Here is a 1,153,433-nt window from a genome sequence, read left to right on the forward strand (position 1 = left end):
ATTCAATATGCATAGTTCAGCTTAAATTCAAGTTTGTATTTGGTTCGGTATTTAATATGCATAGTTCAGGTTAATTTCAAGTTTGTATTTGGTTCAGTATAATTTTACCTATGTGCGTTCCACTAGGAGCGCTCTGGCTTGTGAGTGTCTTCCACTGACATCTGCCGGTCCTCTGCGTTCCTTTCTGGTGGCTCCCACTGCTTTCTGCTCCTCCGCGAGTCCCACTCGCATGCTGTGTGACGTCTCCTGCACGCCGGCAATTCCAATGCTTCTGTATGGACGCGGACAATGTCCTCTCTCTACTTACTCGCTCGCAGCTCCGGCTGCTCGTTTTCCAATCCGGAGGCTCCCACATGTGTGGCAACTGCATGGCCCATCTGTCTTGAGCTCCACAAGCTCCCTGGGATATCGGCCGGGTCCTGGTTCCTTCACATGTCCCACCACAGCTGCCTCCTCACAACATGGGTCCCCTGCTGGTCTCACTGTTGCTCTCTTTGCTTGTTGCACTGGTCAGGTTGCAGGTGTGGATTCCTAATTGGATCTGCCTGACTGTGATTAAAGGGACATGTCTAACCTTGCAAGCATCTTCTTCGCCCCAGTACTAGAGTGGTAAAAGGAATGTTTAGTGTTCATTACTCTTAGTCGCCTCTTCCTCGTCCCAGTACTGTCCAAAGTTAAATGTGGGGAAATGAGGGGAGAGATTCCACAATAGTCCATAAAGGCTGGGGGAGGGTTAGGTTGGTCTTCCATAGGGAAAGGGGGATACCATGTCTCGCCTGTAGGTACCCCACTCCCAATCCTCAAGGAGCCTCTACCCAGGTGATCCTCCCTAGCTTCTCCACCCCCAGGGTCAGGATCCAAAAGTGATGGCCTTTCCCTGTCCACCTGAGAAGAGGATCCCGGGGGAGTAGGAGTGGCAATACCCTCAGGTTTATCACAGTGCCTGCTTCAGCCACAACTGCTTCTCCTGCTACTGCTTTCCCCTTCTCCTTCCTATGAGCTGCAGCTGAGGGGGCCTTTTAAGCCCCTCTGCTTCCCTCAGGTGTGGATCATTTGCCTTAATAAGCTGACCACTCCTGCAACCTTGTTCTTGAGCCCCCTTCTTCATCCCAGAACCTAAGGAATTATGGGACTTGAAGTCCCCAACAGCAAAGTTATGTTTTTAACTTTGATTTCTAATTTTAAACTCAAGGTAATTCTTTCTAGGCGTAATTAAAAGAACATCACAAGAATTTACATGAAAGGGGGAAGACAGTTCATTTAAATCATTATTCACGGATTTCCTTTCACTGTAAATCTCAGAAGAGGTTTCATTTCAGACAATGTTTGAGGATTTTAAATGGGGTGTATCCACATTAAGATGTTCATTTGCTGGAACCGACCCATTACAGCGACAATAAGCCATCAGGCACTTTGGTACTTGTGAAGTGTTCTTTCCTATTTGGGACAAATACTGTGTCTCATCCCACATAATCTCCTCACCACCATGAGCCTTTTCTCCGCCCTGGTGATCCTTCCGCCATCTTGACATGTGGACTTGTTTGTTCAACTCCCTCAGGTCTGCGCATAGTCTCCATTGGTCCTTTGGTTTTAGTATCCCAGTACAGGGTTGTTGAAGGTACTGTGGATGGGGTGAATTATCCCACGGGATTTTACGTTTTTAATTATCTCTGCGAATGACTCCATGGATGCGAGAGGTAACCGGTATTATTGAACAAATACTGGAGCCATCTCAGCATTCGTGGGTACAGTGGTTGAATGAATAGATGTGCATCCACAATCAATGAATCCACTGAAAAGATGTCCTGAAATTCCAGGAAGACCTGTTTCATCCTTTGTCTTTGCTCCCTGGTCTCACAGGCATCAGCAAGATTGATAGATTCTTCGACCAAGACTTTGGACTTAGCAATTTCAGCGGTATCATGCAGATGGATGGAGAGATCTCATTTTATGGTGTTATCCCAGAAATGAGGCTCCAGGGATTTGAGGTAGTGGTCCTTGACTCTGAATACTACCTCATCCCTCCTGATGTCATAGGTCACCTCTTCCACCCCATAATAGCTGGAACAATACACCAAGAAATTCCCCCCATGCCTGGTAAAAAAAAGAATTCTGGAGAAATACTGTTGCTGGTGTCGAAACAGTCGTTTGGAATTGGTGCAATGATTTAATTACTTAAATCAATAGAATAATGTTGCCTGAACCGCCATTCCAATAAAGGTGTCTGCGCCCAAAGTGATACTTTGAGGGTCGCTATTATCCACCAATATTCGATTGGTGTCGAATTCTAGGTCCACTAGAGGTGTCGGATTTAAAGACAAACCTTGATGTTGGAGATGGGAATTCAAATTTATATAGGGGTCCTGATGTTTGAGGTTCTGTCCTTGCTTAATTTTGATGGGACTAGTGAGTTGTTGCACCTGTCCTCGGATGGTAACCTCTTCTCGCACTTGAACTTCAACCGGATAAGGCAGCAACTGAGCTAACCGGAATGCTTTTTCAGTGTCATTAAAGCACATGGGATTACCCCCTCCCAGGCGTGACCAGGCTTTATCATTAATTAAATCCAAATTAATTGCGAGTCCGTTGAGAATGTCACTGCCTAAATAAAAGGAGGAAGGGACATCTCTCATGACCCAAAAATGATGTTCTATGCTTTTGTTGTTAATGGACATTTTTACCATACACCTGCTAGGCAGGGGATGTTTGGAATTTGGGGTTTCCAGACCTACTTTTCATTTATCAATTTAAATGTGGGAATGGTGGGATCTTTTCGGAGTTTCCTGAATAATCCTTTGCTGATGAAGCTTCTTCCATTATTTAAGCATATTCTGGCGAGCACAGGCTCCTCCTCTTCATTCATCTGAATGGGGAAAAACAACTGTTTGCCCTTTTTCTGAATGTCTGTCAGACTTCAAGACAGTCCTGCATCGTCTTTTTTCACAGGACTCAATGAGCCTCATTAGGACCCTGGCTGTGACGGTATGAACGGTACCGGTAAGGCACCGGCACCGTTCATACCGTCCCTCCGCATTACGAGTTCTGCTCGCGGGTTCCTGACAGCCCGCCAGGTTTTACCTGGCGGGCTGTGCGGCACCCTCGAGCAGAACTCATGATTGCACTGACACCATTATCAACGGTGCCGGTGCAACTGTGCTCCCCACCCCCATTCTGCCCTATGGGACAGAACGGGGATCGGGAGCCCGGCAATACCGCCACCCGCGAATGGGCAATTACCGGCCCATTCAACTCGTAATGGGCCGGCTATTGCCTAATCGTGGGTGGCGTGGCTGGTAGCGAGAATGGCGGTAGCCGTGCCTGCCATACAGGCACGGCTACTGCCATTCTCGTAATGAGGCCCAATTTTTCTTCTGACTTTGGGCTGGTGTAAAATTTCAGAGTGTTCCCTTCCAGTGTGGAATGCCACTTAAAATTGGGTTAAAGGTTGATTCTCAAGAAAGGAGAAGGGTTCCCTTCACCAGTTTGTTCTCCTAGAGAGATGACGGGGATGTCTGGGATCTGGTTATTCTTGAAATGGAATTCATCTTTTTTAGAGCATTGGCCAATACAATGGCTGGTACATTCATGCTGACATAACTGGTACTCATTTCTAATTTTATCGACTGGTTAATCTGTGTCCAGAGGACCTTGTTTACATAGTCGATCAGAGGTGATAACCTCCTCGGGAGATTGTTCCCCAGTAAACAAGTTGTGCCCTCTGGAGTCACGACTTTAACCGGAAGTTTTAATAAATGTTGCCCAATTTTTATTTTCAGATCTGCAGTCCCTTCGATGGAAATGTGATTCCCGTAGACATTTTGGAGTAGTCTGGGAAGCGGTGTGAGGGGAATTTAGTGACCTTCCCCAGTCCTGAGTTTAGTTGGTCAAAGGCCTTTTTGGACAGGAAGGTGGTTTGGGATCCAGTAACACCAGAGCTTATAATTCACTCTGACCCTGCACCTTAACCGGCACATAAAATCTACCTTCCTTCTCCTACAGGGTGCAAAGAAGTGTGAGTTACTCACAAGCCCAGCGGTCATTTTCTTGATATTGAACTCTGACACTGTGTGACTTTGAGCAATTTTCTGTGTCGGAGATCGGCAATCTGTAAGGAATGTTTTACAACTAACAATGGGTGGATTTGGGGAATCCTCTTCCCCTGATTCTTTGCTGTCCCCCTTTACTTGGAGGCAGTTCTCAGAACCTGTTTGGGTGAAGGACATCTCTGTGTCTACCTTGTCTGGCTCGCATTTTTGGGTTTGAATAGTTTCTTGTTCTGAGCTGGTCTCCATACTTACCCTGTATAACTCAGGGTCTTTTGGGACCAATTTTCCTTTGAGAGGCATCTCCCTGTTCCTGAAAGAGAAGGTGTGCATACCTGAATGCTCCAGGCACTATATTCTTTCAAAGGGGATGACCCCAAGTTCCTCCACAAAGCGGGTTCTTCTTTGGCATCTCCTACTTACCCTTTGCTTCTTGGGTTCTAATTTCCCGGGGGCAGAAGCGTCACTTTCAGGCTACGAGGTTTCTAGGATTCTATCTGGGTGAGAATGGAAGCTTCCTCTGGGGCTTGGCATCTCCCTCCACCAGGCCCCCTCCTCAGGAACCTGTGGCTTGTCAGATGTTTCTTCCTGTTATTTCCCCCCTGCTCCTCTGGGCATCAGACCTGGGGGTTGGGAAATTCTGGGAAGCAGGGTTAGGTTGAGGGTTGGACTGAGCCCTCAGCAGGTGCCCCAGGTCATTGGTCAGTTTCTGGACCTGTCGCTCCAGCTGCAAGACTTTTTCTAGGTTATAGGGAGGTCTCGAGTCCTACCTCTGATGCTCCCAAAAAGGGTAACTGTCCTTTCTCCCGGAGTAGCTTGGGTACTGAGAATTTCAACCATAATTTTCCATCCAAAAGCTCCCTTCTGCTGGGTTCAGGGATCTACTGTACTGGAAGCGGTGAGAGAGAGGAGTATTATGTTGGAAGTTCTGGTTCGAGGGTATCTGGGGAAAAAGTTCAGGCTGGGAGGTGGAGTGATACTTCTCTCCAGAGGGAAGCTTGGAGGGAAGTTTCTCGGGCAGTACTTACGTGTTTGGGCCCCTTCGAGCTGGGTGAAGTGTATACACACCCCAGGATTGGTTTGGTACAGTTATACCTAGGGCTTACATAGGTGGTTGGGTTAGAGGGATCATTGTTCTGAATCCCTGCCTGAGTACGATTTGATTGGGTCAGCGCGGGGGGTCTCTTCTGCCTTACATTTTGTTTTTTGCCAGGAGGGTTATTTTTAGGACCCCCTGTCTCCAGGTCCAAAGGAGGGGTAGCCCTCACCTCTGCCACCTTCGCAGCAGCAGGTGTGTTAGAGGGTTTGGAGGCTTTGGGGGTGTTTTTACTTTCAGTTGGCTTCTGGACCTCATAGATGCTGGTGGCCTGTTCAGTTACCCAATACAGGGCCCTGTGCTCCTGAAACTCCCGCACCAACGGAGTCATAATAGATGCATGGAAATAGGTGCTCACAAACTCTCTACAATATGTGTTCACCCGGGAAGTCTGCAGAAATGCACGCTTTAACTCCTGCACAAACTCCCTAGGTGCCTGATCCTCCCCACATTGCAAAATATATGCAGCCTTACGGGTCTCGTGTGGGTTTCTATGCAGATAGAAATGTTTTAGAATTGGCGCCTTATAGGTGGACCATGTATAATGATCCTGGTCCTCCGGTCCAGCAAAGAAACTGGAGTACTCGGGTGAGAATGTCCATTTCGCAAATCAAAGCAATTCACATAATTTCTGATCTGGTATGATGCCATTATTTGCTCATAAAGGTGCTTCCACACCGAATACTTGCCATTCGTATGGTATGGGGCCAGGAAGCTCTTTATGGCCTTAATCTGTTTGATTGGGTCCTTAAAAAAGCAATTTCTCTATTTTACGTCTTTTTCTTCCTCTGCACCCGAGTCCATTCATTTTCTGACTTAGAGCTGCTATTTGGACTCCATTCCCTGTCCTCTATACGCGCCCTATCTCCATAAGATTGTGAATATCTCCCAGACTCATAGGACCTGGACTCCTATCACCTGGACCGCAGTGAACTCTCAGGGTCACTTTCCATGTGGTCACCATTAGGACCAGGATAAAACAAAGTTTCTTGATCCCTCCTTCCAGGGAATCTGGGGAAATTCCCCCTCCCCTGAATGTATGGAGGGTTTTAGTATGCCCTTCCTAGGCTGGAGCTCTGATTTTCTGATTTTCCCCCCAGCAAAGCAGCCAAGGTGGTCTCTTTGTAGTCTCATCTTTAACCAATCTAACTCCCTGATTTTCTCATCATAGGAGTGTTCATGGTCTGAAGCACTCACACTATTCCTTTGAGTCTCCCGGGACATGCTGGTCCAGCCCCCTTCCCTTCTGTGTGGTAAGGATGAATACTCATCAATATCAGACAAGGACCGGCCCTTTGGATGAGTTTGGCTAAGCCTGGGTAAGTCCAACTGCCTAATGTCACCATGTTCTCTATAGGAGGTCTGCATGAGGTCAGTTCCCATTGTTACATGGGAGGTGGTGGATATCTGGCCTGATGTCCCTACTGGGAGGCACATCTCTCCTTCATCACAAGGCCCTACGCCATATCCTGATTGGTCAGGGTGCCTCAAGGCCTGTTTATATTTTTTCATTTTGTTTATAAAACTCTCACTTAATAGTTTTTCTTTGATCGAAAGAAAATTTGGAAACCTGTATTTGCGCCCTTAGCTATTTTTCTTTGTTATGTTTCAATAATGAAGAGAGGAACTCTGGTTTGCTGTTTTGGACAGTATTATGTATTGCTGATGTTTTTTCAAAGTCAATTTTTGTTAGGTTTGTTGACAAATTGTTTGGGACCCTCGACACGTGTTTCACTGTCTTTTAAACATGTCAGACAGTTCTTCAGGAGGGAGTTTGCTTAGAGCAACGACATATGTCTAAAGTTAGCAAAACAAGAAAAAAAGAAAAATATTTTGTTTTTGTATTTCAACTTTTTCACCAACAATATTTCTTAATGATATTGGTTCTTAATCATCAAAATAAATTTGCATTTCATTTGTCAAACATGAATAATACGAAATAATGAAGTTAGTTGTATGTGAAACCAATACGTTTTGTGTTTTAAACCCAAACGTTAACAAAGGTACTCAAGGTTTGTATGTTTCGTTAATTGAGAGACTTTATGCACTAAATAAGACATCATAGTAATGTAATTTGAAAAGGCACTCACTGTTTGGCAATTTGCAGATTTCGGTTTTTTTGCTTACTTCTGAAGACAGTAGTTGCGTGCTGTGATAGATGTAATGGAGACACTCTCGCTTCTCAAAGTGGGATTTTTCAAAGCACGGTCTACATGGGATGAAAGCCAGTTAAGTGGTTTTCTAACGGGGAATAAACAGTATTGTTTTGGACATCTACATTTTGCATAGCGCCACAGTATAGGTTACAATTGTGGCGTTAGCGCTTTATGAGCTATAGAAAAGTTGGAGGTTGCCTTACCTTAGTTCAATTTCCTGAGTACTTCTCAGTGAAGTGGATTCTAGCGGCATGATAACCTGCAAATGGAGCGGAAACTTCCGTATTACTGTTGCTATGGGATCGCGGTCACGTGCGAAAATTACTGTCACGTGACCGCTTTGCTACAGGATCACGTACTCGTCGGACAATAGTTTCACGTGACCACTATTCGTCCATATTGGATTGGGGCAGTGTGTAATAAGGATTTCCTCACTAATAATTGGATAGAGCTAATTATCCAAACATTTAAATATTTAGTTAAGTACAGATACGGAACGACATATATTGTACTATCTTGCGTTCTGTTAAATTTTTAATATGATTTTAGGTTGTGTTGGGCATATTGTCTTGTCACTCTCAGGGTACTCTCATTTGTTTCATTTTTGTTTTCAGTGTATGTTAGATGGACCCTGTTTTGTATGTTTGTGTTTGGGTTAACTCACATAAGTATGGTGCACTACAGAAGAAAATGTATAAGCAAAAATAAACAGTTGTATATTTTCTTATTCTTATTATAAAACTCTCACACCTACTACTCTCTGTCCCTATTTCCTGTTCGTATTCAGAGAGCTGGCTTTTTAATTCTGACATCAAGGCCTCACTAGTCTTGAGCACCCTGCACTGAACCACTAATCGACCCTTCATTTGCTGTAATTCCCCCTGAAATGCTTCATTTTCTTTCTGGGAGTCCTGCATTATGCGTGCATGTCCTTGTCACTTATCCGTCAAGAAACAAATCTCTTTTTCACAAGCTCCACAAGTTCCATATTCTCTTGCATCATTCTGGTAATTTCCTGAGAATCTGACTGACCCTTCTCTGCATCCCTTTCCAATTTTGATGCATCTTGGTCTTTACTTAGTTGCAAATTCTGTTGTTTTAGAATAATCCTGAACTATTTCGTCAAACTCCTGTTGTGAGTTCATCTCTTTGATGATTAACTGTTTTCCCTTTCTAATTCCCTATTTTGTTGTTTGAGAGGCATAATGTCATCTAACAGCCCTCTATTGTGACCGGTTTGGACCCTCAATTGCCATTGGAGATGCCTCACAGTTTCTGCACTCTTTTTGCATGTGTCTTTCAGCATAGCCAACTTTATTTCTTGCTCTTTTGTAATTGCTCAATGAGGTTTTGTCTTTTTACGTCAAAGATCTGACTCTGTTGTGCTTTGTTTTCTAAATGACTGATTTCTTTCTGGGCCTGTTTATGGCCCTCATTCCGAGTTTGGAGGTAAGTAACGTTCCTTACTGGCATGGCGTAAATAGCGTGTCCATGCTGTCACCAGTCCGTTAATAGAGGACTATTACGACTTCGCAAGCACAAGCCGATAAGGTCTTTTGCTCCATGCCGTTAAAGGCACCCAAAATGCCCTTAGCGGCATCAAGCATTGCGCAGATAACACTACCGACATTGTCCAAAGCGGCATTAGCAGTGACCGTAATTAGCGGTGACCTTTATTAGCGGTCACCGCTATTTACGGTCACCGCTAATAAGCAGAACCGGAAGTAGCATCATCGCACAGGAACGGGAAGGAGTACGGCGGCCATCTTTAAAAACACAATCCATTTCCATCCTCACCACACAGGACCTCTGGGACTCTACTGAATTTTGCAAAAGATCCACCTCCAACATCACTATGCCTAAGGCCCTGAAGAAGGGAGCTGCCCGCATGCGAAAAGAAAGGTTCAATGAAGATGAGCTGCAGAGGCTGGTAGACACAATGCAGGCGCATGCTGCCATAGTTTTTCTTCAACAGCATGAAGAGAGAGGCAGTGCTTAAGAATAAAGAGATCTGGGTACTTGTTGCCCAGAAGGTCAGTGCTGTGGGGAACACCCCACGCATGATTAAGGACTGTCGCAAGCGCTGGGATGACCTGCGACTAAGGGTACCAACCATCCTCTCTGTGAACCGCAGCTAGGCCATGGGAACAGGAGGAGGTCCCAGTTCCCCGATCAAGCTCACCCCACGGGAGGACATTTGCGCCAGCATGATAGGGATGGAAGGCATCTAAGGAGTTGGCGAGATGGAGTGTGGCGCCACAACATCGGGCAATGGAGGTGAGTGTTCAAAGTAAACATTGCAATGCCAAATCTGATGAAAGTCAACCAATATGTCAGTTAAAAGAATCAATCCATGGTCCCAAACACACACACACTCCCAGCAAAGTAGGCTGATGCATTACAGACACATGCATATGCCCGGTGCAAGGCAGTATCGTACATGACGCATATCACACAAAGATGAAAATGCCACGAGTCACACAGCGTGCATGGCCAAAATACTATGCATGTCAGATAGCACTGCTCCTGGGCTACATGAGTGACGCCGACGTATGCCTGCATAAACCACCCATTTATCAAAGAACGTGCTCATCCAAACACAAATGCCTATTACCCTCAATTTTGTGGATGAGCAATTGTCCTAATGTATGCATGATGCCTATCAAAACATCACTCATGCTGTCCCTCTCTTCGACCCCCACAGACACTGACCATGACAGCGATGGGCAGGATACAACCCCTGCACAGATCACACCCCGGATGAGGTCCCGGGATGACAGCAACCGGCCTTCAACCTCGAGGGGACAACCCAGGCAACACTGTGTACCAACATGCAAGCCACCCCAGGGACCCATTGCACCAGTGCCACCAAGGCCCGTAGAGTGCGAAGCACCACCACCACCTCCACCCATTGCCCATTCTGATGACTCATGCGAGGCACCACCATCCGAGGAGTCGAATTTGGCTGGGGAGGTGGCAACCACGGCACCCCTTCGTGTGGAGGACACACAGGACATCTGGGTGCCCATGGATGACGATATTTCGGAAGTTCAGGGGTGAGTGTGTGTTGGGGAGTTTGGTGAGGGTGGTGGAGGGATTTTGCACTTACGTTTACATTGTTACATTTAATACACCGGTTGTGTGAAAAACAAGACCTGAGTGGACATTCATCATTGCGCATGTGTCATTTATTCATTTACAGTGCATAGTGTAAATGTACCCCCACACCCCACACCCAGTGCCCTCTGTCAACCATCATGTCACCCTCTGCTGCCATGTGTGTCAGTAATATTGTGCAATCACTGACTGGCGCACAGCACGTCTCTCCTGTGCATCGGCACCGCGATGATGTCCAGCCACATCTTCTTCTTACCCTTCATCATCACCAGGTGGTAGCAGTTCAATGTCAGGGGGCAGGGGCACGTTCCGGCGGATGCACATATTGTGCAGCATGACACATGCCATGATGATCTTGGCCACCTTCTCATGCCTGTAGAGGAGTGCCCCAACGACCGGTTGAGGCAGTGTAATTGTGCCTTCAACAGGCCAAAGGTCTGCTCGATGACCATGCGGGTACGGGTATGTGAACAATTGTAGTCCTCCTCGTGTCTGTTCTGTGGGTTTTGGGCAGGGGTGAGGAGCCACGGCATCAAGGGGTAGCATATATCACCTGCATGAGAGGCAATTGAAGGTAAATGTCAGAGCGATCATGATGGACAGCCATACTACTAGTCACACATGCCTGCAGGTTTACGTTGGCCACATGCACATGTCCTTGGATGTATTGATGCCTTTTTCAGTCCCTCGGTTTGTACAGTGCCATGGACTGATGGTGTGGGTTGCATCTTCAAGATGATACATGGTGTGCACTGACGTCTTGTTGCACATGCATCGTGTACGCATGCAGCTGTGTTAGTGTCAAATTAGTGAGGTGTTGTGTTCTGTGAGATTTACTTAGAGGGAGCGTTGGCAGTAGTATGTGCAATATTGGGCAATTAGCGCTGATCATTCTCATTGTGACATGCAGCACTCCTGTGAGTGTGCCGGCCCTGTGCCAGACAGTGTATTCCCTAGTAGGTACAGTTTGATGCGCCCCCAGGGATGCTTGTCCTGTGTGGTTATATGCTGGAGACAGCAACATAGTGCATATGCACTGCATGGTGCAGGATGGCGTTACGGAGGGTGAGGTCCGCTGATGAATGGTGCACATGTGGTGGGATGTTAGGTGGTTTCCTGTTGGTCATGTATTGATAGGTGTCAACCTCACTTCCTTCAAATGGGATTTGGGTGTCATGTACCATTTGTGATGCTTTGGGGCACAGTGTTCGGTGATGTGCACACCGTGCAGTCAACACACCAATGACACCAGGGTGATGTGTGCATCTCCCCCCCATTTCAATGCCATGTGCCAGTCATGCAATTTACCAAGCAGCCAGGCACGTCATCAAGCATGTTGCTCCATGATGCATGGTAGCGTGGAGTTCCGCAAGACCATAGAGTCATGAGTTGATCCGGGATATCGGGCACAACAATGTGTGATGATCTTGCTGGCGTTGCATACCATCTGCACATTAATGGAGTGGTATTGCTTACTGTTGCGGTGCACCGCCTCCATGGCATGCGGAACCAGCAACTCCACGTGGGTGCAGTCGAGGGCACCTACACAATTTGCCATGCCTGCTAGAGCAGAGAAGCCAATTTTTGTATCAAATATCTCCTGGGGAGTCCGTGGTAGGGATATGTAGTCCCTTGTGTGCTTGAGGGGGGCATCCAGAACTTGGTTCAGTATCCGGGAAAATAAGGGTTGTGATATGCCATGCATGTGCCCCACTGTGTGCTGGTAGGTGCCTGTGGCAAGGAAGTGGAGCAGACACCACCTTCAGTAGAGGGGGGATGGTGGTTTGTATTTCAAAGAGGCTCACTATGTCGTTGTGCATCAGGTCCACTATGGTGATGATGGTGTCCCGGTCCAGACGGTACAGGGTGTGGATCTGCTCAGGGGTTAGGTTGGAAGGACTGGCTCTGATGCGAGGTATTGGGGGCTGCCGGCGTGGTAACGGTGGCTGCACTGGTTGTGCATGCTGGCCCTGTCTCACTGTCCTTCTCCTCTGTGGTGGCGGCTGTTGTTGTTGATGTTGTGGCAATGCAAGCATGTCCTCCAGCTCCAGTAATGCTACTACTATTGGAATCATCTTGGTGTGGGAGGGGGTGTGGTGTGTGGGTGTGCTCCTTTTTTACTGGGCCAGACTCCATTGGCTCCACCTGTGCTGATTGTGTGCACCTGTGGCAGTTGTGTACACTGCCCAGGGCATTTTACGGCATGTTGGCGATGCCGGTATTTACGTCATGCCGGTAACCACTTTTTCCGCCTTCATTAAGCCGTTATTTGCATGTCCGCTTCACTTGTGATCTACTCCAGTTTCTGGCATCCCGCTATTGCCGGCACGGCGGGTCGCGTGCCCGCGGCCAGACCGCTATTTACGGCATTGTACTTTACGGTGCCGCTAATATCGGTCGGACTGTTCAGAATAGCCCGTAGCGGTAATCGATGCTGGTATTCCTTTAACGGCATCGTTGTTCCCTTAGCACCAAGCTCGGAATGACTCCCTATGTTTCTCAGTCTGACTCAGCACACAGGCCTAACTATTTTGCACTCACTCTTCCACTAACCGCAACTGGAACTATCAATAAGCTGCAAGCTGAGCCATTTGACTCAGTGCTCATGCGCATTTTAGGCATGTAAAATGCCTCTAATGCTTTGTGTAATATTTCACCCTCCAGCCAAATGTCAGTGCTCACTGATGTAACCTCCTGGACCATTCTGGTTTGCCAGCTTCGCCCTCACTCCATTCTCCTTGAATGAACAGCTTAGCCAGGAGATGTTTCCTTGCATCACCCACTTCCACAGTAGTCATCTTGAATGTGGCTTTTTGCAACTTGGTAACACCTTCTTTTAGCGTGGGCAAAATCACCCCGCTCTTGCTTGTTTTCCACACACAACGCCAAATCAAAAATCAATTCTAATCAATTTACTTTGCACACTGTGGGGGTCATTCCGAGTTTGGAGGTAAGTAACGTCCCTTACGGGCATGGCGCAAATAGCGTGTTCGTGCTGGCACCAGTCCGCTAATAGAGGACTATTACGACTTTGCGGGCACAAACTTTACGCCATGCCGGAAAGTTAACTAGCGCCATGCCGCAAAAGGCTCCCAAAAAGCCCTTACCGGCATCATGCGTAGCGCAGATAACACTACCGATATAGTCCAAAGCGGCATTAGCGGTGACCGTAAATAGCGGTGACTATAATTAGTGGTCACCGCTATTTACAGTCACCGCTAAAAATCGGAACCGGAAATAGCATCATCGCACAGGAACGGGAAGGAGCACGGCGGCATCTTTAAAAGCACAATCCATTGCCATCCTCAGCACACAGGACCCCTGGGACACTGCTGATCGTCAGAATACGGATTCCTGCAAGACCAGAATTCCTAAGGCCCTGAAGAAGGGAGCTGCCCGCTTGAGAAAGGAACGTTTTAATGAGGGCGAGCTCCAGATGCTCGTGGACACATTGCATGGGCATGCAGGCACAGTCTTCTCCAGCAACATGATGAGAGAGGCAGTGCTACGCAAAAGAGAGATCTGGGCACTTGTTTCCCAGAAGGTTAGTGCTGTGGGCAACACACCACTCACAGTGAAAGACTGCCGTAAGCGATGGGACGACCTGCGCCTAAGGGTGCGCAACATACCATCCGTCAATCGCAGCCAGGCCATGGGAACCGGAGGAGGTCCTAGTTCCCCCATAAAACTCACCCCGTTTGAGGACATATGCAAAGGCATGATTGGGACGGAATCCATCGAAGGTATAGGCGAGATGGAGTGTGGCGCAACAACATTGTGTGATGGAGGTGAGTGTCCATAGCAAACACTGCTTTGCCAAATCTGATGAATGTCAACCCCAATGTAAGTCCGAAGAGTCACGCCATGGTCGCCCACACACACACACTCCCCGGAAAGTAGGCCGAAGCATCACAGACACATGCTGATTCCTGGTGCAAGGCAATATCGTACATGACACATAGCACACAAAGTAGGAAATTCCACGAGGCACACAGCGTACATGACCAAAATAGTATGCATGTCAGACAGCAATGTTCCTGGCCAACATGAGTGAAGGTGACATATGCCTGCATTTACCACCCATGAATCAAATGACGTGCCCTTCCAAACACAAATGCCTATTACCCCCAATTGTGTGGATGAGCAATTGTCCCAATGTATCTATGATGCCTATTAAAACATCACTCATCCTGTCCCTCTCCTCCACCCCCACAGGCAGTGACCATGACAGCGATGGGCAGGACGCTACCCCTGCACAGGCCACACCCCGGAAGAGGTCCCAGGAGGACAGCAACCAGCCGTCAGCCTCCGCCGTGTCCCAGCATCAAAGCCACCGCAGGTACACATTGCAGCTGTGCCACCAAGGCCCGTAGAGGGCACAGCACCACCACCACCCACTGGTCTGCCTGGAGACGCCTATGAGACACCCCATTCGGAGGAGTCTAGTCTGGCTGGAGAGGTGGCAGTCACGGCACCCCTGACAGTGGATGACAGCCAGGAGGACATCTGGGGCACCGTGGAGGACGATACAATGGATGTGGTCCATACCCCAACCCAAATTGCATCCCCCCAAGTATAATTGATCGATACCGGGAACGCCAACACCCCAGAGCAGTTCGGCCATGACCACACCCAGGGACATCTCAGTCCAGTTTTCAGTGTTGGGGAGGATGATCTGGCTGGGCCAGATTCCCAGCACATCCACAGGTGCACCCGCAGGACTGCAGCGGACTGACCTGCTCACTGCACTCGTTCGTGAGTTTGTACAGGACAACCGTCAGGCCAGAGAGAAGTGGCATACAGAGTTAGCTGCACTAGGCCGGTCCATTAGAGACAGCACTGCCTCCATGGTGAGTTCCTTCTCAGACAACACCAGCCGCCTCTGCGAGGAGGTCTCGGACCTCCGGCAGGTGCTAGGGCGCATCGCGGATGCCATGGAGGCAGGACATCTCGCCACACAACCTCAGCAGGCGGCCACACCATCGTCCTGCAGCTCCACACAAATGAGCCCACTCCGCAGGTCGGCCCGTGCACAGCGCCAACAAGATATGCTGCCCCCTGGGTCAGGGAGTGCTGAGTGACAGTTTTGGCAGCCTCATGTAGGCTACAGGGACTCAATGGGACTTGTGTGAGGGATTTGTGGGGGCAGCGGGAGGGGGGTGAGGGTGTGTGGGGGAGTTGTGGGGGGGTGAGGGTGTGTGGGCGAGTTGTGGGGGGAGGGGGGAGGGGGGAGGGGGAAAGGGTGTTTGGGGGAGTTGTGGGAGGAGGGGGAGGGAGGTGAGGGTGTGTTGGGGAGTTGTGGGGGGATGGGGAGGGGGGGAGGTTGTGTGGGGGAGTTGTGGGGGGAGGGGGTTGAGGGTGTGTGGGGGAGTTGTGGGGGGAGGTGGAGGGGAGTAAGGGTGGTGGAGGGTTTTGTCACTTACGTCAATATTCTTACATTCAATACACCGGTTGTGTGAAAAAGAAGACCTGAGTGGACATTCATCATTGCGCATGTGTGATTTATTCATTTACAGTGCATAGTGTACATGTACCCCCACACCCAGTGCCCTATGCCCAACCATTATGTCACCCTCTGCTGACATGTGTGTCAGAAATATTGTGCGATCACTGACTGGCGCACAGCACATTCCTCCTGTGCATCGGCACCGTGATGATGTCCTGCCACATCTTCCTCCTTCCCTTCATCATCATCAGGTGGTAGCAGTTCCATGTCAGGGGGCAGGGCACGTTCCGGCGGATGCACATATTGTGCAGCATTACACATGCCATGATGATCTTGGCCATCTTCTCATGCCTGTAGAGGAGTGCCCCACCCGAACGGCTGAGGCAGTGAAATCGTGCCTTCAACAGGCCAAAGGTCTGCTCGATGACCACACGGGTATGGGTGAGGAGCCACGGCTTCAAGGGATAGCCACTATCTCTGCATGAGAGGGAAATGAAGGTAAATGTTAGGCAAATCATGAAGAACAGCTGTACTAGTCACACATGCCTGCAGGTTATCGGTGCCCACATGCACATGTCCCTGGATGCATTGACGCCATTTTAAGTCCCTCAATGTGTCCTGTCCCATGGACTAATGGTGTGGGTTGCATCTTCAAGATGATACATGGTGTGCACTGACATCTTGTTGCACATGCATCATGTATGCATACAGCAGTGTTGGAGTGAAATTAGTGAGGTGTTGTGTCCTGTGAGATTTACTTAGAGGGAGCGTTGCCAGTAGTCTGTGCAATATTGGGCAATCAGCATCAATCATTCCCATGTTGACATGCAGCACTCCTGTGAGGGACCCGGCCCTGTGCCAGACAGTGGATTCCCTAGTAGGTTCAGTTTGATGCACTCCCAGGGATGCTTGCCTTGTGTGGTGATATGCTGGAGATAGCAACATGGTGCATATACACTGCATGGTGCAGAATGGCGTTACGGAGTTTGAGGGTTGCTGATAAGTGGTGCACTTGTTCTGGGATGTGGGGTGGTTTCCTGTTAGTCATGTAGTGATAGGTGTTGACTTTACTTCATTCATATGGCATTTGGGTCTCATGTACGGTTTGGGATGGTTTGGGGCACAGGGTTCGGTGATGTGCACATCGTGCAGTCACAACAACATTGGCAGCATGGTGGTATGTACATCTCTCCCCCTATTTCAATGGCATGTGCCAGTCCTACTACTTACCAAGCAGCCAGGCATGTTGTCCAGCATGTCGCTCCATGAAGCGTGGTAGCGTGGAGTTCCGCAGGACCAAAGAGTCATTAGTTGATCCAGGATATCGGGCACAACAATGTGTGATGATCTTGCTGGCGTCTCATACCATCTGCACATTGATGGAGTGGTATTGCTTGTGGTATGTATGTATGTACATATGTATGTATTTTATTTTTATATAGCGCCGGTAGCCCGAGGGCATCAGGGCGCTTAAACTTACACACAGCAGCTACACGACAGACATTAAATAACGAATACTGCGGCCTGAAAAATTACCCTGAATACTGCTTCCTGAAAGCCAGGTGATTTACTTCTGACCTTAGAGTTTCAGGGACGCTGTTCCACAATTTAGGAGCCAGCACCAGGAAGGATCTACCCAACCCGGGCTTCAACCTGAACTCAGGTACAGTCAGTAGGCACTTACCCTCCGAGCGTAGATTTCTCCTGGGTGTGTAGAGCACTAAGCTCTTTTTCAAGTAGTCCGGCGCTGTGCCATAGAGGCACTTGTGTACCAAACAGAGAGCCTTGAACTTTATGCGTTCCTCTACTCTAAGCCAGTGCAGAGATAATCTATCTGCAGTAGCATGGTCTTTCTTCTTCAAATTCTTAACTAACCTGACCGCATTGTTCTGGATCACCTGACAGCTTTATAGGTCCTTGGAAGAGGCCCCTAACAACAGAGCATTACCATAGTCAAGCTGTGATAGAATAATGGCTCTGGCTATCGTGGCCATATTGCCTTCAGTAAGGAACCGCTTAATTGCTTTCATTAGCCTGAGATAATACGCCGTGTTTTTTTTAAGGTAGCTCGTCTGGGCATGAGAATCGACCGCAGAATTGACCATCATACCCAGGGTTTTCACTTTAGGGGCCACCAAAATAGTGGCATTCTTGAGTCGGAAAGAATTGTATTTTACCCCCAGATTGGCCAACTGACGACTGGAACCAAACAGCATCAGTTCTGTTTTTGAGTCATTCAGGCACATCCAGTTTGCCTGCATCCAGTCGTCTATAGTCTTGTAAACCCTTGCAATCACTTTGCTATCCGTGGCGTGGCAATTCCAATATGAGTTGGGTGTCGTCTGTAATTTGTAAACGACACACCTGCTTCCACCAATAAGCTGCACAGGGTGCGCATGTATATATTAAACAGCATCAGAGACAAACTGGTACACCTCCTCCATGGCATGCAGGACCATCAACTCCACGTGGGTGCAGCCGAGGGCACCTACGCAATTTGGCATGCCTGCCAGTGGATGGAGGGCAACCTTTGTATCAAATATCTCCTGGGGAGTCCGTGGGAGGGATATGTAGTCCCTTGTGTGCTTGAGGAGGGCATCCAGCACTTGGGTCAGAATCCGGGAACATAAGGGTTGTGATATGCCATGCATGTGCCCCACTGTGTGCTGGTAGGTGCCACTGGCAAGGAAGTGGAGCACAGACACTACCTTCAGTAGAGGGGGGGTGGCCGTGCGTATTTCAATGAGGCTCACTATGTCGTCGTGTATCAGGTCCACTATGGTGGTGATGGTGTCCCGGTCCAGACGGTACAGGGTGAGGATCTGCTCAGGGGTTAGGTTGAAAGGACTGGCTCTGATGCGAGGGATTGGGGGCTGCCGGCATGGTAACGGTGGCTGCACTGGTGGGACATGCTGGGCCCGTCTCACCCTCCTTCTCATCCTGTGTCTCCTCTGTGGTGGCGGCTGTTATTGTTGTTGATGTTGTGGCAATGCAAGCAAGTCCTCCAGCTCCAGTAATGCTACTACTATTGGAATCATCTTGGAGTAGGAGGGGGTGTGGTGTGTGGGTGTTCTCCTTTTGTACTGGGCCTGACTCCATTGCCTCCACCTGTGCTGATTGTGTGCACCTGTTGCAGTTGTGAACACTGCTCAGGGCTTTTTAAGGCATGTCAGCAATGCCGGTATTTACGGCGTGCTGGTAAGCACTTTTTCCGCCTTCATGAGGCCGTTATTTGCATGTCCGCCTCACTTGTGATCTACTCCGGTTTACGGCATGCCGCTAATGCCGGCATGGTGGGTCACGTGCGCACGCCCAGACCGCTATTAACGGCATTGTACTTTACGATGCCGTTAATAGCGGTCTGGTTGGTCAGAATAGCCTGTAGCGATAAGCAATGCTGGTAATCCTTTACCGTCATCGTTTTTCCCTTAGCACCAACCTCGGAATGACACCCTGTGTCTCTTTATAAACCTCCCTGCCTCTGAGGGGACATGTTAGAGTGGTCCTTTAACAAGGCACAGCAACCTTCTATCTAACTCGACAGGGTTATACCAAAATGGATATCCTGCCAATGCACTTGCCGGGTATAGAAAGAATATATGCTTATTTAAACTGTAAGCTCAGTGAATAATGACTTTAATTGAGTAGACAAGCCACCTTCTATGTGGCAGAAAACAAAGCTTCAATTACACAACATATTTTTTTAGGATCATACTTTTAAACACACTTTTTCTGCGACTTCCTTCCCGACTTTTGTCGTTGCCTTTCTTCCTCCTTGGGTGTTGGTTTCACTGCGCTGGCGGGTGTCAGTGAGGCACACCCTTGCAAAGTGTCCGTCTTTCCCGCACCTCCCGCATGTGTGCCCTTTTGCGGGACACTCATTGGCGTGCGGCAGGTCCCATCCGCATGGGGGGGCACATGTTGCCTGCCTCCTTCCACGGCCATTCCCCTCTTCTGGCGGTTCTGCCGCCTTGCCATCGGCCTACTGCACATGCCTCCTCCAGCTTCACTCACTGGAAGGGCTCTTCAAGCTTGATGAACTGCCTCGAGTTGTCCATGAAGGAGGCGCGCACCTCTGCCAGCTCTTGGATCTGGCCCAGCTCCAAAATTCTGTCCAGACTCAGCCCAGGTTCCCTGAGAACTTGCCTGCGTAGCTTGGTGGAGCTGCACCCGTATATTATTTGTGCTCTCACTTCATACTCCTTGAGGTTTCCCAGGGCACACAACAGTGCAATTCCCTGCAGTCTCCCGTGGAAGGCATCCAGGCTCTCCCCTTCGTCTTGTCTTGTGCTGCGCATTCTGAATCTCTCGTAGTCCCTGTTTACCATGGGCATGAAGTACGCATTCGGGGCTTGTATTGCTGCCTTGTACGTTTGATCCCTGGGCCGCAACGTTTTAAACAGTCTCTGGACTGCGGGGCCGGCTGAACATAGGAGGGTTGGTCTTTTTGCTTTGTCCTTGACCTTTACGGCTTCAAAGATTAGTTCTAGATTCTCGACCCACGCTTCCCAACGAGGGTCCAGGCTGGCGGGTGCTCCCACTGCATCAAAGATCCGTAATGGGGCGAGTTGTCCATTTTGTCGAAAAGGCCCTTGGGCGTTGTCGTCTTCCGTACTCATGATGGACCCTGATGTGGGTCCCCCACTGACGCTACGGCGCATGAGCACTCCTGGGTGGAGCCGCTACCCTTATGGTGTGTTTGGGGTTTGTCACGCGTGGTGTTCTTGTGGAACCGCCCGTGTGTTCCTCTCTTTGCTCTTCTGGTGCCCGATTGCAGGAGGGGCACGCCTTAATCACCCCTCTTTGCAGTACTTGTTGGGGCAAAAGATTGGTGGCCTTGGGATGGTGTTGCCCCACTCTTGTGGGCTGGACAATGTTCCAGGTGGGGAGGAATGGTGATACCCCTCTCTGGTGGGCTGGAATGGTGTTGCCCCTCTTTTGTGGGCTGGAGAGTGTTTTTTTTTTCTTTTGATATGCCAGCTGGGGAATGCGTGGGCGCTGGCAGTGACGCTGGTAGTGACTGGACCCTGTCTTGATTCTGCCTTTCAGGGAACTACCTGGTGTTTGCAGCTTCACACAGCTGCATACTGAATGACCCAGGCCCCGGGCCGCATGAAATGCAGGACGATAGAGGGTCTGGGAGTTTAGGCGCGGGGTGGGGGAAAACGGCGCAAAAGCGTAGGGAGGGGTGTCCGAATGGCACCACAAGAAACAAAAGCCCAGGAAGGGCAGGAAACAGCACCTGGGAAGGTGCAAAATGTAACAGCAAAGGGTCAGGGGGGTAACCCGGCCGCCCCCAGGAAGGAACAAAAGGCCGGGGGGGTATAAGTAAGCCTGGAAAAGGAGAGGCGGCACGAACCAGGTAAGAGCTCACCTCTCTCGGGTAGGCTCTTAGTACCTGGAGAAGGTGAAGGAAAAACATTTTCTCTTGCGGGCTCACGCATTTTTGCTACTTCTCTAGAGTTCATACTGATCACAGTGGCTACAACGGTGCCGGAGCAGGAGCAACCCAGAAGTACCATCTGCGAACAAACGAAGGACTTTCGCCATGGTCAAACAGAAGCATGACCGTCAGAATTCAGACGAGAAGAATGCCGGAAGGAAGAGCGAAAAGGGCCCAAGAGTTCTCAGAATGGGCAAGAAAGGCGGAGAAGGAGTATGGGGCACAATGGGTGCTGGAAATAATGCAAAAAGAGGAAAGAGCAAAGGCAACGTCACCTCTGCTGTTCATAGAGCCCAGCAGCAGCGAAGGAGAAGACGAGGTACCGCAAGGACAGAAAAGGGGAAGAGCGGAGTTGAAGAGATCAGAGGTACAGACGGAGGCACCGACCAAGAGAAAGAAAAAAGAAAGGTATTGTGAATAATAATGTGGGGAATAAAATAGTAAAAATGTTAAAAAATTGCGTCACGGTTTCGGGTAAGTCGCCCGGAACCAATGACAAGAAGAGCAGAGGGGGGAAGAAATCCAGGGAGGAGCAGCGGGGGAGTTCATCAGATGAATCAAGCAGTGATGACGAAGAAAGGGATCATCTAAGGGCTTGGGTTAAATGGAGAGGAGTGGTGAGCAAGGAAAGACAGAGAGGGGCAGGGGCAGAACCCAGAGAAGCCCCGGTCCCGGCACCACAGGGGGCACCAGCAGAGCCCAGGGAAACCCCGGTCCCGGCACCACAAGGGGCACCAGAAGTCCAGGTGCCGCAAGAAGCACCAATGATCCCGACACCACAAGGTGTACCGGCAGGGCCAAACATAGGAGCAGGGGCCACACCACCGGGAGCAGCACTGACGGTGGTAACGGCAGAAAATGAGGGGCCACTCATGACGAAATATGGCAGGCCAACCATGGGTAAAGACGCACAGGGCAGGTCGATGAATGCAATGGCTTGGTACATAAATGACAAAATAAAGGAAAAAATCTGGAGGAAGGAATTGATCGATATCTTTACATTGTTAGATTGTCAAAAGAGGGGGATGAATGTGGCCCTAGAGGACATGAAGGAGGACGAGAAAAGCTTACTAAGAAAGGGGCCAGTAGTGAGAAGCTTTGACAATTGGATGGCGGCCTTCACCATAATGTCTACAATTATATTACAAAAATTCCCAGAAAACGGGGTAGCATTAGTTGCGTATCAACAGAGGGTGCTGAAGGTCCACGCAGCGTTTGGAGGGGATGCATGGCTGGAGTATGACCACGAGTTCAGAAAGGAGATGGACTGCTTTCCGGATATGGGCTGGGATGAAGAAAACTTTAACCTCTACATTTTTAACGTGCTAAAGGAGAAATGGGATTCCAAGGAGCGGAGCACAGGGGGACAGCAGAGAAGGCAGTATTGGCGAATGATTACAAAGTGGATTATAGATCCAGTAGCAGGAAGTACGAATCCAGCTATGACAGAAATAGAGACCAAAGTTTTCGGAGCAGAAATTACGGGTCACAGAGAGGGTGGCAGAGCAGCCTGCCCCCGACAACACGAGGGGGGCAGTGGGAGCACGGCGACAGCACGAGCGGAACCAGGTCAATTCAGGAGCTTTTAAAAGGGGGTACCCTGTGGCTGGGGATGGAAGTGCAAGTTCAGCCACAAGTGCGAGAGATGCAACGGTGACCACAGCAGCTCCAAGTGCACAAGGGCCGCAGCTCCAAGCGGCAGAAGAGATGAGACGCGGATATAAGAACTGGGGCAGGAAAGGGGCCACGCCGGTAAAAATCGAGAGGATGGAAAGGTGGCTCCAGAAATACCCCAACCAAGAAGCGGCAGAACAAATCAGGCAAGGCTTTAGAGAAGGTTTTAACATCCCGCTTACCGGGCAGGGAGCGCAAGACATTCCTAGGAATCTAAAATCGGCAATCGAAAACAGGAAAGAAGTAGAACTGGGAAGGGTAGAGGGCCCGTTCACGGCATTCAAATAATTTATATGTTCACCGCTAGGGTGCCGAAAAAAAGACAAAGGGGAATACAGGCTGATACATCATCTATCCTACCGCCCCGGGTGCCTCGGTGAACGACGGCATCGCTCAGAGCGAGGCGACGGTATCATATTCAGACTTCGAGGAGGCAGTGGAATTGGTCAGAAAAGCGGGGGAAGGGGCATGGATGGCAAACGCAGACATTAAATCGGCATTTCACCTGTTGCCAGTCAGCAGCGGATCACAAAGATGGTTATGCATGCATTGGGAGGGGGAATACTTCATCGACAAATGCCTCCCGATGGGGTGCGCCATCTCATGCGCATATTTCGAGAGGGTAAATTAATTCTTACAATGGGCAGTAACACAGGAGATGAGGGAGTCCATGATGGTACATTACCTGGACGATTTTTTATTCGTCGGCCCCAAAGGTGCGGAACTATGCAGGGCAACCCTGGACAAATTTGTGGAAATAACAAGCGAGTGGGGTTTTCCTCTGGCGGAGGAGAAAACGATGGGGCCAACGCAAGTTATCCAATTTCTAGGCATAGAAATTGACTCAAACAAGGGGAGGTGTCGGATCCCGGAGGACAAGGTGTCAGAGCTGCTGAAGACAATAAAGGAACTGCAAGGAAGAAACAAAGCAACAGTGAGAGAATTGCAGGCGCTGGCAGGAGAACTGAACTTCGCAGAAAGAGTCATACCGCAGGGGAAGGTATTCCGGAGACGTATAGAGCTGAAAACGAGAGGTGCTACCAAAGGGCACCACAGAGTCAGGCTAGGGGGAGGAATCAAGAGAGATCTGGAAGTGTGGGCAGAATTTCTGAAAAACTTCAAGGGGGCAGTAATATGGCGCTTACCGGTGAACGAGGAAGGTAAAAGGGTGTTGTTCACTGATGCAGCAGGTGGCTTTGGTTTTGGCGCAATACTGGGAAAAAAATGGTGTGCAGGCAAGTGGCCAAAATCGTGGCAAGTGGCGGAATGGACAAAGAACATAACGCTGCTGGAGCTCTTCCCGATATGGGTCGCGTTATGCGCATGGGGGGAAGAGCTAGGGAACAAGGAGTTGGCAGTATGGTCAGATAACATGGCAGTGCTGCACATGTTAAACAAAGGAAGTGCGTCATGCATGATAGTATTAGAGTTAATGAGGTCAATCACACTGGAAAGCCTAAAGATGAATACATGCATAAAGGCGAGGCATATCGCTGGGGAAGAAAATGTGGTGGCTGATGCAATCTCTCGCTTTCAGTGGGAGAAATTCAGGGAGCTGAGACCGGACGCCGACAAGGAAAAAACACCCACGCCGCGGAAGGCATGGGTCCCGTTAGAGGCACTAGAAAGGAAAGCACGGTTGGCCACAAGGTCGACTCAAAAGAAGTGGGAGAAGAACAGAGAAAAGAAAGGGTCATCGACAAGCTGACCAGAAATGCCCCGACGTACAAAACGGGTAAGCAGTACGAAAAGCATGTAAAAGATGTGTTGGTGGAAACAGGTGTAAAAAAGGTGGAAAAAATTTCTACGAAAAAATTTGTGAATTTCTCGAAGGGGCATTTGCCAGAGGGAAAAAGAAAAGCTGGGCAGCAGCACACCTGGCGGCGGTGGCATATACCACAAAAGTGGAGGGTATACCGGACCCGACTGACAGCGCTAAGATAAAATACACTATGAGGGGATGGGCGAAGTTAGAGGGGAAGAAACCAGTTAGCAGAAGGCTGCTAAATTTTGGGAAATTGATAATTCTGCTAAAAGTGCTGCAAGACACATGCAGCAGCATGTACGAAACCGCGCTGTTCAGGGCAGCATTTGCGCTAGGATACTATGGAGCTTTCAGAATAGGGGAACTGGTGGCCAGGAATACGGGAGCAGGAGACGGCCTGGCAAGGAAAGACGTTAGTATGGGTATCAAGGGGATGTCTATAATGCTAAGGAAATCTAAAACAGACCAAATGGGGAAGGGGAGAGCAATAGATCTCAATTGCATCAGAGAAAAGGACCAATGTCCCAGATGCATCACCCAAGAATTTCTAGATCTTCGACCAGAGGTCGACGGACAGTTATTGATTCATAGGGACGGCAGCGCACTCAGCAGGTACCAGTTTCAGGCAGTATTAAAACAGGTGGCGGCAAAAGCAGGATGGGATCCAGCCGAATTTGGGACGCACTCTTTCAGGATAGGGGCAGCAACCTCTGTGTGGGCGGGGGGCATGCGAACAAAGGGGGTGAGACGAATTAGGGGATGGAAGTCGCAATGTTTTAAAAAATACATAAGGGAGGAACTGATATGACACTTATCCCCCCCGTTTCCACAGAGGCCGGACCATACAAATCAGCATGGATAGTGTGGCACTCTTTCATGACCCGGGCGGGCAGGTGGCTGGAAGAAGTGAAGCAAGCACTACATTTCAGGAACACAATCACGTCATGGTGGGGCCTCCCAGGGATGCACTGGGAGGACATTCACGACAGGCTGTCAGACCTAATAGGTTTCAGGGACTCCCCCCACCCCCCGAGTACCTGGTTATACATCTCGGGGGGGAACGACCTGGTGAGCACAAGCAGGGGTAAATTACAAAGGAACATCTGCGAGTCACTGCATAGCATAGCCTGCAGCTGGTGGAAAACCGAGATTTTTATGTCAGAGATAATACCAAGAAGGGTCTGGTATGGGGCACAGAAGAGGCACGCAATTGAAATAGCCTGAAAGAAACTAAATAAATCAGTAGAAAAGTACTGCAAGAGCACAGGGCTGCATTTCATAAGGCATTACTCCGGAACAATCCGGACATGTTTCACCAGGATGGGGTGCACCTATCAAAGGAAGGAATGGGGTTTTTTTCCAACAACATTTTTAGGGCACTCCAGGAACGGGGATGTATGTAAGGTGCTTTTGAGGGGGGACCTGAGCGGGCGTAAGGAACCCCCACTCGGGTGTGGCAGCATGTGCCCAGGAACGAAGGCTCAGGGATAACAAGGACTCAGGCGGAGCCTTGGGCAACTTCGGAACTGGACACAATGTGCCCATAAGCATATGGCAGTGTAAATATTTTGTTGTGTTGTATTTTCTGTGAGAAAATAAAATGCCTACGGCCTACAACTTTTCCATACACATAGGTTGTCTGTAATTTATTACTTAGGTAGGGATCTGGTAAGAGAAGCAAAGTGAACCCACACTACTCAGCCTATAGCTTCACCACTGCGGGCCCGGCTATACTCCCAGACACACCCCCTTGTGTTACGCGGCCGACACCGCTCCTCACTTTGTCCGTTTCCTTGTCTGATGCAGCATAGCCCCTCCAGACGGGCACCTGCAGCAGCCACGAGGCAGGCCACAGGCTTGGCCGTATCGCTGTCGGCTCCCCCGCACTGCAGTCACGCCCCCTCTTACTTGTGGTGGACGCCGCTCACTCGGCCCACGGCCTCCTTGTTGCGCGGCCGAACGACACTCGCTGTCCTCACGCCCTGCACAGCTCCGCAAGAGGGGGGGCCGCACTGCAGCCTCGAAGCAGGCTCCCGACTGTCCTTCGTTCCTCCTCACAATATGCGGCCGATGCCGCCTCTCAGGTTCTTCTGCGGCAGGTGCCGTCGCTCCTCGTCGCCAGTGTTATGGCATGGTCCGGGGCACCAGAGCAGACCACAGGACCCAGGATCACCTGGGGATGTAGCGGGCACGCTACTTAGGACGCACGAGGGATCACCCTCAGGTCGCAGGATCACCCGCTGCTACTGTGTCACTGCGGGCACCCAGCATATAATAACTGGGCACTGTGGTCACACAGGCCCAGGCAGCCAGGGGCGCCGAGTACGAGTGGGCTGCGGGGCCCGGGCCCCCCCGGCAGAATGAAGTCGGGGCTGAGCCCCCCCCCGGCCGGAGAGAAGAGACGCAGTATGGATGGCCCTTTGTTCCATCCATACTGTGTCTCTCTTTGGTGGCCCGGGTAAAAGCCGGGGGAAAACAATGTTTAGAAATTGTGGGACAGATGCAATGCAAGAGGCTCTTGCTTTGCATCTGTCCCTCAATTTCTAACAATCGTGTGGGGTTGGGTATACTTCTACATCTGTGCACCCCTCTTCGCAAGAGGGGTGAACAGATGTAGAGGTACACCCAAACCATAAGGATTTTTAGAAATGGAGGCACAGATGCAAAACAAGTATGTCCCTCAATTTCTAAAAATCGTTTTGGGTTGGGTGTATTTGTGCATTTGTGCACCCCTCTTGTTACGAGGGGTGCACAGATGTAGAGGTAGACCAAACCCAGAAGGATTTGTAGAAATGGAGGTACAGATGCAAAGCGAGGGAGGGGGCAGGGAGCAGGGGCAGGGAGAGGGCAAATGAGACTGTTTGCATGTCTCTGAGTGGGCACGTGGTGAGGGTGAATGCTATGGGCGGGGAGCGGAGGCGTATGAGCCAGCACTTTCTAGTAGAGCTGCCATATTTGAAATAGGGCATTGCTGGTACTCCTCAGTTAGCTGGCTATACTCTTGATGGGATAGTATTGCTGTAACAGGGCTTCTATAATTGTTAAATCTTCTCAGCGATAATACTATGCTTTTGTTGAGGCAATGCTAGTTCATCTTAGTGGGGCTGCTATACTTTTGATGGGACAACATCAGCACGTCTCAGTTGAGCTGCTACACTCTTATTGACAAGGCCCCAGCACTTCTCAACAGATGTATTTCTTTTTATTTTAATTGGTTATTTATGATGCGTGTACTACCCAGAGGTTTCTAAGCACGGACTGAGGGAGCAAACCTGTGTTGCGCGGACCGAGGGAGCGAACCTGTGTTGTGCGGACTGAAGTAGTGAATCTGTGTTGCGAGGACTGAGGGATCGAACCTGTGTTGCTCTGTCATCTTGCTTCCAAGGCGAGCATGTTGCCCCTGAGCTATCCTTCCAATACTCTAAAGATCTGAAGTACATTTAATGATACAGAACCAGAACTATTGAGCAGGTCTGTCATCAGCAGAATAACTCAACACTGTTGTGGTTATACAAGAGCTCACATATTTAAAGGGATGGAATTACTCAGAATGTAGCAGCACTATTCAATAACCCAAAGTTCTTAAGCATAGTTAATGTAAAAATACTACACTTCTCACCGTTGGGACAGTACTGCCACTTCTCACATAGGCTTCTACATCTTTTATGGGGCAGCACTGATCCAGCCTACTGCTCACATGCTCAGAATTGTCATTTCTCAGCAGGACTGCAACACTATACCATTGTGTTCTGTATGTTGAGTGCTTCTTCACCACCAATGTGGATTCATGGCTCTCTCTCAGTGTCTAAATAGTAGATCTGTGTACATTCAATTGGCAACAGGCATATCCGGAGCTGCCTGCTGTCCATAAACTGCCGCTCAGGATGTTGGGAGCCGTGATGGGGCAAGGGATAGAAGGCTCGAGCCTGTCGGGTAGCAGAATCAGCAGGGTCTTAAAACATGCTCACTCCTTCTGGAGGGGCCATGGGCAAAATGAGCCTGATCCCACATACAGGGGGTTGTTACCCCTTTATCTCTCCTGAGTGAAAGAATGAGCTCTCTCAGACACAGGTTATCACCCCTGCACACACATTGAATGAATATGGTATGGATCTATAGATCGAGAAAACTGGAGTGACAATTCAGAGTGTTTTAGCAGAAATATAATTGTCTTCCCAGATGGGAGACTGACTCCAATAATATACATGGGGTCACTGAGATGACCAAGAGAGAAACTGTATATTCAGTTGCGAGATTACCAGCAACGGTTGATACTATGCTCCAAGGAGGGAGGTGCCCACTCAATATATCACAATGTTTATAGGTGTGAGAGCCATCCTGAATGCTTGCCCAAAGAGCCTTGGCCAGACTTTCACACTGAAGAAGTGAGCATGTGATCCAGGGTCTGCAGCCCACACACACACAGGGGATTCCCATGCTCCCACTTGCGAGATTTGCACCAAATTAGTGAGATTGTGCTCCAAGGTAGGAGGCACCCGCACAGTCTTTGTTCTGACATTTGACACACTCACAGGATGGGACAGCATTTCGTTCTCCCATCCTAGTTGTGTTTCTCTGCCTTTTGGGGGCTACTACAACCTGGATGATTATATAGGGGTGGAGTTGGGGCAGTGATGGCCTACTGGAATGCAACTCGAAGGTTTAAATCTCCTTCTTACTTGACTTTAGTGTATGCAGTACATGCTACCCAATGTTTCCACTGTTCTGCGCTGTGCACGCATCCACCCCCCCCGCGCGCACGCCGTTGCACCAAGTTGGTGACTACATGCAAATTTGTGGTACTATAACTGCCAGTGATGTCACTTCCTGTATTTGGGCCCCCCTCACCCCCCCTGGGAAATTCATAAGTCGGCTCCCCTGCAGGCAGCCACAATAAAACAAGACACAAGGACCACAGGAGCCAGGAGTTGCCACTAACTGGGTCTCCACTGCAGTGCCACACGTGCCTGCAGTGGCCCCTTTTATTAACCTGGTGACGCGGTGATGATCCGTGTCTACTCGCCACGCCCCTCTTAAAAGGCCACTACATTACAACACATAGAACACAGGCTAAATAACCAGTTCAACCCTCTTGTTCCACGAAACCCTTTTGTCTAATTAAATAATATGGTGTGTACCACCTCACTCTCCCTCACGCTCCCTCCTCCCCCAACTGGCCAAACCCCCCCCCCCTTCCTAGCTTGTGGCTCCGCCGGAGCGCCTCGGACCAGCTCCGTTGGTTGGGGTGCGCGATATGGGAGCCTTTAGCATTTAACATGTAATTGAGAATGTTAACATGATGCCACGCTTATATGGAATTGTGAAGATTTGTGAAGATTACTAGGTGAAGCACGTGGTTGGAGTGGGGGATGTTGGCGTGTCCCACACCTGGATGGAGTTCTGGGCGTTGACCTGGGACGCCTCCTGGAGGAAGTATGGGGGTTGGCGGGTGCTGCACTTGGGTGGAATTGTGAGTGTTAGCATGTTCAAATACCTATACAAAAAAAGAAAAAACTCAACATCTCTGCATACTTATCACATTCAAAAAACTCAGACAACCATCTCTCGCACAACAACCTGCACACACTTCACAACACTGCAAAAACACATAAGCCGTACCAACAGCACATGAGGACTGACATCAATCCGATATTCGCACCAAAGCTCAGCACCCGGTGTATACAGAGTTGAAGCTGCCAACACAACACTATCCCTCTCACTATCCTACTCCCTCTTCACCTTACTAACCCACCCCACCTTCTCGTTTACGGATCCGCCAGAGCGCCTGGGGACCAACTCCGTTGGTGACGGTGCGCGGTACAAATACCTTTAACATTTAACATGACTAGAGCATAAACATCAGCACTTCTTGAGAAGGGTTTACTTTTAATATACACATTTCAACTTTTTTTAAAGCAATCTTACAGCAGCATTTGTTAGGTTAATTTCCATGCCCGCTGGAAAAATGCCTGCAGTTTTGGAAACACTAATTTGGACAAATACATGTGGCAACTAGCACCCAGTTTCCTTTTCACCCCAAAACAATCTAAAATCGTTCTGTTAGCAGGGTCACTTACGCACGTTCAACAGAGAGTGTATGTTGTTCAATGGAAATTACACTAGCGTCACTTTGCAAAGCACCCCCCCCAGCACCAAACACCCAGGCATAAGTCATATGCAGCACCCCTCTGTTTAAAGGTCAGGTCTAGGGAGTGGGGGCAGTTTAGGAATGTCTTTGGGGCCCAAAGCACCCCTTTTGTTTAAATACAATGCTTAACGGGTGGTGAAAATTGGGATTTTCGTTTTAGAATAAGTAGACCTTTTATTTAAAAGCAAGGTTTGGGAAGGGGTATCAATTGGGAGTTCTGTTTTAATGGCAATGACCTTTTTGCTTTAAATGCAAGTTTGGGAATGGAACAATTCAAAATTTTGTTTTGTGGACAGGACACCCCAATTACTTTATGTGACTATAACATCATTCCTGCTAGGAGAGAGGGTGGAAGTTCCAAACTCTTCCATGCCCCCCCCTGCGTCAATATATTTGGGAGTTAATACAATTAATATACAGTAAAATATGCTACAGGTCTAAACAATTTGCCCCCTCTCCCCAACCACTATGAAGGGACGATATTAAGACAGGCAGATTCCCCACAAACTTGGTTTCAAATGGCTCAGTTCTACTTACATGGCACATCTGTTTTGGGGCGCTCAGGGTAGACAACCAGGCTCCTCTTTGGACAGCTCAGGGTCTGGCCACTTCAGTCAGAGATCATCGCCAGCTTTCAACTCTCAACAGGCTTCTCCTTAAGGTTCAGGGCCTAGTCAGCTGTTGGCTTCTGCCAGTTTCTCTCTTCCAAGCAAGGTTTAAGGCCTCTCAATGTGAAGGCTTCTCCAACTCAGATGTCAGGCAGCTATTTTAGGATACCCCCAGGTGGATTAAGGGCAAGTCCTGGAAGATGTTTGCAGCTCCCCCTTAAGGATGGTTTTGTTAGGCAGCTTTTTCTCCTTGTCTGATCCCTGTCTGGATAGAGCAAATACCTTTTAATGTATAAGCCACACCTCCGCCTACTACAATTAGGAGGTGCCTGTTTATTGGTGCTAACTTTCCCATTGGGGATCATTCTCTCTTCAACCTCCTAAGAGCCAACGCCTCCCTGCTGGTAGGCTAGGGGAGTCCTGTGATTGAAGTGAAGTGAAGAGATACACACTTTCTATCAATACCATTTTGTTTTAACTGTCAGCTTTTACCCAAAAAGTCCCTACATAGCAACATTTTGTAATTTACCAATAAATGCCATGATATACAGATATTAATATCTTCCTCCTCATGGCGAATCGCTGAAGCTTACTTTAATTTCGGCATACTATTGCACAGGCGCACTATGTTCTTTTGCCCCTTTACACAAGAAGTATAATAGTTATTCATATGAACTTTCATATACAGATATCTAATTTAACAAGCCATCAGCTTATTAGATTCAGGACATATTTGGGGAAGCTAGAAACACATTTTAAGTGGTACATGAATGACAATTATATCAATACCACTGCCTTGAAATCAGCTTAATAATGACATCTGTCCCAAGTCTGTAAGTATAACCATTCACCAATCACTGTTTAATATAACATTTCCAATACAAGTCTATGGCCATTATACATAATATTTAGTTTCACATCACAGTTCCCATTTGTTGGTTTCATTTCCTTGAAACCATGTAGTTCCGAGTCTGCGGGCTGCAATGTTGACATAATCCGCAATTAATCCATTAGCTCTCCTCTGTCCATGACTAATGTCCTTTAATCATGGTCTCAGCATTCTTCCCATCAACTGGCTCACATCCAGAATCGAAACTTATATTGTTGCATTTTCCTGAACTCAGGAGAAATTTACATGTGGGACCTCAAAGAAAAAAGCCTCCTCCATGGTCACATTCAATTTTCTTATGCAGCCTTTATTACTTGAAATAACTATGCATTTTACTATCATGGTTTAATGTGCTTTTGAATATGTGGATTTCTTTTTCTTTGCGCACAGTATTTGTTTTTCAATGGGACATTTTGAAAGTGAAGGGCTGCTATAGTTCATTTTGATCACTCACAATGTGCATTTCCAATTAACACAATGTCAGCTTCTGTGTTGGATGGTAAGCCATAGTCACTTTAAATGAAAGATATTACTTGGCTTTAACTTTCACATGCAATGCCCAGTCTACCTTAATTGCCAGGGTACACAGCATTTTGATGTGTGGCCGTTTCAATGAAAAATTCTGCTGTTTGTCTCTCAGCCAACATAGTGATGTGCCTTTTCCATGTTACAATGTTCCTTGCGTCAACTGCAGAAATACCTGTATTTATATTTGCATAACAATGTATTTCGCAGTAAGGCCTAACCTGGCCTTTCATTTATATCTGTTGGGACTGTGATTAAACCCCACACATCCATGTTGTGCCATGTCTAAGGTGAGGTAATAAACCAATACTGGCTATTAGGCTAACATAAATGATTCATGTAGGCCTGCTTTTACAATATGTACAAGGTTGAAACATATCATGCGATGCAAATGCCAAGATTTAAAGAGCATGATTTTATTTCAGAGCTCTGGTTCATCATATTAAAGTGCTGAGAAATGTGGACAGCGTTTTGTGCATGTTACATCTGTGCTCTGAAGGAAGCAGGCACATGCTTGGGGGCTCTGAGGATCAAAGCACAGCAGACCCAATAGTAATATCCCCACATTGGTTATCTTTTCTCCAAATGGTATGGTGACTGGAAAACATTGCAGGATTGAGGTGGAGCCGAATCGGGGATAAAGTGTCCAGCAGCCGACGTGAAGCCACCTAAGATGGCGCACAATGACAGTGAGCCAGGGGCGGAGGCGGTATGTGGAAGAGCAGTATCGCGCACCATGATGGGGACCCGTGAGCTGCCTCCGATCTCTGGTGAATAGCCGGGGCCATCAGTGCCTACTCGAGATCATGTTGTGGGACTGTGGTGAGGCCACTGACTATAACGGATCATGTTGCAGGCCTTGGGTTGGCCCTGTGCGCAAGATCTCCCCTGCTCCATCTATGTCTACCGTGTTGTGTGAGGAACAGTGATTTTGTCCCTAACACCTGGATAAGGCTAGAATCCATGCTGCCTTCCGCAGCCCTTAAGTCCCTGACAATCCCCTGCAGAATGTTGGCTCCCATCACTGTGTGCACGTGAACAGACAAACATTTTTTGAAGGAAATGTACTCTGGAGCAAGATACCGTGACAAACAAAGAACCACGCCGGTTCACTGGAGGACGCAGGGGAATCCCCTGCTCATGCACATAATGGCGGGCGCATGCAAACTGTAGGCGCCCTTTGCCTGAAGAGGAGTGGTACCCTCTGCTGATTCTCACTGCCCGAACTGTAGGAAAGAGCTCCTACTCTGGCAGCCCGGGGGAGCAGCGACACCCGACATGCAGTGATTTGGCGTCCTGCAAGACGAGAGATGCCGTGGGATTAGGCTCTCCCTGGCCAACATGTGCTCTGCCAAGCCGCTGAGCGGGAAGAGGCGATTGTGAGCACTGAACCTGTATGGAGCTTGGCAAGGAAGGGTGGACTTACAGTTGAGGTTTGGGGATGGCGCACTGCTGAGGCACGCTTCACTCCCCTACGACTCCTGATACTGATTAGTAACGCTTGCACATGAGCTGGTGAAGCTGGTGAAGCGGGAGGTGCATTGTGGAGCCCGCTGGTGCCATGGATATTTTCAAACATATTGTGCCTTAAGGCTGCTGAGCCCAGTGGTTAGATAATGAGCTGGGATACCTTCTCTTGCACCATGGGGCTGCTCAGTGGGAGCCCAGCAGACCCCTCTGCACTGTTTAACCTGGAGGACATCAGAGATTATGTAGAATAATAGGCCCAGTGTGCCTTGTTGTACTGATCCAAGGCAGTCACCCAAGCTCACTTCTCATGACAGTATTTATGACCACACTGGTGGAAAGGAGAGCTGGCCTCAGACATTCACCAGGCACTACGAATAAAGCACCATTTATTTATTATTTTATTTATTTATTCACATTTGTTAAGCGCACAGCAGCCCGTGGGCATTGTGGCGCTGGTTACAGTAGATATAAATGTCTTAGTTACATTGGTCAAGTGAAAACATACAAACATGTAGCGCACAGGAGCCCGTGGGCATTATGGCGCTGGTTACAGCAGAGATTCATAACTTAGTTACAATAGTCGTGTAAATGTATACAACATGCAGTGGCATTAAGGAGCTAGAGCAATAGGTGCGGTGGGCGAGCTGTGAGAAGTGCCCACAGTGTGCTAGCAGTTAATTGAAGAGTGTCGTTTTCAGCATAGACTTCTAACCTAAGGCCTACGGCCCGCTTGGTGAGTTTGTTGTGCTTGTGCAGTTCTCCAACTCTCCCCCTCCCAATTTGTTTCTCTCTTCTTTCTGCTCTCCCCCCTCCACTCCAACCCTATCACCTATCCTACCTCTCTCTCAAAGCCGGGAAGGAAAAAGTTCAAAAGATATCTCCTGGTCTCCAATCCAGGCCTGCCCATTGCCAATACATATGTCAATGCTTCTTCCAGCAGACTGTGGCTGATTTCCTTTGTAGCTCCCTCCCCTGACCTATGGACTCCCCATATGGTCTGTGTCCTCTCCCCTGTCTCTTTGTCGCCCATTAATGGAGGCACCAGATGGGAATTACTCTTGGCAGCCTTCTCATCATCTAGGTGCATCATTCATATCCAAAATAATGGCCCTGTCATGGCACAGGGCTCTCGGCCCAACCTCCTCCTTCTTCATAGGTATCTTCCATCTCTCATCAACTTCCTCCCTCCTTCTGCCTCACCACTTGCCCCTTCTCCACCAGCGACGGGCATACCTCATCCCTGTACCCCTCCTCGGAAGACCTTGAAAGGTGGCAACCAGCTTCACCTAGCTATCCTTAACTCTTGTTATGCTGTTAAACAGTCCTCTTATATCTGTCTTCTTCTTGAAGACTTTGACATTCTCACTCTCACTGAGACGTGGTTCACTGCCAGCTCTCTCACTGCTTATGACACTCTCCTCCCTGATGGCTACAAGATCCTCTCTAAACCCAGGCCTAACTGGTCAGGAGGCAGAGTTGCCTTGATCTTCCCTGATTGTATCCCTGCTACTATCATTCCACTCAGACCTACTCTTCATTTCAATGCCTCGTCTGCAGGCTTGGTGTCTCTCCAACCCTCTGGTTGACTCTTACCACCATCTACAGGACCCCTGGTCCACACCCCTTCTTCCTCTCAAAGTGGTCTGACCTCACCTCTTCCCTTCTTGCCTCCACCTCTAAGCTTCTCCTTGGTGACTTCAATATCCACCTTGACTCACCCGAGTCAGCCACTGGACTCTTCCGAAGCCTCTGTGATGTTATTTCCCTCACCATTCACCCTTCCAGTCCGACGCACTCTGATGGTCATACCTTGGATGCTCTAATTTCTTCAGACATCCCCATGTCCAACAACCCTCTCACTACACCTCTCTCCTAGTCTGACCATGCTCTGCTGTCTTCTCATCTGGATCTCTCTGGTCCCCCGGCTAAGCCTCTGCCTGCACTGCCTGTCTCCTTCTCCGTCATTCGACCAATGAAGCGAGTGTCAGTTGCTGCCTTTGCCGCCAACTGCTTCCACTGACCCACACACTGACTCTGCCCTTTCTAATCTTCACCTCTCTATCACCAGCACCCTGGCCATCCTGGCCCCTGTCATGAGGATTCGAATGAAGCCTGCCTCCAATTGCAACACCTGGTATGACTCCGAACTAGTCATACTGAAACGCAAGAGCAGAGTGGCTGAACGAAAGTGGTGGGCATCAAGCAAATCCTCTGACAGACTGGCCGGCCGCCTGCTCCAAAGGCAATACAGACTCTCCATCCACTCGAAGAAGAAGGTCCATATCCAAGGCCATATCTCTGGGGCCACTAACACTGGCGAGCTGTTTAAAATCTACAAGGAACTCGCCAATCCTACTGCAGTCGCCACGTCTCCCCTGTCCCTCTGTACTTCTCTGGCCTCACACATTTTAACCAAAACACAGGACATTCTGTCCTCACTCTCCTTTGCTCCCCCTACTCCCTCCCCAGCTCTCAGGCCTCCCTTGGTGCCCCTCTCCCCCTCCCTTCTACTGTCCTCTTTCTTGCCTACAGCACCGGATGAGGTCTCTAGACAAGTCCTCTCTATGAAAGTCTCCTCCAAATGGGTGCTTCCCTGCTCCACCAGAACTATCAAGGATAACATTGCCTCCCTTGCGCCATCGCTGTCCAATTTCTACAATCACTCCTTCAGTACCGGCTTCTTCCCTCTACCCCTCAAGCACTCCCTTGTGCATCCTCTCCTCACAAAGCCTTATGTTGACCCCTCTTGACTGGCCAACTACTGCCATATCTCCTTTACACCCTTCCCGGGCAAACTCCTGGAGAAGCTGGCTGTCACCCAACTGATCCAACACACTGAATCTATCAGCTGTCTACACAACTACCAGTCTGACTTTAGAGCTGCTAGAGGCACAGAAACTGCTATACTGATCTCCTGTGAAGACCTGCTCTCAAATCTTGATTACAACTCCCCTTACGTTCTTTTCCTTCTGGATTTTTCCTCTGCCGTTGACACTGTCAATCATGCCACCCTTGCAAATTGGCTCTGTGCCACCCATGCCATCACAGGCCTAGCACTGGATTGGTTGACCTCCTTCCTCTGTGACTGTCCCTCGCAGGTTCAATTGGGCCCTTTTCTCCCTCATATCTCCCTATTTTCCTGCTGTGTCCCTCAAGGCTCTATCCTCTCACCTTAGCTTTTCAACATCTACTTTGCCCCTCTGGTCCACGTGATTGCCTCCTTGTCTCCTCACAGTGTTAAGCAGATAACACGCAGCTCTCCTTCAAGCTTCCCTCTACTGCCTCCTCCTCCTCTTCCTCCTCTCACACCCCTGACTGTCTGATTGCTATTCAGTCATGGTGTGATACCAATGATCTCTGTCTTCATGCCAGTAAGACTGGGAGCCTTCTCATCGGGGCCCCAGCTCTCACCTTCCCTCCCGCCATCTGGCCATCCTTTATGGGTCCTCTCACCTCACCCTCTTTTGAGGATAAAAACCTGTGACGTCTTTGATTCCTCTCTCTCCTTCTCTCCTCATATTCTCGCAAAATAAGGGCAACTATCAACTGCACCTCCTCAGAGACATTTTTGCTATCCTCACCTTCCCCCAGGAACGTAATGTCTCCACAGCTCTGCTCCCCTCTAGGATTGACTACTGCAACAGTCTCTTCCTCAGTCTTTCTTTAACCTTCCGTCGCCCCTTCACCTAATTCAGAACAGGACGGCAAGATTTATGCTTGGCCTCTAACCCAGGGACCACATCTCTCCAGCCAACATGTCTCTCCACTGGCTCCCGGTTGCTACTAGGATCAAATGCAAGACCCTCTGCATCATCCACAAGGTTGTCTGGGGCCTGGGACCCCGCTACATCCAATTCTCTCTCCCTAAATACCTCCCTGCTAGAACCCTTCAATCTGCTAGATCCAACTCTCTGCAGATGAGATGCTTCTCTAAGCAGAGAGTGGGGGGTAGATCTCTCTCCTCCGCAGGAGCCTCCCTCTGGAATGGTCTCCCTGGCCCTCTCAGGCATGAGCCGAATCTCCATAAGTTCGGGAAGCTCCTCAAGACCTTCCTCTTTGCCTCTTCCTTCTCTCTCCCCTGTTAACTTCTCCCTCTGCCTCAGTGATTGGCTGCCTTGTTACCAATGAGTTCTACAGGGCTCCAGCCTCCCCGCACAGTCCACCCAGTTCCTCGCACTTAGCAGGTGGATCCGCACCACCACATTCCCAGGCACTTGCCTTCCTGTCCTTCCCTAGCACTTACACCTGCTCTCCTTTTTACCATGTTTTTCCCTTCTCACACTAGCACTTTGCTTTTTTGCGCAGTCCGGCAGACCCCCTTTCCCTCGCACTTCTTGTTCTGCAGTTGCACGATCCGAATGTCCCAAGGCCTAGTAGGACCGTTATTGTATCTTTCTCCCTTGGTACCCCTCCCTTTTTTGTGTTGTGGCACCTTGAAACACCATTTGTTGTATAGGCGGCTTACAAATATCAATAAATGCATAAATAAAATAAATCAATCGTAGTAAAATAAATGTACATTATCATGCTTCAGAATTTTCACATTCAGAACTTTCTTTGCATGTGTTTCACTGATGTGCACCAGGAAAGAAAACAAGCATATCACACAAAGAGGTGGAAGAAGACCTGGGTTCACAAAAAACAGGTAACTCCGCTGGGCCCGATTTTATACCAGTAAACCTCTTTCGGGATGAACTGTCTATTTGGATCCCGACCCTGTGCAGAGTATTCAATGCTGCCATCTGTGCCAAGGAAGTCCCTTGAACTTGGAGGGAGGACATTATTGTACCCATACATAAAAAAGGGGCCACGGATCAGCCCGAAAACTACTGCCAAATATCCTTACTGGACTGTGCCGGGAAGACCTTTGGTAAAGTCTTGCTGCTTGCTGTCAAAATTGCAAAAATGGGTGGATGACACAGGGATCATGAGTAATGCCCAGGCAGGGTTTCGTGTTGGACGGGGTACTGTGGATCATTTTTTCTGTTGTCTTTATTAATCCAGAAATATACAAAACTACTGAAAATGAAATTGTAAGTTATATTTCTGGATCTCAAAACTGTTTTTGATTCTTTCCCAAGAGCATCGTTGTGGCAGATCTTGAAGAAGCGGGAAGTCCCAAAAGAGTTGATTGATGCAATCAAATTACTTCATGTGCACACCCAACCTACAGTGCGTTATGGCCTTGGAGGGAACCAGACCGACCCATTTGATGTGATGAAGGGGGTTCACCAGGGATGCGTCTTGTCCCCGCTCCTCTTTCTGTTATACATTCAGGAAATAGTGGATGTGCTGGAGGCAGGTGCCTTAGACGACCCAAAAATCGGGTTGAAAAAATTGACAACTCTATTTTTCGCTGATGAGGCGGCGATCCTCGACACTACTCCTTTTGGGTTGAGTTTGCACCTTAACATCTTCTTGGCAAAATGCAAGGAGCTTAACCTTGTGCTTAATGGCACGAAAACTAACTTTATGGTTTTTAAACCCCCATCTTACAAGCCTTGCCATCTGGAGATCAAGGTTGATGGGATTGTATTGGATCAGGTTAGGCACTTTGATTATTTAGGGATCAGGTTCAACGAGTTGAGGGGGGGTGGGCCGACCAACTTGTTAAGACCAAGAGAAACTTTAACAAATATAGCTGGGGCATTCGTTACTTCTTTGCAAGCCACGGCAGGGGGGTAATCTCACCGGCTGTAGCACTATCTGACAAGAAAGCATTGCCAGCATCAATCTATGGTGCCGAGATCGGGGTTATGCGAATAAAAAATCATTACCTGCCGTTGAGAATAACTTCCTTAAGAAGTTATTGCTCTTGCCCAAGAATGCCCCGACCTTGCTGATCCAATTGGATCTCCAAGTCTGGCCTTTAGCCAATCAGATTGCCCTAAAGCCAGTCTTGTATTGGGTAAGACTGTGGTCTTCGCCAAGTCTGGAACCATACAAAGATGCCCTGAAGGATTTCCTGCAATTGGAAGGCCCAAAATATTAGGGCTGGCCACTCCATGTAAAAACAAAGTTATGTGGGCTGGGCGCTAGATATTTTTGGGATAATCCTAGTGAGTGCTGCCCTTCGCTCAAGTTTGACCTCAAGACAATTGCCAGGTATGCACTTGCGCGATCTGAAGGACACCTGGCCTAGTAGGATCGCTGTCTGTCCTCCCTTTATTCCCCCTCCCTTGCCACGTCGCGCCTTGAAACACTTGTGTATAGGCGAGCTATAAATGCCATATCATACCATACAACGCGTTCCAGAATATGGAGGCCCAAAGGCATTCTTTGAAGAACGGCCCTGAATTCCTTTTATCTAATTCGTTGGGCAATTGAAAGCCTTTTCTGGATGGAATTCATCCACCCTATGAGCGCTCTGTATACCTTTGCTTTAGAGTGGGATTTTTGCACACTGCTTGGTACACTCGTGAATGGTCACCGCATAATTCTGGGGTATGCCCACTCTGCAAACAAGTTGACGAAACTCCAATTCATTTTACGCTGGTCTGCCAAAGTTTACTAGCGCTTAGGCAAAGGTACCTACGGCCGGCCTCTTTTAGTTGATCTGGGGATAAGAAGCCTAAGGGAAGCAATGCAGCTCCTTACCAGCACGCTGGATTGGAAAGTCATCTTTGCATCTGCCAGGTATGTTTACCGTGCCTGGCTTTTAAGAAGTAAGCTGATGGGCAATGCAGTTTTAAAACTGTAGATTAGTTCTGAGGCTGCGCGCTTGCTCTCCTCTGAAAGTTAAAAATGTACTCCAAAGTTGCACTTCCATTTTGTAAGGTTTTTAATCCTATGTGTTTTTTTTTACCTTTTCTTGTATGGACGTGTCGTGGTTTACATTGTATTTATTTAATGTTTTAAAAAGGAAATCCTATTTCACTAGATTGTTATACTTTTTATGCAAATGTTTTATCCTATTAATTGATATTGTATTGTTCTGTGCAAAAGGACTATTGCGAATAAAGCTTAAAATTGATTGATTGAAAACATGCATATGTGTGAATTGTGGCAACGACTGTCATCATTGGACAGGTGATTAAATAAGTAGCATTTGATTGGTTAAGGACTTCTGCACATTTGAGAAATGTTCCTAATAAGTGTGAATATTTGAGTGACTTGGGCTGATATTGGTGTACCTGTACTCACATACCCCACTTAGCAATCTAATGTTCCAAGATAATGAATGGAAACACAAAGTAACCCTCCCTTTTATTTTCTGCATCTTAGATATGCAAATAGTGTTTACTTTTTTTGTAGCACGTCAAATCATTCGTCACATCACATCATTTTGCCGTCTGGTACAACAGAAATGCTTTGGGTTAAAATGTGTATTTTAACAAGTTAGGTAGAATTATATAATAGCCTATTGTAGTTAGAACTTTGGCCTGGTTCTTCCAAGCAGCGAAAAGAAAATACCCCCGAAAAGAAAATATGATCTCCTTTAGTTCCCACCATGCATTCCGCAAAGCCATCAAAACCAAGCTTTTTGTCTAACTGCCTGTGTAATCTGTTATCTCTGCTGTAATATTCATCGCTGGCTCACTTTTTATGTATGAAATTACCTACGTGTCTTCTATGAAGTCACCTACCTTTATTGCGCCTGTACCTAAGAGACCTTCTCGGTCACCTGTGTCCACTTAATCAAAATGTCCTACAAAATTCATGTAAAAGCGCCTCGATGCCCCTGGGCTGTAAGTGCGCTATACAAATGCAACAAAATAAATAATTAAATAATAAATAAATAGTTGCAGGGATACTCTGCAGGCCTGCCATGTTAAGAATTGCTGGCAGCAGAATCACTAGTTATTCGGCACTGCATGTGCGTGTGGCACCCCCTGTGCGTTCGTTGGCTGCACCTGGCTATTGCAGTGGGAGCTATGTTTGCACTGAGGATTACCCTTCTGCACTGCACCTGAAGCTGAGTCACCGCGGGCACTGCATCCAATTCACCGGAGTTGCGAGGTGAATGTGTTTGGGGATCAGGTGACAGTTAGGCGGGTGGGGCCGGCTGTGATGGTGGCGAGAGGGGGGGGGCGTTCAGCCACGCGAGGGAGCCTAACCTGGCACAGGGGCCCCCGTGCGCCCGTCTGAAAGGAGAGCAGCGCAGGCGGAGGCTGAGGCAGACACGAACACCCCGCTCCCCAGAAGAGGCGGGTTCGCTGTAAGGGGCGGGGGCGGCAGGCAGCCGGGGCGGGGACCTGGCGCTGGGGGCGGGGAGAGCAGGCCAGGAAGACACCGGGCGTGCAGTGAGCGCGGCGCCGGGGTAGGGGATCAGGCAGCGCGGCGTCTCTCGCCGGAGCACGGAGGAGGTGAGTGCACGCTCCCGCCAGTCACCCCTCCAGCACGGAGGAACGCCCCCCCCAACCCCACATGTCTGCTCTCTCGCCCACCCCACTCTGCAGGCAGCCCTCATCCCCCCTGCACCGCTTCTGGAAAAGATGATCGCACTCTGCGCAGGTTTGTGGCCCCCCATGCCTAAACAAGTGCCCAGACCCAATCAATGCCCCCCAGCTGATACCCCCTCTGCGCTCACAACGCCTTCGCTGGTCCCACTCTTCTCACTGGGCATCTGGTCTGAGCCCACCGTGCTAGCGCCAGAGGTTGACTTTAGTTTAGCCCCTTCAAGGCACCCCAGCCTTCATACCCATTCATTGTAGCCGGCCTCGCCGTAGCTATACCCCCAAGCCCCCTCCCCTGCGCTGCCTCCCATTTCATGTGTGGCCCTCCCACACACATACCCCATGTGTGACTTGGTGCAGCACCGAAGTAACTTCTCTGCTGCTCTGCATCAGGGCACCTCCCATGGCGACAGTAGTCAAACTTCACTAGGGTAGAAGCGAACGTGGTCATAATAGCGCTCATGTTTTTAACCGCATAATCCGCCTGCGCAGACCGTTCCGTGCTTGCCTTATGAGAGCAGCGATAATATTGCTTTAATGTGAGATACGCCGAACAGCCCAATGACAGTTGATGATATTAAAGGATCCTTCACCCTAAGCGCAGGTAGGAGCAGGTGCTTGGAAGCGCAACTTTTCCTTGTTGTACGGAGATGCTGTTGACACTTGACCATATTGTGTTTTGTTGCGAGATAGTGTAGGGGACTCTGGATAATGTTAATGTTAAGATCTTTCACCTTCTACCAATAACCACCATTTCAAGTTTAAAAGGTTATATGCTTGGTCAGTACTGTACATTAAAGTGTGCTGGAATTGGTATGGAACATTAAACTATTTTTTTATATTATATATTCTAAGCATGTGTTTTGAATAACGCTGGAAAGCGCCCATGGCATGTTATTTGGGTTGTGTTCATTCTGCTCGCTTAAGGTCGTGCAAAGTGGAACAGGTTTTTAATATGAATGGAAAAATAAATACTCGTCTATCCGTAAAAATATGACATTAGGAAATTAAGATTCACAGTGACGGCCCAGTTCTCCAGACGTGGGGCGTGTAGTGTACGTGTTAGAGATGCATTTTTGTGTATGGGGACTTTTTTTTTTGTGTGTGCTTATTTATCATGGGCGGGTGGATACGTGTCTGCAGCACTTAGTGCAGGCAGGGGTCGAAATTAAAAGTGGTTAAGCAGGAGCTAAAAACAGCTGGTGCCTATCCAGCGTTCACTAGTGACTAGAAGTTACCACAGTGGAACGAGGAGCCAATACATAGCGTTCTGCAAATCTAACGCAGGGGAGTTGCTAGGTCTGGAAAAGACCCGGGGCTAAGCTGATGTCGGAACTGATGGGACTGGGGGCTAGCTAGTCTTTTGGCTGTTGCTCCTAAAATTCTATCCGGGGCTACAACCAAAAGATCAGGGGCTATAGCCCCCTTAGCCCCCACCCCTAGCAACGCCCCTGCGTCAACCTAAGATGGAACTATAGCATTTTGTCAGTTATTTATGACCCCATGTCGTCAAAATGTGTCCTATTCTACAAGGCTACAAGCAGGAACTAATTATCCCCTTCAATTTCGAGTCCTGCCAGGTGTGGTGTATGTTTTGGAAGGCTGGGTCTGTTCTAATGGGCCGGTCAGAAATATGCTGTAGAATAAGATTTAGGCAAACGGAAGGCTGGGCCACTGGTCAGTATTGCGCGCTATAGGACTTCTGATTAGCTATGTCTCTTTGAGTGATCTTTGCATCGAGGTGGACGTTGGTGGTTTTGCACACCAGGTAGTAAGGTGTGTGTGTTATGGTTTTTTGCAGGTTAACATGCTCGCATTTTTGGGAAAGGTGGGGTGCTGTTTACTTTTGAGGCAGGCAGTGCTCGTTTGGAGAAGGTAACGAAAGAGCTGTGATCGATTGTTTTGATGGCAGTGGCGAGCTGTTGTCTTCTGTTTTTGGAACATGCAGGAAACCCATCTATATTTTGGGGTAGGCGAAGGCTTGCTGAGTTTACAAATATTTTAGGGCATGTGTCAAATACATGCTCAGGGGATGTCCAAGCTCCCCGAAGGGGGGGCTAGAGGGACAGCCCGCATAGCGGGACACCCCTCTGGCCACCCCCTCCCCTCTGCAGGCATTTCCCAGCCTTTCCTCCTGGAGGAAGGGGCTTCCCCAGGGCTGCAATATCCGGCGTGCCCTGGGGATGACATATAAGGCAGAGGGACTGGAGCTCAGAACTATAACATTTTCCTGCTTTTGGGCCACCTTTTAGGAGTGTATGGTCGTGAATCATGATGTGTTTAGGGCTGTGACTGCCCCCTTTATTGTTATGCTCCAATACAATGTGACCTTTGTTTCTCCCCCAGGAAAAAGGGGAGGAAGGGGCTAATGGGGCCTGACGCCGCTAAGAAGTCTGGTGCTGGCTAAGAGATGTGAGTTCCCTGATTTTGGGGCAGGTGGCACGTTCCGAGTTCACATGTTGTTTGATGCAGGGGTAGACCTGCAGGCTGCCCTGTTTTGAGGTAGGTGGCCCAGGTGTGACTTCCCCTGGGGCAGGGACCAGGTTGTGAGCTCAGTCACATTTTTGGGGTTGGTGTACTGCTATCCTCGCACTATTGGGGAAGTTAGTCGGCTGTGCACGTGTATTGGGGCAGATCGTGGTCTGAGTGCTCACACGGGCATTGGTGTGCTACGTCAACATTCACGTGTTCTGTTGAAGTACCAACTTTTTTTTTTTTAAACAAAAAAAACCTTCCCAATGAAACTAGAAAACAGTCCATTAAAAAGTTAGAGCAAATCGGTGATAATCTGCAGGACGAGCGACATTGCAAGGAAACAGGGGATAGATAGAGGAATTGGGTCTTGCAGTGCTCCTGGAAAAGGGACCGTATAAAATGTGCATTTTATAGCACAGGGACGAGAGGTCCAAACCTCTGGAATCGTGCTTGAGAATGTGTAGCGTTGGTGTTTAGGGAAGCACCCAGGACATGGTGAGCCTGGTGCCTAGAAACACTTGTGTATAGGCGCCATACAAATGTCCAATAAATAAATAAATGGCGAACCTCACACCTTCTGAGGAATCTACCATATGCATATGTGGCTGCACTGTCCAGGATAGTGCCCCATATCCTGCACATCTTGGATGCCTTAGATGAACCACATATACTTCATCATGGAATACCAATACCCAGGACTGCAGAGAGTGGCCCCTGATCCTGCAAATCCCTGATGCCTTTGATGGCTCACATGTACTCATCATGGAAAACCAACACCCAGGACTGCAGAGAGTGGCCCCTGATCCTGCAAATCCCTGATGCCTTTGATGGCTCACATGTACTCATCATGGAAAACCAACACCCAGGACTGCAGAGAGCGGCCCCTGATCCTGTAATCCCTGATGCCTTTGATGGCTCACATGTACTCATCATGGAAAACCAACACCCAGGACTGCAGAGAGTGGCCCCTGATCCTGCAAATCCCTGATGCCTTTGATGGCTCACATGTACTCATCATGGAAAACCAACACACAGGACTGCAGAGAGTGGCCCCTGATCCTGCAAATCCCTGATGCCTTTGATGGCTCACATGTACTCATCATGGAAAACCAACACCCAGGACTGCAGAGAGTGGCCCCTGATCCTGCAAATCCCTGATGCCTTTGATGGCTCACATGTACTCATCATGGAAAACCAACACCCAGGACTGCAGAGAGTGGCCCCTGATCCTGCCAATCCCTGATGCCTTTGATGGCTCAGATGTACTCATCATGGAAAACCAACACCCAGGACTGCAGAGAGTGGCCCCTGATCCTGCAAATCCCTGATGCCTTTGATGGCTCACATGTACTCATCATGGAAAACCAACACCCAGGACTGCAGAGAGTGGCCCCTGATCCTGCAAATCCCTGATGCCTTTGATGGCTCACATGTACTCATCATGGAAAACCAACACCCAGGACTGCAGAGAGTGGCCCCTGATCCTGCAAATCCCTGATGCCTTTGATGGCTCACATGTACTCATCATGGAAAACCAACACACAGGACTGCAGAGAGTGGCCCCTGATCCTGCAAATCTCCGATGCCTTTGATGGCTCACATGTACTTATCATGAAAAACCAACACCCAGGACTGCAGAGTGTCCCTTGACAGTCCATTCTATGTAGTCTCTTTGCCATATTTGACTGCTCCATTACAAGCATTCTGTATGGGGCCAATCCTGCCCGCTGTAACAAGGGGATATGCTAACTGATGTCAGGTCTCTGGGTGCTTTGTCTGCAAGAAGTTGGACTGGAGGGGTGTCTCGGGAAAGAAGTGGGATCTGGACATATAAACGATTGCTGGAACCCTCCCCCGTGTTCAGGTCCTCTTGTATCTACGCTTTCCCTCACCCCACTTTCCCCTGTCTGACTCAGATCAAAAGGATTTTAGTAATCATCTCCCTGGTATGACTTCACCCCCTTAAAGCTGCAGTTGCCCCTATAGGCCACTATGCCAAACTAGATATGGGTTTATATTTATTTTTAACTAAAACCCCGCCACCAGGCCATGTGGATATGTAGTTAAACTTATTTTGAGCCCAGGGTGTGCACAGTTCAAGGCAGCCCATGGCTGTTGGAATTCATTTGATTCCAGCTTGCTGTTTTAGGATTGCACGTGATACTCTGTAGCTGCCATGTTGCCTAATCACACTGCAGCTTCTGCTGTGTTAGTAGACTGGGTCCAGCAAAGTACACACGTGTGCACTATACTCTTTTAGCTAGGAGCATTGGAAAGTGAGGCTTGATTAGCTGAGCTCATTTTGTAAGAGAGCGAACCAGCATCTTCTTGCACAGCAAAAGTAAAACATCTCGTTGCACCCCCTCGCAGATGGCATTCTTTCACAGGCCTGTCTATCTAAAAAAGGAACAATTCACATTCTCTTACACCAGACGCGCATCACCCATAATCTCCAGATATGAGGATTCCAGACTCTGTTTGATGTCTGGTCTGGTTTTGTGCAATATGGTTACAATGGTATCCTTGCTGGCTTCCACAGTTGTGATGAGAGGATGTCTGCGTTAGACCAGTTACAGGACACTGCTCTTCCAGGAAAGTCAGCAGGACCTCGAACTTGGGTCCTCTCAAATACTTTTGTGCCTTCGTTATGGTCCGAGCATTTACACGGGACTGAAGTTCTTTAAGTATTATTGTTTGTATGATAAGAACTGTGATGGGGAATTTGCTGCTGAAATCCAACAAATGAGCCCCAGTTAGGGACCAAAACCAGTGCCTTCTTTCAAGACCATTAAAGTGAACGTAAAACGTTTTACTCTTATTTCATCTGTGCTTATTTCACATACCAAAAAATGGCTTGCTTTCATTTGTGGCACTTCACTTTTGTATGTGGTATTAAACTGCACATCAGTGTTAGTGACCACAAAAAGATGACCGTATCACATAGTATCTTTTGTTGTGTGCCTTGAAAGCACCTTTTTTTAAAGTGCCCAACACTGTACTTTTCAATCTTCTCCATGTCAGTTTTCGTTCCAGATAAGGAAAATAATGCTATCGTCACCCTGTGTTGCTTTACGATATGATATGGCATTTGTAACGGGCCTATACACAAGTGTTTCAAGGCGCGACGAGGCAAGGGGCGGGGGAACAGAGGGAAAACAGACAACGATCCTACTAGGCCAGGTGTCATTCACATCGTGCATGGGAAGGGGGAGGGAGGAAAGTGTGGTGGGGGGTACAGTGCAGTACATGTGAAAATAGAATAAATAACAGTAGGTAAAGTATGGCCAACAGGTGGCAGTGTAAGTGCAGACATTGGGTGTCAAATGCTGGTAGGGGGGACTCTAGGGGTACAGAAACAGTCCCCAAGTGCGAGGGTTGCCAGGAGGGCAGTGCAGGAAAGCAACTGGCGGGGAGGGGACCTGGGCCTGAGATCAGAGGGTGGCCAGGTAACCCGAGCAGTTTTGGTATCATCCAGGAAGTCGGCATGGGAGAGGAGAGAAAGCAGAAGCAAAGAGTTTTGAAGTGCTTTCGGAACCAGAGATGATTCTCCTTAAGTTGCAGGGAGGCAGGGAGGCTGTTCCAGAGGGAGGCCCCACCCGAAGAAAGATCTACTACCAACTTGTTGCTTGGAGAAGTGACTGTCCGTGAGGGAGTTGGAGAAGGAAGAAGGTATAGAGGCCCCAGGCCCCAGAAGGCCTTACGGACAATGCAGAGGGTTTTGAACTTAATCCTCACAGCCACTGGGAGCCAGTGCAGAGATTTCAGTCCTGGAGTGATACTATCCTTGGGCTTGAGGCCAAGGACAAGTCTCGCAGTCCTGTTCTGGATGAGTTGGAGGGCGGAGGGTAGAAGCAGGCAGATTTTTCAGGAGGCTGTTGCAATAGTCCAGCCTAGAGAGGACCAGTGCTCTGGGGAAAGGAGAGAAAAGGAAGAATACCTTTTGAGAAGGTGCAGCTGGTACTGTGACTTCTTAGAGACGTCAGAGATGTGAGGAGTCGAATATGACACCAAGGTTTTTTGCCTTACAGGTGAGAGCAGGAGGAGGGCCAAGAGAGGCCGGCCAGAGAGTGACAGGAAAGTAGGGCGCAGGTGTGGCGATGAGGAGAATCTCAGTCTTACTGGCATCAAGGCAGAGATCATTGGCGGCACACCACTCCTGGATGGCGGACAGACAGTCCGAGATGAGGGAGGGAGGAGAGGTGACTGAGGGCTGACTGCCATCCGCCTAGCGCTGGAAGTTGGGGCAGAGCGCTGCAATGTGGTGGGCAAGAAGGCCAGGTATAGCTTGAACAGCCAGGGAGAGAGGTTAGAACCCTGTGGAACACCACAGGTAGAGATGGAGATGGAGGAGAGGAAGGATCCAAGTTGAAACTCGGGGGGGGGGGGGGGGGGGGGGGGGGAGGGGGGGATGCGGGGGGGGGGTCGATCAGAGAGGAAAGAAGTCAGACACGCCAGGGCCTGACCGGTAATCCCCAGGTTATCGCAGAGACGATTGAGCAGGATGGTATGGTTAACCGTATCAAAGGCAGAAGAGAGATCAAGTAAGATGAGGACACAGGGGGTGTTGGAATCAAGGTTGGAGAGCAGGTCTTCACGGATGTTCAGGAGAGCAGTTTCCGTGCTTGACCATGGAGACAACCAACAGATTCAGTGTGGAGATTAAGCTGGGAGATGGACAACTTTTCCAAGAATTTTCCCAGAAAAGGGGTGATGGAGATTGGGCGATAGTTAGCCGGGCAGGACGGGTCAGCAGAGGGTTTCGTAAGAAGAGGGTGGACAAGAGTGTGCTTCAGGGGGGAAGGGAAGACTCCAGTGGTGAAGGAGTGGTTGCAGAAGTCGGCCAGGGCACGAGCCAGAGAGTCAATGTGGTCCTTGGTGGTTTTGGAGGAACGTGGATAAACCTGCTTTGACGAGACCTTCATAGATTGGACTGCTTTCGAGACTCCATGCCAAATCAGAGTATTGTTGAAATCTACGAGTTCCATAAACTAAAGACCTAAGAAGATGTGTTGAACTGCTTACGTTGCAGACTAGTCTTAAAACCCAGCTTCGCAACTTAATTAAAGCCTCTGATCTTGGGCATATCATATGATCTTAATGCCAAAATAAGAAGTCTTTAAAAGTAAAGTTCACACTCTACCCATTTAAAAAAAGAAAAACCTTACTCTGATTTCTTCCTATGTAATAATAGTAGTGGCCAACTGTATGTTGCACAACACAAAATATATTTGACTTACTCATGGCAATGCTATATAATGTAATTGCCCATGATGCCCTCGAGTTTCAAAGACTGGTGTAATTTTCTGTTATGTCACTTACAGTGATGAGAAAATATATTCAAATTAGGGGGCCACGCTCATCTCTTGCTGTACATGACCTCTCAAACCTTAGTACCGGCCCTGAGCATTTCATTGTGTAGTGTAGCTTCTTTAGAGGAGCGATCCAGTGTTTGATGCCACAGTACCCAAGCAAACCTCCGCAAACAAAGGGTCTTAATGAATCTTTACTGCTGGTAATGGAAGGTAGGGATAGAATGAAATGGCCTTGTTGAGATAGCCCTCTGAAGGAACAGAATGATTACCGAGTTGCAACTTGTTGACCCCTTCCCTGAGTAGGACAGTACAGCCAGTGATCCAGATAAGATTTCCACATTTTTACTCCCTATTTGTATTTTTCTGAGATTTCCCTATTTGTAGGCAGTAAAGGTGGCTGATACCCCTCTTATCTGTAGGGCTGAGCACAGCAATGGGGACCATGGCTAATTCGCAATGTGCTAACTTAGCTGATGGTTTCAGAAACCGAATCTTTGACCAGATGACGACTCTTTTGCGCCTTTCCTATGAGGCCCGATCGGTTCCTAGCACCGAGAGTGGGCTTATTAAGGGGGGCTTTGATATTTCACTTCTGTACCCTCAGTTTTCACGACACGATTTCTTTTTTGTGTTTTCCCGACGGAGGTGTCTTTGCCTGGTATCTCCCTCCAGTGACGAGGAGCAGTTCAAAGTCCTCTGTTTTGAAGAGCAGTTGTGTTTTTGTTCCTGTTCCACTGAGAACAGGTGATTTGCAGCCGGGACGATTAGATTGGGAGCGTGTGCTAAATCCTTCATGGATGAAATAAATCAATGCTTCCCTAATCTGTCCTGCTATAACTTCCAGATCACTAGCGACAAATGGCTTCCCCTGGATGTCTTTGCTGTCAGATTGATTTCTGTGCATCTGAAGTATGAAATTACTTTTTTATCTAGTGCTTTCTTTCCACTTTTAGTGCTGTAATTATAGGTGTTATTACTCAAAGGTCTATCGGAGTCTTTGCAGAGCTACCTTGCCAGCATAATGCTCGGGAGAAATGTCTGCTTATTGGTGTTGTTTGGCTTTAAATGGTATTAAAGTTGACCAATCGAATGCCTCTGGTTTTCTCGCTTGGCGCATATGTTATGTTGACTTATACTGCATATTGCTACCGCTTGCGTGGCTCTGTAAGAAAGAGGGTGGGTAGGTCAGTGTGGGACGAGGGATGGGATAGAGGTTGTGCTCCTATCCTCCTGATATTTGCAGAACTCGCAGAAATAGGTGCGTGTGTGTCGGCTTTTCTGAGTGTGCTTTGAATGTGTGCACTGGTCTATTGTGTCTGGAGGGGTAAGGCCCGGTGTCTGGTTTGTTTTTGCGGTTGTTGTGGCGGGTGTGCGGTTTGTGTGTTTTTGTGGCTCTCCCTTCGACATGTGTGGTACTTGGCAGGTAAATGGGAGAGGAATAAGGAGCAGGGGTGGTTAGTACAGTGGTAAAACTCAGAATGCAGCGAGCTTTCAGCACAGTGGTAAGATTCGAAGGGCAGCCTTACCATATTTAGCTTCGTGGCTATGCTGGAAGTGCCCCTATATCAAATATATTGGCTGTGCTCAATAATGTACCTAGATTCAAAACATTGGCCATGCTCTATACATTGACTGCACTCAATAATGAACTGTGAGGGGTCAGAAAGGAAAACTGGACACAAAGTTGTCATGTTGTTGGTTAAACACCTTTATTTAAATGAAAATGGGTTGGGGAAAATACCTCTCTGACCCTCTTCTAAAGAGCAGTTTCCCTACCTAAAAAAAACGAAGGATCTGTCTGTCAGGATGTCAATAACTGAAAAAGCTGTACTTGTGTTAAACACTTACTATCCTGTTGTTCGCACTACAAACAGAACAATAAAGTGTGAAAGCAAATGTCTTCAACCTGATATTGGCAAAAAAGTGTTTGCAACTGAAAAGTAGAGTGGCTTTAATGAAAATGTTCTCCAAGGTGAAAGACCTTGGACCCAGAGGATGGTTCCCTTTCCCTGGATTCTGAAATGGAATGGCAATGTTTCTTTTACTAACAATTCCGTTATGTCTCTTCTTGATTTACAATATTCCTGTTAGGCTGTTGCCTTTCTTTAACACAAGTTTCCCCTTTGTCTAGCAAACACTGTCCTTCAGTATTTCTCGTAGGTTTGCAAGCTGTCTGGTATACTCCCCTGCCAAGACTGTCTATGCAATACCAACTGCCTGGTGTACTTTCCTGCCAGGACTTCTCATGTGTTTGAATGGCCTTGTATCCTTCCTTTGCCAGGACTCCTTATGTGTTTCACAGTTCCTCTGTATCACCAAAACTGAATATACCATTCTTGACTCTGTATATATGTCTGCGGTAATGTTCATTCAAACTTTGCCACAAGCTGTACTTTGCTTTTCAGCATTCAAACAAACTTCTAGTTTCTGTGTTGGTAATCTCATAACATTCAAATTATTTTTGGCATGGTCGTCGGAACGCCCCAGGGGCCTCACTTGCTTTGGGTTGACTCACCAGTTCTCTCCAGTGTGTCTGGTCCTGTTCGTGCTTCTGCAGCGTGGCGCTGTCGCTTGTTTCCCACTCGGGATTGTACAGACGTCCTTTGTGGCTCCACAGCCACACACCTGCCTCCCTTCAGGTCCCAGTATGGAGAACGCTGCTGCTTCGAGCTGCCGAGCACACAGGAACTCGCTTGCGGCTCCCGATATTTCCATGGCACGTCCTGCTCATGCAATGCGTTTCCCCTTCTCTCTCGACATACTCCTCTTCTCCCCATGCCGGTACGGGTCTCCCACGCTCGAAAGCATCTGCATAGGGACCAACGTCTTCTCCTGCACTGCCACACTCAGTAGTGCGGTTGCCATCTTTAAATGTCCTGCGCACTGGTGATTCTGCAGAAAAACTAGTCTGCACATTGAGCTTCAGGTTCCTGGTACCTTGCACCAGCTCTTTCATTCTCCTCGTCTCAGTTCTTCAGTGATTATGGGAGCTGGAGTCCATGGGTGTCATCGGACGTATAGCGTTTAGTTTTTCTTGTGGTTTTACATGACAACATTTTCACATAAAGGTATATCGGGTTTTGTTGGAGCTTTGTGTGTCTAGGTCATATATGAGGGTTTGACCTAAAGAATATTAGGAAGAAGTTTCTTTACTTCCTCTACAAGGGGGAACAGACAGCTGACAATAGGCCATTAAGGTCTTGGGCATTAGAGTGTCTTCCTCATTGGAAATTGGGGGGGGATACTGCGTCTCATCCAATGAAGTCATGACATCTCCCCGGTAGTTGTCTTCCCCCCCATATGATCCTCCTTCATATCATATGAGGTAGGAGATGCCGTCCACTGGCCAAGTGGGAGGAGGTCGCCGCCGTGGAATCCGTAAGGACTCCATTGGATTCATCCCAGCACATAGATTCAATACATTGGCTATTCCTGAGTTGTTGCTTAGTTATAACACTGAGGTTCTACATATTTATTATTCAGATTTGTGTAGCGCGCAACAGCCCAGAGGCATCGTGGCCCTTGTTACAGAGAAAGAACATACTTAGTTACAGAATTATCACGTGACACTTGTTACATAGAGTGATCATATTTGTATAGCATAATAATACAGTTGTCATATGAAATGTTGAGAAATAAGATATATGTACATAGATTACATTACATTTATATTACAATGTACAATTTTAAGGAAGAGTGGTAGTAGGGTGCTAACTGAGTTAGTTAAGAAGAGTGGTTTTGAGATTTTTACGGAAAGCATAGATGGATGATTCAGCTCTGAGGGCAGAGTGAGAGTTCCCTAGTTTAAGTGCAATGTATGAGGAGCTTAACCCTCCGGCTTTGGCTCTCCTGATGCGGGGGATGTGCAGTTGGTTGGTATACTGAGTTCTGGTTGGGAGTTCTGGTTGGGCGTGCAGATACGGTTCTTGATATAGCTTCTGATGGGTATGTGGGAGCTGTCCGGTTGATGCATCTATGCGTGATCGTGAGGATTTTTAGTGTAAAGAATGCAGTCTTTGACCTGTTGCCACTGCGCTGATTGTCTGGCTTGAGATGTATGGTCTCTTCTGGGGATGCTCATAGCAGCTCGTAGAGGATTGTTTTGTGTGGTTTGTAGTCTGTGTAGGTTTTTGGAGGAGGTGCCAGCCAGGAGAGCATTGCAATAGTCGAGTTTGGCGCCTCTGGTTGCTCGGGCTAATGCAAGGCAATTGGGTTTGGATAGGATACATAGAATGCAACTAAATTCAAAGAAGAGTCATCAATACAGCACTGGGTGTACAACCAAATAGTTATCGTTTCCTACCAGGATATAATCCAAATAGCCATATTCTGCTACCAGTTCCACTAGAAACCATTTGCATTTAGATGTCTCTGGTGAAAATTTCAGTTGGAAAATATAAAGTTACTTGTTAGCATCCAGATACGTGTATGTACCAGTTAAAGCTTTTACGAAATGCAGCCTGAAATATAACACAGGAAGACGCCTCTCGGACCATATGATAAAACTGTGTTTCTCACATCCTTTCTACAAGCTAATGCTAGCACTAAATGGGCAGCGTCAAGAGAAGGTTTTTATTATCATTATTCTGGTATTAAGTGGGGACCTAGCTTCAGGAAGCATCCGAGTGCTTTACAAATCCTAGGGGGAAGAAGTACACAGTGCGGGAAGCGGAGATACAAGGGAGACGGAGCTAAGGCATACTCTACAAACTGTGAGCCTGCCTCTATTCTACCACCTGACTGCTTGCATTGAACCATGGATATTTTCGTTGTTTTAGTTCAGTGGGCAACAGAAACAGTCTTATTTGTTTCTTTCCCTCAATGTATAATTCCTCTAGTTTGCACCCACTGAAACAAGGCTTAGGGTTCATGAATTGGTGTAGTTCTTTTTGCCTTAAAACTACATGCTGTTCACGAACCGAAAAATGATTAGTGAATGGGATTCTTTGGCCGAAAACCGCCAAACCAGATGTGTTGCAGGTCCTTTGGCCTTCTACAAACCCACACTAGTTAGCAACCTTACCCACCTTTTCAAATGAGTTGTGGGCTGCTCAATGTAATGCTTTGGAACTGGGCAGTAAGAGGTGGTAGTAGGACCTTTAGCACTCCGACTGAGCAGCTCTTGCAGCTGCGCAGTGATAAAGAAAGGGTGCTTCATGGCGCAAGCTGATATGCTGTATGGTATTTTGTAGGAATCATTATAACTATTTAAACCGGGGAGAGGGTTCACAAGTCTTGCTTTGAAAAGCTTTTTTACCATGCTATGTTTTTTCTCCCACTTGTGCGCTACATAATGTTGAGGCTTCCTCTCAGATGATGGTGAAGATAGGTGCATCCTAACCAGTACTTGTGTGTTTCAGCTCCAGATGTTCCTATTAAGCGCGCGTTTTCCTTGAGTGCGACACCTTTGTGCTTCAGCATGTAATTGTACATTTTGGTGAATTTTCACTTGCACGTTTTTGGGTTTGTAAAATAGTGTAATGGTTTTCAAGTTGTTTTGCAAAGCTATTTGTTCTGGCATGTTGCTTTTGTTAAACCAGTTTGTGGTGTTATTTTACATTACAGGCTGTTCCAAAGTGGTGTGTGTGTGTGGCGCCATTTCTGAAAATGATCAGTTGGAGTGACCATGTTTACTCGCACCACTGTCCACCTACTCAGCCCTTTGTGTTACACTTTCACAGAGGATAGTTTAGTTACATGAGAAACATCTACTGGAGGTATGGAATACATGACATCTGAAAAGACAAGGGGACCTTGACTCTTACCAGTACGCAATCCGTGCAACAAGGTTCAAAATTGAGATTTGATGAGCAGGAGCAAGAACGGACTCCTGGGTATCTGGCATCGCCCGGTTGGATGGAGCTGCAGCTGGGGTATGTGACGGATCCGTACAATTTGTCCCTTGTCCCGAGTGTGGCACCAACCCCATTGAGGGCTATGCAAGACCCTGCCTAGGGGTTGAGGAAAGTGGGACCTGTCTGGGGGTGACTCCTCTCTTTGGGACAAGAGCCCCATTCCAGAATGGAACTTCCCATACCAATCACAGTCTGCATATATGAATATGGAAGAGACTTGTATATCTCCTGCAACCACAGTATTTTACAAAGATCCTTCTTTACCTCTCTTCGCTGCGGGCAATGCTGAACACAACCTGAATGCCATGCTCAACAAAGAAGGACACCATTCAAATTATTTCTGTGACTTGCATGAGATGAGGACCGACTTTAAAACAAAAACTCCTACAGAGGCAGTGGGACTGCTGCGCAGAGGTGAGCCTCTGCAGTATTGATGTTTTGGATGGGCGTAGCCACGCTGGACTGCAGAGCCAGCAGAAACAAGGTGGATGAGCAAAAAATGCTAACTGAACGCCACGGGGTTGGTGTTCTATCCAACCTAGAAGCCCAGGTTAGAATGAGAGCAGAGGTGGACAGTCTCGTCTGGTGGCACAACCAGGCAGAACCTGTGGCAATAGACGCTTGGAACACATCATGTTTATGGGAGCCTGAGAAAGCCAAGTGTCCAAATACCCTATAAAAGGGGGAGTGAGAGTAATATGAATCTTGTGAAAAATCATTGTGAAAGCTATTCAGGTTACAGAAGCCTGAGAAAAGCGAGTGTTTTAAAAAAAAAAAAAAGCCACGAACAGGGAACTGAGAAAAACGCTGTGTTTAACAACTGGAGAAAGCTATTGAGGTTACGGAAGCTTGAAAAACCTGAGCAAGCAACCAACACATGAAAGGAGTGGGGGGGGGAAAGAAGGCGACCTGAATAACTCAATTAAGGCTGAAAGCCAGAAAGATTGTAAAACTTTGAACAACTAAGGTGGACTACCACCCTATGTGTGTCAAAGAAAATAAGCTGGCTGAGGGCTACAGGACTTTGGGGAGTCCCAAGCACCCCAAAGGAGGAAAGGACAGAAATGTTCTTTTGTTTTCTCAAGCAATCCTGGAGGAATGGAATGTTTGCATCAAGAAACATTTTTCAAGAGACTGCAAAACTTAATTTGACATTAAGGCTGGAAAGAATATCCTGCTAGGGAAAAGGAACTTTGAAAAACTGAATACAAGTCAAGTATTTACTGGGCCAGGCAGAAGCCTTGCTGAGGCCAGCGTACACAGCCTTCCCTTTTACTTCTTTTAGTTGGGTGTTTTCTGTAGTGATGGGGCCAGTTGGATAGAATTTCTGTTTCGTTAGGTAGGGAACTTCCCTTATAGAAATGGGGCAAGTTAGGCGTTTGATTCCTTTCCTTTAAATAAACTGTTGAAACTTTTTTTTTTAAAAACCTTTATTTTTGTTTTTTTCTGTAACGCAATACAACTTCTCACCCGCATTAGGGTGGAATTAACTTGCGCCATTCCCATTCCCCACTCCCCTCCCACTCCACCCCCATCATGGTGTTCGGTATCAATGTCGGCACACTCCGCACCAAGCCAGTTCCTCGTTATAGGGTGATGTGGAGTGCTGTGCTCAATCAAGTGCATCACGGTCAATGTCTAATGAGTGCTGGTAGGGGAGGCTGGGGCATCCTCAGCTTCCTTCATCAGGAACAGTGTCAGTGGGCCCCATATGTCTGGAGGACGGGCGTGGAGAGGCAGCAGTTTGACAAAGTCAGTTTCAACATCTTGGCAATAAAGGATGTCTTTACGCCAGAAGGAGATTATGGGGGGCGGGCCTCGGCCCCAGGCCATGGTGACCCTCCTGCGGGCGAGTGTTAACAGTAGACCTGCCAGTATTCTTGATGGTGCTGATAGCATTTTTGTCATTCCCAGTAGGGCTGCCTTGTGGGCAGGTTGAATAGCTTCTCCGATGATTGCTCCAGTAGTTTCTAGAACCTGGTTCCAGAACGTGGTCAGTTTGGGGCAGTCCCAAGCGAGATGGACAAAGTCGGCTGGTGATGTTCCACATCGCTCGCATCTTGAGGGAGATTCAGGGTGGTGTTTATTGGTCTTTGCTGGTGCGTGATAGGTTTGATGAAGGAAGTTGAAGTGGACTAATTTGAGGCGTGTGTTGAGTGCAATTCTTTTTGTGTTTGCTTCAGGATGAACGACCAGTCCTTTTCTGAGATGGTTGTACTGAGGGACTTCTCCCATCTGGTTTTTGCACGGGAGTTGTCGGAGGATGTGTTGGCGATGATGGCCCTGTATAATTGTGAGACCAGCCTTCCTTCTCCTTGTGATTGTATTACGTTGTGTAGAAGTTGCCAGGTTGGAGGTTGGCGTGGGAAGTCGAGTGCTTGAAATGTGTAGCGAGTTCTGAAATAGATAAAGGTATCGAGCGCTGTGGTCCCGCCTCTCATTTTCGCCTGCTCTGGAGTCAGGAAGTTATCTTCGGTGAACAGGTCTCCTAGGGTATTTATATGAAGCTTTTCCAACCATTGATGGAAAACCCTTTCAGACGTCAGTGGGATCCCCGGTATGAATTTGACGGGGAGGAGGGGCGAGTATCTCGTTCGTACCTCACATTTTTGAGCGAGTTGCTTCCAGATTTTATACGTCGAAGTACTACATTCATGGTATTGTTGGAGACAGGGATCTGGCTGAAGATGACTGCCCTCAGTAAGTTGGGCGTCACTAGGGCTCGCTCCACCTGCATGTGGGGTCTGACTGTCTGTGTCGAGTACCAGTGGCCGAGAAATTGCGCCTGCGTCGCCCAGAAGTATTTCTCCAGGTCCGGAAGGGCCAGGCCTCCGTTCGTCACTGGAAGAGTCAATATTGAGTGCGCCACTCTGGCCGGTTTGCCTGCCCATAGTAAACGAGGACCATGCTTTTCAATTTTTTCAGGAAGGGTTGCGGCAGTAATAAGGGAATGTATGTGAATAAGTATAACAGCTTAGGTAAGATCACCATCTTAACTAGGGAGGCTCTTCCCCAGAGGGTTAGCGGTAAGGTTTTCCAACGAGCCACCTTCTCCTGCAGTGATTTGGCGATTGTTGTTGGAACACTTCTTGGTGATTTAGTGACAGTTGTATTCCTAGGTACCGGACTTTGGATGTTTTCCACGTAAGCTGGAAGTCGTCTGCAAATGGTTTGGTCGCCGAGGTCAGTGGGAACACTATGGATTTTGACTGATTTTCAGCCCGGAGGCTGCACCAAATTTGATCACCTCTCTCATGACCAGGTTCAGATTATCCACGGGGTCTCATACGAATAGCAAGACATCGTCCGCGTACAGGGAAATGATGAGTTTATGTGGGCCGATGGTGAGTCCCCTATGTTGTCGCAGTTCCCGAAGGTTAGAGGCAAGTGGTTCCATTACCAAGGCAAAAAAAAGGGCTGATAACGGGCAGCCCTGCCTGGTACCGCGCTGCAGATTGATGGTAGCTGACTTTGCTGACCCCAGTATGATGTTGGCTTGTGGATTGGTATATAAGAGGGATACCAGTTTAATGAAGCGTGCACCAAGTCCCATGCTGGTGAGCACTGCGAACAGGATGGCCACTCTACTGAATCAAACGCTTTCTCGGCATTGAGTAGGACTGCCATTGCTTGCTGGGATGGATCTAATGCCTCCATGACGCCGAATAGCCTTCTGATTCCAAAGGTCGTGTTGCGGCCTGGTATGAACCCTGCCTGGTCTGCAAGTACCAGGGCGGGCATCAGTGGCATTAACCTGCTTGTGAATACTTTTGCTAGTATTTTATTGTCAAGGTACGGTAAGGAATTGGGACGGTAGGATGTGCATTGCTCTGGAGGCTTGTCTTGTTTATGCAAGAGGACAACGTTGGCTTCGCAGGTAGAGTGGGGGAGAGTGCCTTTTTCTAGGGCTTCCTCGTGTACAGCTGCTAGGAGAGGGGCCAGAGTATTCGCAAAGGCTTTATAGAATTCTCTGGTGAGGCCGTCCGGGCCAGGGGCTTTGGAGTTTGGAAGAGACTTGATAGCTTCAATGATCTCTTCTTGCGTGACCAGTTCGTTGAGAGGCTCCCGAAGCAGACTTTCGACCCAAAACAACTCTGTGTCTTCCAAATATTCGAGTGGTAGATTTGAGTTTCTATTATGCTTGGTCTTAGAGGTCTTGGTAGTAGAGTCTAAATTCTTCCATTTCCTCGTCTGTGTGTAATAGCACTCCCTGCGTGTTGCGGATGCCTTCGATTGGAGTCAGCTTGCGGTCGGCCTTTATTAATTTTGCTAGAAGGGCACCGGGTTTTTGACCCTCGCCGTACTGATTTGGCAGCCGCGGTTTAGCAATTTTATTTCTCGCTCTGCCGTGGCGTTGAATTTCTGTAGTTCCTCTCTCAGAGCAGCTTTTACTCTCGGGTCATCTGAGCTCGTATTCTGGCGTTCGAGGTTTTTGAGAATGCTGTTTTCTTTGGCTTGACAAACTCCCCTTAAGAAGCACTTTAGAGATTCCCAGATCGTGCTGGCAGAGGGGACTGAGCCAATGTTGGCTTCTAGGAATGTGTCAATCTCTTCTCTCAATTCGGTAGCGAACACCTCGTCTTGCATGGAGATGGTTTTGAAGCGCCAGCGTTGCAGCGTGGATTTAGGACGGTAGGAGTTGAGGTTTAGGATTATCGCGGAGTGGTCGGAGAGGGTTCTTGGAAGTATGTGGCAAGGGCCATTCTTTAGAGGACCATTTGCTGAGACGAACAGATAATCGATTCTCGAGCTCGAGCTGTGTACCGCCGAGTGGAATGTGTAGTCTCGCATTTCTCCGTTGGCTGCTCTCCATGCGTCTTTTAAATCGAGTGCTCTGCAGATCTCAGCTATTTGCAGGCTGGCTTTAGATTTAGGTTGAGGTACGGTTCTTGATCTGTCTTTAATTGGATCGAGAACCGTATTCATGTCTCCTCCCCAGATTATTGTAGTCGGTTCTTGTGAGGAGAGGTGTGATAGTACCCAGCCAAAATTATTCGGGCCGTCCACATTAGGTGCGTAGGAGTTAACGAAGGTTATCCTCTTGCCTGCTATAATGCCACTCACCAAGATGGCTCTACCTTCGGAGTCTTTTGTTGTGTTGATTGGGCGAAAGTTAGTCCTCTTGTGGATTAAGATGGCGACTCCCCTGGAGTAGGACGAGTATGATGAGAAGTACCTGTGGCAACCCCAGGATTTGGCCCATGTGTGGTCTTTCCCAGGGATTGGATGTGTTTCTTGGACCATAGCCACGTCGACCTCGTGTCTTCTCAGGTACTGTAGGATTTTCTGTGTTTTGGACGGGATGTTACCCCCCCTTATGTTCCAAGTTGCAACTTTGAACGGAGCGAGTTAAGGTATATCTTGGCTTTTGATTGGCCTATGTCTATCAGGATCGTCGAAGCTAACCTTGATTCATCGCCATGATTGCTGTTTGTGAAGTTCTTGTTGGATGGTGCAGTATTACCAGCGATGAGATGAGAGATGGTGGGGTGGCGAGAGGCAGCGGGTGGGCGGCGCAGCTTCCCCCCCTCTGCCTTTGGTGAACTTTCTCCATGAGCAACCCCCAACTGGCCCGTAAACGAACTGTCGCCGGAGACTTTCCCTGGGGTCTCCAGGCTGTCTGTAGCGATCTCCCCCCCCCATATAACCTTAGAACATTTCCCATTACGTGGACAACCCCTAACTTGTCCGTCGGGACTACCCCCCCCCCCCAGTAAAAAATACTGTGCAAGGGGCGCTCCCAATTGTCCCAGCCCCGCTTTCTTTCCATCTTGATCTTGTTTCAGTGGGTTTGTTGTGGTTCATTAGGGTGTATTGTTCGCCGGTTCTTTAAGGGGGGTTCCTAGGATTCCTTTCTCTTTGGGGACGGGGTTGTCGAGGGTGTTGGTCGGGGCATCCATTCTGCTCGAGGAATGTGTGGGCCTCTTCAGGAGATTGGAAGAAGTGGACTCTTCCGTTGTGCTGCACTCTGAGCCGTGCTGGGAACAGTATTGAATAGGCCATCTGATTATCCCTGAGCCTTTGTCTGACGTTGGTGAATGCTCTTCTCTGTGTTTGGACCGCCGGAGAGAAGTCGGGTTAGAGGTGGATTTTGTCCCCATCGTGTAGCAGCTCTCCCTTTTCTCTAGCCAGCCAGAGGATGGTGTCCCGGTCTCTGTAATTAAGTAGTTTCGCAATAATTGGTCTGGGAGGAGCTCCAGGGGCTGGTCTAGCGGATGGGATTCTGTGCGCTGTCTCCACTATGAACAGATGGGAAAGGGCTTCTCGACCAAAGAGAGATACACAGAGTGACTCAACCCATTCTTCCATCCTCGTCTGGGGTTCTTGTTCCCTTACTCCGATGGTGCGGATATTATTCCGTCTAGATCGGCCCTCCAAGTCTTCACACTTGGCCAGAGTTGCGGTCATTTGGCTCTCAAGCCTGGATACCTTGCTCGGCAGGGATGCCGCGCCATCGTCCAAGCCAGAGACCCGTTGTTCGACTTCATTTAGGCGCTCTGTGTGGGTGTCAATGCGGTGTTGTAATTGATCCACTTTAGAGGATAGGCCGTCCATTTTACTGTTCAGGCTGCCGATGTCCACCTTCAGCTCAAGGAGAGGAGTTATTTTATTTCCAACAAATTGCTCCCCGGTTCCGTTTGCTGCGAGCCTCTCGGTGTGGATTCACCTTCGTCCTGTAGTCGGGGTGTTTTTGAAGCTGTGCTATTTTCAAAGGTCAGTTTCCTTTGCATTTTATCCGTTTTCCCCATCGTAATTTGCTAGATGGATGTAGTTCCTAGGCCTTGACTGGAGGTCTGCTGTAAAGTGGGTTCCTCGTGGAGCCTTTAGGAGGGGCAACGGCTACAATAGAAGGTATTGAAGCCACGGGCGGTGGCAGATGTGGATGCCCTCTGATATGGCGCTGTCTGGTGCAGTTGAGAGGGTTCTGCAGCGAGTATGCGGTTGTGCCAAGCCCGTTCTGTCGGTAAGGAGAGGAACAGGAGTGGGGCCAGCTCTCTTTCAGTCTAAAAGCTGTTCGCCGTGGAACATCCGCAACCAGAGCGAGCAGGCTGTTGATGGTACTGAGTGTTCGCCGAGGCTGCGGGAGCCTCGGCTGGCGGAGCCTCCCCGACAGTGTTATCTCCCCCGCCGCACTTCCATCCGTATGGGTGCTCCGCCCAGGCAGAGTGATCTCACAGGGGGCAGCGGGTGGATTGTGTTAGTCTTGGGTCCCTAGGGACGTGGGGCTTCCTCCGTTGTGGTGCCGGAGAGCAGGGCTGCCGGAAGCGGACGGGGGCCGCCGGAGTTCGTCTCCGGGACGGAGAGGGCCTAATGAAGCTGGAGAGTGAATAGCCGCCTCTCCCCGCCCCCGCCTCCAGCCGCCCGTACCTCAGTCTTGGCTCCGGTCAGGGCTTCGCTCCACCGTCACTTCTCTTGTCAGGTTCCCACGTTATAAGCCACCTCGGCCTCTCGTCGCATCAGAGCACCGAAGCGCGCCCTCCTTCCAGAGCACGGCTCGCCGCCTCTGCCTACCGTGCCTCGGTAGGAGGCCCGGCGCTGCCCCGGGGCCCGCCGGTCCACCGCTGCGGGCTACCAGCCCGTGTCACTCCCAGCGACGAACCTCCGGCTGATGCCAGCCGAAGCGGGCGACGGGGAGGTGGGCCGCCGGGATTTCGTTGGCGGCTCGCACCGATGGTTCACCTCCGTCCGCGCTCCGGACAGCGCAGCCGCCCCGGGGTCCGGGGCACCAGGAACGCCCGCACCGCAGGAGCCGCTCGCACACCAGGGCAGCCCGCCAGGCCCACGCGGCTCCCCGGGCCCCAGCGTCTGATGGGTCGTATTGGCGTGCAGCAGAGCCGATTTTCCTCTGGATTTGGAGGGAGGGGAGACGAGGAATTTGAGAGCCGGGGACACTACTTGGTTGGGTATAACCAACCCTGGAACAGCAGGATTCGTTCCGATTAATCCGGGGCAATGCGGGAGCTCAAGCTTTGGCGGCCATTTTGGGTGGCCCTCTAGCGCCCTCTATAAATAAACTGTTGAAACTTGACTGTCAATTGTCTTGTCCTTCTGGTTCACCACAGGTACCAGTAGCGAGTACATGGTGTGCTGCAAATGAAAACATTGTGTCGTTTCTGTATTCTCTATTGTGCTTTAAATGTGTTCTAGATGTGTCCTAGAACGTTCCCAAATACTCAGTTAATGTCACGTAGCTATGTTTGTATGATCCCAGTTTGTCTGGTAGCTGTTGGTGTCATGGTAACCAGTTTCCTTTAGGCTAGAAGCAGGAGCTAAATAGCTCCCAGCAATAATGCCTTTCATTCAGCACCAGCCCCTCCGCTATCCAGTATCTGTACAACATCCACTTCCATTGATCTTTGATGGCGAAATCTGACATGAAGGTACTGTGCGTTTTTGGCTGCAGAAACTTAAGAGGACACTTTCAAAACCTAACTGAGAACACATTGGGGACTACCCTAACACCGGCGTGCTCCTTTCATGCTTCGCATCTTGAGAAACCCCCATCTTCCGAGAATTAGATTGCCCCAAGTGTGGTGGTATTAGCATGCTTCTATTGGTCTCCTCTCATCACGTGCTGCTCATGCATGCTGTGGGCCTCGCCTGTGTGTCGGCAGCCAGCATGTTGTCTCATCGCACGGATCTCGGGACACTCGCCTTCATGCCCATTTCACCCTCTTAAGCCCCCAGCTGCTTCACATGGACAGCCATCTTTCTTCCTAGTTTCCCTCCATGCCAGCAGCGTCGTTATGCCGCCCTTGCCTCACTGCTCGGCATGCATGTCTTGCTGCTTGCTCGCTTTCCCCACATTACCTTTTTGTTTTTGTTTTGTTGTTCCTCCTGACTCGTGCAGGATTGCATTTTCTGCTTAGTCATCGTAAGGTCGCAGGATTTCACGGCACAATGTCGCAATTCTTGTGCACTGTCTCCGGTGTCCTGTGGGGAGTGGGGCTAGGAGAACACATTACCTGTGGCAAATGGGCATCAATGGGATTCTGGGTCTTGAAATGACTGTTACGCTGATTTATTCTTGTTGCTTACAGCTTCTGGCGGGATTGGTTATTGTTAGTTATTCATTTTTACCCCCAATTCGAAGATTTTAGTTGGACATACATTTTATACATTTGTGAGAAATAAAAACCAACATTCTAAACCGATGAACTGAAGTAATTGGTTTTCTTCCTGGGTGATTGGTAGATTTAATGCTACAAAATGAAGGGTATTCTAACGCTCATTGCGTCACAACTGGGTTAGTGGAAGGTGCTCTTGCTTTCCACTCTATTGACACTTTCAAATATGCTCTGCTTAAGTAGAGTGTTTTAGGTCCTTTCTCCATGTAGTTTGACTTGAACCTCCTAATATCTGTTGTTTAAATCTGAAGCTTCACATCTAGTGGGTGCTTTGCTAAAAAGCTCTCAAACCATTGCCTAGCTTTAGACCAGGGCTTTGAATTCTACACAGGTGGTGCAGAAAAGAGCCACTTTCTTCAACATCCAGGATTCACATCCTCCATATTTGCTGCAAATCCCTGCACTAACAGAAGACCCCTTTGTGAGTTCTATGTTGCCTGGTAGATAGCAAAATGGTGGTCTGCCCTATTCCAGTATAGCCGAAAAATTACCCTATATACAACATTGGGATGATTTTCTGCAGCAGTTACATTTTGAAATGGATACTCTAAGCATATTGGTTGAACGGCTACACGTCCAACACTGGTCAGTAACTACCTACTAGCTTCAGCTCTATGTGATGATCGAATATGCCCTGCCCCCTCACACACTGTTGCTTCCAACCGACTCCTCCGTTCGAAGCAGAATTGTGGCTTCCTTGATCTTAGGCAACTTTATTCCTTCCTGGAGGTTACTTATTTGGCCTCCAAGCCGTAACGTTTCTATTAGACATCCTTGGTGCACCACTTCTAACACCCAGCCATCTCCAGTAGATCTTACCAGTGAGCACCATTAAATTGAGTAATTTTAATGGATATTACTTGTTTTTAGGGGGAGCAATATGACGTGACACACTATATAAAGACCTCAATAAATAGTATCATCTTGAACAGACATCCTCGAAAAACTTAACGGGGCCTTCCACCAGCGAATATGAGCCACTGTCATAGTCTGGCACACTGATTCATTTGAGGCAGCAGGTTACAACCCTTTTGTATAGTTTGTGATGATCATGGTCTATACTTCAAATTCTCTCGTCGATTTCTGGGAGAACAATGCTTCCTTGTTTTCCGATGCAAAGAAGAAGCTTTCTACATAACTGGCCAGGACTTGTGCATCCTTAGCACGCCCGCATGCTTGTATTCGTTAACCCCCTTGTGGATCATGTTTCCAAACTGGTCCCCAAACGTCTTTGGCCCTCTTAATAGAATTTCAAGGGTAGAATTACTATTTTTGTCTTTTTTTTTTTTTTTAACACATCCATCTTTCAATGTTTTTAAATGGCTGACTCCTTCCTCTAATGGATGTTCCTTAAGCCAAGGCCACAGCTCTAACTTTCCTTTAAAACCACTTCCGACGGGAATTCTGCTTGTCCCAACAAACCAGTGGGAGAGGAACAGTGATGTTGATTGAATTGCTTTACACGTAGCATGGAAGAATAAGCATGGATGTTGCTGAATAGTTGGCATATTGAATTGCTGCCCAGAAAATATAAACAAATAAGGATGGCTCAAAGGCCATCCTTATTTGCAATTCTACACTTTTTTTTGTTCAGTCACCCGCTGGCAAGCATGCCCACCCTGCCAAACTGTAAATGAGGGAATTCATTTGACCCAAACCTGGCACAGGCCTTTCAAATCCCATTAATGAATTTAACTTGGCATGTATTTGGCACAGTGATCTTGTCGGGATCCTATTTACTGACTAGACCGTTCACTGCTTCTACTAAAACCCAGATGAATTTGACTCAGGAAATTGTCTAAAGCATGGTCATGACTTATTCATATCCTCCAGGGATCTGAAGCCTGTGTTTACTAGCCAGCGCTAGTGCTCTGGCTGTATTCTCCATGAGGACTCCGGGTTCAACATTAAGATGGAAGAGCAGGTGCTAAAACTAGCTCCTGGGTGTCGGTCATCGCCCATTAGGTAGGAGCTACCACTGACTAACTAGGAGCGAGTACCCAGCGCACTGCGGGTCTAACTTGCACATGAGAGGCACACTTAACTTTTTTCCCATTTTATGCATGATCCATTATGTTTAAATGTGCACTAGATATGTCCTAATTCTTCACTATCAAAATTCTCAAATACTCAGTTTATGTATGTTTGTAAGGCACCAGTTAGCCTGGGGAGCCAAAAGTAGCTCGTGGTAGGTGTTGATTTCAAGCCAATCGGGCTCTCCTAGGCTAGAAGCAGGAGCTAAAAAAATGGCTAGCTGGACGGGTGGATTATTCCTTGTATTGGCTGCTGAGTTTGAAAAATGGTATTCTTCATTTTTGGGCTTGGGCATCCCTTTCATAGCTAAAGATATATTAAGGCTTTGTATTATCCGCTGGGGCTGTAGCTTACTCCTGTCTCTTTTTTGAGCTTGGTAAATGATTTAAAATACTTGACTTGTTTTAGTCATAAAACCTCAACTTTCAACTCTGTTGATCTTAGGGATGGACCACATTCTTGCGAGCCACTGCGGGATGGAAGTATAAATACCCACATCTCTTTTCCTTTTCGATGTGTCACATCCGACACATTGGGTAAGTCCGGAGCCTACACTTGTGCCTCAGTGGTGATGGTGGCAGGATGCATTGTTTTCTGCATTTTTACCAAGTTATGTCTTGAACCCATAGGGTGCAGTCTTATTGGGAAATCAACACTTCCTATTGTGGGAACTAACTGCTGAAAGCTGCTAAACGGAATTGGTAGCCGACCCAGCAACATCATAAAGTAATTTTTCCTTTTGCTCAACTAAAGTTAGTTGTGCACTCCCGGTTATAACAGCTTCATTACCTCAATATATAGGGATGGATAATATTTAGTCTACCACCTTTTGAAGTTTGAGCATCCATATGGTGGTGCTTTGTTTGTATGGGCTCCCTTTTGGCATAATCTAATAATTTGGTGATTAACCCATGTGATTAAGGAGCGAACATAGTTCTCTATAGTTGCTCTCTGGACAGGTTTTGGTGTGCACTCTGCCGTTGACCCGACTCTATGAAATTTTTGGACACCATTCTATGATGGTTGCCCTCTATCTGGGTGACCCACACGTTATACTTTAGAGATATTCTCTTTAAGTAGAAGTAGCAGCAACAGCAGGTTGCTGTTCATGTGTACACATATTGGCTGTATATTTGGTTTTTAAAACTATCGTACCATGTTGTCATAATATAGGAGATTTATGAGTTTATGTCTCCTGTTTTCCTTTTAGAATGTAAATTTGTGTATCTCCTAATGAAGAGGTCACTAAAATAGAGTATCACGTTGAAACCGGTAGAGAAACCTGAGATGAGGTCGTGGTTGAAGATTCTGGTGACCCATCTCAATCAGCTGACCACCTTTTATCATCTATTGTGGCCAAACATTCTTTCTATAACTAATTGTATTGATGAATCACATGTCATGGTTTTTATAGATTTTAGAGTGCATCCCCTGTAGTTTTGTATAAAATTGGATGGTTGACATTTGCATGTGGATGAATGAGCGTATGATTGAATAGGATGAATTTTATTATTGTATAGATGTGTTCTTTAAGTTTTTTCCTGCTATGTGAATTGTTGCCATTAAGTGCAGATTAAAATCATGATTTGAGTCATTTATTTAAATTGTATCAGGTTTAATACATTCCCTTGATACCTATTTGAAAATTGCTTCCTTTGGATGTCTTTTCTGTGATCCACTGACATATCTAAGCCAGGCGGCTTTCTTCATTGTCAGTCAGGAATTAAAAAATTAAAAAGTACTATATTTGAAGACCTTACCCTTCTCATATGTTGTTACACTACTTTCCTTAGGGTAGAGTCACATCATATGTTACATATACATAGGAGGAGGAGTCCTGAAATGCAAGAGTCTTCTCTGTGCATGAAGTTAATTAGTTAGGTTATGAACACTTTCTGTTAATACTGCAGTTTCTTTGTTTACTTTACTTTCCGTAGTATATGCTTCGATTGCTATGTATTGTGGTCTCTTTATGTTTTGTGTGTAGTAGTACAATTATGCAGTAAGTGAAGCATTGGTAGGTATTTGTTTCACAGTATACAAAATTTTGAAATAAAGCATTCCTCATTTTACTATCCAACATGGGAAGATTTTAATTATTGCACCTCTATGGCACATGACAATGCCTACGTTTCTATATGAGTTCGTTCATGTACTGAAAGAAGTCAGTAATACAATGGTATTTACTGCAATGCATTGCTTAATGAACAATTTGGCATATGATAGTTGTTCAATGATATCTGATACTTTTCTGACAAGAGTATAATGACAATTCCTTGTAGAAGCTGTGCATGAAAAATAAATGCACATATGATGCCATCAGTGATGTCATCTTTGATGTCCTGGGTATTAGGCTTAGCAGTGCACGATGGTGGCGTGAGTTATGGTTGCTTAGCTTACGATAACTGGCGAATTTCAGGGTTTTTTTGGCTTTACTTGGAACCGTAACGTCCCTTTAACAAAGTTTTTTTTTTTTTTTTTACTGAGAATATATATATATACACTACTTGCCACATAATTGACATTTGTAATTTCAAACGGTAGAAGCGAATGATGAACAGAAGGTGGGATTATAAATAGGCCTGTTTACATCCAGTCAAAATGTGAGTTCAGTTGCAAGCGCTAATATATTCAGATTGCAGTCATGAGGTGCAGTTATTTCGACACACTTTTTTTTCCATTTTTTTTCTATTTCCATTTAATGGCACGTGTACACAGCTAGTCAGTGAGTGCCTTGAACATGATTTATTATGTGCTGCTTTAGATGTGCTATGCATTGAATATGTTCAGGTTATGTTGTTTGGATGAATGAAGAACCTTGAATAAGCAAGACCCATTCAACCAATTTTCTACATGTACTTAAAAATGTTAATTGAAAAGATTTCCAAATACCGTCGCCCCCCCCCCTCCTTTTAGGGATTGCTGCTACATCATTGGGACCATGGACACCTCTGTGTATTTGGGGTATGGGGAAAGCAAACTGGTTTAAATGGCATGCGAAATTCTGCCCCCCCCAAAAAACCACATCCCAAATGGAAAATTTGCCACCAATCAACGAGTGCAGCTAGCATCCTTTTAATTTTAAGAGTTAAGTACTGTCTTTAGCATCCTTCTTTGTATAGAGCGCTTTCGTTTTCATGCCCTCGGGCACCGCCATCCAGGTTATGGGGACATTTGTCTGATGTGTTTAGAATGCGTGTGTGCATTTTAGCCAAAGCGAAAGTTGGGTTGAGGCGGCCAGGTCCCTACTAGTTACCCATGTCGGGAAGGCACATGGATGGGTGCTTTTGAAAATGATTGTGCAAAAGTATTAGGAAGTACGTTATGTGTCCAGCTAGACATAATTTTGTTGTGGGGGATAGCTATATTCTAATGGCAGAGGTGTTGTGCAATATGTTGTTGGGAGAGGCGTCTGGTTGCAGATGTGTATGGGTGAGTAGCTTTGCCTTTGGCTAACTTCCATAAGTATGGAGTGAGATACGTAGCCTTCTGCTGTTGCTGGCTTATTGGGTTCGTATCAGCGGCGTGCAGGCTCTGGTTTTCTTTTGGATAGTTAAGCAGGTTGATTGTTTATTTTTACCGTCCTTCAGTGAATGTATGGGAGTTAATTCCTGTCCCGGTCATCCTGGGGTGAATAGAGACATGTAGCATGTTTCTTTATGAGAAAAATGGTATGTCAGTTTGCACTTCTCAAGGTAGGTCGTTTACCAATGGATTTGCCTGGAAGTCAGCACTGCTGAGGAGGAAGAGAATCAACGGTAATGCGGAGTACAATGGATGAACATGCTCGCATATTAAGACCTCTCCTTGAAAGGCCCTAAAAACGTGGCTATTTCCCGAGGCATTCTGAAACGTGTAATGGAAGGGAGTCCCTCCTTTTTTTTGTATTTTATTTTTTTTCCTTCTCCATCACAACAGCACCAGTCATCCAGCCACTGCCGCGCTCCTATTCAAAACTGTCGCACTGCGAGGCATCGCATAACACAGGTCAGCCTGGTCATCTCCAAACCCCTAACCACACCTTTGCTGAACTCCACCCAGATACGAGATCTGACACCTCCAGGCGGTCCTTTGCCTAATCGCAGTGACACGCCCTCGCAAACTGGCAACCGTAGACCTCTATTCACACAACTCACATCAGTCATCCTCCGCGTACAGACATGTTTATGAGCCATTGGACCTGGTAAGACCTAATGCAATGCACCAATCGGAAACATGGTCCTGCTCCAGTAGGCGGAAGCCAGCTGTAATCGCAGCAGCCATACCTAGGGACACTGACTTCCCTCTAAATACACAGTGCACACCACCCATTTACAGTCTACAAACTACCAATGAGTCCACAAGCAAATTATATACATAAATGAACCTACTGCCATTCCACACACTCCTGACCTCAGCCCCTTCCACATGCCCAACCTCTTAGGAGGCTTATTGTAGCACAGCAAGCCCGTCTACCTCTCTATCTCAGCCTAAGCTCACTCGGATTCTAACCCATAAAACATTCCTCCCTTACCTTGAACCCGGCATTGGGATACCTTGTCCCCTGCACTTGACTCTTTCATTACACCTAGAAGACCCTTGATTTTAGCCATTCTACTGCGCTTATATGCATAAGTATTGTCAGCGAATTACAATTAAATATAAGCAGGTAGCCTCGATATCGCACAGAGAAGACTGTAAGACAACCGGTCTCTCGCTTCGAAATGCATTAGGACAGCTTGTTCATGACGCTTAAACCTTTTTTTCGCGACCTGGCTAGTGGGCGTAGAGGGCTCTCACACTGATCAAACAGTGGCGACAATAACAAAGCTCCATCCAAGCCTTAAGGTATGTATAAACACAACACTTAGATGGACAGCTGCTGCAGGCCTCGTTACCCACACTCGCGCACCAGAATGCAGCGATGACCTATGACGAATTCGGTCTAGCTGGGCACATAATGTTGTTCATCTCCTTAAACCAGATCAAGCCTCAACACCTCTGCCATCAGAGTACAGCGACGACCTACGACAATTTGCTACAGCTCACACTCTTGATATCTTGGGTTGCTTACTGGAGCCCAGCCAGCCCAACTAATTCCTTATCTTGGCCAAAATGTAAACACGCATTCTAAGCCTTTATGAGAATTTCCCACACTCTGGACTGCGGTCCCTGAAGGCATTCCCACCACAAGTGCGTTGAAGACGTAGTAATGGCAAAAGGCGCAATATAAATGACTACAATACAATTAATTACTTGCCTAACGCCTTCATGGGCGGTGTTAGGCTATCTCAAATCACTGACGTAGAGGGGAGTGGGAATAGCAGAACAGAACAATGTGTCCGTTGTTTTCTATAGTGCACAGCTGCCATTGGTATGAAATTACGGCACTAGTGTCTAGTACACAGGTCTGTGTTCCTGTACAGGTACTGTGTGTTACATCTGTGTCACCGCGTGTTCTGATAAGCGGGTTACTAGTATACTTTGGATGCAGTTTCTTAGATTGATCAGCAGGTGGCATCATGGGGAACCCAGATCTCTTTGGCAAAACGGAGAGAAATGGTGATTTGGGGAGCAGAAACGCTTGGAAACCAGTTGCAAACGCATTTTTAATTTCATTTGTAAACACAAATGTTTTGCCAGTCGTTGGGCAGAGGTCAAGTGTACTCCAGCATGGGAGATGAAGGCTGATGTCTAAGTGGGTTCCTCAGAACCAGCAGACCAGAGCCGTTGCATTACCAAATGCTGTGTTATGCTTATTGGAAGAGAAATATCTGGTAAAATGGCTAAAGGGGTTAAGTGTTGCGGTTGGGATCTATGAGATTGCCCCAGGTCACAGGTTTGAACCCTTGGAAGGTCTGGTCTACTCAGTCTTTCCTCATTCTGAGGACAGCAAATGTGTATTCATTTTGGTTGGCGACAAATAATTTTATATTGGTGTTAAGTACATTTTGTTGGCGAAAGCACTATATAAGCAGTGGATTATTGTAAATTCCTAAGTGTTCGCATCAATACATACAAGCATAGGGTCAGAATAATGCCAGACTGAAATTAGTGATGATTACAAAGTGTTTCTTGCTTCCTTGAGAAATGTGTAAATCTTATTTTATACTGGCATGTCTGAAGCTGAAAGAAACTGGGTTGCTGTCATTTCCTGGGGGACTTTAGGCTACACATCACCCATACAAAGATACCATGCATCCAAGGAAGTATGTGGTGTTTTTGGATCATTTGAGGCTTTGCTTGGCACATGATGGAATCAATTGCATGTGAGGCTGCACATATGGTACCGCATACAGTGCATAAAAGGCATTGAATGGCATTACTTGGGCATTTGACGCTGCACTTCACAAATGATGGCAGCAATCGGACATGTGACCATGCCAGATCTATGAGGCAATAGCTGACACTGGGTGGCGTTACTGGACACTTAAGGATGCACTTAGTTTGATTATAGCAACTGGATATATATATAAAGCTTTAACTAACCTATTTTGACTATACATAGGCAGTAAAGCCATACATTTAACAGACTGTATCATAGAAGCACCTGGGAATGTGAGCATTTACTTGGGGCATGGTTACTGGCCCTGACATGTGCAGCTATAATTGGTATAAAATGGCAGTACATGGCCATATGAGTCTAGTGGCTTATGCATGGCTATTTCCCTGGCCTATGATGGTTCTACTGAGTCTCCCCTGTCATAACATGACACCCTTCATTGCATATCAAGGCAGCAGCATAGTTCAAATTTGGTTAGTATCTAAAAAGTCTAGTCTGCTTTGATAACTGTTTGATATTTTATAAAATATAAGCTCGTAACATATGACATTAGTTCCTCTGGTGTCATCGGGTGTGCAATGTCACTTCTGCTACCCCTGGCATTTTGGTGAATTGACATCCCTGCTGAAGAGGGTCCTCGCTTTGCTTCAAGTAAATGCTGGAACCTCGACGTCGGCAATCCTGAAGCACCATAGGCCAGGTGAACATAACAGTGAAGTGCTGCCGGATCCTTCCCATCAGACTTCCCCACCCAGAGCCACTGATCAAGCAACGCCAGCCTGGCTTTCTTATCAGAGCTTTATCTGCGAGATGCATGAAGGATAAATGATTCGGGTACTGGGAATCTTTCCTTTTTGGAATATCCTGACCCAAGCATCGTGGCCTTGCCCATCCTATCTGGCTTGAAAAGACTACTGTAGATCAACCAGTTTATGGAGGCCTTTGCCGCTAGCTGAACCATGAGGACAACGGCCATCTTGTTTCCATAAAGTTGCTCGTGACAACTTGGTGGCATGCTACTAAACAAAAGTAAATAATTCGATGAAGGAGCGGGTGCCTCTGTTGTGTGCAAGTCTGTTCTAAATTGTGACCTTGAAATCTAACCTTTTAATTATATTGAGTTGGCACCAAGAGGACCATGAATTAATATGTTGCATTAGCGTTTATGGCGAGCAGGCACTCGGTCAAAGGAGCGTCTGCTGCCATGTGGAGCTGCAGACGCTAATGTCCACCTGTACAGGCTCACAACTGCCTTGCGGTAACATCCCACACTCCACTACTCTCAAACCTTTTGTAACCAGTCGCTGCCCGCCCCTCAGCCACAAACATATTTTCCCATTTCCTCCCCTCACTGCAACTCTAGAAATTGACAATGGAGCCAGCTCAGTGGGCACAGGAGTGCCACAGCTTTCTTTATTGGCGAGTATTCGCTAACAGGTGATTTGTAGTTGACTGCCCCCAGCTGCAGGAGCTGCACTTAGCTGCTGTCTGACTGCGCCCCTCAAAAGGAATCCAGATTCTGTAAGAGCAGCACACGAATTTCATGGTTTCTCTTCATTCAGCTTTTATTTTCTTGCAATGGCCAGTTGGCTTGTATCATCTGTTTCCCCAACTGTTCTTGTAATGACCAGTTTTCCTCATCGATTTTCCTGCGATGGCAAGTTATTGGTTGGGGAAAATTGCAAGGGCAAGCCTTTCCCATTTCTGGTCCCGTTTGCTTGGCCTCTAAGGCCCATACTTTTGCAAGGTCTTGTTCCAAGGGTGTTGAATGCTTAAGCCTGCCCCGGCCATTGACTGCACTACTTCTCCTTTGATACATTAGATACTCTGTTGTGACCATCCTGTAAGTTAGAAAGCCAGCCTTGTATTAAGAAGACACATCAAACATATCGTTTCTAGAGTGGGTGAATACATGAAACCTTGTCATGTGTAAGGAACTGGAGGGTCCTCCTCTTGCTTCCCTTCTTAATTGCCCTTTTATCCCGCCCCAAACCTATGTGCCCCTTCCCATCTGGATGCTTTGCACACCTCATCATTCCTGATTTCCCCTTTTACAGCCAACCCCTTCCCATTCCGCCTTATTTTGACATGCGGTTCCAGAGTTCCAAGCGGGCACCCACCCTCCAAAGGGCTTTGTGTGGACCGAGACACCCCTGCTCCAATGCTTGGGGTGTTGTCTCCTTTAAGATGTTGTCATGACACACTCTCAAAAAAAGTAGCTCGAGTCGGCATGTGAGGGCAGTACGGTGGCTGACTCCCTGCGTGGCAACTCTGGTGTCCGGCTCCTTAGTTGATGTATGTTGTGTTGCTGGCCCGTGTGCCCACAGGCCCCTCGGCTGTGCCTGGGTGCACCCACACAACCCCTGCATCTGTGTGATCACGTATCTTAGGCCCTGGCCTAGTGAGGTCAGTCTGCTTTAGGGCTAGGTATGATGTGCACTGCTCGTCACTCTTACTGTATGAGTCAATGGGCGGGAAGTGAGTGAGTCAGCATCGTGGCTGACCAGAGGCTGGAGATGGCGGACTCCCATCTCTGACACACGCTGTCTCAGAAACCACAGATGCAGCTAACCATGGTGTGTCATCGTGCACATGCACTCTGGAGCCCTTTCCCCGGCTCAGACGCAGAGCGCGAGCTCGGCCCCGGAAGTGCACCTGCTCTGTGTTTCTTGTTTCTGTTGTTGACCTTTACGAGGCCCCGGAGTGTCCATATTTTCTCCAAGCATGCACGCGGAGATGCGCCCTGCCATGTGCACTCTCGGCGAGATGCCGTAACAGTAGGGCCTGTTTTCAGCCACCCAGCCATGCTGGTGTGCGTCTGTGCCGTGCTCTTAACGCTGCCCTCTGAAAAATTAATCAATGAGGTTTTAGCAGCGTTCCTTCCGAATGCCTTCTAATGGGCGGGCCAGTAAGCGACAGGGACGAACGATTCACCCTTTATTCAGCAAAAGCGTCAAACGCTTGCAAAATGCGAGGAACGACGTTCTCTCCTTTATAGAGGCAGAGAAGGATTTAGATACACGGGAGGGATCTCAGCTGGGATCAGGGGAGTTGCTAGGTCTGGAAAAGATCCGGGGGTACGCTGATGTCGGAACTGTTGGGACTTGGGGCTAGCTAGTCTTTTGGCTGTAGCTCCTGAGATTCTATCCGGGGCTACAACCAAAAGATCAGGGGCTATAGCCCCTTTAGCCCCCTCCCCCCCCAGCAACGCCCCTGGCTGGGATGTATAGATGCATACATAGCTGATAAGAGGTCAAGCTTTAGGCAGCGTTGATGCGATAGTTCTTGGCAGTGATGGTGACGCTGACATAAAGAGCTGGGTGGAGGGCGGTGGGCTCGTTTGGGAGTTCCCAAATTCAGCCCATCCTCACTTGACCGTGTACCCAGGAGTCTGGACCAACTAGTCAGGCGGGAGGGTGGCTTGTAAGTACTGGCCCTGTAAAGATAGCACTGTAGTTGTGAATATTACTGGTAAGCAATGCTCGAACTGGAAATAATTAGTGACAAGGGGGTGGGGTGAGTTTATAACCTCCCTCCCCCCTTAAATGAACAGTTCCATTTTAGGAGATGAACAACGCCTGGAAAATAACCCAAAGCGTGTCCTATCGTGAAAGTATAAAAGGTGAACCGCTTCTAAACCTACATAGCTTGCTTACATATTTTCTGCTTGCTACAATCCTAGCATGCATATTCACAGGCATCCTGACCAACCGTTCAAGTGGTCTAGGGGATAAGTCTCAATATCGTTGTCAAAAACAGTAGAACCCTTCAAGGTTGTAAATGGTTTTCCCGGATTTGAGAGCTGAGGAAACGTATGCTGCTGGGTCCCGGAACAGGGAACATCCAGCCCAATAAGCAGCTCTCCTGTTGAGTAATGCTTCCGTGACCTCCTGCTCTTCCTTACTTTCATTAACGATGCACACCCATGCAGTATGCCTTTGCTCTGACCAAACCGAAACCAACGCATCAGCTCTCAGCTTCCGTAGAGATCTTAAAATTAGCCAAATAAACCAGGTGCCTGTTCTTCTACAATACTGAAGACCAGTCTCTCCTGCACAAGACTGGGTCTCCAAATCCAGCTCCTCTGCCTAAATAAAGGAAGAGGAGGGAGCTAAGGGGGCAGAGGCGAATAGGCAGCAGTAGTGCATAGCTCACTCTGGGTAGCCCTCCTGGCATGCGACCAAGAATCCATCCTGGGGATAGAAGCAATTTTGACAGGTCATTTTGACTGAACAAACCAGGGCAGGCATGAAGTTGCACCAGCATAATCCATCAAGTGGATGACCCTCCACTATCCCCTACCATGCTTCTCTCGTGTACAGCACCAAGCCACACCTCCCTAGGACTGGAAGTTCTGTGGGCCTGGGAAAGGAAAAACACATACTGACAAAGTAGAAATAATTCCCTGGAGGTTGGGTACCTCCCTCCCATTCCATAATGGCCATACAACCCACGTTCCCTTTAACGTAAGGCTGGGGTGCTCCTACCCTATAAAACACCCTGGATGGCAAGGTACACCGAAAGAAACCACTGCCTAGCTGTGAGAAGGGAAGCCTCCACAGAACCCCCTCGTTCACCAATAGAGATAAAGACTTGATTTGTAACTCTACCTCGGGGCAAATCCTGCCTTCATGGCTCCAGGACCGGATGGAAGTCAAGTGGGGCCCTTCAAGCCTTCATGGACAGAGGACCACCATGCACCTGAATGGAACAGTTGGAATCCTAAAATCAATGACTTGTTGCAGGCAGGGCTCGGGATACGGGTTCAAAGAGGGAGTAGTTGCTCCCTACTTTTTTAAAGCTGGGAGTCGAGTAATTTTTTAGGATGCATAAAAAATAATTTCCATTTCAAAATGTAGTTTTTAGACTAGTAAAAATAGAGTTAAACTCTAAAATCGATACGATCTTGTACTCAATACTTTTATAATCTAGTAGCTTATGCATACATAAAGGTGCATTTTTACTTTAAAGTTCCCCTTCAGATCAGACGGGGATTATTGTATAGCACTGCGGCACTGCACTGCTGCACTGCACTACTGGTACCACTGGCCCACACATCTATTGGAAGGCTCCCATCTGTCAGTTGTTTTTTGGCGGCAATATTTCTCCCTATTTGTTGGTACAATGCTTAGAAACAGGCACATTCTGCCAACTATTTGCATTAATGATCAGTAGGGCTGGTCGCAGGCCTACCTGAACATTTCCCTGAAGCCAGAATAGGATGCTATAAAGAAATGAACATGGCACAAGAACGGAGAGGCCACAGATCTTCCCTTAACACAAAGCAGCTTTCCTACTCCAATAGAGAAGAGGAAATGACATCAGCCAGAAATCAAACCCTCCAGTGTTCTAGGGCAGACGGTGGCGGCACCCTTCTGCCTGGCCATCTCTCTTGCGAACCTGCACAATCTCCTGATGTAGGGGGGGGTAAGAACAGAAAATGAGGGGAGGGGGGGCGGCAATCCTTCTTTCAACAGGTGCACCCATGATTTGTCGGCACCCTGGATGTGGGATGGTGTGAGGGATAAGAGGAGAAACGGCTCCCACCTCCAGTGATCCTGCTGCAATAGACAGGGTGTCGGTGTGAGGAAGAAGGTAGCAGGAGCTGCAGTCCAAGAGTCTAGGAATCGCTGTGCAGTGAAGCTCTTTGCAGTGCAGTGCAAAGTTCTTTTTTCACGGACTTCCAGTCTGTTCTTGGCTCCTCTCTGCTCATCCTAAAACCCAGCTCCATCTAGGTTCTTGCGCATGGCCTCCTCTCCCAGTCAGAAAAAGTAAGTTTGGGCCACAAACCTATGTAGAAACAGCCGACCAGCAGGATCATTTCACAAGAAAATAGTTATACGGCGACCCTGCACCACCTAAGTGTTTCCTTGGATGAAAACAGGAGTTGGGGCTCAAAATTGAGGGGAACTGGGAGCTCTTTAGATCCTGCTTCTAGCATAGTAGAGCCTGGTTAGCTTGAAACCAACAGCTGCCAGGATCTACTTTTGGCTCCTAGAGCCAACTGGTGCCCTCCAAACATGTAAATCGGATAATAACTTTGAATTTTAGAATGTTAATAAAGAAGAATTAGAACACACGTAGTGCACATTTAAACCAAATGGTACGTACAAAATGTTCAAAAAGTAAAATGAGCATCGCTGGTTGCTCCTGCCTACTGGGTGATACCCGACACCAAGAAGCTGGTTTTAGCACCTGCTCATCGAATCTCAATTTAGAACCGTGGGAGGTGGTGTTTTGGGTACCCTCTCGTTAAAGAGTAGGGAGTGAATCTTTGACATTTATTAATGCACAGGGCAGTGCTTAATTTGTGACAGTGTTTGCCAGGGTTCAGCCCTGGCACTTATTTCTGAGCCCTGGCACTTATTTCTGAGCCGAGTTTGATTAAGTTAGTATTTTAGCAACTTTTATTATTTTCTCAGTCATTCGTAGTAACACAACAAGCAACAACAGTGTGGCCTAGGTTTGCAGGTCATGGCTAATTATCAATTTTCATGAATAACAGTGAGTTGGACGGTGACAATGCTTGTCACTCATGCTAGCCGTGCCTTCACACTGCTCCACTCGCCCCGCGTGACATTGGTGCAAATTCTCCACCTTAATAACCAGCAGCATTGCCAGAACAGGGTGGGTTGACAACAAGAGGACAGTCACCAGTGAGTAGCCCCAACACAGGGTCAGTGAAAAGGCCAATGTCGAAGAGGGGTGCTTGTCACGAATGACCACCTTTACAAGAAGACCTTACTCCAGTGTTTGACTGGAAATTTCATGAGTTCAGTATTGATTTTGTCTGTATTTCTCCATCAATTCCCTGTAGGAGGAAAGCATGTTTGCTCTTTTTTTTGTGATAAGGTAGTGAATATGTTCAATTGTCACTGATGGAATTAGAACAAAACCTTAATGATGATGTATTTTAAATAAATATTTAAGTTATTTTGAGCCACAACTAAATTGTTCCGTCGACCCTGTGAGAGTTGGATCATTCATCACCTTCAATGAACCGGTGGGAGTTGCAGCTTTAATCCTAAATATGCTGACACAGTATGGAGCATAGATATGGGTGGTGACCATCCCGGCGTGTCACAGGGTGCTAGAAAATATTTGGGACCTGGCGCTTATTTTCTTAGAAATTAAGCTCTGACAGTGAGGCACCTCTGAGTGGGCTCAAACCCCGTGAACGTAATGACTGGCGTGAGGTAGATTAAGTATGACAACTGTCTGAACCGTGCCTTGGTGTGCAATTGCAGCAAGTTGCAGGTTCTCAAAGCCTGGGAAAGCAGCCAAAAGGCAACGTCTGAGAATTCTGCGAAACACAACAACAAAATCCATATTCTACCTACTGCGACTTTTTAAAGGCGCAGGCATGCAATAATAGGTAGATGCTCTCCTGTCTAAAGTAGAAATGGGTTTGAAAATGTTTTCCTGTGCTTTTCAGACGATGTGTGCTTAGCTTGTTGTGGGTAGAATGAGGCATGGACGTGTGAAAGGTTGTTTGCCATGAAATCATCTGGTTTCTGGGTGCTTCTATTATCTAGTATACCCCAAGAAGTGGTGTGCAGCCCCCCTGGCCCTTATCGTCCCTTGATTGCAGCTACTCTAATATCTTGTGCATATGGCTACACTGCGAGATTAGGATATGCACTGTTGTCCTGCTTTGTCTTATTACACAACTAGTCGATTGTATGCTGTTGTCCATCATGCTGTATTTTGTTATTCGTTTTTTATGCTACATCTGGTATGGCGTACTATGTTTTTGTTCGATGTGTTTCGTTCTACTATTGTGTTGGGATATTTTGCAATGCTGTGTATATATTAATAGCACTGCTTTAGCTGAGAAGCAAGTGTTGTAGAAAAGATGTTCACTCGCATAATGGGGAGTTGGCAGGGAAGGGTCGGGCTAACTGGGGTCCCAGATGAGCGGCTGCCAAAGGATATTCCTTCCTTCCGGAAGTCTAAAGGAAGGAACTATTCTTGCGTTTCTGGCTACTGTTCAGACTCTGGGTGCATAGAGGGAGAAGGCTTGTTTTTCTTGTTTTCGTTCTGATGTTGCTTGTTCACTAGCATAGCGATCTTAAGCCTTATTGTTTCACTTGCTTCTTGTGATGATGCGGTTATCAACTGGTCGGATGGAGCCTTGCTCGTCACTGCATGTGATGCAGACCATCCTAAAGACCATGTGGGTCTGTTGTAGCATCTGCCGCAGCTCCTTGTGCATGGGTGTGATGTCCTGTTAGGGTTAAGCACTACTAGAATTTGCCAGAGGAGTACCAAAGCATGGCCTTCACCCCAGAGCAGGCCAGATGGACCTCGCATTAGCCCTACCAATCGGGAAATGCATTTCTGGTCGCTTTCCTTTTACTCATAACTAATTAGGCCATTGGCTGATCAGACAGTTCAGAGAGGTTTATAAATAAGTGGTCCTAAATTGGACATCTTTCTCCTCAGCTCCTCAGTTTTGCTCAGGATACAGCAAACTGAGCAATTGCACACATTTGGCGCTCACACATTTCCTGTTTCTAGACTCTGGCAAGTACTATCCTACTTCCATGTGTCCATCGTGCAACCCCTCCTCCTGTTCCCCACCCAGAAGATCTGGGACTGCTTCAGCCATTTAGGTTTTTATTTAAAGAACCATACTCCAGGAACTCCGGATTCACTTTGCTCTCATTTTGTGTGTGTTTGTTTGTTTATTTATTTTATTTATATAGCGCTCCAGACCCAGGAGTAAAAGGGCGCTTAAGGACAGGTTACAAAAGAACAATATACATAGAATTTGCAGTTATACATTTAACAAAGAGAAAAATATACAATATATACAGTCAAAGGTAGTTAGAACTAGCAGTTAAACATTTATGTGGCATGTACAGTATATACAGTTTGTGATGGGCTTAGTCTAACTTGGGATTGGTTTTGTCCAATTTCCTGATTAATTGGAAGGATTTTATCGATTTGATGTTCTGAGGCACGGTATTCCAGAGTTGAGAGGCGAGGTCTGTGAAGCTCGAGCCACCGTCTCTTTTAGTGGTGAATCTGGGCACTGTGAGGCATAGAGTATTAGAGGATCTGGTGATTCTGGTGTTCGGCTTCAAAGTGAATTTGTTAGTGAGGTATGGAGGGGCTAGGTGTTTTTTTTGTTTTGTTGTTGTACGGATAGCCATTTGCAGGATATTCTGATGGCAGAAATGTGCTCTCGCCTGGGAATGTTTAGTGCTGCTCGCAGCGCATTGTTTTGGAGAACCTGTAGTTTACTGATTATAGATTGGTTGGCGCCTAAGTAAAGGCTATTGCAATAGTCTAGCTTCAATTGTATGAGAGCCCCGGCCAGCATGAGGCAACTGTTGGTGGATAAGAAAGTTCTGCAGGCCCTAATTAGTTTCCTGGTGTAGGCGGTGGTTGAAGCAGTCATGTTGACTTGTTTAGCGAGGTTGGTATTGGCGTCGAGATAAAAACCTAGGGTTTTCACATTTTTAACAACGGAGATGGTGTTACCATTGATGATGATGTTGGTGTAGTCAGGGCTGAGCTTCTGTAAGTTGTGGGGTGATCCGACAAGGAGGAGCTCAGTCTTCCCATCATTCAAGCAGAGACCATGTGGGGCCATCCATGCCTGAATGATGGAGAAATTTAGTTAATCCTGGTGACGTCGACACTGTAGTTACCAGAGATGGTGAGGAGTATCTGGGTGTCATCCGCGTAGTTGGTGTAGGTGACACCCAGGTGGTCCAGTTTGTCAAAGAGCGGCTTTGTAAAGAAGTTATATATGATGGGGGGAAACACAAGATCCTTGTGGGACACCACAGGTAATGGGGATAGGGTCTGCTGCTGCCGCAGATGGAGAAAACCCTCATGGTTCTGTTGGCTAGGAATGATTGTATCTACATGACGGCAGAAGAGGCGAAGTGGGCAGCAGATGAGAGGTGGTTGCAGAGTATTTTATGGTCGACCAAGTCGAAAGCTGCTGAGAGGTCTAGAAGGAGTAGGATAGTGGCTTTACCCTTGTCTTTGATGTCATCAATCGGACTCTTGAGGTCAACAAGGGCAGTTTCCGTTCCATGTTGAGGCCGAAAGCCAGATGGACGCAATCCTAGCAATTGATTGGTCTCTAGGTACTCCTGAATTTGCAGGTAGGCAACTCTATCAAGGATTTTTAGCAGGAAGGGTACCGTAGTGATGGGCCTGTAATTAGTGGGAATTGCAGGGTTTAGGGATTGTTTTTTTAGGAGAAGGAAAACCCATGAGTGTTTCAGGTTGTTAGGTGCAGAGTTGGTGGAGAAGGATAGGTTTATTAGCTTGGAGATGAAGGGGGAAAGGTCTCTCGCGGCATCTTTGATGATCTGGCGGGGCAGCTGTCCCCTTTGCAACTTGAGGGTTTGAGGGATGTTATAATTTTTTGGACTTCTGGTATAGTGACCTTTTTGAACGTGAAGCCAGTGGTGGTATTGGTAGGGGTGGATATGATAGGGGTGGAGGAATTACTGTTGGAAAGTTGTAGTTGTTTGGCCTCGATTTTAGTTTGGGGGCCAGTGATTTTGTTGGCAAGGGCATTTTGGATGCTAGTGCACCAAAGTTTGTCTTTCACACAAGTGTCCGTCGGTGGGTTAGGATTTTCTAATTCCTTCAGAATGGTGAAGAGTTCCTTGGCACAGGATCCTGCATTGTTTATTCTGACATTGTAAGCTTCCTTCTTAGTACGGATTATCTCTTTATTGTAAAGGGATGAGATAGTCGTGAGATTGGTTTTATTTTCAGCTGATGGAGTAGTTTTCCATAAGGTTTCCAACTTGGCTTTCTTTTTTCTGAGTGTTTTGAGTTCAGGAGTATGGACCACGATGGACCAACTTGAGCTATTCTGGATTGACAAACTAGACAGTATGTGCCCATATGGAATGAATGCAGATTTTGACCTAGGAGTATTTTTATGAGCAGTAAAAGCATCCATGATGTACAGATTACTAATGAATTGAGTCACATAATCTATAAAAATCTTTAATGTCTTCTCTCATTGTAGACACACCCGCTGTCTTAGATTCCCTGTGACTGGGCAACCTCATATGGATGCATTATAGTCTGATTGTATTCACTCTTCCTTTTTTTTGAACATTCTGAAGATGTAACATCGGTAAACTTGCATTTATATATTATATGTCTGCACATGGTATTGTGATCTTAAAACTGATCAGCGATCTTTACCAATACTGTTAGCACTTCTCTCAATGAGACACACTGTGTCCAAACTGCTCTACTTGTATTTAATTTAATTAGAGAGGACATACACACTCTACTGAATGAGTCGAATATATGAGATTGCCCCATTATGAATACATGGCAGATATCTACCACTGTGCGTACATTGTTAAATAACTTTATTACATGTACTAAAGGACCATCAACAAGTGCATCTGCAGTCATGTGTAAAAATACATTTAATAAGCATCATTCCTAAGACTGTGAGCAAAGGTGCCCCTTTGGGATACTCACATTATACAGCTCCCATGTAGTTCAGACCGTTGTCCTTCCCGTTCCCTTTAAGGGCTTGCCTCCCATCATGGAGCAGAGCTCCATTTTTTACCGGCCTCTGCACATTGGTCAACTTGCAGCACCTAGATACCATTCCTCTACCATAGGCCCCCACAAACCGGCCTTTGCACGTTACTTAAGATGTCCGTTACAATGCTTACCTACCTTTAGCACGATCAGTGACGCGATGCGGGTGACGATCTGCGCAATGATGTCAGATGTTCACATCTGACGTCATTACACCGACGCAAGACGTCAACACAATACTTAATCTGGCCTCCCGCGTTCGGCGCCATTCGCGGATGCCGGCCACTCGAATCAAGAGTCTCAGGAGAGGTAAGAAGCTCTGCTAGCATGCCGTATCAGATGGCAATCCTCTAGCCCTGCAAGGCTTTTTTTACTCTGCTCAATTTCTCCCTATAGATAGAGGTATGACATTACCACCCTCTGTCTTTTACAGGGGATGATGTAAGCCGCCACTATCCCGCTTTCTTTTTGTGAAGTACGAATTTTCTCCCAACACGGGAGTTACTGACTCATTCATTGGACACATTGTCCATCTCATCTACTATGTGGTGAGTGCATAAGTGTACGTTATCTCTCACAACCCCTGAGTTGGGGTAATATTTGGACCAATTAAGAACAGTTTTCTATGTACTGTTTCTAAACATCACTCTCTAGCACTTAAGAGTTTAAATTTAGAGTATTGTTAACAGCACTGTACCATTCTAAAAGACATATATTCCATCCTTTTTAACTTTTCTAAAGTACAAGAACACGTTGAATACGGATTAATTGCAGTTTAGGGGATCTCCCCATTTTTTCAACATTGACTACCCCCTCCAGATAGACACCTAAGGGGCACCGATGAGAGGTAGAGAAGCCCTTTTTTGCTTTGGTTCTAAATATATTATCATGTTTATGAGAATGTAGTGACATTGTACTAAAAACATCCTTATATTTTATGCTTTAAGGGGAACAGTTTGTCTTGAAGTACTTCACCTATGAAAATATGAAAAACTGAATTGTGAAAACACAGAACATTCAGCTCCTGAAGAAGGGATATTACATCCCGAAACGCGTTGAGCCAAACAGATGGTAGTTAGGACTCTACTATATTTCAAAATGTATACTCTTCTTGTTTAAGGACATGGCACTATATGACGATCAACAATTGATATTATTGCTGAATATAGACTGGCATGCATTAATAAATCTTATGTTTCTTGAAATCCATTAGTAAGTTGTTTATTACTATTGAAAATAAGCACTCAGTGAATACTTGAGTGACTATGACTTTATAAGTATAACACAATTGGTGATGAACCAGTAAGCTATTTTTTCAAAAACTTTTCAAAACACTTTTTTTACATCTACTCTGGTTTATTGTATTATAAACAATTTATTTTCAAATGGTTACATTGAAATCTATTCTTAAAAACTTGATCTACTCTTTGTAAATTACTGTTTGCCATTGGCAATAACCCGAGTGTGTAGGGGACGCGAGTGTTCCACAGCCCGTGGACACTTTTCTTCTCTTGTTGAGTTCAGGAGTATAACAGGTGTTCAGATGAGCTCTGGGTGTACCTTTGCGTAACTTAAGTGGGGCAACGGCATCAATGGCGTTAATCATGGCGTCATTGTAGGTACTGACTAGTAGGTTGAGGTCAGCAGTGGCGGGGAGCGTGTTTAGAAGGGGGAGAACCGGAGGTGTAAGGGTATCCGCAGTAATGTTGCGCTTATTTCTGGTCAGACAAACTGGTGCGTGGGGGCACTGTTTGGGGTTAGGGTTATTAATGCTGATGCCGAATGGTATGAGGAAGTGGCCAGTCCATGCAAGAGGTTGGGGGGCTTTGCAGGTGATGTTGCAATTATGGGCTGCGACCCAGTCAATGGTTCGGCCTTTGTGATGGGTGGGTTGAGTGTTGACTTGAGTCTAGTCGTGCTTAGATAGGGCGTTAGCAAGGGAGGAAGCAGGGGTGTTGTTAGGGTCGTTGTACCCTAGATTAAAGTCTCCTAGAATGATATTTTGTGAGAGAGGTTTGGAGTTCTCGGCTATTAGGGAGGTAATGTCTTCCTCGAAGGTACCTGTGGGACCTGGGGGTCTGTATATTAGTTGCAGGGTAATTGTACTCTTGGGGGTAGTTTGTATTTTGATAGTGAGATGCTCGCATGATTTTAGTGGAAGGGCGGTAACAGATCTAAGGTCTAGTGAGGATATAAATATGAAAGCTACACCTCCTCTGCGAGCATTAGGTCTATTGGCTCTGAGGATAGAGTAATTGTCGGGAACAGCAAGGGTTAGATAGGGTCCTGCTGCCTCATGTAACCAAGTTTCTGTGGTTGCAAGGAAGTCGAGGTCTGCAGAGAGGATAATGTCAGCGATTTTGGTGGGATGAGCAACAAGGGATCTGACATTAAGTAGAGCCCCTTTTAGAGAGGCGGTGTTGGCGGTGTTCTTATTGTTAGCCTTAGTCATAGATGTTGCATGTGACTTGCTAGGTGTAGTGTGGAGTCTAGAGCCTAGTCTGTTATTACTGGTAAGGAGGTTAGTGTTGGCTGAGGGCTGGTATCTTGTTGGCTTGGGAGGGTTAGGGTTAGTGTCAGTGTGGTCATCTTTAGTAGGGTTGTGAGTGTGGGGTAGGGTTCTGTCTGCGGTGGCGCAGACCTTTGCAGTGTGGTGTCGGTAGACACTGTGGGGGAAGGGTGGCAAGGTAGGCAGGCAAGGTGTGGGACAGGGGATGGGGTGGTGTCTTGGGCAGCCGAGTTTGGCTAGTCCATTACTGAATGATATGTAACTGTTTCCGCTGCATGGTGTATTGTTCATGGCACAAAAAGGGAACATGATGAGAATGAGCCAAGAGAGCATAATTGTGAATACAAAGTAGGCAGGGCTGTTAAACTGTGGAAGATAAGAGGTACTGTGGGCTGGGTGTAAGCAGGTAAGTACAGTAGGCACTTAAAGGTATGTGGGTGTAAGCAGGTTTGGCTTCACTGTAGTTAACAGAGTAGTTAGATTCGAAATGCTAGTGGTCTGAGAGGTGGGATTATTCAGTAGTACAAGTAACGAGCAGGAATAGGCTAATTCGAATTTGCTGATAGTATGCAGAAATGGGCAGATTCAATGTTGGTAATACAATGCAAAAATGGGCTGATTTGAGTTTGCTGATGGTATGCGGTGCAAGAACCACTGAGTATAGATGGGAATCAAGCGGAAGAAATATCTAGCAGAATTACAAGATACAAATTATGCATTGACATTATAAGAACGTTTGTAGGCACAATGCGAAGAGCAACGGGAGCAGGAAGACAGCAGTACAAGATACTGGGGTATTGGAATTGCATAGAGCTGTTAAACTTAGATCAGCAGGTTTAGTGATTGACTTGATGCAGTAGGGTGTGGTACGCTAAGTTGTTTGCTTCTAGTCAATTAAGCAACCTATAGTTTGGAAGCATCGGAGTCTGGGGCGAATGAAGAAAAGAGTTTGTGCCCTGGCTGGAGGGTGAGCCCGGAGGTGTCAAAGTTAGGTCAGGCAGGGATACAAGTTGAAAAGTGGTCGGGGGATAGTTCAAGTCTGCGGCTGCAGGAGATGGGCAGTATTATGGAAGAGAGCAGCACGCTTACCCTGTTAGATGGAAGAACACGAGGGAGAGGCAGGGGTCGTGGCCCTAGGCTCGACGGCATAGACAGGCTCGAGACAGGTACTGTGCCTTAGTTCGTGGGCCGACTCCAAGCCTGCCGGCTTGTGGTTGGCTACAAATGTGTGAGAGGAGACAATTACATTGCACGCAGTGCTGTGGGGTCGGATAGGTGGTTGTGGAGATGGCGGTCGGCCATCTTGGAAGGTGGAAAACCTTGTGTCTTCAGGTGGATAGATGCACTCCCAGTGCAGCAAGAGGGCAGATCCTGGTGAAAATGGGGTAGCTGGGCAGTGCCAGGTGCGGCGCGATATAATTTATTTCACCGCGGAATGATGAAAAAAGCGCATTCGCGCTACTGAATTTGGAAATACAGCTGGGGGAGGCATATGGCCTACCTTACAACAAGCAGGGCTCATGGGCATCGATGGGCTGCCCACTGCTCCTGCAGTGGATGGAAGGACCTCCTGCTCCTCCAGGCTCCGGGTGCAGGAGCACAAGGAGGTAATTGCAGCACAGGGAGGTAGTCTGAGGTGCATGCAGACAATTCCAAGAAGAGCCTTGCAATGTTCACAACACTAGAGGGAGCCTAGAAGGAAACAAACTGGGTTAGGAGGGCTGCGGATAGCTTGGGCACAGGGGCGGTGCTCTCTCCGTTGGGTGCTTATACATTGAAACCCACCTTCACTTGAGTGCGTCTTTGGGCCTGCCATCCGTCCTGCTTGGAGAACCGGATGTTCAGGGGCTCACGGCTGATCCTTGGCTCCCAGTGCCCATGTACAGCCCCCATGGGGTGAATGGAAAGCACTGCAATGTTGTGATCCGCTTGGCCTCAATGTTGTGGAGATACGTTTGCTGATTGAGATGGAAAAGCTCTTGCAGTGTGACGTGAATGTTTATTTTGGTGCATCCTTTCTGTTTCTTACTGCAGAGGTTTTGTGGCACGGCCTCTTTTTATTTCTGTTAAAGACGAGAACACAAGTGCACTGCCCCCAGAGGGACCTGTAAAGGGATGTTCTGATAGAAAGAGGCTCTGCTTCCTTCAAGGTCACCGAAATGTTAATGCACTGTATCTCATATGAATATTTTACTGAGCATTTGAAATTTACAAAGTCTAGTTTTCCAACCCGCGCCCCCCATGTGGGAGGAAACTTATGTGTATGGAAAGAACCTTGCTACGCGAGGCTAAGAGGAGTGCGGGCACCCAAGGGTTTATGACGAGTGTTGCAAAATGGAGAAATAAATTGGATGTACATGTTAAACGGTATAAAAGAAGGTCTTAACGGTAAGATACCAATCGTAGCAAATTGATTAATATTTCGTAACATGATTAGAAGTTGAATCCCTGCAAGCTCTAAAGATATAGTTCCTACATTCTCTTATATTGTCTTAATAACATCACACGCATATTAGATATGGAATCTTAAGGCGATATAAGGTGATGCATCATTTCCCTATTATTGTAGTTTTGCATGTAGTTTCGGTTTGTCTCCTAAAGAAAATGTGCTGACATTATGATGTCATATTTTGAAATTTGCTTTGCTAACACTATCCTGCTGAACATCACGAAAGTAGAAACTATTCATATAGATTTACTTTCCAAAGAAATGCTATTATCTTGATTTACAGCACAACGCAACTAGATATTATGAAAGTAGTACTCCATTCTGCAAATACATACAAATGTCACACCGCGTGACGGCACGAGCCACCAATTATGCATTGACATGTTGAGGTTAAAAATGTGTTTGTTATAGCTTTGTCCAGCCAGCACCCAAAAGTGAGCAACGCTAGTGGCGGCAGTGCTGGAACATGGGTTCTAATTTGTCGAATCCGGTGAGATACTGTACATTGCGCACAAATAGTTGGGTATCATCGCACATTTTGTTGTGAATTATCCATCCTGAATAAAAAACGTTTTCTTTAATAAAATTGGAGACAATCGTTTTGTCCCTCGTTAGGGACCTTTCAACATGATTGCCCCTTAGGCCTCATACAAAGGTGATGAATGGTGTTAATAAAGAGAACGACTGCCTGATGTGCAGCCAATAAGGATTGGTATATTCATTCTCATTGAGGTTTCCATCCAGACTAAGATGGTTAGGACTGGAACGAACTCTGCTTTTTTTTTTTCATTTTTGTTTCTTCAATGTTTATTTAGGCTCTTTGAACTAGCAGAGCCGCCCTTGTAACACATTTGCTTTGAGTGATGCTTGTTTGGATCTTGGAAACTGGTCAGGTGTAACTGTTTTAGTCCTTTGTCAAAATAATAACTTGAATTAACACTGATACGTGGTCTTTTCTCAGATCCTAATCTCTTAGTTAATTTCTTTAATTTTGCTAGATTATATGTATAGCTCTGTGTGATAGTCCATCACCCTTTAGGCTGATGTTTAGTCTGCATATTATTTGAAACCTATGAAAATACCAACGACATCTAATATTACTTACTTTCACTTGTGTATATTTTTGTAGAAATGTGTGCAAATGCTGGTCATTTGAAGTATCCTGATTAAGCTGATACCCTCCCTCACGATGGAACAGATTTCAGTAAAACACATGTTGGTTGCTCTCCGGAGACCAAAGTCTGTTGTAAACGGATATTCATTTCACCCCCACCCCTCCAGCACTATCTGAAATGTCACCAGGCCAAGTACGATAGCTGCTTGTTTTGTTCTTTTTCTCCCTGCTCCTCCCCCACCCCTTGTTAAATTCCAGCACTACCTCAATTGTCCTCAGGCCTAGTAAGGTAGCTGCTTGTCTCTCATTTTACTTCCCATCTCCTCCCCTCCTTATTGTCAAATGCCTTGCACTTTCAGAAATGTTGCTAGGCCAAGTATGATAGTTAATGTTCTCATTCTTAATGTATGAAGGGCTTGTAAGAATGTTGCTGTATTCGCCCTTGTTCCCTCCCTGCCTTGAAGCGCTTTGAAACAAACTGTGTATAGGCTCTATAAAAATAATCAATCAATCAAATGGCGTTTTAAACCCAATTAATTTCGATGTGCTTTTTTCTAATTGATGATAAACTAGGTTGAACTAACCATGTTTATTTAAATAATTAGTTGGCACATATATATTTCCAAACTAGGACTACCACTTTGATCTTGAGCATTGTGCACCAATGTCCTCGTTTTATGGCGTTTCCCTTCAATTTTAAAAGTGTACTTTTGATCGGAGGCATGTTCTTTGTTCACTGCAATAAAGCAAGTGAACAATCCAAGCCTTGAAGAAACACTAACAATCTCAAGAGAGACTGGAGAAACCGTGCTGGGTGCAAGGGCAATGTGAAGCACGTGTCCTTAGCTACATTTCGGATTGCAGTCTTGAATGCTTTTTGGTCATGTAGAAGCATGGAATGAGAGGTCTGGCCAAACTGAGGCATAGTGGTTGGCAAAGACCTTTTATTTTATGGTGATTAAGCCTATCTATCCCTAACTAGGGGTGCTTTCCCTACCTCAAACAAACTAAAAACTCCGGCAGTCTTTGTAGTCCAATCAAAAGTTCACCGGCCTAGTCCAAACTCCTGTTCTATCCCTACCACTTGAACACAAATCCTAATCTAAGAAAGAGTTATTTTTAAAACCCAGGTGAATAACATCCTTCTCCTGGGTGCTAGTCTCTCACGGTGCAGCCTTCTCAAGCTCAGGAAATGTTCCAAGGTTTACAAACAAAGAAATATTTCCCCAAGTGCAAAAGAAACAAAGTTCCATGATTTCCAGGAGGGGCCAGGAGAATGACTCCCTTCTCTTAGCATGCTCCCCAGTTCTTGGTAAGCCTGTTACCAGCTATTTGGTCTTTAACTTTCTTAATTCTTGCAGCTCCCGCCAAGGGTTTCTTCTGTGCTCTACTTCCTTGGCTACGTTGCCCACACTGGGACGATGAAGAGGTTCCAAGAATCCTCCGATTCTCCAGTAGCACACTTTTGTGGAACTGAACGGGAATTGCCATACAGCATGCCTTACTACTTTCTCTTCTGCTTCTCAACTTGGTGTCAAACTTTCCCAACCCCCTCCCAGACTTATTCTTATTCCTGTTACCTTCGCTCGGGGAATGCGTCACCGCTTTTGCCAGATGTGGGTTGGCTCTTCCGCTTTCTACTTCCCCTTCTCTTCGTAGGCCTGCTTGTCTTCGCGGCCAGGTACTGCTAGCGGTCTCAGCACAAGTTCCGGACTAGGCAGTCCACCCATTACAGGTCATGGCACCATCGCAGTTTCTCGTGCTCCTCATACATTCGCTTATGCAGCTCTGCGGTAGGCCAGAGTAGGTGGTCTTGGCTCAGTTCTCGGACTGTACTGCTCACCCACAACAGGCCACGTCACCACCTTTCAGTGTCTCTACTTTAGGTGTGCCGGCTCCCAGCTGACTGGCAAGATGCAGTCCGGGCGCCCACTGCTCGTCTCTGCTACACCTGAGAGCTGCCTCGCTGCAGTCTCCCGAAGCCCAGTTTCAACCCTGCAGGCTTCTCGGCGGCATCCTTACTCACCGGGTTCTCCTTCCTGATTCAGAACAGAACAAAGTCATTCTTTGAGCCCATTCTACTTGCATTCCTTCTAGCGTCCAGCCTCTGCCGCAATTGCAAAGCATAAGAGTGTCCAGGCTATTCATGCCCCTACGGTTTGCAATCCTCTCCTTTTACAACAAGCCTCAGATGAAGAGCCGGGTTTGACTTGAAACACGTGTCAGGCTGACCAATCAATATAAATAAATACGTTTTGTATTTAAAGTTTTGCATTCTTTGGCGCAGTGTGTCTCGGAACTCCCTTGTCTGTTCCCAATTAACGTGGTAGTGTACTGGCAGTACACCCACACCTCCTTGACACCCGCTGCCTCTTTGCTAATCATAAGTGTCTGTACAAGCGCTGTGGATTCCCTTGACTTTCACTGCCATTTAGTATTGTTTGTCTGATAGTTTACAATAACACATGGTTTCAATCTGTAGCCTAGGTAGAGCAGATTTGGGCAATGTTACTACCCTGTGGGGTTGGGAATTAAAGGTGCTCTGTCCCAGACTTGCGTGCTTATTCCCAGGAGGGTCCTCTGCAGGTCACCACCCCTAGGGGGAATATTGGTTAGCAGCCTCACCTGCCTAGTGGAAAGGTTCTCCCCTCTTGGGAGAATTGATGCCATCTGGATGATAGTCACAGTCAGCAGTGTATTTTAGAGTCCAGTAACTCGGATGTGTACAGGGCTTGGTGCCTAAGCTTAAAATGATGAAGTAACCACGGTCTGTGTACCTTGGCTTAGTGACCTTACATGTGAGGAGGATGAAGGCTTCAGTGAGCTTGGATTCATATTCACACTGATTTTTGCAGCAGTTGTTAATCCATTGAGCTATCTAAATGCAATTTCGAAGCGGTAGTAACGTATGTTCAACCAGATGGCGACTCAAATGTTTCCCTTGGCAGAAGAGGACATTGTTTGGTGGTGCCAGATTCCCTTCGAGAGTAGAGCATGGTTGCAGACGTTTGCAGCATGGGGAGGAGTTGTCTGCAAAAAGGTTGTTTTTAGAGACTTCTTTAATGCAAATGCACTTGGCAGGTCCCTTAACTATGGCCCAGTGCATCGTTGGTATTGCACTAATCTTGCCGGGATGCTAACAGTGATTTACCACAATTGTGTGACTGAAAGTAGGATGACCTTTCTGCCTGTCATTAGCTGGACTTGTGCTCCTTTGACATTCATCTGCGAGCTGAATGAGAATTTACTAAGCAAACCAGATGGAGATTCTAAATTTCTGTTGCAGGTACAAGGACTTCCTTCCGGAATTGTGTCCCACCAAAAGATAGTGTCCTTCTCAATAAACCCCAATCTGAAGGACCACGATTGGCACCACAAGAAGTTCTCCATCCAGAAGATGTACCTTCGGCATTTGGTGGTTACTCACATTTTCAGATGCATCCTTCAGTCAGAGATGGTGTCAAAATAGTTAATGCATCAAAAAAACGTACTGCCCTCAAAACAGCACCACCGCCATCTCAAGAAATCTACAACTCTTATTGCATCAAAAATCCCCTAACCTAGTCCATGGAAACTGTCGAACTTCAGATTTATAATGGACAATGACCATGGACTGGAACACATATTTAAGCCATCGTAAGGAGTTGCTTCTTCCCATTCTGAATGACCCAGTGCATCATGCCTTAACTGAACTTCACACAGGACCATGGCAGTTATTGCTCTCAAACTAGACTATGTGGACAGCCTTTACCTTGGGCTCCAGGAATACTCGCCTAACGGGCTACTAAAAGTCTGAAATTTGGCATGTACACTGCTCCTGAGACTTAAGATACAAATGCACCACCCAGCCCTTCGAACACACAACTGGATCCCGATGAAATGGATGATCCACTCAAGCTCTGCATCACTCGGGATCCTACCACACCAGGGGTCCAGAATCCATTGCAAGGACATTTATGCACTATTAACCATTGAGTGGTTTGATCCAGCAAAGATGCCCAAGTGAATTTCAACTGGAAATTCTGTGGGGGGTCGTCTTTCTCTCAACCAAATATCAACACCTTTGCACAGAAGATTGTGCCCAAGTCTCTAATCTGACTCGTCTCTAAAACCTACTTGCACAAACAAGCGTCCTCCCCTGTGCACGTTGTGACCTCAGGTCATCCCTATCTGTTATGACATCCGCTTTAACGAAGCTTTGGCAAAACTCAATTTAGCTCTATCACGCTGCCCACATCAGTGGCTAATCCCGACCCGGAATACTGTAATTTCAGATCTTTAGCTCTCAAACACCCAGTACACCTCCAAACCCATAGAACAAAAGTGGCGTTCAGGATTCGGGTCCTTTCCAGCCTGCCCCCATCCTTCAACATTAGTTTTACCATCTACCTCTACCTCTTACAACAGTCTTCCAGTTTTTGTTTCCTTTTTTTACACCATGCCATGCACAGCAAGGCCACCAAAATGACAGAAGGGTGCTTTCTAAGACCACATTATGTTGCAAACTGGAGCGGATGTTGTGGGATAACCTATGGCAGAAGAAGCATGTAAATGTAGGAGACGAGCCTTGATGGCGAAGCGGCTTTGGGATGAGGTAACTCGGTTCTCTCTAGTTGCCTGCGTTTCTGAAATTCCTATTTAGTGCCACCCTCCACCCCTGTATCGCAGGACTCTGTGGTGTGGCTGTTGGCGGGCTCTACTAAATCATGGCTAGCTGGAGAACTAGTCCTGAGTGAAGATGCATTATTTTCGTATTCATTACTCTATTCATTATGTTCAGTTAGTATCCGGCGAGGGACAATGAGCTTATAACTTTAAAGAAGGGGGCGGGACACAGAGGTCTTAATTATGGATATATATATATATATATTTTAATGAGTGAATAAGGTACAGAGCCCCGCCAGCTTCTCCCCGTTGTCTCCAACGTCTCCGCTCGCTCCCTCGGTTCTCTCCTGGAATCATCTGCTGCCAGCTAAGGGATGCCCATATAGGGTGCACGTGCGGAACTGCTGGTGAAGCACTACACTACACATGCCCATTTCTTCTCAAAGTTTCTCAGTCCAAATAGTAACTGGAACACAGCGGAGTCCTTCGGGGGTCTTCCTTCTATACATATACCCCTGCTGATGCTTGAGCCCTGGCAGTATCTCCCGGACCTAAAACGGAAGCAGCCCACATCTGTATGGCTAGGCAAGGAAAATTTGCTGTCTCAGGATACTATCATTCTCATCTTCGCATTCTCATCAACTTGTATATCATTTTTGCTAGTGACGTTCCCTCCCCGCCCCCCCGTCTCTATCTCCTTCCTATTCTCTTCACAAGAGACACTCTCTTCATGTTCCATGCTCTCCCATCATCCAATCTGTCCGCATGTTAAAAACTTCTCTCACGGAAAACGCTTGGACCCCCTGCAACACCCATCTCTGAGAGCGGGTGGTAATTTGATTCTCGCCATGTCTCCAGGCAGAACAGTACTCTTTCTCATTTGGCAGAGTCTGATGTTTGTAACCACAGCCTCCAATTTGTTAACTAAATCACTGGCCTTGCCCATCCAAGCTGCCACTAATTTTGTGTTGCCCTTCCTCCCTCCAAGTTCAAAAGGAGGAACACCTGTTGTACAATGCAGTGTGAATCGGTGAGCAACATTTACATCTCTCACTGCCTCCTTCCAATCCTTGCCATTGGCCCAAGCCCATCTGATGGCTTCTTTGAACTTTATTAAAGCGCTCTACCACCTGGTTGTTTTGGAGATGATACATAGCGCTCTTTCTGTGTTCAATAACGTTCTTACGACGGTACTCTTCCACCTCTTTGGACCTAAATTGGGATCCATTGTTAGTAACTATACTCTTAGGCTAACCCTCACGGTCAAAGATGTCCTCCAGGAATTCAATAACAGTCTTCGCTGTCGCATTTGGTTTGATCATGACTGCCACCCACCTTGTGAGCAGGTCACTGATAACCAGGCAGAAGGATTGTATACCATTACTCCACAAAGGACCTGAACTATCTATTCCCAACTTTTCCCACAGTCTTTCAGGAATATCAGTAACAACCATATTATGGTTTAGAATTCACACACACACACACACACTTTGTCACTCCTATTACAAAGGATGCAATCCTTGACCATCCTCTCGATCTGCATTCTCTGCTTAGTTTTAACGATTCCCTGGTGACCTTCTTGAGCTAGTCTTATAAGTCGCTCCCGGACCTTCTCAGGTGGAATGATTTTGTCACCAAGAATCACCATCCCTTCTTGGATATACACATCATCTATCGCATTCCAGAAGTCCGACAGCCCCAACCGCTCAATTTTTTTTCTGGTGAGGATTGTCGTCTTCCAATTCTAGCTTGAAAATACTTAAACTTGTGTCTTTTCATTGACTCTTCCCACTCTTCTCGCGGTACAGGTACGGAAGCTAGCTCCAAAACTTCCTCTTGGTCTGTTTCTTCATCACTCGCTTCTACTGTGGCTGTCAACCTTGACAAGCCACCAGCTGCAAAGTTCTTACTTCAGGTAAATATTTGACCACACAATTATATTCTTGTAATTGAGACGTGCATCTCCTGATGCGAGCAGAGACCTTGTCTAAACCTTTCGACATAATTATTTCTATTGGAGGTTTGTGATCTGTGCAAAACTAAAAAGGTGTGCCCCAAATTTAAGTTCTTAAATTTCCCTGCAGCCCACTTGATAGCGAGCGCTTCCTCAACTCACTTCAGTAATCCTAATGCAAAGGCTATGAGGAACTCTTTCCCACCTTCCTCTTTTGTCACTACGGAGCCTAGGCCAACATTGCTGGCGTCCGTGATTATGATGGTCTTCCTGCTACTTCTAAAGCTTTGCAGTACAGGAGCTCTCGTCAAGGCTTCCTTAGTGAATTTAAATTCCCATAACATTCTCTACTCAACACAAATTCACTCTTTATTTTGACTTAATGATGCATGGACACGGTGTGTTTTGCAAAATCGCAAATGAATTTGGAGTAAGCCTAGAAAAGTTTGTATTTCTTCACGACATGTGGGTCTTGGCATATTTTCAATGGCTTCTGCTGCTAACTGTCTCTTGGGACGTATCCCTTCAGCAGTAATAACATTTCCTAGATATTCGATATCCTGTCTATTAATCTTGCATTTCTCACAACTTAATGCCATTCCTGCAGCATGTAGCTTCTTGAATACCCTATTCAATCTTTTGTCGTGAAGTTTGAGATTGTCTGCATAAATTAAGATGTCATCCTGAAAACACACAATCCCTTCGTCCTCACTGAACTGTCTGTGCATAAACTTTCTGGAAGACCGAGCCCGCCTACACCAGGCCGAACGGCATTCCTTTGTATTGGCATTGCCCCTCAGGAGTGATAAAAACTGTCAGACACTTGGATTCTTCATGTGATCTTACTTGATGATGGGCTGAGATGAGATCTAAGGTTGACAAATGTTTTGCAGGGCCTATAGTCGATAGAATCTACTGTTGGTTAATGGGTGTCTTTCTGGGACTATGCATTTATTGAGTTCTCATGTCCATACAAATCCTGAGTTTTCCTGAGCTTTTCCGTAAGACAACTAAAGGCGATATCCATTCTGCTGCATCTATACTCTCTATGATGTTTTGGTCTTCTAATTTCTTTAGCTTACGTTTGACTTCTTCTCTCATAAATAAAGGAAAATTGCGTAGCTTCTGTGCAACTGGTATAGTCTTTCATCTTTATCTTATGCACAACACCACAGAAGCAGCCTATTTTATCTTTGAATGCTTCATCTATCTTCTCCGCATTTTCAATGGCAAGTACTGTCTCTTCTGCATTGGGTGTCTAATTTCACTTTAAGCTTTCTTTGGTGTGTCCAACTCAATAAGGCGGATTTCCCTTTCTTGTTACATAAACTTTTCCTTTGGCTTCTCTATTTTTGAATTTTAAAGTGGCCCAGAATCACCCAATTAACTCAATTTTGGCTCCTCCGTACACTATGGAATTGATTTCTACTTCATTAAGATAGTCGCAAACCCATTCTCTCCCACTCATTCTGTGGCAAGAGTGTATATTTAGCACCTGAATCATGGATGTTGAAACTCCATCAATATGTAGAGTGGCTTTAGGGTTGTCTAATTCTTCTTCGTCATCTACCATCATTGATATGCACTCATCACCACCTTCTTCACTGTGATCACTACCAATCCAATTGGTGGAATATTTCTTGTCCCTGCAACACCTTGCAAAGTGAGCTTTGCCTTTACATATCCGGCATATGGTCTTCAAATCAGGACATTCTGGGTTATCTGCCCAATGATCCGCACCATCACACCTGAAACATCTCCTTGGGCTGCTCTGCCTTGGACTGTTACTTCCCCTTGCGCGAAAGGGTACGCTCCCTCTCCTGTCTTCGCTCCTTGCAGGTTTCTGCATTCTTTCCCCTGTTTTTTCCTTGTGTATATACTTTTATTATTGGTCGATATGGCATCATCTATTTTGGGTGCGGTTGCAGTCTGTAGTACAACTTCTGCCTTTAAGTTAGTGTTCTTTATTCTGTTCTCCAGGACATTGACCCACTTTTCGGTGTGTTCCACTTCTTTGGTGACACTCAGGGCTGTGTTTTACGGGGAGTCATCTTCTGACCATAGTTTCTCTCTGGCCTTTGCACTGCTAAACTCTAGCATGAATTGGTCTCTGAGATGTTCATCCAGCTGATTATTGAAATTGCATGTGCTGGCCAACTTCCTTAGGCTTGTAATGTATTGCTCCACACTTTCACTGTCTTCTTGTATTCTTTTTCCAAATTTGCAGTGTTGTATTATTGTGCTTAATTTCGTTTTCGTAATGTTCACTCATCTTTTTGACTGCTTTTTCATATTAATTGAGAATTTCACCCCAATTATCTGGTAAATAGTCAAATATTTCTTGCCCTGTGGCACCCAGACAATGTAGCAGAGACTTCCTGCTTTCAATGCTGTAATTAGTTCCACATATTACACTGGCCTAGTGTTGAAATGATTTTATCCATTTCTACCAGGGGATTGTGGGTTCCCCTATTTCTGGTAGAAAGAAGGTCGTTGGGGGGGGGGGGCACCACCAAATGCCATTGTAGTGGTCAGATTGATAAAGTGGTGATGGTGGGTTATCTGTACTGGGTGGTTGAGGATTGCTTGTTGGGCTGGCAGTATAATTGTTCTAGCATGCAGTGATATGTGTTGCTGTCAGCATTTAATTTTGTTGCACTGTACAGTACGGAAATGCTGGCTGGCATCTGAGGCCGTAATAGTGGTGTAGTGGATATTTTGTTTTGCCCTTTTAAGGTTAATGTGGTAAAGTTCTACTTGCAATGCTGTGCACGCACCGCTAGGTGCTGTTCAGGGATTGGAATAAAGTCACTGTCCGTGTAATAAGGCTAATACTTTTATTATCCGTTGAACATTGTAATGTTGTGTGTCTTCAGGCAGACGCTGCACAAGGGGACATGATCTCCGAGTGGACACCGCACGGTCACAAAACAGATTTTGGGAGATCAAAAGGAGCAATGCGGCTTACCGTTTGGGCTCCCCGTTTGATGCAGTACCTTCTCAGCATCTCGTGCAGTAAGGCAGCTGCGGGGCTCAGTGCGTTCTGGGTATGCTCGTCGCATATTTGTAATAAAGGTGGACACAGAGTCCTTAATTACGGAGATACATATATTATATTTAATGAGGGAATAGAGCCCCGCCAGCCCTTCTCCTTCGCCCTGTCGTCTCCAACTGTCTCTGCTGGCCCCCTCTGTTCTCTACTGGAATCCTCTGCCATCAGATGAGGGATGCCCGCACAGGGTGCCAGCGCGGTAGTGCCGGGTAAGCACTACACTACAGTAACAAGCAAGCTCATTGGCCCTCCAAGTTGTTACCAGCCTGACAAAGGCCTTCTCCACAGCGCTTTCAATGTTCTAATGGCCACCATGTAAAGGGAGAAGCGACTACGTGTAGACCCTTATCCTGTTTCATGGCCTATATCTCCTTTTGTTTAAATTTTAGTTTTTTTAACTCTTTTAAATGGCCGACATGGAAAGGGAGAATGGTCTACATATCCTGTTCCATGGATGGCAGCCATTTTTTTTTTCTTTCTTGCCTTTTTTAAATTGCTCAACGCCGGAGCATTTGGAAAAAATGAGCTATTGCTACCCAGGTCTAAGAGGCCGGAGTACTAATAGCAATAAGCCCCTCGCTGGGGGGCCATTACCGCTTCCGTTAATGGCCCGGGGACTGCATTAATTGCTTAATTAACCATGTTCCAATTTAAGAACATTGACAATCACCTTGTGTGTGTTATGTGGTTGCTTTGTTCTCCAGATTCTTCATGGAAGTTGTTATACACAGCTTCATCCTGAGTAGCACTCTCTTTTGCTCTTCTGTTTAGTACCTTTCTTTACATTGCTCCCCTTAATATATCACTCCTTTGTGTTTCGGTGTGGTTGTTGCCTAGTGGGTAGTGGGTTGTGTTCACCTCGGGCCACTGGTGCAGGCATTTTGTCTAAAGGAGAGAACTTTTTTGCAAAAAGTAAAAAATGTGACTTCTAACAGTTAAGATCTGGGAAGTAGGCGGAGGATGAAATATTATCCTGTGTAGGCATTACTCTGCCCAGGCGGTCACTTCTTGTACTACAACTGGTCTAAGTGTCATTTGAAAGGGTTATCGGGAGGCTATTTGATGACATAATAATGCGATCTGTATTCCAATGGGCTGACCTTTTCGGTCCCCTAACGCCTGCAGCACTTAAGAATAATCATCCCCACGTTCGTTGGGCGATACGCATCTAACTCAAGTGGACATGAGAAGCGGACTATCCCCGGCTGCTGCGCCTCCTTCTGGTTGGAAACAGAACTGCTGCTCCTCCCATAGACCAGTACCTTCTGAAGTGTGGCTTGTTAAGATGATGGTAAATCTGATAACACTGCTGTGATATTTGATCATCTAAATTAATCTAAATATTTCCATATGCGCACCGGTCGCCATTAAAGTGGAACACAAAAAACGCACATTGGAGTAAATGTAAAATCCACAATTCCACAATCAACCAGACCAGATATGAAAATCAGAGTCCAAAAAAATAACTAGTCGTGCAACAGAGCCGTTGGAAAACAAACGGACATTTGAAGGATAAACCAGTGAGAGATGTGTTTTTTAGTGCTTTTAAAGAATGAGAAGGTTGGGTAAGGTGTACAGCAAGGGAGTTCTAGGAACGAGGATCTGCAGAGAGAAAAGGCTGTTTCACACCTAGGCAGGTGAAGTTTGTAGCCGGGTGTTTTGCAATGGCCATAGAAAGCACATTGAAGGTGATGCTCCAGCCCTGAATGCTATACGGAAGTACACGTGGAGCCAGCAAAGAGAAATATTGAAGTGATGTCTGGTTGGCTACCTCACTAGTTGAGTGAATGCTTCCCGCAGGGATGGTGACAACCTGCCCTTCGCCAATGCGAATCAAACAGCAGGGCTGATTCAACCCTCCAAGGTCGATACATTTGAATAGCATTAAGTTGGGTAATGACATCCGTTTTTAAAAGTGCTTTGAAGCAGGAGGAATTCGGCATGAAGCGATTGTGAAATCTTCGGACCCCAAGGATCAATTAGGCAGATAGTAAGTAGATTGGGAAGGGGCTTAAGAGGAGGCAGGAATCCTGCTCGGGATGGAGAGTCATCTACCTAGGATTCCTGCAACCAGTGATTGTATGCTGAAGTCTGACGGGTATAAAAAGGTTTCATTTTGCGAAGTGCAACTGAAAAACTGTTTACGATCCAAGATATTTGGAGGCCACAAAGGGCCTGTGGTACGTGTAGGGGCCATAGCAAGTGTTGATGGAGAAGGCAGCGAGTCTTGAGTAGCGTTTGGAAGACCGATCAAACTCTTAGGTGGGGAAGGTGTGATGGTGCTCCCAATATACAGTTGTATCAAAACATTCTCTCAAACCAAACCGATGACAATGGGTGTCCTCACACTGGTACTCAGGGAGACGCGTCCCAGGGACCAGGTCTAGGACTTCAGTGCATGGGGTCAAGATTGTTCTCTGCAGAACAGCTCATGACGTAGGGTGGGAGCTCTGTCCAGGGTAGGCCCGTGTGAACATTCAGTGTAAGGATTCCTAAGAAAATCTATCTGTTGCCCCACGGACCCCCCACTATTCCCTGCCTGTGATAAGAGGTAACTTGCCATGTGGAAAGTCTGAGAGATGAAGGAGCACCCCATTATCCTGCAGAAAGTTCTTGATCGTGCCCGTGATCATGAAGGGTACTGTAGGAGGGACTGAAACCTGATCCGTTGTGGCCTAAGGAAGTTGCGCTGACATTGGGAGGAAAGCGGATTTGCCCAGGATCAGAAGGGCTGTAATAGATGAAAACCTACAGCGTCTGAGCTGCTCGAGGTGTGGCTGAACTGGCACATTTTCATGTAGCATAGAAGGAGGTTTTGTGATGGGGATAGGACTACAGTAAAGCAAGATGGCATCAACGTTTTACTCGAGTATAAAAGAGGTAGAGAATCATTGTAGGCTGCATTGAGCATAAAACTTCATGAAACTCGTCAACTAATGCAGGCGTCTGCAACCTTTGGCTCACCAGATATTTTGGACAATTCCCATGATATCTGGCTATTGATCATGAAGGTTAGGGACGATGGGAGTTGTAGTCCAAAACAGTGGGAGAGACAAAGGTTGCAGACCCCTAGGTTAAAATTACCCTATGAATCCATGTTCAGCATGACCCCCTCTTCCAACCCTGGCCTTTGCTTGCTTTTTAGTTACACTTTACTTTATTCCGCTGTATTCTTTTTGAGTGGCCTAGGACTCCAACTCCCATAGTGCAGTTGGAGAAATTGAAGCCCCCAGCTACCTGGAGTCATTTCAAAACGGTATTGGTGTGAAATGGGTACAAAAAAGTTAATTGTGGAACAGCTCTTGGTATCCTGTTGGGAATAGGGACCTAAGAGTTTGGAACTTTTTTTGTTGTTGAGATTTAAAAAAAATATGTTCATAACAGATAATTGCCTGAATGAATGAGATGACTATGGGTTTGGCAGATGATTTGAGTATTCATGTTAATTTCACATTCAAGAATGTGTTGTGTGTTTTTTATTTTATTTTCTCAGTCAGTTTTTACTGTTATGCAATTCATCAACAGAGGGCCATGTTGTTCTATATTCATGTGTCGTACTTTATGGTTCTTGCTCCATATTTCCAATCTGCCCATTCGGTTTGTCGTCCTATTCCTGCCCAGCCCCTGCCTCCTTGCAGTCCGTTTCAACCTCCTTGAGTTCCTATGACAGCCTTGGGTCATGCCCAAATGTCTATTTTGGATTTGCAGCTCTCCTGCAGCCTTCCTCCCCAGTTGCATCTCAAATATCCATACCATTTTACGGCCAATGCCATGAACCTGGCTCTAGGTCTTGACCTTGTAGGATACTGCTGTTTACATTTGACGCAGATTTCTCTGAGGATGCGCCCGAGTTCTGCTTTATGTTGGCAACTACCTTCTCCTAGAATCCTCCTAGCCCCAGACGCCCCTGCACAGCTACATCAGTAGGAAGTCTTCATCTTATGAAAATTGTAGCTCTCTGGTCTCCAGGCCATTTGCCACTCTGGACCAGCCTGTGACCAGAGGCTTTGTTTGAAGTGTAAGCTGCAGATCATAAAAACTTTGTATGTACCAGCCAACACAGAGATCCTCACTGCAGACATCTGCCATCCTGTCCTCTTATCTGAATTATCTGTATTTTTCTCCAGAGTTCAGCCTTGATTGCAACCCCGCTTTTCACAACTCCTCCCCATTTTCCAGTCATGCACTGGCCATGCCATTTGCCCCACACAGAAATGAGCTTTCAGAGACACCAAGTCTAGGGAAAGTTTGTTTTTAACACCTCTTAGCAGGCCACACTTTATGGCAGTTGTAAACAACTGGGATGCAAGCCCGGCTTTCCATGGGTGAAGCCATTTGCGAATTCTGCCCAGAGACCCACCGATTGTCGTTGGCTGAAAGAAACTCACATATTGCATTTTCTAATATCGGCCTTTATTCTTTGACATACAGTGTGTTTTACTGATCAGGCTTCACGTTGCTTTTGCGCTGAAAGTACAAAGTGCAGGGCTGTTTCTTTGTCATTAATAAAATACACTTTTAATTATCTGCTGTTCCTTTTTCTGCTGAAAAGTGGATCTGAATTGTCATAGTTCACCACCTTTTGATGGTTGGCAGTTTCAGTGAACAATGCTGCATTTATGTCTCAGCCAGGAATGTGATGTGCTTTTCCAGTCTGCGCTTGGATTAAATTTTTGTTTTAGCTTTCTCTGGATTTCAACTGCAGAAAGACACCCACATAGTTTGCCTAAATATGCCTGTTTTCAGCATAAAGGTTCCTTTTTATGAAGGCTGGCAGTTCATTTTTTCCATTGGGCCCTTCAGTTCCATTGGTTTGGGGACTTTGAATACACCCCACAGTTTGAAACACGGGAGATATGCTCTGACGGAACACAGACCGAAGAAACGCTGCTGAATGTCAGGTGAATACATTCTGGTCCAAAAACCCCAAGGATGAAGACCCGATGGCACAAGGATGGATGGATGGAAAATTGGGTTCCAAAATGCAGCTGAAAACCCAGGGCACGTAGAGGAAGAGAATCTGGGGGGTTAGTGGGGGCTCTCAAGGTAAATGGGGAAGTGGAAGAGAGGAACTGTCTAGCTAGGAGCTGGGTGAGTACAGGATTGGGACTGTGGTAGACCCAGGCAAGTACAAGTGCCCGAGAGTGAGTGAGTGAGGGAGGAGACAATGTATTACTATGGAGTACCTCCCATGGGGAGCCAAGCAATGAATGGGCTCAGAAGGAGCATCACACTATGTGAGCAGCTGGAGGGTCTACTGTTGCTAGTGCAATGGCCTTGGTCAGCGATGGGTAGGCCATACTCTGTGTTGAGCCAAAGGTAGAATGCAAAGGTCTAGCAACAGGAAGACAGTCTTTGGGTATGTGTCGCCAAAGAGACATTCTAAGGATGGTCTAACAGTCCAGGTCAGCAAAAGGAAGAAGACAACAACACATAACAGGCAGGGGTCGAGGGGACACAATCACATGATTGCAGAAACTCTCCAGGGAATAATCTTGTTGGCGAGCAGCGATTGACGGAAAATCTCAGTTAAGATGGGCACACAAGGTAAGCGTTAAGCACCTTTTGCTTGTTATGTTCTGACATCGATCCCTGTGCCGCCATGCTAATTCCCAAAGAACTTGTCCCATGCATAGTACGGGGCGGTTCCAGAGACTGTTAAGTACAAGGGATAAAAGGATGGGAGTACGCTGAATCATGGAAGATGGATACACAATTGCCCATAGTCTGTTACCACACTGGTTGTGATGACCGCTAACTTGTCTTCCTCCCGCCCCTTGAAACTGGGGCACAGATATTGGAGTCTGGCTTTAGGCACTGACATTGTTAAATGTAGATGTATGGAGCCCAGAGACTTTAAGTTTGCTGTCACAATGAACCAAGCACCAGAAGTTGAAATCTTGGTTATGGATTTCTCCAACTCAAATGTACCAAGAAGCACAACACGCTCTGCCAGAGAAAGTATGTTTAGTGTTCGGTATACTCCTTTGCATGCCTGGACTTTTTGCCAAACAAAAATTCAATATGTAATTGATGCGGTAGGGCCAGAACCTGACTGCGGGTTCCATGCTTGAAGGGAAGAAATTGGCTTGCAATTCTTTGGTTAAGAGAAGGATCTAAGAGTGTCAAGGGAATATACATGATTATGTAAAATAATCATATTGCTTCTTTATATTGTTGTATGGACTTATGATCTCCGTTTGCTGCGTTAAAGGTAACGTTTTGAAGACTTTGGTGCTTCAAGAGGTTTTCATGGGAAATATCTTTGTGAAATGGAACGGCCCATTCTGAGAGCACTGATTTTAGTGCATGAAGGTGGCTGTTGAACCTCGGGAGCCTTGAATGGTTACAAGCTCGCACGTCGCTGTAACGCAGAGTACATGAGTCAATACAACTTTACTATCTCTGAGTTGGGTATGTTTTTGCCAGATCTGATCATGCGTATTGTACTGGTTAAGTTTGACGTCAACGGTGTGTGGCTGTCTCTCTGGAAGTCGTCGCGCATCTGCGTTCCTGACACTATGTTGCGAAGTGAGATTGACGCCCTCCACAATGCACTGTGGGCCAGAAATGACGGATGTGGGAATTGGGCGGTGCTTTATTTGGTAGATGTATCCTTATTGATCTTGTTCGTTTGCCTAAGTGCTGAGCATACCTCATGAGCAAACCGGTCCGACCAGAGTTTACGTGAAATTGACATGGATGCTTCAGACATTGCTTTCTCCCCTCTGGATAAACCGGCACCCACTTGTCACTACAGCAAAGCACTTCGAAATCTACCAGCACGCACGACTCTGGTAATTCCAGTCTACGGGCTGCACTCCATCAACCCCTCCGCTTTCTCACAGGTCTCGCCTCCTCATCCCAGCTTCCACTCTTCCAGAAGCTTGCGGCCAGAGGCTGCTAAAATGACAGTCAAGTGCACAATACAAAGCATTTGCATTGCCTTGCCTTTCATGCACAGGCTAAAACCACCATGCAAAGAACATAAAACACAAATAATATGAATAAACCTAATCTACTGTCGCCTGTAATGTGTCCAATTTGCCCGATGCTTTCTCCTCCAAGTGCTTTTACAGATTCAGCGTTTTGTGTTGCAAGTATTGAGTGCACCAGAGTTAATCTAGAAGTGCACTGAGCTACAATTTGTGTAGGCACTGCATCTTTGTGTCACACTTCTCTTCCAAAATAAAAAAACCATGTGAAGAAAATAAAAGTGAAATGTACAAATATTTGGACACAAATTCGCTGCTAAGCCGCTGTGAAGTGCGGTGAATCCATTTCTCTTGCTTTGAATCCAGCGTGCTTTTGCAGATTTGAAGTGTGCACTGCACCAAGAGGGAGCTGGTACTGCGCTGGCCCATGTTTTAAATGTAGTCCTCCATAGATCGGAGCGCAGATGAGTAGGCGTCCTACCAGGGCAGCTCGGTTATTACGGCCCACACATTTGGGTAATCCAGCCGAATACAAAAACGAGGGTGGTGTGTGTATGTTGTGCTCATTCCTGGCGAATTTTGGTATATTTTACAACAGCAGGTGGCTCACAAATTACTTTATGCATACACTTTGTGCATTGTAAGTAAACACAAAGTATTAATCGAAAAAACATCAGAATATCCTTGATATTATTTGAATCCCGCCTGTTTTATTTTATAAATGATGGGGAAAACATTATTTTTTCAACCGACTATTGGACAATATGCCAACTCGACTTTTCTTTACACGAAAAAAGGGGTGGGTCTTGAAGTAGGTGGCTTGAGCCAACAGATTAGCTGAAGCAAATGCTGCCAGTCCAACCTTCTGAGAACAAGAAGGAATGGAATCTGGATGATGAGTAAGGGCACCCTTTAAGACCCAGTGGAAACAGAAGACTGTAAAGGAAGGTAAACTGGTGTGGGACAATCGGATTAGTGCTGAGAAGCAGGACAAAGGGAACTTTTAGGGCTGCCTGACAGTGAGATGGCCGCTTAAGGCTTGCCATAAGGTATCTGAGGTGTATGGACCCGCAGCAGCGTGCTGGCTTGCATACGAGCAGGACGGCCAGGTTGTCCGATTGTGAGTGGACGCAGAGCTAGAGAGAAGGTGTTTCGAGGTCCCTAGCTGCTGATGTTTCCTGACTAGCTTGGAGCTGTCAGTTAGAACTTTTGAACAGCAGGCAACCCAGCTAGAAGCCACGAGAAGAAAACCAAGATGGTGGCATGTTTAGTTCCCCACTTCTAGCAAAGCGCTAGCCTGGATGTAGAGTGGATGGGCTAAAATCAAAAGGTAAAGGGGCAAACCCATTCCAAAGGGAGGGATAGAACAGGGGTAACCTTGAATGGGGGTCATCGCTATTGAGAAAAGTGTTGCAGGAGGTGAAGTGGCAACCTACACCGAGTGAAACCCCTGAGATCCTGTGTACCTCGTCGGTGCAGAGAGCCCTTGATCCTGAAGGGTGATAAGGACCCTGGGAACCCTCCAATCTGGAAGACGCAAAGAAACCGGGCAATTTAGAAAATCTAAAACAACATAACCTTTGCTTGGTTTTATAGGATATAGTCGCCATATAATGTATATTGCCCCAAGCAAAGTACCATTTGTGACGCCCTCCTCCTTTACATTAGGGCCATATCTTGTTTTAGGATGAAAATGGTACCTCCTCTGGTATTAAAGTTGATTGAAGCCTCTTAGAATTGTCTCCTTTGTAGCACCGGCCATGAGGCAGAGGGCGGCATAGATGCAAGGAGCATACAAGGAAGCAGGAACGGGTGGAGACGAGCGGCAGGGACGTGTGGCACAGACTGGTTATTAGAGCGCAGAGGGTTGCAGAGACTTGTAGTGGGGCAAGAACATGACTGAGGGGGGAAGTGCACTGGGAGGGGGGACGGGAGGTACAGACTCTGAATAGTGCAAAGAGTGGGGCAAATGGCAGTCTCTTACTAGTTTGTTTGCAAGAAAAACAAGAAGCATCCTAGCAATGAACCCATTCCCAACCAACTAACCTGCCCTCTCCACTAGATCCGTCACTTGTGTATTATTCGGGGCACACGACCCTTGAAGTTTCTACAAGCACCTACCAAGCCTGCTAGCAGACTATTCCCACCCCCCACCTAAAATACAACCCGTTGGCCCAAAACATAATCTGTCATCCGTGTCCATGCCGAGAGGGGTGTGTGGTCTCTACCGTGGTGAGTTTCCTGTCCCATTGTCTCAGATGGATGGTTCTGGCAGGATCCATTGGCCTTGCCCCACTGCCATTTGCAGGACTTGAAGCTCATCCTCAGTGGAAATGGTGGGCATGCGCAGTCCACTTCATAAGACAAGTGTTACCTAATTCCATCAAGGGGAAAGGACTGCTGGTAAAAAGAGAAATGCTGAACCCCAGGGCTTTGGACACTGGGATGATAAGATAATGGGTCCGTTTTTATTTATTTTTAAAAATTGTATAGCCGTGAAAAGAAGAAAAATCAAATTTCATCATAACCTATACCAACGGGACAACTGGAGAGACACATGGGCTAACAGATCAGCAGGAGCACATCAATCTGATATGGGTTAGTCGAAGACATCTGGAATAAAGTGTAAACGGGGCAAAGTCACATTTCGGAATCGGCAATATTGCTGATAATCCCATGTCCACCCCAAAATAATGAAAAGGACTTCCACTGTTAAGGGATCATGGGCCAATCATTTTCAGAGTTGCTATATGCTATGAATGGGTCCCAAATCAGTCTGTATTTGTTTAGAGTATCAAAGAGAGTAGCAGTACTTTTCTGCATTGCGCATTCATACCAAATGTTTGCCCACCACATGTGCATTAGGGGGTGGGTGGCTTCTGCTTTCTTCTAATTCTGGGCAATGGTAAGTTTTGCAGCCGTTAGCATGTGTCTGGCCACCTTAGAATGCTTTCCCTAGGGTAAATATTTCCTGGTCGCCCTCATCACTCAATAGGATCGCCAAGTAGTCTATGGGGAGCTGGATACCGACCACCTTCTAGATCTGGCTGATGAGTGGGGTACATTTTTGAGTTGAAACCTCGTCTCTCCTTTAGTTATTTGTCATGCCTCTCATCAGCATTTTTTATTTATTTTATTGACTCTGGCGGGTCGGCGATCTTGTTGTGCCGGCAATGCAGCGGCTCAATGACGTCTGGAGACCTGGCACCCAAATACTCTAGAACCTTCGGGAATGACGGACAGGCGCGTTTGTGGTGAAGTTTGAAGCTTGCCCACGCACTTACCGAGCAACTCGGATTAGCCCCCTAGAGCGATTTCATGGTAAAGGCTCCAGTTCCTGCTGAAGGGGGGGGGGGTGCTGGGGTGGGGGCGAGGCGGAGAGGGGGAGTTTAAATGACACAATGCACCTCTCCTTTCGTATTGCACTTTGGGTGATCTGTGGAATCTTTTCCTCGCGAGAACCCTTCACAAGTAGTGCTTTTAAACCATCCCAGTTTCTGAAACGACTTGGATACATTCATATTCCGTTTTGATTTTCTTCACGCCCCCGCCCGCCTCCCCCCACCCACTGTTGTGGGAATGAGACGCGCCAAGCGATCAGTGCTTGAGGTTTGTGACTCAGCCCCCGAGAGCGCTGTGATCCGTGCTGCTGTGTTCCGTTTGGCAGAGTGTGGTTTCTGAGCTTTGGCTGCTACCCAGCAGTTCAGCAACGCGTGCAGCAGGCTGTGCGCCCTGGCTTGGCAGCTCCATGGCAAGGTTGCAGCTAGGCCTGGGAATGCCACCCTTTGTCCATGGGCAGTGATGCCTGAAGACTGGCTTGAATAGTGAGCATTCAGTAGCAGTTTCTGGGAACCCCCCACACAGAAGGCAATCTTGGGAGGCATTCGCACGCCTAGCTTTACTTTGATGTCTGGAAAAGGCAACCATTTTCAATTGATGGGGTGTCAGTTGCTTGCTTTGGGATATGGATGTCTGTTTCGTGGCCAGTTTATCCGTGTAGGTCCCTTGCGCTGCGTGGCTGAGCTTTGGCTTTTGGGCGAAATGTCCTAGTTCATGTCTATCCCCTATGCTATCCTATGATTTTATAAAGTCCCCAGTAAGTGCATTTAATAAAGTGCCCAATAAGTTGTTAATTTCAGTTAATGGGATTCTATAACTCGCTACATCGAAGTTTCTGTACTCGGCCCTTCACGAGCATGTTTTATTCAACTAACCTTTGTGTAAATGAACTTGTAACTGCAGAGGAGTGAAATAGAACATTGTTTTTATATAATGCTTCGCGTCGAATCTACCTGTTTCCAGGCTGCAATAGGTGTAATTTGCCAATTTAATGGCACTCGGTTTATGGACCTTGGAAGAATGACCAGCGAGTTGACCGTGACGGAATTCAAACCTCTACCTGCAGGTTGTAGATAGATGTCTGGTGCGTGCTTGAACTCCCTGAGCTATGGTATGCACAGCCTGAAAGCGGGTGGATGCGGCGCGACCGGTCACAATCAATTTGCTGCAGGTTTTCTTTTCGACTGTATGAACTTCTGCATGAGAACAATCCAGGAACTCATTTTGTGTAGAGCCATTAGGGTTCCTGTACGTACCCGCAACCACCCCAATTGCTACCACAGATGGTACTGCCCACAACCAGCTAAATAGCGGTAACGTTTAGCTTTACAGACATTCTTATTGGAGCTTCGAGCTAGAAACCTTGGCTCTTTTATGGAGGGCTGAGTATTATTGTAGGCCCTTGTAAGCACGCTGGTGGTCATTACGAGTTGGGTGGAATTACCGCTGGATTACAAGTGGCGGTGGCACTTTATATCCCCACTTTTTCAGAGTCCGATGGACTCTATGGGGCTTTTTCAGCTGTAATTTCGCCAAAATAAGGCGAAAGCCGGCGGTTTAGCCTTCAGCTCATAGCATATGTTAATACCGCTGCATTTAACCTTCAGCACCCAACTCGTAATGACCTAGACTATCTCCTCCTACCTTGCCCCTTGCCTTCCTCGACACTGTGGAGACGGATGCCCGACGCACGGCACGTCTCGCTTTTGTATGCATCCTTTTATACGTCGAGCTTCTGTCTCCCTGGCCTACAGACAGCAAAGGTTTTAAACACACATCAAATGCAACAATAGGATTCACATTCCTAAACTCTAAAGGATGTTTTGCCAAAGTTGTATCAAGAGATTGCAATACATTTGAAAATGCAAGCTGCCAGTTGGGCATAAGTCACTTGCCCCTCTGTTCTCCACATACACAGAGCACAGCATTTCTTACTCGCTCGCCAATGGCTAGTGGGGGGGGCAATAGGGTAACAAGTGACTAAACCCCACCCTGACTTAATGGAAGGTTAATAATGAGTGGAAAAAAACTGTCTGAACAAAATGAGGACATTTAGCTTCTATGGTAGCAGAAACACAATGGGGGTCATTAGCACCATGGCTGCCTCCAAACTCTTAAAGATCTATGGTCTCCACATGGGCTAAAAAGAAAACCTGGGCAGGTAGTAAGAGTTGGCAGCTCTCTGCTTGGTCCTCTGTTAAAACAGGGAGTACAATGCAAGGAATCATGGTAATGCATTGTCAAACGCCTTCTACTTTACTTTGTACAGACTGTTTTACAAGCTTTGAATGTAGTGTTAATGTCTCTATCCGTGGGTGAGCTTGGCCGGTAACGGCATGGTAGCCTCAACTTGGGCTAGAGTAAAGTGATGGCCGATACTCGCCAAGACTGGGGATTCTAATACCCAGCCTTTGACCGGGGTGCTACGTTGGATTGGCTTCAAACATACCAGTTCTCATTAAAAAAAAATTAGAAAGAAAACCTACAAACCAATGTGTCCGATGTGAAAATTGTCCGTTTGCTATGTCCTTATTTCCTAATGTGAGGTGAGACGAGAATTCAGGGTGATCATGAAAAGAATAAGTGGGGAATGGGGTTAGTGTTGCAGGGTTTGAAATTGAGGGGAGCTGGGAGCTATTTAGCTCCTGCTTGTAGCATAGAAGAGCCTTTTGGCTCCCCCAGGCCAAATCTGTGTGAATGTAACTGTTCATTAGGAACAAAGTATAAATGTGTCCTAATGTTAATTTGTAGAACCTTTAAAGCATGATGGGCCATAAATAAGGAGCAAAATGATCTGTTTATCATGGGGAAGCTAGATTTGCGGAACGCTGTGCACTAGCTCCTGCTTCTCCAGTGGTAGATCCTGGTCGCCTGTTCATGTTGGATACCCAGTTGCTTGTTTTAGCTCCTGCTGATCGAGTTTCAATTTCGGTCCCTGTTGTTCAGCTGGCTAGGAGAGTAGTATGGGTGGGAGGGTAGAGACTTTTTCGGGGCTGGAAGGCTGTAGGGTGAGGTGGAAGCGCAGGCCTAGGCGCCTTGAAGGCAGAAATGGAATGTGGGCTTATATCGGCAGTTCAGGCTGACATTCCTAGCTTCCTGATTGGCTGGTGCCACTGCCCCGAGTGCTAATCAGATTTAACGCTTTACAGGTAGTGATCTGGAATGCTACATTAACTTGAAAAGTTCCTTACAGCGTTAGAACGATTCAATGTATTTTAGTAGTACAAAGTAATAATTTTACCTTGAATATAGCTTTGAGATAAAGGCTGTTTTTGATTGATTTATAGAGCGCTTTACACCAAGGCGCTGTACAGTGGAACAACATTATACATAACATCAACAATGTAACAGATGAAGCAAAATTATATCATGAATCATTCGATAAAACAGTGACAAGAGCAATTGACTGAAGGGGAGGGGGAATAGGGAGTGGGATTAGGTGGGTGGGGGAGGGCGTGGTGGAGAGTTAGAAGAGGGAAATTGAAGAGAGGGAGGAGGGTAGGAGAGGGGAGAGGAAAATCAAGGGGAAGTAAGAGGGGGAAGCAGAGAGGGTAGAGGGGGAGGTTTCAAGGAGGAGAATGGAGAAGGAGGGATTTAAGGGAAGAGCGGAAAGAGGGGAAGGACGTAGAGGAGCGGATAGTGAGAGTGAGTGAGTTCAGTGTAGGGGTGCAAGGAGTTGGAAGGAGCGGAAACGGGAGGAAGCACAGGGGGATGGAGGTACGGTGAGAAGGAAGTGGTCAGCAGAGCGAAGGGAACGGGACGGGGAGTAGAAGGACAGAATGGAGGAGAGATAAGGAGGAGCAAGACCATGGAGGGATTTAAAGACCAGCCAGAGAAAGTAAAATTTTAGCTGTGAGTGAAATGGTAGCCAGCCAAGGTAAGAGAGCGAAGTAGAGATGGAGTCACGGGAGGTGAGGAGACAAAGGGTGCGAACAGCAGAGTAGTAGATGGATTGAAGGGGGGCAAGATGAGATGCTGGTAGTCCAAAGAGAAGAGAGGAGCAATAGAAGAGGCGAGAAAAGATGAGAGAGGAGATTAGGAGTTGGGTAGCGTGGAAAGTGAGAGAGGGACGGATTTTGTGAATATTGTAGAGGTGGTATCGACAAGTGTGAGAGGTGAGTGAAATGTGCTGGGAGAAGGAAAGAGAGGAGTCAAAGACAACGCCTAAGTTACGAGCTTGGGAAGAGATTGGAGGGAGGAAAATGAATGAAAGGGGGAGGAGAGGAAGGGGGAAGAGAGTTGGAGGCGAATAAAAGGACTTCAGTTTTATCAGTGTTAAGAGAGAAAGCGGGAGGACATCCAGTTCTTAATGGCCGTCAGGCAGGAAGAGTTTTAGGTGAAGGTCAGTTGAGGAGGAGGAGAAAGAGAGAAAGAGTTGGGTGTCGTCAGCATAGAAATGGTGGGAGATGCCAAACGAGGAGATAACGGGGGCAATGAGGGAGGTGTAAAGAGAGAATAGGAAAGGACCAAATACGGAACCTTGGGGAACACCGTATTCCAGAGGAAAGGAAGGAGAGGTCCAGCCACCCCATGATACAGCAAAGGAACGGGAAGAGAGATAAGAGGATAGCCATTTGAGAACAGGGCCTTGAAACACAAAGGAGGAAAGAGTGTGGAGAAGGAGAGGATGATCAAGAGTGTCAAAGGCTGCCGAGAGATCAAGGAGAATAAGAATAGAGGATTGCTTGGCATGGCGAGCAGATAGGAGGGAATTAAGGATAGAAGTGAGAGCTGTTTCTGTGGAATGTCTGGGACAGAAGCCAAATTGGAAGGGAGGAAGGAGAGAGGAAGTATTGACAAAGGATGAAAGCAGAGTATAGGCAAGGCGCTCAAGAAGCTTGGAGAGGAATGGTAGAAGAGAGATAGGTCGATAGTTAGCAGTGAGAAGTGGATCAGCCGAGGGTTTCTTCAGAATAGGAATAATCGTAGCATGCTTGAACGCAGAGGGAAATGTTGATGAGGAGAGGCAGATGTTGAAGAAAGAGGTAAGGTAGGGGATAAGAAGAGTGTAGATCTTAGGGATGGGAAGGGAGCGGGTCAGATGGGGCAGAAGTGGGGTGAGCTTTGAATAGAAAGGAGGAAACTTTGGAAGGGGAAATGGGTGAGAAGATGGACATGAAGGAAGAGGAAGGAGAGGGGGGAGGAGGACAAGGGGAATCAGAGAGGGAGTTGATTTTTTGCCTAAGGGTGAGGATTTTGGAGGAGAAGTTAGCAAAGTCAGAAGGAGAAAGTGTGGAATTGGATGAGGGATCAGGAGTGGGAGGAGAGAGAAGTCGAGAGAGAGTTTGGAAGATACGACGAGGGTGGGAGGCTTGAGAGTGGAGAAGATTAGAGTAGTAGGAAGATTTAGCGGAAGTAAGGAAGGAGTTGTATAGTGCGTGGTAAGAGAAGTAGGAGGTTTGATTAGAAAGTGAGGTATTTTTGAGCCAGAGTCTTTCTAGGCGTCGGAGAATGCGCCGCATAGAGCGGAGATGAGGAGTAAGCCATGGTTGAGAGGGCTTACGGGTTGGACGGAAAAGAGAGGGTGGGGTAAAGTTGATCAAGGGCAGAGGAGGAAAGGGAGGATAGAGCATCATTCGCAGAGAGTAAGGCGAAGTCTTGGCGAGATGGAAGAGAAGAAGAGCAAGCAGCAAAAAAGAGGGTAGTGTCGAAGTTACGAAAGTCTCGTCGAGAGTAGATTGGAGGGGAGAGATTAGCAGTAGAGGAGTGGGAGAGAGGGGAAAGGGAGAATGAGAGTAAGGCATGATCAGAGAGATAAACTGGGAGAGAGGAGACGGGGGAAGAGGGATAGGAAGAATTAAAGATGAGGTCAAGGGTGGAGCCAGAGGAGTGAGTGGGGGAGGAAGGAAGGGGGGAGAGGAGGTAGGAGTCGAGGATGGAGAAGATTGAGGAGGAGAGGGAAGATGAATGTTAGTCACCTAGTACAGATAGGGGAGAGGGGGAGGGAGAGATGAGTGAGAGGAGGTGATCAAGGTCTTCATAGAAGGAAGAAAGAGGGCCAGGGGGACGATAGATGATCAGGAAAGAAATAGGGTGGGGAGAGGAGAAAGACTTGTAAAGGAATTCAAAGGAAGGGAAAGAAGGGAGAGTTGGAGAGGAGGAGGAGATGTATTTGGGATGGTAGAGGAGTCCAACGCCTCCACCGCGGCCAGAGGGGCGGGGGGGATGTGAAAGAAGGAGGAAGAGGAGGTCGTTACGGAAGCGGGGACAGAGGTGTTATGAGGGGGAATCCATGTTTCAGTTAGGCAGAGGAAGTGAAGGTTAAGGCGAAGGAATAAGTCAAGAACAGCTGTGGTTTTATTACAGATGATCTGGCGTTCCAGAGAGCCATGTTCATGAGGGCGGAGTGACTTGCAGAAGGGGGGGTACAGAAGATTAGGGCGGTGAGAGCAGGTAGGAGAGTGACTGGAGGAGTGGGGACGAGGATAGTGGAGAGGAGTGGGCATTAGTAGGAAAAAGGGTAGGAGGGAAAGCAGAAGGTGGAAGGGTGGAGAGGGGGTGCTGGAAAGGAGTTTTGGAAGATCACATAACAGAGGGAGAGGGTTGGGGTGGGTGGGATTATTACAATAACAATAAGGAGGTTCAAGAGAACCGGGTACTTAAGGAGTGAGGGGAGAAATAGCGAGCAGTAGCTGTTATAACAAATCCTGGGAGGGAAGGGTCACGGGCGGTGGTTTCAGGATGGACTGGAGGCACCAGGAAGAAGTGAGGGCGTAGGCAGCAGCAATAGGTGCATTATGGCGGTGTTAGCGGATTGGATCAAGCAGGCAGGTGAATGGTGAAAAGTGGGGAACAAAGGCAGCAGCAACCACAATTGAAAGTGGGGGCAGTGGCACAAGGCACAATGTGGAGGAGCCAGGGGAGGAAACGCACAGCCAGGATATGAGGAAGAGTAGAGGGATCCTAGAAAGCTGCAGTCATGTTTGAACAAGGGGGCAGAAAATGGTTACTGGAAGAGTAGTGGTGCCAGGAAAAATAAGATAGTCAAGTTGGAGGGCCGATGCGGTGAAGTTCTGTGACTTCGCTCACTCCTGGGTGGGGAGGATAGCTGGCAGCCGTAGAAGGTGGTGTGGAGGTACCAGCAGGAGACAAAGCAGCAGAGGCAGAAGGCTGCAGTGGGGAACCTGGCCTGCCACGTTGGTCAAGGGCAGGGAGGCCGCGAGCAATGCGCCAGGTGGTTAGAGGGGACAAAACGTGTCTCACGGCCAATATGGACTTCAGGCAGGACACCTGGCAGCACGAACAGTTAGGTGGTGGTGAGGTTCACAAGCAGCTACACAAGGCAAAGGCAAGGAGTGTTGCAAGGAGTGCGCCAAGAAGGTAGGCAAGAAGAATACACTGCTGCCTCGCCGGCTGTCAAAGAGTGTTACAAGGAGTGTGCCAGGAAGAAAGGTAGAAGGGATGCAGGAGGAGACAGGCTGGAGAAGGCGTTCCTGTCAGTTCTTGTTAGCAGGCGGGTAGGACTCTAAGTGCAGCGAGGGGACCAGGCAGCCCGGAGACCACGCAAAGGTGCCCCGCAGCAACAGACCAGCGGGACCATGACCAGCCACGTCCGACCCCAGGAGAACGCAGCGAGAGGGCACAGTCACGTCTGAGGCCAAGAGGACGAAGAGCGGGTCGGAGCATTAGGACCAGCACCCAGTGCTGAGCGATCCACGGGGACAGGAAGAGCAGTATCAAGCTGGTCCCAAATCGTAGGAGCAACTCAGGAGTAGGACCGGAGCCGGTGGGCGTGTGAGGCTGGACCCACCACTGAGCAACGAGGACCGCAGGAGGCAGTCCAAAGACAAGATTGCTGCTTCCAGGACCGCCGCAGTCCCGCCAGGGCACCAAGAGCCGATGTGAAGGCGGAGTGCACCTGAGTCGGCGTCTAGGCACGCGGAAGCCTCATGTCCCCGCTGGGACACAGGATGGACGAGGGCCAAGGGGAGACTCGAGGCACTGCAGCTGGCGAGTCAAGACGTCAGTTCCCCAGACCGCCACGAATCCGCCAGGACACAGGAGCGTTTGAGGAGGCGGAGCGCCCTGGAGGCAGAGTGGAGACAAGCAGAGCTGTCTCGTCCTCCGTCGGGACGCAGGATGGGTGAGGACCGAAGGGAGGTCCCAGGATCAGCAGCAGAAGAAGGGCTCCAGCTGTCCGCTGGGCAGGAAGGACACCACCGGGGCCGGCTCGATGGCAGAGCAGGAGGAGGCCGCCCCAATGCACGAACCGAAAAACAATACAAGGCGGATCCGACTCCGGCCGAAAACGCTGCCAAAGGATCTCCAGCAGATGAGCAACAGGAACGGGGTAAGAAGAGAAGCAGAATTGCAATTAAAACTGCTTTATTTATGAATGATTCAGCCTGGGTGAAGGAGACGCCGGTGCAGGCTGCCGAGCTTCTGCGCCCCCTGGTGGCTAGCCTGGTGGCTAGTTTTCAGTGTTTCTTTGGCTGCAAGGTCAACAGATGTTTCACCAGATGTTTTTTGATTGAAGGCACGCTTGTTCATGAACAGGAAGCCCAGAATTAAACTTCGCTCTTTTGTTATATCAGGCCCTCCGTTACCAGGGTGCAGAATGTGCACTCGCCACTAGCCATTGGCTGGTGATGTTTGACCCTTGGCCAGTGACAAATGGTGTGTTGCGGGAGCATAGAGCTGAGGCGGTGAGTGACCTTATGACTGGCAATAGCTTGCAGCTTGAATGTTTGCACCCTGCTGATACTATGTAGTAGGTCAGTTCTTGAAGTATTTTATTGAAGGCTGTGTATAGGTTGGGGACATGAGCCTCAAGGTGGGTGCTGGGTATCTTGAGCTCCAAGAGCTGCAGCAAGACTTGGAACCAGGTTGATCACTCTGATGGAGACTGCAGTTAGGAGTGTCATAGAAAATAAAACCAATAAACGGTTGAACCGTCCTGCTGGACTGTATCCTGTGTTTTGAAAAGCCTTTCAAAAGAAAATCCACAGTTTGGCCGTGCACTTTTTGATCGAATTGACCAATTACATATATGTGTATGTGGCAGTAGGAAGGGGTGGGTTGGTGGGGTGAAGGCGTGACCATCCCATAACAAAAAACAATGGTCGAAGTGAAGTCTACTAAAAGTGCAGGGCTAAACTACAGACTTTAAAAAGCAATTTATTTGAAATATATAGAACCCTGTAGGGCGGGCGAGTGGCATTTGTTATCGAAACCTGGTTTTTACAGTACTCTTGCAATATGTTTACGAGAACTCCTTATAAACACTTTGCACGTGAAACGGGAACATGCTCATGCCCCCTTGGCACCCGACTCATCCAGGAGCATTGGAACTCATTCCATTGGCTTTAGAAGGCTAAGTCGACCCTGATGGTTTTCAACCAGTGGCCTGCAACTCTGCACTGAGCGCTTAACTCCCTGATATAGTTTATTTATATAGCACCTATACACAATGTGTTTCAAAGCGCTTCAAGGCAAGGGAGTGAACAAGGGAAAATACGACATTCGTACAGGCCATGAACACTAAGGATGTGAAATTAACTATCGTACTCGGCCTGACGACATTTCAGATAGTGCAAGAGCTAAGACATAGATAAGGAAAGGAGGGGAAGAGTGGGAAGGAAATGGAAACAGACAGGTAACTACCATACTAGGGCTGACAACATTTCTGGTAAAGTGGAGAAAAACAAAGTGAGAGAGAGGGGTGCAGGAGGGGAGGAACAAAACAAGCGACTATTGTACTAGGCCTGAGGACATTTCAGCTAGTGCTGGAGGGAAGGGGGGGGGGCAGTAAGGGGGTGGAGGAGCGACAGACGAGGTTGCTGTCATACTAGATCCAGGGACAATTCTGATAAAGTAAGTGCATAGAAGAAAGTAAGGGGAGGAGATAGGAAAAAGGCGAGGGAGGGGATGAGAGAACAGAGTAAGCAGTCAAAGAGTGGAGAAGCAAGAGGGGAGAGCGAATACAATTGCAGAAGTCAGTAGAAATACAATGTTGCAAGCCAGGATAATAGATGAAAATGGGAACACCATGATTCAGGGCCACCATGAGTACACGATGCAAAGGAAGTCCAGCATGAGAGTTGAGAAAGGTTGACGCACCGTGAATCCATGAAGTCCATAAAAGTAAAATCCAGCATTGGCCACAAGACGGTGATGGTGAAACCAGAATGTATCAGGACAGACTCCTGTGTGCGGGAAGGGGGGGCACAAGGTAACAACACAGGGGGACCAGAGAGGGTGGGGATGGCCTGTGGAGACAGAGGGTGTAAACACATGTTGGTGCATGCTTACCTGCTGTCTGAGCACGGGGTCTGGCCCTAGATCCTCCTGATCCGAAGAGCTTCAAACAGGAATTGGCCTTTTCTTCGACTGCTCTTCACTTTGGACGCCTGGGCGAGAGACCCCCTTGATCTAAGAGTTAAGAGCAGGAAGGAAGAGGCAGGGCTAAGAAGGTGGGTGGTGCTTGGGACAGGTGACCTAGATCCACTTACACCTGCTCCCCAGCTACAAAGGAAAAGAGGCTAAGCTTTGATGTTGCCGAAAGGTGTTTCGTCAAGAAGAAGACACTGCAAATTGCTTACCAGAGATCTAGGAATGAGGCATACACTGGTGAATCTTGTTACGAGAGATCTGGAGTAGGAGGTGTCCCTGCAAACTATGGTGGCATACATTTTCCTGCGGTTTATTGCTACTCATGATGGGGGAGCTGCCACGTAGCTGACGGGCCCACGTGTTCTTTTGACTTGTTTGGGGGGTTGCTTTGTGAAGCGTACCTGTATACAGATTTTCCTAAGATTGGTGAAGCAGGCTTCATTTGGCCCATACATCATGAACAATTCGGTGCTATTATCTGGAAATGACTATGGAGCAAGTTCCCTGAAACCTTTACCTCAAACACATACTGCCTGCAGCATATTTCTGAATGCTGTGCGTTGCGTGTTCGTCCAGGTATTGAAATTTTTAAATTGAGATTGGATAAGCTGGAGCTAAAAACAGCTCCCCAGTATCCAGCATTAACCAGTGACCAGGAGCTGCCAATGAAGAATGAGGAGCTAGTACGTAGCACTGCACAATTTTAACTTCCCCATAAGATGCTAACGTATCATTTCAGACCCCCCTTTTGCTTTAAATATTTTGTAGTTGTGTCCTATAGATTGCCCCAAATGCATAGATTTACATTCACGTAGGTGTGCTTGTTGGGCATCAGTTGGCCTAGGGAGCCAAAAGTAGCTCCTGTAAGCTGTTGATGTCAAGCTAACAAGGCTCCTCTAGACTGCAAGCAGGAGCTAAATGGCTCCAAGCTCCCCTCAATTTCGAACCCTGTTGGTGTGTACAACGTTGTTATTTTTGTAGGTAGATTGGTGTGGTGCCATGGCCGAATGTTATGTTGATTTATACCGTACGGAGGATGAAAGCCTTTTTTTCCATTGTACGGAGTGTCTTTGCTGAAGCGTGGACTATAAAATAAAATGTATTTACATGTAAATTGTGGTAGGTATCACCTGGAATGGAGAGGCGGGATTTTATGCGTGTGATGCATGAATGAGTGTCTTGCTGTTTCGGCAGTGTTGGATGTAGAGTTATCCCTAGAGCACGGATATGGCTTATGTGGTGGTCCAGAGGTTTTGGACTGTATGCTGGCTAGGGATGATGGGAGTACCACAGTGCGGAAAATCATGGAGGCTGTACTCCAAAACATCTGGAGGGCAACATAATGAGCTACTATGACCTAGAGAGTGGGCAATGCTTGTGATTGAATGATGCAAATATTTATGTATATGTGTGTAAAATCAAATAAAAAAAAAATACATATATATATGAGAAAGTGAAAAGGGACAATCTGTATCACGAACCATAGAGAGTGGTCGAATGTTTGTATATGGACACAAATCTTTAAGCATTCGTTTGTACATGAACAAGCTGCGAGTTAGTAGTGAAACACGTTGTACTGTGCCTTTTTAATTGTCGGCTGATGCCTAATAAATCTGGAAATAATATGGACTCGATGCTGCACTAATCTTGGGTTTTTTATCGAAGGGAAGTGTTTGTAACCAGCGTTCTCCACACCGCTTTGAGTGCTATCCCTCTTGGGAGAAATTGAACCATTTTCTCCTTTTTCAAATACACGTCGCGCCTCGTGTCAGGCGCTGGATGTGCACCATTCCTAACTGTGATGCGAAAGGAGTGCCGAGTCAATCAACGGACTGCCTTTACAACGCTCCAGATCCGGACATCTACAGTTGAAGGTGGATTACGTGGGTGTAACATTTGAGGTCGTCTGCAGCAGCAGAGGCATCCGCGCATATCGGAGGATAGACGCGGATTTTCTTGGCTACGGTAAGACTTTCTCTCTTGCTCCCTGCGCATCTCTGCATCACGTCCGTATGCGCTTCTGTGGACAATTACACATTATCTCAATGTGTATTTAGCAGTGGAAAATGAACGCCTGAACTTAGTTGTTCTCCCTTCAAGTTGGTCTGGCCAATATTGACTGGACTTCTATTTACTCAGGCAGTCCATTCCAGTACATATATATTCTTCTAAAAATGGCATCACAGTCTGACAGAGAAAAGGCACGACGTGAACAAGCACAGACTTTATTTTGTGAAACATTGCACGCCAGTACACCCATATCTAACATAGCAGAGACCAGTACTGTGGATAAAAATGAAATTGGTCTGCTAAAAACACTGGAGAAACATTGAAGTTGGTCTCAAGACCTACGAGCAAGAAATCAAACAACGCAAACAAAGAAAATTCCTTCGCGACAGAGAAGATTATGAGAAGGGGAGAGTATATACTTTTGCTCGTCGATTCGACCACTTGAGAAAAAACCTATCCAGCAAAACTAACCAAAGCAATGAGAGCATAGCCCCAATATCCAGCGAGATAGCCTCAGAATCAGAAATATCCACCAGCAAAAACGAAAATTAAAATGTTCCAAAAAAACCCAATTTTTTAGAAGCAATGAGGATGCTGGGGCAAGACGGTCGCAGCAATACAAAAAAATTCACAGGCAAAGGATGTGGCAAATCACAAGGACGAGGAGGAAAAGGAAAACGAGGGGACAAAGGAGTAAGCAGTGCCGAGTCCGATGGGAATCCAAGAACGCGCTCTGGTAAGAAAACACCGAAATGAAGAACATCACTAATCTTGACGACAGCATTATTAATCTGTCGGTCTATACCCTCAATGCGGACCAAATTAAAGTTTTACAGTGTGGGTTAACCCAAAGAAAGTCATCAAGGCAAAACAGCGGTTATCATTGAAGACCTTGACGCTTTATTAGACTTGGCTGAATTAGAATCCATGGGAACGTCCGAGGAAGAGACTCCGGATATCTCCTTAGAAACACTAAATATTGAGACGGACTGGCCCATGAAAAGCAAACTGAAAGCCAAATCGCGGTTTAATCCGTTGTTTCAACCCGGTGGGAAAATAGAAGCTTTCCAAGACCTGGTGATTCATGACCTCCAAAAGGTCATGAATCACCTCGAAAAGGCAAGATTAAAATCTATCAATGAAACCTAATTTTTCCTCCAAAGAAAGACAAACTTTGAAAGATCTACAAGGAGTCGGTAACATCATAATCAAAGCATCAGACAAGGGTACCAACATTGTCATCCAAAATCGAATAGATTATGTCAAGGAAGCACAAAGACAGCTACTGGACACCAGCTGCTATGAAAAACTTGAGGAAAATCCAAAAGAGAGAATAAAACAGAAGGTGGAGTGCCTCCTAAAGAAATGGTCCGATTTAGGCCTTTTGGACAAGGGTGACTGCAGATTTGTTTTCAACAAATTTCCCAATATACCTACTATCTATTTTCTCCCTAAGATCCATAAACACTCCACCCATCCCCCTGGTCGCCCAATTGTAACTTTGAATGGAGCCTCTCTAGAAAACATTTCGAAATAGGTGGACCAAACTCTTTTTTACCGCTCGTATTTACCTTACCATTGTATCTGCGAGATACTAAAGATTTCCTCAACAAAATCGAAGGAATAGCATGGGAAGAAAACTATGTGTTTGCCACGCTAGACGTTGTTTCACTCTATAGTTCCATACAGCATGAAGATGGCAAGAAAGCCTTCAAATATATCCTCAATATTAGATCACTTCATTATCTTTTACATGGGGGTAAATGATAATTGAAATGATAGAGATCTGCCTTAGCAACAACGTCTTCTTGTTAGATAATTAATTCTAAAACCAATTGAGAGGAACTGCCATGGGCACGAGTTTTGCCCCTTCCTACGCCAATTTGACCATGGGGTGGTGGGAGAAATTCATAGTATGGACAGAACTCAATACCCAATACACCAATCAAGTAATCCTATGGCTTAGGTTTATTGATGATCTCTTTATTCTATGGAATGGTGAACAAAATGACTGGCTCGATTTTGTCAAAACATTAAATGTGGAACATCTGAACATAGGAATGTACCCTTACTAATAATTCTTCTTCTAGGAGAGTAAATACACACGTATAGGGTAGACGGATAACTAATTCCATAAATCTGTGAATTCATTTTAAATGAAGTTTCCTTAATGCGGAGATCTTAGGACTAAATCGGCCGCAATTCTAGACTTTCCACTCATGAAATGTGCTTTTTATATATTTCAACGGCAAGCATATAAATAGGAATGACAAATCTTAACAAGTAAATGAACACTATGAATAAAAAGAAAAAACAATCAACTCTAAATTTATAAAGGTATGAATCATATTTTTAACAAGACAGTATAACAAACAATCAATTAATCAATATTGTTAAAGTCTCAATCAAGGGCACAAGAAGAAAATACATATATCCACATGGTACATACAGTAAGAAGTTCAAAGTTATTGTGAGACACATATGAGCAAAGCAGAAATAGTAAAATAAAAGGACAATGTCATCTAGTTGATTCACTTAAGAAAACATATTTAACAAATAATGGGATGCAAAAGAAGAGAAAAAGAAACAGATGCCTGATAATGGTTCAATAGCTATTTCGCAACATGGCTCCCAAAAGGTGGGGACTTTTTCTATGTGGTCCCTTCTGTAATTGTTTCAATGCAGAGCAGTTAATGCTGCAGGGTCTTTGGATATAAGATATCTTTTATTCTTGCCAACGTGAAGATTGAGTGTTGGAACAAAACAGAGTTCCAAGGTGCAGGGATGTTCAGTTGGGTTCCCTGTCTTCTTCACGTTTCAGCGGTAGTCTATTGAAATAGGTCCGCCTTCATCAGGGCTCCTATGGGGGGGACAGGGACCCTGTAGAGAATATAGCGATATCAGGTAAGTGGGGTAGAGGTGCGGATGTCCATGCTAATAGGGCATCGGTATACTCATTGGGAATCTCTCAGCACCGGCTTACCTGCCGGTGCTTCCAATCCCAAGTGCTCAGGTTCCGGCCACACGGAGGCAGACACCAAGCTAGTTAAATTAACTAAAATGTGAACAATCTCAATCTAAAATTCACAGAGACCCATAGCCCTAAACAGCTTGTTTTTCTGGATGTAGTGGTTAAGACAAATCGGAGTGAGATCATCACTGAATTGCATCGTAAACCTACTAGTTCAAATATGCCACTTTTCGCCACTAGTAATCACCCCACATCAATTAAATGGAGTATTCCTTATGGCGAATTCGTCTGAATGCGACAAAATTGCAGCACAATTGAACATTTTGACCAAGAATGCAAATTCACTGCTGCTAATTTTGCCAAACAAAGATACCCAAAGCTATCCTGGAGAGAGCCTACTTGAAAGCTCGAAGCTGAAATCGAATTACTCTGCTTTCAACAAATAGAACACCGGAGGAAGAAAAACAAGATGACAAAATAAGGCTTATCCTTACGTATGGAACCCATGCCGATGTCATTCGAAAAATACTGCATCGACATTGGCATATTCTGCAATCCGATGAAGTGTCATCAACTGTTCTTAAAGAACGCATTAACATCACCTTTAGGAAGTCTTTCTATTAAAGACTCATTGGTTAGCAGCTTTCTGCCCCCCCTTAATAAAATCTCAAACAGTTCCTGGCTTAATACCAACAGTAGCGGTTTCAAATGTACTAAATGCAAACATGCAAGCATGCCCTTAATAGAACTAATTACACACATCGTGTCACAGGAAATTGGTTGAACTGCAGAGTCACATTACGTGCAACACAGAGTTTGTGGTCTATGGACTTTTATGTCCCTGCAACCTTTGGTACATCGGAAGTACCATTGGGAAATTAAAACTGAGAATTTTACAACACATGTGAGCCATTAAAAAAACTCTCATCCGTCCTATCCAATGGCAGTTCACTTCAAGGACATACATCAGGGCAAATTGGACTGTTTGAGATTTCTAGGCTTACACCATATCACAGCTAACCCACGGGGGGGGGCAACAGAGTATTAGATCTGCGCCAAAAAGAGACAAAATACATTTTGGATTTTGAATCTAAAAAACATAAAGGACACAACCTTGATGAGGAGATGTACAGGTATCTAGGAACTTAAGCAATGGGATTAATGATTATCTATTGTTCTCCTCTGGTCTCTGGTCAGCTGCTATTTTTGAACATCGTTCTTTATATATATTTTTTACCAATTGGTAGAAATCCCATTATTTAGATGTTTATACAGACAAGGTTCTGCATAGCTAGCTGAACAGTCATATACTTTCTGTACGAGGACATGCAATGTTATCTCATGAAGTCTCTTCTTTTAATATTGGAATTTATTTGTGCTTGCATAATTGTTATATTTTAATTCACTTGGGTGATGATCTACTGGCCAGTCTCAGATTCATGGTTGTCCGTAACAAATGCATGGCTGTGGAGTTGCTTTTATGTTATAGTTGGTTCCTTTCCTTTTCTTCCTTTCTTTTAGCGTAGAGTGATATTGGTAGTCAATACATGTGAAAGATTTTAAGTCCCACTTTATAAGGAGGATGTGCAAATACAATGTTGTATTTTATAACAAGAAGTAAGATTCTAGAATTATGCGTATTTAGATTTGACAATGTAAAATGCATTTTAAAATAACAATGCACTTTATAGCACTATGCACTTTAATCATTTTGCTTTACATAGCTAAAGCTGCACTTTAAGCACCAAGCATTTTAGAGCACTATGCACTTTAACCATTCTGCCTATATGGCATAAGCTATAAATATGCATTCTAGAATATGGCTGAATTGTGAACTTTCTAGGAAAGAGCCGTATGTCATTGAGGTCCGCTTTTTACCTAATAGAATACAGCATTGTTACCCAGTCTGATTTAGTGTTCACATTGGTAATTCACAGCAATGCCTTTGCAATTTGCATTTAAGCATCGATTAATCCAGATGCTATTGTGCAATCCTCGTTCTCTATAAGTCATTGTATTTTACAATTGATAATTAATCATTATATAATTGGGGACTAGTAGTATACTAAGAATCACAATTACCTGCCAATCGCTGTAAGCGGCATGTATTCGACAGTGTTAAAGGCTAATACCAACATTGAAATAATGGAACCAAGAACATCTCCAAAATGGCCGCCGTGTTGTACCTTATACTCGCCAATGTATTTTATATAGGAATACGAGAAAGTGAAAAAGGACAATCTGTATCACGAGTCATAGAGACTGGTCGAATGTTTGTGTAAAGATACACAAATCTTTAAGCATTTGTTTGTACGTGAACAAGCTGTGAGTTAGCAGTGAAATGCGTTGTACCGTGCTTTTTTAATTGTTGGCTGATGCCTAATAAAACTGGAAATAATATGGCATCGGCTGCACTAATCTTGGGTTTTTTATCGAAGGGAAGTGTTTGTAACCGGCGTTCTCCACACCGCTTTGAGTGCTATCCCTCTTTTGAGAAATTGAAAAATTTTCTTCTTTTTCAAATATATATATATATATATATATATATATATATATATATATATATATATATATATATATATATATATATATATATATATATATTCAAAAAAACGGGCTTATCGTCAGTCATATAAGGAGCATACCTTATCTCCTTCATACCAGGCTTCAAAAAAATGCGCAGTTTTATAAGCGTATCATTTATGGCTTCTTTATTAGCTTAAAATGCATTTTCCATGCTTCCCAAGAAAATCGACGCGTTTCGCAGCATTACTAGCCGCTTGTTCACAACACCATTTTACCACCACCAAATTGTTTAAATACAAACATGTGCCTATAGACATGAAAATGGGACAAGGGAGTTCTACTTCAGTAAACATCGAAGATGTGACTTAATGTTGTTGACAATGCTGTCGGACATCTTTAAGGGGTTTTAAGTCCCTATGCTTTTGGGTTGCCTAATTAATGAACAAATAATCATGTCGACATAAATACTAACCTCAAAGTCAATTGTCCTCATAATTTACGCATTGCCTTGCATTAATTATAACAAAGGTCCCGCATTGAAATTCCTATGTTTAACAGAGTTACCATAAATCTAACGACAACCCTTTATTGTTCTTTGAAATGAGAGTGTGCCTTTTATTCACACATAAAGTGCGTAATGCATAATAAAGTGACTAGTGCTAGCAGCTCAATTAAGTGCTTAGTGCTTTGGTGTTTTTCAACCTTTGATTTTCATAAAGTGCTTAGTGCTAGAACTGATGTTTAGTGTGAAGATCTATTTCAATTTTTTGAACTAAGTTGCAACTATCGTGTACTCATCACTATCAATAGTCTATGGCTATGTTTATTTAAAAATTCAAAAATCAATAAATAAAACTACACCGACATGGTGAAATCTAAAAAAAAAACAGGAGGGGGGGGGGGGGAGTGCCTATAAACCCACAACATACAATAAAGGTGTGATTTAAAAACTGCAACAATACATGGGTTTACACTTATTTAAACCCAATTTATGAATTCATTGATTTGCATAAGTCAATCTTTATAGGTAAGAGGTGCCAAGTTAACTTATATAACAAAACGATGCTTATATATATGTACGGCAGGGGACCACTCCGGAAATGCATGCCAAAAACATATATACTGTCATGGTTTTACTTGCTAGCCCCTTTAATGGAAAAGGCAAAAGTCTAGGGCCCAGTGTGCAAGATAGGATTTTGAAATGAGCATTTTTTTATAAAGTTGGAAGTAAAATGATTTGCAGGGAGTATAAAAGTTAATCCCAAAAGAGTATTTTACAAGCGAGTAAAAATGTTTTCACTGTACAATACGAATGCTTTGTAATAACTTTATTTTATTTTCAAAAAGTTATTCCGATACATTAAAAAGGTCCAGTTTTTCTCACTCGGATCAGGCAGTATTAAAGGTAGAGTTACTTCCTGTAACTACGTATGGTACAGATCCAAACGCCCATGGAGTTGTGTGGATGAAAGCATGGAGCTGGCTCCTATCTGTCCGTTTCTGATTTTATATGGAGTATTTTTACTGCCTATTTTAGGGAGTTTTGCCTATTTAAGACTCAAAGTGGCCGGTACACCCCGTATCTGTAAGGCGGAACTGCATAAAGGTGACTTGCATGGAACCAGGAGGCAGCACTGCACTAGCTCTGCCGAAATGTTCTCACTGAGCAATGCCTGTCCATTGCTTATCAGCCATTTTAAAAAAAGCTCTTTCATATTCTGCACGTTCTGCAAAGTGTGAGTATTTCTAGCAGCTTCTTAGCATGCAGTTGTTACCTGTCACGCTCTCCTGGGAAGAAGTCTTCAGCTTCCCTTGATTATGCACATCTTGAAAAGGATGCCGCTCCATTGGCATGGCGGAAGCTTGTGCCTGCTGCGTAGAATGCCAATCCTGGCTGCGATGGGCATTCTTCTGAGCAAAGCTCGGAACAATCTGTCTTCTGGAAATCTAGAAACAGAGCCCACATTGCACCGACCTTGGCTGTTTGTGTTTTCGACCTGGCAGCTAGGTCGTTGCCTCCCTATGCATTCCTTTGGTATGGGGTATAACGAGTTTGGGCATTATGCAGCAGTTGCACTGTCTTTTATTAATGTAAATGCAGGGATCGAAATTAAGATTAGGTAAACAGCAGCTAAAAGCAGCTCTTGGGTTCCAGCATTAACCAACGAGCAGGAACTCCCACTGGGGAACCAGGAGCGAGTATATAGCATTGCACAAATCAAACTTCAACATAACATGCAAACTTACCATTTTGATAATTATTTAGGAGCGTTTATGCTTTACATGTCGCATAGGCGTGTCCTAATGATTATTTATAGATTGTCCCAAATGCACAGAGTTATATTCCCATAGTTGTTTGTTTGGCATCCGTTGGCCTGGGGAGCCAAAAGTGGCTGTTGATGCCAAACTAACCAGGCTCTTCTAGGCTACAAGCAGGAGCTAAATAGCTACCAGCGCCCCACAATTTCGAATCCTGTAGTGACCGATCTGAACCACTAATGTACAGATACCAAAGTGAAAATGATCTTCATTGGGCTAGCATTAAGCCTAGTGGCAACAGCAGTCCACAGGGTCCTTATTCCTTCATTTGTATGTGGTGCCCTTAATGTAAACGAGCGCATCAGGAAATGCTGGCTACCAATGCTTGAGCCAGTGTTTCCCAGCCACGGAATTCCTTTTGGTGGGGAGGAGGGCCTCAGCGCTGTGGGGAGGTGAAGGCGCGCCACATACCATTCAAACCTTTCTTTTTTGCAGGTCTATCACCATTACTGGTACTAAACTGTGGCCATTACAGGTGTTGATGAACTTTATGGAATCAGTCTTGACCTCCTGACTGTTGGGCCATGTCCCCCTCTGCACGTGTACACCACCCTGCCCAGACATGTTTTGGCCTTAAGTGCCACGCATATTCAGTCCCTTGTACATCTAGTGTGCATGTGGAGATGTGGTGTTATGTACAGGCTTGCTATCGGTAGTGTATATGCAATCAGTTGAACAGTTTCATTATCATTAGTGGTTGTAGAAACTCAAATAACTATGTGCCTAATCAGATCTCTAATCTGCCCATATTTGTTGGTTACATTAACATGGTATGAAGGCCACATGTTACTTTGCTTAAATAGGATTAATTGTCCACGCAGAATTACCCGGAAGGACAAGCCAAATCCTGCCGGTGCATGGCCAGAGAGATCAGTTGACCTGTTGACCTGTTGCAAGTGGTTTCTGCTGGAGGCAGGCGATGGGATTTGGGGTCAGGGGACTGTGTATGTTCAGCGATTTAAAGTAAGCTGGTAATTGACTATTACAAGCTTCAAGGTGAAATCTGAGCTACTCAGTAGATTTCCAAAATCCAATGCGCAACCAACGGGATTCAGTAGGACCCATTATGTTGAACAGGAATTTACCCCAGGGGTGTTAGCGACACAGCTGATACAACCAGAGTTGGTAGAAATAATATGCTTCATGGCATTTCCCCCTCGCCGGGGCCCGCTCTCCACGCTCTGCGCGTGCTTGCGAATGCGCTTCTCAAGTGGTGTATGGCCTCCATGTGTAGGCACTCGCTCTCCGCGTGCTTGAGAATGCGCTTCTCAAGTGGTGTATGGCCTCCATGTGTAGGCACTCGCTCTCCTCGTGCTTGCGAATGCGCTTCTCAAGTGGTGTATGGCCTCCATGTGTAGGCACTCGCTCTCCGCGTGCTTGAGAATGCGCTTCTCAAGTGGTGTATGGCCTCCATGTGTAGGCACTCGCTCTCCGCGTGCTTGAGAATGCGCTTCTCAAGTGGTGTATGGCCTCCATGTGTAGGGACTCGCATGCTGCAAAGATTGCTTCCAAATCCCCTTGGAGCAGTGCCCTGTCTGATGCAGTGAGTGATCTGCTTCTAATGGGGCAATCCTTTTAATCATTTGCTGAAAGGTTTCCATCAACGTGGGCGGTGGGGAGGAAAGCTGCAAAAAGTGCATCCTGAATTCTGCCGTGTTTCTGCAAATGGAAACACTTGACAAGTGCAACTGCCATTTATGAAAAAATAAAAAAAAGACTAATTAATTTGTTATTAGTACACGGATTGCGTTTAATCTACATTAACTGCAGGGGTGTTCTTGCATAGATCGCATTTGATTCTGTTCCTTTAGATAAATCGACACTTTGGGAGTGGCTTTTACGAAATGTAGTTCTTGCTACGTCTACGTGTCTGTGGTACTATGTGCTGTAGATCCAGCCTTCTGTGTCCAACAATGTAAACACTTGCAATCTGGAGGGTTTATTTTCAGTTTCCCCATTCCTTGGCAAGTCTTCAGCACTAATTAATGGAGTCACACTCTATACATTTCGCCTGAACACGCACGCCTGACTGATGATGGGCACATGTTTAATACTTCGCTGTTACTCCTCCCAGAGCTTGCAATTAATTTATTGGAGGACACATTCCTTGGTTTAAGCCAATGAAAGCTCCTGCTTGATTGTCTTATCTTTTATAATGCACGCCAAGTTGCTTTGCATGCTTTTTCGGGGCTGATTATGAAGTGAAATCAGATGAACTGTATGTTTCCTGTTGCTTTACAATACTTGTAATCTATCTGAGCAACTGATCAGGTGATTGGTGAAAAGGGCTTGGAGTGACCGGTTATCCATCTACATTTCGTTGAATTTGTAGGTAATCGGCACGCGATTGGTGAGGAACCAGGAATGTTACAATGCAGTTCACAATTGTAATAGATCAGATGTGCCTTTTTATGTGACATCAACATCAAATGGTAGTGGAAAAATCCCCAACAGGAGGTGAAGTAAAAAATGAAGCAAGTCCAGCACAGACTGCATTGGTCAGGAAATTGATTTTGTGATCTAAGGACCTAGCGTGATGAAAGCATCCACCCTTGAAACAAAAACACATGCTTTTTCACAAAGAAAGGACAGCGTGCTTTCTACAATATTCCATTTACACCACCAATGGACTGTGTGGATAAAACGTCAAATTTTCAACTGCAATTGGACAATAAAAACCTCAAACCAATCTTAGCCACACATCATCTGACATCTTTTGAAGAGTAGTGCTACAATTGATGTCAACCATACCATTTACTGGCCACTAAAAGCAAGAAGCATTGAGTCCCCAGGCACTGAAAACTGGCTCGAGATGAATTTTCAACCTGAAAGGGTGACCATATCGCACTGAAACTGCGGAGACTGCAATTGTGCCTGTAAGGCTTGATTTTCGAAATGGCACTGCTAATGCGGTCTGTAGTTTTGGTTTTCAAAATACCTTAAAGATATTGGCAACGTTGAATGTATGGAGTGGTGACCCAAGTCTTAAAGATTGGATGATCAATTGAAAAATATGTACCCTTGGGATCTGATTATCTCAAGATGCCTTTAGCCAGGAATAATCACTTGCATGTGAAGATTGCACTCGCCATCAATTATCCAGGGCGAGGAGGAATCGTCGGGTTAGTTATCTGTGTACCGCTGCCTCCCTAGACTGGAGTTGTATTGCTGAGTGACATTAATCTCATATAAAGCAGAATGTCGCTGAGAAGTGACATTTGTGCGGTCTGAATTAAATTAGCAAGTTCCCTGACGAGCAGTTACGGCAATTTCATACCTCCATCTCCTAGCTTCGAACTGTAGCAACACAGGGAAGATACCAAAAGGAAGCTTGATCTTTCAACTGTCTCTACCCTTAAGGCATTTTCACGCTGACATTCTAGTTCAGACTGCCTCGACCAACAGATACTGCAGTGTCAATTTTGTGGGCAACTATTCAGACGTACAGTTATACCTCCCTTGTTCTAAAATGCCCCACAAGCCACCAGAGATTTACTAAACCAGTCACAAGGAATTAGACTAGGCTATAATGTGTTTGTGATGGAGTGAATTGGGGGAGAGCAGAATAGCCCATCTTTTTATTAATTTTTTTTGTATTTATTTTTTTATTTACTTGGTCGCTCATTGCAATATTTCATGGTGTAATCGGAACAGAACATGTACATTAATTTTGAGATCAGTACCAGGGAAAGAATGAACCGTTGATTCGGAAGATAATAATTGTGGATACACAGGTTTGCATACATAAATATGTTCTAGTATCAATTACACATGCACTCCATACAACATACGTGTCACTGTTATACCATATGTGCATCTGTCACTAGTTTAGTTTAAGATTTGGATAGGAGATAGTTTCTGAAATATTTTGGGCCCGGGGGTTGATGGCAGCATGCTGATATACAATTCCTCCTTATTGTTGGCCCATGTTTCGTCTTTTAATCATTGTTCCATAGTAGGGGGGGGGGGCTGCAAGACCAGCTTCTCAGTATACATCGCTTGGCAAGCAAACAACATATGTTGATGAATCGTACTCTTGGCTACTTGACTAATGTTAGTGTTCAGGTTAGGCTGAAAAGGCATATTTTTGGATCGGATGATATCGATAACTTGCTGATCTCTGAAAAATTCTCTGATATTTCAAGCTAGGAGTTTGCAGCTGGGGGCACAGCTCCATATCATTAATCGGCATGATCTGTTCTACATCTAAGGAATTTCCCACTGTTGACCTACTTGAGTAGCTTCAATTTGGCAGGCACATGGTGTGGTCTTACGTTGTCGAGCGACTTGGTATAGATCCAGCTTGATCAGGATGTATATAATATGCTGCATTAATAGTAGCAATATGTTGGCGAGCAGTAGGTGAATGAATGAGCTATTGCATGCTCATTTTCGTCTTTGGAAAATGGAGTCTCAAGACTTGAGAGAACATATATATTGGATGTTTTAATATCCTGTTGACTATGCAAATGTACATAGTAGTGGCAGAATATTTAATTTTGGTCCACTATGTATCGCTTCACCCGCTTGTTTATATAACGGTGGGATACACGTATCGCCATTTTCAGCTCTGATTAACCAATCAAACCCTCTGCTAAGTAGTTTTCCCTCGCCTGATCTACATTTGTTAACATAAAATATTTTAAGAGCAATCGCTGTCTGTTCCACTTCAACAACTACCTCCCACCTCAGCGCCTCTGTCTTTCCAATCAAGGCGGTGTTCGCCCCAATAAACTTGCAGAACAAAATACCCGAACCTTGGCTGCAACCTTGCATGGGAAGGCTGCATGCGCTGCTTCGTCTCTGCGTCCTCTGGCTTTGATCATTTGGATTGGCTCGTGTTACCGTTCCCTATAGGACATTTGAATGCATAAAATTAGAGTTAAAGTTGACAAATCTTCTTCATATACAAAAATATAGTTTGCAGTACCTTTTTGCTGGTCTATTTGTCATTTCAATGCTTCCATGGTTGGTGGCTATGTCTTTCGTATCTGGATATCCGTTTGGAGAAAGTTTATTGGCTCCACCGGTATTGGAAAGAAATATACTTTGTCGTTAAACTGGAAACTTCATTTGACTTTTTACCATTTTATGGCATACATTTTGGGTCTGTGAAGTAGGAGTTTTTAAATACATATGAATGTTTTGCACCCCGCTTGAACCAATGCGGAAAAATCTGGAAACAAATACATTTTATTGACACCGAAGTATAATTCTTCCTTTTCTCTGGTCATCCGTAGTGGTCGATTTCCTCTCTAGTTAAATATCCGGGCTATTATGGTCCTCTGAGTAGCTGCCAACATAGGTTTTAGGCATCGTGGCGTGGTGTTCTCGCTCCACCATGAAATGTTGACAATGGCGAGATGCACAATTTTCAGGAACAGCTGATCCAAGAATTCTTCCATGGAACCATTGATGGTAATTTCTGGCACGCCGATTATGCATACTTTGTTGCAGACAAGAGCAGAACTCTAGGTTGGTCTCCTGTTTTACCTACGTTGATTTTTTAATTTTTAATTTTTTTTCGGGGAAGTAATTTTTACCCAAAAATGTACTTGGAAAAACTCATCGAAATATCGAGGCGGGAGGCGGTAAAAGATTAAAATGGGTGGAGAGGGTTTTGGGGTAAGAGTATAGGAAAAAGGGGGGCTGCGGAGGTGCCAGCACAATAAAATAAAATCATTCTTTTTTTCGAAGTTGTTTTTTTCGGCAAAAATCACTTTGAAAAAATGAGCGTCGATGAAGGGACATGGAACCTTCCAGGTCATCACACTTGTGCATGCTTTCCTTCAGCTCCTTGAAGGTTTTGTGATTTCAGACATAAGGCAGGTAATCCCGTCTTCTGCGTGCTCACTCTGCTCCCTACCGTGGTGCGTGTGCTTTGCTTTTCTTTTCTAGTTTGGCTTTCAGTGAAGTTATGCTCGCATGGATTTGATTAAGTTTTAAATGTACTGACGAAAAGCCCTCCTGCATGCCGATGAGCAGTTGCTGCATATGAGATTTCCTCAAGATGTTGGTTATGCCCGCTCTCTGCGCTGCCTTTTCCCTGACTATATTTTGAGGGCGGCTTGATAAATGGGTCCAGATTATATTGTTGCCACTTCCTTTGGTCATTACAGAGTGCTGACAGCAACCAGGAAAGCGAATACTGCTATGAAGTATAATTCCTCTCAAATTTGAGCCATAGAGTGTGGCATCCATAGATGCTGTTTTTAAACGTGCATCTGGCCCAGATCCCTGCCCTCCCTGCCGCATACCTGCACTTGCCTCCTGGCAACCCTTGCACGTGGGTCTGTATCTGCAACCACACAGACCCTTTCCTGCACTTATTAGACACCCGTTGTCTGCACCTCATTCTTGCACTTGTTTTGATCACGTGTTCAGCACTTTCCACTCCACCCTGCTGTTATATCCGCCTTGCGACCTGCTACGCGGTGACGCAAGGCGCTCAATAAAAGCCCCGCCCCGCGCCACAGAGGCAGTTCCGGGGCAAGGCAGCAACACGAAGGTGTCCGTGTCTTTCATGCTCCAGCCAGAGCTGCGCAGCGAGGCCCACACACGCGGGCCTACCTTTCCCTGATTCCCGCCGACGCCTCGGCCATGACCAGGGACACAACACTGCCGCCGCCAAACAGCTGTTGAAACCTCGATAAACAACATTTTTGGAAACACGATGGGGGGGGGGGGGCACACAAACCCACACCCACCCAAAAAAAACGTTTTTATTTTTTACATTTTCTTTTTCTACATCATTCCTCCTACATCTCTCCTAATCCGCTCACAACGTCGGATTGGCCACGCCACACAGCCATACGGAGCCGCAGGTCATCTACACCGTGCAGTAGGAACCTGGAAGAGGAGAAAGCACTCCATCACGCCCAGCACATGGAAACACGCAAAGAAGGTCGAGGGCTCCCACTGGGGCACGCCAGGTGAGGCATCGACCCCCACACGTGACCAAGGGACTCTCAAACATGGCGACAGGCACATCCCCCCCCCCCCAGGCCCAGCACGCCATCCCGACTGGCCGCAAACCTGTCAGTGTCCACGCCACAAGCCCACCCACAAGGTGGCTCATCAATGACACACTATCCTTTTGACCCATACGCTGACCCATCATCAGTTGGCCCAAGATGGCAATTGTGGCTACAAAAGTTTGAGATGGCAATGGAGTGTAAAGACATTACCACTGCAAGGAAGATGAAGTCGCACCTATTGTTATATGTGGGGGATGAAGTATTACGATTTTTCAATTCACTGACCATCAATGAAAGCCTTGATGTCTACCAGCAGACGAAGGACGCCCCAACGGCCCATTTTCTCCCCCCACCTCAACCCAGATTACGAGACATTCATATTGTGCACAACAATCCAGCTGGAAGAGGAGACGCTAGATCCTACCACACCAGACTCCGGAAGCTGGCAATATCGTGTGAACTCACAGACATTGTGAAGGAAATCCGACGACAACTCATAAACTGAATCCAGTCAGAAAAACTGAGAAGGATGGTACTGAGTGAGAAGGACATTTCCCTGACCCGAATCCTTGAACTGGGCCGCCAGAGGGAACTAGCACATGCCAGGGCAGCACATATGGGCACGACCCTTCAGAAACTACAGCCAGCCCTCACATTGGCCACCGTGGCCCAGATCATGAATCGCCAACCTACGAGTGATGAAACCAGTGGAAACTACACACACCCCAGATGGCAGCCCCGAACCCTGGGACCCACGGAATGTGGGTGGTGCGCAGGGCCTCGCCACAGAAGACGCAACTGCCCGGCTCAGGGAACAACATGTGGTGCATGTGGCAGGAAAGACCATTATGCCAACGTATGCAGGTCGTCAGGCGTGCAACAGACGCCACAAGCATCCCAGGAAAGGAGTGGGGGAAAGAAGAAAAAATAGGCCGACGCCCGGCGGATCGAAACCACAAACTCTTCCACAGAGGCGGAAAGAGATGACGCAGCACAGCTCCAACAGGACTCCGTGAATGAGCAGTGGAAGAAAGGAAGGAAAGTGTACCTGGTGTCTGCCCTCAACCACGGAAACACCACGCCAAAGAGGAAACTTAGAAGACGAAAATGCCAGGTAGCGATCCAGGGCCAAAACATATTGATGACCATAGACAACGGGGACTCTGTAAACGTGATGCCACTGACCACGTTCAAAACACTAGTGCCCCCACCGGACATGAAAGCAACACACGCTACTATTTGCATACGGATGCAAGACCCCACTGCCCATAGTAGGCAGGTTCCGTACCATCATCGGCCACGGTGAAAAGTCACTGCAATCAAAAATCTACGTGGTAAATGCGGGCATTGAATGCCTCCTAAGTGGAGATTCAGCAGAGGACTTGGAGCTGGTAAACTTAATCTGTGAAGTGAACGACTCGCAAGAAGTTGAGAACGTGTTGGAAAAATACCCGAACCTACTCAAGGGCATAGGATGCCTGAATGGAAAAATCGATCAAATTACACATCAATGAGTCAGTCCAACCAAGAGCTGCGCGACACAGAAGGACACTGTTCCACATCCACAACCAAGTGGAAAAGGAACAAAGGGCACAGGAGAAAGCGGGCATCATCGAGGAAGTGACGGGGCCCGCGCCGTGGGTCTCTCCCATGGTCGTCACAAAAAAGCCAAAACAACCTGGGAAAGTCAGAATATGCATAGACATGCGGCTACCCAACGAAGCAATCAAGCGGGAGCGCCATATCACCCGACCCTGGATGAGATGGTGGCAGACCTCACCGGGTCCAATATATTCTCTAAGGTCGACCTGAACGCCGGTTATCACCAGCTGAAGCTGCACCGGGACTCCCGGTACACAACAACATTTTCAACTCACATTGGCCTACGCAGGTACAAGTGCCTGAGCTTTGGAATCTCCTCAGCCGCCGAGGTCTTCCAGCAAACAATACAGGCGGTGATTCAAGACATACCGGGAGTCTTAAATGTCAGTGACGACATTCTGATCCATGCCAGCAACAAAGAGTAACACATGAGAAGGCTGCACATGCTACTCAACAGGTTGGAAAGCGCAGGCCTGACGATACACAAAGAAAAATGTGAATTCCTGAAGGATGAAATCTCATTTTTTGGGTACCCGTTCAATGTCACAGGCATCTCAGTGGACCCCCAAAAAGTGGCGGGCATCCAAGCTGCCACACCCCCACCACACCAACAGAGGTGCACAGTTTCTTAGGCATGGCCAGCTACTGTGGGAGGTTTATCCCGAATCTGGCCACGCTCTCGGAACCTCTGCAAGAACTCACAAAGACCAACACGAAGTAGGAGTGGGGACCCGCCTGCCAAGAGGCGTTTGAACACATCAAAACGTCACTGTCAGCTGATACCACAATGGCCTATTACGACCCAGCACTTCCCACTGAACTGTACATGGACGCCAGCCCCGTGGGCCTAGGGGCCATTCTTATACAGGTGACAAACACGGGAGAGCAAATGCCGATTGCCTATGCCTCCAGGGCATTAACACCGACGGAGCAGCGATATTCCCATACCGAAAAAGAGGCGATAGCCGTACTATGGGGTTGCCGCCACTTCCACCTATATCTGTACAGTCGGAAATTTAAAACGTACACGGATCACAAACCGATGATCCCCCCCATCTTCACGGGCACATCTTCTCACCCCCCCCCCCCCTGCCCGGATTGCCAAGTGGTTATTGCACCTCCAGCAATATGACTTCGAGCTGGCGTACCAGCCAGACAGCGGCAACCCGGCAGACTTCCTCTCAAGACACTCGAGAGCAGCAACACCAAAGGAGATCCACGTAGCAGAAGAGATGGAAGAGCATATCTGCCAGGTTGTACACGCTATGATGCCTTGAGCGATCAGCTTAGAGGACATAAGAGACACCATGCAAAGACCCATGCTGTGATCGGATAAAGGACATGATCATTTCAGGGAAATGGAGGTCGGTCCTGCGTAACATCAACAACAAAACAGCAGAAGCCAAAGAATTCCTCACTGGGATTTTCGCGGTCCGGCAGGACGTATCCATCACGGAAGAAGGACTAATCCTACGAGGAACCCGCATCATAATCCTCCCTGAGCCTCCAAGACAAGATCCTGGCCTTGGCACACGAGGGCCACCAGGGAGTGGTACGGACCAAAGCCTGTATAAGGAACCGGGTGTGGTTCCCCCAGATTGAGGGAAAGGTCGAAAGGCTAGAAAGAAAAAAGACCTTGGCCGTGTGGCCAGCGGTGCGGGCTGCACACCCTTATTCCACTACTCAGTGGCATAGTTCAAAAATAATAATCGTAGAAAAAAATCTTGAATTGATTCCTTTTTTTCAAAGAGAAAATTTTAATAAATCAAACTTCATTCGCTTGCTTTAAATCAAAGATAAATTATAATGGCAGAATTCATCACATCTGCGGCCTATGCATTTCGGGTCGAAAAACCCTTCTTCAGGGCCTGTGATTACACCTTTTCTTATAATACTCGGTCTCAACTGTCTTCACATAATTCCATATTGCGAACAAATCAACATTGCATTAAACAATCAAACACAGATATCATAATTCACTAACATCAAAAAAACATTTGCATATCAACATATCAGGTGCATATGTCAAAGAAGAAAAAACACAGTAGCAATAGTACATCACCCCATTTCCATTCGGATGATGCAAATCCCATGAACCATGTCAAGGTCGGAAAATGTTGAAAATAAAAAATAAAAAAATAACAGAAAACGAAAATAATGTAAAATCATAATAAAGAAAAAAGAAAGTAATCATCAGTGCGGTGTCCACAATATACCTCAATGTATCCATAGCAATATTTAACTCTCAATACGTCTGCCAAAACAGTATCACTAACATTCAAAACGTCAGAGCTCAAAGAAAACCCAGCACGTCCACCCGTGCGGAAAGAATATCTGATCAGCAGTCGTCTCTGTAACAAGAACGGCTGCGTGTTAGTTAATACATTCCGGCTACAAATTCAAAACAATACAATGTCTTCAAGTGCACCAGTTACTTACATTTTCGTTAACCAACTATATTCTTCAGGACCTGGTTGGTCCGACTGTATGCCTGCCACTTTCCCATGCGGTCATGTCCGCAGGAGACTAACGCATGCAACTCGGTCTCTGTAATGAGATAGAGCGCGTATAAGTACACTTAAGGTATTCTGCATGCTATCCTATTCGTGTTCCTATTCCATTTCACTTACCTGTAACTAGAATAGCAGCAATCTGCCGGAGCTGAGCGCGTTGACACGCTTCCTCGGCAATGTCTGTAGAAAAGTGTTGTGGCAGCAACCTGTTGCTAAGGCAAGCATTGCTTTGTATAGAGCGGCCATTTTAGAATCAAACAAATGACTAGCTTTCCTCACGCTTGTTAGGCAACCATATTGGATCGATGTGGTAATAGATGAAACCTAATGTTGTAATAAAACGGAATTAATTCCAATTCATTTAAAAGACTTAACATAATGCTTTTGGACAAAATTTGCCACTTGCTACAAATTGTGGTAAAATAAAAATGGTCAAAAATTTACAATTTATAAAAATAAAACCACAATAATAATAATAATAATAAAAAATAAATAAGAAAAATGAATAATGAACATAAATATCAAAACCAAACAGAATAAACGAAAATAAAGCTCAGATTCATCAAAATGCAAAAAGCATTTCCCTTCCTGTATTCATACTAATGTGCCCAAATATTCACATTTCAGTGTTACTCAACCATAAAATACAATAGAATTGTTCATAAAAAACAGCTCAGATCTAGCTCCTCGTTCATTCCATCTGGAGCGATCGACCCCATCCTTTCTATCCATTGCACCTCTTTCTGGGCTCTCAATTTCTTCATGTTTCTGTTTTGGCCTTTGGTTGGTATAACTTCCAGAACTGCAAACTTGAGTTGAGCGACAGTGTGTCCACTGTCATGAAAATGTCTTGATACTGATGATGCTCTGTTAAGTCTGATACATGATTTATGTTCATTAATGCGAACCCGTACTTTGCGTGCGGTTTCTCCTACGTAATACTGGGCACAAGGGCACTTGATGGCATATATAACGTTCTCTGACAGGCATGTTGCATGATATTTCAACTTAATCTGCTCTCCTGTTCGAGGGTGGGATATGAGTGGTCCTTTCATTATGTTATTGCAGTTTCCACAGCTCATACACGGGTATGTACCTGAATGCTTATCCTGCATTCTCTGTTTGTCTTTTTGCTTCCCATGCGTATCAACTAGTAAATTTCTTAGATTGTTACTCTTTTGGTAGGCAAAAACAGGTGGGTTCTCAAACAACTCTTTGGTTCTGTTGTCATTCTGCAACACACCATCTTTTCAGGATGCTGTCCTTGATTTGTCGGCTCTGTATCGAGTACTTAGTGACAAATACCAAGTCTGGACTCTCTTTCTTACGTTTGGTAATTAACAATTGTGCACAATCTCGTGTGTCTGTTTTTTCTCTTGCTTTTTGAAGATCTTCGTCTGGATACCCTCTTTCCTTAAGTTTTTCATGTAACTTATTAAGTTCCATATCACACTCCCCTGGGTCACTTACAATTCTCTTATTGCGCAGCATTTGCCCTAACGGTAAGTTTAGCAGAATGCTTGGCGGGTGAAAACTCATTCTGTGAAGCAATTTATTTCTGTCTGTAGGCTTGGTGTATACCGTTGTAGAGATCTTCAAATCCGTGACAATGATCTGTACATCCAGATAATGGACGTTAGGATTGCCTATTTCCATTGTAAACTGCAAACGACTGTCAATGCTGTTTACGAAGATTAGAAAGTTATCTAACTCATCTCTGCTCCCTGTCCAGATTCCAAAGACGTCGTCTATGTATCGGACCCACTTCTTAAGTTGTTTACTCCATTGTGGATTATTAATGATATGAGTGGTTTCGAAGTCAAACATGAAGCTATTAGCTATGAAGCTATTAGCATATACCGGTGCCATTTACGCTCCCATGGCCGTGCCTGAGAACTGATTGTAATGTACTCCATTGTATTCAAAATATGAATGTGTGGAAATGAAATCCAACAACATTAGGAATTCTTTGTTCGCTCTTATTGGTTCAGTTTGTAACAACTTTTCTACCGACCTTTGTCGAAAGGCTGGTCAGCATATGCCTCCCATGCCAAATAACAGGGCCTCCGCCCAATCTGGAGCCCATCCAGGCGGCTGTGTGAGGATCCACCAGATGGGACGCCATAAGCATAGACTTTTTCAAAATAAAGGAAGGCACACACCTACTGGTGGCAATTGACGACCACTCCAGGTACCCGGATGTTGAGATCGTCAACTCCACTGCAGTGGACATCGTCGGACCCACGATCGAGAAAATGTTCGCGACGCATGGACTACCGAGAAGAATCAGGAGCGACAATGATCCACCCTTCACAGGGGAAGAGTTCCGAAAATAATCCGATATCACCACATCATGCCGAGATGGCCGCAGGCAAATGGTGATGTGGAACGCTTCATGCGGACAATTAACAAGGTACTGCGCCAGTCGCGCGTCAATGCCAGCCCATGGCAGGTGGACTTATACTGATTCCTACGGAACTACAGGGTCACACCCCACAGCACGACAGGGATACCGCCGGCAGACCTGATGTACGGCACACTCATCAACTCCTCCATACCACATCACCCGAGTAGGAGCCCAGACACGTTCAACCACGAGCGCACCGAATCAAGGAGGACAGGAGCCAACACCCACATGAGCAACAAAAGGCGTGCCAAGCAGTCCGATCACCGAGTTGGTGATGAAGTGGTCATGGTGAGGAACCCTTCCAAATCCAAACGAGACACCTGCTATGACGCAGCCCCGTGGACAATCAGTAGACGGCAGGGCACCATGATAACTGCAAAAAGGGGGCAAAGACAAGTGACGAGAATTGCGTCATGGTTCAAGTCAGTGTCAAGGAGCTTGTGGATAGACGGCGAATGCCCCCCAGAAGAAGAAAATCCGTCGAGAGAGGATCCGTCGAGGGACAGGAAAGCCCACACGACGGAGAAAGCATGGACGAAGGAACCATGGAGTGAACCAGAACCGGGTGAGCAGGACAATGAAGGTGAGCAACCTGAGGTGACACAGGGGGCCATACCCAGGGGTGGAAGATATGGGTTAAGAACCAGCACCCGGCCTCCAACCAGACTCGGAGACTGAGTGGTAGAGAATCCCCATGAGAGACTTGAGAAGAAGGAGGTTAGCCCGTTGGCTGTGAAATGCATATTTGTTTGTTGTTCAGTTATAATAAAGGAGGAATGTTTTATATCCACTTTGCGTCCCGCTACGTGGTGAAGCAAGGTGCTCAAAGGCCCCACGCCCTCGCCGCGGAGGCAGTTCCGGGGCAAGGCAGCAACACAAAGGTGTCCGTGTCTTTCATGCTCCAGCCGGAGCTGCGCAGCGAGGCCCACCCACGCGGGCCTACCTCTCCCTGATTCCTGCCGACGCCTCGGCCGGGCCCAGGGACACAACACCTGCCACTTGCACTTTCCCCCTTCCCTCTCCCATTCATTTGTGCGTTCTCAATGTCACTGGGCCTAGTAAGATCGTTTTTGTTCCCCTCCCTTGTCGCGCTCTGAAACACTTGTGTATGGGCACGATATAAATAAAATAGCATATCATTATAACTTTGACGTTTCAATGTAGTCGCTGGACCAAAACCTTATTTATATTTGGTGGCCTGCTCCTCTTTCCCTCCTATTGTGGAACCATAAGGTGCTTTCCCACAGTAATATTTGCTTTTTTCATGTAGGTGCGATCTCTGATCTCCGTGCCATGTTTTGCCGGCCGCTGCTCCCGGGGCCCTGACACACTGCTGCAGTTCTGGTACGGGTCGCCACTTATCAGGTGATGGAGGGAACTCTAGGTTCCTTGTACTGCACCTCTGCAGTGTTCTCTTTGCCAGCGGGCGGCTAGCTGCTTTAGCACCAGGGCGTCAACCTCAAGATGCTTCCCCCCCCCTCTGTTGGGAGAAGGAAAAGGCATTATTTTGTACTCCTCGTTGTCTCCAAAGGGCATGTTATCTCCTGATTCATTAAGACTGCACAGAGCTCCTTTAATAAGCGGCCACCCCAGCGCCCCTTTTTATGTTTTATTCTAAAATTGTAGCCCGCTTTCATGAATGCATCATGCCAAAATTATAGTGCACTCATGTGACTCTGCTGCAACCCCAGGCTCCTGCCATCTACAGAACCAGCTCTGCAGTGGCACATAGCAGGCTCAAAGGTCACCTGTGTATTCCTGACTGCTTCTGGGAGGCAAAATTACAGTAGGCAGAGGTAGCTTTTTAATTGTCAGAACTTCTTATCTAAATTGGAATAGTGTAATCTAAACAGTCTGGTGTCACACATCTGTAAAAATAAGCCATACCTGAGTTAGCATGGTGGCTGCTGGAATAACATAATTATAAAGTCACAGCAATTTGGTATCGCACTAGTGTTGGCTCTGTGAGAAGGACCCCATTATGACGGGACTGATGTGGATAAATGTCTGCTATGACCGTCTCCACTACAGTCTCTGCCACCTAGCCCCCCCCATGGTGCCATCCATAATCCCCACTCTCGGGACACACTGACACTCCCAAGGATTCCTCCTGGGAACTGGTGACTCAAAGCCAGCACCAGCATCGCAAAGCCTCTTTCACACAAGGGGGCTGACCACAAGGGATAGGTGGGCAGAAAGAAAGGTTCCATCATCTTGGTTTCGTGTGTCCCCTCCATTTCATGCAGGCAAAGTACTCTGGGTGCTATGTCAAAAGGCAAAGGGCACTTGTTACAACAACAGGGATTGGACCCCTTACAACAGGCTTTCTGTGGACCAGTACAATGAGGCATTTTGCCTTTAAAAGGATAGGGTAACGCCTCATTCTTTGATTCATCTTTGGGCTCTCACAAGGACCAGGAGAATCAACTGGGCCTCTTTTGGAATTGCTACAGAGGTGAAGAATGAAGGCGTCCAAGGCAGAGGAGAGATGTCTCCTACCCATCGCCAGGGAAAAGTGGGAGGCGACTGCTGTAGGACCCGAGCCTCCTTGCTGGCTGCACTGGTACAAGGAACCTGTTTAGTGGAGGAGAAGGGCCCCCTGTAGGTGCTAGCCAGCTTCCTGAACTGGGAGGGAAGAACAGAAGTATATGGGTGCTCTCAGCAACCCAGAAGCCGCTTAAATCCTGTTCTACTGCATGGAGTCCACTTTGAGAGGGCTCCACCGCACTCGAGGCACTTTGTGACATGATAGAACCCAATGGAACCTTTGGCACTAAACGACGATTAGAACAACATGCAGCATTTTGAGCCATCCGGATACCTGCTCGTCGTTTTGTCGCAGAGTGTCTTGAGCAACTCGAACGCAGGCAACGGATATTTTTTTTAGGTCTTTTTTTTTTTTAAATGTAGTATTCATGATAAATATGTGTTCTGTTTTTATGACATCAGCACCTTTTAAAATTATTTTATGGCATTTTTGTGCTTTACAAACAACCACCAACAACTGCATTAAAGGCCGAGTTGGAAATTGTCAGTTTTAGTGAATCATCTCGGGGCGCTTCATTACCGTGCCCTTCATGTGTGATCTCCAGGTCTGTGTCCATCTTTGCATGCTTCAAGGCTCCCCCACTTCTCTGCTCTTTTGAAACATTTTCGAATTGAGCAAATCTCTAAAGTTTGTTACGCCAAACGCAGAGATGGCGCCCAAGCAGTGTGGCTATTGACGTGATGCGTTAATATAGCCTTGCAGACCGAGGGAGAGGGCAACGGTCATTATCCCAAGCTATGCGACCCCTCGTAGGTCAATTAGGCTATTAGCACATAGTGGTCGTAGCAATACATGTTTTGAAGCTTTGGTGCGAAAGAAACCTTAGTTTAATAATTAGAACGTTTATTGACAAACTGAGTTAGTAAATTAAATGTGGTTTCATATTGTATTTTAAAAAAAATGTGTCTGCATATGTTAAGCATTTCCATGGCAAACATGGTTAACCGGGAGACGTTTAACATGGGCAGGCTTTAGAAGTCGTCTAAAAGTAAACTGTTTCTGTATGAGCAGGTGAAGGAATGTTCCTGTGTTTCAGCTTTCTCGTTTCTGTGCTAAATGGGAGGTTGCATTGAAAAAAAGTTCTCATAGAGAGGTAGTGTCTTATTGAAAGCTATCTTGCCTGGAAATTGCATTATTGCTCACCCGGTCTGCTTTTGAGGTAGGAATTCGGTCAATGTCAGTAGTTATTGATGGCACCCTGCCTGAACATTCTGATTGGTGGAGAGCTGGTCGGCAGCTATTTGTAAGTGCTCATTTTCATTGAACAATGATTATATAGTAGAGTCCGATCCCGAAAGCAAGGATCTAGGAAGACCTGCTTGGAAATTGTAGCAGTTTGTGTTTATATAATGCTTTGAGGTGTACAGGGTTTACCAATGGGTGTGAGGGGTGTTAAATGTGTTTATTTGTTCCTGCAGCTGCAAAGTATAGGGAGTCTTACATAACCGGATAAAAATTAAGGTTGGATAAACCGGACCTAACAGCACCTCCTGGGTATCAAATATATCAAATATTAACCAGTGAGTGCCCAGGAACTACCACCCGGTAAGGCGGAGCTAGTACGTAGCGTTCAGCAAATCTAACTTTCACATAAGATGCAAACTCATTGTTTTGCCCATTATTTATGATTTCCTATGCTTTAGATGTTGTATAGCTGTGTTCCGAGTAAGAGTTAAATTGACGTAGCTGTGTTTTGTTTGGCATCAGTTTGCTTGGGGAGCCAAAAGTAGCTCCAGGTCACTGTTGGTGTCAATCTAACCAGGCTCTTCTATGCTACAGTCAGGAGCTAAATTTCCACCCCTGTATAATAACTGTACAGTACGGGGCTCTTCTCCGTCTTAATAGGATAGCTGGGATACTGGGGGCAAGTCCTGCAACGGAAAACTATGTATGTAACAAGTAGGCTGCAATTTCGACCCTCAATGGGACATCTCGGTTGGTTAAGGAACTGTTGCAGAGATTAGTGTAGCATACTGGTTACTGATACAAAGGATACAAAGGTAGTTGAGTGGGTTGAGCACCCACTGCAAGCATCCTTGTAAACCTGCATATCCGTTTAAAATCTGTGAAAAGTCGAAGTCCATCATTTATTGAAGGCCAATGGAATGAGTGCTGTTGAGTTGGAAGTGTAATGCATTGGTTGCATGGTTTTCTTAAAAATGGTGTGTAGTGTGCAATGTCTTTGAGATCAGATCAGTCATTGGTGGTTGGCTCTGGAATAGCCGGGGAATTCTCAAAATGGTTCCCTCCTGCTTGATGCATATGCATTTCTTTTCCCAGCACAGTTGGAATAGTCCATGTTGTCATGAACCAGGAAAACCTAACAAACGTAATCGTGAAATGTGTCCAGCTTGCAGTCTTTGATTTGGGAAGTCGAATCATGATTGGCAAATGCAGTAATGTGTGTAAAATAGCGAGACCCCAGCACCACCTCACTTAAGTATCTGCTCCCCCTACCCTCTCAAAGTAATTTATCCTGAAAAAGATGAACGTAGTATTTTGACTTCCAAAAATAGTGAGACTTGCGTATTCGCAGTTATTGAAATCTATCACTGCTTTTGGAAATGGTGAAGTTAGAAAGTGATTATAAAGGAGCCAGTGAGTGGGTGGGTAACTGCAGCTTCTGTTGCAGTTTACCCTGAACCTGCTGGGACAGCCGGGAGCAGGATGCTGGCGGGAAGAATGGCGCAAATAAGAACCCGGTGCTCCAGCACCGTGCCTTCTCTTCAAAGAAGGGAGGCCAAATCGCTACACTGGGGACCTGGTTGCCAACCCTATGGTATTGCGATGCTGGTTATTGTATGCCCTGCTCTGTATATCACTACTTTATGATGCTTTTTGTTATATACGATCTCTTACTCAATGCTGATTTGGTCAATTGGCTATTTAATCTCGATTGCGTTGCCATTGTTGGATAAATGGGTTCCTGCGCATTGCCCATACCATTGACTACTTTCATTGTTATCACTCCCTTCTTCTAATATTCTTAGGCCTCTGCTTTGCCCCCTCTGCCTTTTAATGCTAGACTTGCTTTCCATTAGACTTATTTTCACTAGAGTGCAGATTGCCTGCAGATGGCAGTCCTTGAAACCCGTGCAAGCACCTGGGCTCATGATGGCAACCCTTGGCATTGGAACCAAGGACATCTGTAATGGTAAGCCTTGGCAAGGCGGCACGTACCCAAACAGATGTTTGGACACTGTGGCAATGGACTGGGTTCTGGGCACGTGATGGCATCCCTTAGCAGTGGCTCCAGTACCAGTGTAATTGAGGGCAGCTTCCCCAGGTTTCTTTGATTGCTTTTTGGTGCCCCTTGAAGATGAGAAGGCTAGTCAACCAATGCCCAAGCGGACAAGATTTCCACCTCTTCTTACCGATTGTCTAAAGCTGGCCAAGTCAAGCATGTCATAAATAGGAGTGCATCCCCTTTCTTTGCAATTATGAAACTTCACACCATTCAGGGCTGATGCTAAGTCTGGGTGAATGGTGCAGGCAGCAGGGGACAGCGTCTTAGGACTTCTGGTTTAATTCTAGGACTACATCCTGCTCCTCCTGACAGGGCATCTCTATAATTAGGATGGCCTAGATTGTTTCTCCGGCCATAAAATATACCATACGGGCCTTCCCACTATTGCCAAGTCGCATGTATTTTTGTTTGTTAGACTCTTCTGAAGGCCGGCTTGCTGCTCACCTTGAGTTGTGCCATCTGGAAATATGTTAAGGAATTTTGCCATGCCGGCCCTGCCTACTCTTTGGAGAGCCAGCAGACTTCTCAACCTTCTTTTGCATGCAAATACGAACGGTCATGCTTCCTTGCCTAGCCTTTATCTACAGTGGAAGGGAAAGGTCTGGGATCCCGGCTGGGATGTTAATGCAGGGCATAACAGCAGATGCCAGGCAGGAGATCTACAACCCACCTTCTTTCTGGAAAGTTAATGTGATCAGTTCAGGGAGTTGGTCTTGGATGGGATTCTTGTTGTTTTTTTTTTTTTTGATTTTGGTGGTGGCTGTGCCCAGATACTCCAGCCCTTTTCCTATGTGGTTCGTCATATGTTGTGCAGCTCTGATGCCTCTTTTGTGGTGGCAAGAACTTCATGGTTTCAACATTGATATCTTCATCCTCACAGCCACTGCTTCTTGGGGAAGGTTGATCATTCTGCAACAGTGATTGCCTTGGGGCACTTCAGGAAAATATTAGCTCTGCACCGAAGAGGCAGGTGCTTTTCATTGCCAAGGTGTGACGGCTTACACAGAAGCAACTGGAAGCCTGATTCTCTAAACTTGGGTTTGACCACCGAAGTTGGTGAAAGTGGGAAGTTCAAATAATGGTGTCTGGAAGAAACAGAACCTGGTGAGCAAAGGGTCAATATTCACAAAGCACATTCTCTATGGTTGTATGTACCAATCAGCTATGCTGTGATTTCCAGCTCCTTTAAATAAAAGATATTTGTGCTTCTGGTTAATTTCTTGCAGGAATGCCATTTAGACCTTCGGAGTACTAAAACGCAGGCCAGGATTTAGTTTCTGCTTCTCAAACGTATTTGACCTTTTGTTTGGCAAAGAAAAGTTGTTGCAGAAGATTGGCAATGATAGACTTCGGTTGGACTGTCATCTTTGGGTGGTCTCTTAAATTGTATTCCTCAGAGCGATTAACCTTTCTCCCCACAAGAGTCCAGCAGTCCATTACTTTCATCCAAATCTTGGTAAATTTTCTACTATTTTGAAACCCACTTGTTCTCATCCCAGAGTGAATTCATAATGTTCTTGTTGCCTTCCAGACCCAGCTATTAACATAGCAGTTTCATCATGTGGAACTGGAGGTCAACCTGTTCTCTTTTTCTGTAGTCTGCAGAATCCCAGATCTTCAAGATCACTTTGCCATGTTAGGTGGTGCCCTCACGGTATTCTATATCTGGGAGTATTGGTCACGACGTCACTGTCCGATCTTTATGCCAAGAACTACATACTGCCACTTGAGCAGCTGGAACATAAGGTGGAGGCATGAATGCTTCTCCCTCTGTGCAGGCCGCTTGGATTTCTCGAAACTTGTCCTCATTGTATAGGATCCCTAAGCAACAGAAAGCCGATAAGCAGATCACATTTACGGGTAGGTGTGGGAGCCCTCGCTAGGAGGAGTCTATTGGAGTCAATGGAAATTAATATGTATGCAGACACGTAGGCTATCCTTGAATACTCGCTTCTTCTTAACTTTTTTACACCTGGATTTTGAGTTCCCTGCACGACTGCATAGGTATTACACCAACAGGCCCGCCCAATGTCCTAGGTGTTCTTACGATCCAGCTGATTTTATTCATGTGGTGTGGGATTGTCCACAAATACGCCCATTGGGGGACATGATTGGAGTGGCCATGGCCCAGATGTTGCATTTGCTTTGGCTATTGTCATTGGTCGAAAATGGCCTCGAGCTGAGAAAAGACTACTGGGCATGATATCTATCATGACACGGACATTAATTGCTAGAGCTTGGGGGAGGGGCAGAGGAGCTTGGGGGAGGGGCAGAGTACCTTGTTTTCAAGAATGTTTTAACAGTATGAACACGTGTGGGAAGCGTGAGATGCATTATGTGTCGACTTGGAGCTGACCATTGGAGTACTGGGGCCCTGTAAGGTCTTTTGTGGCCAGAGACGCGGAGGTCCTGGTTGAAGACGCCCCAGCCTAATACCGATACGACCATGAGCGGCTGGACTAACCGAGGTACCCGTGTGATGTTCGCTGGGGCGGGATCGTGGGCAGTGAGGTGGATATGGGGTGGAGTTGTCTTCTCATGGTATGGAATGTTAGTTGATGGTCTCGGGCGGGGGAGAGTGGGAGTTAGATGGATTGTTAATTGTCATCTTTCATTTGGGTGTACTACTTGACTTGCGTGTAGCGGTGCTGTCATGTTTTCTTTTTCTTTTTTGGAGGGGCATATGGGAATGGGGTAAGTTTGAACTGTCTTGTTATAGGTTTGTTTTTTAAAACAATAAAAGTCTTCTTAAAAAACGACTTTGGCATGCAGTGGAGTCAGCAGAGTGCCCCTACATTGCCTGCCTTTTTGCTCCCATTCTCCTGCTAGAGGCAGTGCTCTACAATATTTTGGTTTGCGAATCCGTTTTGTGAGCTTATGGACTGTTCGGATACCTTCGGCAATAGTGCGGTCTCTTTCTGTGTTCTTGCTGGGACTTTTGGCATACCATGCGCCGCAGTTAATCGGGCGCAGCAAGGGAATCCCGAGAAAGGCGACCTGCACCATCTCTGTGCTCCTTCAACCCACCCCAGCTAACCGCTCGTGCTGTCCATGGGAAATGGCCAGGGATGTGTCCCACGTGACAGGCTTCTTGTTAGGCAAGATTGTATGCAGTACCCTTAGGGTGCACTACAACAACCCTGACCTCTTGGCAGTACTAACCCAACGTTCGGTATAAGTCTGTACTGCACAGGTTGGCGGTGTGGACGAGTAGCCAGGCTTATCTCAAGAGGGGTCAATGTGAGCTGCAGGCGCGTTACACAGAGGTTCACAGTGACAAGTATTCAAGCAGACACTTACACACAGGGTTTCTTGATAAAACAATTAATTTATTTATTTCCAAGTCAGTTAATGTAAGCCTTCTTCAGAAGGGAGCACTATAAAACACCACACAAATATATTTAAAAATTATACACTCTCTTAGTTTAGAATCGGTAAATACCCATTTGGGATGGCATACAGCAAAGACCTACACCCACAGGTGGCCTCAATTGCTAGGGTGCTGTTGACATTAATGTATTACTGTTGGCATTCAGAATTAGTTAAGAGAAAGCAAAAAAGGAAAATGTTACTAGAGCAAACAAGATACCACAAATATTTCTTAAGCAGGCAAATACTTTCAGATCCCCCACTAAGAGTCATTTATTAAAACAGGCTAAGCCAAAGTCAATAGGCATATGGGCTGAAACACTTCTTTGAAGCTAAGTAGTAAAGTCTTTATACAATGTTTCAGAAGTCTTTGAAGAAAAAGGTGAATAGACTTGTGAGTAGTAGAAGATGCAAGCAACTCTACAGCAAGAAGTAAGTTCTCTTAGACTTTGTACAGTACCTTTTTAAAATGAAGAAAAGATGCAGCAGATGACTCCTGTTCCTGTGCAGCTCTGCAGAGCTCACTGTTCTTGGACCTCAATCGTGGAAACAAGTGGGAGGACGTCCGGGGACTCCTGCACTGCACAGGGACGGTCAAAACGTGCAACCGGCAAACTTCACTTTCAGTGGCTGTTCAGTGTTTCGGCTCTTTGTGCAAATAGCAATACTGCGGTTCCTGGCTGTCAAGATGGACTTTCCTTGCTTCTGGGGTCCCGCACTCTGTTGAGGGGGCTCGGGCTTGGTCGGTCCTGCTTCCTGGGAGTCCGGAGGATCTTCTTGGAGCTCCGGGCCAACTTAAAAGCAACACATACAAACTGGTGTTCCTCTGCCTGGCTCTACGGTTTCTAGCAGCAACTCTGTGGAAATTCAACCAGCTCCGAGATGGATGTCCAGGTGGCTTACCTTGGAGTTTATTGGTCCCACCAACTCAAGGGGAGCATTCGTCCTTGCAGGGGCTTCTCTGTCGATGCAAACTTGGCATTTCGGCACTGCAGCAGGGCTTCACTGGGCAAACTAGTGGTCCAGGAGTTGCAGCAGGTGTCCTCTTCAAGTTCTTCTTCGATTCCTTTGTCCAGTGGTCAACTCTGCCTTCCAAGCCAAAAGACTAGTCTTTATACAGTTCTCTCCCTTTCATTCCAGCCTAGCTGTCAGTCACCCAGCAGGGTGGCTGTCCTTTCCGGACAGTCGGCCAGCTAATCATCACAGAATGCATTTGGGTCTCGTGGGAGACTAAGCACAGGGAGTTTCAGGCACCTCCCTCACTTCCTGCCTACCCCAGACATCTTGGAGCCAGAGGCGGGCTTCACTCGTGAATCCTGCCAAAGACAAAACGAACAATGGGACCAAACCTGGTTTGGCGCGCAGAGTAAATCTGAAGGACCTTTCCACAAAGAAACGTGAAAAAACAAGACTGGGGCCATTTTGATAAAAAAAGACACCATTGGGTGCTTTACTACAGCTGCTAACGCAGCCCGCAGTGAACGCACACCATTGTAGTAAAAACAAAACCACTGCCACCAGCCATTCAGTGAGGAAAGGGTAACATAAAAATGTACATGCGAAGTTGGACAAAAAGGGATACTAGATCCCTCTAGCACCCTATTGTAAGATGGTGTTTGCTGGGTCTAGACAGTTACAAATGTAAGTAAAGTCAATTTCACTTTACTGCTCTGGGATACAGTTTATCCCAGAGAAGGTATTTAAACCTTGGGGAAATTTAAGACTTCCCTGTGTCACTGCACTAAAGGTGCTGTGTGCCACAATGTAAAAGATGATGCCTATGGAGTTTGTCAGACTCCACAACCAAAAGAAATTACATTAAAATACATGAGAGAGTGGGAAAAAGTGTTTCACTGTCTCCAGGTTAAAAAAAAGTCCCAAAAATCCAGCAAAGTTGCTGGGGGTCTCTAAGGTAGAGGGAATTGGCATATTTCTGAGAATTCGGCCCAACACTTCTCTACAATACCATTGGGTGAGATGTGAGCGCATTGTCTGTGCACTCTTCCCCTGTGATTGTCGTTGAAGGGGAGCATGCAGTAATAGAAAAGGTCATTGTCACTTTGCCTTCTCCTCTTCTCTGGCTCTTAAGGTGAGGACCCGGGCCGAGGCAGGTGGGAACTGGAGGAGGAGACTGTCAAGTCAATTCAACAGTGCCTGGGCAGTGAATGACATCCTTCGCAATGGTAAAAGCATTTGGGCAGATGGTAGCAATCGTTAGTGATGGGGCAAGTGTTGGGGTATGTGTGGCAATGCTGAGTAATTTGGCAAGCAACTAGACATTTGATGGCCATACTTGGCAATGATGCAAGTACCTTGACATTCCTTAGGAATACATGTGTGTATGGGATTTATAAAGAACGAACCTAGCTGGGAAGCAACAAAACAATCTACAAAGTAAGAGTGTAGTGGTTGCAGAGGGATGGATATCGGGAGTAAGAGAGGGTGCCGTTCTAGATGGATAGCTGTGGAGTGATCAGCAATGGTTCAAGCATCTGGTTATTTGCGATGAAATGCCCAGAAGCTTTTTTTCTTGGTAATATTTGGCAGTGGCATAAGTACCTGGGGCAGCTGATGGTAACAGTGGGACAACATCCTGGGCCAATGTTTGCAATTTGGAACATTTCTATGTATTTAATGGCAAACCTTACAATTGGACAAATGCCTTGGAATTTGATAGCAGTCCTTGGCAGGGGGGCAAGTACCTGGAGAGTAGATGGTAATACTTGACAATAGGGAAGGTTTCGGGGCATTTGGTAGTAACCTATTTTTTTTCTTTTATTATACAAGTATATAATCACCGTAGTGATTTTTACAAGAAGATGAACAGAAATTTCACAGCATATTTGTCCAATCAAAAAGATGAAACGAAAAGGCGTGAAGAAATTATAAGGTTTCAAAAGTAAAATGAAGATGGAGGGTAAAGGTGAAGACGAGAATAGTGAGGGTGAAAGAGGAGGCAAAAGCACAAGGTGAGAACACTCCCCACCATCTGTTTGTATCGGCTCACTCTAGCACAGAGGTGCGTGTGCAAAGATCTGGTCCAAAATTTTAGTGGCTGCTATAGTCCAAGATGGTCTCAAGCCTCCTATTAAACGCTCCCACCAAAGTTCTTTTGGCAGAGTAGCAGTCCTCAGATTGTTGTCCACTACCATGGTTCTGCTTCAAGGGACCTTAGAGGTGAACTGTGTGGCTAAGTGAATTGGCTATACTTAATCCAAAACCAGTCTCTTTGGTAATGCTTGTTTGTTGTTTTTTTAAGCAATACAAGTCACAATCTGTGTTTCCCAATGGTTTTTTCAATGTTTTCTAGGAAAAGCATTGTTTCCAAAGTTTGTCAGTGCACTCCATCCATCGCAAAGGATTGTCGCACTCCAAAACTGATATTTCCTTGGCTTTAAGGAATTCCGTAGCCTTTGAAGTACTTGCAAAACACTTTCATAACTGGCAATTGAGGCTTGTCCATAGGGTAAAATGCGCTGGACCGCTCATTGTTTTCTCTGTTCAAGGTTGGAGAAAATACTCTGTGGGTACAGTGTTTTTATTTTTTATTTTGGCATTTACTACAGCGCACAAAACCCTGAGGTATCTAGGCGCTACTTACATAAAGTGCATACATAGAATATGATAGATACATAGTCTGGTAAAGCTACTCCTCATGTAGCGGGGAGCTACATCAGGTTGCATATGGGGGTCATGGTAAGGTACATACATGCAGTCTGGCAAACTTACTCCTCATGTTGCAGGGAGCTGTATCAGGTTGCATATGGGGGTCATAGTAAGGTACATACATGTAGTCTGGCAAACTTACTCCATGGTGCGGGGAGCTGCATCAGTTTGCATATGGCGGTCCTAGTAAGGTACATAAATACAGTCTTGCAAAGCTACTCCTCATTGCGGGTTGCATACATGGGACATGGTATAGGTTAATACAAGGTATCAGAATGGTTGAGTTTGTTGGTCCATATGCAAGTACGAAGTATTGAGTTAGTTGACTTTCTGTAAAAGTCAGGATACTCCTTAACAAGTGGGTCGTTTACAGCGGTCTTTGCTGTTACGTGGTATGATGTGGTCAGATTTTCAGTGTCGCCATGCTTGATGGGGGTGGGAGGGTGGTGGTAGAGGATGTTGAAGTGCCCAGTGGCAGTTACGACCTTCAGTAGCAGTAGGGGTCGGGCGGGAGGATCCTTAATGGAGCACTGGCCGTATGGTCTTGCAGCGTGATGGATGGAAAAGGATGTGGTCCCAAGGGTATAGGGAATAGAGGACAGTGTTCAAAAGAGCATTCTACTGCATGGGAATTGCCAATGACGGATGGTGGAAGTCTTACCCGCATATGGTGAGGATCAAGGAATGATCTGGTGTCAAGGGTTTGCAGTGATGTAGGTGGTGAGATGGGACCATCGGGGCCCTCAAAGTCCTGGACAGGCCCAGACAGGGGTCTTCTTGCCCCTTATGTGTGGCCCTTAGGTGGAGGCCTGGGTTTGCCGCCTGGCTCCATTGGCTGCAGGGTTTTACAGGGCAGCAAACCAATTGAATCAGCCTCCAGGCACGATGCATGAAGACTGGGTCCGCCAAAGGCGGGCATTTTGGATACGGCCTTGCCGGGCCTGGGACCATCTCCATGAGGCCCTTGGGCTGCAGACAGGAAGGATGAGTCTCACATCTAGGCAGAGCTGGAAAAGGGCCCAGACAGGGGTGGTCTTGCCCGTTATGTGCGGCCCTTAGTTGGTGGTGGTGCAAGCGGGGTGAGCCCAACCCTTGAAGGACCATTCCTTCATGCCCTACCATTGAGGGCAGATTCACTAATGAGTATTAACACCCGGGGCAGGGCGCAGCCAATCTGGTTCCGCGGATCGTGGGCTGAAACCTATAATCGGTTGGCTTCGCTCGGGCTGTTAACTTGCGCTGCCGGGCCATTGCCCCCTGTTCAAGCCCTTGGAACGGGGTGTTTATGCCACATAGTTGCACCAATGCTTGTCATGATAATAGAACAACAATCTGAATTGAGACATCTACTAAATCCATATTAATCTTGTGTGGTGCTTTCAATGTTAAGAATTGATGACATTCTGCAGTACCATTTCATTCCATAAAATCATTGTCCAGTATTATAACAAAGTCATCAGATGGAGTAGGAAGGACACAATGAACACACTGGAGCCGGTGAGTACAAAAGGAGATGTCAGTGCTTAAAGTGGGCCGGGGCCTGCCGGGGCCGGGCACCGGCAGTCTCCAAAAAGTGGGACTGAGCCAGGGCCCTGCCGGGGCCCTGTCCAAACGCAACATTGGCGGAATGCATTATCCCGTCGCGGCCGCAGCCGCGACGGGAGATGCGCCTGCCATGAAGTCAGGCGAGCCGACAGAAGTGGCAGCCAGCCACAGCGACGCTGTGACTGGCTGCCACTTCTGTCAGTCATAGTAACTGCCTTTGGTGACCCCTCGCGCGAGAGGTCACCAGAGGCAGTTGCTGTCCCTTTGTTTCCCCCAGGTCGCCGAGGCGTCTTTAACCCTCGGCGAACCTGGGGATCCCTCGACGTTTATAAAAGATGGCTTTGAAAGTACACATTTCAAGCCATCTTTTATAAAGCTTTGTCGACGGACAATTTTGTCCGTAGTCAAAGCTTTATAAAAGATGGCTTGAATTGTGTACTTTCAAAGCCACCTTTTATAAAACCGAAATCTATTTTTTTTTTTTGCTTTTTTTTTTTTTATTTCTTTATTTTAATTTTAGTACATAGAGCAGAACTGAACAATAAATCTCAATAAATCATAACACAGTATAAAGCATATATACATGTAGGAATAGAAAAAGAAAGAATTAAGCGATGAACTAGTACCTACTCAAAAAAGCTCCCCAGACCTTTGTATGTAAACTCATTTTCCCCATTTTTCTGTATATAAATTTCTCAATATTCGCTAAGCAGTTCATTTCTGTAATCCAATCCTCCAATACTGGTGAGACACATGATTTCCAACTCCTCAAAATCATTTTTTTGCAAATAGAAGCACCTCTGAACAAAAATTTCTTTTCCGACAGTGAAAGGTCATCCAGTAAATCATCACAGCCCAGCACCATAGTCTTAAAATCCAAGTCAACATTTTGGTTCAGAACCCCGAGACAAATAATACAAACCTCATGCCAAAAGCCACGAACCCTCACACAGTCCCACAGCAAATGTTCCATACTGCCTTTCTCACTCCAACAACACCAACAAACATCAGAATCAGACAAACCTCTATTTTTAAGCCTTTCCGGGCTCCAAAAAACTCTATTGAGAATTTTGATTTGTCTCGACCGTTCAGTCAAACTTATCGAACAAAGCTTCACATTCGCACACATCACAAGCCACAGGTCAGGATTGATTTCACAACCCAGTCTTCTGCTCCATTCATCTAGTAATTCAGTATTCTCCTTATAGTTCGATACAATTCGATGATACACCCTACTCGCAAGCGACTGAACGCCAGAAGTGAAAAGTTCAACATTCACATCCCCGTCACAATGCACTTCACCAATACATCTCTTCAATTTCCTGAAGTCCGAGATAGAAAAATTTTCAACAGTGAAAGTATCACTTAACTCAGCAAAGTCAATCCATTTTCCATCTTTAAAAACATCACTAATCCATTGAATTCCGCCAAGAAAACACTCCGGCCAAAACAACAATTTGCCATTGTCCGTTATAGCTTTATTCAGCCACAGAGATGCATCAGGCGATTTCAGAGCAACCGAGCCACACATATCATAGATATTCTTCCAAACGTCTCTTAGAAACTCCGTCAAGGGGCATCTATTACCACGTTTGCTAACAGTCGTGAATATCGCTCTTGGGGCGAGTGGGCCCCTCACACTTGCCTCCGCCATCGCCCATTCACTAGGAGAATCCTTCAAAAAAGGAAGAAAAAATTGGCACGAGAAGGCCATATGATATGCCTTAAAATTTGGGACACCTAGTCCCCCCTTCTCGACCGGTAGCTGGAGTTTCCAAAGCTTCAGTCTAGGCGGTTTCTCATCCCAAAGAAAGGACTGGAGAGTGGTATCGATCAACTTCCAAAAGGATTGACCAATTTTCAGGGGAAGCATACTCAGAATATAATTAATTTTTGGTGCAGAATTCATCTTTAGCGCATTTACTTTACCCCACAGAGATAGGTGCAGTACCGACCACCTTTGGACGTTCAATTTCAGTTCCTTACAAACCATACCCATGTTCTCTTCAACCATATCACTAACATCCGGAGTCAACCAAACCCCCAAGTATTTCAGCTTTTTCTCACACCATTGAAATCCAAACCCCACCACCAAAGACTTATCACAAAGTGCAGTCACCGGCATTATCTCCGATTTAGACCAGTTAATCTTATATCCAGCCACTTCATGAAACCAATTAAGTGTGTTCATCAACGAATGCAAAGACAAATCCAAGTTCCTCAAAACTAATAAAAGATCATCTGCGTAGAACCAAATTTTCTGTTCAACACCGTGAAAGGAAACACCTTGCAAATTCAAATCACCTCTCAATGCAATAGCCAGCGGTTCAATGGCTAGGACAAACAGCAAAGGGGACAATGGACAACCTTGCCTAGTGCCCCTATGTAAATCAAAAGATTCCGACAATAAGCCATTAGTTTTAACATTGGCTGTGGGGCGAGCATATAAAAGGGCCACCCACGCAATGTATTCCTCTCCCATGTTCATATTTCGTAAAACCATAAACAAATATTGCCAGTTAATTCGATCAAATGCTTTCTCAGCATCTAGGGAGAAAATCGCCACGTCTTCATCTAAATCCTGTGCATGTGACATGGTCAATAACAAATTCCTGATATTACTGGAAGTCCTACGGCCTTTAACAAACCCAGATTGGTCAGTGTGAATTAGCTTCGGCATGAGTTGTTCAATCCGTAAAGCAAGTAATTTAGCCAAAATCTTATTGTCAGTGTTTATCAAACTGATTGGTCGATAGTTTGACGGCAAATTACCATCCCTGCCCTTCTTTAAAAAGACTGAAATAGTAGCATGGTTTGTAGACGACGGGAGAAGTCCAGCTTCCTTGGATTCAGTATACATATCCTTCAAAAGACCCATCACCCTCTCTGGCAGAATTTTATAGAACTCAACCGGTAAACCATCAGGTCCCGGAGTCTTCCCAGAATTCAATTTACCAATGGCAAACCTGATTTCATCAATTGTGACCTGTCTGTTCAACTCTTCCTCCTCATCACAATTAACCTTTGGAACATCCAATCTGTGTATAAAATGTTCACCTTGACCAGTAACATCAGATTCATCTCTATATAAATCAGCATAAAAGGTCTTAAAGACTGCATTAATCTCACGCGGATTAAAAGTGGTCACACCATTTTCATCCTGAACTGAAGTAATGGCACCCTCAGAGTGTTGTTGTCTCAATCTGTAAGCTAGCCACTTATCACATTTTTCGCCTCGTTCGAAATAAGTACACTTGATCCTATACAAATCGTTATTAGCTTTCATACTCAAAATGTCATCCAGTTCCCTCTTCAGCTTCCTCAACTCAATCCTCTTACCATCATCATTCGGAGCACACACCAATTCCCTCGTCACCCCAATAATACGAGCATCAATATCCGAAGTCAACCTATCCATTTTCTTCCTTTTGCTACTAGACAAACTTAGCGCAAGACCTCGCATTGTACATTTAAAGGCCTCCCATATAGTTCTTTTACTGAGTTCTTCCGAAGTATTTTCCAACACAAAAAATTCAGCTTCAGTCCGAAGCTTCTCCAAAAGGACATCATCATATAAAATTGATGTATTCATTTTCCATTGAAACGATCTACAGCACTCAAAGTGCAGAGCCACCCTCATAAAGACAGGAGCATGATCAGTAACAGCAATAGAGCCAATGCTGCTGTCTAATAAATTCGCAGTCACTCCACCTGCCGTGAGTAGCATATCAATTCTAGAATAACTCGAATGTGAGCTAGAATAAAAGGTAAATTCCCTTACATTAGGGTGTTGCAGCCTCCAGCAATCTTTCAAATCAAAATCCTCAATAAGATTCCTAAATGAACGATAATGAAAGTCATTCCTCTGAATCATCCTCTGAGTTGAACGATCAATAGAAGGATCATAAACCAAATTAAAATCACCTCCAATCAAAATATTGGAACAATCCAGACCAAGCAATAACTGCGACAAATCCCTATAGAAGGAGCCATCATCCATGGATGGAGCATAAATACTGCAAAACACATTCTTAGTTCCCTGAATATCCATCAAAAGAGCAATCATCCTGCCTGCTTTATCACTGCAAGTTTTCAAAATCTTAATCGGCGAACCTTTTCGGACAAGAATTGCAACTCCCCTGCTTCTACTGGAATAACATGAGGTGAAGGCACTCCCAACCCACCTCTTCTGTAAGACACTTACATCCTCTTTCAATAGGTGAGTTTCCTGCAAAAAACAAACATCACATTTCATATCCTCAATACAATTAAGAATCTTCTGCCGTTTCACCGGATTATTCATACCATTAATATTCCATGAGGTGATCGAAAGACTCGAATCCCTGCTAGCAGACATAGTGAAGGGACCAAAATGAAACCCAAAAGCAAGCACTAGTTCAAAAAACAAAATAACCCAAGAAAAACCTAACCCCCTAAAACAGAAATATGACGCCAACGTTACAAGCGCTCAGAAAAGAAAAAAAAAAACCCAATACCCCTGGCACCCTCCCGAATAAAATTACAAATGCCCATACACGAACACAAGCATCACTGCTGAAAACCAAGAACCAAATTGCAATCCCTATACCCATATACATACCTCAACAAGAAAAAAACAACCACAAGCAATTAGCCAAACCATTTGCAAATAATCAATACATATCCCCTCAGCCCATCAGTCAAAACAAGCCGATACATGTATCTCACAACAAAAGGCCCAACCAGATTACTGCAGTAAAGTCACCGTACCCCGATAGTGCCGATAAATTCTCCCCAGACATAGCAGATAGTGCACATCCGCAAGCAATCAACACAAAGTGTGCAGTATGACACAATGAAGAGTTGTAGTTTCCCCCTATCTTAATATAAACCAACAGCCAACATAACACGCACCACACCACATTCCATGAAAACATTTAACTCAGGAACAAGTACATTTACCCATCTTGTTTAGTTCTACAAAATAGTGGAAGCCATGTGTCAAACATCACCAGAAGTCTAAGCAACTACAGTAAGTAACAAGTTTAGTCTACACGGTTGCATAAACCTCCTATTTGATTACATTACCCCACTGCCCAGTTAAAACCACTTATACAATCTCAAAGGTGTTGCACCTGATCATTTTGAAAGTTATCGTGGTTATCTAGAACTCCACCTTGCTTCTTATTTCTAAATTACCCATTGCGTCTTCTACTACTATAGAATACTAACTTTCAATAACATCTCCAACTCGTCATAATTCTATCAAAGTATGGCAAGCTTTATAGTACCAAAGTATTGCCATATTTAGTTAATTGTGTATCACCGTCTCTTCCACAAACCCTCTTGCAAAGGCTTAGGGGGGAGCAGGACTTTCCCTGTGGTTGCTGGCAAAGCAGTCCCAGCTTTACTCTCGGGGTAGGGGGCAGATTGGAAGATTGGAAGTAAGGTCTGGCTACATGCACCACACGCAAGAAAGGAAGGAAGGTCCATGTAGCATACTAAATAAGAGCATTAAAAGAGCAAAAATACCCATCCTGCACACAAGAAGATAATTAAACGATATTTACAGCTGTGCACATTATTTTGTGATGATAGAAAAGTAAACATTTGTTTAAAAGGGAATACGTTTGTTTTAATTTATACAGTGCGAACCAAGAAGAATGAACTGCATTTAGTTGAAGATCTTACGAATAAGGAGTACTTAAGGTCTCAGCGCATCAGCTAAAGATAGCCACAAAAAAACAAAATCAGCAAATGAAGAAAGTTTTCAGAACGCTACAAGGGAGGTAAGGCTACGAACAACAGCAGGCAAGGTATTCCAAAGCCATGGCCCAGCTCCAGCAAATCTCCAGTGCCGCCAGGTTTTGGGAATGGTTAGTAGCCTGTTATTCCGTGACCATAGTAACTGTACTGGCTCATAAGGGCAGATGTTAACAAACCAAATACAGAGGGGCTAATATGCATATAAACTCGAAAACTAAGCCGAGGATTTTAAACCGGACCCCCTGAAAAAACCCCACCAGTGAAGGGCTTGATGAAAGGTGCAGACAGAGTGAGACTCGTGGAGCCCATAAAACACTCGCTTAAAGACAGGCAACCACAAGCTAAAATTAGTCACCATGGAGCGGTTAGTGCACGTGTCTGAGCCATGCCAAGCTAAAATCGGCGATAGCGCATAAATGTAAGCCCTGCGTCTGGAATGGCATTTGCTAAGATAACAATGCCCTGCAACACGCCTTGGGAGTTGAGCATAGCGTGGCACCAGACCCCAGCACAAAATGATTTCACTGGAGGAAAAAGGGGGGGGGGAACCGTAAAAGCATGTACGTTCCCCTGAGAGGGCTCTCGCACATTCCTGAGAAAGGTCAGTCAGCTGGAGAGTGCCGAACGTAGCTCTCCCGCCCCCACAGTCCCTGCACACTGGAGCAGACAGCCATCGTGCTCTCTTGAACGGCCCCTCTCCTCCTAAGCAGTCGATTCACTTCGATTCACACAGTTTCAGTCAGGAAGCAGGCCACGTAAGAAGGGAGAAGGGAGGGGAAACGACTATCCTCCATACACCTCACCGTGTCCATTTCATGCTCTGCCATTTCAGCGACGCCAACACTCCCCAGCAGCTCCGCAAATAAACGATCCCATGTTCCGGCGAGCAGATGTATCCTGATACAATCCTCCGGGCACGTGACTGATCAGCTGATCAGATGAATGAATGAAGGTTCTCTCCTCAAGTAAACAAGCTTTCTCCAGCACTGCCGAGCCAAGATTCCACGAAAGAAAAAACGTTTAACTGCAGCACATAACAGGCGCCATTTTAATGTTAAAATACAACTTCAAAAACACTGAAAACGGAGTGTAATTGCCAAATAACCCAATTAATCAGCAATATGTTACATATCTCTATGTTTAGAAAAGATGGCTTGCATAGTACACAAACCATAGTAAGGTATGCACACAAATATATAACATTTATATATATTTGTGTGTATACCCTACGATTTGCGTATTTTTTAGGCCACGCCCCTCCCACAAGCCACGCCCCCAAACGAGGGCCCCCCCTCGATTTCTTACCCCACTTAAAGCCCTGGGAGATGTACTTTATTCAGTTACAGGTAAACGATTAGAAGGTACGTCAGAAGAGCAGGCAATGTGCATCCTTCCAGTTCAGCTCGTATCCTGAAAGTCCCATCCATCACTTCTCAGAATCTGAGGTTGCCTCAGATTCCACATACAGTTCTACATTCTACCAGTTTAGCATTTGCAAGCAGGATATAACCGTTTACATTTCTAATGCAGAGATCATGCTGTTGTAATCTGTATGCACAGTGGATTTATAAATCCACACGTCAAGCTCCGAGTTGATCCTGTTATCTCGCTGACCAATAGGGGAACACGAAATAGCTGATTGTTTTATTGACTCTTATGTTTAGTGGAGAACATGGATATCTGGTTTAAGACTAACACTCGAGTCTCTGAAATGTTGTACTGTTTTTTTAATTAAATCTGATCTACTTTAAGGCGACTTTAGCCTGGAGCAAGTCTTGGTGCTTTTTTGCCTTCAAAAAGCATAGCTACAATCCGTATTGGCAACAAAAGGGAAAACACCAGCTGTCACAGGCCTTGATGAAATCATCTGAAAGTTTCCCAATGTTAAGGTGCAGTGCTGTACTTCTGCTGTCACCACAAAGTAATATCTGTAGCCACTGCTTATTTAAGTGCCAGGGCTCAAATATTTTCTAGCACTGCTGTGACACTGCGGGTGGGCAGTTCCCCACCACTGCTGCCACCACCCATAGGTGCTCCCCACAGTGTCGACATATTTGGAGTCGCACTGCAGCTGGCACCTGCTCATTGTGGTTGAAGGATGCACTGACTATCACCACTTCATAATTAACGCAAGTCTGAGACAATACGTGCCAGAGCTGAGCCCTGGCAAACACCTGCACAAATTAATCCCGGTCTGAAGGTTAAGAGCCCTACTCAGGACCATACTGATCTTCTCCATCGCTCTCGATCAGTTCTTCTTACGATTCCTTCCTTCTTATAGCTAAAATAAAAAGCATACTTTGTCATCTCGCTTCTCTCTCCTAACACCCTCGTCGTCTTTTCCCACTGGTTAATAAAATGCTCTCTCCGCCTTTCATGATCCTTCCATCTTCTCGAAGCTTTCATCTACTGACAGTTTTAATTTCAAGGCTTCTTCCTTATGTGCATCCTTGCCCTATACCACCCCCCTCCTTCGACTGCTTCTTCTCCTCCACTTCCTACTTCGTACCTTTTTAGCTGTTCTCATAGATTCCGATCCTGCCTCTATTCCTTCTTGTGCCCATTCCACTGCTTCCCCCCTTGAACCTATCCCCTTCCCAATTATCCAATTGATCTGCCCCACCTTAATCCCCTACCTGCCTTCTAAATGTAATCTTTCCCTTTCTTCTTTTCCCTCACCCTTCAAACAATTCTCAAATCTCTTATCTGAATCTCCACTACTTTTGTCCTCCTACTCAATCAGGATTCTACCCATCTCACTGGGGAATTGCTCTTCATGTCTCTAACTCACTCCTCTCAGTAGACACAAGTGTTCCTCTATCCTTGTGATTGTTAGCATGCACCACACTCAGGATTCTGAACTTTCGCTTGTGTAGCATCTAGCTAGCGATGTGAATGTTGGCATGTGCCACACCTAGATGGAATCCTTAACCTGGCCTCCGTCGCATCTAGATAGAAATGTGAGTGTTTTCACGTGCCACACTTGGATGGAATTCTTGGCTTTGGCCTGCGTCGCATCCAGATAGAAGTGAGTGTGTTGGCATGCCCCACACTTAAATGAAACTGGGAATGATGACAAGTGCCGCTTTTGGATGGAATCGTGATCACTGGCCTGCCCCACATCTAGACAGAATGTTGCAAATTAGCAAGTGCCACGCTCAGATGGAATAGTGAATGATGGCAAACATCACACCGAGACATAATTGCAAGGACAGCAATGCCAACGAACCAATCTACTAACAATTTCATCCCTCTGCATACACCTCTCAAACTCTAACCAAACACAACCACAAGCCTAAAACACAGCAATACGCACAAACTTCACCACACTGCAACAACAAAACAAACCACACATAGACTTGCACAACAACACACGACTACCGACCGTATAACACCTCAAGCCCAGCCAACAGACCCACCGGGCTGAGGCTGCCAAAAGCACATCACTGCTCTCTTGCACTTTTCCAGCTTATTCCCACTAACCCACCCCCCTCCTCTTTTTCAGAGCCGCCAGGGGACCACTCCTGTGGTGATAGTGCGTGGTACAAATATCCTTTAACATTAAAATTAACATATTATATCCTTATTCTCCTAGATTTCTCCGTCCCACTTTGCTCTCTGCCCTTACTGCTCTGGGATGCCCGCTGGCTCTATAACACACTGGTTCCACTCGTCTCTCCAACCATGACAGATGAAGAACAGTGGTTCTCCATTTTACTGTAATTGTTTATTAAAGAAAGGGTAATCACTCCTAACTTTCCCTAAACTACAGGTGTTCCTTAATTAACAAAATAACTAAGTTGCATCAGTGAAAGTCCAAATTCAGATTTAGTCCACTGTCCAAAAGGAATGTGTCTTGACACTACCACTAGTAAAACGACTAAAGTACCAGGGAATGACTCCTTCTGTAAACTGTGTTATCCCCAATTCAAGTCAATATAGGATTCGTAGGTAACTTTTGGTCACCACTCATCAAATCACTCAGTTCAGATACTGGATTCTTTGACATTTTGTTGCTTTCCCCAGGTTGCTTTCTCTTCTTTCTCTTGTTACTATCTTCGGCTCTGATTCTGCTATTTGTTAGTTTACTTTCACAGGATGCATCGGCACTTTTATCTGTATTTGTTTCCCCTTCCGTTCCTCCGGGCACTTATTGTCCACTTTTTATCTTGACTGTCATGTATGAGTGCTCCAGTAATTATTCTTGCTCTTTAAATATTCTCAATGCTTTCTTGGCTGGAAATAGTATTTTAGTTATTTGTTCATTTATTGGCTATTTATAATGCGCCTATACAGCAAAAAGGTGTTTCAAGGTGCATAAGGAGAAGCGTTCAAGTAATTATTCTTGCCTTTTTTAGTCCTCCTCCCGGGTCCCCCTTTTCCCCCCGTTAGCTGTATTCTCTTGGGGATAACGTCACCAGGTTCCTCAATGGACTGAGGCTTTCTTCTTCTTCTTGTGTCAGAATGACTTCTAGCCTTTCCCGGAGGGCCACAGGCTGCATGTAACGCTCACCTGATTCACGCAGAGGCGCCGGTCTTGACTGGGTGAATGCCGTATCTTCAAAGGTGATGTGTAACACACGGTTGGCTCTTTGGGCTGGACCTCTGTGCACTGTATGTCTGACTCGAAGAGTAAGATGTCTGTAGATAGAAAATATGGGATTAATGAACTGGGGTTATTGGGTGCCTCTCTCCTCTTCCCTTTCTCTTCTCCTGTAGAACCCCAAAGGTTAACGCCCTCACCTTAGGTAAGTGAACGCCGAGCTCTCCATCTGCCTCGGAGCAGGGTGCCGTAACCAGTTTCTTCACTGGATAAGGGTGCAGGCCTCTTGACCTCAGAGGACTGCTGTCCATCGTTAACTGCACGAACGGTAAGTTCTGGGCACTTCAAATGTCTTTAAAGTCTTTTGTAATGATATCTCTTGTTTTGCAGGGTTCCGGCGATGGCGGGCTGATGAGAGTTGAGGATCGAACCCGCGTGAGGAATAGAAGCGCCTGGAAGCACGTAAGTAAGCGCTTGTAGCCTGCTTCACGATGCGCACTAACTGTCCCTTTTATCTTGCAGGTACAAGTTCGGAGCTTTAGAGGAGCTGAAGGGTGCTGGAATACCCACTGGATTCGGCGTGGGAAGGAGTAATGGCACGTGAGTAATAAAGTTGCCCAATGTCTTTAAACGCACCTTCTTTTGTCTTTCAGATGTGGGATGCAGCGCCGAAGGCCTCCGGAGCGTGCGAAGAGCTGGTAAGCTTTTGTCTTTCAGATGCCGGAATGCAGCGCGAGGCGTTGGTGACAGCCGATGGACCAGGTAAGAGATGCGCTGCCACTGAAGACCGTAGTGCTAACCTGGTCTTTCTTTGTCTTTACAGGTGCTGCTGAAGACTGGATTCCAGGATGGGTAAGCCTTTGTTCCCTTAGGCCCAGGATCAGAAGCAGAAGACACGATGAGCGTTCTGCTGCAGAGAATGCAGAATAACGCAAAGCAAGATTCATCCATCGGGTGTGGTTTAAATAGCCTCCTGTAGTGCTTAGGTGTCTCCTTCCACAGCCACGCCTAGGTAAGAAAAGAGTTCCTGCTTTGCAGAAGAGTTCCAGTGTTCTGAACCTAGGGAGTGGCTCCTGCCCCACCCAACAGGAAAAGTAGTCCCAAACAGAAGAGGATCAGGGGTTCAACTGGCAGGTAAGTAAGCAGCATGGTCTGCTGCAGGTAAGTCCACCCAAGCATTATGAGCCCGGCGCTTCCAGTGCTGGGACTGGGCATCTTTATGAGCCTGGTGCCACCGGCGCCAGGACAGGGTCCAAAAGGTCCCAATTGGGACTGGCTGGCACTCGGAACCGGGGTTATGGGTCTGCTTCCAAGGGAGTCGGGCAAGTCCTGATCTTTTGGAAGCAGAGATCATGACAGCACCCCCCCTCAAGGCCCCTCCCAAACCGGGCTTCTCCGGGGGTTTGGGCTTGTTAGGAAATGTTCGATGAAATCTTTTGATTAGACGAGGCGCGTGGACATATTCTGCAGGTTCCCAGGATCTTTCTTGGGGACCGTAGCCTTTCCAGTCAATCAGGTAAAATAGTTTAGATTTGGAGATCTTGGAATCCAGGATGCTTTTGACTTCAAACTCGAGTTCTCCATCAACTAGAATAGGTTTTGGAGATGTAGTTAGTCGGGTTTGAGGTTGCACGGGTTTTAATTGAGAGACGTGGAAGACCGGATGTATCTTCATGTGAGGGGGCAAGTCCAACTTGGCCGCTACTGGATTTACTATGGTAGTGATGGAATAGGGACCAAGGTATCTTGGGTTGAATGTGCGTGGTCCTTTTAGAGGTAGATATTTGGTGGATAACCAGACTTGATCTCCTACTTGATATTGGGGGGCTTCCTTCCGATGTTGGTCTGCTCCTTTCTTGTATTGTTCTTTAGCCCTTTGAAGGTGAGAAACGGCTTCCTTAAAGGCTTGGGTGATTGTAGAATGCAGGTGGTCTACTGCTGGTGTTCCAAGATCTTGGATTGGATCCAACTCCGAGGTTCGAGGGTGACTACCGTATAAAAGAAAAAACGGGGTCTTCCCAGTTCCCGAGTGGACAGAGTTATTGTAGGCATATTCGGCTATCCAAAGGATATCTTTCCAAGTTTTTTCAGTTTGTTGTAGCATGCAGCGCAAATACTGTTCCAGAGTTTGATTGGTCCTCTCGGTTTGTCCGTCGGTTTGAGGGTGGTGGCTGGTCGATAGTCTCACATCAATTTGAGCCGACCGACAGCAACTTCGCCAAAAATGAGAAATAAATTGACTACCTCGATCCGAAATTAGAACTGAAGGAAAACCGTGCAGTCGGACGATGTTTTCGAGAAATTCTCGGGCCAGAGTTGCTGCTGTTGGTAAGCCTTTGAGTGGAATGAAATGCGCCATCTTGGAGAATAGGTCCACGATTACTAGGATCGTATTGTATCCGGAGCATGGAGGTAGATCGGTGATGAAGTCCATAGAAAGCGTATGCCAGGGGCGAGGCGGGATGTCAATAGGGCGTAAGAGGCCGGCTGGTTTTTCCTTTTGACTCTTGTTTTGGGCGCATACTCCACAGGAAATTATAAAGTCTCTGATATCATTTTTCCAAGACGGCCACCAGAAGTAGCGCTTGGTCTTTTCCGAGGTCTTGGTCATACCGGGATGTCCTTCCATTAAAGAATCGTGATAACAAGAGATTACCTTTTTCTGTAAATCTGTGCTGGGCAGGTATAACCGTTCTTGGAAATATAATAGGTTGTCCTTCACCGTAAAGTCCTTTCCCTGCAGATGCCATTTCTGTATGTCTGCTGGAGTTACCAGTAGCCTGGCTTTAGCCTTAACTTCCTCTATGGATTGTGTGGCGATTACACCTAGAATTCTTTGTTCGGGAATGATAGGTACAGGTTTAGGATTGATCAAATGTTCTTGCACTCCCATCCGAGAAAGGGCATCAGCTTTACCGTTTTTTGTACCAGGTCGATAGGTAATTATGAAGTCAAACTCGGCAAAGAATAGTGCCCAACGGAGTTGCCTAGAGGATTGAGCTTTTGCGGTTTTCAAATATTGCAGGTTTCGGTGATCTGTAATCACAGTAACGGTGTGTCGGGCCCCCAGAAGATAATGCCGCCAAGCCTTAAAGGCGGACTTGATAGCTAGAAGTTCCTTATCAGTAATAGTGTAATTGATTTCAGGAGGCGAGAATTTGCGGGACCAAAATGCCACGGGATGCAACTGATTGGTTACTGGGTCCTTTTGTGATAGAACTGCCCCCATGGCAAGGCTCGAAGCATCAGTTTCAACGATGTAGGGGAGTTCTGGGCGAGGATGTTTTAAGATCGGTGCAGAGATAAATCTAGTCTTCAAATTCTGGAAAGCTTGTTCTGCCTCGGTAGACCATTCAAAACGTTTGTTTTTCTTTAACAAGGCGGTGATGGGCTGGACTATTCGAGAGAATTCGGGGATAAACCTGCGGTAAAAGTTAGCGAAGCCTAACATGCTTTGAACACCTTTTACGGAGGATGGCGATGGCCATTTGAGAATTGCATCGACCTTCTTTGAATCCATACGCACTCCGCTAGGTGATAATATGAATCCCAAGAATTCAACTTCAGTCACGTTGAAAACACATTTTTCCAATTTAGCGAAAAGTTTGTGTTGACGCAATCTCTCGAGGACCATTTTCACGTGTTTCCGATGTTCAGTTTCCGATGAAGAATAAACGAGGATGTTGTCAATGTAAACAACAACACACACATCTATGAGCTCTCTGAGGACATCGTTCATAAAATATTGAAAGACGGCCGGGGCATTGCAAAGTCCGAAGGGCATGACCTGATATTCAAATAGCCCATACTTGGTGCGGAAGGCCGTCTTCCATTCATCGCCCTCTTTTACTCGTACCAAGTGGTAGGCTCCTCTAAGATCCAGCTTTGTATATATGCATGCTTTTCTGACTTGGTCCAGGAGTTCAGGGATCAAAGGTAACGGATATCTATTCTTAACGGTGATCTGGTTCAGGGCGCGATAATCTATACAAGTTCTAAGGTCCCCTTCTTTTTTTGGAACGAAGAACAAAGCTGAGGAAGCAGGGGACTTGGAAGGACGAATAAACCCATTCGCTAGGTATTGATCCAGGTATTGTCGGAGGTGAAGATTCTCGGGCTCGGTGAGGGCATAAATTCTACTACAAGGAGGAGTAGATCCAGGTATCAGGTCTATCTGGCAGTCATAAGACCTATGAGGAGGTAGAGAGTTAGCCTGATCCTTCCGGAAAACATCTTGGAATTCTAGGTATTCAGGAGGTAACTGGGGAGCCTCCGAGGAAATTGCTGCCAGTGCAACACCAGGACGAGGGTGACAAGTAGAGACACATTCTGGAAACTGAACCGTTCTTGCTCGCCAATCGATCTGAGGATTGTGCTTCTCTAACCAAGGAATTCCTAGAATAATCTGGAACTGAGGGGCCTTGATCACATCGAACACTATCTTCTCATGGTGTCCATCTTGACTTACTAGCGTCACTTCTTGGGTGGTATGCGTTACTGGTCCGGAGGCTATCTCCGTACCATCCACCATAGTAATGACGTCCTTTACAGCCTTTGGACAAAGAGTCAGATTCATCCTCAAAACCATTTCATGATCCACATAATTGCCGATGGCACCGCTGTCGACGTAAGCTTCAATCGCATGTAATCGATCCGGATGTTCAGGGCTAATGAGGACCGTAGGTATCACGAAATGCGAGGTCACGGAACTGGTTTTAACGCTCGGCAAGAGGACCTCTATTCTTGTCGGGCGAGGTCGTTTCCCTGCTCAGAGTTTGTGACCCTGGTAACTGCAGCTCCTACTGCCTTCTTGGCTGGTTTCACCGGACAGTCTCGAAGAAAGTGCCCCGAGTTTCCGCAATAGAGGCATAATTGCAGCTGTTTTCTCCTTTTCCGCTCCTTTTGTGTTAGTGGTCCTTTCAGGCCCCCTATTTGCATGGGTTCCCCGGAGTCTACTCCTTTGGTAGGAGTTGGTGGTTTGGAAAATACTCGAGCATCAAACTTGGAACGATCGGCCTTCCTGTTCTGCAGTCTGTGGTCAATTTGAACGACTAAGTCAATATAGTCCGAACAGTCTTGCGGGGGATTCACTACTTGGGCTAACACATCTTTGAGCTCTCCACGTAGACCTCTATAAAACAGCGTAATCCTTTTATCCTCAGGCCATCGAGTTTCCACTATCAGTCTGTTGAAAGACGCAATATAAGCCAAAAGGTCTTGATTACCCTGTCGCAATGAAAGGAGCTCATTGTCCAAGGCCCGCCCCTGTGAATGTCTTGCAAACAGTTTTTCCATACTGAGCTGAAAAGCTTGAAAATCATGGAGAACCGGATCATCTTGATTAACTAGAGGGATAGACCAGTCTGCCGCATTGCCACTAAGGTATGAAAGCACGAAAGCTACCTTAGCTTGATCAGTTGGAAAGGCTGCTGGCCGGCATAAGAAGTGCAACCGGCACTGATTAATAAATACTGCAAACCTCTTTGGGTCACCAGAAAATCGTTCGGGCGGAGCCAGAGGTACATTCCCAGGTAGGTTGATCTGCACTGGGTTCGTAGAGGATGTTGAAGGAAGATTTGCCCCTGATGCGGGTAACGGAGTTTGTCCGGCTTGTGACTGTAGCAATTGTCTAGCGAGATCGTCTGTTCGCTCCTTGGAAATAATCAGTTCCCTTCTTAGAGCATTTGTTTCCTGACGGGCTGCATGCACTTCTGCTCTTAGTTCCCCAAGTAACTGGGCTAGCTGGTCGGTATCCGAGGTTTCCATAGCGCCTGGGTGGGAGTTTTGCGGTAGGCTTTGCGTTCTGTAACGCTCACCTGATTCCCGCAGAGGCGCCGGTCTTGACTGGGTGAATGCCGTATCTTCAAAGGTGATGTGTAACACGGTTGGCTCTTTGGGCTGGACCTCTGTGCACTGTATGTCTGACTCGAAGAGTAAGATGTCTGCAGATAGAAAATATGGGATTAATGAACTGGGGTTATTGGGTGCCTCTCTCCTCTTCCCTTTCTCTTCTCCTCTAGAACCCCAAAGGTTAACGCCCTCACCTTAGGTAAGTGAACGCCGAGCTCTCCATCTGCCTCGGGGCAGATTGCCGTAACCAGTTTCTTCACTGGATAAGGGTGCAGGCCTCTTGACCTCAGAGGACTGCTGTCCGTCGTTAACTGCACGAACGGTAAGTTCTGGGCACTTCAAATGTCTTAAAAGTCTTTTGTAATGATATCTCTTGTTTTGCAGGGTTCCGGCGATGGCGGATGGCGGGCTGATGAGAGTTGAGGATCGAACCCGCGTGAGGAATAGAAGCGCCTGGAAGCACGTAAGTAAGCGCTTGTAGCCTGCTTCACGATGCACACTAACTGTCCCTTTTATCTTGCAGGTACAAGTTCGGAGCTTTAGAGGAGCTGAAGGGTGCTGGAATACCCACTGGATTCGGCGTGGGAAGGAGTAATGGCACGTGAGTAATAAAGTTGCCCAATGTCTTTAAACGCACCTTCTTTTGTCTTTCAGATGCGGGATGCAGCGCCGAAGGCCTCCGGAGCGTGCGAAGAGCTGGTAAGCTTTTGTCTTTCAGATGCCGGAATGCAGCGCGAGGCGTTGGTGACAGCCGATGGACCAGGTAAGAGATGCGCTGCCACTGAAGACCGTAGTGCTAACCTGTTCTTTCTTTGTCTTTACAGGTGCTGCTGAAGACTGGATTCCAGGATGGTAAGCCTTTGTTCCCTTAGGCCCAGGATCAGAAGCAGAAGACACGATGAGCGTTCTGCTGCAGAGAATGCAGAATAACGCAAAGCAAGATTTATCCATCGGGTGTGGTTTAAATAGCCTCCTGTAGTGCTTAGGTGTCTCCTTCCACAGCCACTCCTAGGTAAGAAAAGAGTTCCTGCTTTCCAGAAGAGTTCCAGTGTTCTGAACCTAGGGAGTGGCTCCTGCCCCACCCAACAGGAAAAGTAGTCCCAAACAGAAGAGGATCAGGGGTTCAACTGGCAGGTAAGTAAGCAGCATGGCCTGCTGCAGGTAAGTCCACCCAAGCATTATGAGCCCGGCACTTCCAGCGCTGGGACTGGGCATCTTTATGAGCCTGGTGCCACTGGCGCCAGGACAGGGTCCAAAAGGTCCCAATTGAGACTGGCTGGCACTCGGAACCGGGGTTATGGGTCTGCTTCCAAGGGAGTCGGGCAAGTCCTGATCTTTTGGAAGCAGAGATCATGACACTGCATCTCTGCTCCTCCAACATCCACTCTAGTCTGCGACCATTCTGCAAGTGCGGTACCAGTGGCATTCATGGACCTACAGGTCCCCCGCGTCTTATTAGTGGTCACGCCACTACTTTTCCTCCTCTCTGACTCGGGATGCTGTTCAGCAGGTCCTCTCTCGAATTCAGTGTTGTGCTCTTTTTCCTTTTCTTAATCTTTGAGTCAGTGGTTTTGCCTGCTTCTCTCTTTCGTGTCCGACGCTGTGCACCCAGAGTTCCTACATCGGGCCTCTCGTTGCAGGGCCCCACCTCCTACTTTTATGATGTTCTCAGGGGGGGGGTCCTGATTTCGTGTCAAAGTCCTTCTTTCCTTTCAGATTGATACTGTTTCTAATCTTCTTCGTCCCAGTTTTCCTTACGTTTCATGTTATAGACATTATGGAGGTATTTGGTTAACAATAATAAATCTTGACTTGTTCTTCCTGTCTTCTTTCATAAGATGTTATTAAAGAGAGTATTGTTACTGTGGTGATGTAGTTCCTCGCAGGAACCAGAGTCCTTGTCCACAGTGGGGGGAGTCTTTCTCGGTGAGGTCCCGCTTGCCTCTGTCTCTAGGGAGGGTATGCTTACTCGGTTTCTTGGGCTGGTCACACTTCCGCTCCCTGCTCTCTTATCAACTGTTTCCCACAAGGCCCTATCCTCTGCCCTTTGCTATTCTCCATCTACATGGTTCCTCTTATCCTACAAGCTCTAATGCAATTTCTACGCTGATGACTCCAAGATAGTATTCTTTCACTTCCTTTCTGACTCTCTTCACTCTGATTGCCTCACTTCCAAGATCTCAATCCCTCTAAAACAGAAATCCTCTTCTTCCCATCATGCTCTCCCTTCCCTCTCCAATCTCCTTGTGGGCTATTTATCCCCGTCCTCTTATCTTTTTCCTCCTCTGCTTGTAATCTGTCTCATCTTTGAGCCATCTTTTTCCTTCTCGTCTCATATTTCTTCAACTGCTTGTGTCTGCCATTTTCACCTTCACATCCTCGATATTCACTGTCCTTCTGTCTTTTAATAACTATAAACTCATTACCACTTTCATCTTCTCCTTCCTTGGCTATTCTGTTCTTCTCGTCGCCATGCCCTCCAACCTTACCCTCCTTCGCTCAGTCTTCAATTCTTTTATTCACCTTCTTTTGTCACTTCCTCCTCGGTCTTCCATTTCCCCTTTCGTTTGTCCATCTTGCTCCTCCCCTGTGATTCCTGTCTCTTCTTCCATTTTCTTTGTATCATCTTAAAGTAATATTGTGGTTCCTCTCCTCCCTATCTTGCTGCTCTGTTTTCACCATACTCCCCTTCCCATCCCCGGCTCTTAACATCATGTATTCTCCCCCTCTGCTTCTTCCTGTTTCCCCTCCTTTTCCCTTCCTGCTCCTAAACTTTGGATGTCCCTTCCTCTTGACATTTACTCCCACCTATTCCTTAATCTCTTTCGCTCTCTTTTAAAATCCCAGCTTCTTTCTTCCGTTGTCTCTTTCCTAAAAACGACTGGTTTGCTTTTTTTGTTTTCTCATCTCTCTCATTTTCTATGTTCTTGTAAAGTGTTCAGTGCTTTTGTGAAAGCGCTATATAAATTCCAATAAAATACTAAATACTCTTCTGATGGCACATTCATTGGAGTTCACCAGAGTTTGTAACAAATAAAATGCTACCCACCACCACTTCCACCTGCGTGGCAATTGACCCTTACCCGATTTGACACCTACCTTACCAATAAACACTGCTCTGCCACATGGCCTTCTGCAGATCCCAATGAGGCCCGATGGCCTATTGAGTGCCACAGAGCTCCATCATTCCCCTGTCAACTTCCTTCCTCTACATGGGGCCACTGGTGGCAGTTTTTGATACTATTGTAAAAATCCACCAGTTTGCTGATGACACATGGTTCTACCAACTGCGCCCACTTTGTTGATGAGCTTTATCAGCTGAAACATTACGTCTCCCTCAGTCAAGCCCGTAAGCCAAATTATTTTGTCATATTAATAGTTTTTTCATGCTGTGCCAAATGTCGGGAAGGTGGTATACAGTGCTCCAGCCAGGGGCGTTAAGACCTTAGTCTACCAAAAGGTCATCGGGGAAGGGGAAGGATGAAGAGGGAGCAGCGTGAAAAAACATGAGATTAGTGTAGGTAAGTGAAGAGCTAGAAAGGGTGTGATGGAGATTCTGATGGCTTGAAGGCTTTTAGAGCAATCGAAGCATACCTCTAGTCGGGGGGGGGGGGGGCGAAACCGGGACGAAGCATAATGCTTCTAAGAATGGGCGTATGCTTTGTGAGGGCAGTTTGTAGTGCTTTAAATGAATGCGGACATTCGCATTGGTGGCAGCATGAAGGGCCTGAGGTGTGCTCCCGCCTACCCTTGAATTATGGAGGGTTGCTTGGCCACTAGTTGTTACCGTAACCTTTCAAACTCCAGGTGGAAAACTTTGGGATTGTCCAGCAAGTCAGAAGTGTCAAAGCCCAGAGTGGATTGTGTGCATGGTGAATGGAGTGGACACACAAGGCGAATCTGAATAGTGGGTGCACACCATCCCGCGGCTGCATGCTGCGGACTGGGATGGAAGCTTGACATTTACTTTGAGGGGGGAAAAAAGGTTTCAGTCAATAGCGGGGAGCTATATGCTGCATGCATATGGATTTTCTGTGTGTATGATGAGTTGTAAAGGCTACAATGACTTGGCTTTGTGTGGCAGTTTGGATTTGTTAATATGAAGGCAAAATTTGTAAGAAGAGCTGCACTGTTGGATTTCCAGAGGAGTTGGCTCGTGTATGATTTATAAATGCAGGCTGACTAAGAGCATGGGTTGTATGTTTTAATTTTATTGCTTATTTTGTGCAGAGACTAGTTTATTTTGTAGTGTTGTTTCTTCTCCTTGGAGCTGCACTAAATACACCCAAGTTCACAACTGGAGGACGGATGAAATGCACAGACCGCTCCTCCCCAGCAGTAAAAAGCATGACTGACTTTTCCTGCAAAAACACCCTGCTTATTAGACAACCCAGAAAGCCCAATATCTGCTCACACCTATGCAAATTGTAAAGCTACCTCGAACGTAATAACCCTTGTCCAAGCCATGGTGCTTTCCCCGCACAAGGATAATGGACCTCTCCTTGCAGGTGTCCCAGCAGCAACACTGGCCTGGCAAGAACTGTCCAAGATGCTGCAGCCCACGTAATCCCAGAACTGAAATTTGCATATTGACCGGACCACCCACTCTAGGGTTCCCGAAACCTTGTATCTCCAGATGTTATACTACAACTCACCTCAGCCTTGGCCTGCCTGGCCCATGAAGGATCATGGGACTCCTAGTCCAAAACGTCTTGAGAACCAGTTTAGACCCCTGACTCATACACTAAAATCTTCACGGGGTACTGCTCTGAATCCATGTCACTTTGAAAACCGCCTGCATCAACTACATGCACTGATGACTAAGACACCTGTCTGGCAGGGAAACCCACAATTTTAAGACATTGGCTGTTATTCCTATGCTGACGATACGCAAATTATTGTACGGTTGGACCTTACTCAACCTGAGACTGCGGGTCAGTTGATGAACTGTCTGAAAGCGGTTGGTGACTGCATGGCTTTAAACTGGCTTAAACTGAATGGGGAGAAAACAGAGGTGCTGATGGTGGGCACTACATCACCATAGTTATTTTGGACCCCCGAGTTCTGGCCTGAGAGTCTTTACCCCTTTCCCCTCCCAGTTCCCTCAGTGAAGGACCTTGGGGTTAAAATATCGGCCTCTCTCTATGGCTGAGCAGGTCTCTTCGTGTCTGCCAGAAGGCACACTTTAAGCTTTGGACTCTCCAGAAAGTACTTCTGTGCATCCCTGCGAAATTGCACACTCCGTTTCTTCTCTGGTCATCAGCAATATTGATTATTGCAACTCTATATCTTGCTATCCTGCGGTATCTGCTCCAGCGTCTTCAGCGGCTGCAGAATAAGGCAGCAAGAGCAGTTCTCCACCCTCCTTTCCGTGCTCTCATGACTCCGTTCTTGCGCCAGCTGCACTGGCTCCCTGTTGAGCAGCGTATTAAATTCAAATCACTCTGTTTGGTTCACAAGGCTCGCATAAAATTGGAGCTGAGTTTCTCCAGGCCAAGTTCTGTCTCTGTATACCTGCCAGACCTCGCGTTCACAATCTTTGAAGACTATTCAGCTCCCTCGGGCTAGACTGGCAGGGTCGGGCGGTCGTGCCTTTTCGGTGGCAGCCGCTAAAGCCTGGAATGCTCTTCCTCTTCGTATCAAGGAATCGAGGACCATCTCTGCTTCCGTCGGGCACTGAAAACTTTTCTCTTTTAGTCCGTGTTCCTGGATGACTTCACCTTGGTAGCTTCAGCGCCGTGATGCCTTCGGGCGTACGCTACGCAATTATCAGTAAGATAAGATGCCCTGATTTCTATCTATATTAATAGCGTGCATGGTTTGCATTATACTTAAATCTTACATTTGATGCCAGACTCTTCGGTAATTGTGTAATTGTGTTTGTTACTTGTACATCAGTCTCGCTTTATTTTGATTCTGCTATTGAAGTTGTCGGAGCCCCCCAGTTGATGTGGGGGATGACCGTCGGCTCTTTGGGGATCCCATTGTGTGTATTGCACAGGGTTCCATGTCCAAACATTAAGTCATGTTTGTATTGTTGTAAGTGTATCTATGCACATACCTTGACATTTACTCCTTCTAATATTGAGTCAGCCTTTCAGTTTTACCCTCCTCGTATTCACTGTTTCTTCTTTTTGGGGGGATGGGGAACATGTCGGCCTCTATCTCCTGCTGCCAATACACGCTTCTCCTTACCCCATCTCTTTTGTCAATTTGCCCTTCCTGCTGCGACGCGTTGCCATACCTCTCCTTCTGTGTGCAGTTCCATTCAGTGTCTGTACATTGGTAAACCTTATTCACACGCAGAGGCGTAGCCAGCATTGTCTAACAAGTGGGGCCTGAAGCTAATGTAGTTGGGCTCACCGCAGTGACATTAACATCTGTAAATGCCCACACAGTGCTTCTAAGTGGGCATTTACATATTTTGGCTGTGCCTTGCCTGCTCGAGCCCTACCCTGCCTACACCTCTGTTCACACGCCACCCCAGTGCACTGCTCTGATTCCCAGATTGGGCGACTCTGGTCCCTAACTCCAAGACCCTCATTTGCTCAGGGGCAAGCCAATACTCGCCAGGTGCGGTTCATACCTAATGAGCAACAGGGCGGTACCCTGCAAGCCATTACAAATGACTGAGGCGGCGCTCCCTCCAGTGCAGTGGGCAACTGAGAGAGTGCTCCTGGGTCAGTAATAACTGTCCCTATTATTCAGTACCCCGCCTGCCGCTTGTCCAATGGACCATGCAAGGCTGGGGTGCTGTGCTTGCCAGACTTTCATGGCCCACGTGAGTATAATGGCAGGGGAACTGCATGCAGGATCTTGAAAGGGGCTGCTCCTGTGCATCCCTGTAGGTTAGGCTTGCCGCAGGTGCAGACACATATGCAGAAAGCAGGACTCGGGTGAGGTGTTCACTTGCATCTCTCTCTGCCTCTTGCCTGAAGACCTCCTTCTGCCAGGCTTTCTGGGTGCTGGTAGAGCGAATAAGTGAACGAACAATAACCTTGTGTGTGTTTTGTATGTGACTGGAGTGTCTGTGGTGGAAGGAAGAGCTGGTCTGGTGCAGAAGGGGGTCTGGTGTGTCATGTGCTTGCTAGAAATCATGCTTTGGAGAGTAATACTGCCAAAACGGTCAGTGGCTGCTAGAAAAACTGTTAAAAGCTGGCATATATTGGCCAGAATGAACATATCTTTTTACAGTTACAATTTTGGAATAGCCACCACCAACAAGGGTGTTATCTGACATTGACAATGCTGGCATGATATGTTGGCACAGCCAGCTTGAAAAGTTCTACTTACAGTGGCACAGTACTGGCATATTGTGGGCATAGGCATCATGGAAGTCTGTTTTACAGTGGCAGTCTGGGCACAGTCCACATGAGCATGTGCCAGCGCAGTCAGCATTTACATGGCTTCTTACAGTATCACTGTGCTGTTGTATGCACAGCCCTCATGAAGTGTTTTACAGTGACAATGTGGGCATAAGAATTGGAAAAGTGCACTCAACAAATCTCTTTTGTACTTTGTGAGTCCTGGCATCTATTGGAATTTTTTTAATGTGTTACTCTACAGATTTGCTTCTAAAATAGAAAGTATGTGTTAAAAGTCTTCATTTTAAACTCATTATTTTAAAAGTATTCTCGGTTGGGTAGAACCTTCCACTTCTGGCTCGCCACTCCGCCCCCTCCCCACCTGAAACTCAGTTGGTTTGTTAAGGTTCCCTTGCTATGCTCAGTTGGACTCCGTCATTACAGGGAAATGTTTGCTTCGCTCCTTGTACCAGCCGCCATTATCCTTCACGTTTGGCCAGGACACCACGGATACTTTCTCCATCCGAGGAAAAGATGCTGATACGTTTCGCTCATGGAAAGACCTTTTAAATGTGGAAAATGTTAATATCGCAGAAAATTTGGTAGGATTAAGGCCATTCCCAAAATCTCCTCCATAGTAAAAAGAGGTTTCTCTGCAAGAACCTCTATTCCTTCACCAAATCCATCAGGAAGTTGCAGTAAACGGCTTTCTACGACCATCCAGCCCCTCCCAAAAAATGCAAATGCAGCCTTTTGTGCGATAGTTTATTTCTTGCAATGCCAGAAGTCTGCTTTTGCAAATTTCATTCCAGCTTCAGCACTACCAAGATGTCAAAACTGAAATGAAAATCTTTTTTCTTAGGAAATGTTACGGTAATCGTGGACCATAAGGCCTGATTTTTTTTGTCTTTCAATGAAATACGCCAGGTGACATTTTGCACATTTATTTATGCCCTGCTCAGATACACAATATTATGCTTTAGGGACTAACCGCCGGTTTCCCAGGATTTTTCTAGTCTACAGAATCTGTCCACGAAATATATCTGCAAAGGCTGGAGGTTTTTTCTAAAATGCGGCTTGTGACCATGATGGTTTACAACGTGCTTGATTTGTTCAGCACATAGTGTGCACAGTGACCAGTTGCAGACCAACATTATTTATTACATTGGAGCGTTGGCTATTTCATTCAGAGGCTGGGTCAGGAGCGGGCCTTTACTGCCGATAAAAGGCCCACTCCTGCCGCCTCACAGCCAGCATTCCACACACCCATCATGATACGCACCTTGATCATCTTTCTTTCAACCCCACAATCGGGCTTCCACCTCTTCTGCCTCCTTCTCTGCTCCTGTCTGACATCTGCCCCATCGCTGCTGTGTCCTGGGGTTCTGCCTGTGCCGCCTCTAGCCACCATTCACACGTCCCGGCTTACTCTGTTCCCTGCCTGGTCCTCTGTCCACTTTGTAAGGTTCTCCTCCCCCCCCCAACCCCCCCTCCACCATTTGGACATCCCTAGGGGTGCACCCCCATTCGGACATCCCTAGTGGTGTGTACTGAACTTCAGCTTTAAGTAAGTATTCGGCCGAATTCCAGCTGAAAAACGTCTTGCTATTTGGCTACAGCTGAATACTGTTTCTCATTTTAATACAATGTAACAATTCAGAGAGACCAGGATATAGTGCCTATTGCAAATGGGAATGGAATTAAACATTATTGAAAGCAGTCCTGATTAAATAAGACTAAGGTACATATGTTTGTGTACAGTTCGAGGTGAGCATTCTTTTTTTCCTATGAGAAAGGACCTTAAAGCAACTTGAATTCATAAAAGGTAGTGGAGACCAGTATAGCTAAGGGAGTCTGTTATTTGTCCCGGCCTAAGATGCTTCTGGGGAACGTCATGCTGGGAAATCCCACCAGATCCTCTGCGTGCCAGTTGACCAGGGGGAGTACAGAGATCTAGGTGTGGGAACTGCGTAGGGGACATAGAGTGGTGTGCTGTGTTGGTAAACATTGGTGAGGATGATTGGCAAGCAGAACACTTCCCAACTGCTGGACGGGCTCTTCTTGGTCAATAGGGCTGGGGGGCAAGTCAGTTACATTTCTGGCAAGATAAGACAAACATTTCCCAACCGAATGCGAGATCTTGGGGAAATTACTTTTTGGGAAATCTCTTGGCCAGTCTGTCAAACCAGGAATGGTGTAAAGGTGAGGAAACCTTTCTGTGTGTACTCGGAGAGCACTGTATCTACTGCTCTTGTGCGGTGGGGGCTGAAGAGCGAGAGACCTGGAAAAATTCATGCAGCATTGCATCCTCTTGTGTGGTGTGAAGGAGGTGGAGGTAAGTGCTCGTGGATTGATATTTGGAGATTTTGGGCAGATATAGTCGCATGTCAAAGTCCTATGTGTCATTACCCCTGCTTCAACCATATGGGCCTCCCTCAGAGAGTCCCCGCCCAAGGTTGGTGCATGGGGGTCTCCCCTCTTTAAATATAGTAGGGAGATGAGTACACTTTCATCACATGTCCCTTCAACCTGTTCCGTGCATGAGAGGAGAAAACCATTTTATATTCTGTATGAGCTGCAACGATGGTTAAAGGCATGGTCTAGTAAAAAAATTTATTTAAAAAATAGATAGGCAACATAAAAAACATACTAGCATTCTCTTTTTTAAAACTTCCTATGTAAAATTTTGAGCTATTCAAGCTCAAAATTCGCAAAAGCAAGCACATGGGCGCATCCATTTTGTGAAATGGATGCCCTCCTGTGCTGGCTTTTGCGGCACTAATGAAGGAAAAGCCAGCCAGCTGTAGTAAACAAAAGCTACCGCTGGGTGGCTTTCCCTTCATTAGTGCTGTACGCGGAGGACGGGGACTGCTGCTCTCCGTGTTGGCGCATACTCTCCTCAGGAATAGAGAATTCCCTTAACTGCTGAACCCATATGCATGCATTAGTAATGGCCGAAACCCGAACCCGTAATGATAGGCTCACAACTTGTTATAAGTGTTGGCAATAAAAGGCCGTAGGATTTTATTGTACAGATATGGGTTATGACAATAACAATATCACATATCACGATGGTATCATACTTTTGGGCACAGGGTCCTGGGGTTACCCCCTCGCACCCGTGCCGCCACATACGGGCAGGTTCCCGGCTGGCTGTGTTCCCCCAAGAGTATGCCCTAGTGACAGCCATGACCATGAAATCGTCTAGGCAATGTACTATTTTTGTCCCTGGTCTCTGCTTTAGGAAAGCCCATTGAAAGAAGGAACTGAATTGCTCAAATAGTGCACAGGATACTGCGCACCCAATGGGAAGGCATCTATCTACGTAGAATTTGTTGTTAAAAGTGAAACCTAGCCACTGCTGTGACCCTGGGTGGACTGGCAAAAGTCTGAAAGCAGATTTGATGTCCAGCTTCGCCATCAAGGCGTTTCTGCCGCACTCTTGTATGATCCTTAACGCTTCTTGGAAATGCGTGTAAGTTACAGCAGATTCTGTGTGTGGGATGCCCTCATTTAAAGACTGGCCTTTGGGGTAGGATAGGTGATGGATTAGTCTCATTTTTCCGGGTTCTTTTTTGGGAACCAGGCCTAGTGGAGATATTAAATAGTCCTTTAGAGGCATGGCATCCCAAGGACCTGCTTCCCTGCCCAGTTGCAGTTCTTTCTTGATTTTGGTTTCTACTAACTGGGGGTTGTCCCTGGCTGACTTTAGATTCATCGGGATGTATTGTGACCCAGAGCCCTTAAATGGGATAAAAAAAAGCCTTGGTGAAACCCTGCGAAATTATCTTGCTGGTTTCAGTGTCTGGGTAGCTGTTTAGGGCGTCCCTAAAATTGCCCGGGTTGATGGGCGTTCGTCCTGGTTCTAAAATTGGGCTATCATTCTTTCTTGGCTGGGAGTCTGGTGCAGTTGCTTGTTGCATGGTCGCCGTTGCAGTTGGTGCAGGCGTGTTTGTACCAGCATTCTTTGCCCCATTGTACACTGGTTTTTCCCAAAATTTATGCATGGGATGTTGGATTTGCCAGCCTGCTGTTTGTTCTGTCTGTGGGCATTATTTTTCGCCGCCCAAGGCTGGTTCCTCCGAAAGGGCTGCTCCCCTTTTTTGGATTTATCATTGTCATGGGATTTGCTTACTTGCAAATTTTTGCTATTTTTGGAAGAAGAATGCCTGGTATCTTCTTCCTGGGGAGGTTCGGCGTTGAGGGTGTATAAATCGTTCTGGACTTCATCCCACTCAATGGCCGGTCTTTCTGACATGCTCCTCCTAAATCTGATGTCATATGCAAGCCATGTCTTCCCCTTCTGTGTTACTTTTACTTCCCTTATTTTATCAACATATGCCCAGATCTTCCTACCATCCATGGGAAATGTTTCTTCATATATTGTTGCTAGTATGGCAAAGGCCTGTAACCAGTTGTCCCAGTTTTGCTCGACCTGGGCGTTCCTGGCAATGGCTTTCTCTTCTATTTTTTTGGGATCTCTAAAAGCGTCTTTCCCTTTGTGCTGTGCTTCTATTAGGGAAAATATTTCTATAAACTCTTTGGCCCATATGGCTTCTTTGATTGTGGTATCAATGTTCCATGCCAGGCATCTTTTGTATCTATTTAATATCTCTGTTTGGAAAGATTTCATTTTTTGTTCTACTTGCGCATTACAGATTGATAAAATGTCAGTTGTATTGCTGCCGGGTGTCCCTGTCGCGCCTGGGCTGTCTGCGCCTGCCGTTGTCTAGGATTTTAGGGCACCTGTTGTATCAGTTGCTGGCGTTGTGGAGGCTGTTGCATTTATAGCTGTGGCCGCTATTGGCAACTGCTGTACTTGTTGTGGTGGAGTTGCTATAGGTGGTGTTACGGGTGGATTGACAACCGTTATAGTAGGTTCTATTGTGATGGGGGGGTGGGGGGGGTTTGAGGCCCCAGGCTCCCTTGCGGGCGGCGTCTGTTTCCCCCTTATTTCTACCATTAGTTGCTGCAATTCTGCCATATTCTCGCATAATTTTGATAATTTTTTGGTAATTTGGTACCTTTTCTGGCGTCTTTGGATATTTTTCTCTTTTTCAATGGTGCAGGAAACTCCTCCTGGCTGGGTGGGCTGGTAATTCCTTCCCTGGGTAGGCCGTACTTGTTTTCTCTAACCCATGCCCATCCGTAGTGCTCTGCCGCTTCAATGGCTGCTAGCAATTGCGGTGATTTGGGCTTCTGCCCCGGTGTTGGGGGTCCCTGTGTTTTCCGTTTGGGGGCCATGTTTTTCGGTTTTATCACAGAGTTAAAACCGTTGTTATTGGCAAGTTCTTTGCGCTTGTTCTATTTGTTGCCCGTGCTGGGTAACTGTTGACTGTGCCTTCTTGCCCGGGTTTCCGAAAATTGGGCAGCCCCCAGGCTTGATTTACTGGATTTAAATAACTTGTTTTGCTGTTGAATCGCCCTGCAATATTAGAGAAATTATTTTAAATCTGCAGTCTTTGGGCCCGCCTAGCTTGGCAATGTGTTCTTGAAGCTGACAGCGTCCGCGCTGGCCGTTCGGTTGCCGTTTCTTCCTTAGTTAAAACTGCATTGCAATTGTTTGAACAGTACAATGTTCAGGAAGAAAAAGACACTGCGATGTACAGCGAACTTCAAGAATTGCTAAAGAAGCAAAAAGATTTGGAAGACACTGAGTAAACGGTGAACCTCCTGTTTACTTGGGTCCCAGTTCAGGGTCCACAAACCGATTGTGTTTATTCTGAGCATGCTGCTCTCATTTATAGGACCCAGGGAGGCCCTGGGTCTTTGTTGTGTATGTGGTGGGGGCCGCTGTTGTCGCAGCCCCCGGCCGGATAGCCGACTGCCTGACCCCCCGGTGGGGGCAGATCTTTGAACCTGGGCCCTGCCTGAAGGTGGTTTCCTTATGGCGCTTAGCGCCTTGCTGTTTGGAGGAAGGGTGCGATGACTGCTCGCACCTTACCCTTCCGTGGCTTTTGTGCCGCCAAGACTGTGTGTCCCCGTAGCTGGGGCGGAAGGAGAGGAGCAGGCGCGGGGGGTTGGGGCTGCCCCTCTCCCAGCTGCCGATGGTAACAGCAGTTACCCTGCCTCGCTTGTGGGATGCCCATGCAGCATTGCCCATCACTGATGGGCGAGGACCTAATCAACACACGGGACTGCCTTAATGAAGAGAGCATGAGGCTTGAAAGAGCTTGAAGGAGAACACACCACCTGATTTGCCAGGCATACTGCGAACTGGAGTGGGTCTTCATCTTGTGTTCCATTAAACAAATATATTTCTCAATTGATATGACTGGACACGATCATTGTCCAACATTAGATCTACAAAATACAAACTACCAACAGAACATGTGCAAGAATGCTGCATGGTTAATTAATTCAAACCAGACACTTATCGCAATCTCAGTGTCACTTGGCCTATTAAGATCATTGTCTCTGTTCCCCCTCCCTTACCTCGTCACGCCTTGAAACGCTTGTGAATAGGCGCGTTATAAATGCCATATCATATCCTATCAGTTAGACGTGCGTCACTGCGAATACAAAACACCAGGGTTTGGTGCAAATTCCCCTCATTAGTGAAGACATAAAGAAACAACAGTAATCTCTTCTTTGTTGCCCGCCAACTTAGGTTTCAGCTCTAAGGACCCCATATTTCTTTTTGGCCCAGCCTGTTTCAGGGCGTTAATGTTTGGTCAAAGGAGAAATGTATGTTCTATCTGAAACCTGAATTAAAAATGAATTATAAGAGGTGGCTGGCACAGCCACATTAACTCAAACGATCAGTGGTTCATGAAAGAGTTAAAGTGGTGTAACCACGCACCTAATCTGCCGCAAGGTACTTCAATTAATCATCATTTGCTTTAAAGACTTGTGGCAACGAGGTTGGCGTGTTAGACTGTGTGGTGCATCCTCTGAGCCACAATATGCTGAAGACAGAAATTATCTGAGAACATCTTCACTACCATGAGTCAATATTACTTATGTAAAGACTACGTGAATGTACACGTGCTCTTAAAGAAAAATCCTAACTTATTTTAGTCCATGGCAAATTCCTTGTGGACGACTCCCACCTGAAAACCAACACAAGCCCTTACAAACTGGCATGTAATGAAGTATATATATTGAAAACATCACTCGGAACTAACACTTCTCGAATGCACATTAAGGCCTATTACGCGTGGTAAAAAGCTTATCTGAAGTGTACTCTCAGCGCGTCTATGCTACAGGATCACACCGTGCTGCGTCGTACGATGCCTGATTATACAATCTCCTAATCCTTTGTGCGTGCGGCTGATACCTGGTGAGTTAGAATGCTCATAGTCAAAGTATCCACTCTTAGCAGCCATGTTGGGTGAAAGCGGACCCCATTTACTTGTGAGCTATAGAACCGATACGTCCAATTAAACCCGCAATTCACTACCTATGATGAATATTCATGGTGCCAACCAGGTCTCTGTTCCAAAATATTATAAGGCAAAGGTGACCATTAACCTAGTATTACTGAACACGGTAAACCCTCATTTAAGCCCATTGCATCCTTCAACAGGGTATCCATATTTGTTCTAGTTCATACAATCTGTTGGAAATGATAAAGTTGTGTCTGTCCTGGTGTTAACATGTCTATAACCATCCATTGATCATTGTGGTTATAGTACAGAAAATGTTGGACCAAAGGGGCTCAGGTTGTTTTGTTACATATTTCTGATCTGTTTGCATATCCTGATGGTGACTTTACGTGTTATGATATGATATGGCATTTATAACGCGCCTACTATACACAAGTGTTTCAAGGCGCGACGAGGCAAGGGAGGGGAAACAGGGGAAGACAAACGATTTTGCTAGGCCAGGTGTCATTCAGATCGTGCAAGTGCAAGGGAGGGGAAGGAGAAGTGCGGGGGGAGAAATGGAAGAGGAAAGTGCAGTACATGGGATAGAGAACAAAAAAAACAAATAAAAATAAGTAAACAATAATGAAGTGCTGTCAGCAGGTGGCAAGTGAAAGAGGTAAGTGCAGACGTCAGTGTCAAGTGCAGGTAGTGGGACCGTAGGGATACAGAAAACAGTCACCAAGTGCAGGGATGGTTAGGAACCGACTAGCGGAGGAGGGATCAGGCCCGAGAATCGGAGGTGGCCAGGTAACCAGTGCAGTTCTCGTGATGGCCAGGGAATCAGCAGGGGAGAAGAGGAGAAAAAGCAGACGAGAAGAGAAACGTTTTGAGGTGCTTGCGGAACCAAAGATGATTCTCCTCAAGTTTCAGGGACGCAGGGAGCTGTTCCAGAGGGAGGCCCCAGCCGAAGAGAGAGATCTACCACCAGCTCGTTGCTTGGAGAAGCGACTGACCCTGAGGGAATTGGAGGCAAATGAGCGAAGAGCTCGAGAAGGAAGGTATTGCGGAAAAGAGATAGTTGAAGGTATTGAGGCCCTCATCCCAATATATATTTTAGAGCAGAAACAAGTAATCATGTATATGACATTCTTGGAATTACAGCTGGCCAAATTTGTCAATGTTTATGAAGTAATTCTACATAAACCGGGAGGTTCGGGAGGAGAGCTCAGGGGAAATGCGCTTGTCTTGCAAGCAAGACAATGCTGAGCAACAAAGGTTCGAATCCAGAAACTAGTGTCCGGTATTAAGCGCATTATAAAGGATTAATTAATACAAAACATGATTTTTATTGTGAATTCAGATGCTTCAATTACCACATGGAAAGTGCCACACTAGAGGAGTTATCTGTGTGCCATTAGTCCTCAAGGATGTTGTGACTGTGGCGTTTACTCAGAATCTGTAGAGGACTAGCATGTCTCTGATGGTTTTTGCCACGTTTAAGGGCAAATGGAGGATATTTAATAATGCCTATAACCAGATACCAGTATTTTTTGTTTTTTGATTTGTTTAGGGTTTTGAGAAAGTGGTCCCGTATACTATCTTATTGAGGGAAGTGCTTCTTTGTCTCGCTTGCAACAGAGCGTCCCTGTTTGAGAACTGGGCCCTTTTGGCTGACCTATTCAACAATTCCAGAGGATATTCCCTATTGGAGAGTCTCGATCAATGCATTGGCTTCAGTCTCATAGTCTTCTTGGAATGTACAGTTGCGTCTTATCTGGAAGAATTAACTGTAGGGTAAATTTCCCTCAACTCATTGGGGTGTTGGCCGGAATATTGCAACACCGAGTTGCATTCTGTCTCTTAGCGATAAAGAGACGTGAATGAGCATCCATTCGTCTGGCATATCAGCAGATGCAAGATAGTTAAACTATCAGTATTTAATTGACATGTAAATTTAGATTGCGCTGAATACGCCAATGCATAAATATGTCTAACTGTTAGACATTACCCTTCCAGATAAGACATCATGTATCTAATGTTTCCAGCATCGGATATGCTCAGAGTAAGCATTGTTTGAGAATATATACTTATCCTCAAAGTCTGGCATGTAAATATTGGCCAAACCTGGTGTAAAGGCCACACCCATGGTCATTCCTTTCTTCTGCAAGTATATCTCTTGCCCTAAAACAAAATGGTTATTAAATGTCTAACATCTGTTATAAATTCAGTGGGAATCATGTGTGGGCTTGGATGATCATCTAGTTTCTTAGCAATTTATTTCCAAGGCCTCCAATTGGGGAATGTTGGTATAGAGAGCAGCAAGGTTGCAAGCCACTAGAATCTCTTCCTCTGGACCATATTCCAGTCCTTCCAGTAAATTGATTGCTGACAGTGTGTCCTTCAAAAAGGCTCTATTGTGTGCCACCACTGGTTGAAGGGATGGATCGATATATTGGCCACTGGGTTCAACTAATGAGCCACACAAAGAAACAATTAGTCTACCGTGAGGATTCATACTGGTTTTATGGATTTTCGGAAGGGCAGAAGTTAGTGTTCCATATGTCTCTTGGCGTGGGAAACCTTGCCTCCTTTTGTTTTAGAAAACCTAAATTCACACCCTTAGTACATACGTCTGCCAGCTGTTTCATACAGTGCTCTGAAGGATCTGTTATTTTAGAATATTGACTGGTATTATCCAATAGTGTGTTAACCATCTCTACATAATTGGTAGTGTTAATAATCGCAATAGCAAATTATTTTTTACCTCTTCAGTTGTGACTAATTGGAGGGGAGGCGGTTTCATTGAAAATGAATGGTAGTTCTCTGAGAAACATTTTTAAAAACAAGAGACTCTCTGGGGGCATGTCACTATCGCAAGGCGTAAAATGAGACTGGTTTAAAAGATGTGTACATGCTCCTCTTCATAATCCTTCCTGCTGAAGAACACTTTTGAACCTGATGCTTCTTAAAAAAACAAACAAAAAAAAAATCTCCTGCGTTCCACTTCACTTGCTATCAGACTTGGATTCAGCATTTGAACAAAATTAAGGCCCATAGTACACATATTTGGGTTTAGTAAGGGTGAAAGTAGGCAGCTCAAAAATTGGCATTTCTTGCATGGGTAGTTTCTCCGCCGGTTACTGAACGTGTCCTGCGCTCCCTCATTCGATTGATTCCATTGTTGCGGTGGATGTCGGACACTCGGTTGCTCTAAGCCTAAAGAAGGCCTATTGTCTGTTTGCCTGGTCCTGAACATGATTATTCTCTCACTCATCCATTGATGACTGGCTTGTGTAGGGAAATGTTACCCATATCTTCTTTCACATGTCCTGCTGTTGTTTCCGTGATAGGCCTTAAAACATTTCTCTAACTCGGTTTCTTGACCCACTGATTATTTGCTTGTCCTGTTATACGTCATTGGAGATATATATATATTCACTTACTGTAAAGGTGAAAGTTGTGTGGTTTGTACCATTTGAAAGCATGATCATGTACACTTAAATATATATTTAAAAGTTAAAAAACACTTCAACTGCTATTACTTGAAATTGTGTTTCTTACACTAAAGAATATGATTACAAAGATGTAGTTTAGGTTTAGGAAAAACAAGATCGAGGATTTTAGTTTTGTGATATGTTTAGTCCCCTAACGACATTGAATTTGAATGAAGTTTGGAGTTACATCAGTTCATGTGCGATGTTGGGAATGAGAATGAGCCAGCCCAGTGAGCAGAGACCTATTGCCTGTGCACATTGTTGCTTGTTGTAGGATTATGACTGGCTAACTGTTAAAATAACAAAGTTGCCAAAACGCCATAAAATCAAATTGAGTTTGAGACGATTAGTGCTGGTTCTCAGAAATAAGTTCCGACTCCTGGCAAACGGCCCCACAAATTAAGCACTGGTGATGGTGCTCGTAGGTACCACAAGGGCAGTTGTTGGGAGATTGATGGTACTCCAGGTTAGCATGGTCAGTTGCAGAAGGATCAGCTTCCGAATGGTTGTTGAATGCTTTGTTTTTTGTGTGGATTCTGTGAAAAACCTGAAGCTGTCTCAACCGCTAGACCCGAGGATCTGTCATGCAGGTGGCCAGGACACGGCCATCGCTATTGGATCCAGTTCCTGGTGGTGGCCAGTGCGGGAGGATCGCCTGGATGGTGGGGGGGGGGGGTTCTTTGGGGAGTAGACGTATGAGATGCGGTAGCATCTTCCATGTAATACCTTTTTCCCATCCTACCAGGTGGGATGCCTAGAAGTTCAATTTCGCCCCCACACAAACGCTTTCTCACGGACAGTTCATTGTGAGCTACAACGGACTAACACCAGAGCTGTATACCTGACATGTCCCATCACATGGGTCGGGCAGAGTCAGCATTACTGATAATTACACACTTCTGACTTCCATCACACTTCCCCACACAGATAAAAGGCAGAGCACGAAAGCACACTCTGAGTAAGGCAAAACGCAGGAGTAAGTAGCAATTCGAAGAAGGCAATTTAAACCGAGGAGAAAGGCGGCAAGACCAGAGAGGGCTGCAAGGAGGGAACTACCCATGGCTTTTTTGGAGAAGAGCCGCGACTTTCAACAAGCCTCAAGGAAGAGAAACGGAAGACCAGGAATTGCAGCTGAAGAACAGTGCAGTGTGTGTCGAAGGTAGACCGGGCCCTCCCGCATTGATAACCAAGGCAGGGAGAAGCGATTACTGCCATGGTACTGTCCTTGGCTCCGACAACAAAACAGCAGTGAATTCAGCATAGCCTATGAGTTGGAGAGACTGATAGAAGACCGGACTGTGTGGCGATCAAGGTTGCAAGCAGCAACATTGTATGAGGAAAGATGACTCCTATGTGAATCAACTTTATGAAACCGAAGTAGGTACCAGATAGAGTGGTCTGGCACCATGTGGGTGCTCACTCGAAGGTCTGTGTTTGGTATCCAACTGAGCATGTGAGAATTATTGAACTGGGAAATCTAAGTGGTCCTGCAATGGGTCAAGCCAAATCATATGCACATTCGACGCCAATGTAGTGAATTTGTTCTGAGCCAAGCTGAGGGGGATTAATTGTGTAAAAGGGGACCGATTGGTGACACTGCTCCTGCGTGGAGATGAGAGATCGTGAGAATGCTGCTATGCGACTGTTCTCCCTCTCAAACCCATCTTCCCAAAATTTGGTGAGCATGCGCCGACCTATATAACCTCACCTGTTGATTAGTGATGATGAGCTCTCCGTCCTGCTTCTCAATGCAGGGGGGCTCTTGAGGCACTGAGTTCCTTCACTGGCCCATTGTAGGTGGTAGCCCAGTCCAGCTGTGGCTACGCCACTCCTGATGGTAAGTGTCTTAAGACTTTAAAATATTGTGATGTTGATTCCTGATTGTCAGTGTCTTTTAATGTTGTCTTTCTTCTGCTTTCTCCCCACAAACGAAGTTGTGGCCCTGTGGTAGTTGCAGTGCATGCAGCAAGGCCAAAATGGAAGAGAATGGTGCCCACGATGCTCCGACAGCACGTGAGTGTTGGTTTAAGGTTAAACGCGAAGACTTGTCAAAAGCACAACCTTAAACGCAATGTCTTTGAGAGTTCTAACCTTGTCTTTATCTTTTCTCTCCCAGGATTGCTCGCCGTGCTGCGATGTCTGAGTTTGATTGCTGCCTTCCGCAGGTCTGGAGATGACTGATGAATGCCAGAGTCCCTGATGAAAGCAGGTTCCAAGGTAAGTGTTGAGGCTGGAAACGAAGGTAAAATGCTGATGCTGGAAACAAAGATAAGATACTGATGCTGGTAGGTGGAACACAAAGGTAAGATGCGCTCAGGCGGTGGTGTGCATTATGCTCCCATCAGTGCAGAATAACGCAAAGTGCTTGCAAGAAGAATGCGCAGGCTTATATAGTTTAGCTCTGGCCACGCCCATTAGCCTTGGCTCACGGCCCCATCCTGCCACTCCTAAGGATGCTACACGTGCGATCCAGCCTTTCCCCAGCAGCCACACCCGAACAAATGCACGTGGAGATTGCTGCATGTAAAATAAAGCACTTTGCACCAAACCAAGTTTGTCAGAATATATATTTGTTATATATTCCTGGCGCCAGGACTGAGTCCAGCTGGGTCCTTTATGCTGTATTGTCCCAAAGGGACAATCTAAAGTTATGTTGCCCCTTGCCCTTGTCCCCTGATGGTGCAGGGTCTGTGTTTCTGGGCCAGTGGCCATGACACCGACTTGAATATTTGGAAAGGAACTTTTGCGTTAGACCCTCTGAATCAAGAGACTTTGAATGTTAGAGACTTGGGCACAGAAGGCCCTGATGTTGGTAAAAGGAACTGTCCTTGTGCCGAAGAAGCCCAAAAGTGTGCTATGCTTGAGTGAACCGCCGTGTCCCGTGGTAAAAACGTGTGGAAGGGAGGCCAACGGCCTGAACATCCAGACTTCTCATTTTGTGAACACTTTCTTTTTCATGAAGATTACCTCACACTATTTGTAATTTAGCGGTAAGGATTGGCAATAGGTTTTTTAGTATAGGCCCTTTTTATTTGATGAGACTCCACTAGAACTGCATTATTTTTATTTGATGGTCGTAGCTTGCACCCATCTTAGATTTAGGTTTAGATAAAGTTAAATAAACACCCTTGAAGCTGTGGTCACTTGTCCGTCTTACTTTGATACCATGCCTCCTTTACAATTCCGGAGAGGAGTAACTCTGAATGCACATAGGTTGACCTTTTCTCAGATGTGAAGGGGAAATGCAGTGTCAAGAGGAGGAAGCGATTCTCAATAACCAGGGTGCCACCGAAGCAGGCCAGGATGTGATTGGCGATTTGCAAGCTTTGTGGTTGTGTTGGCTCTCACTATTCCCTTCTCACAGAGATGGGGGGTTTAGGCACTTGCTAAGCTGTGTTTTCTGTGTGTTATGCCATAATATTTTAATTGAACATGGCACCTGTGAGGGCGTGGAAGAAGGAAGCTGTCACAAGGGTGTCATGATGGTTGCTATAAACATTTTTGGTAAAAAGAAACCCTCACTACCCCCATCTTCCAAGATGGGTTTCCCTGCCTCAATCTAATACTAAAGGATCTGTCCGAATGTCAGTCAAAATTATGCTCCACTGTCCTGTCATAACCTCTGTCTATCCCTCACACTACAATTAAAGAATAACCCAACAGAAAATTCCTTCTCCAAAAGACTGAATCCTTTCTCCTGGTATTCGGGTGATGTCCCCAAAAGGTTATTTTGCATAAGGATTCCGGCGGGAATGACTCCCTTCCCCTGGCTTTCGGTTCCAATAAAACCTTTGTATAGCTCCACTCTGGGGACCAGGAGAATGACTCCCTTTTCCTGGTATTAGTCTTCCCGCTCCAATATACAGGGTAATTCATAGAAATTCGCACAAAAGTGGCGCACGCGGCTGGCGCCCAGCGTGCCCGTGCGAATGTTTGCACCAGCTGCGTGCGCAAAAATCGATTTCCGCGCACAGCGTATTAATGAATTTTCGCATCCAAAACCAGCCGTGGCGCAGCGACACTGCAGCAGCGCCAGTTACGCCCCCAAGAACGCCCTCGCGCAAGGAAAAGCCTTCAAAATCCCCAAATAATCGCAAAGGGCTGCGCCAACCCTGGACCAGTTCACAGGGCTGGCAAGCAGCAAACGCCAATTGGGGAACATGTATTTCAGTGGTTTGCGGGAAGTTCCACACGCGATTGTCCTGTGTACGTGTGCATCAGGGGTGCGTGGGAAGTAAAACACGCAAAAGCAGCAGGGTACGTGTATCTCAGGGGTGTGCAGGAAGTATCACACGCAAAAGCAGCAGGGTACGTGTATCTCAGGGGTGTGCAGGAAGTATCACACACGATTCCATCACGGTACGTGTATTCCAGGGGTGCGCGGGAAGTCTCACACGCAAAAACAGCAGGGTACGTGTATTCCAGGGGTGCAAGGGAAGTATCACACGCAAAAGCAGCAGGGTACGTGTATCTCAGGGGTGCGTGGGAAGTATCACACGCGATTCCATCAGGGTACGTGTATTCCAGGGGTGCGCGGGAAGCATCACACGCAAAAACAGCAGGGTACGTGTATTTCAGGGGTGCGCGGGAAGTATCACATGCAAAAACAGCAGGGTACGTGTATTCCAGGGGTGCACGGGAAGTATCACATGCAAAAACAGCAGGGTACGTGTATTCCAGGGGTGCACGGGAAGTATTGCACATGATTCCATCAGGGTACGTGTATTACAGGGGTGCGCGGGGAGCACCACACGTGAATTGCACGTGTGGGTCCTCCCAGGTGTTCCCTCTACACCCTCCACGGCCCCTGCAGGTGGCCCACACCTCAGGGGCCTACCCTGCACATGTCCTGCAGGCACCCCATCCACCATGGCCATGCCCCCAGCACACCCACATGTCACCTTGCACTACTGCCCACCAACGCATGTCCCCCTGCACCCCCAGCCACCAGGGGCAGCCTCCACCAGGCCCCCACCCATGTCTCCCATCACCCCCACCCCCCAGCAGTGCAGGGGCAGCCTCCACTAGGCCCCCACTCATGTCCAACTCATGTCTCCCTGCACCTCCACCCCCCAGCATCCAGGGGCACCCTCCACCAGGCCCCCACCCATGTCTACCACCACCGTGACCCCCCAGCAGTGCAGGGGCAGCCTCCACCAGGCCCCCACTCATGTCTCCCATCACCCCCACCCCCCAGCAGTGCAGGGGCAGCCTCCACTAGGCCCCCACTCATGTCTCCCATCACCCCCACTCCCCAGCAGTGCAGGGGCAGCCTCCACCAGGCCCCCACCCATGTCTACCACCACCGTGACCCCCCAGCAGTGCAGGGGCAGCCTCCACCAGGCCCCCACTCAGGTCTCCGATCACCCCCACCCCCCAGCAGTGCAGGGGCAGCCTCCACCAGGCCCCCACCCATGTCTACCACCACCGCCACCCCCCAGCAGTGCAGGGGCAGCCTCCACCAGGCCCCCACTCATGTCCCCCTGCACCTCCACCCCCCAGCCACCAGGGGCAGCCTCCACCAGGCCCCCACCCATGTCTCCCATCACCCCCACCCCCCAGCAGTGCAGGGGCAGCCTCCACCAGGCCCCCACTCATGTCTCCCATCACCCCCACCCCCCAGCCACCAGCGGCAGCCTCCACCAGGCCCCCACTCATGTGCCCTATCACCCCCACCCCCCAGCAGTGCAGGGGCAGCCTCCACCAGGCCCCCACTCATGTCCCCTATCACCCCCAGCCACCAGGGGCAGCCTCCACCAGGCCCCCACCCATGTCTCCCATCACCCCCACCCCCCAGCAGTGCAGGGGCAGCCTCCACCAGGCCCCCACCCATGTCTACCATCACCCCCACCCCCCAGCCACCAGGGGCAGCCTCCACCAGGCTCCCACTCATGTCCAACTCATGTCTCCCTGCACCTCCACCCCCCAGCCACCAGGGGCAGCCTCCACCAGGCCCCCACTCATGTCTCCCATCACCCCCACCCCCCAGCCACCCGGGGCAGCCTCCAGCAGGCCCCCACCCATGTCTACTACCACCGCCACCCCCAGCAGTGCAGGGGCAGCCTCCACCAGGCCCCCACTCATGTCTCCCATCACCCCCACCCTCCAGCCACCAGGGGCAGCCTCCACCAGGCCCCCACTCATGCCTCCCATCACCCCCACCCCCCCAGCCACCAGGGGCAGCCTCCACCAGGCCCCCACCCATGTCTACCACCACCGCCACCCCCCCAGCAGTGCAGGGGCAGCCTCCACCAGGCCCCCACTCATGTCCAACATTACCCCCACCCCCCAGCTGTGCAGGGGCAGCCTCCACCAGGCCCCCACTCATGTCTCCCATCACCCCCACCCCCTAGCCACCAGGGGCAGCCTCCACCAGTCCCCCACTCATGTCTCCCATCACCCCCACCCCCTAGCCACCAGGGGCAGCCTCCACCAGTCCCCCACTCATGTCCCCTATCACCTCCACCCCCCAGCCACCAGGGGCAGCCTCCACCAGGCCCCCGCCCATGTCTACCACCGCCACCAGGGGCAGCCTCCACCAGGCCCCCACCCATGTCTACCACCACCCCCCAGCAGTGCAGGGGCAGCCTCCACCAGGACACCCACCCATGTCTCCCTGCACCCCCACCCCCCAGCCACCAGGGGCAGCCTCCACCAGGCCCCCACTCATGTCTACCACCACCCCCACCCCCCAGCCACCAGGGGCAGCCTCCACCAGGCCCCCACTCATGTCTACCACCACCGCCACCCCCCAGCAGTGCAGGGGCAGCCTCCACCAGGCCCCCACTCACGTCTCCCAGCCAACATGTCACCACAATGTAGATCCCTGGCCCTTTTGGTCAGCCTCCAAATGGCAAACACCCATCCGAGTATTGCATCCACCCACTTAGAAATTGCAAAAACATGACAGAAGCCCAATTGCAAGTTTTGAAATGAACACATGTTCCTCACATACACCCAATGGGTGTCAGTGAATGTCAAAACCCATATCATGATATGCATGAAACCAATGAGATGATACTAAACATTGAACTTTGAAGAAAAAAAATGTATTAAAAGCAACATAAATTGAATCAAAAATAAACAAACAATAATAGAAATTTAACCAAAAAAAAAACAGCAGGCCCGTGAAAAAATGCTAAACCACAAATCATAATGCAAAGGAAACGTGTCCAAAGTCACAAATTAAAATTGAAAACCATTGCTCCATGGCGAAATCATAATAAAAATTGAAAATCCAAAAGTCAACTATGTACAGATAACTATCCAGGGTCCATGATCCCAACCGAAGAAATGAAACCTATCTAATAACACTACCTAAAAAAAAAATAACTATATACAAAAATGTGGCCCATCGTCCAAAAGGTCCAAAAATAAAGCCAAACCTAACACTAACTACATAACTATTTACAAGGGCAGCGGGCTAGTCCGACGGCTCACTTCCGGATGTTCCGGGCCAGGGCATCATCGAACTCCTGCTCAATGTCCCGGAGGCGCTCCTCCATGGCCCCGAGGGTCCGCAGGGCCGTCCACATGTTCCCCCCCCCCCCAAACTCCCTGCGGATTGCCTCGAGGCACTCGGCACGCCTCAGGGCCCTCTGCATGGAGTTCTCCGCCCTGACCATCGTGAGCCGTGCCCCTTCCGCCCGCTGCCGCTCCGCATCTATGGCGTGGCCCAACCGCTGCCACACGGAAGACACTTCCCGTCCTGGGTCCTCCTGCCCTCCGGCCGATGCCTGCCCCTCCGATGTGGAAGGCCCCGAGCCATCATGGCTCCCATCACGTTGCTGCTGCGCCTCTGCCCGTGCACTGCCTCCTGCTGCCTGCACATCCTCCGCTGGCTGGGGTGCAGTCGTTGATGTGGCCACCCCTGCTGGACGTCTGACTCCCGACTGTGGCAGGGATGCCTCCTCCACCAGCCTGGCCGCACCGTCAGAGGCAGCTCCACAGGGCACCCAGGTGACTGATGGGTGGGAAGATGGCACGGAGGACGACTGGTGCATAGGGGGTTCAGTTGAGGAGGGGGTCTGAGCAAGCCCCATCAAACGGAGGAATCCGGCCTGGTTGACCTGTCCCAGTAGGCCGACGTGGTCAACGAGCCATTCGAGATGACATGCAGTCTCCTCATGAAAAGACTGCAGGTCACCTCGCATGGCCCGTTGACGCAACGCCACACCAGTCAGGACAGGCTCAACCCGGACACGGATAGCCACGTCCGCAGGCAGAGGAAGGCCAGTTGTCGTGAGCTCATCCCCTGCCTGAAAACTGGTCTGGACGTAGGTATCCTTGCTGGTGCAAGATGATGCAGTGACAGGATCAGGGACAGGATTGCACACAGGCACCTCCGGCGCGACCTGTGCTGCCTCCTGTCCCTGGTCCTGCACTGCACCACTAGCACCAGTGGAATCCCCACCTCCAGACCCCGTCTCTGTTGCTTGCACGGCCTCCTCCACCAAACCCCCCACCAACCTGGATGACTCCGTGCCATCTTCCCCCGTTGGGCCCTGTGGGGTCCCAGCTGCCCCTTCTGCTGCCTAGGAGTCCAACTCTGACCTCCGCCTCTTGAACTTCCCCCCGGCAGCTGCGGCCTGGGACGCGGCACCGGACTCCTCACTCCCCCGACGAGATCACAACCTGGGAGGGGAGCCGAGCCTTGCGTCTCCGGCTGGCGATGCGATCCCCGCCGCTGTGCTCCACAGCACCTTCTCCGCCCTCTTCATCAGTTGACGCTGCAGACAGGGAGAAATTAAACACAGGCATCAGGGCATTGTACAATGGACACATACACACATGACAGTTGCACATGAGTGGCATTGGCAAACCTCAGACATGGCATCACAATCGGCAACGCACATGTCATTTCAACTTGCACACATGAGCCATACCACAGCCACATCCCAACTGCCAGCACCATCCATACACATACAATAGCATGAGCAGGCAAAGGTGAGCCAGACATCACATGCAACACGGAGTGCACTACACATGTACGCACACCACCACACTTGCATGCATGTGTACACCTCAGCCAACTGTCGCAGTGTTCCGATGGGCATCCATGTCACATCTGCCAATCAGGCTTCCACATCCCGCTGTCACCTGCATCCATGTTGCATCACTGTTGCACCCTTGTCAAATACACACACATGCACATGTACACAGTGCTGATACATGCAGCTGAAAACAACTTACATGCGTGACATCACGAACATGCCCACTTACATACACATTCATCCAAACATGTGTGCCCACACAACTGCATTTGGCATGCAAGCCTACACACACAAGCACCATCCATGTCTCACACATGACAGCCCTCGCATGTGTTAGCCTCACAGCCCTGTACACCCCCACCCATACTCGGCCCCATACAAACAGATGTGCAACTGGCACACTACTGGCACATCACCACACGCACAGCTTACAATCATGATGCATGTACACTTACCGCTCGACTCCAGACGGGTCTGCCTCTCAAGGACCTGGACGTGGAGCGCTGGGGATATGCGTTCCAGGACCCTCATCTAATCTTCTGACAAGTGGCCCCGGCGCCCCTTAGCATCCGCTGCCTTCAAGAGGCGCCGGGCCTTGTTCAGGTTCCTGGACCTGAAGTCCTCCCAGCGCTTCTTGACCTGTTGGAAGTCGCGGACTGCCACCCCCTCCGCGTTGATGGCAGTCGCGATGTCCGTCCAGATCAGAGTCCGTCCTTCCTTGTCGGCGCGCACACTTCCGTAGAGGGCATCATACTGCCCCAGGACTTGCTCCACCAGGACACCAACTTCCCTGGCACTGAAGCAGTGCCCCTCTGCCTCTCTGGCTGGGCGTTGTCAGTGGTGCCAGAGGTGCAGTGCCCGACATGACAACCCCAGAGGCAGGAGTGGGTGAGCAACTGGGGCTGGCCTGTGGAGCGATGGAATCCCAGTCGGGAGTCTTCGGTTCCAGCAGGGGTGGTCACAGCAACAGCACCCCTGGCTGATGTGCAGGCAGCAAATGGCAGGGCACGTGGGCAGCAGGCAGGCAGCAGCAGATGGCAGGTGGGAGCATGCTCGGGGATCTGGGGGGCAGTAATTCGGCCTTCTGGGCAGCAGCGCGGTCTTCCGTGTGCTTACGCGTGGCCAGCTTGATACGGAGTGATTTGGCACGTGAAAATCCTGCACGTCTGCGTGTGAATCGAGGAAAGGCCCTTAGCGCGTATGCACGTCAGCACGCATATGCGATTTCATTGGACAAAAGGCCCTTAGCGCATAAGCGCGTCTGTGACGTGACGCGCGCGGGTGTTTCCCCTCATTACACGTGATGACAGAGCACACGTGGATTTCCACCAATCGCGTGTGGAACTTCCTGCGCACCCCAGAAATACACGTACCCAGGCCAATCGCGTGTACGCTCACTTCCCTCCGATTACACGCGATGACACTCGGACGTGCAGTTTTACCACGTGTGCTCGCATATGCGATTTCATTGGCCCAAAGGCCACCATGCGCAGCTGTGACGTCACGTGCATGGCCGTAGAGAATGGCCCGTGTAAAAATGAAGAGATACACGTCCCAGTGTCAAAGCCCGTAATTGATGGAAATGTCCATCGCGTATGCGTGTCTGTGACGTGTGTATTAAAGGTACGTGTAGAACGCCATTTCCTTGTACGTGCTTTTCGTGGAGAGCGAGTGGGTGAATTCTGTACTTCTTGTCGGTTCACACGTGATTTACTTCATGGCGTTTCCAGTTCGTACTCCCTGTTACCTCTGACAGCTTTTTCTCTTTTCCTCTTTTTCCTGGGCCTGTTTCCTAAAACAGCGTTCCCTTCTACTGTTGTCCTGTCTCCTCAGACAGCGTACAATTCTTCTTTTGGCGGGGCTGTTGCCAACGTGCACACGCGCATATTTTTCACGCTTTTGTTCCTGGCAGACGGGTGAGTCGCGCACGTATTTAACATCTGTGCTTGCCCCGTGTGTCGCGTACCCCTTCAGAGGTCATTCTAGGCTGCGTGTGACACGCATACGTTCATTCTTGTGTTTCTGGGTGCCACAGTGTAGTGCAGGTTTATTTTTCCCCGCACGTGGTCTAGGAGGGGTTGCGTGCACCTTACTTCGCTTTTTTGGGGTGTCTGTGCGTTGCGTGACCCGTCATCTTTCCCCAGGGGTGACATACAGCCTTGCTAGAGCACTAGGGTACGATTATCATCTGGTACCCAACCCCTTTGACCCCCAATTGCCCAGGACAATAGTTCACATCGACTCCCATACGCACACTAACATGGCTGGGAGGTGACCAAGCCGTAATGGTGGCAAAGGTGGCCGAGCCCCAAGTGGTGGCCGTGGTGGATCCAGTAGAGGACGTGGCCATGACTTGCAGGGTGCCCCTAGCCCCCCATGTGTGGAGGAGCAGTCAGGGACACCCGTGCCCCCCCTCCCCCGGGTTGAGGTTACCGTGGCTGACACCATCCATGCTCAGCCCTTGTTGGACCAGCCCAGTGTGGAACCAGACCTGGCACAGGGTGACTCCATGGCTGACTTCCAGGTCAGCAGGTCTAGGCCACGTGCGCCGGTGAACGTTGGTGTCATCAGGCCACGTGGATCAGGGGCAGCTAGGTCATCTGCTGCCGCGCGTAGGCAGGCTGGGCAGGCTGGGCAGGCTGGGCAGGCTGGGCAGGCTGGGCAGGCTGGGCAGGCTGGGCAGCTCCATCCACCCCACCTCTCACACACCCATCCAGGACAGTGTCGGTCCAAGTCCATCATGCTGACATTCCCCCTGACACCATCACACTTGAGCTAATGCCTGCACCATCTCCCATGCTGAGTGTGCAATCCCACGCTCCTGCCCCTAGTGTCCAGAGTGGCGTAGGACACTCAGGATCCCCACCACCTTCCAAGCGGAAGAGGAAGAGTGCTCGTCCAGTAGAGGCTGATGCCCCAGACACGGCTACACAGTCCGGCCCGTCGAAGCCCAGCTTCAATGAGGCCGAACTGAATGCACTTGTAGAGTATGTGTCCGCACATGACCGCGAAATGGTGATTGTTGCAGGATCCAAGACCACACCTGCACAACGTCAGGCACACTGGCAGACCATTGCGGACATCAGAAGTGCCCTTGGAATCGTGAGGCGCACAGCTAATGAATGCTACAAGCGATGGAATGACCTGAAGCGCAGGGCAAAGAATAAGCTGGCCTCAAGTCATGCCGCAACTCTAGTGACTGGAAGTGGGTCTCCAGCAGACGACATAGAGCTCACTCCACATGAGCAGGTTGCTGGGACCTACGTCACAGAGGAACAGATCCAAGGCGTGGGAGAACTGGCAGATTACGAGGCATTGTCCGGTGAGTGCACATGCATGTGTGTGTCATCCATGTGCATGGTGTGTGTGGGAGGGCTTCTGTTTGGGTGCCAGGGTAGGGTGTGTGTGCCTGAGTGGTCCGGCTCACCCATGAGCCTCTTCCTATAAATTCTTGGCACCAGCATTTGGGTATAGCAGCATCCCTTCGGCCAACATTAGACATCCAGCCCAACACCACGCCAGTTGCCCTTGGAGTGTCATCTTGCCACAACACTGTTGCTTATTTACCTCTGTTTATTCAGTCAGATTGTTTGCATACCACCACTTTTACTCAGGATTTCTCAGCCCTATTGTCACATGTCTGACATGGCTATGGTACAGTGGACTGGGTCAGTTTCCTGGACATGATTAGTTTAGACATGTCCCTGTGCTATAGGACCATTTTTGACTGGCAGCTGCAGGTTAAACATTTGAACCATTACAATGAAAATAATCAATTATATGAGCAAACTGGACTGAATGAACAATTGGTGACCTCCTCTCCCTCTTCACTTCATGGCTAGGGTACATGCCATCTGTGTGATGGCATGTGTATTTGACCTGCCAATCACTGGCCAATGTGTGATGCCACTGCTAGGCAGCATGCAGCAAATGTGTTCTTCTTCCATCTTGGTGTCATCTGCCTCCCCATCACACGCAGTGACGGTGCATGCATGGGAGTGTTTTGGTCATGTGGGACATGTGTCAATCAAGTACTGTTTCTGTAGCCGCTCAGCCCTAATTGTGTGCCATAGTGCTAATGCCTGTTTCCATTTGTTTTCTTTTATGTCTTTGCAGGGGAAGATGCACTTGATACTGCTGGGGTTGTGGAGATGGTGCAGACCCAGGAGGGGTCTGAGGGCCGACCGACCACCAGTGACGGACGTGGTGTGGTGGTGGGTGAGAACCCACAACTGCTGCAGGTCGTGCTCTCAAGGGGTGTCTCTGGCTGCACCTCCCCCGAGCTGTATTCAGGTGTCGATTCGGATGATGAGACCTACGTGCCGTCGCAGGTGAGTATTCCTGGGAGGGATTCTGTTCTGTCCGACCCACCTGCACCAGGGTTAGAACCCTCAATGGGGATGTCAGTGTTGGCAGGTACGCCTTTGGTGGTTACGGATGCAGGGTCACACTCCGCGACATCTGATCCTGTTCATGGGCCAGCAGATCAGAGGGGGAATGCAGTCCTGCAGCCTCAGGCAGTGCCGGCACAGCAAGGCGCAGTTCGCCTTGCCCCAGACAGGTGTGGTGCCCGCCGACGTGGTGGCCGTACGCCACCTGGCAATACCGCATGGGAGCAATCCATTTACGGTATGGCAACCCAACAGGCAGCATCATCAGAGATGATGGCTCAGGCCATGGATGGGGTGGCCACTTCCATTGTCCCCCCCAAAAGGCTGATGGAGCGACTACAGCAGGCAACCGACTCCATCTGCCAGTCACACAGGGAGGACATGTTGGCGTCCGACAGGGACAGGCGGGCGGCACTGGTGACTCTGCAGGAAGCCATCTCCATAGAGTCCCAGGGCCACAGGAAAGCCCTGAGGCTGGAACTCCTTCACCTCAGGACGACTCTTGTTGAGCTTGAGGCTTCAACGAACCGAAGGACAGAACAGCAGCTGGAGCGTCTCACCCGTACGCTCTCAGCTGAGATGCAGGCAACTAGGGCGGAGGTCCAGGCATCCCGTGAGTTGTTGCATGGGGACCTCCGCACACTTATCCTCCAGAACGAGACCTACCACACCTGCATGCTTGCAGCCATGGAGGAACAGACTAGGGCTTTGCATGGGCTGCCTCCCATAGTGCCACCACCTCCTGATGCAGCTGCAGAGGGTGAGGATAGCGACAGCAGTGATACTCCCACAATAGGTTAGGCCATGAGCCCATGGAGGTGTTTTTTTTCCGCAAGATCCACACAGGTGGGTTTTGGTGTGCACCGTGTCCTCGGACCTCCTGGGTGGCCTCCCCCACCCCCCTCCCCCCGGCCCATTAATGGCCATTTTTGATTTTTATTTATTTATTTTTTGGGACCGTGTGTTGCCTTGTGTGGCTCCCGTGGGCATACACTGCATTGTGGCTGGGCAGATGCAGGCTTGTCATGGATTTGTTTCAGATGCTTGGGTTTTTGTCACACACACCCCTTCTGCATCCGGTTTCCATGGGCTTGCAAAGGGTGTGCCCAAGTGACATTGACGTACATGGTGACATTGCACTCCCATGAGCTGTGTGGGCAGTCTGTAGTCAACACTGTGTATACATTCATAGTGCATATTGTTGTTGTATTGTACACTGCATGGTGTATTGATATGTGCCTCTGCATCCATCTCATCCTCCATATTTGCAGGTCCATTCCTCATGTCTTCACAATGCGGTCCACCTTGGAACTGGAGTCCATGTTGTAAGCCGTGCACCTACACTCTTGCGTGGCGCTAACACTGTATACTTGGAAGTGTTCGGAGGGCTGTCATCATCAGGTGGTGAGGCTAGCTAATTTTTAAGTCTGTAATGTCATGTTTAAGGTAGGTTGGAGGTTGTGTAGGTGATTGGTATTCTTGGTAAGTATTTGGTAATGTGGGTTGTAGGTCCTGCATTACTGTGAGCATTTCATGTATGGACATGTTTCCATTAGGGACACTGTAGCTGGTGACACTTGGGGCATGTTGTGGGGATTAATTTCTTTCCTCTCACATTGCATGACATGCCATGGTGTGTTGTGTGGCCGTGCCGGGGAGGGGGTGGGTGACATGGCACTGTTTTCATATAGTATTTTGCGAGTGGGTATTCATTTCTGCAGCATGGAAGTGTCTTTTCATGACACTGCATTGGTGGTGTTTGTGTAGGTAGGGATGCACACATTGTGACACTTTCACATGAACAATCTCAGGCTGCTATGGTTCTGACAGTTGGCAGTCCCTTTGTTCGTCTTAATTGTCAGGTCGAGTCATCATTGCTTATCAGATGGTATGTGCCAGGCCTGTGTGCACTCCACTGGGGTGTGATTTCTATGTGAAGTAATTAGCCACCAGCTGCGTACGGGCTGCCTCACCCCGTGCCCTCTCCCCTCCCATGCGCAGCGGCCGTGCATGTGGTTGGGGATGTGGGGGCACCACCATGTCCACAGCTAGGCCACGGCGTGTTACAACATTGCGCAGGACACATGCTGCCACTATGATCCTGCACACTACTGGGGGCGCATATAACAGCTGCCCGCCAGAACGGTCAAGGGAGCGAAAGCGTGACTTGAGCACTCCGAATGTGCACTCCACTATGCCCCGGGTTGCAATATGGGCTGTGTTGTATCTTACCTCTGGAGGCGTGATGGGGTTCCGAATTGGCGTCATCATGTGGGTGCTCAGAGGGTAGGCACTGTCCCCTGGTGAGGAGGTGATGGGTATCATTAGTGGGGTAGTGACATAACTCTGCATCTGACATGCATGCATGTGCAGTGGCATTCATACTCACCAAGCGGCCATGTATCGCCATGCCGCCCAGCTTCTAGGTCCCGGCTTAGGGTAGACATTCGGTAAATGATGTTTCGTGGGTGGACCCTGGATAGTTGGCATATACTGAGGTGATGATTCCCTTAGCATTACATACTACCTGCACGTTGATGGAATGCCAGTGCTTGCGGTTCCTATAGATGTGCTCAGATGCCCTGGGGGGACGTAGTGCCACATGGGTGCAGTCAATGGCACCTAGTACTTTTGGGAATTGTGCCACACCGTAGAAATTGAGGGTGGCAGCCTGCCTTTCTGCAGGTATCCTGGGCAGGTATATGTGCCTACGGACTGATGGGCGTGCAGTGATGATGTTCAAGACCTGGTGTAGGCAGCGTGACTGCGTGGCCTGTGACACCCCACCCACTATGGCACTTGTCCGCTGAAATGATCCTGTGGCCAAGAAGTGCAGTACATGGAGGACCTTCTCCAGGGGGCTGAGTGCTTGGGAGCACAGGGGTGGGTGATGTGAGGTCATCCTCCCACTCACTGACCAGGTCCAGTATTGTGTGTGGGGGAAACCTGTACCTCCCATACACCTGGTCATCGGGCATCCCCAAAAAGGCTGGTTCTGGGAGTGAAAATTCGGGCCCTCACTATCCTCCTCCTCCTCCTTTGGTAACCCACGGCCACTGCTGCTAGGAATGGTATATTCATCCTGGCGTATGAGCTTGTTTGTTGTTTGCGTGCACTTTTATGCTGCGCGGGTCGACGTATGCCTGCTTCAGGCTGGCGTACGTGTCTCAGGATTGGACCATTTATTTTTCGGTACGTCGTAGGCGAACGTGTGAATCTTCCCGCCCACCCCAGGAATACACGTAGCACGCTCTCCCAGGCCCAGTCGCGGGTAAATATTCCCACCCACCCCTGGAATACATGTACCCCCCTCTCACAGGCCCAGTCGCGTGTGGAAGTTCACGCGCACCCCGTAGTACACATACCCAGGCCAATCGCGTGTGGGACTTCCCGCGCACCCCGAAGTACACGTACCCAGGCCAATCGCGTGTGGAACTTCCCGCGCACCCCGAAGTACACGTACCCAGGCCAATCGCGTGTGGAACTTCCCGCGCACCCCGAAGTACACGTACCCAGACCAATCGCGTGTGGAACTTCCCGCGCACCCCGAAGTACACGTACCCAGGCCAATCGCGTGTGGAACTTCCCGCGCACCCCGAAGTACACGTACCCAGGCCAATCGCGTGTGGAACTTCCCGCGCACCCCGAAGTACCCGTACCCAGGCCAATGGCGTGTGGAACTTCCCGCGCACCCCGAAGTACACGTACCCAGGCCAATCGCGTGTGGAACTTCCCGCGCACCCAGGAACACACGCACACGCTATTTTTCACACAGCGGGTGTCCGTGTTTGTCGGTGCCCCTTTGCACCTCATTTGTCCTAGAGGGCCACTGTATGGCCCATTCATCATGGCTGTATATGGGTGCTTTTTGTTAGCGCACATTTTGGCACACATTTTTTTAAGTCGCAGGGGCGCTACCGCCTGCTTTCTTGTGGCGTACTTGTTTGGCCCTGTGCGCGTCTTTGACCGTGTGCTGGTTTGCCCTATTCGATTCCATGAATACGGGTTGTAAGCGAGCGTTCCGCGCACTTGCCTCCTGTACTTCCCCCGTGACACCCATATTTTCACGCTTTGTTCCCCATTCCGAGTGTTACGCCCCGTGTTCCGCCTACTTTTGTGATGTGCGCCGCGCTATGTGCGATTTCGCAGTGGCCGTGGCGCACGCTGTTGGATGACCTGTGCGCCGGCGTGCGCGGTGCACATTTTTAGCGCACATCCAATGTTTTTCTCACGCACGGACTTCCATGAATCGCTGTGCGCTGGTTTCCCTGCGATTTTCGCACTTGACTGCGATTTTCGCACTTGACTGCAATTCGCACATTTTGGCACCTCTGCGCGGGAATTTTCGGCGCACATTATTTACATGAATCGACCCCATAGTTCACAACAAAACCAGGGAGAATGACTACCTTGCCCTGGTGTTTCTTTCAAAGGCTTCAGTTTCTTTTTCCGGTATAGTTATTTTCCATATTTTTCAATTTGATGTTTGTTTTCCAATTTTCTTATGGTATTCGCAAAATCCAAATCCTTCTCTGGGTTTCAGTCGACCTGTCTCTTCCACTGTGATGAGGAAGATGTTCTTGGATGTCTGCTTCACTTGTGTTGGGGGTCCCAGACCCTTCTCTGGTTGGCAGTGGATTTATCGCTGCCACTGTTACCAGGATACTTTCCTCAAATCTTCACTATGGGGGTCAACAACCATATTGACAATGTTCCATCTTATCACGAGTTTATCAGAGGCTAGGCAGAGACCCTCTTACTACCCCTGTGTCTCTACCGGTCCGCCTGTGCCTCTCATTACCTTCTCTGTGCTCTTGGCACTTCTACGATTCTTCCTGGAGATGGGGTTCAGCATCTCGTCTGCTTCACACGACTTTGCGGTTCCCTGGACGTTCCGCAGCAACTCCACGGCTCCCAGCTTCTTACAGTCTCTGGTGTCGAGCCAGACGGCCCACCTCCATGAGGTCTTTCAACCACCTCGCTCAGCTGGTCTGGGTGTTGGGACAACTCTTGCCAGATCCAACAAGGAACTCCCTCAGTGGCTCGCCGGCGTCCTTCCTGTGTCTTTGGTCTGCCGTGAGGATTTTAAACTCCCGATCTGTATGGTTTCCACACGTTGTCTCTCCCGGCTGGGCTAGTCCATTATCTCTTATTGTACTTTGTTGCCAGTCCAGCCGTGGTGGATTGTCAAAGTGCTTTATTTCTTTTTACACTTCTGATCTTTAGGCCTCCTCTGAGCCACCTCATACCAGTACTTGCACAGTCGGTAATGTTAATGCTTTCTGTGCTCTTCTTCGTTCTATTACTTCTTGTATCCCAAGCATTACAGTAATACATTGGTTTACACTCAATGTATTGGCTTGGAATGGAGAGGGAGGTGATCGTCCTTGCCCTCAGAAGGTCAGTCCCTCCCCAAGAGGTCCTCCCACATTAAGCAACCCCTACGGGGACTATTGGGTAATAGCTGCACCTGCCCGGCTTTCCCCTTATGTGATAGGACTGCCCCTGGCGAGAAGTGGCAATGCGAATCAGCACACCGCTGATGCATTTGAATTTAGTTACATAGCAGATACCCACCAATGTTTGTTCACTTGAGTGTCTTTTTAGAATGTGTTCATTTTTTTTCAGTCCTGCTGATAACTTGGAGAAAAATCATGCAATCGTCCGTTTGTAAAATAAAATGTTTTCTTCTTCTAATGGACTATGACGCCTTTGCAAATATACAGCAGATAATAATTTTGATGCATGCATCCATTGTTTATATTTGGATTAAGAGTTGTGATAAAGGGCTGATGCTACAGTCATTTAGATCTTTAGGTGGGTTCCCCCATGGTACCCCTCTCAACACCCATCTTCATCGCTTGATCACCTGGTTCATTCCCTTCAGGCTACCCTCCTGCCTCTCATCAGATCACAAGCAGCTCTACAATATATTACTTTGTGTTTTTGTTATTACATGTGTAACATTCAAAATTCTGCACCTGGGACCATAGAACAATATCCAGAAACCAGCTTAGATTTTTAACATCCTTTTATTCCAAAACGCAGAGGACTGGACACCACTTTCATGTAGGGTTTAATCTTAAAGGGTCAGCAAAAGCTACCCTGTGGTTATCTTTCAGTTTAACTTCCCATTGGAACACAACCTTTTCTTTTTTTTAAACTTTATTTCTACAATATTCAAGTTTGTATGATAATTTAATACATCACATTAGGAAAAGCTATTCAAATCTAACGATTCTCACTATTCTAAATGACCCTCTAGTTTGTTTGGGGCGTTAGGAGATATTCCCCAGTGTCACTAAATACAAGTCATCGTATTATATACATTTGGACATTCCAATTGGGTTAAGATATGCCATCAATATTGGGGAATTGTGTCCCCAAAGGAAATCGGTGACAATTCTGGGCCACAAACGGTGTGTGGGTGGGCCTCCAGCCAGGTTTTTAGGCTTAAGCTGTGTCTCAGGCCTTGTTTAAGGCCTGAAAACTTGGCTGGTGGTTCCTTGGGCAGCAGAGTGGTAATGTGGGAAAGGATTGGGGCTGCACATGGACAGACCATAGGCCAGGTCCATTGGGCACTTTTCCTGTGACACAGCGTATGGCCCCGCCATGGCCCCCCCTAAGCCACCCAATGGGTCCACTTGGCCCGGCATACGGCCATGCTCGGTGGCCACATTTCTTAGGGCAGGGCCTTTGGCCATGCCCTGGGGGCTGCATCGCCTGCAGCCATGTCCAGTGGGTACTTTGGCAGAGGCATGGTGTTTGCTCATGACCCGAATGGCCTTTCTCCCAGAGGTACCCAATGGGCCCATTGGACATGGCATGTGGATGTGTCCAAGACTCTTGCCCTGGGCCTTTGGTTTGCCCCAACCACCTGAAGTAGCTGAAGGCATTGCCCCGATCTCCAAGGCACCCACATTATCCAGTGGCGACTTTGCCTGGAGCATGACCCCTGGCAATGCCCCTTCCCCAGGCCCTGCTAAACTAGATCTGGCCTGCCACCCGGTATTGACCACTTGGCCTCAATTGCAGGTCCATGAGCCGGTGGCCACTTTGCTCTTCACCCCGCCAAGCCACAGGAAGTGGCCACTGGGCTTGCCCTGTTTGACTGTTAGCAACCTTGTTGTATTTTAGCTTCCTTTCACCCTGAAATGCCCTTCCAGTTTTCTTTGTCTGTAACCACTACGAGTCCATAAGGCAGCTACCGATGTACATTTCCAGACATTACACTTTAATTCCAAACATTTGCATTTAAATGCATTGAAGTTACTTCTCAGTAAACTCGCAACTCTAGAACCATTCATAGTTTCAGTGCGAAAGCAGTTCGGTTAAGGTGCATAGAGGTGGTGACCTATATTCTTGTCCACCACTGCATTCCTTGTAGCCTGTTATAATCCTCCATCACCATCTAATATTTTTTTCAAAGTAGTTGCGGTACAGACTCAGTCGCTTAATGTGTATGAAAGGTTTTTGGTGAATTTAGCCCACAGGATCTGTATGGATGATAATTAAGCTGAATATTAAAGGCTTTGTTCCTCTGTAAATTGAGGCATTTTTGCCTGCTTCATTAAAAAACACCTCTGCTCTTCTTTGACAGCTTAGTTTGTGCTCAGCATTGAATGTAGTCACATTGTTTTGACTCTACCTTTTTTGTTGTGAATGTAATGCTAAAATCTGGATAGTTGAGGAGAAATGGGTGGAGTCCTAGAAGAGCAGCGTGGATCTTTGTGCCGTGCCCAATGTCAGCAGATGATTGGCACACTTTCAGGGAAAGTTAGTGATGGGAAGATCGCTGCTGGAATATGTCTTAATCATGGTTCACAAGGGGCTGCAATCCTATTTCTCCTGTGACGCACAGTTCCTATTGCTGAAACAGGATTGCCCTCATGTACCCAGCCTTGTGAATATTTAATCCAATTAGATAAAATGTGCCATCCTCCTAGGCTATCCGAGTATTCACTGAAATATCCCATGGCAGGGGGACTTAAGCAGATGGGTCAAGAAGGCCCCCCAGATTGATGATATACATTGTTCCCCCCCCAAGGTTAGGTAGGCTACCACTGCTTTGCTGATGAGTGCTGACATAAATTGCTTAGACTTAACATGGTCACATGGATTGAAGACCAGCTATGACTTGTGCTAGCACGCCCCTCGATTATGCTCAAAGCGAAAGTATGACATTTATTTGCCAGCTGCCTTCATTGAGATTGGACGATTTCCATCACTAGACCATTGCTCTCGGTGTGTATTCAGATAGGGTACAAAATGTGTACTTGCCACTATCCATTGGCAAGTAAAATGTGACTCTTGGCGAGTGAGAAATGGTGTGACCTTTGTGTAAACATAGGTGGTTTTGGAGCAATCGCAGGAACCCTCTCGGAGTATTCTATAATTGGCATCCATATTGACCTATACTTTTCGTATTCGCCCATCACAAATTAGTCTTGTTTTTTTTCACCCACCATATTTGGACCACCGGGCCCTCTGGATTTTTCCAATTACGGCCAATATTGGCCGCAGCCAGTAAATGACCAATACGTGTAGCTCGAGGACCCGACAGAGGAAGTACACCCTCACAGGAGTCCCCCAGAAAAACAATCCGAAAGATCACTGGTAACTGCAGCTCAGTGATCCCTTTAATCTGGGCCAGTACCTCTTTCCAAAAGTTTCACCTTGCTGCATTTCCATAGCAGATGCAACAAGGAGCCCTCCTCATCAAGCCCCTCTGACACTTAGGTGAGTAAACCGTGTTCATCTTATGCAACCTCTGTGGGGAGAAGTACCACCTATAACACGTTTTGAACACACGTTCTTGATCAGTCGCACATCGTGAGGGTCTTCTGCGATTCCAGGCATCTACATCGATTCCCAAGTATTGCTCCTATTTTATCATGTAAGGTAAACGTTCTATCAAGCAATTAAAAAAGTGTCAAGATCTAGATTCTGCTAACCCAGCCCGATATACGGGTTCCACAGCATTCAATGGCCTTGTACCTCTTACTTTAGTATTTGGCTGTCAGGCCTAATGTGTTACCTATGCATAGCGGAAGCGTTCACCCTCACCCAACTGGAACTACGTTTTACAATCGGTGAAAGTCAATGGTCTACTCTCCTTATATAATTGCCTCAAAGTTTCTAAGTCTCCATTGATCCAGTCTCTAAACTTTTCTTTAGCCCTGCCCGGGTGGAATTCTGGATTATCCCAGATGGATGTCAGCGGCCCCACCGGTGACTCTCTCTCCCCGTACCCCCTCCATCTGCGAGTGGCTCTGTTTCCATAATAAATGTTGTCCCTGTGTGAACTTGAGAAGGGAATCTGCGGTAGGGGAAATCGGAGACATCGCTACTCCACCAAATCAAGACCCAAGAAATGTGCGATGCCAAATTATACTGATGGACATCATCGATCCCAGGCCACCATTCCTACAACCTCTTCCCATCACAGCAGGTCCTTCTTGAATACCTGTGTCTTTTGGGCATTTCTTTCTTGTGATTTCTGTTGTGTAAGTTCTCATGGTTTTGAGGCGCCTTATGAAGGCAGCATTAATAGAGCGTTGTCTTTTTTGTTTTTATGCTTCATTGGGTAAGTGATATCCCTTTTTAAAGGATCAGGTGAAGAGAATATTCATGTTCTCTCTACTGCTTTATCTCTGGCTGAGCATGTTTTCCATGTTCGATTTGGTTACTGCTTTTTGTCTGTTCTATTTTCTTTCTCCATCTTTTGTTGCCTAAGCAGTGACTGTTCTCTTGATGATCATCTGAGTTTTGAAACGTCTCTTCTGTTACTCGCTGCCAGTAGTTAAGTCGTTGGAGAGTGTGTGCATGACAACAGATTTCTTAAGCTGCTCTGAACAATAGGGGGACTAGTAGTTGGAATGTACTGTCGGGTGGCACAAAGGCAAGATGAACTAAATGGTGTTTAGGAATTTTTAGATTTGGTAAATGGGTGTATGACAAGGAATCGTTAAAGGCAAGACTTTTTTTAGTTTTCTTCCTATTTATTTATTTTTTTACAACCTTTTAAACGTTTCTCCAATGATTGAGACAATGGTGAAAAATGTTGGCTTGGCACTGTAGTCTTTAATATGTGAGATCAAAGTGAGCATTTGTAAAAAAAAAAAAAAAAAACTGTTATGGAACTGAAAATGGTGCTTCTGAAATGTGAATCTCCGTTCCGTTTCTTTGTAGGAAACGAAACACAAAAGTGTGCTGGAAACTGAAGTTCAATTCTTGCGTGTTCCACGTTCCAACCTCTAACTTTCTTTAGTGAGATGCTAGCCTTCGACCTTGTTTATGAAGCCTGTTGCCAAGCAGTTTACGGCTCTTCAATGACGGCCAAAGTAGTTGTGCATGAGGAAGTACTTGTTAAATCCCTGCCTGACCACGTGTATGCTTCTTGATTGGTCTGTTACGGTTGCTATGGCTTTCTGTGGCTCCTCACCTTAAGCAAACCCTACTTAAAGGGACACTTCCTCTTTCATTTGGACGGTTTTATTGTGGGCATCTTTTTCACGTTCTCACATTTTGTAAGGAATCGGGGTAGTAAAATTGTGGTTTTTCTAGACATTTGGGGGTGATGAGTTTCAGTTCACTACCTAAAAAAGAATGTGTCACATTTCCATACTGACCTGCACTGTCAGAGATTGACCTTGCGCGAGACCTTTTCCAACCAGAGAATGGCTATGGTGCCAATCATGAAGTGACTGAGCCACTACGCCCCCCTCCGGGCCCATGCCAACGGCTGAGGTTGGGCATCATGCCAAAGCTGCTCTGTGTGGCAATTGCTGCACTATAGAACGCAGTGCTGGCAAGGTAGGGAATGGGAAAGAGCTGTGTTTTTAGGGGAACCCGACAATTGGGCAGGATCTTTGTGGTGCTTCTTTGGCTGCTGGAGCATGCCTAACCCTCCAGTAATGTGGTGGTGCTCACAGCCTCCCCTGGCCAGCATGGTGGGGCCTCGTGCTTTGCAGCTGAATGAAGTCCTGTTCCCTGGTCCCTTAAGGCAGTACCCAGTGAACTGATTTCTCTAACGCCCAGAACAGCCCATGCCTTTTTGCAGCAGTATTTTACTATCTACCAACATTTCTAGCCGCCATCTTAAGTGAGTGTAGACTCTGGGATTATGGCGCATTAACCGAGGTGAGAAACCAGACGTTGGTTCTTCAACCGGAGGCTGCGTTCCGGAGGGAAAGGGCTGAAGGGGGCAACAGGAGAGTATTTGCTAGATGTATGTGTTAGCCAGTGGAAAGTAGACCTTCCACTGTACATTTCCATGAACCTTAAAAGTGGGGTAAATGGAAACGGTGGAATCAAAATGGAAAAGTAATGAGCAAAGGTGGCCAGAACTAAAACGGCGATTTGCAAGGAGGTGGTGCGGCGCTCTACTCTGTCCGCAGAATCAAGATTTGACCTTCAAAATGGGTGATGGGAGGTTAAGTGCGCAGTTGTGGGTGCTCCTTGCTTTGTTGACTGAAGTGGGAGAGGGTCGAGTTGACCCGAGTGGTAATATGAGAAGCAGACCTTCCGCTCTTGGGGACTTCATTGAGGTGAAACTCGAGGTGTGTTATGGGGCAGAACGGTACTTGTGGTACTGCTGCGTGCAGCATAGTTGCGTGATGGGCAAGGAGGATTGGATGGGGAGCCGCCATCTATTTGCTATTCCGTGACAGGCTTTTGGAAGGTGGATTTTAGAGGGCAAGAGGGTTAATTAATAGTTTACATTTATTGGCTGCCTCCCCGGACCCTTTCCTCTCGAAATTAACTCTTGGACCATTGTATGGTCCTGTTGGGTTGTTTTCTGAGATGGTTCTAAAGAACGTAATTATGTGGCGGCTTGATATTTGGGGCGACTGCTGGTATCATGTGTACGAGTATTGCGTTTCCTAATTTTGGCCTTTGGGAAGATATTGATGGTGTTTTGCTTTTTATGCACGTAAAGTGGTGTTAAATCGAACAGAAAAAAACAAGCAATGGCGTGCAGAATTGGCAGACAGTTTGACCGGGGGGGGGGAGGGGGACCCTAATGAATGGAGATGTTTTCTTGGGGCTAAATTGCAGACTTTGGAGCCTGCAGTCCTAGGTTCTAGTACAGGCGTCGTCACTTGACCGAAAAATAGTGCAGGTTGTCTTTGCTAAAATGCTATTGCATGTGGAATGTAGAGGTGGTCGGTGCAAGATTATGCGTTTACCCTGAAAACAGTGACATTTTATTTCAGCCACACTCGTAAATGGGATAGCAGAAGAAAGTAGCAAACATATATGCCTTTAACACGTAAAAGGTTTTCCTTGATGGGTCTTACTTTTCCTCCCACAAGTTGATCCTATTCTTTTGAAATCCGTGATTGCAGAACTAATAAATTACCGAGTATACTTGTGCACCCATTCTAGTGCATGGCTATTTCTCTAAACTATTAATTACCTGCTGATCAAGCTCGAACAAGCCTGTCAGAAGCAGCGCACGGCGCGTGACCATATACCGGGGATGGGGCTCAGTGCCTATCCTGCGGGACAGTAGCTAATGCCACAAACCGTATACAGCTAAACCCAAAGGCGGACATTTTGGCCCAGCCCTTTCGGCGCCGGCCTTTTCAGCGCACCACCTTGGGCGCCGGTCCCTTTTTGACCCCAGGCAGCAGTGCACAGCGACCTGCGCGCCAGGATAGTGCTGTTTGTTTAAATATATTGTTACCCGAAGCACATGAAAATGCAGTGCGTTGGATGACACTATATTTAAGCAAACACCAGCAGCTCGTACATGGGGCTGCACGCTCTATGCATAAATAGGTTGCTGCTGAGGGTAGTCTGATTTATGTCTGGCGCCACCCACTGGAGAGGTGCAGTTGGCTTTCTTTTAGGCGTATGGGCGATGGGGGCAAAGGTGGGAGAAATGTGTCTGAGGTGGCTAACCGAGATGCAGGAGATCACATCATGCCACAGGCCACGTTGCGCGATGGCCGAGATTATAAATGTCAAGGACAACTGCTCTACCATTATTTGAACAGTTTGCGTGCACCACTGATGCCACTGATTTGCAAACAGTAGCCAGCCAGAGACAGGGAGGATAACTCGAGGGCAAATTAGAAGCAAGACAAACCAGAGTAACACAAGTTCGAATCCCGCCCTGCACTTGGAGACTGGACTGCGGTATTAAGCGTGTTCTAAAAGATTCATTTAATTTGCAAATAGTAGCAAACACAGAACCTGGGGACTCGATGTGGTGGCAGGGGGTCTGGGTTGTTGGCCATCATACAGGAGGTGTTCGGTTTGTGGGTTTTTCCTGCTCCTCTTCTTAGTCACTCTGGGTGGCAGTTAGGGTTGATTTCAATGACTGTTAACTCTCCTCGTACTTGGTGGTCCTCCTGTCCCTCTTATTACATGTGTAGCAGTGGGAACCCTGGGATATTGCTGTCTTGCTGCCCAACACACATTCTCTAAGCCGGCAGCTGCTACACAGCGCCTGAAAACGTAGCCGGCACGCAACTGGGCCTGTGGTGAATGGCGTAGTCTAGTGTTTAACGTACACTCGCCACACTTGGAGCTCGTCAACGCAGTAGTGTGCGAGTCCAGAGCTCGCATGTCTGTGCGAGGAATGACTGCTATGGCGGTGCAGCTGCGGATTGTCGGCACAGCGCCGCAGTGACGTCTTCATGTGTGTACAACAGTATAGAATGGAACTGGGTGTGACTCAAGGGCGCGAAGCACTCCGATGTGCGTGCCTGCAGCACACTGGTATTTGTCACTTCCCTGCTATGAATTGCGGCTGTTAGAGAAAGGTGAAAAGTCATTGGTCAGTTCATAGAAATCATTCCATCCGACCAGGACTTATTTTTCATTTGTAATTTATCCTCTCGCATACTACTGTGCCCAGTGTGATGACTTTTGTAGCACAACACTAAGCAACCATTGCATTCGCAAGGACACAAATCCATACCACAGAATCGTCAATAAATGCATTCTAGTATTGAAGAAGGAAAAAAGACACAGTGAATCAGAAAAAAATCAGGTTCAGGCATGCACTAACGTGAAGCGGGATCATGTGTCAACTATTGCTACAACCAATTTAACTGAAAAAGTAACAGCCTCGTTAATTCGTGACAGTGCCTTCATTGGGGCCTAAAAACACACAAAACGTTTTTTTTATTAATGGTTAAATCATTATTCATGATTACAGAGCCAGAAGCACTGCGTTAACCCCTTAAGGCAGGGGTGCACAACTGATTTTGACAGAGGGCCGAAAGTACCCTACATGATGGCTATAGTGGGCCGAAAAGTAAATATGGGTGTGGAGCGGGTGGCGTGGCAGGAGGCTTTTTCAACCCCTAATTTTTATTAAACACTATGACCCATGGCTCCCACCCCTCATGCAAACACTATGCCCCAAGGCCCCCACCCCTCAAGCAAACACTATGCCCCATGGCCCCCACTCCCCAACCAAACACTATGCCCCATGACACCCACCCCTCATGCAAACACTATGCCACAAGACACCCACCCCTCATGCAAACACTATGCCACAAGACACCCACCCCTCAAGCGAACACTATGCCCCATAGCCCCCACTCCCCGACCAAACACTATGCCCCATGACACCCACCCCTCATGCAAACACTATGCCCCAAGACACCCACCCCTCATGCAAACACTATGCCCCAAGACACCCACCCCTCATGCAAACACTATGCCCCATGACACCCACCCCTCATGCAAACACTGTCCCATGGCCCCCACTCCCCAACCAAACACTATGCCCCATGCCACCAAGCATGCACCATGCATACATACTCATACAGACCCCAACGCCCCACCCCTGCATACAAACTAACAAGCATATACCATGCATCCATACAGACCCGAACCCCCCACCCCCGACTCAGCACACAAACCCACAAGCATACACCATGCACCCATATAGACCCGAACCCCCAGCCCAGCACACAAACCCACAAGCATACACCATGCACCCATACAGACCCCACCCCAACTCACCATACAAACTCACAAGTATACACCATGCACCCATACAGACCCGAAACCCCCACCCCCAACTCAGCACACAAACTAACAAGCATACACCATGCACCCATACAGACCCCACCCCAACTCACCATACAAACTCACAAGTATACACCATGCACCCATACAGACCCGAACCCCCCACCCCCAACTCAGCACACAAACCCACAAGCATACACCATGCACCCATACAGACCCGAACCCCCCCACCCCCAACTCGGCACACAAACTCACAAGCATACACCATGCACCCATACAGACCCCACCCCAACTCACCATACAAACTCACAAGTATACACCATGCACCCATACAGACCCGAACCCCCCACCCCCAACTCAGCACACAAACCCACAAGCATACACCATGCACCCATACAGGCCCGAACCCCCCACCCCCAACTCAGCACACAAACCCACAAGCATACACCATGCACCCATACAGGCCCGAACCCCCCACCCCCAACTCAGCACACAAACCCACAAGCATACACCATGCATCCATACAGACCTGAACCCCCCACCCCCCAACTCACCAAACCAACTCACAAGCATGCACGCATACAGACCCGGTCCTCCCACCCCCACATCTCAACATACACTGAACGTGCACACAACAACAACAAACATTCAGGCAGACCCGACCCCTCCAACCCCCCCCACCCCCCCAGCATCTCAACATACACTTCACTTGCACACAAACAGATTCAGGCAGACCCGACACACACCCCACCCCCGCATCTCAACACACACTGCACTTGCACAGAAACACATTCAGGCAGACCCAACACACACCCCACCCCCGCATCACAACACACACTGCACTTGCACAGAAACACATTCAAGCAGACCCGACACACACCCCACCCCCGCATCTCAACACACACTGCACTTACACACAAACACATTCAAGCAGACCCGACACCCCCCCACCCCCGCATCTCAACATACACTGCAGACATACAAATACAAACACACCCGACACCCCCCCCTCTCCCCACACCTCCGCATCTCAACATACATACAAAAACAAAAAACACAGTCAGGACGAACCTGAGACAGACACACACACACAAACATACAGCCCCCCCCCCCCACCATGTACTTACCCAGACGTGCTGGAACGCTGGCGAGGCTTCTGGCACTACGGCTGGCGTGGCAAGCAAGGCTGAAATGCCTTCCGGCATCAAGCCTTACTGGCCACGCCAGCCGTAGTGCTGGCACTCCATTGGTGCAGCACACACTCACTACGTGGCTCATAGGAGCTGCGTGGTTCGTGTGCACTGAACCAATGAGGGCCAGTGTTTTGTCAGGCCCGAAAGACAACAAAGAGTTTCCTAATGGAGGGCGGCCTATGCTGCTTGCGGGCCGTCCTCCATTAGGAAAGTCTTTGTGCCTCGCGGGCCGGACAAAACAGCATGGCGGGCCGCAACTGGCCCTCGGACCGTATAATGTGCACCCATGCCTTAAAGTATCTCGTCCTTGGGATTACATCTCCACTGCCAAGGACGAGATAGCTCGCCCTTGTCACTTAAGGGGTTAATGAAGGAGAAAATGTTAGAAGGCTTTGATTGGTGAAATACCGAAATCGCCAAAAAAGGCCTTGGCACTGGGGGCGCGGGGGGAACCCATGGCAGCAACTATCATTATTCAACCTTAACAATTCATACACAATAAATGCAACACTTTAAAATAGAAACCATAACCTGTTAGTACATGTTTTAGGACATCAGGATAAAACCTACACTACGTTAAAAAGCATCTGTTAGTAGTATAAATTTGTTTTTTATTATTTTTTTTTAAGTTAAGACTTAAAAAAAAAATAATAAAAAACAAGTTTATACTACTAACAGATGCTTTTTAACGTCACTGGACAAATGGAGCATAATAATAATTTGATAAAGGTGTAAACTCTAATAGACAAGCAGCAGATGATATGGGTTCTCTGCTTTTGTCATAATCACACTTTAACACGTGTTCTGCCTGGGGGTTGCTTGGGTGCTGTGCACATGGAGAATACGCTCCTACTTTATGTATAAAAATGCTGGGGAAACAGCAAGTTGGCACGGATGTAGGTGATTTTAGGACTATGCATAAATGATCGAAAATGTTTTTTTTTTTTTTTAAATTCTCCATAATGTGAAAAAAAAATAATTGTGTACGTGTTTTTTAAATACAGAATTCATATTTTCTGGAAAAATCCTACACGCAATGTTATATACACATGCTGGAAATACAGGCAGGTCTATTAGAAAACGTCAGATGAGGTGACTAAGCTATAGCTAGCTCCTTACAAAAGATCAAAACAAGTTCTCTGGATACTTTATACGTGTGGGTGTATAAAGTTGTCCCACCGTTCTTTACTCACCTGCAGTACTCTAAACTATTCCTGCTCTCTGATTCACTGGGTTGTCCAGGGCACAGTAATCGCCCTCTTCTTTGGTATCGGCTCCTGTGGTAACATGAGATCCTGTTGTGAAAGTGCAGTTTAAGTGTACCCATACAAAGAAAGTGCTTGCACTCAAGACCTGCCTTGCAATGCCTGCTTCCATTGTCCGGCGAACTAACATTAAGGCAAGGAATCTGGATGCGCCTCTCTAAAGCACTTCTTTATCAACTATAGAAGCGCCCTGTTTGCTCGCAGAACTTGAGACTGAGCGCACCAAACAACTGTGTTGAAAAGGGGTTGGAGGCGATTTTAATATAGAATAGATACTGGCAGGTGCTGGAAAATATGGGGATTGGATTATCCCACAATCTCCTTTGTTTTATTGTTCGACATCCCCCCACATAATATACAGCATGCCTATCCAAAAGAAATGCTTCTACTTCTCATTACATAATCACTAATATTTTCTTATCGATAGCGCCAAAGAAAAGCGCAACTTCTATTTCTGACGGTTCTTAACGTGGGTGGGATTTGGTTACAGGAATAGTGCCTGCAAGGGGGAAACGTTCTGTGAATATTCGAAAACATGGTATGGTTCGAATAAATAGTTTTCGAAGAAGTCGGATCCGGTCAAATGGCATTTGGTTTCTTATACAGAAACGAGTTGTCACAAGCATTGGCAATGTTTAAAGATGTGAAGGCAGGCGCTCTGTTACCAGTCTTTAGCTTCTCCTCCTAACGCACGTTTTCATGACTTCATCAATCTTCAGGGAGGCTGAGTTTCTGTGTTTTTTTCAGGCAGGTCTGCATTTCTGTTTCAGGTGTAACAAATTAATTAGTTCTGAGGATTCTGGTACTTGTATTTTTCACACTTGATTTTGCTGGCAGGTGACTGGAAACAACTCCCTCCATAGCACAAATCTTCCCCTTAATGGGGTGGGGAGGAGGAGGAAAGCCATGGTTGTGGCTCTCCAATGTAAGGCATGATGGCCCTGCTGCACTGCCTTGTGAGCCCGGGACTCCTGGAACAATGTTTAAAGATGTGAAGGCAGGCGCTCGGTTACCAGTCTTTAGCTTCTCCTCCTAACGCACGTTTTCATGACTTCATCAATCTTCAGGGAGGCTGAGTTTCTGTGTTTTTTCAGGCAGGTCTGCATTTCTGTTTCAGGTGTAACAAATTAATTAGCTCTGAGGATTCTGATACTTGTACATTTTCACACTTGATTTCACTGGGGAAGATGTGTGCTATGGAGGGAGTCGTTTCCAGTCACCTGCCAGCAAAATCAAGTGCGAAAAATACAAGTACCAGAATCCTCAGACCTAATTAACTTGCCACACCTGAAAAAGAAATGCAGACCTGCCTGAATTAACTAAGAAACTCAGCCTCCCTGAAGATTGATGAAGTCATGAAAACGTGCGTTAGGAGGAGAAGCTAAAGACTGGGAACAGAGCGCCTGCCTTTACATCTTTAAACAAGCATTGGCAATGCCTACAGTTTTGGCTTTTATGTAGGCATGGAAAAGGCACTTGCCAGGCACTGCTGTAGTGGTATTAACCGGCCATCAATGGTAGCAGCTGCAAAATGGTGCAAGTACCTCGTTTATAATGGCATTGTCTGCCAAATGCCTAATACTAATACACAAGCTAATACTGGTGGCTTTGCCAGTGCTTGTTTTGAACAGGACTTGAGTGTAGGAAATGCATAGTGCATATAAATAGAGTGGCTGAAGGCAGACCTGGTTAAGACATTTTTATTACATTAGCGGGTTGACAACACTAAACCATTAGCTATCAGAAGACTACTTTGAAAAAACACTGGCAGGCTCAACATTTGATGGTGAGACTTGAAGTTGGCTCAAAGAGATTTCAGGAGGATGTGTTTTGGGCAGGGAGGGGCAGGAATTGAGTGGGAGTGGCCATAGGGATTATTAGTATGGCCATGGGCAGTCAATGGATGGGGGAAAAAAAAATAACGCTACAAGCTTTGTCCCTCATATTCCATTTCTCCCTAGCTGTACTCTAATGGAATAGTTTCGACTTATAGGTGGAAAGTGCCACTGACTATTAAAAGGTGAAGTCTTCTATTAAAGACCAACTTTAACAATAGCCTGAATGAGAGCTAACCTATTTAAAGCAAGTGTTGTGATGTGCTGGTGAAGTATGAGTTAAGAATGAATTTGTAGCGTGAATGACTTTGTAGTACACAGCAGGGAGAATGTGGAAGGTTCAGAGAGAAGGTGGAATACAGAGTGAACGAGAGAAGGAGATGTACAGTTGAGAAGGAAGGGGATGAGTAGCAGCTGGTTGGGAATTTACAGAAATTAAGTTAAAAGTACTCAAGTTCCGGCTTCAGATACTTAGTTGTGGCAATATCGGGCGCCCCACCAGCTCCGACACCCCGCTCATACGATTCCAGCTCATCAAAGTCTGTGCTGCACAGATGAGCAACGCTACTCGGATGAATCCGGAAGGATCATAGACTGGTGTGGCGATACCCGGTACGATTGAGGGCCATAACCAAGCACCGAAAGTAAGTTGCATAAAAGCAGCTGCATGCCCGTGGACACCGGCCTTAAGCTGTTGAAAGAGGAAAGGACCCTGCGGCGTGCCTAGCCTGCTACTGTGATACGGAGGGAGTAGCGTAGTGAGGTACCTGCATTGGCTGTGCAACGAGCATAAACTGAGACCGCTTGGCACTTCTTCGCTGTGGTTGCCTCCAGGTGGGAGAAAGACTCTCGCCTCAACACACAGACACTAAGAATCAGCTGCCACCCCTGAAAAACAGAGCTGGTGAACAGTATCCTAGAAAAATAACCCATGCACTTGTGAGTTAAAGTGCTGTCAATCGTGCACTTTTATTTAAAGATATCCATGTTGAAATTCATGAAACAGGTACCGGTATATGGCGGCATGAAAAGATAGTCACCAAGGTACTAGTTGGCCACGCGTTGGGTCCAAAACCAGACTAGCCCCAGGCTAAGCTTCGCAAACATTACACTGCCCCATATACTTATACTACTTCAAACTAGCACTACGTGCTTCATCTTGTTCATATGACTTGACTAGTAAAATTAGTCATTACTGGCATACACACCAATCGCCATCTTGGAGTGATGTTGAATTCCTTGAATGTGCATTACCTTGGTTTGCATTATATTTACCTCAAACAACTTCCAAATAAATAAATTACAGGCGTGCTATCTCAAGTGAGAATGACGCACACATGCGCTGAATTGAAGTTCATATTAGAAAAACATACCCTAGGAGCAAAAAATAGACAAGTGTCAAAGAAAAAGATGTGTTGAGAGGTGCATGAAAGAAAAGTCTAACTGCAGACCGCCTCAGAAAACCTTAGTTTCTAAAGCAAGCCTGGACACGCTCATATTCCCCTTATGTTGGTGTGTAATCGAGCAAATAAAATAAACATTAATTCCATATACATTGTTTTTGTTTAAAACAGATGTGACCAGATTCCATATCAATGAAACATGTAATGTGTCAAAGATCAACATTACAATTGTGTGCACGTTCATTCAATTGGAACCATAAAGCGCAAGATAAAATAATACCAAAACTGCAATCTCGTTTCTGAACACTCTTTCACAAACGTAAACTGCAGATCTGGTTAAAGGCAAGTGCAATCGGCGACATCAGATCCATATACAATGAGTAAGTATAGACAACAGCAGCCAGTTCAAAAACGCCATAGATATAGATATAAAAATCAATTCTACAAGCAGAATATTGTTGCATAGTACAACTCCATGCAAAAAAAACGATTTCAAGCAAGGGTTGTACAGATGTAGCCAAAATCGCACCTCTAACGCACAAAAAAAACCTTTTCAAACTTTTTGAGGAAATATTTTCAAACATCTTTTCAGAAATGTTTTCTTTTCAGAAATCATTGGATGACATTTTTGATGTGCAGAACTATAGATCTGAAACCCAAATGATTTACAAGGCATGCAGTACAGACATAAATACAGGACAAAGCCAACCATATAGTGTTCATTTTCACAAAAGGTCATAAATGGAACATAATAGATCAAAAGCCATTGTCTATACACTCTACAGTGAGGAGGTATCACATCAAAATATCAGTAAATAATTCTGCGCCCGAAAATGCTGTATTTGGAAATGCGCATTTATATGTGAGAGGTGGTTTGGGGTAGTATTGATGTCCTGGGTGTTAGTGCACGGTGGTGGCACTAGTTGTGGTTGCTTAGCTTACCATAACTTGCACATTTCTGGGGTTTTCTCGATTTTACTTGTACCAATAACGTTCCTTTTTAACATAATTTTTTTAAACTGAATTTCATAGGTTTTTACTTGACCCCCACCCCTTAATTTGCTACAAGTACCTTATCATACACTCCCCCAATGTAGCAGCTGTGGAGTCAGCAGACATTACGAAAGTTTGCATACAGCAGGCAGCATTAACAAAACCCAGAAGCACAGGGGACAACAGAAAATGTTGTAGCCTTCAACCAACAAAAAGATATACCTAAAACATTACTTATGCTTACTACACCCAAATATACCTTTTGTACAATTGAACATTTAAAAATGTAAACATAATTTTTTCATTTAGCACACAATATTATGGAATGCACGAAGCACAAACCATAACTGTACACCTCATATTATAGTTTAGTACAGCACTGCATACAGACTGAGATACACCAGGAACTCATTGCAAAACAACCTCTAACCAAATAGCAGGTGCACTATATTTATTTGTCTATTACCATTTATTATATAAACATTTCTCATAAGCAAATATAATTTTTTATTTTGACAGAAATGACAAACTCACTTGAGTGGCTAGAAGAAAAATGTCCCCAAGAAGAAATGAGTGATGATTAAATCTCTAATGGTAAACCATACATATTTCAATATAAACAAATAATGTAATGTATACAGAGCTCATTGAAATAATTTCTTCTTTTCTTAAAGTACATACTTTACACGAAGAATCTACACCACAGATTAATTATGGAGAATCCCAACAATCTGAGACAATCTCAATCCCCAACTGTACACAATGAAATCATGATCTTGTCTTCAAAATTGGATGAATTTAGCAATGACTTTAAGGAACTTCGAAATTGTTAAAAATCAAGCTATTATAAATTTTGATGATCACTGTCCTACTTGTTCCCCTTGCCCCCAGCAATCACCCGAATCAAATTCACAAAATATAAATGAAAGACGGTTTGATGAAATTGCTCTCCCTCCCTGCCCCGAGGATGACTTTATACAAATTCCAAATGCTCCCATTTGTTTCCCATTCTGATACCCCATCGCTTTCATAAGTACATTTATTTTTATACTATAAATATCTTGTATATTATTCTGTGATAAATTCTAAAAACCACAATTAATATTCAGTGGACTATAGGACTGTTCGGGGGGGGGGGAGGTCAGGTTAGGAAATGGGGCGTCCGCAGACATTGCACCGTATCCGGGCATGGCGGGTCTCGCATGACACACTTTTAATTGTGGACATCCCTGCGCATGCTCCCGGCATCTCCCGCTGTGGTCTTCGGACACCCTTCGCATTGCGGACACCCCCATACGTCATGTGATCGCACAAGTGCGGTGGTGAGACGTGTCTGCAGACTGTGTCCGAGCACTGTGGCCAGTTTGAAACTGCATTTTCAGCCAATCTAGGATGTTTCAAGTTGAAAGTTTGCCCTTCAAGAGCTCCTAGACCCATTCTTAGTTGATCTGTCAACTTTGTACGACTTTCCAAGGCATATTTTTGAATCGATAGTCCGCGGACGGTTCCTCTGAGGGGACCCACCCATTACTTTTAGTCATTCTCAATTTGACTATCGAGGAGAGATCACCAGTAGAGAGACCTGCTTTGGCGAGAACCTTTATCTGCATCAATGGCAACCGTTCTTGCCATCCCTCCTTCCCTGGGCCCACCTCCAGCAGGAGGGCCTGGACAGAGGAACAGGCACAATGATGCAGAGGAGGATCAAGAGGACCAGGAAGATCAGGTAGAGGACGTTCCTACCTCCAGCACCAGAGAGAGTCATGAGTTTTTGGTACTACCTCCATTTGCTGCCACACTTGATCCAACCACCCGGGTCCTCTGAGAAAGGCTGTTCCTTTCTCAGGTAGAAGTAGGCTATCCTCCTCTACCCAATCTTCTTAAACCGCTCCTGCCACTACACAGGCTACTCTCGTGGGGCAGAGGATCCCACCGGGTGCCTCACAGGCCATACAGGAGGCTATTGACCCCTACCTTTCGAGGGGAACAGTCACCTGTATGTACTGCAACACATCGCTCTGCAGGGGGGAGCAGTTTTGGAGTGGTTTCGGTCAAGGAGCACGAGAAACGCTGCCCCCTACCTTAGATTTAAGACACGCCCAACATCTTCCCTGTCCACTTGCCCCTCCATATCTGTGGTTAGTGCCCTGTCCCTGCCTTCCCTCCCCCACTATACCTACTTGCCTCTCCGAAAAAAAAAAGAAAATACCCCAAAATATAAAAGCCAGAAACGCCCCAAAAATTTTTCAGAGCCACCTTTCACAGTTAAATAATAGAAGTAAAAAAAAAAAACAATCAAAGCATCTTTTTGCAGCCTGCATAACCCGTGGACACTAATAGTCCGTGGACACCTGGAAAATTCCAGGTGCCACAGGGTTGGGGAGGAGGAATATAAATTAACTAATTTCTCGTTCCAAAATGGTGGCTCTTAAAAGAACTGAAGTATTTAAAACTCCACGTTCTTCTTTTTTATTTTTATTATTATTTTATTTAACTAACAAATGTTCTACTGAACTTAATTCTTTTTTCTAACTTTCACAAAAACGGCTTCTAATTTTTTTCAGTTTTTGCTTTTTATTTACTAGATATACTTCACTACATATTTCATGTGTTCACAAAAACGGTTTCAATGCATTTTGGATATTCAAAAGGAAAAATCTGATTTCAAACATCAATCAAATACACGCCATATCTTCGAAAAATATTTACAATAGCAAGCTTGATATTTTCATTGTGAAAAGATGTCATTCCAACATCCTGCAAAAAAGCACATTAAGCTTTGTTTACATTACATTGTGCCTTATGTTCTCGATTTGTGGACAAAATACATTGGAACATTTCCACATTTGTCTTTGATCTATCGGAGAAAAAAACAGTTTTCGAATGTGAAAACCGTTCCAGTGACTTTGCAAATGTATCCTTCAAGATAATTCCGGTGACATAGCCCAAACTCCACAGTGAACTACAATGATGTCTGGATGCTTCAAATCAACCATATTCTTGCGAAACGGGAGCAATTCCGCACACTTCATTTCTTGAACTCCATACCAGGAAACTTCAAATTCTTCAAATTGAAGATTCACAGGTAATCCACACTGCTCACAGTACACCTTTAACCAATCGATCCAAGAGTCGCCCACCCTCCATACACTACTTCTTCAAAGCCATAGCCATCTTCACTGCACACAACAGTAACTCTTGCTACCCTGTCTTCCTGTACACCACAACCATGAAACCTGATTGGCTAATACCCCAAAGTCCATGGACGTTCACGACTGTCCGCAGGCCTCTCCAGTCCTATTTCCATGCCAGAAACCCTTAAAAGAACCGGATGGCATGTGCGGGTCCGCAGACTACCGCGGTGTCTGTGGACACCATAGCACAGGGCAGTCCTATCTTTTTACTTTGATTGTAACACTCCGTTATTGGCTGCTTTCAGACAGTCACATATCCATCAATCACATCCAAAACTCTACATGTAACCCTGTAATCTCAGTTCAACACTTCAGATATACTACTGTGAAAACCTCCAAGATTTCTATTTGCAGATTCAACAACATTTGAATCTAACAAGACATAGTAAAGGTATGCTTATATTTTTTGATAGTCGTTTTTTTTCAACACTTTTACAAATATATACAGGGTTTGCTGCCACTTACTCTGTAATAAGCTTCTCAGTAAGCATTTTTATTTTGTATTATTTTTATTTCTTGTATAGCACCCAAACCCTGGGGTGCCAAGGCCCTTTAACTTGAAAGGTTACAGTGATAGAAACAAAAGTGCTTGGGGTTACATTAACACAGAATGCAAGGTCATAGTTAGTGGGCAGATACATGGTGCCAGCCACATATTGCATGGCAGCAACTATATATATATATATATATATATATATATATATATTTTGCAAGGGCCTAGTCCGATGGCACGTATATGGTGCCAGCCACATGTTGCATGGCGGCAAAGTAAGCATGTAAGATGGTCATAATTAGGTAAAGTACACAGGGACTGCTGTTATTACATGTTATCGCTCTTCATGCTAGCAAAGTGAAAATTCTACATATACAATCACTGTGCCGATCCCATGTTACAGGAGGCAAGTACGTAGAGATATATAGTTTTAATCAATTGGTATTCGCACAGAATCGACGATAATGATGTATGACACAGACTACTCGCATACCAGTGGTCAGGTCACTGGGGGCCCTCGAACCGACGCATCTCTCCCCGCTGCGGGATAGGGGTTAAAGAGAGCATACATGTAACCTAGTGGAGGGGGAGGGGGGCATATACACACACACACTAGTGACCAAGCAGAGAAGGTGGGGGGGCATATACACACACTAGAGACCAAGAGGGTGTGGGGGGCATGAGGGGCATAAGGGAAGGGGGGCATTAGCGGCCTACCGTGTTGGACAGGGCCTTGGGATGGCCGGCCCTCCTCACAAGGCCCACTCCTATTAGCCCAGATGAACAGGGCTACAGCCAATCAAAGCCCCCCAGCAGCACCATGCTCAGCACTCCAGTGCAGGTAGTTGACACGGCCATCTTGGAATGGCGAATTTTAGCAAAACGTTGTAATGCGCACATCATAGCAAAGATAACGTTACAAATATAATACACCCAAATGTAAGATGGTGAGAGAGCTAATGCAGGCAGAAGTCAGGGTATACTTATTGTCTCGATCTATGCGCCATTGCGCACCGCAACGAGGAAGCCCAGTATTGTGGGGCTTACCTTGCTAAATGTCTGTTCCTCATTGCAAAGGAAGTCCGAGGCTGATGAAGGCAGAGAGTTGAGGCTACACAGGCAACCACATCCTGTATATTTCTGTTACTTCGGAAGAGTGTATTCTCTTTATAACTACTCTATCAAATGCCATATATTGCAGCATTCTGCATCTGGTCACATCAAGTGGCAGTTACTTACATGTACTTCCAACATATTAAACTTCCACACACCAATTGTCACTTAAAATGTTCTACAAAACCTTTGCATTTGCTTTTTAAATGCACAGCACTTTCTATTTTTCATTCCATATAAATGTCATACTTTCCAACCTTTCTCATTACATCCCTTATAGTGCCTCCATTCTCCACCTGCTCACACACGTGTATATTGCCAAAGTATCTATATACAACACTTCACCTTGCATATAAAGTACTGTTCTTTTCCAGCCACTGCTATAAGACACCACACAATGCTCCAACGAGAATCTGCCATTTCATTGCCATTAGGCCACAGCTTCCCTATTATTAAACACTGCAACACATTAAAAATACATTGCAGCACAAACGCACCACAAACACACCACTTCTCTTATTACTATCACCAGCACAAAAATAACCTAGATGTGTATCTTTTTTTACACACCCATTTTTTCCCTGTTCCTTATAATGTCCCAAACAGCACTAGTCATAGTCCAATTGTTCTAACAACATAGTTAACATACTTTACTACACCACACATAAGGCACATTTATTAACTTTTTCCCAACAACTCCTCCTACCTTAATAAATAACCACCCATCTTATTAAACGTACTTCACCATTACCGCATATACCCACTAACTTTCTTTTACAACTACAGGAAAAAAGATTGATGAAGACAGCTACCGAAGAAATAACTCTCCTCACGTCTTACAAAGTAAGTACATTAATAGAGCATGTATCTCTCTCTAATTGTAACAATGTACTTTCACTATATATTAGCCTACAGCAGAGGTCTTCAAACTGCGGGCACCCCCACACCCCCTGGAAAGAGTTGCCCAAAGTTACAAATGTCAATTCATTCCTTTAGTGACAGACTGTTTGAATAGTACCCAAGGTGGTGTTTTTTGTCAATATTTAAGCAAATTGTGATATTTAAAGAATATTTATTCAGCAACAATGGTCAAAACTAGTAGCTGCATAGTGAAGTAACTCCTCAAACTGGCCCACATTGGCCAAAAACGTGGCCTATTTCGCCCCATAAAACTGGCCCACACTAGCATTTTGCATGGTTTGGGCATTGCCCTGTAGCGCAGTCCGAGCCTGACGGCTCAGCCATAATGGACGAGGGGGCGTGTCGACCCAGTCGCCCCCTCACAACTTTCAAACTCATTGCGTTCCAAATAGCTTGCACACACTTCTTCACCCCTTTCCATTACGCTCACACAACTCTCATACCTATGCACTAAATCGCACCATTAGAACAACCAGTGTTTCCCTCAAAACATCATAATGTCCCTACTTATTCAATCACGCCATCACTCCCTTACTTAGTAACCCAAGCTTATAATGCCTCTACAGCCTCTTACAACTTTCCCAACCACACTTCCGTCCCACTGCACAATCACACAACAATGTTCATCTGTACAATCACACCCACACACCCATGCATAATAGATGCATACACATTCCACAACTTTCAAACACACACTTTCTTTTTCTCAAAAGACAGAACAGACTGCTTACTAAAAACCAATTCTGTAGAAAACAAATACAAAATGGCAGATAAAAATAAAAACAAGCCATATAGGATCCACCTCTAAAACAATGTATAGAAAATATTTAATAAAACCAGCTAGTAACCTCACTCAACAAAACAAAACCAGCCACCACTAAAAAATAAATAAATAATGAAGGCTCCTCTTGCAAAAATTAAAAGTAAAAAAAGATGTACAAAGAAAAACAGACCTACTAATGAACCTAACACTACATCTACCAATGTTAACGTAGCCACAGTAAAGCAAACCCAAAAATGTATTTTACAAAACAGCTACAAACTTAGAAAGACCGCTAAAAATGTCAAGATCTACCCTAAAAACCATTGCAGAAAACGAATCCTCAAAGCTCTAATTGACAGCGCATTTCGACTAGAGAAAGTTGTTTATATTTTTTCTAAAAAGGAGGAAACCACTCGGGAGGATAGCTCAGGGGCAACACGCTCACTTTGGAAGCAGGACGACGCGGAGCAACACGGGTTCGATCCCCGGGTCTCTGCTTAGATACCTCCTGGGTTAAAAATAACCAATCATAACTAAATTAATCAATAAATTACAAAAAGTACTTCTGAACTTGCACAATGTCAATATAGATACCTTTTCAAACTTCTGTGAAGGTGAATGGATTGACACAAGCAGCACAGAATTATATTTCAATGAAAACACTTATAATCAAGAACAAACAAAAAACAATTGCCATATACAATAATGGCAGAGGGTATGAAATGGTCGGAGACACCCATAAGGCCAAAGAAAACATTCCACCAAATGTTACTTTTTGCCCAAACAAACCGTCCAGTGTACAAATGGATGTGCAGCTCAATATGTGATGTACGCCAACAATCCTTCAAATCTTTACGTCAATTCCTCTATCACTATGTGAAACTAAAAGACAAAAGTAGAAAAAAAAGTTACAAACCATTACTCACGCAGACATTCATTAGCCTGGATTTCAGGAAGTGCTTGCAAAAGCACCTTCCACCACATCAAAATGTTAGCAACACACCATTCCGCTATACAGAATCTTGTGCATAGACTGTACTAGGCGAAAACACCTGCTCTCGAACTGCACAATGTAAATAACATTCTCCTACATGGAACAGTCAAATAACTCCTTCGAGAAATGGGCCACATCCAAACGGTACCTCACATGTGTGGGTGCATCTACCTGGGCACAAAGGGAAGAGGCTAAACCACTGGTAACCCCAAGCCTTTCGGCAGAGCAGATTTCACTTATGTGGACAACCTACAGATTTGGGCCTAGGGTGTCGAAGCCACTAAGGAAAACGGGGAACCACATGCACTTCTGAAAAGAAGACACCCGTGGGCACCCCCCTTTCCACTAAAAACATCCATGGTGATTTAGTGGCCCCCCACACCCACCCAAAACAAGTTGTATATATTTTTGTTTTTTTATTTATACTGCCCCTCTCATAGGTGCAGATGGGCATATTAACCACCTGCAATTATATGCCTTGTGCCGGCTCCTTGCAGCATCTCAAAACAATTCATTTTTTTATGATGCCCACCATTTCTTCCTGCATGACAGCAGCAATGGAATTCTCCTGTCTCTTATCCAGATAGCTTCCTCTGGTTCTACAGCATGTTCTACCATCCTCGGTAACATGCCTTTCACCATCTGGATGCCAGAAAAGCTTCTGTCGGATCTGCTAGGGAGTTCCGGACCAGCGCGTCCTTCTCACATCCCTGCTGACCACGTCCTGTGTTCAGACCTTAGAGAAGAAATCCCAACAAGGCAAAGCAGCAGAAGATAAAGAAAAAAAAGTGATGAGCAAACCAATTGGGTCGCGTGGAACTATAACCACTGAAACATTGTTTCAGTTGCGACTCAATTGGTCATTTTGGAAATTGTCCTTCTTGCCCTGCATTGGAAGCTGAGTCTGCTAGACGCAAAAGGAAAAGGCATTTAACAAAGTGTTGCAAATTCCAGACAATCTGCTTCATCGAAGTTTTGTATGAAAATGAGGAGGAGGCTGTATTTGCAGTAGGTGAGAAGGAAGATGACTTAGATGGACCAATATACAGTATGCACATCAATGGGAAAAGTGTGGAAAGGATAGATTCTGGGGCAAAGTACACTTTCCTGCCTAAAAAGATATTTGAATGCTTGTTTCTAGATGAGAATCATTCTGAAGTGGGCATTAGAGCTGTGGTGTATGGCGGTGGAAAGATAGGGATAATAAGATGGTTCACAAAAAATGTTGGAATTCAAGGGAAGGATCGCCATAGGGAAAATGTCGCAGCAAGGCCCACCTTTAAGGCCCCTGTCTGGCCTGTCGGGTCTTGGCCGCTTGTTTCTGGTATCGCTCCCCTCCACTCGTCTCCCAGCATACTCTCAGGCCTTTCCGACCATCAGTTGCAGGGATTAACGTGTGCTAACTCTCTACTGCCCTCTCGGCCCATGCCCAATTGACCTGATCCCAGGGCCCCTCCACTCATAGGCTTCACTGCCTCCCGTCACACGTTTCAGCCCACCCCCTCCTAGCAATCTGAGCCTTATCTTGTCTTGTATACTGCATAACCCTAAGGCTTCCCCATGCTTACGATCCTCTGTGCATTGCACCGCCAGCTTCCTTGCATTACTGACTATCACTACTGAACTGCTATGCCTCCCGTTGGCCTTGAACCTTCTGGCCATCCTCCAATCTTTTTACTTCCGCCACCTTCCTCCACTATTCTCAAGATTAACCAGATCTCCCTCTCATTCTGAGCACCAAATCTCTGAATATCGTGTCGCCTTCCTGAAGCTCCATAAACTGCTTAATTTACTTACGACTTGGAATACGATATGTTACATGTGCCCGTGAACTGGTTGCATTCTATATTTTGCTGCATTTTAGTGAGTGCCCTCATTTCAAATCTAGATGTTTTCAATCTGGTACTGGAGTGTTTTTGCCTGAATCTTGATGTGTGATGGGTTTTATATTTACACTGCATTGCTTTGCCTGATTCTACCTTAGCTGCTCCTGCTTGACCCGCCGGGGTGCACTGTGTGGCTTTCCGTTCTGCCACCCTCCCCTGGGCATCCTTATGTGGCATTTCTAGTGTGCTGTTGAAAAATAGTCTTGATTTAATTCTTTCTGCCTTTAGTCACATTTGAATCTGTCCACTTTGTTATACCTAGTACTTTATTCATAACAAGCCACAAAGCTGCATTACTTGGCTCTAATGCCTTGCACAGCAGATGTAGCCCCTAGCTCCTTGTGTGTGGCTTTGCCAGCGTGCAACCTATTGCTTAAATATTCCTCCTACCTGTCGGACTTCTGTTGTAAATGTGCTTCTAATGCTGAACACTGATATGTTACCTACCTGCTTTGGGCCTTTATTATCTGTATCTATATACCTGTTGTAACCCTTGTACCATTAGGCGAGGCTCTGCATGACTATGCTTTTTGAATGTATCTTGTAACCTGCATGAGTGGTCTTGCACTTACTGTAACTAGCACACTGATGCCTGAGGGTTTGGCGCGTTGCTATAAATGTAAAAATAAATAAAATAAGGTTACAACTCCTTTGTTAAATCGGCATTGGCAACTTGAAATCAAGCTCAATCCCAATGCAAGCGAGACAGATGTACTGCAATGAGAATGGAGTAGATGAATTGTTTAGTAAGAAATTAGGCTGTTTAAAAGGATTTTTGCATCAGATTATGACAAGGCTTCAAGCCAATGGTGGAATGGTTGGTAGCATTCCAATGTCCATTAGAGAGAAAGTAAAAGAAGAACTGACCAAGTTTGAGACAGAGGGAATCATTGAGAGGATCGAGTCATCTGAGTGGTTATTTCCTTGTTATAGCAGCAAAAACAAACTGAAAATTGAGGCTATGTGTGGATCTTGGTCATTTAACAAATGTGTAGTGCCAGACAGTAATCCTTTACCCAATATTGCAGACAATCTACCAACACTGAGTGATGCCAAAATATTCTCATTGTTAGATCTTGCCTCTGCATATCTCCACAGGGTTGAAAGAATTAACAGCATTCATCACTCCTAAAAGGAGAGGCGGAGAGGGGGATTTTGCTGTTTCCATAGGAAGAGCACTTTTTGGGCGGCTTATAACTTAGTCCCCCTGGACTAATCCTCACCAAACTTTGCAAAAAAAGTATATGGCCAACTCTGAATTGGTCTGCAATGTTTGGTGCTGGGGGTGAAAAGCTATCGGGGGGGGGGACCCAAAACGTCTTTTTTTTCCCCATAGACTAAATGGGGGGAAAAACTTTGCGCATGGCTACAGGCCAGACCGCTGGACGGATTTTCACGAATTTTGCGGCAGGGTCAGGGCCTTGGTCCCGAAGTGTGCTTTTGTAAATTGTTGACCTTCCGTGCATTACTTTTCTTTAAAATGACCAAAAAGTAGGTGTAAAAAAATGAGTGATATCTGTCTGCTCTGCGATCACACTTCCCTGTTCGCTCCACGGACAACATACTGATTGGCTAAGGGGCTGCCGTCATGACCGTGGACACGCAACGGCTCTGCCGATTGGCTGCTGTGAGACGTGTTCTGCGTCAGATTGTTTGGATGCGCCAGACATCTTGGATCCGCCGAAAGCAGAGCAACAACCAGCATACACATGCTCTATGTATGAAACTCTTCATGTGTGCCAGAGCGTTGGGAAAAGTGCAGACAGTAAGACATGGGTAATCAATGCATTTCTTCTGGGGGTCAGTCTTCATGATGTATTTTCTATGGCCACCTTGTACGCACAGAAAATGAGGGCTGTAATAACGATAGCATTTCAGTGTATGCAGTGGACAGGATACTTCTAACTGTTGTAAGGACAGGTGCAATGGTAGCGAACATTGAAATTGACAACATGCCGTAATGACATTAGTTTTTCCTATGGATATTATTAAATTAAGTAGTACGGCGCCATGTGTGTGCCATGCTACAGTGGTTGTGGCCAGGGCCTAGAGGGCCTTCCTGGCCACAACCACCGCAGCATGTCGCACCCATGGATACACCCGTAGTATTGCGTATCGATTGCCAAGTTGTGGGGAGTGTATGCAGTCTTGGGTGCATGGCCGAAGGACACAGTTATAACCTCTTCATGATGTATTTCCTATGGCCACCTTGTACGCACAGAAACTGAGGGCTACAATATGGGCAGTATTTCAGTCTGTCCAGTGCACAGGAAACTTGTAACTATTGTAAGGACACGTGTGGTGTTAGGGAACATTGAAAATGACACCATGCCGTAATTGCTATACTTTTTCCTATGGTTATTGAATTCATCAGTACGCCGCCATGGGTGGCACATGATACGGTGGTTGTGGCCAGGGCCTAGAGTCTTGGATGCATGGCCGTTGGCCGAAGGCCTTACTTCCAAAACTTTAGGCCCTGGACACAACCACCATAGCATGTGTCACCCATGCATACACCCGTAGTATTGCCTTTAGATTGGCAAGTTGTGTGGAGTGATCTTCTTAATGTGGTATGTTGTATGGCCTTCTTGTAGGCACAGAAAATGAGAGGTCCAATAAGGCCAGTATTTCAGCCCGTTTAATGCACGGGGAAGTTGTTAGAGTTGTAAGGACACGTGTGGTGTTAGGGAATATTGAAATTGACACCATGCCGTAATTGCTATGCTTTTTCCTAAGTTGTTACTGGCCTTACTTCCAAAACTCTAGGCCCTGGCCACTACCACCATAGCATGTGCCACCCTTGCATACACCAGTAATATTGCATTTCGATTGGCAAGTACTGGGGAGTACGTCCAGTGTTGGGTGCATGGCCAAAGGCCATGCACCCAAGAACAAAGTTAGAAGTACTAGACGTGCAAGCCACTGCACACCCATCCCATGTAAGATCTATGGGCATACAGCTAGGAGTGAAGCCTCTGGGCAGAAGCACTGAAGGATATCACACCTATAAAAAAACCGCCACTACCACACATCAGAGGTGTTTGTGGAGAGACCCTGCACTCTTGGGTGCATGGCCAAAGCCCTTGCACCCAAGACTGAAGTAATAAACAGTGGAGTGACAAGTCCATATGGGTGTGGTGTAATGCGCTAGTTGTGTTCACGCCCTAGTGTCTTACCTTCATGGCTGCAGACGATGGTCCGAAAAGTAAACTTATAAGTACCTAATTCACAAGCACCATGGTTTTGATATGCAGTGATGGTTGTGGATAGGAACTACACTTCTTGTACCTTGGTCGTAAGGCATAGGTGGTAGGTTACTCACCGAAGCTGCAAAGCCCAGCCTACAGGCACTGCAGCATATTAGTACCGTAGATTAGACGTGTAGATTCCCATGTGTAGAAAATGAGTGCCAATATACTTACTCCTTACTTTATTCAGAATCCACATACATTTTCGCAGTGGCTTTCTTGCTTGGCGGAAGTATCACTTTTTCAATTTCTGTGATGAAAGAAAAAGGTGTGTTAGTGTTTGCATTTTTTGAAAATTTACTACATTGCATAATAGACAGTTAACCTTTTTTTTTTTGACCCTCCTACTTAGTTTACAAACCAGTGTACTGTGCATTGCGCTCAGTTTCTGTGTTTGCTTTTCTAACCGTTGGGTCTGGGGAGAAAAATCCTTGTCGGATTAAAAAAAAACTTAATTTCCTATGGTACTAACTACTTCCTTGTTTCCTTTGAGTGTTTCCTTCATCTATCTGATCAATGTTATGTTTGTTGCCTTCCTGCCCATTTTTAAACATTTAGATACCTGTAGGCATGTTCTACCTGTGCATTTGTTTCCTACACATTTGTGATACTCATTTGTGGCGTTGTTATATCCTGTTTCCTTCATCTTTCCCATTACTGTTTTGTTTGTTGCCTTCCTGCCGATTTCTCACAACAGTTACATACCTGTAGGCGTATTGTACCTGTGCATTTGTTTCCAACGATCTGTGATAATCATGTATTTGTGTCATTCTTCCATCCTGTTGGATAGTTAGATACCTGTGGGCATATTCTAACTGTTTGTAGTCTTTCACATAATGTGTTGACAATCTTGAAGTACACATTATTTCGCAAATTTTGTCTTTAAGAACATTAACTACGCATTTGTTAGGTTAGCTGGCAATCGCTGCTTTAGAGTAATGGTGCTATCATTACATTCAAACCATCCAGAATTCTTTTTAATGTATGCAGTGTAGTGACCTGCATTGGTTGTAGCTCCTGCATGGTAGATTATTCCTACTGTTGTAAAGGTTTTCTTTCCAAGTGACACTTGACCGTGTGTGAATCCAGTCAGTTTGCAGTTGTTTTTGTTGCCATCTGCATTATAACGTAGAAGCATAAGTATTGTGTAAGCACTATGTGATTGTATCAGTAAGGTGGCGCGATTGTCTGAATTGCAAATACTATATAATCTGCCATGGTTTGCATTCTGTACAAGTTGCTGAAATGGAATGCTCTCACAATTTGGTATGGAAATGTACACACATCGCTCATTTGGGATTCCTTCCTGTATCACTTTGCTACAGAGAGTGCATGTATGTTTCCACATGTACGAAATTTGGAAGATTTCATTTACAGGTATGCTTTTGTTTTCCAATACTAATAGTATGTACATTAGCAATTCTTGTGCATCTTCTTGTGAGTTCATAGTGAATCTCACCATTCCAGCACAGTCGTCCAATTGTTGCCTTACTCCATAAACACTGTATGTGTTGTCAGGATTGCTTGCTGCATATCTATGCAGCACTAACATTTGCAAACACAATTGGTCTGTACTGTGCAGGTAAATATTGTTCACAATTGGTGGCAATTGAAATAGAATATTCATTGCTACTTTGCACAGCACCTTACTCCACTTTCATTTGCAAATTTGAATGGCCCAGCAAGTTCTGTATCTGAGTGCATTTTTCGGTTTTTCTGTTGCTGCTTTGCCGACGTCCCTGGTTTACATTCCCTAATAGGTTGTCCTATGTTTGCGGCAATTGATGAAACTTTAGCTTCTTTTCTTTGCTTTGCGGTATTTGCTGTTGGATTCTGTTGCATTTCTGTTTCATTTACTTTTCTTTTACCACGTTTCACCTTATCTGGAACAGGGTATTGTTTCAGATGAGGGGTGTATAGCGAACGCAATATATTGTATTCTAGAATGCAAGGAATATCAGCTTTGACTTTACTTGAATCAAAGTTTATTAGCAACAGACCTTCAAGCGTACGTAAGCGTGATAATGCTACGTAGCTCATGCCTTCCTTAAACACTGTTTCCTATATCTATCAATGCTTTGTCTAGGGTAAGACCTTGGGATTTATGAATGGTAACTGCATATGTAAGAGTTAGAGAAAATTGCTCTCTACGTACATACATGTCTTTGAAGAGAAGGAATCGAGCAATTGAGCGCCCTATCCTTTTCACTTCTGAAACTTTATCAAAGCGAATATTTACAAACTGAATGTTGCTATCACGTGGGTATGATTGAAAGCCAACAACTGTGCCCAGTGCTCCATTAACTAGCCCTTGCTCTAAGTCAAGGTTACATTTAATCATTACTCTACAATTTAAGGATAATTTCAATATTTTTTGCAACCCAGCTGTGTTAGAAATTGAATTTTCTAAACTATTTAGTCTTGTTGTGGCTTGCTCACACATGGGTACTGTCATACCATGTATGTCTAGTTTGTCTGTGGCCCTAATTTCTATTATTGGTTGCATTTCTTTCTTTAACATTGTTTCATTGAATTTGAAACAGCTTGTAAGAGTTGGCATTAAGGCCATACAATTGACATTTTTGTGCGCTGTTTGTTCCATAACATCAGTTGCACATGCACATGCATTATCGCCATAAAGTGCATGTATATGCCGGTTTTTCAATACAACTTGTGCTTCTTGCGATAATACTCTAATACTTTTTAAGATGTTGGCATAAGTAAGATCTGCAGATTGCCGCATGTTCTCAGTTAATTCTCTGTATTGGAAATTTTGCCAAAGGTTAACATTACCTATGCTACCAACAGGTTTCCGGCAGAGTTTGTGGCGTAAGGTTTTAAAAATCGGTTCACCTTTCACTGGTGTCAATTGTAGAAGATCTCCGAAAACGATACTGTGTTTCCCTGCAAAGAGTTCTTTGTTATTATTTTTAAGTACTTCTTGCAATCTGAGATGAATCAAAGCTAACATTAGGTTGGAGACCATGCTCACTTCATCTATTGGTAGCATTTTCATTTGTTTCAATACTCTCTGCAATTCCATTGCAGCTTCTGCAGAAAGTTTGTAGTAGTCTTATTTATTTTGATGCTCTACTGGAAGCAGTAGTAATCGGTGTAAAGTGACACCGCCTATGTTGTAGGCAGATAAACCTGTGGGGGCTGTTACAACAGCTGACAGTTTGTTTGCAATTGTTGTAGGAACTTGCTGATGATTTTGATTTAAGAATGTTTTCCCTGATCCAGCTTCACCACTGACGTACAGCAGTATAGGTTTGTAATTTTGGCAGGTGCATGCTTTATTTTCATGCTGTACACCATGTACAATTTTGTCTTCAAAAATGGTGCGCTGATCGTTGTTAAGTTTTGCTTGTTGTACAGTTAAGTCTTCTGTATCTTCTTGATATTGATACATGGCGTTTTCTACTTCTGCCATAGCTACTTCAGCCTCATTTGCTATTAGTGGTTGTCCTAGTGGTTCTTGACTTCCTGTTACAGAAGGCTGACTACTATCGGAAGAGTCCTTATCTAGTTGGGCCTGAAGTTCTTCTTCCTGTTGCTGCTCATTGTGTAACATTGTTTTGTACTGCGTAAAGTTCACATCGGTGATAGTGCTTTCATTTGCTTTGAAAGCATCTTCATAGCAGTCATAATTATCTAGTATGTCTTCCTCTTTTCTCCATGGCTTGAAAAGTTGTAACAGAGACATGTAATATAGTTCTTTCTGTTGAGTTTTTAATGATAATTTTACATGATTAGTTAAGCATTGTTTGGTAAGTTTCACTAAGCTCCCTTCACAATCGGTCACTCTATATCTACGTTTGCTTTCATCGGGTTTTACATTATTTTTGTATGCAAAGTTTTGAGCTATGTGGTATAGCATCATGCTTTCCAGAGTGGTACTCCTGTTCGGATAGTATGTGTCCAGTAAATTGTTTTTTAGAATGTCTTGGCTGTTGGGATCATTTCTGGCAATTGTTTCTATGTCCTCATGATTTTAGCACTCTTTTTCTAGATTTTGCAGGACCAAGACTAAGTTGTCTGTTTAACTGCCACCGCTTTGTATGGAAAATCAATCTGCTGCTTCATAGGCCCCACATTCTCTATGAGAGAGCATTTTTATGCCTAGGCTGTACAATTTCTGTGATAATGTTTTATCTGATGCTAGGTCATCCCAGAGGTCTTGAAGCTCTGTTTTTTCTGCTTTTGTTAAGTAGGCTGTAACATATCGTCCAACAGCAGTTGAATTGTCTGCAATGTACTGCACATCTATGTTTGCATTCCATAAGAGGGCAATGATTGCATTGTAATCATTGATATATTTTGATTCATCCCTTATTTTTATGTAATACGTGTTTTTAGGTGATTTACCTATAACACTCTGTCGAACTGAAGACATGAAGTTGTTTACTTCACCTGTTTCTGTAACTGGTCTAGGGAAACCAAGGCAGCATTTGGTGTAGTATTTACCTTTGTTTTTGTATTTGCGCCAACAATATTTGCCACATTTTTGGATAAACTGCAAAACAGAGCTATCGGTGTCGTGCCCAAATTTCGGTGCACCTTTGATCCATAACAGCATGTGAATATGTGGTGCTCCTCTCGCTTGATATTCTTTTCTCCAAAAGAAGTGCTGCACTTCTCCAAGAGGAGGAACAGTTTTATTGCAAATAAAGTGTAGCATGGCAATGAACCAATGATGGCAATATCTTGACACATTAACTGGATCTAGAGAGCAAAGTTCTCCAGGTTTCGACTATATCTATGTTGTTTTTGTTGCTGTTTGCTATGCGTAGGAACTCATGTAAATCTTCCCATGCATATTCTGCACAACTTAGCGTAAAAAAACCAAGTCGGTGGTCCAAGGTTTCTGATCATGCAATGCACGTCTCCGTGCCGTCTGAACCAGTATTCCTTTGTACCACGCATGTTTGCAAACAAATTTGTTATACTTGATTGTAAAACCTCATCATTTTCCTGTACTTTTTGTATTAACTGCGTAGCTGACATATTTTGAAAGTGGGTTCCAGATTTAAGAATGTGTGCAACTCCATAACATAGTGTTGCTAATTCGCTTTCATAGAGTAGGTGGAATATGTATTCCCAGATTTAGACAAAATGTGGATCTTGCGAATACATTCGTAATGAGTGGTATTCTGATGCCCCAATCTGAGTAGGCCTATCATCGTATCTTCCACTTTGCCAGTAGGAAATAGCAGTAGAAAAGCACGTGCTTCTATACTTTTTTTCACAAATACTCATTGGTGATCCTTTGGTTTGTCGCATTTGGTAAGTTTCTAGTGCATCATCTGTGCTTTCATTGGAATGTAATGGATGAATTGTGTAATGGTCCAACAGAGTGGATACTGTAGCTGGATCCAGTAGTTGGAATTGTCCAGTTTCTGATCGTTCTTGAATTATTTCGGTTGTTTCGCTTAAGCTTTCATCAATATTTATTTCCTTGTAGTACTCATTATTTTCTTTTAGATATTGCAATGCTTGTCTAACTTTGTGTAAGTCCACTAATTGTTGGTAAATGTTTTTGTCCTTTGTTGGTACTCCATATACCAAAACTATTAAAGAATGCTCTATTGAACGTTCCACTCCTAGAGTGTGTACATTTTCTGTTAGATCTAATGGCAAATAAACTACTTTGCCACGAATGCCTTTCACCAATTCAGAGGAAGGTAATTTTGCTGTTTTTGGATGAAGGCGTATAATTGCTTGAAATGGGTGAACTGTTTGAATTATTATGCTCTCATACAAATTGAGCTGTTGCAGGATTTTTGGTAATGGAAACAATTCCAAATTATTTGTAATAGCACATGAAGGAGTGTGGTTGTTGTCTAATTTTGCCGTACAGTAACTGCAACATTAGTTCATATTTGTTTTAAGCTAAAAGGTACAAAGCTAATTCAAACCATTTAGAGTCTTCATTGTCTTCTATTTTGTATTATATGTCCACATTTTTTGTATTTCTTTTGTAAAACCTTCTGCGGCAACACACACATGGTTTGGTACTTCACCCGATGACCTTTTACATTTTACTATTTCTTTTTTGTATGTGTGTAATAGAAGGTTGCTATGTGCAGAATTGTTGCTACTATGTTCTAAAACTATTGCATTTTGTAAGTGGCTCTCACTTCCAAAATACTTTTTCTGAATACGGTCAATTTCTTTTTGTAAGTATTTGGGTGTACCATGCAGAAGAGTGGTATTTAAACTGCCTAATTCTGAAGCTGCACTTTTTGCATAGTATATTTTATACACTAAATTTCTTACATTGGAATGATGTATTGATATTCTTTTGATATCATGGAAGGTACTTTTGCAAATAGGCCCAGAAATGCAGGCTAATGAATGTCCTTTTAGTCCTGTGCCTTTCCGCACTGGACAAATATCCATATTTTGCAGCACTTTAATTTTACTTTTGTCTTTACCTTTTACATATTGATTGAGGAACTGACGTAAAGATTTTAAGGCTTTGTTTGGAATGGCACACATTGATGTGCACGGCCATTTGTATACTGGACGGTGTGGTTCTGCTGAATCGAGAGGTAATTGTGAGTTTTCAGGGGATACCTTTGTAAGCAGTGTTTCTTGTTTCATGATGGTAGTATCGATTTTCTCATACCCTCGTCCACTGCTATGGATGGCAATTGTGTGTTTGATTTTGTTTGTATGCTTCTTCATTAAAATATGGCTCTGTGGTGGTTGTGTGACTCCATTCACCACCACAAACATTTTAGAAATTATTTTTGTTCACATTCCGTTTATTGCTGAGTTTCTTTTGTAGTTTGGTACTTAGTTTTGTTAGTGCTTTCATCCTATTTAACACTTAAAATGAACCACTTCCTTTTGAGAAGGATTGCACTGTCCACGAGAGCTTGTAGGATTAACTTTCTACGGTAGGTTTTAAGGGGTGAGGATGATTTCGGTCCTCTTACTAGATTCTGAAGGACTCATTTTTGTGTTTTGTGACACTTTTTGATGGATGAGGTACAGTTTCGGTAGTTGAGACTTCCTTTATTTTGTTACCCAACTGCATTAGCTGGTTTATACCAACATTCTCTACTAACTCTACAACAGGTGGATGCTTACATTGGGCACCTTTATTTTTATTTGCTCTACTTCTGCGTTCCTTTCTACGGAGCTGCTTTTTGGTAGGCATTCTTTGGTGTCTGTTGAGAAAAAATATATACTTTGGTCTGTTGTCCAATGTATGTGTGTATGAGTCAGATGGGGAAGCTATTTGTCAAGGTGCGTCAACGTGCATTGAACTCTTGCAATGACTTGGTAAGCCTACTTTACTGTTTGTATACTACTACAATGTACTTCAGATGAAAGTAAAAAAAATGCCCTACTTGTGACGAGAACCATTATTAATAACCGAAATGCCAAAAGCTTACTACAACAACTTCATTTCACAATCTTACTTTCTAAGCATTACGTATGTTATTTGAGTACCAAATGCACAGGGATTTGTAAGCCATTCTGCCTGTTATTCTTTGTTCAATAAATGGATATTTGTAGGTGGAATGGTTTACAAATCAATGCTTGCTTTGGTGCCCAAACTAAACAAATGACCCATGCAGCCTCTTTGAGGGGTAGTTAACATATAAATGTTGTACTGTACTTACTTTTTTGTGCAAGATGACCAGGTTTCTTCGGATATGTCGTCTGCAGTGTAGATGCTGTTGATTGTCAGGAGAGTAGTCTTCACTGCGATTCAAAAAAACAAAATCAATTACTTTGTGTGTTTGCAGCAGTGATGACACTGCACACATTGATTGTCCTTCTTTCGTCAGAGCATTCAACTTTTAAATTTCAACCCAGTGCACGTGTACATGTCATTTCACTCTGTGCAGTCTTTGCATGGTACTTGCAATATGGTACTTGAAAGTCCTTCAAAGTAGCTCAAATTTTTAAGGGTAAGGTAATGCCTTGTTTACAAAGTGTACTTTGCATAGGAGGGAGGTTTGTAAGCGATAGGGTATAGTACTAGATGGGGAAATATTTTCTACTTGTAAATTAAAAGCACGATGCCGAAAAATCGGGAGACCCTCAGAAGGAAATGTCACCACCGCAATCGGGAGCGCTTACTATTCTCATACGATCACATTGCAAGTAGCATTACTATAGGCCGTACAGAGTACACAACTCTGACATTTTCACATACAAAATTCAGTTCTGCCCTAAATAGCTATGCTTGCAACGTATGTACAGGTTAAGCGGAAGATGGTAAGCAGTCGTGCCATTTTTGTCATTGACTAATCGGACATCTTGCACTTTAAAGGGGGAGCGTTGTTATGTATTCCCTATGGACATTTAGCGGCGTTATTTTGTCTAAATTAAATCATAAGGGTTCCACATGTTCTCTGATTAAAATATACATACCTGTACTCTATATTGATGCATCGGCACATGTATGGAGCTGTATGTAGAAATTCACAATACTTGCACAGTAGCTTATGAAGTAGGTGCTTTGCAATGATATGCGACTTCCATTCAGAATCATCGCCAGTAATTTTGAAGTGCGCAATGTTGATGACGGAGTTAAAATTAGCAATGTTCAATGTGATTGGCGGATGATTGTGCGACTGCTTAGTTGGGTCCAATGAGGGACTCGCTTTGGAACCGCTGTGGAAAGGGTAGAAGGACTGGGTAAGAGTTACGTGCCGCACGTAGGCAACGCTTGTCCGCTGGTAGGGCGCATCACATACGGGTTTGTACAGCAAATCCTGCATGGGAAGGTGACTGTAGGCATCGGCCAATCAGATGTCCAGATTACTCTTTTGTGTCGAAAGACGGTGCGCACACTGAAGATGGCAGAGGTGGAGAGGGTCAGGGTTTTGGTGCTTGGAGACATTTTTGTGCAAGACGTACAACACTATGCCGAGAGTAGGCATGTGGCAAACCATTTCGATGTACGAGGAGTGGAGGTGGTGTGGAGCGCTGACACTGATGCCAATGCTGCAGCAATTCTGCAAGTTTGTAGAGACATGCGTACAATGACCATTCCTCATGTGTTAATTTTGCACTACGGTGCTTGCCATTTGGGATACGTGACTTCACGTACTTTGTTGGCAGATTTGGCACAGTTGGTTGAAGCACTCGTGACCATATTCCCAGTAACCAAAGTAATTTTTTCTGCTTTACTCCCTAGAGTAAAATGGAACAACACTTCTGTTTTCTGTCCTGATCAAAGCATCGGGAGGTGTATCAGTCGCGGCATGCATGCATTCATGCTACGAGCTGGTATGTTTTTTTGCAGCCACGATAACCTTGCTCCAAGCAATGCAGATTATTTTGAAAGAGATTGTGTTGTGCTATCTTCTTTGGGAAATGCAATGTTCTTTTGGAATATAAGGCTTGCTTTAGAGAAGGTTCTGTAATGTTTGCAAGAGTAAAGCAAGGACAAAATATACAAAAAAAATACATAAATTACCAGATGTCTGTACGGTATCTGGCCAAAAATAAAATAAAAACTGCTCTTTTCAGAGCCTACCTTAAAGGGGAAAAAGAGGAATAGTAATTTAATGTACCGTCATCACGCTCTGATCCTGTACATGTCCGTGAACATGGCGGTAGTTTGCAGCCAGCACATATCACCAACGGGGATTCAGGGGTGGGAACGCATGTAAATGAGAATAAACGGAGCTAGGGATTGGTCCATAAAGTTGAGTAGGTGTGTTCTGACCAACATACTTTAGTAAGACCATCTTCTCCCTCACAGGAGACCACAGAGCCATGTCTTTCCATGCTCAAACAGATTATCTGGATTTTGGGAGACTCATGGACACATTGGTTGAAAGTGCATGCAGAAAGCTGCAGTTTATCTACAAATCTCAGATTTCCTCATGTGGAAGTGCACTGGCATGGCGTGCGTGGCGTTAGATGGCTGGACTTGGTACCTCTCTGTGTTACTTTACTGACAGAGCGTCCTCCAGATATACTGATCATTCATTGCGGAGGAAACCGTTTAGGGCATGTATCTGGAATTTCTTTGCAATTTGCAATGAAGGAAGGACTCACGAAGCTCATGGACATGTTTCCAAATTGTCAAATACTTTTCTCCCGTATTGCACAAAGACAAATATGGCTGCATTCTTCTGTGCTTGGTCCACAAATGGAGCAAGCGAGATGCAATGTGAATAAGGCTGTGTGTGCATTTGTAAGAGATGTTGGCATGTCCTCTTTCCACAATGAAAACATTTTGTTTCGCAGCACTTCCATTTTTCGCAGAGATGGAGTCCACCTCATATATGCTGGCAATCAGATTTTTCTTCGCAATGTACAAAATGCATTGCAACTTCTTTTGTAATCACACTAACCTATGTGACAATCCGTTTTCACCAATCTACACTTTTTGACCCACTCAGCACACCACCAAAAGGCTCTTTTCAGAGCCGCCACTTACTCCCAGCGTACACTTCATTGTGTTTGCTCCGCTTGCACCCTCCCTTTTTCCCCTACGACTGTCCGCAAACCTTTTCAGCACTCCGCGGGGGTCTACGACCGTCACTTCATAGTTCTATTGTTATACTGAGAAAGGCGGCTCTGAAAAGAGCCTTTTCAGTAATTGTTGTTGTTTTTCCATTTATTGCTTAACATTTTCCATGTATTGCTTAACAGCACACGGCACACTAAGAGAAGAAGGCAAAGGAGGGTAAGGAAGGGACACCAGCCACGGGGATAAGAAAGGGCAAGTGAACAGAGAAATATTTAGGATGAGCTTTATTTAGGTAAGGAGCAGATCTTCTGGTGCTCTGTGACTGCAGCCTCAAAAGCACTTCAAAAACTCTCCCCCCTGCAGAGTACTGCGTCACAATACGTGCACACTGTCACCTTTTGAAGGTTAAGGGTCAACAGCATTGCGAATGGCTTGTGAGGCAGCTGGAGGGAGGCGCCCCACCGCCCCACAGGAGTGTCCCTTGTGGTGGGAGGATCGGACACGGAGGATGCTGTGGAGGAACTCAATCGACTACACTCTTCACATGGCACAACCTTGCAAATGTCCACAGTGTGGAACGAAGTGAGGTATCGCTTCATGGTTGTCGTACCAAAACTGTACACACCAAATCTCCTGCGACTCAGCACCACCTCGCACTGGTTACACTTCACCAGGTTCGCACGTGCTTTTGGTACGTTCCTATACACGGAAAACAACCGTCACACCCATGACTCCCGCCGAGTGCTCCTAGTGCGAAGTTCCTCCACTTCATTCTCTTCCTCCTCTTCTTCCTCGCTCTCTACATCCTCACCCACATATCTCTCTGCAGGCCCTTAGGAAGGTGGTGGTGGAGGGTTTGGGGGCGGTGCAGAGGCTAATGACCCAACAGCAGCCATGGAAGCCATACCGATTACTGTCCTTTTGGTCACTACAGCAGTAAAGGCAGTACACCTCAATCTGCTACAGCTAGAAGGACAATGAAGATGCGCTCGTGAGTGTGGCCATTTGTAGTGGTAGAGGGGTGTGCCTCATGAGTCTTCATCCCTACAAAGCGGTACAAAAAATTTTACGCAGCAAATCCTGAGGTCTGCTATTGTTTGGGCTATGTGAAATTACATTTTTACACTCTACAATACTTTCCCTTGTGTTTACAAATTCTTTTGTACTGTTGCAGAAGCACACCAACCGTGCAAATTAGTCCCCACGCTCAGCGTGGGTTCGGTCACATGATGACGTCCTGAACACATCTGCGCCAGTACTGAAAGTCCCCTGGACAATAAATGCAGAGAATCAAACGTGCGCATGCACCCAAGTGACCTACGGACAGTGTTCGGGTCCTCAAAGTAATTCAAAGTGCGACACAAGTGAGACGGACAGTTAGGGACAGGCGCGATGTTCGCTATACGTACGTTTGTACTAGGCATGTGCACGCATGCTATGTTCACTGTACGGACCGTTCCAGTGTCCTTTGGACAACTCCATTTTGTTTGACTACGAACTTGCCGGCCACCGCGCCTGTTCTACGGATGGCACCATTTTGGCTGCGCCCGATATGGACACCTGTACTGTCCTTCAGACACTCCCATTTTGCTTATTTACACCCATTCCAGACATCTGGTGCGTTCTACGAACATGTATCATATCGTTTCCAAGCGGGTCAGCGAGGTACAATATCCTTTGGACACCCCTTTCTGTTTATGTACACACAATTTCATCAGATGGCGCGGTCAAACATCAAATCTATCTTACTTGTCATTAGTAAGGGTAGGTGTACTGCCTTTGCAACACTCCCATTCCATTCCTTGTGGATAGGTCGAACAGGCGCGCTGTTCGAGAACATTTGACGTCTTTTTAAAAAAAAAATTAAACACAAACTCTTTCTCTACAACTACAAAACCATTTAATACACACACACACACACACACACACACACACACACACACACACACACACACACACACACACACACACACACACACACACACACACACACACACACACACACACACACACACACACACACACACACACACACACACACACACACACACACACATCAATCTAAAGAAATAGCGGGGGAAGCGGACACTGAAACAAATATGGGGGAATTTGGATTTAACACGGGCTGGTTATGAGGGGAAGATTTGTGAGGGAAAGAAGGGATGGATACTTCGTCAAAACGTCTATTTTCCTCTTGCTGATTTGGGGATGGGTCACTAGGGAATGGAGAAGCAGGGCAGGTGGGGCAATGGTACCGAACGTTTCCTCTCACAACGTCCTCCACAAACTCCCGTAAACTTTTAAAATTGTCGTTTGATATGTCCATTTTCTGCTCTATCCTTTTTATCCTATCCTCTTCTATCTCGTTTGTTGCCCTTTCCTCTTTTTTTTCCTGGTCTGTTAAGAAAAAAAAAACATAAGTTAAATGCCTATAACATACTGGTCACTATTTTCCATATGCAGAACAATGTGTACCATTGTCGCTGCCTTCAGACATTTCCCCGTGCGGGAAATACTCCTCCAGCCACTCCAAAGTACTAGCCATTTCTGAGTCAAAACGACAGAAAGAAATTATTTCTGCACCACATACCAAAAAAAACACACCCACATAAAAAAAATGACCTGCACTCACACTTTTGATGTAATCTCCCTTCGTGCTACTGCATCCTTATTTTTTTATAACCATAACGTCCCCCTAACACACTTTTTTTTGTAGTGAATTGTACAGGTTTTTGGAAGAGGAACTTAATCATGACATTGTGGTAATGAAGTTGTTGTGCAGAATATGCATTTTTATTATGTGATCTTGGGAGATATGTACTGTAATATATGTACTTGATAAACATTTAACATAGAACATACAGAACCCCCTCCCTATTGATTTTAGAAGGGGACGGACCGAGCGCCTGTTTGCGGACGGGGGCGGACAGGATCAACATTACCCAAAGAGGCGGGGGGTATCAAAAATGTAGAACTACAAAAAGTTTTTTTTGTAGTTATATAATCTCAATTGTGAAAAGGTCAATTGTAACCCTTTAAAATCGGTCAAATGTTCATTCGAACAATAGTAAACGAACAATTTGGGTAATACCGTTTTCTAAACAATATATTAGTATTTGGCAATGACCAATCTAGTCATGACAAAAGGATGAGCAGAGTAATGAGCACATTAGAAGAGAAAAGGGTCTTGCCTTGAGTGAAGGTAAGTGCACATTTCATCAGAAGATCGACAACCTGGGGTACACTGTATCTGCTAGTGTCGGCCCAAACAAGAGTCCAGGAACAACATCAAAAAGAAACTGGAGTACAAGAATAAGGATGAATTGCAATCCTTTTTGGGAATGGTGGAATACTATTCCAAATTGATTCTGAATTTCGCAGACAAATCAGTAAACCTCAGACTGCTACTTAAGGACAGGACCACATACGAATGGAATGCAGATTGTGCAAAAGAGTTAATGGTAATTTAAGGAAGGACTGGATGAAACGCCATTGCTTAAGAATATCATTGTGGGAAGGCAGACATTCATATCCACAGATGTCAGTAATACAGGTCTAGGTGCTATTATAATGCAAGTAGAGAATGACAAAGAATACATAACTGTGTTCACCTCTAGACTTCTCAAGGGAGCAGAGTTGAACTATTCAAAAAGAACTGCTGGCAATAAAATGGGTCTTAGAAATATTCAGGACTTTTCTATTGGGTTCTAAGTTCATGGTCCGCACAGACCATAAACCATTAAAGGAAACTTTGCAGATTAAGGGATTGGACAAGTTTTCTACAAAGAGAAGGAGATGGGTTATGACTCTTCAAGAGTACGCTTTTGATGTGGAATATGTTCCGGGGAAGAGGAATATACTGGCTGACTGTCCCGAATAGTAGCACGTGCTGACGACGATGCACAGGATAACAAAGAAGGGGATTGTATGCTGAACATTAAACAGACAATGGTCTCAAGAGGAATGGGATGCGTTCTTGGAAATGGATGATGTTTTTAGGAGAGTGAAAACAATTGATAGAGAGGGATCCATATCTAATAGGAGTTTGGATGAGACATTATTGGGTGGAGGCTGGCCCATAAGGGATGAATTACAAGTGTAGGGGAGAATGTCATTAGGGGTGACTGAGTAATACCTTTGCACGGAGTAAGGCAAAAGATCATAGAAGTGGCCCATGAAGGTCACCAAGGCACTACTAAACCAAAACGGAGTTTGGTCCGAGTATTAGTGGCCGGATATGATTTCGAGATAGTGGTAAGAAAATATATTTCATGTGAGTTGAGTGGGAAGGGGCTTAAGCCGAGAGAAAAGCAATGACACATATATCTGTTCCAAAAATGCCATAGGAGACAGTTGGTATGGGTATTGTTGGGCCAGTTTGCAGTCGTTGTTTTGCATTGTATTAGTAGATACGTCGTCTAACTGGGTGGAGGCAAGAATTACATAGAAAATAAGGGAAATTATAGTATTTATGGAAGAAATATTTAAGCGTGACGGGTATCCCTCAGAAATTCTGACAGATGATGGGGTACAATTTAAATTGAGAGAAATACAGCTGTTTCTCCAGGACTGCATGGTGTGTAAATTCATGTTGCTTTATCATCCACTAGCCAATGGGATCATGGAAAGACTCAGTGATAAAGGATTGCATTAGGTGGGCATGGTGCATTAATGAAGATTGGGAAAAGGCAGTTCTAGATAGGATAACAGCCCATGGATTCTCTCCATGGTACTGTCTCTCTTTAAGATGAGTAGTGGGAAGAAGCCGAACAGTAAAATGTGTCCACGGTGGTAAGAAGAGCAAATGGATCTGGGGAAGATGTGGAGAGAGGCGTTGTGTATTGAGAAGAAACTGCATTACAATAAAAAGGGCTCCATGTCATTTAATCGCCAGAATTTTCAAAGCCTGGCATTTCAACGTAGAAATGTTCATCAAATGTATTTATTTTTATTTTTTGGATCGGGGTCCCCATCCCCAAACCCCCCTCAGCCACCTATTTTATCTATTCCCTAGCCCCCCAAACCCTTATATGCCATTTCCCACCCCACCCCACCCCTAAAAAATTTGATGAACATTAGTGCACGTTGAAGTGGCAGGCTTTGAAAAATCTGGCGATGAAAGGACATTGTACGCAATAAAAAGATATGAGAGAAAGCAGTGAAAGAGAGAGATGATGGAAGGTGATTAGTTGAGAGTGAAGCTACCATTTGCACTGAGAAGGAGCCTCATGAAATTATCATTGCTTCAAAAAGTTATTGAAGTATTTCATGAAGCTGCTCGGATGGGTGGAGATGGAACATGACAGAAGTGTACTTGAGATTAAATAAATACCTGTCAGAGGTTCTCCGGCTCCTGATAGTTCAGTCTTCGCATTAGCATACCTGCAAACACATTCCATTCAGGAGACAGTAGTCCAGTCCTGGCTTTAACTTTGCATTCTGGGACTTGTAGTCCTAGATGTGTTCATTATAAACCCAGGACTACGAGTCCCTGAATGCGAATTTAACAGGACGACGCTTCCGGGTCGGACAACACGCAGTATATTTTGTATTGTGTGTTGTCTGACCTGACCCACTGTGTGTTGGTGTATTTTTCATTTCGTTATTACCAATGTGAATCTTTCTAGTTCGCAGATTAGATGTTCAAAAATGCACCATTTTTCATTTCCTGCTATACATTTAATTCCGTGTTACCCCACCCCCGCCCCTCCCCTCCCCTCCCCCAGTCCTACAGGATGTTGAGTGTGGCAGATTTTGTGCATTTTCGTGTTGACCCTCTGCTCTTAATGAGCATGCCAAAATAGTTGCATTTCATTTTCTTAGAAATGGAATACCTCAAGTTTTAGTTGATTTTCTGTCTGTGTGCACAACTCAAGGCTAAGAGCTAGCTGTATGCCAACCGTCTCCAAATTTTGACATATTCGGCTTATTTATCAAATAATTATAATCACAGCAATGTCTTGTACAGCCCTTCATTTTGGATTTTTCCGGCTTTTAAGCACTGCAATTACAGGTGGTGTTATTACCCACATTAATGCGATTTGATTTATGGATCTCGAAGTATGAAAGTTGGATTTGCGCGGGGTTTGAACAGCGCACCCTGCCCTCCTGTCCGAGACGAGCATGTTACCTGTGAGCTATCCACCCCGACAGAGCCAGACGGGCAATTCATTGTGGGTGTGCAAATGAGCTTGACATTTGAGCTGACTGGCATACCCACAATGCATTGCCCATCTGGCTCTGAACTATAGGTGAACCTCCAGTGATGGCTGCTGGGTGGCGCTGTGCTTTTGTGTGACTTGTCTAATTCTACTTTGCAATTTCAGGTGAAAGGTTTTTTTTATATGTGGGATAATTCATTTGAGCCAAGTCACGCATTCCACAACCTAGTAGCCATCACTGGAAGTTCATCTCCAGTTCAGACCCAAATGAGCAAGGCATTGTGCTTATGCAAATTAGCCCAAATGCAGTGACCTGTGTGACTTGGCTGAAGTGGATTATTCTCCTTTTACATTTCAGGGAAGGCGTTTTTTCAGGAATCCGAAGAAATGAACGAGAAAAAAAAAAAACGAATGGCAGAAAACGCCAGAATGGCCGTGGAGTTGGGGGGGGGGGGGGGGAGCTGAATTCCATAAATGTCTATCAAGGTTAGCGGGGATATGCCCCGCTCGACATTCCGGGACTTCGGGGGTTGCGTGGCTGTCCATTGCTTTCATAAAAAGGAAAGCGGGGGACAATCCAACTTTAAAAATGTTTTTTAAAACAATGGAATGGAGCCTGCCGCAGGGGGATTGCTGAGGCGGTGGGACATTTAGTTATGTGCCGAAAGAAGTTAAGTACGGGGTTTGGGGGAGCAGGGGTCTGAAATGTCCGTGGGAGATGCCCGAAATTTATTTTCGAAAAAATTAATTTAGTTTTTTTCTACCTCGGTCATTTCGGATTCGATGATTTCACGTGATCCGTTTTTTCAAGCCATTTTTTTTAAAAACCCTTTTAACTTTGCTGGTGTTTGATGATAATATATTTCAGATGCACAATTCATCGATTTAAATATTACCTAAAAAGACTGGATAACTTCCAAATAATTTGGGCAAGTTACTATTTTGAATGAGAATGAATAAAAAATAGAACATGTGAAAGCATTTGAGTCACTTTGGAAGCTTTGTCACATTAATGTTTATAGTTCATACATGCTATTGGAATGGCCTTGTGGCACTTTCAGAATGATAGTGCCACACTGTACAGCTCCTAAAGGGAGTAGTCCAGATGCATGGTTGCGTGTCTTTCGTTGGAGCGTAGCTATGATGTTCCTCAAAGTGTCATGTCCTGGCTTGCGGTCACGCAGGCCAGGCTGACCAAAGCTGGGGGCATCCAGCCGACATGCTGGGGGGCACCCAGCAACACAGGGGCTGCGATCACGCAGCAGTATTATGGACAGGGATTGTTGGGGGGGGGGGTTGCCTGTCATGGCCATCCGGCAGGCAACCCTGGTGCGATCAATAGCACACGACAGGCCCAGTCCCTCGGGGTGGGGGCACAGCCTGCCAGTCCCCTGACCATGCAGACCTCTGCCACCGTCCTGGCACGAGGGTCCCACGGCATCGGGGCCTGCAGGCCTGGGTCACTACGTGAAGGCCTGTAGCCTACATCATTAAATGAGACACAAACTCAGTCGTTCCTCTTTGGGAGTCTGCAGCCGTTCTGTCTCGCATCCCCTTAAAGGGGCAATGCACATGGGAGGGTCACCCATAACACTCCTACTTTTTCATAACGAACAAACAAACGTGACTACAACATACATGCGTCCCACCTGTTACAGAACGACAAACCACTTCTCACTTCAGGCCTTGCGGGATAACCAAATACTACAGTATATCACTAACACATACCTAGATAACTCAAAATAGTTACAAATATAACACATGCTAACCAATTCTAAACCTACTCCGCGGGTGACAGTCACAGTGGGTGAGCTGCCGGTGGAATGTAGGCAGTTCTCCATTAGTTTGCACAACCCTTTATTAACCTGTGGTTCGGAACTGCAACTCCTGACAAAACGCCAAGGTCGGCGGCTGACTCTATGCACCCCTCTCAACTGCGGGGCCACCACTTCACCTTATTGTTCTTGACTGAGACCACTTTAAGCATGTGACTCCTATGCAGGTTCACAGCAGCAAACACACAGGATTACAGAGTCCTCTTTAAACAATTGCAGGACCACAGGATACCAGTTCGTCTTCTATCGGCGTCTGTTCAGGAGTCACTTCCTGTGTCCAGGTCCAGTGATGGTATGGTTCATGGCCGGCAAAGCAGCACCTGGCGGGTGCCAGGGGCCACATCGGCATAGTTCCCTGATGTGCAGAGCAGAGCAGCGGGACACCGGTCACCGGGCGTCCACGCTTCTCCATGTGCTTTTTGTGGGGCACGGTGCTGTTAATCGGGCACGGGGTGACGGGACATCACTTGCCCCCTCTCCGGCGATGTTCCCCAGTCCGGAGTGTCTCCTTCCATCAGGAGCGCAAGAGGGCGTACAAGCACTCATGCTGAGCTGCAACCCATTTCTAGCCTGATGCACTGATTCCTGGGGTTGGGGTCCAGGACTGCCTGGTTCGCTGGTCAGACACACGTTGTCTGAACTCCGGGGTCCTGCAGGTATCTCCCCTGCCCCAAACCCTGCTTAGTCTGGTCCTTCGATGGCGTGGCATGCAGGGTGTCCTTGGTGACACACAGTTGGGGCCACCAGTTTGGCAGGCAGGGTGGCTTGTGTTCTGAGGGCACTAGGCCGGGAGTCGACCACCTCCCTGCTGGTTGGCCTACCTTTTTGCTTGCTGTTACAGTGCACCATTCCTTGTCTGGCTGGCAACACTGGGCTGGATTGGCATCACCAGTGCATGGTGGGAACCACCCTCTCGGATCACCTGACAGCACCTAGCGCCCCCTCCTCGGAGTTGGGGCCCCCACACATTGTTCAGCCCAGCGGTACCTAATCCGCCGATGTCCCGGTACTCATAAATGTGAACCGTGAGGAGCGTGGGGGTGAGAGTCCCACGTTGGCCACGGTGAGGCCATGGTTGGTGCTGGGTCGATGCCATACTTCAATTGTACCGGGCGGTCATTGGTGCGGAGTCATTCATCCATTCCGTGCAGCACCATGGGCACTGCACATTGGTGAGGTACATGATGCGCAGAGTACAGCACGCTCAGGTGCACTGTGCTTGGAGCAATGCTGTGGTGCTGGTGGATTAATTCTGCCCTGCGGCCAGTGTCAACATGGCGTATGTGGTCACTCGCATTCCTCTGGATTGAATGGACTCATCCCGACCTGTCCAGTGCACCGCTTCTTCATGGGAGTGTCAGGGTCACCCGTGTTTGCTGTTCCAACCCCATGGTGGTTGGACTCAGGGACTGGTAGCTATCTCCACAAGCCCACGTTGGCCTGGTCCTTTGACCTGATGGCACGCCGGGTAATGCAGGCAGGCAGGGCCACCAACTCCTTGGTCCTAAAATGGTCTAGTAGGGGACCTTCGTGGCAGGGTGTCGAGGCCACTTGCAGGGCCGGCAAGGAGTCTTCCTTGTTGGGGTGTCCTGCTTCTCGATGGCACTGTTATCCAGATGTGCAATGCACAGGGCGTAGGCTGCTGAAATGTTCTGGCTCAGGGTTCTGATGAGCATGAGGGTGGGAGTCCCCTGTTGAACACAACACGGCTATTGTTGGTGCTGGTGCAATGCCACCCTCGATCACCAAATTGCTACCTATTGTGCGCCGCAGCCATTCCTTCTTCAGGCAGGAGCGCGCGCCCGTGGCAGTGGGACACACGTGACAGGGCGATGCTGGTGATGTGGCGCTGAGGGTGGAGTGGGCAGCCACATGTTTATTATTCAGCTCCTCTTGCATGGAGGCATGGAGCACTTCCTTGTTGGCTCCGCTGGGCTGGGCTCATTAAAAGGGCCCTTTTATTTTCCCGGGCTCTGGCGCTGGAGCACTTCTGCGAGTCACTGCCTCCAGGCCTGGGGTCCTCTTGAGCTTCCTGCGGTGCAGGTTGCAGCCTGGTTGTCGGAACTCGCCTCCTGCATGCTATAGGTGCAAGCTGGGTCCTCCCGTTGCTCATTACCCGGGATAGTTGGGGCGGGCACTCGCCCTCAGGGTATCTCACGGCAGGCTGGCTTAGGTGGGGCAGGTGGGCACTCCACGGCGGCACTCGGCCGCCTTGACACTTGTGGAGGCGGGCACTCCAGCCTCACTGCTTCGGCTGGGAGCCAGTCTATTCCTCCCGCTGGACGTTGTTTTTCTTTCTTTTGCCTCCTGCCTGGGGGCGGGGCCACATGTCTCTCCTCTCGGCGGGAGGTCAGGACACCACCGCATCGGCACCACCGCTACCTCCTCCCACGGCGGCAGATGACTCAGGCTGCTGCAGGCCGTCCCCGTCCTTCTGCACGAAGGGGCAGCCGCCTCACCACTTTTCCTTTTTCGCGGCAGTGGCCACTCGCCAGCTCTCCCTTAGGGCCGGCCGTTCCCACAGCGGGGTTTCTCCTTGGGAGGGCGCACACCCCGCTTTATATTTCGGCCGGCGAGTGCTACCTCAGTTGGGGCAGGCGCTCTGTGTCTTTCCACCTTTATTTTGCAGGAGGGGACACACTCCTCCTAGTTTTGGGTGGCAGGTGCTGCCTTTCAGGCGTAGTGAGTGCCGCTGTCCAGGCACATACAGCTGCAGCAGTACCACTGCCTCGGCTGGGGCAGGCGCTCCGCACCGTAGCATTTCATGTCTTTTCCTCTGCTCTGCACTGTTGCGGCTGCTGCCGCTTTCTCTCCCTCGTGACATACTTTTTCCTGGAGCTTCCCATCACTGTCGCGGGCCCAAGATCCCAATGGGTGCCCGAGCGGAAGCGCCACACGGAATGGTGTCGCCGCCCGTGCTGGCACCGCCACAGGGCTGCCCCTCTTCCCGGTCGCACGAGAACCCTCTCCATAGAGGGCCGCGACCGAGGAGGAGCACCAACTGGCCACTCTCCACCTCCTCTGGGGGTGCGCTACTCCTCTTGGTGGGGGGAGGGCAGCTCACCTCCCCGATGCAACAGATGACTGCACCCTACTTCGCGGCGAGGCCGCAGAGCAGCCTTCTCCATTCCTGGAAGGGGGGGGGCACATCCTCTTCTGCTGCACACGCAGCTTCCTTTCTTTTGCGGCAGGATGCCGCCTCACCGCAGGGTGGCCCGGGCCTTCACTGCAACACATACAGTGGGGCGCAGGCCTATCCTGGCGAACGGTGTGGTCGGGCACTGCACTTCTCGCTCTCCCACCTTTACTGGATTCTACAAGATCCGCAGAGATTGCACTTCGTGTGCTCGTCATCACTCTCCATGTTCCTTACGAGAGAGCGACTTCCTCGTCGCCATTGTTGGGGGTTGCCTGTCATGCCCATCCGGCAGGCAACCCTGGTGCTATGGGGCATCAGCACCATCGGGGTGGGGGCACAGCCTGCCAGGCTCCTGACCATGCGGACCTCTGCCACCGTCCTGGCACGAGGGTCCCACGGCATCAGCGCCTGCAGGCCTGGGCCTCCAAGTGAAGGCCGGCAGCCTACATCATTAAATGAGACAGACTCAGGAGCTCCTCTTCTGGAGTATGCAGCCGTTCCGTCTCACATGCCTGCATGAGCTCCTTTTATTAGCTCGGGCCATGACAGTCATGGCCAATCTTAAAGGGGCAATACACGTGGGAGGGCCACATCCCCTTAAAGGGGCAATGCACATGGGAGGGTCACCCATAAAGGGGATCACCCGACATGACATCACGGTACCCAGGCCGACACCAGCAGATGATGCCGGCGTTGCCGAGCAGGGGCACCGGCTTCCCACGGTAGAGTTGCCCGGCAGGGGCTCTACTGACATGGCTGGCAGCCATTGGGGACAGCGTTGCCCAACAGGGGCACTGTCATGGTGGAGGGCCCTGTGGGGCAGGCCCTCTGCCAGTTACTCAGCACCAGCATGGTGCTGCACAATAAAGACACAGCACACCATCTTCGGTTACTCTGAAGAGTGGGAAACCGCTCATTGCTTTTTATTGAGTAGTCACGTGATTACTGCCACGAGATCCTGGGAGATACCAAGCTCCTCAGGAGGGCTGACACAATACATCATGGACTGTCGCTGGGTACTGTAGTGAAGCAGCTACTGTGTGCATGTGTACAAGGAATGACTAAGAATGCAACAGCTTTGGCCAAACTGTGTGCTCGTAAGTGTGCTGGGAAGGCATTTTTGCCAAGGTGGAGGTTGTTTGGACTTGGGTGATGGGCAATGTGTCATAGACTCGGTCGGACGGGGCCATGAAATTGTCTCGGGCACCAATGAAAAATTGGCCCACGGTTGCAACTGCCTATTCGTTCCTTTTGTGACACTGTTTGAATAGTACCCAAGGGGAGTTTTTGCTCAAATGTGTTGCAAATCGTGCATTTTAAAGAATATTTATTCATGAACACTGGTCAAAACTACTAGCTGCATAGTGAAGTAACTCCTCAATCTGGCCCACTTTGGCCAAAAAAGTGGCCCACTTTGACCCAAAAAAACGGGCCCTTACCAGCATTTTGCGTTTTTGGTTCGACCACAGGCCTATTGCCCTGTAGGCCAGTCCGGCCTGGTCGTAGACCATGTTGGGGTGTACTGTGCTGTTAGGCTTCTGTGCGCTCGTGCACCAAAGGTGAATGTTTATCATGGAACTAGAGCCCATGCAGGCAGCTGTAACATGAATGATTGGCTAGAACGTGTCTGGGACGGAGTCGTACCCGTGGGGGAGCGTATAGGGGTGCCTGTGTGATGGTCTGCAGTGTTCCATGAAACATGGTCTTATGTGAGGGACCCTCCACCTCGTGGTGATGTTATCCTGGCGTAGCATATCCCAGTGGAGATGACCACTCCCCGCGCCCCTCCCTCCCCCCCGGCCTACGCTATGGTTACCTAGGAGGGAGGGCGGTGGAACAAAAAGGTGACTGTTCGTATGGTGGCGTCATTGGTTCACTGGCCATGCATTTCAAACCACACAGCAATAAACAAATCTGTACACATGCTCGGGCCTATTTGGTCGGCAGTGCCGCTTTCTCTCGCCCTGCTACATATACTGCACAGCCACCATTTTTATGAACAATGTTTTCCCCAGAAGATCATTGGTCGTATCTGTCTGCACGGCAAGGCTGCCCCCTTGACTGGCATTTCCGCTCCAACCCTGGAGGACCTTCATTTTGTTTGAACCGCGCTGATTTGAATTCTTTGCGGACTCTCATGCGTCACATGTATAGTGACGCCTTCGCTTCCTCGCGACTCAGTGCCAAACCAGCACAGCTGGCAGCGCCATCCAAGGGAGCCATTGCAGTGTGTCATGTCCGCATTCCTCGGTAAAAATGAAAAGCAGGCATCTGGTTTGTGGTTTTCTGCTGCTGTGTGGTATACGAGCAATAAACTGCGCGGATAGAAGCGGCGTCGAGTGGCCGGCCGATGCATGAACCGAGATGGGGGCTGCCTGCCCCTTGCACAATCACTGCCCTGGAGTTTTGTGGTGTAATTTTACACGTGCTGAGTTGACCGAACAGCGACAGCGGGCGCTCTATTGACATGCCGTGGCGTCCACGGGTCTCCGTAGCCCACTTTGTTTTCCACTCGTGGAGAGGCTTCATTTTGTGCCAGCCCTCCTTTTTGGAGCCTTCATCGCTAGGCCTCGAATCACTTCCTGGCCACCCGGGTCGTACTCCTCGCTTCCAGAAGGTTTTTATTTATTTAGATAGGATGTCGTTTGTAACAAAAACTTTATCCTATGCAAGTTGTCAGATGGCAGAGTCAGTCCTGCAGTGACGGTGCCATTAAAATATGCCCTGGTTAGTGCATTGTGGGTAACGGCTTAGTGATGGAGGTGGTAGGCCGAGCAAGGAACATGGACCAGGAACATTTTAAGAAAGTGGGCAGACATAACTAGGATGAACGTGCAAGACCTAGTGCCATTATCTATGTTTAAGCAATAGTACATTAATTCCTAAATTACATAATATCTGGGGTGTTATGGGTGTGCATTTGGGAATCCGCAGGGAGGTGGTAGGAGAGACTACCTCGATAGCTAGCAGTTTGGGTACGAGTCAGGTTTTGAATAGTTAGTTTTGATGGCTAGAGAGTGGGTATTATAGTGGGGGCGGGGTGAAAAGTAGGAAGAAGTGGTAGCCGAGGAGGCACATGGAGGATGGGGCACCAAAATGTTGAGGACCTCTTCAACTCCAAAGTGCTGTAGTTTTACTGGGATACATGTAGAAGCCACACTGTATGCGCCGCAGTAGCCAGTGGACCCATATGCAGGCGGAAATGTACATTGTTCTACCACGGTGTTTTAGGCTGTTCTCCTTCCACCCCAAGTAGCACACAACACATGCTTTGGTTTTGGCAAATAAAAGGCAGTGGAATTTTATTTGTACAGATATGGTCATAACAAAATCATAATCGCATATCATAGTATACTGTACTTTTGGGCACCGGGTCCTGAGGTTACCCCCTCTGGCCCGTGCCGCCTTCCTTGTCCCACGACTTGTGTGTGTGGTCACCGTATGGTGTCCTGTCTCCTCTTCTCCTTGTTCTCTTCCTTTTTCTAGGGTGGGAGGGTTCTTTGTGGGAAAGGAAAAAGGACGAGTCTCTGCGTTCGCAGTGCACTCGTTTGTTTGGGTCCCTGTGCAGGGTCCCAAACTGATTTGTGTTTTTCTCTGTAGCAATGCAGCTCCTTATATTGGACCCAGGGGCTTGCCCTGGGTCCTTGTTGTGTCATGTGTGGGGGCTCTGGTGCCAGTCCCCAGGCCGGCTGGCGGCGAAGGTCTCTGCACCCAGGGTGCTTTTCTTTGTTGGGGCCCTGCCTCCCTGTTTCCCACGCATCCTGGGTGCTTAGCACCTATGTTGGAAGGAAGGGCAAGGTGTTGTTTCACACCTCGCCCTTCCTTCTTACCTTCCCGGCCGGCGACTGTGTGTCACCTTGTAGCAGTGGTTGGGGCGAGGGGGACCACTGCCCCGTTTGTTGGGCTGTTTGCTTGCCCCTCTCCCCGGCCTGTTGCCATGGGACACAGGTTAGCCGGCCTCGCTTTTGTGCCTGGCAGCTTTGCCCATAACCAGTGGACCCAAATGCAGGCGGAAATGTACATTGTTCTACCGGGGTGTCTTGGGCTGTTATCCTCCCACCCCAAGTAGCACACAGCACATTGCTTTGGTGTTGGCAAATAAAAGGCAGTGGAATTTTATTTGTACAGATATGGTCATAGCAAAACATAATCACATTTCATAGTATACTGTACTTTTGGGCCCCGGGTCCTGAGGTTACCCCCCCTCGCCCGTGCCGCCACACCTGGGCTGGTAGCCGGCTGTCCAGGTCCCCCCAAAAGTCCTAGTTAGTGGCAGCCTCTGGTAGCTAGGGAATCTGTTATTTGTCTATGAAAATGCTCTATTCCTAAACCAGACAGATGCGTCCCGTCCTTGTGGAAAAGGTCAGGGTTGCCTAATGTTATGACGGTGTGTTTTATGAACCCGAGGCCCCTGGCAGTGCAGAATTTTTCAACCCCCCTGTTTAGTTTTCTTCTGGCTGTGTCCACCAATTTATAACAGTTGGCTCCTAGACATGTTTTTCTGGGTAAAATTGCAGAGTAGAACATTTCTGTGCCCCTCCAATTGTGGCCAAGGCCAGCCAGTGAGGCGCATATAATCTTGTGCAATCTTCTCCTCCCCATGGTTACTAAATCATTCCCCCCTAAGTGGATGATTAAAAATTCAGGCGCGTCCCTCTAAGCAACTAGGTCAGCTAGTTTTGTCATATATTTCCGGCCAACAGGGGCCTCTGTAGCCCCACCACGACTAAATTGTGTTCTTAAAAGATGGCCCTTTTGTCTATTCAGCCCATCGCCCGGTTCTGAATACGAAAGGGTGCCCAATTATCCAGGCAGATTTTAGCGGAACGTCTTGATCTGTTTTCGTCGGTGGGGGGGAGGGGAGGAGAGGGGAGGGAAGGAGTATGAGGAGGGGCGGAGTGCCGCTCATGCACAGAATGACTATGGATTCTGGTGCAGAGCGGGAGCGGACACATCCTGCAGCACTCCGTACACCTGCACACAAGGTGACAGGAATCTTTTCCCTAGAAGTGACACTGTACAAATTAAGACAAATGAAGAGCTTTACTTTATGCTTGGCTCCGGAGTCCTCGGTTCTTGAAGTATCGCCCAACCTGGCAAGACACCATGTAACTCCTCTCTGACTGTCCTAGAGAACACATTTACATGCAATGGCTTTGTGCCCCCTTGAGTGCTGCCTTTTTAAGGCACCCTTGATGCTTTGCTTCTTCCTCTTCTGGTTCCATTGTAATTGGTTATTTATAACACGCTTAATACCCAGAGGTGTCTAAGCACGGACCAGGGATCGAACTTGTGTTGCTCCGCGTCGTCTTGTTTCCAAGACGAGCGGTTGCCCCTGAGCTATCCTCCCGAGTTTTAAACAAATGATTTTTGGTTTGGCTCTAGCCCATTACCTGTCTATGCCCATGCCCTTCTGCTACACCCCCCAACCCCTGACTATCCCGCCTTGACCACTCCTCTTTAGTGCCAACCCCACCCTCCTTTCTCTTCCACACCCGACTGCCTGGGGAAAAAAATGTGAGCATCCCTCTTTGTTTGGTGGACGTTGCTGTGAAGGACAGGGACCTCTGAGGCCACCGGCAGTTTGTTGTTTGGCCTCCGAAGGCGCAAAGGGCATTTAAAGAATTTCACAGGAAAATTTGCCAACATCTATTCGATGCCCTCCTACAATGATGTGGTTAGTCCTAGATACCCTCTAAGAATCTGCATTAGAGATCAGGGTTAACTTGGCAAGAGGTTGCAATACGTTCATGATTTGCATTTGTTCTCGATCAAAACTGTGCATTCGGCTAAATAGTATGCAGTGTTATATGGTATTTCAGAAAGACGCGACAAAACTGTTCTGCATATCCAACTTCAATTTTATTTCCCTTTTCAGCGGGAGGAGAAGTTTTACTGCTGAAGCAAGTAAGAACGCCAGTCTGGTAGATGGACCAGTGTTTGTGAATATCCTCGTGCGCTGCAACGGTAGGCATGTTATGTGTAATGAACTTCAAGACATCCTTTTTCTAAATGATCTAATGCACATTGTGGTGGAAGGGTTAATTTGGTAGTCATATTAAATAACAGTAAAGCTTCTTCTAGTTTTATGGTATTTATTTGTTTGGGATTTTTATGTCTGCATTTTTCCAAATAAATGTTTCTCTTATTTGTTTTCACCTTTGTCATAATATGCACAGTATGTTAATGGATATTTGTACCGTGCACTATCACCACTGTAGTGGTCCCCTGGCGCTCTGGTGGTTCTGCAAGAAAAAAGTGGGGTGGGGTCCGGTTAGTGGGGATGAGCTGGCGAAGTACAAGAGGGGAGTGATGTGTGGCCTCAGCCCAGAATTCAGTTGGCTTAGCTTGGGGTGTTATACTGCCGGAATACATTGTGTGCTGTTGTACGGGTCTATGTGTGTTTTATTTTGTTGTTGCAGTTTGGTGAAGTTTGTGCGGATTGCTGCATTGTAAGTTTGTGATTGTTTTTGGTTGGAGTTTGAGAGGTGTGTGTAGAGGGTGAAGTTGTTAGTGGGTTGGTTAGTTGGCCTTCCTGTCTTGAAATAGGGCGAAAATGTCCGTTTCTAATCAGGTGGTGTGTGTGGGCGTCTCCGTGTCCATCACCAGCTCAGGGGCTTTACGACACTCTCGGTCCATTTCCAATATGGCATCCTTTCATATGCATAACTTTGCCCAAGTTGGTGCAACCGGCTGCCTACGTGGCCCCTGTTTGTGTGCAGGGCGGGCAGGCGTTCATGCATCCTTTGCAGTCTAGCCCAGGAAGCATTCCTAATCTAGTAGGAGGGTGGCATCGGTAAACCCAGGTTTGCTCCCTCCATGTGTTGAGTCCTGCTCGGCCTGTATCATCTTATTCGGTTGCTCATTCATGTTACCGCTCCTACCCGTTTGGTGTGTTGCAAGGCTAGTGCTTGCACTTATGTCCAGAGGCGGCGTCTGCCTACATTCACAACTCTTTTGTCCATGCCCTTGTCAATATCCACAGCTTAATTAGTGTGGCAAGTGCTAATGTTTACCCAACTTTATTACATTTTACATATGTCATATGTCATCGAATGAACAACTCAATTCTTCGGGATGAGACAATTGTGGATAAAATCAGATCTTAAGCGGATCATTTTGTGTTGGAGAATAGGACGGATGGAATGGATGTTGGAACAGTCTGGGAGGCATTTAAATGTACAATGCGGGGATGATTTTGGGCTTGTCCAGTAGTAGGAGGAAATGTTTGGAAAGGAAAAGTTTGGATTTGGAACAGAATATTAAGCAACTCTCAAAGGATTTGATAAATTATTCTGTGAATTTGGAGAAGAGGATGGCACTGAGGGGACTGCAGAGGGAGTTGAATGAAACTTTGAAAATGAAGGCTGAAAAGGACTTGTTCAAGTTGAAATATTCTTATTTTGAATATGGTGAAAAGTGCAATCGCTGGCTTGCCTTTAGATTGAGACAGCAGCAGTCAGAAAGGTCTATCACTTCTATTAAAAGAGAGAATGATCCGGTGACCTGTGATCCAAAACTGATTAATGAGACATTCAAGGAATACTATATGAAGCTGTATCAGAATGAGTTGGGAGTCAATGGATTGGATGAGTCATTTTTGGAAGGGTTGGAAATGCCTAGAGTGATTTGGAGAGAGCCATGCTGGGAGAGGCTGTGACTGTGGATGAAATGAAATCTGCGATAGGGAGATTGAACTCGGGCAAGTCTCCTGGTCAGGATGGTTTGCCGGCTGAATTTTATAAAATCTTGCCTGATTCGGCGGTGGACCTTTTGCGAGATGTTTTCATGGAATCTAGGGTGGGGGGGGTTTGCTTCCTGCTTCTACTAGTCATGCCATTATATCGGTTTTTCTTAAGAAGGATAAGGATGGTTGCTTGACTTCGAACTATCGTCCCATCAGCTTGATTAATACTGATAATAAGATTTTGGCGAAATTGTTGGCCGTGCGCTTGCAGTCTCTTCTTGTGAAGTTGGTGCACACTGATCAATCAGGTTTTGTTCAAGGCCGGAGAACATCTAGTAATATTAGGACTTTATTATTGTTGATGACACATGCACAGGATATGGAGGATGATGTGGCTGTGTTTTCTTTGGATGCGGAGAAAACGTTTGATCGCGTTGATTGGAACTATTTGATCTCTGTATTGCGTGCTATGAATCTGGGAGAGGAATTTATTTCCTGGATTAGCTTGCTTTATGCTTGTCCGACTGCCGCGGTCAGAACTAATGGGCAATTGTCAGACTCTTTTGTACTACAGAGGGGTACGAGACAGGTATGTCCTTTATCCCCGCTGATATTTGTTTTGGCCATGGTACCGTTGGCGATTTCCTTGAGATGTGACGTGGGAATACAGGACCTGAGTTTTCATGGTGCTGATCAAAAGTTGTGGTTTTATGCGGATGATCTGCTATTATTATTACGGAATTTGACAGTGTCCCTTCCGGCCTTGCTGGATGTTTTAGATAGATAGTATGCGGTGGCAGGATTTAAGGTCAATTGGTCTAAATCTGAGGTATTGCCGATTTCAGGTTACTGTGATAAGAGTTTGATTACTGGACTTGGGTTTCAGTGGTGTGACAGGAAACTGAAATATCTGCTGGTGGATGGGATGGTTGTGGTGAACATGAATGAGGTGTGTGGTGACTTGAAAATGAGCATTTTGAGGTGGTCTTTGCTTCATTTGTCCCTTTGGGGCAAGGTGAACACTCTAAAAATGAATGCAGCACCGAAAAATAAATTAATTACATTCTTGGTATGCTTCCGGTGAGAATTGGCCAACATTTTTGGAAGAAAATTGATGGTTTGTTGCAGTCCTTTCTATGGGATAATAAGCCGCCATGGCTAAAATTATGGAAACTTCAGTTGCCAGTGGAAAAAGGGGATCTGGGGGTGCCGAACTTCAGGGCGTATCATTTAGCTTTTTCAAGTCATTTTATTGTTCCCTTTTTGATGGATATGCCTGATAAATGGGTAATTGCTGAGGCAAGTATGTTGTGACCGCTCCCTCCAAGAGCAATTCTCACGGCAACAAACAAGTTATGTAAGAAATCGCCTTTGACAGTTTTTCTGAGAGAAACGTGGAGACAGGTACATGAATTGTCGGGATCGGTTGCTTCAAAGACCATTCATGCATCCATTTGGTTGAATCCGTTGATTTCTGTCGGGGGTAAGTCTTTATTCTGGCCGGGTTGGTTTCTAGGTGGAGTTCTCTGGATTGATGATGTTCTGGTGGAAGGTGAGTGGATTGGAGAGTGTGAGTTGCGAGCGAAGTTTCACATTGATAATTTCAGATCTGATGACTTCAGAAAATTGAAAAGATGCATAGGCGATGTGACGGAGCAAGGAAGTTCAATGGTAAATCTCTATCTTAAAGAGAGGGAGCGAAGTGGTTGTTCGATTGCTAGCAGGATTTATAATTGTATTGTGTCTGCTTATAAGGAAAATTCTGATTTGAGAGATGAATGGGGAAGGAGATTGGGGTGTGAGATTTCACCCGAGATGTGGTTGGATATGTGTGCGAATGTTAAACTATGTGCTATTGATTTGGTGGAACGGTCAAGACAGATAAAGATCCTCAATAGTGTTTTGGAGTCCGGAACGAATGTTTAAGAGGGGGTTGATGGACTCGGATGATTGCTGGTGTTGTGGGAATGGACAGGGAAGTTTTGGAACATGTACTGTGGGAATGTGTGCGTGTACGGGGATTTTGGCATGATGTTTGTTGTGCCTGTCTGCGTGTTCTGAATATGGATGTTGAATTGGATTTTATGACAATGATTTTGGGAGGTGGAGAATTGCTGGAAGATCTCTGTGTCACGGAAAAAGTTTCTGCTCCGTGGTGCTAGTCTGGGCAAAAAGTTGGTTCTGAGGGGCTGGAAATCAAGGATTGCACCAGTTCTTGAAGATTGGATTGAGGGGATGTCTGCCCTTGCATCCATGGAAAAGGTGGTTTTTAAGAGGCAAGGGAAGTTGAGTATGCATGGGAGGGTTTGGGATGACTTCCTGAACATTTACTAGATTCTTTATGGTAATATATTTATATTGTTTGTACTGATTGACTAATTTTATTATTTATCTATATGTAAAATTTCATAAATAATAAAAAATAAATAAAAGAAAAACATTTTACATATGTCAGGAATACCATATTGCCATATTGGAATTCACAGCTGCAGAATTTAATAGGGGTGCACTCGCGTATGCCCATGGCTTCATGCAGACGGTTCAATGTGATAATGTCGCCGTGAAGAAGTCAGCAGGTAGGTGACTCTTCTTGCCCCCCCCCCTTAAAATTCTTTCCTGAAATATTCTAGGAGGGGAAATCATTATATATTACCTCCAATCCTAGAATATTTGGGGAAAAGGTTTGATCGTCTGGAGGGTGCATTTTTAGGGAAATGTCACCACCTGCCATTTTCATGGCGGCATTATAAATGGATACTGGATACGATGTAGACCACACAAGAAAATACAGTAAAACTATTTCTTTTCGAGGTAAACGGGCTGCATTTTATTACATAAACATTTCAAAACTTGACTGGGACGTCAACTAATTGCTACATTTTAAAACCAGTTAACATGGCCATGTCCCCAGCATCCCCTTCTGACCCACCAGTAGCCTGTTGGCCTACTCGCTGTTTGAGCTTATCCTGGGTGAATTCAAAAGCCAAGCAGACAGTCGAAAACCCAAGCCTGGGATCCGCCTTTCTCCCCGATGGCCAACCCTTGAGGCCAGCTAACCGTCCACGCCTGCTTGTTGGCCTATTGGATGTGAGAGGACCCTGCACCCACAGCCCGGGTAGCACAACATACTTCATCTAAGTTCAAAATTAGTCCTGGTACTAAGATCTCCATATACATTGTGTAGGTCCCCGTCAATGGTCCACAGGGCAGGTGGGCTACTGGCCCAGAGCCCTCCCCAATGCTAGGGTAAAGGCACGCATGAATACCCCCCAGTAAATGATGAATGAAAACATCCATCCCTTCATCTGAAAGATGAACACTATCACGGTGGAACAGCGCTGGGGAGGCGAGCCTTAACAGTCCATGTCTAAAATTGTGCAACCTCTGGAAGCGAGTGGACTTGGATAGCTCAAGGTTCCGTTTTTCCACTGAAGTGTTAATCACTGCAGGTTGGATCCCTTCGCCCCAATACTGCCAAGGAATCATCTCAGACCACACTATTGTAGTGCCCTTAAAGCAACATGCCACCCGTGTGTAGCACTAGGCCATCTGGGAGTGGGAGCCGGCCTTCTTTGAACTGTGGCCAACAAAATACTCTGCAGATGCTGCAAACACAGGCCCCCAGCTGCCAACCAGTAACACGATAACTTGTTGCAAATGTGTGTCTCCTGCCAAACTGGGTCCTTAAGCCTTGCCACTGCTCTTGATATAAATGAAAGCCTGCAAACCAACGCAACTCTTTGAATGGGCCCAACCTCAGGAAGAAAAAAGTGAGAAGTTAAGGTAGCACATACTTAAGGAGGCAAAAGTAATTCTGACCTGACATACCGCTGGTAACATTCAGACTTCCAACCGCTTATTTGATATGATATGATATGGCATTTGTAACGCGCCTATACACAGGTGTTTCAAGGCGCGACGAGGCAGGGAGGGGAGGAACAAGGGGAGACAGACAACGATCCTACTAGGCCAGGTGTCATTCAGATCGCGCAAGTGCAGGGGTGGGGGAGGGGGAAAAGTGCAAGGGGAAGGGGAGGGGGGGAAGTGCAGTACAAGGTAAGTGGCGTAAAGTAATAAATAAATAGGGCCAGCTGGTGGCAAGTGCAAGGTAAGTGCAGAACAAGTGCTGGAAAAGGGGGGGGGCTGTAGGGATACAGAGACAGTCCCGCAGTGCAGAGGGGTTCCAGGGCATCAGTGCAAGTGGAGAGTGGCTGGGCCCAGGACCGAGGCCGTTAAGAGTGGTCCAGTTGCAGAATCAGTGCAGTTTCAGTGAAGAATATTAGCTGTTCAGCAGGGGAGAGGGAGAGAGAAAGCAGAAGCAAAGAGGAAGGTTTTGAGGTGCTTCCGGAACCGGAGATGGTTCTCCTCTCCTCAAATTTCTTTTAAAGTATGTGGTGGGAGGCCCACCACTGCCGCCTCTGTGGCGCCACCTATGCGGAAAGAATGAGAAGTGAAACTGGAGGTAGGAAGGCCCAATCTTTGACATGCTTTCTGCAACACTCTTCCAAATTGAAATTGGGTCACCACCCAAATGCACTAGAAGGTTAGGATGGCCGGGCACCCGTCTTGTTATCAAATACTGTTTTAGGAGACAAGTCAGGCAGGGTACCATGCCTGGGACGGGACTGCAAAAAGTGTCACCCAAGCACCTCTTCCCAACTTGTCGGTCTTTGTCCTGGGAAGATGCAAATTTACCTGGTCCAGGTAAAGCTGGTCTTGAGAATTTCAAACCCTGCGATACATCTCCTCTAGAGGATGCCAATAGTTTGCTCACTCTAATAGCCCCAAAGAAGGGCATACTGCAGCTGGGAATAACGCTGCCTCATAGGCTGAAGAACAGAGACACAAGAGAACCCCCAACATGCTCTGGAGTAGAGCTAGATTAAAAGGGCGGCAGGAATGTGGGGGCACTGGTGCCAACCTAGCCCACCCCTGGAACGCCGCCTTTATTATAAAAATCGGAACTGAAATCCCTCCCGCCCTGCAGCCTGGAGAAGACAGAAATGCGAATGATTGGCTCCAGTCCCTTTAGCCTCTGCAGATAAGTTGGCACATTAGACCAATTGAAACTTCCCAAAGCCTGTATTCCTTGCAGAAACAATAATAAGCCCAGAATGATGCTCCAGAAGCCTTTTTTGTCTTTGGTTCACAGATAACGCTATTAAGGATCTGAAGACTGGGCTCCAATACTCCGCAGGTCCACAGGGAGCACTGCCATCTACCATAGGCCGTAGTCGTCGTCAACTCTGCCATCTTAAAACGAGATAAAGCATCAGTTGCATTGTTTCTCACCTCTGGGACATGACCAGCCTGAAACATAATGTCATAATGCAAACAGTACAATATTGGCTTCTTAAATAGACTGAGCACCAACCTGCATTTCGAAGTGTGTCTATTAATGACGTCGACTACTGGCATACTGTCGGACCAAAAGACAATGCCTTTTGCACTGAGAGATCCACCCCCAACCCGTAACAACCCCACAATTGGGAATAATTCCAGAAATGCAGCATTACGTGTTAACCCGGACTCTGACATTCAGTTGGCCAAAAATGAATGCACCAGTGTGTCCCAAAGATTGCTCCGAAGCCGACAGAGCCTGCAGCATCTGGAAGTAAAGAACGCTCGCCACTTGTAGCTGGCCCTTGAAACTAGGGAGGAATTCTAACCATAGCTTCAAATCCTCCTTTACTTCCCTAGACGATCTGGCGTGGTGATGTTTCTCCTTAAGACCATACCTGGCCCTAGATATTCTACGAGAGAAAGCCCTCCCCATGGGACTCGCTCTTAAGGCAAGAGTTAACTGACCTACCGGCACTTGTAGCCGATGCAGGGTTACTTTCTTAGCATTTAGGCATACATTCAAAGAGTTCCTTTGTCACTTTGTCTGCAGCAGCCTTAATTTCCCTGCCACCGAATATCCCCAAGGAGGTCGGGCACGTAGCTGGACCTGACGTTTCTTCACAGGCAGACATAGCTTGTAAGGACTTTTGGTAAGACGCTGACCCGGGCCTACCAAAGAAAAAAATCAGCCAGGCGGGGAATCACACCTTTCGGTGATGTCATGTTCACTAAGCACCATTCCAAGAACCTGCTGAACCTCTCAAAGTATGCCCACGGAACTGAACAGCCCATAAGCATACATCTGTCAAAATACAAGACACCCTCGAACTGGAACCCCAGGAGGCGGGAATCAGCCGGGTGTACAGGTAATGGTGTAAAGGCTCGACTATTGGCCTTCGCCATCAGTGCACCCATGCTCGGTAACACTAACTTTCTGATTGCAGATTCCTAACATGTGTACCTTACTGCACATAACTTTGGATCAATGCCATTGTTCACTGAATGGCCCTTTGGGTACAACAGATTGAGGATTAGTCTGGACTGCTCCTCTTCTGTCTTAGGCGCTATGCCCAGAGGATAAATCGGAGAAAGTGGGGACTCAACTCTCAATCATTTGGCGGGCGGTTGTGGAATTTACAGAGAGTTTAGATTCTTTGGAATCAATCCGATTCGAGCATACATGAAGGGTATCCTAAAATGTTCCAAAAACTGGTAATACAAAAACTGTGCCTCTGATATATGGAGGTATGCACTTAACCATGGAGCCAATACGTGAAACCTAACCAGGGACTCTTTTCTGGCTGAAAGCCTGCCTACTCGTTTCTTTTGCGAACTATCCTTTTGCCTCTTGAAGCACATAAGTTCTGGGTGAGAAGACCCTCTGCAAATGAGCAGATGTGTTTAAGTCTGCGAGATGAGCCCTTTGGGCACAATCTTTTGTTGTACTTCTAGCAGACTACCTTTGTGTCAGCAGGCAGACCTGAGCAGCGAAAGGAATTGGTTGCACTTTTCCCATTGGGTGCCATTTCATCTAGCCAACTATTGACATCCCTCTAGTGCCACCTCATCTCAGGACGATTGTGCTTCATGTGGCGGAACATAGTGTCGTATTTCAGCCAAGCCGCCTGATCATACTTGGGCTGTGCTGACACAATGGTGTTGAGGTGATAAGAGACCCCTCGCCCCCCCAAACTCTTTTTCTCAATCAACACGCTCGCTTAAGTGGCAAAACCAGTGAGCCAATTAGATAGGCTCCTCTCTACCCAGATTTTCTTTGTCTTGGCCAGCAAGTCCTTCCCTTCATTTGCTTTCTCAAAACCCCACCTTTGTGAAGATCAACAAGCATTCACCTTTCTGGGAATTCTCTTTAACGTCGTTATTCAAGTGCCAATACAGACTACCAGATTGTGCGGCTGGTGGGGTTACCTCATCGTTGTCACTGACAGTGACCCCACCCCTTGTGCTCCTGACTGGGGTTGTGCTGTGGTTGCTGCCTCCCCCACTTTACCTGTCCATAATCGAGCAGGGAATGGGAAAGCAGACCCTCCTGCCAGTGGAGCCGCTGCTTGGGCACCCAAGGGTGCACGTGTCTTTGTAATACTTGGTGCTGTAGTGGATTGACCAACGCATGCACCAGCACTTTGCCCCTGCCATAGCGCCTGAACCGGTGTGCTCGCAGGCCCACTTGACAAATTGCCCCAGTGGAAGGTGGGCACAAACACTGTTCCCTGGCTACAAGATGCTAATGAGCCTCCTTGTGAACCACAACCAAAAGAATTGGGGACATTCCACCCAAACCTAACCTGAGGGAACTGCCACCTTGACGTAAAGGCGCAGAATTATGAGAAGGGCCTGGTGTAGGCTCACCTAATATCTCTGCTCCTGAGGACCCTCCGACTGGTACCCTCTCCAAAGGGGCCATGGCTGGCTGCATTGCTGGCCCTGCTGTGCTCACTGGCTGTGCTGGGGCCACATCTGCCAAGACACTGGGTGTTGCCTCTGCCTGGGCACTTCTATGAGCTGCCTCCCCAGTGGCTTTTTTTCTGTCTCTTCATCGTGGTCTCAGTGACAGCACCTGGTGGTTCCTGTGGTACTCTTGGCTTCTTAACTCTTGATCTTGGCCTTCTTGTTGGTGGACTAGACTCTGTGGCACCCCTGATGTTTGTATTACCGCACCCATCCAGCAAGTTGTGTACCGAGGCTCGGACTTTCCTATAGGGCAATAGGGTCGTGCCCAAACCAGAAACGCAAAATGGGAAGTGTGCCACTTTTCTGGCCAGTGTGTGCCATTTTCAGTTACTTAACTATGCGGCTAGTCGTTTTGACCAGTGTTACTGAATAAAATATTCCGTAAAATGTACAATTTGCATCACGTTTTATCAAAAAACATCCCCTTGAGTACTATTCAAACAGTCAGTCACAAAAGGAATGAATTGCCATTGGTGCCAGAGACCATTTTATGCCCCAGTCCAACCCTGTGTGTACCCACTTCATGCCTTTCTCCTTGGCCAAGCTCCACAATGTTGCCATCAATGCCAGCTAGTCGCGCTCGGAATCCGCCTTACACGCAGGCGTAACGACGTGGCTCTTTTGCTAAAGGGCCATCACTTTTCTACCAATGCAGAAATCAGGCTAGCAAATACACTACCAACCCTACACCTGATATAGCCGACGGGCGCAGCAAAGAAAGAGGGAGAGATGCCAGGGCAACCTCCTTTCCTCTCCCTCGCTCCCTCTCGAGTGCCCCTCCTCCGGAAGCATTCTTTCGGGGACAAAGACAAAACTCCCCTCGTCCTCCCACGATCACCATTAGCCGCCATGGCCTACGAGGCAGGCGCTAATATAGGGGCATGGCGGCAGCACCATTCTGCCCCCGAGCAGATGCAGCGCTGCCCAATATGTAAAGCTTATTCTCCTGTAGCATTTGCACACTAGTAAATAAGCTAAATTGCCCTTTTATGTCAGACCGCAGTTTCCCATTCTTGTTTTTAAAATTGTGATCCTTCCCATTGTGACTTTTTTTTTTCACCCATTCTCAGCTAGTTTAGCTTTCTCTTTAAAGACCAGTTACTAAGGTCTAGACTAACATTTCAGTAAGGTGTAACCCTCATTCTCTGAAACTGATTTAAAAACCCGATACCCTGAGAAAGTGCATACGCCTTGAGTTTTCCACAATGCAACTTCTTGACTCTCCTGGAAGCAAGCTGCCACCTCCTTTCAGTGCATATAATTCTGTAATACAGAATCATCAATTATATGGAGGAAGTCCAGATTGTCTAGCAGCCTTGTTGAAAGTCCGGACTCGACTTGAAAGTAGGACTATGCAGAGCAACCCAGGTTCGATCCCCAGGTCCGCGCTTAGAAACCTCTCGGTATCGAGGGTGTTAAATAACCCATTACAATGTTTAACCCAGGGTGATCCTGTTTAGGTTTTTATTAACAAGGGTTTATAGTGATCACGTCAAAAAAATAGCATCGACAAACAAAAGCATCGAATACAAACCATCGAATGCAAAAGCATCCACAACCTATATTTTACATGTAAAAGTGCAATTCCATCGAAACCAGACCATCGACAATATACATGGACTGGTTTCAATGGAAATGCACTTTTACATGTAAAAAGTAACATTTCCATGCTTTTTTTTGCAACTTTACGTTACATGGCGCTGTCCTGTGCTAAAATGTCAGCACTGGCCAGCTCCTTGTACCGTTTTAAAGTTTTTCTGTATATTGGGGTGGGGTTGCCCACCGCTAACCCTAGCCCTAATGTAACCCTTAATCTAACCCTAGCCCTAACCCTAATGTAACCCTAAGCTAAACCTAGCCCCAACCATAACCCTAATGTAACCCTAAGCTAGCCCCAACCCCCAACCCTAACATTAATGTAACCCTTAAGCTAACCCTAGCCCCAACCATAACCCTAGTGTAGCCCTAAACTGACCCTAGCCCCAAGGCTAACCCTAATGTAACCCTAGCCCTAACCCTTACCCTAACGTAACCCCTACTCTAACCCTAGTCCCAACCCTAACACAACCCTAATCTAACCGCTGATCATAACTTTACATATCGATGGAACCATCTAATTTTTTTCAACTAAATGGCCATTCTATGGAATGGTATTTCGATGAAAAAAGGTGATGGTTTACTTTTCGATGCATTGTCATTCGATGGAATGACTGGATACTATTACTTAGCACTTTGGAGCACTGGAACTAGAAGAATCTTTGCTGTTATTGGAAGACTTGACTGTTGTCAATGTGTTGCTGCCGTGGCACAAGAAGCTAGCATGTCTGTCACTGATCGCAATAGACCTTCAGTAATATCGATGGCCCGAAGTGGCTGTGGCATACAGTGTTGCTGCTGCTCCCTTTACGCAATACGCTTCAAGATCTAGGCAGAGATTTGTCTCCATACATGTTGGGGGAACTCTGGTTCTGTTTGGCCTTGCTTTTTTCATCTCATCAGGGACTACTTTGGTCTGTGATTGCCAGGACCCTCTTTGGGAAAAGTGTGCCTCGACTCTCTGGCATACTCGCCCCCATCTATGAACCATGGATCCCCTTTCTCTGCTTAACCGCCTAAGAGAGCAATCTTTGTTTTAAGTAAATGAAGCTCTAGTTTGTTACTCTGCAAGTATTCCTTTAAGTCCCTTAGTCTCCTTGACTAACCAATTCTCTTCCGGTCGAGAATTGACATGTTGTCAGCAAAGTAGAAAGTGCTAATATTTGTGGCTGTACTACTTGGTGGAAAGATATTTCCTACATGGGCATGCTGTTTCATGTTGGTTAAGTGTAACATTGTTTAGTCTAGTCTGCACATATGCAGTTATAAATATGACTGCACCCAATGTTGCAGCCGCAGGGACAGCTGTGCTACTGCAGGCTACCTCCATTTACAGTGGCTGATTGTGGACAGCGAGCTCACCTGAGCAAGCTCTTTCCCTGTTTGCTGGCAGAAACATTTGGTGCGTAGAGCACTACTGTACACTAAACATGTAAAATATGCTTAGTAGGCATGTTTTAGTAGTAAGAGCACATCAGGAAAGTACCAGACAACTGTGAATAAATGCTTACTTCAATGCTCACTTACCAGCGTTGACAGTTTCTTGTGGTTGTAAAAAGCCGACATTTTGATTTGCACAGCTAAAGCGCCATGTCAGGCTCTATATAAAAATGCTATCATAACACTTATTTCAACTGTTCGGACTGTTATTGACAGAGCAAGCAGATCCATGCTTGTATCATTAGGAGGCAGGTGGTGTGAGGGACCCCATAATGTCCAACACAATAATCCAAAACCTTGTTCCGTCTGCTTAAAGAAAGGTCTTTGATGGGTTGCTGTATAAATATGAGCCACAAGCGGGCACTTGCCAATGTTGCTTACAAACCCCATGGCATTTAAATGGGATTATGTCTCGAGTACCGTGGAGTTCCAGTCACGTGATGTGATTACTACCTGCGGTGTGCTGCTTTTGTGTTCTGCTGATGATGCTCTTCTCAAAGGAGCGGGTTGGAAGGGAACTTGCTCTTCTCGACTGTGGTTAGGTGTTTACGTGGTAGTCAAGCTGGTGCTGTGTCAGCGACTCCTAGTGAAACAAACATCTCACCAATCAATTAACTACTTGAACGCCACAGGCTCCCAAAACTCTGCTTTGTCGTTGATTGTTGAAAAAGGGGTTGTGTTTTCACTTTTGATGGGTTGAAACGTGGGATGCAAAGAATTCCAGTTTTCTTTCCGTTGCTTTCTCTAACATATATGATATGTTGTTGCAATTTGCAGTATACTAGTGTTGGACTCTGTCAAATTGTCACTTTTTTTTTTTTTTTTTTTTTACTTCTTTTTATTCATTTAGCGTGGCAGCAAACCATGGGCGAACAGCGCCAGGAAAATACAGTGTGAGCTCAATATATGCAATACAGGCATACAGTAGTTACATTACGATATACGCATAAACATTAGGCATTTTTGAGGCCATGAGCGAAATGGCCGGGTGCTATGTGAGGGGTGAGGACCCGAGAAGGCGAGGAGAAGCAGCTGGGGAGGACGTGTCCGGTGTCGTACTCAGATCCGACATATAGGACCGGAATCTAAGCCAGATATTCCTGGGCCTGGAGTGGGTAGGCTGTAGGCGAGACCAGGCTTCCTCTGAGTCCGAGGCCCATGTGACCGCTCTTAGCCATTGGGCATGTGTGGGGGGTGAGGGGCGAAGCCAGCAAAGTAGGATGGAACGTACTGCGAGAAGCATGAGGAGGCCGGCTAGTTTCCTGGAATTCCGGGGGAGGCCTGGGAGGTCATGGAAGAGACAAACCACCGGGGAGGGACTGATGGGGTGGTCGAGCATAGCAGACACGGTCGAACAAACTGCCTCCCAAAACTGTGAGATGCGGGGACAGGACCAAATCATGTGGATGTAATCAGCAGAGTCCTGACCGCATCTAGGGCAGCTAGACGGGTTATCACTGGATATGCGGTGCAATCTGATCGGGGTGAAATGAAACCTGTGTAAAACTTTAAACTGAATCAACTTGAAACGAGAGTTGAAAGACACACGGTGTATGCAGTCACACAGGTGTGCCCAGCGCTCGTCGGACATTTCAACACCCAGGTCCGCCTCCCATGCTCGCTTCAGTTTAGTGAAATCTGGGATGGATCTGGACTGCAGCATAGTGTATAATCTGGATATTTTACCTCTAGTGGGTGAAGGGGAGGTGAGTTCCTCAATGATAGGGTCGTCAGGTGGTAATGCTGGAAACATCTGGTAGTGGCGTTTGAGGAACCTGCGAAGGGATGAGTATTGGAGCCATACGCACTGGCCAGTTCTCAAGGGCAATGGGAGGTCGGGCCATTCAATAAATATACCCTGGTCAAACACATCGCGCATCAGCTCGTAGCCCGCCCCGGCCCAGCGTCGAACCACAGCAGGTGATACCCGTAAGACCCCGGGGAAAAAGTTCCAGAGAGGAAGGTTACCGTGGAAGGCGTAAACAGTGCCAGACAGCTTCCATGTTTTTGCTAATGCCAAGGATGTGCAGGCGACCGGGCTCTGTGAGTCCAGCGCCAGGGGGGCGGGTTGTATCACCAGGGAACGGATATCACGGTCGCAGACCGCAAGCTTCTCGAGCTTGACGTGTGTGGGGGGGGGGGGGGAGTCCTCTATGCTAAACCAGTGGGATGCGTATTGAATTTGGGATACCAGCCAGTATTTCAGGAAATCAGGAGCACCAAAGCCCCCATATACCATAGGGGTGGACAAGGTGTCGAGTTTAAGACGGACCGCGCCCGAGTGCCAGAGAAAAGTGTTGATTGTACAAGTCAGCTCGCTGAAGAAGTCCCCTCCTGGCCACACGGGGATATTGGTGAACCTGTATAGTAGCTGGGGCACCACCACCATTTTCAGTAGGCCTATTCTGCCTGCAAGGGATATCGGGAGTTTGTCCCAGATCTGGACTTTAGATGACAGGTGTGTAAGATACTTCTGGTAGTTTTCGTGAAATGTCGAAGCTCGATGGCGTGTCACCTCAATCCCCAAGTAACAGTAGATTGGGCCCATGTGAACCCCTGGGTGTCAGGAGGGGGGAGGGTGCATTCTGTAAGTGGGAAAAGTGTGGATTTCGAACAATTCACCTTAAGGCCCGAGATTCGGCCAAAAAGCCTAACGTCTTCCAGTATTGGGGCTAAATTGATGGAGGGAGAACGTATAAACAGCAATGCATCGTCCGCATATAGGGACTCTATGTCCGCGTGGCCCGCGGTGCGAAGACCTCTATGTGCGTGAAATTGGCGGAGCATATCAGCGAAGGGCTCTATCGCTATAGCGAAGATCAGGGGAGAAAAAGGGCAGCCCTGTCTCATCCCCCTGGCGATCTCAAAGAGAGGGAAACAACGGTCGTCAGTGCGGACCCTAGCCACAGGAGCAGAGTACAGCAATTTGACCCATGAGAGAAATGAGGGACCAAATTTACAGTTCACAAGGACCCGCCACAGATACCGCCATGAAACGGAGTCAAACGCCTTTTGCATGTCGAGCATGGCAGCCACCGCTTGTGCCTCGGGGTTAATTCTGTTGAGTATATTGAAAAGGCGCCTAAGGTTCAGAGAAGTGGAGCGACCTGGAATAAAACCCCCCTGATCCGGGTGGATAATAGATGGTAGAAAGGGAGCTAAGCGAAGCACCAGAGCCTTGGCATATATTTTTACATCACAATTGATAAGTGAAAGCGGGCGGTACGAGCCACAGTGCGAGGGGGATTTACCCGATTTAAGTAGTACTGTAATTGTGGCTTCCCGAAGTGAAGGGGGAAAAACACCAGCCTCAACCGATTCATCCCAGAGCGCCATCAGGTGAGGGAGCAGCAATGGCTTATAGCGCTTATAAAACTCGACTGGGATACCATCCGAGCCGGGGGCCTTCCCCGAGGATAAGGAGTCCACAGCGTCAGAAAGCTCCTCCAGCGTGAGTGGAGAATCCAGGGAGCCCGCGGCCTCCAGGGGGAGAGCATCAAGAAAGGAATCGATCTCCATCACCGGCACCTCACCGGAGTTGGAAAATAGGGTTTCATAGAATGTAAAGAATTCCGTGTTAATGTCCTGTGAGGTGACTGCCATGGAGCCACCCGGCCTCTCGATCCCAAGTATACGCGGGGCCCCCGTCTCATGACGGAGCAGCCTCGCTAGAAATCGGCTAGGGCGCTCGCCCTCTCCGTATCTCCTTGCCATGCCAGGGTTATCCAAAAATGTTTGTTCGCGCTCCGCAAGGGATCGGAACGTGTCCAGCTCCACCCCGATCTCCGCCAGGGTCCCCGGGGTGGAGTGTAGCGAGCATTTGGCCTCAAGGATCGATAATTTAGATTCACTCTCGGTGAGAGCCCCTTCGAATCGACTTAAGAATACCACTCTCCTTCGACAGTGCCATCCCTCTAATATAAACCTTGAAGGACTCCCATAAAGTAGCCTGCGATGTTACTGAGCCTGTATTTGTCTCAAAAAACTCCTCAATAGACACCTCAAGGTCAGAACAGAACTCCGGGTCTAGAAGGGAAAGGGGCTTCAGCCTCCAACGACGGGTTCGACCGGGATCCGGCCCCCAACTCACAATGATGGTTTCAGGAGAGTGATCGGACAGGGTTCTGGGGAGGATCGTCAGTTGTAGGACATTCTTAACCAACTCATTGGAGATCACCCATCTATCGATGCGGGAATAGGAATCATGGACTGAGGAGTAGAAGGAATAGATACGGGAATCCGGGTAAAAGAACCTCCATGCATCAACCATAGCGAGACGGGGTAGGGATGACAGCGCAGCATAGGCCGCTCTGGAAAGCTGGCGGGGTCTGGACCCAGATCTGTCAAGGGTTATATCAAAAATTGTGTTGAAATCACCCCCCCCCCCCAGAGGATGGGGACAAGGGGGAATCCATCGAGGAGAGACGTGACCTGAGCATAGAAGTCCGGGTCATCTATATTGGGACCATAAATGTTTAGCAGGACAATCTCCCTATTTTGAAGTGTGGCATGTAACAGCACATATCTACCCTGAGGGTCTATTTGTGAAGAGATAAGACTGAACTTGAGGCTCTTATGGAGGAGGGTCATTACCCCGCGGCTTTGGGAAGAGAAGTTGGTGAAAAATCTATGGGGGCCCCATGTTTTGGCAAATTTCATGCACTGTTCCGTGCGGGCATGTGTCTCCTGCAGGAAAAGAACCTTGGACCCGTGGCGCTCAGCCTGCAGCTGGAGCTGCCTCATCTTCTTGTAATTACCCAACCCCCGCACATTCCAGCTCATGAAACTCACGTCACCCCCAGACATTGATGCCGGATCCAAAAGAATATCCATGACCAGTAGGTCAGTTTAGCTTTCCTGCAGTGCCAGTCTTTGAGTATCACCCTGCTGTCCGTCCCTGCTGCCAACACCAAGCTTTTTATAACATAACCCCCAACATGTCCCACCCCCATCCCTCCCCCAAACAGAGGGATGGCGATCCCAAAACCCCTCAACAAAAACCAAACCAAAGGCATCAGCGCCTGGAGGCCGGATTGGCCGTGTCTCTCCAAGCACGGCAGGTCAACGTGAAACATAAGGTGCCAGCAATGAAAATTTGCATGTAACTTGAACAGAGAGTTTGCACATATTGATTTGGCACATAACCATAAAGGAGAAACAATCAGAGCAGAGTACAAAACTAAGAAACAGCATGGTTGCAGAGTAAGGGAATGACCGGGCCTGGTCCCTCCACGATAGGCTTGAAAAATATCTACAAGCCATGATCAGAGGGGGGGGGGGGTAGGTCAGCCCGGGAACTGTTCGTCCAGGAATCTGGAGGCCTCCTCAGGGAGTGTGAAAAAGAACACCCGGTTGGCATGTTCTATGCGAAGTTTGGCAGGATAAAGCATTGCGTATTTGATTGAATGATCACGCAGCCTGCGTTTTACTGCTAGAAAGGACTTGCGTTCGCGCTGGACAGCCATTGAAAAGTCTGGGTAGAGATGGATCCTTGCGCCACCCAGTAAGAGCTCGCCCTTGAGTCTCGCAGGCCTAAGGAGGGCATCGCGGTCGCGAAAATTCAACACACGGGCTATGATGGGACGAGGAGGAGCGCCAGGTTTGGGTTTAGCCGTCGGAGTCCGATGTGCGCGCTCTATAGTGAATTGCGAGGAGAGTTTGGGAGAATCTAGGAGTTCCAGCAATGTGTGTTCAACAAAGTCTTCCATTGATTCATGGATCTCATTCTGAGGAACCCCTATAATTCGGAGGTTATTGCGTCTTGATCGGGATTCCAAATCCTCGTTCTTTTTCTCCACCTCCAGGACTCGGTTGGAAAGAGCGACGACCTCAGAGCGTAGAGAGCCCAGTGCATCCTCAGCGGAACTCACTCGTGTCTCGACCTCCGCCACCCGGCTATCTGTCCTCTCGATGTGGGCTTTGATAGAAGATATAGTGCCGTTCATGTCGTCTAGTTTGGAGTGGAGTGCGGTGAAGCCCTCCCGGATAAAGTCCATCATGTTTTGGGACTCCGGAGCTGTGGCGGATGATGACGCAGTAGAGGCTAGGTCAGCGGCCTCCTCCGATGATCTCGCCGGTGGTTTCGCAAACATATTGATGGAACTCTGTTTCTTTGCAGCTCCCTTGGTCATATTGGCGACGTTGAGTTTCAGTGGTGTAAGAGGGGGAGCACAGCGGCTCAAGGAAAGAGAGTTGAGGAGCTCAACCCGTACAACCCGCTGGGCAGCGTGCAAGGTATGGTGAGGAGCGGGTGGACCTCCAGGGAGGTAAGTGGCAGCGGCTACGTGTGCGTAAAGCTTGTGACTGCCGATGCAGCCTGCGAGGGTTCAGTCAGCTCCAGATGATGTGAAAGGCGCGGTCCGAGGGGCTCGGGCGTAGGCAAACGCAGGGGTAGTGAGCAGTGGCGCTCAGTGGCCACCGCAGAAGCGACGTTCCAGATGTGGCTATCAGGGCGGGATGGGGAAGAGCCCCACTCAGTCCTATAAACTGCCGGTGCGGTGAGCAGGCTGTAGTTCAGGGCCGGCAGTGTAGAACGCAGCAGGCAGCGGCGGACCTCAGGACAAGAGGCCCGCTAACACCGAGACGTAGATGGTACCGGGTTCCCCCCAGTAGGTTTCACAGGTACAAGCAGGTCCCCGGAGCAGGGTGGGCGCCTGGGTGAAGTAGAACCGGAGGCTCCTCGGCTGTAATGGGCAGAGGACCCTGTAACTGTGGCGTGCCCTCTCGTGTCCAGGAGTCTGGCCTCGACAGTGCCCAGACCGGGGTGCAACACAGGGAGCGTCCCCTCTCCACGTACCTTATTGGGTCCGAGGACCCGTGTCGTGTGGCTGGGGGGGGAGCACGGCACCAGGTGCACAAGGGTGCGCCGCAGCTCGACCCCCTCTCCGGTGTACCCCACGCCGGGGGCAGCGGGGCCCCCCGAGAGCCCAACCACGGTGCAGGCCGCGGTAGGGCCAAAAAGGGGGGGGGGTCCTCGCCGGCGCAGCCTCGGCGTGCAGAGCTTCCAACGTGTTGTCCTTGGACGAGGCGGAGGGGAGGGCCTCCGATAGCCGGTCCCCCCGGCGAGCAGAGCCGCGGCTGAGGAGGAGCAGGTCTGCAGCAGCGCCGGCCCCCCGTAGCAGCCGCAGCCGAATGCGTCCACCCTCCGTGGGAGGAATGCGGGATGAAGACTCCGGGGGGGCCTCGATGAACGGCCCGTATCAGCAGGGGCGGGCGAGGATCGCTGCCGGGGGCGGGCGGCGGCACCAGTGAGTGGAGAGGCCCGGCACTTCACCCAGTCGGGCCCGGTCGTCAGCGTGAGCCGCCTCACAGGTGGGGGAGGGGTGCAGAGACAGACGGCGTCAGGATCTCACGGTCCCCGGCTCCGTTTCTTCTCGGGGTTCGGACCAGATGGAGCCCAAGCCATCCCCCGCCGAATCGTGTACTCAGGATACGGGTATAGGTGCGAGAAGTGCCACGAAAAAGGATTCTGCGACCCGTCTGCCACGGAGAGTCACCTTCAGGCGGCCATCTTGAACGGCGCTCAACAGCGCCCCCCTGATCACAATTTTCTTGACTCTGCAAGGAGTACTTTGGCAAAGGCCAAAGGGAGAGGGCTGGTCATTGAAGGGTGTGGACAAGGTCAGTAACGAGGGGATAGGAACCCCTCTTGACCAGGGGCGGGTGGCCTACCGGGGTGGAAGCCAAATCCAGTCCTACCTACGAGGCGTCAGAAATGCGAGACGGACACAAAAGGTATCATTTGTTTTTAACAAAGTGCCATTAAATAAAAAGGGGTGAATCAAACTCCTGTCCTTCCCTAACCTAACATGAAGATCCCTGCCTAACAAACTATGGCTAAAGAAATATGCCCTAGTCTCCCAAAGGTGTCTGACCCTCACACTAATATACACATCAACGTTATACAAGGTTTGACAGTCTTAAGTTGCACAAAATAATATATCAGTTGAAACTCAAAAGCTTTAAGAAGTACTCCTTGTGACAATCCAGGGGAAGGGAATTCAACCCTTAATTCAGAAATACCTAGAGCAAAGTTCAGATTGAAGAAAGTTCTGTGTAATAACAAAGTTCCTCTCAGCCTAGCATACAAAGTCATATCCATTCAATATATCCTTTCACTTGGCAAAGTGAATATCTATCGCACAACTGCTTGCCAAATGCTTGTTCATAAATCAAAGCAACTGTCCATTTTCAACAATCTCCTGCTTGGCAAAACAACCGTCTTTTCCTCAGAACACAAGTTCATAAACCAGGGTAAATGTTCTTTTCTCAAAGGCCAAGCTGTTGTTGTTAGCACATCATACTTCCTCATAAGAAACACTTTAGTCAGAATAGCCCAATCACTTTCTGTAATACAACAGTGTTTCAAGACATGGTGATGGAATTAACACTTCTTTTCCTCTACCTCAACCACAGTACTTTAAATCGTCATCATCTTTCCTGGCATACTCCACTTCTGGTACTAACTACAATTGGTCCTTTGTTTGCCTGGATAAAACTCCGACTACTACAATTGCATTCTGTGGTATTGCTTGTTCCCAATCTCTTCACACCAGGATAATAAATGAGTGGATTTTAACAACTGCTTCTTTTTATAGTCTCTTAACTCTTTACAAAGTGGGTTACATCTCTTCCCAAATTGGTATCCCATAAAAGGCTAATTGCTCTTTGGCTTGCCTTTTGGCTGTAGGTAATGCAGGTTACAGTTCTCTCCCCCTTGCTCTCTCATACATGGAAGAATTTGCTACTGCAGCCTTTGTTTTCTGTTTATGCAACCTCTTGGCTGCTGGCAATGCGGGTTATAATTATCTCCCAATTGGCATCCCTTATTAGAAGAGTCGCGCCCTGTTTGCCCTTGTATCACTCTGCTGCAGATTTGGCAATGTGGGTTACAATTGTCCCCTAATTGGCATCCCTTGTTAGTCGAATTGTACCCAATTTGCATCTGTTAATTTTGTTTGGTATTCAGAATTTATTACTTTCACCTAGCGGTCTCCTGCAGTGCTCTGCTGGGTCACCTGCTTCAGGCCAACTTGCTGATATGCCTTGGCATTTCCTTCTGACTCGCTGGTGTTGTTGCAGGTCTCTTCAAATTCTTCTCCTTCTGCCAGCTCTGGTTTGAATGCCACGGTTAAGCGCAGTCCTTCAAGGGAGCTCTGGCAGCTCTGTGTGATCTCTGGTGCAACTTCAATACCGCAGCAGTTCATGGCGTGTTGGGAGCTTGTCTCCCACACAACATAATTTGCTTGAGAACAGCTTCCCACTGCACATTCTCTGCATGGCCACACTTCCTCTGCAGTGTCCTTCTGCCACCACTACTATACCTCCCGCTTCTCCTCCCTCCTGCACCTGGAGCCCATTTATATATTTAAAGGTCCCATTTCAGGTGCTTTCTGCACAACTACTAGACCACTCATTATACTTTATTAAGTCTGATTCACTCTTCCCCGTCCCAGTACTGGAAGCATTATGGAACTTGAAGTCCATAATGTTTTTGTTGGTTTTATTAGTTAACTTAAGCTAATTTATTAACTTGGAGTGTTTACATTTATGGGAGGTTGTTAAAGGAGTTGGTGGTTTACCCTTGGGTTTTGGATCGCAAGTTCAAATCTCGCTTGTGCCTTCAACATGTTAGGGTAATTTCTGGTGGTCGGCAGAGCCGTACCCGTGGTCCGCGGACCTCCTGCTCTCGGAAGGCCCTAACTCCTTCCATGTCCCAAAGAAGTAGAGGGGCCACACAAGAGCAATTAGTTACTGCTGTTTATTAGTGTTAGGCAGAAACCTGTGCAGTTCCCTTGGGGAACACTGCAAAAGATTTAAGACTACAGGTAGAGCAGTAAACCCCTTTGGTAGCAGCCTGTACCACCCAGATTTACCTGGTAGCTGTGGCTGAGCAGTCAGACTTCTCTCAAGAAGAGTTAGGCAGTATGTAAAGTATACACAATATGTACCAAAACACAATAGCACAAGCAAACACTGACCAGAGCTTGGTTTCAAAAGTATATAGTTATTTATTTAAAATACACATAAGTTAAAAACACTCTAGCAAAAATATAGTAAAAGCACTTCAACACAGTTATAATGAAAGTAGATTCAATCCTTTCTCCTATCTAGACAACTCTAGGTAAACACCACTTAATTAAAACAGAGGTGAGTGCTTAACGTTAGATGACACTCTAGTAGTTTCTAAGAAAGGGAGAGAAAAAGCAGAAATGGGTTAGACACACCACTCTAAGGTCCAGAGCACTTGCAATAGGCTTAAAGAAGAATAAAGTCACAGGTGAGCAAAAGTCACTAGGCAGGGCCCACTCTTAGAGTAGCCGGAGCGAAAATGTGCCCAAGATCACACTGTTAGTTAGAGATTCAAAGTCTTGCAAAGAGTCAAAAAGAGGTTAGAGTGGCTCAGAAAGTTTAGCCAAAGTGTCCCAGGCACTCCCAGGTTCGAAAGCCGGGGACTAAATCTACCCCGTACAGTCGGTAGCAAGGGAAGCCAGGCAGAACACAGTACCTTAAGCGGAAAGGATCCTCCAGCGGTGGCAGTTGTTCCAGGCAGTGGCAGCAGGGCTCGACGTCGGTCAGGGGAGAAGAAGTTCTCGCTGAAGAGCAGAAGAAGAGGGTCGTTGCACTGCCCGGGAAGAAACCAGCCGCGGAGTCCTCCGGTTAAAGGGTTGGTGCCGACTTTCGCGGTATGGGGGTAAAGTGTGGTATTCCGGTTGCCGGGGTGCTTGGCACAGGCAAGGCGGCCACGAGATACCTCAAAGAACGGAAAGAAGGCGAAAACTGGTTGTCCCCACCAGTCAAGGGAAGGAGCCACTCCGTTAAGAGTTCTCCTCGGTCGTCGGGAAAAAGTGGTGAGACGGTTCAGCAGGGCTCCACCGGGTGGTGTCGTCGAAGCAGGTCGGCTCAGCTCTTCCCTCGTCGGATTCTTGGTCCTGTGGCGACTTCTGAAGTCCCAGTCCCCAAAGCCCTGCTTTTATGCAGCAAACCCCCATTCACCCAGCCTAGCTGTCACTCAAACATGCTAAGTGGTGAGCCGGGCGGCTCACCACTTGGGCCAATCAGGACGGAGTGCGACTTGAGTTACCAAGGTAACTCAGTCCAGGGTGCCTAAATCCCCCTCCACCCCTCCTAAGTACCCCAGACAGAGTGGCACCACTTTGGAGGGCTTCTGTGGAGAAGCCCGCCAAAAGTGGAACAAAGGGCTCCACTTTGGGTCAGAGTTACAGAGGCGAACACCAACGCCATTTTAGAATCAAGTTTTGGCAAAAAGTCCCAACCGGAGTTATAAAAATAAATATATAAACCGGCGGTATGTTTAAGGCTACCGTAAATAAATAATTAAATGTGTTAGCCTAAAACAATGGGAAATCCCATAGGGAAATATTCGCGGTCGAATATAAAAAGTAGTTTCCACTGCCACCAGCCAAAACTCGATCAGGGGGGACGGAGACGTGCCCCCTCGACTAACAGACCCTGGGGCAATCGAATTGCCCCAGCCAGTACGTCCACAATATGATGGTTTGTACTGGTTCTGTTCAGGATTCAAGACTAGCAAAGTCTTTGGTGACTTTACATGCCCTGGGAGACAGTAGTCAGTCCCAGGGTATGGAGTCTATGTTGGGGAGTCCCTAGGACACCCCTGGGTCACGGCACAGAGGGTGCTGTGTGACCCACATCACAAAAATACATGAGGCCCTATGGAGTAAAAGACCCCATAGCCCATTCAACACAAGGTTTAACCAAGAAAACACACTTCAACATGTCCAAGAGTGAGGGTAAAAGAGTCTCACTCTTGGCAGGAGAAAAAAATTAAACCCCAGAAATCCAGCAAAGCTGCTGGGGGACTCACTAGGTAGGGAAATTCAGCCTAAACAGAGAATTCTCCCTAACACTCGCCCCCCCCAGACTAAGGGACAGGAGGATTTAATCCACTCCTGGATGAACCTCATACCTCTAGTCGATGATATACATCCTAGAGAGTCCATCAGCATTTTGATGGTGACACCTTGACCTATGTTCAATGGAGAACTCAAAGGTTTTCTTTTGCAAGCTAACGGACCTACAGACCCTTTGAGGAACATCAGTCTTTTTGTTATAGGGGATCTGGTTGACCAGTCCCTCAGAAGTTGGTACAACTTCTGAACCTATGTTAGGCTTTTTCAAGGGGTCCTTATAAAGGATTCCCTTAGATCTAGAGGGGCCTCCAAGGTTCCTCACCACCTCTCTTGTGGGAGCAGGTTGGGTCTTAGGCCTCTTGGTTGGAGGGGTTGGGGTTAGGCAATGCACCTGCTTCCCCTTCCTCTTAGATCTACCCTTACCTATTTTAGGAGTTTCCCCCCTAATATTAGGATTTGAGTTGGGGTCTTCAGTAGAAGGTCCAACAGTCTGAAGGTTTTTGGCCTTAGACTTTTCTTTTCTGGTTTTCCACCAGCACTGAGAATTACCAGTTCTCTCAGGTCCAGATAGGGGCCTAGTTGGTCTATCCACCTCTTCCTCAGAAGCAGGGGGAGTCAGAGACTCTGAGACTAGGGGAACAATGATGGAGCTTGGTTGGGGCTCCCATGTTCCTAGCATACTATCCTGAAAGGTGCCTGGGTCAGAGGTCAACTTACTAAACCCAGGGCTTGTAGTGGGGTTCTCAGTAGAGGGTCCCACAGGCTTAGAAGGGTCCTTCAAGGTAGCCTGTCTAGCCAATTTGGTTAAGTTCTGCTTCTCCATACTGGGAGGCCTGGGGGTATGTGACACTACTCCTAGAGTTCTTAGGTCATTCCCTAACAGGACCTTCCCAGGTACCTCAGTCTGAACACTGACAGGGATCCTTACTGTCATGTTGTTACATTGAATGAGGGCTGGTAGAATAGGAACCATTTGGACAGGGCCTCCAGACATCTTAGTGGGACCTTTGGGTGCTTTGGCCACATCCTCAGGTTGAAAGAAGCTTTCATCCACTACTGTTCTGCTGGCCCCAGTGTCTCTCCTGGCAGGAGTATCCTGGCCATTGACAAGAACACTGTCCACATAATACACCTTAGAGTTAACAGGTAGGGAGTTATACACAACCCTATTCTGGGGACTAACCAGACCCATAGGCTCTAAGTTTACAGTTGCTTGAAGACCCAAGGGTTCTTCAGCAAAGAGTTCAAAGTGGGCACTAGCCATCTGTACTTCATCCTCAGGAGTGAAGGCTAAGGAGACTGTGCTGATCCCTGCAGGTTTACCCTTGCACTTGGGATCTCCTTTGATATGGTCAGTACCCTGACAGACATAGCATTGTCCAAATGCTCTCTGGAAGGGTGGCTTGTTCTGACCTCCTTCTGGCTTGTGGCCAGAAGGTACACTAGCCTGATTCGGTTTACCCTGGGGCTTACCCTGGTTATTTGGTTGTTTGTGGCCCTCTTGGGTATGGGAGGTATTAGAATTCTCTTTGGAGTCCTTTTTAGGCTGTTTCTCCCCATCCTTCCTCTGAGTTACCCCAGAATCCTTGGGAGTGGCCCTGTTGGCAACCCACAAGTCAGCAGCCCTAGCTAGCTTCCTAGGATCCAATTCCTGTGAATCAGCCAAGTGCTGTCTGAGCTCAGGAGAGCAGGCATCATAAATTGACTCCAACATAAAGAGATTTCTCATCCCCTCATAAGTGTTCACCTTGTAACCCTTAATCCATCCCTCTAAGTTTTTCAAACATTCACTCACCCAGGTAGCCCAAGGGGTACCATCATGCTTTTTGAGGCTCCTAAACCTCTTAAGATACTGGGAAGGGGTCTTCCCAAACCTAGCTATCAAAGCTAGTTTCACACATGCATAGTCCTTCCTATCCTCCTCCCCCATCTCCATTACCACATCAGTTGCAACAGGGGGAAGCCTAGAGAACAACCAGGTGAGTAAGTCATTTCCTGTGATGTTCTGGAGCCCATGATTATATTCAAACAGAGACAACCAATCCAACACATCCAACTTAGGCTCATACATACCAACCAATTCTTTAGGCATCCGGGGTCTTTTAGGACTGGAACTTCTAGAGGAGCCAGAGAGAGAAACATTCTCAACAGATAATTTCTTCATTTCTAAGTCATACTTGAGCTCCATTTCCCTTAGCCTTAGTTCTTTGTCAGTTTGAGCATTAAGTTTCTTATACTCCAATTCTAGCTTCATTTTCTCCAGTTCAAAGTACTGAGGACTAAATGTGGGACCTGGTAAAGGTCCAGTAGGTACAGCAGGTAGAGCAGGCAGAGGCCTAGGGGGGACAGTTACAACAGCCTCACCCTCCTCTTCTGACTCTTCCTCAGAAACATCAACATTTTGCTCCATGTTAACTTCAACACTGTCATCTACAGTCGCTGGAGTGGTAGGTTCCTCTGAACCATCACCCAGACTTTGGTTAGCTAACAATCTTTCAATCAGCTCCATTTTCTTGCCCTTAGTCAGGAGATCCTTATGTTTACAGAGCACTCTTAAACAATCAGCAGTTTTGGCTGCAAGGGACTCTTGACTATAGCTTTCTATAACTGACATGTTAGAGGTTTTACTTTTTCAGTGCTAAGCTTTGTGGTTAGTTGCACTAAGGTATCTAAAGCACAATAAAATGTATACTCAATACAAATCCCACCGCTGTACACCAGTGTTAGGCAGAAACCTGTGCAGTTCCCTTGGGGAACACTGCAAAAGATTTAAGACTACAGGTAGAGCAGTAAACCCCTTTGGTAGCAGCCTGTACCACCCAGATTTACCTGGTAGCTGTGGCTGAGCAGTCAGACTTCTCTCAAGAAGAGTTAGGCAGTATGTAAAGTATACACAATATGTACCAAAACACAATAGCACAAGCAAACACTGACCAGAGCTTGGTTTCAAAAGTATATAGTTATTTATTTAAAATACACATAAGTTAAAAACACTCTAGCAAAAATATAGTAAAAGCACTTCAACACAGTTATAATGAAAGTAGATTCAATCCTTTCTCCTATCTAGACAACTCTAGGTAAACACCACTTAATTAAAACAGAGGTGAGTGCTTAACGTTAGATGACACTCTAGTAGTTTCTAAGAAAGGGAGAGAAAAAGCAGAAATGGGTTAGACACACCACTCTAAGGTCCAGAGCACTTGCAATAGGCTTAAAGAAGAATAAAGTCACAGGTGAGCAAAAGTCACTAGGCAGGGCCCACTCTTAGAGTAGCCGGAGCGAAAATGTGCCCAAGATCACACTGTTAGTTAGAGATTCAAAGTCTTGCAAAGAGTCAAAAAGAGGTTAGAGTGGCTCAGAAAGTTTAGCCAAAGTGTCCCAGGCACTCCCAGGTTCGAAAGCCGGGGACTAAATCTACCCCGTACAGTCGGTAGCAAGGGAAGCCAGGCAGAACACAGTACCTTAAGCGGAAAGGATCCTCCAGCGGTGGCAGTTGTTCCAGGCAGTGGCAGCAGGGCTCGACGTCGGTCAGGGGAGAAGAAGTTCTCGCTGAAGAGCAGAAGAAGAGGGTCGTTGCACTGCCCGGGAAGAAACCAGCCGCGGAGTCCTCCGGTTAAAGGGTTGGTGCCGACTTTCGCGGTATGGGGGTAAAGTGTGGTATTCCGGTTGCCGGGGTGCTTGGCACAGGCAAGGCGGCCACGAGATACCTCAAAGAACGGAAAGAAGGCGAAAACTGGTTGTCCCCACCAGTCAAGGGAAGGAGCCACTCCGTTAAGAGTTCTCCTCGGTCGTCGGGAAAAAGTGGTGAGACGGTTCAGCAGGGCTCCACCGGGTGGTGTCGTCGAAGCAGGTCGGCTCAGCTCTTCCCTCGTCGGATTCTTGGTCCTGTGGCGACTTCTGAAGTCCCAGTCCCCAAAGCCCTGCTTTTATGCAGCAAACCCCCATTCACCCAGCCTAGCTGTCACTCAAACATGCTAAGTGGTGAGCCGGGCGGCTCACCACTTGGGCCAATCAGGACGGAGTGCGACTTGAGTTACCAAGGTAACTCAGTCCAGGGTGCCTAAATCCCCCTCCACCCCTCCTAAGTACCCCAGACAGAGTGGCACCACTTTGGAGGGCTTCTGTGGAGAAGCCCGCCAAAAGTGGAACAAAGGGCTCCACTTTGGGTCAGAGTTACAGAGGCGAACACCAACGCCATTTTAGAATCAAGTTTTGGCAAAAAGTCCCAACCGGAGTTATAAAAATAAATATATAAACCGGCGGTATGTTTAAGGCTACCGTAAATAAATAATTAAATGTGTTAGCCTAAAACAATGGGAAATCCCATAGGGAAATATTCGCGGTCGAATATAAAAAGTAGTTTCCACTGCCACCAGCCAAAACTCGATCAGGGGGGACGGAGACGTGCCCCCTCGACTAACAGACCCTGGGGCAATCGAATTGCCCCAGCCAGTACGTCCACAATATGATGGTTTGTACTGGTTCTGTTCAGGATTCAAGACTAGCAAAGTCTTTGGTGACTTTACATGCCCTGGGAGACAGTAGTCAGTCCCAGGGTATGGAGTCTATGTTGGGGAGTCCCTAGGACACCCCTGGGTCACGGCACAGAGGGTGCTGTGTGACCCACATCACAAAAATACATGAGGCCCTATGGAGTAAAAGACCCCATAGCCCATTCAACACAAGGTTTAACCAAGAAAACACACTTCAACATGTCCAAGAGTGAGGGTAAAAGAGTCTCACTCTTGGCAGGAGAAAAAAATTAAACCCCAGAAATCCAGCAAAGCTGCTGGGGGACTCACTAGGTAGGGAAATTCAGCCTAAACAGAGAATTCTCCCTAACAATTAGAGGAAACAAGCAGGGACAAATACATGGAGCGTAGGTTCCCGGCAACTTCTCGTCTTAGTCGGGCTCTCTGGCCCGTTTTGTACCTGAGTGATGTAACAGTTTACGCCACCTGCGAAAGCTCATCCTGAACCTATCGCCACTCAAGGTTGGCTCCCTGAGTGGTAGGTTCAGTATAGGACCATATAGTGAAAGGGGTTATTGGTGGAGTAGAGGTCAAGTGGTACGCTTGGTTCGTCCCTAAAAATTGTTACTTCGAAAGTGATGCATGGAGAGAGTTGGTGATTGGCTGTGTGGTAATGTTGTCAGTGGTTAGCCCCCCATGTCCTGATTGGTCCATCAGCGAGCCCCCAAGCCTGGGACCATTGCGTTCCCAACCCGCGATGTACCTGGTGCTGGCAACAATGTATGACTATGTGTCAGTGAAAGACAATTGACAGGTCCTGCTAATGCCATTAGAGCGCTCCTTTCCCATTGCCGCCTGTGTCTGAGTTGTTATGGCTTTGTTGCTTCTTCAGTCTCCGGGAATTGGCCTTGTATCAGGCCGGCCTGGTCACGTGTTGAGAGAACGTGGCTGAGGCAGAATTACAGGGATTTGATTTTTATTTTGCTTTGGGTAGTCGAAGCAGTGGCAGGTGTCACCTTGGTTTAGAGCGTGGAATGTGGATTGCAACATCGCAACCTTGGCTGCGGTGGCTCCAGCCAGGGGCTGTTCTCCGTGCTCAGCACCTTGTAGCTCCGTATGAGCTGCTCCTGGCCTGTCGGCTCTGGTCTAAGGCCTACTTTGGCTTGGTTGTATGTGGTGGCATAAGGTCCATAGGGCAAGGGGGTGTGGGGTGCGGTGTGGTTCCTTGTACATCGGTTCATCTATAGGATCTTATCCCCGGGGTTAGTAGCATGAAGCCTCTGCAAGCATATTCACAAACTCTTCTGGCGTCTTGCGTTTCTGCAATGCGGTTGCTGGCCTATGTGGAAAATAACAATGCACGTCTGTGAGCGTAGGCGGTCCGCTAAGTCATAGCACTGAGCGTGTTCTTCATGTGGATTGGTGTGTGAATGATCCTGGTGCACAGTAGCACATGTGTTTCTGTCCATCGTGGCTATGTCGTCATGTCGTCTCTAACGATGGCAGCTTAGGTTGCGAAGCCTTTAGTCGAGCTGGTCCATGCAATCGGACCCAGCTCCGTCTTGGTTCCCGCCGCGTGTCTTAGGCAGGATGTGGCCTGGTTTCGCAGGTGGAGCATGGTCACGGTGTGTGTTGGCATCCGGGGCAGTGGGCAAAGGTGCAAACTCATGTGATCGGAGGTTCTTTGGTTGTGACGTAGTCTTCCACAGTTTGTAGGTGGGTTGAGGCAAGGGACCTTCCCATTTTTGCTCTTCAGCCCTTGATATAAAGCAGACCTATAACAATTAGAAGTTGTGATATCCACGTCCTGAACCCCCAATGTACCACTTTTATGTTTGTTAAGAGCTTTCATGTTCTGTATTTTGGGTAGTTCTGGGAGAGGGAACCGTACATTTGACAGCATGCTATTAGATATTTAGGCATTGGGGGAATCTCATAGGATATATGTCAAAAGATCATATTGGAAAAGCTTGAGTTACAATATAGCAGAGCCGACTTGCTCGCATTTTGTAACTCGAGCTTTTCCGAATGTGCCTTTTTGTCCCCTGCTTTACATTTGATGTGTGTGCGGGACGCCTCCGCAGCCCATATTGCCGAACGAGAGGAGTGGGGGACATCCCTGCAACCTTGGTTGCCATTGTACGCCATTATGGGCTTTGTTTTATTTTACTGAGCCGAATGCCTACTAAAAGCACATTCAGCTTTTTTGGTGCAATACCAATCTCGTCCTCAGAAAAGGATTAATACTGAGTCTCTCCTAATGGAGTCACCACAACAGTCTCCTGCCATGTGATTCTCCTGCATGTTACCACCCCCAGGGTTAGGATCAGGTAGCGGTTGCCTTACCTTGGCCTCATGGGAGGGGGACTTTAGGCTGGGGTTTAGTCATGACTCGGCAGGATTCATCACACACCCGAGAGGACGATCGTGTTGAGACGTCCCCTCCGCAAGTGCCTGTTTCTATGCAGTACCAAATTGCATCACCCCGTAAATCTGAAAGAATACTGGCCAAGTTTTTGCTTTCTTTTCTTTAGCCACATTTGAGGCCACAACAGTGTGGAAAGACCACCCGTACGATTGCACCTCACGCAGGTTGCCTACAGCTATCTGAGTCAATGTGGAGAGAGAACAGCAACAAAAGAAGAACTGGAGATCTTGTGTAGCTTCCCCAAGTGCTGTATACTGCTCCTCAGCACTGCTAAACCGCTGCAGCCTACCTGCACCACCCGGGACTTGTAAAGGAGCAGCTATCACCCTGCGAACCTGCGTGTCCATGGGGGGTGACCGCACAACGGCCCTCTAGCATGAACTTGGACACTTTGCATTGCAGGCCGCCATTGTTACAGCACGGCGCCCTGACGGGAAAAAGGGGAGGGAACTCCTTAAAGATCGGGAATGCCTCTGGGTGGGTTTCTATACCCTGTCGTACAGCGTGCCTGTGCCATTACTGAAGGTGATCACCGACATGCAATTCTGATTTGTCCCTGTCCCTGAAAGAAATTTCAGCTCAACCTGCTAAAAAAAGGAGGTTTAAGGACCAGTGGAGTGCCATACAATAAGCAATAGAGGCTGAGGACAATATTTTATTCTGAAGGTTGATTACTGACAGCCTGCTGAAGGGGGACCAGACTTTGCAGAGCTGCGTTACGTTTGATGGTCCCACTTCTCCAGTTTGTATAGATGCTTGCCTCTGGAAGCACTATTGGTACATAATCAAAATATGTTCATAAGTACAGCACCTAACAACCTCCATATAATGGTTCAAGAAGTCGAGAGGGCACCGAGCTCTCAGAAAAGTGGGAAAGCTGCTGGGCCGGATTTAATATCCATAGATTTGTATAAAGACGAGAAGGGATTTGGGCACAGACCCTATGTAAAATCTTCAATGCATTGATTGGACTTGGTTCCCAAACCATGGCAACAAGCAGTAATAATATCTGTATACAAAAAGGTTGGCAGGGATTCTCTGACAAATTACCACCCGATCTCCCTGCTGGATTGTACAGGGAAGATTTTCGGGAAGGCAAGTTTCAGTCACCTACAGGAATGGTTTGATACAAATCATGCCATTACAGACTACCAGGCAGGCTTCTGAAAAAAGGGGGGGATGATGGATCAATGCTTATGCTGTTCTCATTGATCCAGAAATACACCGTCCTATGGAAAATTAAGTTGTATGCTGTGTTTCTGGATCTGTGAACAGCAGTTGATCCAGTATCCAGGACCATCTTATGACAACTTTTGTTCAATCGAAAAGGGCTGCCCCACCCCAACCCCCCACCCCCAGCTAGCTTCAATCAAAAAAGCTGTTATATTCAGAGAATAAAGCCACAGTACGCTATGGTGTCAGAGGTGTGCAGACTTCCCCCCATTCGATGTCAACAAGGGTGTGATACAGGGGTGCATCTTGGCACCACTGCTCTTTCGAGTATACATCCAGGAAATCATAGACGCACTGGTGAGGGAGTGTCGGAACTGTCCAAGGATGGCCGCAGAGAAATATCCTGCATTGTTTTATGCAGACGATGCGGTCATCCTAGCACCCCCTCTGTAAGGGCTGAAAGAGACACTGCAAGTTTAAAGATCTATTAGTTGACCTAAGCACAGACTGGTCAAAGGGTATGGTTTTCAAATCACAATTTGTGAAACGGAACCCTGTGTCACTGGAAGTAAACGAAAAATTCCTTGAGCAGGTCAGATAGTTGCATTAACTGGGCGTCCGGCTCCAAGAGTCGGATTGATGGACAGCGCAGGTGGAAAAGTCAGGAATCGTTCTGGGTAAATGCAGTCGGGCTATTAAGTCGTTTTTTAATAGGCATGGCAGTGGTGCATTATGGCCGGCACTTATTTATTGTTCGCTTGTAAGGCGCTTATACAGTAAGTACATTCTGTTTCAAAGCGCCCATAGGGTAACGGGGAGGGAAGATGGGAATGAAATACATTACAATACACCAAATAAAATATGAAATACAGTAGAGGGGGGAAAATGTTCGGAGTTAAGGGGTTGTATTAATACAGAGAAGATGGACATGCATGAACACAAGTTTCTGAAAAAAAATGGTTTTACTCAACAAAAATGAACCTACATTATTGGTTTACCTAGAACTTGATGTTATCCCAGTGGGAGTTCTTGCCCTCAAACCTGCCTTGAATTGAATTGGTTAAGACTTTGGCAAACCGAGGGACTGGAGAAATATCGGGATGCCCTAACCCATTTTATGTCATTAGATGTGGGGGTTGGGGGGGGGGAGTTCCAATGGGTTGCACATGTAAGGAAAGTCATTTTTGCCCTAGAAGCGAGAGGCTAGTGGGCAAGCCCCCATGGACAAACTGAACCGGCTGCCAAGAGCCTGAAAAAAGATGCACAAATAAGAGCCCTCAAAATAGGGCCAGATTACCTTGCACTTCGGTCAGTATTTGGGTCTAAAACCGATCCTGACAAAATTGCACCTGCATATGAAAGATCTTTAAGGACGGGGATATTGCAAACCAGATCTTTTACAAGATATTGGCAGGCATGGAGGCGGGGGCAGGAGAGTTGCTAGGTCTGGAAAAGACCCGGGGCTAAGCTGATGTCGGAACTGTCGGAACTGTTGGGACTGGGGGCTAGCTAGTCTTTTGGCTGTAGCTCCTGAGATTCTACCCGGGGCTACAACCAAAAGATCAGGGACTATAGCCCCCTTAGCCCCCCCCTAGCAACGCCCCTGGGCGGGGGTATGCCCCATGTGTGGGTCAGCAAGCGAAACAATGATGCACTTTCTGTTGATTTGTCCCATGACTTTAAATTTGAGAGGCTCTTACTCGAGAGCTGGCCTAAAGGAGGCTGGGGTTGGCAACTCGGATGATGCCTTGAAGTTCCTTGGCAATCTATGCAGCCCTACGTTTTTGCAACAGCACGCTATGTACATAGGGCATGGTTGCAAAGAATGCAGGCTTCAAGCCAGACCATTACAAGAAGGGCAACAACAGTTGATGAACCCAACTAGGATTTCCATTTCTAAGCTCGGTTTGGTGAAGTGAGCATGAATTGTGGATATATGTGTGAGGCTGCGAGCAATGCTCTCCTCCCAAAAAGAAAGCTCGTTTTACTACATATTTAAAAGGAGATGGATTTCAATTAATCTTTTTATCTGTGCTTTTCAGAAAACAAAATTTTTAAATCATGCTCTTTCATATTTGACTGCAACACTTTTAGAATAATCAGCGATATAATTTGTTATATATAGTATGTTATTTTTGTTAAACGTGTGATTTTGTACTTTTTTATGCCGAATTCGTTTGACTGAAAACCCCCCTACTAGACCAGTCAAAGAAACCTGCACTGTAAAACCCTTGATCGGTTTCAGAATTATTGGGCCTCAACAGTAGGGTGCAACCTGATACCCCATTCACAGCAAATCTAACTCACTCTGAGCATGTAGGATCATAGCCAGAGTTGCTTGTTGCTTTATGCGTAGGGAGCATGTCCTATTCATTTGGGCTAGACTGCTTGTTTTGGGTGCAGGGTCAAAACTGAAATGGTTGCTGAAGGCTAAAGGAAGCCTTTGAACCCATGCAGACTGTGTGGAATCATAAAAAATACAATGTTACGGTTGTTACACCGAGCAAAGGAAAATACACCAACACCGGCTTATAAAGATTCCCATAATCTTTATTACAAAACTGAACAGTATTCAACGAAGTACACAAATAGCTATTTCGCCGTCAATACATCACAGAAACCACCAGCAGGGTTCAATATGAGCAGTGAGGGGCTTTCCTAGCTGGACATCGGCGCTTTTATACAATTTGTAAAATGATGTCCAGCCCCCTTACAGGTTAATCATGCACTGGGCTAGGGTCGCGCCAGGTTCACTTTCCTAATTTACATATCTCGTGCATGCGGTTTACTTTTCAATACATTTACTAGTACACTCCATTATTCTTCAATTTAACATTTATACTCTTTATGTATTGCTTTAATACAGACCAAACAATGTTTCGCATATTATATTTGGATAGCATTACTATTCTTGTATACTTGTAGTTTAATATTGCATTTCAAGTAATCCCCTGCTCCGAGGTCAACAAAGGACAAGGTCTACATGACCCTAACATGTAGCCTGAAGGCAGGTTGGACATTAACTTCCCTACAGAGGTTGGAGAGGTTAAGGCAAGAACAAGGACACATGAAACGGCCATTTTAGATTACAGGGTGACTTTGTATAAAACCCCAAAATGGCGGTTTCTAACCTAAAATGGAGGCTTGATTCAAGATGGCGGCTTACATCAATTTCTAAGGTCAAGACCTTGCCGCAGAGAGTTATTCGCGTACAATTTTCAAGCAACTTGGCGTAGACCAATAGACATACAAATTGTTTGTAATAAGAGGCATAATTTAATATCTGGTTTGACAACTGGTCATCAGTTATTTGTATGGGCACTCGAAAAGTGAGCATTTGCCTGGTGCACGGGGCTGGCTGGCGATCACATTCTCTGGGCTGTGTTCCATGAGGTGCGATTTCACACCTTTCTTTACAAGTTTATTGTTGAGCTTCTCGAAGACTGCCACAGTCCACTTAGGAAAAGCAGGGAAGTGGGCCAGTGCTCACTGAGTCACAAGAAGCAACGATTGTCTGCATTTGCTTATTTTGAACACAGGATGGTGACCCCATTGTTTTCTTGGGCAGTGCTGTGGGCTTCTCTCTTTATGATCAGTGGAGCATAAGACTCTTGCATGTGGTGCCAGTCTTCATGACGGTCGGCGGCATAGGAGCATTTGTATTTGTCTCGGTCTCATAATGTTCTTTTTGGGGCAACTAAGACTTGTAGATGAGGAGTAGGGCGATCGGGGCAGGCACAGAGGCATGCTTTGCTTTTGCACCCAATTTAATGGACATTGTGTTTGGGGAAAATGGGATGTGCTTCGGGTGTCTTTTCAACTGGTTTTCAAAGTTTCTATAGTTAATTTTCATAAAAATAGTATTTTTTTTATTTGATTTAATTGCATGCAATTTTTTACAAAAACAAATTTTTCCTAGTTAAAATTCCATTTATCATAAATGTATTTACATAGGGTCCTCCTGACCAAATGCTTCCCTTGTTGATTTTATATCTAGCGTCCGGATTCCGTTATATAAACTGTATTATTGAAGAATGTAAGCAGGAGAGTTGAAAATGGGACGTTTGACCAACATGAGCAAAAGAAAGTTTGGAGGCCGGCGGCAACCGCCAAAACATGTTGAATGAGCACATTCTCTTTATTCTGGTGTAGGTCTTAGTCTTATGGAAGGGATTGTTATGCGAAAAGGGGGTTGACTGTAAAAGGGCCAGTTTGGGAAGTTATTTTTGAACCGGTGCATACAATACCTCTGTCTTTAATCGGTCCGTTTGGGAAACAGAAAATTAGGGGAGATTCTTTGGAGAAAAAGATAGAATTTCCCATTGCTGAATGAAACACCGCTGTTAAAAGGAGTCCAATTCCAATAACTCTGATCCACGTGAAAGAAGACCGACAAGCCCCTCTTCTGAAAGTAATGGCTTGGACCACATTCAGGCCCGAGAGAATCCCAGCTCAATGGCTTCCACCATGCGAAGAAAAGCCAGGTGCACCTCGCTTCTTTAGTTCCCGCAACAAAAGGCCTCCCGAAGGCTATCATCTTACCACATGGTGTTCATGCATTGTTCCGCAATAAAAAAAAATAAAAAAAATAGTTCTTTTGGTACACAATCCCATTTAACGATTAGTTCTTGCAGGGCAAATAAATGAAAGGTGCAAAGACAACATGTTTAACCAAGATGAATATGGATGGTGGTGTACGCGGCAAAAACCGGCACACACAAGCAATGTACCCTCTTATTGGTCATTAAGTGCAGAAATTGTTTGCTTTCATGTGCACATTGGTACGAGTAAATCCACTTTGTGCGCATGCGTAGTTAGTGAGCTATCTTCTCTGAATCTAGAGTGGAAGGGAATTTTCTCTTCCCTTTTCATGTATAGGTACTATATAAATAAACAATATCACACCATACCATAGTACAAGGCTGTATAAAAGGTGCAACGTGCTGTATTTTTCCAGCGCCAAGAGACCACGCAAGTGGCGACAGTGCGTGATACAAGACCCATCAACATAACGTATCAAAAAACAAATGTCTAAGAGTTTGTGAGCAAAATCAAGATCCAAGATCTGCCGCAGTCCTTGGCAAAGGTACTCCTCTGCAGAGAACAATAATGAATGTATCAAAAAGAAAGGATTGTATGATCTGTATAAATAGGAGTTTGTAAGGTTCTTACTGCTGGGCCCTGGTGGCGCTATTGGCCAAACCAGCCGACCACTGCAGGCTTTATTGCAATTGGCCCCACGAGATGCTAATCGTTTTAAAACATTTTAAAAGTAAAACTAGGAAAATGCTCCAGACACAGGGCAAGAACATCTAGAGCACCGCAAAGTTTTTAAAACCTCCTTAATTTCTGCTGTGTATTGGCTGGCTGTATGCAGGGCCGGCATGAGCGACAGCAGCACCCTGGCTGAATTGGCACCCTCCCTGCGCGCCCCTGGTCAACAGGGGGAGGGGCAGGATGCACCACATTTGTTTCTACCTCCTCGCTCCGGTGCCTCGCAGGGAGTTAATCACTGGAATAGGGCACTCATGCTAGTGCATGAGCGCCCTATTCCAATGCAAACAGTCTTGCTCCCGCGTCGGAGCAGGGAGGTAATCGTGTGAATAGGGTGCTGATTCAAAGCATCCGCACCCTATTGTTATTAAAAGTGCCCCGCCGCCGCGGGCGCATTTAATAACAAAGGGCGCCTGCTGCGCCGCCTTCCACTACGCCAGCTTGGGGGAGCCCTTTAAAGACTCCCCTGAGCTGGCGTGGCAGGCGGCTAATGGCACCTGGGGGGGCATGGCGCCCCGGGTGGTAGCCCGGCCCGCCCTGCCCTAAGGCCGCCACTGGCTGCATGCAAGGCAGAGCCAAAGAAGGCATCTGGCAGCCCTGTGGGAGGGAGGGGGTCCACGCGAGCGTAGCAGCCATGAGGCATAGGAGGTGCAATGCGACGGGGCAGGCGGAAGAGGCAACCAGAGAGCAGAGCAGCGTTGGTGCTGACAGATGGGAAGAGCAGCCTGAGATGCGGCAGTGGGTGAAAGCATAGAATGTGCACTTGAAATGGTACATTCAACCCACAAACTGCCCTCCCTAATTGGTGTACCAAATTCCAGAGAGTGCTAATATGCATTTGCCGAGTGGCAAACACTGCTCATGCAATGCAGAATAGGTTTTATGCCACGGGGAGGGGGGCGAAGGAGGAGGGACATTCTCATCTGACAATACAAAGAACAAATATTCCTTGCCATAATTCAGACATCATGTGCTTTTCAGATGGAAAAATGGCAGCCAAAAAGTGTGTGCTAGAAAACATGCCCATAACACAGTACCACTAGAATTAAGTGATTCAGTGGACGGGGTAACGCACATTTTGTGTCGGGGGAATATTTGCATCAGAATTGCTGCATCACAGAGTCTGATGATCCGAATTCCTGTGCCACTGCTTAATGTCATATTACATTGCCCTCTGAGAAGCGACAGTGCTTGCTCATAACCGACCCTACAGATAAGCAGTGGAGCAACTCATTTACCAACTAATTTACTCCCTAAAAAGGAAGTTCAAATACAACCAAAGAAACATAGGAAACAATGGACACATAGAAGCCGATCCGCAATTTCCATTCACAAAGTTCCCCTGATATTTTTGCATCAGTGGCACCAACAGAGCAGGGACCCAGGTGATATTCTAGTAATAATATTGAAGATGAAGGTGAAATGGAATCTACATTGGTATGAATTTCTAAGTGCAAAGCAGTATTGATTACAAAATGGTATCAATCCGGGAGTTAAACAGATTTCCAATTTCCTAAAAAGTACCCACTTTGGCAATGTAAATTACTTTTACTCACTGAAAAATCATTTTATTCCACACTTAAAATAAACTAAACAATGGGGAGTGAACTTTAGCTATGCTTGTAAGCCTGTCACAGGATGTTTGTTTTCTTCATTCCCAACCTAAAGCTAGAAGAGCCTCAAAGAGGTCTGCTGGGTGCCATTTCAACCAAATTACATAGATTTGCCTTATAAATCAATTACTGAACTACTCGGGTATAGCTGATGCAGTCCTTTCTCCTTTAACTACGGGTAATTCTGCAATTCACCAGTAAGTAGAATCGAGGAGATGCTAGATGCTCAAACGCACAATACAGGATTACACAGAAAAGCTGCGCCAGCTAAGCACAAAGTGAACACATGGTGCAGTTTCCTCGACTGTTCCAAGAGGTGGATCGCCTTTCATGCAAATTACATCACTGTACTGCTCAATTGGTGTTTCCAAGTACTTGGATTTTCTATGTGCTACTGTGTCCTCCCCGTCGTACCACAAACCCCACTTGTCTCACTCCTCCTGTGCTGGCCTCCAATACTAGTTGACTTGGTGCAGTAAGAAATAAGGTCGGTCCCTCCGGGGATTCCATCTGTAAAACACTTGCTGAGATACCCCAAATAATTTGCATGCAAAGAAATATTTGAAACCTTGCCAGAGTATTATAGGGCAGTTTTTTTAAGAAGAGCCTGAATAATGCCATGAACATGCATACACACATTTATTTTGCAGGGAGAAACCAGGTCATTTGCAGCACGCCCCTCCAACCCATCCCAATAAGTGCTCAGTGCGCCAAAGTCCTAATCACCCAAAAACTGCTCTTACGATGGATTGAGCAACTTGAATATATATATGGGAGGTGATGCAGGCAGGTTCTTAAGTAAAGTGTTTCCCCAAGCCCTCGCAAAGGAATGTCCACATGCTGTGTTAGGTGATGATACAGGTTCTTTATAAAATAAGGGCTGAGAAATATATATACACATATAAATAACACTTGGAATAGTTATTCATAGAATGGCAAATATATGCTCTGTGTTACTACACATTGCTTAAATCCAGAAATAGATGTACTAACTGCAGACCGTTTTAAATAGGCATGTGGATTCTTAAGTGAGGTGGAACAGCATGGAATAGGGAAGAAAGGCAGGTTTGTTGTGAACAGTGCCAGTATACTTTCTTTAGCTTAGATAATTCTGAGTGAGGATGTCCCCCACCTGGGCAACCTGTAATGGAAAGGTTAGGAAGTAACCTATGTTGTCTTTTACAGCCCAGTCCAATACTGTTCAATAACCTTGTGCTTTCTTTAAAAGGTTCTACCACCCCAAAGTACTTGAGAGGCCACAGGAGAACCAGATCCAAAACGAATCTTGGACTCTTGGATAACTCCCGAGTCTAGAAGATGCTCTTCCTCATCACAGTACGTTTGGTGCCTTGGCAGAGTTTCTTGGCCTCAATCGACGATTCCTGCCGAGGATGGACCCCCCCCTCAGAAAGAAGGAGGCACTGGTTGCTGAGTCCAAGAATTAAAAGGAACCAAAGTCTTGCTGAAGTGCAGCAGTTTTACCCTTTGCTGTGCTCTCCTTTGGTCGACTGTTTCTGCGACTGTAGAAGTCCTGTGAAGACGAAACTTGATTTCGGCTCATTAAAGGCTTGGAAGATGAAAGTAAGACCCTTGGGACCCTTTGACTTCTGGCGGTGACTGGTGCAGAGGTCACATTTGGTGTCTGGTTTCGCAGTATCCTGGTTTTCCGACTTTCGGTTCTTCAGTGTTGCAGCCACAGCAGTGACCTCTGGACGGCTTGTGGTGACCTGGACTCGACCTTGGATCCTCACCAAGTCTGGACCCTCGGGACAACTTCGTTAACTTCTGGTGGCGGGAAACTCACCAACGGACCTGCCACTGCACCCAATGACTCTGGGCTATGTTCGGCAGGAAAAAGTGGTCAGTGGTCACGGCAAGGATGTCTTTTGCAATGTTATCAGGCAGCTTGGAACTTTAGCATCTCCAGGTGTCCAGCAGCACTATGCCAGGATACCCCCTCTTCTTGGCGATAGACAGCAACGGCTTCCAGCAGTCACAAAACACCCCCCTGGACCCTGGGCGTCACAATGGACTTCTCTGGCTCGAGATGTCTGGCACTCCTAGTTCTGGACTTCGAAGACCCCTTCTCTGGACGGCAGGCACACAGGGCGTAACTCGGAGAGAGGACTCCTTTGCAGGTCCTTTCTGGATCAGTCCTTTGGACACACAACAGCTTTCAGATTACATTGCTGCTGGGCTTCAAGGAAAATCGTCTTCTTGCTTCAGCGTTGACTTCAGCTTCTGAACAAATTGGTAAGTGAGAGGTCCCCAGATATACACTTCCATCCCCGTTCACTCTGGCTGAGTCAGGCAATCCCACAGAAGGGCATTCATTCATGCAGGCAGGCAGCCAATTGGGATCACAGGCATGCAGGCCATTCACTCCACCCACACACCCATAACAAAGAATTGGGGCAAGTACCCAGCCTTTCAGCACACTATACTGCATTCAAGTCAGTTTCAGTCAGGGCTGTCATCACGTTCATTGTGTCACACACACAGAAACCAGACACCCGCAACAGAAAATGTGAGTTGACTCCCCAACTCCATTCACACAGGTCCCACCCCTGGGGTGTTCCCACAACACCTGGGAAGGCTCCAGTCAGTCTGACAGAGGCAGCTCCAAAGCCACCCAAAAGCCAGTCAGGAGGAAGGGACAGTCAGGCCTTCTCAGGACTTTTGGGAACGAGGTAAAAGGCAATAGAAACCAAGAGGGCACAGGGGCCATCTTGCCTTCTATCAGGAATCGATTGATTCCAATGGCATAGCCTCAGTATCACAAAAAATGGAGGACACTCGGAGCCACTGCCAAGTCAGCATGTAGCTGCCACCAGCCCATAGCCTGTTCTGTGGGCAACACACAGGTGCCCAAAAACACACTTAAGGGGTTCTAGGGTGTACCCCCACCCATGGATGCCATAAAGATATCTCAGGGGTGTTGTTCACCAAAAGATAAAATGAAGAGCTGCACTTCCAGAGGTCCTGGCTGGACCTCAGTTGCAGAAAACATAGATAAAACACACACAGAGAAGTGGTAGGACTAGGAGGCCCTGTCCCTCCATAAGGCATTTCTAGCATCATTATAGGGCGCCAACAGCCGCCCTACAGTTAAGGGGAGTCCGACTCCCATAGGAACCCCTCAAAATTCGATCGTAAATAACCTTTGATTTGTGTAATGGTTTGGGCTGAAATTTCAAAAGGGATTAGCAACCCACGGGCCCCTCCACACTGCAAGTTTCATAAAGATTTGCTAAAAAAGAAAGTATTAAGTGAAATGTGTTTTTTTTTTTTTTTTTGTTTTTTTTTTTTTTTTTTTTTTTCTCTGAAAATTGCAGCCTACTTCCCATTCATTTTCCCATAGACAGACAAGGTCAATTTTTGCCAAAGCACGCACAGCCCAAACCGCTGGATGAATTTGGACGAGGTCCGAAACAACCTGGGCATGAAGCGTTGACTCGCGATCCATGCGTGGTTTAGGGTTACTCCATGCAGTAGTTTTTAAATATTTGACTTGGAAGGGGGTGCCCCCTCCCCAAAAATAGAGCTATCTCAGGGATTTCCCGCAAACCAGAGTTTTTTAGAAATGAAACGACCACCATCTTGTTTTTCTTTCAAAGCGAGAGATATCCGTGGCTATGGCCGAGGATATGGGAAAATGAAATGCAAGAGAAAAGCTATTTGCTGGTCCAAAAACATGCAAATGTCATCAGGCTAGAGATGGGAGGGGCTTGGCTAGAGGGCACCAAGTGAAATATGGGAGTTGGAGGGGGTCTAGGCACTGAGTTTGCAACACAAAGCTTTCTGTAGACTCGGCTAGAGCCTCTAATACTCGACATCTCAAAGTAAACTGCGTCACAGAAACCGTGTGTGTTGTGGGGGGAAGGGAGAGGGCAGGGGAGGTGAGGAGGCCATCTGTGGAGTGGGGGGAGCTGGCACAGATGAGGGGGGCACTTGGCGAGAGCCTGGGGGGGCAAGAAGCTGTTTTGCCGATATTCTCAGCTATAAAGGACTACGGATAGCCGACGGTATGTGTAGTTAAGTACCAGAGGATAGTTTTTTTCCTGAAATATATTTTTACAGCTATAGTGACATCAGGGGTGAACAATCACTGCCCAGCAGCCATGGCCAGTGACATGATTGCTGTCTGGGTCTCACATCCATGCAATAACCAGGACAGACCATGCGTAGCTTCAGAGTGAGGAAGGGGCTAGGCTCGTCGGGCCATATTGCCTGATTAAAATAAAAATAAAAAATAGAAAACATTTTAAACCGCGCTAGTGTCGGTCCTTGAAAGTTTTACATTCTGAGACCACTTTTTGCCTTTTGCTGACTTGTATTCTGGTAGTTGTAGTCTCAGGCAATACTAAAGAAAATAGATATTTTTTCAGCAACAGTGACAGTGGGTTTGCCATCCCGGCAGTAACTGAGACTAACCCTGCTTGGCTTCTAAGCGAAGGAAGGGGTCAGCCCCCTAAGACCATGTTGCCTAATAATAAATGAGCCCACCTTACAGGACCACTTGGAGAAACATGGCCTTAGGGGGCTGGATCTTCCTCGCTTTGAAACGAAGCAGGGTTGGTCCTGGTTACTGCATGGATGGGAGACAGACCACAGTCCCCAATGCCATGTGTTTTCTTAGTTCTAAATATCTCATAACACACACACGGCACACGCATTCGTCTTTTTTTATTTTTATTTTTATTTTAAACCGTCCTACTGTCAAACCTGAGTTTTGCACTCAACTATTTTTTTTACCTTTTGCTGAATTGCATTCTGGTAGTTGTATTCCCAGTCAAGATGGGGCCTTACATAGTTCTATAAGGATTTATATATTTGAGTGACACCATGATATGTGTACTTTTCAAGTTGGTTTTATAAAGCATGTTTTTTTTGAAAGTTAGACATGAGGGTGAGGAAGGGGAAATGATGAGAGGGAAAGTAAGCCTTGAGTATTTGCCCACAATGTGGCAAGAGAGTTTCCAATACTGGACACTGGTGCTTTTATTTTTCCCTGATTGTGGCTGTTTTTCATGGCACCAGTAAAGGACACGTGGGTGGACAGTCACTTTTTTTCAGAGGGCAGACCTAACCCCTTGGGTATTTTGAGGTTTGCAAGCTTGCTCAAGTATTTGGCTACCAGGATTTTGCTCAGGGTGTCGTGTTCCCAGTGGAGACACTTGCCCACAAGACCACAAGCACTTCTTTTGGTATCAGGATTTAGTTTTCCAGGGAATATTTAACAACAGATTGCTGGGTTTAAAAGGTGAGCACCTTTTTATAATTTGCCAGCATATTTATTGGAACATTTCCTCTCAAGTTATTTTTCTGGAGTCCAATGCTGTTTTGTCTTGCACACGTTCATCTAAGGAGTAGGTCTATTGAACTACATTTGTCTATTTCACTTTAAGATATAATATATGTTCACTTACTGTGCATATATTCATGGGTGCAAGCTTTTGGTTTTCGCTATGGGGGTAAACCTACCTGGGCATATGTTATCTTTGCTGCTGGTCATTTATTTCCCTTTTACCTGCTGCTTAAATATGGTTAGTTGGGGCTGTGCGATCACCAAGAGACTGGCCTTAAAACGAGTGGCATGTAGCACGCTGCTTAACCAAATTGTGTGATCCTCTGCAAATAATTATTTGCACAGGGCATTAACTAAAAACATTGGGAGTTCTCAAACCTTGCAAATTGTATACATAACAAAAGGAAATAGATATTTTTGGCTGCTATAGTGACATTGAGGGTGAAAAATCACTGGTGATCCGTTCACTCCATTCAGTAACCAGGACCGACCCTGCTTAGCCTCAAAATGAGGAAGCGGCCAGCTTCCTCAGGCCATAGTGCCTAATAAATGAGGCAAATTTACAAGACCACTTAACGCAACATGGCCGGAGGGGACCGGCCCCTTATTCACTTTCAAGCTAAGCAATACTGTGCATATATTCATGGGTGCCAGCTTTTGAGTTTCGCTATGGGTGCTGAAAGAAACCTGAGCATATGATGATCTTGCAGCCGGTAATTTCTTTCCATTTCCGTGCTGCTTAAATGTGGTTAGTTCTGGTTGTGCGATGCATTACAACAGTCACCAATAGACCAGCCAGAAATCCAGGGGCTTGGAGCATGGGACAGGACATTTCGGCGTGGCCAGTTAGGCGCACACCGTTTTGGTGTGACCGTTTCGCCGCAGGTCCCTTTTGGGGCACGCCCATTAAGACTCAGCCGTTTGAGCACAGGGACTTCTCGGCGCAGGGATGTTTTGGCACGTGAGGCCGCAATTGGCATGAACTTGCAGGCAATTTGTAATATGGATTAAACGTGAAAAACATTTCTTTACTGCAACATTATAAAACCGAATGGAACATGTATTACACCATCCCTGGGCAATATTATAAAACTGGATAAACTAAATAAGAACACATTTGTGCTGACCGCTGCCTTCGAGAATGGAGGCCTGCAGGAGTTTGAGACGCAGCACTTAACCGTTATGCTACAGTGATGGTGTTTTGATTCTCACAAGTTTCATACTTGGCCTTTTACAATTGGACATATTAAATTGTAGGTTAAGCATGAAATGTATACACCATGAAGCACTAAGCAGTTGTGGTGTAGTGGTTGAATGCTGGTCATTGAACTCTGGCAGACCAGGGTTAAATTATATTTTAAATTTAAGAGTATATTTTGGTAAACCGTCTGTATTCTGGACTATGTCGTCTTAACAGGCATGTCTGATTCATATGGCCTCCTTCATGGAAACGTTCACCCAATCACTGTATGATTTTACGAAGGTCGTTTGAGCTTCACTACCAATGGGTTAATAATAGTTGTGCGTCTTCCATTGCACGTGTGCCAGCGTAAACAAGACTTTCTATGAAGCTCAAGGGAGGGGCTTGCCACACAGTTCCATTATTCCCTTAATATATTGCGCTACCTTTGGATTTTGGAAACCGCATGGGGCAAGTAGACAGCATTCCTCTCCAGCCGCTTATTCTCACTTTCCCCAGCTGAAGAAAAATAATTTTACTTTTTTTCCCCCTCCTCTTATTCTACATTACCTACCTCCTCCTTCAACAACTTAAAGATCCCCCTACTGCCATTAAACCCAAACAGAGGTGCAGGAGAAATCATGAATATAGCCAAGTTACATGTGTTGTATATATTGTTCTATGCCACACGCACCTTGTTATTTAGAAGATGATCAGTCAGATTTCTTTTTTGCTTTGCATTTTGGGACTCGTATTACAGGACCAGCAAACTCACCTGTTGGTCGCCAGAGCAAAAGTGGCTTTCAAACAGGTCCCGAGGGGGAAGACCCTCAATTTATGTTCAAAGGGCTGCTAGGCCCAATCAGGGGCTCAGAGGGAGGGAGAGTGCATACGGCCAGGAGAGGAAGCTAGATGGAAAGGGCACAGCAGACTGGGTGGGGTTGGGGGCGGGGGGTAAGCTCTGCAGAAAATGCACTAAGTTGGCAAAAGTAAGCTGAATTTAACTAACATGCAACCAAATGGCTTGCAGGCCCAGCAAACTCACCTGTTGATTCCCGGAGTTGTGGTGAACTCCTGAGTTTTCTCATTGGTGGCATGGTGGGCATTAGCCAGGGGGTTCTACTCCCTCCACCACCGGTCCAGTCATGTGGCTTGGTGCAGTATACAACTCCACCATCGCATCTCAGTCAGGCAAGTGGCTCATATTCGTACTTTTGTAAAGGGCCTACTATGTGATACTTTTATGGAAGTATTAAAGGTGGAAAGTCAAGCATTACAAATTAATTTTGAGGTGGTAAATATCACAAGACGTTGCAGGATCATAAAAATTCAATTGCAACCTATTGCTGACTTTAATGGGTGGCTGGTGTATTGTATCTTTAACTGAGAAGTCGGGACCATCAATTGCCAAGCGCTCACACACTGACTATATATCAACACTACTCTCCATAAGACTCACAAATGCACAAAACCTACAATGAGGCAAGAGCATTAATAAAGGAAATGAACATAAAGCAACCCTAATTTCCTCCCAGCACTCCAAATTAGATCTACCTAAGGGTCTGTCAACTTTCTCCACTGCTGCTTCAGCCATAGCTGCACTAGGATATGCAATTATTTTTTTAAAGTATTGTGACGAATCCATGGAGTTTGTTGGCTCTCACCAAGGAGTAGCCACCCCCTTTTGGACTAGAGAGGTGAGCCTGTTATTCTTAACAGCCCCTAGAGTATAGGGTAAGCATGATACCTCTGGAGATGACTCCCTTTTAGGGAACAGGGGAAACCTCAGAGGGAGGGAGAGGGAGGGAGGGAGAGGGAGAGAGGGAGAGAGGGAGAGAGGTCTTTATGGGCTAAGAATGAGTGAAAACATGTGAAAACCCTTTAACAATGGCTAGCTTGGCTTCTGATCCTAACTTCGTTTTATCTTGAGTGAAGACATCAGAACAATGGAAAAACCAGCCTCCTGAAGTCAAGTCAGGCAAGAAACCAATCGGGAAAGCGTATATCTGTGCAGCCCGCGCCGTTTACATGTGCTGCAGTGTACATTGAGAAGAGCGATGCTCACAGAGGCATAAGAGCAGACAGTGTTGCGCCTGTAGCCCTGTACTCAGAGTGCGAATCGGCCCTGCTGGCGAGAAACCGGTCTCTTTTGAGAAGCAAGTTTAGTTCATAACACATAACAATCGTACAATGCGTACTAACCCCAATTATAAAGTTCCCCCCATCCTCTATCAACCTTCCCCCTGACATCCATGGATCTTTCATATCGAATTTGTTCGAAAGTCAGACGCGTGTTAGTGTCTCTTCTCGAGAATCAAGTTGTCTCGTCTGTGCATGGTAGAACGCTGGGCGTACGAATTCCCCACCCGCGTCCCCGAAACAGGCAACATGTCCTCTGGAGACAGTTTCTCCTCCAGAAACTTTTGCTGTGCATCTCCTCCTTCAGTCCTTTCCCAGCCTCTTCAGGCAAGCCATCCATACTTCTCAAAGAACGGGAGCCACAGTCCCTCAATATTCGATCTTGACTCATCTATGAGGCGGGCTAGATATTCCATGTCATATCGCGCAGAATTTGGTGGTCCACTCCTTTTCCCTTATCATTCGTGAACCTTTCCACCACTGGGCCAGGCAGCACCTTGTCGCCATTAACATGACATGAAACAGGTGGCCTTGTGCCATTTCAGACTCCCCCTCCAAATTCATGCCAAAAATAACAAGCCACTGAGAGAGTTATCTCTGGATCCCATCCACCCCCTTTATCCACGACACAACCTTTCCCGAGTACGTCTGCGCCTTCGCTCATTTCCATCACATGTGTACGTAATCCCCCTTTTCAGTGGGACACCTCCAGCAGTGTGGGTCGTATCCCTCCCTCATCCGAGCTATCCTCACTGGGGGGGTAGTGCCATCTGTGTAGTAGTTTTGGTGCCTATGTTGGAGTGAGGTAGTTGAGCGATTGGCCTGTCTACACATATTGGCCCACCTTGTGTCGTCCGTAGCCCCACCTAGATCTTGTCCCCACTTCATTCCTGCGGGGGGAGGCTCCCTCTGGGCCGCTAGGAGAAGCAGTTTATAGAATCTAGATATCAATCCCTTGGGCCCTGTCTGCGAAATCAAGAATTTTTTAAAATCTGTTAGCCCCCTCTTGAGGTTCTCTTCTCCCCCCTCTTTCCTCAGTCAGGGCCCCTTCAGTTGCAGGTAGCGAAAGGGTGTTGGTGATGGTTTATTCAGACCCAGGGCCTCCTCCAATCCCAGTAGAGATATAAAGGTCCCCCAACCCATAGCTGTCCCGCCCTTTTCAGCCCGGCCTCATACTAATGTTGGAACGCAAGTGCTCCTCAATCCCATCCCTGAGTCTGGGGGGGGGGCCCGATGCAGCTCAAGGGCGATGGCCATAATGTAAGCCATCTTTTGTCACCACCTTCTTTCCAGGCAGACCACAGAACCTCCAGCACTGGGTGTTGCAGGACTCTCCTTGGGATACGGGTTTTGGGAGCCCACAACCATTCATTCAGCGTGACCTGGGCTAGTACCTCATTGTCAATTTCAACCCATTGCTTCCCAAAATGATCCACCAGGACCCTCAGCTGGGATGCTTTATAATACATCTCAAGATCGGGAAGTCCAACCCACCCACCTCCTCCTCCTTCGGTCTTATCAGCGGCTCATAAGAGATCCTGTGTTTCTTACCCGCCCAGAGATACCGCAGTAGAGGTTGTTTCACCTCCAGCAAAAATGGCCTGGGCACTAGTGTTGGTAACATTTGAAACAAAAACAAGAACTTGGGGAGGATTACCATCTTTACTGAGTTGAGACGTGCTGTCATCGAAAATCCTGACCTGAATCCCCAGATAGCAAAACATGTCCCTATGTACTTTGAAACGGATCCCTGCTACAAATCTCCACCCGGTGTCTGATAGCTTCCCTGCTATGAACGCCACTGATTTCCCTCGGTTGACCTTGAAGCCTGACACATTCCCATAATGCTCCAGACTCCGTAACACGTGTGGTATCAACTGGGATGCTTTGGTAACATAGAGTAATGCGTCACCTGCGAACAGGCTTATCTTGCAGTGTATTCCCCCTACCATCGCACCATTAATCTCCCCGTTGTTCCGGACAGACGCCGCCCACGGTTCCATCACTAACGCATACATGAGTGGGGATAGGGGGCATCCAGGGACCAGAAGACAGCCCACCCCCGCAATGAAGGCCCAGCTCACCCTGTCTCAAGCCTTTTCAGTGTCCAAAGATAGCAGGAGTGCTCCCTCCTCCCGAACTGCCCTTGAGCTCAGCACATGGATAGTTTTCCGCATGTTGTCCGCTCCTTGCGTATTTAACACAAATCCCACCTGTCCGGGTGGATCAGTCGAGGGAGATGCATCTCTATACCCGTTGCCAGGATCCTGGCAAAGACCTTTGCGTCCACATTTTAAAAGGAAGATGGGCATATATGTGTTTGTATTAGTAAGGTGGAGCGATTATCTGAATTTCAGGTAGTACATAATCTGCCATGGTTTGCATTTTGTTGCTGAAATGGAATGGATTCACAGTTTGGTATGGATACATACACGAAGCGCTCATTAGGGATTTGTTCCTGTGCCACATTGTTGCAGAGAGTGCATGTATGTTTCCACATGTATGACATCTGGAAGATTTCATTTACAGGTATGTTTTTGTTTTCCAGTACTTGTAGTAAGCACATTAGAAATTCTTGTGGATCTTCTTGTGAGTTTATAGTGAATTTCACCATTCCAGCACAGTAGTCCAATTCTTGTCTTATTCCATGAACATGTGTTGTCAGGATTGTTGGTTGCATTTGTATGAAGGACTAACATTTGCAAACACAATTGGTCTGTACTGTGTAAGTAAATGTTGTCAACAATTGGTGGCAATTGAAATAGAATATTGATTGCTACATTTGCGTAGCAATTTACACCAGTTATATTTGAAAATTTGAATGGACCAGATAGTTCTGTGTCCAAGTCATTTTTTCGGAGTGTGTGTTGCTTCTTTGAAGAAGTACCTGAGTTACTTTGAGTAATAGATTTTTCTTTGGTTGTAGTAATTGATGAAGTATTAGCTTCTTTTTCTCTCTTTGGAGGATTTGCAGTAAGATCCTGTTGCATATCTGTTTGAAGTAGTTTTCTTTTACGTTTTCCTCTTTGTGGAACAGGATATGTTTTTAGATGGGGTGTGTATAGTGAACGTAGTCTATTGTATTCTAAAATGCAAGGTTTACTTTACTTGCATCAAAGTTGATTAGAAATAGACTGTAAAGTGTATGTAAAAGTGATAGTGCTACGTAGCTTATGCCTTCTTTAAAGACTGTTCCCAATATCTATCAATGCTTTATCTAGGGTAAGACCTTGTCATTTGTGAATGGTGACTGTGTATGCTAGAGTTGGAGAAAATGGTTCTCTGCGTAGATACATGTCTTTGAAAAGAAGGAATCGAGCTGTTGAGCGCCCTATTCTTTTTACTTCTGAAAGTTTGTCAAAGAGAATATTGACAAACTGAATGTTGTTGTCATATGGGTATGTTTGAAAGCCAACAACTGTACCCAGTGCTCCTAGTTCTTGCTCCACGTCAAGGTTACGTTTAAGCATTAGTCTACAGTTTAAGAATAATTTTAATATTTTCTCCAAACCAGCTGTGTTGGAGATAGAATTTTCTGAGGTATTTAGTCTTGTTGTGGCTTGTTGACACATGGGTAGTGTCATACCATGTACGTCCAGTTTGCCCGTGGTGCAAATTTCAGTTATTGGTTGCATTTCTTTTTTTCAACATTGTTTCATTGAATTTGGAACAGCTTGCAAGAGTTGGCATTAAGGACATACAATTGACATTTTAGTGTACTAATTGTTCCATGACATCAGTAGCACATGAGTTATGGCCATAAAGTGCATGGAAGTGCCGGGTTTTTAGTATGGCTTGTGCTTTTTGAGATAGTACACCAACTCTAATACTTTTTAAAATGTTGGCGTAAGTGAGATCTGCAGATTGGGGCATGTTTTCTGTTAATTCTCTGTATTGGAAATGTTGGCAAAGGTTGACATTTCCTATGCTGCCAACAGTTTTACGGCAGAGTTTGTGTCCTAAGATTTTAAAAATAGGTTCACCTTTCACTGGTGTCAATTGAAGAAGATCTCCGAAAACAATGCGTTTTCCTCCAAAGAGCTCTTTGTAGTTTATTTTAAGTACTTCTTGTAATCGGAGGTGAATCAAAGCCAACATTAGGTTGGAGACCATACTCGCTTTATCTATTAGTAGCATTTACATTTGTTTTAACACTCTGCGTAGTTCCATTGCAGCTTCTGTAGAAAGTTTGTAATATTCTAATTTGTTTTCGTGTTCTACTGGAAGAAGTAGTAATCAGTCTAAAGTGACACCGCCTATGTTGTAGGCAGCTAAACCTGTGGGGGCAGTTACAACAGCTGACAGTTTGTTGTTTGTCAATTGTTGAAGGAAGTTGCTGATGATTTTGATTAAGAATGTTTTGCCTGAACCAGCTATACCACTGACGTATAGTAGTATAGGTTTGTAATTTTGGCAGGTACATTCTTTATTTTCATGTTGTACACCATGTGCAATTTGTTTTGTTACTTCTTGAAAAATGGTACACTGCGCTCTGTTCAATTTTGAATGTAGTACAGTCAAGTCTTCTGTATCTTCATAGTGATACATGGTGATTTCAAATTCTGTCATAGCTAATTCTGCCTCATTTGCTATTAGTGGCTGTCCCAGTGGTTCTTGGCTTCCTGTTACAGACGATTGACTACTGTCAGGAGTGTCCTTATCTAGTTGGCCCGGCGTTCTTCTTATGTACCTGTTTTGTACTGTGTAAAGTTTACATCGGTTATAGTGCTTTCATTTGCTTTGAAAGCGTCTTCATAGGAGTCATAGTTTTCTAGCGCCTCTTCTTTTCTCCATGGTTTAAAAGTTGTAGCAGGGACATGTAATATAGTTCTTTATGTTGGGGAGTTTTTAACGACAATTTTACATGATTAATTAAGCTTGTTTTGGTAAGTTTCACTAAGCTGCCTTCACAATTTGTCACTCTGTATCTACCTTTTTTTCATCGGGTTTAATATTATTTTTGTATGTGAAGTTTTGGGCTATGTGGTATAGACACATGGTTTCCAAAGTGGTACTCCTGTTTGGGTAGTATGTGTCTAGCAAATTGTTTTTCAAAATGTCTTGGCTGTTGGGATCATTTTTGGCTATTGTTTATTCGTCGTCTGATTTGAGAACTTTTTCTAGATTTAGCAGGACCAAGACTTAGCCATACTATATTTTCAGATTTTCCATACAAAGCAGTACCGGTTAAACGATCTGCAGCTTCGTAGCAGCCACATTCTCGGAGAGAGCATTTTTATGCCTAAGCTGTACAATTTCTGAGATAGTGTTTTGTCCGATGACCGGTCATTCCAGAGGTCTTGAAGCTCTGTTTCTTCTGCTTTTGTTAAGTAGGCTGTAACATATCATGCAACTGCAGTGGAATTGTCTGCAATGTACTGCACATCTATGTTTGCATTCCATAAGAGGGCAATGATTGCATTGTAATCATTGATATATGTTGCTTGTTCTGTTATTTTTATGTAATATGTGTTCTTAGGTTATTTACCTTTAACACTATGTCTAACTGAAGACATGAAGTTGTTCACTTCACCTGTTTCTGTAACTGTTCTAGGGAAACCAAAGCGGCATTTGGTGTAGTATTTCCCTTTGTTTTTGTATTTGCTACGACAATATTTGCCACATTTGTGTCTATGAAATTGTACAATTTGTGCATGAAGATCATTATTTGTTGCTTCTGATGGAATTTCATAAGTGACATATTTTTCGATAAACTGTAAAACAGTGGCATCACTGTCTTGACCAAATGTAATCTATAAAAGCATGTGGATATGTGGTGCTCCTCTGGCTTGGTATTCTTTTCTCCAAAATAAATGTTACACTTCTCTGAGGGGAGGAACAGTTTTATTACAAATAAAGGGTAGCATAGCAATGAAACGATGATGGAAATATCTTTAAACATTAACAGGATCTAGAGAGCAAAGTTCTCCAGGTGTTAGTATATCTGCTTGTTTTGTTTTTGTTTGATATGCGACGGAAATCATGTTAATCTTCCCATGCATATTTTGCACAACTTAATGTACCAAACCAAGTGGGTGGGGCCAAGGTTTCGTATCATACAATGTACATCTCCGTGACGTCAGAACCAGTACTCTTTAGTACCACACATGTTTGCTAGCAGATTTGTAATGCTTGATTGTAAAACCTCTTCTTTTTCTTACACTTTTTGTATTTATTGCGTAGCTGACATATTTTGAAAGTGGGTTCCTGATTTCAGTGTGTGCTCCGTAACATAGAGTTGCTAGTTCACTTTCAAAGAGTAGATGGAATATGTATTCCACATTTTGTCTAAATCTGGGATCTTCAGAATACATTCGTAATGAGCGGTATTCTGATGCTGTTATCTGAATAGGTCCATCATCGTACCTCCCTCCTTTGCCAGTAGGAAAGAGTAGAGGAAAAGCACGTGCTTCTATACTTTTTTCCCATATGCTGATTGGTGATCCTTTGGTTTGTCGCATTTGGTACGTTTCTAGTGCATCATCTACGGTGTCATTAGAGTGTAATGGATGAATTGTATAATGGTCTAAAATATTGGATACTGTAGTAGGATCTAGAAGTTCAAATTGACCAGTTTCTGGTGTCTCTTGAATTATTATAGTTGTTTCTCAAGTTTTCTTCAATATTTATTTCTTTGTAGTATTCATTATTGTCTTTTAGATATTGCAAGGCTTGTCTAACGTTATATAAGTCAACGAGTTGTTGCCAAATGTTTTTGTCTTTTGTAGGTACACCATTTACTAAAACAATTAAAGATTGCTCTATTGGATGTTGCCCAGAGTGTGCACATTTTTTTAGATCTAATGGTAAATGAACTACTTTGCCATGAATACCTTTCACCAATTCAGAGGGAGGTAATTTTGCTGTTTTTGGTTGAAGGCGTATAATTGCTTGAAATGGGTGCACTATTTGCATTATGATGCTCTCCTATCAAGTCAGTTGTTGCAGGGGTTTTGGTATTGGGTATAATTCCAAATTATTTGTGATAGCACGTGAAGGAGTTTGATAAGTTCTGTACTGCAGTAACTGCAAAGTATTAAGGGGTCAGTTATTTCATATTTGTTTTCTGCTATAAGGTAGAGAGCTAATTCAAACCATCTGGAATCTTCATTGTTTTCTATTTTGTATGTTACGTCTATAGTTTTTGTGTTACTTTTTATAAAAAGTTCTGCAGCAACGCACACGCACGCACGGTTTGGTACTTCAGTGGATGTACTTTTAATTTTTAGTATTCTTTTTTGTATGTTTGTAGTAGAAGGTTGCCATCTGTACAATTGTTCCTAGTCTGTTGTAAAGCTAATGCATTTTGTAAGTGGCTTTCACTTCCAAAATATTTTTTCTGGATATGCTCCATTTCTTCGAGTAGGTCTTTGGCTGTACCATGTAGAAGATTGTTATTTAAATTGGCTATTGCTAAAGCAGGACTTTTAGCATAGTACAGTTCTTATAGTTGAATGATGTGTTGATATCATTTTGATATGATGGAAGGTGCTTTTGCAAATAGGTCCTGAAATGCAGGCTAATGAATGTCCTTGTAGTCCTGTGTATTTGCACACTGGGCAGGTATCCATATTTGCAGCAGTTTCATTTTGATTTTGTCTTTGCCTTTCACATACTGATTGAGGAACTGGCGCAAAGATTTGAAAGATTTTTTGGCAATGTTACATATTGACGTGCATGGCCATTTGTATACTGGACGTTCTGGTTCAGTCGATTGGAGAGGTAATACTGAGTTTTCTGGGGATATTTTTGTAAGCAGTATTTCTTGTTGCATTATGGTATTTAAGTTTTTCATAACCTCGTCCACTGCAATTGTTTGTTTGCTTTTATTTGTATGCTCCTTCATTAAATTATGGCTCTCTGCTCATGGTGTGACTCCATTCACCTCCACAGATATAAGAGGTTATTTTTGTTGACATTCCATTTATTGAGAGGTCTTTGTTGTAATTTAGTAGTTAGTTTTGTTAGTGGTTTCATTCTGTTTAACACTAAAATGAATACATTTCTTTTGAGAAGGATTGCACTCTCTATCAAAGCTTCTAAGACCTATTTTCTACGGTAGGTTTTAAGGGTTGTGCATGATTTATCTCCTGTTTTTATAAGATTCTGAAGACTCTGTGGCGGAACATTTTTGCTAAAATACTTTTTTTGGGTATGGTTACTTGTCACTATATCAAGATTTATATAAGAGCAGTTTTAGCAGTAGTGGTAGCTGAATTCTTGTTAATCATTTTCTGTTTCGTTTTACATTTTGATAGAGGAGGCAAAGTTTCTGTACTGGAAGCTTGTTTTGTTTCGCTAAATGACTGCATTAGCTGATTTGTTTGAACTTTTTGTACAAACTCTGCTAGAGATGGATGCTTATTTTGGACACTTATTTTCCTTTGCTCTATTTCTGCGTTGCTTTCTACTAACTTGCTTTTTGGTAGGCATTCTTTGGGGTCTGTTGAAAAAAAGAAGGTATGGGTTGGGCTGTTCTGCAATGTATGTATGCTGTGTGCATGAGTATGATGGTAAAGATGTATGTGGTGGTGTGTGATTGTGCATTGGGCAGCTACAATTAGTTGGGAAGGCTAGTCTTCTATTTGTGTGTTACTATACTGTGGTTTAGATGACAGTAGAAAGTGAGCTATTGGTGAGGAGAAGCACTAATAGTAAATCTAATGGTATAAAATTAAAACAGTTTTGTTTTGTAATACTAACAATCTAGGGGGTGTTATGTTATTTGTGTTCCAAAAAACAGGGATTTGTGTGCCATTCTGCCTGCTAATTCCCTGTTTAATAAATGGGGATTTGTGGGCAGAATGGTTCAGAAATCTGTTTTTTTTTCTTTTTTGGTGCCCAAATTACATGAATGAACCACACAGTCTGTTTGAATGACAGTAAGAATATTAAGGTAGTATTGTACTTACTCTTTTTTTTGTGGAATGAGCAGGTTTCATCAGAGATGTTTTTTGTAGTTCAGATGCTGCTGCTTTTTAGGAGGGTGGTCTTCACTGCAATTGTAAAAGAAAGAAGTTAGTCATTTTGTGTGTTTATAGCACTGATGTTAATTTAGACGTTGATTTTTATGTTTTTGTAGCAGTATTCTTGTTTGATATCTGAACATAGTGTATGCATGCATTTCATTTGACTATGTGCAGCCTTTATATTTTATTTACACTGTTAGTTCAACATGCTTTGCAAATGAGTAGAATATTAGGTGTATGAAATTCACTTGTTTTTTTAAAGCTGTGTTGTAGATAGCAGACAAGTTTGGAAGTGACAGTTGATTATAGCAGAAGGGAAACATTGCAATACGTTTTTATAGGTTATACAGGTTTAGTGGCATTACTCTGTTTTATATGTATTCATAAGAGTTGTACATGTACTCTGAATAAAATATGCATACCTGTAGTTTGTATTCATGCATGTGGATATGCATGCAGCTGTAAGTAGAAATCTTGGAGACTTGTACAGTAGTTTTTGTAGTAGGTGCTTTCCAGTGATATGAGACTTGTACTCCGATTGATCAACAGTACATTTGAAGTGCTGAACTCTGATGATGGAGTTAGATGTAGAGGTCTTGGATGTGATTGGTGGATGGTTGTGTGACTGCTTAGCTGTATCCAATGAGGGAATGGCGCAGAGAGTGATGTGGAAAGGGTAGAAGGGCTGTCTAAGAGTTACAGTCCGCGGACACCGCGGCTGTCCGCACACAGGGCGTGCAACATCCAGGGTTTTCCAGCAAATGCAGCAAGGAAAGGGGACTGTAGCAATCAGCGAATCAGATGTTGAGGTTGTGGATTTGTGTTGAAAGAGGCTGTGTCTAGTGAAGATGGCAGAGGTGGAGAAATCAGGGTGTTGGTGCTTGGAGATATGTTTGTGCATGGTTTACAGCAGTATGCTCAAGGGGGCGTGGCCTGATGTCCATGGTGTGAGGACGCGGTTCCCGTGAGCTCCGGCCGAGCCGCGCAGTCCGATCCTGTTCTGGGTACCGAAAACCCAACAAATCAGACCATCCTTCGGTGCAGCTGTACATCAGGCGATTAGCTGCACCCTACGACTTGTTCCGACAGAAATCGGAGGTCGGGGAGCTTCTCCGACGCTTCGCCCCGACCTCCCCCGGCCCCCTGAGAGAGTTGCACGGGGTCTGGCCGAGGCGCGGGATCGCTTCCCGTTTCGGGCGTCGCGGCTCCTCTGTGGCGCCTAGCCTTTGGTGCAGCCGTAAACTAGGCGATTGGCTGCACCCGACTTCTTGCCCTGATAAAAACGGAGAGCCGGGACCCGCTGAGATGCTCCGGTCGGGCTCCCCCTCTCTCCCATAAGAGACTTCCAAGATGGCGGCCATGATGATTTGACGATCTCGGAGCGACCCCGGAGCGGGACAGGGAGCGCACACCCTGCGGGGACCAGATCCCAGCCCTCCAAACGCCTCTATCACTGCCCCTACCGTCCCGGGGCGAGGACCACTACAAGACCCCGTCGATCCACCGACACACCGCCAACGAAGCCGGAGCGCGACTGTGGAGGGGGTCGCCGAGTCGGAGCTACTGGACCTTCACCACCTACTGCATTCCTGACTTGGACCGCCTATTCTCCGGGGAGCAACCACCAACGCAGACCTACACTCCTCGAACTGGTTCCAGACCCACCCAAACTACGTTCACAGGTGAGGCCTTCCCGGCGTTCCGGGCCCGGCGACTCTCTCACGGGGTTGCGGGTCCTTGCCTGCCCACCCCGGGCGGCTCCCACCGAACCCCCGACTCCTGCACTCTCCCTAGCTAACCTCATTGGGCAACGCTGTCTCCCGGCAGGACCCGGACCTCTTTTGTCCTCTCCTGTCCCACTGAAGGCAGGGCGCCCACACCCGTGGCGCGCCTGGATCTCGAACCACACGGGGTCCATTATCCCCGAACCTCTATGTCCCACCGAAACTGAACCAGGCAGAGAGGCCGCCTGCCCCGACGGGAATCCCCTTGTGCTCCCAACCAGAACTGTAACAGCCCATCATGGCGGCAGCAAGAAATAAAACCAAAAATGCCACCCTAGATCCTTTTGTCACGGCGAAATCTCACCCCATCGCCCAGACCTTAACAGATAACTCAGCAACACGAGACAATCCGGACACCAAGCATGACCAGCTGCTAGGGGCGATTGAGGCCCTAAAATCATTCATAGACACAAAGATAGGGGAAGTAAAAGCTGACATCCAGCTGATAAGGCAAGACGCTCGCAACCTAGCTGAACGTGTCACCGCTGTGGAGTCCCATCAAGAGGATATGGCGACTGAATCGGCAGCCATGAAATCAGAACTGGCAGAGCTTAAACGTAAAGTGACCCTGCTAGAGGCGAGGTCCGAGGAAGCGGAGGGTCGCGCTAGACGCAGCAACATTAGGATACTGGGCATACCGGAGGGGACAGAGACTGCTGACCCGACGACCTACGTGGAATCCTTAATCCAACAAGAGATCGGAGCGGAGAACCTCTCGCAGGGCTTCTCCATAGAGAGAGCACACAGATCGCTTCAGAAGAAACCACCCCCAGGCTCCTACCCTCGCCCCATCATAGCAAAGGTCCTCAATTTCCGAGACCGGGAGGTGATCCTGAAGTTTTCAAGGGAGGGAGGAGAGATAATACGAGGCAACTCGAGAATCACGATATACCCTGATTATACCCAGGCGGTCCAGAGAGCGAGGAACTCCTTTGTCCCGGTTAAGGCCAGGCTGAGGAAACTAGACCTAAAATATATGCTCCTATATCCCTCCAGGTTGAAGGTAATCTACAAAGGAAAATCAATATTTCTCGAGACTCCAGCTGCGGCTAACATGTGGATGGAGCACAATAACCTGGCTGATATCCCTATGGAATCCCCACACGGGAAACTTAACGAAGGTACCTAAAGATGAGGGCTGCACGCCCCGACACAGATGCTTGTACCCTTCTACAGCAGCCTGAGAGGGCAGGGAACTCTAATCTCAAGAAGCAAAACTACTATGTGAGCTGCTAAAAGACTGCGGGGCTCGCCCGTTCTCCCACGCATGGACGAAGACCTCGACCCCACGAAAAACCAATGCAGGCCAGTTGCCAGCACACACCTACCCGCGCCAGACACCCGGATTGGGACAGGCAGCGCGGGAGCACCTGAGCACTCCACCGTTGTGTCAGTCGCTGGGTGCACAAGTTTTAATTGTTTCACACATGTTATCACCGTTATGACTGTCCTTACTCCGAGAACATCCGCCCAAATGGAACCGAATCCAAACATCTCCACAGGAGCTATTCACTCCACTCATTCTGGGCAGATCATGGCTCACAATAACAAGCTGAAAAATCCCGAAGTGGTCGTGAACCCCTCCTCAATAACTAACACAACCAAGCAATGGCACCAAAACTTAGAGTAATCACATGGAACGTCAGGGGGCTGGGGTCCTACCTTAGGAGAAATCGAATACACTCCTATCTAAAGAGGAAGAAAGTATCAATCGCACTCCTACAAGAAACACACCTCTCGGCCGACTCTGCAAATAAGCTACCAAACTACTGGGGGGGCCAAGGCTACGGATCATCATACTCGAAGTATGCAAGAGGTGTGTATACGTGGGTGAGCCCAGACACACCATTTCAACAGCTGGGGATGGAGCAGGATACCGAAGGCAGGTACTTGCTGCTATGGGGCATGCTGGAGGGCACCCGTATATGCATAGTAAACTCGTACTTCCCCCAGCATGGTATACCCTCTTTCCTCAAGGAGATGTGCGCTAAACTCGTGCTCCACAGAGACCATAGCCTCCTGTGGGGAGGCGACTTCAACTGCGTCATTAATGTGGAATTGGATAGATCCACCACACCACGCCCAAACAATAATCTCCCTGCGATGGCCCTCCACAGAACAATTGAAGACCTGCACATGGTGGATACCTGGCGAGACCTTCACCCCACAGACAGATCATATTCATTCTACTCTGCCCCTCATAATCTGCACACCAGGATAGACTACCTCTTCATAAACAACGAACTGACCCCCCAGGTCGAGTCCGCAGAGTACCTGGGCAGATCAATCTCAGATCACTCCCCACTATTAGTGCAATTCAGCCTGCGACCCCCCCCTACCTCCTATCCCAACGTGGCGTATGCCAGTGGAGACACTATCTGACCCGGCATTTAAGGACCACCTGGCTGAGAAACTAGAGGAGTATATAGAGATCAATAAGGGATCAGTAGTGAAATGGAGTACTCTCTGGGAGGCAATGAAGGTGGTGACGAGGGGAGAGGTGATTGCTGAGGCGGGTGGAATCAGGAAACAATTGAGGAGGGAACTGGAGGCCAAGGAGGAAAAGATCAAGCACCTCGAAAGCAACTCCCCCCCCACAATTGAGACAGAGAGCAAGTTGAGAGAAATTAGGGAGGAATGCAGAACAGCATGGGAAAGGCTCTCGAAGTTTGACTTCTCTACCCGCACCATGAAAGCCCATAAAGAGGCGGATAAACCAGGCAGGATACTAGCCTGGTTGTGCCGGAAGGAACATCCGAAGCAGGCCCTTACAGAGATCAGAGACAGCAACGGCACAAGCCACAAAACACAACAAGCAATAAACAAGGTCTTCACTGACTTCTATGCGGAATTATATGCTCACAGCGACCTTATACCCGAGTCAGACATAAGAGACACCCTCGAAGAAGTAGACCTACCTAAACTGGCCCCCGAGCAAAGAAATATGCTAGGAGAGGTCATTACGATCGAAGACATCACCGACGCGATTAGGTCCCTCTCCACAAGCAAGACCCCTGGGACCGATGGCCTTACCCCTGAGTTCTACAAGACATACGAAAAGATTCTCTCTCCCATACTACACGAAGTCTACGCGGAGGCATTCGAGACAGGCACGCTGCCAGGCACCATGAGAGAGACCCTCATAGTACCGATGCTCAAGCCAGGAAAACCACCTGAAAAATGTGACTCATATCGCCCACTTGCGCTCCTAAATTATGATAGCAAAATTCTCACGACCATACTCGCTAAAAGGCTCTCAAAGGTTATAGGCTCCCTGGTACATGAGGACCAGTGTGGTTTTGTCCCCGGACGCAACACTACAGCCAATTTGAGAAGGCTTCAGCACATAATGGCACAGACAGAGGAATACAAAGAAGACCTGGCAGTCCTCTCGCTCGATGCCATCAAGGCCTTCGACTCGATCTACTGGGAGTGGCTAACCGAAACCCTGAGCGAGTTTGGACTGGGTGAATACTTCATCCGATGGGTCAAGGTCCTTTACAGTAACCCAGTGGCAAGAGTCAAGACAGGGGGCTTGATGTCGGGAGCCTGGGCTATTCAGAGGGGAACCAGACAAGGATGCCCGCTCTCGCCAATGCTATATATACTAGGCCTTGAACCAGTAGCAATTTATTTCAGGAAACAGCTGTTCGATGCGGGCATAAGTATTGGCGGTACGGACAACATCATTTCCTTGTACGCAGACGATGTTCTCCTATACCTTCGAGACCCCCAGATAAATGCCCCGATAGCCCTAGACATCTTAGATAATTTTTCGAGATACTCAGGCATAAAGTTCAGTCGACAGAAATCATCCGCCTTCCCTTTGGCTGGCCTTAGGAGGAAGAGTACAGAGGAGCTACCTGAGATTGGGATTCAGTGGCAATCTGAGTCCTTCCGCTACCTAGGCATCACCATAAAGCATACACCAATCTCCACTCACGAATGCAACACTGAAGCCGCATTATCGGGGGTACGGAACTCCATCAAATTCTGGACAAAACTACCACTATCAATGATGGGCAGAGCTGCAATATCTAAAATGATAATTCTACCTAGATTCCTTTATTACTTCACCAACATAATATACTACATTCCTCCATCCTTCTTCAGGAAGCTAGAATCCCTGATCCGAGACTTTCTTTGGGGACGAACCAGGCACAGGATTACTCTGAACATCCTCACACTTCCCTACTCCGCTGGAGGAATCCAACTACCCGATTTCCAGGGATATTATCTGGCGGCACAACTAACACATGTCGCCAAATGGCTGAGCGATGACCCCACGGCTGAGACGAACCTTCTCTGCCAGTTGACCTCACCCCTGCATCCTAAAGAGCTAATATGGAACAACAAAATAGGGCCCCCTGACCCGCCCATAATTGTGCAGGTGGGTCGACAGGTGTGGAAAAGGACTAGATCTATGCTGGGCTTGAAGCACCCATACTCACCCGAGATTCCCATTCTAGCTGACGTATGTGGAGCCCCCGATGACCTACCAATAATGAGAAGATGGGAGAACTGTGGTGTCTACACGTGGGGGGACATGTTTGACGAAGGGCAATTCAGAGACTTTGAATCACTACAGGGAAACGAGGGGCTCGCCCCGTGCCACTACCTATGGTACCAAAAGGTTAAATCTATTGCCAAGAAGAAATGGAATGTGTGGCCTGAGGAACCCGAAACACACGCCCTGATTCAAGAGATGCACGGAGTCAGCGACGGTTGGAAACCAACATCAAGACTATATACCCAAATAAACGACCGATCGAACCCAAGAAGTACACGCTTGAAAGAGAAATGGGAATCTGACCTGGGGACCGAAATCACGGAGGGAGAATGGTCTAGAGCCCTAGCATACCCGAAGGAGATATCCAGGAACGCCAGGTTCAGGCTAATACAGCTCAATGTCTTATATAGGACCTACATGACCCCACATAGAATATCCGCCTTCAATGACAAAGTCAGCCCGATGTGCCCATGGTGCCCCTCCGACCACGCTGACATGATCCACATGTTTTGGACCTGCCCTAAATCTCAGAGACTATGGTTCGCTGCTGAACAGACTTGCAGGAAAGCTGGCCTGGAGACATATGAATGGACACCGAAAGAATGCCTCTTAGGCACCTACCCGAGGCTAAGCAAGATCAAGCACTTGATGAAACTAATGGACATAGCATGTGTACTGATAAAAAGAACGATCGCAATGGCCTGGAAATCCCCAGCAGGCCCCAGGTACGAACCTTGGATTAGGGAGATGGAAAGATGGACGATAGCAGAAACTGGAGCATGGGAGGAGGGAAGCAATCGGGGAGGCGAAGACTCGAGCTCCACACTTGAAGCCTGGAAGATCCTTCTGAGAGACATGATCTTCTCGTCGACCTATAAACCTCCCTGAATCAACCACCCACAAATGTTGCAATGGACAAGTTTGCACACTGTCGCATCCAGCCTGCACGAGCCACCCCCCCTCCGCGTACCTCAAAGACCATTCAGAACCCAACGGAATAGAGACAGGGGTTCACCTCCACAAGCAAAGCCCACAATGACTCGGAGACCAAGAGACAGTCACTGTTATCACTTTTACTTCTTTGTTTCTTTTCCCTTTTTCCCCTCCTGTTTGTTCCGTTCACAGTTCAATATTACTCATAACTAATATGGCATAAGTGATATGCAACTCAAGATTGATACAAACCAGGAGTGTAATGGTCCGCAATATAACTGTAAATGTTAAATGCCAATAAAAACATTTCAAAATAAATACAGCAGTATGCTCAATGCAGGCATGTGGCAAACAATTTTGATGTTAAAGGAGTGGAGGTGGTGTGGAGCACTGTGCCTGATTGCAATGTACAGGGAATTGTACAAGTTTGTGAAGATATGGGCAGGATGAACAGTCGCCATGTGGTAGTTTTGCCCTATGGTGCTTTGCATGTTGGCTATGTCAGTGCGAGTACTTTGTCAGAATTGGAACACCTTGTTCAAGCAGTAATGAACATCCTTCCAAATGCCAAAGTAATTTTTTCTGGATTACTGCATAGGGCAATATGGGACAGTAGTTCTGTTTTTTGTCCTCAGCAAAACATTGCTAGGTGTGCAATCAACCGAGGCTAGTGTGCTTTCATGCTTAGAGCTGGTATGTTTTTCTGTAATATGAATATTGATTCCAGTAATGCTGTTTATTTTAAAGAAGATGGCATTTCCTTATCTTTTTTGGGAAATGCTATGCTGTTTTGGAATGTAAGGGTGCTTTGGAGAAGGTTATGTGAAGATTTTAGTAGTAAAGTAAGAAGAAGAAAAAAAAATACAAAATAACAGGATTGTCAAGCATCTGCAAAAACCACCAAAAAAAACGTCTCTTTTCAGAGCCAACCTCAAAGGGGAAATGGGGCACGCTATTTAAATTTACATTCACCATGCTCAGATTTTCGATATGTCCGCAGACATGGCGGTAGTCTGCGGACAGCGCGCATTACATACAGGGATTTTGGGGTGGAGAGGCATGCAAAAGAGAATGAGGAGAGCAAGGGATTGGTCAGTAAAGTTTACTGGGTGTGTTGTCAGAAAGTCTTTTTCCTGAGAAAAGAACAGATAGCTATGGCTGTGTATTTCAGAAAACAGATTATCTAGATTTTGGGAGACTCAAGGATACATTGGTTGCAGGTGCATGCAGAACGCTGTGGAGTAGCTGTAGGTCTTCGATTCCCACATGTGGAAGTGCACTGGCATGGAGTGCGTGGAATGAAGTGGCTGGACTTGGTACCGCTCTGTGCTACTTTGAAGACAGAGCATCATCTAGACATAATTAAAATTCATTGTGGAGGGAACAGTTTAGGACATGTGTCTGGAATTTCTTTGCAATTTGCAATGAAAGAAGGACTTGGGAAGGTCATGGACATGTTTCCAAATTCCCAAGTAATTCTTTTCTCGTATTGCGCACAGATAAACGTGGCTGCGTTCGTCTTCATTTGGTCCACAAATTGAGAAAGCAAGGCGCAATGTCAATAAGGCTGTTGGCATGTCCTCTTTTCACAATGAAAATATGTTTCGTAGCACATACATTTTTCGCAGAGATGGAGTCCATCTTACTTATGCTGGTAATCAGATTTTTCTGAGAAATGTACAAACTGCATTGCGATCTTTTTTGGAATAACAGCCATCCATTTTGCAGTAGGTGTTGACTATATCAAGTTTTTCAAACACAAAAAAACACCACCAAAAGGCTCTTTTCAGAGCCACCATTTCCTCCCAGAGAAAAGCGCAATGGTTTTGATAGGGCAGCACCCTAAAATTTTAGATGTCCACAGACTGCTAAAAATGCACAGGGTCCGGCTCAATTTATTTGCCACTTCTATTTTTAGACTGTGAAAGGCGGCTCTGAAAAGAGCCTTTTTTTGGGGGGATTTTTATTTTTTTTGATTTTTCACACATGACACTCTAGGAGAGGAGGGGAAAGCAGGGTAAGGAAGGGACACCAACCACGGGGACAAGAAAGGGCAGGTGGAGAGGGGAAGATGTAGGGTGGGCCTTATTTAGGTAGTGGGCAGACCTTCTCGTGCTCCTTGACTGTAGTCTCGAAAGCACTCCGAAGAGACTCCCCCCTGCAGAGTACTGGGTCTCAGTACATACACAAAACTGTGACGCTCGAAAGGTAAGGGGAAACAGCATCATGGATGGCCTGCGAGGCAGATGGAAGGATGCGCTCTCCCACAGAAGTGTCTCTTGTGGTGAGAGGAGTGGAAACGGAAGATGTGGTAGAGGAACTCAACCTACTACATTGATCACAAGGTACAACCTTGCGAATGGCTTCACCGTGGAACGACCTTAGGTGGCGCTTCATAGATGTCGTACCAAAGCTGTACGAACCAGGCCTCCCACGTCTCAGCACCATTTTGCACTCGTTGCAGGTGACCTCGTTTGCATGTGCTTTTGGTACGTCACCGTGAATGGAAAACAACTGCCACTACCAAGACTCACACTGAGTGCTGGTAGTAGGGACTTCCACTACCGCCTCCTCCTCTACATCCGCACGCCTATTTCCCTCTTCAGGCCCTTGGGGAGGTGGTGGTGGTGGTGGAAGGGGTGGAGGGGTTGGGGGTGGTGCTGGGACAGATGTAGCACCAGCTGGAGCAGCAAGCCTTAATGCCATCAGGTCTGATGGAAAGCAGCAAGAGCAGCAAAATCTGGAAGATTGGCAGCCAAAGTAGACAATGTTCTGCCAGATAGCCAGAAGCACAATGAGGATGAGCTCTGGGGTGTGCCCTTTTATGCGGGTGCGCACTTCGCGGACACCCGCGCTGTCTGCGGACAGATCAAACCCCCAAAAAAGGCTCAAAGTTCCAAAAAGTATGTAGAATGTCAGGGTCATTGTCTGGGACATGTGCTATGGTGAATTTGTACTATAAAATACATTGGATTGTGTTGTTCGGGGACCCGGACACTGTCCGCAACTCAGGACACTAAGTGTGGTCACATGATGACATCGCGAACACGTCCGCGAAGGGAACGGGTGTCTGCAGGACACCAAATGGACTGGAACAGCTGTGCGCGTGCGGGTGTTCTACAGACAGCGTTCGGGTCCTGAAAGTAATTAAAAGTGCGACACAAGTCAGACGGCCAGGCGCGATGTTCGTAGGATTTATGGGTGTGGTGCGCATGTGCGCAGATGTTCTATAGTTAGTACGGACAGGTATAGTGTCCTTAGGACACCTCCATTTTGTTTAATTACGGACATCCCGGGCACCGTGTGTGTTCTTGGAACAGTTTCATCTTTGCTGTGGACAATACGGACAGGTATAGTGTCCTTAGGACACCCCCATTTTGGATAATTACGGACATCCAGGGCACCCGTCCTGTCCGCGAACATCTTAACTGCCTTTTTAAAAAAAAAATAAGACTCAAAAACTGAATTAAAACACACTATTTTTTTTAAATTATATACAGATGTAAAATTTATGAAAGAGAGGGGGAAGCAGAAACGGACACAAACACAGGGGAATTGGGGTTTTTCGAGAGGATGGATAGGAGGAGATGAAGGGATGGAAGTCTCATAACATTTTTTTGGGTGGGGAGGGTTTGGAGATAGGTGACAGGGATATGGAGAGGGGGGACAGGTACATGTGGGACAATATTTAATTTTTTCTTTTATGTGGTCCTCCACAAAATGTTTCAAAAGATTGAAATTTTCCATGAGCATGTCCATTTTTTGTTCCATGCGCTGCAGAGTATTTTTGAATGTCTCTTTTGATATAGTATTTTCAATGTTTGTATGGTCTGTTAAAATGAAATGTACATGAAGTGCACATAAAGTAATGCTTATTAATTTGGTTATATGGAGAAGTGTCTACCATTAGTATCACTATCTTCAGACATTTCCTCACGTGGGAAATTTTCCTCAAGCCATTCTAAAGTACTGGACATTTCTGTGTAAAAAACAAAAAAAAAATATATATATATACATTACTTTTATTGTATCTAATACAGAAAGTTTAGAAATATATAAGAAAAATGAAGTTTATTTACTAGCTTCTGGTAAGTTGTGCTACTGTTCTGTAGGTCTGCTGTTACTCCTAGTTGTGCAGTTTCTGTGAGGTAATTATGTTGGAAGCATATCTTTTTTTTTTTGTTTTGGTATATTCCATTTTAGTACATATGGTATTTAAATGGATGGTTGATGTGTTAGATATATAGGTCCCACTTCTTATTTATTATTACATATAATGTGTTTGTGTGCTGCTTTTTGAACTTGTGCAGTGTTCATATGGCATGAAAGAACAATTTAAGATACCCCCTGAGTTTTTGGGTAGTGTTGATGGTGTCTGAGTCCGTCCGCAGACATACACACGGTCCGCGGACATCAAAATCACTAACTGGGGGTTCAGTATGTTCTATGTTACATTTATATAAAGTAAGGTAATCCTAGTAAACATCTATCAAATTTACACTATGAGTATGTATATTCGGTAAAAATAAATTTTGTTAAAGGGTGGTTATGGTCAAGTTGCGCTACTAAAAACTTATGAAATTCAGTAAAGAATCTTTGTTAAAGGGACGTTATGTTTCAAAGTAAAACCGAAAACCCCCTGAAATTCGCCAGGTATGCTAGGCTAAGCAACCATAACTTGCGCCACTACTGTGCACTGCTAAGACTAACACACAGGACATCAGATATGACATCACAAACCACCAGGAAGAGGGCAGGCACCTCGCTTGCCTCCTCTGAAGCACCTCTTGATAAGGAGAGCAAACGTCTATATGGCCTGGGATGAAAAGTTTCCTCCACTGCGGCCTATCAGGCAAGAATTACCAACAGTGCCACCCTTTTGGCAAGCTACAATTGCCATCAGTGGGAGGAAGTGCCTGCTTTGTTTTTCTCCACACTCGACCCCTTAAAGAGCCAGTTGGCTCGGGTGGCAGCAGATGGCAGATCTGTCTCAGGCTGCATGTTAAAGACTAACTTTGATGCAGCGGATAACCCTGGGAGGATAATCGCTGAGGGCAAGGGTCACGCTTGGCTTAGACAGTGAGGTTTCAAACCTGAAATCCAGGCAACTCTAATAGATATGCCTGTGGAGCCGAATGTACTATTCGGCATGGCAGTTGAGGAAGCTTTAAAAACGGCAAAGGATGAGTACGAGACCCTGAAATCTCTTGGCCAACTCACCAATAAACCCTCTGGACAGAGGGGTAACAACAATTTTCGCCACTTTCGGGGCCAAAATTCCCAAAGGGGTTCCAATTAACAAAACCTGGGAACTTTATGGGGTAACAACCAATCCCAATCCTCACCGGGCTAACCCAGATGGCAGCGTAGGGATCGGACTCTGGGTAGAGGCAGCCCCGCCAAAGGTGGTATGCCACCCAACAAGCAGTGACGTTACGCTTTGGGTCCCCTCCCATGCATCCTTAGTAGGGGGGCGTATTTCCACCTTCACCCACGCATGGGAGGGGATCACTACGGACAGATGGGTACTGTATGCAGTATCCTACGGACAATGTGGAGAGTTGCTATGGTGCCCCCACGACCATCCTCCACGACAAAGCGTACACTCGCTGGAACATCAGAAGATCCTCCTCGAGGAGATCTTCGTTCTGCTAGCAAAGGACGCCATAGAAGTCATCCCGGTCAACCAGGTAAACTGGTATTTCTGACAATGCGCCCAGTATTAGATTTGCGCCCTGCAAACAAGTATGTCAAGCCACAAAAATTCTGCATGACTACAAGAGGTAATCCCTCTACTAAAAAAGGGATTACATGGCAACATTGGATATGAAAGATGCCTACTTTCATATTTCAATGTTCCCAGCGCACAGAAGATTCTTGTGTTTCAAGATATACAACCAGCACTACCAATTCAAGGTGCTGCCCTTCGGAATAGCCTCGGCTCCAAGGGTATTCACCAAGGTACTAGCGGTGGTGGCGGTGCACCTATGCAGGGAGGCAATCCCAGTGTACCCTTACCTGGACGACTGGCTCATTACAGGGGAGTCCCCCCTAATTTGCAGACTAAACATCCAAAGAACAATCTACCTCCTCTACCAATTGGGCTTCTCAATCAACGAGAAAGTCAAGCCTGGTGCCAAGCACCTCAAAACAGTTCCTAGGAGCTGTCCTAAATACCCAAGAGGGGTTGGCCTTTCCATCAGAGTTAAGAATTCAAAATTTGTTGCTGCAAATTCTTCAATATCAGGCCGGTCGCCAAATAAGGGTGCGCAAAGCTATGCGTTTGCTAGGCATGATGGCATCCTGAATTTAACTGGTTCCCCAAGCGTGCCTGCGCATGCGACCCATACAGGAATGGTTGGCGAAACAGTGGTCTCAGGCAAGTGGTCAGTGGGATGATCTGGTGGTTGTTTCACCAACACTAGTACATAGTCTTCGCTGGTGAACAAGAGAGAATCTTATGAAGGGGAAAACCTTCTACGATTCAGAGATAGAGGCCGTTGTCACAAAAGACGCCTCCCTGGCAGGGTGGGGAGCTCACTACCTTCATCACACAGCTCAGGGTCTCTGGTCTCACACAGTGGCTCAGAACCACATCAATTTGCTAGAACTTCTGGTCGTTTTCAGAGTGCTTCGGGCATTCAAATCCCTCCTATCCAACCAGTCAGTGCAGATCCTAACAGACAGCACAACTGCAATGTTTTACTTAAACAGAGGGGCACTCATTCTCAAAATTTGTCAAGCTTGGCCAGAAAATTTGGAAATGGGCACCCAAACTGAAGATTTACCTGTCATCCCAACATGTCCCGGGGGAACTCAACTCGCTAGCAGACGCTCTAAGCAGAGATCCCCTCCCCGAGGAACACGAGTGGTGACTACACAAAGAGGTTGTAGGGCACCTAATCTCTCAGTGGGGTTTCCCCACTATAGACCTATTTGCCACAAGCGAAAACAGGCAATGCCCAAACTTTGCATCCAGGTTCCCCCAGCCAGGCTCCAAAGGGAACGCCCTATGGATGAATTGGTCAGGGATATTTGCCAATGCTTTTCCACCAACCCCTCTGATGAGGAAAGTGGTGAACAAGACCCACAGGGAACCGATGACGCTCATCCTGGTTGCTCCTATGTGGGCGAGACAATCATGGTATCCATACCTGTACAAACTGGCGGTGTGCAACCCCATCAAACTACTGTGCCGGTACAACCTACTCTCCCAGCACGAGGGGCCTAACAGTGCATCCTCAGCCCAACTTGATGAACTTGGCGGCATGGCTCCTGAAGTCATAGAGTTCAGACATCTCAATTTACCGCAGAGATGTATGGATATCTTGAAAGAGTCCAGCAAACCAAACACGAGGCACTGTTACTATGATAAATGGAAGCGATTCGTAATTTGGTGGCAGAATAAAAAAAATCAGCCCTGTTGATTGTACTCCTTCTAATGTTCGAACCTATATGCTCCACTTACTGGATGCAGGGTTAGTGTTTAACCTGCTAAAGGTACACCTGGCAGCTTTGTCAGCCTACACCACTTCCCATAACAAGGTGTCATGGTGGAAGGTACCAGTTGTCAAAGCATTTATGGAAGGTGTAAAGAGACTCCACCCTCCAATTCCTAACCCACCGCCAGGTTGGGACCTTAATGTGGTACTTGCTAAGCTCATGGCACCATCCTTTGAGACTAGACTGGTGCATGGGCTCAAACACCTTACTTATAAAACTGCCTTCTTAGTAGCCATCACTTCCATAAGAAGGGTCAGTGACATCCAAGCTCTGTCAGTGCAGGATCCTTTCTTTACTATACATAAGGACAAACTAGTTTTACGCAGTCATCCTAGGTTCTCACCGAAGTCCATTTACCAACTCCATGTTAACCAGTCTGTTGAGCTACCGGCTTTCTTCCAGGAACCGAAAAGCTCTGTTGATGTAAAACTCCACACACTAGATGTGAGGACAGCTGTCTTCTACTACGTAGACAAGACCAGACCGCTAAGAAAGACATAGAAGGAGATTGCATTTCTAAAAATGCCATGTCTAGGTGGATAGTCAGATGTATCCAACTGTGCTATTCCCTTTCAGATAAAACACTGCCTTTTACGCCAAGGGCTCACTCCACAAGAGGTACTGGAGCCACTCTCGCTTTCATTGCAAATGTCCCCTTAGACAGTATTTGCAAAGCAGTTACATGGTGCTCCGGTCACACCTTTACTCAGCACTACTGCATTGACACTCATTCCAAGACAGATACACAAGTGGGACAAGCGGTTCTAAGACAATTGTTCGCTCATGACCCTTCTCACATCCCACCTCCTTCTAACACTGCTCGCTAATCTATGCACAGCATGTGATCTAAGCAGATTTCTCAAACATCAGAAGGGATACATTACTCACCGTAATTGTATTTCTGATGCTTGTATCTGCTTAGATTCACATGCGCCCGCCCTTCCTCCCATCTGAGAGAAGGCGCATGGATGTTTGTAGTCTTATCGAACTTATCTGCTTGGATACTCTGTACTCGCGCTACTCCTCATGCTACCTCATGTCAGAAAAAATTCAATCTGAGGGTCCTACACGCGTGAGGCATCATGGGTACAGGGGACGTTGCACCAGGGATGGTATTAGTGGCACGCTCTGTTCAACGTCCCTTTTCGAGTTTCGAAAAACAAACTGTAATACTCTGCAGCTTCCACTAGATGTCGACCTATGCACAGGATGTGAATATAAGCAGACAGAAGCGGAGCAGGACATTTCGGCGTGGCCAGTTCGTCCCAGGAGCCGGTTCGGTGCGGCAGCCTGCGCTGAACTGGCCGCACAGAAATGTCCTGCTCCAAAATGGGAGAGCGGCTATCTAGCGGGTACTTTGCACATGCAGGCAGGGGTGTAGGCAGCACATGTTGACGTGCTGCACATGTTGAAGAGGTCACGGACACCGTGTTTAAGCACCCCGATACCCACTACATCCAGCATCACCCTATACTTCTTAGAAGAGCAGAAATATAGGGGGCACTTTGTGCATGTAGGCTGGGGTGCTCTGCCTGCTCCGAAATGGAGACCTCGGGGAGAGCGGCTGTGCAATGGACTGACCGAGCTACATGAAAATATTTGGACCAACTCCAGCAAAAAAGCACCAAAAGCGGCAGCCTGATAATACAGCGCAGCCCGCTCTGGATCAATGGGGTATTCTAACATGCCATTCATTCCCTTCAGAAAAAAACGCTGCACCAATCCTGACAAACTTCACAGGGCTAGACACCCGTTTTAAATGCAAATTACACAAGGCTGCGCTGGAACCTCATAAGTGTGTGGCGCGCCAAAACACCCCAGCGCCAAAACATCCCGTCGCCGAACTTGCCGCAGCGCATCGACCTGTGCCGAAACGGGGTGTACCGGACAGAAGCATCAGAAATACAATTACATCGAGAGATGTGTATATATATCAGTAAAAAACTTTGGTAAAGGGACGTTATGGTTCAAAGTAAAACCGAAAAACCCCTGAAATTCAGCAGTTATGGTAAGATAAGCAACCATAACTCGCGCCACAGTGCACTGCTAACACTAACACCCAGGACATCAAAGATGACATCACAAATGTCCAATCACGTCGCATGTCCGCGGACATCACGCAAGCCGCTCGGCCAATCAGGGCACTGTCCGCGGAGCGAACCGGGAAGTCCGTCCGCGGAGCGAACGGAGATATCACTAATTTTTTTGCCTTACATTTTGGTCATTTAAAAAAAAAACTACTGGACGGATTTACACCAAATTTGCAAAAGCACGCTTTCGGGACCAAGCCCCCGCTCCTGCTGCAAATTTGGTGTAAATCCGTCCAGCGGTTTGGGCTGTAGGCGTGCGCAAAGTTTTTTCCCATTATGTCTATGGGAAAAAACAACAAATGTTTTGGGACCCCCTCTATAACTTTGCCCCCCCCTGGACCAAACCTCTCCAAACTTTGCAAAAAGGTTTGGTGAGGAGTCATCCAGGGGGAGCAAAGTTATAAGCCACCCAAAAAATGCTCTTCCTATGGAAACATCAACTTAACCATAACTACATGGACGCTAGCGCGTCCATGTTACATATATATATATATATATATATATATATCTGATTTACATCAACTTTACAATCATTTTTACATTACAAAGACATTTTTAACAAAAAACCTAAAAATTCAAGTAGTACAAAACATTAAATTAAAGATAACATAAACATACCATAGTCTAAGAGAAATGAATACTTTTCAACTGAATAAAAAGTCAGTGTCAGTATTCAAGCTAAATACATAACCAGTGCTAAACCAACTCACGCTTTACTCGTATGTTCCTTTTAACAACCAAAATGAATTATTCAGATCTCCTAATCGCATGTGCTATGGCACAAAATAATTTTAATAGCAAGCTACTAGAGCTAAACACTCTTATTCTCTTAAAACATAAACCAAAGTCAGTTGGTGAACGATATAAAATTCTTGGCTCTCACAGCAGAATTAGAACAGGTTTCACTAATAATCAAGATAGTGTCATGTTCTATTTTTAAATCTCCTTTAACTTCAGTGCATGTAGAAAACCAATAGCACCAATTCTGACTGGTGTAAAAGTACCACAAAATATTATCTGCCATAACAAGTCTGATGCCCTTTCTCTATACCCTTCTGTAACGTGTTTCAAGTGCTTGATTCTTAGTCATTAAGGTAACACATTCAACAAATAGATGTCTTAATGTTTCTCTTTGCAATGACTCTTTGCAAAATTGGCAAACGTTATCTGCTTGTACAACCACTTTGCGTTTTGCTAGAACATCATTAATTGACCAAAGATTGAATCTTAATCGTAGAAAATCAGATCTATGCATATTTGAAGGATATTTCTGTATTTATGGCTCCGGCACACTATATCTTTTATATTGAAAGGGATTCTCACTGAAATCTTGATATGACTGACATTTTGCTTGGGTCCCAATCCAATCCCACTGAAAGAGTTTAGTCTTAACTCTCATTGGATTTTGTATCAATACAGCGAGTGTAGCATCTGCATCGGCAAGTGCTTGTGTGACCACGGAGCGCCACCTTCTAATAAACAAATCCTTAGAGGAGAAAATATAATTGGACAGAACACCAATTACCATGGGTGACTGAAGGGCAAGTAGGCACTTTCTGAAAAGCGTTATCATTTGCCATAGATAGCGTGCGTATATGGAAAATAAACCCAATTTGTTATTGATCCACGCTAACGGAACACACTTGGGTAAATGTAAAATACGCCTCTAAAACTTGCCTTCGAGTTTTAACCATTCTTTTTCTGGAATCACAGGATTTGTTTCGGAGGCATATAGGAGTACTGGTGTTACTTTCTGTGAATAATATGTAATGGCAGGAGCCATTGTAAACTTCCCATATTTAGCCTGGATGATCAGGGATTGCGAAGTGAGCGTAACCAGTTTTGTCTTCAAATTTTTGAAATATACAACCGCATCACTAGAGTCAGCAATGACAACCCCCAAATAGGTGTACTGGTGAACACACTCCAATTCTCCCCCTTGTAGGAACCATCTTATCTTTTTGGTCTTGCCTCTTCTGTTGGTATTGCAAGTCATCACTTTGGTTTTATCAAGATTTATAGTCAAAAGGTTATCTTGGACATACGCAGATAAAGCATTCAAGAATCTTTGTAGCCCTTGTGGTGTTTTCAATATTAAAACTAAATCATCTGCATAAAGCAGCGCTGTAATGATCTTGTTAACCAACTTTGGGGCATCAGCAAGAATATTTTCCAACACAGCACCAATACCGGAGATGAAAAAGTTGAAGCGAGCCGAGGCAAGGCTGCAACCCAGCCTCAGCCCTCTACAAGTATCAATTGAAGATGTTAAATTCCCATCCAGAAAGTCTGACCTCAATACTGGTGTCAGTGTGTAAATCTCTGATCAGTGCAACCAAGTAGGCCGGGCACCCAGCACGAACCAATTTATCTAGCAAAAGTTCTCTTGAAATTGAGTCAAATGCCGCTCGCAGGTCGACAAAGAGAAAATATAGCGATATAATGGAAGTGCCCATTCCTGCGATTAAAATCTGTCTGAATGCCCAATAGTCCAATTGTTAAAGTCTTGCAGTATGAAGCGTGAACATTTTTTCCCTGGAGCATCCTAAAGTTCAATCGGTCTGTAGTTGGAAGGGCAAGACCGATCGCCCCTCATGAAAATTGGGACATTGACTGAGCTACGCCATGAGTCCTGAATGACATTGGATTGAATAATCTGCAAAAAGATGTTCTAAAGAATCTTAGCCCACAAACGAGGATGTTGTTTAAACATCAAATTCTTTAGCCCGTTGGGGCTGGGCGCCTTAGATTTACTTTCTTTGTGATCTAAAAAAAACTTCCTCTTCATGGACTTTGAGCCCATTGTAACTAGATCGCTCATGAATTTCAGGTATTTGTTATCCTTTAAGGCCCCTACCTTCTCCATTGCCAGTACGTGCCATATCTTGACCCACCAGCACGCGACCACTGGTCCTTCGGAGTTTTTCCATCCTTGGGCCAAGGTTATTTTTGCCGCGTTTAGTAATTGAGTAATGAAAGTAGCATTATTGCCTGTCTGTGTAAACGCCTTCAACTGCGGTCCCAAAGAGTATCACCTTTGGATCGTATGGGAGTTGTTTCTCCGTGATTTCCCTTATGTGTCCCAGTATCTCTTTCCAATATATTTCAGCCTTGGGGCAGGTCCACCACATGTGGTATAGGTTCCCACGGTTGCCGCATTGCCTCCAACAGTTAGGAGGATCGGCTGGGTTCATTTTGTTTAATCTGTGTGGGGTTAGGTACCATCTTGTACATAGTTTATATGATGTCTCTTTAATCGTGGTGCATTTAGATGCTTTCTGGGCCCTTTCCCAAATCTGTCCCCATTCTTCCTCCGTGATAGGAGTCCCCAGGTCCTTCTCCCAGTTGTCTCTGTAAGAAAGTCGGTCCTCCATTCGGGCACTGTCTAGGAGCTTGTATATCCGCGTTATTGCTTTGTGGGTCTGGCCTTCCTGTAGGGTGAGTTCATGACCTGTGGGAGTCCTAGTGGCTGCCTTTTTTTCCCCTTCCTGGGAGATCCAGTGCCTGATTTGTATGTACTTGAATCTTTCCCTTTCCCCTATGCCGTACCTCTGCTTGCACTCCTCAAATTGCAATGTGGATCCTTCGTGGTAGATATCTTTTAGATAGATCGGGTGTGTTTGCCCCCAATTTGCCCAAAAACTGACTAGTATCCCCGGGGTGAAATCTTGGTTGTGTGCCATCGGTGTGAAGGGTCCCAATCCGGGGGCTATATGATGTTTTCTAAGTGCTGTGTCCCATGCTTTTAGTGAGGAGCGGGTGGATTCCAGTACTTGTCCCTAGGCCCCTCTGGCCCCAGACTGTAGGGCGTGTAAGGTCCTGATAGGGATATTAGTTTCTCCCTGTTCTATTCCCACCCATCCCTTGTGAAGGTTTTCTCCCATCCATGCCAGCATGGGGGCTATCCGGGATGCCAGAGCGTATCTTTAGATATAAGGGAGTCCCATCCCTCCCAGTAAGGGTGGTCTGGTTAAGATTTATTTCTGTATTCTGGGCTTCTTCCCGTTCCATACGAAGGTCACCAGATCCTTCTGTAGCTTTCTGCACATTTGGAGGGGGATTTCTATCGGGAGAGAGCTAATGACATATAGGAGGCGAGGCAGGAGGTTCATCTTGAGTGCGGTTATACGTGCGAACCATGAGAGGTTTTTGGGCGCCCCATCTCGCAAGGTCCTCTTTTAGTTTCCACAGTGGGACTGTTTTCCCCGTATAAGTGTTTGTATTCCTGTGTTAAATGGATTCCTAGGTAGTCTATAGCCTTGGGCTCCCAGATCAGTGGCTACTGGGCTGACATTCTTTGGGGTATTGTTTCTTCTTCAGTTATGTTAAGGGCTTTTGATGTTGTATAGTTAATGGTGAACCCTGATGCTTTGGCGAATTCCTGGAGAGTTCCTAGGGCTTTAGGTAGGGACTTGGCGGTGTCCTTTAGGAACAGGAGGATATCATCTGTGTATAAGGCGACTTTGTGCTCTACCCCCCCTGCTAGTATCCCTTTTATGTCTCGGTCCTGTTTTATGGTTTGTGCCACTGGCTCCATAGCCATTGCGAATATGAGGTGGGACAGTGGGCAGCCCTGCCATGTGCCTCTATGGATTTGTATGTTTGTGGTGGGTTTGCCGTTGATTATAAATGTGGTTGAGGGGAGTTTGTAGTTTGCCAGGACCATCCTTGTGAAGGTGGGGTCACAACCGTATTTCTTCAGGGTTAGCTCCAAGTATGCCCAGTCTAGGCTATCGAAGGCCCTGCGTGCATCTTAAGGCCGCTATGGAGAATTTCTGTTTTGTTCCCTATGTCTATATCTACCGCCTGCCTAATGTTGTCCTGCGTATGTCTCCCTATGATGAATCCCGCTTGGTCTTCGTGGATTGAGCCTAACCATTTGTTAATATAAGTTAGGAGCAGTCCAAGGGGGAGTTTCGTAGGCCCTTTGTGTTTTTAATTGCAGCCAATAACCCAGATGATGGGCGACCTCTATGAGCGATTTTAGCCGGATGCAGGATAATGGTGTAGCCCTCCCAAATTGGCTGTTCCATGAGCCATGTTTCCTGCAAGGCTAGGATGTCAAAAGATATTAACGGACTGGCACTCTTTCCAAGTAAATGTGAAAACCCACATGTATTCCAACTGGCCAGTGAAACAGTACTCCGCTGTAAAATTAAGTGCGGTTATGACCTGTAGTTATATGCAGAACTCACTGGCCCATGATTTCGGATTTGGTCCACCCTTTTGGGCGGCGGTTAGAAGTATATGTTTAGGATTGTTTAATAGACAGAGCAGAGTTGGAGTCATTTGCACAATTCAAAGTGTTATCAATATTAAGAGTAGTAGGATCTTGAGCAAGAACAAACCCCATGGCAAGTAGCTCCATTCGTGCCTACCAAATTACATTTCTCAACGTTTGTTAGCCACAACCTTGCCACAGACAGATCATCATCATTTAAAAATTCCACCCAATCAATGTCCGTGGAGATGACATCTTCTAACCTCCCAACATCCTCAAAAATGGCAAGCTCACTCGTTCGATTTAAATCATAAGCAGCATACGGGCTCGGCTGACACCTCAAAATTAATCAATGGTATTTATTCCATTAATGTACTTGCTTAGTTGGTTTTTGAAATGAGGTATTATTGCCATATTATTGCCATGTAAGGGGGTATCCTGTCTTTGATCGTTCAGTGCCTTCACATGAGGGAGTATTCTTCCTGCATTAGAATGACTCATTTTAACTTCAAAATCAAGAAGTGCATCTTTCTTATTAGTTACAGATGCAGAATTTTGCTTTAAAATGGAGGATCTCAAGGTCAATTGATTTAGTTGTACATAGTCTTCTATTGCTTTGGCAATTTGAACTTGGATGGAAGATGATACACTATTATTCATCGTCTAACTTGTACCATTTGCATGATCCCCATGTGCAGCTTGTGTTATTGACTTAGAATTGCACACTTCGTGGCCCACCAATGGTAGTTCCAGATCACTGCTGGCATCAATTATATCAGCAGTATCCCAAGATTTCAAGGAATGCTGCATAGCAGTAGACGGAACCACTGATAGTTGATTTAAGAGTAGATCATTTTCTATGGACTTGTTAATTTCAGCACTAATGCCCCCAAGAGCAGCGTGATGTAACACTTGATCTTTAATAGGCAAATCCATAGAACTTTCAGTTAAATCAATTGAAGTTGGCAGGACACTAAGGACCCCGGAAAGGTCATCTAGACTCTTTATCGATGGAACTATCTTCAAATTATAGCCTGGGACAGATGGAATAGAAAAAAGCACCCTGCTGTGATCACCAGATGCATTGGCGCTGTACAAGATCCAACAGAATTATGAATTGAAGTGGTGGGCACTGCATGTAATTGGTTTAACTAACTTTAATCTTCTACAGTTCTATTGATTTGAGCTCTAATGTTCATTAGGTCATTCTCATGGGCGGTCGGGCTGTGTTAGTTGGAACCAATTAATTGCCAATTAGAACGGTTGTTTTCAGGGACATGACATTGATTACAGACACAGCCCCAGGCTGAATTATGACCTCTTTTTGGGACACGACTATGGCCAGCATGAAGGCATCCAGCGGGGGATAGTAGCTGGCGTGATCTGGTGCTGAACCAGAGGAATCGATCTTTTTTCTCTCCATACCTTTGTACTTATCAAGTACTGCACGGTAATGCTTGCAAAAGGTTTCTTGATCGCCAGCTGTTTACAAACTGCTTCAAACTAGACCTAGTATGAGGTAAAGCACCGTTTTGATTCTTTGTTTATTTTTGTGTGAAGGAAGTTTCTTGCTCCTTCATCTTGCCCTTGCTATCAAACAAATTATATGTAGCAAAGGGCAAAGGAGTTGCACCTTCCATCCGAACTGTAGTTGTAGACTCTGAAGCAGCAGACACTGGAGGCAAATTAGGATCAACAAGCTCCTCCTCTCTCTGGCAAATAATTGCAGTAAATGTAGGTAGAACATTCTCACCAACATTAGCACACACACGTTTTTTAGCCAGCTCATGTACTGCACTTAAAGGTACCCTACTCAAATCCATAGATTCCCAGGGCCGCAATACAGATTTCCTCAGTGTCGCATTGTGTTTTGCTAGATCATTCATCCACAGACAATCTGATCTATCTGCTTGGATTTTTGTGATATTTTGCAATCCAATGTTTCGAATAGCTTCGTCAAGGAAACAATCGTCATATGCATTGGATATAAAGTAATCTCCAATAAGGCAATTTGAGGCATTAGTGGAGTTGCCCAAAAAGGAAAAACGGCAGGTGAATGAAAAGGAGACTGTGTCCTGCAAGGTGTAGATGAAGACACATCGTGGGTCGTCTGTTCAAACAAACTAGGGGAATGATAGAGGCTGTTAGTGTGAGAAGAGTCATGACGACCAATGGGAGTAGAAGGTAAGGGTATTATAATAGAAGTTTTATCAACCTACTGGTTTATCTTAGCTACCTTAGGGGGAACAGAAGCCACACCCAAATCACAATTCCTCTTCATATTGAAAACTTTTAAAGCAATGAGCATAATGGTGATTGGGGCAGCAGACAGCTGGAGAGTAGGGTCACTATGCGTAGTTAAGTCAAAAACCGGCAGAATATCAGATGCAGAAGGGCAGTCACCTTCAACTGACATAATTTGGGTGTCTGGGATGGAAATATTCCCCAGACAACCATTCTCAGAGTCCAGTGCAGTGTTATTCCTGGAGGCCTTAGAGTTTCTTGTTCTGGCGATCTCAGCCGCCTGTACATTACTGGTATTTTCAGGGCGAGGAAGACCAAAGTCTCGAATATCTCCTGCAGAAGTATTTTTTTTTTTCATCTTGAGCAGAGCAAGCTTGACAAGTCAGTTTTCATTTGGATGCATTAGCAGGCGATGGTTTCAGAGGCGTAGCTTTTAGAACAACCGAAGTACGTGATACCATCATGTTATCAGGCATTCCTGATGTCAAAGTGTATGGTACGTTTGTCATAAAGTACACAAATCTATGTTGCACCCTTAGTAATTAAAGATGGTGTGTGCACACAGAAGGCACAAGCAATCAAATCACCAGACTATTCGAAGAGTAAACGCCACAGTCATAGCCGGTGCATAGAGACGCTTCCGTAAGTGAGAGGAACCAGGAAAACCTCTCCGGCTGATCAAAGAGCACGCTCCACAGTCACAACTGAAGAGCAGATACTAGCTGCAGCTTTAACATGAACTTATTCCTCTTGGGGTCTCAAAAGCAATTATCCACAGTTGCCACAGGTACAAAAGTGAAGGGCCGCAGCTTGATAAAAGCTAAACTATATCAAGAGTTCTCCAACAAGTGTAACGGTTTCACAAGGCTGAATAGAAGCAAACGAGCAAGTCACTCAGCCCGTTAGCCGGAATGACGAAATAAGTCAAGCAGAGGCAGCCTATTTAATAAGGGCTAGGATTTCAACGTTTGCAAATTTAAACAGCTGTCAAAGGCAGTGTGATCGAGCAATGCAAAGAGAGTTGCCTTACCAGCAAGACAGAGTGGTGTGCTGCTGCCGCCCGCCAACCACCAAACACAAACAGACTGTGCAGCACACCACGCAGCGCTCCTCGCATGCGTGGTGTTTTTAAAGGAAGTTCCTTGTTGATGTTAGCAATCGGCTTCCAAAAAGCGGCGAGATTGCGGAGCAGCACCTCCACTAGTCCACAAACACACTGTGCAGCACACCAGGCAGCGCTCCATGCATGCGTGTTGTTTTTAAAGGAAGTTCCATGTTGATGTTAGCAATCGGCTTCCAAAAAGCGGCGAGATTGCAGAGCAGCATCTTCCTCCACTAGTCCACAAACACTTTGTGCAGCACACCGGGTCCAATATAGTTCAAAACCCCACCTAGAAACATGGTTCCCTCCTCCCACCTGTCCATTACCTTCAACCCCTGGCGCAGGAACTGTATCTGGCCACATCGGGCGCATAGAGGGTGGCCAGTATGATCCTCATTCCCCTCGCATGTGCCCTTTATTCCCAGGAACCTATCCCCGAAGCCCCTATTGGTCTCAATAGCCATGAGATAGAAAGACTTGCCCAGGAGTATACCCACCCCTTCCTTTTTAGAGGATTTATGAGCAGCCCAGAAGAAGTTTCTGCCCATCTTTCCCCTTTATTGTAGATTCCGCCCTCTGCCGGTAGTGCGTCTCCTGTAGGAAAAGGACCACCAAATTCTGTTTGCGGAACACGTTACTGGTGAGAGATCGCTTATTTTGAGAATTCAAGCCCCTGACGTTCAGCGTACCAACCCATCCCTCAACAATCATCTCTTTACCCTGTACCCTGGGCACCCCTTGCATCCTGCTTGGCTCAGTCATCCCCAATTTAAGAATCAATGGCATTCCCTGTCTCTGCCCCCCCTTCTGATTCCTCACCTTGCTTCTCCCTGCCATCACCCTCCCTCCCCTCGCCTTCCAGCCCCAATTTGAGGCATTGTTTCCATTTCCCAGAAAGACTAGGCATGGGCAACGAACCACCAGTGACTCGCCCCCAGCCCCGGGTTATTTATCGAACAGGTCTGTTGCCTCAATGCCTTCAAGTCAGACTGAAGTATCCGGTAACTCCTGGTAGAATCGGTCCAAGGCCCTAACCTCTCCCCCAAACTTCCCACTTCTTCCTCGCCTGTCGCACTCAAACAACCTTCAGGGCCTTATACAGACTGTAACAGGTGAAACCTTACAAACAGTGCATCACTGGTCCCAACAGCACCAGCATAAAAGAAGAGAACAGACCAACAGTGGCATTTTTCATGGTCAACATTTTCCCACTTGACCGTCGGGCACACCGAGGACTCAACAGAAGGAGCGTGTGTGTACAGCTCACTAGTAATGCGGTCTCATTTCACTTCAGATGTCCCCAAATGCGGAGGTTTAACTTTCTGAAATTTTCAGACCCCTCGCCCTATGCCGTCCCAGGGCGGATTCGGGCCTCTAGGGCCCCCGGGTAGTAACCAGTCCCCCATCACCCTGTTCCGCTGATGGACCCGCACGACTGCCAACAAGGTCTTCCGTCATCCTCCGTACGTTCTCCTTGGCCACCAGATGGTGCCTCTCTCCCTTAACCTGGATGTATCTGCGAAAAGACAAACACCAGGGTAATTGGGTGTTTTTAGACCTCCAGACTTAATGCTTTATGGTTGAGCATAGAAAGGGCAAAGACCAGGAGAATGTGAATTCTCTCACCTGTTACCTTATGGACCAACTAGAGGAGGGCCTGAATCAAACGGTGGGGATATCTGGGGAGTTTGTAAGCTCTCACCAAAGGGGAGCGACCCCCCCACCCCCTTTGTGATTAGGGAGGTGAGATTGCTGTGCTGAACAACCCTTGGGGCAAAGGGTAAGCAGGAATCCCTCTGGAGACGACGCCCCCTTTGGGGACAGGGAAACCCCTGTAAGGGTGCAAAAGTACTCGTCTGACACAGATGTGGCATATTGGTTGGTATAAACTTTTTTATTTACAACACCAAAAGGAAAAGAAGTGCCTATCTTCCCCTACTTACTATGGGGTTGCTCTACCTCAGCAAATCAGGACATCTGTAAGTAAAATGTCCACTGTCCTGTGTCTAAACATATTTCCGTCACTTACACTTTCAACTAACTAGTGAAAACAATGTCTTATTTACCCAGAAGGAGGTCTCTCGCACTCTGAACAAGAACTGTGCCTTGGAGCCTACATCCAAAGTATATATGGCTAAATGGTACTCGGTACAGGGTCGGGGTGGGCGGGTCTCAGCCTCTCAGCCAATGAGGAAGCTCGGAACGGGGGGATTACCAGTTCTGAGCCACCTCATGGCTGGAGGCTGACATCTGATCTTCCCCCACCAGAGAACGAGGTATGTGTGGTCCCCTTCCTCAGCCCCCCAATACCCTCATCTGCAGAATAATTCCCTCCCCACCCCCACTTACTTTCTTTTCAGTCCATTTCGGGAGCGGATGCGCTGGGAACACTTCTGTACCCAGCGTGTCCGCTCTCGATCTGCTACAGGCCATCATGGAAAGGAGGAAGGGACTCCACCTAGTCCCTTCTCTCCTTTCATTTTTGTCAGGCGCTCACCATTACATACACCTGACTTCCATTACACTTCCCCACACAGATAAAAGGCGGAGCACAAGAGCACACTCTGAGCGAGGCAAAGCACATGAGGAAGCAGCAGTTCCAAGATGGCAGTTTAATACAAGGCAAAAGCCGTCAAAACAGAAGGGGGATCACAAAGAGGGAAGTGCCCATGACCCTTTTTGACGATGAACCGATATTTTCATGAATCTTTAATAGAAAACGTAAGACCAGGAAAAAAAGCTGAAGAATCCTGCATTGTGTGTCAGAGGTACCCGGGGCTCTCCCTTGTAAATACTGAAGGTGGGGAGAATCGCTTACCACCATGGTACTGTCCTTGGCTGCTACAACAAAGCTGTGCCAGTGAAGTCAGCACAGCTGGTAAGTTGGGGAGACTGATACCAGACCGGTCTGTGTTGAAGCCAGAGCTTCAAGCGGCAACATTGTATAGTGAACTGTTATGACAGCTGCCAGGGCTTGGTCTATCTGGCATCCATGGAGAAGACCTCCTCGCGGCATTATGCATCATCCAAGATGGCGGCGGATCCAGCAATGCTCTAGTGTTTTTCAAGATGGCGCCCGGGACCAGCCTCAAATCCTTCACTGGACCGGCTTATAGTGAAAGTGCCAGGTGAGCTCCTTGCATCGTTTCTTTCTTCGAAGCCCCGATGCTGTGTTCCTCTTCCCTGCGTCTTGTTTTCCTGCTCGTCCGCTCTTCTAGCGTGTGTCTGTGGCGCTGAGGGACCTCCTTCCTTTCACTGTTTCGTGACCCGCTCTGCTTCACGAGTCACGGCTGCGCTCCGGTGCTCCCATCCTTGTTATCTCAGCTCTTCCTTACCTCTTGCTGGCTCCCTTTTGCATTCCCCTTGGCTCTGAGGCCTTTCTGGATTACAGCCATACCCTGTTCCTACCAGAGGCTGCTATTCAAAGTGAATCCTACTGTGATATGAGGGACTTTTTACGACATTCTCTGCACCTTGGAATCTGGGCCCTAACATTCACAGTACCTTGCAGATGTTTTTTTTTTCCCTTTGGGCTTGGCCCACAGAGCACCCTTTGTGGCCCTCATTCTTTGGGGCTCATTGGAGACTGCGTGGGACTAGTCTACCAGCGGTAGATCTGCAGCTACATAGCGGGGGAGCCATTCGGCTTGGTCAGGTTAGTCCTCAGACTCTGCAACCTAATAGCAAGCGACGCCCTCACTATGGATCAGATGCAGCTGGTTTTGGCGGCTCTTCAAGATCTCACTCAGGAGTTCCAACACTTAAAGAATGAAAATGCAACATTACACCAAATGCTGGCAGCTACACCTTCAACAATTCAGATTGATGAGGTTAGCCCTCAGACTCTGCAATCTAATATGAACACTGAAGTGAACAGTGTATGAAGCATTTGTGATAATCAACATGAGCAAAACTGGACAATAGATGAGTGATTAACTTTAAAGCCAAGATATGATAGCTTAAGTGGTCTGGCACTGCGTAGTTGCTCATTCGACAGTCTCTTTAAGGTATCCAACTGAAAGTTGGCAAGAGCGAAAGAGTGACAAAGAAGTGTCAATCGATGTGGTCCTGCAACAGGTCAAGATAAATCCTGTGCACAATTGAAAGTTTTCGATGTTAATAGCATAAGGAAAGTTGTATGACAAAGTAGATGAAGTTGGTCCGATCCCGGCAGAGGGAGACTAATTGAACATTGCGTTAAAGAGGATCTGAGCCCGACTGAGGGGGATCCGAGGTGAATAGAGAATCACCTGAGAAATTGAGTACTTGTGAAATCCCAAGAGGAAAATAACTTGTTTGTCACATTAGGCCCTCTGAGAGAAGAGACTTTGAAAGGTAGAAGACTTGGGCACAGAAGGCCCTGATGCTGACGATCGAACTATATCTGCGTGATAGAGAAGCCAGAGATTGTGCTAAACTCATGTGAATTGCCTTGTCCAGTGCTAAAAACTTGGGTAAGGGAGGCCAACGGTCTGAACATCCTGACATATAACACTTCTTTCCTTTCTGTAACACTGTTTCCCACACTATTTATATTTAGAGGTAAGTACTGGAAATAGGTTTATTAGTATAGGTCCTTTTATTTGGACAAGTCACCACTAGGACTGCATTATAATTATTTGGTCGTAGCTTGCTCCCATCTGTAGATTTTTTGGATTAAATAGAGTTTTTAAAACCCTTTTTGAAATTCAATAAACACCCTTGAACTGTGGTCACTTGTCTTTCTTACTGTTGATACCATGCCTTTCAGTGGGTAGGGGGATTGTTCAACAAAGGAATTTTTGCCAATCAGCTCCACGGACCAACACAAACACACATTCACGCAGCATTCACACAGCAAGCACTCCATCATTCACAGGAGCACCCATCATACACTCACTCATAACACAATCATACATGCATCCATACACATAGATTAACATAAACGTACCTTCTGTCCCGGTCCTTAATTTTCCTCAACAGCGCTCCAGCTCCTGCATCATGAACAGGAATCTGGAAGCAAAAGCTTCCTGGTTCCTGCACATGTGTGCAGGGGCCTGAGTTTGGGTGCTGAAACACCCTGTTCCAGGCTGCCCTGTCTATGTGTGAGAAGGCGGAGGAGACCTGCAGTTCCCCAGCCAGCATTTCAAATGAACTATGCAAGGCTGGCGAAGCAAAGTGCACCAAGCCTTGCATGGCTATTTGGCCATGTGCGATAGAGGACCTGAACAGTGTTTCCCTTTTGACAGTTCAGCCAGCCATGGAGCACTCCCTCAGCTGGGAAAAGCAGTTGTGGGAGCGCTCAGTTTTTCACTGGACTGGCATCTTGGCTCTTCCATAATAGGAGAGGGGAGCCACTAGGCTGATGCCCCCTCGCTCATTATGAATGAGCCGCACCTGCTCAATATTTTGGCTAGCAGCTGGGAGACAGCAGTTCCTCCGAATTTCCTTTTCTCGTAGTGTCTTGTTTCTATTTGGAGGTCAGTGCTAGATCTTCTCTTCTCAGTTGATATTGTGTGATTGGAGGAATTTAGCTCCTTGTCCATGTAGTGATGTATAAGCAATGCAGATGACTTTGAAGTTGATGCGTTTCTTTAGTGGTAGCCAACGTAGACTTCATGTGGTGGTGTGATGTGGTCTCTTCTGTTTAGTTTCAGGAGTAGTCTTGCTGCAGTATTTTGGATGGGTTGTAGTTTTTTGGTGAGTCATTCAGGCATTCCCAGGTACAGACTATTGGCATAGTCTATTCGTGATAATGCCAAGAAAATAAACGGGATGGTTCTCTGTGGTGAATTGAGGAACGGGAGGATCCCTCTTATTAATCGTATGATGGAAAAACATTTTTGCTATTGAGCTGACTTGTGGTTCCAGAGTGAGACCATTGTCCATGAAGATTCCCAGATTCTTATCATGGTTAATGTCTCTGGGTGTGTTCCCGTGCTCAGGGGCCAGGTGAGGGATGTTTGTGTCGGATTCATTTCTTTTCAGGGGATCATTATTTCTGTTTTGGTTGGGTTTAGTTTGGGGTTATTGTTTGCTATCCAGGTGTTTTATATCGGTACAGCATTTAGTGAGTGCGTTGTTAGGGTCGTGGACTGTGGTTATCTTGAAGATGATTTTGGTGTTGTCTGCGTAGTTGCAAAGAAAGGTGTTATTTTTTTGGGTTTGGTGTAAATTGTGGTTGGTGGGTTCTTTCAGCTCAGTTGGTGAGTAAAGATTTCAGCCATTGTAGTGCAGACTTTCGAATGCCAGATTTTGCCAGTCTCTTGATTAGAGTCATCTGTTTGATCATAACGAAAAGCTGTGATATGTCCAGTAGTATGAGGGCTTGGGTGTTTTATCTGTTTGTTAGGTCGTCCCATATTGGGGGAAGTGCTCATTCGGTTCCTCTCATTGGTCCTAAAACCAACCTGGGATTGGTGGAGTATTCTGTTGCTTTTATGCATGATTGAGTAGTTTGTACAGATGTTTCTCCAGGATGTTTTGTAATTGAGGGAGATGCCCAGTTTGTGGACAAAGTGGCAAATCACACTGCTCGCCAGGGCCTGTTCTGGAGAATGTGCCCTGATCATCCAATCATCAAGGTAGGGGTAGAATTGAACCCCCCCCCCTCCTGAGACTCGCTGCTATCACCACCACCACCATCATCTTGGTGAAAACCCTTGGGGCGGAGGTCAGCCCGAATGGCAGAACTCGAAACTGAAAATGAGAACCGCCAACTGCAAACCTCTGGTACTTTTTGTGCTTGTGCAAACTTGCTATGGCAGGTTTGATATGGGTCTGTAGTTAGGAGGGTCATCTGTTTACCCATCTCGCTTTTTAGAACGGGTTCGGTGTACGCCGATTTGAATGATATTGGTACTATCCCCGTGTTTAGGAATAGATTAATTAGTAGTCTAGTGGGCTGTTTTTTGTGGTTAAAGCTTTTTTTATAGATATCTGGTGCACATGGGTCACTGGAAGTTTCAGCTAAGTGGTTTTGTTTAGTGGTATGTCAAATATTTCCTCACTTATAGGTTTAAAACGGTTAAGTGTTGCATAAGATTTGTGAGGGTACAATGTTATTGCACAAAGTTGTTTTTTATTTCCTTGATTCTGAACATTTGTTTTTGTGGATTTGTGCTGATTGGATTTTCTCTTCTTTTTGTTTATAGTGTTCTTTCTTGACTTTCAGGACTGCTGGTTTGTATAGCCGATTTGTCGTTGGTAGCTGTTTTTTTCCAATTTGGTTGCAGTACTTCCATCGTTTTTTCATTTTACGGTTGTTATAAAAATTCTGTCAATTTCTTTGTGAATCATCTTGCTGCTTTGGGAGGGAGGGGACATGAATTGAGGCCCCCCTCAACCGTCCCTGTTGCCCTGTGGGGTGGGGACTGGCAATGGATTACACCCTTGTAGCCCTCCCATTCTTGGCTGAGAGGAAGGGGGGGGTGGTCCTATCTCCTCTTGACAAGGTCAGATAACTGGCCTTGTTACAAAGGGTGCAGTCTAGTGACGGTACTGATGTCTGCTATTAATGGACTATCTTTGCAATTGTAGTTCTAGTCTGGGCATATACAATGGAAGTTTTCCAATTGCAGTATTTGTAGCAAATTGTCTGTGGATCCCCCTGCAAGCAGTACTTTTAATAAAGTTCCAAAGATGTTTTGCTATGACACGCATATAGAATTGACAGAACTGACATATTGGCTCAGTACTGCCCTGTTGCACAAATGTAAAACTGTATTACTTTTGTTTTCTAGTCATTGCTGAAGATGTCTGACAATGCTGTTGAAATTGAAGACAAACCTCCAGCTCCTCCAATGAGAAACACAAGCACTAAAGACCCTGCTGGCTCGTTGAACCATGGTTCCAAACCACTTCCGCCTAATCCGGAGGAGAAAAAGAAAAGGGACCGATCTATCCGTTCCATCTTTCCAGGAACAGGAGACAAAAGTATGTGTTTAGATGTACCTCCTTGCTTCATGGATTAGTAATTCACAGGTTCAATGCCAAAGTGATTTTAAAATAACAGTATTCTGACCATCAGAGACTTCATTAGATTATAAATGTTTATAAAGGTATGCTATCCCAGCTTTTGCTTTTTTGTATTATTATTAAAAAATAACTACTCCTATTAGCTAATTGAATAAGTAATGCTAATATTACCAAATATAATCATACTCCTTGTGTTGCCCTCAGAATGATGAAAGGCTGGAATTCAAAATGTATACATTTACAGACTTAAGGAGCAAGTGCATAATTAATTGGTCAATCGGGTCAGCAAATGAAGTGAAAGATTGTCACAAAAAATGGATTGCATTTGCATTAGTTTATTAAATAGTTTGCAGAGACTGATCTTACATTTTTGTACATTAAAGTTTGCTGCAAAACCTCTATGCATACAGCAAATTGGACTAAGCTTTGGGCTGCCTTGCTAAAATTAACCTAGTAGAACCATGCAGGGTTTGAAATTAAGATGTTCTAAGCAGGAGCTAAACACAGCTCCTCGTTATCCAACATTAACCAGTTACTAGGAGCTACCATTGGGGAGCACAGACCCAGTACAAATAGCGTTCCACAAATCTAACTTCTACGTAAGATGGCAACGTACCATTTTTCCCATTATTTATGAATGTCGTATAGATGTGTCCCAATATTTATGTATAGGTTGTCGTAAACACAGAGTTCAATTCGCATAAGTGTTTGTTCAGCATCATTTGGCCTGGAGAGGCAAAGTTTGCTTCTGGTAGCAGTTGGTATCAAGCTAACCAGGCTCCTTAAGTGTTGTGGCGAACCCTGCGGTGTCGTCACTTCTCCATGAGGCCAAGGAGGTGAGACCCGCTACCCGATAGTCCCCCTGGGAGGTGGTGTTCAGTGCGAGGATTTCTTGGGGGAGAGATTCCCCCTCTAAGGACAAGGACGAACATCTAGGGAGAACGCGGTATAACAACCCTCATCTATCACCTTCACCACCTCCCTACTAGTAAATCCAGGTATTGCTGCAGTGCCTGGAAAGCTGACAAAACTAAATGTATTGAGACAAGGTGGCTCAAGAGAGGCATAACAATTACCACAGAGCCACCAACAAGGACTGAAGTTGCGCAAGGGCAGGACAAGCCCCATAATAAGAAAACTGAAGGACTCATTGTACCTTTTGTAAGTTGCTTGTTTTCCTATTTATGTGTATGTATATAATATAATTATTTTGTTTTGCCCCTGGTAGATGTCCTAACTTTCTTTTTAAACCATGTGATGAATCCTGCAGCGTCATCAATAAACCCCATCCTAAAGTCTCTTCCCATGTGGCCAGGGGAGGGCAGCCGCTACCTTATCCTAATGCTGTGTATTGCATCTATTTGGCTTTAGGGGAAGAACACAAACACTAATGAACAAATAGAACGCCAATACATACAAACATATACACACAGATATATATATTTCTGAGGCTTGTGGAATCTGCTTAGATCACATGCTGTGCATAGGCCGACATCTAGTGGAAGCTGCGGAGTAGTAGTTTGTTTTTTTCGAAACTCGAAAATGGGCGTCGACACAGGGCGTGCCAGTAATACTATCCCTAGTGTGACGTCCACTGTACCCAAGATCCCTCATGCGTCTAGGATCCTCAGATTGTTTTTTTCCGCCATACTGGTCGGAAGCATTTTGCCGTGTCCCCTGGCCTTAGCCATACTTTTGCTAAAATAATAATTTATTTACATCCTTCCCCATCCCAACGTCAAACTTCGACACTCGACGCCGGCTGGAGAAGAAATCGACCGTCGGCTGCTGCAAGACAGATTTGGGCCTCGGAAGGCCTCTGGCCTCGGCCCGGGCCTTGGAAGGCCTCTGGCCTTGGCCCTGCAAGTAGGGAGAGTGGGGGGTTGGACATACTCTACACTCTTGGTATATAGGTACACCTTATACATTTCCTACACTTAACAGCCCGCTGCCTCAAGGTGCGTATGGAGGGTACCCCTTTTCAATTCTGCCCCAAGTGCAATCGCAAATACCCTTGGGTCGACAGGCACGCCACGTGCAATCTCTGCTTGCCGAGGGACCACCCCGAAGCGAACTGCAGAGCGTGTAGTAGGTTTAAACCTAAGACACTTAAGGACCGTTCGACGCGTTGGGCCCACCACGCCAGGTAGGCAGCCATGGCAGCGGAGGGCGCCTTCAGCAACAGCAGCAACGCCGTACTTTCGGCGAGGGCATTACGGCATCGAAGGACAGCTAAGCGTAAGTCCCCGACCTCGGAAGGTCGTCCGGCAGGGCGGCTATGGGGAAGACCCCCGGCGACACAGCGCTTCACACACCACACACACTAAACACACGAAGTCCAACCGAGACTCGACGACGTCGAGTTCTCGGAAAGAGGCACAAACAGAACGGTCCGATTCGGTGTCCTCTGGGCGTTCTCGATCGAGATCGCCGCATGACTCCAGGCAATCATCCACTCTTGCCAAGAGTGCCTCGCTCCCTAGGCTAATAGAAGTTCGATCGTCGGAGGACGAAGACGACTTCCACCCCCAGGCCGCGCTCCAGGAGTCGGAGCCCGCAGACAAGATCAGCGAGACCCCACGCTCGAAGGACAGGGACTCTACCCCCGATCCTCGACGCCAGGCGTCGAAAACCTCCGGAGCCACAAAAGGACAGGGAAAACATTTTTCCACTCACGGGGAGGGGGGAAAACAGCAGAAGAAGCAGCCTTTGCACTCTTCCACACCTGTAAAACACACCACTCCCCCTAAACAGACAGACAAGACCAGGTCTGCTGATATGTCTAAAACCAGCAAATCTACTCAAGATAAATCCCCGAGACTTGCTGAGAGTCATTGCCAGTTCCAAAAAATGGTCGAGTGAAGACATAGATAGGGTCATGTCAAGGATGTCTTCTTTGGCTGACTTTTACGATAAAAATCCAGACCATTTCCTTTCGTATGATCCACAAGGGGCGACACCCTCAGGCTCTAACGATCCTATCCCCGAGTAAGAAGCCCCGGTTTGAGACACCAATGAGGTCTACAGACCCCTTCGAGGTAGAACCATACTCACGACCATACTCACTGTATCAAGGAGAGGCTTCCTTTGGTGAGGACCAAGAATTTGGCATGGGAGAAGAGCAAACCGGGACGGGCTACTATGGGGATGATGAGGACCAAGAAGAGGAAGAGGAAGACCCTGAAACCTACAGAGTAGATTCCCCGGTAGAAAACAAAGCCACGGTTACCGACTCCCCTGTCGATAACCAACCCCTCCTAAACGAGGTTCTCGCACGTGGAGCAGAACATTTCCATATTGACACCCACGGTGTCCAGGAGGAGAGGGACTTCGCAGAGGAGTTGATGGGAGAAAGGAGGCCTGTTGCCCAGACCATGCCTATCCTGAAGTCCATTCAGCGAAGAATAGACCTATCCCTGGTGAACCCGAACCTCACCAGAGCAGTCAATCCCAGGGTTGAAAAACTTCAGGGCAGCCCAGTCTGACCCTCTCTATATAAGAGGACATCTGAAGCCAGACTCCCTAGTTGTAACTAACACTCGTAAGAGGGCTGGAACACCCTTGTCTTCGTCCGAAGCTCCTCCCGACAAGGACAGCAAAAAACAATATGGTTTCGGCAGGAAAGTAGCCTCAACGTCCGCCTATCAAGCAAGGATTGCAAACTCCACCACCCTGTTGGCCAGCTACAACTGCCATCAGTGGGAAGAAGTCGCGGCACTCGTAGCCTCTGCTCCAGAACCTTTAAAGGGCCAGTTAGCTCGGATTTCCGCAGAGGGTAGAGCCGTGTCTGGTTGCATTTTGAAAGCAACCTTTGACGCCGCGGACAACGCAGGCAGATTGATGGCAGAAGGCACTGTTATCAAGAGACATGCGTGGTTACGGCAGTCTGGTTTTAAGGCAGAAACCCTGGCATCATTGTTGGACAAACCGGTAGAAGCCAATCTGTTTGGTAAGGCGGTCGAAGACGCACTGAAGAATGCCAAGGACGAATACGAGACACTCAAGTCCCTTGGCCAGTTAACCAATAAACCTCCTAACCAGAGAGGGAATAGTAATTTTCGTCGCCCACGCAGCCAAAATTCCCAGAGCGGATCCAACTATTCCCAGGGGCAGGGTACACAGTGGAGCAGCCAACAGTCTACCCAGGGTTACGGCAGGGGTAATAGGAGAGGTCGTGGTAAAGGCAGAGGCATCCCCAAATGTCTTTGCAATCAGGTCCTTCCAAGAACCATCTTCTTATTCAATACATCAAACATTACAAGAACTGAAAATCAAGCCTATCAGCCTCATCAAGGAAGAAATGAAACCTCATTCACGCCTCCACCAAAGCAGTGACGCTCAGTTCAGGGTCCCTTCTCACGCAACCCCAGTAGGGGGACGCATTTCCAACTTCACCCAAGCTTGGGAAGGGATCACATCAGACAGATGGGTGCTGTCAACAGTATCCACAGGGTACTGTGTAGAACTACTGCAGCGTCCCCGGAACCATCCTCCACGACAAAGAGTACACTCTTTAGAACATCAGATGATTCTCCTCGAGGAGATCGCCATTCTGCTAGAAAAGGACGCAATAGAACTCGTCCCGGGACACCAGGTAAACAAGGGTATTTATTCAACTTAGTACAGCAGTGGGGGGTGTTTTGGAATATCAACCATCAGTGTCCTGCGCTAGATAAGCAGAGGTGGCAGCTGAACAGTGGAGTAACGAAGTGATAGACCCCCTACTCCGGTAAGTATAAGTAAGTATATAGGGCTCAGAAAGAACCCTACTCCACTTCAGTTCAAGCGCCACAAAATAAAGATAGTACAAAGGATTGTTGGATTTTCATGAAGTATATTTAAACAGACAGTTGCCCTATAGAGACACGTGTTTCGGCGAATCACTCGCCTTTTTCAATCAGGGCTAGTTGATGAGACAGAGATCAAGGGGGGGGGGAAAGGGGAAGGATTGTTAGGAGCAATGAAGAAAACATCAAAAAAGAGAAAGCAAAAGAAACAAATCGTTAGATTTTTTGTATATACAAGTTATATTTGTATTGGTGTCTTTAAAATGCGGAGAGATTGCTTACCTAATTGGTGAAAGATATAGTTCACTTTTTCAAATATGGTGGTGAATTTCATGGGGTCAATCCCGCCTGTTAAAAAATTATACCCAATCGTGAACATACTCATTTTAGGTATTAGTTAGACGTTGGTCTGTTGTTAGCGAGCACTGTGCACCAACGAATAGTTACAAAAAGTGTGCTTTGGTACTTATGTCAAATCTAATCAGCAACGTAGTGCTCATCTGGTTTTCCTGATTAGCCAGTTTTACATTATTTCTGTGCATTGTAATGTATATATTCTGGTAGCTTTGTGATAAGACATCTATTCCCTTAATCCATATACGCTGAGATTATGCATTATTTATCCATGTTAGTTGGTTCACATAGCTAGACGTAATCAGTAGTCATACTTGGCTAAACAATAGTAGGGAATGTTGTTTTCCTGACAGCGCGTAGTTAACGCACATTTCGTGTCATACTGCTTTTGGTGCACTGAAATGCTGGCACGAGTACATTTGGAAAGCAATTTAATGCTAGGGTGAAGGGCTTAGGGCTTACCTCACAAGAGGTGGTCTCCTTCACAAGCGTCGGCGTCTGGAAGCGAGCACAGACGCCGCGCTTCGCATCGGTAATAAAACTGACGTCGCCATAGTGACGACAGTCCTTCTACCCTTTCGGTTGTTGGTCGAAAAGCAGAGCGCCATCTTGTAGATGTGTAAAAGTCTCGAATTTTACTCTTGTGTGAATAGAGTCGGAAATTATACAATATGCAAATAGATAGTTGTGTTTGAGAAAACTTTCCCCATGTTAATGGAGAGGTTCTTTGTATTAGATACCATTCAGAAAATAAATTTGCAAAAGTATTAGCATTCATTTTAAATTGTGGAAATATGGCACAAGCGTAGAATAGAATTACCATAGATGGAAACCTGTTGCTAATAGGTTTTGTGTTATGTATGGGGTGGTTGATTTTCACTTGCATATTAGTGTATATATTGAAGCAGCAAACAGACAGAAACTATTTGTAATTGGTGGGGGCAAGTCGTAATCAAATAAATATTCAGTATTGAGATCATCAATAACATCTAAACTTCAATTCAAATATTACATTCAAAGAAGCATAAGTTTCATTAGTTCAAAGGAAGACTCCCATCTCATTGTCCGAGTTCAGGCCCACTTTCGTGGCTCTGAAGTGGCATATGGTACGGGCTTCCTGTTGTCTCAAGGATAGTTCTCGGTTCCCCCCTCTTCTTCCTATGCCGATTTTTTTGAGGCCAATGAATTGAATACCATTTTTGTCATCCATTTGATGGTTCAGTTGCCAATGGACTGCAAGTGGAAGTAGGGAGTCCTGACTCCCTATTGTTGAAAGGTGTTCTCTTACTCGTATCCTTAGCTCACGGATAGTGCTGCCCACATATATCTTATTACAAATGCAGATAATTGCATATACTACAAATTTGGATTTGCAATTGATGTTCTCTTGAATCATGGTGGATATACCGAAGCTGTCTGTAAATTTCATGGCGAAACCATGTGCATGTTTGCACATTGTGCAGCACCCACATTTTCTAAACCCCAGATTGGATGTTTGTAGCCAAGTGTGTATTGGAGGTGGATTCTCTTCTGGTAACATAGAAGGACTGATAGTTGATTTAAGTGTTCTGGCTCTTCTATAGATCATTGTTGGGTGATCGTCAATGTGTTTACGGATGTGCTCATCTAGTTTCAGGAGATGCCAATTTTTGCGTAGTATTGTTCGTAAGGTCCCATTATTTGCACAAAAAGTGGTAATGAATTTTACAGTGTCAGGTCTTTTAACTGCTCCTGGGTGTGTTAGTTCAAGAGTTGAATCTCTAGTGATCTTATGGGCTTTGTCGGAAGCTGCTTTTATGAATCTTGTTTTGTATCCTCGTGCTTTGAATCTGTTATGTAGCGTTTCGCATTCTTGTTCAAATATTTGTGAGTCGGTACAATTGCGTCGAGCTCGGATGAACTCGCCTTTGGGAATGTTGTTCTTCACAGGATCAAAATGGCAGCTTGTAGCAAAAAGGGTTGAATTAACATCTGTCTGTTTGCGCTATGTTTTTGTTAGTAACTTGTTTTCCTGAACATAAATGGTGAGGTCTAAAAAGTTGATTTCTGTTCTACTGGACGTACCAGTAAAAACTATTCCAAAGGAATTACAGTTTGATCTCTTCATGAATTCATTCAATTCTTCCGGTGTTCCTTTCCATATTAATAGTACGTCATCTATAAAGCGTGACCACATCACCACATTTTCATTGTACATTGTATCCGTGTAAATATGTATATCTTCAAACATTCCCATGAATAGGTTAGCGATCGCTGGGGCAAATTTTACTCCCATCGCTACACCTCTTTTTTGTCGATAGTACTGGTCATTAAAAAGGAAAATGTTGTTGGTTAAGGTTAAAGATAGCATTTCTTTTAACATTTCTACACAATGATAATGAGAGGCGGAATCGTCTCTGAACGTGTATTGTAGCGTTATCATTGCTGCCTCATGTTCAATCGAAGTGTACAGCGCCTTGACATCCCAAGTTGCTAGTAGGTAATCGGGTTTCCATTCAATTTCACTAATTTTCCTGATTGTGTCTGTAGAGTCTTTTAGGTAGGCCTGAATTTTCGATACCCTGGGTCTGAGTGCATGGTCTAGATATTCTGCAATTCTTTCAGTGACCCAGCCAATCCCATTGACTATAGGTCTACCTTCCGGTATTGTTTGGTAAGGTTTATGAATCTTGGGCAAAAAATAGATTATAGGTGTAATCGGCTGTTTGATCCAAATCGATGCCTTTTCTTGATCAGTTAATAAACCTTTCCTGTACCATGATTGGATTTGTTCTTCTACTTCCAATTGTATATTTGGTCGGGGATTGGTTGCTAGTAATTCATAGCAACCCGGTGTACTAAGATGGTTAATGGCCATTGACAGGTAATCCGATCTATTCATAATTACTACATTTCCGCCTTTGTCGGCTTCCTTAATTACAATATTTTTGTTGTTTTTAAATTTCTTCATAGCCTGTTGTTCAAAAGGGCTTAGGTTGTTTCTCCAGATTCCCTTTTGGGTCGGATTGTTTTGTCTCTTTCTGTTGGTGAGTTTTGCCTTGTCAAGATCATCTGTCACGGCTTTGTAGAACGCATCAATCGTGTTTTCAGGACTTAATTGGGGAGTGAATTTAGAATGAGGTTTCATTTCTTCCTTGATGAGGCTGATAGGCTTGATTTTCAGTTCTTGTAATGTTTGATGTATTGAATAAGAAGATGTTCTTGGAAGGACCTGATTGCAAAGACATTTTCCAAATTTTGAATAGTGATATCACTCTCAATCGGTAGTGGTTCCTGAGGTCTTTGTACTGATACTAGGGTTTCAAAATATTTTTTTAATTTTAGTTTTCGTACAAATCGGAAGAGATCTATATGTACTTCCGTAGTGTCATAGACGTGTGTAGGGGCAAAAGACAGTCCTTTGTTTAAAAGCGAGGTTTCTTCTTTACTCAGATTTAGACTTGAAAGATTAAGTACTAAATTTGTTATTTGTTGCGGCGCGCTGCTTCTCTGGTATTTGCTCGTGTTTGTCTTCTGTTTTCGTTTGTTTCGCTTATGTTGGCTAGGTTTCCCCCGCCTTCCTCTTCGCCTGGTATAAATGAATTCTTGTTCGGTTGGGCCGGTAGTTGAAAACGGACTTGTTTGGTGAAGTTTGCATTTCGAGTTCCTTTCTTGTATCTGATTGAGGAAGCCTTGTTGTTTGGTAGTTGATTGTTCTGAAATGTTGGCTTCTTGATCTTTTTCAGGATCTGATTCAACATCAGAGCTGCCCGACGAAGTGTTTTGTGTACTGCTTTTTGAGAGCGGTTTATTAAATTGATTGTATTTATCTTGAAAAGTGTATACACGATCGTCGCGATAATCTCTTTCATCTCGCAAGTATTTTCTAAGTTTACGAATTTTGATTTCTTCTTGGTAGTCGCTGAGTATTTCATACATTTTTCCAAAATTTCGTTCCTTTGTTGCTTCCAAAGCTTGTGTGTTAGCTATCTCTTTTTTCAAATTTTCAATTGTTTCAGTAGCTCTCTTGTGTTCGCGTGTGGCATGTTCCACGAGCAATTCTATCATAGTTTTTGAGCTATGGTTCAAATTTCTTTCCCAAAGGTCCGCTAGGTCTTTGTCATCGTCTTTGGTAAAGTCTGGAAATATCAAAATTCGTAGTCCTCTAGGGATTTGATTGTTGGTTAGATAGTTCTGCAAGGATATCATTTCCCAGTATTTGTCAATTTCTTTCCTCGAGGCTCTTTCTAGTTTCACAAATTGGGACCTTAGGTCCTCTTTCTTGGGATTCAGATTCTTGAACGCATGTAGAGTGCTTCCTCTAGGTGCAAATAATTTGTTTGCATCTTCTTCACGGTTTTTTAAGTATTGTGCCATTGTGTACTGGGCACAGTTTTTGTATCAAGTAGCAAGCGTACCAGGACTGTTGATATATATTCACAAATAGTACAGCAGTGGGGGGTGTTTTGGAATATCAACCATCAGTGTCCTGCGCTAGATAAGCAGAGGTGGCAGCTGAACAGTGGAGTAACGAAGTGATAGACCCCCTACTCCGGTAAGTATAAGTAAGTATATAGGGCTCAGAAAGAACCCTACTCCACTTCAGTTCAAGCGCCACAAAATAAAGATAGTACAAAGGATTGTTGGATTTTCATGAAGTATATTTAAACAGACAGTTGCCCTATAGAGACGCGTGTTTCGGCGAATCACTCGCCTTTTTCAATCAGGGCTAGTTGATGAGACAGAGATCAAGGGGGGGGGAAGGGGAAGGATTGTTAGGAGCAATGAAGAAAACATCAAAAAAGAGAAAGCAAAAGAAACAAATCGTTAGATTTTTTGTATATACAAGTTATATTTGTATTGGTGTCTTTAAAATGCGGAGAGATTGCTTACCTAATTGGTGAAAGATATAGTTCACTGTGCCCAGTACGATTTGTTTCTTTTGCTTTCTCTTTTTTGATGTTTTCTTCATTGCTCCTAACAATCCTTCCCCTTTCCCCCCCCTTGATCTCTGTCTCATCAACTAGCCCTGATTGAAAAAGGCGAGTGATTCGCCGAAACACGCGTCTCTATAGGGCAACTGTCTGTTTAAATATACTTCATGAAAATCCAACAATCCTTTGTACTATCTTTATTTTGTGGCGCTTGAACTGAAGTGGAGTAGGGTTCTTTCTGAGCCCTATATACTTACTTATATTTATTCAACTTACTTCCTTGTGCCAAAGAAAGATTTGACAATTCGCCCAGTATTGGACTTACGGCCTGCCAACAAGTATGTCAAGTCCCAAAAGTTTCGTATGACTACGCTACAAGAGGTAATCCCCCTACTAAAAAAGGGGGATTACATGGCAACCTTGGATATGAAAGATGCTTATTTTCATATTTCCATGTTCCCAGCGCACAGAAAGTACTTGCGCTTCAAGGTGGACAGTCGGCACTACCAATTCAAGGTACTGCCCTTCGGGATAGCTTCGGCACCAAGGGAATTCACCAAGGTACTGGCGGTGGCGGCTGCACACCTATGCAGGGAGGCAATCCCGGTGTACCCTTGGACGACTGGCTCATAACGGGGGAAACCCCCAGTAATTTGCAGGACAAACATTCAAAGGACTATAGACCTCCTCCACGAGTTAGGCTTCTCAATCAACGAGAAAAAGTCAAGCCTGGTGCCAAGCACCTCCAAACAGTTCTTAGGAGCAATCCTAGATACTCAAGAGGGGTTGACCTTTCCTTCAGAGGAAAGAATTCGGAATATACTACTGCAAATTCCGCATTATCAGTCCGGTCACCAAATAACGGTACGCAAAGCAATGCATTTACTGGGCATGATGGTGTCATGTATTTACCTGGTCCCCCACGTGCGCCTGCGCATGCGTCCCATGCAGGAATGGTTGGCCAAACAGTGGTCTCAGGCAAGTGGTCAGTGGGGACGATCTAGTGGTCGTTTCGCCAACTCTAGTACAAAGCCTTCACTGGTGGACAAGAGAGAATCTTGCACAGGGAAACCCCTTTTACGATCCCGAAGTACAGGCAGTAGTCACTACCGATGCATGTCTGACGGGGTGGGGAGCTCACCATCTCCACCACACAGCTCAGGGTCTCTGGTCTCCCTCAGTGGCCAAGAACCACATCAACCTGCTAGAGCTTCTGGCAGTATTCAGAGCGCTTCAAGCGTTCGAGCCCCACCTACTAAACCTGTCAGTGCAAATCCGGACGGACAGCACAACAGCCATGTTCTACCTGAACAAGCAAGGAGGGACTCGTTCGCCAAATCTGTCCAAGCTTGCCCAGAAAATCTGGATATGGGCACTCAGACGGAACATCTTCCTGTCATCACAACATGTTCCAGGGGAGCTCAATTCCCTAGCGGATGCTCTGAGCAGAGACTCCCTCCCAGAGGAACACGAATGGGTTCTACACAGAGAGGTCGTAGAAAATATCTTCTCTCAGTGGGGTTTCCCACTATAGACTTATTCGCCACAAGCGAAAACAGACAATGCCCAGGATTTGCATCCAGGTTCCCCCAACCAGACTCCCAGGGGAACGCCCTGTGGATGAACTGGTCAGGGATGTTTGCGTACGCTTTTCCACCAACTCCTCTAATCAGGAAGGTGGTGAACAAGATGAACAGAGAGTCGATGACGCTCGTCCTAGTTGCTCCCATGCGGGCAAGACAACAGTGGTTCCCACACCTACGCAGGATGGCGGTGTGCGAGCCCATCAAACTTCCAGCCTGGCACAACCTACTGTCCCAGCACCAGATCAAACCGTGCACCAGCAACCCAACTCAATGAACCTTGCAACATGGTTCCTGGCACTTAGCACTTTTTTGTACTTAGCACTTTATTCCATTGGCAGCAATTTCCTTTTCAATCAGCATCTTTATCATTCAAATGAAATTCAAAAAATGAGACAACGATGCTTTATCTTTATTTAGGTACTCATTACTCTTTTGCACCTAGCACTTTATTCTATTGGCAGTAATTTCCTGTTCTATAGCATCCTTATCATTCGAATGAAATTCAAAAACATGAAGATAGTGATGCTTTACCTTGATTAATACTGGGTCATGAATTGTGGTAATTAAATTGCGACTGAATGGTTTAATGTATTAGATTGGTACAAATATTTTATACCAATATTAATTCATCTATTTTATTGTTGTTATACTGTTTACATATTATGCAATTTTATAATGTTTTGCGATGATTATTAAAATATGAAAATATGAATCTGTTATGATTGAGCCACTATTCTTTTCCACCTCTATTCCTATAATTGGGTACTTAAATTAATATAGTACTCCTCCATGTGAACTCTTCCCCTTCGGGGTTTTTTTTGTCCAGCATGGTTCCGGAGGTCAGAGTTTGGACATCTCAATTTACCACAGAGGTGTATGGACATCCTAAAAGAATCTAGGAAACCAAACACAAGGCACTGTTACTTTGACAAGTGGAAGAGGTTCGTTATCTGCTGCCAGAGTAGACAAATCAACCCTGTTGATTTCACTCCTTCCACTATTGTTACATACATGCTCCACCTGCTGGATGCAGGATTGGTTTTTAACTCACTGAAAGTACACCTGGCAGCCCTGTCGGCATGCACCACTTCCCATAGCAAGGTCTCGTGGTGGAAAGTATCAGTAGTTAAAGCCTTCATGGAAGGAGTAAAGAGACTTCACCCTCCTATTTCAAACCCACCACCAGGGTGGGACCTTAATGTGGTGCTATCCAAGCTCATGGGACCCCCTTTCGAGCCCATGCATAAAAGCAGTCTCAAACACCTGACTTATAAAACGGCCTTCTTAGTAGCTATTACTTCTATAAGAAGGGTCAGTGAAATTCAGGCTCTGTCAGTGCAGGATCCCTTCTTTACTGTCCATAAAGACAAACTGGTTTTACGCACACACCCTAGGTTCTCACCTAAGTTTATATCAAAATTCCATGTAAACCAGTCCATCGAGCTTCCAGCTTTCTTCCAGGACCCTCAAAGCTCGGCTGAGGTGAAACTACACACCTTAGATGTGCGTAGGGCGGTCCTCTACTATGTAAACAAGACCAGACCGCTAAGAAAAACATATCAACTGTTTGTCTCAGTAGCTACAGGCAGAGAGGGGGATCGCGTCTCTAAAGGTGCCATCTCGAAGTGGATTATTAACTGTATCCAGCTGTTACTCACTCTCTGAAAGAACTCTGCCTTTCACGCCAAGAGCCCACTCTACTAGAGGCATTGGGGCCACTCTGGCTTTCATTGCAAATGTACCCCTTGACACCATTTGCAAAGCAGCTACTTGGAGCTCTATTCACACTTTTACTCAGCATTACTGCATTGACACCCATTCCAAGGCAGATACACAAGTGGGACAAGCGGTTCTAAGACACTTATTTGCTCATGACCCTTCTCACATCCCACCTCCTTCTTCAGGTACTGCTCGCTAATCTATGCACAGCATGTGATCTAAGCAGATTCCACAAGCCTCAGAAGGAATACATTACTCACCGTAATCGTATTTCTGATGCTTGTATCTGCTTAGATTCACATGCGACCCACCCTTCCTCCCCTCTGAGAGAAGGCGCATGGTTGCTTGTAGTCTTACTTTTCTATCTATCTGCTTGGATTATCTGTACTCGCGCTACTCCTCATGTCGGAAAAAATACAATCTGAGGATCCTAGACGCGTGAGGGATCTTGGGTACAGTGGACGTCACACTAGGGATAGTATTACTGGCACGCCCTTTGTTGACGCCCATTTTCGAGTTTCGAAAAACAAACTGTAATACTCTGCAGCTTCCACTAGATGTCGGCCTATGCACAGCATGTGAATCTAAGCAGATACAAGCATCAGAAATATGATTACAGTGAGTAATGTATCCCATATATTGCCATGAGGAAGAGGACAAATTCATCTTGGCCACCAGACAACACTGCGTAGTCCCTCAGCAGATGGGCCAAGAGATTATTTTGGGCAACGGTGTTTGAAGCGGAGCGTCATCCCTTTCAGAGAGACTGCAACACCCGGGGTTCAACATCCAATGCTCACCTTTCCGTGATGCCATCCCCTTGGCCCCCTCGGCCGAAAGGCAGATCACAAGTCGAAGAGACAGAGGGTGGAAAAATCCAGCGCTTCTCTACTTGCATGCATTCCCAGACCCCTTATCGTGCAGTGTTCAAAATGGCTGCGCATCAAAGCCATGTTATTCTGGCTCGCATATTACATACTAGCATTACATGCTGGGGGTGGTAACATGAGGGAGGATCACATGGAACGAGATGGCTGTCGAGCGGAAGTGCTGACTCCTCTAGGAGGGATGCAGTATTAATCTTCTTTTGACCATGAAATCCCCCGAATACCCAAATATCTAATTGCATGCTGTCCGTGTACAATTCCCTCTCGTATAACTACCCAAAGTACAGGCTACGAAAAGTCTGCTAAACGGAATAAGGTTGGTACATTGGGAGTTCAGGATTAAATATGACAATTGTAGTAATTCTGCCTTATATTGATGTCCAAACCCCAAACACAAACCCTTTATACAACCTCCTCTAACCTTGACAACTCAAGTTCGCAAGTCAGTCAAAATTAACTAAATATAAAAAGACCAAAACCACTATGGACTTCAGAGCCCATAATGCCTGTGGTACTGGGACGAGGAAGAGCGACTCCGAGTGATGAAGATTAAAAGTACCATTAAACATAATGAGTGGTCAAGTTGTTGCACTGTGAAGCACGCGAGAGTGATATTTAAATTCCGAAATGAGTTACAACTGGAGGAAGGAGACGCTGATGGAGAAGCAAAGGCAGCAGCAGGTCTGAATGCAGGACACACTGTGGAAGCAGGAGATAGGCCAGCTGAAGCCGACGCTGGAGAAGCCGTGTGGAAGTGCAGAGAGAGCATAGTGGGAAGCAGTATTGGGGAATGTAAGACTGTGTGGGAGAGGAGCTCCCAACATGCCGTGAACCGCTCCAGTAAAGAAGTAGAGGCAGAGACCCCACAGAGCTGTCAAAGCTCCATCGAAGGACTGTACTTACTGCAACAGTAATACCAGAGTGGGCAGCAGAGTAGACGGACCCTAGAAGATCTGCAGCAGCGCCAGCGGTCGCATATGAGACACAAGAGAAGACTGGTGAGTTGACCTGAGAGGCCAGATGACCCAAGTGCGCTCTGAAAAAAACAATTAGCTGAAACTAATAATTTTGAAAGACGAAGGCAGCAGGGGTTCAATTCTCCTTATATGGGACACCAATTGGGGGATACCTGTAACATGCATTGCCAGCAGCCAAGAGGTCAAATAAGAGAAAGAGTGATACAAAAGCAGCAGGGGTGCACTTCTCCTTGGTGGATATCAAGTGGGGGAAACCGGTCACCTGCATTTCCAACAGTCAAAAGGCTACCGAAGAACAATAGAGAAGCAACAAGGGCGCAAATCCCCTTTTATGGGATACCAACTTGAGGAGATCTGTAACCCACATTATAAAGTCAAGAGACTATAAAGAGAAGCAGTTGTCCAGACCTCCTCCCATAGGATACTGGTGTGGAGAATCTTGGAACAAGTATTGCTACTAAACACAATTATAGTTGTAGGCGTTTCATCCTGGCAGGCGAGTATACCAGCAAAGATGATAACTTGAAAGACTGTTTGTGGTTAAATACGTATGTTAGAAGGAACCTGTTAACTTTAACACCTTTTTATGAACTGTTGAATTTACAAAAGTAGTTGCTGTGCTATCCTGACAAAAGGGTTTCCTTTGAAAAATAAGTGTGATGTGCTAATAATTACTTGGCATTTTGAAGAGAATTGGCTTGGTTTATGTTTTGTGGGAGAGACATTTACTTTATCAAGCAGAAGACTGGAGTACAGTTGTTTTGATGTGTAAACGGGCATATGTGAAAGTATCTGTGAAAGAGACATTTATTTTGCTAAGTGGAAAGAGACAGTGAATGGAAATTACTTTTTGTGTTCCACTGAACAAAACATTGACTTTATTCGGGGTATTCCTGAATTGATCCAGGGGAAACAAGTCCAAACCTAGTTACAAGGAATACTTTTTACAATCTTTGAGTTTGAATTGGTGTATTGTTTTGTTGAAGTGAAGACAGCCAAACATTCCTTGTATGCTTTTGTTGTGTGTATTAGCGTGAGGTTTAGAGACTTTTTGGACACTTGGTCAGTTTTCTTTAGTTTTAGTTTGCTAGGCAGGGACACCCTTCTTGGGTTAGGGAAAGATGGGCATTATCTCACCCCTTTTTATTTAATGAAATGACAAATCTTGAGAAAACTATACCTTTGTGTCTGTCTCGCATTTCTGACCCCTCACAACCCTCAAACTGGTTTACTACTTGTCCTCAATTTTATGCTGTTGTACAGGCACCCTTCGTGGGAATGCTTCTACCTTCTTTAAATGTTGTTATAAGTTATTTCTAATGGAAACCGACATCCCTGCTGTCTTCAAATACGTAGATAGCCCACTCTTTCCTCCAGAAGGTATAGCGTCATCTCCACCTCTATATTAACCCCTTCCCTTATCACTCAGTTTCTCCTTCGTAACAACCATGCCATTTATGGCTGCTTTGGTGCATGGCCTGCCATCTACTGCTTGTCTGATAGCACTGTAATGGCTCAGGCTCTCAAAGTATCACACAGAGCTATGCCTATTCATATAGTCAGGCATACACCGTTACTCATCCCTTTCTTTCTTGGAGCACTAAAAGGAACCAGATTGGTAGGTACTAACAGCCCATCCGTCTTCACAGCTGCAGGAGGAAGAAAGCCTCCTGACTTGGTTGGCACCCATGTTATGACTGTACTGAACCCTGTGAACTAAAATAACATGCACTAGTCTACAACCAGTCCCTCTCTACAAAGTAGCAAAATCCCTATACTGCTGAAAAAAGGCTGTCAACACGGTTAATTTTCACAGTTCTATCTAGATGTGACACACGGCTAAACTTCACAGTTCTATCTAGATATGAGGCGAGGCTAATCGTCACAGTTCTATCTAGATGGTGCACAGGGTCAAGAGATTCTATCTAGGTGTGGTGGATGCAAATCTTCACAATTCTATCTAGGTATGACACAAGGCTAAACTTCCCAAATTCTATCTAGATGGGGTGTGTGCTAATCTTCACAATTATATCTAGATGTGGCACACGGCTAAACTTCACAGGTCTATCTTTACCCCCACCCAAAACTGGGCAAGTGGAAACTGTGTCCGACTAACACAAATAGGCTGGATGCAGAATATGACCACCTTACACAATGAGACAAATTCAAAATGGCTACCTTTTCCAATTGGGTTAAATGCCAACTATGGTTTATTAGAATAAATAGGCTGAATGCTTGCGGAGGTAAGATATTAGATAATGATGAAATGGGATTGGTGGGATAGCTAATGGAATACAGTACTGGCTGTACCTACGCCACCCTTGCCTTATCTGATGCTGCTGGTTGATGGATGCAGGCGACCCAGGTGAACACGGCAAAGGACTGGAGCTGATTCTTCAGGAGCTTCTCTTTTCCTCGAGGGCTGCCCGGGCAGAGGCTGCCCTGCATGGCCGTACTCGGAAGGGTCCAGACATCCAGTGGGAGCAAGGGGAAGGGTCGGGGCAGGAAACTCAGAAGATAAAGGAAGAGCGTGGGAGGGCAGGAAAGAGCGCACAGAGCGCAAAAATGGCAAACAAAGGAACAAATGAGGGAGAAAGGAAATTAAATTGGGTCCAATTCAGGGGGAGGGGACAGGATCCCACGCTCCTCTGTACTTTCCTGCACTCCCGAGCTAAAGCAGAGTGCAACAGTGGCTGCAAATGTTTTGTATCTCGCTGTAGTGAGAACGGCAGCCAATGGGGATGCAGGAAGTGGGTGGGAGGGCAGAGGAAAGGGTGCAAAGAGCGCGGAAAATGGCACCCAAAATTATGCTGTCTAAATAAGCTCCATAAAATGTACACAGTGGGTTGAAATTTAAATAAACGATGTGCATAAATAAATAAAATTTAGGATCTACACTTTTCTCAATGCGCTGTTGACAGTCATAATCCTTCATGATGCACATCTTCGTCAGCACATGTTAACTAACTATAATAGCTTCTGGTGACTTTCCTGTTCTGCAGCTACAACAAAGTAAATCCAATACCCATAACCTATTTATCACAATTGTTTGTCTATGGACAGATTAGTAATGAATTTACTGTTCAAAACTGGTCACTCATTACGTGTAGAAACCAGTCTTCATCTCGTTTAGGTCTAATGGCTCTTCTAGAATGGATCATTATTTCTTCTGTCAATAGATTTCTCAAGGTGGAGCGATCCTTGCAATTCCCTCCTGTAAATATGGTGTATTCCAATCCATCTTACTCCTTTTTTGCACTTACCTCATATAGCCTGGTATGATGTTTCCAAAGTCTTTAGCTGTTTTAGCTCTGCAATCCACTTGTGAAGTTGTAGGTCCTGTAAGGATCTTCTGGCTCTGTTCTCTTTGGATATTCTCTGAGGGGGTGGGGGAGGGAGGAACAGGTTCTGCTGCAAAAGCTGTAAATTAAGAGAATTAAGAATAGTATGCACACAGGGTGGGCACTTCCCTCTAACCCTAAGGTGTCTTCTGGGAATTATGCCTAAAAACAAAGGTCTCATTATGCCTGATATTAGCCAAGTGGCTTATCACTAAAAGGTGGAAGAATCCCCAACCGTCAAAAATAAGTGATACCTGACTAAATTGAAAGGGTGATGATGGAGCCATCTTTAAATTAAGTGGGATGGATGTGAACGTCAGCCCAGTTTATTCTGTTTGGCATGCTTAACTTGATTCAATGAATGTTCCATCTGATACACGGTTCATAGACATAATTTCGAATACAAAATATTCGAAAGTCAAAAAGTCGAAAAAAAAACGTCGAAAAAAAAAAATGTCGAATTTTTTTTTATGACGTTTTTTTTTCGAAATGGGGGGTTCCCCCCCCCCAACCCCCCTTTTTTTATTTTTACCTATTTTTTTCCCAGAAACTAGAGCCCAAAAAAAAATATCTAAAAAAAAAAAACAATTCGACATTTTTTTTTTCGACTTTTTTGACTTTCGAAATTATGTTTTCGAAATTATGACTGGACACCCTGATACACCCTTGAAAGTCCTACTAAATATTGGTTGTCATTTCATGGGATTGATGATGGGTGGGACTGGGTTTGGGTTGTTAGCTGAAATGCGTGATATGGATTGTAGCATATTGTCCAATGGATGAGTGACCATAAATCACACACTCTGTGATGAAGAGCATGTTAAAGGTACCTTCTAGATAGCAACACTGAATGAATTGTTTGATCTGTTGCGGATGTAGTTTATAATTGTTCTTCAATGAGCTTAGTTGGATTTACATTGTGGTGTATTCCGTGGACTAGTGGGTGGGAGGGGGATACATTGAAGCTGCGTTAACCTGCAGGTGATGTACCATGCTGCAGTTGTTATAGGTTGTAAAAGTGTAATATGTTTCGAATGGATTGTGTCCTCCAACGTATTCCACTCCACTTCTTTGACATGTATTGTCCACAGCTGTGTGGTTTGGAAACTTTTTTGGCAGAGGGCGTACTGAGTAGATGGCGTCTGGTCGATGTCCCTCGAAGGTCCTCTGTCGAAGGCGACATCACTGGATGTTGTAAATAGGACGCACGACGCCCGTAGCCTCAGTTCTGTTTTTCTGCAAACGTGTTTGCTTCGGAGACTGTGTGACTCGTGTATTCCTCGTGAATGTCTTCTTATTCGACCCCTCCGACTCCGAAGTCTGGCTTCAAGACCTGCCGGGACTGCAAGTCTAAGAAGTCAATTACGGACCTACATCGCATTTGTTTGTGGTGCTTGGGCGAGAGTCATGACACCGACGACTGTTCCAAATGGCAGTCGCTGACTGCTAAGGCCTTGCAGAAGCATAAGGGGAAACTTCAGGTAGGTAGCGGTTCTAAACCCAGTAAGTCTTGTAAACCTTCTAAGGGGATGTCCAATGACGATTCGAGGGGTGACTCTCCGTGTCGAAAGGAGTCCAGGGGATCTCGGTCCAGGAGTGCTTCCCACCATTCGTCGTCCTCGTCTCGGCATTCCAGGAAGCGCCGTCTTCGGTCGCCTTCCCCGTCGTCCTCGGAGGATGGCACAGCAAGGAAAGTGGCTTGTCCTACGAAGTCCTCGACTCCGGAGGAGTGGGCAGCGTTCAAGGAGCAGATGCTGGCGATTTTTTCCAATCCCAGGGCACAGTTCCGTTCGCTCCTTCGCAAGAAGCCAGCAAGGACCGGTCTCGATCCGTGGCTTGTGCGCCTTCGGGATCGGGTCCTCGGTGCGATTCACATCGAGAACCTTCGATATCCCGTTCGGACAAGGTTCAGAGTGATCGCCAGAGACGTGCTTCCAGATCTCTGTCCTCGACCCCGCCGAGACCGCAGAAGTCTAGTAAGGGCTCAGGGTTGGCATGGACTCTGTCGGTGCCGTGTCCATTGGATACTGATGTTGAAGCTTTGCCTTCACACCAGCCCTCAGCGCCGTTGTCGATGCCCTTGACGCCGAAGCTGTTGGCGCCCTCGCTGCCTTCGGGGCCTTTTGTATGTCTCCCATTCTTTTCAATCTTTACATCAGACCCTTGTGTAATCTCCTGGAAGGCATGGGTGTCTACTTTAATAATTATGCAGATGACACCCAATTGGTGATGGAACTATCGGGTGACTACTCTTTGGACTCAAACCATTTAGGGTACATCTATGCTTCAATTGAGCCATGGATGAACACCAATTGGATGTGCCTTAATGGCAACAAAACAGAGCTATTGATGTTTTGTTTACCCCAGAATAAAGCTAAATTGGACCCCACATTTCAATCATCGCCTTGACAATCGTGACATCTTGGTTGTAGAAAGGGTCAAACAGCTTGACGAGCGCCTGGATTCATCTTTCTGCGGACCTTCATGTAAACCAAGTATCTAAAAACTGCTCCTACTATCTTCAACTGCTGAGGAAGACCCTGAGAAAAACTGTGGCTCTATTGCCCGGGGCCATAATCTTGTCTAGACTAGATTATTGTAACTCACTTTTGATTGGAGCTAATAAGAAATGCCTGTCTAAACTTCAAATTTCCCAGAACGTCGCAGTTAGAATTGTAGGCAGGAACTCCATTGGCTTCCCATCACCGCTCGTATATCCTTCAAAGCAGCAATATTGGTACACAACTGTCTTCATGGCACCTCCCCTGCTTACCTTAAATCCATGATTCTTCCCTATGTCCCGATTGGATCTCTGCGCTCCGACGAGATGGGGTTAGTAAGTTCTTTGTTTCAATTGGACCAATGGCCTAGGTAAATCCTTTCCAGTTGTGGCAGCTAAAAAATGGAACTCCCTTCCTTCTAACCTGAGACTTGAGGAAAACCATCTCAGCCTTCGTCGTAAACTGAAAACTTTCCTCTTTGAATACATCCCTTCCTGCTCTTAATCCTGCTGGAGCTCTTGGCGTCTCGTCTGTTTTGTCTGTCTCACTTTTGTCAGTGTTGGTGCGCCCTGATACCTGCGGGCTTTGGTGCCTTACAAATAAATAAAATTTGTTTCGTTCAGGTCGGGAAATCCCACCTTAGCATAGAGCAAGTTGGGCCTTCTCATCCTGACATTTTATGTAATAAATAATTTTTGTTTGAACTTTGAATCTGTTGTCTGTGTCTTGCTCCATGATGCCTTAACACTGGCATATACCTATCAAATTGTCAAAGCTTTTGGCTTTGCCAATGCTTGTTTCTTTATGTAGCTTTTATAAAAACGACTTTAATAAAAGTCTACGATTTTCACAAATGTATAGGAAATAACTCTGCTCCTAATGACAAAAAACGTCAGAAGTACATGGAAAGTCAAGATTTGCTAACATAGCCTGAGATGAATTTCTCCTTTCCTCTGACCCCTCTTCTTCTGCAAGAGTGTTTTCATTGGTTTATTTAGCCACATACTTCAGCCTTTGGCAGGTTGTGTTTCCATGCATTGGAAGTGGAATGTCCTGTACGAACCACATGTAGAGAATATCTAATCCCCCACACTAGCGTGAGATGGGGGTTTAGATTCTATAAAAGACAAGGAGGCGAGTATTATGCATTACAATCTTTACTGAGAACCACAGCAGCAAAGAATGAAAAACTTTGTAAAACGAAATTTTTTGTAACATAACATTATAATAAAGCAATGGGAAACATCCCAGTCCAACATGGAGGGCAGGTCCTGCCCTGGGGATAGCCAATAGGGATCCAGCCAGTCCCATATAGGTCCATTCCTCTATCCACTCCCCCTCTTTCTGAAGCTGATCATTTCCACACGACCACCGAAACAATCCTCCATTAGAGCGAAGAACAAACTCCCAAGGAGACTTCTGCGCTGAACCTTCTGTAAATTGGATCGAAATCGCTTACTTCTTCCCACACCGAAGCCATCAACTGGAAGCTGAAACAACAATCAAACACCAGTAAGGGTGGGTGGGTGGGATAATACTCGCCTCCTTGTCTTTTATAGAATCTAAACCCCCATCTCACGCTAGTGTGGGGGATTAGATATTCTATGGCAAGACAGGAGGCTCATATTATGCAAGTTCAAAGCCCTTGCATTACGTTCACCGCTACATGAGCAATACGCTTATGGTAAAACGTCTTAAAAGTGGATTCCCTAGACCAGTCAGCTGCTTTTAAAATCTGTTCCAAACTACCCCCCAGAAAGGCTGCTTTTGAGGCCATAGCGCCTCGGACTGAGTGGGGACCAAAAAAGGACGTGTCAACCCCCGCCTCCCGCATGATCCATTTGATCCATCTGGCCAAGTAGCAGGGGAGACCAGTTTATGGGGTTTCCTGTAGGAAATCAGCAGCTGAGAGGTATTGGGAGGTCTAAAACCTTCAGTTTTAAGCTCAAAACATTTCAAACATTGGACCACACATAATTTACAATCCTCAGGAAAAGCTGGATATGATATAGAGGAAGTCATGCACTTCTTCGTGAGATAAAGAAAGTAACCCCCTGAGGGGTAAACATCTTATTATCCACATCCAGAGCTCTGATGTCAGAGACCCGTTTAATAGACACCAGACATAGTAACATAGCAAGTTTGGCAAACAACTGCTGCAGGGACAGCTCTTCATTAAGAGGCCAGGACCTAAAGAGCTGTAATACCATATTAACATCCCAGAGAACCGAATACTTCGGTTGTGGTGGAACCTTAATACGAATAGATTTAAGGGCTCTCCGCACCAAAAAGTGCCTACCCACTGGCTCTCCTTTAACCAAAAGGTGACCGGCTGAGATAGCAGAACGAAACCCATTAACAGTTCTGTAGGCTTTCCCTTCTTTAAACAACTCTACCAGAAAATTGACCACTTCTACGGGAGGGGCAGAAATGGGATTGAGGTGCCTAGCCACACACCAGCCAACCCATCTGTTCCACGCTGCGGAATATCCCACCTTCGTGGAGGGCGCCCAGGAGTCCCTGATGATTGCCATAGAGTCTTGCGAAAGTCCTCTGAAGCTCCAGGAAGAGCTGAAATCTTCCAAGCCATAAGGGCCAGGTGTCCCTGCAAGACCAACTCGTGAGGGAGACCCTCCGGATCCACCAGCAACCGGGGATCGGGAGGGAGGAGACGGGGAATATCTACCGCTAATTCCAGAAGGGCCGGGAACCAAACCTGAGAGGGCCAAAAGGGGGTAACCAGAACCAGAGGCACCATCTGTGAGCGAACCTGGACCAGAACCCGAGCTATCATGGCAAAGGGGGGGAAGGCATACCCCAACGGACCCGACCAATCCTGGAGGAAAACGTCGGTGGCCAGAGCCAACGGATCTGGTCTCCAGCTGTAAAACCTGGGAACTTGACAATTTAGCCTTGAGGCAAACAAGTCTATGGTCAGGGGACCCCAGAGGGACGCTATGCGGGCGAAAAGAGACCTGTTCAACATCCAATCGCTCCTGTCCTGCAGGTGCCTGGAGTTCCAATCCGCAACCTCGTTGCTGACTCCCGGAAGGTATTCCACCTTCAACAGAATATCCCTGAGAAGGCAAAAATGCCAAAACTCTCTTGCCAAATCCGCCAGGACTTTGGACCTGGTACCCCCCAGGTGATTGATGTATCTTACCGCAGATATGTTGTCCATGCGGAGGAGAACACAACAATTCCCCTGATCCTTGAGGAGACTCCGAACTGCGAAGGACCCTGCTAATAATTCTAGGCAATTGATATGGAGCTGTTTCTCCGACTCTGACCATTTCCCACCTGTGGAAACCTTGCCCAACCTGGCTCCCCAACCCGATCTGCTCGCATCGGATTCCAGAACTACATCCGGAGATGGGCCAAAAATTGCCTTGCCATTCCAGGCCTCCATGTGCCTGAGCCACCACATGAGTTCCAACCTGGCGTCCGGGGGCAAATCCACCATTTGGGAGTAAGAGAGAGACTTGCGTAAATGTTTGGCTTTCAAGCGTTGCAGAGCTCTGTAATGAAGGGGAGCAGGGAAGATAGCTTGAATGGATGCCGACAGCATCCCCACTACTCTGGCTAATTGCCTGAGGGAGATCCTCCCCTTCCTGAGGAGGAGACGAATTTCTTTCCTTATTTTTGAAAGCCTGCTGTCTGGGAGAAGGAGGATGCAAAGCTTTGAATCTATATTGAAGCCCAGAAATTGGATGCATTGTGTAGGCGTCAATATGGACTTTCTTACATTTATCACAAAACCTAAATCCTGTAAAAGGGTCACAGTGAATTCCAGATGGGAACATAGGGTTTGATAATTCTGGGCTAGGAGCAACATGTCGTCCAGATAAATTATGATCCGAATCCCCCTGGATCTGAGGAGAGCCATCACCGGCCGCATGAGCTTGGTGAAACACCACGGGGCTGAGGACAGACCAAAAGGAAGGGATGCAAACTGCCACACCCGACCCCCCCATTGGAACTGAAGAAACTCCTGATGCGGGGGAAAGACGGGGACTACCAAGTAAGCGTCCTTGAGGTCCAACTTGACCATCCAATCTGCCGGGAGAAGGGTATCCCTGAGCAAGTGAATTCCCTCCATTTTGAAATGGTGATAAACAACAAAAGAGTTTAGGGCCTTCAGGTTGATTATTGGGCGAAACCCCTGGTCCGGTTTTGGGACTAGAAAAATGGAACTCAGAAACTGAGTGGCCCTGTAAGTGGCCGGGACTACCGCCCCCTTGGAGATGAGATCCCTTACCTCCACATCTATGAGGGATTGTTTGACTTCGTCGAACACCAAAGGAAGGGGAATGGATAACTGACAAGGAGGGGATAGAATTCTATCTGATAACCTTGCACCGTTTGTAACACCCAAGGATCCGAAGTGAGGACCTCCCACTGTGGAAAAAACCTGGATAGTCTGCCACCTAGACTTTTGGGGGAAAAAACACTTAGCACCTGAGAAAGTACCTGCTTGCCCCCTTGATCTTCCGGCACCTCTGCCGCCACGTCCTCTCCAACCTGAGTTTTGTTGTTGGTAGAATTGGTTATGTGCTCCTCGAGCAGAGGAGGTATGGTATGCGCCTCGAGGTGCGAACTGACGGGGACGGGAGGAGCCCTGGGAAAACCGGCCGGAGGAGCGGGCCCTACCTCGTCCAGCCTTGTTAAAAACCTTTGGGGGAAAAACCTTTTTTATATTAACCTGCGCTTTATCCAGCGCCGTAAATGTGTGCACATATGCTGACAAATCTTTCAGAAAGGAATCCCCAAACAGATTACCCTGAGCTGAGGGGCCACCTTCCCTCTCAGACATGTCTGCCAATTTGGAATCCAACCTCATTAATAAAGATTTCCTCCGTTCCCTACATATGGAGGCATTAGCATTACAAAGGAACCCCACTACCATCTAGCAGGGGGCCCTCCAGAGGGGCTACTGAAGTCACCTTCCTTTTCTGCCTCTTAGGGGGCGAATCAGAGTTATCTGAACTGTCAGAGGAGGAGACATCAATGAGGAGCTCCACCGGCGCACAAGGCGCGGGGGCCGGCCAGGGGGTAGAAGATATAGGCTGACCGGATTCAACCCATCCTCGCTTTAAATTACTCTTAGGGGATATGGCTACTATGGGACTGAGTTGTCCCTGGGTATGCTTAGTTTTGGCCTTACATTTCTTGGGGGCTTGGGATGCCGTAGATAGGGCAGCATCCTGGGACGGATGAAAATCCGCAATACGGGTAATCAACCTGTCAAAGGCGGACGCCAAGGTATTATTTAAATCAGATAAAGCCGAGTCCAGAGAGGACTGAATAGCTTGAGCCACCAAAGGCTGGGCATGACAGGCTTGATCCCCCAAATTATCAACCACTTTATCACTTTTTTTGGCAGCGCGCACTTGTGTGCTGGCATCAGCAGAGGAGGGGAGCACTCCTTTATCCATGACAGCACCAATCTTACTTGGTACAAAATTCAAATATATATATATGAAAGTGGTATAAACAAAACAGCAGGGTCTCTGCTGAACCAACAGAAGCCAAGCAGGCTGAAACTTTCACTTCATAACCGGGCTGCCACAAACTCTTGGAAGGGCCACCCAGGCAGAGTATGTACAAAGTCTGTATCCCACAGACAAACACGCGAGCAGCGTGTGAGGGCAATAAAAAAACAAATTGCAACTCTGTTAAACATTACACATGGCAATATGAACAAAATGAAATACAAAAGCACAATATGGAAAAAACAGAATAAGAGGCGGAGAGCAGGCTCGAACCGCCAACCTTGCCTCTGGTAAAACAGCACGCCTAAAGTGAGTGCCAGTGAGTTTCACAGAAACAGCACGCAGTCAGAAAGTATCTTAACTGCTGCGTGCTCACAATACAGAGGAAACACTAAACCGGCCTTCTCTCAGGCCCACATGGAAAAAAAGGAACGCGAGCGCGTTCGCATCTGAAAGGTCAAAAGGAAGTTAAACAAACAAACTGTGCAGCTCCCGGCTGCACGCGATACAATTGAAACACTGAGCGGGCTTTCTACACGCTCCAGTAATTAAACGAAATCACCTCAGGGGCGCGCGGCGGCTAAATAAACAAACGCACGCTGCCTGCCTGAGGAACCAAATACATTAACACAATGTATCCATTTAAAGGAACGCGTTCTCTCGAACGCTATTTCCTGAAACTAACGTTCCACAACTTTCTTCCACACAGACTAAGGAAAAACCATAGGTGTGACTTAGCTGTGGGTCAGCAGCAAAGAAAGAGGGGGAGTGGATAGAGGAATGGACCTACATGGGACTGGCTGGATCCCTATTGGCTATCCCCAGGGCAGGACCTGCCCTCCATGTTGGACTGGGATGTTTCCCATTGCTTTATTATAATGTTATGTTACAAAAAATTTCGTTTTACAAAGTTTTTCATTCTTTGCTGCTGTGGTTCTCAGTAAAGATTGTAATGCATAATATGAGCCTCCTGTCTTGCCATAGAATTGGTGGCTGCCGTCCCTTTTATGGCGACACTCAACAAACCGGCAGGACACTTCCTCCTGTTCAAAGACTCATGCGTAGGGACTCAAGTAGAGAAATTCTAAGCAGGACACACCAAAGTTGAAGCGGGTGCAGGGATGGGCAAGGTGGGAACTGTGGCACGTTGAGGGTGGGATGGGGAACTTTGGGAGGAAGAGGCACGGGATCTGTATAAAGAGCAGCGTTGCACATGCTCTTTTAGTGCACGCATGGCTGGAAATGTGGGGCTGAGGTTTGGTAGCTGCTGCCCTATTCATAAATCAAGCATTTTATATGTGGGACCTTGGGAGGGATAAAGTGGGCTGGTGCTGCTGTGCCGTTCGTATTTTTTATTTAAAGAGTAGCCCTACTTTGAGCACTGTACAGGGTGTTGGTAGCCAGCATATGCCTGGCATCTTTTAATAGTAGCACAGTACTGTGAGAGTGAGGGGGAGAGGGCGGAAGGGAGGAAAGGACGGAGAGAAAGGGAGAAGAGTACAAATATGGCCCAGCGAATCAATGGGCACGAGAGAATGAAAGCGGGGGTGGGAATGAGGGGGTGGTGGGAGGGGGTGGTGGGAGGCAATGGGCATGAGCGAGTGGTGATGGGAAGAGGGGGCAGTGTGAAAGATAAAGGAAAGAGGGGTGAGGGAGTGGGAGTGAGGGGATGGGAATGGGGCGGGCCTAGAAACGCATGTGTACAGGCGCGTTATAAATGACTTTTTGGAATTTTGTTAGGGAAAATGAAGCGCGGATGCTTTGGAAAGTTTTCGGGTTTAGCAGTTAACGTGAACAGGAAGTTTCAGCTGCTCCTCGTTCAGAGGCTGATTCTCTCACGTGGATTTGTTTTGACTCCGAGGCATGAGCAATGCGGAAGCTGAGTAACCAGTGGCACGTGAAGCCTTTCACTGCTCCAGTGGCGAGTCATTCTCGCGCTGCCAGCCTTGAGAGCAAGCTCCTTTGATGACCTCGTTCTCTGGAAAATATTGCTTTCCGTTTTGCTGTCAAGAGATTTGCTAGCCAGTGCTCTGTCGCGCCAAAGCAGAATGGGAGAGGCCTTGCTTTAGGAATATAGTACATTAAAAGTTTCGTAGCGCTCATATTCCACAGGCAGGGCCACCATAACGGATTGTGGGGCCAGGGGCATGCACAGAAGCATTATGGGCCCCTCCCCAAACCAAATAAATTATGGGATTTTTTTAAATTGCATTTTTGCAGAACAATTCAATTGAGTTAAGTGCAGGAGAGAGTGCTAGCATGCAGGAGAGAGAGCCAGGGTGGGATGAGTGGGACCAGGAGGCAGACATAGCAAACAAGTCACCCACATCTGGGCATATACACTTTCACTTAGGGAGACGAACTGAAACAAACCCGCATTGGCAAAGCCAATTGCTTGGGTCTTTGATTAGGCATGGGTAGGCATTTTCAATGTGTAGGGATTGACTCTTGCAGTTTCCAAGTGCTCAAATGTTCAGGTTCAATACTTAAAGTTCAAATTCAGCAAAAAGGTTTCCAATGCACAATGTTGGGGATCATCTTCCTTCCCCAGTTTCATGATCTTGAGTCACTGTGCTTCAAAAAAAGAATACTTAAGTCGAAAGAGGATTACCCTCTCCCCTTGGCACGGTTTGTTTCACCTGGGCTATCCGCTCCCTTCCCCCAAGCTTACCAATCCAAAAAGAATGCTTAAGTTCCAAGATGATTGCTCCTTTTCCTTTGTCATGCTTTACTTCTCTTGGGGTATCAGCTCCTTTCCCCAAGCACACTACTTCAAAAAGAATGCTTCGGTTCCAAGAGGATTGCATCCACTTTAGCACCCTTTGCTTCTCTCCGGTTCTCCGCTCCGTTGCCCAAGCTTTCTTTTCTTTTATACACTGTTCATCCCAAGAAAATGTCTTTTCCTAAAGGCTCTCCTTTTCCTTTTAGAACAACACAACAGTTAATTTATTCCATGACACAGCCTTCCTTGCCATTCTTTACCACAGGCATTTAGTCTTCACCTGGGACACTCTCCCACCAGGTCTTTTCGCATAAATGCCTCACTTCCACATCACCTAGTGTACCTTCCCACCAGGACTTTTATTATACACACATCAACATTTACTTGTACTCCCTGCCAGGGTTTCATTGCATACACTTCCTTAGCTCCACCTCGTATACTATCCTGCAAGAACTTTACAACTACTAGATTTCACCTGGTATGTTTTTCAGCCAGGGCTTTGTTTCACAACTCAAACTTACTTTATTATGCAATCTTAATTTCATCTGGTATGTGTCTTAGCCCGGACTTTGTAATTTCACCTGTTATATTTCTCTGCCAGGACTTTATCACAGAATTCAAATATTCTTTGTTATGCCGATTCTCAGCTTCACCTGGCATTCTGTTTTACCAGGACTTCATTATGCAAGTTGTTCTTTCTTTCAAACACTTCGGGTTTAATAACCCATGTGCAACTTGCTTTACAAAGGTTCTTTCTACTTTAGCAATGGTGCGGTTTCCTTTGTGCCGTGGTTTTAAGAAGGACTCACTTTACTTAGCTACCCGGTAGCCCACTTGTTTCCTTTAGGTACACTGGTAGATCCTATAGCCTCAATGGGTGGAGATATGCTTGCCGGCAACCCGGTAATCCTTTTTTCTTCCCAGGGCTTACTGGTTGTCTCCAGCGTCTCTGTGCTCTCTGGCTGCTGTGTACTGGCTTCACATGCGCCCCGTCAAGCACTGTACTCCTGGTGTTGGCTTTTGCTGTGCATGGTCCCCGCTGCCTCCTCTCTGGCTGTAGCAGTTCGTTTGCACCCTGGATTCCCTGACCTCATGTTGGCTTCACCTCTCAACTGACACAGCTTTCCCACCTTCAACATAGTGCTCAGCGGTTCCACGGGCTGTGAGGCAGCTCGGCGTATGTAGCTCTCTTCTCTCCTTCTCAGTCTGCTTCACTATCTGCCAATTAGCTACAGCAGAGTTGCTTTTGAACTTCCAGTCTGTTTATTCATTTGCCGACAACTAGACCGTTGCATGGGTTGCTCGGCCTTTGTAATTCTCATCACTCTGTTGCTCTTCCTCATGTCCGTTACTATAGAATTACTTTCTGGATGGCTTAACGGACATAAATGCTGAGCCTCCTGGAAAGTAATCCTCGTTGATCCCTGCCTTTTCCCCGCCCCAGTTACTAACATATTTTTTCTAATGGGAGTTTGGGGGTTCAATCTGAAGGTAGGGAATGAGTGCAACAATATGCCCTTAAGTCATGGGGGACTGAGGAAACATCCCTAAAGTGAAAAGGGGTGAATGTGCTTTTTTCCAACAGCATCCATTCATTCTCCCGAGGTGTACCACCCCCCCGCAGATGGTCCTCCCTTATATAGCCAAACAGAGGGTCCGGGTCAAGTAGCGTCTGTCGTCCCCCGGCTATATGGGTGGGGAGGTCACCTCAGGAAAAGAAGTGAGGACATAGGATTCTTCACACCACCGACCCTACACGTCAGATACCTGCGGACCCATGCAAAAGAAACTAAAGTGGGTACTGGCCTTTGGAGGTTTCACCACTAAGGTACTCTTCACCCTCATTGCCCGTCTTTAAATGTGATATTAATGTAGCGCCAGCATTGCTTATGTGAGAAGAAGTGCTAGTGTTCCAGCAAGATATTCTTTTTCTTGCAGAAGTGCGTGTTCAGATTGACTTGGGCTATGTCGTATTTCTTTGTGGTTAGGCTACTGCCTGAGCCTTCTTCTCTGTCTACCATAACAATTAGCCACACTTTCCAAGCAATCTGATTGGCGGCCACACCCAATCCTGGTGCTAATGGACATTGGCTTCTTCCTAGTGTCAAATTGTCAAATCTATTAAAAGAGGACTGTCGATTAGCACGTTAATTAAAAAATCCAACTATTCCATTCATTATTTCATTTTGACACATGGGTGTACCTTCCCTTGTATGCGGTCTAGATCGAAGCCACCATGTTACGTCATATACTTTTAAAGTGTGGTCGTGATATACCGGTGACCTTTCTGGCTTAACAACGAAGGGCAACTTCGTTCCGGTCTTGGACTGATGTAGTATACAGATTATTGAGGATTATTGAGTATGCTGGCAGTTGTTGTTTTTCAGTAACTTCAATGTCTGCTTCGTGAGGGTGGTCAGGCTAGTGGACCTTATTCGCATCCACTGGCTGTCCACACTGGTTCTTTAAATCGATGCATAAACCTACCACAATAACGGCAAACATTATATAAATAATAGAAAAGCAGGCACCTCTTAGCCACAGACCCAGCAGCAAGTCTATGCACAGTGTGCCAAGGCACACGTTGTGCTGGAGACATATGCCCGAAAATACCATGAAAGACTTGATCCGTAAAATGAAGCGGCAGTGCCAGGAACCTGTAGGCCCTGGCGTGCACCAAGCAGCAGATGCTCATGAATATTGTACCGGAGGGAACACGCTGCCAGTGAGGCAACATTGCAAGCTCTTGATGGGACCACTGTTTATTGCATATGGACCTTTGGAGTCCAGACAAGAACGTTTGGTTGCATTCATATTTCAAATCGGAAATCTGCTTAGAGTCCTACTCTCTGTTCTTCATGGCCCGTGGCGGTGTTCGTCAACCAAACTTGCTGATCCACATGTTTAAAACCAAAGTGGCTTTCTTTGTGAGCCGCATCCATATCTTTAGATTGATACAAACGTTGGGCCAGTTGCCTAATCAGCCGGTTGAGAAGAGTGGGGTTTTGTAATTCAGAATCTAGGCTTCACTCAAAGGTTTCATTCCTGGCAGACTTAGATGCCTGGTGCTTCGCTGATTTGCACCAACCGCCTTATTAGATTCCTCAATGACCTGCACTGGAGCAAATGCAGGCATTTATGAATCGTCTTGACGATGCGCTTGAGCGAATGTATATGCATTCCCTTTGTGCTTGAGCTTCTGGGAGATGGTGTAGGCGTGTCGTGCCTTGGCCCAGCGCAGGTTTATTTAAGCTATCTGGTATAAATCTGATATTTTCTGAGAATCTCTTCATTTGGTCCAGGGGAAATCTTTATAACTCGGCCTCCATGTGTTTTGAGTGAACATTGTTCTGCCCTTTTCTGTTCCCGACTTTGTGTCTTTCTGTCAGTCTAGTGAACTGCATTTGAATTAATTTACTACTATGGACCTGTTTTTCCATTTTATAAGAACATTGCTTTTCTCTCCCACAGCCAATAAAAAGAAAGATAAGGAACGGCCAGAAATCTCGCTGCCTTCAGATTTCGAGCATACAATTCACGTTGGCTTTGATGCTGTGACGGGAGAATTCACGGTAAGCTGTTCCAAGGACTGTAAACTTCAATGTAGTGGCATCTTTGGTTTTCTTTCAGTCCCAGGTCAGAGTAGATGCACGAAATTAGCCTCTGTAAATTACCTACTGATGTCAATGTATATTGACCTATAGGTGCACAGTTATGTTGCCAAGTTGTAGTTTGGGAATGGGGTGCTCGGGTTAAAGAGCTTCATCTAAAGTGCAGTTATTAAAGTGCAATTTTATTGGACCTAGTTTTCTTCAGTCCCATGTGTGCCACCATTAATAAATAAATATAAGGGCTGGTTGCTTGGATAAAGTCCAGATTAGGTTTTACAGATTGCTCCTGCAACTCGTTACGCATGGCTTGAGCCATCCAGATCTCAAATGCTTAGATCTTGGTCAGAGGAAAACAAATGGGCCAGTGTTCCAAGGAGTGAATGTTGCTATGGCACAAGGCTGGTTACTTGGTTTTTCCTCCCCATCTGCAATTCAGTGGCCAAAGGGAGGGCCTTCATGTCTGAAGTTGACATCAAGATTAAAAGCAAGAAATTACAATAAAAGCAAAGCAAAGAGAAAGAACACAGATTAAAACATAACAAAGTGTTACAGAAAACGAATTGTAAAAAGAACACTTAGTTTTCCATATTCAGATCTATCGGACACATCAGAACAACTTCTAAGAAGGCAACTATATTACATTTATATGAGCCTGGGTGTACATTCTTTCAAGATGTTGTCTGGGGCGACAATTGTTACTGGTCTTTTGGTAGCTGACCCAATCCACCCCCCCACCCCAGCCCTGTCCAACTTGGCATTTGGGATAGCGGCTATGTGTTTCCCAAACACTCAATTATAATATTGCTTTGAAGTTGCCCGGCACTGTTGCAATTTGAAGAAGAGTGACCACATCATGTGCTCGTCATTGGCGATGTGAGCATCGTGATGACCCAACCACATGCACAGCCTCCTAATGGGCCAAATGCTCAGGTTTGCCACAGCTCATTAAGTGTGTGCATTGCAAGAGATCTGACAAGTAAGGTACAAGATGGCTGGTGTCCAGGATCAGAAGGGGTATGCAATGTCACCAGTGGCATCCGATTGGGGAAATATTAAATTGATGATCCGTGTAGGCTGCGAGGTCCCGCTTTAGTATGAGATGTAACATGATATCGGGGTTTCTTGTCGCTTTTGGAGTAGGACGACCAAGGGGCTTACAGTATTAGTTGTGAACTGTCTTTTGACATTTTCTTTTCAAGATGACTATTGGCAGTCCGTGGTTGGCGGGTACATGTCAATATAGCAGATGGATGTTTTAGTAGTGCTATGTATAGTCGAGATATGTCATTTAAGGAATACCTAGATGCCCTTATCTCTCCTTGGCCTCCTACCCCCATTCTACCTTGCTTGCCCTAAAACCCTGGGAGAGTTCCCACAGTTTAGTTTTTTTTTTTTTAAGGCCTGCACACAGCAATGAAACAGGGGTCAGGGGGGTTGCCGGGGGCGGGGCGAGTTTGCATTTGTGTCATTAATGGTCTGACTAATGCCTTCCTTCTTTCACTATTCTTTTTTTTGTTATTGGTTAAACAAGTCAACCTTTAACATTTTCAAAGAATTAGGTACAGTCAATCAAGATTAAAAGCAAGAAATTACAATAAAAACAAAGCAAAGAGAAAGAACACAGATTAAAACATAACAAAGTGTTACAGAAAACGAATTGTAAAAAGAACACTTGGAGCTGAAATTACTTTTGGGAATATGGAAAACTATCGGACACATCAGAACAACTTTTAAGAAGGCAACTATATTACAGCTGACCTTTCTACTATTTTAATGTACATGAGAAGCAAGCAGGTGGGTGTTTGTATTTGTGCAAGTAATACACCTGATGAGCAGGGGGATTTAAACTTAGAAGCAGAAAGGGAGGTGCTGAAAGGTATGATGGTGGACTTGGGCTTGGAGGATGTATGACGAGTAAAGAATCTCAAGGGAAGGTGCTTTGCAGTCCACAATGCATATTCTTAACTTGATTTCTTTTTTTTCTTTTCTTCATGGCACAAGAAGCCCTGAATTCCAGAGATCCATTAGAATAAAACCTATGCTGAGTGGCCGTTCTATGCTTAATGTGGATTTTTGCCCAAGAGAATTTGGGGTGAGCAACAGTCGCTAGCGATTGATCACCCGGCTTATGAACAATGCTGAATTTAAACTGTTCTGGGAATTGTAGAGTGTTTTATCTATAGGAGTAAGGGCAGTCTCTGTTAAAAAAGCACTGTGGGATTCAGTGAAGTATTATGTGAGGGGCAGGTGATACGTGATACGTGGTGCAACAGATGGTGGAGGAGGAGAAAGAACCGATGGAGCATGCATACACCATGAAAAGGTTTAAGAGGGAACAGCACTACCCGACAAACGAATATGAGATGATTGTGGTGGCATAGTGGAAGGTTAGAGGCATTTGATTTAATTTTGTGTAACATTTTATAGGCCCAAATGGGTGCTGTACAAAAAAGAGATCACGCTCTGGTGATAGCAGGTCATACCTATGAATATCCAACAACATAGTCAGGTGATATTTATGCAGGCATCTGCTGTTGTCGGTTATATATTGTTACCTAGACTTCCTTTTGAAACTCTTAATTTTAGTCGACCATTTAAAAAAATTAAATAAATATGCTATGGGGACACGCACCACTCACCAACCAACGAACACATAGTCTCTTCCTTTAACCACTTTTCTCCCATACTTATAATTGAATCAACCAAAATTAAAGATTTCAAAACTGCACACCTTTATACAAACATCAAATTAGAGGAGTTATATTTATTCAACATTATATGCCAAATTCAAAAACTAGATTGTGTAGTATGCTAAACGGTCCTATGTTGTTTTACTGCCAGTTGTTTTTCTTCAGTGAGGTTTTAAACAAATATTTTTAATCGAAAAAAATGAATCTAACTTTTTATATTGGGGGGGTCTCTTCCCCAAACCCCTTTCCCTATTTTTTAATCCCTATTCTCAACCCCTTACTCCTTTTATCCCCTTAACCACACCCCCTTTTTTCGATGGGTTTTTTTCCAATTAAAGGAATGGTTCGGGCAGAATTATTGTCCCTGCGGGTCGGCCATGTGTTTTTAAGCCTAAATCGGTCGATCATAGAAAAATTTCCTATGGACCTTACTCGAGTTTTCGTCTACTAAATACACGTGAAAACAGGCGGCAGGGCCCTGCCATTGTGTGATAATCTTATCACTTGCCCCATCACCCTGGGTGACCTGCTTTTGCGGCACTAAATCATATCCCCCGCCCCTGAGCCTGACATCAACAAAGCATTCATATTCCCCGCCTCTCTCCGTGACGTTACTGGGCTGCGTAGCCAAACGCGCCCAGTCATCTTCTACGCGACTTCACACAGAACCCAGAAACCAACACAGATCATCTCACAACACAGCGCGCCACAATTCGGAATATGAAACTGTAGTTTAAAATCAACCAGCAAGATTGTACATTTGGTAAAGTACATTTATTTGACATTAAATGTTTAGAGAATGTTCAGCAAAATGGGAAAAAGCGGAATGGAAATTCTTTTCTTTGCTCTCGATCCGAAAATTTGCTTAATTATATCGTGAGTCACGCGCTGTTCCTTTTTGGTACACAGGGTGTTGGTTTTCGTTAAAAGAAGCACTTTGGTCGCACGGTGAATCGCAAGTCTGTTCCATCAACTAGGCACTGGGCCACCATAAAGGTTGATATGTTCCTTCTAGCCGCTAGTACTGCGTAAGGGCATATGGGCCCTTGGCGATCGTCCCATAAAATAGTCATGGTAATGCAGTTGTTTATAAGAAGCTGCAGCTGGCGATTGAAGAAACCGTCGGCCGGGGTCTGGAATAGATGACAGTCGCAGTACGGTATGATGTACCTTTTTTGAAAACATAAAAATTGAAATTAGTCTCACCAGCCGATCTTTATTACTATTATTCATTTTATTTATTAGGGCCGAGGTGAAACTATTTCCTTGCGAGGATAGTGCAATGGAGTATGTTCGGCTCTAAAAGCAATGCAAAAACTAACGAAAGAAATCGAGGTTAACCCACAATGTAATGCTTTATTAGCGTTGAACCACTGAGAAACGACTGTTTGTCTACATGCTTGTCGAATGGGGACATGCATGCCCATGTGCCTGGTAGAAAGACGATCCCACAAATGTTTTACTTGCTCTTCATTGTAATATACCACACAGAATGGACAAGTACAACTTAACTTGGCTTTAACAGTACGCTATTGATATTATATTCCAGTATAAAATCGTCTAAAGAGTTACTTACATTATATTTGCCATTTCCATTGTCTCAGCGTTATGCAGTCCGTAAATCCCACTCTGTTTGTGCCAACGATTTTTCATATACTGAACTAAAATTAAAGTCGGTCTAGTTTCAGAATTTTCAGCCTTATCTCTTACGTTATTGCACCCCTCCTTCAAGTAAAGTCCTTTGGGCATGGTCCCTGTCTCTCAAGGTCAAAAAATAATAGAACCTTATACTGCCAGTACGAGTCGTGGGCCTCTCCAGCCCGCGAGCAAAAAATCTAAGCTGGTGACCTTCATTCTGAATGAGCATACATTCCTACTTTGCAACATCCCGTGTAAAGCCATCCATGAGAACTTGAATTTTGGACGCCATCTTTGTACTAGGCCTCAGTGTACTAATGCAAACTGGCTTCTCTCCAATCTGCAACGCCTCGCTTGGCGTGTCCCAAGGCCCCCGGGTTTGTCCTCGTTGTCCGCGAGCTTTGCAGCCCTAGAGAACCATAACTATGGAGACATTGACTTTTGTGGGAAGGTGAGGAAAAGTATAACGTACCTGAGGAGTTGAGCTGAAAGTGAGATTTATTGTTTGTTTGTATTATTTGTAATGCTCAAGCCTACCCCTAAGTAACAGTGTGCAGCATTTACATGAGATTGCGAAGCTTGGTTACAACAACAAATATATACATACACATTATTGAAAAGGTCAGCGATATGAGGTGAATAGAGGGAAAAGTCAAACATGACACCCAGGTTGTTCGCCACTCAGGATGGTGAAGGGAGTGGTTAGGGTTAGCATACTTTATATGTACAACGCTCCAAATTCCATGTGTGTGCATCTCTAGTACATTAACAATAAGGCCTTTAACAAAGTTGAATTCCATTTCCTCATATACTGGTTTGACCACCCATTTTTAACTTCTTTTTGTAAAGGCTGTTGTGTAGCGAAGCATCCCTACATTTCCCGTAGTCCTAGATTGTTCACGGCACACATTCTCGTTATGTGCCAAGACCGCTAGTAGAGTCCTACGTTTCATACCTTGTATGCCGAAATGCAATCGCTTTGGCCTGTACTTTAGGCACATATTGTGGAACACCTCCAAACCTCCTGTGTGACAGAATTCTGTCAGTCCCCTCAAATCTCTTGATAGTTTTATCAAACACAATCTTCTCAATGGCTTTGTGTGTAGGTGAAGATGGAATCAACAACTTCTTCCGTGCCTCCTCTGGGGACAAAGGCCATGTTCACATTGGTGGAAATGTTGGTTTTCTGTCCAGCGGTGAACGTTGGTACAGTGGTGCATTAGTGACCGCCATTTTTCAAGTAGAATTTCCACTGACCCTTCACAAGTTTTGGAGCTCCACCAAGATGGTTGCTGATAGACTGGGACCACTGTGAAATACTTTCCAAACCCCTGCAGCCGAGATGTTCTTATTGATTGATTTAGCAAGATGCCATACGTCAAATTGATGTTTAATATGTGGGAACTGCTCTTTCATTGTCTTGGCTATTGAAACGTCTGTTCGTGGCTATGAGGTCGATGTGCATTCCTCTCGATTGTAGATATTCCAATGATTTTATAAATCCTAGTTTCTCCATGGCCGCTGAGGATTTACATTGGGACACCTGCACGACCACCGTACTCCCAATATTTTTACTATCCATGTCCTGAAAGTGGTAGGTGCAGTACTTGGCTGAAAATCCAGGGCTGTCGCACTGTCCATCGCCGGCTAGCCTGAACCGTTTGCCTTTGAATGTACTTTTTATAGACAATTGTTCAATTTTCCAATCATCACTAATGGCCGGAAATAGATAATCATGTTGGAATTTGTAGTACTGTGTTTTAGAAATCAAATGAGTCCCACAAACTGAAAGAAAGACTCTAACTTTCTAAAACTGGACCCACTAAAAAGTGAGGCAGCTGCACACAGTAGATTGCTTGCTGGCTGTTTCCCCAGCATCGGTTGTGCAGACCATGAGAACGTATGATGTAATGTACAGGTGGCATGTATTTTGACGTTACTGCCTTGTGTTTGACGAGCCCCATTCATCAATGGCTTCCCACATACTTGCCCTCTAACTGAATGCCCACATTTCAGCATACTTGTAATATCCAACAAACAACTGTCGAATACTATGTATTTGCCCTCTTTCATTAGACTGTCATCCTGCATCACAGTTGTTTCGGACTGTACCGTTGTAGACATATCACCCGAATTGAAACTAATATCTGTGATATCATGTTCTGATGCGTCAGTGAATAGTGCTGCTGGTTCATTCTCTGTCATTTCAACATCAGTTACTTGAACATTGATGGGAGAACACAACAATGTCGACAGCTTTTTGGGTGGCATTTTTTTGGCAGGTGTAGATTGCGTGAATTGACATGCGACTACTTCAGAGCTATCTTCAATACATTCAGTATCATGTGGTGGTGCAGTCGCACTGTAGTATTGGTCCAATAAAACTTTGCTGGATTCTCCGGACACATTCAATTCATGTTCTGGCCATTGGACAAATGCATCGCGAGCCTGAACACGCCGCGCCTCAATTAATAGTTCCTCCATAATGTAAATTGTTTGGCAAGCAACATCTCTAATTTGTTTCACTGTCTGTGTATGTATAGTTTGTACACCCACGGGCAACTAGAGGACAGATTGAAAAAGGGATGTTCAGTTTAAACCCAAGACACAGTACTGTACAATTGACAGAAAGAAAACCATAATATAGTCCCCAGCACAAAACAATTTCTAAAAATATGAACTGTTTGTAACTAACCTTATTTTTGTTTCTTTTCTTTGTAACTTTCTTGACTCGAACTTCAAAATCTGCACGCTGTCGCTCCGATTCGTATCCGCATGCCTCCCCTTCGTCTTGGGCTGCAACAACTATAATTTCTGGATCCGCATGGACGGCACGGAATGACGCTCCATCGACTCCCTGAAACATAGTACTTTCATTACTATGGATCACAATATTGAAAACATAAAACGCACTTGAGGACGACCACACAGGTACATCTCAATAGCTAAACACGAATTAAACATTGTGTAGAACAATCAAACGACAAGTATTCGAGCTCTGATGATCTAGTTCGATGGAACTGTCAGTATCCATACCTCTGGCTCCGCATAGACTGCCATGAATGATTTTATTGGAGAGGACGCTTCAGTTAACTCCCTGAAACACAGTACTTACGTTAGTATGGTTTTCAATATTGTAAACATAACACACACTTGGTCGACGGCACAGGTACATATAAATAGATAACCACAAATGATCCATTGTCTAAAAGAATCAATGGATATCTAAATATGATCCGATTTTCTCGACTTATTTCTCCGATTTATTTACATCTGCATCAACTACAAGGGATGTTGTGATTGTAGAGAAAGCTCTGTCGTCTCTCTGAAACACAGTACTTGCGTTTAATAAGGAAGAAAGTATAGCAAATCATATTATATGATCTCGCTCGATGGAACTGTCAGTATCCATACCTTGTGCTGCTGAAGAATATCTAGGGATGTTGTAAATGTAGTGCGCACTTCCGAAAGCTGTTGCACCAAATCGTATATGCATGCTCCCGCTTCAACATCGTCTGGAATTACTTAATTGTTAGGCTCTGCATCAAGTGCAGGGGTTGACGCTCCATCTACTGCCTGAAACATAGTACTTGCATTAGTAAGGATTACAATATTGAAAACATAACACACACTTGGGGTCGACGACACAGGTACATGTCGATGGCTAACCACAAATGAAACATTGTGTAGAACAATCAAACGACAAGTATACAAGATCTGATGATCTCGTTCGATGGAACTGTCAGTATCCATACCTCGTGCTGCTGAAGAACATCTAGGGATGTTGTCAATGTGGTGGCCACTTCAGCATCTCCCTGAAAGACAGTACTTGCATTAGTATGGATAACAATAATTATAACTGAAAACAAACACTATGGGGCGACAACTAAGGTGTATATCAATTGGAAAGCACTAACCAAACATTCGGTAAAAATTACACGATACATAAAAACTTTTACTTGACATGCTTAAAACAAGTCTGTAGCGAAATAGCTAAGTAAGATTACCTGATATGCGCTAGAAGTGGTTGATAACTGCAGGCACGACACGGATGGAGAATCTTGTTGCTTCATATTCAGTGGATAGTCAAGAAGTTGTAAAGGTAAATTGTTTGATAGTGAAATGCCAATATTAAAAAGTGCCATCTAAGGCGAAAGAATACTTGAGAATAATGCTATTGAAAATGCGCAATATAGCACAGTTCCCTGTGCCCATAAATAGATTTCCTTTGAGGGTTATAAAATCGAAAAATAATGTATTGCTAAATGTCATTATTCAAAAAGCTGTACACTCATATCAATATCGAAAGTATTAAAAGGGACACAACACCTAAAATATCAATTAATCCATTCGGCTACCTACACACTACCGCAAGGCCTAAAGCTAAATTCGGACACTTGACGCACCAGTGGCGGAATGTGGACGAATAGAGTGGGAATAGCGTTTGCGAGCAATTTTCGTGTCGTTCGCCGTTTATTCTTCTTTGTTACCCAGGATGTGGCGTACATGTTTGAGGGAAAGTGCCGGCTGCAGATGCAGTATCGATCACCCCTCTTGTCCTCAAAGACTTTTTGGACTCTACTTTCAAGCTCTGACGGTGCATATCCGCAATATCGGACCCATTCTCTTATCCGATCTACAGTCTTAGGGAATACATGCATTATAGTGCCTTCAGATTTATCATGGGTCTTCGAAGGTCAACCGCTAATCGAACAGGCTGGCATTGTTGAAAATTCTGAAAAGTAAATATCAACATTATTATAAATTCTTGATGAAAAAAATGTGATAAAAAAAGTAAATGAACCATACAATGTTCAATGCAAGGTTTGTTTTGATCGCCGGAACTATACCAGTTCATCATGTGCGGCTTAGTATTTGCATAACTTTCACAAATTAATAAATGATGTGACTAAACTCTGAACATGTGACTCGTCCCTTGGATGTACAGTCTGGCATGAAAAGGAAACGTGCTTATATTATAGACAGGACCCGCGATGGATGCAATTCAATGACAATTGACACAGATGAAAATAAATAGATCAATTGATACTCAAGTCAATAGCAATGAGACCAATGAACATAGCACTATTGAGTACTCTACTTGCAGATAGACATTTAAAAATGAACGAAATATGACTGAGATACATGGCCTTACCTTGACGAGCAAACAGTTATATTCAGCAAGCCGAGTAGTTTATGGCAGGAGAACAGGTAGATGGCCACAGGTAGCACACTGACGAGTTTGCTCGAAGCGGTCACAGAAATTCACAGATAGCACGACGACGAGCAGATTAGCATCGATCTCAGTGGTTCTCAGGTAGCACATTCAGGAGTTGACTTGCAAAGCACAAAGATGTTCTCATGAGACATATCAAGTGGTTTATAAAGTATTAGAAACAGGGGTGTGTTTGTGAATGAATGACGTGTATATGTCGTGGTATTATGTGGTTTGCAGGGGGGCAGCCAGCGTGAGGGGGGATCCAGGCCGGAGACAAAGGGTCTGAGGAGGCCATGTGAGCAATGGCCCCTGGGCGTGGGATACCTTTTGAAGTGTACATGCTGTTTGGCACCTACGCCGTTTGCGCCCCTGACAGCCCCCCATGGCAGCGCACATCCACTGGCGCGAACTGCCTTTGATAGAGGGGGTGGGATGGGTGGGCCGGGGGCGTGCAGACAAGGCACCGGAACACTGCTAAATGGAGACACACTTATGTGGATTGCAGGGGCGTGGCCTGCTTCAGGGGAGGCCTGCCTGGAGACACAGGGTCTGAGGAGGCCATGTGAGCAATGGCCCTTGGGCGTGGGATACCTTTTGAAGTGTACATGCTGTTTGGCACCTTGGCCGTTTGCGCCCCTGACAGCCCTCCATGGCAACGCACATCCACTGGCGCGAACTGCCTTTGATAGAGGGGGTGGGATGGATGGGCCGGGGGCGTGCAGCCAAGGCACCGGAACACTGCTGAATGGAGACACACTTAATTCATTTAAAAAATCGAAACCGTTGTTAAAAAATGTTTTATTTTGTTTCTTATTTTTATGGCACAAAAATACTAAACTTTACACATTGTACAGGTCAGGTTGCAATACAGCGAGGGGAAAAATCCCCTCTACTGACCGCTGTCACTGGGGAAAGTTTGTCTTATGGCACCAACGACACAGGCAGGTATTACTCTTTGAACGCGGTGTCCAAGCCTCCCGTGAAGCCACCATGTAAAGGAACGATAGGCCACCAGCCTGTACCACCTGTGAAAAAGAATTATACAAACTGTTTTTAAATGACCAAGATATGTAACTAATGGCATTCTGCTCAGTCAAATGACATCTAGACACTGCACACTATTGAACAACTTCCATGCGTTACAATGATATGTAGATGTCATTTTGAATATAGGAGACGACCATTAAATAGTAGTGGCATCACAACCAGAGTATACTTCCTCGTTACTCAGATAACGAGGACGAACTGTTGCGCGAATTTTGTGCATAAGCACCATCATTATCCTCAACACGGACTGTGTGAGGCAGGCTGCCCTGAAGTCTGGCAGCTCGGTGATGCATTGCGGCCGTGGCTCGCCTTCCGAAATGTAGGCCACGCAGCCAGAGTTTTCACAGCAGCAGCAGTTCTCGTCCTCGGTTGGCATTAGCTCGCACTGATTGCATGTACACCAGGTGGAAACACCATCCATGCGACTAGGTCCAGGGTCTTCATCCGTTGATTTGTCCTGCCAACTGCCGTCCGAAGCCCCATCATTTTCGCATGTTTCCCTTTCCAGTAGTTCCTCCTCGGTATACTCGGGCTTGTACATGTAGTGCATTACTGTAGCCATTGTGTGGTAAACAAACTAAAATAATTTGTAGCGATGGTACAGGTATCTGTTCACACGGGCTACAAGCGGCGAAGGTAGCTGACCAGAGCACAGAAACGAGTCACAGAATACTCAAAGTAACACACAGCGAGGAATGGAATCGAAACTCTGCTGCTGTGTGTTGTCAAATGGTCTGTTTATACTTACTGAGTAAAGAGGCGTCCTGCCGTTTCCATGGCGACACGTCCTTAGCTGAAGCGCAGCGATTGTTGACATGAGACGTGCTTTGGCGTTGGGAAATGAGCAGTACGCGTCTGCTGATGACAGGCTCAGGGGACATGATTTAGTGCCGCAAAAGCAGGTCACCCAGGGCGATGGGGCAAGTGATAAGATTATCACAAAATGGCAGCGCCCTGCTGCCTGTTTTCGCGTGTGTTTAGTAGACAAAAACTCGGGTAAGGTCCATAGGAAATTTTTCTACGATGGACCGACTTAGGCTTAAAAACACATGGCCAACCTGTAGGGACAATAAACATTTCTGACTGAATCATTCCTTTAATATTTTTGGGGAAAAAAAACTCAATAAAGAAACCTGGCAGCAAAACTGTATACTGCTAAAACACAGCATCTCTTTTACGGGGGTGGGGGAGGGATTTGGGGTGCTCCGAGTTGTAGGGAAAGGGTGGGCGGCCATAGTGGTGGGGACTAAGCTGGGAAAAGATGGGCAGCACTACTCACCCTGGGAAACCCAGAGCAGCCATTCCAGTGGGCTAAGGGCCAGCAGTTTGTAAATGCTACTGTTCCAAAGTTGGTGGTCGAAAGGGGATGTCCTGAGGTAGGTGTCAGTCAATACACTGCTAAGGAACACACGGCAGGAACAAATTGGAATGCAGGAAAAGCAACCAATGTAGGGGGAAGGGGGCCGTGGGTTTCCCTGGGCATGCATGAAGATTTGCCAGTGCGTGGGGTTTAAGGGATAGTGCGCAACGGCTAGTTTTCTTCAGGTAGGGAGCAGGTTCATACCATTGCTGATGAGCGGAACATCCTTGATCTGAGCTGGCAGTTGAGCAGGCATTGCTCTTGTGGCCAAAGAGGAGAGAAGTATGCAAATGAAGTCCAGTACATGTATGTGGGTGGAGGAGTGATGAGGGTTGAATATGCCGTGTTCCGACTGTGAAAGAATTATTGGGAAAGAACTGGTATGATGCTGCTGGCTGACTTACGTAACAGGACTCGTAATCAACCATTTTTGGCAATTGGGAACATTGCATGAATACTGGAATTCAAACAGAAAGGAGTGTTTAAGAGGTTTTGAGAATGGGCACAACGGTGCAACAGAAGTGAACTTTAGGATGATGCTCCTTGCTGGAGAAACCAGACCTCAGTCAATTATACGCGGAAAAATGGGCCGGGTTGAATTCCGCCACTGCAGATGATGGTCTATCCTATGAGTTGGCTCATCAATGGCAATGGAAACATAAATTGGCCAAATGACTGGCAGTTGGGATGCTGATTCTAGGGGGGGGGGCAGAAAGATTAAGGAACGATGACCAATTATCAAGGTCTAAGAGGGATCTGTAGAGATGCAACCATGAGCCAATTGCAGTTGTATCATTTGATGCAGAAGACGCTTTTGACCATGTAGCTTTTGTTCAAAACGATGGAGGTTTTCACTCAAAGAACTTCCTAACTCTACAGCAATGTGATACACCCAAATACTATCTGAGACATTCTGATTACAATGGTGCGAGTATGTGACCTTCAATCCCAACCAACTGCCAATGACGTTACCATGTGAGCATATTCTTCCAATGCCTGCTATATCATGTGTAATATCATGTGAATAACTGGGCATACCAAAGAAGGATCTATCTGAGGATGGGACAGCCTATGCACAAGGTAGTAACTTCTGAACAATGGTGTACCAGGGCTTGATTACATTGCCTGGCAAATGCGTATGCATGCCTGGACAAACATGACTGGGTGAAAAACATAGGTAAGTTCATGTCTCTTCCCGTATTATACTTGGCGATGTTTTCAGGGGTGGTGGGTGGTGGTTTCTTTTGTGGTTTCTGTTTACTGCCCATGCTAGCTAGGCCGAACCAGTCAATGTTGTAAGGCTGCATGTGATGTTGTTCCATAGCTATACTCGAAATGCTGTGCTATGTCACGCCATGCTGTTAATTGTGATATGTAATCCATTTTAGCCAGGTCCCTTTTGCCCCCTCAGCCCCCTGATGTTCTGTCTTGATGATGGCCTTGTTTCACTGTGCTATGTCATCTCATGCTGTTATGTTATTTGTGATATGTAACCTGTTCCATCCAGTTACCCCGTGCAAGCCTACACCCACCCTCCTCTGTCCTTGTACCCATCTCATCACCTCCCATACCCTACCCATTTCCCAGGTTATGTTATAGAGATTTATTAAGCGCTCCTTCACCCGAGAGCATCATGGCGCTGGCGGAGGAGAGAGGGCAGCCTAGCCTACAGTGAACTACTAAAACGGGTAGGTTTTCAAGGCCTTTCTAAAGCTAAGATAATTTACCAAATGTTTCTAAAACAGGGGAAGGCCATTCCAGAACTGAGCTGCGGCAACAGAAAGCACATCCACCAATACGGCAGCGTGGAAACAAAGGAACAACAAGGCAGTCAGCTGTGACCGAATGCAAGGATCATGTGGAAAAATAGCGGGAGAACTTGTCACAAAGATATTCGGCACTGGCAGCAAGTGTAGTGAACGCAACACAGGGGATATATGGGCACCCTATGAGGAGCCAGTGGCAACCAGAGCAGCCATATTCTGTAGTCGTTGAAGTAGAACCTTTGGCTGAGATAGATATAGAGAATTAGGTAGGCAAGCCGACTAAGCACAAGGGCAGCCACTACTGGAGAATGAAGATGATGAGGTAACAAAGGTAGAACCTTCCTCAAGATTCTAAAATGGAAATGCCCCGCTTTACAAACAGCGCCAACTTGAGATTCCATCTAAAGGGAGGCTGAAATGAGTACCCCCCAATTCCTCACCTTGTCAATCGGCACAGGAAAGGAACCCAGAGAATGCCAAAAGGAAGACGCCCATGGTGAAGGATTGTGGGGAGAATCCACCACCAGTACCTCTGTCTTATCCCCATTCAGCTTGAGCCAGTTGTGGTTCATCCACTCACCCACGGAAGCCAGGCACCTCTGCAGGCGTGACATCTCAGCCTGATCTAGATCTAAACGAATCAGGATCTGAGTGTCGTCAGCATACGAGTAGCACTTGACACCGAAGGAGCGGATAAAATGCACGAGAGGCCCGATGTAAATATTGAAGAGAATTGGGGACAAGGCGGAGCCTTGGGGAACACCACATAAAAGTGCAAAAATGGAAGAAAGAAATGGAGGAAGTGAAATAGTCTGAGTTCTCTCAGCCAGGAAAGAGAACCATGTGTGAACCTGGCCCGAGATTCCGACTTGGGTCAGGTGGTCCACGGTGTCAAAAGCCGCTGACAAATCCAGTAAGATCAGGGTACCCACCCCTCCTGCATCAACCAACATGGCCATATTGTCTAGAACCGAGACCAGGACACTCTGTCCCCTGACCTGAAGCCAGATTGGGCAGGATCAAAAAGCCGCATGGATTCCATGCAAGATGGCAATATAGGAGAAACAAAGAAACAAGAGACTCAAGGTTTCATAAGAAACGGGAGTAGTGAAATAGGGCGATAGAAAGCACAAGAGGGTTGAGCGAGAGTTTCTTAAGCAGAAGGATCACAGTGGCAGCCTTAAGCTCAGCAGGAATAGTGCCAGTTTGACACAAATTATTAACTGCGCAGGTGATCTCTGCGAGTAAATCAGAAGAGATGTCTTTAATGATGACCAGGGGAATAAGGTCCAAAGGAGACCCAGACTTAATACGGTGGATAGCAGAAAGAACGTCTGACTCTGTAAATAATGAAAAAGACCAACCCTCAAGTACTGTCTGGCTCATAGGAGCACATGTTACAGGCACAGTATACTGGTCTGCGCTATGTTAGTGTGTATAGTTTCAATCTTTGTGATAAAAGATTGAGCCAGAAGGTCACAGAAATTTTGAGTGGGCGCAGCTATAGGAGCCAATCTAGCTGCTGATGACCAGGATCTCCCCACTGTGAAAAGTGATTTGGGTTGGCAAATGGCAGATTCAATTTTTTGAGTGGAAAAAACATTTTTCGCTGCTAAAATAGCCACAGAATATGCAGAAGCACATGATTTATAGTATCATTTTACGGTAGGGTCATATGACAACTGCCATTTACGCTCAGCTTGCCTCATAGTAAGACGGAGCAGTTTGAGATTCTCCATAAACCAAGGCTCTGAAGGCGGCCTCCGAGGCTGAATGAGCCGTAAAGGGGCTACTAAATTTGCAGCAGCACGCAGCGCATTTGTAAGCCCAGACAATGTAAATGCAGGTGCCTCACAGCCTTGACTTCTGACAGTAGAAATCAAATTAATGAGGCCAACAAAGCGCTAGCCCCGTTGCCACCTTTTCAAGGCGCTATCTTTGATGTATACAGCTCCCCCCTTAAGAAGGCAGGGCACCAGGTAGGGGTCTGACCAGAGTACTGGTTCCACCGAAAGAGTACTCCATAATTCTTTATTGGCCAAAGCGAAATCAAGGGTATTGCCCAACTTGTGGGTAGGTTCGAGGACTATTTGGGTAAAACCCAGATCAGCCAAACTATCAAAGTAGGTTTGAGGTTTTATTAAATTTGAAATATCGCAAGATTTGAAAATTGTATATGTAATTCAGCCCCTGTTTCTAATAAAGGCTCGAGGACTAGTGAAAGGCCCAGGCGGGTGATAAATAATCAGAAAATGACTGACTTACAAATGAGGGGGCTAAAACACAACAAAGTAGAAGAGACTCCATAGCCAAATTATGAGAAAAATCAAGAGACCTTCAGGAATTCTTTAAAAATGACCAACTCCACCTTGGGGTGCGGTCAGCATGAATGATGGAGTAGCCATCAGATATAGCTTGAATGAAAACGGAAGCCGAAGATGCAGTCACACTGTGAGACTATACAACACTTATCTGCTTGGTATTAGGCAACCCAACTTTTGGTATAGGTCTGCTCTACAGGGGTAGGGTGTGTGACTGAGCAGCCAGGCCTATCTCAAGTTGGGTAAATGTGAGCGTAGGGCTGTACAAATGAAATCTGTAAATACAAGTGGCCATGCACCACTTACACTCAAGGTTTCAGTTGTAAATAGTTATTTATTTAATTAACATCAATATTTAAATAAGCGTTCTTTAAAAAGGCAATTTGTTGTAACAATGTAAATATACTTTAAAATACTTTTCGGAATCAAACCAGTTTGCAGACAATCTTTGAATATGCTTCTTACACACTTCCTACACCCTGAGGTGACTTTGCAGATTCTGAGGTTGCGGAAAGGAAAGGTTTTAGGAAGGAAAAAGGTTAGACAGTTTCTCAGTATATGTGAGGACAACTAAACCTTCCAATGAAATCTAGATAAGCCTTTCCCAGCAGTAACAGTTTACAACAAGCTACCACCTATGAGGGACACACCGTATCAAAGTCGATGGACTAGGAGAGTCTTCAGGGATCCAGGACAGCCAAAGTAATTTGGAGCACAGTATATGGATCTGGGGCACTTCTTAAATCAAAGTCTTGCAGAAAGTTGGAGAGTTTGTAGGAAAAACACTTGTAGGGTCACAAGCTCTTAAGCCTGTGAAAAGGGAGTTAAGATAAACTCTATAAAGTAAGCCAATGCAATTCCCAACTGAGAATAGCACGACTACAAGGCAATAAGGTAAGTACCCAAGCCTAAACAGTACCTCTGGTTTGAAGAAGAGTGGTCCAGCTGGAGTTCGGCTTGCTACAGCGGTGCAGACCCTGTTCCTGAGCCTCAGTCGTGGGGACAAGAGGGAAGACGTCTGGAGATCTCCTGCGGTGGTACTTGGGCAGTCAGCAGCTACGGTCTCTTTTCAGTTCAGCAGCACTTCGCGGTTTCAGTGCTTAGCAAACAGCACCGTCGTGGTTCTTGGATACCGGTTGGGCTTCCTTCACTCTTTGGGTCCTGCACTCTGTTGATGGGACTTGGGATCTGGTCGTCCTGCTACTGGAGGGTCCTTGGGAGACTCCTGAAACGTCTAGCCGCATTGGTTACCGGATTCTGACATTGCGCTTGACTACACACACTCGACCCCTGGCATTGAGCTTCCGAAGCAATGGAGAGGCACAGCAAGTCGGAGGTGGGGGTCCAGTTGAGTTCGCCTGGGGGATAGTTGGTCCCACTAACCCAAGGGGAGAAGTTGTTCTGTCCGGATCTTCTCTGTCGGGTTGAAAAAGGAAGTCAGCACAGCAGCAGGGCTTCACCGGGCAATTCAAAGGTCCAGGAGGGTGCAACAAGCTTGGTTCACGGTTTCTTCATCCGTTGTTTCTCCCAGTGGTCGACTCTTCCTGTAGTCCCAAAACCCCTGCCTTTTTAAGAAGGTTTCTTCGATTCATGCACAGCCTAGGCTATCAATCACACAGCAGGCTGTCTTTTTAAGAAAGCCACCCAGCCAATCAGGACTGGTTGCATTCATGCATTTCTAGACACAAAGGACAAGGGCGATTCTGGACCCTCCCTCACATCCTGTCCTTCCAGACACACTGGAGCCAGGGGCAGGCTTCAGGGCTATCAAACAAAGGCAAGACGAACAAAGGGCTCAAATCTGTCTCAACGCACAGAGTAAAACTCAAGGACCTGACAAACTGAAAATGGCGGCGACTGGTGCATTTGGACGAAATGGTCACCCATGGGTGCTGTACTGCAGCAGAGGATTCAGCCTGCGGTACAAAAGCACAATGGTAGGAAAAAGAAAACCACTGCCACCAGCCATTTAAAGTAGGGAAGGTAATATACAAATATTACATGAGAAAATAGGATAAGGGGCTACTATGTAACCCCCCAGCACTCCACATAAGATGGTGTGTGCTGGACCTACAAAAAGAAAAGGTAAGTAAAGTAAATTTCACTTGCCTATTCTTGGGAACTGTAGTTCACACAAGAAAAGGTATTTAAACCTTAGGAGAAATCCAAAGGTCTTCTCGGTGACACTGCACTGAAGGTGCTGCGTGTCACCTTATAAAAAGAAGGTGCTTATCGAGTTTGTCATAATCCAAAAACAGTGAAAACACAGAATCCAAACCAGGTCAAAACACATGAGGGAGTGAGAATAAGGTCCCACTCACTCCAGGGTTCTAATTAAAAAGTCCTAAATTCCAGCAAAAGAGCTGGTGGTCTAAATGGTTGCAAGGAAGTAGCACAGAATTGAGAATTCTCCCTAACAGCAGGTTTGTCATGCACTGCAGGCAGAGCCGGCCTTAGGGCAGGTTGGGCCGGGCGACCGCCTGGGGCGCCATGCCCCCCCAGATCGCCATTATCCCCCTCCACACCACCTTGGGCTTGTCTTTTAAGGGCTCCCCCAAGCTGGCGTAGTGGGAGAAGGCAAGTGCCCTTATATTATTAAATTTCCATTTAATAACAGTAGGGTACTGATAGCACCCTAGTCACATGATGATTAGCTCCCTGATGCGGGAGCAAGGAGGATTTAGTTGGAATAGGATGCTCATGCGTTATGAGCGTCTTATTCCAGTGATTAACCCCTGCGAGGCACCGGAGCAGGGAGCGACAAAACAAATGTGGCGCTACTGACCCTGCCCCCACGCCCCTGTTGACGTGGGGATGGAGGAGCGCCAATTCGCCCAGGGCGCTGCTGCCTGTAAGGCCAGCCCTGACTGTAGGATACAGATAACAGAAGGCGCTCAGATCAGATCACGATTAACTCCCAGGAGAAGTGATTTGAGACTATTCTGCACAACAACGCCTTTTCTTTTCAAGTATGAGCGCAAAGAGGTGCTGTTTGGTCAGAACTCAGCCATTCATAACCTGGCGCCTTTACAGAGGCAAATTAAGAACTCCCGGATTAGACCTCCAAATGGTCTTGTGGGAGGTGTCGCCCTTTCATCCTACCAATAAACGGTTCAAATCCCACCTGACGCGAACCACGCGGCAGTGTTTGAAAATAATTAGAAAGTGCACACGGAAGACATTTTGAAGGACGTGTTATTAAAGGGAAAGGGGGGGAATTGAATGAGGATTTAAACTAATTTACATTTGCGATTGCGGGTAAACTACCTGCTCACGTAAAAACGCCACGTTACAGGCGCGCTTTTAGGATCGCGAGTTGGTACCTTTATAGGTACAGCAGACATTTTTATTCACGCTGCATGTTTTCAGAAAAGAAGTCTGGTAGACAAGTGGTCGTTGTCACCACTCCTCATTCCAGCAGTCCTGAGTAAGTTAGATTCCCGAAGAGGCAGGTTAGATCTTTAGACTTCTCGGGCGGGTAGTGATGGTGGATGGATATGAGGACAGGGGGTCTTGGTGCATTGCGAGAGTTAGTTTGAGGGAGTGATGTTGGTATTGCGTTATCCGGCTGCTGATTAAACATTTAAGATTTTGACGAATTGGAATATTTTCCATGTATGCTGGGCAGATTTGTTGCTTATCGGGTAAAGCAATAAACAAACACATGGGGGCAAGGCAGGGGGGAAATTCGTCATAAGCAGTAGGCGCAATGCTAAGGCTAGCAGAAGCAGGAAGATGGTAGCTAAACCAGATGCCCGTTTTATACTGGTGTAAGGTTCAAGTAAAGCTAAACAGCACAAAGGGTGACCAGATTAAATGTTCAGCTGTCACACTGGCTACCCATTGGAATTGGTAGCTGATGATACTCCTGTTGTTGTGCCAAGGTTACAGGTTCAAGTCCCCACATTGGCTCAAAAATCACCTAAGGGCTACAATGCACACACAGTATGATGGTAGAAAAGGGGAATTTTACCGGGAGTGAGGGAGTCTCCCAGAGTACACAGCGCAGTCATTGGTGGACTGCTCGGAACGGGTGTTTAACACATTAAACGGAAACTCCATCCCCCTTTTAGCTCAAGTACCCTGAATGCCATCCCATGTGTATGCTGCCCAATCTGCGTCCCTGTCGGGTTCCAAACTTACTTGCCGCCTCCACAGGGTATAGTCATTTCCAGTAAAACGACAAGGCAATTAGCCTGGCGCATTTCATAGATGTAACTTGAAGGAAGGTGAATCGATGTACTGCGCATGACCTTTAGGTTATGTTACTGGGATGTTAACGCGCACCCTCCGAATTGTTGGTGAGAGAAGCATTAGCCCACTTATGTCATTTTATAGGAATATCACGCATAGCTTTGGAGGTAAGTATCCCATAGCTCGCGGTTCGCCTATACATACTACTTATTGTTTTCTGGATCAGTGGTGCACATCCTCTATATCTCCTGTAGTTTGAATTTCAAATGCAGATCTGCATGTCCCAGAATGTAAAGCAGGGATTAGGATTGAATGGCCTACCTACCACTAATTGAGGACAGATTCAGTGCTCTGCATATTCTGAATAATGCCAAGCATGTGGAAACAAGTGTTGTCCTCTTTATGGCACCCAGACCCAATTCTTGTGAACGTTCTACAGATGTGGTGATCTCGGTTAACTCCTGGCACAGTAAGAAGTGGGAGCCAAGAGCATTCAGAAGCAATGCTGGTTTGGGTGCAGGGTTAAGGTTGGCTAGTTGATCAGCTACAAGCATAGTCCTTTTTCACGGCTATAGCACTTTCAGCACCAGGCATGATTCACAGAAGAAATTGTTACCAACGGCCTGTATCACCGACACATGGATGTGCGCTTATTTATTGGGTATTTATAATGTGCCTATACACAAAGTGTTTCAAGGCGCATACATTGTGAGGAGCTGTATGGCAAAGAAGGAGATTATAGGAGGCCAGCAGATCTGTGGTACTTTGCATGTCTGGTTAATTATCATCGAGCTGCATTCTTGGGTACTTTCATGAAATTTGGAAAAATGTTCCAAATTAAGCGCGCTGCTTAGTTTATCATCCGGTTGAAAGCTAGGGGAAGAGGAGCATTGATTGCATTTAGCCATCTTTGTTCTGGCTTTTGGAAGGTGCGCGTCACAGCGCTGGATTTCGAGCTGCAAGATTCTTGCATACGGGATATGCAGAAGTATTATCAAATCAATGCCTTTTCACACTGGTTCCTCCACTAGGGAGTGCATGGAAATAGGTATTGATGAACTTCCTACTGTTCCTGCGCACCTGCCTAATGGTTTCTGCAAATGCCTGCTTCAATTCTTGGCAAATTCTCTTGGGGCCTGATCCTCTCTGCACTGCAGGTTGTAGGCCGTCTTACAAGCCTTGTGGGGGGTTCCGGTGCACGGAGAAGTGCTTCAAGATGGCCACCTTGTAGGTAGACCAGCTTGAATGGTTCTGATCCTCCAGCCCAGCAAAGAAGCTGAAGTATTCTGGGGAGAATGCCCATTTGGCAAACTCCATAGAATTCTGATATTTTTTTTATGCCAAATGACGTCATCTGGTCATACAGCTCCAGATGCTCCCATACTGAGTACTTGGTATTTTTATGGTAAAGGACCATTAAGTTTCTAATGGCTTTTATTTGTCTAATGAGGTCTTTTACCAGAGTACTCTTGTTTGACAGCCTTCTTTTTCCATTCACCCTCAGACCCGCTGCTATTTGAGGTCCTGTCCCTATCCTCTAGGTGCTCCCTGATTCTTGGAGACTGTAAATTAATACATTTCTCATTGAGACACACCGGCCTGGTTCCTAGTGCATTGTGACACAGGGTGTTTGTGGAGGTTGGTTGCGAGACGGGTTGTAGGCCTACTCAAAAGAATCCATAGTATATTAAAAAGAAACAGTTTTATACTGGTCCACATCCGTTGTAGGGGAAGGAGTTCCCTAGATGTCGTGTGCCGTGTTAGAAACCGTGAAGTGAGGGCTTGTGCCGTGATTGAGAAGAGAGTTTTCACCCATGACCGTGCAACACAGCAGACTAACCCATTGAAGGTAGTGTTACTTTTAGTGGCTAGAAAGCAAGCTGGGTTGCATTGTAAAGGCTCCCAAAACTTGTAACCTAGGTATCAGGGCTGTCTCAAAATAAAACATTCTAACCATAAACTATGCAGGAGCAGGGAGAGATTTTGTCTTGGCATAGATAACCCAGCAGGTACAGAACACTTCACAATGAGCACTGTGGAAATGAACATGACTAGACAGCACCTCCTATCCAAGTTGTTCATTAGAGGGGAATGGGCAGAACAAAAACAAGAAGCCTGGCTATCTAGTATTATGCAACTGATGCAACAGGTGACTTCTATAAATATGGATGTGTGGCAGGACAGTGGCCTGTTGCATCAAGCCCTGACCAGGTTTTACATGACGCAGAACAAAGATGAGTCTCTCCCAGAATGAGGGGGCCTAGTCTCCTCTCCCCTGTTGTATTGTGGGCTCTCTGGGTCACTTCCTTGTACTACCTCTTTCGCACAGGGGAGTACTCATCTGACTCCTCCTTTCTTCCGGGGTTGGTGTAGAACTCCCTGATTGGGTGGAGGTTTATAGGATACTCTTTTGGGGCCTAAACTCGGACTCCTTTTTATCTGCAAAGGGGACCAGGTGTTCCATTTGTAGCTGATGTTTCTGCCAGTCTAACTCCCTGATCTTCTCTTCATAGGAGTCCTCCTTGTCAGATACATTGGGCAAAATATTTTTGAACCTAAGCAGTGATGCACGTACATCAATCTCTGATGGATGCTAGGCCTAATTGAGTCCGGCTTCCTCATGATTTACGGTTCTTGTGAACTGGTAGACATGAATTTAGCAGTGCCTTGCGCATACAAGGTAGTAAGTTGGCTTGAGGCCCCTGGTACAGAGGGCCCTATACCATGATTAGGGATTGCCCTATCACTCTTATCTGTTTGGGGTTCTTCAAGTCCTTATTAAATCTAGCACAGTCTTTTTCTAACACCTCGAATTTCTCTTTCTCAGCCCCTATTTCTTGATAGTATCCAAAGGCCTGAGCCTTGTGCTTTGCCAGCAGGGCTTGACTGACTTCTATGACTTTGCCTGGTAGTACTACTTGGCTGTGGAGTCCCCTGTTCTCATCACCAAAGACATCATTTTCTTTCTGTGCTTCTTGTATTGTCTGGGAATACTCTGACCGTTTCTGTTGCAGGAGACCCATCCCCTCACTTTGCACATTTTTGGCCTATATTGTCTGCTCTAGATCAAATTCTATTCAACACATATGTCCCATCAGTTTTTCATACTCTGCTTCTAGGTCTGTCAGTTCCGGAAGACCTGGCTCTCCTTTATCCAGGAATGCCTTCAACCGGCACACTTCCTGGCACGGGACCTCCCTTTTTTTTTTTTTTTTTTTTTTTTTTTTTTTTCCTGACAGCCTGGTATTCTGTTTGCTGAGGTGATCGCTCTGTTTTATAGCGCCCAACTTCTGGCGCTCTTGGGCACAATCTGCTTGGGGAAGGACCTCCTTTATAGCCTACTGATTATTCTCCTCTTTCAATTGCTTAATCTGCTTTTGATATGCAATCATATCCTCTAAGCAGGGTCTATTGTATGTCACATGTCGGTTCAATTTTAGTTGACTCTCTCCAAGAGAGTCAACCCTTTCGTGGCACTCCTCTTCCAGTTCAGACAATTGGGCCTCCTCCTCTGAGTTAGTTTGTTGCTGAACTGCCAACTCCTCCTTAAGCCACTGAATGATGTCTCCTAATTCTAACTCGAATTTTGACTCTCGCACTTTCTCCTTTACCTGCCTTATCTCCCCTTTTACTTGCTCCAATAACTCGATTGATTCTGCCCAGCAGTTAAACACACTCCTGGTACCTTTCTTCAGGATTATCATGTGGAAGTACATCTATGCAGTGAGTTGGACCATCTTAATTTGCTCATCTTTGTTCTGCGTCATGTAAAACCTGGTCAGGGCTTGATGTAACAGGCCACTGTCCTGCCACACATCCATATTTATAGAAGTCACCTGTTGCATCAGTTGCATAATACTAGATAGCCAGGCTTCTTGTTTTTGTTCTGCCCATTCCCCTCTAATGAACAACTTGGATAGGAGGTGCTGTCTAGTCATGTTCATTTCCACAGTGCTCATTGTGAAGTGTTCTGTACCTGCTGGGTTATCTATGCCAAGACAAAATCTCTCCCTGCTCCTGCATAGTTTATGGTTAGAATGTTTTATTTTGAGACAGCCCTGATACCTAGGTTACAAGATTTGGGAGCCTTTACAATGCAACCCAGCTTGCTTTCTAGCCACTAAAAGTAACACTACCTTCAATGGGTTAGTCTGCTGTGTTGCACGGTCATGGGTGAAAACTCTCTTCTCAATCACGGCACAAGCCCTCACTTCACGGTTTCTAACACGGCACACGACATCTAGGGAACTCCTTCCCCTACAACGGATGTGGCGCAGTATAAAACTGTTTCTTTTTAATATACTATGGATTCTTTTGAGTAGGCCTACAACCCGTCTCGCAACCAACCACCACAAACACCTTGTGTCACAATGCACTAGGAACCAGGCCGGTGTGTCTCAATGAGAAATGTATTAATTTATTATTTAATGAAAAGGAAAATAATCCATGTACAGCAGCCACCATTGTTGTGGCAACACAAATGCAATGATCTGTACAGAACAATTAGGTTAAGGCATCCTATTTTAATTCACACAGTTCTTTAATGGCAAAACAGAAAAATAACAACTTTTACAAAGTGATGGCACCAACGGTTGAACACTCCCCCCTGCAACACTCGCCACCAAACATCAGCTGAACTTAATTCCTTTGGATGGAAGGCAGTGGCAAAGAGTAGAAATAGAGAGAGAAAATCAGATTTGTGTAAAGCCCACCACCACAAGATGGCAAGCTAGCAAAGAAAGTGAAAAACCGTTTTTGGAGAAAATTGGCAGCATGGGATTTTGATTATTCACAACTGCTAGGGGACAGAATTAAAGGAAATTTGTATTGCTTACACTTTAGGAAATTGTGAAAGTTTCATAGAATACTAATCAGCACACCAGCGCAAAAATGAAATTGAAGAGGCAAAATCGGTTTTGGGAGAAAGCAAATGCAAAGGGGAAAAATACAGTGGCAAATGGAAATTTGTTTACACTGGGTTTACAATGACCGGCAGCTCAGGGAAGAAGTTTAGCTTACAATCAGAAAATTGGTTTTCAGTGACAAGGACAGAGGCAGATAACGGGTAGACTTCTAGGCAAAAGGGATCGCTCACAATGAAAGAACGGTTTGGGGTTTAATAGGATAGATGCAAATGGGAATTTGTTTGGTAATGCACACAATACATGGACAAATTTGGTTTTCAGTTACAAGGAGAGTAATTCTTTTGAGGCAACATCTTGTTAGTATAATAATTAAATACAACAGCAGGGACAAGATGTTTAATTTCGAACTTCAACAATCTTGAACCATAAATTTCGATGGGAGAATTAATTGATTTACTTAAAAAAATAAATACTATGGATTTACACAGACAACTGATTTTATTAATCTGCTAACATACACAGGCTAATAATAGATTCTTCTATGGGAAGGTGACTGAATTACACTGGCAATTCTGGGGGGTTTCAATGGAAGAAATATTGGATGCAATGCTACAAAAATGAAGGTCTTATGCAATTTAGGGCTAGGATATATGCTACTTTCAAAGCAAACCTTGGTTTAGGATTCAGGAAAGCCAGCTCAGGACACTCTGGACAGCTAGGGCAAGGGGTCTGGTCACTGCACTCTCAAAGATGGTAAGGTTCAGCCGCCTTCTCTCTGTTCTCCTTTTCCTGTATTCCCTGGATGTTGTGTGTCTGTCCTAGTACAGTCCACCCTTCTATAGCACGAATGACATCACTAACTTTACATCTAGTGGAAGTACCCCATAATTATCCCTGCTGCTGGGATAGTGCAGTTTACCATTCCTCGCTCTGCCCCCTGGCATGATTGGTTCAAGGGAAGAGGGCACCATCTGTCTGTTTTGCATTTATTAAAATTCTTTGTTGTCATTACCACTTTTTGGCAACATCTAGTTATGTCTCGTAACTTCATAATGATACTAGCCCCTGCCATATGAACTAGATATGTGGTTTTACCTGGTCATAGGGAATTAGGTAAGCCGACCGCCAACTCCGTATGAAGTAGCATGGCTCTTTGGCATATTTTGTCATTTTCATAAAATGTACAATAGTTATAACTCTGCAAATGATCAAGCATGTTCCTAATTCCATTTTCCATCTTTTCACCAACTGTCCCCTTTGTCACATGTTCAGGTCAGCCAGAAACTAGTCTTAACTGGCCATTTCAGTCCCCAAAGTCCCAGTTAAATGCAATTTATCGCTTTAAAACCACCTGGAAATTACATGAAAAAATGGCATAAAACGAAATTAATTCTCATTCTGATTGCTGCAAAAAATGCCTAAAATGAAATCGATCTTTTAATGTCAATTGGGAGCATGGCTCCCCCCTGTGGGAGGGCTGCTTCATCCCCCACAGCCATTTGTCTTTCTCTGGGCTCAGCCGGTGACCAGAGATTTTTATTAGTCCCTTTTGAACTTGGCAGTTTGCTCTTTGAGATGGGTACAGGAAGGCCTCACACCTCCTGGTTAAGCTTTAGCCACACTTTGCCTTCTTTGAAATCTCTGGGCTCCTGCCTTCACGTCTGGCAGAGCAGGGAATTATGACGCCCTCCGCAGCATCACATTTTATTACAGGGTTGTTCACTGGTAGGTGCTGCCAGCTGGAAGAAGGGCTTTTAATTGTGAAGTTTACTGCCTAAGCCCAAACTATTTTTTCCTGTGTCTTTTCAAAGGTGACTGGACTTTTGTGGGTTGGAACCTAATATGCATTTGCTTCGGTCATCCCCACACATCAGATTTCCTTCACATTTGCTGTGTGAGCAGTGCTATCTTTACCCACTGTGGCTTTTTAAAGCCGTTTTTCGTTTAACATGTGTGCAGGCCATTTTTTGCTTCTAATGTTTAAACCCCTGTCTTGCAGGATTCTTTGATTTCTCCTTTTTGAGCAAGTTTGCATTTGCCGTTGCTCCATTGATAATGAGGGGTAGGCCCCCTTCCGCATGGCTATTTTATTTGACGTGAACAAAAGAAAAAGCCAATTTGTTTTTCGTTTGCAGTGTTTAAAGGGCTGCTGTTCAAGGGAAAGCAAAAGCCGTTTCTGGTTGTAGTGTTGAAATTCTTGCCCCTCATATGAATTAAAAGTAAATCGAGGCCTTTTTTGGGTGCAGTGTGTAACTTCTTGTCATTCAGGTGAAATAAAAGCAGAGCAGGGCCGCGTTTGCTTGCAGTGTTCAAATGCTTGCCACTCATGTGGAATAAAAGCAAAGTAGGCTGTTTTTGGTGGCAGTGCTTAAAAGCAGCTTTTCAGGTAAAAGGGATTTCTGTTTGGGGCCTGAAAATGCACCTCACAATTCCCGTCGGCTTCCGACTGGATTACGGCAACAGCTTCTCAGAACGCCGATTGTCCGCTTTTGGGTCAGCGCTCACTCTTCAGTACTCTTCTGGGCCTGGGCACTTTCTGTTTCTGGCCTAGCAGGGGTCGTGAGCGTTCCACGATCGCTGGCATGGCTCTCTCGGCCACACTTGGCATACGTTTCCTCTGTCCTTCCACACCTCTGCGAGTCTCTTCTTTTCATCTCCATTTTTAATTCATTTTACGTCATCCTAACATCTTTGTACGCTTTCTGGTATGTTTTGTAAATTCCTCTTTTAGCCACGGTAATGTTCCAGACATTATCAAACACGCAAGTCATTCCCTTACCATACAAATCTGGCCTTCGCACAACAAATCCAAATTATCTGCGTCCCATTACCAACATGCTTTTCCTATTGAAAATCATTGATAAAATGGCAATGCTGCAGCTCCAGCAACATTTGGAAAATTCAAACATCTTCCATCCAAAACAATCCGGCTTTCGTGCTCACCATGGCACAGAAAGTGCCTTGTTGGATCTTCAGACGCATATGTTTAAAATCGTGGATGAAAGCAAATCTGGGCTGCTAATACTTTTAGATTTGTCGGCTGCTTTTCGATCTGCTTACCCACAAGCATCTATTGGACTTTCTATCTGCCTTTTGGTGAGTGCTCCAGAGTAGCAACAAATTGGATCTGCTCTTTCCTGAGTAACAGGATATCACGGCAGTGTTGGATTGACGCTACCTCAAATACTGAGCAAATATACTGTGGTGTCCCTCAGGGAGCCTGTTTGTCCCCAACATTGATTAATCTGTACATCGTGCCTCTGTGACCTTAACACCATGGACATCCACTTCACTAATTACACGGATGACACTCAGCTTGTTATGTTGAATGGAGATTACCAGTCTGACTCAGCCCGGTTTAATAACATCTATGGCCTTGTGAAGGGGCGGAAGTCCTGTAATTGGATGTGTTTGAATCCAGCCAAAACTGAACTCCTGATTTTCGGCTCCATGCATGCCACAGCCAAGTTAGGCTCTGAATACTCCCACATGAACATCGAGAACAATAGTATAAAGATGATGGAGAAAGTTAAAAATGGGTGGTGTGCACATGGATGACTCCCTTAGCTCTGATGCTCATGTTGACGGAGTAGTTGGTAGTTCGCAGTACCATCTGAAGGTGTTCTGACATGCCAAACCCACTTTGCCTCTTAAAACTTGTGTAGTTCTGGTTGACAATTATGCTTTGCCTTGACTAATGTAATGCCCTTCTGGTTGGTGCATGTAACAGCTGTGTAAAGAGACTCCAAACACTTAATAAAGCGGTTTGTATCATCTATATTCCTAAGAGGGAGAGCACGTTTCTCAAGCTAGGAAGAAACTTCATTGGCTGACCGTGTCTGGAAGAATACGTTTAAAGGCCCTTTCTCTAGCTCATAGATGCGTCCACGGCAACACTCCTGCTTACCTAAAGGATCAAATGAAACCTTGCGTCCCCTCCTCAGGCATCGTTCCAGTTCGGTGGACTGCTAACTGATCCCAGGTCCAACAAAGCCAGACGGCTTGGACACTGTGTTCCTGTCCTCACTGCTCAAGTTTGGTATACATTACTTCCGGCACTCCGATTGGAAACTTGCTTAGTATTCCGGAAACATCTAAAAACATATTTGTTGGACTGACGACAGCCCATTGTTTACCTAGTTTCCCTGAACGTCAGTTTTGTCTCATATTTCCAAGTCCTTTGCATACATGTAGCACCCTGACACTTGTACTCTTTATCTCCCACTCTACTAAGGGGTGGGACTATCCACTGTTCTCTCGTACCAGGTGAGGATGGTCCACACAAAGGGTCGGGAACCATACCAGCTACTCGTACAGGAGGTTTCAAATGGTCGTAAAGTTTAGCTAGCCAACAAAGATCTTGGGATCTTGAGATGAGAGAGGATAACCTATCCCTTTCTAGGGAATTCTTGTCCTCTAAGGGGAGGTCGCCCTCAATGGGATCCCACTTGCCCTGTCACCTATGGGATTTTAAGGTTAGTGGGCTGACCTCCCTAGTCCCAAAGGGGTTGGCTCCCCATTGGGGAGAGGGGACAAATTCCCTGGATTTGTCACATGTGCTATTTAACTTTGCTATGTTTGTTATGGTGTGAATGTTATACGTTTGTGATTTATGTATGCACTGTCATTCATCATACCATGTCAGATCACGATCCATCTGAAACACGGAGCTGTGCAACATTGCACACTGTGAAGGCTCACCATGCCACCAGGGTGCATCAGTGCCAGTTACAGTATCAATGCCACAAGAGATCATCACTACAGAAGTGAAATAAATGCACATCAAGCAAGGCACCACCGGTGCAGCGCAGGAAGGGGGACTCTCACTGCAGGACTGAAACAAGTGCAACTTGCATAGCTCATCGCTGCAATCCTGAAAGAGGACACCGAGTTCAGAAATGAAAAAAAAAACGGGCCTTCGCTCAGGCGAGAACACTAGCGATACGGGAAGGTGACCCTCTCTGCAGTGCTTATTCAAAAGTGCCACACAAGAGCGGGGACACTCACTGCAAATGTGAAATGTGTCGCAAGGACTAAAATAAGTGCGCTCGACACAGAACACACCACCAGGGGTCGGAGTGAGCGGGAACGGCTGGGAGCTGTGTTCCACTACTTTATTCGTTTTACTCTTAACAGCTCCACTACTTTTTGCAACCATTTTCACCATTCGGGAACTGTTCTTTGTGAAGCTAAAGCACACTTCTACATTTTACCACCAGATATCAGATGCAGCTAAGCTGAAATCCGTCTTAACTGAACTGGCTGTCAACCAGCAGGACTGCGACCCTTGAAAAATGTGTTGCACGTTGCTCCCTTCCTTCCTACTCTGTCCCCCGCCGGAGTCACAGTTCCACTACTACTTCGGTACGCTTCTATCACTGCAATACAGAAAGGTGTCCCCGACTGATTAATTGAAACGGGCGTCCCTCACGCAAGTCGGGTCACCACCACTATGTAAGGCCATAGAAATTTCAGTTGAGCGATTATTTAAATGCAGAGAGCACGACGGTTGGTTGGCATGGATATTTATGATGATATGATAGGTTATTTAAACGTGCTTAATACCCAGAGGTTTCTAACCACGGCCCCAGGCTCGAACCTGTGTTGCTGCGTGTCCTCTGGCTTCCGAGGTGAGCACGTTGCCCCTAAGCTATCCTCCCGAGTTTATGGGCGAAAAGACCAGTCAGGTGATTATGGTATTAAAAATCATTGAAACTGTTTTAAAAATGGGAAAGTAATAATGGAAATCATGATGGCTCCCTCTGATACTTTTTTTGAGATGTAATTACTGATATATGAAATACATTAGGATAAGTCTAATTTAATAATGTTAAAGGTTTATGTGATTGTGGCCTCTGTGTGGTCTTATCTTTTTTAAACCAATAAAACATTAAAAAAATGCCAGTAACCTAAGCGACACTAAACTCCCAAAATGGAACCCTCCGTGCAGGATTGGAACTGCTCCTCGCCCAGGACGGCATACCACGGCTGCAGTACTAAAGATGGTCGCCCACTACACGCTCAACGACCATCCTCGCCGCTTGACGGGGGCAAGGCGTCCCCACGCAGGACATGGCGCTACTGCTGCAACACTGAAGTGAGCAGCTCACTTTTAGGACTCACCGAGTGGCCTTTGTGTGCCACCTGGACACCATTACTGCCGGACTGAAACTAGTACAGGACTGTACCACTTCAGTACCGAAAGGCCTTGCAGCAGGAATGCAACCAGTAACCCTCCAACAGGTCAGCACCTCTGCATCAGGGGTCAAGTCCTAAAAAGAACATTGGGGGACTCGTTAACATAGCTATTAATTTAGCGTGTTAAGGTGCCATCCACGTGCACCCTCGACTAGAGCATTAATAATAAAGCTGCCCTCACTGCACCTGTAATGAAAGTACCCCTTCACCCACATGGCGATCTACTATCAGTCCTCCCCATCTGCACCAGAATTGGGACACTTAGTGCGGCTGAAATTAGGGCTTCGTGCACATGATGCTATCCCTGTAATATGTAAAGGTGCCGCTGTCAGGTCTCATGAGTCACTGGCACACTGCGCCACCGCCACCGCAAGGCGTACTGCAGCAATCATCGTCACGAGACAGGGTACTACTACTGCAATGTTAAAAAGTGCCCTTTGTTGGGGATTGAAACAAGTCACTTCGAAATTGAGGGGTGGTGACAGCTATCTAGCTCCTGCTTGCAGCCTAGACAAGCCTCGTTAGCTTGACACCAACAGCTCCCAAGGAGCTACTTTTGGCTCTCTAGGCCAACGCTGCTGAACAAACACAACTATGTGGATTTAACTCTGTGCGTTTGGGACAGTTTATAAATGAACATGAACATGTAAAGCACAAGGAGACGGAAGTAATGGACACAATAACACGTCTGCATTCTATGTGGAGATTCGATAACCGGAGCACCCGCATACTCTGTGCCCCTGCTAGGAAGTTATTCTAGTCGACATTTTCGATGTCAGTGACCAAATGTTCGTTCTCCAGAGCATCCAAAATGCCTTCCAGGGCAGACTCCCTTGCCTGTCAAGGATGAGTCGTACACTGGCGTGTGCATTCGGCGGATTTGGTCGTTGAAGTCACGACACTTCCCGGGTCCTGCTGACACTCTAGTCGCCCCGCCCCGTCTATACCAGCATCTGCTGACATTCAAGTGTATCGGGTTGTGGAAGCTACACATGCCCCCCTGGCAGTGGGAGTTTGGGACTTGCCCCAGAAATGGAAACTAATTATTCTGCTCTTTTGGGCTGTGATTAAATTCTTGCACGCACGGAGGCTTGCTAGCCCCTAGTGTCTCCAACGTGACAGCCTAAAATTGCTTTGTCAGTGCAGCAAAAAAAGTTGGGGCTGTGAATGTAATCCATCAGGCATAGATTCCAGGCGGGTGATATAATGCAGGCTAGGTGTCCCCGCTGCACAGAGGTAAGCAGGGGCGGGCGGGCAGCCCTCCCTTCTTATTGGCTGCATTGATTCTCACTAGCTCTTTTGCCGGGCTCTTTTAGAGGAACCTTTTCTGGGCTCTACATTTATCAATGTTTTTGAGTTACACATTAACATATTACTTTCGCGCTGCATTTTGCACTCTTTCCTTGCAGGCTCGCCTTCTTGTCGCATGCTTTGCGTTCATTAGCCTGGCGGGAGCGCCTTGTCCTTGGGAGAAGCAACACCAGAATGGCACAACGGCGACTGTTGTTTTTAAAAAAAATAACATCCCAGCACCATATATATACCTAAAATAATCAGTTTCTTATTAAGAGCTTCATTCATGCCGGACTCCTGCCTCTACGCGCAGTAGCGGAACTGGGTACCGAAACCGCACTGCTCAGTGCAGTCTGGTCTACAAGACCCGAGCATTGCACCTGAGGCTATCCCTCTCATTCTTCTAGGTCTCGTCTGCAACAGTTACCCATTTCATATCAACAAAGAAGGGGTCTATTTTGGGAATAATCAAGCTGTTGGGTAAATTAGTTTTACAGCACGTGTGCTCTTGAAATATGGAACATAATGAAAACCTGATTAAAAAAAAAATAATAATAAGTCCTCTGTAATTTGGTTATTTTGTGTTACTGTTTAAATCTTCCTGCTCATGTTAATGTTAAAGGATATTTGTACCGCGCACTGTCACCACCGGAGTGGTCCCCTGGCGCTCTGGCGGCTCTGAAAGAGGGAGGGAGAGGTGGGTTAGTGGGTGGAGGCTGGAAAAGTGCAAGATTGCAGTGATGTTCTGTTGGCAGCCTCAGCCCGGTGGTTCCGTCGGCTGGGCCTGGGGTGTATGCGGCCCGTAGTCGTTGTGTGCTGATGTGCGAGTCTATGTGTTTTTGTTTTGTTGTTGCAGTGTAGTGAAGTTCGTGCGGTTTGTTGTGCTGGAGGTTTGTGGTTGTGTTTGGTTTGGAGTTTGAGAGGTGTTTGCAGAGAAGGAAATTGTTAGTGGTATTGGTTAGTTGCAGGGGTGTTGCTAGGTCTGGAAAAGACCCGGGGCTACGTTAATGTCGGAACTGTCGGGACTGGGGGCTAGCCAGCAATTTGGCTGTAGCTCCTGAGATTCTATTCGGGGCTACAACCAAAAGACCAGGGGCTATAGCCCTCTTAGCCCCCCACTAGCAACGCCTCTGGTTAGTTGGTATCTCTATCCTGGATTGACCGGTTGGGCTCGTGTAATCTTACACGACGGGGTGCTTGCGCACCCGGTGCCTCAGGAGGTACGTGCCCGTTTTTTGCATTGGAGGCCGTTTGAGCATTTAGCTGTCCCCTCCGTCCGCTCTCTTAATAACTTTGCATGCTCCTCACCCCCACCCACATGACTAGCGCACCTGCTAGTGTCCATACTTCCGATTGTGTGGTGATTGGTGGTATCTCGCCCGTTCCACAACCCCGTGGTACCTAGTTGTGGCTGTACGGGCGGTGGGGGATGGTAAGGGTTGCCTGGAGTTGTTGCCTCCATCTCCCTGGGTCTCGCAGGTGGACCCCTGTGTCCAGCGTCAGCCCTACTGGTGCTCAAAGTACTTCTGTCGGTTCTAGGGGCTTGTCAATGTCCTTTCTTGTTGAGTCATTTGTCTTATTGTTGATTCGGTTTTAGTCTCTGGTGTTGAAGAGCCAGGTTTTTAGTAATTTTCTGAATTTAAGGTGATCTTTGGTGTTCCTTATTACTTTTGGGATGTTGTTCCAGGTTTTCGCGGCTAAGTGATAGAAAGCGGTGCCTCTGAGTTTCTTCTTGATGTAAGGTTTTTGTTCCAGTCGGATTTCGTTGTTTGACCTGAGCGGTCTCGTTGGCTTGTAGATTATTTTCTTTTGCAGGAATTCTGCTCCTTGTCCGCAGATTGCCCTGTGCGTTGTGCTTCATTTGTTTCATTAATCTTTTTGAGAGTACAGCTACAGTCGAGGCTGGTATTCCGCGTTGGGGAATGTACATTCGTTGATTTGCTGTTCATCTGTGTAGTTTCACCTGTGAACTCAGTTACTTCAGTGACCCAAGAGGAGCAGAAGAATTGTGGGGGAGGGGGGAGGATCTGACCTTCACGGCTTTGGAACATCAGGATAAATACGTGCTCTTGCAGGTGACAGTACGTGCCAAATAAATCGAGAAACACATAACCCGACACCACCGCTGGACCCATCCAGACTTGTTGACCTTGACTGTTGAGGAGGGACTCAATCCCAAGGCTGTCGGTTTTCTCTGCTGCTCTTGTCCATTGGCTGATACTTTTGAGAAGGAGCCTGTGATGACAGTAGCAGGAGCCATTTGCTGATTTATCAAGGCCAGTGTGGAGTTATCATCTAATCCTCACTATGGTAGACTTTGTGCCTCTGCCTAGTCTGAAACCCGATTGAACACTGTCCAGATGGAGTCCAAGTTCCATGTATTCTTGCAATGTCTTGTTACTTCCTTTTTATGATTTATTCAATTACATTTTATTTATCTGTAATGTGGCGAAGCCCGTAGGCATCAGGGTGCACCTCAAAACACATGACAACATCATAAGGGGAGACAAGACAAAGGGTTGGTCAGGCGAGGAATTTACTCCAATAAACAAGTTTTTGACAAGTCAAGTGATTTGTTGGGGTTTGGCCACTAGTTTCCCATGATCCTATAGTCAGGTGTTTGTTCCTTCGGTGTTTAGCATGGATCCTTGGGATGGGAACCTGGTGCTCAGTCTTTCCACAATAGGCAGTGATAGAAGTGTCCCAGAAAAAGTAGTGGAACTGTGACACTGGTGGGGGTCAGTGTAAGAAGGAAAGGAGCAACGTGAAGCACATTTCTCAAGGGTTGCGGTCATGCTGGTTGACAGCCAATTGAGTTGATATAGATTTCAGTTTAGCTGTAACTGGTGTGGTAAAGTGGAGAATTGTGCTTTAACTTCATAAAGAACAGTTCTGGAATGATGAAAATGGTTGCAAAAAGTAGTGGAGCTGTTAACAGTAAAAAATAAAAGTAGTGGAACACCGCTCCCAACCGTTCCCGCTCACTTCGACCACTGCCAATAGGCTTTGTGCAATAGGTGTTTGAAGGCATTTGAACTCTCTATTGATGGCGCTAGCGATCCTGTGAACTCGGTCTCTTGACTCTAGCAATGGGCCACACTTCTGCAATGATCTGTGACTCTTTTCATTAGAGATCTTCTCTCCCCACTTCTCTGACGTCTCTAAGAAGTCACACTACCAGCTGCATCTCCTCAGAGGTATTCTTCCTTTCCTCTCCTTCCCCAGAAGCTCACTGTCTCCATAGGTCTGGTTCTCTCTAGGCTGGACTACTGCAACAGCCGCTTTCTAAATCTGCCTGCCTCTACCCTCTGCAACTCCTCCCCCTCTCTGGCAACTATGCCCAGGATACCTCCACTCTCAACTACCATCTATTAAGCCATCCACGCCTGGATGGCATCCCATCGGCTTGGCCTAATTGACGACAAGACTGAGATCCTTATTGTCGGCTCCCAGGCCACACTCTCCAAACCTGACCCTGGCTACCAAGCCTTTAAAATGTACAAATGTATCATCCTAGTCTCACCTGTCGTCAAAACCCTGGGCGTATACCGTGCTGCTCGAAGAAGAGGGCCCATATCCAAGCACGCATCTCTGGGACTTCTAACAACACGGGTGAACTGTTTAAAATCTTGCCAATCCTATTGCCGTCTCCACTTCTCCCCTGCCATCCCTGGCCCTCTGTACTTGACTGCCCGGACATCCTGTCCTCACTCTCCTCTAAGCCCCTCCTTCATACTTCCGCAGCTCTCAGGCATCCCTTGGTCCATCTCTCCCCTTCCCTCCTACTCTCCTCTTTCACGCCCATAGCACCGGATGAGATCTCTAGACAAGTCCTCTCTATTACATTACAAGGTATTTATATAGCGCACTATAGACCCTCAGGCATGAAGGCGCGGACAACACAAAAAGAAGAGCAGAATAAAGTGCCCTAGAAATACCAGAGACGATATGGGTGGTACTGGCGCTAAGGATCAAAAGAGGAAGGTTTTAAGAGCCTTCTTGAATTTAACAAGGCAACCAAGATTACACAGATAATCTGGCAGATTGTTCCATAGACTTGATGCCTTAAATGCAAAGGCCCCATGTTCGGCCTTAGTGTTGCTCCAGGAAGTTTTTTGAATCCGACCTTAAGGATCTCCTAATTACTTTATCTGTAATGTAACATTGAAGGTACGGACGCATCAACAGCATCCAACACTTTAAAGTAATTATCTGCGTTCGGAATGTAATTCTGGCTTCCACTGGCAGCCAGTGAAGACCTCGTCTGGCCTCTGTAATGTTCTCCCATCTAGAGAGGCCAACAGCCTTCTCACAGCCCAGTTCTGGACCACCTGTAGTCTCTGTATGACCCCCTTAATGGAACCCAGCAGAAGACTGCAACAATAGTCCAACTTGGCCCCTATTATTGCCCTGGCGATAGTTTCGGCACTTGTTTGGGAGATAAGAGGCCTCAAACGTGACAACAGTTTTACATAGTATACTGCTGAGGATACTACAGAAGACTCATGCGCTTTCATATGAAGGGATTGATCTAATGTAACACCCAGTATCTTGGTTTTGGGGAGAGGGTTAATGATGTAATCCCCTAACTTAAAGGCACTGTAAGAAGGTTTTAACATTTTAAGTGCGTGTGGACTCCCTACAATCATTAATTCAGTTTTGCTCCTATTGATGGCAAGATAGTTGTCTAACATCCACCTCTCAATTAGGCTGAAAACTGTTTACTTCAGCCTCATCCTGTCCATGATTGCCTGTCAGTGGAACTATGTATTGAGTGTCGTCAGCATAGTTTGAGAAGACAACCCCCTCCTGTTCTAACATGAAAAAGAAGGGAGCCATGAAAAGATTGTAGATACATGGCGATGTACTAGCCCCCTGTTGGACACCATAGAGTACCGCAATAGTATCTGCTTCCGTCATGTCCGAGCACACACTACTCAGCCGATGTTCGAGAAAGGAAGAGATACACAGCGCTGCTCGCTCCGAGAAGTTGGCTACTTCTTTTAGCCTTGTGTTTAATATAGTGTGATCGATTAAATCAAAGGCCACTGATTGGTCCAAAGATATAATCAGTGAAAGCTTACTATTATCCATGTGTGAGAGAAGTCTAGATTTAAGCTCTAGGAGAGAGGTCTGTCCCATAAAATTTCCTGAAACCTGACTGATGGGAGTGCAGGATGGTGTGCTGATTCAGGTGTTCCGGGATTTGTTGGTAGGCTACCCTATCCAGTATTTTTAGGAGAAAGGGGGTGTTTGAGATAGGACGGAAATTCAGGGGATTGTCCCTTGATAGACCTGGCCTCTTAATGATTGGTGTTACCATAGTGTGTTTCAGTTCTTTGGGTACTATACCCTCTGCCAATGAGGCATTAACAAAGGAGCAGACTGCTCCAATGATGGATGGGGGAACAGCTCTTTATTATCCTAGATGTGCATGCATCACCTCTGCAATGCGAACATTTCATTTGTTCAATGACCTTTTATTAATTCCGGTTCACTTACTGGATGAAAATTGAAAATTGGAACATCTAAGCACCTTGTAAAGGCCTTAGGGTTACCAACATCCGAAACGGCCAGGTTCTGTGACTTTTTTTCAAGCATTACCGACCGAATGTTAAGAAGCTTGTTTTGAAGCCCATCTTGGATACGTTGGCACCAGTCTTTATCATTTGATTCAGTTAAGCCTGATGGAGCCAGGGTACTTACCTGTTCCTTAAGAATTTTAAACAATTCTCTGGTATCGGACTCAGCATTGCTTATACGTGTATTATGATTTCTTTTAGCCTGAAGAATGGCATTTTTATAATCTCCTACGGATTTCTTATATTGTGCAAGCAAGTCTGAAATGGGCTCCCTTTTCCATTTCTGAAAAGCCTTTGAGGAGACGGATTTCAGTCTTCTCAGTTCTTCTGTGAACCAGGTCTTTTTGTTATTAGCATCGAAGTGTGACCTTCTTAATTTTAATGGTGCTAGATTGTCAGATATGCTATTAAAGCATTTTGTAAGTGCTCTGGCCATGTGTTGTGCCAATATTCCTTTATCCAAAGAAAAATCTAACGCATTACCAATTAAAGGCTCTATGTTGGCTTCGGTTAGTTGCTTGGGATTGTGGGACAGACTTCCCAATAGTTTACCGTTCTTACTCCTAGCGAATGGAACTGTTATGGAAAAGTTTAAAAAAAAAAAAAAAGTCAGAACAGGGGCATGTGCTAGTACCCACTTCACTACAGCTAACATGAAGCGTACAGAGCCAGTCCAAAGTATGGCCTTGAGCATGGGTAGGTGATGTTATGTGCTGGGCAAAGCCCAAATTACTAGGTGACAACTGCAAGGCAGTGGCCCCTAGATCAGAGACTGATCTTAGCCAGTGGTTACAATCACCCAAAATTATGTATTTTGATGAGTCTCCTCCAAACCGGTGCTCCCCTGCACCTCCAGAACCATCAAGGACATAAACACCTCCCTTGCAGCAGCCTTGGCTGATTTCTGCCATCACTCCTTTGCCACTGGCTCCTTCCCTCTACCCCTCAAGCACTCCCTTGTGTGTCCTCTGCTGAGCCTTCCTGCCCTATTTCTATTACCCCCTTCCTGGGCAAACTCAATTGCTCCAACACACTGAATATGTTGGTCTCCACAACCACCAGTCTTGCTTCAGAGCAGCCAGAGGCACCTAAACTTCCCCACTGAACACCCATGAAGACTTGCTCTTAAATCTCGATTTCAACATTCTATCCATTCTTATCCTTCTGGATCTTTCCTCTGCCTTCAACACTGTCAATCATACAACCCTGACAAATCGGCTGTGACACCTTCGGCATCAAAGGCCTGGCACTGGACTGGTTGCCCTCTTTCCTATCCGACTGACCTTCCCAGGTTTGACTGGGCCCTTTTCTCTCCCATATCACTCTCCACCTCCATCTTCCCTCAAGGCCCTATCCTCCCGCCGTGGCTCTTCAACATTTACCTTGCCTTTCTGGCCCACCTGATCTCCTCCTTTTCTCCTCACTTCCAGTGTTATGCAGGTGACACACAGCTCTCCTTCAAGCTTCCTTCCACTGCCTCATCTTTCTCCTCTCCCATCCCTGAATGTCTGTCTGCTATTCAGCATGGTGTGCTGCCAATGATCTCTGCCTTAATACCAGTAAGACTGAGATCCTTCTCATTGGGACCCCTGCTCCCGCCTACCATCTCACCCCCTCCTATGATTCCCCTCCCCTCACCCTCTTGTGAGGCAAAAAACGTTGGTGTCATCTTTGATTCCTCTCTCTCCTTCTCTCCTCACATCGCAGACCTTGCCAAGGAGGCCCGCTTTCAGCTGCACCCTCTCTGAGGCTTTCTCCCTTTCCTCACCTTCTGCCAGAAACTCAATGTCTCTAGAGCTCTGGTCCTCTCTAGGCTGGACTACTGCAACAACCTCTTCCTCGATCTTCCTTCATCCTCCCTTCGCCCCTTCAACTAATACAGGATAGGACTGCAAGACTTGGCCTCAAGCCCAGGGACCGTATTGCGCCAGCCCTAACATCTCTCCACTGGCCCCCGGTTGCTGCTAGGACCAAGTTCCAGACCCTCTGCATCATCCACAAGGCTTTCTGGGGCCCTGTGCCCTGCTACATACAACTGTCCACAAATACCTCCCTACTAGAGCCTTTCGGTCTTCTAGCTCCAACTTTCTGCAGATCAGACACTTCTCTAAGCAGAGAGGAGGGGGGGCTAGACATCGCTCATTGGCAGGAGCCTCCCTCTGTAATGGTATCCCTGCCCCTTTCAGGCTTGAGCTGGATCTCTTTAAGTTCTGGAAGCTCCTCAAGACCCTCCTTTTCTCTCCTTGCTGCCCTCGCTGCAGGGCACAAGCCCACCCTGCCCAGTTCTCTCCCCCTTCCTGACACTTAGCATGTGCACCCTCCTCCCATGCATTGCCTGGCACTTGCCTATCTGGCCTCCCCTTAGCACTCTGCGAGCCCCTGTGGCCCTCTCCCACTGCCCCCCTCCACCCTTCTTTCACTTGCACTCTCTCCTTTCCCCTGCTCTTCCCTTCTCACTCTAGCACTTTGAATTTGTGCAGACCGGCATTCAAGCGCATCAGAGTCCGAAGCTCCAACTTCCCTGTCACCACTTCCCTACTATGGAACTCCCTGCCTGAGCTTGCCTACTGGCCCTTCAGAAAGCAGTTAAAAATCTGGCTTTTTATCTAGCACTGAACATTTGATTTGGCCTTCTCTCTACCTTTTCAACTATTGTAACCTCACACTTTTTACCGGTTTCTATTCTGTAACAAGCGCCTTGATGCCTCAGGGTTTAGTGCACTGCTATAAATGTAAAAATAAATAAATGTTCATAGCTACCTTCAATTCATTCACACTTTGGATGAAGTGACAGGAGCCATTCTGGTTTATTCCGATTGCTAAATAATCAAAACGCGGCACTTGATGGATTTTGTCCTTATTGAGATAAAAATTACATTTTAAAGTTTTGGAAAAATTGCAGACCAGCGAGACCGTTTTCACAGTATTTACCCTGAGGGTGGACTGTATACAAAATTGCTCATGTTTTTCCAGTTGACTCTTTATGCCGTTTGAGGGCTTTGCTACAAGTAATACATTGTTGTCAAAAAGAACCAATGGGAACCTGGAGCATTGCAGTGCTCAATATTCTTGGACAATCTGTGGATGTAGAGGGAAAAGAATAACTGCAAGTTTGCAGTCTTGCCTTACTCCACCCTCTACTTCAAAGCTATCTGAACACTCCCCATTCTGCCCATGCTGCACCTTTGCCACATTCTTACTATACTGGGTAACAACCGCACTGATCAAATCCTTTGGCATTCCCTGTTTATGTAATACTGCTCATAGGCTAGATCTATCATCAATGTCAAATGCAGTTTTAAAATCAATAAATACAAAATAAAAGGGGATCTTTTTGGTGAACCCAAACGTTTGGAGTAATGCGGCCAAAATAAAAACTTGCTCGGTTGTCCCCTGGTATCTGCAAAACCTCCATGCAACACAGTTATCACATCCTTGTCATAAGCCTAATTCTCAAGTCTCTCGAATGATGTTACCATAGATTTTGGCAAAATTGGTAGAACATTACCAGGTAGTTGTGTTTTTTTATTCTTTTTTTAAAATTTTGGTATCATTTCTGCGCTTCACCAACTTTCAGGAATCTCTTTTTTAATATTCATGGTGTTAAAGAATGCAGTCCATATCTGGGTCCAGATTTTCAGTTCAGGTATGAAAATATCAGCAGGAAGCTTGTCCAGTCCAGGAGCTTTCCCTCTGAAATGGGGTAACAAAAAGCTTTATATACCTTTTTTTCTGTGAAGATTACTGTTAGGAGGGGCGGGTTTGGCATTTAAATAAGCTGGGTTGTGCACCTGATGGAGCTTTCAGCTGCATATAGCATTGAAAAATGTGCTATCCAATCCCCTGGTTGTATGCTTGTACTAGATACCAAACCGTCAGGTGGGGGGTCAGGTGATCTTGGACCCTTTGAGATCATTTTCCCAAATAATTTACTGTAGTTGAAAACAGAAGCCTCAAAAGGAGTCCTCCACATATTTATCTAACCTTCTTTTTTGATTTAGTTTCTTAAATGCGGCACGTATCACTTGGATAATTTTGCGTGAATCAGTTTTAATAAACGTATTTAACCTTGAGGCGTTATTAAGATTTGTTTAGATCTTCCTGTATTCCCTGTTTAACCAGCCTATTGTACGATTGTGGCGTTTTATAATATTATTTTGCATGGGTGGAAATAGCTGTGTGCAAGTTGTTATGGAAGTTCTATATTTGAGTTATTTTCCAGATCTATCTGCAGGGATTTAAAGATTTATATCAGACCCCTGTAGATCTGGGATAATGTGATCTCCACCTTTCCACCATCCCTTACTCCTATATTAGCAGAACATTCCTTCTTGCCCATCCTTTCTACCGTGGTCTGTAGACCACTTATGTGGCGATTCGTCCGGTTCTCCTCCAGCCAATCCAGCCCTCCCCTTGTTTTTGCCACCTCACCTTCCTAGGAAAACATCATTGTCTAACCACAAGCCATTTGTCCCACCAAGGTTTCTTGTTTGTTTTGAAACCCAGGAGTCCTGCACACAAGATCAATTTCCCTCCAACTCCTCCAATGAGGACACACACCCTTTGTTGGTTCTGCTGTCTCACTCTCCTCCTGCTGTTCTGTGCATCCAAAAGAACCTGGGGAGCCACTATGGAGGAGAGGGGAAGAAAATCCACCCTCTGCTTAGATATCATTTATACTTAAAACTGGCACCTCAGTGCCTGTTCCTGCACACCTTTTCAATCCTACATCTTGCAAAAGATTGGTCTTGCCGGCTCCTACAATCTGCTCATTCACTGATCAAATCTGCAGGGGTAAGGAGGATTCTTTGAGCTTGATCCTCATGCCTAGGCCACAAACTCTCCCCTCTTGGTGAAGATCCTTCAACAGCTGTGTTTACAAATGTCACTCCTACCACTGGTTTTTCCCGGTCCAATTTCTAGGCATAGGACTACAACTGGTAACCTTTATTATGCACTTTACTGTTCACTATCCTGCTTCCCACCCCTTTTTCCATGCAGCTTCGGGTAACACCCATCTACAGATTGAGCTCGCAGCAGGCTCCACCTTAGTCATGCTTAGCCACCTAGGGGAGGCAACTAACCTGTTTCTCATGTATCCAGGCACCATTCACTATACTACTATAATCTGTGGTTGCAACACCATCTCTACTCATTTATCCAAAAGTGAGCAAGTAGGACGATCTCTACCGACAAGCTTGGCTGTGGCCATCAGAAAACTATCAGAACTACCCAGAGTAGCCACCAGCAAGACTGCTCTGTCAGCCCCCCAACACCTGCTTTGAACAGTTTGCGAGGCCTGATGTTTTGCAGTAAAATGATGTTCTTGGTGAGCACATTCTAGAGGGCTTACATTGTAGTACTGTAGAATAGATGGGAAAAGTTGTAATCAGGTTCTTAAAATGCATGCACGTTAAAGTGAACAAATGGGTATTTGCTCAATATTATGCCTATGATCAATAGCTGCATTTGGGAAATTGTGAATACCAAAAAGCACAGTTTCTTGTTAATCATATTGCGTAATTCTGCTTACTGTGCACGCAAGTGGCTCTAGGTAGTGTGACAGCGTCATGAAGGAGACGCAGATGCAAGAGATCAGTTTGCCCATATACTTTTATTAATAAATGAAAGGGGTAGGGAGAAGCCCAACTTGCCCTATTCTAGAGGGATTTTCCCTACCTAACTAAAACTGCCGGTCTAAGACATGAAGGCCCAAAGCAGTATTCTGTCTGTGTCAAAAACAAACCCTATTCATGCCCTCACATGCTAATTGGACCAAGATTGTGTAGGGGTTAAATCTCCAAAATAATAAGTGTTCAATAATTGTTCCAATGGCGGCTACAGTTCTCATTCCATGAGGAACTCCCTTCCCCATGGTCTAAGGCCCTTCCAAAAGACAAGTAGGGGGTTCATGCCAGCCACTCTTGTTTTGCACAGTTCTCCTGAATTCTCACAAAGTAAAGTTCATCCACTTAGAAGCAGCTATATTTTCCTGCCCGACTTCACAAGAGTTCATCAAAATGGTCAACTCCAATAAAACAGTTCTCCTCCACGTTAGAGAAAACCTGGTTGACTCCCCTGCCACAGGGTTTTGTAGTAGTTCAATAGTTCACCTCTGCCCACTGGGTTTCGGCGCCCCGCCTGGGCCACTCTCCTGCCACAAAGCTGCCCCAGAGGTTTTCCTCTCTTACATCTCTTTGTAACACTTTTCTCAAGGTTTGTGTGCCAACTTTTCTTTATAGTTTCACATATCACCTTCACCAATTTTACTGGCTTTTGCCAATGCTGGCTTTCAGGGTTTCACAGTATATTTGCTGGCTCAGGCAGTGCTGGATTCCCAAATTCCCCCTGCCACCTTGGGGAATATCTCACTGTATTCACTTCTTTCATCAACTTAAACTGTGTTAATTTCTTTCTTTCATTCATTTAAATTTGTGTGTATTCAAAATTAAGCAAATGTCCTTCTGGGTATGCATGCCAATTCACCATGCCCCGGGGCCCCTGCTCCTTCAGGAGTACTCACTGGTAGCCTCCACGGTGTCTGAGGAAGACTCTGGACCTCCACGTTCCTTTCCGTGTGCGGTGCCTCGCCCTGCTTCCTCTGTTGCTTTCCGTGGCTCCGCTGCCATGCCTGGTCTGCTAGCATAGATAGGACCGCTTCTCCTTGCACTGCCCTCCTGCACTGACTCTGCTTTGCTAAGGCATTCCTCCACAGGCTTCCACCAGCTTTGCTTCTCGTGGCGTGTTCTCTGCAGCCACCCAGGACCCTCCAGTCTGCCGCTCTGTGCCTCGCATGGGGTCTGAGCTTTCCCTGCAGTTGACCTCTTATCTGTTCTCGGAGGCTTTAAACTTCCCGCCAAGTTGATTGGTCTGCCAAACACTATACCACTCATTGGGGAGTCTGTTAGTTTTGCTTGCCATTTTCCTCGTCCCAGTACCAAAGTAGGCCAGAGTCAATGGAAGAACAAGGAGAGGAATGAATGACAATAGCTCGTGAAGGCTTGGGGAATTGAAGGGACATCATGAAAGGAAAAAGGGGATACCATGTCTTATCCTTGGGTATCTCACTTCCTCTCCCCAGGTCACCTCCCCCCAGGTAGTTCTTCCTCGCAGATCCATATCCATGGTCAGGACCCGGCAGCTTTGTTCTGTCACTGGTCACTTGGGTGGAGGCTAATCTAGGGAAAGGAGCGAAGATACCCTTGGCTTCCTCACAGTAGGAATCTGTGTTTTCTTAACCAGGCTCATTTAAGCCAGTGGCAGGTGCTAAATAGATCAGCGTGATTTTGATTGTTTCTTTACTGTTCATAGAAATATCGATGTCAAGTTGCGCAAGAGCAGCAAGGTTTGTTCTCTTTTGGGTTGAATAAGTACGAGAAACAATGGCTTAATCGTAGTGAAGCTTAGATATCCAAGGCTCATGTGAACCATTCGTTTTCAGCACTCTCCTGAATATCAGGTTATTCTCCATCCTCACATTGGATGCTGCATGTTGCAGCGTTCAGGCCAATAGACTACAATGTCCTCACACCTTGATGCATCCTTTTTAAAAGCAGCACAGACAATAATGTCGCTGGTGACTCTTAGATCCTTTAGCAGAAGGGTTTATTGATCTAGTGTGGTAGTTAACTGGTGCACTTGCCCCAATATGCACAAAGAACAACACACAGTGTATTGCGTTTTATTCTGTGCTTGACAGGGTGCCAATGTAGAACTTTGAATTCTGAGTGGACATGCTAACTTAGATACACTGTGTGTCTTTCTTGCAACCCTATATAGTAGTAGCTGAAGGTGGTGAGTTGGGATAATAGGGAGCCCTATGTACAGACTATTTGCAGTAGTCTGTGACGGTACAAGGGCTCCTGGTTACCTTCACCATGTGAGACATTTCTATCAGAGCCAGGATACATCCGATGAGATGAAGTTGATGACAATTCTTTCATGAAACAGCATTGACCTGAGGAAAGTAGGTTAGTTCAGCATTGGAATCTCCTCCTCTGCCTCCTTCCCCCACCTAGCTTCCTTCTCTGGAGTGGGGGTCAGGGGAAACGCCAAACATAACCGGCCAAGCATAAAAAAGGGTGGTGTAGCAATCCTTGTGAATGGGATCAACAAAACAGGACTCTAGTAATAAAGGTTCCTATTTGAACTTGTGGGAATGAAACCACCTGGCCTTAGGGTTTATAATAATGGTTTATCTAAAACAAAACCGGTATTCTCTCCATGGGATTCGTCTAAATCATGTGTCCATGATTTTCTCCTTTGTGGGGACTCTAGTTTCCCCCAGATTATAGCACCCACTTGGTTCTTGGTTCAGGTTGCAGTGATTTGCCCTGTCACTTTCTTAGGGATCCAGGCTTTATTGGTAATCCACACCAGAATGTTAGTTTCTGCCTCACTACTAGTGCCCCCGTTCATTTGAATGGATTTTGTGCCTAAGCCACTATCTAGGATTTCTCACCCAATTATTGTACTGTAATGGTGACTCCTCACTTGTAGGGGTATGGTTCCTTTTTCACTATTAGCAAGGGAGCCAAAGCTTTGTCACCCATGTAGCCCTTGTTGGGATCTTCACAGGGGGGCCAACTCGTGGGAACTTCCTTGAAGTGGCAACCTAGAATTTTGGTCCTTGTTTCCTGCCTCCTTAGGACCCTTCCCTGGTCTCTGCTCATGGTGTCATCTATTGGCCGCTTCAACATGCAAGACCTCTTCTGGCCCTCTTTGCCTTCCGACAGCTTACACAAACCGTTTCTCCTTGCTGGCTTTCTTCTCTCTAACTCTGCTTTCCAATTGCTCTCTACACTCCTGCAACTCCCACACAACCTTCTCTTTTCTTCTGGTGTTTTATTTTCCTCTCTCCAGACTACCCATTCTTTCCTTCTTTGGATTGGCCCATCAAGATGTTAACATGTTTGGGGCTGCTGTATTAGTTGGGCCACTTGTCAATCGCAGTTACCCCAGCCGATGTGGCTTGGTGAAGTTCTAAAAGGCTTGGCGGCCATCTGTATGTGAGACAGAAGTACCTTCCATTTGTTGCGTCCACTTGTACCTACAGCTATCTCTAAACTCTGCTCCATGAGCTCTGTCCACTTCTTTCGATTCATCACACTGATGACCTCTGTGGTCTCTGGCCGTTGGATCTTCTGGGCAGTCTAGGTATGTATGTGTTGGGTTTCTGTCTCGTGGGTAGTCCCTATGATGTCTGCCTCTTCAGTGCGGGCTAGCAGAGAGTGGCATTTCTCTCCCCATGAGGCCCCATTTCAGCATATATTGTCCCAATAGTTGTGTACTATTGTCACATAGGTTTCCTAAGGTGGTTAAGTCCTCATATTTGCCAGTAATCTTAGAGCCTCAATCGCTACAGGTTCTCACCCTAGGTGAATCCCCGGTTTTCTTGTTAAGCTATCATTTCCAAAGCATGTACATCAGTGGCAAGGGGGTGAGGGGGTCTGTATTCCCTTAGCTCTGAATAATAAGCATTCTAGATTGTAATCCTTTTACTTCTGTGGGTAAAACGCCTACACTTGTTTAACCAAAAAGGTGATGTACTTTTAACAAAGTGAATTCGAATTTTCCTACTTTAACATGACTTTTGACAGGCCTAGCCAATTTTCCACTTTGACAAGAGGAATATTTTTCTCCTACATGTTTGTCAATCTAGGTAATCGGGTAGTATCTCCTAAACCAAACTTCAGAATCAAGTACAAAAATACACTTTGGGAAAGGAGCACTGACCCACATTCCTCCCTGAGTATTCCTCCCTTAACATGGCATCCCGGCATCTACTGGTAATCCAGTTCCAGGATGTCATTGTCGCATGTCTGTGGTTCTTAAGTAACATGAACAGTCTCTGACGATCTGTCACTATAAGATATTTTGTGACACTCAATCAATCTTCATTTCAGAACTGGGTACCTTATGTTAGTACATTTGAAATATGTATTTTAATGTTATCACTTTGGTGAATATAATGTCCCCTGTTAAGTATGTACTCAAATGATATTCAACCATCTATTAATATGGAACTAATGATCATCATAAACAGCATCTATGGAAATGCAGAAAATACTAAACACCAACTTCATATTTGGTCTGAAATATTACAAACTCCCCCAATACATTTTCGCCATGTCCGTAGGCCATTTTAAAAAGTTTTTCATAAATCTTTTCAAAAAAACCTTTTTTAATCCTGCATTAAACAGTATATTTTTCTTAAAAGAGGTAAGCGCAAATATTCATTCCTTTTTGGAACAAACTTTTCAATGATATATATGATATGGCGTTTATAACGCACCTGTACACAAGTTTTTCAAGGTGCGACGAGGCAAGGGAGGGGCAAGAGAGGGAAGACCGCAATCCTACTAGGCCAAGTGTCATTCAAATTGTGCAGGGGAGAGGAGGAGGAGGGAAAAGTGCAGCGCATGGGATAATAGAATAACAAAATAACAATAAGTAAGTAAAGTGAGTTGGTGGCAAGTGCAGACATCCGGTGTCAAGTGCTGGTAGTGGGACTGTAGGAATAAGGAGACAGTCCAGAGTGCGGGGGTTGCCAGGAAGGCAGTGCAGGTGTGCGGCTGGTGGTGGAGGGGACCTGGGTCCGAGATCAGAGGGGAAAAAGCAGAAGCAAAGAGAAAGGTTTTGAGGTGCTTCCGGAACCGCAGATGGTTCTCAAGTTTCAGTGAGGAAGGGAGGCTGTTCCAGAGAGAGATCCCAGCCGAAGCGAGAGATCTACCACCAATTTGTTGCTTGGAGAAGCGACTGACCCTGAGGGAGTTGGAGGCGGAAGAGCGAAGAGCTTGAGAAGGAAGATACTTAGGAAGAGAGTTGAAGGTATTGAGGTCCCAGGCCCCAAAAGGCTTTGTGGACAATGCAGAGGGTTTTGAACTTAATCCTCGCAGCCACTGGGAGCCAGTGCAGAGATTTCTGTCCTGGAGAGATACGGTCCCTGTACTTGAGTGAGGCCAAGGACAAGTATCGCAGTCATGTTCTGGATAAGTTGAGGGCGGAGAGTAGAGGCAGGCAGATTTAGAAAGGGTGTTGCAGTAGTCCAGCCTAGCGAGTACCAGAGCTCTGGAGACAGTGAGACAGCTGATTTTTTGTTTACATAGTCTGTCAAGGGGCAGGGGGACGGGGTGGAGCCAAATATATTTACGTAAAAATCAGAGTATTCTAACATAAATGTGTTGTGTACATAAAACTGAGCATTGTGTTGTCAGAGCTGATATCAGCACAGTTCTGATTTCTGTGTATAAATGCCGTAAATATAACTCCAAGTATCATGCGCTCTCTCTCCATATTAGCCTTTTTTTTATGTCAGTTTGACTACTTGCACCTCATGATTATAAGTAATGCATATTTTAGATTATTGACTTTTGTCACCAATAGAAGGCTCTTCCTCTTTGATTTCATGTCAACTATCAGTTGTCTGTTTTTTAAATGTTTTTTATTTTTTTTAAATGCAGGGTATGCCGGAACAGTGGGCTCGTTTGCTGCAGACCTCAAACATTACTAAGTCTGAACAGAAGAAAAATCCACAAGCGGTGTTAGATGTCTTGGAATTCTACAATTCCAAAAAAACCTCTAACAGCCAAAAGTATATGAGCTTTACAGGTAATTAGTATTGCAGATTCTTAGACATGTTTGTTGGGTCAGGGTAATTTGATGAAAATTTATATTTTGTTCTGGGTTGCAATAATCTTACTTTCTCTTGCTAATGTGCTTTTATTTGGATGTGTCGGAAGAGCTCTTTAGACCCCAGCCAATGCTATTTTTTCTGATAAAAAGCAGGAACATCCATTACAAAATGTTTCTTCCATGGGAGAAATTAATCAAATAATGGCAGAAGAAGGTGCACCAAATTTTATTTTTGGTTTGGTGTGTGTTGCCGCGTGAGAAGGCTGTAGGATTATAACCAGCCATTGACTTCCCCAATGGCCAACAGCCTCTTCCCTGTTCTAATCAGCTCTTTGCAGCACTCCTAACCATGGCCTTAAGCCACCTCTAGACTACAGCCACTATGAGGCAGGATTGATTTGCTTTGGGGTAGGTCTGGGAAATTTGAAGAGCATACTCCTAGATTCCTATTTCACATTAATCTCCACTAAGACAAGTGCATCGTGGGATACCTAGATATGTAGGATATAGCTCCATTTTGATCAGTCAATCTGTGCCATTTAGCATGCATTTGATATCTGCATTAAATCTAACACAATACACTGTGCCCATCTAGTAGACCTTGCACTGAATGTGCTCTTTTAATATTTTCTAATGATTTGAAGTGGGATGGTTGAAGTTAGACACTGCAACACCAAAGATACACCTGATCTAGAGCACAAAAAGAGAATCCGCACTTCTCAACAACGTGTATGCTGCGAGGATGGGAATGGTGCAACTAGGAACACAAATCTCAAGATACACACTGACCAGATACTGGTAGACCTAGAACTATGATGGGCACTAGTGTCTTCTGTATCTTGCGAGGTCCTAAATCTTTGCTTATCTTTCCTTTAAACAGAATAATGAAACCTTGGCCACAACTGGTAAAAAGTACAAACAGATGTTAGTCAGATCATTGTTTTTTGTTTTCCCGGATGCAAATGGCTAGGTTGACTGAGAGGATGCCACACCTTTTAAAGGATGCAGACGCAGTTTCTTAGTAGCATGCCGCAAAATCCTTCTTGTTGGCTGATATTTCACAGCATACACAGATTAGGTCGATCTTCTCAGTGACGTCCAAGTACAAAACCACTGCGAAAAGCCCATTATATCCAAGGATAGAATTTTGTCATAGACTTTCAAGTCTCCCATTTTATTTTCATATTCTGAGACTTTCAGTTGAAGCAGTCGGTTCTAAGCACATCTTGTTTTCTTTCCTGCCTTAACCTGCAACGATACATGTTCCTAATTCTGCTATCTCTAGACCGACCATAAAGAAGGCTAGTTGGCCTTGTTTCAGTTTGCTTACAAATTTATATAGTGCTTAAGCCCACAGGCATCAAAGCGCGGACATAGATCAGACAACAAAAATGTCACAGGACGAGCTAGAATAAAAGGGAGTCGTATGGAGAAGGAGGGAAATGTTAAGCAAAGTGCAGGGTCTTTAGCCTTTTACAAAACACAGGAAGACTATGTTCTGTACGAAATTTGGCTGGAAGAGAATTCCAGGCCTTGGCTGCATGCACGAGGAACGAACGCCCCGGTGCCTTGTCCGTTTGACTCTAGGACGTATCATTCTGAAGGTTCCTGCAGATCTGGTAGAGCCTGAAGCTTGTTGCAGCTTTACACAGTGTTTCAAGTAGTGTGGGGCCAGGCCAAAAACACACCTATGCACTAGAGTGTTCGATATAAGCATGTTTCTGGCAGAAATCGGGAGCCAGTGAAGATGTTTCCTAAAACAGAAAACGTGCTCTCTTTTAGGGACTTGCTTTACGATACGAACCGCATCGTTTTGGAGAACCTGAGGTTTGTGTAAACTAATTTTACTGGCACAGCAGAGAAGAATGTTACAGTAATCCAATCTCAGCAGGATTACTGCTGTCACAATGTTTAGGGGAACCAAAGGGCCTTACAAGCCTCAACAGCCGCAGGTGATATTGAGATTTGTTTCACAACACTGTCTACTTGGGCATCAGCTCCCAGAGATGCCTCGAAAGACACCAAGAGTTTTAACGTTATCTTGCGCTTCAATCTCATTTTTTTCGATATGGAAGCTTAAAAACGAAGCTCTAACTTTTTACGGGCCTGGGAACAGCCAAAGATTAGAAACTGTCTTTAAGATGTTCAAACAAAGCCAGTTGGTAGACATCCAATTTGTAATCCCGTTTTAAACCTTCTGTACTTCATCTAAATCCAGTAGATCATTTCCTGTTAGTCTATAAGGAGCAGAGTGTCAGCTGCGTAGTTTGCAAATGCAATCCCAGAGTCCTCCAATGGCTCGCATAAGGAGTGCATATATACATTGAACAACAAGGGTGACAAACAGGCACCCTGTGGCACACCACACGTTATTCTGGATTGAGGGGAGGATGCTTATCCATGACTACACGTGACATGTGGTCACCTAAGAGCGATTTAAACTATATAATGGAATTCTTAGAGCATGTAGCATTGACCTTTAAAGCTGATGAGTCTATTATGATCCACAAGGTCGAACGCAGAGGGTAGGTCCAAAAGCATCAAAAGACCAGTTTTACCTAGGTCCACCATATCCAACATTAGTGATTGCAGATCAACCAATGCGTTTCCGTGCCATGATTGGCGCGAAATCCGGATTGTTTGGAGTGTAACATATTGGATGCCTCATGATATTTTTGGAATTGACTGGTGGCTTGTTTGTGTGTAATTTTTAATAAAATAGGAACATTATTTATATGTCTGAGGTTCCCAATATTAGATGGGTCAGCCCCAATCTTGTTTTATCCGAGATGTGACCACCACTTGTTTGATGGAGTCTGGTACTATGCAGTGGCGGAGGGATGCATTCATGAAATGGGTAAAAAATGGTATGATACTGGGATTGTCCAGGACACACTTGGGAGGAAATAATGTCATTAGGGCATGGTGTAGGATGCTTCTTTAATATCAGCTCCATTTCCTCTGGTGAAACAAGGTTAAAAATTAAACATATCACCTGTATCACAGATCACAGGTGAGTTCTGGGATTGGAGCCGGAAAAGAATGTGTGACCTCCGGGAGGGGATTATCAGAAATTTTAGCCCTTGCCACATTGATTTTTATCAAGGAATGCCTCTCGAATATTCTGGCACTCACTATCTGTACAACAGACCAAGTAAGGTTCTCTGTGAGGTTTTTCTAAAGATTTGAAAATAGAGAAGAATTTCTTAGTACAATTAGCAGCTTTCTCTATTTCATTGTTAAAGAAATCTTTCTTGGCATCGATAATTTGTTGTCTGTATACTTTTTCTAAGGATTTCCATGCTTACAAATTACTTGCGTCAGCTAGTAGGGGGGTAAACCAAGATTTGTGTTCAGAGTCGTTTTTGATGAGTCGATTTCAAAGGTGCCACTTGATCCAGGAAGGAGCAAGTGAATGGTTAACCTCTGTTAAAACATTGTTTGTTCTGTAAACCTATTGTTTTTAAGCAGTCCTAATTCAAATGATTTTTCTGTTGCAGATAACTCAGTGGAAGAATATAATTCATCAAATGCATTGGTAAGATCTTTTTCCCACCAGTTTTCCATTTTAAACCACATTGTTTAGTTATTGTATAATGGAAACACAAATTAGCACCCAAGAGGTGTGTGTGAGTCAATTGGATTGCTGAGAATGCAGGCAGTAACCAACAGTATTCTGCAGCATTGCCAGCACGGTTCTGGGTTTCACACACACATTGTTTCTTTCTTTGCTTTGCCCAATTTACCTGTCTTTTTGCCATCTTCTCATATCCAGCTGCTCCACAGGCCCTGCATTCCTCTCGCCTGACATCGGCTGTTGGATGGAAATGGGGCCTCTTTCTGTTGCGAAGGCGATGCCTTGATAAAAACCCTCATAATCATGGTCCTTGCCTAGTAAAATGCTGTCTAACCCACTATGGCACCCTATGAAGCTGTAACATGTTTTTTTTTTATTTTAGAATATCATTTTTGTGTCTGCAACATGGCTGATATACTATTTAAAAAAATAAAAAAACGAATAGAATTGGATTATCTGTGTACAAGGCTACAGAAAGGCTATGTTAAGTGTTAGCTCTTTGTTGCACCCTTTGCCATTGAAAAAAGCAATTTGGATGATTGAAGGAGCCACCTTCGTGGCAGCAGTGAGGGAGAAGCAGTTTACATTTTGCTAGCACGGGCTCTGGTACTACAACCAAGATCATGTATCTTGCACAGATTCCATTAAAGGTATATTGGACATTTCATGAATTCCATGTACATTCAATGTGTGGTGTAGCCATGAAAAATATTCAGAGAACTCCAGCAAGCCCTAGTGTTTTTTAGAAACCGAGTGGCCACCATCCAGCTTCAGCTAAACACTTCCTAAACAGTTAATCCCATCCATGCAACTCAATCTCTGTTATCCAGACATTTGCACCAAATTGGCTACTTACTCTGATCCTGCTTCCTCCCTAATCATTTGAGTGAACACAGTAAGCAAACCAAGACTTTTGGACTTGACACACATGGTGGTTGGGTGTATGATTTCCAAACTGATTAATTTCACTAACTCAACATAGTCTCGGGTAAGTGCTGCAATGGATTCTTAAACAATGGAACCATGAAAAGTACAACAAAACAGGCTTCTCATCAGCTAAAAAAACAGAGGTTATCAGGGCAAGTTGGATTATAACGGAAAGAAAAGGCTTAGTAGACCCACAGGATTCTTGTTTTTTTTAATTTTCCTTCACACCCACCCAGGACTGAAAAACAAAAGGCCACCTCCTTAAGTGTAGAAACATGAGCATTCATTCTTAGGGTCTTGTTTCACTCTCTCCTTCCATGGAAAAAGAGAAGACTGAGTCATTTAGAAAAACAATTCTTCGACTGGTTACTAATTTCACCAAATTCCATATGTAGTGAAAGTTTAAGAATCACTATTTGTATAACAACAATGATCTTTGAGTAGCCCTGCCTGGAGGCTCCAGTCCAAGTCCACAAGATATAACAATGTCCTGGTCTTTTCCTTTGGGTACAGGTTTGGGGTTCCAGAACGCTCTTTCAGAAGTCCAATCCCTGAATTTTCCTCGGTTCAATTCTCTGATCTTGGATCCTATTCATGTTAATGGTTACATGCTTGGGAAGACTTAACAAGCCTTTTCTATCCTGGCTGAGCGGTGGCTTTGCCAGTCCAATAGATGGGTCAGCCATCATGACTTGAGGGGACAACAGACAATTGTTTGGACCAGGACAATTCACTACCCTTAGGAGTTAGGCCTGTGGAGTCACCCTCTCACTGAGCGTCTTACATACACACCTTGTCCTTCTGACTGGCTGCACAGTCTTTTTCCACCAACCGCTTCCATCTGAACTGGGTCAGTCTGCGCAGCAGGAACCTCGTAGGGATTTCCTGTATTCTACACGCCTGCACAGGTTTGATGTAGTGATCTCCCACTCTAGCTTGTTGGTTTCTGCCAGTTATGTCCCAGTGGAGGACTTTGGTCCCCATCATCCACCTTTCTCTTGGGAACCCCTTCTCAAATGTTCACCTTCCTCATTCCAATAGGTCCCCTTTAGATGGTAACTCTGCTAAACCTTTCTACTGAGATGGGGTAACCCTTCTCCTTCCTATACCATTCTTGGATCTTAAACCTGCTCCTACTAAAAAAAACTTCTTCTCCATGCCTCCAAGTACCATTTTGCACCTCCTTTCTACTCTTGCTAGCCATTACCCCCATACAAGTGTCTTCAGCTTCTATTCCAACATCCCATTCCTGGCGGTAGGCCAGGTCTCCTTTTCTCTCCTGCTTTCCCTCCCCTCATAGTGGAGCTTAGGGCAACATGTTGCACCTGGGTGGGAGGATGTGACCTGGTATTGTATTAGCCCATGTATCTGGGGTCATCATGTGGTCAGTTAGTGTCTGGGTCTAAGGTTATTTCAAGGTCTTCTGCCATCTTGGGCATCGCAATGGGTCTACTTCTGTGGGAGCTTCCCTCTTCCTCTCGGATTTGCGACAAGGTTGTCTTTCTCCCTCCTAACCAGTCTGTTCGCTCTGCGTGTGTAACACCAGTTGCAAAAACCCTAGGTTACTCCAGGAAACGTTATTGTCCCAAAAAGCTTTTGTCATAAGATGATAGCAGCTGGGTAACTCCCGCGACATTGGTTTGACTAAGGAGGAATCGAGGGGAAATTGCATATCGGCGCTGTTCCCAAAAAACACATTCAGGTTTCCGAGCCATTTTCTGTGTGTATATTGTGTCCGTGTTGATCCCTTAGACCACACCAGTCTGGTTACTTTGTTTGCAGGATTTCCCTGGCCTATCCGCTGAAGAAATAAATGTAACCAGAACTTTGCTTTGAGGTTCTGTTGTCTTTAGCACCAATGCTAGAAGACGAAATGAATCACAATCACTGCCGGAAGTTTGTTTTCTGCTTGGCACCAGATTTGCGAAAATTGTTGAATCCCTGTTGTGTCTGTTTTTTTCTGCTGACAGCAACTTGCATCCCTTAAGGGCACAGACACCCTTTTGTATACTAAACTGACCGATCCATTTTTCATCAAGTGGCCACCTCCCTCGGGATAGGGAAGGGCGGCTAGAACTGCCCTCAAGAGCTTGATGTGGTAAACCCTCCCCATAAACAATAATGGGCCTGTCCTGGGCTTGATGCTGGAGTTTTCTCCAATAGCCATCACCAGGGTTTTCAAAGGTCTGAGTCTGGAGCCTTCTCCAATAGAATTCAATGGAGTTTTGGCATGACTTCATGAAAATGGTCAATGGCTAATCCTGGGTCGTCATCAATGGTTTTGTGGGGAACCCCATTTACCCTGTCCGGTTCCAGCACCCATTAGCTTGGCGTGGCAGAAATGCCAGATAAAAGCTTTTCTGCAGATATTGATTTTGATGGAGAACAGATTTTTAGTGGTGCAGAACCCCTCACTTTGAGTTCCTTCTCTCTTAATTTGGACCATTCTATAAAAGAAATGCACCTGTTCCCAAAACGTCAAGTTGCCCTGTGAATACATTTGATGGAGTCTACTGTAAAGGTGTGTGTGTGTGTGTGTGTGTGTATATATATATATTTTTTTTTTCTGAGGCTTGTGGATCTGCTCAGATAATATGCTCTGCATATTCTTACATCTAGTGGTAGTCGCAGAGTATTACAAGATTTGTTTTCGAAACTCAAAAACTGACGTCGACAGGGTGTGTTAGCAATACTATCCCTAGTGTGACATGTACTGTATTCATGGTCTTTCACGCGCTGAGGTCCCTCAGATTGTTTCTTTCTGCCATTGTGGTCGGTCGCAAGTTGCGGAGTTCCTTTCCAGACAGATGCCTTTGACTAGTTAAATGTTTATTGGTAGACTTCTCTTTCTTTCTCTATTGTTCGCTTCTGCCACAGAGTCATCCAACTGCTCAACGGCCTTCGACGGACAACCCTTTTGGTGACAGTTATTTGTGGACGGTTAGGGCTTAATACCCATCCAAATCCAGTGACCCGCGACAATTGGTCGAATTCAGTGAATGAAATAAGGATCTTTTTGGGTAATTAACAGGCATTGTAAGGAGTCGCCTGCCCGACCAACTTCAAAGATAAGCCCCATATATCCCCTTTGGTGACAACTTGGGTTCTTCCTCTTTGCTATCTTTTGCTCTACCTGTGGTGTCCCCCAGGGGTCCAACCTCTCTCCCTGGCCGTTCAACCAATACCTTGCACTCCTTGCCCACCCCATTGCCACTCTCTGCCCCAACCTTCAGTGCTATGCGGATGACACTCGGCTCATTTTCAGGCTACCTTCGGCCACCTCTTCCCCATCCCTCATCTCTGACTGTCTGTCTGCTATCCAGGAGTGGTGTGCCGCCAATGACCTCTGCCTTAATGCCAGTAAGACTGAGATTCTCCTCATCGGCAGACCCACTCTCTCCTTTCTTGTAGCTCTCTGGCCGGCCTCCCTTGGCCCTCTTCCTGCTCCCACCTGCAAGGCTAAAAACCTGGCGGGGTCATCTTCGACTCCACACTCACTTTCTCACCTCACATCTGACGTCTCGAAGAAGTCCCACTACCAGCTGCACCTCCTCAGAGGTATTCTTCCTTTCCTCTCCTTCCCCCAGAAGCTCACTGTCTCCAGAGCTCTGGTTCTCTCCAGGCTGGACTATTGCAACAGCCTCTTTCTAAATCTGCCTGCTTCTACTCTATGACCTCTGCAACTCATCCAGAACAGGACTGCAAGACTTGTTCTTGGCCTCAAGCCCAGGGATTTTATCTCTCCAGGTCTGAAATCTCTGCACTGGCTCCCAGTGGCTGCGAGGATTAAGTTCAAACCCTCTGCATCGTCCACAAGGCCTTCTGGGGCCTGGGGCCTCAATACCTTCAACTCTCTCTTCCTAAATATCTTCCCTCTCGAGCTCTTCGCTCATCCGCCTCCAACAGGGTCAGTCGCTTCTCCAAGCAACAAGTTGGTGGTAGATCTCTCTCTTCGGCTGGGGCCTCCCTCTGGAACAGCCTCCCCGCCTCCCTGAAACTTGAGGAAAACCACCTTTAGTTCCGGAAGCACCTAAAAATAAATAAATAAATAAATAATAAAATACGTCATCTTTGCTTCTGCTTTCTCTCCCCCTCTCCCCTGCTGAAGTCCTGTCTGAGACTGCACGGGTTTCCTGGCCACCCAACTCATCTCGGGGCCCAAGCCCTGCCAGCTGCATGCTTGCGCTGCTTCCCCTGCACCCGGGGACTGTTTTATGTATCCCTACAGTCCCCATACCAGCACTTATGTCTGCACTTGCCACCAGCTGGCCGTTCTTTATTTGTTATTATTTATTATCCCATGTACTGCACTCCAACCCCCGCCCGCACTTTTCTTTTCCCCCTTCTCTTGCGCGATCTGATTGACACCTGGCCTAGTAAGATCGTTGTCTGTCTTTCCTCTGTTCCCCCTCCCTTGCCTCGTAGCACCTTGAAACACTTGTGTATATGTGCGTTATAAATGTCATATCATATATCATATCATAACTTGACTGAATCGACGACCAGACGCCGCCTTCATAGGCCTCTTTGGGCTTCGCCCTTACAGTAGGGAGAGAGCGGGGAGGTATTTCATACAGACTTCTTTTAGAGAATGCATATTCTGGCACCCCTTTTCCCTTTTTCTCGCCTAACTTTCCTTTCCATTTATAACAGACAAACACCTATTTTGCCCTACCTGCCCTAGAAAATTACAGTGGAAAGACATGCACCAAGTGTGCAATTACTGTCTCCCTAGGGATCACCCTGAAAAGCTTTGCAAGTCCTGCAAACTTTTCTGCCTGAGAACTCTCAAAGATCATTGCACCAAGCGCTGGCCCATTGACGTGATAGAGGACTCCAGCGAGGGCAATATTGGTGTCCTTAGTGATGCCGAATGCCATCAGGGTTTGTTGGAACCCCATGTGCGGCCCTGACTCCAATAAGCATGTCAGCAGCCCTGTGACGGAGATGACACCCAGCGGCCGTAGCGCACACACGTCCAAGAACATTAAGCACATAGCCCACGGGTGACACCCGACGAAATCGTCGAGCGTCGATACCCATTCAGTGTCCGTGGATAAAGCCTCTAGATCTTCACTGTTCTCTGGTCCATCGCTTATGCGTTTGCCGCACAACAGGCCTCCGAAACCTGCCCCCTAAGTCAGTTCGGACACCGTGCACAAAAAGGCCCTCCTTTCGCACGTTGACAATTAGGTGGCGAAAGGCGCATCAGAGTCCAACATACGCCAAAGATGCAAGAACTAATTAAAAAACACATCCCTGCTACCCTGTTCAAGACAAAGTCACCAAAAAAATCAAAATCCTCGACGCCTTTGTCCTCCAAAAGCACTGAAGTTATGGATTCCCCTGTAGACAAACTCTCAGCAGCTATCCATCACGAGGACCAGAAACCCTCCCAAGCCACCCATACCCTTTCAGGCTTCCCACCCTCATGTGACTATATATCCCTGAACAATGTAACAGAATTAGAAAGAGGTTGTCATGCTGTGTTGACTTCATAGACAAGCCTCTAGAAGAACTAACGTCTCTCGGAAACGCCTCAAAACCAGGAGCTGGAAAACATCAACCTCCTGGCCAAAAAACCTTGTCTTGAACAACAGCCAAGCACTTCTGCCCTAGGCCCCCTGCCTCCACCTACCAAGACCCCTCTCAAGACACGTATGGTCTGGATCTCTCAGGGTCACAAGACCCCAGCTCTCAAGGGGACCTGCTCAGACGGGACCAATACTACGATGACATCTGTCATCCAGTCGCCTGATCACCAAGATCAGCATGTAGCAGATTCTCCTGTAGACCATCAACTACAATACAATGAGCTGCTGCTGAAGGCTGCCCAACACTTTAGTATTGACACCCAAGAGGCACAAGTAGACCAAGACTTTGTGGAGGACATTCTTGGCGAAGGAAGTCCGCCACCCAGTTTATCCCACTGTTAGTCTATACAAAGACATATACAGCCCTCCTTACTGGCACCTAACCTCATAAGGGTGGTGAAACCTAGAATCAGATTATTCAGGCCAGCGCCCACAGTAATATTAGGGGTCAGCTAAAACTTGATTCACTAGTCGTCACCACTACCAAAAAGAGGGCTGGCACTCCTCTGGTGTCGGCTGAAGCCCCGCCAGACAAAGAATGTAAAAATAATCTACACTTTCAGAAGGAAGGTTCCCTCCTCAGCGGCATATCAAACTAGAATTGCAAATAACAATATACTCCTAGCTAGTTATGGCTGCCACAAGTGGGATGACTTGGAACACCAGGTTGAAGCAGTTCCAGAACCCCTAAAATATCAATTATGAAGCACCATCGCAGAGGGCAAGGAGGTATCGCAGTGCATCCTCAAAAATAACCCTGATGCAGCAGAAAATGCAGGCAGCATCATTGCAGAGGGGACTCATCAAACGCCACGACTGGCTCGGACAGTCTGGTTTTAAGTTAGAAACTCTGGCCACCCTCCTTAACATGCTGATGGAACCCAATGTACTTTTCAGTAAGGCCGTTGAAGCCGCCCTTAAGAGCACAAAGGAGGAGTATGACACTCTTAAATCCCACGGCCAATCAACAAACAAGCCCTACGTACAATGGGGCTCCTCAAACTCAAGAAGGTTTCGGGGTCACGGTTCAAAACGCTCCTCTGGATACCCTCAGGGCAGACAGTCTTCAACTTAGGGCCCATCGCAAGGACAATCTTACTCTTCTGGCTTTCAAAGAGGAAATAAAAGATCCATAGGCAGAGGCAGAACCTCACCTGGGAGAGGCTCCACCCCTCCCAAACAATGGCACACCGCTGCAGGCCCCCTCCCATGCCACCCCAGTGGGAGGTCTAATTTCACACTTCACTGATGCATGGGAGGGCATCACGTCAGACAAGTGGGTGTTGTCCACCGTGGCAGGCGGGTATTGCATCAAACTGTTAATGAAAGCCACCCACCCGCCCGCCAAGACACAGGAAAATGACGCCAGAAGAGCGGCGCATACTGTTGGAAGAAGAAAAGACACTGCTGGAAAAGTACACAATAGATATCGTCCCAGCAAAACTGGTAAACAAGGGTATTTATTCAATGTACTTCCTTGTGCTAAAGAAATACCTTTCCATGTGCACAGTACTAGATCTGCACCCTGCGAACTAATATGTCATTCCCCAAAGGTTTTGCATGACCACGCTTCAAGAGGTGCCTCCCTCCCCCTCTTAAAACGGGAGGACTACATGGCAACATTGGATATGAAAGATGCATACTCATATTTCAATGCTCCCTGCGCACAGGAAATATCTGTGTTTCAAGATAGCAGGAGTTCACTACCAGTTCAAGGTAATCCCCTTTCGGCATCACCTCAGCGCCAAGAGTATTCACAATGGTGCTCGCAGGAATAGCAGCACCCCTGGGTGAGTCAATCCCCGTATTTCTTTATCTGGACCACTGGCTAATCAGTGGGGAATCTCCTCAAATTTGCAAACAAAATACACAAAAGACAATAGATCTTTTCAATTGGGGCTTCTCCATCAACAAAAGGAAAAGAGGTCTAGTCTCCAGCCAAATAAAACCATTTCGAGGGGATTGGGTCCTCCGACGTATTCCATATCTATGACATGTAATCACCACAGCTGTGCTGCTTCGGAAACTTTTTTCTGCGTCCTGCGTCGATGACGTCGACGTGCCGTCGTCGAGGACCTCCTCCGACGTCATCCGATGTGATAAGTAGGACGCACGACGCCCGTAGCCTCAGTTCTGTTTTTTCCGCGAACGTGTTGCTTCGTGAATCTCGGTTAACGCCTCGACTCTTTGGAGTTCTGTTCTTCTCGGTTCTTCGAACCTGTTCGTTTTTGTGAAAATCCTTCGTGTGAAGAGGTCTTCTACTTCGTCTTCGACCCCGCGTCCGGCTTCAGGAAGTGCGGGGAGTGTGGGTCCAAGATGTCGGTGACGGACTCGCACAATGCCTGCCTCTGGTGCCTCGGTGAGGCCCACGACACGGATGACTGTATCGACTGCCAGTCGCTCACGTCCAAAGCCTTACGCAAACGTAAGAAGAAGTTGTCGGTAGGTCGGGTGTCCAAGCCCCGGAAGTCGAAGTCTGCGGGGCTTTCGACGGATGATTCGAGGGGTGACTCTCCGCGTCATCGTCGGAAGTCTCGTGGGTCTCCTTCTAGGAGTCGGTCTCGCCACTCCTCAGCCTCTTTGAGGCATTCTCGGAAGCGCCGACACCGGTCGTCTTCCGGGTCCTCTTCGACGCCAGAGGAATGGGCTTCCTTCGGGAAGAAAATGCTGGCGATTCTTGAGTCGCAGGGTACTAAGCCGTCCGCGCCCCCTAGTGGGGTCGGTCGTGAGAGGTCGAGAGACACCGCTCGCAAGAGTGGTCGGCACGAGTCACGGGAGAGGTCCCGTTCGGACAAGGAGACTCGTTCTCGGCGTACCCGTTCCAGGTCCCGGTCCTCGACGCGTTCGAGACCGTGTGCACCTGTGAGGTCTTCGAGGAAGACATCGACGTCTGAGGCATCGAGGGCGTCGACAGGCTTTCTCGAGGGTCTGGCTCCGGGGAAGTCGTCGAAGCCGTCGACGCTCAGGTCGTCGAAGGACACGCTCCGGGCTCCGGCTTCGAGGGCTGTGTCGACGCCACCGGTGCTGGCGGTGCTGCATCTGACGTCGACGCCGATTTCGTCAACGCCGATCCTCTCGGCGCCGATGCATGTTCTCTCGACACCGGCGCTGATTCGCTCGACGCCATCGACACCTTTCGTGTCGGAGGTACCCCGTGGCACGGGGGAACCCCCTAGGAAGGCTCTGGTTAAGAGCAAGCACTCTCGGGTGCCTTCTTTTCGCCACCTGGAATATATTTCAGAGGCGGATGAGGATTCTGATGGCCTGGTTCCTAGTCAGGTTCCAGATGAAATTGTATCGGGCCATAGTCAGTTTGACGATTTGAGGCAGTGACTGCATGATGCCAGTGGACTGGACACCTCTCCGGAGGTGGAGTTTTGTAGGCCTGAGCCTGGCTCTCATGCCGATTCCTCGTACCGGCGCCTTATGGCTAGGGTTTCTGAGTACTTGGGATGGTCTGCTCCCCCAGGGGAGTTTGTGCAGGATGATCTAACGGACATCCTTGATGTTGGACCCCCAACTGACCCGGTACTGCCGTTCCATATGGCTTTACAGAGAAGGGTGGCGGCGGCTTGGACTGCTCCGGAGAGTCTCCCGGCGGTGGGCAGATCCTTGTCGCGAAAATACAGTCCAGCCAGTAGCGACCCCTGCTACTTGCCCAGGCACCCCACTCCGGAGAGTTTGGTGGTGCAGGCGGCCACGGCCCCGGCATAGCAGGCGTCGTACCCTACCATCCCTCCTGATAGGGATGACAAACGTTTTGATGGCTGGGCGAAGAAAGTGTTTTCTTCTGGTGGTATGGCGCTTCAGGCGGCCAACTCCATTTGTGCCTTGTCTCGTTTCACACACACTCTGTGGAACTGTGTTGAGTTAGCGGCTGAACATATTCCCGAAGGGGACGAACAGGATGGTTTCCTTGCTATGGTCCAGGATGGTAAGGATGCCATGTGTGAGTCCGTTTAGTCTGGTTTGGACTTAGCTGAATGCGTCAGTAGGTCCATGGCGGCGAGCACCGTGATACGCAGGTTTGCGTGGTTGCGGAAGTCGGGGTTTGCTCCTGATGTGCAGTCCCGGCTCCTCTACATGCCCTTTGACGGTGAACACCTTTTTGGCAGCAAGGCTGACGAGAGCCTTGAGAGGTTGCAGACCTCAAAAGCTGCAGCAAAGTCGTTGGGCGCTGCAGTCCGCCAACCTCTGCCTTTTCGTCCTAGGGGACAGCAGTGAAGGGGTGGTTCCTTTCGCTATTACTCGTCCTTCAGTAAAGCAAGAGGAGCTGGCAGTCAAAGAGGTCAATGCAGGGGTACCAGAGGTGGACGACAGGGTAACAGTGGTGCCAAGGCCGCTCGGGCAGTTGCCTCTTTGTCCTCAGGTAACGCCGCAGCCGCTCCCACTCAGTCATGAGGCCATGTCCCATGGTTTGCCAGTTGGGGGAAGGCTGGCGCAGCATCTTGTAGAGTGGCAAGCCATTACTTCAGATATGTGGGTTCTGGAGATCATAACCCATGGCTACTGTCTTCCCTTTCGGCACAGGCCTCGCGACAATCCACCGGGGAACCTCTCTTTGCAGAGTCCGGATCCGCTCCTTGCGCAGGAAATTCAAGCCCTGCTGGAGAAAGGCGCCATAGAACTGGTGCCTGTAGCGGAGAGGAACAAGGGATGGTATTCCCCTTATTTTTTGATTTTGAAGAAAGACGGGGGATTGAGACCCATCATGGACTTGCGCGGTTTGAACCAACTCCTCAGGAAGGACAAACTCAAGATGGTTACTCTCTCTGAAGTCCTCCAGGCCCTTCAGCTTCAGGACTGGTTGGTGTCACTCGACCTCAAGGATGCTTACTTCCATGTGCCGATCCATCCCAAGCACAAGAAGTACCTGAGGTTCGCGGTTGGCGACTCGCACTTTCAGTTTCGGGTCCTGCCATTCGGATTGACCTCCGCCCCGAGGGTTTTCACCAAGCTCATGGTGGTGGTGGCAGCGCATCTCAGGCAAGGGGGGATTCACGTCTACCCCTACCTGGACGATTGGTTGATCAGGGGGAGCTCTCCCGAGCAAGTCCTGGATCATCTGTCCGTCACCTGCCACTCCCTTCACAGGCTGGGCTTCTCCCTCAATTTAAAGAAGTCCCATTTGACGCCAACACAGCGGCTCCAGTACATCGGAGCAGTGCTCGACACTTCCCTGGGGCAGTGTTTTCCTCCCCATGTGAGGGCTCTTCACATTCAGCAGATGGTGCACAAGTTTCAGCATGCCCAGACGCTCCCAGCGTTCGAGTTCTTGAGGTTGCTCGGCCTCATGGCATCCTGCATTCTTCTGGTGCCAGAGGCTCGCCTGCGGATGAGATCTTTGCAGTGGGCACTCAAGACGCATTGGTCGCAGTCCTCCGGCAGGATGTCGGACCCGGTTCAGGTGCCGCCTTCGGTCGCCCGGGACCTTCTGTGGTGGGCCGTCGAAGGCAACTTGATGAAGGGGGCTCCATTTTGGCTTCCCTGGCCGGAGGTGACGATCGTGACGGATGCATCCCTCGCGGGATGGGGAGCTCATGCCAACGGGCTGACAGTCAGCAGTCCTTGGTCTCCGTCGGAGTCCAGACTCCATATCAATCTGTTGGAGCTGTTGGCCGTCAGGCTAGCCCTGAAGGCTTTTCTGCCAACTGTGCGAGGAAAGAGTGTCCTGATCCTGACGGACAACACAGTGGCCATGCACTACCTCAACAAAAAGGGGGGGGCAGGGTCACTTCCTCTGTGCAGGGAGGCGATGCAGCTGGAGTTCTGGGCCATCCAGCAGGAAGTTTCGATCTCGGCAGTTCATCTGGCCGGAGACGAAAAAGTGACGGCGGACGCTCTGAGCAGGCAGAGCGCGATCTCTCACGAGTGGGAGTTGGCTCAGGAGATTCTCCTGGAGATCTTCGCCCTTTGGGGGACCCCTCAAGTGGATCTCTTCGCCTCCAGTGTCAACCGGAAGTGCGAAAGGTTTTGCTCGCGGGAATTTCCTCCAAAAGGAGCCTTAGGAGACGCGTTCGTGGTGGAGTGGTCATTCCCGTTGCTGTACGCGTTTCCTCCAGTCCCTGTCATCCCGCAAGTGCTGCGGAGGTTACGGAAGTTCGGTTGCCCCGGCGTGGGCTCGGAGGACGTGGTACCCGGACCTTCTCGACTTGTCCATCTGCCCTCCACGTCATCTTCCCTACCGAGACGATCTGCTCTCACGGGAGGGGGGTCAGGTTCTCCATCCAGAGGTCAGATCCCTCAACCTTCACGCTTGGCTTCTGAAAGGTTGAGGTATAAGGATTGGGACCTCCCTGAAGACGTGATGGAGGTGTTGCTTTCGGCCCGAAGGCCAGCAACAAAGTCTCTGTACCGTTGGCCGTTGGCGTAAGTTCTGCGACTGGTGCAGAGTTCAGAATGTGGATCCTTTTGCATGTGACATCCCCATGGTTCTGTCCTTTTTACTTTCTTTGGCCCACAGGGGCTTGCAAGTGGGTACCATTAAAGGTTACCTGGCGGCGCTGTCCATCTTTAAGCGCTCGTCTGAAGAGTGTTCTTACTTTAAAATCCCTTTAATTTCAGTTTCTGAAAGGGCTCACTAATGTGTTCCCTCCGTCACCTTTCCTGGTGCCCGGTTGGGATTTAAACCTTGTTCTTAAGTTTCTTATGGGTGCTCCGTTTGAGCCTTTACATTCTTGCCCTTTGAGGCTGTTAACTCTGAAAACTGTGTTTTTAGTGGCGGTTACTTCCGCTCGCAGAGTGAGTGAGTTACAGTGACTTTCTGTTAAGCCACCCTTCACTGTATTTCACAAGGACAGGGTTGTCCTTAGAGTTCGTCCTTCTTTTCTTCCGAAGGTAGTGACGGAATTTCATTTGGCCCAGAAGGTTGTTCTTCCGGCATTCTATCCTCCTCCGCATCCTGGTAAGGAAGAGGAGAGGCTCCATAGGCTTGATCCTAGGAGAGCTTTGAGCTTTTATGTTTCACGCATGTCCCGGGTCAGAGTGGACGATCAACTCTTTATTGGTTACGCTGGAAAGCGTTTGGGGCAAGCTGTGACGAAACAGACTTTGTCTCGCTGGATTATTTTGGCCATCTCGGAGTGTTACCGCTTGGCGGGTAAGGACCCACCGGCTGGCTTGCGGCCCCATTCTACCAGGGGTATGGCTGCATCTACTGCCCTGCAGAGGGGTGTTCCTATTCGCAGCATCTGTGATGCCGCCACCTGGGCTTCAGTACATACATTTGTACGTCACTATTCCCTCGATTCCATCCGAGGACAGGATCTGGCCTTTGGCAAGGCGGTCCTTTGCTCTGCTATTTGATTGGCTAATCTAAATTTTGATTCTAAATTCTTTCCCTCCTCCTTGCTCTGGTACTGCTTTGGGAGTCTGTCATAGATATGGAACACGTCGGAGGACCCAATCCCCTCGAAGAACAAGTTACTTTCTTACCTGGTAACGTTCTTTCGATGGGATGGTCCGACGACGTATTCCATATCGCTCCCGCCCTGCCTTCCCCGCTGCAGAATTTCTTTTGCGATTGCAGCTTACGTTCCGCAAGGCTTTGTGTCTGACTGGCAGTTGACTAATGTCACAGGTTCTGGGGGAAAAACTACAACTGAGGCTACGGGCGTCGTGCGTCCTACTTATCACATCGGATGACGTCGGACGTCGGAGGTGGTCCTCGACGACGGCGCGTTCACGTCGTCGACGCAGACGCTGAAAAAAGTTTCCGAAGTAGCACAGCTGTGGTGATTACATGTCATAGATATGGAATACGTCGTCGGACCATCCCATCGAAAGAACGTTACCAGGTAAGAAAGTAACTTGTTCTTCTGGGAGTAATTCTAAAGTCAAGAGGAGCTGGATTTCCCGTCAAACGAGGTAGTACAAAACATGCTGTTGCAAGTACCCCACTACAAAGCCAGTCTCCAGAGAACTGTACGCAAAGCAATGTGCTTGCTCCCAATGATGACCTCATGCATTCACTTGGTTCCACACACACGCGCCTGCCCATGCGCCCAATGCAGGAATGGTTAGCGAAACAATGGTCTCAGGCAATCAGTCAGTGGGACGATCTAGTGGTTGTTTCGACACCGTGGTTCAGGCTCTTCGCTGGTGGTCCAGGGACAACCTGCTTAAAGGAAAACCCTTCTGCGTTACACCACTAGAGGCGTTCCTAACTACAGATGCCTCACTTGCTGGATGGGGGGGGCTCACTTCCTCTACCACACAGCCCACGGCCAGTGGATATGTGCTACAGCCAAAGACGCATCAACTTCCTGAAACCTTTGGCAGTTCTCAAGGCACTTCAAGACTTTCAGCAACATCTTACAGGTCAAACAGTGCAAGTCCTTACAGACAGCACCATTGCCATGTTCTACATAAATAAACAGGGAGACAAACGCTCTCAAAGACTGTCCAAACTATCCCAAAAAATATGGCAGTGGGCACTAATGCGGAACATGTTACTAACCTCTCCACAACACATTCCAGGGGAACTCAATTCAATGGCAGACACTCTAAGCAGATACCCTCTACCAGAAGAACACGAGTGGCAACTCGACAAAGATATCCTAGATGGAATATTCTCACAGTGGGGTCATCCCCCATTAGACTTGTTTGCCACAAGCCTAAACGCGCAATGCCCAGACTGCAGACTGTGTCCAGGTTTCCCCAACCAGGGTACAAGGGGGAACACCCTGTGGGTGAACTGGTCAGGGAAATTTGCTTACGCTTTTCCCCCAACACCACTCCTGAGCAGGATAGCGCGCAGAATGCCCCAGGAACAAGTGACTCTAATCCTGATTGCTCCAATGTGGGCGAGACAACCTTGGTTTCCACATCTGCTCAAACTGGCGATGTGTGACCCAATCAAGCTCCCGTGCCCATACAACATGCTAACACAAAACAAGGGAGCATCCATCCACCCTCAGCCTCAATCGATGAGCTTTGCAGCCTGGCTTCTGAAGTCATAGAATTCGCCCACTTAAATCTTCCACAAAGGTATATGGATATCGTTAAGGAACCACGGAAACCCAACACCAGACACTGCTATTTTAACAAGTGGAAGAGATTTGTGATATGGTGAAGGCCATAAACCTTAAACCCAATCGAAGGTTCACCAGCTAACATTCTACATTACATGCTTTACCTACTAGACTCCGGCCTAGTATTCAACTCCATCAAAGTACACTTGGCGGCTCTGTCAACTTACACCACTTCACAAAACTGTCCTGGTGGAAAGTTCCTGTCCTTAAAGCATTGATGGAAGGGGTAAAGAGGCTATACCCTCCCATCTCTAACCCTCCACCGGGTTACAGTCTTAATGTCTTGCTCTCCAAACTCATGGGTCTGCCCTTTGAGTCTATGCAAAAAGCCGGCCTAAAACATTTGACTTACAAAACTGCATTCCTAGTAGCCATCACCTCTATGAGATGAGTCGGTGAGCTACAAGTTTTATCCGTACAAGACATTTTCTTCATAATCCGCAAAGAGAAGTTTGTACTCGGAACACATACTAGTTTTTCACTTAAGTTCACTTCAAAGTTCCATGTTAATCCATAGAACTTCCTACATTCTTTCAGAATCCATCCAACTCCGCTGAAAGAAGCATCCATACACTTGATGTATGGAGGGTGATCTTGTACTATGTGAACAAAACTAACCCCCTAAGGAAAACAGACCATAGCACCTGGGAGGGAGGGCAATCGCATATAAAAAAAAACACCATCTCCAAATGGATAGTCAAGTGCATACAGCGCTGGTATTCCCTATCCAAAAGAATTTTACCTTTCACTCCCAGGGCTCACTCTACAAAAAAAAAATAATAATCTAGTATATTCTTTCTGTCCTTTGTTAGCCGTTCTCCGGCAAGATCTTCAGCAAATGGCATCGAGGACGAGCTACTTGTCGATGACTACACCAACTCGTCTCAACAAACCTTTCATATGGCCTTGGGAGGCCTCAACAGGCCACAACCCTCACAGTAGGAAGAGTGGGGGGTAGTTCATTCTTTAGTCTCCCTAAGAGAATGCATATTCTCTTCTCTACCCACATATTTCACCAGGCTGCCTTCCCCATACACAATGGAGTATACAGCTTTTAAGTTTTGCCTATCCTGTAACCTTAAATTCCCTTGGAAGCACTTGCACCACGTGTGCAACCTTTGTCTCCCAAGGGATCAGAACGAGGGACAGTGCAAATCGTGCAAGCTGTTCAAGCCCAAAATACGTAAGGACCGCAAAACAAAGCGCTGGGCCCACCACTCAATGCAAGCTGAGGCCGCCATGGACGTTGAGAGAGCATCCAGTGACGGCAGCATCAACTTCTACAGTGACGCCAAGGGCGAACGGGATCTGTCAGATGCCCACGTGCATACCCCCTACCCGAAAAGGCAGGCCGGCGGTTCTGCTATGGGGACGACACCCAGCGACACTAGCAAGACAAAAGCACACCACGCAAAACACACCTCCCATGGCAGAAAGTCGACCTCAACGCCCACCAAAAAGGGGGAGGTCCGACAGTTCCCTGTCCTCTGGGCCATCGTGCTCGTGGTTGCCTCACGACAGGTCCCCCAAAACCGACAGACAATTCTGTTTCTGATGCTGTGTCAAAAAGCACTAAGTCCTCACACGCTGACGACCAAGCGTCGAACGACACGCCTGGCCCCTTCGAAAAGCACACAAACCTCAAAAATGAGTGAGCTCATTAAGAAACGTGTCCCAGACACGCTATTGAAGAGTCGGACGTCGAAGAACCACAAGTCTTCAACAACACAGGAAAAGGGATCTAGTTTAGGGGCGATGACCCTTGGGGAGACACACAAATAAAACAGCACCAGAACCATCACCCACCCTACCTTCCCCCCAGTTATACAAAGTTCATCTCAATGGTCAGTAGAGATGATTGATCAGATCATGAGACAGTTGTCTTACCTAGCCAATTTCTTTGATGACCACCCTGAGATCATAGTAAACCTTCAGGGTACGCCACACAGCGGACCAGCTACTACTCAGAGAGGGGTAGCAGTTAGACAGCCCCCCCACCAAGAGCCGGCACGGACACCACACAAGCTCCCACCTCACAGCCAGACCTAGGGCAGCTTGCTTATTGTGACACCATGCAAGACTTCCAGGACACTGAAACCTACACTGACCCAGAAGATCAAGGGGACATGGGTGATGTCGACCAATTTGACAATGACAGCAACGTCTACGTCATGAAGTCACCGTATCACCTAGATCCACCAGTGGCAGACTCACCAGTCAGTGGACAATCAAATTCAATACAATGACCTGCTCCTAAAAGCGGCAGAACATTTTAAAATTGATACACAAGAGACACAGTTGCGCAAGGACTTTATTGGGAGAAAGTCTGCTACCCAATTCATTCGCCTACTTCAATCAATGCAAAGGCGAATCCAACCCTCTCCTGTTACCCAAAATTTAACATGGGCAGTTAACCCGCGCATTGAGAAGGTTTTCAGGCCAGGTCCTTCGGACCCCCTTTTGATCAGGGGACAGTTAAAATCAGACTCCTTAGTGGTTACAACCACTAAGAAGAGAGCAGGAACACCTCTAGCCTCTTCCGAAGCCCCTCTGGATAAGGAGAGTAAAAAGATCTATACTTTTGGAAGCAAGGTGGCATCTTCGGCAGCTTACCAGGCTATAATCGCTAATGATACCACCTTATTAGCTAGCTACAACCGTCACAAGTGGGATGAGATGGCTGAGCAAATAGCTTCAGTCACAGAGCCCCTGAAAACGCAACTGTCACTCTCCATTGGGTAAACAAATTGCAAACTGCATCCTCAATAACAATTTAGATGCAGCAGACAATGCAGGGAGAATAAGAGCAGGGGGCACGTTGATCAAACGCCACCCGTGGCTACGAGGCTGGCTTCAAGCTCGAGACTCTGGCTGCCCTTCTTAATATGCCCATAGAGCCAAACTTGTTCGGCAAAGCGGTGGAAGACGCTCTAAAGAGCACAAATGAAAAATACGACACCCTAAAATCTTTAGGGCAACTAACCAATAAACCAATAAAATAAATAAAATAAAAATAAACCCACCGGACAAAGGGGGGGCTACAATTTTTGCTGCTTCAGAGGTCAAAATTCACTACGGGGATCAGGTTACAACCAGGGTCAAAGCTCGTCCTGGGGCTCATCACAGGGGCAGTCCTTGCAATGCTTTCAAAGAGGCCAGAGAAGGTCTCACAGCAGGGGTAGATCCTCCTCCAGAGGCGGCTCAACGCCCCCCAAACAATGACCAGCCGTTACGGTTCCCTCCCATGCTACTCCAGTAGGAGGCTGCATTTCATACTTTACCCACGTATTGGGTAAAGTATGAAATGGGAGGGAATCACCTCAGACAAGTGGGTACTTTCAACCGCGGCGAGTGGTTATTGTATGGAACTGCTACAGCAACCCTCCAACCATCCACCAAGGCAAAGGAACACCTCCAAGGAAGAACAGTGTATCCTGCTGAAAGAGGTGATGGCGCTGCTCTTAAAGGACGCCGTAGAAATCATGCCGGCGAACCAGGTACACACGGGTATTTATTCAATGTATTTCCTTGTGCCAGAAAAATACCTCACAATGCGCCCTGTCCTAGATCTGCGCCCTGAAAACACCTATATCAAGCCACAGAAATTCTGCATGACCACGCTACAGGAAGTAATCCCACTGCTAAAGCGCGGGGACTACATGGCAACTTTGGATATGAAAGATGCATACTTTCATATTTCAATGTTCCCAGCGCACAGAATATTGAGTTTCAAAGTAGCGAACCAGAACTACCAATTCAAGGTGCTGCCCTTCGGCATAGCATCCGCTCCAAGGGTATTCACCAAGGTTCTGGCGGTGGTGGCAGCGCACCTAAACAGGCAGTCAATCCCGTTATACGACTGGCTGATGACAGGAGAAAATCCCTAAATTTGCAAGCAAAATACCCAAAGAACCCAAATACACAAAGAACGACCAATCTACTTTTTCAATTGGGTTTCTCAATCAGCGAGAATAAGTAAAACCTTGTACCAGACAAGACCAAACAGTTCCTAGGAGCTGTTATAAAAACAGAAGAGGTTCTAGTCTTTCTGTCGAAAGAAAGAGTACAAAAAATACTGCTGCAAATACCTCAGTATCTGGTCGGTTACCAGATACCCATACGCAAAGCAATGCTCTTGCTCGGGATGATGGCATCGTGCATTTACCTGGTCTCCCACACACACGATTGCGCATGTGCCATGGTGCAAGAGTGGTTGGTGAAACAGTGGTCTCAGGCAAGCGGTCAGTGGGACGATCTAGTGGTCATTTCGCCAACCCCAGTACAAGCTCTACGCTAGTGGACAAAGGAAAACCTATTGAAGGGAAAACCCTTCCACGCCCCGGTGGTGCAAGCAGTTGTTACAACAGGTGCATTACTCACTGGGTGGGGGGCCCATTACCTTTAACTAACAGCGCATGATCTGTGGACTCAAATCACAGCACAGAACCACATCAACCTTCTGGAACTTCTAGCCGTGCTCAACGAGTTACAAGCCTTTCAAGCACACCTGACAAATCAAACAGTACAAATACTCAGACAGCACCACTGCAATGTTTTATATAAACGGGCAGGGGGCACACATTCTCAGTCTGGCCAGGCTAGCACAGAAAATATGGAAGTCGGCACTCAAGCGGGGCATGTTCCCAATATCACAACATGCTCCAGGGGAACTCTATTCTCTAGCGGACTCACTAAGCAGAGATCCTCTACCAGAAGAGCACGAGTGGCAACTCGACAAAGATATTGTAGACTACATTTTCACACAATGGGGCTACCCCCCCGTTAGACTTTTTCGCAACAAGAGAAAACAAACAATGCCCAGACTTCGCATCCAGGTTGCCCCAACATAACTCCAGGGGGAACGCGCTGTGGATGAACTGGTCAGGGAAATTTTACTACGCTTTTCCCCAAACTCCCCTAATTACCAAAGTGGTGAAAAAGATTGACAAGGAACAAATTACATTAATCCTAGTTGCTCCCATGTGGGCGAGACAACCTTGGTTTCCACATCTGCACAAACTGGCGATGTGCGACCTGATCAAACTCTTGTCCATTCAACATGCTCACACAAAATGGGGGGACAACATTACACCCTCAACCTCAGTCTATGAACTTGGCAGCTTGGCTCCTGAAGTCATAGAGTTTGGCCATTTAAATCTGCCTCAAAGGTGAATGGAAATCCTTAAGGAGGCACGTAAACCAAACACTAGACACTGTTACTTTAACAAGTGGAAGAGATTTGTAATTTGGTGCCAGTCAAAACAAATTAACCCAATAAAATGTACTCCATCACACATTCTTCATTACATGCTTCGCTTACTATACTCAGGGGTAGTATTTAACTCTAGTTCACCTAGCGGCTCTATCCGCGTCACCACTTCGCAAAGTATGGTGTCCTGGTGGAAAATCCCAGTCATTAAGGCTTTCATGGATGGAGTAAAAAGACTCCACCCTCCTAATTCAGACCCGGTGCCAGGTTGGGACCTTGATGTGATACTTAAAAGCTCATAAATACAGCCTTAAACACCTGACGTATAAGACAGCTTTTCTGGTGGCTATCACCTCCATAAGGAGAGTCTGTGAACTGCAAGCCTTGTCAGTGCAAAACCCTTTCTTTGTTATCCACAAAGACAAATTGGTATTAAGAACGCACGCTAGGTTTCCACCTAAGTTCCATGTCAATCAAGCCATCGAACTAACAGCTTTTTAAAAAAAAATCCATCAAACTCGGCTGCGAAAAAACTCCATACACTAGATGTAAGGAGGGCGGGCCTTTACTATGTCAGCAAGACCAGGCCGCTAAGGAAAACAGACCAACTGTGTGTCTCCGTAGCTACGGGTAGGAGACCACGTTTCCAAAAACGCCATCTCTAGATGGATAGTCGGATGCATCTATCTCTGCTACTCTCTGTGAAATAAAACACTGTCTTTTACACCAAGAGCTCACTCCACCAAGGTTACAGGAGCTACTTTGGCTTTCATCGCAAACGTCCCGATGGACGCCATTTTCAAAGCAGCTACATGGAGCTCTATCTACACTTTTACTCAGCACTACTGCATCGACACTCAGTCTAAAGCAGATTCTCAGGTGGGACAAGCAGTGCTAAAACCTCTATTCGAGGGGATTGGGTCCTCCGACGTATTCCATATCTATGACAGGTAATCACCACAGCTGTGCTGCTTCGGAAACTTTTTCCGGCTCCTGCGTCGATGCGCCGTGGTCGAGGACCTCCTCTGACGTCATCCGATGTGATAAGTAGAACGCACGATGCCCGTAGCCTCAGTTCAGTTTTTTCCGCGAACGTGTTGCTTCGTGAATCTCGGTTAACGGCTCAACTCTTTGGAGTTCTGTTCTTCTCGGTTCTTCGAACCTGTTCGTTTTTGTGAGAATCTCCTTCGTGTGAAGATGTCTTCTACTTCGTCTTCGACCCCGCGTCCGGGCTTCAAGAAGTGCGGGGAGTGTGGGTCCAAGATGTCAGTGACGGACTCGCACGATGCCTGCCTCTGGTGCCTCGGGGAGGCCCACGACACGGATGACTGTATCGACTGCCAGTCGCTCACGTCCAAAGCCTTACGTGAACGTAAGAAGAAGTTGTCGGTAGGTCGGGTGTCCAAGCCCTGGAAGTCGAAGTCTGCGGGGCTTTCGACGGATGATTCGAGAGGAGACTCTCCGCGTCATCGTCGGAAGTCTCGTGGGTCTCCTTCTAAGAGTCGGTCTCGCCACTCCGCGGCCTCTTTGAAGCATTCTCGGAAGCACCGAGAGCGGTCGTCTTCCAAGTCCTCTTCTGAGGACTCTGCCCGGCACATCGATTACCCCTCCAGCCGTGCGACGTCAGAGGAATGGGCTTCCTTCGGGAAGAAAATGCTGGCGATTCTCGAGTCGCAGGGTACTAAGCCGTCCGCGCCCCTGAGTGGGGTCGGTCGTGAGAGGTCGAGAGACACCGCTCGCAAGAGTGGTCGGCACAAGTCACGGGAGAGGTCCCGTGCGGACAAGGGGACTTGTTCTCGACATACCCGTTCCAGGTCCCGGTCCTCGACGCGTTCGAGACAGTGTGCACCTGTGATGTCTTCGAGGAAGACATCGACGTCGAGGGCGTCGACAGGCTTTCTCGAGGCTCTGGCTCCGAGGAAGTCGTCGAAGCCGTCGACGCTCAGGTCATCGAAGGACACGCTCGGAGCTCCAGCTTCGAGGACGATTCACTCGACGCCTTTCGAGGCCGGGGTGTCAGAGGTACCCCGTGGCACGGGGGAACCCCCTAGGAAGGCTCTGGTTAAGAGCGAGCACTCTCTGGTGCCTTCTTTTCGCCACCTGGCATATATTTCGGAGGTGGATGAGGATTCTGATGGCCTGGTTCCTAGTCAGGTTCCAGATGAAATTGTATCGGGCCATAGTCAGTTTGACGATTTGAGGCAGTCACTGCATGATGCCAGTGGACTGGACACCTCTCCGGAAGTGGAGTTTTGTAGGCCTGAGCCTGGCTCTCATGCCGATTCCTCGTACCGGCGCCTTATGGCTAGGGTTTCCGAGTACTTGGGATGGTCTGCTCCCCCAGGGGAGTTTGTGCAGGATGATCTCACGGACGTCCTTGATGTTGGTCCCCCAACTGACCCCGTACTGCCGTTTCATATGGCTCTACAGAGAAGGGTGGCAGCGGCTTGGACTGCTCCGGAGAGTCTCCCGGCGGTGGGCAGGTCCTTGTCTCGAAAATACTGTCCAGCCAGTAGCGACCCCTGCTACTTGACCAGGCACCCCACTCCGGAGAGTTTGGTGGTGCAGGCGGCCACGGCCCCGGCAAAGCAGGCGTCGTACCCTACCATCCCTCCTGATAGGGACGACAAACGTTTTGATGGCTGGGCGAAGAAAGTGTTTTCTTCTGGTGGTATGGCGCTTCAGGCGGCCAACTCCATTTGTGCCTGGTCTCGTTTCACACACACTCTGTGGAACTGTGTTGCGTTAGCAGCTGAACATATTCCCGAAGGGGACGAACGGGATGGTTTCCTTGCTATGGTCCAGGATGGTAAGGATGCCATGTGTGAGTCCGTTCAGTCGGGTTTGGACATGGCTGAATGCGTCAGCAGGTCCATGGCGGCGAGCACCATGATACGCAGGTTTGCGTGGTTGCGGAAGTCGGGGTTTGCTCCTGATGTGCAATCCCGGCTCCTCAACATGCCCTTTGACGGTGAACACCTTTTTGGCAGCAAGGCTGACGAGAGCCTTGAGAGGTTGCAGACCTCAAAAGCTGCAGCGAAGTCGTTGGGCGCTGCAGTTCGCCAACCTCCGCCTTTTCGTCCTAGGGGACAGCAATGGAGGGGTGGTTCCTTTCGTTATTACTTGTCCTTCAGTAAAGCGAGAGGAGCTGGCAGTCAAAGAGGCCAACGCAGGGGTACCAGAGGTGGCCGACAGGGTACCCGTGGTGCCAAGGCCGCTCAGGCAGTTGCCTCTTTGCCCTCAGGTAACGCCGCAGCCGCTACCCCTCAGTCATGAGGCCATGTCCCATGGTTCGCCGGTTGGGGGAAGGCTGGCACAGCATCTTGTAGAGTGGCGTGCCATTACTTCAGATGTGTGGGTTCTGGAGATCATAACCCACGGCTACTGTCTTCCCTTTCGGCACAGGCCTCGCGACAATCCACCGGGGAACCTCTCTTTGCAGAGTCCGGATCCGCTCCTTGCGCAGGAAATTCAAGCCCTGCTGGAGAAAGGCGCCATAGAACTGGTGCCTGTAGCGGAGAGGAACAAGGGATGGTATTCCCCTTATTTTTTGATTTTGAAGAAAGACGGGGGATTGAGACCCATCATGGACTTGCACGGTTTGAACAAACTCCTCAGGAAGGACAAGTTCAAGATGGTTACTCTCTCTCAAATCCTCCAGGCCCTTCAGCTTCAGGACTGGTTGGTGTCTCTCGACCTCAAGGATGCTTACTTCCATGTGCCGATCCATCCCAAGCACAAGAAGTACCTGAGGTTCGCGGTTGGCGACTCGCACTTTCAGTTTCGGGTCCTGCCGTTTGGATTGACCTCCGCCCGAGGGTTTTCACCAAGCTCATGGTGGTGGTGGCAGCAGATCTCAGGCAAGGGGGGATTCACGTCTACCCCTACCTAGACGATTGGTTGATCAGGGGGAGCTCTCCCGAGCAAGTCCTGGATCATCTGTCTGTCACCTGCCACTCCCTTCACAGGCTGGGCTTATCCCTCAATTTAAAGAAGTCCCATTTGACGCCAACACAGCGGCTCCAGTATATCGGAGCAGTGCTCGACACTTCCCTGGGGCAGTGTTTTCCTCCCCAGGTGAGGGCTCTTCACATTCAGCATATGGTGCACAAGTTTCAGCATGCCCAAACGCTCCCAGCGTTCGAGTTCTTGAGGTTGCTCTGCCTCATGGCATCCTGCATTCTTCTGGTGCCAGAGGCTCGCCTGCGGATGAGATCTTTGCAGTGGGCACTCAAGATGCAATGGTCGCAGTCCTCCGGCAGGATGTCGGACCCGGTTCAGGTGCTGCCCTCGGTCGCCCGGGACCTTCTGTGGTGGGCCGTCGAAGGCAACTTGATGAAGGGGGCTCCATTTTGGCTTCCCTGGTCGGATTTGACGATCGTGACGGATGCATCCCTCATGGGATGGGGAGCTCATGCCAGTCAGCGGTCGTTGGTCTCAGTCGGAGTCCAGACTCCATATCAATCTGTTGGAGATGAGGGCCGTCAGGCTAGCCCTGAAGGCTTTTCTGCCAACTGTGCGAGGAAAGTATGTCTTGATCCTAAGGAACAACACAGTGGCCATGCACTACCTCAACAAAAAGGGTGGGGCAGGGTCACTTCCTCTGTGCAGGGAGGCGATGCAGCTCGAGTTCTGGGCCATCCAGCAGGAAGTTTCGATCCCGGAGACGAAAACGTGACGGCGGACGCTCTGAGCAGGCAGAGCACGATCTCTCACTCTCCTGGAGATCTTCGCCCTTTGGGGGACCCCTCAAGTGGATCTCTTCGCCTCCAGTGTCAACCGGAAGTGCGAGAGGTTCTGCTCGCTGGAATTTCCTCCAAAAGGAGCCTTAGGAGACGCGTTCATGGTGGAGTGGTCATTCCAGCTGCTGTATGCGTTTCCTCCAGTCCCCGTCATCCCGCAAGTGCTGCGGAGGTTACGGAAGTTCGGTTCCCGGATGATCCTCATTGCTCCGGCGTGGGCTCGGAGGACGTGGTACCCGGACCTTCTCGACTTGTCCATCTGCCCTCCATGTCGTCTTCTGTACCGAGACGATCTGCTCTCACGAGAGGGGGGTCAGGTTCTGCATCCAGAGGTCAGATCCCTCAACCTTCATGCTTGGCTTCTGAAAGGTTGAGGTATAAGGATTGGGACCTCCCTGAAGACGTGATGGAGGCGTTGCTCTCGGCCCGAAGGCCAGCAACAAAGTCTCTGTACCGTTGGCGTAAGTTCTGCGACTGGTGCAGAATTCAGAAATGTGGATCCTTTTGCATGTGACATCCCCATGGTTCTGTCCTTTTTACTTTCTTTGGCCCACAGCGGCTTGCAAGTGGGTACCATTAAAGGTTACCTGGCGGCGCTGTCCATCTTTAAGCGCTCGTCTGAAGAGTGTTCCTACTTTAAAATCCCTTTAATTTCACAGTTTCTGAAAGGGCTCATTAATGTGTTCCCTCCGTCACCTTTCCTGGTGCCCGGTTGGGATTTAAACCTTGTTCTAAAGTTTCTTATGGGTGCTCCGTTTGAGCCTTTGCATTCTTGCCCTTTGAAGCTGTTAACTCTGAAAACTGGGTTTCTGGTTGCGGTTACTTCCACTCGCAGAGTGAGTGAGTTACAGGCACTTTCAGTTAAGCCACCCTTCACTGTATTTTATAAGGACAGGGTTGTCCTTAGAGTTCGTCCATCTTTTCTTCCGAAGGTGGTTTCCGAATTTCATTTGGCCCAGAAGGTGTTCTTCCGGCATTCTATCCTCCTCTGCATCCTGGTAAGGAAGAGGAGAGGCTCCATAGGCTTGATCCTAGGAGAGCTTTAAGCTTTTATGTTTCATGCATGTCCCGGGTCAGAGTGGACGATCAACTCTTTATTGGTTACGCTGGAAAGCGTTTGGGACAGGCTGTGACGAAACAGACTTTGTCTCGCTGTATTATTTTGGCCATCTCGGAGTGTTACCGCTTGGCGGGTAAGGACCCGCCGGCTGGCTTGCGGGCCCATTCTACCAGGGGTATGGCTGCATCTTCTGCCCTGCAGAGGGGTGTTCCTATTCGCAACATCTGTGATGCAGCCACCTGGGCTTCTGTACATACATTTGTACGTCACTATTCCCTCGATTCCATCCGAGGACAGGATCTGGCCTTTGGCAAGGCGATCCTTTGCTCTGCTATTTGATTGGCAATTCTAAATTTTGATTATAAATTCTTTCCCTCCTCCTTGCTCTGGTACTGCTTTGGGAGTCTGTCATAGATATGGAATACGTCGGAGGACCCAATCCCCTCGAAGAACAAGTTACTTTCTTACCTGGTAATGTTCTTTCGATGGGATGGTCCGACGATGTATTCCATATCGCTCCCTCCCTGCCTTCTCCGCTGCAGAATTTCTTTTGCGATTGCAGCTTACGTTTCGCAAGGCTTTGTGTCTGACTGGCAGTTGACTAATGGCACACATTCTGGGGGAAAAAACTACAACTGAGGTTACGGGCGTTGTGCGTCCTACTTATCACATCGGATGACGTCGGAGGAGGTCCTCGACGACGGCGCATCATCGTCATCGACGCAGGACGCAGACGCCGAAAAAAGTTTCCGAAGCAGCACAGCTGTTGTGATTACCTGTCATAGATATGGAATACGTCGTCGGACCATCCCATCGAAAGAACGTTACCAGGTATGAAAGTAACTTGTTCTTTGCCGCTGTACATTCTCACAACCCACCACCTTCTCCAAACATTGTTAGCTAATTTATGCATAGCATGTGATCTATGCAGATTCCACAAGCCTCAGAAGGGATACATTACTTACCATAATTGTATTTCTGATGCTTGTATCTGCTTAGATTCACATGCACCCACCCTTCCTTCCCTTATAGTAGAAGGTGCATAGATGTTTTCAGGACTTTATCTGTTACATAATCTGCTTTACTACAACTGTACTCACGCTACACTTCATGCAACCTCTTGTCAGAAACAAAACAATCTGAGGGACCTCGACGCGTGAAGCACCATGTGTAGAGTGGACATGTCACTAGGGATAGTATTACTGGCACCCCCTGTCAATGTCCCTTTTCGAGTTTCGAACAACTGTAATACTTGGCAGCTTCCACTAGATGTCGGCCTATGCATAGCATGTGAATCTAAGCAGATACAAGCATCAGAAATAAGATTACGGTGATATATATATTTCTGAGGCTTGTGGAATCTGCTTAGATCACATGCTGTGCATAGGCCGACATCTAGTGGAAGCTGCAGGTTCTTAGTTTATTTTTCGAAACTCAAAAATGGGCGTCGACATAGGGCGTGCCAGTAATACTATCCCTAGTGTGACGTCCACTGTACCCATGATCCCTCGCACGTGTAGGACCCTCAGATTGTTTTTTTCCGCCATACTTGTCGGAAGCATTGTTGCAGAGTTCCCTGGCTTTCAGCCTTTTGCTCAAATTGAATCTAAAAATCCTTGTTCTTCCTATCTCGCGTCGAGAGATCGAAGAACTAACAACCGTCGAGACTGCAAGACGGACTTTGGGCCTTGGAAGGCTTCTGGCCTGGGCCCGGGCCTCGGAAGGCCTCTGCCCTGCAAGTAGGGAGAGTGGGGGGTGGACATATCACACTCACTTTATTTCCTACCTATACTTGGCCACTGCCATTAGGTAACATATGGAGAGTACTCCATTTAAATTTTGCCCCAAGTGCAACTGCAAGTTTCCTTGGGTTGACAAACATACCGTCTGTATTCTTTGTTAGCCTACGGACCACCCCGAAGCTAACTGCAAAGCATGTAAGCTCTTCAAGGCTAAAACACTAAAGGACCTCTCAACTAAACGTTGGACCCATCACGCAGGCAGCTCGAGGCCATGGAAGCGGTGGGATCCTTCAGTGATAGCAGAAACGCTGCCGTTTTGGACGGCGAGGGCACAGGGGCGTCGAAAGATACCCAAGCGCTAGTCCCCGACCTCGGAGGATTATCTGGCGGGGCAGTTATGGGGAACACACCCGGCGACACGATCGCTAATCATACTACTACACCTAAACACACTAACCCCAGCCGAGATTCGACATGAGTGTCGAGTGCTCGGAAAAAGGAGGCACGTAGAAAGCGGTCCACAGAATCCGTGTCCTCTGAGCGTTCCAGGTCGAGATCGCCTCACGACACACGGCAGCTGTCTAAAGTTGCCAAGAGTGCCTCGCTCCCCAAAGTCACGGAGGTATGGTCGTCAGAAGACGAATCCGTCCTCCACCCCCAAGCTGCACGCCTAGTGTCGGCTCCGGCAGTTCGTTCCACGTCTGCCTCTGAGTCTCGATGTTCTCACTCTAAAGATACAGAGACTAGCCTACACACCCCCGAATCTCGGCGCCAGGCGTCGAAAGATTCTGAGAAGACCAAACCATCAGGGAAACACTCCTCTACCCAGGGTAAAGGAGACAAATAGCAAAAGAGGTCCTCAGACATAGCTTCTGTACCCCAGGCCCAGAAGGACAAGCATAAATCTTCAGAGAAAGATAAGTCTACGACTCCTGTCTCGGCAACTAAACCTAAAGTTATCCCACAGGGTATTGGAACAGTAGAGGAACCTCAGCAAGAGGTGTTCATCCCCAGTTCTAGGGAATGGAGCTCTGAGGACATCGACAAGGTGATGTCAAGAATGTCTTCTTTAGCTAATTTCTATGCCAAAAACCCTGATCACTTTCTGAGCTATCAGTGCACCCCTGACGACTCCACTCCTTCAGGATCCAGGGACCCTCAGCCTCCTAGTAAGAAACCTTGTAATGAAACTCCAGCTCCTGGCTTGATTTCAGACCCATTCTCTAATCAACCTTTCCACCAGTATGCTGAAGACCCAGACATACTAATGCTGGACGACCAAGCGGGAGTTGATTATTACGGAGACAATGAGGACCAGGATGAGGAGGAGGACGACGTTGACGAGACAGAGGTCTATAATCTAGACTCTCCTGTTAACAAAGAACCACTGGTCACTGACTCACCTATCGATAATCAGCCTCTACTAAATGAGGTCTTACTTAGAGCTGGAGAGCACTTTCACTTAGACACTCAAGGGGCTCAAGAAGAAAGGGACTTTGCAGAGGAAGTGATGGGGGATATGAAACCCATTGCCCAAGCAATACCTATTCTCAAATCCATACAACGCAGAATTGACCCTTCCCTCCTCACCCCTAATCTCACTAGGGCTATCAACCCCAGAATTGAAAAGTTATTCAGGGCTGCCCAGTCAGCCCCACTTTATATAAGGGGCCAGTTTAAGCCCGACTAGTTCGTAGCCACTACAACCAGAAAAAGAGCGGGGACACCTCTATCATCATCTAAAGCTGCCCGAGACAAGGAGAGCAAGAGGATTTATGGGTTGGGTAGAAAAGTGGCCTCCACTTCCGCTTCACAGGCAAGAATCGCCAATACCACCACTCTGCTGGCAAGCTATAATTGCCACCAGTGGAAGCGGGTAGCTGCCCTCATCTCCTCCGCACCTGAACCACTAAAGGGCCAGTTAGCCCAAATTGCATCGGAGGCTAGATTGGTGCATTCTAAAGGCGACCTTTGACGCCACATTTAATGCAGGCCGGCTCATCGCAGAAGGCACTGTCATCAAGAGACACACTTGGCTCAGACAGTCAGGGTTTAAACCCGAGACCCAGGCTACTCTTATCGACATGCCGGTGGAACCGAATGTCTTGTTTGGGAAAGCTGTAGAGGAGGCACTCAAAACTGCCAAGGATGAATAAGATATCCTAAAGTCCCTGGGACAATTGACCAACAAACCCACGAACCAGAGAGGGAATAATAATTTTCGTCGCTCACGCGGACAAAATTCCTATTACTCACAGTGGCAGGGTACATCGTGGGGTGGCAACCAACAAAGTACCCAAAGTTACAGTCGAGGTAACAAGAGAGGCTGTGGTAGAGGGAGAGGCAGCCCAGGCAGAGGTTGTACGCCTCGCAGCAAACAGTGACGCTCTGCTCAGGGTCCCGTCCCATGCATCCCCAATAGGGGGGGGCATTTCCAACTTCACCCAAGCATGGGAAGGGATCACCTCTGACAGATGGGTGCTGTCCACAGTGTCTGCGGGATACTGCATCGAACTGCTGGAGCGCCCCCGCAACCACCCTCCACGACAAAATAAACTCCCTGGACCACCAGAAGATCCTCCTCAAGGAAATTGTCAATCTTCTCGCAAAGGACGCGATAGAACTCATCCCGGGCTACCAGGTAAACAAGGGTATTTATTCAACTTACTTCCTTGTGCCAAAAAAAGATTAACAATGCGCCCGGTATTAGACTGGCGCCCTGCAAACAGGTATGTCAAGCCCCAAAAATTTCGCATAACTACGCTCCAAGAGGTAATCCCCCTCCTAAAGAAGGGAGATTACATGGCAACATTGGACATGAAAGATGCCCATTTTCATATTTCCTTTTTACCAGCGCACAGAAGATTCTTGCGCTTCAAGGTGGACAATTAGCACTATCAGTACAAGGTGCTGTCCTTCGGAATAGCCTCATCTCCAAGGGTATTCACCAAGGTACTGGCGTTGGTGGCGGCACACCTACGCAGGGAGGCAATTCCAGTTTACCCTTACCTGGACGACTGGCTCATCACGGGGGAGACCCCAGTAATTTGCAGTTCCAACTTCCAAAGAACGATCGACCTCCTCTTCGAATTGGGTTTCTCAATCAACGAGAAAAAATGAAGCCTGGTGCCAAGCACCTCCAAACAGTTCCTAGGAGCTGTCCTCAACACGCAAGAGGGGTTAGCCTTTCCATCAGAGGAAAGAATTCGGAATCTACTACTGCAAATTCCTCAATATCAGCCCGGTTGCCAGATAAGGGTGCACAAAGCGATGTTTATGCAAGGCATGATGGTGTCACCTGGTTCCCCACGCGCGCCTGCGCATGCGACCCATGCAGGAATGGTTGGCGAAACAGTGGTCTCAGGCAAGTGGTCAGTGGGACGATCTAGTGGTCGTTTCGCCAACCCTGGTACAGAGTCTTCACTGGTGGACAAGAGAGAACCTGTCAAAGGGGAAACCCTTTTTTTTTACGACCCGAGATACAGGCCGTAGTGACTAGACGCGTCCCTGTCGGGGTGGGGAGCACACCTCCTTCACCACACAGCTCAGGGTCTCTGGTCTCACACAGTGGCCAAGAATCACATAAATCTGCTAGAGCTTCTGGCAGTCTTCAGAGTGCTTCAAGCGTTCGAACCCCACCTGTTGAACCTGTCAGTGCAGATTTTAACAGACAGCACCACAGCTATGTTTTACATAAACAGGGTGGGACTTGTTTGCCAAATCTGTCCAAGCTTGCCCAGAAAATTTGGAAATGGGCACTCGGACGGAACATTTACCTATCATCTCAACATGTTCCAGGGCATCTCAATTCACTATCGGACGCCCTGAGCAGAGATCCCCTCCCAGAAGAACACGAATGGTGTCTACACGAAGTCGTAGAAGACCTCTTCTCGCAGTGGGGTTTCCCCACTATAGACCTATTCGCCACAAGCGATAACGGACAATGCCCAGGTTGCTCCCATGTGGACGAGACAACTGTGGTTCCCGCACCTGCGCAGACTGGCAGTGTGCGAACCAATAAAACTGCCGTGCTGGCACAACCTACAATCCCAGCACGCAGGACAAACGGTGCATCCTCAGCCCAGCTCGTTCCAATATTGTCACCTACATGCTCCACCTACTGGACGCAGGGTTGGTATTTAATTCACTCAAGGTACACCTGGCGGCGCTGTCAGCCTACACCACCTCCCATAACAAGGTGTTGTGGTGGAAAGTACCAGTGGTTAAAGCTTTTATCAAAGGGGTAAAGAGACTCCACCCTCCAATTTCAAACCCACCACCAGGATGGGACCTTAATGTGGTGCTTGCTAAACTCATGGGCCCCCCTTTGAACCATGCATAAAGCTAGTCTCAAACACCTGACCTATAAAACTGCCTTCTTAGTAGCCATTACATCCATAAGAAGGGTCAGTGAAATTCAGGTTCTGTCAGTGCAGGATCCTTTCTTTACTGTTCATAAGGATAAACTGGTTCAACAGGCTCACCCTAGGTTCTCACCGAAGTTCATTTCAGAATTCCATGTTAACCAGTCCATTGAGCTACCGGCCTTCCAAGAACCCAAAAGCTCTGCTCAGATGAAACTACACACACTAGATGTGCGAAGAGCGGTCCTCTACTACGCAGACAAGACCAGACCGCTAAGAAAGACAGACCAACTGTCCATCTCCGTAGCTACAGGCAGAGAAGGAGATTGCGTCTCTAAAGGTGCCATCTCAAAATGGATAGTCAAATGTATCCAACTGTGTTGCTCCCTTTCTGAAAAGACTCTGCCTTTTATGCCAAGAGCCCACTCTACTAGAGGCACTGGGGCCACTCTGGCTTTCATTGCAAATGTACCCCTTGACACCATTTGCAAAGCAGCTACATGGAGCTCGATTCACACTTTTACTCAGCACTACTGCATTGACACTCATTCCAAGACAGATACCCAAGTGGGACAAGCGGTTCTAAGACATCTGTTCGTTCATGACCCTTCTCACATCGCACCTCCTTCTTCTAACACTGCTCGCTAATCTATGCACAGCATGTGATCTAAGCAGATTCCACAAGCCTCAGAAGGGATACATTACTCACCGTAATCGTATTTCTGATGCTTGTATCTGCTTAGATTCACATGAGCCCGCCGTTCCTCCCCTCTGAGAGAAGGCGCATGGATGTTTGTAGTCTTAGTTGCTTGGATAACCTGTACTCGCGCTACTCCATGTCAGAAAAAAATACAATCTGAGGGTCCTACACGCGCGAGGAATCATGGGTACAGTGGACGTCACACTAGGGATAGTATTACTGGCACGCCCAATGTCGACGCCCATTTTCGAGTTTCGAAAAACAAACTGTAATACTCTGCAGCTTCCACTAGATGTCGGCCTATGCACAGCATGTGAATCTAAGCAGGTACAAGCATCAGAAATACGATTACGGTGAGTGATGTTTTATATATATATATTGCAAACAAGAGGAAAACTGCCATCAAAGATGGAACAGTTTAGCCCACACTCCAGGCCATGAAACAAGAAGCCAGAGAGCCCCGTTCATTCAAAAAAGTGAGCCAGAAACTCGAAGTATGAATACTTGCAAGTTTATTATGTACAAAAAATATATATTTTAAAAGCCACCATTGACTGAACAACAGAGGCAGGACACCAATAGAACCGTTTCGCGCTTTCCACAGCACTTGTTCACCAATGGGGGGGGGAGTGGTTAAACATGGTATAAATAGCAGTGTAAGTACCTTTATAGTGTCTGTGACCCAATAGAGGTATATGTCTAAAGGTAAAGTGGCAGACATCTTGTAACATAAAACCACATACTTGCATAATGCTGAAAACCTAAAATACATCAGAAAATGCAGCAAGGAGCAGCCAAAGTTCATTCAGAAAAGGGCAATAAAATAAGCCACAATATAATTCATGAAAAAACCAGCATGTCCGTCCATATGGATCAGTAAAAATATGAACGGCATAAATGATAGTCTAAATGCTAATGCTAAATAGCAACATTATGGTATGCATAGTGCAACAGCTGAAATGCAGCACAATAAAAGATGCAACAATGAACCAGTGTTTCCATCCAAATGTATCAGTCGCGGTGTTAACATCACTGATTAAAAGCAAAAATGCAAGATAATGGCAAAGTGCAAAGGAATTATATAGCAGCATTATAGTCACAATAAAGTGCAAGTGCATATCGATGACTGAGTAAAAATACATTAGTCAAATGTTGAGGAGCAGCAAATATTGTCAAAGTGCAAAAATATTGTATAGCAGCATTAAAATCAGAATAAAGTGCAAGTGCATATCAATGACTGAGTAAAATTACATCAGTCAAAATAGCAGCAAAATGCAGACACTGAAATGCAATGCTAAAACACAATATTAAGATGGGTAAAAATATACAACTAATAAAAACATCAAAAGCACTCCAAAAGTACAAATGCAAGTGCAATGCGACGACTGAACAGATTGTAGAAAAAAGGATAATAAGAATGCCCAATAGTAAAATACCAATGCTTACCAGCCGACATAATAAATGAACGTTACGTTGAGACAGACCAAGGGAAAAACACTGAATGCTTAAAAACAGCATAAACAAAGAACATACACCATTAGAAACCCCCATTGACCCAAAGAAAGTAAAAAAGCAGCAACCAATGTAAAGAAACAAAAGTATAAATGAGGAAAACTAAACCCTCATACTGGCAGTATTAAGATCTAGACCAACTGCCAGAACAACGTTAGCAAAAAACATTGACAAAAATATGTATGATATGCCAGGCACATGAAAAAATCAAAGAAGCATAAGAATGAATTGAAACGGAAAAATCAAAACACAGAAAAATCCCCTGTAGCAGACAATCTAGAGTCCCAAAAAGGTATACAGCTCCTGGTAAATTTTGTGGCCGTTGGGTATCTTGGTGTCAATCGAGAATGTATTTGGTTTCAAGCTGTCGTAATTTTAAGACTCGTCACCGCCACTGGGGTTCTTACTCACATGTGCCACTGCAAAGAAGCAGAGCAAACGAGTCATTATCATGTTTGTCCTTAAAATGCTTAGCCATAGGGTATGCCGGGTCCGAATTTTTTATCGCCGTCAGATGTTGCAATACTCTAAGTTTCAATTTGCATGTGGTGCTCCCCACATACCTCTTCTGGCAGGGGCAGCACAAGACGTTAACAACAAATGCAGTGTCACAGGTCATGAGAGGCTTAATGTCGTGATGAATGAAAGTTGCTGGGTGAATGAAACATTTCTGTATAACAGCATGTGTGCAAACTTTACATTTTGAACATTTTGTAAACCCCAGAGCAGGAGTAGCAAGCCAGTTGGCAGCCTTGGGAACATTAGGTAAAGGAGACAAAAAGCTGGATACAAGTTTGTCTTCAAGAGACAAAGCTCTTTTGTATGTTAGCGTAGGTCGTGTAGATAGTACAGAAAGAAGGTCCTAGTCCAGCCTTAAAACCCGCCAATGATTTTGGATGATTTTCCTAACATGAGCAGAAGAATTGTCATAGGTGATAAGGCGTGGTCCTTATTTTTTATATATATATATATATATATATATATATATATATATATATATATATATATATATATATATATATATATATATATAGTAGCGTCCATGTAGTTATGGTTAAGTTGGTTTTTTCATAGGAAGAGCATTTTTTGGGTGGCTTATAACTTCGCTTCCTCTGGACGAATCCTCACCAAACTTTGCAAAAAAAGTATATGGCCCACTCTGAATTTTTTTTGCAAATATTGGAGAGGTTTAGTCCAGGGGGGGCAAAGTTATAGGGGGTCCCAAAACTTTTGTTTTTTCCCATAGACATAATGGGGAAAAAACTTTGCGCACACCTACAGCCCAAACCGCTGGATGGATTTACACCAAATTTGTGGCAGGAGCGGGGGCTTGGTCCCGAAAGCGTGCTTTTGCAAATTTGGTGTAAATCCGTCCAGTATTTTTTTCCAAAATGACCAAAATGTAAGGCAAAAAAATGAGTGATATCTCCGTTCCCTCCGCGGATGGACTTCCCGGTTCGCTCCGTGGACAGTGCCCTGATTGGCTGAGCGGCTTGCGTGATGTCCGCGGACATGCGACGTGTTCGCTGATTGGACAGCGTGGTGCGTGAAGCGCGTCAGATTTTCTGTGGCGCCCGCCATCTTGCATTCACCGACGACCTAAAAATTGTATTTAGTGGAGTGTGTTGGTGTGTAAGAGTGTTTGGGGAGGGTGGGGGGAGTATGAGATAGGTTCAATGTTCTGTTTTTTTTAATGCTAGACACTTTTGTTGTGTTCGATTTGTCTGCGGACAACACGGCTGTTCTGAAATGTTCTATATAAACTAAATGGTGGGGTGTTCTGAGGACGGAGTATGTGTCCGTTTTGTTCGCAAGCAAGCTAAAATTGAGTTGAGAACAGTCGCGGTGTCCTTAAATGTTCGTACATAAACAAAATGGGGGTGTCCTGAGGACGCTGTCCGTATTGTACTCTGGCAAGTTGAATGTGTTCTAAGAACACTTGCGGTGTCCTGAAATGCTCGGATTACTTACCAGTAATCTTCATTACTCCTAGTCCTACTCTTCCTCGTCACAGTACTGACGACCCCCCTCACCCTCCCTGTGGGGAAGGTCCCATGCTCCGGCTTGGTAATATGAAACTGAGTGATGTGGATATGGGGGAGGAGTTATAGGAATTTAAAGAAATAGAAGAAGGTCCTGTGTCAGAGGCAGGGGCCTCATGAAGTAAGTACTGGGACGAGGAAGAGTGGACGACGTGGAGGTAATGTTTGCAATTAAACAAAATGGGTGTGTTCTGAGAACGCTGTTCGTATTGTTCGTTGTCAGGTTGAAAGTGTTCTAAGAACCCTCCTTATGTCCGTTGATATTACAATTTCCTATGGGCTTACCCGACTTTTTGTCCACTAAAACGATAAATCAGGCTGCTGTGCGCCGACATTATGTGATAATCCTATCACTTGCCCCATCGACCTGGCTGACCTGCTTTTGCGACACTAAATCATATCTCCCGCCCTAAGCCTGACATTATCAAAGCATTTATATTCCCCGTAGCCAAACGCGCCCAGTCGTCTCCAGTCCTACGGGACTTTACACAGAACCCGGAAAACAACACAGATCATCTCAAAACAAAGCGCGCCACAATTCGGAATATGAAATTGTGATTTAAAAGCAAACAGCAAGATTGTACATTTCGTAAAGTACTTTTATTTGACATCAAATGTTTAGAGAATATTCAGCGATTTGCATTTCTTTGCTGTCGATCCGCAAAAGTTCATCTCGAGTCACGCGCTGTTCCTTTGCGGTACACAGGGTGTTGGTTTATGATAAAAGAAGCACTATGGTCGCACTGATAATCGGAAGGCTGTTCCAACAATGAGGCATTAGACCACCATAATGGTTGGTATGTTGCTTCTAGCCGCTAGTACCGCGTAAGGGCATATTGGTCTTTGGCGATTGTCTCATAAAATGGTGAGGGTCATGAAGTTGTTTAGAAGTAGCTGCACCTGGCAGTTAAAAAATCCGTCGGCTGGGTTCTGAAAATCGTGGCATTGACAGTAGGGCAGGATGTACCTGTTGTTTTAAAAACATAAATTAGTCTCACGAGCCGATCTTTATTAAAGATATTAATTTTATTTATTAGGGCATGAAACTATTTGCTAGCGAGGATAGTGCAACAGAGTATGTTAACTTATTCCCACTAACCCACCCTCTCTCCTCTGCCTTAATGTCATCAATGACATTTGTGATGTCATCTTTGATGTCCTGGGTGTTAGGCTTAGCAGTGCATGGTGGTGGCGCGAGTTATGGTTGCTTAGCTTAACATAACTGGTGATTTTCAGGGGTTTTTCGGTTACATAACATCCCTTTAACAAAGTTTTTTTCACTGACTTTCATAGGTTTTTAGTTGCGCAACTTAACCATAACGTCCCGTTAACAAAGTTGTTTTACTGAATATATATATATATATATATATATATATATATATATATATATATATATATATATATATATATATATATATATATATATATATATATATTTTTTTTTTTTTTTTGCTCAGTTACTGTCAGCGTAGTCTTGTAGTGGGTTACACCTCATTAAGCCTGCAGTATAAAAGACTGATTAGCAGTAGCTGAAACTTTTGGAACCTGTGATCCAGGGGGACCCTGGATCAGTCTGTCTAGTGAAGTGATTAGCTGCAGAATTGAGGACCTATACCTCTTTTTACTTGGTGTTGCATGCCATTTTCCCATATTCATTCCTCTGTCCAGTCTGTTATCTCGTCCACGCCTTTCATCCTTCTGCCAGACTCCTCCTTTCATCAACATTCTTTTCATGTTTTCTTTTTTCTGTCATGTTTCTGCCCTATTACATTGTTGTACTATCTACCTTATCATTCCTTCTATGCTTACACTGAAAGGGCACCTTCACGCTCAATCCCTTTTCCACTGCTTAATGTTCTTCTCTTTTCTCCTCACAGCCCAAGGTCACTCTCCTCATTTTAACTGTGGCCTAGCATTTTCTCGTCATCTTTACCTATGAATTGGACCGGTTTGCATTTTCTGCCGAAAAAATCCTTCACTATGCCGCCTTTTCTCTCATCATGGTTAATGGTGGCTGCATTCCTGGGCGTCTTTAATGCTCACATCAGCAACTGGGCACGGGGGCTTCTGCTCTTGTCTGGCCTTCACTTCCACCCCCCTCCCCTCATGGCAGGAGACATCTGTACCATTCTGCATTTTGCTCTCATTTCACTGCAGCCTCCCATGGAGGCAAGATTTTGTTCTGCACACGGTTCACCATAATCTCCCAGTTTCTTTTTAATGAGTTTTCGTAATGTGTGAACATATGCAAGTGGCTGGACTGTGTAAATGAGCCGAACCTCTATTTTGTCCCACACCGAGAACTTCGTCATGATGATGAACTAATTATGCCATAGATTTGTGTATGTATGAATTTGACATTGCACTATGTGTGTGTATCTGTGTGTGTGTGTGTGTGTATTTATCCAGGAAAGGGGGGCACACACTGGTTCCCTGCACAATTAACTTACTCAGCCACTGATGTTCGCCTCCTACTGGTTTCTGTGCTCTTCACCTCGCCAGGGAGGCAGTCTTTGCTTGCAGGCATTACCAATCAGTGGTGATTCTGCTGCAAGGACGTCTGGTAGCTGTAGTAATCAGGTTTGCAGGTAACCCACAGTGGTGGGTGGGGGTGGGAATAGCCCACAGTGTGGCACTCCAAAGCAGGGCACGTGTCACACTGGTGCAGCACCCTGTGGGATTCTAAAGCTTCCACCCTTTAGAAATCCATGAGTATCGACAGTAATATATATTTCTATTTCTGAGGCTTGTGGAATCTGCTTAGATCACATGCTGTGCATAGGCCGGCATCTAGTGGAAGCTGCAGAGTATTACAGTTGTTGTTTTCGAAACTCGAAAAGGGACGTCGACGGGGCGTGCCAGTAATACTATCCCTAGTGTGACGTCCACTGTGCCCATGATCCCTCGCGCGTTGCGGTCCCTCAGGTTGTTTTTTTCCACCTCAATCTATTGTGATCCTAAGTTCAAAGGAATGGTCTTCTCAAGATATTGCTAGGGTTATGCGAAGAAGGACCTTCATGGCAAATTTTTATGAGAAAAAAAAAACGGATTACTTTCAAAGTTTCCACTCCACTCCTCCCACCTCAGCTCTGCCTCACCCACTCAACCCCCTTCTAAGAGGTCTCGCTCTAATATCTCTGGTTATAGATCTATATGATCCCGAATTAGGACCAGGAGTATCTCTCTTTTGTGGACACATCTGACCCTCAACTTAATAAAGAGGATACAGATGAACTTTATTATGGGGATGATGAGGACCCAGAGGCAGACCAGGAGGCAAACATGTACTCCTTAGATTCTCCTATTAATCAGGACACTCCAGTGGTCGATTCCCCTGTCGATAATCAGCCCCTCTTCAATGAAGTCTTAGCCAAAGCGGCGGAACACTCCCAAATTGACACACAGGAGGTACAGGAAGGTAGAGACTTGGCTGAACAAATACTGGGGGACAAAAAGACAGTAGGTCAGTTTATCCCGCTACTAAAATCGGTCCAACGCAGGATACAGCCTTCCTTAGTAGCACCCAATCTCACACGGGCCGTTAACCCGCATGTGGAAAAACTATTCAGGCCTGACCACAACAAGAAAGAGAGCAGGCACAACCCTTGCTTCCTCCGATGCCCCACCGGATAAGGAAAGCAAAAAGGATATATGCCATGGGGAGAAAGGTTGCTTCCTCTGCGGCCTATCAAACTAGAATAGACCAACAACGCAACACTTTTGCCAAGTTATAATTGCCATAAGTGGGAGGAAATGTATGCGTTACTTTCCTCCACCCCGGAGACACTTAAATCACAATTGGCTCAAGTGGCAGCAGACGGAAGGGCTGTATCTACCAGTCTCCTCAAATCAAATTTCGATGCAGCTGACAATGCCGGAAGAGTCATTGCAGAGGGGACTATTATAAAAAGGCATGCATGGCTTTGCCAGTCAGGCTTTTGGCCAGAAACACAAGCCACTCTAATAAACATGCCAGTGGAACCTAACATGCTCTTCGGCAAGGCTGTGGAAGATGCACTTAAGACCGCAAAGGACGAGTATGACACTCTAAAATCTTTAGGTCAGCTCACAAACAAGCCTACTGGTCAAAGGGGTAACAGTAATTTTCGCCGTTTTCGGGGCCAAAATTCACAAAGCGGATCTGGCTACAATCAAGCCCAAGGTTCCTATGGAAAAAATCCAGGACAAGCCTTCCAAGACTATACCAGAGGACAACTCGGGGGTCGTGGGCAGAGGACCTGCTGGAGGTGGCACCCGACGGAGGACGCATTTCCAACTTCATCCACGCATGGGAGGGTATCACCTCGGACAGATGGGTGCTGTCCACGGTAGCAGGGGGCTACTGCATAGAACTACTTCAACGTCCTCACGACCACCCCCCACGACAGAAAATCCACCAGAGGAACATCAGCGGATCCTTCTAGAAGAAATAACAAAGCTTCTATTAAAGGACACAACCAACCAGGTAAACGAGGGGATTTATTCAACTAACTTCCTTGTGCCAAAGAACGATCTGACAATGTGCCCTGTATTAGATTTACACCCTGCAAACAAGTATGTCAAGCCACAAAAGTTCTGCATGACTATGCTACAAGAGGTAATCCTGCTACTAAAAAAGGGGGATTACATGGCAACACTGGATATGAAAGATGCCTATTTTCATATTTCAATGTTCCCAGCGCACAGAAGATTCTTGCATTTCAAGATAGCGAAGAAGTACTACCAACTCAAAGTGCTTCCCTTTGGAATAGCCTTTGCTCCAAGGGTATTCACAAAGGTACTGGCGGTAGTCGCAGCGCACCTGCGCAGGGGAGCAATCCCAGTGTACCCTTACCTGGACGACTGGCTTATAACAGGGGAATCACCTCTGATTTGCAGACAAAACATTAGGCTTCTCAATCAATGAGAAAAAAATCAAGCCTAGTGCCAAGCATTTCCAAACAGTTCCTAGGAGCTATCCTAAACAAGACGAAGGATTGGTCTTTCCTTCAGAGGAAAGGGTACATTTTTTTTTACTGCAAATACCACATTATCAGGCCGGCCGCCAGATAAGGGTGCGCAAAGCAATGCGTTTAATAGTCATGATGGCATCTTGCATATACCTGGTTCCTCGCATGCGCCTGTGCATGCGTCCCATACAGGAGTGGTTGGTGAAACAGTGGTCTCAGGCAAGCAGTCAGTGGGATGATCTTGTGGTCGTTTCGCCAACACTTGTGCAAAATCTTCGCTGGTGGACGAGAGAAAACCTAATGAGAGGGAAACCCTTCTACGACCCACAGATACAGGCAGTGGTCACAGTCGATGCCTCACTGGCAGGGTGGGGGGCTCACTACCGTCGCCACACAATTCAGGGTCTGTGGTCTCGCACTGCAGCTCAGAACCACATCAATGTGCTGGAACTTCTGGCAGTATTCAAAGCCTTTCAGGCATTCAAACCCCATTTAACAAACCTGTCGGTGCAGTTCCTAACAGACAGCAACACAGCAATGTTTTATATCAACAAACAGGGGGGTACACGTTCTCCAAATCTATCCAGACTTGCACAGAAAATCTGGAAATTGGCACTCAGACGGAAAATGTTCCTGTCATCACAACATGTTCCAGGGGAACTCAATGCTCTAGCAGACTCATTGAGCAGAGATCCCCTACCAGAGGAACACGAGTCGTCTACACGAAGTCGTAGAACACCTCTTCTCTCAATGGGGTTTCCCAACTAAAGACTTATTCGCCACAAGCGAAAATTGTCAATGCCCAGACTTCGCGTCCAGGTTCCCCCAGCCAGGCTCCAAGGGGAATGCCCTATGGATGAACTGGTCTGCGAAATTTGCTTGCGCTTTTCCTCCCAACTTCTCTCATGAGGAAGGTGGTGAACAAGTTACACAAGGAACCGATGACGCTTATCATGGTTGCTCCTATGTGGGCAAGACAACCGTGGTATCCACATCTGCGCAAACTGGCGATGTGCGATGCCATCAAGCTCCCATGCCAGTACAACCTACTCACCCAGCACGAGGGGCTAACAGTGCACCCACAACCACACTCAATGAACTTGGCAGCATGGCTCCTGAAGTCAGAGTTCGGGCATCTTAATCTACCGCAAAGATGCATGGATATCTTGAAAGAATAAAAAAAAAAACACTAGGCACTGCTATTTTGACAAATGGAGACGATTCGTAATTTGGTGCCGGACTAAGCAGATCAACCCCATGGATTGTACTCCATCTAACATCCTAACCTATATGCTCCACTTGCTAGATGCAGGGTTAGTGTTCAACTCCCTAAAAGTCCACCTGGCGGTCTTGTCAGCCTACACCACTTCCCATAATAAGGTCTCATGGTGGAAGGTACCAGTCATCAAAGCATTTATGGAAGGAGTAAAGAGACTCCACCCTCCAATTTCTAACCCACCGCCAGGTTGGGACCTCAATGTGGTACTCGCTAAGCTCATGGGGACCCCCATTCGAGCCTATGCACAAGTCTAGTCTCAAACACCTGACTTATAAAACTGCCTTCTTAGTAGCTATTACTTCCATAAGAAGGGTTGGTGAAATCCAAGCATTGCCAGTGCAGGATGCTTGCTTTCCTATACATAAGGACAAGCTGGTTTTACATACTCACCCTAGGTTCTCACCTAAATTAATCTCCAAATTTCATGTAAACTAGTCTATTGAGCTTGCGGCTTTCTTCCAGGAACCCAAGAGCTCTGCTGAGGTAAAACTCCACACACTAGATGTGAGGAGAGCGGTCCTCTACTACGTAGACAAGACCAGACCGCTAAGAAAGACAGATCAACTGTTTGTCTTCATAGCTCCAGTCAGAGAAGGTGACCGCATCTCTAAACATGCCATATCTAGATGGATAGTCAGATGTATCCAACTGTGCTATTCCCTATCAGAGAAAACCCTGCCTTTTACACCAAGGGCCCACTCCACAAGAGGTACTGGAGCCACTCTGGCTTTCATTGTAAATGTCCCCTTAGACAGTATTTGCAAAGCAGCTACATGGAGCTCAATACATACTTTCACTCAGCACTACTGCATTGACACTCATTCCAAGACAGATACACAAGTGGGACAAGCAGATCTAAGACATTTATTCGCTCATGAACTTCTCACATCCCACCTCCTCCTTCTTCCACTGCTCGCTAATCTATGCACAGCATGTGATCTAAGCAGATTCCACAAGCCTCAGAAAAGGGTACATTACTCGCCGTAATCGTATTTCTGATGCTTGTATCTGCTTAGATTCACATGCGACCCACCTTTCTTCCCCTCGGAGAGAAGGCGCATGGATGCTTATGAGCTTGTCCGATACGGATCTGCTTGGATACAACTGTACTCACGCTACACCTCATGCTACCGCATGTCAGAAAAATAGAAATCTGCGGGACCTCGACGAGTGAGCGATCATGGGTACAGTGGACGTCACACTAGGAATAGTATTACTGGCATGCCCTGTCGTCCCGTTTCGAAAACAACTCTAATACTCTGCAGCTTCCACTAGATGTCGGCCTATGCACAGCATGTGAATCTAATATAATTTTATAGTTAGCTGATCGTTTTCCTTCAGACCAAACGAGCAGCACTCTCCACAGGATCAAAATATCGAATGGTCCGGATTCGCATTCATTAGTTTCTTCCTTTATTTATTGCAACAATTGGGCAAAATGACGACACATATAAAAATTCTTTACAAAAAAGAATCTGTCATGATACCGTCCTCCCAACAAATAGCAAAATAATTTTGCTGAGGGGTTTTACGAGTTTCGTGGCTGGCTTACTGCTTTTTCACAACCATATGTATATAGTGAATAGACGTCCACGGGGGTGGGAGGTCACTGAAAGGGATACATTAGTTTCACCTTACCATGGTCTCATGGTTAAATTGCACACGCCCTTTGAATGATCTACTATCACGGAGGGAAGCCACAGCATTTTGTGGGTTTTGAAATTAAGCACTCCATAGTCCTACTGTACTGTAAATGGCTTAAACATGCCTTCTCTCAAATAGTTATTTTGTTTTTTTTATAAACGTGTATTCCTTTTCTCAAATTTAGAGCACAAAGATCGTATCGGAGACCCCAGCAGTACCACCAGTGACAGAAGATGACGACGACGAAGATGAGGCTGCACCGCCGCCAGTGATTGCGCCTCGGCCTGAGCACACAAAATCGGTAAGTATCCCACCCTCCCATGGGAGCATTTCTATATAGACCGTCTTAGTGAAGGTAATAGAATTTGTAATTTGCAATATGTTTGCCCTTAGGCATGATGAGTCTGCAGGCTCTCTAGATTTCGCATTAAGTCATGCTAAAGATGTCCCTTGAGCTGACTCCCTCGTTCTGTGCTGGGATCTGTTCCTTGTGCTTATTATGTACAGTTTCAAGATCACCAAGGTTAGAAGGGCTAAAAGTGAAAGTATTTCTGTCAGATAACTAATGTGTGAAACGAAATCTGTTAAGAAAACTAAAAACACTTGGAAGTGGAGCTATAACTCTGTCGTTACTCTGCTTTCTGCAGTGGCCAAACCACTGTTGCCAGAGTTTTTCATATGTCACAATGGGAAACATTGAGTCAAAACATTGCTGTTTTAGTAATTGTATAGAACAGATTTTAGTGTCCTTTTCTGACACCCCAGGATTGTATTTTTTAATTGTGAGTGATTTGGCAGCTAATACGCTCTTAATCTACAGACAAGAACTTGTGTTGCATGCAGGGGGACTACTTGGTAGCAGTTGCACCTTCCTAACCTCCGGGGAGCTATGACGAGAGTAGGTGAATCGTCAGTGCTCTACGACCATTATCCCGGATGTCTGGAAATGCCATGATGAATTGCAAATGAAATGCAAAATCGCGGAAGACACTTTTCTGAGGTTCCTATATGCCATTAGTCGGCAGCTGCTAACCTTGGTCATCTCCACTTTTGGCCACTCATACACCTCTCTCCAACATGCGGCCGCAAGAGCGTCATGCAAATAATTTTCCAGCACACTTTCCTGAGTTGGGAATGTGGGCTGTGGACGTTAAGATCAAAAGGCAACACTTGCACGTTTGTGGGGCCTTTGACACTTCGACACTTCATGTTTTTTAAGCCATTAAAGTTGAGGCTTGAATTCTAAACCATGCTTAATTTTCCTGCAGCTACTGCTGGATCACGATCGGAGCGGCATTGACCAATCTACTTCCAACCTAAGCATTTCTTGGTTTCTTTGTGTTGCAGAGCATACATGGACACGATCCATCCGCTCTTATCACCATAATATTCTGACTACATGTTTAGCCTTTGTTTAACTCGATGCAGACTTTTTACTCTTGCTGGTCCCATACTGTTTGGTTTGAAAATTTTCCTAACAGGCTTTTTCTAGGCCCACATCCCATTGGATTTCCAAATATAATTGTAGTTTGTTGATATTGAATAGGAATTATTGTTAAGTTCTACACTTTCTTCTCCTGTGGATGTGTCATTTATTAAATAGTTTGCCTGGTATATTCGCCACGTTCTACCCGCCACCAGTTTCATTTCCTTCCTCAAGTCGTAAAAGAGCAATCATTCATGTTCAAATAGTTTGCTTTCCTAAATGCAATTTGCTCAAAAATGTAAATGACATTTGTATGCTAACGCAGTATGAGCAAAGTCAAAAACTAAACCCAAACATGTATGGAAGGAGGCAAGTGCATGCATACAGAGTCATTATATTCGGTTATCATAGGAACACTGCTTACACACATTTGGGAGACTTGTTCATGGATTATAAAAAAATGTTAAAAAAGGCATTAATTTTGTTGGGCATACCCTGCTTTTTATCCTTCTAATAGTTGTTCAAAGGAGTACCCTTTCATTTAAAGAGCTATAGTTCATATGTTATTAATACTATCCCTATAGGTAAAGGCCATGCCGGCTCTCTTTGATGCCTCCTTTCTTTTGCTCTGCAGTGAGGTGCTGCTTTATTCCAAATACTCTTCTCTGTTCATAATTATCTGTGAGCTCCAGTGAGAAACTGAAACACTGAGGTCCTTTGGCCTTATTTTGCCTTGTCTGCATGCGTCCCTTTTTGTCTTTGCTTGTCATGTCCCGTAAGAAACTTGGGAGCAAAGGATAATTTCCTAAAATAAATGTACCACAAAAAACATCTAAAAAAAAAAAAAGCAAGAGGCATGGTTCAAACGAGTTATTGTTGGATTTCGTCTCTTGCTCGCTTCCTTGATAAAATGGGTGCCACTGTGAAATGTTAATAGTAGCATGAACCTGAGAACATTTTCAATAAAGTAATAGAACCGTATAAACTGCAACCATGTCTAAGGCCTTTTAACCCCTTAAGTGCCAAGGACAGGTATGCTTGGCCTTTTTGCATAGACTTGCCTAATAGCCTGGCAGTTAAGGGGTTCATGTAATTCCAGAGCCTGGCTTGTCAATGCTGAAGATATGCCAAAAACTGTATGTATGTAAATGTAAGCAAAAAGGCCTTATTTTATGCTTCATAGACACAAATGAAAATCAGTTATATTCAACTATTGCCTCCTAATAGGTAAAGACATGTGGAAAAATGTACATGGAAGTGGAACTGCTCCATGTGTAAAACAAGTGTGTTTTTCCAACAAATTAATGCAGTAGACTGCAAACATGTATTGGAGAACATAACACAAATGTAAAAGTCTGGGAATTCATCACGGTGATATCCTGGGTCCTAAGCACAGTGAAAAGACATTGTATTTCTGTATTACAGGAACCTTTATTTGCAATCTGTTTTGTTAACTGAAATAATGTGAAGTGTAATGTAGGTTAACCATTATTTGAAGTTCCATTTTACTCTGCCATACATGCACTTCACTGTGAATAACACCATGTAGTGTTTAACTCGTAATGAAACCTGCCCAAGCATATGGCTGGATGTAGATTGGTGTTGACTCGAGTGACATAAGCCACATCACAAGAAGGAGGCCTAGTGTGAGGAGTCAGGAATGAAACTCGGACACAAGTGAGTCGTGCTTTTGATCAGACTTTTATTAAAATGAAAGGGGGTGGGGAAATGCCTCTGTCCCTGCTCTAGAGGTGTTTCCCCTACCTAAAACCAAAACAAAGGGTCTATTGATGTCAGAATGTCCAAAGCAAAACTGTCCCATGTCCAAAGTTCTATTCTGACCTTCACATTCTAATATAATAACTCTAAGGTGAAAGCTGAAAAAGGTTAATGTCCTTGGACTTGAGATGTGTTATAAGTGTTGAAAAGAAAATGTGTAGCTCCAAAAGAAAAGTTCAATGAAGGCTGAGTTTCTTGTTTCAGAGGCTGGCTCCCTTTCTCTGAATTTCTCCCCACTCTGCTATATGGTCTCTTGCCCAACACCACAACTGGTACAACAATGCTTTTCCACTGTTCTTTGTCTTGTCAGGGTACCTGGTATACTCTCCTACCAGGTCTCCCCTCTCTAATGTTTTCAGTCTTTTGCCAATCCTGATGTAGATCCTTCTCAGGACCTCATTGGATGCTTCTATAATATACACTGTTTAACTTACAACTGACTGGTACGCTTTCCTCCCAGGACTTTCTGTTAAGAACACACTTGGAATTTGCATTCGCCTGGTATACTCTCCTGCCACGGTTTTCCTCATGTGTACTTCTGTGTCTCTCAATTTGCCTGGTATACTCTGCTGCCATGGCTTTTCACACATATGTAATACATACATTTACAAACTTGATAGCTTTTTTCATACTTAGCTATGCCCTCTTACGAGTATTTCCCTTGCTCTGTCTTTCTCATTTACTTTAAATATGTTTGTATTTTGACAGGCTTTCCGAAACGCCCGGGTTCTGGGTGGACTCGGCGGCTTTGGCTGGTGTGTGTAGGTTCTCCTGCTGCAAGCCTGTGGTGGTTATGCAGCGTTTTGCTTTCTCTCGCTGCCTTTGCACTGTTTCACGGCTTCTCGCAGCTTCCGCCTTTTGGTTCCTCATTGCTCTGGGTTTCAGTTTGGTGGAGACAGCTTTGTAGTACCGGGGTACACCCAGAAGCTTAGTCTGCTTTTGAAAGCCGCTTTGCTACACAGACACCGTTCCAGCCCTACGGTCTTTCGCTCTGCATCGAAAGAGGTTGTGTTCTCCAGCCAGTGAAGTTGGCTCCTTCTCAACTGTTTTGCCGGTTTAAATCTCTCAGCTTCGGGATGACTTTCCCAAACACTAGAGTGCAGCATGTGCATTGGGCTCTCAGTAATCTTCATTATGCGGTTCTATTTATTCTTGGGTGTATTGTACTGGTAGTTTGGTTTTGACAATTTAGATTTAAAGTCTGGCAGAGTGTTCCTAATGGTGTTTAAAAGCCCATCCACATTTGATGACTATACTGTGAAAAACCATAAGGTGTCTCCCCCACTAGTCCCCAGGGATCTGTCATCCAGTTGGCCAGGACTTGGCCATCGCTTTTGGATCCTGTTCGTGGGGGTGTACCACTATAGGAGGATCACCTGGATGAGGGGCCTTTGGGGAGTAGGAGTGGGACACCGGATGGTGAGACGCAGTATCCCCTTCCCTATAACACCTTTACCCCATTCTACCAGGTATGAAATTAAGGAACTCTACCCCCCCTGCCTCTGTTTTACAACACAAACACTTTCACACAGACAGCCCGCTATGGGAGAAAGCAGACTTACACCCGAGCAGTATACCTGACGTGTCCCAATACAAAGGTCAGACAATTACCGACCATCACACACACCTCCCTTCCATTAAGCTTCCCCACACGGATAAAAGGCCTTGCTGAGTGAGGCAAGGCACACGAGGAAACAGCAGTTGTGAGAATGCAGCTGTATGAGAGAAGGGAGACGGAAAAACAGAAGGGGATTGCAAGGAGGGAAATTCCCTTGACCTTTTCGACAAGGAACCGTTACTTTCCAGAAACCTTGAATAGAAAGTGCAAGACCAGGAATCCTGCATTGTATGTCGGAGATACCCGGGGCCCTCCTGCATCAATCAAGGCAGGGAGAAGCAGCAGCCGCTGTGGTACCGTCCTTGGCTCCAAGAACAAAGCAGAGCCAGTGAATTCAACACAGCCGGTGATTTGGGGAGACAGATGCAAGACCGGTCTGTGTTGAAGCCAAGGTTGCAAGCAGCAACATTGTATGGCGAGTGCTGGAACGAACATTGTAAAAACATGTGTGATAAGAGGTGCAAGTAAAGTTGAACTGCTGATAAGTGATTGAACTTTAAAAGCAAGATCCAATACATTTTGACAGAGGTCCGGCATCATCTGGGTGCTCAATCGAAGGTCTATGTAGGGTATCCAGCTGAGAAGTGGGAAAGGTGAAGGTGAGAAAAATGTTAGAAGGGGTCCTGCGACGGGTCGAGCAAAATCCTGCGCACAGTCGAAAGTCTTCGATTTTGATGAAGTAAAGACATTTTGGAAAAGTAGATAAATTTGGTCCGAGCCAGGCAGAAGGAGACCAATTGAAGGTTTTGTGGTAAAGTGTGTCTGAGCCTTGTGGAGGAGGACCTGGGCTAATCACCCGAGAAGTTGTAGATGTGAAATCCTAAGCCGAACTGAACTTTAATGTTTGTTTGTAGCTTCAGGCCCTCTGAAATTAGACTTTGAATGGCAAAGAGACTTTGGCACAGAAGGCCATGATGTTGAGGTTTTGAACTGCGTCCTTGTGCTAGAGAAGCCAGAGAGTGTGCTAAGCTTGTGTGCCACCTTGTCCCATGCTGAAAACGTGGAGAAGGGAATATCCTGAGATATCATTTCTTGAACACTTTTCTTTTACATAACAATGTTTCCCATACTATTTATATTTAGAAGTAAGGATTGGCAATAGGTGTATTAGTATAGGCCCTTTTATTTTGACAGACTCAACTAGGAACGCCTTATTATTTGATGGTTGTAGCTTTCTCCCATCTTTTGGGCGTTTTTGAATAAACATCCATGAACTGTGATCACTTGTCTGTCTTAATGTTTGATACCATGCCTTCCTTGCAGTACAGAGTCAAAGAGAAAGTCCTCGGTGTTTTTCTTAGGTGGGTGAAGGGTACAACAAGTCATAAATATATGGGGAGTGGCTGGGGAATTCTCAAGAGAAATAGGGCGATACCATGTATCATCGGTATACACGCATTTCGCCGACCTATTTTTGGTCGTGGTACTTTTCATCGCTGGATTTGACTTCGCCAGAAAGCCCGTTTCTTTTATTTTGGGGGGGTGTTTTGTTGGGGTTGGGGTATTATTATAATAGTAAGCGAGGGTCTGGGGGGGTGACCCCCCCAGAATAAAAAAATCCCCAAAAACAGGGTTTCTGGCGATGTAAAATCCGGCGATGAAAAGTACCACGACCAAAAATAGGTCGGCGAAATCACGTAGAACCGTATCATCTACTAACGTCATAACACCCCCCCGAGGGCTGCCTCACCCCATGTGATCCTCCCTCATATAGCCACCCCCAGGGTCAGGTAGTTGACTGCCTTCCCCTGGCCACCTGGTGAGAGGCTACCTCCGGAAGAAAAATGATGACTGCTTCAAATTCATCACACCACCCAGAACTATTGGATTCATTGTGTTCAAACTGGTTCTGAAAATTGAAGATGGCTGGCCTGAAGCACAACTTCAACGTGACCTGTTCCATTTATCAAACTGCAGGCCCCTCATAAAATCCATTAGCTGAAGTCATGCAACAGCTTATTTGATCTCCGTGAACAGGCAAAAGAAACATTGCCTTGACATGCATTCATATCAGTAAAGAGAATGGGGGGGGGGGTGTACTAAAAGTGACCTCTGTGGGCTGAAGTCCTGCATTTCTTCACTTTCAAATATGAATGTTAAGCTTATGGATGGTATTTTAAATAACACGTAATCATTAAAAAAATAATCTGTCGTGCGAGGTCCCATCAACGTGGTACAGATTGTAGATGGTAAATGTCTTAAATAACATATAAAATGTGTCTAGGGCATAATGGAAAAGGAAGATGCATAGTGACAATAGTGAAACCCACATCACACTCCCTGCTGTGAGAAACCAAAGGGTGTGCCACTTACTAGTGCCCAGGGATCTCTCTCTGGTGGCCAGGGTATCGCCATCGCCTTTGGATCCAGACTTTAGGGGTGGGCAAGTGCGGGAGGATCACCTGGGCGGGGGATTGAGGAAATGGATGGTGAGATGCAGTATCACCTGCCCCCTTTCCTGTGCCCATATCCCATCCTATTTTATAGGATTCTCCAATGTCCCAACTCCCCCTCACACCCCTTTTCTACACAAACACTGGGCCGAGGAAGAGGGCAACTGAGAGTAAAGCGGCTAATACCTACCTATCTCATTGGACTTGGACATGTCCTGCAATTAGGTCAGGAACTTGACCTTAATCACATACATCTGATACCCGTTAGTTCCCCCCCATGTGGATAAAAGGAAGAACATGGAGGCACACTCTGAGCAAGGTGAGGCACGAGAAGGACAGGCAAACCCACTAGTGCAAGGCGACCAATCGAGGGACTAGAGCGAAGGGTAGGGAAACCGTGAAGATCCCTGCAGGAGGTTGTTGCCTTTGGGAAACCGTGAAGGGTACGCAGAGAAGGCCAAATCCCAGACAAGAAGAAACCTGCGTATGTTTCAAAGATGCCAGCGACCCTCCCGGCCAGTTTGTGTCAAGGAAAGATTGAAGCCACAACAGTGTATCTCACAATTGAAGGTTGCGCGCGTGCTGATGAGAAGCGGAAGCAAACTAGTAGTGAACTTTAAGTTACCGAGAACTGTGAAGCCAGTGATACAGAGTAGCAGAGTGGTCCGGCAAAAGGAAATGGCCCACTCGAAAGTCTCAGCAAAATGTTTGTCTTGTTATAAAGCGGCAAAGTTAAAGAACGTTGAAATGCGCAATGGTCAAGATTGACTCTGGCAAACGAGAAAGTTAAAAGGTGATTGCTTTAAGAGGAACATTTCTTTGAACTTTTCTGATTGTGACATAGAACTACCAAGATCAAGAGACAATGGGGCAAATAACAAAAGGGAGAGTTGAAGTGAAAGTCGAAATGGTCCTGCTGAGGTCTATGGTAAAAGCCTTGCAGATTTGAAAGTCTTTGACATCAGTGAATGGTCTGAGCCTGCACGAGAGAGACCTGGAATGTGAGATACGTTAGGGGATGGGGACCCCTAACAAATGTGAATGAAGCTAGGGGAAGGGGAACTCCTGCAATTGCTGTGATTGTGAGGTCCTAGCCCGGCTGAGGAAGATCTAGGTTGAATCGGGTACTTTTTTCTTGAAAGGTCCGAGCACGACAGAAGGAGACCTACGTGAACTTTGGTTGAAAGGTGAAAGAACCTTTGTAAAACTGGAATAAAGTGACTTTAACGTGGAAGGCCAAGCGGGCCTCGACTCATATTTTGAACTGCTTTTTTTGATAACCTGAGCCAGAGTCATCCTGTTTACGGGGGCCGCCTTACTCCGTGATGTCCAACGTGGAGAGGAGAGCTGAGTCGGCCACCTTCATCTTTTGTTATAACACAGACTTTCCTTTGCACACACATTCACCTTAATACACTTTTTGTATGAGATATAGGGCAGGCATTCGGTCTTGTTAGTATAGGACATTTTGATTTAACATACACTGACTAGGACTGTGTTTTCTTTATTATTTGATGGCAGAGACTACTCCCTATAGGGCAAAGTAGGAGTTTTTCCAAACCCCAGGAATTTAATAAAGATTTTGAAACCTGTAACTTTTGTGTCAGGGTCATACTTGTGATACCTTGCCTCCCTTAGACTACTCATGCCATCTTTCTCTTAGATAATCGGCTCACCTCCTAGCCCCTTCTCATGCGCCTTCTCGTCACTACTCTCTTCTTACTCCCCTACTCTGGAAAGCCCTCCTCCTTTCCGATGAACTGACGGCCAAGAATCATATACTTTTTTGTTTTCTCCCTCATCCACCTTCCCTCTATACCCTCCACCTTGGTCTATCCTAAAGCTTTTCACTGCCATCCCTCCTTCCAACCCAGCGCTTTCTCCCCCTTCCAGTTTCTATGTTATGCCCTGTCTTTGTCCCAGGTTCTTGTTCTGAACTTCCTCTACATCATCTGGACCTTGAATCGATCTCTTCTCCATTGTAAAATGCACATGTCCTCCGCTCTGTTAACTATGTTTAAACCTCTTAGTGTTTTTGTGACACAAATGCATTTTCTTTTACTGTAATATCTTCAAGTAAATAAGTAAAACACATCTATTGAGTTCATTTGGAAGCTTACCTTAACCACCCTGGTATGGTTGTACAAGGAGAAGCTGGGAGCAGCCATGCAGACAGATTGCCATGTACCTAGGGCTGTAGAGGTTTAAAGACTGTACTTGGCAAGCTGGGATGAGTTGATGTGGTAGCTGAGCGACCGTCTTTCCCCTGTCAACTGCGATGAATGCCTTCACTTTCCCCCGGGGAGTGGTGGTGCCGCTGGATGAAGGCAGTGGACTGCCCTAGCACTGGCATTTGCCAGCTGGTGGCATATAACCGTTGTTTCTCTTATCACAGTGCAAATCTGCTGGAATTTATCAATTAATGGCCTACCTTGACAGAGCATGGCATATCGTAGATGAACAGATGGCAGAGAAGATATTTTTCAACCCCAGAACCTCGGCATTTAAAGGGGTTACGTTTGCCAAGCTGCTGAGTGATTGGCAGAGGATCAGGAATATGCAAGAGGCAAAGACACTCTTCAAATCTTTAAAAGCCTTTCCGGGGACATTAACCTCAAAACAAGTAACATTAAGAAAGCACTTCACGATATTCAGAAGAAATTGGAGGTTGTAGGGGAATATTATCAGTGAGGCAGGCGCTCGGCTGTCCTCGAACAAGCACCTGACACTTAGGAAACCCAGCAGGCTACTGTGAAATAGATACCTTGGGTGGTAGAGCGTTTTCTGAACATGGGTTTCAGACTGGAAATGATGGATGTTGCCAGGAGAGAAGCTTTTTTACAACTGCTACCTGGGGAAGAAACAATTGGGTTGCAAAGTCCTAGAATAAAGGCTCCCCTAATCAAAAGGTGGAGGTTGCAGACTGCATCAGACTACTTGTGATACATCGCATGTACTCCTACAAGAGGACCTGCCTCATCCCAGTTGAAAGGGGGCACTGTGATGTTCAAGGGTAAGAGGTACATTTACACACAAGAAACTGCTTACGAAACCTAGAAAAAAAACGGCAATAGAAAAGCCTTTGCTTGGGGGAATGGGAGCTTCTCAAGGGTAATCATGTAACCATACCCTCTGCAGCATAAGGATTCTAGCCACAGAAAATGGCCTAGGTGGTTGGAAAGATTTGAAGTGGTGGGTTGGTGCAATTACATTACTATACGGTTCAAAATAAAGATTTGAAGAGCAGGAGCTAAAAGCAGCTCTTGGGTATCCTGATCACTCTGAAAGTAGGAACCGCCTCTAAGGAATGAGGAGCTACAACATGGCGTGCTATAAATCTAACTTGCAAATGAGATGCAAACTAGAACTTCATGTCCATTGTTCATGCATTATGCTGTCTTTTAGATGTGCACTAATTTTCCTTTGGGCACATTCCCAAAAATATATGTCAGAAAGGAATTCGTATTGCACTAGTCATATTGCAGTCTACAGTAGCTCCTGGTACCTTAAGGATACCGGTGTGTGATTGAACACAGGTCTGAAGAGGGACTCCAGACATCATGCAAAGTATGTGCTTGCTCCCTCAACCTCATCACCGCTCTTGTCAGAGACCAGTCTTCCCAAGTCCCCCATTCATTCGTTTGCTTAGTGCTATCTTCTCATCTTTCAAATTCTCTGCCCCACCATGAGTGCGTTCTTTGTTCATAGTATCTCGTCTTTAAACATTGTAACATTTTGATTTGGCAGGACATTAAAGAACAAAAGCATAGGTTTTTGTGAAAATTTATGTGTTCGAACAAGGTTCTTTCTTTTGAGGACTTTAGACCAGAATACATTTTTCCCAGGTGCAGAACATCTAGACATATATGGTGCTGGCCCTGTTGCACATCCAGCATTTACTGGTATCTGTGAGAAACCAGAAGGTGTCTCACCTGCTAATCCCTGGGTATCTGTCATCCAGATGGCCAAAACGCGGCCATCGCTTTTGGATCCAGTTCCTGGGGGTAGACCAGTGTGGGAGGATCACCTGGGTGAGGGGTCTTTGGGAGTGGGACACCAGATGGGGAGATGCAGTATCCCTCCCCCTGTAACACTTTTACCCCATTCTACCAGGTAGGATACGTTAGAACTTTACCCACCTCCCTGCACCTCCTTTCCCTTCACAAACACTTCCACACGGACAGCCCACTCTGGGAGAAAACACTCACACCGAGCAGTGTTCCTGACATGTCCCGCTACAATGGTCAGGCAAAGTCAGGCAATTACTGGCAATCACTCACACCTGATTTCCATTAAACTTCCCCACACAGATTAAAGACGGAGCACGAGAGCACACACTGAGTGAGACAAAGCACATGAAGGAACAGCAGTTTTGAGTCGGCAGCTGAATGAGGCGAGAAAGACGGGATACAAAGAAGGGTTTGCAAGGAGGGAAATAACCTTGAACTTTTTGGCAAGAAACCGTTTCTTTCAAGAAACCTTTGAAGCAGAAAGCATAAGGCCAGGAAACCAGACAGGAGAATCCTGCATTGTGTGTCAGATACCAAAGGCCCTCTTGCGTAACCAATCGAGGTGGGGAGGATCAGCAGCCGCTGAAGTATGGTCATTGACACCAAGAACAAAGAAGCATCATAGAGATCAACACAGCCGGTGAATTTGGGAGACCGATAGAAGATCGGCCTGTGTTTAAAGTCAAGGTTGCAAGCGGCAACATTGTATAACGAACGCTGGAACAAACATTGCTAAACGCGTGTGATGAAAGATGCGAGTAAAGCTAAATTGCTATTGAATATATGAACTTGAGAAGGAAAGATGCAACACTTAACAGAGTGGTCTGGCACCGCCAGTGTGCTCAGTCGAAGGTCTCTGTAAGATATCCCGCCAAGAGAAATGAAAGCCAAAAGATCGATGAGAACATTGTGTGGAGTGCATCGAAGTGGTCCTGCAACGGTTTAAGCAAAACCCATTGCACATTCAAAAGTCTTTGATTTTGATATCAAGAGGTCTGAGCCTGAACAAGGAAGACCAAGAGTAAATATTGTGGTAAAAAGGGGTCCAAGCATGATAAATACTGGAAGCAAGAACTTGTTCATGTGAAGATCCTGATCAAAATGGAACTTTGATATTTCTTTGTTACGACAGACCTTCTGCAGTGAGAGACTGTAATTGGAAAAGAGACTTTGGCAGAAGGCCCTGATATCTATGCTTTGAACTTTATCCTTGTGGCAGAGAAGCAAGAGTATGTGCGACACTCTAAAGTGCTACCTTGCCCCATGCTGAAAACGTGGGGAAGGGATGCCAACTGCTCAATCGTCCTGACCTATTATTTCTTGAACTCTTTTCTTTGTTGCATAAATTATTGTTCCACACCCTTTTGTATTCAGAAGAAAGGATTGGCAATAGGTTTATTAGTATAGGCCCTTTTATTTTGACAGACTCGACTAGGACTGTTATTAATATTTGATGGTCATAGCTTGCTCCCATTCTTAGATTTAGGTTAGTCGTTCAATCAACCTGTTGAAGTTCAATAAACACCGTTGAACTGTGATCACTTGTGTCTGTCTTCACTGTTTGATAGCATGACTTCCTTACACATCTCTTCAGCATAAACATATTATGCTTAACATGATAATAGACAGAACTATGGAGAGGCGCTGCACACAGTGCCGCAGAAAGGAGAATACTCCAGGCCTAGAGCTGGGGTTGGCCAACCTAAAACCACCAAACGCTCATGATTCGACCCTGATTAGACTCCTCGGTTTTGGTAATCCACTTGATTGCATTTTTTTTTTCTTTTTTTCTTATTGATTGACCTTATGAATTTTAAGAAGAATGTTCTTGTATGTTGTGATATTAATTAATATTACGTAGAAAAAAGAGCTCCTGGTGTCGAGCAAGTCACGCTTCAAAGCTCGATGCATGAGCTAAATTACTCCCAGCAAATGTAAACTGTGACAGTGGTGTTGAAAAAGGACAGAGATGGGCGAATGACTGTGTACAAGCAGCACAGTGAGACCTAGGGGCTAATGCAATGTATGGTATTAGAAAGCAGTAGATGGGTGTCATGAGCTTTGTTGTGTACATTTCTGTGCATTTGTTTCAATGATTTGAGGGTTCTGCAAGATGGGAGTCAATGAGAGGTATGAGGAGGGTTAGATGTCAGTGTGCAGCAGTCATAAACCATCCCCGTTTACCATTTGTAGACCAAGGACTCTAATTCAGCAATTTGATATTTTCCCCTAAGACTCAGTACAAAAACATTGTATTCCCTCCAATTTGATAATAGTAACCATGTGAAATCAGTATTAATGAGTACCTTCTTTTTGTGTAATGGATAACTTAATGTAGTTGTATCTGGCTTAAGTTCATGAAATCTTAATTTCTCTAACTAGATATACACTCGCTCTGTGATAGAGCCTCTCCCTATACCGCCGCTCCCTACGCCACCTCTCCCTACGCCGCTAACAAGAGATGCAGCCACCTCTCCAATCTCGCCCTCTATTGAAAACACCACAACACCTTCAGACCCTGTGACCAAAAATGCAGAGAAGCCAAAGAAGAAGGCAAAGATGTCTGATGAAGAGATCTTAGAAAAGCTAAGTAAGTTTCCTTTTTTTTAAATTATGGATTATCTCGCGTATTTAAAGTCTGCATTTGAATGGATAAGGCATGGTTCTAAATTCTGAAGGCACTGGATTCATAATTCATATTGTACATGGTGGTATTTTTCAGTAAGGGGCGTTTGGTGTTCATGTTTTTGCCTCTGTATTAATGCATCTGCATGCAACATTAATAGGGACTCAATTATGGCAATAAATAGAAGATAATCCCATATCTGATCTCTAATAAGCACATTCCTAAAAGGACATGCAGTAAAACCGAATTAAAATTAATACAAGGTGTTATCCCACAGCAACCTGAAATTATAAACCACTACACCTGTTTAGGGACTTAAATTTCTCCAGCATGGGGTCTGGCATGGATTCACATGCTCATGAATCTTCCCCGTGGTCCGACTGGGAATCCTCAGTAAAAAGAAAACCGTTTCACTTTAGCTTGAAAACTGCATTTCTCCTCTAAACCAATCACTGTACTCTGGGTCATACTGCCCCCCATCCAATGACAGTCCTCTCCCTAAACTCCACCCCTGTTGGCCATCTTCAGATTGTTACTTCTGTGGTGGGAGTCCTCTTCTTGCTCTCTAAGCAATTTTTTCATTTTTTTTCAGTTTTTCAACAGTTTTTGACTGATTTGTGCTTCATCGTTCGACCGAAGGTCGTATACTGGTAGCGGGGACCCACTGTTGACAAAGATCATCCTACATCGCAGATCTTCCATCAAAGTTTTGAGAAGGCCTAAGCTTGGGCCTACTTCACGCCTTTCTACCATGCCCGAGGAGAAGAGTTGCCTCTTCAAACTCTGCGCGAGTTGTGGATTGAAAAATGTGTATATGGAGGATCGACACCATAAATATTTGTATTGCCTGCACCCGGACCAGGATGAGGAGGGATGCAAGGTCTGCTGTGGGATTTCTAAGAAGATGAATTAGGATCGCTACAGCAGGCTGGCAGCTTGGCTCAAGTCGGGCAAGGCCTCTGACTCTGCTTCTGGGCACAGTCTGAGGACGCCCTGCCCTCGGGGATCCAAAAGAAGGGCAGGCTCTGCAACGCTAATCCCACTGGGTTCACCGCAGCTGCAGGTCCCAGCTCGGGGAGGACGCCGTCGCCAACTACTTCCCTACATGTGAGGGGTGCCCCCTCTAAGAGAAAGTTCCTGACTCCTTCAAAGCTTTGCTTATCATCGGCATACAAACCGACAAAGGAGAGATCTAAAGATGGCACTTCTCTGCCTCCTTCAGTGACGCCATCGTCCAAGTCTACAACTTCATCGGCTGCTCAGCCGCCCAGTACAACTTCATCGTCGACTATCACAAACCCGTCGACAAAGGCTCCTGCGACCACCCTGTCAACCACCTAGTCAATGACCAGCATGTCTTCATCAAAGGGGGCCTGGCCATGAAGGTGGTGTCCACTATCAGGGCGGCAGCCACCTTGAGTGTCCCTACCACCATGACTTGAAGCGGCTGCGGCGGCACAGACTACTGGCATCCCAGGGATGGGGACAACTTCCCTCGCCACTCCCCTCCAGAAGTCTCCAGATGAGAAGGGTATGATCCATCCTGCTGACCATAACAAGGATGCAAGAGCCACCAGCTGCTCCAGAGAAACCGGTGCAGATCTATACAAGCTCAGACAAAGGTTATGATAATCTGCCCAAGCACTATTATTCGGACCACGCATGTCTGTAGGGGGGTCCCCCACGGGTTGAGCCCTGTTCTCCCCCGTTCCAGAGGAGGTGCATCAGCCCGGACCCTACGCCACTTGCTCCTTTCACTCCTCAGCCAAGAGACCATGTCATTGGACATTCTGATGGCGCTACACACACTAGTGTCAGAGATCCAGCAGAGGGTCCCCCCCCCCACACCGGGACCGGACCTATCTCAGGGTCCCCCAAGACTTCCGTCATAAGTCGAAGGACTCAGCTGGCCCAAAGCGTCATGACCCCCCGCATTGCGATTTGACTCCGGCTGGGGAGCCGGCACGTGGCACAGGGATGCAGGCTCAGATACAGCTACTATGGCAACGGACACCGAGGAGGCAGATGACTTCGTACCGGTTGACTGAGAACCATTAGGCACGGACAAGCTCTACAGGGTCCCTCCACCGGATGAGGTTGGTTCCTATCATGCAATGATGGCCAGGGCCTTGGACCTCTTCATTTGGTGCTAGAGGAGACTAAGAAGGAGGGATTCCTCTTCAAACGATGCAAGTTCAGGCGGAGGGCCGTCATGTCCATTCCCTTGCTAGATGATGTCTTTGAGGAGGGATTGTGAAGACACTGAGCACAACACCGCCCAAGTGGGATAGACTTGAGAAGAAGTACAGGGTCCCGAACTCGGGGGGGGGGGGGGGGGGGGGGGGGTGCTTCGGTGGCCCAAGTGCATGAGTTCCCAGCCTTATCCCGACTAAGTGGTCTCTGCCACATTGAGGAAGCGCTCGGCGAACCTGTCGTGTTTGTCCATGGTGCTCCCTGACCAGGAGGAGAAGCTGGACGCGATGGGCAAGACAATAATGTATACTGCAGCCTCTACCTTTAAGGCTGTTAATACCCTGGCCATCTTGTCACGCTATGACCGGGAACTGTGGTATAAAATGGGCTCGATTCTGGTCTTACCTGCCTGAAGACAAGAAAGTTGAGGTCCTAGCCCTGTTTCAGGAGGGGGGAAGTGGCCTCCGGCCACGCCATTAGTGGCATTGGACATCACGCACACAGGGTTTCTCCAAATGGGCAACAGAGTGTCTCTTTGTTGGTAGGGATGGCTGAATGTCACCAACTTCCGATCAGACGTTCAGTCCAAAGTGGTAAGACATGCCGTTAGATGGAGAAAACCTTTTTGGCAAGACTGTCGACGAGTCTCTACAAACCAAGACTGACAAACCAGACAACACAGTCGCTGGGGACCCTGCAACAGCGCCGGTCATCCTTTCGTTCCTAGAGAGGGAAGTTTGACAGGTCCTCCAAAGGGAATACCACCCTTTATCGACAACCTTCCCTCTCCACGACTCATGAGGCGTACAGAGGCTGCTCACAGGCATACGGTGGCAGTGAACAGCGTCGGCCAGGGTGCCAGCGCCGAAGCAGGCCTGAACAGGCTGTGGGCTTGGGCCCCCACTTGTGCACCCCAGTGGGAGGCCGGGTGGCGAGGTTCATCAGCTTGTGGAAGACCACCACCACGGACAGATGGGTGCTGGACATTCTCAAGCAGGGGCACACCTTGGAGTTTCAATGCAGGTGCCCTCATATTCCTCCTGTGGCCCAACAGAACAGCATGTGGCAGAGCTGCTACATGATGTCCACGCCGTGTTAAAGATAGGGCCGATGGAGCCCGTCCCCCAGCACCTATGGGACTCCGGAGTGTACTCCAGATACTTTATGGTCCGAAAAAAGTCAGGCGGGTGGAGGCCGATCCTGGTCTTGGGGCGCCTAAACAAGTACTTGGTCAGAATGGTAACATTGCAGCATGTGCTCGGCCAACTGGAGGAAGACTACTTCCTGGCATTGGTGGATCTGGAAGACACCTACTTTCATGTCCCCATCCACCCAAAGCATTGCAGGTTTTTGCATTTTGTGGTCCAGGGACGACACTATCAGTTCAAGGCTCTCCCCTTCGGCCCCCAGCGTATTTAAGAAGTGCTTGACTCCAGTGGCGGCTCATCTTCGTCTCAAGGGCATCCACGTCTACCCTTAACTGGCTCATCTAATTCCACTCTTGCGCGCTGGCAAGCCAACACATGATGAGGACAGTGCGTCTGGTGACGGATCTGGGATTTTCCATAAATTATCCGAAGTCCTGCTTGGAGACATCGTAGAACGCTCTGTTTCTTGGTGCCCGACTAAACATGGTCGAAAGAGAGGGTGACACCCATCCTGGGGAAAGTGTACCACCTGTCGTGGGCACTTGCAAGTCGCTGTTAGGCTTGATGTCTTCCTGCATCTGCAGCCCTAGAGTTTGGACATTATTCCCTGCCATTGGAATGTAAGGACATTCTGGCAAAGGCCAACACTTTTTCGATGTTGACCTGTTACAACCATAAGTGGAAGAGCTTCTCCATGTGGTGCTAGGCTCTGAAGATTACTCCTCTGCCTGTCACAGCCCTGCAGCTCCTACAATACCTGCATTCTTTGGCCAAGGCTGGCCTGGTTCATGCATCTATCAAAGTGCACCTAGCCGCCATATCCCGTTACACCAGGATGCCGGATAGGCCTTCCCTGTGGTCGCACAGACCCGTCACGGAGTTCCTTAAGGGCGTCTTCAGGACTTTTCTGCCAGTGAAGGCTCCTGCCCCAGCTTGGGAACTCAATGTGGTCTTGACTATGCTCATGGGGGTCCCCTTTGAACCAGTGCATCAGGCTCCGCTAAAGTACTGTTGGCTAGGTACGCCAGAGAGGACAGGGGTTCTTACTTACCTGTAACTCCTGTAACTCCTGTTCTCCAGCAAACCTTTTCTTACCCTCCCATCAGCTGCCCCAATTTACTTTTGTTGCACATCTCAGGTAGAGACCTCTGAGAACAAAACCACCCGTAAGGTATTCAGTGACGGTACTGACACGAGGAAGAGGCCAAAAGCAATACGGATTGATGCAGAGAACGAGGGCTTGCAGTCTAGTTGCTTGAATCTACTGATTGACCCGCTGTTGTTTAAATCTAAAAAGGGAACCAAACAATGGGGTCTTCTACCTTGCAGCCAAGACTGGGAGCTCCGCAAGTTATGTGACAAAGCTCAGATTGGAGAAGCAGACATAGTCAGACAGGAGCATGGCGGCAGATGTCCCAAGAAGCAAGAAGCTTCCTGCAGCGGAGGAAGTGCTCGCACCAAGAATGGATGCTGACTGAGTGCAGAATCCCACCGTCAAGCAGCTAGAGAGGCTTGCGGAAGACAGAGAAGGCTCTGGGTAGCTGGAGGAATCACAAGAAATTCTGGGTGACCCAAAGGCAATTGGAGGTAATGGGTTGGCCAAGCCCGGGGTTGGGGAGACCCAGAGACAGCAGGAAACCTTCAATAAAACAAGGACCAAATTAATTGAGCATTTGCAGACGAGCAACCACACAGTGAAGGGGGTCTGGGACCCTTTTTTGGGAAGATGCATCCCAAACAACACTAAGTGATATGAACATTACATCAATACAAGGTGCTCGCAGACCTTGGCAGCAGAGTAAACCAAGGCTGTCGGTGGACATAAGATCAGAGAGAAGAGACAGCGAGAAGGAGGTCACAGAGTACCCCACTTGACAAGAGAGTAGACCAAGAAGAGGGTACTGAAAAGGGTCTTGGACTCACAACATCGCTTGGAAAAGGTGTCAATGCCATGCTACCTTGCCACCGAGTCTGGGAGTCGGGCCACATGAGAAGCCTTTTATGACTCTGGGGAAAGGGAATCAAGCCCTTGGGTCTTGTGGAACTTTTATTTGTTTTCTGCACCATAGACCGTTTTCATTAGCTTGGTTTGAGGCAGGGAACCCCTCGTAGAAATTGGGTCAGTTAGGTTTTCCTCTAATTCCCCCATTTTTGGTTAAATGTTTTGGCCAATCAGCATACCACACTTGTGTCCATCTCTTACTACTACACCTTTACAATAGCTTGCAATTCATAGCCCCCAGACAGAGTGACCATTCATCACAGATATTAAATCTCAACTGGAACATTGCCCATTGCTCCTTGTTAAGGCTAAGAACCCCCCCCCCCCCCACTTTTTACTTCCCCAGTCACATTATGCATGTATCTCAGACAAAAAGCCGCAAGTCAATTGACTGAATCTTGGTTCGGATGCTGACAGTATTATTCAGAAGAGCACATTGAGACCACGTTCTTGAATGTTGAGAAACTCATGGGAAATTAAAATGGCTATTTGTAGACTGTAATTTGGAGTACAAATAAAACTGTGGTCACTGGACTGGATGGTTGGGCAATTAGCTATACATTCAATCACCCTTCTATACAGCAGCAGGAAGCAGTTTGCCAGATACTAGTTACATTAGAGGTTTGGGTTGTGGAAAGTAAGTTCCTTTTTGGATTGCCAGCGGAGGATTTGTCAAGGGAAACTCTCTACATGTGGCCCGGGTCATACCCTTAGCCCATGTGATGCATCAGCACACAGAGAACAGAAAGAAAACATAGGCTTGTTTTGTCGGCTTTGTATCTGCATATGATTTAGTCAGCAAAGATTAACTGTGGAGGAAACTATGCACATACTTCCTTAATGGTTCCATGCTGTGCTTGGTGCATGAATTGTGCACATTCAATTGCACCAAACTACATTCTGGCATGTGGGGTGTCAGCACACAGAACATCCAGTAGAATATTGGCCTAAAGCGTTGATACGTGCTGGCGTCCTTGTTCAAAGCAAAGGAAATCCAAAGTTTTTCAGGATCAGATTTACTTTGCTGTACTTTCTTTTTATTGGAGGTCTCAAGGAGGTGCTGATATAAATCCTGATGATGGGTATCCTACCTTTTTTGTGCCTTAGTTATTGTTATTGGGGTGGTGACTGAAGATAAATTAGAGGGGTGTGCTTCCTTATTCCATAATTTGCATATGTTTAATTGGCTTTAGTCATCAGTCTTTCTCGTCTCCTTCCCTCAGTCTCTCTTAGCTTGCCTGCATGAGCACACCATTTGTTTCTTAATCTATCTGCATGTATGCTTTTGCAGAAATGTTTCATGCTCTTGAATCATAGAAGTTTGTCCGAACATGTTTCTATAACTATTTCTTAAATGTTGATTTTTCATGTCATTTGCCTTTGCCACTTTTCTGCACTGATAGAAAATTGGCTCTTGATAGACAACTGTGCAGGTATGATTGTGTGTAGTATACACCTAGAGCATGTTTTGATACTGGAAGACAGTCTCTCAACTCACTGCTAGACCAATTCGGTGTCCTGGGCAGATCCCTGCAAGTTCATGGATCGTTGGTTAGATGCAACAAAGTGAAAATACAGTTATTACCCAATGATAAAAGGACTGTCCAGTCAAGGTTGTCTAACAAATATCTATTTTGTTATTACTACAACAGACCATTCTAGCACACTACAATTACAACCCCCACTGTAAAGGAACACAGAGGGCAGACAGTTTCACAAAGGAAAGGAATGCACTCTGGATACTGACAGGAGAGTAGTTGGTAATCAGTCTTATAGTTCAGTTATGTGGTTTCAGCACCAAAGGGGCAAATGGTCGTAACTGTCTTTAGGGGCCTTTGGAGAAGGACCAGGGGGGCAGAACCACAATGTACCTGGTGCTGAAGAAGTCCTAGGTGCTCAACAGTGTAAAGGCAGTTCCAGGGTGCTTCGCAGCCCGTGAGAAAGAGTTGGTGGCGGGACACAGCTGCAGGTATCAGGCAGCAGGCAGTTTGGCAAGTGAGGCTGGATGGACGTCTGCAGACTGTCTGGGGTGGCGGCTCATGGCCAAGAATCATTCTCTGTGCTGGTTGACAGATCTGGAATGCTGGTCAGGGTGTCTTGGACGGCTTTTGCGACTGCGGCGTGACAACAGTCAGCGGTGCAGCTGGATGCGGTTCGAGGACTCAACTGTCTCGAAATTGTCCTTAAAAAGATATGCTGGATGATGCTTAGGTGGCACTCCTCTTAGCTTCTTCGCAGGGCTCGTGTCCTTTGAAGGCGGACACGCAAAGCTCAGGTGGGTATTAGCAGGCAATGGCCTTGTCCTATTTTGTCCAGAGACTGACACTTCCCACCTAGGAAGCTTGCTGTCAGGACCTAGCAGGGCACGCTGTGTGCTGGCTGGGCACCGGTTCCGGAGCTGCTGGACGGGTCTTCTGAGTCTGGTATCTCACTCTTTTCCCTGGAAGCTGTTTAGGGGAGGGGTCTTGCTTCCCTCTTGGAACTCCTGGCCTTCCTTCACTAGCTGAAGATGTAGACTGTACCTTCAGCTCGGGTCCAAATGAGTCATTCTTACTCCATGCAAAGTCTTCAGTAGATCTGATCAGTGAGCGCTCAGCCCTCTTTTAAAGCCAAATGGGCCCCAGTGATTGGTGCAGGCTAAGCCCACCAACAATCTTCAGTGATGCTTCAGTTCAGAACCAGAGCACTTGGCAACAGACAGGGGGAGGATGACAACATATACTTCTAAGTCCCACCTATCTTCCTGTCTGCTCTACATCAAATTGTCTCCCTAATTAACTGAACTGTATGCAGCGATTGGTCACAACATGGGCCTCCTCTGAAGTAAGGGGTTGCAGGCAGACTTTCGTCTCCTACAATTCACATACTTCCCTGCTCTGAAAGGAGTGGTTCTAGACAGGACATTCACTGCCCTTTGATACCAAGGAGGGGTGTTAGTACCAAGTTGACACATTGCATTACAATGAGGTGTTGGTCTCTGGTCTCTATTGTCTCTTCCTGCACCCAGGCCTCCCCTGAGGCCTGCTAATTAACATTCATCAGTATTGGCTGCCACCAGCAAGGTGTAACAATGGAAATGGAGATGCAAATCCATGGGGCCTTGAAATGGTAACTAGGCTGCCCACGGGCAGAGGCTTTTGATGTGCCCACTGCTGTCAGGTGTCAGCTACACATGACAGGGGAGGGCGGCGCTGGTAAGGTGTGTCCTCCCAGAGTACATGACTATTTTTCTGCTGTGCGTGGAGAATGTGTGGGAATGGCCTCACATATTTTCCGGAGGTTGATCTCCCATCATTCATTCTTTTTAAATAAACAAAAATCCCAGCCTGGTGCACTCTCCCTGTGTGGATGGTCGGATTCCTCACAATTTGGCCAATTCACTATCTGAAAAATTACCTTTTTCTATATTTTCTGTGGAATGAAGGTCAAAATGGTCCACGTGCCACTATCGGAGGACATTGAGAATTTGAATTCTGAGTTTAAAGAAGCAGTTGGACCACAAAGTTCCAACAGACATAGGTGGCCATTTTACCGCCTGCACCTTTTTGTTCAAAATAACATAATTGTGTAACCCAGACTGCCTGGTAGCAGTTATTAAATTATAAAATGTCTGATGACCTGGGGGCTCTTGAAATTAAGCAATTATACAGCCACACTAATTCATATAATTTCCGGTTTGGTAAGCAGTGACCTGTGTGTGACGGGGCTGGATGTGTATTAGCTGTCTGGTTTGGTGTACACACAGCAACTATTTGGGACCCAGCCCAGGAAGAGTCTTCTTTGATTCCCCTGAGAAAGGTCGACCCCTTCCTCCGTGGAACAGGAACCCTCCCGAGCAGTTCCCCAGGGAACTTGCGCGTCAAAGATCGGGTGAATGGCCGTCTCGCACCACAGTTCTGATTACTGGAGTCTTTAGAAAGTAGTCAGACAAAAAAAGGGAGCAGAGTTAGGGGCTCAGACCACAGAGATTTTACCACCTTGCAAGGGTTCCCAAACTTCCTGCTTCTCCTGTATACTTCTGCAGACAAGGCACTCTGGGTACGACATCAGGTAGTGCACGCTTGTTCCAGCAGCCTGGATTGGGCCAATATACATGCTCCCTCTCGGCCAATCTGTTGTAGCATTTTGGCTAAATAACTCCCTTTATTGTATTCCTCTTTGGACTTCAAGACAAGAATGATTCACCTGGAAAGCTGTTGGGCTACAGCCTATTCCAAATTCCTCTGCCATAGAGGTGGAGAAAGAACACTCCAGTGAAGAGGAAATGTCTCCTCTGTCCCCAGCCCAAATGCACATTTGGGTTGGGGGGGGCGGAGGTCTGCTGGCTGGACTAGGCCTACTGCAAATGGGACTTCCAGGACCCTCACACAGGAACCCTGTAAGTGATCTCTAATAACCTTCTTGGCTGGGAAGGACATAGGAATGGTCTTGCTTTGCCCTGAACACCGGGACAGTCTCTCTGAGCAATTTAAAAGACCACAGTAGCAATGCAAAGCCTGTTTTCCTCCTCAAAATGTCTTTCGAGCCACTCAATCCTTCTAGACTCACTTGGAGTCGCTACTGAACCTGTGGTGGTGCATTTGACACTTCGAACGGTTACCTGCTCTATGATCTATCCAGGCAGTGACTAGACCTGTTGAAGTGGATCCCCTCTATGTGACACCATTTAAGAAACTAACTCGCCGACTGCCGATCTTGATCCAATGGATGCATTATCTCAACCCGACTTGAATGCTGACTTGACCTGCTTCAACCCACCGCCTCCCCCATCTTGAAAAGCAATTTGACCTAGCAGAAGCATAGTCTCAAAGCTGACGAGGTCTGCTGGAAGACATTGTCTTGCCCTGTCTCGATCTGCCGGGAGCTCGCGCCTTGAACATTCTTGAAGCCGACTAGCCATTGGGAAAGCATGACTTGACCATCTTTACATTGGTTCAACTTCAGTAAACCACCTAGATGCCTGGCTTGGCCCCCGTGGAGCCCAAAGAGAAGATGCCAAAGGTATTTGAAGAGCCCTGTCCCCCTGGTCTGCCTTAAGTACCATAGTGGCTTTTAACCCCCCTATTTGACCTTTCGTAAAGACCTTTTCATGACCTGCGATGGTTTGCTGCTGAAATCTTCTCCTCGGCACGGCTGTCTAAAAGCCCAGAGTGACCTCTTTATTCCGAAGTCTGCATACTATGGGCTATCACTTACAGCGGTAAGACTGTAGTCTTTATTAGTTGTGTGAATTTTTGTTACATTAATTAAAGATCCAATTTTTATAGACCCTTGGTTGACATTCTTTCATTTTGGTAATGCAGTACTATTGTTTGGATTGCTTCTGTGCCAGCTCACACCACTCATGAAGAGTATAGCCAGCCCTTGCCTAATGTTACCAACAGAGGCAGGCCAAGGAGCCATACATGTTGGGCTGTGCTTGTTTCACCTTTTTGTTGTGATCAATGCTGGTTTAGTCGTTCTTTAAATATTTTTATTTATACAGTGTACTATATTTAACAAGTAACTTTTCCCACTTTGAGAATTACAATCACGATCCATTCTAGATGATTATATCAAGATCAACGTTCAATCCCTTTCCATTTTAAAGCAATACATAACATACATGCTTACCTTTTTTAAAATACATTCCTAATTTCATTTTACAATTGGGTTTTTACTTCAAAACAAAACCTGTAACACTCGGATAACCTGAAAGGTTACGTGCACATCATCACCTGCTATTAGCCTATTCATAATACTTTCATTCTCCACCCATATACTAAAAATAACCACTACAGTCCAGCAGAACGTGTTTCGGTGACTGGATTATTTTTTCCATTGCATAAATTGCACCCTACCTCCACAGGCTTCACCTGTTTCTGGTGACGGATCACTTCTCTAGTCGGAATCAGGTTCATGCGTACTGTTAGATATTCTTGCCTGATCTTTGAACTAGAGAAGAGCCTCAAATACCTTGGGATAAATCCCAATTTTCTATTGATCCAGAGAAAGGATTTAGCTAGTTTCAGATGTTGCATCCCATCTATTGTACGAATCCAATCTCTTCTTTTAAGGAATCTTTTAATGGACATTGGATTCTCTACCAAACCTTTTTTCATTACTTTCACAATCCTCCAGGATTTCCATTACAACATTGTTTAGCTTCATTAGGAATCACAATGTTTTTTCGTTTAGCAGCCTTTATAGGGTATCTGTCCCGGGAACCAGTATTGACTATACAATGAAATAAGGCACTATTCTATATGCATCCTTACGGAAAGAATCCCTAGTTCAAACCTCAAGCTGGACTGGGGGGGGGGGAGTGATATGGGGAGACTCAGTCTTTTTCCACAGACGACCATCAACTCATTTCCAATTCATTTCTCACAGTAATGATTTTGTATCAGTTCCATAGAGCAAAGCAGGCAGAATGTTTGCTGTGTAAAATCTAATTAAGGGTGTTAAAGAGAATTTACAATAAGTTGTTAACACTTTTCCCATCTGATATGCCAATTGACAAATCTTGGAACTCTGATCCAAATCCAGTTGTTTAAATGTTGGAAACGCATATGTTTTGAAGACCAAGTATGTCACCATTTTCTAAATCGGGATTACATTCTTCCCTATGGACCACTTTAGACAGTGGATCTTTTCCCAGGTCTTTTGAGGATCACAATTTCTTATTTATCGGCATTTATACTTAATTCATTTTCCACTGCATATTTCCCCATGGCATCCAGTAATTTTTGTACCCCCACGGGTGAGTGTTCCAACAATACAATTTTGTCAGCGTAAGCCAGCCACCATCTTACATTCACTTTATCTCTCTGATCTAGATAAACATCTTGGTTCGGCAGCGTTTGCCAGTCCTAGAGTAGATGAAGGTTGAAGAGAAGGGGGGCTAGATGACAACCTTGCCTCACCCCTCTGTCCACCTTCACTGGAGCTGATAGCTGGGCAGTTGCATTTAGTCTAATCCTCAGAGATGTCATCATGCATACTGACCAAAATTGCCAAAAGCGGCCTCGGGATCCCCCCGCTTCCAGTTTAGACCAGGGTCCCTCTCTATTCACTGTATAGAAAGCTCTCGAGAGGTCGATCCATGCACAATAGAGCGTTTTATCCCCCGTACCCATGTACTCTCTCCCACCACATTCAAGACCAGGCTGTTCAGAGATGTTAAGCCTCTTTTGAATCCGGTCTGGAATTTTCCCAAGATCTTATTTTGGTTAAGCCATTCCTCTAATTCTGTCACACATAGGGACAGGAGCAGAGGAAAACATAATCAAGTATAGATGCAGACACTCCCTGACGCAAGGTTTTAGCTGGTGGCACATCTCCATCAATCACACCATTCAACAGGGTAAGATTCCACTCGGCTAAACAACCATTGGACACCCTTCCCAGGGGCCTTCTTTAGGTCCTTTATCCCATTCAGATCATATGTAGATATCCATTGGGAATTTAGGTCTCCTGCCAAAATAATTTCAACCGGTTCACTTTGTGATTTTATCAACAAGAGAAGTTGATACATTTTCTAAGAAATGAATCGGGTCTCCCCAACTGGCATTCCAGTATATGTTAGTTACTGCACTCATTTCTCTCCTGACTTAGGAGGAATTATTTATGTAATAGCTTGCAATCCGTTCACTCTAACTGGAATCTCTTCCATATTTGAGACTGAAGAGTTTCGCACAGCTATTGTTAAACCCGCATGATGGACGGCCACATTTCTTTATAGTAGCAGGCTGATGAAAGCTAGTAAATCCATCTAGCTGAAAGTTATCAATCAACCAAGTTTCTTGAAGTAGGATCAAGTCATTTCCACCGAAGATGAGACTTATCATAGCTTTTTTTCTAAAAGAGTTCGGACCTTGAGTGTTCAAACTTATGAATTTCCAAAATCCTGTAGTTAGAGAGAATCTTGAGTGGCACCCAATTTCTCAAAGATCTGGCTTAAAATTTCTGGCAACATGGACGAAACTTTAGACTTAGTTTCGTTCTGAGGGTGATCCCCCTTTGTTGAATTGGCTAGTTTTCCAGAATTAGATGGAGAGCTTTCTTTGATAGCTAAAATATCTTTTATAGGACAATCAGTTAGCACTTCATAGTAAGGCTCCATAGATGGTGCGTAGCAGCCAAAATGGCCTCTGCAGCGAATTTAGATTTGAGACCGATTTCCAGCAATGATGTATCCTTTCTATCGGGGAAGCAATTGACAAGATCGTACTACGTTTTAATGCTCTCCTAGTCATTTTGGCTTCATATATTTCAACCACAGTTTCGGCATGGCATAAGGATGGGAAGATTGAGGCTCTGGAGACTCTTTTACTTTGGAACTACATTCATTGTATTTCTTGCTGGGAGACAATTCTTTTCCTTAGGGATATCGGGGCTGGTTTAGTAGTAATGTGTTGCTCGGTCGGAACACCACCCCCACCATAAGCAGGAGGGAGTTGCAGCTACAACCCCAAAGATGTAGGGTGGGCAGCAGTGTGGTGAGCTGCCACCCCAGCGTGACATAGGCATGCTTCAGAATATTTGGTCCTGGCACTCACCCACGAATTCAAAACTGGTTGTTCGAAGCAAAATGCATTTGTGTAATCGGGTGCATCTGGGGTAGATTAAGTAGTGGTGCTCTTTTTTTGTGCAGGTGACGGCACGCTATCCAGCTGCAAGCCATGCCTACAGGTTCACTGTGCCCCAGACCAGGGGAAAGGAGAACCGAATATTACATAAAGGACATACAGGAGATGAATGTGCCTCACCCGAGCACGTGTACACAACTATTTTTATGAATGGACTTATTGGAATTCACATCATACACCTAATGAGCACTTTCTGCTGGGGGCAGTCATTTTCAATTTTCTAGAATTTTTATTTCCAGTGTCACAATTTACTGCACTTGCTTGTTCCCCAAACTAATTAGTTTAGTTTAGTGTGTTTAGAGCACGCCTAACCTAACCATGAACAAAACAATGGCAGATGACTTGTTACATATGAAGTCAGCAAACCGGATGGATAGAAGGCACGTATTTAATGTGAATTGGCTATACAGGTAAGGTCAAACAATCATGCCAGACAATGGCCACATATAGAAAGTGCGAGGGCATACAACGTTAAGCATACATGTTGGGCATTCAAGAAGAGGCAATAGGTACAGATAAGAAGTGGATTAAGTTGTAAAGTTTAGTTTAGCTAGGCGAAAAGCCAAACTTTTACTTTGGTTTTGAAGGACCAAAAGGATGGTTCAGCTCCAAGTGCTGTGGGCAGGGAGTTTCAGAGCTGGTCCAATAGCACAGCGAGTAGAGGGTTCACTTTGACATCTGCGCAGAGCCTTCTGATGCAGGTTTGAATCCCATCAGGGCCAAACTTCTGAGGTTGATAAATGAGCACCACACACCGTGGGTAATAATAAGCAGCACTCAGATACCTGAGGGATCATAGCGCTATATAAATGCTACATTATTATTATTTAAGCTTGGCTGCTAACACTGGGACGCTAGACCCACCCGATTTCTGTAATTTGTATTTGGAAATATTTAGGCAATGTAAGTAGTTTGATCTGATAGGTCTGGTAGATTGGTTCCTGATGAATTTATCGACCAGATAGTTTGGTGCTGTATTGGACAGGCATTTGTGAGTGATTACTAGAGTTTGCAGTGAGATTCTCTATCTCGCACTGGAAGCCAGTGAGTGTCCCGTCTGATTGCTGATAAGCGGTTGGTTTGTGGTATATTTAAGGCTGATCGGAGTGCGTTATTCTGAAACACTTGAAATTTGTTCAGGTTACGTTCATTTGTGCCTAGATATAGAGTGCTACAATAATCGAGCTTGGATAAAATCGGAGCTCTAGCTAGAGTAATGCAACTATTAGTGGAAAGATAAGTTTTGCAGGCATTAATCAGCTTGATAGTGTATGGTGTTGCTGAGGCAGTTGCTTTGACTTGCCTGGTGAGGGAGAGGGTGGAGTCTAAGTAGATGCCTAGAGTTTTGACCTTGCTGGAAACTTTGATGTTCCCATCAATGCTGAAAGATTTGTAGAGTGTATCTAGCTTATTTAGTTGAGATTGAGAGCCTATAATAAGTAACTCGGTCTTATCGTTTAGACACAGGCCATGTGCAGCCATCCATGCCTGTATGTGAAGAGAGATTTCATACATCATTTTGGAATCTTTGTCATAACAGCCTGTAAGAGTGAAAAGGACTTGGGTGTCATCTGCATAGAAGTGTAGGTGACACCCAAGCCATTGAGGTGGTCAAACAGGAGCTTCGTAAATGTTATTTAACGTGGGAGGGACACAGGAGCCCTGTGGGACTCCTCAAGAGATTGGTGCCAGATCAGCAGATGCGGTAGGTGCAACAGCACACATGGTCCTGTTTGCTAAGAAGGATTGAATCCAGGTGGCAGCATTAAGGGAGAAAGAAGCTGCTGTAGTCGGGTGTTTGGTAAGGATCTGGTGGTCAACCAGATCAAAAGCTGCTGATAGGTCCAGAAGCAGGAGGATGGTGATGTTTCTTTGATCCTTTAATTCATCCATTTGGCTTTTTAGATCAAGGAGGGATGTTTCAGTGCATTGTCTTGGTCTGAATCTAGATTATCGCAGGCCTAATAGGTTGTCGTCTTCTAGGTGCTTTTGTATTTGGATGTAAGCCACTCTGTCAAGGATTTTCAGGAGGAACGGTACTGTGGTTATGGGTCTGTAAATTGGTAGAGGTGTTTGGATCCAAGTTTGGTTTTTTGAGAAGAGGCATGACCCAGGCCTCTCTAAGATTATTTGGGACTGTAAAGGTTTCAAAGGATGCATTAATCAGAGATGTGATGAATGGCGCAAGATCCTTTGCTCCTTCCTTTATGGCCATAGTTCGGCAGATATCCTCCTGACATCTGGAGGCTTTTAAGCTAGCTATGATGTCTTCTACCTCCTTTAATAGTGACTGGTCAGAATTGGAAAGGATGACACAGTATAGGCTGTATGTCATGAGGCTTGTTAAGATTGGAACTCAACGTCAGACTTGCTTTTTTGCCTCTATTTTAGATTGCAGCAGAGCTATTTTGTCCAGTAGGGCTTTTTGGATTTTGGTTCACCAAGAAGCATCTTTGATGCAAGATTCTGTGGGTGGAACCGGAGTCTCCAATTCCAGGATGGCAAATAGCTCTTTTGAGCCTGATTTAGCATTTTGTAGTCTGGCATTATAGGTTTCTCTTTTGGTGTTTAATATGGCTGCTTTCTAAGTGGTAGCAGCAATTGTGAACTTTTCCTTGTTTGGGACAGTCAGTGTTTTTTTTCCAGATGGCTTCAGTGTTTCTTTTAGCACTACGTAAGGGTTTTAGGTCTGCCGAGAACCACTTGTTTAGGTGGGCTATTGGTTTAGCTTTTCTTATTTTTAAAGGGGCGATTTTGTCTAATGCCTGAAGTAGAGTATGGTTATACAAGTGCACAAGTAGTGATGGGTCCTTATCAAAGCTATTTGAGGGGTCGGTAAAGGCTGAAGTAGAGGCAGTAGGTTATCCTCAGTGACGTTTGGAATGTTTCTAGACATGATCTGTGGGGCTAAGATGGCATTTGAGATGGGGCACAGGCTGTCCTGTATGGTAAAGGAGATGCAATGGTGGTCAGACCATGCGCAAGGCGAATTGGCAAGGATCGCGGTAGTACAATTTAAGTCTGCCAGCCAATCCAAGGTTCTTCCCTTATGTGTAGGGCCGCTGACACGATGTTCAAAGCCAAGCTGTGAGATGGTATTCTCTACGGCTGTTTCGTTGATGATATTCACATTGTGTAGGCCTAGGTTGATGCCACGCACTGCAGCTGGAGAGTGATTGGTCTTTACAGAACAGCTTTCATGGTGTCCCCCCCCCACACACAAGGCATTGGGGGGCACGTCACTTGGCCTGCGACTGCACCTCCTGGCCCAGCATGCAGTCTTCAATTAGCAGATTTCCCGCGGAGTAACATGCTCATTGCACGTCCAGGTAACCCAACTGCATGTCACAGGAGACCTTAGGGCTGATTCATGGAATTTGTGCGCCGAAAAACGGGGATTTGTGCGCCATTCTGCCCACAAATCCCTGTTTAGCAAATGGGGGATTTGCGGGCAGAATGGCGCACAAATCGCTGTTTTTCAGCGCACACATTCCATGAATCAGCCCCCTTGTCTACGTACCCTCTTCCTCATGCCTCTTCCATGACTGGTCATAGCGTTTGCGAGGCCCAGTGCAGCTAAAGGCGTGCTGGGCCCCTTAATACACATTCATGTTGACATTGCAGTGCATAAAATGACGTCACTGGGAGTGACCTCAATCTTTGATAGCTTAGTGCATCAATTTAATAACAAGAGACAAAACTGTGAAGTGCTTCTGAAAGGTCAATAATGTTCTAAATGGAGTGACACTGTGGGCTCTTAAAAATATGATATTGGCTTTTTCTAGAAGCGTACACTCTAACTGGAATCGCCTCTAGACTTAAAATGTTGCCAGATGAGGCACAATAAGAAAACATTATTGGCCCAAAGTCACGAGATGTTTGCTAAGTGGTGATGCTGGAGTTTGAGCCCAGTCTCAGTTTAGGTCCCTGGCTGACGGTTAAATCTTTAAACCTCTGGTTGGTATAAATATGTAATATACAAACCTGACAAATATATACATTCTTATAGAAATATCTTCGGCAAAAGGAGTATGATTGTAGTTGTATTCTCCCCATTCTGAGAGGAAGTGTACAAGTGCTAGAATACAAAGACGGTTTAAAAAGGGGCCAAAGGTTATTTTGTTGCTGTTTAAATTCTGTTAAATTATTCTATAGCTGTGGGGGAGCTGGGCTTTCAGATGCAAAATGCCGCCATTCAGCGCTTATCCAAACATTTAGCAAGACTTGCTGCCATTTTACAACTGACAACTGCGAGGCCCGAATGGCACAGGGTCTGAAGGTGAGGTGGGGGCTGCACGGGCCCTGGAGAGTGAGGCCCTGGAGAGTGAGGCCCAGGCAGCTGCCATCCACCAGCCCTCGCATTAACAATGCCGTCATTTTTGGCTGCTGTGGGGTTTTATTGCTGCCCCTTCCCTGCTCACCCCAATAATACCAATGACATTCCGGGGGGAGGGGGAGGGGTGGTTTGTGCCTTGAGGCCACCGTTGCAAGATCGTACCACGACTATTATGCATAAGGGTGTGGGTGGGCATTATCGCCTAATGGACCTGTAGAGCCTAGCAGAGGGCATTGGTCGGGCCACTGTTCAACTATTGGTGCCATGTCTATATTTTTTGTTTGGGTTATTAGGTGGTGCTTTAAGCCAAAACTATTGCATTAGATTCCATAGGGAGAAATGGCATATGAGGAGGGGCACGCGTTTGGTTAGTTGCCTTCCCATTAACTGCTGATAGCCATGCTAAGCCTTATGGCCATTACCTCCACGTCCACTCTTCCTCGTCCCAGTACTTACCTCATGAGGCCCCTGCCTCCGACACAGGACCTTCTTTTATTTCTTTTTATCCCATTAACTCCTCCCCCTTAGCCATGTCACTCAGTTTAATTTTTCCTGCCTCTGGCAGGTTGGGCTTTTTCCCGGGGCGGCGTGCTGGGGAGCGACGATTGCTGGCCCCCTGGTGGGGCTGTGTGGCGGGGCCTTAGGCTTCCTCAGGTGCGGCGATACTCCCGGGTTTCCTGTGGGGCTTGGAACCTGGTGGATGCCTCGCCTGGCTTCAGCGGGCTTATGGCCAGCGCAGGGTTTTTTGGCCCGGGTCCTGGAGAACGGGCCAGGTGCAGGTAAGGATGTGTCTGCCCGGAGGCATGTGCACCTAAGGGGCTGTAAAACTGATGGGTATGAGAGGGTGGCTGCCCTGAAACTTGCTTTCAATGGGTCCACCTTTTTGGGAACTCCCGTAGGGATAAGGTGCTCAGAGGACGAGCATGCTGACAAACTACGATGCAAGGCCTCCTTCAACGGCCAAGATGTCTTCCTTTGGTGCAGTTTCCAGTAGGTCTTTCCCTGGCTCCTCATCACATTCTTTTCGGAGAGCAAAGGGGGGTCGGGGTCCTCCACGCTCTCTGCGTCCTGGGCCGGTGCCTATGTCCTCACAGTTTGAACATGTGGTTGGCGGGCGACTCCAGCAGTTTTTTTTTTATTTCCAGTATGGTTAAGGTGGTATTCCGACTCCTGGCTTCTGGACACAGTTTGGAGGGGTTGTCAAGTGTATTTCCTATCTCCTCCTGTCCAGCATTGCATTGTTCGGACTGTGGTTCCCAGGTCACGGATCAAGTGGTTGGCCATGGACGCCACTCTCTCCGAGTTGATGTTGAAGGCGGCCATCATGCCCGTTCCTCTCCCTGTTCAGGTTCGGGGTTTCTACTCTCGGGTGTTCTTGGTCCCCAAACCTTTGGGGAAGTATCGCCTAATTTTGGACCTCAAAGCCCTGAACTGCTTCGTTCCAGGAGAAACACTTAAAAATGGAAACATTACAGAACATTCTTCCAGTGTTATTCAATGGGGCTTGGATGGCGTCTCTGGATCTCCAGGATGCTTATTGACATATGGCTCTTTGTCCCTGGCACATGAAGTTCTTCCGCTTTGCGGTGGGATCTCGACCTTTTCAGTTCAGAGTGCTCCCTTTCGGACTGCAATCGGCCCCCAATGTATTCACCAAGCTGGTGGCTCCCCTATTGGCGTGTTTACATCTGCAGGGCATTCAGATTTTTTTCCCTACCTGGACGACTGGAAGCATCCTGCCGGCAGGCTGTCATGGCTCAGCTCCGATTGGTATGCCAGGCGTTGAAGGACTGGGATTTCTTGGTGTACTGGCGGAAGTCTCACTTGGAGCCTACGCGGGATCTAGTTTTCATTGGGGCACAGGTTTGCACCAGGATGGGGAGGGTGTTCCTGTCCCTAGAGAGGGTCCGTCACTTACTGAGTGTTCTGAGCAGGGTTCTCAGTAGGCAGTATGTCATAGCTCGCCTATTGCTGAAATTGCAGGGGCATATGGCTTCTTGCGTGTTTCGAGTTCCCTGGGCCCATCTTCATCTACGTCCCCTGGTGTCTTAGATTCTCTCCCACTGGCTCTGGACGTCTCACGCTTTTGAGGATTTTATTCCGCTGTTAACAGATCGGCAAGTCTGCCGGCAGTAGTGGTTTGGGGTTCCGAAATCTTCAGGCTGGGGTGTCTCTGGTCCTTTCTCCTGTGACCTTTCTTACTACCAACTTCTGCGGAAGGGGTTGGGGTGCTACTTTAGGGGTCCTCTCTGCTTGGGGGTTGTGGGATCCGGAGAAGAGCTGTCGATCATCCCATTGGTGTGAGTTGTGTGACATTCTCCGAGCTCTGGTGTACTTCAAGAAGTTGCTGGTAGGCTGGGCGGTTTTTGTCCGGATGGACGATACGACGGCCTTGGCAGGGGGTTCCGGCTGCTCCTTGAATGCCTTGGCTGCTCAGATAGGCGCCTGGGGGGAATCACATCTGGTGTCCCTGGTGGCCTCACATATCAGGGGGGTGGTCACTGTTCAGCTAGATCTTCTTGCAGTGGCTTTGAGGTCTCCTTTATGCTTTTCCACCTATTCCCCTTCTGCCCTAAGTGGTTCAGCGTATCAGAGTGTCCAGGGTGAGTATATTGTTGTTGGCTCCGTTCTGGTCCCCCCAGAGTTGATTCCCCTCTGTTGGTGCTTCGGTCCCAGGAGCCTTGGCTGGTCCTGAAGTGGCCTTGTCCCCTTCAAGGCGATCTGCTGTTGGGGATCCGCCGGATACAATGGGCAGTATGGCTATTGCACGGGCTAGGCTGATTTCTCAGGGGTTCTCTGGTCCTGTAGTTGAGTCCATAATGAATGCTCTTAGTCCCTCCACTGTGTAGGTGTACGGCAGGCATTGGAACCTTTGCCGGGACTGGTATGGGCGGTCTGGGATCCCTCCTCTACGTTCTGGCCTCCCCGCTATCCTTCAATTCCTGCAGGAGGGGTCTGACAAGGGCCTGGCAGTTTCCACGCTTCGCTCTCAGTGGGCCTCCATTAAATTCCTTTTGGGGGACTCTGGTGGTCACTTGGATGGGGAAGTTGCTCTGGGGTTGTTTCTTCTTCCCGTCCTTGTACTTATAAAGGGCTTCCCCCTTGGGTTCTCTTGTTTTACGGTTCCTTCATGGGCCTCCCTTTGAGCCCAATTCCGAGATTGATATAAAACATCGGACACTTAAGACTGCCTTTCTTATTGCCATCACTTCTGCCCGTAGACTTGGGGAGATTGATGCTCTGTTATGTCCCCCACACCCGTTCCTGAGGGTGCTACCGGACTCGGTGGTGCTGAGGTGTGATCCGAAGTTTCTCCCTATGTTTGTTTCTCGGTTTCATACCTCTCAGGATCTGGTTCTTCCTGCCTTTTTTTTTTTTCTTTTCAGGATTCAGGATCCGCAAACGCCAGAGGTGGTGGCTTGGCATAACATTGATGTTCGGTGGGCGGTGTTGGAGCATTTGGCTAGGACTGCCCCTTTCCGCCACTCGGATGGTCTTCTGATTACTTTTGGCCCGGCTAGTGCTGGCCGTGAGGCATCGGTGGTGTCCGTTAGCCAATGGATCTGGGTTGTGGTCTCCATGGCCTATGTGGCTTCTTGTCTACCTGTGCCTGCGCACGTTCAGGTGCGGTCCACCAGGGTTTGGCGTCCTCCTGGGCCGATACACGGGGGGGTTTTGCTGCAGGAGATATGTAGGGCTGCCACCTGGGCTGATCACATTTTCATCAACCACTATAGGTTGAATGTCTCCCGCTCTGGGGTTGGTTCTTTCGGGGTTGGAGTTTTGTCTGTGGGGATGTGAAATTGGAATTCTTAAACTGTTTTTGGCTCTGTGGCTCATTGGGACCTTTTTCCCAGTTGCTGCTTTGCTATGCCTCATGAGGTAAGTACTTGGAGGAGGAATAGTGGACGTGGAGATAATGCTCTGATTACTTTCCATAATCTTCACTACTCCTAGTCCTACTCTTCCTCATCACAGTACTGACGACCCTCCTCACCCTCCCTGCGGGGAAGGTCCCATGCTCCGGCTTGGTAATATGAAACTGAGCGACATGTCTATGGGGGAGGAGTTATAGGGATGAAAAGAAATAAACGAAGGTCCTGTGTCGGAGGCAGGGGCCTCATGAGGTAAGTGCTGTGACGAGTAAGAGTAGGACCAGGAGTAATGAAGATTACTGGTAAGTAATCCAAACATTATCACCCAGTTCCTACCTCTCCCCAACCCAAACACCACCTCATGGGAACTCTGAGCTTGCTGTATTCAAGCATTATCATACAACTTTGCACTCCGTGTCTGCCACTGTTTTCTCAAAGCACTCTTCTGAGAATTAATGACTTATTTGGAGTTGTAACACGCTATTGGTGTCTTAAAAATGTCCTAACCAGACCTGCCTTCAGCCACTCGATTTATAAGCACTATGTGGGTTCCTCACAAAGACCTGTTAAAAACGAGCATTGTCAAAGCCAACTGTTTTGGCTTGTGTATAAGTATTAGGCATTTGCCACACACTGCCATTAGATGCTCAGCTACTCGCACCATGTTGAACCTGCTGTTTGTTTGTGCATTTATATAGCGCTACAAACCCTCAGGTATCTGAGCGCTGCTTATTTACCACGGTATGTGGTGCTCATTTATCGACCTCGGAAAGATGAAAGGCTGAGTTTGGCCCTGCTGGGATTCGAACCTGCGTCAGCAGGTTCTGCACGGATGTCAAAGCGAGCGCTCTACTCGCTGTGCTATCTGAATGGTCAGTTAATATGACTACGGCAGTGCCTGCTTGTTTTTTGTTTTTAATAGGGGCCAATCTTACCCATGTTTTCGCTTACAGATGAGTGTATTTTGCAAGATAGTCTCATTTTTTTCCCTGAAGTTTACCAAAGCTGGTGGGGTGTGGGTGATTTAGCTGTGCATCACCTTTGTTGAAGCAGCATATTCTTGTCAGTGAGAAAGTAGCAATGCTGTGTGCATTTACACTTTACCTATTTAGGAGCATGCATGCTGGGTGCTGGTCAAAGAAATGAATACAGGGGCTAGCTAATCAGACCTTGCTAATCAGGCAGACTTTATGAAGCACAAACATTGTGCATTCTCTTAGTATGCACAGTGGTCGAAGTGTAAGAAATAAAAAAGTGAAACTATGGTATTCGATGGAAAAAAGTTTGGAGGGGCGTGGTCAGAGGCAAGCCTACTGAAAGTGCAAAAGTGGGAGGGGCTAGAAACAGCAGAAATGTTCTCATTGACATTTTAAATTGGAGAGAATCGCTATTAAAGGTCGCTTACTCACGGGACAAGAGGAAGGCTTAAATAATATTTTTTGAAATGTTTTCTTTTAATTAAGTAATTTTAACCTTTTGGGGCTTGTTCAGGCCTGCTCCTGGATAAGAGGCGATAAAAAAGATTATAGAGTGTAAATTATGGGGAGAAAGAGAGAAATGTGTATATCGCCTTCACCTACAACTTTCCGTGTTAAGCAGATGACGCCTAGCTCTCCTTCAGGCTACTCTCGGCCACTTCCTCACTCATAATGTCTACAATTTAGTCGTGGTGTGCTGCAAGCGACCTCTGCCTCAGTGCCAGTAAGGCAGAGCTTGTCCTCATCGGAAGCCCTGCCCCCGCAATCCCACTTTCTCTCTGTCCGGTCTCCCTTGGCCCTGCGCCACCACCTACCAACGAGGCAAAAAATCTGGGGGTCATCTTCGACTCCACTCTATCCTTCTTTTCTCGCATCACGGACATCTCTAAAAAGTCCCACTACCAACTGCACCTTCTTAGATGTATTCTACCTTTTCTCACATTCCCCTAGAGGCTCACCGTCTCCAGAGCCTGGGTCCTCTCTAGGCTACTACTGCAACAGCCTCTTTCTCAACCTGCCCCCTTCTTCCCCCTGTCCTCCTCAACTCATCCAGAACAGAACCGCAAGACTTATCCTTGGCCTCAAGCCCAGGGACTGCATCTCTCTGGCGCTGAAATCCCTTCACTGGCTCCCAGTGGCTGCAAGGATTAAGTTCAAGACGCTTTGCATTGTCCACAAGGCTTTCTGGGGCCTGGGCCCACTCTATCTGCAAAGCTCTTCCTAAATACTTACCTTCCTGAGCCCTCCGCTGTCTTCCTCCAACTCTCTGCGTGTGAGCCGGTTCTCCAAGCAGAGACTTGCAGGGGTGGGGGGGGGAGAATCTTCATCCACTGCCGGTGCTTCCCTCTGGAACAGCTTCTCTGACTCTGTCTTGAGTCGGACCTCCTTTGTTCCAGAAACTCCAAGACATTCCTCTTCCCCTCCTCCTTCATTCCCCCCTCCCTTGCTAAGCACCTCTTTCTGCTCTCTCTCCTCTACTTCTGCTCAGTTTCGCTGACTGGCTGACTGCTGCACTTTCAGAGCCTCACAGGTCCCAAGCTTCCTCGCCAGTCACCTGCACTTGCTGCAGCACTACTGCACTTCGGTTACGACCCATGAGAGTGGTATCTCGCTGCACTTGACCCATGTTCTGACGGGACTGGGCGCACTTGGTCACTATTGCCCCTCCCCACGCACTTCCTGTTTTTGTTCACCTACATAATCTGAATGTACCATGCCTAGTAAGATAGTTTGTCTTAAATTCCCTATGTCGTCCCCCCCCATACATGGTTGCACTTTGAAACGCTTTTGTCTAAGTACATAGTAATCAATCTACCTGGGAGGATAGCTCAGGGGCACCATGCTCATCTTGGAAGCAAGACTACAGAGCAGTACGGGTTTGATACCCATTCCCGGTTCTGTGTATAGACTTGGGATTTGGGGTGGGTAATCCGTGAGGTCTCTATACCCTCAGCAGAAGCCTTCCTCGTGTGTTTTAGGGATTTCTGTACTGTGCTATATTCATGAAGTTGCAGCTGGAGAATAGGGTTTGGCAATCTAGTACAGGCAGACTGGAAGCCCCACTCATGATCTAGAGTGACCCTCTTTTGTGGCCTATCTTTATCTGCACAATGAAAAATAGATTGTGTCATTACTATGACCTAGATATTCAATATCCAGCTACAATAGTTGGTATTGTATCACATTTTGTGTGTAGCACATCATGCCAGATTTCTCGGCTTCTAAGCGCCTTAACAATAGGTGTTATTGCTACCAAATATGAAAGTCAATTAATCAATATCATAATGATGAAAGGCTGACTCGGCACCAAGCCACCTTAACTCTATTTGTATAAAGGTTTGCTGGTGAGATGCAGACTGTTTCTTTAATTTTATGAATATTTACAAGTGCAGCGTGCCTCCTTTTCTTCTTTGATTAGTAATTTGTTTGTAGAGGCCTTCAGACTTCTTGTTTCATTTATTAGCAGTTTCTGCAGTGTTGAGGGAGTGGAGGGCTGACTTGCTAATGTTTTGCCAAAAAAACCTTTAGTTAGTTTGCACTGTGTTAGTGATTATTGTAGAGAGGAGCGGTTCCCTTGTGCATCCAGTATTGGCATCGAGTTGCAGCACTGTCCGTTTTATGTAGAGAAAGTCGCCCCTTGCAATATGCTCTCCACAGTATATTGGGGCAGACGCTGATCGGGACCCAGCCTTTCTTATAAGAAGGCTGCATTTACGTGTAGCTCAATAAACCAAAAGATCCCACCGTTGTTATGTTTTTAATTACCATAATTAGATAAGATGACACAAACAGGATGTTTAAATTCCATGCACCTAAAATGCAGCGTTTGCGCTAACCAATTATTGGACCTCAATCCAGTCCTTCCGAGGCCGAGCCAGCCCCTCGAGCTTCTGTTTCTTACTTTGAGCGAGAGGTTGGGGGGGGAGTGGGAGTGCTCCTCAACGATTTCTAACAATAAATCTTAACTAATACTGAAATGTGGGACCATTCCAGAAGCCTCCTAGAAGGCATTCTTTACATTAACGCTTTAAGCCCTAGTTTTGGGTGGAAGATGTAGCAAGGCAGCAGCAAGACCCCTGGAGCCACAGATTGTGACCAACTGGTTGCTCTTGGAGCAAAACAAAAAGGACACTGTAGAGTATAGGACTTTCCGCAAGACTTGGCACAGGACTTCCTGGAACTACTGGAAGATCCCAAATACGGCTTCCCGAGCGCTGCAGGGCTAGGAGAAAGGCAGCCCAGTGCTCTCCCCTGCAACCCCTTTGCTAGGGGCCTACTCCCCTACCCTAAGTGAAGGAGAACACAGCAGTGACATTTCCAAAGATAATACTTACCACTCTGAATGCTGGGATGGTACTTAAGGAGTGAAACCAGAATTGTGTGTGTAGTGTAATTAAAGGGGCACCATCTAAATCTCCTGCCTGTGAGTAATTATTAACACGACCACAGCATAATTGGCGATGAGGATCCAAGCGACCTGACTGCCCCACAATGCAAGGAGCAACGCCACCACTGCTGTTTCTGGTAGTCCCAGGCAAGCCAGCCATTCCATGGCTCCAATGGGACCCTTTGATTCAAACTTATTTGGAAGCAATGGGTGGAACAGGCTATCCAGCTGCACGTAAATGAATGCACTGGGCGTGGAAGGACAAAACTTTTGTAGGCCTGAACCCAGAGGCCCTGACAGGAGAAGGTGAGGATGCCTATCAAGAAGCAAAAAGGAGAATATCCAAGAGGTTCGCTTGTAAAGAAAACATCGTACTACACAATCAGATTCTATGGCAGGAAGCAAGAACCAGTGGAACCTGTGGACGATTACGTGGTCAAATTAAGAGTTGGCGGCATTGTGCGCCTTCCGAGCAACATCGGAGGAATGGATCTATGACATGCTCGTAAGGCACACGAACAACAGAAAGGTACAAGAACAAATGTATTCTTGAGAATGAAATATCATTAGACAAATCAATTCAAATTGTGAGGGCGGTGGAAGAAACCTCCAGTAGGCACAGAGAGTGGGGAATCCCCAGAAGAACAGTGGGTACAAACCAGAGGCAGGAGATGGAGGACAGCGGGAGGCCAGAGATGACGCAGCAGGGAAATAATAACCGTTGAAGTGACACAGATGCGTCAGTACCATCCACCTAGCTAACAGCAGAGAATGCCCAGCAAGGAATAAAGAATGTTTGAAATGCAGAAGGTGTGGACATTTTGCGTCAGTTTGCACGTGGAAAGGTAGGACGTCTGTGGCGGCAGTCCAGAGAGAGGAGGGCAGAAATGAGGCCTACTCCGATGAAGAAGCTTGCGACACAGTCCTCATGGTGAACAGCTGCACGATTCGGAGGGAAAGGCCCTATTGTACAATTAAAGTCAACGGTCATGAAACAAGAGTAATGGCGGACTCGGGCTCAGACCTCACCATATTACCATTGAGCTTGTACAAAAGCATAGTGGGAAAAGAAAGAGTAGACGCATACAAAACGAACATTAGTCCCACGGTTTATGGAGGTGCCAGTGTGAATCTCCTAGGATACATCAGGGCGACAGTGGAATTCTAAGGCAGAGTCACCAAAACCAAGTGTAATTCGCAGAAAACGGGCCACCAGTATTAGGCTAGGATGACCAAGCCAAATTGCAAATTAGGCTCGACCTCAGCGCGGAGGAACAAGTGCTGTCCGTAAACAAAAATGGTACGTCAATCACCAAAGAAGAATGTCCAGAATTATTTGCAGACACGCCTGGCTGCATTAAGAACTATGTGCAAAAGATAAAGTTAAAACAGGGAGGCATGCCAGTCAAGCACCGGGTGAGAACGGTACCAGCGACAGCGAGAGTCGCACTACAATAAAAACGTGACAAGATGCTATCGGAAGGAACCATAGAGACGGTGGAGTCAACAGAAACAGCACACCAGCGACTTACGCAGCTTAAATCTGGAGGCGGTGGTGGACAGTTAACCCTTACTGAGCATAAACTGATTCTGCTGATGAAAGAGGCAACTGTCTTTTCTAAACTAGATATGAGAGACGCCTACCACCAGATCACCTTGCATCGGGAGTCCAGACCCCTCATTGCGTTTATAACCCCATTTGGAACGTGTGCATTCACCGGAATGCCTTTCGGGTTGTCTTCGGCGGCCTCTGCACTGCAGCGCACGATGGACCCCCTTTTGATAAACATTGGAAATGTCTCATACTTTCAAGATGACATACTAATGTACGCGGAGAAGGAGATACATGATACAGCTCTCCGCAAAGTGTAAGCCAAACTACAAGGTTCAGGAGTGCGGCTACACGACAACAAATGTGTACTGCAGGTGGACGAAGTAGAGTATCTAGGATACACAATATACAAGGCAGGCCTTAGCCCCAAGAAGGATTTACTGCAAGCCATTGTGAAAGCGCCTCCAACCAGCAAAGAAGAGGCGAGATCATTTTTGGGACTATCCGAATATTACGCTAAATTTGTACCAAATTTTTTGGAGACCACAGCTCCAATGAGAGAATTGCTCAAGAAAGGTCCGGAGTACCAGTCGAATGCAGCGCAGGCAGTGTCATTTGAAGAAGTCAGAGGGCATTATGCATGCGCCCTGTCTAAAGCCCTTTAATCTTCAATGGAAAACCATGATCACCACGGACGCCAGCGCGTATGATATAGGGGCAACTCTCACCCAAAAGAAAGGCGAGGATGAACATATTATGGCTTTCGCATGCAAAGCACTCTCGCAAGCAGAGAAAAATGACTTCTCCATAGAAAAGGAGATGTTAGCATGTGCATGGGCTGTGGAGTACTTTCGTACATACGTCTGGGGTACAACATTTTTTGCTGCTTACCGACCCCTAGTGCACATACTGAGCCCGGGAGGGATCCGAACACCAACACCTTGCCTTGCTCGCATCTCAGCCAAGCTGCAAGAATGCACATACAACATACAGCACATAGCAGGGTGGAAAATTGCCCAGACAGACTGTATTTTAAAACTGCCACTGCGCAAAGACACCAAAACCAGCTTTCTACAAGATGGATGTTTTGTCTCATTACTCACCGACTTAAGGAGTTGGGAATTCCTCGAAATGAGCAAGGGTCACTAGAAAGAGGAAGCAGCCAAGGATGCCACCACAACAAAAATCACGGAATGGGCCAGGAAAGGGTGGCTCGATAAGAAGTCCATTCCAGAAGGGTTGCATCCCTATGGGAGAGTGGCAGATGAAATCTTCGAAAGCGAGGGGATGCTCATGAGAGGTGACCAAGTAATTCCATCCATAGCAATGAGAAGAACCATTATATGCAGGGCTCATGCCGATCATCTTGGAGACAATATGACAAAAAGGAGAGTGAGGGAAGCATATTGGTGGCCAGGAATGGATTTAGAAATAAGGACCATGACGAGAGGTGTCATGAGAGTTTAAATAAAGGAAGACCAAGCCACTACACCCCACAGAAGTGCCAGAAGGTGTGTGGCAAAAATTGGGCATGGACTTTATAGGCCCGCTAGAATTTATGGAACATGAACACAAGTATGGCATGGTGTTGGTGTTCGTACCCAACATAACCACAACCACTGTTATTCAGCTCTTCAAGAAAATTTTTCGAAGAAAAGGGTTGCCCAGAGAACTGGTCACTGACAACCGAGTTCAACTCATAGCTAGAGAAATGGAAAAATATATGAAGGAGAACAATATTAGACAAATCGAAACAGCCTTGTATCACCCACAAGCAAATGGGTTGGTGGAACGCACCAACAGATTCATAAAGGGAGCCTTGCAACCACAGCAGCAGGACTTGATACGCTTAGCACAGTCAAGGAAGCAATAGCTGCTCATCGCCTTACCCCCAATGGGGTCACAAACGTATCGCTGTTTCAAATTCTCGGAGGACGCAGGGCAGCCTCCACCCTGGTCCCGCCATGGTTGGCAAGTGTGAGGGGGGGTGAAAGAGTGGACATGGAAGAATTGGTGTGGCGAGTAAAGCAGAGCAAAGAAAACATGAAGAGATATAGTGACAAGAGAAGAAAGCCACAACAAAGCCCAGTCAAAGAAGGACATTTGATAAAGATTAAAATAGTACATAGCGATCCCATGACTGGGTCCAAGTTCAGCAGACTAATCAGGGTAATGAGGAGAGGAATAAATCATGCACGCCACCAAAAAGGTAAGAAATGGAACTTGGAGAGGGTGGCGCTATACGAAAGGGGGACATGAGAAACTTTCAGCCCTGCAACATAAGTGCAGAGAAGTCAAGAGGAGAGCTTGGCCAAAGAGAACCTGACCACGCGAGAACAACCTGGACAAGGAGAGGAGGAGGATATAGGGACACCATCCCAAGTGGAAGCCAGTCCCAAAAGGAGGGTGGTAAAACGAGGAAGAACCAGTGAAAAAAATGCAACACGGCAAAAGAGAATGCAGAGAGCAGTCGACCACAGAGAGAAAGAAGACGACTAGGAAAGTGCAGACTATGTAATGGAGTAAGACAAATATGTCCAACAAAAGGAGGTATGTAGAGTAAAGGACTTCCAGGAAGTCCTTAGCCAAGTCTTGCGGGAGCTACTGCGAGATCACAAGCACGGCTTCCCACGCGATGACATTACGAGCGTGGCAGCGCTAGGAGAAAGGCAGCCCAACGCTCTCCCCTGCAACTCCTTTGCTAGGGGCCTACTCCCATACACTACATGAAGGAGAACCCAACAGTGACATTGCCAAATATAATACTTACCACTCTGAATGCTGGGTTGGTACTTAAGGAGTGAAACCAGAATTGTGTGTGTAGTGTAATTAAAGGAGCACTATCTTAATCTCCTGCCTGTGAGTAATTATTAACACAACCACAACAGACATGCTAGTAAGCGGGCTCAGGGCCTGATTTACAAAAGCGTAAACCCCATTGAAAATCGCTTTTGTAAATCAGGCCCTCGGGTGGAACAGAGGCTAGACCATGTGAAAAGGCCTCTATCGACAAAGATAGCGTTCGGTTCTTAAAGTAGCAGTCACCCCCATGGGCGCTGTTGGAGTAAAGCACTTTAGATCCCGACCCCCTCCTCTTGTCTCATCCTGGTCCTTTGCCTTCTAGCAAAGAATCGTGGGATTCACAAAGCGAATCCTCTGGGAATGGCTCCACGCCCAGAAATCATCACATTCACCTGCAGCAATGGAGACCAGGAACAAAATCATCTAGTGCACTTTGGACACCATACAGGAACAAGTACAAAAAGTAAGGGAACAATGTCTACTTTTCTTTTTTTCTTATTTTTTTCTTATTTTTTTTTTAAGTAGAGGAATGTCGTACCCTATAGATACCGCCCACTTTGACCTTGGAGTACGCATTGGCAAATGCAGAGGCTTTGCAAATGTAGTAGATTGGTATTTTTGACCTGTCGCGGCTTTTCAAAGAAACTCCACACTGCATTCACAAAGCCAGACCCGTTGGCTTTACCAATTCCTGGCGACCAGTCTGAGCCATCACATTTGTTTTCTATTCCTATGCAAATCAGTCTTGGTCCTGCCGCCAGCGGGAGCAATTAATTTCGAATTTGCACTGGCACACCTGCAGCTCCCGACGTGTTCCGGTCTTGTGGGACTTCATTGAGGTGAACCTTGGTTCTCTATATGGCGCAGTATACAATGGAACAAATTCTGACTACTTGTACAAATAATTGTGAAAATGTGGCTTCACATAGCCAGTGGTTTTGACGAATTAAAATCCTTAAACCCATCACGTTTGGCTTTTAGTCGTTTTACTTTCGTCATCAAAAGCACAAAAGCAGGTGACGTAAAGCATAATCCCTTCCATCATAAGAAAATGGACACTGAACATTCATTGTAATACACATCTCTGTGCGGTGTAGGGCTGTTAGTCGATTGGAAACCGTGAAGTTGGCAGGCAGCATGAACAGTAGTTTAATGAACCTCTTGTTTCACTGCAAACTCTAAGAAGGTGCTAAAAGCTTCAAAATAGGCACATGAAATGGCACAACCCATTGGCAAACATTTATCATAGAAATACTGGTCTTGCACCTTGAAACCCAACAAATGATTACTCTCTGTGAATAGGCAGTAACCGGAATGCTGACTCAATGTCGGCTTTCCCAATTAGAGCCCCACTCCCGGCTGCCCTTACCATCTCCACTGCATCATTAAATGAGGAATAATGCACCTGACATAACTTTTCTGCTATGCCGTCATTCACTGAGTCATCTTCGGGAAAGGAGAGGTGATGAATCAAGCGATATTGCCCTTCTCCTTCTAAGGTTAACCGGTGTGGGTAGACAATTTTTTATTACAATCTAAAACACAAGCAGGTGTGTACACTTTAACATGAGCATTTTCATTTCATTCCCTCTTTCCTTTCTCTTTTGCTTTGGGAGTACACCTCCGCTTCCCTTCACTGGCAGAGGCGCTACGGTCCCCTGCACCCTTGCCCAGTGCATGCCTGAAGCAACATGCTTTGCCAAAGGGCCAGCCCTCTTCAGTACTAAACCTCCAGTATTCTGCTTGCTCCTCCTGGTAGCTGGCTCGGCTGTTCCAGGAGGAGTGCCCGCGAAAGGATGCCCTACCTCAGTGAGAATAACCCCCTCCGCCCCTCCAGACTTGAGGTTTCTCACCTTGGGCCTTGTCCCCCCCCCCCAACCCTTCGCTTGCCGCCATCATTTTATCTATGAACCTCCCCCCCCCCCAATGTCCATCTCATCCCAAGACACGGCGGACGAAACTTGGCCCTGGTCATACTATAACCATCACCCCACCCCTGTTTCAAGTACTGGTCGTGAATATATTGCTCATAAACGATCATTGATAATGCATCCTGTGGGTATTGCATCCTGTGGGTATTTCTCTAGCACGATTGACATATACATTGTGAATGCTTTCAGCCAGTTGTGGATGGTTGGCTCCACCTTGGGTTTTTCCCTTTCCCTCTTTTTCTGACAAATCCTTTATACCTTCTCCTGAGGGTTCCATTCATACCAAGTCTAAGATTTCAATAAATTCTTTTCTCCGCAATTTCTCCTCAGTAACCACGGGATGTGCTACACCAAGGAACTCACTGAGACCCGGACAGAGGAGAAGCTTGGCATTGGTCTCCCATATCGGGAGTCCAGACCCCTCATTGCGTTTATAACCCCATTTGGAACGTGTGCATTCACCGGAATGCCTTTCGGGTTGTCTTCGGCGGCCTCTGCACTGCAGCGCACGATGGACCCCCTTTTGATAAACATTGGAAATGTCTCATACTTTCAAGATGACATACTAATGTACGCGGAGAAGGAGATACATGATACAGCTCTCCGCAAAGTGTAAGCCAAACTACAAGGTTCAGGAGTGCGGCTACACGACAACAAATGTGTACTGCAGGTGGACGAAGTAGAGTATCTAGGATACACAATATACAAGGCAGGCCTTAGCCCCAAGAAGGATTTACTGCAAGCCATTGTGAAAGCGCCTCCAACCAGCAAAGAAGAGGCGAGATCATTTTTGGGACTATCCGAATATTACGCTAAATTTGTACCAAATTTTTTGGAGACCACAGCTCCAATGAGAGAATTGCTCAAGAAAGGTCCGGAGTACCAGTCGAATGCAGCGCAGGCAGTGTCATTTGAAGAAGTCAGAGGGCATTATGCATGCGCCCTGTCTAAAGCCCTTTAATCTTCAATGGAAAACCATGATCACCACGGACGCCAGCGCGTATGATATAGGGGCAACTCTCACCCAAAAGAAAGGCGAGGATGAACATATTATGGCTTTCGCATGCAAAGCACTCTCGCAAGCAGAGAAAAATGACTTCTCCATAGAAAAGGAGATGTTAGCATGTGCATGGGCTGTGGAGTACTTTCGTACATACGTCTGGGGTACAACATTTTTTGCTGCTTACCGACCCCTAGTGCACATACTGAGCCCGGGAGGGATCCGAACACCAACACCTTGCCTTGCTCGCATCTCAGCCAAGCTGCAAGAATGCACATACAACATACAGCACATAGCAGGGTGGAAAATTGCCCAGACAGACTGTATTTTAAAACTGCCACTGCGCAAAGACACCAAAACCAGCTTTCTACAAGATGGATGTTTTGTCTCATTACTCACCGACTTAAGGAGTTGGGAATTCCTCGAAATGAGCAAGGGTCACTAGAAAGAGGAAGCAGCCAAGGATGCCACCACAACAAAAATCACGGAATGGGCCAGGAAAGGGTGGCTCGATAAGAAGTCCATTCCAGAAGGGTTGCATCCCTATGGGAGAGTGGCAGATGAAATCTTCGAAAGCGAGGGGATGCTCATGAGAGGTGACCAAGTAATTCCATCCATAGCAATGAGAAGAACCATTATATGCAGGGCTCATGCCGATCATCTTGGAGACAATATGACAAAAAGGAGAGTGAGGGAAGCATATTGGTGGCCAGGAATGGATTTAGAAATAAGGACCATGACGAGAGGTGTCATGAGAGTTTAAATAAAGGAAGACCAAGCCACTACACCCCACAGAAGTGCCAGAAGGTGTGTGGCAAAAATTGGGCATGGACTTTATAGGCCCGCTAGAATTTATGGAACATGAACACAAGTATGGCATGGTGTTGGTGTTCGTACCCAACATAACCACAACCACTGTTATTCAGCTCTTCAAGAAAATTTTTCGAAGAAAAGGGTTGCCCAGAGAACTGGTCACTGACAACCGAGTTCAACTCATAGCTAGAGAAATGGAAAAATATATGAAGGAGAACAATATTAGACAAATCGAAACAGCCTTGTATCACCCACAAGCAAATGGGTTGGTGGAACGCACCAACAGATTCATAAAGGGAGCCTTGCAACCACAGCAGCAGGACTTGATACGCTTAGCACAGTCAAGGAAGCAATAGCTGCTCATCGCCTTACCCCCAATGGGGTCACAAACGTATCGCTGTTTCAAATTCTCGGAGGACGCAGGGCAGCCTCCACCCTGGTCCCGCCATGGTTGGCAAGTGTGAGGGGGGGTGAAAGAGTGGACATGGAAGAATTGGTGTGGCGAGTAAAGCAGAGCAAAGAAAACATGAAGAGATATAGTGACAAGAGAAGAAAGCCACAACAAAGCCCAGTCAAAGAAGGACATTTGATAAAGATTAAAATAGTACATAGCGATCCCATGACTGGGTCCAAGTTCAGCAGACTAATCAGGGTAATGAGGAGAGGAATAAATCATGCACGCCACCAAAAAGGTAAGAAATGGAACTTGGAGAGGGTGGCGCTATACGAAAGGGGGACATGAGAAACTTTCAGCCCTGCAACATAAGTGCAGAGAAGTCAAGAGGAGAGCTTGGCCAAAGAGAACCTGACCACGCGAGAACAACCTGGACAAGGAGAGGAGGAGGATATAGGGACACCATCCCAAGTGGAAGCCAGTCCCAAAAGGAGGGTGGTAAAACGAGGAAGAACCAGTGAAAAAAATGCAACACGGCAAAAGAGAATGCAGAGAGCAGTCGACCACAGAGAGAAAGAAGACGACTAGGAAAGTGCAGACTATGTAATGGAGTAAGACAAATATGTCCAACAAAAGGAGGTATGTAGAGTAAAGGACTTCCAGGAAGTCCTTAGCCAAGTCTTGCGGGAGCTACTGCGAGATCACAAGCACGGCTTCCCACGCGATGACATTACGAGCGTGGCAGCGCTAGGAGAAAGGCAGCCCAACGCTCTCCCCTGCAACTCCTTTGCTAGGGGCCTACTCCCATACACTACATGAAGGAGAACCCAACAGTGACATTGCCAAATATAATACTTACCACTCTGAATGCTGGGTTGGTACTTAAGGAGTGAAACCAGAATTGTGTGTGTAGTGTAATTAAAGGAGCACTATCTTAATCTCCTGCCTGTGAGTAATTATTAACACAACCACAACAGACATGCTAGTAAGCGGGCTCAGGGCCTGATTTACAAAAGCGTAAACCCCATTGAAAATCGCTTTTGTAAATCAGGCCCTCGGGTGGAACAGAGGCTAGACCATGTGAAAAGGCCTCTATCGACAAAGATAGCGTTCGGTTCTTAAAGTAGCAGTCACCCCCATGGGCGCTGTTGGAGTAAAGCACTTTAGATCCCGACCCCCTCCTCTTGTCTCATCCTGGTCCTTTGCCTTCTAGCAAAGAATCGTGGGATTCACAAAGCGAATCCTCTGGGAATGGCTCCACGCCCAGAAATCATCACATTCACCTGCAGCAATGGAGACCAGGAACAAAATCATCTAGTGCACTTTGGACACCATACAGGAACAAGTACAAAAAGTAAGGGAACAATGTCTACTTTTCTTTTTTTCTTATTTTTTTCTTATTTTTTTTTTAAGTAGAGGAATGTCGTACCCTATAGATACCGCCCACTTTGACCTTGGAGTACGCATTGGCAAATGCAGAGGCTTTGCAAATGTAGTAGATTGGTATTTTTGACCTGTCGCGGCTTTTCAAAGAAACTCCACACTGCATTCACAAAGCCAGACCCGTTGGCTTTACCAATTCCTGGCGACCAGTCTGAGCCATCACATTTGTTTTCTATTCCTATGCAAATCAGTCTTGGTCCTGCCGCCAGCGGGAGCAATTAATTTCGAATTTGCACTGGCACACCTGCAGCTCCCGACGTGTTCCGGTCTTGTGGGACTTCATTGAGGTGAACCTTGGTTCTCTATATGGCGCAGTATACAATGGAACAAATTCTGACTACTTGTACAAATAATTGTGAAAATGTGGCTTCACATAGCCAGTGGTTTTGACGAATTAAAATCCTTAAACCCATCACGTTTGGCTTTTAGTCGTTTTACTTTCGTCATCAAAAGCACAAAAGCAGGTGACGTAAAGCATAATCCCTTCCATCATAAGAAAATGGACACTGAACATTCATTGTAATACACATCTCTGTGCGGTGTAGGGCTGTTAGTCGATTGGAAACCGTGAAGTTGGCAGGCAGCATGAACAGTAGTTTAATGAACCTCTTGTTTCACTGCAAACTCTAAGAAGGTGCTAAAAGCTTCAAAATAGGCACATGAAATGGCACAACCCATTGGCAAACATTTATCATAGAAATACTGGTCTTGCACCTTGAAACCCAACAAATGATTACTCTCTGTGAATAGGCAGTAACCGGAATGCTGACTCAATGTCGGCTTTCCCAATTAGAGCCCCACTCCCGGCTGCCCTTACCATCTCCACTGCATCATTAAATGAGGAATAATGCACCTGACATAACTTTTCTGCTATGCCGTCATTCACTGAGTCATCTTCGGGAAAGGAGAGGTGATGAATCAAGCGATATTGCCCTTCTCCTTCTAAGGTTAACCGGTGTGGGTAGACAATTTTTTATTACAATCTAAAACACAAGCAGGTGTGTACACTTTAACATGAGCATTTTCATTTCATTCCCTCTTTCCTTTCTCTTTTGCTTTGGGAGTACACCTCCGCTTCCCTTCACTGGCAGAGGCGCTACGGTCCCCTGCACCCTTGCCCAGTGCATGCCTGAAGCAACATGCTTTGCCAAAGGGCCAGCCCTCTTCAGTACTAAACCTCCAGTATTCTGCTTGCTCCTCCTGGTAGCTGGCTCGGCTGTTCCAGGAGGAGTGCCCGCGAAAGGATGCCCTACCTCAGTGAGAATAACCCCCTCCGCCCCTCCAGACTTGAGGTTTCTCACCTTGGGCCTTGTCCCCCCCCCCCCAACCCTTCGCTTGCCGCCATCATTTTATCTATGAACCTCCCCCCCCCCCAATGTCCATCTCATCCCAAGACACGGCGGACGAAACTTGGCCCTGGTCATACTATAACCATCACCCCACCCCTGTTTCAAGTACTGGTCGTGAATATATTGCTCATAAACGATCATTGATAATGCATCCTGTGGGTATTGCATCCTGTGGGTATTTCTCTAGCACGATTGACATATACATTGTGAATGCTTTCAGCCAGTTGTGGATGGTTGGCTCCACCTTGGGTTTTTCCCTTTCCCTCTTTTTCTGACAAATCCTTTATACCTTCTCCTGAGGGTTCCATTCATACCAAGTCTAAGATTTCAATAAATTCTTTTCTCCGCAATTTCTCCTCAGTAACCACGGGATGTGCTACACCAAGGAACTCACTGAGACCCGGACAGAGGAGAAGCTTGGCATTGGTCTCCCATATTGGGTAACATTGCCCCACATTCCCCCTTGTATGTCATTCGCACCCCCTGGGGTCTGAGCCCCTTGATTCCCCCCCACTAATGGTGTTCAGTCTGGGCTCGACAACCCCTTCCCCACCATGCAGGACCCCGCTGTGCCCCTGCCAGTGCTGTCCCTTCCAGGGGCAATATATTATCCCCCCCCCCACCAAGTGGCTTGAGTTAGTTACTGTTATAGAGTGATACACCTGCGGTGATCAGACCACCCCACCTGGGAATCCTGAGTTGAGCGGGGTGACTGCCTGATGGCCCATTAGCCCAGGCCCCATTGGCCTGAAATTCACCCTAAGCTGTTTTACCACTGCTGCATTACTTGCAATTTGATTAAAAGCATTAACATTCCCACTCAACTGACCATTGCCCCCATTGCACCATGCTTGCATACATTGCATGACCATACCTTTCACTGACTCCAAGGATGTGGGCCCCTCCTCAGCCACTACCACCGTTCTGGTTAGAGGAGTGCTGGTTGAACCACGGTTCCCTGGAGCCTCAGCAGGTGTAGGTGCCGGAACGACTACAACCCCCTGCACCCTTTTCCCTCTTGCCCCAGGGGCTCTGGGCATTTGCTGGTCTTCGCTTGTTCCTTGATTTCTTTGGCCTTCTCCATCATGGTTCTTTCTTTTTGTAGCAGGCCCTTCTTCCAACACTCCGTGGTCCTCTGCCGATTCTTCCTCCTCCAGACCTTAAAACTCTCTCAAAGCCTCCTCGCTGTCGCTTTTGGGGAACATTCAAGGGGAATCCACCATCTGGCTGGAGCCAGCCTGTTCCTCCTCCTGGTGTGGGACCATTGCTTCCATCCAATTGGGCCCGTGTTTAGCAGCAGCCAACCTGGCCATTGCCATAAATGCCTCCAGATCCATTCTTCCTCTCCCCTGTTAGTCCTTCTCACAAGCCTCTGAGACCTGTGCTTCCAAGGTTGAGCTATGCAGGTTCCAGTCGACAGCAACCTTCCAAGGCGGCTGTTTTTTCAAGTTTATGGATGCAAAAAAGGGGGGGGGAAATCAATGGGCTGCACTCTGACTGTTTGCACAACGTTGTTCGCTGCCCTTTATCAGATTGTGCCCACACAATGTTTCACGTGCCTCCTTGTCCCCTGGGTCCGTGATTTATGCGTAAAATGCAGCTGTGTCACCACAGTTTCACCCGGGCGGCCCGGACCTTTTGTCTCCCCTGCTGCTGCTTTAAATTGCAGCTGCGTGGTACGTAGCACTGTCCCGTTGTCCTCTATCCGAGACTTCGCTGTGCCCTCGCTGTTACGCTCATCTGGCTCCCACAGGGGCGTCGATCTGAACTGGACAGCTGCGATCTCCACCAAAGTGACGCGTAGTGCCGAGATGACAGACTGGACTGGCCCACCTAGCTTAGTTTGCTTGGCCCGTAGGAGTATTCGTCGGCAAATGGAGAAAGGGAATTAACCACCCGTGGAGTTGTTAACCCCCACCCCCGCTGTTCTCCCCACTGATCACCTTTAATGTCCTCTCTTATAGTCTCACCTGATGGTTTGGAAGGATGAGCTCTCCATCCTGCATTGAGCGCAGGGGCGCGTAGATAACCAGTTGCTTCACTGGTTCGAAGGAATTGGTGAGTTCCAGAACAATACTGACTCTGAGATTTCCGGCGAGACGCCATAACTTATAGTTCGTAAGAGTTCAAATGTCTTGACTTTCACTCTTGTCCGATTCCTTGCAGGTTGCAGCTCGATCCTAGCGAAGAGTTCCTCGTGGCAACCGGTAACATTCAGGTAAGGATTTGTGTTATCCAACACAGTTCGATAAAATAATGTCAGTATGTAACCTGTTGCTTTCTCCCTTATTCAGGTGCTGAGAGAAATTATGAAGTCTCTGGGAATAATGCCTCCGGCGGTAAAATTAGGTAAGTCTATAGTGGTGAGAAGGATTCCCCTTGTTTGTCCCTTTGTTTCACCTTGCTGTCCTTTTGTTCCCCTTAGGGGCCAGGGTACGGCGAAGATGCAGTGAAGGCTGCGCCAACCCGTGAAGAGGAATAGTACCCCTGGCGGTAAAATCAGGTAGGTCTATGGGGGATAACTAATATTGCCTCGGTTTATTCCCTTGGCTCAACTTGCTGTTCTTGTGTTCCCCTTTGGTGCCGGAGTGCGGCGGGAACATGCAGAAGGATGCGGTGGACAGTGAAGATGCTGCGAAGGCCGGTGAGTTCAGCGCGGCGCTGCAGCAGGCGAGGCGACATGCATAAAATAACTATTTCTTCCAGCTCGAAGGCGCGGTGGATCGGGAATTCAGGTAAGGATCAAAGGTATTGCTCTTGTCCTAACCTTTTCTCCTTCTTTCTCCCTTTTTCTAGGAGCTCCAGACTCGAGGCGGGTGTGGCAGAAGACTGGATGCAGACTTGCAGGCACGGTGAGCATTACGCTGCTAGATGCAGAATAATGTGAAGCGTGTGCTGCTCTTCGGGTGTGGGTTAAATGGCCTCCAAAGTAGTCCCAGGTAAGTATTCCTCCCCGACCCCACCTGAGTAAAAAAAGTCCCTAGGTAAAGTAGTCCCTTCCAAGCCTCTTTTGGCTTGGAGCTCTTGCAGCATGGTCTGCATCAGGTAAGTTTGCAGCATGGTCTGCATCAGATAAGTTTTAATCTGAGCCTGGCGCCTATTGCGCCAGGACTGACTCTCCATATGAGCCTGGCGCAATAGACGCCAGGACTGCACCCAAATAGCCCCTAGCAGGGGTTGTTGGGCTTGCTTGGAATAACTTGATGCCTGCTTCCGGGGTTGCTGGACTTGATCTGGATCCCCGGGGGTAGGCATCATGACACCCGCAATGTTTCACCCCAGCGGCCCGGACCTCTTGCCTCCCTTAAATCCAGTCGGATTTCGTGCACAGGCAGGTACTGTGTCGCCTTTCCCCAGCGGCTGCCTTACCCAAAGCTGTGCACCTTCTCTACGCTTGTCCCCGCTTCGCTGCACAGTTCTCTTCTTCATGCCCCGCCCCACGTCCCATGACGCGCCTCACTGCTGCTGCTCTTCGCCGCGGATGACCCGCTTGCTCGCGTTGCTCCGGCGCTGCTTTGGGGGTTGGACCTTGCCTCCGCCTGGGGCTCCTGCTCCACGCTGCCCCTCTGCTTTGTGGCCGCTCCTTCTGCCACGACAGGGTGTACCAGGCAGCACCCGCACTGGCGTCCTCAGTGCTGGTCCGCGTCACGAGTCGTCCTCGCTGTCCCGGCTGGCTCCACAGCAACGGCTGCTCCACCGGCTCCTTGAACGTCCGATTCCGGCAGCACTTCGAGATGAGCGAAACGCAAACCAAAACAAAATCCTTCCTTGTTGATCGGGCGGGCGTCCTTCTGCAGGGGCTGGATGCTTCCTGCAGTAAGGAGCCCGCCTGTTATAAAGGGGCATCCCCGCCCCTTTCTTTTGTTGCCCTTCGTGGGCTGTTTGGTATTTTGCTGTGCCTCAGCCGGCCCCTCCCCCTTACCGAGGGGGAGGGAGGAGGAGGACCCCGCACTGGTTATCGGGTTGCCTCCTCCATTTCCTTTGTCCTCCATCATCACTGGCAGAGTGCCTTCCAATTGGGGTCAGTGACGTTTGCTCCCCTGATTAATGGTTCTTTAATGGATCTTGATGGCCTTGCTCGTCGTGCCATTGGTTGAGCCTTCGATCCGTCTATTTTATTAGGTCTGCTGGATTGATACATCCCTAGTCTGCTGTGGCCTCCATTCTTTTGGTGTCACTGCACATTCACTTTCTCTAGATCATAGAATAAGTGAATGTGCCAGAGCAATCAATGTAAACCTGTCAAGATCACCGCAAAACATCCAACCAAAAGTGTTCGTCGACGACGGCCCTTGCCGGTTTAAAAAAACTCTGTTCCTTTGATTAAGCCAAAACACTCTTTCCGAACCCGTGCTGCCATGTTGCCATGGCGACTATGGCGTCCTCTCCACAAACAAACTATCACGCTGCAAGGAAGAGGAGGGGCCAATCAAGTGTGTAGCTACCCGTTATAACGCTTCCGGGTAGCTGTACTCACTGCTTCTGATTTTCGTCAAAATCGCTGCAAGCTCCCGAACCCACGTCTTGTTCCCTGTGACTGCGCTTATCCTTTCCTGGCCTTTTTTGACCGCAGTCTGTGTTTCTTGAACTCTTGTTTACTGTTTGTTACTTACTGAACTGCTTTCACGTTGCCAGACCCCGGAACGCTATTTACCTGCCTTGCCTGCAGATTCTGTTCTGCCTTTTGTCCGCACGCTGCCGAACCCCGGAACGTTATTGGACCTGCTCTGCCTCCACTGTTCGCACCGGCTTTCCAGCAAAGTCCTTTTCCAAATTTCGGACTCAACACGCCGGATTAAGGAACAACAACTGTTTACACTGTGGCACTATCATCACCTACCTGAGCAAATCTGCATGCCCGAAAGAATAGCGCAACGAACTAGAGACTGATTCCCGGCGCTCAGGTCATTAGGCGTCCTCGTTTCGTCGGGATAGTCTGTGGACTTGAGACTGCCAAACTCCGTCTAGGCGTCCTCGTTTCGTCGTGAGTTAGGAAAGGTTGGGTTGCAGAGTTTGCTCAGTAGTGTCCTTCCCTTGTCTACCATTGGTAAGTTTCACTGCCTATTACCTGATTACTAATTGTCATTTTTGTCCTTTTCTGAAATTGTTTTCCGCTCTATGCTCCGAGTCTTCTGATATATGGTTTAACCCCTACAGCCTCTATTCTCAGTGTTCATCAGCCATCGTTAGTGTTCCTTGATCAGCTGCTTTTCTACGCTCCACGGCGTCTCTCTCCATCTCCAGCTACAACAGTAGAACCATCTTTCGACTAATTGGTTCCTTTGTAATTTTACTTAGAAATACAAAGGGACACATTGGTAGGAAGAACTCAACGGCTACACTTCGAGTTCTTCTACCAGGCCTCCTGATCACGAGTCGGGCCAACTTGATATAATCAGAAGCCTACAAAATAGAAAGATGGATGTCAATGATACTCTGGTCAATCTTATGCAGTTGATAGCTGAATTGAGGACCGATATGACGGCCGCTCATAATGCCACTCAAGCAAGAATTGATGAACTACAATCACGTGCCCCTTCTATGGCACCAGTGCCCCCACCTGCAGTGGCCTCGGGTTCTGCCTCTCCAAATCCCCAGCCAGCTGTACAGCCTTCAGTGGTCATGGCCACCCATTTTCCATTAGCTCCCCCTGAGCGTTTTCATGGCGACCCTAAAGTTTACCGGACCGTTCTAAATCAATGTCGCCTGCACTTCTTGTGTCGCCCCACGGCCTTTCCTGACTCGGCTACAAAGGCAGCCTTTGTCTTGTCACATTTAGCCAGTACCGCAGCCACGTGGGCTAACCCTCTATTGGAGGCAGGGAGCCGGCTGCTCTTTGACTGTGATGCCTTGCTGGAGGCAATGGGTCGGGTGTTTGACACTCGCTATAGAACCCAAGCCACCGAACTTGAGCTTCTGGCTATTCAACAAGGGGACTCGTCTTTGTTATCATATATAGCTAAATTCAACCAACTGGTAGCTGAAACAGCTTGGCCTGGGGACAAGAAGGCCTCATTATTCTATAAGGGCTTATCGGATAATATCAAAGACATCCTTTCTACGGTTCCAGTGGTGCCTACGGCCTTCCATGAATTGTTAGACCTCGTCCTCCAGATAGATGCTCGGAGAGCGGAGAGGAAGGGTGAAAAAAGAGGAACAATGCCTGTCTTGGTCACCCCTTCTACTGCATTTTCTAATGCACCTGAGCCTATGCAAATAGGTGCCGTGCGGGGTCCTTTAACCTCCATGGAAAGAGAAAGGAGACGTTAGAATAATCTGTTTCTACTGTGGGCCTCCCGACCATCTTTTGAAGGCTTGCCCAAAGAAGTCCAAGAAGTCAGGAAACGCATTGACTCAGTAGTGGAAGGGGTCCCCCTACTGAGTCCCGTGTCCCAAGACTCCATGATGCACTCTCCTGTCACGCTCAATGTCTGTTTCCAACCCGTGTCGGGTTCTTCTTGGTTTGGTGATCCGATTCTGGACTCGGGAGCCACTAGAAACTATATTGATCTCTCTTACGCTCGTGAGAAAGGCATGAATCTTGTGACCAAAACCCACCCAGAAGTAGTGAATGACGTAGATGGTACTTCGTTATTGTCCGGCTTAGTCACTGAACAAACCGTGCCCTTCATTATGACCACACTCACGGGTCACGTTGAAACTATCACCTTTGATGTCATCGTAGCACCACAGTTCAGAATCATCTTTGGTTTACCGTGGCTCAGAACTCACAACCCTACTGTGACTGGATCGAAGGGAGGGTTTATTTTGACTCTTAAGTACTGTGAAAAGCATTGTAAAACTCACCAAGTGCCTAAGGAAGCTCCTTGTCGAGCTCTTATTGAAGTAGCATCCGCGGTGGGTGCTCTTGTTGTCATGTCCTTGCCTCCCGAGTATTCAGCCTATCAGGATGTCTTCGATGCCAAAGGAGCCGAGGTTCTACCACCCCACCGGCCCTATGACTGCCCTATCGATCTAATCCCTGGTGCTAAAATACCTAACGGAAGGGTGTATTCCTTAACTACCAAAGAGGATGTTATCTTAAAAGAATACATAGATAAAGCCCTCAGTAAGGGCTTTATCCGTCCATCACGGTCTCCTGCAGCCTCACCTATGTTCTTTGTACCCAAGAAAGAAGGGGATCTTCGCCCCTGTATTGATTACTGGGAATTGAACGCAGTCACAGTCCGAAATCAATATCCAATACCGTTGATTTCGGTACTCTTAGACCAATTAGGCAGTTCCAAGATATTCACGAAATTGGATCTAAGAGGTGCATAGAATCTTGTGAGAATGCGTTCAGGAGATGAATGGAAGACCGCATTCAAAACAAAATACGGTCTCTGAGTATTGTGTTATGCCCTTTGGGCTGTGTAATGCTCCTGCTACTTTTCAGCATTTCATCAATGACGTCTTTCGAGACATGTTGGACACTTATGTGGTGGTATATCTTGACGACATTCTCATCTATTCTCCATCATACCAGACCCACATTGAACATGTCTATGCAGTCCTCCAACGACTAAGAGACAACCACTTGTATGCATAGTTGGAGAAATGTGTATTTCATGCTACTTCAATTGAGTTTTTAGGGTATAACATCACCGACAAAGGTGTACAAATGAATGACACCAAAGTCAAAGCGGTTTTGGAATGGCCGGTTCCTTCTACCCTTAAGCAGTTACAATCCTTCCTACAGTTTTCAAACTTCTACCAGCGTTTCATAAATTCTTTTTCCACTATCGCTGCTCCCCTTACTACTTTGACCAGTTCTAAACAAACCTTCCGGTGGACTCCAGCAGCCCAAACGGCTTTTGATCATCTGAAATCCTCATTCACCTCCGCTCCTGTGTTAAGAATCCAGATCTATCATTCGTGGTAGTGGCTGACGCGTCGGACATTGCGGTCAGGCCATCCTTTCACAGGAATGCAAGGATAGTGGTCAGTTACATCCGGTAGCCTTTCATTCAAGGAAACTCGCCACTTATGAGGCAAACTATACTATTACAGAAAAGGAACTTTTGGCCATTAGGCATGCCTTCCTTGTATGGCGTCATCTTTTGGGGACTGCTCTACCAGTTCAAGTGTTCACGGATCACTGCAATCTCTTGGCCCTGCAATCAGTAAAATGCACTACCGCCAGACATGCCCGTTGGCATGAATTTTTCTCCATGTATCATTTCCAGATCACCTACAGACCTGGTTCCCAACACTCTAAAGCAGATGCTCTTTCCAAATTACATGGTGTTTCTCATTCATCCGGGGACGAACAAACAGTTCTTCGACCTGCTCAAGTAGCATGTGCTTGTGGAATACAAAAACCTTTACGATTAGCCCTAGAACATTGGGTTAAATCCAGTCCACAACTCATTCAAGAATTGAATTTGACTGTGGTCCATGGCGTAACTTACCATGATGGAATGGTGTATCTCCCTGACTCGGAGACTCGTACCACTGCTATGCGTTGGTGTCATGAGACCAAATTCTTAGCTCATCCTGGCAGTCGTAAAACGTTGGAGTTGCTACGACGCTGGTCTTGGTGGCCAACAATGTCTAAGGACGTTCTGGGGTATGTAGCCACTTGTGAAATATGTGCTCAATGCAAGTGTATTCCAACCAAACCTATTGGTCTCTTACAACCATTGCTTACTCCTGGAGAACCATGGGTCATGATCTCGATGGATTTCATTGTCGAATTGCCATGCGATCGAGGCCATGATACCATTTCGGTCATCATTGACTACTTCCCGAAATTGGCTCTTTTTGTGCCATGCAAAGGGCTTCCTACGGCACCTGCTTTGGCTAACCTATTCTTGCACCATGTTTTTAGATTTTTTGGTCTCCCTCGGGTGATTGTAACAGATCGTGGATCACAATTCACCTCTTGTTTCTGGCAAGCCTTTACCCCTCCTTGGGTATCGAAGATCGTTTCTCCACCGCATACCATCCCCAAACGGATGGGAAAACCGAAAGGTTGAATGCCACACTTAAGCAATATCTTCGGTGTCTTACCTTGCAACACCAAGAATCGTGGTTGCCCTTGTTGGAAATGGCAGAATTTGCATATAATAATTCAGTGCATTCATCCACTGGAACATCGCCCTTTTTTGCTATGTACGAACGTCATCCTCGTACCCTGCCCATACAACCAGACCTGTCATCCTCAAGCCCTGCGGCCGGGGCCTGCGTCTGGAACTGCGCTAAAATTCGAGATGACGTTTCTTCACATTTGCGGAAAGCCAAGCTGCAACAAAAGGATCAAGCCGACGCTCAGACTCCCAGCGCCCAATTACAGGGTGGGTTCCAAAGTCTGGTTGGCAACTAAGAATCTTCGTATTCCTGGTTGTCGTTTCCTTGTGCCTCGTTTTGTTGGTCCCTATCGGGTGTCTGAGATCATCAATCCTGTTGCAGTACGTCTAGATCTGGCGGACAGTTGGCATACCCATCCCGTGTTTCATGTTTCTTTGTTGAATCCCTGTCTTCCTTCCACTAGGTTGTCTCTGCGTCCCTCTGCAGTCAACGTTCAGGGTTGTGATGAATATGAAGTGAGTCGTATCCTGGATACCAGAGTTCGGAGGGGGGTTCGTCTTTACTTGGTGGATTGGAAGGGCTATAGTCCGGAGGACAGAACCTGGGAGCCTGCTGTGAATATACATGCTCCCCGATTGGTTGCCGATTTCTGGTCCGGGAGAGGGAGGCCTTCTTTGGGGCAGGGAACTGTCAAGATCACCGCAAAACATCCAACCCAAAGTGTTCGACGACGGCCCTTGCCTGTTTCAAAGAAACTCTGTTCCTTTGATAAAAAGCCAAAACACCCTTTCCGAACCCGTGCTGCCATGTTGCCATGGCGACTATTGCGTCCTCTCCACAAACAAACTATCACGCTGTAAGGAAGAGGAGGGGCCAATCAAGTTTGCAGCTACCCGTTATAACGCTTCCGGGTAGCTGTACTCGGTGCTTCTGATTTTCGTCAAAATCGCTGCAAGCTCCCGAACCCACGTCTTGTTCCCTGTGACTGCGCTTCTCCTTTCCTGGCCTTTTTTGACCGCAGTCTGTTTCTTGAACTCTTGTTTACTGTTTGTTACTTACTGAACTGCTTTCACGTTGCCAGACCCCGAAACGCTATTTGACCTTCCTTGCCTGCTGATTCTGATCTGCATCTCTGTCCGCACGCTGCCGAACCCCGGAACGCATTTTGACCTGCCTTGCCTGCTGATTCTGTTCTGCCATTTGTCCGCACGCTGCCGAACCCCGTAACGTTATTGGACCTGCTCTGCCTCTACTGTTCGCACCGGCTTTCCAGCAAAGTCCTTTTCAACATTTCGGACTCAACACGCCGGATTAAGGACCAACAACTGTTTACACTGTGGCACTAGCATCACCTACCTGAACAAATCTGCATGCCCGAAAGAATAGCGCAACGAACTACAGACTGATTCCCGGCGCTCAGGTCGTTAGGCATCCTTGTTTCGTCAGGATAGTCTGTGGACTTGAGACTGCCAAACTCCGTCTAGGCGTCCTCGTTTCGTTGTGAGTTAGGATAGGTTGGGTTGCAGAGTTTGCTCAGTAGTGTCCTTCCCTTTTGTCCTTTCCTGAAATTGTTTGTTTTCCGCTCTATGCTCGGAGTCTTCTGATATATGGTTTAACCCCTACAGCCTCTATTCTCAGTGTTCATCAGCCATCGTTACATTGTTCCTTGATCAGCTGCTTTTCTACGCTCCACGGCGTCTGTCTCCATCTCCAGCTACAACAGTAGAACCATCTTTCGACTAATTTGTTCCTTTGTAATTTTGCTTAGAAATACAAAGGGACACATTGGTAGGAAGAACTCGACGGCCCTCCTGATCACGAGTCGGGCCAACTTGACAAAACCAGGCTTCATCTTTTAGCTTTGCGAAACATGACATTTGGCAACCGTTGGACAGACAAACAAAATAGTCCGCCTCAGTGGTGGAAATGGAAGAAATGTGGTGGGGGATCCCACAACACAAGGGCTGGGGTGGGGGAGGAGTTGGCAGTGCCTTAGGGGGCGTGGACTAGAGGGGGCGGGGCTCGTCAACCTCCAGCAATGCTGGAATACAAAAAAAAAAAAAACCTGCAACAGCAGCATTGCCTTTTACGGCCAGCTTGGCACAATGACCAGCACTGCTCCCCCCCCCAAACCCTTCTCAGGTATGGACCTGTAGAGGCAGATGCATGCTATTGTTCTTTTATCACTTGCCAATGCACTGCTTGTGTATATTAGTCTTCCCTTACCCCACTTTCATTGTGTCAACAACCTCTTGCTGGCACTGAGCAGGGTGGAAGAGGTGTTTTAACCCCCTGTCCTTCCCCTAGCCCCCCAGCTGCAAATAGAAAGGTGCTGTGGGAATAGGAGAGGGACCAAGAGTGCGAACTGCAGAAAGGTAACACAGCTTTCTATGTAAGCTTTCTGTTTAAAAGAGCTACCCCAGTGATCTGTAAATGAAAAGTCCTAAGGGGAGCACTGCGGCTTACTCAGCAGTCGTATATAAAACTGATATAAAACAAGCCGGTTCATGTTATATAATAAGCATTGGCAAATAGTTATCACTTTGTTATGTGCGTTCTACTGGAGAGCAAGGGTGAGGAAGAGCATGGTGGCCAGTGGGAGAACATGCGAGTGAGCAGGGGGCTAAATATAAACTTTTCATAGTGTAGGCAAGTGTGATTTCTAGTGTGCGTCTGTGAGGGTGCGTAGGAATGCAATGTGTACATGTTTGCTGGAGGTATGGGCCTGCAACATAAACTTTATTTACAGCAAATATTGTGTCAGCCACATAATCAAATCGATTTATAGTGGAAATGGTGGTGTATATTGTCAGTGCAGCGTCATGATGATTTACACTGACAATACATACCCGTATTGGGAATGCGGTCAGTCATTTACATTACCAATGCCGGCATATATAGTGGGTGCATCCCCATGAGTGATTTGCGCAGTTAATACTGGCATGCATTATGGCAGCATCTTCATGAAAATGTTGTAAAATGCTCGTTTGTACTGTTGGTGGCCTGGCATCGACTGGAATCTTTCACATGCCATTGAGAACACATTGTGTGTGTGTGTGTGTTTTTTTTTTTTCTTAATGTTTATCACAAATTGTGCTTAAAATGCACAATTTCAAACCATTGTATTAAAAATGTTCTCTTCATTACTTCAGGCTCCCTGTCTACGCTAGGTCGGTCGCTCAATCGAATTCCCTTCTACTGAAAATAGAGTGCTACACCAGCCACAACTGACATTGAAAGGTTTTCAATGCCAGTGCCCCCTCAGGAACCACACACCACCATGGGCACCAAAGGGTGTCTATGCTGCTGCTCCTAACCCTTTCCTGCTCCCCCCACGCCCACAGCCTTCTTCTAAATGACTGCAGACAAAAAAACATAACTCTGCTGTAGATTATAAGCATTCCTAGACATGACCCAAAAGATATATATGCGAGGAACCGGTGTAGTAGGAGAGATCAACCTGTAAGAAGAGTGACCAGTTTTAGCTTGTGCACTCAGGCTTTTGGTGTTGGTGTCGACTGTCTCCTCCTCTTATGTGGGATATTACTAATGTTTAATTAAATGAACACTTCACCATTCAAATTCCTAGACTTGTTTTGTCAATCAGGTATTTACCACCACAATGTAATTTCAGTAGGAATCATGGTGTATTGCGGAAAACATTACCCTCTTCATAAGCTCATAATCGGTCAATGCCCTCATTCAGTTCTTAACACCATCAGGTTCAGATTATGTAAACGTTGCACAATATTGCTTCTAGATGGTCCAAAAAGGACAGCCCTAAGCGTTTCTGCCCATAGTAATGGTTCAAACATTAAGCCCTTCATCCGGTGCCTACAAACATATAATGGTAATTCGACCATTAAAGCATTCAAAAACGTATATGTTGTAACGAAAATGAACAACTCCAACACTCCACATGCTATCTCAAATGCCCAATCTTCTTAGTGTCTATCTGTTAATGTTTGGAAATAGTGATTCACTTATTGGGCCACAAAAATTCAACTTGCGTTAGATACCCATTAATTATCCGTCATGCTCCAGTTCTGCGACAATCAAAGAATGCAATGCCACTTAGGCATTTCATCCATTTACGTAAATCAAAGAATTATTCCAACATAGCTTGTTGTGGATTTACCAATTGTAGATGTCCCTTAGTCAATGAAAAGTTAATATGGTGATTCATTCGCCCAGACCGTATGCCTTACTTTGGTGAAACCAATAATCTTATTGTTGATGTTTCCTTACACATGTACAAGCTTTAAGATATTTTAGCAAGACTTCCAAAATATGAAATTTAAAATGTGGTGCTTCCTCGCCAGTTGAAAATGACAGAAAACAAACTATTTGAAGTTTGAAATCCTGAAGACACTTTTATGTCAAATGTATCGATCTTTCACCATCACATTTCCCCCACGTGACAAAAGCAACAACTGCACTTTATTGCATTGATGGCGAATAATGCCTTGTCACAATTGCGCTAACTATGGTAGATCTGAGTTACCCTTAACCACACGCGTTTCAGTTATATAGATATGTTATGGAAGGATGATATATTGTTATACATGTTCTTCTCTGGTAGACATGCATCAGGTTTTGGCTACCTGATGTCAGAGGTATGTACAATCAGTCGTTGACTCCCTACACCCTCCAGGGCAAAAGGAGCACTCCAGTTGCCAAATTCTGTCAATAAATGCATTCAGTGTAACAAGTGGCGTTTGGTTGTACCCTTTAAATCTAATGAACCCGTGCAGGGGGCATTGCACCTTGTTGAGAGATATACATGAGAAAAGACCCCCCCCCCCCAAACAGTGCAGTTAGTTTTACAGGGACAACAATTCCTCTTTTCAAAGCAGCCTGTTCGGTATAGCGAGCTGTGGGGAACCACAGTACAATATGGCAACTTTGATCAACAAGATGATAAACCACCAAATCCGGGGCCACTATTGGAGGGGGTGGGGGGTTCCTCCCGCCCATATCAACCTCAAGACTGCACAGCACAGTCTAACAAAACAACCATTGATGGGTACATTCAGGAAGAGATATGACATCCTTGATAGAATATTAATTTTCACAAGGGAGATTTTGGCAATAATGTAGATTGGGAACCTGATCCACCTCTACAGTTTCTTTCCAATAGTGAATGGCTCAGCATAATTTCTGTTCTAAAATATGGATACCCGAATCCCCAAATATAGAGCTTTGTTGGGCACCAGCAGAAGCCCATACAACTCTACCTTGTTAGTATACTAGGTGAGCGGTAACAGTTTAGACTTGGACAATTCATTTTCAGTCTTCAGTATCTACCAAACTCTGATAACGTCAATAATTGGAGCCTGTTGACATCAGGGATTTTGGTAGAAATTAACAAATCTGCATACAGAAATATAAGAACTTTCTGCATGTAGAATACAAGTCATTCGCTCCACAGCCAACTCAAACATCTGGAGAGCACTGGCAGCTCAATCAAAGAAGGTGTGCAGCCATTGACTCGTGCCCTCGATACCATAAAAAATCCAACCTGCACACCTAATTTAACTATGGTATTGATGAACGCTGCCTACTATTTGAAGTGAGTGTTAAGGTTGAATTAGTATGGTATGGAGTGAGCATTTATACGTTGGAGTTTCATGGTTGAATGTGTAGTGGGATAGTTAGTGTTTGTACCATAACAATATTTGTTCTGTTTGTAGACGTTTCTTTCTGTTTGAGTAAAAAGATGCAGTTGAAAAAGATGTTCTATTTTATATTACTGTTCTTTTTGGCAGTATGGTGTAAGGACTTGTGGCAAAGTGTGTAGCATTAAAGCATGTGGCGTACCATTGTGCAGCATATGAGCATGTGATGTACAAGAGCATGGTGTGAATGTGCTTAGAGTAAGAACGTGTACTGCAGCGTATCCCAACTGTGTGTATGTGATAAGTGGGTGTGGTGTACGGCATATATGAGGGAGTTATGTGGGTGTATGGCAAATTGGTGTAAAGTCATATGAAATGCACATGTCCTGTATGCCTACTATAGATATGAACACTCACAGTAAAGTGAAATTTAACTTTGATGCAAATTTTGATAATTATAGGAGGCATAATGTTTTTAATTTAGTACATGTATGCAATTTACATCTACTGTATGGCCCAGAAACCAATGAAAACTGACATCAAAGTAAGTCCTGACTTTGTGAGTTTGAATAAATATAAGTGTGTACATGTACATTGCACATAGAAAATGTACATTAATTCTGTGTATGTCTTCTACTGCTATACTTTTGAGCGCTCATATAACATATTGCATCAAAGTACAACCTACTTCACTATGTGTAGGAAGCATATAGGAGTGTTACATTCCATTCATGCAATTTGCATCTACTATATGTCTCCTATACATATGAAAACTTACATCAAGTATGTTCTGACTTTGTGGTTTTTCATACGAGCGGTAGTGTACATGTGTAATTTCTATATTAAGTGTACAGTAAGAGTTGGTGTACAGTAAGAGTGTGTGCTGAATAAGTGACAAATGAGTGGTGTGAATTCATATGAAATGCAAGTCCTGTACACATCCTTTGCGTACGAAAACTAATTTAAGTGAGGTTTGGCTTTGATGTGAGTTTTTATACATGTAGGAAGCATATAGGACTTTCCAACATGTACACAATTTACATCTCCTTTACGTATGAATACTCACATCAAAGTCAATGCTGACTGTTTAATAGTGTACATGTATGAAATGTGCATTGATTCTAGCTGTACAGTTTGTACAAAAGATGTACATTCATTCTGCTCATTTGCGATATACTGATGAATCTTAAATGTTGAAAATCTCTGAATTGGCCTGTTCAATAGTAGTTTTTCTAGTGCATCAATTCCTGGTAAGATCTGCGGGCATGAAAACTTCTTGATCGTCAAAGTGGCTAATATTGAGATATTTGGGGCAAAATTATTATTTTCGCTATGCAAAATTCCCATGATAGAAGCTGCCCAAAACGAAAACCTTTTCTTTAAATGTGAAGCCATTCATGAGAAATGTAGAAATGTTCCATGTACGGTTAGGTGCTTCCCAATGTTACTGTGGATTTTTTTCAAATCCCTTAGGAAGACCATAGTCGGAGATGGAAGAGGTGATGAAATGAGTTGTAAAATGCGTCCGTGTGTTTTTGACAGCAATTAGGTGGGTATGGAGTGGCTAGGTCATGAGCAGCAACCCATAGTTATCCGGATAGAGAATGGTTGCTGTGGCAGATTGTTGGTGGAATGCGATAGACCGAAGTATCGGACTATATGAACCGTTGGTCTGCATTTTGCGTGGGTGGGTCTTAGCTGTATTCTATTGGATGAGGTAATGCATATTTTGGGTGTGCGATTGAGTAGATGTTGTTGAGGTGTGCAAGTGAGTGGGCAGTGCCCGTGATGGTACGTTTGTGTTGCGCTGTGATGGTGTGCTTGAATTTCCATTGAATAGAGGCTGATATCTGAAAGGCAAAGATCTTGTCCGGAACTCATGCAGGTTTGACTGGGGTGCTTTCCTTTCGATGGGATGGAAATGTTCCTCCACCCCTGCCCCCTGTCAAATCGTCAAGTGCCCCAGCATTCCCGACGGGGTGAGTAACAGATCATCCAGGGGATAGGCTGAGATAGTCAGGCTGTTAATCGGATATCCTGTCCAGTCTTTCCTGGGTACTGAAATCCTCTGAGTCAAGGTTCTGTGTCTTTTAAACTAAAGATCACGCTGGTGAGGCCCCATTTAGAAAATAAAGAAAAGATAATCTCTTGCTCCAAACATCACATTCTTCACCCCATTTTTTCCTTTTCTTGGCTTCCGAATTGCTGAGGTGTATAGTATTCGTTTTTACCAGCAGGAGGTAGGCTTTAGCCTTGATATGGGCACTAAATGTTCAGATAAGCCTACTGGAGGATTTGCATGATTTTACTGATGCAGGAGGGTCTGCAGCTTTAGTCCTTTTGGCCCTTTCTGTATCCTTCAATACAGTGAACTACAAGAGGATGCTGCGTTGTCTCTCACCAAGGCTTTTGTGGTACTGTGCTAAAACTCGTTTTAATTATACTTGTTTGGCCAATTTTAAACTGTTGCCTTCGGTCCCTAAACATCCTTTTAAACCTTCTATAACCTATGAGGTCCACTAGGGCTTAGGATTTACACTGCTACTATTTAACATATGAGTGAACTTTTAACAGATTTGATCCATTGGTTTCATCTGCAGTTTTGCACTTATGCTAACATTCATAAATCATTCTCTGCTGAAAACATGAGCAGGGATTGGGCCCAAAAATGTAAATCCTGTTTGGCTGACCTTGATCAGCTAATGGGCTTGGATAGCCTTATGCTGAATGATGTTAAAACAGATTTTCGTAGTCAACTGCGCCCCAGGATATTGGTCTGACATTTACTATACACAGACATTTAGGACCCTTCGTTGCAAAACCAGGTGCTACTTGTACAGTATAGTCTGGCAAGTCTCTCTGCTATGTAATAAGATAACAGTTTTCAAATGGTGAATCTGCAAGGCATTTGTTGCCCCAAACATTTTGTGGGCTGCTTGGACATTTTGGAAAGTGTCGAACTAAGTTGTCAAGATAAAATATATACAAAGCTCAGCAGTACAAATGTATGTTTGTTACCATTTTTATTTTGTGAAAACTGCCCTTCAAGTTTAGTGTGACTAGAAACCCTACATGTTTTAATCAGCTGATATATGCAGAAACATCTTCAGGGGAAGGGTGCACCTCTCAAGTGAGCTATTTAAAAATAGTGGTATCCCACAAAACCTATATAAGTTGAGGGCAGGACCGACTATGATTTAGGGAGGCCAGACAGAATCTTCTGATTCCTATTCTTGTTGCAGACATAAGGTAAAAGAACACTTTAGAAGGATCCAAACATTCTCATTTTTTAGATCTTATTTTTGAAAATTTGTGATAAATAATCTCTGCACAACATGGTGCAGGACAGCATTAATCAGCTGAGTTATTAGCGGTTCCTATATTGGAGACCAATAGAAGAACGGGACCACTGTGTCCACAGGAACAACTTAATGAGCAAAGTTTACTGGTCTCCTTGCATAGGCCCAGTTGCTGAATCGGGTAAGAAGGTTCGGCTAAAAATGGACTCTGCCATGTTGAAGGCTTCTCCGATCTAGTCTACAGCTCCAACCAGCTGTTGCCATCTTGCAGTACTATGGAGGGTGTTCATGTTTTTCTCCAGTTATGCATGATTTCAGACGACTAGTGCTGTGATCTCTTCTAGGATTGATTATTGTATTTCAGTCCCTTAAGGCGTTCCCGACTGTGCCCTGTGTAAACTACAAAGGTTTTGAAACCTTGTTGCTCGCCTATTATTCAATATATGCCCTTGCGGCCACGTTTCTACAACTTTCCCACCCAACTGCACTGCTTGTCAGTAACGGTCAGAGTAAAGTTGAAGTCACTCTGCCTGGTACTTAAGCGTTTTTTTGACCCAACCTAGGTTTACTGGTAAATAGGCTGACCTGGGCAGTTTCATCTCAAGGCATTTCGCGCTCCCCTGATAACTTGGTAAAAATTCCAGCTTTTTGTCGGGATTCTATTCTGTTAGATTTTTCTAAAGTGCCAACTCGCCTGCAGGTCTCAGAGTGCTCACCAACAATACAGACAAACAGATGACCAGAAAGGAAGGGAAAATTCAGCAGACTATCTGGTTCATGATTTGCCAGGGATGAATCAAAGAAGCCAATCTAGCTACCACCTCCATCAAACAGGCCGGTTTTAAGGGCTCTCTTAAATTGCATCGACGGACCAATATTTTTGTGTCTGGTTAAAAGGCTTTGCAGCCCTCTTACCCTGGCTGAAAATAAGTGACCCAACTCTTCTTCCTATGACACTCTGCCCAAGTTAATTTCCCTCTCTTTCTACTGATGTCAGGACCTTGGTGCTGTTGACTTTCTTTCCAGCGCCAAGATGCCGAAGGATCTAAGTGCGCTTAACAAATGCCATTAAATAGAAATAGACATTTCTGAAATCTGTGCTCTTTAAAAGCAAATTAATTAGCTGTTCATCTTAACTGTAAGATGTTATGGTTGGGCATGCGTCCGCTAACACCTGTGACGTATTGCTAGGGGGACTAGTTGATTCCAGCACTTTGTGCCACAATATCCAGTCGCCGGTCTTTCATTCAACAAACTGATGGGGGGGGGGGGGGGGGAGTTGTTTTGGTTATCTTCGGCTGCAACAACTGGATTTAAGCACTTGGGGGTGAGAGTAAAACTGCAGGGCAGTAATGAAAACGTGGTGTTCCCGTGACAAGGAGTTATCTGTTCAAGCTGATTCCAGCATAGTATTTCTTAAAAGGCCCCGCTGTTCTACTCTCTGTTGCTTACTTAATTGGCCCCAATTTAAGATAATTGTATAGTTCCTGTTTCAAACTATGCCACCATGTAGAACAGCTCGTGGGCTCATATTGCCTAAGGTCTTAAAGTTCTCCGTTAAGTAACATGCACCAAAGTATCTGTTTTGTATTTTAAGTAGGTCACGCAGAAGAGTGACAGATGGCTGCCCTGTAGGAAAAGGGGAAAGGATCTGCTTCGCGCCATTAGAACATATCGTAGATGCTGACATCTTGGCAGTCGGGTGGCATATTGATGTACCCATTGGCTGGAGTCAAGCAGGTTAACGGAAGCAAATCCAGTTGCATACATTGGCAGGACTGAAAGAAATCGGGGATCGGGGAACATGACTGATGTGTTTGCATTCAAACAGAGCAGATTTTGAAGGACATTAAGAACAACATTTACATCTTCTCTTTGGCTTCTCGCTCAGCAAACATGGGTATTCATTTTCGCAGTGGGCAGTCAGAAGCCATTTAAAGTCTAAATAATAAAGGCCATTTTAGGGTGGACTTAAGGATTAAACGGGCATTACGGTAAAGTAACATTGAGAACTATATTGAACATTAATTCATTTACATAGCGCACAAGAAAATAGGTATTTACATACACTATTACAGAGGTGTCCAATCCTGCCCAGAAATAATTCAACAGAAGGAGGTATGTTGTTGTAAATTGTTGCAGCAAACATTTATCACACTTCCCACCCCCCACAGATTGTACCTGCAGGGGGTAGGCATTTCCATTCCCTTAACTTTAACAGCCCCCCACCGCAAAGGGAACAGGGGAGTAAAAAAATAATGATGAAAGAAAAATGGTAAATATACATTTGTGGTCCTACTAGGCCTTGTGACATTCGGACGTACAAGCGCAGTGAAGGAAGTGCAGGGGAGGGGGAAGGGAGAGAGCCAAGGTATGGGCAAGCGCTGGTGAGGGCCCGTAAGAGAAGTGCTGAGGGGAGCCAGGGGAGGAGGCCACTGGCTAAGTGCTAGCGTGGAGGAAACCCAGGGTGGGATGCACAGCCACCAGGGGTCCACTAGGGCAGTGCTTGGCGGGGGGGGGATAGGGTTCTGGTGTCGACTGGGCAGTAACCTGGTAGCCTGTGAGATTCATGAGGGTCCAGGCCCACGGTCTCGGCAGCAGTGGCGTGATTAGCAGGGAAGAGAAAGCGGTGGAGAAAAGCAGAGTTTTGAGACATTTCCGCAACTTGAGGAAGTCCGGCCCAAGTCTGAGAGGGGAAGCAACTGTACAGTTGAAGGGAAGGCCATCTTTCCACACCAGTATTCCAAATTGGTATTGGATGTTGCACACCTTGTATGGTCTCCCTCTTCTCCAGTCCTCCATTTCGATATGCACTCCGCCCAGTGATTCCCAACCTTCAGTCATCCATCTAGTTGTGGAGTGAGTGAACGGTGTCCCATGCTACTGTGATCACCCTATGATGGCAATGCAGATATTTATGCTCCTTAGTTTTGTAGAGCGAAGTAAACTCTTTGATACAGAAGGCCAGTCTAAGCCATTTGTTAGTGACTTTGCCAAATAACTAGATTAAATCTGTCATCTAAAGAAGATCCAATTCTAGGGCAACAAACACAGTGGCTGGAAGACTACTCGTTGCAGCTGGAGAGCACCTGAAAGGGCCTAAGAAACCTGTCTCATACTGTTGAGAAGGAGCAAGACTATAGTGAGAACAATGCCTACAAGAGCATTGAAAAGAGACAAAAAAGGAGGAAGATGCTTTGTGTGTCCAATTGAAAATTCTAGAAGAGCTTGAGCCTACATGTGATTTGCCAAAGGTTTATTGGAATGATAGCTGTTTTTTGCAGTTGAATCTAACTATTACATGACTGGCAGAAAGGCATAAAGTTAACACTGACACCGATGACATAGATACACATTTTCCACTAAGACTTTTGGTCTATACATTTTGGCTTTCCTCCAGGGTCATCTCGATGTAGACATGCCTAAGAGGCCCTGACCCAACACCTGTGTTCTCTCTAACCCCTGACATTTCCTCTGACTCCACCATTTGCTCATACTGCCTTCCACCTTATTCTCACAACCCGTATAGGTAGCATGTGTCCCTGACTATGATTTCTCCTCCTCCCCAATCTCCGTTTCACTTCCATGTTGGGTTTTTAATTAATCCTTGTCTCTCACTGAAGATCTCCACTCCTTCTTACCCCCTTCTATTGCTGCTGTTCTCCACGTTCTTTCTTTGATCTTTACCTTCACATCTTGATGTTCTCTAATCCCTCCTCCCCTTTATAGACCTGAGGTTTCACCTCTCCTTGCTCCTCATTTTTACTGCTAAACCACATCTCCTCCAGCCTCCACGCTCTGCTCCTCACACACCCTGGCTTTTGCCTGCCTTCCTCACATAGCTGGACTTTCCCCAAGGAATGGCACTTGTGTGTTATTGGCTTCCCTGTCTCTTCATTGTTTTCTTACTACCGGAGTTCTAACTTTGTCTGTCCGGGTGTACCGCACAGCACGAGCAAGCCGATAACAGGCTGCTCTGCCACTTTGGTTTATGGTGCACACCCTCCCAAACCCATGCCCCTGGTAGTGCAATTACCTCACTGTTCCAGCAGGGTAGCTGCTTGATTCCCTGACTGTTTCCTGCTTGTTCCAGCTCTGGGCTGCAGCGATGAGCCTCGTTTCTCTTCTTAGAATGATAGTTGGTATGCAATTAGAAATGGCTGTCCCTCATGCAGCATAACTAAAGCCTGCAGGACCCTCACTCAAGTTACTGTAGCCATGCCTGCTTCCATTAATCTCATAAAGGGCCAATGGGTCTAGCAGTACACATGTGATGAGTCCCTGGCTCCTGACCCTGGTGTTCGGGCTGAGAGGGGGACCAGGGGACTCTCTGTATACCTTCACCGGATCCAGCATCTGCCTCCATGGTCACCTTCCCAGACAGCCGATGGGTTAGGCAGTCACATGGTCACATCACCCTGCCACTACCGTTGTGAAATGTTTCCCTTTTCCGGCATCCCAGTTTAGATGTACCAATACTCATTTTCTCTTTGAGCCTTGGAAATGCAATGCAATTCAATTTAGAAGACTAATATGGCTGTTAGAGTTTGAGGGCCCATATGAACATTTTAGGATTTATTTTTCTGTCATGGGGAATCCGTTCAAGAAGAGAAAGAACCTTTATTTGAAACCAAAGTGTCCACCATTCATGTATAAACATGTAAGGTAGCTTGTCAGGAATTGGGTGCCTTATGAAATCAACTGGAAGCACAAAGGTTTCGACTTGAAATGCTGCATGCAACGAATGCACTGGGTTTTCAACCCGTCCCGAACCGAAACCTTTGTTGTCTTTTTTTAAATTATCTTTGATTGCCTCTGCTTGTCAAATAAAGTTTTTGCTTTGGGTAGCTGGAATGTTTAGCTGGACACGCTGATGTTTGAATTGACCGAAATCTGACAGACCTATCCAAATAGATCTGTTTGTATGCACCGTTGACAAGACACTTAAATATGTAACTTTGCACAAGACTGTGTTCTTTTTTTAAAATGAATGTTATCTCTCAGATACCATTGCTGTTTTGTAAGTTATTTAAAGTATTTGGATTATTCTTGTGTGCATTATTTTACATTTGTCACCATGTTTCATATTGAAGTGGAATTAAAGCTGAGAATGTATATTTTTCATTAAAGGGAGCATAGTGAGCGTGGGAGATCCTAAAAAGAAATATACTCAGTTTGAGAAAATTGGACAAGGGTAAGTCATCCTATTTGTCAATATAAATGTTATAAATGCACACTTCATTGGCATAGCCTTCCTAAGTAAATCTCTTATTTTGATGAATTGCTCAGTTTTTACCTTAACGATGTAAGTTTCCGACAAGTGTACTATAAGTCTTACTAAATGGCCCTTCTTTTATTTAGATTGCGAGATATCTATTTCATTTAGGAAAATGTTTGAAGCTCTTGTTTTAATTGATCCAGTATTGGCAATGAAAGGCAATATTTATTATAAAAGGAACAAAACGGGTAAATTACAGTCATTGTTTAATGTAAAAAGACATTATTCGAACACGTCTTTTTAGGAACCTGGCTTGCTGTATATTCTTTTTCTATGTGTTGTGTTTTTTCTCTTTTGTTATTTTTAATTTTTGAGAATACGTTCTTATTTTTGTATATTGAAGAGAAGTTTGCTATAACTATAATTTTATTATGTATTTTGTCCAATATGAAGTTCATTATTATTGTGACAAAGGAACAACCGAACACCCCATCGCTAACAATTGTTCAACACCATTGTTCTCCCAACAAAGGAAGTGGTTGGTTGAATGACTTTAAGGACACAGAATATTTCTGTAATAACATAGAATATTCTCCTCTGCGTACTAAAACAATGCTTATGATGGGTTAAAAGATGGTGTTAGAGTTCTGCGCGCTTTAGTTTCAATGTACTAAGACTTAGGGGATGGATAGCATTTCTTAGAAAGTGAAAGGATCGATCTACACAAACTGATTTAAGGATCTGTGTGTAAAAGACCACCTATCCTATCAGAATTCTCTTTACTAGCACAAAGCCTCAGGAGTGTGGCCGCCATCTTGCTTATCTGCTTTTCTGGCTTCCAGCTTTCATTGTCCCTCTTTGCTTCTTTTCTGCTCTTATCATTTCCAGGTTTAACCTAGACTGTGCCTTGCCCTGCAGCAAGTTATACTCATACATAGTACAATCTTCCTAATATGCCCATCTCCAGCATCTCTCTGTTGTGGGTCTGTAATTGGCAAGGTCTTCTACCTAAATGGTTGTTGTACTGTTACGCTCACCTGGTCTCCACAGGGGCGCCAAGCGGAGCTGGATGGTCCGGTGTAGAGTGGTTCCTCGTGTCCCCCTCTGATTCCCCTTTTCGTCACCAAAGCAGGTTGCCTAAAAGGTTGAACCAAATGGTACCCAACCATAAAGACGAGGGCAACTCCCGCCTCCCATGACCTCTTCTTGCACCCCTCTGCTATGTCTCACCTTACCCCTCTGCTATGTCTCACCTTTGTTATGAATGGCGGACTCTCCATCCTGCGACTGTGTACAGGGGTGCGTAGTAGTTCAATGATCTAGTTACTTCACTGATCCAGACCACTGTGACTCGATGGGTAAGTCTTTATTCCAAAGTATGGATTGCTTAAGAGTTCAAGTTGCCAAAAGTTCACTCCTGTGCCTCTTCCTTACAGGTTTCCCCTCAGTGCTTAATATGGAGCTGGGTCCCTTCCGGAAATGGTAGCTGGCTTCCAAGGTAGGCCTAGCGGCAGCGTTATGCAATGATCTTTCCACACGGATTTTAAAGTCTGAATGAGGCCTCCCCCCCCCCCACTGCGCGGCTAACCTGATGTCTTCTTTTGTTTTCTACAGTTGCGGCAGCTCCGGAGCAGCGATCGGATGATGGAGCTTGATCGAGTGAAGGTGCTTCTATGGATCGCTGGAATGAGCAGCCTTCTGGTAAGTATTAGCGTTGCGCTGCTAACCTGGTGTCTTTTCCTTTGCAGCTCAGCAGAAGCGGTGACTCCAGAGCGACCGAGAGAGAGCATCAGGTAAGAGTCTTGTTCTGTTCTCTTCTCTCTCTTTCTTCCTTGCAGGTAACTCGAGAGGACGGGATGGGCGTGGCTGAAGACAGACCTGGAGTTTGCAGACATGGTGAGCGTTACGCTGCAGGAGTGCAGAATAACGCGAAGCGTGTTCTGTACTGAAGGCGTGGTTTATATAGCCTTCAAGAAGTAGTTCCCAGGTATATAGCCTTCAAGAAGTAGTTCCCAGGTATATAGCCTTCAAGAAGTAGTTCCCAAGTAGTCCCTCCAACCACACCCTAGCAAGTCGTCCCTTGGTAAAGTAGTCCCTTCAGCCTGCCTCAGACTGGTCTGCATGTGGTTCTCTCCCTTTTGAAACCTGCCTTACTTGAGATGGCAGCATGAACCTTAGGGAATCCTTTGAGACTTTGAAGGTCCCCATGGGTGCCAATACCCTGGGCTGGTTGGTCTGTTCCAGGTGTCTGGGGGCAGGTACCGTGACATGTACTGTTTGTCCTGTTGCTCCCCAGCTGGCACTGGTTATTTTTCCTTGTTAAGAAGGTTAGAATATCCCTTTCTCTGTGACGGCTGAGAGTTTAAAAATACAAGCTGCCATTTTGGAATAAGGGGTATTTGATGGCATATCCACCTGGCTGAGGGCATCATTCCTGTCTTTTGTATTGGGTTCCCCTTGGGTTGTGGTGGTGCTCTGTTTGGGCACATATTCAAATATTGTCCCTGGGGGCTAGAGGAAGGCCCCCACAAGGAAATATGTGACTCTGGGTCCTTTCTCAGGATGGTTTGTGTGCCCGATTCCCTGGGCGATCAACTTGAGCTATCCCCAAACGGCTCTTCTAAAACCAAGTTTGGCTGCAGAATAACACCCCCACCATATCGGTCTGCCCTGCATTGTGTGATTTCTGTGTAGCACCCACGCTGGAAACAGGGAACAGCTTGGTGGTGATCCCCAGAGTGTAGCTCTAAGTGGGATTGGTTAACTGTGTTAAAACCATAAACTGTATTCCATTCTGCTGTTCTCCTGGCAGGGAGGTGAAGGGTACCTAGCAGATACACTTGTGCTTATGAGGCATGATGCTTATGAAATTGGGGGAAAGGGGTATAAGATTTCCCCTGTATACCATCTATGGGTGGTACTTCAGCTAGCTTGTGGGTACCCACAGACCCCAGAGTCTCTAGCATTCCCACCAGCAGCCAGCTTTTTAGAAGGCCTTTCCGCCTTACTAAAAGCGGTTGTGATTAATTTCTTTATAAATATTCTTGTTTATTTAATTGACTAGGTCTATCGTCACACATCCCCTTTAAGTTTACTTTGGTAATCACATTTGTTATGTTATGTTGATTTATACTGTGCACCGCTATCACCCAGGGCCTGTCTCCAGGCACTTATTTTGTAAAATACAAGTAAGCAGGTAACCAATGTTAGTTAGCATGCCTAACAATATGATTTTCACAATACCCACCTTCTTGATTTTGAACAGCACCACTTAATGCTTCGTCTAATAGAAAGCAGATTTGCATTTTCATGGCATTGCATTAAGTCCAAGAAGTCTGCCGACTTCAATCCCAAACAAGTTAATTCTCCTAATGATCCATATCCTTCCTGCAACCTTCTGTTTTTTTTATTGGGGCGCTGCTCTCCAACAACTGGATCTCTTGATATTTTGGACTTCATTGGTTCTAGCCAACAGTCAATGGAAATGGTGAGGGATCATGGGAGTGTGAGTCCAAAACATCTGGTTGCAAACCCCTGTTTTAGTGACACTGGCAGTTGACCTCGACCAAATGAAAATGAATGTTCTTAATTGTACAGATGTCAACAAATCATTGGAATCTCTAAACTAATACACATGGCACTTGCCAGAATAAGTCATTGCTACCTTTTTAGAAATGTGGAGTATACAGTACAAAGGTACCCATTGCATGTGCTTTTCTTTTAGACTTGAAAGATAAAGGTCATTTCCAAAAGGCAAGAAATTGAGTTGAGGGGCAATTCTGTGTGTGTGTATTGTAAGGAAAGCATGGTATCAAACAGTGAAGAGAAACACAAGTGATCACAATTCAAGGGTGTTGGTTGAACTTCAATGGGTTGGTTGAACTCTCTAACCCTAAATCTAAAGATGGGAGCAAGCTACGACCATCAAACAATAACGCAGTCCTGGGGGAGTCTGTCAAAATAAAAGGGCGTGTACTAATAAACCGATTGCCAATCCTTCTAAATACAAATATTGTGGGACAACAATGTATGCAAAAAGAAGTATTCAAGAAATGATAGGTCGGGATAGTTGAGCAGTTGCCTTCCCTTGCCCACATTTTCAGCATGGGACAAGGTGGCACACTCGAGGTTCGCACGCACTCTGGCTTCTCTGCCACAAGGATACAGTTCAAAGCATATGTATCGGGGCTACAAAGTTTTAGTATGGCTCATTTATGAACCTTGGGCTTAGATAGTAATATATTGACAAAGTTGCCCCTCTATGAAAAGATTGTCAAGCAGAAATCTCGGCAATGGGATTTGATCTGTAATATCGAGCAATTGCATCAACATGCTCAATATAGAGAAAATTCATACCAGAGCTTTCTAGGAAACATGCCTTGTAGCTATTTAACAAAATGCTGCAGCATTAATTTAAAGCGATTTTATATTATATTTGTGATTCAATATTCTTTCCGACAAACAGATATATCAGGCACTGGAAAGATTCTCTCCTCTGAAATAACCTATGCAGATGTTCTAATCTTGAGAGTTAGACTGCCAGACATATACTAACATCAAGCACTGCTATGAATGAGATTTATAGGAAAGGTTATGGTCACTTTGTAAGTGCAATAGAAAGCATTAGAGAAGACCAATGTTTGTCTACTTTGATAGCTGCTCAATCTGTAGTTATAACTTCTGCTGCTTTTGAAATTGGGAATAGGGCTACCAGCATTTAGGAAACATAAGATCTATTTTTTAATTAATTTGGGGGCTTCGGATACATTGTATGCTAATTGTAACTGTATGTAAATATTTATTATATATGTCGATCATTTGCCTTTCTGTACTGTAGATGGTTGTTCTTAATGGCTGCTATCAAAATGATAGGTTTTTTAAATCTTTTATTATGTTTTCTTTTTAATATGCGTAAAGATTATATGTAACTAAACTAATGTATAAATGAAAGTAAATTTAAAAAAATAGGTATCGGGACCTTTGGCTCCAAAGTCTCTTTCCAAAAGCAAAGTCTCTTATTGCAGATGGTCTGTTGTAACAAACAAGCACCAAAGTTCCTTTCCTATAAGGATTCTCACATTCATAAGTTCTCAGGTCCACGGTTCACCATTTGTCTCCGTCCTTCAGGTTCGCATCCCCCTTTTAACACATCGTTCAAAATTGGTCTCCCTCATTCGGGCTCAGACCAGGGATCTCCCTCGTTCGGGCTTGTATTCCCTTAAACACAATGTTCCCAAATGGTGAACCTCGTTCAGGCTCGGACCATTCAATCTCAATTTCCAAGCTTTCCTTTTTGTACCAAAAATTGAAGACCTTTGATTGTGCAATGGCTTTTGCGTAAACCATTGCAGGACCACTTTGATTAATTTCACTTCTCATTCTAGTCTTTTACTTTCACTTCTGCCACTTCTTGGCTGGATACCTTGGAGACATCGATTGAGCACCCTTGTGGTGCCGGACCACTTTGGCACTGGTATTATCTTGATCTTTGTTATAGTTCAAACAGCCATCAGCAATTAAGCTTTCCTCACATCTTTCATCACACACATTACCAATCTTTGTTCTTGCGCTCTTTATACAATGTTGCTGCTTGCAACCATGACTTCAACACAGACTGGTCTTGTATCGGTCTCTGCAACTGACCGGCTGTGTTGATCTTTCTGTGGCTGCTTTGATCTTGGAGCCACGGCGGTTGCTGCTCCTCCCCGACTCGGTCTTTCATGCAGGAGGGCCCTGGGTATCTCAGAAACACCATGCAAGATTCTTCAGTATGGTTTCCTGGCCTTGCGCTTTTTAATCTGAAGGACTCTCAAAAGTAACGGTTTCTCGCCAGAAAGGTCAAGGGTATCGCTCTCCTTGCGCACCCTTCGTGGTTTGCCGTCTTTTTCCCCTTGTTCAGCTGCCATCTGTAAAACGCTGTTGCCTCGCTCAACGTGCTCTCGTGTTCCACATTTTATCTGTGTGGGGAAGCTTAATGGTAGTCAGGTGTGAGTGGTTACTAGTAATCGCCTGACCTTGCCTGACCATAGTAGTGGGACATGTCGGGGACAATGTTCGGGTGCGAGTCTGTTTTCTCCCAGAGTGGGCTGTCCATGTAAAAGTGTTTGTTAAGGGAAAGGGGGCCGGGGGGTAAAGTTCCTACATATTCTACCGGGTTGGATGGGGTAAAGGTGTTAGGAAGGGGATACTGCGTCTTGCCATCGGGTCTCCCGCTCCCCGAAGACCCCTCTCCCAGGTGATCCTTGATCACTGGTCCACCCCCAGGGTCTGGATCCAAAGGCGATGGCCGTGCCCTGGCCACCTAAGAGAGATACCCCCGGGGACTAGTGGGTGAGACACCTTCTGGTTTCTCACAATATATAATTATAATTTATCTAAGACGTGTGTTTTTTACAATTTTCTTAAAGTGGAAAGTAAAGGCGTTCTACAGAACGGCTTCAGGGAAACCTGGAGCTTGACCGCCTTAAATGCAGGGTGCTCTGCGTGCCTAATTATGCAAGTGCTGAGCTAATCCTAGAGATCTAGGAAGACAATTGAAGGCTCGGAATTGATTCAGATTCCTTCAGTCTTGGTCATACAGAAATATCTCTTGTCGGGATATTCAATGACGTAAGAGCCATTTCCTTAGTACGATTTTTCTCATAGTAGGCCTCCAGCATTCCGTTAAAAATAGACTATGAATTACAGTGAAACCTGTAGAATAATCAAATCTGCAGTGCCACTAGTAGGCACCAAAAATAAATGTCATTCAGTATTACACAAACATAATGACTTGGCCCCAACATTCCAACATTTTCCCCCTTTAAAGACTCACTTGTGATGGTGTTGCACCCACATCCCAGTATTTACCCATTCAAGGACATTCCTCTGTGATGGTTTTGCCCCAAAATGCCAGAATTTGCCCCTTCAAGGACACTCCAGAAATGGCCTTGCCCCAACATGCGATTAATTGACTCCTAGCATCTCACAACACTTGGAATTTGACGAAGAGTATTTAAATAGTGCTGTAAATACCTTTGCATGCTTAACTTAAAGTATGCAAGTTAGTATTTTCATAGTTTTACATCGAGCATAGATGTAATGTAAGTGTACATAAACTAACTTCTACACAAATGGGATCCCTTCACGCATCGCATTGCACGGGAGTTTAGATTTTCTCATTAAATCCAATGACTTGGGAGTTTTTTCCACATCCACGCGAATAAAAGTATGGACCGCAATATAAGGATCGACGGCATCGCTGTTGGGGCTTAAAATGGGCTGACAATCAGAAACCGGTCTTGGAGGCGATGGAATGAATTGGTCACCACTCCAGGATGAAGACCTCAGCCACTATCTCAATTCTTGAGTTGGCTACATGGTGACCAGAGGAGCCTTGGCTCAAGCAATGCAACTACCATGCATTTGCCCCCTTTATAGATTAGCCTATGGTGGCGTCTCTCCCCAAAATCCCAGTATTGGCGCCTTCAAGGACACATCTGTGTGATAACTTTGCCCCAAAATGCCAGCATTTTCCCCTTCATGGATACTCCAGAAATAGCTTTGCCCTAACATGCCAGTAATTGCCTTCCAGCATTTCAAAACACATGTAATTTGAAAGAGAACTTAAATTGTGCTCATAAAACAAGTAAATACCTTTTCCATGCTTAACTTAAAAAAAAAAGTGTGCAAGTTAGGATTTTCACAGTATTACATCACACATAGATGTAATGTACAAGTGTGCCAAAACGAACTATGACAGCATAGCGTACCAATCTACACATTCAATTAAAATGTATTTAAGTTTTATATTTGCCCCAGTGAAACACTTTTCAATATAACTTCGCATAAATAATTTCCCCAGAGAGAATGGGCAGCATACTTGTAAATGCAATCCTTATTGGTTGCACTGCCACTCTGTGCATGCACCACCAGAGCTGGGGCTGCACCATCTGCAGGTAGGTTGAGGGAAGAAAAACACATGAACTCAGTGAGATCTATTCAAGTACATTTTTTTCTTGTGTACGCTACGTGCGTGTCGAAAGTTGAAATGTTATGGGCCATGTTCTTTGCATTATAAGTTACTAATGTTACTGTTAACAAACAAAATGGTACACATTTTATCCATTGTGTAAGGATGAGAGGTAGAAATAACCCAGCTACAATTTGAACATAAGCATGTAAATTGCATACAGATCTGTGTAGATCTACATATATGTGCACCTGTCCTCGTGGGATGTATCCTCTTGATTGGTTTCTCTTCCACAACTGTTGCAGATGTTCTCGCTGTATTCTAACCCTTTTTTGGAACAGCGTTCCGTTGCTTGGTCGGTAGATTTGCGCTATAAAAATTCATTTATGCATAGCTAAATGTTTTCTCTTCTGAAACACAACTGTAAACTGCTAAGTCTTAGAATTCCTCAGCTAGTAATGCAGACAAACTACTGTCCAATTTATTAACCCCACTGCTTCATTCTCATTCTTGCCCCATAGACCTACGCTGAAACAGTTCTCTCTAACCATTTTTTGTATGACCTATCATTGTTGGCGCACATCGTTTTGCAATCCCTTGTAGTTTATAAAGGCCTAAAAGCACCAGAAGGCAATATGATGTGAGCCTTAATGCAACGACTGGTGGTTGATTGTCATTTTTGTCATGGGACAGAGTGTTACTGCTTTCAAAATGTAGATGGACTTGAGAGCCTGTATAAAAAAGCAAAGGCTTATAGCCAGTTTTCAACAAAGATGTATGCACAGCTTATGCATACTCCTAACATGCGTAACTTTCATTTCCACAAACGGTTAAACACCTGTTTGCACATCAAGACGAAAATATGCCCACTCATCCACTGAAGAACTGCTCCGAGCACAGCTAAGCTGTGGCCAGAATGGCTGGCCCCTCGGTCGACGATGGTGGCCCTGGCGCCTCATTCGGCCAAGGTCTCTGTCACTGAAGCCACAGCACCAACCAGTCTTGGCTCATTTGGGGACGACAGTATGTTATGTTATCTTGAATTTCTTTAGCGCCTCATGCCATAATTCAGGGCGGTGTAGTGCTGTGCGTGCCCCAGTGGCAAGCAGAGGATAGGAAGGAGCATGCAACATTATAAGGGTAGCTAAACGTTGTGTACAGTTGAGCTTGGGGAGGAGGATGGATAGGAGGCTGAAGACTGATGGAAAGGCTGAATTTATCACGGGACTCTGCTGTATTCAATGGGATGCAGTGCAGGAGAGAGATGGCAATAGAGAGATGAGGAAGTTGCGAAAAAGAATCTTCTGTCTGAATGTAATCCCTCTGTGCCATGCACTGATCATGTGGCCTCTGAATTACAAACATGGGAGTGCATACTTTATAGCATTGACTTGGGTGAGGTCTGATAGTCAATGAAATGAATGAGTTAACTCGACTTACCTGCAGTTCCAGGTGTATTCTTCCTTTGCCACATGTGTTGGAGAACCCATGAGTTAGAAATGTTTTGTTCACCAAACTTTGATTTAGTCAGGATGGGTGGGCGAAACTCCTGTATGGTCTACGGTAATTACATGACAACTAAAAAAGGATACTTTATTAGAGTTGTTGGGATGGGTTAACTAACTGTGATTCTAAATTCTGACTACAGGAACACTGATTTCCCCCAGGATGCTCTTCTCTGCTGTGCAATCCCAGGGAAATGGTCTCTAGTGTGCTTGTTGGTCAATTGATCTCTGGAGTATAGGGACCTGCTCATTTATGTTCGTCTTAGTTCCAGGGTAAAGCACCTTGTTTCACCGTAGCCAGCATGTCTCCCTGTTTCTTTTGGGTGCATTTATTGCTGTATTGTTTTCATACTCTGATGTAATGTGGTCTTGTTGAGCACACCTCTGCCATTTTGCCGACGTCATTCTCTGTTGCCCTGCAAGAAAGAACAGTGAACGGAGAGTTGGTTATTGATGGGATTGGACAGCCAGGTGCGAATCCTAAAGTGTTGATGTGGGCAGTTTGTAAATGCCAGAGTCTTTGTCTGAAGCTACATGGTTGGTGGTGAGAATATTTGTGTTTTATCCAAAGATTAATCAATTCTCAAGTTGATGCTCCAAGACTGCATTAGCCGCTGGTGCTGGGTTGCGGTGGTACCTGTTCATGAATTCTGCAAGCCCGCAGCCTCACAGTAGCATGAAGAAGTACACCGCCCTCCAGTGAGAATGCAATTCTCTGGCAGGGTTTAAACTCAGAGTAATGCTTTCCCTCTGGTGGATGTGCTAGGCGACACACCACCTATCTGTAATATGGATGCTGGGTACAGGAGCTGTAAGGGATGACCAGGATAGCGGGTAAGTGGGATAACAAGGATAGCAGGTTAGTGAAGTGGCAGCAAAAGATTGCATTTATAAATGTAACCATAATGCAGAGTGAATACTACTTGGGAGTTCATGAATGATGTCAGTGTAGAGTGCAAGAAAACATGAGCCTGTCCATTTTTAACTGTAAATCCAGTAACATCCCATAAGGACCTGATAAGTCCTGAAGGCTCTAAACTAAGTACCTAAGTAACTAAAAAAAGAAAACCAGTATATGTTGGGTTTCTTGATCTGGGATTCCCAGTCACTGGAACCGTTGAGAGAATGCTTTGAAAGTGGCTTGCAGTGGTTGAAATAGTCTCTGTGGAAAACACTGAAATCGGGTGCAGTGCGACACACTAGAGTAAGGAAACTGAGACCATTGCACTGTCACGTGGTCTCGTAGCGCAAATAAATATACTGAAACTTCAATTCTGCCACGCCTGCCGTAATCTTCAGGGCAGCTGATGCATAATACGCTGGAAAACCGAGGTAGGAAGGAGAGTTCCTAACAGCATACCCCCTCTAAGGCTCCTACCATCCGATGGACTTGCAGGTTCTGGTTTTTCAGGATATTTGGTATGGAATCTCTTGAGTAAGGTAGGATCGTTCATGTATTAGAAGCCACCCAGGACCTGTCTTCTTTGGTGTAACCCTTCCAATGGACGAGGTATTGCACATCATTTCTAAATGTATGGGAATCCACTATGGTTTGTATCTTTCCTTGTGAGGTCCTACAGTAGATGGACCTTTCCCTATGTCACAAGGATCCAAATCCGATTGAGTAGTTGGCTTTAGTAGTGAGACATGGAAAACAGGATGTACTTTATATTGAGCAGGGAGTTTCAATTTCATGGCAACAGGATTAATAATGCGATGGATAGGAAAAGGGCATATGAATCTAGTTTTTTTGTACAGGCAGGGATGCAAATATTTTCTGTAGATAACCAGTCCTGGTCTCCGATGTTATACTCCGGAGATGGTCTTCCTCTGTTAGCAAAAAGATGAGCATTCTCTTCAGCCATCTATAGGTGCAGGTTGGCAGTGGAAATCCCTGAGGAGAGGTTTGTCACATAATCCTAGGCAGCAGGAACTTGACTAGCTCGGGGTAACTGTGAGGGAATCAAAGTAGGATGTTGCTCAAAGGGTAAAGTAACAGTCATTCTATGCAATCTCTTTTAAAGGCAACATGTCTACCCATCCTGCGTCTATTTCTGTCAAGTAACATCTCAGATATTGGCCTATAGTCTGGGTTGCTCTTACCCTTTGGCCATCACTTTGGGGGTACTAATAATCAGATGATCGCTCTCTCCAAAATGTTAAATTGTACTGAGATCCGCGTTCTTTGACGATGTTCTGTGGAAGGCCGTGGAGTCTGTGTATGTTATGGAGGAAACCTAATGGTAGGACATGAGCTGAAGGCATGCTTTCTTGGCTATGTCGCATTTTGGTAAATGTATCAATAATAGTGAGTATTACTGTCTTGCCTTGATCGCGGGGAAGGTCCGTTATAAAGTCTATTGAACAGGATTTCCATGGATGGTCAGGAACCGCTAGAGGGTGTAATAGAGCCATGAGCTTTTGTTGAGACATTTTGGCTCTAGCACATATCGCACACGTAGATACATAATCTGTAGTGTCCATTCTCATGGTACTTCCACCAGGCATATCTCCTTCAAGGTTTTTCTTATTCTGAAATGCCCAGTGCCAGGGATGATATGACACCAATAAAGCATGGTCTGCTGGCTCGGAGGAGACAGTAACCATAGCTTGTTTTTATGAAAGAGTAATCCTTGATGCTTAGGAAAGAGTAATCCCTGATGCTCATGATGAACTCAGATGTTTTGTAGGAACTTCCTCTTTTGCACTCGGTTGTTGGTTTTTCTTAGTATCTCTTCGTACGGGAGAAGCGGAACATAGAGGGCCATAATTACTTTTTCTGCTGAAAAGAAAGCAATATCATGAACAGTATTGACATCATCTTGGTAGGCTCGAGATAAGGCGTCTGCCTTGGTGGGAAGAGAACCTAGCTTGAAGGTGACTGAAGTCAAAACGAGAAAAAGAATGCATCCATCAGTTTTGTCTTTGGTTTACAGCTTTAGCAGTTTTAAGAAATCAAACATTTTCGTTGTCCGTAAGAACAGTGCTAGGATGCTGAGCTCCTTCTAGTAGATGTCTCCATGTTACAAATGCTTCTTTAATGTCGAGTAGCTCTTTTTCTGAGATACCGTAGTTTCTGTCAGCTGGTTTGAATGTGTGAGAAAAATAAGCTATTGGCTGTAATTTCGCTGTTGTTGGATCTTGTTCTAATAAGGCACCCATGGCATAATTAGAGGCATCGGTTTCTATTATAAAAGGAAGAGTAGTGTCTGGCAGTCTTAGCATTGGAGCCGAAATGAATCTTTTCTTTAAGTCTGTGAAAGCCGTTATTCTCGGCGTTCCAAATGTATGGGGTTCCTTTCTTGAGAAGCTTGGTTAACGGTAAAAGGAGATGAGAATACTCCGAGATAAACCTCCTGTAGAAGTTAGCAAATCCAAGAAACCGCTGCAACTCCTTGATGGAAAAGGGTGTGCCCTCCAATCCTTGATGGCGGAAACCTTACATGGATCCATTCCGATTCACTGAATCGTAGCCTAAATATGCAATACGGGTTTGATGAAAGTCATACTTTGATATTTTAGCATACAACCAGTGGGTTTGCAGGTGTTTTAGTATCTTTTTAAAAAAAATGTATTTGTACCTTTTCTTCTATAGCGCACTGTTCGCCAAAGGCATCATGGCGCTTAGCGGACAAACCACAGGAGAGGACTGAGAAGTGGGAAAAACTGCTTATGCAAAGAGGAAGGTTTTTTAACCCTGACTAAAAGAAGCAAAATCTATGGTCATTCCTAGCTGCTGAGGCAAAGAATTCCTAGACCCAGCCACAAAGAAGGCTTTCCCCCCTGCCCACCAGACGCTCCTTTCTATACCTAGGCACGCATAGGATTGCTGTATTGGTAGATCTCAGAGTCCGACTTGAGGTGTAATTATGCAGCTTCTCTTGAATGGCTAAACATCCGTTGCCATTCCGTGCCGAATGAATCGGCCACAATGATTTAAATTTGACCCTCGACTCAATGGGCAGCAAATGAAGAGAGTGTTGTGCTCTGGTTACCCCTATTTCATATGTTTCATCAGACGCACTGCTGCATTTTGCAGCATTTGTAAACGATGAATAAGATAGAGGGGCTGTGCCAGATAAATTGCATTGCAGTAGTCAATGCTCCCATTGACCCCCGCAGCTACTATCTGCGTGTCACATTTTTCAGGTACAAAAGGGAGAACTTTCTTCAATTGCTTGAGTTTGAAAAACCCCATGCCACACACTGCATTAAGTTGGCCTCCATGGACAGGGATGCTGGTATTTTGATCCCGAAGTTTCGGACCATTTTTACTGGCTCTGGCATTGAACCCAGCGAGGCTGGCCAAAACGCTGAGGTCCATCACTGGCTGCCTCCAATGGGCCGGTGATCCAGACCTCAGTCCCCCCCCCCCATTTAGTTTGATCCAATTTGCCTTCATCCTGCTCCGGGTGGAATCCAGACAATTTTTTAAGCTCTAGCCAATCTCTGGCTGGCCCGGCTGTAATCTAAACAAAATGTGGGTGTCTGCATAGGAAAAGACCCTGAAACCAAATGAGCAGATAAGTGCCATCAGAGGGCGAATATATAAATTGCGACAGTGCTGACCCCTGTGGAATCCCACATGTCACTGCAACCGAGAATGAGCGATAAGGGGAAAGTGGAACTATTTGAGAGCGAAAAACCAAAAAGTCCCGAAACAAATCCAAAACCGCCCCAGAGAGCCCTGCTTCCTTTAGCCTAGATAGTAGGATCCCATGATCAGTAGTATCGAAGGCGGCTGACCGGTCCAGTAAGATAAGACCTGCTGTGCCACCTCGTCTCTGATCATGGTAAGGTCGAGTACTGACACGAGAACCGACTCCGTACTTATCATCGGCCGAAAACCCATCTGACAGCTATCCAGAATCTTCTGTCCTTCTAAAAAGTCTCTCAATTGAGGAGTGACTACTGATTCTAAAACCTTCATAAGAAAGGGAAGCAGCGAGATAGGGCGGTAATTTGCCAAAATTGAAGCATCCAGGTTTGGCTTTTTCAGTAGGGGTATCACTAAAGCCTCTTCACATGTACATGATGTATGTGTTCTGTCTTGGAGGATGAAAAGACAAGACTATCATCCAAATAGATTGACATAGGTATCTACTATGTCTCTGAATATGTAATTCAAAAAGTACCGAAACAAGGCAGGAGCGTTGCAAAGACCAATAGGCATTACAAGGTATTCGTAATGCCCATACCGTGCTCTGAGGCTGTTTTCCTCTGATCACCTGTGGCCATCCTTATTAACTTATAAGCGGCCCACAAGTCCAATTTTGTGTACCAACTGCTAGCGTGAGCTTGGTCCAATTAGCACTTGAATGAGGGCAAGGGATACCTGTTTTGGATGATGATGGCCTTGAGTTGGTGATAGCCTATGCATGGCCGTAGTTCAGTTTCATCCTTTTTTGGGATAAAGAATATTGGAGCCCCTGCTGGGGAGGTGGAATGTCGGTTGGAGCCTTTTCTGAGATCGACGTCCATGTATTTTTTAGTATTAGATTCTTTGTCAGACAAGGCATACATTCTACCATATAGTATTTTAGCACCAGGTATCAATTCGGTGTGCAATCGTATCCCCGGTGTGGTGGTAAACGTTCAGATACTTTGGGTTCAAAAACATCAGCATAGTCATGGTACTCCTTGGGGAGAGCTTCTTGTAGTAGTAGGGTTCTTTGTACTTTAATGGATGTAAGGTTCAGGTTTTGAACAGACTGTTTTTCCATATATCCTTGAGCGCATGAAGGGGTGACAATTTTGAACCTGAAAGATTAATTTGTTCTCCTTCCAATCTGAGCGAGTTGTGAAATCACAACCAAGGAAGTCCTAAAATGACTTGAAAGTGTGGAGCTGCAATGGCATTCAATGTGATAGTCTCATGATGTTTCTTGGCACACGTGGAGAGGGTTTTGGTTTGTAAGGTCAAAGGGCCAGATATCAATGGGGAACCATCTACTGAAAGAAGCGATTCAGTGATCTGGTAGTTGACTGGGGTATTTCATTGACCGGAGCAAAAGCAATATCGATCAAGTTGCCCATAGTTCTACAATCTATCATGGCGATTAATTCTTTCCAAGGTCAGCCTCTTTCCAGAAGTTTCGATACATATATAAAAATGTGAGGATGAGGAAGGGGACAAGGGACTAATAACACAGCGAGAATCGGTATGTGTTGGACTCATCCCTTTATTCCCTACTGAGGACGAGTCTGCTGGTTTCCCTGGTAGGCAGTGATTCTCCTAGGACAGGAACAAAGTGATTTGGCTCACCCCAGTAAAAGCACATGTTAAGACGTTGTCTTCTCTCTCGTTCCTCCTGTTCAGTTTTAGTTTTCCCTTGTTCCCTTAGGTATTCGTCCAACCAAAATCCTAATTGACATGGCACCAAAATAAAGATGTTAAATCAGATTTCCATGCGTTATGAGCATCGTTGCATCAAGGTCCCCACAGTAACTCTTTCTCGGATGTTCCCTGTCTCCTACTAAAGGTTTATCAACTAAGGATGCATATTCTCTTCCTCCTGGTAATTGTCTGATTGGTGTGTGAATGATGGTAGGCAAAGTCTTAAAAACCCTGTCTGCAATTTTAAAACCTAGCTAGTTGAACTTTCTGCGCCTGAAATGTGAGCATTTTACCATTATTTTGCTTTCTTTTTGCTTTCTTCCTATTCACTTTTGTGCAGTTTTCAAGATCTGTTGGGTTGCCTATGAGGTAGCGGTGTTGGGTCTGCCTGTGTATTTGGCTGATGAGCTTCCCAGCTCTGGCGTGTGAAGGGCCACTTGCATTCAGGATATCATGAGATCTATTCCTCATTATAAACATGGCCGTCATTGTGCAGCAGCCTTCTTAGTGGCTGCACCTCATGCTGTGAACTCTCTGCTTCCAGCTATCATTCTCCTCCCTTCTGGCTTTTTGTACATCTCGGGACTCATCTACTTTCTCTAGCTTATCCTGAATTAATGTTCTTTTTATATTACATTATTTTTAATATATTGCTTTTTCCTTTTGTGGTTTTTATTGTAGGAGTACATGTTATAAACTGTAAAGTGTACCATTTACCCCAGGGTAAGGCAAAGTCTCATACATTGGATAAATAAATGCATGAAACATCGACCACTGTGGTGTGGTATCTTGCTGGTCTCCTGCCTGACCGCAGTGCTCCCCATCTAAAGTAAGGCAGTTTCCTTCTCGTCATGAGCCCACGCTGAGAATCAAGCGACGCTCACAAGTAGACCCCTGTCGAGCCTTGCGAGTGATAGTTACTCACAGAGCTTGGAGCCCTGGGCATGAGGAGGCTGTTGGTTTTCCCTTTCTCTAATGTGGTAGCCCTTGGTGTATTGCATTCCTACTATAGTGGATAGTAAATGAGGACTGGGGGAGCTGGAAGGGCTCTGGAGGACCCACATCTATCACCTTCATGTATCTCTTGACCTGACTGATAGACATCGCTTGTGCCAGAGCACTTCCATACCCATGAGGCATGACAGGGTGGCTTTGCCACAAGCGTGAGGACTTTGAGCGTTCATCCAAGCAACCTGTGCTGTTGACAGCAGAGTGACGACACCCCTGAGGGCTGGTCAATCTGTAATAATTTCATTAAGTTCAAGCAGCAGTACAGATAATTCTTGCGTCAAAGCATACAGTAGTACCCTTTGTCTGGGCCATGCCAACACAATTGGCTGTTGAAAGGTGGAAAATAGAGGTATGCCATGGAGATACTTCGGAAGGGAGAAACCAACCCTGGCCTACTGTTCCCACTTATGAGGTATTGTTCCCTCTTCTTTTCTTAACTTTCCCATCTTGTTGTCTTTAGTAGGTTTAGGGTATCAGATGGATTTGGGATGGGGGTGATATGGAAAATTATAAATCCGCTATCAGGAAATACTCAAAAACAAGAGACAAAGAGCAAAATCTGTGAATGCCCAAAAATGTATGCAAGCCATTTATATAATGGTATGTAAGAGTGCGGGTACATGTATAAACATTTGAGAAAATAAGTGAATGGAAATTGTGATAGTCACCTCTGTTTATTTTATTTGTTATGCGCAACTAAAATGGTCCAGAGGCGTACGGGCGCAGGTCCAGAACCTAGCACTACTCTGAAAAGAATCTATGGCCCTCAAACTCCTATAGAGGTGGGTTTTGATTTTATTTTTAAACTCCTTGTTCGTCCTCCAGTTTTTAACAATCTGAAGGTAAAGCATTCCATTTCATAGGGGCACTTGACCAGAATGCACCCCTTCTCACTAATTCCAAGATGGTTTTAGGAATTTGTAAGTTCCTATCTCCATTAGAACGAAGTGTGCGTGCTGCCTGCTTAGTTTTTAATTTATTAATGATATAAGGGGGAGCATCTCCTGCAAGTGCTTTGAATGTGATAGTAAGCCTAAACTCAACTCTTTCCTCGATAGGCAGCCAATGTAGCTGCCGTCTTACATCAGACGCATGTGCAAATTTGCGTAGGCCCATGATGGATCTTATGGCGCTATTCTGCACCACTTGCAGTTTATTTTAGTTTGGCCTTATTCACTCCAATCAGGAGTGATCCGCAGTAATCCATTTTAGCGGATACAATGGTAGTAATGGTTTCACAGCCATTTTGAGACAAGGGTGGTATATGTGCACTAAGCCTGATATAGTAGGCTGATACCAGATTATTAACATGAGTCAGGGATTGGTCGAACGTTATTCCTAGAATTTTTACTTTTTATCTGACCGGAATATCCTGATCAGCAACGCAGAAAGATTGGTATTTTGGTGATAGTTTGTTGAGTCTGTGTTTAGAACCAACCAACATGAGCTCTGTCTTCCCATGGTTAAGGGCCATCCCATTAGCATCCATCCATTCTCGTATAAAATTATGTCATCCACCCTTTTAGCATCCTGCATGTAATTCCCTGTAAGAGTGATAAAACACTGAGAATCATCAGCGTAATTTGAGAAGCAAATTTTCTTTTTTTGTAGAGCATTAAAAAAGGAAAACCGTAAAAAGGTTATATAGGATAGGGGAGAGTGCTGCTCCCTGTGGATCTGCCTCCGCCAGTTTTCTGCAAACACGCATTGCCCTTGTACCTAAAAATGACTCCGTCCAATTTCTTGCAATGTTGCTCTGTGTGGGGTGAGGGCCCTGCTGAGACTGGGGACTCTAGGGCACAGTGAAAGCTACCTGCGGAATGAAGCGGCCCCTGGAATCTTTACGGAGGATCTCCCAGACCCACTTTGCCTGGTACACTGAACATTTTGCAGACACCCATCAGGGTAATCTCCCCGTTTAGACCAGCATGAAATGTGCAGCATGGGAAGTGAGCCCCATAATAAAACATATGAAGACAAAGAGTGTCATGAGGCAGAAACCCCATAAATGTCAGTATAAGGAAGGCATTATTCATGGTACAGAATGAGCAGGGCATTTGTGTGCAACACACTAAACCGTTTGGCGGGCAAACTGTTATTGGGCTTGTAGAGAGCTGGGACATATCACCCTGAACCATTGGCCCCACTCGAAGAGTGATGCCTGCTCATGTAGGCTCTTGCCATGTGTTTATATGATCCGGAGACCATTAGGGGACTCAACACACCTGTTTTCATTGAGAAACAAATGGAAAACGCAAAGGGAAGAGGTGTAAACATGACTTCCAAACTAATCCCTAATCCGAAGTCTGGCTAAGTCGCTGCAATGCAGCCAGGCTCGCCACCTCATCTGCTTGGCTGCTGCTTTGCACTTGCTGTCTGCCTCCGACTTCCTGGATAAGCATGGGAGCTCCGTGCTCTGCTAACAGCTGTTCTTACTGCTGTCCTCCGCTGCTTGCCTGTGACTCGAACTCTGTCGCATCACATCGGAGGGGCTCCCCACTTCTGCTTGGTGCGGCCCTGAAAGTTGTTTCTAAAGGGCCAGCCTCCATCTGGCCCCTCCCCGCCTGTGTCAACTGCCCAGAAGGGATAAGATCTCCTTCTTTTGGATCCCGGATGCCCGGCAAGAAAGGCCGGCTAAATCGCCACACTGCTGTCTGTGAATGCTGTCCTGTACCTTTATTTGTCTCCAACGTCTAACCTCAACACCTATAATTCTGTACTCTCTTCTCGAAGTACAATTCCCTGTAAAAGTTCTCCACTCTAAAACCCACCTTGTCCGGACTTCCATCTCATTTGGTGTCCCAAGTCTTCCAAATTGATGATGTATTTAAGATCATTCTAGAGCCTGCTTATTCATTGTTCTGCAGTTGTTGTTGCTTGCTTAAGGTTTCATCATCTTTCGTTGTTCTTCTGTTTGTCTCCATTCATCCCTTGTCACTACTCCTAAACCCCCCCATTCTGCATTCTTCCCTTCGTAACCAGTCCAATCTTATTTACCCCCAGAACCCCATTGCTCACACTGTCTCAATTTCATTTGATATGGCTCACTGAAACTTGGATCTGTTCTATTGACATGGTTACTCCTGCTGCTTTCTCTTCTTCTATGAGTTTTATACACACCCGCACCCGTCAGTTTGTTGTGGAGGGGTTGGTGTCCTTTACCACTCCTCTTTTTTTCCCATTACATTCACCTGTCCATCTCCCCTCGTTTTCATCTTTTGAGTATCCATTTTCTTCCTTCACAGGACCTTTTTACGTAGCTTTCCTTCTCTTATCGACCCACTTGCCTCTCAATTATGTCTGCGACCACCTTGATGCTTTTCTTTCTGTGCTTCTTCCTTTAGACGTCACCCTTATTGTTCTTGGAGATTTTAATCTCCGTCTTTCTTCTACCCACTCACCCGTCCCTTTAATTTCTATTCTGGTCTCCTATAATCTGTCTGCTGTTTCTTCTACTGCCTCTCATATTTCTGGTTCCTCTCTTGATCTAATATTCCTCTCTGCGCTCTTTATGACCTCGGTGTCTGCACCGTCTGTCTAATCTTCTGATCAACCAACTACTTGCCTTTTCAATGATTCCTGCTTCTATTCAACCTGTTTTTCCCTCAGTTAAGTTGTTTCTCTGTCGCAATCTTTACATACTTGACACAACTTCATTCATATCTACTTGTATTTACTTGCTCCCAACGCTATCCGATTTTTGCTCTGCTTTCTGCAGACACTGCTGCCTCTTCATTTTCTTCTCTTCTAACCACCCTTGAGACTCTATCCTGCATTATCTTTCTCTCTTCACTCCCCTTGTGGATGCTGATCTCTGCTTTGTTGACTATAGCACAAACTACCTCAGCACCCTTAGATCCCATTTTGCACTTCTCTTATTCTTAATCTAGCCTTTCCTCCTTCCTTTTCTAGTTCCTTTTTCAATACTTTCTTTCTCACCTCTGTCTTCACTTCTTTTTTTATACATGCGGCTATCCTTCCTATTCTTAAAAAGCCTTCTTCCAAACCCTTCTCTTCCATCTAACTTTCGCCCTACATCTCTCCTCCCGTAACTGTCTAAACTCTTGAGTGTGCGGCTTATTCTGAAGTCTCTATCACTTCCAACTTTGATTCCCCATTTCCAATCTAGTTTTGGCCCCACCATTCTACAGAGATGACTCTTTTTTTTCTGTGTGATTTCCCTACTATCCGCTCGCTAGGATAAGCACTCTTCTCTTTTAATACTTCTTGATCTGTCATCCGCATTTGACACTCTCTCCTTCATTTCCTCTCTCTTCTCTTGGTGTTTCTGGGTCTGTCCTCAAATGGTTCAAATCTTACCTATCCAACCACAGTTGTTTTGTCTCCTGGGCTAGTAATACCTCTTCATGACCCTTCAACATCGTGTCCCTCTGGGATCTGTTTTCGCTCTACAATTCTCTTCTATTATTTCTTCTTTTGTACTTTCACACTATTTATATGCATATGACCTTCCACTTTTTCAATTCATGAGCAAATAACTTTTTGCCCATGCCCATCCAATCATAGATGTCTGATCACGTTCTAGTTTTAAATTCCTCTAAACTGGGGTGCTTTTCTTTCTAGCTCATACAGTTCTTCAATCCGCTTTCTATTTCTTTCCCTCCCTCTAATTTATCAGTTTCCTCTACAGATCGAAATATTGGAGTCTATCTGCACTCTTCACTCACTTTTGCATTGCACATTTCTTCCTTATCCCGTTCCTGTCGAGCACATCTGTATAACATTTGTAAAGCTCTTCCTTTTTCTTTCTTTTCACACTTATAAACTGGTACTATCCTCACTAATCCTCATCTTTTTTCTTGTCTGCTTTTTGGCCTACCTGTTTCACACTTAAGTCCTCTTAAATCTATTTCTAACTTGTCTATTTCTTTACTATTGTCTGTCTCCTCGTGACTCCATCTCGCCCTCTTTCCTCCTTGGCATTGGCTACCTTTCCATTCTCATCTTAAATGCAACTTCTTCTGTTTAGTCTTAAGTCTCTCCATAATCTCTCCCCACCATATCTGTCTTGTGTCTTTTGCTCCCCTCCCCAGCCTCTCCATTCACACTCCCAATTTCTTCTTACTGTCACTCGGCCGCTTGTGCTCACTCATGTTTCTGTTCTTTTGTCTTGTTGGCCCTGCTGGAAGGGAACATGCTTCCATGTCATCTTTGCTGGTTTCTTCTTACCCTCTTTTCCGCTTTCACCTCAAACACGATCTCCTCTCCATTTAACTGGTCTATTTCGTATTTTCCACATTATCTACATGTTGTACCGTTTTGCGCTTTGGTGTAAAGTGCGTTATAAATACACATGAAATACAAAATACTTGGGGCCAGTGTGAAAACCTACCCACCAATGGGAACGCTCACTGGAACAATTACAGCTTGTCCCCTAGTAGACACGAGCAGCATCGCATTGTCAGAGTTAGGATGTTGTCGGAGTTAGTATGGCCTTCAAAAGAAAGAGTTTGAGTATTAACAGATGGAGACACAGGAGGAGAGAAAAAAGGTGGTGGCTAAGCCGAATAGCCCAAACCTTGATAGAGATAAGACTTATATGAGAAAAAGAAGTAGTGAGACTGCTAAGGAGTTTTATGTAAGAGTCAAAGACTACTACTCTGGGGGACATAACCCAGATCCTGGTGGTAGCATGGAAGCCACCTTAGCTGAGTGAAAGAGGGCATGTGTTTTCCTGCTGAGACCAGAGCCTGGCAAATATTGGTAATCTTTTGTGCCTATAGTTAGATCAAATCCAGGTAAGCATTGACTGGGATGATCATAATTATTGCACCCAGAGACACGGAGTACACTGTGATGGATCCGATGGCGTCATCACTGATTTCCTGGCAGTAACCTCCTCCCATGTGTCCAGGAGACAGCAGCCGCTACCTGATCCTGACCCTGGTGGCGGCTACATGAGGCAGGATCACATGGGAGGAGATGGCCGATGGGGAAATGTCATGGCTTCACAGGGTGAGACATAACCCCCATTACCCTTGAATATGGCCTTCCCAAATCCGAAGCTCTCATGGCCTATTGTCATGTATCCTCTCCCTTTCCTATTAAGGACAAGGAAACTTACCTTTCTTTTTTCAAACCTATGGATCAACCTTCTATCTTTGTTCTGCCTTGTCACTCTAAATAATTCACCTTTTTCAGTTCCACCTATAACTCAGCCAAAACTGTCATTCCATTTGAAAATGCTTATCCAGATTCCGTGAGTCAATTGTCAACCAAGGACTACTGTTTTGAGAATTCACAAAATACTGGGACGAGGAAGAGGCAATGAGGAGCAAAAGGGACTGTAAGTTCAGTGAGAGCTCTAGTGTTTTCTGGCATACATCTGTGCCCAGGACATGTAAGCAGCCCAAGCAGGGCATGAGAGGCAGCTGCTATGGCGACTGGTGAGTGTGCTGCACCTCTCTGCGAGGAACGGAGAGCAGACAGGCTGAGGATGGTGTTTTGGAGCCAGACGCCTTACCGAGGGAGAAGGAAACTGCTGCAGGAACACCAAGAGCTGGTGAGGGACTTCCGGGGGTTCGCAGGTGAACGAAAGCAGCATTTCACTTACCCGAGCCCAGAGGAAAGCAGACGTTGAAGTGGAGGGGTGGGAAAACCCCCGATATAACAGCAAGAAGTTTGGTTCAGTGAAAATACCCACCACCCAAGAAACGGAAAAGTCCAAAAATGTGACAACACTACTGTTTATTAAGAGATTGCACAAATGGAGATAGACATGGACTTATTTGGATTTCCAATGTGTTCTCACTGGTTACAGGCTTGTCAACAATTTATAAAAGCTGATGACTTCAGAAATGGCACCTTATTCAACAAAAACCTAAGGCAGACTGGGGTTGGTTAGTGGGGCACACTTTATATAGTATCTATATGGCGGTTAGTGCTTTGATTGGCTACACATTGTCTGGTGTCTCCACCTGTGACCACCTCCTAAATGTTGCAAATAAGGCATGTCAGGTTAGTGCATTATAATTGGTTGATGCAACAACATGTGAAATGACACCTGAGGCAAGCAGGGACTGGTCAGTGAGGGTCTTCACAGCCTTGGTACCTTGGTTACCAGTCCATGTGAAATAATTCAAGGTGATGAGAACAGCCCCGATGGTGCCGTCTGTACCAATAAGGTTACCATCTCCGATCCTCTAGGCCTTGAGACAGGACATTTAGCTTCCAAGCTAGTACTACTTTGCATTGTTTGTCCTAAGTTGGATGGGAACAGCGTTCTGTCTGGCTCGAATTAATAGGCTTTGTCCTCCAGTGTCAGATCACATGTGCAGGGACCACAGGCTTGCATTTCCTGCTCAAAATTTACAAGGATTTGTAGCTAATGTGGTGTCTCTGTCCCTCCAACATGTGTTTCTCTCCTAATCTAGGAAGACTGTTCCTTGTTTCTGCATTTGTCTGCATCGCCAAGTGCCAATGTGAAACGCTCCCTCCCTTGATGGCCTTGGCTAAAATATGTACACTGACTGCGCGAACAGTCTGACCTGTGCTGTCCTGCTAAATCACCGATTCAGACATCTCCCTGCGTTCTCAGGCCTTCTCGGTGCTTTCCATTCATTCCAATGTGGCTGCATCTTCCATTTTGATTTATATGGCCACTCATGTTAGATGCGTTCATCGACAAGCAAGCAGTTATATGTATTCTTGTGTTTCAGCATAGCAAGAGTATATGTCCTCTATCTAAGTGGGCCATTAGCATGTTCTTTGTGTCTAAATATGTCTTATGCATCTAAATCTTGGGCCTAGTCGTGACGTCATTGGCTCTCTACACGGTCACAGCCGGTCCACTTGCTCCATTGTCTGCAAACTTATCTCCTCTAAGACGTCATCAGGGTACGGTCTATATGGTTGTTTGAGTGAATAGAGGTTCTCGCATCTGCGGTACAGTGGTGATGGGGAGGAGGGGAACCAGGAACGATGTACACCTTTCATTTCTGTGACGTTGAGACCAGAGAAACAAGGGCTGCATTCATATCTCTCTCCAATGTGTGAAGTGGAAGCCGCGGGAGACCGGTGAGCTAAGCGAAGGCAGCTGCGAGTAGGAAGCAGATGGGAACCCTTCAGCAGATGACCATGAGAGAATTGAAACACGCCAAGAAAAGCCAGTGAGTCCACCCGAAAGCACCGCGCAGACTCCAGGGCGTCTCGGCAAGTACGCCAAGTGCAATAGAGGGAATGGACATATTAAGAAGGGTGGAAGAAGGGTGGAATAAATGGCAAACAACCCATTATCTGATGTATGAATGTACACAGTGCGAATATACACGAAACTGAGAGAATATACCAGGAGGATACATTATCCAACACAATATATAAAGAACTTTGGGGGCGGGAAAATTCAAGAAACGGCATAATATACCACGAGGACGCATTATCCAATACAATATGTACACTTTGGGAGCGGGCAAACTCCCTGAATGAACAGACATCGTGGCAGGTGAGTATACCAGGCAGTCACTATTGATTGATTCTGAGGTTGTGGCAGGAGAGTATACCAGACAATTTCAAGAGTGTGTCGGAAGCACTGGCAGGAGAGTCTACCAGTCCATTTCAAGTGTATGAATCAAAGGTCCTGGCAGGGGAGTATACTAGGCAATTTGTTTTGAACAAGATATGAGTAACCTCACCTCACAGAGAAATGTATCCAGTGTCCTGGAAGAAAAAGCAAGATTATAAACCGACTGTTTTGTGAATAAATCTTATAATTGGCCAAGAGGCGCCTAACTAACTGTTGTGCATAAAACCTCAAGGAGTAAGGCATAATCCATGGGAAGGTAGCTACCCTCTGGAACCAGAAACATTTTCATTGAAGACATTTTTGTTGGAGCCATTTATTTTTCCTTCATGAACACTTTTCTAAACCACCCATGGTTAAAGACATTTTCCTTTTCACCTTAGAGTTAGTTTTTAGTGTGAGGGTCAGAATAGAACTTTGGACATGGGGCAGTTTATGTTCAGACATTCTGACACAGATGGATCCTTGGTTTTCAGTTTAGGTAGGGAAATTAATCTTCGGACAGGGTCAGAGAGGCATTGTCCAAACCCTTTTTATTTTCAATAAAGGTCTTTAAGCACAATCGCTGCTCACTTGTGTCTTAGTAACATTCATGACTCCTCACAGCACCCAAGAATGTTTTATGGGATTTGGTAACCCTTTGATCTTGTTTTTATTAGGACCTTCGACTGCACATATTCAGTCCCCTTACTGTATGCCCTTTCTTTTGATTTATGCCTCCATCCGGCCCCCTATGGTTGGGAAATCTCCCTTTTTGTTCCTCCAACCTTTCCCACAACAAAGAATACAGTTGCTAATCGAATCCCAGTGTAATATTCTAATTCTGCCTTATAAGATCCTCTTAATGTTCCTTTATGCACCACGATTATTTCTGATCCAGCTACAGAACTCCCATATGACTTTAACCTAGAACTCTATAGTTGGTGAGATTGGGATTTTTAAACTACCATCTCGCATAAAAAGTGTCTTTTAATATTTACTGATGTATTCTGATGAAACCTTTTGCAGAGTCATTGCTGAAATTTGCCAAAACATTTCTAAATTTCTGCAAATGCCTCGTCTCCCTCCCCCGACACCACCACATCTCTTGAGTACATGTAATTAGGTTTGTCTGCCCTGTTCAAAAGCAACCAAACCATGACAGAACTAAATTGATTATATTCCAAGTAGCACACAGAAGGGTACTGGAAACCTTTAGCCAAAATTGTTACCACAAGGAAGACCCCTGAGGAATAAGTGGAACAAAGGGTGCGAGGACCACTTTAACCTGAAGCTGTAGTTGCCCAATGGGTCGGTTCATAAAGTGTAGCCCTATAGTCTCTAAAGTAGACAACAGCACTATCCTATCCACTCCAGAACTTCAACATTAAATTCTGCATCTGTTAAAAGGTAATGGTCTTGCAAACGCAACTCATTATTCTTGGTTAACTTCACCATAGATGGTATAGTAGTTACAGTCAAAGGTTATGAATGAATGCCTTCTCAGTCCGAGAAGACTAGAGCATCATACCCCCATCAATTTGCTCACGTGCCAGTATAGTCTTACATGTTGTGTCGCCATTGCGAATACAGTATATTTTCTGGACAATTTCTTGTGTTGCATTACTTCAGACTAAAACATTCTGACTTTGGTCTTGGCGTAACACTTCTGAATTGCATTAATCTATCTGGACTTCAAAATTTCAATGGAAAAACTACTCCTAACAATAAAGATCTACACTCTTGCGATGCAGACTTACTAGCCAAGAGCTCATTCTCAGTGATTAATTCCTTTCACAAGCAGTACAAGTATGTGATGGGTAGAATATAAGCCGATCCGCTAAATCGTGATCTAGAGGTCATGAGCCAACCCATTGCTCTCTGAAGCATCAGCCTAAAAAACACGTTGCTAAGTTTCAGAATGCCGTTATACAGGTGTAGTTGGGCCACCTTAAGCAACCTAAAAAGTTATCTGCTCTTGCTTCAATAGATATTATTTCTTCTGCTTCATAGAAACGTGAAAGAAGTTGCGAATTAATTGTGGTTACATATTTGACAAAAAACAAAACAGTGGGTTTACTTTCAAGGCTTAGTAGATGGCTACTCTTGAGACTGGCAGTTTTTTGGGATCCATGTCAAGTCATTTAGAATAATTGACCATATTAGGTCTTTTAATATAGCACTTTATTCCTGTTTCCACTCACTTTGAAATGCTGAAATAGCAGCAGTTATTACCTAGTTGAATGATTCACAATTTAAGACCTTATCAAAAGCTCTTTCTTTCTGGTTTGGCTGTTGCTTATTTTCATATTTATTTTAAAACCTTGCGCACATGATCTTGAAATGTGTAAAGAAAAGAAGAGTAAAGCATAATACACATTAGAGGAGACAACCTCAAAACGGATTTAGCATGACTGAAAATACTGAGTCCATATACCTCTGAAATAGATCTGGGACATTGCATCAACCAAATGCAATACTCACAATAGCCAAACAGGGTTCAAAAGGTGCCCTTTCATTCATCACATAATCTTATGCGCAAAAGGAGACAGCTGCACTGCGTCCCCACCGAAGCTGGATTATGAGAAAAAAAGATTGTACCATGATAGACTCTAGTATTTAACCAATCTGTGGTGGCGGTGTTTCAGTTATACTATTTTAAAACCTTCTTATCAGTACAAGAGTATAGTATACATGTAAATTCATTTTTTGAAAAAAAAAATAGCAGAGCACCAAATGATTTTGATAATTCAATTTTGTGAATTTCCCTACGATTAGACATTGAGTTTATTTTTTCATTCAGACAAGCTATGCATGCACCCCAATAGACTCGCATCGCCTTGTGGGACTTGATTGTACGATATTACTACTGATGAGGATAAAAGGAGTATGTCAATAGATTGCTGAAAACTTGAAGGTGCCCTTGGCATCTGTTCAAAATGGATGACTCATTAGCAATTACAGAATAAGCTTGTATAACCTTAGCTGAGATTGCAAGTTTGTCACATTTAAATTAAAAAGAAAAGAAAAAAGAGATACATTACCCTGTTTCTGGACAGGCAATTAGTGTCACAAAGGAGCTCATGCCAACTGAACAGAAAGTCCAATTTACTTAAAGATTATGCTTGCGCTAAGGAATTCCAAATATCAAAGGAAAATTAGAGAACAGCAAACCGAACCAAACCTTCGTTCCAAAAAGCCTTCTGCTGGCCTTGTTTGTTTAATGTTCAGTCTACTGCATTGTGCTGTCTGGCATCGGAAAACACCTGACGACCTATGCCATGTTTGGTCCTTCCATCCCAAAGCTCCAGATGTCTGCCAAACAACTACTTCATGGCATTGACCGTCAAACGTAGTAACCTAAGAATTTCTAATGGCACTGTCCCTGTAGTATTTGTGCAGTTTTGCTGATTAATTGGAAAAGTAGACCATGAACACAAGCCCCTCTTTCTCACAAGGGACTGGCATTTGTGTTTAACGGATTTATGGGATGTTCTGGACAATCCTTAATAACTCGTCCGTATTCCCTACAATAAAGGCATAAACCCGGCAGTCACCAGCATCCACATTCCTCTTCAGAAAAAGAACGGTACAATCAGATCTATGGAGTGGGTGAAATCAAAAGCCTGTCTGGTAGTAAAGGGGCGCACAGGGTGCAAAAGACAATCTCTCAAATGTCTTCCTGTCTTTCATTCATGCTCTCCAGATATGTGGATGACTATTTGAAAACCCAGTTCTTTCAGTCCTTGAGAAGCAGAAGGGTGCATAACTTGGTCGACTATGTTTTCCTTCTTTAGCCCCCTATGAAATCTAGTAAACTAAATACTCCTTATTTCAGTAACCCGTTGTTTCAATCTCCTGATATAGGAAAGGAGATCCATTGACCCATGTTGTAATTCACACAATGCTCCTTTGCATAAGACTTCATGTCTGTTGAAGCATCACATGGAAAGTAACCAAAGCAGGATTTGTAGAAGCAACCAATGGCCTAGCGCAGGCTACAGATCGTCCTGCCCGATCCAAACTATAGTCCAAAGGTTTACTGGTTAGTAGAAAAATGGCAGAGCTAACAAGTTAATTTAACAAGACCGGCATCCAGTGATAAGCTCACTCTATATGTTTCACTGCTAACGTTACCCATTCTTCTTCTCGAAGAAGGTTCTGGTGAGGGATATTGCTTAAGTTTTATACTTTTATATTCTGGACTTGATCATTTGATCTGTGAACCTCTGTTGAAAGCTCCTGCAACTGGTCCACATTTAGAATATAATAACAATGGAAGCTGAAGCTGAACAATGAGTCTGTCGGGCAAGTCAAAGAATATGATTACTTAGGCATTAGATTCTCTGGAAATTGTAAGTGGTATGTGCAGGTCTCCAAAGCCCAACTCACATTGGCCAGATATAGCGGTGCTATTGTTAAATTTGCTCGTAGCTTTGGAAATGGGGCAGTGAAAGTGTCATTAGACGCTTATACCATTCAGGCAAGACAAGCGGCTCTGTATGGGGCCAAGTCTGAAGAGGCACAAATTGTAATCAACTTTCAATAACTGAAAATATATTTTTGAAGAATATATGAAACTTGCCCAGTAATGTTTCCAACTTCCCTGTGTTCTTAGAGGTGGACCTGGGTAGAATTGACTTTATGTGCAAATGGAAGCCTTTACTGTACTGTCATCACTCAGTCTAAGTATGATATGATAGGTTATTTATAACGCGTTTAATACCTAGAGGTTTCTAAGCACGGACCCGGGGATCGAACCTGTGTTGCTCCATGTCGTCTTGCTTCCAAGCTGAGAATGTTGCCGTTGAGCTATCCTCTGGAGACTACAGTCCAGAAAGCACAGGCTGGCCTTGGAGGATATACTCTCCCAGGGTGGTGACCGTTCACTAGTATGGCCGGCTCGCATCAAGGAGTTACTGTGTATTTTGGGATATAGCGAATGCTGGAGCCATCATACCACATCGACCCCAGACTCAAACTGCAACTGAATAACGCTTTACCCTTGCTTGAGGAACCCAAGGTGCAGGAAACTGGTGCAAGCACTGAGAGTCTAAGGAGATACTGTGATGTAAATCAATCTTCAGGTTATGAACAGTACCTGGATGTAGTGTCGCCCAAGTACAAGTGCTGCATCTTAAATTGCGCATGGGCTTTTTGCTTCTTGCAGAACTGCTTCACAAATGGAAAAAGTGAAGTCTCTAATAAATGTCCCTCTTGTAAGGACAGGATTGAGAATGTGATGCACTTTCTGCATAAATGCCCCAGCTTTCTAGATATAAGAAAAAGATATCTGAAGCCACTGTTCTGGTTGAGAGCCATTAGAACTACTCAGCAAGCACTCCCTCTTTGCTATAATTCGGAATATGAGCTGGCAATTAATTCCTAAACCAAGTATTTTACATGGGCATGGAAGCAAAGATTACGTTTAGTTAACTGATGTCTTAGTCCACTGTGTTTCTGCACTAATTATGTTCAATACTATGAATTGTATGTTTTATTTTAATTGCGTGTGCACCAGGTAGATTTATTTTTGTTAGTTAACAGTGCTTATACACCTTTTCACGTCATTGTTGCAATATACTTGGCATATAGATGGATTGGAAGGCTGAGGGAGTTGCAGCAGAAAAATTAAATGGTGGCCTGTTCTGCAGTAGACATTTTGACATGTATTTCAAGGACATGTATGTTCAAATACTATTTTTTTTCACTGTTGCATTGATTGTATCTATAGTTTGTATTGTAAAATATATGTTAACTCTGGGGCTAAGTGGATTATTTGTGAGTATCCAGCTTTAAATGTATTCACTGCTTTTAAAGCAGGGTTTTTGTGATGAAATAGTTGTTAATTGTATATACTGCTTGTATGGTCTGTGTACCGAAATAAAGCTATATCGACTCAAATAAGAAAGCACTTGGTGTTGCAAACTGTTGTGGGGTGGACTCTGAGGCTCGAATCCTGCTGTTTGTTTGGAGAGAAGGATGACCCCTTATTGTGTGCACTTTCTTCTATAGGATTTACACAAAATGGAGTTACGTTTCCACCAGAACAAGTATCCAACAAGGGAAAAAGATAAAGGCAGTGCTAAGATGGATTTACAAAATCAACCCTTGGGGGAAGGATTTTGGGAGGCCACCCCATTGATGGTAAACTGGGAAGTGTGAGAAACCTGAAGGGGTTTCACCCACTAGTCCCCGGGGCTCCGTCATCCTAGTGGCCAGGGCACGGCCATCGCTTTTGGATCCAGTTCCTGTCGATGGACCAGTGCGGGAGGATCACTTCAGTGAGGGGTCTTCTGGGAGTGGGACACTGGATGGCGAGACGCGGTATCCCCTTCCCTGTAACACCTTTACCCCATACTACAAAGACACCACTAGGACTGCATTATTATTATTTGATGGTCGTAGCTTGCTCCAATCGGTAGATTTAGGTTTAGATAGGCGTTTATCAAACCCTTTTTGAAGTTCAATTAACACCCTTGAACTATGGTCACTGGTGTCTCTTGCTGTTGATGCCATGCCTTCTTTACAGAAGACACTGAGAGGTTAGCCAAAATCCAATCAAGGTAGGTGAGCAAGCCATCCAGGCTTATTCACAGGAAAAGTGAGTGTGGTCTAGAGCTACACTGAGTACTGACAGAGCAATACTATGGTAATAACACCGGTGAGCCGGTTCGGTTTAGAATGGCCTGGGGCCCAAGCGCAGCCTTCACGATGGGCCTTGGTGCCGTTATCACCCGATCTGCGGTGCTGATAGCATTTATTTTATTTAAATGAAGGTTCATTGAAAGTAAATACTAACTTAAGATGGCTGCCGAGCAGACGTAAGGCAGGGCTCCATGCAGAGCCCCTCTTCCATTTCCATGGTGGCCCAGGATGGAGGCTGGAGTGGCAGTGCCAGTTGCCATAGGAATCTATGGAGGCAAAGGTGCTAAAAGAAAATCCTTCATAACGGGCAGTAAAAGCAGATTAACAAACTGTTTTGCGTTTCAAGCAGTTAAAAGGCAAGAAAAGTGTCAGTCTGGCAACCATGAGGAATATCGCAAATATTGCAGACTGGCACCAACGCATCACCTGCCAGTTTAATGGTACTCCAGAGCCAAGTGGCAGAAAGTGTCATAAAAAAAATCGCACCATGTTAGACCTGGTTTTCACTGTTATTCACAATAACCTGTTTGACATTCTTCAGTAGTTGCATGCAAATTGGTGTTGGCAAGCCATGTTGAGTGAACGCAAAGATAGTTTCTTCTTCTTTCTGTTTCTTTTATAGTAGCCAAATGTCTTCTAGGCCCAGCAGTGTTAAGAGGCACAGAAGTAAGTCAAGGACCCGTCACTACAGAAATTAATCGCTCCCAAACTCAATCCCTTAAGTTGCACAACACTAGAACATCAGCCTAAAACTGCCAAGGAGATCCTGACACCCACTGATAGCATGACGAACCATACGCTCCGAGCCATTCTGGTCTCAATGAATAGAATAGGCCTGTCTTTCCTCGAGCTACCAATGTGTCCCAATGGCCTGCACTTTAAAGCTGTCCACTCTGATCTTGTAAACCTGGTGGATTTTGACAGTGGCTCACAGACAGGAGGAAAGGGTTAATCAGAAGACAATGACCTGTTTGTTGCTTATCACCACCACCAATTTCTCATTTTAGCCCCTCTGTAGCGCACGCCTCCAATTGGAAGACAGTTCAAAATTAGCATTCTGCATGGTTTTGGAGAAAGGTGGGAAGTCTGTTTTCTTATGGTTGTTTTCTGGCATCACTATTGACCACTCAAAGGAAATTTGAACTTGTTGAGCTGTAATGTATTCAGTCCTCTTCATGCAACAAATGGAGCAAACGTTTTCCAGAAGTTCTAACTTTGTTTGATGCAGTTGGATACAGAAAATACACCATCACTATCCTGTAGAGTATTCATATCTGAGCTGTTGCCTTACTGTTTTGTTTCTCTTTTGCTGACATGCAGGGCTTCTGGAACAGTTTACACTGCCATGGATATCGCTACAGCACAGGAGGTAAGCTTGCCTTAAACATATTTAATTTCTCAGATGCACTTGTTTTCCTTTTAGCCCTGATAGTAATTGCGCACAGGCAGAAAGTGTGCATTGCACAACAGTGATTTTAAAGGAAGCACACTTTTTGATTGCCTTTACTTGGGATAGAGATGAGAATGTTGCATCATTTTGTTACATACTGCGTACGGTTATGCATATTAATGTGCTCATCAGCCCCTTAATGACTATAAAGACTGTACTTTAGCTGTTCAAATTACTCCCAGCATATACGTTCAGGGCATCCACACCCCTGCATCTACACTTCTACCCAGCATTGAAGAACGGAAGGGCTTTGTCAATGGACTGGTTTTTAATGTTCTTTTATAGCGTTCAGGTCTTTCTCTTGAACTGGCTTTTCTTATAAGCTACCAAATGGCGTTGTTCTTGACACAAAAAACCTGCTAACACAACTAGCGCATGATATGCCACACCATTTTGAGTACTGCAAGTCAACCTTTATTAATACCTTTCTTAAATAGAGGGAAGCTCCTTCAACATATAGTGTTAACAGCTGGCACGGAAGAGGAGGGGGAAGGCTTACGTGGCCTGTAGCAGCCCACTAGCCCAAGCCACCCAGGCAGTACGACTGTTACTAGCTAAGACCCATCCCCACACCATGACCATTAACGCAATTAGCAAACCAGCATCGCACTCATCTCACCAGCAAACCAGCATCTCACTTTGTTTAAAGGGCACACACACGGATGAACACCCACTGACCAAAGGGAAGCACACAAGGTGAAGATGACTATCCTAGAAATGCGAGAGGGTCTTTGGAGCGTGGCCCTTCTCACTTCCAAGTGGTGGCCCCAGGGAAAATGGAGTAGGCCTTGTAGAGTGGGAAGGACATGGCGGTAGTAAGTGCAGGGAGGAAGGGAGGGACCAGGAATGGGACAGAGGAAGCCGAGCAGGCATGTGAAGCTTGGAGGGGAGAGCAGTAGCTAGCTTTTTCGGAATGTGGGCATACATTCCTTAACCCGGCTCAACCTTTTAGGGAGGCTGTTGACTGGCTCACCTGTACTGGATATAATAGAACTTCTCCAGCATGGGGTCTGGCATGGATTCACATGCTCATGAATGTCGTCACGCCCGGAGTCCTCTGTAAAAAGAAAGTAGTCTTGCTTTAAAGTTTGAAAAACTGCCTTTCTCCCTTTAACCAATCACTGATGTCTGGGTCATACTGCACCCATCCAATCAAAACGTTCTCCCTAAGCCCCACCCCCAGTGGCCATCTTCATATTTTTACCACACACTTCAGTGCTGCGAGTCCTTTCAAGTTGCTCTTCGAGCAAATTATTCCTCTTTGAAACTTTTTCTATGGATAAATGGTTTGATTTTTGTCCAAACCTCTCGTTCGCTGACCCCTGTTCAGTGACGGCAGTGGGGATCTGTTGCTGGGGGAGATCGTTGGATGTTCGTTTTCCAGTTAAGAAGGCCTAGTTGAGGCCTACTTCGTTCCTCGCCATGTCAGAAGGCAAGAGGAGTCTGTACAAGCTCTGCGCCAGATGTGGCTTGAGGAACATCTACGTTGAAGACCGCACACAAAGTGCCTCTATTGTCTGTATCCTGACGAGGACGGATGCGAGATCTGCCGAGATTTCCCCGCCAAGGTGAAGCAGGAACGTTATTGCAGGTTGGTGGCATGGCTGAAAGAAGAAAGTGTGCCAGGCATGGCCTCTGGGTGCGCGCAGCCCCCCCCCCCCCAGGTCCGGATGGTCTTTGGAACTTTTTCCCGCGGAAGAGGTCGATCTGCAGAGGGTGTCCCTTGGCAGGATGTTCATAGAAAGGCTAAGTGCCATGCTGCTGATCCGACATGGGCTTCCGCTAGGGGTCCCAATTCGGAGCATGCGTGCTCCCCTTTTGACGTCCCCGTCCACAGTAAGCCTGCCGTTGGGTGGTATCATCGGAGAGACCGACACTCGCGTCCAAGCATAGCCCTTCATCGAAGGGTAGACCGAGGAAAAACACTTGCAAAGAGGGCGCTCCAAGGTCCTCCGCTATGCCTACATCCCAGTCCTCGCCAGCAGTGATGCCGTCAGGGCCTCACAAGCATAGGCCCCCGTTGGCAGAACCACCATCTACCACGACCAGGACCTCGTTGACGGCTGCAGCTCCAGCGACAAACCCGGTGGCGATCCGGGCGATGACTGTCTCCATTGTTGACAATGGCAACATCGACAACGAAATCTACACAGAGGGTTACACTGCCTCCCCAGCCCATGACTACTACCAGACTAACCAGTCTGTGAAGGCACCAGGCGTCTCTTCTTTCCCAAAGGAGACAGGAAGGTCAAAAGAGCTGTTGCCACCAACAGAGTTTCTCCCCAGACCTATGGTGGGGTCTAAAGGAGGTAGTAAGGGATCCTGTCATGTCAATTTATACCAGTTCTGATGAAGAATCATTACAAGAAGGCTCCTTCTCGGACCAGGGAGGGGACAACCCAATGGGTGAACTGATTTCCCCCCCTAGTTGTAGAGGACCGGCCATTGATCGCAGCAAGGCACAAAACCCTCCATCCGTGCCAGCCCTAGTGGCCCCCAACATGACCCTAGCAACGTGACTACACTGCACACTTTGGTATCAGAGATACGTCTCCCGCCCCAGTGGCTCCGGTGGGGAGGCCTCCACGCACAGCGCACCAAGACCACGGCAAAGACCCTGCCACGTGGATCCAAAGCCTATTCCAACACTGAGGCGGCCAACGCCACTCTCCACTCCAGCTGTACCAGTGGTGGATCCACTCCATATGGACACTGGAACGGTCATGGATGCAACCACTACAGAGACCGATGAGTTGGATGACTTTGTACCACCGGATGGAGAACCGCTGGGTGCCGACGATACCCCTCGCGTCCCAGGGCGTCACCACCGGATGAGGTGGGTTCCTTCCACTTCATGCTCCAAATGCATCTACCCTCTTCAAGCTAGAGCCGGAGAAAAGAAAAAGGGGGATTCCTTTATTAGCGACGTGCGTCATCCAGGAAGAGCGTAAAGTCCATTCCTTTGCTTGACGATGTTTTGGAAGAAGGCCTAGCTCTCATGAAGTCCCCATGCTCAACACCAGCCAAGAGGGACAGACTTAAAAAAACATATAGGGGGCCTGACTCTGCCTCTAGATGCCTCAGATCGCAGCCGTTCCCAGACTCTGTGGTTTCAGCCTCTGTCAGCAACTGGTCAGCAAACCCGTCTGCCTCATCCATGGTTCCCCCTGACCAAGTGGGGGAAGAAGCTGGATGCGATCGCTAAGCATACCATCTATACCGCTGCCTCAAAAGCGAAGGCGACCACTGCTCTGGCCACCCTATGACAGGGAGTTGTGGTTCAAGCTGGGCCGATCGTGAATTTCTTGCTTGATTACAAAAAGGCAGAGGCTTTAGACCTTTTTCTGGAGGGCAAGGTGGTGTTGGAGGATGTCGCAGACTTAGGTTTTCCCAAATTGGGAAACGGAGTGGCACTCTGATGCCAAGGTTGGCTGAAGGCCACACATTTCAGACCAGATGTACAATCCAAAGTGGTGGATATGCCCTTCAATGGGGATAACCTCTTCGGCAAGGTGGTGGATGAAACAGAGGCTATTAAAATGGACACTGAAACAGCTCGATCACTGGGGACCTTGCAACAGAGACCGTCTTAGTCCTTTCCTCTAGAGGGAAGTTCAGAAGATCATCTAAAGGCTATGTGTCTACTTTGTACCATCAACCCTCCCACTCCACCTCCCCGGAGATGTGCAGGGGCCAGGCACAGCATCCGCGTCGTCCATAAGCCAGGACGCAACGCCCAAGCAAGCCTGACCCGGCCCATGCCCCCCACTTTCGCACCCCAGTGGGAGGAACGTCTGATGCATTTCGTCAACGAGTGGAAGAACATCACCATCCACGAGTGCGTGCTGGACATACTTCATCAAGGGCACACCCTGGAATTAGAACACAGGTGCCTTCGCATTCCCCCTGTGGGAAAGAAGGTGCTGCACATGGCCCAGCTGCTACAAGAGGTGCGCAGACCATGTTAAGAAAAGGGGCAATAGAACACGTCCAGCCACGCCTCCGGTATCCAGAATGTACTCCAGATACTTTCTGGTCTGGAAGACGTCAGGGGGGTGGCATCCGATCCTAGACTTGCGATGCCACAACAAGTACCTAAAGTCCTAAACATTCAGGTTGGTCATTTTGCAGCAAGTACTCTGACAGCTGGAAGAAGGGGATTTCCTAGTGATGTTGGACCTAGAGGATGCCTACTTCCACATCCCCATACATCCAAAGCATTGGAAGTTCTTGCGCTTTTTGATTCTGGGATGTCACTATCGGTTCAAGGCTCTTCCCTTTGGCCTGAAATCAACGCCATGGCTATTTACAAAGTGCCTTGCCATGGTGGTAGCGCACCTGCACCTCAAGGGCAAACACATCTATCTGTACCTGGATGACTCTCATCCGGTCACCCTCTCAGGCCCTGGAGGTGCAGCACGCCAGGGAGACCATACGCCTTCTGATGTAGCTCGGATCCTCCAACTATCTGAGGTCCTGCGTGATGCCATTGCAGAACACTCTGTTTCTGGACGCCCACCAGAACACAGTGGCATCTCTGGCGTTTCCTTCGGAGGTGAGAGTGGCAGCCATGTGGGGGAAGCTACATTGCTTAGCTATGGCTTAATCCACAGCGGTTCGTTCCATCAAGTCGCTGTTGGGCATGATTTCGTCCTGCATTAACCTGAGTACATTTTGCAGGCTACAGATGAGAACCCTGCAGGAGTTTCTGGATGCCCTCAACCAAGACTTCAGACAAGTCGTTCAGTGGTGGGGAGTACGCAAGCACCTTACGCAGGGAGCCCAGTTTCAGGTTCCCCGGTACCAGGTTACGGTCACCATGGACGCCTCTCTGGACAGATGAGGGGCTCACACCGGACAGTCCCACGCCAGAAGCCTCTGACTTCCAGAGGAGCAAGCTTTGCACATCAATGTTCTGGAGCTGTGGACCGTGTTTTGGGCTCTCAAGTCGTTCTTACCTTTTTCTGCTGAACCTCACAGTTTGGCTCCTGCAGCCCTAGAGTTTGGGCATTATGACATTCCTCTAGAATGTAGGAAGGCCCTTGCCAAGGCCAAGAGCATCCTCTGCAAGCCTCCATCAAGGTGCATCTGGTGGCCGTTTCCCAGTACACGCGGTCACCGGTCAGGCCGTCGCTGTGGTCTCACTGACTTGTCAAGGAATTTCTGAAAGGCCTCTTTAGAACTTTTCCACCAGTGATGGCTTCTGCCCCGACTTGGGAGCTCAATGTTGTTCTTACTAACCATTGCCTCCTTTCGAACCATTGCATCAGGCCCCTCTGAAGTTTCTCTCCTGGAAGACTGCTGTCCTAGGGGCCATCACCTTCACCAGACTGGTCGGGGAGATTCAGGCTTTTTCCTGCAAACGCACATACATGTCCTTCGATGCTATGAGGATGGTGCTTAGGTCCCACCCCACCTTTATGCCAAAGGTTCCTTCTGAATTCCATCTCAACAAACCCTTTGTGTTTCCAGTCTTCTTTCCGAATCCTCCTTCACCCGCTGAAAGGTCTCTGCATGTGCTAGATGTTGCTCGTGTCTTTAAGTTCTATGTGGCACGCACAAAGGATTTTCGGAAGACGTCGCAACTCTTTATACATTTTGGATCTGTGAATCACGGGAAGGCCCTGTCTGAAGGCTTCCATGTCCAGGTGGCTCTCCGGTTGCATCATGCACTGTCATCGTCTTGCCAACAGACCTCTTCCAGGCCTGATGAGAGCCCATTCCATCAGAGCCCTCGCAGCAGCGACTGCATTTCTCTGTTGTTCCCCTGCTGGACATTTGCTGGGCTGCTACATGGAGGTCTACACACACCTTCACAAAATTCGACTGCGTTGACCGGGATTCCACGGAGGTGCCCAGAGTCGGCCAGGCGGTGCTAGGCAGCATGTTTGTTTGAGTTTAGTCTGTTCCAGGGACAAGTGGTTGTACTTCTGTTGAACCTTGCCACCTTCTGTGGTTATGTACTGCTTTGTATTCATATTCATGTGAATCTAAGCCAGACCCCATGCTGGGGAAGGAACCAGTTACTTCCCTGTAACTGCTGTTCCCCAGCATGGGTCTAGCATGGGTTCACATGAGAGCCCTCCCTCCTTCCCTGCTGTGTCTCTTCTGGATCATATTGTCACCCTGCATAAATCTGAAGATGGTCACCGGGCGTGTTGCTGAGGGAGACGGTTGTCACTGGATGGGTGCAGTATGACCCAGAAATCAGTGTTTGGTTATAGGGATAAAGGCTGTTTTTCAAGCTTTAAAGCAAGACTGCTTTCTTTTTACTGAGGATTCCCGGCCTGACGACAGGGAATATTCACGAGCATGTGAATCCATGCCATACCCATGCTGGAGGACAACAGTTACAGGTAAGTAATGTGTTCCATCTTTGGAGAGTTTTGAAAGAAGACCATGGGATTAGCTCTGTATTGAAGAGCCGCTGTAGGTCACTCATAATTATTACCTGTTACTGGTTACCCAAAACCGACATAAGATCACCAAGAGCTTCTGCACCCACGCAGTGGTGCAAGCCAGTTCCATTGATACCACACCTCATCCTCACCAAAGGGCTTATGAATTTCAAGTTTTTATTGCAGTTTTGTTTGCATTAGTAGGTTGCTGTAGTACATATGGCCAAGTGTTGCGAGTCTATTTCCACTGTGCCGTTATTTCTTGGCTATTTCACTTAATAGTCTGCAATGGCAGATAACTGGTGTCTGGTTAGGAAGTTGCATATCCTCACTTGTGCTGCGCAGCCTTTTGGGAGGGTGGTTAGCCGTTAGAAAGCATCCTTTGCCACTTCCAAAGAGAGATAACCATGTAGTAAGCGGTAGTGACCATATAATATGCCACAGCGAGCTTGAGTAAGATTAGGGCAGCTGTTTAGTTTAGTTTTTCCCTTATGCGCAGCATAGTGAATTTCGGGCCTCTGGTCTTTCCATACCCTTATTGACATCTGCAGAAAGTGTGCTGGGTTGGATATATTTCTGAAGTGAAAATGCTATTATCCTTTCAAGGATTTTTGCTTTAATCTAGTAGGCGTTCATCAACGATAATTGAGTCTTGTTGAGCTGCCTGTATCTTTGTTCAGATGAGGTGTGATCACTTCTAAAATCTCTTGATCCTGAGCAAACTCTCTGATTTTGATAGTTCTTTTAGGTAATGGTAACAGGGATGAAATTGTCATTTATGAAGCTGTCGGGGCAGGGATGTTTTTGTGCACAGGTCATTGTCATGTATTTGACAATACACATCTTTATATTGTGATGGTGGAAGATAGGCAAAAGGAAACCAGCTGCTGTATCGAGACCAAGTTGTCGTCTGAGGCTTCATCGGTTACCAATGTAAGGTTTTGTGACAGATGTTTAACGGCTCATCTGGCAGTTTTTGGGTTGGGCTAATCTTACCTGGTTCGGTTCAGTCACTTTGTTATAAATCTTTGGATACTGCTGCTCTTTCATTAATCAAGGTTGGTTTGGCCGAAGTTGCATGCCTTTCTACGTTTCCTAAGCTCCCTAGTTAACTTTTGGCAGTTTCATACATGCAACTGACTTCATTTAGATGTACGCCCTTTCCATTGCACTGTTTTTCCCTTTGATAATTGTTAATGAGAATTTTCATTTTAGTGCTCAATTCCTGCCACCTTAGAGACCCCCAGCACTTTTGGGTGTGCTTTACATTACAACAAAAGTATAACAGACAGCAGCAGCAATAGCAGAGAGTGTATACCTTCTTGGGTATCGATGAACCTTATGCAACAGCAATAGCACCATCAATATTAAATCCAGTTTATGGGACATCAAGAGGAATAGCAGGCCTTGGGCATTTAGTGTAATAGTCGTATCTTTTGCACTCATCTGAACAGACAATAGGTAACTATGAAATAGAGGCCGTATGTCTTTTGGTTTACAGTTCATTGGTTATAATGCAGACCGGCATTCCTCCATATCTGATTCCCATGTGACTGCTCTTAGCCACTGGGTGACAGTTGGAGAGATTGGACGGGGCCATAGCAATCAAAGACTGCTAGTAACATACATAAGCCCATCAGTTTGCAAAGACCCCATTGTATATGTTTGAGTTGATGAAACAAACAGTTGGCGGAGGTAGGGTCTAGCGTAATGTTCAATACAGTTGCCTTTGTATCACAAACCCCAGCCCAGATTTCTTCCAACCTTGGACACTTCCTTAGCATGTGAATATAGTTGGCTTCATTCATGTGGCATCTTTGGCATGAGGAGGGTGGAGTATGCAAAAAGTGGTGTAGCGGAACCAGTGCAGTACTTTAAATTGTATTAACCGAAACCTTGAGTTAAAGGATACTTTGCGTGTCTACCGCCACATGGACTTCCAGCCTTCATCCGTGATGTGTTCCCCCAAATCCCTTGACCAGGACTCTAAGCTTATCCAGGGGCTTGCCTCCTCGGTTTTGCAGTGCATCATACAGTCTAGCCAACACCCCACCCATGGATGTACCCATCATGATAGTGTCGAGTAGTGGTTCATCTGGTGGTTGTACCCGAACTGTATTCCATTTGTGCTTAATTGCGAGGCGAACCACAGCATATTGCAGCCACTGTAAGGACTACCTGCGCAGGGGCGTAACTAAGTCTCGACATTCCATGAAGGAGTCCATGTTGTGCACATTGCCCATCACCACGTATCCATCCATAGCCCATTGGCGCGCATCAACCTTATTTATCGTGGTAAATGATGGGGGGGGGGACAATTCCAGAGAGGCAAGCCTCTATGGTACGGTCTGGGGTTATTTGATATCTTCCATATTTTATCTCATGCTGGGTCGTTACAATTACTGGATCAGTATCTACACTTTCTTTATTGTATGGTGGTAATATAAGCGAGCGAACATCGTGGGTGCCTGCAGTGTGCCTTTCAACTTTTAAGTGAGGGTGTTGTGTGCCCGCGTAAAACCAGTTGGCAGCGTAATGTGCTTGCGCCGCCATCCAGTACCTCTCGAAATTAAGGGCGGCTAGGCCCCCTCTATCAAGTGGCCTAGCCAGTGTGTCCCATTTGAGCTGTACTGCGCTGGCATGCCACATGAAGCCATTAATTGCCTTTTCTAGTGCCTCAAAAAATGCATTTCCGGGCCATAGTGGTATATTAAGGAAGTAATATAGCAATTTAGGGAGTACAAGCATTTTAAAAAGCAAGACTCGACTCGCAATAGTGATTTGGAATTTCTGCCCAGGTACGCAATTTAGCTTGTAGTTGGAGCAAGGTTTCGGGTGTACATGGAGGTCTTGTATCATGTAACGCTTATTCCTAAGTATTTTATTTGTACCGGAGACCAATCAAACCCCATTTGGACTGCAGGGGGCTTGGTTGACTGAGTTAACGGGAATAGTTTGGATTTAGTGCAATTGATTCAGAGTCTGGACATAGTTCCGAAATTAAGCACATTGCGCATAATTGGTGGCAGATGTCTATCGGGGTCACGTACAAATAATGCATCATCTGCGTATAGTGAAATGATTTCAGATTCTCCCGTTAGTCTGATGCCTTGTTGCGCATGTTTACTTCGGATAGCATCTGCCAATGGTTCCATAACCATGGCAAACAGCAGAGGTGACAGCGGACAGCCCTGCCGAGTTCTGCCGCATATATCAATCTGGGGGGATAAAGTACCATTCACTTTCACTCTAGCTGCGGGCTGTGTATATAATAGCTTTAACCATGAAATGAACCTCGGCCCAGTTGTATTTTGCCAAAACCGCCTACATGAACTGCCAAGACCTGGAGTCAAAGGCTTTTTGGATATTGAGGGTAGCGGTAACTGCCTGTACCTCTGGATCTATTTGTGCCAGAATATCACAGAGGCGTTTTAGGTTTAGTGCCTTGGAGCGACGGGGACGGATACTGATTGATCCAGCTGGATAATGTTTCATATAGAGGGCCAGGCACATGGTTAACACCTTGGCAAAGATTTTAATGTCCGAGTTAATAAGGGAAAGAGGCCAGTAAGAGTTGCACTGTGCAGGTGGCTTGCCGGGCTTGAGCAGAACTGTAATCCCTGCATCCCGTAGTGTGGGAGGGAGTATTTCTATTGAGCAGGCTTTCGACCATACTGCCAGTAACTCTGGGATAAGATGTGACTTGAAGTGTTTATAAAAGTCTATCGTTATGCCGTCTGGGCCAGGGCCTTGCCAGCTGGGAGAGCTTCTGTGGCACAGGATATCTCTTCTGGGGTAATGGGCTATCAAGGGTCGGCTTGGTCTTCTGAGAACGGCGTTAAAGGAAGGTCATCCAGATACTTATTTTTTGAGGTGTCTCGGTATCAGAGTTAGTTTATAGCTACGAGTAAAAGGTGTAAAACTCTTGGCTCACCCCTGCAGTAGTGTGGATCAACACCCCGATGCATTCTGTATGAATGGGATGTGTTGGCTACCTTGAGCTTGCTGGACCATCCTAGCGAGCAGCCAGCCAGGCCGTTCACTTTCGCCATGCTTCCTTGCCAGATTAGGGCTATCAGGAATTTCAGTTCCCTGTCAACATGTTCCCGGAACTGGACCAGTTTTGTTTTGATGTCTCCTAGGATGTGACTATCGGGGCTAGTCTCCTATGCATGCTCTAACCGGCGCAGGTAGGCCTCACGTAATTGTATATCTGTCCTCACTCTCCTCCTGTCCCCCCCTCTCTCTACTCCCTGCACTTCCTCTGGCCCTTCTGCAGCCACCTCTCCTCCCTCCTTCTCTGCCTTTCCGTTGTTCTCCGCTGACAAGGTTTCTAGACCAGTCCGATCTATGAAAGTCTCGTCGAAACAGGTTCACCCCTGTTCCTCCAAAACTATCAAGGACCACATCGAATCCTTGGCTCCTGCCCTGGCTGATTTCTGCAATCACTACTTCGCCACTGGAGTTTTCCCATCCCCCTGAAGCACTCCCTTGTGCACCCTCTTCTTAGGAAACCCTCTGCCAACCCCTCCTGCCCAGCTAATTATCACCCAATCCCCATCACTCCCTTCCTGGGCAAGCTCCTGGAGAAACTATCCATCTCCTAGCTTAATCTCCACACTGAATCTGTTGGTTGTCTTCATGACCATCAGTCTGTCGGAAGCACGGAAACTGGTCTCCTGAGCATCCGTAAAGACCTGCTCTCCAACCTTGACTCTAACACCCCTTGCGTGTTCATCCTGCTTGATCTCTCTTTTGCCTTTGACACTGTCAACCATGCCATCCTGCTCAACCGTCTCTGTGATAACCTGGGTATCACTGGTCAGGCTCTGGCATGGCTGACTTCTTGCCTCTGACCAACCCTCCCAGGTCCAACTTGGGTCCTTCCTCTCTGCTATCTTGTTCTCTACCGGTGGTGTCCCCCAGGGGTCTAACCTCTCTTGCTGTTCAAACAATACATGGCACTCCTTGCTCACCGCATCGCCACTCTGCACCAACCTTCAGTGCTATTCAGATGACACCAAGCTCATTTTCAGGCTACCCTCGGCGGCCTCCTCTCCTTCCCTCACCTCGGACTGTCTGCTATCCAGGAGTGGTGTGCCACCAATGACCTCTGCCATAATGCCAGTAAGATCGGCACACCCGCTCCCTCCTTTCCTGCAGCTCTGTGGCCGGCCTCTCTTGGACCTCTTCCTGCTCCCACCTGCAAGGCTAAAAACCTTGGTCATCTTCGACTCCACACTGTCCTTCTCTCCTCACATCTCTGATGTCTCTAAGAAGTCCCACTACCAACTGCACCTCCTCAGAGGTATTCCTCCTTTCCTTTCCTTCCCAAAGAAGCACATTGTCTCCAGAGCTCTGGTTCTCTCTAGGCTGGACTATTGCAACAGCCTCTTTCTAAATCTGCCTGCTTCAACTCTCCACCCTCTGCAACTCATCCAGAACAGGACTGCGAGACTTGTCCTTGGCCTCAAGCCCAGGGATCGTATTTCTCCAGGACTGAAAACTCACATTGGCTCCCTGTGGCTGTGAGGATTAAGTTCAAAACCCTCTGCATTGTCCATAAGGCCTTCTGGGGCATGGGGCCTCAATACCTTCAACTCTCTCTTCCTAAATATCTTCCCTCTCGAGCTCTTCGCATCCAACTCGCTCAAGGTCAGTCGCTTCTCCAAGCAATGAGTTGGTGATAGATCTTTCTTCGGCTGGTACCTCCCTCTGGAACAGCCTCCCTGCCGCCCTTAAACTCGAGGAGAACCATCTCCGGTTCCGGAATCACTTCAAAACCTTTCTCTTTGCTTCTGCTTTTTCTCCTCCTCTCCTCTACTGACCTCCTGGCTGTAACCGGAACTGCACTGGCTACCTGGAAACCCTCTGATTCTCGGGGCCAGGTCCATCCCCTGCCAGCATCGCACACTTGCACTGCCCGCCTGGCAATCCCTGCACTTGGGGACTGTTCTGTATCCCTACAGTGCCCTACCAGCCCCTGACACCTTATGTCTGCACTTACCCCTGCACGTGCCACTTGCTGGCTGTTAATTACTTATTGTTAACTATTCCCTTGTACTGCACTGTCCCTTGTCCCCTTCCCACGCACTTGAGCGATCTGAATGACACCTGGCCTAGTAGGATCATTGTCTGTCCTCCCTCTGTTCCCTTACCTTGCCTTGTTGAGCCTTGAAACACTTGTGTATAGGCGTGTTATAAATGCCATATCATATATCATATCATCTATCTGTATCCCCTTAAGTATCCAAGTTTCGGTTGCAAGGGCTACCCCTCGTATATATGCCTTGAAGGCTTCCCAGAGGGTTGCCTGTGTATCAACGGTGCCAGTGTTCAGAGCAAAGTACTCATCAATGCTCTTTGCCATTTCTGTCTTAAAAATGAGATCTAACAATGAACATAGTTTGAGCCTCCACGGCCTTCCCACATTTAGTGCTTCACCAAGTACCAACTGCATTGTTACTGGAGAATGATCAGAGAATGTTCTGGGCAGTGTATCTGCACCTTTTAAATGAGTAACTAGTGAGTTTGATATAAACCACAAATCTATTCGGGAGTGTGAATCATGTGGTGTTGAAAAGTATGAATATTGTCACAACCCGGGATTAAGCATTCTCCACGCATCTACCAGTCCTATCTCCCTCATAGTGCATGTGAGCTGCTTTGGTTGGCCGCTGGGGTTTGGAGCTGGATCTATCGAAGCTCTGGTCCATTATGGTATTAAAAACACCTCCCCAAAAGGACGGGGGACCAAGGGGTATTGCGCCAACAGACCTAACATTTCTACATAGAAATCGGGGTCATCGATATTTGGGCCCTATGTGTTATGTAACAAAACATCTTGGCTTCTTATCTTCCTGTGTATCAATGCATACTGCCCTGCCAGGTCCAAATGGGCTTTTATATGTGCATATTGTGCAGATTTGTAAATGAGTCATCACCCCTCTGCATTGGGTCGAGTGTGTAGTATAGTAGCGTTGTGAGCCTCAGTTTTTGGAAAAGGCCTTGCAGCATAGTGCCAGTGTGTGCGTCTCCTGCAGGAACAGGATCTGTATTTTATGATGATCTAATTATAACTGGAGGCGTCGCCTCTTAATCAGGTTTCCCAACCCCTGTACATTCCAACTTACGAAGTGCATTGGATCAGCTCCCATTGAAACCATTCACACTGCAATTATTGGTTGCCACTATGCCTCTTATCAGGTACTTCTGTACATTTTCCATGTATTTACTGCTGTCGCTATCATTGATTATGAACACATTTTTTTTATAAATTCACCCCAATTTCTCCCACTTCCCCCATCCCTCTCCCAATCAGAGGGATGACTCCCCCATCGTAGATACCTTAACTACATCTGCAACACTTAATGGGGCAGATGTCTGCCGACTACCTCCGGCCCGGGAAACAACTGGCTTCAACATTTTCCAATTTCAATTAGGACTCCTCCGGCTATATAGCAGTCTGCGTATCAAATAAATGTACTATATAGGGTATGCAGAATGCCTTTACCCAGATCTAGCCACTCATTTCCGTGAACCCGTTGGGATTTGCAAACAAAAACTAAGAGTTATAGTAGGTGCTTGCGCTGGTCATCCAGGGAAATGTTCATCCACAAAGAGCATTGGCCTCCTCGGGCAGGGTGGAAAAGTATACTTTGCTATTGTGCTCAATATGCAGCTTGGCGGGAAAGAGCAGTGTGATTTTCACATTGTGCTCTCTGAGTCTCCTCTTGGTTACGATTAAGGATTTACGATCTTGTTGGGCTGATGCTGAGAAGTCCGGTTGCAAATGGATTCTGCTTGAGCCCATAGCTCGCCCTTGTGGCCCGAAGCAACATGTCCCTATCCCGATAATTCAGTACGTAGGCTATTATCGGGCACGGAGGGGCCCCAGGTTTATGTTTCGGGGCTAGCGTGCGATGGGCTCACTCGATGGCTTAGTGCAGTGAAATCTTTGGACCGGCCTTGATCGTCATCAGTATTCGTTCCACGTAATCTTCCATTGGTCCCTCCACGTTCTCTTCAGGTATCCCAATAATTCTGAGGTTGTTACAGCGCGACCTAGATTCTAGGTCCTGATTCTTCTTGACGATGGTTTGGACCTGCTTCGTGAGTGCTGCAACATCTGCTTGAAGAGCAGTTATTTCATCCTCGGTCATGCTCACTCAGTTTTCAACTCAGTGACGCGCTTGGCCGTTTTGTCCATCCAGGCTTTAATTGTGCTGGTCATGTCGTCCAATTTTGAGTATAGCATAATGAACCCCTCCCGCATGAACTCCATCACATGTTGAAGCTCACTGGGGCCCTGCTGATTGGTGCCATCCCCGGGCGGCTCGCTCGTGCCCTCTGCTCCCTCCAACACCTTAGGGCATGGTCTTGGAAAACATATTGATGGAGCTTTGATTCTTACCGGCTCCTTTCGTCATTGCGTTCGCGTTGTTAGTATCTATGGCTAGTACTGTCAAAGCCATAAGGGGTTTACATAGAGCCACTGTGCTGCGTCAGGTCCCGTGGTGGTAAGTCATTGTAAAGTGGAGGGGAGATTACTCATACAGCATCGTTAAGAGCCGTGCAGTCACTTCCTTCCCCTCACAGAAGTGTGGTGCAGACCATACACGGAGGGAGTGTATTGCCACTTCTTGGTTGTGAGATCCCCCACTCTCAATAGTTGGCAGTAGCGGCCCCTCAACTCACACAAGGCATTACAGGCCATGTTGCCACCCCCGTAGCCAGCCTGGTTCCGATCTATGATACCCAATTCCACGGCTTTAGCTAGTAGTGCGCTCCTAATCTGCAGTCACAGGTGCAAGGATCATGAAGGGGGCCTGCGTTTAGTGTTGAGGCACTGTGCCATGCTGTGCCAATCAATGGCTGTGCGGTGGCGCAGCTTCAGTATTGCGTGGTACCTGGGGCGAATCCTCAGGGTTCCAGAATTAGAAGGGGCACCCCTCTCAGAGGCCTTGTGTGTCTGGGATATCACAAGCCGTTGGGGCGCATGTCCACAATGTTCAGCACGGCGGCCCAGGAGAGCCCAGGTATATTGTATCCGCCTTAGTAAGGGCACCAGGGCCACCGGTCACCGGGGGGGGGGTCCCCCAGCTGTTTGTGCCGGATCAGTCCGCACACAAGCAGGAAGCATTTTCTAAGCTGTGGCACCGGGCCTGGTTGTAAAGAGTTTGGGACCGGGGGAGCCACCAGGTCAGCCTCTCAGCAAGTACACAGCAGACCCGGTACGGCAAACATACGCATGGGGGGGGGGATTGGCAGGCAGCAGACAGCTCAACAATGGAGGGGTTTGAGGGCTGTTCACGCTATCTGGCATCAGGGGTGGCGGGAGCCATAATCCCTGTCTGTCCCCGTAGTGCTGGTCGCAGATACCTCACACAGTTAAATGAGCACTAAACTTGAAGGTTCTGTGGCAAGGTAACCCGCCTCCAGAGATGTCAAAGCGGCAGGGCCAGCAGGTCCCGCTGCGGCAGCGCTGGTGCCGTCAGACTCCTCCCCCAATCCGGGAGCAGGGGTAACCAGAGTGGGGGCAGGTGGGTGGGGGCAACCGCCCAGTGTTAGGTGATGTGCTTCCCCATATTAGCGGGGGCCGAAATCCAGCTGTGTGCTGGCCGCCGTAATGTTGCGCCATCTAGGGACAATTATCGCGGTGGCCCCGCTCTACCTCGGTGGTGACGTAGCCTGACCCGCCACTGGCGGCCAAATCTCCATAAACCAGAGCCCTGCAGGGGCAGCTCTAGTCCGGGTGTCTGCCTTGTCTCTCCTCCATTCCAGACGCCAGGGTTTGCAGTGGGGTCCCTCGATGGTGCCGAGATTGCTGCACAGTTGCTCCGGTCGTTTCTGGCGGCAAGGCAGGCCAAGCGTTGGACCATCAGTGCCAGCCGCGATTCTGAGGGGCACAGGAGCCTCGGGAGGGGCCAGCCAAGTCCTCACTTCAACAGTCCCTGCCACAACTGTTACGCTATCGGTTGCTCACATTACTTGAGCATTAACCGCACAGAAGATAGTTTATGAAGCCTGGCTGTTCAGCCGGTTGCCGGACTTCTCCCTCAAGCCGCCATCTCTCGTCGCGTGCAACAGCGCCACCCTCGACTTTAGGACTTTAATTTTAACCCTGCAGTGAGTGAGCTCTTTTTCTCACGCTCTCATGTGTTTTGACCTGATTTGGATTATGTGTATGCTCTGTATTTGGAGTCTGACAAACTCCATAGGCATCCTATTTGTGTATGGTGACACACACCACCTTCAGTGTAGTGTCGCAGAGAAATCCTTTAGATTTCTTATAAGGTTTTAATACCTTTTCTTGTGTAAATTACTGTTACCAAGAATAGTAAAGTGAAATTGACTTTACTTACCTTTTCTCTTTGTAGGTCCAGCACACCCCATCTAAGTGAAGTGCTGGGGGGTTGCTTAGTAGCCCCATTATCCTACATTCTCATGTAAAAAACCCTCCGCTGCAGTATAGCACCCATGGGTGACCATTTTGTCAAAATGGCCCCAGTCTTCTTTTTTCGCCATTTTCTGTTTGAGGTCTTTCTCGGTTTTCAATCTGTGCGTTGAGCCAGGTTTCAGCCCTTTTGTTTTTGCCTTTGGCGGGCTTCAGTCCTGAAACTCGCCTCTGGCTCCAGTGTGTCTGGAAAGGCAGGATGTCAGGGAGGTTCCCGAAACTCAGCTGTCCTTTGTCTCTAGGAATGCCTGAATGCAACCAGTCCTGATAGGCTGGCTGGGCCACCCTGCTGTGTGACCGACATGAATGGGAGAAACCTGCTTAAATGATGAGGGTTTTGGGACTAGAGTCAGAGCCGACCACTGGAAGAAACACCTGATGAAGAAACTGTGAACTAAGCTTGCTGCATCCTCCTGGACCTTTGTATTGCCCCGTGAAGCCCAGCTGCTGTTAAAACGCCTTTTTCTAATCGACAAGAGGCGCTCCGGAAGGGACGACCTCTTCCCTTGGGTTAGTGGGACCAACTAACACTGAGACAAACTCCGCTGGACCATCTACCCTGATTGGCTGTACTGCTTCGCTGATGCAAGAACCGAGTGCCACGGGTCGAGGAATCCATAGCAGAGTGCAAGGTCTGAAATCCAGCCAGAAACTCCAGGAGTCTCCTAATGACCCTGCAGAAGCAGGACAACAAGAGCTCCAATCCCCTCAAGGAGTGAAGGAAGCCCAACCGCTATCCGAGATCCACAGTGGTGCTGTTTACCGAGCGCTGAAACCGTGACGAGCCTCTGATCCTAAAAGAGCCCGTAGCTGCTGACGTCCTCCAAATTGCCACCGCAGGAGCCCTCCAGATGTTGCCCCCCTTGTCCCCACGACTGTGGCTCAGGAAACCCGGTCTGCACCGCTGCAACGGGACAGAATCTAGCTGGACCACTCTTCTTCAAACCAGAGATACTGAGGTAAGTACCCCAAGGCTAAACAGTGTCTTTGAGCTGTGATTTTCTCAGTTGAGACTTGCAGTGGCTCACCCTTAGAGTTGATCTCAACTCTGCCTTTCACAGGCTTAACAGCCTGTGACCCCACACGTGATTTTTCTACAAACTCTCACTTTGTGCAGGACTTCATCTAAGAAGTGCCTCAGCTCCATAGACTGTACTCCAATTGATTTTGGATGTCCTGGCTCCCTGCAGACTCTTCTAGCCTCATAGGTGGTTACTTTTTTGAGACTGTTATTGCTGGGAAAGGCTTGTCTAGACTTCATTGGAAGATTTAGCTGTCCTCACAGGTACTGAGAACCTGTTTAACCTTTTTCCTTCCTTAAACCTTCCCTTTCGGCAACCTCAGAATCTGCAAAGTATAACTAGTGATATATAAATGCCATTACTGTCTTTGTAAATGAAGTCGCCTCCGGGTGTAGGAAGTGTGTAATACGCATATCCAAAGAGCATCCACTAACTTGCTTGATCCTGAAACGTATTTTAAAGTATATTTAGTGTTGCATATTTTTTAAAGGATGCTTATTTAAGAAACTGATTATTAAATAAATAACTATTTATAAACTGATACCTTGAGTGTAAGTGTTGGCTACATGTATTTGCTAATTTCATTGCTACAGCTCACATTTACCCCTCTTGAGATAGGCCTGGCTGCTCAATCACACTAACCACTTGTGTAGTACAGACCTGTACCAAAAGGTGGGTTATCTACTACCAAGCAGATAAGTGTTGTGTAGTCTCACGCAATGTTAATACACCAATTCTTACCTAACAATAATGGCTGGTTTTGCAGCACCACTTGCTTGAAGCTTCAGGGCAGTGGTTTGCAACCTACAACTTGCCAGATGTTTTGGACTACAATGCCTATGATTCCTCAACATTGAATAGGCTGGCTTCGGCTTCCGGGAGCTGTAGCCCAGAACATCTGGAGAGCCAAAGGTAGCAGACCACAGCTTTAAGCTTAGTCCATTTGTTTTTTGTTAGTTTCATCGACCGTGTGCTGGGGCTTTTCTCAATTTCAGCATCTACTTTGTGTACCTTTTTTAATATGGTGATTTAGTGTGGTCTTCTTGCTGTTGAAAGTAATTACATATTTTAGTGAAAGCTTTTTGGCAAATCTTTTTAATAGACCTATGGTTTTAAATTGGTGGTTTTGGTTATTTTCCGGTCACCAGAAGTTAGGTAAAGTCGTTGAGTTGTCTACTGTATTATCTGTTAGTGGGTGTGCCATAATTTATAGGTGATGGTTATTTTGAAGACCAAAGTGCCTTGGGTGAAGATGATGGGCAAGGCATTACCAACTTTGTGTTTGAGTCTTGCTAGCTGATTGATTCATAAAATGGGCAACGTGTTCAAAGGTTATTGGGCAGGTTTATTTGTAGTACATGCCATCCTGTGGTTAAGGTAATCCAATATGGCATGCCTGCTAGGGTGACACCCTAAAACCATCATGAAGTCAATCCTTTCAAACATAAAGATGGTGTAATTGTACCCTGGTGGCTGGTAGGCTGCCAAAATTGTCAGCCCCCCATTTGGGGTCGATTTCCAATCATCCAGAGTAGTAAACTTGATGTTCAAACCTTGCATAAATAGTTTATGCATGATTTAATGCCAGGGTTACCACTCTGGGAGATTTTGTAATTTTTGACAAGTGGGGTGGGGGTCACAGAATGAAACTTGCATTTAAGAGTACCCCTCTCGCTCAGTTTGTCACAATGGAATGCATTTATGCCAGCATCTGCTTAATGAAGGTAGATTGCATAGGAATCTATGTTAAATGCCTATGTGACGGGAGGCATTTGCACAGTGGAATGCAAATGCAGGGAAAGCCACATTGGCCCGGATTTGCATAGAGTTCTTGTACTTTGTCGTGCAATCAAGGAAAAATGCACGGAGTTGACTGCAGTGCAAGCACACACTTTGGCGGTCTTCTCTGTGCAGTTTGTGCATTATTAAAAAAAATACTAATTTTGTTTCATGGTGCATTTAGTGGTTAGGTGTTTAAAGAATATGTAATGCTTTTGGTTTAGGGTGGAACTTCAGATGTATTCTCTTACTATTTGTTTTACACCCCAGGCCCCTTTTAAAACATCTTTTTGTAGTTTATTTTGTGTTCTTGAGGTAGTAGGTAATCTGATTATACTGTTCAGCTATGAAAGAACCAACTCTATTACTCGTTAAAAGGCACCTTTGCTCTTTTCAGAGGTTTTGAATTTTCGTATTTTATTCCTCAGACCTAGTATTACTGAGTCCTATGTTGGGCTTGGGCTCGGGTTTGGTTCCTGTGTTTGGCCATAAATGATGTGGTTTGGTGTGAGTTTGCCATTCCTCATTTACTTGTTTTGTTCCGATGGTGATTCTCACCTACTTGAGTGCTGCTCGCTACATAGTCTTAATTTAATTTGGTCCACTCTACAGTGATGACCTTTTGGTAAGCATTGTAGGGTTAGCTCAGTAATGTGGGAGGCCTGTCACCTAGTTTGACGAACCTCCACTGCACTTGGTCGCATTTAGGTGATTGTAGGGGTAATTGTGTAACCTCTGTATGGGCCTCCCTCCCTGCTGGGTGGTAGTGGATAAGGTGTCAGATTCGTAAGATGAAGCAATTGGCTGAATCATCTGGCTAGGGTTTTCAGTAACTTGCAATGCGATGTCGTTTGTATAGCTGTTTCTGGCCTATTTGTCCACTTTGTATTCTGCAAAGGACATGATAACATAATGAGTTCCCATCACTTTCGGCCAAAACTAATTTAGTTGGATTAGAGCACTCCTTTCCCAGAGGTAGCCTTTTCCCATGTGGTCAAAGGACGGCAGCCGCTACCTGATCCTGCCCCTGGGGGAGGCTATATGAGGGATGATCACGTGGGGGGAGGTGACCTTTCAGGGTTATGACCCAGCATCATTGGATGAAAACACTTATCCCCATTTCCCTTTTAGGGATATCCCCGCTTTTTCTCATGCCCCTTATGGCATACTGTGGTAGACCCCTTCAATCAACCATAAATCCTGCTTATAACATCTTTCAGTATTCTGGGAATAAAATATCAAAAACTGCCTATTATTCCCATCTGTATGGAAACACTGGGACGAACACGCTGAACAGAGCAATGCAGACCAGGAATGCTGAGCAGGACACGCTCTAGCTGCTGTGAGCGCATTTTGGGTGCCGGGTCATTTAAAACCCCGAACCAGCATGAAGCAGGGAGATACTGTTGGAAGGAGCCTCATTCTCTGTGCTGACCGAGTGACCGCTGAGCCGCAGAGGAGACCGTGGAGCCAGAAGGCTCAGGAAGTCGGCAGAGGAAGGACTGCAGAAGTAGGTTCGCCGTGCTGGGACTGTACGGTGAGGTGAAGAGAAGTCTTCCCGGTGGCCAAAGGAACCGGAAAGCAGTTCCAACGCTGACCGAACATGGAGAGGGGCTCACCAACAAAACTGGAGCTGTGAAGTACATGGGAGCCACTAGCTTAAACCGGTGAGCCTGTGAAGTGGAGACTGGGTGCTGGTGTGCTGCTTCATGTTTACTGTGAGAGGACTGAAGTGAGCCATGACAAGCAAGTGAGTCCTAGGAAGGGAAGCTGGGACACTGGGTACTTCATCGACACTCTGAAGGAAAGATAAGAGCAAGCAATGTGCTTGAAAGGGATTTAAGATCCAATATTTGAAAAAAAAGAATATCGGAAGTGAATTTAAGAAATAAGAACTGTCAAGTTTGCAAGTGTGTAAAAGTGAATCGCATGAGAAAGTCCTGGCAGGAGAGTATACCTGACAGTCAAGATTGCAACTGTATAAAGTGAACTGTGCGAGAAAGCACTGGTAGGAGAGTATACCAGGCAAGGTCAAGTTTGCAAGTGTGATAGTGATCGCATGAGAAAGCCGTGGCAGGCGAGTGTACCAGACAGTCAAGTTTGCAAACGTAAAATATGAACCAGATGGCAAAGATCTGACAGGAACAGTATACCAGGAAACAATAGGTTTGTGAGTCAAATTGCATTAAGTGTGGAAAGACCCTTGCAGGGGAGTATACCAGGTGTCCTGCGAGGCTAGAACCCTCGTCCACGTTTTGCGTCCAAGTTTTTTTGTTGAATAAAGAATACCAAGGAAGACTCAAACCCTTAGGATTGAGAATGTTTGAAAAGACTTGAGGAAGAGAGATTCTTCCTGTAAGTGGATTGCAACACCAAGAGGGAGGAGATATCCTCTTCGGATATAAGGAACATGGATTGTCTTGTTGATCTATCGTATTGGTGAAGACAAAGGAAGGAAGGGAGCCATTCCCTGGAACTGTGAATATTATCTGTTGGGAAATTGTGTGTTTGAGTGACACCTTTCTTTTGAACCTGAACATTTGTGCACTTCCAAGGCCAAAGACATTATTTACCCGTAGCACCTTAGTTACTTTTAGAATGTGAGGGCTAGAATATGATTTCAGACACAGGACATTTTTGCTTTGGACATCTTGACACAGGACCCTTAGCTTTAGTTGAGATAGGAAAATCCCTCTTAGAATGGGGATAGTGAGGCATTTTCGAATCCCCTTTTACTTTGACTCAGTTTGTGGCCACAATCATGAGTTCTGACTCATTTCTGGCACCTCACAGCAGCCTTGGATGGTGCCCCTCGTTAGAGGACTAGTGCATGACAGCTGTCCAGTAAGCTTTATCCTGGTAGATGGATGAACAAAGAAGTCAGCACCCGTTGCATGAATGTGGACCTAAAATCAAAACCCTCAAATTCTTTTGTGTGGTATCCCAAATTTATTTTATCAAATGCCTTTTTGGCATCTATCGATTGTATCGCTAAAGGAGTGTTGTCACGTTTTGCCCATATGAAATCCATCACTCTTAAGTTATTCGGAGCTTGCCTGCATGAAATAAATCCTGTTTGGTCTATATGAATTATGCCTGGTAGGGCCGCCGCTAGTCGATTGGCAAACATTTTAGAGTAGATCCGGGCATCGTAATTAAGCATTGCGATCGGCCTCTAGCAGAGTTAGCATTTCTCCCATAGAGGGGGTAGTCGCCCCTGTTGTTGCAAAGCTATTATGTAAAGGAAATGCAAATGAAAAATTGTTTTGACCACACAATAGGGTAAGAGTAACAGAAGAGGAAAATCGTTTTTTGGTATGTTAAGCTCAATTTCATTGGAAGAGAAAATGCAAATGGAATTCGTTTTTACTGAGACTGCAAATGACAGGTAGGCTCTGGGAAAGGTTTTAGCTTATGAAAGGAAATCGGTTTTGGTTCAAAATGATGGATGCAAGGGGGAAATTACAGTGGCAAATATAAATTCAGTTCAGTACACAGTCTAAACACGGACACATTTGTTTCTCAGATCACAATGGGATCAACTGTTTTGGGCAACACTTTATAACTATAACAATTAACAAAAACACTGGGAAAAAGATTGCTGGTTTTGAATTCCACCAATCCTGATCCAGTGAAATTCAATGGGGGAATTCATTGATTTACACAGACAAATGAGGGGTTTTCTTCCAAGGGGGATATGCTAACATACACAGGCAAACACAAGATTCTTCAATGGGGAGATGACTGAAATGCACTGGCACTTGGGGTTTTCAATGGGGAATTATTGAATGCAATGCTACTAGAATGAAGGGCTTATGAAATTTAGAGCGGGGGTTATTGCTACTTGCATAGCAAGCCTTTGTTTAAGGTTCAGGAAAGACAGCTGCATCTCAGGACACACTAGAAAGATAGGGTAGGGGTCTGGTCACTCCACTCTCAAAGATGGTAAGTTTCAGCAGCCTTCTTTCCGTCCTCCTTTTTCTATCTCCCCGTTTTTTGTCTCTCTCAGTGCTAGTACAGTCCCCCTTATATTGCAGAAATGGAAATGGATTGGACAGTTGCCCCCTCTCTCTCTGCCCCAGTTAGGATTGGTTCAGAGGTTTGGAGCAACATCTGTCTTTTACCATTTGTCATCATCCTTTGTTCTCCTTTCAACTTTTTGCCAAAAACTAGTTATGTATCACAACTTCATAATTGTACGAGCAACTGCCATCCAAAAAACAATATTTTAGTTTGTTTTAGCTGATCATGGGGAGTTGGATGTAGCATGGCCATGTGTCACATTTTTGTTGTTTTCATAAATTGTACAACAGTTATGAATATGTAAATTATCAAGCATATTCCTGATTTAATTTTTGACCTTTTCACCAACTCTCACATTTGTACCATGTTCAGATCAGCCAGAAACCTAGTTTAACTGGCCACTACAGGTCCCAGAGTCACAGGTAGATGCATTTTATACCCCCAAAACCGCTTGGAAATTACGGGAGAAATGGTATAAAAATGAAATCAATCCACAGTATGGTTGCTGCGCAAAATGCCTAAAATGAAAGTCTTTTAAATTAATTGGGAGTGTTCCTGTTCAGAAAATGGGATGACTGCTTCCTCCTCCACCGCCATCTGTTCCCCCCTCTGCCCCACCCCACCCCCACCCCTCAGGTCAGCCTGTGACCAGAGGTTTGTATGAGTCCCTTTGAAGTTAGTGTGTGTGCTCTTTGAAGTGGGTTCAACAAGGATTCACACCTTTTAGTCATGCTCCAGCCAAGGACGGCATCCCTTGAAGTCCCTGCTTTAACTGCCGTCAGGGCCAGCAAGTCTGGGGAACAGTAGACTTTCGACACCTTCAGCACAAAATTCTTTTGCAGGGGGTCATTAGATGGGAGATGCGACATCCCGCTGGAAGTGGGAGTTTCCTTGTGATGTTTTGCCTCAGCCAGAAACAGTTTTTTTCTGAACTAGGCGTCTCTTCAAATGTCACTCGAGTTTTGTGGGTAAAACATAATATGCATTGCTTTTGTCAAACCACACATCCTATTTTGTTTTCCTGACATTTTTCTGTGATCAGCGATATTTTTTTCCATGGTGGCTTTTTAAAGCCGTTTTTATTTGCACCCACATGTGCAGGCCGTTTTTGCTTGCAATGTTGCAAAATCCTGTTTTCCATTTTATAGGATTCTTTGATTCCTTCCACTCTTGTAAATCAAACTGCTGCTGGTCCATTGATAACGATAGGTAGGCCCCTTTCCACATGGCTCCTTAACTTTACATGAAGCAAAAGCCAGGCCGTTTTTGTTGCAGTGTTTAAATGCCTGCTATTTTTTTTTTTTTTTTAGTTTATTACAAACTTTTAATTAAAAAGACAATTGAAATCCATCTTCTCATCAAAAGAGACAGTAAAAAGTAAAAAAAAAAAAAGGAAAGCAATACACGCCATTGATCTTGTCATGCTAAAATATCATCAAACTTTCAGCTATTGCAGTTACATTTCTCATCGGCTTATAGAGCTTATGATATAGTGCATTTCCAACTGATTCTTTAGAGTTCATTTTTTAGCTCATCGCTATTCATTTTCATAATTCTTAGTAAGATCTCTATGAAAGCTGTTAAGGCAAATGTCAGTTTACTTTCGCCTTGATGTATCATTGACCACCGTTCCTCTGTCCAGTATTTACATTTACTTGTTGTTTTGGCTACTGCCCAATATATATGTAACCCGCATTTCCTGTTGGTTTCAGTATTGTGCATGGGCTATGTGTGACGTTTTGTTCTACTGGCCTGTTTGTTTATTGTCCTTTCTCTGTTAGTTTAATCTTTGCTGCGCGGGTTCTGGCACGCAGTGTTGCCAGCAGAGAGACATGGTAGGCTCCACCAGCAAGGCTCTACCAGCAGGGGGAGCGGGGCTGTCTCTGAGGTCATTTCACTTCATGACCGTCGCAAGCCCCCTTGCTGGTGGAGAAAGTGGAAAATCCCCAGGGAGCTTAAGAGCCCTGAGGGGCTCATGAGGGCGAAGAGTGCCTGGAGATGCAAGGAGAGAAGGGAGCTCAGACCTCGCACGGTGGGCTCCCAGGCCCTCAGTTGTGTTGGGGCTGCCCGTAGGCCATCCGACTTTCTAGGCTGGCATTCCCCTCTTCCCCCCACCCGGGGTTGAGCGTGAGCCGGTTTACGATATCCGAAGGAGCACTCGGCGGGTGCTTCACCCGGCCTGCCACTGCTCGTGTTAGAGCGAAGACAGGTTTACCGCTGTGTCTTTGCAGTCAGGTAGGAAAGGGGAAAGGGAGAAAAAGGGTCACCGTTCCCTGCGTGTGCCGGCTTGCGGTAGCACGTGGGCGGCGGAGGATCATCAGGCAAAGTATTCTTATCTGCGCTTGTCCCAGTGGTGCTGAAAGACTCTGTTCCGTCAGTCTCTCCACGGGGTTGTAGGGCTCATTTAAGTCGCCTTATACCGAGGTGGGTTTTGGCTGACTCGGAGTACTCGATGTTTAAGGCACTGTGGTGCCCGTAGAGGGTTTGTTCACCCTTGTAGTTGAAAGGTCCCGTTTATTTTCCAGAGGCCTGCCTTGGTCCGCGGGTTAGGTTTGGTACAGTTCCAACTTGCATGGTTTTATCCGCTCTGGGGTTCGCCTAGCTCAAATTAGAGGTGGATTACAGCATGGTAGTGTTGTACATCCCTGTGACGTTCTGTCTACCAGCATTGATGAGATGCTGGTCCAACCCATTTAAGTATTTATTTACCAAATGTGAATGCACTGGTTTTCAAAGTGAACCCATTGGTCTATTTAAGTATTTATTTACCAAATGCGAATGCCTTTATCCTCAAGGTGATCCCACTGGACCTACTTCAATATTATTATAGCTAATGTGAATGTGTTCACACCGCAAGGGCTGAAAAGAGAACTTTAAAGTATTGTTTTCTTTCAAGTACTAGCAGAGGGCTCCTCTGTTATGAGCAACGTATGTAATATTACACAAGTGTACAGAGGATTGATTTGACAGATTTCTATCACTTAAACAAAAGCGGTCCACGCTTATAAGAAATAGGCTGTGCCTGTTTATTAAACCAGGGGCACCAGTTTAGCGGTCAGCCATCTGGGCTGATCGACATGGCACTCTCAAGAGGGTCAATCCAAAGTCCCCCTGGGTGTTCATTGTTTTGCACATGTGTGCAGTAAGGAGTTGTACTCCTTTGCTCAGGTCTCCTACAGGTTGCGGCTCAATCATTTCTACAGATAAAAAGGGGATAAACGCCTTATGTATACATAGGGCTTGGTTACTTGGAGCCAAGGCTCTGAACCCGATGAGCCTCAAGAATGTAGATTGCTGACAACTTATAAAGGCTGCAAGATTTTCTCTGCTTGCCCTTTTTCTTCAAGCATTTTTTATTGGGGCTTAGATTGGACCTGTTTATAGAACTGTCAATGATATCAGAGTTGGAGAATCCTTTAGTATTCGACTCATAAAGGCATTTGCATTCTGGACTTGATAAATTGTTGTTTCATATTTTTTGTTTTATATATTTTATCAAATGGATGTTTTTATGGTCTTTTTAGGTGCAATGTCTATGTATTAGAGAATTTTAGCATATTTGTATTTTACTTGTATGAATCCGCAGTTTTTTGTATGTGCTTTTATGGCAATTAAGCTGAAATGATATAAATGTGTCCTAATGTTTATTTATACATTCTCCCAAGCAAACGGAGTTCAATTCATGTCAGTATGATATGGTTGTTCGGCATCCGTTGGCCTGAGAAGCCAACATTAGCTCCTGGTAGCTTTTGGTGTTTAGGCTTTTCTAGGCTACAAGCAGGAGCTAAATAGTTCCCAGTTCCCCTCAATTTCGAACCCTGTTTTGAGTCTGGTTTTGTTTGGGTGTGCCGTTTCGGTGCATTGCTTCGGGAATCACTTGCAAAGCCGGTGGTTTTGTTCTGCTGCCACAATGACTTTCAGCTGTTGCATGGCCTTCTGGTTTCGCTAGCTCTGCAACGGAACAAAAGGAATTCTGGTCAGAGAATGGCTGCATGGGTTGATTGACAGTGATACCACTTTCAACAAGTATGGAACGGGTAGAGGGGGCAGAGAAGTTGTGGCCTCTCCACTGCCTCATCCCACGTCTGTGGCAGCGCTGGCTCTGGCGAAAACCCTGGTAGGCCTCCTGCCCCAGCTCGAGAAGGTCTGTGGCCCCTAACCCCCAATGGGGTCATGTCCCCGTTCCTGCCCCATAGCTCACAGAAATCCTGGGGAGGGGCAGATGGTGGGTGGGAATTACCATAGGGATTGGCATGGCCTTCAATGGGTGGCTAAATGACAAACACCCACAAACTGTTTTCCTCCTCACATGTCATCTCCCTCCTAGATGGTCTCCAACGCATTAGTTAGAACTTAGAGGTGGTGCTTACGCGCAAACCTAAAAGGCATCCCCACCATCCATTTTTAGTTTTGACTTTCTGACATAACGTGATGGTCCGACTGATTTTTACACAAATATTTGCAATTGTACAGATTGTTGTGATTTGTACGATGAGTGCCAGAATTGTGTCTGTATACTTTAAGCTTATTCCAATAGCTACAGAATGACATGTTTTTGGCATGTAGGCGCATTTTGATGGCCTGGGTCTTTTTAAATAATCCTAAAATGCCTTAAAATAGTGTATATTTCTAGGAAGATTGCAGAAACTAAAAACATGTGTCATTTATCTCTGTTTGATTTACATGCACAAATGTGTCACGTTGAGATATGGATGGTCGGTTGCCATTTGGAGCCCATCCCCCGCATCCCCCTCCCCCTGTATCAGATGTACTCTATTTGTGCGAGTTATTGCTGCCCCTGAAATTTGAGGGGACTATGGTTTATGTTCCTGGTCCAGGTTTAATTCCCTATATAATTACATTTGGAGGACCTTTATATTGTTCTAACTCTGCCTGCTGGTTAATTCTAGAGCGTTTTATGGGCTATTACGCAGCTTCTGCGCTGCACCAGTCACCCTTCAAGATTCACAATCTTTTTTCCGTACCCTACCCATCTGTGGAGGCTATATGAGGCATTAACTGGCATGTGGGGCCCTATACTTAATTTATAAAAACCTTTTAGGTGGGCCCCATTTTATAAATACGCAACAGAACCCCGGGAGTCTCATTTTGGTCTATGACACCTACAGTTGCATTTTCTTTGTCATTTCACGCATGGCCAGAGTTCTGCTACACACATGCCATGTTCCTCTGTCTCTGCTCATTCTCCCAGGAAACCTCCCTTCCTGTCCATTTTGTTTGAACTATCCAGCATCTGTTGTCTTTTATCCTTTGACCATGAGTACGATTGTAATTAGAGACAGCTCCCATTTGTACTGCACAAATAAATTGAATTGACGTGTGTGTTTTTTTTTTAAAATGTTTAGTTCCCTGTGTGAACGTGTGGGAGATTGTGTACACTTGTACAGTGCAAGGTAGTGCTTCGCTCCTTTCATGGCGTCCATAAATATTTGAAATCCATATCAATAATGTATGACTGAGTGCATTATGTTTGGTCTCTGAATTACTGATGCTTTCTAATTTAAACAAAGCAGCATGTAAACTAGCCCCCACGTGTAAGAGAAAATGCCATTTAAATGAATAATAAACACTGGCAGGAAGCCTAACTGGGTGGAAATGAGGCGTTGCCCTTATGATTATTTTCAACGGTTTGTTTTACAGGCGCTGTCTATGATGACGAGCAGAAAACCGTTGGCTTCTCACTTTTAGTTAGTAGTTTTTGGTATCGGGGCTGAATCTTCGCAGAAAGGAATACTTTTGCTCTGCTTCCCGTCTTTAATAGATTGTTTCCGTTGGGGCCTATTTTGATGTTAACGCGTAGATTTGCGGGTTGACCTGGCCATTAAAGTCCAGCCTGGCCGGGCCACAGTAGTCTCCAGTGAAGAGAGTGCCTTCCAAAGCCTGTGGGCCGTTAATGGCCAAGTCTGCCTGCGAACACGTGTTAACACCATTGGTCTCTGGCTTGGTTGTGTGGGGGGATGGGGTGGGCTGTCGGGGTGCTGAAAGGATGTATGTTTCAGAAGAAAGGGAAAATGTTCCCTTTGGTTATGGGACACTGCGGTCCTGTGCCTCTTCATCAAAGTGAAGGTTTCTCCAATATAAGATGGTGTCATAGACACGACAGGGACTTGAGAGCGAGTCCTTTGAGGCTGTATATGCTAGCTGACCATGATGGTAGAAGACTGTGGCACTTGTTCTTCTTCCTGCTGGTAGATTTATATCCATCAGCAGTGATTTTGGATGCCGAGGCTTGATCCTCATTACTCCACCTTCTCGGGTTGAGTATGTAGTCATGGATTTGTGGCGGCCGGCGGCTGTGCAGAAATGGTAAGTGTGGAGAGGTGGGTGGGGCGGAGTGTTGACAGTCGAAAGGGGTTGGGGCGGAGAATGAGGAGATGAGACCGTGAAGGACAATGGCGCCAGCAGCACAGGGGAGCCAGCAGCTCCTTATGAATGCTGGCTTTAATTGTCAATGTGCGCCTGGCATTGGTGGGAGCTAATTGACTAGCTCATTTCCACCATCTGTTAGTGTCAATTACCAGGAAGCGATACCGGATTTTCTTGGTTGGTTGATATGTACTTCATGACCAAGAGGTATGCACATAAAAGTATGTTCAGTTTGCTCACGTAATAAAGTAAGGCTAATATTGTTTGACAAAGCTGGTAAGCAAATATCAAACCTCTTCTTTAAAAAAAAAAAGTATTGTTTCGGTTAGAGGCGATAATTTTGCTCACTGGGCTCCATTAGCCATACAAGTGGCAGCAAATTGCCAGTCTTTCACATAAGAATGTTAACACAACTCTTTTCTCTACTGCATCATGTCCAATTCTTAGGCTCTCATTATGAGGTTGCCGGTAGGCCGCCCGTGCTATCGACGGCCTACCGGCAAACTCTGCTTACTGTTTCCACCGCCCGATATCCCAGTAACACAGGGATATTACTGGCGGCGGCGAAACGGTAAGTTCCCATTCCCGTGGAGTCCCACAGGACCACACGGGAATGGGAACACGGAAGCACCGGCACCGTTGGTAACAGTGCTTCAGTAAAAAATCTGTTGGTAGGGGCTTGAACTACAGGCAGGTCAGGCCTGCCGGTAGTTCACTGCCCCTACCGGCAGACTTGTCGTTTGCCGGTTTGGAACAGACTTATGAGGTCCTTCATTCTTCCAAGCACTACAGGTGTTCTCACCCAATGTAATGGTATTCAGGTTATCACGTCCCTCAAATCACGTTACATGATGTGTGAATAGTAAGCGTATATCAAGTGTTTATCTTTCAAGGTAAGCTTGTGTATTTTCTCTAGTGAATTCACCCTAAATGAACACTTCCCTGAAATAGGCAACCTCTGCTCACCTCTCTCAAGTGCTGATCATTTTCAGGAAATTACTATTTGATTGGCACTTTACTTTCTTAACAGTCAACGCCCCATCATCCAAAAAGGGAACCAAGGTAAGCAAAACATTCAAACATATGGGCAGGGACTAGCCCATGCAGGCAAGTTTACTAAACAAATTGAATTGTTGCCAATTGAAATGTAGCAAAAAGGGTTTGGCCTGCCCATTTTGAACCCCCCAAGCGCCATATGCCTGTGAATCCATGTAATAGTGGAACTGGAGACCGCTTCCACATAAGTGCTTTTCTTCCCGGAAAGCACTTATTTGGACTAAGTGGAATTGTACGATTCATTTCCATTGAACTTTGTTGGCATGGCTTATGGGTGTACAGCTGTTGCCAACGTTATACAGGTGGAAAGGTAATGCAACAGATTTCTATTTGTATTTAAGCTCTGCGTAATGTCTCTGGATAACCAGAATTTGTGGTTCATTTCTTCAAAGTAATGTAACAAGCTGTGTGTATTCCTGCATTGACAGTTCAGTATTGAATGCTGTTTTTTTGTATTGAAGGCTAGTATTGCTGCACTGTGAAAAGATCCCAAAAGGTGTAATTTTGTATTTTACTTTCAAATCACAGAACTGGAAAGATTCACTGTAAATTGTCTCCCCTCAGTCTATTTAAAAATCACATTTTGGGATCAAATGCGATATATTTGTAGTCTTGTGCTGTTCTGTAAGTTTCAAGGGCTGATTTTAAGCCCATGTTCAGATCCCTCTCCCGATCCTTTTTAAAAACTGTGGATTTGGGATTTGTTTATGCTTTCAGGCATCGTAGGTTGCGTGGTTTATGTATTGAGGCCCTGATGCCATCTTTCTGCTGTATTGGGCAGGAGGGCAATTTTCTGTGTAGAGCAGGCAGTACATCTTTGTAGGTTGCCCCACAGATTTAGCCCTGCTAATTGACTGCTGACCTGCAATATCCTAATACCCACTGAGACAAAGTTCCTGAGGTTGGGGTCAGACGAGCATGATGAAGACTTTCCAAATCCAAAGTCCTTCCACACATTACTGAACAATAGAAGTTCTCTTGATTGGTTTCAAGCCTCAGAGTGCCAGGCAGATTGTGACTTTTCGTGCCTTCCAGAACAAACACCAGAGACTAGCTAGGCATTTAGTGTGACAATTGTAAGTCGCATAAAAGCTTCCTCAGTTCTGGAGCTGAATCTTCTGAAAAAGTAAAAAGATCAGCTCCCTCGACTTCACACACTGCATCTCTGCTTTCGTGTGTGACAGAAAAGCACTCTGACATCTCATCCATCCTATGCACAGACTTCTTGACTTCTACCAACCCCATCCATCATCCATGTTACCAGAGCTGATGGCGGAAACCCGGACCCTCCTGGATAAGAGTCATATAAATCGTCCTTGCAGCAGACAATAATCTATGCTTCTATTCACACTTGTGCAGTTGAAGAGATGGTTGGAAAATGTACCCTACAGAATATAATGAAGGAGATGCTCTTGTCTTTTCAATAGGCTGACTTGATGTCTCACTTGATGTGAGCCTATGTTCTAAAAGATAACTTTTTGCAAAGCCCCATCTGGCCACCCCACCAGTTCCCCTTGAGATTCCTGTTTGTGGATAAGCATTGGCAGCACAAGGTGCCTCATTGTGTACTGTGTGAGGGAGGCATGATATCCCAAGTAGACACTAACACAAGAGCTGCAAGTTCCAAAACCTTTGGTTTAAAAGTGGTTGGAAAACTCCTATCTTGCCGTATAACTAAGATGGGAGTATTCTCGACCATCAAACAAAAAGAAAATACACTCCTAGTCAGCCCTTAGTCAAAATAAAATGGCCTATGCTAATAAACCTAATGCCTGTCCTCTTTCTAATACAATACATATGTAAAGGGAATGTGCAATGCAAAAAGGAAAATCAGTGTTCAAAAGAATTGTAATTTCTGGCAGAGTAAACTCCCTTCAGCATGTTTTGTTGCACAGGGTAAGGTGGCACACTTGGACCGTGCGAAACACTCACAAGGATGCAGTTCATTTCAGGGGCCAGGGCCCACTTGGCCTTCCACAGTAATACAGTTCAACTAAAGTTTGTTTCCTTCTAGTTACTAGAATTCAGTACAGGTTTCCCTCCGCCAGGCTCAAACCTTTCAATCACAATGTGTGGGTGTTCCCTTCCCCAAGCTTCAATCGCACCTTCATAGGCTTCCCTCTGTCGGGCCCAAGCCTCCTGCCTCCTTTCACTTTCCTTTCGCTGTCGAAGACTTACCTCGGTATGACCACTTTGACCATCTTTCCTTAAATGTGACTTTTCCTCTATTATACCAAGGCCTCATGGTAAATGTAGTTTCGAGCACAGTACTTATTTCAAAGTTCAAAGATATATCTCACATCCAGGCTTCTCTGCCGGGATCAAACCTCCAGGTTTCCCTCTGCCAGGATCAAACCTAACAAAAATACAAATCTTGTAGCTCAGTTTCTTTCTCTTCCCACCGCTTCTACGACATCAGACATTTCACAGAGACTTTTGATTGGGCAATCCTCTTTCGCTGGACCACTCTGTCGCTTTGAATCTTTAATTTACAGTTCTTTACAATGCTTTGCTTTCTCTTGCATCTTATTGGCACACGTGAAACCTTAATTCGTCGTATACTGTTGCTGTCAAGTTTAATTTAACAGAGGCCGGACTTTCATTGCTTTCATCAATTCCTTGCTGGGCTTCCTTGCACAATCTTCAAGGCCCTAAGGAGGTAACAATCTCTCGCTGGGGTGTCCAAGGTTTCTCCGTACCTCGGTTCTGTCCCTCTGCCATCACTGTGCTCCCCCTGGTTCGCTGTCGCCCTGGGAGAACTGCTCCTTTTCGTGCATCGCCTTGCTCACCTTGCTCAGAGTGCATCTGTTCCACCTTTTAACCATCTGGGAAGAGCTAATAGTTACCAAGTGTATTTAATTAGGATCAAGTGCCTGACCCTGCCCGATCTTATTAGTGGGACATGTCCAATGTATTTCATGGGTGGTACTCCTTTTAGCCTCAAGTCGTCGTCCTCCTCGGCTCAGTGTTTGTTTAGGAAAGGGGTGTGGGGGGCTCTGGGAAGTTGGAATATCCTATAAAATAGGATGGGACAGGGGTATTTGGAAAGGGGGATACCATGTCTCACCATCGGGTGTTCCTTCCCACTCCCAGAGAACCACTCACCCAGGTGATCCTCGTGCATTTGTCCATCCCCAGGGTCTGGATCCAAAGCCCCAGCGTCTGGATCCAAAGGCGATGGGCGTGCCCTGGCCACCTAATTAAAGAATCCCTGGCATCTAGGCAGTGAAACACCCTCTGTTTTTCACAACTGTGTACAGCACCTCACACTTTTGCCATGATTTGGATGATAGTATCTCCTTATCCTCATTGTATGGGGGCAGTTTACCTCTAACAAGGCCTCTGCTTGATTCGAGCAGCAGCCAACGGCTCCCTTACTTCACTCTGTCTTGGCATCCTGTTTAATTTGGTTCTTTGGTGTTTCTTTGAATCCTACATTGATCTCCCAGACACACAAACACACGCAATTGCTTCGATTGGTATGACATTAGACCGTGCCATCCCACTGGAAGTGATGTACATGATATGCTATTTAATTTATAGTGCACCCATACACATGTGTTTCAAAGTGTGACGAGGCAGGGGAGGGGAACAAGGGGAAACAAGACAGCGATCTTAGTAGGCCCAGTGACATTGAGTGCAGGGGAGACGAAAGGGGAAAAGAGCAGAGGGGACGGGGGAGGAGCAAGTGCAGGACATAGTATCTAAGCATCAAGAAATGAGAAGTGCGGCCAACAGGTGGCAGTGCATGGTTAAGTGCAGGTAGGATGACTGTAGGGTTACAGATACAGCCCCAAGTGAGGGTTGCCAGGAGGCAGTGCAGATGTGCAGCTCGGTGGGCAGGGTCCTGGGCCCGTGGTTCAGAATGTAGCCAGGTAACCATTGCAGTAACAGACAGGCGATCAGCAGGGAAGAGGAAAGTGTTTGAGTGTGGGGGGGGTCTCACTGGTGTAATATCACCTCATGATGGGGATTCCCTTAATTCTTCCTGTTTCGGAGCTCTCCTTTACCATGGCCTCTTCATAGTTTGCTTGGGATGCTATCTTGTATCACTTTCAGGTCAACTAGTAGTACCTTCAGGACCAGACTCCACACAAATATGGCTGAAGGCTTCCTAACCATCACTGCAGGTTCAGAGTTCTGATCAAACAATCCAACTGTGATACTTTATGCCACTGAACAGGAAACTGCATTTGTAGCAGCTGTGTGCTCTAGTATTGGAACTATGGAGCTCTGCCACAAGCCAGGAAATGTAAGACTCAGAAAAGCCCCAATGAGGTCTTATTTATTTTTATTGTTAAGTTTGCTTCTTTGGGAAATGCTTTTCTGTTGAACTGGTTAGGCATGTTTGTTTCAGCAATTCCAGCATTCCACCACCCCACCCTCCCAAGGCCTCAACATCTGTTCTTCACTTGTTCATAGCATAACCATTTATTCTTTTACTGATACAATGCTTTCTCTTGCAACAGTCAGTACAGCCAGTGCCAAGTCCTCAATCTCTCACCTTGGCAGCCTTGTACATGAAAAACAGGTATTTGGATCTGTGAGTTGGTCAGGGGACAACTTCAAGATCCTTCATGCACTGAGAAAGCTACTGACAAGACTAAGGGTTTAGATGGCACCAATACTTACTGGAACTTGATTGCTATGCTCTGCTGTTTCCCTGCCACTTGGTGGACTCTTGGCAATCGGTTTCAGTATTGTAAATCTTTTCGTGCCACTGTCAGTCTCTATAGGAATTTGAAAATGAGGGGTTCTCCTTACAGAATGCAGTGGGAAAAGAACACCTTCATGGATTGGTGAAACTGCTCCATTAATAAAAAATAAGACCCCTTTGTTGGACTTAAGTATTGTGTTGCAGCACTAGCACACAAGCATTTAAAGCATATGTCTTGCTGAAATGTCATACTCTTAAAGTGGTAAACAGTGCTGTGACCTCCATTTTATCAAGACAGGTGTGAATGTCACAGTTTCGTTTTTTTTTTTTATAAGGACAATGCTGTTCTGCTTCCTTTTTGCCAAACATTCCGTCAACTGCCCACATCCATCAGAAAAAACTTTACCATCCATATCTTTTCCAATATCTGTCTTCTGGGGTAGTAAGAGCTCTACATGATCTGAATGTAAAAAGGGCTCTGGCCTTTCTGCATGGGCAGGACCAATGATTTCAGAGCCTCAGTCTTTGTGGCACATGTCAGATCTTCTCCACTCAGGCAGGATACCAGTGTTTCATTTGGTCATTGGGGAGTCTGTTGTATACGGAAAGCATGATACGTTCAGAAGATCCGTCTTCTGGTAGTCCTTCATGCACATGCGGTAAGGGACAAGACCGTGTCATGTTCTTTAAGCATCAGCTGCAGAGCTGTGACTTGGGCCAGGCCATGTGCTTTCAGATAAGCATTGCCTCCTCAATTGCAGCCCCACATTTCATGCTCATTTTGGCCAGGCATTGCTCAGATTTTCTGGCTTAACAGAGTCCACTGTTGTTGTCGTATCTAGTTTGCCTTCTGGGTGCTTAGTAATTCGTCTGAGGAGTATGGCGGATTGGTGAGAAGATGTTACCAGTAAGCACAAGTTACAACCTGTGTGAAACCTATTCATATTGTTCTTTAGACCCTTTGTGCAGATGATCCACTGCCTATACCCCAATTTTTCAGGTGTTAATTCATTCACATAGAGGTACTAAGGCCGTTCCTTTCCCCGAAGTGTAGGAGGAAGCTACATGCATCTGGAGCTGCACCTCTGTGCAGACTTCAATTTTCCTATGCTTCATAAAAAATGTTCTGCTCAATGTGCCCTGGTTACAGATATCCAAGGAGCCTGTAGAAAGGGGTATGGACTATCAACAGGCAGTTGTGTGTACATTGTACTAATATTTTATGTCTAAGCAATACAAGACCTATTCTCAGTCTTGTATTTATGAAGACCAAACAGACTTCAGACGGGAGGCATTTTCGAATGGCATCCTGGCAGAATTGTTCTTCGAGAAAGGGTGTAGCAGAGGATGGTATTTGGGCACGGGAAGTGTGAGACATGCAAGCAAGGTGATCCTTCACTATACTTATTTATTTCTGTACAACACCCCTGCCACCTCATCTCTTATACTTATCATGCATCCCTACTTTTGCTGTAGTCCATGGCTCACGCAGAGGTCATGTTGCGACAGGGAGGTGGCAAGGAGTAGATGGGTAGGGCAGTGGAAAAATACAGCGCAAAGACAGGGCCCTCTTTTCCCAAAACAAAGTAAAGTATAATTATCCTACTAACACGTGATTAAGCAATAAGAAACTGAAACAAAGACTCTAGGGCCACACTGGTGTAGGATTTCTTTTAGGATTACTTATGGACGTAAACAGTCTCTGGCTTTGCCCTAAATAGAAAGGGATGAAGCCACTGCAGTACATCAATGTTCTCAGTTTTTTTGTATAAAAGGGGGTCATCACACTAATATCTTAAAACCCTAACTATATCTACTTATAGATCAAGATTTCTATTTTACAAAGGGTCCTTCCTTGCTTCAGGCAGCCGGCCCAGGGCTGCCTGGTTGCTGTCCTTGTCTGTGGACTCTTCGTAGTGAATTTCGTAAGGCCCAGCCTGCGTTTGGGAGAGTGGCCTGGTAAAACCGTATGGAAGTAGGGCCCCTGCGATTTGTTGTCCTGTGCCACGTATGTCAGTTGTGGCCCGGGCACTGGAGAGCTGAAGCTTGAGCCCCAGAGAGAATTGGGCCTCAGGCCGAGCATGCCAGATTCCGGCTAAACATGGTGACAAGCTGAGGGAGCCAATGGTTCTGTCCTTTCCCTGGGATGTGTAATCAGAGCAGCCTGGAGGTTGTGGGTGGGGCCACAAAAGGAAAAGTTGGCACCAGAATGAAGTAGTGCTCGCATGGCCTCCATGGACTGCCATGGGAATGTAGGAGCCCGGCCTGTGGCAGTTATGTAGACATGGCAACCCCGATCAGTGCTGAATGGAACAAGTTACGGTGTCCGGGCCACGGCTGTGATTGCAGCATCCTTCCATGCTATGGGGTGACACAGTGATACAGCCTGACTGGACCAAAAAGGTATTTCAATGAAGTGCGCATGCAACAAGGCACCCGCTTGGACCTCTAAAGTGAGGGTCGAGTTCTGACTGTTCCAATGGCACTCTGCTTCGGTCCTTTTTATAACATTCATATAGTTAACTTTTGAAGGAATTTTGCAAGGCACAGATGCTGAAAGGCCCAAGAAACACGTGCCAAATGGTGTAAAGAACCCTTTTAAGGGGGATTAGAGTTACAAGGGTGTTTCCTGTCAAGCTAAGACCTGCAAGACACCAGTTGAGTTCAGTTGAGCTTTTGGCTTACCTTTTACGCATTTTGAGGGGGGCAATGATATCCAATGCTTTAGTCATAGAGGAGTTATAGCTCTCAACTAGCTTGTTAGGGTCAGGGATTTTGTCTAAGGAGTTCAACGTAGGGAGCACGAGAGGCAGGATGGCTTCCACCGTGATGGTTTGTTTATTCCTGGTAGGACAAGGAGATGCTAACACATTTTGTTTAGTTTTTTGGGTTTTAGCTGGGAGGGTAAAGGATGGTAGGTGATGATCTGTCCAGGATTGGGGTGTGATCGCAGTAATATTAGTGTCGCAGTTCAGGTCGGCTAACCATTCAATGGTCCTACCTTTATTATGGGTAGGTTGGGTGACTTTTAAGGTAAATCCTTGTTCAGTGACAATGTTGGCAACTGCTAGAGCTTGGTGATCATTCGGGCCATTTAGTCCTAGATTGAAATCCCCAATACTAGCATTTGGGAGGATGTTTTGATGTTATCCGTCAGAAGTGATGGCAGATCTTCCTTGAAGGTGCCAATGGGCCCCGGCGGTCTGTATTAGTTGTATATTTATGGTGCAGGAGTCGTTGATAGGTATTTTAGCTGTTAGTGATTTGCAAGATGAGAATTTAGGCTGTTAGTGATTTGCAAGATGAGAATTTAGGCTGTTAGTGATTTGCAAGATGAGAATGTAGGCTGTTGGTGATTTGCAAGATGAGAATTTAGGCTGTTAGTGATTTGCAAGATGAGAATTTAGGCGTAGTAGTTAATCTCAAGTCTAGGTTGTTTTTAGCGATGATGGTGATTCCGCTGCCTCTGGCATCTACTCTGTCAACTCTTACAATTGTGTAATTGTCTGGTACAGCGAGTAGGAGTGCCGATCCTGCTGCTGCATGCAACCAAGATTCTGTTATGGCCAGGAAGTCTAGGTTGTTTGCAATAATCAGGTCAGCAATGCCAGTTGCTACCAGCGATCTGGCATTGATTAGAGCGCCCCTAATCGTCTGCGTGTCAACTTTAGCTAGGTAAGTATTCTGTTTTGGTAACTATTTATCGTTGGTTGTATTATTTGTAATTTGTCTGGGCTTGATGTGGTTTAAGTAGGTATTAGGCAGCAGGTTGGCAAGATATGAGTTTAGCGATATCTGGAGTCTAGTGCCAAGTTTGAGATTTCTATCACTGGTTGGGCATGGGTGACTTGAGGGCAACGGCTTGATGGGGCCTATGTTGACAAGATACTGGTTCAGAATTGTCTGGAGTCTGGTGCCGAGTCTAAGATTTCTATCTGTGCTCTGGTAAGGGAGGCTAGAGGACATTAGCTTGATATCGCTGTCTTAGATTTAGGTTTAGATTAGGCATTTTTCCACCCTGCCTATACAGTTTAAATAAAAACCCTTGAACTGTGATCACTTGCGTCTGTCTATTCTTGATACCTTCCTTACAGTGCCTTTGGAGGAACCGTCTGTTCTTTCCTCCCATCTGCAGACCTGGGAGACTAGAAAAGGCAGTGAAAAGTTGTTAAAAGTTCAGAGAACAACGAAGAATGCTACTATCAGTTGTGGAAGGACAAAGTTTCAACTTGAGAGTTGCTAGAGTGGGGGAAAATTGGATTTGAAGATGTCGGCGAAGCACAGACACCCGTTGGGGACACGTTATTATGCTGCACAGTCACGTGGTGAATTTTGCGAGCATCCGGGTTATGCAGTGCATGGCGTGGCACTAGTTATGGTTGCATAGCTTAACATAACTGTCGAATTTCTTTGGCTTTCCGATTTTACCTTACAACCATCATAATGTCTCTTCAATGGTTTTTTTAACCAAATTTCATAGGTTTTTATGAGTGCAACTTAACCATAACACCCTTTAACACAGGTTTTTCAATAATATCTACATAGTCGCTGAAACACTTTATTTGAGGTGCAGTTTAGTTGAGCAGATGTAACGCAACAAAACCATTGAAATTCAGCGGATGTGGAAAGTCCTGACTAGCCTAACTCGGCAAAACCCCTCTTAGACTTTAGGGCATAGTAAGGACCTTTTTCACACAGAAATAAGTTTATAACCAAAACCATGCCACTGTTGTGTGCTTCCTTCTTAGACACCCCTACAGAACCCACTATGAGGTCACAGCCTTTAGCCATGGCCAATCTACATGCCTTTCGAACCCACTAGCCAGAGCCTTCTGAGAAAACTATTCCCTGCCCTCCCAGTCCCTCACCAAGTGCCACCCTCCTCTTAGCAGGCTCCCATCACTCCCTTCAGCAGTCCTTTTTCCCTCTCTAGCCCTCTCCTATTTCCCACCCAGCCCTTGTCATTTTGTGTTTCGCACTTTAATTCCCGATCCCGTTTTCTTTCATAACCGTGGTAAACCTGCTGAATAGCCGCAGTTCTGAGAAAACGTTTGAGCTCTGAACTTGGCCCAACTCCCCAATTTCACATGGTGTCCTCTTTCCCCTCACCAGCTCTGTCCTGATGCCATTGCATCCTCGGTCTCCTTTCCCTCACCAGCCCCCATGCCTTTTTTCCACTGTTTTCTGCTAGCCATATGTATTCCCGTAATAACCACAGAAATCGCTTGCATCAAACCAAAAAAATGGCGGTTTTTAATTTCTGAAAATCATCTTCTGCAAAGCAGTATAACAGCACCTGGACTTAATAACTCCAGACCCCTCCTGGAAATAGTCAACGCTTCATGCCGAAGTGGTTTTGTACCTGGTCCAAATCCGTCCAGCGGTTTTTGCTTTGCACTGCGCAGAAATTTTGACTTTTTCTGTATGGAAAAATGAATGGTTACTTGTCCGAAACAGTGTTTCTATATTTTCTTTATGACTTTCATTTTTTAACAGATCTTTCGCAACATTTCCAGTCTGTGGGGGCGTGACAACATTTTTGTTCGCAAAATTCAGCCAAATCAGTCATGCGAGTCAAAGGTCATTAGCAATTATTTGTTTTAATTTTTTTTATAACATGCCCATGCCCGTAGGCTTCATGGCACATATACAACAATCAAAGACAGAAAACAAGACCACAACAAAGCAGGGGCTAGGCATTCAGGACAGGGGTAAGAAGGCAATAGATGAGATTCTCCTCAATCTGCTTTTAAGTTGAACAGGTGGGTTTTGATGGATCTCTTGAATTCTGTCAGGGACAGGGATGATCTCAGGGAGAGAGGTAGGGCATTCCACTCTCTGGGTACTTGCACGTTAAAGCTGGCTCCCACGAATTTGGTCAGCTTAAAACGTGGTTGTACCAATTTGTGATCATCATTGAAGTGCAAATTGCGCCTGGGTTGATTGGCGATCAAACGATCCATCAAATATTAAGGTTTCAGTCGATGTCCAACATTTGTAAGAAAGTGACAGCAGTTTGTGTGATACTGTGTTTTACAGGTAACTAATGTAAGGCCCTTCTAAATGATGTAACATTATCTTGTTTAGGCAGACCATGTATGGCACGCACCGCGCCATTTGTGTGATTTCCAGGTAGAGGAGGTTGCCTTGTGATGTCCCGATAAGGAGGCTATTACAATAGTCAAGCCTGGTGTTAACCAGCACTGTGGGTAGGACAGATTGGTTACTGATGGACAAATAAGGCCTTACTTGGTTCAGCAACTGGGGGGCAGGTGTAAGTGGATCCAGGTCACCTGGCCTAAGCCCCACCCATCTGGTGCCTTCCTGCTTGCCGCTCTTTTCCCTACTTAAGGAGCCCTCCAGCCTCTTTTCCTTTGCAGCTGGGGAGCTGGTGTAAGTGGATCCAGGTCACCTGGTCTAAGCCCTGCCCACCTGGTGCCTTCCTGGTTCCCGCTCTTTTCCCTACTTAAGGAGCCCTCCAGCCTCTTTTCCTTTGCAGCTGGGGAGCAGTGTAAGTCCAAAGTGAAGGGCAGTCAAAGAAAAGGGCAATTCCCGTTTGGACCTATTCTGACCAGGAGGACCCATGGCCCAAACCCCTGCTCAGACAGCAGGTAAGCATGCACCAACATGTGTTTACACCCTCTGGCCACCCTTCCCCTTTCTGGCCCCCCTGTGTTGTTCCCTTGTGCCCCCCCTCCCTTCATGCACACAGGAGTCTGTCCTGATACATTCTGGTTTCACCATCACCGTCTTGTGGCCAATTCTGGATTTTACTTTTATGGACTTCATTGATTCACTGTGCGTCACCCTTTCTCAACTCTCATGCTGGACTTCCTTTGCATCTTGTACTCATGGTGGCCCTGAATCATGCTGTTCCTATCATCTTGTATCCTAGCTTTGAACATTGTGTTACTACTGACTTCTGCAATTGTATTCGCGCCCCCCCTCTTGCTTCTCCACTCTTTTTGACTGCTTACTCTGTTCTCTCCTCCCCTCTCCTCTCACTTTTCCTATCTCCTCCCCTTACTTTCTTCTATGCACTTACTCTATCAGAATTGTCCCTGGACCTAGTATTATAGCAACCTCGTCTGTCGCTCCCCTTACTGTCCCACCCCCTTCCTCCAGCACTATCTCAAATGTCGTCAGGCCTAGTACGTTAGTCGCTTGTTTTGTTCCTCCGCTCCCTTTCTGCACCCCTCTCCCTCACCTTTTGTTTTTCTCCGGCTCTACCAGAAATGTCATCAGGCCTAGTACAGTAGTCGCCTGTCTGTTTCCGTTTCCTTCCCACTCTCCCCCTCCCTTCCTTATCTATGTCATAGCTCTTGCACTATTTGAAATGTCGTCAGGCCGAGTACGATAGTTAATTTCACATCCTTACTGTTCATGGCCTGTAAGAATGTCGTTGTATTTTCCCTTGTTCCCTCCCTTGCTTTGAAGCACTTTGAAACACATTGTGTATAGGCGCTATATAAATAAACTATCACATCATAAATTCAAAGGAAGATCGGATGTGAGAGACCTGAGGCGTCATAGACAGTTCTGCGTCCAAGTAAATCTCGATAGTCTGCTTAAGCACTCTCGGCATCATTTGCTGATCTTAGTGACCCAGACAGTTCAGAATAGATCATAATTGCAGGAGATTTTATTGGGCATTTGAGCTCTTTGCAGCACTAAATAGCACCCTGAAGTAAGCGGATGGGGCATTCCTGAAATGCAAGTTGCAAAATCACCTTGACACTATGTAACGTTGTCATGCCTTGTGACTTGCTTAAACAATACACGTATGAGTGCCTCTAATGTCTGGCTCTGGCCAATGCCCAGTACGCACGACATCTCGAATATTAACATGAATGATCCAATTTTCTATATTCTTGTACATTTTGCAGGATGATATTTGGTGCCAAGCTTTGAGCTTTTAAATTGGCTCTGATCCAGTAATCCAAAGTGCACACATTTTGGACTTGCAGAACGTTTACAGGAATCCCCCAATGTTAATTTGATCACATTTGGCGATTGATGTATATGTACCTGGTAGACCCTGGATAGGGAAATATTTACCACATGTATATGCACAGCTATACTCAATTACATTTTACAGGGTAATAATAAACTGTGTTAAGACGTTATGGTAAATTGGTCCAAGTGGTTGTGCCCTTTGTAACGACAAATGGTGCACTTTCTGGGGAGGCAAATCTGCAAGTAAATACTTGTTTTGATTGTGATTGGAAAAGGACAAAACATGATCTTTTGGTGGACCGAAAATCACTTGTGGGGAGGGAAAGTGGGTGGAGGGTAGGGGAGGGTACAGCTACTAATATTTCTATGAAGATATGGTATAAACAATTGATAGCTACAAAAAAAGTGGAAGTGGGTGAGGAGAAGTGGGAATCATTAAGGTGAGTGGTTCAGACTAAAGCTGTGACAGGTTTGGCATACAGTGATCAATAAAATCAAATGTGGTGGTCTAGAACCTCTGAACCCATCTGTGAGGACTGGAAGCTTGGACACTTGCAGCTCCCTAATCCAAGGAGATATCAACCACTAATCCTATGAGATAGGACGTCCAACAAGCAATGATTACCCAATCACTTGAAGTAGTTGTTGACCACTCTAGTCTTTCCTGGTCTAGAGATCGGGAAAGCAGTGAACAAGGCACCCAGACCAGACAGGTTACCAATATAATTATGCAATCATGAACCCGATTTATTGATCCAGTTTTCAAATTAATTGAATTAATCCTTCAATTTTCAGTGCAGTAAGCAACAGACAGAAGGCTTTTTCCATATTTAAAAAGGCAATGAAGCGTGTCTATCTAGCTATCGACTCATCTCTTTGCTTGACACATTGTCGATGGTCTATAGTAATAGCTTGCTTGATTACTCTGCAGGATTCATCACTCTTCTCCCACACTCTTCTCTTTATTAGCTACTTCCACCCCCATTACTACACACTAGTCACCCTCTCACCTTCACTCCACTACGACTTCCAACTCTATGCTACTACTACTCCACACCCCTACTACTCCACCTCTGCACTACTACTCCCACACCACTACTCTCACCTCCAAACTACTACACTTCTGCCTCTATGCCGCTACTTCTCCACCCCATCTTCTCAATCACCCTTCATCCACTCCCTACCCTCACTTCTTTCACTCACACTATTCACGTACACTCCAGGCTACTTTCCACCATCCTTCCGCTTTCTGGTCTTTCAGTCTGCCTCCTCCTACTCTTATGATCTTACCCGAATAACCCACACTTTCCTGTGTTCAGTTGATCCTTTTAATAGTCATTCCTGCCCCCATTGGCTCACCCCTCTGGGTTCCGTGGGCCAAACCTTCCCTGCTTTCCCCACCCAGGACGTGTTGTAAGCAGTAAAGCACATTAAGAAGGTTCTAAGACCCGCCCCTTTGTCTCGTGTCAGTCTGCCACGGATCAGCAATGGTAAGCCTGCTAATATAAAGGGTCCAGTGTGTGTGAATGTTCAAGGTATTTATCAAGCAGTCTATATCAGCAAGCCATTTTTCAGATTGGTTGCTGCTGAGTAGTTGCTCTGGCAAACACAGCTGAAGGTCTCGTTTTGAAAGCTGATCTGCAGTATATTGTGGCCATTGTGCAGCATGGCTGCCAGTGTACCATACACTCGCTGACCCTCTGTTTGTACTCACTTGTACAGTGTCTTGCATGAATTCCAGGGGGTTATATTGTCGACTGCGTTGTAATTGAATTGGGTATCTCCCGAGTGGCTTTTGTGGGCTGCCTACTCTTTGGTGCACCACTAGGGCTACTGGTAATGGTTGCTTTCTAGAAGAGGGAGATCAAAAGAATGACCAGCGGGGGCGTGGCCAACTGCGATGAGATGCAGACGTGAGTCCCTTCGGCTCCCGCGCTATATATCCTGGAGATACAGCCTGATAATGTGAACGCCAATTGCTTCAAAGGACACCATGCGAAAGATGACCTTCTGCGGCATGTCTGGGTGAAACTGGGGAGCTGTGGACATCTACTGTGCGGAATACTCGCACTCTGAAACTTGGTGAGGCGAAAGGGGCCTTGCGGACAAGATGGCCGCCAACTGACTTTCGTGCCCGCGGCTGTGAGGCTGCGCTGGCGGGGGCTGGAGAGGTGGCTCTGGTGCCGAGGTTGAAAGCGAAGGAGCGGCACCGACAGCGACCGCCTTGGTGCTCTGGAAAAGGGATTACCCACGTCCGCCCGACCAGCTGGGAGTCCCCCCCCTGCGTTGCCGTGGGAGCCCTGATAATACGACCCTGTACGCAGCGGCGGGAGGCGGTAGCGCCGGCCGCGGGACCCGTGAGGCGGAGGGACCGCTATCTAGGCTGGACGCCGGAGAGGCGATCGCGCCTGGTACACCAGCCCTGCCGCGCAGTTGTTGGCACCAGAGATAGAGATAGTCTCTCCAGACATGAGGGGCTGCCCGCGGTTCTAGACGGCCCTGCGGGTGGTGCCCGTGGTGGCCGCAGACGTATGAAGCCCTCGGAGGGGTGGGGAGCGGTGCCCTTCCCCGTGCCCGGGATCTGGATTCTGGCTCCTGGCCCCGGCTGCAGCGGCTCCTGTGGGAGCGGAGCATGGCGGCTAGCGAGGCTCTGCTGCTGCGTGTGAGCGGCACCCCGGCCCTCCCAGCAGAGTGGGGGGAAACAAGCAAATAAACACAAGAGTACACACCGCACTGGTGTTGCCCCGTGGAGGACTGGCGGCGACCTTGTAGTTCAGAGTGGATGGGGCCTGCGAGCGACGGACCATAATACCAAGGTACAGCACAGCATATCCTGTCCCCCCACCCCGGGTCCCTGCCCAACCGGGTAGGGCGGAACTGGAATTGGGTCCACCACCGGGGATAACGTGTGGCGTGTGCCAGGCTAGCCACAAGCAGTCCAAAATAGGGGGAGAGGCGACCAACCCGCACGCCTGAGACTTTGCGGAACTGATTGGGGTGAGGGATCAAACACTGTGCTGAATTGATCTGCTGCAATACAGGACTGTTCACTACCTGGCGCGGTGCGGGCGACACTGGGCCTGAAACTGATATACTAAACTACCCCAGGTCACTTTGATTGGCGGACCTACCGCAAAGCATTCCTGTTGTCCAAAACCAAGGGAGGTACCCACCAGCGACACACAGATAGCCTAAGGGGCTGACAAGCCGGTCTTAAGGGGACACCTGCTGGTGTTGCTGAAGGAAGCGGCTTGGGACCGGAACCCACGGAACGCCTACGAGCGCACAACAACCATCAAGTTCCTCTGTACCCCCGACAACCCTTCTCCCATCGGGACCAGGATAGTCCCACTGGTCTATTTTCACGAGGCCGCGGCTGGATCGACCCGACATGAACCCAAGGGGTCCCTTGGTGGAAATATCGCTAAAGGGACCCCACTGCTGGATTGCTAGGCAGCCACGGGTAAAGATAAAACGCAGAAGCCTATCCTGCAGAATAGGATCAAACAATACGCAGTGCCATCATCACAACATGCTGATCCTCAACCACAACTCTCCAAGGAGGCGGAAGCCGCACACACGAGCACCGATTCTCTGGACCGTCCCTAGTGCTTCCAAGACTGCAGGAGACGGGAGGTAGGCCTGGCACTGTGGTAATAATAAGACAGCTCTGCAGCTCTGCCGCAGCACGGCCGGGATGTGGTCAATCCAGCGGACACTGCCAAAGCTCTTGGCAGGAACACTGTAATTAAGCCACAACTCCCGAACCGGGATGCGACCATGGGCAAAGAAAAGGCGAAGAAGCCCAATATGCAGAATAGAATTGAACAGTACACTGAGCCCTCGTCACAACAGATGGATTCCCCAGCGCTGCACTCTGAGGGGATGGAGGTCGAGCATACGCTTTCACTTAAAGACGTCATGGCCGCCATTGCAGACTCCCGTTCATCTATGGAGCAGAAGATGGACTGCATAAGCCTTGATGTCTCCCTCCTTAGACACGACCTCCAGAAACTGTCTGCGCGCACTGGGGAGGCAGAACAGTGATCGCAACAACATAAGATGGGCTACACACTGCAACAACAACTCCGTGGAGTCTCGGCTACACTCAAGACGCTAGAGGCCAAGGTGGAGGAGGGCGAAGGAAGGTCCAGGCGTAATAACGTCTGCATCCTTGGTATCCCGGAGAAGGAGGAAGGGCCCTGCATGGAACTCCTTCTGGAACAACTAGTAGCGGACCTGTTCGACTTGCAATCCTTCTCAAAATTCTTCTCTATCGAGAGAGCGCATCAAATGCCCACGGGTAGACCACTGCCCGGCGCTCCCCCACGCACTGTGATCGCGAGGTTCTTAAACTACCGAGACTGGGATGCACTTTTACAACTTGCAAGAACCAAGGGCACAACCACATTCAATGGATCCAGACTGGCCTTTTTCCCTGACTACACCAGGGAAGTGCAGAAGGCGAGACAGTCCTTTGGGAAACTTAAGAAACAACTGCAAGCATTGGGGGTGAAGTATGGCTTCTTATTCCCTGCACAATAAAAAATGTATCACAAAGGCACGACGGTCCACTTCGACGATCCCGGGGAGGCATGGCGCTGGGCGGAACAGCACATTGAAGGGGACTGGTCCACACCCTGAGGCAACAGAAATAGAAACCCCAGACCACTGCCGGGGCAGCGTCCCAGGCTGGATCGACCACCATTGCCTGATCCGCCGGAAGATGGGTGATGGGCCTCCGCCTTGAACCATGCTGAGGGCTTCGCCGACTGGTCGGTGGGCACCCAATATGTGGTCACCGACGTAGCGGAGTCACAGGGCCACCAAAGGCGATTTCACATATTTACATTGCGGTAAGCGGGGGATTGCTACCCTCCCACTTGGGAGTTTGAGAAGGGGGAAATCACCACCACAACACCCACTCCATCCCCCTTTAGTAAGGGCTGTTAATGCTGACACTCTACCTTCTTTGATTGTCAGCAATGTTGGGTCGACAGGTACTTCAAGTTGGGGTGGAGTATTGGGAGGGGCAGGGAGGAGTTAGTTGGGGGAAGTTTTTTGTTATTTCTGGACCGTCCCTCCCTGGTAATTCTCAAGGGATGGTGAAGTTCCTGACCAGTTGGGACCGCACCACACACAGACAGCGCTTCAGACCTCAATCGCTGTCTCTCTTGCACCGTATGGTCACACACCGCACAGACCAGGGCTGCACCCCTGCGGGAAGCTTGCCTACCCCTCTGATACTTATACCAGATGCCACTTGGCCAATCTCATCCATCCATGTCTACGCGCTCCAGCTCCCTTACTGTCCTCATCTGGAACGTGAATGGGATGGGCTCCACGATCAAAAGACGTCTGGTCAAGCAGCTACTCTCCAGACACTCCCCCCGACGTGGCCTTGCTCACTGAAACACACCTTGCGGGGGCACACTGTACATTTTTTCTGCGTACCAACTATAGGACCGCTTTCCATGCGGGATATACCATGGGGTCCAGGGGCACTCTAATTCTTATACATAAACGAGTCCCGTTTGTCTTGCAGACGCTAGAGCAGGACCCCCGTGGGCGTTACGTGATGGCGCTTGGGACACTCCAGGGGGAAACATTTAGACTTGTCTCAATTTACTCCCCACCTGGGCTGGGACAGGAACTCCTCGATGACCTGACCTCTTTGATGTGTAGGCACCAGCTGGACAAGTGGTTTCTGGGGGGCGATTTCAATGATGTCATGTTTAACACCCTAGATCGCTCCCACCTTAGACAACGCAACCCGAACCTCCCCACGAAGCTGTCCAACTTTGTGTCTGCCCTGGGTCTTGGTGATGTATGGCGGGAACTTTATCCGGGAACCAGAGGTTATTTGTTCCACTCCGGGGCCCATGGCTCCCTTTCCAGGCTTGATTATGTATTTGTTCCGCACATAGACCTCTTTAGAATACTCTCGGCAGACTGGCTCCCTCGGGGGGGGGGGGGTTTCGGACCACTCCTCTCCTGGTGGAGTTGCAGCTGCAAGGAGCAACCCCCCCCCCTAGAACGTGGCGATTGAATGCTTACTATCTGAGTTGCCCGGATTTGGTGGACCGCCTCACGGAAGTCTCGACTGAGTACTTCGAGATTAATGATACTGGCGACGATGACCCGATAGTGTTGTGGGAGGCTTACAAGACCGTGCTGCTGGGAGAGATAATCTCCTGGACAGCGAATAGAAGAAAGGAGAGGCTCCGGAAGATAGTTGAGGCAGAGGCGGAGGTAACCCACCGAGAGAACGAACACACCCTGGACCCTACCCCACAGACCCATATGTCCCTTCAACGGGCCACTGAATGCCTCCGAAACCTTGTGTTAGACAACCCCAAACAGGTCCACTGGGAATCTAGAGCTAGGATATATGAGTTGGGAGATAAAGCCGGGAAGATGCTGGCTTGGCTGGAGAGGAGGGACAAGGGTCGGCGCCTGGTCCGTGAAATCATTACCCCGCAGGGTGAGATCTGTCGGTCAGATGCTGAAATAGCAGAAGCCTTTGCCCAATTCAATGCTGATCTATAACAGGCCCCAGATCTACTGTTGGACCAGACCCTCCTTGATGGTATCAGTGCAGCAACAGGAGATGCTGGACTGTGATCTTTCTGAGGCCGAGTTGGTAGCAGCCCTTGGACAGCTGCAGCCAGGGAAAACCCCGGGCCCAAACGGGTTCCCGATAGAAACCTGGCAGAAACTGGGGGGTAATATATAGCACCTCCCCTGCATCAGATGCTGCTGGCCGCGCTAGAGCGGGGCTTCCTCCCGGACGACCTATGTAAGGCTACCATAGTGGTTATCCCCAAACCAGATAAACCCTAAGAGCAATGTGCCTCTTATAGGCCGATCTTGTTAATTAATGGTGAAGCCAAGGTCCTGGCTAAGCTCCTGGCTAACCGACTCCAACTGGTAGCGGATACACTCATACATCCAGACCAGTGTGGCTTTATGCCGCATAAATCAACCCGGATGAATATACACCGACTCCACCTGGCGCTAGAACGGGCCCCCATCCTCGATACCTCATTGGCCTTGTTGGCAATTGATTTCGGAAAGGCATTTGATTCTATCCGTTGGGATAGCCTCTGGGAAATCATGACCCGTATGGGATTTGGAGAAGGCTTCCTGGGCTGGGTAAAATTGCTCTTTACAAACATCCGGGCAGATGTTAAAGTGAACGGGTGGACTTCCCAAGCCTTTCCCTTAGGTAGAGGCACTCGTCAGGGTGCCCCCTCTTCCCCCTCCTCTTCGCCCTCGCCATTGAACTGCTTGCACTGTGGTTTCGTCAGAGCGGGGCATGGATGGGATTTAATTGGCCCGAAGGACATGAGGATTGCATATCTCTCTATGCTGACGACCTACTACTGTACCTGGCTGACCCATCTCAGAGCTGCCCCATAGTAACTCAAATACTTGTCACTTACGGGGAATTCAGCGGGTTAAAATTAACTGGAAGAAATCGGTACTGTTTCCGGTGAAAGGAGGGGAACAGGCCGAGCTACCGAATTGTCCATACCAGCTTGAACGGCAGGGCTTTAAATACCTGGGGATCTGGGTAACACCCGACCTTACTAAGTATGCCATGCACAACCTCCAGCCGATCATGGATAGGCTGGTCAATGACGTCCACCACTGGAAGCCCCTCCCTCTAACCCTCATAGGGAGAGCCGCACTTTTTAAAATGATGTCATTACCAAGATTCCTTTGTCTTGCAGAATGCCCCGCTTACGATCCCCGCCCCTGAATTCAACCGTATAGAAACCCTCCTTGGGGAACTCATCTTGGGGGGGAGGCCACTCACGTATTGCATTAAGTACCTTGCAGAGGTCCGTCTGGGAGGGTGAGATTGGCGTACCCAGTCTCCAAACCTACTACTGGGCCTCACAACGCTCGGTGGTCAAAGACCTACTCCATGGGGACCGGGCGCTACCTCGCATTAGGGCAGAAGTGGAACTCATGCAGGGTACGTACCCACTGCAGGCGCTATATCATTCTCTGTGAAGGCCCCACCCTCCCCCCAGCTTACAATCAAGGCTCACATCGCCACTATCTGGAGACAGGCACACGTGTTTGTCGGGTGGGGGAATAAAATAACAGCAGCACAACCTTAATTGCAAAATAGCAAGCTAAAGAAAATCGAGAAACTCGAACCATGGCCACGCTGGGTGAGAGTGGGAATTCTGAGGGTTGAAGATATCCTTAAAGATGGGAAACTAACCTCATTTGAAGACGTGCAGTGTAGATTTCAACTGCCCAGCACCGAGCGATATCACTTCACACAATTAACCATTGCCCTCCGAACCCATATACCCTCAGATGACACAGTCCCCGATTACAGGCCGATAGAACGCAATATGCTGCCTGCGTATATCCCCCGCAAATGTACGTCCACTCTTTACAACGCCATCACGTCCTTTGCAACCCCCCGAGTTATTGGGATTAAAGGTCAAATGTGAAAGGGATGTGGGGGAAATAGACCCTGAGGACTGGATCCAGGTCCTAATGCACCCACGGGAGGTAGCCATTTCCACCAGACTTAGATTAGTGCAACTCAAAATCCTGCATAGGGTGTACTATCTTTCTTCGAACTATCTTACATGGCTGGAAGAGGGCAACAAGTCCGAACTGTCTCCGCTGTGCAGAGGAGGAAGGCACCTTTTACCACACACTCTGGTCATGGCCCCGGATCCGTGCCTACTGGAATGCATGCTGTACGGAATTGTCCAGGGCTCTTACTTGTCCTATTGAACTGGATCCGAGGGTCCTAATTCTGGGTGTACCGAATATATCTGACTCTAATAAATCGGAAAAATTGCTGGTTGAACACTGCGATGGCCCTGGTGAAACACAATATTGCGCAAAAATAGGGAGTGTCTGACCCTCCGACACTGGAACAATGGATGCTTGACATGGACTTGTGTGCCATGATGGAGCACCGGGTCTATGGCCTAAGAGGATGCCCGAATAAAGCATCTAAAATATGGGGGAAATGGGAACAAACTGGGCCTCGACATCCAGGGACAGTGCTGATCTCTGCATGAATGAATGGATGGAGGGTGGGACGGGGAGATCGCGACCCAAGGTGATGAGAGATATTAATAATGCTAAATGGACTTGTGACTGAAGGTGCTGTCCTGGGGTGCTTTTAATTTTTGTTGTCCCCTTTTTCGCTGCTTTGTTGTTCTCGGCCCCCGGTTTGGTGGCTGCCTTGCTTATGTTATAAAATACAATAAAATGTTTTACCAACAAAAAAAAAAAATACAAAAAAAAAAAGAATGACCAGCATATTGAGCGGTACTGTATTAAAGTATGTTGTCATATAGGGGATGGAACATTGACTGGTGCTCTCCCAACTGTCACATTCCCCCTCTTGGTTAGGAATGGGCATGGCTTCCACCTTGGTAGGCCTCCTACTCCATGCTGAGAGGATTCCCCATCCCTTCTTGACCGGGTCATGGGACTGACCCTGTCACAGATTGCAATGTTTCAATTGCCAGTGCAAAAAGTGAGGGGCTGGTGGCATCCCACCTTGACATCCGGGCTAACCTCAAATATAAACAACTCACACCCTGGCTTCACAAGTACCCAAATAAGACTTAAGGAGCATGCGTGAAAGATGATGCAAAGAGACTTTTAAACACTGAGCTTCAGAGCAAACTGAGCTCTGCAGTAGGCAGAGTAATGACGTGTAAGGATTTGGCATTCTATTCAGTGGCAAATCTACAATGGCCAGCAGTGGCAAAGCCAATAGGTCCTTATTTTCAAATCTATAGTGAGCCTTTTTTGTCCTGCAAGGGCTTTTCCAAAAATATGGAACCCCCTATATTTACAAAGCCAGGAACAATTGCTTTACCAATGCTTGTATGCCATGCTGATGTCTCAGCATTGATATATCCTAGATCTGAGGTTCTTAATTTCATATTAAAGTATTATAGCTCTGGTATTGCGTTGTTAAAATGCATGTTGTTCTTGCTTAATAGAAGAATACATTATTGTAATCTTGAATGGGGAACTCGCTGCATGGTTTTAATGGTGTGTAAATAATTAAAGGATATGCAGGAATTACGTGGGCTTCTCTCCCCTTCGAAGACACAGCGCACCTTGGTTCTTAAGTGAGGCCCCTTCGGCGGAACTTGCTGCCCTTTCAATGGTCTTTCCTTCATTGTCTTTAAAATGCCTCACCATCACAAATGGATGTTTGAGTGACGCATAGTAGAGAAATCAATACTTCTATGGCCATCTAGCACTAATAGACAGCAGTGAGGATATTTTATTAATAACATACACTGCTTTACATATGGCTTCACACAACTAGTACTTGTGTCTCTATGCAATCCACACATGCTTGATTTTAAAACATTTACTCTTGACCTACAAAACACTTTGTTTTGTCTAATCCCTGTATACATTTGCCTACATTAAGTAGAATTTATCAAGCAGCCACAACATTGATCTAGAACTTAAACAGAACAGCCATATATTTCGTAAGGATATCCTGTCTTCTAATGCATTGTTGGTAGTACTTAGTTTAAAAACTCCCATGGGCTGCCCATTATTGCTGAGTTGAAAAATCAGAGCATTTGTGTTGTCCTACTATAATGTAATTAACCGCGTCACACTAAACGCATGTGTTCAAATAGCAAGTTTCTACCCAAGGAGCAACAGTCTGTTTGGATAGAACCCTTTTAGGAATGTTATCTTATATTTATAGCACAAAAAAGGCAATATACTTGCACAGTAAATATACAAAATGACATCACATAGATTCAAAGTAATTGCAGTTTAAACAAATCTGAACCTTTGTAGGATTTATGTCAATGGATTTTCAATAGCACCTCTTTTGCCATTTGTGCGGCCTCTTTGTATTTTATTTTAATTAGAAAAATTACTAAGAATGTTTTTTGAACTATTTGAGAAATCAAAGCTACGTAGGTGTTGTCATCGGCTCCTCACATAGTGAATACCACAATCCACTTGGGATCATGGTTTTGGCTTCATGGAATATTGTGTTTTGTGGATGTAGCTGGTCTGCACTTTCAGCACCTGGCGCTGCCATAGATCTTTGATTGGCTTACAAATTTATTAGGTCTTAGACTGTTTTGCTTTGCTTGGCAGCCACACCATTTTACCTTGAAACTGTGCCTGCAGGAGAAGTTGGTGCAGAGATCTTATAAATCTAGGCTTTCATTTATTTTGATTAAACGGGGAACAAATGTCTAAGACCGTGAATTTTCAAATATCCACCATTAACAAAACAGATGCATCTGTAGAGCACATGTCACTCGCTCTGTGGTCTCTTGGCGCGGTAGGTGCAATGACAAATGTCACATGGTTTTCGTCTCTGTGAACTCCTTTTTTCAACCTCTGAAGGAAAAAGGGGGGCTGAGCGGACCTGACCGAATTCAAATCTGTGACCATGAGGTCAAAAAGCAGATCCCTGGAGTGCATGCACCAGCCAACAGAGCTACAGGCCATTTGGTTTGTCATGCAACAAATAAATTACATCATTAGTCGGCAAAGAACCTATAAAAATTAGTGCAGTTTTTAGTCAAACTCTGAAAATCAGACCTTCACGAGATTGAAATAGTGGAATGCCCATTTTTAGTGGATGCAAAGCTACAACATCCTGAAAACTTGCAGCTGCAACAGTGATGTCAATAAAAAAACATCACAATCACAACACAGTAAAATAAATACACAAGCCAAAACTTCAGAAATACACAGGAAACACGGTTCTATGTTATAATGTCGCGGCCTAAAATGCTGCCGCTTTAAATGCATTATAAAACCATAACCCGCATATAGATGGAGAAGGACCACTAGTGCACAAAGTGTTTGCCTAAGGGCATTATTATGTGGAGTGAGCATACATGAGCCACAGGTTTAAGACCTAGATAATTCTGTTATGAGACTGAGATTTGTCTGGATAGGATTATGGTTCCAGATAAGATTGAGTTGTGGGTATTTTACTCCCTATTTTCCATGTTAGAGGTATTTGCCTTCTAAGGGAGTAAAGGTGTCTGGTATTCCGCTTATCTGTAGGGCTGGCTATGAGATTCACAAATTAATGCAAAACCAATCGATAGGCTAGTAAACCTAAGAAAGGTTTAAATCCCTTGTACGATAAAGCAAACTATTGAGGGTGTATGAATAGGTGTTGTGTAATGTACAGTTCTCTTGATGCAGCACTAAATACTGAATGCAGGCTCACCATTTTCAAGTTTGCAAGCTACTATCCAGCCATATACAAATAGTCACTCGCTATCACAATTCTATACAGGCAGCACGCCGTTTTCACTCGCCAAGCGTCCACTTTTCCTACCTTGTGGTGATTGCCAATTTTGCACCATGCTGTATGTTGAACGTAGAATGTGTTGCTAAAGTGTGCTGAAGCTCATAAAAATTGGAGCATCTCTGTGCAGGTAATTTTCTGTGATGAAAAACGGGCTTTTATCGTGTTTTCACTGCGACAGGCTTCAGCCCTTCCCTATATTCGTTTTTCAAGAAAACCACCTTGTGGAAGAGTTTATTTGTTGAAACATCTTAACTTGTAGTTAGTTACTAGGTCTTGTAGCATAACTTTTGCCATTTGCTTTGCCTCTTGACGCCTTAGTGAGTTCCTTATTTCATCTTGCAGTGCATTCCCACTTTCCCTTTATTTTCTCTTACTAGATTTTAGGATATCATATGGGCAACACTTATGGGTTAGTGAGCTTGCACTACATACACCCTGTTGCATTGAATTTGGAGAGACTTGAAGAATGGCACTTCTAGTCATACTAAGCAAAGTATGCCACCTACGCATGATGCTCGCTTGATCTTTCTGCAAACCGAAAACCTATAAACCTTCTACAAAAACAAATTAAATTTCAATCAGCCGGCATCTCACAAGGGCTGCCTTTTTAGATGAGTTTGAACAATGCTCAGGTACCACTAAAATGAGACGTCCAAGGGATTTATTCCTCAGATCCTGCAAAAACAGATGAACAATTTCAATAATTGACTTGAACCCTCTTCATGTTGACTCTTAAGAATGTAGGCCGGCAAGGTAGCCTTTGCCTGTAGCCTGGGACAAAGGAGCTTCAATTCATTTGAGCATGTCTGGTCCAATGACATCAGATCGATCCTGTGTTGGGACCACCATAGATCCCATGGGAGTGGAGCGGGAAGGTGACTGTTTGGGAGGTGACAGGAGGTGGATTGCTGTATAGCTTGGCCTCGGACATAAGCCCTTTGGGATTCGTGAGGAGAGGGCATAGACGAGGACAGTAAGGGTTGAGGCTAATAAATGACGATGATAGAGTGGCTGGCGAACCAGTTGCATTATAATATGGAGAGGAAAAGGAAAAAAGGGTAGCACAGACTGACTGGGCAGGCAATTGTATGATTCCAAAACTGGAGGTTGCCATAAAGCTCTGACTGCATTGGGATCGATTGCCTCAACAGTTTCTGTGATTCTCATTGTGCATGTGGGTTTTCTTCACGACGTTTCACCTCTGGTGGGTGTAATCCCCGGGCTGTGAGGAAAATTGAACACAGTGAACTCCCCCAAACATTTCAGCTTGTGCCAGCGCAAAAAATGGCCAGTTTGAGATTGGAGCCATGAACCTGGTTATTTTTTGTTTTGTTTTGAGTTTAACATAACAGAACTACAACATGCCCCCACCACTCCAACCCCTCCCACCTGGTACATGTTGATGCGATTGTTAATTGAACGAGAAAGGAGAAAAAAAAAAACAGAAGCCATACAGTGTTCAGGATATTCCCAGTAGGCGTAGTCTTTGAGGGCAATATTGTTCAGCGTAATCACCATGGAGAAAGTCTAGAATGGTTGTCCATTATGTCATAAACTTGCTTTGGTTCTCCTTGAATTGTGTATGTTACCCACTCCATCGAGTCGTATTCCGAAAGTTTCTGTATCCAGTCCAGATTTCCACTTCCTTGCTATTACCAATAGGGCTGCTAACCTGAGAATAGTATAGGCCTTCCGGCGGTACTTCGGCCACTTTTTCTTGTCTGGCCCTGCCGCGCCTATCAGGACCTCAGCAAGTGGTCTCTCTCCCGAGAGGTTGAATATCTTTTGCATATGGTCCTCCACTTCTTCCCAGTACCCTTGTATTTTCGTGCACTAACTCCAAATATGAAGCCAGTCCCCCGTATCCCCACACTCCCTCCAGCATTTTTCTGACACTGACAAGGATATCCTGTGTAGCCGTGTGGGTGTGTAGTGCCACTGAAACATAGTTTTGAACCAGAATTCCCTGGCCTAGAGAGACCATGTCAGTTGTGGGATATCGGACTAGAGAGGTCCAGAGTTTGTCCTCAAAGGGCGCCCCTATTGTGTGTTCCCATCTGACCTGGTAGGGAGGAGTGTTGGGTGGATCTTGTCTGTAAGAATGTTGCACAGGCTAGATATCAAGTGTTTATTGCCTGGGTGTGAGGTTGTGTATCTTTCGAACAGTGTCGAGGGTCATGTGGTGACTTGTTTGATAGGAGGGGCCATCAGCCAGTGGCACACTTGAAAATATTGGAACCTCTGTGATTCCAGTAAGCCTATTTCTACCTTACATTGAGTAAAGTGTTTGACGTTGAAACATATTGTGTATTTTGGTGCATTCCACGGTTCTCCAGTGTGCGAAGGACGCCTGCTGAATACCCGGGTTGACCTGGGGGTTGGCGAGTGTTGGGGAGAAGGGAAAGGGGAATGTTATAATGTGGTGTTGTCTGATTGCCTAGTCCCATGTGTCTTCTACAAGTTTCATAATTTCGCTGCAGTGAATGTTCCACGGCCTGTTCTGCCTGTTGAGCCATAATGCTTCCCCCTTCCGCTGGCCTACTAGCTATGTCTCCATTTGTCCCCACCTTTTATTCAAGCTCTCCAAAAACCTATTCATACGTCATTGTGCGGGCCTGTAGTATTCTCTGAAGTTTGGGAGACCCAAGCCCCCTCTATTTGGGGGGAGCAATTCAGCGCAATCTGCTGGGGTTTATTCTTCCAAATGTAGTGACGGGATCTCGATAGGTAGGGAGGATCCAGAGTAACACAACCATTTTAATAGTGTTGACTCTACCTAATCACGTTATCGTGATTGGAGTCCATGTTTGAAGTTGACTCTGGATTTGGGCGAGAAGGGGTTGAAAGTCCGCCTTATATCATTCTCCGAGTGTGCGTGATGGATACCCCTAGAATTCGGATGATCCTTGGGACCCATTTCAGTTGCGTTGCTTCTTTGACTTTGGGCAGATCACCCTGGTCAATTGATGGATTTCGAATTTCCGACTTCAGGACATTAATTTTTAGTCCTGCCACTTGCCAACATTTCCTAACTCTGCAGGGAGTGAAGTTATCGAGTCTGTGATGGCCAGGACCATATCATCCACGTATGCCATCAGTGTGTGCTCATCCGCGCCGAAGCGAATACCTTCGATCGCTACCGACATGCAAATCTGTGTTAACAGGGACTCTAGGTGTAGTGCCTAGAAGATGAGGGGGGGGGGGGAGGGGAGGACAGGGGGCAGCCCTGCCTCGTGCCCCTCTGGAGGGGGACCAGGTGGGATAGCTGGCCATTTATCAGCAGTCTAGCTTTGGGATTAGCGTAGTTGGCCTGCACCATCACAATATATTTGGGTCCAAACCCATTGTTCGCGGGGTGTTGAAAAGGAAAGCCCATTCCACCCTGTCGAACGTTTTCTCTGCATGCAATGCGACCATCACTGCCTTGTCTCCTTTTGTGCTTACTTTTTCCAATATGTGGCAGACCTTCCGCAGGTTATCGAGGTTTTGACAATTTTTTATAAATCCCATTTGGTTGGGGTGAATTGGCATCGGCATCAAATATTCGATGCGGTACACCAGGACCTTAGTATATATCTTCGCATCCAAGTTCATGAGTGCTATTGGCTGGTATCACCCGCACTTGGGGAATAACATTATCTTTATCTCCTCCATGGTGGTCGTTACTTGGCCCACAGTAGCAAAAGAGTTGAACAGCTCGGTAAGAATGGGGCAACATTTTTTATAGAATGCTGCGGAGTAGTCATCTGCGCCTGGTGCTTTGTTTAGGGGAGGAGTCGCAATGGCCTTCTGAAGTTCTTCATGGGTAATGTCTGTTTCTAACTGGTCTCTCTACAGTGGGAATCGTTTTCAATGGAGTCGCCCGTAGATACTTGCGTTGGGGTTGTGGATCTGAGCGTTTAGATTTGTACAGGGTCGAATAGAAAGTGTGTAATTGTGCCATGATTTTGTCAGTTGTCGTTACTACGGTCTCACCCGGGCCCTCCACCCCGGGATGGTTTAGGTTGCGTTTTTATTTCTCAGTTGTCGTGCTAGTAGCGTATTCGCTTTGTTTGCTTTAATAATATCATATTTTTATCTGAGGAAGAGCAGGCTTTTTTCTGCGTGTTTCCTGTGTACAAGGTTTAATTTACCCCTTGCGTCCCTGTATTCCCTCTGGAGCCGCGTACGGCAGTCTGTCTCCATTTGCTTCATCATCGATCGGAGTTAGTTTTCAAGATCTGCTTCTACTTTCTTCCTTGGTTTGCCCCTGTGTGTAGCTACCGCAATAAGGTCACCCCTTATGGTTGCCTTAAAGGCCTCCCATTGGGTGGCGTGGCTGGTCTCCCCGCTGGGGTATAAGGAAAAATATTCTCATTTTTTAATTACCTGGTCTGCCAACAGTCACGCAGGAAATTTCCATGTCCAGAGAGTATTTCTAATGTTGGTAAGGGAGAGGCTGAGTGTTATCGGGCGTGGTCAGAAATGGTAATTGCATGAACTGAAATGTCAAAGATGTGCAAAATGAGTGTGGTCGAAGCCCAGATGTAACCGAGCCTAGAGAACAAATTGTGTACATGGGAGTAATGTGTGTATGCTACCTCGTTCCCTTTTAGCGCCTTCCGTACATCCTTAAGTGCCAGTTGTTCAAATTTGGAGTTGAGGGCTCTGGACGTCGGGGGCTGGGCATACTTAGCCTTCGTGCTTCTATCTTGCGCCGGGTTCCACGTAATGTTAGTCACCTAGCAGGATGGTCTCGCCCTCCCTAAATTGCTCTAAGCACGTCAGGACCGTTTGTAGAAAACTCTCTTGACCTGTATTCGGGGCATAGATTGAGGCTACCGGCAGGGTGAACTGACCCAGCTTAACAAGAACGAAAATATAGCTGCCTTCCTTATCTACTTGTGTGTTCACTATGGAAGCCTGGACACTAGATTTAAATTCTAAGAGCACCCCAATTGACTTCTTTTTTTGCATTGGCCTGGATAATTTGGGGATTTTGTCGTAGTTTTAACCTAGGCTGGTCCGGTCTTCTAATGTGCGTCTCCTTTAGGGCAAGTATGTCGGGCTGGTGTGTGGAGAGAAAGCGTTCTAATTTTTGCCTTTTTACTGGGGTATAAAGCCCCCTAACGTTAAGTGTCCAGCATTGGAATGTCCAGGTTTGTCAAAATATGCCAGCTGCTGGTAACCCCCCCCCCTTTTTTGCTCGTCTGTGTTATTGTCGTCAACATGTCCCTGTGTACCCCAAAACCCCCGTGATCTCGTCTTCATATTCTAACCTGAATATAATCGCCTGTGGGTTAAAGGTGATATGGGTCCCTCGGGGTGGCTGTTCTGAACTGCGGCAAGTGCCCTGTTTGGTGTGTGCTCTCTGCTGCAGGGGGTTCTGAACCCCTGTCCCTCCGTGGCAGTCCATGTCTGGCCGTCCCCCGGGACATTTTGTCCTCTCACGCTCTCCCAGATGGTGCACCTTGTCTGCCCCGTTATATTCTGGCATGTGCTGGGGGGTGGAGGCAGGTGGGCACCACACCACAGTACCACAGTGCCACAGCATGCGGGAGGTATACCTCGGTATGTCTGCCGTGTGGAGGAGCCCGTACCCGCTGTGTTGTAGCCGGGGCTGGCCCTGCACCAGTCACGCTGGGGGGAGTGTGGCGCGCACACCCACCTCCTCACTGCGTTCCACCTATCCAGATGCGGGCGGGTTTCTTCTTGGCTGCTTTGCGATGGCGTCCCCTCGCACTGTCCTTCAGGGGACCCTCGTCTCCCAGGAATTGGTGCTGCTGCCGGTCGGGAATGCTGCCACGTGGCCGGAGGTCACTCGGCCGTGACTCTATTCAACCGCGACCATCTTGGAAACCCCCTGTTTATTTTTTCATTCATTTTGACTCCCTTTTTAAGAATGTCTCCAAAAACATAAATGGTGTTCACCCATTCCTTTAGAAGGCTGTTTGAGTTGAACAGCCGCTGCCTGCATGCCAATGAGAACTTCTGTTCTTCCCCTTCTCCCACCCCACTTTGCGATTGGTCAAGGGGGTGGGTGCCATGTTATAGGTTGCTAAATGTCAAATTATTGTAATACATCATAGGTCTGCAATTGAGCATTAACAATTGGCCCCCTTACTGGGAGTTTTTTCATGAAAAGAATATCGATTAGTAGGCAGCGAAGACATGCATTCGTAAACGGGAATGTATTACTGCTCTATGGAAATCAGGACACATAAATATGAGGGTTAGGAAATTAGGACTTCATCATAATTATATCATTTGAACATGTATGTTACATTATGAATTTGAAATGTCTTCATCTGAATAATACCTTACTTAGTGAGGTGTTCCACATTCACTGACTCGACTGCTATTGAATTAAACAGATTATAGTTAATGCTCTGCAGTATACATTGCCAGTTACACTAATTATTTTTGCAAGATTGGAATTTGATTTTCATAAATAATGGTGTATGAGGAGGCGGAGGTGAGGTGTGATTTATGCCAAAGAATCTCGCTAATTAAATGCTCAGCTTTTGAGAATAAGATGTCTTTGTGCCTCGTTGTTTTCACAGTTACGCTTGTGTTCGGGGTTCACACGTTCTCTCTCTCCTATTTTTAGGTTGCAATCAAGCAGATGAATTTGCAGCAGCAGCCCAAGAAGGAGCTTATAATTAATGAAATCCTGGTTATGAGGGAAAACAAGAACCCGAACATTGTCAATTATTTGGATAGGTACGGTACCCTCTGTTTTCCTCTAAAAAATGCTTCTGAACCATTTGCTGTTTCAGACTGTTTTTAAGAACATCATCTTTTGGTTAAGAATATGAACTCTTTTCAAGTTAACATTTGTAAATCACAATAAGAAATGCCCATAGGTGGCAATGTTGTTTTGTCTCTGAAACCTTCTTTGTGTTCCCCCCTAAACAGTCATCCCTTCTGAAATTAAGGAGTCCCCAATTCTGTCCTTTTTCCACAGTATCTGAACGCTTCAGGTCATCGTTATCTGCCATCTGAAACATGCAGTTGGTCCGTTCCATTTTTAGTTCTCTCTATTAGGCGAAGAGTTGTATTGTCTAATGATCACCTTCAAGAGGTTTGCAAGCTTCTCCACATCCATCTTTGTAAATTAGTTCCTCCTGAATTGTAGCCTTGCCCAGGATCACTTGACGTCCACATGTCAAATGTCATCCCCCGGACATTGTCAATCATTTTCAGCACTTAACCTCCTCGTTTATTCACAGAGATGTTTCTAACAATATTTAGCTCTTTTTACTGCAATTCTAAATTATAAAGTCAAATAGCAATATTAAAACAGGGTGACATCTTTGACCCAAGAATTAGTTATTTGTACACTTGCCCCAACAGTACAGTTTTACAACATCCTTGTCGTGGTAAATGCAGTTGCAGAGGTTGCAGAAGGTGAACTGGAGGTTTGGAAGTGGGTAGAAGGCTGGATCTTCGAGAAGCATGATATTCCACATTTGTTCTTGTTTTTTTGTTTTTTAAGGTGGTAGGGCTATCTGGGTGTTGTGCTTTGGAGGAAAGGGTGGATACATAAACATTAGATATCAATGACCTTTTAATGACTTTATGGCAATATATGGCAATATAAGATGCTTTAAAGTAAGAAGTTGGGGCTTTAGCTGAGTTTGAGGATCATTGGGTAACCTAAGAAAACCTCTTGGAGAATGCAATGTCCGTCCTCATGATTAATGACCTCCGAACTATGCTTAGTCTTGCACTGGTCAGTAGTTTTCTCGGTGCATAACATGGGACATCCGAATTGGAAGTAATCCAGTTATGGGATCAGTGGAATGCAGACTTTTGCTTTGGCTCAGCTTAGTCTTTCAGAGTGGAAATTAAGGTGTAATCGGATTGTGAACTTGCCATCAGAGTATGTGAGGAGCATCCCTGAAGTGGTACATCGGGAGCCCAAAGCCAGAATTTCCACATTTGTCATCATATGTACCTCTGAATGTGGTATAGGCCTATATGATTGAGTCAATATTTCCATAAAAAGTGGAGTCACCAAATTCAACATTCAACAACCAATAACGGATCACAGTGTGCACTTCAGCAGAACTGAGCTTTACCCAGATGAGTTTGTTTTTATTCTGTCAAAATAGTGATAATATCCTTTGGGACACGGATCATTTCGAAACTCACAATCTCCATGAGTAAAGTACACAATCAAGGCTGTGTACTTTTGGTCAAAATAGACATTTTTTTGAAGTTCAAAAAAGCAGGGGCGAGGCACGCACTCCAATTCCTGCTCAATATATTACCCGAACAAGTATCCAAAAACAATCACAGGGTTAAATCCCAAAGTGTCGAAAATATTCACAGGGTTAAATCCCAATAAAGTTCACAGGGTTAATTCCCTTCTTGCACTGTTGTACTCCTCCAAGCGCTTTCATATCTGCAATACTCATCAGGGAGTCTGAGTTGCCATTCAATTCAGGTGAAACCAATATAAATGCAGTTGCAGTCTCTAGGAATTATGGTCAATGTAGTGAACCCATTTAAACAATTCAGGTGACCAGTGAAAGACTCCCCTCCAACACACAAAGCATACCCATAGCAGGGTAATGGGGGGGGGGAAACATGATTATGGCTCTCCAGTGTAGGGCAAAATAACCCTGGTGATGCAGCATCTGGATTTTTTTTTTAAGTTGTTGATTGGCCCAAGTAGACAATGTGCAGTTTAAAAATGCAAATGGTGATAGTTGGTGGCTGTGGAACATCTTAGGAAGTTTGTCTATTCGGGCATAGTCCACACTATACATTTCCCGCTCCTCTACTGCTTTTTCATACAATGTGCTTGTGTCATTAATCTCAAATCCTCATGACTGCCAAGCGGTTCATCAAGTTTCCTATTGTGGCCTCTGAACCACGGAAAGCACCCTTTCATCCTTGTCCTGGAGATCTGTTTTTCCTTGATTACACTTTTTGTTTGCTATTCCCCGAGACAATGGGGCTCTTCCAAATTCCTGTTTGGATTTTGTTGTGGATTATTTTGGTTTCTGATGCTGCCTGGTTTATTTAGGCTTATTCCCTTTCTGTCAAGATGGCCTTGGCTAATTTGAGGCAAGTGGCTGAGATGGCTACATATAAACATGCAAAATGTTTCTAGTCACTCTTTTTGTAAAGATGTAAGGTTGTCTCCAAGAATCATCTGACTCAGATACAACTACTTTAGATGGTGGGGTGTGTTTTGATGTTCGTCATAAAGGGAGCAACAGAGAATTGTCAAATCGCTGGTCATTGTTGCATCTTCAGAAAGTTCCCTAATCCACTGTCTGTGTAGTATACTTTGCTTGGAGACACACCTGGTGTCTCCTACGCAGGTAGAGTAAGAATTGCATGCAGGGTACATCTTAATTTCTAGACCACCCTAAGCAATGTAAAGCCAAGGATGTTCCCGAAAGTCTGCAAAATGTTTACTTGTCTTCATTTTATTCACGAGTATAGCCCTAGTCAATCTTTCATTTTGCTAGCCGCCGTATGTCTATCAGCATTGCCCAGTTTGTGTAAAGTATCCTGGAAGATTCTTGGCTGATGGGGATCCAAGAAGAAACAATCGGAATAGACAAATGAGAAATCAAAGTGTCTAAACTTTGTGCAGCATTGACTGTCTAGCACTTACAAGCTGTTGGCATCACTATAGGTTCTGGCATCATGATACGTTGCTTGGGGGGGGTGGGAGGCTGAGGGTGCTATAGCTGTGGGTATTTTGGTTGTAGCTCCAAAAAGAAGCTCGGGCTACAACCAAAAGGCTAGCTAGCCCTGAGTCCTGGTAGTCCTGATATTAGCATCACCCCAGATCTTTTCCAGACCCAGAACACCCCTGGTTCAGTCCTTCCTGTTTTTTCAAAAGAATTTACACCAGAAAACAGCCTTGGCTGGTAGCACACTCTCTGGCAGAGGCGGCCCAACAATGTTCTCACCGACCACAGTTTGACAGATTTCCAGGCATCTGCCAAAGAAGGAAGATAGCCACTCACACTCACACGGATACAACTCTGGGAGCTGGCAGCCACCAGCTGATGGTCAGCTTGATCTGAGTCTGATAGTGTGCATGCTAGCCAAGGAGATCCACAACGATAAGGCTGTATGACACGCCTTAATTTGCCATTACTATACACCCTTTAGAATCCCGATCAACACTCTTGGCCTGCTCCACATATCCATGCATAACACAACCATACACACAGATGGTGTCACATTCAGCTCTTCCTACACTCATGTTCAACACGGTATACAAGTATCAACTAGGATTCTGTGGTATACACACTGGTATACTATGAGTTACTGAGAGTAAAAATGAGCATGCCTCCTTTTGTTTTTTTTCCTTGAAGCAGGGAGTTTAGTAGCTAAAATATAGACAAATATAATAAAGTTTGAAATAAATATAGCCATAATGACCAAAGCCTTTGATCAGGATGGTCCACACCTCCTGGGATGATGAGCTGAATGAACAGATCGCCAGGGAGGCAGAAGAGAATCTCCTGGGTTCAGCTGCCTCTTTTACATGACATCTGGGCTGCAGGTCTGCAAACCATCAGGCCCGGAGAACCCTTATTGTGGCTAGGGGAGATGAATGGGGAGGTGACTGTGGGAGGGGCAGTGTTACTGTCAGGGCAAATTGGACCATTTCTGTGTCAGGGGAGTTAGGGGATAGTATTGAGTAGGGGACGATGTTTGCTGTTACTATCTAGGAGTAGTGGGATGGAGGGACAAGGGGATGTGGGACCTGGGGAACATTGCACTGCATGAATGGATCGATCCAACTTACACAAGTAGCATGAGGAGATCTCTGATTCGGCCATTATTAGCAGCAGCTAGGTCTCACCATTCAAATGGCTGACACAGAACATTATGGGTTTAAACTTCCCTAACAAAAGGGCCAGGTTATTCAATTTACTGAATGTATTGGAAGTTGAACTTGTGTTCCCGGTGGAAGCCTCAGTAGGTGACATAGGGAAGATATCTCATGGTGAGGGGACTGTCTGGTTGTGGCATATTTGCCACTCGAAGGACTTGGCGACTTATGAGATTATGATTGCATGGAATCTTAATATATACATATATATATATATATATATGTGTGTATATTGTTTTTAAAAGTAAGGCATAACAAACAGGTGGCAGTGCATGATAGAACAGCTTCCATCTTACATTCACAGAATTATAGTGCAGCAGCAGAGGCGCCAACCGTTGGTGGCGAAACATCTCAATACAAGGCCCAGGGTGAAGGCAAAAAAAGAACCCCCACCATATATCTCAACCCCACACCTTCCTAAATTTTATGGGCAGCCCCTAGCATTGTATACACGCCTCTCAAGGGACATGCATCTGTCAATTTCTGCAGACCAGCGTCTGAGCTGTGGACAGTGCGCTGAGAACCACATTGCAGCGATAATCCTCTTTGCCATCCCCAATGTGACAGATAAGAACACCTTTTCATATTTGGTGAACCCTGCTTCACCCAAAACTCCAAGTATTGGCAGTTTAGGATCACAGTGGACCGAGGCCCCAGTAATAGTCATCTTGCGGAAGCACTCCCCCCCCCCCAGAATATTTGGGTTTTTGCACACTCCCATAATGTATGGAAAAAGGTGTCCCCGTGCCATTCAACATCGCAAACAGTTGTCTTGGTCTGTTCCCCCCCAAGCGGGCCAAAGCTGTTTGCAAGTAGTATACATGATGCAGTATTTTATACTGGATAAGGCGGAGTCTGGCGGCAATTCTGACCTCCCATGAGAACAGGAGTGCCTCAACCCATTCTTCTGGGGCTCATAGTCCGACATCTCTCTCCCATCTGCCCTTGAGTCGGGACGACTCCTCAGCCCTAAATGCCCTAAATGCTGTTCACACCTTATACAGTGTTGAAGTGACCTTGGTGCAATGCAGTCAGGGAAAATGTTGGCTTCTATGGGTGAGCACTTGGGAACCTCTCCCGGGGGGGATTGGGATCTAAAGGCAAGCAAGGTATTATGTCTGTAGCGTTCACTCCTTAGGAACCCAAATGTGTCCTATAATGGCTCAAACGGGTTGAGCTGCCCATCCTGCACCACACCAGCCAGTACTTTAACCCCTTGTTCCTCCCAGTTGCATATTTCAGGGATGTGTCTATTGTTCCAGAGGGGTTGGTCCAGCGTTTGCTTTCTCCACCATTTTATATACTGTGCATCGGCCCATTCCTGCCGGGTGTGTCGTATCATCAGGTGAAGGGCCCACCCCCGGGTCTTGCATCATAAAGCACTTGTTTGGGGGGGCCTCTCTCCCATCCACCCCCTTTCAATTGCCACATGAGGAAGCCTCAGATTCCCCTGTAACCAGTTGTTCGCTGCCCCAAGTTGCGCGGCCCTACCCTGCCATAAACATGGCAACCCCAACCCTCCTTCCCATACAGAGCGCTGTAGCGTTCTGAGAGCAATGCGTGGCTGTTTTGCCCCGCCACAACAGACTTTGCAGAGTGCTCTCAATCATGACAAAAACTGATTTAGGGATTGGGGCATTTTGAAGCATGTAAAGAAACCTAGGGAGTGCAAGCATTTTTAAAAAGCGCTGACTTGGCCAGCAGAGTCAGCAGGATAGCCTGCCAATGAACAATGTCCAATGTGAATCTGTCCATTACCGGATTAAGGTTAAGTCAAAGGAAATCTGATGAGCTTGGGCTCACGTGAATGACTATATATTGACTACATATTTATACCAAGACTGGATAAGAGCAGTGGGGGGGGGGGGTAGCACCGTTACCCCCTACCTCCCTCCATGGAAGGAAGAGCACCGACTTCAGCCTATTTACCTTAAGCCCACTAAACCCATGGTATTCCGATAGAATTCTGGTCAGGACTTGATATGAGACTTCAGGGTTGCTCTTGTAGATTAGAAGGTCGTCCACATAAAGTGAGACCCTGTCTCCCCCCCCCCCCCCTCGACTAACCCTCCGTTCCACCCCCAGGCCATTTTAGTCTGGCCCAGTCGGTGGCTGTCCGCAGTTTGATAGCATGGGCTCAATGGCCAGAGTGAAAATCAAGGGGAAGAGGGAACATTCCTGCCTTGTCCCTCGACCCAGAGTGAAACCCCCAGAGGATATGCTGTTGACCCAGACCACTGCTTCAGGGGAGGTGTTGGAGCAAGCAAACCCATTGGAGAGAATTCTCCCCAATTCCCATGCAGCCCATGATCTCCTAGAGAGTGCCCAGCTGAGTCAAATGCCTTCTCGAAGTCTACAGCCAGAGGTTCCACCAATTCCGGTATTACTGAGGCTTGGCTGATGGCGAATTAAACCTTGCAAAGGTTCATGCATGTGGATCTGGAGGGCATGAACCTGCATTGGTCCGGGTGCATTAGCGAGTTTATTACCCCAAGTAGGCGGTTGGCTAGAACCCTCGCTAAGACCTTGGTCTCCCCATTAATCAATGGTTTATGCCTGCAGAGTTCTCAGTCAAACCTGAGTGGAAAACAGTCACCAGGCATATCTGGATAGTGCAAAGATCTAGGCTATTATAGTGGAATTCTGGCACAAAGTAGAAATAGCCCCTCTTGGGGCCAGAGGAAGCCACCCATTCTGTTAAGCACCCCCATCTGGCCCCTCCATAGCCTCTGTGTAAGGGGATGACAGTCAAGGCGACATATAGATGAGAGCCTCCCTGATTGGTTGGTGGAGGGTTTGAATCCGAATACCTTGTGTATGACTTTCTATCTGGAAGCGTGCAGGAGGCTCACAAACTGACTTGCACTGCAAAGATACCCTAGTGCGGATGATAGGCTTACAAGGAGGTGCTTAGCATTTAACAATGTGCTCTTTGAAGAGCTGGGTCTCCTGCACCTCACTTAGGAGCTGGCGGGTTCCAAAGTCTGGTGGCACAGCAGGAGAAGCTGTTTCTTTCGTACAGACTTTGTCACCCCAACATATTTCTAGAACCCCTGTACAGGCATTCATGTCATCTTTTAAAGTCTTTGGAAACATTGCATTCTTATAACATAATCGGTGTATTTGTAGAGTGCATTTTCAGCAAAGGGGGGCATCTTGGTGCTATTGACAGATAACAGATGTGTGTTACCCTACTTAATGGTACTTATGAGACAATGATGACTCAACCTAGCATTGGGTCTTTGAAGGCAGCACTAGCAGAAATAAAGCAAGAGCTTTGTGAAAATGTGTGTGTTTTGCAGGAGGAGAGTACGCAAGGCGGTGTACAGGGGATGAAGAACAGGGATGCAGGCAATATCACGTAACCTAGTTAAAGTGGGTACTAAGTGGGGTCAATGAAGATGATGTATGCAAGTAAGGAGAATTGAGTGGGGCAAAAGGAGCACAGGTGGCTGGTTGTTGGAAGCTTTCTAAGGGCCATGAAAGGAAAAGGTATGGTAGAGGGTGTTGGTGCATAGAAGGAAGATGGATACTATGTACGTAACACAGCAAGTGTAGGGAATCCCTAATAGGCATGGAGCAATTGAGCAGGGTTGAATCAGTGGGTAATGTTGCATGTGTAGGAGGAGAAAGGAACAGTGCGAGTAAGGCAAAAGGAGCAATGGGGCCAAACAAAGGAACTGGGAACGTACTAGGACAATTGGGGAGTTTAGGTGGCACTGAGAGGTACTTGGGAGTTTTGCAAGAAGCAAAATGGCACGTAGAACTATGTATAAATATGAACTTGCTGCCACTTTGAACCATGAAATAACCTGTTAATCAACTGAGCAAAATGTTTTCCAAAATTCTCCAGCATGGGGTCTTCCATGGATTCACATGCTCATGAATATTCTCCATCATCGGGCTGGGAATCCTTGGTAAACAGGAAAGCAGTTTAGCATTTCTTTTTTCAACCAAATCTTTATTAGCTTATAAAAATGCACACGTGTTGTCATTCATGTACAGTGTTTCCTCCCAAAACTTACCAGCAACCCAATTTCCCAACAATAACAGCTTCAGAACCCACCCCCTCCACCCCAGTTTCCTCCTAGAGATGACGGATCCCCTCTTTTCTCCCCTCCCTGGCTCAGTTATCTTCATCCGGTAACATGCACAGTCTCTTCGGGATGTATAGGCGAGTATAGTCTTTGTGCATAGTTAAGAAAGGGCAACCAAACTTTGCCAAACCTCCCCATTGGGCCCCTCACTATCGCCATCAGGTTTTCCACATTCACAACGTCCCAAATTGAGTAGTACCATTAAATAATGGACGGCAGGTCCTTACTCTTTCACTGCTTCACTATACAACGCCTAGCACTCATCAGTAAATTTGCCCCAAGCATTCCTGCTTTTGCTCCCAGCCTCAGATTCCCCCTTCGGTGGTATGTTCAGGAGTGCCACGACCCCATCTATTTCTACATCAAATCCCAATATCCCACCCACCTTTGATTTAACCTCCTGCCAGAAGTGCTTGAGCTGTGGACAATCCCTCCAAATATGCTCAGTCCTTCCCTCCCTTCCACAATTCCTCCGGCACAACAGGGAGAGCGAGTCATACATCTTATGGAGCTTCTCTGGGGTCTAGTGCCATCTGTGCATCCCTTCAAGGCGTGCCCCCACACCTTATCTGTAAACTTCCTCCCCAGCCCAGCCTCCCATTCGCGCCGCACTGCCCACATCTCCCGCCCCCCTTTACCGACAGAATCTTGTAGATGGCTGATATTAATCCCTTATTGTTCTCACTGAATGACAGCAGCTTTTCCCATCTGTCAGCTCTCTCTTGGCTCCTTGATTACCGCTGATGCCCCCACCCAGTATTTAAGCTGCTGGTAAGCATAAACGGTCCTCCCTTCCCGGACCATATTCCTTCTGGCAACTATCAAATGTTTTGAGTTGAGTCACCTCATATAAATCCCTAATCTCCCTCATCCCTCCCGCTATCCACCGTTTGAACCTACTGTATTCCATTCCCGGCGGGAATGCAGGGTTTAGAAAAACTGGGGTCCATGGTGATGGCAATGGCATCAACCTGAACCTCCCATTCAGCCGGTGCCCAATATCTAGGGTGCTTCTTGTAATTGGGTTCCCCATAAGCCCTCTTGGTCTGTCCTCCTTTCTCATCCATGGAATTTTCCAAAGATTTTCTCCTGCCACTGCCTGTTCCAGGACTAACCAATGTTGTCCGCACTCTCTATTCTGCCAGAGCTCTCAGTTGTGCTGCGTGGAAGTATCTCATCACATTGGGGCATCCCACTCCCCCCTGGTGCTTCCTTCAAAATAACATTTCCCGCCATATACAAGGTTTCTTCCCATTCCATATGAACCTCAATATATCCTCCTGGATCCCTTTCATCATCTTCCCCGGTATTGCCAAAGGGATCGCTTGAAATGGGTATAGAAATCGAGGGAGGATGTTCATTTTCACAGCAGCAATTCTACCTAGCCAAGACCAGTACAGCCCCCTCCATCTTGCCAGGCCTGCTTTAATTTGCCCCTACTATCTGGTGTACAGTTGCCGTCATGTTCACCCCCAGGTATCTGACCAAGCCTGTCGTCCATATGAATGGGGTATTACTCCAAACTTTTTTGCTCCTCTTCCCCTACTGATAGGTTTAATATTTCTGACTTTAAATCCAGAAACCTCAGAAAAAGCCTGTATCTCACCCACTCACCCATTATTGCCGGCAGTGACGTTTCCGGTTTATAGACCATGTGGACTACATCAGCAAATGGACCCATTTTATGGGGCGTGCTCGTCGATTTAACCCCTTTTATCTCCCTGTTCTGTGTCACCCGCTGAGCAAAGTGTTCCATCACTAGCGCGAACAACAGGGGGTAGAGTGGGCACCCATGTTTGGTTTCACGATTTATTGGGAATGGGTTTGTCAGCCCTCCATTCAATTTAATCATGGCTTAGAGATTTTGATATTTGGCATGTACCCTTCTCAGAATTTTTGGACCCACCCCTACCCTACTTAACGTTTGTCTCATGAACCCCCAGTTCACTCGATCGAACGCCTTCTCGTCATCTAGCAGCAGTAAGCAGGTGGGTGTAGAGCTTTCCCCCCTCATGGCCTTGTCGATTATATGCATAACCCTTCTTACGTCATCAAACGCATTTCGCCCCTGGATGAATCCTGACTGGTCCTGCTCTATTAGGCTCTGGAGAACCCTTTCTAGCCTAGGCCCCAATACCCTTGTATAAGAGTTTAGCATCCACGTTGATGAGTACGATCGACCGGTATGAGGAACTCTGGTGTAGGTTCTTCCCCGCCTTCGGAATGAGCGTGATGTGCTCCATCTCCATAGAAATTGATATTTTGCACCTTTTTGCGAACACCATTGATTACCTCTGCCAACCCCTTGGCTAGCAACTGCTTATATGTTGTATAGAACACCGCTGTTAGCCTGTCCTCCCCCAGACTTGTGTGGTTTTAGCCTTGTCATCACCCGTTGTGCCTCCTCCCATGTTATAGGCTCATCAAACTGTTCCCTTTGCTCAGGGGACAGCTGCGGCCCCCACCATTCCGCCAAGTATTCCTGTTGTATTGCACCATCACATGGTTCTTCCCTATAGATATCTGCAAAGAATTCCTGGAGGACCGTGCGCTTATCTGTCCTCCTCCCCACCAATCTCCCCCCACCCCCCATTGTCTCCCAGAGTAGCTATGAATGCACTTTGTTCCCTGGCCAGCACCGTCCCAACCCTGTTCCAATGCTTGTAGAACTTCTGCTACTCAGGAGGGTTCTTTCAACTGACCTACTAATCAGCTGTTTTAGATGCCCCCTCGCCTTACCTCGTTCATGCCCTTCTCCTTGTGGGCTGCCTCCAGCTCCTGTATTTCCCGCTCCAGGCCCTGCTCCACCACCCGTCTCTCTTCTCTTAGCCTCTTGGATGCCTCAATTAGACTATTCTTAATCCCAACTTTGAACATATCCCACTTTTCCCCAGGCGTCTACCTCTGCCCCTCATTCTCCTCTATGAATTTGCGAGTCTCGGTCTCCACATGTCGCCATATCCCTGGATCTCTGAGGTATTCTTCCAGTTGCCACGCCCTGTGGCCCCCTCAGTCCTCCTTCCTCCCACTCCAATGAGACCTTTGCATGGTTGGACAGCGTACCTACCCTCTGCGTTGCCATGATGTAATCTATCCAGGAATGGGTTTTGTGTACATGGGAGTAAAATGAATAATCCCGATCATGTGGGTGGTGTACCCTCCAAGCATCCTGCAGTCCCATTTCCTCAACGCTCTCTTAGCTTTTTGGACATTATACCCACTATGGCCCCCTCACCCCTCCTGACTGATCCATAAACGGGTCTGCCGCTAGGTTATAGTCTCCCATCATCCGAAGCTTTCCTTCCCCAAAACGGCACAGTTCCGTTAAACATCCTTCCAAAAGCCCTTCCTGTCCTTGGTTGGGGGCGTAAATCGATGCCCAGGTATACATCTGACCTCCCACGTTCGCCTTCACCGGTACATATCTCGCCTCCGGATCTCGTTTCGCCTTGGCCCCTTGGATCGCCATCGATTTGTGAAAAAGAATGGCCACTCCAGCCCTTTTTCTCTCTGCCACAGCGTGAAATTGGAGTGGAATATTCATTATTGCAGAGGCGACCCACATCTACTCCCACCAGGTGCATCTCCTGTAAGCAGACTACCTCTCCTCCTCTTTTCTTGATCTCCCGGAGGACCGGCACTCTCTTGTTTGGGCTGTTCAACCTCCTCACATTCCATGATTCTAGCCTATACATTTTATCCTTGCTTTCATATGCTCCGTCATTCCTGGACACAGTAACCTCACTGACTAAGCCCCTTTTGCCATGATATGACTGGCTGCCCCCTTGACTAGTAGTATATCCCCAACACATAACAATCCCTGGATTCCTCATCCAGGTTCTCGACGTGACCCCACAAGACGAACATCATGAGATGCTTACTCCCCATTTTCCCAAATCCCTCCTCATCTTCCTCCCTACATTCCCTTTGCCCCAATGGTGAAAGTAGCTGAGCCACATTGTACAACTTCATACACACCCCTTTCGGGTCCTCTTGTCCATTTCATGCCTTCTTTGAGTCTCACCCCTGGGAGCTGCTTTTACCTCCAAACAGTCTCGTGGGCACACCCTCAGTGCCCTCAATCCTCCACCTGCGACACCGTCCTTTCCTCCTTCCCCATGCGGAACTGAAGCCTTGTCGGGAAGAGCCATTGGTACTCCATCCTTCTTTTGTTGAGGTAGATCATCATATATTTGGATGTTGCTCCCCCCTCAATTAAAGTTGCCCTTTCCTTCTGGCCGCACACATCAGCCGTGTTTTTATCCTTGTAGCTGTGCATCTTCACCAGCACATCCCTTGACCTTGGCCCTGGGTCTGCTCTTCGACTACCCACTCTACGTACTCTTTCAGCTTCCATATTTTGGCCCACTTCCCCCTCCGTGTGGTCCACAAACATAACTTGGATACAAGTCTCCAAGTCTGACCCCTCTGCCCCCTCTTTGAGGTCCTTGATCCGGATGTTGTCCCTCCATGATCTATTTTCTAAATCCCTACACTTCTCCGCCAGGGCCCCTAACCGGTCCTCCTCACCCCCCGCACCAACTAGGCCAATTCAGGTACTTGTTCAACCAGCTCTCTGCTTCCACCATGCGTTCACCCAATGCATCAATGTCCCTTCGATTTGCCATAATCGCCTGTGAGTTGTTCCCTGATGCTGGCCCCCTCTCCTTTAACCATCTGTTAGTTCCCCCTTGAACTTGGCCAGGGCTGAAAGAAGATCTTCTTTGGTGAGTGTCATCTCCTCTTTGCCATGCCCGGTCCGATTTCCAAACTGGAGCTTGGTCTGAGTGTGCTCGTTCTGGTGTTCCTCAAGCCCCAAAGCCCCTGATGTGGTATCTTTCTACTTTAGTCCCATCTACATTATCCATCCCCAGCCTGCATCCAGTTTTCCTCCTGAGTGTGGGGCTGCTTTGCCCCGCCTCTGCTTTTATATCTCCTCAGCTCCTTGTCTGCTTTGGCGCCAAGCCTCAGCCCCCTCTGCCTCTCTGCGGGCCCTCTTCAACAAGCCCAGCTGTTCAGTGAGATTTATGGCCCAGAGACTCCTCTGTTTGTCTCCGGGGATACCCTCTTATCTCTCACCCCTTTCCAAGCGTGTATTCGGTAGCTTCCCAGGCTCTACCCCTTCTCTCTACACCTTCCCTGGTTGTGTGGTCAGCAGCCCTCTTTGACTCTTCTGCCCCCTCTTCGCCAGCAGGCACTCTTCCCTCACCTTCTTGTTCTCTTCACTCTTCCAGGGCCCACCTCCACTTGCTTCCCCGTGGATCTTGCCCTACTGGACTAACGCAGCAGTCCTCTGTTGCCCCCACTACAGGGCAGTTGGCCAAGTATCTGCACCTGGTGCCTGTGTTCCTCTCCTGTCACCGCCTCCTCCACTCACTCCCCGGGCCCCTCACCTGCCACCCCTCTTGGGGCCCTCTTCCTGCTGCCTTCAGTGACCGGGCCTGGAGGCCCTTCCTTGCATGCCTCTGTGTCACCCTGGCCCACGCCTATCTGCATGGCGGTCGCCAGCCCTCTGGCTGCCTCCTTATCTGGCGCACAGTAGTGCTAGTCTCTCCCAGGCCTCCCGCTGCTCTTGGCTGCCGCCACCCTCCTTCCTTCGCAGGCCTCGATCACCCTCAGCACTCTTTGCCACTCGCCACTCGCAGCTGGGGCTCCTCAGCTACAGCTTCTTCATCCACCACCCCCACTTTATTTTGCAGACATAGCTCTGTGCCCAAATTCGGTTGTGGGTAAGAAGATGCATGATATCACCATGCGTTCCAGTTTTACAGGGACAGAGCTCACATTTTGGACGTCCGTTCAGCCCGCCATCTTGGCCACGCCCCCCAAAAGCAGTTTAATTTCAAACTAAAACTGCTAGTCTCCACTATAGCCTATCAGTGTCTTTTGGGTCATACGTTCCCCACCCAATGACACTCGTCCTCCTAAGCTCCAACCCTTGTGGCCATCTGCAGATATTATCGCACATTTCTAGTGTTGGGAGTCCTTGTGCTTCGCTCCTCAAAAATTTAGTTTTTTGCTGTTTGTTGCTGTTTTTTGAAGAAATCTTACATCTCCATCATCAACCATCACGCGGAATCTACTGGTTTTTGGTGAAGAGCTTGAATACACCGTCGTATCTTCAGCCCATGGAGCCCCAGGCTTGGGCCTACTCTGTGACACCTCAACCACGGCAGATGCCAGTCCTGTGAAAGCTGCGGCCTTAAGAATATCTTCGAGGATTGGCACCTTAAGTGCATTTACTGTCTTCATCCCGACCACAACGCCAACGGATGCTCAAGCTGTCAATCCCTTTCATCGAAGAGACTGTCAAACTGCCTTGTTGGTGGCATGGATTGAGGAAGGTAAGGATGCTGACGCGGCCTCTGGGCGTAGTCCTGGCTCTTCCAGGGCCGGCAAGTCCACTGAGCATACTACCTCTGGTAGGAAGAGGTCGAAGTCCTTTGAGGATGCTTCCCTGGTGAAGAGCCAAAAGAAGGCAAAATTCCACGTTCCATCAACTTCGTCAACGGTCTCTGCCGCTGCGGGACCTAGTTCCAAGAAAGCTTTGCCACCAACTCTGTTGATGGTTACCCTAACAGCTGGTGGCTTACCTCTGTCCACAGGGAAATCTCTGGCCTAATCATCCAAGCACAGGCAGTCATCGAAGACGAGCCTTTAAGGACCTCGTTCCGACCGTTGTCGACACAAGCCTCAACTTCATCCATACCGTTGCCCCATCGACTACCATCCCATTGACGACTCCATCTGCAAAGTCAAGTCTTCTTCGATGGCGGCTACCCCAAATGGGCTTGTCAACAACAGTCACCTTTTACCTCTTTGACGGTCACCACGCCCTGAGTATCTCTGCCTCCTAGACTGCCGTAAGTGATTTCAACGATGATCCCATCGATACCTATTCCTGCTCCGCAGGGTCCAGTTGTTGCCTCCTTTCCAAAGGGCTCTGATCTGGCGAGAGATAGGACTTCCTGCCCAGGCCCACCAAGGCTGTCCCACTCTTTACTCTGGTTCCTCTGGGATCCCCGGTTCCTACTCCTGTTGTACCAGCTGCACCTGCTCCTCCGCCATGTGACTTGTCCTTGGGCATCCTAACCCCCCTGCACACTCTGGTGGTATATATTTAGAGAGACTGCCCGATGCTCCTGTACCGGCTCCGCCCATGAGTCCTCCAAGGCCACCTCAGCATCAGCAGACACCGCCTCACAAGGTCCCTGTTACCCCTCGGCCTGCACCAGCGGCTCTTCCTACCGTGGTGATGGAGCCAGTTCAAACTGATACTGGCACGGACACAGACACCAGAAGTACTCCTACAGATGGGTTTTTGACTACGTTCCTGTGGATGGGGAACCTCCGGATGTTGATGAGCCCACCAGGGCCTCTTCCCCCTGGATGAAGTTTGCTCTTTCCATCCCATCATTTCAAAAGCTGCCAAACTCTTCAACCTGGTGCCATAGGAGAAGAAAAAGGAGGGTGTCCACTATGAGCGCAGGGAGTCCTCCAAGAAGACCATTCTATCAGTCTCTTTGTTGAATTACCTATGGTAGGATGACTTAGCAGTCATGAAGGCTCATAATACCATGCCTGTGACTGGTTGGAAAAGAAATACTGGGTTCCAGACTCAGCCCCTAGGTGCCTTAGGTCTCAGCCTTCTCCCGACTCGGCCTTCTCTGGACTCTGTTTTATCAGATGCCACCAGAAAGAGGTCCTCCAACCCATCTTAGTCGTCCATGGTGCCTCCAGACCAGGAGGGCAAGAATCTTGATGTTTCAAGGAAGCACATCATCACCACGGCAGCTTGCACCATCAAGGCCGCCAACACTCTTGCCATCCTGTCAAGGTATGGCAGGGAGCTGTGGTACAAGCTGGGGTTTATTGACTTCCTTCCTGACGATAAAAGGTCTGAAGCCACGACTGTTACAGGAAGGGGAAGTAGCTTCCGACCACGTCATCACTGTCACTCTCAACATTGCGGTCTCTGGCTTCCACCAGATGAGGAATGGTGTGCCTCTCTGATGCCAAGGTTAGCTAAAAGCTACGAATTTCTGCATGAATGAGCAGACCAAAGTCATTAACATGCCGTTCGATGGGGACAACCTATTGGAAAAGCAGTCCATGAAGCACTCTGGGCCATCAAGACTGACACAGAGATGGCATGCTCTCTGGGAACCATGCAGCAGAGGAGGCTGTCCTTTTGTTCCCCCGAAAGGGCGAGTCTCCAGATCCTCCAAGGGTTACACAGCCCCTATCGCCAGCCCTCTCGTTCCACCACCTAGGACGACTATGGCAGTGGCACTCAGCGTTGTCGCCGCCCCATCCATGACGCAGATGCCGAAGCATGCCTGAATCGGCCCATGAACCACGCCCTCCACTTCTGCACCCCAGTCGGAGGCCGACTATGAAGCTTTGTTAATCAGTGGAGAATGATCTTGTCAGACAAATGGGTACTGGATGTTGTACAGCAGGGGCACACTGTCATGATCTCTGCTTCCAAAAGGTCAGGACTTACTCAACTCCCTTGGAAGCAGACCCATAACCCAGGTTCCGAGTGCCAACCAGTCCCAATTGGGACCTTTTGGACCCTGTCCTGGCGCCAGTGCCACCAGGCTCATAAAGATGCCCAGTCCCAGCGCTGGAAGCGCCGGGCTCATAATGCTTGGGTGGACTTACCTGCAGCAGACCATGCTGCTTACTTACCTGCCAGTTGAGCCTCTAATCCTCTTCTGTTTGGGACTACTTTTCCTGTTGGGTGGGGCAGGAGCCACTCCCTAGGTTCAGAACACTGGAACTCTTCTGGAAAGCAGGAACTCTTTTCTTACCTAGGCGAGGCTGTGGAAGGAGATATCTAAGCACCACAGGAGGCTATTTAAACCACACCCGATGGATGAATCTTGCTTTGCGTTATTCTGCATCCTCTGCAGCAGAACGCTCATCGTGTCTTCTGCATCTGATCCTGGGCCTGGCCTAAGGGAAAAAGGCTTACCATCCTGAATCCAGTCTTCAGCAACACCTATAAAGACAAGAAAGAACAGGTTAGCATTACGGTCTTCAGTGACAGCGCTTCTCTTACCTGGTCCATCGGCTGTCACCAACGCCTCGCGCTGCATTCCAGCATCTGAAAGACAAAGGCTTACCTACTCTTCGCGTGCTCCGGAGGTCTTCACACTGCATTCCGGCATCTGAAAGACAAAAGCTTACCAACTCTTCGCACGCTCCGGAGGCCTTCGGCGCTGCATCCCGCATCTGAAAGACAAAAGAAGGTGCGTTTAAAGACATTGGGCAACTTTATTACTCACGTGCCATTACTCCTTCCCACGCCGAACCCAGTGGGTATTCCGGCACCCTTCAGCAGCTCCGAACTTGTACCTGCAAGATAAAAGGACAGTTAGTGCGCATCGTGAAGCAGGCAACAAGCGCTTACTTACGTGCTTCCAGGCGCTTCTATTCCTCACACGGGTTCCATCCTCAACTCACTTCAGCCCGTCATCCGCCATCGCCGGAACCCTGCAAAACAAGAGACATCATTACAAAAGACTTTTAAAGACATTTGAAATACTCAGAACTTACCGTTCGTGCAGTAAACGACGGACAGCAGTCCTCTGAGGTCAAGAGGCCTGCACCCTTATCCAGTGAAGAAACTGGTTACGGCACCCTGCCCCGAGGCAGATGGAGAGCTCGGCGTTCACTTACCTAAGGTGAGAGCGTTAACCTTTGGGGTTCTACAGGAGAAGAGAAGGGGAAGAAGAGAGACACCCAATAACCCCAGTTCATTAATCCCATATTTTCTATCTGCAGACATCTTACTCTGCGAGTCAGACATACAGTGCACAGAGCTCCAGCCCAAAGAGCCAACCGTGTGTTACACATCACCTTTGAAGATACGGTATTCGCCCAGTCAAGACCGGCGCCTCTGCGGGAATCAGGTGAGCGTTACAGAACGCAAAGCCTACCGCAAAACTCCCGCCCAGGCGCTATGGAAACCTCGGATACCGATCAGCTAGCCCAGTTACTTGTGGAACTAAGAGCAGAAGTGCATGCAATTCGTCAGGAACCGAACGCTCTAAGAAGGGAACTGATAATTTCCAAGGAGCGAACAGACGATCTCGCTAGACAATTGCTACAGTCACAAGCCGGACAGACCCCATTACCCGCATCAGGGGCAAATTTTCCTTCAACATCCTCTATGAATCCAGTGCAAATCAACCTACCTGGGAATGTACCTCTGGCTCCGCCCGAACGATTTTCTGGTGACCCAAAGAGGTTTGCAGTATTTATTAATCAGTGCCGGTTGCATTTCTTATGCCGGCCAGCAGCCTTTCCAACTGATCAAGCTAAAGTAGCTTTCGTGCTTTCGTACCTTAGTGGCAATGCGGCAGACTGGTCAATCCCTCTAGTTAATCAAGATGATCCGGTTCTCCATGATTTTCAAGCTTTTCAGCTCAGTATGGAAAAACTGTTCGCAAGACATTCACAGGGGCAGGCCTTGGACAATGAGCTCCTTTCATTGCGACAGGGTAATCAAGACCTTTTGGCTTATATTGCGTCTTTCAACAGACTGATAGTGGAAACTCAATGGCCTGAGGACAAAAGGATTACGCTGTTTTATAGAGGTCTACGTGGAGAGCTCAAAGATGTGTTAGCCCAAGTAGTGAATCCCCCGCAAGACTGTTCGGACTATATAGACTTAGTCGTTCAAATAGATCACAGACTGCAGAACAGGAAGGCCGATCGTTCCAAGTTTGATGCTCGAGTATTTTCCAAACCACCAACTCCTTCCAAAGGAGTAGACTCCGGGGAACCCATGCAAATAGGGGGCCTGAAAGGACCGCTCACACAAAAGGAGCGGGAAAGGAGAAAACAGTTGCAATTATGCCTCTATTGCGGAAACTCAGGGCACTTTCTTCGAGACTGTCCGGTGAAACCAGCCAAGAAGGCAGTATGAGCTGCAGTTACCAAGGTCACAAACTCTGAGCAGGGAAACGACCTCGCCCGACAAGAATAGAGGTCCTCTTGCCGAGCGTTAAAACCAGTTCCATGACCTCCCATTTCGTGATACCTATGGTCCTCATTAGCCCTGATCATCCGGATCGATTACATGCGATTGAAGCTTACGTCGACAGCGGTGCCATCGGCAATTATGTGGATCATGAAATGGTTTTGAGGATGAATTTAACTCTTTGTCCCAAGGCTGTAAAGGACGTCATTACTACGGTGGATGGTACGGAGATAGCCTCCGGACCAGTAACGCATACCACTCAAGAAGTGACGCTAGTAAGTCAAGATGGACACCATGAGAAGATCGTGTTCGATGTGATCAAGGCCCCTCAGTTCCAGATTATTCTAGGAATACCTTGGTTGGAGAAACACAATCCTCAGATCGATTGGCGAGCAAGAACGGTTCAGTTTCCAGAATGTGTCTCTACTTGTCACCCTCCACCTGGTGTTGCACTGGCAGCAATTTCTTCGGAGACTCCCCAGTTACCTCCCGAATACCTAGAATTCCAAGATGTTTTCCGGAAGGATCAGGCTAACTCTCTACCTCCTCATAGGTCTTATGACTGCCAGATAGACCTGATACCTGGATCTACTCCTCCTTGTAGTAGAATTTATGCCCTCACCAAGCCTGAGAACCTTCACCTCCGACAATACCTGGATCAATACCTAGCGAATGGGTTTATTCGTCCTTCCAAGTCCCCTGCTTCTTCAGCTTTGTTCTTCGTGCCAAAAACAGAAGGGGACCTTAGAACTTGTATAGATTATCGTGCCCTGAACCAGATCACCGTTAAGAATAGATATCCGTTACCTTTGATCCCTGAACTCCTGGACCAAGTCAGAAAAGCATGCATATATACAAAGCTGGATCTTAGAGGAGCCTACCACTTGGTACGAGTAAAAGAGGGCGATGAATGGAAGACGGCCTTCCGCACCAAGTATGGGCTATTTGAATATCAGGTCATGCCCTTCGGACTTTGCAATGCCCCGGCCGCCTTTCAATATTTTATGAACGATGTCCTCAGAGAGCTCATAGATGTGTGTTGTTGTTTACATTGACGACATCCTCGTTTATTCTTCATCGGAATCTGAACATCGGAAACACGTGAAAATGGTCCTCGAGAGATTGCGTCAACACAAACTTTTCGCCAAGTTGGAAAAATGTGTTTTCAACGTGACTGAAGTTGAGTTCTTGGGATTCATATTATCACCTAGTGGAGTGTGTATGGATTCAAAGAAGGTCGATGCAATTCTCAAATGGCCATCACCATCCTCCATAAAAGGTGTTCAAAGCATGTTAGGCTTCGCTAACTTTTACCACAGGTTTATCCCCGAATTCTCTCGAATAGTCCAGCCCATCACCGCCTTGTTAAAGAAAAACAAACGTTTTGAATGGTCTACCGAGGCGGAGCAAGCTTTCCAGAATTTGAAGACTAAATTTATCTCTGCACCAATTTTAAAACATCCTCGCCCCGAACTCCCCTACATCGTTGAAACTGATGCTTCGAGCCTTGCCATGGGGGCAGTTCTATCACAAAAGGACCCAGTAACCAATCAGTTGCATCCCGTGGCATTTTGGTCCCGCAAATTCTCGCCTCCTGAAATCAATTACACTATTACTGATAAGGAACTTCTGGCTATCAAGTCTGCCTTTAAGGCTTGGCGGCATTATCTTCTGGGGGCCCGACACACCGTTACTGTGATTACGGATCACCGAAACCTGCAATATTTGAAAAACGCAAAATCCCAATCCTCTAGACAACTCCGTTGGGCACTATTCTTTGCCGAGTTTGACTTCATAATTACCTATCGACCTGGTACAAAAAACGGTAAAGCTGATGCCCTTTCTCGGATGGGAGTGGAAGAACACTTGACCAACCCTAAACCTGTACCTATCATTCCCGAACAAAGAATTCTGGGTGTAATCGCCACACAATCCATAGAGGAAGTTAAGGATAAAGCCAGGCAACTTGTAACTCCAGCAGACATACAGAATTGGCATCTGCAGGGAAAGGACTTTGCAGTGAAGGACAACTTATTGTATTTCCACGAACGATTATACCTGCCCAGCACAGATTTACAGAAAAAGGTAATCTCTTGTTATCACGATTCCTTAATGGAAGGACATCCCGGTATGGCCAAAACCTCAGAAAAGATCAAGCGCTACTTCTGGTGGCCGTCTTGGAAAAAAGATATCAGAGACTTTATAATGTCCTGTGGAGTATGCGCCCAAAACGAGAGTCAAAAGGAAAAACCAGCCGGCCTCTTACGCCCTATTGACATCCCACCTCGCCCTTGGCATACGCTTTCTATGGACTTCATCACCGATCTACCTCCATGCTCCGGATACAATACGATCCTAGTAATCGTGGACTTATTCTCCAAGATGGCGCATTTCATTCCACTCAAAGGCTTGCCAACAGCAACAACTCTGGCCCGAGAATTTCTCGAAAACATCGTCCGACTGCACGGTTTTCCTTCAGTTCTAATTTCGGATCGAGGTAGTCAATTCAATTCATTTCTCATTTTTGGCGAAGTTGCTGTCGGTCGGCTCAAATTGATGTGAGACTATCGACCAGTCACCACCCTCAAACCGACGGACAAACCGAGAGGACCAATCAAACTCTGGAACAGTATTTACGCTGCATGCTGCAACAAACTGAAAAAACTTGGAAAGATATCCTTTGGATAGCCGAATATGCCTACAATAACTCTGTCCACTCGGGAACTGGGAAAACCCCGTTTTTTCTTCTATACGGCAGTCACCCTCGAACCTCGGAGTTGGATCCACTCCAAGATCTTGGAACACCAGCAGTCGACTACCTGCATTCTACAATCATCCAAGCCTTTAAGGAAGCTGTTTCTCACCTTCAAAGGGCTAAGGAACAATACAAGAAAGGAGCAGATCAACATCGGAAGGAAGCCCCCCAATATCAAGTAGGAGATCAAGTCTGGTTATCCACCAAATATCTACCTCTAAAAGGATCATGCACATTCAACCCAAGATACCTTGGTCCCTATTCCATCACTACCATAGTAAACCCAGTAGCGGTCAAGTTGGACTTGCCCCCTCACATGAAGATACATCCGGTCTTCCACGTCTCTCTATTAAAACCCGTGCAACCTCAAACCCGACTAACTAAATCTCCAAAACCTATCCTAGTTGATGGAGAACTCGAGTTTGAAGTCAAAAGCATCCTGGACTCCAAGATCTCCAAATCTAAACTATTTTACCTAATTGACTGGAAAGGCTACGGCCCCCAAGAAAGATCCTGGGAACCTGCAGAATATGTCCACGCTCCTCGTCTAATCAAAAGATTCCATCGAACATTTCCTGACAAGCCCAAACCCCCGGAGAAGCCCGGTTTGGGAGGGGCCTTGAGGGGGGGTGCTGTCATGATCTCTGCTTCCAAAAGGTCAGGACTTACCCAACTCCCTTGGAAGCAGACCCATAACCCAGGTTCCGAGTGCCAACCAGTCCCAATTGGGACCTTTTGGACCCTGTCCTGGCGCCAGTGGCACCAGGCTCATAAATATGCCCAGTCCTAGCGCTGGAAGCGCCGGGCTCATAATGCTTGGGTGGACTTACCTGCAGCAGACCATGCTGCTTACTTACCTGCCAGTTGAGCCTCTAATCCTCTTCTGTTTGGGACTACTTTTCCTGTTGGGTGGGGCAGGAGCCACTCCCTAGGTTCAGAACACTGGAACTCTTCTGGAAAGCAGGAACTCTTTTCTTACCTAGGCGAGGCTGTGGAAGGAGACACCTAAGCACCACAGGAGGCTATTTAAACCACACCCGATGGATGAATCTTGCTTTGCGTTATTCTGCATCCTCTGCAGCAGAATGCTCATCGTGTCTTCTGCATCTGATCCTGGGCCTAAGGGAAAAAGGCTTACCATCCTGAATCCAGTCTTCAGCAACACCTATAAAGACAAGAAAGAACAGGTTAGCATTACGGTCTTCAGTGACAGCGCTTCTCTTACCTGGTCCATCAGCTGTCACCAACGCCTCGCGCTGCATTCCGGCATCTGAAAGACAAAAGCTTACCAACTCTTCGCGCGCTCCGGAGGCCTTCGGCGCTGCATCCCGCATCTGAAAGACAAAAGAAGGTGCGTTTAAAGACATTGGGCAACTTTATTGCTCACGTGCCATTACTTCTTCCCACGCCGAACCCAGTGGGTATTCCGGCACCCTTCAGCAGCTCCGAACTTGTACCTGCAAGATAAAAGGACATTTAGTGCGCATCGTGAAGCAGGCAACAAGCGCTTACTTACGTGCTTCCAGGCGCTTCTATTCCTCACACGGGTTCCATCCTCAACTCACTTCAGCCCGTCATGCGCCATCGCCGGAACCCTGCAAAACAAGAGACATCATTACAAAAGACTTTTAAAGACATTTGAAATACTCAGACTTACCGTTTGTGCAGTAAACGACGGACAGCAGTCCTCTGAGGTCAAGAGGCCTGCACCCTTATCCAGTGAAGAAACTGGTTACGACACCCTGCCCCGAGGCAGATGGAGAGCTCGGCGTTCACTTACCTAAGGTGAGAGCGTTAACCTTTGGGGTTCTACAGGAGAAGAGAAGGGGGAGAAGAGAGAGGCACCCAATAACCCCAGTTCATTAATCCCATATTTTCTATCTGCAGACATCTTACTCTGCGAGTCAGACATACAGTGCACAGAGGTCCAGCCCAAAGAGCCAACCGTGTGTTACACATCACCTTTGAAGATACGGTATTCGCCCAGTCAAGACCGGCGCCTCTGCGGGAATCAGGTGAGCATTACACACACTTTGGAATTTCAAGGCAGATGCCCCAACATTCCTCCCATCACGTGTCAAGAGCTGCACACGGCGCAGCTGCTGCAGGAGGTCCAAGCCATGCTTCACAAAGGGTCGATAGAACCAGTCCCTCAGCACCTCTGGGGCTCTGGAGTGTACTTAAGATACTTTCAGGTAAAGAAGAAATCTGGTGGGTGGCGACCAATCCTATGCTTGCGGTGCCTCAAGTTCCTCAAATCCCGAAGGATGGTTCTGTTGCAGCACATGCACGACTAGCTGGAGGAAGGGGATTTTCTGGCAACTCTCGACTTGGAGGACGCGTACTTCCAAATCCACATTCATTGCAAGCAGCAGTAGTTCCTGCGTTTGTCATCCAGGGAACACAATACCATTTCAAGGCCCTTCGCTTCGCTGTGAAAGTGGCTCTGAGGGTGTTAACTAAATACTTGGCTCCGGTGGCAGCGCATCTCCGCCGCAAGGGTATCACGTCTACCCTTCCTTGGACGATTGGCTCATTCTGTCCCACTCCCATGCTCTGGCAATCCAGCACGCAGCGGAGGCCATCAAACTTCTAGCGTCGCTAAGCTTCTTGATCAACTATCCGAAGTCCTGCATAGTGCCATGTTGGAACGCTCTGTTCCTGGGCACTTGGACTCAACACTCTGGTGTCTGGCGACTCCTTCAGAAGAGAGGATGAAGACCATCCTAGGAAAGGTCCAACAGCTGTCGGCAGCGACCATTGCAAAACTCCAGTCAATCAAGTCCCTGCTGGGTACGATGTCTTCCTGGTCCCCTTTTGAAGGCTTTGGCTGAGACCCCTTCATGAGTTTCTGGATGCCAGATGGCATCAACTCAAGGGCACATGGACAGACAAGATCGCCCTCAATCGGGTATTCCGCTAAACCCTGCAATGGTGGTCCGTTCGTCCACACCTCACTCAGGGAGCTCCCTTTCAGATCTCTCTGTATGGAGCTACAGTCACCACCGACACCTCTCTCTGGAAGGTTGGAAAGCCCACACAGGACATTCTCATGCCAGAGGCCTCTGGCTCCCAGAAGAAAAGGAGTTGCACATAAATATTGGGAAGAGCGTGCAGTCTTCTGGGCCCTCAAGTCTTTCCAGCTTCAGCACCAGGGAAAGAGGGTGCGGGTCTTCAGACAACCACACCACCACCATGTTTCACATCAGGAAACGGGGCGGGACGTGCTCTGCCGCTCTCTCCTTGGAAGCCCAGTATCGATGGCACTGGGCCATTCTTCAGCACATGTTTCACATCCCTTTTCACATGGCATACGTCAAGAACACCATTGCAGACTCTCTGAGCAGGGAGCTGTGGTCCTGCCATGAATGGGGGCTTCAGCAAGCGCAAATGTCGTACCACTTCAACGAATGGGGTTGTCGCAGATCAACCTCTGTGACAGCTGCCGAATCCAACAGTCAGATGTTTGCCAGAAGATCTCCTCAGCCGAGGAGCCTGGGGTATGCCTTCTCATTACGCTGGGAGGGTCTCATTGTGTACACTTTCCCTCCAATTCCGGTGCTACTATGTGTGATCAACACACTCAGACATTGCTACTGCAGGATGATCCTCATTGCACCGACATGGCTAAGGCAAATCTGGTACTCAGACCTTCTCCATCTGTCAGTGGTTCCGGCCATCCAACTGCCTCCACTTTCCAACCTGCTCTCCAGAGAAGGTTAAATCCTGCACCATGACCCAGCGTAGCTGAACGTTGTGTCCTGGCACCTACAGCCTTAGAATTTGAATACTATTTGCGGTTGTTGGAATGCAAGAAGATCCTGGCCAAGGCCAGGTCTCCCTCTATGTTGACTTGCTAAAAGCACAAATGTAAAGGTGAGCCTTGCTACCTACAGTGTTTCTATATGTGTACTGCTGTGTAATTGTGTTTATGAGCATGTGAAACCATGCAATGCCCCATGCTGGAGAAGGTACAAATTACTTAACTGGGACTCTTGTTCTCCAGCATGGGTCTTGCATGGATTCACATGCGAACCTTCCCTCCTTCCCCTCTGGCTCTTCTTGGTTCATGCTGCCCCTTTACATGTGCTACCAAATCTGAAGATCCACCCCCAGGGGTGGATCCTAGAAGGAAGAGTGTCATTGGATGGGGGCAGTATGACCCAAAGTACACTGATAGGCTATAGAGGAGACGAACAGTTTTAGTTTGAAGCTAAACTACTTTCTTTTTTACTGAAGATTCCCAGCCTGACAACGGGGAATATTCATAAGCATGTGAATCCATGCCAGACCCATGCTGGAGAACAAGAGTTACAGGTAAGTAACTTGTACTGTAGTTGCGTCAGATGGACCAGTAAGATTGTGGGAAGCTGGAAATGACAATAATGCATGTTACAGAGCACAGAACATTTTTCTCGGGCAAGCTCTTCGGGTCGGGAAAGGGAGCCCAGCAGGTTCTGTTAAGATTCATTGATAGCCCTGTTTCTTGAGGTCCCTATAGCTCTGTGAATTTGTTGACAAATTGGAACCACCTCTCAATAAGGCATCTTAACAATTCCATATAATGCATTTTCATGAATGTTGAAAAAGATGATTTAGAGAATTGTATGTACTTTCAATTAGATTATAGACATTTTACACAATCAACATATTGTATTTGTCTGTCTGTTCTGTTGTAGTTACCTGGTGGGAGATGAATTGTGGGTGGTGATGGAGTATTTGGCAGGAGGGTCGCTAACAGACGTTGTAACGGAAACCTGTATGGATGAAGGACAGATAGCAGCTGTGTGCCGAGAGGTAAAGTTACATACAATTGTTTCCATGCTGGGTACTGACACAATATTATGAGAAGCGGTGTTTTTTTAAAGCATTAAGTTAAAAAAGGAGATGGCACACATCCACCTGCATTCTAGTTACTCCATACTGCACCCCTAAACCAACAACTCTGTGCATGAACATGTCATAAAGCAGATCTGTACATGTTGAAATTGACATTACAGATGGAACATACTACATGCATGCATGCTGATGTGGAAAAATCTCTGATTATGTTGATTGATAAGAAATTGTCTAGGTTGTGATGTTTACAGCTAAAATTATTGGCAAATTAGTGAAACTTTTGACAAGCGGATATAAGTGTATCTGACACCGCCAACATCTCATACTCTCCTTTTATTACATAGGAACTCTCAGCACTAATGCAGCATGTGCATTATGCAACACAATTTGTCAATACCAATAATGATTTTTAAAATAATGTCAGTCATTGTCACTATGTGCTGTAATTCCCACTTCAGTAGCATGGAAACCTGTTTAACACCGAATGCACCAAATCATCAGTAGATACTTTAAGAACCAACATGTGCTCCAATGTGGAAATATTACAACAAAACAAGATGTAATAAAACGTTGGTTGCTCTCTAGACACAATTTATGGTGTGCCAAAGAAAGTGCCTCAAAGATTCCATCCTTGGTACACACAACCTGCATGTAGCATGTTGCCAAAGCACCTAATGCCTCCAAGTACAAAAAGGGTTCCTCAAAGATTCTCTTCTTCATGCTCACAATCTGCATGCAGCTGGCTTGCCAGGCACCTGACGTGATAGGAATTAGCTGGCTTGAAATGCAATAGCATACATTTACGCAGAGCAGGCTTATCGGGGATAGTTAATATTTTTGGATCCCTTTGGTATGAGAAAAATGAGCAGTATATATTTCCTAATTATGTAGTGGTAAATATTGCAATATCTTCCTTAATATTTCTATAATCTTCCTTGATCAAAATATATTTCAAGAACCTTTTAACCATTCTCTTTTTTGTAGTAGGAGGAATATCTAAGCAGCAAGATGCACGGTGGATGCTACACAAAGTTCAAAGGATTGTAGTTCACAGTAAACAAATTCATGTGCCCTTGTTAAATCCACACCCATCGTCTATCCAGCCCGTCAGTCCTCTTTTCTTATGAGCCATATGGCACAGTCTGATTCTCCTTATTTGCCCTCGTCTGTCGTAGCCCTCTGTTAACCTTATTGTCCCTTAAAGGGTGGGTTCTGCCACTCATGCCTGCTCCCTATATCTTCATCACCACCTTCTTTATCGCCTTTGTGCCTTTGAGGTGCTCTGCCCCCCACACCCTCCTCCCGACAAACTCTCACCCCACCCGCCACCACTTGTGCCTCATTAAATACCCCCACCCCATCACTGATCTCTCCTTCCTAGCCCAACCTCAGCGATCACCTAATTTCTCTGCAGGCTTCCTCCATCTGTCATGCTGATTCCTGATCACTGTGTACCTCCATGTCCTCCTACTAGACCTGGGATGTGGATGTTGGGTTCCCGGTATTCGACTGGTAGAGGTGTCAGCGTGAAGTGCTGGTGACTACTATGGTCCAGGTCTGAGGAATTAATGGAATTGGGATTAGATTGATTTCAGTAAACCACCCAAACTCTAGAATCGAGAGGAGCATTTACCGCCTTAAGTAAACACAAAATTGAGGCGAAATTCTTTTAACGATCAAATAAATAATTCCAGCGTTGTACAAATATTTCAAGACAAGCAATGGGCAGTTCATAAAGAGCGAATCTGTCTTCCAGTAATCACAGATATGTGGTATGTCATAAATGTCAAGTCATAATGGGCATTGCTCACGCACAATAAACTATGGAGCTTTGAAAGATAAACGATACAGTGAAGATAAAGTAGGATATATGTATGTATGATTTGTTGGTGTAAGTAATTGCAACAATAGAAAATCATCATTGTGCTTTTAAACAGAGAACACTAACTGAGAATAGAGTCTGAACTAAAAAGGAGGTAGGAACGCGGTACCCCATCAGGTTCAGGATCCCACTTTAACACAGGGTTGCGTGAAACATCAGGATCCAGGGAATTAACCCTATTAATTTGTGCACATAGCGAGCTCTCACTCAACTCTGAGTGGTAGGATATTATAAGAGTATGTTCCCAGTTTTGATAAAGACCACAATTGGTCAAAACACGTGTCAACAAAGGGGCACCCTTTACAATAAAGGTACTTTTCTACATTCTTCTTTTACCTTTCGTGGGACATTACTTTAGAAACCTGTGCTGTACTCGGGTACACAAGCCAATTTTTGCAAACTAAGATTTGGGTATACCTCATAGTACCTGGGGCAGCAAAAGTCCACATTATCAACGGTTAGCGCAGAGTGAGCAGAAATACCTCCAATTCACATTGATCTAAAAAGGAGTTTCATTACTGAAGGAAAAGAAAGTTTATTATTGCATTGTAGTGCAAAGTAACCTGAGGGGCGAACCTTCTGTGAGGGGCCAGGAATGAGACTCGAACACACACGATTGGTATTTTTGCTCAAAGACTTTTATTAAAATAAAAGGGGATGGAGAAATAACTCTGTCCCTGCTCTAGGAGGTGTTTCCCTACCTAATACCAAAAATAAGGTTCTGTCATTGTTAGAATGTCCAAAGCAAAACTGTCCCATGTCCAAAGTTCTATTCTGGCCCACACATTCGAACAAAATTTAATTTAAGGTGAAAAGGGTAATGTCTTTGGACTTGAGTGGTTTATAAATGTTCAAAAAGGAAAAATGAAATGTGCAACTTCAACACAAACGTTCCAGAAGGATAGAGTTCCTTGTTGCAGAGGGTGGTTCGCTTCCCCTGGATGTCTCTTATTCTGTTGTATATCCACAAATATCAGTTCATGGAGTTTTCTTTGATGCATAACTGGTACACAAAACCACTTGGTTCTTTTGTCTTCATCTTGTTACGATACCTGGTGTACTCTCCTGCCTGGTTTTCACTCCTATTCTCTTGATCAGCACAGCCTTTTTGATAGTCCTGATATATCTTTCTCATGAACTCTTTTGGTGGTGTACTTCATATACACTCTTCAACTTGGCTTTGACTGGTGTGATTCCATACCGAGGCTTTTTTATTTGAACACACTTGCAATTGCCAGGTATACTTTCCTGCCAGGGCTTTCTCATATGCACACACTTGCAACTGCCTGGTATACTTTCCTGCCAGGACTTTCTTATATCTGTATTTTCCTTGCAGCTTTAATTTGCCTGGTATACTTTCCGGCAAGTGCTTTCCTTGTGTGGTCTCTGCATACACTTCCAATTTGCCTGGTATGCTCTCCTGCCAGGGCTTTTCTCATGTGGGCTCTGCACACACTTCCCAACTTGATATGCTCTTATATGTGTCTTATCTGATCTGTGTATTGCATACACTCGCAAACTTAAGTCTCTTACTTTGGTTCCATTCTCCCTTTTAAAGAAATGCTCACTGACTTTCTCTTTCATGCGCTTCGTTTGATTCGTTAACAGCTGTTTGGGTTTGGCATAGCTGCCAAAATGCCCCACTGTCCCTGCTTCCCATTGGATGGACTCGCTGGTTATTGCTGGTCCACTCTGTTTCACCCGCAGCAAGCTAGTGGTGGTCGTTCAGAGTTTCCTTCCATTTTGTTTGCTGCCTTCGTTTCTTTGCTTTTCTGCCTCTCGCAGTTCCTGCTGGAGTCTTCTGCTTCCATAAGGCAAGCGCTCCCTCCCAACACTTGCAAACACCCAGGAGCCCTGTGTTGGCTTCTGGCGTTCCAGCAGCGTGTTCTCTCTCTCCAGCAGCTTTCCTTTTCCTCTTCACCGAGCCACTTGACTCCATGGGATATTCACCAGACCCACGGTCTATAGGCTTGTACCAAGAAGAGCAGCTTTCTTCATCCATGAGTGTGCTTTAATCAGCTGTTTCTGCTGTTTAAATTTCACTGCATAAATGAAGGGTGTGTCCCTTACAGGAAAAGACTGTGTAATCTAACAATGGAACAAGTCACTGTAAACTGTCTCAAAGAAATATAACAAAAAATATATCTGCTAAGGAAGGTATACATGGTACAGAATTGTATATAACTTACATCTAGTATGGTGTCCGTGTGTTGACTCTCTTAGGGGGAGAGAGAAGTTCAGCACCCTGTGTTAGTTAATAACACATAATGATATATCCGCACATTGACTTTCAGACACACAGGGGTTAAGGTACACTATGCTAAAAACTTAGCAATTGTGTGAATTTCACATATTTTTTCTTTTATAACAAATGTTCAATTGATCATGACAGATTTTGTAGACAATACAAAAGTGCAAAGCGGAAAGAACGTAAAATTGGAATCAAGAATTAAGAAACCAAAAGAAGAACATTTAGAAGGTTCAAAACAGAAAAGGGTGATATTCACAACACATTATTCACAAATTACAAATCAATGTGTGTAGCATAAACTGCATGTATCATACAACATGTTTATGACCAGGGTCTTGTCTATAAACAGCTAATTTTTCATTAAGTCTGTACAAGTTATTCATGTGGAGATGAGAGATTCACCTATTAACTAAACAGATTCTAGTTCAATAAGGAAACCCTGAGTGAGCAAAACAAGTTAGATTGAAGTGCTGCTATCAGTAGGTCTCAATATGCGTTGAGTCAACTCGGGGTCAAACACTCAGTTATATACATTCGGTACAGTGTGTACCTTCCATAGCAGATATATCTTTTTGAGTTATTTATTTGAGACAGTTTACAGTGACTTGTTCCACTGTTGGATTACAGTCTTTTCCTGTTGGGACACACCCTTCCGTTTATGACAGTTCTTACCCCAGTGCCAGACAGAGTAGGGGTCTACCCTTCAGTTTAAGATTTTAAATTTCCTGGCCACAGGTATCCACTCGCAACAACTAGAGCGCAGCTTGTGCTCTTGGCCTTCTTCGCTCTGCATTACTCGGCTCATCTTCCTCGTCCCAGTATTCTTGTAGTTCTGGGAATGGAAGTTCATTCTTGACGACTTGCATGAAAAGTCTGGGTAAGTGTTCCTAGTTATTTTAAGGGCAAGTCAGTTCTAAATGACTTGTAGGTGGAGCCTGAGATGATATTTCCACAAGTTTTAAAAGGCAAGTCAGATTCGGACTGCTTGCGTACAGATTTTGTTAGGTCTTCAGTTCCCTTCCTAGGTGGATGAGGGGAGATACAACAATATGCATTAAGGCATTGGGCATGGATGGGGGGGGGGGTGCCATGTCTCATCCGATGGTTCCCTACCACTTCCCCAGAGGCTGTCTACCCCCATGTGATCCTCCCTCATGTAGCCGCCCCCAGGGTCAGGATCAGGTAGCGGCTGCTGTCCACTGGCCACATGGGGATAGGTCACCGTTAAAGTCATGACACCATCGGATTCATCACACTCGCTAGGAGTTGAAACGCGATTTGGGTCAATAGTGTTAGTAAATCAACTTTTCACATGGGGAAGAAAATTTCAGATTCTTATGTGAACCATAACTGAATGGATTGCAGTGAAATTGCTAAACCTCTACATATTTGTTTGCACCAGTTTGTTTTCAAGGAAAACCGTGCCATAATCATGCAATCTAATTAGACATTCATCATACCATGAAATGTACATGCCCCCAGACTTATGATTCGTCATTTTTACTGAGACTTTTCTGCTGAGTGTTACAGTACTCCTGGAGTTCTTGTATTGGTGACCAGAGCAGTTTGTTCCAAGAGCACTCATCAGCATATGAATGAATTGGTATGTATGGGAAGCTTGGGCATTATGGAAAAGATGTCATCTTACATGATGTGAAAGGAAGATCAGCCATGTAGCAGGTGAAAAGGAGTCAAGCCAGCATGCATGGCTGCCCCGCCCCATCCAAAACACGGACTCATGGGAACTCTTTGAGCTCGCTTTAATGAAGCCTTACCATCAAACCTTGCACTGGAAGTGCCTGCCAGTGTTTTCTCAAAGCAGTCTTCTGAGAGTTAATGACCTAATTGGAGCTCTGAACATGCTAATGGTGTAATATAAATGTCTTAACCAGGTATGCCTTCAGCCACTCACTTTTATAAACACTAGGCATATCCTTTACTGAAGTCCTGTTAAAAACAACCATTGGCAAATCAAACAGTTTGGGCTGGTGTATATGTATTGGGCATTTGCCAGGCACTGTTAGATGCCCAGGTGCTCACACCATTTTTCACCTGCCATCATTAATGGAGAGTTATTACCACTACAGCAGTGTCTAGCAAGTGCCTTTCCCATGCATACACAAAAGCCTTTAGTGTTGGCATTTCCAATGCTTGGTTTATAATGAAGTTATAAGTGTATAAGAGTAGAACATACACGGTCCTGCTGCGTTATATATTTAAAAACAATCGAAAAACCTGTTACTGTGTGCATACATGTCTTTTTTGTGGAAGACACATGGACTTCTATTGGATTCTCTGCTTAACTGGACGCAGTGGAGTTCCCTCAAACCATGTGAAATTGATTAAAAATTCCTGTGGCCAATCTTTGGATATCGTCCCTTCTACCCTGAGGGAGCCCCTTCCCATGAGGCCAGAGCAGCAAGGCTGCTACCCGATAGTCCCCCTGGGGGTGGTACTCAGTGGGAGCATGTAATGAGGAGCGATTCCCCCTGTGGGACTAGGGATGACAATCTGAAGAGAACGCAATACCTGACCCTAGATCCCCTTCCTACAATACCTTCCATCTTAGGGTCATAAGTTATTGTCATTCTACCATTCCCCTAGAAAGTAATGGGACGAGGAAGAATAGGAATTACCTAAGTGGAGGCCCCTTTTCCAGTACTGTGACATAGTAAAACTCCATGGACTCACAAGGGAACTGCAAGATCAGTACTGTGATGAGGGACAAGTGTGGAAGCATGAAGATTATCTATGGGAACCACATTGAACAGTGTAGTGGGTACAGACTTCCTAATGGTCCAACAGTAGTTGAAATGGAGGAGGGAAACCAGGAAGTGTTGTCAAGCCCTCACTAGAGGGGCCAAGGAGCTGGGGAACTGTGTTCTGAGGAGATGGGGCTGTTGACAGGTTTGCCTACCAGAGAGAGGGGAAACATTTGTGAGTCGGCGAAGTAAAGAGAGCTGGAAGAAGCTGGAGAGTTCCTTACTGGTGGAACCAAGGTCACCCCACACCTCGAGGAACAGGGAAGCTGTGCGGTCCAAGAAGTGGCTGCAGATCATTTCCCCTACCAAAAAGACAGGGACATGCTGCTGAGCCGCCGCAGAACTTGTAACCTGCGAGAGACGCAGAGAACTGGAGAAGAGCCCAAGGACCTCACCTCTGCGAGAGACCGGTGAGCACCCAGAGGAGGGTCAGAGGACCAGAAAGGCTAATGGGATCCCAATCGGCAAAGGAATAAGGGTCTGGGACCCACCTGTGAATCCAGAGATCTTCCTTGTGGCAGTACCTGGGAGGTTAGTGCACCAGGTCTGCTACATTCCCAAGGACGTAGAATAAGGGTCTGGGACCCACATGAGAAACAGAGTTGTATTCAAACGCATCTACCTCATGGCGGTATCTGCGAGGTTGGTGCACCAGGGGTGCCAGATTCCCACAGAGGGGAAACCAGGATCTGTGACCGAGACCGGTTTACTTGAAGTTGTGACATGAAGAGCAAGATAGTGAAGCAGGATTTCGCAAAAATATTGTGAGAAAAGCCAAGATTGGGGAAGTCCTCTTGGCATTGTGAAACCTGAGAAAGAGCAAGACCTGGCAGTGCAGTGAACCAGGGTTTTGCCCGAGCACTAGGGTAGAAGTCAAGAGAGGAGAGTTCCTCTTACTATTGTGAACATTGAGAAGATCGGGGAAGAGAAGAATACCCCTTGGTGTTGCATTGGAAACCTTGTGAAAGACCAAGAGAGGAGGGACATCCCCTTAACATTGTGGAACACATAAGGAGACTGGGGGAAGGGAGGCATTCCCCCTGGTGCATGCAAGTCCTATGTAACATCAAGTGAAGGGAGACATTCTCTTGAACTGTGGTGGACGACAGGAGTTTGAACTTTGCTTTGCACCTGTTTGGAACTTTGTGTTTTTTCACTGTGAAACTTTGCTTTGCGCCATTTGACTAAATGTGCACTTTTGAAAATCGACTTCTATCCTGGAGGAAGGGAACCAAAGCCGCAGGCAAGAATCCCTTGAAGCACAGGAGCTGTGAGTCGTCATCGAGGAGAAGGGAGCCATTTTCCTTGACCATGACCAGTGGCATATTTGTTAGTTTAGCTATAAGAGTAAGAGTTGGAAATGGCATTTGACACAGGACAGAGGACGTCTTAGTTCTTGGACACTGACAGTTTCCGTTGTTTTGTATGGGGCAGGGAAGCCTCTCGTAGTTTAAGGGAGAGCTGGGTTTTCCCCTTCATTTTCTTTCAATAAAGTTTTATGCCAACTCACACGCCCTTCCTGTGCCAGTCTCCTGCTTCTGCACCCTTACATTCTTGCAACCCCAATTCGTTGATGGCATGCAAGAAGTTTTACATATATGCCCAGATGGAGACAGTTGCTAAACTCCAGTCTGCAAAAGATAAATGCATTATTTCCACTCATGCGATATGGGAAAGTCAAGAAAGACAGGATATTTCTGAATCTCATCAGGTGGAAAAAAACATTTTTGACCACTGAGGAATCCTGTGGCTCCAGAGAATTATCAGAGTCTAGGATGATGCCCACGTTCCCGATGGATCGAGAAGGGAGTTGGCCCATAAATGGATGGCTAAATGCATTCGTTCCAGGGCTTCATTGCAACACACACCGTAAATACCTAGATTTTACTTGGGTACATTTTTTGTTGCCTTTTGGTTCATCCAATGCTGTGAAGCATTTTTCTTTTGTAAATAGAATTTTTATTGTAAATCAACAAGTGCAACTAGCATAGCATTGCGTTACAGAGTGCAAACAGAGCAAGAGATTGATTTGGTTTTCATTCCCCCCCCACTCCCCTATTCTCCCTAGACACTTATCAACCCCGAGCCACAACAGGAAGTTAGACAATGAGCACAGAACATTTATTCGCTGAACTAAGGACATACAGCTATTATGTGGAGAGACGCATATTGGGAAACCGTATGAAAAAAACACTATTCAAAGGGTTTGAGGGCTTTTTCGTGTGGGGCTTTCGGCGTTGTCTTGTTCCTTTCCCAATACTCCAGAAAGGGAAGCCAGTGAAAATCTGTGTGAGTGAGATTCCATTAGCGCGGCTGTGAGGCTTTCCACGTCATATATTTCTTTGGCCTTTGGCAGCCATTCTATTTCCGTTGGCAGGGTGATGCATTTCCATCTCATAGTGAAGCACACCCGAGCTGCTGAGAGTACATTTCTGGGCAGATGGGGGAGGACCAAATATTGTTCTTTCACCCGCTCGAGCCCAAATAAATCCAGAAGGGGAGTAGCTGCTCTTTCATTTCCCTCTGTCGTTAATCCAGCCCAGGAATTTTTCCCCAGAAAATCACTGTTGATGCCAATAGTTGCTGATCTGTGCACATCCCCCGCCAGAAATAGGAGCTCGTTCCCGGATACATCTTTGCTAACCGCTGGGGGGGGTAAGGTGCCATTGCATGAGAAGACTGCTATTGTGCATCTTGTATTGGACTGCAAATAGCGGAGCTCCAAACGGCTCTGCATATTGCGGCCCATCCCACTTGCTCCTCCTCCCATCCCATGTCCACCTCCCAAATGGCTTGTTTGTGTGTTGTTGGTAGGTGCCCTCTGTCCAATAAGGCGCTTTATAGTTTTGCCATTAACCCATTAGAGCTCATGTGTGTGTTAAGTACTCTCTCCAATGGAGAGAGAGGCCTTTGGAGGGTTCCATGTAATAATCGCCGCAAAAATCTCGCCATGCAAAAATATCGCCGAAAAATTGCCGTTTTTTGCGGCGACATTATTGCATGGAACATGCGGGGGACACCCCTGCAACCAACAAACTTATTTTTTTTGTTTTTACATTTTTTTTTGGCCCCTGTCCCCATATATATGGTCACCCATATAATATCGCTGCGACCTTTTCCCGGCGATATTATTTACGGCGACCATATATATGGGGATAATATTACCTGATACCCTTTGGAGCTGTGAGTTCCACCGAGGGTCGGTGAGTGCGCCTTCTAATTGCATATATAGCATTGGGTGGATCTGCTTGCTTTGCTGTGCACTTTCTAGTTCTTCCTTGGTCAGAAAGACCCCATCTTTCCACATTTGCCCCACCCTGACTAGGCCTTGTTCATATTGTGGCTGGAAGCGAATAGGGTCTTCTAGGAGTTCTCTTATTGCACGCGGCCAGCTGCAGCTTAAGGGGGAGGGCCAAGTGGTGACTCCCCTCATGTCCAGTTTCTTTTTCCAAAGGGCCCACAGCATCGCTAATATTGGGTGTTTCTGGGGGACCCGTAGCAAGTCTCCCAGCGTTACTGGTGTAAAATAACCATTTTCTAATTGGACCCATTGCTTGCTTTCTGATTTCCTGAGGTGGTCAAGCAGTACCCTAAATTGGGCTGCTCTGTAGTACTCATATATATCTGGGTACACATGCCCCCCTTGTTCTTTGGAAAGATCATGGTTTTATAAGCGATTGAGGGCCTTTTCCTATCCCAGAAAAATGTTAGCACGGCGTGGTTGATCTCAGCGTGAAAGGAGTTCGGTAGTATGACCGGGAGAGACTGGAAGAGGAAGAGGAGCTGCGGGAGCACATTAATTTTAATAGTTATGAACCTTCCTGCCCATGAAAGGTTTAGGTTTATGATGTCCCTTTTTATCGCTGTCCAGAGCAGGGCGTAATTGGTCTGATAGCAGTCTCCTAGCTGTTTCGTTACTGACACCCCTAGTTATCGTAAGCTGTTGTGTGTCTGCTTCAGGCCCCATGTTTCTGTGCGAGTCTCTGGGGGGAAACTGCCCTTATTTAGAGGTAGGACTACTGTTTTGCTGTGGTTCACTTGGAAACCTGAGTGGGTGCCGTACTCCTCCATTACAGCTAGAAGTGCACGGATGGACCGGGAGGGGTGAGTCAGATAAACTAGGACATCGGCCGCAAACAGCGCAAGCTTATATTCCTTTTGGAATTTGGTGATCCCTGTGATTGAGGGATCCTTCCGCATAGTTTGGGCCAATGGCTCCATTACCAGTGCGAAAATCAGGGGTGATATAGGACAGCCCTGTCTGGTCCCCCGGCTCAGGTGGAAAGGGGGAGATGCCACCCCGTTGACTAAGACTTTTGCTTTTGTGTTGCAATACAAGGCTTGTGCTCCCGTAATCCAACGAGTGCCCAGGTTGGCTTTCCTCAGGACCTGGAGCATAAACGGCCACTCGACCCGATTGAAAGCATTCTCTGCATCGACCGAAACCAGGTTAGGGTCCTTATTCCTGGAATCGTTTGACGCAATCAGGTCTAGGGTCTTGCAGACATTGTCTGCGACCTGTCGCCCTTGACATACCCGACTTGGTCGTTATGTATGAGTTTTGTCAACACTTTGCCTAGCCTATTAGCTAGAATGCTGGCGTATACCTTGGCATCAACGTTCAACAGGGAGATTGGCCTGTAAGAGCCCCAGTCGAGCCTGTCTCTTCCTTCCTTGGGGAGAAAAATTATTCTAGCCTCTGTAAATGACGCGGGAGCCTGGCCCATCTCCATTATATCGTTAAAGAGAAGGGTCAAGAAGGGTGTTATGGCGCCACAAAAAGTTTTTATAAAAGGCTGGGGTAAAGCTGTCTTGTCCCGCTGCTGACCCTGCCTTCAATTTGGAAATGGTGGTATTGACTTCCGCTGCCATTTTAGGGGCACTGTTTGTCAATGATTGGGCTGTGCAGTGGGTCAAATGCTGAATTTTCTAGGAATGCTGTTAAGCTCTCTTGGGTGGAGGTGCAGTCCGAGGAGAATAGTTGATTGTAAAACTGGGTAAAGAGGGTTGTGATAAGAGTGGGATTTTCTAGTGTTGTCCCCTCCGGGTTTTTAATTTTAAATACGGCTCTCTGACCGCTTAGCCTAGCTGCTATTAGGGTGTGCGCTTTGTCCCCCTTTTGGTTAAATTTCTGTTTAACGTAGCAGAAACTAGTAAGTGTTTTACTACTCCACACCTCTTTTAGTTCTTGCCTGAGATTCCTTAATTTCTGCCAACACTTTAACTCCCCCTAGCCCCCACCTGACAGGATGGCTTCTTTATTTCTTATTTCCCTCTTTAGGTGAGATTCGCACAGGAGGCTGGCTTTTTTTTTACAATTGTCCCCTGCTATATCAGGTGCCCTCTTTTTGTAGTTTTGGCCGCTTCTCAGATTATAGCTCGAGAGGGGACACCTATGTCATTACGTTAAAAAAATGCCCTGATTTCCTCAAGGAGTTCTCTAAAGACCTGATCTTTAAAAAGTGTGTTATTGCAGATCCATCTTTTGTCTGTTTTTGTGCTTGGACCTATGTCAAGATCAAGGGTGCTCATGTTGTGGTCCAGTTCGATGGTTGCCACCTTTTTTTTTATGTTCAAGTGCAGCCTCTGTGAAAATGTAATCTATGCAAGTGAATGTTTGGTGTGGGGGTGAATAGAATGTGTATGCTTTCGTATGCGGGTGGCAAGCTCGCCCCTTGTATACCGGGAAATACTCATGCAGAAAGTTTTGAAAAGCCCCTCTCCTGGGGAGGAACCGCCCCTGCCTTCCTGTAAGAGACCCAATCAAGGTCCAGGTCCATCACCCTATTGAAATCCCCTCCGCAAATCAGGGCCCCGGTTCTCCATCCTTCTAAGAAAAGGAAAAGCTCCCTACTGAACTTGATTTGATGGCTATTTGGCACGTAGGCTGAGCACAATATGATCGACCTTGACCGGATATAGCCATTCAAGGCTAGGAACCTACCATCTGGGCTTCTATGAATCTGCGCTATTTGCAGCCCCGACGAAGAGCGGTACAAAATACCGACTCCAACTTTTTTGACCGGGCCCGATACTCAAATGGCCCATCCCAGTTGTGTGCCCTACAGGGTGGTTTCCTCTCCACTCCGAAATTTAGTTTCATGCACAGAGTATGTCTAGGTTAGACTGATTGAACGCCCTCATCAACATTGACTGCTTTTGGGGTGAGTTGAGGCCCTTCACATTTAAAGACCGTAAACGTACTGGGTCAATCGCCATGGCTTGGTGATGTCTTGAAACTCATTTGTAGCTGTCCTCTGCCTCTCTGTACATGTGCTGTTCGAATGCGTGCGCTGAGTGTTATTTTGCAGTGAGATGTTACCTGCTGAAGCTCCTGGATGTCTCTTTCCCCCCCCCTCACCACCTCCCATGTGTTGACCCCTCCCCCCTCGAAACAACTAAGTGGAAACCCCCCCCCCCCCAATACCCCTCTGAGGCAGAGACGCCCTAGAAACAAAAACATCAGGCAGCACTACGGGGAACTTCCCGAGGCCCACTACTTGAAACTATAACAAATGTGTTTGAATGGCGCATATGCTCAACTATCAACAATTAACTATTCAGCCCATTCGCTGAGAAATTAAGGACTGAGACAATAAGGAACACGGAGTAGGCACATTATGTTTTTGGATCATGGTTGGTGTCCCTGCCATTCCAGCAAAGTTCAAAGTCTGTGGCACGATCTTCCCCGCCGCAGTCTCATGCCTCCAGAAGGTCTAATTATAAAGTTCCTAAACTCTCTTGGTGTTAGGGAGTGTTGTATCTCCTAAACGTTCTTGAACCTTTAGCGCGTCCTCTCTCTGGCCAGGGGCCTAATGGTTTCCAAGATGGTTCCGAAGACGATGGAAGCTCTTCTCCCTCGACTCCGCTCGCTCACGCTGTTAAGCCTTGTAGTACACTGTGTGCTTCCTCCACTGAAACTACTCTGTATTCCTCGCTTTCATGCTCGAAGGAAAGTGCAAAGGGAAAGCCCCACCTGTAGCAAATGTTATGTTGGCGTAACCCTGTGGTTAGCGGACAACAGTCCTCAAAGGCAATGTGGTCTTGCTCCCTTGCCCGATGTACGATAACGGCTTTGTGTTTGTAGTGGTGGCATTTGGCTAGGACGGATCGTGGGCCATTTGTAGGGCCCTCCCGACCGGTGCCCTCGCTCAAATTCCAAGCCTGGTGTTAAGGGAGAGGGAAAGAGAGTTTACCAGGGCTTTCACTTGTCTCTCCAGGCTTGATGGCGTTTTATTTGGTGAATCTTTTAGGCCTTGAATACGTATGTTGTATCTCCTCTCCCTGTTCTCCAGATCGTCGACCTTGGCCTCCAAGTCTGTATTCCTTTGCTCCAGATCCTGGAAGCAACCCTCTGTTTTCATCTCAGCGAGGTCAACTGAGAGTTGATAATTCTCAAGGGCTTCCACCTTGTCTTCAACCTTGTGGACTCTGTCTTGAAGGGCATTTACTGTGGTCGTCATGCTGTCCCTTAATGATCGAATCTTGTCAAGGAGCAAGCGGATATCTGCTTTCGTAGGGGCCTCCTGGTCTGCTCTGGGTATGATGGGAGGATCCGGTGGGGGCTATGATGCCATGATGGAGCTCTTGTGGTGAAACCCTTAGAGCTTGTGTGCTGTTGCCTGGTTTAGACCTCCTGACATGTACCACTGGCTGCACCCAGGTTTTGTTTTGGGGTGGCTGTGGGTTGCACGTTTGCTTTGATGAAATTCGCTGGGTCCACTTTCGCTTGGTGTTTGGGAGGCAGAGGGGAGCTTCTCCACGGATGGAAGATGTTCTTGGGTGAGCGCAGCCAACCTGGCTATTCTTTAGGGTGTGGGGCTCTGTGCTCGTGGGGGTGGGTTTGCATGTAGTCTTTTATGACTACTGGCCCCCTTACTTTGGAGAGCTTCCCAACCTTGCGCACTGGTGATGGAGGAGCAGGGCAGTGGCACTGCTCTGCTTGCTTCTAAGCTCCTATGCTGCTTTCTCTGTCCAGTATGGGCCACATGCGGTTTGGTTTCACAAATTCTATCCGGGTCTGGTGGTTTTGCCTTTTCCCTTTTCTGGGTGAGCAGGGGTTGATGTTGAATCGCCTGTGTTTACCTTCATAATGCTTGTGCCCCTGGTTTTGTAGTGCTCGCCAAGCTTCGGCTGCCAGCTACGTTTTCCCCCCGCTGTCTGCTGCAGCTAGTTTAAGTTGCATGGTGGTAGGGGTTTTTGCTTGCCCCGTATGCTCGGTTGGCCTCTCCCTCTCCTGTCCGCTTGCCCAGCTGGGCGCTGCTTCCTCCCCCTGCTCATTGGTGGGAGGCCGGGTGGAAAGAGGCTCTCCCTGCTCCTGGTGCCCTGGGCCCTCGCATGCCGCGTGCGACTTGCTTTCTGCAGCACGCGCTTGTACCTTCAATGGGGGCCGCACTCTCCTGTATCTTCCCCACTCCACGCTGATGGACTGACCCTGTGCTTAGGGTCCTCTCCTTGGGGAATCTGTTCTGTGCTCATCCCTCCAGATACCAACTTGGTCCCGCACCGGTTGGGCTGCTGATTCTCTTTTCCTGTGTCGCGTCTTGCGGGCAGTCGGAGGGGATGTTGGCACTCGTCTCGCTTTTCCCCTGCTCTTGATGCACGCTAGGCATCCAGCTGAGCTGCTGCCTCACACGCACATGGGCTTTCTCGTGTTGAAGCTGGGGGGCATTGCATTTGGGGGTTTGCCTTCACCAATTTTCCTCAGAAAAAGGCCTTCCTGGAGCCGGCAACTTCCCTGACTCGATTCTCTGCCTGCTGGGACCTTAAGGGCTGACAATGCTCTGGCGCGCCGCCGTTTTGCTGTGGACTTTTCGGGATGACGAAGGCTCAAGCAGCCATTTCGTCTGCGCAATCCTGGTGGTCTCCTGTGAAGCTTTTTGACAGTTCCTAACAGTTGTCAAGTTAAAGTTTCTATTTCTAGACCGCTTTAGCAATAGCTGGGTGTCCTCAGGATAACTTGCAAAAACAGGTCAGCTTGTCTGATAAAGTTCGTAAGGCAACTAAACTACAAACTAAAAAGCGTAGACAGTCCGAGCCCTGGGGAAACACCATCATTCACCAGTTTTGGTTGACTGAAATTATCCACTTTGCATTGTCTGATATCTTTTCTTTAGGAACTAGTCAGTCCTCTTAAGGACCATACCTTGAAAACTGTGGGTCGTCAATAATGTTATTAATATTTGGTGGTCAAATGCTGCAGATAGATGTAGCATAATGAAAGCATCTGCATAACTATTATCTACTTCACTACGTAATCTACATTTTATCAAGGTGGTAATGTGTTCCATACGCTGATGAGGTCTGAACTCAAATTGGGTCTGCTCCAAAAGGTTTTCCTCCAAGAGATTGCAAAGGTTGCAACAAGAACTTTAATGGATTTCTTACCTGTTTTCGGATTCAGCGCATCTTCGAACCAGAAACAGACTTCATTTTAAACGCGTCGCATCACCAGCAGCAGCGCCGCGCCATACTCACCGTTCCTCGCAGCATCTCTACGATCCGGTGCTGTCTCAATCACCTGTTTGCCGCATTCCAGCGCCTAAGGGGGACAAGAAAACAACAAGGTGAGCCAAGGGAACAAACGAGGACAATCTCTTGCCACCATATGCTTACCTGATTTTACCGCAGGAGGTATTATCCACCAGCACGCCAAATCTTCCTACGCTGCACCTGCAAGAAAAGAGAAAGCAGCGAGTTAAACTTGGCATCATTTACCGGACAGTGTTACAAAACACAGACTCTTACCTGAACGCTTTCAGCTGCCACAAGACAATCATCTTTTGGGTCTAAGCTGCAAAAGAAACAAGGAATTGGACAAGAGTGATTAATCAGACACTTTGAACTCCTTAGAACTATATACTAACGGCCTTTCGCCCGGAGGTTTGGGGCCAAGATTTGTCCAGAACTCTTCCAATATCCTCAAGCCAGTGAATTAACTGGCCATCAACGCGCCCCTGCATTCTTCGCAGGATGGAGAGCTCATCATACAAAACTATAATGTGAGCTTTGTGAAAGGGAATGTCAGAAGTGATAAATGGGGACGCAGTGAGGTGTTAATACTCAAATCCACGCGTGGCTAATTCCCTTTCCCTGTCTTTAGGAGACTACTTCTACGGGTCAAGCAGACGAAGCTAGGTGGGCCAGTCCAGTCAGTCATCTCTGAACTACGCATCACGTTGGTGGAGACCCTGGCTGTCCAGTTCCGCTCGACACCCCTGTGGGAGCCAGGTGAGCGTAACAGTGTGGGCTTGTTTGTTGGGGGGTGTTCCCAAGATCACGGAAGCTAAAGCATGTGAGTATACTGAGGGACCTGGCTTATGTGCTTGCAAATAGGAGAATAGCCATGGGTTGGAAGACCTGCCATATGCCAAATGTGGAGGTGTGGTGGAGAGACTTACAAAAATGGGCGGAGACAGAAACCATGGTGTGGCAAGAGGCGAGTAATGCGGGGGTGGAGGAGGAGACAGTCCCTGATGGTCTAGAAACTAATGATAACTGAGCTGTTTGGGTCAGTTGTAGTCCCGGCAGACGCTATAGAAGGGGAGATCGTACCACAGGATGCAGAAACAGAAGGTTTAAAAGAAATAGACTTGTAATGGGGGGAGTGAAAGGGAAGCAGCGACTAGATATCATGGATGTATAATGAAGAGGTTGATGATTGCACTGCTTGTTTGGTTTGTCTTGTTTTGTTGTGTGGAAAATAATAATAAACTTTAAAAAAAACAAAAACCTACCACTTGAATGTTGAACAGTAGAGGATTCGTGGCAGTGGTGAGTCTTCCGCTTTAGAATAAGGGACGTACAAGCACAGTCTCCACAGCTTAGAGTGGGGGGGGGGGCACAAAACCATGTTTGATAAATATGTCCTTGATTATTCGGAAGCTGAGCATCCCAAATCCCCAGACCTTTGATCCTTTGACCCCTTAATAAAATGATGACCCCTATTAAAAAGGCTGTTCTATTGCACCCCATCTTTGTGTTGTTGATAAAGGATTCAGGACTGTCAATTTTAGAAGTCAAAAGATAATAAGTATGTCAAGTCCAGTGTCTTTTCTCACTTGAAGGATGGCTCTCATTGGTTAATTTACAGTGTCAAGAAAACGTTTGTGAAACCCACAAATAATTAAAGAAATTACGTAGTTTAACCATGACCGCCTTCTGGAACCAAACCAGTAGATCCTGAAAAAAATAATAGGTCTTGTGTAAATCAATTCCATGTCTTTTGAAATGTTATGTTGCCTGAAGTAGACACCCTGACTCATTTACACTGTTTATATGCAAAAGTATATGAAACTATTGTATCAGCTTATTTAAAGTTAATAATAAGAGATGGATGTTCACACTGTTATTTAGACCTTCAGGGGTGAGTTTCTGACGCTCCACTTCATATAAAGATCAAAACTTGTTGTTTTAGTCTGCGGCTTCCAAGTGTGGGGACACCTGTCTTTTTGTCATCAAAAATATCGAAGGACCTCGCAAAATTGGCCATTGACGCACAACAGTCTAGCCGGGGGTACGAAACTAACAACCAAGGACCTGTAGGTCTCTCACTCACTCACTCACTCACTCACTCACTCACTCACTCACTCACTCACACTCTCTCTCTCTCTCTCCTTGACATATGAGTCTTCATGACATTACTGTCAGACAAGAACTGTTCAAGTAGATTTGTGGAAGAATAGCTCGATGTTAAACATTTTTGTCTTAATAAAACAAAATAATTAGATGATCCACAAGGCTTCTGGAACATTGTTCTCTGGACCAACAGGGGTTGAATTTATTGGCTTCAAAGAGAAATGTTATGCTGGTGTTCAATGGCTAGGATACTGTTCCACATATGATGCTCCACTGTCCATACCTTCGATCACCAACCAGGCACTTCACGTTCCCTACCCCTTCATCAAACCAGCCTTTGAGTGCATCCCCTTCCTCATTAGTTACCATTGTCACTAATTATTGATTTTGATTATTATTATCCCAGTTATTTACTGTACTGTGAACCACTGACACTGTACATTTCTACATTGGACACCAGTGTCACTGCAACCTATTTTTGGTCATCACTGTAACTGTTACTTATTGCATCCTTCTCCACTGATTCAGACCTCTTTACACAGATCTCTTGGTGCTTCTCTACCCACTCTTGCACTAACTTGCCTCCTCTTCGCATTCTGTACCTTTCACTCTTAACCCATCCAGATATGCTATGCCTTCCACAAAAGACACTATGGTAATTTCTTCCATACCAACTTAACTGCCCCGCTTGCTTTGCCATCTTCAACTCTCCTCCTTCCTTTCTACTACACGGTTTTTGTGTATCCCATATCATACCTAGACACAGTCTAGGTTTATGGGATACCCAATTCCTCTGCAAAAAGCCTACTTTATTGTCTGATCACATCCATTCTCACAACCCAGAGTTTGAGGATGCCCTCAACATGGACATGTGTCCTTCTCCTCTCCCACTCTCCCTGAACGGATTGGCATGCCCTACCCACATGGATGGGCTCCTGATCAGTGGGGTTAGACCTTCTGTCCCCCTCATTCAAATTCACTGCCACACAGATCCTAGACCCCACCAATATCATCGTTGTCATCATGTTGCTCCTCTTCTATCGATTCCCCCAGGCATGCTAAATTCCTATGACCCTGATCTCAACGTCCTACTCTTCTCCCTTTCTACAGATGCTCCCATCGTCCTTTTAGGCTACTTTAACTTCCCAAAGATCTCCTCCCACCAATTGTAACACACTTCTCTCTGACAGCTCTGATTTTCCTCCATGATCAACCAAACCACATACGGGCAATGTCCTGTACCTTAATGTTTAGCCCTCCTCCCTGTCCCGAATTAAACATGGATCAAGAAAGGCTTGGCCACAGGAGTCTGAAGCACTGTTTTTTTTTTTAAATTAAAATAAGTTAATCTTGCATAAAATGCAAGAGGAAGATATCAAAAACAACAAAATAGGGTCCTTTATGCCTATAGTCCTGTTTCTTCAACAAGAATTGTTACTCGTTACTACCTCCCTCTGCCCTCTTTCTACGGACTAATTCATGATGGCACAAAATATTGTCTCTGGGATATAATTCAACCCCTAACAGAAGTCTGTAAGCAAATTGTTGTCTGAGTGGTACTGCGTCCACCTAGTGAAGGTCACTAGGTATCCACTGGGCTTCAAGAGAAGTCTCTGATAAAAAAAAATCAAATAGCTTTCATATTTCTTTTGTTGGATATTTTACCCCCTAGCTCGGTCTCCAAGTAGATCTCTTTTCCTGTGTCATCTTGCCTCCTTGGTTACCCTTAGATATGTTTGAGTACAAAGGGAAGTCTCCATCCAGGGTCTTCCGATGCAACGGTTTCTGGTCGCTTTCTGAACCAAAATGTTTAGTCAGAATTGTCCCTCTGAAGAGCCCAGAGACTTGGCGAGATGGGTAGTCAGCCCTGACCTGCTGATGGCCTTCTCCTGGGCATTTCGCCACCCCCCCCTTTCCCCAGGTCCTGGTTTCCTAGCCCAACCTCCCAAAATCTTTTTCCCTACTAGCTGTTTGGGATTGAGTCTCTCCTTACAGCCTCACACTTTCTGCTGCTGAATGTGTCTGGCTCTTGTCCTCCAGTTAATACTCTCTCATCTGCTCTCCATCTTATTCTTGGTGTTCCACCTTCCACAGTACTCCATCTTGAGGCTTTAAAGGTGGCAACAACCATCGTTCAAAGTTAGGCCATGCATGCAGGAGGTAACTTCTGTGACAAGGTCTTCGCTTTTCCCTTCCTCGGTCCACGTCTCCTGCTTAATTACTGGATCTGGTAACAAAGCACTTTTACAAGCATGGTGCTCTTGTGTCTGTTGTATTGTCTGTGTTGGAGTCTTGGTATTTCCTGTAGTATTTCCAGGCCCCTCCGTTCCTGCCAGGAAGGCTATTTCCAAGTTCTGTACTACGGAAGAGTTAATCCTGACATGGGGTTAAACAGACCCCTGGAACGGGACAAAATTCAGAGAGATAGTTGTGGCAAGAGATTTCATTGAAGGCACAGTATTCCTGTAAAGCCTCATGTGGCGAGCTCCAGCCCTGCTTATGCGGCATGGTGGGGATTGACATGTATTCCTCCCCATATATACCACGGCCCAGCATCAAAAGGCTTTTGTTGGCACCCTCTCTCCATCCTGCCTCTTTGCCTACAAGCTATGGCAGGGGACTTTGTCATATCCCTGTCCGTTTGACAGCTCATTTGACCGCTTCACATTTGTGGACCCCATCTCCTTTCCTTTACATGCAACAACCTCCCTTCTAAACAGATGTTTAAAACAGTTATCGCTACATCCTCTTTTATGGATACCTTATCCTCTGTACTCACTCACCCCCACCTTAGGCCTCCTCCATTGAGAAGGCCTTTCTAGATGTCAAGACAGCCCTCTGTGTCCGTTTCGAACACCCAACCCCACTAAAACCTTTAGCCCACCAGCCTGCACCCTCAGCCTTTGAACTGCCTGAGATTCCTCACCTCAAGACCTACATTGTAAAAATGACACTCCGCGCCTAGCTCGCAACCTAGAAAATATACTCTTTCTGCACCTTCTACTGTACTTAATTAATCCAAGTCATGCTGTCCAAGTCTCTACCCTCCGCTCCTACTCTAGCAAATTATGCAACTCTTCAGGCTTACACCACCTCATCTATACTTTCTCCAAGATCTCTAGTTACCTCTACTGTGCAGCTAGCACCCATTCTGCATTGAGCCAGCCCATGTTGTGCCCTCTTGATCTTTTTTCTCTATAATTAGTCAACACATTGTCCCTTCTCACCTGACCTCACTTTTCCTCACTCAGCAAACTATCAGGCATCTTCCCTGCTTGCCACAAAGCATCCATAGATCTGCCCATCCTCAAAAATCCTTCCACTGATCCAACGGGGCCTTGAAAACTACATTTTTTCTACCATTCTCCAGCACTCAGAATATCTTCGAGTGTATGATCTTTAACTGAGTCAGCAAACACTTGGAGGTCAGTAAAATGTGCCCCCTTCCAATCCGGTTTCCATGGCAGTGCTTCTACTGAAATTACACTGTCCTCTATTCCCATTCTTCTCTGCCTATCAGCAGTATTTGATACTGTCACCCCTCTCCTCCAAACGTTTTCCGATCTTGGCGTCCAGCATTCTGCCTTTGCCTGGAATCCTCTATTCTCTCTCTAATCATTCCCCATCTGAAGAAACATTTATTTTCATACCAACCTCCCAGTTGGCATTGACAAGGCTCAGTCCTGGACGCTCTACTCTTTGCCCTTTACACCTGCTCTGTGGTCATCTTGTCTACTCTTCCACCTTCTCAACTATTTACTGATGACACTCGGATCTTCTTTCCTCTCTTAACCCGACCTCTCTCTGCATTGACTACTGCCTAGCGGCTATTCTTCACTCAAGGGTACTTTGCTGTCTTTTGCTTAACTAAGACTAACATACTCCCTCTTTTTTTACCACAATCTTAACCTTCACAAAGGTTTCACTGCTAATGGACTAAATCTTCTTAGCATCAGGAAAATCCATCTTCTTGTGGACCACCACACCTCTAAGACTCCTCTTGACTCTGCTACTTGGTTGCCTTGACTGTTGCTCTAGCCTACTACTGGGTCTTCTACTTTTTCTTTGCACCGTTCAACTAAGTTTGTAATTTTTGTTTTCTTACTTTACAACCTCTGCTGCTTCTCGTCCACCTGTCTGCATCACCCCCTTCCTGGAGGGCTTTCTTTGCAGCAAAGATTCTTCTTAAGATTTCTTGTACTCCTCTTTATACATAGCCTCACCCAAACTAACCTTGCCCGCTTTACCACATGATTATCTCCCAATGCACCTTTTACTTCACTTCCCTTCTTTATCTGGTTGTTCCTTGGCCTCCCTGTGCCTCCTCCCGCTCCTTTGCTCTCCTTACCAATGGGGCTCCCTTCCTTCTGTTAACAAGAACACCAGCACCTTCTCTGACTTTAAATTGTTCTTGAAATTTCATCGCCTCTCTTGAAGACTCTTGCCCATCATAAAGTTGCTACCTCTCTCATCTCCTCTTTCCCCTTAATGCATTTACTGTACTGGCCACCTCCCTATTTTTTATGTAAACAATGTATTCCTGTTTATTGTTGGTATATACTGTCCCCATTTAATGTTACCACTACTTTCCTTCACCTTTTGGTTGTCGCTCCCCATGAAACACCTTTCATTTACAGAAAGAACCTGTGTAAACATCTGCTCTGGTCTCTGTGGCTGTTTTTATGTACAGTGCTTCTGTTCCAAGTGTTAACCTATTCACTGATAAATACAAAGTAGTTCTCTCACAGGAAGACCTCTTCCCATCCTTCAAGAAAGGTGGTGAGCATGTGTGTTGGCCGTTTTCATACTTCAGGAGCTGGACGGCTTGCCCTCATTGACCTAACAAGGAGTTCTTCAATCTATCAGAAGACTGTAAAGCAGAATGCCAGACCATCCACCTGTGAGCTGAACTGAAAGTGGGTCATACCGCAAGACAATGATCCTAAAGATACATGCAGATCTACCAGAGAAGAACGTCTGCATTTTGGTAAAGCCTGATCAATGTCTGGATCTAATCACCCTTGAAATGTTGTCGGGACCTGGAGCGAGCCGTCCGTGCAAGGAAAACCCAAATGTCATAAGGTTGAAGCAGTGTTCTGGAAGAAAGAAAGGCCGGAAATCCTGAAAATGCTAACGTGAGAGTCTGACTAAATGTTACCAGAACCGCTTTTTTGAAGTCATTGCTGCTCAAGGGGGAGCCACCATGGACTGAATGTAAATAAAGGTTGATACTTTTATGCACATGGATATTGTTGAATTATTTGTGGAGAAATAAATGTCATGTTTTTGCGTCCTCTGTTCCATCAGGTTATTTGTATCTATAATTAATACTTAGTTTGCCATCTAACATTTTTGGTTATAAAACAGGACATATTTTAAACCCTAAGGGGGAGACGCATTTCGTTTTTTTCTTCGTGCCTATATATATATATATCAAAGCATTATGGACTGGCTGCTTGTTTTTATATATGTTTACTTAGCTGCACCTATTGATTTCTTTTCACAGTGCCTTCAAGCTTTGGAATTCCTTCATGCGAACCAGGTCATTCATAGGGATATCAAGAGTGACAACATTTTGCTTGGGATGGACGGGTCCGTCAAGCTAAGTATGCCTTCCTTTAATACATTTACGTGCTGTAGCCTCCGTTCTATAGAGCAGACCTTTGAGTGCTTTAAAGGTGCCCTTAAAGGACAGAACCCCCCCCCCCCCGCACACTGATATGATGTTCTCTTATAGACACTGTACTGCAGCCTTTGTAGTGCTCCAGTGAAGGAGTCATGATTTGGGCCTTCATTAGGTGCTTAGAAAATGACATTGTTTCACAGGAACCCACACATATGTTACCATATTCCACAATATGAACCTTGTGCAAATATGCCGTAGGGGCACATCACCGTAGATAGCAGGGTGGCATGTTACACAACGGGTGCCCCCGGTACAATGCTGAAGGGTACAGCTAGTGCTCCTCTGAGTGCCAGAGTGGCCTGCAATCTCATGAAGCACTGATCTCACCAGCCATTCTGTGAAGGTTGACTAGGTTGTCACCCTGCTTTAGAAAAGGCTTTAGGTTCTCCACTAGGTAGGTGGGTTGCGATCCCTTACTGTGCCCACGCACGTAGGAAACCTCATATACCCACTCCAATCCCTATGTACCTTTGAGAAGCCTGTGCAGCTGGGAGCTCTTGAGTGCCCCATAGCAAAAGCCTTTTCACAGTAAGTTCAATGTGACCACCAATCCCACTCTGCATCTCCTTCTGTGAGCATGATGCAGGTTCTGTGTGCACCATGGCAAAGGGGACACCCCCTTTTCTGTTGAGGATGCTACCATAATGATGAAAGGAACAACTCTGAGAATGCTAGCCTCCAAAAGAGCCTTATGGTTCTATCCATTATAGCAAACCTCAAAGCCTATGTGGTAAATGACCACAGTGGCCCAATGTCATCCTTTGCCCATGCCTTGACCCTTATGCAATCCGGCCCTTGATGTCTCTGGATTTTTTTATTGATTAAGCAAGCCCATTGAGTGTGACGCTTTTGGCTGAAATGTGTATGCATAACCTGCAGGTGACCAATTCAAATAGATGACCGCCATTTCATTGGTAGATAGTGGGACGGTAGGATAGCTCAGGGACAACACATTTGTCTTGGAAGCAAGACAACTTAGAGCAACACAGGTTTAAATCCTGGTCCCACTCTTAGAGACTGGTTTCCAGTATTATGCGTGTTCAAAACCATTAATGAGATTTTTTTAAAAAAAATTATTGCTATGAAATGCCAAATTCTTATTTCTTTTTTTAAAGCACTAAATAAAACTGCAAAATCTACAAAAGTGCAGGTCTTTGTTAGCGAAGCTCTTGTTCTTTGTCCTTCCCTGTAAAACGTGATATTGCATGTTGTTTAAAGCCATTGAGCATTTTCTTTTTTTCAGACCTTCGTATCCAGAAGTGGGTTATTACTAAAACATTGGTCATCTATTTTTGTTTTTCCTCTTAAAAAAAAAAATAAGTTTGCTTGTGTTGCATTAACCGCCACAAATGTAGAGCTTGAAAGTCCTGAAAAGAAGTTGTCATTATTACTCCAACTAAATAATGTGTTTAACTTCTTTCACCTCAAAAATGTTTGAGGACTCCAACAAACAAATCTACATGCGTGGTATAATTGCAGGCTATGAGACTACAGAGTTATATCCTTGCATTAGCTGTAGCTACTGTGTTGCCAGGGACTACCTTTATGTAAATATGAAATTCAACATCATATGTGGAGGATGTACGCTAATGTAGATCTCAGATAATTGCCCGTGGAGCTCACAATCTAAGGGTTTTACTTCTATCAAACAGTGGATTGACTGAATGTCTTGGGTCATGACTAAAGTAACCTTGATCGTGCTTCCTTGACCACTGCAGAGGTTGGATCTCTTTAACACGACTGCTTCAGGAGTACCGAACCTTTCCTGCCATAGTCTGTGCAGAAGTCTATGAAATAGAACATTTGCTGGATCGCCGAGAAGTCTGTGTTAAATTAATGCAAGGAGCATTAATATAGATGTTTATAGATGCCAGATCATGAAAGTCTTTGAAAATACTATATGTGCAGTGAAATGCAATGCAGAATAAAATCTCGCAACCATTCACTCTTTGACATCTGTTTCTATCTGTGATATATTAAGTAACAAGTCTCATTTACTTTCAGCTGACTTTGGGTTCTGTGCCCAAATCACCCCAGAGCAGAGTAAACGAAGCACAATGGTGGGGACACCATACTGGATGGCTCCCGAAGTAGTGACACGAAAAGCCTACGGACCTAAAGTTGACATTTGGTCTTTGGGAATCATGGCAATAGAAATGATCGAGGGAGAGCCTCCATACCTAAATGAGAACCCTCTGCGGGTAAGTCAGTTATCTCCTCTTTCATTCAAACTACTTTATCTGTGATTAGTATTGATTTAAACGCTTTAAATATTAATTTCTATAGTTAAACAGCTTATGCCTGGTCTGTTTTGAGGGGATTCTGTGCTGAATGCACACTAGGCAAATTTGGTGGAGTTACTTACTACTTAAAATGGAGATAAAAGGAAAATACCTTTTGGTTTCCTTATCCCATTCGTTCCAAAGCGCTGTTGTGCCATCCACATTTCCAGCACCGATTCTACCCCCAGGAAAACGATTTGTGAGGCCCAGTATTGTCTCAATGTTTTTTCTTGTTGGTTATGAGGTAGCTTCAGAATATCCCGGGAATGTCACGCAATCATCACAATCATAACAGTTCTGCTTCAGCAATATCATTATAATTGTCTGGTATTCAGATATGCATGTGGTGTACTCACAGTGCAGCAGGAACTGTACAAGCTGATCTGATGTACAGTGGCAATAGGCAGATGGGACTGAAAGCCACAGATCAACTTTTTGTGTCATCTCAAGAATTCAAGCTCAGGCATTACCACTTGCACTGAAGCAAACCAATGCATTACTCGCCTTTTCTATGCCAAACTAATCCCCTTACCCAAGCCAACCCTCTTCCTCCCCCCACTCTGCCAGCAGCATACATCTCCAACTCCTCGCGGTTTCACAGCCCCATGCAGTACCTGTGTGATACAAACACCATGCTTCCCAATACTGAGGATCACAATGCCAGCTTAGAAGTCGGGAGATTGGGCAATGTCTGCCTGGCCATTCTCCTCCACTCAGTTGCACCCAAGGCCACAACCAACCCCCTCGCCCTGCATTTAAACCAACTATGACCAGCAACCACACATGCGTCATGTGTGGCGCAATCAGCAGCCAGCAACTCTCTACACCTGACCCTGTCATCAAAGCCTACACATCACAACTAACACCCTTCTGTTCTCCCGGGAACCAGACACTGTTCCAAGCGCTCCTGAACTAGCTGGGCTGCCAGAATGACTGCAGCCCCCACATCTGTCCTGTGCCTACTACTAGAACACCTGGACAACCTAACAGCACGAACATGCATCCCAGTCACACCAGAATCGATGCCCCCTACAACTAGGACACGGAATTTAAGTCTTAGGCTGCACACAATGTCATCCGACTCTCCCAGCCCTACATGTCCAACCACACCAGAGAACACCACCAACGCTAAATCTAATGATACTCAAACACCACCCATTAGTTGCATCTTGCTCAATGCCAGATCCCTAGTAGCTCACGCTCCAAACATCCTGGACCTCATCACCTTCAATAACTCTGACATAGCTATCACAGAAACTTGTTTAACCCCAACAGCGAATCCAGCACTCTCCATTGCGGTCCCCACAGATTACCCCATCCTATGTTTCGCCAAAACAGGCAGGAAACTTGGAGGTGTTGCCCTCATTTATACGGACAGTCTCCCACAGGTGTAACATATCTGTTCACTTCAATGTCCTCTGACCATGGTCAGACAACCACATAATCATGTATACCATAGTAGCCAGCCAAAAACCTGCACAAACGGCCCTTCTCCTATCGCACACTGCACCAGCAACCTTACAATCGCTCGCATCCTCCCCTAGCTCTGCCTTCCTATGTCTACCGTCCAAGACGTTGCCGCCTTGGTCGGTCATTACAACACAGTCTTGGGCCATGCAGTTGACTCCCTAACCCCCCTCAAAGCCCATAAAGCTGAAAATGGCAGACACCAGAACTCATGGTTCACCTCGGATCTCCGTGTCCTACATACACAAAAAAGGGCAGCTGAAGCTGCTTGGCTGAAGGTCCTACCATGACAAACAAAGCCTCTTTCTCAGACATCGCTACTAAGTATAAACAAAGTATTCACACAGCCAAATCTACCACCTACAGCAACAGAATCACAAATGCCCCGTCCAGCGCTTAAGAACTATTTGTTATCCTTTGTGAGCTTGAAACCTTATTCGTTCCCCCATCCTTAGTGATCAAAGACAACATGTGGTGTGGCAACGTTCAAGACACCTTCACTGGGAAAATCGTGCAGCTCCAAGCCAAAATTACCAATAACCGTTCCCACATTCTACTGGACCCGCCATGGTCTCCTCAACTTGGAACATCTACAAATAGCCCCCATTCCCATTCCAACCCATTTCATCACAGACCTGGCCACCATAATCAAAAGCCTCAAACCGTCCTGATGCAAAGGTGACATCTGCCCAGCATCCCACGTAAAAGTCTGTGCCCTGCTTCCGCTAATCACTGCCATCACTAACTCATCCTTTGCTACCTGCTCTGTCCCAATTGCCCCTAAGGAATTTTGGGTATGCCCGCTGTTCAAAAAACATTCCCTAGACCCACCCCCCACCACCACCTACCGGCCCATAGCTACTGTCCCCTTGCTACTAAAAATTATTGATAGTGGTCTAACTTCAGATTCTTGACTTCTTTGAATCCTGCCACATTCTAAGCACACTGCAATCAGGGTTCCACCCAAGACACAGAACTAAGACAGTCCTCCTGGACCTAAAAAAAACTATTGGATGACGCAATCGATGACGGAAAGATCTCCCTCCTTCTACTCCTTGGTCTTTCAGCAGTCTTCAAACTTGTTGACCACCGGACACATTGCCTTCACCTCACGACATCTGTGCACTTCTCTCACAGCCCCGCTAAATGGATTTCCTCCTTCCTATCCATCTGAAATCTAGAGTCTTTTCTGGCAAGCAAATGGCCGCCCCCACACCTCCTTCGTGTGGTGTTCTCCAAGGCGCCTGTGTCTCGCCCACCCTCTAAAACATTTACACAAAGCCTTTGTTCGACCTCCGTGACTCCCTTGGCACCTCATATACAAATTACGCAGATGACGCACACATTCTCTTCCCCCTGTCCGATGACTACACCCAAGATACAGCCAAGGTAAACATCATCTACGAAATCATTCAAACATGGATGGCGCAGCACAGCCTCCGCTTGAATGACGAAAAGACAGAGCTACTGGTCATTGGCTCCCCAGCCCGCCTTGCCAAACTTGACAATACATTCAAATCTTCCATAATGGATAGCCACAAAATCCCTGTTGCCCCTGCTGTAAAAACACTGGGTGTCTACCTGGTTACACGAACACTGCCATACGGGCAGCTATGGACTTTGGTAAACACGCCCACATCTCTGAAGCTAGGAAATCCGCTCACTGGCTCCCGGTCAGAGATGGAATCAAATTCAAGACTCTATTCATCACCCACCATTGTTTATGCAGCCATGCGCTGACATGCCGTACCCGGAAACTGAAAAAGACAAAAACCCATGAGGCATCTACGATCTGCCTACAAACATTGCCTGACTAAACCAAGATTCAACCGCAAAGGAGCAGGAGGCTCCAGTTTCCCAGTCTAAGCAGCTAACATCTGGAACAACCTCACCCCGCCTCGCGCCCCCTATTTGCAGGCTGAACCTTCTTACTCTTTGTTCCGAAAGAAACTTAAAATGCACCTTTTAAACTAACAACTGAATTTCTTTTTCTCAATGCTCTTAACCTCTGTACTGTAACTAGCGCCTAGATGCCCTTGGGCTTTGCACGCTGCTATAAATGTATAAATAAATTAATCAAAATAATGTTTCCAATATTTTACTCCTATATCCTGTCCCCTTTCCTCCATACTGATGGGAGACAGTCCCACGGGACGTGGCAGAGCCTTTTTGCACCACATAATCACTTGCCCTTTAAAATTGTATGAATGCAAGGGCGTGCCCACACTGACTACTTACCACTTGTCTGAACAGGACAGCTATCACATGCCATGATGTATCTTTTCTCATATTGTTGAACTTTGCAAATTGTGTTTTATTTAGTTAAAGCTCTGCTTTTCACTGTACCTACGCCGGCTCTCGCAGTCGGTATCCGCAGCCCAAGAAAGCGATCGACTCCTTTATGGACACGCAGGGTCCTGTAGCCACATCAAGGCACCGCTAAATTCAGACCCCAGAAACCTGGGAGCCCCACAAACACGTGGGCCACCGCCTGATCGCCATCTACAAGCATCCTTCAAAGGGATTTTCCCAACCGTGCACAGCCAAGAATCTCCAATCGGCTGCAAGACTGTGCCTACAGTGCATCCAGCACACCAGCTACCTATCTGCAGGAATCTCCTCCCAACAGTTTGAAGAGGTCCGCTACACATCATTCCCAGTTCCCTGTTAACACCGACTGGAAGAAAACACTACTCTCCGACTTCCGTCCAGGGGAGACCAAGTCAAGGCGCATGAAGAAGGCTTTCTGCCGAAACGTCACGGGACTACATCATTTTGAGGGCTTCATTCCCCCAATCCAGCTCCATAATTCGATCAGTTTCTAGACGTTGACCAACGACTAGGTCCCCTTTCTCTAGGAGCCAGCAATAAATTAACCCAGTTTCAGAAAGAAATAATGCCTTTTCTCTGACACATGGTTTTGACTCCACACATTCCATATAGGTGTTTGCCTTGTGTTTAAATAATATACCATGTTTCTTTGCATTCATTGCACACTTAGGCAAATCACCAATGATTGTGCATTTGTTTGTTTAGTTTGTTAATTTCTCTTAAGCATTTGCTATTCTTTCTTTGTTGCATTTGTTTAATAAGATGAATGTGGTTTGATCCATATGTACACCAGAAAACGAAAACGTTTCATGTTAAACCTAAATGCAGAAAATTCTCTCTGCATTTACTAACACTGGTTCAATAAAAAGCTACAGTGAACCCTTTAAGGGCTCAATTGTTCGTCTTTTTGAACACGTATGACAGTTAGCTTAATGAAATAGCTTTTGCCATATTAAGCATGCTGAATAACCTATTCTTTACTAAAATATATATGTAAAGAGACTAAAAGTAAGTGGCAGGACGCCATTCCTCTTGTTTCAAGTATAATTAGCTCTTAAGTCCTTCCACTTGTTTATGAGCTGACCCTTCAGTTACATTTATTTAGTGTGATCCGGCACCCCTCACCATTATATCCTGTGTATGTGACGATAACTGGCTTCACCTCCTTGACCCTCGTGCAACGGGAGCTTCCCTTCCTCGGACCCTCAAAGATTTTACCATGGGTCTTTGGGCTCGTGCCAAGTCCGAGCACAGATCCTACGATACTGGACCAAGATCGCCCACATTGTCATCTCTGGAGAGTTGGCTACTCGACCCTCCTCCATGTCATTTGACTTTGCAATACCACTACCTTCTACAGTAGCATGAGAAGTGTTCTTCCTGTGCCCCCATTCACTATATGAGGGCGGGGGTGGTGTAAAACACTTCTATGGGTTACCCCAGTCTTTCCCATTATCTTTTAGTCCAAATCTGTAAGTGTCTTTCTAGTCCTGTCAGGGTTTACCTCTGTTAGGAACAAGAGAATTATGAGATATGAAGTCATGTTCTTGTTGGTGCGTTAAAATGGTTTGGGCCATCTGGCCCAGAAACATGTTTCCAGCCGCCTTTCTGGCTTGGGTGCCCTGACTGGGTCTTCTGTATGGTTGAGTTCCCTGGATCTGGTCTGGGTTTTGTTCAAGAGGGGAATTATGGGACATGTATTTTATTTCGGATTCTTTCATGTGCCCGGGATGTTATGCTGTGTTATGTTAACAGAACTTGTTAAGCGCACGTACTCCCAAGGGCATCATGGCGCTGGAGGCATGAAAGGAGATTTTAATTGTGTCAGATTCTAGAACAGTGTCATTTTCAATAGCTGGAGCAAGACAAGATGGTCAGTAGTCCCCCGTAAGGCAAGGGGAAGGTCCTTTTTAAGCTTTAGCGGCTGCCACTGAGCAAGCTCGCCCCCCCTGATCGAGATAGCCTAAACCAGGGAACCACTACAAGAAGAGCTGACTGGGATCGGAGAGAGCGAATGGGCACATAGTGCAAGAAATTAGCTTGCAGATATTCTGCCCCAAGGCCATAAAAAGCCTGATGTACAATGCATATGGACTTAAAAAAGATCCGGTCTCCAACGGAAAGCGAATGGAGTTGCCTTAACAATGGAGACATATGGGCTCCGAAAGGGGGGCAAAGAATAGATCTGGCCACAGCATTCAGGAGTAGTTGTAGCCGTTTGATCAAATTGCGAGGCTGAGCTAAATAGAGCGAATTGTAATAGTCCAGTACATTCAAAACCAGAGCTGCGACAACATGGGCCTGACATGCTACAGGAATGAATGGGAGGACCTTCAAGAGAATGCAACGCTTAAAATGGCCAGTCTTACAGACCAATGCAACCTGCTCATCCATGGCAAGGGATGGCCCCAAATTCCTGACAGGACAAGCGTGGGGAGAGGGCCAACAGATGAGGGCCAAAATTCTGCAGTCCAAAACAGATGGGGAGATGTAGTGCCCACGGGATATGCTTTTACTGAATACAGCTGCTGTTGTGGACATGGGGATACCAAATCCAGGTATATGGGGCATAGTCAATGGGGTCACTTCGCCACACAACCAACAGTAATCCCGGCCCCCCATCCCTCTCCCTCCCACACTTTCTGTATTCCCCCTGCTACTTCCACCTACCTCACCATCCCAGACTCCAGCATTCACAATCTCCAAGTTGTGCAGAATGCAGTAGTCCAGATTTTTAAACCTCTCTTGCAGAGCTCATATCTCTGAATTTAAAAAAGAACTGCACTGGCTGCCTGTAGCTACCAGAGGGCAGTTCAAGATCAATATCTTGAAATAGAAGTGCATTTATGGTATGGCTCCTTCTTGCCTCAAACAAAGCCTAGTGCAATACGAGACAAGGAGAGCTCTGCACTCTAATAAAACCAACCTCCTTGTCCATCCTAGAATTAGGTGTGTGAATGGGAATGGCCGGTATTTCCTGGCACAGACTGTCTATGGTTGGAATTCCTTGCCTATTGACTTACGGCAGGAAAGGAATTTCTTATTTTCTCAAAATGTTTAAAAACGTGTTTATTTGAATAATTGACCCTCTTGCCTTGACTTTCTTCTGTGTCCTGTATTCTATGTTGTGTCTGGTGAGTTGGTGTGTGCCTTGACGCCTGCGGGCTCCAGCGCTAAATAAATAAAATGAAGAAAACAACGGAACAGGAAGATGCAATGACAGTGTCATTCTAAATCGTAAACCCTCAAGCGTATCCAATAAATCAAGCACCTGTGACGAATCGAGAGAATTCGTTCCTTCTCCACAAGGGGGGGACCCCCGACCCCCTGTGACCCTACAAAAGGTGAGCACACTCTGCAATACCCTGCCTAGGGGTAGAGACAAGTAGTGCCTCACCGGAGAGACTCCCCCTTAGAGGAGATGGACTCCCTTTCTTATGAGTAACTTCCTAAACCACGTCACATGATGGCATACATGAGACTATCTAATATCTAAAGTAGTGGTCCTGAGACTTGGCTGAAGAGAAAGTTATTTTATGTCATCACCAGGAAGAAAGCGAAAATGAGAGTGCAGGCTGAACGAAGAGGAGAGCAAGGAACACAAATGCAGTTAGGGGAAGGCCCCTGCTAGGGTAGGAGCTGGAGGAGGCGGAGCTGGAGAGTCAGAGACTGCAACGTTTATAAGTGCTCTGCACACAGGAAACAAATGCTGGAATTCCAGCATGTGCAGAAAGCAGGAAGCAGAGGCGAGTGGAACCCAAACTTGGACGGCGGCATGACCAGGACATTGTGGTGAGCAGGCTGCTCGTCTAACAATGCTGACGCCGTACCCATCAGGAATTGGCAAACATTCCGGTCTCCTGTCCGGAAACCGAGATGCCAAGCGAGACAGAACTGCAAAGACTAGACGCCAGTGGAATAGAGCTAACAGAAACTGAGCAAAGGAGAGGTTGCACGCCGGTACAGGCCCCAGTGACGTTCCCCCAACAAACTAAAGATAACAGTGAGAACAGGAGAACTGGGAGGCCGAGCAGGACTGATTAGGCAAGCACAGAGACCCATCTCACTACAATTGACAGTCGTAAAAACTAAATTTGATAACCCGGAACAGTGTTGCTATAAGAAGGATCATAAATAATCCTGAGAGAGGGTTCAATGGAACGTGGGTTAAACTATCCTACGAAGAGAGGTGAACACCCAGTTACTCAAGGAATATTGAGGTGAGCGTAACAGAGCATATTCTTAAGTGAAGGGCAGAGAAGCTTCAGGAATAAATGATATACAAGACAGACTACTCCAAGAAAGATTGAAGCATAATTGCATAGAAAACAAACACATTGGAAAGGACATTTTCCACGATTACCTAGAACATATTAGCCCGAACCAAAGAATTCAACAAGGGCCAAAAAAGCAATCCTGAACATTTAGGGGAACGCAACATACAAAAATATTATAAAGTGAAGGACATGGGACAGAGAAGCTTCAGGAATTAATTATATACAAGACAGACTACGTCAAGAAAGGTTGAAGCCTATTTGTAAACACCACCTAGGAAAATACTTTGCACGGTTACCCAGAATATATTGGCACAAATCAAAGCATTTGATAAAGACCAGAGAAAGTATCATTAAAGGGGAAAGGAAAGCCAAAAATCTACAAAGAACTACAGGAACTGTTACAGAAAGTAACAAGAGAATATTTGAAAATATTAACAAGAAACTCAAAAGATTAAAGAGAAGTGCGAGAAGCATCCGTTCTCCTGATCTTAGATTGTAAGATGAGTGGTAGGGTCATTTAGCATTAGTTTTGGACAGCTGACTTATTCCTCTACTAGGCCAACCAGATCACCATATCCAAACAAGGTGTCTGTGCCATTAGTAAAGAAAGCTAGAGAGGGCGGATCCAGCTTCCCATATCTCGCACCCACCCACTGGAACGCCCTACCTCCCACAATGCGAGTTGAGGCCTCCCTCAGTGCCTTCCACAAAACCATGAAAACCATCTTATTCACATAAATTGCTCCGCACCAGTGGTATCCATATCATATGCATATGTTCCTACTGCATAAACTGTATTGTAATGACTAACTGTACCAACCAAAATATCAGCTTTATGCCTTGTAGAATTCATAATGTACCACTGAATGCCACTATTCCTGTAACTAAGCTCTTGCAAGTAACAGCGCCTCAAAGCCCATGGGCTGCTTGCGCGCTATATACATTTAAATAAATAAATACATTTGTTAGAATAGGTAGGGAATTACCCCATAATGATGGGGAAAGTTGGGCCTTATTCTTAAATCAACACATGTTGGAAATGTCCTCGGTGTCTGCGTCCTCATTTTGACTCGCTTGACACTGTCTTTCAGAATATAATCTATAACTTTCAGTTATAACACGGTATATCATAAATGCATCACTTTTATATTTAACATTATTGGTATGCTCTGAATGAAAAACACTGCAAAGTCAAAACAAGGTCTTGCACAATTTGATGATTAATCTAAAAATATAAGGCAACACTTTATGTAATTAAATGCTTTGCTTCTATAGTTTTAAAATGAATATTTCTGTAGGACAGGACAGGCCAGATTTGATTTTTTTGCTTGCTCGCAATTCGGAACACAATGAGTAGAAACAAGCGTTAGCTCTTGGGCTTTCTCACACTTTTGCTCTCCATTATTTGCAGGTAATGATGTTGTTATTAATATATCTGAAGTAAAGTTCTACATTACACAGACGCTGTATTTGTTGCCTGCAAAGTTCAGTAAAGTGCCCCAGTGTTTTGGCTCAGGAAAGTGTCATAATTTATGTGCATGGTTGGAACCATTCCTGCACCTCTTGCTTTAGGTTCAGCCAGTCTCCCTGTCTCTGAATTGCTTCTACAGCATATGCCTTTCCACTGACGCCACTTGTTCAGAGTGGGGACAGAAGATGCAGGAAGCCTGCATGGTGGTGACTCAATTCTCATGGGCCATGCAAATATGGTATCTGTATCTGCTCAGAATGGCAAGAGACCATCCTGCTAGACTGCACCCACATAAAAAATTGCTCCCTCAAGAGGGACAAAAGATCAAAAACCTAAACCTCACACTTTGAATTTAGTGGCGTGGCTTCTGTGATCAGAGTTTGGACACACAAGTCTGCAACTAAGATGTATGAGAATACCAAGAGAAGGCCACATACCATACACACAATTTGGTTACTTTAATGAATGGAAGAAATGTGCGTTCCGGTGCACAATAAAATATATACACCCCTTGTTATACATCATCATCATTATTGTGAAATATTTCTTACATATTTTAGATGACACAAGATTAAATGATGGGACGTCGCAATAGTTAAGGCTTTCTTGCAGGGGACCAAGCAGCTGCAGCCTGGTTCCTAAACCAGTGCCTGACTGGAATTTGTATGTAGTACTACATACACTTATTCTTCCACCTTCTAAACCGATCTAGAAATGTACAGTCAAGCACCTTAAATTCACATTCACTTTTGCAGTGTAATCACATCCATCAGCACAGACAGCAATGTACAAGGTTTGTCATTTGAAAAGGCATTTAAAGCCATACCCAAAGGCAAGGTAGTGTTTAGACTACACCCAGGATTTTCACCAAAGTTTATACCGAAATGTCATGTTCACCAAACTATTGAAAGGAGTCGCTGCCCACTGTGATGGCGCGCTGTCATGTTGTGCATGGAACAAACCATACCTTTAAGGGAAATGGCACAAATATGAGTAGCCTACTGGCTCGCTGGAAGGGGATACTGAATCTAGGAAGACTGTTATCCCAAGATGGATAGTTTAACGCATTCAAGAAGTTTATGAACCATCAAGCAGGCAGCTGCTCAATAAGCAAAGCACATATTCTGCAAGGGGAACAGGAGCTACACTAGCATTCCTTACAAATTTACCACTAGACACCATTTGCAAGGGTGCTACATGGGCTAGGGTTCACACATTCACCAAGCAGAGACGCACAGCCAAGAACAGACCCTCTAGTCAAACTATACTAAGCATGTTATTCAACTCTACAGCTACCACACACCCTACAGCAAAGGGGAATACTGCCTGCTATTGTATGTATAGTCTAAAAGAGACTGTAAAAGTTAAGGTACATACTAGTAATGGCCTTTTTGCAGCTTGTGTCTTTTGTGACGAATCCGTGGACGTTGTCCCCTTTTCACTAGGAGAGCCCATTTGCATGAGAACTAAGCCCCTTCCTACAACCCAAATAACTACATCTCCCTAATAAGATCATAACTTGAAGTTACCCTACCATTCCCCTAGAAAGTACTGGTATGAGGAAGAATAGTAGTTACCGAAGTGAAGATCCCTCCCCCAGTACAGTGATGAGGAAGAACCCCAATGACTCAAAAGGGAGTCCTAAGATAAGTACTGTGATGAGGGAGACGTGTGGAGGCATGAGGATTACCTATAGGAACCATGTTAAGCAATCTAGTGTCTTCCCAAGACCTATTGGCCAGAGCAAGCATAAAAGGGAAGACGGACTCAGGAAGTATGAGAGCAACCCTCCCTGTAGGAGCAAGGCGCAGGACTGCTGTGGTGAAGCATAAGTAGAAGCAAGAGATGCTGTGGACCAGAGGCTCTGTCGGAAGGAAGGGTAAACTCTGCACGCCAGTGGAGTACTGAGGACTGGGGGGAGCCCAGGAGAATCCTTTTCAAAGGACCTAACAGAAAGCTTAACCCTCCCTGGGGGAACAGGGGAACCACATGCTGTAGAGCTACCACAGCACACCTGAGAAGGGGGTGGGGGGAGACTGAAGAAGCCCAAACCTGAAGCAGAAGGACCCCAAGACCAACCAAAGATGGACCCTAAAGATACAGGGGTGACTGGGACGTTGGTAGGGGCAGAAGGGAATAGCGGGATACCCTGATCCAGTCCATCGGGGAAAGGAGAGAAACTTGGGGAAGCAAAGTAACCTTTGCAAGCCCCCAAGAAAGAAACTAACGAAGACGGGCCTGGGACCCCCGCCCAATGAAAATTAGCATTGTCTGTCATCTTCATAGTTGCAGTACTTGCTTGCTAGTGAACCAGATCTGCCACACTGTCGTGAAATAACCTTTCAGGTTTGAGACCCGTACCCCAGAGACCTGAAAGAAAGGCGAAACCAGGCAAGAGAAGAAGAGACCAGGGGAAGGGAAGCGTCCTCCCTGGTGTTCTGAATAAGGGAACAGGGGAAGGGAAGCGTCCTCCCTGGTGTTCTGAATAAGGGAACAGGGGAAGAGAAGCATCCTCCCTGGTGTTGTGAGAACTGCATGGAAGAAAGCCAGGGAACGGGAGACATTTTTCCTGGTGTTGGTAACCACAATGAGAAACCTGAGTGAGACCAAGAGAAGGGAGCCATTCTCTTGGCATCAACCTTTTGAGTTAGAACTTCGCTTTCTTTTGAGCCAGAGAACTTTACTACTGTGGACCTTTGTTTATTTTGCAACGTTTTGAACTTTGTTTCAGTACATGTTGGAACTTTGTTTTCCCCACATTGCAACTTTAATTCACTCTTCTGGATCAAGAAGACCCACATCCTTTCTAGTTTAGTTGATAAGATAAGGGAAGGAAATAGGCTTTGGACACAGGACGGTGGACTATATACGTTTTACCTTAGTATTTGGTTTGAAGCAGGGAAACCCCTCTTAGTAGTAGGGCTAGTTTTTTTTTTTTTTTTGCTCCATTTTCTTTTGAATAAAATGTTATGCCAACAAGCTTAACACTCAGGTGTCGGTTTCCTATCTCCTCACCCTCACATTATGTTAGTCGCATCCACCAGTCTCGGCTCCCCCACGAGGGGGTACAAAAGGAGAATAAATAATTCTCTGAAAGATCATGTATGTAATGACAAAATAAAACGGATACAATGAGTTTTTTAATCATAATTTCCTACATATGTAGTGAGTTTGCAGTGAATAAAAACAGTCAATAATACACAGACCTAGGCAAACGATAAAAAAACAGTGAAGTATGTAGACTGGAAGGAGTATTGTTGGTTGCATGTACACAGAATACCTAGAAAACCCAGTAGTCGCTTACATTTTCAGTGTAATAAACACTTTGTAATACTCCAGACAAGCACAGGATGGCCGAACATGCTTAGCACGACAATCTAAAATGTATTCAAGCTGCAAAATACTGTTACTGATGATTATTGTTTATCTTTTAATCCTTCTGCCCATAATATTTCAATCTTGAGTACCTGCCTTTATGTAGGACTTTACAGGTCTTTCAACCAGAAACTAAAGTGCTCTGATTAACATATTGTGTCACCAAACTACGAATAGATAGATAAATGCCTGGTAGTTCCATTTGCTGATAGTTTTATATTAATTGATCATTGTTTTATATCAGGCTTTATATCTTATTGCCACAAATGGAACACCAGAGCTTCAGAACCCAGAACGACTCTCGGGCATATTTCGAGATTTTCTCAACCGCTGTCTGGAGATGGATGTGGAAAAGAGAGATTCTGCTAAAGAACTGCTCCAGGTAAAGGCATTTATTTTCAGAAAGTGTTGTTTCCCATCTCTCTGTACCATCGTGCTAATGTGTTTTAAATTAAGGTGTAAGGCAGTATGCCATTTATTTGTGTATTTATTGAAATAAAGCCTATATGCAGTAAAAACCTGAAATTACTGTCCAATGTACATTACTTTTGCCAATGTCAAAAATGGAGGTGCTATACACCAAGATTTCCCTTGGCCTTTCCTCCCGGGACAGTAGCTCTCTATGCAAACTTGGCAACCATTTACCGCTGCAAGTTGATCTTATCCTGCATGCAATCCACTATGCTATCGCACATTTACAGCAGTTCTTATTTTTCTAAAGTCCTTCTGGCAAAATGACATCTCCTTAATTCAGTTCAACAATATCCGAGCATGTTCCACTTTTTTCAAATTCTAAAAGTGAATTTTATCACAGTACTGTTTTTTTTTTTTTTTTTTTTGCCTAGATAGTGAACATTTGTTTCTGACCTTGTTTTTTGTTTGATCACATTTAAGTCTATCTTTAAACCCATTCCTATTCACTTATATTTATGCTTTGTCAAACATTATTTGGAGGAAGAGGGCTGCATACCATTCAAGAGTTCAGTCTTCTCGTTTAATGCTCGACTGGATGAGTATGCATTTTTGGTTCTTAACTTGGACATTACCTAGTCAGCAAAATGGTAATTTGCCGGTTATGGGGTATCCATCATTTTTACCCTTAAAAAAAATATATATATATATTTGAAAGATTTTCTTTAAAACATGTATTAAAAAACAATACATTCGCATCTGAAGACAGAGTACAGAACAAGATCAACCCGATCCACCCCCACCACATACCCCCTGCACCCCAAGCTGGTAAAAAATAAATACTAAGCTAACACAATTAACCAGTACAGCTCCTTGGTTGCACATCCGTTATTCGGCCAATCACAGGGGTGGCCTACACTGTGAGTTCTATCCAGCCCCAAATCCTTTAATTGCAGCAGCGTCTATCAACAACCCTTTGAGTTCACTCACTTGTACATCTGCAGGAAGGCCAACCATTCACCCTCCCATGTGTGCCGTTCATCCCTCAGACATGCAGTGATATGTTCCCTCATGTAAAGGGCCTTTGGTGGCCCATACCTTCTGAAAGGGAAGCCTATCTCTCTTCCAGCCCACAACAAAACAGGCTCTGGCAGCTAGCAGCAGAAAGTGAAGCATGTGCGACAGCGGCCGCCATTCATCACCTGCCCTGGTTAACCTTGAAGAGCACTGCCATATATTCAAGGGGTCTATTAATTGCATCCACCCCGTGGATCCATCCCAACACTTCCTTCCAGTAGGCCTGCACAGCCTCACGATCTCACCACCTATGCCAGTAAGAGGCCCGTTAACCACAACCTCCCCAGCAGTGCGGATCCACTCCACGGAACATCTTGGAGAACCTTATCGGGTCAAACTGCCACCTATGCAGGGGCCTAGTGCCATGTAACTTGTTTAAATGCTGATTTTGCACATTGCTACCCACTGTTCTGACCCAAAGCTTTCCTGCATATCTCTTTCGCATTTGTGCCAGAGAGTCTCAGTATTACCCCGCCCTTCGCCCTGTCGTTCCTTAAGACTCGTACAGTGCTGAGGACAGGTCTTTACCACCCCCACTGCGATCACACTTCCTCTATAGGGAGAAATTCCCTTTGCACCTTCTCCCTCCATTTTTCAGCTGTCTGAAAAACCAAAAGATTATTAAGACCCAGCGCTGCCTCCAAGTCCTGTAGCGCAATTAACTTTCCTTTGGACTACATCGGACCCACTCTCTCCAAGCCTGCCTCATACCATGCTTGAATCCTCATTGGCCATGGTATTTCATCGCTCACTGGCGGGTGAGGGACATGTAACTCCCTTCATCGCTCTCCTGGGCCTCCATGTATCCCACAATACCGTTGTCACACTATGGTCTTTAGCTCTTTGGGGAATCTGATTGCGTGGACCCCACAACCATTCACTGAACGTTATCAGCCGCAAGAGGTGGTTTTCCACTGTGACCCACTGTTTTTAAGGGTCCAACCTAAGATCGCTTATCACCACCCTCAACTGTACCACCTTGTATTACCTTACCAGATCTGGCTGCCCGAAACACCCTAGTTCCTTAGGCAAGATCAAAGCTTGGTATGCTACTCTGTCTCTTACCCTGCCACAAATAGTTCAATATCCTGTTACTAAGATCATCAAACATCCTCCCAGGCAAATGGAAGACATATAGGACTCTCAGGAGTATGACCATCTTCAATGCATTTAGTCTCCCCATCCATGATATTGTGAACTCACACCACCTTTCAAAGTCCCAGTAAAGGGCAGCAAAAAGAGGGGGATAATTCACCTCATGTAGTTGGTCAGTCGCATTAGCCCAAGATAGCAAAATCTCTACTCCCAAATCTCAGTGCCGACCCCTCAAGATCTAGTGTGCCAAAGGGGAACAGGATTGACTTTGTCTGGTTAATCTTAAAGCCAGGGTATGTCCCAAATTCTCCAGCGATCTCAAAAGTCGCCGCCGGTATTGAGCTCCCTGTTTGTTTGTTAATTTTATTTCTATAGCGCACCTGACCCAGAGATATCTGGGCGCAATTAGGTCACAAAAAGAGGTTACAGGCATATGCAGTAGACATATTGCAGTTACATAGGTGGACCTACTTATGGCAGGAATACAGTTGAATATGATAACACTTTTGCGTTTAGACAAGACGGTTCCATGTAATGTCACTACAAAAATCTCACCATGCAAAAATATCGCAGAAAAATGGCCGTTTTTTGTGGCGACATTATTGCATAGAACATGGGGGGGACACCTCCGCAACCCTCAAACATTTTTTTTAAAACTTTTTTTTTTGCCCCTGTCCCCATATATATGGTCACCCAAATAATATCGCCATGACATTTTCCCGGCGATATTATTTACGGCGACCATATATATGGCGATATTACCTAATACCGACAAGAGGCATGAAGTAGACAGTTGGATGCATTTGTAAGGAATTCGAGGGTGAGAGTTCCTTATTTAAGTTAGTTCTTGCCAATCAGCCAGGAGATGACACCTCTCCGGAAGTTGGAGAATAGCTGGGTTGTCTAGAGAGCAGGAGGGAGGGTGTTCCACAGTTGGGCCGCCATGACGGGGAAGCTGCTACCTCCTGAACTTTTTAATTTGTATCTAGGGACCTCTAAACAGGGGGTGTGAGCTGATCTGGTGGCATACGTGGTAGATCTGATGGAAAAGGTTTCTGTTAAGTAGGGTGATGCTGTGTGGTTCAATGCTTTGAAGGTAAGGCACAAGGTTTAGCTCAATTCTTTTCTTTTATGGAGAGCCATTTGTGTTGTCTTCTTATTGCTGAGATGTGCTCTCTTCTTGGTAGGTTTAGGACGGCTCTCAGAGCATTGTTCTGCAATATTTGTAGTTTGTTGGTCACAAACTTACTAGCGCCCAGGTAGAGTCTGTTATAGTAATCCAGTATGGACTGTATAAGTGCTCTGGCTAGGATGATGCAGCTTTCTGTTGAGAGCAGTGGTCTACAGGCTCTTATTAGTTTGCCCGTGTAGGCAGTGGCTGAGGAGGTTGTGTTAACTTGTTTGTGTAGATTGGAAGTGGCGTCCAGGTAAAAACCAAGTGTTTTTACTTCTTTGGCTACATGGATATTAATCCAGTCTCTTTTAAAGGAGTTATAGCTAGGGCTTATATTGTTTAGGTTGGCTGGGAACCTAGCAGCAGAAGTTCCATTTTGTCATCATTCAGGCAGAGGCCATGGGTGGCCATCCTTGCCTGAATGATTAGGAACATTTAGTTCACAAGCCGTACATCGTGTCGTAGATGCCTGTTAGAGGGAGGAGGATCTGGATTGGTGAGGTGCAACAGGATGTGCATATAATACCAGTTTATACAACTGACCCCCTACCTGGATGCCTTCCACCCACGCTGCCCTCAGAATGGTTTCTGCTAAGGGTTTAAGGAAAAGGGCAACCCTGTCTGGTCCCACGTGATAGGGAGAACTGGTTCAAAAGCTTCCCATTGACTAAAACTCACTGTAGGATCCTGGTAAAAGGCGGACACATCCCTCAGAAACCCCTCTCCAAAGCAAAACCTCCGAAGTGTTGCATACAAGAAACCCCAGGCCACCCTCTCAAATGCCTTTTCAGCATCTCGCACCAGTAGGGATGGGTTGCCTCCCTTATTCTTGGCCCAATCTTTTGGAGCGTGTCCGCTCCATGCCTCCCTGGGATAAAGCCTTGCTTCACTGTGTGTATAAACTGTGGCAAAGTACTCTCCATTCTTGTGAAGATCTTAGCAGCCACATTTAAAAGAGAATTGAAATTGGCCTATAGGATGCACAATCTTTTCTATCTTTCCCTTCCTACGGTATAACTACAATCCATGCCTTTCCAAACGTAGCAGGAGCCTTCCCATCCGTAGGGTTTCTGCGTATAGTTTTGCTAGGTGAGGGCAGAGTTGGGCCGCATGGGTCTTATAAAATTCAGCGGTAAAGTCATCTTGCTGAGGTGCCTTCCCCGTAGGAAGCCTCCGAATTGTGAACTAGACCTCTTCCCAGGGGTGTTGCTAGGACTGGAAAAGACCCCAGGCTACGCTAATGTTGGGATTGTCGGCATTCTGGGTTAGCTAGCCTTTTGGTTCTAGCCTAGCCCCTGAGATTCTATTCAGGGCTACAACTAAAAGACCCCCGGATGCCCCCCACGCCCATTAGCAACGCATCTGCCTCTTCCTGTGTGACAGGCCTGTCCAAACCCCTTCAATTGTTCTTCCATCAGAGCTGGCAATGGGACTCCACCCACATAGGTAGCTACCGCTTCCTTATCTGTAACACATTATGGCATATAAGAGAACCTCATAGTAAAAGGCGAAGCACTGCAAGATCTCCCTCTGATCTGTAGAGGGCTCCCTGTCTGGACTACCAGCGTCGACCACCCACCTGTCGGCTCTCTGTGCCCTCAACCTTGCCACAAGCATGGAGTCTGCTTTATAACAGACTCGTAACATTTCTGCCGCAGATACTGTAGTTTACAAACTACTTCACCTAAACCCAAATCTGAGTTCCCGTTTCTTGGCCTGCAGAACTTGAGCAGTTTCTCTCCGACTTCCTACATTTCCTATCAAAGAACCCTCCAATTGTGCATTCCCCCCACCCCTGGAGCTTATCACCCAGGAGCTGTCTTTCTCTTTTCGTTCGGGACCCTTCCCTGATCAAAATGCCACATTGCGTGGCTTTTGTAGCTTCCCAAAATGTAGAGGGACTCACCTCCCCCGTATCATTATGCATGAAGCCCCTGAAGAAGATATCCATGGTGACCATATCGATATCCATGGTGACCATATCATGATCAGACCACTCAATGGGGACTACCTTACAAGACGTCACCTGTGTCAATGATTTATGAGGTACACACAGATAGTCAATTATAATATAGGTGACGTGGGGTTGAGAGAAAAATGTAAAACCTTCCCGTGTTTTTTTTTTCTTTCCAGGTGTCCCCCAAACCAAAGGACTCCAACAACATTCCAAGTGTGCACATGCCTGGTGGCAATTTCTCCCCCTCCATGTACCTAGTGACCATGCTCTCTCTCCACGGGTCAGCCCACTGATTAAAGTTCCCCCCCCCCCTGTAATGAGCCTGCATGCCTCTCCAAGTAGTGTGGTTGCTGCAAAGTGCTTGGCATCTGTTTTAGACCCTTCTATAACCCAGTTTGTAAATGGAAAATGTAACCAGGGGATAGTCCCTGATAGTTTGGAACTCTACAATAAACCCTTTGTTAAAAAAGTCAAATTTGGACCCTGAAAATGTTCAGAACCTTCGGCCAGTGGCAGGCCTTCCCTGGCCTGGTAAAATATTGGAAAAAAATGCTACCATTCCAGGAATACATTTTAAGTGAAGGTGTTCTGGATCCTTTCCAGTCGGTTTTCCGCCCCAAATACGGGATGGTAACTTGCTTGGCCGCAGCCTGGGATGGACTTCTGAAAGTAGGAATCCAAGGGAAATTGTCTCTCCTTGTAATGTTGGATCTATCCGCTGCATTTGATACCGTGGACCATAGCATTCTTTAAGAGCACTTGAAAACTACAGGAAACGCTTCAGACAGTGCTCTTAAATGGTTCAAATCTTTCTTCACAGGACGACAACAAGTGAAGCTAGAGGGCTTCCTTTCGGACACCCTCCCCAGTGATGAGGCGTTCCACAGGGGTCTTCCCTCTCTTCGCTGGTATTTAATCTTTATTTACGCCCCCTTTTCAATATTATAAGAAGCCACAAGGTTAATTTTCAGTCTTACGATGATGATATCCAGGTGCTTCTCAGATTGGATGATATGGAGGATTCTCGAACATTGGTCAGCAAGTGCCTGGAAGAAGTGGCAGAGTGGATAGCCATGAATTGGCTACAGCTTAATCCAACGAAGATAGAGGTACAGCTGTCTGGCCCAAAACATCTTATAGGGGAGAACAGAGGTCCCCCTCATTATCTTTTTGGGCAGTAGAGCTAAAGTATGCCCCCAGGTTTAAGAATCTGGAGTGCAAATGGCAAAAAGACCTAGGATGCGAGGGGCAGGTATCAGCGAAGTACAGGCCGTTTTTTTACAACCTTCGGCTCCTTCGACGGACTCTACCGTATAATCCCAAAGTTCACCACACGATTGTGGTGGGAACCCTGGTCACTTCTAGGCTGGACTATTTTAATAGTCTTTTGACTGGGCCTCTTACCAAATAGATACACTGGGCCTCATTACGACCCTGGCGGTCCAGGAAATACGGTACTGGTAAGCACGCTGGTACCATAGTTCCCGGACCGCCATACTACGGGTTGTGCTCAGGGGTGCCTGACAGCCCACCAGGCTGACCTACACCCGTGAGCACAGCACGTCGATGCACCGGCACAACTCTGCATGTGCCGGTGCATCCGACATCCCCATCCCCATTCAGCCCTATGGGGCAGAATGGGGATGAGGAGGCCCTTGATTCCGGCACTGGAAAATGGGCAAGTACCGGGTCCGCCTAACTTGGCATGACCCAGTTCTTGCCCATTCATGGGTGCCGGAAAAATGCAACTCCGGCAGCAGCCGTGCCCTTTTTAATGACACAGTTACCGCCAGAGTTGTAATGAGGCCTATAGATTACAAAAAGCTCAAAATGCAGCGATTAGATACATTTTTGCATTAAGTAATCCACACCAGTTTCGGGTCTACGACGGTCGGTTCATTGGTTAGCCGTGGAAGACCGGATAAAGTTAAACATTGGCTGCATGATTTACAAATGTCTTAATTTAGCACCTGGATACTTGGCGAATAGACTGAAGCTGTACTGTCCTTCTCGGTCATTAAGATCAGAGGACAAGTACTTGTTGTCTGTTCCTCCTACTTGCTGTGTATCCCATGGTGACTGTAGATTCTGTGTCTTTGGACCAAGATTCTGGAACTGTCTCCCTCTGGTACTGAGGAGGCTTGACTCTCTGACCTCATTTCGTAAATTTTTTTTAAAAAAACACTTCTGTTTAAATAATGGCTTATTCTGAGATCTGGAGAAGAGAAGTGATAATCCATAGCTGGGCCATAGCGAGCCTAGTTTAATTCCATCTTCGCCTTGATACACTTTGGTTCATCTAGCTGCGCAGTAAAAATTATATTGAATCAACTAGCTCCAAAAAAACGTTCTCATGCAAACCCAAACCTAATATCACATACACTTTTCTACTTCTTAATCAGCCTAGGGATCTCAAATCACCCCTCAGGTCAGTGGGCAGGGAGTGTTCAAGCGTCTACATTTCCAACTTCCGAGTTTCTTCTCCCTCCTACCACCACCTATAGGGCCTGCTGCCCATACTCCTTTGGTACAGCGTCCTGTGTGACTGATGGGTCTCCACCTGGTTCCTGCAGATGAGCTAAAGCCCCCTCTGCCTCTTCCTTAGCGGTAATTCAAATGTCCTCACTACCCCTCTCAAGCATGAGGGAGAAGGGGAAGCCCCAGCAGTATCTTATGGCATGCTCTCTCAGCCACTGAGTCCGGGGCAGACACTTCATCTTCTGGCCAGAGTAAAGGCGGATAAATCCTGATAAATGGCCACCTATGGCACATCATAAATGATATCTGGATGTTTCCTCGCTTTCTCAAATATCTGCACTTTATCCTTATAGTTATGACATTTGACCAAGATCGATCGCAGACCTACAGTGGAGGGTCCCACCCTGTGCACCCTGTCAAAGCTGATGTCTTTCGGCGTCTCACCATCCTTCTCAAACAAGGCTCCAATCATAGCGTTAACCTTCAACTCCAGCCCCAAGACACCCTCGCCCTCCTTTTCTCTGAACCCCAGGATACGGTTGTTGCATTGCCTCTATTTTTTCCAAATCATCCACCTTGAGGGAGACCTTTATTCCTTGTCCTCCAGCTCTCACCCGAGCTTTCATCTTTATTTCTAGGAGGTCCATGGACAGCTGGCTATTATCCAATGCCTCCACTTTCTGTTCCAACTTCTCCTCTCTGCCAGCCAGGCATTGTATTGAAGCCTGAATAGATCTTATTTCTCCAATAAGGTATCAAAGTCCACTTTGGTGGCCATCTCTTCCTTCCCCCACACCCTGTGGTACTTTCACCAAAGATTTCTCAGACGGCATTAGACCCTCTGTAGCTGGTGCAGCCCTCCGGAATGTGCCAATTTCAGAGCCACACACTCAAATAGCATGTATGCTACTTGTCTCGGTCGGAGTCACTGCATCCATATGCAGTGACACGCCCAGCAAGATCCGTCCCTTCCAAGTGTCCTCCGTCCCGGGGTGTCCAGATAGCACCCCCTGCTAATCACCCCTGTTAGGGCAGCCCAGTTTGGGGGAGTTTCTCGAACGTCTTTCCAAGTTCCCAGATCCAAAGGGCAAGGGGGACCACCTGGGCGTGTGTAACTGCTTCACGTTGTAATCCCTGGGAGGAACTCAACCAGGTTTACAGAATGGAGCGGATGGTGACCACCTTGTCACTGGAGGGACCCAGGTCCCACTGCTCCACAACCCCTCGCTGCAAAGGGGGCCTCCAACAAACGCCTTCACTGTTCACAGTACCCAGCCCTCCTTCGATCCTGCACACAGGCCCAAGAATCACAGCACCAAAGGCTCTCTCCACGGCGCCACGCTGTCTCATTGCCGACTGCCATGTGAACGGACCTCCCCTCATTGCCTTCCAGGGTGCCTGCCTCCACAAATGGCACCTCCAGCATTCCGTTGCACCGACACACCCCAGTCGCCATCCAACTCGCCCTTCAAGGTTTTTGGGGGGGTCGACCGCCACAGACTTTCACTGCTGGAGTTACGGGGTCGCGGGTCAGTGCCCAGTCTACTGCTCGCCCGTGCACCTCTTCCACAGCAAGGGGACTTACTGCACACGGCGGCCTCTGAGATCACTGCTCCAGCACGCTCAAAGCCAGGCTTGCGTTAGGTGGCCTAGAACTCTGCCTTGGATCCTCCAATCTGAGCGTGATCCCACCCACTCCACCGCCATACGCAGTGCTGCCACTGGTGCATTAATGGATCCACTTCACATTTTTCAATGTTGGTGGGCAAACTAGCGGGCTCACCGTCGAGTGTAGCACCATATACGCTAGGGCAGAGTCAGAGCCTGGCGTTCAGGCAGCCATCTTGCCTGCATTTTCATTTGACCCTTTTTGAGTTAGCCCTTTGCGACCTCGGCTAAGATTATTTCCCTTTGCAGTAATGTTGGAACCCTATGTGGTGTTTTAAATCTAAGGCATAAGGGTCTTTACACTGCACTTGAAGGGGAAATGCAAAGCAATTGTACACGTTGGGGCCTAGGCACAGGATAGACTGTAACATTATTTGTTTCAGGTAAAACAAGTAGCACTGTCCTGTGAGCTATGAAGGTGCACATTGACCCAACTGAAGTGTCATACAGCACTCCTAAATTATGAAGCAAGAACTGGACTCCTAATTCTAAATTACATTTCATTTTTTATTATTCTAAATCAAGTTGTGACAATATATAAAATACACCTTTTTATTAGGTCATTTGTGCATTGACGGGTGTGTTTTTTGCAGTGCTGACACGGTCTGCTACATGGTAAGCAAGCTGGAGAGACTAGGATTTATGCTGGTCATGGTTGGGTTAATGTCAGAGTCCATCTGCTCTTCTTGACACAGAGCTGTAGATACTCGTCCTTAATGCCAATGGGTTGACTTTGCAATAACCCCACAGGCTCCGGGGTGCAACCACCTTCCTGATGGGTCGGCGAGAGTGGGAGTCCCATGGGGGAGAAAAAGCTTCTGATCACTTAGATGAGGACTAAGTGACAAGGAGACTAATGGCACTTATGGAGTGAAGGATCTTTGCCATCTGAATGAGTTCAGGGCAGATCTTTCAATGTCTCTCACTGTAGTGGTATTGAACGGGTGTAATAGAATATTATGATCCACTGAGTTAAAGACTGCAGAGAGGTTAAGCAGGATCCAAGTGCAAGAACGACCCTTGTCTCTACCCTGAAGCCGTTATATATGGCACTTTTGGTTCCTTGGAAGCCACTAAGTGGATCATTTGCTTAATGTGTGTTGGCAGTGTGATGAATCCCAAAGTATTGTCACTGCTACTATGGGGGAAGCCCCTTCCCACGAGTCCAGGGAGGTGAGGCATTTACCTGATAGTCCCCTTGGGCGGGGGGGATACTCAGCGGATGGATCTCATGGGGAGAGAAGCCCTCCATGGAACCAGTGACAATAGCCTTGGGATAACGCAGTGTATATACTCCCTCCATTTCTGTCCCCTCTTTCCTCTCACACCACTCAGTCCCCTGTAATCCCCCACACCTTGATGTATCTCTGTAGGGTAGAGGACTTAATTCATACAGATCATGGAAGAGGGAGGCTTACCCAGGTGACGTGCATACACTCACTGACAAGAAGATCAGGCATCAGGTAAGGAGGCAAAAGCCCACCGCAAAACCAACATACACAGTACAGTCTACTAGCGGCAGCCTCAGTGATAAAACCAAGGAAAGACTGTCTACCTTGCCAAGCCAGCCCTGAAGGAGCGAGTCACCACACGCCAGTTCTGTGGCGAGAGACCTAAGAAGAGAATGAGTTAGTGTCGAGGAGGGACGAGTGTCTCCAGTAGTCAATGGAGCATGGACCTGGTTGGTGACGGAGAAAGGGGAAACCCGACTTGCAACGCCAGATCAAAGAGAAGGTGTGCAGCAGAGGACGTGAGAGAGAGCCTATTGCTGGGTAACCGCTGAGGGCAGGATGCCGAAATGCGGAAGCAATACTGAAGTCCCGCTCTGCACTCAGGCCAGATCGGAGGCCATGCTGTTTCCCGAAGGTAGGGAAAGGGCCCGGCCGTCTGTTGGGACACAGGGCCAAAAAAGGCCCTCACCAATATCCTGAGAGGCAGAACGGGTTAGCGAACGGAACTGTAAAAACTGGAACCATTTTTACGAAATATCCCATGTGGAAAACTACCTGGCAGGAGAGTATTCCAGATCTGCTCAATTGGACATTGAGTCAAGCAGGCCCCCTCATCCCCCCACCCACCTTAATACCTGAGAACTGTGTTTTTCTTCCTTTTGTGATAAATAGAATCTGGGAAAGAAAGAGGGGAGACAATTCCCTGTTAAATCTTGTTGTGTTTGTGTATACATATGGAGGAGCATCCGTCAATAACTTGCAAGTTAAAGTACCACTTGTGGTTTTTTCATCAAGAACTGAACATTTTAATCTGTATCCAGAACTAGAGGAGCCTCCTTCTGTATCAAGAAGACATCCAGGTTTTCCTTACTTAGTCTAGTGTGTAAGGGACGGAAATAGGTTTGGACACAGGACGGTGGACATTTTACTTTACTGGACATCCTGACAGAGCCCTTAGTATTTTTGGTGGGGTAGGCCAACCCCTCTTAGAAATAGAGCAAGATAGGTTTTCATTTTCTTTATTTGGATAAATAAAAGTATTTGCCAACAAACGTAACCCCACTCTGTCACTCATACTTTCTGCACCCTTAGAGCAGTCATTTAATACTTCCAAAGAACCACATGACCGGGAGGAAATGCATGGCTGGCAGACAGTAATGCTGTAAATAACACCAAGCATCTAAGGCTGGGAGATAAATTCACCTACCTTACTGCTCCCATGACACACGTCCTCCTCACCAGTAAAAGTGGTTACGACCAGCGTGAATTGCACAGCTTACCCCAGGCACCAAGGAACATGGCTTCAACGCCAGTAATTGAAAAGCCAATGCTGACCACCACCAGGCCATATAAACATCCGGAATCGCCACGATGCTCGCAAGACAAAACCACAGCACAGGCAAGTGGGCAACTGTTGTGGAATAATGGAAGTGTCCTGAGATGGAAAAGCAACCTGAATGTGAATACTTGAGGTCTTTGAGCCACTGGTTTTGTGCACCTCGTAAGCTTGAAGGACCATGCTCAACAAATCGGGTGCCACAATACAGAGGTGACAGTCATGTTCTCTCAAAAGAAAGTCAGACATTTTAATTTAGTTGTTCTGGCAGCCCTTTTTGCTTAAATGGTTTTAGCCTCCCTGTGCCCAAATTCCATAAAGCATGAGCGTTGGATTCCACTGGAGACCAGACAGAGTTAAATAAAAGCCTTTCTAATTCTGCATGCTTTGAGTAATTTATCAACAAGTTTTACAATCTTGCACCTGATTTCGTTTGACCTAAGATGGAAGGGAATATGGTGGCCTAAATATTTCAATGCCAACACAAGAACACCATATTCCTTAAATAATACTGGCCAACCAATACAAATTAGGGTGGCCTACCAACCACCTGAGAATTCCTTACCGTAGGCAAAATGACAAAATATGACTCTGCCATATTAGCTTACAGTACATATTTGAATTTTATTCATGCAGTGCACATATTATTTACACACGTGGTACATATGTGCAGTTACATCTAAGAATCCATCCATACCAATATTTATTCATTTTTAACATTTATTTACAGTGCACATAACCCATAGGTATCTAGGCGCTGGTTTCATTGTGGAAGGGTATGTTATTTATAACGCGCTCTACTCTCGCCCACCCAATCCCCTGCCCCAGCGTTGGTCTGGGATTTGAACCCTTTTGCTCAGCGTGGCCTTGCTTCGAAGACCCGCGCTTTGCCACAGAGATATCCTCCCGTCCCTGATTTTATGTCAGACATTTTAATTTGCATGACATCCAAAAAAAGGAAATTTCTTTTAATCTGTCAGATATGAGTTACTCAATTTGAATTTAAAGTAAATGACTTGATATGTTAATCTTCTGTCATTTCTCAATATTTTTTAATCTAGTAGTCAATTATTCATTTTTAAATGGTTTTATTTATGTATACAGTTCATAAGAAGTTCATAAGAACTTTTACATATTAAACAATCATACATAATGATTAATCACATATACACATATGATATGATAGTTTATTCATATAGCGCCCATACACAATGTGTTGCAAAGCGCTTTACTACCAGCGAGGCATCAAGGGAAAATGCAATGTCATTCTTACTGGCCATGAACAACTAGAATGTGAAATTAACTATCATACTCGGCCTGACAACATTTCAGATAGTGCAAGAGCTAAAACACAGATAGGAAGGAAATGGAAAACAGACAGGCGACTACCGTACTAGGCCTGATGACATTTCTGGTAGAGCGCCGGAGATTAACAAGAGGTGAGGGAGGGGGAGGAGAAAGGAGGGAGAGGAACAAAACAAGCGACTATCGTACTAGGCCTGACAACATTTCAGAGAGAAGACAAACATTTGTTGATATCATACTAGGTCCAGAGACAATTCTGATAGAGTAAGTGCATAGAAAAATGTAAAGGAGGGCTGGAAGAGAGATGGACAAGGGAGAGGAGGAGAAAACAGAATAAAACAGTAAGGAAAAATATATGTGTATTTCTGAGGCTTGTGGAATCTGCTCAGATCACATGCTATGCATAGGCCGACATCTAGTGGAAGCTGCAGAGTATTACAGTTGTTGTTTTCGAAACTCGAAAAGGGACATCAACAGGGCGTGCCAGTAATACTATCCCTAATGTGACGTCCACTGTACCCATTGTCCTTCACGCGTCGAGGTCCCTCAGATTGTTTTTTTCTGCCATCGGGAGCGGTCGCATTAAGCGGAGTTCAATTTTGGCTAACACCATTTGCTTCTTGAAAGTTTAATGATAGTTTCTCTTTGTCCTTTTTACGCCCGATGCCATGTTCTTGACGCGGTGAAGAACAAAGAAAAGGACAAGCCTCTGTCGGACGAAGTCCACTTTCGACTGCCCCTTTTCAGCCTTGGAAGGCCCAACGGGCCTAGGGTCTTACAGTAGAGAGTGGGGGCGGTCATTATACAATGTATTTTTCCTCTCCTTCCCCTTATCGCCCGGCTGACTCCCCCAGACATGGATAAGACACCCTTTATATTCTGCCCAAATTTTAATAAAAAATGTCTGTGGATCGACAAACATAGGGTCTGTAACCTCGGTTTGAACCGCAACCGTGACGAAGGACACTGTCGAGCTTGTGAGCTCTTTCGACCCAAGACACTTAAGGATCGCAGAAAGAAGCGCTGGGCCCATCACGCCATGCAGGCCAAGGCCGCCATGGATGGGGAGGGAGCCTCCAGTGACAGCAGCGCTGCCACCTTTTCGGGCGGCAAGGGTGACTGGGAACAGTTACGTTCCCAAGTGCTAGACCCCGACCTCGGGAGACAGGCCGGTGGTGCTGTTGTGGGGACTACACCTGGCAGCAAGAGCACTAAATCTTCCCACCCACCACACTAAACACACAACCCGCAACGATTTGTCGGCTCCGCCAGACAAATGCCGAGATTTCGGCGTCTAGTGGCAGATCGGTGGATTCCCTGTCCTTTGGGCACTCCAAGTCACGGTCGCCTCATGACAGGCCCCGTAAGACTAAAGACACCGGCCACAATATTTCTAAAACCGAACGTTGGATGATGCGGCAAAGGTCCCTCACAGTGCCGAAACTCGATGCGTTTTGTTGACTGGCAGGGAAGCCTAAAGATTCAGGGTTATCTCACCTGATTCAGAAACTTGTCGCAGAGAAACTGGTTAGTGGCTCTAATTCCAAAAAATCTTCCTCTAAAATCCCAAATCATAAGGACAAGTCCCAAAAGACAAAGATCCATAAAGGGAAGTCTCAGAGGGTGGAGGACACTGTAACTGCCCCACAAGAGGAGGAAGAGTGTGTCCCGCAAGATGAGGGAGAGGGCCCATTAAGTCAAGCCCTGCATAATAAAAATCCTACCCAAACACCTAGTGTACCTTATTCTGGGGACTTCCCCAGCTCTGCTAAGTGGTCATCAGAAGACATAGATTGAGTTACGTCTAGAATGTCTTTCTTTGCAGACTTTTTTGAAAGAAATCCTAATGCTTTAGAAAGTTTTCATAATACACCTCCAACTGATCAGGCCTCAAGCTCTCAGCCCAGAGCTTCCACTTTTAAACCCCTGTTTTCATCCCAACCTCCAACTAAAAGGTCTCGCACTGCAGACCTTTATGACATGCACGCAGATACAGAGGGAGATCAGGAGGATGAATACTGTGACAGGGATGATAATGGTGATAATAATGACGATGAGTCTAAAGTCTACACTTTAGACTCTGCTATTCCACATGACTCCCCCCTTACCTGATTCCCCATTGGATAATCAGCCAGTCTTTAATGATCTATTAATCAAAGCAGCCGAGCACTTCGGAATTGAAACCCCCGAAACTCGGCAGGACAAGGATTTTGCAGAGGATATCCTGGGGGACAAAAAAGTTGACCCAGTTTATACCCATATTAAAGTCATTTCAAAGAAGGAACCAACCCTCTCTTGAAACGCCCAATCAAACCAGGGCAGTCAATCCATGAACCGAAAAACTATTCCAGCCAGCACCATCTGATCCATTATATATCAGAGGACAACTTAAACCAGATTCACTGGTAGTCACAACTACCTGGACGAGGGTGGGCACACCTCTAGCCTCTTCAGAAGCTCCCCCAGACAAGCAGAGCAAGAAGCTCTTCAGCTTGGGTAGGAAGGTGGCAACTTCGGCAGCGTACCAAACTAGAATCGCCAACAATTCCACGCTGTTGGTGAGCTATGACTGCAATAAATGGGACGAAGTTTCAGCCATTCGTGATTCTGCTCCGGAGCCTCTACGAAGTAAACTTGCCCTTGTAGCAGCTGAAGGCAAAGCTACTGCCAGCAGTCTGCTAAAGAATAACCTCGATGCGGCAGACCATTCCAGACTCATAATTGCTGACGGAACAATTCTCAAGCGCCATGCTTGCCTTTCGCCAGTCCGGCACAAGCAACGTTGCTCAACATGCCAGTGGAACCAAATCTACTATTCAGCAAACCAGTGGAGGATGCTCTAAAATCGGCCAAAGAGGAGCATGAAACTCTCAAATCTCTTGGTAAATTTACCAACAAACAAACTGGGCATAGAGGCGGAAACAATCTTCGTCATTTTCGCAGACAAAATTTCCAAAGAGGCTCTGGCTATGGTCAAAACTATAAATATGAGGTAAAGAAGCTGAATGACAATCTTATGGGGATTTCAGAAAACACCCTATTTAGGAATGGTAACCCAGAGGGTTTCCGAAAAATTGTTTGGTCGACCCATCCCCCTTCAAGTAGCGCAGGTGGTCCAAAACAAATCCATCGACATTAATTCGATGAAGAAACCATGTGGAGGAAAAAAGAACTGAATAAAAGGCTAAGAATTATTAAAAAAGGAAATAGCTGCAGTGAGAGCCGTAGAAAAGACTTCTAAACTGGTTATTCAGGGAGATCTTGACAAAACGAGAACTGCCTGCTCCATGGAAGTCTGCAGTTGTTATACCTTTGTTCAAGGGGGGGGGATAGGACGGTGTCAAATAACTACCATCCTATCGCCCTCCTGGATATAGATAGTAAGGTATTCATGAAGATTCTGTTGGGGGATTTGGAGCATTGGGAAAGGGAAAGGAGGATCCTATCAAAATGTCAAACATGCTTTAGGCACATATCCGCTGCCCTTAAAGGAATGTTAAACATGAGTGAAAAATCAAGGAGTGGAGAAGATCAGCAGTTATTTGGGGCATTGGTAGACCTCTCCAAAGCCTTTGACCTGATGGACAGAGAGAGGCTCTGGTTATACCTCAGGGCAAAGGGGATCCCAGAAGGCATTCTAGGGATGCTTGTAGAGTTCCATAAAAACAACACGGTTAGACGAAGAGGGTCATCTGTCGGAGCCAATTGGAGTGGTATGGGCAGTGAGGCAGGGGTGCCTGGGCGCACCTCTTTTTCAATTTATATGTGGCTGACATGGGAGAATATTTGGCCCCGTCGGCATTGGCAAGTCCAGTTGTGAATGTGGTGAAGATGCCGATCACATAGTCCTCATAGACAGCACAGCTATTGGACTGCAACGTCTGCAGAATAGGCTGCATAGCTATGCAGAAGAAAATGGGCTAGCCCTGAACCCGAAATAAGTCGAAAATAATGGTTTGTAGACAGAAAAACAAAAAAGTTGGCTACCAAGGTTGGTCAATGGGAGGCCAACAGATGCCAAGGGTGGAAGATCTGACACATCAAGGCTACAAAATCTATGCCTCACCAGCGATGGGCAAAGTAGAAAATGACATCACAATGAAAGTGAAACAGTTATCTGCGCAGATGAAGAAAATACTAATGAGGTGTGGCAGATTCTCACTTATTGCATTAATAAAATTCTACCAAGCCAAGCCAATTCCAGTCATATTGTAACGGGTAGAAGTAAAACCACAGTTATGGAATGCAATGTGGGAAAGATGGGAGGGGCTCCTGTGGAAAAATGTTCTTGGGCTACCATTGTGCCTCTCAGTGTTTAACATCAGACGTGAATTGGGTTTAAGATCCTTGAAAGGGCAAATGGTCTGGAAATTAGCCTCACTCTTTAGCCTTATAATAACAGCACAACAAGGAACACACTATGAAGACATAAAGGTCCATATGGACAACAACAATTCAAGAATGCTGACAAACCTGCATGCACAAGTGAGTCTGCCTAGCCGAGCCAGGTATTGAGATCCAAACATTAATAGACAATCTGGTGAAAGCTTAAAAAAAAAAATGAGATGAACTGGATCAAAATGATTGAGGAAGTATGCATGGCGCCCAATCCAAATCCACACCAGAAAGCAAATAAGAAACAAGGTAATCTGAATAAATATCTGGTTAAATTCCCGGTTTGGAGAATTAGAAAGAAATTCCTGAGATTGCAGTTGAACGCAATACATACAGGCGAGGTGCTTGCAAAAAGAGGACTTGGAGAGTCAGCAATCCATCTGTGCCAGCTATGCAAGAATGAAGCACAAACTTACATCTATTAATGGATTGTGAAGGCACCTGGCAAGCAAGATCAGCCCTCTTTGGAAAATTTGGTTTTGAATAAACACACTACATCCCAGAACTTTTTTTTTTAAAGATATTTTAGCCGAGGTGGGGAAAGGAAGCTGAATCTGGGTTATGGACACGATCTATTGAATATCGGCTTCAATGAGTAATTGGAAAATGGTATGTTAGATAATGTGTTCTTCCTTTTATTTTGTTCTTCTTTCCCTGTCTTGTTGTTTCCCCTCGCTTATGTTTTATGTACTATCGATTTTCTCAACAAGTTTTAATGTTTTTCTTTTATGTTCTCATGTGGTGTTTTTCTATGTAAAGCCACAAGTTCTGCATGACAACGCTACAAGAAGTAATTCCCCATGCTAAAACGAGGGATTCCATGGCAACATTGGATATGAAAGATGCCCATTTTCATATTTCAATGTTCCCAGAGTACCCCTATCTGGACGATCACAGGAGAGACCCCCCACCTTTGCAGACTAAATATGCAGAGAACAATAGATCTTAACTTCCAATTGGGCTTCTCGATAAACGTGAAAAAAATCAAGTCTTGTACCAAATACTTCAAAACAGTTCCTAAGAGCTGTATTAGACACAAGTACAGGCTTGGCCTTCCCTTCCATGGAAAGAGTGCAGAACATGCTTCGGCAAATACCCCAGTATCAAGCCGGTCTCCAGTTAAGCGTACGCAGAGCTATGCGTTTGCTAGGCATGATGGCATCATGCATATATCTAGTCCCACACGCGCATCTGTGCATGCGACCAATGCAGGAGTGATTGGCAAAACAATGGTCTCAGGCAAGTGGTCAGTGCGACAATCTAGTGATAGTTTCGCCAACACTATTACAGAGCCTAGGCGATTGTCGCAACAGACGCGTCACTCTCCGGGTGGGGGGCTCACTATCTTCACCACACAGCACATGGTCTGTGGGCCCAGGTCACCGCACAGAACCATATCAACCTGCTAGAGCTACTAGCAGTTCTGTAACGCTCACCTGATTCCCACGGAGGCGCCGACCCGTTCTGGACTGCTACAACTTCTTCCACGGTAAAGCGTAGTGCTTGGAAGATGGACTGGACTGGACCCCCAAACCTCGTCTGTCTGGCCCGTAGAATAATCCTTCTGTAGATGGGAAAAGGGAGTTAACTGTCTTCTAGATTGTGTGTGAGATTCCCCCCTGTTTCCCCTTCTCACCCTCCTCGAACCCTAGCTGTGCCTTCCGCAGACTCTCACCTTAATTTCTGTATGGACGAGCTCTCCATCCTGCTTCTGACGCAGGGGCGCGTAGATTTCCAGTTACTTCACTGGATCTCGGATTTGGCGAGGGTTCGATGTCTGCTTGCCTTTACCAAAATGCTGCCGTAAGTATATAGTTCAAAAGATCAAGTCTTATTTGTCCCTTGGCCTTTGTTTAATTTTCAGGGACTAGGTGAGGAATCCGTGTGGAGGAATGGATTCGCTGAAGTAAGCTCAGGTGAGTACTTTTAATGAAGGTGTGCCGTAGTGGTTTGCTCCGACACCTTAATGAGTGTGTATTATTTCCCCATAGGGGCCGGGTTACGGAAAAGCCAGAAAAGCCGTTCCGACCCGAAAAGGGAACTGAGGTCCCAACAAAATTCAGGTAAGACTTAAGGTGAGTAATCTGTCCTTTTGCAATTAGTCCGTTGCTCACCTTGTTTTGTCCTTTTTCTCCGTAGGTCTTGAATGCGATCGATGTCGCCTATGGGCGCTGAAAAGGTTGCCGGCGCCACGTGAAGGTAAGTGGAAGCGGCGTGGCAGCGTGAGAAGCGGAGCGCTTCTAACTATTGTCTTTCTTTTCCGTAGGTGCTGGGATGCGGCCGATGTCGCCTATGACCGCTGAAGAGCTAGACAACGCCACGTGAAGGTAAGTGGAAGCGGCGCTGCAGCGAGCGATGAGATGCGTTTCTAACCCTTGACTTTCTTTTGCAGGATCGACGTAGAATCCGGATACTGGATGAAGGTAGGTAATGTCCTAATGCTTGCCTTTCTCTCCTTGCAGGTGTTCCAGGTGCTGGCGGGCGTGGCAGGAGCCAGGATGCAGGAGCCGACTCGGTGAGCGTCCTGCTGCAGATGCAGTATAACGCGAAGCATGTGTGGCCATCCGGGCGTGGTTTAAATAGCCTTGGAAGAGCTTCAGGTGAGTGTTATTCCACTGGCCCCACCCGAGTAAGAAAAGAGTTCCTGAAAGAAAATAGTTCCTCCCCAGCCTTAGTTGGCTTGGAGCTTCAGTCAGCATGGTCTGCCTCGGGTGAGTATGCAGCATGGTCTGCCTCAGGTGAGTTCACCCAAGCATTACCATAAGTTCTGCCGTGATGAGCCTGGCGCCCATGGCGCCAGGACAGATGCCTTTTATGAGCCTGGCGCCAAAGGCGCCAGGACAAGGTCCAAAGAGCCCCTACAGGGGTTTGCTGGGTCCTGCTTGGTGAGTATGAAGTCTGCTTCCGGGGACGCTGGGCCTGACCTGGCTCCTCGGGAGCAGGCATCATGACAGCACTCCCCAACCCCCCCCAAGGCCTACTCCAAAGGTTGTTTTCCCCGGGGGTTTTGGTTTGTCTGGGAAGGTCCGGTGACATTTTTTAATTAACCGAGGAGCATGTACATGGTCATAGGGTTCCCATGACCTCTCTTGAGGCCCGTAACCCTTCCAATCGATTAGATAGAAAAGCCTTGATCTTATCATTTTAGAATCTAAAATGTTCTTCACCTCGAACTCGATTCTCCCTCCACTTGAATGGGTTCTGGAGGCTTGATTAGTCTGGTTCCAGGTTGCACAGGTTTCAAAAGTGACACATGAAAAACAGGATGTATTCGCATATGAGCTTTTAAATCCAGTTTAACGGCCTCAGGATTGATTATGGCCGTAATGGAATATGGTCCCAGGTATTTGGGATTAAAAGTTCGAGGTCCTTTGAGTGATAAGTGTCTGGTAGCCAGCCAGACCTGGTCCCCAATCTGGTACTGAGGTGCCTCACTTCGATGCCGATCAGCACTTTTCTTGTATCTTTTCTTGGCTTGTTGTAAATGTTCAGTTGCTTCTTTGAAGGCTTTGGTAATTGCGGTATGCAGCTGGTCCACTGCGGGTGTTCCGAGATCATGAGGTGGATCCGGGTCAGATGTTCGAGGGTGAAGCCCATATAAAGTGTAAAAAGGACTTTGCCCAGTTCCAGAGTGCACAGAATTATTATATGCATATTCAGCTATCCAAAGAATGTCTTTCCAGTTACTTTCAGATTGTTGCAGCATACAACGTAAATATTGTTCGAGAGTCTGGTTCGTTCTTTCTGTTTGACCATCGGTCTGGGGGTGATGACTGGTTGATAGTCTTACATCGATTTGTGCCAATTGACAACATCTACGCCAAAAGTGGGAAATAAATTGGCTTCCTCGATCTGAAATCAGCACAGACGGAAATCCGTGTAACCGGACAACATTTTCAAGGAATTCTTTAGCTAGAACCGAAGCTGAAGGTAAACCTTTTAATGGAATGAAGTGTCCCATCTTGCAGAATAAATCCACAAGAACAAGAATAGTGTTATATCCTGAACAGGGGGGTAAGTCAGTAATAAAATCCAATGACAGGGTGTGCCAGGGCGATGGTGGAATGTCTAACGGTTGAAGAAGACCGGCTGGTCTTTTCATTTGGCCTTTATTTTGGGCGCACACACCACAGGACATCACAAATGATTTTACATCTTTTTGCCAAGAAGGCCACCAGAAATGTCTTTTCACCTTTTCCTCAGTTTTGGAAATGCTGGGGTGTCCCTCTATTAGTGTATCGTGATAACAAGAAACAACTAGCTTTTGTAAATCCGTGTGTGGAAGAAATAATCGTCCTCGGAAATAAGGTAAATCGTTATCTATAGTAAAATCAGATCCCTTTTGAACCCAGTCCTGCAAGTCTGTTGGGTCCAGGAGTTGTTTTACTCTAGTTTGGATATTTTCTAGCGATTGTGAAGAAGTCATACCTAAGATCCTCTGTTCGGGAATTATCGGCACAGGCTCTGAGTTAGTGACTGTGTCCCCCATTCCAATTCGGGATAGAGCATCTGCTTTGCCATTCTTACAGCCAGGACGGTAGGTGATTATGAAATCAAATTCAGCAAAAAACAGAGCCCAACGGAGCTGTTGAGATGACTGAGCCTTGGCGGTTTTCAAGTACTGTAAATTCCGATGGTCGGTGATCACCGTGATGGTATGTCTTGCGCCAAGGAGATAATGTCGCCAGGCCTTAAAAGCAGATTTAATCGCTAACAGTTCTTTGTCCGTGATGGCGTAGTTAATCTCGGGAGCCGAGAATTTTCTGGACCAGAACGCTACGGGATGCATTTGGTTAGTCTCTGCGTCCCTTTGAGAAAGGACAGCTCCCATAGCTAGACTGGATGCGTCGGTTTCGACGATATAAGGGAGATCCGGGTGCGGGTGTTTCAATACGGGTGCAGAAGTAAATTTAGCTTTTAGTTCTTGAAAAGCTTGGTCAGCTTCTTTAGACCATTCAAAACGTTTATTTTTTCTTAAGAATGCAGTGATGGGTTGAACCACCCGTGAAAACTCCGGAATGAACCTGCGATAAAAATTGGCAAAGCCAAGCATGCTTTGAACACATTTTACAGAGCTGGGTGATGGCCATTTGAGGATAGCATCCACTTTTCGTGAGTCCATGTGGACTCCTTTAGGTGTCAAGATAAAACCTAGAAATTCGACTTCTGTGACATGGAAAACACATTTTTCAAGTTTAGCAAATAGTTTGTGTTGGCGCAATTTCTCAGACTGCCCTGACATGGTTTTGATGATCAGATTCTGAAGAGGAGTATACAAGAATGTCATCGATGTATACGATAACACAAACATCGATGAGTTCCCTGAGGACATCGTTCATGAAATATTGGAAGGCAGCCGGTGCATTGCACAGTCCAAAAGGCATAACTTGGTACTCGAACAACCCATATTTAGTGCGGAAGGCAGTTTTACATTCATCGCCTTCTTTGGTTCGCACTAGATGGTAAGCCCTCCGGAGATCTAGCTTGGTGTATATGCAGGCATCTTTCACTTGGTCAAGGAGTTCAGGGATCAAAGGCAAAGGGTATCTGTTTTTAACAGTTATCTGGTTCAGTGCGCGGTAGTCTATACAAGTTCTGAGATCGCCTTCTTTTTTTGGTACGAAGAATAAAGCCGAGGATGCAGGAGACTTAGACGAGCAAATAAAACCACTGGCTAAGTACTGGTCCAGATATTGTCGTAAATGAAGATTCTCGGGCTCGGTAAGGCCATAGATCCTGCTGCAAGGGGGTGTTGCACCGGGTAGTAGATCTATCTGGCAATCGTATGACCTGTGGGGCGGTAGAGTATTGGCCTGTTCCTTTTGGAAGACGTCTTGAAACTCTTGGTACTCTGGCGGTATTTGCAAACTGACAGGAGTTACGGTAGCTAGGCCAATGCTTGTATTTCGTGGATAGCAGGTTTGTACACACTCTGGAAAGGTTATCCTCTTTGCTCGCCATCAATTTGAGGATTGTGTGTTTCCAACCAAGGGATTCCTAGAATTACTTGAAATTGCGGAGCTTTGATTACGTCAAACACCATTGCCTCCCGATGCCCGTCTTGACCCAGCAATGTCACTTCCGTGGTGGAGTGAGTTACCGGCCCAGAGGCGATTTTGGTTCCATCCACAGTGGTGATGACATCTTTATTGGTTTTAGGGCAAAGAGGGAGGTTCATCCTAGAAGTCAATTCACGATCCACGTAGTTTCCTATAGCCCCACTATCAATGTATGCCTTAATTGCATGCAACCGTTCAGGCTGCTTTGGATTTACGAGGACCATTGGCATGGTGAAGTGCGAGGTCAAAGAGTTGGTTTTTAAGCTCGGCAAGCGGACCTCTACGCTTGTCGGGCGTGGTCGTTTCCCGGCTCAGATTCTACAAGATCTTTATCCGTGGCTCCTACCGCCTTTTTGGGCGGTTTTACAGGGCAGTCTCGTAAGAAGTGTCCTGAAGTTCCACAGTAGAGGCACAATTGCATTTGCCGTCTTCTTTCACGCTCCCTTTGGGTCAAAGGTCCCTTGAGTACTCCAATCTGCATAGGTTCAGTAGCATCGACACCCTTGGGGTGAACCTGGGCTTTGGCAAAAACCCGGGTTTCAAACCTGGACCGATCTGCTTTTCTGTTTTGAAGCCTGTGATCCAGTTGGACCACTAAGTCAATATAATCCGAGCAGTCCTGGGGTGGATTTACAACCTGGGCCAAGACATCTTTAAGTTCTCCACGTAGACCTCGATGGAATAGCTTAATTCTCTTATCCTCGGGCCATCTTGTTTCCACAACTAACCTATTGAAGGTTGCAATGTAAGCTAAGAGGTCCAGATTACCCTGTCTTAGAGATAGGAGTTGGTTGTCCAGGGCCTGTCCCTGAGAATGCCTAGCAAAAAGTCTTTCCATACTTGTCTGGAAGGCTTGAAAGTTCTGAAGGATCGGGTCGTCTTGAGTAACCAATGGGATTGACCAATCAGCTGCGCTGACGCTGAGCTAAGAAAGTACAAAGGCTACCTTGGTTTGGTCATTCGGGAAGGCCCCAGGTCTGCAGAGGAAATGCAATCGGCATTGATTCATAAATACTACGAATCTTTTGGGATCTCCAGCAAAACGTTCAGGCGAGGCCAGTGGCACGTTTCCAGGTAGATTGATTTGCACTGGATTAGTTGACGCCACGGGGGTGAAACTACCCCCTGAACTTGGTAGAGGAGTTTGACCAGCTTGACTCTGCAACAGCTGGCGGGCAAGATCATCAGTTCGTTCCTTTGACACAATCAACTCCCTCCTGAGGGCATTCGTCTCCTGGCGAGCGGAATGAACTTCAGCCCGTAATTCCCCTAATAGCTGGGCCAGCTGGTCTCTCGGAAGTTTCCATGGCGCCTGGGTAGGAAGTTATTGGTAGGCTTCGCGTTCTGTAACGCTCACCTGATTCCCACAGAGGCGCCGACCCGTTCTGGACTGCTACAACTTCTTCCACGGTAAAGCGTAGTGCTTGGAAGATGGACTGGACTGGACCCCCACACCTCGTCTGTCTGGCCCGTAGAATAATCCTTCTGTAGATGGGAAAAGGGAGTTAACTGTCTGCTAGATTGTGTGTGAGATTCCCCCTTTTTCCCCTCCTCACCCTCCTCGAACCCTAGCTGTGCCTTCCGCAGACTCTCACCTTAATTTCTGTATGGACGAGCTCTCCATCCTGCTTCTGACGCAGGGGCACGTAGATTTCCAGTTACTTCACTGGATCTCGGATTTGGCGAGGATTCGATGTCTGCTTGCCTTTACCAAAATGCTGCCGTAAGTATATAGTTCAAAAGATCAAGTCTTATTTGTCCCTTGGCCTTTGTTTAATTTTCAGGGACTAGGTGAGGAATCCGTGTGGAGGAATGGATTCGCCGAGGTAAGCTCAGGTGAGTTCTTTTAATGAAGGTGTGCCGTAGTGGTTTGCTCCGACACCTTAATGAGTGCGTCTTATTTCCCCATAGGGGCTGGGGCACGGAAAAGCCAGAAAAGCCGCTCCGACCCGAAAAGGGAACTGAGGTCCCAACAAAATTCAGGTAAGACTTAAGGTGAGTAATCTGTCCTTTTGCAATTAGTTTGTTGCTCACCTTGTTTTGTCCTTTTTCTCCCTAGGTCTTGAATGCGACCGATGTCGCCTATGGGCGCTGAAAAGGTTGCCGGCGCCACGTGAAGGTAAGTGGAAGCGGCGCGGCAGCGTGAGAAGCGGAGCGCTTCTAACTATTGTCTTTCTTTTCCGTAGGTGCTGGGATGCGGCCGATGTCGCCTATGACCGCTGAAGAGCTAGACAGCGCCACGTGAAGGTAAGTGGAAGCGGCGCTGCAGCGAGCGATGGGATGCGTTTCTAACCCTTGACTTTCTTTTGCAGGATCGACGGAGTGAAGAATCCGGATACTGGATGAAGGTAGGTAATGTCCTAATGCTTGCCTTTCTCTCCTTGCACGTGTTCCAGGTGCTGGCGGGCGTGGCAGGAGCCAGGATGCAGGAGCCGACTCGGTGAGCGTCCTGCTGCAGATGCAGAATAACGCGAAGCACGTGTGGCCATCCGGGCGTGGTTTAAATAGCCTTGGAAGAGCTTCAGGTGAGTGTTCTTCCACTGGCCCCACCCGAGTAAGAAAATAGTTCATGAAAGAAAATAGTTCCTCCCCAGCCTTAGTTGGCTTGGAGCTTCAGTCAGCATGGTCTGCCTCGGGTGAGTATGCAGCATGGTCTGCCTCAGGTGAGTTCACCCAAGCATTACCATAAGTTCTGCCATGATGAGCCTGGCGCCCATGGCGCCAGGACAGATGCCTTTTATGAGCCTGGCGCCAAAGGCGCCAGGACAAGGTCCAAAGAGCCCCTATAGGGGTTTGCTGGGTCCTGCTTGGTGAGTATGAAGTCTGCTTCCGGGGACGCTGGGCCTGACCTGGCTCCTCGGGAGCAGGCATCATGACAATTACTCCAAGCACTCCAAGCATTCGAGGTGCAACTGACGAACCAGTCGGTTCAAATTCTGACGGACATCACAACTGCGATGTTCTACATCAACAAACAGGGGGACACACACTCTCCAAGTTGGCACAGAAAAAATGGAAATGGGCACTCAGACGAGGAATATCCCTATCCTCACAACATATTTCAGGGGTACTCATTACTCTAGCAGACTCTCTGAGCAGAGATCCCTTACCAGAGGAACATGGGTGGCAACTAGACTCCGGCGTAGTAGACCAAATCTTCTCTCAATGGGGTTACCCCACAATAGACTTGTTCGCTACAAGAGAAAACAAGTAATTCCCAGACTTCGTGTCCAGCTTCCCCCAGCCAGACTCCAAGGGGAACGCCCTATGGATGAACTGGTCAGGGAAATTTGCTTATGCTTCCCCCCCCCCACTCCATTAATGAGCAGGATAGTGAACAAGATACACAGAGAACAGATGACGCTTATCCTAGTTGCTCCTATGTGGGCGAGACAGCCATGGTATCCACATGTGCACAAACTGGTGATGTGCGATCCCAACAAACTCTCATACCTAACCAATCTGTTAACATGGGGGAACAATAGTATACCCTCTACCACACTCGATTAACTTGGCGGCATGTCTCCTGAAGTCATAGAGTTCGGTCACCTTAAATTACCACAGCGGTGTATGGATATCCGCAAGGAGGTAAGGAAACCTAACACTAAACACTGTTTTTTCGACAAATGGAGAAGATTCGTAGTTTGGTGCCATTCCAAACAGATAAACCCCATACAATGTACTCCTTCACACATTCTCTACTATATGCTCCACTTGTTAGACTCAGGGTTAGTATTCAACTCTATAAAGGTCCACCCTGCGTCTTTATCAGCTTATACCACCTCTCAAAGCAAGGTATTGTGGTGGAAGATTCCAGTCATTAAGGCATTCATGGAGGGAGTCAAGAGACTCCACCCTCCTATTTCAAACCCACCAACAGGATGGGATTTCAATGTAGTGCTAGCAAAGCTCATGGGTGGGCCCCCATTCGAGCCTATGCATAAGTCGAGCTTTAAACACCTGACATACAAGACTGCCCTCTTAGTGGCTATCACTTCCATAAGAAGAGTTGGTGAATTGCAAGCATTGTCCGTGCAGGACCCTTTCTTTATCATCCATAAAGATAAATTGGTGTTATGTAATCATCCGAGGTTCTCCCCGAAATTCATTTCCAAATTTCATGTGCACCAATCTATTGAGCTTCCGTCTTTCTTTCAGAGACCAACTAGCTCAGCTGAGGTAAAACTCCACACACTGGATGTGAGGAGCCCGGTCCTTTACCACGTAAAGAAGACAAGACTGCTTAAGAAAACAAATCAACTGTTTGTCTCCATAGCACCAGGCAGAGAAGGAGACAGCATTTCTAAAAATGCCATCTCCAGATGGATAGTAAGATGTATCTAATTGAGCTATTCATTATCAAACAAAACTCTGCCTTTCACACCAAGAGCTCACTCCACAAGGAGCACTGGAGCTACTCTGGCCTGTATCACAAATGTCGCCTTAGACAGCATTTGCAAAGCAGCTACATGGAGCTCAGTACACACCTTTACTCGGCACTACTGCATTTACACACATTCCAAGACAGATACACAGGTGGGACAAGTGGTTCTGAAACATCTATCAGCTTCTACTCTTATCATGACCCACCACCTCCTAACACTGCTCGCTAATCTATGCATAGCATGTGATCTAAGCAGATTCCACAAGCCTCAGAAGGGATAGATCACTCACCGTTATCGTATTTCTGATGCTTGTATCTGCTTAGATTCACATGCACCCGCCCTTCCTCCCCTGAGAGAAGGTGCATAGATGTTTGAGCTTTCTGACTATATCTGCTTGGATACAACTGTACTCCCACTACACTTCATGCATCCTCATGTCCTCATGTCAGAACAAAACAATCTGAGGGACCTTGACGCGTGAAGGACCATGGGCACAGTGCACGTCACACTAGGGATAGTATTACTGGCATGCCCTGTCGACATCCCTTTTCGCGTTTCGAAAACAACTGTAATACTCTGCAGCTTCCACTAGATGTGGGCCTGTGCATAGCATGTGAATCTAAGCAGATACAAGCATCAGAAATACGATTACGGTGAGTAATGTATCCCATATAAAACACACGTGCCAACCTTGAATCTGTATTTCTGTGAGGTTCCAATACATCTGAAATTCAAAACTGCAATGTTCAGGCCGTGGGTCTGTGTCACTGTTCTCATTTTAGGCTGTTCCTGGTATGGACATTGTGGAAGAAGTAGCTGCCTTTTTGTCCCATGAATGGCCCTAAAGCACCAAGCCAATAAGTAGCTTCTCCCACATTTTTCCGCTCTTTTCTGAGCTTGCTTAGTGAAGATTTTGAAAGATGGTTTTCTGTTGTGGAGATATTGCAACAATTGCTCACCTAACATGGAAGCACTTACTAAACAAAAATAGAAAGAACTCCTGTTAGGTGAAAACCTGATGCTCAAATGCAAACCATCCCTAAATATTAGAACATATACTCCTATATCGCAAGATCATTACATAAAAACATGTGTAATGCTTATGTTACATAATTACAATTCATCCAATATAAAATCCTACTTCCTCTAATTCCATTTCAATTTAACAAGTTTCCCTGTGGCCATTACGCCAATCCATACATGATAAAGTGCAATGATTTATTGTCTGTGTTTAGGCAGGAACACCAAAAAGTGTCCCTTTTGATATTGTCCAGGTTCGCGACAAAAGGTCCCAGCAGTGTCATATATAAAGGGCCATGTGCCAAACACCCTGTAAGTACATGGCGGGTGGTTTCCATTTGATCAACTTTGCCACATAAGCGACTAATCCCGTCATCCTTACCAATGGCATATTCTGAACCAATAGATTCAAATACTGGTCGTTTATTCACACAACATTAATAGGAATCTTCGCATCACAGGAGAATGACATATTTTAAGATAACTCTGTGGTTTCTTTAATTGATGTTTTAGATTCTCAATGATAGCTTTTCAGAGTCGCGCCAAATGATTGTAATTGGCGATCCAATCCCATCTATCTAATTCAGCAGCAGACTTGCTCCTTTGTATGTGGAAATCTTCTTCCCAGTTAGGTTGCCATTCTATTGCCTTAAAGATCTCATTCACCAAAATAGTGAATTTGCTTTTGGCGTTGGTACTTATTTATGTTCCCAATAATTGTAAAAGAGGACAGACCGGGCTTAGTATTCATTTTATATATAATAGACGTTGCAAATATAATGGACTTCGGCTTTTCAGGACCATTGCAGACAGGGAAGTGATACCCAGCTCCTGCCTAATGATATCAATAGGCACGCTAGGGCCTAATTCAAAAATTCTGTGCCAAAAATGTTCCCTCTATGATCCTTAACCATGACATGGCATCCATACTCCAGGTCTCAAGCCCATAAAGTATGGAAGAACAAAAACTCTGTACAATGCCAGAAGGCCATGTAGGCTATAGACAGATGCTTCTCTTGCACACCTTGATATATTTGTTAGTACTATAGCTTTATGCTTTTCCCCCCAATAATTGCAGAATAGTCACATCGCGTTATCTATATTTCCCAGTCCCCACCATCCTAGGAATAGTGGTCTGTTTATAGGCAAAACACATTACTTTGGTTTTCTCAGTGTATTATCAACCCATGAGTGTCTGCAATTCTAGTAAAGGTCTCTTTAGACCTGAAAATGTATGGTTGCATAGAACCAAATCGTTAGCATATGACAGACATGGTACCTTTTCGCCCCTGCAATGTTCGGAGGACAGATGTTAATGCGCTGCAGACATACAGGTAGATCTGATATATTTATACTGAACAGCAGTGATGCTATGACACATCCCTGCTTAACACCTCTGTGATTCCATAGGTCGCGGCACAGCGCCCCTGCTGTCCAATTTAACCTGAAGGGATGGTGTTCTCATGTAGGCCACTTACAGCAGACAGAATATCTTTTGGGTACTTCAGAACTTCCATCTTTTGCCTCAGTTTTCCTCGGTCAACTGTATCAAATGCGGCCCGAAAGTCAATCATAGCAACATGTAAGCCAGGCTTGCCTTTAGTTCTTGCTGCCCTGGTAAAGATGTCAAAAAGCAACTGATAGTGGGCCTGTCCTGGACCCAGAGCCTGCCCTGGACCCCATTTGGAACTTGCCCAACACCCTAGAGGTTTGTATCCACTTTTCCAAACCATACAGTACAAGAGAGGCAAAATCTTACCCGAGACATCCAGCATCACCAGTAGCCTAAAATTCTCAGGCAAAGATCTCTTGCCGCTCTTGTAAATGGGAACCAACAGGAATCTACGTCTCGCGAGAAGTTTTCAATGCCGCATTTGAGCAACCATTAGGCCCAGGGGCTCTAGAATAATTTAACCTACGAATTATCTCAATATCGTCGTGATCAAAGACAATATTGAATTTTCCGCTAGAAATATTTTCTACTGAAATTGAAGTATTGATGGAATCAAATGTATCACCAATATAGTTTGCCCAGTCTTGCTCCCCTATGCAGCAGGTGTTTATATGAATCCATTCTTTATCAAGTTTCAGTCCATGTAAGCTCAATTCATGGTTTGATATGTTCTCCTCTATAGCTTTTCAGTATTTTTTAATTCCATATATATAATTCTTTGTTATATTTTTCAATTCCATTGCCAATTTATTTCTATTTATTTACCAATTCTTAGTTGTTCACTCTATCCATGTAACTTCTTTTGCATCATCAGTATTTGTTTACAATGATCTCTGTATCCCTGACACGTCTTCTGCAATGATTGCAGCTTTTCAGGAGGATATGTAGTCCTTGTTTATATTGAGCTTGTATAGAAAATATATGCACCTTGATTTGATGTGTCCTATTTTCAGTATTGGACTTGGAATATAGTCCTTAAGGAATAATTAATTTGTGATGAGTTCTTGGACGTATTGAATCCAGTAGACTAGAGTGTCTGTCTTTAAATATAGTGCCTAATTCGCACTCATGAAGACGCCAAAACAAAAATACTTTGCCATACAGTAAGTTTGTTAATTATATTCATGTACTGCATATATAACCCAGTGCTTTTTTATTCCCTTTTTTTCTAAAAGGGGTTCCCCGTGTACAAGCTGCACTGAACACCATTTTTCTTGCCTGCGAGTTAGTTTTGGAGCACAGTCATGTTTTACACCCATTCTCTCACTTTGGGTAGTTGATCTGTGGGCGCACAGTTGTTCAGATTGTTGCCTTTCAACGTGAGATTCCCTCCCAGCCATCAGTCCCCTAAAGTGGCCGCCTAGTGGCACAAAGCTCTGTACAAGCAACTAAGCGGGCGATAGCCATGTGTACCAACCAAAGCGCAATAAATTACTATAACCGAAGGGTGACAGACTATCACTCCATCACTGCGTAGAGACAGACATATGGCCCTTCTCTCCCTATCTACCTAGCATGTTTCTAGTACATCCACCTCTGCCTTTTACACAACCTAATGAACTCAGGCGGCATAGGTCGATCAGGCAGTTTTCTCACTATAGATGGCTATGTATTACTATACTCTGATAGCCTAGTACAGAGTCCCTGCTCCACCGTGAACTAAAATAATCTAGCGTGGCATGACATAGAGCAAACTCTTATGGAGGTCGACCTTGGGAGCAATGTACACACATTAGGGCAAATAAGCCACCAGACTTCTTGGATTGCTTGAGAATACGCTCAAGCCCTTCGTGCATCCAGCATTACATTGCGTATGAGCTTACATTTGTCCACATTTTCCTTGGGAGCACAACCGAATTAACAAAACACTTTAGGACACATCCGCCTCCTCCCTTTTGCAGAACTATTGTCCACCCAACGGGACAGCCAGGCCTATCATAAAACATTCTTCCCCACTTCATCCCTTCCTGTGCTTGTAGCATCTCATTAGGGCTTTCCCATCCTCTTACCTTTTCTCTCGCTCATTCTCACCTTTCGCTTGCTCTCCCCCCTCCAATTTACCAAGGTCTGAATAACTCTAGCAGGGGCACAGTACACAGCTCCCCGGACAAGCCTAGGAACTCTGATACTACTACGGCGGAGACTTGCAGCAGTATAGAAATAGATTAATTCTGCAAACTTATTTGTCCCTTGCGGCTGGCAACTCAAATGTTTGGAGGTTATTATATGTCCCTTTCCGGGCTGGATCTAGGCCTGATGTTACAGGTGTCTCTGTTATAATGGGTATTGGATGGTACACCAGTGTGAAGAACACTGTTTCAGATCTTCTGGGAAAATGTGGATGATGCCTGACACAGCATCATGAAGATCAATGTTGCATATCTCTTTGCAGCGGTTCTCATTTGAGAAGAGACGTGTCTTGATGCCTTCCCTGAATAGCATTAATGATTGGAAAGAGCGGCGGCTGATGGTTAAGCTAGTTCCAAATATGCTGGCCACTTATGAAAAAATTGTCACCCCTGTTTATGGCTTGGACCGTTGGCCGGCTTGTAGGTTGCAGTATGATCCGAGTAGTCGCATAGAGTATTGGGGATCTTAGTTTGTGTTCAGCTGAATGTGGAGCTGTAGCTCTTTTTCTAGGCCATGTGGAGTGCTTTTGAGTTTTCTCTGGCATGCTCAGAGATCCAGTGAAGGCTTTCCCTGCTGGAATACACTAACATTTGAAATTGTAGATGAAGTACATTGCTGTGTTAGTAACTGATTTATGCCTGTATCTTTAGGTCAGGAGCTCCTACCCCTGACTTCATTAGGAGGATTTTCTGTTTTCCAGCAGATGACAAAAGCAACTGCCACTGAGAGGTTGTTCCTGGGTGTAGACGGCAGGTCTACCTTAAGTGTTTGAATTGTGCACATCCTAGATGAATCTCCGGTTTCAGAGCAGTTTCTTTGGTGTGGGATGACACTTCACTGAAGAATGTAGGTGCAAGGTAGAGAGCTTCCAAACTTTTAAGCTGATGCCAGAGGCCAACACGCTGTTTTTGAGACAATGAGCTTAAGGCACATCCATGCCTCCCTTGCTTTGAGGTATTTGGAGATGACAGGGTCATCTTTACCAGTCAGGCGATCATATAGTTTTGTATCGTCAGTGTTATCGTTGGTGCTCTCTGAGCAGGTATTTGCATTCATCTCAGCATGGATTGGTCATGCAATAGGGGGACCTCCTTGAGCTATCATTGGAGCATGATTTTAGAGGGAGTTAGGGTACTCCTTATTTAGGTCGAACACTGTTTAGCAAGTTGGATCTGTTAGTAAGACTATTTGTCTTACTTGTATGTTGGGACTTTTGTTCCAGGCACCTGTATGCCTTTGTGCCCTTTTTTGGCTGCGCAGGAATAAATGAATTAAAGTAAAGTACTGTTATTCTTTTCAAAAGAAACCTTGGGCTGGGGCATGTACAGTATTTTTAACCATGTAAGACGGGCATATTATGTGCAAGTGGAGCCTTCGAGCATGAGCACATACCAGGTACACCTACACCTGAGATCTAGAGGAAATATTATCTGGCTTCCCTGTCCTAACTGGCATATTCCTTGTGTAGGGATTCAGAAGTATTTTTCTTTGAGATGTCTCTAGACATGTCATTTCTCTTTTTGCACTCTGTTGTCAAAAAAGATCCCTGGATCTTTTAAACGTTATCAAGCATGTCTCTAGTGTTTTGGGTTCTTTATGGTATGTTGGGATATTTTATAAAGTGTACAAATCTTTGTTTTTAAAAACATCTTTAACTGTTAAGGATGGCATTGGAACGTTTTTTCACAGATGATTTAATTTCAATGTTGATGTACTGTTTATTTTCATATAACTCGGATCGATTGAGAATCTAGCAAAGTGATATGATATGGCATTTGTAACGCGCCTATACACAAGTATTTCAAGGCACGACGAGGCAAGGAAGGGGTAACAGAGGGAGGACAGAGACAACGATCTTACTAGGCCAAGTGACATTGAGATTGTGCAAGTGCAGGGGAGGGGGCGGGGGGACAGGGGAAAAGTGCCAGGGGAAAGGTGAGGGGACAGTGGTGTACATGAGACCAAAACAATAACAAGAAGTGCGGCCAGCAGGCGGCAGGTGCAAGGGTAAGTGCAGACAGCAGGTGTCCAAAAGTGCAGGTAGCAGTACTGTAGAGTTACAGATACAGACCCAAGTGCAAGGGTTGCCGGGAGGCAGTGTGGGTGTGCAACTGGGCGGGTAGGGACCTGGGCCCGAAATCAGAGGGTAGCCAGGTGACCAGTGCGGTATCAGACAGGAAATCAGCAGGGGGGAGGAAGAGAGAAAGCAAAAGCAAAGAGGAAGGTCTTGAGGTGCTTTCGGAACCGGAGATGGTTCTCCTCGAGTTTCAGAGAAGCAGGGAGGCTGTTCCAAATACCACCAACTTGTTGCTTGGAGAAGCGACTGACCCTGAGGGAGTTGGAGGTGGAGGAGCGAAGAGCTAGAGTAGGAAGGTATTTACGACAAGAGAGTTGGAGGTATTGAGGCCCTAGGCCCCAGAAGGCCTTGTGGACAATGCAGAGATTTCAGTGCTGGCAAGATACAATCCCTGGGCTTGAGGCCAAGGACAAGTCTTGCAGTCCTGTTCTGGATGAGTTGCAGTGGGTGGAGAGTAGAAGCAGGCATATTTACAAAGGGGCAATTGCAGTAGTGCGGCCTAGAGAGAACCAGAGCTCTAGAGACAGTGAGCTTCTGGGGGAGGGAGAGGAAAGGAAGAATGCCTCTGAGGAGGTGCAGTTGGTAGTTTGACTTCTTAGAGATGTCAGAAATGTGAGGAGAGAAGGAGAGTGTGGAGTCGAAGGTGACCCTGAAGTTCCTAGCCTTACAGGTGGGAGCAGGAAGAGGGCCAAGGGAGGCTGGTCAGAGAGCGACAGGAAAGGAGGGTGCAGGTGTGACGATGAGGAGAATCTGTCTTACTGGCATTAAGGCAGAGATTGTTGGCGGCACACCACTCCTGGATAAAAGACAGTCAGAGATGGGAGAAGGAGAAGAGGTGGCAGAGGGGAGCTTGAAAATGAGCTGAGTGTCATCTGCATAGCACTGAAAGTTGGAGCAGAGAGCGGCAATGCGGTGGGCGAGTGGTGCCAGGTATTGTTGAACAGCTAGGGAGAGAGGTTAGACCCTTGGGGAACACCACAGGTAGAGAGTGAGATAGAGGGCCTGATCGGTGATACCCAGGTTATCACAGACAATTGAGCAGGATGGCATGGTTGACCGTGTCAAAGGCAGAAGAGAGATCGCGTAAGATGAGGACAGAGGGGAGATTAGAATCAAGGTTAGAGAGCAGGTTTTCACGGATGTTCAGGAGAGCTGTTTTCGTGCTTCTGGCTGTTCTGAAGCCAGACTGGTGGTCATGGAGACAACCAACAGATTCAGTGTGAAGATTAAGCTGGGAGATGGGCAGCTTTTCTAGGAGTTCGCCTAGGAAAGGATTGATCGGCTGATAGTTAGCTGGGCAGGAGGGGTCGGCTGATGGTTTCTTAAGAAGAGGGTGCACAAGTGAGGGCTTCAGGGGGGGAAGGGAAGGCTCCAGTGGCGACAGAGTGGTTGCAGATGTCAGACGGCAAGTGCGGACAGAGAGCCGATATTGCCTTAGGAGCAGGTGGCAGGCCAGTTTGTCAGAGGATGCGCAAGAAGCTAGCCATTTCCTCTCAGCCACCCTGCACTTGCGTTTAAGGGTGACGAGGCCAGAGTCATACCAGGGGTTGCACTTGCCTTTGGGCTTCAAGTGGATCCTCATGACCGGGGCAAGAACATCAAGGGTGTCAGATAGAAGAGTGGAGCATGGAAAGGGCTGTGTCAGGATGTGAGTCAGCCAGAGGAGGAGGGGGAGAGAAAGTGGAGGCGAAAGCCTCAACTGACACACACTACATGGGTCGGATGACCGAGAAGGTAGGTGGCAGTGCTGGAATTGGCTTGGCCTGAGGGGCAGAGAGGGAGAGATGGGAGGAAAGGAGAAAGTGATCACTCCAGGAAAGAGGCGTGGTGAGGTGGAGGTCTGAGGAGATCAGAACATCCAGAGTGTGCCCTGCAGAGTGAGTCGCGTCAGAGGGGAGAATAGAAAGAGAGAGAGAGAGTTGCAGAGGTTGCGAAAGAGTTCAGAGGAGGGACGGGAAGCATCCAGGTGGATGTTAGTCTCAAAGAAGGAGGAGTTGAGGGGTTGAGGCCAGGAGGGAGGAGGAGAGGTTTGCCCACTCAGAGAGGAAGGAGGTTATCCGACCAGGTGGCCAATAGATAGTGGCCACGGTAAGAGAGTGGGCAGGAGAGAGAGAGAGCCTGCAGACAAGGCATTCGAAAGAGGACTAGTCCTGCATAGGAATGACAGAGGCAGGAATCCACTCTTGGAAGATAAAGGCTACACCCCCTCCGTAATGTTTGGATCTGGGCGCAGAGAGGATCTTGTAGCCATCAGAGGTGAGTGTCAAAGCTTGTGACAGAGCTGGCCGTGAACCATATCTCGGTGAGACCGAGGACATCAAGATAAAGTCCTCCAGGAGGCAGTAGATGGCGGAGGAGTTGACAGCTGAGCAAGAGTTCAGAGTGGCAATATGGAGAAGGTTGCCATCCTTGAAAGATTTCCGTGGATGGGTATAAATCAGAGGTACGCCCTGTGGAGGTGTAGAAGGAACCAGAGGGGGGGCAGAAGAGGAAGGAGAAGAGGGCAAAGTAACCAAGGAGGAGGCAGAGGGGGAGGCAAGGAAGCCCAAGAAGGGAGAGAAGGGACATCAGGAGAAGAAAGGACATTGATGAGGCGCGGGAAGCGTCTATCAAAGAGGAGAAGGTTGCCCTGAGGGCCTTGGATCAAGACTGTGCCATTTAGGTAAACATTAATGATGATCTTAGAGGAGTGGATGGGGGGCAGGAGGGCTTCCCACCGGGTGCCACCATTAATGGGAGAAGAAGAGAAAGTAGAGAGCACAGAGACCATATGAAGAGTCCATAGGTCTGGCGAGCGAATGACAAAGAGGATGTCAGTGAGAGTCTGTCTGGAGGAAGCACTGGTATAGGTATCAGCGATAGGGAGACATGGGTTGGAGACCAGGATATCCTTTTTGAACTTCTTCCTACCAGTCTTGGTGAGGAGAGCAGGATAGTCAATGGAGAAGCAGTTTGAAAAGATAAGAGAAACGGAGAGCACCATAGAGTAGGTGGGGGAAGAGGAGAGAGAAAGACTGGTGGAGGGGAGACACTAGCGGAGGACACACAGAGGGGTACAAGCAGACGAGACAGAAAGGCACAAAACAATAGTGGATGATTCTAAGTAGACCAGATGGAAGAGCAGGCAAAAAACCAGGCAGTTTTGTAAGCAAATCGGGTTACCAGGGCATCAGGAACAGAGTAATCATTAAAAAGAGAACCTAGAGGAGGGTGGAGCACAGCGGAACAATATACAAAAGAACAAAGCAGCCGACAAATGTAAACCTAGAAGAAGGAAGAATTCAGCAGAACACAAAGCAATACAATGCAAAACAGGGAAGTCAATGAGGAAGAGCAAAGGGGGAGTGTGGGTGCAGGAGGCTGGAGAAAGTGGTGCAAGGCACACACGATAGGGGGTTGCAACGGACCGCAGTCAGGGAGGTGCCGCTTCAAGCGAACCGTGCACACACACACACACACACACGCTGCAGCGCGAGAATATTACTTTTACACGGAGCACCTGTCCTCACCCCAGCACCGGAGAAGTTGGCGTTGCCTGATGATGGTGGGGATGGCCTGTGGGGACAGAGGAAGTAAACATATGTTGGTGCTTGCTTACCTGCTGTCTGGGCAGGGGTTCGGATCCTGGGTCCTCCTGGTCTGAACAGGTCCAAACAGGAATTGCATACAAGTGCTTACAGTGCTCTCTTGTGAAACACTGAACTTGCTCACTAAAGGCCAGTCTGCAGGAAATAACTTTTACACGGAAGGAGGATGCATTATCGTTCAGACTTTAATAACCTTGTTCTCTTTTTTTTTTTTTTTTTTTTTTTCCTAGCACCAGTTCCTGAAAATTGCAAAACCCTTGTCAAGCTTGACACCCTTAATCCACGCAGCAAAGGAGGCAACCAAGAACGGCCATTAGTTAACCAACTCCTGGCAAAGAGACTAAAACTGCTTCCCTTTTGGAGGATAATTTTGCTTCGATAAAGGCCTACAAAGTACATTTCTTTAGATTGAAAAAGGATTCGAGAGAGGAAGAGACACAAACTACTGATCTTAATAATTGAACTATTGAACACCCGCTGTGGGTTAATATTTTGTATGGCTTAGTGAAGTCTTGAAAAAAAGTGTAACTTTGATATGTACAGTGGGAAAGCTGATATTTGTTTTTTGTACATTTTAATGATTTTTTTTAAATAGTTTTTTTAAGCGTTGGCCAAGTCATGTGGAATAAATTAAATTGATTTGTTTTGGGGACTCTCTAGCCTAGCCTGTCTTTGCTTTTTTTTTTTAAAACGCCTTCCTTTGATGATTGCTTAAGTATTGTTGGGACCGGTCAGAGCTTGGAGTAGTTCCTTGAAACCTGTAGGTAATGCAGTATGAAGAGACTAATTCAGTCCTTCAGTCACGCATGGCAATGTCTTAGTTTTGCTTAATTCCTCCATTGCCACCATCAGCTATCTTAAAGTGCCCTGACTATGATGCTCTCTTGGTTTAAATGTGGGACTTTTAGAGATGTGTTGGGCTCAGATTGGCCTTGCAGCCGACAGTGCTATTGCTGGCAGAGTCAAAGTGGATGTTAAGTCAAGGGATCTTGTCAGGCGGGCTGCAGGCAATGCATGTGCGCCAGTGTGTTTTCTGCACTTCACTCAGCTTTTGAGCTCTCCTACTTTCACCTGGTCTGTAAAGTCTATTGTCTCTGCTTGGGCAGCACAGATAAGAAAGCCTGGCATAACCATGGAATCTTCTCTGCCATGCAGAGAAGATTCCATGGTTTTGCTTCCATTACATTGCCTTTTTCTACCAGTCCTCCATTCACCACTGCCCTTGACATTGTTGTGCCATGTCGCCAAGTTGTCCTTGTGGAAGTCAGAGACCTAGGCAAGTCTACCGTGTACTCCACCTGCCTTTTGATTCATGTGCAGCCTTTGTTGAGCCTGCCGGCTAGACTGTGTTCCAACTTGAGCCATCTGAATAACACCACAGGTAACCCATCAAAACGTGGACATAAGGCATCCAGTGTGTGTGGTTGTGTACCTTTGTTAATGCTGATGCCTTTGTTTTTCTCTGCTTCTATGCCAGTGTGGCTATCTGTGTGTATTCATCTGTGTCTATGTCTACCCGTGTTTGCCGGTGTACCTGTGCTCTCTGCAGTTGCGTGTGTGTGTATGGTAATATTGTGACATCATGCCCATTACTACAGCATTGGGCAAACTGTTTAAATATGTGCATTACAGTAGCATTCTTGACATTTGGCAAAGTATATCTATATATATGTATATACAGATATAGATATAAATATATTGTATTTTATATGGCTGTGGCATGCTGCTTTCTGGTTGCCACAGCAACCTTTTACAACTGCAACGCATGATAATGACCGTAGAACTATGTTCAGACAGCAGCAGTACAAGAGCAAGTATCAATGCACCACAGGGTGTTCTGCAGCATCCCACACAAGTCCTATGCAGTAAAAGAGCAAGCAAAATGCACCACACTGTTTGCAGCGTCCCCACAAGCACTGTGCCCCTGATGGTGACTCCTGAGAAAACCTGAAATTGCCCAAAAGGCCTTGAATATGCTGTTCTAATAGGGGGTTAGCTGGTTGGCTCGGAGGACACACTTAAGTAAGGATGTTCCCATTTTCCTTTGTGATGACATGGCATCTCCTAAATTGGTGCTACACTCTGTTGGGAATTCCCTTACAGATACCACAGATTTCTTAACACCTTCTATGCTTCAGTTGCCTACCTTAGGTTGTGCACTTCAACGTCTGAATCGAAAATATTGCTGGTGAGGTTATTAGATCCCTCAGCAGCCTTTGACACGATTGACCATAGGCATTTCCTCACTCGAGCCAGGAGTATTCTAAACTGTTCCAATGTATTTGTGCAGAGGAGAGCATGGCGCGACGCACAGATGGAAACAGCAGCCACAGAGGAGCAGACAGCCAGAGCAAACACATGGGTGCAGACGTGGCTCTGGCCGATGACATCGGTCGGAGCTCACGGATTGGAAAGAGACCCTGGGATTCCCTGGGATGTTCGGGATGTGGTCACACACAGCAGAGCAGGAGGCCGGTTCAGCTTGGTTCTGTGCCCTCTAAGACAGTGAACCTTCGTGAGGAAAGGGTTTCAGGGTTTAAGGCCCTTTTACAAGATTCCCCTTGCCCTCGCACACCCCCTGTGGAAAAGGAAATGGGTTAGATTGGTTAGGGAAAGGCAACCAATCATGTAAGGCGGTGTAACGCTCACCTGATTCCCGTAGAGGCGCCGGTCTTGACTGGGCGTATACCGTATCTGCAAAGGTGATGTGTAACACACGGCTGGCTCTTTGGGCTGGACCTCTGTGCACTGTATGTCTGACTTGAAGGGTAAGATGTCTGTAGATAGAAAATATGGGATTAAGGAACTGGGTTATTGAATGTCTCTCTCTTCTTCCCTTTCTCTTCTCCTGTAGAACCCCAAAGGTTAACGCTCTCACCTTAGGTAAGTGAACGCCGTGCTCTCCATCTGCCTCGGGGCAGGGTGCTGTAACCAGTTTCTTCACTGGATAAGGGAAGCAAGCCTCTTGACTTCAGAGGACTGCTGTCTGTCGTCTACTGCACGAACGGTAAGTTTCGAGTAATTCTAATGTCTTCAAAGTCTTTAGTAATGATGTTTCTTGTTTTGCAGGGTTCCGGCGATGGCGGATGACGGGCTGAAGTGAGTTGAAGATGGAGCCCGTGTGATGAATAGAAGCGCCTGGAAGCACATAAGTAAGCGCTTGTTGTCTGCTTCACGATGCGCTCTAACTGTCTTTTTATTTTGCAGGTATAAGTTCGGAGCGGCTGCAGGGTGCCGGAATACCCACTGGGTTAGATGTGGAAAGGAGTAATGGCACGTGAGTATTAAAGTTCCCCAATGTCTTTAAACGCACCTTGTTTTGTCTTTCAGATGCCGGAATGCAGTGTGAAGACCTCCGGAGCGCACGAAGAGTAGGTAAGCCTTTGTCTTTCAGATGCCGGAATGCAGCGCGAGGCGTTGGTGACAGCCGATGGACCAGGTAAGTGAAGAGCTGTCACTGAACACCGTAATGCTAAGCTGTTCTTTCTTGTCTTTATAGGTGTTGCTGAAGACTGGATTCAGATGCAGAAGACACGATGAACGTTCTGCTGCAGAGGATGCAGAATAACGCAAAGCAAGATTCATCCATCGGGTGGGAGCCTCCTGTAGTGCTTAGGTGTCTCCTTCCACAGCCACGCCTAGGTAAGAAAAGAGTTCCTGCTTTCCAGAAGAGTTCCAGTGTTCTGAATCTAGGGAGTGGCTCCTGCCCCACCCAACAGGAAAAGTAGTTCCAAACAGAAGAGGATCAGAGGCTCAACTGGCAGGCAAGTAAGCAGCATGGTCTGCTGCAGGTAAGTCCACCCAAGCATTATGAGCCCGGCGCTTCCAGCGCTGGGACTGGGCATATTTATGAGCCTGGTGCCACTGGCGCCAGGACTGGGTCCAAAAGGTCCCAATTGGGACTGGTTGGCACTCGGAACCTGGGTTATGGATCTGCTTCCAAGGGAGTTGGGAAAACCTGACCTTTTGGAAGCAGGGATCATGACAGTACCCCCCCTCAAGGCCCCTCCCAAACTGGGCTTCTCTGGGGGTTTTGGTTTGTCAGGAAATGTTCGGTGAAATCTTTTGATTAGGCGAGGAGCGTGGACATATTCAGTAGGTTCCCAGGATCTCTCTTGGGGGCCGTAGCCTTTCCAGTCAATTAGGTAAAATAGTTTAGATTTGGAGATCTTGGAGTCCAGAATGCTTTTGACTTCAAACTCGAGTTCTCCATCAACTAGGATAGGTTTTGGAGATTTAGTTAGTCGGGTTTGAGGTTGCACGGGTTTTAATAGAGAGAGGTGGAAGACCGGATGTATCTTCATGTGCGGGGGCAAGTCCAACTTGACCGCTACTGGGTTTACTATGGTAGTGATGGAATAGGGACCAAGGTATCTTGGGTTGAATGTGCGTGGCCCTTTTAGAGGTAGATATTTGGTGGATAACCAGACTTGATCCCCTACTTGATATTGAGGGGCTTCCTTCCGATGTTGATCTGCTCCTTTCTTGTATTGTTCTTTAGCCCTTTGAAGGTGAGAAACAGCTTCCTTAAAGACTTGGGTGATTGTAGAATGCAGGTAGTCTACTGCTGGTGTTTCAAGATCTTGGAGGGGATCCAACTCCGAGGTTCGAGGGTGACTGCCGTACAAAAGAAAAAACAGGGTTTTCCCAGTTCCTGAATGGACAGAGTTATTGTAGGCATATTCGGCTATCCAAAGGATGTCTTTCCAAGTTTTTTCCGTTTGTTGCAGCATGCAGCGTAAATACTGTTCCAGAGTTTGATTGGTCCTCTCGGTTTGTCCGTCGGTCTGAGCGTGGTGACTGGTCGATAGTCTCACATCAATTTGAGCCGACCGACAGCAACTTCGCCAAAAATAAGAAATAAATTGACTACCTCGATCCGAAATTAGAACCAAAGGAAAACCGTGCAGTCGGACGATGTTTTCGAGAAATTCTCGGGCCAGAGTTGCTGCTGTTGGCAAGCCTTTGAGCGGAATGAAATGCGCCATCTTGGAGAATAAGTCCACGATTACTAGAATCGTATTGTATCCGGAGCATGGAGGTAGATCGGTGATGAAGTCCATAGAAAGCGTATGCCAAGGGCGAGGTGGGATGTCAATAGGGCGTAAGAGGCCTGCTGGTCTTTCCTTTTGACTCTTGTTTTGGGCGCATACTCCACAGGACATTATAAAGTCTCTGATATCTTTTTTCCAAGACGGCCACCAGAAGTAGCGCTTGATCTTTTCTGAGGTCTTGGCCATACCGGGATGTCCTTCCATTAAAGAATCGTGATAACAAGAGATTACTTTTTTCTGTAAATCTGTGCTGGGTAGGTATAATCGTTCTTGGAAATACAATAAGTTGTCCTTTACTGCAAAGTCCTTTCCCTGCAGATGCCAATTCTGTATGTCTGCTGGAGTTACAAGTTGCCTGGCCTTATCCTTAACTTCCTCTATGGATTCTGTGGCGATTACACCCAGAATTCTTTGTTCGGGAATGATTGGTACAGGTTTAGGGTTGATCAAGTGTTCTTCCACTCCCATCCGAGAAAGGGCATCAGCTTTACCGTTCTTTGTACCAGGTCGATAGGTAATTATGAAGTCAAACTCGGCAAAGAATAATGCCCAACGGAGTTGTCTAGAGGATTGGGCTTTTGCGGTTTTCAAATATTGCAGGTTTCGGTGATCCGTAATCACAGTAACGGTGTGTCGGGCCCCCAGCAGATAATGCCGCCAAGCCTTAAAGGCAGACTTGATAGCCAGAAGTTCCTTGTCAGTAATCGTCTAATTGATTTCAGGAGGCGAGAATTTGCGGGACCAAAATGCCACGGGATGCAACTGATTGGATACCGGGTCCTTTTGTGATAGAACTGCCCCCATGGCAAGGCTTGAAGCATCAGTTTCCACGATGTAGGGGAGTTCGGGGCGAGGGTGTTTTAAGATTGGTGCAGAGATAAATTTAGTCTTCAAATCCTGGAAAGCTTGTTCCGCCTCGGTAGACCATTCAAAACGTTTGTTTTTCTTTAACAAGGCAGTGATGGGCTGGACTATTCGAGAGAATTCGGGGATAAACCTGCGGTAACAGTTAGCGAAGCCTAACATGCTTTGCACACCTTTTACGGAGTATGGTGATGGCCATTTGAGAACTGCATCGACCTTCTTTGAATCCATACGCACTCCGCCAGGTGATAATATGAATCCCAAGAATTCAACTTCAGTCACGTTGAAAACACATTTTTCCAACTTAGCGAAAAGTTTGTGTTGACGCAATCTTTCGAGGACCATTTTCACGTGTTTCCGATGTTCAGATTCCGATGAAGAATAAACGAGGATGTCGTCAATGTAAACAACAACACACATCTATGAGCTCTCTGAGGACATCGTTCATAAAATATTGAAAGGCGGCCGGGGCATTGCAAAGTCCGAAGGGCATGACCTGATATTCAAATAGTCCATACTTGGTGCGGAAGGCCGTCTTCCATTCATCGCCCTCTTTTACTCGTACCAAGTGGTAAGCTCCTCTAAGATCCAGCTTTGTATATATGCATGCTTTTCTGACTTGGTCCAGGAGTTCAGGGATCAAAGGTAACGGATATCTATTCTTAACGGTGATCTGGTTCAGGGAGCGATAATCTATACAAGTTCTAAGGTCTCCTTCCTTTTTTGGAACGAAGAACAAAGCTGAAGAAGCAGGGGACTTGGAAGGACGAATAAACCCATTTGCCAGGTATTGATCCAGGTATTGTCGAAGGTGAAGGTTCTCAGGCTCGGTGAGGGCATAAATTCTACTACAAGGAGGAGTAGATCCAGGTATCAGGTCTATCTGGCAGTCATAAGACCTATGAGGAGGTAGAGAGTTAGCCTGATCCTTCCGGAAAACATCTTAGTATTCTAGGTATTCGGGAGGTAACTGGGGAGTCTCTAAAGAAATTGCTGCCAGTGCAACACCAGGTGGAGGGTGACAAGTAGAGAGACATTCTGGAAACTGGACCGTTCTTGCTCGCCAATCGATCAGAGGATTGTGTTTCTCTAACCAAGGTATTCCTAGAATAATCTGAAACTGAGGGGCCTTGATCACATCGAACACGATCTTCTCATGGTGTCCATCTTGACTTACTAGCGTCACCTCTTGAGTGGTATGCATTACTGGCCCGGAGGCTATCTCCGTACCATCCACCGTAGTAATGACGTCCTTTACAACCTTGGGACAAAGAGTTAGATTCATCCTCAAAACCATTTCATGATCCACATAATTGCCGATGGCACCGCTGTCGATGTAAGCTTCAATTGCATGTAATCGATCCGGATTATCAGGGCTAATGAGGACCATAGGTATCGCAAAATGCGAGGTCACGGAACTGGTTTTCACGCTCGGCAAGAGGACCTCTATTCTTGTCGGGCGAGGTCGTTTCCCTGCTCAGAGTTTGTAACTTTGGTAACTGCAGCTCCTACTGCCTTCTTGGCAGGTTTCACCGGACAGTCTCGAAGAAAGTGCCCTGAGTTTCCGCAATAGAGGCATAATTGCAACTGTTTTCTCCTTTCCCGCTCCTTTTGTGTTAGAGGACCTTTCAGACCCCCTATTTGCATGGGTTCCCCGGGGTCTACTCCTTTGGAAGGAGTTGGCGGTTTGGAAAATACTCGAGCATCAAACTTGGAACGATCGGCCTTCCTGTTCTGCAGTCTGTGATCTATTTGAACGACTAAGTCTATATAGTCCGAACAATCTTGTGGGGGATTCACTACTTGGGCTAACACATCTTTGAGCTCTCCACGTAGACCTCTATAAAACAGCGTAATCCTTTTGTCCTCAGGCCATTGAGTTTCCACTATCAGTCTGTTGAAAGACGCAATATAAGCCAAAAGGTCTTGATTACCTTGTCGCAACGAAAGAAGCTCATTGTCTGTAGATAGAAAATATGGGATTAAGGAACTGGGTTATTGAATGTCTCTCTCTTCTTCCCTTTCTCTTCTCCTGTAGAACCCCAAAGGTTAACGCTCTCACCTTAGGTAAGTGAACGCCGTGCTCTCCATCTGCCTCGGGGCAGGGTGCTGTAACCAGTTTCTTCACTGGATAAGGGAAGCAAGCCTCTTGACTTCAGAGGACTGCTGTCTGTCGTCTACTGCACGAACGGTAAGTTTCGAGTAATTCTAATGTCTTCAAAGTCTTTAGTAATGATGTTTCTTGTTTTGCAGGGTTCCGGCGATGCCGGATGACGGGCTGAAGTGAGTTGAAGATGGAGCCCGTGTGATGAATAGAAGCGCCTGGAAGCACATAAGTAAGCGCTTGTTGCCTGCTTCACGATGCGCTCTAACTGTCTTTTTATTTTGCAGGTATAAGTTCGGAGCGGCTGCAGGGTGCCGGAATACCCACTGGGTTAGATGTGGAAAGGAGTAATGGCACGTGAGTATTAAAGTTCCCCAATGTCTTTAAACGCACCTTGTTTTGTCTTTCAGATGCGGGATGCAGCGCCGAAGGCCTCCGGAGCGTGCGAAGAGTTGGTAAGCTTTTGTCTTTCAGATGCCGGAATGCAGTGTGAAGACCTCCGGAGCGCACGAAGAGTAGGTAAGCCTTTGTCTTTCAGATGCCGGAATGCAGCGCGAGGCGTTGGTGACAGCCGATGGACCAGGTAAGTGAAGAGCTGTCACTGAAGACCGTAATGCTAACCTGTTCTTTCTTGTCTTTATATGTGTTGCTGAAGACTGGATTCAGGATGGTAAGCCTTCTTCCTTAGGCCCAGGATCAGATGCAGAAGACACGATGAACGTTCTGCTGCAGAGGATGCAGAATAACGCAAAGCAAGATTCATCCATCGGGTGTGGTTTAAATAGCCTCCTGTAGTGCTTAGGTGTCTCCTTCCACAGCCACGCCTAGGTAAGAAAAGAGTTCCTGCTTTCCAGAAGAGTTCCAGTGTTCTGAATCTAGGGAGTGGCTCCTGCCCCACCCAACAGGAAAAGTAGTTCCAAACAGAAGAGGATCAGAGGCTCAACTGGCAGGCAAGTAAGCAGCATGGTCTGCTGCAGGTAAGTCCACCCAAGCATTATGAGCCCGGCGCTTCCAGCGCTGGGACTGGGCATATTTATGAGCCTGGTTCCACTGGCGCCAGGACTGGGTCCAAAAGGTCCCAATTGGGACTGGTTGGCACTCGGAACCTGGGTTATGGATCTGCTTCCAAGGGAGTTGGGAAAACCCTGACCTTTTGAAAGCAGAGATCATGACAGGCGGAGGGAGATTTCAGGAACAGGAAAAGGGTTTAGTGTGGGTTACACAGGTGAGGTTGGGGGCGGAAGAGGAAGACCAAGAGTCCAACAGGAAGTCTGAGGTAAGGAGTCTGGAGGCTGGTACAGGAGAGAGGGGTACTGCAGTCTGAATGTGTAAGTGGCAAAGGGAGGGGAGAGTGGAGTAGAGGTAGTAGGAGTTAGTATTGAGTGGTAGTGGTAGAAGAGGGAGTTAGTCATGGAAAGGGCGGTAGTAACTGTGGAGTGGTAATTTAACTATGAGTGGAGAAGTGTGTGAGGGGTCAGTAATGTGAGGCAGACAACTGTTTGAGGATTTATCAACAAATTACATTTTATTCTTAAAATAAATGTTCAAAATGCCTCACTTTCCCTACTCTGCTGAGAAGGGCAAACACTCTAACACAGGATAAATGTCCCTCACACTAAGCAACAAATACACAAAGAAAATATATGGAAATACAACATATCCTGAACAACATTCGCAGTCTCCAAATAGCCTTCTAATGTCCTGGGTGATTTCCCTTCCCCAGGATTCAAGGTCAATTCTGTTAGTGTTCAACCAAAGGAGGAAATGTCTCAAATCAGTTCTTGATGTTTCAAAGCCAATGTAAAAGTTTGTTAACCAAAGTTCCAATGATGGCAAATCTCTTCTCCTGGGGAAATATCCATTTTCCACTTCCACCAAATAGCACCAATGGTAATCCCAAACACGATGCTTTGTCACCTCTTCAAGAAGACTTGCCACAGTTCAAAAGAAATACTTGGTACAAAGGGGGTTTGCTCTGACGTCTGGAATTCTGGGGTCTACTAATTGACTGCAGTAGGCCTGGATTTATTCTATCATGTCACATACATACAAAATCACTTTAGATGTAGTAGTACTCATGAAATTTGAGAAAGTTCAGACAAAAAATAGAAATAGAAAGTACAGCTTTTGTTTTATTTTACTGTCAAATGCATTTGAAAGTCATGCACTTGTAATCTTTTTTTAAAGATTTTTTTGTAAAAGGTGCAGTACATTAAGGGTAGAAAGTTATTAGTATTCACAAGTCCTTAGTGGGACTGAATTAGCAATTGAGTTGAAAATATAAAAAGCTTAAACAAAATAGTGCTTTGAAATTAGTCTGTGATTACCACCTATAGTGACAAGTGATAGTACAGGTACTCAATACAGAACAACCAAACTGAGAACAATAAATGGTATAACAATTGGTTGTGTGTAGCCAGGCTAGAGGGTGACCTAACACGTGGTGCAAAAGAAATGCAATATCCACAACTATCAGTGATGCACAGTTCTGGGTTAACAGTTAGTTTTTTTCTTAGTTACAGTTTCCAAATTTACAATGGTATATTGGTCAGGTTGACTTCTCAATGCTGCTGCTTCCACTACAACAACTTCACTTCTACTTGATTCACTATGAGATCAGTCACATTTGTCTCACAGTACTCCACTTTGTTTAGACTGCTACAATGTTGCATTTACTGCCATTTAGATATACCACCACAGCTTCAGTACTTTGGGCTCCTACAACAGCTTCAGCGATTTGTACTGGACAGGCTTCGACAAGACATACTTAAAAGTACTTCAACAACTTCAAGTAGGCAAGGAACTCTTCCTCTGAATAACTCTCTTCAAAAGGGGAAACCTATATGCCTCGCGTGTCTGTCTGCAACAATAACAACCTGGGTTTGCCGTTAAAGCTCACTTCTTTCCGTCTTCCACACTCTCTGGCACTACAGGTTGTGTCAACTTCAAAATAGTCTTTACAAGCAGCCAGTTTCGCTTCCCCAATTTAACCTGCACCTTTCTGCCAGTTATCAGCCCAAGTAATTACCCAGAAGCCCTGGTGCCACTCTATTAGCTTCGGGAAATACTAGCACACTTGTATCTTATGCCAATGAACTGTTAACTTCACGGTACGGTTAGATTGCTTTTTAACACTAAGAAAGGCTGGCTTCACTGTTAATAGGGAGACTCTTGGCTCGGGGCTTGTTCTCTTCTTCAATAATGCATACGCTTTAACTTCTTATATTTGAAAGGTATGCTGCGTTAAAGTAAAGAATAGGATTCAGTCTTGGTTTAGAAATCACAATTCAGCACACGCGACCACTTCTTGATGTGGTTTTCAAGGTTTAAAGATTGGTATCGAATTGTATTCCCGTGTGAAAGTGAAGGATGGCATTCAGTCCTCCTCTGGGAATCGCAATTAGGCACACACAACCTCTCCTTGAGGTAGTTTTCACAAGTTAAAGATTTCAACAATTGTATTATCAAGGTTAGGTATTTGGTAATGGTCTTCGCAGCATGCACTCTTAATTGGTGACAGGCGACCACTCCTTTAGACAGTAACAGTCTTTTAAAGATTGAACAATGGATTTAAGTAACATTCCCTTTCTACGCGAGTAAAAGGGACTTTCAGATTACACACAAGTGCTACATTTCCATTGTTAGTTTTTCAACTACCAACTTCTGCTTGCTTTAAACCATACATGAGTGAATATGGAACTGGATGCTGTTGCCGGCAATACTCACGCAAGGTATTATAACACTGTACATCAATCTCCTGCTCCTTTAACATTTGCTCTCCGGGTTGCACTGCTTCCCCGACTTCTGCCACAACTACTTCTGCTTCTGGCTTCTTAGGGAACCACACCCTTCCTCTGTCTCCGATCTGTCCACGCGATCCTCTCGCTTCCGAGACCCTCGGCTTGACAACTGCTCCTCGCCTGGGTCTCCAGCACGTTCTCTGTACGGCAACCACAGCAATCAGGCTCACATGGGAAAAGCAGCTCTCCTGCATGCCTTCTGTAGCACAGCCTTTGCACTTCAGAGTTTGGGGGAACAGGACCCTCTCAGAACAAGCAGGTAAAATCTGCTGCCTCCACGTTCTGGTGTCCCTCTTGTTCTCACACTTCTGCTTGGTTCACAAGCCTTGTGCATCCTTCCTTCTGCACTGCTACTGCCACTGCTTGCATTCCAGTGGCAGTTCCTACTCCTTCCAATTTCCTGCACCTGAGGGGGGCTTTTATGCTTCCCAGGTTCCTTCAGGTGGGGGTTGTTAGGCTTATTTGCCTGACTACTGCTGCAGCATGCCTCTTCAGCCTTCTTGCTTGTCCCAGTACTTCTGGTATTATGGGACTTGTAGTCCCCTGCAGCAAAGTTTGCTCTTTCAACTTCAGCTGTTTGGTAAACCATCAGAATGGTGGGATTGCAGGGGAAAGTTAAACGGGGGGGGGCGGATTCCCAGCCGTTCAGGTATATTCCCCCCCCCCCATGTGATCCTCCGACAGTACACCATCCCCATGGTCGGGATCTTCCTTTCCTTGGCCACATGAGGAGGGTCCCAGACCAGGTTTCTGGGATGAATCCTCACTGATCCATCACAAGTGGTAGCAGAGAAGTGGTAGGAAAGTGCTAAGAGCAGAGGTAGCAGTGGATAAGTAGTAGTAGAGGTGGCAGTAGTAGAGAGCTGGTGGTAGCAGTACAGTGATATGTATTAGATGGGGTAAGAGGAAATGTAGTAATATGTGGGAAAGAAAGGAGCATCTAGGGGTGGAGGTAGGAAGGCGGAGTGAGACATCGTAACCTTAGCTTCAGCGCAAGAACGCCCTAGCAGTAACCGCTATTATGGGCACCTGGGCTAGGTTATGGGGAAACCAAGGGATACTAGAGGGAGGGATGGCCCTAGCGCTAAATTTCCAAAATGCAGTTGGTGCCGGACCTTTAGCTGGTTCCATCTAAGCTTACCTCTATGAAAATCTAACCTTAAACACGATTGAATAGTCTTTAGTTGTCAGCATGGGTTTTCTTTGGTGACACCCTGTCACACCTTCCTATGTCCCTGAATGCCTTCAGGTAATTTTGAACACTATTGTCACGACTACACCTCAGCATGCTTGTAATACTCCTGTTTAAAAGAAACTGCATTGGCTCTCAGTTCCACCAGAGTCACGTTTAAGCTATGCCCTTGCTCTTTAAGGCCTCACATGGGCCAGCTTCTGTTGTTCATAGAACGAAGCATAAATGGTACTATTTGTGGTTGAGGGACTTTTTGGTTTATATCCATAAGTTGTACCTCGCAACCTCAATTGTATTTGAAGTTCTGTTATTCTTGGTTAGAATGTATATATATTAACTTGTGTCGCATGGGTATAAGCATCTACGGAGACTAAGAGACCCTCCACTCCGTTGTTCAATCACAGAAAAAAATGGGGTGTGCTTACACCTTCCTATACGCCAATTCAAGAAAAAAGTTCCAGGATTGATTTATTGTCAAAGATTCTTTATTTGTGCTTTTGTAGCCATTGGTGGATGACACGTGTTTCGGCATTGGATTGCGGACACGAACGAATGCGACGCATGAGGCAGGAGACGTATAATTATGAGGTGGGATTGAGCCTATAGAATTTTGAACAGCATGATACAATTATCCACGTACCTTGGACAAAATTACCTCCTGGCCCGGATTTGAAAAAGGCAAAACTCGGTTTCCGAAACACGTGTCATCCACCAAGTGCTACAAAAGCACAAATAAAGACTCTTTGACAATAAATCAATCCTGGAACTTTTTTTCTTGAATTGGCGCATAGGAAGGTGTAAGCACACCCCATTTTTTTCTGTGACTGAACGGAGTGGAGGGTCTCTTAGTCTTCGTAGATGCTTGTCCAACTCCAAGACTTGAAGGTTGGACAAGGGATATGGGGCTAATTTATTTTGGCTTCTAGCTGCCAAGCTATGGAATCAGTTTCCAGGTGATATTCAGGCAATACATGCGCCTGTGACATCCTGAAGGAAAATAAAAACCCTACTTCATAATCTTGTCTCTTCTTTGGCTACCGTTGGTATTGATAGTTAGGGTTTAGTACTTTTGAATGATAGCTTTTTTATGAATTCCAGTTCATTCATCCATTTATACTGGAAATAAAATATGCCATCTATAAGGGTATAGTAGCCTGAGCTATTTTGATTTTTGTAACACAAAATGGCACTGGTAATTCTACCCCTGAAAGTGGGCTGAGCTGATAAGAGTCAACTTTCATAAATTCTCCATGATGAAAAGTAAAGTGAAAACATGTGCAAGCATGCCGAAGAAGGAAGCTGACACAAAGGTGGCATGGTTTTGGTTACAACCTGTATTTCTTGAGTAAAATACCTCACTGTCCCTATTTATTTATTTATTGTTCGCTTGTTCGGTGCTTATACAGTAAGTAAAACACTGTTTCAAAGCGCCCACAGGGCAATGGGAGGGAACAAGGGAGTGAAACACATTAAAAAAACACCCAAACAATTATTAAAAGCATGCAGGGGAAAAAGGAAAAAAGGACGAACCTGCTATGCCTTGAGTATTCAGAACCTGCAAGTGCAGCAAGGAAGAGGGAAGAAGGGGTAAGTGCTGGAGTGTCCGAGCTCATGGGTGACCCACAGATGAAGTGCATGGCATGGTGAGTGCTACACACTGTGTAGTTGCAATTAGGTGTAAGTGTGAGCCTCCAGGGCGGAGGGTGTGCCAAGGTAAGTGCTGAGGGTAGACAGGAGCTGGGGCGATGGGTGTGGGAGGTCAGGGGCCCCGGGCATGCATAAGGGTCCAGAACACCAATCAGCAACTGTGAGATTTGCGGAGGCGAGAAGGAGACGGTAAAGAGGAAAGTCTTGAGGAGCTTCCGGAATTTAAAGTCATGCTCAAGGCGCAGAGGGCGGGGGAGGCTGTTCCATAGGAGAGAGCCAGCCGAGGAAAGCGATCGACCACCTACCCTCTGTTTAGCAAAATTCTTTACACAAAGAGTTGATGCCAGAGGAACATAGAGGTCTAGATAGAGAGTATTTAGTAAGATAAAGTTGCAGATAGTGTGGTCCCCAGGCCCAGACAGCCTTGTGGATGATGCAGAGGGATTTGAATTCTATCCGTGCAGCAACCGGGAGCCAGTGGAGACTTTTTAGTGCAGGAGAGATGCAGTCCCTGTCTTAAGGCAAGGCCAAGGATAAGTCTTGTGGCCCTATTCTGGATTAGCTGGAGGGGTTGCAGAGTGGAAGAAGGTATATTCAGGAGTTAGCTATTGCAATAGTCAAGCCTAGAGAGGACCATGGATTGGTAACATTGAGCCTCAGGGGGAAAGTGAGAAAAGGGAGAATTCCTTTTGAGAAGGAACATCTGAAAGAGGGACTTCTTGGCCATGTCCTGAGTGTGTGGGAGGAAGGAGAGAGATAGAGAGAGAGAAGTCCCAAGGTTTCTGGTTTCGGAAGAAGGAGCAGGGGGAGAGCCCAAGGAGGAAGGCCTGAGTGAAGGGAAGGAGGGAACACGGGTCGAGATAGGAAGGATCTCAGTTTTGCAGGTGTTGAGGCAGAGATTGTTGGAGTACCAGGACTGGATGGCAGATGGGCAGTCAGGCATGATGGAGGGTGCAAGAGGGTCAGCAGGAAGTTTGAAAAAGTGTGTTTCTTCTGCATAACACTGGAGGTTGGAGGAGATGAGGCGTGCAAGTTGAGCAAGGTAGATGTTAAAGAGCCAAGGGGAGAGGATAGAGCCTTGGGGGACACCACAGGTGGAGAAGGTAGTAGGAGAGGAGAAGGTACCCAGGATGGCTTGGAACAAGCAGTCAGGAAGAATGTCAGCCATTCCAGTGCCCATTCCTAGATACCAAGGGTATCATGGAGCCTTTGTATGAGGATGGGAATGGTTGACCGTGTCAAAGGCAGAGGAGAGATAGAGTAGGATGAGGACAGCTGGGGAGTTGGAGTCCAGAGAAGCAAGCAGTCTTTCACAGGTGTTCAGAAGAGCAGTTTTTGTGCCGATGGATGCTCGGAATCCAGATTGATGGTCGTGGAGACCGCCAACAGTCGGTGTGTGAGTTGAGTTGGGGCAATGCCAGCTTCTCCAGCAGCTTCCCCAGGTAGGGGGTGATGAAAATAGGGCGGTAGTTGGCAGGACAGGTAGGGCCTGCTGAAGGTTTTTTATGGAGGGGGCACACAAGGAGTGCTTAAGGGAGGACGGGAAAGATCCAGTGGCAATAGAATGATTGCAGAAATCAGCGAGTGCGGGGGCAAGAGAGCCTATGTTATCCTTGATGGTTCTGGATGAGCAAGGGGAAACCTGTTTAGAAGAGACCTTCATGGAGCGGACAACTCTGGTAACTTCTTCAGGTGTAACGGGAGAGGGAGGAAGGAGAAGGGCGAGGGGCCAAGGGAGTGTGACATGGGTTGTGTCATGATGCCCGCTCCCGGGGAGCCGGTTCAAGCCCTGCGTCCCCGAAAGCGGACATCCAGTCCCCAAGGAAGGACCCAGCAACCCCATATAGGGGCCCTTTGGACAGTGTCCTGGCGCCTATGGCGCCAGGCTCATAAAAGACATCAGTCCTGGTGCCATAGGCGCCAGGCTCATTATGGTAGTGCTTGGGTGCACTTACCTGATGCAGACCATGCTGCAGGATCCCGGCCTCCTTGAGGCCTGAAAGGAACTACTTTACCTGTGGGACTAATTTACCATCTGGGCGTGGTCGGGGAAGGACACATACCTGATTGGAGGAAGGATACATACCTGGAACTTCTTCCAAGGCTATTTAAACCCCACCCGAACAGCCACACGTGCTTCGCGTTGTTCTGCATCTAGCAGCTGGACGCTCACCGTGTCTGCTCCTGCATCCTGACTTCTGCCACGCCTGCCAGCATCCTGGATCACCTGCAAAGGAAGAGAAGAAGAGAACAGAAGAAGGAAAAGTCCTTACCTGCTAAATCCGCATCCCGGAGACATCTCGCCGACAATCCTGAAAAGGATGACTTTAATTTAAAAGCTCATCGCGTCGATCGCTGCAGCGCCGCATTCCACTCACCTTTACAGGGCGCCTCCATGTTCAGCAGCGATCATCCGGATTCGCAGTCATGCCCCAGCGCCTAGGGAGAAAAAGACAAGAACAAAAGGTGAGAGAGAGAAGGGAATAAGGAAAGCTAAATCTCCATGTTAAGACTTACCTGTTGATTCATTCCCTCTTCATTTCGGGTCCGTGCCGCATCCTGGCATTTCCGGACCCCGGCCCCTAAGGGGAAAAAAGACATCAGCGTTAATGAGCGAATGAAAAGACATTACCAAAAACGCTCATTAAAGACCTGATTTCTACAAGGATTTCACCTCTCCTCTCGGGTCGGTGTCTGTTCCCCGGCATTCCGTACCCCGGCCCCTATGGGGAAAAAGACACTAGCATTAGTACATTAATGCATGGACACAAGGGGAACCTCTTATCAAAAAACGTACCTGGAAGCCAAGCAAGTTTGTTTCTCACCAATCCGAAAATCCAGTGAAGTAACTGGATACCAACGCGCCCCTGCATCAGAAGCAGGATGGAGAGCTCGTCCTTCCAGACCCTAAGGTCAGACGCTATGAGAAATCACAGAAGGGTTTCGAGGAGGGTGAGAGGGGAAAGTGGGAGGCCGATGGCATTAACCCCCGGGGGCAGTTAATCCCTTATTTTCGCCCACAGAAGGATACTTCTGCGAGCCAGACAAGCCAGATTTGGTGTCCTGCTCCAGTCCGTCTTCTGAACCCTGCGCATCACCTAGAAGAGGTCACAGCAGCGTGAACCAGGCCTGCGCCTCCGTGGGAGTCAGGTGAGCGTAACAGGTTGGGAGAGTGAATAACAAGGGTGTTCAGGAAGTCCTGAGTTTTGGTGGCAAAGCGAAAGAGGGGAAGAGGCGACCGCGGAAGGGTTGGCTAGTTCCCTGCAGACCTTGAAAATTTCAGCTGTGTTGTTGGATGTACCGGAAACCCGTGCCTGTATGTGGGCTCTTTTCTTGGCACGGATGGTGAGTCTGTATTGCCTTTGGAGCAGACGGCAGGCCAGTTTGTCAGAGGGTGAGCCTGGAGTTTGCCACTTCGTACCGCTGCTCTGCACTTTCGTTTCAGGGCCGCAAGTTCAGAGTCGTGCCACGTGTTGTGCTTAGAGGCAGGTTTCAGGTGGATCCTCATGACGGGCAAGAATGTCAAGAGTATTGGTGATGGACAAGTGGAGGTTGTTGATAGCAGAGCCAGTGGGAGAATCTAAGTTAGGGGGAAAAGGGGGATGAAGGAGGAAGCGAAGGCAGCAGCAGACACTTGTTTCATCTGGCAGATGTTAGTGAACAAGTTTGGCAGGGCTTTTGGGGGTGCAGTCAGAGGGCCAAGGGGACCCAGGTGGGAGGAGAGGAAAGAATGGTGTGACCAAAAGAGAGGGGTGACTAGTGGGGAGGAAAGAGAGAGGGAGAGAGAGATCAGAGTGTATGATGGCGTCCAGAGTGTGTCCAGCCTAGTGGGTTGGACCAGAAGGGGGAATGAAGAGGGATAGAGAGGTGCAGAGGTCAATGAAGAGTGGATGATGATACAGGGGAGTCCAATTGGATGTTGAAGTCACCCAAGAGGAGAAGATTGGAAGTGGATGAAAGTCAGAAATCAGCCCATTCAGGGAGGAACAGGGTGGTAGGGCCTGGAGGCTGGTAAATGGTGGCTACGGTCCGGTTGGAGGAGGGAGAGATGACCAACAGGCTCTTAAAGGAAGAGTAGAGCTGGTTGGGTATGATGAAAGAAGGAACCCACTCAGGGACGATTAAGGCAACCCCACCGCCAGCACGGTGGGGTTGAGGCTTGGAAATGATCTTGAAGCCATCATGGAAGAGGGAGTCAAAAGCAGTGACTAAGTTGGCATTGAACCATGTCTCAGTAAGAGCGAGAATGTCTAGGTCAATGTCTTCAAGCAGGAGGCAGTTGTCAGCGGAGTGTTTGTTGGCTGAGCAGGCGTTAAGAGTCGTCAGATAGAGGTGGTCTCTACTTTTGACAGTTTTCTGAGGTGGGGTACAGGGTGTGGTACCCTTCTCAGAGGGGGAGGGAGTGGGGGAGAGGCAGGAGAAGGAAGAAGTTAATGAGAGATAGCAGGATCCGGTCAAAGAGAAGGAGATTGGGTTCAGGACCCTGAACCAGGATAGTGCCTGTGTGGTAGACATCAAAGAAGCAACGCACAAATGAGAAGCCGGCCAAGAGGACTTCCCACTTGGTGCCACAGTTAATGGGAGAGGATGAGAAAGGAGAGAGAGTAGAGATGAGATGACGGGTCCATAGATCTGGGGAGGGGACAGAGAAGAGGATATCGGTGAAGATCTCTCTGGAAGAAACGCTGGGATAAGTGTCTGCGATAGGAAGGCCAGGGTTTGCTCTCAGGATGTCTTTTCTTTTTTTGTACTTTTTCCTACCGGACTGCGTGAGAGAGGGAGGATAGGTGATAGTGTAGCAGTCAGAGAAGATGGGTGAGATGGGAAGAGCCAGGGTGGCAGAGGTTAGTAGAGCAAAGAAAGAAGAGTGGCTGCAAAGCACAGTTCTAGATTAAACTCACCAGGCGGCCTAGTAAACACAAAGGCATAGTGCAATCCAGAAAGGAAATTGAATTTCAAGAAAGAAGGGGCACACATGCAATGCAAAGAGGTGCACAGATATAAAGGTACACACACCTAAATTCGATTTTATAAATGGAGGCACAAATGCAATGCAGAGAGGTGCACAGATGTAAAGGAACACGCACCTAAATTCGATTTTCAAAATGGAGGCACAAATGCAATGCAGAGAGGTGCGCAGATGTAAAGGTACACACACCTAAATTCGATTTTCAAAATGGAGGCACAAATGCAGTGAGAGAAGTAGGTTAGTTGAGGCAAGGAAGGCACAATACATAGGACCAGTAATTGGATCAGATTGATTAGTGGAGGAGGCAATGGAAGAGATTCAGCCATCACTCACTGGCAGATCTGCAGGCGGCGTAGAGGTCCAAGAGTCTATGTTCATGGGGTATCGGAATACAAATCTGGCGGCTGATTCATAGTTTGAAGAGGGGGGCAGGAATGAAAAGGACCTCCAGGCCCTCCTTGGCCTGGGCAGGCTCAGTAAGGGCCATAGTGTGGGCCGGCATTTGTCTGCCGGTTCCCGTTATTGGGCAAAGATGAATGCAGTGATGGACAATCAATGCGCTGGTTGGTGAGACAGGGCAGGCACTCCAGTGCTTGCCTCAAGCTGTGGCCATGTTTATAAATCGGAACTCAACCCAGAACAAATATCCCTACTGGGCTTTGCAGGAATATCATGGGCAGACAATAGATTTCGGCAGTGTAGTGCTGCTGCGTTCTATAATAGGCAGATCAGGCAATTTACAATCACGGAGAACGATTGCCGCTCATCATGGCTTACTTCGCGCAGGCAGATGAAAGTGCTGCTCCCGCAGCCATGTTCTGATGTAGATGGCCGCTGTTGTTTCCACAGGGCTGCTGTCAGACTCAAAGTGGGGATTCCGAGCCTCAAACTAAAACAAATGGAATTTTCAGAATGTCTTTCAAATCAAAGTTCCGCCGTCCTGTGTCAAATCTCACTCTAACCCTCACACCATAACTAAAGATTAAACAAAGTTCTTCCAGGAGAATGGCTCCCTGCTCCTACTTCTTGAACAGTGTCCAACAATTGGCTTATTTCCACAGAAAATACCAGGGGGAATTACTCCCTTCCCCTGATTTACGGGCTCCACCCAGTCTTTATTAAATGTCCAGGAAAATGACTGCCTTCTCCTGGTACGGGTTTCTGCAGTTCCCAATAGAACCAGGGGAATGAATCCCTTCCCCTGGTGTCTCTAGTACCACTCTCATCCCAGTGCCAAGAGAATATCTCCTTTCTCCTGGAGTTACTTTGTATAGTTCATCACAAAGCCAGGGGGAATTACTGGTTTTCATGTACCTCCACTTACCTCTCACAGGTCTTTGAAACCTTCCTGGGACTTGCTGGGACTTCTTGGAACCAGGGGACACTTCAACAGCTCTGTGGGCTTCTCTCCTGTGCACTCGTGGCTTCGCCTTGTCTTCCTGGCTTCAGGATACGGTCCGCCTTAACTCGGCGGGTGGAGACCTTCCTTGGCATCCTCTTGCTGCTCTCCGCTTCTTGTCTGCTTTCGGTCGGTGTTCTGAATCTCCCACACTGTAGACTTCGGGTGCTGGCTGCTTTCCCCAACAGGACTGAATACCGCTGCTCCTGCCACCACTGTGTGGCTCGTTATGGCTGCGTTCGGCTCCGCGGCCGGTCTTCTCTGATCTAACAGTCCTTCGTTCGTTTTTATACTTTGTATCCAATTCCTCCCATGTCGATTACACAAGTCCTCTGTTATCGGTTCAATTTTTATGCCTCCTTGGGTCCACCTCGTACCAGTGTTATCACAGTTCATGATCTTCATGTCTCCTGTGTTCTTCCTCATCCTAGTACGTTTGGTCTTAGACCCTATGTTGCAACAAAACATAGGTTTGTTAATAATGTAGCGGCTCTGGACATTAGGGAGGGCTAAGAAATGTTTGGTAGTGGTGACATTCATTGGGCTATACCCGAGGTGATCGTCCTTATCACCAGAAGGGGAGTCCCTCTCCATGAGCTCCTCCTGCATTAAAACACTCCTGGGTGACTATTGGGTAGCGGCTGCACCTCCCTATCCTCATGGAAAAGGGCTTGCCCCCTGGGCAGAAGTGACGACTCCTTATGAATCGTCACACATGTAACTACTGAACCTGTCTGCTGACATCTCTCAGTAGCTTTTAGTTTGACAACATGGGTTTTACAGAGTGGTAACATCTACATTCCTGCAGCCAGCCTGATAGAACCCAAAGTTCCAACAGCAAGAGACTGCCTGACACAAATAATATTGGTGTCGCCCAGGGTCTGATGGCAGATTAACTTCTAAATATAAGCCATGATCAGTTTTTACATAGTGTGCTCTGGGAAGCTACAGTTCTACTGGGAAAAACCTGTTGGCGTTGATTTGTTATCAGCTTTGCTTACTGTGGCCTACCTCTCAGGGCCTTCTGTGTAATCACGCTCTGGGACTGAGGTTCACCCAAAACATACCATGTATGCTCTGCTCAAGCAAAAGCCTTTTGGTTTCCCTGGGAAAGATTTGTCACCTTGCAGGAGTAGAGTGTCTACCCTTAGAGGCTAGGGAGGCCCTGTGCTTGAAAGGACAATCTGCCAGGCTGGAGGAAATACCACTGGGGTGGTAATTACTATAGCCTCTTTGATGCACGGCAGACAGGAGATGGTGGTAGCAGGAGAGGAATGACAATCCACAGAAGGGTCCCATGACTGTGGAATCTCCTAGGGCTACCACAGGGCCTGTGCCCCCTCCCAGCTTCTTGCTGAAAAGGCACTCTGGGACTGACATCAGCATGCAAAAGTCACTGAACACAGCATCTAAGATTATACTTTTATCAAAGGCTAGAAGGGGACCAATCTGCTGTGATAGGTTGCCTATTTAAGTGGGTAGAACTGCCCCATCTATTAAATGACCTTTGGACTGCAGAAGAACAATTTCTCCGAGAACGTTATTGGGGTACGGTCTGCGCCAAAGTCCTCTGCCATGGAGGTAAAGATAAAGGCTCCAAGATTGGAGAAAGGCCCTTCTCTCACCCTTCCCAGAAAAACTATTGGAGTGCCCTGCTGCCTGGATAAAGCCTGCTGCAAGCTGGGACAACTGGTACCAAGGAACCTTTCTGGCTGGCACACAGCAGAACAAGGATCCAACTTGCAGGTGGAGACCTTTTATGGGGACTCCCAGCAACCAAATGTCGATAACGACCACTTTTGGGGACACTGCATCCAAGAACCCCCGCACCCCCACCCCCCCTTAGGGAGCTGCCTTTGACACTTGCAGGCTTTTCAATCCAATGCCAAGCCACTCCATGATCACCTGCCTGCACTCCAGCCTTTTTTGAGGAGATCACCACTGAAAATCCGCATTGCATAGTTGGACCTCTTCAAGCTGATTCTAACATCGCCTGCCTGACACTTTAATCTAAAGTCTGCATATTCTGTGGCTTCAGTTTCAGTGGCAGGTTATTGTGCGTTTGTATTTTTTGCCTAAATAAAGACTCCTTCATTTTATAGAACCTTGGTTGGACAATATTTAATGTTGGTACCCCAGTGCTATTGTTTTGAGTCTTCTTTCCTAGCTCGCATCCCCCTTCTGAAAGTATAGCCTGCCCTCAGACCATGCTAACCTAAGAGGTATACCATTAAGGTGTTGCACATTTCACCTTTATGACAGATCATTGCTGATTTAGTAGTAGTGTTGGGCTGAATAGGAGATGTATCCACTACTCATCCCTGTTCTCCTGCAGAGCAGTAGTCCTTTCGTCACAGGGAGGCCTACAGGAGGGTTAAGTAGGCCTGATGTCTGCTGGTGGAGAGGTGAGGACTAACACAAGTGGAACTAGGACAGAATTATCCTTCAGTCCACACACACGTTGTGAATGAGCAAGACAGTGGTTGGCAAATATGTGTTCATGTGATTATCCTGTGCTCACTGCTGGGTGGGTCGGAGGGCATGGGTGCCCTTTTCACTCAACAAGTACAATTTTTGGCATTATGCCTCTTTTGTTGACCAAGCGCCATTTCAGTGTATCAGAATGCAGACACATTCAATGTGAATTAATCTTCTTGTGGATACTCGTGTATGTTTACTGGGCGATTGTAGAATTTAACAATGTTTACTAATGGGATTATGCATACTTAGCAGTAATGTCCTGATGTCAGGGTTTACTTTATTTCTAGTTTTTTTATTTTTTTAAATGCACTTTAACCCTATGGCACCATTCTACAGTGTCATAAAATAACAACCAGAGAAGAATTAAAAGAATAAATACAATTACAAATAAAAGAGAAGGTTTAACTCAAGATGAAACCAAACCCAAGTAAAAATCATGCTGAAAATGCCAATTTAAGGAAGTGATTTTAAGAACTTTTCTAAAAACCTAACAAGGACTCAGATGAAATTCAACTGTTAGGGGGGTGGCCTGCTGCCTACAAAATGGCCGCTTAGTTGCGGAGCTCCAGATCCCCGGTGACTTGCCCCAGGCTGATGTCCCTCTAACAGAAACACTTCATATAGAGTAAGCACACCCGCATCTCGGCAAAACCCTGGTAAGCCGGCTGGTGCTGGTGGCGAGACCCGGGCGGTCTGGCAGGCAAAAACGCAGAAAAGGGAAGATGAAGCTCTCTGGGTCGAGTAGCAGGCTGAATGGGAGCGAGGAGCAGTGCGTAATGCCAGCACTGCATTGAGAGATCAAGACGCAGGCGGCAGAGTGCGCCCACAACAAAGCAGTGGACATCCTGAAGGTTAGCGGTGGCTGGGAGCGAGAGGACCATCAGCGCAATGGCAGAGTGGACAGTCTGGCAGGGGGCCAGCAGTCTCGTGAGGACAGGGAGAGGCGGCCGGTGAGGTGAAACGAGAGTGCCCCTGCGGCACAGAGCCATGGCAGTGCGTAAACCCACCAGACCGCTGCCTAACAGCCGGGAAGACGCTTGTTGCTGTGCTACCGTGGCAGGAGCAGCAGCTAGTGAAGAACACACAAGGAGCACCTCTGAGGAAGAAAAGAGAGCGGGCATTATGAGTATTTAGTTCTGGTACTTTACTATTATTGGCTGCATGACAAATGACAATTTGTACGCTGGATTATGACGGCAGCATGGCGAGTAATGAGTTATGTCCTGGAAAGATGCATCTGGCCTCAGGCTTACAGGCTGTGCTTGAATGAGCAGTGAAACAGAAATCTAAAAATAAAGGCATGCTAATACAGCAACGTGCTTCTGGCGCCTACACAGGAAGATAGAGCCCACTAGTGGAGAAGGCCTAATGAGCAGATCTGCATGGAAATTTGTTTCGGTGCACATCACATGCTGGGGAGTAACCCATGTGCATGGGCAGCGTTCCTGCGCTCCGGCTGTGCACAGAAATGAGATTTGAGCTGTACTGTGGGTCACCAGAATGCCAATTCTGCATTGTTGCTTCATACAACCCCATCGATGTAATGATGGTATCCGGGGTATGGAAGTAAGCGGAGTGCCCGACAACTTCTTCCCCCGCTGTGGGTAATCGGGCAGGAATCGGCACTGTTTGGAGACAACAGCTTCAGGTGTGTTCGATGGGGGCAGAGACATGGAACACAGAGCCACGGCAGGATGAGCACGCCAGGAGTGTGAGGCGCTGGCAAAGAGAGAAATAGCTGCCGGGTCGGAGAAAGAGAGGGCTCAGCAGAAGGGCAACGCAGAAGAGAGGGCTTCACTGCTGGGAACCTAAGGCAGACAGACCTTGGGAGAGTAGGGAGGTGATGGGGACCAGCTTGAAGAACACAGCGACAAGGAGGTGCCTTCACAGGCAGAAATAAAGGGCGGGCTAGCAACAGAGACCAGTGTGTGCATAGAAAAGTCCTTGAAGATCTGCATGGCCTCTATGCCGGTGCAGATGGATTTGCGTAAGTTAGGCTTTACTCTCCAGCAGTTAGGGAAGCTCAATGAGGCCATCACGGGCATGGATCGCCAGAGTGAGATACACATACTGAGGTGTTTGCTGTGAAAACTGACATGAGCAGGCTGGGGAACAGGCTGACAGAGGTAGAGGAGGTGGCTGACAATATATACTCACTGTCGGCACAACTTGAGGAAGTGAAGGTGGTGCGCAATGAGTAGGAGGACAGAAGTAGAAGGTGTAATGTGCGCTTCTTTGGCTTCTCAGAGAAGGTGGAAGAAGGGGATCCAGTGGCGTTTCTAGAGAAGTGGCTACCATCAGTCCTAAAACTTGAGCTCAGTAGGCCTTGGAGATCCAGAGAGTGCACAGGATCAGGAGATGGAACGGAAATAGTGCAAAAACATCCCAGCCACTCATCGCGTGGTTACTAAGGTACCAGGAGGTGCGTCGGAGCCTGGCGCTGGCTAAGAAAGGGAACCTCACGATATGGGATGGCCACCAAATTTACATATCAGCTGATTACTCCGAGGAGACCAGAAAAGAATTCTTGGTGCTTAGATCGCAACTGAGAAAACTGGACATAGGGTATGGACTGCTCGAACCTGCCAAAGTGCTGATAACGGGGCAGAAGATGTTGGAATTCATGGAGTCGGAGGCGCTGTGGGACTTTATACAGGAGCAAGTACTGATGTCGGTGGACACTTCCCAACTGGAACGCAATGGAGAGGCAAGGCCTAGCTTGAGTTCCTGTGGAGAAATGCAAGATTGGAGAAAATGGGGGGCTTTGGACAGACTGCCAGCGTGGAGGAAACAATTAATGGCTGACGGGCCCGAAATGCAGAATATGTCCGGAGGGGAGAGGTAAAGAGAGAAGTCCAGGTCTCCAATACAGTCTTCCCCATGAAAGGGCCTGGAAGGAGAGATACAGAATGATGGGCAAAAAATAAAAATGAGGGCAGGCAGCGGAAGAGCAGGACATGCAGATTTGGAGCATATCCGCAAGTATGGTAACGGGTTGGAGAGGGAGCTGCGACTGGAATTCTGTGTGGGGTGGGAGGGCAGGCAAAGCATGCCTCTGAGGAACCGAATGGTAAGAGCAGGTGGGTGGTTTAGTTTATTATTTATAGAGCGCACCATACCCTGGGGCACCAGGGCGCAACAGACAAGAAAATGCTCAACTTAGTTACAAGTACATAATAAGTGGGAAAATACGGACATCATCAATGTTACAATAATTAGGAAAGTACAGACATCAATGTTGCAATAATCCGATATATACACATATGTACACAGGATCAGGTCAAGGAACAGTGAAGTAACTGGGTACCTGTGTCCTGGATAGTCATGGGGTTATGATATACAGTTGTGTCAGGGCTAGTGCATCTAGGGGTTATGCCAGTTGTAGTAGTTAGATGTCATTAGCTCTCAGCCACCCGATCATGGTCTGTCTGAAGTTAGCGAAGGGCTGAGGTTCTCTGATGCCTTGGGGGAGAGAGTGCCATAGCTGCGCAGCCTTGACTGGGAAGCTATGACCTCCTATAGTGGAGAGTTTGAAGCGCGGGACTTGGAGGCAGTTTGCATTGGCTGTTCTTGTTGGTCTGGATGAGGTTCTTTTACATAGCCTGTCCATGAGGTAGGGTGGTGCTTTATTGTTGAGGCACTTGTGTGTGAGGGAGGCGATCTTGAGTTGAATTGTATCAAAGGTGGATAGCCATTTGTATTCTCTTCTTACAGAGGATATATGCTCCTTTCTGTTAATCTTGAGCGCTGCTCACAGGGCATTGTTCTGGAGGACTTGTATTTTGTGAATGGTCTGTTTATTTGCCCCAATGTATAGTCCGTTACAATAATCTAATTTGGATAGTATAAGGGCTCTTGTCAGTGTGATGCAGCTGTCTGGAAAGGAATTGCTTACTAGCTCTGATAAGTTTGCATGTATATTCCGTAGCAGAGACCAGAGAGTGAACTTGTTTGGCATAGTTCATGGTGGCGTCTAGGTAGAATCCTAGAGTTTTCACTTCTTTAGCTACTTTTATATTGTTTCCATCAATAGTGAAGTTGGCATAGTCCAGGCTAAGTTTGGAAATATAGGTTGGGGTGCCTAGGATGATAAGCTCAGTTTTATCATCGTTCAGGCATAGGCTGTGGGTGGCCATCCAGGCCTGAACGATGCTATAGATTCTATTCACTAGAGCCAGGTCCCTGGCGTAAACTCCTGAAAGCGGGAGAAGGATCTGGGTATCGTCTGCATAGTTAGTGTAGGCGATACCCAGATGATCCATTTCGTCGAAGAGAGGCTTCGTGATAACATTGTAGAGGGTAGGTGACGCACAAGATCCTTGTGGTACTCCGCAGGTTATAGGGATTGGATCTGCTGAGGCTGATGGAGAGAAGACTCTCATAGTCCGGTTACTCAGAAATGACTTGATCCAAGTTATAGCCTCTTTAGAGAAATGGGCTTATAAGGAATGCGGTTGGTCCTCCCATTCAGCTTCAGCTGGGGAAGGGGTCACTGAGGTGACTTGGGACAGCCCTCTCTGGGATGTCCTTGTCCTATATACAGGTTTAGGCTTCAAACCTTTCTTTTCCCCTGAGATCTTGGATTTCTCCTTTCTCTTTTCTTTTCTTGGAAGTTGAAGGGTGGCCTTTCTGTGGACTGGAGGTATTGGAAATCTCCTTTACCTCAAACTGAGAGTCTCTTAAGGTTGCCTCCCGCCAATCTTGTTTACTCCTGCTTCTTTTTGCTGGGAGGCCTTGGGGTACTAGACACTACTCCAAGAGCCTTCAGGTCATTCCCCAATAGGACTCTCCCTGGCACTTCATTCTGTACACTAACCGTGATCCTCAGTCATGTTATTGCACTGGATGAGAGCTGGAAGAATAGGAACCATTTGGATAGGGTCTCCTGCAAGTGTAGTGGGACCTTGTGGGTGCCTTAGCAACATCCTCCGGTTTGAAAAAACTTTCATCAACCACTGTAATGCTTGCCTCAGTGTCTCTTATGACAGGGGTCTCCTGGCCATCTACAAGATCACTGTCCTTATAATATTATTTAGTGTTATCTGGAATGGTGTTCTACACATCCACATTCTGTTGTTCCCGCAGACCCAGGGACACTAAAGATACACTGGCTTGAACTCCAATTGGGTCTTCAGCCAGTATTTCAAAGTGTGCACTTGCCGTTTGTGCTTCTTCCTCAGGAATGAAGGCTAAGGAGGCAGTGTGGACCCATGAAGGTTTACCCTTACATCTGGGATCCCCTTTCACATTATCTACAGACCCACTTACAAAACATTTCCCAAATGTTCTCTGGAATGGGGGTTTCTGTTGACCTCCCTCTTGTTTGGCACCAGAGGGTTCACTAGACCTACCAGGTCTCCCATGGAATTTACCTTTAATATGTTTGTGGCCCTCTTTTGGATGGTTTGAATTGGAATTCGCCTTCCCCTCTTTCTTTTGCTGCTTCCCCTCTTCCTTTTGCTGCTGCCCCTCTTCCTTCTGGTGAGTGGCCCTGTTGGCTACCCAGAAGTCAGCAGCTTCTGCTAGCTTTTTAGGATCAATTTCCTTAGTTAGCCAAGTGCTATCTAAGCTCAGGAGAGCAGGCATCAAATATAGATTCAAGCAAAAAAAGATTTCTCATTCCTTCAATGGTGTGTACTCTGTACCCCTTAACCCAACAGTCTGTTTTTCAAACATTCACATACCCATGTAGCCCAAGGGGTACCATAAGTCTTTGCGAGGGTCCTAAACCATTTAAGATACTTGGAAGAAGTCTTCCCAAATCTGGCTATTAATGCCAGCTTAACTGACTCCATCTTTTCTTTCACTGGCACCCAACTCCATAACAGCATCACAGCCATTCATGGGGAGCGTAGGCATAAGCCATGGAATCAAATCATTCAGACCATAGGTGTATTCAAACGACCCCAGCCAATCCAACGCATCAAGTTCAGGTTAATACATACTCACTTCTTCTTTAGGCAGACTAGGTCTCTTGGGACTAGTAGACCTAGAAGACCCTGAAAGGGAAGCTGACTCAAGGGACATTGTCCTAATTTCCATTTTATGCTGCATTTCTCTTAGTTTCACCTCTTGATGTTTGTTTTCAGATTGCACATCCAGGTTTTTTTAAACCCCAACTCTAATCTTAGTCTCAAGTGAAATATACTCTGATCTTAGATTTGGACCTTGTGGGGTCACAATGAGAAGTAACTGAGGTACAGGGTCAGGCTGTGGCAGAGGGGATTTCCCTTCTGGAGGCTCCTCTGACAGATTGGAGTTGGACTCTAAACTAACATCCTCATCATTGTCTTACACATTGTTTTGGTTAGTAGGAGTTACAGGCCTACTACCCGAGCTTTGGTGATTTAACATCCTTACAATCGATTCAATTCTTTTCCTTTCAGGGACAGGCCCCTAGTTTTACACACATCTTTCAGCTGTTCTGCTGTCAGGGAAGTCAGGGTTGACTCATTAAAGGTATTCATTTGTCATGTTACAATTGCTTATCTTTTTGGTGGAGCTTAGCCTTGTAGCTGGTTTAGTTGGGTACAAGTACAACAAATAGTCAATGTAACCACTCTACGCCAATCCTACCACCTGCCATCAGTGTTGGGTAAGAATTGATGCAGTCACACTGTGTGAGACATCACAGCACTTATCTGCTTGGTATTGGGTAACCCACCTTTTGGTATAGGTCTGTACTACACAAGTTGGTAGTGTGACTGAGCAGCCAGGCCTATCTCAAGAGGGGTAAATGTGAGCTGTAGAGCTGTACAAATGAAATTCGTAAATACAAGTAGCCAAGTAATACTTACACTCAAGGTTTCAGTTATAAAAAGTTATTTATTTAACATCAGTTTTTAAATAAGCATTCTTTAAAGGAGAGTTCCGGGACTTTTTTTTTATTGTCCCTACGGTTCGGCCATGTGTTTTTAAGCATAACTCGGTAGATCGTGGAAAACTTTCCTATGGACCTTACCCGACTTTTCGTCCATTAACGCACTCGAAATCAGCCGCCATTTTATGATAATCCTATCACTTGCCGCATCGCCCTGGCTCACCTGCTTTTGCGGCACTAAATCAAATCCCCCGCCCCTGAAACAGACTTGATCAAAACATTCATATTCCCCGCCTCTATCCGTGACGTGACTGAGCTGCGTAGGCAAACGCGCCCAGGCGTCTTCTACGCGACTCCACACAGAACCAGGAAATCAACACAGATGAGCTCAAACAACACAGCGCGCCACAATTGGGAATATGAAACTGTACTTTTAAATTAAACCGCAAGATTGTAAATTTGGTAAAGTACATTTATTTGACATCAAATGTTTTGAGAATATTCAGCGATTAGCATTTTTATTTGCACATGTTCCAAAAAGTTCGTTTCGAGGCACACAATGTTCCTTTGCTGTAACAGGGTCTTAGATCATCTCACAATACAGCGCCACAATTCGGAATATGAAACCGTGGTTTAAAAGCAAACGGCAAGATTGTACATTTGGCAAAGTACATTTATTTGACATCAAATGTTTTGAGAATATTCAGCGATTTGCATTTTTATTTGTTCACGTTCCGAAAAGTTCGTTTCGAGGCACACGATGTTCCTTTGCTGTACACAGGGTCTTAGATAAATGAATTTTTATTTGCTCTCGATCCAAAATATTTCGTCTTGAGGCAAGCGATGTTCGTGTGCAGTAGACATGGTGTTGGTTTACGATAAAATAAACTCTTTGGTCGCACTGATAATCGCATGGCTATTCCAACAACGAGGCACTAGGGCACCACAACGGTCTGTATGTTGCATCTAGCCGTTAGTACCGCGTAAGGGCATACTTGTACTTGGCGATCGTCCCACAAAATGGTCAGGGTGCTAACGTTGTTCACGCGGAGAAGCAACTGGCGATTATAGAAGCCATCCGCCGGTGTCTGGTACTCGTGACACAGACAATAATGGACGATGTATCTATTTGAAAAACATAAAAAAAGGAAATTAGTCTCACCATCAGATCTTTATTAAAATTATTCATTTTATATATTAGGTCTGGAAATTATTTCATAGCTAGGACAGTGCAACTGGGTTTTAAACGTCAAGGGGGGCTGTAGGATACTGAGACAGTCCCCCAGTGCAGGGGTTGACAGGGAGTGCAGGTGGAGAGTGGAAGGGCCCAGGACCGAGATCGCAGACAGTGGACCAGTTGTAGCAGGGGAGAGGGAGAGAGAAAGCAGAAGCAAAGGTTTTGAGGTGCTTCCGTAAAAGTATGATATGATATGCTATGGTATTTGTAACGCGCCTATACACAAGTGTTTCAAGGCGCGACGAGGCAGGGAGGGAGGGGAACAAGGGGAAGACAGACAAACGATCCTACTAGGCCAGGTGTCATTCAGATCGCGCAAGTGCAGAGGTAAGGGGAAAAGGAGAAAGTGCAAGGAGAGGAGGTTGGGGGGAAGTGCAGTACAAGGTAAGTAGCGTAATAAAATAATAAATAATAAATAAAAAGGGCCCGCTTGAGGCCAAGGACAAGTCTCGCAGTTCTGTTCTGGATAAGTTGCAGAGGGCGGAGAGTGGAGGCAGGCAGATTAAGATAGAGGCTGTTACAGTAGTCCAGCCTAGAGAGAACCAGGGCTCGGGAGACAGTGAGCTTCTGGGGGAAGGAGAGGAAGGGAAGAATACCTCTGAGGAGGTGCAGCTGGTAGTGTGACTTCTTAGAGACGTCAGATATATGAGGAGAGAAGGAGAGTGTGGAGTCGAAGATGACCCCGAGGTTTTTAGCCTTGCAGGTAGGGGCGGGAAGGGGGCCAAGTAGACGGTTCTCCCCAAGATAGTGCGCGGTACAAAACAACATGCCACATAGAACGAACAAGTACAACTTAACCCGTCTTTAAAGCAACTGTATAGTAATTAAATTGCGGTATAAACTCATCTAAAGAGTTACTTACATTATATTTGCATTTTCCATTGCGTCTGTGCGTAGGGCAGCCCCGAAATACCACTCCTTCTATGCCGACGTTATTTCTTCTAATGAACGAACATGAAATGGCTTTCGTTTCTGAAATTATATTCATTATCGTTTCTTACGTGGTCCAGGCCTGTCAAGGTCAAAATACAATAGAACCTTATTCTGAGTCGTGGGCCATTCTGGCACCTGAGAAAAAATCAAAGCAGCTGACCTTCACTTCGAACGAGCACACATTCCAAGTTAGCTACATTCAGTGTAAGGCATTCTCACAGGACTTGAAATTTACACTCCATCTTTGCATTTTGTCTGCGTGCTTTGCAGCCACACAGAACCATAAATACGGAGAGATTCTATATTTATTGAAAAATGATTTATATTACTGTTTGGTTTAATTTAATGCGCAAATGAACAAGGTTGGCTAGATACACATATTCAATGGGCCTGCGACATGAGGAGACTTGAGAGAACAGACAATCAAATTACAATCATTTAAACCGTGATGTGTATTTCTCAATGAGTTCTTCTTTAGGTGGACATGGAACAGATGCAATGTTGGGTGGCAATGCAGTTGTCCCCTGCACAGGTTCGTTCACAACTCCATTTATGTGCCTATCTAGGACGTCAACAATAAGTTTCTCAATAAACTCATATTGCATATCCTCAAACACTGGTTTGATCACCCATTGTTTACTTCTTTTAGTGAAGGCCTTATTGTAGCGAAGCGTCCCTAAAGTTCCGGTCGTCCTACTTTGTTGACGGCCAACATTATGGTTATGTGCCAAGACCGCTAAAAGAGTCCGATTTATCATGCCCTCCATGCCAAAATGCAATCGTTTTGGCCTGTACTTTAGGCACATATTGTGGAACACCTCCAAATCTCCTGTGTGGCAGAATTCCGTGAGTCCCCTCAAAGCTTTTGTTATAGTTTTATCAAATACAATCTTTTCAATGGCTTTGTGAGTGGGTGATGAAGGAATCAACCACTTCTTCTTCCGTGCCTCCTCTGTGGACAAATGGCCATGTTCACAATTGTGGAAATGTTGGTTCGTGTTCCATCGGTGAACGTTCGTACAGTGTGGCATTACTGACCGCCATTTTTCCAGTAGAATTTCCAACGACCCTCCACATGTTTTTGAGCTCCACCAAAGATGGTTGCTGATTGACTTGGACCACTGTGAAATACCTTGCAATTCTTTTTTTTTTACCTGCAGCCGACAATTTTTTATTGATTGATTTTGCAAGATGCCAAACGTCAAATTGGTGATTTATATTTTTGTACTGTTCTCTCATTGTCTTGGCAATTGAAACGTGTCTGTCCGTGGCTATCAGGTCGATCACCATTCCCCGCGATTGTAGTTCTTGCAATGATGCTACAAAGCCAACTTTCTCCATGGCCACTGAGGATGTACTTTGTGACACCTGCACGACCACCGAACTCACAATTTTCTTACTTTCCATGTCCTGAAAGTGGTAGGTGCAGTACTTGGCTGAAAATCCTGGGCTGTCGCACTGTCCATCACCGGCTAGCCTGAACCGTTTGCCCGCGAATGTACTATCAATAGACATTTTTTCCATTCTCCAAGCTTCGCTAATGGCTGGAAATAGATAATCGGTTTGGTATTTGTAGAACTGAGTTTTCGCAATGAAACGGATTCCCACAAACTGAAAGAAAGACTCTAATTTTTTAAAACTTGAACCACTAAAAAGTGCAGCCGCTGCACAAAGTAGATTGCCTGCTGGCAGTTGTCCCAGCATAGGTTGTGCAGACCATGTGAAAGGATGATATTTTGTACAGGTGGCATGTATTTTAAGGTTAGTGCCTCGAATTGCACGAGTCACATTAATCAATGGCTCCCCACATACTTCCCCACCTACCAAATGCCCACATTTAATCCGAATAATAATATCAATCAAACAACTATCGAATACAATGAATTTGGCCTCTTTCCTTATACTGTCACTCTGCATCCCAGCTGGTTCGGCCTGTAACGTTGAGGACATGTCACTCACATGAAAGGTAGAATCTCTGATATCGTCTTCCGCTATGTTCAGTGATATTGATGGTGTTTCATTGTCGTCTACTTCATTCTCTTCCATTGCAACATCTGTTCCTTCTCCGGCGATGGGTGAATAAAACAATTTCTTCAACTTTCTCGCCGTCTTAGTTTTTGCGGGTGTGGATTCGGTGAATTGATCTCCGACTGCATCCGAACTACCAGGAGGACATTCACTATCAATGGCTGGTGGTGGTATAGCTCCGTTGTCAATCACTTCATATTCTTCCCATTGGCACGATGCTTCTCCAGTCTCAAGTCCCTGCCAAAAGGTTTGACAAGCAACATCTCTCGTTCGCTTCACTGTCTGTGTAGATCTAGTTCGTACACCCACTCGCAACTAGAGGACAGATTGGAAAAGGGTTGTTCAGTTTAAACACAACTTACAGTATTGAACTATTAACAGTGAAAAACAACATAATATAGTGACCAGGACACTAACCTTCTTTTGCTTTCTTTTCTTTGAAACTTTCTTGCCTCGAACTTCAACATCAGGACGCTGTTGCTCCGACTCGTGTGTGCATGTCTCCACTTCCTCTTGCGCTGCAACGACTATGTTTTCCTGATAAGCACATCCATCACGCACTGACGCTCCATGGACTCCCTGAAACATAGAACTTTCATTAGTATGTATAATAATATCGAAAACACAAAATGTACTTGGGGACCAATACCCACGTACTTCTCAATAGCAAAACACGAATGAACGCTTTGTGTAGAACATTCAAACGACAATTATTCACGCATTGTTGATCTAGTTAGATGGAACTGTCAAGATCCATACCTCGGGCTCCTCATAGACTTCCATTGATGATATTATTGAAGATGATGCTTCAGTGACTCCCTGAAACACAGTAATTGCATTAGTATGGTTTTCTATTTTGATAAAAAGAACAGAAACTTTGTGCAGGCGTGAACGGCTCATCTAAATAGACCTGCACAAATGATCAGTTGTCTAAAATAAATAATGGATATCTAAATATGATTCGATTTGCTCGATCGTTGGAAGTGTCACCACCCAGAGATCTGCATCAACTACTAGGGGTGATGTTCTTGTAGAAGAAGCTCCATCATCTCCCTGAAACATAGTACTTGCGTTAATAAAGAAGGAAGTATAGCGGATGTAATCACGTCATATGATTTCGCTTCATCGAACTGTCAGTATCCATACCTCGAAATGCATAAGAACATCAAGGGACGATGTAACTGCGGTGCACACTTCTGCAAGCTGTTGCGCCGACCCGTAACTGCACGCTCCCCCTTCTTCTTGGAGTAATGCTCCATCGACTCCCTGAAACATAGGACTTTCATTAGTAATGAACACAATATTGAAAAAAGAAGACACATAGGAGGGCGACGACAGAAGGACATATCAATGGCTAAAAACGAAAGAAACATTGTGTGTAACAATCACGCTACAAGAATGCAAGATCTGATGATCTCCATCGATGGAACTGTCCTGAAACGTACCTCGAGCATCTGAGTGACATCAACGGTAGTCGTCAATACGTTGGACTCCTCAGCATCTCCCTGAAAGACAGTACTTGAATTATTTTGGATAACAATAATTATAACTGAAAACAAAGACTAGAGGACGAGTACAAGGGTGTACCATTAGGTAAAATAATTACACGATAAATTAAAACTATTGATTTACATGCCTAAAACAAGTCAGTGGCAGAATAGCCAAGTAAGATTACCCGATAGGCGCTTGAAGTGGCTGATGACTGCAATAACGACACGGATGGAGAATCTTCCGCCTTCATATTGAGTGGATACATAAATGGGGAAATTATTGTTAGCTAATTCTACACACTACCGCAAGGCCGAGAGATAAATACGTAAACTTGACTCACCAGTGGAGGGATGTGGACGAATAGAGTGGGAATAGCGGTTGAGAGCAATTTTCGCCTCGCTCGCGGTGTGTTCTTCTTTATTAGCAATGATGTGGAGTACATGTCAGAGGTAAAGTGCCTGCTGCAGATGCGGTATCGATCACCCCTCTTGTCCGCAAAGACTTCTAGGACTCTACTTTCAAGCTCAGAGGGTGGATATCCGCAATATCGGACCCATTCTCTTATCTGATCTATTGTCTTAGGGAAAACATGCATTATAGTACCTTCAGATTTATTATGGGTCTTCGAAGGACAACCGCCAATGGAACAGGCAGGCATTGTGGAAAGTTCTGAAAAGTAAAGATCAACAATTCTCTATGAATACCAATGTGTTAAAAAATTAAATACATAAAAGGTTCAATGCAAGGTATGTTTTGGTTCTTGGAACTATACACGTTATTCACATGCGGATAAGTATTTGAATAACTTTAAAAAAATACAAAAATAATTTGACTAAACTCAGAACATGTGACTAGTTCCTTGCATGTACTGTCTTGAACGAAAAGAAATTGGACGCAAAATGAGTATGGTACATGGCCTTACCTTGACGAGCAAACAGTTAGATGCAGGGATCAGAGTAGTTTCTTGTCGTAGAACAGGGAGCAGTTCACAGGTTGCAAACTGATGAGTTTGCTCAAAGTGGTCACGGAAGTTCACAGAGACGAAGAGCAGACAACCAGCACCTTCACGGGTTGACTAGCAAAGCGCAAAGAAGTTCTCATTAGAAATATGAAGTGGGTTATAAAGAATTCGAAACAGGGGTGTGTTTGTGAATGAATGACGTGTATATGTCGTGGCATTATGCGGTTTGCAGGGGGGCGTCCCGCGTGAGGGGGGATGCTTGGCAGGAGACACGGGGTCTGGAGGTAGACATGGGAACAACAACCCATGCTCTATAGACCACTTTGAAGTGTACATGGTCTTTGGCACCTCTTGGCCTTTATCGCTCCCTGACAGCTCCACTTGCCAGCACAAGTACCCCGGTGCGAACTGCCTTTGATAGGGCGGGGGGTGGATTGGGGCGGTGGTCGTGCAGACAAGACACAGGAAGACTCGTGAATGGAGACACACTTATGTGGATTGCAGGGGGCCGTCCAGCGTGAGGGGAGATGCTTGGCAGGAGACACGGGGTCTGGCGGTAGACATGGGAACAACAACCCATGCTCTATAGACCACTTTGAAGTGTACATGGTCTTTGGCACCTCTTGGCCTTTATCGCTCCCTGACAGCTCCACTTGCCAGCACAAGTACCCCGGTGCGAACTGCCTTTGATAGGGCGGGGGGTGGATTGGGGCGGTGGTCGTGCAGACAAGACACAGGAAGACTCGTGAATGGAGACACACTTATGTGGATTGCAGGGGGCCGTCCAGCGTGAGGGGAGATGCTTGGCAGGAGACACGGGGTCTGGCGGTAGACATGGGAACAACAACCCATGCTCTATAGACCACTTTGAAGTGTACATGGTCTTTGGCACCTCTTGGCCTTTATCGCTCCCTGACAGCTCCACTTGCCAGCGCAAGTACCCCGGTGCGAACTGCCTTTGATAGGGCGGGGGGTGGATTGGGGCGGTGGTCGTGCAGACAAGACTCGTTTGCCGTAGGGCCTCACCAAGGAGAGGCCATCTAACTGCATGTAAGAGGCAGGCTGCAGGATCTAGTACATGGAAGGCAGGGGGGTGAGTTTATAAATACCTCAGCCTCCCAGGAGAATATATGGGTGCAGTTCACCCTGGAGACCCTGAACAAAGTGGTGTGGTAAGTATTTTTGGGGGAGGAGGCAAGGCCGGGAGGCTTGATGCCAACCCGAAAAATAACATATGTATGTCTGCTGCATATGGGTTCAACGGTTATGTGGATTGAAGGTGGGCGGCCAGCGTGAGGGAGGATGCTGGCCGGAGACATGTGGTGTGACAAGACAAGGCACAGGAAGACTATTCAATGGAGACACACTAGATTCATTTAAAAAATCAAAACAACCATTGTTAAAATATATGTTGGGTTTTATTTTAGATCTTAATTTCAATTGAACATAAATAATAAACATTACACATTGTAAAGTTGCGGTTGCAGCACATCCCGGGAAAAGCCGCGGTATTGTCCACTGTCGCTGGGGAAATGTTGTCTAATGGCAATTACCGCACAGGCAGGTATTACTCTCCGAACGCGGTGTCCGAGCCTCCCGTGAAGCCACCAAGTGAAGCAACGATAGGCCACCAGCCTGTACCACCTGTGAAAATGAAAGATGCAAACTGTATTAAAATGACAACTTTCTTATCACTGTCGATTCAGGTACAAAAATGTCATTCTGCTTTGAAAAAAATTCTATCTAGAAAATGCACAACATGGAACCAATTTACATGCATTCGAATGATATGTAGATGTAGTTTTATATGTGGGAGACGACCATGAAATAGTAGTGGCATCACTGACATCACAACCAGAGTATACTTACTCGTTACTCGGATTACGCGGACGAACAGTGCCGCAAAGTTCGTGCATAAGCACCATCATCATCCTCAACACTGTCCGTGAGAGGCAGGCTTCCCTGAACTCTGGCAGCTCGGTGATGCATTGCGGACTTGGCTCGCCTTCCGAAATGTAGGCCAAGCACCCGGAATTTTCACGGCAGCAGCAGTTCTCCTCCTCAGTTGGCATTAGCTCGCACCGATTGCACGTGCACCAGGTGGAGACGCCGTCCATGCGACATGGTCCAGGCTCTTCATCCGTTGACTGGTCCTCCCAACTGCCGTCCGAATCCCCATCGTTTCCGCGTGCTTGCCTTTCCAGTAGTTCTTCCTCGGTGTACTCGGGCTCGTACATATACGGCATTATTGTAGCCATTGTGTGGTAAAGAAAGTAAAATAATTTATAGCGGTGGTACTGGTATCTGTTCACACGGGCTACAATCAACGAAGGTAGCTGACCAGAGCACAGAAACGAGTCACAGAATACTCAAAGTAACACAGCGAGAGTAATGGAATCGAAAATCTGCTGCTGTGTGTTGTGAAACGGTGTGTTTATACTTATTGAGGAAAGAGGCGTCCTGCCGTTTCCATGGCGACACTTCATTAGCTGAGGCGCAGCGATTGTTGACACGAAACGTGCTTTGGCGTTGGGAAATGGGCGGTACGCGTCTGCTGATGTCAGCCTCGGGGGCGGGGGATTTGATTTAGTGCCGCAAAAGCAGGTGAGCCAGGGCGATGCGGCAAGTGATAGGATTATCATAAAATGGCGGCTGATTTCGAGTGCGTTAATGGACGAAAAGTCGGGTAAGGTCCATAGGAAAGTTTTCCACGATCTACCGAGTTATGCTTAAAAACACATGGCCGAACCGTAGGGACAATAAAAAAAAAAGTCCCGGAACTCTCCTTTAAAAAGGCAATTGGATATGCTTCATACACAATTCCTACACCCTGAGGTGACTTCAATCACAAGGACAGTAATGGCATTCATATATCACGCTGGTTATACTTTGCAGATTCTGAGGTTGCAGAAAGGAAAGGTTAGGGCTCAGTAAATGTGAGGACAACTAAATCTTCCAATGGAATCTAGACAGGCCTTTCCCAGCAGTAAGTCGACAGCAAGCTACCACCTATGAGGGACACAAAATATCAGTCAATGGGCTAGAAGAGTCTGCAGGGAGCCAGGACAGCCAAAGTCAATTGGAACAAAGTCTATGGAGCTGAGGCACTTCTTAGATAAAACTCTTGCACAAAGTTAGAGGGGTTGTAGAAAAATCACCTGTAGGGTCACAAGCTGTTAAGCCTGTGAGAACAGAGTTGGGATCAACTCTAAAAGGTAAGCCACTGCAATTCCCAACAGAGAAAAACACAGCTAAAAGGCAATAAGGTAAGTACCCCAAGCCTAAACAGTACCTCTGGTTTGAAGAAGAGTGGTCCAGCTGGATCCTTTTTTTTCTACATTGGTGCAGACCCTTGTTCCTGAGCCTCAGTTGTGGGGACCAGAGGGAGGACATCTGGAGGGCTCCTGGGGCGGTACTTGGCAAGGCCATTGGCAGCTACGGGTTCTTTTCGGTTCAGTGCCACTTTGCAGTTTCAGTGCTTAGCAAACAGCACCGTTGCGGATCTCGGATACCGATTGGGCTTCCTTCACTCCTTGGGGCCTGCACTCTGGTGAGGGGACTCGAGATCTGGTCGTCCTGCTTCTAGAGGGTCCTTAGACTCCTGGAGCTTCTAGCCGGATTTGTGATTGCTTCAGATGTTTTACTCTACTACGGATACTCGACCCCTGGCATTCAGGTCTCCCAGCAACGAAGAAGCACAGCCAGTCAGGGAAGGTGGTCCAGTGGAGTTCGTCTCAGGGTTAGTTTGTCCCACTAACCCAAGGGGAGAAGTAGTTCCGTCCAGAGCTTCTCTGTCGAGGTGAAAAAGGAGTTCAGCACAGTAGCAGGGCTTCACCGGGCAATTCAAAGAATCAGGAGAAGGCAGCAAGCTTCGTTCAGTTTCTTCCTCTGGTGTTTCTCCCAGTGGTGAACTCTGCCTGTAGTCCCAAGACCCTCGCCTTTTTAGCAAGTATCTTCCATTCATGCACAGCCTAGGATGTCAATCACACAGCAGTGTGGCTGTCCTGAAAGGATAGCCAGCCAGCCAATCTGGACTAGTTGCATTCAGGCACACCTAGAGACAAAGAACAGGGGAGTTTCGGGACCTTCCCTCACATCCTGTCCTTCCAGACACACTGGAGTCAGAGGCGGGCTTCAGGGCTGAAGCCCGCCAAAAGCAAGACAAACAAAGGGCTTAAATCTGTCTCAATGCACAGAGTAAAACCCAAGAAAGACACCACAAACGGAAAATGGCGAAAAAAGAAGACCGCAGCCATTTTGATGAGTCACCCATGGGTGCTGTACTGCAGCTGAGGGTTCAGCCTGCAGTAAAAAAGCACAATGGTAGGAACAAGTGAACCACTGCCACCAGCCATTTAAAGTAGTGAGGGTAACATAAAACATGTCACATGAGAAGTAGGATAGGGAGCTACTAGATAACCCTCCAGCACTCCACTTAAGATGGTATGGGCTGGACCTGCAAAGAGAAAAGGTAAGTAAAGCCAATTTCACTTTACTGTTGGGAACTGTAGTTCACATAAGAAAAGGTATTTAAACCTTATGATAAATCTAAAGGATTTCTCTGTGACAATGCACTAAAGGTGCTGTTTCACTATACAAAAAGCAGATGCCTAGGGAGTTTGGCAGACTCCAAAAACAGTGAAAACACACAAATTAAAATCAGTTAAAAACACATGAGAGTGTGAGAAAAGCGGTCTTGCTCACTCCAGGGTTAAAATTAAAAAGTCCTAAGTCCAGTAAAAGAGCCGGGGGTCTCTAAGTTTGAAGGGAATTAGCACCCATATGAGAATTCTCCCCAACACTCTTGCCATACCTTCTGTTTGCCTACAGGGAGGTGCCACAGAACGGAGTAGGGTTTAGCCCCTTTCGGCTTCTGTTTGGACACCCTGTATGAGGCACCCTCCGTCTAGTGAAAGTGAGATGGGACGTCAACCCCTCACTCCTTTCAAAAGATGTGGTGGACTATGTACTTGGCCTTCGGTCTAGAATGGCAAAGTACATGAAACAGTCAATGAAAAACCTAAAGGCCAGTCAGGAGCTGATGAAGCACTGGCACAACCAGACTGCCACAGTGACAATCTATTGTCCAGGCCAGTGGGTGTGGATTATGGAGCCTGTCAAACAGAGTGCCCTTCTGGACAAGTGGACTGGGCCTTACTGTGTGCTGGAAAAAGTCAGTGAGGTGAATTATCTCATTGACGTGAAAGGACCTTAACAGATGTGCAGGGATTTTCATGTCAACAAGCCAAAACCCCATTATAGACCGGATGACTTGGTCATGGCATTAGTGACTGACGGAGAGACAGAGGAGGAGACCGATCCCCTCCCAGACCTTCTGCACACTAAAGCCACAGATGGGTCAGTTGAAGGTGTCAATCTTGCAACTGACCTGTCAGAACAGCAGCTGACAAAATGTTGCCGTTTACTGGGACCGTTTGCTGGTTTGTTTTTGCTGACTCCAGGTCGCCCAGATTGGTGAACCCATGATGTGGACACTGGAGACAGTAAGCCGGTGAAGAGTACGATTAATAAGATGTCCCATAAGATCTGGGACACCAAGGAGGAAGCTTCCAAGATGTTGTCCCTAGGAGTGATAGAGCCATCTGACAGCCCATGGGCTTGCCCAGTGGTACTGGTCCCTAAAATGATCAGTGGTAGGAAGACTGAAGTTTGCTTTTGTGTGGACTACAGGGGGCTCAATTCTGCCACAAATACAGATGCTCACCCCATTCCTCGGGCAGAGGATCTCATTGACGAGCTTGGTGCTTTCAAGGACATGAGTACCTTTGACCTCATGGCAGGGTATTGGCAAGTCGGCTTGACAGATGGAGCGAGAGAGTGGTCAGCATTCTCAACCCCAGAAGGACATTATCAGTTCACTGTGAGCCCTTCGGATTGAAGAATTCCCCTGCCACTTTTCAGCAGATGGTTAACCTTGTTTTGTCTGGGCTAGAAAACGTTTGTGTCACCTACTGAGTCGACATTGCAGTGTTCAGCCACACCTTGGAGGATCACATATCCCACGGAAAAAAGTGCTTCAGGTGATGCAGAGTGCAGGTCTGACTATCATGGGCATGAAGTGCCTAGGGCAGAGCACAGTCTTACCTCCATCGACCAAGTGGCCTAGGTAAATCAAACAACCTCTCAAAGTGAAGGTACAGGGCGTGAAGGATTGGGACATCCCTGCCACACAGATTCAGGTTAGAGCCTTTCACCGGATACTACCGGTCATTCAGTAAGGTGTATGGGACCATTGCCATGCCCCTGAATGATGTAACTTCCAAGGAAATGCCGTCAAAGGTAACTTGGACCCCCACCTGTCAAACATTTTTAGGATTTAAAGGATGAATTTGCAGGACGCCAGTTCTGAAAGTGCCAGGCGATGGTCAGGAGTTCATTATCCAGACAGGCGCCTGTGATTTTGGGATTGGTGCAGTGTTAGTTCAGCTGAACTCTCAAGGGGTAGAGCAACCAGTCACCTACATTAGCAGGCGATTGGCAAAAAGGGAAAGCAACTGGCCCATTGTTAAAAAAGAGGCTTACGTGGTCATGTGGGCCATAAAGAAGCTGAAACCCTACATCTTTGGGTGGCACTTTACGATTCAGACAGACCACCGGCCTCTTCAATGGTTAATGGCCATGCAAGGGGAGAATCCTAAGGGTTTGCGTTGGGCCATATCACTACATTGATTAAATATGGACATCCAGCACAAGCCAGGCTCCCAGCTTGGAAATGCAGATGGCCTCAGCCGGCACTTTTTCCTTGATGATGAACCAGACCCTCAGTAGGGTGGTCGTTCACGTGTGGAGGCTGGGGGGGGCATGTGAGGAATTCGACCATCAGCACAGTTGGTGTGTGCTTGCCTTGGGTTTTTTGAAATTTTGAATGAAATTGAATGATGGTAGATCAACCTCCGGAAAATGTGTGGAGCTAATCTGCAGACATTTTTTCGTATGCTCACTGCATGACATACGCATAGACCTGTGTACTCTGGGCGGACACAGCCTACAGGTGCAGACACCCGCTGTCAAATTTTGTTGGGATCTGACAGGTGGAGTACACAGTGCAACTCCAGAAGGGGGAGGGCCGGCTTCCCCCTACCATGGTCAGTCTAATTAACTAACAAAGGCTCCATGGATCTGTCGTGGCAGCATTCACATATTAATCAGAGTTTAATTCAAACTGGACCACATGGGGCCTGGCTGCAGAGGCTGACAAAGGAGATGGGGAAAACCCAACACCCTATCATATGCACTGTGTCAACCTGTTAAACGTACCAGACCTCCATTAACTATGGTTTAATACCTTACGGGATACTAATGAAAAACAATAGTAGTTTTGTTTGACATTATATGAGAAGCCTCCAAAACGAATACATGACTCGGTGAGACTATTCAAAGAACCGACGGTTCTACGTCAATTTCAGGACGAGTACATGCCTAATATCAAGGCTCTCTGACCCGCCGCTTTATGAAAATAACAAAAACCTACCGTGTTTAATTCATTATTCTGGGCTCTTGATGAAGAGAATGAACTTCTCGAAACGTGTCAGCCACAATCAAATTAATTGAATCCTTCCTGTTTCACGCGTTTGGAATAAAGAATCTTCTTTTACATTTGATGTCATTACTACACTCTTTTTTAAAAAATTGTATTATCTTTTGAAATTCACTGGAATATATATCTAATTTATTGTGACAAAAGTCAATCTCAAGGCGTCTTATTGGCGCAAACTTAAGGTGTGCAAGGGACGGGAGGGTTCCAATTTTGGATCCTCTTTTCTCTCCTTTCTGTGTCAACCTGAAGCCAGCTTTCGCCCTCAGTATTGATTAACAGGGAAATGTCATGTCTGGGACTGCATGTTTACCGTAGTTATCAACGCAGGGGGACCCCATTCAGAAGGTACAAGTATTTGGTTTGACGGAGCCAGAAAGTCTGTTCTTGCCACAGCGTCAAGGGAGACCTGCTGCTTTAATCAGGAATGACAGAGTGCCATTAACCCGAGGGACCCTTTGATCCACAACAGACCGGAAGATGGGTGGGACCTAGTATTACATGTTTTCACCCCTTTACCTTTTCTGTTGCAAGCCACTCTGGGTATGACCTCACACATACAGGAGATTGTTAGTGGGGACCCAGGATTGGTTCATTAAGGTAGGCTTAGCCTACACCCATCTCTGTGGTCCATTTGGCTTCAAAAGAGGGCAGAGGCCCTCTTTTGGCAGACCATTTGAAAACTTAAGCAGAAGGAAGAACTCATCATTGGACCCTGGCTGAAGGTACAGTCTGCCTTACATCTTCCACCAGAGAAGGAAGGCCTGGACCTCCAAACGGGAAGAAAGATCCCTCCCCTAAAAATCTCGTAGGCAACAGAGGGAGATACCAGATCCAGAGGACCCTCCAGCAGCTCCAGAACCGCTGCCCAGCCAGCACACATTGTGCCCTGCTATGCAATTCAGCAAGCTTCCTAGGTGGGAACTGCCAGGGAGTCTCAATCAAAGGACACGATGGATGCCTGCAACACTCTCTTCAGCTTTGGGCCGTCTGCCTTAAAGGAGGACACAAGCCCAGTGAAGAAGCTAGGAGGAGTGCATCAACAAGCATCTACTGACGTCTGCCTTAAAGGATACTTTCGATCCAGTCGAGCCCCTCCAGCGGCCCCCGACTGCACCGTTGACTTTTACACCGCAGTTGCTAAACCCATCTGAGATGCCTCAATCAGTGCTTCAGAACCACTGACCAGCACTGAGATGACAATTCCTAACCCTGAACAACCGTGTAGACGAGCCAACAGCCGTCCATCCAGCTTCGCTCCCTGAACTGCCTGCAGCTGTCTCCAGTCTTGTAGTCTTGTCGCAGAAGCCGCAAAGCACCATGAAACTGACTCGACCCTGTCTAGCACCAAGAACTCCTACAGCACAAGGTACATTGTGGTTCGTCCTTCTCTGAAGGCCCCTAGTGACATTTTACGACTCATTGCTCCCTTTATGTTGAAACCAAATATCCTTGAACTATTGCGATAAATTACTACACCGACTACCCTTCTCTCCGTATCAAGAGTGCATCCCGTTTCCTTCTTTGAAACTGTTGGTCCTCTGCATTCCATTACAGGGTGGGTTGTATTTTGTAGTGTGCCAGAACTGTCTGTTGTGATAATAATAAAGTAGATATGTTTATACAACCTTGACTGGACAGTCCCTTTTATGATTGGGTAATAGTATTTTGCTGTGTTGCAACTAACCAACGATCCAAGACCTTTGGGAGATAAGCCTGCCGTTCCGTCCACGTTAGCAAAATTGGACAAAGAGGTTTATAATTTGATTGTGATTCCAATCTGTTCCTATGCCTTCTGGTGTGCTGGAGGTGTGGGGCTGATTGATGGTTTAGAAACCGATATTCATCCCTGGACCACTGGTGCCCCAGAAGTTGATAAGTTAGAATGCCCTTGCACTCATTCCAGAACAAGGTCTACCACATGCAAATTCCTCACTTGATTGGGAGGAAGCTCTTGGAAATCAGTTCACAGAATTGGACCATGACAGCGAACAAAATCAAAATTCGGCTGCCAGAAATCTGAAGATATATGATGTTAAGGATGAAGCTGTTCCGAGTTAGTGGCTCCTTTCTGGAGAATGGTGGATCATCTCAGACCAGAATGAAGTCCAAGAGATATAAGCACTATGTTATGGATGAATGCCTTTTTTCAAACCGAGGGAAGAAGGTGTGTGGCACTGTGAGTCTTGAGATATGAACCAGAGGGTTTGCCGGAGTCTCATAACACCAACACCACACAGGTGCGAGTGGCGGCTTTCAGGGAGATCTCGAAGCGAGTGATAGGGACACGTCTGTCTTTCTCAATGTTGCAAAACCAAATGAATAAAGATACTTTGTTAATTCCATGGGTGTTGAATGAATCGTTTAAGGCAGGCCTACCTCGCAGGCAAAGAAAGTAGTACAGGGATGATAATAATGTCAGTTTGGTAGCAGTCACCTTTTGGAATGTTATTGAAAATTGAGAAATTATGGATTGGTTTAGTAAAGTCTTGGTTTTATATTAATGTTGATTCCCCTTTCCGCCCAACTCCATGTGCGCTGTTCCCCTCGTATCTTAGGCTCCACTTCTCCCGGCCTTTCATGGCTTCCCCTTTCCGCCCTGCTTCACGTGCGCTGTTCGCCCTGCATTCTTAAGCCTTCCCCCTCCAGCTGTGAACTAGCAATCTTTTGCTTCTTGCTTCTCTAGGTCCCCCAGTGGTTACTATTGTATTGTATTGCATACTTTGTAGTGTATTCTGTGCATTTCTCTTCTTACTTCTCTTGTTCCCCCCCCCCGTGGTTACTACTGTATTGTTGCATTGTCTCCCTCTCTTTAGGCCCCCCCTAATTGTGATTACTGGTGCTACTGTATTCTGCGTTGATTGTACCCGTTCTGACCTTGTACTCTCCCCCTTTGTATGTCCGTAGTGTGTGCCCCTCCCACCCTCTTGCTTAGACTGCCTCTCTTCATACTTCCTCCACGCACACCTCTATGGTGCTTTGAGTCTCCCCTATCTTCTCTAACTGCTACTCTAGCTCCTATCCTATCCCTCTCACTAAGTTTGTTAGGAAGAAGCTTAAAAGGGACATCCTGGTCTCTAACCCAGGCCTACCTATCGCTGATACCTACACCAGTGCTGCCTCCAGACAAACCCCCAACGACATCCTCTTTGTCGTTCCCTCTCCAGGCCTATGGATCCCCCCCCCCATATGGTCTGTTCTCTCTTCTTTTTCGTCGTCCCCCTTTAATGGTGGCACTTTGTGGGAGGTCCTCCTGGCCCCCTTCCATTCCTCAAAGATCATAATTAATGTCTATCTGGCACCGTCTTGGTCCAGGGCCCTCGATAGGCATTTCCTGCATCTTAACTACCTTCCCTCTCCTGCTATTCCTATCTACACCTCTCTGGCTCCTCCGCCACCTCCCTCTTCCACCACCCACTGCATCCTCTATGGCTACTCTGCCAGCTCCTTCCTCTGCCACCTCTCCGGCATCCTCCAACTACTCTGCCATCTCCTCCTTCCTCCTCTGACCACCCTCGGGCCCTTCTACCACCTCCGCAGGGCGTACCTCATTCCTGCACCCCTCCACAAAGTGTCTGAAATGTGTCACTTTGCTAGACGTCGCTACTCTCAACTCTCGCTCTCTGCTGTCAAACTCTCCCACATCTGCTGACTTCTTGCAGAACTTTACCTGGATGTCCTCGGTCTCACCGAGACATGGTTCACAGCCAGCTCTGTCACAAGTTTTAACACTCTCCTCCCTGATGGCTACAAGATACTCTCCAAACCCAGAACCAATGGTCAAGGAGGTGGAGTAGCTTTGATCTTCCCAGAGTGGATCCCTCCTTCTCTTATGCAGGCCTACTCCTCCTTTGAATGCCTGGTCTGCAGGCTCTCTATCTCTCCTGGCCTCTCTCTTTCTGTGGCCACTATTTACTGGCCAGGTCGCCCTTTTCCTCTCTGAGTGGGCCGACCTCGCCTCCTTTCTCCTTGCCTCTACCTCTCAACATCCACCTGGATGCTTCTAAGCCCTCCTCAGGTCTCTTTCACAATCTCTGTGACTCTTTCTATTTTACCCTATGGCCTGACATACTCTGCCAGGCACACCCTGGATGTTCTCATCTCTTCATACATCCCCTTCTCTAACCCTCTCACCACTCCTCTCTCTTGGACTGACCACTTTCTTCTCACCTCCTACCTGATGCTCTCTGTCCCTCAGGTGAAGCCAACCCCAGCACTGCCAACCACCTTCTCAGTCATCCGGCCCATGAAGCATGTGTCCGTGGTGGCTTTTGCTGCTGCTTTCTCTCCTCCTCCGAAGCCTGTGGCTGACTCATACTCTGACAGACCCCTCCTCTAACCTGCATCTCCCTATCTCGAACACACTTCATGTCTTTGCCCCTGTCATGAGGATCTGTTTGAAGCCCACCTCCAAGTGCAATTCTTGGTATGACTCTAACCTCGCCACCCTTACACGCAAGTGTAGGGTGGCTGTGAGGAAGTGGAGGACATCAGGCGCATCCTCTGACAAACTGGCCTGCCGCCTGCTCCAAAGGCAATACAGACCCTGTCCAAGAAGAGAGCTTACATCAAAGCCTGCCTTTCTACAGCCTCTAACAACACGGCCAAACTCTTCAGAATCTGCAAGGCGCTGGCCAATCCTACTGCAGTCTCCACCTCTCCTGTTCCTTTCCAGGTCTGTTGCAAGGCACTGGCTTCTCACTTCACCACAAAAACTCAGGACATCCTGTCCTCTCTCTCCTCTTCCTCTCCTTCTACCTCTCTCAGCCCATCTCCCGCTGCCTCTCACCTCCTCCTTTCTCCTGTTTCCCCATTTTCGCTCCTAACAATGTTTCTAGACCAGTCCGATACATGAATGTGTCGTCCAAGCAGGTGCTCCCCTGCTCCTCCAGAACGATCAAGAACCACATCAACACCCTCGCTCCAGCCTTGGTCGATTTCTGCAACCACTGAAACTTCCCCTCCCCCTAAACCACTCCCTTGTGCACCCCCTCCTTAAGACGCCTTCTGCCTATCCTTCCTCTCCGGCAAACTACCACCTGATTGCTATCACTCCTTTCCTGGGCACACTCCTGGAAAAGCTGTGCATCTCCCAGTTTACTCTCCATACTGAATCTGTTGGTTGTCTCCATGACCACCATTCTGCCTTAAGAGCAGCCAGAAGCATGGAAACTGCTCTCCTGAACACCCGTGAACACCTGCTCTCTAATCTCGATTCTAGCCTTCCTTCTGTCCTCAGCCCCCTTGATCTTTCCTCTGCTTTCGACATGGTCAACCACGCCATCCTGATCAATCGTCTCCGTGACACCCTGAGCATCACAGACCAGGCCCTAGCCTGGTTGACCTCTTTCCTCTCTGATCCACCCTCCCAGGTCGAACTGGGGTCCTTTCTCTCCACCACCTCTTTATCCACTTGTGGTGTTCCCCAGTCCTCTAACCTCTCACCCTGTCTGTTCAACCTTTACTTGGCACTTCTGGTCCACCTCATCTCTACCTTCTCTCCTAACTTTCAGTGTTATGCAGATGACACTCTGCTCTCTTTCAGGCTCTCCTCAGCCTCCTCTTTTTTCGTGCTCATTCCTGACTGGTGTGCCTCCAACGATCTCTACCTTAATGCCAGTAAGACTGAGACCCTTCTCATTGGGATCACTGCTCCCGCTTTCCCTCTTTCACTCTGGCCGCCCACCTTAGGCCCCCCCCCCACCTGCGCCTCCCTGTGAGGCAAAAAACCTTGGGGTCATCTTCGAATCCATCCTCTCCTTCTCTCCTCACATCACAGACCTCTCTAAGAAGTCCCATTACCAGCTGCACCTCCTCAGAGGTATTCTTCCTTTTCTCACTTTCCCCCAGAAACTCATTGTCTCCAGAGCCCAGATTCCCTCTAGGCTGGACTACTGCGAAAGCCTCTTTATAAATCTGCCTGCCTCTACTCTTTGCCCTATGCAACTAATCCAGAACAGAACTGTGAGACTTCTCCTTGGCCTCAAGCCCAGTGATTGCATCTCTCCAGCCCTGAAATAATCTCCAATGGCTCCCGGTGGCTGCAAGGATCAAGTCCAAGACCCTCTGCATTGTGCACAAGGTTTTCTGGGGCCACCACACTGCAACCCACACTTTCCTCCTTAGCACTTTCCTTCCTGAACCACCTGCTCATCCACCTCCAACTCTGAGGGTCAGACGCTTCTCCAGGCAGAGAGTGGGGGTAGATCTCTCTCCTCGGCTGGTGCCTCCCTCCGGAACAGCCTTCCTGCCTCTCTCAAACTTGAGCAGGACCACCTAAGGTTCTGGAAGCAACTCCAGACCTTCCTTTTCGCTTCTGCTTTCTCTTTCTCCTGCTGATGTACTTGTCTGCTGCGCTAACTGGTTACCTGGCCTCCCTCTGAACCTTATGGGGACCAGGCTCCTTCACGACCAGCAGTCCCATGCACTGCCTCCAGGCCTACCGTACACTTAGGGACTGTATCTCCTACCCTACAATTCATTGTCTCCTTGCACTTTGAGCTTTGCCTATTGCACTCTTCCCTCGTCCCCCTGGCACTTGTCCTCTCCCTTCCCCCTTGTACTTGCGCGATCTGATTGACACAAGGCCTAGTAAGATCGTTTGTTTTGTCCTCCCTTTGTCTCCCCTTCCTTGTGTTGTCGCGCCTAGAAACACTTGTGTACAGGTTTGTTTATAATTTATACAGCGCACCACACCCTGAGGTATCTGGGTGCTTTATCATGACAGCTTAGTATTCATACATACATGCATGCATACATGTGAGACAAGCAAATAACAGTCCAAAGTAACAATTGCTAACGTAGAATGAGTGTACATATATACATTGGTCAGTGAGAGGCTGTCAATAATGATAGGGTCTGTGTCATCTAGATAACAGACTCAAACCGTACGTGCGGTGTCCTTGGAGAGGAGCCATTTTTTGGTTTTGGTCCTGAAGCTCTGGAGGTTCTGGTTGGTACGTAGGTCCAGAGGGAGAGCATTCCAGGCTAGTGCTGCTTGTACCGGGAAGCTAGTACCTCCCGCTCTTATTAGGTTGTAGCGAGGTGCGATGATGCAGTGGGAATTGGCTGATCTCAGCTGTCTAGAAAAGGTTTTTGGGACAATTTTGTCTATCAGATATTTTGGGCCAGCATTCTGAAGACATTTGTGTGTGATAGAGACGAGTTTAAAGTAGATTCTGTCCTGGATAAAGCCATTTATGACTTCTTGTTTCAGATATGTGGTCTTTTCTTGGGATGCTCAAGGCAATTCTCAGTGCATTATTTTGCATAGTTTGGAGTTTGTTCAGTACTTGTTTGTTAGCTCCTGCATTGAGGGTGTTGCAGTAATCAAGTTTGGACAGGATTACTGCTCGTGCCAGGATCATGCAGCTGTTGGTAGAAAGATAGTTTTTTCATGCACAAATACGTTTGCAGGTATATGCGGTAGCTGTCGCAGTGGCGCTAGCTTGTTTCTTGAGGTTCAGGGCAGAATCAAGGTGGAAGCCTAGGGTTTTGGTTTCCTTAGCCGTAGTAATCAGGTTGCCGTCTGTTTAACAAGGTGTATTTGGGGTTGAGTTTTTTGAGGTAAGTAGGGGCGCCTAATATAAACATTTCCGTCTTTTTGTCAATCAAGCACAAACTATGGGTGGCCATCCATGCCTGAATGACTAGGTAGATTTCGTTTAGTCGGTCGTTGTCGGCGTTGTAGTTACCAGAAAGTGGGATCAGTATCTGGGTGTCATCTGCATAGTTGGTGTAGATGACACCCAGATGGTCCAGGATGTCGAATAGGGGTCTAGTAAACGCATTGTATAGTGTGGGGGAGACGCAGGATCCTTGTGGCACCCCGCACGTGATGGGGATAGGGATGGGGCCGGCTACATCTGATGGAGAAGTCAATGCTAAAATTCACCGGGCGGAGGTCTCCATCAATAAACACACTAGTAAGTGAGTTTAACAATCATTTATTGCAATGCAAAACTTCCGCGGAAGGGCTGACTGCAAGATACACCATAGGGATGCTATCTAGAGTGAGCTACTAACATTACAGTGAGCAGGCTTTTTATAGGAAAACGTTTACATTGAGTCTTATGACTGGCGCGAAGCCCAGGCACGTCCTGACATGCAGTTTCCTGCCAAAACACTTTTGGCTGTTATTCCAGCCCTTGCAGTGACAATTTACAAAGGCCGGACATTTGCAAATGGTCATTACTCATATAGCTTATCTAAGCAAGTCAAAATATCCTTCAGGATGCACGTGTAATATTTAACATGCATGATCGTAAAAACAAGCTAATTCATCACATTTGACACAGTGGGGAATTTGCAAACTACACATATCTTGCCGCGTTAGTGATAATAATATCCATTCATGGGCTGCTGGACAATAGCAGGACATATCTTTTACAGAATGACGCACGAGCTCTGACACAAGTTCCCCTTCCCAAATATCCCAGAGAATAACAACTCCGAATATAGATACGCTTTATGCTTATGTTTCGGGAAAGAGTGCGGATGCTAGCAATCATCATTCATAGAGGAGACCCCAGGGTCAATGAATGCATGCTGACTCGCACGGCAGCTTTAGACAGGACAGGGAGTGCAAGAGTTTTAACAGACATTATTTATGTAGCCTTTACAGGAACGGAGAACAGAGGGGACATTCCTAAGCCTGTGAGTAATATCTGTTCCAGGCGAAAACCCTGGGCCTCGTGTGCAGACACAAAAGCAGTTGGGTTAACATGGACATAATGCTATAACATGGGCAATGGGTTTAAGTCTTGCTGAGGCAAAGAAACATGACAATTACATGAATTTGGTATTTACAAACGACCCTTTTGCGTCAGCAAGACTTTATCAGTAATACACATGGTTTAGTTTGTATTCATTCATTCTTTCATTGTCCTTGTCCGACACATCAATCTTTTGTAACCCCTCAATTGCCTCCTCTAACTTTATCATCTCGTTGGTGGTCATGGCATTAGTGGGTTTGGGTGCCAGTGCTCCCATCATTTTCCTGCAGCAATCTCCTATGACGGACATACATAAGGGAAAGCACTGAATGCAACAGCAGCAAACAGCTATTAATCCTCCTATGACAAGAGGGGTGAGGAGCTTCCATCCCCAGCTCCGTAATAGATCCCAGAACCAGGATGTCCCATCCCCAGGCCCAAATTCAGAATGTATTTGAGCTGCTATTTTATGCATTTCATCGATCCCTTTAAAGATATTGGTGCTGTAATCAGGTATAAAAGTGCAGCAAGAAGTGACAATTATTTTACAAGCCCCTCCTACTTCTGCCAGCATTGTATCTAATACTAGTCGGTTTTGTAATGCGACCATCCGGACTGCTTGTACCTCTTTAGTGAGGTTTGCCAGTATGTCACCGGTCACATTTAGTTCCTTTTCTACTAATCTAGCCAAGTGCCTAATGTACATATGTAACAGTTGGTTTTATTTAGTATCTGGTTTGTTTCATTCATCCATGTGAGGATGCTATTCCTAGGATGCTTTTTCCGATACTCCTGATCTATATGGGGAATAGTTACTAGTTCTGGTGTTGGAGGCTGAGGCGTGGGAAGCAGCAAATTATGGGCAGCATAAATATCATGGTGCTCAAGGTACCAGAGGAATATTGCGGACCCTACTGTTATAACAATACAGACAAGGGATAAGAAGAGCTTTTCCTTTGGGGTGCATGCATATCTGTCAACTCGTGGACGCCTCTGCCCTGCGTCCTCATCATTCATTGTAACAACCTGTTTTGTCCCCTCGCACAGGGCTAATCCCAAATGGCTGAGTTCCGGAACTTGGCAGTTAAATGTCACACATTATATATATATTATATATTTACACACAAATGTTCAAAAAGTCCCTAACAAATACCCTACCGGTGCCGTCCGTTTATGCTCTAAATCGCAAGGGTTGCACAGTATAACCCGTCCTGCAGTCACCGCTTCTGGCACCTTACCTTGACACGTCTTGTTGAGGCTACTTCCTACCCTTGAGGGGACGCTGAGGCCACTTCATCTGTGTCTCGGTTGTCCTTTGTTTGTTCCGACCCTTTACCAAGTCCTTTCTCAGCCAGATGTCAGAGTTCAAACATCAATCAATGTTGCTTCCTTGGGCGTAGGTGATACCTGGGAGTGTCCTCCGTAGGTTCGGCTGCAAAGTGGTCTGTGTCCTTGTCGGGGGTGGACTATCTGAGGTGGTGCCTTTTTAAGATGGTTGGCATGGATCCACGTTTTGTGGCCAGCGACCTTCACAGCAGTTTGCGTCGCCAGTAGGACCAAAAATGGCCCCTTCCAGCGGGCCTGCAGGCGATTGGTGCGATCAAAACTCTTCACGAGGACGTAGTCCCCTGGTTTGATTGCGTGGCCTTCTCCTTCCAAAGCTGACGGGGCTGCGTCTTTCACCTGTTGATGGATAATAGACAGTTTATGCGTGAGCTCAGCACAATAATCCCTCAACAGTGGTTGTTCAATATTACCAATAACTCTTGGCTTTGGGTTTGGGATGGACTATGCACTTGGAGGGCGGCCCATTACAATTTCAAAAGGGGACAATTTGTGCGTCCCCTTTGGAGTGGTCCGCATACTCAGCAATGCCAAGGGAAGGGCATCTGGCCACTTCAGGTTTGTAGAGGCACATATTTTTGCCAGTTTGTTTTTCACTACGGCATTCGATCGTTCAATAATCCCAGCACTCTTGGGATGATAGACGGAATGGAATCGCTGATCGATACCCAAGGCAGTACATACATACTTCACAACTTGACCTGTAAAGTGTACTCCGTTGTCGGAATACAGAAAGCTGGGCACTGTGTACTGGGGCACCCAGTATTTCAGGATGCATTTAGCTGTGGAAATAGCAGTGTTGTCTCTTAGGGGGTAAGCATCCGTCCAACCAGAGAACTCACACCTCATAACAAGACAATATTTTAATTTAGCAACCGGTTCCATTTGTATGAAATCCATATACACCACCTCAAATGGCTGCGTAGGAAGTCTGCTATGACCTGCTGGTACTTTCACAGATTTGCCCACATTATGCTGGAGGCAGACAGCACAGTGTGCTGCCCATCTCCTGCAATAGGATCCAATTTTCCGGTTTTTCCATACTTTGCTCAGAATGTCCTCCATTGCACCTGCATTAATATGGGCATTCCCATGTGCCATATCGACTACCATGGGTAAATAACTGTCAGGGAGCAACCACCTCATTTTGATTTTGTCCAGCCACACCCCTTTAGGAGTTTGTCCATTGTTACTGTCTTTGTCCAAACTTTAATTTCGCAATCTGCCGCTTCCTTTTGAATGTCCTTTACTATCTCCTCAGGGCCCTTTTCCAAACCGCCCTCATCCCCTTTCCCTTCCACATTCCGTTGCAGCATGTTACACTCTGGAACGGTCAATTTACAGTGTTCTGCAGCATATTTAGCCACCTGGTCTGCTAAATAGTTCCCCTGCCCCACAAAATCTACCACCTTTTTATGGGCAAAGCATTTCACTATAGCCACCTGGGCGGGTTCAGCCAATGCCGCTAATAGTCTGTTTATCAAATTGCCATGTTTTATTTTTGTTCCATGCGAGGTAAGAAACCCTCGCTCTTTCCACAGTAGACCAAAATTAAAGGCCACGCCATGTGCATAAACTGAATCCGTATAGATGGTCACAGCTAAAGCTTTACTTAATTCCAGAGCCTTTGTTAATGCCCTTAATTCTGCAGCTTGTGCTGATAACTCAGGTATGCGTTCCATATGGACAATTTCACTTTCAGTTGTTATTGCGTACCCAGCCACTGTCTCCCCACTTTCCAGTTTGTAACATGAGCCATCACAAAATAGAATCCCATCACCTCCCTCTGGGGGAAGGTCACTCAGATCGACCCTACCTCGGGTCTGTTCATCAGTGCGTATAAGGCAATCATGCATGTCTTGATCTCCCTCCCCACTCGGCAAGGGCAAAAGGGAAGCCGGGTTCAAAGTATTCCATCTCATGATAGTTACATTTGGTGCAAACAATGTCAGTTCATATTGCGTTAAGCGGGCAGCTGTGAGGTGCTGAGTCTGAGTTCTATTGAGCAATACGTCCACAGCATGGGGAACTTTTACAATGACGGCAGTTCCCAACACTAAACCAGCGCTTTGCTTAAGAGCTACCGCTGCTGCAGCAACTGATCGCATACATGGGGGAAGCGCTGCAGCCACACTATCCAAGGTGCCAGAAAAATAAGCACAAGGCCTTTGCCTTCCATTTTGTTCCTGTGTCAATACAGATAGGGCACAACCTTGCTGTTCATGTACAAAAAGAGTAAAAGGCTTGCCGTAATTGGGTGTCCCGAGCGCTGGGGCACTGCACAATGCGCTTTTCAGAGCATCGCAGGCTTCTCTCATTTCTTGCGTGCAAGTGAAGGGTGTCTGATCCTTTTCTGTTTTCAAACATTGTAACAGGGGCTTAGCTATCAGGGAGAACTCTGGGACCCAATGACGGCAATATGAGGTAATACCTAACAGTCGTCTCAATTCTTTAAAGGTGCTGGGATAGGCCATTTCCTGTATTAACCGTACCCTCTCAGGTGACAGTGATCGACCCTCTGCAGTGAGGACATATCCCAAATAATCAACCTTGGACTGTACATACTGCATTTTCTTAAGCGACACTTTGTGGCCATGGTATGCCAACTGCTGTAACACAATCAGGGTACCTTCTTTACAACTTAATTCAGTATCTCCACAAATGAGAATATCATCCACATATTGTATGAGCATCACACCAGAGGGTAACAGAATTTCATCCAACTGCTGTTTTAGTGCTTGGCTAAAAATAGCCGGGCTCTCTGTGTAACCTTGGGGTGCTCGACAAAACCTGTATTGTCGCTGTGCTAATACAAAGGAGAAGAGGTATCTACATTCTTCAGCTATGGGTATGGAGAAAAAGGCGTTTTTTAAATCCACGACACTAAAGTGAGTGGCCGTGGGAGGGACCATAGTGAGAATACTTGTTACACTAGGGACAACTGGATACCTGGGGTCCACAACCTTATTAATTCCCCTAAGATCAATAACAAATCTATACAGGGTCACTTCATCTCCTTTCTTATGAACCGGGAGAATCAGGGAGTTACATGGGCTGTCATCACACTCTTCAACAACCCCAAGTCGCATTAGATCCTGTACAATCCTTACCAATGCTGCTTCCCCTTCTGGAGATATTTTGTACTGCGGGGTTCGGGGTAGAGGGACCCCATGTTCTACCTTGATCACAACAGGGGGAATGTTCAAAACACCTACATCATTACTACCAGCAGCCCAAAGCTCTGCGGGCAGTTCCTGTAACTCTGGTGGCAATGGTTCAACCAAATAACAACCACCAATTTTGGATTTACATATGGTCATACGAACGCCTGTTGGGGAACAATAGATAGTCGCATTTAAAGCTTTCAAAAGATCCAACCCAAGGAGATTCTCGGGGCACCTGTTAGTAAGTAACCATTTGTTAGTCAATTTCACTCCACATATAGACGTCTCAACTCTCTGGGACACTGGAGTACATATGGGTTCCCCACCAAACCCTACGGAAACTTTGTTTTCACCCGATAGTGGAACTGAGGGGACGGCCTTGGCGTCAACCGAGCTGTTGCCTGCTCCGGTATCGACCAAGCATCTAACGGTGGGGGGCTGTCCTATCTGCAATTTAACATACGGTCCTTTCTGGTCTATAGGAACAGACACCATCTCCTCAGGTTCACTAGGGGCGTTTCAACTCATTGCTGCTGTGTTATCAAAGAACATCATTCCACTTAGTTCATCCTCCACAAACTCATTGCCATCCACTCTAACCATTTGTCGCTGCGCTGCGCTCTTTGAGAATACATTATTTTCGGGGTTTACAAACCTTCCCTGGCCTTGAGGTGGTCCCGCGGGGGGCCCACCTCGGCCCCTTCCTCTCCCACCCGCCGGTTGACCATTCTGCGCCATCAATATGGGACACTCATTTTTCCAATGTCCCGTCTGCTTGCAAAATGAGCATTGGTCTATTCGCGGGGGTGTCTATTGCGTAGTGTTACCTGTAGGGTTTCTTACCTGGGGTTTCTGGCCCTTTGGTTTACTGTAAGGTGGTTGCACCAATTGTTGCATTAGCACCTTATTTTTTAGATTCCTATCTGCCTGTTTCTTACCTTCCATTTCTTCCTCTTCCTGTCGCTCGTAATATTTAGCCATCTCTAGGATCTGGGATGGAGTGCTTGCCTGCCAAGTACTCTCGCCCAATTTAAGTGGTTTCTTAATTCCTTTTCGTAAACCCTTCACAAAGCCCATGGTGAAATATCTCTGACCCGTGGGGTTGCTAACAGACTGGCCACTGTGTGCCTTAAATGCATTCTCAAATTTCAGAAAATAGTCCCCAACTGTTTCTGCAGGGCCTTGTATAACTGCATCCATTTTTTCTACATTCACATCCACCTCTGGCAACACGCTACTCAGTGCCCTTAATATTGTTATCCCTAGCGTTTTTAGGTCCTCTGGAATGGGGTCAGTTGGTTTCTGGTCTGTATCCTGTTTTTCTAACTTTGTCCAATTGATGGCATGCCCAAGGGGGTCCCGAGATCTAAAAGGTTCCCATACATCAGCCGGGGTCACAGCGGACATTACATGATCAATGTCCTGCAGAGTCAGGGTACACATTTTAAATAGCGCTCTCAACTCTTTGTAGAATCCCGCGGCATTGGTCCTAGGGTCTGGGGTGCTTTTTATTATACTGAACAGTTATGCTCTAGTGAGGGGTACATAGACATATGTTTTGGTTACCGTGAGGGTCTTGTCACTTGGGTCGTGGGCTGCTGTAACAATGGGCGCACATTCCCTCAGTGGTGCCATTACTTGGACCAGCTGGGCCCCTGGGAGAAACACTTCCAATAATTCTTTGAACAATCTACCCGTCCGAAGATCCTCCGCTTCCCAGTTCGGTTTATACGTTTTCAATTCAGCCTGGCACTCTCTCACCTTTTTTGCAAACATCCTCCCGCCCTCCTGTTTCACATTCTGAATCCATTTTGCTCAAAAGCTCTTGCAAGCATACCAGTCGGGTTGCCTTGCTATGGGTGGTAAATAGATCCGTCCAATATCCCACCTTCCCTGGCTCCTTTTCATCATATATCCTTTTAACCAACTCCTTTCCCGTCGGTTTGGCATCATGCAAAGACTGCTCTCTTCTACAACGTTCCTCTTCTTCCTCTTTTAACTGATCATCATAATCTTTCATAACTTTTGTTACCTCGTCAATGATTTGGTCATACTGGTGCCACAGGGTTGCCCGATCTTTCTCAGTGTCAATGGCCTTATAAATATCAAACAAACTCACGGGCCACTGGCGTTTAGCCTCATTGCTCAGCCATGCATGAAGAAGGTCACAATGCATTTTCATTACCTGTCGAAATTCCTTCTTTTGGCAGGTATATAACCTTTGTTTTATCCCTGAGGTCGGGTTATCAAACACTTGTTGTGCCATGCGCTCTAATTTTGCATATTCAACCGGGGGGGAAGAAGGACCCCTGTCTAGATAAGCGCCCTACTTCCTGCTCCTCGACACCATTTGGGTCCATAGTACCAGTCTGGGTACCATATGGGGGTGGGTTTTCAGGGGGAGGGGGTGCAGTCGGGGCAAGGTGCGTGCCGTTAGGCTGGGGTCTGACAGGTGGTGTTAATCGCAAAAGGTTCTCTGTCAATCTGATTGTATCCTGATCAGCCTCGCTGTCAAGGCTGACTATCTCTTTCTCTGGCTTGGGGAGGAGTGGGTACATGCCTTTACTGAATTTTATCAATGCAGCCCGATCCTCTACATCTAGCCGGTGTTCAAACTCTGTTATCTAATTCACATGCCTTCTCCTGTAAGGTCCGTTTTTGCTTTTTCCTATCCTTTTTATCTTGGGACATTTTCTGCTTTATCGCTTCTGTTCGCCACTGGCGAATAGCATCATGCTGGGCGGGCTGAACCCTTCTTTTTAGTAACACTAATTCAAGATTTTCGATTATGGGTATACAAAAAGTGCCTGCTTTGGGCCATTTAAATTAAATGGACTTCTTTGTGTATTCCTCCCAGTTTTTTACAAAATTGTACCGCCCCCAACCCATAATTGGTTAACATAGTGTAACATGGAGGGCCTTCAGCAGGCGCATGCATAGGTTCCTCATTCTTATTTCTATCGCACAAATTCCCCATTAATTACAATATCCTTACTACAATCAAAATAATACGTACCATAAAACTGATACCAATGTGGCTTACCATCCACCAAAACTTTCTGCAGACACAAAAATGCACTCACCACACCAAGGAGACCTCCTCTCTGTCTGGTTCGTCTGGTCCTTGGCAGAGCAGTCGTTCTCTCCTTCTTCTTGATCTCCTGTATCAAGGGAGGACCGCGCTGTTTGCATTCAAAAGTGCGATAGTGTTTGGGCCCAGTTAAGTCGTCCACCGGAGACGGGAGTTCAATGGAAGGCACGCATCAAAGCGATGGACTGCATCTGCAAGGTCCGCCAGTCCAGGGACGCCAATCAGTCAATGCTAAAATTCACCAGGCGGAGGTCTCCATCAATAAACACACTAGTAAGTGAGTTTAACAATCATTTATTGCAATGCAAAACTTCTGCGGAAGGGCTGACTGCAAGATACACCATAGGGATGCTATCTAGAGTGAGCTACTAACATTACTGTCATGGGCGCTACTCCCGAGGGGCCAGAACTGGCCCAGTGCCCTCGGAAGCAGACCCGTCTTCCACTACTCCGGACCCAGCAGACCCCTACAGGGGCCCTTTGGACCGTGTCCTGGCGCCTTTGGCGCCATGCTCATGAAGGGTTTCAGTCCCGGCGCCATAGGTGCCGGGCTCATATTGATAAACAGTCTAATAATGCTTGGGTGGACTTACCTGAGGCAGACCATGCTGCATATTTACCCAGAACAATCCAGTCTGGTTGAAGTCCCCAGCCATCAGGGCTTGGAGGAACTATTCCCTCCATTCAGGAACTGTTTTCTTACCTGGGTGGAACCGGTGGAAGAACACACACTGGAAGCACTTCTCTGCTATTTAAACCACGCCCGATGGAAAACACGTGCTTCGCGTTATTCTGCAGCAGCAGCAGGACGCTCACCGAGTCGGCTCCTGCATTCCAGGTCCAGAGTCATCTTCAGCTTCCGCGCAGCAACCTGTGGATGAAGAAAGACACAGAACAATACTTACCAGATCCCGGAATCCAGTCACCGGCAAAACCTGCAAAGAATAAACATAAGGTTAGAAAAGTGCAACTCGCTTGCAGCCGCGCCCGCTTACCTGATCCATCCGTGATTGCAACGGAGCTAACCGCGGCCTTCTCTTCAGCAGCTTCTCTGCACCTGAAAGGCAAAGGACATAATTAAAAAGGGGTTCGGGTGAAGGCAGTCGCATTCATCTTAACTTACCAGTTTTTGCACGCGCAGAAGCGGCCGCATAAACCGCAGCATCCCGGCACCTGAAAACTAGAAAAAGGACATTATTAGAGGTGCCATTAAAAGCGCCCAACGAACATTATACTTACGTGCATCGGCACGTGCAGCGGCAACGGAAAACTACGCCCACAGCATCCCTAGGCCTGAAACAAAGGAAAAGGGACATTATTGAGGTGCCCATCTTTTAAAGCCTAAAGACTACAGTATACTTACAGGCATCCGCTCGTGCAGTAACGGCGGCATCGCTCTTTGGCATCCCAGCACCAGTGCCACAACTAAGGCCGCAAAAGACTTGAGCCTCAACACTGAACTCATCCAGTGACGTAACTGGAATCCACGCACCCCTGCACCAGACGCAGGATGGAGAGCTCAGCATTTATACGCCTAAGGTGAGAGCTCGCCGAGACAAGTAGAAAGCTAGGCTGTGGGAGAAACTGGCGATTGGTGGGAGAAGGAATCCCATCAAACGGTGATTAACCCTTTTTCTTCCACCTGCAGAAAACTTACCCTGCAAGTCAGACATTCGATAAGAGGAAGCCCAGTCCTGAGAGTCGTCCGAGCTCTACGCTTCTCAATTGAAGAAACGATAGCAGCCCAGCCGGGATCAGCGCCTCCGTGGGAATCAGGTGAGCGTTACAATTACAGTGAGCAGGCTTTTTATAGGAAAACGTTTACATTGAGTCTTATGACTGGCGCGAAGCCCAGGCACGTCCTGACATACAGTTTCCTGCCAAAACACTTTTGGCTGTTATTCCAGCCCTTGCGGTGACAATTTATAAAGGCCGGACATTTGCAAATGGTCATTACTCATATAGCTTATCTAAGCAAGTCAAAATATCCTTCAGGATGCACGTGTAATCTTTAACATGCGTGATCGTAAAAACAAGCTAATTCATCACATTTGACACAGTGGGGAATTTGCAAACTACACATATCTTGCCGCGGTAGTGATAATATTCATTCATGGGCTGCTGGACAATAGCAGGACATATCTTTTACAGAATGACGCACGAGCTCTGACACAAGTTCCCCTCCCCAAATATCCCAGAGAATAACAACTCCGAATATAGGTACGCTTTATGCTTATGTTTCGGGAAAGAGTGCGGATGCTAGCAATCATCATTCATAGAGGAGACCCTAGGGTCGATGAATGCATGCTTACTCGCACGGCAGCTTTAGACAGGACGGGGAGTGCAAGAGTTTTAACAGACATTATTTATGTAGCCTTTACAGGAACGGAGAACAGAGGGGACATTCCTAAGCCTGTGAGTAATATCTGTTCCAGGCGAAAACCCTGGGCCTCGTGTGCGGACACAAAAGCAGTTGGTTTAACATGGACATAATGCTATAACATGGGCAATGGGTTTAAGTCTTGCTGAGGCAAAGAAACATGACAATTACATGAATTTGGTATTTACAGAGAGAATACTCTAATCATTCTGTCATTTAAGAAGGATTTAATCCAGGTAGAGGCCTCTGAGGAGAAGTACGCTGCCGAGGATAGGTTTTGGCAGATTATATTGTGATCAACCAGATCGAAGGCAGCGGATAGGTCTAGTAGTAGAAGTAGTGCACATTGTCTGTTGTCTTTTATTAGGTCAATTTGAGTTTTCAAATCTAGAAGGGCTTTTTCAGTTCCATGAAGGGGTCTAGGTAGGACTGAACTTGGAGGTAGGCTGCTTTATAGTTGATTTTAAGAAGGAAAGGGACTGTGGTTATTGGCCTGTAGTTAGTTGGGATGGTGGGGTCAAGCGTCCTTTAGATTAGTGGGAACCTGAGATGATTTGAAAGAGGCATTTACAAGCCTAGTGATAAAAGGAGTGAGGATTTTCACTGTATCTTTTATAATTTGTGCAGGGCAAATATCACCTTGGCAACGTGAAGGTTTCAGAGAATTGATAATTATTTTGACCTCTGTTGTGGTGACTTGAGCGAATTTGAATACTGGTGAAGTATTCTTAAGGATAGTCGTTTCTAAGTTTTGAGTTGTATCAATGCCATTGATATTAAGTCTCTTAGAGGCGATTTTCTTCTGTAGGGTCGCAATTTTATTGGCCAAGGCATTTTGGATGCCAGTACACCAGGCTTTGTCTTTAGGGTGAGAGTCATCCGGAGCTATGGGTGATTCTAATTCCCTTAGGATTCCGAATAGTTCCTTAATACTGGAACTGGCATTTTGGATTCTGTTGTATGTTTCCTGTTTAGTTTTGATGATCTCTGCTTTGCAGCGTGCAGACATTTCTGTGACTAAGTTTTTGTTCTCCTTAGTGGGTAAGTTTTTCCAAGCGGTCTTGCATTTTCTTTTTTCGATCCTTAAGGCTTTCAATTGTGGTGTGTACCAGGTATTAAGGTGGTCTTTCGGTTTACTCTTATGTCATTTCAGAGGAGCAATAGTATCGAGGGCCATTGTCATGGTGGTGTTAAAGAGATTTATGAGTTCCTCAGGATTTTCTGAGTTATTGGCGTTGAGTATTGGGATCAGCAGTGGGGCTAATTTTTCAGCTGTAATGTTGCGCTTGTTTCTAGTAAGTAGAGAAGGTGCAGTAGACATACATTTGGAACTGGACGGTTAGCATTAATAGCGATGAAGGAATGGTCAGTCCAGGATTGTGGTTAATGGCAGTGATTACAGTAGGGCATTTGTGGTCAGCCAACCAGTCCAGTGGTGGATTCTCTGTGTAAAGTTCAGCTCATTTAGAGATTCTTCCAGGGCTTTGGCGGCCTGGTCGTTTGGGTCAGCTATGCCCAAGTTAAAGTCACTCAGTATTAAAATTTGTGACGTTGGCTTAGTGTTATCGAAGAGCAAGGATATAATGTCCTCCTCGAAGTCTCCAGGTGGGCCGGGAGGCCGATACATGAGTTGGGCAGTAATTGTACTGGAGTGGGACGTTGTTATTTTGATTGTGAGCAGTACACATGATTTAGGTGAGAAGGTGGTTGCCCTTCTGAGTGCTAGGTTTGTACGAGCTATGAAGGCAACCCCTCCGCCCTTAGCATTATCTCTGTCTACATGTGTGATGGCATAGGAGTCTGGAATAGCTAGCATGAGAGATGGCCTTGCTGCTGCGTGCAGCCAGGTCTCTGATACTGCTAGGAAGTCAAGGAAGTCAAGATCGTTGTCTTTAATTGGATCTGCTATGTCGGTACTGATCTTGCGTTCATAAAAGCACCTTTGATAAGCGCAAGCTTTATCTGAGCGGGAGGGATAGTTAGTTTAGGTTGGGATGGGGTGGTCAGTCGTTTGTTGCGCTTTGGATTCTATTTTTTAGGTGGGGCACTGACGGTAGTAGGGCAAGGTGAACTCTGTATGGGGCTGTGGTGGGTGTTAGTTGGATTCTCTTGATAAATGTTAACTGGAGATGAGAAGCGAGTCTTTCGTTTCTATGGTTGCCACAACAAGGTTGATTTGGAGTCGGCCTAGTTGTGAATCGCTCCATCCATTGCAATGGGGTGAGTGTGGAGAGCGTGTCAAGGATATTAAGTTTTGTTTGGCTGTTAACCCGAGTTTGAGTTAGTTTGTGTAGGAATGGGGTAGGTTTAATAAAGTCTAATATCAAGGTAGTTTGTAAGGGGGGAGGAAAAGTGTTGGTTTAGTCTTATAGTAGGACATGATCTTAGTGAGTAGGAGGGCAGGCGGCACGACCGATGACTGTTGTCACAATGTTAGGAGACTCAGTAGAATATCAAGGACTAGCTTTAGGAGCATCATAGTGTTATTGCTCTAATGTAGGTTATTTGTTGGCAGACGATATTCCAGGAAGGAGGCAAGCCAGGTATAACATAGAACTGGTTTTTAGTCAGTGACAATGACGGGCAGAGCCTAGGTCAGTTCTCTAAACAAGTGTACGGGGGGCAGTCTCAGTCATATTGAGATGGCATGTTCAGATTGCCATTTGAAATCTCGTAAGCGCATTAACAGGGCAGATAATCAAAATCAAGGTCTCATCAACATAGTGGTGTCACAACTAGGCAGTTTCAGAATGCATATATACCTTCAAGTTTGGGCAAAATCATGGTCTCAATCAGCCATGTAGCAATGGCATCCAACAGTAGGTAACACCACTCAGTAATTAGGGCTAGTAGTGCTAAAGGCAATGGAAGCAAATCACAAGGTGCAATACGGGCAGTGACTGTGAGCCACAGTAGTGTGCAAGCAAAATAAACAGAGGACAGTGTAGCAGTAGCGTCCACGGCAGATAACAATATTCAAGGATGAGGTCTCAATCGTACTAGGGCAATATGCATGAGATAGAGTATGGGCAATTACTAACGGCCAAATAGTGTGTGAGCAGGATGTACACAGGTAGGCTGATGGCACATATGAAGCACTAGCAATACAACACATATTGAGTGGCGTGGGTACTGGCTCGTGGTCAGGAGCGATGCACAGGTAGTTTAGAGTAGTTGGGCGCATGGTAGTAGTGACTTTATGGACACAACGCCAGTAATGGAGATGCTCTGAACAGGGCGCTGCATCAAGAGTGTCAGAAATGTGGCGGTAGCTTGGGGGGAGCCAACGGTAGTCAGGTAGTTAGAGCAAGCAAGTCAATCAGGACGTAGTGTTTTTTACTTTGCAGTATTGACTCTGAGGGAAGTGTTAGTGCGCTAGTGCATACCTTAGTTAAGTCAAGCAGGGGTCCTGGCGTGGCCGTACAGACGTTGCGGACAGGCGCAGACAGGCGGGCCTTGTCCACTAGGGCCTTAGCCAAGTTGGGCCGGCTTCCGCCTCCGATCACCCCTGATCCCGCATGCAGGCAGGCTGAACAGGTTGGTAGGCAACCATGGTAAACAATGATTTCACGCTCCGTGCGACGGCCATTTTAGGAGCAGGAAGAACGCTCCAAAACAAATAAGTAGATACGGGCTGCACACAGCATTTGGGCACAAGTAGGCCACGTGAAGAGGCCAGGATAGGGACACTGGTGGGATATGTGCATATATGCAGGTGAGGGTTTATAGTGATATTTTCGAATTCAATAATTTCAAATGCATTTATTTCGAAACAATAATGTGGAGAAAAAAAATGTCAAATTTATTTATTTTTAATGGGGGGTACCCCCCAAGCCCCTGTTTTTTATAACTTTTTTTTTACTAGCCAAACCCCCAAAAAACATATAAAATGAAAAATAAATATTCAACATTCTTTTTTCGACATTATTTTTTTCGAAATTAATGCATTTGAAATTATTCATTCGACATTTTAACTGCACACCGCAGGTGAGCACATATGGGTTCTAGTCGTCGTGAAGGGTGAAGTCGCTCAGCTCAGCAAGCTGCCCTGCAGCTCCAGCTTGTGAAGAATAGATGGGCATTCAGCTGCTCCTAAAGCTGGGCGGGACGCGGTGGGTCTCCTGCCCAGGAGCAGGACGTTGGACGAGTGAGGCGCACATTTATAGGTGTATTATAAATGACTTGTATCATATAATTGCGCATCTTAGTCGTCTGCTGCCTGTGGCGCTCCGGATGTATTGCCTTACGACTCCCATGATCCCTCGCCATTGATATGCTGGCTCGGGTTGATGGAAGCTTCAGTCCAAAAACGTAGAGAGAGCCAAAGGTTGCCATCCCTGGTATAGAGTAATTATTTCAATATGAACGCTATTACATATGTGAATGGTTATGTTTATGTTTGAATAAACCAATAAATACTGGAAATAAAAAGAAAACCTACATCCATGTACACTCCACATTATTGCATGTTTTAACAGTATATGCTCAGGATGTACCTACCATTGAGCAGAGCTGCATGGGACATCAATGTTTAGTGGTTTCGTCAAATAAGAGCATGCCTATAATTTTTCGTACCACCCCCTGATCGATAACTCTTGCATGAATACCTACAACCTCCTGAGAATAATGTTAAGCCCTTGTATCTGAAATGAGCTGTTGTCAGCGACAGTGTGGTCGATGGTCCCACCTCGTAGGGCTTCAATCCCATTAAGCTATAAGTGGATGGAACTGGGTTTCCCCTGTGTCAGCTCTATTTCCTAACCATTTCCTGCACAGAGCAGGAACACCACAATAAAACACAGTCTGGAGTTCCACCGCAGGGTTTTCTATGCAGGAAAGCCGAGGCCTATCCCTGGCATTAGGCACTTTGGATACACTGGATCATTATGTACTTTGTTAGCATTGTGTTGTGCTTTTTTAGACGTAGCTGCTATCCTTAACGGTCAATTGTAATGGCAGCTGCCATGTTTTTTTATGGTGGCCGCCATTACTGGTCTCTGTCTTGTGTTCAAGGTACACAATTAACTTTAACGTTATTAACTGCACGAAGCGATGACAGGTGCAGGAATCCGGGATCTGAGGCGGAGCCCTCGGAAAGACTACAGCATGCAACCTTGCAGTGGTCCAGTTCGTTCTGAAAGGTCCTGCTCCTTTATTATAATAAGGCCATGCATTGCTCCTGCAAAGTGCATGTTCTCCAGCATGGGGTCTGGCATGGATTCACATGCTCATGAATATTCCCCGTCGTCATGCTGGGAATCCTTGGTAAAGAAAAAATCAGTTTGTTTCGTTTCTAAACTGTCTTTCTCCTAATAACCAATCATTGGTCTCTGGGTCACACTGCCCCCAGCCAATGACTGCCCTCTACCTAAGCCCATCCTCTGGCATCCAGCTTCAGATTTTTACCGCACGTTCAAGTGTTGGGAGTCCTTGTGCTTAGCTCTCGAGCTTTTACTGCGTATTGCGTTTTTTCTAAGAGTTTACTCTTATTTTTCGGTCAAATTGAGCCTCAAGCTCCACCGATTCATCTTCTGATTAACTGGGCCCGTTTCGGAAATCTCTACGCCCCTCAAGGGTGATTTTTCATTGAATTGAACTTCTTGGAGGATTCCAGAAGATCTTTGAGGCCTACCCCGTGTGGGCATGGCCGAAGACAAAGGAGACTCGGCACCTCTGTTTAGGATCTGCCCAGGATGTGGACTACAAAAGGTCTTCAAGGAGGATGGGCACTCCCGATGCCTCTACTGCCTGCACTCAGACAAATCGCACGTGGAGGAGGCCTGTGCGTTCTGCAAGGACATGTCCGTACCATGAAGGACCATCACAAGCGACTCGCTGGAGCCGAAGAGCCTGGCAGCAGGTGAGCCCCGGCAACATACTCCTCCCTTTCCAAGAGAAAGTCTGAGCGGTCTTCTAAGTCCTTTGAGGGCGGTCCGGCGATGGGGGCCCAACATAAGGCAAAGCACGGCGAGTCTGCGGGCACCGGGAGTGCCGTTGGTACAGGCTCTGCGGTTGCCAGGTCGGGTGCAGCATCGCCAACGTCGTCAACCACGAGCCAACGCTCCGACTCGAAGAAAAGGAAGTCGGACAATCCGGGTAAGCTTCTGGAGAAGGCCCGGTTGGCTCCGACAGATGAAAGCCAAGGGGGAGTGATGTGTTGACCCTCCCCCCACAGTGAAGGCCTCAGATGTCCTAAGGTCGTGAAGGCTCAGATTCACCGGGCAAAGGTTTCGATTGAGGGAGTGGTAGCATCCCTGGCGAAGACTGCAGAGGCGGCCCCAGTGGAGACTGTCTCCAAGCCAAGAGTTTCCCTGCCCACCCAGAGGGAATCGTCTTTCCGTCCCATCGAAAAGACCCCCGTGAAGCCCCTGGCCGAGAAGAACGGGGGGGGCACGATAGTCCTACCGGACTCAGATATCTCCTCTGAGGACGAGCTTTCGGGCCTCAAGGCAGTTCTTGACAAGAAGTTCGTCGAGGTCAGATCCTACGGAAAGGACCCCGATGAGGCGGACGTGGAGAGCGATGAGGGAGACGACGAGGAATGGCAGGTCGAGGAGGAGCCAGAGAACACCATGCCACTGCTGACGCTCCCGTCGCAACCGCTGCCACCACCGACGGACAGGTCGGAGGACATCTTACTAGCCCTGCACACCCTGTGCTCAGAACTAAGGACAAGGATGCCTTTGCCTCCGGCGGATGATCCAGCGGCGCCTGGACCGTCGGGAAGCCCTCCATCCAAGCGGCGGATCTATCCGCCCCCACCCTGCCATCCTTGACCTCCATCCCCTCCACCGAGGAAGGAGACGAAGACGGCGACCACGGGGACGGGCGGCGGCGACGACCACGGAACTGATCTCCCGTCACCCCCACCCCGGGCTTCTCCTCCCGACGAAATTGTCTCGTTTCACGCCATGATCGCTGGGGCCTAAGAGCTTTTTCAGCTATGCCCCGAAGAGCAGAAGGAGGGATCCCTTTATCAGCGACCATAGGCCAAGAGGAAGACCGTGCTCTCGGTCCCACTGTTGGACGACATCTGGGACGAATGGCTGTCCCTCCTGAAGAACCCATCCTCGGCCGCGGCGAAGAGAGACCAGTATGAGAAGTACAGGGTCCCATAATCTGCACCTATGTGCCTCAGAACACAGCCGTCCCCGGACTCGGTGGTCTCCGTGGCGGCCAAGAAATCTGCAGGGGCGACGGCATCGACTTCCACTTCCCCGCCGGACGGCGAGGGGAAGAAGCTGGATACCATGGGACATCGGGGTCATTTCGTCAGTGGTGACAGCCATTAAGGCGGCCAACGCGCTCGCTATCGTGGCCCTCTACGATAGGGAGCGGTGGTTTAAAATCGCACCCCTCTTGGACTTCCTCCCAGATGACAAGAGGGCAGAGGCCCTTGAAATCCTGCAAGAAGGTGAGGTGGCTTCAGATCACGGTGGCCAAGGACATCGCCGACACCAGCTTCCGCCAGATGGGCAACAGCGTTTGCCTTCACCGGCGTGGTTGGCTCAGGGCCACCGACTTCTGTCAAGACATACAGGCGAGGGTACTGGACATGCCCTTTGATGGGAACAACTTGTTTGGCAAGGCAGTGGACGAGTCACTGCAGGCCATCAAGGCAGACACCGAGATGGCCCGTGCCTTGGGCGAACTCTCTATCAATGATTGCCGTCCTTTCGGTCCTACGGAGGCAAGTCACAAGGTGCCTCCAAAGGATTCGGCGGCAGCTCTTCATACTGTCTAGCGGCCCGGTCTTCGTCCAAGGAAGCCTACAGAGACCGCAGCAAGGCTGGAGAACGTAGTCGTCGTCGCCAAGGGGCCCAAGGTGGTAAGGCCCCGGCGAATCAGGACTGAACTGGCCGTGGCATCAGGCCCCCACCCGAGCACCCTCGTGGGAGGCTGGCTGGCGAACTTGGTCGGCGTGTGGAAGTCCATCTCCACCGACAGTTGGGTGCTGGATGCCCTGGCCCACGGACACACTCTGGAGTTCCAAGGGAAGTGTCCCTGTTTCCCACCTGTGACAAGGAAAGAAAACCACATTCCGCAGCTTCTGCTGGAGGTGCGAGCAATGCTTAAAAAGGGCACAATAGAACTCGTCCCTAAGAGGCTCCAGGGCTTTGGAGTATACTCGTGGTACTTCCTCGTCCAAAAGAAGACCAGCGGTTGGCGGCCCATTCTAGATCTTCGCCACCTCAACAAATGCATAAAATCACAGAAGTTCCAGATGGTCACCCTCCAGCACGTGCTGAGACAGCTGGAGGAAGGCAACTTCCTGTCATTGCTGGACTTGGAGGATGCCTATTTTCACATCCCCATTCACAAGGGACATCGAAAGTTTCTGCGCTTCGTGGTGCAAGGGCAGCATAACCAATTCATGGCCCTTCCCTTCAGTTTGAAGTCGGCCCCAAGGGTCTTTGCCAAGTGCCTGGCACCGGTACGGCTGCGCCTGCAGGGGATCCACGTCTACCCCTATCTGGACGATTGGCTCATCCGCCCGAAGTCAAAGGAACTCGCTGTCGAACACACAGCGAGGACTGTCCGCCTGCTCACGGAACTCGGGTTCTCGATAAATTATGCAAAGTCCTGCTTGGAGCCATCTCAGGACGCTCAGTTCCTGGGAGCCAGACTCAACACGGTGGCACGCCTAGCCCCACCGTCGGAGGAAAGGATAAAGGCCATCCTGGGCAAGGTACAACGGCTGTTGACCATGAAGGTTGCCAGGGTGATTTCCATCAAGTCCCTGCTCGGCATGATGTCCTGCATCTACCTCGTTCGGCTGTGCACAAGGTGGATACGGCCGCTTCAGGAGTTCCTCTACGCCGTTGGATGCAAGCGGCGGGAAGCTTCCAGGACAAGATTGCCTTCAACAAGACATTCCGGTGAGCGATTCGATGATGGGGTAGCCCGCGCGCATCTCGCGGCGGGCACAGACTTTCAGACCCCAGTGCATCAGGAGACGGTGACGACAGATGCATCCCTGGAGGGATGGGGTGCACACACCGGAAATCTCCACGCAAGAGGCCTTTGGCTCCCAGAGGAGAAGTCATTGCACATCAACGTCCTGGAGCTCCAGGCCGTGTTTTGGGCCCTGAAGTCATTCCTTCCATCCCTCAAGGGCAAGGTGGTGCGGGTCTTCACTGACAACACCACCACGATGTTCTACATTCTGAAGCAGGGGGGCACCAGATCCCCAGCTCTCTCCAAGGAAGCGCTGGATCTATGGCACTGGGCCGTCGCCTGGTACCCTTTCATCTGGCAGGAGTGAAGAACACCATCGCCGACTCACTCAGCAGAGAGCTGCGCTCTTGCCACGAGTGGAAGCTTCGGCAGGATCAGGTGGAGCTGCTGTTTTCGATGATGGGGCAATCCCCAGATCGATCTGTTTGCGACGGCGATGAACACCAAGTGCCGGAGGTTCACCAGCAGCTTTCTCCAGTCGGGGAGCATGGGGGATGCGTTCTCATTCCCCTGGGATGGCCTGTTTCTCTATGTGTTGCCGTTGCTTCTGCGACTCATCAGTCAACTCAGACGGTCCTGGTGCAGGATGATCCTCGTTGCACCGGCGTGGCCGAGACAGATTTGGTACCCGGACCTTCTGGACATGTCCGCGTCCCCTCCAGTCAAGCTTCTGATGAACTCCGATCTTCTCGCCAGCGAAGGAGGCGATATTCTGAACCACGACCCGGGGTCGCTGAACCTGCAGGCCTGGCTCCTGCAGCGCTAGAGTTTCGGAGGGTACAATATGCCGGCGGACTGCAAGAAGGTGCTTGCCAAGGCCAGGGCTTCTTTGACTCTTAAGTGCTACGGACATAAAGGGAAGAGGTTCATCATCTGGTGCCGTGCACAGAAGATAAACCCTCTATGGATTATGGCCCCTCAAGTGCTGCCGTACTTGCTGTCGCTGGCCAAGCCGGGGCTGGCTCACGCTTCTATCAAGATCCATCTGGCGGCGATCTCCCGCTACACCAGAACTCAGGGGCCATCGTTGCTGTGGTCGCATTGCCTGGTTAAGGAGTTCAACAAAGGACTTTTCCGCTCGTTCCCGCCCCGGCGTGGGAGCTCAATATGGTGCTGACTAGGCTCATGGGTCCTCCGTTCGAGCCTCTGCATTCGGCACCTGTGAAATTCCTATTGTGGAAGACGGCGTTCCTGGTGGCCATAACCTCCGCACGACGATTTGGAGAGATCCAGGCCCTCTCCTGTAAGCCTCCGTACTTGACTTTCCACGCAACGAGGGTCATGCTGAGGACGCACCCCTCTTTCATGGCCAAGGTGCCGTCGGACTTCCATCGCAACGAGGCCTTGGTGTTGCCTGTTTTCTTCCCGGCGCCTTCGTCGCCGGCTGAGATGACTTTGCACTCGCTGGATGTGGCTAGAGCGCTGAAGTTCTACCTGGACCGCACGAAGAGTTTTCAGAAGACATCACAGCTGTTTGTGAACTTTGGCCATATGAACCAAGGGAAGGCCCTCTCCAAGGCTTCCATTTCCAGGTGCCTCTCTGGCTGCATCACGCACTGTCACCGGTTGGCAAACCGACTGTTGCCTGGCCGTCCGAGAGCCCATTCGACCAGAGCGATCGCTGCACTACGGCGTTCCTGTCTGGTGTGCCCCTGCTGGACATCTGCAGTGCTGCTACGTGGAGGTCGATGCACACCTTCATGAAATTCTACTGCGTCGACCAGGATTCCAGGGAGGAGTCCAGAGTCGGCTAAGCAGTGCTGCGCAACCTGTTTGCTTGAAGGTGAGCATGGGGAAGGTAAGAGATGCTTAATGTTGAGCCTGGCCATCTCCTGTGGTTGTACATGTGTGTACTGCTATGTATTATTCATTAGCATGTGAATCCATGCCAGACCCCATGCTGGAGAAGGAACAAGTTACAAGTAACTGTTGTTCTGCAGCATGGGTCTGGCATGGATTCACATGCAAACCTCCCGCCTACCCCTCTGTGGCTCTTCTCTTGGTCCTACTGCCACTTTACGTGCTACCAAATCTGAAGATGGCTGCCAGAGGAGGGGCTTAGGTAGAGGGCAGTCATTGGCTGGGGGCAGTATGACCCAGAGACCAGTAATTGGTTATTAGGAGAAGGACAGTTCAGAAACGAAACAAACTGATTTTTTCTTTACCAAGGATTCCCAGCCTGACGACTGGGAATATTCATGAGCATGTGAATCCATGCCAGACCCATGCTGGAGAACAACAGTTACAGGTAAGTAACATGTTCCTTTCTTGTGGCTTGGTTTTATTATGAAAATGTGTGACTTTCATCTCCACCTCCCGCTTGGACAACCTCTATATAACCTTTGTGTTCTGTAGGTGAGCTGGATGCAATCTTCCAATACCTTCTAAGCATATGCTGAAAAGCATATAATTTTCTTTCTTGTTGGTTGTACCTCAGATAGCCATGCCAGCACACATATGCTCAGCTTAGTTTTAGTTTACATGTTTTTTGTACCTTAGGGTTGTCAGGTACACACTATACTGACCATACGACTATGCTATATGGTGGGTATATGCCTTCTGGCCATCCCTTAATGTGGGACTGAGGATGCTGCACGTACATGTATTGCCTCCTACTTCACTAATCATTCCTTCTCCATTTTCTGAAAAGGGGGATCTTTGGATCTCCCCCAGTCTCCCAGAGGGTGTCCCTCAAGGCTCTCTTCAGCCTGTTACTCTTATCCCTCTACGCATACTCCCTCTGCAACCTCATCTCCACCTTTGGGTTCTCCTATAGTCTTTTTGCCAATGACACTCCATGTTTTCCTGCCTTTACCACGGATCTCTCCTTGAAGATGTCCACATGTCTCTCAGCCATCCATCACTGGATGGTACATCTCAGTCTTATGCACCACTGCTCTGAGTCTGAAGTCCTCTCTCTCTCAGCCCAGAATGCCCTGGCCCTTGTCATGGTTCATACTGGGGGTGAGGGGGCTCAACATTTCATCACTTCTACTGCTGCGGATGCAAGGGTCAACTTATCTTCGTACCCAGAGGAGGGCGCCTGGCTAATCATATGGCCGAGAACGTGGGCCTAAACGGCCAGTAGCCACCCGGATTCTCTTGGCCACACGTGAGCCTCTCCAGCTCCTGTAAAATAAAATATGCTAAAACTATTAGCACCCTGCAGGATGCGAATATCATTATATCCACCATGGTGATGGACTGGGCCGGTAACGGGCCAGAGTTCTCGTGAGGCCCTTTGTGCCCTCGGGCCTACTTGGCTTGGCTAGTGGGCAGTTACCAGCCCTGTGCACCCATATAGTAGGGTTTATCTCAATAAAAAATAACAGGGACATCCGCTCTCACATCACGTACCATTCTACTTAAACTCTAATCTCTACTCTGATACTCAGTCGGCTGGACTAGTGCTCAAATCGCCTCTTGGGCCGCCGCCTCTACTTCATTGCCCTATTCGACAACATTCTCAATTTGGCCATTCGTATTATTTTTAATCTCCCTGAGTCTTCAACCCCCAGCATCTCCCCTACTCTGCCCCTTTGCCAGTTGGCTCTCTATGAACAACCATCCTTCTCCACATGTCTGCTGCTCATCTTCAAATCTACTCAGGGGCCAGGTCTCCCAGCCCCAACCTGGATGTTGCTGCCTCCTGCCATTCCACTCCTTGCATCCTTGTTTTCTACTTCATATCTGTCATCCCTTGTGTATCCATCCTCATCCCCAGTTCATCTCCCACCCTTCTTCATCCATCACCGGGTTCATTGTCCTATATGTCCATAAGGCATCCGCTTGCGGGTTGGCCCTGTCTGCTCTATGTATCCCTCTGTGGTTCTGATCAAAACACCATGTCCCTGAGAAAAGCAAATACATCTATACATTCACTCACTTGTAGGGTAAAGGAAAGGCTCGCAGGTCACTGCGCAGTGAGCACGGGTCTGGTCATCCAAGAGCCGGCACCACTGCGGCCCCTGGTGTGCTGATCTCCTAAATACAGCGCACAGTTAGAATTAGAAATGAGGTCTTCACGCTTGGTATTTCAAAATCATCTTTTAATTTATGGAGTGTTCGCTCAAGCTGTAGATGTGCAGAAATCTGTAGAGTGAGAAGAAACAGGACTTATTTTTGGCTCTGTCTTCACCGAAGAACACGAGGTGGGACACCCCGGAAATAGAACGGAATGAAGAGGGACAAACATGTGAATTGTTTTGTCACCTTTTATATTTTCTGCTAGACATATTTAAATGTAAAAATAAGATCAAAAGAAGAACAAAGGCATCTGTTACTTTTTCCAAAGAATCTTTGCTGTTGCCCATTTTGAAAAGGGGATTCTTGCAGTAGTGGGTTGCAAGTGCTTGTCCAAGTGTAGAGACTCCGTGCTGCAAGCCTTAGAACTCTTAAAAGTGCCCCTGTTCTGGGATGCTTAGCACAAGGTAGAACATAGGGGAATGGTCTATCCCTAGACCACTTTTTTTAGTTCAAGTTGCAGCACACTGAAGAAGGCCAGCAGAGTCGAAACATGCCTGGGGCAGCTTGTGTTGCAAGCAGAATGGACATGCCTTAGCAATTCAGGCTGGACTTTGGGGACAGCGTCAAGTCTGATTTGTAAGTGGCTGGTCTCCCTCTGGAATGGCACGGATGACAAAAAACCGATGGCACAGATATTACCCAAGGCAGTGCCCAGTGGCTGGGGAGCATTGGCTCAAGCTTTTCTATCTATCCCTTTTAGTGTCTTCTGTAAGAATGGAGCAAACCCGAGTTTTGCGGCATTGTTTACCAATTATAAAAATGTAAATAAGTATTTAAATAAATAATAAGTACTTGGATAGTTATTGCAATCTTTTCCAAGAGAAACGCCTAGAAGCTTTGTCAACCAAATTGCTTACCTAGAAAGCAGCACGAATGTTAGAAAACAGATGTTCCCCGATTAGGTATGATTTATCTTGACAACGTTCCTCCTACACACATTTATTTCCATTGCAAATGTTTAATTCAGTTGAAAGACTGTGTGTGGTCTCTGTAAGCTGGTCTTTAAATATACCTAGGTCATGTTTGCCTTTTAGCTGACCGTGGTTCAAATGCTAACTTATTTTTTTTAATTTCTTTTTCAACTATTTGCTTTCAATTTCTTCTTTGTAATTAATGTTACTTTATGTAACGTTTTCAATGTTTTCATTGCAGCTTTTTATTTAATTCCGTTTGTGACTTCCAGTTAATTTCTCTCTCCTTATTTTAGCTATTATAGCTTTTTTCTGCAGTTAGATGATTCGTTTTGGCTATTAGATGGAACTACAGCGCCACCGATAAGCCAAAACCACTGCTCTGGCATACATCTAGGAGGGAGATGGGTTACTAGGAGGGACACAAACTTGTTGGTGTTGCTTGCATATTTACCCACCCATGTCCTAATGGTCAGTTGGTAACATTATAGCAGTACCTGTCAAATACCTATCCAATGCATACACAAACGCCATGACTCCTGGCATTGCCAATGCTGTTTTTGCAATTCTGTTATGACACTGGTAGTATAGCGCAGTGGCAACATACTTCTGTTAGAAGCAAGACGACACAGAGCAACACACGTTCGAAACCCGGGTCCACACTTAGAAACCTCTTTGGTATTAATCGTGTTACCCAAAAACAATTATAATAATTATATTCTTTCCGATCGGGGAGAGACCCCCTGCACCCATCCACACACCACCATCTACATTGCTACTGCTTTATTTTGTTGATTGGGAAGGACGCCTGAAACTCCACCCTTTACATCTACACCATGACAACTTCACCATCCTCCACCTATCCAGTCCCACTTCTCCTGACCTGTCCTTCAAGCATAACTGCTCTCCCTCCTCCGCATGTTCTAGGGGGTCCATTTTGTTTTGTACCATGTGTAGGAGGATTGCCCTTTCCTTTGTAGCAACTGCCGCTTAGCAGAATAGCTCCAGAGTGTTGTATTACGTGAATAGCGTGATGACGTTGTATGTCATCACACACCAGTGAGAATAAAGAGGCCGGCTTTGCGCTCTTTTAGACAGAGTGGAGTCGGGCCTTGTGAAGTGAACACAACCGTGTCTGTCATTCTTTGTGGGCAGCGTCACGCTCACAAGGCCCACGCCCAGAGCTCCACAACATTGGCGACAAGGAATCCAGGGTGTGTACCCGCCAATCGGGCATGTCAGCGGCCCCTGGATCATAGATCCACACAGCGTGCTGTCCCTCATCCCCCCCACGAGGTTGCCACGTGCTTGGTGCATGCCGGTAAGATACCCTGTGCTCCCTGGTCATCATAAATGCTCCTCAGACCATTGGAAATTGTCTACTGGCAACATTTTTTGAAAAACCCAGGTCCCCTACCACCATATCCCACGTGGAGCACTGTCAAGGGGCAAGCGCGCCTCTAGCCTGATGGTGCTTGTGCGCACGTAGACTCCCACACGGCGGGCTGCGGCTCCCCTCACAGGGAGTGCCTGTATACCTGCTTTGCCCTTGTGGGCATCCCATCACCCAGAATCGTGGTAGCGGCTGACTCCTCCTGGAGTGCCTGTGCGCCCCTGGCCTGTGTCCATGATGGGCCCTCATCCGTGCACGGAAATGTCGGCTGAAGATGCTGCTGCACCTGCGCAACCACAGCCGCAATGGGGAACATCGCAGCAGCGAGGGTCGCTTGCACCTCTGTGAGTTTGATGTTGACGGGGCCCTGGCCAACTTGGCACCACGATGGGAACTATGGTGAGAACGCTTGGACATGTACTTTAATGCCACAGGGGAGAAAGATGACCTAACAAAGAAATGTACGCTGATATATTCAGCAGGGCCAGCGGTCCACAAGCTCTTCCAGACCCTGCACCCCTCCGATAATTCATACAATGCAGCTGTCAAAGCGCTGTCGGATTACTTCGCTCCCATGGTGAATACTGACTACGAAAAGTTTGTCATGCGCACAGCCATGCAGACAAGTGAGGAGAGCCTGGACAAATATCAGTCGCCTGAGACAGCTGGCTGCAACCTGCACCTGGGAGAACGAGGAGGAAGAGGTGAGACTCTAAATCATTGTTGGGTGACTCTCTGTCAAACTACGGAGGCAAATCTTCATGAACCAGGAATTACGCTTCCCAGAATCCTTGGGCTGGCGGACGTCAGGGCGTCCAAGATGGAGCCTGCGCTGAAGTCACTCAAACTTGAGGAGGTGTGTTCAGTAGCGAAACAACCCTCAAAGACCCAAGAAGCACCTGATGACAGAAGAAACACTGAAACCCCTCAACCGCAGCACCCTGCCCACAGTGTGGGTATGATCTCCCCCATGAGAAAGACTGCCCAGCAAAAGGGTACACCTGCACAAGGTGTGGAATCCAAAATCACTTTGCCAGGGTATGTAGAGCACCAGCCTCTGCCATTGTACCAAGGGGCAAAGAACATCCCAGAGGTTTCCTGCAAGATTGGATGGTCCAGACCGCCAACACCACATCTGCAGAGTCTCAGATGGAACTACCAGATGGAGGCATAGGGCATGAACACAAAGATGTTTTCTTCATATCGGCCATGCTCAGTTGGTGCCCGGGGAAAGCGCCAACCCTGGTGCGCAGTGACTGTTCTAAACGCCCCAGTCCCTGTGACTCATTCAATTTGCCCATGGAGTGTTCGTCGAAGACGTACAGATGCTACTACAGAAGTTCCAAGGAGTATTCACAGGAATCTGGCAGATGGCGGGCAAACCAAGCTGGCTTCACATTGATGACACAATCCAGCCTGTGGCGTTGAAACACTGAAGGGTGCCTTTTGACCTTTGCGATAAAGTAGAAAAGGAAGTACAGAATTTAGTGGACCTCGATATCAGGCGTGCTGAAGGGCCCACCCTCTGGGTGTCCCCAATTGTCATTGGTCACACACCAAAACAGCCGTACAGTGTCCGCATTTGCGTGGACATGCGACTGCATAACAAGGCAATAAGAAGAGAGAGGCCCTTAACTCCCACACTGGATGACCTCATCGCCGAACTGGAATCGAAATTAGATCTCCGCTCGGGTTACCCTCAACTTCTGATTTTCCAGGATAGTTGGTACATCACAACGCATGTTGGCCTCTACAGATATAAGAGGCTGAACTTTGGCATCTTGTCAGCTGCCGAGGTGTTTCAGAATGCCATACGTGGAACACTGGCAGGAGTGTCTGGAACTGTGAATGTAAGCGATGATATCTTGATACACGCCAAGTCGGAGGCTGAACACCTGGAACTTCTAGAGAAGGTACTGTCGAGGATCCAGACACTAGGGCTAACTCTTCATCGCAAAAAATGCGAATTTCTCAAGAACAAGATCAAGTTTTTCAGCTTCATCTTTCAGGAAGGAGGGTTGTCTGCCGATCCAGCTAAGGTCGGAGACACCCAGGAGGCCAAAGCCCCGGAATCAGTCTCAGAAGTCAGGAGCTTTCATGGGATGGTTACCTACTGTGGCCGATTTATTGAAAGCCTGGCACCCTATCTGAGCCCGTTAGAAAACTCGCAAAGCAATCCACAGCGTGGAGGTGGACAGCCCTGGAACAAAACTTGTTTGAAAACATCAAAAAGGCACTGTCAGAAGAATGCATCCTGGCCTTCTTTGACCCACAAAAAGATACCAAGATCATCGTTGACGCAAGCCCATTCGGCTTTGATGCCATCCTCACACAGATTAACAGAGACGGCACCCCATGCACTGTTGCATATGCAAGCCGAGCCCTCTCTGCAACCGAGCAGAGGTACTCCCAGTTTGGGCGCAAAGCACTTGCCGTGCTGTGGGGATGTTGTCACTTCCATGTGTATATTTATGCGAAGCCCATGAAAGTAGTCGCATACGACAACCTCTTTTTGCCTATAATGATGAGTGACATTTGAAAAGTAAGCATATAAATATTTTTAGTGTCCATGTATCCACTCTCCTGCAGTATAATACTCAGAGCGTGCACTCTATATTTATCCTGCATTATCTACGTAATTACCACACAGGGGTGGAGGTGGGGGGCGGGGGGGGGGGCTAATGTTCTCAGTAATTATCTGTGTTGAAGTACAGCACATAATGTTGGAGAGCCTTGGACATTCCTTTTATTTTGTGTAGAGGCTTCTGCTCCTGGCTCATATCTCTGAAGAGTAGAGCTTGCCAGAGGCAGAATACATCATTCGCTTTCTGTTTTACCTTTATGATGGCCACTGAGCCGTGTTGTGGTACAAGTTTGGGCATAGTAGATCGAAGCCTGGTGGTACACCTGGCTGGCATCAGATTCTGTTAGCTTTCGGTTCAAGTTAGAAGAATGAGAGATGGTATCGGCACAGCTTCTAGTGTGTGGGTGCAACCACTCTGGCACTGACCTGGACCTCGATTCTCTGAAATGTACCTGATGAGAGCGAAAAGCTCATTTCCACGCCCTCCTTCCTTCCTTCCTGGGCCTGCCATTATCCCGCTCTGCCTTGACTCTTTTGCAGCTCTGAGGCCATTGGCCGCTACCTACCTTCTCTGACCTGAGAATCCCTATTTAGAAACCGAAAAAGGGAAAACTCTGGGCTTTTAGGAAGATTTAATTGAAGGTGGCATCTTTCAAGAAAAATCGTATTTGCTGAGCAATATGTGTGGCTCAAATAAACCACCAAAATGCCTGGAGGGTCTTTCCGTTTCAGATCCCCTTCAGGGGAGCGATCATGTAAAGTTGGCATTGGTCCTAAAAAAAGTGCGCTAATGTATTTACCAAGAGGTGAGCTGCGTGTGTAATACAGAATGGGGGAATAGAGCAAAACAGTAATGCCTCACTCCATATAACATCAGGCTATCTGCAGCAGACGCACATGACGCAAGCAAGGGTTTTCTTAAAATGGAACGCTAATGCTATATGTGTAATTCAGCAAGGGCAAACTGTTTTGCTATTTACTGTCCATAGAAAGGTGCATAGCAAATACATGATTTCTCCACTCTTCAATAAATTGGGGTGGTTCCATTTCTTTTCCATACTTGCCAAGATTTTATGACCAAAAAGAGGCAGGACTTTTCAAGTTTCAAAAATAGTAATTGGCAGCGTGATGACATCAACGGAAATAACATCACGCGAGGTGTGACCCTAATTAGGACACAAGGGATGTCTGCCTTACTTAGATTTTCTGATCCATCTTTATAAATCACATAAACAAATGAGTGACCTTTGAGAACTTTAGTCAGCGTTTTTAGTTTTGCCTGTTCTCTGCAGTGGCGGCTGGTGAATTTCTTACATGGAGGGGTGCAAATGTTTGTCTCGAATATGTGGGAGCCATCGAGTATAGAGAGGGCACCTAAACCAACGAAGGGGGCGTATGGGGTTCTCCCTCCTGAGAAAATTGTTTAAATAATGGCATAACATTGTTTACACTTTTTGTGAAGAATTGGGGGGAAAAAGCCTCCGTTTGCAATCTGTTTTGTATGGTAGCACATGAGAAAATACAATTGATGCAAGTCAACGGTGCGCAGGAGCTTTCTCCAATACATTTTCAGTATGCCTTTTCCCAAAATATAGAGCAGTTAAAAAAAAAAAATATGTTTTCCTGTCGGTTGTACCCGTACATTACCATGCAGACTATACCAATATATGCCATTATTACCACTTACTCTGTTGGGTTTACCAGTAAAAAATGCCATGCCAAAGTCCAGGCTAGCTGCTCTAATGTATGGCAGTCTAGCCATGTAATAACCCTTATGAGGTTTGCTTTAACCTTGAAACTCAGTAACAAAATGCAATGCCACAGTAAGAATATATTGTCAAACTGGAACAATCAATAGAGGCCAGTTGAGCAATATAGTGCCACTTGTTTGCTTTACCCTTGATGCACAGGAGCCATACCACAAAAAGGGTAAATTTAAAACGGACTGTACCAATGAAGGGCTGTCTTTCTTTACCCTTGATACCCAGTAAAAAGTAAAATACCACAGTAAGAGTATAGCTAGACTGGCTGCACTCCAGTATGATAGTCTAACTATCTTTAAATATAAAGCAGAATGTGTGTGTGTGTGTGTGTTTGGCTATACAAATTCACACTGTTGAACCCACGTCTACCAAATTTTGCATGGATTCCTCTTTTGTCTGGGGCAACATCGTGGTCTATGTTTGGATGCAAACATCTTATATGCTAAACATTGTGTGTGTGTGTGTTTGTCCGGCTATACAAATCCACACTGTTGAACCCACTGCTACCACATTTTGCATGGATTCCTCATTTGTCTGGAGTAAGATTGTAGTCTGTTTGGATGCAGACAATTCACTGCATAGACACCTTCATTTACTGATGCTTACCCCGATTCACTATAGTAGGTACTAGAAGGAGGCAACATTTGGGAAAGCGTCAGAAGCAAAATGTTCGATGTGTTGGTTTTTCCTCTGAAATGTATTACTACTGTATACAGTTTGAACGTTTTTGTTAAAGCATTTTTATCACGCCACTCCAAATAAGGGAAATGGCAAGGTTACAGTTTGCTTAAGTTCATTCACAAGATGAGCACAATCAATCTATCTTTCTTGGACACTTTCTCAAATGTGCTGAAGGTATGAAAACTATTAGAGCAGGAAGTCCTCTTGTTTTGTTTTTGAGGGGATTGTGGATGAGGACAAGAACATGAACAATACAAGTTCCACAAAAGCGGCCCCACTCTTACATATAAAGGACGTTGGCACTGGGAGTTAGTTTAATATGGGTCCACTAAACATCACTGAGTAGAACCAGAGGATCAGTAGCAGTTTTGACGCATTTTATTCATAAAGCAGAGTTAGAACACTAAAAATAAACAAATATACAAATTTGACAAGGTATCCAACCCATAATATACAGACCACTACGAAAACAAATTGTGGTATCACCTGCCTCTATTACTAAAGAATAGATCTATTTCAGGTGTTAGTAGTACACCTAAGAGGACTATTGGTAAGGACAATCGCAACATAGCACTCTCTAATAGGTGTCAACACTGTTGTGTTTCTGGATAAACAAAGGCGAACACATATGGATAAATCTATTTCTTTTTCCATTCACCACTGAATCCGTCTTCAGGACACAACATGGTGTTGGAAAATGGGATTGCTGCAGACTTTTCCCATCGCGTGTTGTCATACACCCGGGACACTACATGAGATTAACATAAAAAGTTTTTTTTTTTTTTTAAAACTGACCTCTATTATGGATGTTTTCAATCTAAGCTGCACCCAGTGTCGCCAACCTTCAATTTCTTTGGTGTTCGTAGAGCTGAATTTTCAAAAGCGTCATCCAATCATGTGGTCAAATTATCTGTATTACTAAAGATCTAAAGTGGAAAGAGAAACTAGTTATCTCTTTTATGCTTATGTTGTACATAATTCTTATTGACAATGAGGAATAGCATTTACCTTATTCCTCGTATGTTGTCTTTTATGGATTAATCCTGTTTTCAGATTTTCAATATCCTTTTCCTTACGACTGGCAAAACCAGCGTGTATTTGGTGTACCGTGTTGGGAGGCACTTCACATTGAATTCGATCAATGAACGAGCGCTAAATGAAAAAGAAAAGGAGACACTACGACTGTTAGTGCGCTCCTGTCTCATATCTTAGCAAATTGTTTAATCTATCATTCCCCATGGATTCCAATTTACAATTGATTGTGTTTCTTTGGGGATTCTTTAGCAAAGACGGTCCCTGTCAAGCATGCAGCACCGTCTTCCGAACAGGTAACGCCAGAATGAGTAGCGATGATGGGTAATATAGCTATTCTCTTGTTGGCGCAGCTACTTGACGGATGCTTCAAGGTAAGACGCGCATCGGCGGGCACCATCTTGGATGTATTTTCTTATTTGTCAACATATTGCTTCTACATATCATGCGTGCACATTCCTTTGTATATGCTAAAATATCGTACAAGTTGCATTACCTTGGTTAGAAGAAATTACTTTATAATGCCAGCATCAGGGCTTGACCGTACACAATCTATAAAGGGAGTTAATTTGATGATTTGGACCCTATGTTGCTTGGGCTGTTGCAGCTCGCTAGTTAAAAGTGCAGGTCTAGTCTGTCATTGCTCTGGCTGCAGTTGTTTCATGCCAGTCAGATAGAGTAGGGGGAAATCGTATGATATTTGTCAGGTTGTGTATATATGGAACAGTGCAACTTAGTTGTATAACTAGAGTGGATAGTATATGTCCCATTACTGGAACAAAGTTCCCTGAGTCGACCTGGCACCACATTGAAATTAATGGATGACTAGGTTCCACTCAATGGCAATATTTTAGCCATTCTTCACAGTGTCCAAATTAAAAATCATTTCATTTTTTCCTCTAGTTTTCTAGGGGCAAGACCTCTGTCCCCCCACAGGGATGTTGTCTGATTGTTTGAATTATAAACCAGAAAATGTCTGTGTATATATATATATATATATATATATATATATATATATATATATATATATATATATATATATATATATAGCCCACACTGACATTTGATTCCATATATCGCCCATTTTGTGAGGCAGTGTTAGGGAGAATTCTCCAGAATGGTTAATTTCCCTTACCTACTGAGTCCCTCAGCAGCTTTGATGGATTTCTAGGATTTATTTCTTTCACCTGGTAAGAGTGGGAGCCCTTTTTTCCACTCTTACATGTGTTTTGCTCTGTGTGTTTAACATTTTTGTGTTCATAGACTGTGGAGCCTCACCTACTCCACAGGCATCATCTTCTTACTGTGTGTTACACAGCACCTTCAGTGCAGTGATACAGGGTTGTATTTTAGACTTCCCAACTCAGACTCCATTTTCTGGGACTGACTACGGTCTCCCAGAACCTATAAAGTTGCCCTTAACTTTATTAGCCTCTGTAAAACCACAGACCCACTACAGACCATTTTACACGGAGTACTGCAAAGGGTTAACACCTATCCCTTTTTGGCTATTTTTCTTGGAGCATTGTTTCACTCCCTTTTCATCAAGACTTGGCTGGTGGCAGTGGTAACGAGGCTATTTTTCCTACCACAGTTATCTTAAATAAGCTTGGTATTCTTTTAGGCTATCTTGGTAGCCTCAAACTTAAACCCTCTAGACCACATAAGGTTTATTACGGTTCCGGCTGGGTTTATTCGCCATCCCTTTTTGTAAAAGTCTTTCTTGTGTTTTACTATGTGCGCCAAACCAGGTTTGGTTCCTTTGTTCACCGTCTTTTCGCGGACTTCTACGCCTGTATGTCTGGGGGGGACAGGATGTGAGGGGTTTAGGACTCCCTCCTTGGGAGACGCATGTCGCACTCTGAACTGATTGGCTGTGGTGACTGTCCTGGCGGGACAGCCACACTGCTGTGTGATTGACAGCCAGTCTGTGTGAATGGGGGAAAGCTGCATAAAAAGCAGGTCTCTGGGTCTGGTAAGGCAGAGTCACCACTGGAATGAAAGAACCGATGAGGAGTTGACGGAAGAGGAGCCCTACCGCGACTGAGCCGCCCGGTGAAGCCCTGCTGCAGGTCTGAATCCTTGAACTCCAACGATAGAGAAGATCCTCCAGGAATCCTCTTTCCCTGAGCTGGTGGGACCAACCAGGTTGCCAAAACTGCAAGCCAGGACTCCTTCCTCTGGTCGTATTTGCTGTAGAGAGCTACAGTGGGCCGGATAGCCAGGAAGGTCGGACCCCGCACCTTTTATTTGTTGCTTTGCTCTGCGGCTGGTTTCTTTCCTGGGCAGTGCAGGACCCTCCAGTCTTCCTACTTCATGTCAGTCCAACAGTCGCTTCAAGAATTGTGAGCCTGCATGAACTGCCAGGAACGTCCACCTCAGCTACAGCTTCTTCTCCATTTAAAGGTACTGTGCAAATTTGGTTGTTCGTTTCGTTCAGCCGCGGTGAAAGTGTGTGAAATATTTCTCCAATCCAAGGGCTTGTCCTTCTCTACTCTTTAAACTAACTTTTCTGCCGACCAACTTCGTCCGGGACCCTTGTCAAAGACTTAACCGTGAACTACCCTGAGCTGTGTGATCTTGAGCAAAAGACTTTTGTCCTATTGACTTTGGCCCTAAGCCTTTTTGATTTGATTCCATCACTGTGGTTTCTCCTTCTAGATTGCTCTGCTTACTTACCTGTTGGTGCAGGTCAATTTCTGCCCAACTTTGTCTTTCCCTCCCTTTTAAATTTCTGGAGTGCCATTTTGCTCCCACTTCGTTTGTGAGCTTAACTTGTCTGGAACCTATTGGGAGTTGTGTGGTGCATTAAGAGTGTGATTTTTAAACTGCTTTACTTTAGTGAAATGTTATACAACTGATGTGTAAATAAATGTATATTCTTTTACTCAGAAACCTTGAGTCAGTGTTTGTTTGAATCATAGTAATTGCTGTCCTTTGTGTAACTATTGATACTGCTCACTTGCTCTTGAGAAGTCTGGCTGCTCAGCCATCGCTACCACTTTTACTGTGTAGTACAGGCTTGTACCAAAGGTGAATTTGTACTGTCACTTGTATTCTTAATTGTGTGTGCTGTTCCCAAAGGGTACTGCATATAATTCTGCCTAACAGGCAGTTGGTAAAGGATTTAAACTGCTACATTCTGCCTTTTAAGTCGATTTCCTTCATATCTTTTGTCAAGGTGCAGATGGAACATTAGCCACATTTAAAGTGACCTATGACCGGTGGTAAGTGCCATAGAATTGATTGTGAGATTTGTTTTACTTTTGGTTGCTTATACGTGTGCACTAGTTTTATCTTTTAGATTGGGTGTTCTCTTGAAGGCGAAACGAGGTTTGCTAATGGTGAAATCCTCAGTGTGTAAGATGCCCCAATTTTTTAAAATGGTCCTTCTCAGGTGATGGCTGATGGGAGAGTATGATGTCACATGAGTTATCTTCTCTGTCGGTTGTGTCAGTTGTTTTGTGAGGCAGCTATGCCTACTGATGATATGGGCTCTTTTCTGTGATTTTCTAATGATATGTGGTGGATAACCACGTTCTTTTAATCTAATGCTGAGCTGTTTGCTGTTGGTGTCATAGTCCTATATCTTTCTGTGATTCCTCCGAATGCGGAAGAATTGGCCAAAGGGGAGATCTTCTCGCAAGCTCTGTGGATGGAACCTGCTAAATAACAGCAAGGTGTTTTTATCCATACTTTTTATGAACAGATTTGTACCAAGTTTATTCTCCATGGACCTCTGTATTTCAAGATCCAAGAAAGGCATTTTATCTGTATCCGCCGACATGGTGAACTTAATAAATTGGTTTTGTGAGTTCAACCATTTTAGAAAAAGGCCCAAACTGTCAACACCCCCACTCCAGAGCATAAAAACATTATCGATATATCGATGCCACGCCTTGATGTGGTCTTGGAGCGGGTTGTTGATTAAGTAAACGGTTTTTCTCTCAAAATTGTCCATATTCAGGTTTGCCAGGTCTGGGGCAAAAGTGACGCCCATACTTGTACCATGTTGTTGTTGGTAATATGTACCTTCGAAAAGAAATACATTTTCAGTTAGAGCAAGTCTAATACACTCCATTATGAAGTTTGATGGAACTCTCAAGTCTTGTCTTTTCTGAAGGTATGTATGCATTACTTGTAGACTGGCCATTTGCGGAATGCTTGAGTATAACGCTTCCACATCAAGGGTGACTAAAATGTCACTAGTGTCAATGGTCATGTCCTCAAAAACTTGATCATGGACCTGGTGTCTTGCACATAAGATTTCATGTTGTACACGAAGGGTCCTAAGAACAGGTCTGCGTAGATTGACAAAGGCTCTTAAATTGATCAAATGGCAGAAACTATAGGTCGACCTGCTGGTTGTGAGGCATTTTTATGTATTTTTGGCAAGCAATAGAATGCTGGCGTGGTGGGGTTTTGTTTCACTAAAAATGCCTTTTGGTCCTAATCTATCCAGCCTTCAGCCAAGACATGTGTCATTAGACTTTCAATATCATCTGATATTCTGTTGGTGGAGTTGATTCCAAGGGTTTTGTAGAATGTATTGTCGTCCAAATGTTTTTTCACTTCTAGGTGATACATAGATGTTTCCCATAGTACTATCCCTCCAACCTTATTCACCGGTTTTAGAACAAAGGATGCATTGTCTTCTACATTTCTTAAAGCAGTTGTTTCAGCTTTGGTGAGGTTATCAATCTACTGTTTTTTTGGGTATGATGTCCTTTCATTGCGGATTAACCCTCACTGGGTTTTTCTCCACGGAAATGTTATCGGAAAAAAACTCATTGGATTTTTGGGGGGGCTACAAATATATATCAAACTTCGTTCTGCCAAAAAAGCCATTTTGTTGGAATTTTGAGCCGCACTTCACAGGGTTGGAGTTAACTGATTCTAATGTAAGGTTTCCTTGAACAAAGTTGCAAACCAGCTGCTCCGTATTTAAAAGGTAGTCTTTATTTAGAAAAATTAATTTATTTAGAAAAATAATTTAAAATCATGGGTTTGCAACCCAAGCCCGGCAACTATACACGGGAGGCCATCCACGGGACGACGCATTCCGCTACTTCCTGTAACTTGATTACATGGTTTCCCCCTGGTATAGGCACATATTTGAACTCTGTGATTTTGTGCGTTCATAGTCATAGAAAGAGGACTTCAACATTCCATCATTCTGAATACATTGCTACTGCGTTAAGGAGTACAGAACACTAATGGTAACATTTATAGTATTTCTCCATAAATTCCCACCGTTTTTTTGCTTAATTCAATTAATAAATGTTTAGCATTTTGTGGCAATGACTACAATCAAATTAACTTAATAAAAGTCAATATGCGAGGTATAATGCATGATATGATATTCTGGGTAGAATAGTAGCGGCGAACTTTGCCTCCCTCATACTCTGTTAGGGAGATGCCAGCATTCAGTGCCAAGTGCCTCTAATGCCATCAACAGTTCAATCATTGCATTTAATTCTAGATATATTTAGGGTGTGGGTGTTCAGGAATACAAAAAAATAAAATAAAATTCAATTAGTTTTCGTAATAACATTTTCGCGGAGAAAAACCCAGCAAGGGTTAACCCACGATGAAATGACATGGAACAGTTTTTTGTACTGAACACATGGTCCATTTCCCTTAGAACTTTGTTCTCGAAGGCAAGTATTTCGGGGGATCTCATAGATGTCAGGGGAAAAGGATGGAGGTTTTAAGCCAGAGGTAGATGGCAAGAAAGACAATCCTTTACTCAGTAGACCTGATTCTTCTAAGGTGAGGATGTGATCACTAAGATTGAAAATAGGGATTACCAATTTTGTGGAAGTGCTGGGATCCATTGTTGTGTGTGCATTCCATGATTTCCTAGCTGTTGCATTTTGCCCCGTTTTCCTCTCCCCTGAAAAAATGGTTGTCCTCTCTGATGTTGGCCCCCTCTATTAGATGTCTGAGGTCCACTGTTGGTGTCGGAGTCACTGCTGTTGGAAGTGTCGGAGAAGGTGACCTATTTTTTTGCGGGGTTTAGTATTGTACTGGCCACCATTATTGTCTTGATTTATGTTTGCCTGTTGGTAGAAACCGGATACCAAGAATGGATATGTTTTTTCTTCTTTGTAGTTGGAAATGTCTTTAAGTTTTTAGATTTTCTTGTAAAAAATAACGAATGTTTTAGATTTTTTAGTTTCCTTATTCATTTTTCCAATAGTATTTTAATATCAGGGATGATGGATTCTTCCTGAATTTTAATTTCTATGAGAGCCAAGTCTTCTTTTAGCTTTTTTGCCTCCTCCTGTGCCCTTTCAATTATAAGGATCACCCAGTCACGAGAACATTTGTTACCCACCCCACTGAAATTAGTAATTAATTTTTCGATTGTATAGAAATATTCTGGGGATGTTTTTAATCTGTAAACCATCTGAGATTACTCTAGTTTTTAAGTATTCCAACACGATTTGGCAGTGGAATTCTGTTTGTACAGGTTTTTTCTTTTTTTGTGTGAGTGTATCTAGATTGTTGGTACCTGCCTTCGATACTGGGTCAACCCACCATGAGAACCGCAGAGAACCCCCACCACCCCAATACTTAAAAGCTGGAGTAATCCCAGAGGTTTAACAGATTAAAAACATACCCAGATACCATGCTAAACCAGCTGATGAGAGGGGAATGTGCAATTTAAGGAATATGCTTGCAACGTCCCGAAAAAGGAGCAAAACTGTTTCCAGGTGCATAGAATCAGACATTTTATAAAAGCGTAGGGTACTGTATAAATTGAGTCTAGAGTTATAGAAGACCGCCTTTAATCTGTCCAGCCTAGTCTATTGATCATTTTCTACCTATTTGCTGTATTTGTATGTATTATTATTTTGTAAAGGTGCTGAATGTTGCTTTATTGAGTTTGTCTTGTTTTCCGGCTGCCTAATACAGTGCGTTTTTCACTTGGGTGCCTCTAGTGGAACTATCTACATTGGAAAGAGATCTGTTAAATTATGGCTTTAAGTGCTGATACAATCCAGCACAATGTGTCGTCGCTAGGTGGCGCTGTGCAGTCTGGTATTAGTAATACATGGCTAAACACGGAAGTGTTTTTGTCACCATAAAAACAAAGCAACATTGCCCTTCCTTTTTCCTGTGCTAAAACAGCCAATAAAGAGGGGGAGGTACAACACAAAGAAGTTTGGAGCCCCTTGAAAAATGAGCACAATGCCATCTGAGTTGAATGGATCAGCCATTTTGTAAAAGCCTGGGCTACTCTTTAAGCTTAGGTATTGTTGGCAAATGTTGCGGGAAAGAGCTCCTTTAGTCTACCCTGCTAAGTGTATTGATAATTGATCACATATTTGCTGCATTGATTTATATCCTCATTCATTTGTAAAGGGTGTTGGCGGCTCTACAAAGCTTGGACAAAAACGAAGAACTATTTGGTGAGTGGGGGCATTCTGATGTGCATTGTCATGCCAACATTTTAATCTATGTACCATGGCACTGTGCAGTATCCTGGAGCCAGACACCACCAGTGTGCAGGAGTGCATTATCAAAGTCTGTTCTGGAACCATAAAAACAATGCAACATTTCTCTCTCTCTGTTTCTCCCTTGCTATGAATCTGTGTCTATCTTTTACAGGCTTTTGCAGTGCATTGACATTTTTCACGATTGTACTGTATTCATATTTATTCTAGGTGCTGTTTTGTCACGGGAGCAGACTGCCCGATGATCCATAAACATTGACAAATATTTTTGTTATCACAAGAACGAAAGAACTTTACTATTCCACCACCCCAGCATAGAACAGGTGACAAAGATAAAGAGAGACCTGCCAGACAGAAGAGAAGCAGGTGATCTTCTTTAAAAAGGAGAAAAACGCCTTCTCTGTTCGTAGGATCAGCCATTTTGTTGAAGGCAGGGCGACTGTGTAAATTGGGATTACAGTTGTACAATGTTGCCTGTAAGACATCCTTTACCCTGCCTCACGTATGTACTGCATTTATTTGTATTTTTGTCTTTCATAAAGCAAGCAGGCTTCTACATGATGAATGTTTAAACACACATTTTATTTCGCAAAGGGGCTATTGTGATGTGCGCGGGATGCCACCATTTTAATCTATGTACCACAGCATGGTGCAATACTGTGGAGCCTGGCACCAGCACTTTTTTGTACACCAGTGCATTATACACTTTCAACATCGTATGAACAAGGTTGCAATATCGTACTGCAAGTCTGTAAACATTTCCTTGCTGCCCTCACCTCTGCACTGGACTCGACCAATACCTCCTACTTCACACACCTAATCCCCTCCCTTTGCAATCACCCCACAAACATTCATCTAGCCCCTCTCTCCTAATGACTTCAGTTTTCCTCTAAAATCTCTAAAATTCATGACAATCTCATAGCCAACGTCTTGCTTCCTGTCCAACCCTCCTTCTGTCCACCACCTCACCCATTTACCTCTTCTGTTCTGGACTACTCCTCCCCTGCATCTACTATTGAATTAGAACCCATTGTTCGCAGGGCCAACTCATCTTAAGCTCCTTCCGACCGTTCTGCTCCACAAATGGTCAAAGAGTTTCTCTCAATCACTTGCCATTCTCTCTTTGAGCTCCTTAGCCTCTTTCTCTCTCCACTGTATTCTTCCTTGCATCCTTCAAATCCAAAACTGTCTTACCCCATTGAAGAAACCCTCTGCTGACCCAAACGTTACAGCAAACTATTGCCCCATTTCTCTCTTTCCTCATTAGTCAAAGGTTAATATGCAGGTCCTCTTTCTTAGTAAACATTACACTGGCACTGCACACTGCACCCCTGCATGTCTCCATACTCTCTTCTGGACCTGGAACCTTTCACACTGTTGACCACTCCTCTCTGCTCCTCACCTCCGACATAGGGAGTCTTATCTTTTCCTTTGGCTTTCACTATAACCTTGTTTCTGATGACATTCAAATATTTTTCTTCTTTCTCTCCTTCACTCCAGCCATCGTGGAGCGAATTACAAACTGTTTTATTGAAACGTTGCACTGGATGGCTTTCTGCTATCTTCTCCTGAACTCTTCAAAAAAGGAAAGTTTTCTTTCTCCCAGCTTCCAATTCCATCCCTCTGACCCCTCCTCACCTGACCTTCTTGCTCCATCCCCCAACACTCACAATCTTGGGGTCCTCTTTGATGGTAACCTCTGTAAAGACTGGAGGGGGTTGCCTGTCCTACTACCCTCTATATGGTTCGGGTAGAGGCACAGAGACACCCCGGGCTAGGATCTCAAATGGTGGTAATGGACGAGCAACCAAGGCTGAGACTCAAGGGAGCTGATGCAGGCTGGTTCTTAGGTACTGCGAATCCCCAGACCAGCACAAAGGAATGTCTACACACTATCATGGGATAACCCAGCTCTTATATTAAATAAAATGAGGTTTAGATGAATATACACAAATAACGCACTTTCAGGTAACTCTACTCTAGTAATGGAAGCAATATATATATGGTTCAATGTGGTACCACAGTCATACTTGGATGTAGAATAATGCACCAATTGGTAACAGTAATAAAATGCACTACAATTACTAAGAACTGTTTAGACCGTAAAGCACAAAAGCAGAAATGCAGGTAGTACTTGGAACATTGGCAGAATACATTCTTTGAGAATAATAATGCAACACTGTGTGAAGATCCCCCCTCCCCCAAGCTGGGGAACCTGCAAGAAAAAGTTAAGGTGTACTTTACTTTGGATGTTACAGTCCAGTCCATATATGTTGCTTTTTTCTACAGGACCTACCACCCCCAAAGTACCTTGGAAGGCACAGGAGAACAGGATCCAAGATTAATCCTCAATCCCTGGATGAACCCTGAGGATGGAAGACATTCTTCATCGTCAATGTACCTAGGATACCTTGGAAGGCTGCTGGAGTTTCTCAGTCTTACTCGATGATGCCTCTCGAGGATGTACCACTCTAGAAGGAGCCACTGGGATGTCAGTGTCGAGCAGGAGAAGGGAACCAAGCAGTGTCGGAAAGGCAGCAGTGAAAGTCTGTTGCAGTAGTCTTGTTGGTCGGGATGCTATGCTGGCTGTGGATGTCCCACTAAGATGAAACCTGCTGTGGTCCTCAACAAGGCTTGGAAGATGAAGATACGTCCTTTGGCTTTCATCGATGACTTTCGGTGGTGACCGGTGCAGTGACAGAAATAGGCTTCAGTGTTTCAAGGTTGGCCGCCTTTTGGTTCTTCGGTGCTGTAGACGCAACATGTGTAAACGAGGGCCGAGTGACCTCTAATGGACCCATAGAATCAGAGCTCGCCCTCGAATACCTAAAGACAAAGTAGCTGCACCTCGAGGAGGTTGGGGTGCAGGATTCAAATACTCCAACACAATTCAATAAGGGCTACTCAAATGGATCAGCACAGAGACTGTTAAGTTCATAAGGGTTTATTTCATCATAGCTGGCACAGCGCAGCCCTATCTGCTGTGGTCAAGTTCCCTGCCTCAAAAAGAACCCCCCTGCTGCATTACCCAGAGCTCATTTTATAGCCAAATATGAGGAGGCAATCTGCCCCCACCGCTCCTGTTCAGTCTTTGACAACCTCATTGTTAGCATTAGCTCATTGGGCAACTAAATTTAATTGGTCTAACCCTTCAGAATGAAATATGCTCTAGCAAGCATGTCTGACTTGTCCTCCGGTGTTCTATTCAATATATAGTTGATGCAGCTGGACTCTTTCAGATAAGGCTTCAGACACAGCCTCATTAAAAGTCTAAGTTTTTGACCATTAGTCAAGTTTCTGAAAGCATGGTGTCCCTGAACGTTTCAACTTTAAAATGATCTCATCATTACACACTTTGAGCACTCCTCAGTTTCTTCTTGTTCAAGCCACATTTTGGTTACATGCATTTTCATTAAAGGCATTTTGTCAGAATGATTATCTATCTGTGTACAGAATATCTTATTGTTCATTCTGTGCCACGCCACCATATTACATCACGGTAATAGCATTTTTGACTTTATAAACACAATGCCCTTGAATACTAGTATGTTGAAACATTATAAAAAACCATTTTCACATAATTGCAACACCACATAAGTCCCTTTGAATTTCTCTGGTTAGGTTTAAGTGGGGGGGGGGGCTCCACTTCATTCAGCTGTTGATTCAATATATATATATATAGGGACCTTCATTACACTCCCCCGTCTTGAAAGTTCAGTTGTTTGTAAAACAACAACTTTAAACCATATTCTATTTCCATTCACCTTAACATTTATCTAAACATTTCTTAACACGATCTTATAATTTGGCATATACCAACGTATTGTCATACTAAAAACAAACGTGTGTGTCATCTCCTTCCATGTAAGCCCTACTTCCTGTTATTGTGTGCCTTTAATCTAACTGTATGCCTTGGACTATTCACAGCCATTGTGAGACTCAAGAGGTTTGGTCAAGCTTTGAGGTAACCCATTAGCCCATTGTCTCTTTGTATGTCACACCTTGTCTGCAACTCCCACCCCAACAAAGTACAATCTCTCCTTGAGCATCTTCTCCTGCCCATGGATATAATTTCTCCTCGTCCTTCCCTCTTGTCCACACTCTTTCCTTTTCTGTATCTTCCGTTGTAGTTGTCATGACTTTGGCGTTAGTGGACCGTCTGTGTCCTGTCGCCTTTTCCTTTCCATTGTGCTGTTTTCACAGTCTGTCTCCCAGGTTCATTTGAAGCTTAGACCAGAAGTCTATTGTTTTTTCCTTTTCACATGAAGTTCACCTTTTCCCAGAGTTTCTCTTTCAAATAGGTTCACTGTTCGATAGGTTCACAAGAGGGGACGGTTCAGCATGGGGATGCAGGGTTGGGGTAGTCTCTTTGCAGACATAATTCAGGCTTTCACTGGGTTCCTCTATGACCACCCTCTCTCCTCACGCGGTTCAACGTCAATTTTCCAAGGCATACAGGTACCTCAACGTATACCTGTAATATAAAACGGAATGAGTTTCTTTTGTAAAATAAACGGGTCTCTACTTATCTAACACATTTCCTACCAACCCATTTCCTTGAAACCTCTTTTCGCATTGGATATTATACCTTATTCCCTAGAATTGAGACATTCCCTCTTATTTGACACCCCTGCCTCCTAGAGAAGCTACACAACATTTCCTTTTAAACATTTCCCTTTTGTGGGTCATTTTTACACCATAACTAAAATACCCTCCATTCCTAGCAGTGTATCAGCTGGCTTAGACAATGATTTTAGTTTTCAATACCACTCAATACATTACGTCCATCATGGGACACATTTTCCCCTTTGGGTGCCACATGCAACCCTAAGGAGACAAAACAATTAAAGAAAGATGTCCTCTTTCCTGGTCTTCTAGGCACGTCCGTAGTAGATAACAAACGTCCTTAGGGATCCCCGTCGTCTGTAGAAAGTCAAAATAAAGGCAAAAGTCATTAGGGCATTTGCAAGGGGCCAGGTTTTCTTCCCGACTTTAACCCCCTTCCTCCCTTTCTGCTATCAAAAAATACTCTCTGGGTCATTTTCCCCTATTCGTTGGTACACATACACAACTAATTCCCTACCACCCTGCGGGGATACTTAGTTTCGGCTGGGTTCTTTGCTCAGCTTAGCTGTATTCTTCCAGGTTAGCTGCACATACTTCTTCAGCTTAGCAGAAAGCTCTTCCTGGTTAGCTGCACATACTTCTTCAGCTTAGCAGCCATTCTTACTATTCTTTTTTTTTTCTTAGTTGGACCATGGTCTATGCTTGTGCTTTGTGTTCATCCTAGGGAGATAAAACAGAGGCGTTGCGCCGCACACCGTCCCTGTCTAACTTGATCTAGCCTACCACTGTCTTCTAAGACTATGGCACCAATTCTTACTACGTGCCTCCACCTTTATTGTTCCCATTAATGTTTGCCTACTCTAATGCTTGCATACCTCTATCATAACAATCCTTTTGACATTATGAACATAAAAATAATTACTCACCTTCAATTTTACTTCTGTTTTCTGTGGTTGTCTGGAATGGCCATGTTGTTTATCTATTTCTCTACTCTTTCCGCACCTGATTATACCTATATTGGGAAAAACAGCTAACTTGTGAAGACCTTGTGTCTCTTGCTACCTTTTCCTGTTACTCACCTGGATCCCTTTACCTTTAGTGTTGATCAATTGTGTGTTCACACCCTTTTGGCGTGAACTAGTACTTACCTTTTTCTCTTTTCTCCCTAATTTAAGGCCATGCAGATGATTTATTGTGCTTCCACGCAAGAGGTCCATAGCTTATCTGTAAAATAAATCAAAATTGTTACTGGCATTCACAAGTTGTTTTGCTCACTTCCCCATATTTTACAATGGTTTGTGCAAGTTTCCTTCGTTTAAATGACCCAATTTTATCAACCATACTCTTTTTCCTGTTAGCCGGGAACCCTCATAAGTGCTATTTGTTTTCCACTTTTTGCCTTTTTTTCTTCATGCTTTTGAGTGTATCCCTTATACTTTTATTCATTTTTTATTCAAGATAACCACTCATTTTCAGTATTTCCTGATTTATTTATTTGTTTATTTCTGTGACCAATCCTTTTGCGCTTCCTCGCCTCTTCTCTGACCCTATCTTCTGTTACGCTCACCTGGCTCCCACAGGGGCGTCGGTCGGACCCGGACTGCTGCGGCCTCCACCCACGTGATGCGTAGTGCAGCGATGACTGACTGGATCTGCCCTCCTAATCTTGTTTGCTTTGCCCGTAGAAATATTCTCCTACAAGTGGAGGGATAGATTTTGCCACTTGTGGATTCAAGTGATAGCACCCCCACTGTCCTTCCCACTAATCACCTCTGAAGCGCCCTCAGCAATCTCACCTTATATTCTTGAAGGATGAGCCCTCCATCCTGCGAAGCACGCAGGGGCGCGTTGATGACCAGTTACTTCACTGGCCTGAACATATTGGAAGAGTTGTAGACGAATCCTCACTCCAAAAGGTCCTGGCGAAGAGCCGTAAGTATATAGTTCGTAAGAGTTCAAAATGTCTGGAATTCACTCCTGTCCAATTCCTCTTTTATCTTGCAGCTTTGACCCAATAAGAAGATTGACAGCTGAAAGCGCTCCGGTAAAAGTCTGTGTTACCCAAAACTGTCCGGTAAATAATGCCAAGGGTTAAACTTGCTGCTTTCTCCTTATCTTACAGGTGCGGCATTAGAAGATGTGGCGTGCTGATGAATTATACCTCCGGCGGTAAAATCAGGTAAGCATATGGCGGCTAAAGAGATTGTCTCTGTCTGTTCTCTCTGCTCACCTTGTTGTTTCTTGTCCCCCTTAGGTGCCGGGATTCGGCGATGTAAAGATGGAGACAGCGCCGGATCGAAGAGATGCTGCGTGGAACGGTGAGTATGGCGCGGCGCTGCTGCTGGCGATGCGACGCGTTTAAAACAAAGTCTTTCCTCTGGTTTGAAGATGCGATGAATCCGGAAGCAGGTAAGAAATCAGGTAATATTCTTGTTCTAACCTTTGCTTCTTTTCTTCTTTCTAGGTGCTCCAGGTTCGAGGCGGGAGTGGCAGAAGGCTGGATGCTGCTGCTGGCACGGTGAGCGTTACGCTGCTGGATGCAGAATAACGCGAAGCGTGTGCTGCTCTTCGGGCGTGGTTTAAATAGCCTCCAAAGTAGTCCCAGGTAGGTATTCCTCCCCGACCACACCCGAGTAACAACATAGTCCCTAAGGTAAAGTAGTCCCTTTCAGGCCTCACATGGGCTTGGATCTTCTTGCAGCATGGTCTGCATCAGGTAAGTGTGCACCTATGAGCCTGGCGCCTATGGCGCCAGGACTGATGTCCCATATGAGCCTGGCGCCATAGGCACCAGGACTGGACCCAGACAGCCCCTAGCAGGGGTTGCTGGGTTTTCTCAAGGCGAAATGATGCCTGCTCCCGGGGCTGATGGACGTGGTCTGGATGCCCGGGGGTATGCATCATGACATCTTCTCCCTTTCTTCTTATCTCTATATTCCTTTTTTCTTTGAATTTCCTCATCCCTTCTTTCACGCACCTTTGCTTTTCTTCTAACCTTTGCTGTTTCTGTCTGTCACGTTCATAGGCTGCTCTCTGGTTTGCGATCAAGCTGCTTTCCTTGCTCTTCGTGATAAAGCTGTTCTCGCCTTAGCCTAACTTTCCTTCTTATCCTTCCGTCCCTTAACTCCTTCTCTTTCTTCTTATCTTTGCCTCTTCTTCCTTAGGCCTCCCATCATCACTTCCTTTCCCATCGATTTTCAATGAGATTTGTCCTCCCATCCATTCTTCCTTTGTAAATGCTATCTCATCAGTTCTGTCTACACTTTCTTTCCTCTTCCTTCTCTCTCTCCCTTGTTGAGAGATGCCCTTGTCTGTGCTTGATCCCCTCCTTCATTAACGCATCATCGTGTCTCCCCTTGTCCCTTGGCTAGGGATGTGAGATTCTTGTCCTTAACCTTCTCTTGATTTTTGCTACTACTGTATGAAGGTGACTCATAAGCGGGGTTACTATAACCTTTGGTTGCTTTTAGCTCTCTTTAATGGGCAAAGTCCCTTAGGCTTACATCCTTCGGCTCCTGTTTCAGGCGTTGCTGCAGGTGTCTCACCCCCCCCTCAGTGCATATGTCAACCAAGCTGCTGGAGGCTCTTCCTCCTTTCCTTGCTCTTATATTTTTACAATTCGAGAACAGCATAGCGTTTTCCAACTTTTTGTTTGTATATGCGGCATGCAAGTAAGTTGCCATGCGTGGTAAAATGGCTTTAGATTAAGGCTCAATTTGTGGCCGCGGCATAACATCTTGTGGGCGGTACCTTTAACCCACTCCTCCAATTGGAGCAATGTTTTCCGGGCTTAACTCTGTTTCTATTGATATCCTTATGCAAGTCCAAAACTCCCATTACTATGAGCGAGCATCAAATGCAGCGAGCTCCAATCCAGCCCCTTCCCGCAAATTATTTACACCGTCAATTTACTCAAGATCATCAATCTATGTGCGATTCCATCTCAACTGTAGAATCGCATTAAGCTTTTTACTTGATTTTAACCAACAAGGAGACAAAATTCCTTACATTTGACATACAACAGGACATGTATGACAGACTAGACAAACACCAGCTGGACACACATATACCTGCCTTCTAATCAATACCCCGACATGGGGTTTAAACGAACCCCATTTGTGCCATCTTTAATTGTCACCGTAGCCTATCGTCCCCTATTATGTAGGCTCTGGGTTCACGTTTTTCTGACCACTCTTTAAAGTGCAGGAACAAGGCGAATCCTGATGTTTTATCTCAGGTGCCCCCCCCGGTATTCTTTACGTTTAATCTCGGGTGCCCCCCGGTATTCTTACTTGAACCACTACTGTCTTTCATGCTTCTTATTTCATTCTGCTTGCTTTTTTATTTGCCATATTTCCCTATTTTATGGCTGTCTTTATTTTCCTGGAGGCCATCTGTTTCTACCTTGTGTCTGCAAATGTTCATAATTCGCAGCCTGCGCCTGAATTTCTAAAATCCTTCATCTCCCCTTTTTTTTTTTTTCATTATTTCTTCACCAGGTTATACAGCTGGCTACATTCATCACTGCACACATACCAAAATCTTTTACTTCTCACTCACCCAATCTCATTGGCCTTCTGCCGCTTTCACGCCTTCAAACTTGCTTGTGTTTAACTGGGGTATGCCCTAAATAATCATGCTTTCCTTGGTAACCCCAACACTGTCATCATGCGTTCACGCTTTGTCATTCAAGCCTTTTTTCATTTACCTAATTCCTACGATACCAAAATCTCAACCGCCCGTCTCAAACCAAGAGTTTTTGCCCATTTAATAAAAATGTTCTCCACTCCGGCTGACAAGGCCTCAAAATTGTAAACTACCACCCCTGGTATGACTCCATGTAGACTGTCCTACCAGTCACGGTGGATCTCCTCGAAAAAGCCTTTAGGAGCACCCCAAAAACCCCCTTCACTACATGTGTGCTATCCCCAAAATTCCTCAAAAGCAGGTCACAGATGATCCAGTAACCTCCTTTAATTTCATGGGGCATTCTAAGTCAAAAATGATAGAACGCATGAATGGCAATGGACCATTCAGCTATAGGGCAGTACCTGCCCCTGTCTGCACGTTGATTTTAAAACCCCATGTAAAATCACTTGCTCCTCATCTCATGAAGTTTATCACTACCTCTTTTAATTCTAACACTACTTTTGTAGCTGTAAAATAACCCTTGATCATACCATGCCAGGTTACATGCTACACTCTGCTTGCTGCACTTTTATCGTTACAGTGCCATTCCAGGGACGTCATTTGGGGGTTGCCGGAGGTATCCCATGTTGCCCCGCGGTCCCCTTTGCTACCCTATAAATTAAAAAAATGTTTAAACCTTTTCCTATAGTGGCATCATCAGAGGTCAAGGGTCATGAGATGTCACTTCTGCTACCTCTATCAGTTTGGTGGAGTGATGTCCCTGTGTCATTACTTCCCTTTCCTTTCCCTGCCATACTTACACCACCTGCTCATTCACTTCTCGTGTCATTATCAGTGTTAAATTGTATTACTACACTGCCATTCTTGCAGGCATCTTACAAAATCTTCACAAGCTCTAAAAGTGCAGAGTGCCGCAGTATGCAACTCTCAGTATTCTTTGAAAGAATACACATGACTTTGCGCCAGATGAGCTGCTCACTGGCTATCCATGGAGCAAAGGCTACTTTTTTAAAGTCACAAATGCAAGTCTTACACAGCGCTGGCATATTTAACTGATGCTGCTGCTGGTGACTTGGATGTTGGTGGGGCGTACATATCTTGGTGGGAAGTCGGGAGCAAACCAGGCCACCTTACACCAACCAGTGTGACGGTGGCTACTCCCTCTGCAAGGTATTTTGGAAAAATGGCTTCCAAGATGTGCAATTTACTGTCCAAGCCCTACAGACATATGACATCACAAATCCTGGCCTAACCATGAGTCTAAACAGCCTGGAATCCACTGAAATGTCGGCAATGGTTTTTTCCCAGCTCACAGACACCTGGACTGGACTAATGTGAAGGCATTAACAAATAATGCATACAAATACAATTTTCTAAAATAAAACACCTATCAATACCCCCAAAGTCAGTTAAAAAACTGAGAACACTGCGCCTCTGCCATACAACTCAGATACGCAATAAACTTAACTAAAAGTCCACATATCAGAAATACAAGCAATATCTGAACCAAGGTGTCTGCAAACAAAGGGTATGAAAGCCACGTGTCCAAACAGCACACCATTGAGTGACATGTATGAGGCCGGTGGCATTTACAGATATGTAGAGACACAGACTCTGCCCTTTAAACGATTCTGCTAGCCTAGGAAGGGGGTGAGCGAGGAGACAGCTAAATTAGACTATGACCTCCATTCTCTAGCTCCTTCAGAGCCACGCATGCTATAGAGAGCAACATTCATACACTGGTTGCCATATTCCATTTGCCTAAGTTGCTGGCAGTCCTGCATGTACGTGCCACTGGGACTGCTGGCGCAATGGTCCAGCCAATATTTTCTGTGATGCTCGGCCAGGGCCAGGTTATCTACCTGCACCGGCTGCTTGCCACCCCACAATATAAAGGAATAGAAATGGAGCTAAGACCTATTTCATTTTTCACCTATTTCATGACAGGTGCCATTGGGTGCGCAGGATGGTCATACACAGCTTTGAATTCCCCCCTTCCCATGCGAGGATAAAAATCCTCATTTAACAATTCAGTTATGCGCGCTCACCTGTCATGCGCCGCGTTCCTTCCTGGCGTCTCTGGCCAAGGACCCGGGTTTATCATAGCCGAGCGCATAGCGCGGTCTAGTCTTTTCCCTTGGCTCATGCTTCCTATTTAGGCCCCGCCTTCTTTCAGTGCTTCGCGTTGCAACCCTTTCCGTCATCTGTTCTCTTCGCTGCCGCTGTTGTGTACGCTCTCCTTCTCTCTAGTTCTGCTCTGCCTCCTCTTCTCTGGTTTTCGCTCTTTGTACTCTGCTTACCTTCCCCCTGCCGTCCCCCTCGGCGCCTTGCCCAGCTTTGCTTACCTCTCACCTCTCCCGGTCGGCTTCGCATCCTGTAGCCTGTATTTCCTCTCGAGCTACTTCCCACGGAGCTCAGCTTCCATCAGGACTTCGGTGCCTGCAGCAGGGTTTTTTCTGCCGCTTGCGGCTTTTTCCCCTAGTTGTCCAACCTGGGACTGGAGTCCCAGCAGGTGCCTTTACCTGGCCTCCGCTGTGGGTTCGTCTCGTGGGAGACGCAGTCGACCTACAAAGAGAGGAAAGGACTACTGGACCCAAAGATCCATCAGTCCAGACTGCAGCGACCACACAGGTGAGGAGGAGGGGGAGGAAGAGACAAATACTAGAGGTGCCATCGACCCGAAGTCTGACATCACCCTACAACATTAGTGTTAAAAATCACCACTACTGCTAGCATTCTGTTTCCATACAGCACTTAACAATACATAAACACATACACATGCATCACTGCAGGGCCTACCTAGGTGAGAAGCTTTGCCGACATGCAATGCGAGAAGCAAGCATTTCTTAAATCCTGCACTACTCCCCAGTGCTCTTGCTCATGGACTTCTTGTTACCCACTGCTGTCCCCATTCACCAAAAAGGGCTAATGCCACAGGGCTCCCCCGTCTTGTCCCCAAATCATGGAATGCTTTTCTAGTGGATTTGGCGCAGAACCATCCCTTCTTATTTCTCGCAAAATTGTCAACCCTGCTTTGGTTACCTACCTCTATCATTTCCCCCAGCAGTGTCAGTACTTATCCCCCCTTTGCTAAATTAACCACTATGCTGTGGTTTACTTAATGTACTCTATCCAGTGTGAGTTTAACATGCAGCTCATCCATTGTAACTATAATGTATATCTATTTGTCTTATAACCACAGGCGATGCTTCATCACGCAGCCCCTAGTGTATGCCTTTTACTGTAATTCTGCAAGCCCCTTCTTTTCAATAGCACCACAATGCCTATGGGCTTCTGCATGCTCCATGCTACTAGGAATTGCTCATTCCTTGCCACATGACAGTAGACCCCAGAGACGTTTTTATTGGCGGGCTCATGGGGTGGCTGCCCAGGGCCCCACAATGCTGCCTGGTCTAAAGCAAGATTCCAGTTTACATTGGGCTAAAATAGCTCATGCCAGGAAAATTTGATTGCATGCTGCTGAGGCTTCAAACCCATTACCTGTCGGTTTTGACAAGTACATTCTGCCTTGATCAATTAAAACGTGCACTGCCTTTCGTTTTCATTGTGGAATACATAGTTTGGGTAACACAGTCTTTGTAGCGTTACTCTTCCCCCTTTGGGAACGTTGCTGATCGTGTGCAATAGCCAAAGTTAAAATCCATATTCATCCACGGGGGTTCAGAAGTTGTCTCAGTGCGTTAAGCACTTATTGTAGGGATATGTGTTCATGTGAAGGATCAGAAGGGCACATCCCAGTGAGGCTATCTGTACCGTTTTTAAATCTGAAGTTCACAAATATACCTGCACAATTACTTGGGTTTGCAGCACAAGCGGCGCGATTAGCAGCACTGTTCCTGCACCAGATGGGGGTTAAAATTAGTTTGCTCAGCTGGACATTCCTAAAACCTAAGCAATCCCTTAAAAGATGTGCATAGAATATCTGTCCCAGTGGCAAACAATTATGCAAATTTGAGAATGTGCAGCAAATGTGTTCATGCTTGTATCCTGGCTATGCCAGCAGATGGTAGTGATCCTAGTCAAAACATATAGGATCCCTTGCATTACTGTGCTGTTTTCTGTGAGGTTTTACCTACTTGCATGCGGGAAATCCCCTTGATCATGGAGAACTGATGCTACCATCATTCCCATGTTGTGTAACACCCTTCTGTAATATATTTGGTTTTAAAAATTGTCAGGTTTGGAAATACGGGTTGCGTACTCTTGCAAGTTAGTTTTATAACATTAGATTATTTTATATCATGTTGGGAGCTGGAAGAGAAAGTGCTCAACTGCTTGGAATTGCAATATTGGCACAAATACCAGCTTCACCCCTTAAACGCTGTGTGATCCTGGGCATCTCATTTAATCTTTTATACATTTTAAATGCTTGGCTTAAGTGCTTCATGGCCGCATAGTATGTCTCACTGAGAGTACGGCCTCTAGGCAATACTGAATGTTCCCACACAGATGCCTCTCATAACCCGGGTGTGGCGCGCACAAGCTATCAGTAATAATGCATTTCTGGTTAACCTCATAGGCAGCGAGCACAAGATGTCTTTTCATCCGTGCTCATTCATCCTTATCGGAATGAATCATTCTTGTTAGTTCCCCAGACCGTCCAGGTCACCCCAATAATGTATGCCTATTCTTGAAACTCCACAATGGGGCCTAGCTTTTAGTCATCCGCGCCTAAGAGCTGGGATGTCCGCTCACCAGTACTAAAATGAAAGAATCTTGCAGTGCTTTCCACAACAGGCCGGACGCATTAATATGCAATCAAGCCCTTTTCCTACAATTGCTGGGGCTGCTCTGCCATGAGACACATTCATTCTGCATGCAATGCACTCTGTCTTAGAAATTAAATGCAATATCTAACACACATGAACTCAAACATTCTATAGATCACTGAAATAACCTCACAATTACATCGGCTGTTAGCAAGCCCACCACGAGTCAAGAATAACACAAATGTGATGACCCAGCCAGATCTGAGCCCTGCGTTTCCCAGCCATCCCACTGAAATATTTAGCTGTTGTTTTCATTAATAAATATCCCCTTAGCGCTTGGTTAATACATGTAACTGCACTAGTGTATTTCCCCTATCTTTAAATGTGGGCCTTTTATTCCATAATTCACAACAATGCTCAGAATGATTCCTTGTATTTTGCGATCTACTTTTCATACCTTGTTTCCACGAGACCTACAGCCTTTTTTTTTTCCATACAGCTTTACAAGGCAGGGTCATTTGCCGGGCAGTGTTTCATCTCAAAACTGTCTTTCCTTCCTTGCCAAATCACTGCTCACTTTCGTGGGCCATAAAGCAAGCATGTTTTCATTTCTCTTGTCACGTTCTCAACGCACGAGAACAACACTTCCTTAAATCACTACAACCCAGCAATTTCAATGCGAAAATCCATCGTTCTTAGCACGATTTATCAGTTATCTTGTCTTCTACGAAGACATCACAAATTTAACTCCATAGCTGCTGGTTTGAAACAAAATATGTTTGCTTAAATGTACCAGCTTTTTTGCACTTTTGACAGGTTGTCGAACTATTTTTGGACTGCAATCACCACAAATTTGTGTGTTTTAAACTATAATATCAGACCACTTATTTTGATGCAATTTTTTGCAATTTCAAAACCTTGGCTTGACGCCAATTTTTTATTCAGCTTAATATATCATTTTTATACTAGTTCCACTGTTTTAACTGCACACACAGACAGTTATGCCACGAAGCGAGCCACACGAACAGCCACAACATACACATTTAGACACATACATAGCGTACCATGTAACAAAGTCAAACACAAACCCCGACCACCTGCATGCATGTCTCTCATTAATATTTTACTCTTGTTATTGATTTTTAAGTGCAGGTAATGTTTTTGGTTTGTTCCCAAATCTTAACTGCCATTATTCATTTTTCCCTGTGTCCCTGTCTCTCTCTATCGGCTACGGCAGCTTTCATTCACCTTCTGTTCTCCTGCCGCTGTCCCTTTGCAATCACTGCCTTCTTTAGGTTTTTCGTCTGGTCTACTGGGATGTGCCGGGTCCCTTCAGGCCCCGCCTGCAGTCATTGTCTTCGGGGAGCTTCACAGTCTACTCAGCCCAAAATGGTGAAGGACTCGTGATATTTCCGAAGACCTAGAGTTACTTTGTGTCAACAGCGATTAGGTGATTTATTTTAATCAATAATTGATGGTCAGAAACCATCCTCTTGCTACCAAATGTAAACGAGGACCGAGTGACCTCTGACGGGCCCATATAATCAGAGCTCGCCCTCGAATACCTTAAGACAAAGTAGCCGCACCTCGAGGAGGTTGGGGTGCCGGATTCAAATGCTCCAACACAATTCAATAAGGACCACTCAAATGGTTCAGCACAGAGACTGTTAAGTTCATAAGGGTTTATTTCATCATAGCTGACACAGCTCAGCCCTATCTGCTGTGGTCAAGTTCCCTGCCTCAAAAAGAACCCCCCTGCTGCATTACCCAGAGCTCATTTTATAGCCAAATATGAGTAGGCAATCTGCCCCCACTGCTCCTGCTCAGTCTTAGACAACCTCATCGTTAGCATTAGCTCATTGGGCAATTAAAGTTAATTGGTCTAACCCTTCAGAATGAAATATGCTCTAGCATGCATGTTCTATTCAATTTATAGTTGATTTATAGTTGATGCAGCTGGACTCTTTCAGATAAGGCTTCAGACACAGTCTCATTAAAAGTCTAAGTTTTTGACCATAAGTCAAGTTTCTGAAAGCATGGTGTCCCTGAACGTCTCAACTTTAAAATGATCTCGTCATTACACACTTTGAGCACTCCTCAGTTTCTTCTTGTTCAAGCCACATTTTGGTTACATGCATTTTCATTAAAGGCATTTTGTCAGAACGATTTTCTATCTGTGTACAGAATATCTTATTGTTCATTCTGTACCTCGCCACCACATTACATCACGGTAATGCCATGTTTGACTTTATAAACACAATGCCTTTGAATACTAGTATGTTGTAACATTATAAAAACCATTTTCGCATAATTGCAACACCACATAAGTCCCTTTGAATTTCTCTGGTTAGGTTTAAGTGGGGGGGGGCTCCACTTCATTCAGCTGTTGATTCAAAATATATATATATATATATATATATATATATATATATATATATATATATATATATATATATATATATATATATATTGGGACCTTCATTACACATGGATGACAGGATGGCTTCTGGTGACTTGGACTTGAGCACTGGACTGCACTGTGGACCTCTACAAAGTCTGGACCTTCAGGACACATTCTTTGTGGAGGGAAACCCATTGGCAGGCACTCCTTTGCAGGTGGTGACCCTGGACTTCTTCAGCTGAGAAAAAGTGGGCAGATGTGGCTTCAGTGCTAATTGAAGATGTCTTCATCGGTTGGAACTTGGTACCTCTGGCCGTTGAACATTACTATGCCAGGGTACCTCTTTTTCTGGGCAATACACAGCAGGCAGGCTTCCCAGCGGTCATGAACAGCCTCTGGACCCTGAACAACGCTGCTGGACTTCTTGGGCTCAAGATGGTTGGGCACTATTCTTCTGAATCCACAAAGGTACCTCTTCAGGACAGCAGGCACACAGGACTGGCTTCCAGGACACTTTGGGTGAAGAACAGCAATTGCATGGTGACCCCTAATAGCTACAGGAAGAGATCGCCTCTCCAGGTCCTCTCTGGTTCAGTCCTTCAATTAGCACAGCTGCCCTTGAATGTCTTGAAGAGTTGCAGCAGCAGAGCTTCTTCCTCCAGCTGTATTCAGGATACAAGCTTCTTGGGACTTCAGCTTCCTGCTTCAGTTTTGACTCTCAGCTTCTGACTGGAGACTCCAAGCTTCTGACAAAGAGGGTGAGAGTAGGGTCCCTTGTTCTACACATCTCCCCATTCACTCAGGAAGAGATAGGCTCAGTCAGCCAATCACACACTAGTGCATTCACCCAGGAAGCACCCAATCGGGATCACAGGCATTCAGGCCATGCTCCCAAAACCAGACATCCAAAACAGAGGATGTGGATTGGAAACAACTCCCAGCCTTACAGAGCAGACACTACATTCATTTCAGTTTCAGTCAGAGCTGGCTCAGGTAGATGACAGGCATTGTGTCACACAGCCAAAACCAGACACCCACAACACAGAATGCAAATGGACTCCTCTATCAATCCATACACTTCCACCCACAAGGTTGTGCCCACAACAAGAAGTCCCTGGGAAGGCTCATGCCAGTCTGGCATTGGCAGCCCCCAGAGCCATCCATGGTACTTCCGCCCAACCACCATTCAGGGGAACTTTCATTCATTGCTTCTTATGGCAGGGCCTGGGTTCCCCAAAAGTGGAGAACATCCAGAGCCACATCCAAGGCCACTGTCAAGTCAGCATAAAGCTGCCACCAGTCCATACCCTGCTCTGTGGGCCACACACAGGTGCCCAAAAAAACAAACTAGGGTTACATGGGTGTACCCCTACCCACGGGTGCCATAAGGGTTTCCACTGGGTACTCTTCACAAAACAGGGAAGTAGTGGGACAAGGACGAGGAGGCTTTGTCCCTCCAAAGCATTTCCAACATCAGTCTCCTACTCCAACAATGTATCACTACCACTGCCTCCGCTGCTTGTATTAACCCCCTACAAATTCAGAACAGTTGATCTTTTCTTACAAACCATGGTACAAAAAATCTTACCTCCACCCTCATGTGCAGCAAATTTGACAATTGTTCAAGCTTACTCCTTGGATTTGTTCTCTATTCCTTCCTCTCTCTAAACAAAGTCCTCAACTTTGCTGCCCACACTCATTATAACCTATCCATATCATACCTGCTGACAACATGCTGTTTGGCTCTCCATGCACAACCACTCTTTTCTCCTAGTCTACAAAGCAGTCAATGGCCATGCTCCTCAATCCTGGTCTGGTTGTATCTGTTACTCACCATCTTGTTTACTCTGATATTGTTCTGCACTCAACCTCACTATCCTGTTCCCTCCCTGTGTCCCCTCTTGCTTCCACTATTTCTCCCTACCTGCCCAGCTCCACTGGAAATCAATGCCCCTCACAATCAAGGTCATGTCATAGTGGCCTGATGGTTGCTGTGGTAACAATGGAAATGGAAGAGAGACCATGCCAGTTCCACCATATTTGGCATGAAATGTAGAGCAGCACTCTAGTGTTTTCCAAGATGGTGACCGCCTTACTCTGCTCAGCGTACTTCAGATACCGCCAATTTGCGATCAGCGTGTCACAACCCTCAGCCAGGGACGTCATTTGGGGGTCAGCAGGGGTCGCAGCTGCAACCCCTGTGTTTTTCCTTGCTACTCTGTTAAACATTTTAAATGGAAGCTCTTGGAGTAGCGGGCCCTTGTCGCCCCTGTGGTGTGGGGTCCCCACCACACCAGGGTGAAGACTGGGCCGTGGCTTGCAGCGCGAGAAGGAAGTGCTCAGTGTTTGGAGCTGACCATGACATGTGGTACATGTCACATGCCATATACAGCTCCAACCCCTTCTCCTCAGGCTTCCACACAGCTCATATACAGGAACCAGGAAGCTCTTCCAGCTTCCTGGTTCCTTTTTGTGAGCAGCACGGAGGAGCAGAGGGTGGCCCGGAGTGACAGACCGAAGCTGAAAAAACAGTTAAGAAGGCTTTAAAAAAAGATTTTTTAGATGTATTTTGCATGTGTGAAGTGCATCTCAGATGTATGTGTGTGCTATGGGTCAGTGAGTGGTGGGTGAATGAGATCAAATGTGATAGTGTGTGTTTTTTGATGTTCTGGGTGGGTGTGCGCCTGTGTAGATAATGCAGTGAGAGTGGATGTAAGAGAAGGTGTATGAGTGAGTGACTGGTGGGTGAACGACTATGAATGTGATGTTGTGTTTTTTAATGTTGTGGGTGGGTGTGTGCCTGTGTAGAGAATGCAAAGGGTGGAGGTAAGAAAAGGTGTATGAGTGAGTGACTGGTGGGTGAATGAGTATGAATGTGATGGTGTGTTTCAATGTTCTGGATGGGTATGTCTCTGTGTGGAGAATGCAGTGTGAGTGGACGCGAGAGAAGGTGTATGGGTCAGTGAGTGGTGGGTGAATGAGTAGGAATGTAATAGTGTGCGTTTGAATGTTCTGTGTGAGTGGGTGCCAGTGTAGGTTTGGGTGAGTGACTAGTGGGTAAATGGGTATGAATGTGATTGTCAGAGTGGAGAAGAGTGGCAGTCTGGGCACGCACCTTGCTGGAGCAGTCTGTTGTTGCTCCTAGCTGCTTTGGGAGGAGGTGCCATAACATAAAATCCCCCTTGGGCCACAGAGCGGAGTGGAGAAGAGTGGCAGTCTGGGCAGGCCGTGCAGCATTGTGGCAGCCTTGCGCAAATTGCAGTGGATGGAAGAATGCTTGGCAGAGTGCAACTTCAAGCATAGCGCACATTGGGAGGGGGCTGGGCTGAGATATAGCCACAGTAGTTCTGTGCAGTGCTCATCAGACAAGTGTAAGTGATTTCAACCCGGCACTCCACCGAAGTTAATGCCTAGCGTGTGATGCACAGCTGGAACCCTTAATTAATTATTTATTTATGTCTATAAGTTACCCTTATATCACGCCCCTCTCTTTGAATCCCCCCTCCCCCCCGGGTCACACTGAACCAGGAAGCAGGCTGTTGTGCAAAGTTAAAAATATTTATTTTATGGATTTGCACTATATATATATATATATATATATATATATATCACTCTTTTAATGGTTATACAATGATCAGCAATGGGGTGATGTCACAATAAATCTCTTTAATCTCAAGGAGCAATAAGAAAATAATGCAGCATAGAATGATACTTTGTGTGGGCTCAATCAAAATGCAATGTGATTACTCTTCCCCCCTGCACACTACTCAATCCCTCCAATATGCAATATAAAGAGATGAAAGGAGAGAAAATAGGTTTCAGGAATATAGAATTCAGCAAAGTAATATCAATCCCAATTCCCCCCCAGCAACACAGAGAAAAACAGGAATGATTGCAAACGGGTCAAAATGGTTTTGAATGAATGGGAAAACACTGAAAGTGGATTTAATTCACTAAAATGGTTGCAATACTAGTGGGAGCCAGTGGTATAGTTTCAGATAAACACTAGCAATGATGATTGAGTAACTAGCAGATTGAAAACTGAATTCTGAGGTCGGATGCAAAGAACAGCTATTTCACCAGTGTTGGATTTGAGCCAAACGAAAAATTTACGGCAGACTTTTCCGTGTGCGGTAAGCGTGATTGCAGAATAACAAAAGGGATTGGGATGCGGTGTTGGGTTCATTGGAAAGCTGGGAATGGTAGCTTCAATTTGACACTTAAATCCCATTTCTAGCATACACTGTGAAGAAGTTATGGAGGTTTTTGTAGAGGTCGGTTTTTCAGAAAGAGTCAAAATTTGCAAAATAAAGATGCGCTTTTTAACATTAACAAACAAGATTTCTTTACACTAGGGAAGACTATGAAGATGCCAACTACACGACAGCGCGGCCACCAGCCCAGAATATCACTGGTTGGTTTAGCCTGCCGAGATGCTCGCCTTTCTTCAGAAAATATATATCCGCGCTAAGATGATTTTAACACAACTATTACAAAGGACTATAGGGATGAGAGAAAGATTCAGGTAAGACAAAAGATTCTAATAATGCAGTTCTGGATATAATAGAATGGGTTTGGATAGGATTACTTATGGATAAGATATTGGCTAGGGACAATCCTATGCTATGGATACTCACTACCACTGTTTGGAATGGACCCATCAGGGATCTGGCCAGGGAGACTTTCTGGACAGGAATTCAGCTAGCGCACCGGACTGGACTCAAGGCGCTCTGGTTCTGCACTCAGCACGGCACTCTGGACACTGCACGGCGGGATTGGACTGGATCTGACGGGTTGGTTCTCAGCTATCTGGTCACAGCTCTGCTCTACTGGATTGGATCTCTGGATTCTGGCAAGAATTCTTAGCAAGAAAGCAGCAACAGCACAGCCAGGTCTGGGGTAAAGTCTGGTTTCTGGATTTTTAAAGGCCAAGCTGAGAAGGGTTCAGCTTTGGAAATGGGCCTTTCTGCTTCAAAATTCTAGAGACTGGCGTCTTGGATATGGATTTCTCTTGCAAAATGCTCCGCCAGAAATCGGTTGGTGGGTGAATGTGTCTCCTTCTAGGTCATAAACTGTCTCTATTTATGTATTTCCTAAAGGGGTGGGTATGCTGAATTATACTAGGCACACCCTCTAGGTATTCTATTGGTCAGGGTCTTTCCTTTCCCCTGATTTGAGAAGGAAACAGAGTGTCATGATGACGCTGTATTTTATCATACAGGGAGAACCTCCCCTTTGTTTCTGCACAGAAAATCTATTTTTCATACAAGATATAATTACAATTTTACAAACTTGCTAGCAATAGCATATTGATATCACAGATTTGGTGGAGCAAGTATTCATCCGAGCACAATCTCGTTGAGAGCTTGGGTTCAGATTTGGCAATTTTCGCACTTTTGGTCTGGTACCCAATGTCAGATTTTTCCACATTTTTACACATATGTGTGCATGAAATCTCCTCCCCTCTCCATTAACACCTGAATGGGAGTTCCTGGGGCAGAGAGCAGAAGGAAGTTACCTTTTGTTTGGGGCACGCTGTGGAATTTGCTTTGAAGTTCTGTGGCTGGCATCAGAGGTTACTTTAAAACTCAATTTGTTTAAAATTGTCTTTGATAAAATAAACTTACATTTTCAAAATAGGCAAACCGATCTCTAATTCCAGTCTTTTTAAACATAGAGATTGAATAGTTGCAACCTATATTGCTTTTGATAGCAAGTCACTTAATTTCAACCATTTGATTTTACGGGCACAAGTTTAAGCTTCCAATGCACTTAATGACAGCTGTCACACAGGCAGCCGGCCGTACTGTGCCCATATTCTGACAGATTTTTACAGACAAGCACACTTTTTAATATGGATATTCTTGTGATGGAATCTGTTTTTCCTGACATTGTGTGCTTATGTGGATTCTTTAAATAAGGTGATGGGTAACACCCAGCAAGGATGTTGGATCTTTTCTGATGTTTGGGAACCATTATTTTGTAATTTCAGCAACCAAGCACTTCTGGGTTTCCTTGCAATAAAGCACTGCCTTTCATGTATTTTCTATTTTCACTCTGTGGGCAGCCCAATGACAGGTTTTAGCAGTGTGGTCTCCTGTTCCACCACTGACACAGGCAAAGTAGATTGGCAGCCAACTTTTCCGGTTTCACTGTGCAATTTTCATAGGTATAGCGCGCATAGGGCTTTTTGCAGCCATTTCGCTGGTTCTGGTGCCACCAGCACACAGTGATGTCACAGGGAAGAGCCTAGTGGGTCAATACATCCCACACAAGGTAACGTTCTCCACATCTTGCATTCTAACATTGTGCTGTCAATTATCTAACCAAAATGGTGAAGAAGACGCGTATGTCAAGCCTGGTGAGGGGTCAGAAGAAGAATGTAAGCAAACCCCCCACATGCAGCGCTTGTCTGCACAACGGGATGAATATCGACCGTCCTTAGGTGTGGGGAAATGCTGATGGATGGTGTGTTTAAAGTCGGGGGGAAGCTCTAGTGGCACAGAAACTCTGTTTGGAAAATAGTACAATGGCCACTTCAGTGCCAGTAATCGAAATGTCACATATGAAAGGATTAAGGGTCGCTGAAGCCACTTGCTCAGAGGCAAACCTAAATCTCAAAATTAAAAAAGAAGGCTGCTGCTGGTACTGAGGACATAAGATCTGTTCAAATTACAGGATTGTTTTCACCAGTAAGAGAAAATCAAGTAACAAGTCGGTGCCCGGTAACAGAGACAACAGGAGCACACCCTGCAGTCTTGGTGTATCCAATACCATCCATCAAAATATAGCTTGCTACTGAATCTATGTATGCACTTACATCAAAACAAGAGTAAATCGCCAAACCAGAACACCATGGTTCTCAGTGGGATGGTGAATACTAATCTTTCAATAACACCAGACTTAGAAAGATTGTGATCTTCCACCTCTGAAAACTCAATCACCAATGACTCTTCAATCGCCTCTAAGGGAAGCAGTTAAGCTCAAGTGGATGGCCGTGATCCGAGTATTCACAAATGGTCGGCATTGATAAGCTACTATGGATCCTTTACTATGTGTAGCACACTCGTGCAGGAGCAGCGGGACATGAGATTCATATTGGCAAGGGTTGTGGATGCTACACTAGCAAATAGCCAGTGGATGTCTGTTCCTGCTCTGAACAGCAAAGGCCCACAGGAGTGTGATTTGTCTCTGCTGTCGGATTTTGGTACACCGCTGACATTGCCTACGAGTTCACCAAACAGAAACAGCGGTCAAAATGAAGAAATGGATGTGAATGCAAATGTGTCAAAAAACATGTATATCAACAAACCTAAACCTAACTACAGAAGACTAAAGAAGAAGATGCCACTAAGAGCAAATCAGAAGGGCGGAGGCTCTGAGACCGTGAATAAAAAAGCAAGGCTAAATAGCCAGCCCCTGGCAACGAGTAAAGACCCAAGACTCATATGTACTGAAGGAAAGGACTGCTACATACTTTCAAAAACAAGCATGAATAAAGGGGAAAAAATTGGTATCACGCCGAGTACAGACCATGCAGAGTCTGGTTAAATGGCTCATACCGCAAGAGGCAGAGCCAACAATACAGATGGCTAAAATGTTGACACACACATCAACAGCTGTAGTAAACAAGGCCGCTAAGGACCAGGTTCATAAACTCGAAAATGAGGGTGGAAATACATAAAAAGTGGCATACTCACATGAAGAACAACAAGGACAAGCCCCTCCGATAGACAGTTGGTACAGGAAAATACGGCCAGACCAGAGAAAGAGGCTGTACATTTACAACAAAACACTGGGTTACTGTCGAATGCCATACTATTTATGGAAAGTGCCACTTCTAATAGCAGCCCTTTTTTCAATAGTTCAAACCTTCTGCAACTGATACATCTGATACCACACCTGAAAATAACCTCGGGAGATATCAAGAAGGTGGACCTAACCAGTTGGGAAGTGTGCCAACTGGGTTATTGCAACGTTTGTCTCACTGATTATTGTCCAACATGTGATTGTATACTTTGAGCAGTTCTTGCAGTTGGGCTTCGAGTTGCAGGTTAATCTATAAACATATGGTACACCTTTGCTCTCTGCATTTCTACAAGGGATAGACCCCACACAAACAGTATTGACCCCTCCTACTCAGTGGGGATGTAATATACTTCAATAACAAGAAAAGGAAGGATAAATATACACTAACAATATTCACATATGTACCATTAGGAACAGAAGATACCTAAACCACACAACCTTGAAATCAAAATAGGTTGTGTACCCAACATAGGTTAATATCACATATCATTTTTTATGATTAGATACTCAAAGAAACAATATCATAACAGAAATATAAAAAACATATGCACATGTCACAATACAATATACATAAAGCATAAAAAACAAAGACATAATTTTTTCAGATAAAATATTAGAAAAACGTCAGTGCCAAATTGATTATCGTAAGTCAACACTGGAACCACATTAGCCCGACTTATATAAGTTTCTGTCCTGGATGTTTTACAATAACTGGACATTCCTCAGGGGCAGTCATGTGTATAGCTGGTCAAGTGGCACAGCGAGTAGAGCGCTCGCCTATCCCGGCAGGGCCAAACTCAGCCTTTCATCCTCCCGGGGTCGATAAATTAGCACCATACACCGTGGGTAATAATAAGCAGCGCTCAGATACCTGAGGGTTTGTAGCGCTATATAAATGCGAAATTATTATTATTATGTATCTTGTGCTTTTACATGACGTTTCCTTTCCACTTTTAATTCTAATTTTTTAATTTGTTTCAAAACGGCACTCCTGTATCTGTAGGTACACAAATATAAATACATGACAAAGAGTCATGTTAGAGGACTCAATGAGAACATTGAATGGCATAATGTGAGGTAACGTATTCTGTTTTTGAGGTCGACCAGTAAGAGTAATGCACTTCCTGTGGCATCTGCCATTTGAAAATGTGTGGTATGACCTCAGCAGTAGCCCCTTTTTTGAGCTATATATAAAGGTGACTGTGTAAATCATGCTAATAATAAGGATGTACTGTAGGGTATTCCAGTGATGGGGAGGATGTCGATATATACTTTTTTGGGATTCTGGAGTACAAGATGTAGAGGTTATTACTACAAGGTTGACTTTGTTTCCTAATATGTGTAACAAAACAGTATGAGATCGAGTGAATTGCCAAGTTTTAGGTAGTGGTTGTTTTCACTTTTACTGAGTCTTTTTTCCTGTTTATATTGTATTGTGACATGTGCATATGTTTTTTATATTTCTGTTATGACATTGTTGCTTTGAGTATATAATAATAAAATATGATGTGATATTGACCTATGTTGGGTACACAACCTATTTTGGTTTCAAGGTTGTGTGGTTTAGGTATCTTCTGTTCCTAATGGTACATATGTGAATATTGTTAGTGTATATTTATCCCTCCTTTTCTTGTTATTCAACGCATTTGTTCTCTGCATGGAAAAGCCATACTCAATATGATATGCAAGAGAACTGCCCAGACCATGCCTACCGCATGCAAATGAGACATGTGCAGGACGCAAATTGTGTAACCATGTTAATGACATGGAATACAAGGGGCTTCCACTCATTCATGTCAAACCCAGAGGGCAGGAGTCTGCTAAACCATGCAGATGTATCTGCATTACAGGAAACATGGGCTGTGGGGAAGCTATTGATAGATGGCTACAAGTTGATAACCCAACCAGCGTGTTAAGGGAAAGAAGGTCGCCCGTTTGGTGGACTATGTATAGGGACATAAATCAATTATGAAGCTGTTTTACACAAGTTTGACATTAACATGAATAATCTGATGGGAGTCATTATTAGTAATTACCCCTCTCCTAAGTGTAAGACGTTGGTTATATCCCTATATGATCCGCCAGAGGGTAATTCTAGCATCTAGACAGGACGTCCGCCCTCTGCCTTGCAATAAGGATAGCTTTGCAACTGAAAATCTAAGCATAAGAAAGACCAAGTTTGAGGCAAAGTTTAATGACCTAAGTGACCATGTGTTCCTGTCTCTCACATTAGCATATCGAATGGGCGCAGTTAGAAAGACTCTATCATCCATAGCAACAGTAAATACAGAAGGCAACCGGATAAGGAGGATGGTTGCAAATATTGAATTGGCAAATTTAATCCTCTCTGAATTGGTATCCCAGGATAATGCCCACGGTTTCAGAGGCATTCAATGCATGGCTGACATGGCACATGTGGAGGCTGTAAGGCATGACAGCAGAACACATTATATTGTGGACCACAAGGATAAATGTTATGATGCAGTGATACAAAAAAATTAAAAAGCAGCATCGGAATTCTTCCCGTTTGATAACAAAAGCAAAATCGCTAAAATATGTGGAAAAGGTAATAGCCCTGAAAAATTGAAGGCCAAGTATACATGTGATTTTAAGTTTAAAAAAATTAATCCCAAAATTGGAAGTTGGCGTACAGGTTAATCAGGTTTAAAGATGCTAAATGTGTTTGGCAATTACATTGCTCATATATAGCGCAAGGTGAACCGCAAGGAACTTACCAATATAAGGAAGCTTCCTGGGTACAACATATCAAAGAAACTTATTGGGACAACCTAGAAAGAACAGAGAAAATCCAAATTGGTCAGGGGGAAGAGAGGCCCAGGTCAAATGGCCTTTCATGAGGATTATATATATCAAATAATTATAAAATCAAAGACCTCTAGAGCACCAGGGCCTGACAATCTCCCAAATATTGTAATCAAAAAGGACCAATTGCTGTGGGCAAAGTTCTTCTGTCAGGGCTTTAAGGCTATAGTAAAGTGTGGTATCCTCCCGGAAAGTTGGCGATCCTCTATTCTCATACCAGTACATAAGAAAGGCTCAAGAGCCCATCCGAAGAAATTTAGACTGCTGGCGATGTTGGATTCCAGCAGCAAAATGGTTGCGAAAATTATCTCAAAGCAACTTAATAAATGGTGTGAGGGCAGAGAATTGCTTGATATGATACAAACAGGTTTCCGTGGTGGCTGTAGCACCACGCATAGCAACTGGGCCATGCAGCTAATGCTATCGGAGATTAGGAAAACGCCTGACACTCGCCTACCTGTCTGCTATGTGGACTATACAAGTGCATTTGACCAGGTAAAGAGAGCACATTTATGGGAGAAGTTAGGTACACAGGGCATTGATCGGACACTCCTGTATTTAATCAAGGAATTGTACACTGACACTAAGGTCACAGAAAGAACAAATCAAGCAGGTACACTAACCCAATCAATTAAAACACATTTGGGCTTGAAACAAGGTTGTGTACTTGCCCCCACATTATACAATCTATAATTGAGTGACCTATTTCATAGAAAATGTAGCAGGCGCCCCTCTACAGAAAGAACATGGCATGATGACCTGTTCTGTTTTTTTTTTCTCACACTTTGAGAGTTTGCACCTCACTGATGAGGCCCAACAAGGCTGAAACACGTGTATGGGTTTGCTTAGGGTACTCTTGTTCAGCCTGCTACCATTTTTGAAAAATATTGGCAAGGAACTTGGGGTTGGTCACACTGAATTACCCGGGGGAACCCAGACGTGGACTCGCTGCTCACTTTGCTCAGAGAGGCACAGCTCCACCTCACTGATGAGGCCCAACAAGGGCGAAACACGTGTATGGGGTTGGTGTTGGTACTCTTGTTCAGAAGAGAATTGCCATTGCATTTTGGTGCTGGACTGCCCATACTGACCTATGTAATGCTTTTCAAAACTGTGGTAATTTCCCCCCGAAACTAGCCGGCCTTACTGTGACCTATCTGTGCTATGCTGACAACAGGGTGCTTATGGACCAAACCTCTCTGGGACTTCAGAGATCTATGGTGCACTTGGAAAGTTACACAAAAGAAAACTGACTAAAGATAAACCAAAACAAGACACATGTTATGATTTTGGGAGCGAAACAACATAACCTAAATTCAGCTGGTATCTTGGAGGGGTCAAACTTGATGTAATCAACTCCCATATTTATCTGGAAAACCTAGTAACCATCTGTATAAGGGGCCAGCGTTGACGCAGATACTGGGAAGCTAGCAGGTAATTAAGAATTCTATGAAGAGGAGATGTGGGTGTAGTATCGAGGCTCTGCGTAATGCCTATGTGAAAAGCATGATGCCAGCGATAATGTGTGCCCTGCAAACCCTTCCAGAGAGACATGTATTGTGGTTGGGCCAATTAGAAGAGCGATTACTGCGCTCCATGTTATGAGTACCTCAGCCAGTTCCTGTCCAGGCCTTGCTCCTCAAGATGGGCCTGACATCACTGAGAACATGTTGGAAGATTGCAAGATGTTTGTTATATATAAGAACAGTCCAGAAAGCGGATGAAGCCCATATATTGAGGAATATTTTGGGAGAACACTTGAAACCGATAGCTGCCAGACCAAGGGGAACTCACTCAAATCTGACCTATACTGAACTTACCACCGCTGCACAACAGCACTTTAATGCTTTGGGTATTTCCCTGACTGATGCAGGTGACAGAGCATTTTAAGGTAATGTTTAAATTGAAATCAGCATGCAGTGACAAGGTGGCAAACATAGAACAACATAGAACAACTAACTGAGAAAAAGAGGTATGCTGAGCTTTCCATTGAATTCCCCATTGAATTATCTTACTAAGTGGAGCAGTACAAAGTTGCACAGATTTATATCATATCTGCGTATGAATATACTAGCAGTGCAAGAATAGGTTGGCATGTGGAATGGGATACCAAGAGATAAACACAAATGTAGGCTATGCTCTGCTCAAATAGAAACAGCTTGCCATATCCTTACTGGCTGCAAGGTTTTGCTTCTCCAGCACAAGAAGGGATATATTATAGCTTTATAGACCTCACCCGAGGGCCGTACCGGGCGTTATGCGCCCTGGAGACAGAGTTGCGCTCGGGCCTTAAACAAGGTATGAGGGCCCATAATGGCGGTATGGCTCAAGGGCAAGGTCAATAGAACTGTTAGAACCCATTGGCAAAGAGAAAGAAGTTCATTTAAAAATATATAATTTTTGTTATTAGTTTTTTTTTGGGGGCCTTCAATATTCCCTATGGTATATTTAAGTTTAAAAAACACACAATAACATTACAAAAATCTATTAGAACCCATGGCCAAAGAGAAAAAAGTTCATTTAAAAATGTAATTTGTAAAGTTATTATATGGTTTTTTGGGGATTTAAATATTCCTTGTGGAATATTTAAGTTTAAAAAAACCCATAAAAAATAGCATGATAAAAATAGAAGTCATGATTATTTATAGTAAGCTATTCTTTTCACTAACAAACTATTAAACGAAAAAGGACGGTATTTGTAGGAAAATGTAATTTTCACTTTGCCCACCAGAGGGGGGCAAATCACTGTTAATACACAACTTTCCGAGCTGAAGAAAGCGAAGGGCAAATTTTCCGGCTATAATGAAACTGTGATCTATGCCAGTTCTTTTAGCCCGCAAATTGGCCAATGGGAAAGGGTTATTCACCCACCCAGGGTTCTAATATAGCTTTATAGACCTCACCCGAGGGCCGTACCGGGGGTTATGCGCCCTGAAGACAGAGTTGCGCTCGGGCCTTAAACAAGATATGATGGCCCATAATGACGGTATGGCTCAAGGGCAAGGTCAATAGAGCTATTAGAACCCATGGGCAAAGAGAAAGAAGTTCATTTAAAAATATGTATTTTTTGTTCTTTGTTTTTGGGGGCCTTGAATATTCCCTATGGAATATATGTTTAAAAAAAACTGGAAAAATAACATTACAAACATCTATTAGAACCCATGGCCAAAGAGAAAAAAGTTCATTTAAAAATGTCATTTGTAAAATTATTATATGTTTTTTGGGGACTTAAATATTCCTTGTGGAATATTTTTTTTAAAAAAACACAAAAAAATAGCATGACAAAAATAGAAGTCATGATTATTTATAGTAAGCTATTCTTTTCACTAACAAACTATTAAACGAAAAAGGATGGTTTTTGAAGGAAATGGTATTTTCACTTTGGCCACTAGAGGGGAGAAATCACTGTTAATGCACAACTTTCCAAGCTGAAGAAAGCGAAGGGCAAATTTGCGTTCTATAATGAAACTGTGATCTATACTGGTTCATATAGCCCGCAAATTGACCAATGGGAAAGGGTTATTCACCCACCCAGGGTTCTAAAAGATTTTATAGCATTGAAAATGCTCATTTTACAGACCAATTCTGGTCAGCCATTTACTGCAGGGAATTCTCTGGTTATTACTGCTGCTTTATTTCACATATGGAAGCAATTTTTGGGAAACACATAAGTCTATGGATAAAATCATTGTGTAAGGGACAGTTGATATGGCACATGCTAATATGATGGAATGAGGGAATGATAATGGTTCATAGATGAATAGCTGAGCAAAGTTATGGGAAGTTATTGATTTATGATGAATTTTAATGGTTATTATGAATTGGACATGTTTATTTTTATATTAGAAATGTTTAGAAGTCTATTATGTTTGCTAAATGTGTATTACATGTGTTTGTGCATAAGGCATGTCATTTGGTATAAGCACTAAATAAATAATGTGATATTGTGTGTGAATTTTCTGGGTGGGCATGTGCATGCCTGTGTGGTGAGAATTCAGTGTGAATGTATGGGTCAGAGGAGATGTATTGGTGGGTGAAAGGGGATGTGTGTGTGTTTGTGTGTAAGGCCCTTGGACAATGTTTTTTAGACTAGTATATTGAAGGGATCAGCATGACAATGCATTTGGTAATGCACCATTTTAACCCATTATTGGAATGGATTTTAATAATTAAGTGCAACTTTCACCCGAGGGCGTCTTGGCGCGCCCCACAGGACGAGAGATGGAGCCTAAAAGAGAAACGTTTTCAGAGCTTTGCAAAACGTTAAATGAACAGAGATGGTACGAAGAGACAAAGGAAGCGAGTTCCAGAGAACTGCAGCAGCCAACGAAAAAGAACAGCCGCCAATGCGAACTATACCTCACCAGAGGGACAGTCAGCAAGCAGGCATTAGCTGACTGCAAGGCACGACTCAGAATATAAGGCAGATATTGGGCCATAAGATATTGCGCACCCTGGCCATAAAAAACCCTGGTGGACCAGGCAAAGGGCCTTAAACTGAACACGTTTGGCCACTGGCAGTCAGTTGAGTTTACGGAGAACCGGGGAAATATGACAGCTGCATGGCGTAGAAGTTCTGAAGAATTTGCAAACAATGGAGTACATAGGCAGGCTGGCCTAAGTAAAGAGAGTTGCAATAGTCCAACAGGGACATGACCAAAGCAGAGATAACGGAGGCACCAAGGAGCTCTGGAATATAGGGAATGACCCGTCGCAGGAGCTGAGCTGGAAGTGGCCGCGCTGACACACAGAGCTTTTTGTTAGTTTGGTCCCCCTCACTATGCTAATACGCGATTGCATATTTTATGGAAAATATTTGCACACTCTGATGTATTTTGGGACCAGGTACCACCCCCTTCTTTCTGCGCTAGGTGAAACATTTAAGCTTTGATTAAATAACATATTTACTTCTTTCACTTGGACTAGTGCATGGCCCTGCAGCAGCAGTATAATCATCATGGACACTGCGCACACGTGGTGGTCCAGGCCCGCCCGAGGTGTGACGTGCCCTGTACTTCATTAAGGAGCTTGGGGGGGGCTCAGCATGGCTGGCAGGGGGGCCCCCAAATGAGTCTCAGAAGTGACGGAGCCATGGAGTGACCCACCCCTCCATACTCAAACTCCTTCTTGGAAAGGTCTTTGTGGAAGCTTCATTCATGGGCCGGTCCTGGGGTGGGGAGCCATTGAATAACGCACATTGCATATAGAGCCCTGAAAATCGTAGATGCATTGAGCACCACTCTTGATGGAATTGCAGCGCCCCGCTCCCCACACCTCACCCTGTTAAAGATTGGAGAAGAGTCATGTATCAAGGCCTAGGACTTATGTTCAACTCTGGGTTTTGGAGGAAAGCATATGGTTGCTTTTCACATAACTTAAAGATAAATGCACACAGAACAGATGGCCTCAGTTTACACCCGCACAATAGGTTTCTTCTAGCGTACTCTTAGCTGACTCATAGATACATTTGGAACCAGGGAATATTGTTCCTACTAAATCCTGGTCAATGATTTAATGTTCAGGCCTTGCTTGTGCAGCATTTTGGTCCTGGGTAAACACAGCGCACGCCTCCCCAGGTCAGAGCTTTTTTGGCTTGGCACATCAATGCCACAGATAACGAGTACTTCTGTGCCCATTGATCTATAGATGTTTCATACACTAGCTCTAGTCTGCATTAGAGATTTCTGTTACCCTGTTACAAGTACTGCATTATGTATGTTTTACATATAGGCTCCACGTCGAATCTGGAAAATTACATTCCCCAAATGTGTGATTGTGACCAAATCTCACCTCCCTCTGTTCCTTGGTCCTTCTACCTGGCTGAAATGGGAGTGCCTGGAAACACGGGTGTTAGACGCATCTGAAGGGGTTGTTCCATCACTGCTCATGATGTCACTTGGGGTGGGGTCAATTTACATCACTTCCTCTGATGTCATTAGAGGTCAAAGGCTGTATGATGTCACTTCCGATAGCCCTAACATTTTGGTAAAATGACATCCCTACTCTCAGCTGTTGTTCCCCTTCTGCCAGGTATGCTGCCCTTCCCTGTGTTCCCTCCTCCTTCTAAGTAAGTCCTTGCCTTGTTATGGTCTTCTTTGGTTATGCCCTTGTTTGCCCATTTGCCTGGCTTCTCTTCCAGGCCTTAACTTAAATTCCACCTACAGCTGCCACATTGTCATTTCTGGTCCTTGATTACCACAATCTTGATTTTGTTTAGTTTATTAAGCAGTTTGGCTTTTTCCCCATGAATTAGGGTCTTCCCTCTGACTCCCTCTTTGCCAAAAAGACAAAAAGATGTTGCTGGACCCGTAATACCAGGTGAACCCTCCGGATAATAGTTATAAACATGAGCGCTTGCGATGCCTACAAGATCTCAAAGGACAAATGGAGCAGATCCAGAAATTGTTCAATGCTGTCCAGAACCTCACCATTGAGATACAGAATTTAAAGGCAGAAATGGCCATGCTCCATCAACTGTTTGTCACCAGGCAACCCACTCCAGCTGATCCCCTAAAACATGACAAGAATATGGGGATGCACACACTCTGCACTTTACTTTCAAACCTATAGCCTTTGCCACAGCCATGCCCTTGATTGGCTTTATTATCTTAAACCTGGTAGACAATATGCCTGCCTGGGCTACTCTGCATGTGACATCCAACAGTACCCTTTTGACAGTGAGAGACAACTGAAGGTACTCTCACATCTACTCCCCAGCGATCTTCTGTTCAGGTTGCCAGGGAAGGGCCATCGTTTTTGGATACTGATCCTAGGGGTGGACTAGCGAAGGAGGATCACCCGAGTGTAGGGTCTTTAGGGATTGGGGAGAGTGTGCCAGAGGGCGAGGCATGGTATCCCCCCCCTTCCCTGACGTTGACTTACCCTATCCTCTCTCAGCCTTTGTAGGATATTGCTGTCACATTCTAATTCTCCCCCTGTAATGACACAAAGTACTGAGAAGAAGATGCCTCAGTGAGTAATGCAGATTACCTATAGGAAACGCCACTATAGTACTGGGACGAGGAAGAGGGACCCTGATGACTACAGGGCTGAAGGTAAAGCATGTCCCAGTAATTGGCCTAATTGGAATCAGGCAAACCAGGTGAATTAATCACATCTGAAACCCCATGATGGGGCTCAGGTGTATAAGAGCTGGAACACCAGAGAAAGAGAGAGAGCTCCCTTGGTGGAAGGAGGGAGAGGTGCCTTGGCGGAAGGAAAGAAAGCATCAGGGAAGCCAAGATGGACCTTTGGGAACCAGATAAGAGTGAAAAGCAAGAACGCTGGAAACTTGCAGAGCACAGCGATATGTGGAAGCGTGGTGAGGGAGTCGTGTCTCCAGGGAGCCGGTGAGGTCCGAAGAAGGAAGCTGTGTGTAGTATCCGCCCTTCTCGTTTGGTTCTGTAGTGTTCATTCCCCTGGGCGGAGGAGCCAGCCCAGGAAGTGCATGAGGGGTAGGTGGTGAGTCCCTAACCTCCATTCCGTGAGAGATCCTTCGAGCGGAGGAGCCGCAGCACCCAGTATCGCGACCAATGAGTTTCTGTGTGTGAAGAAACCCGGTACGCGAGTGAAAGAAGGGAAGATGCGTTGTGACTGAGTGGGCGCGTGCTGCCAGTATATTTGTAAACACTTCCGAACTGAAGTAAGAATAAGGACAATTGAATGCTATGTTAAACTTGCAGAACGTTGAAACCATGTAGCAGAATGATTGCGTATAAAAGATTTGCATGTTTTTTAAAGCCAACTGAGAAAGACTGATATATGGACAATAGAATACTTTAAAACTGGGATCAGAGTGGTCTGGTGCAGGAGATTTGCAGTGTTTCAAAAGTCTCTGGATATCCGAGGAAGAATGAAACGTATCTAAAACAGTACGAATGAAGAGAATGTATTTAAAAGCTGTCGAGCAAACAGCAAAAGGGGATCAGTGAAGTGGGAGCGAAACGAGAACCTAAAAGCTATAAACCCCGGTGAAGGAAAAGACATACTGAATATAAAAGTTGGCAAGTGAAAATACAGTGAGCCAAGTAGTACCAAAGAGGAAGCTTGGACCTTACCTCAAGCAAAAGTATAACACCAAGGGCCTCTGGTTGAGCAACCTGAAATGGGTGGACTACGCATTCTAACAACTGCACCCAGACCAGAGAGCCTCAAATAAGTTTGTAACAATGTTTTGTGAACCAGTGTTTAAAGCTTGGGGAAAAGAACCCTGAGCTCCTTTGGAACAGTGTTTTGTGAACTAGTGTTTGAAGTTTGGGGAAGTCAACCCTGGCCTTCTTTGGAACATTGTTTTGTGAACCAATGCTTGAAACTTGGGAAAGGGAATCCTGAGCTCCTTTGGAGCAGTGTTTTGTGAACCAGTTCTTGCAGCTTGGGGAATGGAACCCTGAGCGCCTCTTGCACTTTGTATACTAAAACCAAGGGTGTTTGAAACTTGAAGAGAAACCGAAGTCCTGATGGAACATCTGAATCCCATAACTTTTGGAACTACATCCTGAACTTGGGGTATGAAGCTAGATGCTGCTCCAGACTTTGTGCTGAACACTATTAAGCTAGAATAACCCAGCACTACATTTTTGTATTAGATGTGAGGACAAGCATAGATTTTGACACAGACAGACTTCTCGTTTGGTCTTATGGGCATAGACTTTCATTAGTTTCTTTAGGTAGGGAAATCCCCACCATAGCTATAGGGCAGGTTAGGCATTATATCGATCCAGATACTTGATAAAGATTCTACTGTTGAATTCTCAATCTGTTGTCTGTGTCATCTCTTGATACCATGTCTGTCTCACAACAGACTACCCAGACTTTGTGGCTGCTATGAAAGAAATGTTTGAAAGAACTGAACTGTCTTACACCACTCATGAAACTCTACTAGACATTCAACAAGGATCGCTTGATGTTCTGGCATATGTACGTACCGCTGTTTAAAAGAGTGTCAGTCAAATCCAGATGGCCCGAGATAGCCCAGTATGCCATATTCCGGAGAGGACTCAAAGAAGAAATTAAAGGTGAGCTAGATCGCCTACCATGACTTGCCTCTGTCTGATTTGTTATTGTCAACATTGCAACTTGGATGCCGGAATGAGCGAAAAGGAAGAAAGAAGATGCCATTGCGGGTGCTCTTCACTTACACAAACATCAGAGGCCACTTCTACAGACACTACAGTGGAAGAAGGGCCCATGCAAATCAGAACTGCATGACTTCCCCTCTCTTTGGAGGAAAGAGATGCAGAGATCTGGGTCTCCATTTGCATTGCGGGTCACAGCGTCATTTACTATGGAATTGTTCGATTGTCCCACCGAGACAGCAGGGAAACACCAGACCCCTACTCGAAGCGGGACAGAGGATCAGGTGTAGAAAAGTGTCCCAAATAATTGCCTATAACCACCACTGGCACATGGGATTGTACTCTGGGCTTACCTACATCTTTAACTGTTACCAAGGATAAACCCTTTGCAGTATAGGCCCTATTGGATAGTGGGGCTGCTTGTCTATTCATTGAAAGCCATTGGTCGGACAACCACTAGGTCCCTAGACTACCTAAACAAACTCACCAACCTGTGGAAGGAGTGGGTGGACAGCCTTTGAGCTCTGGGCCCATCACCAAAAAAATGATTCTTGTCCAACTCAGTCATACCCATCACCAAGAAATGATAACATTTGATCTTATGCGAGGCACGCATATCCCTGTCAATCTAAGAATACCATGGTTCAGGAGACATAATGCCAGGATTGACTGGACTAATAACATCTTGATTCTGGCTTCTGCTCCTGCAAATGTCTCATCCAAGACCAAACCCCTGAACCAGCTTCAGTATCTACTTGCAAGCACCGTTCACCTTCAGTGGACCTATGTAACATGCCACACATGTATCACAAGTTTGTAGCATATTTCGTGACACAACTGCTAGACCACTGCCATGTCACTGCACAGATGATTGTGTCATCGACCTGATTCCATGAGCCATATTCCATATACTCTTTCCCTTCCAGACAAGTGAGCCCTGAAAGATTATCTTGACATGTACCTACAAAATGGCCTTCTGAAGGAATCAAAATCCCCAGCTGGGGCACTGATTTCTTTTGTTCCAGAAAAAGATACCAAAGAACTGAGGTCTTGCCTGGACTAGCATGGTCTTGACTGATTAACCATTCAGGACAAATATTGTATGTCATTTATAAACATCTTAAAAGCGGTAGAAGGAGCCATGCTGTTCATTGAGCTTGATTTGCCAGGAGCATACTATCTTCTAAAACGAGAGACAAGCGGAAGACGGCCTTTTGAATGCCTTTCGGTCATTTCGAGTATCCGCTCTCTTCCAGCGTTTCATGGATCATGTTTTTTCTGACCTGTTATACCACTCTATCATTGTTTACTTGGATGATTTTCTAGTGTATTCTTCTTCTGCATCTTTGTGATGTCCTATGATGGCACCAGTAAAATAATCTATAAGAAGGGATGTGCACGAATACATAACCACCAAAAATACATTTTGCAGTTTGATATGTTTCCGGTGCAAGACGGTCTCGTCTAGATCTTGGGGGAAATATTATCAGGCCCCTGTACCAACGGATGTTTTTGAAAAAAGCCATGTTTTTATGAGATTTGCAAAATTGGAGAATTGTGGGGGCATTGTGAGCTGACACCGTGACAGAGTTCCAGATGGTGGGTGCGTGACAAGAGAAGGATTGTTTGCTGGTCCTAAGTTGTGATTCAAGCTGGCTGGTCAATTTGCTGCATGTGGTGCGTGTGCCACCAGATACTCTGGTGTGCTACTCGTGACTGCTTTGTAGATGATGCATGCAGTCTTGAACAGTATCCTAACCAGTAGAGAAAGCGATTGTAGTTCACATTGGAGTGGGGGTTATTCAGTCAAATTTCTGTGCTCCCCTAAAATGTGCTGCATTGTGGTAGGCGGCTTTTAGGGGAGCCACGTGAGCAGCTAGGAGCCCTGTCAGGAGGGCATTTCCTCCATTAATGTGCAAGACCACAAAGCCCCACACTATGGTCCTGAGGGGGGGGATGAACAGTTTGATTTTGCAAATGGTACAGAGTTGGAGACAGGCTTTTTGGGCCTTATTGGCCATGTGTGTTTCTGGAAGTACAGGCTGTTGTCAATGGTGAAGCCTACCATCCTCAGTCTAACAGCCAGACTGAGAGACTGAACCAACCTATGGAGCAATACTTAAGCTGTTTTTCATCCATCACCAACGACATTTGGGTTGAGTTACTCCCAACTGCAGAATGTGCATTCGACCATGCAAACGAGCCTGTTTTCTTCCACCGGACGCAACCCTTGTATATTTCAGTTTGACATCAAATACTCAACCGATATGTCATCCCTGAAAATCCCTTCTGGAGGCCATCACTAAAGACAACAAAGAGCCCTAAGAGGCATGAGCCAGAACTAAATTCTATGCTGATAAACAGAAGGGTGAAACACTACAATGGGACATACGGACTAAAGTCCATCCAGTCACCTAACAGTTGAGGTTGCTCCATTCATGGAAATGCATCCATGTCTCCTTGTTCAAACTGCACCTTGCTGATGGCTTTAAACATTAGACCCATTCTGTTCACCAGTCATCACCGGTCACTCCTGATGACATCTACAAAGTAGCCAAGATCTGTGACTCATCAATACCGTCAAAGCCATTTACAATACCTTGTACACATGAAGGGGTTTTCTTCTCTCAAACAGATCTGGGAACCTGCATCACACATCCATGCTTCCCTTTTAGTCAGGAGCTTCCATGACTTACATCCTTTGAAGCCGGGCCCTTCTCATCTGGGCAAGGGGCATGCTATCACAACAGCCCGATGCCGGCCCATGCCGGTTCCTACACATTTTCCAGAAAACATAGTGCAACAGTGTAGTGTTTTCCAAGATGGCTCCCGCCTTGCTCCGGTCGGCTTTCATCAGCAGTTAGCGAGTAACAACCCTCAGCTGTTGTTCACCTGCTGCCGAGTATTTACACGGCCCTTCCCTGTGTGCCTTACTCCTTCTAAATAAGTCCTTTACTTTTTCCTGTCTTCTTTGTTTCCCCTCCATGTGCCTTATTGTTACACCCTCGTATGCCTGTTTGCCTGCCTGCTATTCTGGCCCTTGTCTTGCCTGACATTTCGCCTAAAGCTGCTGCGTTGTAATTTCTGGACCTTGATGACCGCATTCTAGACTTTTTTTTATTTAGCCTTTTGGCTTTTTCCCCAATAATTAGGGTCTTCCCTCTGGCTCTCTCTTTGCTGTGCCCTATTCGCAGTATTAGGCTGGCAAGATAGCGTCTGGCAAGGATTATTTATTCACGCATCACCCCCATTGCAGAAGAGGAGACAACAAATCTCTGATGGACCCAGAATCCCAGGTGAGCCACTGGGATAAGGGTTATAAACGCGATAGGCCAGTCCATGTGTGTGGATCTCTTCAAAGCTTACTTACTTGCTAAAGAGGGAGATCCTGTACTCTCTCCCCCATTCTCCCTACCTGACTCCACCACTCCTAATCAAGTATAGTAAATTTCCATTGGCATTGCGGAGGGTATTTATCCAGAACTTATTAGGATGATTTAAAGACAGTATGGACTTTTAAGATAAACACGTTAATGATGCAGAGGAACTTTTCCCGAACATATAAGGGGCGGCAGCACAATTTGCTGTGGCAAACGGTGCAGTGGCTAGACACTAAATCAGAATTGCTTGAATAATTAACAAAGCAATGATTGTAGTGTTTTTTTGCCTTGAAAAAGCCATATGGCAAGTCACCACTACTAACACCAGCACTTTACAGTTGAATAATTGCTTTTGTTACCAATGACCTTAACTTTTACAAGAAGAAGAGGCAATTAAATGTATGAACTGGGTATAAGAGTTCAAATCTGGCACTCATTTTTACAGAGCGCCTAACACAGGAATTAGTCACTTATGTTCCTTAGCACCTGTTTGTGTGCTATTGTTCCTGTAGTTGCAGCAGAGTAGAACACATAATTCCTCCATTATTGACGCAGCTTCATCACGTCTGACAACCATAACCGTTTGTTCTTATATTTATATAGTACTCTTCTTTAGTTTGAAACACTTTGCCCCTTGGGCTAATGTTACCTCTCTAAGGCACATGTTTTCCTAGATATATTTTTCAGTTTGTTTTGTCTGTGGTACATGTCCCACTTTTAACACCCTCATAAACTGGCTCACCTCTTGTTATCATCTTTGTGATATTTTACAGACACCCTTTGTGGGAATAGCTAATCCATTTGTAAATGTGTTTTATTACTTTTTTCTGATTGAATTTGACATCCCTTTTCTACAAATAGATCCCAAAAATACAAAACAATCCCATAGGGCCGAGCATGTGCCTGCAGCAGTCCACTACCATCCATGTTTAACAGATGCCACTGTGCAGTCAGGCACAAGTAATATAACTGCAGTCAATCTAATCTTGTGTTCCTTTTAACCAGGTGAAACACATGGTTCTTTATTTTTCACACACTTTTGCACTGCGCTAATATTTATTTCCACTTATGAGGAAACACATTTTCCCAAGATTATCTTTCTCAAATTCAAGACCATACAGGTCCACACAATCCTCGGGGTTCCCTTCCCTAAGTTCCAGGCAACACAGTTCAAAAGAAAAGGATCATGAGGCTTCGTCCTCAAGACCAAACTTACAGTCCTCAATGCTAAGGGTTCCCTTCCCCAAGACTTTAACTCATCCCCTTGTACTTGTTTCATTCTTTCCAAACATTCAACACAACTCTGGGTCAGCCTGACCCTCCTTCTGGATTATATCACTGGTTCACTTACAGTGCTTCTTCTTGGTTTGTTGCACAATGCCTTTGGTTTTCACAGTTTAGGGGTCACCGGTTTAGGTGGAGTTATCAGACCACACAGTACACCGATCACAGGTGGGGCAACCATGATCCCTCGGCTCTTCAGCCCACACATTTTCTTCTGTACTTACCCCCGTGTACAGAGTCACATTCACTTAGCTGCTTTTGTCAACCCCTTGGCTTTATGCACAATTTTACACTCATCTGGCTTCCCCTGGTTAGCCTCTTGGCTTTGCCATAACGTGTCACACACCTCTTGCCAGTTTTTGGCTTTGCCGCACTGCACTCATTCATAAAGTTTACTTTATGGTGGTCTTATTCATGCCCCACCTTTTATGGCACTCTTTCACACGTGTGATCTTTTCCGTAGGTTGCTTTCATATGGGCACTTTCCTTTTAGCTGTCATCCTCTATTTGCTTTGCCCATAACGTTTTATTCAATTCAGTGTTCAATATGTTTAATTTCAAGTTTTCATTCAGTTCGGTATTCAATATGCATAATTCGGCTTTTTTTCAAGTTTTCATTCTGTTTGGTATTCAATATGCTTTCATTCTCATTAGTTTCAAGTCTTCATTCAATTAGGAACATCGTTACCTATGCATAGCCCACTAAGGGCGCCCCAGCTTTGAGTGGCTTCCTCTGACACTCACCCGTCAGGTCAGCAGGCCGGCCTTTGCGAGCCCTGCTCACACGCCAGGTGACTTGCCTCCCACACGCCGGCTACTCTGCGTCCTCACTTCTTCCAGCTCTCGCAGCTCCAGCTGCTCGCGCTCCAACACGGGGGCTTCCCACCTGTGGCAGCCTAATGGCCCGACTAGCCTTGGGCTCCACACTTCCTCTGGAATGTTGGCCGGCATCCTGCCTCCTACTGCACCATGGCTGCCTTCTCACAAAAAGGGTCCCCTGCTGGTCTCTCCAACGCAAGCCTCCCTGTTGCTCTCTCTACTGTTCCCTTTATACACCTCCAACCAGTTGACAGGTTGCAGGTGTGGATTTTCAATTAGGCTTGCCCGACTACAATTAAAGGGACATGTCTGACCTTCATAATACTCTGCAGGCATCTTCTTTATCCCAGTACTACAGTGGTGAACTGGGTTTTTATTGTTCATTACTCTGTCACCACTTTCTCGTCCCAGTACTAGAATGATGAACTAAGTTAATAGTGTTCACCACTCCTAGTCGTTTCTTCCTCATCCCAGTATTGTCATAGGAAAATTGTGGGACAAGTAGGGGAGATCTTTTACAATAGTTCAGAGGCTGGCGAAGGGTTAAATTGGCTTTCAATAGGGAAAGGAGAATAACATGTCTCTTTCTCAACCCTTCTCTTCTTCCCCCTCTTTCTGTTGCTTCCAGGATGGTAGTATCTTTGAATACGTTCCTGGTTAGTGGTATGGGATAGCAACATCCCATAAATGCTTCTGGGATAGAGGGTTCTTCTGGAGGGGAAAATGTCGAATACTGTGTCTCGCCTGAGGGCATCTCATTCCCAATCCCCAAGGACCCTCCACCGAGGTGATCCTCCCTGGCTTCTCCACCCCTAGGGTCAGGATCCAAAGCAATGGCCTTTCCCTGGCCACCTGAGTAGAGGACCAAAAGTGAGTGGATGTGTGGACGCCCGCAGGTTTCTCACAGTTGCCGTTAACAAACTGGCCATCCAGCCAGTGCATGGATGGCTTTGCTCAGGTGCCAGGCCGCTGCACACCATGTAATTTACATTAATAGAACAAGCATTGGCAATGTCATCAGTTTTGTCTTTCGTGTAGATATGGGAAAGGTATTTGCCAGGGATTGCCGTAATGGTACTAAGTAGCCATTAAAGGAAGCAGCTTCAAAATGGTGCAGGTAACATGGGTATATGATACCAGTGCCTGACAAATGTCTATCTAATACCTATACACAAGCTGAAACTGTTGGCTTTGCTAATGCTTGTTTTTAACAGAACTCAGTAAAGGACATGCATACTGCCTAGAAATCAAGTGGCTAAAGGCAGACCTGGTCAAAACATTTGTATTACACCAGTAGACCCGTTTACAGCACCAATTAAGCCATTAGTTCTCAGCAGACTGCTTTGAAAACACCCTGACAGGCACTTTGAGTGCACAGTTTGATTTTAAGGCTTGCGAAAGTTGGATTAAAGAGACCCCCAGGAGGGTGTGTTTTCAGTGGGTAGGGTAGGAAGTGGGTTGGAATGTCCATAGGAATTAGCATGGGCATTGGCAGTCAATGGGTGAGTAAATAACCAAACACCTCCAAGCTGCCTGTCCCACCTCATCTGCCATCTCTGCCTAGTTGCACTCCAATGCATTCGTTTCTGCTTATAGGCTGCGAGCACCACCTTACGGCCAAAGAAACACGCCACATTTTTCTGATAACAGAATTACAGGGCATTGCCGATTAATGTGATTTCTGTTTTATTTTTCTGGGATTTCCACGAGTCATGTGTCGGGAACATATACCTGCAGGTGGAAACAAAAAGCTGAAAACGAGGTGTATCTGACACCCGATAGCAGCACTTACCCTTGCACTTGCCACCAGCTGGCCACACTTTTATTTATTGTGTTACCCTTTGAATTGTACGGCCCCCTCTCCTTTCCCCCATGCACTTTTTCCCCTTCCCTCCCTTGCAATTGCGCGATCTCAATGTCACCTGGCCTAGTAGGATCGTTGTTGTTGGATTCCGACTTCGTTCGGAATCCAGGGTAACTTGAAATCAGGGAATAAATCAAACATTCAATGAGACGCGGGAGCCGGGGTAATGCGCGGCACTTCACTTTATTATCGGCGCCAGAACTGGCGTCGGAGGCGGTAGCCCCGCCTATTCCTCCTTCCTTGGCCACGCCGCAACTCCGGCGTGAACAAAGAGGAAGGACTCAACAATAACGGTGAAACAAAACAAATGTCCATGGAAATAGGACACAACAGTTGTCTCGGTCTTCCCTCTGTTCCCCTCCCTTGCCTCGTCGCGCCTTGAAGCACTTGTGTATAGGCGCGTTATAAATGCCACATGATATCATCCCAGCATATAGCACCTGCATTGTATATAAGTTGAAAAAACTGGCCCTAGAACCGATCCTTCCCCCCAATGTGCTAACTCTCAATATGATAATCTCGTGACACTCAATGATAATATTCAAAATATATGGCTTAGAATGATGTAAATCAACAGCACACAGGTCCATACATTTTTGTTTTCCTTTTCAGTAAACACTTAAAAAAATGTCTTGTTGCGGTGTTGCAACTTGTTTCTAAGTAACATTTACCGCGCTCGCTTTTATTTTCAAAGATGTTGACACACCTTTCATAGTTCAAAAACCTTAGATTGTTTTCAGATTTACAGTACCTATGTAACCTTGACGTTGTATTAGTGACAGGCACGTGAATGCAGGGTAACACAAGACACCCCACTCCAGATTAGTAATTTAAAAGGCGAGTTCAAGTCTTTCAGCGAAGGGGCGTTTCATCTTCCCTTTTAAATTAATTGAACATAAAGGGGTTTTCAGAGAGAGCGACAGGGGTGTAACATGCTATGTTAAATGTTATGGGCGACCGGCCCCATCTTGCTGATGGTGCCCTGTGGTGCAGGGCGGCCCAGCACTGCCATGGCGCAGCCAGGGGAGCCGGGCTGCAAGAACACACACACACACACAGCCTGGATTAGTGTTGCAATAACTGCCGAGCTGGAGACCGAGCAACGGTTTTATTAGAGCGGGCCACACATATTCACAAGTGGCCCCAACACTTGGCATAGACAGGAGCCACCGTGCTAACGTCACAACATCCCATGCCAGGGGGAAAGACAAACAAATGGTTAACATTTAAGATGGCATGTGTTACCACACTCACTGTACCCGCTCTGACCCCAGGGGTCATTGGCAATCGTTGTTCTACACATATATGCGTTGATGGTTGACACACCCTTGGAGCTTAGTTCTTAAAGGCCTTTATTAGTCCAATACAGAAGTGGGATGGCCCCACTAGCTAGAAAAGGTGCACCGGGGAAACCAGGGCCACATTGGCAGATGGTCACAGGGCAGTCCCTCTGTGTCAGCTCACCCATGATGGAAAGCACTCCACTAGCCGGGAAAGCCGTGCCCAAGGACACCAGGGGCTACATCAGCTGTCGTCTTGCAAGCAGATCTCTATCCCGTCTGCTGTACGGTCGTCCTTCAGTGCGCCTCGGTGGTCTTTGTCCCTTGCGGCAGACCGTAGTCTAGAGTCTCTCGGGCCCCTCTCTCCCCATGCGGATAGGAGCAAAGGGAGGATACTCTCCTGGCGTCGCTCACCAGGTTAGGAACCGTTGAACAGCAGTGGCCAGAGCCATGCCCAAGTTCCCCCTTCAGGTGGGTGTTCTTCCTTGGTACCGCCGTGGCGGCATTCCCTTCCTGTTTATGTTCCCTCTGCTTGAGTTGGCTTGTCCAGCGAATGAGGCTGCGCAGTGTACAGCTCTTCCCTCTGCTTGTTACTTTGAACTTCTGTTGGTACGGCAACGGCGGTGCAGTGTCCATGCTCCCCAGTAAGGAGTTCTTCCTGGCTTGCCTTTTGCATAGCCACACGAGCACTCTCTTTGGGGAGGGACGCATCTTGGCTGAGGCTGTTGTCCACTTGTGGTCCCCCCACTGGCGATGTTATAGGGCCAGGGAGACCGGCCCCATCTTGCTGATGGTGGCCTGTGGTGCAGGGCATCCCGGCAGGGCCATGACGAGGCCGACAGAGCTGAGCTGCAAGAACACACACACAGCCTGGATAAGTGTCACACTAACTGCCGAGCAGAGTTTTATTAGAGCGGGCCACGCGTCTTCACACGTGGCCGCAATATGTGACATAGGCACGAGCCACTGTCTTATCATCACAACATTAAATGTCACATTATCGGTCAAAAGTGTGAACAATCTGAATACCAAAGAGAAAGCGGAAATAAGCATTGTTCACTAGGGCCAGAGCACAAATTTCAGCTGTTCCCGATCAAATGGCATTTTGGCACTTATCTCCTTTATAACAAGCCTGATTTTATGTTTTGGAGCCAAAATGGCAGACCTCTGGTGCCCCGCTTCTGATGGCGCCCTAGGCAGCTGCTGAGAGTTGTCTTGTTGTCCTGGTGGTGGCACTAGCAGTCTAAAGTTGTACGGGAACATCACACGACCCCTGACATCACAGAAGTGATGTAATTTGACCCCACCCTGAAGTGACATAACAGGAAGTGATGGAACACAACCTTTCACCCCTTGACAAAACAGGAAGTGACATCACAGAGTATTGTCCCTAAGTACACTACGCAAAATATGGCTACGATATCACTGTAATGTGATCTACATTTCATACTAGAATGGATCACCATATGTAGTGTTAATATCAGTGTGTATAGGCCCATATTACCAAATTACTGTGAATGCAAGCAGACGTCCAAGGCCAAACGATAATGATGTGTTATTATATAGCACTTACGCTTAAGCGCTTTTTATAGAACAGTATTACCCAGCCTGTGTTGGTACTCATTTATCAACCTCAGAAGGATGAAAGGCTGAGTTGGCCTTGCCGGGTTCCGGACCTGCAACAGACAGATCACACATACAATCCCACTGAGCTATTTTACAGACTATGGCTATTTTACCAGCTATAGTCAAATGAGCAATTACATGTCTGAATTGTGGCATATCGCAGTGCATCCCATTAGACTGGTAACTGAGATTGAACAGCAGGCCAGTTCATCTAAAGGTCTGGCGCAAAGTTGGCCACATGCCAAGCCTGCGTGGATCTACTTTACAGGCTTCAGAGGGTGGCAAAATACATACCATTGGGAGGGTTCATAACAGATTATTAAAAAATTTAGAATAGTGCAAGGAAAGCAGCACACTCACAAGGCATCCCGTACTCTGGGCACTTGTTACCTCATACATGCATACAAACCTCCTGAACAGCATGACACCGATGTAGGAAAGATATACACAATACTACAACGCAATCATTGTGGCACAATGAAATCAAGGGCCACTTTATGTGCTATGTTTAAATCTTTCTACACTGTACACAAGCTTTTAGGCACAAGGATTTTGTCAAGTGACCGAGGACATCGAGATGGAATGTCTTGTGATGATCGTAACAGAGACAACGGAAGAAGAAAACATCTATGACTGCAACTTGCGAAAAGCAAAATACATAGTCCGAAATGGATGTTTATTCTACTCAAAATGCTTTTTGGGAGTTTTTGTCTTCGAGGCTAAATCAGTGAATCACACCCTGAAGTGTGCCTGAAATAAACCTTTAATGAGTCAAGCAATTATTTTATAGAATTCCAGAAAGACAAATTATTTGTTATTCCAATTCTTTCCTATTTAGTGTCACTGCTCAGTGTTACCCCCTGATTTTTTTTATTTTTAAGAGGCCTGAACAAGAAAGCCAGCCACTTCAGAAACAAAGAGCCACAGGAGCTTCGATTTTATAAAAAAAAAAAAAAAAGCATAATACATTATTTTTAGGGGCAGCAAGAGAGATCTCATGCGTCGCAGGTGTGACCCCTGGTGACCCCAAAATGATGTCCCTGTAGTTGTACCCATTCTCATCTCCATTTCTTTAAAACACAACCTTTACTTGTTTTCAACATTGATTTTAGACACCTTATTCTTGAAATCAAGGAGTCAGCAAAACCATTAGAGCTCCCTTATGCTTGATAATGTCTTACCTTCCAAGAGACAGCAAGACATCTCTGTATTCTTCCTTTTTGTATTCACAACACAAAAGTCACTGTTTCACACAAGTAACTTGTGGATAATATGTGCAAACACACAAAACATTAACATAGTTTACACGTCAACAAATTAGACACATCACAGACTAGTCAGCATGTGTACGTTTAGAAAAAAGAGGGCTCATATGGGGAAGGTATTCACTGCGGAGTACACTTAGGATGAGGTGCTTTGGATTGCTAACGGCCCCTTCCCAGTGAGATGTGACTTAACAGAGAAGGGGGCATTAGCACTCTCCATTAACACTGGTGTCTGCCCCATCCAAGCAATAAAAGAAATGACTTGAAAGAAACAGACCTGGCGAATGGCCCGTGAAGACTGCTATGACTTCAGCTTCAGCCATTGATAGGTGGCAGTCTTCTTATACAGAGAAAAAGATTTTACTGGGCTGGCTCAAGAGAGCTTTAGCTCACTGGCATCTCTAATGATAGTAAATGGCGAGTGTTTAGGATTTGCGTTGCATTGTTATAGGCATTTTGATTGGTGCGTGGAAGGGAAGTGAAATGCCAGCCCTCTTCTAGGGCCAGTGATTGTTACACTGTTTATTATTGGTGGTTCATTTGATAGGTTGTTTATTACTGAGCGCGTAATGACCAAACTCTCACTGCATAGCTTGGCGTGTCATGCAAATGTTCAAAATGGCAGATGGGTAGAGGATAGAGATAGGATCTGGCGCAGGGGAAGATTGAACCTTTGCAAACACCAGACAACACACCATAGACCACACACACACACCCCCATCACGAAAATTGTAATAACATGCAATGAAAAATGTTAATACTAACTATCCCCATGAAGGACTGGTCTATTTATTTTTTAATCATACTTGGCAGTCCTCAAGTCTGTTGGGAATTGTCCTCATGATTTGTAACAATATATATGGAGACCACACACAACCTAGGGAGTTCCTCCCTCCGCCTAGCTAAACAGGACCACAATACACCATTAATTTGGATTCAAATGCGCCCCACTTATGACTCATACAGAGCGCCGTGGATCACTCCCCTGTGCAAACAATGAGCCACAAACCAGTCCGGTGTACAGACAGAATGTATATTTATTTAAATGATAGGTTCAATGAGGCTACAAAGGAGTGTAGGAGCCCCTCTACTGAAAACAAATATTGGTCAAATACCCTGTTCAATGGAATTTCTTCCACTCAGCAGGGACTACAGCCACGTTTTAGCTCACTGCACCCTTCACAGGGGAGAAATATCCATTTGCATATCAGTCTTTGTCCCACCCACAAGGGTAGTCCAGCACCGAAATGCTAGGCAAATCTCCTCTGAGCAAGAGTACCATCAGCAACCCCAGACAAGTGTTTGGCCTAGTCAGGCTGAGCCTATCCCAGGGTTACACAGGGCGAAACCATACATTTTACAAAGTTACAAAGGAGTTTGGGAGCCCCTCTACTGAGAGCGAACATTTTTATTTCTCCTCTGTGAAGGGTGCAGTGAGTTAAAACATGGTTGTAGACCCTTGAGTGGAAGAAATTCCATAGATGAGGCATTTGACCCATGTTCATTCCTAGTGGAGCGGCTCCCACACTCCTTTGTAGGTTCAATGAGGTTCTGTTTCTGTTGCGCACGCCACCTTCTTTGTGGCACAAAACAAAGCTTCACACACAATGAGGTTCTTTTCCGTAATGAACAGGCAAATAGGATTTAAGAAAATTTAGATTGAAAATAAGCACAGGTTGGATTTTAAAACATATTAAACATTATACAATGCCATGCTGGAGACATGAGGTTTCCCTTTTTGCAAAGCACTCTCCCTAAAACCAAAAACCCAAGCCTCAGATACATGCAACACCCATCTGTTTAAAAGCCAGGTCTACGGAGTGGGGACAGTCTGGGAATTTCGTTTGCAGCCAAGGGCACCCCTTTGTTTAAGCACAATGTTTAAAGAGGGGTGACAATTGGGAATTTTAAACACCTTTTTGTTTAAGTACAAGGTTTGGGAATGAGGCACACCCCTTTTTGCTTTAAAGGCAGGGTTTGGGAATGTTGACAATTATCAATTTAATTTTGGTGGCAAGGACACCCCAATTACTTTAGTTGGCTATAACATTATTCCTGCCAAGAGAGAGGGTGAAGGTTTTCAATTCTTCCAAGCTAGCCGCCACATAAATATATTTGGGAGTTAATTAAATTAATATTCAGTCAGATATGCTAAGGGTGTACACAATTCCCCCCTCCCACTAATGAAAGGGAATAGGTTAATTAAATAGATTCCCCATGTTGACATTTCTTTGGACAATCTACTTACTTTTGGAAATCTCTGGGCTTGGCACTCATGCAGACTGAGCAGGGCTTCACTTTTGGAGGAAAACAGGATTCTGGCCAGCACTTCAGTCACTGGGATTCCAAAGCAATTATCCCTCTATGGGCTCCAAGTAGGTATCACAGCCTCTGTTTTCTGGTCTCCCCAGCAATGGGAATCTCCAGCCCTCTTAATATTTCCACCCAGATTTTTTTAGCAGATCTCCTTTGGTGATTTTTAGGCAGCTGTCCCTTCTTCCATAGTGCAAGACCTTTGTACTCTATAAGCCCCTCCCATAGAAAATTAACATTAGGAGGTGCTAACTTACGATCTTACAACCAGGATTGGACATTTACATTTACCTCCACTCCCCTCCCCCACCCTCCCCCCCAAGTACAGCCCCTCTCTAAGGACTGGTTCAGGAGTGTAGAACATAAATATTGCACCTTGCCTTTGAAATTACATTTTATTTTCATGTCCAGTTTTACCCAAAAAGTCCTTACATGGCAAAATGTTGTAATTTACCAATAAGTTCCATGATATATAGATATTAATATTCCCCTCCTCATGACTGATCGGGAGAGTTCACTCCCATTTCGGCAATTGATTGCATGGGCATGGTACAGCTTTTCACTCTTTATTTGAAAACTAATACAGTTAGGTCTGTGAAACTTCATAGCCAGATCTCTAATTCACTCTAAGTCACTAGCTCCCCAGATTTTGGATGTCTACAGAATTCGGAGCAGCTAGAAACACCTTTTCACTTATAACGGGAGCACCAAAAATCACATGGGTGCAATGTGTGGCAACATAGTTGCCTTGAAATTATCTTTAAAATGACAGTAGCCAGTATGTAACTATTATGTTCTCAAAGTTATTGAATAAAAGTCAATGACCATATATGACCAGGAGTGTAGAACAGAAATATTGCACCTTGCCTTTGAAATTCCATTTTATTTTCATGCCCAGTTTTACCCAAAAAGTCCTTACATGGCAAAATGTTGTAATGTACCAATACGTTCCATGATATATAGATATTAATATTCCCCTCCTCATGACTGATCGGGAGAGTTCACTCTCATTTCTGCAATTGATTGCATGGGCACGGTACAGCTTTTCACTCTTTATTTGAAAACTAATACAGTTAGGTCTGTGAAACTTCATAGCCAGATCTCTAATTCACTCTAAGTCACTAGCTCCCCAGATTTTGGATGTCTACAGAATTCGGAGCAGCTAGAAACACCTTTTCACTTATAACGGGAGCACCAAAAATCACATGGGTGCAATGTGTGGCAACATAGTTGCCTTGAAATTATCTTTAAAATGACACTAGCCAGTATGTAACTATTATGATCTCAAAGTTATTGAATAAAAGTCAATGACCATATATTTATACATATAAACAACAGTTTCATGTTTGTGCATTAGTCTATTTGGTCTTGCTTGCAATAAAATGATCAATCACTCTGGTGGGACCCAAAAACTGTGCTAAGGGAGACAGCAAACATTGTATCTTTCTTTATGGCATGCCAACCCCTCCTGAAGTCAGGATTTGAGTTCAAAATTTGTCTTCAATTTAGGGTATTTTTCAAAGTTCAGCTTCACTTGATTGTAGCCTCTATTTATAAAGCCCACCGCTACATCTCTGTCATGCTCTGGCCAGATCCTTATGCTTGGGCTTGAAAAGTTCAAAGCAATTGTTTATCAACTGAGAAGGCTTGAGCAAAGCCAGCAGTGGGGGAAGTTTGTTTTGAATCATCTCTGTTTTGCTGTGAGCCCCACTGTCCATTAGAAATGTAATTTTGGCTACTCCACAGACTTTCTTTTATTTTGCAAACAGCAATATTTATTAATATGGCAACAAGAAGTGCTGGGCTGCTGTTCATTTTGGTCACCACTAAAAATATTTGTATTTATCTGCTGTCGGTTCTATTGTGCTGAAAAGTAGGTTTTAGTCACCACCTGAAAGGATAGTCAGTCACATGGCTTTGAAGTTTGCCGGCAAGGCCCAATTATTTAAACTTTTGCTGTTTGACAGTTTCAATGGAATTGCTGCATTTATCTCTCAGCCAACACAGTGCTTTTGAATTTCAAATCTTTCTTATGTCATCTGCTGGAGTACATATCTTTGGATTTGCCAGGCATCTTTAGTCGGATTGCAGTTTTAACGTTCGCTTTTCACTCTGCCAGTGGGCACGAGTTTTCCATAGGAGGCCTAACTTGGCCTTTCCTTTCGTGTGCTGGGGTTATCATTAAACCCCACAGGTTCTAGTGGGATATCTGGCTTGTCCTTGAGTTTCTGTAATATCAAGCTCTTGGACATCCCGCTAAGGTGGTGTTCCATGGTTTGGTTGATTAATCGGCCCAGGATTTCTATGACTTTTATTTTGCTTTGGTGACTCTTCAGGAGTTTCTTCCCTTTCATTGTCCCACCATTCATCCTATGTTTCATCTGTGTCCATCTCTGTTTAGTTTTTGAATCAGCTGGTGTTTCTGAGCAAGTGAGCCCTCCCATTGCTTTTTGTAAGGTGATCAAGAATCCTTTCTTTGCCACCACTGGCCACGCATATACCATGTGTGTCTCTCGCAGTGACGCATTGCTTGATACAGCATTAGAAATCTGCAACATGCTGTAGGCAGGGTCTCCTCTTGGTCATGTCCTATTATAAACACATTGTTGTTTGTTCTCAAACGTTTGACGTCACCATTGCACTTGTCCAGCGTGGTGTGATGAGGAATTCCATCTCCGGATAAAAGCCATTAACATCCACCATGTAGTGATGCCTGCCTATGACCATGCCAAAAGCTAGGATCCTTTCCAGCCAGGGCTTTCTGCATCTCAGCCAAGATTGAATTGCAAGACGTCTACTTTGTAGTCCTGTGGCCTGACATGTGCAGCCTTTATCATGCCATTAACGTTGGTTTCCAGTCCAGGGAACTAGACCTTCATTCTCATGAGGCACTTGGTGTTAACAGCCCATTGGTGTCCCTGGTGGGCTGGGATGATCACCTTGCCAATGAAGATCGCAAGGTATCACGATTATGCAACCCCTAAATAAGATGCCTTCCCCATAACGACAACTCTGTATGTCTCTCCATTAACCTTGTAGGGAATCAGGCCTTCGCTGGGCAGTGTCCCTAGTGGGCCAGGAAACCTTTCCATGTACCTGAAAGTAGATTGTCCTTGACCAGTAAGAGGCACTTGTCATCTGTGGCACACCAAAATCTGCCCAATAACAATAATACCATTAGTGATGCCTGGTTAATCAGCTGTGTATTTGTATTTTACACAGCGCAAACCTAGCCATGGAGCAAGGGCGTGCATTAGAAAGAACAAGATGGGTACATTTACAAGATCATTCTGGAGTGGAGGTTATCGGAAGAACTGTGGACCTTAAGTTACACCTAGGAATTCCCTGCAAAGCAGGGTCCAAATCATTTTCGGAACTGTAGGAGCGCTGGATCCGTCCTGATCACAACCAGGATAGCACGCTGCACTTTAGTGGGAGAAAGACTGTTTCCTGGTCCCACCTGAACAGCTTGATTCCTGTCTGATGGGTAAGAGGAGTATCAATTGAGAACTGTGCCTGAAAAGTCCATTCTTTTCACAAGAGGGCTGGTCCGAGTGTGGTGGTTGACCGTATCAAAGGGAGTGGAAAGGTCCAGAAGTGCCAGGTGACCAGAGTCCTGATTGGAAATCATCTAGATGGAGACCATTTTCAATCTCCTGGATAATTGTTGTTTCTGTGCTGCATTTGCGACAGAACCCAATTTGGATAGTAATCCCAAAGCAGGCCATAGCGGCTGATCTGCTCATGGAGTTGACTTGCTTCTGCCTTCTGGATAATTTCACTGACAAATGGGAGACTGCTGATTGGCCAGTAGTTGGTATGATCTACACCCTCTTGCTATTGATGAATTAACTGGGAGCTGAGACACGTAGTCTGCCGGATTGTGAGCCCCGGTGCAGAGTACACAATGTTTCCCCATTGTCTTAGAGTTAAAAGGCAAGGTCATTTGATTCGGAGAAAGGGACGTTTCGTCTTCCCTTTGAAATTAATTGAACATAATGGGGTTTTCATAGAGACATGGAAGGAAAATGCTATATTAAATATCAAGTTCTAGGTTGTAAAATTGGAACAATCGCTCCTGCCGAAGAGAGGAAGCAGAAATAATTGTGGCTCACCTGAACCGGTACACAGATGTAAGTTCTCTGACCTCTGGTGGCATTTTGGAACCCAACCCCATACAATATGCCTGATTTTCTGTTTTAGGGGCACAATGTTACCCCTCAGTGCCCCTGTGATGATGGCGGCCTATGCAGCTGCTCAGAATTATCTTCTTGTAGCACCGGCCCTGCTTGTCTCACACACAGGCAAAAGTTCCAGTTGCAAGAGGCATCTCTTTATTCTGGCCTGAGACTGTGCCATTTTGTACAGGGAACAGAGGCTTGTGGTCTCTGAAAAGGTGCACGGGATGGTCATGAATGTGTGGATGAAATGTTTGCATTCCCACAGGTCAGCCTGTGTCTTCCCCTCTGTTTGAGAATAGCATTGCTAGATGGTCATTAGGAGGCATATGCGACTGCCAGCCTGTTGTCGTTTTTGTCCATTTGTACTAGCACCACAAGCCTGGAAGGCTCTCCTGCACCGCGGCAAAATTGACTGCGGTCAATTCTGCCACAAATAATGATACCACAATCAAATCATGCAATCTTGTACACGTGAATTAATCTCGCCACACGCTCCTGCACGAGTGGTGCATAGATCAGCATATCAGATGCATTGGTCACCTTTGGGAGACCAGCAAATTCCCCCGCACAGGTACAAACATGCTTCAGCTGCCGATTGCACCCTATGGCTGAGATGTGTGGGCTTCAACATGCTTATGGGTGAGCAGAAGGTATTAATGTATATCAACTCCTTGTGTGGTGGAACCAGTGCTATCCAGCCCAGCACTGAGGCCTAGGTTTGAGAATACTGCCGCTGCTTGAAGTTGTGCTATATGATCAATGGTGGGAGCGGCATCCCTGTTTTATTGGCTTGTTGGGTAATCTCATGTCCATGCATATTCCTACTGCCTTAGGTTGTCTCGGTCTTGATGTCAACAGAATTGGGGACCTGTAACCTTTTCAATGATTCCTTCAGTGTTGATCCTCACCAACCCACTTCCTTCAAAGGTGGACCCAATTGGGTCGATGTGTAGAGGCACTTGTTACCGTTTTAAACAGACAATCCCAGGAAATAGTTCAACATACTCTCTTTGGGATCTAACATCTTCCTCATACACCTCACAAGGAGCATCGATGATCCTTAGATGTATTGCATCTTAGCAGGGCATGTATATCTTTCGGCGGTGACATAACACTTCCCTTGTACACTGTCCTATTCATGGTGGACATCTGCCACAGAAGCACTCTCCAGGGGCAAAGATACTGACTTCCAGTAGGTGAACATCCTAACCTTTAGCTTTGCCAGAGAAAGGGTGCGGGGGTGTTGGTGCATGATTATGAAATGGTCCTTGGCCATCACATTCACTTAGCCAGTGTCGATCATCAGATCCGGAACCACCGCAGACTATACGGCCACCTTGCAGTTAGACGGTGGCTTCTTTTTTCCGTAGTGGTGCCTCAATCTGAGGTAGGAAGAATACCTCGTCAAAGACTTCGACGTCAATTCTGACCTGACTTTAGCCACTAGCCGTACAGTTGCCACCTTGGTCATGTGAAGCATTTTCTTCCGGGACTTGGGAAAGACAGCACAGCAAACCTTGACCTAATGGTGTAAATGCTGTCACTTCCTACACGTTTGACCCACAGCAGGGCAGTTGCCTGTATGAGGTAAGTTGCCACCACAGTATTCACACAGAGCATGCAGTGTAGTTGGCGTCTTCTCAGCTTCCTCCATTGCAGGTCTGTGCATCCTGGCCTGCTTCGGTTCCCCAGGTGGCCAGGCACTGCTTTGACCTCTTCCACTCAGCTTCAGGGCGTCTTTCACACTGTACACCCTCGCACTGGCAACTCGTTGGAATTTCCAAGCTCAAGGATTCTGTGGAGGGTGATATCAGGCTCAAACAAAATTTGTCAGCCAAGCCTGGTTGAAAAGCATGCTGGCATAATGCAGCACCTGCCATTCAAACAATACTCCATACGTGACATGGTAGGTACATTTACATGCCTTTCGTTTGATGGTCCCAGCTCTCCAGTCTCCACGTCTCAACCGCCTTCTCACACGTTCTCCCTCTCCCCCTTCCACAATGGAACCCTCCCTGCTTCCACGAGGGTCGCAGCAGCTCGAGCCTCCTGCTGCCCGCCGGGCATATATAGGCCTCCCCTGTGTGCTCTGGGTGTGACCTAAAACACACTTCTTGCATTAGCTGTGCTCTGACTTTGTCCTCCTCGCCTCTGGATTGGCCAATTGTCTGAGACGAGCATGATACGGCATCCAGCTACTCCCGCCCCTTTTAGTAAGAATGACGCAACTGGAATATCTTAGACTCTGCATTGGTGAGAGGACAGTGGGAGCTCACTTGGTGGCAACACAGCAGCCATCAGGAGAGTCTTAAAAATGTTAGCACTTGCCATTCCTGCCATGCAGAGCTTCAGACTTCCTTGCGGCATCATCCATTTCTATGGTCTCATCAACGTGCTTCTGAGGAGGGGGCACCACGAACATCAAGTTTCAGCATTGTGGGTTCCCACACATGCACTGCGGCTGCATCGTCCTGTGTTGTTGATGGAGCTAACACCAGTACATCCAAGCTCTCTTGCGCTCTCCCTCTCGATACCAGTAACCCCTCCTGAAGCCTTCTTCCTTTTCAGATCTGCCAGAGTGGATGGAGGCCATGAAAATGGTAACGGTGCGCGGTATAGATCACAACCACGTAACAAAACCTCTCTGAACTCTCAGTCATGGCTGTCATTTGCCGTCGCTACCTCTGAGGCACCATCACCAAGTGCCCAAGGCTGCTACATCACCACTGTCTTTGTTCTAGTACCCCTTGTGCCGCATGACCAACGCCAAGTGGGCCACAAGCCTCCATTCACTAAGTATAGTGAGATACAGTTGTGCCTAATGTCAAGGACGAGTGGGGTCGGCCCTGCATCTAAATGATGACTACAGGCAATGCCTGACCTCACCAGAGCACCCTGACTCATCGCTAGACCCTCAGCCTGGGTAACACAGCAGTAACGTTGTGTGGTACTTACTGTTTTTGGTCGACGTCTGCAGCATGAGCCGGGCAAGACAAGAGAGACACTACCATTTCTGCAGCCAGAAACATGGGGATACCCCCCATCCCCTGTTGCTATGAGTTATAGGATGTGGAGGAGGGAAGGGGCCGGCAGGCCAACACAAGCATCACATGCACACAGTAATTGCTTTAAGTAACGGATTCTGCCTTAAATTGGCACTTGTACTTTATTGCATCATTACGTGTGATCGTTCCAGTGACGTAGGCTGCCGCTAACACACGCTCTGCATCATTACTAGCATGATACCACGGCACTGACAAAAGAAACCTGGAAGTAGACTTCATTTTATTGGAACCCAGTGAAGCCTGGTGACGCCTGTGCTCCCTGACACTGCTGAGCCCCACCCACCGAAGACCTCACCTTTGGCTTTCCTGTACACTGCTACATCAACAGAGTTAAGATGGGTGAAAAGTGAAAACTGGCAAGACAAGGTAAGAGAGGCGTGAGGGGGACACCTCTGCACTACTGTGTGCCCACGCCAGAGATCCAGTCTTGAGATGACCCTAAGGGCAAATCAGTGCTACCTGCTTCCCCTTTCCTGTTCAGCACCCCCTATCCTTCTTCCATCACTGCCTGCTTTCTTAACCCCCTAGTGCAAGAGTCTGCAACCTTTGGTTCGCCAAAGGTTTTGTACTACAACTCCCATGATCACTAAGCAGCATAGTTAATGGTGAGGGATCATGGGAAGTCATAATCCACAACATCCCAAGAGCAATTGTAAAATAGAGAACTGAATGTGTTACATTTGTTTCAGTGAAAACGTTTTTGCTTGCATGTACCAAGATCTGCAAGTACCTGGGAAAAGTGGTCCTAGCTAAACTGCCTTAGTGCATTCCAAACTCTCCCTAGTCTTGCCACCCACTCAAACCAGCACTCAGTCCACTCGGATCAACTCTTTCCTAAAGGGGTCAACTTACTTTAATATTTGTATTCACGGTTAAAATGTTAACCTTTATACAAACACCAAATACAGAAAAGAAACTAACTCGTACTCAATTTAATTATACAGGACATTGGCACTTACTAAATCCTTTAAAACAAATGCATTTCATAATTATTTACATTACGCTTTTGTCGTCCATGTGGAACCTTGACTACAAAACCCCAATCCTAGTTCAATTTCCCTATGTACTACCCCATAAAACCACCTCCGGCTTTGACAATTAAAAATATATTTTAAAAATTCTACCAAAGCAAGTGTGTTGAGAGGCAGATGAATGTGTCATCCATAGCTTCTGTCCCTCCTCCCGTTCAGTATCACCCAGGTGAGAAGCGTGAATCACTACGGCAACCATACCGCTCATATCCCAGGCAGGTACAACAGGAGATGGATGCGATCTAAGCTAATGATGCCACGAGTAAAATCAAACTAACAATTTGTGACAATACATGCGCGTGCATTAGACACAAAGCAAATGTGCACTCAACATAAAGAACGCAAACACTAGCTAATGCGAGCAGGCATGCTTACCCCCGCTACATGTTTCTTTTTCCTTTTTTCAATATGAGACATGTGGGCCTTTGTGGGCTCCACAAAATGTGCAGAATGCAATAAGAGACTGATGGACCGTAGGAAGGTCTGCTCTGCTGCCTTCCATCATTGTACTACATGAGGAGGATGTGCTGAGTGACAGGAAAGAAGTCCTCATCTTCTTTCAGCCAGTGAGCTCTGTGTGAGACAGGCCTCCCATTCATGGATGGTGGTTGTGGATGGTGTTGGCGTGCTGAAGATATGAGCAAGAAGGTAAGTAAAATTAAAAGTTTATGTGCATGTTATGGGTTACCAGTCATTTGGTCGAAAACCAAATGGTCGAATGACCATTTGATCGAAGTAAAATGGTTGAAAAAAAAAGGTCGAATTTTTTTTATTTTTTATTTTATGAGGGGGTTCCTCCCAACCCCCTTTTTCTTTATTAAAAATATTTTTTAAGCAACCAAAACTTAAAAAAAATATATAAATAAATGAATTACAAAATTGACCTTTTTTTCGACCATTTTGATTCGATCAAATGGTCATTCGACCATTTATTTTTGACCATTTGACCGGACACCCATGTTATGTAATGTGTTTGTATGTATGCAGGTGTGACTGTGCATGTGTGAATGCATCGAGCTGTCTGAGTGCTGTATGAATGCAGGGTGAATGAGAGTGTGGGTTGTGTATGAGTGTGTGCATGTGCCTGCCCTGCTGCACTGAGTGCATGCAGGGGTAGCAGGCATCTCATTATTGGGGTTTTTTGGTGTAAGAAGGGGTAAAGTAAACACGATGAGTGCTATTACATAGCCAGTCTGGCATTCCTGTGTACAGCCAGTCCAGCTATACTTTCTTATTGTGGCATTGTACATTACATAGCTATACTGTCATACTGGAGTGCAGCCAGTTTAATTATACTTTCTTACTGTGGTGTTTTACTTTTTACTGGGCATCAATGGTAAAGCAAATATTAGTATGTCACATAGATGGACTGGCATGTTTGGGAGCTGCCAGTCTACCTATACTTCATTACTGTGGCATTTTATTTTTTTACTGGGCATCACAGGTAAAGCTAATATGAAGGGTACTCTTACAAAGCAAGACTGCCCTTCATTGGTGCAGTCCATTTTAATATACCCTTTTTGTGGCATGGCTACTGTGCATCAAGGGTAAAGCAAACAGGTTTTATTATATGGCTAAACTGGCCTCCATGGATGGTTCCAGTTTGGCAATATGTTCTTACTGTGGCATTGCATTTTGTTACTGAGTTTCAAGGGTAAAGCAAACATCATCAGTATGATTACATGGCTAGACTGGCATACATGAGTGCAGCTAGCCTGGACTGTGGCATGGCATTTTTTTAAGTGGTAGTAATGGCATATATTGGGGCAGTGGTACATGGTAATGTATGGCTGCAACCATAATGAAAATGTTTTTTAATTGCTGTATAATTTGGGAAAAGGCATACTGAAAATGTGTCCGGGTCGGGGGGGGGGGGGGGGAGCTCCTGCGCACTGTTGACTTGCATCAATTGTATTTTCTCATGTGCTACCATAGAAAACAGATTGCAAAATGTGAGGCTTTTTCCCAATTCTTCACAAAAAGTGTACACCATTTTATCCCATTATTTACACAAATTTCTCAGGAGAGAGAACTCCCATACACCCCCTTCGTTGGTTTAGGCTCCCTCTCTATACTCGATGGCTCCCACATATTCGAGACAAACATTTACACCCCTTCAGATGAGAAATTCACCAGTCGTCACTGCAGTTAACAGCAAAAACTGAAAACACTGACTAAAGTTCTCAAAGTTCACCCATTTCTTTGTGATTTATCAAGATGGATAAGAAAATCTGAGTAAGACAGACATCTCTTGTGCCCTGATTAGGGTCACATCTCGCGTGGTCTTATTTCCGTTGATGTCATCACTCTGCCAATTACTATTTTTGAAACTTGAAAAATCCTACCTCTTTTTGGTCATATAATGTTGGCAAGTATGGGGAAGAAATGGAACAATGCCAATTTATTGAAGAGTGGAGAAATCATGTATTTGCTATGCACCTTTTTATGTACAGTAAATAGCGAAACAACAGTTTTTTGCCCTTGCTGAATTACATATGTAGCATTGTTAATGTTCCATTTAAAGAAAACCCTTGCTTGCGTCATTTTTGTCTGCTGCAGATATCCTGATGTTATATAGAGTGAGGCATTACTATTTTTCTCTATTCCCACATTCTGTATTACACATGCAGCTCAACTCTTGGTAAATACATAGCGCAGTTTTTTATGATAGATGAAGAATATTAATATGGAATCCATTAAGCATGGATAATACTAACATAAGCGATGTGTACGTCGAGTGCAACATAAATGACAACATGCGACTATAGCTCACAAACATAGAAACACCACAGTAATGGGCAGCCAACTTTTCCAAAATGGAAGCCACAACACGCTTCTAAGTAAATGAAAGGCCTCAAGGCTTCACGAGAACTCAGATGCTGAAATTACAGAAAACCAGATTTGTGCAGAGCCCAGACAGTAGCTGGTAATCGGAGCCAAGGTTTTCTGAGAAAAGAGGGAGGGTCCAAAACGTTACAGTGAAGGCATGAGATAATAATTTCCAGGACAAAAAGAATACTCCCCGTCTAATTAAAATCTGGAAGAGCACAACAGTCCATTCTGAGCCAGAGGCGAGCGAACCATAAATCTAAGAGGACCCCACAAAAAATAACTCAAGAGGGTCACCAGTGGTGAAAGGAACCATCAAACTCACACTAATATTACCTAAAATCCCCATAAATACAGGGTGAAATAATTCCAAATGTGGTCTCATCATTCGTGACCCATAATTGAAGAACACTGTACATTCATTAGCAACTAACACAGATAGTACACCTGTCTCACTCCTCACGTGTATTCCCAGACACGAGGCGCCACACAAGGTTGCCTACAAAGAAATCATCATGGCCTAGGAATGAAGGATGGTATTTTCTTTAATTGAAGGAAAGCGCTTCATGGACCTCTCTCGCCCTACTTCTGTCTGGTTGATGTCTTGACGACCTGTCAGTTGCCAAAGGTTGGTCAGTATGAAGCCAATCAATCAGAACCCCTGATGTTAGGCCGCCAAGTACGTATTATGCCAACCAATAGTTTATTGTAGAGATTATGTCTCTTTACTGTTGTCAATTTAGAGGTGGTGTCAGGAGGAGTCTTCAGATTGGTGTTGCCCAATCAGAACTTTGACCCCTATAGAATGTATATGTAGTCAGTTCCCTTAACCAATCTCTGTAGCCCATAGTTTTTTGTAGCTAAGATTACAGTGTGATGTCAGTTATGACAAAAATGTAGTATACAACCTGTTGTTTTTGACAAGACGCTGAGAGCGACAACATTTTATGTGTGTATGCTGTACCTGCTTTATTTGGATGTTAATAAAGCTGGGTGTTGCCTTGCACTTTGCCTATTTCCGTTATTGAGTCTGGGTTTTTCTGGCTCCTGATCCTCTGTGTACATTGAGGTTTCCCAGGCCGTTTTAACAAGAGATTCACCCACTAAGTTCAAACTCACCCTACTTTTTGGAAGTACCAAAGATATGCCCGGAATTTTGTTTACCTTTACATGAAAGAAAAGGGGAAAAACCAAACTCTTTCACTTTTGACCACTCCAATATTATGCAGGGACCTGCACAGGAGAGATGGAAGCCGGCAAGCGCACCTGGAGACTTTTGGATTCACCTCTCTGAGATTTGGTGACGAGTAATACATTCTTTTTTAGAAACTGATGTGGTTGGAGCAAGGACGGCTCAAGAAAGGTTCTTTCAGCACCCCTCAATTATTGGCAACCAGTGCCACAAAGTGGGCAGTTGATCTGAAAAAATCCTGTATCGGATGCTTCCAGGTGTACACAGATGCATACATGAACAAATGAAAGGCAGCGTTAAAATAATTTTAGCTGTGTCTGAATGAACCTGGATGACCATGAGAAAACTGTCCCAGTCCCTGAGATTGGACAAACCCCCAGAGAATCGGGGCAAAAGCAAAGACTTCCACATTATCAGGGTGACACTGACACTGCATGGCTCACAGAAACTCAGATCACTGTCTACTTTCCTGAAATGCGCTTTTCTTGTACACACTTGAAATAAAGATAGCAGATGAAGTATAGGGACCTATCGGCTCAGAAGTGCGGTTACAGTGGGACGGTCAGATCATGTGAAATCCTCACATATAAAACTTCAAAAAAGCTGCCGATTCCCCAACAAATTAAGCAAGTAGTGCCGGCCCCCCGTCTGCCAGCACCCTGTGTGAGATCTGTGCACCCCCTGCTCATCCCCCTCTGCGTTCACACCCAAAATTGTGACATCTGGGCACGCTGAGTCGAGGGGTGCTTTTCACAGCTTTTTTGGCACGATTAATGATGCTTCTGGAACCCCTCTACGAGGAGTCCTGGGTCCGTCACTAATCATGCCAACCCACCACAAATGCAGAACTAACAGCTGGCGGCTCAGTTGGTAGTATCAAGAACAAGTAAAAGAAATGAGGCCCCTGCTGTTCATGTAAAATATGTTTACGGACTGGGCCTGGCGCACCGTGATTCTTTAATAGGTGCTGTGCCAGACACCCAGGCCTATACTTAAGTTTACATGACACTGAGTTGGAGTCTCTAGCTCAGTGTCATGTAAACTGGAGGCAAGGCGCCTTTTATTTGCTGTGCGGGGGGGGGGCATCCTTGTGCGGCCGCACCACCGGAGTTCCTGAGTGCACCTTGAGCCGGCGCTGGAATCAAGACTGGGCCAGACTTTTCCACCCTAAGCACTATTCCTTGCCAATAGTCCTCTGTATCCCCTCTCGTCATGTCCTTCCAAATTCACCCTTAATACTCAGTACAGTTCTGGAAATTAAAAAAAAGGCCTTGGGTAACCCTCTCATCCGTGGAGGGGTGGGGCTTTGGTGAGGAGGGGGCAGGCCGAGCCAAGGGGCAGGCTGAGCCAAGGGGCATCGCCACAGGACAGGTCACGCAATACAGTATTTCGTCATAGAACTGGATTCTGACGATTTGCATAAAAACAGAGCATTATGAGAACATAAGAATGTTCACAATTTTAAATTTGAAACATGTCTTATAGTGATTCCGTAAGAAACACTTTTTAGCGAACAATGGAAGTTGGACTCTGCAGTTTGGATTGGTCATACTGTCAGTCTAGAAAAATGGATACCTCTCATGATTGATGGCAAACGTATTTTGGTGGCCGTGGGCCAACCGTCTCATGCACGATATGATAGAAATACAGGTTTCCGAGTTTACCAATGAACGGCCATTTTGATGTAACAAGGATCGCCATTTTGTTTTCTAACAATTGCTCATTGCTTTCTGTTCTTATTGCTTCGCAGCACATTTTCTGCTTACACTGCTCGACTGTTAATATTGTTGTCTGAACCTGAAAGGACAAGGCCGCAGGGCTGCGAGGCTAATAAGAGTTCGTTGAAACACAATGTAGGCAGCGCCGGGAAGGAATGCCTGGCTCCCTCCCGAATGTAGCCTTGAAGCAGAGCCGCAGGGCATTTAATCATTTCACAGCTGCCAGCCAGTCTCATTATATGGTAGAATATGTTAGAATAAAGCAGCTAAAGGCTTGAATTATGCTTTTCATACGGCCCCCCTTTACTGAGCCCTGTAGAGCGTGTCGGCTCCCAGGACACGAATAGCACCTCATAGATAGCAAGGTCTGGAATGTGACTCTTCCCCCGTATGTATCTCGCTTCCAAGACCAGAAGCACTGTGTTCTGTTCAAAAACTAAAAGATGCCTCCGCACTTGCAAAATTGCATATTGTTACTAGAATAGATATTGAAGGTGTCATAATTGTCGAAAGTGTCCATCATCACACCGAGTTCAAAGAAACCCATTAAAGGGGGGTGTTAAACATGTCATAGCTGATTGTATGATATGCTTTTTGTATATATGTAACTGATGTACGTAATTCACTCTCTTGCGTCCCTCGAGGTCTAGAGACACACGTCGTGGGGCGTGAGACCGAGTTGGCCAACTGAGACTATTTGCTTTGCAATAAACCCTATCTTTGGGAGTACAACCTCATGTCTGGCGTATCTATCGTGTGTGGTGACTTGCCTTGTTTCCATAGACGTAAGGGACCCCTAGGGGCCCCTTTCAATACTATTCACCCTAAGAAAAAGATTTCTGTACATTGCAGGACATATATACCAGTTTGGACAGCTGCAACAAGTATGCCAGGCTTTGGCTCTCTCTATTCAGTTTCCTGTGCGGAGTCTACTGAAAGTGTCTGCTTGTTGAAACGTGGTTTGCTCATGCATATGATAACTGTCCTAAAGCCGAGTTATCGCACGCACAAGCCCATTCCTTGCACTGACTTTCTCCATATTATTATACTCTCTTACAGTGTGCCCTTGCTGGACAGTGCTTTGCTGCTTCAGAAGTAGGTTTGCGCTCAATAAAACCCAGCAGATACATACAAACACGTAGCTAAAAATGCAAGGAGAATGGGTTGGCTGGGGCAGAGAGGAGAGCTTGTTGCTACCTTGTTTCTCTAAGAGCAGTCTGAGGGTTTCTTTGGGTATAAAGATTTTGAACTCGTAGAATTATTTGGGCGACCTGTGTTGGGACATATTTGCCCAGGGAAATACATTGTTTCTCCTTCTACTGGTGGGAGAAGACTGATGGCAGTCTCTATCATCACCACAATGATAATGTAGCATCACCTTCTACAGTGCTTCATGGCAATCTCTATCTGCTTCTAAGCTCTGTAATAATAGGTGATACCATTACTGATTTTAAGATACTAATTTCTTCGATCTGACTAGTGTGAAGTGCAAAGTTAGACCTCCAGGGATTCCAATCTGTGCCACACAAGCTAAACACTGATTAAAGAGGTGGGAGCTTAACTCACTGAGCTATCTTATCAACTATTGAAATCTCTGTGCACCATCTAGACTGGGTTATGTAGCAGACCATATTTGGGGTTCAAACGGAAAGATGATTGTTTAAAGTTAGGTAGTTAGTGGAAAGAAGGGCACATGAGATGGTACATGCGCTGGAAATTGAAAAATGAGTGTGTTCCTTTGAGGGGAGAGAGGCGTGGTGTGTTGGGGGGAGGGGAGGCTCGGGTGGGGCCATAGCAGACAAGTCACAGGATTGTAAAATGTGTCGAAACACAGGGCTAAAATAACAGAGATTATTTGAAATATGAAGAAGTGATACACTGAACTAGCCTGACAACACACGTGAGCATAAAGAGTAGGCTTCTTTCTTTTGTAGAGGAGGGGCTAGATTTGCTAGACTCCACCCCCCCTCAAACTAAATGCAGGTAACTTGTCAGGCTGATCAATAGTTTTCGGTATTGCAAAAATCTGAATAATAGTGCTTTTCAGGCCTGAAAAGCACATTGTAGGGTGACATATATTTTTTGGGGTCAGAATGCCTTACACAGCAGAGGGTCTCTCAAATGGTACACATACATTATGGATACCAGAAATCTAGGCTGAAAAGTGAACTGGAAATGAGTTCTGATTAAAAACAAATTTGTCAGCCATTTTGATTGGGACAAGGTGAGGCAGATCCTTAAATGGTTTCTAGAAATAACAAAATGGTTGAATTTCACAAAGTCATGCTGAACTAATTTAATAATTCTCTCATAGAAGTTCATTAAAGGTTCACTGAAGAAGGACATATCTGGACAGTTTGTTTTCAGACTTCCTGGCAGCAATTTTGTCATTGATGAGCCGGGGGCAGCCAGGTACTGTTCAAGGAAGGCTGCAATTAGAACAAACCGTTGTTCAACTAGCAACAATTGTGCGGAGCTCAGGAGCAGTCCACACCGCTGATGCCCATATTTAGATTTCTTGGCAAGAAAGCATGCCAAAATTACCTCGAGGATGATGTCAAGGATGTTCCTTCTCAAGGCATCAAAGGATTCATATTAAAGGTCAAGAGCATCTCACAGACATTTAATTAGCTTGCATGAATAGTTATGACACAGGGACCAGGTGAGTGACAGTTAAGCCAACCAGCCCTGGACTAGAGAGGGGCTTGTCTTTAGCTACCAGACCCAATTAGAATGTGTTGTGTAATAAATTATTAAATGACATCAGCCTTGAAACTGTATAAAAGGAGCTTATGTTAAGGGAGAACTCAGTGCTGCTGGTATTTTGCTGTTTGCTGTTTGGTTCCTGGTATCCTGTGAAGCAAATAAAAGATGTCTTTGAAATACAGCCTGAGTGTCTGCTGTCTGTCTACCTGCTTGATGTCCAGTCTTTGCTCGCCAGTCCAGGGGTTTTGCAAGGGGCCCTTCTCTTCACTTTCTTTTCCACATATTGAATGGAAGACTACAATTATCAGCATGCAGAGTGTTGCAAGCCTGAAACCATTACCTCGGAATCCAGAAAGAAACACAGTGCAGTTGTCACACAGCACACATCTTTATGCATCACTCCTGTTTTTAATCACCCATCATTTGCACTGATGCTGTGTCTGCAGCCGTCTAACCTTTACTGCACTTTTGTGTGATTAAGTACAAAACAGAAAAAACGCAGACACAAAAAATACAAGCCAGAGCAGAGCTCTTTAGAGGTCGAAATTTTTCTGATCACTGAGAACATGTGATCACTGTGGGTGCAGTCTATTAAAGTGGCTCTGAAAGTGCCATTTCTCTTTTAAAGTTGGCACATACTGATGCCTGCTTTCCCCTATGCCCCCATCATTCCATCCACATAATCTCTCTCCATTAGACATTTCCCGTTAAGAGGAGGACTTGCCACTAAACAGCTCCATGCACAAGAGCTCTTTGCCCCAGATGGCCGCACTCTATGGATAAGACTCAAACCTCTTGACGCCCGGATAGATCTCGTCATAGACAAGAGATCATTGAGATCGATGGCTTTATGTGGGGCAGGGAGCCAGACCCTTGCAGGGTTTCAGAGTTGACTTTGAGACTATGGCCTCCCGGGGCAGAGTCCCTTTACCCTCAGTACATTCTGGTGATTCCCCTGCCAAGGCATGTCTTTACCTTCAAATTCTGGATGGACTCGAACGCAAAAGGAGGCAATTACATGGCTCCAGTCAGTCAATGTTAAGGCTTGGCCTGTGCATCAAAAGCATTCCAAGAACAGTGGCCTGGCCCGGCCCAGTCTTCAGGCGGAATATTTATTTATATATTTTGGGATTTGTATAGCGTGCCTATACCAGAGGCATCTGGGCTCTGTACTTGACATGGAAAGAGACTTGAGAGTTACATAGTTGCACCAATAAAGGTACTGAGGTTGTAGAGTTACAAATATGCATAGAAGGATGCTGTGCAACTGTGTTAATTTAAACATAGATAAAGGTACATAAAGCTGAGAACAGTTGTATTGACATTTCTTGTGTGAAGTGCAAGGTTTTCAGATGTTTGTGAAAGGTCCAGAGGGAAGCTTCTGACCTTAGTGTGGCAGGTAGTGTATTCCAACGTTTGGCCGCTACCACTGGGAATCTGCTGCCTTCCGCTTTCTGTAGCTTAAAGTGGGGGGTGGAGAGAAAGTGTGCATAGGCAGACCGTGTAGGTCTGTTGGACTGGTTACTGTTGATTTTATCCGACAGATATTTAGGTGCTGCTTTGTGTAGGCATTTGTGCGCCATGGTGAGTGTTTTGAAGAGGATTCACTCCTGGATGGTAAGCCAGTGGGTGTCTTGACTAATCGAGGGAATGTGCGTCTTTTTAGGGATGTTTAACGCTGCTCTCAAGGCGTTGTCTTGGATCACCTGGAGTTTTTTATATTATAGTTGTTCGTGCCAGCATAGATGGCATTGCAATAGTCAAATGTAGACAAGTTGAGAGCTCTGGCTAACGTGATGCAACTGTCAGGTTATGGGAATGGCCTGCAGGAATAAATAAGCTTAGATGTGTAGGCTGCAGCCTACGTAGTGGCGTTAACCTAACTAGTCAAGGTGAGGGTCGAGTCAAGGTAGAAACCCAGGGTTTTTACTTCCTTTGACACTTCTATGGTACTGCCGTCTATGTTGGGCCATCCAAGCCTGGATGGTCTGGTAGATTGTGTTGAGTGATACAGAGTCAGTTTCGTAGGAGCCAGAGATGGGTATGAGGATTTGAGTTTCATCTGCACAATATGTCTAGGTGACACCCAGATCATCGAGAAGGTAGAATAGAGGTTTAGTGATTATGTTATTAAGTGTGGGTGAGATGCAGGAGCCTTGGGGTATGCTGCAGGTGACTGGGGCTGGTGGAGCTGCAGCGCATGGTGAGAAAACTCTCATGGTCCTCTCCGTGAGGAAGGACTGAATCCAATGTATGGCTTTCGGTGTGAAGTAGGCCTCTGTTGCTTGGTGAGTACAAAGTGTGTTGTGATTGACTAGGTCCAACGCTGCAGAGAGGTCTAGCAGCAGGAGGAGGAGAGCTAAATTGCCGTGGTCTTTTAGTTAATCCATTTGTATTTTCAGGTCAAGCAGTGCCGTTTCGGTCCCATGTCTGGGGCGGAATCCTGATTGTCGTAGGCCAATGAGATTGTTAGTTTCTAAATGATTTTGTATCTGGAGATACGCTGCTCTGTCCAAAATCTTAAGGAGGAAGGGCACTGTAGTTATAGGACAGTAGTTTGTCGGTATATTCGGGTCTAGAGTAGGTTTCCTTAAAGAGGGGAAGGACCTGTGCCTCTTTGAGATTGCTTGGTTGGTACAGAGCCACTATCAAAGGACGCATTGATGAGCCTTGTGATGAATGGTGTTAGAACAAGGGCACAGTCTTTGATTAGGGAAGCAGGGCATATGTCACCTTGGCATCTTGAAGGTTTGAGGCTGGATATGAGATTGGAAACTTCTGAGTTGGAGGTGTGTGAATTCGAAAAGAATTAGTGGGAGTCTGTTGAAATTTGGAGGGTTTGAGGTGTTTCTTTTGTTTTTGTTTCAATTTTGGATTGGAGGAGGCTATTTTGTCTAGGAGGGCCTGTTGAATGCCAGAGCACCAGCTCTCATCTTTGAGGCAGATTTCTGAGGGTGGGAACAGTGGCTCGAGTTCTCTTAGGATGGCAAAGAGTTCCTTGCTCCTTGCTGAATATACAATTCTGCCTGCACCTGGCCTGGGCCGCAGGCTTTCAGTTTTCTGGCCTAAGGGAAAATGTGTTCAATGGTATTTTGGCAATGTAATAGGCAGCATATTAGAAAGTATATTTTTCAGTTTTTTGGGTTGAGGTGGAATAGTGAGAGTGGGTTCAGAGACCTTCTGTTGCTTTGGGGCAGTGCCCTGCATGTTACAGTGCCTGTTGCACATGGAGCACTGCAGACAGAATATTAACGCCTTGAGCTTCCTTACTGGGATGCGGTAGCATCACAGGAGAGGAGGATACATGTATGGCTCTGCAGCAGGAACCTTTACACCCTGAGCTATCTTATAGGCTAAGATCTTGCAATGCCCTACTTGACTTTGTTTCTTTTCTTTGAATATGTTTTTATTGTAGTCGTTTTCTTGTTCTACTAATGCATTACATTGTTTAGCAAACCCTTGTTTATGGAACCTTCTCCCTTGCTTGGCAAGTGTATTTTGTGATAGTTCAAACACTTGAATATGGCTGGCAACACCGCCACTGTAAAGACATCCAACGTTTCAATAGCAGAGGCGACTCTGCTACTGGACAATAACATTTCAAATAAGAAGTTACAATTTCATGTTTGTAGAGCCAGAAGTATTCAACGAATAGGTCTTCTAATGCCTTAAGACAGAATTGCTGGTGCCCACATGGTTCAACGACTGATATTGGAGGCTGAAATATTTATCGCGAACAAATGAAATGTTTGTGGACGTTCATGGTTTGACTTAAATGCATTTACATGTGAGCTGTCATTTCTTTGCTTACGCTGCCATCTAGTGGTCATTGTTGGTTGGGATCACGTCGATATTCAGAAGCAAGAGTATACAAATAATTATTCCCAAATTGAAATTGGACTTGAAATTGACATTTTGACAAGATGTTACACTTCTGGTCGTACTTCTTGGGTTTCGATAAAACGGAAAAACCTTGTAAAAATCTTGTTCTTTTTAAGATTATACCCAAGAAATAAAAAAATGAAATTACTGGGCCAGATTTTCAAAAATGAGCGCAAATGAGAAAATAAAATGAAGATGACGCGCTTTTTTTCACCGGTTTTGCCGAGACTGTCCTGGTTTTTGGTGCTCTGTCCCACTTTCTCAAGATTATGTTCCCATTGAAAACTGCAGTGGTCCCGGTTTTTTGTAGTAGGTCTTCAATGCTTGTAGGCAGGAATGCACAATCTCGCACAGAGGAAATGCTATTTGCTCACATTGCTGAAGTGCACAGGTCACCCTTATTCACAAAGGTGACCTGTGCATTTTAGTAGGGGCTGGACAGCGGCGCAAAGTCGCACTGTCCGGCCCCCTTGCAAACATTAGTGTTGGGACAGGCTCCCAGCAATTATGTGGCATTTCACAGAGACCGCTCATTATAGGGCCCGTCTCTTTGAAAAGCTGAAGGAAAAAAAAACATTGCCACCCCTGTTTGGGGGATGGAAATGCAAGTGTGACAGCCACGATTTAAACAGTTGTAAAGGAAAAAAGCAGGACCGGTCCAGAAATGACCCTGTCATGAATTGCGCCTCTCTCTGCGGCTGTTTCAAAAGGCACACCTCATTTCTAGGCAAGGACGTCCTTTTTGCATAGACTTCAATAATAGCCTGGCACATAAGGGGTTAAAAGCTCCTCCCGTTTGTGAATTCAGGATGCACTTTTAAATGGCCAGAAATGCCCAGTGATATGGATGAAAAGGTGAATCCGAATGATTCCGGTGCCCTTTGAAAACACGCCTGCTCCTTTTTTGGAGCAAGTGAAGAGATGCGCTTGCACGTCTCATTGCTTGTGCCAAAAAAGGTTTTGAGAATTTGTCCCACTCTGTGCACATGCACTAACCTTTGATTTTTGTCAAAAGTAGCTAACATTTGCCATTGGAACATTACCCAGGATTTGGGAATTAAATGACCTGACATTTGTGTTCTTTTTCAGTTGAAAGTCTCAGTTGTGCAGAATAGGCACAGTTTTATGATTACATGGGTGAGTCACCTCGAATAATCTGAACAACGTTCGATTAAAAGTGGGTGTAGTTAGCCTCATGGTGTGTTAGACGAGGAGTTCTACCACTAGATAACTGAAGATATAGTCCATGGATCAGATGGTCAGAACCCCTTGATAGCCAATGGCACTTTTTTTTAACAAACATAACACCAATAATTAACAGCACTGATTCACAGCCCTGAATTTTTCAATTTGTTTCTTTTGAACAATTTAGGGGTGCACATCTCCTAATGCATTTAGCTTACAAAATTGGAGCAGGACTAATCTTGGGTGCACCAACGGTGTATACTGGGCTACTATTAACAATCTAGCTCAGGCCCCCCACCATGCTTAGGGTGTGAAGACCTTCTCTCCTTTAACTGTATGTTAATACCGATTTGGGGTGCCTGGCTGATATGGAGTCCTGTGCTAACCTCCTGCAAAGCACCCATCCTTGGGATTGGATGCCCTCTGACATTTTGTCTCTTGCAATGGCGTTTCAGTGGGAAATTTCTGTCTGTCCAGTATGCAAGGCATGTGGAGCCCGATTTCCAGAGCTAGTGGCTGTTAATGCAGAGCAAAATAGCAACTTGTAAGGATGCACATTCGTTCGGGGGGGGGGGGGGGGCAGGGGGCAGCTCTCCCACATCCTTTACGGTAACCTAGCCCTCCTTTCCCTCATTTATTGTCAATGCTCCTGCACTATCAGAAATGTCACCAGGCCTAGTACCATAGCTAATTACTCATTCTTAATGTCTCAAGACCTTGTAAGAATGTTATTGTATTTCCCTTACTCCCTCCCCTGCCTTGAAGCGCTTTGAAACACATGTGCATAGGCGCTATACAAATAAACTATCATATCATGATGTGGGACTCTCGGTCCAGGATCACATTATAGCAGCATTATTGGGCTCCAGGCCTGGCCAGAGGAACATTTAAAAAAAGGCCCTTGAATAGTATTATTATTAAAAAACGACACATTATTTCATTCTAAAAAATATCACGCGAGTGCAACGATCCGCTGTGAACAAGGCTATCCCTGTGATCAGCGACATGCGGAGGTACTTGCTATTTAAACCCTATTAATGTGACAATGTGATGTGCAGTAAGGTTCACACAGCGGTAAAGTGGTATCTTTCTTTCTTTTCATAGTTCTTGGAAGACTGCATGCCGCCCAGCAAACCCAAATAGTGTCAGACGTTTAGTTATGGTACAGCTTAGATTAGGGCACAGCATAGAGCACACTTATAAGGCACACATCACTAATGCAGGGTTCTTCCCTCTGCACCTGCGACATACCTTGCCATTCTGTCTATGTTGTGGAATCGTGTCTGCTGTTAGCGTGTGCCGGGCTGTGTCAGTTTCACTGCTGGCTCCATGACACACATTACTCCTAACGTTAGAAGCGGAAGCGCTAGTTGCACACAAGTTGACCTCATTCCGATAAGTGGGGCCCTTATTCTGCAACTGTGACCAGACAGTATTGTAGAAAGAACTGTAGGTGAGAGTCCTTTATTACTGGAGAGACCCAAACTCTCAGTTTAGTTGTGGGAGTGGTCTGTACAACCATTGGCTCACCAATTGACTAAAAGGCCCATCAGCCCCAGCCATCACAGTCAATGGGAATACATCATGGGAGTTGTAGTATAAAACATCCGGAGAGCTACAGGCTCCCCGATCTGGGGAGAGTGATTGCTAGAGTGGCTCCTGATGTGTAGTAAAGCCAATCGATGTTACCTATTTGTATTCCTGCAGGTCTGCACCTCTTTCCCATTTTGCCCCCCCCTCACACAGAGATACATTGTGCAGCTTTTTAATTTATTCCTCAGATATTCTAAAGGAATTACTACATGAATACCTGTGTCCACGGTCATCAGGTCTAAGCAACACAAAGAGGACTGTTTCAGGGGTATCGAACTGTGTGTTGCCCAAACTCGTAGTCACACTCAAGAAACACAGTTCTTTCGACTGGGACGGATTTCAAAGGGTCAGTTGCTCTCACTGCGCTTGCAAATCGTCTCTGGTGCACTGTGTAGTGCTAAAAAACACGTGCTAGACCATCTTGGTCGGTGCATGTGTTAGCTGCCGTGCAGATGAAGGGTATATCTAGTTTTAATTGGTCTTCTCTGTATTGGCAGGTGCAGGTTTAAAAACAACTAGTCTAGTCGTTCTGTAGCCGACCGGTTTCTGTGACCCCCTCCCCCTGTGGAGAGCATTTACACCACACCGAGAGGGTAAGCCTCTGGTTCATTGTTTATTACTTGGACTATGCAGTGTTCTGGTAACTAGCTACAGTTGAGGTGTAGAATCTCTCTCCCCTCCCTCCTGTCATCCCTACAGGGAGAGATCTACAAGTATTGCAGACCACGCTGCTGTAGACGAATTACAGTGGGCACACATGTAGCTGCCCCCTATCTAGCCCTGATGAATGTGGCACACCCGCAGTGCTCCACAGAAACCGGTCGGCTACAGAACGACTAGACCTAGTGCATAGCACCATCTGCACAGGTCCAACTCGTTCCGATAAAGGACCCCCAGACCACATACCTAGGGGTCCCTTTCATCTTTTAGGTGAACAATCTCCAGAGAGAAACCCATTGAAGAAAGCTCTTTCTTGTTTTTAAACCTGCACCTGCCAATACAGAGAAGACCAATTAAAACTAGATATTCCCTTCATCTGCACAGCAGCTAACACATGCACCGACCAGGATGGTCTAGCACGTGTTTTTTAGCACTACACAGTGCACCAGAGACGATTTGCAAGCGCAGTGAGAGCCACGTTCATCAGGTCCCATCAGGGAAGAGTGTTGTGGTGTCTTGTGGAGAGTCGTGTGTTTGTCTGAAGTGGATGAAAGAATTTATCAACGGGTAAGGGGGACGGATGCCGGAGGTGGTGGGGTAAAAGTGTGCCCCATATGTTGTACGCGCATCCACAAAACAACTTAATGTGCTGGGTGTTCTCCCATGTTAATCTTGCTTGGACAAAGGACAGGATCATGCTGCTCAGATCGGGAAAAAGGAATGCCTTGTTGTCTGACCCATCAAAGGTGACTATTTTATACCATTTTTGATGCTTTTCAAATGTGACTATATATTGACCACAATGCGGACCATGTCAACTAGTTCATATTTGCAGATACCTAAGAGATGTTCACCCTTGAGTGCAATGGCTCACCATGATTTTTGTGGAAAGTTGGGACCTGTTTTCCAGGCTACCTTGGGGAGCAACCAGCAAAAGGGGAGGAAGGAGGGATCTAGATTACTCGGATATACACTGAGGAGTGGTGGTGTGGAAGAATCTGTCACAGGGGAGAGATGCCACTGGGGGGTCACTATTTAGTTTTGGGGGTCAGGGTATCGAGGGATGGATGGGGCATTGGGATGGCTGCAACTGGCATGGAAGAGATTGCAGTCCAATTAGCCCCCTTCAATTGAGGGGGTGGAAATGAAAATCATGCAATGTCATTTGGGTTCTTCCCCAATTATACAGTGCATATAAAGGCCGACAAAATCCACTGGTGAAGCTTGACCTTGGCAGCCAGCCCATGGTGATGCTTGACCTTGGCAGCCAGCCCATGGTGAAGCTTGACCTTGGCAGCCAGCCCATGGTGAAGCTTGACCTTGGCAGCCAGCCCATGGTGAAGCTTGACCTTGGCAGCCAGCCCATGGTGAAGCTTGACCTTGGCAGCCAGCCCATGGTGAAGCTTGACCTTGGCAGCCAGCCCATGTTGAAGCTTCACCTTGGCAGCCAGCCCATGGTGATGCTTGACCTTGGCAGCCAGCCCATGGTGATGCTTGACCTTGGCAGCCAGCCCATGGTGAAGCTTGACCTTGGCAGCCAGCTCTCCATGCTCCTTTTTATCATCTTTTCTAGGAAGCACTCACTGTTCCTTAGAGGGTACAAGCGTCACTTCTGGCTGCATTGCTCAGTGAAAAGTATCAGCTCAAGAAGAATCCCTTGTAAGCAGGAGTTGGGGTATATAGTATCCCTAGCCTGTAAATGGAGTCGACTAAATTTAGCAGCTTAATTCATAATAAACAGTTAATGTACAAAAGTATTTTTGGCAATCGTAAATATCAAAGTTTACATACAAGTAACATACAAATGCATAGACATGGAAGAACATACGTCAAGTAAAAGCCATATTAAACAGAACAGAGTAATATACTCAAAGTAAAAAGAAGTTGTTTGAAGACTAATACAAATATTGGAAAATAAATACAAGAAGATTGATTAGAAATTGTCCTTTTTCCTCGGCTCAACCGACAGTTCATAGTCCAACCCAAATGACGTTCATCGTGACTCAAAAGTTCTAAGTCCTTAATGTTCAGTGAAATATATTAATTGATATTCGAGGCAAAGTCAGATCCAGTTATCAGAGGAAAGTAATTCATTAGAAGGTCTATCAGGTCTGTCTAGAAGTGGGTATTAATTCCAAAAACAAGATCAGATCAATGCCAATGGACGCTTGAGGGATTTCCCAAGGTCAGTGGATGTTTCAGCGATTTCCAATTGATTCGCCTTTGTCAGGACCCAAGACAATGTTGAATAAAGAACCCGTTTAGATTAAATGACAGGGAGAGTTTATACACCTTATTAAGACATATCTTAAAGCTTGATTGCCCAGAAAGAGAACATTCGCTCACCATTCAATTTGGAAGGATTTTAATGGTCCCAAAAAGAGTGGAGATATGAACTAGCCATGTTTGGTTGAGAGATGTCCTACAAGAAACTGGAGGGCATGGAATAAGTGACTCCTTAAGGATATATCAAATCATAAGATAAGGGAAAGTATCATCTTGACAGTTATTAATGCATTTGTAAGATTTCATTGCCTTACTGGAGTGGGACATTCTTTGTTACACTGAGAATGAGAACACACATATGACCAATATGACTATAATGTAAAGTTATACTAATAGTAGTCACACAGCAGAGGTGTAGGGAGACAGCAGGGTGAGTTAGATCTTGCCCAGAAATGATGGTGGGAACTATGAAGACCAAGCGTCATATTAGACGTGGGGCATAAGGCAAGTAAGTCACCATTTTGGGAGTGCAAGTGGCAGGGGGCTCCGGGTGCTGGGCCATTTTCCAGGCATCCAACACCAGTCTAATTCATGTGAAGGACATTCTTGCACTTCCTGAATCTCAGCTCATCACCCAGATCGTAGGCAGGTTCTGACCCCTGCACTTTATCCAACTCCATGTTGTCATCCACTGGCTTATTCTGCACTTCGTGCACCTCCACAGTATCACTTTGGCAAGGTTGATCTGTCACCTTCTAACTCAAGGGTGTCCTCCGGTGGCAATAGTTCCTTCAAGCCAATGTCAGGAAGTAGTAGGGAGAGCAGAGGTGTTGGCACTAAAGAAATGAAATGTACCACAGGTTAATGCCAAGAACCTTTAGAATTGGAAAGAACTCAACAACACATAATACTCTATCCCCACGCAGTATCAGACCCATTTGCTGCCAAAGCAAAAGGAATGACCCCCTCGAAAATTGGAGGAAGACAACACACACTAGTTTACCCCAACAAGTATCAAACCCTACTATAGATGTAATATTCTTAATGGATAACTCCTTTATGCACTTAAAGCCAGTCGGTCATATCGGATCATGTCTCTATGCTGCCCCATTGAGAATCACACTACTAGGTCCGAGACTCAAAAACGTTCCCTCAAAGCCAGCAGTAAACATCTGCTCCTCGAAAAACACTTCCCCAAGTACATTTTTAGCCTCCCATTCTTTACCCTGTGGTTGGAACACATGAAACAGTGATGTTATTGAGGACATGAACACCTGGCTAGAATATTGCTCCAGCGCTTTGGCCCTAGTTAAGAACTTTAACCCCATGGGTAAAATCTAGATGCTTAATTGCGCTCCCATGCTTTCAGAGAGACAGAACATAAACAACACAGTTTGGGAAGACAGAGGTGAACCTTATATAATTAATTCCTTACCATCCTTAGAGCGGACCATTGGGATCTGGTTTTTGATATTACTGATTTAGAATTGTTCATTCGCTGTAGCAAATGCTGTCAGGCGCCAAGGCCGGATGGCCAGGCGAATGCTATTCTCAAATGAAACCCTCTTGTATGGGAAAACTTTTTGTACCCTAGTTTTGGGAAAGTGCTTATCGCTAGACAAATTCTTTCTTCTTTGCTACTTTCCATCATCGTCCCAATTTTTATAAAGGACGATAGGACTCTACCGACCAATTATCGTCCTATTGCCCTTTAAGATATCCCTAGTAAGATGTTTTTATCCATCCTAATAAGGGAAGTGTACTTATGAGCCTGTGCATCAAACAGAATGGATACTTATCAATCCGGATTTGTTAAGGGTACAGGAACTTCCTTAAATGATTTTATTTTAAATCCAAGACCTTTTATCAATTACAATTAAAACTAACAGAGGGCTCAATCATGGCTGTCTCTTAGCCCTTAGTCTCTTAGCCCCACTCCTTTTTATTTCAGATCTAAATGAGTGCTTGGCTTAGTATCACACTTTGTTCCGCATCTAGCTTTGTCAACAATAAAATGTCTGCTTCGCGCGGATGACTTACTACCTGATCTTATGCCCACGGTCTTCAACACCAACTTCTGTCTTTGGAGACCGATCCTCGCAGCATGCTCTAATTTTAGATATTAAAAAAAACTTTTTTTTTTTAAATGGGGTGGGGGAAAGCCTTATATACCTTGAATGCGATACAATTAGAAAGGGTGCCTGCTCTTACTTATTTGGGGTTTTATCTATTCAACGGTAAGGATAAAAATGAACTGTTTAAAGTTTGTGCAAGCTACAATTATAAACACAAAATGTGGTCAACTATCTCTGGTTTCAGTATTGGAATTTTATAAACTGAAGGCGGCGCCCACCTTAACATATGGTGCGGAGGTAACGCTAAACTCTGAGAATCTTAATTGGGAGCGAGTAGAAGGTACCTTCTGGAAACAAGTCCTTAGATGACTGGGGAGGGAGGCAAATTCTGAAATTAGCTATGAATTAGGGTTACTCTCATTAGATTCGGTTGTCAGTTCCAAGAGATTGACCCTCCTCTCTAAAACAGATCAGGCACATGAAAATTCACTGTGGTGGATGTTGCTCGACCTGATCCGCGCACACATTGAGATGATGACGATGACGAATCCTACGAAAATGAAAACGAACTAATGGCAATTAGAGTGGATTACCACAATTGATGAAGTAAAAAAATACAAGAAATATTCTTAGATCCTCTGGGATGAAGAGATATGAGAACATGCTACTATTGCAGCGATGTTTCTAAAATAGAGACTTTACCGCACTTATTGCTTGAATGCCATTGTTTACAGATTCGCCGTCACTATTTCTTTGGCTCTGTGATAAAAGATGTGAGACTTTTGTCGAGTTAAGCAGCATGGCACGAAATATTATCAGACAGACCTAATGCCTGGAGATTTGCAGCTTTGCGTTTTGCAGTGGAACTAATCCCTGCAGGGCTTTAGGAAGGAGCCTGTCCCATTTAGATACTGAATGTGAACCTAGGTGGGGGGGTCTAGGTAGGAGTCTGTTCAATTTAGATATTTACAGGCCGATTCATGGAATTAATGTGCGCCGAAAATTCCCGCGCAGAGGTGCCAAAACGTGCGATTCGCAGTAAAAGTGCGAAAATCGCAGTGCAACTGCGAAAATCGCAGGAAACCAGCGCACATCGATTCATGGAAGTCTGTGCGCTGAAAAAGTGCGCGGCGCACGCCGGCGCACAGGTCATCCAACGGCGTGCGCCACGGCTGCTGCGAAATCGCACATAGCGCGGCGCACACCACAAAAGTAGGCGAAACACGGGGCGTAACACTCGGAATGGGGAACAACGCGTGAAAATATGGGCGTCACGGGGGAAGTACAAGAGGCAAGTGCGCGGAACGCCCACACGCTCTCCTACAACTTGTATTCATGGAATCGAATAGGGCAAACCAGCGCACGGGCAAAGACGCGCACAGGGCCAAACAAGTACGCCACAAGAAAGCAAGCGGTAGCGTCCCTGCGCCTGAAATAAATGTGCGCCAAAATGTGCGCTAACAAAAAGCACCGATATACAGCTATGATGAATGATCCATACAGTGGCCCTCTAGGACAAATGAGGTGCAAAGGGGTACCGACAAACACGGACACCCACTGTGTGAAAAATAGCGTGTGCGTGTATTACGGGGTTCGCGGGAAGTTCCACGCGCGATTGCCCTGGGTACGTGTATTCCAGGGGTGCGCGGGTAGTCTCACACGCGATTCCATCAGGGTACGTGTATTATGGGTCCGCGTGAACTTCCACACGTGATACCAGCAGGGTACGTGTATTACGGGGTTCGCGGGAAGTTCCACACGCGATTGCCCTGGGTACGTGTATTTCGGGGTGCGTGGGGGGAAGTTACACACGTGAATTTGCAGGGTACGTGTATTTCGGTGTGCGCGTGAAGTTCCACACGCAATTTCAGCAGGGTACGTGTACTCCAGGTGCGCGGCAAATTCCACACGCAAATCCGGCAGCCTATGTGTATTTCGGGGGTGCCGGGGAGTTCCACACATGAATTGGCCGTGTGGGTCCTCCCAGCTGTTCGCTCTACACCCTCCATGGCCCCTGCAGGCGGCCCACACCACAGGGGACTACCCTGCACATGTCCCGCAGGAAGCCCATCCACCATGGCCATGCCCCCCCGCCAACCCACATGTCACCTTGCACTACTGCCCACCAACGCATGTCTCCCAGCACCCCCACCATCCAGGGGCACCCTCCACCAGGCCCCCACTCATGTCCACTTGAACCCCCACCACTGTAGGGCACCCTCCACCAGGCCCCCACCCATGCCTCCCAGCACCCCCCCACTGCATCCAGGGGCACCCTCCACCAGGCCCCCACTCCTGTCTCCCAGCACCCCCACTCCCCAGCCGTGCGATTTGCCTGGGTACGTGTATTCCAGGGGTGCGCGGGTAGTCTCACACGCGATTCCATCAGGGTATGTATATTATGGGTCCGCGTGAACTTCCACACGCGATACTAGCAGCGTACGTGTATTACGGGGTTTGCGGGAAGTTCCACACGCGATTGCCCTGGGTACGTGTATTTCGGGGTGCGCGGGAAGTTCCACACGCGATTGCCCTGGGTACGTGTATTTCGGGGTGCGCGGGAAGTTACACATGCGAATTTGCAGGGTACGTGTATTTCGGTGTGCGTGTGAAGTTCCACATGCAATTTCAGCAGGGTACGTGTACTCCGGGTGCGCGGCAAATTCCACACGCGAATCCAGCAGCATACCTGTATTTTGGGGTGCCGGGGAGTCCCACACGTGAATTGGCCATGTGGGTCCTCCCAGCTGGTCCCTCTTCACCCTCCACGGCCCCTGCAAGCGGCCCACACCACAGGGGACTACCCTGCACCCCTGCACATGTCCCGCAGGCAGCCCATCCACCATGGACATGCCCCCCAGCCAACCCACATGTCACCTTGCACTACTGCCCACCAACGCATGTCTCCCAGCACCCCCACCCCCCAGCATCCAGGGGCACCCTCCACAAGGCCCCCACTCATGTCTCCCAGCACCCCCAACCCCCTGCATCCAGGGGCACACTCCACCAGGCCCCAACTCCTGTCTCCCTGCACCCCCACCCCCCAGCACTGTAGGACACCCTCCACCAGGCCCCCACTCATGTTTCCCAGCACCCCCACCCCCCTGCATCCAGGGGCACCCTCCACCAGGCCCCCACTCCTGTCTCCCAGCACCCCCACCCCCCTGCATCCAGGGGCACCCTCCACCAGGCCCCCACACATGTCTCCCTGCACCCCCACCCCAGCACTGTAGGGCACCCTCCACCAGGCCCCCACACATGTCTCCCAGCACCCCCACCCCCCTGCATCCAGGGGCACCCTCCACCAGGCCCCCACACATGTCTCCCTGCACCCCCACCCCAGCACTGTAGGGCACCCTCCACCAGGCCCCCACACATGTCTCCCTGCACCCCCACCCCCATCACTGTGGGGCACCCTCCACCAGGCCCCTACTCATGTCCAACTCATGTCTCCCAGCACCCCCCAGCACTGTGGGCCACCCTCCACCAGGCCCCCACTCATGTCCAACTCATGTCCCCCTGCACCCCCACCCCCCAGCACTGTGGGGCACCCTCCACCAGGCCCCCACTCATGTCTCCCAGCACCCCCACCCCCCTACATCCAGGGGCACCCTCCACCAGGCCCCCACTCCTGTCTCCCTGCACCCCACCCCCAGCACTTTAGGGCACCCTCCGCCAGGCCCCCACTCCTGTCTCCCTGCACCCCCACCCCCCAGCACTGTAGGGCACCCTCCACCAGGCCCCCACACATGTCTCCCAGCACCCCCTCCCCCCAGCATCCACGGGCACCCTCCACCAGGCCCCCGCTCATGTCTCCCTGCACCCCCAACCCCCAGCACTGTAGGGCACCCTCCACCAGGCCCCCACACATGTCTCCCTGCACCCCCACCCCCCAGCACTGTAGGGCACCCTCCACCAGGCCCCCACACATGTCTCCCAGCACCCCCACCCCCCAGCATCCAGGGGCACCCTCCACCAGTCCCCCACACATGTCTCCCAGCACCCCCACCACTGTAGGGCACCCTCCACCAGGCCCCCACTCATGTCTCCCAGCACCCCCACCCCCATGCATCCAGGGGCAACCTCCACCAGGCCCCCACTCCTGTCTCCCTGCATCCCCAGCACTGTAGGGCACCCTCCACCAGGCCCCCACTCCTGTCTCCCTGCACCCTCACCCCCCAGCACTGTAGGGCACCCTCCACCAGGCCCCCACTCCTGTCTCCCTGCACCCCCACCCCCAGCACTGTAGGGCACCCTCCACCAGGCCCCCCCCCTCCTGTCTCCCTGCACCCCCACCCGTGCGATTTGCCTGGGTACGTGTATTCCAGGGGTCCGCGGGTAGTCTCACACGCGATTCCATCAGGGTACGTGTATTATGGGTCCGCGTGAACTTCCACACGCGACTGGACCTGTGAGAGTGGGGTACCTGTATTCCAGGGGTTGGCGGGAATATTTACTCGCGACTGGGCCTGGGAGAGCGTGTTACGTGTATTCCTGGGGTGGGTGGGAAAATTTACACGGTCGCCTACAACGCGCCAAAAAATAAAAGGTCCAATCCTGAAACACGTACGCCAGCATGAAGCAGGCGCACATCCCGCGCAGCATAAAAGAGTGTGCAAACAACAAACCAGCTCAGACGCCAGGATGAATATACCGTTCCTAGCAGCAGTGGCTGTGGGATACCGCAGGAGGAGGAGAAGGATAGTCCGGGCCAGAATCTTCACACCCAGAACCAGCCTATTTGGTATGCCTGATGACCAGGTGTATGGGAGGTACAGGTTTCCACCACACATAATACTCGACCTGGTCAGTGAGTGGGAGGATGACCTCACATCACCCACCCTGTGCTCCCAAGCACTCAGCCCCCTGGAGAAGGTCCTCAATGTACTGCACTTCTTGGCTACCGATCATTTCAGCGGACAAGTGCCATAGTGGGCGGGGTGTCAAAGGCCACGCAGTCACAGTGCCTACACCAGGTGTTGGCCATCCTCACTGCACGCCCATTAGTCCGCAGGCACATATACCTGCCCAGAACACCTGCAGAAAGGCAGGCTGTCAGCCAGGATTTCTACAGGGTGGCACAATTCCCCAAAGTGCTAGGTGCCATTGATTGCACCCATGTAGCTCTACGTCCCCCCAGGGCATCTGAGCACATCTATAGAAACCGCAAGCACTGGCATTCCATCAACGTCCAGGTAGTATGTGATGCCAAGGGAATCATCACCTCAGTATATGCCAACTATCCAGGGTCCACCCACGACAGCTTCATTTACAGGATGTCAACCCTAAACCGGGACATGGAAGATGGGCGGCATGGCGATGCATGGCTGCTTGGTGAGTAGAAATGCCACAGCACACGCATGCATGACAGATACAGAGTAATGCCAATACCCCACTAATGATCCCCATCACCACCTCCCCAGGGGACAGTGCCTACCCTGTGAGCACACACATGATGACGCCAATTCGGAACCCCATCACGCCTCCCGTGGTAAGATGCAACACAGCCCATATTGCAACACGGGGCATAGTGGAGCGCACATTCGGAGTGCTCAAGTCACGCTTTCGCTCCCTTGACCGTTCTGGTGGCCAGCTGTTATACGCTCCCCCAGTAGTGTGCAGGATCATAGTGGCAGCATGTGTCCTGCACAATGTTGCAACACGCCGGGGCCTGGCTGTGGACATGGTGGTGCCCCCACATCCCCAACCACATGCACGCCCGCTGCGCATGGGAGGGGAAAGGGCACGGGGTGAGGCAGCCCATACGCAGCTTGTGGCTAATTACTTCACATAGAAAGCACACCCCTGAGGAGTGCACACAGCCCTGGCACATACCATCTGACAATCAATGATGACTCAATCTGACAATTCTGATGAATTAAGGGACAGTCAACTGTCAGAACCATAGCAGCCTGAGATTGTTCATCTGGAAGTGTCACAATGTGTGCATCCCTACCTACACAAACACCCCCAATGCAGTGTCATCAAAAGACACACTTCCATGCACCAAAAATGAATACCCACTTGCAAAATACAACATGAGAACAGTGCCATGTCACCCAACCCCTGCCTGGCACGGCCACACAGCACACCATGGCATGTCATGCAATGTGAGAGCAAACAAATTAATCCCCACAACATGCCCCAAGTGTCACCAACTACAGTGTCCCTAACGGAAACTGGCCACACATGAAATGCTCACAGTAATGCAGGACCAACAACACACATTACCAAATACTTACCAATAATACCAATCACCTACACAACCTCCAACCTACCATAAACATGACAGTACAGACTTAAAAAATTGGTAGCCTCACTACCTGATAATGCCAGCACTTTGAACACTTCCAACTATACAGTGTTAGCGCCACGCAAGAGTGTAGGTGCACTGCTTACAACATGGACTCCAGTTCCGAAGTAGACCGCCTTGTGAAGACATGAGAAATGGACCTGCAAATTAGGAGGATGAGATGGATGCAGAGGCACATATCAATACACCATGCAGTGTACAATACACCAACAATATGCACTAGGAATGTATACACAGTATTGACTACAGGCTGCCCACACATCAAATGGGAGTCCAATGTCACCGTGTAAGTCAATGTCACTTGGGCACACCCTTTGCAAGCCCATGGAAACGGGAAGCAGGAGGGGTGTGTGTCACACAAACCCAAGCATCTGACCCAAATTCAGGACAAGCCTGCATGTGCCCAGCCACAATATAGCGTATGCCCACGGGAGCCACACAAGGCAACACACTGTCAAAAAAATCAAGATTCAAAAATCCCCTCCCAAAAAAAATATAAAATCAAAAATGGGCATGAATGGGCATGGGGGGGGTGTGGTAGGCCACCCAGGAGGTCCGAGGACAGGGTGCACACCAAAACCCACCTGTGTGGATCTTGCGGAAAAAAACACCTCCATGGGCTCATTGTAACGCTCACCTGATTCCCGTAGAGGCGCCGGTCTTGACTGGGCGTATACCGTATCTTCAAAGGTGATGTGTAACACACGGCTGGCTCTTTGGGCTGGACCTCTGTGCACTGGATGTCTGCAGATAGAAAATATGGGATTAATGAACTGGGTTATTGAATGTCTCTCTCTTCTTCCCTTTCTCTTCTCCTGTAGAACCCCAAAGGTTAACGCTCTCACCTTAGGTAAGTGAACGCCGTGCTCTCCATCTGCCTCGGGGCAGGGTGCTGTAACCAGTTTCTTCACTGGATAAGGGGAGCAGGCCTCTTGACCTCAGAGGACTGCTCTCCGTCGTTTACTGCACGAACGGTAAGTTTCAAGTAATTCTAATGTCTTTAAAAGTCTTTAGTAATGATGTCTCTTGTTTTGCAGGGTTCCGGCGATGGTGGATGACGGGCTGAAGTGAGTTGAAGATGGAGCCCGTGTGAATAGAAGCGCCTGGAAGCACGTAAGTAAGCGCTTGTTGCCTGCTTCACGATGCGCTCTAACTGTCTTTTTATTTTGCAGGTACAAGTTGGGAGCGGCTGCAGGGTGCCGGAATACCCACTGGGTTAGATGTGGAAAGGAGTAATGGCACGTGAGTATTAAAGTTCCCCAATGTCTTTAAACGCACCTTGTTTTGTCTTTCAGATGCGGGATGCAGCGCCGAAGACCTCTGGAGCGTGCGAAGAGTTGGTAAGCTTTTGTCTTTCAGATGCCGGAATGCAGCGCGGTGCGTTGGCGACAGCCGATGGACCAGGTAAGTGAAGCGCTGTCACTGAAGACCGTAATGCTAACCTGTTCTTTCTTGTCTTTATAGGTGTTGCTGAAGACTGGATTCAGGATGGTAAGCCTTTTTCCTTAGGCCCAGGATCAGATGCAGAAGACACGATGAGCGTTCTGCTGCAGAGGATGCAGAATAACGCAAAGCAAGATTCATCCATCGGGTGTGGTTTAAATAGCCTCCTGTAGTGCTTCGGTGTCTCCTTCCAAAGCCACGCCTAGGTAAGTAAAGAGTTCCTGCTTTCCAGAAGAGTTCCAGTGTTCTGAACCTAGGGAGTGGCTCCTGCCCCACCCAACAGGAAAAGTAGTTCCAAACAGAAGAGAATCAGAGGCTCAACTGGCAGGCAAGTAAGCAGCATGCTCTGCTGCAGGTAAGTCCACCCAAGCATTATGAGCCCGGCGCTTCCAGCGCTGGGACTGGGCATATTTATGAGCCTGGTGCCATTGGCGCCAGGACTGGGTCCAAAAGGTCCCAATTGGGACTGGTTGGCACTCGGAACCTGGGTTATGGATCTGCTTCCAAGGGAGTTGGGAAAACCCTGACCTTTTGGAAGCAGAGATCATGACAGTACCCCCCCTCAAGGCCCCTCCCAAACCGGGCTTCTCCGGGGGTTTTGGCTTGTCAGGAAATGTTCGGTGAAATCTTTTGATTAGGCGAGGAGCGTGGACATATTCAGCAGGTTCCCAGGATCTCTCTTGGGGGCCGTAGCCTTTCCAGTCAATTAGGTAAAATAGTTTGGATTTGGAGATCTTGGAGTCCAGAATGCTTTTGACTTCAAACTCGAGTTCTCCATCAACTAGGATGGGTTTTGGAGATTTAGTTAGTCGGGTTTGAGGTTGCACGGGTTTTAATAGAGAGACGTGGAAGACCGGATGTATCTTCATGTGCGGGGGCAAGTCCAACTTGACCGCTACTGGGTTTACTATGGTAGTGATGGAATAGGGACCAAGGTATCTTGGGTTGAATGTGCGTGGCCCTTTTAGAGGTAGATATTTGGTGGATAACCAGACTTGATCCCCTACTTGATATTGAGGGGCTTCCTTCCGATGTTGATCTGCTCCTTTCTTGTATTGTTCTTTAGCCCTTTGAAGGTGAGAAACAGCTTCCTTAAAGGCTTGGGTGATTGTAGAATGCAGGTAGTCTACTGCTGGTGTTTCAAGATCTTGGAGGGGATCCAACTCCGAGGTTCGAGGGTGACTGCCGTATAAAAGAAAAAACGGGGTTTTCCCAGTTCCCGAATGGACAGAGTTATTGTAGGCATATTCGGCTATCCAAAGGATGTCTTTCCAAGTTTTTTCAGTTTGTTGCAGCATGCAGCGTAAATACTGTTCCAGAGTTTGATTGGTCCTCTCGGTTTGTCCGTCGGTCTGAGGGTGGTGACTGGTCGATAGTCTCACATCAATTTGAGCTGACCGACAGCAACTTCGCCAAAAATGAGAAATAAATTGACTACCTCGATCCGAAATTAGAACCGAAGGAAAACCGTGCAGTCGGACGATGTTTTCGAGAAATTCTCGGGCCAGAGTTGCTGCTGTTGGCAAGCCTTTGAGCGGAATGAAATGCGCCATCTTGGAGAATAAGTCCACGATTACTAGAATCGTATTGTATCCGGAGCATGGAGGTAGATCGGTGATGAAGTCCATAGAAAGCGTATGCCAAGGGCGAGGTGGGATGTCAATAGGGCGTAAGAGGCCTGCTGGTCTTTCCTTTTGACTCTTGTTTTGGGTGCATACTCCACAGGACATTATAAAGTCTCTGATATCTTTTTTCCAAGACAGCCACCAGAAGTAGCGCTTGATCTTTTCTGAGGTCTTGGCCATACCGGGATGTCCTTCCATTAAAGAATCGTGATAACAAGAGATTACTTTTTTCTGTAAATCTGTGCTGGGCAGGTATAATCGTTCTTGGGAATACAATAAGTTGTCCTTTACTGCAAAGTCCTTACCCTGCAGATGCCAATTCTGTATGTCTGCTGGAGTTACAAGTTGCCTGGCCTTATCCTTAACTTCCTCTATGGATTGTGTGGCGATTACACCCAGAATTCTTTGTTTGGGAATGATTGGTACAGGTTTAGGGTTGATCAAGTGTTCTTCCACTCCCATCCGAGAAAGGGCATCAGCTTTACCGTTTTTTGTACCAGGTCGATAGGTAATTATGAAGTCAAACTCGGCAAAGAATAATGCCCAACGGAGTTGTCTAGAGGATTGGGCTTTTGCGGTTTTCAAATATTGCAGGTTTCGGTGATCCGTAATCACAGTAACGGTGTGTCGGGCCCCCAGCAGATAATGCCGCCAAGCCTTAAAGGCAGACTTGATAGCCAGAAGTTCCTTGTCAGTAATCGTGTAATTGATTTCAGGAGGCGAGAATTTGCGGGACCAAAATGCCACGGGATGCAACTGATTGGTTACCGGGTCCTTTTGTGATAGAACTGCCCCCATGGCAAGGCTTAAAGCATCAGTTTCCACGATGTAGGGGAGTTCGGGGCGAGGGTGTTTTAAGATTGGTGCAGAGATAAATTTAGTCTTCAAATCCTGGAAAGCTTGTTCCGCCTCGGTAGACCATTCAAAACGTTTGTTTTTCTTTAACAAGGCAGTGATGGGCTGGACTATTCGAGAAAATTCGGGGATAAACCTGCGGTAAAAGTTAGCGAAGCCTAACATGCTTTGCACACCTTTTACGGAGGATGGTGATGGTCATTTGAGAACTGCATCGACCTTCTTTGAATCCATACGCACTCCGCTAGGTGATAATATGAATCCCAAGAATTCAACTTCAGTCACGTTGAAAACACATTTTTCCAACTTAGCGAAAAGTTTGTGTTGACGCAATCTTTCGAGGACCATTTTCACGTGTTTCCGATGTTCAGATTCCGATGAAGAATAAACGAGGATGTCGTCAATGTAAACAACAACACACACATCTATGAGCTCTCTGAGGACATCGTTCATAAAATATTGAAAGGCGGCCGGGGCATTGCAAAGTCCGAAGGGCATGACCTGATATTCAAATAGCCCATATTTGGTGCGGAAGGCCGTCTTCCATTCATCGCCCTCTTTTACTCGTACCAAGTGGTAGGCTCCTCTAAGATCCAGCTTTGTATATATGCATGCTTTTCTGACTTGGTCCAGGAGTTCAGGGATCAAAGGTAATGGATATCTATTCTTGACGGTGATCTGGTTCAGGGAGCGATAATCTATACAAGTTCTAAGGTCTCCTTCCTTTTTTGGAACGAAGAACAAAGCTGAAGAAGCAGGGGACTTGGAAGGACGAATAAACCCATTTGCCAGGTATTGTCGAAGGTTCTCAGGCTCGGTGAGGGCATAAATTCTACTACAAGGAGGAGTAGATCCAGGTATCAGGTCTATCTGGCAGTCATAAGACCTATGAGGAGGTAGAGAGTTAGCCTGATCCTTCCGGAAAACATCTTGGTATTCGGGAGGTAACTGGGGAGTCTCTGAAGAAATTGCTGCCAGTGGAAAACCAGGTGGAGGGTGACAAGTAGCGACACATTCTGGAAACTGGACCGTTCTTGCTTGCCAATCGATCAGAGGATTGTGTTTCTCTAACCAAGGTATTCCTAGAATAATCTGAAACTGAGGGGCCTTGATCACATCGAACACGATCTTCTCATGGTGTCCATCTTGACTTGCTAGCGTCACTTCTTGAGTGGTATGCGTTACTGGTCCGGAGGCTATCTCGGTTCCATCCACCGTAGTAATGACGTCCCTTACAGCCTTGGGACAAAGAGTTAGATTCATCCTCAAAACCATTTCATGATCCACATAATTGCCGATGGCACCGCTGTCGACGTAAGCTTCAATTGCATGTAATCGATCCGGATTATCAGGGCTAATGAGGACCATAGGTATCACGAAATGCGAGGTCACGGAACCGGTTTTCACGCTCGGCAAGAGGACCTCTATTCTTGTCGGGCGAGGTCGTTTCCCTGCTCAGAGTTTGTAACTTTGGTAACTGCAGCTCCTACTGCCTTCTTGGCAGGTTTCACCGGACAGTCTCGAAGAAAGTGCCCTGAGTTTCCGCAATAGAGGCATAATTGCAACTGTTTTCTCCTTTCCCGCTCCTTTTGTGTTAGAGGACCTTTCAGGCCCCCTATTTGCATGGGTTCCCCGGAGTCTACTCCTTTGGAAGGAGTTGGCGGTTTGGAAAATACTCGAGCATCAAACTTGGAACGATCGGCCTTCCTGTTCTGCAGTCTGTGATCTATTTGAACGACTAAGTCTATATAGTCCGAACAATTTTGTGGGGGATTCACTACTTGGGCTAACACATCTTTGAGCTCTCCACGTAGACCTCTATAAAACAGCGTAATCCTCTTGTCCTCAGGCCATTGAGTTTCCACTATCAGTCTGTTGAAAGACGCAATGTAAGCCAAAAGGTCTTGATTACCTTGTCGCAACGAAAGAAGCTCATTGTCCAAGGCCTGCCCCTGTGAATGTCTTGCGAACAGTTTTTCCATACTGAGCTGAAAAGCTTGAAAATCATGGAGGACCGGATCATCTTGATTTACTAGAGGGATCGACCAGTCTGCCGCATTGCCACTAAGGTACGAAAGCACGAAAGCTACTTTAGCTTGATCAGTTGGAAAGGCTGCTGGCCGGCATAAGAAATGCAACCGGCACTGATTGATAAATACTGCAAACCTCTTTGGGTCACCAGAAAATCGTTCGGGCAGAGCCAGAGGTACATTCCCAGGTAGGTTGATCTGCACTGGATTCATAGAGGATGTAGAAGGAAGATTTCCCCCAGATGCGGGTAACGGGGTCTGTCCGGCTTGTGACTGTAGCAATTGTCTAGCGAGATCATCTGTTCGCTCCTTGGAAATAATCAGTTCCCTTCGTAGAGCGTTCGTTTCCTGACGGGCTGCATGCACTTCTGCCCTTAGTTCCCCAAGTAACTGGGCTAGCTGGTCGGTATCCGAGGTTTCCATAGCGCCTGGACGGGAGTTTTGCGGTAGGCTTTGCGTTCTGTAACGCTCACCTGATTCCCGTAGAGGCGCCGGTCTTGACTGGGCGTATACCGTATCTTCAAAGGTGATGTGTAACACACGGCTGGCTCTTTGGGCTGGACCTCTGTGCACTGTATGTCTGACTCGAAGGGTAAGATGTCTGCAGATAGAAAATATGGGATTAATGAACTGGGTTATTGAATGTCTCTCTCTTCTTCCCTTTCTCTTCTCCTGTAGAACCCCAAAGGTTAACGCTCTCACCTTAGGTAAGTGAACGCTGTGCTCTCCATCTGCCTCGGGGCAGGGTGCTGTAACCAGTTTCTTCACTGGATAAGGGGAGCAGGCCTCTTGACTTCAGAGGACTGCTGTCCGTCGTTTACTGCACGAACGGTAAGTTTCAAGTAATTCTAATGTCTTTAAAAGTCTTTAGTAATGATGTCTCTTGTTTTGCAGGGTTCCGGCGATGGCGGATGATGGGCTGAAGTGAGTTGAAGATGGAGCCCGTGTGATGAATAGAAGCGCCTGGAAGCACGTAAGTAAGCGCTTGTTGCCTTCTTCACGATGCGCTCTAACTGTCTTTTTATTTTGCAGGTACAAGTTCGGAGCGGCTGCAGGGTGCCGGAATACCCACTGGGTTAGATGTGGAAAGGAGTAATGGCACGTGAGTATTAAAGTTCCCCAATGTCTTTAAACGCACCTTGTTTTGTCTTTCAGATGCGGGATGCAGCGCCGAAGACCTCCGGAGCGTGCGAAGAGTTGGTAAGCTTTTGTCTTTCAGATGCCGGAATGCAGCGCGAGGCGTTGGTGACAGCTGATGGACCAGGTAAGTGAAGCGCTGTCACTGAAGACCGTAATGCTAACCTGTTCTTTCTTGTCTTTTTAGGTGTTGCTGAAGACTGGATTCGGGATGGTAAGCCTTTTTCCTTAGGCCCAGGATCAGATGCAGAAGACACGATGAGCGTTCTGCTGCAGAGGATGCAGAATAACGCAAAGCAAGATTCATCCATCGGGTGTGGTTTAAATAGCCTCCTGTAGTGCTTCGGTGTCTCCTTCCACAGCCACGCCTAGGTAAGAAAAGAGTTCCTGCTTTCCAGAAGAGTTCCAGTGTTCTGAACCTAGGGAGTGGCTCCTGCCCCACCCAACAGGAAAAGTAGTTCCAAACAGAAGAGGATCAGAGGCTCAACTGGCAGGCAAGTAAGCAGCATGGTCTGCTGCAGGTAAGTCCACCCAAGCATTATGAGCCCGGCGCTTCCAGCGCTGGGACTGGGCATATTTATGAGCCTGGTGCCACTGGCGCCAGGACTGGGTCCAAAAGGTCCCAATTGGGACTGGTTGGCACTCGGAACCTGGGTTATGGATCTGCTTCCAAGGGAGTTGGGAAAACCCTGACCTTTTGGAAGCAGAGATCATGACACTCATGGCCTGCACGGCTACCCTATTGTGGGAGAATCGCTGCTGTCGTCCTCCTCACCCTCTGCAGCTGCATCAGGAGGTGGTGGCACTATGGGAGGCAGCCCACGCAAAGCCCTAGTCTGGTCCTCATGGCAGCAAGCATGCGGGTATGGAAGGTCTGGTTCTGGAGGATAATTGTGCGTAGGTCCCCATGCAACAACTCACAGGATGCCCGGACCTCCGCCCTAGTTGCCTGCAACTCAGCTGAGAGCGTACGTGTGAGCCGCTCCAGCTGCTGTTCTGTCCTCGTGTTAGCTGAAGCCTCAAGCTCAACCAGAGTTGCCCTGAGCCGACGGAGTTCCACCCTCAGGGCTTCCCTGTGGCCCTGGGACTCAATAGAAATGGCTTCCCGCAGAGTCTCCAGTGCCGCCCGCCTGTCCCTGTTGGATGCCAACATGTCCTCCCTGTGTGACTGGCTAATGGAGTCTGTTGCCTGCTGCAGTTGTTCAATTAGCCTTTCTTGGGGGACAATGGAAGTGGCCACCCTATCCATGGCCTGAGCCATCATCTCAGTTGATGCTGCCTGTTGGTTTGCCATACCATATATGGATTGCTCCCATGCGGTATTGCCAGGTGGCGTACGGCCACCGCGTCGGCTGGCACCACACCTGTCTGGGGCAAGGCGAACTGCGCCTTGCTGTGCCGGCACTGCCTGAGGCTGCAGGACTGCATTCCCCCTCTGATCTGCTGGCCCAGGAACAGGATCAGATGTAGCGGAGTGTGACCCTGCATCCGTAACCACCAAAGGCGGACCTACCAACACTGACATCCCCATTGAGGGTTCTACCCCTGGTGCAGGTGGGTTGGACAGTACAGAATCCCTCCCAGAAACACTTACCTGCGACGGCACATAGGTCTCATCATCCGAATCGACACCTGAATAGAGTTCGGGGGAGGTGCACCCAGAGACACCCGTTGAGATGGCGGCCTGCAGCAAGTGTGGGTTCTCACCCACCACCACACCACGTCCCTCACTGGTGCCCGGTCGGGCCTGAGACCCCTCCTGGGTCTGCACCATCTCCAGAACCCCAGCAGTATCAAGTGCGTCATCCCCTGCAAAGACATGAAAGAAACGAAATGGGAACAGGCATTAGCAACATGGAACACAATTAGGGCTGAGAAGCAACAGAAACAGTACTTTATTGACACATGTACCACATGACTATAACCCTTCCATGCATGCACTGTCACTGTGTATGAAGGGGAGGCAAATGGCACACATTGATGACACCAAGATGGAAGACCAACAAATTTGCTGCATGCTGCCTAGCAGTGCCATCACACATTGGCCTGTGATTGGCATGTCCAATACACATACATGACACATGCCATCACACAGATGGTATGTACCCTAGCCATGTCACGTCACACATGTGACAATAGGACTGAGAAATGCCTAGTGAAAGTGGTGTAATGCAGACAATCAGCCTGAATGAACACAAAATAACATGCAACTATGTTGTGGCAAGATGACAATTCAAGGGCAACTGGCGTGAGGATGGGCTGAATGTCTACTGTTGCCAGAAGGGATACTGCAACACCCAAATCCTGGTGCGCAGAATGTATTGGATGAAGCACATGGGTGACCCAAACCACTCAGGCACACACCCCCTCACCTGGCCCTCAATCAGAAGCACTCAAACACACACCATGCACATGGATGACACACACATGCATGTGCACTCACCGGACAATGCCTCGTAATCTGGCAGGTCTCCCACGCCTTGGATCTGTTCCTCCGTGACGTAGGTCCCAGCAACATACTCATGTGGAGTGAGTTCTATGTCCTCTGCCGGAGACCCACCTCCAGTCACTAGAGTTGCGGCATGACTTGAGGCCAGCTTTTTCTTTGCCCTGCACTTAAGGTCATTCCAGCGCTTGTAGCAATCATTAGCTGTGCACCTCACGAATCCAAGGGCACTTATGAGTTCCGCAATGGTCTGCCAGTGTGCCTGACGTTGTGCAGGTGTGGTCTTGCATCCTGCAGTAATCACCATTTCGCTGTCATGTGCGGACACATACTCCACAAGTGCATCAAGTTCGGCCTGATTGAAGCTGGGCTTCCTTGGTGGGCCGGACTGTGTAGCCGTGTCTGGGGCATCAGCCTGTACTGGACGAGCACTCTTCCTCTTCCGCTTGGAAGGTGGTGGTGATACTGAGTGTCCTACGCCGCTCTGGACACTAGGGGCAGGAGCCCCGGTGGACTGTGGACTAGGAGTGTGGGAATGAACACTCACCATGGGACTTGGTGCAGGCATTAGCTTAAGTGTGATGTAGTCAGGGGGAACGTCAGCAGGATGACCTAGGACCGACACTGTCCTGGCTGGGACACTCAGAGCTGGGGTGGATGGAGCCGCAGCTGCCCCTGCAGCCTCCCCACCCTGCCTACTCGGGGCAGCAGATGACATAGCTGCCCCTGATCCACGTGGGCTGGTGACACCAACGTGCACCGCCACACTTGGCCTAGACCTGCTGACCTGGAAGTCAGCCATGGAGTCACCCAGTGCCAGCTCTGGTGCCACAATGGGCTGGTCCAACAAGGGCTGAGCAGGGATGGTGTCAGCCACGTTACCCTCAACCAGGGGGGAGGGGCATGGGCGTCCCTGACTGGTCACCCACACATGGGGGGCTAGGGGCACCCTACAAGTCCTGGCCACGTCCCCTACCGTATCCACCATGGCCACCTCTTGTGGCTCGCCCACCTTTGCCACCCTTACCGCGTGCTCGCCTCCCAACCATGGCAATGATGTTGTTGTGCGTCTAGGAGTTGCAGTAAACTATTGTCCTGGGCAATTGGGGGTCAAAGGGGCAGGGTACTAGATGGAATTCGTACCCTAGTGCTTTAGCAAGGCTGTATGTGACCCCTGGGGGAAGATGACGGGTCACGCAACGCACAGGCACCCCGAAAAAGGGAGATAGTGTGCACGCAACCCCTCCTAGACCACGTGCGTGGAAAAAAAAACCTGCACTACGCTTTGGCACCGAGAAACACAAAAATGAACGTATGCGTGTCACACGCAGCCTAGACTGACCTCTGAAGGGGTAGGCAACACACGGGGCAAGCACAGATGTCAAATACGTGCGCGACTCACCGTCTGCCAGGAAAAATCGCGTGAAAAATACGCGCGTGTGCGCGTTGGCAACACCCCCGCCAAAAGAAGAATTGTACGCTGTCTGAGGAAACAGGACAACAGGAGAAGTGAACGCTGTTTGAGGAAACAGGCCCAGGAAAAAGACAAGAAGACAAAAAGCTGTCAGAGGTAACAGGGAGTATGAACGTGGAACGCCGTGAAGTAAATCGCGTGTGAACCGACAAGAAGTACAGATTTCACCCACTCGCTCTCCACGAAAAGCACGTACAAGGAAATGGCATTCTACACGTACCTTTTAAACATACCCACACGTCCAGTGTCACTTCTGCGTGTCCGCGCTAAGGCCCCATCCTCCAATTACATGAGCTGACACTCTGACGTGCAGTCATTGGACGTGTAACATGCACCCGTGTACAGGGAAACGCACGTCACAGACGCGCATACGCGCTGGTGGCCTGTGGGCCAATGAATTTGCGTATGTGTGCTGACACGCTTACGCGCTAAGGCCCTTTCCTCGAATTACATGCAGATGTGCTGGATTTTCACGTGCCAAATCACTCCCTATCAAGCTGGCCACGAGTAAGCACATGGAAGACCACGCTCCTGCCCAGAAGGACAAATTACTGCCACCCAGAGCCCCGAGCACGCTCCCACCTGCCATTTGCTGCTGCCTGATTGCCTGCTGCCCACATGCCCTGCCATTTGCTGCCTGCACATCAGCCAGGGGTGCTGTTGCTGTGACCACCCCTGCTGGAACCGAAGACTCCCGACTGGGATTCCATCGCTGCACAGCCCAGCCCCAGGACCCAGTTGCCCACCCACTCCTGCCTCTGGGGTTGTCATGTCGGGCACTGCAACATCTGGCACCACTGACAACCCCCGGCCAGAGAGGCAGAGGGGCACCAGCTTCACTGCCACCGAAGTTGGTGTCCTGGTGGAGCAAGTCCTGGGGCAGTATGATGCCCTCTTCGGAGGTTTGCGCGCCGACAAGGAAGGACGGACTCGGATCTGGACGGACATCGTGACTGCCATCAACGCGGAGGGGGTGGCAGTCCGACTATTCCATCATGTCAAGAAGCGCTGGGAGGACTTCAGGTCCAGGACCCTCAACAAGGCCCGGTGCCTCTTGAAGGCAGTGGATGCTAAGGGCGCCGGGGCCACTTGTCGGACGATCAGATGAGGGTCCTGGAACGCATATCCCCAGCGCTCCACGTCCAGGTCCTTGAGAGGCAGACCCGTCTGGAGTCGAGCGGTAAGTGTACATGCATCATGATTGTAAGCTGTGCGTGTGGTGATGTGCCAGTAGTGTGCAGGTTGTACATGTGTTTGTATGGGGCCAAGTATGGGTGGGGGAGTACAGGGCCGTGAGGCTAAAACATGCGAAGGCTGTCATGTGTGAGACATGGATGGTGCTTGTGTGTGTAGGCTAGCATGCCAAATGCAGTTGTGTGGGCACACATGTTTGGATGAATGTGTATGTAAGTAGGCATGTTCGTGATGTCACACATGGATGTTGTTTTCAGCTGCATGGATCAGCACTGTGTACATGTGCATGTGTGTGTGTATTTGACAAGGGTGCAACAGTGATGCAACATGGATGCATGTGACAGCGGGATGTGGAAGCCTGATTGGCAGATGTGACATGGATGCCGATCTGAACACTGCGACAGTTGGCAGAGGTGTACACATGCATGCAAGTGTGGTGGTGTGTGTGCATGTGTAGTGCACTCCCTGTGTTGCATGTGATGTCTGGCTCACCTTTGCCTGCTCATGCTGTTGTATGTGTATGGATGGTGCTGGCTGTTGCGATATGGCTGTGGTATGGCTCATGTGTGCAAGTTGAAATGACATGTGTGTTGGCGATTGTGATACCATGTCTGAGGTTTGCCAATGCCACTCATGTACAACTGTCATATATGTATGTGTCCATTGTACACCCTGATGCCTGTGTTTTATTTCTCACTGTCTGCAGCGTCAACTGATGAAGAGGGCGGAGAAGGTGCTGTGGAGCACAGCGGCGTGGATCGCACCGCCAGCTGGAGACGCAAGGCCTGGCTCCCCTCCCAGGTTGTGATCTCGTCGGGGAGTGAGGAGTCCGGTGCCGCGTCCCAGGCTGCAGCTGCCGGGGGGAGGTCCAAGAGGCAGAGGTCGGAGTTGGACTCCTCGGCAGCAGAAGGGGCAGCTGGGACCCCACAGGGCCCAACGGGGGAAGATGGCATGGAGTCATCCAGGTTGGTGGGGGGTTTGGTGGAGGAGGAGGCCGTGCAAGCAACAGAGACGGGGTCTGGAGGTGGGGATTCCACTGGTGCTAGTGGTGCAGTGCAGGACAAGGGACAGGAGGCAGCACAGGCCGCACCAGCAGGGATGCCTATGTCCAGACCCGTTTTCAGGCAGGGGATGAGCTCACAACAACTGGCCTTCCTCTGCCTGCGGACGTGGCTATCCGGGTCCGGGTTGAGCCTGTCCTGACTGGTGTGGCGTTGCGTCAACGGGCCATGCGAGGTGACCTGCAGTCTTTTAATGAGGAGACTGCACGTCATCTCGAATGGCTCGTTGACCGCGTCGGCCTACTGGGACAGGTCACCCAGGTCGGATTGCTCTATTTGATGGGGCTTGCTCAGACCTATGCGCCAGTCGTCGTCCGTGCCATCTTCCCACCCATTAGTCACCTGGGTGCCCTGTGGAGCTGCCTCTGACGGTGCGGCCAGGCTGGTGGAGGAGGCATCCCTGCCACAGTCGGGAGTCGGACGTCCAGCAGGGGTGGCCACATCAACGACTGCACCCCAGCCGGAGGAGGATGTGCAGGCAGCAGGAGCCAGGGCACGGGCACAGGCACAGCCGCAGCAGCAACGAGGTGGGAGCCATGATGGCTCGGGGCCTTCGACATCGGAGGGGCAGGCATCAGCCGGAGGGCAGGAGGACCCAGGACGGGAAATGTCTTCCATGTGGCAGCGGTTGGGCCACGCCATAGATGCGGAGGGGCAGTGAGCGGAAGAGGCACGGCTCACGATGGTCAGGGCGGAGAACTCCATGCGGAGGGCCCTGAGGCGGGCCGAGTGCCTCGAGGCAATCCGCAGGGAGTTGGAGGTGAACATGTCGACGGCCCTGCGGACCCTCGGCCATGGAGGAGGACCGCCTCCGGGACATTGAGCAGGAGTTCGATGATGCCCTGGGCCGGAACATCCCGAAGTGAGCCGTCGGACTGGCCTGCTGCCCTTGTAAATAGTTCTGTAGTTAGTGTTAGGTTTCCTTTGGTTTTGCATTTTTTTTGGACGTTTTGGACAATGGGCCACATTTTTGTATATAGTTTTTTTTATTAGGTAGTGTTATTAGATAGGTTTCATTTCTTCTGTTGGGATCATGGACCATGGATATTTTATATGTATATAGTTGACCGTTGGATTTTCATTTTTTTTTTTATAATTTACCCATGGAGCAATGGTTTTCGATTTTAATTTTCCATTGGATTTACTTTTGTGAACTGTGACTTTGGACACCTTTCCTTTGGATTATGATTTGTGGTTTTACATTATTTTACGGACATGCTGCTTTCTTTTTTTTTAATTCCCATTTTCGTTTGTTTATTTTTGATTCAATTTATGTTGCTTTTAATACATATTTTTTCTTCAAACTTCAATGTGTAGTATCATCTCATTGGTTTCATGCATATCATGATATAGGCTTTGACATTCACTGCCACCCATTGTGTGTTTGTGAGGGACATGTGTTCATTTACAAACTTGCCATTGGGGTTGTATCATGTAATTGCCATTTCTAAGTGGGTGGATGCAATACTTGGGTGGGTGTTTGGCATTTGGAGGCTGCCCATAAGGCCCAGGGATGTAGATTGTGATGACATGTTGGCTGGGGGACATGTGTGGGGGCTGCTGGCAGGTGTCCCTGACTGGCGGGGGGCTGAGGTGCAGGGGGACATGAGTTGGACATGAGTGGGGGCCTGGTGGAGGGTGCCCCACAGTGCTGAGGGGTGGGGGTTCAGGGGGACATGAGTTGGACATGAGTGGGGGCCTGGTGGAGGGTGGCCCACAGTGCTGGGGGGTGGATGTGCAGGGGGACATGAGTTGGACATGAGTGGGGGCCTGGTGGAGGGTGCCCCACAGTGCTGGGGGGTGGGGGTGCTGGGAGACATGTGTGGGGGCCTGGTGGAGGGTACCCCACAGTGGTGGGGGTGGGGGTGGGGGTGCAGGGGGACATAAGTGGGGGCCTGTTGGAGGGTGCCCCACAGTGCTGGGGGGTGGGGGTGCAGGGGGACATGAGTGGGGGCCTGGTGGAGGGTGGCCCACAGTGCTGGGGGGTGGGGGTGCTGGGAGACATGAGTTGGACATGTGTGGGGGCCTGGTGGAGGGTGCCCCACAGTGCTGGGGGGTGGGAGTGAAGGAGGACATGAGTTGGACATGAGTGGGGGCCTGGTGGAGGGTGCCCCACAGTGCTGGGGGGTGGGGGTGCTGGGAGACATGAGTTGGACATGCGTGGGGGCCTGGTGGAGGATGCCCCACAGTGCTGGGGGGTGGGGGTGCAGGGGGACATGAGTTGGACATGAGTGGGGGCCTGGTGGAGGGTGCCCCACAGTGCTGGGGGGTGGGGGTGCTGGGAGACATGTGTGGGGGCCTGGTGGAGGGTGCCCCACAGTGCTGGGGGGTGGAGGTGCAGGGGGACATGAGTGGGGACCTGGTGGAGGGTGGCCCACAGTGCTGGGGGGTGGGGGTGCTGGGAGACATGAGTTGGGCATGAGTGGGGGCCTGGTGGAGGGTGCCCCACAGTGCTGGGGGGTGGGGGTGCAGGGGGACATGAGTGGGGGCCTGGTGGAGGGTGGCCCACAGTGCTGGGGGGTGGGGGTGCAGGGGGACATGAGTTGGACATGAGTGGGGGCCTGGTGGAGGGTGCCCCACAGTGCTGGGGGGTGGGGGTGCAGAGGGGCATGAGTTGGACATGAGTGGGGGCCTGGTGGAGGGTGCCCCACAGTGCTGGCGGGTGGGGGTGCAGGGGGACATGAGTTGGACATGAGTGGGGGCCTGGTGGAGGGTGCCCCACAGTGCTGGGGGGTGGGGGTGCAGGGGGACATGAGTTGGACATGTGTAGGGGCCTGCTGGCAGATGCCCCACAGTGCTGGGGGGTGAGGGTGCTGGGAGACATGCGTTGTTGATCAGTAGTGCAAGGTGACATGTGGCTTGGCTGGGGGGCATAGCCATGGTGGATGGGCTGCCTGCGGGACATGAGCAGGGGTGCAGGGTAGTACCCTGTGGTGTGGGCTGGCTGCAGGGGCCGTGGAGGGTGTAGAGGGAACACCTGGGAGGACCCACATGGCCAATTCACGTGTAGTGCTCCCCGCCCACCCCTGAAATACACGTGCCCTGATGGAATCGCGTGTGATACTTCCCGCGCCCCCCTGACATACACGTACCCTGATGGAATCGCGTGTGATACTTCCCGCGCACCCCTGAAATACACGTACCCTGCTGATTTTGCGTGTGATACTTCCCGCACACCCCTGGAATACACGTGCCCTGATGGAATCGCGTGTGATACTTCCCGCGCACCCCTGAAATACACGTACCCTGATGGAATCGCGTGTGATACTTCCGGCGCACCCCTGAAATACACGTACCGTGCTGATTTTGCGTGTGATACTTCCCGCGCACCCCTGGAATACACGTGCCCTGATGGAATCGCGTTTGTTACTTCATGCGCACCCCCGATGTACACGTACCCACAACAATCGCGTGTGAAACTTCCCGCGAACCACTGAAATACACGTTCCCCGCTTGGCGTTTGCTGTTTGGCAGCCCTGTGAACTGGTCCTGGGTTAGCGCAGCCCTTTTGCGATGAATTGGGAATTTTGATGGCTTTTCCTTGTGCAAGGGTGTTCTTGGGGGCGTAACTGGCGCTGCTGCAGGGTCACTGCGCCACTCTGCGCCACGGCTGGTTTTGGAGGCTAAAATCCATGAATACGCTGTGCGATGAAATGGATTTTATCACACGCGGCTGGCGCAGTGTATCGCACAGGGACACTGTGCGCCAGCCGCGTGCGCCACTTTTGTGCGAAATTCTATGAATTACTAGGTTAATGTGAATCTGACCTTGATGCGTCTTTTTAACTGTGTTGTTTCATACCTTGTATTTTAAGTGATGATTTGTGCTCGGCATTGTATGATGTTTTTTTTTTGTTTTGTTTTTACACATTTAATTTACATTCATATGTTGGACTATGACCAATAAATAAAAAAATAAAAGAATAAATAACCGAGAGGATAAACACATTGCTAATAGCTATACATCTGAATACAAGAAACGTATTACATAAGAGAACATTTGCTGTTAAAAGTAGTGCTTCTGTAGCGCCAGAAATGTACAGAAAGAACTCTTTAGTATATGGATGAAATACTGAGGCCTTAGGCACTGCCCACAACTATTCTCCCTTCTAAGGAGCTCTTTGATCAGGTTTCCCATGGAATTAAGCCGATCTACAAAGATATTCAATTAGAGATTCCCGGAAAGGGGCTTTGCCTCTCTGGTTGAGACCTCACATAATTTACATCCTCCGGTTTCAATCCCAAACAGATGTTTCTGCACCTTGGATACAGAGCACATGTTGCTGCTGGTAAATAAACAAATTCTCTGGATCACCTATTAATCCCCCAAACTAAGCAAGAACCCATTATAGCTTAGGGTAATTGCACATTAACTTCAACAGTTAATTACATTCTCCCTTTTTTTACCTTTTAGTACCTGCATCCCCTAAAAAACGTTTATCATTCGCCTTAAAAAAAGCCAATGTTGATATACAGTACTTGCTATCGACATTTGTAGTCTTGGCTGAGTCAGAATGTACATTTGCTGAAATATGAGTGACTGCTTATTGCTTGTAGCATGCTCTTTTGCCTCCCACAGAGGTTGGTAAAAAACAGAAGGAAAAAGAAATGTGCGGAACAGTGGTGGCCCTCTTGGAATGGCAGTTCCAGCCAATGTTTTGTAAAGTGTACGGGAAATATTTACTATATCCAGTCATTAAAATATGCACTTATAATTCTTGTTTTATTGTTCTGAAGTGCTGTTGATTTAAAGCAGCTCCTGATTTTGTAAGTGTTGTTTAAAAAGAAAATCATAAGCGCTAGCTATATATCTTGTTAGTTGACATGTGACTGCACTCTGTTCTCATTCTCAAAATATTTCTTCAAGTTTATGAATGAATACAGGAATGCAGATTTGTGATTCAGAAACTGATGGCCCAATGTTTTCTTTTCCGATGACTCTCTTCTCTTCTCTTTGTTTGGATGGCCGCCCTCTTGATGCGCTACACTGCATATCTGAAGTTCTATAATCTGAGGAGGCCGCCATTGTTTTGATGGGATTTTTCATGCTGACTTTTCTCTCGGAGACACGCATTTCAGGAATGGTGACACAAATATGGCCATATCTCAAATCTACCTTATCCTACAAAGCTTTGTGAGAGGACAGTGGTTTTGCAACAGCAGTATTAGGGAATGCATACATTCTTTTATCCATATCAGGTTAGCTTTCTACCAGCCAGAAGCATGGAATCCAAACTGCTATCCATCCCGGATGCGCTTCAATCCCAAGCAGGAATGGAGAACCCCATAGCCCTGATCTTCCTGGATCTCTCCCAGGAACGTCATTTAGGGGTCGCCAGAGGTCGCAACTGCGACCTCTGAGGTCTCCATTGCGACCTCTGTGGTCTCCCCTGCGACCTCTAACTAAAAAAGCAACCAAAAAAAAATTGTTTTTTTTAAACTTTTTTTTTGTAATGTAAGCTCCTGGGCTCTGCCCAGCACCGTGTGGATCTTTAGTTCTGGAGTGGCTGGCTTTCTTGTTTAGGCCCCTTAAAAAAAATAAGAAAAATAAGAACAGGAGTGCCACAAGTCTAACACTTTCAGCACTGACCCTAAATAAGAAAGAATAGGAATACCAAATAATGTGTCTTTTTGGAATTCTATACAATAATTGCAGGTTTATTTCAGGCACACTTCAGGGGGTGAGTCACTGATTTAGTCTGTTCTTAAATGCCTCAACTCAGCCTTTCATCCTTCTGAGGTCGATAAATGAGTACCAACACAGTGAAATGGCGTGTATATTTTTTCTATATGAAGCGCTTAAGCGTAAGTACTATATAATAACACATCATTATCTTTGGTCATGGACGTCTGCTTGCATTCACAGTAATTTGGTAATATGGGCCTATACACACTGATCTTAAAGATATATATGGTGATCCATTAGTGTATGAAATGTACATCACATTATAGTGATATGGTAACCATATTTTTCATAGTGTACAATGCTGTGTGATGCCACTTGCTGTTTTGTCAACGGGTGAAAGGTCGTGTTCCATCGCTTCCCGCGATATCACTTCGGGGTGGGGTCAAATGACATCACTTCCATTGATGTCATCAGGTGTCAAAGGTCGTGTGATGTCACTTCCGCTACCCCTGGCATTTTGGTGAAAAGACGTCCCTGATCTCTCCATGACTCTTTGCTGCATAGACAAGAATGCACGATAGCTGTGGGCACGACCTTCCAGTGAACTGCACACATTGCACACATTGCATGAGGCAGGGCATCTGCTATTTCACTCCCGCCATCTCGGTCTGAGTTTTTTTTACTCAACCCGCAAGTCCCACAGAATTCATTCTTGCCATCCCTTTTAATGGCCATAGTCCCCCCCCCATTACTAGAGTTAAGCAGAAGTCATGGCATGCACCTATTTAATGATACTGATAATACACAGCTCATTGTGAAAACTCTGATTCATTAATAGCATCCCACTCCCACCACCCCCTCCTTTATTAACCATTAATAGCCGAAAGAATACCTCTGGAAAATGAACACCCTCCAAAATCTGAAATCCTGATGAGGGCCGGCACCTGGAAGCATGGTCATCCTCCTTTAGGATGATTGACTTGACCTCAGGGGATACCCCTGCACCCCTAATTCATATGCAAGAAACCTGGAAGTTATTATGGACAACAACTTGCCCTTGAGGCGTCCTGGAACCACTGCACCATTTCATTATTCCACCCTTTCCAGAACTTCTAAAGCGTCTGCGATAGTAGCTTCGGTTTAAGTAGGAATTAATTATGCAAACCATGTTTATCCAAGGCCTTCTGCCCGCCTATTGCAGGGGCAGCAGCGACTACAAAATGCCACAAGCGTAGGTATCATGGGACCCAGACAGGGAACATGGTAATCCCACGTTACACGCCTTGCATTGGTTGCCTGAGCAGGCATACGTTCTCCTCTGCGTTTTGAAGTCCATCCCTTTCCGTGTCACTCTCCACACATCCCAACATTGCTCTGTTGACGAAGGTGAGCTCGTAGTTTGGAAGAGTTCGCTGGCTTTTGTAGAACCCATTGGTCTCCGTTTAGAGATCAGGGCTGTCAGTAGATTGGGTCTTGCAAAATACTGTGTTATGGAGTAATGCACAATAAATACATAAATAATGGTGGCCCTTTAGATGGTTTAATGTGCTACACTGACCATTGTCACAGCAGCTGAAGTTCTAGCATGCAAATGGCCTCCTCTCTCTGCTTGTCTTATCAGCATACTATTGGAAGGGGGAACCCTGAGGCTTTCATTCACACTCTCCAGGGAAGGCCTTGCAGTGATACTTGGACTGCAAAGCAGCACGAAGTACCCTTAATGGTACCCTTATTGCACAGCAACGGTAGCTTTCGGCAGTCATTCTGGTGTGAACAAGTCGCGAGAGTTAGACCTAAGGTAAGCGACTAAGTTAAAGCAGCTGTTGCTGTTTTAGGTGCAGGTTGGATTAGGAGGAGGCTCGCCGAGTAAACCATTCTCCCAGGAGTAAGGTCATCATTCGTCCCCCTGTTCTTGGGAACTGAGGCCAACATTCAGTGTTACAGTGACAATAATGGCAGCGTTGCTTTAAAGGGTCCATCATTTGCAACATGGTCAACACTACAGAATAGGAAGAGCCTCGTGTGTAAGTATAATGAGTGCCCTTAACAATATATAAACCATATTGTTCTATTGCCTTGTTTCACACCTATAGGAACCAAAAATATTCACCTGCTTCATCAGTTCAGGTGTTAAGTGTCCCGGAGACGGATCAGAGTCACTGGAATGGATCCCTGTGCTTATATCCTGCTTTGTTGAAGGAGTTGAGTACACCATAAAAAGAAGAACAGAGGTATAGGGACAGGGACGAAGAGGAATGACGTGGAATGAAGATCAGATGAGGATAAAGGAGGCGAAGGGAGAAAGAGAAGAAGTGGTAGAACAATGAGTGGGGGTGGAGGAAAAACTGGAGGAGGAAGAGAAGCGAATTAGAGGGTAGGAGGGGGAAAGTAAGAGAATGAGGTGCATTTAAAAAAACTATTAAGTTGGAAGTTGTAGTTAACAGAAAAAAGGAGAGGACGAGTGTTGAGGTGAATGAATGTGCTGCGTGCAGAAGAGGGGACAGAGAAGGGGAAGGAGGTTGCAAACAAGTAAAATGAGGGAGAGAGGAACCAGAGGCACAGGAGAACAATGAAGAGGAGTAAAGGGACACCAGGGTATCACAGATGGCACCAGGAATACACCAACTCTCTGAGTCAGTTCAAGGGTTTTGATTAGTGAAGTTTAAAAGGAGCTCTCACACGTCTACTGGTAGTGGTTCTCCCCTTAGTCCGGGTGTCCATCAACTCCAGGTTGGTCTTTAGAGGTCACCAACCCCTACTGTCTAAAATTCTATATGCCTGTTAGTTATGGCCAATGGGTACAAACCTTTTCTAACTATCGCCTTCTGGGACCAATCTAGGTGGTCACTAGTCTAAGTCCCCCAAAGCAAATCAGTATATGACTATGTGCCCTCCAGACACCAAGGTCCCAACCAGTATTTCTCTTTCCTGCCCATGTACTTCTCTCCTGATGTCAAATCCTTCTTTTCCCTTCCTTCTATTCTCCTCCCCTTCTTTCTCCTTTTTGCCTTTGTTTCTCCCTCTCTATTGCCCTCTCCATCTCTCCCTCAGATGTTCTCTCTCTCTACTCCCCTCTGCTCTTCACTGGTACTCTCCCCTCTCCACAAAGTTACTCTTTTTCTCTTCACACTACTAAATATGTCTCTCCTTCTCGACAAGGCACTCTCCTTTCACTCTCCCAATCACCTTATCATTCACTCTCCACTCAACTTGTCTCACTCTCTCACACTCCCACCCAAGTGCCACTTTCTCTCACCAACCAATACCTCACCTTGTACACTCCTTCAGCAATCTTCCTCCACACTACTCTGCACTGTCCTTCCTCTGCCTGGTCTGGTGGTTTTCCTTCTCTTCCCTTGACCCCATCCAAGCCACCCACACCTTCCTGCTTACTGGGTCTCCTTTTACCTTCCCACTCCCCCCTTCATTGGGTCATTCCCTCACCTGGTTCCCTGGGTGAACCTCTAGAGGTAAGAGAGCTAGGGGGGTTTAATTAGTCACAGTTAAAGTCCTAGTTTGTGTGAGGGCTTGCGGGAGCATGCGGTATGCCGGCTTCGTATGGGAACCGGTCCACTGCCATGATGATAATGGGGGGATTGTCTCTGTGGGTATTGCACAGATCATGGGGATTACCAGTTCGCTGCATTGACTGATCCGCATTTTTGCTGCAGGTGAAGGTAAATCTCTTGCACTGGTCTGTGGAGCATAGAGTGGTTGACCTGCTGGTCTGCCGTGCAGGTTTTTCAGCAGTATGGCAGTCCCTCCTCGTCTCTCTCCCGGTCAGGCTGCTTGCTCGTTCTTTGACCCGTGTGCATCCTAGTACTACGGAACGAGAACGAAACTGGCAAGATGCAGTACAGGCATGGGGTAAGAAAAGGTGGTAGAAGGGAACGAGGCTGGGGCCCTCTCAACTCCTGCACACTGCCTCCGGGGCAGGGCTGGATCTGGTGAAAACCCTTTGAAGTCCTTCCACCTTTGACCGAGAGATGTCCAATCCATCTTTGCATGGTCAGCCCCCTGGACCTGTCACAAGGGACAGTCCCCAAGGTCTCGACTCTAAACATAGTTAACACTGGTGGAAAGGAGTCTGGTGACAGTTTAAGGTCTGGGTGACAAAACAGCTCCCTCAATCCACTGAAAGGGGGCGAGAAGCCTGTTAATTCCGGGGGCATAGACTGGTTAAAGAGCCTTCCACCCAACACCCAGAAGACAACCCAAGACCCCAGCAGTGGTGGTGCCAGGAGTCCCAGACGTCCTGGCAGACCAACACAGCACCCTGACAAGTCCCGCCCAGCCAAGAAAGACTCTCCTATGTGTAAAGAAAGAAACACTGGAAGCTTAAATCCCCAGAGACTCTGGGGCACTGTTTGCCGCAAGGAAGGTGGATTATGTTGAAGGCGAACATAAGAAGAACTCGGGGCTACAGCTCTAAAGTTAGCCCCTCTAATTTAGTTTACTCCTGAAGGCCACCCTGGGGTTCATTCAGATCAAACACCCTACTGTAAACAATAAAGAAAACTGAACTAAGACGTTGGCTTTGATCCCCATGACAGTTTCCTTGATATTTAAGAATATAGGTTTTCAAATTAACTGCGATTAGTTCATTCATGCGTCAATGCAGCTTTAAAAAGCGTACGTGTGATGTGACCTAAATTATATTTTCTTTTGAATTACATGGTCTTTTAAAGATTCTTTTATGGGTTCGGTCATTTTTTTTAAAGAGTAAACAAAACATAGAAATGTACGCCAGGCACAACACTAAGACCAAACCTGCTGACCACAGTGTCTCCTGGGCTTATTGACCGCACCCACAATGTGCTAGTGTACATGAAACATCTGTCAATGTAAACCTTCTCCAGATGCTGTCAGGCGATCTCTGATCTGGCAGCGAGGAGAGGCAAAACGCCGAAGGAGAGCTTTCATGATGGTATCGCCTTGGGATCAAAGAGCTATCACCCGCTGCATTCAATTTACTTCCGTCCACGAGCCCTTTCTTGTGTCCTGGTCACACTCTCAATTTTCATTTGATTTCCGCGCACTGCTCTACTAATTAGGTTAATTCAAGCGGTGCACAATTTGATTGTCTCTCTTAATAATGTCAGGGATTTCTCTAGGTGGTCGCCAATCAGGAAATGAAAGTAGGACAAAACAGCTGGGACTTCCAGAAACCAACCCTTGCTATAACCTGCCTCCAGCTCTTTTTTTTTTTATAAAGGGAAAACAGTCTGAATAATGCTATATAGTGTATCAAAAAGGAAAACGAAGATTTACATGCCAATCGATGGCAGTGTCAGGTTAATGAGACTATGGGCCTCATTACGACCCTGGCGGAAATCGCGGTGCTAAATGCACCGCGGAGCACGGCGGAAAGCTGCCGATAGCGCCATGGAGGTTGGCGGATTTTCCGCCCCATGCCGACCTTGGCGGGGCGGTAAATCCCCATTCCCCATTTTACCCTTCCCCATTCCCATTTTTGCCCCATAGGGTATAATGGGAGTGGGGAAGGCGTTAATTGCGCCACCGTAAAATACGGTGGCGTAATTAACAACAAGGTCCCGTAGCGCCATGGATTTCTCCGCCCGGAAAAACCAGGCGGAAAACGTTCCATGGCGCTACGGGAACTCGTAGTAGGGCGGACGGGTCCGCCGCGAATAACGCTGGCGTAAACCCACTCCGCCAGGGTCGTAATGAGGCCCAATATCATGTAATCGGTTATGTGAGCTGTTATTTTACAAAGCGCTGATGGCATTAGAGCGCTATAGAAGTGGATATGCTCCGCATTAAAATTCGGGGAAACTCTATGAAATAGTTTACACTTATGAGATAATTGAACTATGTCTGATTGTATTCTTAAGGACAAAGGGAGACTGTTCCATATACGAGCCCTTTGAACCGAAAAGGTTTCAGCCGCCTGCAGAGGGAAGGGTGAACCGAGGGACCACCAGCAGGTGGGCATCAGCTGCCCCCCAGTTTCTTCTTGATTGATAAGGGGGATCTACCGGAGCCAAAAAGGAAGGTGTATTGTCGCACATACATGTATGGCTCATTGAGGGGATATTATACCTAATTCTGCCTTGAAGTGGAAGTCACTATGCCCACTATGTAAAATAGGGGATCAGGGGAGCATGTACCTCAATACACGCTATACGGGCGTGTATGATTGCCACTGTCGAAAATGCAGTGAGCCTTGGTGCAGCCCGATAAGTGAAGTCATTAATCCACTTTGGACCTGATCTGTGGACATTTTGCTTAACAGGTATATATTGAATATTGAAAGGAAGCACTTACTGATCAGCTAATATGGGCCGACATTGTTCATAGTGTAGTCCTATTCTCTGCGCATTTCATGGGGTCATCACAGCAGTGCAAAAGAAGCACTCACTATCCCCCTTGCATAAATCAGTGTCGGGATGCATGACTTGCTCCAAGCACCCACGTGGGTGCTTAAAAGGCCTGTCATAGTGAGATGGTAATAAAAGGGAAAACGCATTTCTAGCCTTGTTTGAGGGATAGAAATGCAGGTGGATCAGAAGCACTTCATACGCTGCTGTTCCACTTGAAACACATGCAGGTTGGACATAAAAGACTGGTGCTCGCAATCCAATAATGTCTGTGTTCTAGAGGGCTGTGCAGGGGGAACCTTTAACCACAGTGCTATCTGACCTAAACACACACTTTACCTGCGTTTCTAAGAGTGTGTAAATACCTCCCCAGAGTCTCGTCTAATTGTAATCTTATTCTCTGATGCACATCAGTGTTTTGGGAGTCTCTTATATATGCCTCTCTTTGTATGTATGTCTGAGCCTTAGTCATGCATTATTTTTATGTTGTTGGTCTGTATTTCTCCTTTTGATGTTCTATATACTTTGTTGTTTGTTTTTGTTACCAGCACAACTTTAAAGTGTGCAGACAACCCTCCAGAACACTTATGACAGCATACATGTTGGGAATCTGGTCCATAGTGTCTAGCCTGATGGCAAGATGACATGTTAATTATCTCACACTTATTTCTGCCGCCTCTGTGTGTCCTCCCAGGATGCTTTAAGGGTTTTTTCCATTTTCATTAGTTTTGGCTATTAGGTGGTGCTGAAGCGCTACCTTTAAAGCCGAAGCTATTGTCATTAAAATAAGAGCTTTAACGTAAGAGCTTGAAATAGGGACTTTGAATGTACGTTTGTAATGCTTTTTAATGCTAATGACATATGAGGATGGATTTATGTAGTTTGGCTATGTGTCCCACCCATTTAATCCCCAATGCTAAGTGAAATCTAAACGATTTTCTTCCCATTCACACCCATTTTCCATCCAACCACACACCTTTTTGCACTCTTTGGCTGAATTTGTATTGTGGGGTGAATTTGTCGGATCTATGTTAATTTACTGCAGCTTGGAATTTCGAAATTCGAAAATGCCGAATACGAAATGCACACTGCAGTGAAATCACACATGATTTCAGGTGCATCCCCTAACCCAAAACCCCCGCCCATCCCCCTACTTACTGTTGGCGACACACCTTGTTGTGTGCCGCTGACTCCCCCATCTCCCTGCGATGCCGGTTCCCTTCACTTACTCGATGAGAAGATGCGCCGCAGGGACCTCCTTTTTTTGTTGTTTTTTAACAACTTAATTGTACAGGAAGCCGGGGACACCCCTGCAAACCCAGGTACCACTGTAGTGAACAATGATTTTCATACTGCTGAAATTTGATCAAATCTACCATATGTTTTTTTTTATTTGAGATTTTAGGGGAATACCAATTTGTCAGCCATTTTTACTTCCAAAATGGTGGCTGCAATCTGTTAATGTTTTATTTGACTTGATTGATGCTTTAAAATAAATTTACTGCAGCTTTTAAATTATGTTGCACAGTATTTTCTATTAAAAATAAACAAGGTAGTGTAATAGTTACGTTTTGTTTTAAAATGGCTGTAAAATGTACATCTAGTGACTTATGGGGGACTGGTGAAGTGTTTTTGATGTAAGGAGCACCTGATTGGCTGTGTTTCTAGTGATGTGATTGGATGTACAGTGTGTGTTTGTACTACAAGTAAGGTATTTTGTTTCTGGTAAGCGTTGGACAAATGTGCTTTAATTTAATGCCGGAGGTGGCTTAGTTTTCCTAATGTTATTAAGATGACACCGACACTCAATTTATTGTAGTAATGTTCATTTGAATCTGTGTCGATGGCTTCCGGCACTGAATTTGTTTTTCCAAACATTAGTAATATGTGCCGGCGCCGACTTAATGTGTGTAACATTAGCGAAATGAATTTAATGCTGCCACCGACATTGACTCTGTTTTACTAACGTTGCAAATGTGTGCCAGCTGCGGCTTGGAATGTTGTTAAGCAGCTGCTGGCACATATTTGCAATGTTAGTCAAACAAAGTCAATGTCGGCTGCGACATCGGGCAAGCCAAGCCGCCACCAGCATTAAATTTGTTAAGTGCCGGCACTTGTTTAGAGAGCACCTTTCTACAGGCTCCTGGCAGGCAGCTCCAGAACCTGGCAGCGGCTTCACACCGGAGGCTTGCAGTCTGGCTCTCTGCACGTGTCTGGTCCTCTCCTGCTCTGGACGGCTCTCCCCAGGTTAACTTACCAGAGAGCCGCCCATTCAGCAGCGCAGCTTTCTGCGGCAGGAGTCACCATGCTGCCGCTGACATGCCTTCTCCTCTTAGAACAAGGTAGGAGATGCGTGCGTGGGTCAAAAACCAAAATGTAAAAGTGTGTTACTGCTAGAACCGGTTTCACTTTAGTATAGAATAGCTCAGCTGGACAACGTGCAGCGTGCCTGCTGCAGAATCAGTGTATCCCGCTGCAGGTTTACTCAGCCTTAGGTTCAGAGATCTCGGATTCACTAAACCAGGTTTCATCTATAGGTCGTTTTTCTTTGTCTTGAGGCAAAACGGAGGGTTTCTGCAGCAGTGAAATGCCAATTGCCTCCGAGGAATCATAAAGAGAGCTGAACACCATCGGCCTGTTCATATTGCAATTGCTTCTTTGGTAGCTACTTTGGTTCTACTTTTTTTTATTTTGCAAGAGGTTTGTTTATGTGGGCACCACACCCTGTTAAAATGTGATTTTGCTGATCTACAGTGGGGCTCTTTATTTGTTTGCTGAGAAGTATAAACAACCCATCCAGTCTTTTCCCTTGGTTTTGCATTCTGGCACAAGTAGTTTTAATCATCCTCTATAAATGCGGGACTACAATTCCCAGAATACACAGTATAAGGCAAGACTGCACAATCCACTCATGGATGACATCTGTCAACTCTGTAGATGGGTGTGTACCCTAAATGTGGCTGACTGTGTAGATTTGCAGGGAGTCTCATCGCACTCACCAGGATAACCGTCAGACTTTACAGGTTGCTGCCCAAAGAGGGTGCAGTAGGTAAGGTCTTGCATGTGCTTTGGGGCCTGATCTTTCCATTAGGGGTGTTTTCACTTTAAACCCCGCCCACCCGCGCCCCATAGGCCTGCTCCATATGCCAAGTGCATACAGAAAGAAGGCAAAGTAAACGTTGCAATGTAAATGTGTAGCAGTCGCCCAACTGGTATTTTCATCTTTTGAACTTTCAGCTCAAGCCTTGGGCTCACTGATGGAACTTGCACCCCATGATGCTGGTGTGGCACAGCTAACGCCCTGTAACATCCAGGAGGGTTTCATGAGGACCTAGAACATTTCTTAAACAAGCATTGGCAATGCCAACAGTTTGGGCTTTTGTGTAGGCATGGGAAAGACAATTGTTACATTTCACAAAACAAAAAAGTGTCCTGACAGGTTCACTAAATATATATATAAATTTAATTTATAATAAACTTCTCAATACCAGAAATATGGCACAAGCTATCTAAAGTATTTCCTAGGTATGTGTTTTACAGTCTTCTGTGTCCACCTAAGTTTTCATAGGGATACATTTTACAAGAATCACCATTTCGTACTTCTGTTTAAGCATTATACAGAAGTAACTTTTTATTATTTCAATTATTACTCATAAGCAAGGTCTGTCACTTACCAAGCACTATTAGCTCAACATAAATTCCAAATCAAGCACAATATGTACAAAAAAGAACCAATAAATATCCATGTTCATGTACAAACCCGAGTTTAGCTAGTAGACCTTGAGTTTAGCTAACCAATTGAAAATGCCCCCAATGGAACTGAAAATTTATAATCCAGAGACATATGGTTTCAACCTCTGAGTGGGGGCCTATCAACTTCAAAATTTATATAGTGTTGACTATTCTGAGAAAAAGTTTTTTCAAATGTTTTTTTCTAATGTGTGTATATAACTGTCTTTTGCATTGTATGAAATACTGTGTACATGAACATGGATATTTATTGGTTCTTTTTTGTACATATTGTGCATAGTGTCCCATGTTGCTGGAAAGATAGCTCAGGGGCAACGCGTTTGTCTTGGAAGCAAGACAATGCAGCTGCACACAAGAATCTAGATCCTGCGCTTAGAAACCATTTGCTGGTATTAAGCGTGTTATAGAGAACAATCATAATTCTATTGCTGCTGCATCATCTATTCTTCCAACAAATGTGCTATCGCTGCACGTTGTTGCACTCTCTCTCTCTGTGCGCTATTGCTCTCTTCGCACGCTGCCACTCTCTCTCGCCCTGCATGCGCTGTGGCACTCTCTCTCGCCGCGTGCGCTGTCACTCTCTCTCCATGCATGCTGTGACTCTCTCTCTCTCCATGAGCACTGTCACACTCTCCCCGCACGCGCTGTTGCTCTCTCTCTCTGCACTCTTGAAGATATCCCCTTATTCTGTCTTCTCCAACTCTCACCTTTGCTCTCAGCACTTACTTTTTCTCTCATCCTACCTCTCATACTCACTTTTTCTCTTACTCTCTCACTCTTTCTACGCTCATTTCCTCTTTCTCATCATCGTGGGCCCCCTCTATCAATGGCTTCCTCCGTTGCTCTATTCCTGTTCTCATTCCATTGCACAACTGGACCCCTTATCGCATCCTCCTTTAAATCTTTGCACTCTCCTCCTTGCACGCAGGTGCCTAATAAATGCTAAATGCAAAGAACAGTAAACGCCAAAACTATTGGCATTGCCAATGCTTGTTTCTATCTTGGAAAGTTATTTTCCTTCTCTGACAGTTTCACAGCCTATGTTTTGTTTCTCTGGTATCCATGCAAATGGGGCAGTGCGGGGGAAAGTGCTGCTCTTTTTCACTGTTATATTGGGTGCAGCATGTCGCCTCAGTGGGTTTCCTCGTTAACCATTTTTGGGGGACCAAGAATTCCCCAATGCAGAGATCGCCTATAAAAGACGGGTCTCGAGTGAGCAATGGCGATCAAAACACCACCAACCAGTCTGTTTCCATTGGCTTTCCTTTAAACGCCTACTTTGCATGGCTCCTCCCTGTGGGCATGCCATCTTCTCCAAAGCACTTTCTTCTCCAGCGATGCCAACATGCTGCCTGTACCACCAGAATACAGCCACATCCCTTGTGCATGAGACCATAAGCATCCCCAAACATGTTTCGGCCTCATTGGGCATCATCAGTGAGGAATAGCTTGGGTTTCTAGGCACAGCAGGCTCGGAACTCACGCCTGGGTATTTTTGAACAGCAAATACCTTGTGCCTGCTTACTCTATATGCCCATGCCATTGTGACAGTTCTTCCCTGGCATCAGAGGCATGGCCAGGATTGTCTAACAAGTGGGGCCTGAAGCTGATGTAGTTGGGCCCACCACAGTGACATTAACATCTGTAAATGCCCACACAGTGCTGCTGAGTGGGCATTTACAGATGTTGGGTGGGTCTTGCCCGCTCAGGCCCTTCCCTATCTACGCCTCTGCCTGGCATGATGTCTGGCGCTCTGTAACCCTCGTCCTGGCTCTACCACCGGTACAGCTGTAAACCATTTTTCAGAGCAATGTAATCCATACTATGGTAGTTGACCAGTGTCAAGAGGTAATAGAGCTTAGGGTGTGTGCTATATAAAACAAAATAACCATAAACAGTTTTCAGTAGATTCTATGGAAGAAAGGTCAGGGGTTAAACATACCCCTTGCTGTGTCACTGCTCTGGCATCTAATACCTACTGACTGCCTGTTTGGCTGATTCCCCGGGCAGTTGAATTGCTGCTTTCCTTACAATGGGGAACATGTGTGTTCTGAACAAAGCTCTTTGCTGGAATACACCAGTGTGAGAAATCTATTCATTGATCATCCATAAAAGAAGTGCACTGTTCACTGAGCTTATCTGCCCCCATTGATCATCCATAAAAGAAGTGCCCTGTTCACTGTGCCTATTGCCCCCATTGAGCATCCATAAAAGAAGTGCCCTGTTCACTGAGCTTATCTGCCCCCATTGATCATCCATAAAAGAAGTGCCCTGTTCACTGAGACTATCTGCCCCCAGTGATCATCCATAAAAGTGCCCTGTTCACTGAGCTTATCTGCCCCCATTGATCATCCATAAAAGAAGTGCCCTGTTCACTGAGACTATCTGCCCCCAGTGATCATCCATAAAAGTGCCCTGTTCACTGAGCCTATCTGCCCCCAGTGATCATCCATAAAAGTGCCCTGTTCACTGAGCCTATCTGCCCCCATTGATCATCCATAAAAGAAGTGCCCTGTTCACTGAGCCTACCTTCCCCCATTGTGGGAGCCCGGGTCTCACGAGAGGAACCGGTGCATTGCTGGAGTCTTGCCAGACCAAGGGCGGTGAAGCACAGCAAAGTGGAAGGCATTTTACTGTTAAATGAAGCAGCTTCTGAAGCTATTACATCTAATCCCAGTGCAAATGTTTATCGAGAATACATTCATTGAGTCCCAAAGACAGATCCCACCATTTGGCAACGAGTCGAGACGATGCCAGTATGCAAAGAGATAAAGGAAGCTACCATTGTGCAAGGAGCAACACCACTGCCACCATTTGTACAGATGCCAACTAGGCCAGCCATTCAATGGACACAATGGCTAACGCTATTTACAACTCATGTAGAAGCAATTGGTCAAATGATGTTCCAGCAAGAAAGAAGGCAATGTGGCTAAATGCACTTGGAGTGTTTGCAGGACTCAATCCTGGCCTGTACCCTGTAGTGGATGTGGAAGACTATATATATGTTGAGGCAATATCTCTGAGCTGGGGGCAAATCTGCTGTGATTTAGCCGATTTTCAGCGCTATTACCACCGGCCGTAATAATAGTGAACATTCCCCATTGGGCCCAACGGGCCCAATCGGGAATGGGGAATTCCTGAATGCGCCCAATGGGGAATGGGGACTTACCATTCTGCCAAACCCGTGATCCAGCACTGATAGCGCCAGGGGTTTGGCAGTAACGCTAATAGCCCCAGTGGTATTACCGCCGGGGTTACCGCCCAACTCATGATGAGGTCCTTAGTCAGAGGTATAGATGATTAGGTTGTAAGGTTGAGGAAAATGGCGGCACTATGAATCTTTGGCCATCACACATAAAATATGATACAAGACATGCTCCCTGCAAATATCAACAGCAGGAAAGTGCCAAATAAGTTTATACAAGAAAAGAAAATAGCGTAGGATAAGGTGACATACCTTGCTAGAACATTGGGGAAAACCTGTACCAAACGCACAGAATTGGTGGGAATGTGGACCCTCAATGAAGTATATGCAATGGAGACATAGGGCTTCATTACGTGGTTGCTGGTAGGTGTACGTTACCGGCAACCACAGGCTTACCATTTCCACCGCCTGATATCCTGGTGATACTGGGACATTACAGGTGCTGGCGGAACAGTAAGTTCCCATTCCCATGTTCCACATGATATGGGAACACAGAAGCACCGGCACCGTTGTTAACTGTGCCGGTGCTTCAGTGATTTAACTACCCACAGGCCAGGCCTGCCAGTAGCTCACAGCCCTTACCAGCAGACTTGGAGTGAGCCGGTCCCGAAAAAAGGTGCTGGTAACGTTGTTACCAGCACATTATTTCCAGATCAGCTAACAAGTAATTAGGGCCATGGGGAAGAAAGGAAAGTAGCAGACATGGGAGTGAATACTAAAGGCTGTTGAACACAGGCTCTGGATCCTTAAAATTTCACAGGTGTGTAAACTCTAAGCAGCTGGCCAATGACCGACTATAACTCGCACAGGCAAAACTATGTCGGATCTGGTGTAAAACGGGGTCACCATGCAAAAGTGTTCTGACAGAAACCTCAGGCGGTAGCTATCATTAATGAAACTGAGAACACCTCAACAGATGAAGATGGCAGTACAACTAAAGGGACTTAGAAGAAAGAAAACGCACTGCGCCTTCAAAGTTGAAGGAAAAGAAAATCAGAGCAATGGCAGACTCTGGATCGGACTTGACAATAAGTAAGTACCTGGGATATCTCAAAGGCTTCATAGAATGCATAGGACGGAGCACAAGGAGGAAAGTCCCCTTTGCAGAAAAAGGCAGGGGACGACCAGGTTGCATCTCATGTGGCCTTTCTGCTGCTGCTACCAGAAGGAGTCTAATGTGTGTACTTTGAGGATGGCATATTAATGTTGGCAAGCATGAAGATACACATGACCAGACACTGGTAAGTGTGTTACAGAAACCGGAAGGAGCAGGTATCAGACTGAGGAACACGCAGTGAACATTTATGACCAGTTCAGTTGAGTACTTGGGACATGTATGCACCTCCCAAGGCTCAGGCTGAACCTACTGAAGGCAATTGCAGATGCACTGGTACTGGGCCCCCGAGAAGATCTCCAATCATTTCTGGACTTGCCGAATAATTGGAAAGGTTTGTACCCAGGTCAGAATAAACAATCAACATGAGAACGTTTCTCAAGAAAGGACTGGAGCATGTGTGGACGACCTTGAACCCAGATGAATTTGAGAAAGTCTAGAGAATGACTCTGGAAGCATCGTCCCTCAAGTCGTTTATTCGAGTGATACGTACATCACCACAGATGCTAGACCCTAAGGCCTGGCAGCCACGATGGCACTGAGGTACAGAGACCAGAAGAATATCCTGGCATTGGCATTGAAAGCCTTAACCTAAGCTGACAAAAATTATTCCCCAATAGAAAAGGAAATGCTTGCTTGCTTGTGGGCAACAGAGTACGTCTGCATGTATCTTTAGGGAACACCGTTCTTCCTGGTAATGGATCATTAGCCTTTGATCCATCTCTTGAGACCAGTGGGTATTTTTTATTTATTTATTTTTATTTACTGAGCATTTATAAAGGGTATTGTGCAGCAAAAAGTGTTTCTAGGTGCCACAGGGCAACATGGAGGGTGGAGGGGGGGGCAAGGGATGTACACAAGAGTAACAGTCCTACTAGGCCTTGTGACATTCGGATTGTTTAACTGCAGAAAATAAGAAAGAGCGGTGGAGGGGTGTGGGGGGGCTATAATCCAGGCGCATAAAATGCAGGGGTGGAAGGGCCCGGCACAGGGGCCTGACAAGTTCTCAGGTGGGTGCTGGGGTTGGGCAAATACCAGGGGAATGACAGGGTGACAGGGGAGGACTGCCATTTAAGTGCGAGGGAGTGGGAGGTGGACCACACTCAAGGGGGGGGGCATCCAACCAGGAAGGTCAGGGACGGGACCCGGGAGGAAAGTGCTGTTAGGGGGGTGCTGGTTAAAGACTGGTCAGGGAGGGTCTGGTGAACTGTATGACTCATGAGTGAACCCGGCCGCCAGTCAAAGCGGCAGGGGGGGTAATTAGCAAGGGAGGGGGAAGGAGGTAGAGAAGAGAAGGGTCTTGAGAAACTTTCAGAACTTAAGGAGGTCGGTCTCCAGCCTGAGAGGGTCAGGGAGGTAATACTAGAGGGAGGCACCTGCCGAAGTGAGAGATCTACCCTCGCACTCTCTGCTTGGAGAAACATCTAATCTGCAGAGAGTTAGAGCTAGAGGACTGAAGGGCTCTAGCAGGGAGGTATTTAGAAAGAGAGAGTTGGATGTAGCGGGGTAGCAGGTCCCAGGCGACCATATGGATGATGCAGAGGGTCTTGAACTGGTTCCTTGCAGCTACCGGTAGCCCATGGAGAGATTTAAGGGCTGGAGAGGTGCACTCCCTGGGCTTGAGGCCAATGATAAGTCTCAAAGACCTTTTCTGGATTAGCGGAAGGGGACAAAGAGTGGAAAGCGTGAAATTGAGGAAGAGGCTGTTGCAGTAGTCCAGCCTAGCGAGAACCAGGGCTCTGGAAACATTAGGTTTCTGGGGGGAGGTAAGGAAGGTGAGAATGCCTCAGAGGAGGTGAAGCTGAAAGTGGGCCTTCTTGACAAGGTCCGTGGTGTGTGGGAAGAAGGAGAGGAGTCAAAGATGATACCAAGGTTTTTTGCCTCACTAGATAGTGAGGGGAGGGGACCGAGGGAGGGCAGCCATAGAGTGGGAGTATCCCTGAGCCAATGAGAAGGATCTCAGTCTTGTTGGCATTAAGACAGAGATCATTAGTTGTGCACCATGCCTGAATGGCAATGAGACGGTCAGGAATGAGAGAGGAGGAGGAGGTAGAGGAGGGAGTCTTGAAGGAGATCGGAGTTTCATCAGCATTACAATGGAAATGAGGAGAGAAGGAGGAAATCAAGTGGACCAGGGGGGCAAGGTAAATGTTGAAGGCCACAGCAATAGGATAGAGCCCTGAGGGATGCCGCAGGCAGAGAGGGAGGTGGAGGAGAGGAAGGGCCCAAGTTGCACCTGGGAAAGTTGATTAGAAAGGAAGGAGATCAGCCAATCCAGTGCAATGTCCAAAATACCAAGAGTGTTGTGGAGCCGGTTTAAGAGGGATGTAATGATTGACTGTGTCAAAGGCAGAGGAGAGATCAAGGAGGATGAGAACAGATCCAAGCAGCTCTTTGTTGTGTTCTTGTTTCAACAGTGTTTGAACCGAACACAGCTCTGAGTCTCCTGAAACCGATATCCAATTTATATACATTTTCGACTATTGCCAACACCACCAACATCGCCATGGAGTCCCAGGTGCACCAGAACTTCACACAAGAGTGGGAAGTAGGCATCAACCGCATAGTTAACACCAAGCTTGTAACCTCCTACTCCTATGTGTCCATGTCCTACTACTGTGACCCGGACGATGTTGAGTCCTGTGGCCAAGTACTTAAAGGAGCAAAGCCACGAGGAGCGCAAGCATGCCGAGAAGTTCATGAAATACCAGAACAAGCACGGGGGCCATGTGGCGCTGCAGGATGTTAAGAAACGAGAGGGTGACGAGTGGAACAACACCCAGGTTGCCATGCAGTCTGCCCTGCAGCTGGAGAAGACCATGAACCAGGCTCTGCTGGACCTGCACAAGCTGCCTCTGACAAAGTCAATCCCCATCTCTGTGACTTCCTGGAATCCGAATACCTGGAGGAGCAGGAAAATCCATCAAGGATCTGGGAGATTACATCACCAACCTGAAGCGCCTGGTGGTGCCCCAGAATGGCATGGGCGAGTACCTGTTTGACAAGCACACCATAGGGGAGAGCAGCTAAACTCCCTTGAGTGGGAAAATGCCAGCAGAGCCCCTTCCAGCAGACCAGATCTACCAGCTTTTGATAACTGCAGACAAATATGTACCTCTCTGTTGTGACGTGACCCACTACCACCATTCCCTCAAGGTGTATATTGACTTGTCTATGTTCTTAAAGCTTGACGGGTCGGGGCTTCAGTTGCTGTGCTTATCAACATGTTTTCAAGAAAAATAAAGGTGTTCAGAGCTGATTTTCTTTTTTTATAAAATGAGGATGAGAACAGCTGAGTTGGAATCCAGGTCTGCTCTTGCGTTTAAGAGTGGCCAGGTCAGAATTGTACCAGCTGTTGTATTTGGAGGCAGGCTTCATATGGATCCTCATTACAGGGGCTAGGGTGTCAAGGGTGTTGGAGATGGAGAGGTGAAGGTGAGAGAGGGCTGTGTCAGTGGGAGAGTCAATAGGAGGGATGAGAAGTTGGGATGAAATTGGTGGCAAAGGCAGCAACTGACACTTGCTTTATCGGTCGGATGACGAAGAAGGAGACTGGCATTGTGGGCAGAGGCTTGGCCAGGAACCCCAGGAGCTCCAGATGAGAGGGAGGAGGCGAGGGGATGGTCAGACCAGGAGAGAGGTGTGATGAGAGGGTTAGAGATAGGGATGTCAGGTGAGATGAGTGTATCCACAGTGTGTCCAGCTGAGTGGGTTGGACCAGAGGGAAGAATGGTGAGGGAAAGAGATTCACAGAGGTTGCAGAAGAGTACAGTGGCTGCTACAGATGAATCATGATGAATGTTGAAGTCACTGAGGAAGAGAAGCTTGGAGGTAGAGGTTGTGAGAGAGGAGGTGAGGTCAGCCCATTCAGAGAGGAAGAGGGAGAGTGGGCGAGGGGTCCTGTAGATGTTAGCAAGAGTAACAAGAAGGTAGGAGAGATACCAAGGCTGCAGACAAGGGATTTGGAGGAGAAATAATATTGAATGGGTATGATGGTAGCAGGGACCCATTCAGGGAAGACCAAGGCCATTCCGCACCAGACCAGTTGGGCTTGTGTTTGGAGAGCATATAGTAGCCCTCAGGTAGAAGAGTGTTAAGAGCAGTGACAAAGCTGGCATTGAGCCACGTCTCCGTGAGGGCGAGGACATCAAGGTCAAAGTCTTCAAGAAGGCGACAGATGTTGGAGGAGTGTTTACTGGCGGAGAGAGCATTGAGAGTAGTTTAGTGAATCTGATTTCCGCCTTTGAAGGTTTTCGGAGGAGGGGTACATAGATGTGGTACACCCGTTGGAGGTGGAGAAAGGGCAAGGGGGGTTGAGCGGCGGGTCAGAGGGAGGAATGACAGGAGAAGGAAGGAAATTGATGAGAGATGGAAGACGTATATCAAGAAGGAGGAGTTTGGGCTGAGAGCCCTGGGCCATGAAAGTGCCATTTTGATAGACATTAATGATACTCCTTGAGGAAGGGAAGTGTGCCAGGAAAACTTTCCATCTGGTTCCACCATTAATGGGTGAGGAAGAGAATGGGGAGAGGATAGAGACCATATGAGGAGTCCATAGGTCAGGAGAAGGTGTGACAAAGAGGATGTTAGTGATAGTCTGCCTGAAGGAAGCATTGACGTAGGTGTCAGCAATGGGCAGACCTGGGTTTTAGACCAAGAGTGCTTTCTTAAACTTTTTCCTTCCAGGCTTTGAGAGAGAGGTAGGATAGGCGATTGAGTGTCAGTTAGAATAGATAATAGAGGTGGAGAACACCATAGTAGCGAGTAGAGGAATGGACAGAAGAAATGCAGAATGCACGAGGAACTCACCAGGCATTCTAGCAGCAGATCAAGGGAAGACAATCAGATGAACAGTTGGTCGGACTGATACACTAAGCCTAGTCAGGCTGTTGCCAAAAGGTCACCAAAGTACTTTAACCATGCTCCATATACCTGGCTGGAGGAATATGCATGCCAATTGCATGTTGAAAATGCCTGTCAAAATAGAACCTGAAGGCGGCTTTTTGGAGGAAGATTGTGGCTTCCTTGGAAGAAGTCTGTGAAACGGGGAATCCCACACTGAGCAAGCTAGATTTGATTGAAGAAATGAACATGGCCTCGCCGAGAAAAATAGGCCAAGACAGGATGGCCAGATGAGAAGTGTGTTCAAGAGGTTCTACATCGGGTTTGGGAAATATCTCCAGAACTCTTAGACTAAAGGGGAAGTGATGTTCAGAGAAGACAAGGCAATACCGTCTCAAGGAATCAGGCAAGCAATAATAGACAAGGCGCGTGATGACCACCTAGGATCTTGGATGACAAAACGAAGAGTAAGAGAGACCTAGTGGTGGGCTAAAATTGATATAGAAGTCAGTTCTGCATTGATGAATTGTCATGAATGTATCACTAGTAACAAACACCTGAAACTTAGGTAAGTGCCCTTGCTCAGTACTAAAATACCATCTGGTGCATGGAAAAATATAGGATTGGACTTTATTGGCTCATTGGAGGAAATGTCCAGTCCAGTACATCGGTATGGCAATTTCATCTTCAACTCCCTGTCAAAATGACAGAACCACATTTCGTCTTTAATATCACCACAACTACCTTTGTAAGGACATTATGGACAATGTTCATCGGAGAAGGACTACCCAAGAAAATTCAAACATAAAATGGGGTGGACATTATGGCTTCAGGGATGCAGAGGTTTCTTAACCACAATAACATTTTAAATTCTTCTTTAGCTTCTGAATATTTCCCATCTGCATTTAAAGCTGCCACTGTTATTCCTCTTCTTAAAAAAAAAACCTTCTTCGGACCCTGCCAAATCCTTTCATCCTACTTCTCTCCTTCCATACATCTCTAAATGATGAGACTGGATGGTCCATCTACAACTTAGTTCTCATCTAACGTCATTCAATCTCCTCCCTTGCCATCAGTCTGGTTTCTGCCCTGGCTCTGTGGAAACTCCTTTTCTTTCTGTTCAAAACTCTATTCTTCATGCTTGTCACTTTAAGTAGTCCTCCATCATTGTCTTACTTGTCCTCAGCACTGTCTTTGACACTGGATCAACCTACTATTTCTTCCACTTTTTCTTCTCTTAAATTCTCTGCTGCTGCCCTCTATTGGTTTTGTTATTAGCTTATTGTTCCTTTGTTTGACTTCTGGAAGGGGTCCAACTCTCTGTCATGCCCTTTGTCATTCAGCGTACCACAGGGTTCTGTCCTTTGCCCTCTTTTGTTTTCTTTTTCTGTGTATCCCGGGCCACTTTAGTTCTTTTTTTAAAAAACTTTATTTATTCAGCTTGACAACACATAGAGAAACACAGATTATCAAAAGCACACCGTGACAACAGTGTCAGGGCTGGGGCTAGTCTGGGGGTAAATGCCCTTATGGTTAACCTGGGGGGCGGGCAAGCAACCAGAAAGCACCCCACCAAGTACTCCAGGCGTGTTCTCCACCCTTTTTGTAGGACCGTGGTCCAGGGATGGAGAACAGCCCGAGAACTCAATTTCCCAGCAGGCCGCTCGCCGCTTGGGCCTGCTCGGAGGAAGACTGCCACGCCCCTGACCGCGCCCGCATCAGCGCGAATGCGCGAGCCGCGCCCGTGGGGAGCCGCTCGCAATACTGATCGGCGTCCTGGAAAGACGTGTTCTCAGGAGCTCCGGAGGCAAGCTTACGCGGGGCGATTCCGCCCGATGCCTGCAAACCCCAGGCCCCGCGTACAAGGCAGAGATAAGTACCAAGCCTTACCTTGCGTTTCATACCCGAGGGGGGTCACACAGTAGAAGCGGCGCAGAGGCCTACCAGCCCCCACCGCGAGCCGGAGCGCAAAACTCCTGCAGGGAACGCTAGAAGTAAAAACGTCCCTATTCACGCATGAGATTCGAACTAACAACGCCCGCATGTTTTATTTTGGTTAACAGTAAAGTCGCATGACTCCGGATCGGCGCTTCTCGCCGTGCAGGGTATTCTGAACCCACTAACCAATCACGCGCACAGCGCGCACAAATATTGACTCTAGTTTTGCTCTTGCAGAGAGAGAGGAAATCTGGGAGAAGTTCGTGGCCAATCAACACGAAAAGGCCAGAAAACTCAAGTTGAATCGAAGCTAAGTACCGTATTGCTTGGGCAAGACCTATTTGGTACTGCATGAAGTGAATGCAGGTTTGGGAGGGCAGTTGGGCAATTGCTACAGAAGCTGCATGAAGTAATGCAGTACTGGAATTCCGCATGTTGTAATGTGGGGTAATCTGCAGTCAATGTGTTACTTGTGATGTCCTGGTTAGGGGCTCCAGTACAAAAGCCCGAGGTGAACTCAAGCATTCAGTAAAAGAGTGAAAGGTGAGAGCAGGAGTGCATGGGCGGAGTTTCATGGAACAGGAGCCGAGGAGCATGTGACCCTGACATCCCCCTTCCCATCCAGAACCTCTACCTCAACCTTTTTCCGGTGTTCCTAACTTCCTTACCTATCCAACCAACGGACCCTAACCCTCTTTCCCCGAAGGGTCAATGTTTCCTGTGCTGTCTATCTCCAGGTACTGCGACCTAACGGGGAGGGAGGCGTTTTAGCTGCGTTTGTGCTGCCTCTACGCCTGGAAGGAGCAAGGTCTGACAAACAGTTTGCGAACAAAGATACAGAGGCATCACTGTACAATGCATCATTACCAAACAGAGTGCAAGAACATATAATAAGGGAAGAGTTGCAACCAGAGTAAGGAGGGTATACACCCCATAGAGGGTCACTGAGGGGAGTGGGGCGAAGAAGAGGCTTCTGAGTCTGAGGCCAGGGCAGACATGTAATCACGAAATCTGCGCCATATGTCCCTTGGTCTTGAATGTGGGTGTTGTGTTGCCCCCCAGGCCTCCTCAGTGTCATGTGCCCAGGTGACTGCCCGGAGCCACTGCGCATATGTGGGCGCATTGGGACGAAGCCAGCACAGTACTATACAGCGGACTGCCAGCATCATACAGAGACCTGCCAATTTCCTAGAATCACGTTTCAAACCGGGAATGTCATGAAAGAGGCAGCGCATTGGAGAAGGGTCTATGGTGCAGTCTAATATGTCTGATATAGTGGAGCATATGTCCTGCCAGTATTGTGTTAGGTGCGGGCAGTGCCATATCATATGAATGTAATCAGCTTGGTCAGCGCCGCATCTGGGACAGTTAGGAGAGGTCTCATGAAACATACGATGCAGTCTAGTCGGTGTGTGGTGATACCTGTGCAGCACCTTAAATTGCAGTAGTTTGAACCTGGAGTTGTACGATACTTCTTGGGTTCGCGCACACATATGGGCCCAGCGCTCGTCATCAATCTCAACTCCAAGATCTTCCTCCCATTTCACTCTAAGTTTAACAAATGAGGGGGCGGCCCTGATCTGTAGTAGATTATAGAGTCTAGATACTTTCCCTCTGAAGGAATCGGAAGTACAGAGTTCAGCTATTAAAGGGTCATCTGGTGGAACTGTAGGAAATTCGGGGAATTTAGCTTTTAGGACCTTCCGAAGTGAGGAGTACTGTAGCCATGCTGATGGTTTACGCCTGAGGACAGGGGGGAGATCCGACCACTCCAGGAAATTGCCCCATACAAAGACATCTCGAAGAGTCAATAAACCTGCCACCGTCCAACGGGCAACAATGGATTGAGGAATGTAAGGGACATTAGGGAGGAAATTCCAAAGTGGGAGGTCACCATGAAACGGATTAGGGGTTGTAACCACTGTCCACATTTTGGTGAGAGCAAGAGACGTACTTATCACAGGGTCTGAGGAATCGGGGTCTGGCGGGGCTGGCTTGAGAATGAGGGAACCAATCGTACGCTCTTTGACCTTCAGTTTTTCAAGACGGTCATGAGGAGGGGGATTTGTTGTACTAAACCAGTAGGAGGCAAATTGGGATTGAGCAACTACCCAATATCTGAAAAAGTCAGGGGCACCAAACCCGCCCCGTTCCTTGGGAGCGGTGAGCGTATTCAGTTCGAGTCGGACCGCCCCTGAGTGCCAAAGAAAGGTGTTAGTAATGCTGCGCAGCGTCTTAAAGAATCCATCGCCCGGCCATAGTGGAATGTTTATGAAGCGGTATAGGAGTTGGGGCAGCACGACCATTTTTAGTATTCCTATTCTACCAGCTAGGGAAATGGGGAGTCGGGCCCAACCTGCGGTTTTGGTGGTCAAAACAGTTAGGTAATTCTGATAGTTATCGACGCGCAGTTTCTCAGCATGACGGGAGACCGATACTCCCAGGTAGGTGAAGGTGGATTGGGACCAAGTAAGGCCCAACAGGTCAGAGGGTAGTTGTGTGTTGTCTGTGAGTGGGAATATGGACGATTTAGAGCAGTTAACTTTAAGACCAGATATATGCCCAAAACGGGTAACGTCATTGAGAATTGGAGCGAGGTTTGTTTCTGAAGAGCGGATGTAGAGCAAGGCATCGTCCGCGTACAGGGAGACAATATCTGCCTGTCCCGCTGAACGTAGGCCTCTGTGAGAATGTGATTGGCGCATCATGTCTGCGAAGGGTTCAATTGCTATTGCGAAGATCAACGGGGAGAAGGGACACCCCTGTCGCGTCCCTCTGGCTATCTGACAGAGGGTGGAACACCTATCTTCAGTACGGACTCTTGCCACTGGGTTGGTGTAGAGTAGTCTGACCCAGGACCGAAAATTGGGGCCAAACTTACATTTTTCCATGACTCGCCACAGATACTCCCAAGATACTGAGTCAAATGCCTTCTGCATGTCCAGCGTGACTGCTACCGCCTGTGTTTTGGGGTTAATTCTACTGATCACGTTGAAAAGTCGTCTAAGGTTTAGGGACGTGGACCTACCCGGCACAAATCCTGCCTGTTCAGGGTGTATGATATCAGGCATGAATGCAGCCAGGCGGTTAGCCAATAGTTTAGCAAATAATTTTACATCACAATTTATTAACGAGAGGGGACGGTATGAACCACACTGGGTAGGAGGTTTACCAGGTTTAAGAAGGACTGTTATCATGGCCTCGCGGAGTGAAGGGGGAAGTGTGCCTGTTTCGCATGCCTCCTCCCATAGAGCTAGCAGCTCTGGGACCAGGGAAGATTTATAACGCTTATAGAAGTCCATAGGAAGACCATCCGGTCCGGGGGCCTTCCCTGCAGCGAGTGATTCAATGGCCTCAGTCAGTTCCTCCGCAGTGAAGGGTCTGTCTAGGGAAGCAGTGGCGTCAGAGGACAGGGCCGTGAGAGGGAGTTCCTCCAGGTAGCGGTCAATTTCTGAAACATGGGGCCCATCAAGCTTCGAATAAAGGGAGGTATAGAATGTGAGGAACTCTGTGTTGAGGCCTTGGGGCGAAGTGGCTAGTGTACCGTCAGATCTCTCTATCGCTGGGATGTTGGGCACTCCAAGCGAATTAACCTGGCTAGCACACAGCCTGGCCGCTCTCCCTCCCTGTAGCGCCTAACTGCCTGAGGGTTATCAAGGAATTTAACTTCGCGCTCAGCAAGATTAAGGAATCTATCCAGTTCACGACCCAATGATGCCAGTGCGTCGGGGGAGTGATCGCGCGCGTATTGGGACTCCAAGCTAGCAAGGGTCGACTCGCTGTCAGCGATATCCTCCCGGATGCTTTTTAGGATGCCACTCCTTTTGGATAAGGCGATACCCCTGATATAGGCCTTGAATGATTCCCAGAGGGTGGTTCGAAGGGGGACTGAATCTGTGTTAACTTCGAAAAACTCCTCGATGGATGACTCAAGCTCGGAGGCAAAGGTATGGTCTAGGAGGGCATGGGGTCTCATTCTCCATTGCCTTGATCTTTCAAGGTCATGTCCCCAGTTCAGGGAGATGACCACCGGGGAGTGATCAGACAAAGTTCTGGGAAGGATTGCCAGATGGGTCAGGCACCTAATTAGTATATCAGATAACAGCCATCTATCCATCCTAGAATGAGAGTCATGGACTGAGGAATAGTAGGTATACGTGCGGGAGTCAGGATACATTAATCGCCAGGCGTCAACCACTGCCAGCCGGGGGAGGGTTGTGAGGATTGTGTAGGCTGCCCTTGAAAGCTGGCGAGGTCTGGAGCCCGATCTATCTAAGGTGACATCCAGAATCGTGTTGAAGTCACCGCCCCATATAATCGGGATCTGAGGGTAACTCTCAAGGATCGAGGCTAGGTGAAGGTAGAATTCAGGTTGTCAATATTAGGGTCGTATATATTAAGGATGGCTACATCCTGATTCTGCAATGTACCAACAATGAGTATATATCTTCCTAGGGGGTCACCATGTGATTGGGAGCAGCTGAACTTCAGGCTTCTGTGAATTAAAATGAGGGTACCTCTGCTCTGGGTAGAATAAGTTGTGTAATACCTTTGGGATCCCCACTGCTTGGCAAACCTCTCGCATTGTTTAGCACAGGCGTGCGTTTCTTGTAGACAAAGGATTTGTGTCCCGCGGCACTCAGCGTAGAGTTGTATTTGCCGCATTTTTTTGTAGTTGCCTAGACCCCTAATATTCCAGCTCATAAAGGTTACGCTACTATCCGCCATTAATATGGTAGGGACGCTCGGGTTTCGTTCTACGTATTAGGGTTGGTCCAGTCCGATACGGCCGAGACCAACGTTCTACTCCATCTATACCTCTGTGTTGCGGTAGTGTGTCATGTGTGATTTCTCTGGTGGCCGTCAAGACTTTTTTAACATAACTTCCCCTCCCCCCGGTTCCCACCTACATCCCTCCCCAAACTTGAGGAATGAATCCCAAACCCCCCCACAACAATAACAAACTTCTCGGCATCAGCGCCTGGGGGGCTGTTAGCTGACCGAGCAGTGGCGCAACGGACTGAAGAGGGTAAGGAGAGTGTGCATACAGCTGGAGTCTCTAGTGCATACAGTTTAGAGTCCATATGAGAAGCGATCATGGTATAACCAAAAAAAAGGGGGGCTACCATAACATGTTAATGCATTACCATAAGCGCTAGACATGATAGTTTATAATCATGAGCCATCCCGGCCTTGGTATACCGGCAGGAAGCCTGTGTGAATTTAGAGTCTAAAGCCCGGATAGGGCGTCAATAACTGACAAACATAGTGAGATGAAACCGCCCCAAGGGGCCATAATTGAGAGGATCAATACAACAATGACAACAGATAAACATTCGATGCCTTTATGCATAGCATCGAGCCATCATAAATAAGACTGAATACGGTCTATTGCCGACCCAGCCCAACTTAACAAGCAACATTCTAGACTGGATTGGTGGTGACATGGGATTAGCCAGGGAAGTGCTCATCCAGGAATTTAGAGGCTTCCTCTGGGGTCGTGAAAAAAAAGGTTTTGTTGGAGTGTTCGATACGCAGTTTGGCAGGGAACAGCATGGAGTACTTGACTCCTAGATCTCGAAGTCTTCTCTTCACAGATACAAATGTTTGACGTTCCCGTTGCACCGCCACCGAGTAATCTGGGTAGAGGTGGATTTTGGCCGCTCCAAGTGTAAGTTCACCTTTGATCCTGGCTGCCCGTAGGAGGGCATCACGGTCCCGGAAGTTTAAGATCCTGGCTATAATGGGCCAAGGTGGGGCGCCTGGTCTAGGTTTCGCGGTTAAGGCTCGGTGTGCTCTCTCGATAGCGAACTGTGGGGAAAGTTTAGGGGAATCCAGGGGTGTCATGAGAATCCGTTCCACGTAATCCTCCATCGGTTCTGTAATATTGTCCTCCGGTATTCCAACAATACGCAGATTATTACGTCTCGAACGGGATTGGAGGTCATCATTCTTCTTCTCAACTGCCGACACACGGTCGGTGAGCGTGGAGACCTCAGCCCGTAGAGAGCCAAGTACATCTTCGGCAACCCCCAGTCGAGTTTCGACTTCCGCCACCCGCCCATCTGTCTTTTCAATATGGGCTTTTATGGAGGAGATGGACCCATTCATATCATCTAGTTTAGTGTGCAGCGTAGTGAAGCCATCTCGGATGTACTCCAGCATCTTCTGTGAGTCGTCTGAGGTTGATGGGACCGAGATGGAAAGGGGCTCCTCAGTATCATCAGGGGGCGGCTTGGACGGTGTTTTAGCAAACATGTTCAACGAACTTTGCTTTTTCCCTGTACCGGCTTCCTTAGTCATGATGTAAGCCGGGACAGGGGCCTGGGGTCCTGGAGGAAAGTGGATGAGCAAAGTAGCGTAGTACTCGGTAGCAGCCGTAGATCAGGAGTGTTCGGGACGGTAGGTATGTGGCCAGTGGGTCAGTGTCCCGTTTGCGATAAGAATTACTCTCCAAAGTATATTTTAGCTCAGTATGCACATGCTGCAGTAGGTTGAGTTCACAGACGTGGAGCGCACATGGGAGTTCAGCCACCGGTGTCGCCGCACCTCGGGACCGGCACTGCACAAAGGCAGGTCTTAAAAATTCAGGGCCGGGTTCTTCTCAACCCCGGAGCTTGCACGGTAAGTATGGAGTGCGGTGCTGACCCAGGCTCACAGGTCGGACCCGCCGGTGAGGCATCAGAGTCAATGTGGGCCGAGGCTGGTGGCTAGTTGGTAGGGGGGGAGAACTCTCAGCTCGGTGGAGGTAGACTCTAGTAGGGGTGCCCCCAAGGCAGCACCACCATCAGGGCCTGAGCGATTAGAAACAGGGTGGCGCCACAGAGTCCGGGACCCGCGGGACGCTCGGGACACAGGCCTCCCAGGGCACTGCAAGTGATGGGCCTAGCAATCCTCCGCAGTCTTCCTCAGCGGTGTCCAGAGCTAAGCAGACCAAAGTGGGGGGTCCGCCCACCGTCAGTCCCCCGGCCTCCCTACCTTGCCAAGAGAGTGTGCAGGAACGCTCCGGGAGGGGAACGCGGGCTGACGAGCGGGTCAGCAGCGCAGCGTTGTGCAGTCCAGGGCGAAGGGAGCCAAGAGTCCCGGGCACCAGCCGCCAGCACGTAGCGGCGCTGGGCTATCCCAGTCCGCCCGCTGGTCTGGCAGATTGGTAGCAAGGCCGCTCCGCACGCCTCCAGGGCTTCGGCGCCCCTCCCCCACAGAGGCCGCACACGCCGGGGCGCTGAGTAGCAGCACGCATCAGCAGTCCTCGGAGCTCCGTCACGGGAAGAGCCGGGCGTCCGCGGCGTCGCGCCTCCCACAGCAATAGCAGGGCTCACAGAGGGTCTCCAGGTCCCAGAGTTAGGATGTCAGTGGACTGCAAGCTTATACCGCGGCCATAGCAGTGATAGTTGGCACAGCTGTATTTTAGCGGTTAAATCTGCAAAAATGTGCCCTCGTCGTCCAGAGCTTCACACTCAGGCGGCCATCTTGTTTCGGCGCAACAGCGCCCCCTCGGCCACTTTAGTTCTTGACCATGGTTTTCAGGTTCACCTTTATGCCGGCAATACCCAGATTTTCAATCTTGCTCCTCATTTGATGACTGTATCTGCCAGCACCATTCTTCCTTTCTCTGCAGTCAAGTCATGGATGGCCACCTAGCTTCTTTGTCTTTATCCAAAAGAGGCAGACATTTTGTTTTTTCCTGCTTCTGCTTCTCTTTCCCCTCCTCTGTCTTTTTCCTTTTCCCCTTCAGCCTGCCTTTATTCAACAAGCATATCATTCTGAGTTCATTTTCAACTCTACATTTTCTCTTCAGCCTCAAATTGCTTCTGTTCTTCAATCTTGTCACTTTTATCTTATTATTAGGAACATTTGACCTCTCCTGACTTTTACCCCCACGAAAATTCTTTTGCAAACTATCTGTCACAATCTATGTACCTTTCTATTCCAAAGGTTTGGTGTTCACAGTCCCTACTGCAGATATCAGATAAACAACAAGACAACACTAACCTGGTCCAGTAGAAATTCGTAGAGAGGAATGGAAAGCTCACCTAACCCCCTCTCCCTGCGCCGGAGAAACCCAGGTCGAGGAGGGGAAGTCAGGGAAACCCTCGTGGGGGAAAAAACCCTGTTGTACCAGGAGCTGAAAAGAAGTGATGGGCGAGTCTTGATTCCCAGGAGTGACTTCGGGAGTTGGACTTGCGATCGCGAACTATCCTGAAGAGAGAAATCAGATGGTGTTTAGAAAAGGGAGAGGTTGCTGCAGTAGGACTCTGGTGAGCGATATACCTTTAAATCTGAATGTCTGTTGAGGGGGTGTAAGACGGCTTGCACGAAGGTTGTATTCTGTTCAGCATGTGGTAGAAAGTAACTCCCTGTCCTGGCAGAAGAGACTGAAGAATGGAGAAAGATTAGTTTTGGAATGAATGAAAGTATGTTGTATGCTGGGGGGGGGTACGGAACTATACGTACTGCAGAGTGTAGAATCAATGCCTTCGGTGTTAGGGTATGGAGAGCTGGTAGGGAAGAGGACCACGGGTAGAGGAGTCTAATAGTGAGAAAAGGGAGAGACGGTTGAAAGATTACAGACAAGCTGAGTATTCGAAGGGTAAAGAGAGCTAGCCTTGAATTACGAACTCACGGAGCGTGGCCTCTGAAAACAGTAGCAACGCGCTGGACCGAAGACGCCGCCGAAGGAAATCCATTCTGCGAGGTTGGGGGCGGAGTCATCCGACACTGTCGGATTCGGAAGGCTGGAGCGCTGCTTTTCCTTGCTACAGCCATGTTGGAGGGGGTAGAGGCGATGCATGAAATTCGTCTCCTCCACCTGTGCCAGAAAGTCCACGTGAGCCGCCCCCTAGAGGGAGCGGACGTGACAGTATGCCCCCTCCGAAGGGCGACGAAACCCGGTTTACCAGGATGTAGGCGGTAAAACCTGCTAACCAAACGGGGAGCATGAACCGCTGAGGCAGGTTCCCAAGAACGTTCCGCCTGAGAATATCCCTTCCAGTCTATAAGAAACTGTAGCACCCCTCTTCTATAGCGTGAATCACAGATCGAGGAGACTTCGTATTCTGGTCCTTCACTTGTCAGGACCGGAGGGGGGGTTCCCTTCTTGGACACATGGAATCGGGATTGTACGTCAGGCTTCAACTGAGAAACATGAAATGTAGGGTGTATGCGTTTCCAAGAAAAAGGGAGACGTAACTTGAAAGCAGCCAGGCCTTTATTTTCAAGAACCAAAAAGGGTCCAAAGTATCTCGGCGATAATTTTGAAGGTTTCAAACTCTTGGGGAGATATTTACTCGACAACCAGACCTTGTCACCAACTTGAATGGAAGGTGTGGGACTCCGATGTTTGTCGGCTTGTATCTTATAGCGTTCATGAGCATCCTTTAGAGCTACCTGTGCATTTCGATGTCCTTGTTGAATGGAGGTGATTAACCCGTCTAAATCCGGAAAGGAAGTATCCGTGGGAACAGTCGATGGGTACACCTCAGGATGAAATCCAAATGTACTAAAGAAAGGACTAACACGTATGGTGGAATGAACCGCATTATTATAGGCAAATTCTGCTATAGGCAGTAAAGCCTTCCAATTATCTTGTAAAGCTGATATATAACATCTTAGATATGCTTCCAGGGTTTGATTTAAACGTTCAGTTTGGCCGTTGGTCTGAGGGTGGTATCCTAAACTGAGCGCCCTTGAGATCCCTAGTAAACAACAAACATGTTTCCAGTACTGTGACGTGTATTGTGGTCCTCGATCCGAGATAATGACCTCCGGTAGTCCGTGGAGTGAAAAAATGCGTTCCACGAATACCCTGGCCATAACAGGTGCAGATGGAACAGATGGGAGAGGGACGAAATGCGCCAATTTGGTCGAAGAGTCTATCGTCACCATGATGGTATTACAACCCTCTGACCTTGGTAAATCCACGATAAAGTCCATTGATATTATTTGCCAAGGTTTCGTAGGAATTTGGGTTAGGATAAGTTTGCCAATCGGAGAAATCCTTGGGGTCTTGGTTTGTAGACACACCGGACAAGACGCGACATAGTCCATTACATCCTTGCGAAGTGTCGGCCACCAGAAGTGCCGTTGAATTTGTTCCGTAGTATTGAGAGTACCTCTATGCCCGGCTGCCTTGGAGTCATGACACATTTTAAGTACCTCTAATTGTAGTTCTTGATCAGGAAGGTACATCTGGTCTTCTCTGAAAAGAAGACCCCGATCAGCAGTAAGTCCTAGTTCTCGCAGGGTATCGTCCTGATCCAAGTCTAGATTTCTCGTCCTTTGTGCTACCTTTTGAAGAAAAGAATGGACAACAGGCACTGTGACCAGGTTGGGAAACATAGGTTCAGGTTGAAAGGGAGCTCCTTTTAGTGGATTACTGCGGGATAAAGCATCCGCTTTGAGATTAGTCTTGCCCGGTATGAAAGTGAATGTAACCCGAAAGGGTGCAAAAAAATGCGCCCATCTAGCTTGTCTACTATTGTTAGTTTGGGCATATTGCAGTGCTCGGAGGTTGTGATGGTCGGTTCTTATTTCAATAGGAAATAATGCTCCCAAAAGCAAATGACGCCATTCTTCAAAGGCCCTCTTGATCGCGAGCAAATCTTTCTCGAGAACCATGTAATTTACTTCTGCCGGGGACAGAGTCTTCGAATGGTAAGCAATGGGTCTTTCGAACCCCCTGGCGTCCGGTTGTAACAGAACCGCTCCAATACACTGGTCTGAGGCATCTGATTCCACTATGAATCTGTGAAGCTGATCCGGCATTGCCAAGATAGGAGCTCTGGTAAATAAGGCTTTTAGCTCCTGAAAGGATTCCTGAGTTTCACTTGTCCAGCGAAACACAACCCCTTTCTTTAGCAGATGAGTGATGGGATGGGTGAGGGTAGACAAATGAGGAATGAAGCGCCTGTAGAAATTCGCGAAGCCAAGAAATCGCTGTATTTCTTTAACTGACTTGGGGGCTGGCCAATCAAGGATAGCTGACACCTTTGAGGGGTCCATGGAGACTCCTTGATCGGACAGGATATACCCTAGATATGCCACTTTGTCTTTATGGAATTCGCATTTCTCTAATTTACAAAAGAGATGGTTCTTCTGTAGTCTGTGTAAGACTTCTTTAACATGAATGACATGGTCTGCAAGGGTGGATGAAAATACCAAAATGTCATCTAAATAGACAATGACAAAATGGAGGGCTATATCTGCAAAAATGTGGTCCATAAACCTTTGGAATATTGCCGGGGCATTGGCTAATCCAAATGGCATTACACTATATTGGAAATGACCAAATGGTGTCCGAAAGGCGGTCTTCCATTCGTCTCCTTTTCTTATGCGGATGAGGTGATAAGCACCGCGTAGATCCAGTTTAGTGTAGAGTCTAGCTCCTCTAAGCGCTTCCAAGATATCCGGGATAAGCTGTATGGGATTCTTGTCCGGCACTGTGATCTTATTTAATCCTCTGAAGTCAATGCAGGGACGTAACTCGGTGGTGTTTTTCTTTGGAATAAAGAAGAGTGACGCCGCTGCAGGAGAGGTGGATTCCGTGATTAAGCCATTTTCTAGATTTGTCTTCAGATATTCTTTCAGTGCCTCTTTTTCCTTGGCGGACAATATGTACATGCGGCCAAAGGGAAGAGGACTATTCGGAATCAGATCGATACAACAGTCATCTCTGCAGTGAGGTGGTAATTCGGTGAATTCTGTTTTTGCAAAGACCTGGTGGAATTCCTGATATTCCTGAGGAAGAGTGTTTACTTCGTTAAGAATCTTATTTGTGACACAAAAAGACTCCTGAGAGTGCTTGTTCTTGGAGGTGGAGGCGACTAAGTTATGGCAGTTGTGAACACAATGTTCTGACCCCAAAAATAGAGTTCCAGCTCTCCAGTTAATAAAGGGGTTGTGAAATCTCAGCCATGGCAATCCTAAGATTACAGGATAATGTGCAGTCTTGATTAAATCTAATTTCAGGATCTCTTGATGTGCCGCTATAGTCATCGTGAGAGGAGAAGTGTGGTCTTTTATGGGACCGGAAGTAAGAGGGCTACCGTCCACACTCTCAACTGGGATCATTAATGCCTTGGGTACTTTAGGAATCCCCTGTTTAGTAGCAAAGGTGTCATCTAAAAAATTTCCTGCGGCTCCGCTATCGATAAGTGCAGGCACGTTTTCCAATCTTGTGCTACCCCAGGCTAGCGTAACTTCAAGTACTATCATCTGATTTTCTGTCGATAAATCTTGTTGAATCCTGGGAATGCTTTGAAGGGAACTAGTAACTCTGGAACCCTGCACCGTCGTTCCCCTTACGGTCGGGCGCTGGCGTTTCCCGCCTTCCTAGGGGGAGTATGGGGACATTCCTTAACCAAGTGAGAGCTCTCTCCACAATACATACAAAGACCCTGAGTACGCCTTCTGGTACGTTCACCCACAGATAAAGGACCTCTAGTATTGCCTATTTGCATCGGCTCCTCGGAAGGAACTGGTCTAATAGGAGACAGGGTACCTTCGGTGGTTTGTCTGCTCTTTCCTTTTCTTCTTTCCTTCTGTCTTTCTTGCAGTCTATAGTCTAACTGCATAACCAGTGAGATGTATTCCGCCATGTTATGTGGACGTGGGGCTCGGGACACCTCGTCCTTTAACTCCTCAGAAAGTCCTCTTCGGAATATGGTCATCAAAGCTTCATCGGCCCATGCCGTGTCAGAAGCTAGTTGCTTAAAGCGTGTGATATAGGAAAGGAGATCCTGACTACCCTGTTTACAATCCAATAACTTTTCCTGTGAGGCAATGGTTATCTCCTGTCTCCCAAACATACTCTTTATGCTGTTACAAAAAGCAGGGTAGGAATCTAGTATGGGATTGTTACTGGTAACCAAAGGAGTGGCCAAAGCTAACGCAGCCCCTGACATTTGGGCAATCATATGGCCCACCTTGTCTCTATCTGTCGGGAAAAAGGCTGCCTTAAAGGCGAACTGTACAGAACAGGACTCAAGAAATTCCTTGACTGCATGGGGATTACCATCGAAACGTCCTGTGGGTAATGGGCCAGGAGGTACTTCCGAGCTATGGGCTGCTCGACCCACCTGTTGCCTCAAGCTGGTATTCTCTAGCTTCAATAGCTGTACCTCGGATGACAGGGACTGAACCGCTGCCATTAATTGTTGTATTTGTTGTTCCATAATGGATCCTCTGATTCTGTCAATAAAGACTGTGAGGCCGGTAAATAATTGAAAAATTCCGGGCGTTGCTAACTGTCACAATCTATGTACCTTTCTATTCCAAAGGTTTGGTGTTCACAGTCCCTACTGCAGATATCAGATAAACAACAAGACAACACTAACCTGGTCCAGTAGAAATTCGTAGAGAAGAATGGAAAGCTCACCTAACCCCCTCTCCCCGCGCCGGAGAAACCCAGGTCGAGGAGGGGAAGTCAGGGAAACCCTCGTGGGGGAAAAAACCCTGTTGTACCAGGAACTGAAAAGAAGCGATGGGCGAGTCTTGATTCCCAGGAGTGACTTCGGGAGTTGGACTTGCGATCGCGAACTATCCTGAATAGAGAAACCAGATGGTGTTTAGAAAAGGGAGAGGTTGCTGCAGTAGGACTCTGGTGAGCGATATACCTTTAAATCTGAATGTCTGTTGAGGGGGTGTAAGACGGCTTGCACGAAGGTTGTATTCTGTTCAGCGTGTGGTAGAAAGTAACTCCCTGTCCTGGCAGAAGAGACTGAAGAATGGAGAAAGATTAGTTTTGGAATTAATGAAAGTATGTTGTATGCTGTGGGGGGGGGGGTACGGAACTATACGTACTGCAGAGTGTAGAATCAATGCCTTCGGTGTAAGGGTATGGAGAGCTGGTAGGGAAGAGGACCACGGGTAGAGGAGTCTAATAGTGAGAAAAGGGAGAGACGGTTGAAAGATTACAGACAAGCTGAGTATTCGAAGGGTAAAGAGAGCTAGCCTTGAATTACGAACTCACGGAGCGTGGCCTCTGAAAACAGTAGCAACGCGCTGGACCGAAGACGCCGCCGAAGGAAATCCATTCTGCGAGGTTGGGGGCGGAGTCAGCCGACACTGTCGGATTCGGAAGGCTGGAGCGCTGCTTTTCCTTGCTACAGCCATGTTGGAGGGGGTAGAGGCGATGCATGAAATTCGTCTCCTCCACCTTTGCCAGAAAGTCCACGTGAGCCGCCCCCTAGAGGGAGCGGACGTGACACTATCATTCTTTCCTGCCTTAATTATTGTTGTTCCCTGTACATTGGCCTCCCTTACTGCACCATTCCCCCTCTGCGTTCTATCTTACAATCTGCAATTCTACTTCTCTTCTGTCTTCCCCTTACTTCTAATATTTCGTTTTATCCATCTCATCTTCATTGGCTCTCAGTCAAACAGCAGTTTGAAATTCAGTTTAAAGGGGAAGTTCGCTCAGAAATGTTATTGTCCCAATCGATCGGGCATGTAATTTTAAGCATACTGTAATCGATATTAAAAAAAGATTCCTATGCATCTTACCTTAGTTTTCCTCTCATTTACACATGCGAAAACAACGGGTTGGGTGTCGCCATCTTGTTCTAATCTTATATGTTGATACATCGTCCTAAATTCAAGTGCCCTCGCGGCAAGAATATAGTTCGCCCGGCCCTCAAGCTGACATCACTTGTCCAAACAATATGCTGCACCTATTTTCATGACATTTGTGGCTAGCGTAGCCAAACGTACCCTGTCATCACCCGCAGCATAACACTACCTAACGCAGAAGCAGGAGGATAAACACACACATCCTCTCACAGCACAAAACTTGTCTTTCTTTTCACAAATAGGAGAAGAAAATATTTATTTGGAAGAAAACAGAAATAGTCTGCAATTTAACACATACTTTTATTTTCCACATAATGCTCAAAATAGAAGATTATGTCCACAAAAACATTTATATATTTAGCCAATCAAAGTTATAGCTAGCAAACATTGCTTGCATTGAATGTTTTACATACGTTCCTCATGAAACGCTGATTGCCTTCAGCGATCGATTAATCCCAGTGTTTCATTTCTTCTATGTTCTTTGTGTCCTTATGTTCCATCGCCGATCTTTGTTGAACGCACATGGTGTTCCATTAGTCAGAAGATAAGGAGTCATTTCACTTTCAAACACAATGCCTTCAGCTAATTTTCACATCATAAACGCTGACAGGTTGCTCCTTATTGCTGCTACTGCTGAAGGACAGATTGGTCCCTGGTGATCGTCCTGCATAAAGGTTATCTCAGAAGTGTTGTTGATTATTATCGTCGAATGTTGATTGACGAGCCATCAAACGGGAGCTGATAACTATGGCTTGTGCAGAATCGTAGAATATAGCTATGTAAATGACAGAATTAATGGATATCTTTCAGTAGCCATTTCATAATTGAATAAACACATTAAAATATGTTAGCTACAAATGTACCTTATCATTCAGTACCAGATGGAAATGAATGTGCAACACCCACACCACACGGAATGAACACAGAGCTATCAAGACAGGGGAGTAGGTCACACCACGACATGTAGGGAAGTGCACCGGAGTAGCCAGAACACTGAATGGGAGGGAGACCCAGGTGCACCCGTTTCCCATAGTGGCCCCTACCTGAAACTAAAGAGAAAGATAGGAGTGTCTTAGGTTGAACCGCAGACAGAGGGCATTATAATTGAAGTGGAAAGAGTAGCGAGCAAACAGATAACCCCTGGGGCCTAGGGAGCCCAAGGGCATAGGGAAATGGTTCAGCCCCACCCCTTAACTGTGCCCAGGGATGCAATGGTAGCTGTACACCGGGAGATGCCACAGGACAAAGCGGTGTAGACATCATTAGCCTGAACACAGGTTTCAGGGTGCAGGTGTTGGAGGAGTCATCACCACGCTATAGCCCAGCTATCAACCCACAACCCTGGACAGAATATATGATTGAGCAAGGCACAACAAACTGCAAGTGCAACCCTGTTGCGGTTATAGCACCCAGTATAAATATCCTTCCACATACCATAATGTACGATTTGCATTCTTTATGTCAAAAAGTACATTAGTACGTCACATAGGTAGTCATCAAGCGCACAGCACGCATTACATTTTCAAAAACCCAAATATTATGTAAAGTTACACTTGCATAATTTCAGGGTGTTCCATTCTCTGGATCTCACGCTGAACAACTGCTCTGAACAACAGATCCAATAAATAGATACTAAAGTTTCATGTTTCCACTTTCATTATAGTCAATGTTTCTCATTTATTTGTGGGTAGTCAACACATTGTGTCCTTCGAACTGTTAGTGCATTTCATTCAAGGGCAAGTAAGAATGCCAGCCTGAATTCAGTGATCTAAGCCAGAGAGGGGTAGGTTACGTTTTGGAGAAAGAATGCCACAAAAAAGATAGACAGAATAAGACCTTGCTTCAGATACACTGTTTAGAAAACTAAGGACAGTTAAAAACAGCAAAATACAATATGTGGTGCAACAGGAAAGCGATAACACACTAGAAAAGTATGTATTGCTGCTATCTCCGGGGCTATCTCTGCACTGCAAAAAAGGGAGATCCATACCCCCTTCTCGCTCGTCATGCACTCTTTCATGGCCCAAAGCATACCCCTACTCCTAGCCTCCTACAAACCTTGCGACCTTCATTAATACGTGCCTGTTCCACCTTTGATTTGTTTGCTACCGACATTTCTGGAATATAATGTACGCCTCTTACTATGATTCTGGCACAATAGCAGGTCAGATAGCTCCCTAACAAAAAAGCACAGGTGAGAAGGGAAAACGGGGCATCCAGGTTATTATTTGGGCACTCAGCAGGTGGGGATAGAGCTATAGTATAGTGACCCACATTAGGTTCATTCTATGTTCCCTTTTCCTCTCTTTTTTACTACAGGGGGAACGGTGGAGATAAGGTAATCGTTACAACCACCTGTGAAAGAGAAACAGAAATATTTTACCAGCATGAACCAGATAACTGGACTTATTTAGTTTGAAACGCCCCCTAAATTCGATTCGATGGCATTGTTACCCTTAAAAGAGTAGCTTTCAGAATAAAATACATGCGATTGAAGTATCAATAAATTACAAATGTAAACGCCCATTGAAGCAAGAACAGTTTGGGAATTAGGGAAATATTGCTTTTAAGTTTAAAATGAAAGAAACCTAATTGTTCGGATGTTAAATCTAGTGATGAGTACTGTGGTTTTACATTAATGCGCAAAGCTATTCAATTTACAGAACAAACATTTGTCAGTGATCGATGGAAGTTACTATAATGTAGGAGAACAACATCAAATGTTAGCTGTCTCAGTTGTCAAACATACATCAGTTCTAGAGTAAATGTACTCTTTACATAGACTACGAGGGCTAACTGCTGCTCGAAGTTCATGCATAAGGACCATCAACATCCACAACACAGACCTTGTGAGGCTGGCTGCCCTTAAGTCATGCAAATCAATAACGCATAGCGGCGGTGTGTCTTTTTCGGTTATGTAGGCCAAGAGTCCAGACTTTTCTCTGCAGCAGCAGTGCTCCACCCAGTTACGCATAACCTAGCAATGATCGCAGGTAGGTACACCAGGTAGAAACAGCTTCCATGCGACTGAGTTCAGGCTCCGGTGGTTGATCATCACGACTCTCATCCGATTCTCCTTCGTTTCTGCTTCTTTCTCTTTCAAAGAATTCCTCCTCTGAATATTCAGGCTCGTACTGGTATGCAATAGTTCCTACTATTAAAGGAGGATAAGGGAACACATCGCCCTGTTACAAAAGCCCAAAGTGCAAAAACATGAACAATAGGCACAAACTATGACATTTTGCATTCACACATGTACAAAATGAGCCTTTTAAAAGTAGAATTTAAATATGGTTTGGTAAAGACATTTGTACATGATATAAGAAATATTTAAATACAAAGCAACTACTGGATTTAATCAGTTCAGATAGTGTAAGTACCTGTTGCAGGGCGTGGAACTAGGAAGATATTTGAACAGACCAGAAAGAAGTCATGGAGGCTCAAAGCGAAATACACGGACACGAAGGAAAAGGGTTTGTTTATACTTGTCGAGGACAGAGGCGTCTTGGCATTTTCTATGGAGACACATCAATAGCTTGCATACAGAGGACGTTGAAATTGGTGTTGTGAAAAGGGGCCTAAGCGTCTAGTGATGTCAGTTTGAGAGGCGGGTGATCTATGCTATTGTCGCCAGGCCACTTAAATTTAGGGCGATGTATCAACAGATAAGATTAGCACAAGATGGCAGCGCCCAACCCGTTGGTTTTGCATGTGGAAAACTAAGGTAAGATGCATAGGAAATTGTTTTAAGATAGATTACAGTATGCTTAAAAATACATGCCTGATCGATTGGGACAATAACATTTCTGAGCAAACTTCCCCTTTAAGTGCCTTGTTTTCAAGAACATTCATGCGCTTGCTCCCCCTACCTTTATCTCTTGTTATCACCCTTCAAGAGATCTTCACTCTGCTTCTCAGTTTCAGTGTGCACCCTCCCGCTTTGACCTATATTGAGTTCTAGGTCTATGGAAAAGGTTACACCCATGGATTGTGCAGGACAAAAGGCCGCATTCCGCTGGTGCAACATTTTGTGCATTGCCCTCTCCTGGTCGTTGTCGGGGGTCCTTCCTGAACCCCCAGCTGCTAGGCGGAACCCTCTGTCCCATCCACCCACTCCGGCCCTCTCCCCCACTTACCTGCTGCGGGCTCTGGCTGCCTGCTTCCCTGCTCTTTCAACCGCCTGCCTACTGCGCCCCCAGAAACCCAGAACACAGTACAGGCGTGCTTTTGTGCCCAAACCTTTGTGACCCTTGTTTCCAGCAATGTATAGAGTATGCAGAGTGCATACCCTATATTGTCTGTTCACCTATTTGTACCATTCAATAATTGTGTACAACGCTTTTGCTAAAAGCACTATATAAGCTTTGTAAAATAAATAAACATGAAGCAGAAGAAAGCTGCATTGTACTACCACAGGTCAATGGTCCATTTAAGCGAGCCAATATGTTCATTAATGAAGGGATTTAGCTAGCATTGGCATCTGACTCAGACCTTTATGACACAGCTTTGGAAGCCAGGGCCACACATCGCCTGACTCCAAATGCTGCAACCAGAATATCCCTCCCTGCATCCCCTCTTGCTCGCGCGAAGTTGTTAAAGGTGACAGAAGATGCTACGTACAATATGAAAGATGTAGTCTGAAGAGTGGAAAACCTCAAATGACAAACATAAGTCTTGGCACGATGCTAGGAGAGCTATGAAAAGAATGGAAATAAAATAAGCAGACCTAGTGAAAATAAAGTGGAATGAAGACCCAGTCACAGGATCCAACTTCAGTATTAAGATTGTACATAAAGGTTCCACTCGAGTTGCATTGTTTCCAAGAGCTGTGCTAGGGAACTAAACCCGCATGGGGCAAATGAAAACTCAGCGACAGAAGACATGACTGCATGACTGTACTTGAAGAAATACCGGTAGATAGTAACGCCCCTTCCTGTTGATTGGGCTGCTGTGAACGTTCTGCAGCTGGGGACCTAGTCCCCTGGACCCACGCGACCTCCATTACTCCACCAAGGCGGAGTGCGCACACCAGCACCCCGGCACACCAGCACCCCGGCATCCATATTTATTTTTAAAAGAAGCAAAGGTAACATGCTTTCGAGCGCTCGCTTTCCCTTCCATTCCCTCTCCCACTTCCTGAGTCCCCGCTCCCTCCATCCCGCCCACCTTCCCGTTGATTGGGCTGCTGTGAACTTACTGCAGCTGGGGACCTAGTCCCCAGGACCCACGTGACCTCCATTACTCCACCAAGGTGGAGGTAAGGCTGTTGTGTACCTTGCACGCCCACCTGCACCCCGGCATCCATACCTTTTTTAAACAAAGAAGCAAAGGTAACGCGCTTTCGAGCGCTCTCTCCCCCTTCCATTCCTTCTCCCACTTCCTGAGTCCCTGCTCCCTCCTCCATCCATCCCGCCCACCCTTCCTGTTGATTGGGCTTCTGTGAACTTCCTGCAGCTGGGGACCTAGTCCCCTGGACCCACGCGATCTCCATTACTCCATCAAGGCAGAGGTAAGGTTGATGTTTGACAGCACCCCGGCATCCATATTTTTTTTTAAAAAGAAGCAAAAATAACACCCTTTTGAGGGCTCTCTCCCCCTTCCATTCCCTCTCCCACTTCCTGAGTCCTCGCTCCTTCCATCCCGCCCACCTTCCCATTGATTGGGCTGCTGTGAACTTCCTGTAGCTGGGGACCTAGTTCCCTGGACCCACGCGACCTCCAAGGGTGCTACGAGGGCCTAACCCAGTGCACCCCAGCTCCTGTTCCATTTCAACTCTGGCAATTAGGTGAGCCTTGATCTGATGGTCCCTCTGCCCCCCTTTTTATTTTTCATCCTGGTGCTTTTTTCTCAGCATGACTCTTGCGGGTCAAGACTCAGCGGTCCAGGTTTCCTCCTGCTTAGTCCCCCCTCCCGCTCCATCCCCCAGGCCTTGATTGGTTCACCTCCCTTTATCCTTGACTTTTCCAGGGCAGCCCTCTGCCCGTGCAGCCCCTGCGGCTAAGGGCCCCAAGGCAAAGGGCGGCTCCAACAGAGGCAGCTCCAGAGAGTGTCTGCAGGTGTCAGCAGGGAAAGCCAGGGAAGCCAACCGTCAACCGACAGCAACTAAAAAAAGTATGTGCAGCATGGATGTAGAGTAAAGCAATCACTCTACTCCAGAAAGCCCTGCTACTCTACATTACCTTACCAAAAACAAAGACTGCCAGGCGAACATCACTTATAACACTCATACTTAGATAGGATTGTGACCATCAGCCTACGTCTACTCCAGACAGGATTGTGATTTTGCCATTGCGTCGCATCTAGACATATTCGTGCATGTTAGCAAGCTCCACACTTAAATGGGATTTGTGAGGTTTAGCAAGTACCACTTTAGCTAGAATTGTGAATACTAGCATGTACCAAACTTAGATGGAACGGTAAACACTAGCCAGCATCGCATCTAGATAGGATTATGAATGTCAGCATGTACCACACTTGGATGGAATCGTGAACGTTAGCATGTGCCGCACCTGGATGGAATGGTGAACACTAGCCTGAGTCGCATCCAGATTGAAATGTGAATATTAGCATGCCCCACACTTAGATGGAATCATGAACATTAGCCTGAATCACATCTAGATAAAATTGTGAAAGTCAGCATGTGCCACAATTAAAATGGAATTGTGACCATTAGCCTGTGTCGCATCTAGAAAGGATTGTGAATATCAGCATGTCCCACACTTAGATGGACTTGTGAACATTAGCCTGAATCGTATCTAGATAAATTGTGTATGTTAGTAAGTGCCACACTTAGCTGGAATCGTAATTGCTAGCATGTGCCACACCTAGATGGAACGGTGAACACTAACCTGAGTCACACCCAGATAGAAATGTGAATATTAGCATGTGCCAAACTTAGATGAAACTGTGAACATTAGCCTGCATCACATCTAGATAGGATTATGAATGTCGGCATGTCCCACACTTAGATGGAATTGTGAATGATAGCATGTGCCCCAATTTAGATGGAATTGTGAATGATAGCATGCACCACACTTAGAATCATGAACATTAGCCTGAATCGCATCTAGATAAAATTGTGAATGTCAGCATGTGCCATACTTAAAATGGAATTGTGACCGTTAGCCTGAGTCGCATCTAGAAAGGATTGTGAATATTAGCATGTGCCACAATTAGATGGAATCGTGAACATTAGCCTGAATCGTATCTAGATAAATTGTGTATGTTAGTAAGTGCCACACTTAGCTGGAATAGTGAATGTTAGCAAGTGCCACACTCAGATGGAATAATGAATGTTACGAAGTGCCACACTTAGAATTAGGAAGGCTAGCAAGCACCACATTTAGATAGAATTGTGAATGTTAGCCTCCACCGTTGCAGACAGAATTGTGAATGATAGCAAGTACCACACTTAGACAGAATCGCAAAAAATTGTTAGCATGTGCCACACTTAGACAAGATGGTGAACAATAGCCTGCATCACAACTAGATACAATTGTAAATGTCGGCCAGTCCCACATCTATATAGAACAGGGATTGTTAGCCAGTGCCACTTCTAGCCTGCATCGGGAATACTATCGAGGCCAGATTTAGTTAGAATTGTGAATACTAGCTTGCTTCACATATGGACAGGATTTTCGAAAGTGGGCCAGTGCCACATTTGGATATACTGTGAATATTGGTGGGCGTCATATATAGAAAGGACTATGAATATCGGCCAGTACTGGATCTAGATAGAAATGCAGAGATATTCACGTGCCACATCTAGAAAGAACGTGGAAATTCAGCACATCACTTCTAAACAGCGATGCCAATAACCAACCCATTAACAATTTTACCCCTCTGCATACACCTCTCAAACTCTAACCAAACACAACCACAACACTTGGTTTGGGAGGATAGCTCAGCAACGTGCTTGCCTTGAAAGCAAGACGACATGGAGCAACACAGGTTGTGCCCGCGCTTAGAAACCTCTGGGTATTAAGCGTGTTATAAATAACCTATCATATCATATAGCACAACAAACCGCACAAACTTCACTACACTGCAACAATAAAAACAAACCACACATAGACTTGCACAACAACACACGACGGCTACAGACTGGAAAGCACCCCAAGCCCAGCGAACGGTGTTAACTGGTCTGAGGCTGCCAACGGCACATCACTGCTCTCTTGCACTTTTCCCGCTTGTTCCCATAACTCACCCCGCTTCCATTTTCAAAGCCACTAGGGCGCCAGGGGACCACTCTGGTGGTGATAGTGTGTGGTACAAATATCCTTTAACATTAACATTAACAGAACAGAAGAGGTCTGCCCAGTCACGCGTTAAAAGGAAGCTCGAGCAGAAGCTGCCCAAAGGAGAAGCTTCTCAGAACAGCAGCAGTTCTAGAAACGCAGCGTGCAGACCACCGTGAATCAAGAGGATGCATGAATATGTCAAGGAGCTTGTTTTGTAATGGACTGATTCCTCTTCCTTCTCAATGGAAAAGCAGTATGTGAGAGGGCAGGTCTCCTGAGAGGAACAGGAACATTGCTGGGGTCTCGCGAGACCAGCACAGGTGATGCACCTGAGCTCGAGTCAAGAGAGCTGAAGGCTCTCTTCATAGTATGCGGCAATGCAGATGGCATATGGTTTTGTTAAAAATACCAGCTTCCTAAACTATTACAACTTCTCCCAGTGCCAATGTTCATCGAGAGTACATTCACTGAGTCCTTCAGGCAGATCATGAACCCCCCCCCCTTCTGTATTTATCTCCTGGAGTTCCATGCATATCCCACTGTTCCCTTCTGGAGACAATGGCTAGTGGGGGCAGTTTCACACTATTACCTTCCTTCTTTGCTTATCAATTACCCCCCATTTCAGGTGTAGAGAAATGATAGTTAACTTTCTCAGCTAATCGCTCAGCCTCTTTTCAATGCGCTGGTCCTGTTGAGCTGCAAAGTGGAAGAGAACCTCAGGCCTAGTGGCTTGCGAGCCCCGTGCCTTTCCCACACTGAAATCTTCAATCCCACAACACATCCAAGGGATAGCATTGTGCTGCATATATCCCTGTGGAGGGTGGACGGGGTGGGGGGGTGGATAGCACCACCCCTGAGGCCATACTAAACAGAAAACAATCATTGGCAATGCCAACAGTTTGGGCTGTTGTGTAGCCATGGGGTAGGCACTTGCCAGGCACAGCCATAGTGATATTAACCAGCCATTGATGGTAGCGGATGCAAAATGGTCATCTAATAGCAGTACCTAGCAAATGCTTAAAATTTGTACACAAGCCAAAACTGCTTAGTTTAAACAGGACATCAGTGAAGGACAGGCAGAGTGCTTATAAATCGAGTGGCTAAAGGCAGACCTGGTTGAGATATTTTCATTAGACCAGTAGTGGGTTGACAACTTCAATTATGTCATTAACTCTCAGAAGATTGCTTTGAAAAAACACTGGCAGGCACTTCCAGTGCAACGTTTGATGGCAAGGCTTGATTAAAGCCAGCTCAAAGAGTTCCCATGAAGGGACGTGTTGGGCAGGGAGGGGCAAGAACTGGGTGAGAATGGCCATAGGTACTAGCATGGCCATGGACAGTCAATAGGTGAACACCTAAAAGCTGTGCGTCCCTCCTCATATGCCATTTCTCTTTATCTGTACTCTAATGCAATAGTTTTAGCTTATAGGTGTCACAAGTGGCAACTAATAGCCCAAACTAAAAAATCACTTGTCTGCATTGACTTGGGCACTTTGGATGTTGCGGGATCTGAATGTCAGCGAGTTTATTTTCATTAGGAGAGAATGGGTGATTATGGTGTTGGGGAATCAGGATAAAACCCACACAGTATTATGGGCCATATTTTACAATAAAATATATTATTTGTTCAGCAGTGTCCAAATGACAACTTTAAAGTGTTTTGGGTTGTTTATCTAGTATTGCACAGTTTTCACAAGAGAGGACTGCACACACTATTGCTTTTTAATTTTATGCTGCTCCTGCACGCCCCAAGTTTGGAGTTTGGAGTTTGTGCACCTTGGCAAAGACCTGTACAACCACTCATCCACTTATACTTATCTTGCCTGAATCTGAAAAGGTTCACACTGAAACTAGTCCTGGGTGCCACATCACTGGCTTTGAAACAGCGCATCTTCACAAATGCACACACAGCTTGGGATCAACTAACATTCTTGCATATAATATAGAATGTTTTTGTCACCCCAGACTTGGACAGCCTCTCGTATTGTTGCATCTGGATGGGTGGCGATGCCCTCCTCTCTCACCTGTGTGTCCATGTCTCTGACCTCTCAATAGCGCAACACGTCATAGAAAGACTGATTCGAGCATGTCTACCTCGACAGTAAAATAGCTATTCCGAGTCCAGCTCAGATCCCCTTCAAATCTGCTAGTATTACATCCAAGGTTGTGGCAACTCAAGTGCCCCCTAGCCCGGCTTATGAGCTTGCCATCTCTGGAGTTCAGGGCTATCCCAGAAGTCACAGCATTGTAGAAGCTAAACAATGCCAGAATGACTATGAAGCAGGCCTTCTGTTACATGCACTCACTGTGGAGCAACACCTACCCGAAATCTGGACTGCCACGACACACCTACAGTGCAGGAACCAATCGAATACTTTATTGTTCAAACAGTTCCCCAACCAGAGTTTTGAGCCATGGAGTACCATTTCTACTGTATAGAATGGATTTTACTACTAGGAGTGCTCTGTTGTTTCCTAGTTATGCTCGTGCTTCATTAACATTACATACGTACAATATAACTTGTGACAGGTACTTTCCTCTGCTGGCTTTAGCCATCTATAGCAACAAAAGCAGATACCCAACAATAAGGTAAAGATGCCCTCAAGGCACAAACAATGTTACACTCTACCCTTCTGACCTATAAATGACGGTTGACACCAAAGATCTCTTCTACCACACACCAGGGGAGGCCCTTGCCTTCCTAGAAGGCAATTGGCCTTGTTAGGAGTATGTGGTTGGATAACGTTCTGGTAATTCCGCTTACCGGCATGTTACCGCACCAGCATACTCTGAGTTTGCCAGTGGGGGCCTGAGAGCTGGAGGTAAGTCAGGCACCCCAACAGCAAAAAACAGACAGTATTAGCGGCACCGGTAATACCGGCAACCCCCCCATTCAGTCGGGACTCCATCGACTGGAGATTAATTTACCAATATTGGAACTTGGAATCTGCTGATAATTCCGGCAGACCAAGTGCTGGTAACGGTAATTCTGGATTTTCTGGCGCGATACCACCAAACATATAATGAGCCACAATGACTGGAGGCAGGAATTGACATCTTTGAGCTGAGGGTCTGACTTGAGGGCCTGAGGTTTTTGCAGTAGCACTGTTTTGTGAAAATATATTCCAGCCAGCAACCGAGGCACCAAGCTAACAGCACCCAGCATTGCAAAAGGATTGATAAAACATTTGCGTTTATGCTGTGGTATTCAGACCATCCAGCTTTTTGTGATTTCATGATGGTACAAAAGGCTGCTCATATGGGCGTTTTTGCAAATACGCAGGCAAAACGGCAGTTTTTTTATTACAGAAGGACCCAAAGGGTCTGGTTCTAAAAACCCAGCAAAAAGGAGCAGCCCAGTCCACCAAGGGCATCTGAATGGGTTCATCCTATATGCGCCCATTCAGATGGCCTTGTAGAGGAGGAGGTACCTGTCTTCTTTCTAGCCCCGCCCCCTCGCCACCATCATACTGAGGCGACAGATGAAGAGCCATGATGGGGAACCCATTTCTAAATCCTTGCAATAATCCTGTGCCCGGTTGAGTATATGAAAGACGATATGCACTCGAACAACCCTTCAGAGTGTACACGCAAGCTAACATAGTGGAGGAAAGTTACCAAGAAGGATGCTCCTTGCCGAGCTGTCGAAATGCAGACATGAACAGAATGGATGTGCGTTAAAACAAAGTCGGTCAACAACGAAAGGAAGATATAAAAACATATGCTGAAACGATATGAAAATACTTAAGAATGACGATGTAACTGAAGCACTAAGTGAAACATAATAATAATCTTTATTTGTTTTAGTTCAAATGAACTTTTACACATTTTCATTAATAAAATATTAAATATAAAAAAATATATAATATATACATAGATCAAATATAAAATAGAATAAAGAATAGAATAGAAAATATATATAAAATAGAAAATATAATACAAAATATCAAAATACAAGATAAACACAAATACTTTGAGTGAATTTGCAGCCATTGTGTAGGCTATTTGATCACATCAAACCAAATCAAACATTACCAAACAAACATTACCAGTGATTACCAGCATTTAGTCCCATGGTATTAATTGGGTAAGATTAAACAAGCAAACGAATAAATCATGTCATGTCATATTTCGTATTTTCACCCATGAAGCAATTGAAATACTAAACTTTCACGCGGGTAGACAAGACAAGCCTCCTGTATCAACTCCACAGGAGAGAAAAGCATCCTATTCTAGCAAACAATGGAATTAATGGATTGTCTAATTGAGCAAATAGATTGATTGAATGGAAAATAGAAAAGTGGATTGTGGAAGGGAAGATGATGGAATGACCTCTCTCTCCCTCCTTTAATATTATTGTTTGACCATCTTAAGCATACATTCCTAGACTTTCCCTCTTACTCAACATGCTGATAGTAAACCCTTTATATGTAACCATAGATTATACAATGCAAAATGCACTGTGTCTGAGTCAATGTTTAGGCATAATGCCAAAAATGATCTCACTTGATGGCATCGAAATTCTCCAACAAAGGGTCCCAGTGTGCACATATAGTTTGGACCTAACTTGGCACATTGGGTAAATACATATCGTGGCCTTTCCAATTTGTCAGTACATTCGCAGATGCGACATATTCGAGTTTCTCTAGGCATTTTTGTAAAAGCACTCTGTGTCACTAATAATGGGGGTTGGTTCTAAGTCGCAAGACAAAACTGCGCACATTCAAGTTTGGACATTTGAGCAGGTAATGCTGTGTTTCGAGGTATTTATGGGAAACACCTATCATGTACGTGTAACTATACAATCTTTCCGTGTGTGCATAGTTATTCACACAGTCATTTCTTTCCATCTTTATCTTAAATATTTTTTGTAGCTTGTGTAGATCTGTGCCCTGCTAAAATCAGGTACCCAGTCAACTGGAAGCACCAAGAGAAACATGTACTCCATGATGCAGTACTCACAAACACAGAAAAGAATGAAGTGACTCACTGGTCAATAACTGTAATTACACTGAAACGCAAGGTAGAAGGAAAACATATTCCTTGCTTATGAGAGGTATATATTCAACATTTAGGATGATCATTAGAAGAAGATGGACAACGGCTTATGTCAATCAACCCAGCTACCTCAAAATAGTGCAAATATGATGAAGAGGTTGCTTTCTCTTGCAAAATAGCATCCTTGTCTTGGAACTGAGGATGCTATTTTAAGAGATGAAGGAAAAGCATAAAGGGAGTCTAACAAGCAGACTATGCGCAAGGACATATTTCCCAAAGATTGGGAGGGACAAGAACATTTACGGATCCCAAATAGTTGAAAATTAAAAGGGCATGAAGTTTTTATGGGATAGTGTGAGCAAATCTTTAAAGGCCAAGAGGAGCAACTGCGCCCAGCATAATTGAATTAAATGGTGTTAAATGCACTGCGGATATGAACAAATTCATGGGACCTGATTCATGGAAGTGTTTCATAATGGCGCAATCCCATAGGAAAATGTTCCATGAATCAGGCCCATGGTCTTGTAACACGTGACGAAGAGCTCACAAACAGTATCTATTAATTAAGTCTGAAGTTAAGATAATGGTGTGCCTACACTCCCTCTAATGTCCCAATACAGTGCAGACTGGCAAGGTCAGCCTTCAAACATAAGACACTGGCATGAGGCCTACCGATGATAGAGAGGGTAGACTAATAGGGAAAAAAAGGGTAGAGCTGACGTATCTCCAAACACCTGGGTTTCGTTTATATATATGCGCTGCTAGCGAGCCAAATGTCCAAGGTTGGTTTTGGGTTGCCAACCAATCAGAAAAGCCTGCAGTGCACTTTTTCATATAATGTGGCAAAGTATTATTCTGCTGCCATATTATCTGCTATGACGAGTATGGTCAGCCATGTGTATAGAAGTAGCTCAGGGTGTGTCTCACAGACAAGAGACCGCCAATGAGGGATTAACACACGTATTATCTATATGTAGACATGTTCCCCTAATCCACTCCCACCCCTCGTTAGGGTTTACAGTTTGGCATGTAGGATGACTTCATAGATGACGCATTATATAAGATGAGTATAATCGAAAAGACATTGTGATCTTGCACAAACCGATTTGATGAGTGTTTATTCGCCCTGCTTTACTTCTTTGTGATTAAAGCAGTATTTTACCATCTCCTTTGAGTCTGTCTGGGTATTTGTTCTGCTATATTTTATTGGTAATTCCATCTACCACACAGACGCTTCAAGGTGCTAGAGCACAGCCTTTTCCACCCCTTTGCGCATTTGACAGATCAGGGGGCATTTCTACACATGTAAAAGAGCATCCCGGATTCACAAGCAGGATGCCCTTTTAAATGCACAGAACCCTAACCCCATATGTCTGTTTGAAATAGGTGCAGAGGGTGCACATTGCATGAGAGGGTCTTTTCTGACCGTGCCATGCAATTTGTTAAGTGTGACAGCAACATTTTCAAATGCTGCTGTGTCACTTACATTTCTATTTCTGGAACAGGGATAGAAATGTTTTTTTTCGATTGCATTTTACAGTGGCAGGCCCTTTAAAGGCCTGTCATGGAGAAATGCGCTCCCAGCACCCACGTGCTGGGAGCCTATAGAACTTTAGCTCCCAACACTAATGTGCTCAAAGGTGGCTGGCCAACGCATCATTTGTGCTACAGCTCAGCCCTCTGGAAATGTGCATTTCACCTGCTTATTTCCAAAAATGGGGTTCCTAAAAACAGCACATCTTCTGCTCTAAATTTAGATGCCAAATCTTTTTGAGGATCTGACCCAGAATCTACGTTTGAAAACAATGAAAATAGCCACAATATGAGGGGCAAAGGAGAGAGTAGGGGAGTGATAGGCCAGACTGGGAGTGATGGGCAAGACATCAGGGCAAGAGAGCATATAGGGAGCAATGGCCCAGAAAGCAGAGAGGGCGTGCCAGTTCAGAAAGGAGAGAGGGAACGGAGTGTGAAAAAGCAGAGGGAGTAGAGGGCTAGAGTGGAAGCAGTGGGCCAGAAATCAGAGAGTGAGCGGTTGGCTCGAAATAGGCCGCAAATTGCAGATTGGGAGAACGTTTGCAGAAAGGGTGTGATAGAATGGGAGACATGAAGCAAGATGCAGAAGGAGAGAGAAAGAATGAAGGACTGTAGACTGCAGGAGGAACTATGTAGCGTAAATTGTGAGTTGGGAGTATGGTTGAGAGTGTGGTGGGGCCTGGGAGTGCGAGGTTGTGACTTAACAGTGTAATCAAAGTACGTGAGTATATTCCTAACTGGCAGAGAGAGAGATTTAGGAAAGTGAGTTATGATGGGGAATTAGTGAGCATGAGGGGGGTTGGTGAGTGGGGGTTGGTGATTGGGGATTGGAGAAAATAGAAAATTTTCACATTACAACTGATAATGATCAATAAAGTCAATCATATTAAATAGGCACACACATTAAATCAAAAAGGTAGTGTACAATTAACATTGTTCTGTCAAACCAGGGACATCTGGGTTTCTTCCTATTAAATTGATACAAAAGGTGCAAACAATGATAACCTGTAGCCTCACACAGTGCCTTTCTTGCAACTTGCCAATCTTACACCCTCCAGTAAATGAATAATATACCAAGAAAATGCTGCAATAAATCCAATGTTGTGGTACAAAATGTGTTTTTTTATGCTGCAAAATGTTCTATTTCATGCTGCAATATTGTGGATGGTCTAAGCATTGGGGAAGGGTCTATGTGAGGTTACAGAATGCATGAAAAAGGATGCACATTCTCCTAGGCACAGGTCCTAATCCCCTTTAGCTGATGACAGGAATCATGATCACCTACTTGACTAATGCTGTGAGTGACTATGACTTGTCTGAAGCATGGCATACTCAGCAGCCCATTATGTCACAATAGACTTACTATCTGTCCATTACACTTTCATGCGTACAGACGTTGATGGGCCAGATTTCTTTAGGAGTACTCGTTCTGACCTCTCTTACCTTACTTTCCAACCAAAAGATCCATGAAGTACTCTGGGAGGGGCACTTGGAGAATTGGGGTGAAGGATCTATAGGATGTGGCTTTTGGGAGTTTGGGATACTGAGAAAGTTATAAAAGATCATTTTGAGATTACACATTAGTGAACATGGCAGCGATTTCAATGTAAGTGAATGGGGGCATTCAAATGAGACATCTGGTGGGAGGGCGAGTCTATGGCTAATGCATCTGGTTGTCTAGAGATATTGACTGATATGTTGCACAGGGCTGGCCCATACCTCCCGTGCTGTGAGACAGCGGTTTTAGAATGTGATCGGATTGCAAAGCTGAATTGCAGTGGCCCTCAACATACCTGTCTTGAATCAGGTCATGATGGATGAAAATGTTTAGAGCTACACCAACTTTAGGCATGTAACCGCATGCCTTGATGTAACCGCCTTGCAACATGAGGTCAGGCTTTCCCATTTCATGTACTTGGACTTTACCATTTGTAACCGCATGCCTTGATGTAGTCGCCTTGCAACATGAGGTCAGCCTTTTCTAATGCATGCTCCTGGATACTACGGCACTTGTAATTTGTTGTAACCATATTCTTAAGCTTAAAGCGCCCAGATGCCTCTGGGTTCGTCGCGCTATATAAATGTCAAAATAAATAAATACATAAATGCAATAGGATACTTACAATTCTAGGAATATAGTGCAAGGAGAAGTTTGGCTTGTCTACCTAAGAAGAAAATGGGCACCAAAAGATCCATTTGGTCAGCTGTGAATTGCAGACCTTGCCACCTTCGAGGAAGATATCTGTTCCCTGCTTTCCAATGTCTACTGGACCTTGCTCTCTAGGAGGCCCAGGTGGCAGAAGAGGGGTGGATGAGTAGCTCTCACAGTGGGAGAGGCTGGTGACCAATGGCCGGAACTGGAAGTGCCCATTTCCAGATATGGAACTGACTGTAGTGATCACTTCACTGATAGCCGGCAGATCTCTGATGGGCTGGGGGCAGAGTTCTAGCAGGCGTACTCACAGATACTAGCTCCCACCGTACGCAGTGCATCAGGATTCCGTTTCCTGTGACGATGCTAATGATGGAATCTGCAATTATTAAACTTCTGAACCCAGCCAATGACAGGCCATTATCTAGCCTGTACCAACCAATCTTGCTTATCAGCACTGTCGCTAGCCGCAGTCGAGGTTGTGTCAACTTCTTTCCACCGTATACCCATATCTGTTATAGAGTGTAAGCATTTGGGTGTGCTTCCCGGATGGGGTTGGCAGCTTGAATTACACAGGCGATTCTCAGAGCAGCGTAACAGGCATTGCCACCACTCTTTGCCTCTGACCAAGCTGAACGCTGCAAGGATTAGGCTGGGCCTTCATGCACTGAAGGTATGAGAGCTGGGGCATGGACAGATGTAGGCAGACTTATGACAATTTGATAGCCAGGCTTAGTATCATGTTAAACCCATTCTTGATAAAACAGGGCATCAGGCAGTATCCCCCTTTCTTATTGATGCCTTTTGCCATGATGGTGGAACCTCTATCATGCAGAAATGGGAGCATTGGAGTAATGGGGTCATTAAAACATCTCATTAATATATGCTGACAATATTCTGCTAAATGTGACTGATCGGGTGTCTTCCCTTTGGATATTTCTCTATATCATACAGAACTATGAGACGATGTTGGGTCTACGTATTAACTGGATGAAGTTGTACCCGTTGCTGCTGACCCGTGTGGATGAGACTGTGAATGTACTCTCGCCTTTTATTTGGTTGCTTGCTGGTTTTCTCTACTTCGGCATATAAATAAGTAACGCATGAGAGCAATTGTTTGTAGTCAATGGGCCTCATTACGACCCAGGCGTTAAGGGTTATCGCCGTCGTTAACCCTTAACGCCTATTCTGATTTTAACGGCTGCTCTTAGCAGCCGTTAAAATCCATGGCGCTAAACCGCCTTGGTGCTAATTACGCCACCGTAATTTACGGTGGCGTAATTAGCACCTTCCCCACTCCCATTATGCCCTATGGGGCAAAAATGGGAATGGGGAAGGGAAAATGGGAAATGGGGATTTACCGCCCCACTCACCTTGGAATGGGGCGGTAAATCCGCCATCCACCATGGTGTAAACGTAGTGTACACCATGGTGGTAAAGTTGGCGCAATTAGCGCCTGGGTCGTAATGACCCCCAATGTCCAATCTCAGCACAGAAGTTTAAGTGCAGAGTGGAGTTGTGGAAGGGATTACCCCTCTTGACTATGGGCAAGGTGGGTCTCTTCATAATTGTGACCTTACGTCCGTTTCTGATACCTGGGTCACTAACTCACAGTGGGCAGGTAGACCCTAACCCAAGAGATTCTTGCAACTGCACATTTTGAGTATTATAACTGCTCGGCAGAACTGAAACTAGTGACTGATGGGGGCGCAGAATGATGAAATCTGCATAGTGTTGACTGTATGGTACATTATGCCTGCTGTGACGAAGTCCCATGCGGGGACCTTCGTCTAGTGACCACGAGCCAGGAGACGCAGGGAGCCGGGTGCCTTGACAAACCAGTAATGGAAAAATATCCACAATGTCACTTAGAACCAAAACACAAACTGGAACCGGGAAGAGGAATAAGGGACTGCGGAGACAGGACACCCGGCAAAATACCCAATCCTGTCACATAGGACAGGGAAGACACCAGAAAACCTGTCGCAGGGCCCAGGCATCGATATTATGCAGGTAAACCACCCTCAGATGAACTACTTGTCCCATAATGCCCATCTCTCCCAACCAGAAAACCTCGAACGGATCAGAGAAATTAAATTATCCCTTCACGCACAGGGAGGCCATAGTAAAACCTTTTAAAGAAACAGAGAAGCATGGGGAAGCCTAGACACACCCTAAGTCAATTGCCTTTCCAACAGCAGCACAGCACAATTTTCTCCACACAAGCAGCTCGAGCAGTTTATCCCTGCACACAGAGTTTCAAAATGGCCACCAGGGTGCATATAGGCTTAATCCAGCCCCCTCATCCTCATTCTATCAGGAAGTGAGAGAGCCCAGCCAATCCCAACCCTCATACCATTTAGCTCATAGCTGCAGACCATCAGCACTAATTCCAATTAAGGGGGACATGTTACTTTATAAGCCAGGTAGCTCAGTTCAGTGTGGTGGCTGACACGTAGATCCTGTTTGGAGAAGGCTGGAGATGGAAGACTGCTGGAGAGAAGAGAAGTGTTGCAGAGACTGAAGAATGGAGAATGGGGATCTAAGCTTTGATGCTTGGGGACCAAGCATTTGCAACAGTCTCCCTCTATCCATCAGACACATGCCATCATCTGCACAATTTAGGAAAGCACTCACAACTCATGTAGGCTTCTGCCACACTGACCCTTAACTGAACATGCCTTGATTGTTGCCCTCTGTAATTCTCCACTATCTGTTCTTAGTTTTGTATTGTCTGTCAAGCGATCTGAGGCCTGCGGGTGAGTTGGCCCCTTACAAAAATATATTAGAATAGAATAGAATAGAATAGACTAGACTAGAATAGAATAGAATGGAATTGAATAGCGTGCTGCAGAGGGGAGCAGGAGAAGTGGCAGCAGGAGAGAGGAGGAGGTGATCTCTAAGAAAATCAAGGAAGTGGTGAGTGTTAATTGGGAGAGAAAGGAGGGAGAAAGTAAAACAAGGAGTGGAGTGGAGGTCAGTAGTAGTAGTAGATGAAAGGAAGCAGGAAGAAAAACCAGGAGTAGAGTGGAAGACAGTAGTAGGAACAGTGGAAAAGTATAACGTAGTAAACCCAGGAGTGGAGTGGCAGTATAACATAAGAGCAGATGGGAAAAAGGGAAGAAATAAAACCCAGAGCAGAGTTCCTGGGAGGAGTAACTTTAGGGTGCTAGAAGGAGGAAGTAAGAGCTGGAGTGGAAGGTGGCAGCAATAGGCCAAGGTGATAGTAAGGAGACAGTAGAAAATCCGCAGGAGGAGTGGGTAGGTGAGAGTGAGGAGACTGGGGATGATACGTCTTCAGATGTGGAGAGTGAAGACAAGTATTGGAAGAGAATAAAGAAAGAAATGGAGAGACGATATCAGGATTTTATTGAGATATCAAGAAGAGAATCAAGGAGCCAGAAAAAGGCTAGTCTGCTAGAGGTAGGATGTTCTGGAGGGATAGGCCAAGGTGGGAAGTGGTTCCAACCACAGTCAGAGAGCCTAGTGACGGTTCAGAGAGCAGGTGGGAAGGCTAGTGGGGATTGGTCCTTCTGTATTTCTCCTAGCTGACCTTAACTCCATCTCAAAGATACCCAAGAAGGTCCTGCAGAACATCATGTACTGGTGTAGTCTTATGGTATGGGACCATGGAAAGCCTCCAATAGAGCTCAGAGGAGCAGGAGGGTTTGCCATATACTGGATGGAGGAGTGAGGTAGAGGTAACTCCTCTAAACTTTGGAACAGGGACAGCTGAGATTTGAATGCTTGACCACTCATCCTGACACTGGGAAATCATTGCAAGAGACATTTGTGGAAGGGGCAATCCTATATTTTGTTATATCTTTAGGGAAGATCCATTTACATTTGGGCCGTCCCTTTACACAGTCCCTAATGAAATTGTTGAACTTTAAACATCTGGTTTTGGCATACTTTTTGATTCCAAATGCTCAGTGTGTGACACTGCCCACTAAAAAACATGGACATATTTTTTTACCAGACATGTCCCAGTGATGGAGCCCAACATTCCCTGTGAAAGTGTTGGAGTTAATACCCTAGTCTGAGTCCAAAGTGGTATCCATTGTGTAGGAGAGCTATATAATGCAAATGCCATTCACCCATTTTTTGGCCCTGAGAAACTTGTTGGGTATTCCTTGGTGACAGTTTCATACCTCCAGATTAAAGGCTAACTTATTAGAGAAGGGCCTGGAGTAGAATCGCATTGAGTTCCTACTGTTATACTAGATTTGTTGATAGGCCTGGATGATTCTGGGAAACAGACCCCCACCATATGCCAGGCTACTGGCATATGAGTAATGCGGGTATCCCCGAGACTCCAACAAAAGTGGGCTACAGACCTGTGACAGGGCATTGTACAATATATTTTCTCCATCAAACATTTGCTCTGTGTACACCAGGAATAGGCTACTTCAATACAAAGTATTGCATAGCCCACACACTCTTTGGGGCTAGACAGACGTTCAGGGTATACTTCTAGAGATGTCATCATTTCCATGCTTATTGGAGACCGCTGAAAAAGCTGAACAAGGATGGCATTGCAGAAGGCTGGTTCTACTCCCCTATTTGTTCGTCAAATATCCAATAGCTCTGCCGTACAGGCCCTCTGAGGTGAACATGCGTACTAGAGGACTTAGAGACTTTGTATCAAACTTGCATATCTTGAAGATGATTGTGGGTAAACTATTTCTTGCACAGATGGTTAGTTGAGTAAATTTTATTCTAAATGTTTTTTCACACAAGTTTTTTTTTTATGGTGCACTCAATTCCTACAACTTTGCAGGATGTAAAGTGGCGATCCGTTCAAGTGAATGCATATGTATAGTAGGTTCTTCAATTCGGAAACACTGAGTCGGGAAGGATGCTGGCATTCGAGGAAAACTGGCTGGGCTAGCTTGTATGCATTTAGCTACTATCCAGTTCAATCCCCCCTAGGTGAACAATGCTAGGTGTAAGGTGGTAAAGTACAACAAAATAATATCTCCAGATATCAAAATATGCACCTCTAGCCAACCAATACCCTTTCCATAGCTTTTTAGCTACTCTGCTGTTTTCACCCATAATAAGCTATAAGACATCTTTGTGTATGGATCATGTCATTTCTACTTGGCCCTTTATAGGAGTGAATGCCTTCAATATTTGGAAAATTCATCCTTTTCTTACTTTTCATGCCACTAAGCTCTTGGTTTCTTCACTAGACATTTCTCGACTTTTCTACTGCTCTGCCCTACTTTTTGGTCTTCCTTGCTCTCGCCTAGCCCCTCTTAGAGCAATCTATCCTTCCTCCATTCGCCGCTCACTTTGTTTACTTTCCCATCGTGACTCAATCTCCTCTTCTCTCGACTGTCTTCGATGGCTCTCCTTTCATTCTCAGCTTAAATTCAACTTCCTTTGTCTAGTAATCAAATCTCTTTATGATCTTACTCCCGATTGCCTCATTTCTGTTCTCTCATTCTATTCTCCTCCTCGGCCTCTCCGCTCTGCTGGACTCTTCTTACTTACTGTTCCTGTGCCCCTTGTGCACAATCTTGCTTTCGATCTTTCCAACTGGTTGCCCCTCTCCACTGGAACCTCCTTCCTCTATCCCTCCGTTCTATAACTTCCTATTCTCTGTTTTGCTCCTCCTTAAAAAATAAATCACATACTTCAGTCACCTGTCTGATTGTTACTCGCTGATCTTGAACACAATTGTTTATGCTGATTTTATTGTACTGCTGATTGTTCTTTGTGAAGCGCTTTGGTGAAAAGCGCTACATAAAACTTAATGAAATACAAATACAAAATAATAGCAGCACCTTTGGTAAATTCACTGCTTACCTTAGGCCACACTTCCAGACCTCTGTCACACCAGATAGACTGCCGAGAGCTACAGTATTCAGCAAACGAAGTGTACTTTGCACTGTATTTCATCACAGGTAGATAGCATGACTCCGTGAATTGATATCCTAAAATTGACTATCTTTAATAATATGGCTTGCCTTGAAAAAGAAAAACCAGGGAATTTCCATGAGAAGAATAGACTTCAGATGATGTGGCAATATTCTTGTAATATCCCCCTCAGTCCTAAGCTGTACTAGAGCCAGCATTACTGCTGGTTCATGTCTGAACACAGTATTTGCTCCCACCCCAACCTCCTGAATACCAAGCATTTTCAGTGAACGGTGTATCCTGAACAGCCGTTACACCCCCTAATTAACAAAATGTGCTTGCTAATAGAAACTGTGCAATACACGCGTGGGGGATGATTGCAAAGGCCAATCTGTCTACAGTAACACAAAGGAAGAGGCTCAAGGAAGATTTGGAGGAAGGGGAACCTGTGACTACTGCCCTAGACTCCCAGGCCTTCCACCTCAGCACCCTCAAACCCCAATGCCAGCGAACACTGCAATGTCGTCACTGGCACACCTCTAATTATTGTCACAGTGCCCCCCTTTTCCCCTGGACACCCTGCACACCAAAACGCCACAGTTGGCATCCCTCCCCTAGACAGTAATGCCCATATCAGATCCTCTCACACCACCACTCCCGTTTCTATTGCCTTAGATAAGGCTTTATCCCGTTCTCCTCTGGACAGCACACATGCCACAAACCTTGGATTCTCTACAAAACACCACAAATGCTATTACCACTGCATTACCGCTCCGCCCAGCTATGAGTTGGGTGGAAAGTTGGGGAATCGCCTCCAGCTCTTAGCTGGTGGCAAATCCGCTGGCTTTCCACCCATTTTCAGCGCAATTACCAAGGCGGTATTAGTTCAGCTGTAATTGCGGTGAAAATACCCCATTGAGTACAACAGACCTGGAATAAATGGGGACTTACGGTGCCACTGCAACTTGGGATCCGGCGCTAATACCGCCAGGATATCGCCCAACTTGTAATGACCCCCCATTGTCAAACTGAAGCTCCTCAGGCACAAGGGCTATCGAAGTCGGACACAGTCTGCAGCTGAAAGAAATATCAGATGTTCAACAGCCCCCACACTCCTGTGCATCAATTGGACTGCAGTACATTACTGCGGGGGACCGGAGGATGGCGGCGGGGGCAGAAGGATGGACTATATAAAACTCCCCAAATGACTGGGAGGTGGGTGATGCGAGTTGCAGGCTGAAATATCTGGAGAGCAAATGCCCTTGAGGAGGTGAACAGATGATTGCCAAGATTCCCCAATCCATCAACAGCCTTTTGAGCACCATCCATCAATCAAACACTAGTAAAACCCATGACGGGACGTGCAAAATCCTAGAGCAGATAGGGTGTCCAGACCATGGATAGCTGGGATAGAATCGAGGGGACCAAGGGTTCAGTAAGGGCAGGAACTCTTGACACCAGCTGTCCCCTGGAGAAAAGGGACACCATATCTGTCCCCTCAAGAAACATTCAGCTGTTCCCCAGGAAAATGTGTTTCACCAAAACCCAATTGGGCCCCCAAAAGGCAGAACATGGAAGAGCCTGTTTCTAAGGAGAGCAACATCTTGGTGGAACCTGTTTCTAATTACAGCAACATCCTGATGAGAGCAACACAAGTGCGAACAGCATTCTAAGCCAAGAAAGAAGTGTCAGCCGTTTAAAAACCACAGACTGCGAGTATCTTCTTTATTTGACTGCCGGCTAGCTAAGCCAGAGGGAGCAGAGGGGCAGACTGGCAGGCTGCTGTCCTTCTGCAAGTTGACATTGCTCATCGTTGTTTCTTTGATTCCAGTCCACCCCAAAACGTTGGCACTTTTGGTTTGTAAAATGAAAGGTTTTGAACGATATACTCGGGGGGTTAGGGTTGTATATTGATCCCCCAGCTGTGACAGTACTCTCTCTTCTGAAGCATCATCCTGTTGACGCTATTGCGATGGATATTTTGACGATGAACAGCATCTCAGAGGAGACTGTGCTTATCTCAGGCCAGTGCTTTGTGTGCAACACTCACTATGCTTTATTCACATCACACATCATAGGTGGCTGCCTAGAATGTAACAAAGAAAGCATTGCCACCCTGTCAGAAACAAGGCACATTAACACTGCAAACAAATTAACACGTTTCGTACTCCCTCGGGTAACAGCTCCACACAGTCCCAACGAATTTAGTGTGCCAGGACCGTAAAACATCCAAAGATAACATCATTGATGTATTGTACATAAACAGGGCTTGGTGGGGGATCCTGACATTCATGCTATGCTGTGTTTATGTAACCTGGTTCTAAGTCTGCTATGACATTTGTAAAATCTGAATCAAGTTGCATTCTTCTTTTTCAAAAACAGAGCCCACCAAGCACTGAAAACCTTTACATGTTTGCTTTGAATTGAGGACACTCGAGATTTAAGCTGGGGCACAGTTCTTTCATCCTCCTCCTTGAGTTTGGTACTAAACATCAGAGTTTGTCAACCTGGAGCGTGCCAGGCGCAAAGGCTATCCAAGTCCGCCACAGCCTGCAACTGAATAAACCATTGGATGTTCAAAAGCCCCTGCACTCCTGTGCATCATCAGGTCATCAGCACCCGGGGCGGGTGGAGCAGCCAATCAGGTTGCTCAAATCCCGGGCTGAATCTAACGATCCAAGCCCGCGTTTCGAGCAACCTAACGGCTGCTTCCCCTGCCCGCCATCTTCCCTCCCAGCCTCCGTTCCCTTATCTTTAGTTTCCCTGTCCCTCCCACCCCCACTTAGCTGATGACTGTGGCGGCGGCCCTGCCGCCCACTGCTGTCTCTCAGTCTTCCTTCTTCCTGCCGCCATGGAAATGGACGAGGGCCTCTGCTGACACTCCCAGCTCCGTGACAACCATCCTGAGACAGTCTTTTCTATGAATGAATGGGGCACTGTGAGGTATCCTGTTAATTCATGGAAAAGCACCCCTGCTTACCGATTGCCAACCCAGGGTGCTAATTGCAATAATCACCCGTTCTAAGGCCTGCCCGGCACCAGCGACCCTCAAAGGCCTTTGCTACACTTGTGCCTTTATTATTATTATTATTAATAACTCGGGCCACGAGCCATTCCCACCCATTCTAGCCCTTGGAAGGGGTGATTATTGCTAAAGTAAAGCCTCTCTTTGTAGTGGCTGAAAGACTATAAGGATACATTGAAAAAAGAATGCAGTTTAGCCATAACCCCACCCTTTTTTTCCTCGCCCCCAATTGGCTAGTTGCAAGTCCAAAGTGTTCTGAATGTGGGTATTGTGTGGGAGGATAGCTCAGCTGCAGCGCGCCTGGTTCCGCGCTTAGAAACCTCTGGGTATTAAGCGCATTATAAATAACCAATCATATCATATCATACCTTAAGGCTCTTGCGTGAGATCAATGAGTCAGAAAACTACACCAGATTTTGGACTTTCCATACACATGTAAAGTACAGAGTGTAATACAGCATAGTACACTGCCTAAACCATTTACTATGGAATTTCCAGCTCTCCAGGATGTGCCTCACACCCCTTTCATTGACACTTGCTATATGTGCATGCGGGTCAAGGTGGAACACCACATCTGGAGCCCAATTCTGTCATATCTAGTAAATACAACCTGCACACCACACTGCAATTGCCATTCCTGTGGATCACACATACCCGCCAAAGGCAACAGTTGCAGGAGCACATGCAGAAAGAACTGCATTCTGCTCATTTGCTCTGGGGGGAAATGTGGGAAGAGACCAGACGGTAGCCACTGCTTGAGAAGAAGTCTCAAAGGCCACTCCGCAGGCCATCGCTGATGGGTTATCCCAAACACATGAGGCCCGCGGGGGTGTGCTATTGCTGAGAAGTAAGAACCAGGAAAATGCTGCCCTCGCCCGAGAGCAAGCCTGCAAGCAAAATGCTGCCTAAAGTGCCACCGTGTCTGTGCACAGCCTGGAATGCTCCAGAATCCCCCCAGACCATTCTGTGGCACATCCAGTCAAAGGCACCATGCACAGTCGTCTGGCAGGAATGTGTGGGACGAGATGGGAGTGTCCCTTCTTCCACTGCCCCTTCACCCACCACGTGCATCGCCTTGGCACAACTGCCCACATCCGATCCAGAGAGTGTGTCTCTTGCGGGAGTTCCGAAACTCCCTCTACCTTAACAGGGTGAAATGGCTGGTGAAGGGTTATCCATTTTGTCTGTCCTCCCATCGCTCATTAGTTTCTTGTTTTCTTTTTTCATGTCTCCTTCCAGACCGAAAAAAGTTTTTTGTTGGATTGTATCTGCCCTTGATTACCATGGATTTTTATTCTGGGACCACACCCCGCCCGGATATGTTCAAGTCACAGCCCTGGAAACTGATTTTCTTACATTGGACTAATGGATATTTTGTAAACTTTAGACCCCTGGAGACTTGCATTTCCCTTGGACTCTTGGATTTTTTGTTTCCGCTGGCCCTGTGGATTTGTTGTTCCGTTTAGACCATTGCATTACATTTTTTTCACATTTTCCAACCATGGGTTATATGATTATTTACTTTATGTTGGACTCTTTCTATTTTTGTTGAGTAATTCCTTCTGATTCCCCTCTCTTTTCTAGTTGAGTCAACATTCTCTTTTGAACAACTGTGACAGGGTCATAGATCTGACTCTGTTAAGAAGGAATGGGGCCCCCTCTCAGCCTGGGGCTCGGGGGCCTACCATGGGTGTTCCCAGAGTCAGTCCTGATACAAGAAGTGGTGTGGGAGTTGGCAGGGCCCCAGTCCCTGACCGTTCTTCATTTGCCTGCTTATTTGTAGCGTGACTGTTGATCACCCCATACCTGCATTGCCTGATTCTGGACAGTTTATTTCTATTTGCCCCATAGGACTTCAAGCGCCAGCAGCTTTAGCGGTGGAACAGCCGGCAAGCAACCAGACCTAGTTAGAGATAGCAAAGAGCAAGTGAGACACAGAGCAAACCATGCAGCAGCCTAACGAAGCCAAGCCCCCATGCAACCCACTCCAGCACAATTCCATCGCTAGTGAGTGTGTAGAGCGCTCAAGCAATGTTTACACGCTCGCCCACAGAGACAGTGTACTCACCTGTGAGGCGGTCGTGGAGCATTTCCTCCTCAAACCAGCTTCTCAAACTGACTGGAAAGCCCTCACATAAAGTAAGACATGAATGCAGTGAACTGCCATTTCCTGAAACTGGCATACCCACGCACACGGAAGGGACAGGGCTTAAGAGCCCTTTTTGTATGTTTTCATGCCTGTAACACCTCACTTGGGAAAAGGGCAGGCAGCTGTTGGACATGGAAACCAGTTCAGGGAGAACTCCAATATAGGGTGATAAGGGAGGATAAAAGGGAGGACAAGAAACAGAAAGATGTGGGTTACTCGAGTGAGGTCAAGGGAGGAGAAAGAGGAGCAAAAGACCAGGCAGAGGAAAGACGGTGTAGAGGAGCATGGAAGAGAATCGCAAGGTGAGGTATTGGTTGGAGGAGTGGTTTATTTATTTGATTATTTTGTACATTTATAAAGAGTGCGCAAAGCCCACAGGCATCTAGGCGCTAGTTACACAGGATGAACGGGGGTTAGGTGGACCAAGACGAACGAAAGTTAGTTGAAGAGGTGGGCTTTGAGCTATTTCCTGAAGGTATTGTATGATGGTTCATCTCACAGGTGGAGGGGGGGCCATCATTCCAGAGGGCAGGCGCCCGGTCAAGCAAACTAGCACCACTGGCGCTTTTTCCTTTTAATCTTGGGGTGACGAGACAGTATTTGTAGGCTCATCTCACTGGTCTGGTTGACAAGTGTTTTGTGATTTCTTCAGCCAGGTACTGCGGAGCGTCGTTGGCGATGCAATGGTAGGTGATGGAGAGTGTCTAGAACTTAATTCTGTCCTTGACTGGGAGCCAGCGAGCAGCCGTTCCGGCCTCAGGATCTGATCATGTCTGCCTAGGTCCGATTATTTTGAATTGTTTGAAGTCTGTGAAGGTTTTTTCCTGATGTGCCACAAAGTAGGGAGTTGCAATAGTCAAGCTTGTATCCTATTAGGGCCTGAGCTATTTCAAACCGGTTCTGGGTGGTGAGGAAGTGTTTGCTGGCATTGATGAGTTTGGTGGCGTAGCCTGAGGTGGAGGCAATATGGTTGACCTGTCGAGTCATGGAGAGGGAGGAGTCCAGGTATACACCTAGGATCTTGACGGAGGAGGCTACTGGTACAGGTGACCGTTGACATTGAATGTTTTGTAGGACTCGTGGAGTTTGGCTAGGCGGGCTCGGGGGCCAATGATTAGAAGTTCAGTATTATCGTCATTATCGCAGATGCTGTTGGTGACCATTCAGGTCTGAATGATTTAGTACATAGCATTTATACGGAGGGAGTCAGTGGGGTGGTGGCCAGTGATAGGGATGACGATTTGGGTGTTGTTGGCGTAATTAGTGTAGGAAATGTCAAGGGAGTCAGGTGGTCGAAGAGCAGTTTGGTGTATATGTTGTAGATCGTTGGTGTGACGAAGGAGCCTTGTGGTACACCACAAGAGGTAGGTGTGGGGGTGGCAGAGAGTTTCAGTCTGTGTGCAGGTTGAGTGATTGAGACTTATAGAGAGAGAGTAGGGAGTGAATGAGAAGGTGACCAGGGAAGTGAAAGGAAATGTGAGAGAAGGTGTGGGTTAAAGGTAGTATTAGTGCGGAGAGCTGAGAGTAGTGGTGTGGAGATGGGAAAGTAGTTGTGTGGAGAAGGGAGAGTAGTGGTAGTTGAACAGATTAGAGTAGTAGCAGTGCTGATGGGGAGTAGTATTGGTGCTGCTGAGGGTGTGTAGGTGTAGAGAGTAAGATCTGAGGGTGGAGGTAGGTAGTAGAGAGAGGATCATCAGAGGGATACAAAAGGAAGTGTGAGCAGAGAGAGGAGAGATGGCGGATGAAGTAGTAGGAAGGAGAGTAGGAGGAGGGAAGGGACAACCAGGGCATGGATGGAAAAGACCAAGTGAGGCTTGATTGTCTGGAAGGCTCCAACTCTTAAGTTATAATGCAATGGTGAATTTGGTTCCAGGAATATTTAGAATGTTCCCAGCGGGAGTTTATAGAGAGAAGCCATTTGCCTTCAGGCCATCATAAACAACAGACAGCTTCTTAGGTAGTAGGGGTTACCAATTTTAATCATGGGGTTGAGGGATGCCTGGGTTAGAGAGCAATCAACCGAAATAAGGGAGGGACAGCCCTTAGTGAGCCCCTTAACTAAAATAAAATTCCTTGAACTGTCTTGGGGAGTTGCTGTGTTCTTGGGGCAATCCATGATACACATTTCGGGAACATTTAAAAGGATTTCCATGGTTTCTAGGAGATGAGGAAGATTGTTATGCTTATTAAAGGTTTCAAGTAAATGGCTTCAAAAATACCTTCATCAGTAGAGTTTTCATTTATTTCCTATATTTGCAACAACAGCCCATCAACATTATCAGCTTTGTGCCCGTCAGACCCATGTCCTTGCACAACATGCCCATGTGCTCGATTATCAAGGTCATCTTCATCCACATCTTGCTTGGGCATGGGCATATTGTAGATCCTGGGGGAATGTGGGAGACTTTGCAACACATTTCTCTTTTCTAGCATACCTTGCCTGTTGTGTACATTAATTACCTCGTCCCCACAACGTCCTGTGTATGCATTGGAACCTGTTATGAAGTCAGGGGGGTCTGGTTGGCTCTAGGATTGGAACTTGCCCATGCTGTGCACCATTTATAGGTTGGGAGGTTTTTTTGTTTTTGGGTGTCGCAAGATCACAGGAGTGGTTTGGGGTATAGCCAGGACCCCAATTTGGTGCGTATAAGAAGAGGGTTTACTCCTGGTTATCTTGTTTAGTTTTTGGTATCAATAATCTTCCTAACACGGTAGTTAGCGCGTTACAGGTCCGCTTTTATTGATGATTTTTAAAAAGATTCCACTTGATACAATGGTTAGTGTGTGGAACACTGTTATGGCATTGTATGCCTTGGTGCGGTCAGCCGACACGTGTTTCAACCCCTAAGGGTCTTTCTCAAGGCTGAACAATATTCAAAGGTGCAAAGTGATATGTGGTAAAAGACATTTTGTGACCAGCATGTTTAATTAACAAACATAACGCGTGGTGAGTGATGTGTGGTGGTGATAGGATATTTAAAAGCATTACATATTATTACATTGCATTGATAGATTGGATAAATAACACAGTAGAAAGAAAGAAAAATTGGGGGAGAGAAAAACAAAAAGTTTTAGCAAGAGCGGTGGGTTAGAGGAAAGTTGAGGGAAGATTGGAAATGTGGGTGGTCTTCTTACCAGGTATGTCATGCTGAGATCCCCAGGTGGGGTTTCTTAGTGTGTTGTAGGTGGCTGTCCTTGTGGCAGTCTAGCTCCTATTGGGCTCTGAAAATAATTCATAATGAATTGATCCGTTGTTATAATTGGTAGATGATTTTGAATTAATAAGGAGGTGGGCTGTGCCCTTCGTTTGGTGTGGCGATTTGCAGTGAGGGTTGGATCGGGGTGGTATTCTTACCTTCGTCAGAGTAGTATCAGTGGTGTGTTGCTCCCTGCGGCTTCTGTGTTGAATGGAAGCCGCCATGATTATTATACTTGCGCATGCGCCTGCCAGCCGTGGTGGGATGGCGGCGCATGCGTGAGCATGTAGTGTTCCATCGGGTGCTACTGCGCGTGCGCGGTGGGGTACAGTTCTTGGGACGCAATTGCGCATGCACTAATGCGAGTTCACGATGCTGGCCTGAGCACATTGTGATGCCTGACTGAATGGGCCATGTCCAGGTGGATTGGGGTGGTGTGATTGAAGCCCGGAATGGGCAATTCTAATATGGGAGGGGATTGGATGGGAGGGTGTGTGTGGTTGCTAGCTGAAGTCTGTTATGAGTGAGATTCCTCATTTCGAGTGTGATTAGTAGTATCATTTCGGATGGTCAGTCGTGGCTTGTCAAGAATGTGTTGGTGTCCGAAATTGTTGTTCGTGTTTGCCGGTGGGGCCATGGTGTGGGGCCAATTGGAGTGTGTCATGGTGGAGGCAGATTGGTGGTCGAGAGGGTTACAGAAAAACATTGAGGTCGTGATCTCTGTTGAGACCATTTTTAACACATCTAAAATGGCAGATAAGTCGCGCTTCTTCTTGTCTGAGTTTCTGTGTTCTGTCTCCTCCTCTCGGGCCCAGCCTGACGATTTTTAGTCCGATGAACCTTATTTCACTTTTGTCGTTCATTTGGTGGTATTTCTGCCAGTGGTTTGCCAGCGGTAGTTTGGGATCTTGCGAATGTATGCTGTTCATATGTTCCCTTATCCTGATGCGAGTTTCTCGAATGGTACTGCCAATATATATCTTGTCACATACACAAATCAAAGCATAGATCACAAATTTACTTCTACAGTTAATGTGCTCCGTGATTTTGAATATTGGGCATCCTACGAATTTGGCACATTTGGTTGATGTCGCATACTTGCACATAGAGCAAGTTCCACATTTGGTGAAGCCTATTGGTGTTTGCTTACTAAGCCAGTCTTGTGCCATGATGTGTTTTTCCGCGAGAAAGGAAGGACTGAGTAGGTTCCTGAGAGTTGGTGCTCTTTTGAATGACATGCTTGGATATGCCTCCAGTTGAGGTTCGATATGTTCATCCATACGGAGTAGCTCCCAGTGTTTAGTCAAGATTTTTTGGAGGGCATGACTGTCTTGGTTGTATCTTGTAACGAATCTGATCTTGGGGTTGCTTTCCTGTCTTCTGGGTTTAGGTGATAGCAGTGTAGATCTTTGAATGTGTGTGGCTTGTTCTCTTGCAGGTGTCAGGCTTTGGGCAGAGTAGCCTCGACATCTGAATCTGTGGTCCAGTAGGTCGCATTCCTCTGTGAAGGATTTGTCTGTGTTGCAGTTCCTTCTAGCCCGGATGTATTCTCCTTTCGGGATATTTCGTATGACACTGTTCCTGTGGCAACTTTTTGCATGCAGGGTTGAGTTCACTTCCGTTGGTTTACGAAATGTTCTGGTTGTAATTTTGTTTTCTTCTATGATAATCTTGAGATCCAGAAAATCTATTTGTTCCGAGCTGATGTGGCTTGTTAGTTCAATGCCGTAGTTGTTATTGTTGAGGTAATCCATGTATTGGTTCAGTTCATCTTCAGTCCCTTTCCATATCAGGATGATATCGTCTATGAAACGAGCCCAGTTGACAATGAGGCTGGTGTATTTGGTTTCCTTCATCGCATGCTCTTGTTCGTAGGTATGCATGAAGCAGTTGGCTAGTGCAGGAGCATAGCTGGCTCCCATAGCGATCCCCTTAGTTTGCTTGTAGTATTCACCATTGAAAATAAATATGTTGTTGTTGAGTGAAAATTTCAGGAAGGATTTGGTCATTTCAACTTGATCGAGGTGTGACGCCGACTCGTGTTTGAGGAGGTACCCCATGCTCGATATTGCAAGTTCATGATCAATTGATGTGTACAGGGCCTTGACATCCAGGGTGGCCATTAAGAAGTTCGGTTCCCATTTGATTCTGGAAAGTATTTCCAAGGTGTGCATGGTATCCCTAAGATAGGTAGGGATCTTGATGATGAGTGGCTGTATTACATTGTTAATGTATCTTGCTAGTGTTTCTGTAATACCGCCAATACCACTCATAATCGGTCTTCCTTCTGGAATGGTGTCATAGGTTTTGTGAATTTTCGGCAGGAAATATAACGTTGGCATAATTGGATGATCCGTTCTGAGGTAGTCGTATTCATCCTCTGTAATGAGTCCTGTCGCTTGGTATTTGGTTAGGAGTTCTCGGTGTTCCCTGAGAATCCTGGCTTGGGGATTGTTATCCAGTTTCTCATAGTTACCCGGTATTTGGAGGTGGTTCAGGGCCATTTTGATATAGTCTGTTCTTTCCATAATAACTATGTTACCACCTTTGTCGGCTTCCTTGATCACGATACCCGTTTCTTCTTGTAGACTCTTGAGTACGGTTTGTTCCTTTTTTGTTAGGTTGTCTTTGTCATTAGTACCTCTGGTAGATCGATCTTCCAGTTTGTGAAGGTCATTAATCACAGCTTGATGAAAGGTATCAATGTAGTTCTCCGCAAAGAGTTGTGGATTGAATTTAGATTTGCTTTTGAGCTCTGGGATTTTCATGGATACACTTTGAATCCCTAATTCTTGCATGCAATCCTGCTTACTCTTATTGTTCTCTGCAAGTGTGCTTAAGAGGTGGATGTCTTCAAGGTCTTTAATGGTGAACAGGCTGGGATTTGGTACCGTCCCTGGTGGTTTGTAAACCGTTGTTTTGGTTGCGAAGAATTTTGTGAGTTTGAGGCGTCTGGTAAATTTGAATAGATCTATTTGTATGTCTACAAAGTTATTCTTGCTTGATGGTGAGAAGGACAATCCCTTGTTGAGTACCCTTATTTCTATATCCGTAAGTTCTCTGTGTGATAAGTTCATGATCAGATTTTGTTGTGTTTCTGTCCCACAGTTTTCTGTGATTGGGACCTTGTTTGTCTTTGTTCTATTTCCTCTTCCAGGTCTCTTGCGTCCTCTGTCTGCTCTTCTTCCTCTTCTTCTTCTTGAGGGGTTCCTGTATTTGTCAATGGAGTTGCGAAAGATACTGATTTTTTGTTGTTGCTGTTGGGTTGTGATTTCAGGCGACTTGCCTTCCTGTGTAGTTTTATCTGGTCTAAAAAAGACCGTTTAGCTGTTGCTTTTTCCGGTACATTTGATGATTCTTCCTGTTCGCTATCGATTTCCGAACTTGCACCCGAGGTGTTTGGGGTACTTTCTTTGGACTTCTGTTGCTGTTGGTTCTGATCATATTTGGGTTGGTAGGTGAAGACCCGGTCTTCCCTATAGTCTTTGTCGTCTCTGAAGAATTTGTGTAGCTTTCTCATTTTGACTTCGTCTTGGTGGGTTTTGAGTATTCTATACATGGTTTTGTAATTCTTTTCCTTGGTTGCTTTGGGGGCATCGTATATCTCTATTTCCTTTTTTAGCTCTTCTAGTAGGATCACAACTCTTTCATGTTTTCTTTTGGCGTGTTCAATCAGCAGTTCTATCATTCGTAATGAGCCTGTTATGAGATTTTGTTCCCATTCATCTGCTAAGTCTGAGTCGAGTGGGTCATCGAAATCAGGAAAGATAATTATCCTGAGACCCCTCGGTATTTTCTTTTGTTCCGCATATTCTTGCATTGTTGTCTTCTCCCAGAATTTATTGATTTCTTTTTTAGACAGTTTCTCTAGTCTCATGAATTTGTGCTTAAGGTCTTCTTGTAGATTTGAATCTCGGAAGGCGTTGTCCGTGGATCCTTGTGGGGCAAATAGTGCTCTGATGTCTTAATTCCTTGACATCATGTATTCTGCCATTTTTATGGCTGTTCCCTTAGTTAATGTTGAGCTTGTTTGGAAAATTCCAGGTGCTTTGAGCAGGGCTGGTTCCCTAGTAGTGAAAAGGGGGGTCTGGTTGGCTCTAGGATTGGAACTTGCCCATGCTGTGCACCATTTATAGGTTGGGAGGTTTTTTTGTTTTTGGGTGTCGCAAGATCACAGGAGTGGTTTGGGGTATAGCCAGGACCCCAATTTGGTGCGTATAAGAAGAGGGTTTACTCCTGGTTATCTTGTTTAGTTTTTGGTATCAATAATCTTCCTAACACGGTAGTTAGCGCGTTACAGGTCCGCTTTTATTGATGATTTTTAAAAAGATTCCACTTGATACAATGGTTAGTGTGTGGAACACTGTTATGGCATTGTATGCCTTGGTGCGGTCAGCCGACACGTGTTTCAACCCCTAAGGGTCTTTCTCAAGGCTGAACAATATTCAAAGGTGCAAAGTGATATGTGGTAAAAGACATTTTGTGACCAGCATGTTTAATTAACAAACATAACGCGTGGTGAGTGATGTGTGGTGGTGATAGGATATTTAAAAGCATTACATATTATTACATTGCATTGATAGATTGGATAAATAACACAGTAGAAAGAAAGAAAAATTGGGGGAGAGAAAAACAAAAAGTTTTAGCAAGAGCGGTGGGTTAGAGGAAAGTTGAGGGAAGATTGGAAATGTGGGTGGTCTTCTTACCAGGTATGTCATGCTGAGATCCCCAGGTGGGGTTTCTTAGTGTGTTGTAGGTGGCTGTCCTTGTGGCAGTCTAGCTCCTATTGGGCTCTGAAAATAATTCATAATGAATTGATCCGTTGTTATAATTGGTAGATGATTTTGAATTAATAAGGAGGTGGGCTGTGCCCTTCGTTTGGTGTGGCGATTTGCAGTGAGGGTTGGATCGGGGTGGTATTCTTACCTTCGTCAGAGTAGTATCAGTGGTGTGTTGCTCCCTGCGGCTTCTGTGTTGAATGGAAGCCGCCATGATTATTATACTTGCGCATGCGCCTGCCAGCCGTGGTGGGATGGCGGCGCATGCGTGAGCATGTAGTGTTCCATCGGGTGCTACTGCGCGTGCGCGGTGGGGTACAGTTCTTGGGACGCAATTGCGCATGCACTAATGCGAGTTCACGATGCTGGCCTGAGCACATTGTGATGCCTGACTGAATGGGCCATGTCCAGGTGGATTGGGGTGGTGTGATTGAAGCCCGGAATGGGCAATTCTAATATGGGAGGGGATTGGATGGGAGGGTGTGTGTGGTTGCTAGCTGAAGTCTGTTATGAGTGAGATTCCTCATTTCGAGTGTGATTAGTAGTATCATTTCGGATGGTCAGTCGTGGCTTGTCAAGAATGTGTTGGTGTCCGAAATTGTTGTTCGTGTTTGCCGGTGGGGCCATGGTGTGGGGCCAATTGGAGTGTGTCATGGTGGAGGCAGATTGGTGGTCGAGAGGGTTACAGAAAAACATTGAGGTCGTGATCTCTGTTGAGACCATTTTTAACACATCTAAAATGGCAGATAAGTCGCGCTTCTTCTTGTCTGAGTTTCTGTGTTCTGTCTCCTCCTCTCGGGCCCAGCCTGACGATTTTTAGTCCGATGAACCTTATTTCACTTTTGTCGTTCATTTGGTGGTATTTCTGCCAGTGGTTTGCCAGCGGTAGTTTGGGATCTTGCGAATGTATGCTGTTCATATGTTCCCTTATCCTGATGCGAGTTTCTCGAATGGTACTGCCAATATATATCTTGTCACATACACAAATCAAAGCATAGATCACAAATTTACTTCTACAGTTAATGTGCTCCGTGATTTTGAATATTGGGCATCCTACGAATTTGGCACATTTGGTTGATGTCGCATACTTGCACATAGAGCAAGTTCCACATTTGGTGAAGCCTATTGGTGTTTGCTTACTAAGCCAGTCTTGTGCCATGATGTGTTTTTCCGCGAGAAAGGAAGGACTGAGTAGGTTCCTGAGAGTTGGTGCTCTTTTGAATGACATGCTTGGATATGCCTCCAGTTGAGGTTCGATATGTTCATCCATACGGAGTAGCTCCCAGTGTTTAGTCAAGATTTTTTGGAGGGCATGACTGTCTTGGTTGTATCTTGTAACGAATCTGATCTTGGGGTTGCTTTCCTGTCTTCTGGGTTTAGGTGATAGCAGTGTAGATCTTTGAATGTGTGTGGCTTGTTCTCTTGCAGGTGTCAGGCTTTGGGCAGAGTAGCCTCGACATCTGAATCTGTGGTCCAGTAGGTCGCATTCCTCTGTGAAGGATTTGTCTGTGTTGCAGTTCCTTCTAGCCCGGATGTATTCTCCTTTCGGGATATTTCGTATGACACTGTTCCTGTGGCAACTTTTTGCATGCAGGGTTGAGTTCACTTCCGTTGGTTTACGAAATGTTCTGGTTGTAATTTTGTTGTCTTCTATGATAATCTTGAGATCCAGAAAATCTATTTGTTCCGAGCTGATGTGGCTTGTTAGTTCAATGCCGTAGTTGTTATTGTTGAGGTAATCCATGTATTGGTTCAGTTCATCTTCAGTCCCTTTCCATATCAGGATGATATCGTCTATGAAACGAGCCCAGTTGACAATGAGGCTGGTGTATTTGGTTTCCTTCATCGCATGCTCTTGTTCGTAGGTATGCATGAAGCAGTTGGCTAGTGCAGGAGCATAGCTGGCTCCCATAGCGATCCCCTTAGTTTGCTTGTAGTATTCACCATTGAAAATAAATATGTTGTTGTTGAGTGAAAATTTCAGGAAGGATTTGGTCATTTCAACTTGATCGAGGTGTGACGCCGACTCGTGTTTGAGGAGGTACCCCATGCTCGATATTGCAAGTTCATGATCAATTGATGTGTACAGGGCCTTGACATCCAGGGTGGCCATTAAGAAGTTCGGTTCCCATTTGATTCTGGAAAGTATTTCCAAGGTGTGCATGGTATCCCTAAGATAGGTAGGGATCTTGATGATGAGTGGCTGTATTACATTGTTAATGTATCTTGCTAGTGTTTCTGTAATACCGCCAATACCATGAAGTCATACTAAGTATTCTCTCCTTTGGGGCTCAAATGGCTCAGGGAATCTCATTGTGATTCAAACCATTGCCATATTCCTGATGGTCTGCAGCTGTGGGAGCCTGTGTTCTGCAGGCTCCACGTGGGACCCTCTTCTCCTGCCAGCCCTTCCTCACTGCTGGCATGTCAGGAGCATTTAGTCACTGGCAACAGGTACTCGAAGTCAAATGGGTTACTGGAATGCATATTCCCATCTGAAGGTCACCATTGCTGCACAAATGTCTCTTATCAACCAGAGGATTCAGGGAAAATAGGGATCTCTAGCTGGGATCAAACAGAAGGGTTTAGGAGGATATGGTAAACGGACAGGATTGGGGGAATTAGGCATACCCCTTAGTGAAGGGTTGGCCCTAAGTCATAAAACAGGGGCAAACCTCTGTTCATAATATAAATGGTCACTTGATTACCTTACTTGGTGTAGTGCCATTAAGGTATATTCCCTGCCTCTCCATCTTGGGGCATCGTGTCTCTCGTCTAACTTCTTTATGTTGTTGTATGTTATGGGGACTGGGGACTGTCTATCTGTCTCTTCCTGTCTTTGGGCCCCCATGGGTCTATAGACAGGGTATTTCTTTCAATGCTGGTAATGGTTCGGCGAGCTTGGGGGATTCTCAGTTTATCTCCTCTGGACCCAACATTACTGAGTGGCTGGTGGCACCCGGCGCCTGACGGTCACCACAGTCCCATGACCCAGCCCCGAGAATGAAACTTAATCACAAAACTCTAGTGCCACTAAGAACAGCGGCTGCAGGAGGGTCTGGTCATGGTCTGGAGACCCATTAAGAAGACGCTTCCCAAGACCAGATGAAAGAGATAGTTGAAGAGATTTCTGAGAGCTATATCTCAGACACTGGGTGAGAGCAGATTGAGACACCTAAGATCTTATTGAGAGCTAATCGCAGACACTTGGAAATATCAGATTGGGAGAGATTGGGAGAGAAGTGCTTGCTGAGAGCTATATCTCAGACACTGGGCGAGACCAGATTGAGACACCTAAGATCTCATTGAGAGCTAATCGCAGACACTTGGAAATATGAGATTGGGAGAGAAGTGTTTGCGGAGAGCTAGATCTCAGACACTGGGAGATCCAGGGTTGGGAGAAAAACAGCACAGTTCTCTGAGACCAGATCAAGGAGAAGACAAGGGCCTAGGAGGGTGAACCCCGATGGCTGGGTTCCAAAATCACAGCCTGACAAAAGCCCTAAGCAAGGGGGAAAAATACTGGTAGACGTATGTCTTAAAGGTATTTCTACTGGCCAAGGAGGGTAAACATGTCTGAGCCTGACAAGTATCCTAAAGCAATGGGGGAGAAATACTTGCTTGTAGGTAGTTTTTAAGAAGGAAGCTGGATCCTAGATCCTTGAAAATATCAGTTTCAGAAGAGACCTGGCCACTACATTCCTGAGAATGAGAGTTCAAGAAGTGTGAGGAACACTATAACTTGGATCTGAGACAATGAAGACGCTTTAGTTGGGGAATTCTGGGGAAGATTCACATTCTCATAATTAGGCCTTTGAGACACCTTGGAGTGACCCAACAGTCCAACATTACCAAAGTATCTTTTATTATTTCTAGTGTGATTCCCCTAGAACCTGCAGCAGTCATTCCCACCCAGCCTGACACTGCTAACAAAGATTGTTAAACTTCATCCCTGACTAGCGTGTGTGCCGTTGCTCCATTTCCACACTGCAGTTGTGTTTTGGGTTTTGGTGCCTGCCTCACTGTGGCTGCGCTCTCTAGAGGTGGTCACGGGCTGCATAGTGGGGTCATCAGCCGTGATCTTAATGGCTAGCCAGAGTCACATGTAAGAAGGAATGGAGGGGTTGGTATATCTTTGTTGTACTGGATTTGTTCAAAACCCTACCTCCTCACCTCAGAGTTACCCTCTTAACCTAACTCACATATAGATCCACTATCTAACATTTTTCCCACGCCTCTAACCTGCCTCTGTCCCTCACTTTCTCTGCCTCCATTCTAGCACTTCACCAATTATGGTCACACACCGAGCACAGCTGGCCATACTGCCTGCCCTGCACTTAAAAATGTCCAAGGCTCATGGTCCTTAATCTATGTATGCCTACTTATGTATTGTCCCGGTGACTGTTCCATTAAATCCCCTTCACAACCTGGCCAGCATGTCCTTCAAACTCACCCCATTGTAAGAAGCTCACTGCTTCCCGTCAAATCTGATTTCTTATCTATTGTACGTTTTTTTGTGAGCAAAAGAGCATTGTTCCTCCTGTATATAAACACATAAATAAATAAATATATATAAATATAAACCAGCAGTCCTAGTATCACCAGATTGGGATGTCACATGAGGTCTTAATTTAGCTCTTGGTGTGAGCATGCTCTGTGAAGGGGCACATGCATTTCTGGAATGCCAGAACAACAATTGAGATTTTAGTGTTCATTAGGAAGCTGGTTTAACCATGAAAATGCTGGTGACATACAATTCTTGGAGTCCCAGCAAAACTAGGATCCGGTCACTCTAGTTGCATGTGATTTTGCTGATAGCCTTTCCTGTGCTGGACCTCTTCCGTCCCCTCTCTGGGCTATCACTGAGATGGTTGCCAGAAGTGTCATGAGGTAAGGTTGCAAAGGATCTAGTTTGGGCGGCCATTTTAATTGCAGCAGGACATTTCACCGATGTTAAAAACAGGCAGAGACACTCTATGCCGCTTTTTTCTATCTCTTCTATTTCCTAGATGGAGTGGGGGCATGAAGTGTTTCCCTACACCATGCACCTAAACCAACAGTGTCTCCAGCTGCATCTGGTTTTGATGAGAATAAAAAGTCTTGCATCCCCATGGTTTCATTCCAGTAATAAGCAGCCAAAATCCATAGGATTCATTTTAACGGCGGCACCTGTGCAAGTATGAGGTGGGTGGCGTTAATGCCTTTTGGCTGGTTGGGGGTGGTCAAACGTCACATGAAAAAGAATGCCCGGTTTCATGTGCCTTTAGTCCTCCCCTTCTAATAAACAATCAAAATCTCTCAAATGGGGGAGCAGGCTCAGTACATAACATGGGATTTACACCCCACTTAAAATGACCCTGTACATATGGCCCTTGTAAGTGGTACCCATTCCGAATAGTTGCATGGTTTCGACTGCAGGTTGTTTCAGGAACTGCTCGGGTTTTTGGGGGGGGGTCAATAGGCATGCTGTGTGACTTCCCATCCTGGATTTGCACCTGCTCGGCTCAACAATGGTGTACTTTGGTCATATTATCAGATGGAGGACATTTTGCCTGCAAAACAAGTGCTCAATTGCACAGATTATATAGAATATGACCGCCAATTGTGTCTATGTACACGAAAACTCAGAGGGCATTAAACAGGTGGACAGTGGTTTCTGCTAGTTTTTCCGCTTCCCATCCCACCCTAAAAAATATGGCTGAGAGTGGGCCAGACTTTTTAGATGAGAGGACTGAATGGACGCTGTACCTGTTCTTGTGCCATGGGGTAGTATAAACAAAAAGAGGCTGCCCATGTATGGCGAGGACTGGAGGGCCTATAAAGCTATGACGGGGGGGGGTGGTCCTACCCTCTGGAATTCAAATGCATGCAATACAATTTATTTATTTACATTTATAAAGCGCTCACACAGCCCGCAGGCATCGAGGCGCTGTTACATGAATTGTTTGTTTTTCTTAGTTGCGTAATTGTGTTTTTTTTTGTCTTAGTTACGTATTTATAATGCGCTTAAACACCCGGAGGTTTCTAAGCGCGGACCCGGGGATCGAACCTGTTGCTGCTTCGTGTCGTCTTGCTTCCAAGACGCGCACGCTGCCGCTGAGCTATCCTCCCGGGATAAATTTAAATGCACAATAGTAGGAACCCTTGCGAACACCTAATTGAATGGGGCATTCACCATTTGTAACAAACACAAACTGCTAATGAACACATATATCATCCATATTTTGTAGAACAGCTTTTTATTAATTAGCTAAAACTACAATTTTACTTTGCATGTTTTTTAGAGTATTCATTTGTAGAGGGGAAAAGGTGATCAACATGGTAGTGCCAAACAATTGATGTTGAACATAGTTGTGTCTACAATACAGTACACAAACCTAAACGTTTACACAGCGTGATGAGTAACATCATTAACACATTTGGGAAACAACTCATGAATAGGTGAAAACCAACATGTAGTTAAATTCAAAGAACACAGAGTGTACGTGAGATTAGGAGGAGGGAGACATTGGCTGAAGGTCTCCTATGCCCGGCTAGAGTCTGACCTCGTAGTGGGTCTACATATAGGTTGAATGTTAGAAAAATCAGTGCAGCAATTGGTGAATGCCCAGGGAAGTCTGGGCACTCTGTGTGGCAGACAAGGAAAAGAATAGGTACATGTGTTAAAAAAGCAGCTAGGTGCTTCGGTGGGTAAATGAATCATGAGAATCTAATCATGTTGACAGATCCAGTGTAGTTCCAGAAGCCTAAACCACTCACCACTGGTAGTACTGGGAGCATGAGACAAGGCTGATCTGAGTATAAGGCTGGGCAGATGACGAATATGAAGTCCAAAGTGGGACAACAAGCTGGGTGGTCGCCGGAGAGAGGGAGGCGGAACAGCCTGCAACAGGCGTGGGCCCTCCTGTGTGTATAAACACGGTCCGGGAGGGGTTTGTAGGGCAGGAACCCTAGAACAAATGGAGGGACATCATAAATGCTGTGAATGCAGAGGGAGGGTATACTGGGTGCCGGGATTGGTAAAAGAAAAAAACATCATTTACCTTGATGGCCCATCAAAGTGGGGACGGGTGCTGGAGAAGGGCTCAGAAGTGAACAGCCCAAGTGGAAGCCATCACGAGGAATGGAGGACGGAATAGCCGTAGAGCATGCCCTGTGCGTGGCAAAAAGCAAAGAAAAACAATGAAGGGAAGACAGAGGACTAAAGCTGTGTCACTGAGTGTGCTGGGCACACCAAGAAAGAGGCCAGTAATGGTACGGGCGGCGGCGATTGCCTGCTGAGTCTGGGCGCTCTGGTAGAGGACCGGCGTCTGAGTATGATGCCTGTGCTGACTCAGGCATAAAGGAGCTGAGTATATGTGATGCCGGAGGAGGACAAGGCCATTGCGCATGCGTCTGGAGCTAGTGTCTCTCGGTCGGGCAGAGGCAGCGCGTGAGCAGTGTCTCGTGTCGTCCGCGCGCATGTGCGTGAGGAGAGCGTCCCAGCAGAGGGCCTGTGCAGGGAAATGGTGACACTGGGAGGCTCTCGTATGAGCCTGAAGCCATTGCGTGAACATGATGCCATGGGGTGACATGATCAGCTTTATTAAGATTAACAATATGGCTCACTATTCTGTTTTGAACTAGTTGTAATGTGTGCTAAAGATACTTTGGAATGCCCACACAGACCCTGTTTCAATAGTGGAATTGGAGAGGGGCCACGCCTGGATGAGAATGACCCTCTGTGTGGCAGCCAATGGGGAAAGATCTTTGCTATGAGGCACAGCTGACAGTGAGTTGACTTGAGATTTGAAATATAGAGGGGGGCAGAATAGGATACCCAGACGTGGCGGGGTGGTTACCCACCAAACGCATGACATCTGTTTCATCGCATTTGGTGTACGGCCATTTTACAAAACATTTTGTGGTGATTTTCGGGGGTGGTACGAGGTTGCAATGTGTTTTCGTTTAGTTGTTATGTATTTGAGAGAGTGGGGGTAGAAATGGCTGTGAGGGCCTTGTCCACATAAAAAACAGAACAAATAAAGGCAGTAAAATGGCAGCAATGAGTTGGGATCCAGGGATATGTACCATATTCACTAGGGAAGTGCTAGTTCAACTGGTCAGGTGAAGGCAAGCTGGCTGATTTTTGGCTCGAACCCCAGAAGCAAGACATCCAGCCTTCATTAAGGCAGAGCCAGATGCCCTGCATTCAGGCATATACCATATCCTGGTATGATCCCCCAATCAAGCAGAACCTGGGTGCCGTTGGCATACTTCTGAAATGCGAAGCATGACCTGTTGAATAGATGAAGCATGTGAATCATTGAAAATAGTGGAGAGAGGTGCGAGTGCTGTGGGACTCCTCATGTCTTCTTCCTCTTGATAGGCGCCTTCCGTCTCTCATCAACTTCTTCTCTTCTCCTGCCACTCCTCTGCCTTCCGCCCCTCCTGCCCCTTCCCTGCCTCCAACGGGTGTGCCACATCCCTGTACCCCACCTCAGAAGACCGTCAAAGGTGACAACCAGCTTCACCTATTCACCCTCAACTCTCGTTCTGCTGTTAAACACTCCTCTGATATCGGTCTCCTTCTTGAATACGTTGACCTTGGTGTTGTCGCTCTCGCTGAGAAGTGGTTCACTGCCAGCTCTGTCACTGCTTTTGACACAATCCTCCCTGAGGGCTACAAGATCCTCTCTAAACCCAGGCCTAACTTGTCTGGAAGAGGAGTGGCCTTGATCGTCCCTGAATTGGTGCCTGCTACTATTATTCCCACTTGGAACTACTCTTCCTTCGAATGCCTCGTCTGCAGGCTTGGTGTCTACCCAATCCTCTAATTGACTCTTGCCACCATCTCCAGAACCCGTGGTCCGGTCTCCCTCTTCCTCTCGGAGTGGTCTGACCTGACCTCTTCTCTTCTTGCTTCCTCCTCCAAGTTTCTTCTCCTCAGTGACTTCAGTATTCACCTTGACTCTCCTGGTTCAGCCATTGGACTCTTCCACAGCCTCTGTGACTTTTCTTCCCTTACCATTCATCCCTCCGGTCCGACGCACTCAGCCGGCCACACCTTGGATGCTCTCATCTCAGCAGACTTCTCCATCGTCAACCCTCTCACTACGCCTCTCTCCGTGTCTGCCTATAATCTTCTTTCCTCTCACCTGGATCTCTTAGGTCCCTCGGCTAAGCCTCTGCCTGCACTGACGGTCTCCTTCTCTGTCATTCAACTGATGAAGCGAGTGTCAGTTGCTGCTTTTGCCGCCACTTTCATTCCCCCATCCTACTCCTGCCACAGATTCACAGACTGACTCTGCCCGTGCTAATTTCCACCTCTCTATAATCAACACACTGGACATCCTTGCCCTGTCATGGTGACTCCGACCTAGCTTCTCTGAAATGGAAGTGCAGAGTTGCTGAGTGGAAGTGGCAGGCATCAGGCACATCCTCCGACAGACTTGCCTGCCGCCTGCTCAAAAGGCAACACAGTCTCTCCATCCGCTCGAAGAAGAGGGCCCATATCCAAGCCTGCCTCTCTGGGGCCACTAAGAAATGGGCAAACTGTTTAAAATCTGTAAGGAACTCGCCAATCCTTACTGCAGTCTCCACCTTTCCCCTGCCATCCCTGACCCTCTGTACTGCACTGGCCACCCACTTCTTAACCAAAACTCAGGAAATCCTGTCCCCTTTCCCCTCTACTCGCCTCTCTCCCCCGCCTCCCCAGCATTCGGGCCTCCCGTGGCCCCCCTCTTCCCTCCTACTCACCTCTTTCTCACCCATAGCACCGGATGAGGTTTAAAGACAAGTCCTCTCTATGAAAGTCTCATCTAAACAGGTGCTCCCCTGCTCCCCCAGAATCATCAAAGCTCACATTGACACCCTCGCTCCAGGCTTGCCCGATTTCTGTAATCACTCCTTTGCCACTGTCTCCTTCCGGCTACCCCTCAAGCACCCCCTTGCGCATCCTCTCATCAAAAAGCCCTCTGCCACCCCTATGGTCCTCTCATTACAACACTTAATCAGTGCAGGAATTGAGATTCCATTTGGTAAATGTAAACAAAATGAATCTATTGACATTGTAAATTGCAAGGAGGCGACAGCATCACATGCATTTCCATCCCCTTTGATCCCCTTGCAATTAACGACATTTTCTGTATGAAGTTGTCGGGGGGAAATTCTGCCGGGGTCGGCCGGGCCGTCCGCAGACCTCCGGGCAGGGAGGCCCCAACTCCTCCCGTATATCCCAAAAGAGATAGAGTATGAGACACACGCAAGAAGCAAGGTGATTCTGCTGTTTATTAGACAAAACGGCAGGGATGGGTCAAGGATCGTACGCGTCCGTCCTGACACATACACAATCGTGGGGCTCGCAGGCCCTTTTTACCTTAATATGACGCGCTACTTGCGTCACCTTAGAAAGTTTAGCAAAAAACCTATTTCCACTCTGGATTGGTTACTCGAGTGGTAGGGTTAGTATAGCATACATATAGAGAACGGTGTTAGTGGTTGAGGGTCAGTCAGGTGGTATACTTGGGCTGTCCCTTCAATTTGATACATGAAAATTGTTACATGAAGACCTCTGAGGATTGGTCAATGTTAATGGCGTCAGTGATAAGAGCCCCATGTTCTGATTGGTCCGCTCGCGAGCCTCCCAGTCTGGGACTATCGCTGTTCCCAGCTCGCGGTGCACCTGTCATTTGCAACAATGTTTCACTATGGGTAGGTGTAAACAATGTGAGGATTTATTCATATGTTGGGAGGTCGACTACTCCCACTGCTGCAGATGTCCATTGAGTCTTTTAATTGTATCTGCCTGTGTCTTGAAACGTGGGATTCAGGCGTCTCCTTCCTCCTGGGCTTGGCATCCTGTCAGGTTTGGCTTTGTCACGTGAGGTGGGACCGTGTTTGAGGCAGAATTCTGCACAATTAATATTGTTTTTCCCACTGTGTGCCTGGTTTATCTTGCAGGTGCGACCTTGGCGTCGGCTTGCAGCGTGCGAGATTGCAACATCGTGCCCTTGGCTGTGTGCTTTCGCCGGGCTCATTCTGCAGGGTCAGCAACCGAGCTCTTGCTCATTTAATGTTCATGGAAGCTTTTGCTTGCGGCCTACTTGGGCCTGGTGCATAGGTGGAACCGTTTGATGCAGAGCGCTTTAGGTTACGGTATCATATTGCTCTATCCCCAGTATCGTGTCTCCGTTATATTCTTCATTATGGTACATGGTTTTTAGAAGAAGCGTGAGCAAGCCTTTTTAGATAAGTTCATTATGCGTCTTGCGTTTCTGCATTTTGAGAGCCTATGTGGAAAATAATAAAGATGCACGTCCGTGCGTATGTCTGTCGCCTACGTCATAGCACTGAGTATGTTCTTCGTGTGGACTGGTGTGGGAGTGTCCGGTGTGCATGTTTGCACAGGTGTGCTGACCGTTGGCTAGGTCGTCATGGCATCTCTAACGACGTGTAGGTTTAGTCGAGTTGATCCATGCCGCAGGTGTCGGCATGGGCAGGGCGGGCTGCTGGGCAGGTAGGTGGGCACATCCGTATGTTCCTGTACCAGGGTATTTGGTCGTCTGGTAGATAGGCAAACTCCTCTCGTGGCAGGTGTCTAGGCCGTGATCCTCTAGGCCAAGCGCGAGAGGGGAAGGGCGGGAGCCTGTTCTTCCATTCTCCCACTTCAGTCCCCCCTCTGGTCGACTTGTCAACCACAAACATATCCTTTTCTTTATCTCCTCTCACTCTCCATATTTTAGTTATTCCTCCCAAATGTCCATAGTGGTTAACATGGTCTTCAAATGACCAATACATATATGCACAGGTTCCTCCAGGAGTGCAGTATACCCATTTCCCTATGTAGCTCCTTGGGTTCTTTTCTTTCTATTCAGGACAGTATTAGTGCCGTTGGATTTGTTCTCTGGCCCCTTCTGAGGTTGTACAGATCTCTTCTTCCTCTTGTTCCCTTCATCCATTTTGGTGAAGTTCGCCACATTGACATGTTTCTGGGGTACCACTAGTGATGGTACATTAACGTGCACCATTGTGCATATACCATTCCACAGAGGGGGCAGTGTGTGGTATGCCTTTTCTCCACAGGCCCAGTAATGGTCCATTACTACTGCTGTTCCTGCTCCCCCCTCAGGTAACTCCATCACGCTTGCACAGTTGGTGTTGTATCCTACGTCCACCTCCCCTTTATGTTGGTAGCATACCTTAGGCGCAGTTAGCGGTAGTATTGTTATTGGGTCTTCATCCTTCTCCATCCACGTGAGCATGGGTACGTACTTGACCCAAGTCATCCAACATCTATGGTTGTGTCCATCAATAGTTGAAATATTTTCTCTTGTTACCATGTTGCTGCCAACCACTCCTATGTCTCATTTGTTGTTCATGTACACCTTCCCTGTTATTATCACCAGTGGTCGTTCCCAACATCCTTTTTTACCAGGGACTTCAGTGGCCTCCCAATCACATGGTAAGTACTGTAGTGTTACTTTCTTTGTTTCTCCTTTTTCATGACCACTTGTTATGTATCTGAATGCTTCAGCATGTAAACTGCTCTTGTGGTAACTCAAATAAGTCTTGAGGAAGTTGTTTTCATATGGATATGTATCTCGTGTTTTCCACACCAGTTGCACCATTGTCCCTTGAAATCTTCCTTTCATCTGGAACAGTGCCAGGTATATTATACATCGTGCTATTTTTTCATCTATCTCCGTGGCAACGAATGTTCGAGAAGCGCTCATGGCGTATGGGATTAATGAGCAAACGTAGCAGCTGTCTTCTGTTGTCTGCTTACCTATGTGGGTCATGTGTTGGTACCATATGTTGTTTGAGATGTGTGCTGAATCTTGTATGTAGTTGTCAATACCTTTATTATCTGAGTATGTGCTGCGTTTAACTCTATTTTCCTTGTGTGGGATTTTACTAGTACCACCTGAAGTAACACCTGTTGCAGCTGGGGGTGGGGGTGTATTAGGTTTGGGTACAGCAATAATATTGATAGCATAGCTGTGCTGCCATACAGAGGCAGCCAAGAACCCGGTGGTCATTAAAATCCCTATCAATTTTATTACAGAGGCTAATTTCACCGGCATTTTGCTCTTACCTTGCTGCAGTCCGGCAGCTTATTCTTGCGACGTTACAGTTGCCCGCCTGAAAATTCTTAATATGCTTGCTATTAGTGTTAGTTGTCGTTTTTAAGCTCTCCCTATCAGGTAGTCATTCAGTGCCCAGGCGAAGAGCTGTTCCCACGCCAATCTAAGCGATCTATCTCTTAGGGCAGGCAAGTATGGTTGGAGGTGGGGCATTGAATGTTCTATGGCCAAGAGGAATGCTGTGTAGTAGACACGTACCCTCCTTCTTTTCAGGTACGTTGGCCTTTTTATTTCATATACAAATTGGTGTGACAATTCTTCCGGGTAATTATCGTCTGAGGGTACCATCTACTCCTGGCCAGTGAATTTGTTAGTTATCTACTTTCTTAGCAGTACAATAATACGCTGTACCTGCATGTGCGAGAGAAAAGAAAGAGAACATTCAGGTGTTTACATGTGTATATGTGCAAGACAATGTCCTTCAGTTTAGTTATTACTGCAGTGGGTACGGGGTCAATGGGCAGAGGGTTTGGGGCTCAACTGGCGGAAGTCTCTTTACTCTTTAATCGTGTGACCATGGTGTGGGCGGTATGGGGATCACCCCTTTCTTTTCTAATAGTTGTCTCTGGGGAATCTGGGGGGTGGCAGGGTATGGGGACACTTAGGCCGTTAGTTGTGGTAGAAGTCTCTTCCTCCGTTGGTGACGCTGTTGTTGTTCTTCCAGTGGCCCTGTCGGTGGCGCTGGGGCGGGTCTGGAGTTTGTAGATCTTTATGTCGTGTAGGTGATTCCAGGCACGTTTGTCCTGTAGCTTTACTGCTCTCGTTGATACCTCCTCTACCAGATGGGGGCCAGTGAAGCGTGGGCTGTTCCACTTTCTGTTGAAATTGCGAAGTAGTACGTGGTCACCTTTAGCAACTTTGCACAGTCTTTCCTTTTCCAATTCTTTATCCGCGTCTTCTTGTTGATCGCTGTTAGACCCGCCCCGCGTGCGCTCGAGCTGTTGAGACACAAACACTACACTAGTAATCAAAGAAGACACATATTGGTACATTTCATCACCAAGAACAGTTGCAGTATTTTCGTGATCAGTGAATGCTCTTGATGTTGGCGTTAGGGGAAGGCGCATTTGACGTCCGGTAACCACCTCGTGAGGGGTGAGGTGGTGGTCGGAACCTGGTCTATTCCTTAGCTCAAATAGGGCTAGTGGAAGGCAATACAACCAACTTTTCTTTGTTGTTTGCTGTATTTTTGCAATTGCCTCCTTTAATAGGCCATTCAGGCGTTCACATATACCGTTGGCCTGTGGGTGGTATGCACATGCACATTTATGCTTGATGTTCAGTAAGGATATGATGTGCTGGAACATTTCGTTTGCGAAATGTGGGCCATTATCTGACCGCAGTACCTCGCACACTCCCCACCTGGGGAAGACCTCCCTCACTAGGAATTTAGCTGCTCTGAATGCATCTGGGTGTGAACAGGGCCCTGCTTCAATCCACCTCGAGAATGGGCATACTACTACAATCATATACCTATTTCCTTGACATACGTTGATCATATCAACATAGTCAATATGGAGATGTCGGAAGGGTCCCTCTGGCTGGGGTATAGTACCTCTTATCACCTTCAGAGTGTGACCGGCCGTAAACTGTTGACATGTGAGACAATTGCTGATAAAATTTGGCACATGAGAATTTAACTCGGGGCAGAACCAGTCTTCCCTAATTCGTGCTGCAATTACTTCCTTGCCTGTGTGGGCTGGGTGGTGTAGTTGGCTCAGGGCGGTGTTCAATAGTGCCAGTGGTATTACAATCTTTCCAGTGTCACCCTGGCGCCATAGTGCGTCAGTTGGTGACATTGTGCATCCTCTTTTTACCCATATTTCTTTTTCTGCCATTGGTGCAGCCGCTTGTAGCTCCATTATCTGTGTGGCTGGGAGATGGGTGTACCCTTCTCTTATCAACATCTCCTTAGCCATTCCCCTCCCTCTCCCTCTCTTTGACTCTGGGGGGTTCCATATCTCACCAAAATATGCAGCATACTTCGCATGTGCGTCTGCTGCTGCATTCCCTTTTGAAATGTGGTCTTCACCATTAGTGTGTGCGGTGCATTTGACCAAGGCTAATTCTTGGGGGTCATTTATTACTTCAATTAGTTCATCCAATAGGAGGGCATGTTGCACTGGAGTGCCATCAGCTCTCCTAAACCCTCTTCTTCTCCATTTCGACAGCCCTGAGTGGACAGTGGACGTAACATATGCGCTGTCAGAATATATAGTCACTCGTTTGTCAAAGCTTTCCTTCAACGCCAAGATTAGTGCAATTAATTCTGCTGCTTGAGCAGAATAATGCTGTGGTAGTTGTACACATTTCATTGCCACACACACCGGTACCTCCATCATTTTTACCACTGCTGCCCCAGTCCTCCTTATACCATCCCTTTGGTCGATAGTTGATGACCCATCAATGAACAGGAGCTCACCTCCCTCTAGTGCGTTCTCTTCAATCTTTCTAGTACATGAGTACATTTCAGTGATTTGCGTACAATCGTGTGCATAATCTCCTTCCTCAATTACTTCTGCTAGGAACCTTGCAGGGTTGACCGTGCTACATCTAACAATTGATAGTTCAGCTCTGGATAAGATGATCTCATAACCTGATGCCCTTTGCGTGGTTAGGGTGGACTTAGGTTTATTCAATATTGCAAATAGTGCATGTTCCACAAACAGTGTGGTTGGGCACCCCATGGTGATTGCTGATGCTTTCTCTACCGCAAAAGCAGCTGCGGCGAGACCTTGTTCGCAAGGGAAATGACCTAACATCACAGGATCTAAGTGGCCGCTGTAAAATGCTACTGGTTTGTAGCCCATGCTTGTTTTTTGAGCCAACACTGCTTTCATTACTGCTGAGTCGCAATGTGAAAATATAAAGAATTGTCGCTCATAGTCTGGGGTTGCCAGTACCGGAGCAGTTGATATCGCATCTTTCAGTTCATCAAAAGCCTCTTTCATTTCCATTGCCCACCCCAACTTTTTCTCCCCTTTGTTAGCTTCCTTTAACGCCTCAAGCAGGGGTCCTATGTATGAGCTGTAATCAAATACCCATGCTCTACAGTAGTTGCACAGACCCAGGAACTGCTGCAGTTCCCTCACTGTTTGTGGCACTGGCGTTTTTGAAATGGCCTGTGCTCTTTGTGGTGCAATCTTTCTTCCATGTTGCGATATGAGCTGACCAATGTAAAGTACCTGTTCTTGACAGTACTGTAACTTTTCCATGTCTACCTTGTAACCTTTTTCAGCCAATATTGTCAGCATCTTTAATGAGTCCTCTCTGCATGTTCTTTCGTTTGTGCTGCAAATTATTATGTCGTCGACATACTGCAACACTGTGCTTTCCACTTCAATGTTACCCAAATCCATCTGTATTACTCTGTTGAAGATTGAGGGTGATTCGCAGTACCTTTGTGGCAATCTGGTGTGTTTCCACTTTGTGTTTCTGTAAGTAAAGCTTGTCAGATCTTGTGAGTCTGGGTGCAATGGTATTGAGAAAAAAGCATTTTTAAGGTCGATCACTGTAAATCGTGATGCTTCTGCTGGAATGCCACACAATATTGTGGCCGGGTTTGCGGCTATGGGGTATTCTGCTTCTACTATGTTGTTCAAGGGCCTGAGATCCTGTATAAAGCGCCAAGACCCCCCTCTAGCCTTGCGCACTGGGTATACAGCCGTGTTACATGGTGATTCTGAGGGGACCAATATGCCATTATTTATAAGGGCCGTTATGGTTTCATATATGCCCTCATCTGCCTCTTTTGATAGTGGGTACTGTTTCACTCTGGGGAGTATTGCACCTTTTTTCAATTTTAGCCTTACTCCCCCTATGCTTTTTATGCACCCCACGTCATAGGGGCTAGTAGTCCATAATGATGTGGGTACTTTTGTCATATCCTCCTCAAAGAAGGGAACTGGGGTGGATGTGGGTGCCTCAAGTGCCATTGCAATTTTCTGTGCCACTTGTTTGTACGCCACTCTTAGCCATATTTCCACACTCATCATAAACACCATTTCACCTTCCTCCTTTTCTTCTGAGAACAGCTCCTCATCTGACACCTGGGTGAGTCTACATCCTTCTGCTAGTGCTATCACTGCCCTCCATGCTCTTCCTTCTCTGTCTTGGGCATGTACCGCAATGTAATCAGCTGTTGCTATAATGCTCTCAATGTCCACTGAAACCACCTTTCCTTCTGGTTCATTGGCTGGTGTTTCTGGTCTGAACAAATAGGCTGCTGGCCTCCTCCAGATCTTTCCCTCTATCCCTGGCATCCATGCAAATGCCATGTCTGTCCCGTACTGGAATAGTTCGCCATCTACTGGCTCAGCCCTAATCGCTGTCTGTCCGCAGTATGCTTGCATAATCTGTCGTGCTGTGAGCATGTTAATTCCTGGAGTAGAGCAAATTATGCCGTCCTCCGTAAAGGAGATCGTCATATTCAACCTGTTCATGATGTCTCTCCCCAGTATATTTACTGGTGAGGCACTATAATATAAAAGTGGGACTGACATGTCATAATCCCCTATTGATAAGGGAATGTTATCAGTAAAGGGAACCAACCCTCTAGCCCCAGAGAATCCTTGGGTGTTCATGGCTTCGCCTGACATCTTAAATTTACCTTCCCTTATGCAAGACCGGGTCGCCCCGGTGTCAACAAGGAATGATAATTTTTTGTCACCTATCGTTACCTCTATGCGTGGTTCCTCCGCACTATTAGGTGTTACTGACAGGATGGGACACACCAAGGCCGTCTGTGGGCTGTCCTATTGAGGGTACAATGATTGACCATTTCCTGTGTAAGGGTTGTGTCCCAGGACCGTCACCCTACCCAGTTGTGTTTGTTGTGCTTGGGGTTGTTGTGTTATCGCTACCTGTTGTTGTGGCAGTGAATATGTCTGTGGCTGTTGTTGTGTTATTAGTTGTTGCTGTTCATTTCCCTGTTGCAACGTCTGCTGTTGCGGTATGCCCTGCTGTTCCTGTGTGGGCCTTGGTTGTCCCTGTTCGCTCCATGATGGTGTTCCTGGTCTTACTCTACACGTGCGTGACATGTGCCCTACTAATCCACAATTCCAACACACCGGTGGTTCCCTACTCTGCCATGGAAAGCTTCCTGTGTTGTCCTGGTATACTGGTTGCCCGGTGGGGTAGGACTTTCTAAGTCCTCCCACCTGCTGTTGTGTGTTATATCCGTATCCTCTCCCTCTCATAATTCCTCCTCTTCCCCTGTTGTAATTATAATACCCAGCTCCTGGCATTGAGTATCCTCCTCCCATGTTGGTCGTGTATGGTTGGAGTGGCGGCACCTGTTGTGTTATAGTCTGTGAGGGTGGTATTTGGGAGGGATCTTGTGCAGCCACTACTTGTGTGGGGCTTTGGGTCATTGTTGTAGGTGTAGTTATTAGTGCCCCTTCCATTGTGTATTTAGTAAGTTTTTTCTGTACTAGTTTAGCCTCTTCCGTTTTCCTGTCCTCTTCCTTTTGTTTCATTTTTCCTTGCCATGTCCTGCAATGATGCACTATTGTCAGTTGTATTTCTGGCCATGCTTTTGCTTCCATTCCCACTACTTTCTTCAGTTGTTTCTGAACTCCTTCTGGGAGCCCTTGTACTAGTATATGATAGAATATTGCTGGTGTTTTGTCCCATTGTTCTCTAGTTTCCATGCGCCATTTCTCTTGGATTTCCTGGATATAATCAACAGGATCTTCGTTCTCACGCATCTTGCGTGAGGTAATTGCTCCTATGTCTGATGTGTCTGGGTATTGTACCCTCAGTGCCTGCCATAGTGCATGTCTGCAGTTTGCGAATGGTGCCCCATCGTGCGATGTGTTTGTTATTGTTACCCCAGTGAATCCCGCTCTCTTCCAAATGTCATCCGCTGCATCCCCTAATATGGATATTAGAAGGCCCTTTACATCTCCCACTGCCAGTTTCTGTCCTGCGGTGTGTTTTTCCATTTCATATATCCATTTACCCGCACCTCCACTTAATGATGGGAGCCTGCACTTTATATTTTCTTTGTCTGTATGCTTCCAAGGGACGTATTGTGGTCTAACCCCTCCCCTCTCCAGAAGTGGCATTAAGTTGTGTCTCGTTTTACCCCTTGGGTTCCATAAAATCGAGTCCTCACACCCCTCCTCTTCTTCCCTCTCTCCTACATCGTCAATTTCGTCCGTATTTCCCCTGCTCGTAACTCTTTCTTCTCCATCTTTTCCCCTTCTTCCATCATTTCCTGTATTTAATGTGCGCGTGTGTATTCGTCCTTCCTGCCTGCGTCTAGGGAGGTCTCTAAGCCTACCTGTATAGGGTGTCAGTTCGTTTGTGAAGGGCGCGAGTTTGGTTGTACGTAATGAGCGTGAGGTGGTTGAGCATGTAGGGTGGGATGAGAGAGGGTGGGATGGTGACGGTGTGGCTTCATGTGTCTGTCTTTACGCTATTCCTTGCTCTTCCTCCTCACTTCTCTCCAGTTCATCCTTTCTCCTACAGATCCATGGTGAGTCTGTATTGGTCCGGGTGGTGTATAGTTTATCTAGGCTTTCCCTTTCACTGTTTCTTCCTTCCTTCTCCATTCCTTCTTCTTCCTCACTACAAAAGTCATTCGTAAATGGCAGCCCCCACTCTGTCTTTTTCCCCTTGATTGTTACTGTTTTTAAGTCTATTAGGTCCGGTTCTCCCTTTTCTCCTTTACCAACCGCTCCCCTTTGCGCTGATGTTGTTGCTACTTCTGTGTCTCTATATACATACCTCCTTACTTCACTCTCCCCTCTCCTATCTTCTCTTTCCCCTTCATTTCTCTCCTCCATCTCTCTACCAATTTCCTCCCTTTTCCTTTTTAATTCCTCCATTACTTCACTACTCATCTTTTCCAATATCCTTTCATCCTCTTTCTTCCTTTCCCATCTCACCCTCTCCCGTTCTAATATACTCTCTATCACCCTCCCTTCTTCGTATTTCCTAGTCGTTTCTGATAGTAATCTCTTCTTCCACATTGCCATTTCTTTTTCTTTCTCTTCTTCTTCCTTTTTCCTCTCTCGTAGTACTGCTCTTGATACCCTTTCTGCTGCTGCTTTTACCCTTTCGGCTTCTCTCCTTTGCTCCTCAGTTCGTACCCTTATTTTTTCCAATTCGTTCTTACCTTCTTTCCTTTCCCTCGCTCTCTCTCTTTCCTCCCTCTCGAGCTGTTTGATCAGTTCATTCTGCTCATCCCTTAACTCTGCTAGTCGTTCCTCCAAAATCTCTTCCTTTTGTCGTAACAGCTCTTCCCCTTTCATTTCACTCTCCCTGGTATTATCCTCGTCTATTTTCCTTACTACCTCCTTCTCTTCTCCTGTTAGTGAACCTCGTAATTTTAATAGTATCTGCACAGCTACCCACTCATCATGTCCTATTTCCGCAGTTGGTTCTTCTCCAGTCCTCCCCTCCCCTGCTGGCATCTTCCTATGAGCTACATATGGTGGCGGGCTGTATGCTGGGTTCGAGTACCCCTCAGCCGCCCTTAACTGTCCTCTTTTTATTTCTCCTAATTCTCTTAAAGGGTACAACCCCCCTCCCTCTGTTTTCACTACCTTTGCTAGGGGTATATTGTTGCTCTGTTCCTTTTTTATTTCATTTTCTTTTGAGTTATTATTCTTTTCTCCTCCCTCTTGTCCGTTCCCCGTGTTCTTTGGGCCGTCACTCCCCTTTTCCCCATTCTCTCCTTCCTCCTTAATCTCTTTTTCTTCTGGTATTTCCCCCACAGTGAACATTCCATTTGGTCCTGGTCGGGACCCTTGGAACATCCTCCATAAGTTAAACACCTCCACGTGGTGTGTCAACTTCTTCCCTTTGTATGTATTATGCAGATGGTTTAATAGTGAATGTTGGGTATATGGATCGAAGCTACCATTAGGCGGCCATGGTGTTGTCATTTTGTTGTCCGTCCCCTGTGTCCATTCTATGCTATACTTGATCAGTTTCTCCCTATGGGGTGACAGTGTTGTACATATGTGTTGTAGTGGGGTAGTGAGGGTGTTCCCCCACCCTCCCGATCCTGTCCCGTATGACATAGTAGCGCTCCACTTGTTATCCTTCCCCTATTTGGTAGCTATTATCTTACTAACACTTACAATACACAGCCTTATACCTTTACCTGGCCCCGTGAATTTGGGGACTTGCGATAGTCCGCTAAGGAAAATTATTAAAATATAGTATTTACATTTGTATATTTTCTTCTTTCTTTTCTTCCTTTACAGAACACCCTTACGGCCCCCTGCGGCCGAGGCGCACGTAGCCCCCTGCGGCTGCGTACCCCTTGTGACGTTCTTCTACAGTCGTCCTATTTTCATTTGCTCCTCCTCCTTCTTCTACACTTGCCATGGCCGGCGTTCTCCGTGCGCAGCCACGTCCCCCGTTTCGCCTTTCCCCGATCAATTCATTACCGTTTATCTCCGTTTCCACTCCCTTACCACAATTCTCTTTCCCCACCACTCTCAGAAAGAAAGATGCCTTGTGCTCGGGATATCCTATGAAAGCCCTACTGGTGACATCACCGATCTCTTCGAACTACTGGTAAGTTCTTCATATATTCTTTAAGTCCAAAATACACTTGCAATCTACCCCCGTTAACCTCACAGCTGTCTTCCTGTCACTCCTGGAACAAGGTAATCAATAATATAATCGGACTGCGCACGCTGCGTCGCCTCGCGTGTGATACGCCCCTCGACAGGAGGGCTTAACCAGCCAATTATCTTCCGTATTGGGCAACTAACTAGCTACCGCCTACAGGGAAACGTCATCTACCTATCGAGTTTCTTGCTCGAACAATAGGGATCCTCATCTACTCATTGATCAATAAATGCCAAATCGTAGGAAACCACACACACACACCCTTACACGTAGTCGCGATCTAGGCCAATCAGTGTCTACGAGCGGCCGCATGTGATGTTTTCGTGCTCCACCCCCCTCTCTCGCGTAACGTAGCCGACTGCTCTCGCACTCGTTCGGCTACCATTCATTTCATTGCCAACACTAAATTGTCAAACCTTCGCCGCGCACCTGTGCAACACCTCCCACCTCCCGTATTTAATTCCTCCCCCCTCCCTCACAATTTCACATTGCTTGTTGTGCGTGGGATGCTCACCAAGTTCTCTTGATGCGGGGCCGCTCGACTGCGTGCACCCCTCCAAGCGGCTCGCCACCTCCCCTCGTCTGGACCACGTCTGGACACTCGCCAACCGCTGGCGGGATACTTCTCAACCGGCTCCCGAAGGCCAATATCCGGATTGCGCTGTCCGGTCTTCTCGCAGTTCCGCGATGGTCCTGTAGTCCTCAGAAGAGGGCAGCGGCAGAGGGGGCCGCGCCGCCGGGCCTCCTCGCAACGGGAGTAACTGGAAAAATAAAAATAAAAAAGCAGATCTTAAACAGATCTCAGCAGTGCCTCCAACTTGTCGGGGGGAAATTCTGCCGGGATCGGCCGGGCCGTCCGCAGACCTCCGGGCAGGGAGGCCCCAACTCCTCCCGTATATCCCAAAAGAGATAGAGTATGAGACACACGCAAGAAGCAAGGTGATTCTACTGTTTATTAGACAAAACGGCAGGGATGGGTCAAGGATCGTACGCGTCCGTCCTGACACACACACAATCGTGGGGCTCGCAGGCCCTTTTTACCTTAATATGACGCGCTACTTGCGTCACCTTAGAAAGTTTAGCAAAAAACCTATTTCCACTCTGGATTGGTTACTTGAGTGGTAGGGTTAGTATAGCATACATATAGAGAACGGTGTTAGTGGTTGAGGGTCAGTCAGGTGGTATACTTGGGCTGTCCCTTCAATTTGATACATGAAAATTGTTACATGAAGACCTCTGAGGATTGGTCAATGTTAATGGCGTCAGTGATAAGAGCCCCATGTTCTGATTGGTCCGCTCGCGAGCCTCCCAGTCTGGGACTATCGCTGTTCCCAGCTCGCGGTGCACCTGTCATTTGCAACAATGTTTCACTATGGGTAGGTGTAAACAATGTGAGGATTTATTCATATGTTGGGAGGTCGACTACTCCCACTGCTGCAGATGTCCATTGAGTCTTTTAATTGTATCTGCCTGTGTCTTGAAACGTGGGATTCATGCGTCTCCTTCCTCCTGGGCTTGGCATCCTGTCAGGTTTGGCTTTGTCACGTGAGGTGGGACCGTGTTTGAGGCAGAATTCTGCACAATTAATATTGTTTTTCCCATTGTGTGCCTGGTTTATCTTGCAGGTGCGACCTTGGCGTCGGCTTGCGGCGTGCGAGATTGCAACATCGTGCCCTTGGCTGTGTGCTTTCGCCGGGCTCATTCTGCAGGGTCAGCAACCGAGCTCTTCCTCATTTAATGTTCATGGAAGCTTTTGCTTGCGGCCTACTTGGGCCTGGTGCATAGGTGGAACCGTTTGATGCAGAGCGCTTTAGGTTACGGTATCATATTGCTCTATCCCCAGTATCGTGTCTCCGTTATATTCTTCATTATGGTACATGGTTTTTAGAAGAAGCGTGAGCAAGCCTTTTTAGATAAGTTCATTATGCGTCTTGCGTTTCTGCATTTTGAGAGCCTATGTGGAAAATAATAAAGATGCACGTCCGTGGGTATGTCTGTCGCCTACGTCATAGCACTGAGTATGTTCTTCGTGTGGACTGGTGTGGGAGTGTCCGGTGTGCATGTTTGCACAGGTGTGCTGACCGTTGGCTAGGTCGTCATGGCATCTCTAACGACGTGTAGGTTTAGTCGAGTTGATCCATGCCGCAGGTGTCGGCATGGGCAGGGCGGGCTGCTGGGCAGGTAGGTGGGCACATCCGTATGTTCCTGTACCAGGGTATTTGGTCGTCTGGTAGATAGGCAAACTCCTCTCGTGGCGGGTGTCTAGGCCGTGATCCTCTAGGCCAAGCGCGAGAGGGGAAGGGCGGGAGCCTGTTCTTCCATTCTCCCACTTCAAAGTGCAAACAGTATTATTCTTGTAGGAGGCATTAACAATGGATTCCTAAGAAATGGGCCTGCTTTTCCGCTTCTAAAACAAGTGGTTGCCATAGGAATCTAATACATTCCAGGCAGCAAGAAATTGACATCAGTTCGGAAAGCCCCTTATTGCTGTTGCTCTCTGGGTGAGGGTTTGTTTGCCTAGCTCTGTTTAGGAAGACAGTCAGCAAACAAGTGAACACCGCGCCCATGTGTTATGCAGTAGAAACATGCCACAGGTCTATTAGTTAAAAAAACACACTATTAGTTTTTTCCTACAATTACTCCTGCAGCATCAATGAACATTGAAGTTAAGAACTTAAGGTCTGATTGCCCTCGAGTATCCGCTTCATTAGCGAACACCCCTCCCCGTTCAGTACCAGTCAACTGGCCCGCCTACTTTAGAGCACTGTCACATGAACCCCAACCCTGTCGCTGTGACTCTGTCAGCGGCCCTCTGGGTAGATACCTCAGCTATACACAACTGGCCTTGTTAGCTGAGCCCTTTTCTTTGGGGATCAAAGTGTCAGTCTGCACGCCCCAATTCCATCTCCTTACCCGCGAGTCCCAAATAACGAAAGTGTGCTGGTGCTGTCCTACGTAGCGTGACCTAGTTTGGTAAGGTGGGTGGGCGTCAAGTATTTTCTACGTTGAAATGCCGGAAAAACCGTGGACCAAAACAACACATTTTTTCGGGTCGAATTTCGAAAATATTCTTTCGATTTTGTGCACTTCATTTTTTAATGGGGGAGTGCTGTTCTCCACCCCAATACCCCCCACCCTATCTTTCGTGTATACCCTAACCCAAGCCCCCATCTATTTATTGTTTAAAAAAGTACCAAAGATAATCGACGGTAAAAAATCGCTCTTTTTGTCCTCGTTTTTACATTCGTTTTTTGGGCGGGATCACCGTCAAGTAACTGCTGGCGTTTAGATAACGCTTGAAAGGCAGTGTATGGGCCTTCATTAGAAACCTGGCGCAACCTCCTCTAGTGGCTCCTCCTGTCTGGTGCTGCAGGTGAGGCAGGGTTTATGCCACCTGCTCTCCCTGAAGAAGGGCGTCATCTCTTTCCATCTATGAGTAGACGGTGAAGAGATCCTGGGGACCATTAACAGGGTCGGGCTGGGGCATAAAAGTGTCTCGGGCACCAACGAAAAAGTGGCCCACAGTTGCAAATGGGAATTCATTCCTTTTGTGACTCTGTTTCAGTAGTACCCAAGGGGGAGGTCTTTAATCAAATGTGATGCAATGTGAGTCGCTGTGACTCTGTCAGCGGCCCTCTGGGTAGATACCTCAGCTATACACAACTGGCCTTGTTAGCTGAGCCCTTTTCTTTGGGGATCAAAGTGTCAGTCTGCACGCCCCAATTCCATCTCCTTACCCGCGAGTCCCAAATAACGAAAGTGTGCTGGTGCTGTCCTACGTAGCGTGACCTAGTTTGGTAAGGTGGGTGGGCGTCAAGTATTTTCTACGTTGAAATGCCGGAAAAACCGTGGACCAAAACAACACATTTTTTCGGGTCGAATTTCGAAAATATTCTTTCGATTTTGTGCACTTCATTTTTTAATGGGGGAGTGCTGTTCTCCACCCCAATACCCCCCACCCTATCTTTCGTGTATACCCTAACCCAAGCCCCCATCTATTTATTGTTTAAAAAAGTACCAAAGATAATCGACGGTAAAAAATCGCTCTTTTTGTCCTCGTTTTTACATTCGTTTTTTGGGCGGGATCACCGTCAAGTAACTGCTGGCGTTTAGATAACGCTTGAAAGGCAGTGTATGGGCCTTCATTAGAAACCTGGCGCAACCTCCTCTAGTGGCTCCTCCTGTCTGGTGCTGCAGGTGAGGCAGGGTTTATGCCACCTGCTCTCCCTGAAGAAGGGCGTCATCTCTTTCCATCTATGAGTAGACGGTGAAGAGATCCTGGGGACCATTAACAGGGTCGGGCTGGGGCATAAAAGTGTCTCGGGCACCAACGAAAAAGTGGCCCACAGTTGCAAATGGGAATTCATTCCTTTTGTGACTCTGTTTCAGTAGTACCCAAGGGGGAGGTCTTTAATCAAATGTGATGCAAATTGTACATTTTAAAGAATTTTTATTCAGCAACACTGGTCAAAACGATTAGCCCCATAGTGAAATAACTCATCAAATCGGCCCACATTGGCCAAAAAACGGCCCCACTTTCATCCCAAAAAACTGCCCCATACAAGCATTTTGCGTTTTTGGTTCGGCCATGAGCCTATTGCCCTATAAGCCAGTCGAGCCTGAGCATTGCAATCTTTCCTTCAAACCGCCCCCCACCCCCGCCCGCCAACCCCCATTCACTGGCTCTCAATGATCTCTGCAAGTTATTTCCATCTTTTGGAGAAGAGTGAACGTTCCGCTGCGGCTCCAAATAGATTTGGGATTCTTTGTTTACCATGGGGCGGTGCTCGTTAGCAAACATTAGAATTTAGCCAGTAATTTACATTTGCGCAGAGTGATTCCGTAACGTTTCTTATGCGAATTCAGTCCTGAACCTCATATCACCGAGCAACTGCTAGAGTTTCGTTAAGGTGGCCTTGAGGGTCCGATTCTGAGCATGGTGCTCATTTAGAAAAGTGGCCTTCTGAGGCACATCACTTTTCTAAATAGCACCATATTCTGCAGTAATACGAAAGTGGCTGGATGAAATGGCATCTGTCACTCCCGTTCCCTAGCCCATATCCTCACCTTGGGGGGTGACAATGGTCGTAGGGACCAAAAAAATGCAGACCTTTTGGCGCGAGAAGATTCTGAAGAACAGCGCCAGTTTTGTATGATTAAACAAGCATTGGCAATGCCAGCAGTTTGGGCTTTTATGTAGGCATGGAAAAGCTCTTGCCAGGCACTGCCATAGTGGCACTAATTGGCTATCGATGGCAGCAGATGGCAGCAGGTGTAAAATACTCATACACAAGCCAAAACTATTGGATTTGCCAATGCTAGATTTTAGCAGGGCTTCAGCCAAGGGCATGCATGTGCTTATAAATCGAGTAAGGGCATGCATGTGCTTATAAATCGAGTGGCTGGAGCCAGACATGGTTGACACATTTTTTATTACACCAGAAGCGGGTTTAAAACTCCAATTACGTAATTAACTCCCAGGAGACTGCTTTGTAAAAAACACTGGCACGCACTTCGAGTGCAAAGTTTGATGGTAAGGCTTGATTGAAGCAAACTCAAAGAGTTCCCATGAGGAGTTGTTTTCATACACAGGCCACGATACGGGAGAATGAGGACACCATGAAGCAATGAAAAGAGTAGTGTGTTATCTTTCCTTGTTGCCGCACTAGCTGTGCGGGGAAGAACTTTCAAACGTTACAGCAATTTACTGCAAGCATAATATAGGGAACACTCTACCCATTAGCAAACTGTAACATCCAAGCCACATTTCTACTTCACCGAAGATTCAGCTGAAGATCTGGTTGCTCAGCGACACTTTCAGTAATATAGAATGTAGGCCCGGTTCTGAGGTGCAAGCAAAAATAGAAAAGTGCTGTTCCGTGGAGGCACTGCGCTTTTCGTAAAAGCACCATATTCTGTTATTCTAAGAATATAATGGCCAGGCATCAAAGCCTCTGTTTTTTCATGTGCCTGATTTATGGCCCGACAACGGCACTAGTAGTGACCTTCATTAATTCAGGGCAGATCTTGAGGGGTTGAAATACAGAACCTGTGAGGTGTTGTTAACATTTCTACACTAGATTTTCCTTTAAAAGCTAGGCTATCCCCGGATGGCAACATCACTTTTCTAATTTACTAAAGGCTCAGCAAGATTTTAGTAAATAAGAATAGTGGCAAACCTTTTAGAAATCCTCGTCTGTGGTTGCCCCTTTCGGCTCTGTAACAAGCGTAGCACATTGTAATGGAAGCGACTGGGCATCGGAAACACTCTCATTATTACGCCAGCAACATAGACATCCTGCCTGATAGGGGAGGAATACTTTCCTGTCAGTCAGCATGTTCGCACTGCAGTGAAGAGTTGAGGGCCATCCGGTCTTCCCCGCTGCTGCACGGGGGCTTGTGCAGAGTGGATGTAGGTAAGTTACGTTTATTTTCTAATTTAATGTGTATGTATGCATGTATGTGTGTGTATTGTTATTTTATTTATTTTATGGATACATATTTGTATGAATGATGTGTGAATGCACGAGTGAAAATGTTTGTGTGCGTTTGTGTCATCCCGCACTGCTAAATTTAGAGGTGAGGGCATGCCATTTTGCTTCATCCTTGATGCACAACACTGTGCATCAAGGGTAAAGTAAAAATGTTAAGGTAAGTGAAGTGTTATTACCTGGATAGACTGGTCTACATTGAAAAACCTAATGAAAATGTTTTGAATTACAATATTTTTCCAGGGGAAAAAAGTGTGCATGAGTTGTACTACAGCCCTACCGATTGTTGTCTCTTCTGTCGACCTACTCTGCCAAAGAGCTGTGCACTTCACAAATAAACAATGTCTGCTCATCCAAAAAAAAACGTTCTTTTATTTCCATTTTCTCTAGCCTATGGTCATTATTTATTTTTCTCTATAGGTATTGCCCATGTTTTTCCTTGCATATTATCATGCCGATTATACGCTAATCGTTCTTTTCCCTTCCAGGATACACTCATTGTTAATCTCGTATAAAATGTGCTCTATTCTAGCTGTGCTTGCTGAGCCAACACGGCCTCCGCCTACCCTTTTGCCTTATGAACGCAGTACACCAGTGTTGTGGCCACTGTTTGCACTCACTCCCTAAAGCGTATATGTGGTGGTCTGCCTCCTTGAGAGCTGTCTGTCTTGGTATGACCAAGCTATGTATGAGCTACCGTTGCCCTATAACAAAAATACACCTTTTCTTGCTAATCTGCACAGCCAAAAGCTCCTTCTCAGTGGTTCCACCTTGTGAAAGCTCACACCAAGGTTTCTTGTGCATTTTTCACCTCTTTTCATTTGTTTCGAACTCCCAGGCATTGCTATGGTGTGGCGCTGTAGCATGTGTGGGTTTGCCAAAATGGCCTGTTCTATTGTTACATTTCATGTCAAAGTTTTTTCAAGCTTTTGGAACCCACCATAACTTTGCTGGTGTATGTTAACTATAACCCAATGCTCCAACAACTAGACTGCCAGGCTATACTACCTCGAGGATCCGTAATGAGGGTGAAACATGTATGTGGTTGCCTGCATCCCTGAGAGCGGTCTGTCTTGGGTTGATATATATTGAGGTATGTGTGATAAATCCTGTGGAGGCATCACTGAACCCCAGCTGGAGATCTCCTCCCATGTGGCCAGGGGACGACAGCCGCTACCTGATCCAGAACGTGGGGCGGGTATTATGAGGGAGGATCACATGGGAGGAGACGGCTGTCGGGGGACGGTTGTGACCCAATCGGGATGGATGCAGTAACTTTCCCTTCCCAATGAAGAAGACCCCATGATTCCTAAATTCTTGATGGACTGTTGCCATTATACGAATCCCTCCCTTTTTAAAACCCCCAAACCCCTTCCTGCAAAACCTTCTAGGCAGAATACCATTCACACTGAAATATATGCATGACATACACATCTCCTATCTCTGACGTTTTTGTGTTAACCAAAAATCCTAAACAAAATCACCCTAGAAGTCCTATAGATCCTATGGACTCCAGCTACCATAAAGCCTAAAGTACTGGGACGAGGAAGAGGAAAAAGAGTTATTGTGGATGAAAGGGAACACTAAGCGGAACATGCAGGCTAGTTGTTGTAATGAGGCTCAGGTGTGTGGGACATTTAAAAATGTTCTGTCTATTGGAGAAAAGGAGGGAAGAAGAAGGAAGCCAAACCGAGGGAGAAAGCAGCAGCACGGGAACGGACCATGCTGGAGAAAGCAGGCACTTTCATTCTACTGCTCGCCTGCAGTACATATTGGAGTAGTGTGAGGCCAAAGGGGACACCGCAGGAACTGTGGAAGAACCGCTGGACAGCCTGCAGCTCCCACAATGCAACCGGGACCGCGGTCGCGTCCCTAAGCAGCAGTCTTACTGTCGGGTGCACGCAGAGCCAGCAGGAGAGCTGGGAGAAGGTCTGCAGAGCAGGAGATGCATTTGCCAAGTGAAAGCTTCATCAGAGCAATGTGAACGCATCGGGAATGCTACCAGACACCAGTGAGTCTGCCTAGAGATGTTGGGGCCCCAGAGCATACTGACAGGCATGTCAGTCTTTAAGAACTTATGTTGAATTCTGACCAAATAGAATACAAAGGCAACATTTGCCCAAATCCTCCTGTATGATATGTCAATATGTGGAAGGTTGGAGCAAGTATTGCCACAAGCCAATGAGTACTAGTGAAGGAGTTAAAATACAGAACTTGAACAAGTCTCAATATACCAGATATCAATATGGGAAAAGTTGGAGCAAGTGTTACCAAAAGCAGATGAATACAACTGAAGAAGTTAAAAGGCCAATCTTCAACAAGTCTCCATATACGGAGTGGACGACGAGTGGCAGTCCTGCAGTGCTGCTAGAGAGTCTGTCTCTCCTTTCCATTGCTGACTACTGTGGGAGGATCTGTACAAAACCCCCATCTATCCGCGGAGCGGACGCGAAGTGGACGACGAGTGGCAGTCCTGCAGTGCTGCTAGAGAGTCTGTCTCTCCTTTCCATTGCTGACTACTGTGGGAGGACCTGTACAAAACCCCCATCTATCCGCAGAGCGGACGCGGAGTGGACGACGAGTGGCAGTCCTGTAGTTCTGCTAGAGAGTCTGTCTCTCCTTTCCATTGCTGACTACTGTGGGAGGACCTGTACAAAACCCCCATCTATCCGCGGAGCGGACGCAGAGTGGACGACGAGTGGCAGTCCTGCAGTCATGACTGTCAGGACTGCCAGAGCCAAGAAAATGGATGTTGTAGAGAAGAAGAGGAAGGTCGGCGCCTAAGAAGCGCAAAATCTACTCAGAAACATCAGGGAGTTACTCCCAAGGATCAGGAGGTGATATTTACATGCAGTTCAATTGAGTCTGCAAACGAGGAGCTACATACTGTCAGACAAAATGAACTGGTTCTAGCAGAGGTGGGGGATAAACAAACATTTTACCACAATTTGGCCCCCTTAACTGAACCAATAAATGACAAGAAACATAAACAATTTTCAAACCCTTCTCCGTTACTGTGCACGCCAAAAGAGAGTCAACTGCAACAATGCCAGTCTCCTGAAATACCTGATCCGGCAGTGGGGTCTGCTCTGGGCCCTCCCCGACTGGGGTCGGGGGCTCTCGCAGGAGGGCTGCCGTCTGTGTGTGAGGCGGGGTGGAGCCTTGGAGTCGAAGGAGATGAGGAGGCCGCGGGATCCCGACAGCCCGTTGCGGCCCGTGAACCCGTGCGGCCCTCTCCAAGCGCGGCTCTCCGAGGAGGGCCCCGGTCTGTGTGGGTTGCTGGAGAGGAGGCCGGGAGTCGGGCGATCGGGACGGGAGCGGCCGCGTTGAACGCGGAAGCGGGCCGGCCAGTGAGCGAGAGCCGGCCTGTGGGAGCCCAGCAGGACACGGTCACGCCCCTGCCTCCGCCTCCGCTTGTCGCACCAGCCCAGGTCTGGGTGGAGGCACAGATCCACGCGGAGATAGAGGGGAGCTGGGCGGGCAGGAAAGAAAACTTCAATCTAGAGGCAGCCGATCTGGGCAGTAAAGGCTCAAATCCCAGAAAAAGACAAAGGCCACTAGTTAAAATTAACATTAAAAGTAAAAAGGCTGGTAAATATTACAGCAGAAAGGGGCAAAATATAAATGCAAATACGACTGCCCAGAAGGTCACACAAATGCAACCAGCAATGTCAGTGCCTACTAAGCCCATAATGCTTCAGGACAAGGTAAAAGAAAAACAGGTCACACAAAGAGAGGGCTGGACTACCAAAAACTCAATGACAAATTACTTCATGACCAAAACAAATACAAGAGCAGTGAACAGACAACACCATTTGGAGCTATCAGACATGGAGATCCTTGAAGCTCTAAACGACTGCTTACCCCTGGCCAAATTACGTAAAGTGGACCATACTAATAGTGAAAAGCGGACCCTCACGGAAATCTCACCTCTGCATGAAATAAATGGTCCAGTTAACCAATTAAATCAAGGTGAGAGGGCAGGTCAGGAAAAACATATGTTGATATCCCCATCAAGGATGCCAAAAAACCTGGCAGAATTAAATTGTAACTTGAACCGACAGACTGAACAAAACAAGAGAAGAGCGGAAGAAATTGGATAAAACGACCCCAATGGGGTTTGTTCAATCTATCCAATCTGAAAAAGAGAGCCTACAGGAGAAGGGCGATACCAGAAATGAAATAGACGATTCCATCAGTTCATCATCAGAAATAAATGGGGGACGCTCCCCAGAAACAGCAAACAAATCGCCATCGAAAGGAGAAAAAGCTTTGTCTCTACAGAGTTACAAAGAAAGCGTGCAAGAAATCAATCATATAACATCTAAAGGTTCGCTCCAGCAAGTAGATCCTAAGTCCATGGATGGGGAAAGACTGGGATGGCAGCCGAGTAAGATGGCGGAGAAGACAAACGTAGAGGATCTTGAAACTCCGCCTCATAGGACCGCACCACCTTATGCCCAATCCACGAAACATCAGCATCGTTATCATCAAAACACGTGGGGGGCATGAAAGCCGTAGCCCACCAATAGATAAGAACGGGTTCTGAAGATGCTCATTGGATATAACTAGGCTGGAAACAACCCAGAGGGAAAACGTGACAACGTTCTCAACCGATGTACCAGTAAGGCGTCCCTCAACGCAGCAACAAGCGGCAAGCCTAGCGGATCCCTCCAACAAAAAGATTGACCTATTCTCCATTATGTCATCAGTAAACATGGCACTTTCTCCTTTTATGAAGCTCTATGAAGCGATTACAGACTCGTTGAAAGACCATACCAGTATTCAAGCAATGATGCATAGCAAAGTCATCTTTTTAGAAGCCTATATCATGGCGCTAGAAGCAAGAAAAACAAATACGCCGGAAGTGAATTCGGACCTAGTCCACGCGCAGCAACAAACATACTCGCAAGACAAGGAGCAGGTAGTAGTGAGAAAAACAACAGTGACACAAACCATTACTACGATTGATCTAACAGCAAGTAAAACAGCAAATGAGGAAATAATCAAATCAGTGGACATAATCTCAGAATCAGGCCAAATTGACATTACATTGAATTTAAACAAACCAGAAATAGCTATAGAAGGATCAAGTGGTTGCCTACAAAGTCGGAAAGTAGTCCAACTAACTGGAAAGAAGACTTTGTCGCCGAGGCCGACTAAACCAGGCATCCAGTCGGCTGAAGGAATTTTTCAACTCTTTTCACGTCCAATAAGTCAAAAAAAGCAACCACGATATGAAGAGTGGGACAATACTGTACAACAAATGAAAAAATTAGAAAGCCTGGGAAGCAATGACACATTATCCCCAAAGACGACCAATGACTCGCAAATGAGGAAATGATGAATTTGAGTCAACATTTATTAGAATATTCGGAACCAGGTGTAAATCCAAACAAAACTGTTAAAACATCGAACTTACAAACTACCAGTAAAACAAGTAAACCTGAGTTTAAAGCAGGGAGGAAGGTAGTGAGTAGTGAGGACTTACAGAAGAAAATGGCGGACAACACCAACAGCCAAAACAAAAAAGTGACTCGGTCAACGGACACCTTAAGGCAGAAAACCTTAAAACAGATGGTGGAAGTCACAAAAAAGAAAAGAGAAATGGCCAGATCAAGAACACCGGAAAAGCGGCGCTCTAGTTACCGAGGGAAAGTACACAAAGGTTCCCCTTTAGGGGAAAAGGCCCACGAGGATGAAAAAGCCAATATAAAACAGCTGGAGAAATTCCAGTATCAGTATCACCGCGAGGAGCAAGAAGATAAAAGGAAAACCCAAAGACGACAAACGCCAATTCGACCCCGCACCAAATCCAAGAATGATAAACGAAGAGAAAATGAAAAGAACTTCTTTAGTCCAACAAAGGATTCAGGAGCAAGGGGTCAACGAGATAGAGCTCCAACACAAATGTAAAATCAAAAACCAAGAAAATGGGACCAAGTAAATGGCAGATCAAATTAATTAATGGAGGAATATAAGGACGAAATAACACTGAACAGAAATTCGGTGTTAAAACTCTTCAAATATATTCGAAATTTGAAACCTATCAAGTCAGAAGAGTTACTTGTGGTAGAGCCAAGCCACAGAGACACCAAAGCTAGAACCCTTTTGCATATAGCCTCAACAACGCTAAAACACATCATTGTTGACAATAAAAGTGAATTAGAAAACATGGGATATGAGTTAAAAGTCTATCCAGTCATGGGCATGGGAAAAAAATCAGCAAGTGAAGAAAGAAAGAGGCAGGAAAAGGCAGGCATAAGGTCCAGTAACCAGCAAAACCTCAAAACTCAAAAGAAGAACAGCTGTAAAAGCCCTGCGGCAAGAGAAAAGGAACGAGATCCCCAAAGGCGAGCAGGGCCAAAGCCGGTGACCGTCAAAGAAAACAGTTTCCACAATAGACAAAATGAGAGAGATGATACAAGAAAGCCCGTCAGAGCCAGGAGATCCAGTCTGCAAAAGGATTTGAACCAACAACAACAGCAAAAAAAAAAAATTGCGAGTGATTCAGTAAAAACATGTGCCCCGATGAAAGGGATTTGGTCCTGGCTGCCAAGAGCTTTGACAGAAAAAAAACAAAAATAGCAACTCATCGGAGACGAGCACATCTCCCGAGAAAGACCCCATTCGATCCAGCAGAACCAGTTGATAAAGATGTGCTTGTGGAATACGAGAGGACATTTACATCTATTATCGACGAGCGACATGAAACTGGGGTCATACGACTTGATATGTCTGCAGGAGACATGGATGTCTGAATTACCCTCTATGAGGGGGTTTGATCTTATTTTGGCTCCAGCCAAACAAGGACGCTTAGGAAGACCTTCATCGAGCCTACTGATTGCCTGTAAAAACGGATGTGGGATCAGATTAGAAGCGGCAATGATCAGCAATTTAGAGATCCTGATAGTCAAAGCTTCATGGACTTGCAAGGCACCCAACAAAACAGGGTATGAAAAAACAGCATTAATAATAGCCAATATTTACTGGAACCCAGCTTCTGTGGAAACATCAGCCTTCCTGGAAAAAGTAGAGGCAGCAATTGATGAGGCATTGGCAGGGCAGTTGGTAAAACACTTTCTGATTTGCGGCGACTTAAACGCCACTTGTTCTACAACATCAAGAACTAAGCCAGCTAACAGATCAATAGGAGAACAGCGGGGAGAACTATGGTCCCGTTTGATGAATTCGAGAAACGTACACAATCTGCATGAAGCCTTCCCAGACCCAAATCGTCCACCGTCATGAGAAAGAAACAACTCTAAGGCAACAATAGACTACATGTTTGTAACTGAACCGATTCTGGTGGTAACAAAATCATTTGAGATAACAAGAGTAAGCGCCAGTGACCATAGCCCCCTTTCGATCACGTGGGAGTCAATAAGCCCTCTAAATGATCACATGGAAGCCAATCTAGTTACCAATGCGCAGGGTAACCGTCTAAAACTGTCAAAGGAGTCTATCTCAGAATTAGAAAACAGATTCAGTTCCACGACAGAGATAGACGATGCAAACAAAACGAACTATATTCCTCTGCTAACGAAGTATAAAAAAACGACACTTTCAAAAAAGATCGGCGGAAATCCCCCAAAGCATGTGTTTGATAAAACTCTCGTCGATAAATGTCGGATTCTTCGACAAATTCAACGTAGAGCAAAAACTATTGCCACACCAAGGGCAAAGAACGAAGCGGAATCCGCTTTAAAACATTACAAATCGTGAGTAATAGGACACAGGTTAAATCTCTATCAAAGAGATTCAGAAAACATTTTAAAAATCATAAATGGCAGAAACACAAGGGAATTGCGGAGCACTTTGAGAGTTACTTTCGATGTTCAAGAAAAATACTTAATAAGTGAAGTCGGAGAAGCCACGTGGCAGAAATATTTTGAAGACATGTACTTGGCTCCAACCACATCCCTAACTTTACATCCAGGTCATAAACCGGGTCCATGGGTGAGAGTAGACGATCCAGAGGAGATTGAACTAAAGATCTCAGGCCTAAAGAACTCAAGAGCACCAGGGCCCGACGGGGTCTCCAATGAGAATTTAAAAACAAACCCAAAAGAGTGGGCCATCCTAATGAGTAAAATCTTTGGAAGATGCGCAAATCTAAACACTATACCACCCTCATGGAAATCAGCAATAGTGGTACCCATTTACAAGAGAGGTGATAAAAAGGACCCAGCGAATTATAGACCAATCGCACTGCTTGATGTAATGGGGAAAGTGTTTGGCTCGATGCTATTGGACCGTTTCAAGACCTGGGCATCAAATGCTCCCTGTGAAGACCCGTTTCAAACGGGATTTAAGAAAAACATGGGCACGGCAGCCAACATTTTGCTACTAAATGTGCTGAAAAACAAAGTTTTGGAAGGTGGCCCAAGAATCTTCATTGCATTTATCGACCTCACTCAGGCCTTTGATCGCATAGACAGGTCAAGGCTCTGGTCAAAATTGGAAGCATGGGATTGTCCATCCACGCTGTTGAGCCCAATTAAGGCATTGTACACCGATACCGACATGCGTATCCGTCTGGATCAAAACGGACTACTGTCAATCCCGATTGCAACAGTACGAGGAGTGAAACAAGGGTGCTCTCTGGCTCCGGCACTTTTTTTGGCATTTATCGGTGACATCAGCAGCTCAAATACAGAAATACAATCATTTCCACCAAAACTAGCCACAACTTTAATAACGAGACTTCTTTATACGGACGATTTAGCCCTATTGGATTATACTCCTGAAGTGGGAGAATGGAAGACCAGGCTCCCGTCCTTCACCTCTCGCGTTTGGCCTAGAGGGTCACGGCCCAGACACCCGCCGCGAGAAGAATTTGTCCATCTACCAGACGACCAGGTACCCTGGTACAGGAACATACGGATGTGTCCACCTGCCTGCCCAGCAGCCCGCACTGGCCATGCCGACACCTGCGGCTCGGATCAGCTAGACTAAAAACCACACGTCGTTAGAGATGCCATGACGACCTAGACAACGGGAAGCACATCTGTATAAATATACACACTTAACATTCCCACACCAATCTACACGAAGAATATACTCAGTGCTCTGACGTAGGCGACAGGCATATTCACGGACGTGCATCTTTATTATTTTTACATAGGCTTTCAGAGTACAGAAACGCAAGACGCATCATGAACTCATCTATAACGCTTGCTCATGCTTCCCTTGAAACCCGTTACCACCGTGAGAGGTATAATGGAAACACGATATTGGTCATGGAAATATATGCCACTATAATCTAAAGCACCCATGCACGAAATGGATCACTTATGCACCAGGCCCAAGTAGGCCTCAAGCAAGAGTTCCGTGGACATTAACAAAGCAAAAGTCAGGTTGCTGATCCTGCAGAATGAGCCTGGTGGAGCACCCAGCCAAGGTCGCAATGTTGCAAACCCACATCCAAGAACAAATCATCAAAGGCACGATGTTGCAACCTCGCACTCCGCGTACCAACGTTAGAATCATATCTACAAATTAAACCAGACACACAGTGGAAAAACAATATTAATTGTGCAGAATTTTGCCTCAAACACGGTCCCGCCTCACGTGACCAAGCCGAACCTGACGAGATGCCAAAACCCAGGAGAGACAGGGCGTCTGGGTCCCTCACTACGAGACACAGGCCGGGACACTTGAAAGGCTCAATGGACACCTGCTACAGTGGGAACGGTCAGCTCCCACCTATGAATAAATCCTCACATTGTCTGCATGTACCCATATTGAAACATTGTTGCAAACACGGGTACACCGAGAGCTGGGAACAACGGTGGTCCCAGGCTGGGGAGCTCACGGATGCACCAATCAGAACATGGGGCTCTTATCTCAGACGTCAGTAACATTAGCCAATCCTCAGGGGTCTTCATGTAACAATTCTTATGTATCTAATTGAAGGGACAACCCAGATATACCACCTGACTACACCTTGACCACTAATATCATTCTCTATATGTGTACTATACTAACCCTACCACTCGAGCAACCAATTAAGAGTGGCGATAGGTTTTTTGTTAACTTTCTGAAGTGACGCAAGTAGCGCGTCATAATGTAGTAAAAAGGGCCTGCGAGCCCCACGATTGTGTGTGTGTCAGGACGAACGCGTACGCTCCTTGACCCATCCCTGCCGTTTTGCATAAATAAACAGCAGAGTCGCCTTGCTCCTTGTGTGCGTCTCATACTCTATCTCACACCTGGGATATACGGGAGGTGTTGGGGCCTCCCTGCCCGGAGGTCTGCGGACGGCCCGGCCGACCCCGGCAGAATTTCCCCCCCGACAAGTTGGAGGCACTGCTGAGATCTGTTTAAGATCAACTTTTATTTTTAGTTTTCCAGGCACTCCCGTTGCGAGGAGGCCCGGCGGCGCGGCCCCCTCTGCCGTTGCCCCCTTCTGAGGACTACAGGACCATCGCGGAGCCGCGAGAAGACCGGACAGCGCAATCCGGATATTGGCCCTCGGGAGCCGGTTGAGAAGTATCCCGCCCGCGGTCGGCGAGTGTCCAGACGTGGTCCAGACGAGGGGAGGTGGCGAGCCGCTTGGAGGGTGCACGCAGTCGAGCGGCCCTGCATCGAGAGAACTTGGTGAGCATGACACGCACAACAAGCAATGCGAAATTGTGAGGGAGGGGGAGGAAGTAAGTAAGGGAGGGGGGAGGTATTGTAGAGATGTGCGGCGAAGGTTTAACTGAGTGTTGCAAATGGAATGAATGGTAGCGAAACGAGTGCGAGAACAGTGAGCTAACGTTACGCGAAAGAGGGGGGCGGGGCACGAAAACATCACGTGCAGCCGCTCGTAACAAGTGAGCTAACGTTACGCGAAAGAGGGGGGCGGGGCACGAAAACATCACGTGCAGCCGCTCGTAACAAGTGAGCTAACGTTACGCGAAGGAGGGGGGCGGGGCACGAAAACATCACGTGCAGCCGCTCGTAAGACACTGATGATCTAAATTGCGATTAAGTGTGAGGATGGGTGTGTGTGGTTTCCTACGACTTGACATTTATTGATCAATGAGTAGATGAGGTTCCCTATTGTTCGAGCAAGAAACTCGATAGGTAGATGAGGTTCCCTATTGTTCGAGCAAGAAACTCGATAGGTAGATGACGTTTCCCTGTGGCCGGTAGATAGTCACATAGTTGCCCAAAACGGAAGATAACTGGCTGGTTAAGCCCTCCTGTTGAGGGGCGTATCACACGCGAGGCGACGCAGCGTGCGCAGTCCGGTTATAATATTGATGAGATTACCTTGTTCCAGGAGAGACAGGAAGACAGCTGTAGGGTTAGCGGGGTAGATTGTAAGTGTATTTTGAACTTAAAAAAAAAAAAAAAAACTATAACAAGAATATACCAGTAGCTCGAAGAAATAGGTGACGTCACCAGTAGGGATTTAATAGGATATAGCGAGCACAAGGAATTTTGGATTTCAGAGTGGTGGGAAAGAGAAGCATGATAAAGGAGCTGGTACGGAGATAAACTATAAACCAGTGGATAGAAAGAAGAAGGGGAAAGGGGCGTGGCTGCGCACGGAGAACGCCGGCCACGGCAAATGTAAAAGGGGGAGGAGAACGGAGAAACAGGACGACTGTATAATATCATCGTAAGGGGTACGCAGCCGCAGGGGGCTGCGTGCGCTTCGGCCGCAGGGGGCCGTAGGGGAAGGAATATACTATAACATCATATCTATTATTATTGCATAATTTGTCAGAGGATTATCGTAAGTCCCCACACTTACGGGGCGAGGTAAGCAATACAAGGTTGTATATTGTAAACTGCTAAGTAAGGGGAAGGGCAACACGGGGAGTGAAATTATGTCATACGGGAAAGGGTCGGGAGGGTGGGGGAACACCCTCACTACCCCATTACAGCACATATGCACCACACTGCCACCACATAGGGAGAAGTTAATTAAGTACAGCATAGAGTGGACCCAGGGGACAGACAATAAAATGTTAACACCATGGCCGCCTAATGGCAGTTTCGATCCATATGCCCAACATTCACTACTAAACCATCTGCACAATACATACAAGGGGAAGAAGTTAGCAAACCATGTGGAGGTGTTTAACTTATGGAGGATGTTCCAGGGGTCTAGACCAGGACCAAATGGAATGTTCACTATGGGGGAAACACCGGAAGAAAAGGAGATTAAGAAAGAAGGAACGGATGGGGAAAAGGAGTGCGAAAGAACAAAGAATACGGGGAACGAAAGACAGGGGGGAGAAAAGATTGATAAATCAGACGACATAAAAAAGGAACCGACCAATGGGATACCCATAACACCGGGAGTGAAAACAGAGGGAGGAGGGTTGTACCCTTTAAGAGAATTAGGAGAAATAGCAGGACAGTTAAGGGCGGCTGAAGGATACTCAAACCCGGCATACAGCCCTCCACCATATGTGGCTCATGGGAAGATACCAATGGGGGACAGGAGGATTAGAGAAGAACAGACTGTAGAGATAGGAAACGATGAGTGGATAGCTGCACAGATATTGTTGAAGTTACGAGGCTCACTAACTGGAGAAGAAAGGGAGGCGGTAGAGAGAACAAACGAGGATAATGCCAGAGAGAGTGAAATGAGGGGAGGGGAGCTACTAAGGCAGAAGGAAGAGATTTTGGAGGGAAGATTAGCAGAACTAAGGGATGAGCAGAATGAACTGGTTAAACAACTTGAGCGGGAGGAAAGAGAGAGAGTGAGGAAAAGGAAAGAAGGTAAGGACGAATTGGAAAAATTAAGGGAACGAAGTGAGGAGAAAAAGAGAGAAGCTGAAAGGGTAAAAGGAGCAGCAGATAGGATATCGAGAGTAGTGCTGAGAGAGAAGAAGAAGGAAGAAGAAGAAATGGAAAAAGAAATGGAAATATGGAGGAGGAGGATAATATCAGAGGCAACTAAGAAATATGAAGAGGGGAAGGTAATAGAGAGTATAGTAGAAAGAGAAAGGGTGAAATGGGAAAGGAAGAAAGAGGATGAAAGGATATTGGAACAGATGAGCAACGAAGTAATGGAGGAGTTGAAAAGAAAAAGGGAGGAAAATAGTAGGGAAATGGAGGAGAGGAGTGAAGGAGGAAGAGAAGAGAGGGGTTGGGAGAGTGAAAGATGGGGAGATGTATATAAAAATAGAGAGGTAGCAACAACATCAGCACAAAGGGGAACAGTTGGTAACAACGGAAAGGGAGAAAGAGACCTAATAGACTTAAAAACAGTAACAATAAAAGGAAAAAAGGCAGAGTGGGGGGTGGAATTTATGAATGATTTTTGTAGTGAGGAGGAAGGAGGAGTGGAGAAGGATGGAAGGAAGAGTGAAAGGGAAAGCTTAGATAAACTATACCTTACTAGAACAAACATAGATTCGCCCTGGATGAGTAGAAGATGGGAGGAGCTGGAGAGAAGTAAGGAGGAAGTGAAAAGAATAGGGGAAACACAAACCAATGAAACCACGCCACCCACATCACCACCGCGCCCTCCCACGTCACGCCCTACATGTTCAACTACCGCGCGCTCTCTGCACAGAATAAAGCTCGCGCCCTTCATGAATGAACTTACACCTTATGCATGTCGGCTTAGGGACCTCCCTAGTCGTAGGCAAGACAGGCAAATAAACATACCTATATTGAACACAGGAAATGATGAAAAAAGGGGAAAGGAAGAAGAGGGAGGTAGGAGCAGAGGTAGTAAGGAAGAATTTGAAGTAGTAAACGAAATGGGGGAAGAGGAGGGGTGTGAAGACTCAACATTATGGAGCGTAAAGGGTGACGCAAGACAGAATTTAATGCCACTGCTAGAGAGAGGAGGGGCTAGACCACAGTATGTACCTTGGAAACATACGGATAAGGAAAATATAAAATGTAGGCTCCCATCACTAAGTGGAGGTGCGGGTAAGTGGATATATGAAATGGAAAAACACACCGCAGGACAGAAACTAGCAGTAGGAGACGTGAAGGGCCTGTTAATATCAATATTAGGGGATAGAGCGGATGACATTTGGAAAAGAGCGGGATTCCATGGGGTAACAATAACGAACACATCGCATGATGGGGCACCATTTGCAAATTGCAGACATGCGCTATGGCAGGCACTGAGAGTACAGTACCCAGACACATCAGACATAGGAGCCATTACTTCCCGTAAGATGGGCGAAAATGAGGATCCTGTTGATTATATCCAGGATATTCAAGAGAAGTGGCGCATGGAAACTAGAGAACAATGGGACAAAACACCAGCCATATTTTATCATATACTAGTACAAGGGCTCCCAGAAGGAGTTCAAAAACAACTAAAGAAAGTAGTGGGGATGGAAGTAAAACCATGGCCAGAAATACAACTGACTATAGTACATCACTGCAGAACATGGCAAGGAAAAATGAAACAAAAGGAAGAGGATAGGAAAACAGAAGAGGCCAAATTAGTACAGAAAAAACTTACTAAATACACAATGGAAGGGGCACTAATAACTACGCCCACACCAATGGCCCAAAGCCCAACGCAAGTAGTGGCTGCACAAGATCCTGCTCAAATAGCGCCTCCACAAGGGATAATAGAGCAAGTGCCGCCTCTGCAATTACACGCACCAAACATGGGAGGAGGGTACCCAATGCAAGGAACTGGGTATTATAGTTATAACAGAGGGAGAGGAGGGTTTATGAGAGGGAGAGGATATGGATATAATACCCAACAACAGGCTGGGGGACTCAGAAATAACTACTCCACAGGGCAACCCGTATACCAAGACAACGCAGGGAGCTTCCCATGGCAAAACAGGGAACCACCCGTGTGTTGGAGCTGCGGAATATTAGGACACATGTCACGTACATGTAGGGTCAGGCCAGGAACACCAGCATGGAATGAACAAGCACAACCTAGGACATCACAAGAACAGCAGGGCATACAACAGCAGCAGATGTCACAACAAGGGAGTGGCCAACCACAACAACCACAACAGCAACAAACCTATTCACTGCCACAACAACAAATAACACAGTATCTGCCACCGCCACAACAACAAGTAGCGTTAATACAACCACCACCACAAAATGAACGAACACAATTGGGTGGGGTGACGGTGTTGGGACACAACCCTTACACAGGGAATGGCCAATCATTGTACCCCCAATAGGCCAGCCCACAGACGGCCTTGGTGTGTCCCATCCTGTCAGTAACACCTAATAGTGCGGAGGAACCACGCATAGAGGTAAAGATAGGTGACAAAAAATTATCATTTCTTGTTGACACCGGGGCAACCCGGTCTTGCATAAGGGAAGGTAAATTTAAGATGTCAGGCGAAGCCATGAACACCCAAGGATTTTCTGGGGCTAAAGGGTTGGTTCCATTTACTGATAACGTTCCGTTATCTATTGGAGATTATGATCTGTCAGTTCCACTTTTGTATTATAGCGCCTCACCAGTAAATATACTGGGGAGGGACATAATGAACAGGTTGAACATGACGATCTCGTTTACAGAGGATGGCATAATTTGCTCTACTCCAGGGATTAACATGCTCGCAGCACGACAGATTTTGCAAGCATACTGTGGACAGACAGCGATTAGGGCGGAGCCAGTAGATGGCGAGATATTTCAATATGGCACTGACATGGCATTTGCATGGATGCCAGGGATAGAAGGGAAAATATGGAGGAGACCAGCAGCCTATCTATTCCGACCAGAAACACCAGGTAATGAACTAGAAGGGAAGGTGTTTGCAGTGGACATTGAGAGCATTATTGCAACAGCTGATTATGTTGCTGTGCACGCCCAAGATAAAGAAGGGAGAGCATGGAGGGCGGTGATAGCACTAGCAGAAGGATGTAGGCTGACCCAGGTGTCAGATGAAGAGCTGTTCTCAGAAGAAAAGGAAGAAAATGAAATGGTGTTCATGATGAGTGTAGAAATATGGCTAAGAGTGGCTCACAAACAAATAGCACAGAAAATTGCAATGGCACTTGAGGCACCCGCAGGCACCCCAGTCCCATTTTTTAAGGAGGATATGTCAAAGGTGCCCAAATCATTATGGACTATTAGCCCTTATGACGTAGGATGCATAAAAAGCATAGGGGGTGTAAGGATAAAGTTGAAAAAGGGTGCCATACTACCAAGAGTGAAACAGTACCCATTGTCAAAAGAGGCAGATGAGGGAATATATGAAACCATAACGGCCCTTATAAACAATGGCATATTGGTCCCCTCAGAATCACCATGTAACACAGCTGTGTACCCGGTGCGCAAGGCTAAAGGGGGGTCTTGGCGCTTCATACAGGACCTCAGACCCTTGAACAACATAGTAGAAGCAGAGTATCCAGTAACAGCAAACCCGGCCACAATATTGTGTGGCATTCCGGCAGAAGCATCACGTTTTACAGTGATTGACCTTAAAAATGCTTTTTTCTCAATACCATTACACCCAGACTCACAAGATTTGACAAGCTTTACTTACCGAAATACAAAGTGGAAACATACCAGATTACCACAGGGGTATTGTGAATCACCCTCAATTTTCAATAGAGTAATACAGATGGATTTGGGTAACGTTGAGGTGGAAAGCACAGTGTTACAGTATGTGGATGACATAATAATTTGTAGTACAAACGAAAGCAAATGTAGAGAGGACTCCTTAAAAATGTTGACGATACTGGCAGAAAAGGGGTACAAGGTAGACATGGAAAAGATACAATACTGTCAGGAACAGGTACTTTACATTGGCCAACTGATATCCCAACATGGAAGAAGGATTGCACCACAAAGAGCACAGGCCATCTCAAGCACTCCCGCGCCACAGACTGTGAGAGAACTACAGCAATTTCTGGGGCTGTGCAACTACTGTAGAGCATGGGTATTTGATTACAGCTCATACATAGGACCCCTGCTTGAGGGTTTGAAGGAAGCAAATAAAGGGGAGAAAAAGTTGGGATGGACTATGGAAATGAGGGAGGCATTTGACGAATTAAAAGACGCAATATCAACTGCTCCAGTACTGGCATCCCCAGACTATGAGCGGCGCTTCTTTATATTCTCACATTGCGACTCAGCAGTGATGAAAGCAGTGTTGGCCCAAAAAACTAGCATGGGCTATAAACCAGTAGCATTTTACAGCGGTCACTTAGACCCTATAATGTTAGGCCACTTCTCTTGTGAACAAGGTCTCGCTGCAGCTGCTTTTGCAGTAGAAAAAGCATCAGCAATAACTATGGGGTGTCCAACTACACTATTTGTGGAACATGCACTATTTGCGATATTGAATAAACCTAAGTCCACATTAACGACACAGAGGGCATCAGGTTATGAGATTATTTTGTCTAAAGCTGAACTAGCAATTGTTAGATGTAGCACGGTTAACCCTGCAAGGTTCCTAGCAGAAGTAATTGAAGAAGGAGATTACGCCCACGACTGCACCCAAGTAACTGAACTATACTCATGTACTAGGAAAGTTGAAGAAAACGCACTAGAGGGAGGTGAGCTTTTGTTTATTGATGGGTCATCAACTATTGATCAAGGAGATGGGATACGAAGGACTGGGGCAGCTGTAGTAAAAATGATGGAGGCGCCGGTGTGTGTGGCTATGAAGTGTGTACAATTACCACAGCATTACTCTGCTCAAGCGGCGGAACTCGTTGCACTCATATTGGCATTAAAGGAAAGTTTTAATAAAAGAGTAACCATATATTCCGACAGTGCATATGTTACATCCACTGTCCACTCAGGGCTATCAAAATGGAGAAGAAGAGGGTTTAGGAGAGCTGATGGCAGTCCAGTACAACATGCCCTCTTGTTGGCTGAACTAATTGAAGTAATAAACGATCCCCAAGAACTAGCCCTAGTAAAATGCACCGCACACACCAATGGAGAAGACTACGTATCAAAAGGAAATGCAGCAGCAGACGCACATGCGAAATATGCTGCATATTTTGGTGAGATATGGAACCCCACCGACTCACAGAGAGGGAGAGGGAGGGGAATAGCGAGGGAGATGTTAATAAGAGAAGGGTACACCCATCTCCCAGCCACACAGATTATGGAGCTACAAGCGGCTGCACCAATGGCCGAAAAAGAAGTATGGGTGAAGAGAGGATGCACAATGTCACCAACCGACGCACTATGGCGCCAGGGTGGCACTGGGAAAGTTGTAATACCAGTGGCACTGTTAAATACCGCCTTGAGCCAATTACATCACCCTGCCCATACAGGCAAGGAAATAATTGCAGCACGAATTAGAGAAGATTGGTTTTGTCCCGAGTTAACCTCCCATGTGTCAAATTTTATCAGCAATTGCCTCACATGTCAACAGTTTACGGCCGGCCATACTTTAAAAGTGATAAGAGGTACAATACCCCGGCCAGAAGGACCTTTTCGGCACCTTCACATTGACTATGTTGATATGATCAACATCTGTCAAGGCAATAGGTATATGATTGTAGTAGTATGCCCATTTTCTAGGTGGATTGAAGCAGGGCCCTGTTCACACCCTGATGCGTTTAGAGCAGCCAAATTCATAGTAAGGGAGGTCTTCCCCAGATGGGGAGTGTGCGAGGTGTTAAGATCAGATAACGGCCCACATTTCGCAAATGAAATGTTCCAGCATATCACATCCCTGCTGAACATTAAACACAAATTTGCATGTGCATACCACCCACAGGCTAATGGTGTATGTGAACGCCTGAATGGCCTGTTGAAGGAGGCAATTGCTAAAATACAACAAACAACAAAGAAAAGTTGGTTGTATTGCCTTCCGTTAGCATTGTTTGAACTTAGAAACAGGCCAGGGTCCGACCACCACCTCACCCCTCACGAAGTGGTTACTGGACGTCAAATGCGCCTTCCCCTAACTCCAACGTCAAGGGCATTCACCGATAACGAAAGTTCAGCGAATGTGCTAGGAGATGAAATGTATCAATATGTGTCTTCTTTGATTACTAGTGTGGTGTTTGTGTCTCAACAGCTCGAGCGCACACGGGGCGGGTCCACCAGCAATCAAGAAAAAGACGAAAGTACGGAATTGGGAAAGGAGAACTCCTGCAAACTTGCCAAAGGTGACCACGTACTACTTCGCAATTTCAATAGAAGGTGGCATGAGAAGAGGTTCACTGGCCCCCATCTGGTAGAGGACGTATCAACAAGAGCAGTAAAACTAAAGGATAAGCGTGCCTGGAACCACCTACATGACGTAAAGATCTACAAACTGCAGACCCGCCCCAGCGCCAACGACAGGTCCGTTGGACGAACAGCAACAACATCGCCGACAGCGGAAGAAAGTTCCACCACAGACAACGACCCAATTGTTCTCTCGGAGACGATAACTGACGAAGAAAGGGGTGATCCCCATACTGCCCACCCCATGGTCACGCGCTCAAAGAGTAAAAATACTTTCGCCATCTGAGCGCAAACCCCCCCCATTGACTCCTAAGTACAGTTGTAACTAAAACTAAAGGACATTGCGTACACCAATACACATGTAAACACGTGAATGTTCTCTTTTTCTCTCGCACATACAGGAACTGCGTAATATTGTATTGTTAAGAAAAGCTAATTAACAAGTTCAGTGTACAGGCGTAGATGGTGCTGCCAGACGATAACTACCCAGAAGAATTGTCACACCAATTTGTATACGAAATAAAGAGGCCAACATACCTAAAAAAGAGAAGGGTACGTGTATACTACACAGCCTTCCTCCTGGCCATAGAATATCACATGCCCCACCTCCACCCATACTTGCCAGTCCTAAGAGACCCATCACTTAGAGTAGCGTGGGAGCAGCTCTTCGCCTGGGCACTGAATGACTACTTGATAGGGAGAGCTTAAAGGTAACAAAACTAACATTTAATAACCAGCACTTTTGAGAATTTTCAGGCGGGCAACTGTAACGTCGCAAGAATAAGCTGCCAGGACCGCAGCAAGGTAAGAGCAAAATGCCGGTGAAATTAGCATATGTAATAAAAATAATAGGGATTTTTATGATCACCGGGTTCTTGGCTGCTTCTGTCTGGCAGTACAGCTATGCTATTGATTTTATTGCTGCACCCAACCTTAATATACCCCCGTCCCCTGCTGCAACAGGTGTTACGTCAGGTGGTAATAGTAATTTTGCACCCAAACAAAATAGAGTTAAACGCAGCACGTACTCAGACAATAAAGGTATTGATAATTATGTACAAGATTCAGCACACGTCACAAACAACATATGGTACCAACACATGACCCGCATTGGTAAGCAGACAACTGAGGATAGCTGTTACGTTTGCTCATTAATACCATACGCCATGAGCGCTTCACGAACATTTGTTGCCACAGAAATAGATGAAAAAACAGCACAGTGCGTAATATATTTGGCCCTGTTCCAAACGAAAGGAAGATTTCAAGGAACAGTAGTGCACATGACATGGAAAACACGAGACTCATACCCATATGAAAACAACTTCCTCAAGACCTATCTGAGTTATCACAAGACCAGTTTACATGCTGAAGCATTCAGGTACATAACAAGTGGCCCTGCAAAAGGAGAAACAAAGAAGGTAACACTGCAGTACCTACCATGTGATTGGTACGCCACTGAAGTTCCGGGTAAACAAGGATGCTGGGAAAGGCCGCTACTGACGATAACAGGAAAGGTGTTCCTGGGCAACAGCTGGGAGATAGGAGTGATTGGCAGCAACATGGTAACAAAAGAAACTATCTCAACTATCGAGACACACAATCATCGATGTTGGACGACGTGGATCAAGTATGTACCAATGCTCACATGGGTAGAAGAAGATGAAGACCCGATAACTATACTACCATTGACTGCACCCAAAGTATGCTACCAGCATAAAGGAGAGGTGGACGTAGGATATAACACCAATTGTGCAAACGTGATGGAGTTACCTGAGGGGGGAGCGGGAACAGCAGTAATAATGGACCATTATTGGGCCTGTGGGGAAAAGGCATATCATACATTGCCTCCCCTGTGGAATGGTGTGTGCACAATGGTACACGTCAATGTACCATCACTAGTGGTACCTAAGAAGCATGTCGATGTGGCGAAATTTCCTAAAATGGATGAAGGGGATAAGAGAAGAAAGAGATCTGCACCACTCCAGAAGGAGCAAGGAAACAGGACCAACAGCAATGATACTGTCCTAAACAGGAGAAAAAGACAAGGAGAGCCATTGACAGGAAATTACCTGTGGGGAAGATCGGAAACGGAACTAACATCAATACCGCCAGAACATAGACTATTCAGCAGAGCAGCAATGTTCTTCTCCTCAATAATACATCCGGGACTGCAGGCATACGCAAACGCAAAATGGCTCCAAATAACAAGGTGGGAACTAATGATGACCATCAATTCAACAGTAAATGGGTTCAACGCAATTAAAGAGGAGCTGCGAGCTGTAAGGATGGTTGCACTCCAGAACAGATATGTATTGGACCTCCTCACAGCAATGGAAGGAGGAGTTTGTGCAAAGATAGGACAATCTTGCTGCACGTTCATACCTGCCAACGATGCTGACAATGGTACGCTGACAGAAGCAGTTTCACAATTGGCCCAGATGCACTCCAAAATGATGGACGAAAGTAACGGTGTGAACAAGGATAAGAGCTGGTTTTCACTATTATGGTCATGGATGCCATCTTGGCTGTCAGATGGACTGAAAATAATAGTGGGATGTGCTATTTTGGCTGGAGCTGCCCTGATCATAATTAGGTTTTGGAAGGCCCGGAAGGCACGCACGACTGACGAGTTGCTGGAAATGGTGGGAATGCACCCCTTAATGCCAGCAGATGACGGCCAGCATACAGGTGTGATAATACAAGAAAGGGAGAAGTTGCGCACCCAAATTATCACCAATCATCTAGACCCACCATCAGTGAAGATCGAAAACCCAAGGAACCCCAGGAGCTACATAGGAAGATGGGTATACTGTACTCCTGGAGGAACATGTGAATACATGTATTGGTCATTTGAAGATCATGTAAACCATTATGGACATCTCGGCGGGATAACTAAGATATGGAGGGTAAGAGGAGATAACGAGAAGGATATGTTTGTGGTCGACAAGTCGACCAGAGGGGGGACTGAAGTGGGAGAATGGAAGACCAGGCTCCCGTCCTTCACCTCTCGCGTTTGGCCTAGAGGGTCACGGCCCAGACACCCGCCGCGAGAAGAATTTGTCCATCTACCAGACGACCAGGTACCCTGGTACAGGAACATACGGATGTGTCCACCTGCCTGCCCAGCAGCCCGCACTGGCCATGCCGACACCTGCGGCTCGGATCAGCTAGACTAAAAACCACACGTCGTTAGAGATGCCATGACGACCTAGACAACGGGAAGCACATCTGTATAAATATACACACTTAACATTCCCACACCAATCTACACGAAGAATATACTCAGTGCTCTGACGTAGGCGACAGGCATATTCACGGACGTGCATCTTTATTATTTTTACATAGGCTTTCAGAGTACAGAAACGCAAGACGCATCATGAACTCATCTATAACGCTTGCTCATGCTTCCCTTGAAACCCGTTACCACCGTGAGAGGTATAATGGAAACACGATATTGGTCATGGAAATATATGCCACTATAATCTAAAGCACCCATGCACGAAATGGATCACTTATGCACCAGGCCCAAGTAGGCCTCAAGCAAGAGTTCCGTGGACATTAACAAAGCAAAAGTCAGGTTGCTGATCCTGCAGAATGAGCCTGGTGGAGCACCCAGCCAAGGTCGCAATGTTGCAAACCCACATCCAAGAACAAATCATCAAAGGCACGATGTTGCAACCTCGCACTCCGCGTACCAACGTTAGAATCATATCTACAAATTAAACCAGACACACAGTGGAAAAACAATATTAATTGTGCAGAATTTTGCCTCAAACACGGTCCCGCCTCACGTGACCAAGCCGAACCTGACGAGATGCCAAAACCCAGGAGAGACAGGGCGTCTGGGTCCCTCACTACGAGACACAGGCCGGGACACTTGAAAGGCTCAATGGACACCTGCTACAGTGGGAACGGTCAGCTCCCACCTATGAATAAATCCTCACATTGTCTGCATGTACCCATATTGAAACATTGTTGCAAACACGGGTACACCGAGAGCTGGGAACAACGGTGGTCCCAGGCTGGGGAGCTCACGGATGCACCAATCAGAACATGGGGCTCTTATCTCAGACGTCAGTAACATTAGCCAATCCTCAGGGGTCTTCATGTAACAATTCTTATGTATCTAATTGAAGGGACAACCCAGATATACCACCTGACTACACCTTGACCACTAATATCATTCTCTATATGTGTACTATACTAACCCTACCACTCGAGCAACCAATTAAGAGTGGCGATAGGTTTTTTGTTAACTTTCTGAAGTGACGCAAGTAGCGCGTCATAATGTAGTAAAAAGGGCCTGCGAGCCCCACGATTGTGTGTGTGTCAGGACGAACGCGTACGCTCCTTGACCCATCCCTGCCGTTTTGCATAAATAAACAGCAGAGTCGCCTTGCTCCTTGTGTGCGTCTCATACTCTATCTCACACCTGGGATATACGGGAGGTGTTGGGGCCTCCCTGCCCGGAGGTCTGCGGACGGCCCGGCCGACCCCGGCAGAATTTCCCCCCCGACACTCCAATAGGACTACAACGACAATTGACTAATTTACAAATGTACATGTTGGAAAACAAGCTGGAAATTAATGAAAAGAAAAACAAAGTTGATGATATTTGAGACATCTTCTAGAAGAAGGGAAAAAACACGACTAAACCTGAAGAGTACGCCGATCGAAAAAGTGCTTGATTTCAAGTACTTGGGAGTCATTTTAGACTCCACTAAATAAGACAAAGCCATGCAAGTATCATTAACATCGAAAGTCAACAAAATGGCAGCTCAAGCCAGAGCAATAGACAGAAAATTCGGTAGATACTTATTGATTCCAGCTCTAGAATTCTACAAGAAAAAGTTGGTGCCGACATTAACATATGGAGCAGACACAATGATAAACTTGCCAATGAACATCTGGTCTAAAATGGAGGCAAAGTTCTGGAGGAAAGTGCTCATGTTACCAAATTCTACACCAGGCGCTTCGATTCGTAAAGAGCTCAGTCTGCCGCCCTCAAAAGTACAGTGGAACAATTAATTCTAATGCTATACAGAAAATGCCGAATGGCAGAGCCTCCCTCTATCTACAACTTAATAAACCAAGAAATTGAATGAAGGAGTATCAAAAAGCTCAATAAATGGAAAGAAGAAAACATCAGAGTGCTAGAATCAATTCAGGTGGACGAAGAAATGTTAATCAATAACCCGAAGAAAATCATCACAAAACTTAGAGAGCTTGATTGGATATTCACTTTGGAAACTGCAGGGAAAAACACATTAACTAAACGTCTACCGCCAAACGTTAAAAGAGTAAATGAACTCCAAGAATATATAAAACAATGTCCATGCAGGAAGGGGAGAGACATGTTGTTACGTGCTCGCCTCAATCTTCTGCCTACAAATGAGATTCTGGCAATTAGAGGCAAAGCTACATCTAACCTCTGCCGTTTCTGCAATATACAAGAAAAGGAATCTATTCGTCATTTACTTCTGAAATGTGCCACTAACCAACATGTAAGAGAACATTATTTTAGATCTATCTTCTCGGATTTTACCATTGTGGATGAACAAACATGTTGGGCTCGTTTAATAGGAGGAGACAGGACGAAATGGCAAATAGCAATGTACAAGATTCTGGAAGCAGTACATTTATCGAGGCCATAGTTAACAAAATAAACGAGGGCACATTTTGGGGAGACTGTAAATTGATTTTGAAATTGATGACAGCAAAAAGAATACTTTTGTAAAAATCTTTTGATTAAACACAAATAAATAAAAAATTAAAATAAAAAAAATGTGGGGAAAGTTGGAGCAAGTAGTGCCACAAGCCAATGAAGTGTAGACAGTGGAGGAATACAACTGTGCTATACTGAGAAATAGTGAGAAAGTGATCTAAAAGGACCAGATGAAAAGAAGTCCTGGCAGTCCAGGTAGCAGGCAAGTTGAAGTTATATATACACGTTGACATTGTGGGAAGATACCTGGCAGGCAAGTATACCAGGGGATCTGATGAGCCTACTAAGGGATTTTTGGCATGGGAGTATACCAGGAAGTCCACCGAAGTCATAAAAATACATCTATTTATTTACTTTTGCAGAACACATGGAAAAACAAGTGAACCAGAGACTCTAAGAAAACAGGCAAGTGGAAGCTGTGAAATTGAACAAACACCCCTTTCCCTTTTCAAATCAAAATACCTTGCAACAGAATACACACACAGACCCAAAGAGCTCACATGATGATTTCTGGTTCATGCATACATCAGATGGTCTGCTAAAATATCAAAGAGGCTTATAAGATAACTCTAGATGGGCCATCTCATGGTGAATAAGACCCTTTTGGTTTGTTAACTCAGTGCCAAGAAACCTAAAAAGAACTGAATGGTGTGGGACATATTATTTGTATATAAAGCCACTGACTCCGGTGTACAGAACCAAGGAAGTGTTTGCTGACAAGACACATTTTTGCCATCCTTAAGAAGTGGTTGTTTAAAAGAGACACTTTTGCCATGTTACCTGAGACATCCAGTGGAAAGGAACCACCCTATGGATCCAAAGATTATTCTGTTGAATTTATTTACTTGTTTCTGAAAACGTTTTTACCAAACCTACATCAGACATCAGAGACACTTTCCTTACACCTTAGGCTGTTCATTTCCAGTGAGAGGATTAGATTAATATGTTTTGGACACAAGGACAGTGTATATAATTTTGATGATGAGACACATACTACTACTTTGTGTCGGGCTCTCATTTCTGACCCCTCATATATGCAATATGTAGCCATTTATGTATAACAGTTGATAAATTTACTTTACATGTGAAAGTACCTGTATGTTGCATTAGAACATAGGAATGTTGGTGGGTCAGCAGTGGGCATTAACCCCTATTACATGACCTACTGTCTCTTTGCCAACATATAGCGTCAATGCAGTGTCTCCCATGGTCAACATTCCACCTTGTGAAAGCTCACACCAAGGTTCCTAGTGCATGTTCCACCTCTTCTAATTTGTTTTAAACCTTTTATGATTGTCCTAAATTACAATGACATAACAACCCAATGGGAGAAGGCAATAACAGGACCTATCTCAGGTGAGGGGCGATAACACCTATTCCAGCGCTCTTCTATCAATCATGGTCATGTCTTACCTATTATTCACCTATTCCTGCATGCTGAACTGCTGACAGTACTCACCCTCTAAAGATGTGGCTTTACACCTCCATTTTACACCCTCAAAGGCAAAGTGAGGAAAAATGCAAGGTGGCTCATATGAAAAAAGTATATTTTGCTGTTCACACATAAGTCGTCTCAACCCTCTGTACACACCAAGAGGGTGTGCTGCATAGTTTTGTGTTTTATTCTTCCCAATATTGCCACTACCAGAAACAAACTGCTGAAGGACTACCAACATCGAGTGAAGGTACATCAGAGATGGTCAGTGAAGGACAACATGTTGGACAGATGTTAAAGCTACATTGCTTTACTTAAACAGGGTGACCTTTATTGTATTTTCAAGTGCAGAGTGCCCAATGTGGTAGTTTGTAAATTTTTCAACAACATTCATAGACTTCACTGGGCTAAATACAGGTTCCTCTCACCCCCCTGTAACAACTGTCGAGAACCTGGGTGTACTGTTTGATTACAAACTCTCATTGGCGAGTGTGAGCAGGCCAGGGACCTGACATTGTCTTGAGAGGATGGAGCCCCTCTCAACCCAAGGCAGCAGGATTTCAGGGCTTTTACCAGAGTCAGTCCTGTCCCACAGGCTGGGGAGATGGGTGGGCCCAAGTCTCTGTTCCTTCTACCGGTGCCTGGCTGAACAAAATGAGTACCATGCTTTCTTGCTCTATAACTGCTTTGCAAAAGGTTGGCCAGTTCTCTCTTTATATCTGTCCCGTATGACTACATCACCCAGAAGGCCTGTTGGTGGAGGTGAGAGAGAGAGTGAGCAACTCAAATGGGAGAGAGGCAGTGAGGAAATGTGAGACTGTAGAGCCATCCACACAGCAAACCCGGCATCCCAGCACTCTACACGACCCAAACATTGACAGTTCCCTTACCTGCACCAGAAGCGCAGTGTGTTATTCACATTTAGCCGGCAACACAGATGCCGGTCCAACATGAACCACAGCTTTATTCTTACTTTCATTAGGGCCCCATGCCAATCTGGCACTTCAGATTCTTCGTTCGGCCCTAATACAAAATGGGACATTTGTAGTTTGAGCGGGCCACCATTTCCTAATGCAGGTGGACCCTCATACAAGAAGAGGGCAAGCCTTAAACATCCCTTTATGTGTTTGCTTACCTGTAACACCTCCCTTGCTAGAAAAGAAAGCCAGTTGTTTCCCAGAGGAACTAGCTGAGGGAGAGAAACAATGGAGGTGGAAGGATGAGGGTAAAAAGGGATACTGGAAATATGTAGTTAGATGTGGGTTGTTCAGGTGAGGTCAAAGGTGGAGAAGGTGGACCAACAGACCAAGCAAAGGTGGACCAAAAGACGGTGCAAAGGAGCATGGAGAAGGATTTCAGAAAGAGTGTGCAAGGTGAGGTATTGGTTGGTGGAAGAAAGTGATACTTGGGTGTGAGAGTGCATGCAAGGTGTGTGAGCGAGGCTAATACAGGGAGAGCAGGGGATGAATGAGAGTGACTGTAAGGTGAATGAAAGAGTGAAAGGAAGGCGACTGAGGAAGAAGGTGTGAGTGGAGTGTAGAGTAGTACACTGGGGAGGGCAGACTAGTAGTAGTGAAGAGTATTAGAGTGGAAAGGTGGGGAGTAATGGTGTGGAGATGGGGAAAGTAGTAATGTGGAGCTGTGGAGAGAACTAGTGTGGATGGGGAGAGTAATCGTAGGGAGTGGAGGAAAGTAGGAATAAGAAGGAGTACATCAGGGTACAGATGGAGAGTGAGAGAGAGACAATGAAGATAGGGAGGAAGAAAGGGAGGACAGTGGAAGGAAGGGGGAGGAGTGATAGAACATCCGGATGAGGAGTACAAGAGAGTACAGGGAAGGGGCTAAGTGAGACTTGAGTGTTTGGAAGGCACCTCTTTTTCAACCAACCACATTGTGGGTTAGGTTAGGAGTCAGCTAGATTGTTGAGGGAGGGAGAGAGGAAGAGAGGAATAAGAGGAGAGAGGAAGACAGAAAGAAGGAGATATTACACTTAGACCCTCACAACCAGCCAGTTAGACAGAAGGGGTTACCAATCTTCAGTGGCCATGACGGGGGGGGGGGGGGGGGTGAGAGAAGAGAGAGAGAGAGAGAGAGAGAGAGAGAGAGAGAGAGAGAGAGAGAGAGAGAGAGAGAGAGAGAGAGAGAGAGAGAGAGAGAGAGAGAAAAAAAAAAAAAAAAAAAAAGAAAAGAAAAAAAGAGCCCTTAATGAACCCCTGCACAGATCATTTAATACAAACATTTGAACTGTCTTCAAGAGTTGGTGTGTTCTTGGAGCCATCTGTGACACGAGTCAAGTCAACTCTTCTGGCAAGAACTGCAATTACTAAATCAGTCTCATTAAAAACATTAACCCACTGCTGTGACAAATTGACTTCTGTCCTGCAGTACAAGGATGGGTAGAGTTTAAATTGCCTACTCAGCCCTCACCCTTCTGCAAACCAAGAGCCAACACAGTTATGAAGGTAAAACAAGTACAATAAAGAAATATACTGTTGGGGTAGTTCCCCCAGGTTTAACAGAGGATGGCTGGGTGTCCGCCTGACCTCAAGGGCTCAGCACCCTCCCCAGAATAAATGGAGGACTCAGCCAACGGCAAGTTAGAACTGCGGTTATTTGCTATTAAAACCAACAGGGATCAATACAGGACAATGAGGATTCTCCAGTACATCTCAGCTCTCCATGGCATTCGCTTCATTTTTGTACAAGTATTGCATCATCGCCTGCACCCTTCCCCGAAAAGCCTATCATCACAGAGGATTGTATCGAGAGTACTATTACCTATGGAGGTACCCTATACAGGTTAGTCTACTGGTCCTTGCGTGTCAGGTGGCTGGCCTGTCCCGTTCCAGAGAAACTATCTGATACATTGCTGCAGAGTAATGGGCTTACCCTTTGCCATCCATCCCTGGGGTTCTTTTCTGTGATTGGCTAGAGCTGATCTCCCCAGACCTGAGACTCGATTGAGTTCTCAGCACGCTGTGCACCTCTTCAATGTAATGTGAACGATTTTGTGTCTGTATTGTAACTGTCAGTGTACCACCTTTGCCTATGAGAGTGCGCTTCGACGTTGCAACACTTGTTGCTTCTTTCATGCTGGGACCGGCTCTGCTTTCCCACCACGGGTCAATGCCTATTGTTTCGTTCCACCACATCACGTGTTTAGAGACCACAAAATCGAGCTCTTCAGCTTGCATTTATGAGGATTTATTCAGTTTCTCTGCAGCTGGTCCCCTTGTCGTCTGAAGATTGGAATGTGTCATCTCTGACCTTTACTGCGAGCCTGCTTCAAGCTCTGTGCAGCTTAAATCAGCTCTCCTCGTCTCAGGCTCTGTGACTTTGAGTCCTTCTGTAATTTTCTTATACTTCATTAATGACTTCTGTGGGCTCTTGTTATACTATTTAACCTATAAGGTAGTCACACTTGTTCCTACCAGGCTCCATATATACTCCTGTAGACCCATAGGGTTATTTGCGTTAAACATTTGCAAGCTTTCTCAGGATCTCTTGCATTTCTGCGTTACTGCATTTGGCTAATGAAAAACGAATAAACGCATTGACAGTATGTATATGTATCTGTCCTTTAGCTATAGAACTTTGTAATAATGTTCTTTGTGTATGCGAGGTGCATGTCTGTGCAATACGGTGCAGGACTGTGAGTGTGCTTCATGACTAACGCTGCTACGTCGTGGTTTCACTAGTGACGTCAGCATCGTGGCTTGAGACTGTCCATCAATGTGTTTCCATCCAGGATCTCAGTTTCTTCCCCTATACCAGTGAAGACATGTACTGGATTTGGTCGGTATGGCTGGCTGAGAAGATACCTTTCTGTGTATTTGTCAATCATGGGTGCACTCAGGATTTGTCCAAAATAAGATGGGTGGCTGCAAGCGTTTCTGGCTCTTCGTCATGTCTTGAATCTGGGGGTGAGGAGGGGCATTCTTGGGACCCTCTCTTCAATACCCCCTTTGCCTTTTCTTGTAACGTGGGCCAAGGGAAGGCTATACTCTTAAGAGGGGTGTTAATGTGACTCAATAGTGACCCAAACAGAAAAGTATCACAGCTCAAAATAAAGGGAATGTCCAATCAAGGTTGTATAAAAAACGTATATTTATATACTTAAATTTAACAGACCATCTGCAAGAAAACTACATAGAAAAACTGCAAAAAACCTACCCTCGTGAAAATAACAGAGGGTAAGCAAGAATAGAGAGAATGCTACATTCTGGGCAAATATACAGGGGTGATAGGGCCATTTCGGTAACCATAATGTTCTTTCTAAAAGTATATGTCTTGGGAAAAGGTGCACCGGTGACCTAATCAGTCTTGTGGGCCCAAAATGGACCAAGGGGGCAGTTATGGGTCAATAGTACCTTCTAAACCAGGTTGTTCAGTGCTGTTTGAGACCGTTCAGTGCATCAGTTGTGGTGTCCTAGATGGAGAGTGGTGTCGAGCATGGCTTGAACGGAGCTCGTTGTAGTTGCAGGGAGTTGCAGGGAGTCAAACAGATTGTGAATGCCAGCAGAGTTGGTTCGACGGTCAGTTTGAAGAAGCTGGTGACTGGACACGCTGATGAGCCAGGTGGGTTTGATGAAGTGCTCAATGCGATGCAGATCATGAGGGCCACCATGGTCAGTTCAATAGTTGAGTAGACGCAAAGACACTGGTGACTGAATTTGCAGATTTGTTCTAGTGATTCAATGAGTCTGGGCTCAAAGAATCACCAGGGTCAGTTCAACTGGTGATGACGATCAGACGCAAAGATGTTGGCGGAATGAGCAGTGGGTCTGAGATAGCAGATGCAACAAAGGAGCTTGCATTTCGAGCCGTGGCAATGACATGCTCAGTTAATGTGGTCCAGCAACAAACATGTTTGAACAAGTAGTTTGAGTTCCAAAAGCTTGGTGAGTGCCAAAGGCAGCTCCAGAAGATCCTGCTGGTTCAAAATGCGGTCAACCGGTTCAATGCATTTTCTGGCTTCCAGCAGGGTAGGTTTGTGCACACCTTTACCAAATTGAGGTCCTGGCAGCAGTGTGGCTGGCAGAGAGGCAGGTCTTGTTCCAGTAGCAGGTTCACCCCCAATGTGACCTGGGGATGGGTAGGCAACAGAGCTCCGCTCTGCCTTGGATGCTCAAGCTTCACCTCACTGGTAGAGGGCTCTGGAAAGTCACCTCTCCCAACAGAGGTCCAATGAATCTTCCAGGGTTGGAGATCAAAATATGATCTGAAGACCCCTTCTTTTAAAGGCAAAAGCGTGTAGGTGATTGGACTAAAGCTAGCCTGATTTAGGGGTCCAATCCCTGGGCTTGAAAGAAGTGGACTTTGTCCTTCTGAAATCACACCCAAAGTGGTTTGCTCTGGAGGACGTGGAGGGGACAGGAAGGAGTGAGAGAAGTAGAGAGAAACAAGATGGTGTCTGCGTGTTTATGTTGACTGTGCCCTGATGCCTGCAGGCTTTGGATCTATATAAATGAATAGAAAATAAAATAGTCTTCCTCCACTGAACAAAGCTCTTCTGCTTACAGCCAGGGATGCACAACTGGTTTTCCCAGAGGGCCGAATATACCTTTGAAGCTGTGTACAGTGGCCCGGACTACTAATGTGTAGCGTGGTGCAGTAGAGGGGTGATTGCATGACATGAGCAAGGGGGCAAAGCAATACAAATGAAAAAAGAAATAGAAAACACGTCCTAGTCAAGGAGGCAGGGGCCACAGAGTGTAAGTACTGTGATGAGGAAGAACAGGACTAGGAGTAATGAAGATTACCTGTAAGTAATCCCCCTACCCCCAAATCCCACCCATGTTAGGTTATCACCAGCAGATGAACACTTCTTTTGCAAGTGCGAGGGCTACAACCTAAAGGCAACATTAGAAGAAAGGATAATGCATCAGGAAAGGTACATAGCAGAAATTTCAAAAATATTACCTCCCACATCCTTGCACAGTGCATCACTACAGTCATTACTACTACTTCTGACAAGGATACATGTGACAAGATTGTAAAAACCTACAATAATCAAATGCAAGAACTGATTGATTTATACGCTCCCATGAAACCCAAACAAGTCAGAACGAACCCAAACCATCAAAAATGGTTTGATGTGGAAAGCCACATTTTAAAAAGGGAAAAGAGGAAGATGGAAAGAAAATGGTTAAAAGATCCTTCAGAAATCAATAAAGTAAAATGGAAGGAATTGGAGCAACAATACAAAGAAAAGATTGTCAAAGCAAATAAAACAACTTGCAGCCTCCAATTCCACAGGCAAGCTTTTTCAGATATTGAAATCAGTCGAGAAAGCACCATCACGATCACTATACCCACCATTCCAAGCGTCACAGGAAGACTTTGCAAAGGTACTGTTAGCATTTCATAAGAAAATCCAAAAGGCACGAGAGACTATGAGCACCTGTCTTGTAGCACCTCAAACACAACCGGTCCATGTGATTCCTGATCCGAATCCCAGGAGCAGGAATAAATTCTAATTTAATCAACTCTCTCTAGATGATATGAAAACACTGCTCTCATTTATACAGCCAACAACATGCCCAGAAGATATCCTGCCCCCTAAACTAATCTTAGATAATGTAGACATCCTCACACCTTTCCTTCTTAGAATTGCAAATGCGTCTTTTAAAGACAATAAGGTTCCAGCAGCCATGAAAGCGGTTACAGTTGCCCCTTTGGTCAAAAAACGTGGACTTGACCAACATGATCCGTCCAATCTTCGCCCAATCACAAACTGCAACTTTCTATTAAAGAACTTAGACAAAGCAGCAACTCGGCAGCTCCAATTGTTTGTGGACAAAAACAACCTTCTCCAAACACAGCAAACTGGCTTCAGAAGATAACATAGCACCGAAACTGCACTGCTCGACCTGCAGACCAAAATGCTTAACATCATGGACAGGGGAAAGACAGGTATGCTGATACTTTTAGACTTGTCAGCAGCCTTTAATTTGTTAGACCATCAGAAGCTTCAAGAGGCCTTAGAACAATGAGGCAGCTGCTCTCAGGATGCTATAAACTGGGTGACCTTATTCCTTGCTGTGAGAAGCTCCATGATTTTTTGGGGCAACCAGTCATGACTACGCTCAGAAGTTCTTTGAGGAGTACCCCAGGGGGCGAGTCTCTCCCCTCTACTGTTCAATCTATATATTCAGTGTCTCTGCACCCTTCTCACCAATCTAGGGTTGTTTTTCACCAATTTTGCAGACAACACCAAACGAGTCATTGAACTAAGTGGGTGCCATAATTCAGATAATCTCAGAATTGCTAATATCTACCACACCATCGAAGCTTGGATAAAGTCTAATTTTCTTTGCTTAAACGGAAGCAAGACCGAGCTTATGATCTTTGGTTCATCCCAGGCCAGGGCCAAACATGACCCTGACTATACCTCCTTTACTATCAGAGACGTTTGGATTCCTGTCTCTGACAAAGTAAAAACCTTAGGCGTTTTTCTTGAAGCATCCCTGGGAGCTGAATCACATGTTGCCTATTTGAAGAAAAACTGCCAATATTATCTGAGGTTGCTCAAACGTATCAGACCTGTCTTGAGCGAAAAAAAACAGTGCCACTATTGTAAGGGCTCCAATCCTCTCTAGGCTGGATTATGCTAACGTCCTACTAGCTGGTGCCAATAGGAGCTGAATTGTGCAATGGTTGACTATCCAGAACAATGTGGTGAGAACCATCACAAGGAAAACAAGAAGAGAGCATATTTCCGAAGACAGGAAATCTCTTCACTGGCTAGCCTTGGAAGATCGCACCGCCTTTAAAGCCATGACTATTGTACATCACTGGTTCAGCCCCAGCCTATTTGAAAGAGCAAATAACTCCTTATAAACCAGGCAGGTACTTAAGATCCGAAACTCAGGGTCTGGTTGGACATACATGTGCCAAAAGAGTCAAAGGACTGGGACGCTCCTTTGCAGTTAAAGCAGCAGTAAAATGGAATGGACTTCCCTGCCTCCTAAGATTAGAAACTAACTTTCTGATCTTCAGAAAGAAACTGAAAACGCTACTATTTACATAAATGATCCACCTGTGGTTACTATGAACTGACTGTCTCATTTCCTTTTTTTGTTGTCTATGTCTGAGTGTACACCCCTGATGCCTGCGGGCTGCGGCGCGATAGAAATAAACAAACAAATAAATAAATACAACCTGCATTCAGTATTATTTATTTCACCCTAATTAACACAGTGTTTCCATGTTGTTACCTTCTTTGTATATTTATCTTCAGCTCCTGTCCAATTCCGCATTCAGTCTCGCTCTCTCTTCCTGTCTATCTCTCTGTGTCTCTCACTTTCTGTTTTTCTCTCCTCTCTTCCTCTCTCACCCTTCGTTACCATTTCTGTCTATCCCCCTCTCCGTCTTTCTTTCTCTCTCCTCTTCCTCTCTCTCCCTTTCTTTCGCTCCCCTCTTCCTCTTCCATCGCAATGTCACACTCAGCACCGCAAATCATAGCTGTTTCTGTGGCACAAAATGAAAATTCTTCAGAAGTTGACTTCGCGTAAGCAGAGAAAAAGATAGACAGTGACCCTGCAAAATGTAAAATGTCTAAGAAACTAATTTACACAGGCTCCATTAATTTCACCCTTTCACCATGATCATGAATGATTTCATCAGAGCATTTCATATATTTGAATGCACTAAATATATTTAACAGGGCACAAGTTCTAACAAATAGTGAGGGGCCTCATTCACATATGCAATGGATAGTAAGGTCACAGGAAGTGAGCATATGAAAGTGAACTATGTACATTTAATTCAATGGGCCTTTCCTAATTAAAGAAAGTGCCTGGGGCAAATGTGAATTTGCCTTTCAGAAAATGTATCATTCACACCTGGAAAATACACTTGAGTAGATTTCCCTGGGAATGTTGCTATAAAACGGAAAAGGTGTGCAGCTTTCAAAATGAAGAATGTTTAACGAAAAAGGTCATGCACGGCAAATTGCCAATACTAGATATTTTAGACCAGAGCGCATCACGTTTGCTTGTGGTCCTGTGGGTAAGTGTCTGGCTGGGAAGTCGGCCAACCTTTGTGCGAATCCCGAACTCGAGTTTACGCTAAACAATGAATGTATTCCAGGGGTCTTTTTACATTTGGTCATCGCCACCTGCACAAACGTGATTTCACCCTCTAAACAAAGTGGGCAGCCTCAGTCCACCCACATACATCCCCGATATTTATGCAGAAAATCCAGTGGAATAGGGGCTTTCTACACATAGCTTATAATTTATGTAAATGAACAGAGACAGTTCTCAGTCTCACTGCGCTGAACAGTGCAATAGTGACAGGTGTTCCAAGTAATTCAAAGAAGGAGGGATTTCTCATGAGTCCAATGAGTTTAATAACGAAGTAGCCTGACACGTGTTTCGAGTCATCACCGACTCTTCATCTGAGGCTAAACTTAATGCACAACATAATGATGAACAAAAATAGTACAGCACAACATAAACAGTTTGAATGAAAGTCGTCCATTGTGAAAAAAATCAATAAAAAATTGATAAGGACATTAGTAAGGACATTCAAACAAAAGGGCAAACACAAGTGCAGGTAGGCCAAAAAGAACAGCAGTTACAGCATATATATTAAGATAAAATAAAATAGCAACAAACGAAAATAATACAAAATAATAGATAAATAAGATTGGCACAGTACCATATTAGGAGGGGATTGAATTGAATGGAGAATCCATAGGTTACGGGATGCATGTAAGAAACACGGGCAAAGAAACAAACAAGTTGCAAGGAGTTAGTTATAATGCATCCACGGAACAGCTATAGCAGTGCAATCAAAGAGGCAAAAGCCGACAAAAAAAACAAAATTGGAATCATAAATAAAAGGTACCTGAAAGTTTCAAGAGCTAGCTTATCCAATTAAGTATATCGTGGCCAGTACCAGATGCACTCTCTAAAAAGGAAGAGAGAAGAAAAGATTTTTATTTGATATCGAGTGTTTAAATACGCTGTTCAAGCACAAATGTGAAATTAAGGAAGAACAAGAGAGTGTGAGATTAAATGACAAATCATACCTCACTGCTTCGCAATTGCGGAACTCTTTAAGGGAAAAGAAATTCCCTCAGTATCACTTACACATGGACAAATTAACGTAACAACTGTGATTGCTAAAATGCAGCTACCTGGAGTGCCAGAGGAAACCCAAAACGAGAAAGCATGGCATGTGTGCGCAAATAAGAATGGGCAAAAACTAAAAATTGACTTTCTCTAAACTTAATTGAGATGTGCTGATGCACTAATTGTAAGTATCATAGCGGCCAGGGGGCCGTGAAAAACCTCTTACTTGTGCAATGCTGCTGAACTGAATTAAATGAAAGTAAGCCCAGACCATAGAGATAGAAACAGGACTATTTAAATACACAAGGTATTTTAGAACCTTGTGTATTTGAATTTGCCCCAAAAAATAAGGAGCTTACCAAACGCCGCAAAAAGGCAGAGATTAACTTGTTCTGAATTTAAAAATGAGCAGGGCTGGAATTCCACAAAAATTTATATAAAGTGCGTTGGACAGCAAAAATGTACTGATTGCAAAAAATGGAGCCCCGGAGGGCGCCAAGATACATATATACTAGTAAGGCCTGAGAACGAAAAGAAATTTGCGCCTCGTGCACTAATTGCTATTGAGCTGAATAACCAAAAGCGAAAACGGGTTCATATAGATGAAGGGGATTAAACCGCAGAGAATTGCGACTACTAGAGCATGCTAGTAGGAACCAAATTGGGGAAAGATGTTAAATAAATTGTGCATCTGCCATCTGTGAATGCGCTGCTATAGAAAAATGTGAGGTAACGGGACTGCAAACAGTCATTGTAGAGGGATCACTAGACCCCACACGATTATAAATGACCACTTGGGTGTAGATAAAGTACTCATGGCCACAAAAAAAGGGGAGATAAAACATGATACCTGTGTAAAATAAAGAAGAGAACAGTAGGTTTTCACAAAAAGGTTGCAAATTCATGGTCTGAATTTAGACCTCTAAACACAGTACGATATTTACAGATGAGTCTCGCTTCTAACTGGCGTAATTTGAGCGTGAGATTGCCCCCTCTAGGTGGCAATGACACTTTGCAAAGGCCCACAAATCGAATGTCATCCTTACTATCTAATTGATGCAGTTTGTGCCAGTGATTGGGGAGTGGGTATTTGGATTCCTGGCTGCCAATTGTGGCGAGATGTTCCCGAATACGAGTTTTAAGGGGCCTGATGGTGCTGCCTATATATTGCAATCCGCATGTACAAATAATACAGTAAACCACAAACTTTGAATTGCAATTGAGGAATGTTTTAATAGTGTGGTCTCCTCTATCTCCAAAGGAGACCTTTGAAGTTTCCAGAGTGTACTTGCACATGCTGCAGAACCCACATTTGTGAAAACCAGCAGCACGGGCAGAGTCTAACCACGTAGATTTAGGAGTGAGTGGACACATAAATGAAGGGCAGAGTTTATTCTTAAGAGATTTGCCTTTGCTAAATGTTATATTAACAGAGGAATCAAGCCAGTTGGCAATGTCAGAATATAAATGGAGAATGTGCCAATGTTTCTCCAGAATTCTGTGGATCTTGTGACTATCTGATTTGTATCTAGTAATAAACCTGATTTTTTGAGGCAGAGGCGATTTCTCGCGAGTTTTAGGAATTAGCAGATCCACTCTTTTCAGCTGACGTACTGACATGAGTGCCTTGTCGAGGCAGCTATGTTGATAGCCCCTCTCTAAGAACCGGGATTTGATAGCGATACTTTTTTGATCAAAGTACAAGGGTTCGGAACAGTTTCTCTTAGCGTGAATATAGTCTCCTTTAGGAATATTCGCTATGACATGATTTTTGTGACAGCTGTCCGCATGTAATATTGAATTGACAGAAGTGGATTTGCGAAATGTTTTTGTCACCAACCCTTTTGGAGTAACATCAATTGTAAGGTCCAAAAAATCTATGTGAGTCTGACTGTAGGTCAAAGTATTTGTATACCCCAATCATTATTGTTGAGATAGGCCACAAATTCAAGCAAGAGTTCTTGTGTACAAGTCCAAATTAACAAAACATCATCAGTATAACGTTTTCACAGTTTCATGTAAGGTAAAAAAGCTTCATTCCCAAATACACATTTTTGTTCAAATGAATGCATGAATGCGTTGGCCAAAGCTGGTGCGAAGCTAGCACCCATGGCCACTCCAATTAGTTGCTTAAAGTACATGTTATTGAAAACGAAAACATTATTCTGTAAAGTAAACAGCAAAAATTCTTTAACCATCAAAATGTGTTTGAAAAATGATGCAGAAAATTCACGGAAAAGAAAGTCCACACTTGCTAATGCTTTGTGATGATCAATAGAGGTATATAATGCTTTTACATCCAGAGTAACAAGCCAGCTGTTATTTTGAAAATCTAAACTGTCAAGAATTTGTAAAGTGTGCATGGTATCTCTAATGTATGTAGGAGTGTTAAGCAACACTGGTAACAGGAATTCATTGATATAGACAGAGATAGATTCCAATGTACCGCCGCTCCCACTCACTATTGGTCTCTCTTCTGGTAGATTGATGAATTGTTTATGAATTTTTGGGAGGAAATAAATGGTGGGCATAATAGGTCAGTCTGTGGTGAGAAATTGCCTTTCCACATCCGTAAGAAGGCCTATTTTATGCCATTTGGTAATCAGATCATTGGCTGTCGCATGAATAATCTTCAAAGGATTATTAGAAAGAATCAAATAACATCCGGCGGAATTCAAGTGCTGCATGCCCATAGATATATAATTAGCACGATCCATGACAACAACGTTCTCGCCCTTGTCGCAGCGCAGTGAGACTGAGAACTGTCTGTGTTCATTTAGGTTCTTAACTGCGGGTGGCATCTGGCACTGCTCCCACACCCCTCCGCCACTTGCAGCTTTAATGCTTCCCTAATTTCTTCAGTGTACAAGCGCTGTGGACTTTGACTTGTTCTGCCAAACCTGTGTGTTTCCTTCTAATTTATGTACTTGAGCCTTCCAACTATTGAGGTCAAGCACACTGTTTTTTGAAAAAACTGCCTTCAAATATTAAGTTATTCAGAGCTCCTAAGGCTCCCTGGTAATTAATGAGAGTAAAGGGTGCGGGGGAGAGTGAACTGACTCTGGTATCAAAAGTCAAGGAAATAATGAGAGGAATGAAGCACCCATAATCCATGGGCACACCCATCCCTTGCACACCTATAAACCCTGGAGATGACTTCCAGTCAAGATTAATTCAAATGTTGACTTATTCATTCAATACTTTATCCATACATTTCCATAAATCGATTCAACATATTTGTGTCTTTTAGACATGAAAAAAAGAGAATTTATTTTAATTTGTTGCACGATTTATGTAATGTTGTCATACACATTCCTGATGCCATACTACTCATACATTGATGGGTTTGATGTTTCAAACCATCTTTTTTCACAATCAAATTCAAAATACATAAATAAAAAATGAAGAGCTCAACACGTTTCAAGAGGTAATCTCTCTTCTTCAGGAGCAAAAACCTTATACACAATTTTGAATACACTTCAATTGTACTGTAGTACACAGTTTTAGTACATTAGTCTTTCTTTTGCAGAAGTAGTTCCATATTCCAATTTCAATCTCAGGTACCAATGTGGAGTAATGGGTGCAAATGCTAGAATTTGGTAATGGATTAGATGGTACAGGATGGTGGGTCACCTACAATGTATAATAAAGCTATGTTACTATATTGCAATGATCATATATAGATAGGTGTGTTCATTTGATCACCTGAGCAAGGTATTCTGATGATGTATTTAGGGTATAGAGTTTTTCCACTTTCATACCCTAGCGGCCATGTCACACTTTCTTCAGTTAGTCATTCAGAATGGGTTGTTTGCCCTGCAATACAGGTATACGTGTGTCAGTGCCTCATTATTTTTTTTTTATATGAATATTTCAAAACTCGTAATTAAGCCGCCGTGGACTTATCAAATTCGCTCACCAAAAATCGTGGTTATTCACCCATTTTACAAGGGGATAAACATGATAAAACACCCTTATTTTTGCGTTGGTAATAGTTAACAGTGCTCACCTATAAGGTGCTCTTGAGTGAAGTACACTATGCATTCTCAATACTTAATGCTTCCTCTCGCCCTTGGATGCAGGTTGCATAGTTTTCATGCCTGTTAATTGAACGGTTAATTAATTCAAGGCCATATCAATTTCTATGGGAGATTCACTAATCTAAATTAGCTACTTACTTTAAAATCTGTATCAATCGCGTTCATCTGCGTTTCTTGTCTATGCCGCTGCCATGTCTAGGGAACACTCGTTGCTAAGCAACAGCGTTATGTAAATGTGGCATGCTAACACGGCAGACGTGATTCCGTTCAGTAATTGAAATGTTGTGAAATCTAGTGCAGAGCCTGTCCATTAGAATATGTACTGAGTTCCTATACATTTCTTCAACAAAGAGAAGCAGGGAGATGACTCTGGTTGTGTAAACGTGGCATGCTTGCACGGCAAACGTGATTCTGTTCTCTGATAAGAATGTTGGGAAATGTAATGCAGATAGCGAACTACAGATTCAGAGACTGTCCATTAAAGTGTGTACTGAGATGCAGTGAGATCCCATTGAGCTCAGCGACTCCATGATTGTAATCATGTGTTGTATTGCTCTAATTCCACTCATAAATCATGTCAACAATAATGTCTAATGCACAAAAATTGCCCCCATGGTCATCAGGTAAAAGGGAGAAACTAATAATTACATTGTTCCTCTAATCTATACTAAAGCAATTTCTACCTCCAGTTAGTAGTGATGTCATGTTAATGTAAAGGAAATAGCTGGTAGTGTAATTCTGTTACTTCCGGTTAGACAATCATTTACTTAGTTAGATTTGATTCTAAAAATAAGATTGATCATAAATTGGACCGGCATGTACCCATTATTCCCCAGAGATATTACAATTCGAGCATACATTTCTAACCAAGCATATAGTTCCAAAGTCCAGTTAGAACACCATTGTGACAATCTATGATACTCAGATGATGTAAAGTCAACATTCTCACAATTTGCATTAATCACATCTCATGAATATACAATCTCACATCATCTCCTAGTTTTCACATGACATTAATAAGCAGTTGATTGTCATTACCATCTGGAGGATTCATTCATGTTAGAGAATGTCTATGTTCTCTCTATAATGGATTACGGTATTTCATAAGAATGCTTTTAGGGAGAATTCTTCATTCATGCCTCGTGGCTCAAGTGACTCTAGCTTGTGAATCCAGAACATCTCTCTGTGAGACAGATTTTGTTGAATATTTCCCCTTCTTGGTGGTTTTGTGACTGTCTCTAGAATTACAAATCTTAACTGAGAAATTGTATGATGTTTATTCCAGAAGTGTCTTGATACTGGAGGCTTCTCATTTCTTGTACGTATGTTCAATTTATGCTCTGAGTTTCTTTCTTTGACTCTCCTAGTGATTTGCCCCAGTGGCAACAGTTCAAACATGGAAATGTACCTTTCTTAGGTCTTGCAACAACACGTTGTCTGGACTTCTCTGTTCTTTCTGCTTTAACCAGAGAATCTCTCATGTTTCTTCCCTGTTAGTATGCCATTAGGGGTGGATTTGGGAACAGTGAACTCAATTGCTGGTCCAATCTTGTGATTTTCCAATTTTTAGTTAATGCTCTTCTTATTTGGGGATTCTGTCATGAATATTGAGATAGATAAATTAAAGGATACTCATCTTTGTCCCCTTTCTGTTTTGGCTTCAGTAAACCTGACCTGGTCTTTAATCAGCATTTTGTTACTGCTTCAGATAGAATTTGATCTGGGAAACCTCTTTCTCAGAATCATCTAATTTGATCCTCTTCTGCTGTTCTGTATGCCTCTTCTTCTGAGAATATGCGTCTTATTGTTAGCAATTGACTAAGGGGAAGGTTTTTTTTTAGATGTTGCGGATGGTGACTACTATAATATAAGCTGTTGTTGACATCAGTTGGTTTTCTGAAGATTGTGGTGTGTAATTGATTGTTCTTGGGAATTATCTTGACATCTAGGAAATTGACATCAGGTGTGCCTATCTCAAGATTTAATTTGATCTTTGGGTTGCAGCTGTTCAGATAGTTTAGAAAAGACTCTATTTTAGAAGCCGGTCCTTTCCAGATACCAAATATATTGTCAATGTACCTTCTCCACATGGCCAGTTTTGATGACCATGTGGGATTTTCCAAGATGTAAAGGGATTCAAAGTAGAACATAAAAGTCTGACATGGCCCCTAGTGTATGAAAGTGGAAAAACTCCATACCCTAAATACATCATCAGAATACCTTGCTCAGGTAATCAAATGAACACACCTATCTATATATGATAATATGACTCAATATCACGCAATATATTGATATGATATGATATGGCATTTGTAACGTGCCTATACACAAGTGTTTCAAGGCGTGACGAGGCAGGGGGGGGACAAGGGGAGACAGATAACGATCCTACTAGGCCAGGTGTCATTCAGATTGCGCAAGTGCAAGGTTAGAGGGGAATGGGAAAAGTGCAAGGGGAAGGGGAGAGGTGAAAGTGCAGTACATGGTTAGTAGAATACAAGATAAATAATAGGGCCATCTGGTGGCAAGTGCAAGGTAAGTGCCGGGAGAAGGGGCTGTAGGAAACAGAGACAGTCCTGTAGTGCAGGTAGGCAGTGCAGGGAAGAGTGGCTGGGTCAAGGACTGAGATCGGTGAGTGGCCCAGTTGCAGATTCAGTGCAGGTTCAGTGATTTAGCAGGGGAGAGCGGGAGAGAAAGCGGAGGCAAAGAGGAAGGTTTTCAGGTGCTTCCGGAACCGGAGATGGTTCTCCTCAAATTTCAGGGAGGCAGGAAGGCTGTTCCAGAGGGAGGCCCCTGCTGCGGAGAGAGATCTGCCCCCAACTCGTTGTTTGGAGAAGCGGCTGACCCTGAGGGAGTTGGAGGTGGATGAGCGAAGAGCTCGAGAAGGAAGATATTTAGGAAGAGAGAGTTGAAGGCGTTGTGGACAATGCAGAGGGTTTTGAACTTAATCCTCGCAGCCACTGGGAGCCAGTGTAGGGATTTCAGTCCTGTAGAGATACGGTCCCTGGGCTTGAGGCCAAGGACAAGTCTCGCAGTCCTGTTCTGGATGAGTTGCAAAGGGCAGAGAGTAGAGGCAGGAAGATTTAGATAGAGGCTGTTAATTAACATAGCTTTATTATACATTGCCGGTGACCCACCATCATGTACCATCTAATCCATTACCAAATTCCTGCATTTGCACCCATTACTCCACATTGGTACCTGAGCTTGAAATTGGAATATGGAACTGAGAGCACCCACATGGAAACAAGGGAGCTGCACGTCATGACGTCACACACTGAAACAAAAGTGTGAAATACTTTTTTTAACAAATAAGCCATCTCATTTGCAATCTGCCGCCCTATGCCATTTGCCACTGCCTCTGGGTGCCACCTGCACCCCCTCGCAGTCCTCCAAGTTCTCCAGGGAGAGTTCTTCCACACGTGGCAGGTCTGCACAGTTCATGCACACCCTCCAGGGCAGCTCTGCTCTGCAGGAGAAGCCCTGTGGGCCTTTTCAGTGTCTTGCATGGCTGTGACTGCTCCTCCCTTCAAGCCTCTTTACCCACATTGCTGGCCCTCTATAGGCTCAGCACACACATTATGAACCTATACATTTTACGAAGGACGTTAAGTGGGTACTGAGCCAATAGGGAGCCAGCAATGGTCCCAGGCACTGTTTACTTATGTAATGAAATGCTTCTGACTGCTTGAAGTGGGCCGTATATCATTACAAAAGTAAACACTCTTGGTGGGCTGAATAGATAGAGGGCCTCATTTGTCCCACAGGCCATATGGTGTGCATCCCAGGTCTATGCTTACCCTGCCCCCTTCCCTTCTCAGTAGGATCAAAGGGATTTAGAAATGCAGCACCCTGGTGTGATGTTACCCCCTTTGAATGCTTATTTGATTCCTGAGTCCAGGAGAGCTTCCTGTAGAGTGGCTGTCTCTGGCAGAGGGTGTCACCTATCCTCACAAAGAGATCAAGAAGAGGCCTGGCCATTCAGGACCCTGTCCTGTCGGTTGGGTTGGCCAGCCTGTCTGGCTAGAATTCATATTTTCTTCCACAGCTGAGCTGGCTCACAGTAGCTGACACATGTGTGATATCAATTTGGATGTGGCTGCAATGATCATGAGTAGCGCCATGCACCATGCCTTACCTTAGGCATAGCTTATATTTAGGGTTTAATCTGCCACCATCATGGGCTACCTATGATCATCATAGTTTTGGTACAGGGGTGCATATCTTAAATGCAGCCCCTGCACTGCAGAGACTTGGCTGTCACTGCAGCTGTGAGATGGGAGGCTGTGACCTTTGAACTTGTCATGTGTCACTGATAGAGCAGGCGCTGCAGATCAGGAGACTGTTGCAACAGGGCACAAATACACACTATGCTTTTGGAATGAAATTCATGAAAGGGGAATCTGATCAGCAGATTACCCTTTCAGAGATTGGATTCCCTGCATAATTTGTATTAATCAATACAAATAAAAAAAGGCACGGCTTTCATACCCTTGCCAGAAGACAATTCCTTACAATTACTTGGTGTCCAATAACTGAGCCAGACTAATCACCCTACCAGTTTTGACTACACAAATGCCCTTCATATCGGCCTCCCCAAATTCCTGATAGATGAACCAGAAAGAATTCATAGCAAAGCTGCCTGGCTCATCTTCAGATGAGCTCCCACGACCACACCACTTCAGCCTTGAAGCACTGGCTTCCAGTTGCTTTGTGCGTGAAGTTTTCTGCATCACTCATAATGCCATTCATTTAGACTGACTTTCATACCCGCAGAACAGTCCACAGACTCCTCCCTCATCCACGCTCCTACCTTCAGGAAATCAAGAGGCAGAGGCTGTAGACTTTCATGTCTAGCCCCAAAGACATGCTACGGCCCTGCTACCAACCTTCCTACCAACCTTTGATGTGAAGACGACCTGACTTGGTTCCACAAGCACCTGAAGACTTGCCTTTTATCTGCTCACTGATCCTGTCTCTTGTCTGCATCCTCTTGTCTCCATGCTTTCTTAAGCGAACGTGTATTGCATGGGTGAATCATAAATGCCAATAAATAAAGAAGAGTGGAAACGTGCTACAATACTGTTATTCGCTATTGGAACAATGACAGCATTGGGCCTCATTCCGAGTATGGCGGTAAGGGATAGCGGCCACCGGTAACGAGACCGGTGGCGGTGATCCCTTACCGCCATACTCCGAGTTCCCTTTGCGCCCTCGCCCTTAACGCCTGCTTTGAGCAGGTGTTAAAGTCGAGGGCGCAAAGGGGCCTCCAAGCCAATAACGGTGACCGTAATGAACGGTCACCGTTATTTGCATCTTCCCCATTCCCATTGAGCCCTATGGGGGCTCATTTGGGAATGGGGAAGAGCCTTGGTGAATGGGGAATTACCGCCCCGCCAACCTTGGAATGGGGCAGTAATTCCGCCATCCACCAAGGCGCTGCCGGTCCGGGTACGGCGTCAACCAAGGCGTTAATAGCGCCATTGGTTAGCGCCGTAATCGGAATGAGGCCCATTGTCTTTTTCACACATTTCTGTCAATCAACTTATTACTGTTCAGAAGGACGGGAAACACAAGTTTCCTAATCCTACAACTAGCTTTCTACTACATGGCACACTTTACATAAGTGAATGCCTGCCCTTCAGTGGGGCTCCTGGCTCCGGGGCCCTTGTCGAACGTTACCTGGGGCCCTTGTCGAACGTTAGCTGGGGGGACAAGGAGATGCAGGGTATTTGTACTACTGCCTCCATGGAGAAGCTGGAAACCGCGGGGGAATCACCATTGTCTGCAGTGAAGAGGAGCCGGATATGCGGGGGCCCTGGGACCCGGGCACCACACAGAAAATCAATCTGTGCTGTGCAAGATAGCAATGTTAATACCCCCCTACCCCTACGTCCCCAGGAAATTCATACGTTGGTTCCCCATACATTTAATTTAATTTATTGTGATTTTGTTAAAAAAAAACTTTACACAAAAACATCTTATTTACAACAATCTTATATAATATAGGATAAAAATGAATCATAAATACAAGTCAAAACTTAATTACAAAAATTCAGACATTCAGAATTCATAGATTCATAAATTGAAAGTGATTGCTCCCAGCGAGGCGCCACTATGCTAACAAGAGGTCATTGATTAATGCTCATCAGTAGAAGAAAACGCTGCAGCGTTGGGAAAGGACAGATCAACATATACTTTTGCGGTGACATATACTTATGTTGTATTTTCCTAATATCAGTATAGGTCTTTAAACTTCTTAAATGAATATAGTTCAAATTCCAATCCCATGAAAAAACGTTTTTCAAACATTGAATAAAACCGGCATCTTTATCCCAACAAGGGGCCCAACCAACACAATCAAACAGACTAATACAAACAGTTTCAGTGGCAAAAATATACTCTCAATAATCTCATTGTCCGCAATGAGAGTCCACATCAGCTTTAATATAGAGGGAGCCCTTTTTTAAGAGCATCCATCTTTTTAATGAGAGCAATCCGAATTCAAGACGCAGAATATCAACGGGTACATTTTTTGAAATAGGTAACATTCTGCACCAGCATTTCTGTGCCATGGCAGTCTCACCCCAAGATGTTATGTTACGCTCCTGGAGTCAGGGTCTGGGGTAAACACGCACACATGGTCAGGCAAAGTGCACCAACGGCCACTGAGGGCAGGACGCCACACAGAGTCAGGTACTTCAGGCAGCCAGCACGATAACTCCCAGGACATACACAAGACTTTCAGCGTCTCGCGTGATTGATATATGAAAGCCTATATAAGGGCCCGCCCATCGGCACGCTTCACGACAAAGACCCTGTGAAACCAGCCCTACTGTGAGAAGTCCACACAGACCCAGAAGAATCCTAACCCATGACTACATGCTCAACCCGAGAAGAGGGAGTAATGAGGCTCAAGCCTCGGTATCCAAAAATCACTGCTGATGCATAAAATCTATCAGCAAGAGGAAGACAGACAGCCACGCTCTGCCGATTATTCCAGGAAGCCTGCCTGGATGCTTTGCTGCCCGGAGCTCCAGAGCTCCGTTTCAGCCGATGTCCATCCGTGCCCCTGGTGCTCCGATCAGCCGTCGTCCGGGCTCCTGCACTAGAGTCTCTGCTCCACTATCTTCAGGGAAGACAAGAGACATAACAATACATGCCAAGAACTTCCCCATTGCTCTATGCGCTTTTGCGCAGCCATCACCCTGCTGCCCTCTGATGCTCGAAAAATAGCCCTTCTCTTGTCGCGCTCTGATGCACCTCATTGTCCCGTCTCGTTACACTTACCTGGAAAGACTTCATTGGGGCCCAGTGTCACTCCGTGTCCCCCGTTCTTTTCAAATCGTCCTCTGAACTTAATCCGTCTCGCGACCGGCAATAAAGGAAATATTTTGGCTGCAACAGATAGAGCGCGGCGTGTCGGTCACTTTTCCACTAACCTATCGAATCAGAAAGACCAAGAGGCTGGACATTGCGGGGCTGTCGTTGCTGCTCTCAGATGTGTCTTCACAGATTGTGGAGTCTGCCGGAGTGAAGTCCTTTTTATGGTGGCAACTGAAGGAGGAGTGAACCAGCAACAGTATAATTGCCACAACTGGCTGCAGAGCGGACTGCGGAGTGTGGAGGCAGAGTGTGGAGTCTGCGGGAGTGAAGTCTGTTTATGGTGGCAACTGAAGGAGGAGTGAACCAGCAACAGTATAATTGCCACAACTGGCAGCGGAGCGGGCCGTGGAGTGTGGAGGCAGAGTGTGGAGTCTGTCGGAGTGAAGTCTGTTTATGGTGGCAACTGAAGGAGGAGTGAACCAGCAACAGTATAATTGCCACAACTGGCCGTGGAGTGTGGAGGCAGAGTGTGGAGTCTGCCGGAGTATGCGGGATCAGCGGAGCGGCGGAAGTGACCCCGCAAGGTAAGAGACTCCCTAATTAGTCTAACCGCACAGTCTACGAGAGGATCCCTCTAGTCCCTTAAACCTTCTCATACACAGACTTCTAGCCTCCAAAATCAATTTACTCCATAAACAAATTGTTAATGGCCACAAAAACACAATCAAAGCTGCCACGTGACATTGGGAAGGAGAACGGGGATTTTTGGGCGAGGGGGATCTGCGGAACTTTGGGCCTTTGACCCCCCTACCAGTAGACTGTGAATCTCAACAGGAAAACACCGGGAAACAGAGGGAACTGTATCCCAAACAACACATCAATCTAACATCCTAAGTTTGGAAAACTCGAGTGTCTTGAGGGCGGAGCAGACAGAGCATACAGAGGAGAAATCACCCCACACACGCTGATTACTCTGAATATTCAATGAGACCTGTGTGGGGGAACTGCGGGACTTGGTCCTTTGACCCCCACACGCTACAAGGCTCATATAGAAAGCCCACGGAAAAATAAAACTCTGCCCGAAACACCCTCCCGACCCAGTACCACTCACCGAGCGTGTGGACGCCGAACATCTGCAGGCGCGGACGAACGAGGGAGGAGTGCGCCCATGAGGGAGGTGGTGCGAGGGAGTATAGTTGCCGCGGCGCAGGGACGGCTGTTGACCGCAAAGGGGAAAAGTGAAGGCATCCGGAGAACGACGGAGAAGGAACAAGCTCCGCCCACAAACTCGAGATTCATAAATATGACGAGAAGAGAAGAGGAACCAAAAGCGATAATATCACAACATTTAACAGGAATAAACACAAGACTAAGAACCAAAAAAATGTCAGTGAAACTGCTACAGCAAATCAGAAGCAGTAGTGGAATAATGGAGGAATAATGGAGGAAGAACAAGGGGTGTGTCAACCAGAAGACCTCGGCTGCAAGATCCTTAAAGAGACAGAACCCGATACCAAGACAATGGTTATTTTGAAAGAAAGAAAGAAAGCCTGAATCAGAGCAGCATATAACGGAGACAAGAAAGGCAGACGAAATATCAAAGCAACAAGACGATTCCAAAAACAGTTCACCCCAGCATTCCAAAAAGGGGCAAAGTGATAACAAAATACAAACAGAAGGAAAAATCACCCCCCAGCGTTCCGAAAAAGGGCAAAGTGATAATGAAATAAATACGGAAGAGAAAAACATCCCCCAGCATTCCAAAAAGGGGCATAGCGATAATGAAAGAAACACGGAAGGAAAAATTACCTCGCAGTTGCAACAAGAATATGAACAAGATCACAAGGTAGAGAGCCTGAGTTGGACAGTGATTCAAATAACAGCACAAAGGAAGCGATTCAAGTAAAAAATCTTAGCAAATCAGACAATATACCACTTTCGCAGAAAGAGAAAGCAAACAAAGTAAAGGAACAATGGAAACTATATTACAAAGAGTAACCCAATCAGAACGACTTGTTAAAGAAACCGCCCCAATTAGCCAACGGTGACTAGAACGACTCTAGCTTGATTTAAGCGAAATCGAAGGGCTTATGGAATTACAACAAGCAAACAGGAAAAACAAACGACAGGCGAACTTAACAAGAACAGCGATGGAAATAAATAAGTCGAATGACAATACTCTAAGCGATTCAGATACAAGCTATGTAGCAGAAAATAGGACACAACTATCAAACACAGAAGCAGAATTAAAAGAAAGAGCATATAGGATGGAAGAACTTTCTTATCATTAAGCATCAAATGCAGTAAAACAACAAGAATCAGTCGCCACATCAATGCTTGACCTCCAAAACATGTTGATAGCTGTAACAATGCAAACAATGATACCCTACATAAAACTACAAGAGAATAACAACAAAACAACCAAAGAACATACTACTATCCTGAGTTCCATACTTGCCAAACAGAAATCCCTTGAACAACTCATATACAAGATACAAGAACGACTTAGCATTGAAGCGGAAAACAGCTACGTTTGGCAGCAACGGCTAGCCGACATTGCGAGGCAAGACAGAATGGACAAAGCAACGCTAACAGAAGCATTAATCTCATTTACAAAGACAGCATTATTGAAGAGCGACATACATGAAAATATAAAAAAGACAAAAGATCACACTGACGAAACAACAAAGACAATCCCATCTAAGATAAGCGCGTCACGACCACAGATCAAGAACGGAAAGAACCACCAAGGAAGTTTGAATATAGACGAGGATATCCTATTGATAGATTTGACAATAGAAGATTTACAGCGCATAACAAGCACCATGTCGGCTAATCCGATCCTGAAACAAGGTGCATCAAAAGCAACTCAGCAAATCAGGCATGGGGAACCAAAATTATAGTATATTTGAATCTCCCCCTCAAAACAATTCAAATAAAGTGAAAACGGCAGTGGCTAAAAAACGTACCAAAAAACAACAAAGAGGCTCAAGAGCATTCCTTAGAAACTTGTCACAGAGTGCTAAAGAAATCACTGATAAAACCAAACTTCCATAATTAAAAGCAACGAGAACAGCAAACCACGAAACCAAGAATAAGAACAATAGGAAAGAAGAAACAGAAGAGCAGATCCAAAACAAAGAAAGCATGGGTAGAGGCAGAAGCATTCAATCCCCTAGCTCCATAACAACTGACCATGGAAATATTGAATCATTAATGAACTTAACCACATATTCGACATACGAAGCAGAGAGTGACAAGAATGAAGAAAGCAAGGGAACGGTGATACCGGGAAACCAAACAAAAACCTCCTCAATGATAGTTATTGATTGCTATGATGAAACAATCATTGGATCGCACATATCCACAGAGCTCTCTTGCGATGAGATTTCAGAAGAAGAACTGAACTCTAAAAACAACATTTTGAGCTCAACAAGGATTGAGAGAGCAGACCAGATAGAAGAAACCGGTAACTTAAGTGATGAACACACTGACCGGAGCAAGACCATAGATGATACTTCCGAAAGTAAACATCTTGAACAACCACGATTCATAGATCCTCACTACAAAAAAAAAACAATCAGAATAAAGCTGGAAGGGAAATCTGAGAAAGAGGCCAAAATAGTGATGAACAGAGCAAATATTCTTCGACTGTTCAAAGTTATTCCAAAATTGAAAATGGTGAAGTCAAAAGACCTGAAATTAATCGAGTTCATGGATGAAATAAGGCTCGACAAAATTTGGATACACTGCCATTCATGGGAACAACAGAGTTTAATAACATCTTGTGCCAAAGAACTGGAATGTCTGGGATTCATAACAAAGACAGAAGAAACCAAAGATAGAAGCGATGAAGAAAACATCAACGCGTCCAGGCAAGATTCCAACAGCATATACTCAGACATCAGTAGCGATTTCAGTACCAAGACCTATGAATATGAAGAACAGATAAGATGGCACAAAGATTCCCAAAAACGAACCAATCCCAGCGAGCATATAGACAAAGTACCACAAGGATGGAAATATGAAACATCTCCTTTTTGGCGAGAGATCAACCCAGAAGAAAACAGGCAAGAGAAGCCAAAAAAAAACGATGCAAGAACAACAAACAGAAAACACTAATACATTACTGACACTATGTGTGTGGAACACAAGGGGTCATATACACCTCTTCCAAAGTGAACAACCAGAGTTGAATACAGCAAATGTAGTCTGTCTACAGGATACGTGGTTATCTGAATCACCGGTATGTGAAGGATTCCTCACATACACTAACCCTGCAATATCCAACATAACAGGTAGACCGTCAGCAGGCCTCCTTACTTTAATCAGACAAGGTGCGGTATTCATATATATTCGAAATATTGGTAATTGGTCACAAAACACTTTATTGAAGACACAAACGGAGAAACAACAACTGAACCCCACCATGTCAACAAGTGACAAATACCTAAATATTACAAATGTTTATTGGAACCCGAGAAAATTCAATGAAGAAGCAGTAATAGACTCTATATTGACCAAGATCGATAACATCGCACAGAAACATCAAGGTGCAGAATTCATCATATGCAGCGATTTCAATCTGCATCTATTTAACGACAAAGGAGAAATAATTGAAGAACCTTTGCTCGAACATAGAGCACAAAAATGGTCAAGAGAAACTCGTAATAGAAACTTCGAACGATGGGATGCACTAAACACATTAACGAATAGACCGACACCAACATGGTCACGTGGGAATACTAAGTCAATCATAGACTATATTTACATCAGCAAAGGAATCTCCCAAACTAAAAGCAAGGCCATGAATGTGTTTAGCACACATATCGATCACTATATACTCAAGCGCTCGTGGGAAATGAATACTAGCAAGCGTCCGAAAATTAATATTCCCCCACTGACTCTGTCAAACAGAATGAATCGTCTGAGGATACCACAAAGCAAACTAACAGGTATCATAGACTTGTTAAAGAACTCAACGAAAGATGATGTTAGCAACATCAATCATGGATGGACGGTTATTGAACCAATTCCAACTAAAGCAGTGACAGAACAAGCAACTATAGCCTAAATCAAAATACATAAACAATAAAGTAATTGCGGAAAAGAAACATGAAAAGAAAATTGAAATCAAAAAATGTACAAAGGAATCCCCACGAACTAAAAAAAGAATGATCGGCCAAGCAAAACAAAAATTTTAAAACTGGCTAAAAAATGCAGAAATGACGCATGAACAAGAAAACGCCGAACGTATGATGATGACTCTTAAAGAAAGCAACACAAGACGCCTATGGGAACTATTGAAACAGGATAAAAACACAGAGGACGCGATGATAGTGGATGTCTCGGAAGAAGATTGGGTAAAGTATTTCACAGACCTTTATAAAGAAAGATCAACAGCTGGAAACAAAATCCCGCACCCAGCAGGAAAGACATGGAGTGTAAGTTACAATAAGGAAGAATTAACCAACACAATAAAAAAACTAAATGCATCAAGAGCCCCCGGACCTGATGGCATGTCAAATGCAACATTAAAACAGAATCCAGAAATCTGGGCACAATTTTGCGGTGAAATTCTAGATCTGATCAATCGCACCAAAAGAATCCCGGATTCATGGAGAATAGCAACGCTCATACCTATGCTCTTTTGGACCGTCTGGGGAAAATCTTTGCTAATCTGCTACTCACAAGACTAAATATATGGGCAAAACAAAACAATCATCTCGCAGTTCGACAAGCAGGATTTGTACGCAATGTTGGCACAAATGCAAATTTGACAATCCTAAACTTGATGAAACATGAAGCAGAAAGAACCAAAACGGACATAATCGTAGCATATGTTGATCTGAGCCTGGCCTACGATAAAATTAACCAAGGCTTGCTTTGGACCAAACTTGAGCAATGGAAATGCCCCTGTGACATACTTGAGCCGATAAAACTCTTGTATACCAACACCAAAATACAAGTAAGAATGACAGCAGATGGCATCATAACTAACCAAATTAGCACCTGGCACGGACTAAAGCAAGGATGTCCGTTGGCAGCAGCTCTGTTCAGTCTATTTACGTCGGACTTCGAAGAGTCGATAAATGTACCAACTATCAACCCTCCTAAACTAAACGCAACTGCAGTGCCGTGTCTGAACTACACAGATGATATCATTCTGCTGGCAAAAACACTGTGTGGCCTACAAACGGCACTCAACAAAATGCAAGAATACATGGAAAAAAACGAACTCATGATAAACATCAAGAAGACTAAAATTATGACCCTAACATACAGGAAACAAAAAGGCAAAATAGTGTTTTCTTACCATTTAAAACAAGAAAAATTGATACAGGTTCCTGCGTACAAGTATCTAGGAATATGGATTAACCAATCAACCACAGAAATCCCATGGGCTCAACATCTGAAATCCAAAACCCTAGACACTAACACGACAGGGGCTGGTGATACACAAGAAATTTGGAAACTTTTCACTAAAGCCGGTGGTAACCTTTTACAAACAAAAGGTTACGGCGATACTGGCGTATGGAGCAGAAGCAATGATCAATCTGGATAGATCAATATGGCCAAAGCTGGAGGCAATTTACTGGCAGAAAGTATTAGACCTGCCTCAAAACATGACGATGGCCCGAATACGATATGAGCTGGGCCTCCAATCACTGGAGTAATAATAGAATGGAAAATGCTGGATTTATTCAGAAAATCGAATAGCGAAGAGATGATTCCGGCCTTAGAAATTCTAAGAACAACAGAGTTACAAGTGAATGATATAGTACTAAAAAAATGGAAGGAAGCGGCAATGAGCATATGCAATGAAAAGGGAATAACACTGGAGACTCTAACGCGCATGCCACAAATTGCGAAAAAAAAAGCTCAGTAGACTTGATTGGATAACGACACAAGAAACAAAGGAACAATATAAATTGAACTTAAAGTGTAATTGAGAGTCACGGGCACTCAATCAACTCCCTCACTATCTCAATTTATACCCCGATCGAAGAATTTGAGACAAATTCTTAAGATTGAGATTAAATTTACTCCCAACGAGAGAAGTGCTGGGAAAATGGTCTTCAAACAAAAATGAGAATAGCGACTGCCGATTCTGCCTAAAGTTGGGGAAAACAGAAACCCTTTACCATGTAATAATGGAATGCGAAGCACTCAAACAAAAAAGACTGTCATATAGTGATAAATACAAAAGTGCACCTGTCGAAATGGAAACAGAGGAATGATGGAGCCAAATCCTTATTGGAAATAACAGAAAAATGGTCGCGGCGATCATACATTTCTGGGAAAACATAACCTAAGAAAACGACAGCAGCAGTTAGTAGCATGGAAATTAAAGATTTTTATATGCGAAACAAACAATTCGAACAATTTATAAATGTAAGGTTTAAGATGTAAACCAAATGCATTTTTTAATAAAAAAAATAAAAATAAAAATAAATAAAGGAAAGAGACATTGTAACACATTTACTGCACACACAAAAGGCAGCAATCCAACAGTCCATCATGCCTGGGGTTGAAGTGAACCACCAGCATGTCCACTAGAAGCTACACCCAGTCCCACACATACAGTAACAGAAAGAGAACTAGTGGCAAAAGTCACTTAGAGTCCACTGCGCTTCCAGGCTGGATTAGGAGTCACTGAGGCTGTGGGCGACTGATTGGGTCTGGGTACTTTGCCAGAGTACACCAACAATGTAAGGTAATTCATACAAAAACAGTCACACTGCACCAACATGTGATGCATAAACGTGTGCTTCCGATGCACAGATGGTTTATTGGCATTGAACTGCCTTCAGAGGCTTGCATCAGCTATGGAAATTTCCAAACTGTCAAATAAATCCAGTCTGGTTGTATCAGGTAGCTCCTGAACTCAGAACCATTACACGCATTGCCAAGTAACTTACTGCAACCGTGAAGGATTAGAGTTGTTCGCTTATCCTACGGGATACCAGCTGGTAATATAACCAGACTGGATTTATTTGACAGTTTGGAAATTTCCATAGCTTATACAAGCCTCTGAAGAAGAGCAAGCCTATGCTCGAAACACGTGTCAGGCTGCATCGATCAGTTCAATGCCAATAAACCATCTGTGCATAAGAAGCACACATTTATGCATCACATTTTGGCGCAGTGTGACTGTTTTTGTATGAATTACCTCACATACAGTACAGGGTTTCTAATCGGGGATGTCATTTCACCAAAATGCCAGGGGTAGCGGAAGTGACATCACATGACCCTTGACCTCCAATGACTTCACAGGGAGTGATGTCATTTGACCCCACCCCGAAGTGACATCACAGGAAGCAATGAAACACAACCTTTCACCCCTTGACAAAACAGGAAGTGACATCACATAGCACTGTTCCTAAGTACACTATGAAAAATATGGTTATGATAACACTGTAATGTGATATACATTTCATACAAGAATGGATCACCATATTTATTGTTAAGATCAGTGTGTATAGGCCCATATTACCACATTACTGTGAATGCAAGCAGAGGTCCAATGCCAAATGATAATGATGTGTTATTATATAGCACTTACGCTTAAGCGCTTTACATAGAACAAATATACATACAAAGTCACCCAACCAGTGTTGGTACTCATTTATCAACCTTAGAAGGATGAAAGGCTGAGTTGGCCTTGCTGGGATTCGAACCTGCAACCTGCAGATCACACACACATCACAGCAGCGAATGCTCAACCCACTGAGTTATCTTACCTGCTATAACTTTCTTACCGGCTATAGTAAAATGAGCAATTACATGTCTGAATGTTCTCAAAGTCAGAAAGCAAATTACACTCTGTAGTGGATACCATTAAACTGGTGACTGAGATTTAACAGCAGACCAGTTCATCTGCAGGTCTGGTGCAAAGTTCACCACATGTCAAGCCTGCGTGGATCTACTTTTCAGGCTTCAGCAGGTGGTAAAATACATTCTACTGGGAGGGTTCATAACTATATTAAAGAATTTAGAGTAGTGCAGGGAAAGCAGCGCTCTAATACAGCATCCCATACTCTGGGAACTCATTACCTCATACATCCAAACAAACATCCTGAACAGCATGCCATGGAGATAGGAAAGATAGACACATTACAACAAAGCATTAATCGTGGCACAATGTAATCAAGGGTCACTTGATGTGCTATGGTCAAACATTTCTACACTGTAGACAAGATTTTAGGCACAAGGATTTTGTCAAGTGACCGAGGGCACCCAGATGGAATGTCTTGTGATGATCGTAACAGAGACAACGGCAGAAAAGAAATGCTATAACTGAAATTTGCTAAATGGATGTGTATTCTACTTTAAAAGCTTTTTGGAAGTTTATGTCTGCATTGTGAATTTGAGGTGTTTAAGAACAGACTAAATCAGTGACTCACCCCCTGAAGCGTGGCAGAAATAAAATTTGAATGAGTCTAGCAATTATTGTATAGAATTTCAGAAAGACACATTATTTGTTATTCCTATTCTTTCTTATTTAGGGTCATTTCTGTTACACTTGTGGAACCTCTGGTTGTATTAAGAGACTTGAACAAAAATGCCTGCCACTCCAGAAACAAAGAGCCACATGGCACTGGCCACAGCCCAGGAGCTGCTAAAAAAAGAAAAAACAAAGAAATACATTGGGGCTCATTACAAGTATGCCAGTCCGGAAACAACGGTGCTGGTAAGCTTATCAGCACCGTTGTTTCCAGACTGGCCTACTACAGGTCTGACTGCCGGAACCGCCGTGCCCGGCAGGTCTGACCCTGGCGGATACAGCGGCCACGGTAGGCAGACCGTCACGGAAACGCTGGTACCGTTAACAACGGTGCCAGTGCTTCCGTGGTCCCCAATCCCATAGAGTGCGACTCTATGGGAATAGGCACTTACAATTCACCGGTGCCTGACGTCCCTGTTTCTAAGGCCAGGTAGGACGCTACGTTCTTGTGTATTTTTTGGGAAACATTCAACGGGTGCACGCCACAGAGTGCACATACTTGGGTGAATTGCAGAAATTTGTACAGCGACATTTGGGAACCTTCAGTGCCCCTTAGCATGCCAAATGTATTACCTGACCTCTATACAGGCTTAGATTTGTACTGTGAGGTCTCGTCTCCCATTTTTGCAATGTTTAGTCAACTATCCCTGTTTGGTAAAACAGTCGGAAACAATATTATTGGGTAAATAAGAGCAAAGCTATTGCGTGCCAGAGGTGGCCGGAGAAATGGGATCAGCTGACTAGGTCTATCTATCATGACCTTCAAGGTTTCTGATTACACCAATATATACAACTACACTTGGAATCTAGGAAACGAGGGCACAAGGGTATTAGTCACCAGCCTGCCATACAATCTACTGAAAATGGTCAAGGCTGTGCATGAACCACGTGTCAAGCCCAGACTTTGGAGTATAAGCTTCAGTGGCCTTCTTCGCTGTGTGTCATATCACGTGCCGCCCAAAGGTTAGCGTACCTCAAGGCCATAACAGCCGATGTTATTACTGATTATTTCCCATCCGCAGCTTGTTTATGGTGAAAATGATATCCCCAGGCTTAGCATATCTTATATGCAATAAAATTCCCTCTTCTTATGCTATGAGGATATTGCAAGTCACATTGGAGTTCTGTGACCAAATAGAGCCACGAGGCAGACATCTGAGTTCCTTTATAAGGTCTCGAACTCCAAGCTGAATTGCAATATCCTTTGCACTTACGGTAGGGGGTATTTTATTCCTTATAATACATGTCCACACACTGTCATCTTGGGCATACCAGATTGTCCAGTTGCTGATAAACACAAAACAGAATCTGTTCAGGTTAGAAAAGAAGCAACTAATATGCACCTTCTAATTTGTTTCACAAAAAATAATCTAAGTAGTTTAATAAAATGCATCTAGCAACTTTTTCTTTTTGTATTTTAAAATAACAAATAACATGCATATTTTTGCACTCATGTGTTAAACACCAACAGTGAGCACAATAAACATACTGCCATAAACATTCCTTATCAGTTAATGGGTGTAAAGTGTCACAGAAAGCTATTTTACAAGAAAGGAATTTGAAAAGCTTGCCACAGCTTTAACTAAGCTCTGCAGTACAAGCTGGAATCCTGCTCTGTGCTGGCTCAGGCAGCAGGCATTGTGTCATCGCAACTGAACGTAATAACTGACTACAGGACAGTAGTGATGTCATTTTCTTATTACAGACCAGTTGTGATGTCACACCTGGCCTGTATTAGGAACATTTGTAGGTGGCTTTTATACAGATATTACAGGTGGCCATGTCTTTTGCAGCTATGATAGGCGACTTCATTACTGATTATTTTTCATGCATGTGGTTTATGGTGAAAGCGATATCCCCAGCTGATTGTAGACTAATAAATCTCCAGCCACACCCAGCATGTGCAGAAGATGATTGTCCAGGAGGCCATTTTGAAAGATCGAGCTGACCCAAATATGCAGATGTATTTAAAATATTATTTAATAAGTCCTAATTTATTGAGTGCAATGCAGTAAATGCCTGCAGTTTAATTGCTTTCTCTTTCAAACATTTATACTGAATCTATTGGCGAGGCGGGAAAAACAGAACTGAGGTTAGATTGCCAGTAATGAAGGTTTATTGTAAAAGTGCCTTCTGTATTGCACAGGAAACGTCCTGCATACCATTATAAAGCTATTTCCTTCCCTTAAGTCCTGTTATGTGGATTTAAACTGTGCACCGTTTGCATTTGCATGCTCTCCGGGCGCTCTTATCCAAACTCCAAGGTCCACAAGAAAGTGAAATTAGCCTGCTATGCTTTAAACACTTCAAAATAGATCTACATTGTAGCAATTGGCGTTGCTGATTTTTGTAAGGGTAGTGGTGACTGGTTTGTTTATGTTGCACTGGCTGATCGATGCCCACTCGGATGCACTTTCGCTGAGGCATTCCCTAGTTCACTGGCGTAACAGGGGCTCCTGCGGTGCGGAGGGTCCGCTACCACATGTCCTGGGAGGGGGCCTGACTTGGAGTAAAAAAAAAAAAAAAAATGTTTTCAGTTTCTTTGTTTTTGTAAATGTTTCTTTTTGAATTCACTCTACATTTATAAAGAAATTATTATTCTAACAGAAATAATTTCTTTATGAACGCAGAGTGAATACAAAAAGAAACTTTCTTTTTGAAGTCCGGGGGCTACCCCCACTCCATGACATGAAGACCTTAGGCTGGAGGCCTCCATGTCATGGGGTGGGGGAAGCCCTATGACTTCAAAAATAAATTGTTTATTTTTGAAGTCACTCTGCCTTCATAAAGACATTATTTCCGTTATGGTTCAGTCCTTAACGGAAACAATTTCTTTATGAAGTCAGAGTGACTTCAAAAAGAAACCATTTATTTTTTAAATATTATTGCTCCCCTCAACCCCATGACTTGTGCGTGTGTGAGTGTATGGTGAAAGGATGCACACTTAAATGTATGGGTGGCTGCCTAGGTGTGCCTGTATGGTGAAAGGGTGCACACCTAAATGTATAGGTGGCTGCCTGTGTGAGCGTATGGTGAAAGAGTGCACACAAATGTATGGATGGCTGGGTGTGCGTGTACGGTGAAATGATGCACACATTAAATGTATGGGTGGCTGCCTGGGTGTGCCTATATGGTGAAAGGGTGTACACTTAAATGTATGGGTGGCTGCCTGGGTGTGCCTGTATGGTGAAAGTGTGTACACTTAAATGTATGGGTGGCTGCCTGGGTGTGCCTGTATGGTGAAAGAGTGCACGCTGAAATGTATGGATGGCTGGGTGTGCGTGTGTATATATGGTGAATGGTGTGTGTGCTTGTGTTAAGGGGCGCAACAAAACCTACATTTCAGGGGGGGCTAACCCTTCAAATGTTGGCAGAGGCGCTAACTTCAAATGTGGGGGGGGGAGCAAACTTATTTGTGTGGCGGCATCTAACTTCTTTACGCATTTTAATGAGACTATTCTAGTGCAGCTTCAATGTTACAAGCAGTTAACTCTCTCCATTAAGTCTTAAAGCACCCACTTATGGACTGCTGTGAGAATGACTGGTCTCCTGTTCCCTCTCTACCCTTCCAATTCCTCCCCTGGCATGCAAGTACTAAACCCACATCACAATTTCAATAGTTTAAAAAAATTGGCATTTGAATGCAGGTACTAACAGTGAAATGCTGCACATTAGTAATTTCTGGGCTGGGCCCTTGTTAATAGTGAAACCCAAGGGCTGTTTAACATCTGTGTCCTTTTCTGTCCGGCAACTGCTCTGTAGGTCAGCCAGGTCTGGTCAACATAGCCCACAATTTCGGGGGGGGCAGTGCTGAAGCCCAATCTGCTCAATGGTGTTGCACCACTACTTGTGCTTAATGCCTTGATTACTTATTGGTAATCTTCATTACTCCTAGCCTATTCTTCCTAATCTCAGTACTTGTGTATGAGGCAGTACTTGTGTATGAGGCAGTATGACCTCTACCTCATCCCAGTACCTCATACACAAGTACTGGGATGAGGTAGAGGTCTATGAAGGTAATTTATGACTTAGCTACCTGTAGTCTTCATTACTCCTAGTCCCACTCTTTCTCATCTCAGTACTTACCTATGACGCAAGGAGCCTCATACAAAGGGTCTTGAAGTTGATCCTTGCAGCTACCAGAAATTATGCAGTCGAGTATCACACATTTGGGGACATCGCAGGGGTCAGCACATCCGGTGTGCAATGGATGAGCCTCACCCTGGGAGAACCACCTTTTTTTTGTTGTAAAAATATCTTTATTAGGTGCTTAAAGATGATACAAGGGTAATAAATTCAATTCAATAAGAAGACTTTTGTGGCATTTACATTCCCCCCTCAAAGCAGAAGGGGTGGTTTCAGTTTTACTTTGGGCATTTGGGTGGGTACATATATATTTTCTTTTTCAGAGTCTGTGGTTTGCACAATGTTCGTGTTTTTGCCTGAGTAGGCTAAGAGTTATTTTTTTGGGTGATTGCCTGGGCTGGGGGAGAGATTTTATGGCTGGAGAAATTTGGTCCCTGGGCCTGAGGTCCAGAAGAAGTCACCCAGTCCTGTTCTGGATTAGCTGCAGAGGGCAGAGAGTAGAGGAAGGCAGATTGAGAAAGTGGCTGTTGCAGTAGTCCAGCCTAGAGAGAACCAGGGCTCTGGAGACAGTGAGCTTCTGGGGGAAAGTGAGAAAAGGAAGAGTCCCTTTGAGGAGGTGCAGCTGGTAGTGGGACTTCTTGGCGACATCCGAGATGTGAGGAGAGAAAGAGAGAGTGGAGTTGAAGATGACGCCAGGAATGAATGTGAGGAGAGTAGGCTGAGGAGAGCCGAAAGGAAAGCTGAGTGTCATCCGCATAACACTCAAAGTTGGAGGAGAAGGTAGAGATCAGGCGAAGGTGGGCCAAAGGGGGCAAGTAGAGGTTGACAAACCAGGGTGAGAGACTAGAGTCCTAGGGAACACCACAGGTAGAGAGAGGTGGCAGAGTGAAAGGGACCAAGTTGGACCTGGGAGGGGCGGTCCAAGAGGAAGGAGGTCAGCCACTCCAGGGCAAGGAGGTGGAGAGGGAGAGATGGCCAAGGGGGGGCCGTGAGAGGAAGAGGGTGAGGAAGATGAGATAGTGGACAGGATGTCCTGAGTTTTAGCAGAGAAGCAAGAGGCCAAAGTCGTACAGAGGGCCTGTGGAGGGAACAGGAGAGGTGGAGACTGTAACAGGATTGGCCAGCTCCTTGCAGATTTTAAAGAGTTTGGCTGTGTTGTTAGAGGCCGCAGAGACGCATACTTGACTGTGTGCTCTCTTTTTGATGAGTCTTATGGCCTCGACTGGCATTTTGGTGCAACCTGTCTAGGCATGTATAAAGGTGGCCTGCCATGCTCTACTGTAATGTTATTATATGTCTATACTGGTCTACATTGTGCAGCCAGTTGGACATATTTTCATTGTGGCATGGCATTTGTAATAGCAAAGCATTAATGTTCATGTGCACTGTGACTTGCATGTATTGGACTGGTGTTACCCTACAAAACAATAGCAAACACTGTGGCTTTTTAGCAAATCTTTCTCAGAAAGTGTGCTCTATACTGCATTAAAACTCATATTTATATATTTCTCCTAGTGCAGTGTGCGGCATACCCCTTCAGCAGCACGTTCGTGCATATTGTGCATGCGAGGTAATATAAGCCGGCCCAGAGAGTGGCGCGATCCGTGATTTGTTGCCGATTTGGGGGGGCCCCCTCAGCATGGCTCGCTGGAGGGCCCCCAGATCTTGTGTTACGCCACTGCCCTAGTTTACTAACATTTTCTGAATGCTAGATTGAGAGAGAGACTCAAGATGAGCCTTGCTTTATCTTGATTTTACAATCTTATATGAGGAAATATCCTCATTTTAAGTCAAAGAGTTCTAGGTGAAAATAGATTTATATAAAATAAATTTTGAATCAATACCAGCTTTCTATGAAATTGATTTGTTTCTCTTTTAACTATTGTGGTCTACTTTTTTTAGCTTCCCTTTTCCACCCTTTAGAATTCCCCACTTTTCGGTTTTCCCTTTATGAACCTTCCTTTCAATTCACTATATTGCATTTTAATTGATTATTTTGTCTTTTTTTCTAATTTGTCTTTCCCTTTTGTTGTTTATGAAGGTGGTGGGAGGGGGTGACTGTGTGGGGGCGGGCGCAGAGGATGAGTTGGGGGAATTAAAGCCAGGGCTACCCACACTCCCTTACTCCATCTCCCTTCATATCCCCTCATATATTTGTAATCTTTTTTTGTTGGTATTTAATTAAACTAAAGATGTTCATCAGAAGGTATTTTAACAGAAAGCATTTTTCACACATTACAATCATAATGGGAGAGAGTGAAGCTTGGTATGTTGGATGTAGCAGTGCTTTAATCTTCTGCATGGTAGTGGTCAAAGGCTCTTAAATATACATTTCAGGTTAAACAGGGTGACCACAGACTCTGGGTGCCTTTGGACAAATGTGAATGAATCTTTGTATTTTGTATTTTATTGAGTCTTATATAGCGCTTTTGTCCAAAGCGCTGCACAAAGTTAAAGTCAACGGTACAAAAATGAAGTATAAAGTAATTCAAATATCATTCTGGAAGCAAACAATAATGGATTGAGAAGAAGATGATTTTTCAAAGGGACCCGAATGAGAGAATAGACTGTGATAGAGGAAGAATGTTCCAAGGAAGAGGAGCAAGAAGCTGGAAGGAATGAAAACGAGATTGAGCACACGGGGGACGGAGGACAGTCAACTTAAAGAGACAGGAGGAGTGAAGAGAGTGAGAAGGAGTATAAAAAGACAGAAGAGCAGCAAGATAGTCCGGAACTAGCTCATAAAGAGAATATAAGGGGTCTTCGCCCTATTATTAGTTTCAACAATTCCATCTGTCACTAAACTCAGATAATTGATGCCCGTGAAATCTAAGTCTATATACTGAAGGAGGAAGCCCAGGACCCATGGTTGTATGTGCTATAACATTGAAGGTGATTTGATTTCTTTTTTTAAGGCACGAAACACCCTCCCAAACATATTTTAGGACTGGTGCAATTATATAAACAAACTCCAGTCCTCGATTATTTGGGGAAAGTGTTGGATAGTGCCTTTAAAAAAAAATATTGAGTCACCCTCGATGTTATTTCCAGTGATTATATCACTGGATACCAGGACCCATGCACCTTTATCCATGTATTGGCCAGTCTTCTGTGTGGACCCCATTCTTCTCTCAGAGAGTGGAGCTGGGTAGCTCTGCAGATGGATCCCAGAAGGTCACCATTAGGAACACCACCCTTCCGCTCCACTGTCCTACAGCAATGTGCCCACCGGACCTCTCAAGTGGTGCCTCGTTTGGTGTACCATATTCAGCCACTCCTGGCCTCTAGGTAGCGCCACTTTAAATTATAGTTGTGTAGCCCTGCAGTTTCCATGGACATAGTAAAACTACAAGTATAATACTGAAACAGAATGTTAATTGAGAAATAGAACACAATTAGGGCAGTATTGCCAGTCTGGTAATGCCCCTGGCCATCAGTTATAAGCCTGAACGAAGCAAGGGCCTTAACGTAAGCCCTAGGGCATTACCAGACCGTTAAGGCCCCCTTCTAGGGTTCTGTTGCTATTAGTACCCCGACAAGGTGCACCAGGGTACTAATAGTATTTTTCTCACGTTGAGAAGCGGGGTGGACACCGTTTCTCAACTCGAGCAAAAAGTCCCAACTAAATGGCCGCCATGTATCACGGAGAAGGGACTACACATAGTCACTTCTCGTTTTCCATGGTGGCCATTAAAATTGCTATTAAAAAAGCAAACAAAGAAAATGGCTGCCAGAGAACGGGGAGAAGGCACTAGACATAGTCCACTCTCCCTTTTATTGGTAGCCAGTCACATAAAGGGAAATAAGAACTAGGGATGCGGCGCGCAGGACGAGAGTAGGTTATTCGTTGTTGGGCTGTTAACGAGCCAACGAGGGACAATCAGATTTGATTTCCCCTCGCCCGGTACTAATTAAAAGGTCAAGGCTACATGCACATCTCATAAATGGTATAGGACACATTGGACTCCCTGTATCGACAACTCTCCATGCTTTGCTTACTTACTTGCTAAATTGTAAGATATGTATGTCTATATGGGATTTATGATGCACAAATCTGGGAAGCAACAGAGCACTGTACAAAAGGGGTTCACCCACAGGGTTCCAAGTAAGAGTGGGGGGGTAACAGAGGAGCGTTGATGAGTAACTAGAGTGTGGGGAAGGCAGGCTTCAGACGGGGAGGGTTGAGAGAACACATAACCAATGTCAAGATGTTGTTTTAAGTGTTGGTCTTCAGGTCCTTTCTGAAATGTAGGATGGAGATGCCCAAAAAGCTCAAAGCTGTAGAGCCTCAAATCAATGCCTGGCTCGCCAGTAACACTGTGCTTGTTAAGAAGAGTATTGAAGTCCAGAAACCAAGGATGAATCACCATGTCCATGCTACCCACCATCGCTGTCATCATAGTTTCATTCTTCACTACAGTATCAATCAAATCCCTCAGTACACTGTGCCCAATATGAGTGTGTTCTCTGCCCAAACTTTGTCTTACACTCAAAGATCTGATCAGGACCCTACCCTGACCTAACAGAGAGTATGAATTCTACCTTGCATCCTGGCACATTGCCAGAAAACCAAAAAGGTGCTAGGATCACTCCCCCAATGAAGAAAACAAAGGACAGTACCCATGAATTTAACCAAATAGGTCAGTTTGTAGATTTGTCTTTAAGAACAGCAGGTTAGTTTTGAGATGGAAAACAGAGGTGGCCGGCTCTATGCCAAGCAAAGGTATAATATTGCATCAGAACTGTTTCTATAACTCTCACAAATGGACGGTGGCCCTGCATCCGAAAACCTCTAACGTGAGAATGAGCTTTACGTTGCTCACAGCAGCGTCGGGCAGGTGAGCCACATTTTTGACCTTATCCTTCACTAAAGAAGCCGAAAGGTAGATGTGAAGGATTGCCAACATAGGCAGTAGTTGGCTCAGAGCTACAAGGTTCACGAATAGAATTATCTTTGTTTTTATTACCAATGAGCTTCAGCCGGGCCAGTCACCACTTCAGGTTTTGAGATTTGCCCCTGAAGTTAAACTTTTCACTGTTCCGTTCTATTGGAAACGCTGCAGTGTCATCACCTTAGGCACAGTGGGATCTAGAGCGTAATAACCCCTGAGTGCTCCCCTGAGACAGCAACAGGACCATATGAAGATCTTGAAGGAGTCTTCCTTTGAGGAGCGGGGGGTGACAGGGCCAATAGCTAACTAAATATGCAACCCTTCAACCATGTGTGCAGGCCACCCGTTTAGTCGACTTGTACCACGGAACAGAGACACTACGACTGCCATGAGTTACTCAGGAGTATTGCAACCCCTGTATTTAATTTGCTTTTCTCCTTCTACATCGGTGCCAAAATGTAACCTCATGGCCAGCAAATAAAGCTGTCAAATCCACCCTCTACTACCTTATCTCTTCCCCTTTTTTCATGGCACTCTGAACAAACGTTGCATGGACTGCAAAACTTTTCAAATCACTGCTGGGTAAATGGAAACATTTCAGAGAAAAGGAGACTCGTACTATAATTGTCATGTGTTGTATTTGTTGTCACTGCCTGTAGCATTAGGGCAGTCTGGGGGCAGTTTGCTTTGGCAACAGGGTTTGAGCTTAAGATTGGGGCATTGGGGGGCGTGGCTAAGCGCCGAAGAAGATGGCCGCCTGACCGCGCTACTCCACCTCATAATTCTAAAAAAAAAGCATTAGGTATATTATATAAAAAATAAAACTTACCTTTTCTTCCGCGCTACATCCCGCGAAGAAGCTGGGAAAAAGGAACGGGTGATTTTCGGCGCCGCTCCGAACAGCTGGAGGTGCCGCTCGGCTGCCGCATTGCGCATCGTAAGAAGACTCTGTGAAAGTGTGGGAGGAGCGCCGCCCCGCATGAAGAGAAGCTCGGCGTCGCACTTCATGTGACGCGCCGGCCTGGACCTAACATTACGGGTGCCTAAGAAGACGCTGCCACCTGGTGGGCACACATAAAAAAAAAAAAAGAAGAAAGCAATATTTAAAGTCAACAAAGGTTTGCTGAGGACAGACTGATATCAAAAAGGAGGAACAAAGTAAAAAGAAATAAAAAGGTGAGGAGTGGAGGAGGAAGGGAATATATAAAGGGGTGAAGGTAATAAATTGAAGTATATAGTCAAAGAATTATCACAAATAACAACAGAAATCACGATTTTTTGCCACAATCACTTCAACAACTCTTATCTGTAAGCGCCACGGCCTTGTCTTTTGTTCCCCACCCTCAAACTCCTCACCTTCATAACTAGACTGGCAGAATCCTCTTCGAATTATACATTGCACTGAAGGATTGCTTCTGGACTCATTTATTTGACCAATTATACCTGCTAGACAAGTTTCTGTAGTATACGCCTTATTGTTCTGCTGTGTTTCCATTTTGGTCTCTTTACACAAGAGAAACATAGCACAGACAATATGGATGTAATAATTGCATACTACAGGTCGTCATAAACAATATTCATAAAGAGGTTTTGCTAAACGCAGTCAAATCAACAAATCAACAAACCTCTCTATCTTTTTATAATAAGGAGACAATATAACTGAATGCAAACTATCCACTGAGCTGACACATTCAAACTCATCTACAACTCTACACAGCAGTAAAGGCTCTAATCACAAGGTTTACTTTACATTCTACAATTATGGCAGCAAATAAAGCTAACCAAAAAAATGCATCCTCTGCTAAAGACACCACCTCTTCCACAACAAACCTGAAAAGACCTAAAAGTGAATCACCACCCCCACTAGGAATTTCTGATCCTGCCATTGAAGTCATACTAGCAGAAATTAGGGCACTTAAACCCTTCATTGAAAATACCAACACTAAGCTACAGCAACTAGATGAAAAGTGGATGGGTGTTAATAACAGAGTGGAAGAAGTAGAGAAAAGAGTCGGTGTACTTGAAGATATATCCCCTAAAGTAGCACAGTTAGGAAAATCTATTAAAGACCTCCAAAGGCACAACGAAGACTTGGAAAATCGCAGTAGGTGCAATAATCTATGCATTTCAGGTTTAACAGAAGGAGCTGAGGGATCCAACCCTATTACCTTCCTACAAAAATTCTTACCAGCTATTCTACATTTGCCTTTGGACACAAAATTCAACAGACAACGGGCTCATAGAATAGGTCAACCTTCAGCTTCCTCCACATCTCGTCAGCTGCGTAGAACAATGATATTTTACCTATTGGAATATTCTCAACTACAACTCATTGTTTCAACAGCAAGGGAGCGTAAATCACTTATCTGGCATGGCAGCAAACTATATATCTCGCAGGATGTGGCCAGAAGCACGGCTCGGAGAAGAAAGGTCTTTCTATCCTTCCGCCCTGCTCTAAAACAATTAAATATCCAATATGGCTTATACCACCCATGCTCCTTTAAGATAACACATGAAGGTCGCACAGCCATATTTGATAATCCAGCTGACTTGAGATGCTTCATACAATCTCTAAAATGTGATGGTATGGATACCTCCAATCCGCCTCGTACCTCAACATCAAGTACTACCTGAAGTCTTGGTCTCAATTACTGATAATGGTGTTTTATTATATGTTTGTTTATACTTGCAATTACCTAATGCAGATATAACCTAATTACACTATTTTAATGAGGCGGGTACCGTTCAGGTGTCCCTCTTCCACTGATGGTCGCTCTTTTCCTTTTGGCGACCCAGTTGGCGTATCCCTGGTATCTCTTTTCTCCCGAATCCTTCTCCCATGACCTGTTTGATCTCTATCACCTTTTGTATTACATTGTCTGAATTCTCCCAAAATATGATCAAACCCCTTTCTCCCCGTCCTCACCCTCAATGCTCTTTCCTTATGTATCACTGCTTGGGTATATACGTTTTTATCTACACTACTAAAGATCCGATTCTATTTCGTACCACAGTCATAGGTTGCATGTTTATCATTATATCTCTTACTAAATGACCATCAAGTGCATAACCTGGAATATCAAAGGATGTAAAAATCCTATCAAAAGATGCAAAGTATTATCTCATTTAAACAAATTTAAGCCAAGGGTAGCTTGCCTACAAGAAACACACTTATCTAACAAAGAATCTATGAAACTTAAATCTCTCTGGGTTAAGGATGTTATTTCCAGTCCTGCTATTTCCAAGAAAAATGGAGTAGCTATACTTATTAGTAAAAAACAACCCTGCAAAATCCTTGATCAAGATGCAGATACAAATGGCAGATGGGTCTGGGTAAAACGTTTAATTGACTCTACACAAGTATCTACCCTTAACGTCTATGGTCCCACACTACCAGACCCTCCCTTCTGGACCGCTATCAAACAAATGATACTCAAAAATAACTTCATCAATTTGATAATGTGCGGAGATGTCAATCAGGTCCTTGATCCTTTTTTAGACCGAAAATCCAGCTGCATGTTCATATCAAATAAATCCCATAAATCTTTTACTAATTGCCTAGCGGAGACAGGATTAATTGACACCTGGAGACTATCCCATCCCACACAACTAGACTATACCTTCCATTCACCCCCACATAACACACTATCATGACTCGACTATATTTTTGCAATCAAAACCCTATCTGGATCTATTATTGACTCTAAAATTGCCAATATTATCATATCAGATCATGCACCGGTTATTACTTCCTTCTGCCTCGCAGAGACGAATAAAACTGCTACTAGATGGAAACTTAACAACTTCCTTCTAAATGATCCACAGTTTAATCAATCGGTTCAAGCTTTTGTCCAACAATATTTTGCTAACAATCTTGACGGCGATACCTCGGTTGTCAATAATTGGGATGCATTCAAAGCCGCCTTGAGAGGTCACATAATGGCCCTCTCCGGTAGGAATAAGAAACTTAGAAAAAAACATCTAGATGACCTTTGCTCCAAGCTCACCCTTGCAGAACAACGCTATTATGCGGACACTAACTCAACAAACTTAAGACAAATAATAAAACTACGCTTTGAAATCAATAAAGAAATAACAGAACTTGCAGCAGGAACCATACTTAAATATAAAACAAAAATATACCAAACGTCAAATAAAGCGGGCAAAATGCTAGCTTTATATTTAAAAACCAAAAAAGAAAGAGTTCAAATTTCACATATCAAAGACACCCAAGGTATATCTCATCACCGCCCTGACAAAATAATTGAATGCTTCAGAAAGTTTTATACAAATTTATACACTCCAGAAAGTTCTATTCCAAAAAATGAAATTGATTCTTATTTTAAAAATATTAGCCGCACTTCATACCCTAGATTAGACCTTTCTCGCCTTGACAATGATATTACTTCCTCAGAGATCACTAAAGCTATCCATAGCCTGGGCAAAGGCAAAGCACCCGGCCCAGATGGATTATCAACCGAATTCTACATCAATTTATCCCAAATATTGACACCTAAACTCAAAACACTATTTTCATACTTTATATCGCAAGAATCTTCCTCTGGATTATTTTCCGAAGCTCTACTCATCATTTTCCCTAAACCCGACAAAGACCCTTCCCTCCCCAGCAACTATCGACCGATTTCTCTTATCAATATAGAAAGCAACATTTTTTCTAAAATACTTGCTAATAGAATTGTATCTTCCCTCCCAAATTTGATTAAAGCGGACCAAACAGGTTATGTAAAAGGACGTAACATATCCTCTAACGCAAGACTCCTACTTCATACCATTAGTCTAGTAGCCAAGGACAAAAAAGACAGACAAGGATATGCTGCCATCGCTTTGGACGCGGAAAAAGCTTTTGACCGTGTAGATTGGAATTTTATGTTCCAATCCCTACGCTGGCATGGATTTGGTGAGAAATGTATCTCACTGGTAAAACTTCTATATTCAGCCCCCAAATCTGCTATTTATTTAAATGGACAAACTTCTTCATTCTTTACCTTACTCAGAGGCACAAGGCATGGCTGCCCCTTCTCACCGTTATTATATATTCTATCACTTGAACCGCTGCTGGAATCAATAAGATTAAACAAAAATATCCCAGGGATTCAAGCAGGCATTTCAATAACCAAAATTGCTGCTTATGCTGACGATATTCTTATCCTAATCAAAAACCCTAAACTCCATATACCAAACCTCTTAGATACTCTATCTCAGTTCGGCCTTGTATCAGGATATACACTTAACAGCCAAAAATCAGAAATTATGCCATTAAATCCCTATTGCCTCAAGCATGAAATTGAATTGTTTGGCCTCAAATGGTGTAGTGGATCCATAAAATATTTAGGACTTCGTTTTGCCCCTACAATTCAAGAAACCATCAAGCTCAACACTAAAACACTATTGGACACCATGAAAGATCATACATCCAAATGGTCCCCTCTATACCTCTCCTGGTGGGGGCGTTTGGATACAATTAAAATGATGCTATCCCCTATTGTACTTTACTATCTTCAGCTTCTCTCCGTACCACTATCCCTTTCCTTTTTAAAATCTATATATTCCATACTACTTAATTTTCTTTGGGGAATAGGAAAAAGCAGAAGAATTGCGCTAACCAAACTTAAAGCACCTTATGAAATGGGTGGTGTTAAATTCCCGGACTTTAAGCTATACCACTCTGCATTTCTCATAAAACAATCTCGCCAATGGTTCACTGATCCCGAACTTGCCGTTATCCCTATATGGTGCACAATAGAGAAACATATAGTTCATCCACACAATATTACTGACCATATATACATCTTTAAGTACACTTCTAAACACATCTCGGAACCTATCAAGCATCCGTTTCAGCTCTACAATCCTTTCTCTTCCCCCATACCAAAAATCCCAATAAATGCCTATTTCCTTTACTATGGCACAATAAGAATATAGTTATTAATAAAAAGACCCTTAATCGCAAAGCATGGATTGGAAAGGGAATTAGATTCATCCAACACATCATAGATGGCCCTTCTATTCTCTCCTTCCAACAACTCTCTACCATGTTCACCATACCCAAGACTGACTTTCAGTTTTACAATAAGTTAATCAACTCCTGTCTTGATGCACTAGATCACAGCTCCTATGAGATTCTTTCTCCAGACGCCTTTAGACTACTACAGCTAACCATGACAGGTGAGGTCAGAGCCTCAAAAATATATAATATGCTAACCTCAACATTTAATATGTGCCCAATCCGTCTGAAATGGGAATTTGACTTAGGACATATGTTTGATGACCACATATGGCTCCGCCTGTTTTCTAGAATCAAACAAGTATCTGTCTCAGCCAACATTACACAACACTACTATTTCTTTATTCATAGAGCATTCATTACTCCGGCTAAATTAGCGAAGGCCAACCCGAACTATGACGCTAAATGTTGGTCATGTGGCCTATCTCCTGCTACTTATATGCATATGTTCTTTGAATGTCCATTTATTGTCAAATTTTGGTATGATATTTGGAAATGCATTCAGCGCATCTTCTCTGTAGATGTACCATTTTCTCCTGTAAGCATATTTTTGGAAAGTGTGGCCACTACAACATATATTCCACAGGACTCTGCCAGATTAAACGACCTACTCATATGCATAGCCTTAAAATGTATTACAGCAAACTGGAAATACTTTCGATCGCTCTCTACCAAAGGATGGTGGAACGCTATATGTCAAACTCACAAATTGGAAATGTGCATGGCTAAAAATCTTAATACAATTCCTAAATATAACGCTAAATGGTACTATTTCACATGTTATGTCAACTGTTTCAATGCAACTGCTCATGGCTCCTGAATATGCATTCCTATGCTTACGTTAATAACTGAATGACTATATTTATATATAAATGCTTGTTTTTAATTATCACAGCAAAAGAAAAATCAGTTTTATGAAATAATCTGTTATACCCATCTTCCCCCCTTCACCTTGCTCCCTTCTGTTTCTGGTATGTTTGCTGTCTGTTTCTGTAACGCTCACCTGATTCCCGCAGAGGCGCCGGTCTTGACTGGGTGAATGCCGTATCTTCAAAGGTGATGTGTAACACACGGTTGGCTCTTTGGGCTGGACCTCTGTGCACTGTATGTCTGACTCGAAGAGTAAGATGTCTGCAGATAGAAAATATGGGATTAATGAACTGGGGTTATTGGGTGCCTCTCTCCTCTTCCCTTTCTCTTCTCCTGTAGAACCCCAAAGGTTAACGCCCTCACCTTAGGTAAGTGAACGCCGAGCTCTCCATCTGCCTCGGGGCAGGGTGCCGTAACCAGTTTCTTCACTGGATAAGGGTGCAGGCCTCTTGACCTCAGAGGACTGCTGTCCGTCGTTAACTGCACGAACGGTAAGTTCTGGGCACTTCAAATGTCTTAAAAGTCTTTTGTAATGATATCTCTTGTTTTGCAGGGTTCCGGCGATGGCGGATGGCGGGCTGATGAGAGTTGAGGATCGAACCCGCGTGAGGAATAGAAGCGCCTGGAAGCACGTAAGTAAGCGCTTGTAGCCTGCTTCACGATGCGCACTAACTGTCCCTTTTATCTTGCAGGTACAAGTTCGGAGCTTTAGAGAAGCTGAAGGGTGCTGGAATACCCACTGGATTCGGCGTGGGAAGGAGTAATGGCACGTGAGTAATAAAGTTGCCCAATGTCTTTAAACGCACCTTCTTTTGTCTTTCAGATGCGGGATGCAGCGCCGAAGGCCTCCGAAGCGTGCGAAGAGCTGGTAAGCTTTTGTCTTTCAGATGCCGGAATGCAGTGCGAAGACCTCCGGAGCATGCGAAGAGTAGGTAAGCCTTTGTCTTTCAGATGCCGGAATGCAGCGCGAGGCGTTGGTGACAGCCGATGGACCAGGTAAGAGATGCGCTGCCACTGAAGACCGTAGTGCTAACCTGTTCTTTCTTTGTCTTTACAGGTGCTGCTGAAGACTGGATTCCAGGATGGTAAGCCTTTGTTCCCTTAGGCCCAGGATCAGAAGCAGAAGACACGATGAGCGTTCTGCTGCAGAGAATGCAGAATAACGCAAAGCAAGATTCATCCATCGGGTGTGGTTTAAATAGCCTCCTGTAGTGCTTAGGTGTCTCCTTCCACAGCCACGCCTAGGTAAGAAAAGAGTTCCTGCTTTCCAGAAGAGTTCCAGTGTTCTGAACCTAGGGAGTGGCTCCTGCCCCACCCAACAGGAAAAGTAGTCCCAAACAGAAGAGGATCAGGGGTTCAACTGGCAGGTAAGTAAGCACCATGGTCTGCTGCAGGTAAGTCCACCCAAGCATTATGAGCCCGGCGCTTCCAGCGCTGGGACTGGGCATCTTTATGAGCCTGGTGCCACTGGCGCCAGGACAGGGTCCAAAAGGTCCCAATTGGGACTGGCTGGCACTCGGAACCGGGGTTATGGGTCTGCTTCCAAGGGAGTCGGGCAAGTCCCGATCTTTTGGAAGCAGAGATCATGACAGCACCCCCCCTCAAGGCCCCTCCCAAACCGGGCTTCTCCGGGGGTTTGGGCTTGTTAGGAAATGTTCGATGAAATCTTTTGATTAGACGAGGCGCGTGGACATATTCTGCAGGTTCCCAGGATCTTTCTTGGGGACCGTAGCCTTTCCAGTCAATCAGGTAAAATATTTTAGATTTGGAGATCTTGGAATCCAGGATGCTTTTGACTTCAAACTCGAGTTCTCCATCAACTAGAATAGGTTTTGGAGATGTAGTTAGTCGGGTTTGAGGTTGCACGGGTTTTAATAGAGAGACGTGGAAGACCGGATGTATCTTCATGTGAGGGGGCAAGTCCAACTTGACCGCTACTGGATTTACTATGGTAGTGATGGAATAGGGACCAAGGTATCTTGGGTTGAATGTGCGTGGTCCTTTTAGAGGTAGATATTTGGTGGATAACCAGACTTGATCTCCTAGAATGCAGGTGGTCTACTGCTGGTGTTCCAAGATCTTGGAGTGGATCCAACTCCGAGGTTCGAGGGTGACTACCGTATAAAAGAAAAAACGGGGTCTTCCCAGTTCCCGAGTGGACAGAGTTATTGTAGGCATATTCGGCTATCCAAAGGATATCTTTCCAAGTTTTTTCAGTTGGTTGTAGCATGCAGCGCAAATACTGTTCCAGAGTTTGATTGGTCCTCTCGGTTTGTCCGTCGGTTTGAGGGTGGTGGCTGGTCGAAAGTCTCACATCAATTTGAGCCGACTGACAGCAACTTCGCCAAAAATGAGAAATAAATTGACTACCTCGATCCGAAATTAGAACTGAAGGAAAACCGTGCAGTCGGACGATGTTTTCGAGAAATTCTCGGGCCAGAGTTGCTGCTGTTGGTAAGCCTTTGAGTGGAATGAAATGCGCCATCTTGGAGAATAGGTCCACGATTACTAGGATCGTATTGTATCCGGAGCATGGAGGTAGATCGGTGATGAAGTCCATAGAAAGCGTATGCCAAGGGCGAGGCGGGATGTCAATAGGGCGTAAGAGGCTGGCTGGTTTTTCCTTTTGACTCTTGTTTTGGGCGCATACTCCACAGGACATTATAAAGTCTCTGATATCTTTTTTCCAAGACGGCCACCAGAAGTAGCGCTTGATCTTTTCCGAGGTCTTGGTCATACCGGGATGTCCTTCCATTAAAGAATCGTGATAACAAGAGATTACCTTTTTCTGTAAATCTGTGCTGGGCAGGTATAACCGTTCTTGGAAATATAATAGGTTGTCCTTCACCGTAAAGTCCTTTCCCTGCAGATGCCAATTCTGTATGTCTGCTGGAGTTACCAGTAGCCTGGCTTTATCCTTAACTTCCTCTATGGATTGTGTGGCGATTACACCTAGAATTCTTTGTTCGGGAATGATAGGTACAGGTTTAGGATTGATCAAATGTTCTTCCACTCCCATCCGAGAAAGGGCATCAGCTTTACCGTTTTTTGTACCAGGTCAATAGGTAATTATGAAGTCAAACTCGGCAAAGAATAGTGCCCAACGGAGTTGCCTAGAGGATTGAGCTTTTGCGGTTTTCAAATATTGCAGGTTTCGGTGATCTGTAATCACAGTAACGGTGTGTCGGGCCCCCAGAAGATAATGCCGCCAAGCCTTAAAGGCGGACTTGATAGCTAGAAGTTCCTTATCAGTAATAGTGTAATTGATTTCAGGAGGCGAGAATTTGCGGGACCAAAATGCCACGGGATGCAACTGATTGGTTACTGGGTCCTTTTGTGATAGAACTGCCCCCATGGCAAGGCTCGAAGCATCAGTTTCAACGATGTAGGGGAGTTCTGGGCAAGGATGTTTTAAGATCGGTGCAGAGATAAATCTAGTCTTCAAATTCTGGAAAGCTTGTTCCGCCTCGGTAGACCATTCAAAACGTTTGTTTTTCTTTAACAAGGCGGTGATGGGCTGGACTATTCGAGAGAATTCGGGGATAAACCTGCGGTAAAAGTTAGCGAAGCCTAACATGCTTTGAACACCTTTTACGGAGGATGGCGATGGCCATTTGAGAATTGCATCGACCTTCTTTGAATCCATACGCACTCCGCTAGGTGATAATATGAATCCCAAGAATTCAACTTCAGTCACGTTGAAAACACATTTTTCCAACTTAGCGAAAAGTTTGTGTTGACGCAATCTCTCGAGGACCATTTTCACGTGTTTCCGATGTTCAGTTTCCGATGAAGAATAAACGAGGATGTCGTCAATGTAAACAACAACACACACATCTATGAGCTCTCTGAGGACATCGTTCATAAAATATTGAAAGGTGGCCGGGGCATTGCAAAGTCCGAAGGGCATGACCTGATATTCAAATAGCCCATACTTGGTGCGGAAGGCCGTCTTCCATTCATCGCCCTCTTTTACTCGTACCAAGTGGTAGGCTCCTCTAAGATCCAGCTTTGTATATATGCATATTTTTCTGACTTGGTCCAGGAGTTCAGGGATCAAAGGTAACAGATATCTATTCTTAACGGTGATCTGGTTCAGGGCGCGATAATCTATACAAGTTCTAAGGTCCCCTTCTTTTTTTGGAACGAAGAACAAAGCTGAGGAAGCAGGGGACTTGGAAGGACGAATAAACCCATTCGCTAGGTATTGATCCAGGTGTTGTCGGAGGTGAAGATTCTCAGGCTCGGTGAGGGCATAAATTCTACTACAAGGAGGAGTAGATCCAGGTATCAGGTCTATCTGGCAGTCATAAAACCTATGAGGAGGTAGAGAGTTAGCCTGATCCTTCCGGAAAACATCTTGGAATTCTAGGTATTCAGGAGGTAACTGGGGAGCCTCCGAGGAAATTGCTGCCAGTGCAACACCAGGTCGAGGGTGACAAGTAGAGACACATTCTGGAAACTGAACCGTTCTTGCTCGCCAATCGATCTGAGGATTGTGCTTCTCTAACCAAGGAATTCCTAGAATAATCTGGAACTGAGGGGCCTTGATCACATCGAACACGATCTTCTCATGGTGTCCATCTTGACTTACTAGCGTCACTTCTTGGGTGGTATGCGTTACTGGTCCGGAGGCTATCTCCGTACCATCCACCGTAGTAATGACGTCCTTTACAGCCTTTGGACAAAGAGTCAGATTCATCCTCAAAACCATTTCATGATCCACATAATTGCCGATGGCACCGCTGTCGACGTAAGCTTCAATCGCATGTAATCGATCCGGATGTTCAGGGCTAATGAGGACCATAGGTATCACGAAATGCGAGGTCCCGGAACTGGTTTTAACGCTCGGCAAGAGGACCTCTATTCTTGTCGGGCGAGGTCGTTTCCCTGCTCAGAGTTTGTGACCCTGGTAACTGCAGCTCCTACTGCCTTCTTAGCTGGTTTCACCGGACAGTCTCGAAGAAAGTGCCCCGAGTTTCCGCAATAGAGGCATAATTGCAGCTGTTTTCTCCTTTCCCGCTCCTTTTGTGTTAGTGGTCCTTTCAGGCCCCCTATTTGCATGGGTTCCCCGGAGTCTACTCCTTTGGTAGGAGTTGGTGGTTTGGAAAAGACTCGAGCATCAAACTTGGAACGATCGGCCTTCCTGTTCTGCAGTCTGTGGTCAATTTGAACGACTAAGTCAATATAGTCCGAACAGTCTTGCGGGGGATTCACTACTTGGGCTAACACATCTTTGAGCTCTCCACGTAGACCTCTATAAAACAGCGTAATCCTTTTGTCCTCAGGCCATCGAGTTTCCACTATCAGTCTGTTGAAAGACGCAATATAAGCCAAAAGGTCTTGATTACCCTGTCGCAATGAAAGGAGCTCATTGTCCAAGGCCTGCCCCTGTGAATGTCTTGCAAACAGTTTTTCCATACTGAGCTGAAAAGCTTGAAAATCATGGAGAACCGGATCATCTTGATTAACTAGAGGGATCGACCAGTCTGCCGCATTGCCACTAAGGTACGAAAGCACGAAAGCTACCTTAGCTTGATCAGTTGGAAAGGCTGCTGGCCGGCATAAGAAGTGCAACCGGCACTGATTAATAAATACTGCAAACCTCTTTGGGTCACCAGAAAATCGTTCGGGCGGAGCCAGAGGTACATTCCCAGGTAGGTTGATCTGCACTGGGTTCGTAGAGGATGTTGAAGGAAGATTTGCCCCTGATGCGGGTAACGGAGTTTGTCCGGCTTGTGACTGTAGCAATTGTCTAGCGAGATCGTCTGTTCGCTCCTTGGAAATAATCAGTTCCCTTCTTAGAGCATTCGTTTCCTGACGGGCTGCATGCACTTCTGCTCTTAGTTCCCCAAGTAACTGGGCTAGCTGGTCGGTATCCGAGGTTTCCATAGCGCCTGGGTGGGAGTTTTGCGGTAGGCTTTGCGTTCTGTAACGCTCACCTGATTCCCGCAGAGGCGCTGGTCTTGACTGGGTGAATGCCGTATCTTCAAAGGTGATGTGTAACACACGGTTGGCTCTTTGGGCTGGACCTCTGTGCACTGTATGTCTGAGTCGAAGAGTAAGATGTCTGCAGATAGAAAATATGGGATTAATGAACTGGGGTTATTGGGTGCCTCTCTCCTCTTCCCTTTCTCTTCTCCTGTAGAACCCCAAAGGTTAACGCCCTCACCTTAGGTAAGTGAACGCCGAGCTCTCCATCTGCCTCGGGGCAGGGTGCCGTAACCAGTTTCTTCACTGGATAAGGGTGCAGGCCTCTTGACCTCAGAGGACTGCTGTCCGTCGTTAACTGCACGAACGGTAAGTTCTGGGCACTTCAAATATCTTAAAAGTCTTTTGTAATGATATCTCTTGTTTTGCAGGGTTCCGGCGATGGCGGATGGCGGGCTGATGAGAGTTGAGGATCGAACCCGCGTGAGGAATAGAAGCGCCTGGAAGCACATAAGTAAGCGCTTGTAGCCTGCTTCACGATGCGCACTAACTGTCCCTTTTATCTTGCAGGTACAAGTTCGGAGCTTTAGAGAAGCTGAAGGGTGCTGGAATACCCACTGGATTCGGCGTGGGAAGGAGTAATGGCACGTGAGTAATAAAGTTGCCTAATGTCTTTAAACGCACCTTCTTTTGTCTTTCAGATGCGGGATGCAGCGCCGAAGGCCTCCGAAGCGTGCGAAGAGCTGGTAAGCTTTTGTCTTTCAGATGCCGGAATGCAGTGCGAAGACCTCCGGAGCATGCGAAGAGTAGGTAAGCCTTTGTCTTTCAGATGCCGGAATGCAGCGCGAGGCGTTGGTGACAGCCGATGGACCAGGTAAGAGATGCGCTGCCACTGAAGACCGTAGTGCTAACCTGTTCTTTCTTTGTCTTTACAGGTGCTGCTGAAGACTGGATTCCAGGATGGTAAGCCTTTGTTCCCTTAGGCCCAGGATCAGAAGCAGAAGACACGATGAGCGTTCTGCTGCAGAGAATGCAGAATAACGCAAAGCAAGATTCATCCATCGGGTGTGGTTTAAATAGCCTCCTGTAGTGCTTAGGTGTCTCCTTCCACGCCTAGGTAAGAAAAGAGTTCCTGCTTTCCAGAAGAGTTCCAGTGTTCTGAACCTAGGGAGTGGCTCCTGCCCCACCCAACAGGAAAAGTAGTCCCAAACAGAAGAGGATCAGGGGTTCAACTGGCAGGTAAGTAAGCAGCATGGTCTGCTGCAGGTAAGTCCACCCAAGCATTATGAGCCCGGCGCTTCCAGCGCTGGGACTGGGCATCTTTATGAGCCTGGTGCCACTGGCGCCAGGACAGGGTCCAAAAGGTCCCAATTGGGACTGGCTGGCACTCGGAACCGGGGTTATGGGTCTGCTTCCAAGGGAGTCGGGCAAGTCCTGATCTTTTGGAAGCAGAGATCATGACAGTTTCCCTGTTTTGTCTCCCCACTTCTCTACTCATATCTCCATAATAGTTACTCATTACAGATATGTATTATGTTAATCCAGGTTTAATTAGCACTAACTCCAATTCCTACTCCATTCTTGTTCAACTTTACACATCAAACAAATTCAATGTTTATATATCTTGGATACCGTTAATATCCTTCCTTGTTTAAAAATTGTTATCTCTGTTCATTCTGAATGGTTACCAGATCTACTCAAAGTCTGTAATGTGCTAACACATGTAACTATATCTGTATCTTGAACAATAAAAATCATTAAAATTAAAAAAAGATTGGGGCATTGGGGTTGCCGTCTTATTATAATAATAATAATAATAATAATAATAATAATAATAATAATAATAATAATGTGTGCTCTTATTTAGAACTTCCTCCAGCTCCTAAGGGTTCTACTGGTATTTTTATTATTGCTTTAATGTACTTATTTTGGAAAGATGAAAGGCTGAGTCAGCCCTACTGCAGGATTCGAACCTACAAAGTGTAGGCTAGCCCCACATGAGAAGAGAGCATATAACTCCTGAGTAATCCATCCAGATTTACGGTGCAGGGTATTAAATCACATGGTGTAAGCGGGTGTCTTCATTGGCAGCTAGGATCTGGTCATGGAGGTACACAGAGCTGCTTATTGAGTAAAGATCCTCTCTGTACTAAACCCATCACCCACTTGAAGATCAGTAGAGGTCCACCTACCTTGTGGGGCCTGCACTTCTATCCTGGCAGATGTCCCCATGATGTAACCATCTACCAAACATTCACAAAATCATTTACATAAAGCTATGCCAACTCTTCATAATGCCACAGCTGATCCCCACACTCAAGCCCTCACTTCTTCTGATGGTAAAAAACATAGATGTCATTTACATAAAAAGTTGGGCGGACATGACAATCTAGTTCTAAAAGTGATCATCTGGGGGGACAGGGTCAGGGCCGGCCTTAAGGGCAGCAGCACCCTGGGCGAATTGGCACCCCCTCTCTCCCCCGCGCGCCCCTCGTTAACAGGGGGCGGGGCAGAAGGGGGGCATGGCCAGGATGGGCTACTTTCTTTTAATTTTTTTAACCTCCTTGCTCCGACGAGGAGGTAATTATATGAATAGGGTGCGTCAGCACCCCATTGTCATTGAATGAGCCCGCCGCCGCGGTGCATTCAATGACAATGAGGCGCCTGTCATGCCTTCTGCCACCACGCAAGCTCGGGGGAGCCTTTGAAAGACTCCCCTGAGCTGGCGTGGTGGGGGGTTAATGGCGCCTTTTGTCATTAATGGCGCCCGCGGCGAAGGGGCACACCCAATGATAATAGGGTGCTGACAACAGCACACCATTGTCATTAAATGTGCCACCCGCCGTGGGCGCATTTAACAGCAAAAGCCCACCTGACATGCCTTCTCCTACTATGCCAGCTTGCGGGAGCCCTTGAAATACTCCCCCCGAGCTGGCATGGTGGGGGCTAATGGCACCCTGAGGGCTGTGGCGCCCATGGCGGTCACCCCGGCTCGCCCCCCCTAAGGCCGGCTCTGGACTGGGTACAGAAAGAATGGTTTCCTTCAGTTACCTCTAGACCAAAGCGTGTAAAGAAGTGCAATTTCAAGCCAACTTTTAACAAGGATACGTGCTGCTGTTACTAACATGGGATCAAAACACTTCACACACAGCCAGTGCCATTAGGAGAGAACTCAAGTCCTGTTTAGTCATAAACTTCATGTTCTCATTGCAATTGATGAGAAATGCCTTGGTTTTTAAAAATGAGACAAGGACATAGGCTGGGACTGCCCAACTGAGAAAGCTGACTTCTGAAATACACTACTATAGTGCACAATTTCCCTTAATTAATAATCCATCTTAAATTGTTCGTAATATACCATCGAGCATATTATGTTTACATATGTTCTGTGATGAATTGCGGGAATTTATCCCTTCTCACCAAAGGAAAGACCCCTCGTAAGGCTAGGGAAGTGAGCCCACTCTGCAACACCCTCCCTTGGGGTCAAGGCAAGTAGGCCTGTGGGGACATGGACTCCTATTCCTGTGAGGAACTTACTAAAGGATATCCCGAAATAGCCTCCTTAGGAATTATCATACAGAGACTTGTATGAAGAGAGAACAACCATATTTTACTGTCAACAAGAAAAAGTGCATGTCACTTTAAATGGAAAGCTCCATTTAACAGGAACGAGGAGGACAGAGCAGAGAGAGACGCCACAAAAAGGGGAGAGAGAGAGACACGAACGTCCACCAGGGAACCTCCACAGTGATGTAGAACCTGTGAGGGCAGGAGACTGTGAGACCGCGAAAGCCAGCAAGTTACAAAACTACCCCTGCACAGAAAACTGGATGCACAGCATCCTGTAAGCCGGAGAGAGCAAGAAACATGATGGTGGCGTGAACAAGGAGATCTTGTGGTGGACCGACAGTCCCCAAACCTATGCCAAAATCACTATGCGGTTAAAACCGCATAACATCCTGATATTTGAAGAGCTGGGCGTCTATCCAGAAGGAGAATATGAAGTATGGGACGTCAAAGGACTAAGAGAAGCTGTGTAGGCAAAGAACAGAACAAACCCAGAGCGAAAGGAGACCTCAGTGACTGTATTCCTGAGAATACCAGGTAATGGGTAAAACAGGAGACACAGGAGACAGCTGGGGGTTCGTTATGGGACTACTCATACACATCCTACTTAAGTCAACGAAAGTATAACATGGAAAGCAAGAGCTTTGAATGATGGGAATGAGAGAAACCTGAAAGCCATGCAAATTAAGAGAGAAAATAAAACTATGTCCAAACACAGAGACTATAAAGAGAAAGAATATTATGAATTAAGCAGAAGATAAGAGAATCTCAAGAAAGAGAATTGTAAAGGTTGGATATTATTACCCTGAGAAATGGGAAAAATATCCCTTTATCGTAAAAGGAAAGAGGTGAACGACAGGCAAACGGAAACGATTAGTACAAAACAAGATATAAGTACAGGATCAAAGAGACCTGGTTTTATGAAGAAACAAAAGTTTAATAACATCCTGAAAGAGTTGCACAAACTTGTCAAAGAAGTCATAAAAGACTATTCAAAATTCACCTATCAAGAAGCACACTCAGCAATTTAATGTTTTCATAATTAATGGCATTCTTCACCTGGTTAAAAAACAATTAACCGAGGATTCCAAGATGGCGGCGATGGGGAGAGGATGTGCCTGAGCGTCGCTCTTTCCCCCCTTCAGGCCGCAATAATAAAGCTTTAAAATAAAGCGGAAGAAGTGCTCAACACGAAGCCAGCAGGTCAGAGAATGTATGGTCCAGGAGGGAAACATGCAGACCGGGGACACCGCAGCCGTCTGATCTCCATAGAGTGATCCAGGAGGAGGAGCCCCTAGATGTCAGGTGAGGAGCAAGGGTAGCCGGGAGCGCCAGAGCGTCCCTCACGACCCTGGAGAAGCGGGCCAGCAGACAGGAAGCACTCCTTCGAAGAAGCGGCTGCGCCAGACACGGGACACCTATCGGTGTTGAAGCACGGGCAGTTCGATCCCGGAAACCTGAGGAGAGGGAGCGGTGTTCGGCGTCCCTCGCACGCGAGGGCGGAGAAGAACTACGCAGCAGCTGGGACTCGAAGAAGGAATTGGGACAGTGAGACACCCGGAGGACAGTCAGCAGCCCCACAGGTACGCCGGCCCGGGGGAGCAGACTATGGGGACCCCGCTCTATCTGGCAATGTGAAAGCCCTTATAACTGCCTGAGGCGCCTGATTAGATTGGGAAACAACGTTACCTACTACATCGGCACAAGTGATGCGAGGGGCAACGTCTGAAATACCGAAGAAGGAGATCCATGGAGGGAGGAGAACCCCCTTATATCTCATCAAAGTAAAACAGAGGGGACCATAAGCACAGAATCCCCCGTGATGGACTCTAGAACACCCCCCTGACTACAGGTAGGCCACAACCCAGGAACTGGCACAGGCTCTGGTAAAGGAGTACCCAAAGCGAAGCGGTGCTCCCAACCCGAACGCTCGAGAGGCAGAGGATCAACACAGGGCCCCACGTAATGCCTATAACAAGGAGACCCAACATACAACTGCAATCCCCCCAATCATGAGGGTGCAGCATTCTGCCACACAACGCGGTCCGTATGCCAAATATCGCTCTCCACACAGTGGAGGTAAGAAGGGACAACTGTGAAGCCATATAAAACCTGTTACATAACAATTGGGTGACCTCGCCCCTAAGGTCACGCGGAAGCTAAGGTCGCGGCGAGATCCGGGAAAGGCGGCACTTACCACTATAACACGGCGGGGACATACAAGGCTGGAGCAGACCCCGGGGGGGCAGGCAGTGAAACAGAATTGGAAGAACACAGACGGACAACAGCACCTATGTCAAAATCTAGGGAGAGATCAGCACAATCCAACCAGCAGACACTCCTGAAGAAGCAGGACCAGTGCCTGTCGCAACTTTGGGGCTCAGAAGTACCTACTCCAACATCTACAAGAAAGAAAACCCAAAAAGGACAAATCGCAAAGGCGGGCACGGAAATATTGAACACCAAAATGGCGACGAGAGAAGATATAAAAACGTGGTTCGAGGAATTTCAAGCCCAGTTCATGGCGACAATGCAGACCCAATTTGAGACCATGAAAAGTGATATGAGAATGGCAGTCCAAGAGCTAAGACTGAGAGCTCAAGCTTAGGGGAGAGGACTGACACCTTGGAGAAAATCACGCAAAACCTAGATGAAGAGGCACAACAATATGCAGAGATCCAGGAACAACTGCAGCGACGGACCCTTAACCTCGAACTACAATGCAAGATTTTAGAAAACCGTTCAAGGAGATCGAACATAAGAATAAAAAATATGGCAGAATCTGTAGAGGACAGGCACCTGAAAGAGGCAGTTTAGCAGTTCTTTAAGGATATACTTGATACAAAGGAGGAGGAGGAAATCGCTATAGATAGGGTACATTGGGTGGTCCCAAAGACAACAGGAGAACCAGGAGCGAGACCACGAGATGTCCTAGTGGCTCTCTCCTCATACCCCCAAAAAGAACAGATCCTACTGAAAGCCAGCACAATGGACCACATTCGAATGAATGGAGAGGATATTCAGTTATATCAAGATCTGGCGCAGTCCACATTACAGAAGCGCCGGGAAATGGGTCTGGTAGTAAGAGACCTTATGTCGAAACAAATTAGATATAAATGGACATTCCCATTCGGGCTTCTGTTCACGTGGGAAGGGAAAAAAAGGAGGGTCATGACATGCGAAGAAGGGAGGCAAATACTGGGCATACAAGACCAAGATGAAGTTAGCCAAGGAAGGAGGAGAGTCAGAACACCCCGAAAAGATCAGAATGGCAATGGAAGAGCAATGACAGAAAAGGGAAGGGTCTACCGTCAAAGGAATAGGAAGAACTACGAGAAGGCAATGTAAGATACCAGCAGAGAGACCTCGAGTCTGACCGAATCTCCACTCCGGTCAGTCTATAACCATAAGGAGAGCGAGGCTTCCACAACCAAGTGCTCTCCAGGCAGAGGAGGGCACTTGAGACACTTATTGGAATCCAAATGGTTTTAGAACACCCTACAAGTTACCCCTGAGAAAAGATGGGCATGGCGCGAACGGAGCAACGTCTGAGCGATCATAAGAACCAGAGCTCATCTCAGGGCAGTTCAGGGGGGGGAATAGGCAAGTTGGGGGTTGCACAGTTGGGGGGAAAGACCGGGAAGATCCACAGGGGCTTGGAAGCCCACCGGGGCATACACTCGGAGAGACACACCCCCGGGACGCGATGGGGACTAAGATATTGTCATACAACATCCAAGGGCTAAACTCTCCAGTAAAACGGAAAAAGGTGGAGCATTTTCTAAAACAAGGCAAATACAATATAATAATGCTCCAGGAAACACACATAAGAGGGCAGGACAAGAAAAAGGTTCGGCTGAAAGGGTATTATCAGATAATACAGTTCTGATCGCTGTCCGGGACTCCTTAAACATAAAGATACTTCATACTGAGGCAGATAAGCAGGGGAGATACTTATTTGTGCGCACGGAAATAGAAGTTTTCACCTTATGTTGGCAGCACTCTATGCCCCCAATACGGGGCAGGAGGGATTCCTCAAAGACACTCTGGATAAATTAGGACTGTTCGCCAAAGGGGAGATAATGCTGTGAGGGGACCTGAACATCGCGTGGGACCCCACTCTGGACAGATCGGGGCCCAGACAGCCAGGGGCAGGGTACCCCATTCGAATGCCTTAAAACAGAAATTGTCCAATCTAGCACTGGGAGATATTTGAATACCAAACAACAAGGCTACACATACTTTTCACACGTCCATAACACAATGTCAAGGATAGATTACCTCTGGGCCTCAAAAGGTATCCTGGGGAAAATACGGAAGGCAGAGATCGGCTCCATATCACTCTCCGATCACGCACCCCTGTGGGCCGAGATAACGCTGACCCCAAGGGTCCCCAGGTTGTAGAAGTAGCGACTCCCAGAGGAAATAATCTGGGATCCAGTGTTAGGAAACACCCTCCGAGAACATATCACTAAATATCTATCAGACAATAACCTCCCAGAAATATCGATAGAATCCCAATGGGAAGCGCTAAAGGCGGTCACGAGGGGACACTTAATCGCTCTAAAGGCCCAAAGGGAGAAACTAAACCACCAATGGGAAAAAGAGTTAGAGGCAAACATTAGCAAAATCCAAGCAGAAATATTGCAGAAACCCACATCTAAGCTACAAAAAGCCCTGAGACATGTCCAAGGCCAGCTAGACTCTCTTTGCACAAAAAAAACAGAGAGACACTTGATCCGGTTGAAACATTGGTACTATATAAAGGCAAACAGAGCTGATAAATTACTGGCCAGACAACTCAAGGGGAAAAACAGGATAGGACACTAATGGCGTTGATTGATGACAAAGGGGATAGGAAGACACAACCGATGGAAATTGGGGGTATTATCGAGCAATTCTATCGGCGCCTTTACTCAACGGACCAACCAGACGAGAATCAACAAAAGACCTATTTACAGGGTGTAAACCTCCCGGTATTATAGGACATAGGCAAACACTAGATAAAGATATTACTCAGGAAGAAGTTAGCAAAGCTATTAGAGATCTCCCCAGGAATAAGGCCCTGGGCCCGGACGGATATACTGCACAATGTTATAAGACGTACAGCAACATATTGACCCCAGTCCTAACAGAACTATTTAACTCCCCCAGATTGACTAATAACTACATTATATACTCTTACCTGCCATACCTAGCCCTTCGATCATTACTCACCAATCTGATAGCTATACTTAGTACTATTGTATACATCACCATGTCAACAACCCTACCCCTAGAGGGCCCAGATGCCCATACATAACTTATCTCCAAATCCCATTGCAATATAGCTCAGAGAAACTACAGACTCAGGGCTCGCCTACCCAAAATATTTGAACCTATCAATAAATATAACATTAATCTGTGTCACCTTCGACCCAAAATACTCCCACCCCTAGAAAATACTGCTCCTCCCAGCCACAAACACTATCCTAAAAGAAATAAGCCCACCGCCAACCCGCCTCTCACGGTACAGCGGGATCCTGACCTAAAAGCTGCCTTAATCAACGCCAGATCATTAGTCGCCCATGCTATAGACATAGCAGACACGATCCTAGAAAATGACCTTGACTTCCTCGCCATTACTGAATCATGACTCCACGAAGCAGCAGGCCCTGCACTAACCTTAGCAGTCCCTGACAACTACACCATCCATAGAGCTGACAGACCAGACGCTCGAGGTGGAGGAATAGCGATTATCGCCAAAACCAATCTCTCCATGAGAATTATCTCCACATCTAACCTTAATTCCTGTGAGTCCCTCTCGATCAAACTGCCTACTGCCAACTCTCAAACATTAAATATTCACCTCCTCTACAGACCCCCCAGGCCCTATCAGCACCTTCAATGAAAATATTACCACTATTATCCCCGAGAAATTAAAAAATTCCTCACAAACCCTTGTGCTAGGAGATTTTTTTAAAACATATGTTTATTGGTTTTACATAACTGAACATCACAATACAACCAACTTCCCCCCCCTCCCTCCAACCCTGAGGCTCTAAAGTCCGGCGTACCGGGAACTTATTCATGCCTAGGGTATAATGATATCAATGATCATCAGGCCACTGCCAAAGCCAACACCCTAACAGAACTAGGCTTCTCGCAGAAGGTGAATGCATCCACCCATACCAAAGGGAGAACTTTGGACTGGATTGCCAGCCACAATTGCAACCTATCCATCATAACTATTGCCCCCCAAATTTGGACAGACCACCACCTAATCTCCTTTACAATTAATACCAAAAGACCTACAGGTCCAACACCCCTCGCCACAGCCACATTAACCAGAAACAAGAAAAATATCACGGCGGATAAAATTCTGCCACATATCCTTCCCAAACGTAACCGTCTACATGACTATGCTGATCCAGGCTTTCTAGTGGAGGAATTCAATAATGCTATGACCCTCGCTCTCGATAGCATTTCCCCGCTCAAACTTAGGAACAGTAAACCTAAAAAGAACCTGAACTCCTGGTTTACACCTCACCTAAAATACTTAAGACTTCAGAAAAGAAAATGCAAAACAGCATGGAACTTACATCCCACTGCGGAAAATAAAACAAACATAATAAACATCCCAACGCAATACAAAAAGGACATCATCCTGGCCAAACAAGAAACCTATAATAACAGGATTACCCAAGCCAATTCCAGCATGAAGGAGCTATTCTCTATCCTAAAAGAACTGGAAACTCCCATCGTAGCACAGGATGACTCCATCAAAGATAAAACCTGGTACACAGATATACAGTTGGCATTAACCAGCAAAGTGTCCAAACTCCAAACTAAAATTGCTCTAAAGAAAGCCTCACTACCAGCCCAAAACTCGACTCCCTTGAACAAAACTACCACACCTATACCTAAAGAAACTTCCCAATTCAATTTCTCTAAGGTCTCAGTGGTCGAGGTAGAGAAACTTTTCTGAGCCTTAAATCTTCCAATTGCAAAGGCGACCAATGCCCAGCACAAATGATCAAGGACGCTGCTAGAGATCTGGCTCCCTTCATCACAAAACCTTTCAATGCCTCCTTTACTACGGGCACCATTCCACGTAACTTAAAGGAATCTTGGGTACTCCCCCGTCTGAAAAAACAAACACTGGACCCCAATATTCCTACAAACTACAGGCCTATCACCACGGTGCCTTTCTTACTAAAAATACTAGATAAGGTAGCCTATACCCAAATTCAGAACTTCCTTGAGGTGAACAAGCTCCTTGGCGTCCGCCAATCTGGTTTCAGACCTCAACATGGCACAGAGACTGCCCTTATCGACTTAAAGGCCCAAATTGACACTCAGAGACGAGGGCAAACTAGCCCTCCTCCTCCTACTAGACCTCTCAGCCGCCTTTGACCTGGTGGACCAAAGAGTCCTGTGTAACCACTTGGACTCTGTGGCCCACTTCGCAGGGGAGGCCATAGCCTGGATACAGTCATTCCTCAGTGACAGGACTATGAGCGTGTTCTCCCCCTCAGCGGCAGCAGACCCAATACCCATCACCTGTGGAGTGCCCCAGGGATCCTGTGTCTCGCCAATACTTTACAATATTTTCACAAAGCCACTCTTTGACGATCTTGACAATCTGGGTGTCACCTACACCAACTACGCAGACGATACCCAGATTCTCCTACCACTTACTGGGGACTACAGTGAAGATCTGGCTTTGGTGAATAGAATCTATAGCATTGTGCAGGCATGGATGGCCAACCACGGCCTATGTTTAAACGATGACAAAACAGAGCTCATCATAATGGGCACGGCAGCTCGCATCTCTAAACTTAACCAAAATTACTCAGCATTTATCATCGATGGGAACACTATTAAGGTCGACAAAGAAGTAAAAACCTTAGGTTTTTACCTTGACTCGACCCTCTCCCTTACCAAACAGGTGAATTCACTGGCCTCATCCACAGCCTATACATGTAAATTAATACGAGCCGGGAAACCATTCTTATCAGTTGACAGCTGTCTTATCCTAGCCAGAGCCCTCATCCTTTCAAAGTTAGATTATTGTAATTCCCTCTACATAGGGTCTACCAAACAAATAATCAACAGAATACAAGTGCTCCAAAATAATGCACTTAGAGTGGCCCTAAGCATTCCCAGAAGAGCACATATCTCCGAAATAAGACGGAAATACAAATGGCTATCTACCCAAGAAAAAATCAACCTCAAAGCTGCATCCCTCATCCATAAATGCTTAAATAATAAAGCCCCCGCTACCTTACAAAACGATCCATAGAAAACACCCTACTAGACCTACTAGAACAGTCAGCCCCAACGGCCTCCTAGTGCCCAAATTCAAACTTACCACCATTGGAGGATCCAGCTTCCCAGTCAAGGCAGCTCAATTATGAAACTCCCTACCCCATGCACTTAGATCTGACCAAACTTTCAACAAATTTAGACAGAATACAATAAAATGGCTCACTGAGAATACTATGTAACCTGCACTTTCCCATGTACCCACCACTTGTGCCTCACCTGGGCTAAAGATGGTGACTGACCCGCTACTTTGTAAATTTATTTTTATGATGACTGTTTGGCTATACATGGTCTGTACTTGGTATTGTCTCACCCTATGGTGCCATGTTCTATGAATGTGTAACTTCTTAAATGTGTAACCTCTGTAACTAAGCTATAAACCTACTTGTTCTCATGCGCCCTGCTACCTCAGGGACTGGTGCGCTCAACAAATAAAACAAACAAACAAACAAACAAACAAACAAACTCCTTCAAAGATAAAGCTAACATCACCCAATCGATGAATGTGGCTAAGATGCTGGTAATTCATAAATAGGAGAAGGACCCGCAGCTCCCATCTTCATACCGCCCGATAGTGAGCAGCACAAGACAGAGCAGTGGCAACTACACCCACAAGA

General features: G+C 46.1%; 1 protein-coding gene and 1 pseudogene across 3 annotated transcripts; both read left to right on the forward strand.

The window, feature by feature from the left end:
- The first annotated feature begins 42,590 nt into the window (after nucleotides 1-42,590).
- On the forward strand, nucleotides 42,591-767,216 carry PAK1 (p21 (RAC1) activated kinase 1). Of its 3 annotated transcripts, none has more exons than XM_069639982.1 (16): nucleotides 42,591-42,686; nucleotides 268,764-268,852; nucleotides 358,979-359,171; nucleotides 391,964-392,064; nucleotides 441,738-441,885; nucleotides 445,410-445,447; nucleotides 490,467-490,583; nucleotides 503,891-504,098; nucleotides 565,045-565,108; nucleotides 598,423-598,471; nucleotides 661,192-661,304; nucleotides 687,979-688,096; nucleotides 712,117-712,216; nucleotides 714,301-714,497; nucleotides 727,744-727,881; nucleotides 766,788-767,216. In XM_069639982.1, the coding sequence occupies exons 3-16, from the start codon at nucleotides 358,991-358,993 to the stop codon at nucleotides 766,872-766,874; spliced, it is 1,659 nt and encodes a 552-aa protein (XP_069496083.1). In that variant the 5' UTR covers nucleotides 42,591-42,686; nucleotides 268,764-268,852; nucleotides 358,979-358,990; the 3' UTR covers nucleotides 766,875-767,216. The 3 variants fall into 3 exon arrangements, with proteins under 3 accessions (XP_069496083.1, XP_069496086.1, XP_069496084.1); XM_069639985.1 differs by lacking the exon at nucleotides 42,591-42,686 and adding an exon at nucleotides 42,742-42,834; XM_069639983.1 differs by lacking the exon at nucleotides 42,591-42,686 and adding an exon at nucleotides 43,206-43,380.
- A 211,727-nt stretch (nucleotides 767,217-978,943) lies between these two features.
- On the forward strand, nucleotides 978,944-979,467 carry LOC138527786 (ferritin heavy chain B-like; annotated as a pseudogene).
- The last annotated feature ends 173,966 nt before the right edge of the window (nucleotides 979,468-1,153,433 follow it).

The sequence above is a fragment of the Ambystoma mexicanum genome, chromosome 7q (genome assembly GCF_040938575.1).
Source record: "Ambystoma mexicanum isolate Mex_15411 chromosome 7q, UKY_AmexF1_1, whole genome shotgun sequence".
NCBI lineage: Eukaryota > Metazoa > Chordata > Amphibia > Caudata > Ambystomatidae > Ambystoma > Ambystoma mexicanum.

What these genes read in the sequence shown, in the direction of transcription:
- PAK1 (XM_069639982.1), top strand. Translation starts at nt 358,991, where the DNA reads ATGTCTGACAATGCTGTTGAAATTGAAGACAAACCTCCAGCTCCTCCA. An exon ending in TTTGAGAAAATTGGACAAGG is followed by an intron (nt 565,109 to 598,422) that starts GTAAGTCATCCT and finishes GCTGACATGCAG; the next exon opens with GGCTTCTGGAACAGTTTACA. An exon ending in TAGCAGCTGTGTGCCGAGAG is followed by an intron (nt 688,097 to 712,116) that starts GTAAAGTTACAT and finishes TTCTTTTCACAG; the next exon opens with TGCCTTCAAGCTTTGGAATT.